This window comes from Triturus cristatus, chromosome 7, assembly GCF_964204655.1.
Source record: "Triturus cristatus chromosome 7, aTriCri1.1, whole genome shotgun sequence".
Lineage (NCBI taxonomy): Eukaryota > Metazoa > Chordata > Amphibia > Caudata > Salamandridae > Triturus > Triturus cristatus.
Genome location: NC_140590.1, coordinates 423,054,873 through 424,208,305, shown reverse-complemented (window position 1 = coordinate 424,208,305; position 1,153,433 = coordinate 423,054,873). Strand labels below are relative to the sequence as shown.

Genomic DNA, 1,153,433 nt, shown 5'->3' with positions numbered 1-1,153,433 from the left:
AGAGTGGCAAGAGTGGCAGATGAGCTGAATAGTGAATAGTGACTGCATTTCGAGAGGAGTTAGTGCAGGGTGAGTGGTGTGTTCTAGGAGTTCCAGCAGACTATTGTGCCAGTGTGCAGACAGGACAGAATGTCTGTATGAGTGCAGGCTGAGAGGAGGGATTGCAGGGTGAGTGGTGTGACTCCATGGTGAGTGATGTGCTTGTTTGCATGGTGTGAGTGCATGGTGTGTGGTGTGCCCATGAGAGTGAAGGGTTAGCTGTGGGAGTTCTTATGTGAGTGCACGGTGGGCAATGTGTCAGTGTGAAGGTAGGGTAAGAGGAGTGACTGCAGGGTGAGTAATGTGACCATATGATCTTGGGTACAGGTAAAAGGGCAAAATGGGAGGAATGAATGCATGGTAACTAATGTGCTTGTTTGAGTAAGATTGCAGGGGGAGCAGTTAGAGTGATGAGTGAGTGAAGTATCACATGAGTGCAGAGCGAGTAGTGTGCTTGTGTGACTTGAGTGAGTGCAAGATGAGTGGTGTGAGTGCAATGTAATCGCTGTGAGTGAAGGGTGAGCGGTGTGCTCATGAGATTACAGAGTAAGGGGAGGGAGAACGGCATGAGTTCATGGCGAGTGGCGTGCATGCAGGGTGGTCGCTGTGAGTGCAGTGTGACCAGTGTACTCATGCGAGTGCAGGGCAGGACAAAGATGCATGGGTAAAATCATGAGTGCATGGTGAGCAATGTGAGTCCAGTTTGATTGCTGAGAGTGCAGGGTGAGCGATGAGAAAGAGTTTTACAGCTATTGTTGGCTTGCTCTTAAGACTAGAGAGAAAGCTCATTGATAACATTAGAGTCGTAAGAGAGTTGGCCTGGGACATCCTAGAGCTCATTGATTTTATGACTTTAGGGAGACTATGAAACGTTTCTCAAGAAAATGTCACCACATATCAGAAACCATGCAGCAGGGGCGCTCCTCATTAATAGCACTAGCAGATGATAAATTAAATGATAATAATACAATGATATTATCATCGGCTTTATGTGAGCCCCGCAATATGTATAGGGCAGGGCGAGTTCGGGCATGTCAGGGAGGAGAAGTAGTGTGCACTTATAAGTGAGCATGTGTGTTTGGCCAGCTGTCCTAGCCGGCCAAACACGCATACACGATTGATGTTTCTCCAACACGGCTGTGTTACATTGAGCTGGAGGAAAGCCACAGGCTCCAATTCACTGTCTGAGCGGCAAACGAGGATGCTCAGACCAATTCTAGCGCTGCTCTCATGCTATTGGCTGTGGAGCCTGTGGTCTGAGGGGCCATCCCCTTCCGGCCCGATGAGGGGAGCAGCAAGGCAGCCATCAGCGAGAGCGGAGTGGCAGGGAAGTCTTTTTTTTTTAATTAAAACATTATTTCTCTCCCCAACAACCAGCCCTCCCCCGCAGCCGACAACCACTTTAGATAGGCTGAAGCAGTGACTGCCATGCAGGTATTGAAAATAGCCAGTATGGAGTGTATGTAACAAGAATTTAATCTGTGTTATTCTGTAATTTAAAATGCCTCTATTCTACTGTGGTACAACCAATACAGCCTAAAAAGACAACAAACCTAATTAGTGATACGACCAATACGGCCTAACAAGACAACAAATGTAAACATTTTTTAGGACCTCTTGCTAAGTACAGCAGTAGCTCAGTGGCAACACTTGAAATTCTCACAGTTAAAATGACATGGTTACCGGTTCAAATCTGCAGCTGAGCTCTTAGAAGGAAAGCGATATAAATTCTCACCGCTTTGAGAGTATGAAGCTTGAGGATGTGCTTTCTATACGGATCTATATTAAGACTTATTTTGAGTTTTGTAGGGCAAGCACTAATGAGTTGAGTAAATATGAGACGCTGGACTATGACTAAAAAGGTCCTAATTTCTATACATGCAAGAGAGAAAGAGACGGGTAGCTGAAAGGCAAAGTCTGAAGTACTTGACAGATAACATGTAAAAGTCACCAGTTCGATACTGCAGTGAGATTTGGGAATATATTTTTCTTTATAGACCTGTTTAAAGCCCAACATAATTATTGATTTTTATTTCCAGTTTATTTTTGATTTTTTTTAGTGCATTCACTTTAATTATCTATGTACAGAGGAGTCACGGTAACATGATAAATTGTGTGTGATATCACCTTAAGTGTTTAGCTAGCATTAACATTTGTAGGCTGAGCCTAGACAGCACTTGCCCTGTCAGGATGATCTGTTGTAAGTACTTTGTGGGCTTTGAATCCTCCCATCACTTGCGATTTGTCTAGTTGATTGTCTTGTAAAAATCCTTGCTTGCTAGTAGCTAATTTGGCGTCCTGGTCCCTCCTTTTTCCAAGTCATTCACTCCTCTGGAGTATTGCCCCAGGACTTGTAGGCTTTCGCTTGTCCCACTGTAACATTTGTTTAGGGACTACTTTTTCCATACTCTAAGAGCATTTGACCAGAGCGCTGGATCTTTTCAGTGCTCCAGGTCCGTTACTGTAAACAGGGCTGCAAATCATGCTCTTATCTCCTTATATTTGCTGTGCATTCAAAGACCAAGCTTAAATGTTAGAGGCTGTTTCTGTAATGTGCACTGCTGTGAGAGTAAACCTTGCAGCAGGCAGGAACACAGCTTCGCGGGTGGGCACTTTCAATTCAGCTGCGCACGCACTGTTAGAGCAGACACAGCCTCACTAAAGTAAAGGCTTGTTTTACTTCAGTGAGGACCCCATACAAAGTAGAGAGTCATTACCTGCATGCACGTGGCAGGCTAGGGCTCTGGGGAGATGCTGTATCTCAATGCTCACGGCTAACAGGTCATTAATTATTAATATCTGGGCTCTGCATTTGTATTCAATAATACATGCATTAATTCTCATTATTGACCTAGCATGGAGAAATAGCCACAATCTGCCCAGAGACACTTAGACACAGCAGAAGCACGGGTTAGGAAGATTCTCCCTCCTCCAGTGCTTAATTGGAGCTGGTGCTTTCCGGTGCTCAGCACCGGCACATAATTGATTTCCGTGCTCGGCACTGGTAATTGTCAACACCATACTTAGAATAGTCCACCACATGGTGGCGCTGCTGTTCTAATTGAAAGACGAGTAGAACAATGGTAGTTTAGGACTACAATGTACATTAAAATTGCTAATAACTGCCTCCCAGCCATACCTTTAGCTTTGGGCTCTGGAATAACCTGACTTTCGCATTTTCATGCAAGATAGATGGTTAGTAGTTGTTTTGGCAGCGATGATAAGGGTGATGGGTGGTGCAAGCTGCAGTGGCCTCCTGGTCAGAGTCCTGGCACTTAATATTTTACAAATTAAGCACTGCCCTCCTCCCATGCAGCTGCGTGCCCTCTAACCAGAACTCTGTTGCATGTGCACTCACATCCCTCCTTTCCCACATACCCACCCCCGGCCCTGCTGATTGAAGAGGCAGGCATCTCTCTCTTTCCTTGCATTTCTCTCCCATAACCAGTCAAACATGCAGTGCCATGGTGCAGCATCCTCATCGTCCAACTGCAGAGCGGTCTGTGCTGCTGGGAGGCCCTCAACCACTTCCTCTGGGTGAGTTTAGGTTGTGGAGGCAGATCTGGGGGTAATGCATGAGATATGCATGTCACCTACTTGTCACAGGCCCAGCCCCTTTGAAAAGAGACCTTTGGGCTAATGCACCTGCTTCAGGCAGCTCCTCTTCTAGAAAGATAGTTTAGTGGTTTCTGCACCTGTTACTGCTGAGAATGTAATCTCTGACTTTTCATCATTCAAAGATACTAGTACAGTTGATTTTCTAACAACAGCTGACCATAAACAATGCTAAAGATAATGTGCTTAGAAGAAAGGCACCTATCACTTACGAATTAAAATGACACATTGTCACAATAGCTTTAAGTGGATTTAAAACCCAACGTTATTTGTTGCTTTTTGCAAACATTCCTAACATGATGAGACAAACAGTAAACAAGAAGTTTTACAATGTGGATTAATTGTGAGGTACAGACATGGGAACTACTGGTTTTAAATAGCACTTCATAACCTAGTTTTTATGAAAGTGCTGACTCAACTCATTGGGTCTTTGATCCCTGCAGAAGGAACGTTAACCTCCTTATCTATTACACTGGGACGGTAAACTTTATACTCAATCTCTGCAGCAGGAACCTTAACCCAATGAGGTTTATTACTAGAATACAAAGCTGCAGTTTATGCATTCACATTCCCATCGTCAGCCTTCTCTATACAACCATATCCCGCCCCTCATCTTCCCTCCCTCCCCTTTCACTCTTCCCCTCAGTTAGGCCATGTCCCCTGCCCTCATCCTGTGAGAAGAAGGAATCGGGCTCAAGGAATGGGATTTATCATGTCCTCACCGGTGCGAGTCCGAACACAGCCTGAGGACCCTCGACATCAAAGACAGAGAAGTGTGTGTGTAGCTCCTGTGCTGCCTCCGTGAGCTATAGTAGAATTTACATGCCCAGAACAAGAGCCTACCGATAGATATGATCTCCGCCGAAACAGGCGCATTCATCTGCTGACTTATCCTTCACTCTCCCCATCTTGAGCCCTAACATCCTTTCAGACGGGTGAATTGTTGGGTCAGCAGCTCCCTTGAAAGGGCGTGAAAGAGCCTAAAGGCACATATGATCTCTGCCATCAGGCCCATTAACCCGCCGAGTTATCCTTAATTCACCCTGTTTCGAGCCCTAGGATTCTTCCAGGGGGGTGGGTTGTAGGGTCCTCAGTTCCTGTGAATGGGCAATCTTCAGAGGCAAGCTGACAATTCAGGCACGTGCCTGTCCAGTCAGCAGTCCCATGGGAAGAGTTCATCAGTGGCAGGTGAATGAAGAATATGATTAGGGCGTGTGAGGAAATCCCAACGCAGAGCTGACAGACAGAGCTCCGCCAATGCTCCTCAGTCCTGCCTGCAGCGGCACTGCAGCGAATGTGGGACTGAACCGCAAGCAGCAGCATCACCCTAATGTAACACTGTTACATTCTGATTTCTGTGCTGCTTTGGTGTTATGCCTAAAAAATCCCTGGTTGACTCTATTAAAATAGCTCTATCATCTGACAATAAAGAAAAACTGTTGTCTTTTGCAGGTCTTTGTGAATACCACAGCAAGAGTATGCCTAATTTTGCTACTAAAATGGAATCCCTCAGGGAATAGATGAGGACAACTTCTGATTGTTGCTGGTCTGAAAGACAAGAGTCTGCTTTCCAACTGATTAAGAGGGAGATTGTGGAGGCTCCTTTTCTTAAACCATTTTGCCTTAACAAATTGTGTGTGATTACAGTTTATGCGAGTTTATATGGCTTGGGTGCTGTCTTGAGTCAAAGGTGTGCTAAAGAGGAGTGGTGTGTAGGGTTTGCTTCCAGAACTCTCTCTGAAACTGAAAGGAGGTATGCCGTTATTGAGAGAGAACTTTTAGCGAGCATTTGGGCTATTGAGCATTTCAGAATTATGTATGGGGCAGCAGGTTCATACTTAAAACTGATCATAAACCTCTTGGGATTTCGTCCCCTGGTGGTGGGTGGAATTCCGCTGCACGTATTGCTCGCCTTACCTCTAAACTTCAGAAATATGATTTAGAGGTTGAGTTTGTTCCTGGTAAGAGAAATGTCACAGCGGATTGCTTGTTGAGGTTGCCTTGCTCTGATGATGCCAGTCTTCATGCTGATCACTATTTGGATATGGTTGCTTCTCTTAAGGATTGTGTTTCTTCAGAATTTTCTGGTGCTTCTGAACTTGAATGGAGAAAGGAAATGGATAATGATCCTGTATGCCTCTCCATTTTGAATTAATAAAGGTCCGGTTGGCCTAAACCTAAAAGTGCGTCACCTGAGTTGAGCCCTTTCTGACAAGTTGCTGAAGAAATTGTGGAAGAGGATGGCTTAGTGTTTAAGAGTGGCAAGATTATTCCCCCGTTGTTTTACAGAATAGAATTTTACAGCTTGCCCATGAGGGACATTTCGGGATGTCTTTCATGAAGCATCTTATTAGAGCCAATTTGCTGTGGCCTGGTCTTGACAAGATGGTGTATAGAACTGTCCGGGACTGTTCTTTCTGTATTAATGGTGACAAGATGCTCAGAGTTTTTTCTGCTCTCTCAAATTTGTGACTTGGCCTGAATCAGTTCGGCAAAAATATTTGCCCTTGGTGGATAACGAAATCCTGTAAGCAGGTGGATGATATTGATTTGGATATCATTGCTGGTAGGGTAAGGAGGAAGCAATATAAAATGAAGGAAGCTTTTGATGAGAAATGGAAGGTTAGAGTTCCTGATTTTGTTGTTGAAATTTTGTCAGGATCAAGAAACCTGTTTTTTTGGCCAAAGGTCGTTCCTGATTTGGTCCTCCTGTTAAAGTTGTGAAGGTGTGTAAAAACAGTGTGGCTACTCAGGATGGAAAGGTCTGGAATATAAGAAGAGTTGTCAAATGCAGGTCTTGTAAAGACTCCAAGTTCACTGTTTTTCAAACTTCTTTGGGAAATCGTCCTGTTCCTGATGAACGGTTGTCTGTTGCTTCAAGGGTTAAAATTAGCAATAGAACCATTTTTGTGCCAAAGAGGTACAGTACCTAATGTTATCATTGTCTTCTGTTATTTTTTTATTTTGGTTTTCCTGTTTTGGTTTATTTTGTTGTTGTTGTGGTTTTCTTTTATGTTATGGGGTAAGATGTGTTACATTCTGATTTCATCAGTGTGCTGCTTTCATATGTTCTACATGGAATGTATAGAGCCTGACTGCTCGCTTTGCTGTTCCATGTTCTATGTTCTGTTTGTGGCAGTTATCTTCTACCAGCTGACCTGTTCAGACATACTGTGCGGCTACTAAATAAATTCCTTAAAACCACTTACCTGCTGGTCCTCCTCATCCTTAGAAACACAGACTCATACACCGCTATAACTGTGCACCTCAGTGCTAACAAGCAGCAGCACCCGCCCTCCCCCAAATGCAACACAGAAATTCACACACAGCTCTACCCACACACCTCAGTCCTGGCAAGCAACATCATCCCCTCCTAATGCATCACTGACATTCACACATCGCTCCACCAGTGCACCTCAATCCAGACTGATAATACAGCAGAGAACCCCCCACACAGATCCACCAGTACACCTCTGTCCGGACAAGCAGCAGCACCCCTCCTCCTCCAAATGCATCACTGAAACTCACACACCGCTCCACCTGTGCAACTCAATCCAGACTGCTAATGCAGCAGAGAACTCCTCACACAGCTCCACCAGTGCACCTCAGTCCAGGCAAGGAGCAGCACCCCCTGCTAAGGTAACGATGAAACTCACTCACCGCTCCACCAGTGCACCAGTCTCGACTGCTAATACAGCAGTGAACCCCCAAACAGCTCCACCAGTACACCTCAGTCCTGACAAGGAGCAGCACCCCTTGCTAAGGCAACACTGCAATTCAAACGATGCTCCACCCACACACCTCAGTCCTGGCAAGCAGCAGCATCCCCCTAAAGCAACACAAACTCCAACACAATTGTACATAATTGCACTACATGATACATAATCCCATTCCACATTATTTCAGTACACTCAATGCCACATGATTACTATCTACATGCTTCCACTGCACACCGTGCAGCATAATTCCACTGCACATAACTCCACTCAGCACCACGCAGTTCCATGCCGCACATGCCCACACATATGCAGACGTCCTGTTGTATTTAGTGCATTCTGGAGCCAGAACTAAAACCTTATCAGGCTTTAACTTCAGCATATTCTTATGTTACTGTATGCTTGAGTTGAGATATCTTAACATCTGCATATTTTCACCTCAGCCTTTTTTCACATCGGCATACCTTAATATTGGTGTATGTTCAAATCACCATATCTTCACATTAGGGCATATTAGTGCCCGCACATCCTAATATATATTCTATACAGCTCTCCCCCCATCTATCCACCATGCCACATAATTCTACCACACAAATCCACTCCACACCACAACACATGCGTAAAAGACATGTAATTGAAAACGGAGACCTATTGGCATTGCCTAAGCTTGGTTTGGAAAACAGCGTCGCAGATGCTATGCATTAGCAATCAGTCCACTATATAAAAACTCAGGAGACTTGTACCACTGTGGAAGCTGACAACGCAGAGTGAAGTCTGAAGAGACCTGGTGAGTTCTAAATGTAGGCTATTTTTAGAAACGAGAATGATGCCTTAGGCGTTTTCATTAAGCTGGGGCGGAGGTCTGCGAGTGGTGGAGTGTGTTACTTCTTACCATTCGCACAGATTTTTAGTGCCAGTTTTTGTCCCATGCTGTAAAATCAGCACAAAAGCCAACACGCACAACGTAGAAGTGTGGCTCAATGGTTAGAGCGGCAGACCCTGATGCAGAGGTCTGGCCCGGACCAGGGTTCAATTCCCGCCTCGGCGGGTCTTGGGCTCAATTTCCCTGGACCCGATAATTCTCGCCTCGGTACCTATTCTAATCATGGGTCTCACTCTGCAACTCTGGGCAATAGCTTGCTTAATCTACAACGGCCCCAAAAGCGCTAGGATGCCTGGCGTTCACCTTGTGGGTGCCCAGGAGTGTGCACTTCACAGGGAAAGGCCAGGAAGGGTTCCACAGCGGTATGTGCACAGCGCCTGAGAGACCCTTTCTTGGGTGTGCGGAGCGCTATATAAATGCACTACATTTACAACGCAAGAGGGTGCTGCTTCTTTCTGCTGCTCGAGTAGAAGTTCTACTCGAGCGGCAGATTCCTCAACGTGAATTTATGGTTTCTCAACGCGAGCCGTAGTGATCATCAGCGACCGCCCGTGTTGAGAAATCTTACTGCGAAGTGGTCTCGCGTTGTTTTTTCCTCACCAACTTACCGTTAGCATGTGAAGAAAAAACTCTGCTCCGCATAGTTTTCGTGAGCTCCATGGAGCGCAGAGTGTAAAAAACTCCACAAACGCCGAGAAAGGAACAAAGTTCACCGCCCAGGCCTAATTCTCATACTGCAGCGCGTAACGGAGGATGCAGCATGTATTAGGAATAATGTAGCTAAAATTCTAGAGGCTGTTGAGTAAATGGGAGTAAAGCCTCTGGCGGTCAATGTTCGCACGTAAAAGCATAGCACAAAGAGACAGAACCTGTAGCAAGCACATGCACTCCAGTGACACTACATATTTGGAAATATAACTTTTAACAATCAATGAATTGAACCCAAACATTTCATGCTGTGAGGCTTAAGAAGGGGGAAATGTAGACAGTGTTGACTGTATCTACACAGTTGTCTACATGCCACTATTGAATAGCCACAGAATTAACATATTTAAGGTTTTAATGTAGATAAACATACTGAAGTGATTAAGAGCTAGGGAAATCACTACCTGGTTATGATATTGCAACTAAGACCAAGTCTAGCAATTATGCAACAAGAGCAAAGTACAAGCCATATCTTACTAGTCTACACTTTAAAATGGAAAACTAAGTTGTATTCTCTTAAATAAAAAGAAGAACAAGCCACTGTCTATGTAGCAAAGTGTGAAAACTACTTAAAAGGCAGAATATATTGTATACATGACTATGTAGATGCAAAATTAGAAAGAAACCTAAATATTTGCAATTAATCTAATTTTTAGATCCCCGTATCATGGGGAATCTTTGACGTGCAAGGAAGCAAACTGACCCTAAAGGACAATATCTCTGATTCATCTGAAAGGGACCTCAGATAAGGAGAGATTGTTAATGCGTAATAGTTGGGAATTAGTTAGGCAGAAGACTTTATCCTTGGCTAGTATTATATGTTGACATTATGGTGGCGATTCCAATCCTGTAAAACCCGGGTACGAATGGTCGTACGGAGCGTATTCTCCGTACGACTCGTACCCAGGAAATCCACCTTACAAACCAGCAAGTACGATTCGTACAGAAATACCATTTCCGTACGAATCGTAAAAAACAACGACCGGCAAAAAAATACCTACTATTCTGATCCTGGACAGTGCGTACGCGACGTCCGCACAGAGTCAGGCAGCGTTTTACGGACCAGCAAGTACGATTCGTCCCTACGTCATTCCGCACAGCAATTTTTTTACGGCAGCTAAAAAAAGCCAGAAACCTGAGTCCGACGCGAAAAAGGAGCCCCGGTACGCGACGGACAGACTTGGACCCCTTCCTACGTGTCATCCTGGCCATCTTAGTCAATGACCTGGTGCACCGAACCCGACACACACGCCGCAGAAGGTGAGAACAACACCCAGGGGTCAAGGGGGGGTGAGGGCCAGGAAACATACCTCCTACCCAAATTATAACCTACAACATTGAGGACATACATTACCTCCAGGGTCTGGTCACTTCGGGGGCGTGCCCACCAATCCCTGCACTTTAACAACGGAAGTGGACGTGTACGCGTACCCCTATGGCAACACTACAATAGTGATACGCACCGTACTCACACATACATAGCACTATGTTAGTGGTGCCGTGGGGGTCGCGTGGTACGGACCGTACCCACGCTCTGAGGGCGTGGGTACGGTCCGTACCACGTGTACTCCTACGTCACCACTACAATGGTGGTATGGACCGTACCCATGCTCTGAGGGCGTGGGTACGCTCCGTACTACGCGTACCCCTATGTCACCACTACAACGGTGGTACGGACCGCACCCACGCTCTGAGGGCGTGGGTACGGTCTGTACCACGCATACCCCTACGTCACCACTAATAAAGTGCTACGGACCGTACCCACGCTCTGAGGTCGTAGGTACGGTCCGTACCACCATTGTAGTGGTGACGTAGGGGTACGTGTGGTACGGACCATACCCACGCATTCAGAGCGTGGGTATGGTCTGTACCACACGTACCCCTACATCACCACTACAATGGTGGTACGGACCGTACCCATGCTCTGAGGGCGTGGGTACGGTCTGTACCACGCGTACCCCTACTTCACCACTACAACGGTGGTACGGACCGTTCCCACGCTCTGAGGGCGTAGGTACGGTCCGTACCACGCGTACCCCTACGTCACCACTAATATAGTGCTACGGACCGTACCCACGCTCTGAGGGCGTGGGTACGGTCCGTACCACGCGTACCCCTACGTCACCACTAATATAGTGCTACGGACCGTACCCACGCTCTGAGGGCGTGGGTACGGTCCGTACCACACGTACCCCTAATTCACCACTAATATAGTGCTACGGACCGTACCCACACTCTGAGTGCGTGGGTACGGTCTGTACCACGCGTACCCCTACGGCACCAGTACAATTTGGATACAAGGCGTAAACACGCCACGAATGTTGGCTTACGCGGCCTGGTGCAGCATATTACCAGTATATTGGGGTGTGTGTATGCCCAGGACAGCAGTGTACTGCACCAAGGGTGTGGGTGGGTGGGTGTTTGGCTGCCTAGGATTACCAGCAGTGGACAGACATGTGAGGGGTGGGTGCCTATCACTCCCAGCAGTGGACAGAGACATGTGAGTGGTGGGTGCCTATCACTCCCAGCAGTGGACAGAGACATGGGGGTGTGTACATCATTATCAGATGACCACAACTCCATGGGTGTATGTACGCATCCCTAAGTTTCGACTATGTTGATAGTGCCATAACAACACATCACTGACAGCAGTGTCCCACTCCCATGAGGATGGATGTCTTTCCCCCACTGCATGACACACCACATGTGGGTGTGAGGACAAATGACACATGCATACCCACCCCTGGCGGATGCAGCACAATACACACACTGAGATCATGCCACAAGACTGTATAGTCATTTCAATGCCTACTAAACTAAGAGAGCCAAAGGGAACACACACTGTCACGCACATCCCAGGACTGATAGGAATGTACAGGTGCTGGGACAGCCACCAAGATGTTGTCTCTCATGGAAGGAATAGGGTGGAGTTCCCAAAGATACAATGCCCACAATTGTGAGTCAGGTGCACAAATACCCTGCCGAACAAGTACCATATGTGTGCTAGGCTGGGATTACACACATGCATAGTGCTGAAAAGGGAGAATTTCGCCATGAAGACATTTCAACATACTCAATACACAAGTACAGTGACTAGCAAGGATGCACAGATGATGCAGCCGGAGACATTGCTGAGCAGGCATGGCCATAGTTGAAGGGATCCGTCACCAACAAAGGAAATGTAGACACAGGTCAGCACAACAATTGTGCAACTATCTGCAGGGAAGATGTCAGGTGCCACAGCGGAAGGAACACTCCTTGGTACAATGTCTCAAAACACAAATAACACACACGACCAAAGATTCTTTGCAGAGACCTTGTGATGGCACGCAGATACCATGGTCCACCTCATGACCATCAGACTAGAACATTTCCCAGAAACATAACACATTACCACAACCCCAACTCCTGGAGCATCAGCACCAACATCAATACCTGAAATGCAATAGTGTTCAAAGTAAAAAGAAAATGCTTTATTCAGCATAACATTTTTTTTTTGAAAGAACACTATATACAAAGGCCAATGGCCAGTCCAGAATAGAAGTTCTTGGGGGGACACATGGGCACGCGTCTCCCCTAGCTTGCCAGCATAGTGGAACTCTCAGGTTTGTCGACCGGGGGGGGGGGGCATCATGTGGGGAAGGACCAGGCACCGCAGGGACAGGAGGTGTAAGGGTAGGTGTGGTGGGTGCAGGGCTGGACGCCTCCACCACAGGGGGTGGGGCAGCACCAAAGGTGGAGGTGAGCTCAGCACTGCACACTTCTGCCAGGTTGTCCAGAGTATCCCCTGCACCGGAAGAAGCCACAGGCACAAAGGAGGGGGGGTCTGAGGGATGGGGTGCAGTACTTCTGGGGGAGGGGGTGGACATGGGGGGACTCAACTCCCCTGCCCGTGGAGTCCCTCGCCTGCTTGCGGGGTGGTGACACAGTGGGGCTGAGGGCCAGCACAGACATGTAGCTTTCCTTGTCTGACTGTGTGGCAGGGGAGCCAAGGGGAGTGCTTTTGGAGGGACTGGGTTGTGAGGCATGCGGACTCAGACTGTGGCTGCGTGTATGTCTGTGTGCCCCAGACCCAGTGGGTGTGCCTTTATCCCCCCGAGTGTGCGTGCCAGGAGGTGTGTGCTGCCTGTGTCTGGTGGGGTGCGTGCTTGGGAATGTCTGGGTGTGCATGGGACAGGTATGGGAGTGGGAAGTGTGGATGGGGCTGGGGTGGGGGGGACGAAGAGCTGCAGGAGACTCACTGCTGCCATTAGTGAAGATTCCATGGACCGCAGCAACATCCGTTGGTCAGACATCATTGCTGAGATGCCCTCCATGAACGACACCATCTGTGTCAACAGTCTGGTGTGGCCATGGAGGACATTCAGCATCGATGTCTGTCCAACCTGCAACTGCCGCTGAATGTCCACAGACTCTGCAGTGAGGGCAGCAGGGGTGACAGGGGCAGGGGGTGCGGTGCCTGTCCCGAAGGAGACATGGTGGTGCCCTGCACGGACAGAAGGGACCGGAGCAACTGGGAGGGCCGTGATGGGAATGGAGGAGGCGGGGACAGATGTTGTGCTGCTGCCAGGTGTTGTAGCAGCCTCCGCCCCCTTGATGAGGTCAGCCTCGGACCCGTCAGTGTCATAGTTGGTCTCGCCACCAGACAGGTCCTCCGACTGACTCCCCTCGCCCTGCGTGCCACTTGCTCCCGCAGACTCGCCAGCACTGGTGGCACCGGTGCTGGATCCCTCCTCCAGGTCCGTGTAGGTGTCTCCCTGGGTTTCCTCCGATGATGCTGTGGGCAAGGTGAAGATACAGAAAATAATCAGTCACCTGTATACATCTGACACATGAGTCAAAACAAAATAGGTCACAGTCCATATCAGGCAATGCATCATGAGTAACATCTAGATTACTCCGCACATATGTAAGCCCTGTACTCCCCAGTTGGTTGACCCACCATGCAACTTGGAAACAAGGAAAAATAGGACACACCAGCCAAAAACTTGAATGAGAAATATACTGAGAAGCTAGTGTCTGGGAACAGTTGAGCACAGCAATACTATGAAGTCATGCCACCTCTTGTTTACTGGGAAAGAAACAGCATTGGTGCACCCAAGGCTAAATAACAGACCTCAATGCTAAAGGTGTCCCCACACTCAGAGACCTGTAAGTACTTTGGAAACCCAAACAAAATAAATTTTGATCCCTTGAGAACCACACCACTTTACACAATCGACAGGTTTAGAATGTGTGAATGTGCCACTTTGTAAACAGAAGAACACACATGTGCCTGTATAAAAGAAGTCTCACAAGGAGGTGCACACAAAACTACATTTACCCAGTCATTGTATAAGCTGCCAGCCTTATTTAAAGAAGCCACTGTTAGAAAGAAATGGTGTTTCAGAAAGTACATATACATGGGACCACGGCGGTCTGGATGACTTGACACTCGTAAGTTGGTATCACCAACAACCAAGGACGTACCCAAATTCCACCACACTGTGGGAACATGGATATGTATAATCTGAAAAACAGTCTTATTCGAACTGTGCCTTTCTTTAAAATGTGCCAGCGTGTTCCCTGAAAGTGTAAAGGTGGTTTCTTGTGCACTTCCTTGGGAGACATCTGTCATGCAGGCACATTTTTGTCCTGCGCAACAAAACATCAAACTCAAGCATTGAAAACATGAAGACATGTTGACAAGTGTAGTGAGTGCCAAGGTACAATACGTTTGGACTAACAACTTGAATTATGCCACTTGTCACATGGCCATCCGTACCATGATGACACAGTTGGCAACACATCTGACCCACTGCCTGTCATGTGGAGTGGCACACATGTCCAAACACAGGCCAATGCATAAGCTAATGGCCCTGGAATTGTGTTGGAAAAAGGCATACCTGCACTGAGTAGACACCCTCATGGCAAGCCAGAATGTCCACACAGATGTCAGCACACAAAGACAAAACTACGTAGCATCTGGACCACACACTGGTGCCAAAAATGTATGAGCAGGAATCGTGCATTTAAACTATTGACACATGATGCAAAGCACAAACATTAAACCCTGCTCAACATGACTGGGTCACTGCATGTTGAGTCTCTGTCCAGCCAATTATCACACACAGGTCAGACCTGGCAAGGATACATAAGGTTTGGCCATGTAGGCCTCGCCCGCACAAACCCCCCATACCTGAGACAATGTGATTGAGACAGATCAAGATGTGACACCTCTTAATCAGGGTTTACCAAAATGTGCAGCAAGAATTCCCAAATGTACTCCACATCACCTCATGAGGCTGCCAACACATATTTGTGACAAACAACCATCAACAGATAGTTGTGAATAGACACACAGGCACTGCCCAGTGTGAGTATGCACAAGCCAAATGGGGTCTCCCTGTCCAGTGGACACATGTAGCACACTTTAGATAAATACAAATGAGGCCATGGAACAATGCCACAGAGGCCAACCTATGATGCACACACAGAGAATGGGCACAGTGTTGGATGACACACATGATTACGAGGCAAGGGCGTCTCAGGGGACTGTAGTGGGCACACTGCTCCATGGTCCTGGAATGATCTGACTGTAACATGAGCAACTGTACTGGCACTATGCATATCTCCCACTCATGCACATCATGTCTGAGGCCACAACATCGGTCATGCATGCTGCAAGTATGTTCATTTGAAACCTCACACTCCTATGTGGAGACTCAGCATTAGTGCCAACAAATATGGACCCCCTAATGACTGAACAGGACAGGGCACAGGCAAGGTACCAACACATGTCACAGACCCCCCCCCCACACATGATGCAGAAAGGGATAAGAGCACCGGTTGACTTTGGGGAACAGGATATGCACTGCACATATAAACCCTGGCAGTGTATCCAGGCGACAGAGCACTTCCAAAAAGCTGGTGACACACAACAAACACACATGTACCTACCCCTTCCTTGCTGCTGTCTCTCCTGGAACTGCCTATCCATGTCAGGGAAGACCACCGCCAGGACACGCCTCATCTGGTGGGTCAGGTGTCGGTGCCCGCCGTGGGGTGGGAGGTGAGAGCCCCAGCTGGACCCGGGCGATCCTCCGGGTCCAGCACCGGATGTCCTGCCACCATTTTCGGACTTGGGCTAGGCGCCGACTGCGACCATCCGCCGATCTCACGGCCCTGACGGCCCACTTCCAGATCTCCCCCTTCACGTAGGCAGTTACCTGTGAGGATGACAAAGTGAGACAACATCACTACACCTGCTCCATGTCACAGAGACACACATTTGAACATCTGTGATTTGTTGAACAGGGCATAGGATGCTGCCAAGGAATAGCATCTTTGTCATATGGACATTGGCCTCTGTGGAAGCCCCAATGCACTACATGGCAGTGAAAGTACTCAGGTGGCATGAGGGGTGCGACACACTCCCTGATCATGGCACACACTGTGCATCACAAGCAACACCAGGCTGATGGACAGCATCTCAAAGCAGTTACATGCCCCAGGCCACTGACGCAACCTCAGCAGAGTACACAGACACACACAGGCACAGATCAATCACTTGCCATTGGCAACAGAGGATACAAACCTCTCTCTGCACATGTGCCACTTGCCTGTGTGGTGTCATAGGTGTGGGGCTAGCTCAGCAAGTCAGACACACAGCACGGCTTACTTCTCACATCAGATGGGTAGAGCTGTTGCCTCTTCCATGCAGCTGTGGTGCAACACTTCACATAGACACTAACCCACATGACAAGGAACATTCACACACATCAATGTCCAGGGGGCGTACACATCACTTGGACACTCTCACCACAGCTCCACTCAACTCACACACATCTGTGGGTACAGTCACCTGTCACACCGGGGGACCACTGAATCACCTCAGGACTATAGACCAAAAATGCCACAAAGGATTAGCCAGGCTGAATGTGTCATGCACTATGCAGTGAATGTCACAGTAAGCACAATGCAAGTGAGGAGTGCACACATGAACTACTATATCATGCTCTGCATGAGAGACATAAGCCATTCCCCCCCCTGGGACCCACTCTAAACAACATTGCATGTCTGTCACACCTGGACACAATGCCAGAAGTGACAGTCTCAAAAAAGGTGCACAGTCAAAGGTAGTGGAGTCAGCACTCACCTGCTCCCCTGGTCTCCCATACAGGCTGGGGTACTGTGGGAGGATGACATCCAGCAATGCCTCATTCTCCTCCTGGGTTGAATGGCTGGGCCCTCTCCACAGACCTTGACATGCTGCCAGAGGAAGCACAGACAGCAGCAGTGTTGTCGACAGGAAGGTTGTGCAGGCAAGTGCCCTCTCATGGGTTCTGGCTGACTTATATCTGCCTTGCTGGGGTCTTTCATTTACATAAGTACAGAGTGATTGGTCAGACTCATTTGCATCCTACGTTTCCTCCAATCCCTTTAAACATACACCAGTGACAGCATTTGCATCGTTCAAATTTTGAGCATCATGTCAAGTCAACAACCACTTTGCAAATTGTATTTTGTGGCCAACTGACTTTTCCAGGACACCTGATTGAAAAATTTGAACTGAAAACTCGGTGTCCATGACAACCAGCATGCATTTAGGGCCTAATACTTGTGCCTTATGTGTCCCCTATGTAATTTTCTAATCCCCACACAGGTGCGGTGCGTTTAACACGTACCCCTACGGCACCAGTTGCACAGTGCGTTTGACACGTATGTGTACGCACTGGTAGTACATGTACGTGTACTAAGGTAGTACACGTACGTGTACAACTAGTGTGTACACGTACGTGTACTACCTTAGTACACGTACTTGTACACGTACGTGTACAAGTACGTGTACGCACTAGTTGTACACGTACGTGTACTACCTTAGTACATGTACTTGTAAACGTACGTGTACAACTAGTGCGTACACGTACTTGTACACGTACGTACGTGTACTACCTTAGTAGACGTACGTGTACTACCAGTGCGTATACGTACTTGCACACATACGTGTACAAGTACGTGTACGCACTAGTTGTACACGTACGTGTACAAGTATGTGTACTAAGGTAGTACACGTACGTGTACAACTAGTGCGTTTGTACACGTACGTGTACTACCTTAGTACACGTACGTGTACTACCAGTACATACACGTACGTGTACTACCAGTACGTAACTAGTGCGTTTGTACACGTACGTGTACTACCTTAGTACACGTACGTGTACTACCAGTACGTACACGTACTTGTACACGTACGTGTACAAGCACGTGTACGCACTAGTTGTACACGTACGTGTACTACCATAGTACACGTACGTGTACAAGTACGTGTACGCACTGGTAGTACACGTACGTGTGTGCGGTCCATACCACGCGTGCTCCTACGGCACCACTACTATAGTGATACAGACCGTACACACGCCCTAAGAGCGTGTGTATGGTCTGTATCACTATAGTAGTGGTGCCGTAGGAGTACGCGTGTGTGTACGGACCATACACACGTGTGTACGGTCCGTACACACACGCGTACTCCTACAGCAACACAACTACAGTGATACGGACCGTACACACGCCCTCAGAGCGTGTGTACGGTGCATTTCACACGCTTACACTGGTGATAGGAGGCGCACACGAAAGGAATGGAGGTCTCAGACTCGCACATGGCTGTACATCAAGTCATTGTAATTGCAGTCCTTCATGTGCAGGGCCTAGGTGTGTCAGGCAGTGATATTGCACATGTCTCCTCATGTTTTAGCACAATAGATGTGTGATGACCTGTGTACACATGTCATGTGTGATGGGGCACTATGTGGCACACTTCCCCTTCACACTTTGCACATGTGTGCATGTAGTACAAACGTGTCAAGCACAGCATCACTGGTATGGCGCAGTCACCAACACCTGCAACTGTCGCCTGATGCCAGGGACAGGGACACTAACAACTGACATTTAACGACCAGTGTGCCCCGATGTGACTATGTCATGTGTGTGTCATGTGTTCCCATGAGCTTGCTGTTGGTGTTCCGTCAACTGCATCTGCTGTTGCTGCATCCAACATGTGTCTGTGTGTATATGGGCATGGCACACATCTACGCACACCATGCCACATGTGGATTCCCACGTAACGTGTGTCTGTTTGCATCGAACATGATATTTTGACTTGCGGACATATCTGCGTCGTCTCAATGTCTGTGTTTTCTGTTTTCACGTGTACCCCTTCATCAAAATGTGTGTGATCTGTACATTTGACATTCCATGTGACATGTGCGTCTAGCTTGCCGTCAGCTGTCTGTATGAGATGACATCCTTCAAATGCAGATATGTGGATGTATGTCACTCCTGTAATGTCTCTGGCTGTTCACTTACACTGGCCCACAGCTCGTTTCAGGGCATGTCATGTAGACTTCACAATCAACGGGTGTAGCTGGGTTTTCGTAAGAGTATCACCTGGCTGGCATACGTGTCCTGGATGTATTGCACAGACCAGACTCTGCATTTAGCAGATGTGTATTAGCAGTTGAGCATGTGCTCAGTTCATTGACATTGATGTTGGTATGTTTTCACTGTTATTCATTCCAATTTTCTGCAGGACACCGCCTGTCCCCCGACCAATGCCAGACTTGGGTGCCATGAGGGAACGTGACTGCATAAGACGTTACAGATTCTCTCAACAGTGGATTGAGGACTTGTCCGCCAAGCTGGCACCACACCTCCAACCGCGACACAGGTATCCTACTGCGCTGACCCCCAAGATGAAGGTGATGGCAGCCCTAAATTTTTTTGCCACAGCCACGTTTCAATTCACCATAGCTGATGTTGGTGGCATGTCACAGACGAAGTTCAGCCGTGTCCTGCATGATGTTTTAGCAGCCATGTTGGAGCACCTGGATGAAGTCATCCATTTTCCGACTCCTGAGCAGTTGACAGGTGTCAAGGGTGATTTCTATGCCCTGGGAGGGATGCCCCATGTAGTTGGGTCCATTGATGGGACACATGTGGCTTTGGTACCACCACAGGCACAGGAGGCAGCCTATCGCAATTGTAAACATTACCACTCTATAAATGCCCTTGTGGTGTGTCTTGCTAACATGCTGATTTCCCATGTCTGTGTACGTTTTCCAGGGTCAGCACACGATGCCTACATCATGAGGCGTAGCAGGGTGTCCCAAATGATGCTGCGGCTGCACAACGAACGAGCATGTCTTGTTGGTGGGTATACTCTGTTTGCCCTGTGTTTAGCGGTATATTTGTATCTTACGGCATCTCCTGACCCACTTCTTTACATGATGTTTCCATGTAGGGGACTCTGGCTATCTCAACATGCCATGGCTGATGACGCCTCTCCGCAACCCAAGATCAGCTGCAGATCACCGTTACAACAATGCACACGGGCAGACCAAGCGAGTGATTGAGAGGACATTTGGCCTCCTGAAGAGCCGATTCCGGTGCCTTCACAAGACAGGCGGGTCCCTCCCATTTGCACCGGCGAAGGTCTGCAAAATCTTCCTCGTGTGCTGCATGCTGCACAACGTGGCAGTGAAGAAGGCAGTGCCACTCATCCTGGATCCGGATGACCAGGAACATCCATCCGTGGAGGATGAAGGGCTTGGTCACGAGGCAAGTGAGGAGGAGGGGGAGGAGGAGGAGGACATCTGGAGTCAGCTCATACGCAACTTCTTCTCATAATGGTGAGTCACTGGGTCTGAGTGTGCACGCTTGGAGCCTTGTGTGGCATGTGTTGCAATGTGTGTGTCCAGCTGACTGTATGCTAAGTGACTTAGAGGTGTGTTCTGATGTGTCACTCGAGTGATGATGTCATTCCACACATTTTAGCTGAGACACTAAATTTTAAATTAGCATGGTGACAACATTATTCCTGTAGAGTAAATGACCATGTATGCGGATAACAATCTTTTCACTGGCTTCTTGTGTGTCTGTCATCCCCAGGTTCTTGTGCATGTTGTCTGCTCGTGTCATCATTGCCCTCCTGCTATTCCTCATGAGTATTGCAACGTGTGCTGAATCAGCGTTCCATGCACAGACATGGTGAAAAGTCATTTTGGTTAAGGATTGCAGCAAGGGGTGGTATGTGTTTGGAATGTGTGGGGACTGCTCCTGTGCATGTTGTGTTACCATGCATACCTGTCGACTCACCATGGGGCACATGACATGTAGCATGACTCCCATGAATTTATAGTCACCCTTCGTGACAGTCATCTGTAATGGTTTGTGGATTCTGATGAAGGCATCAATGTGTGTAAAACTTCCCTCAGAAACATACGGGATGCTACGGGTGGACATAGTGTGGGACATCCCCATAAGAGGCTCAATGGGGAATTGCAGCCTCTCCGTGTGAAGCAGGGGGTGTTTGGCTCACCCCCTTAACTTGTGTGCCAGTTCATTTGGATTAACAACATCTGTGTTGTGAAAGGGGGTGTCTAGTGTAGGTCCCACATGTTCAGCCAAATTACCTGTGAGTCTGTTCATATTGATGCATTTCCCTTAATGTGAGCCTGAGTAATAAAGATGTTCCTCACCCTCCAAGGTGCCTCATCTCTGTCAATGCAGGTCTCTTGCCACTTTGCATGCGGCATCTCTGGCATAGTTATCAAAGATTGTGCATATGAGTCTATGTGTAGTTTAGCAACATGCATGCAGTTCTTGATGGATTAGAATCTCTATTGTGCATGAAGTCCATGGTTAGGTATGTATTTGGGCATGTTGGTCCCCACAACGGGCCGTCAACGCCTGCTGAGGGTGTGTCTCCTGTGCGCAGCTCGGTCTTCAGTTTCCTGATACTGTGTCAGTCATCTTTGGTGATTGTGCATCCATTTTCTCTGGGTGTGCCATGGGTAACCTGACACTCCTTCCTTTACATACGCCTGTTGCAGTTGTCCTTTCTGACATCCTTGTCTTTGTGTGCTACTTTCGGCATACTTCCAGGACATGCCGCCTGCTGCTGCGGCCCCTGCAGCAAGGGCTCACAAAGTTGTCGGATTCAGCAACACACACGCCTCAAAGATGCTGCTCCCTTCCTCCCTCCACCCATTCATTTGGCTGTCATCAGCTTGTCTGTGCCACTGTTGCGGCCACGCGGTGCCAAAGGCAGGACCGTCAGTGCATGCAACGTGCACATTGCACGACCCTCATGTCCTTGCATGACCCACGCGGTACAAAAGGGGGTGGTGATGGACGGAGCATCAGAACCAATCAAACACTCACACCCAGTCAACAGATCTGGGTTTGATCCATCACCATTCTTTAGCCCACTCTGCCACCCCAGTTCAGACATGGCCATATGCAAATCAGTCTGACCCTGTGCCTCATGGGAACAGTCCAGCCCGAACTGCCAAGCCATGCCTTCCCTGGACCGGAAACAAGCTTCCTAGGACCGGTTTCTGGCATTTCAGGCGTCTTCAGCCAGGCTTGCTTGAATCCAGTGGCAAAGTGAGCAAGGGACCATGAGGCACAGGGTCAGACTGATTTGCATATGGCCAGGTCTGAACTGGGGTGGCAGAGTGGGCTAAAGAACGGTGATGGATCAAACCCAGATCTGTTGACTGGGTGTGAGTGTTTGATTGGTTCTGATGCTCCGTCCATCACCACCCCCTTTTGTACCGCCTTGATTGACCCACATCACACTACAGTCTGATGTTGCAGCCACCCTCCAAGCAATGTCCATCCGAAAATCAACTGCCTGCTCTCAGGCATACCCTAAGTGCGCACACGACACCTTTGCATGCTGAGTGTGCAACTCCAACTGTCTACACAGCGCTGCCCTGCCTTCCAGGCCCTTTCACACCAACCAGGTCATGTCCCTCCTACTCCACACCGGCTCCATACATCAGCAAGTCCATGGGAGTGGGACTCAAGCCTTCAGCATGTAGTATAGTGGCGTCATCTGGCACATGGCCCAGGGATCATCTCTCAGCGTGTCAATCTTCAATGTGTCCAGGACCCCCCTCTCCACCATCACATGCACACAGAATCTCATCATCAGCTCGTATGCCATTGACAGCCAGGTGCTCCTCACCCTCACCAAAGACGCAGCCATTGCCAGTTCCAACATTCAAGAAGGCATGAGGTCCATTGATGAATGGTTGAACATCAGCCACCTGAGGCTGGACTTGTACAGGACTGAGCTAATCATCTGAGGATTGTCCCCTTACAGCTGGGTCAACTCCTTGTGTCCCACCCGCCAGGGCCCTGCACAAGCACCCAGTGGCCACGCACACAAGATGGTGTGCATCATGGATTTTTCGCTCACATTTGTCATGCACATCACCAGCATCTGTACCTCATGCTGCAACACCCTCTGATTGATGCATATGATCCACAGATAGATCCACTCCAAGGAAAGACAGACCATCCCCCAGGTCCACGACAACAGCCGTGTCAACTACTGCCCCGCCCTCTACGGAGCAAGTACATCCAAACTCACTGGAAACTTGTCCACATCCAGAGTGCATCTGCACACCTCAGCTTCAACATCCCGCGCCCCAGCTACATCACCGTCCACCAGAGATAGCTGCAATGGATCACTATCTGCTGCAGGATGACCTTCAGACTCCTCACCCACACTCAGGAGGCAGTCCACAACCCCAGACCCCAAACCAACCTTGGACGTCTGTCATCTGAGACCCCGTTGGGCCAACTGCGTGCATCCAACCTTGCCCTGGCCACCATTCTTCCCATCCACCGTACTCCAGCATGCAGGACATAGTTCTCCCACCTGGCGAAACATACCTGGTACTCCCTCCCAGGGAACATCCACATGAGCCATGACCTCTACGCCTTAATGATACTCTTCAAAATTGGTCTGTCCGCACAGTATTATTTGCAAGCCCCCCTCAGCAGCTTGAGGCCAACACGGGTGAGTATTGTGCTCCATGTCTGTATTGGATGATACATTGTGACCCATGTGTGTCCTGTACCAGACTCAGATCCCAGGTCATGGATGGCTGGAGTTAGTTCAACACTCAGGCATAGTTTGACATTTCCCCACACGTAGGTTGTGTACTCATGCAAAATGACTGCAACATCTAATTAAAGAAATTTTGATTTATTCTCGGTGGGGGGCGTGTTTAGTGTGGACAAATAGTTGCTATACAGTGTGCATAGAATCCAAAGTTCACAGGGGGAGATGGGATCCTTGGCATTTGAAGTCATCAGAGTCCAGACCACAGTGTTTGTCATCACTGGTCAGACTGTGGCCAGCAAGTCCATGTGGCAGAGAATGTCATTGGATGAGGTGCTGCTGTTGCGCATGAGGGCCAGGTGCCAGGCCAGGTGACCTGGGAGATGTGGATGGTCTGCTGCCTCTCACGGTCTTTTCCGTGGATGACCCACCTTCCTCGCGGGAACCTCATATGCAGGCCTTGACGAAGCATGGGATGCTCCGTCGGACGAATCCTCCTCCTCCTCCCTCCCTGTGGCTGGTGCTGGTCTTCGCCTGGTGGCACAGGAAGGGTTGCCCATGTTGTCGGTGATCCGACGGAGTGAACGGCTTATGTCCGTTTGCACCTCCAGGAGCTAAGCCAGTCTTGCCTCCATACGTCTTTGGTGTTGTTGTTGATTGGCGTGTTGCTCGGCCTGCTGGTTCTTAATCTCGGTGAGGGTCTCCACTACCTGGCTGATGCCCCTGGTGTCACGCCGGTATGTGTCCAAGATGTGGCGTATGTGTGACATACCGGTTCCTTCAGCTGGCTGGTCAGGTTCGCGCCTCCGCCTGTCTCCACTCCCACCACCCCTGCCCACACGAGCCTGGCCTGCCGTTGTGGGCACATCGGGTCAACGGGACCCCTGAGGGATGTCATTTGCGTGGTTGTCTGCCTCCTCCTGGGTGCCCGGAGAACCTTGTCCCTCCAGGTCAGACTGGCTCAGTTGTTCTGTGCGGGCAGGGCTCCTGGGTGTCTCCTGGGATGTGGCTGTAATGGGGGTGGTGGTTGGCACAGATGTACCTGAAGCAGGTGCTGCAGGGGCTTGGGCACCAGAGGGTCCAGGTGGGTTGGGGTCATCCACGGAGTGTTGAGAGTCGTCGCTGCCAGTGGGATCAGCTTCCCGCCGAGCCTGGGACTGTGATTCTTCCCCCCCATTGTTGGGGGAAGATCCATGACTTTGCCCTGTGTGTGAGAGAGAGACAATGTTAATGCTGTTTCATGCGACATCCATGTTTCATACATATTCAAGTTGGCACAGTTCCTCCAGGTAGATGGATGTGCCTAGCATTTCTCTCAATGTTCACTTGTGGATGGGTATGTTGCGGGGACAGATTGATATGTTCTCCTGAGTGTTTGACATGTAGATTTTTGGTTTGGATGCTTATTTGGCTATGGATTGATCTTGTTGTGTCACATGTCAATTGTGAGAGTGGGTAAATCCATTGGCTGCCCCAGGGGTGTGTGCTTATGTAAGGGGTGTGTGTGACAAGGCCTGCTGTTGGGTGTAGTGTGATTTGGCATTGGGTCTCCCAGGTAATGTGTCTGTCCCCTCATGGAGCATGCTGGCATGACAGTGAGTGTGAGTTCCTGTGCTAGATATCTGAGCTTGTGGTGTTGGTGTTTGAGTGTACAGTGGTCACAGCAGGGCCTTGTGTCAGCTACATTGTCAGTACTTAGCCAGTCCCTGTGCATTGAGCATGGTCCATGGGTATGTACCTGGGCCATATGGGCTGAGGGCAATCGTGTCTGCTTCTGAGTTGAACAATGTGTTTTGTGAGCCCCACCCTCCCAGCATCACGGACATCCAGTCTTGGGTGTGTGGTTCGTGTAGCCTGGGACATGGCATGGCCTTGCTTTGTGAATGGGGCATGGACATGTTAGTGGCATGAGTGTTGTTTTTTAGTGTGGTTGTGTCCGGTGAGGGCTTGGGGGTAGTTGCGTGCATATGGTTTAGTTGGGGTGTGGATGCCATTACCCCCATGTTACGTAAGTTGTTTGTGTACTCACCAGGCTCTGCCACTCCTTAGACTCCGTGTACTCCCACCGGTGGAAGCAGGGCCATCACCTTCTCCTCCCAGGGATGGTAATGTACCGGTCTGCGGGGCAGCCCACCTTCAGTGATGTTGCTCTGGGCGTAGTCCTCGTTCATTTTCCGCTTGACTGCCCTCCGCAGATCGTACCACCTGGCTTGGCATTCATTCCTGGTCCTTATGATGGGCGCAACAGCATTCACCCTATCGACGATCCTCTGCCACATGCGTGATTTTTCTGCTATGCTGGTCTGTCTGACCAATGTTCCAAAGATCTGTGGCTCGACTCTGATGACTTCGTTGACAAGGATGTCCAGCTCCTCCCTTGTGAACTTTGGATTCTTGTCTGTGGGCATGGTGTGGGGTGTGGGTGTGGATGGTTGTGGGTGTGTGGGTCTGAATGTGACGGTGTGGGTCTGAATGTGAAGAGGGGGTCTGTGTGAAGGAGGGTGTGTAAAGGTGTATGGGTGCAGTTGTTTCTGTGTGGTGTCTGTCAGCAGTGGGTCTGTTGCAAAGGCTCATGGTTTCTGTGTGTGGGCCCTTTTTATTGGTCCATTTGTGAGTGTGGCTGGGTTTGAAATTTTGGTGGGTGTGTTATAAGAGGTGGTTGTGAGTTTGGGCCTCTGTTTGCCTGTTTGGATGTGCCAGGTCAGTCATTTAGATGTATTTTCTACTGTAGACGTGTTTTGTGGTGTTGTGCGAGTCGAATTTTTTACAGTGTTCTGGTTCTGTACGAGTCGTTATGTAAGGTGCGTACATGCGATGTTGTTGTACAGTGCTCACATATGCAATGTTGTTGTACGGTTTGTACATACGTGATGCTGGGAGACGGTGGTGGGGTACGGTGCTGGGGTACGGTGCGTACAAGTACGGGGCTGGGGTACGGCGCTGGGGTACTGTGCGTACAAGTACGGGGCTGGGGTACGGTGTTGGGGTACGGTGGTGGTGTACGGTGCGTACATGTACAGGGCTGGGGTACGGTGTTGGGGTACGGTGCGTACAAGTACGGTGTTGGGGTACGGCGCTGGGGTACGGTGCCTACAAGTACGGGGCTGGGGTATGGTGCAGACAAGTACGGGGCTGGGGTATGGTGTTGGGGTACGGTGGTGGTTTACGGTGCGTACATGTACGGGGCTGGGGTACAGCGCTGGGGTACTGTGCATACAAGTACGGGGCTGGGGTACGGTGCTTACATGTACAGGGCTGGGGTACGGTGTTGGGGTACGGTTGCCTCCCCATCATGATCTGGCCCAACAGACGTCTCAGCAGAAACTAACAGCAAGAGGGAGGCCGTAGACAGGCCAAACTGAGGTTCAAAAGACTGCAACCACCCCCATCGACACCACAGACAGCCCACAATTGCATTGGAAGTCATCTCTTGACTGCCCTGACCAAGGCCCCACCCGGCCTCGATGCCTTTTGCCCGCTGCCCCACCGCTCAGTATCACTCTCGCTCCAAAACCGCAGACCCCCGGAGCTACGCCAGGAGGCCATGTCCAAACAGGCCATGAACCCTTGGCCCATGCTGCTCCCACCGCAACACGATGCTCGGCCCGTGTCTGAGCCACCTGCCAGTCACAATGAGGATACAATGTAATGTAATGTAATTTATATTTATAGAGCGCGTTATCACCAACCGGTCTCTAAGTGCTTTCAGAGGGTGTACCTATTAGTGTAGTGGAGGAAAGGCAGAGATTACATGATGCCCCATGCTTCTGAGAAGAGAACCGTTTTCAGCTTTTTCCTAAAAAGGAGGAGGTTTTCTTCCTTCCGTAGGTTTACCGGCAGACTATTCCACACCTGGGGGATGGATGTGGAAAAAGCTCTGCCTCCGATGGTGGACCGATTGAATCGGGGGCAGACTAAAAGATTGGCATCTGCTGAACGGAGCACCCTACTAGGGACATAAATGGGTAAACGGTCTTTAATGTACCTTGGTGCTTGGCCATACATAGATTTATGTACGATGCAGAGACCTTTGAACTTGATTCTCTGTTTAACCGTCAGCCAGTGTAGCTTGTGTAGCAAGGGGGTGGAGTGGGCTTGCCTTGGCAGTCTGTAGATGAGTCTAGCTGCGTCATTCATGACAACCTGCAGTCTGGCCAACAGTTGCTGTGGGAGGCCAGTATAGAGGGCGTTGCCATAGTCTAGACGCTACAGTATCATTGCTGTAACCGCCAGTCTGAGGGTAGGTGAGGTAAGGAAGGGGGCCAGTTTGCACAATTGTCTCAACAGGCCCACGCAGGTACCCACAACTGCCGATACCTGCTGAATCATGGATAGCTTGGCATACATTTTGATGCCCAGGCTTTTCACCGCCCTGGCTGGGTCCGGAAGAGAACCAAGTTCTTGCGGCCAAAAGAGATCATTCTAAGGATTGGACTCTGTGGTGAGGGCCAGAACCTCTGTCTTGTCTGGATTCATTTTAAGAGAGTTGGCCGACATCCAATTGAACTTTTAAATGTTTTGCATCCTTAAGTAGGCCGACGGTGAACTATCAATCTGGATGATGATCTGGGTGTCATCAGCTTAGTTGTAGATCCGGCACTCCATCTGGTTTAAAGCAGATACTAAGGGTTGAAGGTAGGCATTAAGAAGAAGAGGTAATAGGGCTGAGCCCTGGGGTACCCCACACGCGAGAGAGCTTGGCTTGGACACCAGATCCACTAATTGGATTCTTTGTGAGCGGTCTTTAAGGAAGGAAGTAATCGAAGCCAGCGCCGTGCACTGGATTCCTAGATCTGAAATCCGCAACAATAGTCGGTCATGATTGACCGTATCAAATGCCGCGGACAGGTCCAGCAAAACCAGGGCACATGGCATCTTCTTGTCTGCCCTCAATCTCAGTTCATCCAGCACGGATAGCATGACCAGTTGCGTGCTGTGGTTGGCCCTAAACCCTGCCTGATTCGATTCCAAGAGGTTATTGTCTTCAAGGTGGCATGAGAGGGAGAGCAGTACATGCTGTTCCAGTACTTTTGCCAGAAACTGCAGCTGTGAGATTGGCCTAAAGGTTTTTAAATTCTTGAAATCTGCCCCCGGTTTCTTTAGGAGCGGGATGACGTGGGCCTTCTTGAAATTGGCTGGAACACGCCCAGTTTCCAGGGACCGGTTGAGAAGTGAAAGTACCTTGCCATCAATTCCAGGGAAGGCCATCTTAAAGATCTTTGGCGGACAGGGATCAGCTGGTGATCCAGATTTCACCCGGCTGACTAGGAGTGACAGGGACTCCTTTGTGAGTAGTGGCAAAGTGCTAAGAGTGTTGGCGAACGAGGAGGGTGTAAAGGTCGGTCCTGAGAGGTAGGGTAGGGTTGGGGTAGCGTGGATTTCTGTGAGGAGGTCCTCTATTTTCTTAGTAAAAAAGACCTGGAATTTGTGGCAGTCCTCCTGACAGAAGGAGGGCATCTGACCCTTATTGTTTCTCAACTCGTTCAAGATCTGCAAGATCTCCATCTGAGGATTTGTTGCCGCAGCAATTTTACCTTCGTAGAATTCTGCCTTCCTAGACAGAATGGCCTTTTTATAGGAGGCAAACCGAGAGACATACTTTGCCCGGGCACAGGATTCATACTCTTTCCGCCAAGCTCTTTCGCACTGGCAGAGGGTTTGTTTCATTTCCCTAAGTGTGTCATTGAACCAGGGAGCCCCTTTGCTTTTGTCCTTAGTTCTTTTCCTGCGTGCAGGGGCAACCCTGTCCATGGCGTTCCTGAACCTTGTCGATAGGATGGAACTATCGGCATCCAGGTCTCCCATGGGCGTTGTTGATGTGGCAGTGTGTAGAAGGGTTGATACTAGATCGTCAGCGTTGATGAGTTCCAACTCCACAGTACTTTCCTCTTCGGAGGCGGAGTTGCTATTAGGTTGGTAAGGGAGAGGCGCCGTAAATTAAATAGTTGTCTGACCAGGAGCAAGGGGTGATAACTAAGGGGCTGATCAGCGGGTGAGACGTCCAGACCAAATCCAATGTATGGCCCTTTACATGCGTAGGCCCTACCACTAGTTGGCAGAGTTCTAGGGAGGTCAGTGCCTCTTCGAGCTGTTTTGCCTGGCTATCTTTGGGTGAGAGCTCCCAATGAAAATTAAAATCCCCCATCACCACCAGCCCTAGGTATCGTGAGCGGAGGTCATGGACCAGTTCCAGAAACATTTCCATGAACCGGGGCGACGTACGTGGTGGGCGATATACTGTCAAAATAACCAGGCAGTCCATGGGGGAGCTGAACTTAACCCCTAGTACATCAGCGCCATCGATGCTTTCTGTGCAGAGTGTTTCCGTCTTCAGTAGGCTCTTGTAGAGGATTGCAACCCCCCCCCCTCTGGAGCTGCCTGGCCTGTTTTAGTATAGAGCCACGTAATTCGGAGGAAACGCGGCTACCAGATCCGGGGTTGAGGATTCTTCCAGCCAGGTTTCTGTAATACCCAAAATGTCAAGGTCATCCTTTTGGCTCTTGGAGTAGAGAGTAAACCTCGAGGGAGTGTTTCTGCAAAGAGTGGGTGTTGAGGGTGGCAAAACTAAGTCCATGTGGGTTGAGAGGTCGGGGTAGCCTTGGAGGGGGTGTGGTGTGGCTTATCCTCCTCATGGTTACTTGAGGCTTCAGCAGCCCTTCCGACCTGAGGGTATCTGTCACATTGTAAGGCAGTGGCATCTTACCTGTATTTAAGGACTGGAGTTCCCTCATGGAGTACGTGAGGTGGGGGCCAGGGGTCTTGGCCCCTGGTCCCGTTCGGGCATGGACGGCACAGACGGGCTTGCCTTAGGCACTGCGCGCTTGCTCCAGCATTGATTTAAGGCCAGTGAATCCTCCCACCAACCACTTAGCCCTGCTGTGCAGCGGCTGCCTGTTTCCGAACACTAGACCATAGAAATGCCAGCAAGTGTAAACGCGGAAGTAAGGGGGCGCTGGGAGTGAGATTCAGCAAATTACATGTGCAAAGTGCAAAATCCCAAATTACACAGTAAAATGGTTAAAACCTTTTAAATCAGTTAGCAATTCAACTTAGCGATTTTTAGCAGCGATTTTAGCAGCAGTTATCTGGTCAGGCAAATCGGCATTTCTGAGCAACCCACCATGAGTTAAGGCGCTGCCCTCTGATCCCGCGCGCTTGCTCCAGCATTGGTTTTGAGGCCAGTGACTCCTCCCACCCACCACTAAGCCCTGCTGTCCAGCAGCTGCCTGTTTCCGAACACTAGACCGTAGAAATGCTTGCAAGTGTAAACGCGGAAGTAAGGGGGCGCTGTGAGCGAGATTCAGCAAATTACGTGTGCAAAGTACAAAATTACAAATTACACAGTAAAATGTTTACAACTTTTTAAAACTGTTAGCAATTCAACTTAGCAGCGATTTTTAGCAGTGATTTTAGCAGCAGTTATCTGGTCAGGCAAAGCAGCGTTTCTGAGCAGCCCACCACAAGTAAAGGTGCTGCCTTCTGATCCCGCGCGCTTGCTCCAGCATTGGTTTTGAGGCCAGTGACTCCTCCCACTCACCACTCAGCCCTGCTGTGCAGCGGCTGCCTGCTTCTGAACACTAGACCGTAGAAATGCCAGCAAGTGTAAACTCGAAGGAAGGGGGTGCTGGGAGCGAGATTCAGCAAAGTACGTGTGCAAAGTACAAAATCACAAATTACACAATAAAATGGTTTAAACTTTTTAAAACTGTTTGCAATTCAACTTAGCAGCGATTTTTAGCAGCAGTTATCTGGTCAGGCAAAGCGGCGTTTCTGAGCATCCCACCACGAGTTAAGGCTCTGCCCTCTGATCCCGCGCGCTTGCTCCAGCATTGGTTTTGAGGCCAATGACTCCTCCCACCCACCACTCAGCCCTGCTGTCCAGCAGCTGCATGTTTCCGAACACTAGACCGTAGAAATGCTTGCAAGTGTAAACGCGGAAGTAAGGGGGCGCTGTGAGCGAGATTCAGCAAATTACGTGTGCAAAGTACAAAATTACAAATTACACAGTAAAATGTTTAAAACTTTTTAAAACTGTTAGCAATTCAACTTAGCAGCGATTTTTAGCAGTGATTTTAGCAGCAGTTATCTGGTCAGGCAAAGCAGCGTTTCTGAGCAGCCCACCACAAGTAAAGGCACTGCCCTCTGATCCCGCGCGCTTGCTCCAGCATTGGTTATGAGGCCAGTGACTCCTCCCACCCACCACTCAGCCCTGCTGTGCAGTGGCTCCCTGTTTACGAACACAAGACTGTAGAAATGCCAGCAAGTGTAAACGCGGAAGTAAGGGGGCGCTGGGAGCGAGATTCAGCAAATTAAGTGTGCAAAGTACATAATCACAAATTACACAGTAAAATGGTTAAAACTTTTTAAAACTGTTAGCAATTCAACTTAGCAGCAATTTTTAGCAGCGATTTTAGCAGCAGTTATCTGGTCAGGCAAAGCGGCATTTCTGAGCAGCCCACCACGAGTAAAGGTGCTGCCCTCTGATCCCACGCGCATGCTCCAGGATTGGTTTTGAGGCCAGTGACTCCTCCCACCCACCACTCAGCCCTGCTGTGCAGCGGCTGCCTGTTTCCAAACACTAGACCGTAGAAATGCCAGCAAGTGTAAACGCGGAAGTAAGGGGGCGCTGGGAGCGAGATTCAGCAAATTACGTGTGCAAAGTTCAAAATCACAAATTACACAGAAAAATTGTTGAAACTTTTTAAAACTGTTAGCAATTCAACTTAGCAGCGATTTTTAGCAGCAATTTTAGCAGCAGTTATCTGGTCAGGCAAAGCGGCGTTTCTGAGCAGCCCACCACGAGTAAAGGCGCTGCCCTCTGATGTGTATTGCCAAGAAGGTGCGTTGGAAATACTGGCGAGCCCGGACACGCCTTGTTTCCTCATTTGTGACCACCAGTTGCGTGACCCAGGGACATACACCCCTACCTATTACCATGGTTGTCAACTCTTCTTTACTAGTGATAACCACATGAGAATTAATTTATGTGCTGTATGCCCGTACGGTGTGCCACGCACCCTCCTCTAACTCCGCGACCAACACGGTGAATCATCCCCCTTAGAAGGCAGCTCTGCACCCTGTCTCGATGCTCCGTGCCGAGTCTCCCTATCTCTTTACTCCAGACAGTAACGTGCCATGAGGAGCGCACGTGACCCATTGGCGACTTGGTGCAAAATGACCGGTAGTTCTTGTACCCAAACTCAAAGGGACTCTTATTGCCGACCGCAGATGGAAGAAAGGCTGAGTGTATCCACCAGGATTAAAACGTGTGCCCATTGGGTAGAAACTTATCCCTGCATCCCCCTTCCATTAGAGCGAGAATCTAAGAACCAGCCCACTAGGCCAGAAGGGACTCTCACCGGGCCCAAAGGAACACATCCACACCACACGCCGAAACGATAAAAAAGAAAGGCACCTCACCAGCATCCCAGAGGCCTGGCCAGAATCACAAAGTAAAAGCAGGCACTGATAAAAAACACAGCACTGGAGAAGAGCTAGAAAAAAGCATATCCCCTCACATCCATCAGCAACAAACTATAGAGAATACTCAAAAATGAACTGTACAGAATAAAATGTCCCGTTCAACAGCTGTAAAACCAGAGGACATAATCCATCAAGGCGCAAGGAGTTGCAAGTAGGGCATTCCATAAACCAACAAGAGAAACGGTGATAAAGAGCAACAAGTGCAGGACCGCCCTGATCTCCTAAGGTGAAGTGAAGAAGTGAAATACCAAAACAACTCCCAGCTCACATGTCGAACAACCAGTGAGCCAAAACTGAGCCATCCGGGGCCTCAGAGGTACAGTACGCCTAACACAAACACAGAAAACATAGCCTTATCCCTCTGTGCAACACCCGGAAGGCACAAGCAATAGAGAAGCCATTAACAGGGCCAGGGCTAAGCTCCTCCAGTGCTGTGAAGCAGTTGATGTAGCAATAATTATATCCACCAACTGTGTCTTAGAGTTACCCATATATTAAGCCAGAGAAAAACCTAATACCAGGGTCACCTTATGAGCTGGCAGCTGACGGGGCGAAATGAGGTATGTGGTGACCCAGCGCAGCCACTCCCAAAACCCTTGTGGCAACAAGGGAAGGATTGGGAAGGATGGTGCTCAAAATGGCTGCCCTGTTCAGTGCCCGGTACTCTAATCATGCTGCTCTCAGCCACCTGCTACGAGCATCTGTGGCTAGCATTGTCACCCTACGATGGGCCCGCGATGGGGGACAGACAGAACCATCTAATTGCATAAAAGTATCTCCTCCTTGCGGCGCAGCCATACAGCCCGAGCCCCTCCTCCAGGCAGTGCAGACGGAGCGAGCTCCCACTTCCTGACTGGGCAGCAGGGCCGTGCTACAGCCGAACAGGGACACCACGCCCATGTGAGAAAACCCATGCACTCACCCGCTCAAAACTGACGCCCACGTGAGAAAACCCATGCACTCGCCCGCACAAAAACCAATGCATTTCCCAAGCTTCCGGACCCGACCACACGGCGAGGCAGAAAGAGAAATTAAACAGAGAACAGGAGGTTTGCTCTTCAAGCAAACCCTCCGCAATTAACCTCCCTCACACGCACAAATGTAATCGGGCAGGAGAGTCTGCCCCAACTTAGCCACCACTACCTTAATGTTCCCCTCAAGCACTCCCCGCCGGGGAACCAGAAAGCCTGAAATCTGGGTCCGTGCTCTGCTGTGCCCTCGCAGACAAGTAACCCACATGAGCAGACCAAGGAAGCACTCATATAAAAACACCCGACCTCTACTGCACGCGGGGCCTCGGGTCACCCACCACGCCGTGCGGCCGTCCGGTTACTCCAAAATGTAGGGAGTTTGGCATAACCGGACGGCCGCGTGTACACGGAAGATGACCAATAACCTATTGAAAATACTTGAATACACCGCACTACCGGATGACATTGATGTTTGATAAGGATCGCTGAGAACACAGATTTAAAACTGATAATGCAGGGATTTTTACTACTTTTACAATAGGATGCACATGAGAAATTTTGGGACTCCAATTTCTAATATTGGAATTGAAAAGATAAGAGACTCTTCTCTTTGATATAGTGGCCACCTCCAAATTGACTTAACAAGCGTATAGTTTTCGTACACATTGGCGTATAATGACACAATACCGACAACACTAACTTTAAAGATCAATACACAATTTTACCAACGCTCCTGTTAAGGTTGGCTTGAAGTCACATTTAACATCAATAGCAGACACAGACTTTAATAAGCCCTGAAGAAGTCCCAAGAGGGATGAAATGTGTTGGCAAGCAATTGTGTGGTGTTTGTAAAAGAACAAGTGATTCTCAATAAAAATATTTTTTCCCACTACAATCAAGATATATGATTTTGTGATACTTTTCTCGTGGGAAGCTATTCTATTTTATATACTTTGTTATTGTTTAAATGCCATACACTAGGACAATCACACAACACGAACACTTATCCTTCTCAAGTGCAGGGTCAATTCGCAGGTGTTGATAGTGGTGGTTTTTAGCCACCTATTTGGGATGTATGGGGGTCACATTCCAGACCTGCTTCACCGAGGTATAGTGCTGATTCAAGGGGCCTAATAGGTAAAGGTGCTGGACCTTCAAAGCTCTGACCCTCTCTCTTTTTTGTGGTAACAGAAAAAGCATCGTGGCTGATTAACAAAAATACAATCTGGTGAAATGTTCCACTGTAGCTTGTGGGGTCCTAACCTGTTCCAAAATGAGTAAATGGAGCCAGGGGGTTTTCACACAGGATCATCCTCGTATTTGTGCGGCTCCCAGCTCCACGTATACAGGAGTGCATGTGCACACCCCGTATCCTTCCTGCTGGTGCAAGAAATTAAAAGTATATAGAGGCGACCTCAGCTTTGGTGGTTGTGATAAGGCCTTTGGTGAATCCTAAAGTTGTTGCATAAAATGAATGCAGGAGAAACTTTTTTTAACGTATTAAGATGCCATTTCTCTTCCGCCTTTGACCTAAAACCAGCTCATGTGCCTTATTTAACATGTACAGACATCATTCTTCTGTTGATTATAGGCAGTTTTGCTGACGTTGTTTTGAAAACAGACTTTTCCAATGATAAATTCCACTTTTCCGTCAAGCTCTATTAATTTGTTTAAACAGTTATGAGAGCAATAATACTTTAGCTCAGATTAACTGCAATTGAGAAAAAAAGTGAGTGGTCTAAATCAGTGTTGCCAGATTTTTAGACCCATCCCAAGCCCAAAGCCGCTCAAATATAAGCCCAAAATGAGCCCAATCAGACCAGTTTCAGCCCAAAAACCAGCCCAAATTAGCAAGTCTCCAATTATGCACAAATTGTCATCAGAAACAATTTCAACAACAAATATACATTCTATTCAATATACAGATGGTGGGAGGGGTTAACTGGGCACCTGCCTTAATGCTATTCATTATTAAGACCAGTTCTCACTGTGACTTCTAAGAGCCCCTGCAGCTCCACTCTGCCTGTTGCTTAAAGATTCAGCCCCCCCCCCCCCAAAGCTCCAGTTCGAGTGGCAAACAGTGTGCATCAGTGCGCGCCTTGGCGTCAGCAACGTGGTGAAGCATGAACTGCCAGGTCCATGCCAGGACAGTGGTAAACAGACACACGCTGAGCTGCCAGCAGGTGCATGCCAGGTTGGGTGGCCCCTGCACGACTGTTTTCGAAGCTGGGCTGGCCGACGAACAACCAATGTGGTCCGTTTTGGTTTGGGTGTTAAAACACTCTCTTTACCTATTTCTCGTTACATGTAAAGCGGGCGAGCGAAGTTGAGTTCAACACTGACTAAGGAAGCAGGAGACGGGCGCCGTGAATGGGTTTTGGTTCTGAACGGGGGATTGATGAGCATTTTTCGTTGCCTTGCTTGCAAACAAGGCCATTGCTCAGGCCTAGTGCAGCTGTTTCCTGACATTTCTGCAAAATGTTGTGGAAAAATTAATGACGGTTCCGTTCGGTAATTGTTTCAAGCTCGGCTAGTGGAAAATATGACGGTGTTTCAATCTGCAATTAAGAGCGGGCTCTGTTTTTCTTTGTTTTAAGGGGGTAGTGGTATGAGACAGCAGTGGGCCGGAAGGGGGGTTGAGGTAGCAGCTCTGTCACAGGTACAAAGAGGGGGTGCTGTGAGATGCTCGTGCCGGCGCCAGCGTTCACACGTCTCGGTGCGCCGTGACATAGTAAGCTTCCAGGAGCAGAGTTGGTTTTTACGTCGATGTAAAGCAGATCTCTGAACACAAAATATAGACAGTGTGTAGATTACTGGTTTCCCAGTGGTCCCCATTACCGCTTAAAACCCACAAATGGGGCTGTCGTAAAATAGCAGTGAAATAAAGGTGGATTCCTATGGTCTTTCTTTCCCAGGAACGTCAACTTCCTGGCATCTCTCAATATCCATCACTTCCTACAAATGCACGCACCCTTAATTCCCAGCCCGAATCTCCACTCTGTCTATTACTTAAAGATTCAGCCCTCCCCCGAAATTATTTCTTACACCCCCCCCCCCGAAATTTGGCTCTAGTTGCGCCTCTGACTCACTCTCACTCACCTGAGGTTGACCATCGGCGTCAAAGTCCGGACTCAGCAACTGCAGGCGCCGCCGGGCGGCCTGTTGCTGTGCTGCGAGACTCCAGGCTGTGCTGTCGACTGGTGGTGGGCTCACTGTCACTGGGCTGCCTAGCCTGAGCTGCGCAGAGAGCGCTGCCTGCGAGCACCACCAGCCGCCACCTGCTGACTGTGGCCTGGGTGACCAGTGGACCACAGTGGGCGGCAGCAGCAGTGACACCACGTGCATCCGACTCCTCACGACGAAGATGATGATCAGGCATCCACCGTTGAGCCGAGCGCCACGCCGAAAGAAAGAGCTCTCTCACGTCACTCAGACAGTCCCAGCATTATAAGAGAACCACGAGGGCTGGCCAAAAAATGATACCCAGGGCCATCATTGGTAGCGTTTTCGCGCGCTACAGGATTGACGGCCCTGGGAGACCCCCACATTGGCCCGCAGTGCCCGCACACACACAAGTTGACACAACAACAAAGCTAGATGACCCCTTTTGGTGGTGCGTGCAGCAGTGCAGCGTGCATGTGCAAAATAAGAGTGAGTGCACCTACAGTACAAAACGTAACAAGTTAGCGTTCTGCACAACATCACGTGCGCAGTCATGGTCATGATGCATGCCTGCTGGCTGTCTGCTGCTCTAGGGTGGGTGGGGTCATCATGTGCGTACAGGCAGGCCCAGGATCGGACCTCCAATGAGTAGCACTCTCTTAGTGCGTGCAGCGCTCTCAATTGCCACTGACAGTGACTGCCACCATCACGCCACGGACTCCTCGCGGTCGGCGCCTGCCCGCCCAGGCCAGTAAAATTGCGCACACCCTTTTAATTCTAGCCCAAAAAGTAGCCCCCCGCCAGGCATGGGTTTTTCTCGAACAACTGGGAAAAAAGTCGCCCAATTGTGCGGGAAATAGCCCAATCTGGCAACACTGGTCTAAATTCTACCGAAAGGACCGTATTTTGGTGACGTGGACGAGTAGTGCAGCCCCATCCCTCAGGGGACATGGCAGCTCTGTCCTGGTAAAGAGGCCCACCCACCAGGTCACATTCCCCAGATACCAGCTCTTCCTGTTGCCTCTTCCCACTCACCTCGGCATGTGCCTGTTGCTGTGGAGCCATCTTTAGCGTGCTCCGATCCCAACGGTCCAATGAAAAACCACTGCATGCACTCTATGGTTCCCAGCACCTACTCTATGATTTCCAGGCACAAGTGAAGACATATCTATAGATATATAAAGATGACTATGGGGAGATCAGTGTCTGTACTGCATTGAATCTATGGACGGTAGTCCGGCTGCTCCGGTGCCGAGACTGATTTTAAGAGCTGGTACATATTAGGCTGTTGCTTCAATGTTAAGGTTATCTGCAGAAGACACTAAGCAGAGTTGTGGAAGGAGTGAGGGTATGGCTGGGACTGAATGGGGTGAGTAAGTGGATGGCAAAAAGCGATAGTAGGCAAAAGAAAGTCCCCTTCTGAACACATAAACACTGAAAATGAAAGGAGACAGTACTTACTGGTGCTCTCTGGCAAGAAAACAGAAAAACAAAGGGGGGAAAAGAGGAAAGATTAACCAGTCACAAGCAAGTGTTTCTGAAGGACAGTGGCCTAGCCAAGTAAAAAGCAGTGGCAAGAAATAGGTGGAGATTTACTGCACAAACCATCTACAACAGGTCGCTAAGTGACAGCTTGAACAATCTACGCTTGACTTAAAAAGGAAATAACTAATTATCGGTCTGTATCCTTCCATGGCTCTAGGTGTCCAGAGGTGATGTCCCAGCTTTGTAGGCAATCTTAGTCCAAGGTTCCCTGTGTAAAGCGGGAGCCTTGGTCCTTCTGTCTGCCCTCATAATTGGTTTTAGCTGCCAATTTCCTTTCCACCTTACTAAAATATCTTACCTTGCAAAAATGTAGCTGTAAGTACTCTAGGGCAAAGCATGCCATTACTGCCTGTTTACACAATCAAATGTCTCCCTGATTGAAGAGCGGGCGTAGCATCATTCTTCGTTCACCCAGTAGCTCTTTGCAGGTACATAGTAAATGTGCATGTCTAATCTCCCTGTTCCACACAAAGCACAACTGGTCCTAGTTGGATGGCATTTCAAAGGCGATAGATTGAAAAGGGAGGGCAGTGCACTAGAGGCGTTACCATAGGTACTTCTCTTTAGCTGCTTTAGTGGACCCTTTGTGAAGGTAGGGTTGCAATGATGCAGTGACACAGTGATGCAATACGAACCAGCCATGGGCTCTGCCCGCCAGGGTTGCCTTATCATCCAAAAATGGGATCTGTTTAGTGGTTTTGTTTACCAAAGTTTTTAAACTGGCATGGGGGCCCTGTAGACCCAGTTGTTTTATTAATCCATTAAGGTAGGCCCTTACGGGCAGTTATCCCTGGATGTCAGTTATATCTAGATGTGGGCAATCAAGGTGTTCGGTTGTGCACTCCTGATCTTGTGCCTGAAATTGATGTATGTGCCCCTTCTAGTGAGGGTTTGCTTCTGCAGTTCAAACTCAAGCCTTTTCTGTGCTGTTGAACTGTATTTGGAGAGGCTAAAGATCATTCTGCATGCGCCCACCATTATCCCATATAGAGTAAGCACAGCCCGCCCCCCATTGACTTGCTCCTATAGGTTATTGATGGTACAAGCTTTGCCCGGAACACCTGGAGAAGCTGAAGCTAACCGCTGTCTTCAGGTTTTTCAATGCGAGAGCTAAAGTATTGCCTCTCCTCCTCAGAGTTTCTTTCTGAGGGATGAATGATGCCTTGCTGCCTATTATTACTCCTAAGTACTGGTATTTTGCTACAGTATATAGAGAGGTTGATAAGCCAGATACCAGCGTGGAGCCCTTTGTCTTACTTGGTTTAGTGCCAGAATTTTAGTTTTCTCTATCTTGATCTTCAAGCCATTCACAGCCATGTAGGTTTGAGTATCATCAAGCGAGTGCTTGAGCCCAACCAGGGTGTGGCCTATTATAACCAAGTCGTCAGCATAAAGGTTGAAGAGAACTGACCCTCCAGTTTTGGGGCATGGGCCGTACAGCAGTTCAGCCTTGGTGTTAAATCTGTCATAAAAAGATTGAATAGAGTGGGAGTTTGGATGCACCCCTGATTCAAACCTTTGGTGGCTGGTATATGTCTAGAGAGGTGCGTACCTGCCCCAAACTTAGCTTGTACCCAAGTGTCTCTGTGCAGTAGGACTAGCTGATTCAAGAGGGCAGTTGAAATATTCCTGTAGTTCAATTTACACCACAATTTTCCCTGATCTATGTTGTCGAAAGCAGACTAGTAATCAATAACACAGAGGTATAGGGCTATCTTGGCCCTCTTCGTTTCATCTGCCAGTAAGGAGAGAGCCAGAATGTTGGCATTTGTGCTTGTATACTGTCATGTCCTTTAGGCTAATACTGTCATGTGTGCCCCTTTCTGCATAAATTGTCCCATCCACACCACAATAATTGTTCTGAACAGGTGACCTTTTGCCTAGTAGCTTGCTCCTGTCTCTTCGACACCAGGCTCTGAATAATCTATCATAATCCCTGTACCTGACATACCCAAACATGTCCTCAGGCAAGGCATAATTACTCTGTATGAGGGTCACCACTTTTTTTCATCCTTGGCCAACCGCCTGCGGTGCATGATTGCATTTGTTTGGAAAAACACTTATGATTGATTTCAAAACATTCATGATTGTTTTCAAAACATATTGATTCTAGAAGAAACCCTTGAGTGGCCACTCTAGTATATAAGACCCTTATTTTCAAATTAGAGGAGAATTCCTTCCAAGCTGACACAGGGTCCTGAATGCTGAATCTTCGACACGCAGCGGTTTGACGTCCCTTGCGGGGTGTCATCCTCGAAGCAGAGATGGGGTTCTTCATTCTCTACCATCAGGTGAGGGGGATGGTTCTTCCCTAGGGGATTCTTAGCAATTTACACATATACATGCTACACCTACATATCTAGGTTAGGTACACTTAGGCAGGTTACTTAGGGTTTGCATTATAGGAGTATGCAAATGCTAATGTGTTATCTGAACTGCTTATGTTGATCTTATTAGCACCATGGTAGAAATGTATCTACTATTTGCTATATTGGTATTTACGATTTCTTTCATATGGTTCTTTTCCCTGATTGTCGCAGCAAATATGTTTTACACAAGACTGACTCTGGACCAATAAATACTTATTGAAACGTCCCAATCGCCATCCTGTGTATTTTCTGAGAATAAGCAAGCACGAGTGACTGAGCAAAAAGTACTGTCATGTTCAGTGGTTGCTAGAAACTACCTACACCACAGTATGATACAGGGTGGTGGTAGTGGCACTGTAGAGCTACTGGTCTAATGGCTTACATATCCTGTGGCGGTGTACAGAAGCAGTTGGGACACCAAGCCCTCGGGTTAGGTCATCCAAAATGCACAGGTCCTGGGGATTCCTAGTAAATACACACCAGTACTAACAGAATCCAGTTTGATTCAGTGGAATAATTGAGTTACTTGTAGTCCAAGATGTTAACTCCTCTAAGATGACCCCAGCTAAATATCTAGCCTCATTATTGAAGTGAGCTCCCAATTTGCAATTTGTCAGGATGGACTTGTCACTGTGTTTATAAATAGTTGGGATGATGAAACTCCTCCAAGAGGCTGGTATGTCCCCCTCCATTAGAACTTGCTGCAACACCGGCACCAAACTCCCTGCCCAGTGAGATGGTTCCTGTTTAAACAAGGCAGGTGGAATAACTTTTTGGTCTGGGGCACCTTCTCGCCTTCCTTTTTATATTTGCCTCTTAATTTGCTGCGTAGAGAATACAGATGTTATTGTCTGGGAGTCCTGGTATAGCTGCTCATTGGTTTGCTTTCGCTTTCTCATTATATTTAAATCATTTGGTAGTGGCTGGCAGAAGCTCAACTGAGGCTCTTGGTGGAGATCCCGCCTCTGCCAAGTGATTGAAGTGACCAGGTAAAAACTTGGCCCAGACCTCCTCAGTTAGATGAGAGCTGACACTGCAGTGGATGGGACGCTGACACATGTTTATCGTACTCCAGAAGCGTGCATAATCATTGCTTTTTGCATGAAATTGCAGCTTCGCCCAGAGGGCTTCTTCTGTTTGCCTTTTTAAGATTTTCAGACCCGCTTTGAGTTGTCTGAGCTCTTGCTGCAGATTGCTGTCTAAAGGATGCCGCCAGAGTTATCTCTGTGTTCTATTTATAGTTTTCTTAAAAAATCCTCTTTGTTCCTGCTGCGTAGCAGTTTATCGCCGCAGCTGAGACCCTTCATGAGTCATATTTCAACATGTTACCAGCATGGTGTGAGTATCCCCTAATGATTCCGTGAAGGCTTCCCATCCAGCCACAGGAATAATGCTTGCTTTTAGTTGCCATTGCAGTAAAACCTTGGCTGGTTCCAGCAGATTGTTTGAGGCTACGTAGTCTTAATTCTTTTGCTGTTCACTGTGTATATAGAGTTGGCTTTTCCAGTGGCTGACAAAAAGTTGTTGTATTCACTTTGAGTGCAATTTATTTAATTTATTTACTTAATTCTTTGTCTCCTAGGTGGTATGCAGAGATTTTATGGAAAAAAGAGAGGGTGCTGACCGTATAGTCTAGTGTCGAGCTGGCCGTGGTTGTGTGGAATGTTGCTGCTAGCTGGGAATCTTCTGTGTACCGACCATTTAGGGCCCACAAAGCTTAGGTGTTAAATCTCCCTCAGAAGCCTCTTAGCAGTTTTGTTTTGTCTGCCCGGTGTATTATCCTCCTGGAGGGGGGATGTCCCATTGCAACGATTGGGCAGCTGAATGTGTGTCACCCCCTGTTGACCCTAGTAGATGCAGATTAAAGTCTCCAGTATGAAGTTAGATGTCTGCTCCTCTTCTAAATCCCTTGCTATTTCACTCTCCAGCAGATTTTCCCTCTGGATCCCGACACTAGTCTGTAGGTATACATTTATGATCACCACCTCCAGGTCCAGCTTCTCGCATTAACTGTTGCCCTGGTAGCGTTTAATGTTTCACAAACAGCTGTTTAATGGTGCCAATACTTTCTATGGATAAGTAAACAGAAAGGCTGCCTTCGGGATGGCCATGTCTAGCTGCGTTACAGGCCGGGGGTTGGTGATTTGTGAAGCCCTGTAGATGGAATGTCTGTTCAAGCTAAGTTTCCTGTAGGAGAATGATGTTGAAGGTTTGTAGACATAATAAAAGCTGGAATTCCATTGTTTTGCTTCCAAGACCATTGATATTCCAGCAGTACAGGCAGAGGGGTTTCTACTTAGCTTTAGGGCAGCCGGTAGCTTTCGGAGCATGTCAGAGGTTTTTACTGTTCATTGTGCGCACTAGCCAGGTCCATTCTTGGGGTGATGCATCTCCAGTCCAGGTAGGTGGTTGTGTCATGCTGTTTGTTTGATTGTTCGATGTTGCTAGAGAGGTCAAAGTTGCATCCATGGAGGGCGGCCACATACTGTTGGTTGCCGTTGTTGCTAGTGAAGGGGGCCTCTTTGGCATTGGCGTGCATTACTGTGAGCTTAGTGGTCCTTGGCATGGTTGGAGATTCCCTTCTCTTGTGTTTGCTTTCATTCTCAAGTAGCTCGCTCTTTACTAAGAGTTTCTGGCATTTGCTTGCCGCAAGGCTGTTATAAAGAAGCAAGGTTGCCTGGGGCTGATTTGATTGTTACAGCGGAGTCATTGATTACGGGCAAAGGGTCCTCAGTGGTTTGAAACGTTACTGTCCCAGAACCGCCAGTCAGCTCTCCTTACATTGGGCTAATGTCCATCTTCTTTGCTGCCTGCAATGTCAAGGGCATGGACATGGGGATGGGCAGTGGTCGAGGGTACAGTGTGCACCGGCCGCAGTGCCAGAGACTCCCTCCTTAGGGTGTACGACAACCTCAGGTTGTAGCTGTGATGGTAAGTCTCCTATCCCGCAAACCCATCATCCTTCATAAAGGTAGATTTATATAAATTAGGGTGAAAGTTTCTTGGTGTGGCCGTTAGACTTAGACCCCCATCTGGAGTTTGTGTTCCAATTGAAGCCAATGATTCTTCACTGTTCTGAGACCTTTTTTTGGTGGTGGCATTTCTGTCTTGGCAGTTTCTTTTCTTTTTGGTGGCTGTTTTAGGTACCTTAACCCTTAACCTGCCAGATCTCATTATGCCCGGGCTGTATATGTATGTCCTTTGACTCCCTGCATGGGCCTTGATTAGATGTGTGACGAGGGCACCAGAAAACCCCCGTTCCTGATCAGGGGATCGCTGAAACTGGGCTGTGAACTTTGGGACCCCAATTAGTGTATATGAAGTGCTCCTGGAGCTGGCAGTAGGAAGGCCTCTGGGAGTGTGCTTGATTGCGGTTGTGGTTTTCAGTTAGCCATCAAATGCTAAAAGGCCGGATGACTCCCTTGTGCCGGAGGACAGCGGGCACAGATCCTTAGTTGAGGTGCCCTGTTTGTTGTTCTACCAGTACTTACGGTCACAAGGGGGAGAGAGCAAGTTGCACTGCGACCTAGTGCAGCTGCTTCAGCTGCATGGCATGACCCCCAATAGCAACAGAAGCCCTAATGGCTGCTGCTGCGCCGGACTGTCTTTTGCGGCAGTTTGCTTCTGCCAATCAAGAAAAAAGAAGCTGGGGCATGTGAAGAGGGGGATTCTTGATCTGCTTGGCTCACTTAGCCCCCTTGTTCTTCTCATGCCCTTCCAACTTTTTACTGCATGTCCCAAGGCTCCAGTGCGCTGATGCCTCGGCAAGGACCCCGGCTGTCTGGGAGATCTCGTCCTCATCTCCTCTGCTTCCGGCTGCCTCCTTCCAGAACCAAGGCATGGGTGGGCTGGTGCCTGCAAGCATGAGGCTGATGAGATGGGACCGAGGTTGAGGGGCTCAGAGTTTGGAGCTTGGTACCCCGACTCGAACTCAGGAGGGGCTCCTGCAAAACTCCTGTGGCCGGGCAGCAGTGGCTACAGCGTCAATGTCAGCATGTCCATGAGAGTCTACAGAATTTAGGAGGAGGAGCTTTGAAGGTAAACAAACTTTTATTATCCTCACGTTTATAGGCTAATATGGGCGAAACCACTATACTGTAAACATCAAAAGGAGCAGAGAGGAATTCCTTGCCTATAGCTTTGGAACAACTCTCAAATAAGTGGTTTCTGGGACGGATAATGCAATTGACAACAATCTATGGGGCATATTATCTAGTAATGCCGATAATGATCGCCAACACAAGTCAGCGTACTTTTTTTAACGTTTCTTTTCACGGATAGTTATTGCATTCTTATTGATATATTATGAACACGTCGGTAAGATGCAATGGTGTCCGGGAAAGGACGCGAAAACTCCCGCTCACAGCACAGCGATGGCGAAAGGTATTGTGGCGATACCTTGACATCGCCGCGTTATCGGTGATATAATTTCAGCTAGGTTGCTAAGAGTGTCTGCAAATCCCCTTTTAACATGATAACTGATACTCTCCCTTACACACCTCCATGTAACATTGTCAGTCAGGATTTTTTCTGGTGTTAAATTCCGGTGCTAACGTGGTTTAGCGCACCTTTTATTCTCGCTTCGTGGTTCCGGGACTTTTTTAATATTTAGCTACTTTTAACGTGAACCATTGGTAAGGAACGCCTACCTTGCATGTCATTAGCGATAATTATCGCTGGCATGCACGGCGATAGGATAACCGACAGCTAACGCCGGAAAGCTGGTGCTAACACATGTTAGCGCAGCCTTGCTAATAGGGCGATAAAAATATCACCGCTTTTTCGACAAAAAGTGCCGCAAAAGCGGCGATATTGCCCTTGAAAATATGCCCCTATGTTGTTCTCCAGGGTAGAATGAAATGCAATGTTTTTGTTATAGATGTTAAGAGATGAGGGAGTAATTCATGTTTCTTAGTTTGACAATGTCGACAGATAAAAATGTAGACAATATCTGATGTTAGTCTCCTGGGTAAAAATGTAAACCTATGTAATTCTTTTGAGTATATCAATCGATAGGGGAGCAACTGATGTTTTGAGTCTGAACAAATATTTGTATAAAAAAAAATACATGGTAAATTAGTAATTTTTTGTATTCTTATAAAATGTACTCATGTACATATTTTCTATGTTTGAAACAGCACTGACGAAGCACAATGTGCGTGAAACATGTGTTGGCTGTTTTGGAATTTACTATGTGTATGATTAAAGAGTCATCTTAACCCCTTAGCTGCTTGGCCTTTCCCCCCTGTGCTAAGCCTTTTTTGGCTATTTGGGGTACTTTGCATTTAGGACCCTGTAACCTTTTAACCAAATAAGGTATCCACACCAAATTTGCGTCCTATTCTTCCAACATCATGGGGATTTTAAAGGTACCCAGGGTTTGTGGACACCAGAAATTAGCCAAAACACAGCAAAAACATATTTGTGGGGGGGGGGGGGGGAATGGGAAAAAACGGGCTACAGATGAAAGAGTCTGTTTTTTTCCCTGCGAATGGTATCAACAAAGGGTTTGTGGTGCTGAAATCACCATTTTCCCAGCTTTCAGGGACAAGTAGACTTTTGTCAGAAAACCAACATCTTTTACACAGTGTTGGCATTTTAATGGGACATAGCCTATTTTTGCTATTTTTTGTGCTTTCAACCTCCTTCCAGTTAATGGTAAAAATGGGTATGAAAGCAATGATGTATCCTAGAAAGCTATACATTTCTAAAAACGTAGACAAAATTCTGAAATCAACAAGGGGTCATGAAGGGAAGCAAATTGCTTTTCGACAAGGGGAGCTGCATGTTTGCAGCCCCCCTTGTTCAAAAGCAATGCCGGCTTCCGCAGGAGGCGGGGAGCCGGCAAGGACCACCGTGGCATTGGGGCTTCCCCGTGGTCTCCAACATGAGGGATGCCCTGGGGAAAGGGGGTCCCCGGGGTAAAAACAAATGTCTGGGGGGGGAGGGGGAAGCAGATTTAAAAAAAAAAAGTCTGTGCCTCGGGGAATGGAGTCCCCAGGGCAGACTTTGAGTAATAAGACTGGGGGGTATTTTTCTTCTCCTGTTTGGAGTCGCGACCCTATCGCTGCTCTCAGCATGGCCCCCCGTGTAACGTCGCGTTGGATTCGCGGATTGAAGTTGATAATAAGATTACATTTCATAGAGTTTGTAAGGGTATATAAAATTTAAAGTTAAACCTGAAAAGTGTTTTGTGTTGTACTACATTGAATTCGTGCTTTTGAAGATTTGCGACGAGTTTGCGAATCCACAAAAAAGTTTTATGTATGTATTTCTAAAAAAAATCTAAGATTCACTATTGTGTTATAGGGTGGCTCTAAAAAAGCCCTTGTTTTCATTATGAGTTTGTTGTAGCTACATGGAAGTGTGGATGCCCAGCTTAGTGTGGATCCACAGCTTAAGACTGTTGAGAAAGACTCTGTTTCCTTGATCTGTGAAGTGTACTCCATCACTTCTGTAGATGTCATCCATATCAAAACGTAGATTGTTGTTATAGATGGAACCCATCCTAGGGTCTCTAAGGTAAGCAGAAACAGCTTTATTGACATTCTTCTTAGCTTTCTCAAACTATGGACAAAAATGGTTTGACCACTTCCATTTCTGTCTTTGGCGTCAATTGGTGTCACTTTAATCCTCTCTGTGCAATCCATTTAATATCCACATTTTGTAAAACTAGGTCTTTGTCAATACCTCTGTGTTCAGCATACCTTTTGCACCAGAAAACCTAGCTGTGCCCTACAATTCATACCGTAAGCATATTGAAGGGATATCTGGAGTAAACAAAAGATGTCTGTAGCTGAGGTAGTCAGTTGGTAGAATGAGTGGTATCTAAAATAGTGGAGAAGATGATGTTTTAGAAAAAGGAGATAACTAATTGGCTGATCTTGAACAATGTGCACTCAAAAATAGCATGCATGTTACTTTGCTAAAGAAGCATGTTTCTGATTGGTTATCAATTTTTTTTTTAAAGGTACAGTAGATAGGATAAGGTAATATTTTGCAAAAGCCAACCACACCTGCTGTTTGCATTTGTAATCTTGTGTGCTTACATTGAAAATATGGTGACCTTGTGACCTGCCAGTACTGTTGAATGTTGCAGAAAGTGTTACTATGGAAACTGGGATCCAGTAGAACGGGGGAATGGTTTAAACTTTACAGTGGATTTAAAATGTGAATTAGAAACTTTAAATATAAGTGATATGTCACTAAATTTAGGTTTTCTAAGTCATTTTATGTGTAGAACTAGTGTGTTGTTAAAAAAGTATACTAGTATTATTAGGAATAGGTTTTTGAACTCCCAGAAGGGATCACGGCTCCATGGCAAAGCTACACTGAGGCACCGCAGTGGAGTTGCGACTCCAGAAAATGACAGAACTAGTTTGAGCACTATTAAAGATAGTTAAAAAGGGTTAATATGTCTGAGCAATAGAAATGTGTTTCTCGATTTGAAATAATGTAGGAAGCAATGTGATTTCTTACTTACATTTAAGTGTGCAGAAAGAGAGGGAAAGTTTGCCATTACTGGTTTCAAGTTGCTGAGAGTGCTGCATGACATTTATTGTGTGCATAAGAAAATCTTTAATGAGTTTGGGATTCTTGATATTCTGCAAAAATATTTCAAAGGTGAGTAAGACATTTAGAAGGTGTGTTATGTATTATGAGGCAGTGCTTCTCTTTTTGAAGTGTAAAGTTTGAAATGTTATCAAAAGTACAGATGTCTATTGTAGTTTGTTTTATTGTACTGAAATGATTTTTTAAATAGTTTGTGCAAAGTAGCAAGTGTAGATTGGCAGATGGATTAGTGATTATGGTAGTTTGTTTGAGTGTGTGGAAAGGTGCAGATGTAGTACGCCGCATAATTGAAAATGCATTATGGTGTAGTGACTGAGTTATATTTGTACTTGCACTTGTATTTTCAGAAGTGTAGCTCGTATTGGTCTATGGAAATGTACACTTCAAATATGCCGCATAATTTTAGGTGTCTCTTTGAAATGGAAAGTGTAGTCTGTCAAGGTTAAGAGACGTTGTACTCTTAGGACTCAAGAATCAATCAATCAATCAATCAATCAATCAGGGATTTGTAAGCACACTACTCACCCACAAGGGTCTCAAGGTGCTGGGGGCGGGATCAGCAGTTGCGAGGTTTCTTTTGGGTGCATGTAAAGTGACTCTCTCGTTGAGTTATTGGGGTCCAGTGTTGTGGAGGCATTTAAAGGGATGAGTGAGTATCTTGAAAGTGACTCTCTTCTCTACGGAGAGCCAGTGGAGGTTTTGTAGGTGTTTGTACTAATGTGTTCGTGTCAAGGGATGCCAAGGACGAGTCTGGCTGTGGTGTTTTGTATCGTCTGGAGCTTGCCGAGTAGAGATTTGTTGATGCTGGTGTCGAGGGCGTTTACTTAGTCCAGTCTGCTGGTTAATAATGCATATGTGACTGTCTTCCTTGCTTCAGGGGGATCCATTTGAAGGTCTTGCAGAGAATGCGTAGGGAGTTGAAGCAGCTGGAGGCGACGGCGTTGACCTGTCGGTTCATGGAGAGGAAGAGTCAAGTATGATGCCGAGTTTTCTGGCATGGTCCGTGGGTGTTGGAGGGGTGCCAAATGCGCTGGGCCACCAGGTTCCTTGTATGCCGGCATCATGTAGTATGGCGGAGAATGTTTGACGGAGACAGTGTCAAAAGCTGCTGACAGGTCGAGTAGGATCAGGGTTGCGGTGTTGCCTTGGTTGCGGAGGGAGCGGATGTCATCTGTGGCGGCGAGCAGGGCAGTTTTGGTGCTGTGGTTGCCGCAGAAACCTGACTGTGAGGGGTCGAGGATGGAGTTGTCTTTGATGAACCTTGTTAGCTGTGCGTTGAGTTTTCTCTGCGACTTTTGCTGCGAAGGTGAGGAGGGAGTTAGGCCAGTAGTTCTTGAGGTTTGGGGGATCTGCTAAGGGCTTCTTGAGTAGGGGCCTGACTTCTGCTTGTTTCCAGTCGTCGGGGAAGGTGCCAGTCTTGAAGATGGCTTTGATGGTGCACCGTAGTTCTGGTGCAATGGCAGCTCTATGGTAGATATACAGAGGACGGGGGTCTGTGGGGGGCCCCGAGTGGATGCCTTTTATGGTTACTGAAGTCTCTTCGGTCATGACCGGTGTCCAGGAGGAGATGGTGGGCTGGCTGGAATTGGGTGCGGTGGTGGCGGGCTCCGGTGTCTGGTCATTGAAGTCGGTGTAGAGGCTCTTGATTTTCATATGGAAGTACTTTCCGAGCTTGTTGTAGAGGCCCTGGGAGGAGGTGATGTCCATGGTTTCGCTGGGGGGGGCTTGGTGAATTCCTGGATAGCACTGAAGAGTTCCTTGGAGTTGATTAAGTTGGCGAGGATTTTGTTGTGGATGAAGGTTCTTTTGGTGGTTCTGATTCATTGATGGTATTCATTCATGGCGTTCTTGTTGGTGCTGTGGTTTTCAGGAGTCTTGCAGTTTCTCCAGTTCTTTGTGAGGCGTCTGCAGGTGCGTCTGGCCACTTGTAGTTCAGTGGTGAAACAGGTGGCTTTCCTGGGGCCTTGTCTATTGGAGTTGCGTAGAGGGGCGAGCTTGTCTGTGCAGTTGGAGATTCATGTGTGAAGTTCCCTTTCTGCGAGGTTGGTGTTGGTTGTGGCTGTGGGGGCGTCGCAGTGTAGCGTGGCGTTGAGCTGCTCCTCAGTGACTCTGCTCCAGTCCCTTTGCAGATGGAGTGGAGTTGGTTTGGGTGGTTTGGGTTTGTCGACAATGACGTGTACACAGTGGTGGTCAGTCCATAGTGGTTGCGTGGCTGAAGTGGATGATGTTTCCTCCTGTGAATATGGGGTCAAGGGTGTGTCCTGCATTGTGGGTGGGAGTGGTGACAAGTTATTTCAGTCCGATGTTGGCGAGGTTGTCCAGGAGGGTGTTGGAGTTGATGGGGTTGTCGAGGTGGGAGTTCAGGTCTCCGACGAGTATGTAGTCCATGGAGGCAATCTGCTGACAAAGAGTGATTTTGTGTGTGATGGCGAGTCCTCCTCCTGGGTGGTTGGAGCTGTCTTTCCTATGGATCTTGTATCCATCTGGAATGGTGATGGCGATGTCGGATTGGGAGGAGGCGTTGGTCCAGGGTTCAGTGAAGAAGGCGACGTCTGGTCAGAGGTTGTCTCAGAGGTTCCAGATCTCTACGGCGTGTCAGTGTAGGGAGCGTACGTTGAGGAGGATGCGCCACAGGGAATCAGCGGTGTTGGTGGCAGGGGGGTGGTGAAACTCTGACGGCAGTGGCGGCAGGAAAACTGACCGTGGGTTGTGTTTGGTGTTGCCTGCTGGCAGAGGTTGTTCCTGTCTGGGTTGAGTGCGAGGAGTGCGGCTGAGTTGTAGCGGTGGATGGTCAGAGATCCAAGGGTCCTGGGAGGCGGGAATGGGCATCAGCAGTGGGGAGAGGCAGCAGGGGCAGCAGCAGCGGGCATGCGAGGACAGCTGGCACATGGATTACCGACTAGACAATACTGGCACAGAAATTTAAACAACTACACAATGACAGCAGTACAGTTAAGGAAAAAAAGAAGGAACAACGGCACAGGACACAGCCAGGGGCACTGACCGGCAGGAGTGAGCTGGCAGGCTGGGATGGTCACAGCAGGAGCAAAGCGGCCTCGAACACTAGGCAGGTGGAGGCACAGGATCAGCGGCGAGGCAAGGTACAGTGGAGCCGAGCTGCCAGGAAGAGAGCAGATCTCAGACCAGAGGTCAGAGGTCTGCTTGCACATATATTATTTCATGTGTTATAGCTATAAAGATGGTGGAGGTGTAAAACACTGGTATACATGTAGTTGTATGTTTCTTTCACATATGATGCCAGTAGGAAAAGGTACAGACACATACATGCATGGTTTTAGGAGTATAGTGAGACTTTTAACAGACACTTTGAAAAACTTGCTGCTTTGTATTTGGCTAGGCTCAACGCTCTCACTGGTTGCTGAATAGTGAAGCTGCAGCACAAAAGTGAGGTTTAAGACTTGTTGGTAGAAGGATTAGTGCTTAGGTTAACTTGTATTTGTCTATGGAAATGTGCATTCACATATACCGTATAAATTCAGGTACAGACCCAGGCATGCTTGCTTTCAGGAATATAGTGAGAATTACATCTCTATACTCAGGCACTAGGTATACACCCTTCTAATCACTCAAACATTACCCATACATTCATATGATCAACTAGACAATACTGTTACACTCAAATATTCACTCAGGCAGAACCTATGCACTCATGTATTCACTCAGACACTACTGACACACTCATGCAATGGTCTAAGCATTACCCTAATACTCATACTTTCTCTCAGGTGTTTCCATACACTCATACAACCATCCAGTTACTACCTCTGCAGTGATAGAATCACACAGATAGTATGTGTTCACTCATCCATCATCTCAAGCTCTACCCATACACTTATGCAATAAAACATGCTTTAGCCTTGCACTCATAGTTTCACTCATAGTTTCTCTCACTAGCTATGAAGTGATCTAAGGAGACAGATATTACTCTTGCACTCATTAATTCACATATGCACTATCAATTAACCTACCCACTCATCCAGTTAATACACCTGCTTTAATGGAATCACCCATACACTACTCCTGTATTTATGAAAATCACCAACATACTACCTGTAGACTTATACAGTACCTCAAGCACTACTGTTGCACTAAACAATTTTCCTAGGCAGTACCTATGCAGTCATCCAATTACCCAGGCATTATTCTTACAGTGATGGTTTTACTCCCACATTACCTATGGAATGATGTTATCATGTAGACATCATTCTTCAAGGAATAAAGTCAGTCAGACAGTACTTATGTACTCATCTAATCACCTTTACAGTACTTCTCCACTTATACATTCACTCTGGCACTACCCATGTATTCATGTAATCACTGGTCTTTTTCAATGACCCAAGCATGAGCGTTGCAGTCATGCAATCATTAAAAAACAGTCTTGCATCTTTCTGCATTTCTCTTGTGTCTTTCTGCACCCCTGTTACTCCTTTCTGCACTTCTGTTGCCGCTTTCTACATTTCTGTTGCTTCTTTCTGCACTTCTGTTGACTTTTTTGCATTCCTCTTGTCTCCTTCTGCACTTCTCTTTTCTCTTTCAGTAAATATGTTGCTTCTTTCTGCACTTCTCTTCCTTCTTTCTGCACCTCTCTTACTTCTTTTTCAACCCCTCTTGCCTCTTTCTACACCCCGTTTACTCATTTATATACCTTACTTGCATCTTTCTACACCTTTCTTCCTCTTTCTGCACTTCTTTTGCCTCTTTCAGCACCTCTTTTACCTCTTTCTGCACACCTGTTGCTTATTTCTGCATTTCTTACATTTTTCAGTAGCTGTGTTCTTTGAGTATTTCATTTTGCTGTTTCTAAACCTTTCTTTTTTTTCTTGTCTCTTTGCTGCTCTGTGACCATATTTTCTTCAGTTTTTGCAGTTCTTGTGCTTGTTTTTACACTTTTGACTTATTATGTTTTATAGGTGCAGTAGAAAATTGATTGTAATTTTGTGCTTTGTTGTTATTTACAAAATTAAAATGTTATTCATTTTAAAATTGTAATTGATGTGACAAACTAATCAAACTATCATTTGTTTTGAGAAAGCTATTTTGATTGGATTATAAATAAAAGATGGCAAGAAAACATGAAAAGAGAAGAAAATAAAGGAAATTAAGTACTTAATGAAAACTAAAAAAGAGTGGAGTAGAAAAACGGCATAAGGTTGCTGAGGATAAAGGTGCCGATTACGATCCGGTAAAAAATGTCCCCGTGCGACTCGTATCCGGTCTTTTTACCGTACGAATCGTACAAGTGCCGTACGAACTGGCAATCACGATTCGCATGGTAAAAAGTCCATACGAACCGCATTGGGAATCATTCCCCACACGTCCTCGGGTCGGAAAATGTGTCCGACACGTCCTCGTACGATTTACCGTACAAATGTGAAAGGTGAAGTCCGACTGAGGAATCACGATCCATCCTGTGCGTCCGAGGTTACAACCGGATGGAAAAAACACCGTCCGCACCGAACTCCCATAGCAACCATGGAGACGTGCCCGCATACGCGCCGACCCCCCCCCCAGCCCCCGTATGTACGCGCCGACCCCCCCCAGCCCCCGTACGTACGCGATGAACCCCCCCGTGTACGTTCGAGTCGAACCCCCCCGTGTACGTTCGAGTCGAACCCCCCCGTGTACGTTCGAGTCGAACCCCCCGTGTACGTTCGAGTCGTACCCCCACCCGTGCATACACGTACATACACGGGGTGGGGGTACGACTCGAACGTACACGGGGGGTTCGACTCGAACGTACACGGGGGGGTTCGACTCGAACGTACACGGGGGGTACGCACCGTACATACACGGGTGGGGGTACGACTCGAACGTACACGGGGGGGTTCGACACGTAAACGGGTGTACATACAGGGGGGTTTGGCGCGTACGTACGGGGGCTGGGGGGGTCGGCGCGTACGTACGGGGGCTGGGGGGGGTCGGCGCGTACGTACGGGGGCTGGGGGGGTACGGTGCGTACCGGGCCACCTACTCTGGTCGATTTGCGCCGTACTTCGCTTTTCCGGCACTTTTTGGGTGCCGTGAAAATATTGCCGTCCGGACTGCTGTCGGTTCGAATCGTAATTCCTGGGTCGTGAAACGCTGCCTGAAAGCGTACCGACGTCACGTCGCAGCATTCCCGGATCACATTCGTATGTATATTTTCGTCGGTCGGTGTTTTTTACGATTCGTACGGAAATGGTGTTTCCGTGCGAATCGTAATTCCATGTTTGTAAAGTTTTACGACCGGGTACGAGTCGGACGGGGAAAACGCTCCGACCGACGGTTCGTACCCGGTTTTTACCGGATCGTAATCGGCACCAAAGTGTTTTCTGGTAAGAGAACTAAACAATTTATTAAAAAAGTTGTGGAGAGATTAAATAAACACAATACTAATCAAAGGAGAAAATATTTTTTTATATCAAAGCACAAGCAAGTAAAGAGATACAATGGAAAGGAAACACATGTAACAAAAAGCCAGAAACAATTTAAACACATACGTGTGCATATGTTTCGTAATAAAGTAATTCAAAATTTCTTAAAAGATTGTAAAAATTATGAAAAAAAGATCAATAGCATCTACGAAGAAGCAACCGATTGAAAGTGTAGTAGATATTGCTTTTGAATTGAAACAAAAATAATTTATTTTGGTATTGAAGAGAATAAAAACATTGAATAAAACAATGCACTTCTTGAAGGAGAAAAGCAAAAGAAAAAGATGGGTTAATAGAAGTAACTTTTGCAAAACTTTTTCTGGTGAATTGAAGCACTCTTCTCGTACTGAGACTTTCTTTAATGAAGAAACAATTTTCAACAAAATACATTAGTTCATGGAGTTGATACCAGTGGTTGATGTTATAAGATGAAAGATGGTTGTACAGTTGAAAAAGAAAAAATAGTTCCTAGAAGTGTGGAAGAAGTAATAGCTGAAGAAGTTTAAGGGAGACGTACACAAGATCCAGTGTATGAGTGCAATTGTAGTAGTAATTGTAGTATTCAACAGGAATCTATTGATATATTACGAGTTTTCTTATGAGAATATGACAAAAACTGTTAAATAGAAGATTAATATGTTGCAAGGACTAGAGCCATGTGAAGTATGAAAGTATACTAAGTTGCAGGGTCATTCTCTGGCTTGTCTTTCTAGAATAGTGTATAAAAGTACATTTCATCATTTACGAATGTCAGCAGTACACCACTCAGAAATGCGGAAGCTAGTAGGAACATTGTACTACTTAAAAAGTCCTGCATTATCTTTAATTGAAATGAACGCAGCTCTTTTGCATGGTTCAGTATCGGATGTAAAAAAGTTTTGATGATATGCAGTTTCATTTCTTCGGTTCACAGGAGGAGTGTTGAGAAAGTGACACCTTGATAAGTGTAGATGTTGAAGAACAGGTGGAAGATATTAGTACTGACAAGTTTGCAGAAGAAATTTCAAAGTTTAAGATAGTTTCATCTGAAAAACCAAACTATGTTTGTGTTTGTTGTCGACGTACTCACTATAGAACCCAAACTAGGAATGTTGATGTATATTTAAAAAGGGTAAAGGAAAACAATGATAAGTGGCAGCAATTTGGTGCTTATTGGTGGAAGGTCTTTTTGAGTTGGGTACTAATCAAAATATTTGTAAATATTGTCACAGCAAGTTAGAAGAGAACAAAATGCCAGCCAGAGCTGTAAAATGAAAGTTAGAGCAGGTAACTATACCTCCTGAACTGGCAGATTTAAATGCATATGAGTCTATTCTTATTCAATCTGTGCAACCGTTAATGGCCATTGTTCGTATGGAGCCTAAAACAGGTAAGCTTCCCCCAACAGATTTACAAAGAGGTTTGAAAGGAAGAGTTGTGTACTTACATTTAGATTCTAATAAAAATATTGATACTGTTGGTATAGAGAGAAAGGAAAGTGAGCCTGTAGGTATTCTAGTTAATGGTGTACCAACAAAGAGTCGAAAAATATGGCAAGAGTTATTAGATGTTACCAAACTTCAAAAGGCTACATTATGTCTTGTACGGAACAATATTTATTATAAAACTGTAAATGTGGAAGAACAGGAAATATGTTTAGAAGATGAAACAGAAATTTAAAGTGGACAAACAGAAAAAGTGGACAAGTCCAGGAGTGAAGAGATTCATTACAGAATACATCCTCTACATTCAGAAGAAGTGATAGGAAACCGTATTGAATTATTTCAAATGAAGAAAGCAAAGGGAACTCTCATGAGTGTACGGGAAAAAGTTTAGAAGCACGCTGTATTCCACAGCAGGTGCCCACTGGAGAAGGTAGATGATATGATGAACGAGCAGTACAGATTCCAGCTTCAGAATACCGTTCAACAAGATTGCACTCAGAAGAACCTAGATTTCAGAAATGCATTCCATATATATTTCATCTTCTGTTTGAGAGTGACCTGTCTGCACTTTCGTATGCAGTGAACCACATTTTAAAAACAGGATTTCATCTTACACATGTTTCTGCAAAGGAATTCATGGACAAAGTTCAACAAAGAGATGATAATTTAGAAACTCTGTTAATTAACTTGATGGCTTGTCAACGAGGTACCCATTAATATTTGTATCATTGTGAAGGGGGACTTCAATGTATGTTAAGAAACTTAGGTACCCCTACATGGTTTGTAACCCTTAGTTGTGCTGAATATGCATGGGACGATTTACTTGAATTTCTACGAGAAGTTAATTTGAATGTAAAAAATATTGAATTGTAGACAGCTGAAGAATTCTGTTCTGTGGATCCTGTAAATGTGTGCAGATATTTAAATCATAGGTTTCAAGCTATGAAGTCTTATCTGCAATAAAAATAATCTACCTCTTGGAGAAGTTACTGATTTCTTTTGGAGAAAGGAGTACCAAACTAGAGGTGCTCCTCATATACACATGCTATTATGGATCAAGAATGCACCAACATTTGGAACTGATACTGATGAAAGTATTTTGTCGATCATCGAAGAGTATGTTACCTGTGCCATTCCAAAAGAAGGAGGAGAAAACAGCTTGAGACAACAAGTTTTACGGTTTCAAAGTCATCAATGTGAAAAATATTGTCGATGAAAATACAAGTCAAACAGAAAATGTTATGCAAAATGTCGTTTTGGATTCCCAATTCCAATAATTTCAAAAGAAAGAGGAAATGCTTTTATGTCATTGGTAAGGCATACAGTAACGTGGAAATCTCCAAAGAATATATCCAACTTAAAAAGAACTGAAGATTCAGAGTATATTAATGACTACAATCCACTGATTTTGACAATGTGGAATGCAAACATGGATATTCAATATGTTGCAGATAATTCAATTGCTGTTATATTATATATATAAAAATCTGAAATGACAGAGATGAAAGAAATGTGAGAAGAAATTTCACAGGAAAAGAGTCTTAGCAAGAAATTGTACAGCTTTAGCTTGGAAAGGCTTTCCACCCAGAGATTTCATCCTATAAATGTTCAGATCGGTTGAGCTCTGCCAGTGTATGTTCAAAGTCAAGGGGAATCATTTGGGTAAGTTTAGTTCTTGCCTGTACACAAAATAGAGTATTGAAAACATTAGAAGAAATCGAATTTAGCACTAAATGAACCAGAAAGTACAGAGATTGTTAAAACTAATATGTTGGATGCATACTATCCCAAAAGGAGTCTCTATCTGGAAAACGTATGTCTCTATGAAATACTTCAATATTATAGCTTTAAAAGAAACATTACAGAAAATATAAATGAAGAAAATTATGCAGTAATTGGTTGTGATGGATGTTTGGTAAAACATGTCAGAAAATATTTTTAACCACAAAAACTCAGTTGTGAAAGTCCAGATAAGAGGGCATTTTTCTATTTAGCACTTCTGCAACTGTTCAAGCCTTGGCATAGTGAAGCGAAATTACTTGGAGGTTTTGACTGCTATGAAGATTCTTTTAATGCACGTAAAGATACCATTCAATGCACAATCTTCCCAACTTATCTACAAATGTTAAATGATGAGATTGAACACTAAACTACTGTTGCAGCTGAAATAGCTTGAGGCAGTTCTCAAGATAGTCAACGTTCGAGTCCACTAAGTCAAGATCCACTAGGACAACCACTTATTAAAAATGAAGAAGCAATAGCCATGAATGAAGTTAAAACTGCAATGCAACAAGCCCAACAGGATATTATTCAGTTGGAAAAGCAAGAAGAACTACCAAACATTGAACAAAATGAAATATATCTACAAGTGACAGAACAGATACAACATGGTTTGCAACATGAGAAAAATGAATGCCAATGTTCATCGTTTAAACCTAATCTACTATACATCAATGGTCAAGCTGGAACAGGAAAAACTTTCTTAATTAAAGTTTTGACCAGTTATCTATACAAAACTACAGAATCAAATGTATCTTATGTTGTAACAACTCCAACTTGATTAGCAGCACACAACATTAAAGGGATTACTTTACACCGATTACTCATGCTACCAGTTGAACATGAAAATAAATTGGAATATCACAAGCTATCTTGAGAAGTTTGTTATGAAGTCTCAAGAGTACTGAAGAAAATGAAACTTGTAATCATTGATGAGGTGAGCATGGTCTCAAACATAGGGGCTCATTAGGACGTGGGGCGGAGGCCCATAAACCCTATCCATGCACCCATCTATGCACTCAGGCACTACCCATGCACTCCTCCATTCACCTTGGCAATACCCATGCACTCAGACTCTACCCATGCACTCATTTAATCACTCAGACATTACTTTTGCACTCATCTATTCCCTCAAACACTACCCATCCACTTATCCATGCACCCAGGCATTCCCCATGCAGTCCTGTAATCACCCAAGCATTACCCATGCACTCATCCATGTACTCAGTCTCTACCTGTAGATTGCTCCATGTACTCGGGCAGTACCTATGCACTGATGCAATCACATAGACACTACTGTTGCACTCATCCAATCCCTTAAACACTACCCATGCACCAAGGCACTACCCATTCACTGATCTAGGTACACAGGCACTACCCCTGCACTCATGCAATCAGCCAGGTGCTATTCATGCAATCCTCCAATCACTCAGGCTCTTATTTTGCACTCATCCATTCCCTCAAACACTATGTATGCACTCATCCATGTACTCCGACACTACCCCTGCACTTATCCAATCACCCAGACACTACTGATACACTCCTTCAATCACCCAGGCACTAACCGTGCACTCATCAATGCACTCAGGCACTATATTTGGATCCGTCCATTCACTCACGCACTACCCTTGCCCTCCTCCAGTCATCCAAGTAGTACCCCTGTTCTCATGCAATCACCCAGGCACTACCCATACACTCATGCATACACTGTTGCACTACCCATGGAGTCCTTGAATCAAACAGGTACTACCCTTGCACTCATGCAATCAGCTATGCACTACCCATGCACTCATCTTATCACTGATGCACTACTGTTGCATTTATCCATTTACTCAGACACTAGCCATGCACTCATCCATGGACTCAGGCTCTAATCATGAACTCATCCAATCAATCAGGCACTATTATTGCACTCATCCATTCCCTCAAACACTACTCATGCACTCATTCAATCACTCAGGCACTACTCATGCACTCCTCCAATCACCCATGCACTCATCCATATACTCAGGCTCTATCAATGCACTCATCCTATCAGTCAGGCACTACTATTGCACTCATCCATTCACTCAAACACTACCCATGCACTCATGCAATCACTCAGGCTCTAACCCTGCACTCATGCAATCACTTAGGTACTTCTGTTGCACTTATCCATTCTCTGAAACATTAGTCCTGCACTACTCATGCACTCATCTATTCCCTCTAATACTACCCATACACTCACTCATGCACTCTGGCACTACCCACACACTCCTCCAATTACTCAGATACTATGACTGCACTCATGCAATCAGCCAGGCACTACTCATGCACTCCTCTTATCACTCAGGCACGTCTATTGCAATCAATTCCCTCAAACACTACCCGTGCACTCATCCATCCACTCAGGGTCTACACCTGGACTACTCCACACACCTAGGGACTACCCATTCACCTATGCAATCATTCAGGCACTACTGCTGTACTCATGCATTCCCTCAAACACTACCTATGCACTCATCCATACACTCAGGCACTACCCATGCACTGCTCAGTTCAGGTGTCACCTATACTATAAAAACCTAACGCAGATAAATCTGACCTCAATAATTTCTGCCCTCTCTCCAACATCTCTACACTAGCCAAACTACTGGAAAAATGCATACAATCCCAACGTTGTGCTAACATAGACAACTTCCACCTCCTAGACCAGAATCAATCTGGCTTTAGGAGGGGACACAGTACCGAATCGGCTCTCAAGCACGTTATGGATGACATTTTAAAAATGCTTCACTAAAATGATTCCTGAAGAACAGGATGGCTTTCTCGGGTCTGGTGTTACAATGGTTCTCTTCCTTCTTCCACCACAGATCACAAAGAGTCAAGGCAAACCACTCCCTTTCCCAGCCCTCTCTTGTACTCATGGGTGTCCCCCAAGGGTCTGCCCTATCTCCTATCCTCTTCAACCTTTTCTTGGAACCTCTAACGAAATCACTAAATTCCATGAACATTCTCTACCATATGTACACTGACGACACACAACTTTCTTTGAAAATCTCATCCCTGGATAACATTATCTCACTCAACACTACCCTTCAGGCTAAACAAAATTGGTTAACTGTGAACCATCTACAGCTCAACACCTCCAAAACTGAATTCCTTCTCATCTCTCCTCCAAACTACATCCCTAAGCTAGACCTTTGGCTAAATCACCTCACGGCCTTCAACTGCACCCCCCTCATCATAGACTTAGCCAAATCTCTCGGAATCACCCTGGACAAGCACCTAAATATGAAAAATCATATCAGCAATGTGTGTAAGGGAGCTAACCACTTGATGAGGCCCCTAAGAAACATCAAAAGGATTTCAAGCAGGTTTTCCAAGCACTGGTCTTGCCGAGGCTAGACTAGGGCAGCGCTACGCTGTGTGGCCTTCCCAAATACACCCTGATTCCACTAGGGTATCACTGAATGCTGCGGCAAAACTGGTCACAGGTACCAAACGAAATCAGCACATATCCCCAGTCATAAAATCTCTCAAGTGGTTACCCTACAAAGCTCGAATTCAGTTAAAGATTGCCGTTCTGGTGCACAAAACCCTGCATTTCAAAACTCCCAGGTACCTAGCGCAAAAGCTTGAATTATCCTGTGGTGGGAGAGCTTCAAGAAGTGCTAACACTTTCCTCCTGAAACCACTCATCCTTAACAAAAAGAGAACTTGCCATAAAGCCTTCTCCGGTGCTGCATATTCTGCATACATTTTCTGCTTTTATTTTTTTCAAAGAAAAATAAAAGTAAAAGTAAAAAAGCCCGACTCTGCTGTTTCTGTATAACTAGAAACATAAGCAAGAACAATAAAATAAATTAACACTTGTGACTCTTGATCAGTGTCTTTACAGCATCAATGGATATCTCTCCCAGGGACAGTGATGTAAGGCAGTGATGACAGATGATTAAGGAATCCGCCAACTCCGGAACTATTAGGGGTTGTGGAGTGGTCAAAACAACCCCTGCAGATTTTGATGGTTGTTGTCCATCAGTGTTGGCTGCTTTTTCTTGTCTCCTATGCTCTATCTCACGTGCCAGGCGAAATGAATGCATAGCTTCCAAATGCTTTTTCATAGAAGAAGTACCACAATAGTAGTTCTTCACAGAACCTCTTGATAATATTTTGTGACAGATGTTACATGTCACGTTATGGGCATTAACTTTTTTTTCGCCTTCTGGCACAGTGAAGAAGTCCCACGCATTACTTTCTTTCCTCTTCTTTACGGGCTGTTCAATATCCTCCATCTCCTCCTCGTGCTCCTCTGGGAAGGCTGCTTCCATTTTTTGAGATGGAAAATGAAAAACACCACAAAAAAATGGAACATTACAGAGCCTACAAAACAGGTTGTCTTCAATGCAGACACACCCAAAAAGAAAGGTCTGTAACAGGTGTTGGTTCCACCCATGAACAGAATGAAAAGCTGTTTAACCAATGAGAAGCTTTCTTTCTATGTCACATGGGGTCACGTAGGGGGTCGCACACCCTGCGCGTTTACTTCACGCAAATGTACTAAATATAACATATAACAGTAATTTGCCATCAGGACATTATGCTTTAAAGTATTTCAATGAAAACTCTTAATGCAAAACCAATATTTAAATGGAAACAGTCATATTTTAGAGTTTTGAAATTACACCAATGTCGCGACTCCTACTCAGTCCTGGAAATACGTGACGGCAGGGTTCGCGCCCCCACCATGCAGAACTGCTTATCCTACACAATACCAGAGCAACCACAAAAATCTGTCAAAAACATTCAAAAACAAATTTAAAATACCTTTATTACAATTTTTATGTAGTCAGTAATAAACCTCTACATGTAAAACATATATTAATTCGAATCTAAATGTGTTTTTGAGCATGATATTCTTATACCGAATTTGCGCACCCATCTTGTGGGATCGCATAGGGTGCGCTACCCTTTTTTGTAAATAAAAAAAAAACAGTAGGTAAAATAGATAGTTATCATAAAAATGCAACAAAACAACTTTCATAGTATTAAAAGCAATCTTAAAGAATTTAACTTAGCAAAATGTTTTTAAAAACTATATATTTTAAAAAAACTTTTTCAATTGAAAATTCTATTTGATTGGATCTCGATCAAATTAACAAACAATAAAATAGTGTTAATCATACTTAAAAAGACAGACAGAAAACAAAATAGTTACAAACATGTTTTCAAAAATAAAATCAAGTACAAAAACATAGAAATTCACTGAAAAAAACTGACGTTTCAGGGACGTTGTAGTTATGTATTAGCATTTAAAAAAACATAGAAATTCACTGAAAAACCACAGGGTTCAGGGACGTTATAGTTAGGGATTAGCACTTAAAAAACCTTAGAAATTCACTGCAAAAACCACATGTTTCAGGGATATTATAGTTAGGAATTAGCATTTAAAAAACCTTTGAAATTCACTGAAAAAAACACAGGTTTTAGGGACATTATAGTTAGTCAGACAATTCACTCATACAAAATCAAAGAAATTTGTCTGGTATAGTTAGCTAAGCTAACTATAACTCATGCCTCTGCAATTCACTGCTGATGACGTCATATTTTACATCACTCATGACATGGTCAGTGACATCACTGATGACATTTTTCAGTGAATTTCCAAGGTTTTATTAATTCTATTTAATAAGTATAATGACCCTGTATTGTTAGTTTTTTTCAGTGAATGTCTACGGATTTTTTAACGTTAAGTAAGATGCCCATGTTAAACACAGTGAGGTTTAACACAGGGCCTTGCCTGACACTGTGCTGCCCCCACCCAAGCTTGCTGATCCTGCCCCTCCCTGCTCCTTGCCATCCATGACCCTGCTTCTTCATTACAGTTATTTGTAGCTATTGTTCTGCCACTGCCCTTCCTGCCTGCTCTAAACAGTTAGCTTGCTGCCCCATCCACCTCCTCCCTACCCTCTGTTATCTGAGTCCATGCATGAGCCCCTCCCTCCTGCCCTGCATGGTCTGATGTGCTGCCACTGCCCTCCATTAAGCCTAATGTCCCTGCCCAATTCTATGCCACATCATTGCCATTCTTTTTAGCCTCTTTGCTTAGCTTGCTGCCACTACGCTCATTTCACTTGCCCTTCAAAGTCTGTGTGCATGCCCCAGCTCCCCATTTTCCAAGAACCTGCCACACTCCTATCTACTTGGAGTGTTCTGTTGAGCTGCCACTGCCCCTTCCACCTGCATAGCATGGCCAGATGTCGGCCACCTGTCCCTGCCATCTCCACCCTGCCTGTCCAAGTTCTATGCCCAATGCCCTCTTTCCTATTCCCGATGGTCCATTTTGCTACCACTTTCTTTTATTTATTCACTCCCTTCTGTCCTCCGTGCTCTGATTTGCAGCAACTGCTCCTCATGCCTGCCCATCGTGGTATATTATGAAGCCCCTTCCTCTGTTGTCTTTTTGTGTGTCCAGCCCCTACCCCTCTCTTCTGTACTCCATGGTCCTTTGTGCATGCCCCTGTCCCCTCACTCTTGCCACCAAGGCCTTTGTACTGCCACTAAACATCCTACTTGCCATGCATGTTCTTCTGTGCTGCCACATCTCCTCCCACCTGCCCTGTGTAGTCGGTTTTCTGCCCCTGACCCCCTCCAGCCTTTCCTCCAATGTCTGTGTTTATGCTATTATAGCCTCACTGCTGACCTCCATGGTGTGTTATGCATCCATGCCCATCCCTCCTGCCCTCCATTGTCAGGTTTCTGCTCCTGTCCTTCCTCCTTGCCCCTGGCCTCCATTTTCTATGTGCAGACCCCTATCCCCTCCTACCTGCCTTGTCTAGTGCTTTGCTGTGCCCCTGCTCCCTCCCTCCTGCCTTTCATGGTCCGTTATGCTGCAAATGACCCCCCTGTCTGTCCGGTATGGTCAGCTTGCTGCCCTTGCCTCTTTCCCCTCTCCTCTCTGTTGTCAATGTGCAGAGACCTGTCCCCTCCCTACTGCATCCCTGTCCCTTCCCTATTGCTTTCCATGGTGCGTTATGCTGCACTGCTATCCCACTTGCCCTGTGTGGTGCATTGTGCTGCTACCACCCCTGATGCCTGGTCTGTAAGGTCAGTTTGGTGCCAATGCCACCTTCCTCCTGTCCTCTCTTATCTGAGTGCAAGTCCCTACCCCATTCTTCTTGCCCTCCAGGATCCAATGTACTTTTTTGTCAACATTTTGAACTTGGAAAGAGGAAGATTTTGAAAAAGAAAACCTGGAGAATTCATATTCACCATTGACACACATTTAAAAAGAGGAGCTTTTAGGCAGGAGACAGATAAAATAAAGCCCCTTAGGGCTTAAAAACATCGGGTATCTCCTGCCTGAATCAGGTCTGTTGGCATGTATGGTTGTATTGCCACTGCCTCTTCCATCTGTCCCTCAATGTCTTTGATGTTTCCACAGCCTCTTTTGTCTGTACTGCATAGCCCTTGTCCCCCTTTCCTCTTCCCTCCATAGTCTGCAGTGCTGCCACTGCCTCTCCTGCCTGCCCAGAGTGTTCAACTTGTTGCCTCTGCAACCTCCACTGTGAGAGGGTCTTATACCCAGAAAAATTATAGTTACTGCTCTAAACAACTAAAATGAGACATATTTTTTGAAGTATCAAATAGTGGAGGGGCGTGGCTTAGCCGGCTGCAAGATGGCCGCACCTTGAGTGGGCTCTGCCAGCCAAGTCTGTTATCCGCAATAATCCTGCAGACTTCTTGCCTATTGTCATCTGGAGCCCTACCATTGTTGTTCACCTCCATCTGGGGCACAGTTTGAGCCGTCTACGAAGCCCTGCGGCCCCTTGGTGCCAAGATCCGGTGCAGAGTGTGACCCGGGCCCGGGCCCTGTATCCTGATCCTGACCACCCAGTCGGACCCCGCCTGAGCTGCCTGCCTTAGACCACCTGGAGGCTGACAACCCACCTTTCATGCCGCATCTTCACTTCCACCAGTTGTGCAGGTGTGTCCCGCTGCTGTGGGGGTGGTTTGCGGCGGGTTTGGGAGCACGCTCGTCGAACCGCTCGGCCTGGCCTACTCCTGAATGGGCGCCTCGCATAATCCCCAGGCCATCAATCATCAGGCTAGGTGAAGCGGGCGGCTCGCTCCCCGCGCTCCCCTGCTGTGGGCTGCTCCCTCTCCTGCGGTGACCTCCTCGCTCCCAGCTGTGACATTCTGCGGCCGCCATGCTGTCAGCTCCCCTGCCTTCGCCCCACCTGCCTGGGCATCTGCTAGCCACCGACAACGACCTAGGGTGGTGACCCGCGATCGGAGTCCGCACTATCTCGGGCTCACCTGCCTGCCACCTCTCACGGCTACGTATCATTAACTCCAGTGCAGTCTGGGACTGCCTGCCTCTCCAACCAAACCTTCCGACCCCCCTGAAACCGCTGAGGCTACTCGCTATCCACTGCTGCGGGTTGCCACTACTACTGCTGTCTCCTCCTTAACCCTCAGTGCATTTGTCCTGCGGCCGCCGTGTCGGCTAGACGCTCTTCTCCTCCTTGGCTACCAGGGGCCAACACCAGCCGTGGCCTGCTGCAGTCTTGTGGGCCCACACCGCCAGTAGGCCGGAACTGGATCGCTTCTCCTGGCTACCATCTACTGCAGCCAGCGCACCACGCTTGCTCCACCTGTGCCTGTCTGCCTCTTCCACCAGGACCTCACCTGCTCCCTTTGATCCTCTCCTGCCTGCAATCACCTTCTGGGGTGATTGCATAGACTGTGGGGGTCAGTGCAGCACGGTTGTGGGTGTGCGCGCCCACCACGGGGCTTCGCTCCACTATACTCCATAACGCACACACGGTGCAGGCCTTGTGCCAACTGGACTTAAGGCCTCGTGGGGGAGTGTCGTGCGCCCTCCTCGTATCCCCGCTGCTCCTGTCTCCCCCTGTTGCACTCCCCGCCTAGGTTACCCGGGTGGGGTGAAAGTCTCTGCCACAGGTCCACTCTGCTGCCTCCTTCCCCCGAGGTGGTGGTGCGCCTCCTTAGTTCATCTGCCACGTTGGCCCGGGGCCGGGCTGATGACCTCTCTGAGCAGCCGACTTGTGGATGCCTCCTCTGCTCTGTCACCCATCTCCACGGATCCCTCCACCAAGCTGCTGCAGTGCTGGACATTGTTACTTCACCCCTTGCCAAGGACCCTCTTCGCGCTCCTTATATTTGGCCGTTGTCATGGGTAAGGCTCACCCCAAGCAGCCCCGCCTCACATTTGATTAGCACAGACAAATGCGCCAGGAGGGTGCTGCCGTCGACGGGGGCGACCAGCCAGCCCCAGCGGAGTTGGCTGCCTCACTTGAAGATGACCTCAAAACCATCATGCTGGAGGTCAAGTCTGTGGTGTCCGGGATCGCCACCGAGCTAGAACAGCAATCCTCCCGCCTGGATGTGGTCAAGTCCAGGGTGGACTCACACGACAACCGCCTGCTGCATGTTGAGTCAAGAGTCTCTGACACTGAGGATGCTGCCACTCAAGACCGCCAAAAACTCCTCCAAATGGACAAAATCCTCAAATAATACGCTCCAAGAACGAGGATTTGAAGGTTCGCTCTCGTAGGAGTAACCTTTGCATCACTGGGGTGCCAGAGTCCATCAACATTCCGCCGATGGGGGACTATGTGGAATAGTTGTTGCGAGAACTGTTCGGTGACGCACTCTCTCAGGTCTTTATAGTGGATAGAGCGCACCGTTCCCTTGGCCCTCGTCCTGCCCCTGGCTGCCAGCTTGTTCTATCATCTCAAACATTCTAAATTTCCAGGACCGAGACGCAATTCTTCGGGCGGCCAGGGAAAAGGGTGTAATCCAGCACCAAGGTAACTCACTGTCATTCTACCCTGACTACACCCTGGCGGTGCAAGCTGCCCGCCGCAAATTCCTGTCCGCAAAGTGCATTCTACAAAAACATGAGATCTCCTATTCTCTGGGTTATCCGGCCAAGCTGCGGGTCAAGCAAGGTTCCAAACTCTGGTCTTCCCGGACCCCAAGGGTACCCTTGCTTTTGCCAAGAAGCTGGATCGCAGCCATCACTCCACCCTGGCTAACTCTCGGGATTCCGATGCAGCCTACCGTAGTGAAAATTACTGAAAAGTGCTTCCCAATTGTACTTGGCTATTTATCTCTCCTTTTATGACTGTATGAGTGTCTACTTGACATGTTCTCACTGTGGCCCCTTGACTGTCCAACTGTACGCCTCCTGCTATTATGCCGGAAGGCCGGGCTCACATGTTCTCCTGTTCTAGGTTGTGATAATTTCCTTAGTCTGCTGATATGTTTGGCTTGGCCACCCTGCTGCTCTGGCAGGGGTGTACGCTGTGTGCTGCCATGCCTCCATGGGATGATTCCCTTCTTTGCTACTACCTCCCCCTTTCCAAGTTGTGGTTCCCTGGGGTGGCTGTGGGTGGTTGCTCAACCTGTTTGGGGGTTGGTGTGGGTGGGAGGGTAATTGGCTGTTGCGTCCTCCTTCTGAGGCGCTCTTGTGTATGACTGTATGCCTTTCACTTTTATTTTGTAAGACTCATGTTGACACACTCTATTGGGTTTGGTGGGAATGTTTGGGTGGGGTGTTTTTTTTTTGGGTCGTTCAACCTCCTTAGAGGCGACGTTGTTTGCATATTTTGACTTCTTGTACTCTTCCTGCCCGCATCACATCACAGTTATTTGTGCTCGCCCAATCTGCCTTAGTGCATTGCACTGCACCCATTCCCCAGGTCATGTTCCCTGGTCCAGCACCGCCTGCCACCCTTCTCTCGTTTATTAATGCTCCCTCCCTCGTTCAGCTATTCATTCCTGCAGGCACCGGTCAGCCCCATCGCGCACCCTACACTGCTTATCTGCCCCTTCTTACTTCAGCTGAACTGCACCGTCGCACACCCTCGGCCCATGCTCCTGACTGTATTTGCTGCACTGCGCTCCACCTTTCCCCACACCGGCACAACATGACTGACATGTATGTTGGACTTGGAATGTCTGCGGTCTAAATGACCACCGCAAAGCCAGACTTATTCACGCTCACCTACTTTGGCACAAAGTGGACATTTGTCTATTACAAGAAACCCACGTGCTGCCTGCGACCTCCTCTGCATTCCAGATACTGGGGATAATCACACTCCTCTTTTTATTCCAACTATTCTCGGGGTGTGTCCATTCTGATGCGTAGGTGGCTCCCTTGGCACACAACGCAGGTACTCATTGACCCTGAAGGACGCTACGTTATCCTTCACAGCTCCTTGCTTTCCCAACCATTGACAATTGCGCCAGTATACGGCCCTAACATGGACGACCCTGATTTCTTCGCGCATATCTGGCACCTCATATCGTCCCTGGGCCCTGCTGCACTCCTCTGGGGGGGGGGGGACTTTAATGTGATACTTTCTTCAGTCCTTGACTGCTCTTTTTATTCCAACTATTCTCGGGGTGTGTCCATTCTGATGCGTAGGGGTCTCCCTTGGCACACAACGCAGGTACTCACTGACCCTGAAGGACGCTACGTTATCCTTCACAGCTCCTTGCTTTCCCAACCATTGACAATTGCGGCAGTATACGGCCCTATCATGGAGGACCGTGATTTCTTCGCGCATATCTGGCCCCTCATATCATCCCTGGGCCCTGCTGCACTCCTCTGGGGGGGGACTTTAATGTGATACTTTCTTCAGACCTTGACTGCTCCAGCCCCTACACCTCCCACCCACGTTCCATGGCTCTTCGTAAGTCCATACTCACCGACAACTCCCTGTATGATGCCTGGCGCCACATGCGACCTGATGCCCACGAGGGAACTTGCATTACTGGTGCTTGAGGATGCTGGTCTCGTCTTGATCTCTGGATCACTTTTCCGGATGTCCTCTCCTGGCTTGCCTCCACTGACCATATTGCGCGCACTCTCTCTGATCATGTGCCAGTTCAGCTCAATCTTTGTGTTCCTCACTCCCCGCTGTATGCCTTTACCTGGCAGCTTCCCCCGAACGCGCTCCATGACTCCGTCTTCTGTCCCGAAATTCAAATCGCTATCACCAACTACTTTGAACTGAACAAAGGTTCTGTGGACTCGCCCTCCACACTTTGGGAAGGATTTAAGGCTGTGATCCGTGGCGAATGCATTTCCAAACAATCTGGGGTCTTGCGCTCCATTTGCAATACTCTGGATAAACTAGAATTGGAGATCAGGTCCTTGGACTCGGCTCATGCTCTCCACCCCAGTTCTGATACTCTGGCTCGCCTGCGCGAAAAGCATTCGGAATTTGCTGATGAGGCCAATCGAGAGCTCTCTTTCCTCGGCAGAGAGGCCCAGGCTCGCCGTTTTGGAGAGGGTGACTGGCCTGGTAAGACCCTGGCCAACCTCCTATGCCACCCCCGAGCTGCATCCTTTATTAGGCACTTCAGGACGGCAGCCCCACTTGAACCACCTCCCCTGAGGAAATTAAGGTGCGTTTTACTGAGTATTATATGCAGCTCTACTCCGCTAGCTCTACTCCCTTGCGCTAGGTCTTCAACCAATATTTTAACACCCATGAGCTCTTTTGGCTTGAAAACTACCATCGTGAATTTCTTGACAAGCCCTTCTCTAAAGAAGAAATACTTGCTGCCATCAATAACATGCCTATTGATAAAGCCCCTGGTTTAGACGGTCTCCCTGTCTCGTTCTATAAGACCTCGCTTCAATTTTGGTGCCGCATCTAGCCGCTATGTCTAATGACTCATTCGAAAGTGGTCTCTTCCCCCCATCGCTCCATGAGGCTATGTTAATGCTTCTCCTTAAGCCGGACAAACACCCTGAATGCCGTGAATCCTACCGCCCTCTATTCCTATTAATACGGATAACAAGATCTTTGCAAAGCTACTCGCCTCACGACTTCTCCTCCTCATGTTACTCATTGCCCGTCCGGATCAGTCCCGCTTCATTCCTGGACGCGCTACTTCACACAATCTTTGGACCATTTTTTCTGTCTTTCATCAGATCAACCCTGGCCTCCCCGCTGAGTCTGCTCTTTTTGACACCACCAGGGCCTTCGATACCCTGGAGTGGCCCTTCTTATTCTCTCTCCCACCACGTCTCGGCTTCAGCAATATTTTAATTCATAACATTTTACTCCTTTACACACTGCCCGCCTTTGGATCAATGGACAGATTTCGGATCCCATCCCTATTGGGCGTGGCACCCGCCAGGGGTGCCCGCTCTCCCCTATGCTCTTTGCCATCACAAAGGAGCCTCTTGCTGCCAGGCTTCGACAACACCATACTCAGAGGAGCATTGGCTTTTCGGCCCGAGCCCTCTTGGTCTCCATGTATACGGATGATATTACGTTGTATGTCCGCCACCCCCAAGAAAATCTTAGCCCCCTGGTCCGTGAGAAAATATGGTTTGGTGGCTACTCCAGTATCCAGGTGAACTGGAGTAAGTCAGTCCTATTTCCTCTCAATGATGCCACTACACCTTTCACCCCGGACTACCCCTTTGTTTGGGCTTCTGGTCCTACTCACTATCTAGGTATTTGGCTGAGCAGGGACGTGGACGACCTGTGGAAGGCCAACTTCGGACGTGCGGTGGACTGGCTCGAGTCAAAAATACCCCATTGGAACCAGCTTTCTCTGTCGCTGGCTGGTCGTATAGCCAATGCCCAGATGGTGGTCCTCCCGAAATTTCTTTATCTTTTCCTGAACGTACCTGTGCCCCTAACTGACCACTTTTTTCATAGAATCCACTCGCTGATCATCTCTCTTATCTGGGCTGGTAGACAACCTAGGATTGCGTACGACACTCTCACTCTTCCCATGTCATGTGGTGGCAAGGGCACCCCCAATTTCAAGCTTTATGCCCTAAATGCCCAGGCCAATTTCTTGCACTTCTTGATTCACCCCACTCCTTTTCAACCACATGTGGCGGTTAAAGCTGATCTCGCAGCCCCTTGGCCGCTAGCCACTGCCCTGTTTGTTCCAGCCAAACTTCCACGCAGTGAAATAGACACGGTCGAGAACATGTGCTGGGCCTGGGAGGGACTACACCGCATTTTTAATGCTCCGATGCTATTGGCTAATATGATGCCGATCGTTCGACATCCTGCCCTCCCTCCTCACCAGCCCTCTGGCATGGCCAAACACGCCGCCCGTCTGGGACTGGCAACATTGGTGGATATCTACCCTGGGAACACGTTCTATTCTCTCCCTGCCGCCTCTGGTCCCATAGACGCTTTGCTTTTCTATCAGTTGCGGGCCATCTGTAGGGAGCTGCATCCTACGTTCCCCCAGCCCCCTTCTTCGTTGACTACTCTTGACATCCTATATTCGTCCCCCACTCCTCGGAAGTTAGTTACCAAACTCTACGCCCTCACGCTGGCGGCCACTTCTATTTCCACTGATTGTGCTTGTGTGGCCTGGGGCGAAGATCTTGGGATGGATATCTCCCAGGCTGATTGGCTCTACTGCTGCAACCAAACGAAGAGACTATCGCCCATCTATCGCCTGCGCCTTATACATTTTAAATATTTACATAGGCTTTATCCCACCCCGTTCAGCTGCACAAATTCGGACTCATCCCCAGCGATAGGTGCCTGCGCTGCTCTGTCCCTGCTGCGGACTTCTCTAATCTCGGCTGGTTATGCCCAAAGGTCTCCTACTACTGGCAAGAAGTCTGTACTCTGTAGTCTCTACTGCCACTGACCTCTCCAATTCAGCCCGACTCACCGCTTTGCCTCCTAGGCTTTGTTAAGTATTGCTCAGATGCCTCCCGTCGCTTGATTGCTATGCTGCTTGTCCTCGCGCGGCGTAGGGTATCCATGTGTTGGAGGCGCAGACCTGCACCTATGTTCGCCCAAAAGCTCAAAAAATGCTTCGCGATGCCAGACCCCGTTATCTGAATTCTGGGACCTCGCCCACTGGAAATATAGGGCCCCCTGGTGACATATCTTTATACTCGTTCCCCCCTGAGCCAGACTGCCTCTCCCGTGCTCCCCGCCGACATTCTGCCCGTGGGGGTCGCCGGTTTAGGTCAGTAGCCACCTCCTTTCCCTGTCCTCATTTCCCCTCTTGTCGGGCCGGCTCCTTCTTCCGCAGTGATATCATTCCATCCTACAACTGTTTATTGCTCTATGGTGCTTATGCAGTGTTGTACAAGCTGTTGCTCATTGCTGATCAGTTTTAAGGACCCTTGTTGTAAACTGCAATTGTTTCAATGTATGCAGCGCTCTGATTCGATGCAAAAATGTACTTTGTCTATGCAAATTTGTCAATAAAGGTTTTTGAAAATTAAAAAAAAAGTACCAAATTGTGACAAAGCATTTTTAAATAATTTTGCTATCTTTAGGTTTTTTATATAGTGGATCACTTGATTATTTGTTACATTTAAGGGAGAAGATGTGATGTTGCGGCCAAAGCTCAGGTTCGAGTTTTGGCATTAGCTCAACATCCTTTGATTCTGGACAAATCACTCAATCTCCCAATGTCTAAAAACTAAATTAATATGTCCTTGAGTAATGATGCTCATGTAATGCACTCCAATACTTCTGGGTTAAGTCTGCGCTATATAATACTGCGGTGGAAAGTATCTCCTGTATAGAGCACTCTCAACAACAGTGACACTCTAGATCTTCTCACCTCAAATGTCTGCTTTTCTATCAAAGTTTTTAACCATAGGATTAGCACAGTGCCATCCACACCGTGATAGAAAAGGACAAAGTCTTCCACCTAAACTTGAGAACTACCCAGAGTTCTCTGCTTCTTTTTTGCATAATTTATTCATCACTCTATGCCTGAAAGGGTATTTTTTTTACTAATACTGGGTGCTCCCTTGTGTCTGGACAAAGCTATACCTCTCTGAAGAGCTCTAATTAGAGCAAAACACTGTGTCAGGGTTTGCTTTTACTCATTTCAGGTTGGCTTGTTTGGTATTTTACCAATTCAAAGCTGCAATATTGTGCCTGGAGTGGTTAATGGCTTTTGTCATTTTACAGCTAGGCAAGGACAGCACTGTGCTAGTCCTATGCTTAAAGACTTTGCTATAGAAATGGCAAAAGACTTTGTCCTTTTCTATCTCGGCGTGGATGGCACTGTGCTAATCCTATGCTTAAAAACTTTGCCAGATTGGAGGCAATATATATATATATATATATATATATATATTACCTACTGGTAGTCACCAGTAAGTAGTTATAGTTAGGACCAAGTTTCCATGTGAAGAGCATTTTTTGTTTTGATTATAACCTCGGCCTCGTTTGATGAATCTTCATGAAATTTTCTGAACCAATTCTTTGTTCATATCAGCCCCTATGTTGAAAGTTTGGAGGTGATTTGTCAAGAGGAGGCAGAGAAAAAAGGGGGGGTTCCAAAACGTATTTTCTCCATGCAATTTCCATAGGAAACTTTAGACAAGACTACAGGTCGAATGGGTGAACTGAATTACCCCAAATTTGGCAGGGAGAAGGGTCTTGGTCCAGAAAGCATGCTTTTGTTTATTTGGTGTAAATCCGTTTGGTAGTTTTGGAGAAATATCAAAATTTACAGATATCGATATTTGGGAATTCGGCCATCTGATTGCCTGAGGCGTTACGAGCACGAGCTTGCTGGTTATTGGCTGCAAACAGTTGCAACTAGGAAGTGTTGGCAGTCATTTTGTGGTTCCATTGAAGTGAGTAAGGGGAAAAAAGGGCAAAAAAAGTAGGAAAGAGGAGGGTAGGAGCGCTTTGAGATCTGTGGGGTGGTTAGGGTGTGCTATACAGGGAATGTGAAGTGAAGTATTCACCCCTACCGGTGTGAAAGTGCTGTTTTGCCCAGAGTGAGATGGTGCTGAGGTGAGGTGCCAGTACACTCGGGGATGAAAATGTGCGTCTAAACCGTGAGCTGATTGCTGTAAACTGATGTGCTTTGGGTGCTGTAGCATACTGACCGCTGTAGCATAGCTCTGCAAGTGGTGTTGGTATGCGTTTAGACTATAGCGGGAGTGTGAAGCAAACTACTCACTCCTACCGGTGTGAAGACTCGGGGATCAAACCGTGAGCCTAAGCTGTGAGCTGATTGCTGTAAAGTGATTTGCTGTGGGTGCAGTAGGATACTGGCCGCTGTAGCATACCTGTGTAAGTAGTGTTAGTATGCGTTTATACTATACAGGGAGTGGGAAGCGAAGTACTCACCACTACCGATCTGAAGACTCGAATGCAGTGTTTTAGCAAGCAGTAATAAAGAAATATTTGTGAAGAATATAATGCAGAATGTTGCAATGCCACAGAAGACAAATGGTGAAATCAGGTGTGTCTAAGAACGTGGCTGTGTGTAATAAAGCAATGGAGTCTCCAAGTTATATAAAAAAGTGTCTTTATTTATAAATGGACCCACTGCTGCAAGCGCTAAGGCATCCAGCTGAGGCAAACTCCAACCACTTCTACTGTATTCAAACCTAAGCTCCTGCATCAGTGAATTCCACATTATATGTTACAGTTCCATGTGACATAAACAATACCTATTAGACATGAATGACTCTAAATTCTACAATGAAAATAAACGTAGGAGACGATTACCACATGTATCCTTTAAGAAAACAAAAAAATAAACAAATATTGCAAAATTTAATCATCAAACTTCTTAGGTACCCTGGTACTGCTTTTATGTAACACAAAATTATCAACAGCAGAACAGTCAGCAATCTCTTCTACAGTAGATTCAATCTAGTGCATGTCAGATTTGGTAATAGTTCTACCCACATTGGAACTTTGAGGAGGAATACAAACATTGCGCTTCTCAGAAGCACATTCGGTACCCTTCTCGTCAAACCATACATTATTGTCTTCAGCCCTTTCAAAAAAACATTCTTGTGCAAGAGCTAAGGCATCGAGCTGAGGCAAACTCCAACCGCTTCTGCTGTATTCAAACCTAAGCTCCTGCATCAGTGAATTCCACATTACATGTTACAGTTCGATGTGACATAAACAATAGCTATTAGACATGAATGACTAAATTCTATAATGAAAATAAAGGTAGAATACGATTACCACACTGTGCCAACTAGTTCCTAAACAATGTTGTGTTTTTTTATCTTGATCGCCAGCTTATGAGCAGAGGCTGAGGATGAGCTAATGTGTGTGAAAGGGCTTCATGGATAACAGGCAGGCAGAGAGATGTATGCACAAAGAATAGACATGGTTTCAAAATGGATGTTGGGTTTAGGCTAATTTAGCAAGTAAATAGCGTATTTGCATAGGCCATACATCACCCATCCCTGGTTAGGCTGGAGACGTAAGGGGCAATAATGAAAGTAGAGTTCAAATGCCTGAACATACTTAGAAAGTTATTATTAGAAAATAGTTCAAATTAAGTGTATTAAAAAAATGTTGTAAAAAAATCAATCCAAGAATAGCGTGAATTTCTTACAAGTTTTGGAGATTGCAGTAGGAAGTTCTTCAGCGGCTTGAGATGCATAATGTTCCAAGAAGCGATTGTTGCCATCGTGTGAGAAAAGCAAAGCGATCCAATTCATATCCTCGAAGGGACAGTAATATTCCTCGAATGTTGGAGCGGCAATTTGAATTGGCAGGCAATCTGCAATGTTGCCAAAGGTCGCACGTTGCAGGAGATCTTTTGCGGCTGTGCAGAAATGCCATTCCGCCAGGATACCTTTTTGCGTTGCATCCACCATTGCTCCACTGCCCGAACAATCAAGTTCATGGTTTTCAAGATACTCCATTACCTGCTGGATATCGGGAGTGTTTGCTGGGATGTTGGCAAGGCATAGATCCATTCGCCAGTCGAATGGGCAAGTTTTGCAATAAAAAGATGGTTGCATGCAGATTGCATATGTGTAAATAAATGTCATGTTGTAGCTGGCTCCGATAATAGATAGAGGCGAAAAGTTGTTCCATTTTTTCATGGTATTGATGTAGCTTAGCATAGAGGCGTATTCTGTCGGACATGCTTGTTACCACAGGGAGCGCAGCCATTTTTTACAACCAAAATTGTAGTAGGATGGCCGCAAACAGAGCGAGAATTATGGGCACTGTTCCTGTTATTCCAGAGATGATCAAATGAATTAAGTCTGGTATTATTCCAAAAATTGTTTGAAAGCCTGTGACAAGGCCAGAGGAGACAGTGTTAAAAAAGTGTGCCAGAGATTGAGTGTCAGATGTGTTAAAAATTGTGTAACAATTCACAAAGTGTAATGGGAGGTTCGTATTTAAAAGGGTCTATATTTTCCTTGAAGTTCGTGCTATCTGAATTCGATAAATTTCTTTTGCAGAAGTGAGGGACACTTCTGTTTGAAACAAAAGCGCTTTCAGTTTGCTCAGTTTAATGAAATCTGTTTTCAAAGTAGGTATTGAAGGCCAAGTCGAACTTTGGGAGTTACTTTGTGTGGGTGGGAATAGAGATTGCCACAGGAAGTTACTCGGTTTGAAACAGTAAGGACATACGGTATGCCAGCTCACATTCCGTAGCAGTCCATGCTATTAAGAAGCAGATAACTGCCGTTAGAAAGCTGTGTGAATGTTGGTCTGATTGTGGGAGTTGGCGTGCTTTTAAGAAAGCGCACAAGATTGGGAGCTGTAAGCTTAGAAGCATCGTGCAGTTGGACATTCTTGCATAATAATGAATGACTGCCATTGCGGTCCCATTTTTCACCTGTGAAAAAAACTTCTGTATCCTCTTTAAGACAACGATATGTAAATGGGAGAAACCACTGCTCATGAATAAATGCGCTACCTTATATAATCACATACAACATGACAAACAACATGTACACCTAGCAGACACAACGACACTACGTACTTACTGTGGGAACCGTGGCTAGCCATGTGCACAAACCAAACATGGCATGGCACCTCTGCCATACAATGCAGAATGCGGGGAGAGATGGGAGCAAAGTATATGCGAAGGTGGCAAGTGATTCTCGATTATAAAAGTATACAATGCAAAGTGTTGAGGGGCTGTGCCGGACAGACTTGAGTATGCAGAGCACAGACATGTACATATCAACATACACTGATGGTCTATTGAGTGAAGTGGACAGTGGACGCAAACATGATAGTAGAGTCAGTAGGGAAGATTACGAAAACATATCGAGTACGTGCCCCCTTCCCCCCGTATCTTTAGCGTAGTGGGCTGGCTCGGCGTACTCAAGGCTAGCATAGGGGTATGAATAAAAGGCACGTTTCTCTGGGTGTGGTTCTCTTCCGGAATGGTGAACGTGTCTGCCAGGTCTGCGCAGCTTACACAGTCATGAGGCTGATGCCATGAGCGAAGGTGGCGGCGTGAATGATGCTCTCAGCCTGCTGGTACCCAGAAACCGTCATGGCCGCTGCGAAGCACATATGCCCCACAGTTCACCTTTTGACACCGCCGTATGTGAAAGAGGGCCCACCACTTGCCGGCGGAAGCTCCTGGACCGAGGTCTGCGAACTCGGAAGGCTCCTGAGATCAACGCTGGCTACCGCGACAGAGGCACACAGCGCCCAGCCTGAGGCCCAGCACCATGGAGTGCTCTGTATACTACTAACACAGTAGTCCAACAGGTCCCAACAGTGGAATGGTGTCTTGATTCCACAATGGACGATGTTAGAACTGCATCTGAGAGTGGAGATGAAGGTACTCCCTTCAACCAGGTGCAACCAACTCTAGGTCCCAACAGTGGAATGGTGTCTTGATCCCAGAATGGATGAAGTCCGATATTACCTGCTGCTTGGTTTTCACACAACTCCCTCCGTTGAGGTGCATCACACTCTGTGCTTCCGTAGCTAACTGCTGCACATGATTATTGGGCTTGGCTGACTGCAGTCGCTGGAGTACACCGCGGTACACCTGGTCCGAACAGTGAAACGGGGTCTTGATTCTATGATTGAGGATGTCAGAAGTTAAAGTCTGTGATGATTTCTGTGTACCCCCTCCGATCAGGTGCAACCAACTCCGTATTTCCGAATCAAACGGCACGTGGCTGTGAGGCGTTAATGACCACTGCCTCTGGCCTACATTGCGGTCAGCAGGGCTCACAATTCAGATTGAGTGGTGATTGTTTAATTACAGAATCCAGTAGGCAACTAACAACAATGTCTATTGAAATATACACAATATCCTTTTAGTATACTTGCTTGAAGATTTTTTTTTAGATGAGTTATAGGTTCACTACAATGACCAAATTCTTCTTGGTAGTGGAAAAGAACACTGAATAACAGTCTACATTGTGGCCAGCAGAGATCGCAATTCAAATTGTTTTGATTTATTTATTGTAGAGTTTTTTGTAATTTGTGTTGTTGTATTTTGTGAAGAGGAAGTGAGAAAAAGTATTCATGGATGTCTGTGCTGACTACTGCCTTCAATTTACACTGCAGACAGCAGTGTTCACAATTCAGATTGAGTCGCTATTTTAGATGATGTAGTCCTGTAGGCAAAAGACATTGCTCCAGGTCGCTCTGTCCGCACAACTCATACGCATCATCGCAGGCTCCGTACACGCTTTTTGTTGCTTCATGTATTACAAACTGGGCAGCTCAAGTCAACGCCACGTGGCTGTAGGCCCTTGCTAACCGCTCTCTCTGGCCTACACTGCAATTCAGATCGAGTCGCTATTGGAGATGATGCAGTCCTGTAGGCAACAGATATTGCTCCTAGTACGGCCCGCATGCAGCACGCATCATCGCTGGCTGTGCACTTGCTGAATGCTTTTAGTGTGCAGTAGAACTGATGGACCCTTTATGATACAATCTTTTTGTGTATTATTTCAGATCTACTGCCAGTATCTCAGTATACCACAAGTTATGGTTCTTTTACAATAGAATCTTTTGTGTATTATTTCACATCTACTGTCCCTACCTTGCTGCAGCACAAACTATTGACCCTTCTATTATTGAATCCCTGTGTGTGATTCAATGATTACTGTTATAGTTGATGCTAGCAGCAACCATTCCCTGAGGGCTGGTTTACACTCACCCCACACGCATCCAGCACAGACGTCACTGGATATGTGGCCCTGGTCGAGCGCACGTGCCCATACCCACTTCCACTATCCATCTGGGTCCGTGTGTTCATTATCTGGGCCATACGACATTACATTGTGCTGTGGACAGCTTATGCAACCAAGTTTCCTCTGGCAGGTTTTTTGAAGATATAAAACATGATGTAATTTTTAAAATTACAAAAAAAAGGACAATAGAGTTCCAAAATATTACAAATAAAAAGAAAAGATATAGGTTTTATAAATATTAAAATATGAAATTAACATTTAAAAAACCTTCGAAATTCACTGAAAAAAACATAGGTTTTACAGACGTTATAGTTAGGCATTAGCATTTTAAAAACCTTTGAAATTCACTAAAAAAACATAGGTTTCAGGGACGTTATAGTTAGTTGGATATTTGACTCATATAAAATCAGAGAAATTCGCCCGTTATAGTTAGTTGAGCTAACTATAACTCACGCGCCCGCAATGCACTGGTGATGACGTCCCATATTACATCACTCATGACATGGTCAGTGATATCACTGATGGGATCACTGATCGCATCTCAAATGACATCACTGATGACATCATCCATGTGATAATCTGATGCACATACTGGTGCCCTAATATAAACTTTGATACACGCACTCTAAAATACAGATTAGTATTTTTGAACCCATACACACAACAATGCCAGATATTACATACCACCCACTATTTCCTAGGTGTACACACACATCCAGTCACTTATACATGCAGTTATTCATCAATACAGTACTATAATATGCACTCATACACCTATAAATACAGTCACACTCCGCCACTCATCCATAGAGTTACTCACACACCTAGTCAGTCATGCAAAGAATCAATCACATACCCATTTATTCATATATACTGTTATATACACCAACTTTGTTATTTAGACACACACCACATCACTTATTTATGCAGACACTAACACATACCTGGGTGCAGATTACGATCCTGGAGAAACCGGGTACGAACCGTCGGACGGAGGCTTTTCTCCGTCCGACTCGTACCCAGTTGTAAAACTTCACAAACATGCAAGTACGATTCGCACGGAAACACCATTTCCGTACGAGTCGTACAAAACACCGACCAACGAAAATATACATACGAATGTGATCCGGGAATGCTCCGACGTGATGTCGGGACGCATTCAGGCAGCGTTTCATGACCCAGGAAGTACGAATCGAAACGACAGCAGTCCGGACGGCAATATTTTTACGGCACCCAAAAAGTGCCGGAAAAGCGAAGTACGCTGCGAAACGAGCAGATTAGGGGGCCCGGTACGCGCCGTACCCCCCCAGCCCCCGTGAGTACGTGCCGTACCCCCCCCAGACCCCGTGAGTACACGCCGTACCCCCCCCAAGACCCCGAGAGTACGTGCCGTACCCCCACCCGTGTATGTACGAGTTGAACCCCCACCCGTGTATGTACACCCGTGTACGTACGAGTCGTACCCCCACCCGTGTACGTACGAGTCAAACCCCCACCCGTGTATGTACACCCATGTATGTACGAGTCGAACCCCCACCCGTGTATGTACACCCGTGTACGTATGAGTCGAACCCCCACCCGTGTATGTACACCCGTGTACGTACGAGTCGTTCCCCCACCCGTGTACGTATGAGTCGAACCCCCACCCGTGTATGTACACCTGTGTACGTACGAGTCGGGGGGTACGCACCGTACATACACGGGTGGGGGTACGACTCGTACGTACATGGGTGGAGGTTCGACTCGTACGTACACGGGTGGGGGTACGACTCGTACGTACACGGGTGTACATACACGGGTGGGGGTTCGACTCGTACGTACACGGGTGGGGGTACGACTCGTACTTACACGGGTGTACATACACGGGTGGGGGTTCGACTCGTACGTACACGGGTGTACATACACGGGTGGGGGTTGGGCGCGTACTCACGGGGTCTGGGGGGGTACGGCGCGTACTCACGGGGTCTGGGGGGGGTTCGGCGCGTACTCACGGGGTCTGGGGTGGGTACAGCACGTACTCACGGGGTCTGGGGGGTACGGCGCGTACTCACGTGGTCGGGGGGGGTACGGCGCGTACTCACGGGGGCTGGGGGGTACAGCACGTATGTGGGCACATGTCTCCATGGTTGCTATGGGAGTTCGGTGCGGACGGTGTTTTTTCCATACGTTGTAACATCGGACGCACGGGATGGATCGTACTTGCGCGGTCGGACTTCACTTTTCACATTTGTACGGTGAATCGTCCAGGGACGTGTCAGACACATTTTCCGACCCGAGGACGAGTGGGGAATTATTCCCAATGCGATTCGTATGGACTTTTTCCCATGCGAATCGTACTTGGCAGTTTGTACGGCACTTGTACGATTCGTACGGTAAAAAGACCGGATACGAGTCGTACGGGGAAATTTTTTACAGGATCGTAATCGGCACCTTACTGTCTTATACAATCACTGATACAAGCAGACACTCATTTATACACCCACTCTTCAAATAACTTACTCTCACGTATAGTCATTTATATACTCCAAAACTCACATATACTGCCTTAAAACATATTTAGTTACTCACACATATACCACTGAGACATTCATTCACTTACCAACACACCCATACATACACACTAACTCACCCATACAGCCCTTTCCAGATGCACTTTTGAATCCATTCAACCAGTGAATCACTCACTCAGACATCTATGCACAGAGTCACACACCCCCTACCCACCCACAGAGACACTCAGGCATCCATACAGATACTCAGACAACAAATCAATATCCCATATAGACACTCATGTAGCTACTCACCAACCCATGCAGCCGCTTACACACCAACTGAGAGACTAATACAGACTTTCATACAGTTTAGTCACTAACCCATGCTTTCAGTAAGACACGTTCCATCACTCACTTATACAGTCAGTCACACACCTACTAAATAATCCATTCAGGTACTTGTAAATCCACTCATTCTTCAATACACCTTGGCATAGATATATATGAAAAATAGTTAAACTTTACAGAAACACACATTCACTGGATGATGTCATCAGTGATGTCATTTGAGATGTCATCAGTGATGTCATCAGTGATGTCACTGACCATGTCATGAGTGCTGTAATATGTGACGTCATCACCAGTGCATTGCGGGCGCACGAGTTATAGTTAGCTCAACTAACTATAACGGGTGAATTTCTCTTGTTTTATATGAGTCAAATGTCCAACTAACTATAACGTCCCTGAAACCTATGTTTTTTTTAGTGAATTTCAAAGGTTTTTTAAATGCTAATGCCTAACTATAACGTCTGTAAAACCTATGATTTTTTCAGTGAATATATATGTATATATCTCTACACTAAAAAAACAAAGGTGACAGGGACATTATAGTTAGGCTGACATTCGACTCATATGAAACCAGAGCAAGCCAGCAGCTATAGATAGCTGAGCTAACTATAACTCACGTCCTCACAATGCACAGCTTATGACCTCACATATTACATCACTCTTGACATGGGCAGTAACATCACTATCTGATCTGATGCCTGTGGGGATTTTAAAAAGTATATGAGTGTTAAATATATATTCCAAGCTGTATTGGCTGTAGGAGTGCCTGTATGGATGCAGTGGGTGCGTAACTGACAGTACAAGTGAGTGTGTAGGTGTCTCAGTGAATGTATGGTTGAGTGACTGGTTGTATGAATGTCTGTAACAGTCTTTCAGTTGGTGTCTAAGTGGCTGAATGGGCACGTAAGTAGGTATCTGAGTGACTGTATGTGTGAGTGATTGGTTGTCTGAGTACCTGTATGGGTGTCTGAATATCTGTGTGGGAGATTGATGGGGTATGTGACTTGTTGTATGGATGAGTGAGTGGGTGGGTGAGTCAGTGGCTGTATGGGTTAGTGAGTGTGTGTGTGTGTGTGTGAGGGTCTGTATGAGTAAGTGAGCATGTGTATGGTTGTATGGGTGAGTGAGTGGATGTGTCAGTCGTATATGGGTGAGTAACTAGGTATATGAAAGGCAGTATAGGTGAGTGATGGGGTATATGAGTGACTCTATTGGTGAGTGTGTGAATGTGAGAGTGGCTGTATGGGGGAGTGTGTGCTTCTGTCGGTGAGTGAGTACATGCTGGTATCTGTATGAGTACGTATGTGGGTGTGTATGTAGCTGTATGTGTGTGTAAGTGGCAGTGTTGTTGACTGTATGGGTGAGTTAGTAAGTATGTGAGTTGCTCTATGGATGACTGACTCAGTGTGAGTGGCTGCATGGGTGTAAGAGTGGATATGTCAGTGGCTGTATTAGTGAGTGAGTCAGTGTAAGAGTGGCTTTATGGATGAGTGAGTAGATGTGTGCGTTTAGATCTATAAATCAGTGAGTGGGTGTGTAAGTACTGGCATGGGTCTATGGTTGGGTTTATGAATGGTTGTGTGGGACTTGGAGTGTATGAAAGGTTCTAGGGGGTTAAGTGGGTGTGTTAGTGGTTTTGTGGATGATGTCATCAGTGATGTCATCAGTGATGTGACTGACCATATCATGAGTGATGTGAGATGTGAGGTCATAAGCAGTGCATTGTGAGGCTGCGAATAATAGTTAGCTCAGCTATCAATAACATCAGAATTTCTCTGGTTTCATACGAGTGGAATGTCAGCGTAACTATAACTTACCTGTAACCTTTGTTTTTTTGTTTTTTAAAATTCAATTTCTTAACTCGAACGTCTCTGTAACCTTTGATTTTTTTCAGTGAATTTCTAATGCTTTTTAAATGCGAATTCCTAAATGTAACGTCTCTGTAAACTTTGTGTTTTTCAGGGAATCTCTATTGTTTTTTAAATTATATTACATAACTATAACATCTCTGAATATTTTTGCTATAATGAGATATTGAACATTCCATCCGCATGGTGCACCACTTATTGTTGGGATGACTGACAGAATATCGAAAACCAGAATATTGAGTTTCACAAGTATCGGGACATAAAAATCGTTGTCAAAAATATCAACCTCCTATCTTCAGTATGGTAAGTACAAAAATTTCGAAAAAAATATAGTTGTTAAAAATATCGAAGTACAAAATATTGTTTTTTTATGTATAACAAATGTAAAATAAATTAAATAATACATTTAACTTAAAAAAATATATATTTATTTGTAAATTTTTACAATTATAAGTAGTAAGTTTGATTTAAAAATAAATTGAACTTAAATATATAAAATGTGATATATATAAAAATATATATTTACTTAAAAATAATTAATAAATACTAATTGTAATAATTATAAAATGTTAGAAACAAATTAAAAATTATAAATAAATAAATATATACATACATCTGTAACATACAAATTATTTTTCAAAAAATTACATTATAAATTCAAATATTAAAACATTTAATTTTTTTTAACCTACATTTTACACTACGTTGAGTGCAACAGTAGGAAAAATGTTGGATAGCGGAGGGGAAAAATTACTATTCCCACTCCAGCAACTGTAACAGTAGGGAAAGTGTTGGATAGGGAGGGATAAACATTACTATTCCCACTGCAGCGAGTGCAACAGTAGGGAAAGTGTTGGAGCGCGGAGGGATAAAAATGACTATTCCCACTCCAATGAGTGCAACAGTAGGGAAAGTGTTGGATAGCGGAGGGATAAAAATTACTATTCCCACTCCAGTGAGTACAACGATAGGCAATGTGTTGGATAGCAGAAGGGAATAGTTTTCTTTTCCTACTCCACTGAGTGTAATAGTAGGGAAAGTGTTGGATAGTGGAGGGGAATAATTCACCATTCCCACTCCAATGAGTGCAACATTAGGGAAAGTGTTGGATAGCAGAGGGGATGAAATTACTATTCCCACTCCTGTGAGTGCAACAGTAGGGATAGTGTTGGACAGAGGAGGGGAATCATTTACTATTCTAACTCAAGTGAGTGCAACAGTAGGGAAAGTGTTAGACAGCGGAGGGGAATAGTTTACTATTCCCACTCCAGCAAGTGCAACAGTAGGGAAAGTGTTGGATAGCAGAGGGATAAAAATTACTATTCCCACTCCAGCGAGTGCAACAGTAGGGAAAGGGTTGGATAGCATAGGGGCAAAAATTACTATTCCCACTCAAGAAAATTCAAATTTAGAAACAAACAAAATATCAACTACAATACAAAATATAATAAAAAACCCCACAACAAAACATATATACAAATTCACAAAACATAGGGCCCCATTATGATGGCGGGCAGATCCCCACAGCCCGACCGGTGGTGGCGATCCGCCGCCATCACGACCACGTTTACTCCCCCCATATTACCATGGCGGGCGTACCGCGGCGGATGGAAAGTCTGTCCGCCGCCTTTCCGCAGGTCGGCAATCGTCACGATTGCCGGCCGGGCAGTTCTCGGGCACAATCACCACCATCCAAATTATGATGTGGGGCAGTCCCTTCCTTTGCATGGCGGTGATGCCGCCATTAAAATGCAGACCGGAAGTGCTGTGGGGGCCTGTTGCTGGCCCCTGGGGGTGGGGAGCTGCACTTGGGGGGTAAAAATGGTACCCCCCTTCATTGCCATGCACAGGGTGTCAGGCACCGCGCGGTGCCTGTCGCATTGTGCATGGAAATGCACAACATGCATCTGTGACATCCGTCGTAATGATAAGAGATGCGGAATGCGACCACCAGGGTTGCCGTCGCATCCTAATTGGTGGTGCAGGACCAACGCACCGCTAGTGGCCGGTCCCAACCCGGCTAGGGTCTCGGGAGGACCAAAGTCCGCCTGCCATCCTAATGGGGGCCATTGAAACACATTATAATGTAGGAAAAATCTAAAATTTACAGAAAAAGATTAATATTTTTAATTTAACAAACAATTAACAAATAATTATTTTGTAATATAAATTAATTTTACCCTATAACACCACACAATTTATAACGCACATCTAAATAATTTTTTTTTAGCTCCAATATTAACACAATTAATTATCAATTAAACAAATAATTAAAAATCACATTTAAAAAAGTGAAAATGAATGTACTAACCAAATGTTACAGCTATAAAACCGAAATCCCCAAACAAAATAAACATAAACAATTAGCAAAAATATTTATCAATTAATAAATGAATATTAATGATCAAGAAATAATTCATTCATTTAAACCAAATTACTTTTCACCCTCTACCCCAATAAACACCAGAACACAAAATATTTATACAATTTCCATAACTAATTTTACATTAATAAATTAATAACAATTAACAACATATCATTAATTTAAAAAAATGTACTTCCCACCTTTAATACTATAACAACTCACATATCAAAACAATTACACAATTGCCATATGTAAATTTTAAATAATTAATTAGCATTAATTAACAAATGATTAATTAATTATAAATAAATTACCTCCCACCATATTCATCTATAAATGCCACCACCAATTTCTTAAAATTTGACACAATTGACATAATTGATTAATTAATTAATAACAATTAACAAGCAACATATAAATGATTACTAAATTAATTCACACAATTATCACTATAAAATTAAATTTATTATATATTAACAATATTATTACATGTATTAAAATTAAATTAATTCCCACCCTGCTCCCCTATCAACCCACAACCTGCTCCTAAAAACATAACACAATTAACATAATTACCAATTATTAATAATAATTAACAACCAATTAATAAATAATTAATAATGAAGTAGTTCCCACAAATTAACAAGATGAAACATTAATAAATATTATTTAATAAAAAATATTAATAATTTACCCTATTACCCCATAAGCCCAACACCTGCTCCTAAAAAAGATACACAATTAACATATTTACCAATTAATCAATAAAAAGTAACAGTCAATTATTAATTAATAATAACTTAATTCCCACAATTAACTCTATAAAATGAAAATTAAATAAATACTAATAAATAAAAATGTATATTCAATTTACTATCATTAAATTACTTACCCTATTCCCTTATAAACCCAGAACCCGCTACGGAACTAAAACGCAAAAATGTTATTAAAATAAAATTAATAACTTCTAAAAATGTAACACATATATCAAATAACAAATGCAATACTTACACAAAAAAAAATAGAGCATGACATTTGTTTAAATACTTACTAAAGTACATAATACTAACTGAAAAAACGATATTTTTAACAACTTAGGGGTGTATTAGGATGGCGATTGCAGAGGACACTACGAATACCGCGTGTTTTTGACAAAGTGTAGAACATACATATATAGACATACTTTACACAAAGTTTGAGTCAAGCTGTTTTGTAATATAGTGGTTTAACTTTGTTTTCACAAAACCGCTAGTGGTGTGGCGGTCCCGCACCGGCAATTAGGATGCCACTGCCACGGTAGCGGTGGCATACCCCATCCACAACATTGTGGCAGGCGGTGCACACCGCCCGCCACAATGCTGGGGATGCACCTTGTGCATTTGCATGCACAACGTGGCAGACACCGCGCGGTGCCTGCCACGTTGTGCATATAAATGCAGAGGGGTACCATAGGTACCACCCATGTGCACCTCCACCCCCCCAACACCCTGGGGGCCCACAACAGGCCCCCACATTCAGGAACCTCATGCCTTTCCATGGCAGCAAACGCCGCCATGGAAAGACACTACCCCACCTGTATTGTAATATGGATGGTGATGTCTTGCAGACAGCGCCACCATATCCAGCCCCTTTTCTGCCCTGTCGACTAGTCGACAGTCGGAAAACCGGTGGACGGTCTTTCCATCCGCCGGGGTCCCCCCGCCATCATAATATGGCGGGGGGAAATGGCAGTTAATTGCGGACCACTGCCATATGGGCGGTGGCAATCCGCCCGCTAATATAATAGACCCCTATATTATTGCAAACAATATTAATGACTTCGATATTCTTGAAAGCTATATTTCTTAACTTAAACTCGATATTCTTGACCACGATATTTTTGCAGTCGATATTTCTGTATCTCAATATTCTGAACTCTATATTAGTGCAAGTCGACATTTCCAACTCAATATTCTGACTCTTTACCTTATTGTTGTATTTGTCACCGATTTATTTAAAAAGTACATAAATCATCTTATTTCAAGAAGGTTTTGATTTTCATGCTGATGTCACGATGGCAGAGGACACACTACGAATACCGCGTGTTTTTGACAAAGTGTAAAACATACATATATAGATATATTTTACACAAAGTTTGAGTCTAGCTGTTTAGTAATATAGTGGTTTAACTTTGTTTTCACAACACATTTGTCAAAAACAACAGTTTCAAAAAATAACCTTTTGCATTAGCACTCACGCATATAACATGGCTACCAAATAAAGAAATTTCATTGGATTGCACAGTTTCCTTTGGAAATGGAAGTACACATCAATTTCTCCCTTCTTGAACTTTTCAGGTACTGGTTAGTTTGTTATAGGAGCTGTCTCAAACTGATTTTGAAAATTGTGCTGGTTTTTAACTTTTTTTTTCTATATCTACATACATTAAATGGCATCAGAAGAATCAGAGGAAGGCCTACGACTGGTTAAAGCTGTTGAAGACCAGAAGGACTGAGCTGCACATGAACAGTCTTCTGATCAAGAACCACCAATGAAGAAACAAGGCATAGCTTGGGATTTTTTCACTACTCCATCTGGTGAATTGAAGACCACAACTAAGGACCTGATTCCGATCTTGGTCATAGGGGCTCCTGATGGCATCCGTCAGGAGCAACGCCGTCTCGTATGCGTGATTTCTGGACGACTCCTACCGCTGTACGAAGGAGCAAGTACGATGCGAGGACAGCTTTGTGCTCCAACCAACTCGTACCGGTCTTCGACACCGTCCGGACGACTCCAACTTCATCAACACACACTGCGCAATGGGTTCGATTTTTGAGTGACCAAGTACGATGCACATGTTGAGCAGCCGGATCGACAAGGACCCTCCAACTCGAAAAAGCTCCCGGAAGCTGACTTTGGGGGTCCGTAGCAGGCCCCCTTTCACCCAGGGCCCCACGAATCGATCACTGGCGGGGTCCCAAGGGTCCCCCCTACATATGCATGCACGGTGCTGGCGGGACCGATGTGTCTCCGCGACAGGGGGCACCCTTGTCTGAGATGTGCGTTTTCTGTCTATTGGAGTCTATGTACGCAATGTACACCAGGCTCCCATAGACTTCAATGGGGCTCAGAGCAACTCAAGTCTGTCAGCGCTGCAGCGCATCATACTCTGTCGCTCGGAGCCCAGGAACACGAGTCGGTTAGAATGCTCTACGGGCGCAAGTCGCCAGTTGGGTTTTCCCAGCGAGATCAGAATCGGGCCCTTAATTGGTGAGGTGCAGCATATGAGAAGACTATGGTGCCGATTACCGGGTACGAACCGTCGGACGGAGCATATTCTCCTTCCGACGCGTACCCGGTCGTAACAATATACAAACATGGAATTACGATTCGCACGGAAACTCCATTTCCGTACGAATCGTACAAAACCCCGACCGACGAAAATAAACATACAAATGCGATCCGGGAAAGCGCCGACATGACGTCGGGACGCACGCAGCCTGCCATTCACGAACCAGGAATTACGATTTGCACCGACGTCATCCCGCACGGACAATATTTTCTGGCTGCCAAAAACTGCCGGGAAATCAGGACGACGCGAACAAGGAGTACCTGTACGCGATGGACAGACATGGACCCGAACCTACGCGTCATCCCAGCCCTCATAGCAGTCGACCTCCTCTACAGGTGCGGACGCAGACGCCGCAGAAGGTCAGAACAACAAAGGGAGGGGGGAAAGGGGGGTGCAGGACCAGGGGCAGGCCACAAAACCCCCACCAAAGTCACACAGCACACATGCCCTGGACATACCTGACCCCCAGGCCCTGGTCACTACGAGGGGGTGGGGGCGTGTCCAGCAAAGCCAGCGTCCGCCACAACGGAAGTGCCTGACGACGCGAACCGGCAACACAATAATACAGGTACGTCCCGTACCCACGCCTTAAGAGCGTGGGTATGAGTCGTACCACGCCCACACCTACGTCACCCCAACAATGGCGGGACGGCTGTACCCACGTGGCAAAGGCCTGGGTACGGCCCGCACAAGCATTCCACAGCGTGGGTACGGATATGTACGGACCGTACCCCCACCCGCGTATGCATGGAGCGTACCCCCCACCCCAACCGTGTATGTACGACCTGTACCCCCACCCCCGTATGCATGGAGCGTACCCCCACCTGTGTATGTATGTACCGTACCCCCACCCCAACAGTGTAAGTACGACCCGTACCCTCACCAGCGTATGCATGGAGCGTACCCCCACCCCAACCGTGTATGTACGACACGTACCCCCACCCCAACCGTGTATGTACGACCCGTACCCTCACCCGCGTACGTATGGAGCGTACTCCCACCACAACAGTGTAAGTACGACCCGTACCCTCACCCGCGCACGTATGGAGCGTACCCCCACCCCAACAGTGTAAGTACGACCCGTACCCTCACCCGCGGACGTATGAAGCGTACCCCCACCCCAACCGTGTAAGTACGACCCGTACCCTCACCCGCGAACGTATGGAGCGTACCCCCACCCCAACAGTGTAAGTACGACCCGTACCCTCACCCGCGTACGTATGGAGCGTACCCCCATCCCAACAGTGTAAGTACGACCCGTACCCTCACCCGTGGACGTATGGAGCGTACTCCCACCCTAACAGTGTAAGTACGACCCGTACCCTCACCCGCGTACGTATGGAGCGTACCCCCACCCCAACCGTGTATGTACGGACCGTACCCCCACCCCAACCGTGTATGTACGACACGTACCCCCACCCCAACGTGTATGTATGACCCGTACCTTCACCCGCGTACGTATGGAGCGTACTCCCACCACAACAGTGTAAGTACGACCCGTACCCTCACCTGCGGACGTATGGAGCGTACCCCCACCCCAACAGTGTAAGTACGACCCGTACCCCCATGGAGCGAACCCACACACGTGTATGTTCTTAGCGTACATATTGTTAAATAGGAGGGGTGTGTGCAGAGTCCTCCCAGCAGTGCCCAGACACAGGAGGGGTGTGTGCCTAACACTCACAGCAGTGCCCAGACACAAGAGTGGTGTGTGCAGAGTCCTCCCAGCAGTGCCCAGTCACAAGAGGGGTGTGTGCAGAGTCCTCCCACCAGTGCCCAGTCACAAGAGTGGTGTGTGCAGAGTCCTCCCAGCAGTGCCCAGATGCAGGAGGGTGGGTGTAGAGTTCTCCCAGCAGTGCCCAGTCACAAGAGGGGTGTGTGCAGAGTCCTCCCAGCAGTGCCCAGACGCAGGAGGGGTGGGTGTAAAGTCCTCCCAGCAGTGCCCAGACGCAGGAGGGGTGGGTGCCTATCACTCCCAGCAGTGCCCAGAGACAGGAGGGGGTGTGCAGAGTCCTCCCAGCAGTGCCCAGACACAGGAGGGGTGTGTGCCTATCACTCCCAGCAGTGCCCAGAGACAGGAGGGGTGTGTGCAGAGTCCTCCCAGCAGTGCCCAGATGCAGGAGGGGTGGGTGCAGAGTCCTCCCAGCAGTGCCCAGTCACAGGAGGGGTGGGTGCAGAGTCCTCCCAGCAGTGCCCAGTCACAAGAGTGGTGTGTGCAGAGTCCTCCCAGCAGTGCCCAGTCACAGGAGGGGTGTGTGCAGAGTCCACCCAGCAGTGCCCAGTCACAGGAGGGGTGTGTGCAGAGTCCTCCCAGCAGTGCCCAGACGCAGGAGGGGTGTGTGCCTATCACTCCCAGCAGTGCTCAGAGACAGGCGGGGTGGGTGCAGAGTCCTCCCAGCAGTGCCCAGATGCAGGAGGGGTGGGTGCAGAGTCCTCCCAGCAGTGCCCAGTCACAGGACGGGTGCGTGCAGAGTCCTCCCAGCAGTGCCCAGTCACAAGAGTGGTGTGTGCAGAGTCCTCCCAGCAGTGCCCAGTCACAGGAGGGGTGTGTGCAGAGTCCACCCAGCAGTGCCCAGTCACAGGAGGGGTGTGTGCAGAGTCCTCCCAGCAGTGCCCAGACGCAGGAGGGGTGTGTGCAGAGTCCTCCCTGCATTCCCCAGACGCAGGAGGGGTGTGTGCAGAGTCCTCCCAGCAGTGCCCAGTCACAAGAGGGGTGTGTGCCTAACACTCACAGCAGTGCCCATGGAACGCAAAGGGTGGAGTAGCCACAGATACCATGCCCACAACTTTCAGTCAGGTGCACAAAGACCCTGCAGTACATGTACCACATGTGTGCGAGGCTGGGAGTATACGCATGCATAGCGCAGAAAAGAAAACATGTCCACATGAAGTCATGTCAATAGTCCACATACACAAGTACAATGACTACCAAGGATGCCACGAATGATGCAGGTGGAGACATCGCTCAGCATGCATGTGCAAAGTTGAAGGAGTCCGTCACACACCCAGCTAATGTACACACAGCTCAGCGCTAAATATTGGGAACACCCTGCAGGGAAGATGTCAGGGTACACAGAGGAAGGAATACACCTTTGGACAATTTCCCCATGCAGCAAATGCTTACATGAACACAGAATCCTAGCTAACACCGTGTGATGGCACACAGATCCAACCATATGACCAGCACACTACTACATTTCCCACACACCCAACACATGAACACCACCCAAAACCATGTAGCAGCCCCACCAACAGCAATACCAGCAAAGCAGTAGTGTTCCAAGGGGAAAAAAATAAATTGCTTTATTCAGCATGAACCAAAAAATCTTGTTTGTAGGAAGTTCAATATTTACAAAGCCCATAGGGCAGTCCAGAAGTCACAGCTGGATGGGGGACACAGTGGGATGCGTGTCCCCTAGCTTGCCTGCACAGTTACATTCCGTCGTCTTCCACAGGGGTGAGGGCATCATGTGGGGGGAAGAACCAGGCACCGCAGGGACAGGAGGGTGAAGGGTAGGCGTCGTGGGTGCAGAGATGGAGGACTCCACCACAGGGGGTGGGGCAGGGCCAAAGGCGGAGGCCAGGATCTCGCTGCACACCTTAGCAAGGTCCTCCAGGGAATCCCCTGCACCCGAAGGAACCACAGGCCCCAAGGAGGGGGGGGTCAGATGGATGGGTCGCAGCGCCACTGGGGGAGGGTGTAGACAGGGGGGGGAATCAACCACCCTGACCGGGTACTCCCTTGACCGCTTGCGGGGTGGTGTCACTGTGGGGCTCAGGGACAGAGCGACCATGAAGGAGTCTTTGTGTGATATGTGGCCAGGAGAGCTGAGGGGAGGGGATTTGGAGGGAGTGGATTTGGTGGAATGCGGACTCCCACTCTGGCTGCGTGTCTTACGTTTGCCCCCCGACCCAGTGGGTGTGCCTACTTCACCCTGTGTGTGCGTGCCAGGAGGTGTGCGGGTGACCTTCCCTGCTGGTGTGGTGCCTGTGTCTGTCGTGGTGGGTGCATGCTGACGTCTGGGTGTACGTGGGACAGGCATGGGAGTGGAAGGTGTGGATGGGGCAGGGGTAGGGGGTTGGACGTAGCGCTGCAGGAGACCCACTGCTGCAGTCAGTGTCGAGTCTATCGACCTCAGCAAGCTGCGTTGGTCAGCCTGCGATGAGTGAATGCCCTCCAAGTATGCCTCCATGTTGTTGAGGACCCGGCTGTGGCCATGGAGGACATTAAGGATCGCAGCCTGACCAATCTGCAACTGCCGCTGGATGTCCACAGACTCGGCATTGGCGGCAGCAGTGGAGACAGGGGCAGGGGGTGCGGTGCCTGGCAGGAAGGAGACATGTGGTGACCGGGAACGTTGGGAAGGGACACGAGCAAGTGGGAGGCGGCTGATGGCAATGGAGGGGGCGGGGTGCGATGTAGTGCCACTGTCAGCTGGTGGTGCAGCCTCCGCCCACTCGGAGAGATCATCCTCGGACCCGTCGGCTTCATATTCAGTGGTGCCAGTGGACAGGTCCTCGGCCTCACTCTCCTCCACCTCTGTACCACTCAATGTGCCAGGCACGATGTCAACGCTGGCACTGGTGCTCGGTCCCTCCGCTCCGTCTGTGCTCATGTCTCCCTCCGTGTCCCCCGACGATGCTGTGGGCAAGGTGAAGAGACAGCAATTAATCACACACCTGTATACATATGTCACATGAGTCCAATCTACATAGGTTACAGTGCATAGCCTGAAAAGAAAGATCAGTAACATCTACAAAACAATGTACAGATGTAGGGCATGCAACACACAGTTGGTTGACCCACCATGCCAATGAAAATCCATGGAGAGCATGACACAATAGCAAATGACATGAAATGGAGTTTGACATAGGAGCCAGGCCCTGGGGACAATCCAGCACTGCATCTGCACCACACAGCGTTGCCGAAAATAGGGATGAGCAGGGACCATATCCATGAACTTGAGGCACATGCAGCATAGGTAATACTGAAAACATGCCCACCATGACTGGCTCACTGCACCTTGAGTGTATGTCCAGACAAACATCACACACTGGCCAGACCTAGCAAGGAGATTTCAGGTTTTGACATGTAGGCTTTGCTCGCACCAACCCCCCCCTACATGAGACAATTTGTTGAGACACAGGAAGCACTTACATCTCTTAGTCTGGGTGAAATACACAGGGGCTGCTTAAATGCAGGATTGGACGCCAAATACCCAAGGTGCGCCTGTCCAAATAATCATGTACAAATGGGCAGCATCAGATGATTGTAACAAGACACACAGGCACTGGCCCCCGTGAGTATGGACAAGGAAAATCAGGTCAGGCTGTACAGTGGACACTTGTACTACATTTTACGTCAAGATACATGGTGCCAGGGGACAATGGCACAGAGCACAACCTATGCTGTAGACACTGAGAGTGTCCACGTTTTGTGATGACACACATGACACCTAGGAAAATATGCCCCAGGGGACAGTAGTGGCCACACAACTCCATGGTCCTGAATGGGAATGACTGCAACACACGCCACCATCCCTGCACAATGCGTATCGCACACTCATGCACATAATGTCACAGGCCACAACATAGGACATGCGTGCTGTAAGGCATGACACTTGAGAGACTAACTCCCATGTCTGGACTCAGCATCAGTGCCAACTGACAAGGAACCCACATGTACTGAACTGGACAGGGCACAGGCAAGGTCCCAAAACCTGTTACACACCACCCCCACACATGATGCTACAGGCATAGTTCACGTGGAAAAAGCGCCAGCCTACATTACCTTGTGAAGGAGTGACTACACACAGACCAGGGAACACATTCCAAGGAGGGGAAGGGAGGCAGGAGAGCACCGCTATACTGTGGGTAACTGGATCTGCACAGCACCCTTAAACCCTGGCAGTGTATCCATGCAACTGTGCACTTACAAATGCTGGTGACACACAACAAACACACATGTACCTACCCCCTTCCTGCTGCTGCTTCTCCTGTAAGTGCCTGTCCAAGTCTGGAAATACCACCGCCAGCACACGCTTGTGGATGTGGGTCAGACGGCGGCGCCCGCGGTTCTTATGGGTCTCAGGTGAGTCCCCCAACAGGACCCGTGCGATCCTCCGCGTGCAGCACCGGATATCCTGCCAGCATTTCCTCACCTGGGCCAGGCGCCGCTTGCGACCCTCCGTCCTCCTCACGGCACTGACGGCGTTCATCCATATCTGCTCCTTGGCAGAGGCACCTACCTGTGAGGATGAACAAGTGACACTACATCAATACACCAGGCACATGTCACAGAGAGACATATTAGAACAAATTAGCTGTTTACAACAAGGCATAGTATGCATCCAACGCATTGCACCTTTGTCATAGGGACATGATCCTCTGGGGAAGGGCAAACGCAGTACGTGCCATTGAAAGTACACAGGTGGAATGAGGGCAACGACACAATCAATGATCCAGGCTCACACTGTGCATCAGAAGGTACACCAGGATAATGTGCAGCACCTCTAAGCAGTCACATGCCACAGGCCACTGACGCTACCGCAGCAGAGTACACAGACACACACAGGCACAGGACATCCACCTGCCATTGCCAAATGCAGCGACAAACCTCACTCTGCACATGTGCCACTAGACGGGGGGGCTCACAGATGTGGGGCTGGCTCTGCACGTCAGACACACAGCACTGCTCCCTGCTCACATCACATAAGCAGGGTATATCCATCCTTCATGCAGGCCGGGGGCCACACTCCACATATGCACCCACCCACATGACAGGGGACTTACGCACACACCGATTTCCAGGGTACGAACACATCATGTGGACACTCTCAGCACAGGTACACAGAACTAACACACATCTGTGGGTACAGTCACCTGTCACACTGGGCTGACCACATAATTAAATGAGGACTGTATAGGCTACATTCCCAGGAGGACAAGACAGGCAGAATGTGGCATGCACCATGCAGTGATTGTCACAGTAAACACATAGCAAGTCAGGACGGCAGACATGCACCACAGCATGCACTGGCTGGGAGACATCAGGCATTCCCCCCCCGGTACCCCCCCTACAGTACATAGCATGTGTGTCACACCTGGACACAATGCCAGAAGTCACAGTCACAAACAAGGGACACAGTCTGTGCTAGTAGACTCTGCACTCACCTGATACCCTGGTTGCCCATACAGCAGGGGGTACTGTGGGAGGATCACATCCAGCAAAGCCAGGTTCTCCTCCAGGGTGAAAGGCTGTGACCGCTCCACAGACCTTGACATGGTTCCAGGGAATCAGTAGCAGCAGCTGGGTCGTCGAATCCAAAGATGTGCAGGCAAGTGCTCCCTCATGGGACCTGGCTGCCTTATATCTGCCTTGCTGGCCTGTTTCATGCACAGGAGTACAGAGTGATTGGTCACTCACATTTGCATCCTATGTTTCCTCCAATCCCTTCAAACCTAGCACAGTCAGTGGGTTCTTATTGTGTTTTTTTCTTCAGCATGATGTCAACCCCACAAACACATTGCAACAAAGTAGATTCATTCCAACTGACTTCTGCTGTGCACCTTCCAGAACAAATTCAAACTTTAAACTTGGTCTCCATGACAACCTGCATGCATGTAGGCCTTAATACTTGTCCCTCATGTGTCCCCTATGTGTAATTTTGAGCTTCACACACAGGTACGGTGCGTTCCGGGGCCCTAGGGCACCCCAAATGCATAGCAACGGCCCGTACAGGTGTGTGTACGGGCCGTACCACTATGAGTACGCATACGCAAGAACACCCATAGTGGTACGGACCGTACACACGCCTGTACGTTTACTATCACTATGGGTGTCCTCGCGTATGCGTACTCGTAGTGGTACGGCCCGTACACACGCCTGTACGTTCACTATCACTATGGGTGTCTTCGCGTATGCGTACTCGTAGTGGTACGGCCCGTACACACGCCTGTACGTTCACTATCACTACGAGTACGCATACACGAGAACACCCATAGTGATAGTGAACGTACAGGCGTGTGTACGGTCCGTACCACTATGGGTGTTCTTGCGTATGCGTACTCATAGTGGTACGGCCCGTACACACGCCTGTACGTTCACTATCACCATGGGTGTTCTCGCGTATGCGGACTCGTAGTGATAGTGAACGTACAGGCGTGTGTACGGGCCGTACCACTACGAGTACGCATACGCGAGGACACCCATAGTGATAGTGAACGTACGCACGCGTGTACGGGCCATACCACTATGGGTGTTCTCGCGTATGCGTACTCATGGTGGTACGGACCGTACACACGCCTGTATGCTCACTATCACTATGGGTACGCATACGGCAGCACTCCCATAGTGATACGGGAACGTACACAGGCCCTCTTAGCAAAAGTACGGTGGTTTTCACACATCACAGTGGTGACAGGCAGCACACAGGAAGGAATAGGGCTGACATACTTGTCCATGGATGGACATCAAGGCATTGTCTGGCCAGTACTACATGTGTGGGGCACAGGTGTGAAAGGCTGTGATGTGGCACATTACTCCTGAGTCGAGAAGGCACCCGATGTATGATGAGATGTGTACACATGTAATGTGTGACGGTGCAATGTGTGCCAGGCATGCCCTTGACTCCTTTGACATGTGTGCATGTCGTACTGCACACTTGGGATGAGCGTCACTGGCATGGCACGGACACCAACACACGGAAGTGTCCCCTGAGGCCAGGTACAGGGGTTACAACACCTGACATGTCACTACCCACGGTGCACGATGTGACTATGTCATGTATGTGTGGGGGATTCGCATTAGCTTGATGTTGGAGCTCCCTCAAAAGCTGCAGCTGTTGCAGCAACCAACATGTGTCTGTGTGTAGATTGACATTGCACACTGTTCTGCACACCATGCCACATGTGGTATCGGATGTGAGGTGCGTATGTATGTATGGGACATGGAGTAGCGTAACAAGGACATGTATGCATCCTCTCTATGAATGTGTGGTGAGTCATCACATGTACACCTTAATGGCAAGGTGTGTGGGCTGTCCTAGTGTAATTTCATGTGACCAGTGGCTCTAGTGTTCCGCTACCAGTCTCTGAAATCGACATCCTACTTCTGCTGATGTGTGGATGTATGTCACTCCTGTCTTGCGTCTGGCTGTTCACTTACACTGGGACACAGCTAATCCCATGCCATGGCATGTGGAGGTTCACAATCTCCATGTGTAGCTGGGTCTTGGTAGGAGTGTCACCTGGCAGCCATACGTATCCAGGGCATGTGGCACACACCTGACTCCGTATGTAGCATATGTGTATAGACAGATTAACATGTGCTCAGTACAAATCAATTGTTGTTGTGGTGCACTCACACTTCCTTGTCACTTCCAAATTACTGCAGAGCTCCGCCTCTTCCCCGACCAATTCCGGACTTGGCTGCCATGCGGGAGAATGAATGTATCCGGTCCTACCGCTTCCCCCAACGGTTGATTCTGGAGTTGACGGCGAGACTGGCACCACACCTGCAACCGCTGCACAGGTATCCTACGGCACTGACACCCAAGCTGAAGGTAATGGCAGCCCTACATTTTCTAGCCACGGGTACCTTTCAAAATACCATAGCTCATGTTGGTGGCATGTCCCAGAGCATTTTCTGCCGTGTGCTGCATGATTTCTTAGAGGCCATGTTGATTCACCTGGATGACTTCATCCATTTCCCAACCCCTGAAATGTTGACTGGGGTCAAGCGTGGATTCTATGCCCTGGGAGGGATGCCCCATGTCATTGGGTCCATAGATGGGACACATGTGGCTTTGGTACCACCACAGGCACAGGAGGTAGCGTACAGGAATCGCAAACACTACCACTCCATCAATGCCCTTGTGGTGTGTCTGTCCAACATGGTGATTTCACATGTCTGTGCTCGTTTTCCAGGATCAGCACACGATGCCTACATCATGAGGCGTAGCAGGGTGCCTGAATTGATGACGCAGCTGCGCAACGAACGAGCATGTGTTGTTGGTGGGTACACTCTGTCTGTCCTGTATTTTGCGTAGATTTCCAGCACGACCGCTTCTCCTGTCCTACTTATGTCCATGTGCTTTCCATGTAGGGGACGCTGGCTATCCCAACATGTCATGGCTGATCACACCTCTCCGCAACCCCATCACGCCGGCCCAGCTCCGCTACAACACCGCCCATGGCCGGACAAGGCGAGTGATAGAGAGGACGTTTGGCCTCCTGAAGAGCCGATTCCGATGCCTCCACAAGACCGGCGGCGCCCTCCCATATGCCCCGGCGAAGGTCTGCAAAATCTTCATGGTCTGCTGCATGCTGCACAACATGGCAGTTGAGAAAGCTGTGCCACTCATCCTGGATCAAGATGACCAGGACCATCCACCCGTGGAGGACGAAGGGCTTGGCAATGGGGCTAGTGATGTGGAGGATGTGGAGCCGCAAGAGGACATCCGGACTCGGCTCATACGCGACTTCTTTGCTTAGTGGTGAGTACCAGTGTCTGAGTGTGCACGCATTGGTCCCCGTGTGGCATGTGTTGCGATGTGTGTGTCCATCTGCATGTATGCCACGTGAGTCAGAGGTGTGTGTGGATGTGTCACTGGAGTGATGGTGCCAGTGATGAGTGTATTTCCCCAGTCATAATTGTGACCTAGCATGTTGTCATCCATACATGTGTCGAGTACATGCACATGCAAGTGGATGTGCTTTTTGTGGCTGACTTCTTGTGTGTCTCTCTTCCCCAGGTACTTGCGCATGCCGTCTGCTGCTTGCATTGTTGTGGCACTGCTATTCCTCATGGACACGTCATCGTGTGCTGACTCAGCGTTACACGCACGGACAAGTTTGGAAGTCTCCTTAGGGTAAGGGATGCATCAGGGGTGTATTGGGTGTGGCAGTAGTTAACGATGTATGCACACTGCCCCTGTCGATGTTTGGTTCCTCTGCAGACATGTTGCATCACCATGGTACACATGACATGCAGATGGGTACACCTGAATAGATGGTCAAACTTGTTGACAGTCATCAGTGATGGGATTGTGGAATGTGATGATGGCATCAATGTGTGTAACACTGCCCTCGGACACATACGGTTTGCATTGGCTTGACATGGTGTGGGACTTCCACATCAGCAGATCAATGGTGTATGGCAGGCTCTCCGTGAGCAGCAGGGGGTGTTTAGCTGTTAGCCGACACTTGTGTGCCAGTTCCATGGATATCACGCATTTGTGCTGCAGAAGGGGGGGTGCCAGTGTTGGACCCACATGTTAGTCCACATGACCCGTTCATGTTTACTCCGACTTGCCTCTGCAATCCCAATTACATGACTAATAAAGGTGTCCCTATGCCTCCAAGGTGCCTCTTCTCAGTCAATGCCGGTGTGTTGCCACGGTGCATCCGGCATGTGGGGGGGTTTGACATGAGGGGCTTTCTGGGTGTGTGGAATCCAAAGTTCACTAGGGGAGTTGGTGTCCTTGCCATTAGAAATCCTCAGAGTCCATGCCACAGTCTTTGTCAACATTGGTCAGACAGTGACCAGCAAGGCCATGTGGCAGAGAATGTCTTTTGATGCTGTGCTGCTGTTGCTCCAGTGGGCCAGGTGCCAGGCTAGGTGTCCTGGGAGATGGTGCTGTAGCGCCGACCCTCACGGTCTTTTACGTGGACGACCCGCCCTCCTGCGGGGACCCTCAGAAGCAAGCCGTGACGATGTTTGGGATGCTCCATCGGATGTTTCCTCCTCCTCCTCCTGATCCCTCCCTGTGGGTGGTGATGTTCTACGCCTTCTGGCACAGGGAGGGTTGCCCATGTTGTCGGCCATCCGACAGAGTGTACTGTGAATTCCCGTGAACACCGTCACGAGCTCAGCCTGTCTGTCCTCCATCCTCCGTTGGTGTTGCAGTAGACAGGCATGTTGCTCCGCATGTTGCTGGGCCTGCTGGGTCTCGATCCCCTCGAGGATGGACACAACCTGGGCCATGCCCGTGGTGTCCTGCCGGTATGTGTCCAGGATGTTTCGGACATGGGAATATACCGGTTCCCCAGCCAACTGGTCTGGCTCGCGCCTCCGCCGTCCTCCACTCCCACCACCCCTGCCCACTTGCACCTGGCATGCCCTTGTGGGCACATCGGGTCTCCGGGACCCCTGAGAGGTGGCATTGGCGTTGTCGCCTGCCTCCTACTGGGTGCCCGGGACACCGTGTCCCTCCTGGCCAGCCTGGCTGCATTGTGGTGGTGGGGCAGGGATCCTGGGTGTCTCCTGGGATGTGGCAGGAGTGGGGGTGGTGGTTGGCCCAGTTGTACCTGACGCAGGTGCTGCAGGTCGTTGGACACCAGAGGGGCCAGGTTGGTCGGGGTCGGGTTGGTCCACAGAGTGGTGAGAGTCGTCGCTGCCGGTGGGTCCGTCATCCCACCGAGCCGGGTCCTGTGAGTCTTCCCCCCCAGTGTTGGGGGGTGATCCACGACGTTGACCTGTGTGTGAGAGAGAAAATGTTAATTTTGTTCCATGCAACATCCATGTTTCATTCGTTTCAAAGTTGGCACATTTCCTCTGGCAATTTGGATATGTCTTGCATTCCACTCACAGTGCACTTGTGCATGGGTATGTCCCTTGGGCACAGCTTTTGCGACTTTACCTATGTGTGCACAGTCTTACTTGCTGCGTCAAGTGTGACTGCAGTCAGCAGTGGAGTGGGCAGGTGTGGCGAGCCATGCATTGGCGCATTCCGTGTAGCACTGTACGTGGGCACATGGAGTTGTTCCACACACTTATATGATGCAGGTAGCTGTCGTTGTGCTCATGCACAGGTTGTGACATGGCCCTGTGTTTGGCCATGGAGGAGAGGGGGGGTGCTGGCACTGGCCACCCTTGTCTACATGCACGCAGTCCACCTGCTGACAAGCAGACATTCCCACACACCACAAGGCTGATTTGCTCTCCCTGTGTCTCCCTCCCTCTCTGTCCCCCTCTCCCTCCCTCTGTGTGTCAGCCTCCTCCCTCTGTCCGTCTCCCTGTGTCTCCCTCCCTCTCTGTCCCCCTCTCCCTCCCTCTGTGTGTCGGCCTCCTCCCTCTGTCCGTCTCCCTGTGTCTCCCTCCCTCTCTGTCCCCCTCTCCCTCCCTCTGTGTGTCACCCTCTGTCACCTCAGCCCAGCTTCCTGGGCACACACTGTTTGCAGATCTTTGAATGGCCCTTGGATTGTTGATGTGAGTTTGTTTCTGATCTCCAGGCACCCATTGGGTGTAGTGTCTGTGTCTGCACTGCTGCTGTGGTGGTGTGTGCTGCCACTCTTTCACAGTGTTGGCTGTTCATTAGCTGCTGTCATGTGCAAAAACGTGCCGTCACCCCCATGTCTTAATGCAAGGCGTCCGCCATTTGCTGGCAAGTCTTTCCTGTGTGGGGACACACTGTTTGTCTGGCTGTGACCTAGGCCATATGGGCAGAGGGCATTGTTGTCTGCTTCTGAGTTGCACTATGTGATTTTTGGGGCCCACCCTCCCGCCATCCGGGTTACCATGTCATGTGTTGGTGTCTTCTGTGGCCTGTGACTTGACATTGTCCAGCTGGGTGCATGGGGCATGGTGGCGCCAGTGGCATGTGCGTGTTCATGGAGTGTGGTTGAGTCATGCGATAGCTTGGGGTGGTTGCGTGCCTGTTTGTGAGTTTGGTTGTGGATGACGTTCCCCCCATGTGAGGTGCATTGTATGTGTACTCACCCGGGTCTCGGAGTCCTCCTAATCCTTCGACTGCCTCCACCGGCAGTATGGCCATCACCCTCTCCTCCCAGGGATGGTAGTGTACGGGTCTGCGGGACGGCCCTCCTCCAGTGACGTTGGCCTGGTTGTGTTCATCTGTCATCTTGGCTCGGACCCTCCTCCGCAGATCGTACCACCTGGCTTGGCAATCCTGCTTGTTCCTTCTGGTGTCCGCAACAGCATTCACAGCATCGACGATCGTCTGCCACATAGCTGTTTTTGCTGAAATGCTGGTCTGTCTGACCAATGTTCCAAAGAGGTGTGGCTCAACTCTGAGGATTTCATCGACAAGGACCTCCAACTCTCGGCTGGTGAACTTTGGATTCTTGTTAGTGGGCATGGTGAGGGGTGTGGGTGTGGATGGTGGGGGGGGTGTGTGGATGGTTGTGGGTGTGTGGGTGTGGTTGTGCAGGTGTGTGTGTGAATGTGATGAGGGTGTGTTTGTGAAGGTGTGTGTGTGTGAAGGTGTGCAAGTGTAAGGTGTAGTAAAGGTTCAAGTATGGTGCTGTAGGTTGTCTGTGGGGTCTGGCAGCAGTGAGTCTGTTGCAAAGGCTCATGGTTTGTGTTTGTGGGCCCTTTTTATTGGTCCATTGGTGGGTGTGGCTGTGTTTGAACTTTGGGTGGGTGTGTTATAAGGAGTGGTTGTGTTTTGGGCCTCTGTTTGTTTTTGGCAGTTGCAGGTCAGTGAATGTGTTGTTTTAGTGGTTGTTGGACATGTTTTGTGGCTTAGTGCCATTCGAATGGTGTATTCTTGTGTCGTTTTGGTTTGTCCTGGTTGTGTACGTGCGTTTTTTGCGTGTGTACGGTGTGTACATGGGCCATTTTGTTGTACAGTGCTGTCCTTGTGTGTGGCTTGGTACGACTTGTACATGCGGTTGTGATGTTGGGGCCTGGGGTGCGCTCCGTACTTAGAATGTTGTGGTGGGGGTACGCTCCATGCATAGGCGGGTGGGGGTACGACTCTAACGTACACGGGTGTAGATACACGGGGGGGTACGACAGGTACACGGGTGTACATACACGGGGGTACGACACGTACACGGGTGTACATACACGGGGGGTACGACACGTACACGGGTGTACATGCACGGGGGTACGATACGTACACGGGTGTACATGCACGGGGGTACGACACGTACACGGGTGTTCATACACGGGGGTACGACACGTACACGGGTGTACATACAGGGGGGGTACGACACGTACATGGGTGTACATACATGGGGGTACGACACGTACACGGGTGTATATACACGGGGGTACGATACGTACACGGGTGTACATGCATGGGGGTACGACACGTACACGGGTGTACATACACAGGGGGGTACGATACGTACACGGGTGTACATGCACGGGGGGTACGACACGTACACGGGTGTACATACACGGGGGGTACGACACGTACACGGGTGTACATACAGGGGGGGTACGACTCGAACGTGCACGGGTGTAGATACACGGGGGTACGACACGTACACGGGTGTAGATACACGGGGGGTACGACACGTACATGGGTGTACATACACGGGGGTACGACACGTACATGGGTGTACATACACGGGGGTACGACACGTACACGGGTGTACATACATGGGGAGTACGATACGTACACGGGTGTACATGCACGGGGGTATGACACGTACACGGGTGTACATACACAGGGGGTACGACACGTACACGGGTGTACATACGGGGGGGTACGACACGTACACGGGTGTACATACACGGGGAGTACGATACGTACACAGGTGTACATGCACGGGGGGTACGACACGTACACGGGTGTACATACACGGGGGGTACGACACGTACACGGGTGTACATACAGGGGGGTACGACACGTACACGGGTGTACATACAGGGGGGGTACGACACGTACACGGGGGGTACGACACGTACACGGGTGTACATACAGGGGGGGTACGACACGTACACGGGTGTACATACAGGGGGGTACGACACGTACACGGGTGTACATACACGGGGGTACGACTCGAACGTACACGGGTGTACATACACGGGGGGTACGACACGTACACGGGTGTACATACAGGGGGGGTACGACACGTACACGGGTGTACATACATGGGTGGGGGTGTACATACACGGGGGTACGACTCGAACGTACGGGGGCTGGGGGGAGTGTTGGGCGCGTATGCGGCCACATGTCTCCATGGTTGCTATGGGAGTTCGGTGCGGACGGTGTTTTTTCCATACGGGTGTAACATCGGACGCACGGGATGGATCGTGATTCCGCGGTCGGACTTCACTTTTCACATTTGTATGGTAAATCGTCCGAGGACGTGTCGGACACATTTTCCGACCCGAGGACGTGAGGGGAACTATTCCGAATGCGAATCGTATGGTCTTTTTCCCATGCGAATCGTAATTGGTAGTTTGTACGGCACTTGTACGATTCGTACGGTAAAAAGACCGGATACGAGTCGTACGGGGAAAATTTTTACCGGATCGTGATCAGCACCTTTATCTTTTGGCACAGCAAAAATATATTTATGTGGTCCAGCAAGAATGTTGTACTATTTGAAAACATACCACAAGAAGCAACTTAAACTTGCACAGAGTAAAAAAGGAGAGGGCTCATCAGCCTCCAGACATCTAGCCCCTGCTCATGGCGACAAACTTCCAGCTGAAGTGGAGAGAAGATGCAATGAAATGCCACCAGAACTAAAACGTTTTGCTACCTTCTGCATTGACTGTAATACCATCATAACAGTTGGGGAGCAATCTGTAAATGTAATTTTACAGAGTGTGAAAAACCATACTTGTTAATTTTTTTTCCTTTTTTATTGCAGCAGTTCAACCACTGTGAAAATGTTGAACCAAGGTTGAACCACTGCGAAAAATATAAAAAATGAAAAATGTTTTAGGATTTCATTTTTAACATTAGGCAAACAAAAAAAAGGTACAATGGTGAAGTAGTGAAGTGACTTCGTAGATGCAACTTAAGGCTTCTGGTATCATAGTACCTCCTTTTAGTTTTTGTAGTAATGTTGTGTAGTTCCTATAAATCTTTATAGGATCTGTGCGTTTAGACAACATGGACTGTGGGATTGGTGTCCAGACTGATTCCAGTCATCCCCACCAGGTATGTTTTCCTGTATACCAGCTAGCTCACAGTGCCACTAGAAACCCCTCTTATCAAGGAGTGAATAGTTCTTTGCAACTGTTGAACATGACAACTCTGTCCCATCAGGGATTGTGGAAACAGTGCAATACTTTTCGCTCTGTCACTCGTGCTATTTGTCTCAGAGTGAAAACACAGAATAAACGGTGGGGACGTTTTCAATAAGCTATTTTTGAACCAGCCTCATTCGAGTGTAGAATAGGTTTGCTGAAACAACCATTAAACAGAAACAGATATTTTGGTTCTACAAATGGCAGATATGAGTTTGATAAGGTTTTTAGTACTCTTTATTTGAATGTGATTTCTAGGTCATTGCAGTCTGTCCATCCTCTTTGCTTAGATATCTGAAATATGTTTGTAGTGTGTAGAGTTTATATAACTACTTCATAAAATATGATTGCTATAGTTGTGAAAGTTCTTTTTGAAATGGAAATGTGTCCAGCTACAAAGTCTATAATTTCACTTTCTAATTTAGTACCATCCTTTCTGCACCTTTGTAGCATAACTAGGACATATTTTCTATACCATTGTAGTTATCAGGTTAGCAGATGAGGCAAGCCACTAACCTTTCAGGACAATCCAGCAGGGTCGATGACTAGTTTCCCTACTCCCTCCTGCGCAGACCAGCAGAGAGAGAGAGAGTATATACTCCAACTGCTAGGACACACAAAGGGGAAAAGGGAAAATGGGACTAAATAATAGATGAAGGAGGATACCTCTTATCCCAGAGCTCTCGGGTGAACAAGCCTCATCACTGGGTTCTGTGGTGCTGAGAAACAAGAAAGGGCGACTAAGCAGGTAAACATGGGAGCATAGACAATAGCAACATTCACGCCTTCACTCCATTCCGGAATCTACTCCCTTTTGCTCTTTATAGAAACACAGCACAGAGCAATTCCAACAACGTGTCCACAGGAGGAGGACCCCCCAGTATCTGAACAGGTGATAGCAGTTAAAACAGAGAACCACTAATAATGCACCAAGCTATAACAAAAAAGCAAACATTGAATAGTCACGACTTATGTTCTGCGACCAAGTACATATTGCTGTTTATTCACAGCAGCAGATGCCTTGCCCCACATAACTCCAGAAAAGTCTTAATATAGGGTCAAAAATGAATTACCCTTGGTAAACGGGTCATCCTTCTTCTGAATATACTGTGCCCTTCTTTCACACACGAGGAAGAGCAGAAAGAAAAAATAATGTCACTGATTACAGCCGCTGTGGCTGTTTAAACAATTTTCTCTGAAGGTCACAGGAACACAATGCAGGGAAAGAACCATTCCATGGAGGTTCCGCCTGGCCAAATAACTCATGCCAACTGTCACCGTCTCATGGTGACTCACTGCTATCCTTATGATGTTGGCTATGCAAACAATGCGGAGACCCTTTGCATTGATGAATATTACAGCTGAACAGCTGCAAGGCTTTGTGCGCGGCTTGAGCGCACGTTCCAATCGTGGTAAGATGAAGTGCCTGCCTTCCCCTTGAATCCTTCTCCCTCGGAGGGGAACAAACATCCAGAGAGAGGGAAGTGCAAACACGACTGAACGGGAGATTGACAAGCACCGGTTTGAGGAAGGGGAGCGGCTTTAGTAGTTCAAGCCCCTCCCTTCCGCAGCACTGGTGCTCTCCCGGAATGATGGCGTGTGGGATTTGTGGTTCATCGCATTCAACCTATCATTCAGGTATGCAAAAATGAGAGGCGAATCAGGGTTGAGTGCGTTTGCATATGTGTCCCTGCCTCGACAGAACCATGACAATAGTAACACCATAGACCTAAGTTCGAAACTGCAGTTTGGACAGGTAGTATATTGATGGGTGTTTTTGCTTACATTTTCAAAGGCCACAGCTTTACAATATGGTCATTTCAAGTAGAGGAATCGTTCCGTATTGATTTCGGTACTAGAGGTGAATTCACAGTAATGGTTCCATTTATAAATTAAACCAAATATTTACTTCATATTCACAACCTCTTCCTCTAATAGTCATACTATTACTATTAAAAAGCCACTTCTTCACCTAACTTTTCACTTTTTACTTTGGTTCTGAAGAAGCGCTAGGGATCTCCTCCTGATGTCGACCTAGCCTATACACAATTTCATTCACAAACGTATATATTGTAGCTACTTAGGGTCATAATAACCCTTCAGCAGCCACAACCTTTTTGGTTTTTTGTTTATGATAGAGCAATCATTTCATATCTTTTCATTAAATTTGAGTAACGTAAATATACTCTAGCCATTTTTAACTCACTTGCCCTTCATGATCACTACCTCGCACTCATTATACGGCATACAAACAAAAGATTGCAGTGCTGGCCCGACGAGGCGCACCACCCTATGATGAAGCATGACATCCGTTGGGATGTGTGAAGGCACCAAGTAAAAGTCACTTTGACTTTCTTCTAATTTTTCTAAAACACCTATTGTCTTCTCTTAGGAACAATGGCCCATTGTTTTGGTTTATTTATTATATGGGAGCATGGAAACTGGACCTTCGTTTAGCTCCTTGTCCCCCACCTCCTTTATTTAGAGTGCATATATAATTCACCAGATGGTTCTAAAAGACTACATATTCCTTACTAAAACTTGTAAATACGTGTGTTAGTGGTTGAGTACATAAATACTCCCTGGATGACTGAATGAGTGCATGGGAACTTCGTTTGTATTTCCATATCTGCATAGTTACTGCCTGCGTGTTTATATTAGTAGAACACTACTATCTGGGTGTTTAGATGAGTGTGTTTGTAGTGCCTGAATGAAAAGATAAGTGTATGCTAATGCCTCAGTATATCAATACATGCATAGATAGTGATTAGATGATCAAATGAGTGCAACTCTAGTGCCTGAATGATTGCAGGAGTGCATGCATAGTATTTAGGTGATTTATAGAGTCCATGGATAGTGCGTACGTGATTGTTTAAGTGCATGCAGAGCACCTGGCAGATTGGATGAGTGCATGAGTAGTGTTTCTGTGATTGGATGAGCATGTGGCTGCAGCCCATGTTTTGGTTGAGTGAACAGGTAGTGCCTGGGTAATAATAAATAAGTACATGGGTAGTGCATGTATAACTGAATGAGTACATCATTAGTGCCTGGCTGATTAAATGAGTGCATGACTAGTGCCTGAGTGATTGCATGAGTCCATTGTTGAAGCTTGAGCAATTGAATGAAAGCAAGTTTAATACTGGGGTGATTGTATTAGTGCAACCATATTGCATCAGTGATTGAATAAGTGCTTAGGTACTGGACTGTTGATAGGTTCACTGCAATTGTACTGCCTGCATAATTGGATGTGTACAAGGGTTGTGCCACAGTATTTTGATGAGTGCATGGCTCGTAAGTGGGTGTTTGGATATGTGCATGGGTTGTACGTGGGTGTTTGAATGACTGCATTGTTATAGCCTTGCTGACTGTATAAGTGAATGGTTAGTGTCTGGGTGATTGGATGAATGCATGGGAAGTGCCTGCATGGTTCAACAACTACATAATTAGTTCTGTGTGATTGCAAGAGTACATGTGTAGTACCTGGGTCATTAAATAAGTGTGTGAATGACTTGATGACTGCCTGAGAAATGGCTGGGTGGTTGAATGAATGCCTGAGTAGTGTCTGGCTGACTGTGAAAGTATCTCCATTGGTGTGAAATACATAACAGTTGTTAGGACTTGTAAACACTGAGCACAAGAATGATGCATCGCTCTCGTACATAGCAACTAAAAAATGGCAACCTCTTCAACTTTCCACTCTATGATCATGAGAAAGACAGCAAATTAAATCATGTCGTTCATTTTAGACTACTCTACCTCCACCTGTGAATGTTAAGCATCTGCTAACCATTTCCCTCTCTTTCAAAAAGAGATTCCTCTCTATGCTTTTTTGCAATGTTTTTGAGATCATCACGGAGTGATCGCGAAAATAATGGGAGTTCAAACCTATATTCAACTTCAGTTTTTTTATTTAAATACTGCACAACAGTTTATTATGTAGTCCTGAGCTAATAATCAAAGTTTATCAATACTTAAATTGTGTCAGAACTCCTCAACTTTAAAAAAAATGTTCTGTCTCTTTAACACCCTTCACCCAATACACTCTTTTTTCCTTTGTCCTCATTCACCTTCGACCTCACTGAGCAAACGAGCCATCCATACCAAAGCCCGATGATGGAAGAGACATAGGCTGTTGACTTGGGACAAAGGTCAACGCCCTGCCTACAGGTACCGTGACAGGCTCAGATGTCACTAACCTCCAAATAAAGTGGGAGAGGTCACTCTTCCACTCGGCCCGGGTGAGCCTGGCGACTATTATCGTTGGCCTGTCGGGGGAGCTGGAGATGCCCAACATAGTCAGAAGAGTCCCAAGTAGGCATGATCATAGGACCCACAAATTATTTTCAAGATGCTTACAATTTGTTTAACTCCCTAACAATCTCACCCGACTAAGCCCCAGACTATTTTTTAAAAAAATCCCAGAAAGCTGTCTTTTTCCTGCCCAGAGTTCTACACAGATCCATCTTGGATGTCTCAAAGAGCGAAGCCAACCAGTCAGAGTGCAAGGGGTGTGTGGGATCTATCCATCTTTTACATAACTGTCTCCTAGCTAATAGTATAGCATAAAATAGGAAGGATCTATCAGAACCTGTGATTTCCTTAGATAAACCAAAAATTATCAAGGCAAGATTTATTTGGATTGGGAGGCCTAAAATATCCGCCACAGAATTTCCTACTCCTTCCAGAAATCTGCTATTGACGGGCAGTCCTTGAACATATGCACATCTGAAGCTCCTGCCAGACCGCAATTTCTACAGCTGACTGGAGGCCCCCTCGACATTTTAGTCAACCTCAGCGGAGATAGGTAGGCCCTGTGTGCGGTGAACATGTAGTTCCTCTTAAGCAAGGCTGGTTTTATGATGGCGAATATGATCTTAAACGAGGTTTGCCACAAATACTCCCACTTTATTTGTTAAAGGCCCCCCCAAATCCTTCGGGCAGTTTGAATTCTCTGTGTACAGCCTCCTCGGTGATCCAGTACCAGAAAGAAACCTCCTTCCTCCGAACTGGTCTTACCACTAACTGATGTTCCAAGACGTTACCACTACCTACAGGGGTTTTCAGAGTTTGGGCCCAGCTCTGCAGCTGAATGTACTTGAACCTTGAAAGGCCCACTCCAACCCTTTCACTGAGTGATGCCCATGAATTCAGCATACCTTCATGGGCCAAGTCCCCCCATACCTTTAAACCAGCTGCTCTAAATTGTAATACCAACCTATCCTTTAGGCACTCTGGTGTGCCTGGTGAGTCCCAAAGAGGGATGAAGCTAGAAAAGTAGTTAAGACCGGAAAGGAGCCACGATCTGGCCATTGCCTGGAGAACTTTAAGTTTGATCTTTTTGTCAAAATGCAGGGGGATATAATTAAAAAGGAAGGTTATCTTGGGGAGTACCACCATCTTAACCAAATTGACCCTCCCAAGAATGGTTAAAGGGAGATGGCCCAAGATTTCATCAGTTTCTGGCACTCCCTTGAGACAGCCTCAAAATTAACCTCTGTAATCTTGGCAATGTCCTGGAATATTCTGACTCCCAGATACCGCATACGATGCTTGGTCTGATGCTGGGGCCCTCACGATTCCATGTCATGACCTCAGTTTTTCCGGCATTGACCTCGTAACCGGATACCTGCCCGAAGTCCTGTGCCAATCTGATTACAGCAGGGAAGGTCGTAGCAAGGTCCGCAGAGAGGGCCACCTTCCTCTCCCAAGCACCATGCTTAAAAGGCAAAATGCTAGACTCCTCTCTCAGCCGTTGAGCAAAAGGCTCGATATATAGGTCAAAGAGGAGGGGAGAGAGAGGGCAGCCCTGCCTAGTTCCCCAGGTGATATTAAAAGGTCTAGTCAGGTTGCCATTAACCAAAAGTCTGGCTGACGGCTGTTGATAAATCAACTGGATAGCTCAAAATAACTTCCTGCCCAAATTAGATTTCTCCATGACTGCCAACAGGTAAACCCAATTAACCATTTCGAAAGCCTTAGTGGCATTGAGTGTCATAGCTGCGAGAGGAAGTGAGTGAGTAGAGGCAATGTCTATTGCACCCATGAAATCATAGGTGAGGTCTGATAGGTTCCTGCCTTTAACAAACCCCTTCTGATCAGAATGAAGGATGTCACCTGCCACGAGGCCCAGCCTAGCCACCAGTATCCCAGCAAAGATTTTATAGTCTGCTTTCAACAACGAGATGGGCCTATAATACCCACAACTTGCTGGATTCTTACCGGGTTTCAAAATCAGGATGATTGTGGCTTCATCCCAAGAACCAGGAAGGTTAAAGCCATCAGATAAGATCTCATTAAATAGTTGTGTTAATGCCGGAACTACCACGTCACCCAGAGATCTATAGAGCTCTATTGGAAGCCCATCGGGCCCTGCAGCTTTCCCTCTCTTCCAGGCAAAAATAGCCTTTTTCACCTCTTCCTGTGTGATATCCTGCTCTAGATCTTCCTGCTGCATGGAGCCCAGGAGGGTGAGAGTGGTCCTGCCCAACTACTCCCTAGCCTCCATCTTATCTACAACTAGATCTTCTTGATATAAATCCTGGAAAAAATCAAAGAATGCATCACCTATCTCTTCATCCGAGGACCGAGCAGTTACCCCATCATCACCATCAATTTGTTTAATCTGGTTGCGAAGCCTGTTGGACTTGGCCTTCCATGCCAACAGTTTACCTTCCCTTTCCCCATACTCGAAAAGGGCAAGCTTGCTTGCCTCCCATCTACTCATAACCCTAGTTTGGAGAATAGTGTCCAACTGCACCCTTAACTTGCTGAGTTAGGCCATATCCTCTTGCTGTCCCTCCAAACCGACCCCTCTATTCAGATCTAACAATACTGCCTTCATATCCGCCTCATTGAGTGCCACCTCCCCTCTGTATTTTTTATTCCAAATGCTCACCCTACTTGTGATTAGGCCCCTTACAAAAGCCTTTAGGGAGTCCCAAACCACAGCAGTCGTAGCAGAGCCTAGATTCACCTTCATAAAATATTCAGTCTCCTTAAATAGGTAGGACATCTCTTCAGCCTCGAGGAGCAAAGTTCAATCGAAAGTCCAGGCTCTGAGATGCTGGGCCTACACCAAGTCGAGGTCCATCGATATCCCTGAATGATCAGACAAATGCCGAGTCAGGTATCCGATGTCCTTGACCTTGCCCCTCAAACAATGGCTAACCAGAATATGGTTGATTCTCGACTTGTGTCGATATTTACTATTGCAATATGAGACTCCTAACTGATGGCCTGATATTTCTCTCCAAATTTCGCAGTGGCCGGTTTGCGCCATAATAGTCTGCAGGTACATCCGGGACGTAGAAGGAAACATAGATCTGCCACTTGCTGACTTGTTGAGTTTAGGATTGAGGACAATATTAAAGTTCCCGGCCATAATAACTGGGTCTGGGTAGACTAGGAGATGCAAGAAAATGTTTTTAAGAGAAGAAGGGTCGTCTTGGTTTGGGCCATAATAGCCGACCAAGGTGTGGAGAAAGCCTGTGATAGTCACCTTCAGGATTACCCATCTGCCACCCGGGTCAGCCAAAAAGTGTAAGACACAGGCATTAGCTTGTTTTTTAAAAAGTATGACAACGCCCCTGATGTTGGCGGTCTGATTTGAACAAATGAAAGAGTCCACCCCTTTTTAATTTTTGAATATCTCGGTGATCTCTTCCTTGAGGAGATGAGTTTCCTTAAGGATAATGACCTGCGCCGGGGAGTCGTTTAAATATTGCAAAATGTTTGCCCTTCTGGACCTCACGCGCCAGCCATTAACATTCCAGTACAGGAACTGAATTGTTTTCATGGATGTTTAGGCCCAAGATCTCTAACACGGTCAAGACATGGAAGGAACCAGCACCAGACCAATCACACCCTAGCCACGGCCATCTGAATAGACACTAAGGTCTCGGGGATAGATCCACCCATTATGGCTCCCCTGTCCCCATGATTTCGAGTTTTTTAAAGTCATCAGGCTTCCTGCCCAATTTCCATTGTCTATCAAGAGTAATTCTGGCAAGGTCTGAACGGATTTCAAAAGATAAGTCGCTGGCTTTCAACGATTTCACCTTTAAGGCCATGTTAAGAATCTTCTCCTTTAGGGAATAAGTATGAAAGTTGATGAGGATTTTCTTTGGCTTTGTTTGGTTCAGTTTTCTGCAAAAAGGGTCCCTATGGATTCTCTGAATATCGCTACTCCGAACCTCCTCCGATTCTTCAAGCTGCAAGGATTCTTTCAGCAATTAGACCATATATGACTTGAGGTCAGTCCCTTCACTCCCCTCCGGAACATTCAGGATAAGCAGATTGTTCATTCGAGAGTTGTTCCCCAACAACTCCAACCTGTCACGAAGGGCAACTTCCTCCTTCTTGAGGGACTGGATATCCGCTTTAGCGCCCCCAAGATGATCTTTTAGCTCTCCGACAGTGTTCTCTAAAATCTCAGTTCTTGTATTTAAGAGATCCACTTTCCTCTCCCATGACTCACAGAAGTTCCTAAATTTTCCCTGGTTAGCAGCGGAAACCGAGAACCCCTTCTTAATGTCCTCAGAGAGTGTAGAGAAAAGAATCCTCCAAATAAACCACTGAGGGTCCCCTTGCTTCATGGTCCTTGGAGCCTTTATCTACTCGTCCGTCGTGACCAACTACTGGTGCCAAGGCCATTTGCCCAGCGGACTCTTTTGCTTTATCTGGACCCCCCATTATACTGCTCTCGCTAAGAAAAGTTGGGGTTACATCCGGGGACAGGAAGCCATACTATCTGGAGCTGATTTTGAGGCTAGTTGCCCTGCTGACCTCCTTATGAGAGCCTCTCCCTGCTTAACACTGTCCAATACTGCTGGTTATACTTTAAAGTGTGACCTCAAGGAAGGGGTGATCCTAACTTTGGAATCAAGATGATTACTTTTGGCCCTTCCTGCTTTAATACTCCTACCTTTGACCTTGTACGACTGAAAGGCAGAGCTGCTAGTGACCACATCTACGTTGGGGGGACCCCTGGTTCCCTGACTCTTACCACTGCTCCCCCTACCAGCCTCCTCGGGGAGCTGTTTGCTATTTTTGCCACCCGATTTTAGTTTCACTAGCCCCAGGGTCACCCCCCACACTTTTTGCCTTTTTTAGTCCCCTTAACAAAAGGAAAGATAGTAGGTCTCACCTGGGGTAATGGGCTAGCATGCACCTCCTGGACCCCCTGTACCTGCTTCTCCTGTTGTACCTGCAACAATGGCTCCAAGGTAGCATTGCTGGTTAGAGCCAGCTCCTCCTGTGTTTCTTTGTCCAGAGCGTTCCTCTCTGGGACTCCAGGGTGTCGACAGGTGCTGACACTACCACCCCTGACCTGGAGGAGCCCACGAGGCGCTGCTCTGCGGCCCCTCCTGAGCTCCAGGGCAGCCTACAACCACCAAGCCGGGTGGAGGGAACCGAGAGCCACCATCTCCCCCAGGCACATCCCCAGCTAAAGCAGCCAAAGCAGCTGAGCCCCCACGGAAAGAAGCAAGCCGGCAGCCGAAATCCAGCGACGTTCAGACGGTAAGGCGAGTCTCTCTTAGAGACTCAAAATCATCTCAAAACGGGACACGAGTGCTCCGGGTGCAAGCGGCAGCTCAGCAAGCAGCCACCATGTTCTCCTCCCACCCCCAATACACTCTTATCTCAGTGTATCTAGCAACCCAGTGGAACCAGTGGATCACAAGTTCAGAGCACATTCTAGAAGGAGCATGCTACTTCCAAATGAAATACAACAGGTGTGGTTTACTCCACAGATTCAAAGGGCATATTCTAGACTGCATAACATGTCTTTTTTTAACAACAGCCAAAAATAGGACTTCTTGCTAATGCATCCAACACATACAATATATCTTTAAAAAAAAAAACTCCATTTTAACTGCTTTTCATTAGGAAAACTACCTCATTCAAATCCAGCCTTGTCCTGACTGTTATTGACCCTCCACTTCAAAATGCTTATAGTGTGGATTTTTGGACACCGCTATGTTCATTGGAATTAAGAGGCTGGAAAAAAGAGAGCTATTGACAGGGACTTGGCTTTGCCATATGTGGAAATTGCTTGGTTTGGCCAGGGAGGGTAAACGTTTCATCAGTTGCTGGCTTTGGCTCAAACCACTGTGGATTGCCAAGTTCCTCACCTCATGATTGTGCACTGTGATGGAAATGACCTAGGCACACTAACTGGGGTAGGGCTGGGAATTCTAATTAAGGCTATCTTTGCAGAACTGATTTAAATTTCCCCTCACACTGTCTTGGTGTACTCTAATATATGCCAAAGGCAGAAATGGAAGTGGTCAAATCAATTCTGTCTACAGTTTGACAAAGTCAGGAAACATGTTAATTAAACTGTTTTGGCATTCCTCAGAGACCGTTGCATGGAGTGTATCTATAACAACAATCTGCATTTGGCATGCATGACGTTTATAGAAATGATGGCGTGCATTTTACAGAGAAAGGCAACTGTGTTTTACTAAAGTAACCTGAAACTCTGTATTCGGTCTTATGTGTAGCTGTCATATGCACTCAATCAATGCAAAGGCTGTTGTCAGAGCCATGAAATATTGTTAATTTTCTTTATAAAGATCCTTTTTTGTCAAATATTTGGCAATCTTCACAATGATGTTGCGATGGTCACGAATAAGTCACGAAATCGCAAAGCGGAAACAGATATTCAACGCCCACCAGCACATGCAAAAATAATAAGTAAAAAAATTCATTCTAAACATTGTACTACACATATTACTATGTACATTCTTTTTTTAAATAAACCTGTTCAAACTCATGCTTTTGTACTAAGTTTCTTTAAAAACCATCTTTAAAACCTATTTTCTGTTTTCGCTGTTATTCATGGCATAACAACAACATCGTTAACTGTGACAATCCCGCCTTTTTCATAAAGTGTAAAACACATATCTGTACACATTTTACAATATCTTATACACTACAGGTCAATTACTGAATTGTATAAAGTAATATCTGTCTAGTGAGTTTCTATATAAACCATCTCTAACACCTATTTTCCATGTTCGCGATGATGCCGGGAGTCGCAAGGATGTCGGTATCCGCAGCGATTGCACCTTTTTTACAGACGCAAAACACATAAATGCACACAGATTATAGTCGTTTTGGCAGTAGGGGTTTATTACTGTACAGTCCAAACTCATGTTTTTCTAGTGAGTTTCTACAAAAACCTAGTTTTCGCGGTGACGCCGGTACTCGCGATGACATCGGTGCCTATGATTCCCACAGATATGTTGCAATAGCGCAAAGCAAAAGCAGGCATTCAATAGCCCCACCACATTGAAAAATGACAACTATATATTTCATTCTAACCATCACACTAGATAAATCTCTATCTAAATAACTCTATAAAAACTTTTATCAGTCTCTCAACATCTCGATAATAGTGTGTCTTAATCATTCACTGTGATATGTGAGTGGGTCTGTGACTGGCTGCATGAGTCCTTCAGTAGGTCTTTAAGTGGGTGCATACGTCTCCGAGTGGTTATATGAATGGGTGCATGAGTCTTTGAGTGAGCTTGTGAATGGGGTTATTAGGGTCTATCTGGGTATGCGAGTCGGTGTATGAGTTTCTGAGTGGGCATGTGAATGGGTACATGAGTCTGTGACTGGATTTGTGAGTGGGTGCATACGTGGCTGAGCGGGTCTGTGAGTGGAAGCAGAAGTGTCTCAGTGGGTCTGTGAGTTAGTGCATGAGTGTCTGAGTGGGTCTGTGACTAGGTGCCTGACTATCTGAGTGGGTCTGTGAGTGGCTGCATTAGTGTCTGTGTGGGTGTGAGTGGGTGTATGAGTATCTGAGTGAATATTTGAGTACATACATGAGTCTGTGACAGTGACCAGTAAGGGTGTGCATATAGATATACTTTTTGATTTATATTTTGCACCAATATTCACAAAGACGTCATGATAGTCGCAACATCCCCACAATGGTACACGAGGGGCAGCACTTGCGACGGTCACGGCATCATAGCGAATACAGCGCACATTTTAAAAAATACATTTTGGACTCATAACTTGTGCCACTAAAAACCCCATTTCTCGAACATGGGGTTAGAGTACCTCCACCCTGACCCCTTGTGTTAGCTTTCACAGTGATTTTTAGTGGGTACCGTTCCCGATCTATAAAATGGCAGCCGCAGCTTTCTGTTCAGGTTGCCTCCAATGAATCAGAGCATTCCCATTGGCGCGCACATTTGCAGGTAATCGCGAAAACGTCACAAAATATCCTCTGCCATAGATATCACACTTAACAACTTACATTTCTCAAAAACTACTGAAAGGGATTTGCACCAAATAACAAAAATCACAATCTGCGTAACAACATCTACCTTTCTGGCAAATTTGATGTAATTCGGTCCAGTGGTTCGGGCTCTAGGTTTGACAACACGTTCCTATGGGAATTAACATTCCAAATGCACACTTAATTTGTGCCCCTATTTCTCGGTATAAACAGCACAAATCACCCCAAACTTTCCAGGACACACCTAACCTACCTTGACACTTTTTTGAAAATTTCATGAAGATTGGTCAAACGACACCAAAGTCATTGGCAAGTCAAAAAATGCTTGGTCCTAACTATAACTACATACTGGGGGCCAGCAGTAGGTTGTACACCAGAGTTAATCCTTTAAATCAATTTCTTATAGAAGCCCAAATACTTCTCTGCCATGTCTGCTTGATACTAAATGAATCCCCATCAGGACTTACTTGGTTGTTTATATCTGACCTCTGATTTCCATGCCACGGCACTCCATGGAGTAGCCATGCGTGCTATAAATTACTGTCATCATCACCATTTCTATAGAATATCATTGTGAGAATTTCCCTTCCATTAATTTAATGTTTGCAGCGTGTGGGGATGTCCAGACTGACTATATGATTCGAGAAACAATGTACTGTAACAAATCTACACCTCAACTCCAGGATGTTTGAACATCTATCCAAAGGTGAGTGTTAATATGTGGATACCCTCACTGATTATCCAAGAAAACACATTATCCACGTGGAGAAGACAAAGATCGGTTTACTATTTCGCCGTTTTCTTAATTTGACATTTATCCATGTTTTACTTTTTCTTTCTATGTCTATGACTAGAGTTCTCTATTTGTGCTTGATTAATGTTGTTTTATTTTATTTTCCCTTTTTGTAGCTCATGGGTCGGTTTATCTATTGAAGAATACATTAGTGGTGGTAAATGTATTCACGTGTTTCGACTAATTATATAGCATCTGTTTCTTTTATCATAGACATTGTTGTGAAGATTTTTGAACATCCAGTTGAAAATGGGTTGGTTCCACTACTGGATACGCTCCTTCTGCCGAAAGGTATGCTATTTCTATTAATTTCTATTGCAGTTTTGGCCATTGCTCTGTGAAAAGTTAAAGCCAAAGGTCTACACTGAAAGCAGGGCTAAAATGTTGTTAGTCTTGGTAAAAAAACAATGAACTTGAACGTGGCCATTTCTGGAAGGTGAACTGTTGTGATATAATAATTTTCTATGAGGCCTGTCTTGCTGGACTGCTCCCTCCACTATCTTTTGCCATTCATGCCCAATATGGTCCTCACAGCGGACGTTAATACAGCAGAGCCTCTTCATTTCACTAGTGGTAAAAGTGTTGACCTACCGAGGGAAAATGGGCCTGATGAAGTGACAATAGCACGAGTAACTGAAAAGATGACAGCATCCAAGGAGATTGGAGTGACATGCTGAAGAGACAAAGTCTGTGTAACGGGGAATTTCTTAGCTGTGCCCTCCAAATCTCAATCCCACACCTCATCAGATGACCATGGGTTACCAAGGGTGACAGAAGAACTGGGGGTTCACACATTTGGACATTTGCCGGTTGTCAGAGTAGAGGTGCCTATACCCATGAGAAACACCACCAGTTTGGACAAGGGGACCTTTGGAAATGCAAGTTGAGGCTTTTTACAGCCTTGTAGGCAGAATCAGCGATTGCATGAGTTTGGGGAATATGGTCAGGAGCTGCACTTAATCCCTCACCCCATGTTGTCATTAGACCTTCATACTGCTCTGGGCTCCAAAGTGTCTGTGATGTAACCCTAGTGGGTATTAATCCAGTGATCCACCACATTGCATTTCTAGAAAGCCACTGGTTCGTGAGGCTGGGGAATATGATCTAGGCCTGGGCAACGAACTTCACTCCGTTCGCGGAGTTTGCGGAGTTTTTCTGCACTCCGCAAACCGCGGATCTCGCGGAGTTCAGAAAACTCCTCTTTGTGCTGTGCAGCGCAGTTTTTTCCCCACTGGCGATTGCCAACGGTAAGTTTGCGATCACGAATGGTAATTTCGCAAGCGCGAGCTGCCGCTCGGGTAGAATTTCTACCAGAGTGGCAGGAATACCAGCACAAACTGCAGTTTGCACTTCACAGAGTTTTTTTGTCACTTCGCTGAGTTCCTTGTAGCAAAATTCTGCGAACTGTGCCCAGGCCTGATATGATCACACTCTGAAACTTAAACAACTACAGCTAAGGGGGCTAGAGAATCGGGGCCACAGAAGAAATTATTTATCTGTGACAGTTGTAGAAGCAAAAAGTACATAGAGCTGAATGAGTACAAGAGGGACTACTACAAATGGGGTCTCCAGCTGACGGAGATATGCACCCTGTCCAGATAGGAACCAACACTCTAGACAGTGTTAGTCAGGTACCAACTAAAAGACAACCTGTGCTCACTCTCTGGTAGCTTGGTGCGGAGCAGTCTGGCTTATCTAAACAGGCAATGTGTAAAGTATTTCTGCAACACACACAATCACACACAGTAACACAATGAAAATACAACAAAAAGACCACACAGGTTTAGAAAGATAGACAATATTTTTTTTAATAAATTAAGAACACATAAACAAAATATCCAATAAGTAGAAGTCGAGGTATGATTTTTTGAAAGAATAAATAGAGTTATATCGCCTAGACACAATAAGCACCTACGGGGATTATCTGGTCGTGCAGGACCGGGATAAAGTCAACAGTACAAGCCGACCGCAATGGAGTACAGGCCAGGGACAGGAGCCCTACAGGTTCGACCATCAGAGTACCTTGACACAACAGCGAGATGCAGGGTACGATTAGGGGTGGGCAGAATTTGCGTAGCCCCGCTACGCAAAGCTCCGAGAAATGGTAAAAAATCTCCGCAAGCACGCAGAAATTCCGCAAACACGTGGAATTGCTTGTTCCGCCCATTTGCGATGCTTTTTTCCTGCTTGCTAATGATGTTTGCGTGCTCGGAGGGAAATATCTCGCGAACACGCGTTTTGAAAGTGCGAACAAGCAATAAATTCCGTGAAGCTGCGGATCGTGGAATTTTTAGCAATTCCGCTTTCTCTGCGGAATGCGAAATTACCCAAAGTACGCAAATTCCACAAGCGGAATGGAATTGACCACCCAGGCCTAGGTACGATGCCTCTAAGTGGGGCCCGCAGTGGAGGTGATGCATTGATTTTCTTCATGCTGCGCTGGGGATGCGTTGGGTGCTTTGAGCCAGTTCTTAGTGTGGCGGTTCCTAGGACAATGCGCCAGGTTAATCCATGCTGGAGGGATGCGACTATCTTCTCTATGCAGTGGCAGCAAGCGGTGGTTCCGGACGCAATGCAGTGTTTCAGAGTGCAATGCACCGGGTTCTACTCCCACAAAACAGGGTTGATGTGCTTTTTCTCCTACATGCAGAATGGAGATGCATTGATTTCTCTGGTGCAAGTATCTGGTTCCACTTCCAGTGAACTAGGCACAGGAGCAGGAGTTGAGACTTTGATATCCCTGAGTTTCAAGCAACAGGAGGCAAGATAACATGCCCTTGGAGATAACATGAGTTGAAAGGCAGAGTCCAGCTCTCCTTAGCAAGGTCAGAGAGTGGCAGACAGCAGGGGAGCACAGCAGAAAAGTAAGTCTTCCAGGTCAGCAGTCCAGCAGAGTCAGTCCTTGTTACAGCACAGTGGTTCTTCTGACAGAGTCCAGTTGTAGGTCCAGAAGTGTAATCTGGTGGGGTCAGAGACCTAGCACTTATACCCAGTTGTGCCTTTGAAGTGGGGGTGACTTCAAAGAAGAGTCTTTGAAGTGCACTCAGGTCCTTTCTTCACAGCCCTGGCTCTAGGTTATCAGATTTTTGTGGGGACAGGGTACTGCCAATTCAGGTGTAAGTGTCAGCTGCTCCCTCCCTTCCTGCCCTGGAAGAGCCATCAGAAAGCAGATGAGTACTTAGACACACCTATCCTTCCTCTGTGGCTGTCTAGAGGGATTGCACAAAGTGTATTTGTCACCCACCTCAGACTCCTATTGAATACTGTCTGTAAGCATGCAGAGCTGTAACAGCAGATAAATGTCCACTTTCCAAAAGTGGCATTTCTAAAATAGTAATGTTAAATCTAACTTTACCAGTAAAGATGTTTTATCATTACCAATCCAAACATATGAAATGGGACACAGCTACTCCTTCCAAACCAGGAAATACACCTTAAAAGTGTATTAAGGAATTCTCAATCTTAAACTATGGGAGAAGTAGGCCTCACAGTAGTGAAAAATGAATGTAGGGGTCTTCACTACCAGAACATGCAAAACATAAAAATACATGTTCTACCTTTACCTTTATCCATTTGGTGACTGCTACCATGCCTTCTTGAAAGTTGTGTTTGGCTGTGTTTGGGTTTGTTGGATAGGGAGAGGATGAGTTAGGTGTCGTCTGCGTATGAAACAATATTGAGTCCGTGGGTTCTGAAGGCACGCTTCTCTGTTGATGCGGCGGCGACCTCTGCGGCAGCGACACACTTCTCCGGCAATGCGACAGCAACAGCTGCGAGTGCGACACGCTTTTTCTCGATGAGTCGCGCTTCCAGCCTCCAGTGACGCGCAGGCTTCTGCAGACAGAATTTCTTGCAAGGAAATTTAGAAGGGAGCTGGTGGTGAAGTCTTTTGTCCCTGTGACTTCAGCAGGAGGCAAGCACAAGTTCAAGCCCTTGGAGTAATGTTCTGCAAGATGATGAAAGTTCTTTGAAAGTTCCTTCTCCTCTCCTTGGCACTGAAGACACCATAGTAGGCCCACCCAGCAACACAGAACACTGGCAGGGGGGCAGTCCAACTCCTACAGCTTCCTTGGTTCTTCTCCTTGGCAGTGTTTTGTCTTGTTGTTCCAGAAGTGATCTAAATTATTGGGGTCTGGGTCCCAATATTTATACAACTAAATCCTTTGTCCTCTGAAGGCAGAGGGGCCCGTACCTAGTCCAAACCAGTTCTGTGCAGTCCTGGAGCACTTTGTTCACAGGACTACTCCTTTCCTTTTGCAAGGTGGGCCAGGGACATCAGACACACCACAGGGGGTGGATCCAGCATTGTGAAAGGCAGGCACAGCCCTATTCAGACCCAGGTGCTACTCATCCCACCACTCTACATGCAGATAGGTCTATCAGCCCTGTGCGGTCTCACGCTGTCTCCTGGAATCCCCCAGCCCCTGCCACTCACAAAACCAGACACACAATACACAAGCTAGCAGAGGCAGGCTGAATGGTTAGGTAGGACAATACCTACTTTCTAAAAGTGGTATTTTAAAAGATGTATTTTATCATTCTGAGTTGAGGCATACTAAACTTGAATTTCCATCATGTTCCCTGGGGCAGTTAGGATTATAAGATGTTATAATCGAACTGCCCATTCTGGCCTATAGGGACTGGTAGCCTTATGTTGGAGGGAGGACCACCGGGGAGTCAGGGGGCCCACTCCGGGGCACCTCCCTACCGCAAAGTTATAGCCGAGCGCCGCTGAGAAGCCTCCTAGGAGAGGTCCTTCTCCTATGATCGTACTAGGCCCAGTAACACCACCACACAGGACTCCGTATCAGTTCCTTATCTAGGTACTTTATCAATAGTAGCACATTCGAAATATTTACAGGGGGATCGAGAGATCCAGAAAGAGTCTCAATGTCTTTGTAGGGACAGGGTAGCGGGACAGTCTTAGTACCAGCCTGGTACGGGGAAGCTCTGCGCCAGAAATTGCATTAGGCCGAAGGTGGCTCCGGGGATCGGAGCGGCAGGTGCTGGTCTCAAAGCAGCTCGGACGTGGAGAGCCGCGACGGTGTCTGCAGGGCTCGGGTGGTAGTTCCGCTTGGGTCGAGCCGCGACACAGTCAGCAGGGCTCGGGTGGTAGTTCCGCTTGGGTCGAGCAGCGACACAGTCAGCAGGGCTCCGGTGGTAGGTCCGCTTCGGTCGAGCTGCGACGAGGTCAGCAGGGCTCTGATGGCAAGTTCAACAAGGTCGGGCCGCGACAGCGTCAGCAGGGCCCCAAAGGTTCGTGAAGGTCTTTAAGCACGGTGGAGCCGCGACGTAGTCAGCAGGGCTCAGAGCGTGGTTCCAGGATGAGTCTTTCTCCGTAGGGTCAGCCGCGATCCGATCAGCAGGGCTCTTGACTCCGGGATACAACTGCTGTCCTGTTGCAGGGTCGCCCCAGATATAGGTCTGGAGCCCTTTGATGTCCGGACCCTTGCGCCCAGGGGGGTGGAGAGGCCGGGTCGGGAGCGGCCAGATGCAAAGCAGGAGAGGCACCAGGCCCAGGAGAGCTGTGGGGCGATCGCACCTAGGTGTGGGAGGACGGTTGGGGGTCCCATCGATACTGCCCTCCGCCGGGAGTGGGGAAGCGTTCACGTGGTACCCCCTGGCCAGTTGTTGGTGCCTTGATGTCGGGGCTTGCTGGGGCCGAGGCCGGGTTGAGCGGGGTCACGTAGGCTGGTGCTCAGAGTCACGTACAATCCAAAATGGAGGAGCCCCGAGGTGCAGGGGACCTCATGCGGCTTGGCGAGGGGGAACAGGACCACGCCACGAGGCCGGCTCCAACACCTTACAATAGTGAAAAACAAAAATGGCTGTAATTCACTATTATGACATGCCACACACACCAGCGTATATCCTACCTTATACTTACAGTGCCTACCTTAGGGGTGTCTGATATGAAGAAAAGGGAAGGTTTGGGGACTGGCAAGTGGGTGCACTTACCAAGTCGACATGGCAGTACTAGACTGCACACAGGCTCTGCAATGGCAGGCCTGAGACAGACTTTACAAGCTGCTTCTGTGGGTGGCACAACCAGCGCTGCAAGCCCACCAGCAGCATTTGATTTACAAGCCCTGGGCACACTTGGTGCACTGTACTAGGGTCTGACAAGTAAATCAAATAACCCAATCATGGAGTCACTAATCAATACATCAATTTAACATAGGGAGCACTTGCACTGTGGCACTGAATAGCAGGGGCACAGTGCCCAAAGCATCTCAACCAGCAAAACACATCAAAAACAGAGGCTCAATGTCTTTGTAGGGACAGGGTAGCGGGACAGTCTTAGTACCAGCCTGGTACGGGGAAGCTCTGCGCCAGACCTTGCGTTAGGCCGAAGTTGGCTCCGGGGATCGGAGCGGCAGGTGCTGGTCTCAAAGCAGCTCGGACGTGGAGAGCCGCGACGGTGTCTGCAGGGCTCGGGTGGTAGTTCCGCTTGGGTCGAGCCGCGACACAGTCAGCAGGGCTCGGGTGGTAGTTCCGCTTGGGTCGAGCCGTGACACAGTCAGCAGGGCTCCGGTGGTAGGTCCGCTTCGGTCGAGCCGCGACGAGGTCAGCAGGGCTCTGATGGCAAGTTCAACAAGGTCGGGCCGCGACAGCGTCAGCAGGGCCCCAAAGGTTCGTGAAGGTCTTTAAGCACGGTGGAGCCGCGACGTAGTCAGCAGGGCTCAGAGCGTGGTTCCAGGATGAGTCTTTCTCCGTAGGGTCAGCCGCGATCCGATCAGCAGGGCTCTTGACTCCGGGATACAACTGCTGTCCTGTTGCAGGGTCGCCCCAGATATAGGTCTGGAGCCCTTTGATGTCCGGACCCTTGCGCCTAGGGGGGCGGAGAGGCTGGGTCGGGAGCGGACAGATGCCCAGCAGGAGAGGCACCAGGCCCAGGAGAGCTGTGGGGCGATCGCACCTAGGTGTGGGAGGACGGTTGGGGGTCCCATCGATACTGCCCTCCGCCGGGAGTGGGGAAGCGTTCACGTGGTACCCCCTGGCCAGTTGTTGGTGCCTTGATGTCGGGGCTTGCTGGGGCCGAGGCCGGGTTGAGCGGGGTCACGTAGGCTGGTGCTCAGAGTCACGTACAATCCAAAATGGAGGAGCCCCGAGGTGCAGGGGACCTCGTGCAGCTTGGCGAGGGGGAACAGGACCATGCCACGAGGCCGGCTCCAACACCTTACAATAGTGAAAAACGAAAATGGCTGTAATTCACTATTATGACATGCCACACACACCAGCGTATATCCTACCTTATACTTACAGTGCCTACCTTAGGGGTGTCTGATATGAAGAAAAGGGAAGGTTTGGGGACTGGCAAGTGGGTGCACTTACCAAGTCGACATGGCAGTACTAGACTGCACACAGGCTCTGCAATGGCAGGCCTGAGACACACTTTACAAGCTGCTTCTGTGGGTGGCACAACCAGCGCTGCAAGCCCACCAGCAGCATTTGATTTACAAGCCCTGGGCACACTTGGTGCACTGTACTAGGGTCTGACAAGTAAATCAAATAACCCAATCATGGAGTCACTAATCAATACATCAATTTAACATAGGGAGCACTTGCACTGTGGCACTGAATAGCAGGGGCACAGTGCCCAAAGCATCTCAACCAGCAAAACACATCAAAAACAGAGGCAGCAATCAGTAAAAAAATGGAAGGGAGACTCACGTCAATGGTACCAGGTCTAACATGTGTCCCCTCCAGCTGAAATGTGTGGAGAACTACCCTTCCCCTTGGGAGCTCTCTTCACTAAGGCGGAAAAATCTTGACAGACCATCAGCAATGGTGTGTTCTGTACCGGGGTGGTGTTCCACCATAAAGTCCATCCCCTGTGGGGAAATGGACCACCTCAACAACTTTGGGTTCTCACCCCTCATCTCCATCAACCATCTGAGCGGCCTGTGGTCTGTCTGAACCTGGAAGTGAGTCCCAAACAGGTATGGTCTCAACTTCTTCAGTGCCCAGATCACAGCAAATGCCTCACGCTCAATCGCACTCCACCTCTGTTCCCGTGGAAGTAACCTCCTACTGATGAAGGCTACAGGTTGGTCTAGGCCCTCCTCATTATTCTATGAAAGAACAGCCCCCACATCATGCTCTGAAGTGTCTGTTTGGACAATGAATTCCTTTGAGAAGTTGGGCACCAGACGCACGGGTGCTGTGCACATGGCAGTCTTCAGGGCGTCAAAAGCCTTCTGACAGGTGTCAGTCAAGTTCACTTTCTTGGGCTGCTTCCTGGAAGTCAGCTCAGTCAAGGGTGCAACAATTTTGCCATACCTCCTGACAAACCTCCTGTAGTATCCCGTGAGTCCTAAAAAGGCTTTCACCTGTGTCTGAGTCTAAGGGGGTTCCCATGCCAGGATGGTATTAATATTGGGTTGTAGGGGCGCCACCTGGCTGCTCCCTACTAGGTGCCCAAAGTACACCACAGAACACTGCCCGATCTGGCACTTACTCGCCTTGATCGTGAGGCCTGCCTTTCTCAGTGCCATCAACACTTCCCAGAGGTGGCGCAGGTGTTCTTCCCAATTGGTGCTGAACACCGCAATGTCATCCAGGTAGGCGTCACTGAAATCCTCCGGTCCAGCCAACACCTGGTTGACCAACCTCTGAAAGGTGGCAGGGGCATTCTTCATTCCAAAGGGCATAACCAGGAATTGGTAATGCCTATCTGGTGTGGAGAATGCTGACCTGTCTTTGGCCCCATCAGTCAAGGTGATGTGCCAGTACCCTGACGTCAAATCAAACGTGCTGAGGTACCGTGCAGCCCCTAACCGATCAATGAGCTCATCAGCTCTCGGCATGGGTGCGCGTCAGTCCTGGTGACTGAATTGTGTCCTCGGTAGTCCACACAGAACCGGAGTTCGGGTGTGGCATCAGGTGCGGCAGCCTTTTGGACCAAGACCACTGGGCTGGCCCAAGGACTGTTAGAGGACTCAATCACCCCTAAGGCATACATCTTGGAGACTTCCTCCTTGATGTAAGCTCTGACCCTGTCAGTCACACTGTAAGCTTGTGCTTCACAGGAGGATTGTCCCCATTGTCCACATCATGGACACACCACTCAGTAACACCAGGAACCAGGGAAAACAAATCAGAGAATTGTCCCAAGGGAACCAAGAGAACAGTTGGCGACAATCTCGCTGATGATCAGGGGTCAGTGCGGCAGAGAGGCTGACACCATCCACGGACCCATCTTGCTCTGTTGCAGACAGGAGGTAAGGAAGAGGCTCGGTCTCCTCCTCCATTCCATCATCTGTCGCGAGGAGCATGCCCACTTCGGACCCTTCTAAGTGGGGCTTCGGGTGGTTAACATGCAGGACCCGCAAAGGGTTCCTTGGAAACAGCAAGTTCACCAGGTAGGTGACATCACGTTTGTGCTCCACCACCTCAAATGGTCCGGTCCACCTGTCCTGGAGCGCACAAGGCTCTACAGGGGCCATGACCCGAACTTTCTGTCCTGGTTGAAGCTCAATCAGAGTGGTATTCTGATCATACCACCTCTTCATTTCCTCCTGGCTGGCTTCCAGATTCGCCTGAGTGAGCTGTCTGAGTCACCGAGTCTGGTTCCTGAAGGCCAGCATGTGACTGTATGTATTCTGAGGAGGTTTCCTGGGAGATTGCTCCCAGCCTTTCTTTACCAGACTCAAAGGTCCTCTCACCAGGTGTCCATACAGCAGTTCAAAGGGACTCACGATAAGCAAAAAGAAGGCATGGCAAGAGGACGTCCCACTTAAGCCTCATAGGTTCCTCAAGACCCATAATCATGCCTTTAAGGGTCCGGTTGAATCTTTCAACAAGCCTTGGGGGTGGTAGGGAGTGGTAAACTTGTATATAACACCGCACTCCTGCCACAGGTACTTCATATAATTAGATATGAAGTTTGTATCACGGTCTGACACCACCTCTCCGGGGAACCCCACATAGGAGAAAATCCCCATAAGTGCACGTCCCACCACGGGGGCGGTCACTGTCCTGAGCGGGATGGCTTCCGGGTACCGGGTAGCATGGTCCACCAAGACCAGGATAAACCTGTTGCCCATGGCTGTCTTGGGGTCCAGTGGCCCGACAATGTCAATTTTCGCCTGTTCAAAGGGGGTTCTAACTACAGGAAAAGGTTGGAGAGGAGCCTTTTGCTTCTTTCCACTTTTCCCACTTGCCTGGCAAGTTTGACAGGTCCTACAATGAGTGTCTGAGCTTGTCCGCATCTGGGGCCAATAAAAGTGGGTGACAAGCCTTTTAAAGGTCTTGTCCTGCCCCAAATGTCCAGCTAAAGGCACATCATGAGCCAACCCCAGTAGGAAGGATCTGAAGCACTGGGGTACCACCAGTACATGGGATGACCCAGGCTCAGCAACCTTAAGCCCGCTATACAGGAGGTCGTTCTCCCAGTAGATCCAATGTGATCAGACTGATCACCTGCTGCCTGGTTTGTGGCCTGTTGCCGCAAACCCTTAAGAGAAGGGCACTTCCTCTGTTCTGCAAAAAATTCCTCCCTGGAGGGTCCTCCTTCTTGCTGCCAATGGGTCAGCTCAGGTAAGTCCCCAGTTCAGCAACTTGCTCCCCTGTAGGTTCCAGGGAATCCCTCTCAAGGTCTGCCTCCTCCTGGACTGTGGGAACAATGGGGGCTCGTTTCCCGTGCCCCCTACCTCTTCTCTTTATGGCAGGTACCTGGGCCATACTTTCAGGCTCCAGGATCTCTTGAACACCCTTACTGGCTGCCATAGAACAAGTGGTCACACACACCCACTCAGGCAGACCCAACATCTCCAAATGAGACTTTCTCTACTCCTTAGCGCAAGCAGAATTCTCTAAATCATTGCCCAACAGACAGTACACAGGCATGGCTGGCCTCACAGCTACTTGAAGAGTACCAGAGACCCCCCCCCTACTCAAAGGGAACTTGAACCACCTCACACTGGCTCTGCGAGTTGTCTGTGGCAACTACAGGAAAAATGCATGGGGTATAACCTGCTTTTTGGACACCAACCGGCAACTGACAGCTGTCCCACTAGCCCCGGTGTTCCTTAGAGCTTCCACCCTATGGCCACTGATGGTCACCCACTGCCTGTATTTATCAGGCAGCTGGGTGTTAGGGACCATCTCAAAGTCTCCTAAAGAGACAAGGGACATCTCTGTGGAACCCCGCCCACCTTGGGCACCCATCTCCTCCCCCCCAGGGCTACACTCGCCATCTGACGGGGTAGTGCAGATGGTGATGCTTTGGAATCCTTCATGGGACACGGTGCATCATACCAATGGTGGCCCACTTAACCACACGTAAAGCACTCGGAGGGGCCCTTCTGAACAGGTTTACCCATCGGGGCCTCTTGTTTCTTCTCAGGTGGAGGCTGGGAACCATTCCCATGGTTCTCTTGGGAATTACTTTGGGGCCCTTTCTGGAACTCCCTCTGTTTACCCATGTCCCCCCCACTCTTCTGCTGGGGACCCTGTCTACCTTTGGCGGAATCTCCCACATGGCCCTTGTGGACCCTGGTACTGACCCAGTGGTCCGTCTCCTCAGCAAGCTTCCTAGGGTTAGTCAACTTGCTATCAATAAGTGCTGGGCAGCTCTGGAAAACATTTAGCAGACAAGTGCTCCCATGCAAACAAATCATGGAGCACTTCAAAAGTATCCACTTTGCTACCCTTCACCCAACCATCCATAGCTCTGCAAAAGAAAGCTACATATTCTACCCAAGTGGTTGCCTCCAGCTTCTTACAATTCCTGAACCTCTGTCTATAGAGTTCTGGGGTCAAACCATACCTTGCCATTAGGGCTTCCTTCATGTGGGCATAAGACATCCTATTCGCACTGGGTAGGTCTAGCAAGGTATCCCTCCCCTCACTCACAAAGCGGCCCCACAACCCAGCTCCCCAATCCTTCGCAGGGACCCGGTGGGCCAACATTGCTATCTCATAGGCGGCAAACCACTGCCCGATATCTTCATGCTTATGGAAATCTTTGATGACATCTTTGGGGATATATACCCTGCCTTCTAAAGGCACAGATGGTGCACTGCCACCAGAAAGATTGATCTCTAAGCCTTTTGCCTTGATTTCTAACTCCCTTAACATTCTCTCATGCTCCATCCTCACCCTCTCTCGCTTCAGGGAGAACCTGTTATTCTCTAATTCCCTTTGACCCTCCATCTTGAGCTTAGCCATCTCCATTTTGTGCGCCCTAGCTCTCTTTCTGTCTTCCAGCTGTCTGCGGGACAGGTCTTTGGAAGAGACGCTACTGCCAGGTGGGGACGGTACCCCTTCCCTAGCTGGAAACACTGGCTTATCTATCTGCCCATCTGCATCCCCAACTGGCTCCACCACCAGTTCAGGGGCATTTATTGCTTCTACCCAGGCCCTCAGCAGCTTTTGGTAGTCATCCTTTTTGGAAATGTCTTGGGTGGCAACTTCCTCAAAATCTAGATCCATAGATGCAACAGATGCTGGTCTGCCCATGGCAGTAAGAATTGGCAGTTCTCAGGGAAAATAACAGTCCAAGGAAAAAAATTCTACCAAAAAGTATGTGGTGGCGTTTGGTTTACACCCATTAATAGTGTCCACCAATTACTGTATATGAGTCACAAATGCAAGTCCAAATCCTCACCACTGACCACCAATGTTAGAACTGGGGGTCTCTAGTTGGCAGAGGTAGTTTCCTTTGACCAAATAGGGACCCTTACTTCTAAGTCAGGGAAAGAGGATTACACTACTGGATAACCCCTGCTCACCCCCTTGGTAGCTTGGCACGAGCAGACAGGCGTATCTCAGAGGCAGTGTGTTAAGCATTTGTGAACACATACAATAATACAGTGAAAAAACTACAGATGACACCACACAGGTTTTATAAAAATAAGTATTCTTTATACAGACTTAACAAAAGACCACAAATGACAAAAATCCACAATACTGTACTCAAAATAGACTTAAAAATGGTAGAAGTCACTTAGTTCAAGTTGATGATAAATGCAACACAGTTCTCACAAAAGAACCTGGAAGCGTAACGCAAAACAAACAAAAGGTTTGCAGGGATGGAGATGCGTTGGTTCCTTGCTTCGGGGGAGACAATGTGTCACACCTCAATGCTTGCGCAGAGTAGGGGATGTGTCTTGGTCCTTACCGGAGAGGAGGTGATGCGTTGATTCTCGTATCAATCAATCAATCAATCAATCAATCAATCAATCAATCAATCAATCAATCAGAACATTTGTAAAGCGCACTACTTACCCGTGAGGGTATCAAGGCGCTGGGGTGGGGGGATGCTGCTACTGCTTGAATAGCCAGGTCTTGAGGTGGCTTCTGAAGGTAAGCAGGTCCTGAGTCTGCCGTGGGATGATGGGTAGGGTGTTCCAGGTCTTGGCGGCAAGGTGGGAGAACGATCTGCCGCCGGAGGTCGCTCTTCGGATGCGGGGGACTGTGGCTAGGGCTAGGTTGGCGGTGCAGAGCTGGCGGTTGGGGGTGTAGAAGCTGAGTCGTCTGTTGAGGTATGCTGGTCCGGTGTTGTGGAGCGCCTTGTGTGCGTAAATGAGGAGCTTGAAGGTGATCCTCTTGTTGACAGGGAGCCAGTGCAGGTTTTTCAGGTGGGGTGTGATGTGGCTGTGGTGAGGGATGTTGAGGATCAGGCGTGCAGAGGCGTTTTGCATGCGTTCAAGTCATTTCAGGAGTTTAGCCAAGGTTCCTTCATAGAGGTCATTTCCGTAGTCCAACCTGCTGCTAACGAGGGCCTGGTTGACCGTTCTTCTTGTTTCAGTGGGGATCCACCTGTAGATCTTGTGGAGCATGCGGAGGGTGTTGAAGCAGGAGGACGAGACGGCGTTGACCTGCTGTGTCATGGAGAGAGTAGAGTCGAGAATGAACCCTAGGTTGCGTGCGTGGTCAGTGGGTGTTGGAGCTGTTCCCAGTGCGGTTGGCCACCAGGAGTCATCCCAGGCTGAGGGAGTGGAGTCGAGGATGAGGACTTCCATCTCGTCCGAGTTTAGCTTCAGTCGGCTATTCTTCATCCACTCGGCGACAGCTTTCATTCCTTCGTGGAGGTTGGTTTTGGCAGTGAGGGGGCTCTTGGTGAGGGAGAGGATCAGCTGGGTGTTGTTGGCATAGGAGATGATGTTGAGGTCGTGCAGTCGGGCGACGTGGGCGAGCCATGTAGATGTTTAACAATGTCGGGCTGAGGGATGAGCCCTGGGGTACATCGCAGATGATCTCGGTGGCTTCGGAGCGGAAAGGGGAGAGGCGGACACTCTGGGTTCTGCCAGAGAGGAAGTAGGTGGTCCAGTCCAGAGCCTAGTCTTGGATCCCAGCGTCGTGGATGCATATGCGTAGGGTGCGGTGGCAGACAGTGTTGAAGGCGGCTGACAGGTCCAGGAGGATAAGGGCCACTGTTTCCTCATTGTCCAGCAGGGCCCTGATGTCATCGGGGCGGCGATGAGGACAGTTTTGGTGCTGTGGTTGCTGCGAAACCTGGACTGGGATGGGTCCAGGATGCATTTCTCCTCGAGGTAGTGGGTCAGTTGTCGGTTGACGGTCTTCTCTATTACCTTCGCCGGGAACAGGAGCAGGTAGATGGGCCGGAAGTTCTTGAGGTCCTTGGGGTCAGCCTTGGGTTTTTTGAGTAAGGCGTTGATCTCAGCATGCTTCCAGCTCTCCGGGAAGGTTGCTGTCTCGAAGGAGATGTTGATGGCTATCTGGAGATGGGGTGCGATGGTGGTGCTGGCTTTGTTGAGGATATGGTGTGGGCATGTGTCTGACAGAGATCCGGAGTGGATGGTGTTCATGAATCTGATGGTGTCGTTGTCGATTATGTTGGTCCAGGAGCGCAGGGGGTCGGTGTGGATGTTGGCCGTGGGGACGGAGGTCTCCGTGGTTGTCGGGATGGTCATGGCGTTGAAGCTGTCATGGATGTCTGCAATCTCGCAATGAAAGAAGGGAGCAATGGAGTCGCACAGGTCTTGCGAAGGTGGGATGTCGTTGATGTTGGAGCTGGGGTTGGAGAGTTCCTTCACGACGTTGAAGAGCTCTTTGCTGTTGTGTGCGTTGTTGTCTAGGCGATCTTTGAAGGCGGCCCTTTTGGCAGACCTGATGAGGTGATGGTGTCTGCGGGTGGCGTTCTTGTGGGCTGCGTAGCTGTCCGGTGTCTGTTCACAGTGCCATTTCTTCTTTAGCTTTCGGTGTTGAGGAGCTGCTTTCCGGTTACGATGCGAAAAGATGGCGCCTCGATGCGATACGACAATTCAGTGGGATGAGATAAGATGGTGCCCTTGATGCGACAACGTGAAGACGATGCGTGCACGCCCAGCGCCCATGCAGTGAACTCTAACTTTGGAGCCGAGTCAGGCCCTGCATCACGCGTCTCTGGTGATGTCATGGCGACCTCTGCGGGGGTGATAGGCTTCTCCGGTGATGCATCGGGTAACAGCTTTGATGAAAGCACGCTTCTCTGGTGATGCGGTGGCGACCTCTGCGGCGGCGATATGCTTCTTCGGTGATTCGACGGCAACAGCTGCGAGTGCGACATGCTTCTTCTCGTTGAGTCATGCTTCCAGCTCCTAGCGACACGCAGGCTTCTGCAGACAGAATCCCCAGCAAGGAAATTCAGAGGGGAGATGGTGGTGAAGTCTTTTGTCCATGAGACTTCAGCAGGAGGCAAGCACAATATTATTTTCTGATATGAAGAAAAGGGAAGGTTTGTGGGACTGGCAAGTGGGTGCACTTACCAAGTCGACATGGCAGTACTAGACTGCACACAGGCTCTGCAATGGCAGGCCTGAGACACACTTTACAGCCTGCTTCTGTGGGTGGCACAACCAGTTCTGCAAGCCCACAAGTAGCATTTGATTTACAAGCCCTGGGCACACAGGGTGCACTGTACCAGAGTCTGACAAGTAAATCAAATAACCCAATCATGGAGGGCCCGATTCACAGAACTAACTTAAGACAAAATCCTAAACTTACTACTTTTGGTATTCACAGAAGTTAGGATTTTGTCTTAAGTTTGACTTAAGACAAACTTAAGACAGACTTAAGACAGACTTAAGACAGATTTAAGACAAACTTAAGATAAACTTAAGACATTGTTTGAGTTGACCGATGGAGTTTCGTCATCTTCGTTGAGGCCATATTGATGAAAGATGTAAGCAGCTTGTGCTGGACAAAGCGTTGTTCAGTGTCGGTTCCAAAGGAGATGCGTCCATCCCAGATGCAGATGCAGCAGTGATGCACGTCTTTTGCGATGGGGCTAATCCACAGAAAAGTGGCGATGTGTTGGTTCCATTTGGAGATCCACCTTTCCATTAAGAAGATGTTGGTTCTGCTTAGGGATGTGTCACTCAGCAGCGGATGCATTGATTCCACTGGAGAAGCACCTTGGGGGTTCATCCAGGACTTGTTTGGCCCTATTTGGCAGAGTAAACTCACAGATTGCAAAGTTTTAGGTGCAGAGCAGGTTGTTTGAAGTTCTTTCATGTGCCTGAGACTTCAGATCAGGAAAGCAGACAGCTAGCCCTTGGAGTCACTCTAAGTTCAAGTAATGCTGATCCAGTACCCTCACCCAGGTGAGAGGTCATCAGGCAGTAGGTCAGCATAGCAAGGCAGGTGTACAGCAAAACAGCAGTCCAGCAGAGTGGCAGTCCTTTCAGCAGTGCATCAGTCCTTCTTCGTGTCAGAGTCTTTACAAGGACACAAGTGTACTGAAGTGGTGGTGTTAGAAGTCCAATATTTATGCCCATTTGGGCCTTTGAAGTGGGGGAGACTTCAAAGATAGGATTTTGAAGTGCACAGAGGTCCTGCCTTTCATGCCCTTTCTCCAGAAACACTACAGGGGGATATGCCGTTTGTGTGGGGACAGGACACAACTTATTCTGGTGTCAGTGAGGCTGGGTTCAGCTCCTCCCTCTCATCCTGCCAGGATGGCCCATTGGATCACACCTTAGATCCATTGTGTGTGGCTGTCTAGGAGAAATACACAAAGCCCAACTGTTACCCACCCCAGACGTGATCGGACACAGGCTAATGGATAAAGTAAGAAAATGCTAACTTTCTACAAGTAAATAACAAAGACGATAACAGCGAAAACATGCACTCAAAAGTAATCTACCTAAACAAAATAATCTTTTCTTCAAAATAGAGTGTGCACCCTGTGGGAGGCTCTGTCAGCCTCCTAATACACATGTAAACAATCAAAGCCCGGATAAGTATCCAGGAACTCAAAGTGCACTACTAAAATGTCACTTATCCAAAGTGTACATTAAGTGTTGAAAGCTACTTTACTAGGTAGTGATGCCAATCTTAAAACCACTACCTGGTCGGGATTTATCTCGATTGCTTCTACAGCGTGAGACACATTGGATTTGGTTTCTGGAAACCATTCGCCCTAAAGGGTTGAATGATAACTTTGAATTGTCGTGCTTTTTGTGAATTAAACCTCAGCAGTTCTCTTGCTGTGTTGATGTACGGGCTCTGATCCGCCTTCATGTTTATTTTGAGTTTTTTAGTTTTGTATAGGCAGGGTTTTGCACTAGTTTTGTACAGGCAGGTTGAACAGTTGATTGTATTTTCATATTGTTGTCTGGACTTGTTGTTTGCTGCATATTGTTATGTTTCATTTCAATCTTTATATTACATTTTGTTTCATTCTAGAATGTCTTTTTGTGTCATAGCACTTTTTTTCTCATACCGAGTATGGTTTATTCTAGTTTATAGTCCTTTCTTGACAGTGGTGACGGGTTTGCTGGTTTCTTTTACAAGCGCTCACAATGCTCACTTCCTTTGGGATGCTCCTGTTTCTATTGTCACTAGTACGTCTGTCACGCACGCCCACGTTTTTTCTATATCGGGAAGCTCGGACCGAGTTCAGCGTCTTCGTATGTAACTCCGGCTGGGATACACTCGTGAGATTCACTCGTTATATGCACTGCTTTGTGCTTTGGTAAGATTTGCTTTTTGGGCGTTTTGGCACACGTTTACACTTGTAGCGTATTGTATTTACTTAGCTTACTTTCCTTCCGTAGATTATATACCTCATGCGTGTTTATCTGCAGTTGGCACTTGAGGTAATTTTCATGTATTTTACTTCTTCTAGGCACGGTGGGCACTCTTAAGACTATTTTGGGATATTGACTGTGTTCTTTTCCATTTTACAGTTGGCACAGTGCTTGTGCCGATAATTGTTATATCGCGTCGTGATTTTGGCATACACTTGAGGTATTCCCTTTGTTTGTGTATTTGTTTTCTTCCGCACTGCATGCGGGTATTCACCTGAGCTGACTTTAACTTTTAGAGTGCACATTATTTCTCTTTCACGCTATTTTTTCTTTAAGGTCTTTCAGTAGAACATTTAAGCATGGTCTTAACGCTGATTTCGAGCACTACTGCTGGTCTGTATGAGCTCCTTCAAAATGTAATATGTTGTATATATCACTGTGTATGTTCATTGACATTCATTGTATTCATAGTTATTATTGATATTCTAGAAACCCCTGATGAAGGGCAGTGTTTTGCCCGAAATGCATTGGGACAGGGAAATTTATCTGTAACCCGATTGGTGTTGCTGAGTCAAGCTTCACTGCGCTTCTGTTGAAGAGATTCTGCTATGGACTGAATAAAAAGCAGTTTCTGACTTTGGATAGTTTTCTGTGTTGTTATTGAACACATTTCCGAGACCATTTAGAGCAGGCTACATGTTTCATTGATCACATGTTTTAAGATTGGCATCACTACCTAGTAAAGTAGCTTTCAACATTTAATGTACACTTTGGATGAAGTGACGTTTTAGTAGTGCACTTTGAGTTCCTGGATACTTATCCGGGCTTTGATTGTTAACGTTCTACAAGTGGCATTTTCAGAAATACAATTTAAAATTTTCCATAACTTAGGATTTTAAATTAGGATTCCAGGGACACCAGACTTGGGATCTTATCTCTTCCCAATTGGAAATTACTCTTAAAAAATGAAATAAGCTAATCCCAATTTTATCCTGTGGGAGAAATAGGCTTTGCAGTAGTGAAAAACGGCTTTTAGAGTTTTCACTAGCAGGGCATGTACAACTTAAAACTACATGTCCTGCCTTTTAAATACAGTATACCATGCCCTCTGGGCAGTAGCAGCCGGTAAGTTTTGGAGTGAGGGGGCAAACGGGACACTCTCTCATGCACACGCACACGCACACGCACACATACACATAACACTCAAAGCAATGAATTCACACACATGCATGCACGCATACAAACACATCCATTCACAACACTCTTCAACAAACATTCATACATATACGCACACACACAACCACATCCATTCACAACACTCTTCAACAAACATTCATACATATACGCATGCATGCACACAAACACATCCATTCACAGCACTCTTCACCAAACATTCATACATACACACATGCTTGCACACAAACACATCCATTCACAGCACTCTTCACCAAAGATTCATACAAACACGCATGCATGCACCAAAAACTTATAAAAGAAAAACAAATACTTACCTGCAGCCAGCTCTGTCTCGGAGGTTCCAGGAGGCTTGGGACTGCTAAGGTCAGCCAATGAGGGAAGACAGCAGTCCCAACATCATCACAGAGTGAGATGGGTTCAGTGAGACTGCTGACCCCACCTCCTTCTGTGATGAAGTGTCACTGATTGACACTCGACCCTGGGCGTTTCAGGGCTTAAACCTGAAGCACCCAGGTGTGAGGCAATCAGTAACGCTACCCCTCGTCACTGAGGGGAGAGCCTCAGGGACCATTGCTAAGCTGAGGACATCACGCCCACAGGAGCTGTAATTTCCTGAGCCCAGCCAAGTTCAGTTCAGGCAGCAAGGAGCCTGCACTAAATACGCATGTCTGGCTCCTGGCTGCCTGACCTGAACAAGAATATTGTCTGTCTGACTGACCTTTGTGCTGCCTGAGGGACACGTTCATGTGGGTGAAAGGTAGCAGGGCGGTCACCCACAACACCAATGGACCGGCCATTCCTGTCTCTGGGATGTCCGGGGCCTAACTTAGAGGTGACTTATATGTAAAAAATGGGAAGGTTTTGGGCCTGGCAGTGGAGGACCTGAGACATGGTTAAAGAACTTCTTAAATGAGGGGCACAATTTTTGCTTCAGGCCCACTAGTTGCAATTAGTTTACCAGTTCTGGGTACAAGGGTACCACTTTACTAGGGACTTAGAAGTGAATTAAACAGGCAGATTGGGGATTAACCAATGTTACCATGCTTAGGAGAGAGAGCACAATCACCTTAGCACTGGTTAGCTGTGTTATGGTACACAGAGTCCTGATACCAGCAAAAAACAAAAAGTGGAAAAGGTAGGTAAAACGTTAGTGGGAAGACCCCCCTAAGGTTGTCAGATCTAATAGTGCCTAGTTTCCAGCCTACTGTAACTACAGGCGACTATTGGCACTCTGTACTTTTCTAATGCTATTTCCACTTAGATCTTTTAAAAATTCATATCTACATTACCCTATTTATCTTTTGTCATGTTGCAGCCATTCTGCTTATTAAATTTGTCTCTGTATAAGTTGGACAGGGATTTTTATAGTGTTATATTTTTGACGTAAAGCCCCTTTGCTCCTCAGAGCTTGCAGCCCACCAGCTGGAGTTCCATTACAAACATTCAGAGAGGTATCAGGAGGCCAAGCTGGCTTCCCTAGCAGTGGAGAGATGAAGATTGTAAGCAGGGTTGGGGAGTCTTATTGGGGTAGTTGGTAGAAACAATGGGGAGGAGTGCACTCCTGACTCTAGAAGTACGGTTACCTGACTCATGTACACATACACATGAAAGAGGTCCTAGTGTAGATTTTTAGTCTTATACCTGAGAAGTACCGAAAGAAGTTCTGGGAAACCCATAAAGAGTCACAGCAAACTTGGGCAGATTTTGTAGACATCTCATTGAAAGCACTAAAGGGCAGGGTGAAGGACAATACAATGGAAATGTGGACGCTTATGATGGGCAATACAATTTGATTATGTTGTGGCACATATTCAGAAATTGTTCTTTATTGTGACTCTAGGCTGACTGCTCCAAGGAAGCTTAGAATGGTAACTGTGGTCGGTATAAACTAGGGTTCCTAAAATATACCATGGAAAGGAGGAGTGAACAGGTCTCAACCCACTCTTAAAATTCAGGGAAGTCAGATTTCAAGGGGAGAGAAACCATTTGAGGGGGTAGGTGTTTTGACCGCCTGCTGCCAGGACACAAAAAGGGAGATTCCTTGTGCCTAGAGAAGGCCCCAGTAACCCTTAGTTGAGAAGTTGACCTGGACGGTAAGCTAGTGAACCCTCTGGGTGGTAGAAATCACTTAACAGGGTTATAGTGAATGAAGTCCCTGTCACTGCTCTGCAGGATACCTGTGCAAGCCATACCATGGTGTTGTAAAGGCTGGATTCCCTAAAATAGTATCTGCTAGGAAAGGGTTGCAAGATAAGGAAAGTCTATGGACTGGAACCTCTCTGCGCTGTGGCATTAGCATCCTAAGAATGGGAGGGGGTACTTGCCCAGAGATGGGTAATTGTCGGTCTGATATGCCCCTAGACTAGCAGAGAATAGATCTGAGAGGGCCAGACACCCAGGGTGCCCCAAAAAACATATTTCTGGGAATACTGTCCATAAACAGAGAAATAAAGGCCATGAGGAAGAGGGAGGATGCCTCCCATAGAGGAAAGAATAGAGAGCCAGGGGTCCCCTGCTCTGACAGAAGAGTACCCCAGACTGGCACTGTTGAGGCCACCTCTCACATGCAGATGCTGTCTATATAGCTATGGCGATAGGAGACTAAGGGGACCTCAACTTCCACCTTGGCAACCTCAGCTACCCAACTCCGCCACCCTCCTGGACAACCTCGCCAACCACAGACTGAAACAGCTCATCACCACCCCAACCCACAAGGCAGGACACACCCTTATCCCCATCTTCACAGGAGGGAACAACATCCACTTCAGCCACACCACCCAACCCCCTGGACAGACCACTACTGCATACACTTCTCTTTTGCCAAACCCACTGCTCACAAACCTACACCATGCCCAGTGCGAAGGAATTGGAGCAAAGCCACAGAGAAGCACCTCAACTCCACCTTCAACAATGATCCCCCTCCCGCCTTGACTGATGCCAACTCTGCAGCCAAAGAACTACACCGGTGGATTACCAACTGTGCAGACAAGCTCACCTCCTCCGCAACCCTGACAGATAGTGCTCCATGAAGGCCACCTGGTTCACAACTGACCTCCGAGAATCCAGACGCACCTGCAGACGTCTTGAAAAGCAATGGAGGAACAGCAAAACCACCGAAAACCAGACAACCTACTAGAATGCCATGACAGAATGCGACAAACTCATCAGATCCACCAAAAGGACCTTCATCTGGAACAAAATCCTCGCTAACCCTAGCAACTTAAAGGAACTCTTCAGCATCATCCAGGAATTCACCAAACCCACCAGCAAAGCCATGGACATCACACCCTCCTGGGACCTCTGCAACAAGCTCGGCTTCTACTTTGATCTGAAAATCAAGGCCCTCTATGACAACGTCACCGAACAGACTCCAGAAACCACTCACTCCTTCATTATTGACAGCCGGCCTACCATTGCCTCCTGGACCCCGGTCACCACTAAAGATACCACCACAACTATGAAGAGCACTCACTCAGGAGCCCCCAAGTACCCCTGCCCGCTGCATATCTTCCACAGAGCCATCGCTGCCATAGCACCCTAGCTACAATGCACCATCAATGCCACCTTCGAATCTGGCACCTTCACCGACAACTGGGAACCCACAGAAGTCAAGCCCCTCCTCAAGAAACCCTCTGCAGACCTGACAGACCCATCTCTTTCCTTCCCTTTGTGGCCAAAATCACTGAGAAGATTGTCAGTGCCCAGCTGCCCAACTTCATCAAGAAGAACGCCATCCTCAACCCTTCTCAATCTGGATTTCACAGCAACCACATCGCCAAGGCCACTCTCCTCATCGATACAGACTACATCCGCATTCTCCTTGACCAAGGCCACACTATGGCTCTTATCATTCTAGACCTCTCCGAAGCCTTAAACACCGTCTCCCACTGCACCCTTACCGCCAGAATCCACGATGCTGGCATACAGGGAACCGCCCTCAATTGGCTCTGCTCCTTCCTCATCTGCAGAGCCCAAAGAATCAGATTCCTGCCCTTCCTCTCCAAACCCACAGAGGTCAACTGCAGAGCACCCCAAGTATCATCGCTCAGTCCCACGCTCTTCAACATCTACTAAGCCCCCCTTGCCACCATCGTCAGACAGCATGGACTCAGCATAGTATCCTATGCTGATGACACCCAACTCATCCTCTCCCTCAAGAAGGTCCCCGATGCTACCAGACTCAACTTCCTGGAAGTAATGAAAGACATTGCATCCTGGATGAGCAGCATCTGTCTGAAGCTTAACTTGGAGAAGACAGAAGTCCTCGTTTTAAGGGTACATCCCCTCAGCTTGGGACAACACCTGGTGGCCCACTGCCCTCGGCGACCCCCTCTCCTCCATGGACCACACCCGGAACCTGGGCATCATACTCGACTCCTCCCTCACCATGAACCGCCGGGTCCTTCACAAGACCTTCAAATGGATCCCCCCTGAATCCAGAAAGACGGTCACCCACGTACTCATAACTAGCAAACTGGACTACGGAAATGCCCTTTATGCCGCAATCAACAAATCCCTGCTATGCAAACTCCAGACCATCCAGAACATTACGACCAGACTTGTCCTCAGCATTCCATGGCATGAACACATCACCCAACACCTGCAAGACCTCCTCTGGCCCCCTGTCGAGAAGAGAGTATCTTTGAAGCTACTCACCCACGCCTACAAATCCGTCCACAACACCGGACCCAAATACCTCAATGACTATGGGTCTCCTTCCACGAAACCAGGAGAAACCTCCGCTCCACCGACCCCACCCCGCTGAAACCCCGCTCATCCGCAGAACAAGAGCGGGTGGAAGAGCCTTCTCCTACATCGTGGCAAAGACTTCGAATGAGCTCCCGATCAACATCAGACACCCCCTCACTCTGCACAACTTCAGAAATACCTGGCTCTTCGGCTGACTTGGAGCTCCCTCACCCCCACCCCCAACGCCTTGAAACCCTCACAGATCAGTAGCGCACTTCACAATTCCCTGATTGATTGATTGATTGAAGTCTTGGACTGCCAGCCACCTGCCCAGTCTGATTGTCCAGACCTGGAGACCACAGACATGGGGTTATAGCCCCTCACTCTAGGAAACCTAAGAGGAGCAGGTGAAAAACACTGATAGGAGCATCAATGAACCAGATGGGAGCAGCCGTTTGACAGTGAATGGCTAGGTTCCTGATTTCTGAAACTATCATCTGTCAAAGGCCTTTGTTGGTTGCTTGATTTTCGAGCAGAGCTGGACCTCACTTAAAGCAGAAGCCAAACCTAGGAAGAGGGATGAGCTACATCTCTTTATTGGCAATGATGGTCCTATTCACTTGCTGGAAGGTTCACTTGCTTGGAGGTTTCTTTGGGTAGGCCTAGGTTAGCTCTATCTTAGGTGGAATCTGCGGATAGGAAGGTTTACCCATTAGTCAGGTTATTGGCTGGAGCTGAGCTTGACGGAATGGCAGCCCTATCAAAGGAAGAACTTGCGAATAGGCCCAAAACAGTTGAGGTTGTTCAACTCCCCACAGGGAGTGGACATGGTATTAGAAAGTGGGACTAGAACTGCCCCCACCAATGAACCACCCCGCCCCTTGAAACAATGAGAATACACACGGGAATGTCTATTACTCCGTACATTTTTAGCTAGGGATGGCCTCTTCTCACTGCGACACTGTTATCCAGTGTATGGGCGCTAACCTTTAAAACATATACAAATTAGCTAATCCCTTACTGGCTTGTTTACCCTCTGCTTCTGGCCATGCTATGTGTTGTTAAAATACACTCATGGCATTCAAGGAAAATGTTGTGTTTGGACTGCAGCTCTTTTTGTGGCAAGGAAAACATGGCTTTAGGCATATCATTGTAAACTGACTGCTGCAGATTAAAACCTGCAGTGCAACCTATATAACTGTTAAATCATGGAACGACATACCTCTACACATAAGAGCTTTCTCCTCACTTCTGAATTCTCAAAGAAGCTGAGGACATTACTTTTCAAACAATCTCACTGTGCTCTAGGTAAGCCTAGACTCGCACCTGCTTAGTTCCAGGATACCCTTCTGGGTGACAGTGCACTCAACAAAGCTTCACAATACAACCTAATTTGGCTATCTTGTTATAGGTTTAAACCTATTAAACCGATACAACAGTACTAAAAGGTAAACGACCCACATCAGGGTAAACATATAAACACTGACAAATGCATGCACAACAACAAACTAATATGCATTCAAAGAAGGGAATGTGAGAGTGAATGAGTATGTTCATGTACTTTCTGAAGAGACCATCACAATGTGACTTTGTTATGCAATTTAGCAGAAAACAATACCAGTTTATGACTGCTCTTGAGTTTAAAATTGTCCTCCAGTTTTGTGTGCTTGGATCATAGGCGAAAGTTTTAGAAGCATGTGGTAGGTCTGATCTAATTATTCTATTCAATGTAGATACTGTGGGAATGTTAAAATCTTATCTGATCCTCTGGCAGTGTTTAAATATTTGTTTCACTGATTGAGGAAATGGCTGGTTCATAAGAATCTTGGCCAAGATGTGCTATAACATTTACCACAGACACAGAATGGGTAAACCCTTTGATACATTATCCCCCCCCCCCCCCTTTCTAGCAAGTCAGTATTGACACCAGGTCACCTGTTAAATCCTTCAGGCCTTAAACTCCCAATGCAAATTGTAGTAACAAGGACCTATGAAAAGAGCGTTCTCACCAAGCACATGGGATAGTGGTGAAAATATGACACACGACTTTACACATACTAACAAGATTCATAGCTTTAAGGTGTCCCATTTTATGTGTGATACTTTCAGCCAATCCTGGCTTTTTACCCAAGTACACTTTATTAAAAGGGTTTTTGAGCCTTTAGTTACAATGCTAACAGCAACATTTGAATCCAAGTATTTAAAGTCCATTAAAATGTTAGGATCAGTGCTTAATTTAAGAAGGTGGTTTCTGGTGCTCAGCATTGTCAACACCAGAGCTTGTGATAGTCTGCCACAAGTTGGGGGTGTCTCCCTAATTTAGAGATTACCACAGTAACGGTAACTTATTAATTCAGTATTCATTAAAATTACCATTACCTGCTGCCCAATCCATTCTTATAGCTTTGGGGGGCTGACATATTCACACTTTTAGGAGTGTGATGATTAGCAGTTGTGTTGTTACCATCATTGGCAGTGTAGCAGGGGCAATTTGCGATGCAAGCTGCAGTGGCCTCCTGACGAGAGCCCTGGCACCTATTTATTTTACAAATTAAGCACTAGTTAGGACTAACATACAATGAGACATTTGCCTCTGAGATACTTTACAGCTCTGAATGTTTACACAACAGCAGCTCCACCGTAATATACTCAGGCAAAGAGTGCAGAAAATAATACTTAAAGCTTCAAGTTCCAAGTCATAGAATGCTAGACTACATATTAATCAGGTTTATTTCAAAATGATAAAGGTTTTGCAAATGAGACAGTATCCTCAAAGAGTGACATACAAGAGATAGCAAAGAGTTGTGAGTGAGAGTGCAATACACAGACTTTCTATGCTTAGAACAAGCTAACATAAGTCAATTGAATGCACAGCCAAATGGATGACACTATATCCCCTGTATTACTCCTCCTTGAAATTAAACATGTGCTTTAAAATAATCACTGCAAAACACCAACATATTTTGTAAACACTGGAAAAACAAATTATTTGTATCTTTTGGGGTTAGACAGCACTGGTATCTAAAAGTTTGGAAAACACTGCAAAAACACCACTAAACTCCACAAAATATAAACACTGAAAAAAGTACAGCGTACATCTACTCCTAAACCTAACAGAGGACTGTAAAGACATTTACACTGTGGCATGCCTAGCATTTCTATATATAAATTCGGGGCTTGATTCATAAAGGGCCTCCACACTCATGGCAGAGGACCCGTACTCACGGGGGAGTCCCTTCACTCTAGGCAGAATCTCTGTAAAATGCCACCCTCAGTGTGGAGACTCTACCACAATTACAGGGCCTCTGCCACAAGAGTGAAGGCCCTTTGTGAATCAGGCCCCCAGAGTACAGATCAGAATATGCTATCTCTGGAAAGTGCCAAGCTAGAAATGTAATGAAACTCCTATTTTTATAGTTATGAAAAGTCCAAATTAAAGGGTGGTCAGATTTGTAATAAATATTAAGGAAATATAACATTTAGAAAGTTACCCTTCAGCTGTCTTAACTATCTGAAGGCTAATTAGTACCAAACTCTGCCAGCTCTCAACTTGTGCTCAAGTCCGGAAATTGGTGAGAGAGAGCTGCAAAATGTCTCTCAGGAGCAAACAATAGGGCTGGCCTGATTGGACAGAGATGCCTCTACTGTACACCATAGGATAGTCAGAGTCAGGATTGTGGGCACCCTGTAACACCACACTGTCAAATCCTGCTTGACAGGTCTCTTGAGCCACATGTAGTACTTTGGACACACTTAAAAGGAAGATAAAAAGATTCCATGATAATTCTTGCATACCCCATTCCTTGTTGCTGAATGGCGGTTCTTTTGTCCTATCAGTCTTCTGTATCTGGTTTTGTTGAGAGGAGAGTGCCTGCTTCAAATGGATTTTGGTGTTAGTGGTAGGTGGATGTTAGGAATGACCACAGTACACTCTTCTACACACCCCCAGACTTCAGAGCCCAAGTTTAGCATGGCTGAAGACTTTAGCCATTTGGCACAGCCTTGATAGATTGCATTTTGGGCTGGATTGCAGTAAGGCAAATTGGAACTACTTAAGGATTGGTCGAAAATTCCGTTCCTACTATGTAACTCGCGGAATTTTGCCAAATCAGCATTACTCCTGTAACGTGGAGTTGTAGCCAAATTCCACCAATTGCCGGCTGGTGGATTTTTTTATTGTGTTCTGCTCTAAAATGGTTATTGAGCACAAGAAAGATTTTGCGTCCCCTAGTGTGATTTGCGGTCACTAGGAGGACATCTAGTAAGAATTTTCTAATGCTGGCGGTAGCTACTGTTACAAGTCAGATGGCTGCCGCTCAAGTACAAAATCTACTCAAGCAGCAGCAAACTCAGCTCCAGTAGCTTTGCCCTCTGGCACACTGCCTGGTGCTGTTTGCTCTGATTTTTCAGTGAGCAGTGCGACATTCCTATTTCTGACTGGTGGCGGAGCTCCGTGAAATTCCGCAAGTTACACCACCCTTAGAATTACTTCTCCATTGATCAGAGAGGAACTAGGAGTGTCTTAGAGTGTCCTCATCCACAAGCTGGAGAACCCTACAAATCTGGACCCTCACCTAACCTTCCTCAGAATACTGCTGGACTTAAAATAAATAAAATAAATTGTACATCATACAACTGAGAGACGATTAACATTGTATAGTTATATATATTAACCTAAATGATTGAAATATCTAAAGGATAAATATAGTGGCAATAAGTAATGAAAAAGAAGAGTGCAGAGAAAAAACTATTCATGAAGTTTTCTGAGCAATTGCGGAGATCCTGTCACCTTGCAACTTATTCAAATAACAAGTTAACTGTAACTAAGATAAGTCTCTGTTTACCTGCTGCAAAACACACAAGTTGATGGACGGAATGTTGCACATTGGCAAAACATTCCCCCCAGTCACAGATCTGGGTTTAATCCATCGTTATTTTGCTCACCACGCCACCCCAGTTTAGACATGGCCATATGCAAATCAGTCTTGACCCTGTGCCTCATGGGAACAGTCCAGCCCGAACTGCCAAGCCATGTCTTCCCTGGACCGGAATCAAGCATCCTAGGACCGGTTTCGGGGTTTCACCCCTCTTCAGGAAGGATAGCTTGACTCCAGTGGCGTAGTGAGCACGGGACCCACGTCTGGGCATACCCTTCCCACATAGGGCGAACAGCAAAACACACAAGTTGATGGACGGAATGTTGCACATTGGCAAAACATTCCCCCCCGTCACAGATCTGGGTTTAATCCATCGTTATTTTGCTCACCATGCCACCCCAGTTTAGACATGGCCATATGCACATCAGTCTTGACCCTGTGCCTCATGGGAACAGTCCAGCCCGAACTGCCAAGCCATGTCTTCCCTGGACCGGAATCAAGCATCCTAGGACCGGTTTCGGGGTTTCACCCCTCTTCAGCCAGGATAGCTTGACTCCAGTGGCATAGTGAGCACGGGACCCACGTCTGGGCATACCCTTCCCACATAGGGCGAACAGCAAAACACACAAGTTGATGGACGGAATGTTGCACATTGGCAAAACATTCCCCCCCAGTCACAGATCTGGGTTTAATCCATCGTTATTTTGCTCACCACGCCACCCCAGTTTAGACATGGCCATATGCAAATCAGTCTTCACCCTGTGCCTCATGGGAACAGTCCAGCCCAAACTGCCAAGCCATGTCTTCCCTGGACCGGAATCAAGCATCCTAGGACCAGTTTCGGAGTTTCACCCCTCTTCAGCCAGGATAGCTTGACTCCAGTGGCGTAGTGAGCACGGGACCCACGTCTGGGTATACCCTTCCCACATAGGGCGAACATCAAAACACACAAGTTGATGGACGGAATGTTGCACACTGTTTACCTGCTACCATGAAGAAGAAAATGCAACATCAAATCCATGATAATGACTAACATTATTCCACCAAGCTTTAATTTAAAATTTTAGAAGAGCATTTCCAATTTAATATAATTTGTTGAAAAGCTAAAGCTAGCATGAGGTCAAATAAACCCTTTTTGCAGGAAGTTAATTCCAAAGTATCAGACAGGCTACAGAGAACAAGTAATGCATTGGCCATGGGACCGTGTAAATTAAAAATGAGCAAAATATGGGACCAAACTGTTTTACAAAAGGAGGCGATATGGGGGCAAATAAACAGAAGATGCAACAAATCTGCAAAAGGATGACCACAAGACCAACACAATGAGTTATTTGTACATGACAAAATGGCAATGGATACTGTTGTTTAATATAATCTATGATATAACAAAAACAGGGGTTGAGAAGTGGATGCAGTTCTAGAGATCTTTAACCCCTTCGATGCGCATGACAGAGCGGTTCCGTCATGCGCATCGGTTGCGCAGTGCGTATGACGGAACCGTTCCGCCATGGCCCCGCCCACGCAATAGAACCTTCAGCACTGCGCGGTAATCCGCGCCGCGCTAAAGGGGTTAATGATCCAGTCCAAATCTTGTCCCAGAAACCAATGCTTCAAACACATCCCAAAACAGCCTCCAAAGCAAACTCCAATTTAGTTTTAATGCATTTAGGATTTGGAGCTGACAGATAATTATAAATCAAAGCAGCTTTTGGGAAGAGGGTAAGTATCTTAAGAAGGTAATCCTCAAAAGGGGTATCGACAGATGCCAAGAGTAAATAGAACACCTCCAGAATTACCTCCATAAGAATTGAGTATTTATACCAAAAGCAACGAGGAAAACAAAAAGTAGCCTGACATTGAGGGAAAGAAAGAACAATGAGCCATACTGTCAAAAAAGTCCTGAACCCAAATTACACCTCTAAGTCTCCATGCCTTCCAATAAAGAGGTCTGTTATCAAGAGCGATAAGATGATTTTACCATAAGGGAGATTGGAGAAAATCATCTCTATGAAGAACTCTGGGGGCATAATGGAGATGCAACAAAGAGCAGGAATGTTTGAGTGCTCAATAAAACACCATGAAAGGTAAAAAGGGGAAGGAATCATAAAGAAACCATTTCAAAGTCTGCAGAAGACAAAAACGATTTATGGTAAAGTCAAAAGTCAGGATAGCGCACACCTCATATGGATTTGGATTTCCTAAGATGTGCTAAGGAGAGTCTAAGTTTTTTATTGTTCCAAAGAAATTTAGAAAGTAGCAAATCTATGTTTTTAAAATTAATGGCTGGAAAATGAAGTGGAATCATGGACGAAATATATATCAAAATGGAAATAATCATCATTTTAAGTCAAGACGTTCCCACCATGAGAAAATTATGGTTTTCAAGAAGAGAGACGTTTTTCAACTCTATTGAATCCTTCCTTCATATTAATTGTAATTGTATCTGAAATAGAGTTAGTAAACAATATACCAAGATATTTAATTCTAGAATTGTTCCAAAGGAAACCAGTAGAATCAAAAGATTGCTTTTCCACAAAATTTAGTAATAGGGAGAATCTCTGTTGTATCTGAATTGATTTTGTATCCTGAAACTTAAGAAACGTGAGAAATGTCTTGCAGTAACGGGGGATAGAAACATCTGCATTGGAAATAAAGAGCAAAATACAATCAGCATAGGCGGACAACTTTGGATGTTGATCACCATATTGAAAGCCAGAAATAAATGTGTTATCTCGGATATGAGATAGAAAGGTTTCAAGGGCTAGAATAAATAAAAGAGGTGATAAAGGGCAAACCTGACAAACTCCCCTTTGTAATGAAAAATACTGAGAAGTATTCCCATTAACGAAAACTAAAACATAAGTGGCTGTATAAAGTAGAGAAACAAGAGAAATAAAAGAGTCTCCAAAACCATACCAGGTAAGAGCTTTGTGCAAAAAAGACGAGTCAGCCTTGTCAAATGCTTTTCCCGTGTCAATGGAGACCGTAGCCAAAGAATAAGATAAGGAGTCTTATTTAAACATTAAAGAATAACCGAGAATTATCCAAGGTTATTCTACCCTTAACAAATCCACATTGTTCCTTACAAATGAGGTGAGATAAGACCGGATCAAGTCGCAAACCAAGTGCTTTGGCAAAGATTTTATAATCTACATTTACTAAATTGGGCTGATAATTCTTACATTAGACAGGATCTCGACTCTCTTTAGGAATTAGACATAATATGGCTTCTAGAAACGTGCGCCCTGCTCTACCTGACTCATGAAAATAAAGAAAACATTGTAAAAGCTTAAGAAGCAATACATTTAAAAAGTTTTAATAAAATTCTACCGTAAACCCATCTGGTCCTGGAGTTTTGCCTTTTTTTAGAAGCAATAGATCAGATTCAAGATATGTGAAGTTAAGAGTATCCTGAGAAGGAGAAGGAATATCACTATGATAGGAAAAAATAAGAGAAAAGGAAGCAGGAGATGCCGGGGTTTATAACTGTTGATAAAATGTCATGAATTCTTCCAATACATCTCGGTCTTTAAAGAGAAAGGTCCCATCTGGTGACTGAATGGACTTAATCAGAAGACGCTCCCTACGTGATTTAAGATAATTAGTCAAAAGGGTGCCCACTACTATCTAATAATATAAAAGAAGCATTATCAGTAGAGGATTTATTCAAATCAAGCTTAGCATGGATAAGCTCCTGTACCGTAGCGTCAGAAGAAGTAGTATAAAATTGGTGTTCTAATCATTTAATGTTGGTTAAGAGAACTTTGTGCTGGTTAAGGAAATATTTCTTTTTTTTTTTAACATAGTCAATAATAAAGCCACTTGCAGTAGCTTTGAAGGTGTCCCACATTAATTGAGGGGGGATATCCGGTGTTGTATTTAATAGAAATAATTCACTAGTAAAGGAAGTGAATGAAGAAGAAAAAGCATGATCCTGCGAAAGAGAATTATTAAACCACCATCTACTGGATTTGGGAAGTGAAGGGAGCAAATCAAGATCAACAACTGGGGTATGATCAGAAATAACAATAGGTTTAAGTGAAGAAGAAATAAGGTTTGTAGATGGAGACTAGGAAAAAATATATGGTCCAATCCGGTGAGGGGGGCAAAAAAAATGAAAGTTCAGTTGCATCTGGATTACACAGGCACCAAGCTTCCACAAGGTGAGTTTGTGAGATTGCGGTATGGAATTGTTTATGGGACTTATGAGAGACAAAGCGAACATTGGTCTTCTGATCTAGAAATGAATCAATAATCTGGTTGCAATCACCTCCTAAAATAAAAAAAATAATCTTTATATTGAATGTATTTTTGTAACCTTAGGCCAGAATGAGTAGTCAGGTTGAGTCAGGCCATAAACATTAAAGACAATTAGAGAAATATCATCAATAAGTAACTTAGCCAACAACCACCTAAAACAGAACATTTCAACTTTTTATGGCATAGAATAATTACTCAATTTTTCTTGGTGGACGCGGGGGAGACTGAGCCAACCCAATTACGTTTAAGTTTGAACGCTTCCGCTTCCATAAGATGTGTTCCTTGCAAGAGAACCAAATCTAGATTATAGGACGCTAAATGAGACAGGAGTCTCTGCCTCTTCATAGGATTAATAAAACCTTTCACATTCCAAGATATGACTCTAAATGAAAAACGTCAACAAAATGTAGAAAACTACACGACCATCAGTAATGAAAAGGAAGGAAAGGGATGCAGAGAAAAAGAAGGTATAGAAGAGAATATATACTAGAATATACAAAATAAGAAGAAGAATAGGGAGAATATGTTAGGAAAGAAAAGAAGGGACAAAAGACACAGCAAGAAAGGACAGTACATGTAAAACTGATGACTGTAATACTTACCTCTCAAGGGAAAAAGAAGGAGACATAAGGAGTTGCGACAAATAGATGAAGATAGCACACCAACTGTGGAGGAAGTATCACATTGAGACACCATGCATGCTGAATGGGAAAACGGGCAGCAAGGGATCCAAATAATCTGCCAAGGGATTAATGTCAACAACAAATGGTTGTAAAGCATGTATCTCCTCAAGAACGGTAAGATTTATGAGGAGAGGGATGGTTTTGTTTGAGGCATTTATTGGCGGTAGATGTTGCATGTGTCTTGGAAGATGGCAAGGACAGAGCTGCAGACCGAGAGGAGGTGGGCTGAGCTATGACATCAGGAGTGTGCGAACCATCCATTGAGGGCACAGTAGAGGAAGATTCAGGGATAGGTAGATTGTCAGCCCAGTTTACATTTGAGTATTATAAACTCTTACTTCTGCCCATAATTGAGTTGAAATAACAGCCTCAATTAGGTAGCCAGAAGCAAAAGTGCAGAGTCTTCCTTAACTCAGCATTCCTGATGAAGAAAAACAGCCAGCCAACAAAATGACAAAAGCGTAGGATAGTTCTGGAATTCCAAGAAGGCCCAGAGGGGAAGCCAGTGAGAATGTATAATAATGTGGAAAAATTAATACTTCAAACAAAACCAAGTGCGGAAGAGACTTCAGGACATGAGGGAAATCAAAATGGCTGCCAGAGTGCAGGCACGAAACCCAAGCGACGAAAAGCAAGCAGAGGTCCTAAGAACCAGAATCAAAAAGCTGGCATTGTCTGCAGGAGGTGTTCCAATGCAATTACTTGTCCATTTTCACTGTGTCAGGATTGCAGGAACTGCAAAACAACATGCAGGTTTGTAAATCCCCCAAAATGTTTTGTGTAGGGTTTGGGTTAAAAAAGTAACACAAACCAGAGGCAAAACCTTTGTAAAGCTTGGTCCTGGTGTTCTTTGCTGCCATTTGCGTGGTTTTCTGTAAAGCCTAGGTATGTATGTTTATATGTACGTATGCATGTATGCATGTGAGTAGATCCTCTGTCTGACTTTAACTCCCAAAATTGCCTTACACTGTTTCCAACATAAAACATGTTTTCATACATAGAATATCATATTACTTAATATTACAAATCCAACATGATTATGCTGCTGGAATTCAAGGTTGAGTAAGGACGGTGAGCGTTTGAGGTATTGTCAAAAAACACACACCGAACACCACCAGTGAAACATGGAAGAAAATGTGAATGAGAGACTGAGAGAATCATATAGAGTTTGGCAGCATGGGAGTTGGTGGAGTCTCAGCTGTTTTTCTCTTCGAAAATCCTTAACCCAAGGGTCCATTCACCACAGAACCACCATGTTACAGTGGCTGTCACCCTGACCTATATAGTAGGTGGAGTCTTCACTAATATTTCCTGCTCAAGACCACTATGCAAGGCATGATAGCCCCAAGCAGGCAGTAGACAAAAATGGCCTCCAAGCGAAGAAAGAAAATCTTATGCCAGTCAGGACCATTGATTTTTGGTTTTTGAAAACAAACTTCAATTTAGAGTATTTGTGAAGGACCAAAAAGGTTTAGCCGGTAAAAAACAGGATGCCCACTTGGCATTTAGCTGTGCCTTCCAGGCATTTATAGAAAAGACACAGGGGTCCCCGTCAGGCAGCTTGGAATCTCTAGACATGGTGGGTCATCATCTGCCAGTGAAACTGAGGCCAAGATCTACACTGAGCTGACAGACTGCAAGAGTGATGGCTCTTCTGCAAGTGTCTAAAAGTCCTCTTCTTGATGTGTATCTGCTTCTTTGCATTATGGATTGAATTCTTGAAACTGTGTATCATTTATCTGGCGCAGTTTGTGAATTTGGTATTGTTTGAGAATTGTGTTATTGTAGGTAAGGGTGTATAACAGGGTGATAATTGTTTCCATAAAGACGTTGGCGTAGGAGCTAAGGTAAGATATTATCATAACTTATGATATGAACTTCCTATGTTTTAGGTTTTGTGCTCTAGCAATTATTACACCCCATCAACCTTATCTTCCATTTTACTTTTTTTCATGGAATTCTATTTTTACTTTTACCACTCTTGCAAGGTGGAGGTGTAAAGAAAGCTCGGTCAGCAGTCAGCTGTCCAGGGTGTCCTTCAGCCAAATATATTTTGGATTGAAGTAGCCTGTGTACTCACAGCTGTATTGGAATTCTGCATCTGCTATGTACTGCACAGGGCCTAATTATGTGACAAAACAATTATTGGAAAGGAGGATGATATGATCAGATATGTGCCCCAGTGCCTGTTTGCTTTTACAAAGTGTGTGATGAGGCTTTAATTGCAGAGGATGCAATGGGCAGAGATGCTTCTACGTATTAACCACCTAAAGGTTCAACATTGTTTTATACCCTTTCCTTCCCAGAGGTCCATGATGTGCCCTGAAAGCCCCTTTGCCTGAAGCAACAGTACAGGTTTATTTGTTCCCCACTGCCATGCCTAAGAGCAGGGATGGGTCTCTTTATTTGCTCCCCACCGTGACGAATTGCTATTTGTTTTAGCCCCATTCCTCCAACAGAATGTTGTTGTTTTTTCACCTCCAGCTTACCTAATGCTGTGCGGTGTTTCATAACCTTGCCCCCACCATGCCCAAGGTCTGAATGCATTATTCTACCTACTATTTGTAAATAAGAAAACCATAGCACTCAGTAAGTATTTAAGAGAAAATGTAAGGTCCAAACAGTAAGGACTTGTGTTAAACAGAAGAATTTTCTTTATTACAGATATCATTGATTAAATGTTCTTTGATACATTCATGTTTCTGCAGACACGTGTTTTGTCACGCAGTGATGTTTTCAAGGCTGTGAGATATTAATAAAAAGAGTATGAATGAAAACAAGTCTGAGACATGCTAAAAAAATTAAAAAACATTAATAAAGACAAGACAGAGGAAGGTCTCTAAAGTAAGTATCTCACGATATTCTATTCAAAGAATATAGGAATATTTCTCCAAAGGACAGTTTTCCCATGTGTGGGCATATATACTAAAAGGAATAGACTCACACCCATAATGAGATGTAGATCACTAAGAAGGTATATAACATGAGGAATCATAGGGTGAATATTTGTCAAACAGTGATCCAGATTGTGAAGTAATACAACAACGCATAGTGCAAGAATGAGAATAAGAGTCCAAATTAGAAATACAAGTATGCCAAGATAGTAAAGAGATATTCCAACCTGAACGTGCAGAATCAAGTGACTATGTTAACAACGCAAACATGTCAAAAACCAACATTTGATTGGAATGCAGATACAGTCACAGGTAATGCAAGTAGAACCATGTGGACTAAATACACTGTAATATTCTTGGAGGTGACACTTCTGCAGACTGTAATATTGTACTGCAATGGATGCAACTAGTAAAAGAATGAGAAGGGGACTAAGAGATAAAAACAATCTAAATATGAAGATGTGAACATAACTGTCTACCCAATAAAGACCGAGTCTTCCATGTGAGGTTCAGAAATGGGTGAAGTCAAAGCAAAAGGCTGTTTGCTATGATCAGAACTGCAATTCCTCAAGTAGAGGTAGGATTACCAAATCTAAAATATAAATTATGCTATTGGGAGGGGGAGAAAAGGAAAAAGCATTAGTTGTGGATAGAATTTAGAGAAATAATAAGTAAGACAGACGAAGGTTAATGATACCAAAGGAGACATGGCTAAATGTTGTATTAAGAATATGTCTTACCAAAAAGACCATGTAGAAAGTAAGAATCATGTGCACTTCATATGGCAATGGAGACCATAGTAAGCTCCTATCTGGAATGTGAAAAAGATTAACAATTGTAAGAATAACATATAGTATAACAACCCTGAATTAGTGCAGAGATTATTGGAATAAGATTCCCATATCAAATAAATAGGTGAAATAAAAGTTGAAACTCTGTGTGCATTGTGTATGGGACAATGCTACATAAGTAAAACGATACCCAAATAACCACAAAAGTCAGGAACTACACAGCATCTTCAATTAAAAATAAAATTAAGGATTGGCGTAGTTAGCAGAGTAACACTACACGGAATTCTGCAGAATTGAACAAAACTCCATGAACAACGCTCCGCAAATCCATTCCGTCTCATCCCCATTAATAAAACAGAAACTTCACATACCCTTGATAAAACAACAAGTAACTCTATCTTTCATGCAAAAATACCTATAGTCATCTCACAAAAGTGAAAATGAAAATACAGCAAGCAGTGAGAGAGGTGATGATTTTGATGTCTTCCCTAACCCAGGGAGAGAACCAAGCAGATGCCTTGAACACAAAGAGCACATCATGCTGAACAATTTGGAGATGGTCCCATCCTCCTAGGACCACCCCAAGCACAGTTATGGGCAAAAATACAATCCCAAATAAAGGCTCTGCAAAGCATTATGGGACGAGATTCTAGAGTGCAGTGAATATTATTCCGTTTCAGATTCGCTCTCTAAAACTGAGCTGATGTCAGATGCAGAGGTAGAGACTTGGATGCTGGTACTCGTTTGATTTTCCTGATCAGGTGTTTCTTTTCTTCCAGCTTTTAAGGAATCATATTTTTTCGAAAATGTGAAAATGTGTCCATTTTCATAGTCCTGCTTGTTTCGCAGTAATTTAAAACCTTTCCTCTTTTTAATAATGTCTTCCTCTCTCTGTAGCCTTATTAGCATGTCTTCACGATATTTGCTAATGGTACTTGTGACTTCCAATTTATTGATTTCCTCATTCAAGTCAATCTTTTTTTTTATTCCATGCGATCACTTACCAAGATTCGTACAAGTTTCCTGGATGAATCTAAATTGCACTCTGCCCAGTCACTCAACATTCTTGGATCAGGATTTTCATAGCTGGGTGCTATCATAAGCCTTAGGCTACTCGGTATTCTGCCAACTTCCAAATATCTGGAAAGCGATTTGTGTTCCAACCATTTGGATTGTTCGCTCTACATGAGCTTCTCTAACTTCTTAAACATATCCCTTACGTTTGCATTTCATCGCTGTAACACCCTTGTATGTTCACTGGCTTGTATATATGTACTGGGGAAATCAAACATTTGGTTGGCTGCTGCTTCCCTGCTCCGCAGCGCATCGGCTGTCATTGTGTTAATTTCGGGTACTTATATTAGTCTACAAGCTGTGGTTAAATGCCGGTGCTCGTAACATGCACACCTCCTAACCCGCCTTTCAGTAATTCCCTACCTCTTTGTGTAACCGGAGTTTCTCGTGTCCTCCGACACGGGCCCGGTCGCTTTCACTGGTGGTGGCAGTGTTTCACTGTTCAGGGGCTGCCACTGCTGTTCTCTGCTGTGAGGCTTGATGAGTTTCCGACCAATGCCAAAATTAGCTTCCTGCGGCAAAGCCCGAACATGGACGGGGTTCGCAATTACCGAGGAAGCTGTCTCGGTATCAATATCACTTAAACATCCGTTTTGTGACGATTCCGCACTCTGTTGAGACACAAACGAACGCAAACTCCAGATTCCTGGTTCAAATTAAAGATTTATTGTCACCCTTACACCATCGCCTGAGCAGGCCTTGATCACATGACGCTTCTGCAGCGTGCCTTCACATATTTAAAGTGCTAAGTGCATACACATGTGACATGCAATTTTCATAGATAGAGAAGACATATACATTTTACGTGCAATATTTCATTAGCATTGCTCTGATTGCTCTATTTCTAATGAAAAAGAAACTGATTGGTGCTATTTGCATAGATGATAAAAACAGTTAACAGATTATATGTTTTAAATAATTAAATAATTAAAATTATTTTAAAAAGTAACTGTTTAAAACTCAACTGTACATTTTGAAATTTTCGCTTTCCGTGGAGAGCGCGAGAATGTCAAAACTTTCGCAATCTGCTGCAAAACTGAAGTATTTTTCTTGTTTGCGCTTCAAAAATTCATTCTCGCGCACGCGGTCATGACTTACCAGGTCCCTGCGTTCGGCAACGAGTTTTCCTATCCGTTCGCGTGCGCCACGAGATGTTGGATTGTTGGTGCCAATCGCACTATCCCGCGAGAGTTTGCGATCGCGAACACGTCATTCGACCGGGAACAGGAAATAAGCATCGCGAGCAAGATGGCTGAGCCCATTAGCAACAGCATGGGCAAGTTGGAGATATATTTCCACCTATACCTTGCCTTGTACCTTGTATATGTGTATATGTATATGTATATATATATATATATATATATTCAATGAAAAAACCATAGGTTTCACACACGTTATAGTTAGGAATTAGCATTTAAAAAACCTTAGAAATTCAATGAAAAAACCAAAGGTTTCACACACGTTATAGTTAGCTGGACATTTTACTCGTAAAAAACCATTGAAATTCCCCCGTTATAGTTAGTTAAGCTAACTATAACTCGCGCGCCCGCAATGCACTGCTGATGACGTCACATATTACATCACTCATGACATGGTCAGTGACATCACTCATGACATCACTGATGACATCTCAAATGACATCACTGATGACATCACTGATGACATCATCCCGTGAATGTGTGTTTTTCTGAAAATTAAATATGTTTTATATATGTATATCTCAAGGTCGATGGAAGAATAAATGGGTATATAAGTGTCTAAATGGATGATTTGTTTTTGAAAAATTGATTGTGTAACTGACTGATTAAGTGTATCTTAGTGAATACATGGCTTAGTGAGTAATGTTTAAATATGTAAATATCTGTATCAGTCTCTCACTTTGTGTATAAGTGGCTGCATGGGTTGGTGAGTAGCTACTTGAGTGTCTATATAGGTTATTAGTTGGTTTTTTGAGTATCAGTATAAGTGTCTGATGTCTGTATGGTTCGATGGGGGGTATTACGTAGTGCATAGGTGCATGAATGAGTGACTCACTGTTTGTATGTGTTGAAGATAGTATGTGTGCAGGACTGCATGGGTGGATGAGTGTGTGTATGGGTGTGTTAGTGAATGAATGACTGTCTCTACAGTGTCTTTATGAGTAACTACATATGTTTTTAACTAGTATATGTGACTATTGGTGTATATAAGTGAGTATATGTGAGAGTGAGAGATTGAAAGAGTTCCTGTGTGAATAAGAATGTGTTTCTATAAGTGATTGTTTAAAAGACTAAGTATGTGCAAGTTTCTGTAGAAGTAAGTGTGGTGGTGTGTGTATAACTGTATATGCAAGTAAATGGATGTTTGATTCTTTATTAGCATGAGTGACTATGTGTGTGAGTAACTCTACGGATGAGTGGCATTGTGTAACAGGATGTATAGGTGTATGAGTACATATGATGAGTGAGTACATGTATGAGTGACTGTATAGGACTGTTGGTGAATGAGTGGATGTGTATGTGGATCTTAGAATTACTGAAGAGGTTGTTGTAACTGGTATTGGTATGTCCATTGTTTTGAAAAGTTTAGTCTCTATTTATGAATGTGTGTATCAAAGGTTATATTAGGGTGAGAGGAGGTCTGCCACTCTATCACAAGGATGATGTCATCAGTGATGTCATCAGTGATGTCATTTGAGATGTCATCAGTGATGTCATGAGTGATGTCACTGACCATGTCATGAGTGATGTAATATGTGACGTCATCAGCAGTGCATTGCGGGCGCGCGAGTTATAGTTAGCTTAACTAACTATAACGGGGGAATTTCAATGGTTTTTTACGAGTAAAATGTCCAGCTAACTATAACGTGTGTGAAACCTTTGGTTTTTTCATTGAATTTCTAAGGTTTTTTAAATGCTAATTCCTAACTATAACGTGTGTGAAACCTGTGGTTTTTTCATTGAATTAGCAAGGTTTTTTAAATGCTAATTCCTAACTATAACGTGTGTGAAACCCATGGTTTTTTCAGTGAATTTGCAAGGTTTTTTAAATGCTAATTTTTTTTTTTCTTCTATTTTTTTAAACATATTTTTAATTTAATGTTCTAACCTTTTAAAAAGACTATGATTAAATTTTTAAAATTCTTTAATATGTTTTTTTAAATATATTTCATAAAATCAACATGTTATAATTTTTTCCAGTACATTTTTTCCTTTTTTTTTAGTACGCGTACCGTAAGCTTACGGTAAGCGTACGGTTTACGCAACGCCCGCAATTTATGTACGCTGTTTGCGTATAGTTACGCAATTTGCGTAGCCGCGCGTACTCCGCGTGGGACGCGTACGCGTGTACGCTACACGCGCACGTTACGCGGAAGTGTCGGGTAGTGACTGTTATGCGCATGCGCGCAAGCGCGTGTCTTTTTTACGCGCATGCGCACTTTTGCCGTAAGCGTACCGTAAGCGTACCGTAAGCGTACGGTAGGTCATGTGATCATGAAACACAACTTTTGATTGGTTGAAACTACTTTCAGTTCTAGAACTCTCCTACACCACACCCATTCCCCTCATTTCTGCTTGTGATCCCTTAGGAGAAGGAGCTGGGTTGTCTTTGTGATATGATGGCAGAACAGCAGAGCTCTTCTGAGAGTGAGGCTAGCACTAGCAGCACTACCTTGAGGCAGAGAGCGAGGAAACAAAAGACCTCTTATGTATGGGATTATTTTACTTTTCCTGAAGGCCAGCTAAAGGTAAATGCACCCTTAGTGACTTGCAAGCTGTGTCAGCGTGTACTTTCAAGAGGTAATCCTGACAGGAAGTATTCCTTTGGGAATCATACCATGATGAGGCACCTCAAGGATGTACACAAAAGGACACATGCTCGACTTTTTGGAGGTAACCCTTCAGAAAGTCAACCAAGCACATCCACAGCAGCTCAGCCTGGACCATCATCTGCAGGGCTGACTCCTTCTTCTGCAGGTCAGGTGAGCCCTTCATCTGTGGGGGGAGCATCTCCTTTTGCTGGCCCTCTGGAAATTAACCCTCGATTTCTGAGGGTTGATATTCGATGTGCCTCTTGTCATGATCTAATTTGTCATAGGGAGACCAGTGTTTCACTAGTGAACCTCAAAATAGATCAGCACACTTGTCACAGAGACTAATTTTCCCATTCTTTCTTTCCTCTCTCCCTGCATGAACACAACGGCTCTTTTAAGAGCCAACCTTATCTTTCATCTTTTTTTTATATATTTTTTTAAAAACTTTTTTTTTTTTTTTTACCGTACGCGTACGGTGCGCGTAATTGTTTTTTTTTTTTTTTAAAAAAACACTAAAAATCAATAATCACATTACAAGGACTTTGAAACACTACAATTATTATTATTGACTTACCATACCCACTCAAAAAAATATTTATTCATTTGTTTTTTTTAAAAAAAATTGCTTTAAAAATGGTTCTAGTTTTCAAAAATGTTCTATATCAATCTGAAAAAAAAGAAAAAAGTATTAATATTTTTTAAACATTTTAAAATACAGTACACGTATTTACATATTTACCAAAAAATATTTTTGCCTTATTTTTGCTGTTTTCAGAATATATTGCATTTCACTTTAAATTGTGAAAGCAATTGCATTCATCATTTAACAGCGGGCAAAAAAAAAATAACAATCTCAAAGATTGTATTAAAAAAGCCCAGAATCTCTTCTCACTTAAACTTAACATTACAGAAATGCATAATATTCTAAAAAAATATCATCAAAAAACAATACTTATTTCTTTAAAATACCGTCTGATATTTTTGTTTCAGAAGTATAATCACAATATTATATCTCAAATAACTCCACAATACATCTGATTCCATTTCCTTTAGGCCAAATAGTAATTTTAAAAAATTTTTGGGATTAAATTTCCAATGGTAATCCAATAAAATTCTAAAGTTTAATTTGTCCAGATCTCACCGATTCTCTGTAACATTTTGGTTCACGAAATTTTTTTTAATAATTTATTAAGTCCACAATAGAATTTGTTACTTTTCCGCATGGCCAAATAGTAATTTTTAAAATCTTTTTTGAAAAAATTTCCAATGGCACTCCAATAACATTCCAAAATTTAAATTGTGCAGATGTTACCGATTATCTCTAAATTATTGGTTTTTGAAAGTTTCATTAAAAATTTAAAAAGTCCACATTACAATTGGTTATCTTTCCATTAGGCCAAATGATAATTTAAAAAATCTTTTTTTTAGAAAATTCCAATGGTAATCCAGTAAAATGGTAAAATTATTTTGTCCAGATCTTGCCAAGTCTCTCTAAAATTTAGGTTTCAGGAAGATTAGATAGGAATTTGCTAAATCAAAAGGCAAACGTTGTTTGAAAATCAATTGGGAATCATTACACAGTGTCCAGCCTTTTTCACATTTAAGATAAACTGTGTAATGTCCAGAAGTAACAGTAGGTCCATCATGGAAAATGATTGCAACAGTTACAAAAGTTTTTCCTGAAATTGATAATTGCTGTCCTGTAAACTTCTTTATTAAAGTATACAATTTTGAACCATCAGCTCTACATCGTTGCATCATTAAAATTACATACTGTCCGTATTCCTTTAAAATTAATGTTGAAAACATGTCAGATTTACACTCACCGCATTTCATGCTATGATTAGCATCTTTAACTAATTTTGCAAAAGTGACTGTTTTACTCTCTGGCAATGTCAAATAAATAAACCTTTCATTATCAACATTAGAGCCACATATATTATAACAGTTTTCACAACTATGTTCCCATTTATAAGAGAGACCAAATAAAATATCAATTGCAACTTCTTCTACTTCCAGTACTTGAAGAAAATACATCAAAAATTCGTGTGCATCTTGCTGTTCATTTTGAGAAAACTGTGTTCGTCCTGAACATATATCTAAAAGTTTTCTAATTTCAGTAGCACTTTCTATTTGAGTTTTATCTTTACTCAGCTTTTGAAAAAGGAGACTCAGCTCAGAACAGAATCTTTTTCCCTGATTTACTATTATCTGCTCTTGCAAACTTTCCAGATAAAATGCAACATTCAGCACTACATTTGCGTAGCAGTTGACACCAGAGCTATTTTCAAAATGACATCCTACAACCTGTTCTTCATTTTCCTTTTTCTTTTTGCTTGCAATTACATCACTCCTCTTTTTTTTCCTCTTCTCTACATCTTCATTACAGATATTCTCATTTTTTCTTTTACGAGAAACTACACGTTTCTCCAACACAGGATACTGACCTAAATGAGGAGCATAGCTTCTTCTTAATCTATTATACTCCTTTACACAGTTTGTATCAGCACTAACTTTTGAATCATCAAAGTCTATCATGAATAAACCTGATAATGTTTTCACTCGTGACAAAGCAACATATGCCATACCTTCTAGGAACACAGTTGAACCAATGTTCACAAATGCACAATCTACAGTCAATCCTTGAGACTTGTGAATAGTTACAGCATATGCTAGAGAAAACGGAAACTGCTTCCTACGTACATATAAGTCTTTCACAAGCATGAAACGAACTGTACAACGACAAATATCTTTAACTTCTTCTATCTGATCAAATTTTATTTTTAAACATTCAATTCCATCTTTTTTCTGATAATTAATAAAACCCACAACTCTTCCCATAGCTCCATTAACTAAACCTTTTTCAACATCCAAATTTCTTCTTAAAAATACTCTACAGTTCATGCAAACATATAGATTTTTTTCTAATCCAGCTGTTTTGGAGATGTTCTTCTCTAGTGAATCCAATTTATTTTTCAGTTTGCCTGTTACTGTGACAGTAATTCTTCCATCCTCAATTTTGTCCACTGCTTCCAATTTCCTGATCTCTTCCTTTTCCAATTTCAAAAGCTCCTCATTGAATATTGAGCATTCACGTAGAGTTGGCATTAAGCAGATGATACTTTTGTTTTCTGCAATGTTCTTGTATATTTTCTCTGCAACTATTTCTTCCTTTGGAAATAAATTATGTAGCAGCCGACTCTGTAATGCTTTTTTGCCAACTTCTGTGAGTAGTCCAATTCTGATATCTTTCAGAATACTTCCATATTCTTCATCGCTTGCTTGACTCATATTAGTAGTAAGTTCCTTGTACTCAAAGAAGGACCAAATATTTGTATTTCCGATGCTTCCCAATGACTTCTTCGTGTCTTCATGTGTGACAGTATTAAACACTGGTTGTCCTTTAACTGGAGTAAGTTGCAAAAGATCTGCAAAAACTATGACGCGTTTTCCACCAAATAACATGTCATAGTCTGTCTTCAAAATTTGCTGCATTCTTAAATGCACAAAGGCAAGCATTAAGTTTGATACCATGCTCACCTCATCAATAATGAGAACTTGCATCTTCTTCAATACTCTTGAAACTTCCAAGGATGCTTCTCCAGTTAGCTTGTTGTATTGTATTTTGTTCTCATGCTCCACTGGTAACATTAGCAAACGATGTAAAGTGATTCCTTTTATGTTATATGCTGCTAACCCAGTTGGAGCAGTAACCACACAAGACAAAGTAGAATCTGTTTTTTGCTGTAGGTAGCTTCTGATGACTTTTATAAGGAAACTTTTTCCAGTTCCAGCTTGTCCGCTTACATACATCCTGATTGGATGAAATGATGTGCATGAGCACTCTTTTTTTTCATGTAGAAATCCATGATCAATTTTGTTTCTGATCTCTTCATAAATTTGTTGCTGCTCTTGATTCAGTTGTCTTTCCAAATTTTCTAAGTCTATAAATTCTTCTTGAGCTTGATTCATAGCCGTTTCCACTTCATTCATGGCTATTGATGCTTCATTTTCAACGATTGGTTGTCCTAGGGGATCTTGACTGAGTGTTCCTGAACTTTGGCTGTCCTGAGAACTGTCTCTAGCTATTTCTGCTGCAATTGTAGTTTCCTGTTCAATTTCTTCATTTAACATTTGCAGATAACTTGAGAATGTACTGCATTGTATGCTGTCTTTGCAAGCATTAAAAGAATCTTCATAGCTTTGAAATTCTCCCAGTAGTTCATCCTCTGTACGCCATGGTTTAAACAACTGTAAAAGAGCCAAGTAGTAAAATTCCTTCTTGTCAGTAGTGTCGCAACTCAGCTTCCTGTGATTTATCAAACTTCCTTTTGTTTGCTTCACCAAACATCCTTCCTTACCAACGACTTTATATTTTTCATTGTTGATGTCTTCTGCGGCTTTCCGTGAATAAATGTAGTTCTGCAGCACTTCATAGAGACACATGTTCTCCAGATGTTGACTTCTCTTGGGATAATATGTGTCCAACATGTTTGATTTCAAAATATCTGTACTTTCTGGGTCATTCTCGGCCAAATATTCAATTTCTCCAACAGATTTCAGTACCCGATTTCTCATTGCTGCAAGGCCTAAAGTTGCCCAAATTATTCTTCTTGACTTCGAGTAGAGACTTGCAGAAGATAACCTATCTGAACATTCGTAGGATCCAATTTCTCGATGCGATAACATCTTCAAACTGAAACTGTACAGCTTCTTACTGACAGTCTTCTCGTGAGAAATCTCTTCCCACATTTCCTTCAATTCTGTTTTTTCTGATTTCGTAATGTAAGACGTTACATATCGAGCAACAGCAATGGAATTGTCAGCTACATACTGTATATCCATGTTAGCGTTCCACATGGATAAAATGACTGGGTTGTAGTCATTTATATTTTTTGATTCTTCTTTTCTTTTTAGGTTGTAGGTATTCTTAGGTGATTTTCTTGTGATAGTATGTCTCACAGCTGACATAAAACTGTTGACTCTTCCATTTGAAAGAACAGGTCTAGGAAATCCAAATCGACATTTAGTGTAGTATTTATCTTTGCTCTTGTATTTCCGTCGACAGTATTTTCCACACCGATGACTTTGGAAACGTAAAACTTGCTCCTTTAACTTTTTCTCTTCTGTGCTTTTTGGTATAGCACATGTTGCATATTCTTCAATGAAAGATAACACTGCTTCATCAGTATCTGTTCCAAACTTTGGGGCATCCTTGATCCACAACAGCATATGAATATGAGGAGCACCTCTTGCCTGGTACTCTTTTCTCCAAAAGAAATCCACTACTTCTCCTAGAGGTGGATTTTTTTTATTGCAGATGAAGGACATCATAGCCTCAAATCTATGATTGAAATATCTGCAAACATTAACCGGATCCAATGAGCACAGTTCTCCTGCTGTCTTGTATTCGATGTTTTTAATGTTTGAATTTGCCTCTCGTAGAAAATCCAGTAAATCATCCCAAGCGTACTCCGCACAGCTTAGGGTAACGAACCATGTTGGTGTTCCTAAATTCCGTAACATGCATTTTAATTCACCATGGCGTCGGTACCAATATTCATTTGTCCCACGCTGACAAGCCATCAGATTGATCAGTTGTGTTTCCAAATGATCATCTCGGTGCTGCACTTTCTCCATAAAATCCTTAGCAGACACATTTTGTAAATGTACTCCACTTTTTAAAATGTGATTTACTGCATAAGACAGTGCAGACAAGTCGCTTTCAAATAAAAGATGGAACAAATAAGGAATACTTTGTCGAAATCTGGGATCTTCAGCATATAGTCTTGTAGTCCGATACTCAGAAGCTGGAATCTGTTCTGGACGTTCATCGTATCGTCCTCCTTTTCCTTTAGGAAACAGCTGGGGAAAACATCGAGCTTCCAAGCTCTCCTCCCATACACTCACGGGAGTTCCTTTTGCTTTCTTCATCTGAAAGAGATCAATATTATCTCCCATAACTTCTTTTGAAAGAAGAGGATGTATGCTAAAATGTTCATAAATTTCTTCTTCCTTTGACTTGTCCACTTTTTCAATTTGTCCAGTTGGTGTTTCTGTGTCTTCTTGTAAATCTTCTTCTTCTTCTTCTTCTTCTATATAAATTGATTCATACCATTTGTTATTCCTTTTCAAATACAAATTTGCTCTTTGAACTTTCCGCACATCTACCAGCTCCTGCCAAATCTTCTTATTCTTTGTAGGTACACCATTAACCAGAATAACTAATGGTTCAGTTTCCAAAGTATCCGCATCAATAGTTTCCATATTTTTTTTCAAATCCAAGGGCAAATACACCACTCTTCCTTTTAAACCTCTCAGTAAATCAGAAGGAGGTAATTTACCAGTTTTGGGCTCCATACGTACTATGGTCTGGAACGGATGAACACATTGAATGAGTATAGACTCATATGTATTTAATTCAGAAAGTTCAGCAGGAATAGCATCCAATTCTAAATTAATATGTACAGCTCTGGTCGGCATTCTATTTTCCTCTAACTTGTTGTAACAGTATTTACAAATACGCTGATCTTCACCCAAATCAAAACAATTTTCTAGAAATATATATGTGGCAAAATCCTTCCACTTATAATTATCTTCATTTTCACTCTTTCTGTAGAGATCAACATTCCTAGTTTGTTTTCTATAATGAGTTCTGCGGCAACAAATACAAGTACAATTTGGTCTTTCATTAGAGACTATTGCAAATTTTGTTATGTGATCATTAAGGTGCCAATTCCGATCCGGTAAAAAAATTCCCCGTCCGACTCGTATCCGGATTTTTTTCCGTCCGAATCGTCAAAGTAGCGTACAAACTGCCAAGTACGATTCGAACGGAAAAAAGTCCATACGAATCGCATTGGGAAGATTTCCCCACACGTCCTCGGGTCGGGAAAAGTCACCGACACGTCCCCGGGCGAGAAACCCACCGTGCGGAAAAATAAAGTCCGACTGCGCAAGTACGATCCCTCCCGTCCTCCCCATTTCACAACCGTACGCAAAAAACACCGTCCGAACCGAACTCCCATAGCAACCATGGAGACATGTGCCCGCATACGCGCCGAACACCCCACCACCCCCCGCCCGCGTATGTACGCCCCGAACCCCCACCCGTGTATGTACGCACCGAACCACCAGCCGTGTATGTACGCACCAAACCCCCCCCCAGCCCTGTATGTACGCACCGAACCACCAGCCGTGTATGTACGCCCCCGAACCCCCCCCAGCCGTGTATGTACGGACCGAACCACCAGCCGTGTATGTACGCACCAAACACCCACCCGTGTATGTACGCCCCCGAACCCCCCCCAGCCGTGTATGTACGCACCGAACCACCAGCCGTGTATGTACGCACCAAACACCCACCCGTGTATGTACGCCCCCGAACCCCCCCCCAGCCGTGTATGTACGCACCGAACCACCAGCCGTGTATGTACGCCCCCGAACCCCCCCCCAGCCGTGTATGTACGCACCGAACCACCAGCCGTGTATGTACGCACCAAACCCCCACCCCAGCCGTGTATGTACGCACCGAACCACCAGCCGTGTATGTACGCACCAAACACCCACCCATGTATGTACGCCCCCGAACCCCCCCCCCAGCCGTGTATGTACGCACCGAACCACCAGCCGTGTATGTACGCCCCCGAACCCCCCCCCAGCCGTGTATGTACGCACCGAACCACCAGCCGTGTATGTACGCACCAAACACCCACCCGTGTATGTACGCCCCCGAACCCCCCCCCAGCCGTGTATGTACGCACCGAACCACCAGCCGTGTATGTACGCACCGAACCACCAGCCGTGTATGTACGCCCCCGAACCCCCCCCAGCCGTGTATGTACGCACCGAACCACCAGCCGTGTATGTACGCACCAAACCCCCACCCCAGCCGTGTATGTACGCACCGAACCACCAGCCGTGTATGTACGCACCAAACACCCACCCATGTATGTACGCCCCCGAACCCCCCCCCCAGCCGTGTATGTACGCACCGAACCACCAGCCGTGTATGTACGCCCCCGAACCCCCCCCCAGCCGTGTATGTACGCACCGAACCACCAGCCGTGTATGTACGCACCAAACACCCACCCGTGTATGTACGCCCCCGAACCCCCCCCCAGCCGTGTATGTACGCACCGAACCACCAGCCGTGTATGTACGCCCCCGAACCCCCCCCAGCCGTGTATGTACGCACCGAACCACCAGCCGTGTATGTACGCACCAAACCCCCACCCCAGCCGTGTATGTACGCACCGAACCACCAGCCGTGTATGTACGCACCAAACACCCACCCGTGTATGTACGCCCCCGAACCCCCCCCCAGCCGTGTATGTACGCACCGAACCACCAGCCGTGTATGTACGCACCAAACACCCACCCGTGTATGTACGCCCCCGAACCCCCCCCAGCCGTGTATGTACGCACCGAACCACCAGCCGTGTATGTACGCCCCCGAACCCCCCCCCAGCCGTGTATGTACGCACCGAACCACCAGCCGTGTATGTACGCACCAAACACCCACCCGTGTATGTACGCCCCCGAACCCCCCCCCAGCCGTGTATGTACGCACCGAACCACCAGCCGTGTATGTACGCCCCCGAACCCCCCCCAGCCGTGTATGTACGCACCGAACCACCAGCCGTGTATGTACGCACCAAACCCCCACCCCAGCCGTGTATGTACGCACCGAACCACCAGCCGTGTATGTACGCACCAAACACCCACCCGTGTATGTACGCCCCCGAACCCCCCCCCAGCCGTGTATGTACGCACCGAACCACCAGCCGTGTATGTACGCACCAAACACCCACCCGTGTATGTACGCCCCCGAACCCCCCCCCAGCCGTGTATGTACGCACCGAACCACCAGCCGTGTATGTACGCCCCCGAACCCCCCCCAGCCGTGTATGTACGCACCGAACCACCAGCCGTGTATGTACGCACCAAACCCCCACCCCAGCCGTGTATGTACGCACCTAACCACCACCCCACCAGGGAATGTACGGACCGCACCCCCACCAGTGCATGTACGGACCGTACTGACGCCAAAAAAACACGTACTGAACCCGGACAAACCATATTTACACAAGGAGAGTCAAGTAGAGTTTCCCCACACCACCAAACAGGCCCAACAACCCCACAAACATCACATACACTCACCTGCAACTGCCAAACTGCCAAACAGAGGCCCAAAACTCAATCACTCCTCATAACACACCCACACAAATTTCAAACACAGCCACACCCACAAATGGACCAATAAAAATGGACCACACACACAAACCATGAGCCTTTGCAACAGACCCACTGCTGCCAGAGCCCACAGACGACCCACACCACCATACTTGAACCTCACACTTGCATACCTTCACACAACCACCTACACAAACACCCCCTCATCACATTCACACACACACCTCCACTACCACACCCACACACCCACAGCCATCCACACCCACACCCCCACAACCACACCCCACGCCATGTCCACCACCAAGAATCCAAAGTTCACAAAGGAGGAGCTGGAGATCCTTGTCGACGAAATCCTCAGAGTCGAGCCACAGCTCTTTGGGACATTGGTCAGACAGACCAGCATATCCGAAAAAACCGCCATGTGGCAGAGGATCGTCGATTCTGTGAATGCTGTTGGGACAACCAGAAGGACCAGGCACGAGTGCCAATCCAGGTGGTACGATCTGCGGAGGACGGTCAAGAGGAAGATGACTGACAATCACAACCAGGGGAACATCACTGGAGGAGGGCCGCCCCCCAGACCGGTACAATACCATCCCTGGGAGGAGAAGGTGATGTCCACGCTGGCGGTGGAGGGACTACACGGACTGCCAGGACTCCCAGACCCTGGTGAGTACACAAACAACTCACCTCACATGGGGGGGATGCCATACACAATCAATCATGCATGCCACCCCCCCCAAGCCACCACCGGACACAACAACACTCCACAAACACACACATGCCACTGGCACCTCCATGCCCCATGCATCAATCAGGGCCATGCCAAGTCACAGGCCACACAATACACCAACACAACACAGGATGTGGTCGATGCTGGGAGTGGGGGCAGCAAAACTAACATTGAGCAACTCACAAGCACACAACAATGCCCTCAGCCCATATGGCCCAGGGCACAGCCATACAAACTGTGTGTACCCACACAGTACTGTCTTGCCTGCAAATGATGGCTGCCATGCAGGATGCCATGGGTCTGAAGGCACAATTTGCACATAACAGCAGACAATGAAGATGCATCGCTCTGATAGAGTCTCAGCACACACCGCCACAGCAGCAGCCTACACTCAGACACACTGCCCAATGGGTGCCCGGAGAACAGGGACTAACTCACATGAACAAGCCAATGGCCATTCAAAGACCGGCTAACTGTGTGTGCCCAGGAAGCTGGCCTGAGGTGACAGAGAGTGACAAAGAGAGGGAGGGAGAGGGGGAATGAGAGGGAAGGAGACAGAGGGGGGACACAGGGAGACAGACAGAGGGAGGGAGTAGGGTGACAGAGGGAGACCGACAGAGGGAGGGAGGAGGGTGACAGAGGGAGGGAGGAAGGGAGACACAGGGAGACTAAATCACCCTTGGGTGGTGTGGCCATGTCCACTCGTCAGCCGGTGGACTGTGTGCATGCAGACCAGGTCTGGCAGTGCCTCAACCCCCCCTTCCGTAGATGAAGACCGGTCCATGTGTCAATCTGTGCACGAGTCCATCCGTGCTGCAGGCACAGACCTAACCACACACCCAGTATACCCACCCACCGTGTCGGTAAGAACCCTGTCACAAATGCTTCAGTCCCCTACCTGCAACATCAAATTGCCTTGCCAAAACACCATTTGGCCACGTACAGTGCAACACGTAAGGCGCCTCTGCATGGCTCGCTACGCCCGCACACCACACTGCTGACTGTGTACCCAAATAGATGCATCAACTAAGATTGTGTCTCACACATGCGTAAAGCCCTGACAGCTGTGGCCAAGGGACATAGCCATGCACAAGTGCACTGTGAGAGGAATGCAGGACAGATCCAACTACCCAGAGGAAGAGTGCCAAATCAGAAATGCATGCAACATGGATGCCACATGTGACACTGTCAACATTGTCTCTCTCACACACAGGTCAACGTCGACGAACACCCCCCAACACTGGGGGGGAAGTCACACAGGACCAGGCTCCGCGGGATGATGACCCCACCGCCAGCGATGACTCTCACCACTCCGTGGATGACCCAGACCAACCTGGCCCCTCTGGTGTCCAACCACCTGCAGCACCTGCGTCAGGTACAACTGTGCCAACCACCACCCCCATTCCTGCCACATCCCAGGAGACGTCCAGGAGCCCTGCCCGCACACGACCACCCAGCCAGTCTGCCCAGGAGGGACACGGTCCTCCGGGCACCCAGGAGGAGGCAGGCGGCAACGCAGATGCCATCCCTCAGGGGTCCCGGAGACCCGATGCACCCACAACGGCAGGCCAGGTGCACGTGGGCAGGGGTGGCGGGAGTGGAGGACGGCGGAGGCGCGAACCTGACCAGGCAGCTCAGGACCCGGTAGTGTCCCAGGTCAGCAACATCCTGGATACATACCGGCGTGACACCAGGGGCATGGACCAGATTGCGTCCACCCTCAATGACATCAAGGGGACCCTCCAGGAGATGAAGACCCTGCAGTCCCAGCAACATGCCTGTCAACTGCAACACCAAGGAAGGATGGAGGATAGACAGGCTGAGCTCGTGGCGGTGCAAACCCAAATGACCGGTGTACTCCGTCGGATTGCCGACAACATGGGCAACCCTCCCTGTGGCACCAGGCGAAGGCCATTACCAGACACAGGGAGGGATCAGGAGGAGGAGGATTCATCCGACGGAGCGTCACAGACATCGTCACGGACTGCTTCCGAGGGTCCCCGCAGGAAGGTGGGTCGTCCACGAAAAAGACTGTGAGAGTCAGCAGAACATCACCATCTCCCAGGTCACCTGGCCTGGCACCTGGCCCTCTGGCCCAATAGCAGCACATGACATTCTCTGCCACATGGACTTGCTGGTCACTGTCTGACCTATGTTGACGAAGACTGTGGCATGGACTCTGACATTTTGCTACGACAAGGATACCAACTCCCCCAGTGAACTTTGGATTCTACACTCCCGCTGTGCACCTCTTGTCATCCCCACAAACCCGTACCCCACCACAAATAAATTAATCACACTTACAAGATGATGCCGTGATTCTACATTATTACAATACATGTGTGTGTCGTACAGTCAAAGCATGCCTGATCTCAGAATTAACTCCAACCATCCAAACCGTGGGGTCGCAGTCTTGCCCAGGACACACATGGGTCCCAATGTCTCATCTGATACAGACATGGAGTACCAAACTCACCTGTGCTGGGCCCAACCAGCTGAGTGGTTCCCGCACAACTGTGGCTACAGACACATTCAGGGGAGCAACAGTCATGCGCAGAGGTCAGGGATCATGTGGAGTGACCTGGCTTGCCGCTCCCAGGTATGTCTAGACATGTGTCCCTACAATGTGCAGCATGCTTGCGTCAGGCGGATGTTGAGAATGGTGGCTAGGCCAAGGTTGGATGCATGGAGATGCCAGAATGCAGTTTAGGATCACTGTGCCACATGGTTGTGTTGGGGTTGTGGGCTGCATCATGAGTGTGGGCGTGGATCTAGAAGGTCATCCTGCAGCTGGCTGTGAAACATTCCCCCCATCCCGTTAGGACGTTGATGTGGCCTGGTTGCCCGACGCAGTAGCAGAGCTGTGCAGATGCACTCCGGATATGGACAAGTACCATGGGAGTCGTGAGGCACATGTCCGTAGACTGCAGGGTAGGATTCTACACAGATGTTGTAGTTTCCCTGGGGGATGGTCTCTCTTGCCTTGAGGTGGATGGAACTGTGCATCTTGTGCATAATACAGTTCCCACTCCCTGACAAACCCCTAGCATCTTGTCACTCTACACATAGACACATATGCACCACCTATGAAAACTATGCCAGACCTGCGGCACGCACAGTGGCAACAGGGCACCATTGACAGGGAAGAGGCACCTTGGAGACAGAGGGACAAATTTATTAGTCATGTGTGTTGGAATGACAATGATACTCTGTCAACACATACACAGGTCATGTGGATGTACATGTGGGAGCAACACTGGCACCCCCCATTGCAACACAGATGCTGGCATCCCATTGACCTGGCACACAAGTGACGGATAACAGCTAAACACCCCCTGCTGCCACGGAGAGGCCGCTATACACCATTGAGGCCCTGATGGGGCAATCACACACCATGTCAACCCGGTGCAACCTGTATGTTTCCGAGGCCAGTGTTACACACAATGATGGCCTCATCACAATCCCCAATCCCCTGCCACATGACAGTCACCAAGTCTGAGCATGGCTCCAGGTGAAGCCTGCCCCATGTCATGTTCCCCATGTAGGATCACCATGTATGCAAATGGAACACACATGAACCGGAGAAGTGCACACAGACTACAAACAATTCACACACCCAAAACGACGTGAGGCATCCCTTACCCTGAGGAGATTTCAACACTTGCCCGTGCATGTGACGCTGAATCAGCACATGTCGCTGTGTTCATGAGGAGTAGCAGGAGCACAACAATGCCACCAGCAGACAGCATGCACATGGACCTGTGGAAGAGAGACACACAAGGATTCAGCACAAAGGAGCACATCCGCAAGCATGTACTTAACACGTATCATGTTGTTAACATGACAGGTGACAATGATGACCCTCAGACAACATCCTTCCATTGCGCCATCACTTGAGTGACACTTCAATACACACCACTGACTCACTTGGCAGACATGCAGATGGACACACACATTGCAACACATGCCACACACGGCCCAATGCGTGCACACTCAGACACTGGAACTCACCACTAAGCAAAGAAGTTGCGTATGAGCCGACTCCGCATGTCCTCCACAGCCTCCTCCTCCTCCACATCACTTGCCCCGTCACCAAGCCCTTCATCCTCCACGGGTGGATGGTCCTGGTCATCTTGATCCAGTATGAGTGGAACAGCTTCCTCCACTGCCATGTTGTGCAGCATGCAGCAGACGATGATGATCTTGCACACCTTCACCGGGGCATATGGGAGTGCTCCGCCGGTCTTGTGGAGGCACCGGAATCGGCTCTTCAGAAGTCCAAACGTCCTCTCAATGACTCTCCTGGTCCGCCCATGTGCGTTGTTGTAGAGGTGCTCGGCAGCCGTGCTGGGGTTGCGGACAGGCGTCATCAGCCATGGCATGTTGGGATAGCCAGCGTCCCCTACAAGGAAACATCATGGACAGAAGTGTGTCAGCACAGGCAGTGAGATTGGAAGATGACGCCAAACACTGAACTGCCAGAGTCTACCCACCAACAATACATGCTCGCTCGTTCCGCAGCTGCAGCATCATTTCTGGCACCCTGCTACGCCTCATGATGAAGGCATCGTGTGCTGATCCTGGAAAGCGAACACAGACATGTGAAATCACCATGTTGGACAGACACACCACAAGGGCATTAATGGAGTGATAATGTTTGCGATTCCTATACACCACCTCCTGTGCCTGTGGTGGTACCAACGCAACATGTGTCCCATCTATGGACCCAATGACATGGGGCATCCCTCCCAGGGCATAGAACTCACGCTTGACATCTGTCAACTGCTCACGATTTGGGAATTTAATGTACTCATCCAGGTGAACCAACATGGCCTCTAAGAAATCATGCAGAACACGGCTGAACATCGTCTGGGACATGCCCCCGACATCAGCAATGGTATGTTGGAACGTACCCGTGGCAAGGAAATGTAGGGCTGCCATCACCTTCAACTTGGGTGTCAGTGCACTTGGATACCTGTGGCGCGGGAGGAGTTGTGCTTCCAGCCGGCCAGTCAACTCATCAATCAACCGTTGGCTGAATCTGTAGCGGCGTATACAGTCCCGTTCATGCAGGGCAGCAATGTCTGGCATACGTCGAGGGAGAGGCGGAGCCCTGCAGTGAAATGGAAGGAACACCTAAGAGTGAGCACTGTACAACAACATCGTCAATGCACTGAGCACATGTTACACAGCCAATACACATATGCCACGTTGTGAGTCAGGTCTGTGCCACAGTTCCTGGACACGAACGCCAGTCAGGTTACACTCCTACCAAGGGACAGCCACTAACGGAGGGGGGCAAGATCACGATGACATGGCATGAGACTAGCTGTGGGCCAGTGTAAGTGAACATGCACACGCATCACAGGATTCACAGACATCCACACATGTGCAGAGGTAGTATGCGTATGGTACAGACAGGTAGTTGGATGCGATATGCACTGGTCACATGTCATAGGAATAGGACAGGCCACACACATTGCCTTTGAGGAGTACATGTCGAGACAGAACATACATAGGGAGCATGTGGATATGTACTTGTGTTGATACTCCGTGTAGTTGGATACATACACACCTCATGGCAAATCACATATGTGGGCTGGTGTGCGGAACAGTGTGCCATGCCCATCGACACACAGACACATGTTGGCAGCAGCAACTGCTGACACATTGAATCACACACCTACAGCAAAATCATGGAAAGACATGCCACACACATGACATGGTTGCAGCATGCAACGCAGCCATACACGTGTCATATGTAATATTCCGTGTACCTGGCATCAGGGGACAGGTGCGGGTGTCCGTGACTGGGACATGCAAGTGACTCATGGCTCCACTAGTGTGTACGACATGCACACATGTCAAAGGAGTGCAGGGGATGTGTGGTACAATGCGCACCATCACACACGACATGTGTACACAGCTCATCGTACATGTGCTTTGCCCACACCTCAGGGGTAAAGTGCCACATCACATCCTGACACACCTGTGTCACACACAGGTGGTATTGCACAGACAATGCATTGGTGTCCACCCTTGGCAATACCTGTCCGCTCCATTCCTGTCTGTGTGCCGCCTGTCACCACTGACAGTTGTTATACGCACCGTACATACGCTCGGAGCGCGTGTATAGGGTCCCTGGCCCAATATTGCCGCTGGCGTATGCGTACGCCACAGTAGTACGGACTGTACACGCGCTTGTACGGTCCGGATCACAATATGGGCGCTGGCGTATGCGTACGCCACAGTAGTACGGACTGTACACGCGCTTGTACGGTCCGGATCACAATATGGGCGCTGGCGTATGCGTACGCCACAGTAGTACGGACTGTACACGCGCTTGTACGGTCCGGATCACAATATGGGCGCTGGCGTATGCGTACGCCACAGTAGTACGGACTGTACACGCGCTTGTACGGTCCGGATCACAATATGTGCGCTGGCGTATGCGTACGCCACAGTAGTACGGACTGTACACGCGCTTGTACGGTCCGGATCACAATATGGGCGCTGGCGTATGCGTACGCCACAGTAGTACGGACTGTACACGCGCTTGTACGGTCCGGATCACAATATGGGCGCTGGCGTATGCGTACGCCACAGTAGTACGGACTGTACACGCGCTTGTACGGTCCGGATCACAATATGGGCGCTGGCGTATGCGTACGCCACAGTAGTACGGACTGTACACGCGCTTGTACGGTCCGGATCACAATATGGGCGCTGGCGTATGCGTACGCCACAGTAGTACGGACTGTACACGCGCTTGTACGGTCCGGATCACAATATGGGCGCTGGCGTATGCGTACGCCACAGTAGTACGGACTGTACACGCGCTTGTACGGTCCGGATCACAATATGGGCGCTGGCGTATGCGTACGCCACAGTAGTACGGACTGTACACGCGCTTGTACGGTCCGTACTACTGTGGCGTACGCATACGCCAGCGCCCATATTGTGATCCGGACCGTACAAGCGCGTGTACAGTCCGTACTACTGTGGCGTACGCATACGCCAGCGCCCATATTGTGATCCGGACCGTACAAGCGCGTGTACAGTCCGTACTACTGTGGCGTACGCATACGCCAGCGCCCATATTGTGATCCGGACCGTACAAGCGCGTGTACAGTCCGTACTACTGTGGCGTACGCATACGCCAGCGCCCATATTGTGATCCGGACCGTACAAGCGCGTGTACAGTCCGTACTACTGTGGCGTACGCATACGCCAGCGCCCATATTGTGATCCGGACCGTACAAGCGCGTGTACAGTCCGTACTACTGTGGCGTACGCATACGCCAGCGCCCATATTGTGATCCGGACCGTACAAGCGCATGTACGGTCGGTATCACTGCTTGTGGGGTGCCCTAGGGCGTGGAACGCACCGTACCTGTGTGTAAATGTATGAAAACACATAGGGGACACATGAGGGACAAGTATAAGGGCCTAAATGCCTGATGGTTGCCATGGAGACTGAGTTAAATTTTTGAATTTGAGCACCAGGTGCACAGCAGAAGTCAGTTTGAAAGAATCTACATTGTTGCAATGTGGATGTTGACTTGACATCATTATCAAAACTGAAACCATGCAAAGCCACACACTGGGGTAGGTTTGAAGGGATTGGATGAAACGTAGGATGCTAATGTGACTGACCAATCAATCTGTACTCCTATACATGAACAGGCCAGCCAGGCATATATAAGGCAGCCAGGTCCCATGAGAGAGCACTTGCCTGCACATCCATTCATCCATGACCACTGCTGCTGATAGTGATTCCTCTGGCACCATGTCCAGGACTGTGGAGAGGTCACAGCCATTCACCCAGGAGGAGAACCTTGCCCTGATAGATGTGATCCTCCCACAGTTCCAGAGCCTGTATGGTCGACCAGGGGTTCAGGTGAGTGCAGACTCCACTAGCTTAGACTGTGCCCCTTTTGTGTGACAGTGACTTCTGGCATTGTGTCCATGTGTGACAGACATGCACTGTTGTTTGGAGTGGGTCCCAGGGTGTGGAAGGCCTCATGTCACCCATGCAGAGCATGCTGTGTTTCCTGTGTGCACTCCTCACTTGCATAGTGCCTACTGTGACAATGAATGCAAGGTGCATGCCACATTCTGCCTGCATACTCCTCCTGGGGATGTTGTTTCCACAGTCCTGATGTGATCCTGTGTTCCCCCCAGTGTGACAGGTGTCAGTACCCATGGATGTGTGTTTGTTCAGTGTACCTGTGCTGTGAGTGTCCAAAGGCCGTGTTCGTCCCCTGCACATTGGTGTGTGTGTTAGTCCCCTGTCATGTGGGTGAGTGCATATGGGGAGTGTTGCACACAAGCAGCATGAGGGATGGATATGGCCTGGCCATCGGATGTGAGCAGGGAGCAGTGCTGTGTGCATGCCGTGCTGAGCCAGCCCCACACCTGTGACACCCCCGTCTACTGGCACATGGGCAGAGTGAGGTGTGTACCCGCAGTTGGCAATGCCATGTGATTGTCCTGTACCTGTGTGTGTCTGTGTACTCTGCTGAGGTAGCATCAGTGTGCTGGGGCAGGTGACTGCTGTGAGGTGCTGTACATAATCCTGGTGTAGCCTGTGAGGCACAGTGTGATCCCTGGTCAGTGAGTGTGTGGTACCCCTCATGCCACCCGTGTGCTTCCACTGGCACGTAGTGCATTTGGCCTTCCACAGTGGATAATGTCCCTATGACAAAGGTGCAATTAGTTGCATGCATACCATGGCCTGTTCATAATGAGGATTGTTCTATATGTGTGTCTCTGTGTCTTTGCTCATGTGGATTAATGTATTCTCTCTTTTGCATCCTCACAGGTAGGCGCCATTGCCAAGGGGGAGATCTGGAGGGAAGCCGTCAGTGCCGTGAGGGGTACAGAGGGTCGGAGGCGGAGCCTGTCTCAGGTGAGGAAACGCTGGCAGGACATCCGGTGCTGGACGAGGAGGATTGCACGGCTCCTGCTGGGGGACTCACCTGAGAGCCGTAAGAACCGTGGCCGCCGTCGTCTGACCCACATCCAGAAGCGTGTGCTGGCGGTGGTCTTCCCCGATATGGACAGGCGCCTACAGGAGAGGCAGCAGCAGGAAGGGGGTAGGTACATGTGTGTCAGTTGTGTGTCCCCAGCCAATGTAAGTGTGCAGTTGCATGGATACACTGCCAGGGTTTGATTGTGCAGTGCGTCAACTTCTCCACAAAGTAGCACAGTGCTGTTCTCACTCCCTCCCTTCCCCTCCTTGCAATGTGTTCCCTGGTCTGTCGCCACTCTTGCACAAGGTTATTTATGCAGGCAGTTCATGCAGGTGCCCTATGCTATCAGCATCATGTGTGGGGGTGATGTGCCACAGGTATGGGGACCTTGCGTGTGCCATGGCCAATTTCAGTCATTGTGGTGTCCATGTCACTTGGCACTGATTGTGAATCACGACATAGGGGTGTGTCTCCAAAATGTACAGCCTTCCAGCATGCATGTCCAATTGTGTGCCCTCTGACATGATGTGCCTGAGTGGGAGGCCTGCTAAGTGCAGGGACGGTTGCTTAATTTGCAGTCATGTCCATCCTGGACCATGGAGGAGTGTGGGCACTACTGTGCCCTGGGGCACCTCTTCCTAGGTATCATGTGCGTCATCCAACAATATGGCCATTCACTGTGTCTTTGCCATGGGTTGCGTAGGGTGGCATTGTACCCTGGGCTCAACTGTTAGGACCTACAGGTTGCTACATGTGTCCACTGTACAGGGGGACCCATTTTGCTTGTGCATACTCACAGTGGGCATTACCTGTGTGTGTTGTTGAGACAATCTGATGATGTTTGCCTGTCAATGATGTGTGGACATGGCCACCAGGGGCTGTGTGTTTACAGTCATGAATTAGTGGAGGCCATGTGTTTCCATCCCAGAGTAAGAGGTGTACATACTTTCTCCGTCTCAATGAGATTGTCTCAGGTGTGGGTGGTTTGTGCGTACAAGGCCTACATGTCAGAAGCTTCATCCTCCTTGCTGGGTTTAGCCTGTGTGTGATGTTTGACTGGACATACGCTCAAGGTGCAGTGACCCTGTCATGTGTGGCCTGGTTTCATGTATTGCCTTTGCAGCATGCGGCAAGAGTAAATGGATATGATTCATGCTCATCCCTTTTTGACGACGCAGTGTGGTGCAGGTGCTGTGCACATTTGTCCCCAGAGGCTGACTCCTCTCTAAAATTTCAGGTGCAGTGATTTGCTGTTGTGTCATGATCTCCATTGTGTCTCAGTGGCATGGTGGGTAGAAAAACTGTGTGTTCCATGGCCTACATGTGTACATTGTTTTGTAGGTGTTACTCCTGTTGCTTTTCAGGCTATGCAATGTGACCTATGTATATTTGACTCATGTGACATAAGTGTACAGGTGTCTGATTTTCTCCTGTCTCTTCACCTTGCCCACAGCATCGCCGGGGGACACGGAAGGAGACACTAGCACGGACCGGGAGGAGAGATTGAGCACCAGTACCAGCAGTGCTGTCCTGTCTGGCACATGGAGTGGCACGGAGGCCGAAGGGAGTGAGGCGGAGGACCTGTTGACTGCCAACACAGACTATGACGCAGACGGGTCCGAGGCTGAGCTCCCAGAGGTGGCGGAGTCTGCCCCCCCAGCTGATGGCAGCCCTCCACATCCCCCCGCCACCTCAGGTTCCATCACCGGCCTCCCACATGCTCGTGGCCCTTCCCTCCGTGCTCGGTCCCCACATGTCTCCTTCCTGCCAGGCACCGCACCCCCTGCCCCTGTCACCACTGCTGCGGTGAGTGCGGAGTCTGTGGACATCCTGAGGCAGTTGCAGGTTGGTCAGACTGCGATGCTAAATGTCCTCCATGCCCACACCCAGGTGCTGACCCAGATGGAGGCATACATGGAGGGCATGTCGGCTGCGCAGTCTGACCAACGGCAGTTGCTGAGGTCCATAGACTCCACACTGACTGCAGCACTGGATCTCCTGCAGCGCTGCGTAACACCCCCTACCCCTGCCCCATCCACAATTCCCACTCCCGTGCCTGTCCCACGCACATCCAGACGTCAGCGTGCACGCACCCCAACAGACACAGGCACCACACCACCAGGGAAGTCGAAGCGCACACCTCCTGTCACGCACACACAGGGTGAGGAAGGCACACCCACTGGGTCGGGGGGGAAACGTAGAACACGCAGCCACAGTGGGAGTCCGCATTCCACACAACCCACTCCCTCCAAATCCACTCCCCTTAGCTCTCCTGGCCAACAGTCAGTGACAGCATCATCCACTGCGAGTGTGCCCCCCAGCCCCAGGATGACACCACCCCGCAAGCGGTGGAGGCGGGACCCGGCCAGGGGAGTTGAGTCCCCCACCCTGTCCACACCCTCCCCCAGTGGCGCTGCGACCCATCCCTTTGCCCCCCCCCCCTCCTTGGGGCCTGTGGTTGGATTGGGTACGGGGGAGTCGCTGGGGGAACTTGCCGACGTGTGCAGCGCCATTCTGTCCTCCACCTTTGGCGCTGGCACCCCCCCTGTGGCAGATTCATCCCTCCCTGCACCCACAACACCTACCCTTTCCCCTCCTGTCCCTGCGGTGCCTGTTTCCACCCTCCCCCCTGATGCCCCCTCTTCTGTGGATGAAATGGACTTGTGAACTGTGCAGGCAAGCTAGGGGACACACGTCCCGATGTGTACCCCCCCCCCGGACATTGCTGCTGGGCTGGCCCATGGCCCTTGTACATAGTGGACATTTTCTCTGATATATTTTCCTGCTGAATAAAGCCTTTTCTTTTTGTTTTGCACACTGATGCTTTCCTGGACTTGCTGTTGGTGCTGGTGCTCCCTGCGTTGGGGTGGTGATAATGTGTTAGGGGTCTGTGAAATGTTGGAGTGTGCTGCTCATGGGGTGTACCCTGCCATCTGCGTGCCATCACAAAGGTCTCTGCAAATGGTATTTGGTCATGTTTGCTCTCACTGTATGGTGACATTGTCCCAAGGTGTGTTCCGTCCTCTGTGGCCCAGGCCATTTTTCCTGCAGGGTGTCTCCCAAATGCTGTGCTGTGCTGTGTCTACATTTCCTGGATGTGTGAGGGTTGCCTTTCAATATAGCCATGCTGGCTCAGCGATGGCTCCGCCTGCATCTGGGGTATCACCCTTGTAGGTCACTGAACTTGTTGATGGGGTATATTGTCCGATGTCTGGGCACTGCTGGGAGTGATAGGTACACACCCCTCCTGTGTCTGGGCACTGCTGGGAGTGATAGGCACACACCCCTCCTGTGTCTGGGCACTGCTGGGAGGACCCTGCACCCACCCCTCCTGTGTCTGGGCACTGCTGGGAGGACCCTGCACCCACCCCTCCTGTGTCTGGGCACTGCTGGGGGTGTTTTGCACACCCCATTCTTATAGCAGGTTCGGTGCGTACATGCACGGGTGGGGGTTTGGTGCGTACATACACGGGTGGGGGTTCGGTCCGTACATACACGGGTGGGGGTTCGGGGCGTACATACTCTGCTGGGGTGGGGGTTCGGTGCGTACATACACGGGTGGTGGTTCGGTGCGTACATACACGGCTGGGGTGGGGGTTTGGTGCGTACATACACGGCTGGTGTGGTGGTTTGGTGCGTACATACACGGGTGGGGGTTCGGTCCGTACATACACGGGTGGGGGTTCGGGGCGTACATACTCTGCTGGGGTGGGGGTTCGGTGCGTACATACACGGGTGGTGGTTCGGTGCGTACATACACGGCTGGGGTGGGGGTTTGGTGCGTACATACACGGCTGGTGTGGTGGTTTGGTGCGTACATACACGGGTGGGCGTTTGGTGCGTACATACACGGGTGGTGGTTTGGTGCGTACATACACGGCTGGGGTGGTGGTTTGGTGCGTACATACACGGGTGGGGGTTTGGTGCGTACATACACGGCTGGGGTGGGGGTTCGGTCCGTACATACACGGGTGGGGGTTCGGGGCGTACATACTCTGCTGGGGTGGGGGTTCGGTCCGTACATACACGGGTGGTGGTTCGGTGCGTACATACACGGCTGGGGTGGGTGTTAGGTGCGTACATACACGGGTGGGGGTTTGGTGCGTACATACACGGCTGGGGTGGGTGTTAGGTGCGTACATACACGGGTGGGGGTTTGGTGCGTACATACACGGCTGGTGGTTCGGTGCGTACATACACGGCTGGGGGGGGGTTCGGTCCGTACATACACGGGTGGTGGTTCGGTGCGTACATACACGGCTGGGGGGGGGTTCGGTGCGTACATACACGGGTGGTGGTTCGGTGCGTACATACACGGCTGGGGTGGGGGTTTGGTGCGTACATACACGGCTGGTGTGGTGGTTTGGTGCGTACATACACGGGTGGGCGTTTGGTGCGTACATACACGGGTGGTGGTTTGGTGCGTACATACACGGCTGGGGTGGTGGTTTGGTGCGTACATACACGGGTGGTGGTTTGGTGCGTACATACACGGCTGGGGTGGGGGTTCGGTCCGTACATACACGGGTGGGGGTTCGGGGCGTACATACTCTGCTGGGGTGGGGGTTCGGTCCGTACATACACGGGTGGTGGTTCGGTGCGTACATACACGGCTGGGGTGGGTGTTAGGTGCGTACATACACGGGTGGGGGTTTGGTGCGTACATACACGGCTGGGGGGGGTTCGGGGGCGTACATACACGGGTGGTGGTTCGGTGCGTACATACACGGGTGGTGGTTCGGTGCGTACATACACGGCTGGGGTGGGGGTTTGGTGCGTACATACACGGCTGGTGGTTCGGTGCGTACATACACGGCTGGGGTGGGGGTTTGGTGCGTACATACACGGCTGGTGGTTCGGTGCGTACATACACGGCTGGGGGGGGGTTCGGGGGCGTACATACACGGGTGGTGGTTTGGTGCGTACATACACGGCTGGGGTGGGGGTTCGGTCCGTACATACACGGGTGGGGGTTCGGGGCGTACATACTCTGCTGGGGTGGGGGTTCGGTCCGTACATACACGGGTGGGGGTTCGGGGCGTACATACTCTGCTGGGGTGGGTGTTAGGTGCGTACATACACGGGTGGGTGTTTGGTGCGTACATACACGGGTGGTGGTTCGGTGCGTACATACACGGCTGGGGTGGGGGTTTGGTGCGTACATACACGGCTGGTGTGGTGGTTTGGTGCGTACATACACGGGTGGGCGTTTGGTGCGTACATACACGGGTGGTGGTTTGGTGCGTACATACACGGCTGGGGTGGGGGTTCGGTCCGTACATACACGGGTGGGGGTTCGGGGCGTACATACTCTGCTGGGGTGGGGGTTCGGTCCGTACATACACGGGTGGGGGTTCGGGGCGTACATACTCTGCTGGGGTGTGTGTTAGGTGCGTACATACACGGGTGGGGGTTTGGTGCGTACATACACGGCTGGTGGTTCGGTGCGTACATACACGGCTGGGGGGGGTTAGGGGGCGTACATACACGGGTGGTGGTTTGGTGCGTACATACACGGCTGGGGTGGGGGTTCGGTCCGTACATACACGGGTGGGGGTTCGGGGCGTACATACTCTGCTGGGGTGGGGGTTCGGGGGCGTACATACACGGGTGGTGGTTCGGTGCGTACATACACGGGTGGTGGTTCGGTGCGTACATACACGGCTGGGGTGGGGGTTTGGTGCGTACATACACGGCTGGTGTGGTGGTTTGGTGCGTACATACACGGGTGGGGGTTTGGTGCGTACATACACGGCTGGGGGTTCGGGGCGTACATACCAGGGTGGGGTGGGGGTTCGGGGCGTACATGCACGGGTGGCGCTTGGGTGCGTACATACACGGGTGGGGGTTCGGGGCGTACATACCAGGGTGGGGTGGGGGTTCGGGGCGTACATACACGGGTGGCGCTTGGGTTCGGGGCGTACATACACGGGTGGGGGTTCGGGGCGTACATACACGAGTGGGGGTTCGGGGCGTACATGCACGGGTGGGGGTACGGGCCGTACTTCCACGGGTGGGGGTACGGTCCGTACATACCCCTGCCCACGCTCTGCGTGCCTGGGTACGGGCCGTACCCATGCCTTTGGTGTGTGGGTACGGTGCGTCCCACCATTGTTGCGGGCCGTGGGGTCCGCACCGTACACAGGCCTTGGGGGCGTGGCTACGGGTCGTACCACGCGTACCCCTACATGACCCCAGCAATGCTGGTACGAGCTGTACCAAGGCCTTTCTGACGTGGGTACGGGCCGTACCGCTATTGTTGGAGTGACGTAGGGGGACGCGTGGTACGTTCCGTACCCACGCTCTTGCGGCCTGGGTAGGGTACGTACCGGTTCGCGTGACCATCCACTTCCGTTGTGGCGGACGCTTGCGTTGCTGGCCTTGCCCCCACCCCCTGGAAGTGACCAGGCCCTGATGGTCAGGTATGTCCAGGCCATGTGTGATTTGGTACCATGTGTTGGTGTTGTGTGTCCTGCCCCTGCCCCCCCCTTTGCCCCTGGTTGTTGTGCTGACCTTCTGCGGCGTCTGCGTCGGTTCCTGTACGCCAGGTGGACTGCTAGGAGGGCAGGGATGGCACGTAGGTTCGGGTCCATGTCTGTTCGTCGCGTCCAGCTGCTCCTTGCGTGTGTCGTCCTGATTTCCCGGCAGTTTTTGGCAGCCGGTAAATATTTTCCGTGCGGGATGACGTCGGTTCGAATCGTACTTCCTGGTTCGTGAAACGTAGGCTGGATGCGTACCGACGTCACGTCGGCTCCTTTCAGGATCGGAATTGTGTTTAGTTTCTGTTCGGTCGGTGTTTTGTTCGAATCGTACGGAAATGGTGTTTCCGTATGAATCGTACTTGCATTTTCGGATGGATTTCGCACCGGGTACGAGTCGGACGGAGAAAAGGCTCCGTCCGACGGTTCGTACCCGGTTTTTACCGGATCGGAATTGGCACCTAAATGTGTTACTTACAGAGGGTTCTACATTCTCTTCCACTTCTTCCTCATTTACTGTGTCCTTCTCTGCACTGTTTTGTTCAGGACCAAAGTAACAAAACTGAATTTCATCAACAACCTTCTCTACATCTGATACCGTTCCTCGGAACAGAGCCCTATTCAATTCATTTAACTTTATTGCTGGACTTTTGGCAAAATACAACCGTCTCACAAACTTTCTCATTTCAGTATGATGAACAGCCAGCATCCTAAAATGATGGAAAACACTATTGCACACTTTTCTAGATAGACAAGCCAGAGAATGACCCTGCAAACCAGTATTCTCTCTCACTCTGCATGGATCCAGACTTTGAAGCACCTTAATCTTCTGTTTTATACTTTTTTTACTATATTCTCTTAGAAACTCTCGAAATTTGTCAATAGATTCCTGACGCACAGTGCAAATACTACTACAATTCCAAGTGTACACTGGGGCTTTAGGACGTCTCCCCATAGCCTCATCTGCCATCACTTGTACCTCATCTCTTGGAACCATTATCTCCTTCTCCATTATGCAACCATTTTTTACTTCGTAAGAACGACCTCTGGTGTCAACTGCATGCAGCAAACTATTACTTTGAAAATAGCTCTCTTCATTAAAAAAAGGTTCACTACTTGAACTATGCATCCACTTTCCTAAAAACACTTTACAAAAGTTTGTTCTGTTCACTACTCTTTTCCTTTTGCTATGTGATTTCAGTACATTAACCATTTTGTCTAATGTACGCATCCTATTCAAAATTAAAATGAATAGTTTCCTTTTTAATTCTAATGCCTTTGCTGCAATGGCTTCTATTTCTTTTTTTCTTTTATAAAACTTTGTCTTTTTCTTATATTTCTTCACATCCTTCATCAAATTGGACATAACTCTTCTCTGAAACATTTTTCTACGTATCTCTTTAAACGCTGTTTTTCTATTTATATAAATCTTTTCAGTTGCTGAAGGTATATTTGCATTAACTAAATTGTCAATTTTTTCCTCTCCTTTTTTGTTCAAAACATCCTTTAGAGTACAGACATTTTGTACATTTTTCATTCTTTTGAATATATTTTTTAGAAATTGTTTTTTCTGCTTACCAGAAGATTTTTTCTTTTTCCCAACATGAGCATCTTCTACTAACTTTGGTCCTCTAGTTGTCTTCAAATATAGGTTTTTTTTGTGCGTTTTTTGAACTCTGGATTTTGTAGGCATCTTAAATTTTGTCCACTGCTCTTCAGCAATACCTGAAAAAAACTAAAAAAAAATTCCTTTATTTTATTTAAATATATTACTACATTTCTTTTCACAATAGTCACAAAACGTAATTTCTTTGCCAATTTGAATGCACACTTACTGCTCTTTTTTTTTGGCAAGTTAAAATCACTTTTACAGACTGACACATTATGAAACCACTTTTCAGTTTTTTTAAAAAGCCCATGTCCAGACTGCTTTTTCAGACCACCACCATGTGTATCCTCGGTGACTGCCTACACTCCAGCAAGGGCAACCAGCCTTAGTGATGCTGAATGTATTTGCATTACAGACTGAAACCTCAAAACCCCACTCGCTTCTAAATACTGTGCATGATTATACATGGAAAGGAGCTGGGTGTGTGCTAAGAGTCTGCTTCTTCCCCCAAAAAATCGCTCCCCCTTTTTCCTACTAATGCAACTGTGAAATCACCACAGCAAAACGCAATAAATCTCTGCCTGTAAATCCTATTTGCACACAGAGTCATGTTTTCACATTAGTCACAAAACGACATTTCTTTGCCAATTTGAATGCACACTTACTGCTCTTTTTTTTTGGCAAGTGAAAATCACTTTTACAGACTGACACATTATGAAACCACTTTTCAGATTTTTTTTAAAAAGCCCATGTCCAGACTGCTTTTTCAGACCACCACCATGTGTATCCTCGGTGACTGCCTACACTCCAGCAAGGGCAACCAGCCTTAGTGATGCTGAATGTATTTGCATTACAGACTGAAACCTCAAAACCCCACTCGCTTCTAAATACTGTGCATAATTCCACATGGTAAGCAGCTGGGTGTGTGCTAAGAGTCTGCTTCTTCCCCCAAAAAATCGCTCCCCCTTTTTCCTACTAATGCAACTGTGAAATCACCAGAGCAAAACGCAATAAATCTCTGCCTGTAATTCCTATTTGCACACAGAGTCATGTTTTCACATTAGTCCCAAAACGAAATTTCTTTGCCAATTTGAATGCACACTTACTGCTCTTTTTTTTGGCAAGTGAAAATCACTTTTACAGACTGACACATTATGAAACCACTTTTCAGATTTTTTTAAAAAAGCCCATGTCCAGACTGCTTTTTCAGACCACCACCATGTGTATCCTCGGTAACTGCCTACACTCCAGCAAGGGCAACCAGCCTTAGTGATGCTGAATGTATTTGCATTACAGACTGAAACCTGAAAACCCCACTCACTTGTAAATACTGTGCATGATTATACATGGAAAGGAGCTGGGTGTGTGCTAAGAGTCTGCTTCTTCCCCCAAAAAATCGCTCCCCCTTTTTCCTACTAATGCAACTGTGAAATCACCAGAGCAAAACGCAATAAATCTCTGCCTGTAAATCCTATTTGCACACAGAGTCATGTTTTCACATTAGTCACAAAACGAAATTTCTTTGCCAATTTGAATGCACACTTACTGCTCTTTTTTTTTGGCAAGTGAAAATCACTTTTACAGACTGACACATTATGAAACCACTTTTCAGTTTTTTTAAAAAGCCCATGTCCAGACTGCTTTTTCAGACCACCACCATGTGTATCCTCGGTGACTGCCTACACTCCAGCAAGGGCAACCAGCCTTAGTGATGCTGAATGTATTTGCATTACAGACTGAAACCTCAAAACCCCACTCGCTTCTAAATACTGTGCATGATTCCACATGGTAAGCAGCTGGGTGTGTGCTAAGAGTCTGCTTCTTCCCCCAAAAAATCGCTCCCCCTTTTACCTACTAATGCAACTGTGAAATCACCAGAGCAAAACGCAATAAATCTCTGCCTGTAATTCCTATTTGCACACAGAGTCATGTTTTCACATTAGTCCCAAAACGAAATTTCTTTGCCAATTTAAATGCACACTTACTGCTCTTTTTTTTTGGCAAGTGAAAATCACTTTTACAGACTGACACATTATGAAACCACTTTTCAGATTTTTTTTAAAAAGCCCATGTCCAGACTGCTTTTTCAGACCACCACCATGTGTATCCTCGGTGACTGCCTTCACTCCAGCAAGGGCAACCAGCCTTAATGATGCTGAATGTATTTGCATTACAGACTGAAACCTCAAAACCCCACTCGCTTCTAAATACTGTGCATGATTATACATAGAAAGGAGCTGGGTGTGTGCTAAGAGTCTGCTTCTTCCCCCAAAAAATCGCTCCCCCTTTTTCCTACTAATGCAACTGTGAAATCACCAGAGCAAAACGCAATAAATCTCTGCCTGTAATTCCTATTTGCACACAGAGTCATGTTTTCACATTAGTCCCAAAACGAAATTTCTTTGCCAATTTAAATGCACACTTACTGCTCTTTTTTTTTGGCAAGTGAAAATCACTTTTACAGACTGACACATTATGAATCCACTTTTTAGATTTTTTTAATTGCACATGTCCAGACTGCTTTTTCAGACCACCACCATGTGTATCCTCGGTGACTGCCTACACTCCAGCAAGGGCAACCAGACTTAGTGATGCTGAATGTATTTGCATTACAGACTGAAACCTCAAAACCCCACTCGCTTCTAAATACTGTGCATGATTATACATGGAAAGGAGCTGGGTGTGTGCTAAGAGTCTGCTTCTGCACCAAAAAATCGCTCCCCCTTTTTCCTACTAATGCAACTGTGAAATCACCAGAGCAAAACGCAATAAATCTCTGCCTGTAATTCCTATTTGCACACAGAGTCATGTTTTCACATTAGTCACAAAACAAAATTTCTTTGCCAATTTAAATGCACACTTACTGCTCTTTTTTTTTGGCAAGTGAAAATCACTTTTACAGACTGACACATTATGAATCCACTTTTTAGATTTTTTTAAAAAGCCCATGTCCAAACTGCTTTTTCAGACCACCACCATGTGAATCCTCGGTGACTGCCTACACTCCAGCAAGGGCAACCAGCCTTAGTGATGCTGAATGTATTTGCATTACTGACTGCAACCTCAAACCCTTAAAGTATTCCTTATTTTTACCAGTACACCTTAATTTATCATGAAAAAATAGTCCATATTATTTTACATGTTCCTCACATTTAAATTTCTCCCAAAACAGAAAATAATAAACACAACTTCTACAAAAGGAATTCCAATTCTATTATTCATTTCTTAATTTACCATATACATCCCCTCTCAAACTCATAACTCACCTTTAAAATTAGTTAGTTGTGAAAGAAATGTGGCACTCAAACAGCAGATTATCAGAGCCAGGATCTCTGTTCTCTACACCTCTCTCCTCTCAGCAGAACCAGAAAATGGCAAAGTTTCCCTCTATTTTTCCACACATATACATGTAAGTTTCAAATCTCAGTGCTTCCCCCTTTTTTTCAAATGTAATCACACATTTCTATTGGTTGAAAACCAACCCTTTTCTTAAAGTACCCTTCCCCCAACTTGACTTCTGCCTGCTACCATAGCAACACCTCATGGAACACTGCTGTGTGGAGTTAGGTCAGAAGTTCGCCCAACAATGTTTCAATTCCACAGAGCAAGAGTGCTTGACTTTTCAAACCTTACAGCAAATCCATAGTACTGTTCTATGGTAACACATTTTTCTGTACCAATACAAAACATGCTTCTATCAATTTACACATACAGCCTAGTTTTTAGTGTAGAATGGTATGAAACAGCCAATCAGTTCTTTTTTTAAAAAAAAAAATATGTATGCCTCCATTTCCAAACTGTTTTTCATTTCTTTTTCCCATTCTACTGAATTACACCTCCTGAGTGCATCCAGATCTCCTTTGAAGATGTTCACAGTGTGGATTGTAGGGCACAGCTATGTCTTCTGGAGTGAAAAGTTTGCAGAGAAAACAGGTATGGTGAGAGACCTTGCTTTGCCAAATGTAGACATTAAATGGATTGGTCAGAGAGGGTTAAAGTGGCACCAATTGATGCCATTGGTGAAATCCTTCATGCAAATCCAACACCCTGACCTCATAATAGTGCACTGTGGTGGCAATGACCTAGGCACTTTGACTAGGGTAGGTCTGGAAATGCTTATGAAGGACACCTTTGCACAACTGTTTTCTCTTTTCCCTAAAACTGCCTTTGTGTTTTCCAACATATGCCAAAGGCAAAAATGGAACTGGTCCAATCATTTCTGTCCGCAAATTGACAAAGCAAGGAAGCACGTCAACAAATCTGTTTCTGCTTTCCTCCGTGACTATGGTATGGGTGCCATTTACCACAACAACTTGCGTTATGACATGCAAGACATTTATAGAGGAGATGGTGTGCACTTCAATGATGAAGGGAACAGAGTCTTCCTCTTGAACCTTAGACTCTGCATCGGTACTTACTTGTAGGTACCACTTAAAAAATCACTTCATAAACACAACGGCTCTTTTTAGAGCCCCCTAATATCTAAACTCTTAAATCTGCATTTCATTTCTTTTTTGATTTTTTTTTTCTTCCGTACGCTTACCGTAAGCTTACCGTACGCGTACCCCGTGATTTTTTTAAAAATCAATAAATGTTTTCTTTGTACTTTTCTGTCCTTCTTTGACCCCCTCACAAATGTAAGGGGGTCTGTAACTCTCCTCCTTGCCCCCTTTTCTTGTTTTCACTCTTTTTTTTCTGAGTGAAAACACAAAATGGCGGCCGCCGCTTCCTGGTTTCGACCGATTTGAATGTTTACTAAGATCTAACAACCAATCAGAATCGCGCTCGCGCACGCCACCGTACGCGTACGGTAAGCTTACGGTAAGCGTACCGTAAGCTGGCTCAGATATATATATTGATTTAAAGGCTATTTTCTCAGAATCTACTGAACAGATTTACACCAAACCTACAAAAGGCACTTCCTTGACCTAGGGACTACCTCTCTGCCAAATTTCTAGTAATTCTGTTCAGCCGTTCGGGCTGTAGCCCTGTCTAAAGGTCCTATGGAAAAATGCATGGGAAAAACGCGTTTTGGGACCCCCTTTTATCTCAGCCCCCGCTTGACGAATCCCCCCGAGACTTTCAGGGTAGGAGCGGAGCGTAGCGCCGCACCTATTTTGAGAAATTCGCGAGGATTCGTCGACCGGCGCCAAAGTTATTCAAAATAGAATGTTGCGGATTTCCTATGGAAAAGGGGTCCTAACTATAACTACCTACTGGCGACCGCCAGTAGGTAATATATATATATATATATATATATATATATATATATATATATATATATATATATCACAAAATCAATCCAGCACCGCCTGACTGACAGCCAACAGGCGGGAAGAACGCTGGCAGGGACCTCTACAATGTGCTCACGTTGATAAGCATATGCAGGAATCCGGAATCGGTGCAAGATTTCATTTATTTAATCGTCGGACATAGTGTCCACCATGACGCGTTTCGCTCGCATCCACGAGCTTGATCACATATATATATATATATAACCTAATGGCAGTCGTCAGTAGGTAGTTATAGTTAGGACCTTGTTTCTATTCAAAAAGCGTTTTTTCTTTTCCCAATAACTTTGGCACCGGTGGACAAATCTTCGCGAAATTTTCAAAACGTTGTTCCCTCTACGGTCAGCTCCTATCCTGAAAGTTTTTGGGTGATTCGCCAAGCGGGGGCTGAGAAAAAAGGGGGGTCCCAAAACGCGTTTTCTCCATGTTATTTCCCATAGGAAACTTTAGACATGACTACAGTCCGAACTGCTTAACGGAATTACACCAAATTTGGCATAAAGGGAGCCCTTGGTTCAGAAAGAGACCTTTCTTTTAAAAATGCTGTAAGTCCATTCAGTAGTTCCTGAGAAATTAAAAAAATAGAGGTCAAAAAATCAATTTCCCATAGGAAACTTGAGACACAGTTACAGCTGAAACTGCTGACGGAATTACACCACATTTGGCAAAAAGGTATTGCTTGGTTCATAAAGCGACCTTTTTTTTAAATGGTGTAAATCCATTCAGTAGTTGTTGAGATATTAAAGGAAAAAAATCTTTCTATATCTGGGGGGACCTAACTACACAAGCACAAGCTTGGCTCTAATTGGATGCCAACACTTCAATCCAGGAAGTGTTGGCAGCCATCTTGGTGCAATGCTTTTTTGGTCTCGTCTAGCGATGTAGCGCATACGCTGCTCACTACACAAACACAACTGCACTGCCCTAAACCCTAAAACACTACCCCAGCACGAGCCCCTCCACTGCATGAACGCCACTACTCTGCCCAAAACCCTGAAACACCAGCTCCAGCACGACCCCTACACTGCCCGAACACCACTGCAATGACATAAACCCTGAAACACCAGCCAGCAAACCCCCCTTCACTGCCCGTACACCACTGCACTGCCCTAAACCCTGAAACAACAGCCCCAGCATGACCCCCTACACTGCCCGAACACCACTGCAATGCCCTAAACCCTGAAATACCAGCCCCAGCACGACCCCCTACACTGCCCGAACACCACTGCACTGCCCTAAACCCTGAAACACCAGCCCCACCATGACCCCTACACTGCCCGAACACCACTGCCCTAAACCCTGAAACACCTCCCCCAGCAAGACCCCCTACACTGCCCGAACACCACTGCCCTAAACCCTGAAACACCACTCCCAGCAAGACCCCCTACACTGCCCGAACACCACTGCTCTGCCCTAAACCCTGAAACATCACCCCCGCACATACCCCTACACTGCCCGAACACCACTGCTCTGCCCTTAACCCTGAAACACCAGCCCCAGCATGACCCCTTACACTGCCCACCCCGAACACCACTGCACTGCCCTAAACCCTCAAACACCACCCCCAGCATGACCCCCTACACTGCCCGAACACCACTGCTCTGCCCTAAACCCTGAAACATCAGCCCCAGCACGACCCCCTACATTGCCCGAATACCACTGCTCTGCCATAAACCCTGTAACACCAGCCCCGGCATGACCCCCTACACTGCCCGAACACCACTGCACTGCCCTACACCCTGAAACTCCACCCCAGCACGACCCCCTACACTGCCTGAACACCACTGCTCTGCCCTAAATCCTGAAACACCAGCCCCAGCACGACCCCTACACTGCCCGAACACCACTGCTCTACCCTAAACCCTGAAACACCACCCCCAGCAGGACCCCCTACACTGCCCGACCACCACTGCAATGCCCTAAACCCTGAAACACCAGCCCCAGCATGACCCCCTACACTGCCCGAACACCACTGCACTGCCCTAAACCCTGAAACACCACCCCCTGGATGACTCCTACACTGCCCGCACACCACTGCACTGCCCTAAACCTTGAAACACCACCCCCAGCATGACCCTCTACACTGCCCAAACACCACTGCACTGCCCTAAACCCTGAAACACCACCCCCGCACGACCCCCTACATTGCCCTAACACCACTGCACTGCCCTATACCCTGAAGAACCAGCCCCCGCAAGACACCCTATACTGCCTGAACACTACTGCACTGCCCTAAACCCTGAAACACCACCCCCCGCAAGACCCCCTACGCTGCCTGAACACCACTGCACTGCCCTAAACCCTGAAACACCACCCCCGCACTACCCCCTACACTGCACGACCACCACTGCACTGTCCTAAACCCTAAAACACCACCCCCGCACTACCCCCTACACTGCTCGACCACCACTTCACTGACCTAAACCCTAAAACACCACCCCCAGCATGACCCCCCTACACTGCCCAAACACCCCTGCACTGCCCTAAACCCTAAAACACTATGACCAGCATGACCCCCTACACTACACAAACACCACTGCACTACCCTAAACCCTAAAACATTACCCCAGCACGACCCCCTACACTACACAAACACCACTGCACTACCCCAAACCCGACAAACACTACCCCCTACACTACTCAAACACCACTGCACTACCCTAAACCCCAGAAAAGTAACCACCACCCAATGCCCACTCCCCCTTACCTCTCACTCCTCGTGGTTCCTCTCTCCTCATGATTTCTGCTTCATGTCGTCTTTGAGGGGCGGTGCACGTCGTTGTGAGGAAACAGTTCCTTACAACGACGTTGATCTTCTAAATTTTTTTAGATCTCATGGTCATTTACCATACATACCTTTACAACAAAATTCGTTGTAAAGGCATGCGTGGTAAATGACCATGCGTTCTTAAAAAAATGCGTAGTAATGACTTCGCGATGTACAACGCATATGTGGTAATGCATGCATTGTAATGGTAACGCGAAGTAAAAAATTCATTGTAACAGCTGTTTACCGATCGAAGCTGGATCCTGTTCTTCAGTGAGTCGTTCTTTTTTATAAATTAAGAGGAAGGAATGTGTATGGAAGGCAGAAGCGGCATCCATTACAGGTCTTCTTGAAGACCATTGTAGCACTAATTCTACATTTTGGAACTAGGGCATTTGAACCTTGTTGTTCCTGCCAGATACAAAGAGAAGATCCTGTGTTATTCAGTGCCCTTGTTACCTTTTCTGTGGGTAGTGGTGCTTGTTGTCACTTCGCTGCCCCGCCGGTTCACACGACTGGGATCCCCACCGTGTGTGCCATCTGCAGAGCCTCTGCCCTCGGATCACTTGTTTCGGTTTCTGGAGTGGTAACATAAACAGTTGCTCCCAAAGGCCTAGCCAAAACACTTAGGTGAATATCCCCTGCGCCAGCATTCCGCAGAAATTGTTTCCTAGCTCTCCCACATCGACGATGATGTCATAATAGCACGGCTCCACTCGCAACACAGTATGATGTCATAGGAGCCATAAGAGTACCTCGTCGGCGTGCTGACGTCGGTTCCACCCATATATATATATATATATATATATATATATATATATATATATATATATATATATATATATATATATATATATATATATATATATATATATATATATATATATATATACACAAATGCATAACCAATAAAGGCAACAGATCAAGCAATTCTCACTATTAAAACATAAGCATGATTAAGACATATTAAAAAACATTCATGCCAAATAACAAAAGCATCTTTTTGGTAGAAACAGGTGGACAACAGGGAGGCGGGTGGGACAGTGAGGAATCCACAGGCAGATACTGTATCTACCATAAAAAGCATTACTGAAGGTAAGTAACTTGCTCTTCTGATGGATACTTCTGCCTGTTGATTCCTCACCTTTTGAATAGAATCCTCAAGCCGTACCACACCCGGAGGAGGGTGTTCACCTGACTAGACCAAAAAATCTTGCAAAACAGATCAAGCACAATGGCTATCCCTCCTAACCTCCGAATCCAATAATAATCGCATAATTTTTAGTCAAAATTATATTGAAAAAATACTTTTATTAATAAATTTAGACAAACACTTAAAGGAAAACTTTTATTTATAATTAATTTAAAGATATTTCATACTTTACAAATTACGCCGAAGTCGCGACCCCAGCGCGACTTTTCAAAATGGCTACCGGAAAGCACCAAGCCATCGTGTAGGGTGCGCAACTTCTGTATAATATAAAAAAATATATATATTAATAATTATTCATAGTTTTTTAAAATATATATATATATATATATATATATATATAAAATAAAAGATTGAGGTACATTAGACTTGAATATTTTCATTTAAAAAACCTTTGAAATTCACTGGAAAAACCATAGATTTGAGGCACGTTATAGTTAGAAATTAGCATTTAAAAAACCATAGAAATTCACTGAAAAAAACCTAGGTTTCAGGCACGTTATAGTTAGAAATTGGCATTTAAAAAACCATAGAAAATTAACTGAAAAAAACATAGGTTTCAGGAACGTTATAGTTAGTGGGACATTTCACTGGTACAAAACCATAGAAATTCCGGCGTTATAGTTAGTTCAGCTAACTATAACTCGCGCCCCCGCAATGCACTGCTGATGACGTCACATATTACATCATTCATGACATGGTCAGTGACATCACTGATGACATCTCAAATGACATCACTGATGACATCACGTTTCAAACCACTATCTATGTTCAAATGATATGCTATGTTTAAGTTGGACAGCAAGTCCAATATGGCAGGAGGAGAGGCTATACATTCATCCAGAGACAGCAATAAGTGCAAATCTTGTACATCCTTTATAGATTTGTCACATTCTGTGGGGCTGGAATAAAAGGTAAAACATGCATTGATTTTTCATTAAAAATCTTTTTAACTCTATGTTATGCACTGTTATGCACATATTTATACAGATCTATGTGAATCTGTGTAAATCCAGTTCTAGCTTTTGGGCAAAAACTAATCCTCTGCTTAGTACATTGTTTTCAAGGTCAGAGAGATTGTAGTTGGACAGATTACCAATTGCTAAATTTTCAGTAGTTGTTCCAAAGTCATGACTGTGAGTACAGACAACATAGGGCAATGAATTAGGTAAAACACTTAGTTCTTCTAAATGAGGAATGACAACCTGGTGGTTACCGTCCCTCTTGTGTTTGTGTTGGTTGGTGTGTCTGCCCCTTCTCGTTTTCTTAAACTTATAGTTGGTTTGTAGAAGCTTTGTCTTGCCCCTTTTCTGAAGCGTTCTAATTCCACTAAAAAAGAGGAAGATGTCATGTTTTTGAAAGGACCTGCAGTAGCAGGATTTGCATCATGTATGTTACTCAAGTTACTGTTAAAGGTCGAGACATCAGACTCTCTGGCTGATTTGGGCATTGCCAGTGTCTTGGTTTTTTCATTGAGATGATTAAACATGATTTAATAACATCAAATTTATGAGTGAAAGTAAACACTCTAATATTTTTGTAATTGTTTTCCTCTCTCATTAACTTCCTCATTTTATTATCTTTAATGTATAGTTGATGTGCACTCACAATGTCTTTAACAATTTTGAATTTTTTCTCGGTGTCCTCTGGTACTTTGAGGCCCTTAATTAGCTATGTTTTCCAATTTCTTTCAGCAATGTAGCTCTTTTATTTTTGCGTGCCTGATAAGGATGCCAACATCCCAAAGGAGGACAGGATTTTCCCATTTGCCAATTAAGTCTGTGTCTAGGTATTTAAAAGAGGGGAATATAATTACGTTCAAACCTCATGGTACCTGTTTCAGGTCAATGTATCTCTCAAGTATAGTCAGATCTCACCATCTTGATAATTCTTGCCTTCTGAAGCATTCAAGCTTGATAAAGTTTTGTCTGAGACCTTCCACACTTGTATTGGGTGCATTTTCTTTAAAGTTTGTCCTTGGCCTGTGAAATGGTCTTGCAAAATCTAGTCTCTGTCATAGTCGAAAGAAGCCGTTTGGCTATGTAGTTTATCTAAAGAGTAGTTAGGTCTCCCACAATCAGAAGAGCACAAATGCACAGTCAGGTTGGAATATCTCTTTACTATCTGGGCATGTTTGCATTTCAGATTTGGAATCTTATTCTTGCACTTTGAGTTTTTGTATTTCTTCATAATCTGGATCACTGTTTGGACGTATTTTCACCCTATGATTCCTCATATCATATATCTTCTTAGCTATCTACATCTCACTATGAGTGTGAGTCTATTCCTCTTTTTATATATGTCTACACATGGGAGCGATGTCCTTTGGAGACATATTCCTATATTCTTTGAATAGAATATCGTGATATTTCTTTCTTTTCTTAGAATGTCCCAGACTTGTTATAATCTCTGCTATGTTTATAAATATCTCACAGCCTTGAAAAAGTAACTGCGTGATGAAACTGTAATCAAACTTTTTCCCCGCAGGGAATCACAACGCGGTTGTTACAACGACCGCGTTGTGATTCCACATACCATTACTCCGCAAGTCGGAACAACAACTTGCGGAGGGGGGCGGGGGGGAAGGTGTTGGATTTAAAACCTACTGTTCCAACATCCAGCGCCCCCCCTCCGCAAGTCATTGTTCCGACTTTCAGAGTAATGGTATGCGGAATCATAACGCGGTCGTTGTAACAACCGCGTTGTGATTCCCTGCGGGGAAAAAGACTGAGGGATGACAACATAGATTCTGATGAAACACATGAGCTGTTGTTCATTTTTGAAGAAAGAATTTCTGAAAAACGAATTTTCCGAACATTTAATTGTTTATATCTGTAATAAAGACAATTCTTCTGTTTAACGCAAGTCCTTACTGTTTGAACGTTACATTTTCTCTTAAATACTTACTCAGTGCTATGGTTTTTGTATTTTAAAATATATACATATTGGGTTGAAAGGTCCAATGTGAACTCACACCTTTGGTAGCAGGGAGTGGGATAACCCTAAAAGCATTATCTCAAATACAACGTATTTTTTCATTGTATTGTACCCACTTAAATTGAGTGTTAAAACGAGGTATGATTGTCAAACCACTACTACCTTTATTCTTTATAATTCCACCTGCCATAGCCAAGAGCGGTTGCTAGGATCATATTTCAGTCACCATGCCATATAATTGCTCAACTGCAGTGGGGATCTTGGGGTACTTAGTGGTTCTTGCCATCAGCTTGCCAAAGGGTTATAGGGATTTGTGTGATCCCTTCACCTTGCCACTGGGTGGCTGAAAGCTAATTCTTGCCCTTCCCCCCACATGGTGCAAAGTCAGGATATACTTCAGGGTGGGTGAAATCTTTATTTGTCCGCTGCAATGCGCATAGGATAAGGGGTTGAAATCTTTTTTCTCCTCAGAATGGATGGATCTTTTGCCACCGGAATCCCCATCCATGTTTTGCAGGGGTAGGATTATGTGACTGCAGCACTCTTCCTTTGCCAATGGCAGAGAAGGTGTAGTATTTTGTTCTACCCTGCTAGTCAAAAGACCTAATTGATGTGTTCATCTACCCATACATGTGGGTACATAGCAGCTTAGGTCCCACCACCTGACCCCTAGAACAGAAGAGTGTATACTCTGTTCCTTACCCCCATCTTATCTAAGGGCAAATATGTAGGTTCCACTCCTTAGGAAGTGTAATCATCAGCTCTCCCACCCAACTTTACACCACCCCTTCTCTTGCCCAGGAACAGAGGTGGTGTGTTCTCCCCTTTCCTGTGCATGTGTTCCGGGTTTGTTTTAGCTCCACCCAGCATATTGGACAACCTTACTCAAGGTTGATGGGGAGGTACAGTTATTTTTTATATCTAGAAGTTAATAACATCTACCAAAAGTAAAAATTTAGACAAAGTGGCAGTTTTCAAGAAAATTGTAATTTTGTCATTAGAATCAGTGTTTTATAGAAAATGTCAATGTTATTGAAAACCAATATCCTTGGTAATTTTTTGTGGGGGGTGTTACTGATTGCTTCCCTAGTGTTTACCAATGGCTCGGGGAAGGGGGGTTTGTATCACAGATCCAAACTATTGCTGACTGTCTTTCTGCAGTACCTGAGGCTAGGAAAACCAATGGAGGCGTTAAATCCACATGCGTTGCCAAGTGTGAGAGAGGGTGTATTATCACTTCCCATCCTTGCCTTCACCAAGAAGATGCTTCTCCTCAACATTATGATTATATTTTAAAAATGCAAGGAGTTATCTTTATTTTTTAACCCCTGCCTTCCACAATGGTGGGTCACTTGCTTTCTTTAATCATCCACCCCGCCAGTGTCTTGCTAGGACAGGGAATGAATCTTATATCTTCTAACCCTCTTTCGCTTTTCCCCAACTTTTGGCCAAGGTTGAAGGAGATTTGAAAAAAAATATTTGATAAAGAAAGAGCCAGCATCAGCTGTTATCTGTGGAATTGCTAAAAAGGGCATAAAGGAGATGTCACTTGTGAGGCGTCATTTTCAAATGCTGTGGATCATGAAGGAGTGAGCAGCTCTCACCTTGCACAGCACCTGTTGTGGGATAAGCTGTTAGTGACCACACTCCTGCATATTCTGTAGCATTTTGCAGACCAGTCATAGAGAAGCAGGAACAGCTTACACCTGCCCCGGTACCTGGTAACCTGTTCACACTTGCAAAAAATTATATAGGGCAGATTTGAGCCAAGGTCATGCAAAAGACAGAAAGAAGATGGGACGTTTTCAGCCGTCCTCCTATCCCTGATGCAAGCTGATAGGGATAAGGACATTTTTTAACACCACTAACGCATGGCTGGAAATGTAATAAAGCACCCCCACTTGGTCAGTACAGAGACCTCAAGTGTGCAAATTATATCAATTTATGCCTTGCAAAAGCTAGGGTGGGCCCAAATAACCCCCTCTCCTGGGGTTCTCAATCAATAAAGGGGTATTCTAATGGAATAGTAACTTCTTCCCCTACCCCCACTGTGAGCAACATGGGGTATCATTACAAATACTTTACACAACTGAGCAGTGCTGGAGATAAGAAAAGTGATATTCACCTCCCTCACCAGCCCTACAGTGGAGGACAGGTCAACGAGGGTGACATAGAACCTAGACAGCTATTATTTTCCTAATAACTTTTGCCCCTTTGATAAAACCACGGGCATTTTTCCAAACTAGTGGCCCAGGTCTGTTTGATCTTGTAAAGTTTTGCTCAGGATTGTCCTGTGAAAGTAATTTGGATCTTCTGATGTTTTTCAACAAAAACAATACATTTTCTCATTAATTGTTTCTTAAGAAATTTGTTTAAAGTAAGAATACCAAAGCTGATTGATTATCATCAACCTAGGATTTTTTTTTTGATAAACAATTTTATTGATTTTCGATATGGTAACAAAAACGAGCATTAAAGCACATCACAATAGGAGCAACAAGTCAGTTGGATGATTAACCTTGGTTCGCTTGACCCCGTGAAATCTTACATAATACAGACATTTGGCAGGCAATACAAAATGTAGGCCACTGTACCCAGCCATTTGCCCCACACCCTGCGGTATTTCTTCGGACATCCCCGCGCATCATACATAGGTTTTTTCCTGTGTGGCACACTAGTCTACCCCCCTCCCGCCATTTCGTGAGGCTAGACGGAGCTGGACATATTCAGTTGGCAGCTATGTCTCACTTTGCTATAACCATAGCTGTGTTAAAAAATAGCTTCTCATTTCTGGACCCATCCAGTTTGTTTGTGATCCCCAGGAGCGTGGGTTGTGGGGAACATCCCAACACAAGACCTTTGTGAGTTCCTCTTCAATACCCCGCAGGAATCGTGCTAGTTGGGGACATGTCCAAACCATATGGAAGAAGTTGCCTGATCGTGGCCGCAGCGTGTACAGGAGGCAGTTGCATATAGGCCAGCTCTGTGAAGGCATGCAGGGGTTAAGTAGGAGCCATGTAGTACAGTTGGATCAGGCGGAGTCTCGCCGAAGCCGTGGCCATCTTAGGTGCCATTAGTGCATCCCTTCAGTCCTCTGCCTCCAGTGGACCCACCCATTCCTCCCATTGGCTTCTGAGTCGGTCTAGTGTGGGTGGGGTGTTGTTGATTAGTGTACGTACATGCAGGAGATGCCCCCCTTCCCCAAATTTCCCATCATAATCTGTGCCTCGGGTGGCTTGTATTCTGGAACTGCTGTGCTGTCAGATATATGCGAGTGGAGAGCGTGACGCAGCTGCAGGGATTTGTAAAATTGTGACGGGTGTAGGGAATATCTGGATTGTAAGTTCTGGAAGGATGTGGCCACTGGCCCACACATCCCCAAGTTGTGAGATCTCTATAAGGTGCCAAGACCAAAATCCCTTCATCCAACTAACCTCCCCGAGCAAGGTACCGTGCCAGAGAGGTGTATATTGAGTTAATCTATGTGTCCATTGGGTGTGGCGCAGAGATGCCTGCCATGCCAAAAGCACGGTACATGTCACCTCTGGGAAAATGTAAGGTATTGATCCTCCGTACATCACAGATTGAATTTGAGGTATGCCCAACTCACTCAACTCGAGCCTGTAGGCCGGATAGGACCATCTCCCATTGAACCAATCGTGTATGGTGAGGAGGCAGGTCGCCAAGTAATATAAATACAAATTGGTCATCCCCATGCCCCCATCAAAGGACGGGATCCAAAAGCGGGTCAACTCTATGCAGGGCCTCCGCCCCCCCAGAGGAATTCGGTGGCTGTGCTATCTAGCTTCCAAAACCAAGTCCACGGGATACAGAAGGGGGTGTTCTGGAGGACGTAGAGGAATCTGGGAAGAATCATCATTTTAAACAGGGCGACCCTCCCCAGTAGATTTAGGGGGAGCATCTGCCACTTGCAGAGGTCTTTCTTCACCTTTTTCACCAGCGGAGTTATGTTGAGGGACCAGGTGAGGTCCGGGAGCAGGGCGACCCAGATACCTAGGTATTTGAATGATTGTCGTTGGAGAGGTATTGTGGTTTGCCAATCATAGCAGTCCCTTGCTAAATGTAGGGGGAACAGGACCGACTTACTGGGGTGAAGTCATAGGCCAGAGGCCTGCCCGAAGGAGTGTAACACCTGGAGACAGTGAGGGCCAGACCGGGCCAGTTCCGCAAGGAAAAGTAAGACATCTCCTGCATGCAGGGCAATTTTGTTCACCTCCGAGTTGGGCCATTCCCATCCCCGGATGTGGTCCTCCGACTGATTCAAACTTGCCAGGGGCTCCATTGCCAAGGCGAAGAGGAGGGGTGAAAGGGGGCACCCCTGCCTCGTTCCTCTACGAATGGAGAAGGCCTCTGACAATGCCCCATTGACTAGCACCCGTGCCTGGGGTTGAGTGTATAGAATCTTCACTAGGTTGCGAAAGCACGGGCCGAAATCCTTCTCCGCCAGCACGTTGCCCAGGTATTGCCAGTCCACGGATTCAAAGGCTTTCTCAAAATCAACGAGAAGAAGCGCTAAGTAAGGGGTGAGCAGTGGGCCAAGGCCAGGTGGGGACAATGGAGGCAATGTCTAGTCCCTCACATGGGGATGCACCCACACTGTTCAGGGTGAATCAGCTTGGTGAGGTAGGGCCTCATCCGTTGGGCAAGAATTGTAGCGAATATTTTAACCTCTGTATTTATGAGAGAAATTGGACAGTAGTCTGCTCAGCGGGGAGATGGAGGCTGTGTTTTATGGAGAACAACAATAGAGGCTATGTCTGTCTCAGGTGGGAAGGAGTCCTTCTCTAGGGCCTCGTTGAAGAGAGCTGTGAGGTGTGGGATAATAGTTTCCCAGAAAGCAGCGTAGTATTCCTGCGGGAGCCCATCTGGGCCTGGGGTCTTGCCCGACGACGTATGTGTTATCGCTGCATTAATTTCCTCACGGGTGATGGGGAGGTCTAGATCTGCCAACTCAGTAGAGCTTAGGCGGGGGAGACAGATTGAGCCCGCATCAAGCAGATTGGAGAGGGAAGTTTTGGGGCTCTGTGCGGAGTAGAGCTGACCATAGTAGGAGGCAAAGGCTCGAGCCATTGCCAAAGGGGATCGATACGTTAGACCGTCTAGGACTACTATCTCCGGAATAATGCGGTTGGCCCTTGGGTAGGTAGCTAATCTATGGAGAGTCTTCCTGTTCTTGTCCCCCCATCCATACACCCTAGCTATGAATAATCTCAAGGGGAGCTTGGCTGCATCCAGGGAGAGTCGCTTAATTTCTGCCCAGAGGCATACGAGTTGCCTCTCTTGGGTGGCGGCACTGTCGTCATAAGGGGATTGCTCAAGGAGCTGCGCTTGTGCCTCTTGCAGGGTGTTTTGGTGTTCCTAGGTTTGTCACTGAGGCTAAAGTTGGCCCTTGACGAACCCTCGGATGGTGACTTTGCCTGTTTCCGAGAGAGTACCTGGAGAGGGGACTGAGCCGGTGTTGGCGAGGAAGTACTGCTGAAGCTCCACCCCCACCGCTTTTTAAAATTCTTTCTCCTGGAGGAACCAGGCGTTTATCTGCTAGGTTGGGCGCGTCAAGGGGGGAGGGTCCCCGATACTGAGAAGTACTGGTGAGTGGTCGGAGATACCCCTAGGAAGTATACAGATGTCTTATGTGGAATGAATATAGTGTCTATACGCGCTTGAGTGTGGTGTGCTGTTGATGTGTGAGTAAACTGTCTGGTGTGAGGGTGCCAGATTTTCCAAGCATCGATTAAGCCCAGAGAGTCAACCCAGTTTGTTAATTGTTTAGCATGGGTGATTCTGGATGTGGATGGTGAGCCCGTAGTGTCGAGGTGTGGGTTATAGTCCGCATTAAAATCACCCCGACTAGTGTGGATCCCAGGGGCAGGCTGTTGAAGAGGTCAATGGTGCGCTCCAAGGTCGCTGTGAGCATCGAAGAGGGTGCGTAGATGGAAACAAGTTTAAGAGGATTACTACCCAATGTTCCAGACAGAGCCACGTATCCTCCCTGTGGTTCATGAGTGGCCCAAGTGGACACAAAGGGAAGATTACGCCGTACAGGGATGGCCACCCCCCGGAGAGCCGTGGGAAAACCCTGAATGCAATACTCTATCAAACCCGTAGCGCACCAAGAAGGGGCAGTGGCTCCCCGCCAGATGAGTCTCCTTGAGCAGGAGTACGTCAACACACAGGCGCTGGGCGTAGCGCAGGACGGCAGTTCATTTGATTCTGTCCAAGAGCCCATTAACATTCCAGGATAGTGTGCGTAAGGAAGTTACCGTAATGGTTGTGCAAGTCATGGTGGCCATTGGCTGGAGTGAGGGTTTGCCGCACCTTGGCTACTAGTGGGTACATATGGGGTTGAACGCGAGCGTGGGGTAACAAGCATAACTGCGTATTGCTGGTGATACGTGGGAATATGGTAATGTGCATTAAAAAGGCTGGTGAGTTAGTACATCAAAATAACATCAACAACAGGACAACGGTCCCAACCCCCCTCCCTCTCCTCTCCCCCCACCCTATACCCTATACTTTGAGAACAGAAGCATCTGTTGTCCCAACTGCATCAAAAATAAGAACCAAACTAAAATGCTCGGGTTGGGTTGCGTGAAGGACCCCTCTTTGTAGACAGATGTACAGTATCTCAGCAGAGAGACAATCGGAGTGGAACAATAACTCTGCCATGGCGCCTTACTTGTAGATCGGTGAAGATAAGTCACTGGATAGGGCTGTGGAAGCCCAAGTTCGTCAGGGCGCCGCCGGACTGCTCGTTAGGAAAAGCCATGCTATAGTTCCGTGTGGCTTGAAGACACGGATTGTCACGGGGTGCAGGTGGTGTTCTGGAGCATGAGGCTTCACCCTGCAGGCGGAGTCCCTGCCAGCATTGACACGGGAGGCGCCTGTCTGCACCCCGAGTCCAATGTTAATAGTGTACCAACTTTACAGTAAACTGGGAGGCGGCGCCAACCTCCCAGACCACGGTTTCTTCTCCTTGGGTTTCATATTGTCGGGCTACGGGACAAGTTCGAATCCGCGACTGCCAAGCGTTGATTGTTCAGTGGGAGGGGCGCCATGGATGAGCCGCTGGTAGAGTGAGGTCTGTGGCGCGATGCGGATCCGGAGGGCTAGGAGAGCCTCTGAGCCCACGGGCTGCCAGGCTCTCAACCTAAGATTTTACGATCTATGGTGCTCCAACTTGCGCTTTTTTTTAATAAGATGGAAACCTGCCAGTGTTTTTTAAATGAATAAAATAGGGTAAAAAAGTAGTTTTGAAAGTTGGCTCCTTGTACAAGATTTTGCACTCCTATCCCTGTTCAAGCTCAGGATCTGGCACCTGCCTGAAATGGTTCCGTTAAGGTGCATATCTAAATTTATGGTCTACATATTTAGCGTAAGGAAAAATGCCACATCCTACAGATCGAAATTGAGAAAATATATCAGGGTCTGTGCTGCTGGACCCAAGTCCTGACCACATCTCCATACATCCTGTAGCTAGTACCCTTCTTGTTGTTGACTTCATGTCTGCAATAATGTTGTGAAGTGCAACCAATGTTCTCAACTAGTATATCTAGTGTGCTGTGCTTTCCATTGTTCTCACTGAGGACTGTACCTTACATTTTTGATGCAGACCATTTTGTCATGATGAGTCGGTTCCAATGAGGGCGTTCCGATAAGGCCATCATTCAGGGGCTGCAAGGTGCTGCAATGGGAGGCGCTGGGTAAATGCAGGGCAGGTACCTGGAGTTTATTATGTCCATGTAAATCAGAGCAGGAGGCCAGTCAGCTAACCCTTGAAGCCACTCTGGTAGTTTTGGGTTCAAGAAGCAGGTCCGGTTTTCCTTCTTCAAGCAGCAGGGCAGTCCTTTTTCTGAGTGTTCCACAGGGCTAAACATGATCTGAAGAGTTGGTCTGAGGGTCCAATATCTATAGCCGGTATTAGCTTTGAAGAAGGAGAATCTTCCAGACTTCCCCCAAAATCTGGTTCTGGAATTTACTGCCACCTTGCCGGCTCCATTGGGTGTGGGATCACAAATGGCTAGAGTGAAGTTCTTTAATGTGGGATGAGGCAGTGTCTTTAAAGCGCAAATGTGACAGGTGACAGCTCCACCCCTGCCATCAAGTCATGATGGCCCACCCAGACAACACCCAGTCCCTCTTAAGTGTGGCTGTTTGGGAGGAATACATAAAGACCAGCTGTCAACTACACCTAGTCATATAGCAGAAAGAGGCTCAGGCACCAAATGGTTAGACAAGAAAATGCCAACGTTCCTAAAATTGCATTTTTAGAATTGGGACTTAAAATAGGACCTTGCCATCAATTTTGCAATTCCTTAGGAACAAAACATGACATTTCTACCTGCTCTCAAGCAACAGTTTTCACTTAATAAATGGAGTAAGATAACCCAATGTTAACCTATGGGAGAGGTGGGCCTCTCATTAGTGAAAACTCTTTGTGAGCCTTTCAGTAGCAAGACATGCGAATCTCAAAGATACATGCCCAACTTTTTAAATACACTGACCCTGCCCTGTGGGCTGTTTAGGGCCTCCTTAGGGGTGATTAATATGTATTGAAAAGGAAGATTTAGGCATGGCAAAAGGTTTTTGTTTCAAACACAATGAGATGATGGAAGGAGCACTGACATTTTTCAGACACTCACTCCCAGTCACAGAACTGGGTTAAATTCATCATCATTCTTTAGCTCACTTTGCCACCCTAGTTCAGACCCAGGCATATGCTAATCAGTCTTGACCCTGTTCATCAAGGGGACAGTCCAGCCTGAACTGCCAAGCCAGGTCTTCCCTGGACTGAAAACAATCATAATGGAACCGATTTAGGAGTAACACCCTTCATAAGCCAGGCTAGCTCACATCCAGTGGCAAAGTGAGCAAGAGACCCACGTATTGACCCTGTTCCTCATGGGAACAGTCCAGGCCGAACTGCCAACCCAGGTCTTCCCTGGACCGGAAAATAGCATCCTGGGACCAATTGCGGGTTAACGACCCTCGTCAGCCTGGCGAGCTTAAATCCAGTGGCAAAGTGAACAAGGGACCCACGTCTGTGCATTCCCTGCCAAATTAGGGCGAAAAAAGCAAACAAAAGGAGCTGATGGATGGAGCACTGAAACTTTTCAGACACTCACCCGTTACAGATCTGGGTTAAATCCATCAACATTCATTAGCTCAATTCGCCACTCCAGTTCAGACCCAGCTTTATGTAAATCAGGCCTGACCCTGTTCCTCATGGGAACAGCCCAGCCTGAACTGCCAGGCCAAGTTTTCCTTGGACTGGAAACAAGCATTCTGGGACCGGTTTCGGGGTAACACCGCTCATCAGCCTGGCTGGCTTGAATCCAGAGGCAAAGTGAGCAAGGGCCCCATGTCTGGGCATACCTGGCCAACTTAGGTTGAACAAAGCAAACAGAAGGAGATTATAAACGGAACACTGAAACTTTTCAGACACTCATCCCCAGTCACAGATCTGGGTTAAATCCATCATTGTTCTTTAGCTCACTTCACCACCCAGTTCAGATCCAGCCATATGCAAATCACTCTTGACCCTTTTCCTCATGGAAACAGTCCATCCCGAACTGCCAAGCCAGGTCTTCTCTGGACCAGAAACGAGCATCCTGTGATCGGTTTCGGGGAAACACCCCTCATCACCCAGACTAGCTTGAATCCTGTGGCAAAGTAAGCAAGGGACCCAAGTCTGGGCATACCCTGCTTACAGACAGCAAACAAAGCAAACACAAGGAGATGATTGATAGAGCTCTAAAACTTTTCAGACATTCACACCCAGTCACAAATCTGGGTTAAATCAATCATTGTTCTTTAGCTCACTTCACCACCCCAGTTCAGACCCAGCCATACGCACATCAGTCTTTACCCGGTTCCTCATGGTAACAGTCCAGTTCAAACTGCCAAGCCTGTTCTTCCCTGGATTGGAAACAAGCATTCTGGGACTGTTTCAGGCTATTACCCCTCATCAGCCAGGCTAGCCTGAATCCAGTGGCAAAGTGAGCAAATGTTTATGTTGCCAGGTCGAAAGGGTAGTTTTAAACTGCATACAGGCTGCAATGGCAGAATTGAGACATGTTTAAAAAGTCTACTTTAGTGGGTAGCGCAATCTGTGATACAGTGCCACTAGTGGCTTTTAATTTACAGGCTCTGGGTGCACGAGGTTCAACTTCACTAAAGGCTTTTAAATAATTTAGATGTGCTAATTGGGTGCAGCCAGTTTTTCCATGTTTAAAGTCAAGAGCACAAGCACTTTATGGCAAAGTTCACAGAGTACTAAAAACCAGCAAATAGGAGGGGCAGAGGCAAAAGGTTTGAAGCATTGTGGGGGGTGACCAAGCAGAAAGGGCCAGGTCCAATATCTATTTAAAATATTCTTTGCAACTAGGTGTCCTGAAATCACATGTACAATTTTTCATACATACCCAATATTTGTATATGTGCTGATAAAGACTACACTTGAATCTCCAAATGCTGACAGACGCTAACTCTTGGTAAGGCAATGCACTTCTCGACTATCATGACTTCTGTGTTTTTCTTATGATTATTCTATGAAAATATAAGATGCCTTAGGAATTAAAATGTAAACTCTATTCCTGACGCTTGGTGTTGGAGCTTGGATAATCACGAGGGCAGGTTATTCCTTATTCTTATTTCCTAAAGGACTCTGCATGTGAACATTGCACATATTATGCAAAAGCCAGGAGCCAAATGTAGGCAGCCTTTTTGTAGTTGCAAAGTGCCCAATTCACAAAATCGGGCAATTTGCAAATTCAGAAAGACTTTGTCTGATGTATTAAACCAAATGTGCGGTTCAGTAACACATTTCTGAAATTGCAATTTGGATTTGCTACAAAATAATGACTCTGTATTTGGAAGGGGAATGCTTAGGGCCTTCCTTCCAAATACTGATCATAGTAGAATATGCTAATGTTTTGTAATGGAAATACAGTCGCAAAGCACTGATATTTTACCAACACCTCAAAGGAGAAAGTAACCCATTCACAAACGGAAAGTGGCCCCCTGGAGAACCTTTCACATTTGTGAATGTTGAAAAAAATATTTTCATTGCTTACTATTAAAAACTAAAAAATAGACTTCATTTTTCTTGTTTAAATAAATCTCATTTTAAGGAGACTGGGTAAGGAAAAATACATTGCTTTGTTTTAAAATCAACCACAGATATGATGTTATGCTAACACTGCCGGCGCTCATCTCTGTGATGAGTGCAATTCCTAGTGAGTCACAATTTGCTACCCATTTCATTAATATTCATGAGGTGCAGCAAATTACGACCCACTACGAATAAATAATTTGGCAACTGACCTATCAGTACCGAAGTCGCTCCAAAAATGGCCTCAGTGGTCATAAAAATACTAGTAAAAATTTGCTTCCAGTACTTTGCGACTAGCTGTATCTACATCTAGACCCAAATCTAATGCAGTTAGAATCACTAACGCAAACCAACAAAATGATCTTGGCATATCACTAAATATCTTAATAGATGTGCAGTTTTACCTCTCTCCTTCATGTACAGTCTTCTGTTACACATTTATGTGAGTTTCAGACATTACTTTATCCCTTGAAGATGACCTTTTTCCATTGTCCTATAACCATGTGGTTGTTTCTCTGCCGGTAATGTGCACCGTTCAGTGCTTTAAGATTGCTCAGAGATCGCAAATTATTACTTTTGCTTTTAAAGAGCAACTCGATGCTAAACCTATTTATTTTCAGTTCTGCCTCCAGGAACTCAAACGCCTCTTAATTTGGCATATGTTACTAACTTGAATCAGGTACTTACACTCGTGAATGGCAGCATTGGAACAGGCGACTCGAAGCAACATTTACAGGACTTGATCAACCTCATGTCAGGCAAGAGAACTGGATTTATTAACATGACTCATCTTTTTACGTCATTCGAATTAACTGCTGTATTTATTTCAGTGTCACTGATGTCCTTGACTGTCATTGGTTTTTGTGTTGTTTACATGTTTGGCTAATTTTTACAATGCATTGTTTCTCAATTAGAGGCAGATTTAGCAATATTTCGCACAACGCAGCAGTACACCTTGCTGCACTACACTACTCTGCATGAAAGGGAAAGGGTAGGAATGCGCCATAGTTAACATTATATGGTGCACTTCTGACTGCCTAGTGGCAACATAGGCACTTTTTGTGTCATGGTGCAAGGGCGAGTGTGTTGCAGGCACGGTTGTTTTTTTTGCAGGAAGGAATACCTTCCTGCACAAAAACAATCATCTGAGTCTTTTTTCATAAGAGTGTACATAGAAAAAGTAAAAAACGAGAAGAAATATAGATATTTCTCCTTGTTACTCCTCCATGGGGAAGGCATAGCATTTTGATGCATTCCCAGCTCTACAACTCATGGTAATTAATGAAATGCATCAAGGTCAATGGATGGATGCATGGGAACCCCCATGCTCCACCAATAGAATGCCTCCATGGGGCAGAGTAACGCAAGACAGTGTCTTGCGCTGCCTTGCGTTACTTCAGATTTACCAAGCACCACAGGGCCACGCAATATGGCCTTTCGTGAGTTGGTGAATCTGACTTTAGTTCAGCGTTGCCCTTGCATTACGTTGCATGATGCGAGGACAACACAATACGTTTACAAATCTGGCCCTTATTGACTGTTAGACTTACTTAGAACCTGCTTGAAGGACCACCATGCTGTTGAGGCTGCAGAGGATCCCTGTCTGTGCCATTTCAGGCCACCCACTATAATTTGAGGCTCCTTCTGGTAGGGCAGGCCACTTTTGCAGCCCAGGCCCTCAACAACACAGCAGAATCTCTGTAAATGAAAATTAATGCCGTGGTGGCATTATTGATATTTAGTATCATTTTTCCCAAACCAAAAGTGTGCTTCTAAAACACAAAAGCCAAGAGTTTAGTCATTCTTGTTATTTTTTTGCTCGTCTGTTTTGCCTTGCATGACTAACCTAAGCAGGAAATATGAACATTGGAAATCCCATATAGTGTGGGCCTTTCCAACATTCACCCACTAGCAGTCCTGTAACTGATGGGCTACTGGCTATCAATTTTCACAGGCTTAGCTGTTTGTTTTTGATCCACTGTATGACTGGGGACATTCAATTAGAACCCAGTGATTAACAGTATCAATGGCAGCTGAAAGGACAAGCAATACCAGGAGACATGATCAACCAATTACAGTGATTGACATAAAGTCACCTGCTTCCTGTATAGTGACACCCTCTGAATTAAAGTGGGATCAGGAGTTTGCGAAGATCAAGGTGCTTTTGAAGATAGTTAGGTACTGTTTTTTTAGGAATTTGCCCCTGAAATGGAATGTGAGTCAGTGAGGCTGAGTTTTTGAGCCGGGGGATCAGCATTCAGGGATGAGGGAAAGTCATCTATGAGTAGAGAAGTTTTGATGTTGGACAAGGTTGGTGTAAGGTACTGAGAAGGCGGGGACATCATGATAAATGATGTAATCAGGTCATCCTTATCATAGGAGTTTGATTTTAGAAAGGATGTAGGATTGCATTGCAACGTGTAAACATAGGGGGCAGGCTATTTGATGGATGTTAGAAATTAGGTTGTTGGTTGTCTGGGATGTGAACCTTAGTCAAACAGCAACCACAGTCCTAGTCAGGGTAAATCGCTGATAAACCCTAAATTAATCTTTGCTCACTCTCTGGTAACTTGGCATAGACCAGTCAGGCTCAAGTTATAGGTAGTGTGTAAAGTATATGAGCAAATCTTCAAACAGGAAAACAGTGGATACACCACAAAAAAGATACCACACAAGTTTAGAAAAATAATTCTGTCTTTTATAAATAAAACAAGACAAAAACAAAAAAATCCAAAAAGTAGAACTTGAGATATTGATTCTTAATTGTTTTATGTAAAAATACTGTAAAGCGCTAAAATGGGATATTTGATAGCGTTGGACTGGGACAAAGTCAAAAGTTTCAGCCAACCGTGATGAAGCACCAGCCAGCTACAGGGAGCCAGTTAGTCCCGCAGAATAAAAGAAGCCGAATACGAGGTTGCGTAGCATTGCTTGGGTTTAGGATGAGGCTGCATAATGCAGCACAGGCAATGCCCCAGTTCCGAGATGCGGTGAGGCTGCCATACGAGAGATCCTGATGTGTTGACGCTGAGGATCCTGTTGACAGGGCTTGCGATGCGAAGACCGGTGTCAAGTATGCAATGTGCAGTGGAGGCGATGTGTCGACTCGAATGAGTGAGGAAGCTGCGATGCGGAATTTCTACATCATCGTTGAGGCTGCCATCAACAGGAAAGTGAGAACCTTGTGCCATACAGTGGTGGTTCTGAAGGCAATGTGTCTAGTCCAATCAATACATCTGTGCTGATCAATGCAGTACCAGTGATGCACCGGTTCTGATCAGCGCAACAGCAGTGATGCATCTGTTGAACACAGGATGTGTCTGTTCCGCTGGAGCAAACTCTTTAGGCCCATTTCCAGTGGTCTAGCACTGGCATGGCACCGCTTGGCAGGGCAGACTCACATATCGCAGAGTCCTGGTGCAGAAGCAGGGGGTTTGAAGTCTTTTATGTCTCTGAGACTTCAGATCAGGAGGCCAGCCAGCTAGTCCTTGGCATCACTCTTGGTTCAAGTAATGTAGGTCGAGTCCTTTTCACCCAGGCAGGGTAACAGTAGGAAGCAAGTCAGCACAGCAACACAGGAGTCTAGCAAAGCATCAGTTCAGCAGAGTGGCAGTCATTCGGCAACACAGAAGTTATTCTTCCTGCCTCAGTAGTCATAGATCTAGACATGTAATGAAGTGGTGGTGTCAGAGGTCCTCTACCTATAGCCAGTTGGGCCTTTGAAGTGGGAGAGACTTCAAAGACAGGTCTTTGAAGTGCACAGAGGTCCTCCTTTCCTGCCTTGGCTCTAGACTCACTACAGGGAGGTACCCAGTCCTTTGTGTGGGTACGGGACACAGCCTGTTCAGGAGGAAGTGAGGCTGGATCCAGCTCCTCCTTCCTATCTTCCCAGGATGGCCCATCAAGTCACACCCAAGCTCCCATTGTATTTGGCTGGCTAGGGGGAATACACAAAGACCAGCTGTCACCCACCCCAGGCATGTGATCATAGTCAGGCAGTATACACCAAATGGCTAATGACACAAAATGCCAGATTTCTAAAAGTGGTATTTTCAGAAATGCATTTTAAAATCTGGATTCACCATAAGTTGTGATTTTAAATTGTGATTCCAGAGACCCAAACTTGAAGTGTTTTTCTCTTCCAGATTGTGAATTGCACTTATGGGATGTAATACGGTAATCCCAAAGTTATCCTATGGGAGAGCTAGACCTTACAGTAGTGAAAAACAGCTGTAGGAGATTTTTTACAACAAGGACATGCAAAATTTAAAAGTATTTTAAATACACTGCACCCTGCCCTCTGGGTGGCCCAGGACCTACCTTATAGATGAATTATATGTAGAAAAAATGAAAATATGGACCTGGCAAAAAAGGTTTATCTTTCCAGGTCGACATGGCAGTTTAAATCTGCATACACAGGCTCTGCAATGGCAGACAAGGTTAGAGGGCTACTTAAATAGGTGTCACAATCAGGGCTGCAGGCCCAATAGAAGCATTTAATCTACAGCCCCTGTACTCAGAATTTGGGTTCTTAAGGGTCATTATTAAAAAGCAGGTGACTGGGGGGGCGTGACCAAGTAAGATGGCTGAGCGGACGTGAACCGCTTCAGCTCCGGACCCCAACGACCACAGACCATTTCTAATGCATGAAGAGAACAAGGAAGCGAATGCCCGTAACCAGCAACACCCTGTGCTGAACGGGAGCCCTCCCTCGCTCCGTGAAACCATTCACCGGACCTGCTACAGGACCGCGAATCGGGCGCGACAGAGAGGGGAGGCCGCATCTAAGGTGGCATAAGGATGCACGCCGAATAGGCCTACAGGCTGTCGGGCTGGACCGTCGGTCTATGGCAGAACTGGCGCGATTTACAGACGGCGCCTGACACCTCCTGATTCTGCGCCACTGAAGGGGGGCACTGATGACACTTAGCGCAGCCCTCTTCCTCCAAAACTGGCCAGATGAGGCCCCTTGCTCCCGCGGAGCCGGAAATAGCAGCTGCGGTTTAGTTGAGGACCAGGTACAGCGCTAAATGCACCTCGAGCCGGTGGCAGTGGGTGCGGACACTCTGCTTCCACTCCCGTGAGGGACCTCCAGTCGAGTTAATCTCTTCCCCCTCTTACGACCACAGACATAGAAGGCCCGGGAGGAATCTCCATCTGATGGCCCTGCCTGACTTCAAGATGGTGGCCATGTAGATGGAAGCACTGGGGAGGTCTCCTGATTTAAGCTGTGGCGCCAAATGGAGAGCGGTAGGAGGGACATCTTTCCCTTATGTAGCCAGGCCTATGCGGAGATGAGCTGTCTTGGGGATCTTACCTTTTGGCTATAACACGCTACGCGATGCCTGACTCTAAGATGGCTGCCTGATTCGCTCATTCAGCAGAGCCTTGATCCCACCATAGGGTGACCTACGTGAGCAGGACTGGTTTAACTAATCTCCCTTCCTAGAGAGGTGTCTCGGCTCTTGCTGCCACGCCGTGCTGGGTATTGACCTTATACCTCCTAAGAAAGCATCAAATAAGGTCTCCTGCTATTTTGCAGCGCCAGAAAAAGACACCTCACCCTCGAAGACTGATCAAGCGCAGAACATGGAGCTTACGCGGGAGGAGCTGATAGCCACCCTCCGTGACTTCAAAGCTGAACAGTGTCTGGAAATAAAACAAGACCTGCAACCCTCCATGGACCAACTCAAGGTTGACCTCACCGAAAAAATGGCGGCAACAAGATGTGGATGCAGTGGGCACCAGAGTGTTGGAGGTGGAGGAACAGGCACAGGATCTAGAGGCCCGCGCCACCAAAATACAGGATTCCCAGCTAACACTCCAAGCCCAGCTCCAGAAAGCAATATTGAAAGTGGAAGACCTGGTGAACAGAACTCGGCGGGAGAATATACGCATCCGGGACCTAGAGGAAGATGCGGAGGGCCCTGACTTGGAGGCGTTCGTGGTGGGCCTATTTGCGGACCTCTTAGCTCCTCACCAATTGAAGCTCAAACTTGGTTGAATCGACCATGTGGGGAACCTACAGCCGGGGGAATGCAGAAGGCCACTGGACATCTTGTTCAAGATGCACTCTTTTAAAACAAAGAAAGCCATCTTGAGTGCGGCAAGAAAGAAGGCTACAAGTGTGCTCTCTTCTAGGATCTAGCTCCCTCCACTTTGGCCCGTCGACAACTGCTGAGACCTGTTACCACCAAGCTATGAGACAAAAACATCCGTTATCGCTGGACATTTCCTTTTGGGCTCACGTTTTAATACAAGAACAAGGCGCATCAAGTAACCGACCCCACTGACGGTCTTCGTATTTTGGGCCTCCTACATGCAGAAGACAGAAACATTGCAGGCTCCTTGACTGACACTGAACAACCCCGAAGGGGTTCCAAGCCCTGCCACACAGTCACGAGATCTCGATAAACCACGAGAAGATTGCACTCAGAGAGTTGCTTGTTATAGACACCCCGACCTTCAAGATCTCCAGCCTAAATGCACTCCCATGGAACTGTGATGCACCGGAGCTATGAGGCCGATGGATGAACAAGGCATCTTGCCTGATGTACGAAACATTGCAGCCGATCAACAAGGACACAGAGGTTTTTATTTTCCTCTTCTTGAACTGTTCTCTAAATTCCTACCGCACGCCAGTCGGGGGGTGCGGGCCTTGTCCGTATTACCCAGAATTCTTCTATCTTTTTTTGGAGGAATTCCGAGCTGCAGGCCTGTTGGCTTTTAGGATCACATTTTTACAGGGATGTCGGGGGTTTTCTTTTTGGGGGGCAGGGGGTCTGGTGGTGCTGTTCGGGTTCCATTAATTTCTGGTTTCTATCAAGACTCACAGCATGTGAAGTGGGGGCACTGTGAAGCGCATGGTCTGCAGGAGGGGAGACCTTGTATTAACAGGGTCAGTAACCGCCGCATGTGCAGGAGAGTTCTGATCCACACGGGGAGGGAGGGAGGTAAATCCTATCAATGGTTTCTGTAGCATCATGGAATGTCAAGGTACTGAACTCCCCCCAGAAAGGCCAGATAATTTGGAAATATCTCACGCAGCCCTGGTTCGAGGTGGTGGCCCTCCAAGAAACTCATCTCAAAATGTCAGAGGACACTAGGCTCCGTCACAAATCGTACCCCTTAATATATAAGTCATCCGCTGACATCAAGCACAACGGGGTGACTCTGCTTTTCCATGGCTCAACCAAGTTCCAACCTGAAGCCACCAAGACAGACCGGGAAGGGAGAATCATAATGGTGAAGGGGAGGCACTCTATGCACATTTCTCTCTATACACCCAACTCTGGCCAGTCAACGTTCCTATCAAACGCACTGGACTTGATAAGTGGATTTGCGAAGGGCCCCATGGAGACTAGGAGACCTCAACCTGACATGGCACGAGACACTGGACAGCTCACACTCACTCAGAGCAAATACCAATAGCTTCTCCAAAGAAGTCAAACAGAAAATGCTCACACTTGGGCTATGCAATGCCTGGAGGTCGCCACACCCCACCAACAAAGACTACACATATTATTCGCACGTCCACCAGTCATACTCTAGGATCGACTATATTTTCATTAGTCAGGCACTAATGGGGCCCCTGCAGGCAGCGCAAATAATGCCAATTTCCTAGCAGATCACAGCCTGGTAACTACCAGTTTGACCTGGAGTGGACCTAAGTCTGGTACATCGAGGTGGTACTTCCTGCAGGCGATTACAAGTGACAAGACCCTGTGGGAGGAATTGAGGGCCTCCATCGCAGAATACTTTACACTCAATAACCCACAAGCTACTACCCTGCAGAACAATCGGGATGCCTCTAAGGCAATGCTGCGAGGTGAATGCATCCAACTTAACATGGTCCTAAATAAACAGAGGGCAAAGGAACGTGTTGCCCTTGAAGGGGAGTTAGACATAGTTGAAAAGGCACATAAGGCAACACCCACTCGGGCACTACAGCGACAACTTACCACGGTATGAGGCAAACTTCGCTCCATTTACAATAATCTCGAGACTCAAACTTTATAAAGCCCACGGACCTGACGGTTTTACGGTGCAATTTTACAAATGCTATGCTTCCGAACTAATCCCCCATCTCACCGAGCTATTCAAGGCGATAGCTGCAGAAGCTTGTGTCTCTGCATCAATTGCTGAAGCGGTGATATCTGTCATCCCCAAACCAGAGAAAGACCCCCAACACTGTGCTTCGTATAGGCCCATAGCCCTTCTTAACCTCGACGCAAAGCTGTACTAGCCGCTAGGCTGGAGGACTTGATGCTCAAACTAGTCCACCCTGATCAATACGGTTTTATATCCGATAATATCCGACGCACCATACATCTTATTGAGAAAGTGTCCAAATTTAAACTCCCAGCAATCTTGGTGGGTCTTGATGCTGAAAAGGCCTTCAACAGGGTGGACTGGTCGTTCCTCTTACACACCATGTGGAAATTTGGCTTTGGGGATACATTCCTCAACATGGTTAAGGCCAACTACCACCTCCCATGCTCACGAGTCATGGTCAACGGTTGTCCATCACTCCCCTTCATTCTTAGTAGAGGCACTCGGCAGGGATGCCCGCTTTCCCCCCTCTTATTCGCCCTTATCATCGAACCCCTCGCAGTGAGATTCCAAGCTAATGAGATTCGGGGAATACGCTTCAGCGGCATAGAGCATAAAGCGTCCCTCTCACGCTTATGGAGCCGGCCTCTTCACTCCAGGCGCTACAGGAGGAGCTGAAACACTTTGAGCGGGTGGGGGGTTTAAAGTAAATTTATCCAAATCCTCCATACTAAATCTCACGCTTCCCTCAATGGAGGCGACAAGACTGAGAGGCCAGACGTCCTTACAATGGGCTAAACACTCTCTCCTCTATTTGGGGGTCCACCTCACGCCTAAAATTGGGGATCTCTACAGGGCCAACTTGTCTCTCTAATGACTCAGCTGCAACAGGACCTTAAGAGATGGAAGCCCCTGTTCATCTCCTGGCTTGGGCGGCTCAACGCTGTTAAAATGACAGTCCCACCAAAACTATTATATTTATTTCAATTTGGGATCAAGTCACGAGAAGGGAGGGCTGGACCTCATTTCCTTCTCCGTACACCCCAATCCACTTCAACCCAGCATTTCCACCGGCACTACGTGAAGGGCCCTTTGACTGTTGGAGGGAGTGGGGATGCCTAAAGCTTTCTGATTTATTTCATAACTATGATGTCCTGACTTTCGAAACCTGCAAAAGAGAATTTATGATCCCACACAACAAACACTACCTCCAGCTCAAACACTGGGTCTCACTCCCACACATAAGAGAGGCCTCTACTAGAGAGCTAACGGCCATGGAGAGACTGGTGATTCACAAGGCAGGCTCCATGAAGGGTGCCATCTCCTCACATTACGCTATGTCATTGACTACACTACACGCTCCCCAGGCGCGCTACATGTCCTTCTGGGAACGGGTTCTAGGGTGCGATATCACCGAGGAGGAATGGAAACACGTATGGGGCGATATCACTAGACACAACAAATCTGTGGCCTTGAGGGAAGCTCACTATATGACACCTTTACCCTACTAAGCTCCGGCAGATCTTCCCTGACACCTCAGATCTCTGCTGGCGGGGATGTTGTTTACAGGGGATTTCCGACACATCTGGTGGGACTGTCCGGGTATTCAGCCCTTCTGGGAGGAAATCCTCTCACATCTCAAAGATATGTTGGGATACCCGATCCCGACCACCATCAAGGGGGCTTTACTGGGCATCAGGGACCTGGTGTTGGAACATTAAAAGAAAGCCGACAAGGCGATCATGTGGACATGTCTGGGTGCAGCAAAACTCACGATAGTGGCTGCATGAAAAAAGAAGGACACACCAGCAACGTCGATGTGGCATGCCCGCCTGTGGAGAATCTTCTCTATGGAGCGCCTCGCAAACATCTTTAGAAACAACTACAAGGCTTTTGAACACAAATGAGGTCCCCTAGTAACCTATCTATCCCGTGATTTTCCCTCGGCAATCTGTCCGTCTTCTGTACGGGCTATGCACCTCTTCCAGCTCTAACTTGTCCCAAGTTGGAATTAGTCAATGTAACTCCTGCTTTTTGATCAGGATAAGACCCCTCTTCCACTACCCAGCTTTATAGATATACCTATGTTACCCACTACTTCATCATGCGACATCACCACCACCAGGGAAGGGGAGGGGGGTTGAGGGAGGTTGGTGTTTGTGTTCTTGTCTGAGGACTCCTCCTCAAGGCTTGTTGTTTCAAAACAGGCGTCTTCTACATTACCTGTGGGGGGTTGTACGGACCCTGGGACGTATGAAAATGGGCTCTTATAAGGTGAATGTTTTTGACCCCGGGCCCTACATGCCCTTCTGTATTCATGTTGTCATTTTGGCTTATGACGCTCAATAAAATAATTTTGACAAAAAAAAAAAAGCAGGTGACTGGCTTAACCACTTCTTGCAGCGTCCATCTTGATCTACAGGGATTAATGATGTCCCACTCCAGTGCTGGCATTGGAAAAAATGTAATCCCGAACCACATAACATGGGGGTGCAGGTGTGAAAGAGGGGAGAGGTGGCATTCCAAGAGCTCGAAAAGCAGAATCCAACAGTCAACATAAAAATTTATTTTGTTTATAAATCTTCTGCAAGCAAATTGGCAACAAGGACAAATTTCACAGTAAATCCATTCGGCTGATTTTAGACTATCGTACAGGGCTAAGACACCTGCTACAGAAATCTTTGTGTGCCCAGCAATTTTGAGTAGATTATAATAGTTGTAAGGTAACTTTGAGCGTTAATGCAGTTCTGGGAGAGTTCTGTATTTTATCTAGTCAAATGTTTGACTCACAAATTAGCAGAGAGGGTTAACGTGCCGCTGTGCTGCAAACACATCCCGTGACATGTTGATCACAAAGGTGTATTTTATGCAGATAGGTAAGTGGGTTATTGTTTTTGACTTAAAGAGTTCATAGGTTCCAATCCTGCCAGTTTAGAACAGTGAGCTATGAACTAGCATCATGGAGCTGCAGACAGACTGCAAGTTGGAGGTTTACATCCTTATTGTTTTTTTCTCAATCTGTTGTTAGTCTAAGTTTAAAACGAAGGGTTGCTTTAGTTGGTAATAAAATCTTATTTTTACTACCCATTGCTACATTAAGTTTTAAATCCTGACTTTACATTTCTCCCAATCATGCATTCTTAACATAATATCTACAAGTATTGACAATATATTTTATAATCTTCACTGTGTTATGTATGTCAAGTTTTTTATTTGTGTTATTACTCATACACACGGTTAAATCTTGCATTTTTACTGGGCATGCACATATCTTACATAAAAGTGTTGAACAAAGCCACAACCTACCTCTAAATCATAGTTTCTCTAAAGTGCTTGTGAGGTGCATTGACATTCATGTGTCCCTTTATATGGGAAAGATCTCTACAGTTTTATTTTGTTTTCACAGATTTTTGCACCAGTTGCTTTTATCACATTAGTACCTATTCCAATCGCTGTGCCAGTTATGTTGATTATGGCAAGCATTGCATGTGTAGCTCTGCCTTTTCCATCTATTTCTCTTACATCCAAAGAATTTTATGTCATTTTATCTGAAGAAAGATTACTTTCTTGATCACACAGGGAATGAAGATACGTCCAGCAGCCAATTGGCTACGATGATGGCTAAATATTGGGATACAAGTGACAACAAAACAAAAACTGATGCAGTCAAAATTCTTTCAATGATAATGGCACAGGAATTTTATCGTAAGTAAGAAATGCTGTACCTTTTTGTGGACTGTGAAATCGGATTTTCTGCAACAAGTCGTTATCTCTACAGTTCTGCTATTACACTTTAAACAACTGGGAATATGGAACAACTATACCTACCCCAAATTACTATGCGGAGTTCTGCAAAAAATGTTTTTTTATTCCTGGGATTTAACACAGGCATTTACCACGTACTGTAAGCAAGTGCTTAATGTCTGACTCTGCAGGACAGCTGTGAGAGGGTTTGGGACAGTGTTGGAGAGCAAGGAAAAAGGTCTACTGGCAGGGTGGAGCGTTATATTCCCCCCACTACCGAGGCTCGGCGGGGATCGTGTGGGTGGGGTGGGGGGGGGGCGAAAGAAACGGGCCTTGGCGCTGCAGTCCTCTCTCAAAGCAATTTAACTGGCAGGAGTTTCCCAGCTGTGAAAATCGTGGTCAGTGCTCCTACAGCACACGAGAGATGGTCAGTGTGTTGTTCTGCACAACTTTCCAAAAACAATTACTTCCGATTTGGGTTTAGTATAGTAAGTGAGATTCAAAAGAGCACGAGACGGGAGAGCTGGGAAATGTGTGGAACATGTTTTTTATTGAAGCACGTTACTTAGGCATGGTTAAGATTCCTCTGTTGACCGAGAGATCTGGAGTATTGCCCCGAAGCCTAAAATGCCGCCTTTCTTTCTGCAGCCTACCCCGAACTGGCCCCAGTTCAGCCAAAAGAGGTAACTCTGCTTCTCAAAATTGTGAAATGTTTGGTGACCTGGACATGGGGGACGACCAATAACTTTAATTACAACATAAGTAAGTAAGATATTTGCCACTGTGAACTTTTAATCTTCTGTTTTTTTAATTTTACAACATTTCGTCATCAGTGTATCCATCGGCAGGAATGTGTCCCTTCGCTCCTCCAAGACTGAAACAAGAGTGCAAAATGAATTTTTTAATTCAGGTCTGGTCCATTTCAAGTGTTGTGGGTTCAAATGGTTTTGTTAAAAACCCTATGCGTTGACCACTCAGGATTTCGTTTATAATGCGGTAAAACTGCATCTCAGTAATCTTATAATTAATCCAAATTGTTAGAGGCAATAATCCATTTACCGTATAAAGGGTATGATGTATGAACATTTCATTCGCTAAAAGTAGTCGCAAATTGCGCACCAGCTTTTTGGGAGTGGAAGGAATTGTGCAAACCAACCGACGTACTAATAGGTCAATTAAAGTGACGACTCGTACCTCCCAAAATATTCATAGGGTACGTTGTAAATTGCGACTAATAATGCTTGGGTCCCATTACAGGAAATGGTGGCCTGCTGGCGTCTATGATCGTATTTTAAATATAGTCAACGTCTTTTCTAAATGCAGTTAATTTTCCTTTAAAGAAATGGGGGTGTATTTTAGAAGAAAGGTTTTTAGTTTTTTTTAGAGTTGGTAGAGGTCCGTGGATAACGGCTTACTTTTCAGCAAACTTTTTTTCGCACTTACATAGGCCGTCAATACCGTATGCGTTAACACTTCCTTTGAGGTGTTGAGTAAAAATAAAAGCGACTATATTCAGTTGCATAGCATTGATACATACCTTAGTGAACTGCAATTTGGAAGGGACACCCTAATCGCTCCCTTTCTAAACAGAGATTTGTTGTGGTGTCCTGAACCCACTTTGCGATTTGGTATCATGCTACCGGATCTGAAAATAGGTTAAGTACAAAACAAATAGCTATTTTGTGGTCTGAACCCCTGTGAACGAAGAACACACAGGCTTTGCAGCTGCAAAATGGTTTTGTACAACAGTCCCAACGTTCTATAGAACCTTCAATGAGGGCCACTGTGTCAGCTGTGTAGCTAGCCCATGATTGCTTCATCAATCTGTTAATTGGAAAAAAAGTGTCAGGGACTTTAAATTCAGTATAAAATCACATGTGACATTCAGGTACAAAAATGTGGGAGTGGCATATGCCTGCTGAAAATCTGTATGAATGGGGGAGAAAGCGATCACTTTTTAAATTGTGGGATAAAAAATCCCTGTCACCCTCTGCAAGAGATGTGTGAAGATAGCTGTCACCCCAACGAGGATTCCAGTACGTTCTCCCACATGCCAAGGGATCCAAAAATCACATCACATCTAAGTGAATTTATCATGCAAATCTCAAAGGAAATCACCAAAAGTAAGCAGGTCCTAACCATTCAAAGTGATTCCTTGTGGCTTTGCAGTTAAGGAATTCCATAGTTTGGCAACTTGAACAGAGAAGGTGTGCCATCAATAGATTTCTTCCTGTGTGTAGGATCCATTAAATGAAATGTCAGACGAACATCTTAATTTGGGAGCATTTGGTGATTTTTCATTGAAGGAATTTTGGTCCTTTTTACTTTATTGCTCTGAGTGCTGCATATTACTTTGAAAGAGGATCTTTTTGCGATTGGCAGCTAGTACACTCTCCAGAACTGGAGAGATGCTGTTTGTTTAAGTAAGAGGAAATTCAAGAGGTAAGAGTGATGCCTTCTACACTGAATCTTTTGAATACAGTAATTAAAGGTATCATGGTCACAAACTGCTTAATGAAGTAGTATGATGCTGCTCCATTTTGTTTGACTGTAGTTTTTAGGTCAGCGCAAATTGTGATTAGGGCTCTCTCGGTCCGTTTACCTGGCTGTAATCCTGGTTACGCATCTGAGAGTAGTTGGTTTCGTACTATAAATTGTCAGATCAGATGAAATGCTGCTTTCTTCATATGTTTGATGTTAGACCTGGCACCATTGGCGTGAGTCTCCCTTCCATTTTTCGCTGTGTCTCCTCTGTTTTTGCTGGTTATAGATGCTCTGGGCGCTGTGCCACTGCCATTCAGTGCCACAGCGCGAATGCTCCTTTTGTAAAGATGACATGTGAATTGGTACATCCATGATTGGCTTATTTGGTTTACCTGTTAGTCCCTAGTAGCGTGGCCTGTGTGTGCCCAGGGCTGGTAAACCGAATGCTGCTGGTGGGCCTGCAGCACTGGTTTGTGCCACCCACAGAAGTAGCTTGTAAAGTGTGTCTCAGACCTGCCACTGCAGTGTCTGCGTGCAGTCCAGAACTGCCATCTTGGCTGTGAAGTGCACCCACTTCCCAGCCCCTGAACCTTCCCTTGGCATCCTGCAAGCCACCCTTATGATAGGATGCATTGTATGTGTAAGGTAGGACATGCTCTGATGTGTGTAGCATGTCCTAGTAGTGAATTACACCCAATTTCGTTTTTCACTACTGTAAGGCTACCTGTTCTCCATAGGCCAGAATGGGAGGTTTTGGCTATTACATTCTATAGTCCTAACTGAACCCCAGAACATGGTAAAAAAACGAATTTAGTATGCCTGAGCTCAGAATATTAAAATACATCTTTTAGTGAAGGTTATTTTTATATTCTGTGTTTGAAACTACCACTTTTAGAGTATAGGTACTTTCTTGCCTAAGCCTTCAAGTGTGCTCTGCTATTATGTGTATTGGCTGTCTGGTTTTGGAGGGACAGGGCAGGCTGAGTCAGACCTGGGTTGAATAGAGAGATCTGCCTTGGAATGAGGGGAGGGGTAGCTCCTGCACCTGAATAGGGCTGTGTCTGGCAAGGTTAATGCTGGCTCCACCTCCCGCTGTGCATATGAGGGAAGACACCCATCTTTCAGAAAGGAAGGATGCAGGCTGGTAAACAAAGTGCTCGAGGGCTGGGCAGAACAGGTTCTGGCTGGGTTCAGAGACTTGTGACTCCTAAGAACAAAGACTTTGGGGGTATAAATATTTGTGCCCAAACCCCTACAATTTGTATTGCTCCTGGACAACAAGAAGACCCTCTGTCTGTGTAACTACAGGAATCTGCAGGAGAAGGACTGTCCTTGTGCTTGTGTGCTGTTTCTGGGACTGGCCTGCAGTGGTTACTACTGGACTTGGAAGAAGAGGAAAAGGACTTTGAAGGAACTTTTATTTTGTGGCTACAGCAATCACCCAAGGGCTAGAAGAGAGCTAGCCTCCTGCAGGAGTCTCAGGCACACCAGACTCCACCACCAGCCTCCTGTTTCCTCCCAGCGAGGATTTTTATCTGCAGGTGAGGCTCCTGTGAGTTCCAGGGCCTCTAGTTCTACTGCTGAGAAAAGAGTGCTGAAAATCGTCGCTAAGCCCCGTTAGCGAGCCACTGCAGCTGGAAAGCGTGGGAAAAATCATCGCTCTGCTGCCGCCGAGCGCTCGCTACCGGAGATCATCGCATCACCTGTCGGCGGGCCTGAAAACGCTCGCTAACCCCAAGGATTATCGCATCACCTGTCAGCGGGCCCCAAAACGCCCGCTAACCAAAGTACGTCGCATCACCTGTCTGCGGGCCTGAAAACGCCCGCTAGCCCGAAGATCATCGCAGAGCCTGTCAGCGGGTTCCAAAACGCTTGCTAAACCCAAGTTATTGAATCACCTGACGGCGGGCCTGAAAACGCTCGCTAAAGACCCGAAGATTGTCGCATTGCTTGATATCGTGCCCCAAAGCGCTCGCTAACCAAAAATCATCGCACCAAGTTCATCGCAGTGCGGACGCCGAACGTTCGTCATTTTCCCCGCATCGCATCAGGATCGTGGCTCCCTCGCGGAGCGCCATTTTCTTCTATCGCAGTAAGATCGCACATGCACCAGGCTCAGTGCATCATCCTCCCTTAGCGGCAAGGATTTTATCGCATCACCGGCTTAGCGTGAAGAAGTTTGTCGCTTTCTTCTGCCCGCAACCCAGCGCATCATCCTCCCTTGCAGTAAGGTTTCAACGCATCGCTGGTTAGCGTGAGGAAATTTATCGCTACAACTCTTTAGCGACATTTTTGTTGCTTTGCTACAGAATTCAGATACCTTGTGAGTAAAAGGGTCGTAGAGACCCCTGCATTGAACTGAACCTCATTTTGTGCACCTTGAACTATTTTTGCAGCATTTCTAAAGTAACCCTATTTTTCTAGTATGGTGGATTTTTACTGTTATTGGTCTTGTGATTAAGTCTATATAAATATACTTATTTTTTTATAACTACTTGAGTGGTGTCCATTTGTAGTGTTCTTCCCTGTGTTACTATGTATGGTCATAAATGCCTCACACACTGCCTCTGAGATAGGCCTAGCTGCTCGTGCTACGTTACCACAGGGTTGAACAGGGGTTATCAAAGGGTGTAGGCTGCTTACTCTGACTTAGGAAGAAGGGTCCCTACTTGGACAGTGGCCAGCCATTGCCAACTAGAGGCCCCCATTTCTAACATTTGACAAGGAATGATACATTGGAGATCGGTCTATAGTTTTTTGAGTCTTCTGGGTACTAGTTCTTCTTAAGTAATAGGTGTAGGTATGCCTTCCTAATTAGCTCTCGGAAAACCTATTGTCTTTATTGAGTATTGATAATATTTCTGACTTGGATTTGTGGGTGTTGATAGAAGTATCTTTTTGAATATTTGTGATGAGCCAGCTGAGTTGTTGGCTCTTTAAAATCTTCGAAATGGTGATAGGGCTGGAGATTGGTTTCCTGGTTGATACTTATTTTTTATAACTACTTGAGTGGTGTCCATTTGTAGTGTTCTTCACTGTGTTACTGTGTATGGTCATAAATGCTTCACACACTGCCTCTGAGATAGGCCTCGCTGCTCGTGCTACGTTACCACAGGGTTGAACAGGGGTTATCAAAGGGTGTAGGCTGCTTACTCTGACTTAGGAAGAAGGGTCCCTACTTGGACAGTGGCCAGCCATTGCCAACTAGAGACCCCCATTTCTAACATTTGACAAGGAACGATACATTGGAGATCGCTCTATAGTTTTTTGGGTCTTCTGGGTTCTAGTTCTTCTTAAGTAATAGGTGTAGGTATGCCTTCCTAATTAGCTCTCGTAAAACCTATTGTCTTTAAAGAGTATTGATAATATTTCTGACTTGGATTTGTGGGTGTTGATATAAGTATCTTTTTGAATATTTGTGATGAGCCAGCCGAGTTGTTGGCTCTTTAAAATCTTCAAACTGGTGATAGGGCTGGAGATTGGTTTCCTGGTTGATAGTGCTCTGTTGTATTATGGGGAACAGTTGATTCTCTTGATTTTTAGAAAATAATCCAGTTTGCATACTTTAGTGTAGAAATGGGAAGGCAGGTAGGAGCTTTGATTACCTTCTGCATTGTGACATTTTGATGCAATTTAATGGAGTTCCTTAACTGGGCATTTGGCACTGTTGATTCAGTGGATTTATGGTGACATTCTTTATATGTGATTTTCCCCTGAAGCTGAATTAATTGTACTCGTGTCAACTCTAGCGGTACTGTCCTGAAATAGTACATTACCCGGGGGAGTATGCACATTTTTAAAACAATGCATCGCCCTTCCATTGATAAATGGAGACACTCTACCTTTTCCAGTTGACTTTTAACAGAAGCAAGTATGTCTGCCCAGTTCACTTCAACTATCTCTTGGAGTGATATCCTGATCTTTATGCCCAAATATCTTGCTTCAGGTGTGGCAACGACATCACCAGGACAAAGTCCCTCAGTGCAAACAACCTGGGTTTTAGAAACATTTAACTTATATCCGGCAACTTCCCCATACTGTTGAGTCTGGCTCTCAATCTCCCTTAATGCTTGCTCTGGGTCAGATGTTACTACCGCTATATCATCAGAGTAAGCAAGAATGCGCACTTGATATTGCCCCACTACCATCGACTGTATACGGTTGGTGGTCTCCAATATTTGCAACAATGGGTTAATATAAATAGCAAAAGATGACTCTTTCCCCATTGTACAAATTCTTGCCCGCGGACGTTTGTACATAGTCTGTAACGCTAACAAAAATTGGGGACCAAACCCCATCTTTCGCATTGTAGCCCACAAAAATAACCATGATAGACAGTCAAATGCTTTTTCGGCATCTAGAAAAATTATACCTATATGCTGTTGACATGTGGTAGCGTAGTCTATCAGCATGATTACCCTGTGTATATGATTTACCGTACTCCTACCGGGCAAGATGCCATGCTGGTACCTAGATACCAACGGGAATGTAACTTGTCCTACCCGATTTGCAAGGTTTTTTTAATATACCTTGCTATCAGCATTTATTAATGATATCGGTCTATACGACCCCGGGAGCCTAGGAGGCTTATCCTTCTTCTTAAAAATCACTATATTGGCATCATCCCAAGATGGTGGGGATGCCCACACTGAGCTTCTAAAAACGTGGCCAGCAAATCATCCTCGATAATTGAAAAAATCATCCGGTAAACCTCCAAGGGAAGTTTGTCCGGCCCTGCCGCTTTCCCTGATGCTAGTTCATCTAATGCTGTCTGAAGTTCTAGCATGGTAATGCAAGCCTCTAGCTCTTCCCGTTCAACTAACCCTATCTCAGTTAAATCAAAATTGCGAAGATATCTCTCTATAGTGCCCTGCGTCACAGGATCTTAAGTATATAATTCTTTATAATACGAATGAAATACCTCCATTATGCCTTCCATAGTCTCAACTATGCCCCCTTTACCATCTTCCAAAATTTCTATTCGCTGGGAGGTTTGTCTACCAAGCAGTCTTTGGGCTAAACATCTGCCAGTTGTCTCCCCATATTCATATCTTTCTGCCTTATGTATTTTGAGCTGAGCAGCAAGTTCTTGACTCCATATCCCATTGATTCTAGCCTTGCAACAGGCCGTCTTGGCTTGCAATTCTTTACTATCCAGATTCGCTCTAACCGCTTGTATAAGTTCACATTCAGCCTTCTTTAGTTCCTCACATAAACCCAGCATTTGTTCTTTCTGTTTTTTCTGCTTAGCCCAGCCATAACTAAATGTTTCGCCCCTTAGCCCCGCTTTGAGAGAATCCCAAATCATTGGTTGAGTAGCCGATCCTCTATTGCTCTCCAGAAACAATGTAGCCCAGGTTCGGATATGCTGAACATATTCCTCATCACTTAACAGTTTTTTATTAAATGGGAAAGATCGCCGCTCCCTTGAAAGGGTAAATCTAACAAGATCCATAAACACTGGTTCATGTTCTGATGAAATGCGGGACCACACCTGTATCTTTGAGCCCACAGTCAACAAATGAGGTAAAAAAATATAATCCAAACAAACAAACTTGCTGTATGGGGACGAATAAAATGTATTCCCAGGATCACCATCTCCATGATTCGCTGCCGTCCACCCATCAACTAATCCATGGTTCTGTAACAACTGTTGCAAAGACCTAAATACTTTAGGCTTACGCCCTTTATAATTGACAAAATATGGATCCCATGTCTGTGCTTCCCCGTGTATATTAAAATCCCCAACTAATATCAGTGGGGTCCCCCAAAGAGCCAGCTCAACATTTAAGAACTCCAAAGTCTCAACCTCGTCCAAGTTTGAATCATATACTGTGCAGAGCACAGTCTTAATACCCCCTAAAATACACTCAGTGATAGCCCACCTCCCAAGATTATCCACCCTCTCTTTACCCGTACTGATTATACCATGACGCACCATAATCGCCACCCCCTATTCATAGTAGATTGTTTGGAAGTTGATAGCAATGTAAATCCCAGCTCAGATAAGATCCTACGGTTATCCCAGGGGACATGTGTCTCCTGCAGACAGAGAATATCTGGGTTAATTAACCGCAGCTCAGCTGTAACATGCTTCCTCTTGAGGACATTGTTCAGCCCACACACATTAAATGAGCATATGCGCAGCCTCCTATCTGCCATTACTATGTAATACCATATGGCCATTATACCCGAAAAATAAAGACTATAATTTCTACAACACAAGCTATGAACTGAGTTTTTACCCTTTAACACCCTTTAACACCTTCCCACCCAACCCTTTATTCCCCAAGTGACCCTCTACACCCTCCCACCACCATCCCACAGAACCCCCCCACCCACCCTGACCGTGACCCCCTCCCCATCAATAGGGCTTTAGGGCCAATTGCCCTTGTGATGCTTGGTGAATAGCCCACTTGGTACTCGCCCTTCCTGCATCATTATGTATATATATATATATATATATATATATATATATATATATATATATATATATATATATATATATATATATATATATATATATATATATATATATATATCGCCACAACTCGCCCACAATCCGTATGCTGGAAAGACGAGGCGAACCCAGATTCTGTGAATAAAGATTTTATTCCGTGCCCAGCACCGCCGCCATTACGCGTTTCAGCTCCACACGAGCCTTGATCACATGATACACCACATGATTGTCAATACACCTTTTAAGGAGACAGTACACTGAAAGGGACGGCGGATTCTCCCGTGTCATAGTAATAGACATAGAAAACATCTTTTACTAATGTATCGCAATTCCATTAATAGCTGTATAAATACAAGTTTGTTATTGTCGGAAATACAGTTTTTTGTGTAATGTAAACATAGTACTACTTGTGCAAAATACTGCTAAGTGCAAAAACGTGCAAATGTTATGGTCTGAATACCAAAACGAAGTACATGGTCAAATGAGATATGAATAAATAAATAAATATATAAATATATTCATTAAAAATTCACATATGGTTAAAAAACAGGATTTCTTTAAAAAAAAACAGGGTTTAAATAAACGCTCATAGTTTTATATACAAAAATCCTACTGCATAAAATAGTGGTTTTTGAAGGAACCATCTATATATAACCTTATTGACACATGAAGACAAGCTGCATTGTTAAATAATTAGTATCCATAATGGATAATTGCACGTAGCAAAACACAAGTAGCACATTAAAATTGGAATCTACCTGATGTCATCTTTAAAAGGTGTAGGGTAACTTAAAAGTGCAATATTGTGCAATAAATAATATGAATCATAAAATTATATGTGTTAGATAAAGAAAGTCTTAAATTTATCATAGGTTAAAAAAGAACACAGAGAAGGGGGAGCGCTAGTGATTCAGTGGTCAATAGACAGCAGGATTGAATGTCGATAAGAGTTAATATTCACAAGTGAGTATAGAAATCCTCACTGAAGTTCAATCCATTTGGGATCTTACTGTCTAATTGGATTATGTATCGTGTTTCAAGTTTCCTTAATAAAGAATCACGATTACCACCTCTCCTTAAAGGAGGGACTGAGTCAATCAAAAAATATTTAAGTTCACTAGATCTCCTAGAATGCATTTCATCAAAATGACGGGCTACTGGATAACTAGAGTCACCATGGTTGATGGCTCGAATATGCTGCAGAATTCTTTTATGTGCTTGTAGTTTCGTACTGCCCACGTAGCGTAAGCCACATGGGCATTCAAGTACATAGATAACAAATTCTGTTTTGCAGGTGAGTTTTTTATCAATTCTAGTCATCCTCTCACTCCAAGGTGTGGTGTATTCAGATTTGTTAATCCCGTGTTTGCAAGCCTTGCAACTAGCACACTTAATGAAACCTTTGCTAGATGATAACCACGATGTGTTTTCTACCAATTCAGGGCTGCTACTAACCAATTGGTCCCTCATAGAGCGTGCCTTTCTAAAGGTCAAACTAGGTGATCGACACAATGTGTCTCCCAAAATGGGGTCACTTTTGACCAACGCCCAATTTCTGGTTACAATTCTTCTTATAGACTGCTGTTGTTGACTATATGTCAGAATTAGTCTCGGGGATTCTGAGGTATTAGGGTCAATAATCTGATCCCTGGATGGTTTTTTGGTTAGAGCCTTAGACCTGCCCTGATTATTGGCTCTAGATATGGCTGTATCTATTATTTTTGTGGTATATCCGCGATTCAAGAACCGTTCTCGGCATTCTGATTGTGCCTTGAAACAATCCAAATCAGTGGTACATATTCTTCTGATGCGCAGCATCTCCCCAAAGGGGATACTGTGAATCAGGTGTGCAGGGTGATGGCTAGTTGCGTGTAGAAGGGAGTTTCCAGCCGTCATTTTCCTATGGAGTCTAGAATGTAGGTGGTTATCTGAGACAAATAGCTCGACATCAAGGAAACAAATGCTATTGCAACTAATTTGACCTGAGAATTCCAGATTCAAATCATTGCTGTTGATGTCATCAATAAATTGAAGAGCCCCAATCTCCGGGCCCTTCCAAATGATCAAAAGATCGTCAATATACCTGTACCAACGGATTATATGGTTGTGAACGACCTCTTGAAACGATGCCATGAGGACCCGCTCCTCCCAAAGTCCCATATGCAAACAAGCATAGCTCTGGGAGAAACAGGCCCCCATCGCAACGCCTCTGATCTGCTGGTAAACAACTTTTTGAAATAAAAAATAATTGTTTTCTAGGCACATGGAAATAATTGACATCAGCATTTTGTTATGTTCAGCAAAACAAATGGGGCGTTTGTTCAAGTAGAACTCTACTATATATATATATATATATTATCTACTGGCGGTTGCCAGTAGATAGTTATAGTTAGGAAGGACCGTGTTTCCATAGGAATTCCGCAACATTCTATTTGGAATAACTTTGGCGCCGGTTGACGAATCCTTGCGAAATTTTCAAAATAGGTGGGGCGCTCCGCTCCACTCCTACCCTGAAAGTCTCGGGGGGATTCGTCAAGCGGGGGCTGAGAAAAAAGGGGGGTCCCAAAACATGTTTTCCCCATGCAATTTTCCCGAACGGCTGAACAGAATTACTTGAAATTTGCCAGAGAGGTAGTCCTCAGCTCAGGGATGTGCCTTTTGCATATATGGAGTCAATCTGTTCAGTAGTTCCTGAGAAAATCAAAAGTAAAATCATATATATATGTGGGCGGAGCCTAACCACACATCTCATCCTGAGATCTGATTGGCTGTCAGCACTTCATCCAAGAAGTGTTGGCAGCCATCTTGGGACCAATATACATGATAGCACCTTATTAAAAAGCATTGCAGTTAATAGAAGGTTTTAAGACTTTAGTTACATTATAAATCATTTGTTGATGGTACCATACTCATTTTAGGAACTGTGGTATGTTCTAAGGTGATTTCACCATGTGAAAAAGCCTTCTGCTGGGATATCATGATTGAGAGAAAAATATTTTCTCATGCTTTTCCCACAGAGGTTTGGAAGGTGATCTATAAGCTAAACTGAGAGCTTATTTTCTGTAAATTCACATTATCTTTCTCAGTCATGTGAGAATGAAGTCTGACATTCTCAGTAAAACATGTACATCCAACAAGGGCAGAGACTGTCAGTTGATTCCTTTGTGTTCTACTGCAGCTTCCTAGAGTGTTCCAAAGAACAACTAGAGCGCTAACAGTCCTACTTATGATAAACGTATGGCACACCTGAAGCCATCTTGCTTGGATTAAAGTGGTAACTCTTAAAAGATTTAATTTAAAAAGGAACAAAATGAGGGGGTTCATTTTTCCATAAAAAGTATGATTAGTGCTGCAGAAAGAAAAATTAGGGCACATTTTGAGTGACTTCTCAAATCCTCTTTTATTTCATTAAAAAATTCTGACATGCAGACTGAAACATGCACTTTCAATACCAGCAGCAGTTTTCCCTGGTGAGCAGTAGCTTTACTACAGTGATCTAATGAGCAAAAAGAGTGCTAACATTCTGAATTTATGGCAAATGTGTGACACATCTGAATGCCTTCTTGATGGAATCAAAGTAAAAAACTGAAAGTATTTCCTACTGAGGAGACTGCAGTAAATGAGGAAATTAGGAAACTTCATAACAAATAAGTCTCCCAAGATGGCCACCAGAGACAAAAGAGCCCAAATGTAGCCCAAATATCACCCAGATGTAGCCCAAGTATAGCCCAATGACAGAATGTCCCAGAGTGTTCTTAAAAACAACTAGAGCGCTTACTGTCTTCATTATGACAAAAAGTATGGCACACCTGAAGCCATCTTGATTGGAATAAACTGGTAACACTTACAACATTTAATTTAAAAAGGAACACAATGAGGGGGTTCATTTTGCCATAGAAATTATGATTAATGCTGAAGAAAGAAAATGAGGGCACATTTTGAGTGACTTCTCAAATCCTCTTCTATTTCATTAAAAAATTCTGACATGCAGACTGAAACATGCACTTTTAATACCAGGAGCAGACTTCCACGGTGAACAGTAGTTTTACTACAGTGATCTAATGAGCAACTAGAGTGCTAACATTCAGAATTTATGGCAAATGTGTGACATATCTGAATACCTTCATGATGGAATCAAAGTAAAAAACTGAAAGCATTTCCTACTGAGGAGACTGCAGTACATGAGGAAATTAGGAAACTTCATAACAAATAAATCTCCCAAGATGGCCACCGGAGACAAAAGAGCCCAAATGTAGCCCAAAATCACCCAGATGTAGCCCAAATATAGCCCAATGACAGAAGTGTGCAAAACACTTATTATTTTGTGTTTTTGCAGTGTTATATAGTGCAGACTTGTCAGGTATTGGAGTGCTTTACATGAGCATTGGTTACATCACACAAGAACAAATTAATTTTGGTTGTAGACATGGGGAGACTAAGTGATTTGACCAGAATCACAGAATGTCGAGCTGAAGCAGAAACTCCAACCTGGTTCCCCAGTTGCAAAGTCTGCAGTTCTGGAAGTAACACCACATCCTCTCCCCTAAGTGCAGCATTTAATCAAGTGGTCAACTGTATAAAAAAACATAAAGGTAACAAATAATTTAAAAGTGCTTTGTCGCTATTTGAAAACTGAGAAAATATGTCCTTATTTTAGTCTTTTAGAGCACTAATCATAATTTTGATGCCAATAAGACCCTCTCATATATGTAATTTCTAAAGGAAATGCTCTAGGTATTACAGTTTTGATTACATCAAGATGACGTCAGGCGTTCCACACTTTTGTAATAAATATGGAATGTTAGCAATCTAGTTGTTCATTAGAATACTGTTGAGAGGCAGAGGCCAGGGGCATGGACTCTGAAAATTGAAGGCAGGTAGGAGGGTGCAAAGGCAACAATTTAACCACACTGAGCAGGCAGGAAGGGCCGTGGCAGCACAACAGACTATGGAGGGCAGTCGAAAGGGGGGCAGGGGCAACAAACCAACAATACAGGACTTGCAAGAGAGGCTGTGGCAATGTAATAGACCATTGTGGGCAGAAGGAAGAGGCAATGGTAGTACAACCATACATGCCAACAGACCCGATTCAGCCAGGAAACGTCCAATGTTTTTAAGCTCAAATGGGCTTTATTTGATCTGTCTCCTGTCTACAATCTCCTCTTTTTCAATGTAACTCAAAGGGAAAAATCAATACCCCAGTTTTTTTTCAAAATCTCCCTCTTACCAAGTTCAAAATGTTCGCAAGTATGGTACATTGGATCATGGAAGGAAATGGAGTAGGGACATGGACTTGGATAACAGAGGACAGGAGGGACATGGAGAGGTGCACCAAACTGACCCTGCAGGGCAGGCATCAGGGTTTGCAGCAGCACAATACACCACACAGGGCATGCGGGACGGGAGTGCAGCACAACAATCCATAGAAAGCAAGAGGGAGGGGACAGGACCATGCACATGGACAACAGAGAACAGAGGGGCAAGAGGCAATGGTAGCTAGCTGACCATAATGGACAGGCAGGAGAGAAAGCTGCAGCATAACAGACCATAAAGGGCAGGAGGGACGGATCAGGGGCATTACAATGGAACAGACAAGCCAGGAGGGAGGGAGTAGGGGTCTGCACATGTAAACAGAGGGCTGGGGGCAAGGGGGCAGGGCAGGAGCAGCAAGATAGCCATGGGGGTCAGGCAGGATGGGCACTAGAAGCAAGACAGACCATGAAGAGCAACAGTGAGACTGTGATGGCATACACACAGACCATGGAGGGAAGGTGGGAGGGGTTCAGGGGCAGCTAACTGACCACACAGGGAAGGTGGGAGGGGCCTAAGCAGCACAGAAGACCAAGAAGGAGGGTGCAGGGGCATGCACAAAGGACGATGGAGGATGGAAGGGAGGGTCAGGACCTGTGCACAGACAAGAAAGTTCAGGGGAAGGGGCCTCACAACAGACCGCATGGGGCAGGCAGGAGGAGCAGTTGCAGCACAACAGACCAGGGAGGGCAGAAGGGTGTGGCAGTACAATGGACCATGTAGGACAGGAGGAAGAGGATAGGGGCATGGCATGTGGACAGGCAGGGTGGAGGTGGCAGGGACAGGTTACAGTCATCTGACAATGCTAGGCAGGTGGGAGGGGAGTGGCAGCTCAACAGAACACTCAGAGAAGATAGGAGTGGCAGGTCCATGGAACATGGTGGGCAAAAAGGATGGAGCAGGGGCATGCTCAAAGACATAGGAGGGCAGGGGGATGGAGAATAGGGGCAGCAACCTAAGCACAGAGTTTAAGCAGAAGGTCAATGATGGGGCATAGAATTGGGCAATGGAGGGCAGGAGGAGTGGACTGGTACATTATACTAAATTGAGGGCAGTGGCAGCACATCAGACCATGCATGGCAGGAGGGAGGAGGCTAGTCCATGGATTCACACAACAGAGGATAGGGAGAAGGGGGATGGAGCAGCAAGCTAACTGTTCAGAGAAGGCGGGTATTAGGAACTTTATTGTTTTTAAAACGTGTGTCTGTGCGAACTACTTAAAATATGAACAAGTATGCAGCATAATCTCACTTTTATTCAGGAAGAAGAGGACGTTTGTGACTGTGACTCTGGGCTCACTTGGCAGAAACACCCCCTGACCCTCCACCCCCTATCGCAAAATGTAATGCCCGTGAAAAGGGTAGGTGAACACAGTGTTAATTAGAACATAGTCCTGAGAGCACGATTGAAAATGAAAACTAGATATAGTGTATGGTATAAACTATGCACCAAAAAGGGTGATAAAAGATAAACCGGGCGTGAAATATAATATGCAATACATTGTGCACAATGACAGATTCATTGGAGAGCGCGATATAGCACAGGCATTAGCGCGTGCTATGCGATATGCGCCTTGGAGTGTAATATGCACAGGGCAGTGTTGTGTAACCTAACTAGTCTCTAAAGTTGTATTATAAAATATGTGCTGGGGAGTGTAACGTTGCATATGCACTGTGACAAAGATATGGATCCCAGATTGTAATATGTATGGCATAGCACTGTGCGTTATAACATAGGCATCGAGGAAGGCACGTTAGATGGGGCAATATAACACGTGCGAAGACAAGTGTGGCATGACATATTCACGGGGTGGTGTTACAGTGCACATGGGCTAGAGAGTGTCATAGCATATGCACTAGCTAGTGGAATACAACACAGAGGTGTGTGGCACTCAGCAGGCAATGGTGGGTGTAACACAGCATTGGGCTCTGCCAGGAGCGCGCTGTGACTCTCAAGTGATGTTCGTCCCCTTTCCAGAGAGTAAAATAAAAAGTATTACACATCCGGCAGTGGATGTGTGTTTTATTAACCGTGAGGGGGGTTTCTTGCATAGTTTTGGTCGAATTTTTGTCGAATTACCTTTGAATGGCTTGGTGTGCATGTGTATTAAATGTGCCCGTCAATAGCTACCCATGTTTGTATAAATAAACGACAAGGGTGTCTACCGGGATTAGGCACGGTAGGGCATAAGACATGTCAGAGCTTCACTAGTGGTGTAAATACATTCCACGTGGATTCATTGTATGCATAGTCGCCTTTTAATGAATATCACGCAAATTGTCATGGTGATAGGTACGTACGGTTTGTCCAGCATGTCCTAGGTGTGTCTATAAATATATATTTTTTAAAAATAATAAAAAACAGTGGCCAGCCCTGGGGATTGGGGTCAAAAAAATATAATTAGGAGACAGGCCCTGGGGGATGGGGTCATCAGGGCCAATAAATTAGAATAAGAAGGGGAACCACACAGCCCCCCTTCTTAAAAAATTAAAATAAATAAAAGACTGGCATCGTGCCGGAGGCCACGCCCCCTCCTTGCAGCACTCTGCAAACGCGCCCCCTGGCGAGTTGTAAGTTGGGGAATTAATTCCTCTTTAATACTGAGGGTCCCTGAGGGCCAACTAGCCCAACAGGCATCTCCAGTATGCGCCAGGGAGCTGCGCTGCAGACAGGTGTTCTGAGGCCAAGCCCCTTTTTACACCTCTCTGCAACGCAGCTCTGTGGCGCTTACTGGAGGTACCTAGTGGTCTAGTTTGACCCTAGGGACCCTTAGGATTCAAGGGGACTTAATCTCTCAACTTAGAACAGCCACAGGGCGCGTTTACACAGTGGTGAAGGGAGGGGACGGGGCCTGAGGTGACGTGTGCAAACACGCACTATGGCACATTTTAAATTGGGGATATAATTTTCCTTCAATACTGAGGGCCCCTGGGGGCTAACTAGCCCACCAAGTGCTTCCAGTAAGCGCCACTGAGCTGCATTGCAGAGAGGTGGTCCAGGCCGTGCCACTTTTTACACCTCTCTGCAACGCAGCTCTGTGGCACTTACTGGAGGTACCTAGTGGGCTAGTTGGACCCTAGGGACCCTCAGGATTCAAATGAACTTAATCTCCCAACTAAAAAAGGACACAGGGCGTGTTTATACAGTGATGAAGGGAGGGGACAGGGCCTGAGTTAACGTGTGCAAAAACGCCCTGTGGCCTGTTTTAAGAGGTAGTTTTAATCCCCCTGCCCTATTATATACTAGGGGCTTACAGAGGAGGTCATGCTAATCACAGGGGGACCCCAACGCATAATGTTCCCTAGTGTTGTAGGTGTTTTCACTGTATTCTAAGTGTCTTTTAACATAGCACTGGCTCTAGGACTGGTTAGTCAGACTCAGTTACCACCAGTATCCGTCTGAAAAAGTTGAGGGTACAGGATGATTTTGCAACATGGCTTCTTTCTGCTCTTCTGTTTGTTCTTTCTGCACGTTATCCTTCTTCCTGCACTTTTCTTCGTCTTTGAGGACTTCTGTTGCTTCTTTCTGCACTTCTTTTTTTTCTTTCTGTGCATATTTTCTTCTTTCTTCACATGTCCTATCTCTGTAGGCATAGTTAGAAATTAGCATTTAAAAAACCTTTGAAATTCACAGAAAAAACCATAGGTTTCAGGCACGTTATAGTTAGGAATTAGCATTTAAAAAACCTCAGAAATTCACTGAAAAAAACCATAGGTTTCAGGGGTGTTATAGTTAGCTGGACTTTTCACTTGTACAAAACCATTGAAATTCCCCCGTTATAGTTAGTTCAGCTAACTATAACTCGCGCGCCCGCAATGCACTGCTGATGACGTCACATATTACATCACTCATGACATGGTCAGTGACATCACTGATGACATCTCAAATGACATCACTGACATCATCCTTGTGATAGAGTGGCAGACCTCCTCTCACCCTAATATAACCTTTGATACACAAATTCAAAAATAGAGACTAAACTTCTCAAAACAATGGACATACCAATACCAGTTACAACAACCTCTTCAGTAATTCTAAGATCCACATACACATCCACTCATTCACCAACAGTCCTATACAGTCACTCATACATGTACTCACTCATCATATGTACTCATACACCTATACATCCTGTTACACAATGCCACGCATCCATAGAGTTACTCACACACATAGTCACTCATGCTAATAAAGAATCAAACATACATTTACTTGCATATACAGTTATACACACACCACCACACTTACTTCTACGGAAACTTACACATACTTAGTCTTTTAAACAATCACTTATAGAAACACATACTTATTCATACAGGAACTCTTTCAATCTCTCACTCTCACATATACTCACTTATATACACCAATAGTCACATATACTAGTTTAAAACATATGTAGTTACTCATAAAGACACTATTGAGACAGTCATTCACTCACTAACACACCCATACACACACTCATCCACTCATCCACCCATACAGTCCTGCACACATGCTGTCTTCAACACATACAAACAGTGAGTCACTCATTCATGCACCTATGCACTACGTAATACCCCCCACCGAACCATGCAGACACTCAGACTGATACTCAAAAAACCAACTAATAACCTATATAGACACCCATGTAGCTACTCACCAACCCATGCAGCCACTTATACACAAAGTGAGAGACTGATACAGATATTTACATATTTAAACATTACTCACTAAGCCATGTATTCACTATGATACACTTAATAAGTCAGTTACACAATCAATTTTTCAAAAACATATCATCCATTTAGACACTTATATACCCATTTATTCTTCCTTCGACCTTGAGAGATACATATATAAAACATATTTAATTTTCAGAAAAACACCATTCACTGGATGATGTCATCAGTGATGTCATTTGAGATGTCATCAGTGATGTCATGAGTGATGTCACTGACCATGTCATGAGTGATGTAATATGTGACGTCATCAGCAGTGCATTGCGGGCGCGCGAGTTATAGTTAGCTGAACTAACTATAACGGGGGAATTTCAATGGTTTTGTACAAGCGAAAAGTCCAGCTAACTATAACACCCCTGAAACCTATGGTTATTTCAGTGAATATATATATATATATATATATATATATATATATATATCAACGAACTCCTCGTAAGTTTCCTCGATTCTTTGAACACAAAGGAGCGTAGACCACATCAAATTGGCGGTAGAATGCGTTTATTTTCCTCTTTACAGCGATGTAGCAGCCATTACGCGTTTCAGCCCCGGAGGGCCTTGATCACATGACACGCTGGTCATCAGTCACATGATTTTTAAACCATTTTTTTCTCATTGCTTTTTTATAATTTAAAGTGCAAGTGTGCTTAAAAGTGACAGTGCTTTATACCACGTTAATAAAGTATCAACAATGCATTAGCTTACTGACATTTTCCCAAATATCAATATTAAAAACACTCACAAAGTAATATCCATAGTATAAATACCTTTTCAGGGGCAAAAAATGTTAGTTCAGTGCAAAATTCGCAATTCAGTGCAGACAGGATGAAATCCTAGTATAAATTACATAGAGTCAAACTGTGCAAACATTGAAAATTAAAAACAAATTGCCCACAAATAGTTACTTTACTTAAAATCGTAGCTTAAATGCCATGTAAAGTAACTAGTTAAAAACCCAACTTAATGTGGTATTGGGAATCAAAGATGGATAGTAAAAATTGTAAAAAAATGGAGATTATACATACAGATTTTTAAAAGTACTAATTAAAAGAACTGTACTAAAATGCATAAACAATTTTTACTGCGTGAGGTTATTTTATGGGATTTAGTCTAAATTAATCATCCTTCTAGTAGTTGGTCTTAGATGGATGTGGACTTGTCAAAGCATTGCTGATCACCCAAATAGGAGTGTTCAAATAAAATGTGTTAAGTGCAAAGCAGCTATTTATTATAAATAAATAAATAGAGTGCTAAAAGAAAAATTTGTTTAAAAACATGTCATGATAAAATAATAACCTTAATGGTTTTATTGATCTAAGATCAAGGAGAACAGCTGTCAAAAGGGCCTGTTAGTATGCTCAGTTATATATTTGGGTGAGCAATGACTTTGATATTCAGATTAAAAACAGGCCATTGTTGGAACTATAAAAATGTATGGAGGTCTTCAGTCATGTTTAGACCTCCTGGATGTTTACAATCTAGTTCCAAAATATATCTGGTTTCGAGTCTGCGTAGGGATTTTTCCCTGTCGCCACCTCTTTTAGAGATAGGGTTCGCATCAATAATAAAAAAAGTTAAAAACTTTGGATCTGATTGATGCTTCTCCTTAAAATGGCGAGCCACTGGGTAAGATTGATCAGCATGTTTGATTGCCCGAATATGTTGTAAGATTCTCTTGTGTCCCTGAAGTTTTGTGCTGCCCACATATCTTAAACCGCAGGGACACAGAAGAACATATACCACATGATCAGTTTTGCATGTGAGGGCTTTATCAATCTTGATTGCCTGCGTCTTGAAGGGTGTGGTGTAAGATGTAGTGTTGACACTGTTTTGACATGCCTTGCAGGTTTTGCATTTGGTGAAGCCCAGTCTGCTGGAGAGCCAATTGGATGCTGGTTTGTCAACTGGGTTGTTTTGCACCAAGATATCTTTCATTGAGGGTGCTTTGCTGTATGTAATAGAAGGTTTCATGGGCAGCAAATGGCCTATTACTGGGTCATTTAGTAAAATAGGCCAGTTCTTTTTAATAATCTGGTAGATTTATTTTTCCTGATTGCTAAAGCCCAAGATAATTCTGAAATTCCCCCTTGGGGGAATAGTGTTAAGAGATAGGGGGCCTGATTCAGTAAGCTGCGGTTTAGGTTGGAGCAATTGGGCCCTAGTTTGTTTCATGCTTTTCTGAATTGCTATTTTAATACATTTTTGGGAGTACCCCCTCTCTATGAACCTGTCTTTACTTGCTTGTTGTGCTGCTGATAAGTCAGTTGGATTGCTGCAGATTCTACGCAACCTAATCATCTCACCGTAAGGGATACTTTGGATTAGGTGTTGGGGGTGGGCACTAGACGCGTGTAGTATGGAATTTCCCGCTGTCGGTTTCCTGTGTAATTTAGTTACCAGTGACCCATCTTTGATATATACTTCAACATCAAGAAAAATGACTTTGTCAGAGCTTATCTCAGCCGTGAATTCAAGATTAAGATCATTATTATTCAAAGACTTGATGAATTCCCCAGCTTCAGTTTTTGTACCATCCCACACAACAAAGAGATCATCTATATATCTCAGCCAGAGTTTTACATTGTTACGGAGAGTGGACTCGTGTTGGCTCTTGAGGACCAGCTCCTCCCACCAGCCCATGTGTAAACAGGCATAGCTGGGGGAAAAGCTGGCCCCCATAGCCACTCCGCGAATTTGTTGAAACAAAGCACTCTGAAAGAGAAAGATATTGTTGTGCAAGCAATATTCAATCATTTGAACCATATATATATATATACGGCTAAGAAAAAAACAAAAAAAAACAAACAGAAGGTAGCAGAAAAATAATCAAAAAAATATTCATGTCATTGCATATGAAATCCATTACTTATATAATTACAACTACTTTTTATAGTATTTATATCTGGGTTATACAGGCATATCTGCAAGAGAACTCATAAACCGATCTGTAATTAGAGACTCATCTATGGGACACTTTAATCAGTCAGGTTTAAAACACTTCGGATGGGTCAGCAATCCACTTGTCTTGCTCACATTCCACTATATGTCCAGCTTTTTTAAAAAAAGTGACAAGAACAACCCCTGCAGTCAATCAACCAAGTAGTCTTCATTTAGCTATATTATAACCATAAAAGCACATTAAAAACAGTTAAAATACATAATAAAGAATTAATTAATACAACTCACATAAAATGCACTCACTTAAAACAACTTTCGAAACATAGAAGATGGGCCAGCAGCATGATTAGTCAAACATGATTAGTCAAACATGGAATATCTTGCTCTCACTACTGCTCTTAAAAAGCACACTTTAAAAAGAGTATGAGCGTCTGATAATAATTGTAGAAACAGCAGGGCCTTTCTTGCTTGCCTAAAGTTAAGAGACGTCAATAAAGATTTAATGAACATTTTCCTCGGTCCTGCAAAAAACCTACAAAATGACATAAAGTGAAGATTATCCTGAGGAGACTGTTCATCACAGCCACATGGACCCAAAGTGTCCGGGGGGGGGGGGGAGGGTCTCCATCCTCTCGGCGAGGCCAGAAGATGATATATAATACTGAATCTAAATCTGGGCAGTTTAAATATGTCCCTTTCACTCCTCAAGCTAAGCAGGTATGGTTTCCTGCTGTGCACAGTTTTAGTAGCACATGTCCCCTGACCATAGGTTTCAATAGTTCAGTCTGTTCTTGTAACGCCCTGAACGTCTCAGGATCGTTTAACAGACACGACAATGAGGACGCAACCACTTGTGAAGGGTTAGTTCTTTTAATGAAGGCAAATAAAATACAAAGAACAAACAAAAGTTATAGTCACTGGAATCCTCCAGGCTAAGTACGTTACCAGCCCACAGCACGGATGGTCCTAACCGTCCTCTGCATATACGCCGATCCCGGCGTATGCCAACAGAGGGCAGAAATGAAATGGCCGACAATGCCAATCGGTAGGCTGTGAGGGGCACGAAGAGTGTTGGGGAGAATCGAGGAGTCAGGGAAACACCCAGCCGGGGTCTCTACCTGAAGGGAGCAGCCGCTCAACCTCTTCCTCAGACTGCACCGGGACGCGGAGTCACCTCCTGGTGATGTGTCACCGATACCCCAATCACAAGCAAGAAGACTGAACCGAGAGCAGCCGCTCGATCGATCCTGTGGACTTCCGAGTCTGTAACGCGGCAAACACCTCCTGGTGTGCGTTACAGCTGGCAGTCCCTGTGTCTCTGGTCGGGCTGGGAGTTACGACTCCAACCAGCAAAAGCGCCACTGCGCTTGGACTCAGCCGAGTCAAAAAGCGAAGCTCAATGGTTGACCGGTAGAGCTTCCGGGTCCTTCACAGGTGACGATGGGGCAAGACACGGCCCAGGGAGTAACGACTCGACCTACCTCCGTTCTTGCCTTACTGGAGCACCACTCCGGAACACTGCTCTTCACGAAGCAGGTACGTCGGTGTAAACACAATATCCGACAGCCTTGTACCTCCCGGTTCCTCCCTTTATAGGGAGTGTTTTCCTTGAGTTATGTAACAGCTCTCCTGTTTACATAAGGGCGTGTTTTCCTTGAGTTATGTAACAGCTCTCCTGTTTACATAAGGGCGTGTTTCCCTTGAGTTATGTAACAGCTCTCCTGTTTACATAAGGGCGTGTTTCCCTTGAGTTATGTAACAGCTCTCCTGTTTACATAAGGGCGTGTTTCCCTTGAGTTATGTAACAGCTTTCCTGTTTACATAACCTCTCAACCGCTAAGCATCCTGGGAGATGTAGTCCGTTTTCGCTGGTTACCGTTTTCCTCCCCTCGTATGACAGGAATTCTTGACAGTACATCCTCCCTCTCAGCGGCTCCCCACGGGTCCAGCGCTGGCATGAAAACGCCGATGGAACAAGGAGACCAAGCGCGGAGCATGAACCCCTTCAGCCGGTTCCCATGAATGCTCCTCCGGGCCATAGCCTTTCCACGCAACCAGGTACCACAGCTTCCCCCTGCGCCATTTGGACGCCCGTATGCCCGACACTTCATACTCCACCTCCGACTCCACGCATACCGGCCTAGGTGTCCCAGACGGCTTGGAGGGTGCTGGTTTGAGCAATGATACATGAAAGACAGGGTGTATCCGCAATGACTGGGGCAAGCACACCTTCACGTTCACGGGACCCATACACTTGGTAATTCGATAGGGGCCCATGTACTTGGGATGGAACACACTGTTCTTTCGAAACCTCATGTTTCTTGTGGATATCCAGACGTAGTCTCCAGTGCGGTACAGTGGCCCGGGCTTTCTCTTCCTATCTGCCGCAGCCTTGTATCTTCTCTTGGCCCCTATTAGGACAGCCCTTGAGCGCATCAACGTGTCTTTTATGTGTGCCACCCTGTCCGCTGTGGCGGGAATCCTGTCCTCTCTGAACGGATGTAGAAATGGCAAGAACCTGGGATGTTGGCCATAGTTGCTATAGAACGGAGATGACTGTGTGGAGCTGTGAGTGGCGTTGTTATAGGCTATCTCTGCAACCCATAGCAAGTCGACCCATTCTTCCCTGCCCTGGTCCACAAAACATCGCAGATACTGTTTGAGCGTTTGGTTCAGGCGCTCGGTTTGGCCGTCCGTTTGAGGGTGGTAGCTGGTGGACAGGGCGGTCTTAACATGCAGCGCAGTGCACCAAGTCTTCCAGAATTGCGCAGTAAACTGCGACCCCCGGTCCGACACGATCACCCCAGGTAATCCATGCAGTCGTACCACATTCTTTAGGAGTAGTGACGCCAATTCCCCGGCCGTAGGGACTCTCTTGCAGGGGATGAAGTGCCCCATTTTCGTCAAGTAATCCACCACCACCAGTATTGCCGTCATCCCCTGGTCTACCGGTAGGCCCACCACGAAGTCCAGTGATATGCTATCCCATGGTCTATCCGGGGTCGGAAGTGGATGTAAGAGCCCTTGGGTTCGGCCATGGTCGGCCTTCATGGTAGCACACGTAGGACACTCCTGTCCCCACCTCCTGACATCCACTCTCATGGTTGGCCACCAGAAATGCCGTCCCATGCTAGCCACCGTTTTTTCAAAGCCCAAATGACCTGCGCATGGAGAGTCATGGCACCAGATGAATGCTTGTTTCCTTAGCCTAGGCGTGGGTATCAATAGGCACCTGCCCTTCAGGGGTATCCCGTCCTTCAGCTGCCATTCTCTGTGACTGAGGAGCCACCTCCGCCATGCGAATGACCTGATCCCTCTCTTTATTCCCCTCAGGAAAGTATCCGGTTGGATAACCCCCAATACCATCCTCGGGGAAATGATGGAACGCTCGGTTGCAGGCAATGGTTCCTTAACTGCAGATTGACGGGACAGGGCGTCCGCCTTCCGGTTTTCCGTCCCCGGCCGATATGTGATGCGGAAGTTGAACCCCGCAAAGAAGATCATCCACCGCAGCTGCCTGGGAGAAAGGTGTCTAGTGGCCGTCATGAACTGTAGGTTCCGATGGTCCGTGTACACCGATACCACATGTCTTGCCCCCATCAACCAATGCCTCCATTCGGTGAAGGCGTCCTTGATTGCGAGAAGCTCCTTCTCCGCAATATGGTAGTTGCGTTCGGCGTCGTTGAGTTTGCGGGACATGTACGCAACGGGATGAAGCACCCCTGTGTCGTGGTTGCGTTGGGACAAGATAGCCCCCAGCGCCACATCCGACGCGTCCGCTTCCACCACGTAGGGGAGATCCGGATCGGGGTGAGCCAACACCGGCGCCTTACCAAAGGCGCTTTTCAGGGCCTCAAAGGCTTTGTTCGCTTCAGGGGACCAGACAAACTCCTTGGACTTCCTCAGTAGCTGTGTGATTGGGGCCACCACTCCTGAAAATCCATCTATAAACCGCCTGTAAAAGTTGGCGAAGCCAATGAAACTTTGGACGTCCTTCACGCTTTGGGGCACCGGCCATTCTTTCACCGCCTTGATCTTTCGTTCTGCCATCTCCTGTCCCTCTGGACTCAGCATCACTCCGAGGAATTCCACGGATGTGACGTGGAAGTCACACTTGCTGAGTTTACAAAACAGCATGTTTTCCCTCAGCTTTTGGAGCACAGCTTTGACGTGGTGTACGTGCTCCTCCACACTGGACGAATAGATGAGGATGTCGTCGATATATACGACCATGTAGATATCCAACTCCTCTCTGAATCCCTCATTCAAAAAGTACTGAAAGGCTGCCGGGGCGTTGCACAGACCGAACGGCATGACGAGGTACTCAAAAAGGCCGAACCTGGTCTTAAAGGCGGTCTTCCACTCGTCTCCGTCCCTCATGCGCACCAGATGGTATGCCCCTTTCAAATCCAACTTGGTGTAGATACGAGCTTTCTTGACCTGTTCCAGAAGTACACTGATGAGAGGCAAGGGGTACCGATTTTTTATGGTTATCGCATTCAATGCCCTAAAGTCCACACAGGCTCTCAGCTCCCCATTAGCCTTCGGGATGAAGAAGAGTGGCGAGGCGGCCGGAGACTTGGACGGGCGGATGAATCCTAGCTTGAGGAGTTTATCCAGGTACCCCCGGAGATGCACGTTTTCAGGCTCCGTCAGGGCATACAGCCTGCCGCTGGGAACGCTGGCCCCTGGCACCAGGTCGATCTGGCAGTCAAACTGTCTATGTGGTGGTAGCACTTCCGCCTTCACCTCATCAAATACATCCTCAAAACTGTGATAAGCCTGGGGGAGAGCCACATCTTTTTCTGCCGCTGTAGCCACCGTCTGACTCCCGCTCTCATCTGCGTCAAGGGATTCCGTTCTTATTCCACAATGCAGGATGCAATACGGTGACGTCATTTCGATGCGATGTGTTGGCCAATCCACAAAGGGGTTGTGTTTCTGTAGCCACGGCAATCCCAATATGACGCCATATTGGGGCGCTCGGATGATGTTAAAATCGATTTGTTCCAAATGGTTCCTCCCATATCTCATCGGAAGGACCCCCGTGTGCTGTCCGATGGGCCCCGTCACCAATCGCCTTCCGTCTACCGCATAGACGTCTTCGGGTACTGCTTTGGGAAGAAGCACTAGCCCTAGCCTGCATGCCTCGTTGTGGTCCATAAACATGCCAGTGGCCCCTGAATCCACCATGGCCACAACGGGTATCCACTGGTCATGCACTCCCACGTGCACCGTGATAAACAGGTGTCGTTGTCCCTTAGTGACCGAGTTGGAAAGTGAAGGGATGGATGAGTGACTCCGAGATGCCCCTTCTCTGGTCTTGGAGTCCTCTAGTTTTCCGCCGGTATGTCCACCACGGCTGTTACCGACCGGTTGGCCCGATAACGTGACGTCTTCGGTTTGGCAGGGCATTCACGTACGTAGTGGCCTTTTTTGCCACAATATAGGCACAATCCTTGTTTACGGCGTGACTCTTTCTCCGTGGCTGTGAGGCTCGCTCGTATTGCGCTGATGTCCATGGGTTCTCCCTTGGATGCGGTGGAAGTTTCAGGACTTCCCACCGTCACATAGGATGGAAGGGATTTTCCTTTTCTCCCATGATCCCCCTTTCTTTCACTTAGCCTATGTTCCAGCCGTAATACCAGGTTGATAAGGCCCTCACATGTCTTGGGTTGAGGGTCAATATGAGCCACGGCGTCCTTGAGCTCATCGCACAGCCCTTGATGGAAGAGCGCCGTCTGTTTAGCAACAGGCCACTTGGTTTCCGCAACCAGCCTTCGGAACGCGTTGAGATACTGCACCAGGTCGTTGGATCCCTGTCTCAACTCAAGCATTTCACGGTCCGCCGTGTACGAGTCAGCCCTTCTGTCGAATACCTTCAGGAATTCCTCGCGAAAAGCACCCGAATCACATAAGAGGGGGTCGTCCCTGCTCACCAGAGGTACGGCCCATTGTGCCACGTTTCCAGCCAAATAGGATATAAGGAAAGCCACACGAGCCTGACTCGTGGGGAACGCCTTTGGTTTGCACGATAAATGTAGCGCCACTTGTGTGAGGAATACCTGCACTGTGTTAGGATCCCCACTGTACCTCTCTGGTGTTGCCAAGGGGATGGCTACCGGCATTTCCACTACTACCGCAGGGGTCTGGTTCGTGAGGGAGGTGCTGGGCGTGAGCGGGTCCAATTGGATAGCATCCAGTCTGGCTTTTACATCGGCTGTTTCTTGCCTAGAGGCAGCCACTTCAACTTGCATGGCCGCTAAAGCAGCCAGCACATCATCAAGTGTTGCCATGTCTGTTATCGACCGGGAGACAGTTAGTGTTATTAAGGTCGGATATTTTGTAACGCCCTGAACGTCTCAGGATCGTTTAACAGACACGACAATGAGGACGCAACCACTTGTGAAGGGTTAGTTCTTTTAATGAAGGCAAATAAAATACAAAGAACAAACAAAAGTTATAGTCACTGGAATCCTCCAGGCTAAGTACGTTACCAGCCCACAGCACGGATGGTCCTAACCGTCCTCTGCATATACGCCGATCCCGGCGTATGCCAACAGAGGGCAGAAATGAAATGGCCGACAATGCCAATCGGTAGGCTGTGAGGGGCACGAAGAGTGTTGGGGAGAATCGAGGAGTCAGGGAAACACCCAGCCGGGGTCTCTACCTGAAGGGAGCAGCCGCTCAACCTCTTCCTCAGACTGCACCGGGACACGGAGTCACCTCCTGGTGATGTGTCTCCGATACCCCAATCACAAGCAAGAAGACTGAACCGAGAGCAGCCGCTCGATCGATCCTGTGGACTTCCGAGTCTGTAACGCGGCAAACACCTCCTGGTGTGCGTTACAGCTGGCAGTCCCTGTGTCTCTGGTCGGGCTGGGAGTTACGACTCCAACCAGCAAAAGCGCCACTGCGCTTGGACTCAGCCGAGTCAAAAAGCGAAGCTCAATGGTTGACCGGTAGAGCTTCCGGGTCCTTCACAGGTGACGATGGGGCAAGACACGGCCCAGGGAGTAACGACTCGACCTACCTCCGTTCTTGCCTTACTGGAGCACCACTCCGGAACACTGCTCTTCACGAAGCAGGTACGTCGGTGTAAACACAATATCCGACAGCCTTGTACCTCCCGGTTCCTCCCTTTATAGGGAGTGTTTTCCTTGAGTTATGTAACAGCTCTCCTGTTTACATAAGGGCGTGTTTTCCTTGAGTTATGTAACAGCTCTCCTGTTTACATAAGGGCGTGTTTCCCTTGAGTTATGTAACAGCTCTCCTGTTTACATAAGGGCGTGTTTCCCTTGAGTTATGTAACAGCTCTCCTGTTTACATAACCTCTCAACCGCTAAGCATCCTGGGAGATGTAGTCCGTTTTCGCTGGTTACCGTTTTCCTCCCCTCGTATGACAGGAATTCTTGACAGTTCTCTAAAAAATGCCTTATGTTCAAGAAATGTATATTTCATCCATTTTACTTCTGCAGTATACTCTTAGTCTCTGGGCTACAACATGAATCCTCTCTCCCCAGGACACTAAAAGCACCCTTTATATAGCCAATTCATGGGATCTTAGTGGGATGATTCAAAGATAAGCAATCCTTCAGGATCAGCATTATTCTGCTGAGAATCCCTACTCGCCCACACCCTAATCCAGCATATTAATGGCCTGAGAGTGATCATATCAGCTATATGCTAGACTCCTAAATCCTCATGTACAGATAGTGCTGGTGTGATATGGGGAACCTGCAAAACCTGCCTTAAAAGCAGATTTTTCCCAAGCTGAATACTGTCAACTCTTGTGTATCCCGACACCTCACTACTGTATAGTACCTTGTAAGCACTCTTGGCCTGGTACACCTTAATTAAGGCACCTGGTGGATGCAACCCTAATGTCTGTACAAATCTATAGACAGCAGCAGATGCCTTGAAGTGTTCTATTTTCTTGCTTTTAATCAGTAGTTTCCAGTTGCTATGACAATCGGACAGCCCAGGGTACAAAAAACCTGGAACTTTGAGAAGTGTGTGTGAAGCCACCTGAAATGTTATTGAATGTGTACTTATTGGCTCCAGGACCATCACATACGATTTAGAAAAATTGACCGGGAGATCCAAGCTGACCATAAAGTCAACAGACTTGTCCAATAACAACTGTATCTGCATATAGTATAACTGGTAGCTTTCGGCAATCTGCTCCAGACGACATGAGGGATTACTCTAAACCATTGACATGCTGCGTGAGCAGAAAAGGGGCAAGGATACATCCCTGGGGCACCCGCCCTGCTCATGCCAACGGTCTTGTACACGCACTCCTCCTTGGAATAACGAAGAGACGCTGTTCTATGGACATGCAGGTCACTCAACAGGTGGACAATATTAGGATCTACCCTCAGCGCAAGTAAAAAAATGCCAGAGTTTTCCACGATTTATCCTATCAAACACAGACATTAAGTCCATGATGGCAAGGTGGATGAATTCAGACCTAGCCACAGTATACTGATGATAATATATAGATTAAGGCATTACTTCATTGTTAATCTGACCTCCCTAAAACTATATTGGACAATGGAGATGATGTTACACTCCTCTGCCCACCTCATCAGCCTATCAAGCACCACCCTGCCCATGAACTTTAACAGTGCATCAGTTAGGGAGATAAAAATGATAGCATCGAGGATTGTCCTTGTCCCTCTTCTTGAAGATAAGAACAATTATTGCTAAAGCCCATGATGATTGCTGTCCCCAGTGGTGGCTGAGCATCACCCCACTGAACAAAAGGAAAAATAAAATGATAATACATTTTTATTTTTATAATTTTAGTTTTCCTATTGCAGTCAGTGGCTCTCCGGGCAGGCAGAGATGCCCAGAGCAGGGAGAGGAGTGTTTTGCACTCCTTAAGTGCGCATGACTGTTTGGCTGGCCCTCTGAGGCTGCCAAACAGTCCTGGTCACTTTGCATCTTCCCCACCAGGCTTGCTTTACACAGCCTGGTGAGGAACATGCAAAGCCTTCCAGTCGTGTGAGCCCAGGTGCTTCCTGCTGCAGGCCGGGACTGCAGGAAAAAAGAAGATGACGAGGACAGAGGAGAGGCGGAGGCGGGTCGTTAAATGTAAGTGTTTTTTTGTTTTTGTTCCCCACCACCCGGGTCTGTTAGCAGCTGCTACTGGTGATCCGTCTTTCACTGCAGCATTTAAAACTTTTGTCAAAAGGGAGTCCAGAGTTAATTATCATCCAGAAACAAGTCCAGAGGGATCCCATCTGGCCCTGGTGCCTTATTACTATATAGGACCTGAATACCCTTAGCAACCTTCTCAAGTGTAAAAACAAGATCTGGCTGTCCACAAAAAAAAGCAACCCGGGCAACATCCACGCCCATCGGGTCCCCATAATAGATCTTCTCAAAGTGTGCCACCCCCCCATGATCCTCAATTATATGATGGCATAAAACAGGATCATTCCAACTAGCAAGATCAGGATGGTTTATTACCTGCCAAAACAAAGCACTGTCGCCCACTTCACAGGCTTGTACTAGATCATTTCAGGCTTTCTCTCTTAACCTGGCCTTGCAGTTGTCAAGATCCATTTTATAGGGTGTGTGGAAAGCGCTAACAGAGTCCTTTTCTCTAGGGACCATTTTTAGAGCCACCTTCGATTTCGCCAAGTCCTTAGTACAATTACTGTCAAATAATTCGGTCTTACAGGACCTTTCGTGTTTAAAGGGAGCCCTCAGTAATGTGGACACGTTCTGTGAGATGCCCTCAAAGGCATTTAAGATTTACCCACTCGGGTCATCTGAATCCAAATACGTGAAAAAATTACCTCTTCACTCAGAGGAAAGTAAATTATTGAACTGAATAGGCTCTGGGCTTTGTGGGAAATTACGCCCTTTGTCACATGTTGGTTTCAGCGAGAGCGGATTGTGATCACTGAAAGCACTATGCATAAGATTGAAATTATCAACAAGAGGGAACAGGGAGGCTGATCCAAAAAACAAATCAATTATAGAGGCACATTCCCTGCCCCTAAAGCTGGGTAGAACACTGAGATTAACAGCGCTGAAATATTTTCTAGATTAAAAACCAAACTATGATTATTTAAAATGTTGCTTAACTCAGACTCTTCAGTGGTATGTACCATATGTAGGCCCTCCATCACTGTACACTTAGATTTACTGTTAACGGGAGCCAAAGGGTTCATGTATAAGTAGTTAAAGTCCCCCACAAGAATAATTGTTGTGAAGTGGGTTCTGCTGGTGGTAAAAGAAGGAATTCCAAGTTAGGTTCTGGATAATCTTTATTGATCGTCTCCACTGCTTCACATCCATCACGGCCTGCTTGCCTCACAGGAACCTTCTCAAGATTCTATGGCAAGCTTCAGAACCAACAGTAGGGACATTGTAAGTAATACAGAAGAGGAGGGGTGGGGGGAAGGTACCAAAAGAGGAGGATCTAAATTACAACAATAATCCTATCCAGACCCATATTCCTGACTGACAGAGCTCAATGTACTGAAATTAATCGATTCTTCTACCCAGGCTTTAGCACTATATAATTTGATTAACACAAATGACACATAGCCCAGTAAAGTTGCTTTCAGCCCTTGGATCAGCTGTGACCCCATGCAAAGTCCTTGATTCTCCCACACAAGTGCAGGGAGACAAAAATGATCAAACCCCCTCAGTGGCCACAATGGCCACAGAAAAGGTCTTATAACCTTCTTCTTAAAAGCGGTTAGATACATCCCAAATTTCCTCCAGGCAAATCATGTGATATTGTCTTACAAAAGCAACACAATTAGAGACGTTAAACTTTGCTGACAACCCTGCCATTGTCCAGAATACTAAGCGCAGCTGGTTAGATTTAAACATAAAACCATCAGAAGTGGCCACATCAGGAGATATAAATAACTGAGGGGCCACTTCAACTTGAACAGGTGTTAACTGGGCAAGTCAGTCATAGGAGTCCAGATTGCATAGTGAGGGGAATCACACCCCTCAAGATCAAGACGGCTGGAAAGATGGGTGATTGCCTTTCCTGATAAGCTGCCCTTGGACAACTCTTCTTCTGTATGTTTGTGTGAACCATTTCAGGCTTATGAAAAAATCCAATGGGGAGGACAAAGATGTTAGTTGCTTTGGTTGATCTGCAAGAGTCTATAGAAGCCAGGACACAGGCAGCAAAGTTGGGTTTATTAAAGTTGATTATCACACAGTCCCCATCCCTCTTCTTCACATGTTGCCGTATCCAACTCACCTTTCTTATGTTGATAGAGTCAAATATCTGCTTCCCCGGGTGTGAGGGTTTGTTTATCCAGTGCACCACGCTATTTTTAAGCTTGTTAAAGAATTCCAGGGCAGGGTTCAACAAAGGTGGCACATACCTCAGAATCACTACAAATTATGTAGCTTCTGGGAGTAAATTAATTACAGTTCCTGATATACAATGTGAAATGGCCGGTCTGTGAAGAGGAGAATCTGACCGTGGGACTGGAATGTGAGCGGGGTACACAGGAGTCAGAGTTTGTGGTGCTGGGTGCATTGGGAGATGGGTCCAGCCTAACATCACTCACCTTCCCAGAATGAGGAGGAGCCAAAGAACACATTCAGTGTGCCAGAATTCAGCGCATTGGGCACAGCAGGCAAACCCCACCCCTCCCTATTGAGATCCAATATCAGAGCCAACTTCTCTTTAAAAAGTGATAGCCTCACTTGAATTGGGCCCAAACAATCACCGAGGGTCTCACTAAGACCTTTCAGTGAGGCATCAGAAAGAATACACTTAAAATTGTCTGTTTGTGTTCCCACAATTGGGCAACAGATTCCGTCCCTGGGTGCAGGACCTCCTTTCCTCCATTTCCTGTCAGGGCTGAGAACAGTTTGCACAGACTCAGCAGTCAGTTGTAATGAAGAGCTCACCCTTCCAGGGAGGCTGGTATGTGCTGGTGCAGTGAGCAGGGAACCCTCCATTAGGTAATCCACTCTGAATTATGTACAACCTGTGGGGGGAGATCTGCCAACCGATGAGTAGATCGAGTATGGATAGACAACAACCTATCCCCCCACAGGGATAATCATCTTTCTGCAGCTCAATTTCCTTGGACACTACCCACACCTCAGGTGCCAAAAAAACATCAGTAGTGGAAGTGCATGGTACCACCTGCAGGGACATGGGTTTTGAGGCAGGCAACTTTCTTTTCCCCATGCTATTTTAGATCAAGGCACAAGTGGGACCAACAGTACGACCACCAGATACACTTTCCTCCGACATGATTACGAGGAATATCACCCCCTGAGATACTAGTAATGCCTTACGACTATAATGAGTGCTGATAGACCAAGAGTATTCTTTAATGATCAAAGAACAAATTAATACCTCCCTGCATAAGTCCAATGCATACCCATTTGACGATGGCCTCGGAGCAAAGAAATACAGGGCCAGAGCCCTGGGGGTGGCTCAACCCAGCCTGTTCCTGCCAATGATGGGTAAAGATGAGCCCGGTCTTCGTCGTGCTTCGCTTGGGTGCAATTTGAGCACGTTCTGCACCACGGGAAGCTGCAGGCACTTATGAAGTGTGTTGATGGAATCCTGGTCTCTCCTGAGCTTGGATAAGGCTAGGGGATGAAGTCTCAACTCAGCGAGGGCCACCAAGTCAATGCGGGACAAAGCAGGGAGGGAACCCATCTGTACAAACTCCCGCCCTTCGGGAAGCCACTGGCACTTATAAAGTACGTTGATGAAATCTTGACCCCTCCTGAGCCTGGTAAAGGCCGGGGGATGAAGTCCCCCCTCCAGCGAGAGCCACCAAGTAAATGAGGAAAAGTGTGGAGGGAAACCGCCTTTACACACTCCCCTGGAGGTAGGGGCCGATCTTGTTGATAAATTCAACAGTAAACGTTTTAGGGCATATGTTTTTTAACATGACTTACTGACTGGGCAGAGCAAAATCAGATCTGAAATATAGTTTTAGACCAGGCAGGGGTAACATGGATTATTCAATTCCTAAATATATACTTACTCATTTATTAATTCACAGTTGCTAGTAGCGGCAGTATACACATTACATTCATGAACCTATCGTCCACACAGGAACAAGGTGCCCTCAATTAGACACAGCACAGATGGTGCTTGTACTGAGGAGTTCATGCTTAAGGGCAGAGTAAGGCATTCTCATTTATTTTAGAGTAATCATCTGGATGCGGGCTTGCTCAGGTATGATTTACCACGTATGGAAAGTAGGGAAATCCCCATCTTCCTCTACGCAGATAACACAGTCTTGTTTCGGGGACAGCCATCAGCCTAAATCGCTTATTGGACTCTTTTGTGAGCTTCACGTCATCTCTTGATCTTAGCACCAATTTTGGTAAATCACATAGCATGATTATAGGTCCCAGAGATAAAAAGACTAGGCAACAACGGGTCCAAGGGTGTGATATAACAAGAGCAATAAACTTTACCTATATGCAAGTCCAATTCGAACACAGTGACTCTTTGTCCCTCTTACTGTTAGGAACAAGACACTCCTTTATGAAGTCTGTTTCATCAGTTTTTTGATTTTGTCACCAAATTGGGTAATACATTCATTCACCTTTAAAGATATATGATGCTCCAGCCCTCCATTATGGCAGAGACATTTAAGGTGTTTGTGTATACCATGCTGCTACAAACTGTTTTGAACATTTGTTGTAGACATTTACTTTTCCCATTCTGTAGAACCTGATCTTTCAAAACTCATGCAGAATTAGATATGAGCTATGTCATTGATACCCTTGCTCTCTGCCCATTGCTGAAATGGCTTTCGGTATGAATTGAAGCTAAGCAGAAGATCCAATGTTTAAGTTTTGCTTGGGGTGTTGGGCCATCCAGACTTTTTTTTGTTTCGGAAGGTATGGAAAAATCTGCCCAGGATAAAAAACTATTTTTTCAGCATTGAAAAAGTTTTTCAGAAAATGTAATGAACTGCATGAATTCACTTAATGTGACCACGCCTTGATAAAATAAAACTATGGTGATTAAGCCTTACTTGACTGCATTTAAGACTAGTTTAATCAATTCCCTCTTACTAGATTCGGATTCCATTTATTGTACATTTCATTGGCTGTCCGACATCGGTGGTCTCTTGTTAAAGATCCCGAACCGTGTGGGTGTGACACATTTTCTTAACAGGATACAATTTAATAAAGTCTGTGAATTTTATGCTGATTAACAATCAAAATTAATCTTACATTTGTTCAGAAGCATGAAGTTTAGACAAGTCAGGCCGGCCCTGATTTATTTCCTAATGTTACCATATTTGTTTTTTGGCAGCTGTTATTACAGGACATGGGGACACCCGAAAACCTGGCACCTTAGCACTCATGGAGGGAGAGGGATTGACCCCCAAGAAAACATATTTTTAAAAATGTTCCACAGGTACTACAGTACTCTTGTGGGACCCAGCTCAGTAGCCAACCCATAAGGTAGGGATGTTTGCTGCCTGCCATGTGCTGAGTGTTGGCCCAACCTCCACTGCGTATAGCCGAAATCCACGCTCTGCTGAAAATGATCAGAAATACCAGAAATTCACAGAAAAAGAAACAAAGGTTAAAGTGAGGGTATATTTGGGTAATAGGAACTATCATTATGTTACAAAAAACTAAGGTAAAGGAATGCTATTGTCAGGTATTGAAATGAGACTAAAAATAAATAAATCTTTAAACTAAATAAACACTGAAATTCACCAGTTATAGTTTACTGAGCTAAATAAAATTTGCACACTTATCATCTGCTGCTTATGAACTCACATATTGCATTGCTCGTGACATGTTAAATGATATCATTGATGATATCACTGATGATATCTCATATGATGTAATTGATGACATTACTCATAACACTTCTCACAATATCACTGATGATCATCATCCAACTTACTGCTCCTCAAATTAATCTGTCGATGGCTAGATTATTTTAAAGAAAACAGAGAAAGTAATAAAGGATCCACAAAGATATAATGCATAGACTGACTTTATGTATATGTATACATGTACGAATTAGAAACAGTGTGATACTGGAGACAAGTGTTTTTTTAATTACAGTAAAGCTATATACAACACACAATATCCACCAGTAAAGTTTTAAGTGTAAGCAGTACTTCAATTTGGTAAAGACAGAGTAATGCATTACAAATAGTTTGTGACTTAAATTTCAGTGGTTTTAGGTTTTAACCTTTAGGTTTTATCTAATTTCAACACATAACTATGTAGTCACTTGCCCCTTTTTGGTATTTATACCTGTCTATTGTTGGAAACTGAGCTATTCATTGTGTGGCCATCGCAATTAATATATCCACGATTGTCCATACAGGGAAGCAAACATCCCTATTGTAGCACTTGACTCTCACAGGGTAGCCAGGTTGGGATGTCCAGGGCCTACTCAAGGGAGGTGTCGTAGGCTAGTAATCACCAGTCTCTGGCATGCAATAATAACACTCAAAATGATCGTCCAGTCATTACTTTTTCTCTTGAAATGTATTACACATACACACACTACTAAATACTTTCCTGTAATTTACCAAATTATACAATGGCAGATGAAACATCCAATAGATGACGTTGTGTAATCACTGGTAACCCCCTAGAGGGATCACCCAAACATATCAAGTGAGTTACAACAGTCATTTTATAATAACCATATTACTTTTGTATGAGTCATTGTCATTGTTCCAATAATGATGAACCTATAAACATGTATAATAATTCTGATAAGCTATTAAAAATGTATCAAATATAAACATGGTGTGGTGCTGCAGGAGCCGGAAAATGCAGTCTGGCCTCTAGCTTCCCCTCCAGTCACAGGCACTGAGGAGTGAATTGAGCTAGCACCATGGGTGAGTGCGGCAGCAAAAAAGGAAAGTTAGTCAGTGGTTGCCAACTTAGAATCACATAACTCGTGCCCTGTTAGTCTGATTTGGATGACTCAAGGCTCTTTTTCCTCCCGGTGGTGAGCTCTATCCAGCAACCCTCATCACCTCCAAAGCAGTGTAGTCCTGAAAAAGCTGGTCCTTCTGTCTCCCTGTTCCAGTTCTTCTTTGTTGCTTTGCTGCTTTGTTGGTGGGTACAGTAGAGTCCAAGTCTTTCCCCATAATGGTCCTCAGGGGAGGTAAGAGGCCCTGACTTGGGGAGACCCACTGGTCCTGGGGTCAACTGGGCAAAGTGCTGGGTCTGGAGTGGGGGTCAGCAGGTTCCACCTTCCAGTACTCCATGGCAGTCCCTAGATTCAGCAGTGAAGTAGTAGGTAGAAAATCTGGAGGCAAGAGAGAGACTTTGCCTTGGGCAAGAGTTTTTAAAGGGTTACGGAAGGTTCCAGACGACTGGCACCCCTGGCCAATCCTGGTGTGCCACAGCACCTCTCCAACCCAGTCCCAACCATACTGCACAGCATGCTGGGACAGCCCACGATGGCATCATCCAAGAGGCATCATTCACATTTGCTCCTGGGGTCTCAGCTTCACCCCTCAGTGATGTCACTAGATAACTAGAGCAAACTCAGGGATTGCACACTAGAATTTCAAAGATGGCCCCCCTCTTGGTTGGCTCTAGTTATCTGGGCACCCTCCTTTGTTCAGTGGGCTTGGGCAGGTACATCCTTGGTACAGTGTGACAGCTGAGTGATCGATCAAGATCATTCCGCTCCACTCCTTAACTCCTCAGGAGCTGGGAGAAGCACTGCTAATAGGTTCTTTTGTGTGTAGGGGGGCCTTTGTTCCTGCTGCTGTAGAAAATGTAATTAAGTTGGCTCAGCAGGGTGACACAAGGCCTAGGTTCTGATCCTGAGCTGTGCCAAGGAAATATAAAAACAACTGAATGTCCCATCAGATATACAGTTTTAATTTTGGAGGTTAAATATTTGGTTTTCTCGCACAGGTTACCCTCCAACTCAAGACATTATTGGTCTCTGTACACTACACTACTCTGGAGTTCCATCTCTATGTGTATAATGGGATGCCACTATAGTTAAAACACTAAAACAAACTAGAAATTAGTGTCCACTACCCTCATGAGGCCTATCCCAGGTGAATACGTAACCCTGCAGAGTCCCCATTGATGCAGTGAGCGCAACGAAATTTGTATTATTTATTTAAATATGTACTTACCTCCGTTCATCCATATTCCGGTGTTTACATTTCCCCACCCTGCCCCTCCCCCGCCCCGCCTCGCTGCCCCACCGAACTCCCTCAACGGACCGCTACTGTGTGTGAATTTGTAGGTAAGTAGTTGTGCTGGCATGTGAATGAGTGTATGAGTGGCTATATGGGTGACTGAGTAGGTATCTGAGTGGCTGCATGCATGAATAAGTATCTGTGTGAAGAAGGTGACCCGCTTGGTGCCACCCGGGTCAATAATGACCAACTCTCGGCCTTCTGTACCAAACGAAGAGTCAGTCAGACAGTAGAGAATACAAACCAATAACTTTATTTATGTACACTCAGACTGGAACCCCATCTGTACAATCACTAGGAGTGCTACAGAGAGGACTAAAATCAACAAGCATAAAGATACATTATGGTCATTTTTTTAACTCTCGTATCTTACACAAACTAACATAGACCAATGGTTGTTAAATCCTGGGCCCACCACCAGACAAGTGGTAGAAGGCCTCTATCGAGTAAGAAAGGTATGTGCTAATAAGAACAGTTTACTCATTACTGAAACACAACCTAAAGTTCAGAAATGTACTCAGAGCAGAGCATTTTTCTGAATCAAGCAAGATCAGTTTTGAACAGCCTACAATGGCTCCTGAAAGGAAAATGGTGCAGCGAATGCTTACTTACATAGGGCACTCCGTCAGCATGAACGTTTTCCATCCTAACATGTGTAAGTGGCTGGATGGGTGAGTGGGTGGGTGGGTGTGTAACTGATTGTGTGGGTGTGTGAGTGGGTGTGGTAGTTGTACAGGTAAGTGAATGGCTATGTTGAGCAGCTGGGTCAGTGAGTTACTGGCTATGTGAATGACTGCATGGTTGAATTAGTGAGTGTGTGAATAGCTGTAAGGGTGAGTGTGTGGCTGTGTGAGTTGTAATGGTGATTAAGCAGTTGTGTTAGTCAGGGATGTGTGTGTGAGTGGCTGTTTGGGTGAGTGAATGGATATGTGAGTGGTTGCATGGGTGTGTCAGTGGGTATATGAGAGGTTGTACGGGTGTGTGTGTGTGTGTGGTTCTGCAGATGAAATGATCAATGATGTCATTAGTAATGCCACTAGCCATGTCATCAGTGATGTATTAGGTGAGATCATAAGCAGTGCATTTCAGGCTGAACGTTATAGTTAGCTCAGGTAACTATAACTGCTGAGTCTCTGTGGTTTTGTTAGGGTGAAATCTGATCCTAACTATAACGTACCTGTAACCATTGGTCGGTCTATCTATCTATCTATCTATCTATCTATCTATCTATCTATCTATCTATCTATCTATCTATCTATCTATCTATCTATCTATCTATCTATCTATCTATCTATCATCTATCTATCTATCTATCTATCTATCTATCTATCTATCTATCTATCTATCTATCTATCTATCTATCTATCTATCTATCTATCTATCTATCTATCTATCTATCTATCTATCTATCTATCTATCTATCTATCTATCTATCTATCTATCTATCTATCTATCTCTCTATCTATCTATCTATCTATCTATCTATCTATCTATCTATCTATCTATCTATCTATCTATCTATCTATCTATCTTTCTGTCTATCTACTGAAAAAATATATATCTGAGGTTTGTAGAGGTAAAACATTATACATCTTTGTGTTGAAGAGTAACTGTGCAGATGACAGTTGACTAGTTGTATCTAAATTGTTCCACACAAGTTTTTTGCTTGTACAGACAACGTTTCTGTTGTTATTTTAAGCGAATAGTGTCTCTTTGGACAATTGCTGCATAGAGTGTACACTGTTCTTAGTAGATACTTTTCAGCATATTTCTCATTTTACTGTCTGCAGACTGCTTACAGTACCCACTTTTCTACTCACATCAACTTCATTTATCTATGTAGGTTTGGTGACTGAGAGAGGTTTAATACAGATAAAGGCTGTATGTAGTAGGTTATTCATTTTGGAAGAGACATTGAGCATCTTGAGTGACTTGGCTTTCTCTGAAATCTTCAATACAGATTGAACACTGTGTGCAATAAGGGTTTACCACATATCTGTGGTTGAATATTAATATGATTTAGGCTACCCGTGAAGTGTTGCTGCACCCAAGGGAGTTGTATCTGTTATGGCAATTATTGATGCTTCATATAATTTTCAGCTATTTTATACTAACTTTCAGGACTCTAATGCTAGGGTGATCTTATCAGTGAGCCTTGAGAAAGTTTGGCCCCAGGCACGGGCTCTTATTGAAAGTGGTCCCGAGGTGGGCTCCCCAGGGGCCTATAACTGAATAATGTGTCCCTGGCTGCTGTTTTTTCTGATCCTGTGGGAGTCCTGTAGGATTGCAGCAGAAACTGCCATTTTATTTTTATTGTGGCCATGGGGTCCCTCTGAGACCATCCAAAGGAGCCTAAGGGGGTAGGGTATCCCCACCCTTCCCCCCTATATTTTTTTAATCTGTTATTGCAGGACAGGGGACTAACTCCCAGAGTCCTGTAATGGCTGCCAGCAGTATTTTTCTGATGTTGCTGGCAGCCAATCAGAGTGCTTGCACCTGTGGGAGTCTGACTCCCAAGGGAGCGAACTGGCACATGGTTAAGAAGCTTCATTGGCCAATCAGAAGGATCCAGTTTTCAATTGGCAGTTTCTCGAGCCTGTTTTAGACACAACCTTCCAGGTATACAAATATTTTGCCCCTTCATTTCCAGAGTGCATAAGTAGTGCCTAACTAAATTGATGAGTGCATGACTACTGTCTGAGTGACTGCATTATTCCATTGTTAATGCTTGAGAGATTGGATGAAAGTAAGTATTCTGCTTAGGTGATTGTATTAGTCAAGACTATTGGCTCATTCATTAAATGACTGCATAGGTATTGGATGAGTGATAGATTTTCTACAAATGTACTCTCTACATTAATACATGAGTGTATGAGTAGAGCCTGAGTATTTTATCCGTGCACACGAGTGCCTCTGTAGTTCAATGACTGCATGGGTTGTAAGTGGGTGTTTAGATGGCTGCATAGGTTCTGTGTAAATGTTATAATGATTTCATAGTTACTGCCTTGTTAATTGCATAAGGCAATAGTTAGCAACTAGGTGATTAGATGAATGTGTATATAGTGTCTTCATACTTCAATCACTACATAATTTCTGCATGTCTGATTGCAAGTGTACACGTGCAGTGTCTGGATAAATGAATAATTCCATGGACAGTGAATCACTGATTTGATGACTGTCTGAGTAGTGGCTTGGTGATTCCATGAGTGCCTGAATACTGCCTGGCTGACTGAGAAAGTACCTGCCTTGCTGTTAGTTACATAACAGTTGTCACTATATCTCTGACTCATTGGCTATCTCCTTCTGCCAGTATCAAATTACCTGTTTTACTGTATACATGCATTTCTTCCGAGCTATGTGTGAGTGATATCTAGGTATCACACTTACTAGGTTACTAAGCATGCACATGCATCCGTAAGTATCTAAAACGTAAACAAACATTTTTAACTTTTCAAAGCACAAAACCTTTTGCCAGTTGTATACCTACCTAATTTTCTAAAAACTTCTTCTTCTTCTAAAACATATATTAAGCATATCTCAAACAAAATTCACATTCAAAATGAAGCTAACACAAGAATTTTCAAAGCATTCTTCGCTATTAATCCTTCTCAATTTTAAACAAAGCATGTTTAAAGAAAAAAACACTACCTATATACATGAGATTTTCACAAGCCTTACTGAACATAGATCACTATGTAAACATATAAGTGATTTCTTAATAGATGTACACCTTGAAGCCATCTTTCCCAAAATATATGCTTCTCAGCAACTTTAAGCAAACTTAAAAGTCCCACTGTATACATAAATATGTGCAAGCACAAATACCATATCTCACCATTTAAGCAAATGCAAAGTGGTCATACAAGTTAAACCACATTGACAAACAGGTTCCAATACACACCTAACAAGTATTACTTCTTTCTAATTCATATACAGGTGGACAACATATTTTCATCTTATATTTATCAATACACTATTCCTGTTTAATAATGTTAATGAAAGTCTTACAACTCCCAGAATGCAAATGACAGATGTATCTATTCTGCATATGATGTTTAGACATTTAAAACATTCTTTTTTTCTTCAATAAGATACACAATGTAGTAACCAGGCACTCATTTATTTTCCTCTTATTCCCAAAAGATTCACCACTAACCTCTTAAACACATACTATCTAATGCATACAGTTCATCTGATATATGTTTAATCAAACTCCCATATACATCTTCATTTCTAATGCGCATTTTAAAAATAATTACAAAGTTATATACATACCTCTGAATTTAGATTGTAGATTATATTGTTGTTTTAGCTCTTTCTGCATAATTTTGCCACTGCTAAGATTTGTAAAAGCTAAGCACAAGAATGGAACACCACTCTATTAAAAAGCAACTCTAAAACGGCAACCTCTTCAACTTACCACTCAATCATCAAGAGAAAAGCATCAAATGAAATCATGTCAATCCTTTCAGGCTACTGCATCTCCACTTGTGAATGGTTAGCATCTGTTAACCCTTTCCCTCTCTTTCACAACGAGATCCCTGTCGATGCGTTTTTGCGATGTTTTCCCGATCATCACGGAGAAATCATGAAAGCAACGAGAGTTCAAATCTATATCTAGCTTCCTTTTTCTGAAATTTAAACACTACACATCAGTTTATTACATAGTCCTAAATTGGAAATTAAAACCTGCCATTACTTACATTGTGTTATCACTCCTCAACTTTGTATAAAATGGTCTCTTTAACACCCATCTCCCCCAAGACAGTCTTAGCTCAATGTACCTAGCAACCCAGTGGAATCAGTAGGTCAAAAGTTCACAGCACATTCTAGATGAAACATGCGTCTTCCAAATAAGATACAGAAGGTGTGCTTTACTTCAAAGATTCAAAAACATATCCATGTCTGTATTTCATGTATTTTCTTAAAAAACAGCCACTAATGAGACTTCTTGCTAAGGCATCCAACACACTACCTAATTGTATTCACTTTCATGCTGACAGTATCCATAGATATAATATTTTCTTTTTTTTAAACACCTCCATTTTAACTGCTTTTCCTTTGGAAAACTACCTCATTCAGCTCCAGCCTTCTCCTGACGACTATTGCTCCTTCACTTCAAAATACTTACAGGATGGATTGTGAGCCACAATTATATCTGTTGGGCTAATGAGGCTGCAAAAAAGAGAGGTATTGACAGGGACATGGGTTTGCCAAATGTGCAGATTACTTCGTTTGGACAGAGAGGGTTAAAGTTTCATTAGTTGCTGGCTGGGTTTGAATCCATTGTGGATTCCCAAGATCCTCACCTTATGATTGTGCACTGTCGTGGAAACAATCTAGGCACATTGACTAGGGTAGAGCTGGAAATCCTAATGAAAGAAACCTTTGTAGAACTGATGTCACTTTTCCCTCACACTGTCTTGGTGTACTCTAATATAAGCCAAAGACAGAAATGGAAGTGGTCACATCAGTTCTGTCCACTGACTGATAAAGCCAGGAAACAGGTTAATATAACAGTTTCTGCATTCCTCAGACATGATTTCATGGGCTGTATCTATAACAACAATCTGCGTTTTAACATGCTTGGAATTTATAGAAATGATTGAGTGCACTTTACAGATGAAGGCAACAGGGTGTATCTAAGTAACCTGAAACTATGCATTCGGTCCTATGTATAGCAGCTAGGGGTGGGCGGAATTTGCGGAATTAACCTTCGCAAATTATCGCGAAAATGTTTAAAATTATCGCAAACAAGCGGAAATATCGCGAAGATGCGGAAGTTTTTTTCCGGCATGTTCGCGAGATTTTCTGCATGGTTGCAGGTCGCCAACTTACCCATGTGGTTGTTTGCGGGCGCGGCCATCTTGTTTTGAGTTGTTCTCGCGGTGCATGATCGCAAGAAGAAAGACGTGATCGCGCGACGCATGATGTCACTGCGGGCGCGAACTGTCGCGAGACAGCGCAAAAGGCTAAAAACAATACAACATCTCATGGAGAACGCCACCGGATCAAGAAAACTTGTCGGCGAACGCAGGGATTCAGGTAAGGCGATCGCGCGCGCGCGAGAATGTATTATTTTACAGCGCGAGCAAGAAACAAATTATCGCCAAGCTGCGGAAACCGGAATTTTTGACATTTTCGCGCTCTCCGCGGAACGCGAAAATGTCAAATTATCGCAATTTCCGCGAACGGAACGAAATTTTCGCCCAGGCCTAATAGCAGCCATATACACACAAAATTAATGCAACAGCTCTTGTCAGAGCCAACCTATTACCCAAAATATTGAGAAGTTTTTTTCTAAAGATTTTTTTGCATGAGTTTTTGGGGATCTTTCTGACGAGGTCGCAGGCCACGTGGATACGTCGCAAAAGCAGAAAACAAAAGCAGACATTCAATGGTCACCAATACACCCAAACGTAATATGTAAAAAAATCCATTCTGAACATTGCCCTACACACATTACCATATGCATACTTCTTTCAAAGCATGTTTAAACTCATATCTTTGTACTAAGTTTCTTTAAAAACCATTTTTCAGACCTATTTTCCATTTTTGCGGTTATTCGAGATGTTGCGTTGACTTTGTTAACCGTAACATCGCTCTTTTTTCATAAAGTGAAAACACATATACGCACACACATTACAGTATTCTACACACTAGAAGTTTACTACTGCACACTTCAAACTCATGTTTTTCTACTGTATTTCTAGCACAACCGTCTCTAAAACCTATTTTCCATTTTCGTGGGAAGGGCGGATATTGCAATGATGTTGTTTATCGCGATCTCCGCGGGTACGTCACGAAAGCTGAAAGCAAAAGCAGAATTCAATAGTCACCATCACATTAAAAATTTTTAACTACATAATTAATTTTAACCATCAAGGTAGATAACTCACTATATAAATAACTCCATAAAAACATTTATAAATATCTCTTTAACAATGCATACTAATGATTCGTTGATATATTTTTTAAATATTTCCACCAATATTCGTTAAAACATTGATAGTCGCAATGTCCCTGTGATTGTACATGGGGGCCATGATGACGGTCGCGGCGTCATCGCGAATATCGTGTGTGATTAAAAAAAAATGGACATATAACTTTTGTCACTAACACCTCCATTTCTCAACCTTGGGGTCAGAGTATCTCTCCCTGACCCTTTATGTGGTCTTTCACACAGATTTTCAGCCCCGTGAACTGTTCCCACTATATAAAATGGCGGTCGCAACTTTCTATTCAGGTTGTGTCCAGCCATTCAGAGCATTCCCGTTGGGGGGGTGCATTTGTCATTCATCGTAAAACCTTCACAAAATATCCGAGGCCAGAGATCACTATATTTTTAAACTTACATTTCTTAAAAACTACTGAATGGACTTACACCAAATAAGCAAACGGCACTTACTTGAACGGACTTCTACATCCCTGCCATATTTGGTGTAAGTCCATTTAGCAGTTTGGGCTGTAGAGGTGGCTAAAGGATCCAATGGGAATTAACATTACAAACGCAACCTTATTTTGTGCCCAAAATTTTCAGCCCTTACTGCGCGGATCACCCCTAAATCTTCCCGATCAGTAGCACCCACCGTGACTCTTCTTTGGCAAAATTTCATGCCGTTTGGTCAAATGAAGCCAAAGTTATAGCAAAGTCAAAAAAATATTTTCCTATGGAAACTAGATCCTAACTATAGCTACTTTTATTGCAGTGGATAAAAACCCAGATTTCACAGCAAATCATAAAATAAGTCATGTTCAATGTGACACATGTATTTCATCATCATAATGAAAACCCCTAGAACTCTTTGCAGGTCTTAAACATTGTCTAGCTAATAGGAATATTTGGGATGGAGAACTAAAATATGTGTCTTTTTTTCTCAATTACATGGCAAAATGTGAATTATGTGGTGCATTCTGTGGCTATATTAGATTCAACCATTTTAATTACAAACACATTTGTTGGCTATATTTGCAAAGTTTGCAATATATACAGCAACATAAGTGGCAAAAGCAGTAAATCCGTAATTTTATGGTAAACACTGAAGCCATTGAATAACATAATACTCTGACTATCATAATTGCCCAATCATTTATTTACCTAAATGTTCTAATTGCTATCTACGTTCATTTGTAGGAAAATGAGCTATTAATTGTGGTGAAGGTTAGTCGTTTCGTTTCGTTTGTCTTTATTATCGATAAAATTTCATCATAAAAGACACTTACATACAATTAAAATACAGAATACAAATATGAAAAAGAACATAGTCCATAAAATCACGATACAATGATGGCCATTCAAGGACAGAGCATTACACATAAACACTATTGCCTCCTATTCCTAATGATCCATGTCCAACCCAAAAATTTGGCCACTGCAACAACAACACATTCACTGGTATCAAATCTCAAAATAATAAGGGCTACAAACCCCTGTCTGGTACCCAGATTACGGCAGATAGGTTTAAGCCATTTGGCCCTAGGGGCAGAATAAGCCGGGCAAGCAAAAAATATGTGCCCTACTGAATCAACACAGTCTGGGCACCAGCTGCAAAACTCAGAGGACCCTCCCTTCCATTTTTTGGTAAATGATTTTGTTGGTAGAGTACCAACCCTAAATTGATGATAAAGTTTTCGATCACTGGGCCTGGAGATAATGTCCCAGTAGGCTTCAAGAAGAGGAACTGTTTTATAATCAAAAAACCTACCGGACAAGGACTCCGCATGGACCAGGGACAATTGTTTTTGAAAAACCATTGACCAGTAGAGATTTTTAAAATCTTTCTTAGATGGGAAAGGGTTGGCACCTGGGTCAGTCCAGAGTAAACCTAATCCCATAGATTCCAATAGTAATCTAACCTGCCTAAACCATATAATGTTGTCAGAACCCAAAATAGAACGGACATCTAAGAAAGCCCTGGCATAGGGACCTAATTCCGGAGTCGTCCAGAGTCTCCTCCAAAAAGCCTAGGGTTTAAATCTTGCTATATCATCAAAAGAATAACATCCTAGATCCAACAGAAGCGGTTTCAAGGGAGTGGAACAGGGGAGGCCCGTAAGTTTTCTTAAAAATTTATATTGAGCCTTGACCAGGGGAGAAAGATCAGCAAAGCCCCAAAGTTCAGCACCATAAAGGATAGCTGAATTTATCCTAGCATTATAAATTTTATTGGGGGGCCAATCAATTTCGTCTGTGACTGTCTCTGATCTTTGACCAAACAACCGGAAAGTTGAGCAAATTTCAAGGAAAGAACATCTATTTGTGGCCTCCAACTAAGCTTATTTTCGATTACTACCCCCAAATAGGTCATGATGTTAGTTCGTTCCAGAGTGTCGTTGTTCATAGACACATGCCCTTTCACATGCTTCCCCTTGTTGAATACCATATATTTGGTTTTGGAAACATTGACTAGAAGGTCAAAGTCAGAGCAAAAATTGGCAAACACATTCAAAGCCGTCTGTAACCCAGACATTGTCTGGGATAAAAGTAGGGTGTCATCTGCAAACATAAGGAGGGGTATTTTAGAACCACCCACCATGGGGGCGTCCGTAGAGATGGAAGAAAAATATTGCACAACTCTATTAATAAAGAGCAGAAATAGAGTAGGCGCAAGGACACACCCTTGCCTGACACCCCTACTTACTTTGAATCTTTCAGTGACCTGGCCTTGATTACCCCATCTAATTTGGGCGAAGTTGTTTTCGTGCAGTCTAATAATGAGGTTTAAAAGATCAGCAGGTATCCCAAGTACAGCTAGTACTTCCCAAAGTTTGGTCCTGTTCACTAGATCAAATGCAGACCGTAGATCTACAAATGCTGCATATATTGTTCCACCACAAAGATACACCGTCTTCCAGACAATCAATTGGAATTTAAATGCCTGGTCTATGGTACTAATATGGGACCTGAAGCCGGCCTGCAGAGGGGAAATAATATCGTCCTGCTCGATCCAAGACTGGATCCTTGCCAGGATCATTCTTGCAAATGTTTTTTGGATTGAGTCAATAAGACTAATGGGGCGATAATTCCCCGGGCAGGAACGGTCACCTTTTTTAAAAATCGGTAGAATCTCGGCACCCTTCCAAGATTCTGGGATGGGAGCCCCCTTAGCTATAGCATTGGCCATGCGAGCAATGTAGGGCACCCAAGTGTCAAGATCAGATTTAAAAAGGTCCGCAGGGACGGTATCGATTCCTGGAGCCCTGCCACCAGGCACCTTGGAGAGGGCAGACAGGACCTCGACTTCCTCAAATATAAAATTTGGAGAAATCGACAGATCCCTGCTGAGCGAAGAAATGGGGGCTTCAACCTGATTTGTGTCCGTAAACTGGGATTCATAATGTGCCACCCATAAATCCGGGGCTACGTTATTAGAGGGAGTCTGCATACTCGGGTGTTTACCCCACTTCAAAACGTGCCAGAACAATGTTAAGTTCCTATGTTTACTTGCCGCCAAGAGTTCATTCCAGTGGTCGTTGTCCCAGTCTTGCTTTGCTTGTATTTTGGCCTTATTATAATTTTTCCTAGCAGATTTAATAATTGCCTGATTTTTGGTTTTAATGGCAATTTTCAATTGACTGTAGGACATCCGGCAAGCTTTAGTATACCAGGAGCTTGGTTTTGGAGTGTGGTGTACCTTAGCTTTGCAAGATTTTGAGAAATGGGACTTAAGGCCTGAGAATAGAGTTTCATGAATGTTAGTAGAATCACCAACAACATCCTCCAGGTCCCAAAGAGACTGCAGTTCTTCCAACGCACAGGAGACTTTACGACTGATCTCGGAAACTACTGAACTATCAAGGGCGACTTTCTCCCATCGCACTCTCCGCTGGTTGTTGGCAAGGAGAGCGTCGGCTGTCACTAACTCAGTTTGTGGATTTCTATGGTCAGGGCAAAGCAGGAGTGACAAAACTAGGGGGTTGTGGTCACTCTCAGCGCGGTCAGTAACCATCATATCGCTTAGAGTAGGCCAGAACTCCACCTTAATTAAAGCGTAGTCAATTCTGCTACAACGGCCGCGGCTATCAGAGAAAGTCACCTTGCCGTTTTTATCCGAAGACGTACGTCCATTTGCAGCCCGAAAGCCACGTTCCATACATAAACTCATCCACTGAACAACGGACTCAGTCCACCTCTTGATGGGTGGGAGGTCGAGAGTGGGGATGTTCAGGATGGTATCCACCTCCAGAGTAAGGGATTCCCAAGCGGAGTGCATTGGCTCAAAACAACAATTAAAGTCACCCACTATCACCACATTTAAACTTGGGTCGACAGTATCCAAAACCCGTCCAATTGTGAAAAGGTGTTTGAACCACGCCCACCCGGTAAGCCCCTATTGTATATATTAATAAGCAAAATTTTGGGGTCATTATTGTGTTGCAGGGAGACAATCAATATATCGGGGTTGTCAATAGCCAATTCGGATAAGGTAAACCTAAGGGTTTGCCTGACCCATATGCAAAGTCCCCCCGAAGGACGACCCCTAGTACCACTGGAAGCCCCTTTATGAAAATTCACATACCCAGGAAAATAGATGGGATCCACAGCCCACGTTTCCTAAAAAGCAAGGATATCGTGGGAGGATGCCCAAACCAACCAATCTTCCGTAGAGATTTTGCTGCGGAGACCGGCGATGTTCCAAGAGACCAGGGTAAGGAGGGGGGAGCTGGAAGAATCGAGTGGTAACAAAGATGGTGGGGACCGAGGGGCTACTAAGTGGGAAACACTAATATCTGATGTCATACTAACAATCGCTAAATCACAGGAAACAACGGACAAAGTTTGTGGGATGGCAATAGGCGCCACATCCACACAAGGTGTCCGCTCAATTCTTTGAGTGTTACCAGATGTACAACTGGGGGGTGAGAGATTTTCATGACATACCAGAGCAAGAGGGTGAAGAGCCAAGTTACTAGCTGGGGCAGTGACGGGATCGTACACAGAATTCAAAGGCAAAGTACCCGGCCCCAAAGAAACCCTCCTAGGCCCACCCCAACTGGCAAACCCAGGAAGAGCAGAGTCAACAGAGTCCTTAAACACACTGCCCTGGGTGTGCCAGTTTGTGAGTGGTCAATCAACCCCATCCAGGTTGTTCAAGGGGGCGAAAGAGTTGAACAATGGGAGGTGGAAGTCTGGACCTGGGTGGCGAGAAGAACCCCTATTGACCCTATCCCAGCCAGAAGCCAGATCATCAGAGAAATCACACTGACCTAGGGGGAAAAAGTGCGACAAATCCAGAGTGATTATACCAGTGTTGATCGTGGAGTTGGAGTAGGAACATATGTGGGACACTACCTTAGGATCCCGAAAATTAATAATCACACAATCGCCCTACACACCTTTGGCCCTCTTGCCCAACCAACACACCCTACGGACAGTGAGAATTTCGGCACAGAGTCTGGCCGGAAGTGGTCTGTGACGATTTAGCCAATAGATTACTTTGTTCTTCAATTCATTATGGGATTCTGTTTTAACCTGCAAAAGCCTAGGGACACCCGCCATGACGACTGTATATGGTTTCGACTCTGGGGGGAGATTTATACAAGGAAATTTGTGAAAACGACTGCCGTCGTCGGTGTTTGGATGGCCGGTTGCAGAGTTACTTAGATTGGGAGGAACATTACGGGGTGGGTCAACAGACGTGGCTATAGTAGATGGAATATGGGAAGCGTCCGCAACAAGTGCATTAGAAACAGGTAAGATGGAAGATGCACTAACCTGAGGGGTGGCACCCCTAGAAGCGACCCCGACATCGAGAGCGATATCGTGAGTTAATGATGTCGTGGGGACAGATTGAGATACCATGATCTTCTCCATTTGGGACGAATTAGACAACACCAAACTCTCTAACTTCTCAAGTGAGGTAGAAAGATGATTAACTCTTTCATAGAGGGGTAGAAAAAAAGATTTGAGTAGTTGCTCTAAGGGTTCAAGATGTCCGGGGAGCAGAGGGGTGTGAGATGGAGTAAAACACCCATCATTGGACGTCTTGGACACTTTAGCACGTTTACCCCTGGGATGCACTCCACCACATTTCCTTTTCCTATTAGTTAGCAGTGGTTTGCCACCCCGAGATAAAGTCTCAGTACCAGGCTGCTTGTTGATGGGCAGCGGGTGGGTAACACTAGTATTTAAGGACTGGCCACAAGGTTCAGAAGTACCGGCGATGACAGATGAACCATCCAGCGAACTCAGGGTTTGAGGGGCCACTGACCCGAGCTCGTTATTACCTGATTGGTCGATTAGTGTTTGAGGCGGCCTGGAATCAGGGGAAGTAACTTCCATAATATTCCCAAGAGACGACCTCTTGGAAGAAATTTCTAAGGACAGTCGTTTTTCTGTCAAAATAATTTCCTGCTCGAGGACCCTGGTTGCTCTCGTGATAAAATTATCGAGGGTCCCCGTAACACGGCCCATAGAACTATCCTGCGTGAATTTTCTACCAGACCTAAGAGATGACATTTTTTGGGACAAACAGCACACAAATCAAAAAAATGGCCAGAAAAAGAAAACGAAGGAGAGAGCCTAGAGACAATTGGTAGGCAATGAAAAACAAATACCAACAACTGGTGCAATTGTCTAACAATCCACTAATATAAGTGAATCTCACTGGCACAACTGTTCGTATGGAGTATGGAGTAGGCAGTGTCGCCACCAGGGATATAGACCCGTCCCGTCCACGGCCGACCACGAACGGCCACAAACGGCCCGCTCTTTGCCCGGTCTTCGCCCCGGGCTGCGTCCCGCGCGCGTACCGCTAGCGCGCTAGGGCTGGTTCGATTTTAAGGTAGGGGCGGAGTCAAGGGCATGAGCGGGAAGAGGAGTCAGGTGAGCACAATCAAGGAGCGCAGTGCTCCGTGGTCCTCGCAGTCCCGTGGGTGTAGGGTTCTGCAGCCTGCCCCCGATCAGCAGCGTAGCGTCCAGGTAGGAGGGGGAGCACCCAAGAGTCGCACACACGATGAACACCAGCCGAGATTTAAAGGTTCAGGCCGGCGAGCGGCTCCCGCGCAGCGGGGGCCGCGAGGTGCTGCGTGCAAAGATGAATCCAAGGCGGGAAGAGGAGCCAGGTGAGCACAATCAAGGAGCGCAGTGCTCCGTGGTCCTCGCAGTCCCGTGGGTGTAGGGTTCTGCAGCCTGCCCCCGTTCAGCAGCGTAGCGTCCAGGTAGGAGGGGGAGCACCCAAGAGTCGCACACACGATGAACACCAGGTTAGTCCACCACAGGCGTAAGGATAGTAACTTGTCTAATTAAAATACAATTTCAATAATGTAAACTTGGGCTCAACCCCTTTTAGCTATGGTACTGAGAAGACAGGCTCAACTTAAGAAAATATGTAAAGTGTTTAGCAGTAGCCAAACACATGCTTTTATCCAGTCAGAATTCTGCTTTCTAACTTAGGGCCTGATTTTGCCTTTGTAAAAATGCAGAGGACACTACTACTACCATCCCAAAAGTACTACTTCAACCAAATTTAGAGTTGTGGTCCTCTGTGTACATAAAAAGGCACTACTGTCATGGTTCGATGGATGGCTGCCGTGTAGCTTTGATTAGAGGAATCCTAAAATTGTGCAATTTGCATGAGCATTATTATGGAAAGTTTCAGCAAAATTATGTAAAATTATACACCAAATTCTGGTTGCAAAGCAGTAATACTTTACTGCCAGTTTACAACTGGTAGAAACACATTGACAAAAGGGAAAGGGTGGGGTCCTTTGGGAACCCTTTCCCCATTGAGAATAATACAAAAAAATATTTATGAGTGAAGGCAGTGACTCCATGGACCATGGCCTCATCTTACAAAATGAAACAGCAAAGTTTCATTATTTCTTTTTAAACGGATCCCATTTTCCTTTAAGGAAAATGGGCTGCATTAAAAAAAAGGATTGCTTTATTAAAAAGCAATCACAGACATGGTGGTCTGGTGACATCAGCAGGCCACCATCCCTGTGATGGTGCCATTTCTAATGGGTCGTAAATTGCTACCTACCTCATTAATCTGCATGAGGTAAGGGTATTTGGTACCCACTAGGAATTGCTAATGAAACGCAAAAGAGTTTCATGAATACAATTTTTTTCTAATTGTTATTCAGAGAGAATCGCAATTAGGAAATCATAATTCCTAATGTTTGTTCATCTGGCCCTAATTGACATTATGTGAGGAATTTGGCACAACAAGCATAAAGTGAAAATCCCAAGAGAACACAATATTACGCTGGTGTAATTTAAATTTTACCAAAGCCTTTTTTTTACTGTCCCTCACCACTAGGTTTTTCCTGGCAGGGATGAAGAAGGACAAAAGACATTACACCATCTAGCCTGAATAGGGTAGCAGGGTAATGTCCTTTCTCTGACGAAAAAGTATCACATCGACAGAGCCAACAGAGGCTCTATTGATGGAATACTTAAGGTCTGCTCATCTCTAAATTAGGTGGGACAGATTTAGGGTTTGGTGGGCACAGTACTGTGTTGCATTTGTGATGAAGAGCCCTGTCCGCCAAACACTAGATCAGGCATATAGTCATTTTTATGAAACAAAAATCCTCGAGCAAGGCAAGCTTCCTGCTGTATCTGGCAACGTCATCTCAGAATTGGGCAGGTTTTTAAAATTCAAAAATTGCCTAAGTCCCTGCTTTTCAGATTTTGAAGAGAAGTTCTTCTTGGTCTCTTTTAAAGCTCCCATGACCTAAGGGACAGCACTTTTGGTTCCAGGACTCACTCCAGCAGAGGCCACCAGCATGGTCCAGACTGCGTTGACTTACTACTAATCAGTTTGGCACTTTAGGGAAAAGGGCAGTTGAAGATCGATGTGCCCCTGCAGCCAGACAGGAAGTCAGCAGTGGCTTCTCCTACACAGCGGCAGGGGAGTGTCACCCCACTGATTGAGTCAGCAGCTGAAAAATAAGATGATAATTTATTGTTGTTTTATTTTTCAGCTGCTGGATGAGCCAGCATGTGCAGAGAGGAGCGGGCCTGGCTTTGGAATGGGGCAAAAGGAGTGGTAGGTGTACACTTTTGAGTGCGCATATCAGTATTGCCTGCTGACATGCACACAAATGTTTCTCCAAGTCAATTAGGTTTTTCCAACCCAGCTGTATTGCAAAGCCAGGTTGGAGAAACAGCAAAGACTCCATGTGACTGAGAGCTCATTAATCCAGACCGCTCAGGTCAATCTCCACTACTCTCGTGGTTGAGAGCAGCATGAGGATTTGATGGGAAGTCATGATTCTGTCCCAGGGACTGCTAGAACCAGGAACTGGCAGCAGAGGCGCTTGAGGCAGCTGGCAGCACCAGGTAAGTGTTTTATTATTTAATATTTTTATTATTGGCCCCCCCCATTGTGTGCTCACCCCACATGCTTTGTGCTGGCCCTCTCTGCCCCTGTGAGCTCTCTACCTGCCCCTCCAGTATTCATCAGTGTTGGCCACCACTGGAAGTCAGCCAATTAATGCTTGGAGCCCACTTCTTAATCCAGGGTGCAAATGGGATTAGGTGCAGTTCCAGTGGTGGCTCCTTCACTAAAGCGGAGGAGCGTCACCAACTGCTTTTAGCAGTATAAATAAAGGCAAATAAAATGATAATAACTTGTTGTTATTATCATTTTATTTATTCCTACTGCAGCATCTTTGTCGGGCGGGCAGGCTGCTCTGCTCTCAAAGAAGGTGGAAGGAGTGGTGGGCACTCTTTAAGTGCACAATGACTGTTTGGCAGGCCCTCGCTGGCTGGCCAAACAGTCATGCGCACTTTGCATGTTCTCCACCCATTATAGCCTGGGTGGGGAATGTGCCCAGGCTCCCATTCCCTGGCAGGGTGCAGAACCATGGCCATCAGACCATTCACAATGCTGCATCAGTGTTGTAATTGGTCTGGGGAGCCTAGGTGCTTCCTCTTCCGGCCCAGTGGAGGGACAACGCAGAGAGATGGCAGAGGAGAGACAAGGCGTGGCGAAGAGGAAAACCTTTTTTTTACCGGTACCCCCACCCTCCACCCAGCAACCCCCAATCCATGCCAGCCACCACTGTGCATCTCTTCAGTTGTCCATGAAGGTCTCAAATAACAAGTCCAATCTTCTGCTCATCCGAAGGTCCAGGGAGTGTTCTGATGATGCTGTCAGTGAGATGCCACTTTGTATGGTGTATAAGCCCATGGGTAGGGATTCTGGCCTGGGGACTCCAAAACCTTAAGTCACATTTGACAGGTTTTCCTGCAGGTTTAAGTGCAACAGGACTCAGGCTACACAGGTAGGCCGCACCTTTGATGTCTTTGTCAGTATAGTGAATGGCTCATTTCCTGCTGTCTATAGTGCATATATAACCTTTCTATACAATTAGTGTATTTTCTTACACTCCATGCTGTGGCCTTACTAGAAAGTTAAATAGGAGTTAGATGGTTTTACCATGTTTTAGGGTCAGAGCACATACAGTAGGTATAGTATAGCAGTGCCCAGTTTGATGACTTCATAAACAAACAGTGTCAGTCCACAAACAATTGGGGTGATCACGCAAAAAAGTCACTTTCTCATGCTACTTTTAGGACAATTTGAATAAGACAGCATTTTTATAATATTTGTGACAGAGTACCAGTCTTCCACTCTCTAAGTCAGTCTCACATACTTTAAACAAGGGAACAACTGGGACACTTGATTTTTATTTGGAATAGGATTTGTGTATCTTAATGGCCGTACCATTCGGAGCAGAATTTGGAGTGCTTAAGTGACAGTGTAGGCATTCTTGCACTGTGACAGTGCTTGGTATTCCAGACTTCTATTTCATGAATAAACTTATCAAACAAGCACGAGCAATGCAATTGGTCTGCGTTTCCAGTGTTTTTGTTTTTAAAATCTATTGGCATTAGCAAATCCAATTGCAGCACCAGCCAGCTTGAAAGTTTATTTTTTTAAAGATTAAAGACAGACACCACTTGCGTTTCACAACTTAACATGAGTGGTGGCCATCTTGAAAGTCCAGAAAATAATATTTTCATATTTCTAAAATATGAGCTAAATCACTTGAGTCAATGTGATGTGATGCAGCAGTGGCTCCTCCGCTAAGGCGGAGAAGCGTCACCCCACTACTCTGCAAGCAGTTTAACCCCTTCGCTGATAGGCCTTTTCCCCTCCTGTGCTTAGCCTTTTTTGGGCTATTTGGGGTAGTGCGCGCTTAGGCCACTGTAACATTTTGACTAGGCCTGGGCGTAGTTCGCGAAGTAGCACTTCGCGAAGCTACGCAAAGTGAAGTTCGCACTACGCGAGCTACGCGTAGCACTTCGCGAACTGCGTAGTACCTTGTTCGCACTGTGCCAGATGTCGTTTTCAATGATTGCACAGTGCGGACAAGCAACCGGCACTGTGCAATCATTGAAAATGGCATCTTGCACAGTGCGAGCTGTAGTTTTCTGCTGCTCGAGTAGATTTTTACTCGAGCTTCAGCTTTCTCAACGCGAACTGGTAGTTTCTCATCGCGAGCGGTCGCGAGCATACGCGACCACTCGCAATGAGAAACCTGACCTCCTCGCGTTGGGAGGTTTATTTTCCATGCTCGCGATCGCCAACTTGAAGTTGCTGATCGCGAACAAGGAAAAAGTCTCGCCGGGATGTCATTTTGCTTGCTCGCAGTCGCCAACTTGACGTTGAGGACCGCGAGCAAGCAAAAAATGACCGCAGCACTACGCAACACTACGCTACGCGTGTTCGCACTGTGCTACGTGCAGTTCGCGTAGTGCGAAGTAGCGCGAACTTCGCAAACTACGCGAGCGTAGCGTAGTGCTTCGCCCAGGCTTAATTTTGACCACATTAGGTATCCACCCCAAATTAGTGTCCTTTTCTTCCAACATCATGGGGATTCTAAAGGTACCCATGGTTTGTGGATTCTCCTCTCCTAGAGGGTTCCCAGAAATTAGTCAAAATACAGCAAAATTTTGTTTTTTTTGTGAAAAATGGGAAAAACGGGCTGCAAATGAAAGCGTCTGGGTTTTTCTCTGCAAATGATAACAAAAAAAGGTTCGTGGGGCTGAAATCACCATTGCTCCAGCTTTTAGGGAATGACAGAATTTTGTCAGAAAACCAACATTTTTTACACAGTTTTGTCATTTTTCTGGGACATAGCCTATTTTTGCTATTTTTTGTGCTTTCAACCTCCTTCCAGTTAATGGTAGAAATGGGTGTGAAAGCAATAATGGATCCTGGAAAGCTATACATTTTTGGAAAGTAGGCAAAAGTCTGAATTCAGCAAGGGGTCATTTGTGTAGATCCATCAAGGTTTCTTTATAGAAACTAACAGTTAAATATAGGAAAAATTAAAAATTAGTTGAAAAAAGCTGCCTTTTGTTTCAACGTTTCCACCTGTAACTTCTTCTAATTATGACAGCTCTTTGAAAGCAATACACTGTTACATCCGCTGTACCTTCCTGGTTGTGGGGATATATAGGACTTGTAGGTTCACCAAGAGCCCAACGAACCCAAAGTAAAAAACTGAGCAGCATTTTGTAATGGTTTTTTATTATGTTCTGGGTATATAGTAATTATTGTGGGAAAATGTATACATGGAAAAATCGGTATGAAAGACACCTATGTATTTCTGCAATGAGAACAATTTACAGAGTTTAGAAACAGTGCATATTTGCACATTTTCGAAATTGGGAATACTCATACTAGCATGAAAATTATTGGTCATTTTTCAAAATGACTTTTTTTTTTACACAATGTCTTTATTTTGGAAGGGAGAAATGCATCAAAAATCAATAGGTAATAACAGTTTCTTTACAAATCTGAACTACCCTAAGTCTCCTGATAAAAATGGTACCTCACTTGTGTGGGTAGGCATAGTGCCCACGACAGGAAATTGCTCAAAACCTAACGTGAACACACCACATTTTCCCAATGAAAATTTACACATTTTTTGCGAAGTGTCTAGCTGTAGTTTTTAAACACTAGCTCTGCCGGCACCTAGGAAAACCTATAAAACCTATACATTTTTTTAAACTAGACTCCCAGGGGAATCCAGAATGGGGTGACTTGACTACCTCCCACCATGTTCTGTTACCCAGAATCCCTTGCAAACCTAAAAAATTGACAAAAAAAACACATTTTCCCCATATTTCTGTGGTGGAAAGTTCTGGAATCTGCGTGGATCCACAAATTTCCACCCACCTCGCGTTCCCCAAAGTCTTCCGAGAAAAATGGTACCTCACTTGTGTGGGTCGGCCTAGTGCCCGCGACAAGAAACGGGGAAAAATGCAACATGGACACATCTCAATTTCGCAGTGAAAAATGACCCTTTTTTGGCAAAGTGCTTAGCTGTAGTTTTTTAACCCTAGCTCTGCCGGCACCTTGGGAAACCTACCAAACCTATACAATTTTGAAAACTAGACACCCAGGGGAATCCAGGATGTAGTCACTTGACTGCCTCCTACCAGGTTCTGTTACCCAGAATCCCTTGCAAACCTAAAACATTTACAAAAAAAACACATTTTCCCCACATTTCTGTGGTGGAAAGTTCTGGAATCTGCGTGGATCCATAAATTTCCACCCACCCCGTGACCCCGAAGTCTTACAAGAAAAATTGTACCTCACTTGTGCAGGTTGGCCTACTGCCCGCGACAGGAAATGGCACAAAACGCAACGTGCTCACACCTCAATTTCGCAGTGAAAAATGACCCTTTTTTGGCAAAGTGCCTAGCTGTAGTTTTGGAACCCTAGCTCTGCTGGCACCTTGTGAAACCTAGCAAACCTATACATTTTTGAAAACTAGACACCCAGGGGAATCTATAATGGGGTGACTTGAGTGCCTCCCACCAGGGTCTGTTACCCAGAATCCCTTGCAAACCTAAAAAATTGTCAAAAAAAACTAATTTTCCCCACATTTCTGTGGTGGAAAGTTCTGGATTCGGCAAGGATCCATAACTTTCCACCCCCCATGCGTTCCCCAAAGTATTACGAAAAAAATGGTACCTCACTTGTGCGGGTCGGCCTAGTACCCGCGACAGGAAATGGTGCAAAACGCAACGTGGTCACACCTTAATTTCGCAGTGAAAATGACCCTTTTTTGGCAAAGTGCCTAGCAGTAGTTTTTGAACCCTAGCTCTGCTGGCACCTTCGGAAACCTAGCAAATTTATACATTTTTTAAAACTAGACACCCAGGGGAATCCAAGATGGGGTGACTTGAGTGCCTCCCACCAGGGTCTGTTACCCAGAATTCCTTGCAAACCTCAAAAATTGTCAAAAAGCACATTTTCCTTACATTTCTGTGGTGGAAAGTTCTGGAATCTGCGTGGATCCACAAATTTCCATCCACCCCGTGTCCCCCAAAGTCCTACAAGAAAAATGCTACCTCACTTGTGCGGGTCCGCCTAGTGCCCGCATCAGAAAACGGCGCAAAACGCAATGTGGTCACACCTCATTTTCGCAGTGAAAAATGACCCTTTTTTGGCAAGGAGCCTAGCTGTAGTTTGTGACCCCTAGCTCTGCTCGCACCTAGGGAAACCTAGCAAACCTATACATTTTTGAAAACCATTAACCCAGGGGAATCCAGGATGGGGTGACTTGAGTGACTTCCACGAGGGTCTGTTACCCAGAATCCCTTGCAAACCTAAAAAATTCTCAAAAAAACCAACACATTTTCCCCACATTTCTGTGGTGGAAGGTTCTGAAATCTGCGTGGATCCACAAATTTCCACCCACCCCACGTTCCCCAAAGTCCTACGAGAAAAATGGTACCTTACTTGTGCGGGTCGGCATAGTGCCCGCGTCAGAAAACGGTGCAAAACGCAACGTGGTCACACCTCAATTTCATAGTAAAAAATGACCCTTTTTTGGCAAAGAGCCTAGCTGTAGTTTGTCACCCCTGGCTCTGCCGGCACCTAGGGAAACCTAGCAAACCTATACATTTTTTTAAACAAGGCACGCAGGGGAATCCAGGATGGGGTGACTTGAGTGCCTCCCACCAGCATCTGTTACCCAGAATCACTTGCAAACCTAAAAAATTGTCAAAAAAAACACATTTTCCCCATATTTCTGTGATGGAAAGTTCTGGAATCAGCGTGGATCCACAAATTTCCACCCACCCCCTGTTTCCCAAAGTCCTACGAGAAAAATGGTACCTCACTTGTGCGGGTCGGCCTAGTGCCCGCGACAGGAAACGGCGCAAACGCAACGTGGTCACACCTCAATTTCGCAGTGAAAAATGACCCTTTTTTGGCAAAGAGCCTAGCTGTAGTTTGTGAACCCTAGCACTGCCGGCACCTAGGGAAACCTAGCAAACCTATAAACTTTTGAAAACTAGACACCCAAGGGAATCCAGGATGGTGTGACTTGAGTGCCTCCCACCAGGGTCTGTTACCCCGAATCCCTTGGAAACCAAAAAAATTGTCAAAAAAAACAAATTTTCCCCACATTTCTCTGGTGGAAAGGTCTGGAATCTGCGTGGATCCACAAATGTTGACCCACCCCGGGTTCCCCAAGGTCCTACGAGAAAAATGGTACCACACTTGTGCGTGTCGGCTTAGTGCCCGCATCAGGAAACGGTGCAAAACGCAACATGGTCACACCTCAATTTCGCAGTGAAAAATGACCCTTTTTTGGCAAAGAGCCTAGCTGTAGTTTGTGAACCCTAGCTCTGCCGGCACCTAGGGAAACCTAGCAAACCTATACATTTTTGAAAACTAGACACCCAGGGGAATCTAGCATGGGGTGACTTGAGTACCTCCCACCAGGGTATGTTACACAGAATCCCTTGCAAACCTAAAACATTGTCCAAAACAAACCACTTTCCCCACATTTCTGTGGTGGAAAGTTCTTGAATCTGTGTGTATCCACAAATTTCCACCCACCCCATATTCCCCAAAGTCTTACGAGAAAAATGGTACCTCACTTGTGCATGTCAGCCTAGTGCCCGCGTCAGTAAACGGTGCAAAACGCAACATGGTCACACCTAAATTTCACTGTGAAAAATGACCCTTTTTTGGCAAAGAGCCAAGCTGTAGTTTGTGAACCCTAGCTCTGCCGGCACCTAGGGAAACCTAGCAAACCTATATATTTTTGAAAACTAGACACCCAGGGGAATCCAGGATGGGGTGACTTGAGTGCCTCCCACCAGCGTCTGTTACCCAGAATTCCTTGCAAACCTAAAAAATTGTCAAAGAAAACACATTTTCCCCACATTTCTGTGGTGGAAAGTTCTGGAATCTGTGTGGATCTACAAATTTCCACTCACCCCACATTCCCCAAAGTCTTACGAGAAAAATGGTACCTCACTTGTGCAGGTCGGCCTTGTGGCCGTGACAGGAAATGGCGCAAAACGCAACATGGTCACACCTCAATTTTGCAGTGAAAAAGGACCCTTTTTTGGCAAAGTGCCTAGCTGTAGTTTTTGAACACTAGCTCTGCCGGCACCTAGGGAAACCTACCAAACCCACACATTTCTGAAAACTAGACACCTGGCGGCTTCCAGGGAGGTATAGCTTGCATGGATCCCCCAACGTTTCCTTACCCAGAATCCCCTGCAAACCTTAGTTTTAGCAGAAAAAATCACTTTTTTCACACATTTCTGTGTGGGAAAGTTGTGGCCTCACTGGGCTCACACAAATTTCCCACGACCCAGCGTTCCCCCAGGTCTCCCGATAAAAATGGTGCCTCACTTGTGTGGGAGGCCCAAGTACCCATAACAGGCAAGGGCCCAAAACGTAGTGAGGTGACATCAAAATTGCCTATCTCAAAACCACCTGGTTTTGCAAGGGGGGTCACCTGGGTTTGTGGCCCCGTACTCGGTGGCCATCTAGGGAAACCTACTAAACCCACACATTTCTGAAAACTAGACACCCGGCGGCTTCCAGGGAGGTATGGCTTGCGTGGATCCCCTAATGTTTCCTTACCCAGAATCCCATGCAAACCTCAATGTTAGCTGAAAAAAATCACTTTTTTCACACATTTTTGTGTGGGAAAGTTGTGGCAGCACCGGGCTCACACAAATTTTCCACCACCCAGCATTCCCCCAGGTCTCCCGATAAAAATGGTGCATCACTTTTGTGGGAGGCCCAAGTACCCACGACAGGCAAGGGCCCAAAATATTTTTTGATAGGCAATTTTGATGTTGCATCACTACGTTTTGGGCTTTGGGTGGGTTTGGTAGGTTTCCCTAGATGGCCGCCGAGCCCCTGACCAAAACCTCATGGGACCCCCTTGCAAAACCAGGTTGGTTTGTGATAGGTAATTTTGATGTCACATCAATAGGTTTTGGGCCTTTCCCTGCCGCGGGTACTTGCCCCACCCATAAAAGTCAGGTACCATTTCTATTGGGATACTTGGAGAAATGCAGGGGGGTTGGAAATCTGTTGTTACTTTCCGCCGCGTGAAAATTTAGGCAAAATAATGCAAGGAAAATGTCACAGTCACATTTTGAGGTTTGCAGGACATTGTGGGTAAGATAACTTGTTGGGATCCGCAAGAGAGACCTCACCATGCACTCCCATGGGTGTTTAGTTTACGACAAAAGCTACAGTTGTTAGTTTATTGTTAAATGAAATGTACAGCTTGGCAGAGAGACAAACAGACAAAGATTACTGCACAGCCATCTATTCCTCAAGCACACACATATACTGGTTGAATTTGGCACGAGGACGAGTGATGGTTCAGTATATAACATTTTATTAACAAGATATTTCACAAAAATGAAATGCACTGTCAATAATTGAAAGGACAAAAAACGGAACCAATGACTCGCAGCTCGTGAGCTGTAAAGCCACATCAAGGCACCAACCGCTTTACAGGCCATTCACACAACGTTCATACATGAGACACACAAGAACGTTCACACCACCAGGCACAAAACCAACACATTACAACATTCACAAAAAGGGACAAGGTACACCCTGCTTGACGAAAACAGAATAGAAATTTTTATCTACACAACCATCTATTCCTGAAGCACACATACATACTGGTTGGATTTGGCACGAGGGTGAGCGATGGTTCAGTTTATATACTTGTATTAACCATAGATTTCACAAAAAAGAAATGCTCTGTTAATAATTGTAAGTACGAGAAACTGAACCATTGACTCACAGCTCGTGAGCTGTAAAGCCACGACAAGGCACCAACCTCTTTACAGGCCATTCATACACCTTTCATACGTGTGACACATACAAAACCATTCACACTGCCAGCCGCGGGCCCAGCACATTACAACACTCACACCAGCAAACAGCGCCATTCAAGGGCCCATCAGTTTCACACGCTCACATTCCTGACACACCAACCACACCAGCTTACGATAGTTTTGGAACCCTAGCTCTGCCGGCACCTTGTGAAACCTAGCAAACCTATACATTTTTGAAAACTAGACACCCAGGGGAATCTAGAATGGGGTGACTTGAGTGCCTCCCACCAGGGTCTGTTACCCAGAATCCCTTGCAAACCTAAAAAATTGTCAAAAAAAACTAATTTTCCCCACATTTCTGTGGTGGAAAGTTCTGGATTCGGCAAGGATCCATAACTTTCCACCCCCCAATGCGCTCCCCAAAGTATTACAAAAAAAATGGTACCTCACTTGTGCGGGTCGGCCTAGTACCCGTGACAGGAAATGGTGCAAAACGCAACATGGTCACACCTTAATTTCGCAGTCAAAATGACCCTTTTTTGGCAAAGTGCCTAGCAGTAGTTTTTGAACCCTAGCTCTGCTGGCACCTTGGGAAACCTAGCAAATTTATACATTTTTTAAAACTAGACACCCAGGGGAATCCAGGATGGGGTGACTTGAGTGCCTCCCACCAGGGTCTGTTACCCAGAATCACTTGCAAACCTAAAAAATTGTCAAAAAAAACACATTTTCCCCATCTTTCTGTGATGGAAAGTTCTGGAATCAGCGTGGATCCACAAATTTCCACCCACCCCCCGTTTCCCAAAGTTCTACGAGAAAAATGGTACCTCACTTGTGCGGGTCGGCCTAGACTTCCACCAGGGTCTGTTACCCAGAATCCCTTGCAAACCTAAAAAATTCTCAAAAAAACCAACACATTTTCCCCACATTTCTGTGGTGGAAAGTTCTGAAATCTGCGTGGATCCACAAATTTCCACCCACCCCATGTTCCCCAAAGTCCTACGAGAAAAATGGTACCTCACTTGTGCGGGTCGGCATAGTGCCCGCGTCAGAAAACGGTGCAAAACGCAACGTGGTCACACCTCAATTTCGCAGTAAAAAATGACCCTTTTTTGGAAAAGAGCCTAGCTGTAGTTTGTCACCCCTAGCTCTGCCGGCACCTAGGGAAACCTATCAAACCTATACATTTTTTAAAACTAGGCACGCAGGGGAATCCAGGATGGGGTGACTTGAGTGCCTCCCACCAGCGTCTGTTACCCAGAATCACTTGCAAACCTAAAAAATTGTCCAAAAAAACACATTTTCCCCATCTTTCTGTGATGGAAAGTTCTGGAATCAGCGTGGATCCACAAATTTCCACCCACCCCCCGTTTCCCAAAGTTCTACGAGAAAAATGGTACCTCACTTGTGCGGGTCGGCCTAGTGCCCGCGACAGGAAACGGCGCAAACGCAACGTGGTCACACCTCAATTTCGCAGTGAAAAAGGACCCTTTTTTGGCAAAGAGCCTAGCTGTAGTTTGTGAACCCTAGCACTGCCGGCACCTAGGGAAACCTAGCAAACCTATAAACTTTTGAAAACTAGACACCCAAGGGAATCCAGGATGGTGTGACTTGAGTGCCTCCCACCAGGGTCTGTTACCCCGAATCCCTTGGAAACCAAAAAAATTGTCAAAAAAAACAAATTTTCCCCACATTTCTGTGGTGGAAAGTTCTGGAATCTGTGTGGATCCACAAATATTCACCCACCCCGGGTTCCCCAAAGTCCTACGAGAAAAATGGTACCACACTTGTGCGTGTCGGCCTAGTGCCCGCATCAGGAAACGGTGCAAAACGCAACATGGTCACACCTCAATTTCGCAGTGAAAAAGGACCCTTTTTTGGCAAAGAGCCTAGCTGTAGTTTGTGAACCCTAGCTCTGCCGGCACCTAGGGAAACCTAGCAAACCTATACATTTCTGAAAACTAGACACCCAGGGGAATCCAGCATGGGGTGACTTGAGTACCTCCCACCAGGGTATGTTACACAGAATCCCTTGCAAACCTAAAAAATTGTCCAAAAAAACCCACTTTCCCCACATTTCTGTGGTGGAAAGTTCTGGAATCTGTGTGTATCCACAAATATCCACCCACCACATATTCCCCAAAGTCTTACGAGAAAAATGGTACCTCACTTGTGCATGTCAGCCTAGTGCCCGCGTCAGTAAACGGTGCAAAAGGCAACATGGTCACTCCTCAATTTCACTGTGAAAAATGACCCTTTTTTGGCAAAGAGCCAAGCTGTAGTTTGTGAACCCTAGCTCTGCCGGCACCTAGGGAAACCTAGCAAACCTATATATTTTTGAAAACTAGACACCCAGGGGAATCCAGGATGGGGTGACTTGAGTGCCTCCCACCAGCGTCTGTTACCCAGAATTCCTTGCAAACCTAAAAAATTGTCAAAAAAAACACATTTTCCCCACATTTCTGTGGTGGAAAGTTCTGGAATCTGTGTGGATCTACAAATTTCCACTCACCCCACATTCCCCAAAGTCTTACGAGAAAAATGGTACCTCACTTGTGCAGGTCGGCCTTGTGGCCGTGACAGGAAATGGCGCAAAACGCAACATGGTCACACCTCAATTTTGCAGTGAAAAAGGACCCTTTTTTGGCAAAGTGCCTAGCTGTAGTTTTTGAACACTAGCTCTGCCGGAACCTAGGGAAACCTACCAAACCCACACATTTCTGAAAACTAGACACCCGGCGGCTTCCAGGGAGTTATAGCTTGCATGGATCCCCCAACGTTTCCTTACCCAGAATCCCCTGCAAACCTTAGTTTTAGCAGAAAAAAATCACTTTTTTCACACATTTCTGTGTGGGAAAGTTGTGGCCTCACCGGGCTCACACAAATTTCCCACCACCCTGCGTTCCCCCAGGTCTCCCGATAAAAATGGTGCCTCACTTGTGTGGGAGGCCCAAGTACCTACAACAGGCAAGGGCCCAAAACGTACTGAGGTGACATCAAAATTGCCTATCTCAAAACCAACTGGTTTTGCAAGGGGGGTCACCTGGGGTTTTGGCCCCGTACTCGGTGGCCATCTAGGGAAACCTACTAAACCCACACATTTCTGAAAACTAGACACCCGGCGTCTTCCAGGGTGGTATGGCTTGCGTGGATCCCCCAATGTTTCCTTACCCAGAATCCCATGCAAACCTCAATGTTAGCTGAAAAAATCACTTTTTTCACACATTTTTGTGTGGGAAAGTTGTGGCAGCACCGGGCTCACACAAATTTTCCACCACCCAGCATTCCCCCAGGTCTCCCGATAAAAATGGTGCATCACTTGTGTGGGAGGCCCAAGTACCCACGACAGGCAAGGGCCCAAAACATTTTTTGATAGGCAATTTTGATGTTGCCTTACTACGTTTTGGGCTTTGGGTGGGTTTGGTAGGTTTCCCTAGATGGCCGCCGAGCCCCTGACCAAAACCTCATGGGACCCCCTTGCAAAACCAGGTTGGTTTGTGATAGGTAATTTTGATGTCACATCTATAGGTTTTGGGCCTTTCCCTGCCGTGGGTACTTGCCCCACCCATAAAAGTGAGGTACCATTTCTATTGGGATACTTGGAGAAATGCAGGGGGGTTGGAAATCTGTTGTTACTTTCCGCCGCGTGAAAATTTAGGCAAAATAATGCAAGGAAAATGTCACAGTCACATTTTGAGGTTTGCAGGACATTGTGGGTAGGCCTGGGCCGCAAATTACATTCCGTTCGCGGAATTTGCGGAATTTGGGTAATTTCGCGTTCCGCGGAGAACGCGAAATTACCCAAAATTCTGCGTTCCGCAACTTCGCGAAATTTTTTGCTTGTTCGCGTTCTAAAAATGCGTGTTCGCGAGATATTTCTCCCCGAGCACGCAAACAGCAATTGTGAACAGGAGAAAAGCATCGCGAACAAGCAATTCCGCGTGTTCGCGGAATTTCTGCGTGTTCGCGGAGATTTTTTACCGTTTCGCGGAGATTTGCGTAAAGCGATTACGCAAATTCCGCCCACCCCTAATTGTGGGTAAGATAACTTGTTGGGATCCACAATAGAGACCTTACCATGCACTCCCATGGGTGTTTAGTTTACGACAAAAACTACAGTTGTTAGGTTATTGTTAAATGAAATGTACAGCTTGGCAGAGAGACAAACAGACAAAGATTACTGCACAGCCATCTATTCCTCAAGCACACGCATATACTGGTTGGATTTGGTACGAGGACGAGTGATGGTTCAGTATATAACATTTTATTAACAAAATATTTCACAAAAATGAAATGCACTGTCAATAATTGAAAGGACAAAAAACTGAACCAATGACTCGCAGCTCGTGAGCTGTAAAGCCACGTCAAGGCACCAACCGCTTTACAGGCCATTCACACAACTTTCATACATGAGACACACAAGAACGTTCACACCACCAGGCACAAAACCAACACATTACAACATTCACAAAAAGGGACAAGGTACACCCTGCTTGACGAAAACAGAATAGGAATTTTTATCTACACAACCAGCTATTCCTGAATCACACATACATACTGGTTGGATTTGGCACGAGGGTGAGCGATGGTTCAGTTTATATACTTGTATTAACCATAGATTTCACAAAAAACAATTGCTCTGTTAATAATTGAAAGTACGAGAAACTGAACCATTGACTCACAGCTCGTGAGCTGTAAAGCCACGACAAGGCACCAACCTCTTTACAGGCCATTCATACACCTTTCATACGTGTGACACATACAAAACCATTCACACTGCCAGCCGCGGGCCCAGCACATTACAACACTCACACCAGCAAACAGCGCCATTCTAGGGCCCATCACTTTCACACGCTCACATTCCTGACACACCAACCACACCAGCTCACGGATTGCGTGGAGTGGCATTTGGCTAGCAGTGTGTGTAGTGACCAGCAGCTAGTCACTACTTACACACCGCCAGCCAAGCGCCAGCCCACTCACTGCCTGCCAAGCACCAGTCCACGCACACTGACAGCCAAGCGCCAGTCCAAACACACCACCAGCCAAGTGCCAATCCACACACACCGCCAGCCAAGCGTCAGTCCACTTGCCAGCAGCATTGCGCCAGCCCACTCACAGCCAGCCAAGCACCACTCCACGCACACTGCCAGCCAAGCGTCAGTCCATGTACACCACCAGCCAAGCACCCATCCACGCACACTGCAAGCCAAGCGCCAGTCCACTCACTGCAAGCCAAGCGCCAGTCCACTCACTGCAAGCCAAGCGCCAGTCTACTCACTGCAAGTCAAGCGCCAGTCCACTCACCGCAAGTCAAGCACCAGTCCAAACACACCGCAAGCCAAGCGCCAATCCACGCACAGCGCCAGCTAAGCACCAGTCCACGCACACTGCCAGCCAAGCGACAGTCCTCCCACACTGCCAGCCAAGCGCCAGACCATGCACACCGCCAGCCTACGGCCAGTCCACGCACACCGTCATACATTTTTTTTACACAAGAAAGAAAACACAAACTAATTGGAACTAGATACCAAACTATAACTACAAAAACAACAGCAGAAACGAAAGACATCATTCTATTGCCAAACGTGAAACTGAACAACTATATCAAACCATACAGACAAGGCAGTACACTATTAGACTCACGGTTACTCCCAAAAACTCTTTTTAGTGTGATACAATCTGAAACATGAGGGCACACACAGCCCAGGATTATAAGGACAATCGGCACAGTGCATACGACTCTCCTTCCGCACACCTCTTCGCAAGCAGACTCTACATCTCTTACAGGGATTGGTTTTTTTGAGCGTGGGAGGAATTAAATCAGGAAAATGGTGATCTTTCAATCTAGCGACATCCTCAACCACTCCAACTCTAGGAACACTTGCCTGTTTCACAACAGCAATGCTTCCTATCACAGACTGCTGAAACTGAACAAAAGTCAACTTTGACTCAGGTGAACACTCCTTGTACACCACAAAATCATTGAAAGTTGCTAAATTGAAGAGATGGATGGCCAACCTTTTGTACCAAATGTACGCCTTACGAATCACAGTGTAAGGTTCTAATCTCTGATCTATTCTATCAACACCACCCATGTACTTATTGTAGTCTAAAAGGCACACCGGTTTGCGTACTTCAGCAAACTGACCCCAAACAGCCACAGGTGAAGTACTCTCATCATGGATGGTAGTCAGCATGTACACATCCCTCATGTACACAAATTTCACAGCAAGTAGTTAATCGCTACACAAGGAACTGCACTTCCCCCTCTGAAGTTTTTTGGAAACAAGCTCTTTTGGATAACCTTTACGGTTAGAGCGGATTGTGCCACAAGCAAAAGTGTCAACTTTGAACAATTCCTTAAACAATTGCACAGCAGTGTAGAAGTTATCAAGGTACAAATGGTGGCCTCTGTTAAACAGTCCTCTAGCAAGATCCCACACAATTTTCTCTGAAACTCCAAAAGTAGATGGACAACCAGGGGGGTCAATAGTGGAATCCCTCCCAGTATACACACGGAAATTAAAAACATATCCTGTCCTACTCTCAGACAACATATACAGCTTAATTCCATACCATGCCCTCTTGCTAGGGATGTACTGCCTAAAAACCAAACGGCCCTTGAACAGGACCAAAGACTCATGAATAGATATTTCTTTCCCAGGAGTATAGATCTCTGAAAATCAATCTACAAAGTGATCAAGTACAGGCCGAATCTTAAAAAGACGGTCACTGTCAGGGTGATCTCGTGGCAATGCCAAAGTATTATCAACAAAATGCAGCATCCGAAGCAAAAGTAAATACCGATCACGGGTCATAATCACAGGAAATATGGCTGTTGCCATCAAGGGACTGGTAGACCAATATGAAGCCATGGACGGTTTCCTTATCAAGCCCATCAAAAAAATAATACCCAAAAACTTCTTCATCTCATCCAGATTTGTGGGAGTCCACCTGGTAGCTCTAGAGTGGGGCTTAGGTGTGGCACTGCGGTCCCTCAAAAACTGTTCAGCATACAAATTAGTCTGCTCAACATTCTCAGCTAAAAATACATCATCCATAAACAACTGAAAGAACTGTATAGGCAAAAACATTTCACAATTCACTCTACACCCTGCATCCACACTAAAGGCAGGCAACACCGGCTGCACCATGTTTGGATCAACCCAGAGTCCAGCACTTCCAGTAGGAAGCCTTGCAGCCTCAGGGTGCAATACCGATGTCTCTTGCTGCACCATCGGCACATCAGTATCCCACTCTAAAACAGGTACTTCTTCCACACTTGGGGTACCTTTATCTGCACTGAGAGTACCTTCATCATCCGATGATTCCATGTGGAGAGAAAACTCACTGCCTGAATCTTCCCCTCCCTCCTCTCCCTCAGACACACTGTCAGTCTCATTATCCTGCTCAGAGGAAGATTCAAGCAGCATGCCAACAACCTGCTGAGCAGTCATTCTACGGCTAGCCATAATCCTTACTAATAAAGGTAACTTGTCAAACAAGTCAACAACAACCACTTTGAAAAATAAGTTATGAACAAAATGCCTCTTTATCACAAAGACCTATATACTCCAAAACGATACCACTCACTTGCCAGAAGCAGCTAGACTCACCACCACCTACTCTGCACAGACACAGTAAGGATCAACAATATCCCACTAAAAAAGAAAAAGAAAAGAAAATTACACATAAGACATTACAAAACACATCGCAAAGAATTACATGCTCAAAACACTAACAAAATATGCTGCCATTACGAAACCACTTACAAAAAAATTCATTCATGCATGACAATAATACTCATTTGGAGTAAATACAACAAAAAATGTTTTTCTTACCAAAAAAAGTCAACTACGCAAAACTGCAAAACAACCACTGCCGAAACCGCAAACAGGAATCAAAAGCTTTACACTAGAATAAAAAGGAGAAATAAAACATTACAATCAAATATAAAAATAATGCACTAGTCCACAAACTAACCATAAAGGGGAGCGACCCTTGCCCAAGGGGCTGCTCCCAACAACAAAAAAACAATCCCTGGTGGCCTAGTGGGCATACAATAAAATTCATTGTTGAATCTGCCCTTCCAAGGGGTCAGAAACGGCCAAACAAATGCTCCCCAGAAGGGAGCGACCCTTGCCGAAGGGGCCACTCCCCAAAAACATATTGCCTCCCCAACAAGAGCAACCCTTGCCCAAGGGGCCACTCCCTAAAACAGCTAGGGCATTTAAAAAAAAATCATACTGGCCCAGTGGTGCCACACACACCAATTTTTTTTAAAAATAACACGGATCTGCACCCCCCCAAGGGGGGCAGACCCAGCTAGACAATTTTCCCCCCGAGGGGAGCGACCCTTGCCCAAGGGGCCACTCCCCAAAACAGATTGGGCATTTTATTTTATTTTTTAAACAAACAGGCCCAGTGGGGCACACACCTTTTTTTCATAAAAATTACACAGACCCAACTTCTAAATGTTCCCCCCAAGGGGAGTGACCCATGCCCAAGGGCCCACTCCCCAAAACAGATTGGGCAATTTTTTAAATAAAAAAAAAACAAACAGGCCCTGTGGGGCCACACACATCTTTTTGTTTTTTAAATAATTAAACGGATCTGCCCCCCCCCCCCTCCCCAAGGGGGGCAGATTCAACTTTAAATGTTATCCCCAGAGGGGAGCAACCGTTGCCCAAGGGGCCACTCTCCGAGACAAATTGGACCCCAAAAACGTACAAAGAAAAAATTAAATGCATTCCTGCTGCACGATCGCACCCCAGGTGTGATCGTTCAGCAGGAATGCATTTTTCAAAAGTCATCGGAGGAAAGGAAAACCCTTTCCTTTCCTCCGATGCCTTTGAAAATACACCCCCACCCTCCATGAGGCAAAACTCACCTCTTACTTTCCAGACGCGCTGGAAGCAAATGGCTTCCAGCACGTTGGGAAACTAAGGGAAACCTCCAATGACGCGCTGACGTCATTGATGACGTGGAGGGTGGGGTGGGGAGAGGCAGGGGAAGGGCTTCCCCTGCCTTCCCCGGTGCAGGCATCGTAATCGATGTTTCACGGGGGGAGCGCCAGCGCTTCCCCCGTGGGTGGGTGTCACGACGGCTGGGAGCCGTCATGAGAACACACCCACTGTGTGCCATGACGGCTCCCAGCCGTCGTGAGCACCGAAGGGCTTAAAAAGGAAAACTAAAATGATAAAAAGCAATGTTATTATGATTTTAGTTTTTGGTTCCTGCTTAGGTGTGGGCGGGGCTGGAGTGGCCAGAGCATGGGCCAGGGGGAGGAGCGGTGAGCACAAGCTATAGTTCAAACAACGGTTTGGCCGCCTGTCTTGCTCTCTTTACATGTTCTCCACTGGCAGTAATGCACAGCCTGGGTGGAGAATATGCACAGCCTCCCAGTCCCTCTCTGAGTGCTGAACCAAGGCACTCAGACGAATCACAGCGCTGCTGTAAGGCAGCATCGTGATTGCCAAGGGACTTTGAGAGCCTGTGTGCTTCCTGGTTCCTGTTGTGGACTGAGGAGCCGTAGAGGACCGAGAGGTGGTGGCCGGCCGGCCTGAAGGTAATTGCTTTTTATTTTTATTTTACCCCCATCTCAACTTTCCCCCATCTCCGCCTGCCACCCCCATTAAGTAGTGGACACCACTGGAATGATGTGATCACCATGTTATGTCATGTCATGTTTTGTCGTGCTGCACAGCAGCTATCCTGAAAGTATGAAAACCTTATTTTCAATTCTGTCAAGATGACCCTTGAATTGCATTATCTTGCCATGTAGCATCACGCTGAGTGGAGGCCAACTTGTAAGTTTAAAAAATAAACATTCAAGAATGCTTGTTACCAAATTGGCTTTGTGTTGAAAGTGGTCATGATGGGAGCGAGAAACCTACCAAAGGCACTGCATGGGTTGAAGAGAAAGGAGTGTAGCCTATGTTGACAGGTGGGATATTTTGAGATGCTGCGCTCAGCATCATGCTGCTTGGCCACACCACCTGACCCGTCCTAGTTTCAACACACTCATGGCTGCAAATAGAGATATTGCATAAGCTATTATGAACACGGAATGGATGGTCGCAGTAGGACCAAAAACTTGTGTATTTTCTTTGTCTACCTTGTGATCACCAAGATTTCCAGATAAGGACAGAGTCAAGCTATAATTAGCCAGCCTTATCCAAGATTGTGGTTTACCCATAGAATGCTAATAGAAGTTCCCAACTTAAAATAAAACATTTCTCTTTCCTGTGATGTGATTTACTGTTAGAACCATTTTAGTCAGACAATTGCAAGTGCTTGATGTTTTGCTATGCATATGTTTACTTCTGTTTTAGTTGCATTCTCCAACTCTTTTTTTTACTATTTTTGTCCCTGATCTTTGTTCTAGTAGTCTGGCCTTCTTCTGGATTTTCACTCCTCGATGTCATGTTTGACTCTTTTCTTCTTCCTGATGTTAGGAGTATGGTGCCTTTCTGATTTCTCCATAATTAATCTCCATCTTCAAATAAGAACTGGAAGAATGCCAAGCAAGTTTTTTGCTCTTATGGGATTTCCTCTTAAAAGGAACCCTCTTAAGGAAACCCTTGACTCCATTAATTAATTTTATTCTGTGGAATGTGGTGCTGTGGCTACTGGAAGAGTAGACTTTTCCTCAGGCAATCAAAGTGTGACCCATAAAACCTTTTTTTAGCATGGAGTCCTTGACAGATGTTGTTGCAGGGATTCTGCACATACACAGAACTATGCGCAGGAAAACAGGACCTCAATGTATAGGGGTGTACCAACCTATCACATTAGTACCCAAAATCCCCAAACCGACAAGCTATAGTGTCTCATTCGTTCTCCTTCAAATATCACAAAGCTACAAATGATTAGACAACCCAGAACACAACACTCCTGACTCTCACAGGAATCGCGGGAGCAAGACATACTCTTTCGCTCACTCACTCGTACTTGTCCACAATAAGAATATGCAAAGTGTAAGAAATGGGGGCCTCTAGTTGGCAACGGCTTGCACCTTTGTCCAAATAGGGAATCTTGCTTCTAGTCAGGATAAGGGGGATACACTCATAAAATAACCCCTGCTCACCCCCTTGGTAGCTTGGCACGAGCAGACAGGCTTATCTCAGAGGCAGTGTGTATAGCATTTGTGAACACATACAGTAAGACAGTGAAAACACTACAAATGGACACCACACCAGTTTAGAAAAAAAAGTGATCTTTACCTAAACAAAATCAAACAGCAAAAACTCCACAATACAGTATAAAAAATAAGGTTCTTAAATGATGAAAATAATTCAGTTCAATGCAAGTTGTAAATGCGACACTTTTCCAACCAAGTACCTTAGATGCGTCACGCAAAACAAACAAAAGGGTCGCAGGGAAGCCAATGTGTCAGTTCCTTGCTTAGTGGGAGGCGTGGCACCTGTTCCTTACTGCAGCACAGGGGAGGCGATATGTCTGTTCCTTACCGGAGAGGAGAGGATGTGTCAGTTTCTTACTGCATTCCGGTTACGATGGGACAAGATGGCGCCTGGATGCGTGGCGACGATCCTCCGGTGCGATGCGACAAAATGGCTGCTCGATGCAATGCGACGATCTGGACGATGCGTGAACGGTTGCAGCTGCACGACAGGAGCTGCGACAATCCTCTTGGCGATGCGTCGGGACTCGCTGTGGATGCAGCGCGATTCTTCTCCATGGCTTGGTGATGCATCGGGAATCGGTGCGGATGCGTCACGCTTCTTCCTCATTGCGTTGATCTTCTGGCTCCCAACAACAAACAGTCTCTAGAGGTCCTAAACAGCAGCAGGCACCTCTTTGCCGGTTGGAATTCCCAGCAAGGAAATTCAGGGGAGCTGGGGGTGAAGTCTTTGTGTCCCTGAGACCTCAACCAGGAGGCAAGCTCAGTTTCAGGCCCTTGGAGATCTTCCTCAAGATGACAAAGCAAACAGCAAAGTCCTTTTTCTCCTTTCCTTGGCAACAAGTAACCACTGCAGGCCAACCCCAAACAGCAAACAGCAAAGGGGCAGTAATATTCCTTCAGCTTCTCCGGTTCTTCTCCCTGGCAAAGATTCCTCTTGATTTCCTAGAAGTGATCTAAAGTTCTGGGGTCTGGATCCCTCTTTTTATGCACACAAATCCTTTGTTTCTGAAGGCAGAGAGTGTCTGTACCCAACCAAAACCAGTTCTGTCCTTTCGGGTGCAGCTTCCTAACAGGAGGTGGAGACAGCATTGTTGAAAGCAGACCTGGCCCAGGCAGGTGAAAGGAAATCTCCTCCCCCTACTCTAAATTCAACCCAGGTCCCATTCAGCCCAGGCCTGACTCATCAGCCAGCTGGAGCCACTGCCCTCTCCCAGCTTCTGTCACTCACAAGCCAGACATGCAATACACAAACCTAGCAGAGGCATACTGGATGGTTAGGCAAGAACATACCCACTTTCTAAAAGTGGTATTTTCAAACACAGAATGTTAAAATCACCTACACTAAAAGATGCACTTTAACATTCTGAGTTCAGGCATACTGAACTTTATTTTGCTATCTTGTTCCCAGGGTCAGTTATGTTTATAGGATGTTATAATCAACCTGCCCATTCTAGCCTATGGGAACAGATAGCCCTGTAATAGTGAAAAACGAAATTGGCAGTATTTCACCATCAGGACATGCCACACACAACACGGCATGTCTTACATTTTTCATACAATGCACCCTGCCCGCGGGGTACCTTGGGCCTACCGTAGGAGTGACTAACATGCAGAAAAGGGAAGGTTTGGGGACTGGCAAGCACGTGCATTTTAACCCTCGGTGTAGTTTGCGTAGTATCACTACACGAAGTACACTTTGAATTATACTCAGCTACTCCTCAAACTGTATAACTGATAGTACTGTGTGCTTGTCTGCTCTGAGCAATAATTGCAAACAGCATCTTGCACTGTGCAAGTTATGATAAAGTAAGCATCTCTGTCTTTATATGCTAAAATGCGTATAGTCATTTCACAAAAGTGAAAATGATAAATTAGCAAGTAGTGAGAGAGGTGATGATTTTGGGATCCTCCCTAACATAGGGAGAGACCTAAGCAGATGCCTTGAAAACAGAAAGCACATCTTCTTGAATGATTCGGTGATGGTCCCATCCTCTTAGGACCACCCCAAGCACAGTTATTGGCAAAAATACAATCCCAACCAAAGGCCCTGCAAAGCATTATCGGACAAGTTTAGCAGTGGTCAGTGAATATTATAGTGTCCAATATCAAAATAATTCTACAAAGAGCTGCAGTTCAACTAGTCGTTACTAGATGTCCCTCACAAGTCAAATCCAAAAGCATGGAAATTATTATTACATCAAGCTGCAGTTCCACTCGTCGTTACTAGATGTCCCTCACGAGTCAAATGCAAAAGCTTCATGAAAGGGTTTCAATGCTTTTGCATTTGACTCGTGAGGGACATCTAGTAACGACTAGTGGAACTGCAGCTTGATGTAATAATTAATTTCAGTGCTTTTGCATTTGACTCGTGAGGGACATCTAGTAACCACTTGTTGAATTGCAGCTCTTTGTAGAATTATTTTGATATTGGACACTATAGTATTCACTGCCCACTGCTAATCTTGTCCCATAATGCTTTGCAGAGCTTTGGTTGGATTGTAATTTTGCCCATAACTGTGCTTGGGGTGGTGCTAGGAGGAAGGGACCACCGCTGAATCGTTCACCAGCATGATATGCTGTTTGTGTTGAAGGCATCTGCTTGGTCCTCCCCCTAGGTTAGGGGGGACCCCAAAATCATCACCTTTCTCATTGCCTAATATTTTCATTCACAGTTCACTTTTGTGAATTGGTTATATGCTTTTTAGCATGTAAAATTGCTTTATCAAGGCATTTGTGGGTATTGTTGATATCGCTGATACGCTACGTGTTGTAGCTCAGTTTGTGCTGTGTGCAGTTTGCATAGTGCGTAGTAGTGCAAACTATGCATGCTCTGTGAGCGAAGCGTAGTACTATGCTCAGGGTTAGTGCACTTGCCAAGTCAACATGGCAGTCCCAGACTGCACACAGGCTCTGCAATAGGAAGCCTCAGCCACATTTACAAGCTGCTTCTGTTGGTGGAACAATCAGTGCTGCAAGCCCACCAGCAGTATTTGATTTACAGGCACTGGGCACACATGGTGCACTGTAGTCTGGTCTGACAAGTAAATCAAATCAGCCAATCATGGAATCACTAATCCATTACATCAATTTACAAAATGGAGCACTTGCACTTTGGCACTGAACAGCAGTGGCAAAGTGCCCAAATCATCTAGACCAGCAAAACATAGTAAAAACACAGGAGGCAACAGCAAAAATTGGAAGGGAGACTCACGCCAATGGTGCCAAGTCTAACACAGAGCCACTGCAATAGTTCAAAATGTTTATTTTAACTATCGTGCTCTACAATACAGTGTACGAGACACTACCAGCAGCAAAGTGCATAAACTTAGCACAGTTAGCATTGTTACAATTCCATAGAATAAAAAGGGAGAAGTCATTATAAAAAGACTATGGAAAAAAGGGAACTCAGGCCTAACAACCCTCCCCTTGACTAGAAGAAGTTTATTTTATATAAAGGAAGATCTCCAGGCTTTGACAGTAGACCCCATACCTTAAAGTCTGGATGTAAGGTTTACATCATAGGAACAGCGGAGCTCTTCTTCATGGAAAGGCTTACTCCAAGTTTGTTAAAACAACATGCAACCCAGTAATATCAAAGCACGAGTCTACAGTATTGCAGCTGTGTTTAGCATGTTATGTCTAGGTACTAGGGACTGACCAGAACAGAATAACAAGGGGCATTGTTTATCGACCTTGCACATCGTGTTCAGACTAAACTCCAGGAAAGGCAGACAACGTGAAAAGCTGCCCGTTCTCATGTGAAAGGCACAAACAGATTCTTGCAAAAACAAAGTCATGTAGTAACGTGCGCAAAAGCAGCATTATGGCAGCAAATCTCATGCTAACTTAGCAATGTCGACAATGTCCCTATGGGCCATATAGCACCCTCTCCTTGGTAAGGTCATAGGACATAGACAAAGGACCAAAACAGAGTTCAAAAGTCAAGCAGAGATCAAAGCGCTTGAAAAAAACAAATCTGGAAATATCAAAAAACAAAATTAAAAATTCAATATCGTTATTTAGGGCTTACTGAAAGGGCACTGTTTCCATGATAATAGAATTATTATGAAGGAGGTGGTAAGTCCATCAAGGTGTGTGAACCGAGGAATGCAATTGCCTCCAAAAGATCATCCCTATTGTTGGTAGAAAAAAGGGATGCCATCCAATTAAGTAAGTCGAAGGAACAAATGTGCTCCTCGTAATCAGATGCCTCTAAAAGCATGAGTGGGCAACTTGCATGAAATTCGATGAAACTCCGATGCCGAACATTCTGCGCAGCCGCACAGACATCCCATTCAGCCAATACTCCAAGTGATGCTGCACGCACCATACGGCCATCCCCAGAACAAGCCTGGTCATGAGTCTCTAAGGGACCCATCAACTGGTCAACATCAGGGACTGGACAGGACGTATTGGAGAGGCATATATCCAATGCCCAATAGAAGGCACATTGCCGACAGTAAATCACTGGTTGCATGCAAGTAAAGTAGGCAAAACAAAAAGTTGATCCATAACTGACACCAAGCGTTGCTAATGGCAAGCATTTAAAAACTTGTTGAATGTGATCACGGTACAGTTGCAATTCGCCTGGTCTGTGCATTACCACAAGATGAGCAGCCATTGCGCAGCACGAACAACAGAAGCAGGATTCCAAAACCTAACGCCAATACTAAGGGGAACCCTCCGAACACGCCGGAAACATAAGAATGAATAAAAGCCGGTATTACTCCAAATATCGTCTGAAAAGAAGTCGAAAGGCCAGATCCCACACGTTTTTAAAAATGTGCAAGGCCTTTGCTGTCAGACACATTAAATATTTGGTGTAGTGAAGTGGGAGGTTAATGTTCAGAAGGGACTGTATCTCACTAGAAGTCCTAGCCACCTGTAACTCGAAGGTCTCGCGGGCCGAAGTGAGAGCTACCTCTTGTTGGAATAATAGCGGTTTGAGCCTGCTCAACTTGTTGAAATCTGTTTTCAAAGTCAGAATGGAAGGCCAAATTGAACTATCTAAACTCCCATGCGGGGTGAAAAAAGCACATTACTACAACAAGTTTTGCGCTGGGAAACCATTACTAAATACGGCACTCCTGCCGTAAACCACAGCCGTGTTGGTTGTTCAAAATAAGATAACTGCCATTTGTAAGCAATGTAAAAGCAGGAATTATTGACGGTACTGGGGTCCCTTTGAAAAAACAAGCCAGATCGGGCGCCGACTCATTACAAGGGCTGTGCAACTTAACGTGTTTGCATACAAGGAAATGTCCTACTGTGAAATCGCAGTCCTCCCATGTAGGAAAATCTTCCTTACCCTCCATCTGACATCTGTAAGTGAAAGGTAGGAACCACAATTCATGTAGAAATGCACTACCTAGTGGTTCAAAATGGCCAATCGGAAAATGTTGCATACATGATTTAAATTGAAACAGTGAAAAAAGAAGAGAGATAACCCCATGTATTAACCAAACAGCAGAGTCTGTTCCTACTACCGAGAATGGCAGGGCTCCAATTGTTCAATATGCAAAAGTGTATATGCAGCATCTTGCATGGACATAAATCTCCGTTTATCAGTTAGATTAAATGGCAAAAACAAAGCAGTGGCCTTCAAATAATCCCAGGGCACTTTTCCCATTTTAAGAGTTTGAAATGTCCTAGCAAATTGCATAACAGATCTTAACTGATTTTGACCATAATATAACACAGATACATGACTTTGAACAATATCAATAACATGTGAAACAATATTATCCAACATATAAATGCGTGAGGAAAGTGTGTTGATGCTATTGTCTACTGCAGCAAAGACTTTTTCTAAATTGACTTGATCACTTTGGCGCAGACGAAGAGCAGTCTCAATTTGCGAAAGTTTCCAAATTTCATTTTAAGCAGCATAAATAAACCTCTTAGATCTAGGATTACTAGGTCCTAAGATCAAATCAGCCAGATTCATGTCATTTGACAAGAGTGAAAGATGTTGTTTCACTGATGCCAATGTTGAATGTTCCAACCATTGTTGGCATCATTTACCCACCGAGTATGTGGTGACCGAATGTGTACGGGGATAACGAGGATCAGGTCTAGTTGAATGAAACCAGGCGTAACATTATAAATACGCATTTGGCATGCATATGTATTTCTTTACCACAACAACCACCCTGAAGAATCACTTTCAGAGACATTGAAAGTGTCATTTTCGAAGCAAAACTTGCAATGTCTCGATAGTAAAATTTGTTTGAGCGTGCCAATCATCATATTCCGCTAAGGACGGAATGGATGGGGTATTTACATTTTTGACAGTTGCCAGGCCAAAACAAGTGGTCTGGTACACCGTATTATTCAAAAATATAATTTGAGCTGGGATTAGGCAGGCACAATGTTGACCCTGCCAAGGCTTCATGCCCCAGACTGATTTTAAATCAATGGTCTCTTTCCAGTGATCATAACCCTCTGTAGCCAATTTAGTTCTAAACAAGTTGTAGTAAATTGATTTAGTGTGGATCAACATAAATTAAGATGGGAAGATGATTGAAGTTTAAAAAAATAGGATTCCAGATTAGATATTTCATAATCTGTAAAATATGTAAATTAATCTCTAGGAGTTTTAGAACTCCCCTCAAAAGGAGTAGGACCGTGTTACCATTGTGTATAATTAAAAACAGGTCTTACAGTGTTTTTTTTGTGTGAAAAGTTATGCCCATAATGTTGATAGCAAAATAGATCCCCATAATTGGCAGAATTAAGATACAAATCTTCAGCATCAAAAGCAGCATAATATTTCAAATCTGAAAATAATGCATGTACAGCTTGCACATCTCAATCATCAGAACGTATTTCCCATGTAACCACATCTCCTAATGAGACGTGAAACACGTATGGTACCCTAAGTACCTCAGTCGGACCGGAGATTTCGAAGGCTACTTTGCCCCAAATGATGCCAATTGCAACCGAGAATGCTGAAATGTTAACAAGTGTCTGATCATGTTTCATGATATGGGAAGATGTGTGAGGGGCCAGAATTCCATCGACCAAGTTTACAGCAGAGCACTCTGGCAAATAGTGACCATTGATGAGTAAAAAGAACAATTTCACATATCCAATTGACATGTAGAGGAAAATTAGTATAAGCACCAACCAAATGAAGGTCCATGAGGGGACCAGGTAAGTCTTTTTAAATCGAGAGAAGAAAATACTTAATTTAGTCAGTGGGTCTTCCAAACTGGATGTCGAGGAGGACGAGCCAGAAGAGAGGCTGGCATGAGCTCCATAGTAGCCGCTCGTAGGTCAATTAATCAGAGGTGGAAGTGCCGGGTCCGCCTGATGTTCTCGAGGACTGTTCGGACTCATCAGCATGATATGTATGCTCGACATCCATAGTGGAAGATAGAGGTCGGACGGGTGAAAGATCAATTACAGTGTTCAACACTTTCTGAGCCACACGAGGACCAATAGAAGATGATGAAGTCAGTGGATCCAATGACATTGCGTTGCACGAAACTGAAGGCGTGACACTATTCAGAATCGGCCACACAGTGTAACTTGACATTGTCCACTGAGATGTATCTGTTGTCTCTGCGACCAGGTAAAGGTGGTAAAATTACTGTATGAGTGCAGTCCAAGCACTGGAACCGGTAAGAGGGACCAAATTATTTTTTGTCCTCCAGCTTTTCTCGTACCAGATCTCCAAATTTTGGAAGCCAACTGGCAACTGGAATCAGCAGGGCTGCATCAGTGGAAGAGGGTGAATGTTCAGTTGCATAGCTGTCACGTGTCTTTTGTAGATTCTGTTACACAGTAGAATGATTATCTACATCAAAGGTTGTGGCAGCCGCCACAACGTGTAGACCATCAAGGTCTGGCACAAACATTTTTATGCCAAAGAGCATTTCGGATGGGGTCCCACCCACCCAGAGATCTTCTAGGGAGATTATTAAGTGCACGTTGAACCCCATACAAGTGAGCCAGCCAGTTCCTGCCAGTAAATTTGACTCTAGCTGTCAAGGATTGTTTTAAGTCAGGGTTCATTCGCTCCACAATTAACATGCCCTCAGGCCTATATGGAGACGAAAACTGCACCAGCACCTCCATCGACTTCATTGCATCCTTGTGCGCCTTAGAGGTGAACGTTGGACCTTGGTCAGAATGGAAGGTACCACAGGCAAACATCCCGACAGACACGAAAATCCCTGATGAGATTTAGAGCATCAGCACCGCGTTGTGGCCAAACCCAAAGGAATCTAGTGCACCAATCAACTGCAACAAATATATATTTACATGCAGTATCAGGAGAGAGGACTGCAGTGATCAAGATAGATACATCCAAAAGGTTGATTAGAAATACACAGCTATGTTTGCAGTTGGCGTGTGACCGTAGACGGCTTGATCTGCTGACAAATGTAACAAGAAAGTACATAATTACGGGTCTGTTTATATAAACCACGCCACCAGTAACGTTGCTGTAAAATAGAACATGTCACCAACACACCGGCATGTGCTGATGCTATGCCTTTTTAGTACGGCTTTGATCTAAGCAGGTCGGCGGTCCAAGTTGGGAATCATCCAATCCCCAACTGAAGGAATCAAAGCATAAGGAACCTGTTCGGGAATTATATTATAAGCGTATTTTGAAGGGAAACCCTGCGGATAAGCGGTTCCCTCCTACTACTGCCAGAATCTCATTATCTATTTTAGTCATGGACCTTGTAACTGCTGCTACGGAACACGTGGCTACTGCAGACTTGACCGCTTCATCAGCCAAAGAATTACCAAGAGCATGTGCTCCCACACTTTAATGGCCAAGAGTATGTATAAAATGTGTGAGGGGCAGACGTTCTTTCAGATCTGCCACTCAAACCCAAAGCATTTTATACTTAATAACGCTGCCTATAAAACCTCGATTGTCATTCCGAGACCAAAAGAATAAGTTGTCATTAAAAGACTGGACACAGTAATAAGAATCACACACAATAAGAGTATTCACAGTTGGATCTGCAAACTCAAGAGCAAGAACAGGAGCATGCAGCTCCTCCAATTGCGCCGTACAGTCTCCAAGTGCCTGAGTGTGCACAATGGAAGACATAAACTCTCCATTAACAATTGAGCCAGCAACAATTGCGCAAATCAGAGAATAAGCGTGTTTGAAACCTGTGGCCGGTTGAGCCGAGCCATCGGTGTAAATGATGCAGTCTTACTTGTGTAGAGGAAGCAGAGACAAGGGAGGAGGATGAACGTGTTCATACTGTAAAAACTCCTACAGGCGGGACAGTACAAGACCGTGAACAAGGAGTTTGCGGGACTGTGCCGGGAGTAGGGGTCGAATTTTCCTGGCCGATTTTAGGAGGCCGTAACACGTACCAGCCGTTTTCCTTGCCTGGGCTGAGAAGTTGAGGCCTTCGTCTAGCCATATCCCCAGGCTCTTAATTTCTTGTTTAGGAACAGGGGGGGGACCCATGGTTGGGGGCCATAAGGATGTGGGGTGATAAAGAGATTTGTTACGTAGAATCATTATCTCAGTTTTGTCGTTATTTAATTTGAGATGGGAAGTATTCATCCACTTTGTTATTTCAATAAGGCAGGTTTGGAGGTTGGAGAGGGAGTGGTTTTGCTGGCTTAAGGATACCACCAGCTGAGTGTCGTCAGCGTAGGTCAAGAGCTTAATTCCGAAGGGAATGACGACTTTCTCAAGGGGGGACATATAGACACTAAAAAGGGTCGGGCTCAAAGATGAGCCCTGAGGGACCCCGCAGCTGATGGCCGTGGGTCTGGATGTGAAGGTGCCATCGGCCACATGGAAGGATCTGCTCTCAAGGAAGGATTTTAGCCAGGCCAAGGCCATACCTGCGATACCAAGGTTACTGAGCCTTTGGATCAGCGTTGAGTGGTTGACGGTGTCGAAGGCAGCACTGAGGTCCAGAAGGATCACTGCCACTGATCCTCCTGAGTCCATGATTTTCCTTGCCTCTTCGACTACTGCCAAAATTGCAGTTTCTGTGCTCTGGCCTGGCCTGAATCCTGTTTGAGAGGGTTCCAGTAGTCCATTAGTTTCGAGATGGTGGGAGAGGCTGAGGTTAACATGCTTCTCGGCTATTTTACTAATGCCTGGGAGCAGGGAGATCGGTCTGTAGTTACCCAGTTCCAGCGGGTCAAGATGAGGTTTTTTGAGCAGAGCTTTAACCATTGCTCTTTTCCAGCTAGGAGGGACGATGCCGAGGGTGAGTGAGCTGTTAATTAGTTTAGTCAGATGGGGTAGAATGGTAGGTCCGACTAGTTTCAGGGTGTTGAGTGGAGCAGGATCAGTGGGGCTACCACTTTTGATGGAATTGAGTATAAGAAGAGTGGTGTCAGTTGTCAAAGGAGTGATGTCTGACAGCAAAACAGTGGTTGCTATTTGTGGGTGAGGGGGTTGATCAGCGTCAGGGGGGCCTGAGTAGGCGTCCGGGGAGGTAGGGGGAAGGGATTTAATAATGTTGGAGATTTTTGAATTGAAGAATTCTGCGAGTTCATTGCAGCGAGTGGTTGAGGGTTCGACCAAAGGTGGGGGCTCCGGCACTTTGAGGAGTTTCTTGGCTATTTGAAACGTTTCTCGTGATGAGTTGGTAGCTGATCTTATTTTCTCCTCAAAGTAATTGACTTGGGCGGCTTTAAGTGCTTTTTTGTAGATAAGGAGGGTTATTTTATATTCAGTTTTTTTTGTGGGATCAAAGTTTTTTCTCCAGTCTCTTTCTGATCTCTTGCAGGTTTTTTTTAGACGCCGTAATTCACTCGTGAACCAGGGGGAGGTGGCTTTGTTCCGTGGGTTACTAGAGATTTTTTTCGGGAGGGTTTTGTCCAAGGTATCGTTTATCCAAGCTGCGAATTGTGCGTCAGCGCAAATAGGGTTAGCATCAAGTTCCAGGGGGGAGCTCTCTAGAAGATGTTTCCAGGTTTCTACATCTAGTTTGGTCCAGGGACGAGAAGGTTTGCTAGGAGGGGCAGTAGAATGTGAAGTACGGATTAGCTGCCAGTTAATTGGGACTAAAAAATGGTCAGTCCAGGGTACTGGAATGGGATCGAGGACAGTGAGATCGGTGATGTTGGTAAATACCGGATCTAACAAATGTCCCTTTGTGTGAGTGGAAAGATGGCCTAGTAGCTTTAGTTGTAGAGTTTCGAGATCTGCTATCAGGTTGGCAGTTGGTTTCGCTTCCTTGTTATCGAAGTGGATGTTCAGATCACCCAGAATCAGGCATGTAGGGTTGGTCGCTGCCAGTGTGTATGTATGCTCCATAAGGGATTCGCAAAATTGACCTAGTGGTCCTGGAGGGCGGTAGATGAGAAAGCCTGATATAGATTGACACGGGAGACCTGAATAGAGAACTTGACGTTTTCACAGTCTAGGAGTGGGCTGCCTTGAAGACGACAGGAAAAGAGGTCTTTGTGAATTATGGCAATACCCCCACCTTTTCCCTTAGGGCGGTCCATGTGGTGGATAAGGAAGCCAGGAGGTAAGGAGTTTATAATGTCAGGATCAGAGTCCGGTCCTAACCATGTTTCTGTTAGGAAGAGAACTTCAAGGCCATAATTTTCCAGTAGTTGGTAGATTTCTATGGAATGCTTGGGAAGGGATCTGCAGTTGATTAAGGCCATACATATCGGGGTAGGGGAGGGGTTTTTAGGTGAAGTGAGTGTGAATCTGTACGGGCAATGAGAGCATCGATTGAGGGGGTGATCCCCGAGTACGCTATGTTGGCATGAGTCAGGTATCTTTTTATTAAGGTGAAGTAAGGTGTCCCTTGCGTAACTGCGCGTTTTATCGGCGGTTATAGGTGTAGGCTCTGGCTCTGCGCTCTGCCTAGCGCGGACGAGCGCAGACGAGCTTGCCTTAAGCGCTCGTCCGCTGCGCTTCCTGCCCAAACACATGCTTTATAGATGGTGTTGTGTGCGTTGGAGGGTGGGTGTGGCCACCAGGGGTGGGCGTGTCCCGTGGCTCCTCGAGGCAGGTAATGGTGGCGGGAGAGCAATTTCAGCCCCTGACAGCGTTCCGATCGGCTGTTCAAGAATGCAGGGTAAGTGCTGGGGGGTCAGTGAGGGATGTTAAAAAACAAGTAATACACAGTTTTAAAATTAAGTTTCTTTAAGCAGCGTGACTCCCGGCTTTCCGCCTCAGGAGGTTCGTGTTACAGTGAGGCGCTAGAGATCAGTGTGCACTGTTATACCTGGTGAGGGTGGGCGTGGCCACCAGGGGTGGGCGTGTCCCGTGGCTCCTCGAGGCAGGTAATGGTGGCGGGAGAGCAATTTCAGCCCCTGACAGCGTTCCGATCGGCTGTTCAAGAATGCAGGGTAAGTGCTGGGGGGTCAGTGAGGGATGTTAAAAAACAAGTAATACACAGTTTTAAAATTAAGTTTCTTTAAGCAGCGCGACTCCCGGCTTTCCGCCTCAGGAGGTTCGTGTTACAGTGAGGCGCTAGAGATCAGCGTGCACTGTTATACCTGGTGAGGGTGGGCGTGGCCACCAGGGGTGGGCGTGTCCCGTGGCTCCTCGAGGCAGGTAATGGTGGCGGGAGAGCAATTTCAGCCCCTGACAGCATTCCGATCGGCTGTTCAAGAATGCAGGGTAAGTGCTGGGGGGTCAGTGAGGGATGTTAAAAAACAAGTAATACACAGTTTTAAAATTAAGTTTCTTTAAGCAGCGCGACTCCCGGCTTTCCGCCTCAGGAGGTTCGTGTTACAGTGAGGCGCTAGAGATCAGCGTGCACTGTTATACCTGGCGAGGGTGGGCGTGTCCCGTGGCTCCTCGAGGCAGGTAATGGTGGCGGGAGAGCTATTTCAGCCCCTGACAGCGTTCCGATCGGCTGTTCAAGAATGCAGGGTAAGTGCTGGGGGGTCAGTGAGGGATGTTAAAAAACAAGTAATGCACAGTTTTAAAATTAAGTTTCTTTAAGCAGCGCGACTCCCGGCTTTCCACCTCAGGAGGTTCATGTTACAGTGAAGCGCTAGAGATCAGCGTGCACTGTTATACATGGCGAGGGTGGGCGTGGCCACCAGGGGTGGGCGTGTCCCGTGGCTCCTCGAGCCAGGTAATGGTGGCGGGAGAGCAATTTCAGCCCCTGACAGCGTTCCGATCGGCTGTTCAAGAATGCAGGGTAAGTGCTGGGGGGTCAGTGAGGGATGTTAAAAAACAAGTAATACACAGTTTTAAAATTAAGTTTCTTTAAGCAGCGCGACTCCCGGCTTTCCGCCTCAGGAGGTTCGTGTTACAGTGAGGCGCTAGAGATCAGCGTGCACTGTTATACCTGGTGAGGGTGGGCGTGTCCCGTGGCTCCTCGAGGCAGGTAATGGTGGCGGGAGAGCAATTTCAGCCCCTGACAGCGTTCCGATCGGCTGTTCAAGAATGCAGGGTAAGTGCTGGGGGGTCAGTGAGGGATGTTAAAAAACAAGTAATACACAGTTTTAAAATTAAGTTTCTTTAAGCAGCGCGACTCCCGGCTTTCCGCCTCAGGAGGTTCGTGTTACAGTGAGGCGCTAGAGATCAGCGTGCACTGTTATACCTGGCGAGGGTGGGCGTGGCCACCAGGGGTGGGCGTGTCCCGTGGCTCCTCGAGGCAGGTAATGGTGGCGGGAGAGCAATTTCAGCCCCTGACAGCGTTCCGATCGGCTGTTCAAGAATGCAGGGTAAGTGCTGGGGGGTCAGTGAAGGATGTTAAAAAACAAGTAATACACAGTTTTAAAATTAAGTTTCTTTAAGCAGCGCGACTCCCGGCTTTCCGCCTCAGGAGGTTCGTGTTACAGTGAGGCGCTAGAGATCAGCGTGCACTGTTATACCTGGCGAGGGTGGGCGTGGCCACCAGGGGTGGGCGTGTCCCGTGGCTCCTCGAGGCAGGTAATGGTGGCGGGAGAGCAATTTAAGCCCCTGACAGCGTTCCGATCGGCTGTTCAAGAATGCAGGGTAAGTGCTGGGGGGTCAGTGAGGGATGTTAAAAAACAAGTATTACACAGTTTTAAAATTAAGTTTCTTTAAGCAGCGCGACTCCCGGCTTTCCGCCTCAGGAGGTTTGTGTTACAAAGATAAACGTGACGTCAGCCGATGTCAAAGAAGTAGCCCATTTTATCCAACGGGAGCATAGTGCCTTTGAGTTAGGTACACTCGCCTTAGTCACGGCTTCCAAAGCAGGGAGGAGCGTGATCATGAGAATGATTTTGCCTTGCACCAATGAGCGTTCGTTCAGAATCACCATCTGTACTGCCGTCAAGATTTTTTCAACAGTTGAAAAACGCATTTCAGCAGCAGTGTATAAATGTGATTTGTATGCAATAGGAACTGTGTCTCCCTCATTGAACATCAAGTAGGTGAAACCCACTGTCCCTGAAACGATATGTATTACCAGGTTTGTGGTGTTATCACGCGTCAACAAATAGTTAGTTGCAAGCAAGTCAGATTGCAAAGAATTTGGAATAGAGGTATGTTCCGGAAGCCAGCTGGCAGAAGAATATGTAGGTTCTATCAACGCATAAAGCAGTTTGATATGCTGGGCATTATCGGGAATGTATGTCCCCTCGAAATTCAAAAATCCCAGCAAGGGCTAAAGTTTCTTCAGTGTAGAAGGGGGTTGCAGCTGTGCATATTTCTCCAAGAAGTGAGGGGCCCACCCCTTTCCTTCATTATTGAGCTCGTAACCCAAAAAGAGTACCGCCAAATGGTCGATGTGCAATTTTTCAAAATTAAATGTGTATCCATAGTCGGCAAAGGACAAGATAATCCTGTTGACTCGGACAAGATGCGGCATAAGTTTATCGTCCATCAGGTAAATGTCATCCACGTACGAGAACACATATGGGTCTCTGTCATTCAACAAAGACACAATAAGTGCCGCAAATGCGCTGGGGCTATTCTTATACCCCATAGGCAAACGCGTACATTTTTCTGATTCCCAACGGCAGTAAATGCTGTCAAGTCACCTTTTTTTACGAACAAGATTGTTCACCAGCGCACAGTTGTGTGCAGTGTGTTTTGCTCTGCAAAAGTGCGACAATGACTATTTAAATTTCAGTAAACCAATACTATCTGATATGAACCATCAGGATTTGATACCGTAAAGAGAGTATTATTCATCGGTGATGTACATGATTCAATCACTCCTTGATAGTTTAACTGTGTTAGGATATCACAAACGTGAGCCTTTGCTTCACGTCTGATTGGAAACTGCAGTTGTTGCTGTGGCATAGATTGTAATGGTATCTCATGAGCCGGGGAATCACCATCCCAGCTCACCTGATTACGATACACTGCCCGGGCAAGGGCCAAAGCCCACTCAGCCGCGAAAAGCTTTTGCATGTTCCTCAAGTACATCACGCGACAAAACTCCGAAGTATCAATTCTTCCCCTCTAGAACACAAAGGTTGGAGGCCAATCTGCCTCCGCTAGCAATATGTCATACAAGGAGGTTAGATTCTCCCAGAAAACTGCCTTGATTAGGCAAGGTATGTCACCTTCAATTTGGACAATAATCTCATATAGCCTATCCGAGGGGGCAACCCGGGTATCTGCAGTCTCTACTGTAATGAACGTTTCAGTTGCTGTCGCCTCCAGACAGGGACGGAAAGCCTCCCGCACTATGGTAACCTCCGCTGCACTGTCGAGCAGAGTCACTGCCCATGTCCAATCCAGGAGTCATGTTCTCATCATCTGAAGCATATCTCACTGTTAAAGCGGCAACTTTTTTCTTCTGAAACGGGGGTCGAAAACAAAGTAGATCCTCTTGTTGTTCCTTTGACTTCAAACTGTCGAGTCTGAACTCGTCCCTGTGGCACAGGTAGACTCTTGCCACAATCTTGGCATTCACCTTCGCTCACTTGAGAGCCTGATGTGGCATTCACCTTCGCTCACTTGAGAGCCTGATGTGTCCTGTGAAGAACGAGGAGAATGCTGATGAGGGACTTTAAATCTATCAGGAGTCTTAATTTTCGTGAAGTCGTGCAAGTCATAAGTACGCTCAGAAGACTCAGGTGTCGCGGCTTCTGCTGCTTCTGCCCCTCTTTATATTCTTTCAGTTCTTTTTAGGAAAGAACGGACGCCAATCTTTATCAGTCTGGGCTTTTTGTTGAGTTTGAGATTGAGTTTGCGTTTGAGTAAAAGGCTGAACTCCCAGACTATTGCGGCCTATGGTCTTATAAGCTTTTGCAAGAATCTTTGGTAATTCGCGTGGCTTGTCTGCATCTGGGACAGCCTCCAAGCGATTTGCCACCTGAAAGCTTACCCTATCACCCTTGACGTTAGCAAGGATCATATCAGCAAACACGTCGAACACCTCCACCAGTCGCATCCCCAACTCTACAGCCGCTTCGGCCCCGTGTTCATCTTGAACATGCTTTATAACGGAGGGGAGCACGTTGATGGATGAAGTGCCAAAACATTTCAGATATACCGCTGCTAACACCTTGCCCCTTGTGTTACAATCAGCTAACCCGGGAAGCAAGTCTTTAGGCATACTAATAATCAAAATCCAGTGTTTCTCCACAGGAGAGGTATTTGGAAAAAAGCCTCTAATTGTCCAATTTGTTCAGCAAGCCAATAAGGTAACTCATCCTTATTCTGTGGACGCTTGCACATCACTGAATTAGGTGACTTGTAGTTACAACACCAGTTCCAACAGGTTTCTCAACACCGCCATGGGGTCCCACCTGAATGTTGTGCATGATGTACTGTATAACAGCCCTACGTACACATCTCAGAGACGTATGAAATACACAAAGGTCTGCAATTGTAACAGTCAAATAACATGGGTGTGGCGTGTACCTAGCCAAAATGGGCCACGTGGCCCCATCTATCGACAAAGGTCCTAAGCAGACCGGCGATACTGGGTGTTGAAGGACACCATTAAACCAAATTTGGTGTTGCCTATAAGGCTGATAAGCATGAGGAAGGGCCATGGCAGTGTATTCATGAAACAAATCATCTGTTCATCCACTGCTGGAAAGGTGTCCCAAGAATAAAACACCTCGAAGTGATAAGTTGGAGTCACTCCAACTTCAAGCTTGAAAAAAACCTATAAAACATCAATATAATGAAATGAAATGAAATGAATGAAATGAAAGGGGATTTATAAAGCGCGACTGCTGCCCTAAGGCGTCCAAGCGCTGAGTAGAAAAACCGGTTCACTGAGTGACTAGCTAAGGGAGACAAGTGGGGAATTAGTTCCTGAACAAGAAAGTTTTTAATTCCTTGCGGAAGGAAGGGAGGATGGGATTGGATCTAAGAGATAGGGGAAGTGAGTTCCATAGTTTGGCGGCGTTGAGGGTGAAGGCCCTGCCTCCTGCTCTTGACCTCTTAATTCTGGGTACGGTGGCTAGAAATGCGTTAGTTGAGCGCAGTAGTTTCCCGGGGAGGTAGGGAGTGAGAAGAGAATGATTGATCTCCGGGTTTGCTCTGTGAAATGCTTGATGGGATATGCATAGGGTTTTGTATTTTATTCTTTCCCTCACCGGGAGCCAATGGAGTGATCGAATTCCCGTTTTGGCAGATTCTCTTCTCGGTATCTTAAGTAGCGTACGTGCAGCACAGTTCTGGGTTCGCTGTAGTTTTTGCAGCACGTATTCAGGGGCTCCCAGATAGAGAGCATTGTTGAAGTCTATCCGGGACTGGATGAGGCCCTGAATGACCACCTGTTGGGCTTCGAAAGGTAGGAGAGGCAGAATTTTCTTCAGCATCCGGATGATACCGAAACAAGTTGCTGAAGTTTTGGTAGCCTGGGTGTTCAGAGTAAGTGAGTTGTCGAGCCACACTCCCATGCTTTTGATATTCTCCTTCGGGGTAGGTGGTTGGACTAAACTTGGGGGCCATAGCCGGTCGAAGTCAGTGAGGGTGGAGGGGCCGAGGAGCATGACCTCGGTTTTATCCCCATTTAATTTTAATGAGGATGCTGTCATCCATTTCCTCACCTCTTCCATGCAGGCCGCTAGGTTGTCCCGAGGGGGCCCGCTGTTCTTCTGTGCCAGGGAGACCACCAGCTGGGTGTCGTCCGCATATGAAATGATTTTGATACCATATTGGCGGACAACCTCAGCCAGCGGTCTCATGTACACATTGAACAGCGTGGGGCTTAGGGAGGAGCCCTGGGGTACCCCACAATCCAGGGATCTACTGGTGGAGCAGGAGTCGCCGTCGAAGACCTGGAAAGTCCTTCCGCTCAAAAAGGAGCTTAACCAGTCAAGGGCGGCCCCGGCGAGTCCCAGATGGGATAGCCGGCAAAGAAGGGTTTTGTGGCAGACAGGGTCGAACGCGATGCTTAAGTCCAGGAGGACCACTGCCACTGATCCCCCTTGGTCCAGGATCCTCCTGGATTCCTCCGTCATGGCTAAGAGGGCTGTTTCTGTGCCGTGTTTGGGACGGAATCCGGTCTGGGTGGAATCCAGTAGCCGGTTCTCTTCAAGGAATTTAGTGAGGTGAATATTAATATGTTTCTCCAAAATTTTGGCTGTCCAGGGTAGCAGGGAGATGGGACGATAGTTATTTGGGTCATTCGGGTTGAGGGTAGGTTTTTTGAGTAGTGCTCTCACCATCGCCTGTTTCCAGGTTGGGGGCACTACGCCCTTTAGTATGGAGCTGTTGAGGAGTTCCAAGATAGTGGGGAAGATGACTTGGCTAACCATGTTCATCGTTCGGGGGGGTGCAGGGTCGCGGGGGGAGCCAGACTTTATTTGTGAGGCCAGGGATTGGAGTGAGTCTGAGTCCATTAGTGGGAATTTGTTTAGCGTTGCTTGCACGGGGGATTCATTCAGCGTTGGAGAACAAGGTTCAGTGGCTGTGGGTTCAGGTGCAGGGGTTGAGAATGACGAATAGATTTTATTTATTTTTTGGTAAAAGAATTCAGCTAACTTGTTGCATCTATCTATGGGGTTTTCGGCTGGGACGACCGGGGCGGAGATCTTGGAAAGGCTCTTAACTATTTGATAGATTTCTTTTGGTTTAGACTTGGCGGACATAATCTTCTCTCTAAAGTAGGTGGATTGGGCTGTATTGATTTCCAGTTTATAGGTCCTGATGGCTTCTCTATACCTGATTTTTTCGACGGGGTCGTATCCCATGCGCCATTTTCTTTCAAGTTGTCTACACTGCTGTTTTTTCTTCCTAAGCTCATCTGAATACCACGGAGCGGTTGCTCGCGCTCTTTTTAGAATGGTTCTCCTCATGGGCAGAATGGAGTCGATGGAGTCCTCGATCCATTTGTGGACTTTGCTATTGTCAAGTATGGGATCTTGGGATAGAGACGGCTTTGTGGCAGATAGTAGATTTGACCATTGTTCCAGTGGAAGCTTAGACCATTTCCTCATTTTACGTGGTATAGGAATGGGGGGAGTGAATTTGTGGATCTTCCAGTCAAGGGGGATAAGAAAGTGGTCGGTCCAGGGGAGATGTGTGATGGTGCCGACCGAAAGGTTGGGGCAATTAGTGAAGACAGGGTCAAGCAGGTGGCCCTTGTCGTGGGTAGGGGACTGGATTAGTTGCTCCAGTTGAATCGCAGCCAGGCTTCCGACTAGCTCCCTAGTGGTACCGTCATTGATGTTATCAAAGTGCATGTTGAAGTCTCCAAGAATCGTAAAGTTGGAGGATGACATTACGTATTCTGCTGCTAGCGGAGGGAGTAGGGAGTGAAAGTCGTTAAGTGAGCCTGGGGGACGATACACGAGGGCTCCTGTTAGACTGTCATTGGGGGTGAATTTCAGGCAGAAAGCCATGCTTTTGCAGTCCTGAATTGGGTCTGGGGTACAGTGACAATGATACTGGGATTTATGAATGATTGCAATGCCTCCTCCCTTACCTTGCGTGCGATCTCTGCGTGAGATCTTGAAGCCAGGAGGTAGTGCTTGGATCACATCGGGGTCACAATCCGGAGTCAGCCAAGTCTCTGTTAGAAAGATGGCATCAGGTGCCCGGTCTTCTATTAATAGGGAGATATCTGCACTATGTTTTGGCAGAGATCTACAGTTTAAAAGTAGTAAGGAGTAATTTTGCTGGTCCGATGTCTGCTGAGTGCTGTTTAGTCTGTTTAGTCTGGCGTTGCAGGATTGGCAGAAGGATGGGAGGCTTAGGGGGTGGTAGCGGTGGAGGCAGCGAGCTTCCCTGGGGGGATAATGTTTGAGAAGATCAGCTGGGTTATATTGAATCATGGGACGGAGGACAGGGGGGGTGGCCCCTGTCCCCATCAGGCCGCGGACAGGCGCAGACGGGCTTGCCTTTGGCGCGCCCTTGGCGCGCTGGCAGCGCGCCCGCAGTGCGCGTCTGCTGTGCGTCCGGGGGTGGCACATGGTTTTATGGGGAGGGGGGAGGCGTGGCCTCACGGCTGTGGGCGTGGCCAGAGTTGAGTGGCGGAAAAGGCGGCAAGAGATTTCAGACCCGCGTCAGCCCTTAGCTCGGCTAAGGAGGTTACACCGTCACAGTTGTCTTCAGAAACAGAAGTGAGAGTATTGTGGACAAGCACAAGCACTAATCAAGCGTCTCGCAGATAAGAACCAGACCAAAATTTGGCGGCGCCATGTTGCAGGGATTCCACGCATATACAGAACAAATCCCAAAACTGACAAGCTATAGTGTCTCATTCGTTCTCCTCCAAATATCATGAAGCTGCAAATGATTAGACAACCCAAAACACAACACTCCCGACTCTCTCAGAAATCACGGGAGCAAGACATACTCTTTCTCTCATTCACTCTCACTTGTCCACAATAAGAATATGCTGTCACTGAAATAGTTCAAAATGTTTATTTTAACTATCGTGCTCTACAATACAGTATATGAGCCACTACCAGCAGGAAAATGCATAAGCTCAGCACAGTTAGCATTGTTACAATTCCATAGAATACAAAGGGAGAAGTCATTATATAAAGACTGTGGAAAAAAGGGCACTCAATCCTAACTATCCTCCCCTTGACTAGAAGAAGTTTATTGTATAGAAAGGAAGATCCCTAGGCTTTGACAGCAAACTCCATACCTTAAAGCCTGGATGTAAGGTTAACATCATAGGACCACCAGAGCTCTTCTCCACGGAACGGCTTTCTCCAAGTGTGTTAAAACAACATGCAACTAAGTAATATCAAAGCACGAGTCTTCAGTATTGCAGCTGTGTTTAGCATGTTATGTCTAGGTGGTAGGGACTGACCAGAACAGAATAACAGGGGCATTGTTTATCGACTTTGCACATCGTGTTCAGATTAAACTCCAGGAATGGCAGAGAATGCAAAAAGCAGCCCGTTCTCATGAGAAAGACACAAACAGATTCTTGCAAAAACAAAGTCATGTTGTAACATGCGCAAAAGCAGCATTATGGCAGCAAAGCTTGTGCTCACTTAGCAATGTCGACGATGTCCCTACGGGCAATATAACAATGGTGATGTAAATTACGATGGTTGCACCCTGAGAGTTGAGCACACAAGCAGACAGCAGTGTCACATTCTATCATCATTGCATTAGTCCTTTCTAGAGCCTCTGGGTTTTTGGATATCCAGTGAAGTTAAGAGCATTTCTTACTCTCTTAGGGTGCTTTGTACATTTTTAACGCTGCATGGTTTTGTCAAGACCAAGTCAAAGTGGTGGAGTCATGTGTGCCAATAGCATGAATAACTTTAGAGTGTGTGTAAATGAGCATGAGAGTGATGGTTTATGCTGTTAGTGTATTAGTGTGCTGTTTCATGATATGTGGTGATGTTGTTGTTTGCTGTGAAGGAATATTTTTATGGCCTGATTCTGGGCATCATAATATGTTTTTGCTGCAGGGTGAGTCTGTGTGTGTGTGGGCTATGGTGATGGACTACCCAGAAGGCAAGGGTTCTGGCCGTTGCTCTTCCTTGCCCGACCAGTATCCAGTGTCCATCTTTAGCAGTAGATGCTTGGGCAAGTAAACTCCATGGATTATAAAGACAATGTTTTGGGCTATAATTGTCTGTGGCTGCTAGGAGATGGTGAGGAAGGGCCACATTGAAGGTGTGGGGTAGGCTGGGAAGTTCCTTTGTGGCAGTTGAAGGTCCTTCAGAGGTGGAAAACAGTGGGTAAGGCTATAATTTACTTGGTCAGCAGGAAATCGAAGGGATGAAAACACTGAATGCAATGTGGAGACTATGTCACTCTTCTGTGATCGTCCTGCCCAGGGAGAACTGACTGCTATAGTTCAAGGCCCTACTGTGGCAGGAAAGTGTGAAATTACTATGGTTGTCTAGAGAAGGTTGAAAACGGAGAGAAATAAGCACTGAAAGCATGATGCAAACCTGGCTAGTCCTTTATTATGTACCAGGGCATTCATAGTTGCACCTGGTAGATTTTCCTTGCCCACTAGGCAGGCTAGGTATTCCAAGTTACCATTTGGAGTGGCAAAAATTGACAGGTGTCCCATGAACCTCTTAAGAAAGGACCTGGAAGGAATCTACATTAGGAACAAGTATTACCTGCCAGAGATTGCAGGAATTTTTTAGGTTCCTCTAACCCTTCCAAAACGTGAACACACACAAGACAACTGTATTGGTGTTATTAGAAGCTTTTAATAAAGGCCACAGAGGTGCTGAACATATTGTAAATTATGTTAGCAAATATCACAAGAATTTTAGTGACAAGTGATGAGCAGAGAGTAAATAATACGAATCAAGACAACGTGTTATTCTATGATTCCCCTTCATTCTAAATCTTTGTTAATTATTATTAGCATTTAAACATTTGCCATTGAGACAGGGGCAGTACATTAGTTCATACTGTGTGGTACAGGGAGGCTGTTCTTTGGCTGTGAGAATGCTCTGGGCTGTTTCTTCCGAATTAACTCTGGCCAATAGACCTTTGTAAGAGCCTGAGAGGAAGAGGCGTTAAAGCAATTTAAATCTTTAGGTACAGTGTGACCACTAGGACCGTACTAAAAGTCTTAGTCAGTAACTTGAGGTAAAAGGTTTATTACAAACTTAAAGCCAGACTAATATGAATCAATCTCAAAAACATAGAATAAAAGTGTAAAATAACCAAAGTGAGACCATAGCGTCTTACAATATTGCTCCTCAACAGCAAAGAGCATATCAGGATCTCAGTAGCTGCAATATAAAAAATAAGGAAAATGATTTTATGACTTGTTGAATGGTTTCAATCCTACTCCACATGAATGGAAAAGATTTGCAGCATCTACTAAACCCTACACTAAACTAAGGATAGGGGAAGCCCTATTGAATCAAGGTATCAAGAAAGATGTCAGCATTAGAATCTCTGTAGAAGTGCAATAGGTAAAAAGTCATATATAGCATAAAGTCACACAATCAGTGATAACTAGAGGGGTGTGTACCTCTCCAAGTCTTAAGTGAATCTGTCTAAACACAAGGTGCTAATACTAAATACTAATTAAAATGCAAATTCGAGAAAACATGAACTCATACACATCATAATGTTTTCCAATTCCCAGAAAAGAACTTGGCACTTTGAATTCTACTCTCATATTCCAATCTCCGCTTCCAAAGTGTCCATGGTTCCCTCACTCTGGTTACCTTTCCTTTTGTTCTTCATTAAAATCATTTGAAAGATGCAGAAAAATAATTTTAACGTTAGTGTTGACTGTCCTGACTGTAAGCTGAAGGCCCACAATCACTCTAACTTAACCTTTCTCTTTTAAAAACATATTAGTTCTACAACATACATATAATCCAATAAATTAAATCTTTAATAGCTAATCAATCTATATTGTGCTCTACTCCTATTTGTGGCACAATAATTAATACACGTGATTTTAAGGAAAAACAACAACTGGTCAGAATTTGTAATGAAAGCATTAAACACACCTGTGATTCAGTCTCACTAATCCATGGAGAATGCACTGCATGAAATGCATTTTAGCTCACCACTTTATGATCTAAACATACAAAAATGTATATCAGCAATCCAGATGTCTCTGAAAAGGAAACATGTTAATATGCACACACATGTATATCAAAACACACACAGGATGCACTTTCTATGCCTTTGGTGCAACTTATCTCATCATTATTATTGCATCACACAAGTACATACTGCCACGTGTAAACCAAGTAAATACATATATATTAGGCATGGACAGTTAATTCTGTTCCGCTAGCGGAATTTTCTGAATTTGGGTAATTTTGAGTTCCGGGGAAAACGCGGAATTGCCAAAAATTCTGCGATCTGCTGCTTCGTGGAATTTTTTGCTTGTTCCCCCCGAGCACGCAAACAGCGTTGGCGAACGGGCGGAACAAGCAACTCCGCGTGTTCGTGGAATTTCTGCCTGCTCACAGAGATTTTTTACTGTTTCGCGGAGCGTTGCATAGCGCGACTACGCAAATTTCACTCACCCCTAATATATATGGCCTAGCAGATGTAAAAGGATGTAGCAAAATTGAGCTGCTCCACCTGCAAGCCCATTCGCTGTGTGTGAGACCATAGATTGTCATCAACTAGAGTCATTCATGGTGAAGAAACAATCTCCTTGGACTATGAGACGTGGCTCTCCACCTGTACCTCTACTGTTTCACAGACTAATCATGATAAAATGTACCTGTGACAACTGGCAGAGTGTGTGACGTATTCTATGGCAATTCATATAGTTATCCCCATAAATACGCATACCAAAAATACACAAATAAACAGTGATGACTACATGTACTAATGCACCCTCTGAAAATGCATAACACATAAAAAGCACGTTTTTATTTAGTAACCATCATCAAATAGAAATAGCAATAAGCATTAGCAGTAACTCTTTGGGAGCCTTAAGCCACAAATGTTTGGCTGACAGGTGCTCGGTGTACACCAATACATTAATAAACTATTATTAATTTCGGTACCAGATAGATAACCATCAAGGCTTTAAACTTTATGTCAATGCATTGTTAATCTCATAAATTAATTTACAGATTATCTCATTATTTGAGAGCTGAGGTCTGTAACCACTTGTTAGTCTTGGCATCTTTGGCATGCTTTCCCCAGACTTTTTGCCTCTACCTCCTGTATTTTTTATGCTGCACTTGTTTTCATTTTTGCTAGCTTGGAAGCTTTGGTTACTTTGTCACCGCTGATCAGTGTCAAAGTGCAAGTGCTCCGTGTGTAAATTGCTGTTACAATTGGTTTTCCCTGATTGGCATATTTGATTTACTGGTAAGTCACTGGTAAAGTGCATTGAAGAGTGCCATGGCCTGTACATCAAATGCTACTAGTGGGCCTGCAGCACTGATTGAGACACCCCCATGAGTAGCTCTGAAAAGGCGAATCAGACCTGTCACTGCAGTGTATGTGCACAGTTGTTAACTGCCATGTCGACTTGGCAAATGCACCCACTTGCCAGTCCCTAACCTTCCCTTTTCATACATTTAAGGCACCCCTATTGTAGGCCCAAGGTACCCCCCTTGGCAGGATGCAGTGTATGTGAAAGGTAGGACATGTACTGGTGTGTGTGACATGTCCTGCTAGTAAAATTTATTTAATTTTACTTTCTGAATGCATCGACTCATTGGAAGAACAGTACTGCATTGTATCAACACTATGAATATCATATTGTGATTTCTTGTTTATTGTGGATCTTATCCCACAGCAACTGACGAGCCTTACAAAATATATCTTATGGACTCTGGAGTAGGTATGATGACTCCTTTCCCACTGGCATTGCAAAGTCCACGCAATACAACTCTCATGATCAACTTTGATTACTGGCCACTGGATCCATTTAATGTAAGTATGAAGTATTATTTAATAGCAAATCTGACGCATAATCTGTTTCTTATCTTTTATCTTACCTTTCTGCTATGCATCATTCTCTTCCATATTCCACCCCCTATTTCCAAAATCACATTTCCTTTCTTTTATCCCACATGACGAAGCAAAGTCAATTCTTCCATAGAGAGGGTACAGTGAACGCTTAAACTAATAGTTACCTGTATGATTTTGGAAGCAAATATTTACATAGTTTGGAAGGATAAAAGGAAGCACAAAAGCAAGCAATAATAATATAGTACTGATACGATAGAATAAAGTGACATAGTGCATCTTGCCCGAACTCAGTTAGCAGCAATAGGGATAAATATATGACAGACTAATAAAAAAGTACAGTCCCAGTAGTAAAGTTGACCCTAAACACAGCTGATGTTCCGTGCATTTAATGTAGCTAATATCCTATCCATGATCCAAAATTATACAGTACTAATGAGATAGATAATGTGTCATAGTGCGTATTAGAAGAAACAAGTAAACACTTTTAGCAGCGTACCAATAAAAATACACACATCCACAGACAAATTGCCTTAGCCCTTAAGAAAAACAAAGAGATCATATATTTTAAGAGCGCCTCTGAGCTGAGGTACTAGGGTGCTATTGTGCTGTAATTTCTCAAGCATATTGAGATACATAAAATTAACATGTGACATTGTGCAAGTTGAAACAGCTAGAAAACATTCATCCACATAATACAAACTGCAATGGATCAACAAAAAATACATTTTTCTTAACCCCCTCTAACGATAATATTAAAGAACAATCAGGAAATAAGACATAAAACAACAGTAACTCATAAGGTACAAAATAACAGTGTTCACATTAAGACACCTAAGTGAAGGACAGACCCCATAAAAGTTAAAAAAAACATGAATCAATTAAACAAACCCAAGATCACATCTCCCACAAGAGGGGTACAGTAAATATTATCATCACACCAGGATACAACACTTTTAATTTGAGATAATGAGAGCAAGTATCAAGATATCTCAGATTGTATTTGAAGTAGTGTCACGTGGCTCTGTTAGCCTGGGAAGAAACACTTCCATTTTAACATGCACACAACTTTTGAAACACGCTTGCTTCCATGGCAGTGCAGGGTTAGTTTCTCCGAAACCACATTGCTTACAAAACCACTTCGCAAGTACACTATCACAACACCTTGAACATTTCATACAAGGCCTCAACACACATTGTGAAAATGTTGTTATTGCCTTCAAGAGGTGATGTTGGTATCAAAGAAACTATAAACAATGTCAGCTCTGCTGAAGCATCAACACGGAAGCATGGATGCAATTGTAATAAATACACCTGTACTTCTGTGCTCAAATTTGGGGAGCACTCAGCAGTCACTTGTAAAGTCATTGCTGTGTAGGCATTTCCGCTCAGCTGGTTCCTGCTCATCCCTCTGCAAGGAGGGATGTCCAACCTGTAACCAAGATGGGGACCTACATAACTTGCCTCCACTAAAAGGTGAGTTAGATCATTCCAAAGGGGATTCTTGGCAGAGCACACACACCCTAGGAAACAAGGTTAAGGAATGCATAGTAGGAGTACACTATACAAGTACTTATTTGCCAGCATATCTACACTGTTTTAGCACAGTATTTGAATTGTTTATTCTGTTCACAGTCCTTATTCTTCTAATCACTTTTATCTGCAACTGTCAATTTATAATTGCAGCACATAGTTTTTTTTACAAGAATCACAATGGTTCAATAAATATAGAAAACGTCCCTTTGTGTATGTTTTGTATATCTTTCCAAGAGTTCACGAGTGACTGAGTGAAAAGATGCTAGATCTGTTACCACGATTCCTGGGAGGGATCAGGATTGTCATATTCTGATGTTGCCAAAACCATTCGTTAGCCATCCAGGTTAGGGGGACTCATGGTGACACTGTGAGCTAACCGGCCTATGGGACAATATATCCTGAGGGGGTGCATAGAATCAGTCTTCTACCAATCCCAACGTTTATGTTGCCCAGCAAACGTGCAGTTCCTACTGGAAAGTGGAACCCGTATGACATGTTGTCGCCAACCATGGTAGTTTGGGTTCCTATTTAATGGATCACCTTCGTAGTTCTCTTGTGCTTACTCGAAGACCTCTAAATACCTCCTAACTGGAGACGTCCGTGGTGGTAGGGACTATGGCCCTCAGCTGAGTAGGTAACACCTATGAATTGGCTTTATGTTGTTCAAGCATGAACCTTTCTAAGGATTTGTTCACATTGTGTTACCCTTTCTGAAATGTATTCACAGTAATGTCTGGAGACAGAACTGATCCAATACTGAACATTATGGCAACATGGTCTCAAAATACGGATGGAGATGTTACCTTCATGGTTGAGGCTCACAAAGCATATAGGACAGAGGTGTTCTATTCATTGGTTGCATTCCCGGCAGCAAAAAACCCAAGCAGGTTATTTCACACTTACAAACAGGATGAAACACCGGAAAATTATACACCGTGCGCAGGAATAGAAATACCTTTAACATACCAAGAACACAGAAATTGGATTGATGATGCCCTTCCACACACAACAGAAAACGTTAGACTAGGTCCCCTTAGCAATGAGGGAACAACATGGCCAGTCTTAACCAGATACACACCGCATCCTAATGTATACAATTTATCACCAGTACATTTGCAGTTTCTATACAAACACTTAGGGCTTGATTATGACTTTGGTGGTGCAGCGCCAGGTCCGCCTCCCCGCCAAACCACCAAAGTCATGGTCAGGCTGCCTGCCAGATTAGAAGTTTCCTCCTATCTGGTGAGCTTTGTTTTTGACATTCCCATGGCAATGCCCTGAAAAAGGGCACCACAATAGGAACACAGAAAACAGTTCCTGCAAGGCATTCCGTGCAGGAACTGGTGTGCAGGCACACAAGAAGGCACATGTTGTCCTCCCCTGTGGGCATCCACAGGGCACAGAGGCACAAGGTTATCCTCCTGATCGCTGCAACACTGCCAGGGAGCAGTGGTTCCCTGGCAGCTGTGGTGGAGCAATTGCAGTCTGACTGCCCTTCTTGTAAGAGGTCAGTAGAAAGACCGCTGCGCCCCGTGAGTCTGGAGGTCCGTGAACCACCAGACTCATAGACAAGGCCTTAGTGATACTTTACGGATGTTTCACACAGTTCGTTATGCAAACATTACAAATTAACCCTGCATGGACAGCTCAAGCTGCCCAAACACAAATGGCTGCACCGGGCATCAGCCCGCAAACACTGAGTGCAGTCATGGGTAAGGTTCCCATCAAGCAGGAGGAGTTTCTGTTCTGGATTGCGCAAAAACTAGTCAGCTTGAAGCCATGTTTAACCATATGGGACTGAGGGAAAAACACAGTATATTAACAATATGCTTGCCGATGGGTATGGCTCCCCTTTTAGAAAACTGCACCCGACGGGGTAAATTTTTTGGACACACAGTACCCCTACATTGGCTGGTTTGCTGGAAATGCTTCAACTGATCCAGAATAAGTATGGGACACCACCTGCCCTGGACTTGGATATGAAACTGATGTGCACTTTTGCAGTGGTACCCGCCAATATCTTAAGCAACATAAAGGGGGAAGCAGGAGCGTTGGCTATATGCCAGCGTCTAAGGGATTTGTCTCCAGCACGAGTTACCTAAAACTATCAAAGTAACCTGTGCCACTCTCGGTAGAGATAATTAGGGAGCCAGACTTGGTAAACCACAAGTAACCATGATGACATTAGACTGCCTGAAAGGTATCAGGAATCAGATACTATTTGTCTCATTCCTTTCAAGAGTCATCCCCAAGAAATTCGGAGAGAGGTGGATGGTCAGAGTGCAGATCAGAGGTGCATGTGAAACCAAAGAAGGACTTACAATGCTCATCTGACTACATCACTAAACAGGAAGATAAACCTGAAACATCCAAATCTAAATTAAAAAAGAAGAAGGTAGCTGGACTTGATGTCAGGAATGCCACAGATATTGAGGATTTTGCTTCTGAGTGGGGAATGGCCAGTGACCATGCTGGACAGCCCGGCAGAAGTCACAATAGTTCACCATAACCTGATGGCTTGTCTGGTGGGGGTAGCACTGAGTGATTATTGTCATGGTGGAAACACCGGACACTAGGGTAAGTGCTCCACGTCGTTTATACAAAATACAACTCCAATTTGAGGAGAATGTGCCTAGAAACATTAATGTTCTCTTTTGTGAGGACTTAATATAAAGTTACAATATTCTTTGGGCTGAAAAGGATTGACCACCTGATTACGTAATGGATTGCCCAAACAGAGAAACATTAATTTTACCAGCTTTTTATGACCTCACACTAGAATAAGATAAGCATTCATATGTCAAGGAGTGGGCATTAGCGCAAGCTTCTGCATTATACAGCAACCATGTGAGGTGGGATTACGGTTCCCCTTACAATGAAATACCACTGAGGACAACCCCAAAACCTCACATACAATACCCCATTAAAAATGAAGAAAAAAACAAGTTAGGGAGACTCTCCCACAACTTGAATAACAGGGTGTAATAGAAAGTTGCATCTCTTCAATGAATAATCCCTTGTTTACCATGATGAAACCAGATCATTCATATCTTCTATTATTAGACTACAGACACTTAAACACAGGTACTCGCACATTTACAGTATAGAATGCGCACAGCACTCATAAATAACATAGTGCATACAAAATACAAAACAGAACTAGATATCCCGTATGGATTTTTCTGCCAAAATATATCACCTGGAAGCAGATATTTGACCGCATTCAGTGCGCTGGCTTCTCAAAAACAATTCTGTCAAATGCCACAATGGTATTGAACAGTCCTCGGTTGTTTTCAGCTAGAGTATCCAAACTTCTACAAAATGTTAATGATCTGGCTTTGTTCTTTGTTAATTACACCAGCTTGATTCTGTAAGCCCTTTTACCTATGGGCATCGCTGTACCCTGATCCCTTTCCGCAGCGCCTTGACGCCCTTGGGCTAAGTTCACGCTTTATGAAGCTTTTATTCATTCATTCATTCAGTACATATATTTGCTAGATGATGACCTTTCGGAGCACTTGACAAGAGTAGATCGCATCATTCTGGGATTTGCTCACATGTGCTACAAATTTAACTTTAAAAAATATAAAATTGTCTATCTCAATGCTCTGTTTTGGGATACAAGCTGTCAAGTTAAGGCAAAAGCCTGGCAACACATTTCTTTGAGAAATGTGCACTCTTACAACCTCCAACTACTTAAAGAGGTTGCAATCCATGTTGGGATTTCACAGTTTTGTCTGAACCTACATTCCAGATTGCTCAGAATGTGTTAAACCATTCTACGACTTGATTCATCTAGACTTCTCAAGCACACAATGGACCACTGAACACACAGAAATCAGTATAGGTGGTCATGCTAGCTTCTAAACACCTACCCACACATGTAAACACAACAAACCTGCTGATCCGTGTCATCACAGGGCAATCAGGGTACAACCACGTAACATTCAATGGAGGTGACACTGCACCAAGTGCATATAAATTGCATTTATACACCAAAGCTGAAATACGTTTTGCACCTACAGAAAAAATACTGATAGCGGTACAGACTGCTGTGGTAAGAGAGAGAGCACTGGCTCAGGGAAAACACATTATTGTTGTGATCTCAGTACCGACCCTAGATGCTGTCACTAGAGTAATGTTCTGAACGCAAAAGCATTGCATCCACATTGGATACAATGGGCTAACTCTTTCACAGCAACACATGTAGACTACAGATTTGACTCTACTCTGCAAACAAAAGCTTTTCTGCAGTATGAACAAAAATACCTTCTGCCTAATGAAATACTGACTCTAAAACAGTATGATTACATCATATACCCTGATGGTCCTGGCCCTCCTGCCATAGGCACAAAACATCAATTCTAAGCAACGTGTGCAGCAGCAAAAGAGTGCAACCAAAAGGGAGAATTCCATCCTGTGAAAACCGATACGCAGTCACTTGGTGACTGCACCACATAGCTGGCTGAACTCAAGGCTCTAATTTTAGCACTAGAGTATGAATCATGGATTCCCCACACTCATAGTGTGTGATTCATATTACTGTATTCTGTCTTATAGTGAATATATACACTATTGGAGCCAGAAGGAATTTGGAGACACAAGGGGGTGCACAATAAAGTACAAAATGATTTGGGAACAAGTGAAAGATGTGAAACACTGCTCGCCACGGACTCATGTAATACACACATTGTCTCATCAACGTGTTGGCGCACACGTTGCAGGTAATTCCATGACTGATAGCTGATGAAGCCGCTAAAGCAACAGTGTGAACGGCTGCAGTCACTGCAATAAATCTTTTCAGTGCAAGGAGATACACAAATATAATGGCGGCTGTCAGTGCTGCTCGCAATGACACCCACCAGCCAAAAGCCAAGTACTCCTACAAGTTAGATGCACAGAACATACCTTATGCTCACATTCCTGAAGTGGGTAATGCCTAATTCAGACTGCACATTAGGATTAATCCTAGCTGAACGCGAGGGTCTTGCATCAGCAAATGCAGGGGTAGCTGCTACAATTTCATTATTTACAAACAGACTAAGGACTTTGTCCTCAAATGCAACATCTGGCAGCAGGTGGAGGGTTCCCCTGTGACACATCCCCCACAGACAAACCTCTGGCTTGTGTTTACTTGGACCACTGCAGCCCTTTGTCATCAAATGGGGTTGAAAAGTACATCTTAGTGGCAGTGGGCAGTTGATGCCTGCTCTCGATTCCTATGGGTAAGGCCACGCTGGTCAGATGCCGCTTGAACTGTTACAAAGGATCTGTGAGTCTTTATCTTTATCAAGACGAACGACATAGACACCCTATATTCCAAACAGTGTTCAGGGTTTTCTAGGGCTTACAAAGAGGCCATGAAAAGTTGGGGTGTGACCATGTATTATTCCACAACGCGGTTGTGGAGAGGAAACACCAAGACTTAAAGCAGTCTTTAATAGCTAGGATATTAGGCTCAGATCGCAGTTGGGTCCAAATCGCACTAAACAATCTGACTAGAAAATTCCTGGGTGGTCGGACTCTGTATGAAATCCTGTTTGGGATAAAAATATGGGCCCTAGATCTTGACGGTCCCAGCACAGTGGTGACAGAAACACCATTTGATCTAAATTAATATCTGTCTGTTTTACTGGAACTGAAGAGTTTCAGGAATGGACAGAGCAACATCTAAGTAAAACGTACCACCACTAGTGAAGAGAAGGAAGTACCGGCATGGCCTGGCTGGATCCCGAAGATTGGGGATCTGGTCAGGGGGAAAATTGTGGACAAGAAAGTATTTTGCCTATGTTACAAAGCTCATGTACCTGTCCTGGCTGTTGAAGGTACCTGAACTCTACAACTTCCACTTCTTTCCGGTTGCAAGGACAAGACATTTGCCTCTATTGATCTGATCAAACTACATTATGTGGTCAACTCTCAACAGCAAGCCATGTGGGCTCTGGGTAGCTACCTGCCTGCTCTTACTACCAAACAGGAAGTTCGGATGGAAGCTTTAATAACAGATGAAGGGTCCCCTCTCCAGTGTGAGAAAAAAGTAAACAACAACGAAGTATCCCTTCTGCCTAATGCTGCAACAGCAACAACTGTACAATCAATCAGTACAAAAACTCAGATTTCAACTCGGAATCCTGTCAAGAATGTGGTTTACGTTCATGTACTACAGATAGAGTCATCTCCTAGTTTTACAAAACCTGATGGGCTGCAAAAAATAGATCAGGCTGCCTCTGGCTACTTCATCGATTTTGATGATTTCTCATCGGATTCATCTGATAAATCAATCAATAATTTGTAAAGCGCACTGCATACCCGTGAGGGTTTCAAGGCGCTGGGGGGGGGGATGCTGCTGCTATTGGTCGAAGACCAGGTCTTGAGTTGCCTCCTGAAGGTCAGCAAGTCTTCGGTTTGTCGCAGGTAGAGGGGGAGGGTGTTCCAGGCTCTGGCGGCTCGATGGGAGAAGGATCTGCCTCTGGAAGTGGCTCTCCGGATGCGTGGTACCGTGGCCAGGGCGTGGTCAGCGGAGCGGAGTTTCCTGTTGGGTAAGTAGAAGGAGAGCCGACTGTTGAGATAGGCTGGGCCGGTTTTGTGGAGAGCCTTGTTTGCGTGGATCAGGAGCTTGAAGGAGATTCTTTTGTTGACTGGGAGCCAGTGCAGGTTCCTCAGGTGGGGGGTGATGTGGTCGCTGCGTGGGACGTCGAGGATCAGGCGTGCAGAGGCGTTCTGGATTCTCTGTAGTCTGTTGATGAGCTTGGACGAGGCTCTGGCGTAGAGGGAGTTTCTGTAGTCGAGTCTGCTGCTGACTAGGGCCTGGGTGACAGTTGTCCTCGTATTTGTCGGGATCCATCTGTAGATCTTGCGGAGCATGCGGAGGGTGTTGAAGCAGGTGGAGGAGACTGCGTTGACTTGTTTGGTCATGAGAGTTTCGAGCTGAGGATGACTCCCAGGTTGCGTGCGTAGTCGGTGGGTGCCGGCGGAGACCCCAGTGGTGAGGGCCACCAGGAGTCGTCCCAAGCGGAGGGGTTGGACCCGAGGATGAGGATTTCCATCTTGTCTGTGTTCAGTTTGAGGGCCATTACAAAAAATGGGATGACCCAATAATGATCAAAGGACCTGGGTAAAGTATGATACAAAAAACAGTGGTCCTAGACCTTCATTTTAAATCAACCAATGATTTTATGAGCTATCGGATCATAAGACTTAATACATTATTTACAACATAAAAGTGCAAAACAAACCATAATCTGGGTCACCATGCATTTTATTTTCAAGTCAATTGGTGAAAGTCAGATAATTATATCTACATTATCAATTTAATAGAGAAAGTTGCTCCAGAGGAAACGTGCATAGAATTAAGGGTGCTCAAGTGTAAAGTTGTGAAAAAGGAGGATATTCAAAAGATAGCATAGAAGAGTTTAATATATCAAAAAACAAATTGGGACTGGTTGTAAATCACCGTCCTTAGGAGCCTGGCCACAAAACAGTCACAAATATATTGCAATTTCAATTCACATAGACTTCCATTCTAGAGTGGCACGTGGGGAATAAGATTCAAGATCCAGGCTCGGTTAAAGGGGCGTCGACGTTTCGACCCGTCTTATGGCCTTGATATATAATTAGTTAACCCACCGTTAATTGTGGTCTACTGGTCAGTAGTGTGGGGCTAAAGTACGTAAATCAATTGGTTTTAATGCGGCTAAACGTGAAGGCAGTAACTTGAAGACTAAAGAAGGTATAGAACGTAGTAAGAGTCAGTGAAACAACCACCGATGCTAGATATCCGGCTGGTAATGTACATACATTAAACGATCTCTTTACCTTAAGGCATATATGTCCAATAATTCTGGACATCTATGAGTCAGTGTACTCCAAAAATATTAAATTGGGTCCGCATACAGGGAGAATCCACTTACAACTGAAAGGATCAAAAACGATTATGAATAAGGGGATAGAATAAGCAATAGCGTCTAACAATACATGAAGATTCTCGAAAGATTCAAATCACCTGGGAACCGCTCTTTATTCGCGTCCGTCTACTGCCATGTATGACTGCATACTGAGAACAGCGGCCGGCGCGTGGACGTTCTAAACCGGGACCCGCGTCGACGTCAAGCTGACGCGCCCGGTGCACGTCAATTACCAGCGAGAAAAGACTATCCCGGTAACGGTACGTGACAGTATTAGGGAATGAAGAGATATCCAGAGAGGGGTTTTGGATATTCTACGCGTCAGATTGTAAGGGCACAGTGAAGAATAAGGATTATGAGCATACCAATGTTAAAAACGGGGACGAAAAATTATGTGCATAACACTGTTAAAACAGGGGGGCAAACCCTCCCAATAGGTATTCAACACGACAGTATGGCATCCAAACAATGAACAATTAATTCAAATGTCAACGATAAAAGAGTTAATTGCATGTCTAGAAAATGGCAGATAGACAATGAATAATTTATAAATGTCCATTCCGGGTAGGTAAAGAGGGGGAAAAATCACACATTGAATTCGAGAGAACAATACAGTGGTTATATTAAACCATTTACAAAAAGGAGAAAGGTTATTAGTATGTACAATGGTTATGTAAATCACTAAATGCATGCCATGAGTCTAATACATGTAGCAAACCAAACACGAAGTAAAATGTAAAATTACGTTCAAGTCGTGATGGAACAACATATAAATGCTAAAGTGTGTGGTACACTAGCTCCCTAGTGTGCTAAACAGATATGTGTGAGACCACTAACTCACTAAAATTAGCAAACTTCATCCATTACTAAGTACGGCTACTTGCCTCCTAATTTCCTCAAATTCGTTCAGGCCACGTGCTACCGTATCCAAAGAGTGTATTCACTTACATACTCGTTTGTTAAGGATTTTGGTGAAGTCACCCCCTCTTGGGTTAGGTTTGACTTTTTCAATCACCCACCATCTAAGACTTTCAGCTACGTGTTCAAAAGTGGTGAAGTGTTCAACTAAGGGGGCCCCCTGCACTTTGCATCGTATGCGACTGCAATGCTGGAGGATGCGGCATTTCACTCTCTGGATGGTTTGCCGTACATATATGAAACCACAAGGGCAGGAAATTCCGGAAATGACGCCACTAGTATTGCAGTTACTATGCTCATGTAGTGTATATGTCTGTTCATTGTTCGTAAACTCCATAATCTCCTTAGACAAAGGGCAGGCTTTGCATGAACCGCGCTTATGGTGTCCCATAATGGGTGGGATGCCCCATAGGGTAGTTTGGCCAGGGGTCCCTGGTGTATGTAGCAGAGACTTAACCACATGATCCCTAATATTTTTGCCTTTTCTAAATGCATGTAAGGGAGTGGGCATATTTCCCAACTCATCCGACACCAAATGCCAATGTTGGTTGATTGTCTTTTTAATAGCGTTACTCTTGGTGTTGAAAGTGGTCACGCATACTAAACGTTCCTCATTGGTGTTAGTTTTAGGTTTAGGAACTAGTAGGAATTCCCTGTGGTTGTGCCACGCACGTTTACGTGCTTGCTTAAGGAGTCTAATGGGATAACCTCGTTCACTCAATCTAGCTAGGAGGCCTGCTGACTCATCAAAATAGTCTTATTTTTTTGAACAATTCCTCCGTAGCCTAAAGAATTGGCCGAAGGGCAGATTGTCCCTGAGGTTACGGGGATGGTGGCTTGTGTGTTCAGTTTGAGGCAGCTGTCCTCCATCCAGTCGGCGATGGCCTTCATTCCCAGGTGGAGGTTGGATTTGGCAGTGGGGGGGTCCTTGGTGAGGGAGAGGATCAGCTGAGTGTTGTCGGCATAGGAGATTATGTGTTGAGGTCGTGTTGTCGGGCGATGCGTGCCAGTGGAGCCATGTAGATATTGAATAGCGTCGGGCTGAGGGAAGATCCCTGAGGGACGCCGCAGATGATCTTGGAGGCATCGGATCGGTACGGGGGGAGGCAGACTCTCTGAGTACTGCCGGAGAGGAAGGAGGTAGTCCACTCCAGGGCCTTGTCTCGGATCCCTGCGTCGTGGAGGTGTGAGCGTAGTGTGCGGTGGCAGATGGTGTCGAAGGCGGCGGAGAGGTCCAGGAGGATTAGGGCCGCCGTCTCGGCATTGTCTAGCAGGATGCTGATGTCATCTGTGGCGGCAATGAGGGCGGTCTCAGTGCTGTGGTTGCTGCGGAATCCTGATTGGGACGGGTCCAGGATGTTGTTGTCTTCGAGCTGACGGGTGAGCTGGGTGTTTACTATATTCTCGATGACCTTTGCTGGGAACGGAAGCAGGGAGATGGGAGGGAAGTTCTTGAGGTCGCTCGGATCCACCTTGGGTTTCTTCAGTAGGGCGTTGATCTCTGCGTGCTTCCAGTTCTCAGGGAAGGTGGCGGTCTCGAAGGAGAGGTTGATGATTTTGTGCATGTGGGGTGCGATGGAATTGCTGGCTTTGTTGAAGATGTGGTGCGGGAGAGGGTTGGACGGGGATCCGGAGTGGATTGTTCCCATGGTCTTGATTGTGTCCTCGATGCTCACGTTGGCCCAGGTTGTCAGGGTGTCGTGGGCAGTGGGGTGCGGTGGGTTCGGTGCAGTGTGGTCGGCAGGGGCCATCCGGGATCTGAAGCTGTCATGGATGTCAGTGATTTTCCGGTGGAAGAAGGTGGCGAGGGAGTCGCACAGGGCTTGCGAGGGTGGGATGTCGTTGGAGCTGGGGTTGGAGAGTTCCTTCATGATGTTGAAGAGCTCCTTGCTGTTGTGTGTGTTGTTGTCGGCGGTCTGAGTAGGAGGTCCTTTTTGCAGTCCTGATGAGGTGGTGGTAGTTGCGGATGGCGTCTTTGTGGGCAGCGTGGCTGTCTGGCGTCTTGTCGCTGTGCCATATGTTTTCCAGTTTCCGGCAGGTGCGTTTCGAGTTGAGGAGTTCCGGGGTGAACCAGCTGACTCTCCTGCTGGTGTCTCTGCTGGTGGGGTTTTTCAGTGGGGCGACGGTGTTGGCGCAGTCATTCATCCAGCGTTCAGGGGTGAGTGCACCTTCATCGGGGTTGTTGGGGTTCGTCGGAGGGTTGAGTGCGAGGTTTGTCTGTAGTTGTTCTTGGGAGACTTTGCTCCAGCAGCAGCGGGGGGTCTGTAGGGTGCGGTGGTGTGTGAGGGGTTTCCGGAAGGAGAAGTGGATGCAGTGGTGGTCTGTACAGGTGAGTTCGGAGGCGTGGCTGAAGGTGACGTGAGGGCTTGAGGAGAAGATGGATCTGGAAGTGCATGTGTTTGGCGGTGCGGAGGGCGTCGTTGGTGTTAGTTGAGATCCACCAGCCCCTCCACCTCTACTGTTTCGGTTGACACTCTGTGTTTTCTATCTTCGGTTAACAAATACATACTTTGTTGCTCTATGGTTAAACCTTTGGATTACAATTGGGTTCTTTTTTCTGGTCATTTAGATTGGTTTGGTGTCAGTCTTTTTCCTACTTCTAAATTGATGCTATTTTAGGGAGCACTCTGCAGTACAACTGGAAAACTTGGTTCTTAAACCACATTCGTCATCACACAGAGAATCAAAAAACATTTCAGCTGTTCCTGTTCCTGATTGTTGGGACTGTGATATTAATTTTTCTGCTCCTCAGTGGATGTCCCATTTCAAGATCAAATGGAGCATAGTACAATGCTTTGGCACACCTTTTCTTCAGGAACTCAATGAGCATTGGTTCCTATCCTTTCGGCCTGTTTTGCTTCACTACATACAGCCTGTTGTCGGCTGTGCACTATTGCGAGTGCCTTGGACTTGTGCCTAGGAACACAATTGTTGAGCCTTCAGACATAAATGTACTGGTGGACCCATTAAAGGCCCATTTGTATTGCTGTCCTTTGCGTATACCTTTGATTTTGAACACATTTTACAAGCCTTCCTGGGATGCTTCTGTTCCTGGTGTGTTGGATCTTGGCTCTGGTTCTGCAGACCCTTCATTAGCTGTGGGCACTCCTTCAGCAGATGCTGGATGGGAACACATTTGCCCCATAACACTGCTCCTAGGTTTGCATTTGGGATAATCGTCTGGGGTGGCTGGGAACACAAATGTTTCGTCTACCTCTCAGAACACATAAACAATTGGCTATGCCATTTGGTGGGAACTTTTTATTCGGCCTGTTTAACACCCTAAATTGTTTTTAAAAAATGTGTTTATTGAACAGCTTCTATATTTTTACATGGCTTTCTGTATGCTTTGGCATGCAAACTGTATGATTGCCTCCTTTAATATAATTTCATGGGTTTTTCTGTATCTTTTTATATCTATCTGCTGTAGCATTTTTGTGCAGAGCTTTCTTATTAGTAGATAGCCTTTAGTCGACTAATGTTCGAGGAGTGAGTGTCACGTGGCTCCGATAGGCATGGTAAGAAACACTGCCATTTTAACATGCACCCGTTTCTTAAATTGTCTTCTCTTTCACATGATGACTTTTGACACATATTTGCTTGTGTGACAGTGCAGGGTTAGTTGCTCCGAAACTCCATTACTTACAAAACCACTTCACAAGTACAATATCATGACACCTTGAACATTTCGTACAAGGCTTCGACACACATTGTGCAAATGTTATTTGTTGTTTCGTTCATGAGGCGACGTTGCATTTGAAAAGACAATAAACAATGTCAGATCAGCTGAAGCGTTGCAACTGAAGCCTGGATGCCTTTGTTATAAATACACGTGTACTTCTGTGCTCAAATTGGAGGAGTACTCAGCTGTCACTTGCGAGGTCTTCGCTGTGTTGGCGGCTCAGCTGGTTCCTGTTCATCCCTCAGTGAGGAAGTCCTTAAAAGCAAACGCATAGCAGGATGAATATGTTAACTAACTTCCTGACAGTAATTATTTATGAAACATGTAATCTGCTGGAATCTCAAGAAAAAACTATTGCAGTGATCACTACAACGCACGAGAAGTGTTTGCATATATTTGCCCCTCAAAATAAAGTGGCCAAGCTCCTTGAAGCCTCAAGGATTCCAGTACTTGATCATGCATGATATTGTCAATCCAGCATAGTGACACTCCTACAATGCAAGATAGGTATAACCGGCTGTGATATGATTCAATGCATGCACAGCTTTCAGCCCAATTCCCAACTCCTAGAGTAACCTGTATCTAGGGGGCATATTAACAAGCCAGGCGATAAAATTATCGCCGCTTTAGCGGCAGAAAACTGCCGGTAAAACGGCGATAATGGGCTTGATAATATGCTCTATGGAATTCCAATTGAAACCCATGTTAAATGTGAAGGACATCTAACATGGGCTTCAATTGGAATTCCATAGAGCATATTATCAAGCCCATTATCGCCGCTTTAGCGGCAGTTTTCTACCGTTAAAGCGGCGATAATTTGTTAATATGCCTCTAGGTTTCTTATGGAATTGCGCTGTCTTAATAAAAACTGGCAGACTTTCTGCTTCCTGCGCCTTTTTTTCTAGGAAACAAACATCTTCTACCCCCATTTCCTTTCAGCGATCATGTCACAATATATCAAAGCCAGCTCTCCTTGTACAATATCTAATTGCAGAACAGGGTATTTCACCATTAGGGCTTTTTTTTATTCCTAAAAATTTTTCTAAAAAGTATATCTATATCCTTAAAATTGCTATTACTAACCTTCATAGAAACATTAAAAAAAAAAAAGTAAAGGTGTAATAGAATTTTCAATTGAATGCTCAGTCCAGTGTGCAGCATATATTACTCCATAGAGCACCCTCGCTTACACTTGAACAACCCTACCGCTGTCTTTTCCCAAACACCTTACACTTTTTCACCTTCACTTCTCGATATTCCCTTTTGCCGAGCTACAACAATTTCTAAACAGCTATTTTCTGTCTCTGATTTAGACAGTCCTCAGGGCTGCGACTTATTGCTCTGCAAACAACATCTCTTTTCCCCCTGTGGTCATCCCGGAAGGGGATGAATTAAACCCTTCTCAAGCCTGCTATATATTTGAGGGGGTGAATAAGCCGACAGTGATTCACATGCCAATTTTTAATCAGCAGAATAGCGGAGGTAAGTATTTGACAACATTATTGAAATTTTGTACCTGAACTGTGTAACCTTTGTGGTGTCAGCAATTCCTGTTTATTTATTTATGTGTGATTCTTGAAGAAGGGAAGCAGCTTTGTGGCACTGAGTTGAAGTCCCTTTTTATAGAAAATTCTTCAACATGATTTTGGTATGAAACATATTTTCTGAAAATCAAAACAATCTAACTCCTTGAATAAAATGCCCACTATTAGTTTAACAAGCATCTGCATACCCTCCTTGATAGTTCCAGTGCAGGTGTGTATTATACAGTATACATGCTACAGAGAGCTCAAAACGTTGGCCATTAGTCTACGTCTCTGTTCCTCATCCCAGTCATTACAAAGTGAAGAGATGTATCCTCCTGACAGGACAAAGAATAGGAGGATCCTTGAAGGTTAGCCCCACCCACCTAACTAGGTGAGTTAATGTAGACTGGAACTCGTGGCTCGTCCTGTTTTTTGTTTTCTGCATGATGAGATGAGTTTGGGGAGGTCCCTGCTTGGGGGGGGGGGGAGCATGTACTTGGGCCCTGACTCCCCTTTCCTGCTAGGCTCAGAAAGTGGCAGGCCTCCGTCGAGGGTGTGGCAAACGGTAGGAGAGATAAGGCAGAGTTCTCTCCTATGGTCTTTGGCCTGGTAGTCATCTCTCCCAGCAAGACAGGATTTGCAGATGCCACCATCTTTTGCCCATCGCACTGCTTCCTCTGGTAAGTTGGGTGAAGGAAGGGACCGTCTGATGTTAGATCATGCACGATGTGTGTGAAGTTTGCACATGCATTGTAGGGGATTCCCTAGTGTGCGCATGCACATCCTTTCTGTTTGGATGCTCTATTTAAAAGCCCAAGGTAGGAGGCTTTATGTGTTATTCCCGTGTGTTTGCTGCTGGATCTAATGTTTTTCTGGCTGCTATGGGAAAACATTTGTGAAGAGGAGGGATGCTTCCCTCTCTGCTTCTACTGCTCCTTCCTCTCCTGGTCTGTTTCCTGTGCCTAAGTGCAGACAGAGGCATGGAGAAGAAGATGAAGAAGAGATAAGTCATATTTTACTGGAAACCTTGGCTGCCTTTATAGACAAGACTCCTCCTGCTCATAGTAAGAAGCGCACAGATGAGCTGTCTATGGACTCTGATTCTTCAGATGGAACACCTATTCAAACTGATTTCAAGAGAAAGTATCATGGTCATTGATTCACCAAAATGCCTGGGGTAGCGGAAGTGACATCAAACATCCTTTGACTTTAATGACATCACAGGAAGTGACACTATAATCCCTTTGACCCTAAATGTTTCCAGGAAGTGGTGTTATAGAAAATACCTATGTTATGTTGCTGGGATGATCTTTGAAATTGGTGTGAGCCGGTCATCCTCTAGGTTGCCTCAGGAGTGCTGGGGTTTACCACAAGAATACTTTTTAAAAAAATGGTGGCAATAGTGCATTAAAAGCACAATAGTCACTTAAGTTTGCTTAGACATATTCAAGTCCTTTCCAGGTGAGCAAGCCAATGAAACCATGCAACCTGAAGCTCTTGATGAGTTCACTCCATTGTTTTCTCTATGTTCTAGGGATACCCCACTATGTAAAAAATCACCTCCCTTGTGCCAGGCCAGCAGTTTGTCATGGGTGTCCCTCACATGCCATGGGTGTCCCACACATGCCAAGGTTACCCCTTATGCCAAAATGTACTTACAATGTGCAATTTATGCCATCATATTCCTTGGGTTACCCTTATGTCAATTTTCCTCTTGTACATAATCCAGACCAGTCAGCTTCGTTGGAATTGAGCCTAGATCAGCTCAGTTTCAGCCAAGATCTTCCTACAAATCTTTTAAGTAGCCTGTAATTTACGGTTGTCACGATTTGCCTGCCACTCGCCTGCTGCTCCTGACTGGGTAATGCATTCCCCACATTCCAACGCGCCAGTAGGCGCCACTGTCATTTCCCCTGCGCTGGGGGGGTGGGGGGGCATAAAGGCAGCCTTGGGCTCCCGCAGCGCAGGAGCCCGTAATTGCTGTTCTCACCCTTTGCCTGCCACTCGCCTACTGCTCCTGACCGGGGACTGCATTCCCCACATTCCAACGCTGCAGGAGGCACCACTGTAATTTTCCTTGCGCTGTGGGGGGGGGTGCATAAAGGCGGCCTTGGGCTCCCACAGCATGGGCCAAGGGCGGGCCCGTCCACGCCTGTCGGAGCCTGGAAGAGGTTGGGCTGGGCAATCTCTCTAAGCTCTAGCCCCTGAGACTTTCGGAGACTTGTTATGCCTCCACTACTGTATCATTTTTTGTCTTTGGGCTCCCCTGAACGTGTTTTTTACCATCAGCTGGGGGAATAAAATGGCCAAACAGAAGGGTTTTGATGATCAACCTGGTGAGAGGAACAGCAGGGACATTGGATTCTAACCAGTATGGGGTCCGTTCTTAACCATGAGATGCAGCTAGTGGAACGAAGGCTTTCATTAGGATCCCTTATCTCTCAAAAGTGGTCCTCCCTAGGCAGTATTGTAATGATGGGTGAAACTTCAAATGCCTCTCAAACATCGCCCACTGCCTCCTTGCCTTCTGCACCTCCAATCCCACTCTCCTCTTTAGTGTAAGTAAGGATGTTGCGGGGATTCTGCTCATGCACAGAACTATGCGCAGGAAACCAGGACCTCAGTGAATTGTGGTGTACCAAAAAACTCACCTCAGTACCTAGAACCCCTATCCGGTTAGCATCAGTGTCTCATTCATTCTCCCTATCATATCGAAGCTACCAATGATTAGACAACCCAGAACAAGCGACTTAGAGTACTCTCAGGAATGGTGGGAATCAAGAACACCTTTTCGTTATTGTTATCATATCAGTTCACAACGTGGAGTAATCAGAGACACGGAAAAGTTTAAAATGTTTTTTTTTAACTACGTGCTCTAAGGTGCAGTATTTTGGCTAACATAAGCAGACAAATGATTAGAAATAAAACCATCAGCATTGTTAGAATACCATAGAAAACAAAGGGAGAAATCATATTATAATGATAGTGGAAACGGGTCCTATAATACCTTGTGAACCACCCTTCCCTGGCTAGTAAGCCAGTTTTATATAATAATAGAAGGTCTCTAGGCTTGAATGGGGAACCCCAGACCTCCAAGATCAGCTTGGGTGAATCACATCACAGGATCAGCACTGCTCTCTGTGTCTGAAAAGGTTTTCTCCAAGAGTGTCAGAATCATGCATGCAAATGCAATATTAAAGGCACCCAAGTTTCAGATATTTGCAGCTGTGTGCTTGCTGTGTCTAGAGCGTGGGCTGATCAACCTGAATTCAACAGCATACATTATTTGACCATGACGGTTTCTGCACACAGTGTTCAGACTAAGGTCGCGGTGCATGTCTGGGGATGTGAAAAACATGCCGTTCTCATATGAAGAAAAAGCAAGCAAGCAGTTTTACTTGTAATAACAACTACCTGTAGTGTCGTATGCAAAAGCAGCAAAGTGGCAAGATGGCGTTAACATCTAAAATGCTTATGCTAACATAGCAATGTATGCAGACAAACCCCTGTCTCCACTACAAGGACAGGTCCTAATATCATTTCTGGGGGCCAGGCCGCTAAATCACATTCTGTCAATAATAGTGAACAACTGGTCAAAAAAAGGAAAACCGGGGATCTCAAAAAAACAAAATTCTGAAACCTGCCCGGTCAGTTAAAACCGGAGGGACTGGAGCTACTGGGTCTGGCCAAACCCTAGATGGGAACACTATATTAACCCCAACTCATCCACGGGGATCGCTTGATGACACCACTTGGGAAAGACTGGAGATTTTGGTTACCACGCTCCTGGAACCTCATTTCCTCAAAATAAAACATATTGACGAAAGGCTTAAAATTATTGAGGATGCGGGGGTGAGCCGTGGGCTTTCAAAATTACTAGCCCCTGAGTTGCATGTAATAGAGAATAACTTAAGTATTCCTAGAACCAACCTAGGCTTTTCAGGTCCCATGCCTTCACACATCCTCAATACATTCTGTATTGTTTATGCTACTACTTCTGGGTTAGCTAGGTCCCCATAACCACTGCTTAGTAATACCAAAAATACGTCAAGGTTAATTTAAGAGGGGGTAGTGGGGATCAAAATCCAATAGGACAGTATGATCCCAATGCGATGAGCATGGAGGGCCCTTTGGGCACCAGACATCAGATGCTCCACCTCCCTCCTGCATCCTCCCCCCTGGTATTATTTTTGGGGAATGTTCCAACTCTGAGGAAGAGCCAGCACGAGTCTACTGGTCAACTAATGGATAAATCATTACACTGGCTGACTCGACATGGGTGGGTGTGTCTATCTAGGTAGACATTAGAGGGTGACTGTGTGGTGATTCATTTTAATAACCATCAGACATATTCTAGACCAATTACACAGACATCCCCAGAGGGAAACACAGATTAAGGGTCTCTATTTGGCCTATTTTTACAACCCACCCCACCGCGCCTTCAAGATTCCAGAGTGAATTTATTGGGCAGTCCACTCAGGCCCATAACTGAGTGCAATATGGTTGCAGCAGGGTCAGGAGTCGTTACTGCAAATAGGTATGCCCCACTCTCTGATTTAGATCATTGCGATTGACTATCCCCCTCTATATTTAGGGAGCCTATACCTGAGCACTTCTTACCCTTTACCATTCCCGTTCCTCTCAAACAGAACAAGTTTGAGGGGAAGCATAACAGCCTATTTAAAATAAGCTCCTGGAATGTGGCAGGAATTAGGAAGAAGTTGGATAACATTAATTGGCAACATTTTTGGCAGGCAAGTGATATTACCTGCTTTCAGGAAACGTGGGCCATGGAACATGCTTTCATCAATGGCTACCTCTCCTATCAAACTATGGTATTGCCATCAGCTGCCAGGAGCCGAAGGTGAGCCTCCTAACTTTAACACCAAACACATTATTACTAAAAATAAGGAAATTTGATGATAGAATCCTTTTTTTCACATCCTTCTTTTTGAGCTTCCGAAAATGGGTACTTGGATTTTGATACATTTTTATTATAATAACTTTGGCCCCAAAATGCACACGAGGTTAATGCCTCAATTGAGGAGATGTTAAAATGCAATAAGCGAGATGAGATATTTACAATAATCTGGATGGAAGATTTTAATATACACCCATGTAATCATAATCAAGTCAAACCATGCGGTTTGGTTGATTTGATGGGTAACTCTGTCTCCCGTTTCTCCTATAGTATTTATGGTAAATGCCTTCGTGGGTCCTTGTCTACTAGAAACCTGGCCATCGTGAACATTGTGGGTAATTCAGAGGATTCTCTTATGAAAACCTTTTCTCGAGAGGCCCACTAGTCAACAATCGAATTTATATTAGTTTCCTCTATGGTCGAGGGCAGTTTCAGTAACACAGATGCTCATTTTAATAGCTGTAGCGATCATGCTATTTTAACTTGTGTACTCAGTTTAAATTCGCTAGAAGAAAAAGGGAGAGGACACTGAGGGAGGAGATCTGGGAAAGGCTCGCCCAAGCAACTACGTCAGGCAACAGCAGAGAGTTTTGGGGCATAATCAATTCACCTTACTTTAAGACCCAAATGGACCCCTCGCTGGATACCAACGTTGGTGAGGAGGAGTGGGTGGAGCACTTTGTTAATATTTTCTCGCCCGCGGAGTCTTCGCGGTTTCCCCACCCGTTATTCCGAATAGAAGGAGGGTATTTCTGTCATTTTCACTTACTGATGTTAAGAAGGCCCTATTGTCATGTAGCACAGGAAGAGGCCCTGGCCCGGACGGGGTCACAATAGACTTCTTACAGGAAAATTACGACCTTTTGGCTCCTATTTTGACCAATGTTTTTACTAACATAGCAATAGTAGCCCCCCCCCCCCATGGAAAACAAGTAAAATAGTTCCTATCCACAAAAAGGGAGACAAGAGTAGCCCAAAAAACTACAGGCCATTATCCCTTTTAGATACTACTGTGAATATCATGGGTCGTCTGCTGTTAGTCAGACTAGAGGCTTGGGTAGTTGACAAGAATATATTAATGCAGTCCCAGTACGGGTTTCAACAGGGCAAAGGAACTGTAGATCAGTGCCTGAACCTCTCACTGATTATTGATAAATATACAAGGGCTAAGGGCGGGAAAATCTACCTTGCCTTTATGGACCTTTCAGCAGCGTTTGACTGCATTTCCCACCCAAAACTTTAGCATATTATGGAAGCAATGGGGATTGACCTTCCAATAATTGATTTTATCTGGCAACTATATACGGAGGCATCAGCATCAGTCAGATATTGAAAAAATGGGGAATGTACTCGCCCATTTAAGATTCTAAGGGGTGTAGGACAGGGCTGTGTCCTCGCGCCGTTCCTACTCTCCATCTACATGAATGGCGTGGCGAAGGCCCTATTGGGTGTAACTCCTGACATTCCCGTGTCTGACACCACCCAGCTCCCACTTCTGGCATATGCAGATGACGCAGTCCTTATTGCCAGAACAGGTATAGGGCTGCATCGTCTAATTACCACCTGTGCCGCCTTCATGGACTCTCTTGACATGAAAGTTAATCAGTCAAAATAATTTCTAATTATTGCTGGGGGCGGGGTCCGGGGTACAATATCCCACCTCCATACAGAAACAGGGAAAATTGAGGTGGTGGAGTCCTTTCCCTATCTTGGGGTTATTTTTGACATGAATCAAATATGGTCACGATTAATTGACGCAAGTGCAATGGTCATGGAGACGAGCTTGGGAGCACTAAAAGCATTTATATCCAGGATGGGCATGAAACTCCTGGCTGCTGTCAAGCACATCTATCATGCAAAAATGAAATGCGCTACCACTTTTCGGTTAAATTTGATCCCATTAATGTTAGGATTTCCATCGAAAATATTTATCCACGAGCATTAGGCAAGATGGCGGCCGGTGCCTCGGTCGAGTGAGTCGGACCTGTACTCCCCGCGGTGATCCCCCCCATTGACAGGCCCACGAAGATGCCGTCAGCACAGAAGTCTTGATTGCAAGACGTGATACCGCAACCACCAACCTGTAGCCTGTGACAGAAGAGAGAGGAGGTGTCTGTTTGTAGCTGGGTTTCCCTCCGGTGATGAGCATACTTACGGCGGCGTCCGCAGTGAACTGGGCGCGTGGAGGAGGTTGGCGTTTCTGTCCTCTGTACCGGGGAAGCTGGCGCTCGCTCCTTGCTCTGGCCTTGACAGTCGGTGGGCCCCCTCAGGCTACTGCAGGAATGCCGCCGAAGGTAGCTTCCAAGGTTTTAAATAAGAATCCAAAACCCCGAGGCGGAAAGCAAGCAGTGGATTCTTCAGCCGGTGGTCAGATGAAGGTAACGGCGGTGGCGGGCATCGGGTTAAACGATGGCTTGGGCTCAGGTTCTCCGTCCCGCTTTAAGACCCCTTCGGGTAAATCTTCTTCTCCTATTCCGCCTGCCTCCAGACAAACAGCTCCTTTGTTCAATAAACGAGCAACCAAAGATACGATACAGCCTGTGACTAGATCGGTTGACGGTGGGATACAACAGACTTTGGACGCAGCTCTTCGTGTCATTCCGGAGGGAGATAACTTGGCGGACAAGATGGGAGCAACATCGGTGAGCCTTAGTAATCAGTGTAATCACTCAGCGATAGGAAACGCTCCAGTTGTGGATGTTGAGTTTTCAAATGTGTTGGATGGCTCAACAGGATGCATGCTGGGAGTTGAAGTTCTTTCTTCTAAACCCAAGGATTTATTAAAAACAGTGGCAGCTCAAGATGGTCCAGGTATTGAGCAGGTTGGGTCTAACCCCGATAGTGACCTAGTTGATAACTTTTTCTCTTTATCAGATGGGTCTTCCTCATCGGATGATGATGTGACCAGCAAGGATTGGGCGGAGTACGAGCAGGGAGAAATAGATGATTGTATATCAGGCGGATATATGAATTTGGGCCCCGGTGGTACCGTTCGGAAAAATAATAACAAGATTTTTAGTGGAGAGGGGAAGGGTCTAGGGACCACTCTACTGGATAACATTCCTAATGCTGCTTCAGGGGAAAACTTGGCTTGGGATTATTCATTCTCCACCGCAAAGCTACCTACTTTAGACCATGACGGTTCTGGGAATCCTCCTATGCTCAACTCATCCGACTCTCCCGAACCTATCACGCTGGAAATGATTTACGAGACGATGATCTCACATAGAGCAGAGACTAGGCTTGAGAATGCCAGAACACAGAGCGCCTGTCGCAAATTACAAAACGCCATCAGACGTATAAGCAAATCAAGCACTGAGATAGGTATTAGAGTTAACGAAACCGAAAACCGTATCTCAGCCCTGGAGGATGAACTATCAACGCAGAAAGATATGGTGTCTACACTAAAAAAGCAAAAAGATGATGTTACATGGAAACTATCCGATCTTGAAAATCAAATGCGACGGAACAATTTACGCGTTTTGGGTATTCCGGAGGGGACAGAGCGAGATGATCCGAGACAATTTATTATTCAATTATTTACAGAGGCCTTTCCTGAGCTTTCCCAGTGGGACTGGGGGATAGAGATTCAGAGAGCCCACCGATTCCCCATCCACAGAAAACAACAAGCTACACACTCAGGATCGGAATCTGTATATCCTCGTGCTATCTTGATCTCAGTCAATAATTTCTTAGCAAGAGAAGCTGTCTATGATCTGGCGCGCCCTAACCGTAAGAGATTGGCTAAAGGGATTCATTTTTTTGTAAGACCAGACTTTGCGCATGAAACTGTGTCCCGCAGATGGCACCTTCGCCAACTAATACCTATGTTTCAAGCGAAAGGTGCACAGGTGTTCTTAATGAACCCCGCAAAGTTAAAGGTTGTGGTTCAGGGCCGAAACAGTTTCTTTTTCTCAGAAGTATCGGCCAAGGAATATTTGCAACAGCTGGCGCCTGTGAGCGGAGCGGAAGATACTAATGTGGCTTAGAGGTGGCAATTGTGTCTTAGTTATGCTTTTTTTTTTTTTTTGGGTCTGGGATACCGCGGGTGAGTCGTTCCGCTCCCCATCACCAGGACCTTGGTCCTATTGCCTCACTATTGGGAGGGTGGGGTGGGTGGGGGGCGTGCAGAGGGTGGGGTGGTGGGGGTTGGTTGGGTGTGGTGGGGGAGGGGAGGTACAAAAAGAAAAAATATGTTCCACAATTGTTTGATTTTTTTTCTGTGCTATTTTTTTCTGTGTGATGTACTTATGAGTGGGCTCCGAAATTTTGAATTTAATGGCTAATTTGAATTTAAAAATTGTAACTTACAACGTTTGCGGCCTCAATAATTTTGAGAAACGAAGGAAGATGCAAATGGAACTAAACCTAATTAACCCTGATATTGTTTGTATTCAGGAAACACATATTTCGTGGTCGGTACGCCAGAAGTTAGATGATTTGGGATATGTTACTCTGGTAGCCTCTAAACAATTAGATACAAAGCGGGGGGTGGCCATACTGGCCCGCCCCTCGTTAGTTAAAACTGAGAGGTTTTTGGCAGATATACACGGCCGATGGGCTATTCTTGATTGTTTAGTCAAAGATATACGGTTTACTCTTTGTAATATATACGGATCTAACCTTGATGAGGCTAATGTTTTTGATTTTTTAAATGGTGAGCTTGCTTCATGGCCCGCACCTGTTGTGTGTTGTGGAGATCTTAATATCCATTTGGATAGTGATTGTGATTGGACAAGCCCTACTTCCTGGATATATAGGGGTCGTAAACTTAAAGTTTTTCAGGCTTTAAAGAACCTGATGGCTGATCATGGCCTGGTCGATGGGTGGAATTTTTTATACCCACAGACACCTGGCTATACTTTTTTTTCTTCACCACACACCAAATTATTTCGGTTGGATTATTTCATTATTCCTGTTGCCTGGGCTGCCTGTAGCCAAATTCAAATTCATCCTAGGCTTCTATCCGACCATGCTCCTGTTGCTATCTCTTTTTCTAACGTGGCTATTTCAAGACAGAGCAAGACTTTCACCTTTGATAGGAAATTACTACATGATATCTTATTTGTGAAGCATATGAAAAAGTGGATCCCGGACTTTTTCCATCTTAACCGTGGTTCAGCTGAACCCGCGGTAGTCTGGGATTCCTTTAAGGCATGTTTTAGAGGTGAGGTTCTTAGTTATGCCCTACATGCACAAAGACTACGCAAACAAAATTTGATGCAGCTATTTAATCATTTACGGAATGCTGAATTGGATCTTATAGCTCAATTACAGGTAGATGACGATCCTAAGGATAGCCTAGATAGATTAGCTTGCTGTAAAGCTAAGATCAATCTTGTATGGGCCCAGGAGATTTCGCTTAAATATCACCTCTATAGGAAACAGTTATATGAGTTTGGGGAATCTGCAGGGAGATGTTTAGCTCAAAGGATTCGGGCAAAAAAACAAATATCTAAAATAGATTCTATTTACAATGATCAACAGGTATTAGTCTATGAACCCCTGGCCATCATGAAAGTATTTCATCAATTTTACACTGATTTGTATAGCCAATCGGATGATGGTAACCTTCCACCCGATTTGGGACTACCTGTATTAGATTGGGATAGGCTTGATTCTGTGGCGGCAGCAAGACTGGATCTGCCTTTTACCGCTAAAGAAATTGAAGGTGCATTATTTAAACTTTCTTCGGGTAAGGCAGCCGGGCCAGACTCTCTTCCATCAGAGATTTATAAGACCTTTTATCAAGAGCTTCGTGAGGATTTATTGATCACTTTCCAAGCAGCTAGATTGGGATCTCCCCCCCAGTCATGGGATGCTGCCCATGTAGTTATATTTCCAAAGAAGGGGAAACCTCCTGATCAACCAGGGTCATACCGCCCAATATCGCTGGTTAATTGTGACGGTAAATTGTATGCTAAATTATTGGCAAACCGTATGGCTCCGCTAGTTGCGGGCTTGGTATCGCCACAGTAACATGGTTTTGTGCCAGGGCGGGGGACGGTCGATCACTTTAACCGGGTCATAGCACTTCTCGACGCCGCGCAGGTTGACTCCAGATTTCTGGGTCTCGTCCTGCTCGACGCCGAGAAGGCTTTTGACCGCGTGTCATGGAGTTTCTTATGGGAGGTTATGGTACGCTCAGGGTTTAACCCAGGCTTTCTTCGGGCTCTTCAAATTTTTTATCGGTCCCCTACCGCAAGGATATGTGCTATGGGTCTTAAATCGGAAGAGGTTCAGATCCATAGAGGGACCCGGCAAGGCTGCCCCTGTTCCCCTATTCTTTTTGCTTTTTATATTAATCCCTTCATTAGAATGCTCGATCTTAATTCACAAATTCCCCCCTATATTGCTCACGGCACGAAGTATAGTGTTCTCGCTTACGCGGATGATATAGCTGTCATCACGTCTGATTTAAATACTGCTATACCTACTATAGAGCAATTAGCGGACTGTTTTGGCAGATATTCTGGATATAAACTTAACAAAGCTAAGACCCAATGCTTATGTACGGACCAAACGGTAGCTTCTGATAGTAGGATCGTGGAAGAAGTGGTTTACTTGGGCATTAAAATCAGGCCTAAGTTGGAGGATCTTATCAATGTTAATTGGATTGATATACTAGATAAAACCAAACATGCACTGGAGTCATGGCAGAGTCTCCATTTAACTCTGGTTGGTAGAGCTAATTTACTTAAAATGATCATACTTCCCAGAGTACTCTATTTTTTTCGTGCTGTTCCCCTTTTGATACCTGGATGTCAGATTCGCCAATTACAATCGGTCTGTGAAAAATACCTCTGGGCCCCAGGGAAAATTCGTAGAGCTTCTCGCTTTATGACACTGCCACCTGCTCGTGGGGGGTGGGGTGTTCCGGATTTTGCTCTTTATCAGATCTCATGTTTACTTCTAAGGATGCGTATCCTCCTGACCGGAGAGGAATTGTCTAATGTGGCAGAAACACCGTCAATTTATCAAATTACGCTGGGCTCAATTGCAAAAAAATGTTTGATCTCTAATATTGATGGTAGCTATTATAAGCGTACCCGGTTTAAAACTATTATTTCGGCTTACAATGTGTGGAGATCTGTTCGTAAAATGTGTAACATACCCAAATTTCTGATATATACTCCCCTTAGGGCACCTTATCTACTACCGTCTATTTTTGGTGATTCAGTCGCACGAGGCTGGTACTCTAAGGGGAGTACATGTCTAGGTGATTTTGTTTCTGACAAGGGTGCTCTTCTTTCTTTTGATACATTAAGACAGCAATTTGATTTATCCAATACTCAATTCTTTAAATATTTACAGATACGCGATTTTCTTTCTAAACACACCACGTCCCTGTCTTCAATCCGTATCATAGATGTTATTAGATTGCAAGCACCTATCGGAATTATTTATAAGGAGCCTATAGCACATCGTAAAGATGATATCCACACAACTAACGCGAAATGGTCATCTCGGCTTCTATCCACATCTATTAATATACAAGAATCTATAAAAATGGCCCATATGGTGTTGTACTCTGCGTCATTGAAGGCTCAGTTATATAAAACTATTTTTAATTTATACCGCACTCCTGCGGTGATGATGAAATGGGGTAGCTCTTCTCTATACTCTAACTCCGGCGAATGTTTTCGCTGTAAAGCTAGTAAAGCTGACATAGTACATGTGTTTTATACTTGTCCCTCTTTAACACCTTTTTTTAATCAAATTTCCAGATTTTTGGGGTATGTGCTTGGTAAATCGGTATCACTGTCATCGAATTTAATCTTATTGGGTATTGGGGAAGAAGCTACCCAAGGACACCCCCTGTATGAGTTTCGTTTTTTTCTTTTCATTATAGCCGCTATGATACGTTTATCAATAGCAACAGCATGGTTACAACCACAACCCCCGAGCTTTGATAGATGGCGCTCTAAATTACTTAATATGTATAACCTGGAAACTAGTCTGTATATGTTGAAAAAACCACGTAAGAGACGATTTGGTCTTATTATTTGGCGCCCGCTAAAAGATTATTTTGATTTGTAAATAACGGTGTTTGGCTCCGCTATATATCATAACCATGTGTAACTATTTTTTTTCGGTTTTCATGATTGTTTGTTAATTGTTAATGTATGATTTTTGTGGAACAATAAAATAAAAAAAAAATAAAAAAAAAATATTTATCCACTCCGACCTTATTAATTAAATTGTGACAAGTCTTCTGCCCAAACAGATTTTCACATACTGTTCTTCTGTGGTATTATCTTAAGGAAAGGAAAAAGTATATTGTACAAATTTTTAAGAGCCATCACTTTGTTCAATGTAGGGTGGCACTATTGTTCTTAAAATCATCACCCGACCACTAAGTATGTTTCTCGCTAGCATCATTCCTCTGGGCTTGCATAACAAAAAAAATTCCTTGGGATTTATAACTTTTTATGGAATTTATTTCTTAATATATTGTACTATAATACATATTTGATCTGGCAGTTTTTAGAATCCATATACTGAAACTCTGCAGGCATTGTGTACCCTTTTTAATACTATTTTTATAAGAACCAAAATGAAATGAGTATTTTATTCCACCTATGAGAATTACTTTTTTACATTTACTGTTGTTTATGTGCTTTTATGATCTTAACAAATAATGATCGAATGAAGCTGTATTGATTGATTGATTGAAGAAGACCAAACCAGATGCAATCTTTAAAGAGTAGCGCTATTGACTATGCCGTGATGGAGGCTTCTGTATTAAAGGTCGGTGGACAGATTCAAAGGTTCGCTTGTCAGTGGCAACTGTTAACAACGATGAAAGGAAAAGGAAAGGATGAAAGAGGTTGTCTTCCGTTTAGGCCTTCTCCTGAATCTTTCCAAATGTCCACTGCCTCTCTGAAGGAATCTAATTTTTATTGGAACCCACTTGAGGACATATCTAAGGAGAGTTTTTCTCCCAGAGAAGAGGATTCTGAATTTGCAGTTGGCAGCGCGGGCTCTTCTCTCCAGGGATCAGGCTCCAGAAAAGCTTTGATAGGAATTTCAGGGGTACTTGGTGGCTACAGTACATACAGTCTAGTGGGTGAGGCTTCACCTGCGGCCTCTTCTGTGACATTTGAACAGTTATTGGTCATCAACACTTCATTCCTTGAAAAGTTGATTGCGCTATCACAGGAGGTCAGGTTCAAGTCACATTGGTGGTTGGACACAAAGACTCTAAAGAGGGAATACAGATGCACCTGGACCCTCAAGTAGTCCTTGCAAAAGGTGCCAGAAAACTTAGTTGGGGTGCTACACTGATGGACAGGTCTTGCCAATTCATGTTGTCTCTCCTGGAGAACTGCAGATTATGGAACTGGAGGGAGTTGAAGCTTTTCCATCACCAGTTGTTTTAGAAATATGTGCTGAAAGACAAACAACACAGCTCTTATATCACCCATCAGGGTAACACTTGTTCAAAATCCCTTAACGCAATAGCAGTCAATTGGACTCCTGGGCAGAGATCAATCTGTTCCATATGTCAGCAGTTCCCATCAATGGCACCAACAAGCTAAAAGCAGGCAGCCTCAGATGGAGGTTTCCACATTCGCAGGAATAGACATGATCCAGTTCAATGTTTCAGGAGATAAGCAGATGATTGGGGAAACCTTTTTGGATCTCTTTGCCACCAGGGACAATGCTCATTTTCACAGATTCTGCTCCAGGTTTCCGGAACAGGTAGTTTTGGGGGTGGACGCCTTGGAGATGGAGTGGATGAGACGTCTCCTCTATGCCATTAATTCAGAAAGTTCTCTCCAAGTTCCTGCAGGAGGGAGTGGACTTGATTCTTTTTGTCCCTTTTTGGTCGCAGAGGTCATGTAGTGTGGAAATGGGGTTAACAGCAGACATTGCTAAGTTAGCATGAGTAGTATACGCTTGGCTGCCATTCTGCCACCTTTGCACACGACACTATAGGGCTCTGTTCTCGTGAAATACTTTGCTGAAGCTGCTTCACATGAGAACTGTCTACCTTTCACATATCCAGCGGGGCACCGCGATCTCTCTCTGTACAGCCTGTTCAAAGTCGAATAACAATGTATGCTGTTGATTCACTTTGGTCAGTCCCACGCACATAGACATAACATGAAGCACAGCGGCCCAACTCAGGTGCTTTTAATATGGCATTACATGCATGAGAAGGCACTTGGAGGAAACCTTTCCAACAAAGAAGAGCTGTGCTGATCCTGAGATGTAAATCACTGCATCTGATCTCGTAGGTATGGGGTCTCGCTGACAAAGCCCAGAGGTCTTCTATAATTATTCTAAACTAGCTCATGAGCAGGGGGAGGGTAGTTGAAGAAGCTATAGTCCTGTTTCCAGTGTCATTATAATATGATTTCCTCTTTTGTGCTTTATGGAAAGTGTAACAATGCTAATTATATTGTTTTAATGCATTATGCTGCTAGTATTGGCTAGAGTATTGCAACTTAGAGCGTGTTAGTTAAAAATAAACACTTTAAACTATACAGTGTCTCTGTTTACTCAAAGTCAAAGTCAAAATACTTTATTCGGTTAAAAAAGAATAACCATAAAAGCAACAAAAATACAAATACAATTTAAAATAAAACAATATATAGTTATTGTTACAGGGGAGAAGTGCAGATGATTTCCATATGGACAATTCAATCAGTTAACAGTCCATTGATTTACGTAGTTTAAAAACATTTTAAAAAAATTCTGCCAGCGAGGCAACAATAAATACAGTGTCCATTCTTTGCAATTCTAAAAACGCTAGGCGGCATCTATTTAATTGAAACTCTTTAAGAATTGGGACAATAAATTTCTTACGAGGCAAGGTATAAAATCTGCAGAAAAATAACACATGGATATCAGATTGCAGGGATAATTCATCACATGGACATAAACAGAGTTCTTTTGACCAAGAATTCATTTGTGGGAAAGTTAATAATCTAAAAACTATATTAAATCTAAAACGTGTGAGACGAAATCTATCATGGGCTGCCATAGAGAGACATAAATATGGTTGTAAATTTAGACCACTTAATATCAGCTGGTGGGAACACACAGTCTTTTTCTTTCTTTCCTCACACAGTCTTTTTTCCCTGAGATGTTCCATACAGGATTTTTTCAATATTTTTCTAGAGATGTGTATTGACAGTGGATCCTCAAAATATTGTTCACAATCTATCTCTGTCAAAAAAGTCTTCACATAGTTTAACCATTTGAAAACTTTTACATTTTCCAGTTGTAACACATCCTGGATTATGGCTCGATTTACAACACATTCATTAACAGTCCAGACCCTGTGCCATAATAAAATGGGCTGAATTTTTATTATATCTGAAATATATGGCTGCCCTAACTCCTCATGGCAATTTAGGGTTGCAATACTATCAGGCACGGACAACAAGTACCGCATAAACCTATTTTCATTTATTTGGATAGTATCTATGTTAGCATACCCCCAGAGTCCTGCTCCATAGATGGCCACTGATATACACGTTGCATTATAAATAGTTAAAATTTCTCTAAAAGGCTTCTTTCCCATTTTCTGTATAAAACTCTTTAGGGCCATTATAGTCTTTGAGAACAAAAGAGTTCTTGCCCTAATCGCATTTGTCCACGTGCCAGTCTCATGAAATAAAATACCTAGATAAGAAAATGTAGGAGTGTTTTCTAGACTAGCATTATTTATTGAGATGGTTTTCATCCTTTTCTTAGTTCGTATTCCACAGTTCATGGTAAAAGTTTTGCTACAGTTAATTTTTAAATCTAAACTGTTCATGAATTTATTAAAGGATGTTATTAGATTTTGTAGGGCATTTGGTGTTCGTGCCATTAAAACGGCATCATCCGCATACAGTAGTGCGGGAATGCGCCTATTGCCAGCAACTGGCATGTCCCCGCACTCCTGCAATAGGTGATCTTCCAGCCCATTTATATAAATCAAAAACAGGAAGGGGGCCAGGACACATCCTTGGCGTACTCCGCGCCCTATCCCAAAGGATTTACTACATTCGCCTCCTTTTCCATAACGAACAGTTGCTGTAGCCCCAGAATACAGCTCCCTCAAAAAGGAGAGGATTGAGTCATCCACACCCATCCTTTGCATCACTTTCCATAATTTATTGTGGGACACGCAATCAAAAGCCGAAGTAAGATCGACAAAGACAAGATATAATCGCTCCTTCTTTATCGACGTATACTTCTGTTGCAGAAAAAATAAGTTTAAACATTGTTCTATAGTTCCTATGCCTCTTTGGAAACCAAACTGGAGATCGCTTATTATCCCATTTTCCTCCGCCCAGTTTTGTAATTTAGCTAAAATTACTCTGCCCAGGATTTTTATGGACGAATCAAGTAGGGATATTGGCCTATAGCAGGCACAGTTTTGTCTGTCTCCCTTTTTAAAAATGGGGACAATAATTGATGTAAACCATGACCGACTCAGGCCCTTCGCCAGAGCTGCGTTAAAAAGCTGTACCAGGATGGGACCCCAGATCTCACTGTTAGCTTTATACAGATCAGCTGGGATCCCATCTGGGCCCGATGCCTTTCCACCCTTTGTATCTTTTAAACTCAATAGAACCTCGGGCAATGTTACCACTATTTTTTCACATGTCCCCCATTTCTCCCATGGAACCTCCGGCCGTGAGGCTGGTATTTTTTGTGCCTCCAGCTCATTCTCACAAAAAGGGACATAGACCTCTTGCGAAGACGGCTCAAGACACATATAGAGGTTTGAAAAATGTGTGACCCAGTCCTCCTCATTAATTGCAATTTCTATACGTGCCTTAGTATTATCAAAAAGGAGCGGTGCATTTACCACCCCCCAAAATGCTGTTGTATCTTTAGCTTGTGAGGCATCGCATAGTTGTTCCCAGGCCATCCTCTTTATGTTTTTCTTTCTTTCTTTTAATGCATGATTGTAACGATTCCTTAGTTCTCTTATTTGAATGGGGTTTCGAGGTTCCAAATGGATAGCATGTTTGAGCTCAGTCAAGGCTCTGGTACACGCCTTATCAAACCATCTTCTGGCATTTTTTGTCCTATTTTTAAAAACCACCCTCAGACTCTCTTTGATTGTAGCTGCTATGATATTAAAATGTTCCATTATGTTTTCGTTCTTTGAATTTTCATCTAAACAAACTCTAAAGCTTTCTGAACAGCTATTAACTAGTTTAGCTAAGAATTCGTTCGGGACCACCTTACTCCACTTGAGGGAATACCCATTTTGTCTCCCCATCAGCACGTCTGGGGCTGCCTGTATCTGTAAACAATCATGTTGGCATGCTAAAAATGGGCTATCAATTTCGAGTACTTGTGGGTAATGATCACTCAGTGGTAATTGGCGATTCTTATAAGTAGCAGCCCTAAATCCAGAAGTATTTGAGCAGATAATAAAATCAATGATGGTTGATGCGCCCCTTCCAATAAAGGTCGGGGCAAACGATGTTGGGCACTCAGTTAATTCATTAGCATATCCCAAATCACAATTAAATAATATCTCATTTAATAAGTCCCCGGTTAGAGTATGGTCAAAGTGTGTAAGATTAATGTCTTGCTCTAACATTAATCCACAAGTTCCTTTTTGACCCATTTTGCAAAGATGACAATTAAAATCCCCCCCCCCATAAAATCATTACTTCCCTCATCTTGCTAACTATCTCCCCTTGTAGATCCTCATTTAGCCTTTTCATAGTATTCTGAATAGCGGTACACGGGATGTTATTATAAAAATTAACTACCACAAGACTGATCCCAGTTTTGGTATCTATCACCAATTTATGATAGTAACTACTATTATAATCAAAATGTACCCTCTCATATGATAATGAATTTGAGAGATACGTGACTATACCACCTTTGGGTCTCCCATATGTCCCTCCTACTGCAGGAGTACAATAAGTTTTGTAGCCAGTTAAATGTATAGGATCTATTGTCCAGGTTTCTTGCAGGGCCAAAATATCCACACCGTCCGTGGCCGTTTTCCATAAGGGATTAGAGATTTTGTGTTTTAATCCTGCCACGTTCCAAAACATCACCTTACAGTTTCTATTTTCGGTGGATAATATTACCTCGTCTGTAACAACCTGACCTATATCAATCTTATCTATCTCAACTATAGGATCGGTCATGTTTCCTTTTGGCTTTGGGACGAAGTTTAAACTATTGTCAAGTGGTAATTTCTTTTTACCTTTTACACACTCTTGCCCCGACAATCTGGCTTTATTATTAAATTCTTTGATTTCTGACGAAGTCCTATTGCACAAACTTATACTGATCTTATCAAGATTTTCGTTGGAGGGGCCAGGGGCTGGTGGATTTGGGGTAGTAATTGCAGTCGGTAACAGAACAGGAAATTTCTCACACCCTGAAAGTCAGTCGACCATATCTAGTGGACTGAATCTGTTATAGCAGGGGATGGCAAATGGAACAGACTGTGTGCCTGGCCAATTTCCCCAAAGTTGCGGGCCACCCTTTTGATTTCTCCCGAACCTTCGCTGTATTAAAGTCCAGTGGTCATCTTCCCTCCATCCTTGTCTGTACAAGTTTAAATCCCCATACAAATTATTTCTCCGTCCTTCCCTAGCACAATTTTCATTTCTAGTCCAACTCCATCTATCATCTAATTGTTCATTTGGAGTATAGAAATAGAATAGAGGTCTAGCTGTAATTTGTACATCTTGATTTATAGGATTCCCCTGGCAGATATAATCTACCGTTTGCGGGTTTTCAAAAGTTATAACCACGCAGTCACCTTGTAGTTTCTTTCTCTTGCTGCCCACCCATGATGCCCTTCGAACCATCAAGATTCTACTGGCCAAAACTGAGGGTATAGGATAATTAGAGTTTAGCCAGTGAATCACCTTGTTTCTTAATGCTTCAAAGGGCTCCATAGTATCGGGTACCAATTCAGGGACCCCAGTTAATACTACCACATAGGGGCAGGCATCCGGGGGCAAATCTATGCTTCTGCTCTTTTCAATTTTTTCCTGTTGCAGTTTATCTTGATTAGGAATAGGAGCAGCAGACGTAGGTATGGTGGGTACAGTCACTTCGGGTGCCATTAATAGCCCAGGAGTCCTTATACTCACTACTGATTTATTTGCATTTCGGATGGACTCTGGCAAAGGGATTGTGGAAGTTATTTTCTTCCCTTTCGGCAAGTTTTCTTTTAAGACCACCGGTTTGTCCACCGATATAATTTCATTATTTGGCGCTTTTTTCTGGGTGTCCAGCTGTGTTTTTATATCCTTTTGGAGTATTTGGAGTAGGTGCTCTATGCCTTGGAGCCTTTCTTGTATGGGGGCAAATAAAGATTTAATTAGTGTTGACAAGGTATATATCATAGAATTTTCCCTGTCTTCATAACCATCTAGACTACTCACTATATTACTCTCATCAAGGATATCAATTAAAGACTCATCTGGTAAAGTAGCGTCCATCATATGTAAAGACAATTTCCTATAATTGGGAACTTCAAGTTCTGATTCCTGATTTATCCCATCTTTGTTTACCACAGACTCTTTAAAAACACCCTTCTTAACAATTTTAGCCTTAACCTTCTTACAAGTTAACCTTTTATTTTTTGCACACTTTTTTGGAAATGCCCCCTGCCTATTTCCTTTTAATTTTCGAGTTACAGTATCATCCTGAGTATCTAAATGAACCCCAGTCAGAGTTTCTACCACAGGGTTTAATAATTCTAATCCCGTGCTGATTGGGTTTTGTGATACCAGGTCAATTGTGGCACTGTTATGTATCTGTGCGTGTGTTTGTAATAAGGGAGGTTCAGGCACGGTTTTATCAGGACTGCGAGCCGCAGCAATATTGCCTATCGATGATCTCTTGGCAAAGGCTAGATCTTGGGATACCCTTCTCTCCATTAATACTATCCCTTGATCTATTAGACTATTGGTGCGTACAATGAAATCATCTAAAGTACCAGTCAGCTTATTTCCTGCAGTTACGACTTTACTTCTAGTTTCCCGCATATTCATATTTACAACCAACAATATAAACAGTAGGATGATCCTGTCTAATGTTGAATTGACTAAAATAACCTATATTTCCAGTAACGCTAAATCGGGATCACAGTTAGCATGTGTTTAACTTATATATTTTAAGGTGACAAAGAATCAGTAGGGCTATAGAACGATATTTGCGTGAAACCCTAAACATTATATCCTCAGCGATAAATCGGATAATATGTTTCGAATACAGGCCTTACTTATTGGGCCGTCCCGTGCCTCTTTGTGCCTCTGAGGGCCTCAGAGGGCCCGCCCTTTGCCCGGGCTTAGCCCGGCGCTGCCCGCGCGCTTCCCGCGACGCGGGGACTGAGCTGCAATTTGTAGCGCCACCAGGTGCGTTGGGTGTCACGTCGGGTTCCGCCTTTAGCGCTAGGCACCCTGGGAGATAGAGTCTTCCACCACACAGCGGCCGCGAAGCTGGCGAGTGCGGCGGCGGGAGGAAGACAAGGTGCTTCAAACAGGTACAGGCACTGATTGTATGCCCCAAACGAAGTTCTCTCCGGCCACAAGCTAATAAGGGCGCCCGCTCCACCGGGACTGAGCTGCAATTTGTAGCTCCACCAGGTGCGTTGGGTGTCACGTCGGGTTCTGCCTTTAGCGCTAGGCACCCTGGGAGATAGAGTCTTCCACCACACAGCGGCCGCGAAGCTGGCGAGTGCGGCGGCGGGAGGAAGACAAGGTGCTTCAAACAGGTACAGGCACTGATTGTATGCCCCAAACGAAGTTCTCTCCGGCCACAAGCTAATAAGGGCGCCCGCTCCACCGGGACTGAGCTGCAATTTGTAGCGCCACCAGGTGCGTTGGGTGTCACGTCGGGTTCCGCCTTTAGCGCTAGGCACCCTGGGAGATAGAGTCTTCCACCACACAGCGGCCGCGAAGCTGGCGAGTGCGGCGGCGGGAGGAAGACAAGGTGCTTCAAACAGGTACAGGCACTGATTGTATGCCCCAAACGAAGTTCTCTCCGGCCACAAGCTAATAAGGGCGCCCGCTCCACCGGGACTGAGCTGCAATTTGTAGCGCCACCAGGTGCGTTGGGTGTCACGTCGGGTTCCGCCTTTAGCGCTAGGCACCCTGGGAGATAGAGTCTTCCACCACACAGCGGCCGCGAAGCTGGCGAGTGCGGCGGCGGGAGGAAGACAAGGTGCTTCAAACAGGTACAGGCACTGATTGTATGCCCCAAACGAAGTTCTCTCCGGCCACAAGCTAATAAGGGCGCCCGCTCCACCGGGACTGAGCTGCAATTTGTAGCGCCACCAGGTGCGTTGGGTGTCACGTCGGGTTCCGCCTTTAGCGCTAGGCACCCTGGGAGATAGAGTCTTCCACCACACAGCGGCCGCGAAGCTGGCGAGTGCGGCGGCGGGAGGAAGACAAGGTGCTTCAAACAGGTACAGGCACTGATTGTATGCCCCAAACGAAGTTCTCTCCGGCCACAAGCTAATAAGGGCGCCCGCTCCACCGGGACTGAGCTGCAATTTGTAGCGCCACCAGGTGCGTTGGGTGTCACGTCGGGTTCCGCCTTTAGCGCTAGGCACCCTGGGAGATAGAGTCTTCCACCACACAGCGGCCGCGAAGCTGGCGAGTGCGGCGGCGGGAGGAAGACAAGGTGCTTCAAACAGGTACAGGCACTGATTGTATGCCCCAAACGAAGTTCTCTCCGACCACAAGCTAATAAGTGTCTCTGTTTACTCACGTTGTGGACAAGTATGAGTGTGAATGAAAGAGTGTTCTTGTTTCCCACTATTCCTGATAGTTTACTAAGTCACATGTTCTAGGTTGTCTAATCCTTGGTAGCTTCGCAGTAGTACGGAGAACAAATGAGAGACTAAAGCTAGTCGGATTGAGGTTCAGGGTACTGAGGTGGCTTTTTTGGTACACAACAATATACTGAGGTCCTTGTTTCCTGCGCATAGTTCTGTGCATGAGCAGAATCCCTGCAACAGTCATGGCTTCTGCTTCTGAAGTCCCTGACCCTTCTAACTCCTTGGGAACTGCTGAAGTCTCTGTCTCCCCTAAGAACTTCGGCCTGGAACTTCTGTCTCCAACTCACTCCACCTTCTTGGTAAAATCTTTGAAGTCTAGCTGTTCATAAGGATTTTGGTGATAAGAACTGTAAAGAATCCTCTTTCTCCCACTTCGGATCTTCCTACTGTTTTACAGACTTCACAGTTTCAGTCTTTTTAGCCTATAGATAGGGTTTACCTAAAATGTATTTTCTATAAGCTTCTTTTCCTAGTTGCTATCAACTCGGCAAGATGAATTGGAGAGCTGGGATCCTTAAAATGCTTAACTCCTTTTATTAAATTTTTGGAAGAATGGGTCAATTTAAGACCTGACCATACTTTTTTTGCTGAAGGTGAACTCTGTTTTTTATAGGTACCAGGAAAGAATTCTTCCTTCTTCTATCCTTCTTCCTCTTCTCCCAAGGACCATTTGTTAGGTGTAAATGATGTTAAAAGAGCCCTTTCAATTTATGGTACGAGGTATCAGCAGTTCCGGAAGTCTGACTCCTTGTTTGTGACTGTTGGAGAGTCAGGAAAAGTGCCCTATGACTCCAAGGTGATGAACTAAGTCTACCATTGTGCTGGCTTTGCAAGGCATTTCAAGAAATCTTCCAGTCCAGAGCAGATCTGTGAAACGAATGGTCCCCTCCTGGGTGGAGTTCCAGTGAGTATCAATCCAGGAAATTTGCAGGGCAGCTACATGGTCCTCAGAGCATACATTTGTCAAACAGTATTGCCTTATTACTGTTTATAGTTCACAATTGACTTCGGGTACAGGTGTTTGGAACTCTGCTTAATCAATTACCATGTAATCATTCAGTTTTGTTTCAGATATTTTCATGCATTAAACCAGAGGTGTTGCATGAATACTGTGATTAATTCAGTTATTTCCTTAGAGATCATCAGAGCCATTTTTGGCTTTGGTATACTTCATTTTGTGATGACTGGGATGAGGGACCTAGGGGTAATGCCCCGGTTACTTACCAGTAATGTTCAATACTCTTAGTCCATCTTGTCCTCAACACAGACATTACATTCCCGCCCACTCTCCCGCCTGTCATACCTTTGACGAAGACTTGAATTTGTACAGTTGGAGCCAGGAGTGCCAGCCTCCTTTAAGACACCCAGATTGGATGGGTGAGGCTAGCCTTCAAGGATCTTACTGTTCTTTGTTCCTGTCGTGAGTTGAAATCACCTCACTTTGTGATGAATGTGACGAGTACGAGATGGACTAAGGGTAATGAAGTTTACTAGTAAGTAATTGGGGCATTATTAGCATAGAGGAGACTGTTTCTCCATATAATCCCCTCAAGTAGATTTCAAACGAGTAGTAACTCAAATGAGCTCAACTTTTGATGTTGTTAGACTTTAAAGGAGCTAAACTCTTGCTTAAGATTTCATGTAAAACATGTTTTTTCCTGCTTGTGCAGTGTTCTATATGTTGATATGATCCTAGAGTTGGGCAATCTTTATTAATCTTGAATGCCATCATGCATAATGTTGGATGTTATATATTTAAGACATTCTGGATGGTTTGACATCCAAAGGATGCAATTTGTGTCAAACGTCTCATATTGAGAATTTGTGAGTATTCTAAAGTGCAATAATAACTTGAATGCGCACATGCTTTTACATATCTCTAACAATCTGCTTCTGGATACCTACTTAGCCTTGTGCCACTGCCGTTCAGTCCCTCTGCTTCAACTTGTTAGTTATGCAAATTTCATTGGAAGCACTTTCCACAGCATCTGCAATATGAAGCTTTTCTGCTCACCACTCCTGCTGACTAGAATCCGATCATAGAAATCTGATGGAACCTGATTCAGGTGCATCCCTTTACTGCCATCTAAGGCTCAATATTTTTCTTGTGGTATCATAGATTTTTCTCATGGATCCTCTGTCTGTATACTGGAGACCAAAATAGTTTCTCATAAAAATGAGTAGGTTTTGCATTATGTCTGTGTGAATTTGTCAGTACAAATGTATTCAGAAGCAAAGTTGGAAATGATGAACATGAGGCAACCAAAATCCAGTAACTGTTTTTCCCTGTCAGAATATTATAATGAGTGAACTTATGAAAAATCTGGATTCCGTCAATGAATGGCATGTCTCACCATAAACCAACACTAATAATTTCATTTTTCTCTTGTATTAATCCTCTTATAGACAAAGAAAAACTGAGTACTAATGAAATCAATCAATCAATCAATCAGTAGATTTCTAGACCACTTCTTGTCATCTGTGATGGTGTCTAGGTGCTAGCAGGCTCCAGTTGGTTAGCCAAATAGCCATGTCTGAAGGGACCTTTGGAACTCTGGAAGCACTGGGGTCCATAGATGAAAGAGTAGCTCATTTCATGCCTTAGCAGTTAGGTAGGAGAAGGCATGACCTCTGCATCTGCTATGCCAGATGCATGGATGAGGGATAGGGTAAGGGACGGGGAGCAGAGCAGTGGTGTCTTAGGGCTTGTATTCATGGGTCAGGAGCTTGAATTGGCATCTTTTCTGTACAGGAAGCCAGTAGAATTCCCTGAGGTAGGGGGTACAGTGAGTTAGTCTAGGGAGATCCAGGACCAGTCTGGCTTCGGCGTTCTGTATGGTATGTAGTTGTCAGAGGAGGTGAGATGCGATCCCTGCGTAGAGAGGGTTGGTTTAGTCTAGTTGGCTGGAGATGAGGGCCTGGGTGATGGTGCGTCTTGACCTTTGGGGTAACCATTTGAACATCTTAAGTAGCATGCACAGAATGAAGAGGCAGCAGGAGGATACGGAGTTGACCTGAGTTGTCATGGTTAGCTTGTTGTCCAGAATGATTCCTAGGTTCCTAGCATGGTCAGTGGGGGTAGGAGTGGGTAATGAAACAATATCTTCATTCGTTATCAACCAAAGACAATTGCATACACTAAAACTGCAATATCCACACTTTCTCTCCTGTTTCCTAGTTTCTTTTGCTCTTTGTTCATGAGCTAGCTTTGATGAATAAAACCATCACAAATCACTGGAATTTTTCAAGGGGACACATAGACAAATGTTTCCCATTTTGGTAGCTCAAGTTCACCTAGGACATTTTATTGTCAAACTCCTAATTAGATTTAATAATGCCTCACAATCCCGTAGGGTGATTTAGCGTTTGAAAGAGGGGGAGGAATGATGAAATCAGCAGTCCTCTTGTCTCACCAAACTCCTGGCTCCCCTACCTCATTTAGAATCGGTGGTACGCTCTTTTGCTGCTGCTGGAGTAGATGCCCACTCTGCTGACAAACCTTTAACCTGGCAGTAAATCCAACAAAGGACCAGCATTTCACAGTGACTATTGCCCCATTCTGTTTGGAACGTTGCATTTGTCACGGATTTTCCTTGCCTCCATCAACCATGTAAAGCTTGGTCACCTCAAGTAGAGAAAACAAACAAAACCCTATTGTGCAGCAAAGAAACGTTCCTGCAAACCAGGCTATTGAAAAAAATGCCTGACACGGTCAAAAAACAGGGTAACCACTCAGAATTCTCTTCTGGCTTTAGTACATCTGCTACCATGGGCAATGCACTAATGACATTAAGAAGCCTGCCAGGCAGGTAGAGATTTCTAACTACTGTGGACCGTCATCCTCCAGGGGAACAGAGACCAGAGCCGCCACCGACCTGGAGGCTACGATACACCCTCCTTCCAAAAAATGAATCATTAACTATTAGTTAGTTATTAGTATGTCAGAAGCTCCTTCTCCCTTTGTTTCTTTAAATTGGCAATCTCATGAATTGCCTGTAGAAAACACAATGTGGGCCACACATGGTTAAATAGTATCAGCGGCACAAAATTACTATAAATTAAAATGAGGGACGATATAAATGGCCATTAAAGACAGGAAAAGTAATTAGGAGTGTGCTAAATTTGAGTATGTTGCTTTAGTGAAATTATGTGAAATTGTGGCCAAATTACACGTATTTATGTGAAACAGAGTTTTATCATTTTGTGCTATATGTTAATGTAAAATGCATTATTGAGTCAATGTTTGATGTGAGGATGCATTTTACACACAAAAAAGTGAAATAAATTAAATCTAACAAACAACCGTCGCTTTCTGGTGTTCCAGTGCATTCACAATAAATATTTATAGTGAATGGTTTGTTCTTTGTAAACTTTTACATTGATTGACATGTAATTAAGCCCACTGGCATAATGCTGTAATGTCACGAATTAGTCATAGAAGCGTAGTGTCTTATTCTCTAAATTATGCAAATTGCACCGGCATAATTTAAGTGATGCCCAGGACTTAATGGCATGCAATAGATAGAAATTGCTGTTTAACTGCCTGAACATAATTAATTGAAAATATAATAATGCCAAAATTCTTAATGTAACTGTAAATTATTGACTACGCCTTTTATACTATATGCTACATCATCCTCTTACAACGTTTGTATGCCGTTGGGTTAAGATTCAGTGCCATAGACTGGGGGGCTTTCTTCTGATTTGGTCGATCACAGACTATTACTATCCTTACTTTTCAAACTCTTTTTACATTCTTGCTTGCACTGCTTCATGGAGCTTCTCTTTAAGCCTCATTATTTTCAATATCTTTGCCAGTTACATTGTATCACTGATGCAAATTTTTAGGGTTACTTTTTTCTGCTGACGGATTTCCGTGGAGTTGCATATAGCTAAAGCACTGAATGGAGCTCATCCTCCTTGTAGGATATCTAAGAGCTGATTTATAGTTAGGCGGAAAGTGTACTTAATTGCAACAGTGATGGAGAACCCACTCTGCCTGATTTAGGGCTGGTAGGACCAACAGTATGTCCATGACTGAGTCTTCTCAGGCTCAGTTACCAAAATACTCGGATGGCCCAACAGAGACCGTGGTAATCAGTCTGCCCAATTTAGAGTACATGGTCAGATAGCTTTTATTTGCTGCCCATCATCTGCAGGGACAAAATCTTTACATTTCACATTTTTCCAAAGTTTTTGAAAAATGTAAAACTTTTGAAAAGTTTGATGGCCACGAGTCATGTTTGATGGAGCAACCGTCAAACTTTTTCAACATTGACAGGCATGATGGCTGGTACTGACAACGCATCGCGCTGCTGTTGGGGTGTGCCTACTAAAGAACTCTGCGCCCAAGGACCCAGCGCCGACCGGATTGCTTGCCCCTCCCCCAGGTGAACGGGGGCTACAAACACCTCTCGAGCTTCCCGCTTCGCGGGAAACGCATCACGGTAAATGCATTGCGCTGCTGTTGGGGTGTGCCTACTAAAGAACTCTGCACCCAAGGACCCAGCGCCGACCGGATTGCTTGCCCCTCCCCCAGGTGAACGGGGGGTACAAACACCTCTCGCTCTTTCTACTTCACGGGAAACGCATCACGCTGCTGTTGGGGTGTGCCTTCTAAAGAACTCTGCGCCCAAGGACCCAGCGCCGACCGGATTGCTTGACCCTCCCTCAGGTGAACGGGGGCTACGAACACCTCTCGCGCTTCGTGGGAAACGCATCGCGCTGCTGTTGGGGTGTGCCTACTAAAGAACTCTGCGCCCAAGGACCCAGCGCCGACCGGATTGCTTGCCCCTCCCCCAGATGAACGGAAGTACTTAATTGACCGGTTCCTCCCGCCGCGCGGGCGGGCGCCGGGCTAAGCTCGGGCAAAGGGCGGGCAGTCTGTGGCTGTCAGGGGCCAGAAGAGGCCGGGCCGGGCCTACTCCCAAGGCCGGACAACACAGGGATTGAGGTGGTCGAATAGGACATATGAACTCTGGTAACGTTTTAACTAGTCAGACAATAACTACTTCTGTGACAACTCCTAATTGTTGACTCATAGTACGTTTACATGCTTTTCTCATCAGGATTTTAAGTAGTTTTAAATCACATTTTGTGGTACTTTTTCTTTTTCTACATTTGGTGTGAAACTTTTGATCGGAATTATGGGCAAAACCATTCCCCCAACCACACGTCCTATCACACGCCAAACAGCCGTCTCAATAACACCACTCCCAAGCCTAACTGCAATAGACAAAATGCTTCAAAAGACTATAGGGGTGGTAGCTTTGGCGATAGAAAACACTGAAAGGCATCTATCGTTGACACCTACTATACTACCTAATACGCCACCTGGGAATGTTTCTTTAGCCACAGCTTACTCTCCTGATTCGCTGTTAGCAACCTCCTTTGCGGACCTTCCGTGCGCTCAGGTAGAGTCAGAGGTAGGCTCTAGTAGTAATCTTCCTCCCCCTCTGGCTCGTCAGGTAGTTAACAAGCCATCCAAGAACTGCCCTAGAAAAAAGAAGCCTAAACCACAAAAAAAGCCACTAGGCCCACTACACCTGCCTCTGACACTCCACAGTCAGATGCAGGGCCCTCTTTTTCCACTTTAGCTCCTCCTCTGTGAGATACCCACTTAATAATTGATTTGCAAGCTCATATGGAACAACTTATCAAATCTCAGTTTAAAACCCTGATGAGTAGAATTGATAAAGTTGTGTCCATGATCAATACAAAAAGTGGTGTAACCCCCCAGCCAACATCGCCAATAGGGAATATTTCCCCTACTCCGGACGTAGGCAATGCTAAACAGACAATGCAAGACCGAAGTCAAGGTGTAGGACCCCGACCAGATAAACGGGAACCAGGGCCAGGTCCATCGTCTATGACCAATTGTCCTACTGGACCTATCAATTTCTGCCCCGCTATTCTCCCAAGCGGACACTCAAGCATAGCTGGCCTTTGCACCAGCATTCCGACATCAACCTCAACGGGGATGAATAAACAGCTGCCAATTCGAGTAATGGTACCTAATAAGTCTACACCTAAACCGCCAGTCAATACCCCCAAACAATCACTAGCCTCCATCCAGCTACCCCCAGAGGCCTCACCCTATGAGGTGGTACTATCTGGAGTTCCGCCATTGGTAGAAGAGCGAGGCGAAACGTTCACCGAGCTAAAGAATAAAATCATATTCTGGTTGAACAAATGCAGGCCATTAACGAATTCAGGTCAAGGGGAAATACTATTTGCCAGAAGAGTTAGTTGGATAGGGAATAATACTAAAGATATTGGTGGGGATTGTGTGATCATTCATTTTAGAGATCCTGGCGTGGTTAATCATATACTAGAATGAGGCGGACCCTGTCATCAAGGCCCGATTACCCCCTTTCACTTAGGGTATTTTTACCCACAGGAAAGGTTCCCTGGTGGTTTTGGAGCATCCTACTATCATAAGGACGGTGAGAGGTCTAAATATAATATACCTGTGGAAAATAGATTTAGTGCTTTGAATAATGCGGAATGACTAGCCTCCTCCCCTAGGCACAATGATATAGATCGTATTCCAGCTGAGTGCCCGGAGGCGAAGGCGGGTGAGAGGCAAGGGGAGGAGCTCCCTCAGACCGCAGGGGGGGCAGTAATAGTGGATCCACTGCCACCTCTACTAATTGTAAATCTCAAAGCTTGCGGCCAAGGAGATGGAGGCGGGACAACCATTCAAGAAGGAATCCCTTGTATTTGTTTGCCACTGCCCGCCATAGCCAATTCCACAAGGCCCCAGCTACGTAGCTCATTTATAAGGTCTTGGAATGTAGCGGGGTTAGGCTCTAAGTTATCGAACCCAGATTGGGGGGAGTTGGTGGACCAATATGACGTGTGTCTGTTCCAAGAGACCTGGATGACATCCGGTCCCCTCAGGGTGAGCTATGCATGCTATCACATCCCAGCTGCACAGGGATTGAGGGGTAGACCATCGGGGGGTTTGTGCACATGGGTAGCTACTCATCTGGGGTGTTCAGTGACAGTGATCGATACACACTCCCCGGATCTTTTGTGCATTGCCCTTAAATATCTGGAGGGCACATCAGCAGTAATATTCAACATCTACCTGCGCCCCACTCCCCACTCCAGGGGGTCTCCCCTGATTGAGGCTATTGACGAACTCCTCGCACTGTACCACGCTCTTACACATAGAATATAGGGCGGTGACTTTAATTGTCATTTTGAACCATTGGTGGGGATCCCGTCTGTAACTGCAGAGGAGGATTCTATCTAGCATATTCAGGAGTGCTTACAGTATCCAGCTAAGCGCCTGACTCCATTGGCGCTGCAGATAAATACGTTTTTAGTCTCCCATTCCCTTAGAGCTTGCAATGGCAGACTTTCTGCCGACTCCCCAGGGAAGCCCACTTATAATACAGCGGGGAAAACTACGACCATTGACTATATTATGGTCAATGTTGAATTGTGGTCCCAAATTAAGACCTTCACTGTAATTGAGAGAGTGGATAGTGATCACAATCTCCTGTCTCTAGAATTTCATTCAGCATTGGGCAGTAAACTTGGAGTGGGGGAGCACGATCCTTACCCAAACCCCAATTTAATCACTGTGGCAGGAGGCAGACGTATTAAATGGGCTAAGTTTGCACTGGCATCGGATAAAGTATCTAATCTCTACCAACTAGTTGCCTCGTTCTTTGCAGAGGCTTTCCTTTTGCCGGTCACTTATGATTGCTCCTACTTTCAGGCGTTTGAGCTCATCCACTCTAATTTATTATCCTCCCTAGCTGATTATTTCTATACCCCAGCTCACGGGAGGGTCCGGCCAAGAATCCAGGAGCAGTGGTTTAACAAATCCTGTAGGGAGGCAAAACGCGCCCTTGTTAGGGAGGTTAAAACTGGCTCAGTTGAGAGTATAAGAGGGGCCAGACTCGCTTATAAAAGTATTACAGTGGAGTCCAAATGAGAATGGGAGGCCCGTAGATGGGATAACATAAAAGACGCCCTTGATGGACGTGATGTCAGGGCATTTTGGAACCTGGTTAGATCAGGTTCGTCCGAGGGGTCGAGTGCTATAACACCTAATTTGAGTGAAGATGTGTGGATAGCGCACTTTAAACCCCTCTTCGCGCATACTAATACTGTGACCTCAACAGACTGAGTCATACCTGCTCCAGACACAAAGGTCACTACTGACCCGGACTACTATCCAGTAACCCTGCAGGAAACTCAGGGAGCCCTTAAAAGTCTGCCCACAGGGAAAGCCACCGGACTGGACCGCATACCGGGAGGCCCGTTTCTGAGTGAGCAGAAGGTTTGGGTCCCTTACATGTGCCTATATTTTAACGCCATACTCCTGGGTATGGAAATTCCTCTAACTTGGCTGGTCGCGGAGATTATTCCCATCCATAAAAAGGCATCCCCCCTGGACCCGGTCAACTACCGCCCCATTAGTCTTATTGACGTCTTCCAGAAATTAATGGCCCGCATTCTTCTATCAAGGTTGCAGTGTTGGATGGACGACCATCACATCCTGACCTCCCTACAAGCGGGTTTTCGTGCCAAAGTTTCCACCATCGACCAACTGTTTAGATTACAGATGGTATTCTGGAAGACGGTGACTTTGGGGACTGGCAGTTTGTATTTGATCTTTGTAGATCTTCGATCTGCATTTGACCTGGTCCAGAAGGAGAAGCTATGGGCCATTTTGTTGGAGATGGGTGTTCCAGCCTATTTGTGCCAATTATTTAAGCGTCTACATCAGGGCACTTTTACAAGAGTGAGGTACGGGGAGGAATGGGGAGCTATCGGCCGCCTTTCTGGTGGAAAAGGGAGTGAGGCAGGGGTGCGTGTTGTCCCGCACGCTCTTCTCGCTTTTTCTTAATCGGTTGATCAAACATCTTTGGGACGCGCGGGACTTAGACTCTCCCAGCTTGGCAGCCCGAAAGATACCAGTCCTGATGTTTGCTGACAATACCCTTCTGCTATCAAAATCTTCAACGGGTATTCAGCGAACATTGGAGGCTTTCTGCTCCTTTTGCAGACTAAGAAACCTGGAGATCAACCTGTCCAAAACCAAATTTATGGTTTTTAACTCTAAATTGCCCAACTGTCCCCTTCCCCACATGGATGGCACGGTCCTTGAAAGAGTCTCTACTTTTGAATATTTAGGGGTAACACTGAATGACAAGATGGAATGGGGGACCCATATAGCCAAGGCAAATATGAAGCTGGCCCAAGCAGCGGGAGGTATTCTATAGGTACATAATGAGTGCATATCCAAAATTGTGGGACCTCCAGTAGAAATCTATAAAGCACAAGCAAGAGGTGGGGCGCTCTACGGTGTAGAGCTATGGGGCCAAGCCAATGCCTCCTCGCTCTCTATCTCTGAGAATAGTTTCATCAGGCGTCTGCTGAGACTCCCACAGAGCACACCGCTGATCCCGCTACGCCTTGACTTGGGTCTGGTCCCCATACATGAAGTTATCCCTAACTGTCCCCTATTGTACTGGAGGAGACTCTGGTCCACACCTGAGCTCTTAAGTTATCGGGAGGAACTTATTGACGCTAAGAGGTGTGGGAAAAATCCCTTGGTTAAAGCATGTGAAAGACCTATGCCTGGCCTTGGGGAAGGGAGATCTGTCGCTCGCCCCCGCACTCTCCTCTGCTACGACTCCCAAGAGGGCGCTGGTCAAAGCACTCAACTATTTCCGATTGGAACAGATGGCATTAAGACCATTGTTGGGTAGGTTGTCCAGCAGCTTCCTCGAAGTCAAGGACAGGTACCAATTTGAGAAACTCTTGGACGACATTCAGCCCCCACTGGCGAAGAAATTGTATGTCCAATTCAGACATGGATCTCTCCCAGTGAGGGCAGTAACAAACAAGTGGTCAATGGCTCATTATGCATCTTGCCTATGTCCGGGGTGTGAACATGCCGAAGAGGCAGAGCTGCACGTTCTGCTATTCTGCCCCTCATACTCCACAGCTAGAGCCAAATGGATCCTACAGTTATGCAAGTCCAGGGGCTTCAGGGATTACAGGGTTGTGTTTAGATTGCTGAAATATGACTCTACCCCGTTGACTGTGTTTGCGACCTCCAGATACTTGTTTTCTATGTGGTGCTCTAGGGGAGCCAAACTTAAGGAGAAAGCTGCTTTAACTGTTTAACTGTTAGTACCGCTTTGCATTTACTAGGGAATTTTAATACCACTCTGAGTGGCCTGTTTTTATCTGTTTTTATTATTTTAAATATTATTTATTGTTCTAGGTGTATTGTTTAATCATGTACAGTTTGTATTGCTGCTCATTTGGTTGTCTTATGTAATTATGTATCCTTCGCTTTTATGGTTTTTAACCGATAATAAAGCTTTTTTGACTGACTGGTACTGACAATGTATAGAGATGTCTACAGCCGGTTGACATCCCTCAATTTGGTTTTTGGAGTAAAGACAGGGCGGTGGGTGCAAAGTCCTCTTAAGTCAGGCACCTAGTGTCTAAATGGATTCTCCCTCTGCTCCTTCCACTGGCATCAGTAAACTTGCCATCATCTTTAAAGACTATAGTCTGAATCACAAAGGTAAACTTACACTTTTATGTAAGTTTGCCATTCACAAAAATATTTTACTAGTAGTATCCCTACGACTGTGGAATTTCCACACATAAAAAGATATGTCAGCCCTATTTTTTATGTACAAAGACTCAGCAGTCATAAACATGCTATTAGTAAAATACCTTTGCAAATAGCAAACAAAAGTAAACCTACACAAAAGTGTACCTTTAACTTTGTGAATTAGGCCCATGGTCTCTTCCAAGCCTGAAATGACCAACTTTCCTTAAACTTGGATCCATTGCTTGAAGGCTTTGATTATTTTATCTTTTCTCTTCCCCATATGGTTTCCCACTATCTAGACTAGGGATACATTGTCTAACTGAGTGCTCAAATATCTCCATGACCACATGCAAATTATTTCATACCACTGCCAGGCTTATTCTTGGTGTACCCTACAGGCAATCTGGTGGAAATATTCTTTTCTAGCTTTAGTAGTTGCCAATTAGCAAGACAATAATCTCTTAAGAGTCCTGGTAGTGCTGCATACACTAAACTGGCTCTATTACACTCTAATTTGGACTTCAGGTACAGATGTGCTTGTTCTCTTTGCTATTCTGTCAGCTGCCGTCTCAGTATTCCTACCACCTAACCTGTCACATTAGGAGGCCGTTCCTTCTGTTTTCTCACTGTATAAGTATTTCCTTCCTTTATTACTCTACAGACAATCAGCCTACGCCTGTTTTTGTAAACACCCGAACAACCTGCATTTTACTTCCTTTTCCCCCTTCACACTCTATCAGTCAATCAAACAATCAATCAATCAGAGTTTTGTATAGCGTGAGTACTCAGCATTAGGGTCTCAAGGCTCTGTAGGGGGACCTCTGCGGTTCAGTCAAAGAGCCAGGTCTGGAGGTCCTTCCTGCGTTGAGGCAGCAAGGGTGAATGCCTGAGGTGCAGAGACAGGGAGTTCCAGGTCTTTGCAGTGAGGTAGGAGAAGGATCTTTCCTCCAGCTGAGGTCTTGCGGTACCTAGGGACAGTGGCCAGGGCCAGTCGGGCAGAGCGGTGATGTCTTCTAGGCATTCAGAAGGAGAGGCGGTGGCTGAGGTATGCAGGTCTGGTGATATGCAGTGCTCTGTAGGCATGTGGGGGAGCCTCAAGGTGATACTTTTATTGAGCGGCAGCCAGCGAAGGTCTCTCAGGTGCCCAGTAATTTGGCTGTGGTGAGGGATGTTCAGGATGAGTCTCGCGGCGGCATTCAGGATGTCTGCAGCTTTTGGGGGAGTTTTTGGGTGGTGCTGGCATGCAGTGCTTTGCTGTATTCGAATCTGCTGTTGACGAGTGCACGAGTGACAGTTTTTTCTGGAATTGGTGGGGAACCACTTTTAGTTCTTCCAAAGCACGCGGAGTGCGTGGGAGCAGGAGGACATTGCCTCTTACCTGCTTAGAGCTATCTCTTTGCTAGTACTAGGATGTCTTGCAGGGTCATAGGCAGGCTGTACAATATCTATTGTATTTGTTCATACAGGAACCATTTTATATGCATACACAACCTGGGTGCTAATATATTTACCGTTTGTATACAGAAGACCAGAGTTGTTGCCCCTTTGCCGGATGGTGCATACACATTGCATACAGACATCCATAATTTGTTCAGAACTACAGGGATGGCATTAATGTTACAGACCGTCTTTTGATGAAAGACATCCAATTGTTAAAATGCATACCACAAAGTGTTAAAAAGCCATGCATGCATGTGAAGATGCAGTACCTCACTCTGCCTCATTTTTGTTTCACTGCTCTGGAGAATAGACGTTTTGCACTCAATGGTTGTAAATAGCCACTGCAAACTGATCCAAACAGTTACCAGGTGTATTTCCACCAGAATAGCCAAGAAACATGAACTAATCATTCACTGATAGCAGTTTTATGGTCTTTGAATTCCTTGTCTATTTCATATTCAGAGACTGTTTAAGAAGTGTCAGTCCTTGGACAATGTTCTCATCATAATTTCTTTCTCATGAGTAGTGATCTATTGAAAGCAGTTGAGTGTGGAAATGGACCCAGGTATACTTTGACACAATAGACATTTCTTAAACAGGATGAAACACTTCATTTGTTTAGATTCAAAATAAGTCCATGATTTCCAGTAAGCTGATGAACGAGAATATCTGATTAATCTGTTCTTTGTGGGTTCATAGATGACGCCAACACCGATCTTCATCCAATAGACAAATGCTTTACAAAATAATAAAAACAGGAATCAGCCCAGTCAACACCTTTTTTTTCTTACAGGAATGTCTTCCCAGTTTGTAAAAAGCACAGACATATTATGGAACGTACGATTAGATTTTTTTTATTATGGACATATTGAAGAACTACCTTGACATCAAAGTTGCTTATTTCTGTCTGAAGATGTTTTAACCCAATGACGTTCCTGTATTGGCTTAATGTTTTGTATATCCTTAATAAACCACTTATATATCAGAAATTTGGGGTTCCCCATTCTATTTAAAAATGTATATTGTATTCTTTATAGATAAGGGTTTTGGTAGCCGAACCTCAGGTTTATTAAGCACCAATATTAACTGTACATTGAATGTGAAGTGTGAAATACCTTTTTTTCATTTGTACTTTGATACTATTTTCAGGGAGGTCAAGGTAGCTTCCTAAAAGGTAGCTGAAACGCTCATCAAGGCTTGATTCAGAGTATGTCAAAATAGGGAAATAGGGGGTTGTACTTAGTATGACAACAGGTGTAGTAAATACCTTCTAATATGTGTTTTGGAGAAAATGAGGCATAACATGTCGAGTCTTTATTTATAGCATCAAGCATCACAAGATTTGTATTTTTACAGCACATTTCTCCCCTATACATTTCAGCAGGTTTGACCTATCAACATTTGAAAAGGGCTGCACTCAACATAAAAGTATTCCAGCTCAACCTGCATTTTTTCACACCTCAAATTAATCATGCAAGTAATTACTGACCCAATAATATTCTAAGTATATTTATTCAGTTTATGTAATTCTATATCTTTTTTAATCAAATTTCAACATAAAGCGCCATGTGTAAAGTGCCTTATCACATAATACTCTTAAATTCATCATGTAAAGCAGATATTTATATAATAACACTAAGTTCACCATATGTTCCATATAGCATTCAAAAAACATTACGTCATCATGACAAACCCCATTCTCATCATACATTAATTTACATATAATTTACTCAATCTAAAACACCGCAAGCAGACAGTCCCTAAATCGTGTCCTTTGTACCCAACACAGAGACTGTTATTTTTTCTTCTGTATCTGTTGTGTCACGGCTGGGGGACTCAAAGCACGTTCACAAGCAATACTCCTTTCGGTGGCTAAATTTAATTCCAACCACCTTCTTCAGGGCTTCAAATGGGTTATCTTCATTACTAAAAGAGGAAAGGGGTTTCTTCTAAATACAATTTAAAAAAAAGTGTGTATTGGGTTCAGACACATGGGCCCATAATGCTATATACAACATTTCAATTATGAAGTGTTCTAAAATTTCACATCTACAAGAGTTGCCTGATTGAGTTGTAAAAACAGAGAAAAGAGAAAGTGTCAAAGTTTCACCCAATATCAGAGTCTTCCTTATGCCCCTCTCTATTTATCATCACATAACACTACCTTCACTTCAACACCAGTTTTTGTAAATGTTGCATGCAGTGCATTAAATCCATATATCACATGCCATATACACACACATATGACTATTTTATTTATGTATTTATTTATGTATGTACGGTTTTATAGAGCACGAACGTGACCCATTAGGGTATCAGAGCGCTTTACAGGGATAACACGTTGTATACACGTTTGACATAGGCAATAAACATGGAAGGGATAGAAGGAATTGACTACTTTAGGACATAACCAGGGTATATACAATAATCAGAAGAGCAACATGTCAGCAAAATGGGAAGAAAACCTGCAATTACATATGAGGGGGCGACATGTCAGCAATATGCAGAGAAAACCAGCAATTACATTTGAAGGAGTAATAAATCAGTACAAAGGATAGGAGCAACCAAGCAGGCAAGACATTTTACAGAAGAACAAAAACAATGCCGCAGAGCGGTGTGCATAATGGAAGAGAATTATGGGAGGTATTTGCTCATTTGTAAGGTTTTAGCTTCCTTTTTAAAGATTAACAGAGGAGGTATTTCTTCTGATAGAGGACGGCTGCAAGATCCAGATTCTTGGTGCAGCTCCAGACAAGGCACGGTCATAAATTTTTTCCTTCCGGAAGCAAGGTGGCAGCAGAGTTCTGCGCTCATTGTCCTGAATTGTGACGGCTTTAAGGATGGTACAGTACAGAGAGGTATGTTGGAGTGATTGGAAGATTGGCCATCTCGAACATGAATTACATAAACTTGAGTTCTGGTGCCTGAGAAAGGAGTGTATCTATCTCTGACATCATAGGTGAAGGTATGTGATATATGGACTTACAAGACTGCAAAAGTTGCGCAATTGCTGATGGTTGAAGTGAAGGTAGGGTTTTGTGGTGATAGAGAGGGGAACTAATAGCATCAGATATGGGGTAAATTTTTGACAACTTATTTTTTCCCATTTTTTGCAACTCAACCATGCAACTCTAGATTTGAAATATTATATCACTTCTTAACTGGAATGTTGTATATAGAATTATGTTCCCTTGTGTCTGATCTTAATACAAAGAATGTTTATGTTGCATTTAGAACAGACCCCCTGCCTTCTTTTGGAATGAAGATAACCTGTTTTAAGCCGTGAAGAAGATGGTTGGAAACCACCATATCCAAAAAAACATGTGTTGGGTGTGAACATGTTTTGAGTCTCTCAGCCAATACACAACAAAATACACGATTTAGGGGCTGTCTGCTTGAGCTTTTTCGAGTTTGAATGAATGGTATGGGTGTTACTATGTGAGGTGAGCGGGGATTTAGATGAAGTAATGCTTTCAATAGGTTTTTTGGTTGATGTAGGTAGCATCCGATAAAATTAGTGTTATTATATAATCATGCACTCTATATGATGAATTTGACAGTAGTTTGTGATGGGACACTTTCCACTTGGCACTTTATATTGAAATTTGATAACAAGATATAAAGTTACACAAACTGAATGAATATACCTAGAATAATATTGGGTCAGTAATTATGTGTCTGATTAATTCACAGTGTGAAGAAATACACTTCGAGTTAGGATACTTTTATGTTGATTATGTAACTCCACCTATGTTCCATACCTAAAGAATTCATTTTGGGGAGGGGGAGACTCTTTTCTTCAGGTTTGAAAAGAACAGGAGTGCACTACACATATCGGAACTCGAATTTCCAGCACCTGTTTGCTCAGAGATCAGAATTGATATCCAAACTGGTACTCAGGTCCCTAGCGTCCAAATTGACAGATCCTTGTCATCACAAATACAGAGCCTATTCTGATTCAGGCTTTGCATAAGAGTATCTATGCTTGTATGAACTCCCTGGATTTGTGTATGAGGGAATACTTGGTGAAGCACAAATCCAGCTATCAAGCAACACACTGATGGATATCTTAGCAGGGGGTGGTCTTCAAATGATGTTTTGTCTATGAACATTAGAAGGTATTAATTCGTATATTTTTTAACTGAGGAATAATAGATGAAACTCAACATCAAAGCATTAGGCAAATGCTGCTACGTCTCTGCTGCGCACAGCCTTGCACATTCACTTGTACAGTGTAAAAAAAAAATCATACTATGTTCCTTTCTCTGTTTCCATAATGGAACAATACCGCATGCTTTCCCAATGGAGCCACTGAAGGTTTGTTCACATTCATGATACTAAGCTGCACAAAAATGATGTATACTTATTAATTCCACATATTAATATCAATTGCAGGTCTTGCGGAATTTCATGAGTGTAAAAGGAGTTATGATAGTGGAAAATGTATGTGCGTGGTTGGGAGATGAAAGGCAATCCTAGAGAATAAAAAAAGAGACAAAAACTCTTCAGACTGTGATAGTCACATTTTTCACCATGGAACACCATGCAAATATTGTCCTGTGAAATTCAGGAGCAAGCGTCCTTATGGGGTAGAAGAGAGGAGCGAAACACCCATATGTAATGATGTGTAGGTAGACGGACAACTGTGCAAAACATTATTCGGCAAAGGATACTGATGCAGATTGTGAGATATTGGGTTATTGGTTGACTGTGAGTGAGCACCTGTCAGGCAACAGCCACAATCCGTTGCAGGGTGAACCACAAAAATGTAACTAAATTAACCTGTGCTTCACCCTGGGGATCTCTGCACATAAGCAGTCAGGCTTAACTTAGAGGAAATGTTTAAAGCATTATGCAACAGTAATGAAGTGAAAACACAACACAAGAAAAAGTCGAATCCGACTTGGAAAAATAGAGTATATATTTCAATAAATTAATTGACACCAAAAAAACAGAAATGCAATGAATAAAACTGGAGTTGCTATTTTTTCTAGAATTAAATGAAAATAGTGCCATCCTGTAGAAGATGAGGATGAAGAACGCAGATGGGGTGATGTGCCGGTGTCGATCTATGTGTCGTCGCACCGGTCCCAGCCATGCAGTTACGGCAATGTGTCATCTCTGATGAGTGGATTGCTGTGATGTGGAGTTTTAGAGTCGTCGTCAAAGCTGTTGTCGACAGGGATGCGAGGACCTTCTTTGGAGTAGAGCCTTGCGCAGTGGTAGTTCCGTAGGTGGAGTGGTGTCTCTGAGCCAAAAAGCAGCAGCGATGTCCTGGTTCTGGTCAATGAAAGAAAGCAGCAGTGATGTCCTGGTTCTGGTCGATGAAACAGGGGCACTGTGCTGCTTCCGATCCATGCAGTGGTGGCTCTGCATCGTTGTTGACTCACACAGTGACGGCAATGTGTCAGTTCTTTTCTCTGCAGCTGCAGTGATGTATTGGTTCTGCTGAGCAAGCACCTTAGTCACACTTCCAAGGCTCCGGAACTAGGTTGGCACAACTTGGCAGGTTAAACTTACAGATGACAGAGTCCAGGTATAGATGCAGGATATTTGGGAATCTTTTATGTCCCTGAGACTTCAGATCAGGAGGTCAGCCTACTAGCCCTTTTACTGACTCTGGATTCTGGGGGTCATGTGATGCTGGTCTAGTCCTTCTCACCCAGACAAGGAGAGCAGCAGATCAGCACAGCAAGACTACAGTTCTTTCAGAGTAGCAGTCCAGCAGAGTGGCAGCCATTCAGCAGCACAGCATTTCTTCTTCTTGGCAGAGTATCCACATGTCCAAAAGTATACTGTAGTGGTAGAGTCTGAGGCCCAGTTCTTATACCCAGTGATGCCTTTGAAGTTGCGGAGACTTCAAAGAAGGGTCTTTGAATTGCAGAAAGGTCCTCCCTTCCTGCCCTGGCATCCAGGCTCATTACAGGGGGGGTGTAGCTCTTTGTGGGGACAGGAAACAAGCTTTTCAGGTGTAAGTGTGAGGCTGTGAAAAACTTCTCCCTCCCATCCTACCAGTGTGTCCCATCAAGTCACACCTAAGCTCCCATTGTGTGTGGCTGTCTAGGGGAAATTCACAAAGCCCAGTTGTCTCCCTCCCCAGACGTGTATCAGAGAGAGACTGCAGGCACACAGGGTTAAGAGCTGGAAAATGCCAAAACTCTAAAAGTGGCATTTTCAAAATTGTAATAATAAATCTGACTTTGCCATTGAAGAGGATTTATAACAAGTCCATAGGTACGAAACATGACCGATCTACTTTATCTCAATTAGGAATTATAGCCTATTAAATGAAATAAGGATTCTCTATTGTTATCCTATGAGAGGGGTAGGCCTTACAGTAATGAAAAATGAATTTGGGAATATTTCACTACCAGGACATGTAAAACTTAAGAGTATGTGCCCTACCTTTTAGGCCCACAGCATTGGGCCTTTCTTGAGGGGTGTCTAAGATGTAATAAACGGGGAGTTTAAGGCATGGCAGGGGTTTTAAATGCCAAATCAAAATGGCAGGGTGACACTGCCTTCAGGCTGTAATGGCAGGTCTGGGACAAGTTTTAGAGAGCTACTAAGGTGGGTGGCACAACAAGTGCTGCAGGCCCACTAGTAGCATTTAAATTACAGGCCTTGTGTACATAGTATATCTATCTACGAGGGACTTATAAGTAAATTAAATATGCTAATTAGTTATAGGCCAATCAACCCATGTTTAGGGGAGTGAGTACAAGCACTTTAGCACTACTTAGCAGTGGAAAAGTGCACAGAGTTCTAAGGTCAACAAAAACGAATTCAGCAAAATTGGAGGCAAAGAGACAATGTTTGGGGAAGACTATCCTAAGGCTATATCACAGATTTCGCAAATGGCGGAAAAATTTACATTAGCAAATTTTACATACAAAAGCACTCTTGAAATTCTTGCGAATCCCTTGGAAGTAAAATCTAACCTAAGCTTAAGACGAAAACTACAGGAGTAGCTTTCAGATATATGTAACCCTGTCTTTGTGAACTGAGGCCTTACTGCTCCATACGCAACGAATATGACATACAATAAAGAAACAGGACAGATCACGAATCTTATGGACAACTTAGAAACTGGACAAAGAACTGAGAGACATACAGTACCTGAAATTGAGATGATAAGCATCATCTGACAGCAAACTATCCAGACCAGAAAATGCTTGAAAAATTGGGCCTACCTTACATAAAAAGTACAGTCACCACATTTTCCATTAATAAATTGCAAGGTATATAATGGAGAATCATGCAATTGCTTAAGGTAAAGAGGAGACACATGGTTATGAAAACATACAAATATTTTCATTCAGTTGTATGTCAGAATACTGATAACAAAAATATCATCAAACATAAATACTGTTCAGTTACAGAAATATTGCCCCATTAGGTGGTGATTTTCTATAGTTAACTCAAATCGGGTGATAATTTTGTAAATAATATTTAGGACACAATATTTGTGTTAGATTATATTTTGTCACAAAGCGCTGAACCTATACCTTTTAATTTTCTGTTGACTATGACCTTAAATGAATACTAAAGTTCAGTTGTCATACAATGCAGTAAGGATTAAAGCCAGCTTTCAAGAGATTAACTTTTCGGTAGAAGTTTTTTGTACGTCCATCTAGAATCCACTGAGAAGTTATTTAATGTTTGCCTTTTAATCCATAATAAAAACACAAATTGAAGGATTTCTATCATTGCCTTTCTTTTTTAGGTCTGGCCAGATGATGAGTTTAGCTGCCTCCCTCAGCTTTTGTATTTAATACATAGTATACATAGAGAGAGGTTTTAAGTCAACCTTCTTCAGCCACGTTGGTCTGTCAAAGTGTCACTCAAGTATTGATTCAGTCCACAGACAGCAAGCATGCAATGGAGCAATGTGTGACCTCATGTTAGCCCATTCCCTGTTGACTGTGTCAAGCACCTTCCGGATCAGCCCACAGAACAGAGATTCGTTCACTCGTGTCGGGCATCTTGAGCTATGGCATTTTGTCGAATTACATGTCATTCCACAGGAAAGACAAAGTTGGCTCACTCGCACAGCAGGCTTCCCCAGGCGTCCTACATATTCTCTACTACCCCCTCATCTGTCTTGTCACAAATATGACATTGTGAGTCCTACATTGGCCCCGAAAAATGTACAACCATCCCAGTTAAAACTAAAAACCTATACTTGAAAACTACTAATCCCCTGATTCTTTGCAAGAACCGTCATTTCCTTAGGAAGTAAAGGGTATTGGTACAAGCATTCATCTTGATTTTCCTATCTGACGGTAATATTGGTGCACCTGTCTTTAATACGTGTAACCTTTCTACCTTAAATTTCGTTCTGGTGTCGTAATTTGTCTCAGTGATTGATTTCTTTCAGATCTGAGGACTCGGAAAGCTCTTGGTAAGCTGGTGCTCAGTGTCCAAAAATGTAAATCTCTCCCCTTGTCCATCCTGCTTCAGTGGCTTTATGTGGACAGTTTCAGGTTGACCTCATGATTAATGTGTTAAAACTAAAGTTAACTGTCTCCAATAAGGGATGAGACACATTTTTCTCACCCGCATTTTTTTCCAGCACGCGGCAGCCACAGTAGGCATTTTTTTAAATTTAAGGCGATATCACGAGACCAGCACAGAGAGGGGCTTCATTACTATAGAAATGGAATCTATCAGTAATCCTCCTCATTCTGAGCACGGCTGTGTCTAGAGGCAGTGTATGAGTTATGAAGCCTAAAAATTGAACCTCTAAGCACAGATAGTATGTGTCTGCAAAAGCTCTCTCTCTAGTGCTGAGAATGAGAACAGAGCAGCTAGTACTTCTGTAGATCTGTCTGATTTTTCTACACTTCAAGCATGGACGGAATAGGAAGCCAAAGCAGCCCTTGCAATTTTGATGGGACCAGCCCCGGAGGGTTGGGTGGAGTGCAAGTGTGCAGCACTGCTGCTTTCGTTGCAGCACCGCTGCAAAACCGGCCCCCAGGGGAAAAAAACACCCCCCACCTTTCCAGCCTCCAAGGAAAATGCCTGATGACTACTGTGGCCAGTCCGGCCCTGACGGCAATCCGTGATTGATAGAACAGTGGCCTCAGTCCTTCACAACAGAGAAGTTAATTCAGCAAAGTGGGCTAAATGGCAGACAGATATTGATCGTGATGATCAGAAACATGACCAATATGTCAGAGAACATAATGTGTACTAGGGCTGATCTTGAAGAGGTTCTATAGCATATCATAGAGAAGCTTGCAGCTCCTCTCCATAAGAAGATGACTACTTGGAGCAATGACAGAGAAAAGCCCACTTTTCCTTGAATCCATACAAAATGACATAGTCTACAAAGTTTTATGAAGGCATTTTCTCTCACTGCTAAAGCCAACTCTATGATGGTGGGCTTGTCCTCTAATGGCTGTGTCATCTTGGAGGATGCTACCCCAATTGGCACTGTGAGCAAAAAGTGAAGTTGCACCAAAAGGCGCTTATGCCCCCTCTAGTTTTGCTATGCCGTCCAGTACATAGGTGAAGTATGTAGTACAGTCTCTCCTGATGGGTTTCCAAACCCTTGCAGATATAGGTAACTTATGTAGTGCGGTCCCTCTTGATGGGTTTCCAAACCCTTTAAGACATGATGCATCAAGGAGCCGATTGTCCTTTAACTCTTTTATTAAAGTAACAGCAAGTCAGATTTTTCTCTGACGTTACTGTGTACTTCTTGGGCATCGCTGTCAACGCTTCTGGATCTGCAATTGCTGGAAAAAGTCATCTGTGGAGGTGATGCTTGAGAGATTACAAAATCACTCTTAATGCACATCCCTTTTCTAATGTAAAACTCCCAGCTTGAGGAGATGGTTAAAAAGTCTGCTGAAGACAATAAACTCATTGGTTCATCAGGTATTTGTTCGAGTGACAGTCTCCAAAGGGCAAAGTCAAGGCCAGGGGGCCCGTGTCTCCGACAAGTCCCAGTCTTCAAACATCTTTTTGTCAACCTCCTCCTTCCACCTTATAATCTTGACTATCCACTGTTGGGATCTTCTGAAGGTTGGCATGTGTGAGGTCATCTTCAAGGTTTTGTGAAGGTATGAAATGATATGGAGTGATTTTATAATCATTTCAGTATGGATACAAGATTTCCTCCATAGGATTTCCAACAGACAATGTCAAAGTGAGCCCTTGGCCCTCTTTGCCATATAAAGTAAGAAGTCCTTTGACAAAAAGTTCGGGATTTAGCAGCTGTTGTAAAAGTACCTCAGGAAGAACAGAGGAAAGTCTATTATTCCATAATATTTCTGGTACAGAAACAGTTAGGGTAGTACCGGCCAATGACAGTTCTCAGGGAAGTGACTACTTATATCCCACTGATTACAGTCAAAATGATCACTCTTCAGTCTATTATTCTGATCATCCATCTGTGAGATTTGTTTTCATCACTCAGGGTTTGAAAGATGCATATTTACATATCCTTATGTTTCTGGACTCTCTGAAGTTTCTAAGATTCTGCAGATTTGGCCAGCCCTTTCAGTTAAGAGTACTACTGTTCTGCATCCCTTCTGCTCCAAGGATGTTTACAAACATGTTAGCTCCCTTAGTAGGAGTTCTCAATGCTATTGGCCTCAATGTATTCCCCTGCTTGCTGACTGGCACATTTCTGCATCTTGTCATTCCAAAGCCACAGAGAATAGTCAGAAGTTTTGCAAGTTGATCCAAACTTGAGACTCGATAATCAATATCAAAAATTCATACCTGACACCAACACAGAATCTACCATTTCTTAAAGCAGTGCTCCAAAGGGATCTCGGGCAAATCGTCTTAACCTAGTCAAGGAATATGAAACTGATTCAACAACAGATTTTTCTTGTAAAAAACCTTCTTGACTCCTGTGCTCCAGTGATGCGGAACCATGTAGCGCCACTACCAGTAACACCATCCATTCAACAAGCTCTTCATTAGCGGCTCCTCCTGAAAAATAAGGACATCAGGACCTTACTAGACAACGGAGAAACAGCTGCCCTCATCCTTCTGGACCTGTCAGCCGCCTTTGACACGGTCTGCCACCGCACACTACGAAAATGCCTCCACAATGCCGGGATCCAAGAGAAGGCTCTGGACTGGACCACCTCCTTCCTCTCCGGCAGAACACAGAGCGTCCGCCTTCCACTCCAAAGCCACCAAGATCATCTGCGGTGTACCCCAGGGCTCATCCCTCAGCCCAACGCTGTTCAAAATCTACATTGCACCTCTCTCCTACGTCGCCCAACTGCACGACCTCAACATCATCTCCTATGCCGATGACACCCAGCTGATCCTCTCCCTCACCAAAGACCCCCACCAGGCCAAAACCAACCTCCACGAAGGAATGAAGGCAGTCGCCGAAAGGATGAGGAACAGCCGACTGAAGCTGAACTCGGACAAGACGGAGGTCCTCATCCTCGGATCCACCCCTTGTGCCTGGGATGACTCCTGGTGGCCGAATGCACTGGGAACAGCTCCAACACCCACCGACCACGCTCGCAACCTAGGGGTCATCCTCGACTCCACCCTCTCCATGACTAAGCAGGTCAACGCCGTCTCTTCCTCGTGCTTCAATACCCTCCGCATGCTCCGCAGAATTGCAAGTGGATTCCCATCGAAACGAGAAGAAAGGTCACCCAGGCCCTCGTCAGCAGCAGATTGGACTATGGAAACGCCCTCTACGCAGGAGCCTTGGCCAAACTCCTGAGACAGCTGCAGCGCACCCAGAACGCCTCTGCACGCCTGATCCTCGACATCCCTCGCCGCAGCCACATCGCACCCCACCTGAGAGACCTGAACTGGCTCCCCGTCAACAAGAGGATAGCCTTCAAACTCCTCACCCAAGCACACAAGGCACTCCACAACACCCGACCAACGTACCTCAACAGACGACTCAGCTTCTACACCCCCACCTGCTAGCTCTGTTCTGCCAACCTCGCCCTCGCCACAGTTCCCCACATCCGAAGAGCGACCTCCGGTGGCAGACCGTTCTCCCACACCGCCACCAAGACCTGGAACACCCTCCCCCCCAACTACGGCAGACCCAAGATCTACTGACATTCAGAAGACTCCTCAAGACCTGGCTTTTTGAGCAGTAGCAGCACTCCCCACCCCCTAGCAACTTGAGACCCTCACGGGTAAGTAGTGCACTTTACAAATGATATGATTGATTGATTGATTGAAGAATCTGGAGAAGCATCTACCTCTGGGCCTTCCTTCTCCAGCTATAATAACTAGGGATTGGTGTAACTCGTGTAATTTGCTGTTGCACAGCTGCGCAAATTTACAGCACAATTATTTGAGATTACACAGAATTACACAAGGATCATAACCCAGCATTTACCACTATTTTTGTAGTACAACATTCACCCTGACATCAAAAATGGACTCTGGAATGCATTTTGTGCTAAGAAAGTAATGCTAAATTCATCTCAACACGAACAACAGCAGCGAGCAACTCTTTCATCTTGACAAGATTTTGTCTCTTCTTTGTAAGTCTATTTGCATCAGAATCAAATCCCTTCTTTGAAAATGTTGCACCTTGATATCATCTATAACAGCATAGTGTATAGGTGCATTATCTATACCTTGGCCAAGCCCTGCTTAATGGGTTCATTTATTTTTTATCAAAGGGTGCTCAGGAAGAAAAGGCTGATCTTCTGTTAGTAGATCCTTATTGGCCTATGAGACATTGATACTAACCCTGGGCGTAGTTCGCGTAGTCGCGCTTCGCGAAGCTTCGCGAAGATGTCATTGCACTACGCGACCTTCGCGAAGCTTCGCGAGCTTGCGTAGTTGCTTGTGGCAACCTGTTCGCGATGGCTTTTTCTTGTTCGCGAGCGCGGTAAGCATGTTCGGGGAACTGTTTGCATGCTCGGGGGATATATCTCGCGATCTTACCCATGCGGTCGCCAATGGGCGCGGCCATCTTGTTTTTCTATAGTCCCGCCCGCTCGCGATGCCTTATTTCCTGTTCCGGGTCGCGGATAGCGTGTTCGCGATGTGCATTGACGTGTTCGGGAGCGCATTTTACTTGTTCGCGATAAATTGTACATGTTCGCGAGAAATATCGCGCGAACTTACCCACGCGGTCGCGAATGGGCGCGGCCATCTTGTTTTTCACTCTATGCCATGTTTCTGGGCCTACTTTTGTATCCTCCCTTTATCTCAGCAATCCTTTGTCTTTTAAGCCTTTTTCCTGACTTTTTTTAGTTATTATCTATCTCTCTGTTTGCCTCAGTTTATATTTTGCATTTTATTTCTACTTTTACTGTGTTTTTGTTACTTTTATAAAGTTCTTTCTATCTTCTTCCCCCTAACTTTTTTCCCCTTCTGACTTTTCTTTTCCGCCTCCCACCCACCCCAGAACCATGGCCAAGGGCACACCAAGTCCCAAGGGCAAGGGACCTGCAGGCGCAGAGAAGCGCCGCCTGCCTTGCGGCAGAATGCATCCTGCAGGGGTGCAGGCCCGGCAACTGTTTGGGGAGGAGGAGGTGGCGGCTCTTGTTTTTTTCATCCAGCGCCTCCTCCCCTTGACCTTGGCAGCAGGCGGCAGGCCCGGCTCCGGGTACGCTACCCAGGAGCGGCACCGTCGGTGGGCGAAGGTGCGCCGGGCCGTGTTCCGGTGCACTGGGATCCGGCGCACCCACAACCAGCTAGCTCACCGGTGGTCCGACATCCTGGACCGGGAGCAGGACCTGTTGGACCTGCTAGGTGTCGAGGTCATCGGGCTTGGTGAGTAACTGATTGTGTATATTAAATTAGATGAACAACAAGATTACTGCTGCGTGCCAAGCGTTGCTGGTATTACGTTCCAAAAAGCAAAATGTTCTTTGATTTAAGGACCCAGGTTCCCGGTGGTACCCTTACTTGTTTGCAACGTAGTTTGCGCTAGCTTGTGCTGATGCTGATTATGTAAGAGTTTACTTTACAGAACTGAAGTTAGGTAATGCGATTTGCTAGAGAGACTCTAGTCCTTCCATTGTCCTACTGTGAAATAGTGGTGGATGGATATTGGATACTAGGTTTAGTTTGTTAGTAGTAGTTACTAATTGTTTTATGCGGTCTGCGTGACGCATCCTCTGTCACTGAGTGCTGCTTACCCCAGTCCTCCGTCGAACCTTTTGTACTTTGTTTAGTGTGTGGTAGGCTTAGCATGGTCAGTCAGTAGCAGAACTAGATCAGCATTATGCAACCAACCCACAATTTGTTGTATGTATGCACTAATGTATGCAACTATGCATGTGTCCTCCATCTCATCATCTATGCATTTGATGGCTGAAAAAAATTCAAGTGCAGACTTAGTGAACAATTGGCCCGTCTGGAATAGGTGGTGTAGGTCAGGTGGTACTTACTAGGCTTTGTTAGTATTTGGAATCAGAATGATCAAGGAACACTGGATTGTTCATAAATAAGTAGACGATCCGTAAATGCACTAGGAAGCAGCCAGTAGTCGATCCATCTGATTAGATAGGGCAATTTTATTGCACTTGTTGTTTCCTAAAATGTTCTTTGACTTATTGTTTTTCCAAATGATTTATTATTTTTCTCACAGCACTCCTTAATGTTGGTCTCTTTCTGTATTATATTTTACATGATCATCAGCACCACCCAGGGGCAAGAAGACGGGGTCGGAGTCGGCGGGGGAACCCCAGGACCTCTCCTCTACTGAGGCTCCTGCAGCTGGCCCCAGTAAGTCCTCCATTGGTTAGATTGACATTTATATTTCCCTAAATGTTATGTTACTGCATCTTTTTTTTCCCAAACTCTAAATTATGGTTCCACTTTCTGAATCTTTTTTACAAAAGCTTACTTCTTTGACCTTGACTATCTGTTTACTAATTCTGTTTATCCCTGCCTCGAAGTTGCTTCTAACTCCCTCTGCTATGACTCTCTGTGCTACTAATACTACTACTACTACTATTACTATTATTACTCTGTGTGTAGCGAAGCTTGCACAGTTGCCCACTCTTTAATAGACGGTTTTCTTTGCAACAATTAAACTCTGATTGACCAATAGCTCTAGCCACTGGGTCCTGTCCTTTGGTTGTCCTCTTCAAGTCTTCTCAATGTTGAGGCTTTGACAATTACCACAAACAAAATTCCCAACCAGATATTTGACTAGTATTTTTGATCGGATAGTACATGATACTACTATTGTCTATGATTCTGCAGAGCCACATACAGAACTATGCACAACAAAATAGGATGGTGGTGATGGGAGGTTGGATCTTACTGATCACACCTCAGTCAGAAAAACCCAGGATCCCCTAACAGACTAGCTATAGTGTCTCACATTAGGGTCCCACTCCCGACCCCCCCCACGAAGACGATACACAATGTTGATGATGACGGAGACAGAGACAATCCAGAACATAATAACAAACACCATTTTGCTCACACACTTGTGTAAGTCCACTCCACCACACCAAATACCACAGAGTCTATGTGTAAGTTCAAAAGGTTTATTTGAAACAAGTATCAAACTCTGTACATCGTTAATATGAAACTTAATTTACGACAGCCATAGTCAATAAGCCAGCAAAAAGCCTAACATTAAAACAGTAAACATTTACAAGTGCATGATTGACAACAAGAACAAGAGCCAAGATCTTTATAATTGTGGAAGATCCCTCACCGTAGAACGTAGAAATACTGGTTACATCATCTTGCATCCACTATGCTCTGTAAATCTCTGGTTTGTAGAAGGGAATCTTTCGCCTATGATATATGAGAAAAACACTGCGAGTTAGCCGTTAGATAGTATACTGGTGAATGATGCTAGCATTTTGCAGTCATGCCAAAAAGTGTAACATGTATGTGTGATGGCTAAGCAATATAAACTAAACAAAGTCAATATGTTGTTTTTTTTTCGACCTCTTCACTTGTACGCAACAGTCAAGCGGCCTTAAAGGCATCTACTGCACATCAATACGCTGGCAGGTATAATATGCACCAAAAGAGTAGTAGTCGACATGATGAATCTAAAAGGGTTACTCATGGCTCAGGCTAACTTTCAAAAGAGTAGAGTAGGACTAGATGACCCTCGGAAGTGGAACCATATCCTACTAGTGTCTGTCTACTGACGGTACTTACTGTCTAGTGCTGATGTATGTTGCATCGCATTAACTTTTTGTTCAATGTTCCAAGTGAACACTTAAAATAGGGGGAGGTTTACAGGCATCTAAAAAATTTGATGCTTTTTTCTAGGCACACTACCATCCACCAGTGCCGTCGGGGCCAGCGATGCGGCCATTCCGGAGGGGGCAGGCGAACTGGCGGCACCTGCAGGAGACACAGGGCCCAGGGGGGATCCAGCAGCAGTGGCCGGCGGCGGTGAGTTATATTCATTACTTCTTGACATTACAGCTAGATGGAACTGTGTTCACTATTTCACTGTACTGTGCGACATTATACAACGGTTGAAGAAGACACCCTTTACGTAGCATTACCAGCGTGAGTAGAGTAACCAATGGCCTCTTCTATTTGATTCCAAAATCAGCTGTGAATGTTTTATGGAGAAGACAAACTCAGATCAGATGACCTTCATGGATGTGTTGAACATAGAGGGAAAGCACTAAGGGTGGAAGGACGGGCGAGATAAACAATATGACTGACCGGCAGAGAAGGATATGTTGTTGGAAGCATGTATAGGAGTCTGATAGTAATAAGATCAGATGCATGGGTTGTTGAAGGATGGGTGGAAGGTGAAAGAATGCCTGCCTGGGTGGGCGACACAGTATGGGTGGATAGTACTAGATAGCAAGAATCAGCGGTGTTTTTGGTTCAAACTCAAAGCCAAGGCAAGGAAGGAAGGAGCAGAAGCATGGGTGTTTGTTGGTGAAACCAACTAAGGTTTGTTAAGAGATATATACAAAAGGATAGACGTTTACTTTAATGGATGTATGCCTGGATGTACTATCACCAAGAGACAGTATAGGTGGAAAGTGTCACTGGAGATTCTTACCTTGAAGAAAATGTAACAGAAACTGCGGGAAAGTAGCAAAGCCTAGAGGAATCAAGGTAGTATTATGAGCATACAGTACACTTGCAGTAGTTTGCAAGCACGTCATATATTATCAAGCGGAAACCCCTTCCTCCCACTCTGGGGACCACTCCCTACCTATTATTATTAATGTATTTTCGATTGGGGCAGCCAGCCTGCAAAGGGTGGCCTATCTCTTGTTTAATGTTTATGTATATTGGTTACACAAGCAATGAAAGCAATGTACCCTCTGCAGTAGCGGTTGGTGGTGGGATTGTTGGCGGGCGGCGACATGGGGAGGGGACGGGTGGGTGGCACTGGCGAGTAAACTGTGTATTACTGTTACGGCCAAATACAGGTAATCAACATAAAAATAAATTAAACTATTTTCAAGGTGCGCACTGCACCGCCGAATGCGATGCAGTGTGTGCTACTGTGTGCAGCAATGTTTTTTTTTTATGTATTCTTTAATTACCTGTGAATGTCCTTAATCCATCGTTTACTATCCCCACCCTGCACCTTCCCACGTCACCGACCGGCAGCACTCCCACCACCGACCGCTACCGACCTGATGTCGTATATCGTATTAGCACTAGCAGCATCTATAATATGAATATAAGCAATGATCGTTGGATCCGATAAATAAATAATCAGCCTTTTTGTAGTACCCATGGTAGGGTGTAAGTGAAATTGTGCATGCCATTTGCCCTCATGTAACAGAGTATGACCAGTGCCAACGGCCGTAAGGCGTCAGACAAAAAGATGAGCTTCCCCACCTGCAGACAGCAGTAGTAAATAAAAGTAACGTGAGTCTGCATCATCATGTGGCTCATATCTGTTTCTCTTGGGTGCAAGCTTAGCTGATGGACCTGGCATGCCGCCTACAACAAGGTTATGTAATTGGGCTAAACTACAGATAAGAACAGCACGACTGGTGTACCGCAGTACATACATAGTACGATTATATTTATAAATAATGTCTGAAACGGTCACAAATGTTAGAGTCCAAGGAAGTAGGATTAGAGATACTTACCCCAGCACCAAATCCCAAATGTTATGAACTGTGCTTGCTAGTGATACTGTGACACTATGTGTTGAATGATTAGTGTTCCTGTTTTGCTAAGAGTATTGGCTCCAACATGTTCTTTTTCTTTTTTGATATAGATGATACTCCTTCCCAAAAACCATCAAGGAAGGAGTTGGCCGCTAGGGCCCGGCGCCGGAAACTGGAGGCCATCTGCGAGCATTATCGCCGGCTGGTGGCTCAGGAGGAGGAGGAGGAGGAGGCGGCTGAAGCTGCAGCCTCCTCCAATGCCCCGGGCCCCAGTCAGGCCCGGCCTCCACTTTCACGGCGCCGTGGTCCGGCATTTGCCCGCCGCCGCGCCTCGATTTCCAGCACTGCTGCCCCCCACCCTGGAAGCAACTTTAGGGCATTTCGCAGCCAGCTGCTCCGCCGGTTGGGGCGCTGGGAAGAGAACATGGAGGAGCGGGTCAAGATCCTGGTGGATAAACACCTTAAGGCACGCCGACAGTAGAGGACCTCGTCGTTTGCCCCTTTTTTAATTCCTTTTGTTGGTGGGTGGGTTTGTGGGCGTTGGGGATTTCAACGGACATTGGGACTTTGGACTTTCGTTTCGTTGGGGTTAGGGAGGGGGGTGGGTTAGGTCAGAGCGGGATAGTTTATTTTTGTTAGGGGATATTAAAAATATACTTACTATTTATTTATATGATGTTAATGTTTTTTGTGGTGGGTTACAGTTTTCCGAATTCAATGTAAGTTACATGGTTGTTTACTTTGTTTCCGTGCTGCTGCATGCCCACAGCCAGTGTTTGATTTAAAAGATCTGCCGATTTTGTAACACACAAACCGATAGATGCAGTACCCCTCACTGAGTTATTTTTAATTGTCATAGTACTGTCAGTCTCTCCTCCTAGTCCATACCTCCCACCAAACTCTTACCTGTGATTGATGATGAAGTTCGGCACACTGATGGCTGCATGGTTGGTTTCTCAAATTGACGGAGTAGATGCCATTATAGTGGTGGTAGTAGTAGACACTGGCAATAGCGTTTGAAAAAAGAAAGAGAAAGTCACTTGACTGAGACTCAGGGAGGAGGAGTGGAACAGAACACAAAGTAAACTACAGCATGGGTGGTCAAGCAGAAGAAGATCCTTGCCCTGCCTTAGTTGAAATTGAATTACTGTTGCTTTCACCACATCTGCCCCAGCAAGCGTGTGATCAATTGGTGTACATAGTCATCACATCACACCTCAATATAAATCACACAGCCCGGGGGAAGAGGGTTAGGGATTGATGATTGGATGGGAAGTGGGGTTTTGGGAAAGGTTTGAGAAAGAAAAACAGACAATATGCATGGACACAACAAAAGTAAAACACAATCTTGTAAGACGACCATGATCCATTATCAAAGAAATCAAAGTATGAAGTGAGAGAAAGCAAATGCATGCATGCTGAGGAGGATAACTTGATGGTTAATGAGATAATGAGTTGTACTATAACTACTATGACCCAATGAGACAGTACAGTCAGGGACGAAATTGAAATTTGCCTTGCCTGTCTGATGCCCTCAGAGCTCAGACCGAACCCAATTGCCTGCTCTACCGGGCTTACTTTCATTTTTCAAGCTAGCTAAGGAAACTAAAAAAAAGTTGGAACAATTAACAAACAAACCACAACACACAGTCGTAATGATTAAAGAGAAAAAAGCAAGCAAATAAATGTAAAGACGAATGATGATACTAAAGTTACTGTATTATCCTGGTCCAAATGAGGAGTTGCATCATTCTCGTCATTCTTCTTGGTCCTCCCTTCCATGGACACTCCGCACATCAATCTTGGGTATCACTGCCTGCCTGATGCGTATTGGTAAGGTACGTGTGAGTCGTTTCTCCCACTGTAGCACAGGGTAAAGGGCCGGCCAGCCTGTAAGTGTAGATGTAAAAACAAACGGGGTATTGAAAAATTACAGCCTTTACAACAATAAACTCAATTACAGTGGAGTGCAAGACAACACTCTGGAGAGAACACTTTCAGACTGAGGCAGCTTGGATAGGCTACATAGTGTGTCTACTCTACAGCAAGCATTAAGGTACAACAACAACGGGACAGGATTCAGGAGCCAGCACAGCCACAGGACAGGAGAACCGCGGCACAGGCCAGGCACCCTACCCCTTACTTACATTTTGACCGAGCCAGAGAAATGTCAAATGCACTGCAGCAACCTAGAATTTTCCCAATGAAGTGACTAAATCAATGCGCCACTGTCCGTCATACCACTACACTCTACTCCAGTCCACACCACTACAAGGACATCTAGCCTAGGTCTGCTGTGGTTCTTGTTCAAACTTTTTACCTTTTATGTCAGCCCATCAAAAGCCTGATGCGTATTGGTAAGGTACGTGTGAGTCGTTTCTCCCACTGTAGCACAGGGTAAAGGGCCGGCCAGCCTGTAAGTGTAGATGTAAAAACAAACGGGGTATTGAAAAATTACAGCCTTTACAACAATAAACTCAATTACAGTGGAGTGCAAGACAACACTCTGGAGAGAACACTTTCAGACTGAGGCAGCTTGGATAGGCTACATAGTGTGTCTACTCTACAGCAAGCATTAAGGTACAACAACAACGGGACAGGATTCAGGAGCCAGCACAGCCACAGGACAGGAGAACCGCGGCACAGGCCAGGCACCCTACCCCTTACTTACATTTTGACCGAGCCAGAGAAATGTCAAATGCACTGCAGCAACCTAGAATTTTCCCAATGAAGTGACTAAATCAATGCGCCACTGTCCGTCATACCACTACACTCTACTCCAGTCCACACCACTACAAGGACATCTAGCCTAGGTCTGCTGTGGTTCTTGTTCAAACTTTTTACCTTTTATGTCAGCCCATCAAAAGCCTGATGCGTATTGGTAAGGTACGTGTGAGTCGTTTCTCCCACTGTAGCACAGGGTAAAGGCCGGCCTGTAAGTGTAGATGGAAAAACAAACGGGGTATTGAAAAATTACAGCCTTTACAACAATAAACTCAATTACAGTGGAGTGCAAGACAACACTCTGGAGAGAACACTTTCAGACTGAGGCAGCTTGGATAGGCTACATAGTGTGTCTACTCTACAGCAAGCATTAAGGTACAACAACAACGGGACAGGATTCAGGAGCCAGCACAGCCACAGGACAGGAGAACCGCGGCACAGGCCAGGCACCCTACCCCTTACTTACATTTTGACCGAGCCAGAGAAATGTCAAATGCACTGCAGCAACCTAGAATTTTCCCAATGAAGTGACTAAATCAATGCGCCACTGTCCGTCATACCACTACACTCTACTCCAGTCCACACCACTACAAGGACATCTAGCCTAGGTCTGCTGTGGTTCTTGTTCAAACTTTTTACCTTTTATGTCAGCCCATCAAACGCCGTTATTCCATACATTTTCTCCAATCCAACTGACTGTGTGCAAAGATAGTATGCTCAGCATCCTCAATGATGGTGACCGTGTGGTACGTATTCTCCAACACCAACTCAGTCTGTAGTGACTGATTAAGTTTATAATATATTCCATATTACCAAATTGCAACGGATATTGGCCGGCACCTGCAGTGGTAGGAGTACAATGTGGTCATTATTAAACAGCAAGGAAACATTAACTGTCACCACACCTGAGTCACTTGTACTTTGTCGGTAAACTAGTATAGTTCTACTTCATGGCATGCACAATTCTTCGTAGTGAGCCAGCATCCAATGCAATGCATGCCACCATCATTCACAATAATCACTCATTACCTGTCTTTGTGTTCTCTTTGGCTGTCTGATCTGATGCCTGCCTAGCCTTCTGCCAGTCAGTGATGAGTTTCTTTCGGATTGGAAACAAAATGGAATATAGGTGGAGTCACGTTTCACTTCTTATGGAGGGACTGTTAGAGGCAACATGTATTGTACTATTCTCCATCTCCATCCAATGTCTGACTTGCTTGAAATGTACTTAGGGAGAGTACGGAACATGGAGCAGGACCCTGAGGAGTGGAGTGGACAGTTATGCACAGACGTGCAACTCCAATAGGGAAATAAAAAAAGGAGACTGTTGATGGCATTGTTGTGAATGTAGATTTTGAACCAGAAAAACAGATACACACAGTCACACACAAATAAAGGAAGGGAGAACAATTTGAAAGCCTAGTTGTCAGGGAAGAGGAGCTCGTCCTCAAACTCTGGTGGTTCGGACAGCAGTACGTCTAACAATCCACTACTTATGTCATCAAAGTCACTCTCCTCTTCCTCCTGTGATTCACGTATTTTGTACTCTGGTGGTATAAAGTGTTGATTCATTTTGATCATGGTTAACCTCTCAACACTTTTGGGCGAGAGACTGGTCCTTTTGACAGTAACAATGGCACCAGCAGCACTGAAAACACGCTCTGAAGAGACACTTGCAGCAGGGCAAGCCACATACTTTATCGCCAGCCTGCTGAGCACTGGCCATTGGCTTCTTTTCCCATACCAATACACCAATGGGCTTTGCTCCATGTAGACCTCTGTTGTGTCATCTAGATAGGCCTGAACCATCCGCTCAATGTTCAGGGGTGCTCCGATTTCCTGGGCCTCTTTTGCCTTTGCATCAGTCATTGATGTGCAATACCCTTTCCGTAGAAACCAATCCCCTGCCGTTTTTGGAAATGTGCCTGATGATCCTGTTGGTGCTGTTGATGTTATTGCTGCTGGCAGTGTTGACTGCTGGGAGGCAAACGCACTGCTCTTGGCTTCTGAAGTAGAACTTCGTTCTGGGTGCCCTGCAATAGTTTTTCTGACCTGGAGGGGCGGGCCTTTAATGAAGATCCTTTCGTTTTCAAACTCAGTGGCTTCCTTAGCTATCCAAGTTTTGTACTGGGCAACATTCAATTCTGAAAAAGGAATGACTTCATTACTGCGCAGCAATAATTTGTAACGTGGATCCAAAATTGAGGCAGTAATGTAATGTGGATCTGACAGAATGTTATTTTGAAGCCTTGTATTGTGAGATAAGCGAGCGGATAAGAATGTGCTTCTACTTTGTCATCCACATCTGCGTACATTTCTGCCACATCCTTCAGCTGTTGCTCTAGCATGTACAACAATGGGATAGCTTGGCCCATAGTACAGTCCTCCCGGCTCACTTCACGGGTGAAGACCTCAAAAGGAAGTAGCATCTCTGTCAGGCTTTTGACAAGGTCCCATTGGGTCATCTCAACTCTCATGCCTTTCACTGTAGGATCCCCTGACCTTTTCATGACATAAGCATTAAGTGGTATATACTGCTCAAACAGACGCTCAAGCATGTAATACGTTGAGTTCCAACGTGTTGGCACCTCTTGGATGAGTGCTTTGACTGGCATTTTATGCTCACGTTGAATCACCCTCAGCTCCTTCCGGGCTTTAAAAGAATGGTTGAAATGTGTGCATATTCTTCTGCAGGTGGTCAGTAAGCTGCTGACTTTGCTTTCATTCTTCAGAAAGTCTTGCACAACAATGTTAATGCAGTGTGCCAAACATGGCACCCTGAAATACCCACCATCTTTCATGGCCCGAACTACATTACTGCCATTGTCCGTGGCAACAAAACCAATGGTAAGACCTCTTGGTCGCAGCCACTCCGACACCTTGCTGTTAAACTCATCCAAAATGTTAGCAGCAGTATGAGATTTCTCCATTGCAAACATGGCTACAGTTGCATGTTTGCGAGTGTCTTTAAAAATCTCAGCGGTGTCAACAACGCCGTCAGATATCTTATCTTTAACACCCGAAAAAGAGACCCAGTGTGCAGTGATGCACATGTAATCAGTGGCTTGGCAACTGGTCCACATGTCTGTTGTCAGGTGTATACTCTGAACAGCAACTCTTGCAAAATAGTAGCGGCTGGGAACTTTCCATTTTGGGCAGATGGTGGTCACAAACTCAAGAAAACCCACCCCTTCAACAAAAGAAAAAGGGAGAAGGTCCAGTGCTAACATTTTTGCCAGCTTAGCATTGTACAAACGTGCTATTGGGTGATTGCGTTCGTACTGCCCCTCCGGCCTACTAAACATGCTAAGAATGGTAGGCTGCATGGTATTCCTTCCTGTGGTCGACTTCGCACTTTTTGGCCCAGCTGTACTCCTTGGTGTCTCAGGCTGGCTCTTACTCTTGTGCCAATGAGATGTGGCTGAGGATGTGGGCGTTACCACTGCAGTGCTGGGGACAGGGCTACTTTGTCTACCACTAGCACAGAGAATGTCTCCCTCTTCTTCCTGTTCCACCGTGAGCGGACTTTCTACTCGTTTATGCCCAACAGCAATGGTTCCAGTTTTGATGAGCCTAAGGTGCTCCTCCCACTGGATTGCGTGGTGTTTTTTCAGATGGGTCATTTGGCCTCCGGTACCATAGTTTGTACCAAGCTTTCCACGGCTAACAGAGGAATGACAAACGGAGCATACAGCAATGTTCTCCTCCTTTGGGCTCACCGTAAAGTAGTCCCACACTGGGGAGCTTAACTTTTGTCTCCTGCTGGAGGTGCCACTCCCACTTCCAATGCCGGATGAACTGGAGGGTGTGTGTTGAATTTGACTCTGTGCAGGACCACTACCTACTTCTGCTGAGGTGGTGCTTGTTGTGCTGGATGTAGGACGCTGCCGGCCCTTTGCTAATGTAAATATGGAAGCTGGAGGTCGTGTTGGTGTTACCTGTGTTGGAGGTATGCGTGCTACATCCCTCGCATCCATTTTGCATAATGTAAAAATGTTGCTTTCCATCTCCTCAGGCCCGGGAGTGATGTTTGTGATGACTGGCTCATCATCATCATCATCATCAACCTGCTCTTCTACATCAACATCCATAAGTGTAAGGCTTTCTGGAACCTTCCTTTTGCCATGCCTGCTCTTGTGATGTGTTTCCCTCTCAGACTCACTTTGTGGCTTCCAAGTGACATCTAGATCATCAGAAGGGGGGCTTGGTGAAGAACTTGATGTACTAACCCTCCTTTTCCTTGCTGGGGATTTAAAAGCCAATGCAACTTCTAAAGGAGTGGCTTCCTCTTCTTCCTCTGCATGAGGCTCAATTTCCTGAACTGCCCCTACTTCAGGAGGAACAGCTACTATTGCGGGCGGTAGCTGCGGCTGTTGACCACTTATCTGCTGTGTTGATGATGTTCCCTCCTGCGTGGATTGTGTACTACTTTGAGATAGCGATAAGTTTAGTTCAGGCTCAGCATCACTGCTTTCTACCATAAGGCTGGCTACCTCTTCCACACTCATCTGCTTGGGCATGGGTTGGTGGGTTGGGCCCACTGATGTGGAGGTGCTGCCCCCAGCTTGCCCCCCCGACACCGCTGCTGCAGGCCTCATTTTTGGTGAACCAAAAAAGGTTTTGGGAGGCACACCAGACTTAAGTGACACTTCCTTCTTCTTCTGTTCCTTCTTCTCCATGGCAACTTTCTTGGTACCGGAGGACCTGCTACCTGCTTTCTTTGGGGGCATCTTCAACAGATGTCAAAACAGCACTCAGTTGCACAAGTTGCAGAGATGCCTGGTCAGGTCACTGACACGTCACGTTGTGTACACTACAGCAGCAGGACGTCGGTCTGGCACCACAACAGTGGATGATGATGACACACCTCTGTCTTTTGTGCACCTAAAAGCAAAAAGCCAGAAGAACATCAGTCAAAAGATCCATAATATAATATATAATTTATTAGTGTCTCGTGGGTTGTCATCACAATTATTAAATTTCATGCAGTCAGTGAACAACATCAACAGTATAGCCAGCCATTAAGAGACTGACAAGGCCAGGGATCCTTTTGTATTTGTACTGTGTAGTGTACACTTAGGAAGAAGAATAGCAAGGGAAAAAAACCCGCCGTGATGATTGCTGAGTTGTACCCCTGGGCCTACTGTACGACTAGGCCACAAGTTTGGACGCCTATGGCAAAGGCACAATGCATGCCTTCCTAAAATGGCCGCCACACACATGCCCAGCCCCCCCACCACAATAACACACAAAAAGTGATTGGAAAGGACAGGAAGAGGAAGTTGTAGTGTCTGTGGAACTTAATCCCTCTCATAAAAATGTTTTCCAGACAAATAACAGCTTCTCCCTGCTCCAAACCTACAGCTCAATGACAGCCTGAGGAGTTTTTTGTGCAGAAATGCACAAAAAAGCGTTTTCGAGAAGGGTCTATGTTGCTCGCGAGATATTGTTTGCCAGATTGCAAAAGCTGCGTGTTCGGGATCGCGAACTGTACAAAAAGGCTTTCTCGCGTGCGCGAACACGCATATTGCGAGCGCAAAAATGACGAAAACTGTAAGTCCGCGTTGTCGCGCTGTGCAGAGTTACCGAAAGTTCGCGAGCTGAATCCCTTGCCTTACATGCAGGCCAAAATAGCCCAATTTGTTTAGCACACACCCAAAAAATGCTATTGCACCCCAAACACACCTTTTGCAACAAAATCCAAAGCCATCCATGGAGCAAAGGAAAATCACCAGACAACACCAACTGTACATGTAAAATCACGCACCACAGCTTGGAGGCTGACTACCTCTGGGCCTAGTGGAAGACTACTAGGCCACAAGCTTGGAACCGGATGGCAAAAGCAAGCACACTGCTTGGATGGCTTCACAAAATGGCCGCCACACACCCCCAACAACCACAAGAAATGGGAGACAGTCAATGGACGCCTATGGCAAAGGCACAATGCATGCCTTCCTAAAATGGCCGTTCGCGAGCTGAATCCCTTGCCTTACATGCAGGCCAAAATAGCCCAATTTGTTTAGCACACACCCAAAAAATGCTATTGCACCCCAAACACACCATTTGCAACAAAATCCAAAGCCATCCATGGAGTAAAGGAAAATCACCAGACAACACCAACTGTACATGTAAAATCACGCACCACAGCTTGGAGGCTGACTACCTCTGGACCTAGTGGAAGACTACTAGGCCACAAGCTTGGAACCGGATGGCAAAAGCAAGCACACTGTTTTGATGGCTTCACAAAATGGCCGCCACACACCCACAACAACCACAAGAAATGGGAGACAGTCAATGGACGCCTATGGCAAAGGCACAATGCATGCCTTCCTAAAATGGCCGTTCGCGAGCTGAATCCCTTGCCTTACATGCAGGCCAAAATAGCCCAATTTGTTTAGCACACACCCAAAAAATGCTATTGCACCCCAAACACACCTTTGGCAACAAAATCCAAAGCCATCCATGGAGTAAAGGAAAATCACCAGACAACACCAACTGTACATGTAAAATCATGCACCACAGCTTGGAGGCTGACTACCTCTGGGCCTAGTGGAAGACTACTAGGCCACAAGCTTGGAACCGGAGGGCAAAAGCAAGCACACTGCTTGGATGGCTTCACAAAATGGCCGCCACACACCCACATCAACCACAAGAAATGGGAGACAGTCAATGGACGCCTATGGCAAAGGCACAATGCATGCCTTCCTAAAATGGCCGCCACACACATGCTCAGCCCCCCCACCACAATAACACACAAAAAGTGATTGGAAAGGACAGGAAGAGGAAGTTGTAGTGTCTGTGGAACTTAATCCCTCTCATAAAAATGTTTTCCAGACAAATAACAGCTTCTCCCTGCTCCAAACCTACAGCTCAATGACAGCCTGAGGAGTTTTTTGTGCAGAAATGCACAAAAAAGCGTTTTCGAGAAGGGTCTATGTTGCTCGCGAGATATTGTTTGCCAGATTGCAAAAGCTGCGTGTTCGGGATCGCGAACTGTACAAAAAGGCTTTCTCGCGTGCGCGAACACGCATATTGCGAGCGCAAAAATGACGAAAACTGTAAGTCCGCGTTGTCGCGCTGTGCAGAGTTACCGAAAGTTCGCGAGCTGAATCCCTTGCCTTACATGCAGGCCAAAATAGCCCAATTTGTTTAGCACACACCCAAAAAATGCTATTGCACCCCAAACACACCTTTTGCAACAAAATCCAAAGCCATCCATGGAGCAAAGGAAAATCACCAGACAACACCAACTGTACATGTAAAATCACGCACCACAGCTTGGAGGCTGACTACCTCTGGGCCTAGTGGAAGACTACTAGGCCACAAGCTTGGAACCGGATGGCAAAAGCAAGCACACTGCTTGGATGGCTTCACAAAATGGCCGCCACACACCCACAACAACCACAAGAAATGGGAGACAGTCAATGGACGCCTATGGCAAAGGCACAATGCATGCCTTCCTAAAATGGCCGTTCGCGAGCTGAATCCCTTGCCTTACATGCAGGCCAAAATAGCCCAATTTGTTTAGCACACACCCAAAAAATGCTATTGCACCCCAAACACACCTTTGGCAACAAAATCCAAAGCCATCCATGGAGTAAAGGAAAATCACCAGACAACACCAACTGTACATGTAAAATCACGCACCACAGCTTGGAGGCTGACTTCCTCTGGGCCTAGTGGAAGACTACTAGGCCACAAGCTTGGAACCGGATGGCAAAAGCAAGCACACTGCTTGGATGGCTTCACAAAATGGCCGCCACACACCCACAACAACCACAAGAAATGGGAGACAGTCAATGGACGCCTATGGCAAAGGCACAATGCATGCCTTCCTAAAATGGCCGCCACACACATGCTCAGCCCCCCCACCACAATAACACACAAAAAGTGATTGGAAAGGACAGGAAGAGGAAGTTGTAGTGTCTGTGGAACTTAATCCCTCTCATAAAAATGTTTTCCAGACAAATAACAGCTTCTCCCTGCTCCAAACCTACAGCTCAATGACAGCCTGAGGAGTTTTTTGTGCAGAAATGCACAAAAAAGCGTTTTCGAGAAGGGTCTATGTTGCTCGCGAGATATTGTTTGCCAGATTGCAAAAGCTGCGTGTTCGGGATCGCGAACTGTACAAAAAGGCTTTCTCGCGTGCGCGAACACGAATATTGCGAGCGCAAAAATGACGAAAACTGTAAGTCCGCGTTGTCGCGCTGTGCAGAGTTACCGAAAGTTCGCGAGCTGAATCCCTTGCCTTAAATGCAGGCCAAAATAGCCCAATTTGTTTAGCACACACCCAAAAAATGCTATTGCACCCCAAACACACCTTTTGCAACAAAATCCAAAGCCATCCGTGGAGTAAAGGAAAATCACCAGACAACACCAACTGTACATTCAAAATCACGCACCACAGCTTGGAGGCTGACTACCTCTGGGCCTAGTGGAAGACTACTAGGCCACAAGCACACACATCCAACAAAGGTAAATCACACACACACACCAACAGTGAAATACACCACAGCCACGTTTAGCATTTCAATCCTATGCCATCCATGCCCTACATGATGTAGAAATTCTACAGACACCACAAAACATGGACCTATGGGTACCCTACTGGCTGAAATTGCAGAGAAAAACAACTAGGCCCATATTGAAAGTAGTACAGGCCACCCACCACAACAATAATTTTTTAAAACAATAAAAATCCCAGAAAAATGTAGGTACAAACAAGCCCCAATGAAACAATCACACCAATTCTCCAACTTACTTGTCGTCAATTAAATCTCAAATCAAAAATTCCTCAAATAAATCCAAAAAAATGGTGTGATGCAGCAGACAGACACATAAAGTGATCCTTCCAGCTCCAAATCCAAATGAAAGTGAACAACACATGCACAAAGCACGTGGGAGGAGCCTGCTGGACAGGAACAGGAAGTTGCAGTGTCAGGGGCACTTCCTTCCTCTTGAAAAAAAAGTGTTAAAAAAATTAAAGGACTCTTTCTTACACAAAGACTACAGCAAGATCACAATCTGAGGAGTTTTCTGAGCAAAATGAACATTTTAGAGAAGGTTTTATGAAGCTCGCGAGATATTCTTTGCCAGATTGCAGTTTTTCCATGTTCGGGATCGCGATCTTACCAAAACAGCCGCCGGAAGTCAGTTCGCGCGCACCAATGACGTGTTCGGGGGCGCACACTCTCGCGGGCTTGGGCAGCCATAGTACAAATCTCGTGGCGCTCGCAAACAGACAGAAAAGCAAGTTGGCGATCGCAGAATCAAGGTAAGACATTACCGCGCGCGCGAGAATGAATATTGAGCGCGCGAGGAAGCAAATTTACTACGCTACGCGCTAGATTGCGTAGCAATCTGCAACTTCGCGCTCTACGCGAAGCGCGAAGTTACCAAAACTTCGCAAGCTCCGCGAACGGAGCGTAGTTCAACGCCCAGGCTTAATTGATACCTGATCCACCTAGCTGCTCTTCCTTCATGACTTTTTCTGATTTCCCCCTCCCTGTTGAGACCGCCAATTTTCTCACTTTCAACTCTGAGACAACTTTGAGAGGGCAATATTGGAACATAGAGGTTGTTCCTCTGACATTGCCTTCTCCATTCCACAATCTTACAGACCATAAAAGAAAGTTTACTCAAGTCAATCGACAATTTTTGTTTCCTAGTACCAGACGGACAATCTTTAAGCCACTACATATCTGCGGTAAAGATTCTAAATTAACCTTGGGATGGATTTTAGATGGGGTTAGCAATTGCCACATTAAAAACTAAGTGGGCAGCAATTAGAGCCTAAAGGGGAACAAAGGTCATTTCCATCTCTCGCCTGTCCTCTACGTTACTTGAAGGTTGATTTCTTAAGAGGCTAGTTTTTCATTTGCCTGTCCCTTCAGAGAACATAGGGCCAGATGTACAAGGCATTTTAACGGTTGCAAATGCTCCAATTTGTTTTCTGGGGACTTGTGCCAACTGTAAAAAAATAAAAAGTGTTTTATTTTTATACACAGTCTCATTAACCATAAGGGAAATTGGCTGCATTTAAATATTAAGGTTTGCCTTATTAAAAAGCACTCATATTTATGGGAATCTGATGATCCCAGCAGGCCACCATCCATGTCATGACCTCCAACCATACTGAATCACAATTTGTGGCCTAACTCATTAGTATTCATTAGGTAGGTCATAATCCAACCCACTACGATTTGGAATTTTAAGAGCTGGCCTGTTAGTACATAGGTTGGTTCTTAAAATTCTTTAATGACTGTTAAAATACTGGTCTCATACTGCAACTAATAATAGTACATCTGACCCCAAATACTTATTTTACAAACCCTCCTAAGTCACTCTGTTTTGCTGAAACATTTTTCAGCAAAAATTATCTTTTGGGTGAATGTTTGCTCAGGATGGATAGTTGGTTAACTTGGAGCTCTCCTGTGAAGAACCATAATTTAAAAGTTTCCAGGCAAGGTGGCTCTTTGTCTTACCCCTTACTTTCTTCCAAAGATTTCATTAGTCTTTCATGCTTATTTTTTCTGCTTACTTTCATTCCCCTTCCTCAGAAGAGAAGGAAAATATACACAGTTTAGATGTTCAAAGGCCTCCTTCTGTGGCTTTAAAAAGGACTGCGTCCTTTAAATTGAAACATTTTATTAGTAATGTTTGGTCTTTCCAGTCGATACAAACATCTCTTCTTTACAACCCTAAGGAAATGGATTAAGTTTACCATTATTTCAACTAAAAATATCCAGCTGGCTGTTGATAATGATCCTGAGGTTTCTTGCTTGTGTGCTGGGAGTTGGGGTTGGGTATATACATGACACCAGGAGGAACAACATGGCGAGGCATCCTTTCTAAAGGTTACCACTTCGGACTTGTCTGTGTTACCTTTGAGGCAGTTGGACTTCATCCAGGTGGCAACTTCAATCATGCATGAGCTGAAGTTGTTCCAGCGGTTGTGTAGTTTGTCTAAGAGGGACAGTACGAGTTGTGTGTCATCAGCATAGTTGAGAATGTTGATGTTGTGTGCGCAGATGATGTCAGCCAGCAGAATTATGTAGATGTTGAAGATATTTGAGCTGAGTGAGGAAACACAAATTAGTTTTCCACCGGCTTCTGAGGAGTAGGGTCTGTAGATTTAGTAGAATAGTGAACTGCAGACTTCAACAGAACGAAGGTGCACCAATGGGCAGTACTTGAAGAAGGAAACAGATAGAGGATGCTGACACAGGGAGACCTACAAGTTGTGATTATTGGCAGACTCAAACCAGGTGCTATTTCAAAGGGCTGCCATGGGACCCCAGTAAATCAAGGTATGTTTTATAGCAGGACTGTAGCAAGGGGATCACTGGAGGGAGGCTAGGAGTGGGGGAGGCAACTGGTGTGGCTTCAGAGGGTAGCAGCAGACTCTAGTGTAGTGAAGGGGAATCCCCAGACAACAATGGAAGAAGGGGGCCCAGAAGGGATTCTGAGCCCAGTTGGGCACCCATGTACACAGATATGAATATTGTACGTTTTTAATGCCACAAGCATTTAATTTAATACTTTTGTCTAACATTGAAACCATTGATCAGAGTCCAAACCACCCATCAGCCTCGATCAATATTTCACAGTTCATCCGTTCTACAATTTAAATGAATTTCTCCTCATATCAGGAATTGGAATGGGAGAATAACCTGGATGGAAAGTATTTACAGTGTGCATAAGACACATATGTTCAGCAAAGCCTACAAGAATTAACTGTGTGTATGTGGTGTCTCACCTACCCCCACACTCCTGCAGCAGAGTGTTTCACAGCATTCACACAAATGTGTTTCTGTAGGCTGTAGTGAACACGTGCTGGTTGTTAGATGATGTTACTCTTACTCCTGATTGGTCTCTATGTTTCAGCCCTTCTGGTGAACTCAGCCATACACAGGCTTTCATCAGGATCTAATCTACCTGCTAAAACAGTGCAGGAGAATAAATGCTGAAGGTGTAGGCAGGTGCAGTGACAGCGGCATACAGAAATAAGCTTCCTATATATATTGCGTGAGGTATGAGTAAGCTATGTTGTTCCTACAAGTATCTTGAAGACTAATGAGGTTTAGATAAGGGATACAAATGTTTAACCCGATGACAAGATTGTGAGGTGGGATCATTAGGTACTATCACAATAGAGGTAAATTGAGTAGCTATTGTAGGGTCTCCAAGTAAGTCTTAATGAAAACCTATGATGTGAAATGTAATTGTACCACACTAGACAGAGTATAACACTCATCAGAGCCTGAAGGTTCTGTAGCATATAATGTGAGCCAGAAGCAGCCTGCCTGGAGAAAGTCCCACCTTTACCTACAGAGAAGACAGTGATGTACTATGCCCTGTCACCTGCCATTCCCTGCCAACTGTCACTCCCCTGTAAATTAATTTGTTTTATGTAATCTGAAAAATCTACATCAGTTGTAACAACTTACACATTTATAGACGAGACGTCTCCTGAATCTAGTTGTGCTCCTAAATCTAGTTATGTACCAGTATCAGATGCACAAAGGATAGTGGTGACAGCAGAAACACCAGGGGTTGTAATGGTAACTACACTACTAGTGGATCTTAATGATGGATTTGGAAGGCCAAGATTAAACCTCCCTCGGGGGAACCCTGATCAACAGGCGCACCCAGGCTCACATTTGTTCCTCCTCCCACAGATTCTAATCTGGGCTGCAGATTCCGTGCAGGCTGATGTACAGCATTGTCTGGAAGTGGTCCAGAATTTAGCAAATTATCCAAAAATCCATCATCTGTATCACTGTCGCTCTCCTCCTCTTTCTTTTCCTCTCTGCCTTCCTCTCGTGATTTCTTGTGATTTTTTTCCTTCTGTTCATTCCATTGCTATCATAGGATATATCCCTATTCCCTCAATCATATTTTTCTCCACCACTGCTGCTCCACATTCCACTTTCATTCAACCACAGAGCTTATTGTTCGGTTGCTCTTTGTCTTCATCTTTTTATTCACATGCACCGCATGCTCCCATGCATTCAACAGTTCATATTGAGTAGAGCTTAGAGGGCTGCTTCATTTTGTACTACACTCGCCTTATGTTCTTAAAATTTCCCAAATCAAATGTGCCATAGGGGACAATGCAAGCATCCTTCATTCATAGTGATCTTATTCCATTGTGTTTAAACCAAACTTAGCAGTCATATAATATGCAAGTGTGCTCTCTGGAGGAGACTCCTCACCCTCTTGAACAGGTATGGTCACATTGTTTCTCAATATAGCTCTTATTGTCGTAAACAAGCTTATATTTGCAGCTTTATACAAAGTGACACAGAACAACTTGCAAAATTCAAATTGAAATGGCCAGCAGTTCCCAGCAAATCACAATGCAATGCTGAACAAAATAAACATCCAATCCTAGTGCAACATCACTGAACTGGCCACTTGCAATGTGGCACCTAATAACGCAACAACCAATCCTAGTGTGGCACACAAGCCGAAGAACCAATCTCATTGTGACACCTAATGATGCAACTCACAGCACCACAGAATGGCTCTCACTTCACTACTATCAGCTTTGCATAAACTAAAATAGAAAACAACTCTTGTCTGTTTACTTAGAGAAAATATTGATCTCACAATTGCTGAATGAGAATAGGAAATGCCATCCTCCTGGCACTATCAAACACTCAAAGTAAGTCCTCGACCAGCAGGAGCCCCCTGTTACTAGTGCAATCTACACCTGTGTACACAGAATCAGCCAATACCGATCTTAGTTATTACAATCTCACAAAAGAAGTTTAATACATTCCTATCTTGGTGTGGAAGATAGTGCGTCACAGTTCGACACTTCATCCTTAACAGACAAGTCAATACTACTTAATATATCTGTATATCTAATCTAAAATCTTGGATCTCTATGAATCCAATGTCCAAACTTCAACTCTTTGCAGCAAGTACATTAACCTCCATAAGCATAAGCAAAAAGTGACAAAAAAGCACTATAATTCTCAACTTCAAAACAGAGCCCTGTTGGACCCAACTTTGACCCCACAACTTAGAACATGACAAATCATCAAAAACCACAAACACAACAAGCCTTGACAATTCACAATCAAACAGCATAGCCATACTTCTACTCTCACTCCTAGGATAATGTAACCCCTTTTAGGTACGCTGGAATGCCATCAATAATCCAAATGAGACCATAGGACAATCAGTAATGCAGATTGAATCAGGGCAAATTTTAGACGTTGCGGCAACATTTACAACCTTGTAGCCATGAGGGAACCATCTTATGCTACCAATTTTGTTAGCACTTTTCTTCATGCAAATCTGAGGCACATAAAGTGCTTTTCTGATTAATCAAAATCTGCTACTGAGAAATCAAAATATTTTAACTAACAAGAGGCATATTAGGTTTCACGAAGAAGAATAAAGGTTTATTAAAAGATGGATAAGGTTTACAAATTCATAATCATCAAATTGTTATCAATCAGTAATCAAAACATGAATGCACTGCCAAATATCAAGTTCAATATTGATAAATGTCATATGTTATGTTATGGGGGATTTGTAAAGAGCACGGCTGCTCAAAGGCTTCCTAGCGCTAAGCATAAAATGAGGTAGAGGCAGCAGGAGCGAAGATTAGCAGAACTCGTGGAACAACCAAGACTTCAGCTTTTTCCTGAAGGTAGCTTCTGTAGCTATGAATCTAAGTTCCGGAGGTAGTGAATTCTATAGTTTGGGAGCCAGGTGGGAAAAGGATCTTCCACCCCATCTGGCCCTTTTTACTCTGATAGTTTTTAAAAGGCACTCAGTGCCAGATCTCAGGCACCTGTTGGGGAGGTGTAAGCACACCAGATTTCTGATCTTGCAAGGTCCCTTATTATTTATGGTTCCATGTGTTAGACAGAGTGCTTTGACTTTTACTCTTGCCTCAATCGGGAGCCAGTGTAGAGTTCTTCAATGCTTTCTCACTGGTTCCTGAATTGGGATCTTACACAGAAGTTTCACTGCAGCATTCTGCACGACCTGTAATTTCTTGATGACATATTTAGGTGTGCCCAGAAAGAAGGAGTTGCCAAAATCCAAATGTGAAGTAATTAGAGCATGTACAACCGTTTTTCTTAGCTGTAGAGGTATCAGCTCAAGGATCTTGCGGAGTATTCTAAGCAACCCAAAGCAAGTACCTGCCACTTTGTCTGCTTGGTGGGTGGTTTGGACTCTGATCAATGGTTTCAATGTTAGACAAAAGTATTCAATTAAATGCTGTGGCATTAAAAACGTACAATATTCATATCTGTGTACATGGGTGCCCAACTGGGCTGAGAATCCCTTCTGGGCCCCCTTCTTCCATTCTTGTCTGGGGATTCCCCTTCACTACACTAGAGTCTGCTGCTACCCTCTGAAGCCACACCAGTTGCCTCCCCCACTCCTAGCCTCCCTCCAGTGATCCCCTTGCTACAGTCCTGCTATAAAACATACCTTGATTTACTGGGGTCCCATGGCAGCCCTTTGAAATAGCACCTGGTTTGAGTCTGCCAATAATCACAACTTGTAGGTCTCTCCATGGTGAGCTCCTTATCCATCCAGAAGCCGAGATTTTTTATAGCAGTACTCACTACTGGAGCGACCCCTAAGCAGCTTGGCTAACTGGATAGAGTCCTGGGGACTCCTGAATATCCGAGGACCATCAGTTCAGTTTTGTCCCCATTCAGTTTCAGGCAGCTCCCTGTCATCCATTTCACCATGCTTTCTAGCCATGATACCAACTGAACCGATTTACCATTGATCCTAGAGTCAAGTAAAACCACCAACTGGGTATCGTCAGCATATGAAATCATAGAAATGCCATATTCCTGAACTATGTCAGCCAATGGCCGCATATAAATGTTAAACAATGTGGGGCTTAGCGACGAGCCCGGTGGCACACCGCATGTCAGCAGTATTTTGTCTAGGAAGAGACTGGCTTCCATGACTTGGAATTATCTTTCCTCCAAGAAGGACCCTAACCACTCCAGAGCTTTGACCTGAATGCTGATTTACCAGTGTCTGTTAGCTAGAATAGAATTTTCAACCATGTCAAATGCCGTGCTTAAATCAAGAAGTAGTATTGTGGCTGATCCACCTTGAATAAGGGACATTTTAAAATCTTTGGATACTGCCAGCAATGCAGATTCCATGCTGTGCTGGGGGGCGTAGCTGAAGGTGGTCTTCCAGAAATTGTGACAGAATCATGTTTAAAATGTCTCCAATAATTTACCATTAAATGGAAGAATTGATATTGGTCAAAAATTCTCTGGTAGAGCCGCATCTAGATTTTGTTTCTTTAGTAAAGGTTTAATTATTGCATGTTTCCATGCTTTTAGAACTTTGCCTGTCTGTAATGAGATATTCAGTGTATCCACTATTGACAGCAAAAGAGTCTCCATAGCCTTGAAAGAGTTTTGAGGAGCGGCCGGGTCTAAAGGAGAGCCTGATCTGGTCTCCCCCATAAGCGTTTGAACAATATCCTTATTCAAAAAATGGAAAATGGGTTAATGCAGGAGTTGATGAGATCAGCAATTGATCTCTTTCTTGGCTTGGTGTGGTGTCCAGCTTAGCATGAAGGGCACTATAGATGTCTGCTACCATTTTATGAAAGTAGGTGGCTAGAGCATTGCATTTTCCCTTTGAGGCTTGGAGTCGAGAACTGTCCTATGTTTTAGTTGTTAAATATTTCACCACTCTAAAAAGTTAGTTGGAAGAATTCTGAGCCTGGGTGATCTTTTCCTCCAAGAACGCTGCCTGAGTCTCTTTGATTTTGAAATTATAAGTTCTATTCGCCATCTTGTACCTGACTTTGAGTTGGGGGTCATAGTTCTCTCTCCATTCCCTTTCAGACTTTTACAACCTTTCGTTAATGATGCTAACTAAGCATTAAACCAGGGTGTCTTTTTAGTGTTGCTAGTTGGTTTAGGATTCATTATGTGGACCGTTTTCTCCAGTGACTGAAGGATCCGCCTCTCCCAATTTGGATAATCTTCATCAATGCTGCCCTGTGTCTTAAAGCCTAAAGATGTTAGGAATTCTACCCACACTTCTAAAATAAGCTTGGCCTAATTTCTCAAATGGGAGTCTATAGTGGACTTGGTGGGTTGGGGATTATTCTTTGCTACTCCCCTCTTGCCTAATCCAATGGAAATTAGATGGTAGTCAGATCATGGTACAGGGACTTGGAGGTGTATTGAAATGTTTGGGTTGTTGGTGATCACAGGATCAATAATGTGTCCTTTATTATGTGTGGCAGACGTTATTAATTGAGATAGTAATAAACTCTCTAGTTCCTGCTCCAACCTCTTGACATAAGGGATATTTTGATCAAAGTGAAAGTTGAGATGCCCTAAATTGTGATGTGGGCTTTCGTCATCAAAAGAATGGACACTGTCTATAAAGCCATCTAAAAACTCAGCACCGGGGCCTGGGGGTCTATAGATTAGCAACCCAGAGAACGTGTGGGTCGGTGAAAAAGTGATGGTGAATTGACCGCATTAGCATTCCGTAATGGGGAGGGAGTGAAAGATACACTTGTACTCCTCTTTAATCAGAAAAGGAAAATTATGGAATATAAAATCAGATTTCCAATAAAGAAATTACCCTATTCTGCTGATAGCTGCCTGGAAAGCCTTCTGTTGAGTCTGAAAAGATTCTGCTAAGATTTCTGAACAGGTACTGCTACATGGTCTACTCTGCAATAGCTTAATTCACCTAGACATAGTTCCCTAAAGACACTTTAATCAGGTAAAAGCAACATGGCACAATCTATTGTTCATGTGTTTCTCATCATCATTTACAATTGCATCTTCTCTAAGTGATCTTCAAACTTACAGTTATCTGAAACAAATTAGATACATCACACTCACTTGCACCCTGCAGGTTCACTATTATAATTCTACAGTTATCAAGGAAGAAAAACATTTCATATGGGAAAGACAGCAAAGGCATATCGTATGTATTATATTAAACATCAGCTTCTTTAAGCAATAAGAATACACATGTTTATGAAACAAGATGACAACTAGACGTGAGCTATTTTAAAATGCAGGTCTACATATTACAATGATCAATCTAAATATGAATAATACACAATTAATACATTTGTCTGTTTCATTTACATTGTTAATGTTGATATAATGTAAGAACATTTAGTGTGAAAAACATCTTATCAGGACCTTTGCATACAAAGTTAAAAACGTGCTTGGGAATTATGAAAGGGAGGATAGCTTACTATTTCGGAAGCCATGTGCGGAGAGATAGGTCCAGTATGTGAACATGCTTTAGTGTTACTCTAAATGTATAGTACATTTAGTGAACCTGTCAAAAGGAATTTCAGTTGCTACTTTCCATACGTTACACTGGGAGTCATTACATCAAAGAAAATACATGTGGTTGAAGTTTTTGGCCAGCTGGTCATAGATGTTGTTGTTCTCTAGCTTCAGAAACCAGGATCCAGTCTGGTCTTCTGTGGCATCTCTCGTACCCCCACAAGCGCCTTCGGAGGAGCTGCTGGTGTCCTCCTACAACGGTTTTTGCTTCAAAAAACCTCATCTCCAAGCTCCTCTGCCTACCAGTGCAGCAGCCTGTCCTGATCCATTGATAAAGAGCTGCACTGGCAGAGTTTGTGCTGCAAGATCAACTACATTAGAACTAATGCTCCCGAGAAAGGCTTCTCTATTAGCCTGTCCCGAAACTTTCTCTGGCTGCAGAGTCTCATTTGATTGGTCCATAGTATTTGTGGCTACCTCTGCACCTGTATATGAGCTAATGCTCAAGAGAAAGGCATCAGACCTTCCCCAAAATGTCTCTGGCTGCAGAGTCACAACTTTAAAAAGGTACGGCAGCTGAGAATGTTGTTAACCTAAAGAGAAAAAAGACTTTACTGATGGGAACACAAAAGCAAACTATTCAGACGGAAAGGCCTCACCCAATTTCTCGTGACATGCTTCATCATTAGCCAATCAGTCCACCATGTTAAGATGGTACCAACATGGTGGTCTCATCCTCTCAAAGAGGAAGAACAGAATAAATGCTACTGTTCATACAAGGGGTGCAGATATAACTCTAAAACTATCTCTGTGTAAACACAAGGTATGCCCTTTATTCAGTAGGTGCACTGGGTAGGATGGGAAACGGCCATTACATCGCAAGCGTAACAACGCAAGTGATTACAATGCGGTTGTTACAATGACCACGTCGATACATCGCAGTACCATTAGTACGCAAGTCATTACAACGACTTGCTGTAGGGTGCGCTCTAAGATAAGGAATATGTTATGTTTGGTTATTACTTTATGTCACTATGTGTGTGTATGGTACTTTAAATGTGGGGATTCTATTGTATGTTCTAATGTTGCCATAGGAACGTTATAGTGGTGTTCTGTGCTGGGCAGATGTATGCTGGCTCCTGAAGGGATACCAACGCTGTTCCTATGCTCCTAATAAACATCTATAATCTGGAGTAACAATCTCTCCCCTGTTTACTGGATATATTGATCACAACAAATGGCGACGATCTTTGGAGACAGCAAGTAGAAATTGATGGATGTCAGAGCAGAGAGGAAGTAGCGTTTCGGTGAAAAGAACCCACTTTTGGAATTGACCAAAGAAAAAAGAAGGAGAGGGAGAAGAAAAGATAAAGCAGCGAATTCAGGATTGTTTTGGACATTGAACGAAGAAAACGGTGAAACAGCGTGAAATTGACGAAATCGGTGACTGCGTCAAACGGTAAAGTCAACTGCTACCTGTTCGTAGATCAACATCTACACGCGACCACTCCGTGACGTCGGACATTGTTTTGTTTTCTTGGTGCTGTTCTTCTGCCATCCTCGTGGACGAAGTTGATCAACCTTCGAGAATCGAGCGGAGGGGACAGTGTCCATTGCTGAGCTGAGTGATCGACGGCAGTGAGTGACGAGTGATAACAGCGTCTCGACGTTTAGACGACAGTGACGCGTGCGTGATGATGTAGTTGGCGGCCATATTGGTGAAGTATGAAGTAGCCGTTGCTGTGGTAACCAACACAAGTTCAGGAGATCGCGGCTGTTTCGAGTGAAATTGACATTCGTATTCAACGCGCTGAAGTGAAATGGACTACGGTTTTGAGCGATAGTATTTCTACGGTGAAATACATGTTCTGCTTCAGACTTTGGGTTTGATGATTATAGTCTTAACAATTTAACGTATTTATTTAATGAAAAGGTTTAGGTGTTAAGGTAGTGTGCTGTTGTTATTTTTTTTTTCTTCATTGTATTTTAAAAAAAGAAAAGTGGAAAGCAGGGGAATATGGAGAGCATTAATGTTATAGCGCCACCTTTATTTCTTCAACAACCAGGTGATCCACCCGTAGAGTGGGAAGAATGGATCGAGATATTTGAGAATTATATTGAGGCCTTAGATGGCAAAGACTTCAGTGCCTCAAGGAAAAAAGCATTATTACTAAGTACTCTGGGAAAGGAGGGGCAACATGCTTTTAAATTTCTACCACCTGGTGTAGATGTGGAAGGTAGGGCTATAGCGAATGTATATTTGGAGGCAAAAGAGAGGCTAAGGAAACAATATGCCAAAGAAAGAAATATAGTGATGTGTAGGCATAAATTCTATACTCAACCACAGAGACAAGATGAAACCATTGATCAATTTGTAACACGCTTGCGTGAATTGTCCTTGGACTGTCAGTTTGGAAATATGAGGGAAGAGATGATTAGAGACCAGTTTATCGTACAATGCTGTAACAAAAAGATGCAGGAAAGGTTATGGGCTGCAAAGAATCCCACGCTCTCCAATGCTATTGATATTGCTAAGGTAGTGGAGCAATCGGAATCGTGTATGAAAGAATTAGAAAAGAAAAAAGAGGGTACCACAGCTGTAACATGCATAAGTAAAGACGATGTAGCAGCGCTGGGTACTAGCAAAAATAGTGAAAGCAATGAAAAGAAGGGAGCACCTGGGAGGAGGTATAGCAATAATGCCAGTATGAACGTGGATAATAATAAGATGCATGAGAAGATGAGTACTAGGTGTGGTAGTACATACCACACAAGTGACTATAAAAGGTGTTATGCTATTGATAAGGAGTGCAAAAAATGTGGTCGTAAAGGTCATTTTTACAAGATGTGCAAAACGTATAAACCTAAGGTATCGGTAGCACAAGGTGAAGTGGGGAACATAACAGCATTATGTGAGGTGGAGGGTCTCAATAAGATTCTGTGTGTGGAGGATGAAAATTTAACAGATCTGGTTGGAAGGAGGGTAAGACCCAAGGCTATGTTCGTTATACATGGGAAAGATGTGGAACTCATGGTTGATTCAGGTTCGTTTTGGACAATTATTCCTCGTATTTTGTTCGAACAACATTGGCCAAACAAAGAGTTACTTCCTAAAGATATCAACCCAGGAGGGTATCAAGGGGAGAAAATAGATATCATTGGTTATATGCTAGTAGATATCAATTTTCAAGATAGGACCATAAAGGGAAAGGTGTATGTGGCACATAGTGGACCACCGATATTGGGATGGGTACATCAATATGATCTACACATAGTTATCAACCCGAGAGCTGTAAACCAGGTGATGGTGGTTGATGAAATAACGACTGATACAATCATAGAGGGAATGAGTAATGTGTTTGCAGATGGTATAGGTGAACTTAAAGGGTATGTGCATAAGATCATGCTTAAACCTGATGCAATACCAATGCAACATAAGGTCAGGAAAGTTCCTATCATTGCTAGGGAAGAGGTTAAGCGAATGATTTGTGAAATGGTGGAACAAGGTATAATAGAGCAAATTGAGACATCAAGCTGGATTTCACCTGTTGTGATCACGGGCAAACCTGATGGCTCTTATAGATTCTGTGTGGACTTGCGCACACTCAATCAAAATATTGTAGTTGACAACTATCCATTACCAAACATAAATGAACTTATTCTAATGCTAAAAGGGGGAAAATATTTTTCAAAGCTTGATTTACGCAGTGCGTACCATCAGATCAAATTACATGCAGAGTCTAAACCGCTTACAGCATTTATTACTACTGAGGGTATATTTCAGTTTACAAGAATGCCTTTTGGTTTGGCGTCTGCGGCTGGGGTGTTCCAGCGCATGATGGGATCGGTTTTGAAAGATATAAAAAATGTTGTTTTTTTCCAAGATGATGTTTTGGTGTTTGGAGATACGAAGGAACGTCATAATCTGGTTTTAAAAGAGGTGTTATCAAAGATGGATAATGCTGGGTTGACACTCAAAAAGGAGAAATGCAAATTTGCAGTAGAAGAGGTAGAGTATCTGGGGTACACTTTGTCCAGTGAAGGGGTGAAACCAAAACGTGACTTATTGGAGGCGATAAGGAAAGCTCCATCACCCACAGACAAAGATAAACTTAGATCGTTTTTAGGTCTTATAGAGTACTATGCAAAATTTGTGCACAATTTTGCGGAAAAAACGGAAGGAATTAAAATACTTCTTAGGAAAGGTGTGAAATTTGTGTGGGACGTGGAGCAACAAGAAACCTTTGAGAAGATCAAGAGGGAAATTTGCGAGGCAGGAATTTTGACTCCATTCGACACTAGGTATAGGTCAATTCTTACGGTAGATGCTAGTGCAGTAGGTATAGGTGCTGTGTTGGCACAGGTTCATACGTCAGGTCCCAAAACTGTGGCATTTGCTTCAAGAACACTTACTGATTCTGAAAGGAATTATTCAATAATTGAGAGAGAGGCTCTGGCGGCAGCTTGGGGAGCAGAATATTTTCGCACATATTTGTGGGGTTTTCAATTTACTTTACAGACTGACCATAAACCCTTAGTGAAGATTTTGTCCCCTGGTGGAGCAGGGAAAGGGTCAGCAAGGTTGGCAAGATTGGCTGCACGTTTACAAGAGTATGTGTACAAGATTGAATACATTGCGGGTTGGAGGAACAGTCAGGCTGATGGATTGTCGAGACTTCCATTACCGTGGGATGAGATTGACAAGGTAAATGTGGAGGCGTTTCAGTGTGAAGGTGCGGTTGCGGTGGTGGATGAGTTGATGGAAATGTGTGGCAAAGCAATTGACAAGGATTGTTGGGTTGCTGGTATGTTAAAGGACGAAGTACTTCAGGTGGTTAAAGAATTAATTGTTAAAGGGGGCAGAAGGGAGAGTACCCTTCCGGTGGCTGTGAGACCTTTCTTGAAGGTTTTGGAGGATTTGTCTATACTTGATAATGATGGGAATGTGATTATGAAAGATGATAAATTTGTCCCTCCACAAGAGTTGAGGTTTTCTTTGTTCAAGTTGGCTCATGAGGGTCATATGGGCCAGACACTCACGAAGAAAAGATTAAGGGAGCACTTTTGGTGGCCTGCAATGGACCAACAAATTTCTGATTGGGTTGAGAGGTGTGGTGAGTGTATGGAGAGTGAGAAAAGGTTGAGGGTAGGTAGCCAAGCTGATTTTGGCAAAATTGGGGTTCCTGATATACCTTGGCACACTATCTGTCTAGATTTTATTGGTCCATTTTCTGAGTTGGGTCCAGAATTGAAGTTTGGTGTGGTTGTAATTGATGTAATGTCAAAATGGTTGTGTGTGGAATTTGTAAGGGAAATTACCACGGGTAGCACTATCAAGGTGCTGGCTAATATTTTCAGGGAGGAAGGGTTTCCGGTGAAGTTAATCACTGATAATGGCACACAACTAACCTCCATGGAAATGATTTCTTATTTGAAATCATGTGGAATTGTGCATTCAAGGACTTCCTTCTATAATCCACAGGGAAATGGTGTGGTGGAAAGAGCTAACCGCATGGTGAAGGGGATTATCCAAATGGCTATGGTAAATAGGAGGGATGTGAGGACTATGGTTAATGATTTGGTGTGGGCGTATCGTACAACAGCAAACAGTGTGTCTGGAAAGGTTCCGTTTGTTGTTATGAGAGGACGTACTGCTAGTACCAAGCTAATCCCGGCATGGATGAAAGAGTGTATGGGGTTGGCCAGTTTGGATTATGATGAATTAAAGGACAACAAGTCACTTCCACTTGGAACATCTATTAGACCCAATGACTGGGTTAAAGTTAAACCTGGACGCATAGGGACTGGATTTACGAAATTTCGTGGCCCGTTCAAAGTGAAGAATGTGTATAATAGGCATGTCACTTTATACAATGGAGAGAATTGGAACTTGAGAAGGGTTGCTTTGTATAAAAGAAATTCGGGTATGGACAGGGAGTTGGAGTGTAGACAAGATGGTGATCTTAATCCATACCTTCTTATTAGTGATGGTGAGATGTGTAATAGACAACCTTCTGTGGTCACTGGAGACCATGGTGATAGTATCAATAATAGGGCTGCCTTACAGAGATCCAGATGTCCACCAAGGTACTTACAAGATTATGTATGTGGGGATAAATAAGTAGGTGTCCAGGATGGTGCTTTGGGGAATAACTGGGATATGTGTTCACTTTTATTGTTTTCTTTGTTGTTATAAAAATGAATAGATTAAGGGGAAAGGATATGTTATGTTTGGTTATTACTTTATGTCACTATGTGTGTGTATGGTACTTTAAATGTGGGGATTCTATTGTATGTTCTAATGTTGCCATAGGAACGTTATAGTGGTGTTCTGTGCTGGGCAGATGTATGCTGGCTCCTGAAGGGATACCAACGCTGTTCCTATGCTCCTAATAAACATCTATAATCTGGAGTAACAATCTCTCTCCTGTTTACTGGATTTATTGATCACAACAGAATACTATCATTTACTATTCCAACACCTTCCCTACTGTTACACACAAAAAAGTTGGAATAATAAATTATACTATTCCAACATCCAGCGCCCCCTACAGGAAGTCATTTTAACGACTTGCGTAATAATGGTACTGTGATGTAACAACACCGTCGTTGTAACAACCGCATTGTGATCACATGCGTTGCAAATGCATGCGATGTGGAAGTATATATTCGGTAGGATTAACACATAAAAACGGATGTTAATATGAGTTAATGTCTTGAACATCCATCATAAGCATCATCTGCCAACAAGTCTCGGCCACAAAAAAGATCCCTCCGAAGGAGGACTAGGGCCTTCATTAGACCAACACAGGTACCCCTACAGTGCATTCTGCATCCGTGTACATGCATGCAGGTAAGAGTAAGTATTACTTCTACCCGTAAAGTAGTTTATTTCTAACCTTTTATTTTAGGGTTCAAACCAACTAGTCACCCTGCTAGGAACCACTCCTGTGGTCACACATTCATCAAGGCCCAGGTTCCATGATGCCACCTAAGCTTCCGTTGGTGGACTCCTCTTCACCATGCAGACTTTGGCGGTGAGGGACAGTTATAAGCAAATAATTACACCCCCTTGGGAAATGATTCCCATGGCAGAGGGATCATTACTTATTTTATTTTCAACAGAAAATCCTGTTTCGAGAATTTCTTTATGAACAAAAAAAGAATACTGTTTGATGCAGGCTTGGGTCTTGCTGATGCAGCCCTACACCAAACAGTGGACTGCCATGACAGCGAACAGGAACTGCTGTGACAGCGGTTCCTGGCAATGCTTTATAAATGACCACCTACTTGGCGGTCATTTATACATTTATTGAGCGGTCCATCCATCATGGGAATGGAGGTATTTACTCCATCTCAAAGGCAAAACGGAGGGCCACCCGCTAAGATATTAATGATGGCAGATAGGCTTGCCGTGAAGGTCCACTGAACTGAAGTTTTGGGTGGCAAAAAGCTCAGCCTTGGGTTTACCTAACTTTATTGCCCAGCAATGTTGCTCTTGGGCAGATTTACTTGAGTTGCTGGTCCCAGTATTTGTAGAATGTTCCGTTTGAAATCTGAAAATCCAAACTTTTTCCAAGTCCGAATTTTTCAGAGATTTCTCAATAAATCATTCTGGACTAAGGCTCTCAGGATCTCAGAGCGTCAGGTCTCACTCTAGAGAGGCAAAGCTCAGGGTCTAGCTTTTTGATTGAAATTGCTTCATACCTGGAAGATAAATTTAAGCAAAACTTTTGTACTATTTTCTTAATTAAATAAACATTTTTGCTTTTGCCTATAATTTACCATAGGGAGACTCCACAGTAAGTGTGCGGTGCTGGACTTACTATTGTTTCTTTTTGACAATAGTAACTTATACTCCTAAATTTTGCTCGACAGCCTTTTTCAGGGAGTGGAGACATGCACGTCTACACTTTTGAGTAAAATTTAATTTGGATTTTATGAATAACCAAAAGTAATAAAGTTACTCAAAAGTATAAGAGTAAACACATGTAAATTACTCACAACGGAAAGATACCTTTGTGAATAGCCGCGCCTGACTGTCAGCCTCAAACCTGGATTTCTCTAACATTACTTTTCAATAAAGTTTACTCATCACAGTCCTGTATATCTGTATATACATAGAAATGGGAATCGTGTTTCATTGCAAGGATTTGATTTCCACCTAGTCTTTTCACAAAACTGCAGTTATCAATGATTTTTTACACGTGTTGATAAAAATGCGATGTTTCGATAGTGAATTCAAAGTTATGTTAATACTAACAAGTTATATTTTTTTCCCGCTCACAGGCGCTGTTAAGGAGCTCACAGCCCGGTACATAGTTGCACGAAACCAGTATTCGAAGGAGGAAATCGATACCCTCATCGGATATGCACGTGCAAACATTAGGATTTGCGCCGACAAAATAAAAGAAAAGTTTCTGCAATTGGTCAAAAAACCTTAGAGTTATATAGGGGTCGAGAGATCCCAAAACTGGTCGCTAAACTGCATACTCGTTTTCAGCGATCAAAGATGTTCATTGCTGCAGTTGTACTTGCTTTGCTTTGTCCAGATTTCCACTCCCACAATAAACATCCCAGTTAGTCTGTATGAGCCTTACTGTTCCCATGTCGCACCATTCGTTTTATCTGGCTTTGGTCAATTAACTGCAGCATTAGGCTGTGATGTACAATCAATAGTTGTCAAAGATTGGCAATCCTTCATTGACCAGAATTATCAAAGGGGGAAGAAAGAGACAGAGTATAAGGGGCTCCCACTCACCTGCCCAATGGAATAACACCTGACATGAAGAGGAGTGGGAAAATACAGTGTCACAGGAAAGAGTGTCGCTGAAAAAATGCTGGGACCCTCAACAGCTCCTTTCAGGCAGTGGCGTGTCATCCCCACTGGCCTGCTAGCAATGGATAGCATCGTCATCAGGTTTACTCTCCACCAGGAGGGGATGACTCAAAATGTGGGATCTGTGACAAAAAATACTTTGGTGTTACATTTACCTCCTGCCTCTAAGGTGGATGAATTTATTAATATTGGGTGGGGGTAAGGTTAGAAAAGGGGGAGATGTGTGTAGGGTAGAGCCATGTATCACTCTCATCGACATAAACCTGTGGTCAGCATGTTTGAGCCTATGTGCGCCCATGAAGATCGATGGCTTTTTTGAGGACTGTGAAATTGTTTGGATTCCTGCTCTTAGCCAGGTGGGACACTTTACCCTGGCAGGGTACGTCACAAGTATATTCATTCTATGGAGGCTTGGAGAATGCGAAGTCCTCCCTTTTTAAAATCAAAGGCACGGCCGCATAGGCTGTGAGGTGGAGGCAGAGTGGTTGCGCTCTTTCAGCGCTGGTTCTCTGTGCGTATATGGTCCCTCCGAAACCTTTGGTCAGGATGGGAGGGATCAAACTCGCACCAGCGCAGCCTATGGGGCCCTAACTATGATTTAAAAGGGGCGGACATTGCATTCTCGAAATCTCAACAGAGTGAATATACCTGTGATGCATCCTGCCAGGGGAAAGGGGTTATCTTTCGTGCCTGGACATGCTTTCAATTCTGTAGCTGGGGTTTGCAGACACAATTATTGGTTGAGAGTGATGCGACTGTTATTGTAGCTGGGTGGTTTTGCTTGTTTTAATTTGTTTTAATTAACATTCTGCGGCCAGAAGTATGCAATAAAGTATATTTAAAGAAAATATATAATGCCTTCTCTTTCCGTCCATGTAACACATACTTTGGATACTGTAACTCCGTATCTGACATCAGCCAATCACACAGAGCGGACCGCTTCTCCCAGCTGCATCCCCCGGCCTCAGCAGCTGCTGAAGGGTTGCATGGACGTGCTTAGTATTGCCGGCCCCTCATTGCTTAGCTATGCAAGGAGTCTCTGTGCAATGCACCCAGCCCCTGAAGGGCTACCTCTATCCGTCTTTATGGGTGGTCTATGCAAGGTGAGTTCTCCGCCGTCTAAGCAGTCTCTAATACATCGGGACCATTGAGAAACTCATCTTTCACCGCCTGGAGCTGTACACTGACAACTCGTGCAAGGAAGCTTGTTTCCTTTCATTGGCACAACTTCTACAAGTCAGCAATTTTCCCTACTGTGTAAATCGTAAAGAGGCATGATCTCCATTCAACTTGAATGCTGTTTTATTTTAGAGTTTGCTCACAAATAGCTCCAGATCAGTTTAGGTCTGCAGGTATTAGTGAGCAAGTATTTCTAAAAAGTATTGTCTTGAAAGTAGCACCTCCCAGGGACGTAGCTTCAAGGGGGTGTTTGGGGTGGTAATAATTTCTTTGAGTCGTGTAACAGCTTCTTGCAAACACAATGGCTGTGTGGGGTTGGTCATCACCATCAGTTCATCACTGCTGGGACTGGGTGTTGGAGGTTCCCACGTGTATGTGTGACATGGAGGATGTAGGCAGGGACCGGGTGATTCAATGTACTCACCTATGTTGCTTGCCTGGTTGGCAATGCGCAGTATTCCTAGTGGAACTTAGGGCTCTGGGCACACCTCAGCAGCCTCCACCCTGTATGAAAAAACTGATGTGGACGCGGCAAGCTTTTAGCTTCAGTCAGATATTCTAAATGTGATTCTGACTCCCTAGAGCACTGCACAGGTTTCTGACAGGCTCTTTCGCAGCAGGTCGCCCATCTAGCCCTGACAGTGTGCCACAGGCCTGTAGGGTGGTGCCAAGCCAGTGATCATCTCAGCACAGTATACCTGATTGTAATTCCTTTTAGATAAAGGCACCTATTATGCTAGAAATAGTCATATAAATGGTTTCTTTCTACAAAAGTGTTTCATCAAAGCGATGTCACAACTTCTCAGGCTCGTGGGTTACTCATTGCTGCTGTATACGTTTTCATGTGCATTCTGGGACGTGCACCCCTGATTTTATAATGGAATAAACAAAACTGCAAGTCCTAAAGTGCAAAGACCTTTATGCCATAGTGTTTTTGAGGAGCAGTGAACATAACGTGAGTTACTGTTGCTGGATGACTTGGGTGATTAATGGAGGAGGACCAGACTTTAAAAGCCGCTCACCGGAACATTCCATAAATACAGAGGTGGGGTTACACTTTTGAAGTGGGCGACAGACACAAATTGACTTAATTTACATATCTCATCAACATAGAAAATACAGACAAAAAACTATTGATAGGAAATTGAACTTGGTTTCCTCTGCCCTCCGTTGGCCCACTCTGAAAAACACAACGTTATATTTACTGAAATCTGCCGAGTAGATGGCTAATAATCCAGGATGCCAGGTCACCCCAGGTTAATGCACTTGCTGGAGACCCTTTTGTGTTTATTCTAATCAGATATTAGAATCCTCATAACGTAGATTAGGGGGTTAATGTGCCTTCCCCAGAGCACTAACACTAGGCCACAAATGTGTACTCTAAGTAAAATAGCACAGCGTGTTAATGATTTTATTACAGAGGCATTGTTTTGCCAGTGGGTTTCAAAGGACAATCTTTGTAAAATAGCTCAGTGAGTCGTGCACTGACTACAAACTGCAGCATGAACCATGCAAGGCGTATATCATTATGTAGGTAGCTGGTGATGTCTTTTTAGAAGGTTCGTTTGCAGCTGTCTGAAGATAGTAGGATATCTTTAAAAATGTCATTCGTCCAGAAAAGTGTCAGTGTGGTTGCTACATGTATGTGCGCTTGGGAAAAAGTCAGAAGTACAGTCTCTGAATAATCAACGAGAATGAGACTATATAAGCTGTTACACAGACACAAGCTGCTGGATTCCTGCATTCACCATCATTTGATGGCAATTTCTGGGCCGCTTTTCCTTGTGCATTGGGTGTTGAAGATGGTAGACGACGGATTAGCAGTCTCAGTTGGAAAATGGACGTTGAGTCTTCTTTACAATGTCTGAGTTTGAGTGCGCTTTTGTCATGCGAGAGAGTTGTGATACTTTTTGGTGTGACACTTCCTCACAGCTCCTCTCTGGCACGATTAATCCCATATCTCACACAATCCATACATGCACATTGTTTTTAGCGCATAGCCTCCCTAGAGCATTATCCGCATTGCTCTGGACAATCAAAAGTAGGTTACCAGTTTCAGGTCATTTATTTAATCAATGTCTTGATGTAACCTAATGACGGATGAGGGGTCGGTGCATTTGATATCATGGAGACTGCACATTCTCTCCTTGTGCTTCTCTCAAACATGCCAACCATACATTCTGTAGATCTTCATAGGCAGAACAGCTGCACTGCACCACAAGTAAACTTTCAACATAATTCCTGGCACCATCATGCACACAAAACTGCTCCAAGCCATCCAGCAGGCTAAGCGTTTCCCACCTCAGAGACATAACCAGATCAAGCTAAACTTACATATTGCCTACAACAACAGTACACTTTACACTCAAAAGCATATTCAATGATATGTAGGACATGACTTCAATTCAGGTAGTTGTTTTGTTAACTTGCGTCGTGTGTTATGTCTCTAAATATATATTACAGCTGCCTAGAATGTCTTTTACCCAATACCTCAGGACTACCGACTATATCCCAGACAATTACCCCTATGTCTGCTGGCACAAACTGCCTTCTGTTTTTTTTAGATGGGTACACCATGTTGCTTGTTGGGAAATCCCAGACTTCCCCCCTAATATTATTGACTAAGATACACCCCTGACAACGCCCTCAAAGACACTTCTTATGAAGATATCATCTTTCATCTTTCAATAAAGATCTCTCTGGAGATGCTTTCTCACCGCTACCCTCCATTTCCAATACCTCCATCACTCAACAGATAATACCAGAAGCTCTCAAGACAGGGTAGATCATCACACTCCTGAAGAACCTTACCCTAGACCCTGATGACCTCACTAACTACTGTCCCATCAATCAACTATCTATCATCAGCATGATCATTAAAAAGCATTCTAAGTTAAACTCCAAAATGGGGGGCGTGACTTAGGAGCCGAGGATGGCGGATGCGTGAGCCCTGAGCTCCGCTCTAGTCTCGCCTATTCTCGGTATAAAACAGTGATGCCAACCGGGCCCGGGGGCGCACGGGGGGCCCACCCCTGTGAGACTGCGGAGCTCCTGTCTCCCCCCTGGGAAGTCCATGTGGAGTTGCCAATAAGCTGCTACGGTCGAGGAGCAGGCAGGCCGGGGTGGCCCCAAGATGGAGGCTGGTGCTGGAGCATAGCTCCATGAGAGGATCGGGGAGGGAGCCCGGACTCGGAAGACGTTTCCCCGAAAGGAAATGGATAAAGTTTACCATTATTTCAACTAAAAATATCCAGCTGGCTGTTGATAATGATCCTGAGGTTTCTTGCTTGTGTGCTGGGAGTTGGGGTTGGGTATATAAATGCCACCAGGAGGAACAACATGACGAGGCATCCTTTCTAAAGGTTACCACTTCGGTCTTGTCTGTGTTACCTTTGAGGCACTTGGACTTCATCCAGGTGGCAACTTCAATCATGCATGAGCTGAAGTTGTTCCAGCGGTTGTGTAGTTTGTCTAAGAGGGACAGTATGAGTTGTGTGTCATCAACATAGTTGAGAATGTCGATGTTGTGTGCGCAGATGATGTCAGCCAGCAGAATTATGTAGATGTTGAAGGTATTTGAGCTGAGTGAGGAAACACAAATTAGTTTTCCACCGGCTTCTGTGGAGAAGGGTCTGTAGATTTAGGAGAATAGTGAACTGCAGACTTCAACAGAATGAAGGTGCACCAATGGGCAGTACTTGAAGAAGGAAACAGATAGAGGATGCTGATACAGGGAGACCTACAAGTTGTGATTATTGGCAGACTCAAACCAGGTGCTATTTCAAAGGGCTGCCATGGGACCCCAGTAAATCAAGGTATGTTTGATAGCAGGACTGTAGCAAGGGAATCACTAGAGGGAGGCTAGGAGTGGGGGAGGCAACAGGTGTGGCTTCAGAGGGTAGCAGCAGACTCTAGTGTAGTGAAGGGGAATCCCCAGACAAGAATGGAAGAAGGGGGCCCAGAAGGGATTCTGAGCCCAGTTGGGCACCCATGTACACAGATATGAATATTGTACGTTTTTAATGCCACAAGCATTTAATTGAATACTTTTGTCAAACATTGAAACCATTGATCAGAGTCCAAACCACCCATCAGCCTCAATCAATATTTCACAGTTCATCCGTTCTACAATTTAAATGAATTTCTCCTCATATCAGGAATTGGAATGGGAGAATAACCTGGATGGAAAGTATTTACAGTGTGCATAAGACACATATGTTCAGCGAAGCCTACAAGAATTAACTGTGTGTATGTGATGTCTCACCTACCCCCACACTCCTGCAGCAGAGTGTTTCACAGCATTCACACAAATGTGTTTCTGTTCGCTGTAGTGAACACGTGCTGGTCGTTAGATGATGTTACTCTTACTCCTGATTGGTCCCTATGTTTCAGCCCTTCTGGTGAACTCAGCCATACACAGGCTTTCATCAGGATCTAATCTACCTGCTAAAACAGTGCAGGAGAATAAATGCTGAAGGTGTAGGCAGGTGCAGTGACAGCGGCATACAGAAATAAGCTTCCTATATATATTGCGTGAGGTATGAGTAAGCTATGTTGTTCCTGCAAGTATCTTGAAGACTAATGAGGTTTAGATAAGGGATACAAATGTTTAACCCAATGACAAGAATGTGAGGTGGGATCATTAGGTACTATCACAATAGAGGTAAATTGAGTAGCTATTGTAGGGTCTCCAAGTAAGTCTTAATGAAAACCTATGATGTGAAATGTAATTGTGCCACACTAGACAGAGTATAACACTCATCAGAGCCTGAAGGTTCTGTAGCATATAATGTGAGCCAGAAGCAGCCTGCCTGGAGAAAGCCCCACCTTTACCTACAGAGAAGACAGTGATGTACTATGCCCTGTCACCTGCCATTCCCTGCCAACTGTCCCTCTCCTGTAAATTATTTTGTTTTATGTAATCTGAAAAATCTACATCAGTTGTAACAACTTACACATTTATAGACGAGATGTCTCCTGAATCTAGTTGTGTTCCTAAATCTAGTTATGTACCAGTATCAGATGCACAAAGGATAGTGGTGACAGCAGAAACACCAGGGGTTGTAATGGTAACTATACTACTAGTGGATCTTATTGATGGATTTGGAAGGCCAAGATTAAACCTCCCTCGGGGGAACCCTGATCAACAGGTGCACCCAGGCTCACATTTGTTCCTCCTCCCACAGATTCTAATCTGGGCTGCAGATTCCGTGCAGGCTGATGTACAGCATTGTCTGGAAGTGGTCCAGAATTTAGCAAATTATCCAAAAATCCATCATCTGTTTCTTTGTCGCTCTCCTCCTCTTTCTTTTCCTCTCTGCCTTCCTCTCGTGATTTCTTGTGATTTTTTTCCTTCTGTTCATTCCATTGCTATCATAGGATATATCCCTATTCCCTCAATCATATTTTTCTCCACCACTGCTGTTCCACATTCCACTTTCATTCAACCACAGAGCTTATTGTTCGGTTACTCTTTGTCTTCATCTTTTTATTCACATGCACCGCATGCTCCCATGCATTCAACAGTTCATATTGAGTAGAACTTAGAGGGCTGCTTCATTTCGTACTACACTCGCCCTTATGTTCTTAATATTTCTCAAATCAAATGTGCCATGGGGGACAATGCAAGCATCCTTCATTCATTGTGATCTTATTCCATTGTGTTTAAACCAAACTTAGCAGTCATATAATATGCAAGTGTGCTCTCTGGAGGAGACTCCTCACCCTCTTGAACAGGTATGCTCACATTGTTTCTCAACATAGCTCTTATTGTCGTAAACAAGCTTATATTTGCAGATTTAGACAAAGTGACACAGAACAACTTGCGAAATCCAAATTGAAATGGACAGCAGTTCCCAACTGTTAGACCTGACATCCTTGGCGTGGGTTTTTCCCCTATCTTTTGCCTCGGCTACATGGATTTTTGATGCTGTGCTGGATTTCGTTTTGCTGGTTTAGATGCTTTGGACACTCTGCCACTGCTAATCGGTGCCAGAGTGTAAGTGCTCCCTGTGTAAAATATCGTATCGATTGGATATACCTGATTGGCATATCTGTATCACCATGAAGTCCCTCGTAAAGTGCACTGTGTGTGCCAGGGCTGGTGATGACGGATGTTACTAGTGGGTCTGCAGCGCTGATTGCGCCACCCACCTGTGTAGCCCTAAAACAGTGTCTCAGGCCTGCCGCCGCAGGCCTGCCTGCAGTCCCCGGACTGCCATGTCCCCCTGGCCAGTGTCCACACTGGCCGGGCCTAACCCTTCCCTTTTCATACACGTCAGTCATCCCTATGGAAGGCCCAAGGTACCCCCCTGGGCAGGGTGCAGTGTATGTAGAAGGTAGAGCATGTACTAGTGCAGGTAACATGTTCTGGTAGTGAACACCGGCCATTTTGTGTGTTCACTACTGCAAGGCTATCTTGTTCCATAGGCTAACATGAGGGAGGCGGGTGCCAATGGCTATCCGCCTATCTTCTCATACGAACAAGATAAGACATGAGTGTTTGATATCCCTGAGCTCAGCATTTAATAACACATCTTTTAGGAGAGATTGTTTTTAAATCCTGAGTTGGAGAACAGTACTTTTTAGAGAGTAGCTGTTCTCTTGTCTGACCCTTCTGTGTGCCTGGGCGCGCTTGTGGATTGACTATCTGGTTTGAGAGTGACAGGGGCTGGGGATCCCCCGGGAGGTTGGCTGAGTCAGCCCTCTGCTGAATGGCGACAATCGCAAGGAGAGTGGGGGGAGGAGATAGCACCTGGGATTGAATAGGGCTGTGCCTGCCTGCCACTCTGCTGGCTCCACCTCCTGCTGGGCGGCTGACGACCTTGCCCCTCGCTCTGAAAAGAATGTAGGAGCCAGGAAAACAAAGTGCTCCAGCGACACCCAGAACTGGATCAGACCGGGCTCAGGACCCACTTGCACAAAGACTTCAAAGACTTCTAGGGGTATAAGTACAAGACCCCTGACAACAGATTTTTAGATTCGACCATCGAGAGGAACCTCTGCTGAAAGACGGACCGCTGAAGAACTAAAGGAAGATTGCCGTGCTGTGTGCTCTAAAGGCTGACCTGTTCTGGTGTACAACTGAAGCTAAGGAGAAGAAGGGGTCCTGCTGTGTGCTGACCCTATCCACTTGACCAAACAAGACTTTGCTGTGTGCTGTGTCTTCAACTGAATCTCCAAGGGCCTGAGAAGAGCTGGCCTCCTGTTTCGCAACCCAGGGATAGAAAGGTTGCCAAGAACTCAAGACTCTGCTGTGTCCCACCTGCGCTGCTGTGTGCCGCAGGGACCGTGGACTGTTCTACCAAGCTTCTCAACATCTGCCTGTGAGGTGGGCTGGCTGCTCTCTGTCTTGCTAGAGAGTACCACACCGAGCCGGGCCCGACACCGGTTGCCGCATCAAGAAGATCGACGTGCTCATCGGCACGTGCCTTGCCGCGACCCGGAGGCCTGAAGCAGATCGAGAGTCGTATTTCCCTGCTCTACGAAGCCGCGCTGTGAGTGGCTGACTCCGGTGACGTCGACATCGTCACTGGGGGCTCGTCGAGGGAGTTGTGGAATCCTTGCACCGAACAGCCCGAGGAGCGCTTGTATAACAAGCGCAGTGACACCGCCGGAGCAACGTAGCTGCCTAAAACATCGAGAGCCTACAAACTGATTCATTCTCAGTGAGTATCGAATCACTCAAGAGACTAGAGACTATCGTCTGACGGTCCCGACCAACTAAGAAAGCGACTATTGTGTAAACCTGTGATGCTTGATTTCAACTGCGGAAACTAGATAAAGATATATTATTTTTGATATAACTCACCTGTGTGGTCTAAGTTTGTGGTGTGCGGAGGAGGGGTCATTGTGGTGTCTACGTGCAAATACCTTACACATTGCCTTGGGGATAAGCCTGCCTGCTCGAGCCAAGCTACCTAGAGGGTGAACAGGGGTTATCTACCGTGTGTGTCCCTGTACCCTGACTAGAAGCAAGGGTCCCTATTTGGTCTAAGGTGAATACCTCTGCCAACTAGAGACCCCCAGATCTAACATTGGTGGTCAGCGGTGCGGATTAGAACCAGTATTTGCACTTGACCTGCAGTGACTCTTTGTACATCACTAATCTAGTAAGCAGTTGCATCGCACGAAGTTTTTGCGAAGACTATTCTTGGAGGATCGACGAAGCATCATGTCTCTGAATGGAGTAGGTGAGGAGTCGGAATTGCAATTTGAAGTAGAAAAGTTGCTCACGTACAAGAAGGAGCACCTAAAGCAATTCTGCAAGCAGCTTGGATGCCCAGCGAAGGGCAGCGCCAACAGGACGGAGCTACAGAAAGCTCTAAGGGCCTGGTGGGAGGCCAAGAATGGCGCAACCGAGGAAACTACGGAAGGGGATGGCACACCGGAGCACGGATTTGGATCCGATGATCTGCCAGTGAATAGGCCAGCGTCTAGGGCTGGCAGCGCCCATTCCAGTAGGAGCCTCTCTCCAGAGGAGCTGGAGGAAAACCAAAGGGTTAGAGCCCATGAGATTGAACTTTTTAAGCTCAAAGCTCAAGCGGAAGAGAGGAAACTGCGCCTTGACAGAGAGAAAGAGGCGGAGGAGAGGAGGAATGCTCTTGCGTTAGAAGAGAAGAAACTCCAGTTGGCTCATGAGTTGAGCATGAGGGAGCTGGACATTAAAGCCAAACAGGTGGCGTCCAGTCCGAATGGTGGCAGCGCACAACCAGTACAGGCGGGTAAAGTATACATACCGAAAGATTTGGTGCAGAATTATCAGAGGGGTGAGGATATCTATGCATGGTTTAGATCCTATGAGCTTGCCTTGAAGATGAATGAAGTGCCTGAGAAAAGTTGGGGAGCGGGTTTGTGGAAGCATTTTGAGGCCTCTGGGAGGGATGTCTTAGCACCCTTAGAAGCAGCAGGGACCTTAACCTACCCCACGATGAAGGAGGCCTTATGCCTCAGGTATGGGCTTACACCAGAACAGTACCGACAGAAGTTTAGGAACTTCAAGAAACTTGATTCGAGTACGTGGGTGGAGTGTGTGAGTATGTACACGCGTGCACTGGAAGGTTGGATAAAGGGCAGCAAAGTTACTGATTATGTGGGGTTGTGTCACTTGATTAGCTGGGAGCACTTGAGTAGTCTATGTGTTCCAGAGCTGCGCCAGCATCTTTTAGACAGCAAGTTAACTGATCCCAGCGAGCTTGCTAAAGAGGCAGACCGCTGGACTAGCACCAGGGTCAACAAAGGGGTGGTAAGTATGCCAGCCAAGGGTGGACAGGGTCCCCAGCAGAAAGGTGGGGAGGACAAGGGTAACAGTAAGGAGTTCTCTAAAGGGCCCCAAAACAGTTCCCAGGAGAAGGAGTCCCAAGCCCCCAAGCCGAAGAGGTCTTGGCCCCCTAAGGGCAACAGACCACCGCCTACTTGCTATGCTTGTAGGGAAGTGGGGCACATCGCCCCTAAATGTCCCCATAAACCCCCAGCACCAGCTGCTGCTCCAGTCCCAGGGTTAGCTAGTGTAGCTTTGGGAGGGGATTTGATTTCCAGTGGGGAAGCGGGATTAGCTATGATGACCCTTGTCTCTTTAGGAGACCAAGAGATGGTCCAGGATACCTTGATACCCGCTAACACTAAGAAATACGGGCAAAAGGTGACCATCAATGGGAGGGAGATAGAGGCTCTGAGAGACACCGGGGCTAGTGTGACATCTGTCAGGTGTCAGTGGGTGTCTGAAGAGCAAGTAATTCCCAATGTGCTCCGCCCAGTAGTGGCAGCTGACACTTCAGTTCGCCTCTGCAAGATGGCGCGTGTTCCCTTTACATGGGGGGGAGTCTCTGGTAACTTGGAAGTCTGTGTCAGTGATGCCTTGCCGGTAGATTGTCTGTTGGGTAACGACCTGGAGAGTTCTCCATGGAAGGACGTAGAACACAGAACTCACTTGGAGATGTTAGGACTGCCAGCGTGGATCTGTGTATCCACACGTGCCATGACAGCCAGTAAGGGTGGATTGGTAGAACTGGAGCCTGGAACGATGGCCCAGGAACCCGCCAGGAGGGGAAGGGGCAGAGGGCACGGGAAACCGGCCCCCACTGTTCCCACGGTCCAGGAGGAAGCGGAACCTGAGGGGGATGCCCTGGAACCTACAGGGGAGCAGGTGGCCGAACTGGGGGAGTTGCCTGAGCTGACCCATTGGCAGCAAGAGGGTGGCCCCTCCAGGGAGGAATTCTGCCAGGCTCAGAAGGAGTGCCCTTCTCTCATTGGTGTGCGGCAGCAGGCTGCAGACCAGGCAGCAGGCCTAGGGTCCAAGGAACATTTGATTTACTGGGAAGATGACTTACTGTATAGTGAGCCTAAGTTCGCTGAGCCCGGTGCAGCCCGTGTGCTGGTGGTACCCGAGCGCTTCAGGAACTTCTTACTGGGTCTGGCTCACGACGTGCCTCTCGCAGGACATCTGGGGCAAGACAAGACCTATCACAGGCTTGTCACCCACTTCTACTGGCCCCAGATGAAGAAGCACGTCGGTACCTTTTGTAAGTCATGCCAAACCTGTCAAGCCAGTGGCAAGAGCGGAGGGAAGTGCGTGGCGCCCCTCCAGCCGTTTCCTGTAGTGAGCACCCCTTTCGAGCGGGTGGGCATTGATATCGTAGGGCCCCTGGATCCCAAGACCGCCTTAGGCAACAGGTTTATCCTGGTCTTGGTGGATCACGCCACTCGGTACCCAGAAGCAGTCCCTCTCAGGACAATCACAGCACCCGTGGTGGGCCGTGCATTGATGGGGATCTTTTCCCGTGTAGGGTTCCCTCGAGAGGTGGTCTCTGACCGGGGTACCAACTTCATCTCTAGGTATATGAAGTCTCTGTGGGAGGAGTGTGGAGTAACGTATAAGTTCACCACTCCTTACCCATAAATGTGTAGGTAAATTCTGCAGTCGGTGATCCATGTCTCAGGCTGATGTGCTGCATAGCTAAATACATGTAAGGTCCCAAAGACGAGGCCGATTGCATTGGAAATGCTTGTTTAGTTTTCAGTGCCATTCCACGTGTGACAAATCTGCAGACCATTGCAGTGAAGCAGCGACCGTCACAACAGCCGAAAACTTACAAGTACATTTTAAATATAATTTCCCTCGTACAAGCGAGGCAAGTGCAGCGTAAAAAATGTCCTTCAAGTTATTTTTATGTTATTCATCGGGCATATCGAGAGGAGAGTGGCTCGCTTGAGTAATTCAGGTCACGGGGGACGTTCGTAATACATTTCTATTGCCCCATAAGACCTTGCGCTCAGCCTCAAGTGATCTCTATCGGCTGCAAAAAACAACTGGAGCTCGTTGTGCTCCAGTGTGTAAGTGGGGTCCCATGCGAGAAACATTCAGTTATACGAAAAACATTACCATTGATAAAGCCAATCGTTCTCGCATTGCTGAGACCGATTGGAATTGCCAATGCTCCTAAAATAACTTTCTGAATGGCACTTCAGTGGCCTGAAATCAGAAGCCTGAATCATGCCGGCCCCCTTGTCCTCCTTACATCCTTCCAAGTCCACTAAATTAAGAATCATGAAATTGGATAAGGGTGTCATTCTTTATGTACAGCACTCAGAAACACCTGAGGTGAGGCACGAAGCGTTGTAGTGACATGGTGCCTGATAATGCAATCCTGGGCAAATTAGAACTGTTCAGTACACCACATTGAAAACCAACACCTATACACGCTTTACAAAAAACAATAATAAAACCATTAATGCTTTTAGAAATCAATATATTAGGTCAGCGATGAAAGTATGCAGACAAGTGTCAAAGAGCAATTTCACAAACAAGATCATGTGGCACCCGTGCTCCAGCCCCCGTGAGGTCCGTCTCAGCAAGTGCTCAAAGGACTCATCCAACACCATTGTATCAGCTCACTGTCACGTCACCTGATGATCCTGTGGTCGTCATGCGCGTCCGCTTTTGACAACCACCTATTGGTGATGTCATAGACACGCGAGTCGGTTTCAGACCTAAGGACCCTATGGCGGCAGAGCTTGGACAATTTTAACAATGAGGTTTCTATGTCTTGCATACCAGCCAACTATTAGGTATCCGTAGGCGAACACCTCTAGTGGGCCAGACAAAAATCGTACATTAAGCTTTAAGTATGCAAATTGCTTACCATTGGTTGACTATTTTTTTTAATTCTCACTCTCATTTGCATGCTTGATTGCAATGAATTTCCATCTCTTCTTCTTGCGCTCTCCCGTTCACTGCCCTCCCGTCACCACTGCCTCCCCATTTTCAAAGGCAATAGGTCACCCATTGCCGAGACTTATTGGCTTTGCCGATGCTTGTTGATTCATTGCTAGTGATGAACCCATAATAAATGAATGTAGCAGATGGGAACTAACCTCTCACTGTAGAAAGGCAGCTCAATATTTTAAAGGTTCAGAGATTGAAATCTCAGCTTAGTTTTATGAAGTGAAAGTGTTCCTCTGAAGTTTGGGATCCTACTCCCTTAAAATTTGCATGAGGAATATGAGAAGTTTATTCCACACATCACAAATTGTTAGGAATGAGAAGTGTTTAAAAAAATGTTCTTGCCTTGGTTTTAGATGTGAAACTCTATAAATAGAATCGTTTGGAGAATTATGAGACAAGAGTTTAGGATTGAATTCTGAGTCTGCTTTTAGAAAAGGATTTGGGGAGTGCAAACAATTCGTACAAAATAGCTGTTTCTGTGTGCTTTAAGTAAAATGCAATCAGTTCATTTTCGTTAGCAATAGCGCTCACTTTGGTTTTATAAACTATCTAATTATCATGGGGCATATTTCTCATTCAGTCGTGCAACTACTAAGTCAGATTTAGAAAGCAACGCAAGGCCAACTTGCGTGGCCCAGCTTGCCTTGATAAATCTAGTAACACAATGCAACTCTCTGCATTGCATTACTCTGCGTCGGTAAGGTATTCCATGGGCGGAGCTGTTCCCATGCATTCACCCATGGATTTTGGTGCATTCCCAGATTTCCCATTACTGCTAGACCTGTAAATGTGTCAAAATGCTACGCCTCCCCATGTGGAGCGGAATTGGAAATATCTTTATTTTTCTTTGTTTTTTCCTCTTTTTATGTGTGCTGGATTCTGCAGGACACATAGAAAGAGGATTGCTTTTGCACCGTAAGGTGGCCCGTCCTGCACAAAATGCAGGCACCTTGCACCATGAACCATGATGTAAGGGTGCCTGCATTGATGCTAGGCTGCTAATTGTTTGCCAGCGCAGGCAGATGACAGGAATGCACCATATCTTGACAGATATGGCACATTCCTTCCCTACCACCCTCTTTCACGCAGTGCAACACAGCAAGGTGTCATATTGTGTTGCACTGCATAAAATGTATTAAATATGCCCCAATGTCTTTTCTAGTAAGGCTGTACCCTGTGTAAGGGAACACAAGATGACAGCTGTTAAATGGTTTTTGGACGAATTTTAAAACAAAGAGGGTCATTATGAAAGACTGTATACGGATGAAAAACTGATTTGAAAATCCTTTGCAACTGTGTCTTTGTTAAGGGATATTTATAAAGAGTTGACTTTGAATTCTATTCCTCACATAAATATTATAATACTCCTCCCAGACAGAGTAGGAAATGATAAAAAGGTATACGAATCTAACTTTATCCGCAGATATTATTAGGTGACATACTGTGTTTAGCAAGACATTGCAATAACATTCCAAAAAATATTTAAAAACCTATTTATTTTGTCTATGATTCCGCCCACATTAGAAAGACCCCCATAATCATAACTTTATATTGTGCACTTTTGTGTTTGTTTAAATTCTGAAAAGATCATTTGAAACCGTAATGAATTAATTGTATGTTTAAAGGTGTATATGAAATACACAAGAGGCATACACATGAAGTTTTGTAGAAATAATATTCATATATGTGTCATTATATTTTTGTTACAGACCGGAAGAACAGATCCACAAATGTGAAACATGTGTTGGCTGTAGTGCTGTATTGATTCTTTACATGATCACATTTAGATGAGCATTCCTAAAGGATCAGCAGTTACTAATCTCTATGATTTTAGGATTTGGATACATGACAAACTATTTTATGTCTGTTACTGATGTAAATGGTGTTTCAAGTTGGCATAATCCATAATTGAAATGAGGTTTCACTAGAATGATAAGTTCCTGCACACATCTATTAAAGAAATATCTGTTCTCTATACAAATAATCATGTAAAATGTGGTTTACATCCTATGTTTCCCTTGACAAGATTTGCTGTTCTTGAATTTCAGGTTTTTGCTTTTAGTGTTTAGGGTGCGTGACTACATTTGGGTAGTAGCAATGTGCAGGACCGCTATCATTAGATAACTCAATTGTAAGTACATTTCTTTAATTGCTGTATGGTGGATACACAATGAAAAATCATTAAAAACTGCAGCATTGTTGTGGGTTCTGGGTATCGCGTAATTTTGGAGGAACCAAAAAATGCTATCTAGTCCCATGGCTAGAAATCAGTATATTGCTGTTGTAAATCAGAAATTGTGTCAAATAATGCAGATGAATATTTTGACACCAATGGCTATTTTTCCCATTCATTTTAATTCTTCTTTTTATTTTAACAATCAAAACCCTGATCTATACAAAAGACTATTACTGAATTCAGAATTGTGTAGCTTTCTGGAATTTATGTATTTATTTATTTATTTTTGGTTTTTATAGAGCGCATAGTCACCCTTGAGTATCCCAGCGCTAAAACCTCGAACTCCTAAAGGGGGGCACAGGGAGACTTCGAAGAAAAATCAGGGAAAAAGGAGGGTTTTGAGGGATTTCCTAAATTTTAGGAGGTTTGGTTCAGCTCTGAGGTTCGAGGGGAGAGCGTTCCATTTTCTGGCCGTGTTTACCGAAAATCTCCGGCCGCCGATGCGGGTTTTCTTCACCCTAGGGACAATGATAAGGTTTCCCTGTTCAGACCGGAGCGCTCTCGACGGTCTGTATGGAGTGATCCAAGTGCTCAGAATGGGGGGACCCGCGTTGTGCAGGACCTTGTGTGCCAGACAGAGGGCCTTGAAGGCGACTCTTTCCCTCACGGGGAGCCAGTGAAGTTTTCTCAGGGCAGGTTTGGCCGATGTTCTTGCTGGGGTGTTTGTGAGCAGGCGGGCTGCGGCATTTTAGGTTTTTTGTAGTGTTTGCAAGGTGGCTTCCGGTGCCCCGAGGTAAATAGCATTGCTATAATCCAGCCTTGCTAGCACTAAACCTTGAATTAGCAGGAGGCGGGACTGGAATGGTAGTAGGGGGAGCACCTTTCTGCATGATCTCAGGAGCCCATAGCAGATGCCGGCTGTTTTCCTAGCCTGTGTCCGGAAAGTGAGATCTGTCTCTAGCCACACTCCCAGACTCTTAACCTCTGTCTTAGGGGAGGGGGGGTCACCCATACAGGCGGGCCAGATGTTAGGGGGGAGACTCGGAGTTTTGTGACCGAGGAGCAGGATCTCTGTTTTTGACCCGTTAAGTTTTAGGTCAGAGTCGCCCATCCATTGATGGACGGTGGATAGGCAGTCTTGCAGGTTGGAGGGCTTTAGCTTGGGGTGAGAGAGGGTCACTACCAGCTGAGGGTTACCCAAGGGTTTCACACCTGTTTCTACCACATACTGCTACTATATTGAAACTACAAAAAGTAGGAAAAGTAGACTATCTCATAGAAAAACCCAAAACTGTGATAAAGATAGTTTTGTGATCCTTGTTCCTGAAAGCTGGGAAGATGGTGATCTTAGCACAGCAAATGTTTCTTTGAAACCATTTAGGGCAAAATATATGCAATCTTGCAGAGCTCCCTCACCGACCCCCTCAAAAGGGACTATATTTGGTATCTACAAAAACAACTAAAAAATAGAGTTGTCCATGAAGAAAAAGCGGATTTCTAAAACATATGTGGAAATTACACAGGGGTGCTCGCCACTCTGTAGCAACAGTTAGGTCAGAGTTTCCATAGCTTTCTTTATTTCACTAATAACTTTGGCACTCTTTGACAAATTTCAGACTAAATGATGATCTCAGATATAAAAAAATGATTGAACCTAATTACAACAAATTTGGCAAAAAGCTAGAACTGTATTCAGAAATTGTGCTTTCAATGATTTCGTGCACATCTCTTTAGCCATTTTTGAAAAATTAGCAATAAATGCAACACTCGATTGGGCTAGAAGGGGTTAAAAAGTTAGGTATATCTCAGTATCAAGATATCTTTGGACAGCTCAGGTTAAAGGGGACTACTCAGTCCTGATTGGGTAGCCGGACATGGTCCCGGTCTTCTGAAAATACATTTAAAAAAAAACTCAAGTGGGGGCAGAGTGAGCACCCCCCCCTGGGCCCCAGCTGTAGTGTAGTTCCTATAGTACCTTCATGCAGGACCTGCGTTTTTGGATAACATACACTGTGGGTCAGGTGGTAGACTGACTCTGTGCATCCCCAACGCGTATGTTAGCCTAATTTGCATTAGCTAGCTCACAGTGCCACTAGAATCTCCTTTTATCAGAGAGATTAGTTTTTGGCAACCTCTGAACACAACAAACCCTGATTCCTCAGACTTGTGGAAACAATGTACTACTTTTCACCCAGTCACTCGTGCTTGCTCATTTTGTCTCAGAGAGATACACAGAAGAAACAGTCGAGCATGTTTGCAATAAGAATTTATTACACTGTTGTTCTTCCAGTGTAAAATATATGCGCTGCTACAACTGTTACACAGTAGCAGAGATATATGATCAGCAGTACAGTGAATTAAAAAGAATAGTACAGTTCGACCATTTTGTAATAGTCATGAACATATACATGAATATAAAATGCATTTATAAAATAAAGCGCATACTCCTAAGATGCCTGTCTAGATGTACCTAAGTGTACCTAGCATGTGAGTAGGTGCAAAAGAGCCCGCTAGGATTTGTTGGAACCCGATTACCTGAATAGTGAGAGTGTGCGACTTCGTCCTGTACTCAAGTTGGATACCCCGCAAGGGACGTTCAGACCACTGTCAGCTGGAGCGACTGCATGCAGGAGTCTCAGCGTCTCTGGTCAGTTTGTCGGGCTTGAATTCTCGGTTCCCTCCTGACTACTGATAGAAAGAGGTGCTGTATTTATGCAGTCCATGTGCGTGTGTTAGCTATTGTTTAGTATGAGGATGATGTTGGGGATTAAACCTTGTGCATAGATAGGAGAGGTGAACTATACCCCCCGGGTAGTGTTCTCATAAATTATTCATATGTGCTAAGGATGACGTCTTAGCAATATCGATTGGGAAAAACCCTCCTTCTGCATGGAACTAGGTGAAAGGTTTAGTCCATAAAAGGCGTCAGTCCTTATAAAAGGCGTTCTGTCCCTATAAGGCATTCTGTCCTTATTAGGAGTGCTGTCCTTATAAGGCTCATTCATATGAAATGAAGGGGAGATGATGTAGGCAAAGTGTACGATGTTCCCTGGACCTATATTAGGGTACCAATACGAAATATAGCACAGCAGAATATGGGAAGCACCTTACACTTTGATTTGCTTGCCACAACATGGACAGGACGTTGGGGCAGCCATTACAATACTTGGGGACATGGTCCTCATTGAAATGCAATGTAGTGAATGCCAGGATTTCAGGTTCAAACAAAACGCTTGCATAAACGGTAATAACCGAGTTTAGTCACAATGTAAATCATTGGTGTTGGTGTTATACTCAATTTAGGAATATTGGTGAGTTCAAAGGTGATTTTTCCCTTTGAAAATGCTGACCATCCGCTGGGACTGAATGAACCATGTTTTAGAGAAAATTGTTTTCTCTTATAATTTTCTCTTAGAGGATATAGATCATGCACCAGAAACAACATTATCATTAGTACTTGGTTGTAAATGACATAAGTTTACCTTGCACTGTTATAGATTTCCAATGGCATCTGAAATTGAATGTGTGCAGTCATAAGTAGTGAGTCATAGCGGTGCGAGATACACTTTTTTCAGTTATGTATAACTGATAACTTTCAGTTTGTTTTTGTTTTTAAACATTATTTTTTCATTATTAGAAGACATACACTTTAACCTTTTTTAAGTGAATTTCTAAGTTTTTTTAATATTTTCATTTTTCTTTTTAACATAACATAAATTCTTACTATCTTACTTCCCAGAAGAAACAGTTTCACTTTCTTTAAAAGGGAAAGTTGATACCAGGCAGTCTTTGTTTTTTGGTAATGTGTTTCCCGAGTATGAGGCTGGTGTCCAGGGTGACTTTGTGAAAGTTGGTGGTCAAAACCGTTGAGAATCATGTAATTGAGCCAGGTTTGTACTGCTTCTTGTTTGTTGTTCCTGGCGTATGACACGAATTCTGTCTTGGTTGGCTTGCACGGCGGTTATGTGCTAGACGACCAGGTCTGGATGATGTGTTTGAGGTATTGGAAGCCTGAGGCATTTAGGACACTTTCAAGTACAGTTGTGTATCATCTTTTTTGGTTTATTGTAGTATTACCCAAAAGAATACAAAACAGACATCAGTAGAGTAGGCTGCCAGACACAATGCCACAAAGGAAACATTGTATTTGATATTATATTGTCACATTCTCATAGCAACTCGATGTAGCATAAAAGACACGTATGCACTTCAAACAACATTGCATGTATCTGCTATAACTATGAATATGTTGCAATAATATGTTAAACAATTTTTCACTCAGTGTTTGTGGTACACTTTTCTAGTTCCCTTCACAGAGTTGGAATCAGATCTGTCTACTCGTCTCCCTGACTGTTGTCTATTCTAGTTGTCTTTTCCATTGTCAGAGAAAGTGCCGCAGAGGGATCCATATATCCACTGGTAGCATCTGTGCACATGTTTCAAGTTGGTTGTTACACTAGATCAAGTCCAAGAGTCACTTTACTCGGTTGACACCCATTGGCAACCTGCCCCCACCCAAGTGGCAAGCTTCGAGCCTCTTAGCTAGTAATAAAGCTAATGTAGCAAATTTTCAATTTCAGCATGCAACTTGTTAAACGTATCTCTGTATGGCCATCTGCATTGCAAGGGGCCCCGGAATGTCTATAATTTTCAAAACATTTTCAGAGCCTGTTCTTCAGTAACCCCAAAACCCCTGGATATCCTAGACCAACTGCATACATCCAGTCTCCTCTGCATGACAGTGTGCACAGCTGGAGTCCTGCTACTGCTTTATTTCTATAGTATATGTAGTGTTTAGCATATTCTAAGGAGGTATCTGAAACTAATCAGGTGGTGCCTGCTGACTGAACTGAGATTATTTCGTCAGTGATGTCCCCCTGAAAATCTACATTTCATGTGTACCTTGCTTGTGCTGAAAAAGGCTAAACTATATTTTGCACAGTTGGATATAGCATTGTAACAAATCTGCTCAGAATTGTTGCTGTCATAATCAATCAGTAGCGTGCAATATACTATATTTAGCTTTGCTGACCACTTAGGAATTTCTTTGCTCAATACAGTTGATAGTGGTAAACCGCAGTTCTCAATTGTTAAATGTGCCATGTAGTGATGTGGATAAAGTTAATAAAAGGCAAATTGTGCCTGAGTACTGTGGGAAATTAGATAATTAGCTGGGGGTGATGAAAGTCTACCACAAGTAAGAATGCCATTCTTGGTAGATCCAATAAAGGTTTCAGAAATGTTAACCTGAGCGTGGCCCCTAGTAGCTATGGGACAGAGTAGACAGGCTTATCTTAAGAAAATGAGTAAAGCATTTAGAAAGTATCAAACCAGTTAAAATGGAAAAAATGAAACACAATAAAAATTGCACTCCAATTTATAAAAATAAATAACAATTTACTGTACAAAATCAAACCAATGCAAACAAATCCAATAAGGGGATAAGAAGATATGATTTTAAATAGAAATATCTCCTAAAAGCATCAAGCCCCAACTTTGGCAATCTAGTTCTCCTTGACTGGGACCTAGGCATAATTAATACACACCAAATATTCTGACAGTCTCTGAAATGGAAATAAAACATTTTCAACGGGACACACCAGCAGGTTACAAGGCCTTTATGCCATCAAACTTTTCTGTGAAACCATTGATTTTTGGCTGGAAAGCTCTGAGCTGGAAAAATGTAAAATTAGTGCCCAATGAAAATCCCTTGTTGAGCTTTAAATACAAAATGCGAAGTGGGTCGCACACCGCTCATCATACTAGCAAATAGCCCCATAGGATTCTGGAGGATGTAGTGACAGCGGCGGGTACACCTATGCCACGAGTAAAAAGTTTAAAATGCCATCCCTGGACACGTGTTTCGAGGTAATTGCCTCTCGTCAGCAGGGAGCAGGTACGTATGCGGGGTGCTGTAGACTGCCAAAAATTATCAGGTCTAGTACCTCTTACGGCGCGCGGGTGCGGGATCCGGGCTCGTCAACCCATAGCTCAGGGAGCTTTAAATACAAAATGCGAAGTGGGTCGCACACCGCTCGTCATACTAGCAAATAGCCCCATAGGATTCTGGAGGATGTAGTGACAGCGGCGGGTACACCTATGCCACGAGTAAAAAGTTTAAAATGCCATCCCTGGACACGTGTTTCGAGGTAATTGCCTCTCGTCAGCAGGGAGCAGGTACGTATGCGGGGTGCTGTAGACTGCCAAAAATTATCAGGTCTAGTACCTCTTACGGCGTGTGTGTGACCACTTGGTCTATGGCAGCCAGTAAGAGTGTTAAAGAGGTCCTGGAGCCTGAAAGTATGGCCCAGGTACCTGCCTTAAAGAGAAGAGGTAGGGGGCGTGGGAAACCAGCCCCCATTGTTCCCACGGTCCAGGAGGAGGCAGACCTTGAGGGGGATGACCTGGAACCTACAGGGGAGCAAGTTGCTGAACATGGGACCTGTCTGAGCTGATCTATTGGCAGCAAGAAGGAGAACAGAGGAAGTACCCTTCTCGTAAGGGTTTGCGGCAACAGGCCACAAACCAGGTAGCAGGTGATCAGTCTGGATCACATTGGATCTACTGGAAGAACGACCTCCTGTATAGCGAGCCTAAGGTTGCTGAGCCTGGGTCAGCCCGTGTACTGGTGGTACCCCAGTGCTTCAGAGCCTTCCTACTGGGGTTGGCTCATGATGTGCCTTTAGCTGGACATCTGGGGCAGGACTCGACCTTTGAAAGGCTTGTCACCCACTTTTATTGGTCCCAGATGTGGAAGAGCTCAGACACTCATTATAGGACTTGTCAAACTTGCCAGGCAAGTGGAAAAAGTGAAAGGAAGCAAAAGGCTCCTCTCCAACCTTTCCCTGTAGTCAGTACCCCCTTTGAACGGGTAGGCATTGACATTGTGGGGCCACTGGACCCCAAGATAGCCATGGGAAACAGGTTTATCCTGTTCATGGTGGACCATGCTACCCGGTACCCGGAAGCCATCCCGCTCAGGACAGTGACGGCCCCCGTGGTGGGACGCGCACTGATGTTCCAAGTCTTTACAAAAGCGCCCAACTTCTGCGAGGATACCAGTTTGGGGGAGGCCAGGCTAGAGTGGTATCTTAGGGATGTGGTATCACAGTCAAGAAAACCACAATCGTATTTGCAAATAAGCTGGCAGTCCCGCCACGGCTAATTTTTTCCTTCCCCCTGTTGTGTCCAAGAAGCTCAACACCAAGTCCACTTAGAAAGATGTTACCAGGTGGGCCAGAGGGATTTGGCTTCCTGGCGCTTGCGCTGGTGTGGGCGTGAAGTTGGCGGCAAGGAACGGCTGCGTTGCTGATAGGGCTTGGAGTTCTGACCCTGTCCATAAAACACCCCTGGGAGCTGCAACGAGGGCATCCCGCGCTGCGGGAGCCCTGAGGAGATTTAAAACGCTCCCCCTGGCACATGCGCTGGTGCGGGCGTGACGTTGGCTGCAAGCAATGACCACGGTGCTGCTGGGACTTGGAGTCCTGGCCCCCGTCCAGAAAACACCCCTGGAAGCTGCAACAAGGGTGTCCAGTTAGGGCGTTACCAGTTACTTCTACTTCCAGGATGGCCCATGCAGGTAAGAGCAGGGGGGTGTGGGATGGGTTGTGGAGGAAGTAAACAGACAACGACGAGTTAAAATAAAAATAAAAAACTACAGACCTTGACCCTGCTGCATCGCCAATTCAACGATGCGGCGAGCGCAAGGTAAGTGGTTTTCCTTTTCTTTTTAAACTTAATTTTAACTCATCGTCATCTGTCGACTCTCTCCCCATCCTGCCCACCACCTCACCGCTCATACCCGCATGGGCCGCTCCTGCCTACTTCATCCATCCCCACACACCATTAACTACTGTACAATGGTTCATTTTTAATGTTAACCAATGTTGCTTGTGAGTTGAAACTTAGCAACTCTATGGGATTATGGCTTATAAAACAATATAGTGTTTTGAAAGAACTTTGAACCCGCAACCTCAATATGTAATCAAATATTTCCCTTGGCACAGTATTGATATGAGAGCCATGCGTTTTGATGAAGTTACCAAATTGGTTGCTGTTTTACGACAAAAGGAAGTACCTTTGACTTCTTTTGCAGTAGCTTCTAACTTGCAGATAGCCACAACTGCTTTGGAGATTTAAAGGCTGTTACAGATGCAATACCCAACAACCTTTGCTGATATCATACATACGATCTTGCATTCCTTAACAACAACTGGTATTGGGTATCTTTCTAAAGACATTGAATCTGGTCTAATGACTGAATTTAAATCAGCTTTCACACTAATACCCTCATTTTTAACTCTTTATTCTCCAGTCTTTTTGGAGAATTTTCAGACATTATACTGCTCATTGGCTCTGAAATGACACAGAAATTATTGACACGAAGTAGACATAGCTTGCTGAACAGAGATGCAGAGAGACTCTAGCACGTTGTTTGGGACATGCTTGGCTTTCAGAACTTACTGCAAACTGGAGGCTGTTTTTTCCAAAACTAGACACTACGCAAGTGAAACCTGTGTTCTGGTGTATGAAGTGCCCAGCTGAAATAATCTTGGATCTACATCTCGAACAACCCTCCGTGGCTTTTTTAGATGTGGAAATGCTCCTGCAACCATTGCAGTCACATCAGAGACAACGCAGAGCAATGCATCTATCCCTACAGCAAGATGCTAATTATGACTGATCAATTTCACTATCACTCCTTGTTGAGTTGCCCGAGTGTTGGCTTGAGTCGCTGATATTATTTGAGCCTTCAAATGAAGTACTTTCACCATCACTGAGTATTTTGGAAATGCTACTGCTTCATGGTTCATGTAATGTGTGAGCTAATGACAACAAGCATGCATTGTTTAATCCATGACCACTAATAAACTGCATGTGAAATTGATTAGGTCGAGGTGTCCTCAGATGAGGATTGAAAACAACTTGTGAATTGACCAGAAAACATGCACAGGATTCTATAGCTACCATATAGACTATGCCGTGAAGAAGAAAAAAAATTCTACAAACAATTTTTTTTAAAGCTGAATTACTTTTTATTAGCATATTTAGCATTATGTCTAGTTAGTTTAATAACCACACACATTCTTCATAATCACCATATTGTTTTTCATCTTTTATAGAGTATTTCATATACCATAACATTTACTATTTATGTGTTTGAAGTAAACATTCATTCATTGTTTACTGCATGATTCCTTGCTATTTTATGTAACCCTGAATGTTTCCGACAACTGAGCAATACAGATCACTATGAACACCTGAATAAAACCCTGTGCCAGATATTCAGGCCAGGATCCAAATCCTTACTAAAGCAGCAGAAGAAGAAGGGTTTATCATCCATAATGAAAAAGTATTATTGAATAATAAAAAGCCACACACACCTGTCCTGTACACACTATCAACAATTCACTGAAATCTTGAGTCACCTCCAAGCAGGCCCATCCTGTCTGGTGTTATTCCATCTTGGAACCCCTCAGTAGGTACTTTGATTTTTTTTTCAAAGACATAGTCCCCTTAACTACTATATACGTGAAAGACACAACTCATTTAATTAACCTTATTGAATTCGAACATTTCAATCCCACAACAGAAATATGAGTTGCAATGGATATAAAATCACTATATAGTAATATTCCACGGGCAGTCGGTATTCAAGTAATAACTGATCATCTTAAATGCAGACTAGCCCCGGTGCCAGTTCCTGCCAATTTCAGTATCTACATGCTTGAAATAACCCTTGTAAAAAACTTTTTTTTTATTTGACGGCAAGTACTATCGTCAATGCAAGCGGACATCTATGGGAGCAGTTTTTGCCCCAAACTTTGAAATATTGTTGGTTGATTATATGGAGACCAAATACTTCCTTAATGCCACCAATCCACATTTTTCCTCAAAAAACCTAGGAAAAGATACATAGACAACATATTTCTGATCTGGTATAGAAGCGTAAGCAATCTTACTCTTTTCTGCAAATGGCCCGAAAATTGGAAACCTGACCTAAGTTTCACACATCACCAAAACAGCACCCTAATGGACTACTTAGATGTCACAGTAAAAATATCAGAAAATCAGCTATATACCACCCTGTTCCACAAACCTACAGGGAAGAACATAGTGTTCCAATATTCCTGTTACCATCCTCATGCCCTAAAAGATGGCCTTCCTCTCGTCAATACTTGCACTTTTGCCACAATTGCAAACTTAAGGAAGACTTTTTCAGAGAAGCTGAGACACTTGACGACAAACTCAGGGAGAGAAGACACCCCAGAAGACTTGTTAAATGCTCACTCAAATGTGCAGGTTTTCACCAGAAAATTACTTCTGCAACCTAAAGACGAGACACCCCTGAACAAAATCACCTACGTTACCACCTTTTGCCGTACCAGCAACAAACTGCCCAAGAGAATAAAACACTGGAAAGTCTTATTGACGACAAACCTGTCATTAAAGAGACCTGTATTCTCTTTCAAACAAGGATGTAACATCAAGGATCATCTAGGGAGGGCAAACAAACCCAAACCCATTGACAACACCGTCCACCCCCTCTTCTGAACCTGCCACCAGTACACGCCCATTACAAGTGTTGTTACTTCATAGAATGTAATCTGCCTACAAACACGAAAACATTTGACCCTGGAAACATCCGTCAAGATCTCAATTTCTTTTCCAACTGTAACTCAAGTAACATTATTTATTGTATTTGTTGCCCCTGCAATCTGATCTACATTGGAAAACAGCACAAAAGGGGAAAGCCAGAATCTCCCAACACAGAAACAGAAGTCGCTGCAAGTCATAACAGCACCTCTAGTTGAACATTTTCTACTAATAGGACACATGAAAAATGACTTCCCTTGGCAAGTGATTAACATCATTAAACCCCAATCCAGAGGCGAGATCCAATACCTGCTCAACAGATTGGAATGCAAATGGATTTTCAAATGCCAGTCAGTATTTGATGGACTGAATACACAAGACAAATGGACCTCTATTATATAGACCCATTGGTGCCTTTTACCTTCCACTCTGATGGCCGACTTAATTTTAAACTGCAGCTTAATACCTTTTTAATGCAGAATTTTTCCATGTATAATTTTGAAAATGTATACTTTTTCTATGTGTGTACTTCATTTCTTGTCCACTGTCCAAGTTATGTTTTGGCAATTTTTCATTTTGATATAATTCTTTGCATTTGTTTGGCCTTTCAGTTATGTCTCTCATTTATGCGTTAGCTCTTCTTGGCTTTGATACTACTGCTAATGGTAATTATGTGGGTATTTGTTTATTTCTGCATCCAATGCTGTTGGCCCCTCTCTAAATATCTATTCAGGTACCACTATGCACCATTGTTCCATCCCGTAACCCACTGACACGGGTTTCACCTTTATATTAGTTGCCTTGACTACATCTTACCCAGAGACACAGAAATCCATTAATAGTCTTGACTATATTTTACCTTACCCAGATTTAGTGAATTTTCATGCAGACTGTGCAAACATCAATGCATAATAATATCTGCCTAACTGCCTTGAGTATATCTCTCCCTGATATTGGGATTCACCAAGATTGAGGATTGATTTATTTATCCCCGCTTTTTCTTATGGACGCTAACCAAGCATTTAAGCATGGTAACATGTGCCTGACAGCCCATCGTGCCCCGTATTCCTCCTTTTTCACACTACTATTAATTTGAGCACTTTTTACTCCAGTGCCTCTCTAATTTTGTATTCACGCCAAGCCATAGGAGTTAGCATTCTAGTCAACCCAATACTGCACAACTGTGGACCTCTCTGATGCGCACCCTCGTGCACTTGCCAGAACACCGCGTTTCTTTAATAGGACTTGTTCCCAGCATTTCAGATTACTCCAGGACTCACACCTGCAGTATATTGAAAAATGTTATTCCTTCAATTCAGCACCTAATCCCTGCAATTACAACCCTCTGTTTCATGCATCCTAACTCAGCGCCTCTATTAATTAAGCTTCCCTACATGATGTTTAGTCCAATCAAGCTCCTTCCTTGTTTTTTCTCTAATAATCAAGCATCCTTTGTATCTTGCAGTAACTGGCACGTATTTTCATAAGCCCTCATTGACAGCAAGCCCAGTCTGCTATCCAGCTTTTAACCATATTGAGGTGAGCTTCTTCAATTATGGCCTAATACCTCTAGCGTTGTGGAAAATGCCTCTTTTGACATGGTTAACCCCAGTTTTTGATAGATGCCTGATGTGAATTTGAATTGTAAGTGCATTGCACCCCTGCAAACCAAGCTCCCAGTGCTGGATCTCTTTCCCCAAAATTGTACTACAATTGGCATAACTTCTTCCACCCATGTAAGTACCTAGTAAATAGTACCCCTGCAACCAAGGGCATGGGTACTAAAGAGGACCCATTAGGGCTGCAGCATGAATTGTGCCGCCTCAGGTACCCCACACCAAGACCATGCACACTGCCATTGCAGGCTACGTGTCTTGGTGCAGAGCAAACTGAAGAGTTGACATGGCACACAGCATTGTGTGCCATGCCCTCGGACATTGCATGAGGTATAGGTATGTTATCCCTAATGCATGACTTACAGCCCTAAGGCAGGGTACACTGTATCCAATGTGTGGACATATCTGCATGAGCAAATATGACTCTGCAATATCTTACCCATTCCTGGATACTGTAAATGCACAGGGAAGCCACAAAGAGTGCATGGACTGGATACTGGTCACTGCAAGTTTCCTAGCTCCATGATGGCTGCAATGTACCATGAGGTGTTTTGTGTCCAATATCCCATCTTAATAAATCCTCCCTGCAGCCAGGGTTGGATTTATTAATAAATGCACACAGGAGACCCTTCAGAGAGTCCCCTGAAAACCTATCAAGCACTGGTGTGGTCTCTGATTAGTCTCTGATTAGTCATAGCCAGCCTATCACCACCAGACATGTTTCTGACCTCATGGGGAGCGAGCCAGCACTCTCAGAACACCAGGAACAAAGCCTACTCTGGGTGGAGGTGCTTCTCACCTCCTCCAGAGCCAGAATGACCTTCCAGTGCGGTAAGCTTCAAAAGGGGCATTGCCTTTGAAGTAACGCCCAGGCTTCCCCAGATAGTGGAGGATGCCAACCCTCCCTGTCCTGCTCCACTTTTGGTAGGAGGACAGGAGGGGAAATTAGTTAGATAAGGAGGAGTATCCTCATTCAGCTAGCAACACCCCTAAGGTGTGGCATGTAATGTGACACCGTCACTAGAAAAAACCCTCTTGAGATGGTGGGAAAACAACCTATCAGGGCTAGGGTAGTGCGTCTTACCATAGGAAGTGGTCACTTAGAGGGTGTAGACACCCTAATGGCAGGTAGCCAATTGGCTACTACTTGTCACTCCCTTTAACACCCCTAAATTTTGTATTGAGGTGGCACCCCTAGACCTTGAACCCAGATTCGAAAGACAAGAAGAAGAAAAGGACAAAAAGACCCGCTGCCCAAGAACTGAAGCCCGGCTGCAGAAGACATTGGCGCCATACTCTGCCTGTTGCCTCTAGGACTCGACAAAACTGGTGTGCTGTGTCATCCTAAACCTGTGAAGACTCCCAGAGCCCCGAAGCTCCTCCAGCCTTCAAAACATCACCAGGAACCTCCTTTGAATTGAGGGTATCACTCTCCTGCAAACGCAGTCAAAGATACCACTGAGTCTGGTTTGTCAATTTGGTTCTCCCCGATGACTTTGATGCAGCACCCGCACCAAAAGAGGTACATCAGCTCTGGGTACCAGACCCCCTACAGTAAACAACGACACGAAGATTCCATTCTGAACTCCAATGATTCCAGAATCAATCCCATTCAAGGGACGTCAGGACCCCTGAGATTCACATCCTGAGTGACCCAGCTGTCTCGAGTTCGCCTCTCCAAATTGCCTGCTTCTGACCGCAAGGAATTCTCGATGCACAATGCCCAGATGACCCATCTGCTCTGCACCCAACCCTGGTAATGACAAACCAGCTGTGCTCCCATGGTCCTGCGACCCTTGCAATCTCCTCTCTCCAGTGGGACCCACCGGACACACCTCTAAGTCCTCCTGTGCAGTGTTTTCCAGGTGGCCCCCTTTATCGTAGCACCCCAGCTTCCACCAGCTATAGCACCCTGCTCCCTGCCTAATCTGTGACACTCCCAATATTCTGCTACTGGAGCTTTGGACCTGGTCCTGCTGTGACCTAAACCGAGAAAGGTGAACTTTGCGAAAGCATTGCCTGATTTTATATGCATTTTTCTGCTTTTCCCCATTAACTTCAATGGTGCGCAATTGTACACAAAAGTGATATATTTTATGAACTCTTAAAAATCGCTTATGTACTGTAGATCAAAGTTCTTGGTGTTAACAAAATACATAAAAATGGATACTATGTTCATAAACTGGTCTCAGATTTATTCTGAAGTGTGAGTCTCTTTTATTGCCTTTGTAAGTAGAACAAATGCTTAGCACTATCCTCTAAGTCTAACTGAACACCCAAACTACCACAAAAAGAGCACTAGTATCATCTACTTTAACCTCTATGTACCAGTAAGGGATCCACTGGACTCTCTGCACATTGTACTTTATTTTAGTACACTATATAGCGATCCAGCTTCCTACATTGGTGGTTCAGACGTGGGACAGAAGACTTTGCATTTGCTGGAACCACTTTGTCAATAAGTGACCACATGAGTAAATCTAAAATTGTCTTTCGTCTAGTTATATTTTTTTCAATTGGTCTATTTTTCTAAATTTCAAACATTAACTGCTAGGGCCTTGGTTAAGTCCCTGAAACTAAGTTGGTAGCAACTTAAAGGTCCATTACTGCAGTTAGGACAAAGAAAAGTGTTAATTTTAATTTGTTTTTGAATTCAAAGTATTTTATTAAACTTTTATAGGTATAAGCGTACAGTGGCAAACAAAACAAATACACAGTTGGAAAGGATGGGTATATTGTGGGGAGGGGAACAGGTTGTGTATAGGTTGGGGAGTCAAAGGATGTACAGCACGTATGGAGTTACAAATACAGAGGCTGTATGTCCTGGTGGTATCGTCACGCCATATTAAGTTTCATTTTTAAATTTGTAAAAAGGTCCTGACTTTGGTACAAATAACGAGTGATACCACTAACCAGGAGTCAGAAGTTTGACCTGGACCCCTTACATGGACCTGTCCTATGCTCAGTACAGGACCCTCTGTAAAGGTCAAGGTAGTAATACTGTTAAACATTCTAACAAAGAAAATATTGAATGTTGATAGCAATGTTTGAAACAGATAACCCAGAACTAGTAGTTCAATCTGAAGAAGATGAGAATGCTACTAAAGACCCAACTGAGGAGGTGGCTAAGTCCCTCCCCTCAGAAATAGATGAGGTCCCCTTAGAGGAGGCACTCATGCCGGAAAGATTGGCCAGGAGATTGAACTTAGAAGTTCAACTCCAGGACATAGAAAGACAAAGAAAAGAGATGGACCTAGTACCTATCTCTGGTGGCAGCAGTTTCATAAATAGGGAGAAAGAAGATTCTTTTTGCTCAAAACTCCCCTAAGGGCTAGTCTCTAAATACTCAGATGGTGATGACATCACCAAATGGTTCACTTCTTTTGAGAGAGCCTGCCTAGCTAGGAAAGTAGCTATAACAAACTGGGCTTCTCTCTTGTGGGAACTTTTTCCAGGAAAATACAGGGATAGACGTCTGACCGTGAATGAGAAAGATGCTGAGTCATATGATCTCATGACGGGTACCCTGATGGAGGGCTTAGGGAGACTCGAAAAACCTGGAGTCAGTCCTGGGTAGAATTTGTTTGCTTTTCGTTGACAACACTAGGAGGTTGCTTAACTGAAAACAATGTGCATGACTACGAATGGCTATACAATTTAACTGTGAAAGAGCATTTTTTTAAAGTAATTTTTACAATCAGCATCTGGTAGACCTAGGTCCACTTTCTCATCTAGAGTTGGGAAGAAGGCAGACCACTGGTTCAAAACAAAGGTGACCAAGACTGCCACTCATGGGGGTGACCAAAAGAAAGAGGCAGGAAACTCTTCACAGTCCAAGGATGGGTACCAGGGTAAGAACGGGGATCCCAAGAAGGGTTGGTGTTTTGATTGCAAGCCAACTGTATACCGAACTGGAGACCCTAACTGTAAAAAAAGAAACAAAGAATGCCTCTAGCACACTTGCAGTAAATGCAGTAGTAAGTTTCCAGATGGGATCACAGATGAGTCCTGATCATGTCAAGGAACTCCCTGAGGCAACACAAGTCTCAGAGGGAGGGGTGGATGTAGCTACCCTGGCTGTCTAGCCCAGTAACCTGGATAAATACAGACATGCGCCAAATATCAATGGGATTCGGGGGAAAGTCCTGAGAGACACTGTTGCCAGTATCACCATGGTGACTGAGCAACTGGTGTCCTCAGATCAAGATCTGCTTGGAGAGACCTATACAGTCCTCAAAGATGATAATCAGGCTACAGTGCATCCAATGGCCTTGGTGACTTTAGATTTGGGAGGGATTATTGGCCTCAAAAGGGTATTGGTTTCTTCTGCTATCCCTGTACAGTGTCTGCTTGGCAGTGATTTCAAGTACTCAGCATGGGCTGAGGTAGAACATAAATCCCATGCATCAATGCTGGGACTACCTGAATGGGTGTGTGTGAAAACCATAGCACAGCTTGGAACTTAGGGTGAAAATTAAATGTTAGAACCTGAAATTATGGGCCAACTTTCCAAGAGGGGACTGAGCCCTAGGAGCTTGGGCCTTACACAGCAGGGCTTATGGGCCTAGGGGCATTCTCTATGGTAAAGATCCATGCCAGTGAATCAGTCCCACTATTGAAAGTCTTTGGCAGCAAGCTGCTGATCAGGTAAAGGGAAGTGTCAGTGGTTCCCACAGGACCTATTGGGACGAGGGACTCTTATACACTGAGACCAGAGACCTCAAACCTGGTGACACTAAGAGAGTGGTAGTGCCTCAGCAGTCTAGAGAGTTTATCCTAACATTGGCCCATGAAATTCCCCCTAGCTGGGCATCTTGGCCAGACTAAATGTTGGCCAAGAATGTCACAGAAGGTGAAGGAGTTTTGTAACTCCTGTGCCACCTGTCAAGCCAGTGGCAAGACAGGTAGCCATCTAAAGGCTCCCTTAATCCACGTCCAGTGGTTAGGGTACTCTTTGAGAGGGTCGTGAATGTCATTGTTAGTCCCCGTGACCCTCCAATAGCATCACGAAACCAAGATGGCCTCTGAGCTGGTTCTCCAAAAGGAAGCTTCCAGGGTTGGCATCATTAATCTATAAATATCCTACATTATACCCTGCCATGCACCTACTAAAAGATAATCAGCGAAACAAATAATGCATGCTAATAACTACTAGCCCAGCAAAACATTTTGTATTCACCACATCAAGTCTGCAACTGGTATTCCTTTGGCGGACTGATTTATCCCGCCCGTCAGTGTTGACCACTCTGCCCTGGGAGATTCGACCACCGATCCTGGGGTCTGCTTCTGAATCGGGTATCCCTACTTCTCATCAGCCTAAGGAAATCCAGGTATTGGCCTAATTGGGACAGCGCTGTCGTGGTTTCTGTGGGGGACCATCCTTGATGGCTCTGACCAGAGAGATGAGGTGCAATGTTGGTGAGTGGTAGTGAGGGAATTCATGGAGGAGGAGGAAATGGGGGAAGGAGTGCCAAAAAAGATTATTGCACCGTGTGTGACCAGTGCTAGGGTCAGCCTGGCTGGGAGTGTTAGCCCCCCACCCGAAGTGTGCTGGCAGGGTCAAAGAGGTTGCTAAATAAATATATATAAATCCTGTGTTTTGTGACTTCACAGTCATGCATGTGTGTATGAAATAATGCATGCAATAACAGCTTAATTGGATAAAAAAAGCAAGTTAAACTGACTGGGGATAAATGCACTCTTTTAGGTTATTAAACCTTAGTTAGCCACTACCGTCCCTGCAGACCACCACACCCTTCGCTTTCAGGCAGAGGCACAGCAAAGTCAGTATTAACCATTCAGGGGCAGTTTTTTTGTGAAAGCTGAGTCCATGGGGTGGCAGGATTGCATTCAGACGCAGAGCCCTAATCCTCTCAATCCCTGGGGCCTCACAGTGATGGTCTAGGACTGAGGAAGGGAGCCAGATTCATAGATATTGCCAAAGAGAAGGCACAGAATAGGGAGCACGGTATGGGGACTCATTTTTGCCAGATGCAGTTTCTTCAGAGAGATACCCCAAAGAAGTGGAAAATATAAGTGTTTTTCTTTTAAAGGGACATTTATTAGTGAAGCTTGTACTGCTGCCAAGTGTGTAAGTGGCCACTGCTGGTTATCATTAAGGAAGCAGAGGCAGCAACAGGGGCCCAGGGATTTGAGGGGCCCACTACATCACAGTAATAACTGTCTACCTTTAAAAAAGGGGCATCAACGCTTATTTTCCTTTCAAGCATTAGGGCTGAGGTGATGACCTGTTATGGTTGGGAACATGTAAAAGATGCAGAGGAGAAAGCCTGCTTCTCAGGACTGCAGTTATCATTAGTGCTGCAGGTGTAGTTGCATTGGGGTCAAAGAGTGTGAGGGGCTCACAACAGCCCAATTATGGGGAGCAGTTTGTTTGGGACAATATCTGTTGTTGTTTGATGCATTAGCCGTTTTATAAGTCTCATATTTAGAGCAGTTCATAAGCTATAGAAAAAGTTTCCTGAAATCATCTCATAAGCCCTGCTTCCAGCATGCATCCATGTGCCTCCCGCTCCCCCAATCCTTGCCATAAAGTTTGGAGGGGGGCCTGACCTCAAAACATTTTGCTTAGGGTGGGCTCAAAGTCAAAAGGTTTGAAGACCTCTGACATAGACAGTAAAGATATTCTCCTCCTGTCCACCTGGTTAGGGAAAACAACTCTTCAAGCTCAAAACATGAACAAAGGACTCTACCTAGACTGAGGTGAAGAAAGCAAAGTAGGACTTAACCTGTTCAACACTAAAGTCAACACTAAGGGGAGCATTGTGTTGCGTTGCTCTCCCCTTAGTGTTGACACTACAGTCAACACTGAGGGGAATGAAAATTGAGGACTGATTTTCATGACCTCCTCTACCTTTTATCACACGTTCCTATTGTTCCTTTCCTTTTTGGAAAAATTGCATTCTGGTCCCTTGATTACACTTCATCCAGCCTGAGCCGGAGTGTACTGACCGGGTGTGGATGTAGAGATATGACTTGTAAATTACCTCTGTGAATACCAAAAGTATTAAAGTTAGACTTTTGTCTCAGATTGCCTTTGTGAATTGGGATTTTGGGTTGGAAAACATTGAGGGATCCAAGCAAGCCACACCTCCCTGGACTCTCCTGGGTGTCTAGTTTTCAGAAATGTGTAGGTTTGGTAGGATTCCCGAGATGGCCGTCAAGCTCTGGACCAAAAACACTGGCAAAACCAGCTAGTTTTGTGATATATAATATGTTTTGGGCCCTTCCCTTTCGTAGGAACTTGGCCCACTCACACAAATGAGGTACCATTTTTATTGGGAGACCTGGGGGAACCCTGGGTTGTAGGAAATCCATGTCAGACAAGTGATCACCCAACATTACCACACAGAAATGTGAGAAAAATTTGCTTTTTTTCAGCAAAATTGGAGGTTTGCAGGGAACTCTGGGTAAGAAAACGTTGGGGGAGCCATACAAGCCATACCTTCCTGGACTTTCCCGGGTGTCTAGTTTTTAGAAATGTCTGGGATTGGTAGGTTTCCGTGCATTGCCATTGAGCCCAGGATCAAAACATTGCATCGGGTGACTCCGTCGCAAAACAAGGTATTTTTGTCACTGATAAGTTTCAAGTCTCCACAGTACGTTTTGGGTCGTGTCCTGTCGCGGTGATTAGGCATACCCACACAAGTGAGGTTCTATTTTTGGGGGCAGACTTGAGGGAATGCTGGCTGGGTGGAAGTTTGTGGCTCCCCGCAGTTTCCAGAACTTTCCATGGAAGAAATGTGAGGAAAAAGTTTGAGGTTTGCTAGGGATTCTGGGTCACAGAACCTGGTGAGAGCCACAAAAGTCGCCCCATCCTGAATTTCCCTGAGTATCTAGTTTTCAAAAATGTTTAGGGTTGCTAGGTTTCTTTAGATGCCGGCTGAGCTATGGCCTAAAACGCATTGCTAGGCCCATTGTGAAAAAAGGGTCAGTTTTCACTGAAATAATGTGATGTGTCCACGTTGCATTGTGGGCCGTTTCCTGTTGCATGCACTACGCCTACCCACACAAGTGGGGTTTTATCAAGAGACTTAGGAGAACACAGAACAGTAGAACAATTGTTATGATCAATGGACTTTCTTTGCATTTCAGCTTTCCGAATGTAGGACAAAGTGTAAAAAAGAAATCATTTTGAAAAATGTCTCTGATTCACATGCTAGTACGGGTGCCCACAATTTTATAGACGTACAAATAACCACTGCTTCTAAACTCTACATTTTGTTCTCATTTCAGAAATACATAGGTTTTCTCGATACCTATTTTTCACTCTTTAAATGTTACCAAATGAATTGCTATACACCCGTTACACAATGAAAAAGCATTGCAAGGCGCAGCTCAGTTATTGGCTCTGGGTACCGCAGGTTCTTAAGGAATCTACAAGTCCTATATATCCTTGCAACCAGGAGGGTCCATCAGAAGTAACAGTATATTGCTTTTAAAAATCAGCTATACTTAGAAGAAGTTACAGGTGAAAACGTTGGCACAAATGGCAGGTTTTATTCAACTCAATTTCATTTTTTTTTTTTTTTCATTTTTTCATTTTAGTACTTTTATTTCCTTCTAAAGGCAAGTAATGCTAGAAACGTTGCGCCCTCATGCTGCATTGAACATCCAAGAAAGATTCTGCCTGGGTTGCTGCATAGGAGCTACCGTTGGCTGTTGCCTGTAAGAGCTGTACTCCCCACTTGCCTGTTGCTGAACATGGTACACCACATTTGAAGTCCAGTCCACCCTGTGACTGCCTTGAGCCTGTGGAACCCCCTTCTAGTGCTCAGAACCCTGGCAATGCATTATCCACCTCGTTGCACAGATCACTGGAAAGTTGCAGGCTGCTCTGTGCTGCACATTGGTGATGGATTTCTGGACTCAAGAGGAATTGACCAATGAAAGTGTCAGGGAAGGAAGCAAAGGATCTGTAGCACTAGGGGCTGGGACATCAACATGGCCATTAGCAGGACTCTGGCTGGATCAACCAGCAGGTGAAAGAGGTTTTGTTTGGAAGTAAGCAGGGGAGAACAACATGCAGAAATGCCAACTGTCAGCAACAGCAGCACAGCTCAGCTTCAGCTGATCTGCACAAGAATTCTGGGAATTCCAAGAATGAATCAATCTAACCTGCAAGGTGTGACCTTTGGCAGAGCTGCAGATAGGCAATCATTTTACAAGTATTATCTTGGCCCCAGAAAAGCAGAAACCAGATACTACTGCAAGCTCACTGAAATTACAAGGGCCTCCTATTGTCTTGAGGTGCTGGGTAGTGCAAAGCCTGAGTTTCTTTTTTTACTTTTCTTTTTTTTACAGCACATATTAAACCAATACAAAACAAATCATATTTCCCCCCTCCCACTCCGCTCCCTTTATGCTCAGAGATTATATCATAACACCAAAGACAATGCAATTCATGACTCTTGGGTTGAGAATAAATATACCACATATGTAAGAAAATCATTGGTTGGGAGCCAGCCGTTTTTTTAAAGTGCATGTGCTAAGACAAAGAAAGTTTCTAAAACCTTTCCAGACAATACAATCGGTAATAAATATTAGTTTAAGTTCCCAACCTTGCTAAAGGGGCCCCGATTGACAGCCAATTTTTCTTTGCTTTAAGACCTTTTCTAGCATACATCACTTTCTCAAGGTTAGAAACTGCAAGTAGGCGAGCCAGCCACAACTGAAACTGTGGAGGTTGTGGATCGAGCCATGCCCAGGCAATTGCCAGTCTTAAAATCGCCATTGCAACAGCAAGGAACAGTTCTGTATCATGCCCTTGTCCTTCCTCAGATAATCCAAATAGAATCAATTTTTGCGGTTAGTCAAACTTCTATATTTAATTTACTATATAAAAAATCTGGAATTTCATTTTTGAGAAGACTAATAAAGTGCAAGTGGTGAACATATGGACTATATCAGCACAGGTCGATGCACAACTCGGACAGCTTGTCCCATGACCCCTACCCCATTTAGCAATTCTCGTGGGCGTATAATATAACAAAAAATAGGTCTTATAAAACTGCACTTGTTGATTAGCAGATATTAAAACAGTTTGGGGAATACTAAGAGCTTTTGAGAGATCGGCTTCTGATATTACAATATTCTCTTGCCATTTTCAGGAGATATTATCCAGGTCATAATTCATTTAATTATTTAAACTTTGATGTAATGTCCCAATTCATATATGGTTCTGACTAGGGGTGGGCGGAATTTGCGAAATCCACTTTCGCAAACTATCGCGAAAATGTTGAAAATCTCTGCAAACACGCCGGAAATATCGCGAAGAAGCGGAAGTTTTTTTCCCACCAGTTCGCGGTATTTTTTGCGTGATCGTGGCTCGGCAACTTACCCATGCAGTTGCTCACGGGTGCAGCCATCTTGTTTTCATTTGTCCCGCCCTCCCGTGATGCTTACTTCCTGTTCCGGGTTGCGCAATGCAAGCCCGCGCCTGTTCGCGGTAGATATTTCCTGTTCGCGAACGCTTTTACTTATTCGCGTTGCTTTTTGCTTGCTCGGGGAGAAAATATCGTGCGAACTTGTGCACGTGGTCGCAATGGGAGCGGCCATCTTGTTTTTCACTCTATTGCATGGTTCTGGGGCCTGATTTTCAATCCTCCCTGCATCTTTTCAATCCTTTGTTTGAAGCCACTTTTAAAAAATCTTTTTTATTGATTATTTCTCTAACTATTTTCCTGCTTCTATATTTTTGGTTTTTGTCTACTTTTTTTTGTTTTTTAGCTACTTTTTCACTCTTTCTATTGCCTGCTATTTATTTCCTTTACTTACGTTTTTTAATTTTATAACATTTTCTTTCCCGCCCCGTCCCAGAACCATGTCAAAGGGTATGGCTCGTCGCAGCCAGAGCCGTGACCGCCTTCCTTGTGGAAGGCGGCACCCTCAAGGGGTGCAGGCACAGGCCTTATTTGGGGTGGTGGAGTTGGCTGCACTCATTTTCTTTGTGCAGCACCACCTCCCCTCAACGCTGGCAGCAGGTGGCAGGCCTGGGTCCGGGTACGGCCTCCAGGAGCGTCGACAGCGGTGGGGAAAGGTGCACCGGGCAGTGTTGCGCTGCTCTGGGGTCCGGCGCACCCAGGCGCAGTTGACGCACTGGTGGTCCGACATCCTGGACCGTGAGCAGGACCTGCTAGGAGTGGAGGTCCCGGGTCTTGGTGAGTAACTATTTAATTATTACTACTTTGTGTCTGTTCTTCTGCTCTGTGTTATATTGCGAATATCTTTTTTTTCTTCCAACTAGCTAGAATGTTGCTGCTTACATTCCAGGTTAATTACGTTTAAAAGTCTTCTGTGATTGTTATGACACAGGTGCTCCTCTGTGCTACTACTAATCTTACTTGTTTGCAACTTTGCGTTTGCGCTCGCTTAGCGTGATTCTGTAAGAGTTTATTTTAGAGAAATTAAGTCACCAAGAGATAGGGGCAGATTGATACTTAGGTTTAGGTACTTTGTATGAGTTTGTAATTTTTTAGTGGTATGCATGATGCCCCCTCAGTTACGTCACGTGCTGCTAGTACGCCAGTCTTTATTAGAACCTTTCCTAGTTTGTTCAATGAGTGGTGGTTATTGGCTTAGCACTAGCAGAACATCAGCATCAATCAATCAACCCAAAATTTGGTGTATACAAAAAATGTAGTCATGTGTCCTCCATTTGACCATATGCATTGTAGAGGACTAAAAGAAGTGGAAATGCATACTTAATGCGCAATTGGCACGCCTGGAATAGGTGGGCTAGGTCGGGTGGTACGTCGTACTTAGGCTTAGTTGTAACTTAGTATTCTGGAATCAGAATGGAAGACTGGATTACTGTTGATAAATAGTAACTTAAGTAGTCGATCCGCGAATCCCCCGATACTACTTGTTGACCAGATGAGATCGGTCAATTTAGTTATTGCAATTGTTGTTTACTTAAGTGTTTTTTGACCGTTCTTTAAAAATATTGTATTTGTTTGACACATTCCATCAATGTTTGTCTCTTTCCTATATCTTTCCTGTTCATTAGCACCCAGGGGCAAGCAGACAGGGAGTGGGCAGTCGGCGGGAGAACACCACCACCAGGAGGACACCAACGAGGGCTCCTCTGCTGGCCCCAGTAAGTCTTCTTGTTTTGAATAATATTTCTTATTCCATAAATTTTACTGCACCATATTTTTCACGAAATATTGTTTCAGTTTCCCAATGCTATTTTTTACCAACAATTATACTTCGATCTGTACGGTTTCAAAAATCTTGTTATCCCTGCCTCTGCTATGATGACTCTCTGTACTACTACTACTATCAGTCTGTCTGTACTGTAGTAGCAAAGCTTGCCCAGTTGGCCCCCCTTTATTTGAAAGGTTATAAATAAAACTCAGATTCACCAGTAGCTCTAGCCATTGAGTACAGTCCTTTGGGTCGCACTCTTGTACTACTTCTAGTCTTATTGATCTTGAGTCTTTGTTAATCTTGAGGCTTTGACAATTCACACCAACAAATGCCCAACCAGATTTATTACTATTTTGATAGGATAGCCTATAGGACATACTACTACTGTTGTAGGGATCTTACACATACAGACCTTTGCACAAGAAAATAGGATGTTGGTGATGGTAGGTTGGAACTTCCTCACACACCTCAATCAGAAATTCAGAATCCACCACAATCCCCTGCCCGACTATAGTAGTGTCTTGTCATAACTATTAGGTCTCCGAACCCTCCCCCTAAGATACCCAACAAGTAGACAACCCAGAACATAACACACCCAACCTCTCAGTCGTGGAAGCAATGCACATGCACACCCTTCCTTTAATTTGCTCACTCGTGTAAGTCCACACCAAATACCACCAAGTCTATGTAAGTTCAAAATGTTTATTTTGAATTGAGAAGCTCTGTACATTGTTCTGTTGCAGGGATTCTGCTTATGCACAGAACTATGCACAGGAAACCAGGACCTCAGTGAATTGTGGTGTACCAAAAACTCACCTCAGAACCCAGAACCCCTTATCCGACCAGCATCAGTGTCCCATTCGTTATCCGATTTTATCTCGGCGGTCCCAATGTATAGACAACCCAGAACAACCGACTTAGTGTATTCTCAGGAATGGTGGGAATCAGAAATACGTGTTCGTAATTATTCTCATATCAGTCCACAACAAGAGTAAACAGAGACACGGTAAAGTTTAAAGAGTTTATTTTATAAACCTCGTGTCCTAAGATGCAGTACTTTGGCTAACATAAGCAGACAAATGATTAAAATCAAAACCATCAGCATAGTTACAATACCATAGAAAATGAAAGGAGAAATCATAATAAAATGACAGTGGATTACAGCCACCTTCCTTTCGCTAGTAAACTAATATTATTATTATTAGACTAATAGAAGGTCTCTAGGCTCGAATGGGGAACTCCATACCGTAAAGATCAGCTTAGTGGAATCACATCACAGGATCCGGTATACTCTACTCCTGGAATAGCTCTTCTTCCGAATGTGTATAAAGCATGCAACCTGCAATATTAAAAGCACTCAACTTTCAGGTATTTGCAGCTGCGTGTGTGTTATGGCTAAATAGTGGGCCGATCAACCTGAACCCAACAACATGCACCGTCTAGCAACCCAGACTGTTTCTTTACACAATGTTCAGACCAAGGTCGCAGCTCACTGTTAGGGATGTGAACAACAGACAGTTCTCATGTGAAGCAAAGGCGAGCAAGCATTTCTCAAATCATAACATGTAACTGCAGTGTCGTGTGCAAAAGCAGCAAAAGTGGCAAGATGGCTTTCTAACATCTAACGCGGTTGTGCTAACTTAGCAATGTACGTATATAAATAGCAGTCCTCACTACAGTTCTATTATATAATGCAGCACCAACCGGAAAATCAATTACATTAAAACAATAAACATTGTTACACTTACTTACAGTTGGGAATTAAATCATGATAACTGAACAGTGGTTGAAGGCAGCACCACCATCCCCTAGGAATTTAGTTTATATAAATTTATAAATGAAGATCTCTGAGTGAAGGGACCCCTCACCTTAGAAGAACCTAGTACTGGTAGTTGTTGCATCATTCATAAGCTCTGCAAAGCTCTGGTTCGTAGAAGGGATTCTTCCGTCTGTAATGCGAAAAATGAAATGGTGCGCGTTAGTATATTGCAACTTGCAAGCATTTCTCAGCCGTGCCAAAAGGTGTAGCATTTATGGATAAGCAATATGGACTAACAGTACACCAGTACTTCATAAAAAAGTGGCTTGTAAATGTTTTTGTTGACCGCTTGTACGCAGCGCGTAGACTGTAGTAGTGTGAGGCAGGCCATGTGGGCTCAAAGGTGTCTTATACAAAAAGCTGCAAGGTAACGTCACATGTGCAAAAGTAAAAGCCACAAAGGTAAAATGGTTGCATGGCTCGGGCTAACTAAGCAAAGCCTAGAATGACCCTAGGGGGGACCATATATAACTATTAGTGTCTATTCTACTACTACCTGATTTGTACTAGTGATGTATGTTATATACTATTAACTCATTTTTCAATCTTGCTACTGACCAATAGGGGGAGGTGTATATGATGCCTAATAAATGTGTAACGTTTTCTAGGCGCACTACCGACCACCATTGCCGGGGCCAGCGAAGGCGACTCAGAGGGAGAGGATGCAGCAGTTGCTGGAGCGGTAGGGGGAGTGCCAGCACCAGTGGCGGGCAGTGGTAAGTTAGATTCATAATCCTTAACTATTGTTGACAGTACACTCACTGCAAGGGTGTACTGTATGTATACTGTACTGTTGAGACTTAGGGCCCCATTAGGATGGCGGGCGGATTGCCCCCGCCGGGCCGGCGGTAGTCTCCGCAGACCCCGCAGGGGCAAACCTCCCGCCCTCCCTGTAGAAAAGAGTCAGACCCCCCACATGTCGACCAGGCGGAAAAGGGTTCAATATGGTGGTGGTGTCTCTCTGAACACACCGCCAGCCATATAATCTGCATTTTGGAATGCCTTTACTTGGCGGCATTGGCGGCTGCCACGGAAAGGCATGCAGAGTATGCTTGGGGGCCCCCATGGAGGGTACCTATGCTATGGTACCCCCCTACCTTTCAAAGCAAAACGTGACAGGCTTCGCGCGGGGCCTGTCATGTTGTGCTTGGAAAAGCACAACATGTATTTTTAGCATTGCTCTCGGCACCGCCCACCAGAATGTAAAAAAAACAGGATGCGTCCGCCACTGTGTTGGGCGCATCCTCCTGTCATTGTCCCCACAGGACCCCCACCCTTTTTAGCGTGAGGATGGCGCCCGCCCGCCATCCGATGTCCTAAGAAAGTATGAGTTGTTGTGAACGTTTGAAGAGTGAACTAGACTAGATACCCTTTAATTGGCACAGGGGCGGGAGTATTGAGTAACCAATGGCCGCATCTTATCTGATTTCAACTCCGCTTTGAAAGTTTTATGGAGAAGACTAAAAGTCAGATCAGATCACCTGGTGCACTGTTCAACTAAAAAGTGAAAGGCGGGTGGAAGGAAGAAGGAAGGGCGAGATTTAAAATGTTATGTACTGTGCTTTATAGTGTTACTCTACCATGCCACTCTGTGTATAATTAACTTGTCTTACTGTTTTTCTAAGAGTATATTTTACAATTGTCTTGTTTTTTTCATTTTGATACACAGCTACTCCTTCCAAAGTCAATCGGAAGGAGTTGGCCGCCAAGGCACGGCGCCGGAAGCTGGTGGCAATCCAGCAGGAATATCGGCGGCTGGTGGTCTTGGCAGAGGAGGAGACTGCAGCAGCACTTGAAGCCTCCTCCAGTGCCCCAGACCCCAGCCACCACCCAGCCACCACCCTCCAGCGGTACGGCGCCACCGTCTGGCGGCTGCCCGCCGCCACCGCAATACCATCTCTGGTCCCCCCCCACTGTGGCTGCAACTGCCACGCCCTCAGACGCCGCATCACCTGTCTAGAAGAGCAGGTGCATGTCCTCCTGCAATCCCGCCCCACAACTTAGTCCCTGTCTTCTGCCCCTTTTTTCATTCTTGTTTGGGTGGGTGGGAACTGGTTTGGGCGTTGGGTTTTTGCTTTTTGGACTAGTATTTTCTGGACTTTCTCACGGACAGTGGTTGGGGTTAGGGAGGGGGGTGGGTCAGCTTTTGTGGGTTTTTAGTTTATTTTAGTTAGGGTCAATTAAATATATTTTTCTACGTTACATGCAATGTTGCTAATGTTTTGTAGGTGGGGTTACTGTTTTACATCACACTGTTTTCTTGCTGGTGCAGGCCCGCCCATAGCCAGTGTTTGATTTAAATAATTGGCTGACTGTGTAAGACACAAACAGATAGATGCGACACCCCTCACTGATTGACTTGTCCTACTAGTACTTTCAGTCTCTCCTCTAGTCTATGCATTCTTTATCTGGACTCAAAGGGGTGTGTGAAATTGAATTAATTGAAAACATGTCCATTATTAATTCTGCCTCCCCCAAACTTCTCTTACCTTTGCTTGATGTTTAACTTAGGCACAGCAATGGCTGCATGGTGAAGATGGTTTCCTTTTTCGAACATGCCATGATTGGGGTGGTGGTGGTAGTATGAATGAAATGAAATTTATAATGAATGAATGAATGAAATGAAATTTATAAACGCGCAACTAAGCCCGAAGGCATCAAGGCGCCTAACCAAAGAAAATCATAAAAGGCAAATCCAGAACTAAGGGTAGGCTTTAGCAAATAGCCACGTCTTGAGAGCCCTCCTAAAGGCTTGCTTTGAGGGAAGGGATTTGATCTCAGCCGGCAGAATATTCCACAGCTTTGGAGCCAAAGTTGAAAAAGCTCTGCCACCCCACTTGGCTCTACAAACACGGGCGACTGATAACAAGGATTTATTGGCGGAGTGCAGAGTTCTGGAAGGTGTATAAGGGGCCAAAAGGTCCCTTAGGCCTCCAGATCTGTTAGTAGCCAAAGCCCCATAGATCAAACATAGGGACTTAAAAGAAATCCTGGCCTCAATTGGAAGCCAGTGCAGTGTCTTTCTAGCAGCCGAAGCAGAAGCCCGCTTAGGTAGATCCAGTACAAACTTGGCGGCAGCATTCTGCACCATTTGAAGTCGCATTAACAGACCCTTGTTAATGCCTAAATATAAGGCATTACAGTAGTCAAGTCTTGAGCCTATTAATGCAATTACTATTTGCTTTCTGGCTTGAAGGGACAGATAATGTTTGATCTTCCGCAAGATGTTTAGTAAGCCCCAACATGTGGAGATAGTCCTCTTTACTTGCTGACCCATCCCCAGGGTAGGGTCAATCATGACTCCTAAGTTCCTGGCCAAGGTAGTGGGTGTCGGACACACGCCCAACGATGTAGGCCACCATTCCGCCGACCAAATGTCCTCCTTTCCTCCGAACACCAGTAGTAGACACTGGCAGGGCAGCAGCATTTGCAAAAAAAGAGAGTGAGACAGTCAATCGCCTTTGAGAGACTGTTCGAGGAGTAGTAGAATGAAGTACAGTACAGAACTTACCGAGCAACAATAATATGCTAAAATATTTTACAACAAAACATAATGGTGGTTGGGATAGCCTACTAGACAGAGTTACAGATTATAGTTGTGTCGAGTCACTTGACTAGGCCTACAGCCTAACAGTTAGTGTTGTGTATGAGGAATGACAACAAATCCAATCAATGCCGGCAATTAATGCTGAGGTATATGTTCCTTTGTAAAATAAAATCACCTCTAAATTATCCTACTCATGGGTGGGCAAGCAGAAGAAGATCATCGCTCTGCCTTGAAATTGAAGTACTAATGCTTTCGCCACATCCGCCCCAGCAAGCATGTGATTAAGTATTGGTGTACATTTAATTTAGTCACACCTCGACAATAAGTAACACAGCCCGGGGGAAGAGGGTTAGGGCTTGTTGAATGGATGGGAAGGGGGTTTGGGGAAAGGTTTGACAGTGAAAAACAGTATGCATGGACAAACAAACGACAATCTTTGAAGACTACCATATCCATATGTTAAGGGAGAAAAAGGAAATGCATGTATGCTGATGAGAGACCCGGATTACATACAATTCTTGTTCTGTTGTTCCGGCCGTAATACTTTTACAGATGGCAAATAGAAATTTTAAATATTGGTATGGAAGAATCGTAAACAGAGAGCAAACCTAATGATGATAATAACAACAAGAAGAACACACTGTTGTAAAGATTGTAGACAAAAAAATTAATCAAATTATTTAAAAGAAGATGAAAGTTGATACTGTTACTGTGTTATCCTGGTCAAAAATGTGGACTGGATTTGCATCTCGGCATTCCTCTTGGTCCTCTCGTCCATCAATCTTGGGTGCTGCCACTCGCCACTGTCCGGCTGGAATTTTTTTTCCGATTTATTGGTAAGGTAAGTGTGCATTGTAATGTTTTCCCAAGTATAGGGCAAGGCCCGGCCTGTAATTGTAGATGGAAAAACAAAGGGGATATTGAGAAACAAAGTTGAAACAAATGCACAATTTATGGTGTAGGGCAACAAGAAAACTTTCCGAGGCGGCATGTATGCATCATCTCTACTCTTGTCTGTTTCCAGCATTGACCTTCAACAACAACAGGAGAGAGCAGGCCCACAGGGACAGGCCTGACGGCACGTTGCTTAGCAGTAGCACATCCTACGTTTAGAGTACTTTTTTTTTTTTAAAGAGTTGGACAAAGGCAAAGCACATTATCCATTCCAAACATAGCATTTTACAGTTTAAGTTAGTAAATCAATGCACCGCAGTCATCCCACCGCTACACTTGACTCCACTTCTACACAGACATTTGGGTCTGCTGTGGTTGTTGTTGACGTGTTTACCTTTAGGCTTTAAAGCCACTCATGAAACGTCCTCCTGACTTGTTATTATTCCATCAATCATCTCCGATACTTGCACTGACTGACTGTGAAGATCGGCCTGCAGTAGGAGTAAAATGTTGTTATTATACAACAAGAGTAGAAATATTATTGACTTGAGTCACTCTTTAGTGTGTACAGTAAGACTACTAGTACACTTTGACTTCACTTTGTGCACAGCAAACAAACAACGAAAACACAAACACCAATCGCTCAGAGTCAGGTGTCCAATGCATGCCATTAACTGTCATTACCTGTTCCTTCTCATCTTAAGTTAACGGTCCGTCTTTTTCGCCATCATCATCATGGACGGTGCTGTTGTCAATCATACTCAGTGCGCAGATTGAGTCCCCTTCCTGTATTGAATTAAAAGCAATGTATCAAGCTGCAGGAGAAGTACAAATTTCCTATTTGCAAGAAGGGGAAAATTCACCTTGAGTTACGTTTAGTGTGTACTGTAGAAAGATGATTAGTGCGCAATGACATAACTTCATGCACAACAAACACAACAAAATCACTCAGTCTGCGACTCTGCGTCCAATGCATGTCATCAATCATTACCTGTTCCATCTCATTTTCAGTTAATGGGCAGTCTCTCTCGGCTCTGAAAGGAGGATAGCTATAGTAGTAATCTGATTCATGCTCCACTTCTTTTGGCGGGACTAGGAAAGTTTTAATTTTTTCTTCTATTTTCCATCATCCAATCATCATTCATGAGGGCAATGGATTTAGGCGGGAGATTCAGTATGATGGAGTGGGGGAGCTGGATTCGGAGGACTGTACTGTCAAATTGCAGACACCTGAAACTTGTACATTAAATAAGAAGAGTAGAAGACGGTGGTAATAGATTTGTTGTGATTCACAAGTTTGTAACCGGAACGACAGACACACAAATAAAGGGGGAAAAAAGGGAGGAAGTCAGTAAGTGCAAGCCTAATTGTCAGGGAAGTAAATCTCGTCCTCAAACACTGGGGGATCAGCCAGTAGTAGGTAATCATGTGACACACTACTTCCATCACCTGAGCCGCTGTCCTCATCTTCCTCCATTGCTTCATGTATTGTGTAATTCGGTGGTATGAAGTGCTGATTCATTTTGATCATTGTTAACCTCTCCATGTTTTTGGGCGAGAGACTGGTCCTTCTCAATGTTACAATGGAACCAGCAGCACTGAAAACACGTTCGGAAGAGACAATTGCGACAGGGCAAGCCAGATAGCTTATCGCCAGCCTGCTGAGCAGTGGCCATTCAGACCTTTTCCTATACCAATACTGCAATGGGTTTTGATCAATGTACACCTCTGTTGGGTCGTCCAGATAGGCCTGGATCATCCGCTCAATGTTCAGGGGTGCTGCTGGTAAGCTTTCGGGCTCTTTTCTCTGTGCATCAGCACTGTGCTTATTAATGCCTAACTGTACATACCAATCGTCTAACAATTCTACTGGGCCTAATGATCCAGTTATTGTTGCTGTTGTCGATAGTGATGGTGAGTGTTGTTATCCAAACGCACTGCCCTCAGCCGACGAAGTTGCACTTGATCCTGCATGCCCTGCTGCAGTACTTCTTGTGGGTTGATCTTGCGGGCTTTTAATTAGCAGCCGTTCGTTTTCCAACTTACTGGCTGCCTCAGCTATACAAGTTTTGTAGCGGGCAACATCAATCTCTGAAAAAGCAAAGAATGTCTTCAGTCCAAATGTTGCACGTGGATCCAGAATTGTGGCACAAATGTAATGTTCTTGTGACAAAATTTTATTTTATATCCTTGTATTTTCAGCTAAGCGGCGGGCTAAGCTCTCCACCAAGTCATAGGCTTCCCTTTTGTCCTCTACACCTTTGTATGATTCAGACACCATCTTCAGCTGATGCTCTAGTATTTGCAATAATGGGGTAGCTAGGCCCATTGTACAGTCCTCCTTGCTGACTTCACGTGTGAAGACCTCCAAAGGACGAAGCATATCAGTCAGGCATTTAATTAGGCTCCATTGCTCCATCTCAAGGTTCATGACTTTAACAGTAGCATTCCCTCTTGTCCAGACATATTCATGGAGTGGCCTGTACTGCTCAAACAGACGATCAAGCATGTAATACGTTGAGTTCCAACGTGTTGCCACCTCCTGGATGAGTGCTTTGACTGGCATCCTATATTCACGTTGGATGATCCTCAGCTGCTTCCGAGCTTTAAAAGAATGGCTGAAATGAGTGCATATTCTTCGGCAGATTGCCAGTAAGTTGCTGACTATGGGTTCTTTTATCAGAAAGTCTTGAACTATAATGTTTATGCAGTGCGCCAAACACGGAACCCTGAAATAGGAACCAAGATCCATGGCCTTAAGTACATTACTGCCATTGTCTGTGGCAACAAAACCAATACTAAGCCCTCTTGGGCGCAGCCATTCAAAAGCCTTGCTTTGAAACTCTTGCAAAATGTTTACGCCGTATGAGATTTCTCTATAGCGAACATGGCTACAGTTGCATGTTTCCGAGTACCTTTAAAAATAGCAGCTGTGTCAACAGCACCTCGTGCAGATAGCTTATCTCTAACCCCCACAAAAGAGACCCAGTGTGCAGTGATGAATATGTAATCTGTGGCTTGGCAACTGGTCCACATGTCTGTTGTCAGGTGGATATTGTGAACAGCACTCTGCTGCAAAGCTTGTCCACCCAATTCCAGCACATCATGATGTAGTGCCGAAACAGCAATTCTTGCGAAATAGGACTGGCTGGGAACCTTCCATTTAGGGCAGATGGCTGACACAAATTCAAGGAAACCCACCCCTTCCACAAATGAAAAAGGGAGAAGGGCCAGCGCTAACATTTTAGCCAGCTTCGCATTGTACAACCGTGCCGTTGGGTGGTTGCGTTGGAACTGCCCCTCCAACCTAAGCATGCTCTCAATGATAGGCTGGATTACTTTCCTTTGTGGTGCTGTTGTTTTCATTAAACCACTTAGGCTCAACGACGCAGTTTGTCTCATTGCGGTACTCGGTGGCCTTGGTGTCTCAGCCTGGCTCTTCCTGTGGTGCCACTCAGATGTTACTGAGGAGGATGTGGGCGGTACCACTACACTACTGGGACAGGGCTAGAAATGCCTCCCTCTTCTTCACCTTCCACCGCAATAATATCGCTCCCTGATTCTTCCTGACCAACTTCAATGGGTTGAGTTTTTCTACTTTCTTTTAACTGAAGTAGGTGATTCTCCCACACAATAGTGTGGTGTATTCTGAGATGACTTGCTTGGCCTCTGGTACCATAGTTTGTAACAAGCTTACCCCCCCGAACACCTTGTCGACAAATTGAGCATATCGCAACGTTCTCCTCCTTGGTGCTAACAGAAAAGAAGTCCCAAACTGGGGAGGAGAACTTTCTGGCACTGCTGGATGTGCCACTTTCAATACCAGATGAACTGGAGGGTGTGCTTGGAATGTGACCCTGTGCAGCTACACTGTGACTTTTACGACCACTACCTACTGATATGGTTGAGCTGGATGTAGGTCCCTGCCGGGCCTTGGAAAATATGGCAGCTGGAGGTAGTGGTGGTGTAACCTGTGTTGGTGATATCTGTGCTACATCCCGCTCAGTAGCAGCCTTTCTGGATAGGGTGAGAATGTTGGTCTCCAATCCCTTTGGGGCGGGAGTGATGTGCGTGATGACTTGCTCGTCTTCATCAACATCACCCCCCTCTTCTGCATCTACCTCCATAACTCTAAGTTTTTCTGGGACCTTCCTTTTCAGAAGCATTGTCTTGTGGCGTGCATCACTCTCAGACTGAGCTGTTGGATGCCAAGTGGCATCACGATCATCAGAAGTGGGACTTGAAAAAGAAGATGATGGACTAAGCCTCTTTTTCCTTGCATGTGGTCTGGAAGACAATAGATCTTCTGAAACAGTGGTTTGCTCCACTTTGTCTGCAGGAAGCTAGATTTCCTGAAATGCCCCTACGTCAGGAGCAACAACTACTATGGTTGCGGCAGCTGCTGTTCTTGTTGCGGCTGCTGCTGTTCTTGTTGCGGCTGCTGCTGTTCTTTTTGCGGCCGCTGCTGTTCTTGTTGCGGCCACTGCTGTTCTTGTTGCGGCTGCTGCTGTTCTTGTTGCGGCTGCTGCTGTTTTTGTTGCGGCTGCACACTTATCTGCAGAGTTTCCGCCTGCGTTGATTGTGTACTACTTTGCGATAATGACATTTCAACATCGCTGCTCGTTAGTAGACTGGCTACCTTTGCGACACTAAAGCCCTTGGGCCTAGGTTGGTGGGGTTGGACCGCTGGTGCTGAGGTGCTGCTCCCAGCTTGGTTCCCGGACAACGCTGCTGCAGGCGTAACTTTTTTGGTGCCAAAATAAACATTGGCCGTCACACCAGTCGTGGTTAATGGCACTTCCTTTTTCTGTTCCTTCTTCTCACCGGCAACTTTCTTGGTACTGGACCTGCTACCTTTCTTTGGGGCCATCTTCTTCAGATGTCAGGAAGGATGCAGATGCACAACAAGTTCTGGTCACACGTGGACGTGATGCGCAGCAGGACTTCTGTCTGGCTGGCAGTACAACGGGTAGCCGGGTGATGCTGATGACACCTCCTCCTCTGGCTTTTTGTGCACCTAAAAGCAAATAAGCCAGGAGAAGAACATCAGTGAAATGTTGCATGTGTTGTTGTGGTTTAGTTACTTACTACTGTACTAGTGCAAACAAAAGATATAGTCTAGCCATTTATGACTTTTTTTCAACAAGGGCTATGTTATAATACTGTGTACAGTCACACACTACACTCTCAGGAAGGATAGGAAAGTTAATAAGAACCACCAAAATAAAAATGTAATGGAAGTGGGGTGGACCCTATTTGCCATTAAATTATTTGAACATCTCAGCATCCATGGAGCTGCTGCTGACAAAGGGGGTGGATGTATGGAAGCAGTAAGCCAATAGGAAAACCATTACAGGCCTATATGGCAAAAGCAGGACACTAATAACTCCCAACACAAAAAAAGGCCACCAGCCACATGGACACTCACAAATCACAAACAAGCAGGGGGCCTGGAAAACACCAGGAGCTGACAAAAGGCCTATAAAAGCCAGGTAAAGGATGCATGCTAAAGCACACTGCTCTACCTTTTTAATGCAACAAAATGCAAATACGAACATTCACAGGCCCCAAAAAGGTATGCAGGGTGCATGCTTTGCACACCAACACACACCAGACACACACAACAAAAGCATGTCTTTAAGACAACCAACATCAGAAAGCCCACCCCAAAAAAACACACTTGCCAATGCCATCCATGCCCTAAATTATGTCTAAATTCAACAGACCACACAGAAACACTTGATTAATAAAGCTGTGGCTACCTGCTCTGATCCTACTGGATGAAAGCAGGCCTGTTAGCAGACAAGGCCAGGCAAGCTTGCAGGCCTAGGCTTCAAAATGGCCACCAGCCACATGGCCAGGCCCAACAACATCAGAAAGCCCACCCCAAAAAAACACATTTCCCAACTAAATCCAATGCCATCCAGGCCCTAAATGATGCTTGAAAATGAAATACATGGGGAGGAGCCTAGCGCGCATCCATGATGGTCGCGTGAGCACAGGGCTCCCCGGACCCTCGCTGCTCCTCGGAACTTATCCTGACTTTATCCTGACTTGGTTGACGGATTCTGGAAGATGAACGTTGGCTGAACCCTAAACTCTTTTCAGAAACCAAATCGGACCTGGGAGACCTGATCTATGGTGGTTTGAACTTTTGAGGCCCAACTGATGGCTGTGCCCGGTGCGAAGGTGAACTGTGGAGCCGGGGCATAGTTGAACAACAACGGCATCGGGGCTGTGCCAGCGGCCGTCCCATCACTTTCGGTTTCACTTTTGGATCTCTGAGTGGCTGGACCGTGGAGTTGCTTTGTGCGGCTGGGTTTTCACTCGGCCTTCGCTTGGTGCCTTTGCCTCCGTCTGATACCAGTGTGCCCATTGACTTTGATCCTCTCGCACCGCCACATTGCGGTCTCTGGTACGGCTCGTGTCTGCTTCGCCTGTGCCCCTTCGACGCTCGCTCGGTGGTCCCCTTCGGTGAGCGTGGTTCAACATGGGTGGCAAGGGGGATCCCGAGAGGCGTAAGACCAAGACATCCCTACGTGGGGGACCGGTCCAGACTAACAACATGGACCGCTACACTCAGGGTAAAGGGTCCCCTGGGACGGCCAGTGTTCTCACGGATGACGCTGGTGGTGTTCCGTCCGTCCCTCCGGATTTGTCACTGCAGGACATCATGGGCGCCATTAACGGCATCAAGGAGACCATCGCTAAGCAGTACGAGGCCTTGGCCCGTAAAATCGACACGGTGGCCATTGATGTTACGCTAATTCGGGCGGATCTCTCTAAGACCAATGGGAGGGTTCAATCGCTGGATTTGCGGACGTCCACCCTTGGTACGGATGTGTCGGACCTGCAGACTGCTCTTGGCGACCTCAAGTCGGCCAACGACCTGATGGCCCGGCGGCTGGAGGACTTCGAGGGACGGGCTCGACGCAATAACATCCGCGTCATAGGTGTTCCAGAGACCTTCGACAATCGCCCGGTTGATCTTATGGTTGAAGATCTCATCCTCAACCAGCTTGCCCCCGCTGGCCTGAGTAAGTTCTTTGCCGTGGAGCGGGCCCATCGAGTCCCAGGCGGTCGGCCGCGACCGGGAGCTCCCCCGAGGCCTATTGTTGCAAAACTTTTTCACTACAGAGACCGAGATGCGATTCTGCAGGCCTCACGGGTACATGGCCCGGTCCGATATGAGAACTCATCCGTTAACTTTTTCCCGGACTTCACCCAACTTGTCCAGAAACAGCGGATGGGCTTCCAGGGGGTGAAGCGCCGTCTCCGGGACCTGGGTTTTAAGTACTCCATGCTTTTTCCTGCTAGGCTCCGAGTGGAATACGAAGACCGGACTACCTTTTTTGACTGTCCTGCGACTGTGAGTGACTGGTTGGATTCTCTGCCGGACCGGGGTGACCGGCCTGGGCCTTCTGGTGGTACCGAGGGTGGCGGGCCTCCTTTGGAGTGACTTTTGGTCCTTGACTTTGACATTTTGTTTTGTTCGGCGGGGTTCTACTTCTTTTGTACATTTTGTTTAATTATGATCTGTGTTGGGGGCGGGCAGGGATGGGTCCCTCTCCTCCTCCGGGGTCTTTTCGTAGAATGGGGTTTTTAGGGCGACAGGCACACTGCAAGTTGGGGTGGTTTTTTGGACCGCAGGGGTGCAGGGTGGGGGGAGTTGAATTTGGGGGGGTTGGTGGGTGGGAGGGGTTGTTTGGATTTGTGTTTTTTGTTTTCAAGGCGAGGTATTGGCTCTGTTTCAGTTTCAGGTGTCGCGCTATTTGCTGGGGGACCCTTGATCTACTGGGGGGGATGGGGGGGACGGGTTGAGATTGATGTCTTGGAACGTCAACGGATTGGGGGATCGTATCAAACGGGGGGTTGTGCTGCAATATTTGCGTCGTTTGACTCCTGATGTGGTATTCTTACAGGAGACGCATTTGGTTGGTAATGTTTGTCATGCCATGAACAGGGGGGGCTACCGACTTGTGGCCCATTCCGGTTTCACCACCGGCTCTAGAGGGGTGGGCATTCTCCTACGATCTTCACTTCCGCCAGAGATCACCAGGGTTGTCCTAGACGATAGAGGGCGCTATGCGGCCCTGACTGGGAGGTGGGAGGGACAGTCCCTTTCCTTGGTTTCGGTTTATGTTCCCCCGGGCCTCCAGAACTCCACTTTCTCAGACTTGGGTCGTATGCTGCTTGAGCTTCCTGATAGTCTTTTGCTTATGGGTGGGGATTTTAATTCGGTTGTTTCGGGTGATCTGGATCGCCACCCGCCCAGGGCCCTCCCTGCTGCCCAGGCGTGGCTCGGCGGGCTCTTGGATACCTTCGGTCTGGTGGATTGTTGGAGGTTAATGCATCCGACACAGTGTCAGTACACATTTCACTCTGGGGCCCATGGGAGTCTCTCCAGATTGGATTATTTTCTTATGCCTGCGGCCCAGACTGCCCGGATTCGAGAGGTTAAGCACCTGGCCCGGGGTATCTCTGATCATTCCCCACTGTGGTTGCTTTTCGACACCGGGACGCGGTCCGCTGGGCGGATCGCCCCTATTAACTAAGGGTGGGCGTAGTTCGCGAAGTAGCACTTCGCGAAGCTACGCAAAGTGAAGTTTGCACTACGCGAGCTACGCGTAGCACTTCGCGAACTGCGTAGTAACATGTTCGCACTGTGCAAGATGTTGTTTTCAATGATTGCACAGTGCGGACAAGCAACCGGCACTGTGCAATCATTGAAAATGGCATCTTGCACAGTGCGAGCTGTAGTTTTCTGCTGCTCGAGTAGATTTTTACTCGAGCTTCAGTTTTCTCAACGCGAACTGGTAGTTTCTCATCGCGAGCGGTCGCGAGCATACGCGACCACTCGCAATGAGAAACCTGACCTCCTCGCGTTGGGAATCTCGCCGGGAGGTTTATTTTCCATGCTCGCGATCGCCAACTTGCAGTTGCTGATCGCGAACAAGGAAAAAGTCTCGCCGGGATGTCATTTTGCTTGCTCGCTGTTGCCAACTTGACGTTGAGGACCGCGAGCAAGCAAAAAATGACCGCAGCACTACGCAACACTACGCTACGCGTGTTCGCACTGTGCTACGTGCAGTTCGCGTAGTGCGAAGTAGCGCGAACTTCGCAAACTACGCGAGCGTAGCGTAGTGCTTCGCCCAGGCCTACTATTAACCCTTGGTACTTACGAGACCCCAAGATTCGTGATAGCCTGGTTAAGTCGATTGATCAGTATTTTCTCGAGAATGAGGGGTCGGTGTTGTCCTCAGTGTCCCTGTGGGAAGCCTTCAAAGCAGTGCTCCGCGGGCATGCCCTATCCCAGAAAGTGGAGGCTAAGAAGGTCAAGGATGAGGCGGTGGTGAAGCTGGAGATCGAAATATCGGGGCTGGAGGCAGCTTTGGAGGTGGGTGTCACTCAGGATGGGCTTCATGCCCTCAGCTTGAAGCAGTTTGAATATAAGTCTCTTGTTATGGACGCTGCCAAGACCATGTATAGGGAGCAGCAGGGTAGGTTGTATGATGCCGGGGACAAGGCGGGTAAACTGATTGCTTGGTTGGATAAGAAGGAGAGAGTGAATCGTGTGGTCCCGGAGCTTCGGAGTTTGGATGGAGTGTGTGTGACTGACCCTGGTGAGATTGTGGAGTGTTTTGCGGACCACCTCCGGGCGGTGTACTCCCCGGTGTCTGATAGAGATGAGGATGACTCTCGTCTCTTGCTGCGGGATATTGCCTTGCCCGGCTTATCCGTCGAGGACCGTGAGCAGATGGAGGCCTCACTGTCTGTCGACGAGATTGCTACCGCGATTCGTTCCCTTCGCTCGGGCAAGGCTATGGGCCCCAACGGACTGCCGATTGAACTGTATAAACTACGCCCGGATAAAATCGCGCCCTTCCTCCGTCGTATGTTTCTGGAGTCGCTCGAGCGGGGTTCCCTCCCCGACGACCAGCGTCTGGCTACTATAGTTGTGATTCCCAAGGACGGAAAGCCACGAGACCGCTGTGCCTCATATAGGCCTATTTCCCTACTGAATGCCGAACCGAAAATCCTCGCCAAGGTCCTCGCTAATCGCTTGCTGAGAGTTATATGTGATTTGATACATCCGGATCAATGCGGCTTTATCCCTCATCGGAATACCGCTCTCAACTTGCGGCGTCTACACGGCGTCCTCGCTAGGGCGGAGTACCTCTCTGAACCGGCCATATTGGTTTCCTTAGACACCACGATGGCCTTTGATACCATCGAGTGGCCATTCCTTTGGGCCGTCTTGGCGAAGTTTGGCTTTGGGGAGGGATTTATTAGTTGGGTTAAGCTCCTCTATGCTGGACCAATGGCTCAGGTTGTTGTCAATGGGCGGGTTTCTCGGCCCTTCGCTCTCGGGAGGGGTACTAGGCAGGGGTGTCCGTTGTCCCCTCTGCTCTTTGCTCTCGCTTTGGAACCGCTCGCTGCCTGGCTCCGCTGGGAGCCCTCGATCAGAGGGATCCAGTGGGCCCCGGGCTTCGAGGATCGGGTCTCGTTGTACGCGGACGACATTCTTTTGTACCTCACCTCGCCGCGGAAGTCGCTCAATGTGCTTTTTGATGTCCTTACTTTCTTCGGGAGGAATTCGGGGTTGATAATTAACTGGTCCAAATCTTGCGTGTATCCTATCTCCGGTGGCCTTCCTCTCTTACCGCCTCGGCTTCCGATTCAAACATCTCAATCCGGCTTTAAATACTTGGGGGTGTACGTTTCGTTGGATCCGGCGGTCCGCTATGAGCAGAATCTCCTGTCTCCCCTCCGGCGTTTGAGGGTGGATACGGCTCGGTGGTGTAAGTTGCCCTTGTCTCCACTTGGTCGCGCAGCACTGTTTAAAATGATGTCCCTCCCCAGATTTCTTTACGCACTCCAGAACTCCTTCGATATCATTCCGGCGGCCTACTTTAGGGAAGTGGAGAGTTTGCAGAGGAGACTGGTTTGGGACGGTCGGGCGCGTATCGCTTTGGCAAAGCTGACTCTTCCCTGGTATGACGGGGGCATCGCGCTTCCTGACATTAGAAGGTACTATTGGGCCTCCCAGCTGTCTGCCATTAACCATGCTACGTACGCTCCTGGTTCGAACCCGGCATATGAGATGGATAAATTCCTGCTTCCCGGCGGTAACTATAACAGAGCGCTTTACTCTCGATCTGCCGGGAGGACCCTCACGGGCCCTACTAGGATTGCGGTACGTGTGTGGAAGGCGGCGAATGTAGCTGTGGGCTGGAGTGAGCGTTTAACGTGTGCTACTCCTTTGTTCGCCTCAGAGCGCTTGGGAAGCCTCTGGACAACGAAAGGCTTTGAGCACTGGGATACGATCGGCATTAGCAGAGTGGGGGACCTATGGGTTAAAGGCGCGGTTAAATCCTTTGCGGCGCTTCAGAGCGAATACGAGCTTAGTGAAAGGGAGTTCTTCTGCTATGCCCAGGTTCGGCACGCCCTACTCTCTGTCTTTGGGGAGGGGACCACGGTCCCTGTTGCTTCGCCTCTCGAGGACCGTATACTCGACGGACACGTGCCCGACAGTACTATCTCTCTGATTTATAAAAAACTAATAAATAATCGGGCTGATCTCTTGGTGCGTCTTCGGGAGGCGTGGACGGGGGATGGGGTTGAGTTGGATGACGAGGACTGGCAGTCTGCACTGTCATCCCCTAAGGAGGTTGCCATCCCGGCCCGTCTCCGTCTGGTCCAGCTTAAGATTTTCCATCGTGTCTATGTGACGGGTCCCCGTTTGGTCTCGATGGGGTTTTCTGACGACGGGCTCTGTAAGCGTGGCTGCGGGCTCAGTGCCACCTTTCTCCACATCCTCTGGGAGTGCCGCGAGGTGGCGGAATATTGGCGCCAGGTGCATGATGTTATGAAACGAGTCACTGGGGTCGCTCTGCTGCCGGAGGTGCGCCGATGTGTTCTGAATGTGTGGGAGCCCAATGACTATAATGCGGCCCAGGCTCGGTGGGCCGCCCTTGGGAACATGATTGCAAAGAGAGATATTGCGCAGCTTTGGGGTTCCCGACGGCCTCCCACTGTGTCCGTATGGAAGGAGAACATGGACTGGTGCATGTTCAGGGAGAAGACGGTGTATGTGGCTCGTGGTAAACCGGGGGCATGGGGTAGAATCTGGGGTCAGTGGAATGTGTATCGAGGGACTATCTGTTCTCCCCCCCTGGTGGATGCGTCTGAAGTTGCCTTGTCCCCCTGATCCTTGAGGGTTCCTTGCTTAATTTGGTCATCTGTGTATAGGTTTGGTTTTCCCGTGGCCCCCCCCTCCCTCTCAGACCCCCTTTTTATTGACCACCCTATGGTGGTCGGGTGTGGAGTTCCTCTGCTGTGGTTAGACGCCCTTTCAATGTTTCTCGCCTTGCTTTTTGGTTTTTTATTTAATTTTTTTTTTTTTTTTTTTTTTTTAAAAGGGTGTATCCTGACGTCCCTTATGTGCAGTCTGATCTCCTGTAATTTAGCGGAGCCCCTGTGGGCCAGTCATTGTTTTTTGAACTGCTTGAACATCTCTGAATACTAGCGGCCGGCCCAGGAGGTTGTAGGCCCGTGCTTGTACCCTTTTTCTCTGCACAATAAAGCTTTTTTACCGAAAAAAAAAAAAAAGAAAAAAAAAAGAAAATGAAATACATTCAAAAAACACCAAAGGAACAGTTGCTTCATCATGCACACACCCATGAGGCCATGACTAGCTCGGGCCTACTACTGACTACTACTACCCACAACATTTAAAAAAATGGAATGATGATAGTTACCAAAAATAAATTGTAGTTACAACAACTGCAATGCCCACAATCAAACAGACACAACAACCACTTACTTGTAAAGTATCCAATTAAAGAATCCTCAACCCAATTGCAATGATGCAGCAGACAAAAAGAGTGATCTTTCCAGCTCAAAATCCAAGGGCAGAATGAGCAGGAGATGGACAAAGCACTGGGAGGAGCCTACTGGACAGGAACAGGAAGTTGGAGATTCTGTGGCACTTCCTCCCTCTCCCCACCTTTTTAAAAAAGGACTCCTTGCACAAAAAAGGACAGCCAAATGTCAATCTGTGGAGTTGTTTTCATCCAAAATCATCATTTGCAGAAGGTTCCATGCTGCTAGAGCTGATATTCTTCTCCAAATTGAAAAGTTCTCGAGATTCACATTACTTCCGCCGGATTTCGATGGCGTGTCCAAAATGACTTGATTGCGTTCTCTCGCTCCCTGTCGCGTTGGATATGACGTGTTCGGGGTCTCTTTCTCCTTTTCGCGTTCGATATGACGTGCCCGAGTCCTCACGCTCTCGCTCGTGGTGGAGAATGACGCGTTCGAGATCTCAATCTTCTCATACTCTTGTGGTGCATGATCGCGAGAAGAAAGACGTGATCGCGCGACAAATGACATGATCACGCGACAAATGACGTTAATGCGGGCATGAACTGTCGCGAGACAGCGTAAAATGGCTACCAACAATCCAACATCTCGTGGAGAACGCGACCGGGTCGGGAAAACTTGTCGGCGAACGTGGGGATTCAGGTAAGGCGATCGCGCGCTCGCGAGAATGTATTTTTTTACAGCGCGAGCAAGAAAAAAATTACCGGTAAGATCCGGATTGTGGAAATTATTACATTTTCGTGCTTTCCGCGGAACGCGAAAATGCCAAGTTATCGCAATTTCCACGAGCGGAACGATATTTTGGGCCAGGCCTAGTTCTGACCCCATAAAATGTCCACCAACTCTTTCTTGTCAAAACCAATAGGCCCACCTCCATTGCAATCTAAAAAGTCCCTTATTTGTAGGTACTTAAATAATTCCTTGTTGTCAATGGCAAACTCTGCCTTCATCTCATCAAATGTAGCCAAACCATGGGGAGAAAAAAGATGCCCGATTTAGCTATACCGGGCGATATCCAATTTTGTATACAACCATCCCTAAAGATATTGGGAAGAATCGAATTGTTCTGAATCGGGGTATCATAGTTCAATCTCCCTAGGCCCAACAACTTCCACAAAGCTAACCATACCATAAAGGTTCTAAGGAGGCACCATATTTTTTTTGTAGTAACTCGGTTCTAATTGCCTCCAGAGGCATTCCCATGCTTCTTTCCTACTAACAGTTCATAAATAGTAGGAGTGGTTTGTGGGAAATCATTCGATGGAGGTTCCATCAGTAAGATACTGTTATATTGCAATATCGCGGGCAAATAATATAGTTTAAGGTTTGGGAGCGCCCACCCCCCTCTTTTTTTTTGGAAGCGATAAATAACTCAACGCTCTCCTAGGTTTGATGTAGGCCCATAAAAATCTTGAGAAAATCAGACGCTTTGAGCCATTTGTATTATTTGGATAAAAAATCATTTTTAAAAGATTGCATCAGTCAATCATAGTAAGATGTAAATTGTAAACAGCCTTAATAGATCCTTCTTAGTTTTACCCAACAAAGGCTCTAGGTTTTAATTAATGATTTTCTCAACATTAGTGGATAAGCAGACACCTAGTTATATTACTTGGTTGATTATTCGTTTATCTGATTTGGGTTTTCTCTTTATTCAGAACGAAGCCAGAGATGACCCTAAAGAGGGATGCTTCCCTCTCTATTGCTTTAATGGCTGTATCTGGATTGGGGGTTACTTCCTCATAAGTTAGAATTTTACTTCCGAATCCCTGGAGGATTATTGAGGGAATTATGGTATTCTGAGTAATCTTTCTTATAAACGGATCAATATACAAAGCGAACAGGAGTGGAGAGCAGGGACATCCCTGCCGTGTTCTACGGGTAATCGTCACCGGCTCTGTCATATCCCTGGAGATGGAGACATTTGCTGCTGGGTTGAAATATGATGCTTTTAATCCCTGAATAAGTCTCACGCTCAAAGCTCCATGCGCTTCTAGTGTTACCCCCCTGTCCTTGGATTTCTAATAGCAGTGGATTGTGATCCAAGAGGAACCGTGGGTATCGCTTGATTTTACAAGCAGCAAGGAACCGATTTGACACAAGGAAGTAGTCCAGAAGGGCATGTGTAGAATGTGGAGCAGAGAAATACATGTAACCATGCCTTGCTGATTTCATTCTAGCCCAGACATCAAAAAGGCCATGTTCTATAGACAGCCGTTCTAGGACTCTAAATACTCTTGGTTTCCGACCAGTAAATGGAAATCAAGCCACTATATTTCAATCACTCAAGAGGTTGATATTCAGGTCCCCGCACATGACCATGGGTAGGGTCCGAAGTATCAATTCCTGGGATATCTAATCAATAAGAGAGGGATTACCTAGGATACAACCATATACTGTGCAGAGGGTAAATGTATCTCCGCTAGCAGTATGACAGACTACCACCACCCATCGACCCTGAATATCCACAGCCACATCTGTGAATTTCAACCAATTGCCTTTGGCCAGAATTACAACCCCCATACATGCCCCTTGTGAGTCTGCACCAATGAGATTGTATCCCATAATGTTTAAAACATTCCTTTGTGAAGCTTCAATGTGTGTTTCTTGTAAACAAATGATATCTGCCTTCAGTACCTGTATTCCTATTGTAACTCTTGATCTTTTTCTAGGATCGGTCAGGCCACAGACATTGATGGAGGCAATACGTATCCTCCATGTGTCATCCATTTAACCTATTGAAAAAGAAGAAGAGAGCTGGTTCCTTGTTCTTAACATAGCAGTGGCAACACTCCCAAGCTTATTCACTCTCCTAGCTGATTCTGAGCATGTGGGACCCCCTTCCCCAACTTTGACCACCTTCCCACCTTCCTAACCCCAGCCCGGTCACTCCAAAGATACCCCCGAAACCCATACCCATCCAATAGGCAGCCAAGCCTGGCCTGAGTAATGGCATTCAAGACCCAGGAGCCGCATCTCCATCCCCACCGCTTCTCAGCCAGAGTGCACCACCCCCATAGGTTTCTCTTTTTTCCTTTTTCCCCCTTGTTTTTTAACCCTTTACCCCCTTCTTCACCGAAACAATGCTTATTCATCAACGTTCCCTTTCATCTGTTTGACCACTCATATTCTTGATTCTTTGACTGAGACCCCCCTTCAACTCATCCAATATTCCTGTACCTGTACCTCTGAGAAGAAGCTTCTTGTGCGCCTATTGAAGACAACTTTTAAGATAAATCTTTGCCCCTAGCTTCTGAAAACGAGAAAACATATGTCTTACATGTCATAGCGGCTCAACCGTGGCATGGGCAAAGTCTGTTCGAGCGAAAAATCAGACCCCATCAAACTCTTAGTAATTGTTACACAATAAAGGACGAACGATAAACAAACTACAATCAAGTCTCTCATCATCAATAGATATATGTATGTTACATGGGAAGCTGAATGAATGTGATACCATGCTTTGTTCTCATTATAACAAGTAGTATTATGCTAATCACAGAATAGTATTACAGTCTTTCGGGTGCAGGGTTATCTTGTAGTCCCTAGCACCTTTTCCCTACTAGTACAGAGGAATGTCACCCATAACATATGCACACCAAATGACAGAGGGGTCAGTCTGAGCAAATGCTTCTAACCTCCTGGGGCCTTGGCTGGGCTCAAACAGCCAAATGAGCCCTCATCAGAACTTACAATGCAGACCAGCCATGAAGGGGTGCCATACATTCTTATGCAGTACACAAGCAGATGAACAACTTGGAGAGACCAGATGATTGAGCTTGAAGGACAGCCATTTGTTTGCACCTTGTGTTATGAAACACGTTCTGCTCTCCCTTGGAAGGGCCAATCTGGTGGGAAGAAAACCTTGGACCTTAAGCTCAGAGCTTGGGCTGAGCAATAGGCAATGTGCTGTGGTGGGTCTTACAGAGCCCTGACTCGGAGCCCATATGCACATTTTTATGCTAGCAAAGAAGGATAGCCCTGACCATGGAGACCCGGGCCAGACAGAGGTTCCTATGCCATCCAAGCAGAGGAAGCCTCCCTGAGCCTGCAGGACCCAGTCCTGGGCACTTTGTGACACAATGAGCTGAAGAATGAAGTGAAGGGCCAGTGGCTTCAACCCTCAGGCCAACAGGACTTCTAGCCTAGGGTCCAGTCGGACTTTCTAAATCTGACTAAGCAGTTAGGCCTGCTGCATTCCTGGGGCACCCTTCCTCGGCTCTAAGTGACACAGCGAGCTGAAGAATGGAGCCCAGGGCCTAGGACTTCCACCCTCAAGCCTGCTGGGACCAGGACTTCCATCCTCAAGCCAGCCGTACCTCTGAACCAGGGCCTGGTCAGAGCTTCATATCCCGGCCAAGCAGGAGAGCCCTCCCTCTCCTAGGCACCATTGCAATAGAGCAGGCTGGAGAATGGAGCTGAGGTCTTCTTCCCCTGGGGTGTGCTGGAACTCTGACCTGGGGCCTGGCCATGTCTTCTTAATCGGCCAAGCAGTGAGATGTCTTAGGGCCTCTGGGGGCCTCATTCCAAGCACTGTACGATACCTCAAGCTGGATGAAGCCCCAGGCCATCTGGAGCTATTACCCAGAGCCCGACCAGAGCTTCTTAACAAGGCCAAGCAGGGGGGTACTCCGAGGGCCTGCGGCACCCCATCTCTCGCACTTTGTGACACAGAAGCCATGAGAATGTAAGCCCAGGACTGGCGTTTTCCACCTCCAGAGCAGTTAAAGCTCTGACCTAGAGCCCAGTCAGAGCTTCTTAAATGGGCCAAGCAGGGAGTCCTCCTGGTGATTGCAAGACTCTTCTCCTGGCAATTTGTGAAGATGCAGGCTGTTGAGTGGAGCACAAGGCAGAGGACTTCCACCTTTGGGTGAGCTGGCACACAGACCCCAGGTCCTGGGGCCCTCATCTGGGGCATGCTAAGAGCTCTTACCCAGAGACTGGTGAGGTTTGTTCGAACTAGTGAATCAAGGTAGCCCACCCCAAACACACTGTGACGGTGGTTCAGGACATGGACCCCAAGCGGGCCCCACTGGAGCTTTGGCCTGGGGTACTATCAGAGCTTTCCACCTAACTGGGAGCAGAGACTGACCATCTGTTACTTGTAGGAGGGTCCCAGGACTCTTGTATCAACCAGGGAAAGCAAACAGATGGAAAGAAGGTCACCCTCCCCTCCTAATATGGGGGCAGTCAAGTTGTCATTCTTGCAATCTGTGCAATCTGAGTGACAGAACATGACATTCTGATATCCAAGAGGTCTAATTGGGGTTAAAGCTTCAAATGAGCCCTCTTCGGGGCTTCCGGGGTCAGCCCAGCCATCCAGTTGTGCCATGCACTCCTATTAGACAGACCAACAGATGACCCAGGTTCACCTGGTGACCAGAAGGCTCAGCATGAACGATGGCCAGAGTGCCTAGCCCCACAGCAGCCCTGAAACAGCTTGAAGCTTCAAATGATCCATTATTCGGACTTCCAAGGCTACTCGGAATTCCAAACACTGATTTGAGACCGGAAAGTATGTGTTTCACTTATCTATTTTAAGTACAAAATGTCAGCAGTGATGCTGGCATGGCATATTTTTCACCACCCATGTGGTTGTGATACATTTTAAACAAGCCTAATTTCGCCACTACCAATTAACATTTCACATGCAGTTAGTGATATCCTGTGATAGGTAATGGTTTTGAAAGGGGACATTATGGGAAACAATTATAAAGTTGCTAATATTGAGAAAGTCGATGTCAATATGAATAACGATACATTCATGTATAAAAACAAAATTGCATCTCTCTTATGAACTCCACATCAACCCCGATTCAGGATTCCGTAGTGAGGCAGGCATTGAGACCCAGGCCCGAGGTCACTGATTGACAGGGCACAGGTAGGGTGGCACATAGCCGACAGACAAACGAACGAAGAGGAACCTCACCGCAGTGGTTCAAGGAGATTGGCCCTAGTAAAGCAAACATGGTTGGAGGGCTATGTGCATTCCCAAAAACACCATAAAGTCAGATGCCACATCAACTAAGGAACACATAGTCAATCAGGACGCATCACACATAGTACATGCAGTGATCACATGCTCCCCATGTCGAACATCTGGACACGTTACCACACAAGGTCGAGGCCCACCAGGATTCCTCATTGAATGCATTAATTTATGTCTACAAAGACAGCAGTTCACATTCCTTACAATAGAGGATTGCTGGAACTATGTTATGGCTTTGAATGAGCTGTAAAAAAATCCATGTCCATTCAATTGTAAAATGAGACAGTCCTCAGACCCTTTTCCTGTAACTGTTCTGCACTGTTTAATGAAACCAAACGCCTCTTATCTCTTGTTTTTTCAAGGTATTTCGTGCTCAAGTGATAAAGTATAGCATATGTTACCGTCATATGCTCTGTATCTTTCCAGATTTTGCTGGGCAAATTTTAGTGGCCTTTAGCTCCTTAAGTATTTGGAGCTTTCGCTCATGTCCTTGATTGGTGGTGATGTAACTGAGCATTACATTTGTATATGTAAAATAATGCTTTGTTTAATATACTGCTTTACTATTGTGTTTCTGCTTTATTATAGTGTATTTGTTATTGTGGATCTGTAGTTTATTAAACTATGTTTTACATGTCAATACAATTTTAAATTTAGTTTTATAGAACAGTGGTTCTTAACCTGTGGTTCTGGAACTCCTAGGGGTCTGGGAAGGCTACTCAGCAGGTCCCTGACTGCTTAGAAAATGGAAAACTTTTAACAGAATAATAACGTGTAGAAAAAAAAACAAAATGCACAAATGAAAATTTCAAAACGATCTCTAAATGTGAAGGATTTTGAAATTGGAAAGATTAAGTGAGAATTATCAGATTGATTTGAGGGAGCATTGCATCAAACAGAACATAGTATGGACAAAGAGTGGGTTCAATTGAATTTTTTTAATATATATTTGTGAATTAAATAAAAGATTTAATCATTTGTGTATTTGTTTGATGAATGCTGGTTTCTGTATTTTTAACATATTATTTTACTGTTCAGTTCATCGGAAATGGCTAGACTGGGGTCCTCGACTTTCAGTAATGACTCAGTGGGGGTTTCCATATTCCCGTAATGATTCAGTGGGGGTCCACAGATGTCAAAAGATTAAGAACCACTATTCTTTCCTGTTCACTATAACATGGTGAAAATCATCGGGAGTTAAAACTGTCCAGGAGACAGGGGATAAAACATACATTTGAGTTTTTTTCCCAGGAGAGTTTTGCCAACTGTCGGCTTCATACTCTCCCAGGTTGGCCAGATAGCATGCAGCAAGATTCCCTCCCCTCACTGCAAGTTATTTTAGGTCTCGCCTGACCCAGCGCATGCGCTGGTCTGGCGAGACTTATTGAGAGGGCTCCAAAAAGTGCTACCAGGCCAACCTAGAGCTACAGTGCATGTGCGCGGGTGCGCGCGCCGCGCTTTACCGCGATTACTTTCACTTTCGCGGCCGCACGGCCGCTTTGCATAGCCAATAGGTCTCGCTTTTGGGACCTTATAAGTATTTAGTTATGCAACTGTTGCATGGCTAAACACTTATAAGGTCCCAAAGGCGAGACCTATTGGCTATGCCAATGCTTGTTTATCATTCTAGCCTGGTTACCCTGCACAGCAGTCTCAGGGTAAAACCTGGAGGTATTTGAACCGTGCAAAGCCTGTAACAATGCACAACATGCTCAGAACCTGAATTAGGGCCCAGTTACGATTCACATACAGATTTCAAGTTACTCCTCACTCGGAGTGAAGTGATTAGTCTACTATTGTGGTTGAAACGGGGGTGGCAGGGGGTTGGCAGTTAAGCTGCGATCTCACTGTACCCATGTCGACACCAAGAGTGTAATGTCCTCTGTGGTTATATCCTGTGAGGCAATTGCTTTCAAGAAAACATTAAGGGAACAGTGGTAAAGTATTCCATGTTGTTCAGCCCTGCGTTCTCCTTCAGTCCTCACTTGCATGTGCTGCTTTTGGTGGCGTTTAGTTAATTTATTACTTGGAACCAGAGACGTTTTAAGGCATGGACAAAGTGGGCTCTGGCAGGGGCTCCAGCCTTTCAGGAGGCCCCCTGATAGAGCCAGCTCTGTTCTACAGAGGCTTGCCCTGATGACCTTGAATAATTCTTAAACATGTTCTTTTAAATAACGTTTTCCTTTTATTCATTTTCAATGTGGATATGTCAGTCTATTACAGCCATCTGGAAGAGAAATGTTGTGTTTATGTTTCAACAAACAAATGATGGACGGAATGCTGACAATGCAGACATTCTCCCCCAGTCAAGAGATCTGGGTTAAATCCATCGTTCTTTTGCCCACTACGCCACCCCAGTTCAGACATGGCCATATGCAAACCAGTCTTGACCCTGTGCCTCATGGGAACAGTCCAGCCCGAACTGCAAAGCCATGTCTTCCCTGGACCAGAATCAAGCATCCTAGGACCAGTTTCTGGCTATCAGCCGTCATCAGCCAGGATAGCTTGACTCCAGTGGCGTAGTGAGCACGGTACCCACGTCTGGGCATACCCATCCCACTTAGGGCGAAAAGCGTTACAACAAACAAATGATGGATGGAATGCTGACAATGCAGACATTCTCCTCCAGTCAAGATATCTGGGTTAAATCCATCGTTCTTTTGCCCACTACGCCAACCCAGTTCAGACATGGCCATATGCAAATCAGTCTTGACCCTGTGCCTCATGGGAACAGTCCAGCCCGAACTGCCAAGCCATGTCTTCCCTGGACCAGAATCAAGCATCCTAGGACCGGTTTCTGGCTATCAGCCGTCATCAGCCAGGATAGCTTGACTCCAGTGGCGTTGTGAGCACGGGACCCACGTCTGGGCATACCCATCCATGTCAAGCTGATAGCCAGAAACCGGTCCTAGGATGCTTGATTCCAGTCCATGGAAGACATGGCTTGGCAGTTCGGGCTGGACTGTTCCCATGAGGCACAGGGTCAAGACTGATTTGCATATGGCCATGTCTGAATTGGGGTGGCGTAGTGGGCAAAAGAACGATAGATTTAACCCAGATCTCTTGACTGGGGGAGAATGTCTGCATTGTCAGCATTCCGTCCATCATTTGCTTGTTGTAACGCTTTTCGCCCTAAGTGGGATGGGTATTCCCAGACGTGGGACCCGTGCTCACTACGCCACTGGAGTCAAGCTATCCTGGCTGATGACGGTTGATATCCAGAAACCGGTCCTAGGATGCTTGATTCCGGTCCATGGAAGACATGGCTTGGCAGTTCGGGCTGGACTGTTCCCATGAGGCACAGGGTCAAGACTGATTTGCATTTGGCCATGTCTGAACTGGGGTGGCGTAGTGGGCAAAAGAACGATGGATTTAACCCCGATCTCTTGACTGGGGGAGAATGTCTGCATTGTCAGCATTCCGTCCATCATTTGTTTGTTGTAACGCTTTTCGCCCTAAGTGGGATGGGTATTCCCAGACGTGGGACCCGTGCTCACTACGCCACTGGAGTCAAGCTATCCTGGCTGATGACGGCTGATAGCCAGAAACCGGTCCTAGGATGCTTGATTCCGGCCCATGGAAGACATGGTTTGGCAGTTCGGGCTGGACTGTTCCCATGAGGCACAGGGTCAAGACTGATTTGCATATGGCCATGTCTGAACTGGGGTGGCGTAGTGGGCAAAAGAACAATGGATTTAACCCAGATCTCTTGACTGGGGGAGAATGTCTGCATTGTCAGCATTCCGTCCATCATTTGCTTGTTGTAACGCTTTTCGCCCTAAGTGGGATGGGTATTCCCAGACGTGGGACCCGTGCTCACTACGCCACTGGAGTCAAGCTATCCTGGCTGATGACGGCTGATAGCCAGAAACCGGTCCTAGGATGCTTGATTCCGGTCCATGGAAGACATGGCTTGGCAGTTCGGGCTGGACTGTTCCCATGAGGCACAGGGTCAAGACTGATTTGCATATGGCCATGTCTGAACTGGGGTGGCGTAGTGGGCAAAAGAACGATGGATTTAACCCAGATCTCTTGACTGGGGGAGAATGTCTGCATTGGCAGCATTCCGTCCATCATTTGTTTGTTGTAACGTGTTTATGTTTCATGCAGCATCCATAAAAAAGTTTTTTCTAGATCAAAACAAGACCTCACATAGGATAAATGGGAGGAGGGTGTCACAGAGGTTATTAGCAGTAATATTAGTGAGCTGCTGCTGTGTTACAATATTGAAAACACATCATTATTCCTGAATATTAGATGTAAACACATTAAAAAATTTAAAAAATGTTACCCAGGAGGGCATGAAAGAGCTGAAAATGGATCATAAATGTAAAAGTTGGTCCGAACAGTGCCCCCAAAATCCTCAAGCAGTCCCTGCTTGGAATATTCACTGACCCGCTTCATTGTGATCCCACTGTGCACTACTTTTGCATATGTAACATGGCTTGCTGTTTCATATATTGTTTTTCTTTTTTACAGTTGGATTTGTGGCTGTGGGTCTACAGAATATACCTGCTTTACCTAAACCATAGAATTTTAAAATATGTTCTACCACTTTTTTTATTGCACGAGTTGCTTAATGGAGCTCATTCCCACTCCTGTTCTTCAAATGACTCCCAGAAAAGTACCTGGTTCGCTTTTTCTGTTTTTTAGCACTTCCTATTTTAAAATAAAATAGACTGGAGGGCATTCTGTTTGTAGATATTATTAGCATATGCTGCATCCACTAATGTAACACCGTACATACATTTGTTTGTTCTCTTTATTTTGCTTGTCAGTGTGGAATAATTTGTCTACAACACATGGTATCTAAAAGTATTATTGGGGCAGAGAGGGGTTCCCGTCCAGCACTCATCCTCCCTTAATTAACTATTCAAACTAAAAAAGTGTGCTGTTCTGTAGAAGTAGGGGGTTTCAACAACCACACTATCAATCAGGATCCGCCAGGTCATTGGAGAAAACTCCTATTAGGAGCAAAAGCTCCCACCCACCAATCTACATACTGTTTGAACTTCTTTTTGATTCACTTCCTGAAGAAGCTAACGGTCAGTCATACCTGACCAATCGGGGAAGAGGGCTCAAAATGTACAACTGACAACTTCTTAGTGTTGAAAAGGCCGCTTTTTTTGAGGCAGGTGCACATCTCAAAATTTTTACCCAAACCTAGTCCGCTATGCCTTCCAAAACTAAACCTCGCTATGAAGGAAATATCTACTAGTACCCCCACCCCTAAATGTATCCCCAACACTTCCCCTTGAACTTTATCATTTCTTGCACAACACTTCACAACATGAACTTGACAAACCTACTTTGTTTCTTCCATCTCGAAAATCTTCAACTTCTTGCTTGCTCAAGATAAATACCTCTCTTGAATTACTGAAAAGCTTCTCTTCAAATGCCTAACACCACCTGCCCCAAGAGACAACCCATTACATCAACACAATCCAGGTGCACCTGTCCCGACGATATAACCTCCAACTCACAAGGAGTTCCCGCCTAAAGAAACCTCCCCTTCCACTTTCATGCCCCAGTCCGACTACCTTTTTGGAGGGGGAGGGAAAAAGTTCTCCTCAGTGGTGGCTTCTCTGTTATGTTGGAGAGGATCGCCCCCCCACCAGCCTCAAATCTTGAGAATTAAAATGATTATAAAAATAGGTTTTTATTGGGTTTTTTTCAACTTCTAAGGGCTGGACCGAGTTTTGGGGTGGGGCCATCGCGAGGGCAGTCACGAGGCAGAGTGGTGGGCACTGCCATCAGTGTGCATGTCAGTTTGGCCGGCCGTCTAAGGATCGCCAAACCAACATGCGCACTGAGCTGTCTCCAACCCGAGCTGCATTGCCGGGTCGGAGACAGCAAGCACAGGCTCCCGGTCTCTCTGGTATAGTTAATTCAGGGCACCCTGGCCAATCCTTATGCTGTTTTCATGCATGAGAGCAGCATCAGGATTATCCGCAGCAAAGTCTGGGAGCATGTGCTCTAGCGAGGACTCTCAGAAGAAGAGTGGCGGGTCGGAGGTAAGTTCTTTTTTTCCTTTTTTTGTGTTGTCGTCCATTGCCTCGCCAGTTCACGCGTACACCAACCGCTACTGGTTCTTCTCCTTGCCTTCCCACTACCAGCCACCGTGTTCACCTTAAAACGGTGGCCTAAAGAAAGAGTCAGTCAGTCCTTTTGGACCAAACCCCTCACCCAAATTTCCCCCGGGGTCATAACTCAATTTCTGTATGCCCACATAGGCAATGCAAAAAAATCTCCAGCAAAGTTCTGTATGCAGTCAGAAAATCCCTTGGAGACTGAAAATACCCTTCTAAAATATAGCTGGGAGTGCTCTACTCCATCCATATTGATGTATATCATTGATATTACTCTGAAATCTAAATATAAGGTCATCATAAATATATTTAAGAAATACAACTGATAGCTCCACTGTAATTGAACACTTAACAGGGTGAGTTGCTGGAAAATGTGAAATACTTACTACAAACTCAGAGGAGGACTTTAGGGAGGGACACATACCCAACCACGCAAGAGTAAGTCCATTGCTATTCGGAAGAGGCAACTCTAAAGTTACAACAGTTAGCTCAACACTCGGACTGGAGAACCCGGGCAGCCCTCAGTTCTGCCAGTGTGGGCCAGATCCTGCCAGAGTTATTGTTCAGGAGGATGCAACCATGGTGCTGGCGGCTCCTGAAGCACTCCTTGAGGGCTGCATCTGTCATGACGATGGACATCAACCTCACTGACATCACAGTTGAATGTGAAGAGACTTTTGGGAACCGAGCTGGGGATCAGCAAAGGTTGAGAAAAGATGCCACATAACACTATATGCAATTAGGTATGGTGTGCAATCTACAATACATATAGCGGGGCTGGGAAGCTTTCTCCACTTATTATTAGTAGGTTTTGTTGGGGTGGGGGTTTAGGCTGTAGGCCCTGACAACAAGCTCTAGAATGGGCAAACACACAGTTTTGTTATGGTGTGATTTGTCCGGGGTGGGGACCGTTCAACAGTTGTTTTTACTTCATGCCCCTAGTTACTTTGAGGAATTGTTTGTTGGTTACAGTGCATGCACGGGTTTTGATTGGGGTGTATTTTATATGAGTAACAGTTACCCTACTGCCTCCCGGGAGAACCAATGATAAGAAGCAGGAGGGTGTTCACAGGGAAGGCACAGGTGGTACGGAGATAGCGTTTGCCAGCCAAGCTCCTGACGGACCCGGCTAGGTGAGAGACATTGGTATCTTCACTCCGGTAGTACTTGGAGCACAACTGAGGCAATACCACTTTTAGGGCTAAAGAGTGGGGCACTCTCAAGGTCGTGCTCCGGAGAGTCTCTGTTGGGACCCCTTGTGGAGTTCGGAGACAGTTATTAGCAGACATTGGTGTCCAGGAATATGATTAGGCACCCTCCATGGGGGAGAAGCAGGGTCAGTGACTGTGCACTGGGATATTCTGCAACCCCAGTATTCCCTGCAAGAGCTGTGAGAGACCCTGGACCTGCACACTCTTACTGGTTATTGACAGCACCTACACAGCCTATACAGAGAGGGAGACAAGTCGGGTCAGCTGCGAGCTTGGATACTGAAGCAGAAATGTGAGATCCCACCCATTCTACTTTTACGTGCGCTGGATGGATGGTGTGTGACGTCTCATTGGGACATACTGAGGGTCCTCATGAACCATATCTAGGGTGTATCCCGAGCCAATGCTGATGACTGCACAGACTTGTCAGAGGAGTTCCTTGCTGGACTGGACCTGCCCCATCCCACCCAGGACGAGGTGAAGGACACAGAAGAGAGCATCACATTGGAGGAGCTTAAGCTAGCCTTGCACAAACTAAACACAACCAAAGACCCTAGGAGCGATGGCTTCTCTACTGAATTTCTGCAGGCCTAGTGTGCAACAATAGTGGAGAAACTTCTGGAGGTGTTTCAATAGGCACGGAAGATTGGGACCTTGACCTTTACTATGCGCGAGGGTGTCATCTGTCTCATGCAGACACACTTACAGGGTGTGGTGCGTGGACTAGTCCACGAGGACCAATGCAGGTTTCTGCTGGCTGACAGCACGGCTCACAATCTGCGGTGGCTAAAGCATATAGTGCATGACACCACCAATATGTATCAGGGCATGATGCTTGTATTGATTGGCATAAAGAGAGTCTTTCAATTCTGTCAATTGGGGCTATCTCATGGTGGTGTTGTGAGGGATGGGCTTTGACCCAGTGTTTCGGGGTTGGATACAGTTGCTATATATGAACCCAATGGCTGGAATCAGAATAGGGAGGAGGTTTTGGAGGTCTGGGATGTCAGGAGGGGCACTCGACAGGGTTGTCCCTCTCGCCACTTCTCTTTGCTTTGACTGTGGAGCCGATGGTGCTCCTGCTGCACAGAGAGCTGGAAACCTGAGGTATACAAGAGGGTGAGCAGAACCACATTGTCTCCTTATATGCAGATGATGCTCTGATTCACTTCCACTCCCCTGCAGAATCAGTGCCATCCCTGCTACAGCATATGGCGGCTTTCGGCCGAATCTCGGGCCTACGGGTCAAAATTCAAAAGACTTTACTGTTGCTACTCGGGAGGTTGGCCATGGCATCCCCAAAACAACTTCCTGAGCTTGGGTTCCGCTGGGAGTGGGAGACCTTCTGTTACTTAGGACTCATGGTCACACATACGGAGAACACATACGCTTGTAACACATAGGCTTAACCTAAAGTGTTGCAAGGTTTGACCGGGTCGAAAGACTTCTAGAAGACGCTGCCCCTGTCGGTGATTGGACGGGCAGCCACTGCTAAAATGGACTTACTCCCTGGTTGCCTATAGCTTGTCAAGAACTCCCTGTTCCCACTAGGAATGTGTTTTTTTCCATCACCTTGACAGTCTGTTGATCTCCCTGGGGCGGACAGAGAAGCGTAGCCGAGTTGCCCTATCAGTTCTCAAAAGAACACCTACAACATGCGGCTCAATGATTAACAGACACAGACAATTGGGGTTGAGGTTGCTGCAGTGTATGATCGAGGAAGACAACTTACTGTGTCCATTGATGTGGGGTGGTCGCCCTAACAGGCCATCCCCCTACCTGGTACGACATAGAGCCCGGGTGTGGGAGATGACAGTGAAGAAGGGTCTACTTCGGGCCCTCCATGATAGGGAACTTCAGATCAGGGACCTTGAATCCTTTCGGTCTATAGAGCAGGACATTTCCATGAACAGATGGAGGCAGGGGGATGCCTCATAGGGGGAGAACCTCTACTCAGGGGAAGTCTTTTTTACTTTCCAAGATGTGCAGGACACCTTTAACATAGGGTGGAGAAACTTCCTCCACTACGCCATGCTTGAGAATACTGCCAGAGAGGTCTGATGCACCCACCCAGCAGCCTCACTGTCTTAACACATGTTGGATGGCCTGATTAGAATAGGAGAAGGTAGACACCTTATTTCACTTGTCTATAATGCTCTCAGGCATGACTAACCCAAATCTCCCTTTAAGCGGCACATGGCATGGGGAATGGAATTGGTGTCCCCGTTCAAGGATTCAAATTGGGACATTACATATGGTCTGGTGAAAGGGGTCTTCTGCTATTATAGTTTTAAACTGCTTTCTGAATCACATATACATGACTCCCTCTCAGTTTCATAGTGTAGACCCAACGAGGGTAGTTAAATGCACGCATTGCAGGGAGGTGAATGCCACCTTTCTGCACCTGGCATGGCAGTGTGCTGAGATCCTTGGTTTCTGGGGGGAGGTTGTCCCGAGAGTGGGTGGCCCAGTGGGCACAGTTGTCCCTTGCAAACCCAAGCGTGCCTGCTGTGGATGGTGCGGAGGTCCAAGAGAGGCAAAACAACCTACAAATTTCTGCAATTAGCATTGCTCTTTGTGAAGCGTAGGTTATGTGGGGTCCCAGGTGTTGAGTGTAGACCTCTGGGTCCGTGATATGTTGGAATGGGGGACCGCAGAGGAGCATCACATATGTATCTTCTGCACGGATATGAGGGCACCGGAGGCAGAGGCAGCATGGAGGCAGTTGTTGGATGAGTTCAATACATATGTGGCCCCAGGCTCTGACCAGAGTGAACAGGATGCACAAGGGTGTACACAGAAATTAGTTAATGGGGTCCCCTAGTGTGGATTCCACTGATTTATAGGTTGGCTCGGCTTGTGGACTTGGTACGTGTAATACTACTTAATCTGTACAGCAAATCGGTTTCAAGAATGCCAGACATGGGACATACCGATTGCATGTGATGATAATGCACTGACTGTTATGTTCAATGTTTTACAAATATGCAAAAATAAAGGTTAAAAAAACAATGTTAAGTGTACATATAATATAAAAAGTAAAAAAGTACATATGATTAAAAAAATGATTTTTATTTACTAAACTTTTTTTAATTAAAAAATACATTTAAAGTTATATATTTCAAAGCACTTTTTTAATATAAATTCTTATTATAACGTTTAGCATTTTTCAATACATGTCAAATGAAAATAAACAGTTTACTGTAGATGAGATTGTTTTTTACATCTCTATATATATATTTATACATGAATTTAATATATTTATACAAATTAATGTTTAGTACATTTTAGGATAATAATGCTGTAACATTTTTTTATTTGTCCAAGGTTGAAAAAATATTCAAATCATTTGATAACAATATTTAAAAATAACTTCTTTTTACTAAATTTGGTTATGGTATAATGAACTTTTTTTACTTTTCCATATACTTTGCAATAGGGAGCTTTAAGTTCCAATGGTGGAGACCGCTGTTTAGTGATGGAAAGTTACTAGTAGTAAGTTTGGCTTCAGAGGGTTGGGACATGTGGTTCTACACTTAAAAGGAACTTTACACTCAAAAATGTTGAATAGCCAAAATGAGTAAAGTTACTACAAAGTGGAAGAGGAAATTTATACATGAGTATTCCTATGCATCTAAATTTATCTTCGTGAATAGGGTCCTACATTAAAAAATATATTATCAAAGCGATTAGGTGCTTCCAGGCTTTAAAACTTTGTTGGTTTTTAGACAAGTCATATTTAACAATCCTTGCCCTCAAATTCAAGCTCAATATCAGTAAGGCAAGACTCTAATAGTAGAGCTTTGAAATCACCAGCATACTCAGTTATAGCTGAATGACAACAATCAAAATTGCCCTGTAAACTGGCTTGTAGTACATGCAAGTGTATCAGAATCATCAGAGGTATCTCTGGCTGTATGATATACATTTATACTTCATGTTAGCCGGGCATAAAATGTACAGCTAATATACGTACATAATCAATACCTTAATTCATTCAGCAACGTCTTTACGTGGATTCATCTGCCTTGGTCAGACTGAAGCATTGGGCAAATTGTGTACGCTTCCTCAGCATCTCTTATTTATGCTCTCAGAGTCCCTGTAATTTATATTTTGAAGAGGTTCAGCCAGGCAGGCCGGTGAGATTTTTTTTCACAATCCACACCTTCATGCTGGAACACAGTGTCAAGAAGTGCTTAGTTTGTTTCATACATGCTTGTAAGAACTGGGGGTCTCTAGTTGGCAGAGGAAGGTACCTTTGACCAAATAGGGACCCTTGCTTCTAAGTCAGGGAAAAGGGATTACACTACTGGATAGCCCCTGCTCACCCCCTGTGGCAGCTTGGCATGAGCAGACAGGCTTATCTCAGAGGCAGTGTGTTAAGCATTTGTGAACACATACAGTAATACAGTGAAAACACTACAGATGGACACCATACAGGTTTTATAAAAATAAGTATTCTTTATATAGACTTATCATAAGACCATAAACGACAAAAATCCACAATACTGTAATCAATAATAATTCTTCAAGATGGTAGAAATAGTTCACAAGTAGGTTATTCACTTAAAAGCAGTCTTTTAGCAACATATAATCCCAATTGTAGTTATCACGACGTCGAGGTCAAAGAAATCCCAAAGTACTGTGCCGACCGCGAGGTGTGCAGCGTCGGGCCTGGAGTCAAAACAGATTCCCAAAGAACAATACCTTGGAAAAGCGAGAACAAAGACAACTCATGGCATCGGGGAGATGCGGTGTCGTTGGCGCGGTGCGGCGTCGGTTCCTTACTTCGGGACCTGGATACTTGCTCAGGCAGGGGAGGCGTCAGTTCCTGACCGGAGAGGATGTGACGTCACGATGGCGCCGAAACCACGGTTCCGTACAATGTCACGATGTCGATGGATTCTTGACCACCCACGTCGACGATCGGCTCCGCAATGATGTCGGCTTCGGAGTGGATGCGGCACAGCAGCAGGCGTCGGGCCGGCGTTGCAAGTTGGAGAGCGCTCACGGCTATGGCAAGCTTAAGATGTCGTTCGCTGCACGGCGTCGCTCGGCGGCGTCGGTGTTGCAAAATTCCTTCTGTAGCAGCTAGAACAGCAAGTTCCAGATGCAGGCAAACAGAAGGGGTGAAGTCTGGTATCTCTGAGACTTCAGTCAGGAGGCAAGCTCAAATCAAGCCCTTGGAGTGATATTCTGCAAAATGATGAAAGTTCTTCAAAAGTTCCTTCTCCTCTCCTTGGCACTGAAGACCCCACTGTAGGCCAACCCAGCAACACAGCACACTGCCAGGTGGGGAGTCCCAACTCCTACAGCTTCCTTTGGTGCTTCTCCTTTGCAGGAGGTTTGTCTTGTTGTTCAGAAGTGATCCAAAGTCTTGGGGTCTGGGTCCCCATATTTATACTACTAAATGCTTTGTCATCTGAAGGCAGAGGGGCCTGTACCTAGTTCAAACCAGTTCTGTGCAGTCCTGGAGCATTTTGTTTACAGGACTCCTTCTTCCCTTTGACAGTGTGGGCCAGGGACATCAGACACACCACAGGAGGTGGAGCCAGCATTGTGAAAGGCAGGCACAGCCCTATTCAGACCCAGGTGCTATTTCCTCCCACCACTCTACATGCAGATAGTTCTATTCAGCCCTGTACTGACTCATCCTGTCTCCTGGAATCCCTCAGTCCCTGTCACTCACAAAACCAGACACACAATACACAAGCTAGCAGAGGCAGGCTGGAAGGTTAGGTAAGAAAAGACCTACTTTCTAAAAGTGGTATTTTCAAACACAGAATGTTAAAACCAACTTTACTAAAAGATGTATTTTATCATTCTGAGTTCAGGCATACTAAACTCGAATTTCTACCATGTTCCCTGGGTCAGTTAGGATTATAAGGTGTTTTAATCAAACTGCCCATTCTGGCCTATGGGGACTGGTAGCGTTACAATCGTGAAAAACGAAAATGGCTCTAATTCACTATTAGGATATACCACACACATCAGTGCATGTCCTACCTTATACTTACAATGCACCCTGTCCTTGGGCCTACCTTAGGGGTGTCTGATGTGAAGAAAAGGGAAGGTTTGGGGACTGGAAAGTGGATGCACTTTACCCAAGTCAGCCTGGCAGTAGTAGACTGCACACAGGCTCTGCAATGGCAGGCCTTAGACACACTTTACAGGCTGCTTCTAAGAGTGGCACAACCAGTGCTGCATGCCCACCAGCATCATTTGATTTACAAACCCTGGGCACACATGGTGCACTGTACTAGGGTCTGACAAGTAAATCAAATAACCCAATCACGGAGTCACTAATCAATTCATCAATTTAACATAGGGAGCACTTGCACTGTTGCACTGAATAACAGTGGCACAGTGCCCAAAGAATCTAAACCAGCGAAACATATCAATAACAGAGGAGGCATTCAGTAAAAAATGGAAGGGAGACTCATGCCAATGGTACCAGGTCTAACAATGCTGGATCCTAAAAATGAGTAGTCAACATCTTCAGCATTGTTTAGGTTTGCGTTTTAATGAAAAGCATCCTGTTGTAAAGGTCTTGCATCAAACAGTTACAGAAGCATACATTGAAGCACAGAAGAAATGTAGGAGATGAAACAGCCGCAGGATTGGACACCTTTGGGCTTCCCGCTGAAACTTTGATGGGTATGTGGCATGTTCAGCAACATAATATGCTCACCTTTGAACCTTTCACTGTCAGGGATAGGTATGAAAACAGGAAGGCTAGAGATAAACACAGTCTCAAATTAGTGTCGCCTATGAGGGGTCTAAACTGACTGTGCAGAATCATTCATATTTATTTCTAGTGATTACGGATGCTGTCATTTCTGTGTAACAGCTGGTTGGATGTGGAAATACTGAAACAATTGGGCTTCAGAGGATCTATCAAACCCCTGCAACAGGTGACACTGCATTTGCTGCATCACTGATAGATACCACACCCTCCCCCTCCCCCCTCTCCCCCCCCCCCCCCCCCGGTAAGTGTCCAATAAGTCAGATGCCATCCTAGGGCCTCTACAATTTTAGAGCACCTGTATTAAATCAGTCACCTACCAGCAAGAGGCCTCTAGGTAGTTAGATCCAATGTGACACAGTGAGTCAAAGTAACACATGTCACACTTTATACTCGTGTAACAGGATAATGCCAGTCACTAGAGCTTTTCCAAAGGTGGTATAGCTGATGAGGTCAACCACATGCCATGCCAGGAGGGCAGTTAGTCAGCCAGAATGGAAAGATTTGAATCCACAATTTATCCAATAAGCTGATGCAAAGCCTGTTGCGTGACTGTGACGCAAGAGTTTACCCCAGGTACATCGCTGTTCAGCAGTTTATTGCGATGGAGGGGCATTTAATTCAGCACTGAGTAAAGTGTGGTTACATAGCAGGGGTTCCGTTTAGTTTCTAACATTCCACTCCTCATAATCACGTAAAGTACTTTGCATGATGCACAATGAAAATTGTTTTATTGATATAGGAGCATTTCCTCACTCGTGGCAGATTGAAAAGATTTTTTTCTTTGTCCGTAACTCGACGAGGAGCATTCGTACAATCATTCTGGGTTTTATGACAATGAACCACAAGTGTTTGGTGATTGGCTGTTGGTCAGTTTGCGGTAAGAGCTTCAGTACATGGACGGAGATGTCCCCGGATCCACGCATATTTGACATTTAATCACCAGCCTCAAAAGACATAGGAAAGTCTTTGGCAGCAACCACTCTGGCAGTTACAGTATTAGCAAATACAGGGGAAGGAAAGACACCCTCCTTGAGCAATAACTGTTTTTGCGACATCTGCTTGTCATTTCCATAAATAATTCCTCCAAAGCCCCGCTCCAGATCATTTTCGCGTTGACTGTTTACATCAGTGATCGAAGGTAAGGGAGCATTTTGCAAATTAGAAGTTGTCTTGAAGTTAGCCTTTCAGGAAAATAGTAGAGCACGTGAGTCGAAAGTTTGCTTGTCTCACAGCTGCACAACAGCTTTGCTAAGAACATTTGAGGTAGGGCCAGAGCTGCCGACTTTAGAACTGGGGAGACAGGTTTGGGTCTGGCGTCGACTCAACATCCTGTGACTCGGGGCAAAACAGAGTCCCCGTGCGCAAGCATTAGCGTGACCTTGTGTGGAGTAAATGGCGCTCATGTAAACGCTCCAATACCTTCCGATTGAGTTCGCGCTATTTTAAGCTGCAAAAAAATGTTTCCACTGCTTCAAGCAACAGACCGAAGCTGCTGTTTTTAAAGCCCCTGAAGCCGAAGCTGATGTATCTTTAGAAAAAAGTTGCCAATTGTGAGTAAAGGCCGCTCTCGTAGAAAGAATCAACCGGGGTGCATTAGCATATTTATTCAGAATAAACTCATTAAAGAATGGCAGAATGATATTATTGTCACTGCTTTATGTGTAAAAAAATAAGTGCTATGGTCCAAACTTTTTATGGAAAGATAATTTTTGAATGTCATGGGAACCAAATACCGGGGCTGCTCGCCATGATTCCAACTCATGGCTCCTGAATCCCCTACTAGACACCCCACCTCTTCATGTCACTCTTGCAAGTTCGACGTTCTCCATTTGTCACCATGTTTCTTCATCCTTCTTTCCCACCTGTGTGCGTTTTAACTCCCCCTGTGGGTCACAGTCTAATAAGCACAAAAAATGAGCGCAAGAGGGCCCCACCTTCAAAACCTGCTCAAATTAAGCACTGATTATTATACACCTGATATTTACACCTGGCTTCAGGTTGTCTTTGGCTCATATCTTACATACATACTAATGGAGAAAAAGTAGCATTGTATTTAATTGCAGGTTGTGGTTTGAAGTTATTTCAAGGTGGAAATATTGACCTCAAAGACTCTTAATTCAGTCTTTCGTCATAAATAGCAGAGAAGCAAAGCTTCCATTTTTAACTACTCTTCCCTACACATGTGTCTGTGTTTTAAAAACCTGCCTATTTCTTCCCTTTTAATGGACAGGCTCTCTATGTTGTGCTTGCCTGGCAGTGTGGCTAGCTCATATATGAAAAATTATAAACACTGTGCTTGATTTTTATGACATTTTTAATGCCATAATTTTTGGCTGTTGGAGAGGACAGGGGCACATATTTATCATGGGTTTGCAGCGCCCTTGTGCCATGCAAGTGGTCGCAAGAGCGCCAAAAAAACCTTGAATGATATTTACTAAGCCATGCATTCTTCAGCACACACGAAAAGGAAAATGACTGTGAGGATTGGGTTTGTTCAGAAAGGTGTCCCTTTGTACACAAAAACAATCCTGCTTTCAACACAGGCACCCTTGTACCATGGTGTAAGGCTACCAGCGGTGGCGCTAGACAGCAGTTTGTTATCCAGTGCAGGCAGAGAGCAGATATGTATCATATAAAATTAGTGCATTCCTGCCCTCTCCCTTTCATGCAGCGCAGTGAAGCAAGGTGGCTTGCTGCATTGGGTGCATGTAAACTTGATAAATATGAATATTAATATTTGTACTTTGGAGGAAGGCTCCCTCCAAAGTAGAAATCTGGTGGTTTTATTGCCAATTTACTAAAAAAAAGAAATAAGCCACATTAAGGGGCATATTGACAAGCCAGGCGATATAATTGTCGCCGCTTTAGCGGCAGAAAACTACCGCTAAAACGGCGATAATGGTCTTGATAATATGCTCTATGGAATTCCAATTGAAGCTCATGTTAGACTGTGGTATCTTGTATTCGTTGCCATGCATCTTTCCTGCTTCCCTGCCTTGCTGCTCAGCCAGAGTGCATGTGTTCTGTGTGGATGTGTTGTAGAATGCTGGTGCATGTGATGTAATGGAATGTTGGGGATGCCTGGTGGATGAGTGTCAGTTGGAAGGATGGGCTGAGCAGCAAGGGAGCTGCTCCTGGTGGGGTTCATATATGCTGAACTTACCATCTACAATCTTAATCAATAAACCATCTTCATTTGATTTACATCTCGGCATCAATGGACTTATTTATATTATAACATTTGGCGACGATCTGGGATCACCTACATGTACCTGATGGATTACAAAAATTGAATTCTGAAGAAGTTACAAGGCAAATTCAAGAACCTTTTGAAATTTCAAGCCAACTGCAAGTATCCCTTGAAACTACAAAAAACGATTTTCAAGACAAGGTAAAGAACATTTCAAAATTTCCTGAAACATTTATTATAGCATACTGGCACCCCTGAGAGCCCCACCAGTGACCTCTTCACCGGTCGCCCATTTCCTAAGAGTGCCAGTCCCTGCTGTAATTTCATTCTCCTGCTGCCTGCTTTTACGCTGCTGCCAACTACCTGCCTGTAAGCTTGCCTCTCCTGCCGTGATTATCTACTTCTAAGTTCCGTGGCACACCGAGAGCCCACAAGCGCTTCATCATTGCTGCTTTTCCCTTGGTGTTTGTGAGATGTATTTTGAAGGAGTCGGCAGTGTCGGGTGTTGTCGTCTGGCAGAGGGTGGATTTGTTGGGCATTGGATCTGTAGTAATGTTCATGCATGAGGAGCATTTGGAGCACCATAAGCTGATTTGTTTTGTTTTTTCGCGACCCATTTGTGACTTTAATTTTTGCCGCTTTTGACCTCTCCCAGTGACATTTTAAAATTACAGTTAAAAGGTGATCGGCGCATCGGCGAGACTACGCTGTTTGGTAACTTTTCTTCAAGTTTTAACCAACTTTAATTACAGCCATTTCATTGTCATTTCAACCGTCGTTTTGTTTTTAAAATTCCTGTCATGAGTCCCCGTAGAGCGCGCATTCTTACCTCTATCTTGCGCAGCTTCTCGAGACCTTTTGTGACGTAGGTCTGCCTTTTTGCTTTCCCTTGGACGTTTTGGTGCATAAGCGCACCGTGAGCCACCCTGCAACCACGTATAAAACGTGCCGCCATTTTGAGGTTGCTCTGCATTCATATTCAAGCTGAGCCGATGTCACTTATCAAGTTTTCAACTTCGTGGAGCATGCTGATGGTTCCTGTTGTCGTTTGGAACAGTGCCATTGGGCGGACAACCAATTTATAAGGCGGTACTGTGCTCTTCATTTATTTGCTTTAAAGCTAATCGTACTTTTGTTCATCGAGGAGTTTTTCAAAGGCAGCAATGTATTTTGGGACTTTACAATTTTCAGTTCTTCTTGAGACTTTGTTGGCGTCTCACACAAGTTTTTCATTGGAACTTGCTTGTCCCGATTTACAGTACTTTGCGTTTCCTTCACCACTTCTTCCTGCCACTGTCCTGGACTTCGGGTGAGAAGTCGCTCACCGGAGTGAATATTCATTTATTTTAAATGTTTTGCTAATGTTTAATTCCTTTCTCTACTGTACAATGCCTTACTGTGTTTTTCCTTATCATTCTTATTGGTCTTTCTACTTTATTATTTCTATAATGATTAGTCGTTATGTGGCTTTCCATTTTCTGCTTAAATATTTTGTGGATTAGTCACCTACTACATGTTAATTTAGGTTTCACTAGCCTTTTATGGTTCTGTTTGGGAATTCTTCCCTTTAAAGTGTTAATGATAGTCGTTTGACTATGTGACTTCATATGTCACCTACTTTCACATGAATGTTATTTACATTAATGTACTTTGTGTTTATTAACTGATTTCCTTGCTGTTTGAAGTGTGATTTATGATAGTCTATTCGACTATGTGACTCTCAGTGTCACCACGATACGTTATGTTACAGCATGTTTTCACAAGCTTAGTTACATGAATTTTTGCTTTTTGAGGTACGCTTTATATAGCCCTGGCTATGTGACTTTCCACCTGTTGCAATTTATTTTTGCGTGGAATTATTACTTAGGTTACCTACATGATGCTTGTATTCAATTTTAAACTTTGTTTTGCTAGCAAATTTTTCTTTAGGGGTTCCCTTTTCTATGTGTTTTGTTTGTGATTATAGCATTTGCTATGTGACTTTGCTTTCTCTTCAAATGATTTTTGATGCATTAGTCACCTATTTCTAGTTTTCTTTGTTGGGAATTTACCTCTGGCAGAGGTATGTGATGCGATAGCTCTGTAGCTATGTGACTTTTGTCGCATTTTTCCTTGTGCGCATTTTTCCTTGTTTAGTGCATCTTATTCTTCTTTATAGTATTTGATGGATTTGTCTTAGTTTTGGGATTTTTCCAAGGTTTGGTACATTCTCGATTATTTTAGGCACTTTTGAGGTGTGTCTATTTTTTTTCACTATTAATTTTGCTGTGTGCTCAGCAGTGTCCTTTTTGGTTTCTGTTCTTGGAAGTATTTTTTTTTTTTTTGCCTTGTTGGATACTGCACTTTATTTTTCATTTGTTGGCGTTCGTTCATTATTCCCTTACTTACTGGTCTGGCCAACTGGTATGTACTGGTGTATTCTGGACGTTTTGTCCTTTGTTATCTCTTCGTGTGTTTTGTTTACTGTGTTGGTGAGAATTTTGCTGCATTATCGGTCTCTGTTCTTTTAGTGTTCTCCCCAGCTTTCAATTCTATTATTTGTATTCACTCATTGAAACCAGGGTTTGCATCCTGTATTTTCTTATTACCGTTTTTTTTTTTTTCCGTTAAAGGGGAAGAGATGTGTTATGTCGTTATTGATTCATTATTGATTTATTGTTTCATTCTTTTCTCTTTCTTTATTGTGATGTGTTATACAACTTCATTCCATTGTTTAATTGATTCTTCCCTTTACATGCTCTTTGCTATTCTGCTTATGATATTGTTGAGCAGCATGTTTTCCTTGTTGTGATTTGTAAAGAGGGAAGATGTGTGGTATCTTGTATTCGTTGCCATGCATCTTTCCTGCTTCCCTGCCTTGCTGCTCAGCCAGAGTGCATGTGTTCTGTGTGGATGTGTTGTAGAATGCTGGTGCATGTGATGTAATGGAATGTTGGGGATGCCTGGTGGATGAGTGTCAGTTGGAAGGATGGGCTGAGCAGCAAGGGAGCTGCTCCTGGTGGGGTTCATATATGCTGAACTTACCATCTACAATCTTAATCAATAAACCATCTTCATTTGATTTACATCTCGGCATCAATGGACTTATTTATATTATAACATAGACGTCCTTCACATCTAACATGGGTTTCAATTGGAATTCCATAGAGCATATTATCAAGCCCATTATCGCCGTTTTAGCGGCAGTTTTCTGCCGCTAAAGCGGCGATAATTTTATCGCCTGGCTTGTTAATATGCCCCTTAATGATTAAGCAAAAGAAAATAAATAAATATGTTGGACAAGGAAATTAAGAGAAACACGTTTTTAAAGACAATGTAAAAACTGCTCTAAGTACAATGCAACCGTAAAAAAATATGTTAGACTAAGGGCGTTACGAAAAGCGGCCACGGACTACCCCTTTGAACTGTTTCAGTTGTAATTCTTTTTTTTCTTGTCTTGTTTTGTTTTTAACACTAGCGAGTATGCATTGACAGATCTTACTTTTCCTTAAAGCTTGAACCAGGAAAGGGTCCTTCACTCTGCGAACTGCTTTAAATGTGATCGTCTATTTTAAGCTCATTTCAGGATAATTTGAATGTCATTGAAACATATTAAACTACCTTTTATTTTGCCCGTACTTAGCTTCTGTTACCAGGACTTTTGGGAGATTCCTTTTTCCTACTTCAAACACCATTAGCATCCTCTCACTGAGCATGAAACCTGCATGTCCCCATCCCTTAGCCTCTCTAGACCTTTAATGAATCGTACATCATCTCTTTTCTTGGTGAGGCTCATTTTCGTGTGCATAAAACGTCAAAGGAAGAAAGAGTGCCCAATGCATATGCCTGCTTGGTTGGTACTGAAACGTCTCTTCCTTCCTAGAAGCCAAAACAGGGGCAAACATATGTCCAGACATTGTCTTTCCGAACTCTGGGTGTTGAGAACTTCAGGTGTCTGATCACGAGTCACTATACCTTCCTGCTCCGTCTGTCTGCCATCAGCGGGCATTTGGGACCAAGGTGTTTTTGCAAGGGCCTAGCCTAGTCAGTGAGATTTGGGGGTTGTGAATCTCAAAGTCTCCAACTAAAAAAGCAGTGGGCTGCAGGGTGTATTGACGAGATGATCAAGGTTTGGGATGGACAGTTTCCATGAGCAACAGGGTCAGTACAAATTTGCATTATGTGGGCCTCATTCTAGAGTGGCACAGTGGGTGAAAAACGCTGGGTTGGATGCCTCCCTGAGAGATAGTCACTGTTTAGACTATTTGCAAGAACTCATCCCATTACCATTGGGACATTTGATTGGCAGTATTATGAATGGAAATGTGAGACTGGTGCAACTTTCTATGCCTACTACTGCCAATGTATGTGAATTCCAAAAAGTAGTGCCTTTGCACCCATTCAAGAAGTACTTCTATTGGTGCAAATTTACTACTTTTTTGGTGAACCAGTCATTACATATATTAAAGATCTCAATCAAACAAAATGGACACGTTAAAACCTCTTTCTGAAATATAAATGATGAGGAAAAATGACACAGACATAGCAGATCCAGGTCATGGCCCACAGAACCAACTACCAAACCAAAAATGATTTGAGGGGTGTCACATCTCAAACACCCCCTCTGAAACTACGCCCAATCCTGTCCCACCTGGGCCTGGTAGTTCTTCCTAGGAACTCATGATTATGGTCTCGCACAATAAAAGAGCCTGATGTCCCTGCCTTGGATTCACTTATTTAAAATGTGTTTTCACTGCACGCACTCTTCATCGCCTCTGCCACATGAAGCCACGATGGTAGAGTTGTCAAAACGGTGCGCGTGGGCACAGCTCCATTATCTAGTCCTTGCCTTTTACAAATCATTTTATCAAGTGGCTGATGATGACCCTATGTGCTAAATCTGAGTTAGAAATAGAGGAAGGCACAAAGGCGAATTAGTAGGGTGAGCTGAGCAAGGGTCTTACTTAACTCTGAGAGTCTGGGATGGACCGAAGCAATGAAAACGTTTGGCGTGTATATCATGCAAGAAACATAATGTAAAAATCTGATACAATAGCCTTGAAATTCAAAAAAAGTGTACTTCTTAAACATGTAGAAGCATGTTACTGAAGTACATCACATTATATCACTTTATAGACAAAGCATTTATTAAAAGTAAAAGTTTTTTAAAAACGTTAAAGATTTCACCCCCCCACCACCAGTGACAATGCTGCTATTAGTGAACTAAGAAGCAAGTCAGCAGACATGTAAACCATAAACGTGGCCTAGATGGTGCAACATTAAGAGCATCCTGTACTCGATATTTAAAGGTATGTAATATTATGCACATCCTGTACTCAGTATTTAAAAGTGCGGTCATATGTGATAATAAATAGAATAGGCTCTGTGAAATAAAACATTTTGCCACAATTTGGACAAGCAGAGAAGTCGGTATTGATTCCAGGTTAGCTGATTTCACATTTTGAAATTCAGCTGCTAGATGGTATCTTTGACTCTCCTTCTCTAAAATGTACATCCAATCTCACTTTTTTAGCTTTCATTCTTGTCTCAGGTCGAGAAAAACCAACAACATAGACATAGCACACCCGACTCAGATCCCCCTGACCCAACTAGCAGGCAAGGAATGCATTTGTTTGGGGGGGTGTCAAACCCCAAACAACCCCCTCACCCCACAGAAGCCACACCCCTGTGTCTCTTTGCATGTCTCCTCTATTAATATGTGTCTCTGGTGTGCCTTAGGGATGACGTTTGTGTATGTTGTGAAATACCTATTGTTATTGTCATTGGTATTGACCATGGTGTCTTAAATGTAAGGTTTTGAAGAAAGGAGTTTATGTTCTGTCTAGAATTACGCTTCAGATCCTCGTTAACTAAGAGTTGGCTTTGAGGTACTATTGAAATGATCAATTCATGCTTTCCACCTCAGGGCTGCTGTTGCAGGAACCACTAGCGCGCTAAATGGGCTAAGCAGACATGTGATGACAACAGACTCACAAAGACATTACATGGAACATGGGGCATTAAAGGCTGTTGGAATTTAAGCAATAATGGCTTCTCTTCTTTTATGCTTTCCCCAAAACTAACCACTAAACTTGAAAGATAACATCTGTGTAAACACCACCATAGACCACCATGGACTGGTAATGCATTTGCCTTTTAGTTTCACAATATTATCATCACGGAGGGCCAGGAATGCTCCTCAGTTCACGTTTATAAACTGCACTTTTAAGAAAGACTTTTAATTCACAGATATAATCCGATGTACTAGGGTGATACACATCTGCATGTTACAGAAATACGCTGTTTTACATTTTCAAGTCACCTTATCTGGGCTCAATCGCAGCATCGCAATTTGACCAAATTGTATGATCCTAGGCAAATACTGTACATCATCAGGCCTCCTTTTAGTTTCTCATTGCATAGGTGAGGCCAACATGGCTGGTATACAGACAGTGAAGTGCCAGGCACCCTTATGACAGACTCTTGCCCAACATCACCGGCCTGACTACCTGTGGCTGGACCAATGGCTCGAAAGGGCATTATTTGGAGCTGTGGCCAAGGGGCATTAAATGCTGCTGGAACATAAGCAATAACCGTATCTCAGCTTACTCCTTTCCCCCAACACCTCCCCCCACTGTCCGGGCCCTACACTAAGCTTGAAAGTTAACATCTATGTGATCACCACCCCCACAGACCGCTGACGATTTCAGGGGCAGATTCAAACGGTTCCAACAACCTTCTTCCACGTTGTTTTGGGAGGCCCTGGTTTTCTTTTTGCATTTTTATATAGCATAAACTTGCCCCAAAGGCAATGGAGTGCTTTACATTAGCATGAGTTTCATTACATAAGGCCACATTCATTTTATAGGCATGGGGAGATTAAATGATTTGCCCAGAATCACAGGCTGTAGTGTTGAGCTGACCCTCATACTACTTAATTCATAGATATAATCCAATGTACTAAAGTGACACATATGTTCTCAGGTCTCCTCTTTGCTTGTAATCATATGTGATTTAAAAGCTTTATTTAAATTCCATCTTCAATAAGAATATAGGCTACATATATGGTCCATGTCTTTTAGTTTACTTATATTATTTTCCTTGTTTCAGGATAGGAATGTTTCTCAGTTCACGTTAAAAATAGGTGCACTTTTAATAAAGACTAATTCAGATATACAGTCTGATGTACTAAGATGACATACATTTATGTGTTAAAGAAATGCAATGTTTTAGTTTTCAAGTCACCTTACCCGGGATCAATCTCAGCATCCCTGTTTTACCAGATTGTGTGATCTCTGGCCTCCTCTTTGTTTGTTATCGCATTGGTGATGCCAACAGGGTTGATGTACGGACAGTCAAGTACCAGGCACTATTATAACTGACTCTTACCCAAGATCACCAGCCTGACAACCTGCATGGTACGGAAGAACCATTTAATATACACTTTCAGAAACTGGCGGGCGTATTCACAAGGGAATGGTGAAGAGTGGTATTAAGCAAACATTGCTAATGCCACCCTCCGCCATTCTGAAAACACAGGAATGTGCCATATTCACAGGAATACGGCGCACCCCTGCATTTCTCCTAGCACTGGCGCTAAATCTAGCTGCCTAGCGCTAACGCAAGCACCCTTGCCCCACAGTGCAAGGGAGTCTGTGTTGGAGGGAATGATTGTTTACGTGCAGGATGGTGTCCCTTCCAGCACATAAACAATCCAGAATGGCGAATTGTAACTTCTATGTGTGTTGTATTGTGCAGCCCACGTAGAAGTTGCAAATCGTCATTTTTCAAATGATTGATTATTTGCAGGAAGGGACACCTTCCTGCACATGAACAATCATTTATGGCGATCTACTGTTTCTATGTGTGCTGCACAATACAGCTCACATAGAAACAGCAAAGAAATTAAGCATTTCTCTGATTTTCACCATGTTAAGACCAGGTTTTCCTTGGTCCTAATTTTGGCTCTGCCTCCTATTTACACCACCCTTGTAAATAGGGGGCAGCATCAAAATAAATTGGTGCTGCGGTGGAACGCCCACCACAAAGCCCATCGCACACCCCTTTCACACTAAGTGAAGCGAGAATGGGAGCCTTCTTCACAAGGCAGCATTAAGCCACATTAAGTGGCTTAACGTTGTCTTGTAAATAAGGCAAAGGGTTTATCGCCAAAGGAACTTCATAAAAAGTGACGTTCCTGTGGCAATAGGGGCTTGCAAATATGTCCCCCAGTTTCAAGTTGGTAGAGGTATGCACCCTGAGCAGAAACCACAACGAGTCAGTGTAAGTCAGAGACACACCATATATTAACCTGTACTCACCTTCTGGTATCTTGGCACAGAGCAATCAGGCTGAACCTAAGAGGCAATGTGTAAAGTATTTGTTCAACGATTCAAACAGTAACACAGTGAAAACCCCACAAACAAACTGTACACCAATTTAGGAAAATATGTACAATTTAATAATGAGAGAGCCCATGCTCAGTATTTGATTTGTTGCGCCAGCACCTAGTTAACAGTAAGCTGGCTGACCCCAGGAAGCTTGATGAAGAGGCAGATTTTTGGGCCACTTCAAGACTGTCCATAAAAGAGTCTGGGGGGAACCCCCATAAGAGTGTCAGGGCTCCACCCAGCAGAAAGAATGGGCAGAAAAACCTAAATATGAGAAGTTCTCTGAAGGGCCCCAAAATAGTTCTCAAGCGATTAGTGGTAACCAGTCCCAGTCTTATTCTGCAAAGAAGGGGTTCTTTGATCACAAGACAGGTAGGTTTGCACTCCAATGTACTGAGTGCTACAAGTACGGGCACTTCACGGGTGAGTCAAAATATCCCAAGAGGGCATAGCACCCTCACTGGTGGGCAGACACCTGGGATGGTGAGTGTAACACTCAAGGAGGACATAGTCCCACTCAGCTTTGGAAAGCAGACAGAGGTGACTCTAGTTTCCCAGGGAGATAAGGAGTTGGTGCCAAAAGTATGTATCCCTACTAATACTTCAAAGTATAGATAGTGGGTCACTATCAATAGGGAACAGGTAGAGCTTCTGCAAGATATAGAAGCTAGCATTACATTGTAAAGAGTCAGCTGGTGTTTGCATAGCAGGTCCTACTGAGCACATTCCACTAAGTCATAGTAGCCGACAATCATGAGAGCCTTCTACTGGTAGATCTGGTTCCCTTTGAGTAGGGGAGGTCTCAGGTTCTCTGAAAGAAGCTGTGAGCCCTGCCATTCCTGTAGATTGTCTTTTAGGCAATGACCTAGAGCACACTACCCAGAGGGAGGTAGAACTCAGGTCACACTTGGAGATGTTGAGATTACCTGAGTAGGTCTGTATGACTACACGGTCCATGGCTACCCGAGGGCAGAGAGAATCGGAAAGAAGCTCCTGAAGTTCCCATGGTCGAGGTTGACGGGTCCCTGAAGAAGTGGCCCCGAGCAAACCAGGGAGCACATTTCCACCCTGGGTAACTTGCCTGAGCTTGCAGGCTGGCAAATTGAGGGTCATCCCACAAGGGAGTAATTCTGCAGAATGCAGAAAGAGTGCCACATTTTAGAGGGCCTGAGGCGGCAAGCCCAGATAGCAAGTGAAGCCTCTGGGGATCACCTAATCTACTGAGAGAATTGTCTTCTATATTGTGAGCCTAAGGCTCCTGGTTCTGGAGCAGCCCATGTACTGGTGGTCCCCCAGTGTTACATGCCCTTCCTACTGGTTTTGGCACATGATATACTCCTGCCAGGACATTTAGAGCAAGACAAGACCTTTGACAGGCATGTTGCCCACATTTATTAGCCTTGCTTGAAGACATCCTAGGATGCCTTCTGCAGGTCCTCTTCCACCTGCTAGGCCAGTCGAAAATCAGAGAAAAAGTAAAAAGCCTCCCTGATTCCATTACCAGTCATTGGCACCCCCTTTGTAAGGGTGGGCATTGACATTATTGGATCCTTGGCCCCCAAGACAGCCTTGGAGGACCATCCCATCTGCTACCCAGAGGACATCCCTCTAAGAACAGTGAATGTACCTGTTCTGACTAGAGATCTGATGGGGATCTTTACCTGTGTGAAGTTCCTCAATGAGGTAGTGTCTGACAGAGGCGCTAACTTCATGTCAGCATACATGAAGTCCATGTGGGATGAGTGTGGGGAAACCTACTATTTCACCACACCCTATCACCCCTAAACCAATGGTCTTGTGGAGAGATTCAACAAGACGTTAAAGGGCATGATTATGGGCCTGCCTGAGCACATGAGATGTGAGTGGGATGTCTTCCTTCCATGCCTGCCCTTTGCCTAGAGGGAGGTGCCACCCTACTAGGGGACGTCTGAGCCTTGTTGGGAGGGGTGGAAGAAAGCTTCCAGAAACCACCACCCCAGGATGTGGTCAGCTGTATGCTGGCCCTTGGCAACCAGATGCATTGCTTCTGCAAGAAGGCGAAAAGTAATCTTGAGGCCAGTCAAGAAGTCACGAAGCTCTGGTACGACCAGAAAGCCACTCCAGTGGAGTTTCAACCTAGTCAAAAGGTATGGGTCATGGAGTCAGTAGAGTGCAGAGCTCTCCAGGACCGCTCGACTGTCACATACAAAGAGAAGGAGCGGAAGTGGGAGTCCACCTACTTGATAAATCTCCAAACCCCTAGGAACCCATAGAGGGGGCTCCATGTTAACTGACTTAAGCCTCACTTTGAGAGTTCTGAAGCGAGCATGCACCTTGTGACAAATGAGGGAGTAGAAGAGGAGAGTAAACCTCTCCCTGCACTCCTATCTTCCCAGGAACAAGATGGGTGAGTCAAGTAAGTCAACCTCTCTTCTATCCTGACCCCAGAGCAGCAGAGTGCATTCTACTACCTACTGGGACACTCCGGTGAGTCCATGATACCAACACTGGAGACAGCTCACCTGTTAACAACACAATTTACAGGTTGTTTGATATGGTGAGGGCCATTTTGAAGGAGGATGTCATCACAATGCTTGCATTAGGGGTGATTTAAGCCCTACAGGAGTCCCTAACCCAACCTTTTGGTGCTGGTACCATAGGCTGTCCCACATGGCCCCACACAAGAACTTTGTGAACTACCAGAGTCTTAACTCCGCTACCAGGACTGGCGCACAATCCCAACCCCAAGCTGATGATCTCGTTGCCAGTCTGAACACTGCCAAATTTCTCTGTACCTTTGATTTGACATCAGGGTACTGGCAGATCCCTCTGCCTGAGTGGGCCAAAGAGAGGCCAGCACTCTGGACTCCAGAGGGCCGCTTCTGATTTCTGAGGATGCCCTTTGGCTTGAAAAATGCTCCTGCAACCTTCCAGAGGTTGGCTAACAGGGTCCTAGCTGGTAAGAAGATGTTTTGTGCCACCTACAAAGCTACATTGCTATCTATAGTTCCAATCAATATATCTCATTGTTTGGGAAATAAATTCACCATAAAAGAATACAGATCAACAACAATAGTATTAAATTCATGGTTGATAAAATCAAATAGTATGATTACTCATAAAAGCTGTGAACATTAAGACAGTTAATCAGTCTTGTTCTCCTACACACCCAGACAGCTCGTAAAAAGGATAACACGGTAAAAATCACATACTTAGGGGCCGATTCCGATGTGAGACGGACCTGAGTCTGTCCACCATCGGTCAGGAAACGTGACTGACCGACCTACTGTCGTTGGTTACGTCCCTGCAAGTAGGATGTGTCCGAACACTCGAATGTTTCACAATGGCAGCATGTATTCCCTGCGGAATGCATGCCTGTATTGTGAAATGGAGGGTGGCTGCCACCGAGTGCGGGGATCAACAGAGGGCCACCATTCAGTGGCCTCGCACCCATGGGGGCCCTCAAAGACAGTTTCTGACTGCCTTTAGTGCCAGAAAGACAGGCACGAAAAGGCAGTGGAAAACTGTCATCGTACTCCCTCGGTCATAAAGAGGCGGCCGGAGTGGTACTGAGGGATTTCCGGATTCTCGGAGCCCATCGGAATGGCTCGGTCGGAAAGGAATCCGAACGGCACCTTCCGATGCTGTTGGAAGGGCTCCAACCATCGGTCGGAGCCCTTCCGTCCGACATCGGAATCTGCCCCTAAGTGAGAAGCATCTGAAGGTACATCAGGGCAGGCCAAACATGTTTCACATTCAAATATTTAATCAAAGGAATTAAAAAACACTTCCTCGGCCAACTGAAATAAGAGCAAAATAATATAAAATGCAGCATATCCTGGGGAGACACATTGTTGCAGCTGCAGGGCGCCCATGCCTCAGGCCGTACCCACCCGCATTGGGTTGCCAAGAGATGGTACAATTGATTGAACCTAAACCTGTCCAGTAAACACCTGTCATGCTGTGAGCGAACCCAGACCAGGTACAGCTCCATTCCCTGCACAGTTTGTAGGAGCATGTTGCCTCAAACTGATGGCTTCTGAAGGTCTAAGCCTCCTGTCTCCAAACAAGAGTGTTCCAAAATCAGCCTTTTGACACTCACGAGCTCATGAATGGAGAGAGAGGTAGGGATCATAAAAATATCAGACCTGCCTATGGAAGAAAAAGCTGCCTGAACGTAAGCGATCCACTGTATACTATTAACCCAATCCAGGGCCAAACAATCCTCAAGGATCCTCTGTGTGCTTGGAAAATGCTGGGATAGACTGTGGGACCTGAACAAACTTACGTAAGAAATTATTCTCCATCATTTGGATCCGATCCAACTGGACTGTGCCCCCAGCTCTAACTACCATAATGAAGCTGTGCGATACACTTGGCCTGATAGATTTTTAGGAGATCCTTTAAAGCCCTGGAGCCAAGCCTGTGTGCAAAACTAAAAACCAACCCCATTGTTTTTACTGACTCTAATCTTTTTGCCTCAACCAAGGGTTTCCAACAATTATTAACATTAAAAAAATCACCCAAGTATGGGAATGCCTTGACTTTGCTCAGGGTAAAATTGGATACCTTAAAGTCTTTCTTCCTGTCGATTTGTGGCCCACTACCATCATGTATGACTTCAAAAAGTTGACAGACAAGTCAATGTGTCCCAGCAGCAAATCTAACCCAGGTGCGGTCCGAGCCATAAGGACCGCATCATCCGACTGTAATAAAACAGGGATAAATCGTTCACCAACACTGATAAGAGTGCAGACTCTAGGCCTTTCACATACAAGGTGAACAAAAAAGGTGCAAGTATGCACCCCTGATGAACCCCACAGTTCGCCAAGAATGAGCGAGTACATGCTGCACCCTGAGAAAAATGCACTGAGGCTTAGGTCTTTGAGTGGAGATCAGCTAAAAGGGCCACAATAGTAAGATCAACCCCCATCTCACTGACCAAGGACCTGAGTTTCACTCAGTTCACTCTATCAAATGCGGACGTCAAGTCCATGTATGCTAGATGTAGAGATTCAGACTGGACCACTGTATGTATGAATAATAAGATGAAGTCGATCTTCCACCCTAAAGCCATATAGGACATTGCTCAGAATGTTATTTTCTTCTGCCCAGCTGCACAACCTATTTAAAATTGCCCTCCCCAATACCTTGATCATTGCCTCCAATAAAGAGATTAATCAATAACATTGTGGGTTCTCTTTGTCTTCCTACTTGAAAATGGGATCAATCACTGCAGTGGACCATGAGGGTAACGACCCCTCCTGAGCAACCGCATTCCGGACCTGCATTAGAATTGGAGCCTTATCTCTATATTTGCTTTAAACAGATCTGGTGGTATACTGTCAGGGCCAGGGGCCTTGTTGCTAGACAAAGCAAGAGTGCCCTGTGTGACTTCATCTAAATTTAAGACCACTAGGTTACCGGCTAAGAATGTTGCAACAGGGGTTACAACACCACCACAAGCCCCCTGATTGTGATTATCCTCAAAATGATCCACCCACTGTTGTTCTGAGATGTGATGGCATAAGAGCGCACCAGAACTCTCAGCAAAGCAAGGCTTGTTAACTACACTCCAAAAAAGAGAGCTGTCCCCCTTTCACAAGCTTGACTGAGCTCCAGCCAGGCTCATTTCTGTAAGTTATGTTTGCACGACATTTAAGCCTGCTTGTAAGCCCGCCTACAATTTTCTATCAAAATCCCATCCCTCGGTGACTGGATCAAGGCTGCCTTCAGGAGGCGCCGGGTTCTCAAGCAGTCCCTTTTATACCATTCAGGGTTTTGTGTAACAAGGGCACTAGAGGCTGTAACAGTCATTAATTTACGAACCCCCAGAGCTATGTCATTAAAAGCTTCCCATACTTCCCCCACCCCTGCATCACTATCGACATAAATGTTGACTTCACGCAGACAAGTTGCAAAGAGGGAATCTTGTTGGCGCTGAGGGTCCACCTGAGAACATTTCAACCTTCTCCTCTGGTCAACAGCAGATAGCCTCATTAGATCCGCCGTTGACTGTAGTTTTGGGCACATGGCAATATCTAAGGTTAAGGATAAAGAGTTGTGATCACTAAAAGGGCTAATAATTATGTTAAAATGAGAAATAAGTAAGTATAAAGGCACTGAGAGAAATATAAAGTCAATAAACCGTTTACAGCCCCTCCCTTCCTAAGTTGGGCACATCACGGGGTTCAAAGAATTCACCATTTTCTCCATGCTAAGAACCAAATTGTGAGAATCTGAAAGTACATTGAGCTCCAATACCTTCCTGTGAGTGTACAAAGTGTAGACCATCTTTCAATAGACAACTGCAAGTTGGAGCACCGCTGTCTAGGGGAGGATTACATAAATGACAATTAAAATCACCATGGATGGCCACACGCAATGCAAGCTTAGGTCTGACTTGATGAGCCATCCTGGCAGGTTCGGAGGGAGGAGCTGGACCAAGCCTCACTTGCACCTGAATAGGATGTGTCCTGATCACACACAAAGGGCTGCATACCCACCTGTAGTGAGTCTGGAGCCAGGGCAGGAAGGGCAGGACCTCTGTGAAGATCAAAGGCCTGTCTTTGAAGTCTCCCCCACTTGAAAGGCCCAACTGGCTATATGTACTGGACCTCTGACACTACCACTTAAGTACACTTCTTGACATGTGAAGACTCTGCTAAGAAGAAGGACTGTGGTGCTGCTGAAGGACTGCCACTCTGCTGGACTGCTGTTTTGCTGAACTCCTGCTGTGCTATGCAAACCTGATGCCCTCTTTTCTGAATGAGGAGACTAGACCTGAATCACTTGAACTCAGAGAGACTCTAAGTGCTTGCTGGCTGCCCTCCAGATCTGAAGTCTCAGGGACATAAAAACTTCCAACCAACCTGCTTCTGCACCTAGACTCTGCCATCTATAAGACTACCCTGCCAAGTGGTGCCTCCCCAGTCCTGGACTCTTGGAAGTGGGCCTAAGATGTTTCTCCAGCAGAACCAACACATCCTCTGCTGAGCGACACATCCCCGAGCAGAGGCAACGCACCTCCTTGGCTGAATGGTGCATTTTTTAGCAAGAATTACACATCACCGCTATTGCATGGATTGGAGCCATCGCAAAAGGCTCTCATCACTGCTGCATCCCACATCTTGGGACCAACGCATCACCTTTGGAACTGCCACTGTTCAATGCTTTTCCTGGTGCAAGCTCCTCACACTCCCTGTCACCGGCAGCCTCTAGGACGACTCCGAACCTCTGCATCACCACTTCATAACTCATCAGAACCAATGCATCGTCTCTCCTGCACCTCTCATCATCATCACCGGCCTCCTCATCACAAGCCCAGTTGACAGGATCCTCGGTGTTCATGCATCAGGACCTTGCACTGCAGCCTTGTTACATCTCGGAACTGACGCATTACCTCTGCTGCACAATGCATCTTCAATATGGATCCACACAAACGCTCCGCAACCAGGATTTAAGGTACTTTGGTTCAGCGGACCTAACTGGGTCCCTGTAGCTGGCCCAGGCTCCGTCACGGTCAGCCTCACCTGTTGGATTTGTCCTAGTCTGGTGCAACCAGAAATCCCAAATAGCTCTTTTAGCTATTTGGCTCTATTTTACTTAATAACTTTGAAATTCAATATATCAAGTTCTTCTTATTGGATTTGTGTTGTTTTTGGTCTTGTTTTATTTATTAAATTGAGATCTATTGTTGTAACCTGAGGGTGAATCATTTTGTGTGGTTTTCATGGTTTTAATATTACATACAGCCTCTAAGCTTAAGCCTGACTGCCATATAACCTGACTAGGATTGTGGTTGCTGCTTGACCATGGTTCATACCCTAGTCACCCAACAACCCGATTTCTAACACTGGGTAATTCCTGGGAGTCAGATCCTTAGAACGAGGAAGTCCATTATCATTTTTGTGCCTGACACGATTCCCTACGGTGTTACAGCAAGCAAAGAAACTAGACAGCTAAGGACCAATGCACTGCACTAACAGTGAATTCCTTTATATATGTCATATCATTGCCCACCTCCATAGGTTGGCTGCCAACCAACCTAATAGCAGTAATTATATATTGGCTAAGAGCAATAACAATTACATCAGATCCACTTCAGAAGTTGCTTTTAAACATACAGTCCAACAGTCAGAATTCATGAGTCTTTCCAGCTGATGTCATTTAAATAGATTCTTTATTCATGATTTCTTCATATGAAAATAACCAATGCATGTTGCTTATACAAGAGCTTCATCAGGGCTAATAATCTGTGTCAATATAATGGCAAACAGTGCATTCAAAATCTTGGCTAGATTAATGGATGTGTCCTCATGCACCTCAATGTATCACAAATAAAGAATCTATTTAAATTACATCATCTGGAAAGACTGATAAATTCTGACTGTTGGACATTATGTCTAAAAAACCTTTTGAAGTAGATCTGATATAATTGTTGCCTCTCTTATTTGAGTGTGGTGCCATATTTTCAAACGATATAGAGCAGACACATTCAATCATGTGAAAATTGATGCCTGTGTCCATTGATATAAGAGAATGGCGTAATAGCTGGAAGCCACTCTCAGTCTCAAGTAATAAAACATAATCCTTGTCAGGGTAAACCAGAAAAGCCACAAAAAAAACCTGTGCTTACACTTCTGGTAGCTTGGCACAAATGCAGTCAGGCTTAAATGCAGTGTGAAAAGTATTTATACAGCCCTAAAACAGTAAAAAAGTGAAAACACAACAAAAGTAAAATGTTACAAATCAAATGCTACCAAATATGAAAAATTCAGCAAATTATGAGTTTTTTAAGTTTTAGGTGAAAATAGCACTAAGAAGCATAAAGCTCTACTCATGGGTATCTGGTCATGGTGAACCGGGTCAAAGTCACAAGTTCAGGCCAACCGCGATATAGCATAGATCCAAGTCTAAGTCCAAATAAGATGCCTTGACTAGAGCTGGTGGGGGCCAGGAAGAAATCGATGTGGGAGCAAGGAAATGGTTGCCACTGGCAGTTCACATTAGCAGTCGACTCGATGCAGGACATCGCTGTTTGGCATAAAGGCCAAGTCATTGTTGGTGCTTCGCATTGGTGGAACCTTAGGCAGTCATTGTGGATGCCGTTTCTGTTGTGGACGTTCATTGCTGACACAAAGAAGAGGTCGTCGCTGTAGCTTTGCATTGGTTGTCATCGCAGATAATCATTTCTCGGCACAAAGAGTCTGCTTGCAGTTGTGAGGAGCCCAAAGCCTCTAGGTTTTATCTGAAGTTTGGAAGATGTACACTATGATGCAGCCAAGTGTTCAGGACCTGGGGCAAACTTATTGGGGATCAAGACTCAATCCAGCAGAGGCCAGCAGCAGGGCTTCCTCAAGTCCAGGCAGTTCATTTTACTGCCAGTCTGCTGGGCAGTTGTGATGAGTCCTCTGGAAGCTTGTTGTGTCCTTGTAGTTAAAACAGAAGATCAGCCAATAGACCCTTGAAGTTACTTCTGGGGAGCCTGGGTTCAAGACAAACAAGTCTAGTCTTCCTTTTTCAGACAGCAGGGCAGGTCTTTTTCTGAATCTTCCACAGTTCCAGAAATGTTCTGATGAGAGGTTCTGAAGTTGCTGTTCTTATGCCCAGTGTCAGGCTGTGGGTGGGGGGTGCCCACTTGGTCTAACCATCCGCCTTACCTAAATTTGGCTCCAAACTATTTAGACCAACAAAAGGCAAATAGGCCTAGGTGTTAGTTGAATTTGTCATTAGCAGGACAGGCAAACTGAAGATGTCAGGAAGGGGGTGGGTATAGCCCTGAAGCTACTCTTTGAAGCTCCAGAAAAACTGAGTACAACCCCCATTACATCCTGCTCAGGAGAGGCTCCACACCTATGATCCTTTTGTCCCCATGTCTGGAAGAAGTGCACAACACACCACAGGATAACCATTCACAGTCACATGACCCTGAACACTGGCAGAAAGACACATTGGGTTTAGGCAGAAAATAATAACTTTATAAAAGTGGCAGTTTCAGAATAACATGAAGTTAACTGTTTACTTCTTAATACGTGATCCCTTATCAAACACTCAGTGGAGTTCGCAGAGGTATTAGAGCAGAACGATACTGACACATGGGCCGATGAATTATCTGACCCAGATCTCATAACTTGCCTCCTAAGTGGATATAATTTAAGAATGAACAGACCTCTTAGGAGAGGTGGAGGCCTTGCCATCATTCATTGGAATGATATAAAAAGCGACATATAAGCCCCTCATCCATCTGCATTCTGAGGACTTACTTTTCTCACTGAAAATTCAAAATGTGTTTATGTTTAATTTATTACTTATTTATCGACCCCGGAACCAAAAGAGAACTTTCTAAAAGCTTTACTGGGCTTTATGGAAATATGTATGGATTATCCTACTTTTATCATCCTGGGTGATTTTAATTTTCACTTAGAAAGTTTGGAGGATAAAAATTCAGACCTGCTCATTGATAATCTCATAAGTTTTGGCTTTACACAACTAGATCAACAATCCACTCATTCTGCTGGTCATAGATTGGATGGCATTTTTTCCAATCATTTTAACATTTGGGTTGATAAACTACTACCCCTAATCTGGACGGATCATAAAGTTATACTGTTCAAACCTAACATTTCTACTCCCCTAGCTGACCAAAGTAGAACCCAAGTGGTGGGTAGTAAGAGGGCAAGGAAGAAAATTGATACAATAAAATTTGATAATTTATTAAAAAACACATTACCAGTAATTAATGATGATCTGGAGCAAGCCTCAATAATGTGTGATTCATGTATTATTGTTGCAGTGTCTCAACTATCCCCCATAAAAAGCAGTATAACATATCGGAAAATTTCTTCTGCCCCACGGTTCTCACAAGATCCTAGGGACCTTAAGAAAAAGTGTAGGCACCAGGAGGAGATATGGAGAAGGCAGTATAATCAAGAGGGTAAATTAAAGTATCCAAATCTTATAAAGGAGCATAAAAAGCTGATTAAAAATATGAAACAATAATTTCACAGACAAAATAAAAGAAGCTAGCAATTCCTCAAGGGAATAATTTAGAACAGTGAAAATCCTTTTCACCTGCGAAGATAAAACCAAGGTGACACCTAGTCACGAATTTTGTTATCAAGTGGCAAAATTTTTCTTTAACAAAGTTAACATCATCTTTCAAGATTTCCAAGGCCAATTTATTGGTCAAGGTCATTTTCCAGGTACTATCAGTGATACTAAAATGTTAAACCAAAATTGCTCTGCGCCTGTCACTGTTCTGCCCTCATTTACTCATCTTAAAGCAGAACAAATGGTTTCTCTTTTAAAAATGATTAAGTCAGGATCTTCGACTAATCCCTGTCCTCTGGAGGTACTCTATCCTGTCTCTGATACAATCGCTGCTCACCTTACTAGTATCATAAATAATATATTGGATTCGGGCTATTTCCAGACAATATGGAAGAAAGCATCTATCTTACCCTTGATTAAAAAAAGAATCTCTGGACTCCTCCGATGGGAAAAAACATAGGCCTATTTCTTGTTTACCATTACCAGCAAAAATATTGGAGAAAGTGATGAATAAAGAGGTTATCTCTTTTTGAGATTCCAATAAACTTTTTGAATCCACTCAACATGGTTTTAGGCCTCGACACAGCACAGAGTCAGCTCTTCTGGCAGCTACCGACACAGAGGATCACCTTGCATTAACCAATCATCTTAAGAAAATAGGCATAAAAGGAGAGGCTCTGAAATGTATTTAATCCTTTCTTACTAATAGAGAGCAAGTAGTGATGCTCGGAGGATATACTTCTACTCCTTTTAAACTTCCCTGTGGGATTCCGCAAGTGTCATCTTTAAGTCCAACTCTTTTTAATACGTACATCAACCCACTTATTCAGCTGAGTAAAGCAAATGGTTTCCTGGTCTGTTCTGATGCTGACGACACACAGCTAGTGGTAGCAATTTCATCTAATCCAGAAAAAGTAGCCTTGCAGTTCAGCACATGCATGAATAATATTGCACAGTGGATGCAACTTAACTCTCCTAAGCTTAACACCGATAAAACTGAGGTGTTAACATTTGGCAACAACAGTACTTTTGGAAATTCCACCTGGTGGCCATCAAATTTGGGTTAACTGCCAATTCCAGCCCAGAAGGTGAGAAATCTGGGTGAAATTTTTGACAACAGATTAACCTTCATAAAACATTCAAACAAGGTGACCTCCTCCTGCTTTTTCATGTTAAAAATTAAAAAAAATATATCTTACCATTCTCACCATTAGAATAAAGGAAAACAGTAATCATTTCTTTGGTAATATCAAAGATTGATTATTGTAATGCACTATTTTTAGGATGTCAAGACGTCTTCTTAATAAACCTCAGACTCTGCAAAATGTGGCAGTGAGTGTTTTCTTGAATTTACCAAATTCTGCTCAGTTTCCAAATCCATTATGGAACTTCATTAGGGAGTGGATCCAGTTCAAAGCCATTTGCTGGGCGCATAAGGGTCTACATCATGACGGTCCAATCTTTTTGAAGGAAGGTTTTCACTGGTATGTTCCCCCACATACCATAAGATCTAGTACAGCCAACAAAGTACACATACCCAGAAGAAAGAAAGCTCATTTGAGTGCAAGAAGTTTTTACTATATGGGAGTAAAATGGTGGAATCTATTGCCGAAACATCTGTGAGCTTAACCAAACCTTTTCAAATTTAGGAAGGATCTAAAAACTAACCCTGGGCGTAGTTTGCGTAGTGGCGCTACGCGTAGCTAGGCGAAGTGCACTTAGTACTACACACGCTACGCGAACTGCATAGTGCGGTATGGAAATGCTGTTCGCACTGATTTCACAGTGCCGGATGCTTGTCCGCACGGTGTAATCATTGCAAACGGCATCTTGCACAGTGCAAGCGGTCGTTTTCTGCTGCTCGAGTAGATTTGTACTCGAGCGGCAGCTTTCTCAATGTGGACTGGTAGTTCCTCATCATGAGCGGTCGTGAGCATACGCAACCACTCACAATGAGAAACCTGACCTCCTCGCGTTGAGAATCTCGCCGAGAGGTTTATTTTCCACGCTCACGATCGGCAACTTGATGTTGCTGATCGCGAACGATGAAAAAGTCTCACCGGAATGTTGATTTTGCTCGCTCTCGGTCGCCAACTTGACGTTGAGGACTGTGAGCAAGCAAAAATGGCCACTACGCTAAGTGTTTTTTCAATGTGCTATGTGCAATTTGCGTAGTGCGTAGAAGCGCAAACTACGCACGCTCCACGAACGTAGCGTAGTACTATGCCCAGGGTTACTAAAAACCTGTTTTGTCTCCTTGGACCAGCGGGTTGGTACCCCTTAAAAGATGGGTTCGCTTTTGTATTCTGATTATTGACAATGCTGAGAGTTCTTACCACTACTACCAAGATGCCAATTTTTGGGCAAAAGCTCTCTTCATAAACCTTTTAAACATAACATAACATAAAATAGCATAACATAACATAACGTATTCAACTTCTCCATTAAAGAACATTTTAAATGAAAATTCAAATGAGTGTAAAAAGCATTTCTCTATCTGTTATCAAACTGAACTAATCACGTATTAAGTACAATAAGATAACCCAGTGTCAGTCTATGGGAGAGCTAGCCTTAAAATAGTGAAAACAATATTTTAGGAGTTTTTGACTGTCAGGAAATGTAAAACTTAAACTCACGCCCTGCTTTTTAAATATCATGCAACCCGCACTGTCAGTCTTTAGGGCCTAAATTTGGAGTGACTTATAGATATTAACAGTGCTCATGTGCGTTGGACGCCCCCTGGCAGTCTGATCACATGGCACAGGGAATCCCACTGGTGTGGGCACCAGAGGGATTCCCTTTCACCCCTAACAGCCTCGGGAGCTGGGGTAGCGCTCCCCCAGCTCCTGAGGCTTTCTCTCTTGCTTCTGTGCAAGGACGATCAGCACACACATCGCACTGAAGTAATTGCACAGAAACCGAAACTGAAATGGGCCTACAGGCTCATTTCAGTTTCACTTTCTACGTGCTCAGGGGGCTATCTCAGCCCCCCCTGAGCACGTAGAAAGTCAGGAGAAGAATCATTGGAAAGGGGAGAATCTCACCTTTCCAATGGCACTCTTCCCTATGGCGATCCCCAAGCAGGGATCCACCCACTGGACACCAGGGAGGTACAGTGGCCCCTTGGGCAAGGGCCTTTGCTCCCCCATTTGTTTTTGGGAGCAATCCAGTCCCTCAGGGGGGCAAAAGCCCACCAGATCCAGGGATTTTTAAAATTATATTGCTATAGGGGTGGGGGCTTCCCAAGATGGGCATGACAATGCCCCCACCCCCCAGTGAAATTACAGTCTTTCTGACCCCGGTGGGCAGAAAGCCCACTAGAAGCCAGGGATGTTTTAAAATTGATTTAGGGGTAGGGACTGCCCAAGATGGGCATGCCAATGCCCCCTCCACAAAATCCCAGTCTTTATGCCCTCCCTGGGGGGTATGGGGGCATTAGCACCCAATCTACCCCCCCCCCCGGGGGGCAGAAAGCCCACTAGATCTAGGGATTTTTTTGTATAGCAATAGGGGTGGGGCTGCCCAATATGGGCATGTCAATGCCCCCCAGCAAAATTCCAGTCTTTCTGTACCACTGGGGGCAGATGGGGGCAGTATCCCCTAATCTGCCCCCTGTGGGGGGCAGAAAGCCCACTAGAATTTGATTCCGGGGTTGGGGGCTGTCCAAGATGTGCATGCCAATACCCCCAGAGCCCCCCAAAATGCCACAGTCTTTCTGACTCCCCATGGGGCAGAAAGCCCACTAGGCACCAGGGATTATTACTTTATTTTACATAATGGTGGGGGCTGCCCAGAAAGGGCATGCCAATGCCCCACCACAAAAAAATTGCCACAGTCTTTCTGCCCCCAGGAGGCATATGGGGGCAATAGTCCCTTTACCTGACCCCCTCGGTGGGCAGAAAGCCCAGTAGGCCTCAGGGAATATTTGTTTTCAAAATCCAGGGGTGGGGACTGCCCAGAATGGGCATGCCAATGTCCCCACCCCCCCCAAAAAAATGCCACAGCTGTTCTGCCACCCCAGGAGGCAGATGATGGGGGCAGTAGACCCCGACATGCCTCCCCAAGGGCCAGCAGAGAGCCCACTTGGTGCCAGCGATTATGCTGGCTTATTTATACATGGGGGTTGGGGTTGCCCAAAATGGGCATACCAATGCCCACATCCCACAAAAATATAGCCACAGTCTTTCTGCCTCTTTGGGGGTATTTCAGGGCAACTCTCCCTATCCCCCCAGGGCAGCGAAAAGCCCACTAGGCACTGACTTTTTTTCCGCTTTGTGCCTACCAGTGGATTTTGGGCCCTAGCGCAACCGGCACCTAGGGAATCCTAGCAAACAAGTACATTTTTAAAACCTAGACACCAAGGGGAATATAGGATGGGGTGACTTGTGTGCCTGTCACCAGGTTCTGTTACCCAGAATACTTTACAAACCTAAAACTTAGTTAAACAAAATTAAACATTTTCCTCATATTACTATGATGGAAAGTTCTGGCATCTGCGTGGATCTCCAAAATTCCACCCACCCCGCGTTCCTGAAAGTCTTCCGATAAAAATGGTACCTCACTCATGTGGGTGGGCCAAGTACCCCCCACAGGCAAAGATCCAAGATGTAATGTGGAGATATCAAAATTACCTATCACCAAATTACCTAGTTTTGCAAGGAGGGGTCATCTGGGGTTTTTGCCCCGGGATCAGCGGCCATCTAGGGAAACCGACCAAACATACACATTTCTGAAAACTATATACCCGGGGGAGTCGAGGGAGGTATGGCTTGTGTGGAGCCCCCAACATTTTCATACCCAGAATCCCCTGCAAACCTCAAATTTAGCTGAAAGAAATCACATTTTTCTCAAATTTTTGTGTGGGAAAGTTGCGGGATCACAGGCTGTCACAAATTTCCTACCATACAGCATTTCCCCAAGTCTCCCGATTAAAATGGTACCTCAACCGAGTGGGTGGCCCAAGTACCTGCAACAGGCAAGGGCCCAAAACGTATTGAGAATACATCAAAATTACCAATCACAAACAACCTGGTTTTGCAAGGGGGTCACCTGGGTTTTTGGCCCGGTCTCAGCGACCATCTAGGGTAACCTACCAAACCCACACATTTCTGAAAACCATACACCGGGGAAGTCCAACGAGGTGTGACTTGTGTGGATTCCCCAACCTTTTCCTACCCAGAATCACCTGCAAACCTCAAATTGAGCAAGAAAAATGGAAAATGTTCTCAAATTTCAGAGTGGGAAAGTTGGGAGATCACTAGGCTGAAACAAATTTTCTACCACCCAGTGTTCCCCCAGTCCTCCGATAAAAATTGAGGAGACTTCACAATTTCCTATCGCAAAATGATTTGGCTTTGCAAGGGGGGGGTCACCTGGATATTTGGCCCCGGGATTGGCAGCCATCTAGGGTAACCTACCAAACCCACACATTTCTGAAAACTAGTCACCCACGGAGCCCAGGGAGGTATGGCTTGCGTGGATCGGCCAAAGGTTTCCTACCCAGAATCCGCTGCAAACCTCAGATTTAGCAGAAAAAAATCTTTTTTTCTCAAATTTCTTTGTGGGGAAAGTTGTGGGATCACTGGGCTGAAACAAATTTCCTACCACCCAGTGTTCCCCCAAGTCTCCTGATAAAAATGGTACCCCACTCATGTGGGTGGCCCAAGTACCCACGACAGGCAAGGGCCCAAAACGTATTAAGATGACATCACAATTACCTCTCACAAAACTACCAGGATTTACGAGGGGGGATCACTTGGATTTTTGGCCCCGGGCTTCGCGGCCATTTAGGATAACCTACCAAAGCCACTCATTTCTGAAAACTAGACACACGCGGGAGTCCAGGGTGGTATGGCTTGCATGGACCTACGAAAGTTTTCCTACCTAGAATCTCCTGCAAACCTAAAATTTAGCTGAAAAAATCACTTTTATTCTCAGATTTCTGTGTGGGAAAGTTGTGGGATCACTGGGCTGACACATATTTTCCACCTCTCAGCATTCCCCAAGGTCTCTTTATGAAAACGGTACCTCACTCATGTTGGTGGGTCAAGTATCCATGACAGGCAAGGGTCCAAAACATATTGAGTAGACATCAAAATTACCTAGCACAAAACAACCTGGTTTTGAAAGGGGGTCACATGGGTTTTTGGCCCCAGGCTTGGCGGCCATCTACGGAAACCTACCAAGCCCACATATTTCTGAAAACTAGACACCTGTGGGAGACCAGCGAGGTATGTCTTGCATGGATTCCCCAACGTTTTCCTACCCAGAATCCCCGGCAAACCTCAAATTGTGCTGAAAAAACTCATATTTTACTCAAATTTCTTTGTGAGAAAGTTGTCAGGTGACTGGACTGACACAATTGTTCTTCCAGCCAGCATTTCCCCACGTCTCCAGATAAAAATTGTACCTCACTCTCGTGGGTGAGCCAAGTACCCGTGGCAGGCAAGGGCCCAAAATGTATTGTGGAGACATCAAAATAACCTATCATAAAATGACCTGGTTTTGCAAGGAGGGGTCACCTGGGTTTTTGGACCAGGGCTTGGCAGCCATCTAGGGAAATCTACTAAACCTACACATTTCTGAAAACTAGACACCTGGGGGAGTCAAGGGAGGTATGGTTTGCATGGACCTACCAATGTTTTCCTACCCCGAACCTCCTGCATACCTCAAATTCAGTTTTAAAAAAACACTTTTTTCTCAAGTTTTTGTGTGGGAAAGTTGTCAGGTGACTGGGCTGACACAAATGTTCTACCACCCATCATTTCCCCAGGTCTCCTGATAAAAATGGTACCTCGTGGGTGGGCCAAGTACCCGAGGCAGGCAAGGGCCCAAAACGTATTGAGGAGACATCAAAATTACCTATCACAAAACAGCCTGGTTTTGCAAGGTTGGTCACCAGGGTTTTGGGCCCCTGGCTCGGCGGACATCTTAGGAACCCTACCAAATCCACACATTTCTGAAAACTAGAGACCCGGAGGAATTCAGGGAGGCATGGTTGCTTGGATGCCACAACGTTTTCCTACACAGAATCCTTTGCAATCCTCAAATTTAGCTGAAAATTTCACTTTTTTCTCAATTTCTGTGTGGGAGCATTGTGGGATCACTGGGCTGACACAAATTTCCTACCACCCACCATTCTCGCAGGTCTCCCGATAAAAATGGTACCTCAGTCATGTTGGTGGCCCAAGTACCCATGACAGGCAATGGTCCAAATCATATTGAGGAGACATCGAAATTACCTATCACAAAACGACCTGGTTTTCCTTGCAAGGGGGGGGGATCACCTGGATTTTTGGCCCCCATCTAGGGTAACCTACCAAACCCACACATATCTGAAAACTAAGCTGGGCAAAGCACTACGCTACGCTCGCGTAGTTTGCGAAGTTCGCGCTACTTCGCACTACGCGAATTGCACGTAGCACAGTGTGAACACAAGTAGCGTAGTGCTGCGTAGTGCTGCGGTCATTTTTTGCTTGCTCGCGATTCTCAACATCAAGTTGGCGACCGCGAGCAAGCAAAATGACATCCCGGCGAGACTTTTTCCTTGTTCGCGATCAGCAACATCAAGTTGGCGATCGCGAGCATGGAAAATAAACCTCCCGGCGAGATTCCCAACGCGAGGAGGTCAGGTTTCTCATTGCGAGTGGTCGCGTATGCTCGCGACCACTCGCGATGAGAAACTACCAGTTCGCGTTGAGAAAGCTGTCGCTCGAGTAAAAATCTACTCGAGCAGCAGAAAACTACAGCTCGCACTGTGCAAGATGCCATTTTCAATGATTGCACAGTGCCGGTTGCTTGTCCGCACTGTGCAATCATTGAAAACGACATCTGGCACAGTGCGAACAAGGTACTACGCAGTTCGCGAAGTGCTACGCATAGCTCGCGTAGTGCGAAGTGCACTTTGTGTAGCTTCGCGAAGTGCTACTTCGTGGACTACGCCCAGGGTTACTGAAAACTAGACACTCGGGAGAATTAGGCGCGGTATGGCTTGCGTGGATCCCCCAATGTTTTTCTATACAGAATCCCTTGCAAACCTCAAATTTTGCTGAAAAAATCACTTTTTTCTGAAATTTCTATGTGGGAAAGTTGTGAGATTACCGGGCTGACACAAATTTCCTATCACCCAGCGTTGCCCCAGGTCTCCCGATACAATTAGTACCTCACTCGTGTGGGTGGCCCTAGTACCCTAGACAGGCAAGGGCCCAAAACATATTGAGGAGACATCATAATTACTTATCACAAAACAACATGGTTTTGCACAGTGGGGTCACCTGGATTTTTGGCCCCGGGCTCAGCGGCCATCTAGGGTAACCTATCAAACCCACATATTTCTGTAAACCAGACACCCGCGGGAGTCCAGCAAGGTATGGCTTGCATGGATCCCCCAACGTTTTTCTACTCAGAAATCCCTGCAAATCTCAAATTTAGCTGAGAAAATCACTTTTTTTCTCAAATTTCTGTGAGGGAAAGTTGTGGAATCACCGGGCTGACACAAATTTCCTACCACCCAGTGTTTCCCAAGGTCTCCCGATAAAAATGGTACTTCACTTGTGTGGGTGGCCCAAGTACACTCGACAGGCAAGGGCCCAAAACGTATTGAGGAGACTTCACCTTTACCCATCACAAAACAACCTCAGTTTGCAAGGGGGTGTCGCCTGGTTTATTTGGCCCCGGGCTCGGTGGCCATCTAGGGTAACCTACCAAACCCACACATTTCCGAAAAACTAGACACTGGGGGAGTCCAGCGAGGTGTGGCTTGCGTCAATACCCCAACTGTTTCCTAAACAGAATCCCCTGCAAACATATCAAATTTAGATGAAAAAAACCACTTTTTTCTCAACTTTTTGTGTGGGAAAGTTGTGGGATCACTGGGATGACACACATTTCCTACTACCCATGTGAATCGCAATTAAGAAATCTCAGTTTCAAATGTACGAAACTCTATTGAGTTTCATTTGCGATTCCCGCTGGGTCACAAATAGACCTACCTCAATAATATTCATAAGGTAAGTCGCAATTTACGACCCACTGGGAATTGCTAAGAACACAGGGATGGTGGCCTGCTGCGATCTGCCGACCACCATGTCTGTGTTTGCATCTAAATAAAGAAAAATGGGATGCGTTTAAAAAAGAAAAATTATACATTTCATTTTCATTATTCAAGAGTAGGCATTGGTCCCTGCGACTACTGCTTGCTCTTAAAAAACGTTTCACATCCATTCACAAAGGGGGGGCTCACCGTTTGCGAATGAGTTACCACCAAATTTAATTTGGTGGAAAAAAGCAAATGATTTGTGACCGCTTTTCAGTCGCAAAACATTTGTACATGGCACAGCCAGCCGCTATTAGGAAGGGATGCCCTTAACACACCCCTTCCTAATACTGAATTGCAAAATGCAATTTGTGATTCGATAACAAGTTACCTAATTTGCTTTGTATGTGCCAGAAAGCCTTTATGTGTTTGCAAACGGGCCAATTCTGCAAAGAGATCGGGGTTAACTCCATCATTCTTTTGCTCACCATGCCACCCCAATATATATATTATCTACTGGCGGTTGCCAGTATGTAGTTATAGTTAGGGCCATGTTTCCACTTTTCATAGGAAAAGTGTTTTTTGAATTGGCTATAACATATCATACAGGAGTTTGGCCCAAAGAGTTTCTTCGGCTTCCTTTTTGTTTTGCCAGATAATTTTTTTCCGAATAGCTTTTAACTGCCTCAGCTCTTGCAATGCCGAGGGATCTTTCTTCAGTCTCCGCAGTGTGAAGTTTATCCGTGTTTTTAACTTTTTTAATTGGTGTTATTCCGTATATTGAGGCCTGGGCGAGGATTTTGCTGATATTTTTCTCTCCCATTTTGAGGGTTGCCCTTTGTAGCTCCATAGCTGTTACGTAGGGCGTTTGTGAATGCCTCCCAGCCTCCAATTATATCGGGGGTAGCTGCTTTCCCTTCTTCCCAGAGTTGTTTCGCTCGAGAAAGTAGACCTTCAGGGTCTTTAGTACTACATTTCTTTCATTGTTGGTATATTCTGAGCAGAATGTGTTTGCTGGGGGCAGTTTATATAGTGATGGCTCTTCTACCGTGATTTCCTGGGGTAAATGGTCATTAAAATCTTCGCTCCCAATGCGAAAGTTTTTTACTTTTGTGAACATGCAACAAGAGCAGAATGTGTAGTCAATTGTTGTCCTTGTTACAGTGTTATTGAACATTGCTGTTTGCGGGCGATCTCCCGGGAATCTGCCGTTTAATGCACGTACGCCCAGTTGCTCTAAGAACGATAATAGATTTTTCGTGGTGTTAGTGACTCTTCCAACTGTGCTGATGTCTTGGGGCATTTCCTCCCAAGCAAATGGGTCCTCCTCTAGGTTGATGTCGTTAGCTCGTCTCCTCAGCATGTTTAAATTGAAGTCTCCGGTGATTATCCAATTATTTGTCTTCTCTCCTGTTATTATTTTCACCAACTCCTCCTTTAGTTGTTGGCTCGCCTTTGTTTTTATCACGTGGGTGCAGGTAGAGATTTACAAGTATTATATGTTCTTTACTTGTCTTCCCCTGTAGGGTAATTCGGTTTACTTGCATTTCATTTGGTGGCACTAGATTGTATGGTAGGGGTTCTATTGCATAAAAACTGTTTATGGAAGTGTATGTAACAAGACCTCCCTTGTTATGACCGAATTTTGCATTTCTAGTTGCCGGTAAGTGGAGCATGTTATAGCCATGCAGAGCCGTAGGTAGTTCCCTCCACGTTTCCTGAAGCGAAATTATATCAAATTTCTGTAGATAGGCTAGCAGTTCTGGGTCAGAGGTCTTGTCACCCAGCCCATTGATGTTCCAGGAACAGATTTTCAATAAGTTCTTATGTGGGGATACATTATGCTTAGAGTGTCATGGTCTTCCAGTTTTGATGTTTATTGTCCTGGAGACCCTGCTCCATTCCAGTGTGGGTCTGCTTCTGTCCACGGGTGCCCTCAATGCATTATGTTCTCCGTTTGCCCTGTACTCTATGCTGTTGCTGCGTGCCCCTCGCAGAACTGAAAATAATCGTGGGCTCGATTGTTTGTGACCGGGGTCAGGATACCTTGGTTTTGCTAGTGGCTGAAGTTTGATGCCCCATTCATTGAACCTATTTTGTTCCTTTAAGACTCTCTCGGCTAAGTCTGGTGAAGCCCATACTGTTTTTGTTAGCTCTGATCCTGGACAATCAGGTGACTCTATAAACTCAACTGACTCCAGGTCAGTAGTTTTTATATTCTCAAGCGTATTGATGGACCTCAGTAAACGCAAGATGTTGCCCCTATTCAGTATGTCAACCCGACCCCTTGATATGTACTCTGGGTGGAACATGATTGCTGTCATAGCATCTGAGCGCCCTGTTTGTTGAGCCATGATGGACTCTGCCGCTGTTGAGGTCTCTGTTGGCAGTGATAGCCCCCGTGATGTCATAGTCAAGCCTAATGACTGGCTATCGCTTACTAAAGCTTTCTCCATGTTCAATGCTGATGTTTTAATTATCACCCCCTCCATGCCGATGCTGCTTTGTGGGACTGTGTTTTCTCCTGCTGACTCCCTCGAGCCATTAGTTGATGATGAAGCTGAACCTTGTATTGCCTTATTGAGAGAACAGTCCATTATTTTTAGTATCGGAGGTTCCCCTGTAGAACTCCCGCTGTTGTTCCCTGGTTTCTGCTCCAGTCCATCACTAATCAACTCAATGGCAGTTGTTCGTACAATAATTTCTAGTCCTTTTTCCTGACTTGGACTCTTTTTCTCCTCCCGCCCCAGGGCTGTGTCTTCTTCCTCCCTGCACATATGCACTAGTTGGTCATCCCTTAGTTCGTCCCGGGTCCTGTAGATACTGTCCTTGCTGTGAGGCGATGCCTGCATGGGGTTTTGGTTTCGCCCCTTCCTTCTTTGTTTTCTCCGCTGTTTGGTGGATAGTTGTGCCCCTTCAGTCGGTGCCTGTTTTTCCAGAGAGTTGCTGGATTGAGTAGTATTACTCATCAGGGCTGCTGTTGCTCCTTCAAATAATGCACTGGCGTTTGGCCCTGATATGGATGAGTCCCCATCCTCGCAAAGCTGGTTACCATCTGATGTCTGTGCCGCACTTCCGGTTTGCTTAGCCTGTGCCTTGCGTCTTTGGGATTTGCTTAGCTTAGTCATTTCTTGGCCACTGACGCTGGAGGGGATCTCACCTGGCATTGACTGGGCAGGTACTGCTTTCCTTATGTCAGCAAGGAGATTATCCAGTGCCGATGGTAATGTTGCTAGCTTGTCTACAATTGTTATGCAGGTGCAGCTGGCCTGGGCGAATTGTGTCTCTGACTATGCCCTCTTGATCAAATAGTTGAGGTCAGCCAGCTTGTCATCTATGCCAGCGACAAAGATGGAGAGTGAGTTGAGGACTGACAACTGGAGGTCCATCTTGTCTGAGTGGTACTGCAGTGCGTTCACAGACATTTGCATTGTGTGCAGTAGTGTAGGCCAGATGTCGTCATTATCCAATGATGTGTCTTTTCCGATGTTGAATTTTGGAGAGTTGTTATTTCTTCTTTCTGACTCGCCTCCGTTGGTGGCAGAATAGGACGCGACTAATCCCTCCCATTCTTCAGGTGTAAGATATGATGTCTCTAGTTCAATTACCTGAGACATTAGTGGTCGTTTTGTAATGCACTCAAGTAGTGGAGTGACAGAGCTGAGTTGGGTATTAGATTTTGCCCGAAATAGTTGAGCGTGCGCGTCTTGTAAGGTTGGTGATATTTCGGCCTCTGTTTGTTTTGTCGTATTATAAGAGTCTATGCTATCTGCTTTGCTCATATTAGACGTGTTTGTCTTAGCTGTGCACACCTCCGGGTACTTACGTAATCCAAGTCTATCCAGGGAATCTGGTGAATCCTGACCAAAAAAGCCCAGATTGGGACAGTTATCCTTAGGGTTATCCTCTGTTTTAGCCCACGAAGGCGTATCCAGTCGCTGTAACGAACTGTGAGCAGCAGGGCTATGCTTCTGATTCCCAGGAGCCTCCGCCTCTCCTCCCAATTGCTGTGGTAACATTTGAAGCAAGGGTCCATCCTTATCTTGCTTGTAGAGGATGCTGTTGTTAGTGCTTTCCCCCTTTTTTTCCTCCCTACCTTCAATTCCTCCCTCTGCAGTGGTCGCTCTGCGACTCGCCACCTGTTCGAGTATGATATGCCTGCTCCCATTATCTAGTACTTTATTTATAGGCAGGGTTGTCTCCAATTGATTCAGGTCGTCGTATCCCAGGTGATTATCTTCCTTGGATACCTTGGTCCTTGCCTCCTTGGTTATGGCTTGTGCGTCTTTTACCTCTTTGGGGCTTGCATCGCAAATGCCCAAGCCGCAGCTTTTTCCAGCAGCTGATAGGTTTCTCCAGTCTGGCCCCTGCTGCTGCCATTGCTGCCGCTGCTGTACCAACTGGTGTTCCGTTTGGTGTGCATTGAGAGGTTGGAGTGGGTCCGGGAGGTTGGTTACTTTACTACTATTTATGCACAGTACCGGCCCAGCGTCTTTTGTGTAAATTTTCGGTTGGTATGTTAACTTAGGCCATCTGGAGTCACTGCTTAAGCTGCTTGCCATACCACTTGATGAGGGTTCAGGACTGGTAAGTAGCGGGGAGATTAGGTGGTGGGCTTCATCTTTAACCCTCACGAGTGCTTCGGTGCTACCCTTGTTTGTAGACTTCTTGTTTGCTCTCCTGGTTCTTTTGGCAGGGTTTGCAGGTTCCTGTTGCCTTATCTTTCCGGATCGCATATTTACGTGCGGGATACTACGGGCCGGTTTTAGGTTGAAGCTACTGTAAAATTTTCCTAGTGTCGTGTCTTTCGTGAATTGATATCTTATCTTCCACTCTTAGTAGACTGCACTTGGCACACCTCGTAGCAAATGGGAGGGGGGAAGCGTATCCGGAATGTGGTAGAATTTCTAAGCTTGTAAGCTTGTTCGATAAACCAACGGATCAGTAATCACTAGTCAGTAGAGTAAGTAAGGTAGTAAGATAGTAAGTTAAGAGGCCTCACCATACAGCCCGCTGTGTCTTGTGCACTGTTCTCCGTTTTCCTCCTCCACCGACTCCTCCTTTGTTGATCTCTGCGGTCCTCTGTGGTCCTCAGGTCCTCAGGTCTCAAGTATCCAGACCCCCCTGGAGGCCGCCACAGCCTCTCAGCCTCTCAGCCTTTCTCTGCTCCTCTCACAGACACCCTCGCGCCCTTTTCTGCGCTACTCACAAGTTCACAAGTTCCTCAGCGGCGGCGGATATAGTACGCAGGTTGCAGGTTGCGGGCCGTAGCACTCCTGCCCTCCCGAAAACCGCAAACTGCAAACCCCCTCGGCCTCTGCCTCTCCTGCACAGCTCTCTCACATCTGTCACCGTTTTGACTCCTGCTTCGGACTCCTGCTCCCGGTGAGCCCGGTGCCTACTGCTGCCCCCACTGCAGATTAGCGCGTTATAGCTGGCGTGCTCTTGCTCTTCTGAGTTTTTTTTTTTTTCAAGGGGCTGCAAACAGGGCCATTCTCTGCTCAACCTGAGCCCCCAGGACCCCCCACCGCTCACCACCAGTAAGAGTGGTGGTGGAAGTGTCTCGGGAGCCACTTCAGCCCACCGATCCAGACCACCGATCAACACGGCACAGCACGACAGCTCTTACGGCTGGAAAGGGGCTCGAAAGGGGCTAACAGAAAGACGGGAGCGAGCGAGTGAGCGAAAACAATGGCCGCAACAGTCCCGCTCAAGTCCCGCTCAAGCTCGAGCTCAAGCTCCGGTCCGGTCCAGTCAGACCCCCAAGTTCCAAGTTCCAAGCTCCAAGTTTCCGTGCGATGCGCTGCCCTCGGTTCCCGGAGACAGGGGCGCAGCCATCCTTAATGCAGCAGGGTCAGTGGCACCGGGGACCAGCGGCGTGAGGGGGACACTTTACCTCAATAAGTGGCTGTTTTTCTATTATGCAAAACCACTGGATCGTGAGCCCAATTTCCTTCCTTGAACCCTTGTTACGCTACTGGGCAGAGAGTGGGAACTTGATAGATGCAAGGAAGAACTGGAAGAAGCAGGTACCAGCCACAGTAAGTTAGAGAAAGTGAAACACTGATGTTTGGAAAGGAGAGGCCTGCTAAACAATACAGAGCAACACAGTTCACCCTGTTGGCATGTCTACAGATGCAGTGCTGGTGAAACTGGTCTGTACCTTTAAATTCACACGTACACAAGGCATCATTTACATGCAGAGTCAGGGCAGCACACAGTTGATACTCTCAATTATATATTCAAAGTCAGGGCAGTGACAGTATAAGCACCGAGTTTGGCTCACAATCTTTTTCTGGGACTGGTGTTTTCTAGGCTCAGCCTGACTGACTTGTATCTACTGGGCTGAAGTCCGTTCAGGCCCAGGGCACAATCAATAAATGTGTTCTTTATGTTTTGTGTAGAATGTTAATTAAAGAGCATCTGATTCTCAATTGCTTTATTAACCTTCCCGCTATCTCAAATTTGCTTGAAAATGCACCATTTGCCCCCGTAGGTGGTTCGGGCTCGTTCGCAACATTGCAGTACGGCTATTGTTTTACGGCAATTGTTTTACATCACACCACTTTCAAATGTCACCAACCGCCACTGCCTATGGGGAAATATGTCAGTGCACCATGGGCTGGTCTGACAGATCAGTGTATGTGCTACTTTTTTAACAGTTTGTGGGCCTGTTTTATGGTCTAGTGGCCGGATATTACTGTTGATTTACCCTATGTTACCACAAACACTGCCTGCAGCAAATACAAGTACATGCAGGCTGCATACCTTGCAAAATAGTCACGAGTTCTGATTTAAAAATGTGAGTGGGGATGGAAAGTGTTGGCAACATCCACCACGATTCGGTGCTTGCAGCGCGGCTTGCTTGTTTGATGTGCTGCCATGCCGCACTGCCTAGGAAAGGTAGGTCTGAGGCAATCCTTCATTATACGGTCCACAGCTGACCGGCTTCAGCCTGTCAGCAGCCCTCAATCTGACTGCACTCCCTGTGTCTCTGCCTTTCTATGACTTTATGGCCTAGTATCCAGTTTTTTCCCTGCATTGTGACTGCTCTCCTGCATGCTCCCACTGCCCGCACCCTAGCACGTTGGATGGACGGACGTGATGAGGGGAGCAGCAAGAGCAGTAAGGGCATGACATAGCGCCTGATTACGATTTTGGCAGATGGGACACTCCCATCTGCTGTATTACAAGGGACAGATTTCTAAGCCCCCTGCGTCACTTTTGCGTCACTTTTCCCATGTTAAACGTGACGCAAAAGTGGCGCAAGGGGCTTGTAAATCTGCCCCCAAGTTCCAAAGGATATAATGGACTTGTAATACAGTGGATGAGATATTAGTCAGAAACTGAGTTAACCTGTCCACCAACATCATCATAATCCGGCCCTTAGTGCGCCAGCCCTAGTGACCGCACTAGCATAGCACAGCCCCATGCAGAGATGCCAGGATCCATGAAAGTCATCCCCCATTAACCACTGATACTCTCAGAGCCTGTGGAGACCAGCCACGAAGCCCCTGCTCCGCGAGGTGATTAAAGCGAGCAGGTTGCTACTGAGAGGAAAGAGGAATCAAGGCAGGATCAAGGACAGCGGCACTGCTCCCAGCAGTGCTGGAATCCAGAGGAAATCTGTGTTGGGGGAGAGTGGGTGCAGCGGAGGCTTCTAAGGCTGCTGAGCAGGTCTCATGTGGCTTGCTGTCCTGCACCCCACTGAGGTGCCTCTGCCTTTCCCTTCCCTGCTCTCCTCAGCAAGCTCTACCTAGCGCTATCTGGACATCAGAGAAACTACCAGCCATTTCATCAAGATGCCTGTTACACTCCAAAAATTCCCTGAAAATGCTCACTGTTTCACCTTTGACCCCCAAGCTATAAAGGTAGCCAGAAATAACCAATGCCAATGTCAATCCAGTGACAGTACGCTGTTTGGGACTCGTTATAGTCATTCACTGCAAAAAGAGAGCCTGGGTCCCACTGAGGTGACCTAGGCAGGTCTGGGTGCGGCCTGTGGGGCTGCCCAGTGAGCTCCTGCCCCACCCACCTTTCCTGTTGGAGAGGAGAGTTTTATGTTCTTGAGCCTGTTTTGTTTAAAATGACATTAAGGAAGTTAAGCTCTTGTCGTCTGATTCCTGCGAATAATTTGTCAATTTCATCTAATAACCTCTTCAAACTAAAGAAAATTATTTGTCAGAAGTAGCCCCAGTTAACCCATTTGAAGTCCTATCCTCTTATCTGGAAACATTTTCTCTACCATTGATAAAGAATTTAATAAAATGGAGTTGGTCGCTTATGTGGATTTAAGCCTTGATATGCCCACGGACCCATTATTTCTCCATCCTGTATCCGTATTTCAGGGAGTCTAACCCCAGGCTGATCAAATCCTTTTTCTCTCTTTAAATACAAGTACACTAAGTTGTTCTCTCGGCCTGAATGAGGTCGGACACGGTTCCAGGAAGGTTGTCCTCCTGCTGGTCACTTTAACACAGGAAAGTAATGACCTAGAGTTCAAGGAGAAAGATCTTGCATCATTGGGCCTTGCATCACATAGTCATGTTGTATCGAACGCTGCAATTAACAAGCTTGCCTTGTGAGAAAAGGACCTAAGTCCCATTCAGGATAATCTTATGAACCTCTACTGGGAACAAGGGAATGGTGAGGTCTTTTCACTTCCAGATTATACAACTTTTATGGGACATCTTCCTCTTGCGTGCGATGGTGAGGGGCATGGCAAGGGCCATGCTGTGGGGGCTGTGGGAAATGCAAAAAGAACAATTGATAGTGAGATTGCAGAACAATGTCATATATTCACCCCAGTACAGAGATATGGGCCTAAATCCATTGTTTGTTTGCTCACCATGTCAATTCCAGTTTGAACCCAGCCATATGCAAATCAGTCTTGACCCAGCGCCCAATAGGAACAGTCCAGCCCGAACTGTCAGGCCAGGTCCTCCCAAGACTGGAAACAAGCATCCTAGGACCATTTTTGAGGTTTCACCCCTCCTCAGCAAGGATAGCTTGAGTCCAGTGGCATGGAGAGCACAGGACCCACATCTGGACATACCCTTCCCACTCGGGGTGACAAATGCAAAAAGAACAATTGATGAACAGAATGCAAAACAATGTCATAAATTCACCCCAGTACAGAGATCTTGGCCTAAATCCATAGTTTTTTTGCTCAACATGCCATTCCAGTTTGAACCCAGCCATATGCAAATCAGTCTTGACCCTGCACCCAATCGGAACCCTCCAGCCCGAACCGGGCTGTGGGGCCTGCTCTGCCAGTAGACTTCACTCTCCCAGACTTAGAGCTGTTTAATGACAAGAATAGTTTGAGAGTGGCATGTTGTTTGAAATCATCTGCTGCCCTAAGAGAGTTGGGCCGGCCCTCACAATGTTTGCCCAGCTGCCCATCTCTGAATGCTCTGTACTGTAGTACACACTCTTTGAGGGACACTTTAGCCTTGCTGAATTCAATAAATGGTGAATCATTCATCTCCTTAAGGGCACAATGGAATGTGCAGACATTTAATTTGGAAGGGAACTTGGGGGAGGTGCTGGGAGAGGTGTGTCATCTGACATTTAATTGTGTATTGAGAAAATGTTATCTTCTAGTTTATCTTTACTCGAAAGATTGGTTTCTAATTCTGATCATGTGCTAGATGTGGTGTCCCAAATTATTTTGGGGGTCTTACACTACACTACTTCTGGTTTGTGTCAAATGCTGGCCCAAAAGACAAAAAAATTGAAATCTCTGCCACTCAAGTTGAATATGTGGCCAATGGTGGGTCTAAAGATGTTGGTATTCAAGAGGGTAAGCCTCGGTGGTTAGGGGATCTTCCCTCTAAGAAGTGTATTGTAAAATATATTGCAAAATCTAAAGCAAACAGATTGAGGACAATGTGTATTCATTAAAAAGTTCATTTAAAAGGAGTAATCTGGATGTACCAGAGGCCCAGCTGATAGATAAAACTTTACCTGTTTCCAAATTTTTAACAAAGGAGGGCCTCATTCCCTTCATGTTTGGTCCATAATTGATCCCCTTTTAGTGCCTTCTAATGGGGCCAAACAGGAGATGGGGGCCACTTCAGGGAGTTCTAGGAAAAATGAGCCCAAGGGGAAGAGGAAAAAGAAACATTGTATTATGAAATGTAAGTTAAAAAAAATTACGGTGTGCAAGTATTCCTTTGGATTGTTTATATCCCAACCCATCCACAAATATTAAATGTGAGACAATGAGCCTTTGTGCTTGGGATTGGTGCCCGGTAGATCTGACATTTTTATCCCGTCTACATCATCTAATGAAGTTGAAGATCAAGGTTCTACCACTGTATGTTGGAAAAAGTGTCAGTTCCCTATAATGGGAAAATTATCCATGAGTTCTATGATTGTAAAACAGTAATAAAATCAAAACACAACCCTAGAAAATTTCCAAACAAACTTAGAACAATAGAGTATTTTTTAATAACTTAAATGACACCAAAATGGCAAAAATCCAATAAGGGTAACTGGAGCTACTGTTAAATATAAAAATAGTGCCAAAAAGTGTTACCACAGTTGTGGTCAACTGCTCACAGTAGGTCACATCCTATGCATGTTTTGAGATTGACTGGGATGGGACGCAAGTCGGATGCAGCGTCCAGATTTGACCCAGTTAGAGGATTTACCTTGGAACATTCTCTCAAAATGGAAGTCCAAAATCTTCAAAGAGCAAAGTAGCAGGCTGTTGCCAAGGAGGGATCACAAGGTCAAATAGCCAATATAGGAGGTCATAGTAAAGCAGTTGTTTTTGGCAATAATGAACAGAGCGGGAAACATTTGAATTTCACGGCCAAGAAAGTAACTCACCTGATGGATACTTTTGACACATTCACCCAAGTCCAAAATTTCTTAATTTTCACCAAGTAATTTTTTGGGGAGATCTGAATCTTCCAGTAGGGCAAGGCTGCAGGCTGTAGCTGAAGAGGGCTCCACAATACCAGGTTACTTCTCCGTGAGATCCTGCTGAATTGAGTTTTTCTACTGAAAAGGCCGGGCACATAATTTCTAGATATGTTCCAGACTCACAATCCGATGGTTCCTTTTAGCAGCATGAAAGATTGGAGGGGAGACAGTTCATTATTGGTAGCAAATCAATTCAACAGGAGATTCTTTAGTCACGTACTAACCAGAGGCAACTACTTAAGGTTAGTTGTTTTACTACAAAGCCAAAAATAACTGAACATAAAGACACTTCAAATTGAGAGTGTAAAGATACATTGGAATCAGCATAAAGCTAAATCTGCACATCCAGAGTAATCTATGCAGCATAAACAGAACGATTAGTTCAAGAAATAGAATGCAGAGGATCAAAGAACACAGGTCTAAATTTCCCAGTATCAAGTGTTGATGGGTCTAAAGCACTAATTTATCCCTGCTTTAACGCTAACGTATTATCCCTACTTTAGTATTCTCAGAAGAGGAGTGAAGTAAAAAGGTGTCAGCATGTGGAGTCCTTCTAAGAAGTTTCTCCACATCAATGGGTCAGGTAGCATGAAGCTACAGAGCTTGTTCTAAGGTGCTCTCTCTCCAAAGGCAGAGAAGGAAGAAGTAGAGGGGCACTTTCCCTACTTGCACCGTATTAATACAGGTACATTTCCCAAGAGGCCTTGCTACGAGTCACGTCATCCACTCCGCACATGATGTCATACGTAGGTTTCCACTGGACAGTGATGTTCCTGAACTACAACAAGTTGACCTTGATTCCCAGTCCTTCTTAGGTATGAAACACAACAATTTTCCTTATCGGCCTAAGCTCATGATGTATCCCCTTGTCTGCTCACCTGATTTAGAACACAACAACATTATTCTAGCTAACAAGGACACCTCTTCCACCTGCATCACAAACGTGAGAAAGAACAAAATCCACAGCACACATGAAATTCAAACTGTTAATTCAAAAGCGAGAGCTTCCAGTGAGAAATGCATTTCAGGCTAACAAAATTCAGCTAACATAAGAAAATGTCACATGAGCGTTAAGAGTTTGCATAGGAAATAAGGCACTTTCAATTAATTTTACCACCGACATCTAAAGGAATATGTTCCATAAACACATTATATGCATGAATAATTGTCAGCTGCACAACACGAATACTTCATGTTAAAGCTTTCAGCTATTTACATTTACTTACTAAGTTATTGCAAGTTCATTTTCCATAGCCTAAAGCACATCACGTTATTTTATTGCACTTCACATATTGTAACACATCATGGTATTACGACAAAGGATTATAAGTGGATGCGGACTACACGTGTGATTAAAATGCACCTCTACAAATAAAATGCGTTTTTCTCTACATCACTCCTGTTGAAAAGCATCCAGCAGGGGAAACCTGAATCTCTAGACCTGCAGCAAATCACCCCAGTGAGTCCGACTTGGCAGGTTTTCTGCCTTCCAAAAAGTCTCAGGCTTTCAAGGGTGGTAGGAGAAGTCTAGCGAGACACAGTCAACGATTCTAAGACTCACTTCAGCCGAGGCCAGCAGTAGAGGCCAATTTAGTCTCCAGAGCCTTTAGGCAGGGAAAATAAAACTGCCTAGAAGTACCCTTTCCTTAGTATTTATTAAAAATCCAATTTCACTAATGAACTGGGTTTATAAAGAGTACAAGAGATGAAACTTCTAGTGTTTTCTAGCCAAATATAGCATTAATATTTATTAAAAATCTGACTTCAATAATAAACTGGGTTTTTAATAAATATTACAAAGAGTTCAAGAGATGAAACTTCTAGTGTTTTTTAGCCAAATATAGCATTATTAAATTTAATAGAATGTTATTTAATATAACTTCATCAGTACATCTATCTATCTCTCACGGTACTGCAAATCCCAAAATTAAAGCATTCTGAGACCCATCAGATGGCTGTCTGTGACATCAACAGAAATGTTGTGGCCACCTGTTCCCATGTTCTGAATATTAGAAAAACGTGAGGTACTGGGGAAGAGGAGGGGTACCCTGACCCCCTGGTCCTGGTGGAGAGGCCATACAGGCCCCCCAAGGGCCAAAATTAAAAATGTTTTTGTATCCTGGGTCCTGTAGTACCCACCAAGGCCTTCCCAGGAGGGTCAGTAGGACACCTGCCAAAACCAGTGTGGCCACCCTGTTAGGTCCTGTGGGAGTACCTCGGGGTACAGTGGGACTGTACAGGTGTTAAAAAGCTAAGCTTGCATTGCCCTGTTACCTTACCGGTGGGGTTGGTGCAATTGTGGGAGGTTGGCCAGAAACAGGGTTAGACAACCTAACACCACACACAGCTGAAGGCTATGCACAGCGGGACCTGCCATCACCCCCATGGGGAGCTGGACTGCCTGAGGCTCTGGTTAGAAAATGGGTCTGAACGCAGGCCAGGCAGTGCATTCAACCTCCATTGCACAAGGTCAAAATGTATGTGCAGTGAAGAAACTGGGTAAATGTGATCACAAAACATGAGAAATTCACTGTAACAAATATGTTTATAGTGACATTATAGTTAAGTCTTTTATTAATATCTTACTTTACCTTAAATATATCTTATAAAATCATGGAAAAAAAAGGTTGAAGCAAATTATTTTATTATGTTATGTTAAAAAGTAACTAGAAATTCACTGAAAATGAAAAATGTGAAGTGCGTAGCATTGAGGGTTTGTGCAACTGCAGGGGTTTGCCAGTAATAGCGGGTTGGCCAGCCCCACACCACGCACAGCGTAAAGCCATGCACAGCAGGAGCTTAACCGCTCATGTGGGTTTGGCTGTCAACCCTGTTGCCAAGCACAGCAGGGGGCTGGTTGCATGCGTGGGGGTTTTGAGATGTTATTAGTAATGAATTCAATGATGTCATAAAATGTCATGAGTGATGTAGTATGTGAGGTCATGAGCAGTGCATGGCTAGAGCGCAAGTTATAGTTAGCTCAGTAAACTATAATTGGTGATTTTGTTTTGTTTTTTTGTTTTAAAGCAATAGTTTTTAAGATATAACAAGGCCTAATTATAAAGTCACTTTAACGTCTATATTTTTCATAGAATGTCTGGTGTGTATTTAATGTAAGCTGCAATTATAGTACCTTATCTAACTATGACGTCACTTAAACTACTATTTTTTCCGTGGAAAACAATATATATATATATATTTGCATTTATTATTTTGCAATGCTAGCATGACATCTGAAAGCTGGGGTGATTCGCAGCTTCAGTCAGCAGGGTAAAGCAGGAGTTTCATGAAATGCCCTTTTTTTCATTTACAGATCTGTGCAAAGCGAACACCTGGAGAACCCAAAATGACCTCCTTGACATCTCTGGTAGTAGTACTTTCCAGTATTAGTATATCCAAAAGTATATTTATTTGAACATATTATTGTAGAAGCAATGTGTGAATTAGAAATTAACTACATCTCTATATATTAGCATGCTATAGAGAATAATATACTCCTACTGTATCGTTTAAGGACAGTGCAGATCACAAAATAGTTCTCTCACCCTATAGAGAAACAAGGCAAAATGTAAAATGAAAAAGATATTATGATTGGTGATATGACAATAATTATGAAACATGTACTGTGGAAACATAAAAGCAAATATTCTATGTAACCAGCATTTTGGGGCAAACAATAGTTGAATCACAATAGCATTTAAGATGTGCTTTATTATGAAGATCAATTGTTAATCCTGTACTGATCTCGAGCAATCCATTAAAGGACAGTCATCCAAGCCACCTAGATGTCACACCTGTTAGCTAAATAATATACTGAAGGGTTGATGCAGACATTTGCTTTAAGAATGAAACCATGTATGAGGTTTGGGAGATGTAAACAGCTGCAGGCACAGCACACTTCCCACAATATTGGCCCACATTATGTAGCAAAACTTTGTAAACTGGTGACAGGAAGGCTTCTGCACAGAATACAGCACTGAGTCAGTGCCAGTCACCTTCTATTGCAACCTCTGGATCATGAGAGACCAAACTGTCCACAGCTCTCAGTACTGCATACCTTAACTTTTAAAGCTTTTGGATCATCTGGTGAACCTTGGTTGGACTGGCCCGGTCATAAATTGGCTTTGGTCTTTTCTAATGGGCTGATTCCAAGTGGTCAATCTTCCATCCATTCACTTAATAGAAATTATGGTAGGTTGTACTGTTCCTTGTAGTTCTGCCCTTTTCCCCATCTTAACATACGTATTCATCTGTTAGGCTTGCTGGTCTGGATGTTTGGGATCTAGACACTCCTCATATCAAACAATACCCAACTGCTGGAAACCTGTAACCTTACCAGGCATCCTGATCCCTCCACTCGAGGAATGCCTAATTGGTGTTTGTGGATGCCTGCCCACCCAGTGCAGTGTGTAAGGTAATCTAGGAGTGTTATTTGACAAGGAGCTTTCTTTTGACTTTCACATTTACAAGCTTTGTCTTGCAATTTCTAAGACACTCCTACCTGTCACACATTACACTTGTTTTGCTATAGGGACCAAGATGCAAACCTAGCTCCGAGCCGGCCACCACAGTTTTGTGGTTCAGGTTGCTACAGCTTCCCTCAATGTGGACAGCCTTCCTCACACTTCAATTGACAAAGATTCCTGAAAGCAAGACTCTTGTGGAATAAGTATGTTCTCTTCCACCAGTGCTACTACCGCAACTTGTGTCCTCTGACTTTTTTTCTCCTGCATTATGAGATTAGTTGGCACAGCTGTTGCTGTTGTTTCTGGATGCTAATAGGAACAAACCGAATCAACTGATTTTGGATGGGCAACAGGTAGCTAGATTATTAGTTGTGGAATAGATGCCACTGATTCGATAGGTCAAGCCATGGCGTCTTCTGTTGCATTATGCTAGCCAGCATGGCTTCGTACTGCTGGATCTTCAGAGGCAGTCCAGTCAGTATTAATTGGCATGATGTTTGATGGTGTTAAATTGTTCAGTGCAGACGCTGCTGTACGTAGGTTCAGAGACAGCCACGGCAGTAGATACCCTTAGCCCTGTTCCCTTCTCTTTGCTTTAATTATACATTTGGAGGAGATGACCCTGTACATAAGGGTTGTCCTAGTTGTAAGTGGTATCAAAATTGTATTATGATATGCATTTTGCAGTATTACATCATAAAGTGTGGCGTTCTGCCTTAGCAGGTCTTTTTATTTGGATATTTTGTTGTTAATGACAGGGTGTCTGTTTTTTGAGACCCTACAGAGGTTTCCCGTAGGTAGTGTTTTTGGTTATCCCTGCCGAGGGGATCCTCATTCAAGCGGTTTAATTCTATGGTTCTTTCTCATGTAAAATAGATTACTTAGAGTACTTGCTTGTAGAAGGCTTAATACCCTTTTTTCTTTTCTCTAAGTGTGGGTCTCGGTTGGTGTAGGACCAGACGTTATTTCATTGGAAATTCCGTTCTTGAATTATGGTTTTCTTTTGGCAACCTCTTGCCTTATTTTTGTACCCCTTACATATGATGGTACACAGCTTTTAGTTCCTTTCATTTGGAGTGGTTTTTTCCTTCCGATCATATGGAGATTTATAATTCAATCGTTTGTGACATGGTTATTCTTGAGGACTTCCATTGTACGGCATCAAGGTACTCTTATCCCTCTGACTTGCGATGCTTCTCCTGTCGGATAAAGAATGTATCCATCCATGTGGAATTTGATGCCTCTTACACCTATGTTACGTTATATTATTCTGGCTGAAAGTCCTTCTTGTGGTGTCTTGGAGCAGTAACGACAGACACCGGTTATCTGGGTGACACTACTTTATTCACATGCTTCTTTCACCTTCCCTGTCCCTACACTATCTGACCACGTCCTGTCGCCGCTCCTCCTCTTCCTCTGCCCTCCTAGCTCCGCCCACACCAACGACTATACCACTCACCCTCTATATCTTCCCCTTTTTAACAAAATGAAATGAAATGACTGACTTGTTTACAGTTCTTCAATAAGTCGTCTCGGCCTGCGAATGTCCTGTCTCGGTCTCAATGACATGGCTCCTGTCACCACCTCTGACTCTACTTCCGGCCCAGAATGCGGGCTCTCGGACTTCAAGTTCTGGCTGCCCCCGCATTCTTTGAAGCGACTCCTTCATGCCAGGCGTGCACTTCTGAAAATGAGACGCATTTCGGGTAACTCTTCGACTGTCTGATTCAGCCGTCACCATGGTACCCTTCTTCTGAGTGATTGTCAATGGTTCAGCTCTGAACTTGCAGTCTGTTTTCCGGTGCTGCTCCTGCTTGATGAGAACGCAGTCCCCTTCATGGATGGACGGCGAGCGCGCTCTCCTTCTGGTGTCCGCATACGATTTCATCCTCTCTTTCCCACGACGATCTGCGGACACAACCTCTTGATGAATGCGAGCGGGTGAAACTGCTCGCAGAGCGCCTTCCCATGTGGGTATCCTGTTCCTGATCGGTCTTCCCAGCATTAGGGTGGCAGGACATTTGCCCGTGGTGGCATGGGGAGTTGTCCTGTAGGCCCGGAGGGCCTCATTGAGAGCCACCTGGAGGTCCCTTTTCTCACTGGTCGCTTGTTGAAACATTTTCTTCAAAGTGGCCATGAATCGTTCAATGGTACCATTTGCCTGTGGCCATAAGGGCGTGATTTTCCGATGCGTGAAGTTTATGTGCCGGGCAAAGTCACTAAACTCATGGCCGTTGAATGGAGGGCCATTGTCCGTTTTGAGCACCTTTGGAATACCCCACGCCGCAAACACTTCATCAAGCACCGCAATAGTGCTGGCCGCACTAGTGGATGATACAAACTGGGCTATCGGGAACCGCGAATACTCGTCCATAATTGCTAGGACATACTTTCCTGACTGAAGAGGTCCATAAAAGTCCATGGCAAGTTCCTGCCACACACCGCTGGGTAATTCGGTCATTCGCAGAGGAGCCGGGGGACTTCCCTGACTGACAAGTTGACACTGCAGACAGTCTTTGAGAGTACGTTCCACCATCTGGTCTAATAACGGGAACCACACTCGCTCTCTCAGAGCTCGCTTCGTTGCAACTACACCACGATGACCTTCGTGAACTAGATTGACAATCCCTTGTCGTAGTTGCGTCGGGATGACGATCCTGTGATCCCTCAGCAGAAGCCCTTCCGAGGTGGCAGACAACTCCTCACTCACATGTCTGAATGCTTGCAGCTCTTGGTGACTTGCTGAATCTTCCGGTTCCTCATCACCATCAGATCTCCACCGGTTGGTCTGCAGACGTCGAAGTACCATCTGAAGAATGATGTCTTGTGCCGTCGCTTCCAGAATGGCCTCCAGGGGAACCGCAGGCGGTTGAGCTTGGCCCACGACAAAATGGACATATTCTTCTGCTATTGACGCCCCTGGCGCCGACTCAGTTCTAGGGTGACGAGACATGTAGTCGGCCGGGTCGGCTGACTTGCCCGGCTTGTGCAGTATGGTGTAGGTGTACTCTTGCAATCGCAGGCCCCACCGCTCGATCCGAGGTGGCATCTTCGACTGTGGATCTCCAAATATGGTAACGAGCGCCTGGTGATCCGTCACCATCGTAAAGTGCTTGCCATAAATGAACACATAGAAGTGTTCGCAGGCCAAGGCAACCGCCAGACTCTCTTTCTCTGGCTGAGAATATGCCTTTTCAGTGTCAGACAAGCTGCGACTCGCATACGCTACGATGTGGCACTGGTCCTCCTCTCGGTCATACTGAGCCAGGATCGGCCCTAGGCCCACCGGGCTGGCATCCACAGTTATTTCTGTCTTCCGTTTGGGGTCAAACTGCCTCAACTGCCCGTTTGATGTCCTGGAAGGCCTGCTCACATTGACGGGTCCAGTCGAACGATTGTCCCTGCTTTGTGAGAGTGCGAAGTGGATGACTGATGGTGGCATAGTCTTTGATGTACCTGGCACAATAACTGGCCATGCCCAGAAAGGAACGGACATCACTGACGTCTTGAGGGCTCTTGGTGTCATTTAAAGCCATCACTTTCTCAGGGTCAGGCTTCATCCCTGCTCCAGAAAACACATGCCCAAAGAATTTGAGTGTGGATCGATGAAACTCGCACTTCTCTTTGTTCAATGTCAGGTTGGTGTCCAAGAGAGCGTGGCATACTCGATCGAGGGCCTTGTCATGCTCTTGGACGTTGGACCCATACACGAGGATATCGTCGCTGTAGTTTAGCGTATTAGGTATATGGCATATGGTTTGGCGTATTGCTTCCTGAAAGATCTCCACAGCAGAAGAGATGCCAAAGCTTAAACGTTTATAACGAAACAGACCCAGGTGTGTCGCGAACATCGTTATATACCTTGACCGTTCATGTAGTTCCAGCTGATGATAGCCTTTGTTTAAGTCCAATTTCGAGAACACTCTGGCTCCATTCAACGCGGTAATCATATCACTTAAATGAGGCCCAGGATGTCGTTCCCGTTCAATCGCGGTGTTGGGAAGCCGCATGTCTACACACAGTCGCACTTTTCCAGAGGTGCCCTTCTTGGGCACGATGACTGCGGGTGACACCCATGGAGTGGGGCCGTCAGTCCGTTCAATGATATCTGACGCGAGCAGTTCTTGCAGCTCATCCTCCACAGCCTGCTGAAGATGGTACGGTACCCGTCGGGGATGTTGAGCGACAGGTCGGATCTGCTCGTTGATGTGGAGCCGAATTCGACATTTATTCAATCTTCCCAACCCGGTGAATAGCTTGGGGAATTTGTGTAATATGTCCTGATCACCACTGACCCGGTATAAGATCTCAACCAACCGAAGTCTCTCTGCCGTTGGTAGGCTGAGAAGGCAATCAGCTTCCAGGCCATCAATCACATGTATTACAGCTGGCACCGACTTGTTCTGATGTCAAAGAGTCGTTTGAAACTTCCCTAGACAGGGGAGCGGTTTCTTTGACATCCAGGTGAAGACCCGGACGTTCGCCGGGCACAACGGAGGTGGTGACTTCATCTTTTTGTACTCCATTACCGGGATGTAATTCAGTGATGCCCCACTGTCCAGGACAAACTGAGTGTCAGATTGCCCACGCTGATGTTCAGTCTCGGGTAGGTCTTCAATTGATCTGGATCGGCAACCATGCTGGCATATTCGACCGTGTACTCAGATTCACACGACCCTGATCGAGATTACGGGGATGGTGACCTTCTCGCCCAGCGAGATCTCCTCGATTCCCGGCTGGAATGTGATGAGCTGGAAGACGATTTTGGCCGATCTTGCACAGCTTTCACGTGGTGTCACCTGGTGTCCGAGCGAGTTGGCCTCATCGCTTCATTCTTCCTCTCTCTGCGATATTCGCCACAAGTCGCCTCAAAATGGTTAGTTCGTCCACACTTCCGACATTGCTGCCCCATGGCTGGACACGCTTCTCTGTGTGGGAAATCGTACCCACATCTGTAGCATTTCTTTCCCCCATCTTGTCTCTTGTCTTTTCTCCTTGATCCGTGTCTCCTGTGCTCGGTGTACCTCTGGCGAGAGGAAGGCCTAGAGTGGTACCGGCGCTCCTTCGAGTGCCTGCGTCTGTGACTGTCTTGCACCCAGCATGCCTGCTCACGTCTTTCAGGGCGCCCGGCCTCCATGCTTTTGGCTTGCTCCTCCGCTTGGTCGTACACTCGAGTCATCTCCTCTATTTCCTCTAGGTTGTGACTTTTCCTCAACAGCCTCCTCCTCAGTGTCTCAGACTGACACCCATCAATTATCTGCGACCGGATGGCATCATCCATTGAAAACGCATCGAACTCGCAATATCTGGACAATCGACGCAGTCGTGTTATGAACAAACTCATCACCTCTTCTTTCCCTTGACGGGCTTGATGAAAACCATATCTTTCATAATCCAGATTCCTTTTAGGCAGAAACTTCCTGTTTAGTGCCTCGCGCACTTTATCATAAGTTCCGGTGTCCGCGCCAGGTAGTTCTTTGATGATCTTGCTAATTTCTTTACCGACCAGGTTGCGCAGTGCAATCACTTTGTCCTCATCCTCGGTCACCTTCGACCCTTTAATGTAATCCTCAAAGTCTTCAAGCCATTCTTGCCATCTGGGGCCCATGCTCTCCCCAACCGTTAACGGTAGCGGCTCTGGTGGGCGCAAATGTGACACGCTCGTCACGATCGGTGTGGCTTCGGCTCTTTGCGGCGAGGTGTGATTTGACGTCATGGCAGCACGCACCTAACTCGTCCAGTCCTCCCCACGTGCCCGTTTGTTCCTAGCTTGCTTGTGGTCGGTGCCTGGTCACTTTCCTTCCTTCTCATCTGCTTTGGCAGATGCTTGACCATTCTCCCGACGAAATATTCGGTCTCTTGGCTTGTCAAGTGCTTGTTTAAATTTCTGGCCTGACTTAAAGATGGCTGCCGCACAGGGTCTCTTACTCCCACGAGGTCTTGCCTGCTACTCTCAGCCAGCTTGCCACACTATTTGTCAGTGCTCCCACAATCACCACCTCTTCTAGTGCCTCACACGCACTCCAGAAGTCACTACCTGGCACAACGAGCTCGGGGTGGGCACCCGACCTTCTTTTTCGTGCGCGTGCCGTTTCTCACGCATCGGGCGTGAGATTTTCAGTTAGCGCGTAGCAGCGCTCAGTCACCCACATGGTTTACCGCTCCGGTGCAGCCGCCAGTCACCTCAGGAGCTGTCAGCATTCATCGGGGTGGGCTCCTGCTCCTTCTCTCACATTCCTTGGTGACACTGGATACAGCGCGACTTAGCGCTCGACAATGAGCGTGTTTTCTTCACCGGCTGCACCACGGGACAGGGGCACGTCTTCCTCGGCTTCAGGGGACACTGGGCTGCAGCATCCCATCCTCGTCGCCAGCTGTGGTGTCTTGGAGCAGTAACGACAGACACCGGTTATCTGGGTGACACTAGTTTATTCACATGCTTCTTTCACCTTCCCTGTCCCTACACTATCTGACCACGTCCTCTCGCCGCTCCTCCTCTTCCTCTGCCCTCCTAGCTCCGCCCACACCAACGACTATACCGCTCACCCTCTGCACTTCTTTCGGATTTTGTCGGGACAGGGTCCTGTCAAATACTTCTTTCCTGTTGTTGAGCATGCATTTGCCCTTGGCACTTTTGGGCCATGAGTTCACATATCCTTGGGGTTAAATGTCAACTTCTGATTGTTCAAAAATATCAAGGTGGGGGGAGTATGGACCACTTGTCCTGTGCATCAGGGTCTTAGTTAACGGGGTTGGTCATCGTTAAAAAACCCATATATACGTACACAGGTGTTGGGCGGTATATGTTGATTCTCCGCCTTCGTGTATCGTAATAGCATGATCATTGGGCTTTTTTTGTCCATATGCTAACCTCCCCAAGGAGGAAGACCAACTGGTTGTGCAGTAGTGGTCAGAAATATTAAGACGAGGGTGTGCTCGTGCTCAGTGAACTGTGATATTTAAAATTCCTAATGTCAAATCTCGTGTTCTTTATTCTTGAGATGCATGACAGGGGGAAATTAAAAAATGATCGTGCATGTAAAAAACCTGGTTATTGGTTTAATGCACTGGTAAGGGTCTGGTGTGATCTGGTCTACATGTTTCAGCCTCGTGCAGAGTCTAGAGGCTTTCATCAGGACCAAAAGGGTTATAGGGGAGCAATCTTGGGCTCACCACAAGGATTCTGGGGGTGGATATTTGTACTCACCACCTTTGTTGTAAGGAGTCAGACCAGTAGTATCTGTTCCTGCGAAGAGAAATCGTGAATATTATCACATCCTAACAAACTACTTGTATTTCTCCTAGATCTGTGCTAGAACGATTTTCAAGTGTTATCATCCCTGTTTAAACCAATCTTGGTATAGGATTATCGTGCGTATTACTGGCGCCTTTATTATACAGCAAGGAGTGGATATTGTCAAAGGAGCTAAAAACGGAGGTTAAGCAAACGCTATATCGGCTTTCTTTGAAGTCAGATACATATTTACCAATGCGAGCCGCTATAGTTGTATGTCAAGTGTGTCATTATCTCTCGCATGTGTGGCTCGTTGCGTGATGATATAAACATATTTGGTTGATGTTGTGGGCAGTGAGACTTTGATTATATTTAAACTCGTGTGGACTCGCAGTGGCGTGGTTTGTCTACGGTGAGTAATTCGATAAAAAGGGGGGTCAATTACCTTTTTTACAATTGGGACATCTTCCTTCAGGGTGTCCGTCAGTTAAATGAGAACCTTTTGTTGTTGGAGAGGGGGAAACGATTAGATTCTTTTACTCACTGTTTGCCGCAATGTAGGAAGCAGCTTCGGCGTGGCTTACCGGTTACTCTGGCAGACTCGCTTGTTCTGACTCTGACGCTGTTCCCTGGGATAACGTGCGTCCGGTTAGACTCGCGTTACATAGGCCAGCGCATGTGGAATTAAAGTAGGACTTCTCGGTCTTGGTTGGCATTATGGTTGGCACTAATGGTTGGCATGGTTACTCTTAGCAATATATGCGATGGTAATGCGCATAGGCCAGTGTGTGTGGAAAATGAAAGTGGGATTTCTAGGTCCTGGCTAACATCTTAATGACGTTCCAAGGCTAAATTTTACTAATACTAAGTGCAAGATCGTTCTTATGTATATTTCAATGTTCGTGGTAGAAACATATGGGTTTTCAATTACCTATTCGTTGGACCCTCTATGTCCAGTGATTGAAGGTAGCAAGTGTCTATTGTAATCGCGGAGGGTAGTTGTTACTGTCATTTGTTAAAAGCGCACCAGGGTATGGTATCGTTAAGCCCTTCTTTGTCTGTCTTGAGACGATGGACCCAGCGTTGTTCCTTTTCAAAAAGTACGCGCTCCACATTGTGGCCTTTAAACATTAGGGTCTCTAAGATTACCCAGTGTAGGTCTTCTGAGGTGTGATTTGCTTCAATAAAATGTTTGCTCATTTGTGTTGTCGCTCTTTTGCATGCGATATTGCTTCGATGTTCAATGATCCGTTGCTTGATCTTCCGGCACGTCATTCCTATGTATCTCAGATCACATGGGCAGACAATCATATAAACCACATGAGTGGTGTTACAATTCGTGTGGTTACGTAATTCCCATTTTAGGTTAGGGAGTAGTTGTAAGGTCTTAGTCACTTTTGTTAGCTTACATACTGAACATGAGCCACATGGGTAATGTCCCACTATTGGACTCAAGTTCCATGCTGTTGTTATGGTTTCTCTTGTGGTTGTGATCCTAGGTCTTGTGTGGACCAAGATGTCTTTGAGCACGAGCACACCCTCGTCTTAATATTTCTGACCACTACTGCACAACCAGTTGGTCTTCCTCCTTGGGGAGGTTAGCATATGGACAAAAAAAGCCCAATGATCATGCTATTACGATACACGAAGGCGGAGAATCAACATATACCGCCCAACGCCTGTGTACGTATATGAGGGTTTTTTAACGATGACCAACCATGTTAACTAAGACCCTGGTGCACAGGACAAGTGGTCCATTCTCCCCCCACCTTGATATTTTTGTACTAACCATTGGAAGCTGAATGGATCACTGCTTCTCTTTCCCTCCCCCCATTGATTTATTGTAGTTATAAGCAGCGCACAGCTGTGGGAACATAGATCAGACCCAGAACAGGGCTTGACCGCTCAGCCCTCCACAGGGCTTGGTCGCCCCACTCACTGCTGCCGCTCCTGCCTGCCTTTGCCGCCTCCTGCCTGCAGATTCCTTCGCTCGCTGCCCGCTGCTCCTCGGAATTTCCCGCTGCTCCTGGGAATTTCCCGCTGCCCGCTGCTTCTTGTAATTTCCCGCCGCTGCTTCCCTGCGGCCCCGCCCCCCTGTGATTCCATTTGCCGCCCCGCTCCCGCCACCCAGCTGCTCCTCCCTCCCGGCTCCTTACTTATGACGCCCCCAGAGCGACCGCGCAGCGGACGCGCGCAGCAGGAGCGCCGATTGAGCGCCGAAGGTGCGCCAAAGGTAAGCCCATCTGCGCCCGTCCGCGCCTGGACCGCGCCCAGCGCCAGACCCCCTGGTCCTCGCCCTCGCCAGCACACCCTGCACATCTACGACGCCAAAACCCTCCACGCACTCAACGCCGGCCGAAACCCCGCCTGCTACCGAGCCACCCCGACTCGCACCCACGGACCCTTCACCTTCACCTGCCTGACCTGCCGCTTCACCGGCCTCCGACCCAACACCGCACCTGCTAAACCGAGCCCCAGCAACAAACACCTGATGTGCATCCTGGCCAACACCCGCTCCGTTCACAGGCATGCCGTCGAACTCTGGAACCTCCTCGACTCGACAGCACCAGACATCGCCTTCCTGACAGAAACCTGGATGAACGCCTCCTCAGCGCCCGACGTCGCCATCGCCGTCCCGGAAGGCTACAAAATCACCAGGAAGGACCGCGTCAACCAGACAGGAGGAGGCATCGCCATCATCCACAAGAACACCATCCGCATCACGACCAACTCCGATGACACCTTCACCTCCGCCGAACACCTCCACATCCAGATACACACCGACCCCAAGACCACGCTCAGAGGCACCCTCGTCTACAGACCACCGGGACCATGCACACAGTTCAGCGAAGACATCACAGACTTCGTCAGCCCGCACGCCATCAATTCCACCGACTACATCCTCCTGGGGGACCTCAACTTCCACCTGGTGGACAACAAGGACCGCAACACCACTGCTCTGCTGGACAACCTGGCCAACCTCGGACTCAAGCAACTGGTAACCACCCCCACCCACTACGCCGGCCACACGCTTGACCCAGTCTTCTCATCCAGCAAATACGTCACCTTCAGCCACTCCACCAATCTCCAGTGGACTGACCACAGCTGCGTCCACTTCAGCTTCAGTAAAACGACGACCCACCACCACCCTCAACAAGCCCCCCGCAGGAGCTGGAACAAGATCACCGGCGACCAGCTCACCACCTTCCTCAGCCAGAACCCCCCCACCAGCTCAACGGACCCCAACGAAACCGCCAACAACCTCACACAGTGGATCACCAACTGCGCAGACGCCCTCGCACCACTGAAGAAGAACCCCGCCAGCAGACGCGGCAGCAAGAAAGCCTCCTGGTTCACCGACGAGCTCATCACCTCCAAGAAGAACTGCTGCTCCATGGAGAACACCTGGCGCACCAACCAGACCACAGACAACATGACGGCCCTCAAACACGCCACCCGCAAACACCACCAACTGATCCGCGCCACAAAGAAGACAGCCTTCAAGGAACGACTGGACAACAACACCCACAACAGCAAGGAACTCTTCAGCATCGTCAAAGAGCTCTCCAACCCCGACGCCGGAAACAATGACATCACTCCCTCGCAAGACCTCTGCGACTCCCTCGCAGCCTTCTTCCACGACAAGATCGCCAACATTCACAACAGCTTCGGCCCACCAACCACGAACCCCACCACCGAACCGATGCACCCCACTGCCACCCTCCGCACCTGGACCCCAGTCAGCACCGAAGACACAACACGCACAATGAACACCATCCACTCCGGATCCCCCACGGACCCCTGCCCACACCACATCTTCAACACGGCCGACCACATCATCGCACCCCACCTCCGCGACATCATCAACGCCTCCTTCAACACCGCCACCTTCCCGGAGTGCTGGAAACACGCCGAGATCAGTGCCCTGCTGAAGAAACCAACTGCAGACCCCTCCGACCTCAAGAACTACCGCCACATCTCGCTCCTCCCGTTTCCTGCCAAAGTCATCGAGAAGACCGTCAACAAACAGCTAGCCGCCTTCCTCGAGACCAACGGATCCCTCGACCACTCGCAATCCGGCTTCCGAGCCAACCACAGCACGGAGACCGCCCTCATCGCAGCCACAGACGACATCAGATCCCTAATGGACAACGGGGAAACTGCGGCCCTCATCCTCCTGGACCTCTCTGCAGCGTTCAACACTGTCTGCCACCGCACCCTGGTACAGCGCCTGAACAACACCGGCATCCAGGAGAAGGCCCTGGAGTGGATCACCTCATTCCTCGCCGGAAGAACCCAGAGAGTCCGCCTCCCCCGTCAGCGGCCACCGAAGTCATCTGCGGCGTTCCACAAGGGTCATCGCTCAGCCCCACCCTCTTCAACGTCTACATGAGCCCCCTCGCAACCATCGCAGGTCAACACAACCTCAAGATCATCACCTACACCGACGACACCCAGCTGATCCTCTCCCTCACCAGCGACCCGGACGCCGCCAGAGCCAGCCTACACGAAGGGATGAAAGACGTCGCCGAATGGATGAAGAACAGCCGCCTGAAACTGAACTCAGACAAGACGGAGGTCCTCATCCTGGGATCATCACCCTCCGCCTGGGACGACTCCTGGTGGCCCCCCGCCCTGGGAGCCACCCCCAAGCCAACGGACCACGCACGCAACCTAGGCTTCATCCTGGACTCCTCCCTCTCGATGACCAGACAAGTCAACGCCGTCTCGTCTTCATGCTTCAACACCCTGCGCATGCTTCGAAAGATCTTCCGGTGGATCCCCACCGAGACCAGGAAGACGATCACCCAGGCCCTCGTCACCAGTCGGCTGGACTACGGGAACGCCCTCTACGCCGGCACCACCGCCAAACTCCAGAAGAAACTCCAACGGATCCAGAACGCCTCAGCACGACTCATCCTGGACATCCCCCGACACAGCCACATCTCCGGACACCTGAGAGACCTGCACTGGCTCCCCGTCAACAAAAGAATCACGTTCCAACTCCTCACCCACGCACACAAGGCCCTCCACGACCTGGGCCCCAAGTTCCTCAACAGCCACCTGACCTTCCACAAGCCCACCCGCCAGCTCCGCTCCGCCAGCCTCGCTCTCGCCACCGTCCCCCGCATCCACAGAGCCACCGCTGGAGGAAGATCCTTCTCCTACCTGGCAGCCAAGACATGGAACTCCCTCCCCATCCACCTCCGGACAACGCAAGACCATCTCGCCTTCAGGAAGCAACTCAAGACCTGGCTGTTCGAGCAGTAGTTTTCCCCCCCCCCCCACCCCCCCAGTGCCTTGAGACCCTCCGGGTGAGCAGTGCACTATACAAATGCCTATGATTGATTGATTGATTGAACAGGGAGAACGGTCTCCCTAAGCCCTTGCACACCCTACAATTGGGCTAAACGGGCATAAATCAGTACGGACTAGAACACAAAGGTAATCATGGCTGAAATGCAAGGATTGAGCTATAAGGGAGAGGAAGTAAATGCTATCCTATCGGAATCTTCATTATTACAAGACAGAGACTTGGCACAAACGTTAACTCAAACAAATGAGTGGGATGAACTCACAGAGACTAAGAAAGAACTAGTCAGAACAGCCATTCATGGCATCATTATGAAGGAATATTTACGCGCAAACTCAGCACCTAAAGGCCTATGGGTACAAAACGCCCCACGCATCTTTCTAAGAGATGTACTCTTTCGCAAAGACTGGTCATCCATCTCATGGAAGTGTACCAGGGACTATTTAGTCCTAATAATTAAAACAGCAACACAGCTAGTTGAAGCCTTAACAATTAGCATACAAACCAGTGAAGCCAAACTAAAAACAACGGTGCAGATCTCTGTCTTCAAGAAAAAACTTGAGGAAATAAACAAAGAAATGAACGAGACAAAAGAGTATATCACTCGAAACAAAATTCAAAAATTGAACAAAGACCTCAAAAGATTCTCAACGGAGAAGATGCACCCTTACTCAAGAGAAGACTATATCACTCCTGATTACAGGGAAGATGAAGATTCCTCAGCCGAAAGTTCCAACAACAACTCTGACTGGAGTAGTGACGAAGGTACCGCCACAAGGAGAGGGAGAGGCCAAAACAGGAGGAATCGACGCCAAAGAAGAAATACCTGGCAAATGCCGAGGTACTATGACCACCCACCACCTCTTTTCCAACCCTATATGCCTAACTACTCAGGATGGATGAACCCATACTTCCAAGGTCCACCACACATGGGCCCAATGATGAATACGCAACCACAATCCTCTTCTTTTTTAGGGAGAGGTCCTGGACGCCAGAGGGGAAGAAGAAAATGAGTCACCTGGAACGAGCCAGAAAGACAAATGCATACCCGGAGCATGACCAAAGAACAACCAGGAACCAGCTCGAAGAGTCATTGGTAGTTAATCTGACGGAAATCACACTTACAAAAGACCAAGAGAGCATTCTGAACAAAGGCCTGGGCTTCGTTCCAACTCCACCGCTCGACATCTTCAAATTGAAATGGGAACTAGCAGAATTCTGCAGGAAAATCAAACTCAAGGCCTTCTTCAATGAAAAAGAGACACAACCCAAAGAAAGCGACACAAACTTGAGACCCAAATCTACTTTCAATCCACCAACACATCTGATACCTGTTGAGATACAAGCTTTTGAACAAGCAATTATGCAAGAAGTAGACAATCTAGGTTCTACAAACAAGAGACCCAACATAAATCTAACCAAGAAGGAACAAAGAGCGATGGGCGAACTACGCAAAAAAGATAACCTAATAATAAAACCAGCGGACAAAGGAAGAGCCATTGTTCTACTAACCAAACAAAGTTACAAGCTGCAATGCACTGATCTTCTTTCAGATGAAAGATTCTACATCAAACTTACCTCTGACCCTACAAAGAGACTGCAAAGAACCATTGAACTAATGGTAGATGAGGCAGAGATCAACCAATGGATTTCGAAATATGAGGCCGCTTTTCTAAAAACCAAGTCACCTAGAATCCCATATTTCTACTCCCTGCCAAAGATTCACAAGAATAAAATTCCACCACCAGGACGCCCCATAGTGTCAGGAATTGGGTCCGTCTTAGAACCACTCTCTCAATTTGCCAATCAATTCCTGAAACCTTTGGTACAAAAGACGCCTACTTACTTGAAGGATACCCGTGATCTCCTCAACCTACTTGAAGGACAGACCTACAATGAGAACACCATGCTTCTAGTAGGTTTAGATGTTGAGAGTCTCTATACCAGTCTACCCCAACAAAAGACTATGAACACTCTTGAGAACATCCTATTCACATACGACTGGACCTACAAAACACCCAGACATTTTGTATTGGAATGCTGTAGAAGGGACCCTATTTGGACAATGCCATGGTACTTTGATGGGCAGAACATTTGCTCCCAGTGTAGCAGGGTTGTATGTGAGCAATTTCGAACAGGAACACATACAAACCTCCAACAATCCCTTCCATAAGGGTATAAAGTTCTGGCGACGTTACATAGATGACGTGTTCATGATATGGGAAGACAGTCAAGAAGCACTAAACAACTTCCTAACCTGGATAAACACAAGGGACGACTGTCTCAAATTTACATCCACAGCAGACAAACAACAACTGGATTTTCTGGATGTAAATATCTTTACCCAGAATGATACACTGCACACCAAAACCTATTACAAACTGACGGCAAGGAACAGCATCCTCTCCTATAATAGTTTCCATCCCCGACCCCTGAGAGACAATCTTCCCTACAGTCAGTTCCTACGTCTAAAACGTAACTGCAGCAACTTAGAGGATTACAAACAACAAGCCAAAGGTCTAGAGAATCAACTCATGAAGAGAGATTACCCAATCAAGACAATAAAAAAGTGACAGAAAAGAGCTTGCAATCAGCCTAGAGAGAATCTACTGTCAACTGTGCAGCGAGAAGAACCAAAAGATCTACTGACATGTGTCACAACGTACAACACTGAATCAAACGCAGTGAAGAAAATCATTAACAAAAACTGGAGAATTCTAACTTCAAATACATTAAAATGGCCCAAACCGAGATTCGCCAATAGGAGAACCAAAAACATCAAAGACATCTTGGTCCACACAAGACCTAGGATCACAACGACAAGAGAAACCATAACAACAGCATGGAACTTGAGTCCAATAGTGGGACATTACCCATGTGGCTCATGTTCAGTATGTAAGCTAACAAAAGTGGCTAAGACCTTACAACTAGGGGTGGGCGGAATTTGCGGAATTAACCTTCGCAAATTATCGCGAGAATGTTTAAAATTATCGCAAACAAGCAGAAATATCGCGAAGATGCGGAAGTTTTTTTCCGGCATGTTCGCGAGATTTTCTGCATGGTTGTGGGTCGCCAACTTACCCATGTGGTTGCTTGCGGGCGCGGCCATCTTGTTTTGAGTTGTTCTCGCGGTGCATGATCGCGAGAAGAAAGACGTGATCGCGCGACGCATGACGTCACTGCGGGCGCGAACTGTCGCGAGACAGCGCAAATGGCTAAAAACAATACAACATCTCATGGAGAACGCGACCGGATCAAGAAAACTTGTCGGCGAACGCAGGGATTCAGGTAAGGCGATCGCGCGCGCGTGAGAATGTATTATTTTACAGCGCGAGCAAGAAACAAATTATCGCCAAGCTGCGGAAACCGGAATTTTTGACATTTTCGCGCTCTCCGCGGAACGCAAAAATGTCAAATTATCGCAATTTCCGCGAACGGAACGAAATTTTTGCCCAGGCCTACTTACAACTACTCCCTAACCTAAAATGGGAATTACGTAACCACTCGAATTGTAACACCACTCATGTGGTTTATATTATTGTCTGTCCATGTGATCTGAGATACATAGGAATGACGTGCCGGAAGATCAAGCAACGGATCATTGAACATCGAAGCAATATCGCATGCAAAAGAGCGACAACACAAATGAGCAAACATTTTATTGAAGCAAATCACACCTCAGAAGACCTACATCTTAGAGACCCTAATGTTTAAAGGCCACAATGTGGAGCGCGTACTTTTTGAAAAGGAACAACGCTGGGTCCATCGTCTCAAGACAGACAAAGAAGGGCTGAACGATACCATACCCTGGTGCGCTTTTAACAAATGACAGTAACAACTACCCTCCACGATTACAATAGACACTTGCTACCTTCAATCACTGGACATAGAGGGTCCAACGAATAGGTAATTGAAAACCCATATGTTCCTACCACGAACATCGAAATATACATAAGAATGATCTTGCACTTAGTATTAGTAAAAATTAGCCTTGGAACGTCATTAAGATGTTAGCCAGGACCTAGAAGTCCCCCTTTCGTTTTCCACACACACTGGCCTACGCGCATTACCATTGCATATATTGCGAAGAGTAACCATGCCAACCATTAGTGCCAACCATAATGCCAACCAAGACTGAGAAGTCCTACTTTAATTTCACATGCGCTGGCCTATGTAACGCGAGTCTAACCGGACGCACGTTATCCCAGGGAACAGCGTCAGAGTCAGAACAAGCGAGTCTGCCAGAGTAACCGGTAAGCCACGCCGAAGCTGCTTCCTACGTTGCGGCAAACAGTGAGTAAAAGAATCTAATTGTTTCCCCCTCTCCAACAGCAAAAGGTTCTCATTTAACTGACGGACACCCTGAAGGAAGATGTCCCAATTGTAAAAAAGGTAATTGACCCCCCTTTTTTTCGAATTACTCACCGTAGACAAACCACGCCACTGCGAGTCCACACGAGTTTAAATATAATCAAAGTCTCACTCCCCACAACATCAACCAAATATGTTTATATCATCACGCAACGAGCCACACATGCGAGAGATAATGACACACTTGACATACAACTATAGCGGCTCGCCTTAACATACATTGGTAAATATGTATCTGACTTCAAAGAAAGCCGATATAGCGTTTGCTTAACCTCCGTTTTTAGCTCCTTTGACAATATCCACTCCTTGCTGTATAATAAAGGCGCCAGTAATGCGCACGATAATCCTATACCAAGATTGGTTTAAACAGGGATGATAACACTTGAAAATCGTTCTAGCACAGATCTAGGAGAAATACAAGTAGTTTGTTAGGATGTGATAATATTCACGATTTCTCTTCGCAGGAACAGATACTACTGGTCTGACTGCTTACAACAAAGGTGGTGAGTACAAATATTCACCCCCAGAATCCTTGTGGTGAGCCCAAGATTGCTCCCCTATAACCCTTTTGGTCCTGACGAAAGCCTCTAGACTCTGCACGAGGCTGAAACATGTAGACCAGATCACACCAGACCCTTACCAGTGCATTAAACCAATAACCAGGTTTTTTACATGCACGATCATTTTTTAATTTCCCCCTGTCATGCATCTCAAGAATAAAGGACACGAGATTTGACATTAGGAATTTTAAATATCACAGTTCACTGAGCACGAGCACACCCTTGTGTTAATATTTCTGACCACTACTGCACAACCAGTTGGTCTTCCTCCTTGGGGAGGTTAGCATATGGACAAAAAAAGCCCAATGATCATGCTATTACGATACACAAAGGCGGAGAATCAACATATACCGCCCAACGCCTGTGTACGTATATGAGGGTTTTTTAACGATGACCAACCCCGTTAACTAAGACCCTGGTGCACAGGACAAGTGGTACATTCTCCCCCCACCTTGATATTTTTGTACTAACCATTGGAAGCTGAATGGATCACTGCTTCTCTTTCCCTCCCCCCATTGATTTATTGTAACTTCTGATTGTTGTCAGATGTTTTTTAACAGCATATTATTCTATTTCCCTTAGGTTTGGTTTTTTCGTGCCTGCAGGATTATTTCTTATTTACATTGTCTGTGGTCATTGCCACAGGTTTCATAAAAAGCCAGCCCCCTTTTCATCTACTCTATGTATTTCTGGTATTTTTAATTATGACCGGTTAGTACTCTTGAGAACTGTCGTAGGATTAGTTTGCAGACCCTCCTCCGGGTGGGTATAGCTATGACATTTAATTCACAAGTTTAGGAATTTGGGGCTAGATTTCTCTATCAGAAGAACAAGTTACTTACCTTCGGTAATGTATTATGTGGTAGAGACGCAGTCTGGCCACAGATTGCTTAGCACCCTCTCATTCCACTCTGCAAATGACGTATGGAAGGCCTCTAAGGACAGCAGCACATATTGTGCCACCTTTAGAGGCCCTGTACCTCAACACGCTCACACTGCCATTGAAGGTTGCGAGTTTTAGTTCACAGCAAAGTGAAGAGTCGACATGGCACACATCCCTGTGTGCCATGCCCACAATCCACTGCCTATGGCATAGGAAAGCCACCCTCCAGCTGGGTGCACTATACCTGTGTTGAGGGCACAGGTGCACAAGCCCTGTACAACTACAGTGTTTAAGTCCATTCCTAAACTATGTTAGTGCATTAGAGCTATAAAGATTATATTGCCAGGGAGTTTTTCATTATGAACTCCACAGCACCATAAGTGGTTTTACTGAAATGTGGGAAGCTTGGTATCAAACATCTCAACACATTTAACCCACTGATGCCAGGGTTTGATGTAATGCCAAATGCACTCAGAGGGCATCTTAGAGATGCCCCCTGAAAAACTACCTAACTCTAGTGTCCTGGCTGACTGGCTGCTCGTCAGCTGCCATCAACAGACATGATGCTGGACCCATGGGTCTAGAGCCTCCTGCTCCTGAAACAAAACACATCCTGGGCAGCGGTGCCAAGGCTCCTCCCCCAGAATGGGCAGGGTCCATAAAGGGGAAGCTTCAAAGGCTTGCCGCCTTTGTGAGATGGCACAGCCATTTGCTGCTCATAACAACTGGCCCCCACCGGTTCTGACCCCCACTTTGGGTGGGAGAATCTGCAGGAAAACAAAGATAGGAGGAGAGGTGCGCCCACCTTTGTCAACCCCGCCCCTCAGGTGGGGGAGTGAGGTGAAGCACAAATCTCAGTGCCCACCATCTTGAAGATAGGGGGATCCAGCCAACCAAAGTGAGGCTTATGCCCCCTCCCACTGGTGGGTCAATCAATCAATCAATCAATCAATCAATCAATCAATGAGAGAATTGTAAGGGCGCTACTCACCCGTGAGGGTCTAAAGGCCCTGGCGGGGGACCGCAGTTCCGTTCAGTTGAAGAGCAAGGTCTTGAGAGCCTTCCTGAAGGTGTTCAGGGAGGGGGCACATCTGATGTTGATCAGGAGCTAATTCCAGGTGTTGGCTGCGATGTAGGGGAAAGCTCTTTCCCCTGTCCTGGCTCTGCAGATGTGTGGTGTTTTGGCAAGGACCAAGTTGGAGGATTGAAGGTTTCTCTTGGGTACATGGATGGTGATTCTCTCGTTGAGGTATTGAGGTCCGGTGTTGTGGAGGCACTTGTAGGCATGGGTGAGTATCTTGAAAGTGACTCTCTTCTCACTGGGGAGCCACTGGAGATTTTGTAGGTGTTGGCTGATGTGCTCGTGTCGAGGGATTTCAAGGACAAGTCTTTCGGTGGTGTTCTGTATCGTCTGGAGCTTGCGAGGTAGAGACTTGTTGATGCCGGTGTAGAGGGCATTTCCATAGTCACGTCTGCTGGTTATGAGTGTGTGGGTGACTGTCTTCTTTGACTCGGGGGGTATCCATTTGAAAGTCTTGCAGAGGATGCAGAGGGTGTTGAAGCAGCCAGAAGCGACAGTGTTGACCTGTCGAATCATGGAGAGGGAGGAGTCGAGTATGATGCTGAGGTTTCTGGTGTGCTCTGTGGGGGTCGGAGGGCTGCCGAGGGTAGTGGGCCACCAGTGGTGGTTCTGAGGACGAGGACTTCTGTCTTCTCCGAGTCAAGCTTCAATCAGTTGCTGCTCATCCAGGATACGACATCCTGCATTCCTTAGTAGAAGTTGAGGCTGGTGGTGAAGGGGTCCTTGATGAGGGAAAGGGTGTCAGTCTGATCCTTTGGCTACTGCCGGTGAGGAACGAGCGGATCCAGTCGAGGGTGGTTCCTTGTATGCCTGCGTTGTGTACTCTGGCGGCGAGTGTGCAGTGGGAGACGGTGTCAAAAGCTGCTGATAGTTCAAGTAGGATATGGGCTGCAGTGTGGCCTTGGTCAAGGAGGGTGCGGATGTCGTCTGTGGTGGTGAGTAGGGCGGTCTCGGTGCACTGGTTGCTAGGAAACCCGGATTGAGACGGGTCGAGGATGGATTTGTCTTTGATGAGCCCTGTTAGTTCTGCGTTTACGGTCTTCTCAGTGACTTTTGCCGCGAAAGTGAGGGGCAAGATATGCCGGTAGTTTTTGAGATCCCTGGGATCTACTGAGGGCTTCTTGAGCAAGGGTCTGACTTCTGTGTGGAATAATAAGGGGTGTACCCACCCCAAGGAAGGAACCCATTGGTCCCTACCTGAAACAGCCCTAAATTTAGCATTTAGGGGTAACCCCAAACCTTGACTCCTCAGACAAGCTATAGGAAGAATGACCGTAGAGCTGTGCTGAAGGAGGAAGAGAAGGACACCAACTGCCTTAGCCCCAGCCTTACCGGCCTGTCCTGACATCGACCTACTCCAGCAGAATTCTGGCAAGCCCTGCATCCAGCATCTCCCCAGAACCCGGAGGACCTGCCCTTCCTTCTCTAGAAAGACTTTGTCTTCGGTGAGCACCGGACTTGGTCAAAGAACCCGATTCTGACTCCAGACAAATCTGCGAGTCTGAAGCACTCTTCACCCAATGCCCACAGCCCGAGTTTGAGTGGCCCAACATCACAAAGAGGTCTCCTCAGCGATCCTGACCTGTGATCTGGTGATCCCTGACCTACCTCAAGCCTTCCGACGATGCCTGCAGCCTCTGTCTGGAGGGTCCCCCCTACCGCGACTGGAGCTAGTAAGTAAAACCTGGCACGAAAAGACACCCCTGCACCAGACACCTTAAGGCTTTGGGTGGCCCGACCAATGGTGTCCTGGCATTCTTCTACATCCCAACTTACCTCTCCAACCAATAGTTGCTAACAGAAGATCTTGGTGCCCAGGCCTGCACTGTTTGTTCTGACAGGAGCTTCCCCATTGATCCAATAGGGCTCCCGATATCGATCAAGCACCCTGCACTCGGCCACCCCAGTGCCGCTGTGGGTGTACCTTGTATGCTAATTTGGATACCCCTTTGCCCTGAGCTCACCTCTAGAAGCTTTGCTCTCTCTACCTTGTGGCCTGCTCATAAGCAGCCACCAACCGATAGCCCCCAAGCCCAGTAGGCTAACATTGGGTCTCAGCACTCTGCACCCGGCCACCCTAGGGCCATTGAGAGTGCTTTTAAGTGCATACTTGACCCTGGGGGAACCTTTGCACTAACCCCAGAAGGTCAACCCTCAAGACCATTTACTTACCTGCAAAACGATAACCCCATTTTTCTCCTAAGGATTGCATTTACTGTTTTCCTCTGAAAAACGTCTGTGTTGAGGGTGTGTTGTATGCAAACATAAGAAACTGTGTTTTTATAAAAACAGTTTTACTCAACTTTTATCCAGGAAATGTCCCAGTGTGACATCTAGGTATAAAACACTGAGTAGAAAAAGTAATCTGAAAAGTAATCAAAAGTATTTACAACTACTTTTGCACATTTTCACAATCCTGTAAGAAAAGTCATTATTCATCCAGCTTGCTTATAAACAATCTGTCTTGAGAAATACAACCATATTTACCCCCTCAAATTACTTTTGTATTTCACTATTCTAATTCACCTCTAATCCTTTATGGGTTCAGAAGTAGCGTACTACAAGCCGAAAAAGCGCTTCAACACCCCATCAGTGGTAGCAAGCGCTATATAGATGCAAACCTTTAACCTCTTCTATCCCTCCAATATCCTTCTGATTCCAAATAACTGACTAACATATCCACCACTCAAATGACTTTTATATTTCACTATACTAGTTCACCACTAATACTTTATGGGTTCCGGAGTAGTGTGCTACTCGCCAAAAATTGCTTCCACGCCTCGCCATGGGTATTAAGTACTATATAAATGCAAATATATTACAATACAATACAATCTTTTTGCACATTTAGTGAATGACTGACCGAAGATTCACATTTGTTTCCACTAAGGAGCGCCTCCTGTTCCCCTTGTACACATTTGTAATCAAAGGGCAGTGACCATAATTTGTGGATGAAACTGTCCTCTAAAGACTCATATCTGCCTACTGCAAAATGTTCCAAGCAAGATGTAAAATTAAATGTTGAAATTGGTAATGAGATCACATTGTGTTGTAACCATACCGCTGACGGTGTCTCGACTGCTGTGAAAGGCAACTGTTCTAATTTCTCAATGTTTAAAATTGTAGAGGTAGGGGCTTCCTTAGCCATTAATTGTTGCCTACATGTAAAATTAAAAGGCAAGAACAATTCTGGTATGTTAAGGTTTTTCCATGCAACACAGTGAGATTTAAAAATTTGTAGTGTCCAGCTCAACCAGCAAAATCTAGCTAAACTGATTTGGCCCATGGTATAATGAAGATGTAATTTTGTATAATGTTAATTTTAGCGGATACAATGTTATTCAAGCTGTAAAATGAGTTGACAAAGTATACATGATATTAACAACAGCAAATCCATGTCATCAGAAAGGAGAGAAAGATGTTCTTTCACTGCAGACAGAGTGGAATGTTAACCATTGCTGGCATAACTTCTCCAAATTATGATCAGCCCTGTGAGTTGAGACAATGCAATGACGGTCTGTTCTGCTAGCTTTAAAAACCCCGCGTGGAGCTAAGAAAACATGCATGTCAAACATTTGTGTCTAATTGCCACAATAACCACCCATTAGGACCTGAAAGTGTAGCATTGCATATACAGTTTTGCCCCATACTATTGAGCTGTTCCTCAGTGCAATTTACAATTTGTTTGTCAATTATCAAAATGAGAGCTTGAGGGAATGCTGGGTGAATACATTTCTTTAATTTTGGCTAGACCAAAGCAAGTAGTCTGCTGTGCTGTCTTATTCAAGAAAATCATCTGCTTTGGAAACACACATGCCCTAAATTAAATGTTTCGTCCCTTCCAGCGTTTTGTTCCCCAAATTGATTATAAATCAATAGTGTCTATCCAATAGTCAATGCCTTTTAGGGCCAGGTGGGAAATACATGAATCAGAATACATTAATTTTGTTTGGGTCATCATATTTTTCTTTGCTTGTGAGGGGGCAAGTTTAAAATAAAAGGAAACAGGGTCTAAAGAATTATGACCAGAAAAATATGCAAGCATGTCCATATATGATTTGGAGCTGCCCACTGGTGGAGTCAGGCAATGTTCCCATTGTGTATAATTGAAACGTGTACCTGGAATACTAGCTCTGTGTAAATAATTATGTACATAGTGATGATAACATAACATTTCTCCATAATTAGCAGAGTTACGGTATAGATCTTCACTTTCAAATACAGCTCTGAGAGCAATGGGTAAATGTTTTTACATCCCAATGGTCAGAAATAAAGCCTGGGGTAATCAAGTCACCCATCGCACCTTAAAGACGTAAGGAATCTACTGAGTCTTAGGAAGAAAAATATCATATGGGACCTTATCACAGCAATTCTCGAAAAGCAGAAATGTTCACAAGGGGCAGGTCTCTGTGCACTTTGTGTGAAGACGGGTGAGGTTTCAACATCTTGACTAATAGTCCTGTAGTAGAATGCTCTGGGTGATAATGTCCGTTTATTAATAAAAAGTAAACAGTTAGAAATCCAATCCAAAAAAGCAGGAAAAGTAATGAGATGGCAATCCTAATATGAATACCAAAAAACTACCTGAACAGGTCAAGTAGACAGGAACCTAACCAGGAAGAACAAATGGTGTCGGAAACAATTTGATCCTAAAGGACACCGATTAGAAAGAAAGGGAAGGATTATCTCTTTCTATAGTCCCCTCACTCACCAGGGTTTCCCCACGGTGACATGCTTCGTCATAGGGGTCCTCCCAGTCCTCTACGGACTGAGGCGTGCTACGACTTGCGGTGTTACGTAGGAGCACTTAAAAAATGTGGACTATGTGTAGTGTAAGTGAAGAAGTGGTGGAGTGGGATAATTAAAATAATCAGCTAGTGGGCTAAAAATAGACTTTATTAGAGCTCTAAGCTGAAAAAATTAAAACGGGGTAATATGACAAGGAAACCTAACTATAATGGAAAGGTGTGCCTAGCATATGTTCTGGTCAACTAGTTTCGAGCTTCCCCAGCTCTTCGTCAGGACTACACTGGGACCAGCCCAGTGTCGAGAAACTTGCCACTCCTAGTTAACCTGAATTAGGTGCAATAAGTGTGATGCCACAAGTGTAAGGCATGCGTTTTAAAAATACATACGTAATGTACGTCAGCACAATGGTTTAAGAAAAAGCAACACTGTGCTTCATGGTCACCGGAGGGGATGCGGCGATCTCGTACATTTGTACGTTGAACCCCGCATACAATGACACCTATTCGAAGCCAAACCTCGCGGACCGACTCCACCAGTGGGCAGCTCCAAATCATATATGGACATCCTTGTCATATTACCCCGTTTTAATTTTTTCAGCTTAGAGCACTAACAAAGTCTATTTTTAGCCCACTAGCTGATTATTTTAATTATCCCACTCCACCACTTCTTCACTTACACTACACATAGTCCACATTTTTTAAGTGCTCCTACGTAACACCGCAAGTCGTAGCACGCCTCAGTCCATAGAGGACTGGGAGGACACCTATGATGAAGCATGTCACCGTGGGGAAACCCTGGTGAGTGAGGGGACTATAGAAAGAGATAATCCTTCCCTTTCTTTCTAATCGGTGTCCTTTAGGATCAAATTGTTTCCGACACCATTTGTTCTTCCTGGTTAGGTTCCTGTCTACTTGACCTGTTCAGGTAGTTTTTTGGTAATTGTATTAGTGGAGGGTGAACCTAACCGATAACCTCTACTTCCCCCTTATGTTCTGTTAAATCCTAATATGAAACCATGGAGGCATCAGATAGGTGTGTTTCAGCAAATCATGTACACCATGTAGTGAAGAGTGAGAGATTCAGAAGAAAAGTCATCAATAACAACAAAGTAAGCAGAAGCAGTCTCTTGAAAAACAGGGGCCTCACCTGGCAGAAGAAAACTGGCAGACACCTCCAAAGGTGGTTCACAATACACAACTCTGTTGTTAGAAGTAGCAGTACCAAGTTGTATATGCACATCTAATGTATTGCTAATATTTGTTCTGCATTCCGTCCATCAATTTTGTGTCTTTTGCTTTCTCGCCCTATGTGCGCCAGGTGTGCCCAGACGTGGGTCCTGGGCTCACTGTGCCACTGGAATCAAGCTATCCTGGCTGAAGAGGGGTGAAAACCTGAAACCGGTCCTAGGATGCTTGTTTCCAGTCCAGGGAGGACCTGGCTTGGCAGTTCGGGCTGGACTGTTCCCACGAGGCACAGGGTCAAGACTGATTTGCATATGGCCAGGTCTGAACTGGGGTGGCATGGTGAGCAAAAGAATGATGGATTTCACCCAGATCTCTTGACTGGGGGTGAATGTTTTGATTTGTTCTACATTCCGTCCATCAATTGTATGTCTTTTGCTTGCTAATATTTGCAGCGTTAACAGGGATCAACAATAGTTCATTTTCCCCCTTCCCCATATGGGGGAAACAACATTGGTGGTGCTGAAAACTTGCAAATAAATTTCCTGTAGGGTAGTGAGAGGAGTCAGGAAACTATCCAGGAGTGTTTGTGGCCTACTGTGTAGATTTGCCCATATGATCCAATTGGGACAGGTTATTTTTCTTTACAATCAGCAAGTGGTAGCAAAATCATGGTTCTCATACCTTAAACACTGAGGACTGGCACCTCTGCACGGTATGATGAGCCAAAATCTTTCTTTACTACAATATTCTCTCGAACTAGATCTCCAAATTTTGGAATCCAGCCGCAAATGCTGGTTGCTCCTTCACTCCATCTACTTATCTTATTTTTTGAGTTTTATATAGCGTCAACAAGACCCTTTCGGATGACAGAGCGCATTACAGTAAGACAAAACAAAGGAAATTAAAATGCAAACTGTGGTAATGTACAAAGCATAGTATAGGGTGCTGCTCGGATATGAAATTACCTTAAAGAAATAAAAAGACAAGAGGCATTTATAAAAACAGGGACAAGTTGGTTTAATTAAACACCGCGGCTGGGAGAGTTCCGACAGACTGCATCTCAGGAAAGTCTCTCGGTGTACAAAGTTTTTGCTGGTATTATATACATCTCATAAGGAAAAATAAATTGATTTCTGCAATCCTGAAAAGCATCTCAGTCGTAAATTAACAGGCTAGGGCATTATCAGATAAGGACACAGATGGCTCTGGACTTCGGGGAGAGTAAGTGTGGGCCAGTGTGTATGTGTCCAGATTTCCAACATAAAGAGCGCTTGATCTGTCATGTCCTGATTGGCAGAGTGTTTCTATGTACATGTGGTATCTAGCTTTGTGGTATTTTTGGGGAAAGCAACCCTTTGGCCAAACGTGTTTTATTTGGGCCAATTGCCTTGGTCTTGTTTGTGGTGCAACTCTCTATCTACAGGATCGATCAGAGTTTTCCCTGGGTGTGCGTTTGTCTTTGGCTTACGAGAGATCCCACCTGTGATCTGTTATTTGATAGGCATGAGTGTGGTTCAGAAGGCCTGTCTGACCAGGTATCTCTGACTCAGGGTTGATGGGGAGGTTCCCTTAGGTAACTCCAATGTCAATGATGCAAGTTTATTTGAACTATTAAAAATATTATGGCAGTCACTGGCATATTTTTCATCGACATTCTCAACCTTGTGTCATAGCATACATTGATATTGTCTTTACTGAAATTATGCATTCATAAATCATGTTGTACATTGACATTGCTTTTACTGATAGCAACATTGTCATTCATGCATATATTATGGCATACATTGACATTGCAACTGCCGGTATCGTCGCTGTTGTGCAGGCATAGATTATGGCAAACATTGACATTGCTTCTAATGGTATTGCTGTTGTTGGGCCTGCATGTATCATGACATTTGTTGACATCATATTTACACTTATTCTAAAAAGGGCAAGAGGAGCAATAGTTGTAAATGTATATGGGAAGGGAGAGGATGGGAACAAAAGGTCACACATGATACTCGGTTGGGCAAAACATATGAGAAAGATGCTCTTGGGTGACAAAGCGTTGTACAAGAAAGGCCAAAGGAGAATATAATACAAACGGTGGCAATGTGCAAAACATGTTGTAGGGCATGAAGAACAATAATTACAATTACTTACAAACATAAATGGTAAGAGTGGAGCAGAGAACAAAAAGGACCAAACTTAATATTTAGTCGGCCCAAGAACAATAAGTAACAATGCGGTGGGTAATTGTTATTAAGGCGCCAGAGAGTGAGCAATGCTGGAACTCCAGGGGATAGGTAATGATGTCTTTAAGGTTAACATCAAAGGTAGGCAGGAGCTGCTCCTTCGGTGAGGGAGGTAAGACCTTCAGAGTGAGAGGAATGTGCTGGAAAGTTGAGTTTTTACTTCATTCTTGAAGCGGGATGTGGATGGGATTCTTCTGATCTCAGGCAGGAGGGAGCTCCAGATCTTGGGGGCAATTCCAGAGAATGATCTGTTGCAGGTTTTCTTTTTCTTGAATTTTTGCGGCATGAGCAGTATGGAGCTTGTGCTTCTGCAAAGTCTGGTTCCAACTGATAGAGCCAGTTTCGGGGTCAGTTAGGAGGGATTTATGGTGCAGCGCCTTATGGGTCACACATTAAATTTTAAGGTGGATCCTAGCTTCAAAGTTTCAGTGATTGGAATTCCGGGGTGATATGATCATGTTTTTTTTTATCCTGTGATAAGCCTGCCTGCTACATTCAAGGTAGGTTTTAGAGGTGCAACTGAGATTTTTAGGAGTCCCACCAGGGTGGCACTACCATAATCTAATTTTTGTACTACAAGAGCTTGAATCACTATTTTGATGTTTGGCAAGGGGAAGAAGGGTTTTAGTTTCCTTAGAATATATGGTTGATGGGTAGCTCCTCTGGTGGCGGCACTGATGTGTTTTTTCATGAAGAGGGCTTTGTCCAAGGTTATACCTTGAGATTTAGCAGAGTCAATGATTTGTGTGGTACAATTGAAGGAAGTGTGATGTGGGAGCTAGTCTTTGATATTGGGGCGCTAGTAGGTGGGGAGATCAGTAAGAATTCTGTTTTGAGAGTGTTGAGTTTGAGGTGGTTACGAGTCAGCCAAAGTTGCGTTTTTGTCAAGGTGGTGTTGAGAATATTGATGTCCTCAGCAGAAGAGATTTATATATATATAGAGTTACGTGTCGTCTGGGTACACGTGGGAAATGTGGACAAGTTTAAGGATATCCATTAGGGGCTCCATGTATAGATTAAACAGAGTCGGGACAGAGTAGAACCTTGGGGAACACCCAGTGACACTGGTGACAAATCAGAGATCTGTGGTGAAAGAAAGAGGAGAACCATTTCAGCACGGTATCTGGGAGACCTATTCTATGTTCTAGAAGGTTCAAAAGGGTGTCATGGTAAACTGTGTCAAATGCCACTGATAGATCAAGTAGGATAAGTAGGCAAGATTTGTTTTGAGCCAGTGATCGAATGGCATCATTGACAATGTGGACCAGGGCAGTTTTGTGCTATGACCCAGACGGTAACCAGATTGACATTGGTCGAGGAGCTGGAATTGAGCAATATTATTGCGTAGTTGTGAATTAACAGAATTTTCTACGAGTATGGCTAAGGTAGGGATGTTGGACATAGGGCAGTAATTGTTGGGGGTCAGACTGGTCAAAGTTGTTTTTTCTAAGAATAGGAGTAACCTGGACACTTTTGAAGCAATCAGGTAGAGAGCCTTGGGTGGCGAGGCATTGATGATCCTGATTCATAATGGGAGTAGTACGTGAATGGATTTGTTGAGGAATTTGGAGGGAATAGGGTAATTTAAGTGGTTCGAGTATTTCAAAGAGGTCAGCTTTAGCGTTAGGATGTCATTTTCGTTGAAGGTATGAAACTAGACCAGGTGGCATTATTTTAGAGTGAGCATGGAGTGTGACACAAGTGTTCTTCCTGATTGTGGGGATTAGGGTGTTGGGAGGGTTTGGATGGTAGAACCTGCATAGCATTCTGGATATCACTGGTGATACGCCCAGTCTTCTCAGCAAAAAAGGAGGAGAAGGTCCCGCAGTTATGTAGTGTTTTATTGTCAGAGAAAACAGGGTTGCCTTTGCAGTTTGACTGGTGTTTGATCCTTTTGAACAGTTTTTGGGGTCAATTTGTTGCTGTGTCTAGGAGGTTTTGGAAGAAGGATGTTTCGGAGTTCCTGATGTGCCTATTGTAGGCACTCTGTCTTTGACGTGGCAATTTGAGGTTGTAAAAGGAGGAGGTATGTCACCATGCTCTTTCGGTGGGTCTGAGAAGTTGGCATTCCTCGTTAAGGGTACAATTGAACCAGGGTTTTGTTTTTTTGGTCAGGATTTTCTTTAATTTTTTAGGTGCCAGTGTGTCCATGATTTCTGACATAGAATTGATGTAATGCTTGGTGAGGTCATGATATTCTCCATGGAGGGGTGTTGGAGCTGGATGTCTTTAATATAAGTTGACATGGTGAGTGGGTTAATGTTACCAGTATCTCAGACCTAGTGTTTAGGTCTCATACATCAGCTATTAGAGATAGTTGCCCTTTCTGAAATGAGGAAGGAAAGGAAGAGATGGTCCATCCGGTTACAGGATTGGATGGATTTAATTTGTATAGTGTTCTCTTTTGCAGTGAGTAAGTCAAGGGTTCCCCCCTTGCTAAGAGTAGGGCTGTTGCAAGCTTAGATAAGGTCAAGGTCCTGGAGGCAGGATTTAAAATTGTTCACAAGAGGGTCACTGGAGTTTTTGCAATAGATGGTAAAATCACTCAAGAAAGATCTGGGAATTATGGGGCATATCAGCAACAACCGGCGATAATTATCGCTCAGCGCTCTTAGCGTGAGGATAATTATCGCCGGGTAACGTGGATTTTTATAGCTGAGATAGCGTGATATTAGCAACGCTTATCTCCTCAGTGATAAAAATCCTAGCGCTAACTGCCTAACGTGAGATTATAGCTGGAAACCCAGCGATAATCCCACATAGTGTGGCGTTAGCTTGCTGATAGGGACTCATAAACTTAGCCATGATATCCACCTTCCATAGGATATCATGGCTAAGACAGTCCCGAAGCAGGCGTAAGGAAAGTAGCGATAACAGGGATTATCGCTACTTTTCCTGCCGCTATGCTTCATAGCGTGGGGCTTGATGATAGGAGAAATGTCGCTTAGCGACATTTCTCCTGTCACGTTAGGTCAGGAACGCCCACTTTGCATCTCATTAGAGATGCAAAGCTGGGCGTTAGGAATCCCGACGCTAAAGCAAGGTTTCACGCGTTAGCGTGGCCTTGCTAATTAGGCGATAAAATTATCCCCGCTTTTCGTCCGAAAACGGCCGCAAAAGAGGCAATAATTTTTTAACGCCAGCTTGTAAATATGCCCCAATGTTCTTCTCTGTTAGAGGAGATAATATCCATGATCTGTTCAATGAGCGTGTGATTATCTCCAGATGGATGGTAGAACATGTGAAGAGAGCATCTTGAGTTGTCATTGGTAGTGATGTTGATCCAAAGGTATTTGCTGAGGGCAGTGAGGGAGAGACTGATTGTTTCAAAGATAGAGTGGATCTATATGTGTGGCGCCAAGGCCAGGGCGACTGATGATGTTGTCACTGGAAGGGATTAGTAAGTCAAGGATTGGGGTTGAGGATTTGTTCAGCCACGTTTCAGGGAGCATAAGAAAGACCAGGTCTTGGGTAAATGTGGGATTGGCAGTGTCTGTGGCGTGTTTCATGGATGTTGGGAGGAGCCCCGCGGCAAGATGGCCGCACTCTAGTGTAGCTCTGCCGGTTGGGGTCGCCATCCGCCAAATATCCTGGCCAAAATGCGACATCCTTGGTACCAAGCAGAGGGAATTGAACAAGAAACCCAGCCTCTCCCACCTGATGTGATTTTAAGCGGCGAATCACCCCTAAAAGCGACAAGAAAGAGACAGCTGGCCGCTGGCACTGAACCCGGACAAGATGGCGATACTAGAGCAGACCCTGCAGTGAGAGAGGGGCCTAGCGACTGACGCTGCCTGCTGCTGTGCCGAACGCTGAGTAACGAACACAGCGGAGTGCTTGGTGTATGAGGCGGGTTGGCTAGCCTGGAGACATAGCCCGGCTGAAGACATCGTGGCTGAGGCGAGGTGCTGCTGCCCCAGTTGCAGAGCTGTGCCAGATAGCAAACGGTGAGGGTGCTGCTTCGCATCGACGGAGGGCGGGCGACCTAAGAAGCGACATTGGTGCTGGGTTCGGTGTGATCTGGAGAACATCATCACCTGCTTGAGACACCCTGACCGAGGGAACAAAGGGCAGACTGAGATGATGGCCCTCAGGCCGTAGAAGACTCCAGAGACATACATGCGTGAGCATCTAGTATCGGTGAGCCGAGCGTGAGCGGCGGCTGGATTGCACTGAAGAGCCCTGCAGGTGTGGTAGCGATCTGAGTAATTTTTGAGGGACCCGCTGTGTGAGCCTGGGGCACATACACGAGGGAGCGGTGGTCGGGGCCTCCTGCTAGGTGGAATGTGGGATCCCCGTACTGCCGTTCCTGGAAGAGGGAGCGGCTGCGGAGTGTCCGTGAGTCATGGAAGCCCTGACAGGCAGACCGTGACCACTAATTTGAACTGGAACCCCGAGGCTGTGGGTACAATGACATAAGCAGCCTCAAGAACAGATTAGTATGTGCGTGGAGAAGCCCCGGGGGCAGGGAACATAAGCTGAGCATGGATAAAGTGACATAAGTAGCCACAACAACAGAATAGTGTGTGCATGAAGAAGCCCTGACTGCAAATAGCGCCTGTGACTCAAATCTTCTCAGGTTTCAATTAGGGATATGGCCGTCTGTTTTTGCTGTAATGTTGATATCGGGTCATCCTTTATCTTTTAACCCAGGATGGGTAACTTTCCATCAACAATTTTCTTTTTGCATTTGTCACCCCGAGTGGGACGGGTATGCTCAGACGTGGGTCCCGTGCTCTCCATGCCACTGGAGTCAAGCTGTCCTGGCTGATGAGGTCTGAAAGCCCAAAACCGGTCCTAAAATGCTTGTTTGCAGTCCAGGGAGGACCTGGCTTGGCAGTTCGGGCTGGACTGTTCCCATTGGGTGCAGTGTCAAGACTGATTTGCATATGGCTGCGTCCAAACTGGACTGGCATGGTGAACGAAAAATGATGGATTTAGGCCCAGATCTCTGTACTGGGGTGAATGTTTGACATTGTTCTGCATTCTGTCCATCAATTGTTCTTTTTGCATTTGACTTTCCATCAACACTTCCAGTTTCCAATCAGTTCAGTGCAGCCGATGCCTGGTGGTGATGGCTGTGGTACCGGGGAGTACTCTGTTTCAGGTCAGCAGGAGAGATGAATAGCGGTGGGCGACGGCCATGCCGCACTGAGGGTATGAATATGTTAGCACCTTTAGGGGACTTCAACCAGTCCTAACTCATTTCCCCCACCCTCCACCCCCAGCCGACTCACCCATCATGACATTGAACCTGTGAATCTTGCCACCAGCTGTGGAGACTTAGCTTTTTGGCCGATGGCCCGGTAGAGCTACCTTGATAGCTATAGAGGAGATGGGCTGTGAACTTCCCCCTCAGCCGTCACCTACCCAGCCGGACATTGGGCAGACTTTTCCTTCATCTCTCTGACTTTTTTCCCTCCTCGTTACCCTTTTACATTACCCCCTTTACCCTTCCACACTCCCTAACCAATTGATGTAACTTGTAACTGATGTATCTTGTGTAACAATGTGTAACTTGTAACTGATGTAACTGTCCTCATGTAAAGCGCTCTGATACCTCTGGGTCTAGCCAGCACTATATAAAACTCAAATGAATAAATAAAAAAAATTAAAAATTTCACAGCTGATCTGCAATTGAGTAACGTACACTTTAAGGATGTTTGAGTGTAGTGGTTGGTGTGTGTGATATGGGGACTTGTTTGAGGTTCATTTAATTAAAAAACCCAGTGCTGGCGTGGGATGTTCTGAATGGGTGAGTGATAAAATTCTCGCTTCTGTAGACGGTGTAGTGTGGTCAGGCAAAACCTGGTTATATGAGTCTATGAGAGAGAGTGTTTCCTTGTTGGATAGCTGGCGGACTAGTCTATAAGGTTGGGAGGAGTGGTTATGGTTTGGGGTAGATTTCAAGTAAGGATATATGGTCCTTGAGTGAGCAGGGAGAGAGAGAGATTGGTAACTACGAGCTGGAGTGTAACTGTTCAGGAGATGAGACATATGTGGAGACCAATGGTGTCCCAGGCTGGAGGTAATGTGAACTAGTTGGAGGATGTCAGTGGTAGATTGTTTAAAAAGTTCATTTGAGAGCTTGTCCCGGAAGTCTGGAGTTCAGGTAAGACAGTGAAACATTCATTTATGTCCAGAGGTGAAGCTACCACAACTGTGTCAGGACTGTCAAGATCTGGAACGTACGTCTGGAGGCAAACAAGACTTCATAGGGGGTCCGGCAACCCAAAGATCACCTAGGAAGAATATTTAATGCTCTCTGGACTCAACACAAGTGATGGATCCAATTATAACCTGAACCTCTAGCTATTAATGATTTATTTAAGTCCCAGGGCATCCTCTCCAAATCAAATTACCCTCAGGGTGATATGAAGAGGAATAGTGCACAGAGGTGCCCAGGGTTCCCATAGTATCCCGGTAAGCCTAAGAGGCAAAGGCAAGGCCCTGGTCTGAGTGGAATGGAGCTACTGTGTATGTCCTGATGAAGACTTGAAAACCTGTATTACCAGTGTGAGCATCAGCCAATTGTTGTGGTCACACCCATAGGAATATGGACAAGAATCTACAGCAAGTAAAATTAATTTAAATGCACCATCCAAATTTAAAGGACTGCAATGATTGAGGTAAAGGCATTGGAGCATTTTTATTGAAACTAAGAGGGGTGTGTGCGGTGAGTGTGTAATGGTGGAACTTTTAATTTGTTGGCAAATTTTACAACTAAGGACATACTCTTTTGTCTGCTTGTACACAACATGTCACCAACAGCTCTTCTGTAGCAATGAGACTGTGGCCACCACAGCAGCATGGGCAGATGCTACATCTTCATGGGCAGTGTTAGAAATGGGGGTCTCTAGTTGGCAGAGGTAGGTACCTTTGACCGAATAGGGACCCTTGCTTCTAGTCAGATTAAGGGGATACACACTTTATATAACCCCTGCTCACCCCCTTGATAGCTTGGCACGAGCAGACAGGCCTATCCCAAAGGCAATGTGTAAATTTGAACAAACACTCACAGTAACACAGTGAAAACACCACAAATGGACGCCACACCAGTTTAGAAAAATAAAGTATTTTTATCTGAACTAAACAAGACCAAAATGACAAAATTCCAACATACAGAAACTCAGTAGAATGTCTTTGAAAAGGTTGTTGCAAAAATAAACTTGTAGGTGATCAAGAGACACTCAGTCTCAAAGTACCTGGGATGCGGAGCACAAAACAAACAAAAGGGGCCCAGAGAAGGCAATGCGTTGGTTCTTCCTGAGCTCCGGTTCTGATGCGACAAGATGGCGCCTCGATGCGTTGCGACGATCTGGTACGACAAAATGGCATCTTTGTTGCAATTCGACAACGTAGAGGCAATGCGTGCATGCCCGACGGCCGTTCGGCGAACTCTGTGATTTCCTGAGCCATGACAGGCACTGCGACATGCTTCTCCGGTGATGCAACGACACCCTCGGTGACGGCGATACGCTTCTCCGGTGTTGCGGCGGCGATCAGCAGCGGCGCGCTTCCTCAGCGAAGCTACGGCCCTGTGACATGCTTCTCTGGTGATGCGACGGCACCCTCTGTGCGGCGGCACGCTTCTCCGGTGATGCGACAGCAAACAGCGGCGAAACGCTTCCTCGATAATGCAACAACGGCTGCTGCGGCGGCAGCAAGCTTCTCTCTCGTTGCGTGTCGCTTCCAGCTCCCAACAGCAAAATGGCCTCACACACAGTTACAGGCCCACCTGGCAGACTGAAACTCCCAGCAAGGAAGTTCAGGGAGTTAGGGTTGAAGTCCTTTTGTGCCTGGGACTTCAGAAACAGGAGGCCAGCTCTTCTAAGGCCCTTGGAGACTTTCTTTCAGAGTGAAACAGCACACAACAAAGGCCTTCTTTAAGCAGGGGAAACAGCACACAGCAAAGTCTGTTAGATCTCTCCTTAGTAGAAATAGCAAACTGCAGGCCAACCCCAGACACACAGCAAAGGCAGTACTTCTCCTCAGTCTCTTCAGCTGATCTTCTTTGGCAGGGATTCCTCTTGATCAGGAAGTACTCTAACTTCCAGGGGTTTCAACTCTCCTATTTATACCCCAAAAGTCTATGTTCTCTATGTGTGAGGGGTCCTGGACCCAGTCCAAACCAGTTCTGGCTGCACTCGTCTTCTTTTTTTGTCAGTGTAGGCCAGGGTCATCAGATGCAAAACAGGAGGTGGAGCCAGCATTGTGGAAGGCAGGCACAGCCCTATTCACTCCCAGGTGCTACTCCTCCCACCACTCCAAATGCAGATAGGTCTATTCAGCCTAGTGCTATCTCACCCAGACTCCTGGAGCCACCCCAACCCCTGTCACTCTCAAACCAGACAGTCAATCTACAAACAGGCAGAGGCACACAGAAAGGTTGAACAAGAAAATAGCTACTTTCTAAAAGTGCTATTTTCAAACACAGAATTTAAAAGATATATTATTAAATTCTGAGTTCAGGGATACCAGCCTCCAATTTTCAATCTCACTCCTATGGGAAGATATGCAGGTAAAACATGTTACACAGCATTCCCCATTCTGTCCTATGGGCAAGTTGGCTTTCAGTAGTGAAAAACAAAATTGGCAGCAGCTCTCTATCAGGACATGTTACACAGATTAGTACATGTTCTACCTTTCACACACACTGCACCCTGCCCGGGGGGGGGTGCCTTGTGCCTACCATAGGTGTGTCCAATGTGTAAGAAAAGGGAAGGTTCAGGCTTGGTAAGTGTTTACACTGGCCAGGTCAACATGGCAGTTAGCAAACTGTGCACAGGCACTGCGGTGGCAGGCCTGATACATCTCTTTGGGGCTACTCATGTGGGTAGCACAATCAGTGCTGCAGGCCCACTAGTAGCATTTGAATTACCAGCCCTGGCACACTTAGTGCACTTTACTAGTGACCTACTGGTAAAACAAATATACCAATCATGGATAACCAATTACAATAACAATTTACACAGTGAGCATATGCACTTTAGCAAGGGGTGGGCGGAATTTGCGAAATTCACTTTCGCAAATTATCGCGAAAATGTTAAAAATCTCCGCAAACACGTGGAAATATCGCGAAGATGCAGAAGTTTTTTTCCCGCCCGTTTGCGGTATTTTCTGCGTGGTCGCGGCTCGCCAACGGACCCATGCCGTTGCTCACGGGCGCGGCCATCTTCTTTTCACTTGTCTCGCGGTGCATGATCGTGAGAAGAAAGACGTGATCGCGCGACAAATGACGCTACTGAGGGCGCGAACTGTCGCAAGACAGCGCAAACGGCTGCCAACAATCCAACATCTTGTGGAGAACGCAACCGGATCGGGAAAACTTGTCGGCGAACGCGGGGATAAAGGTAAGGCGATCGTGCGCACGCGAGAATGTATTATTTTACAGTGCGAGCAAGCAAACAATTTCCGGTAAAATGCGGATTGTGGAAATTTTGACATTTTCGCGCTCTCCGCGGAATGCGAAAATGTCACATTATCGCAATTTCCGCGAGCGGAACGGAATTTTAGCCCAGGCCTAACTTTAGCACTGATCAGCAGTGGTAAAGTGGCCAGATCCCTATAGCCAACAACCACAGGTCAGGAAAAAATAGGGGGGAGAAGCAAAAAAGGTTTGAGGATAACCCTACAAAAAGGGCCATTTCCAACAGGCATCTAATAATAATTCAGCCTGTGCTCTTAGTTGGGTTTCACACGATCAACCACCCTAGGGATGTTAGTAAAAGGAATATTTTGGGCACTTCACTGGCAAGAATATTTTGCTGGATATTTTTTAAGTAAAGGCGTACCATTGTGTCAGACATTGACCGCAGCCATGATATCTTCATCTACCCTTGTATGATAACAAGTGATGGCAGCTACTGTAGCAGTCTTAACTGCAGAGCTGGCATCTTCACCAGCCAATGAATTACCTACAAAGTATACTGCTGATGACTCAATCCGTGTATGACATGAACCCATGGAAAACTGTCTTTAACTTGTGCCACTTTTCTCCATAGCAACGTAGGCTTTATAGTATTCTCTTTTAAATCCCTGAATCCATTCAGATGTAAATTGTAATTAAAAGATTGAACACAATAATTTGCATGGTACACTATAAGTGTGGGAAATTCTGGATCCGTATTTTCTAGTGCCAGAATCAAGATTTTCAATTCAGCCAGTTTTGCGGTACAATCCCCAATGGACTGAGTAAAGGTTTTTTGAGGATGGAATTTTCAGTCGCTTATTTCACCATCTACTGTAGCTCAAGCCGCAGGGTATTGGTGTTTGGTGCATATAGCAGGCTGGGCCAAACCATCGGTATATATATTATGTTTATACTGTTCAAGAGGCAATGTATTACAGGGCATGGGGTATTATTGTTCATTGTGTAGAAATTCTTGAGTTTGTAATGTGGGGTCAATGACATAGTCTATATCAGTAGTCTATATCAGTATCCATTGTATCCATCTAGAATGTAAGGCTTTACCATTAGGAATGCCAATTATGCATTTTCCTTGAGCCAAAGGTCTTCCCTTTATGACAGCCATCTGAATTTCAGTCAGTTGTTTCTTAGTTGATGCAAAATGCATTTCAGCATTAGAATATAGATTTGATTTATATGCAATCGGCACTGTGTCACCCTCATTGAATGTGAAATTTGTGAAGCCAATGGCAGCCGCAATTACACTCACCTTTTGCACCTTATACCTTAGATTTTTCTTTTATTTTTGATCATGAACCATATATGAATAGGTCCTTCCTATTGGGTTGCTTTGCCGAAATCCATGGGCTCCAAATGATCCAGAGTAATGACCTCGCCCTAGTTCAGGTTAAAAATATAATAATCCTAGGGTAGCAAGAGTAACATTCCCATCTCATGATGTCAAACACTGAGAAATGACGATGCTGTGGTATTGATGATCTTGTACCCGAAGAGGAGCTAGCCTAAAAAAAGCAATCCATATTTAGCAGGTTAATATTTATCCAGAAATCCACATAAGGGGCCTGTGTTAGCGTCGCCTCTGTGGCGCGCGTTCTAGGGCCCGCCCCCACTGCTCATTTGACTTTCCGTGGCCATCGTACTTATGGCACTACCACGATATGATGTGGGAAACTACATTTTCCTGTTGCAAAATGGTGGCTGCGGTGCTCTACAAGTGTACATTGAGCACTGCAATATGATTTCCTTGTATTTTCCTTTCGTTGTCTATTTTCTTTTGTGTGTTTTTCTTTTCTTTTCCGAATGTAGCCATAGGGGACTACATATCCCAGAATCCCCACACAAGCAGTCACTTTGAGAGTGGTCTGCCTATGGGTGTGGTCTGCCTATAAAAAGAGCCACGCCCCATTGGGCATTGCTCACTATTCTGGAATCCTGCTGAGTGGGAACAGCTTTGGGCGCCTTGCAGATTTGTGAGTTCATTCCTTTTATCTTGAGGTTTTCAGGTAAGCCTCTGTCGTTTTGAAGGCAACAGGGTATTTTCATTTCTGCTCCTTATTTGTGATATCCGTTTTGAACTTTGTTGGGATACAATCATGCACTTTGAAGCTCATTTGAATACTATATTTGGCAACATACGATCGTACGCTTTGAAGCCCATTTGTATACTGTATTGGCACACAGACGATCGTGCACTTTGAAGCTCATTTGAACACTGTATTTGGCAAACATAAGATCGTGCACTTTGGAGCTCATTTGCATACTGTATTGGCACACATAAGATCATGCGCTCTAGAGCTCATTTGCATACTGTATTGACACACATGGGATCGTGCGCTCTGGAGCTCATTTACATGTTGTATTGGCACTCATATGATCGTGCGCTTTGTAACTCATTTGAATATTGTGTTGTTGAGCACAAGGACTAGCGATTACTATCTAGAACTCTGGGCTCATTTGCATATTGAGTTGTTGACCATAGGGACAAGTGCTCAGGGCTCATTTTGCATAGTGTATGTGGACCGCTCGAACAAGCCCTTTGGAGGTAATTTGCATGTTGTCTTTTCAAGCTCCCGGGCAAGTGCTCTGAGGCTCATTGGTATGTTATGTAAAAACTATGAACATATGTTACGAACTTTGTTGAACATTGCTAATAAGACAGTGTGTTTTTAACACATTCTTTGGTAGAGTATTTCCTGCATAACTGGTATCACGTGCTCGTGATAAAGTCAAATATAGACTCTTCAGCAGACAAATTCCGTCCAGCATCTGAGAATTATATATGCTCATTGTTATTGTTTGTATGTGTATTTATTTCTTTTACAGGTCTCCTTCCCAGCTGATCCTTTCCCCAAACCCTTCCCCCCACTTGGTCACTCTAAGTTTCAAGGCTGTAATAGCATCCTGAATTGGAGGTACCGAGAGGTGGGCTCATAGAGCAACGTACAGATTCTGAGGAAGTGGCGCCTTGACAGCCTGCCCTTCCTGGAGAGAGAGAGTATATTGCAGGTTTCCCTTGGTAAAGAGGGAAGGAGAAAATGTTGTAAATTTAAGTGGAAAATTGGTCATGAAAAGTTGGAGGTGATAGATCCCTTTCTCTATGTAGGGAAATTAATGGTGGGCAATACGAAGAATAAACTTCTTTTTTTTTTTTTAAACTTTGTTTATTGAATTTTTTTGTAACAAAACATTACAGTCATACAATAACCTTAATCGAGATCCAGTGGCATTGCAGGTCATAAATCGTCAAAGCAGCGCATCCATTGTGTTCCCAGGGGCCATGTGAGCAACAAAACATATAATAACATGAGTCTTAACGCCGGGACACGGGGCAGGAACAACCGGCAGTAGGGCAGTACACAAATTAAGCATTCAATGTAAACGTGGGGACCCGCAGGTAGAGTCCCCCCATGCATTGTACATCACCCAAGGCGTGACCGCTTCCCATGCATCACGTGTAACGGGCACACAAACCAATCCACATGGCGTGGGATATCTTTGAAAAGGGATCAGAGAGGTTGCACAGGGAGAAGGGAAAGCAAGGGGACGAGGAAACACAACATCCACCCCCAGTATTCTGCAACAGTTCATCTGTCACCCTGTGCAGGATATGCGTCAAGAGCACTAGGAGTTGGGTCGTCAGTGGCTAGAGGGGGAACATCCTCCGTCAGGGCCCCCGGGTATTGCAGTAGATAACATTGTAATGGTCCCCAAACATTAGCAGGACGGGATCGGACAGGGAGAAGGTCGGAGTATGTCAGTATCTGCTCTTGGCAATAGACAAGGTCTTTGAGCCACTCTTTAAATTTCGGGGCCCGCCCCCGTCCCCACCGGCACGCTATACGCCGTTTCGCCAACAGCAGCGCCGTCGTGACAAATTTGCGGCTCGCTCGCGGAATATGTTTGGTATATCCCAATAACGCCTGTACCGGCTCAGGCACAAGGGACAGGTCTACCATCCGCGAAACGGCGGAGTACACTTGGGTCCAATAGGTCTGAATAGTGGGGCATTCCCAGGATAAGTGTAGGAAGTCCTACGAAGAATAAACTTCATATCGAACTTCCGTACTTGTAAAGTGGCATCTCACGCAAATCTCTTGCCTATGTTTTATAGTGCAATGTTCGAAGGCATTTTTTACATCTGCTTTATGCTTTTGAATCAATTCCTGTAATGGACTGCAGTTTTTTAGATAGGATTGAAGGCCAGATTTTACATAAATTATGTAATTTTAATGCTTTAGTCCCAATAGCTTCTATCAGATTAGAATTTGGCTTGATAAACTCCTATATCCAAGGTTAATCCAGGATTCAGTGTTGAGGATATCGGTTAAAAAATAGTGAGTCATATACATTAAGAGGTTTCATGTGCCAAGAAATTTTTGTTGGTATATAAGGTAAATATTCCCTCTCTCGTGACTTTTCTCTGGCACTAAAAGTCTGTACACAAGAAGAACCAGTGTTTGTCCTCTCGAGAATGTCATAACTAAGTGTTAAATTGTCCAAGAACATTACCTTAATGGTCCACATTATTTCACACTCAATCTGTATATTTAATTTATAAAGTCTGTCTGAAGGACTGACATGCTGATCTGGGGTTCCGATGTGAATAAAGTTGTCAGTTACTCTAACATCCAGAATCTCTTGAAGATTCTGGTGAACTATCGTGACCTCTGCCGCACTGTCTACTAGAGTCACTTCCCACATCTTGTTTTGAAGGAGAGTTCTCAATATTTGTGCCATAATTAGCTGAAAACCCACAACTTTCTTCTTTTTAAATTGTTTTTTTAGTGAAAGTTTCTCTTCCTTTTTTTATGATAAGCATTGTGAGTCCTTTTTTGGTTTCACGTACTCTTCTTGTCTGCACTCTAAACGTCCAGCTCTCTCAGACTGTTTGTCAGATAAGTCCTGAAAGGAACAAAAGAGACATGCATAGGTGTACTGATACCTATCAGGCTGATTTAATTTAGCACGGTTAATTTATTATAATGTCTATCAGAGGTCTCCTGTTGTAGAGATCCACCCCGTGATTTTACTTTTCTGTATTTTTTTGTTTGTCCTAACATTTTTTAGAAGACTCAGTTTCTAGTTTGGTATTGTCCATTTCAGAACTACCTTTAAACTGTGGCTTATTTGGACTTACCACCACCAAATTATCTTGGCCTAAGATCTATAGGTGTCTGCAATAATGTTTAGTAACTTGCCCTCCTGGTCCACTACTGCAACTTGTGCATGCATTGGTGTATCACGAGTGCAGCTACTTCCCCTTTAATATTGCCTAATATGATTGAGAATAATGTAACATAGTTGTCAATTAATTTCAGCCCCAAATTCAGGGCTGGGCAGCCACACATTTGTTTTGAATCTGTTTTAACACTTCTGGCAAAACAGAAAGGGATGGTGAACAATGAGTTATGGTATACATCGCAGCAAAGACTGTACTCCAAGTAGCACGGTCATCAACTGGGGCAATAATACCCAATGGCAAGAAAATAGTGAGAATTATATGTTTATCCTGGGGTTCAGTATGAAGAAACACAGCTTCAAGCTGATTTGGTTTTTGAGCAATCAGGAACAGAATGTTCTACTCTCTTGTGGGAATCTTGCCCATAATAGCATTAATGGTTACAGGACAGAGTGCAGGTACAGCTAACTGTGGCTGCACAGCTTGATCAGCCCTCGCTGGGGCAGTTGTTATGGTGAGCTTAACAAAGTGTGTTAAACCTCTTTATAGTTGAAGAAAACCATTGTAGAGAGTGTGTAGTTCACCTGCATTTATTGTTCCTAAATTTGGGTATGGTGTGTCCCCGGCTAGGACTGACCATGTAACCCTGTCATTACTGAGGGGACCCAGTCAAATGTCCTGTTATACTAGTGGTAGTGTGCAGTAGAACCAATTTTGATGTTCCTGAAAGGTTAACAGTATTTCATAGTCATTATAAGCTGTGTAATGGCCTCCTAAGGCATCCTCAGTACATGTGTAAAATGTTTGCGCATTAGAATATATTGCTAGAAAAGTTACCCATGAGGAAAATAATTCAGTTGTATAAGCTGTGTGAGCCTCAACTATGAAGGTAACATCTCCACACCCATTTGGTAGCCCCTGCAATGTTAAATGTGCTGTAACAGCAGGTTTACAATTAGCAGGAATAATAATATCATTCACCATTGTAAAGAATGGAATTCAAAGAGGGATTTACTATAGTGGGGTATCCTGTGAAATGTTCAGCTTGAACAACCTTCAGACAAAAATTGGTCCTTCCTAAAATACTGAGGAGGAATTATCCCTAACACTATGGACATCTCCATTTAAAAGGTGAATAGGGTACCTTGGGCACACAACCTAATTACTCAGGAGACCCGTTAAATAATTGTCTGACATAAAGGTTGGTGGGGCCATGTTATACGGTTCCCACTAAAAAGGTAGGACTGTGTATTACAATGACAGAACTGCAGAATGTAGGGACTGAGTCCATCTACACCATTAGAGAATGTCGGCATAATTCCTAGTTAGCTCACAATGTCTCACCCAGACCCTTAACCTTCCTGGGGTGTCAGGTGATTTTACCTCAACCATGACGCTCTGATCCCCTAGGGAACTGTGGAACCGGATCTTACCCCTTTCATTGTTTACTAATGCATACCCGTGGTAAACATGGGAAAAATATAAATAATGTTTTCAATATATTTATTGAAACAATCGTGCTCTTGCACAGAAAGAATGATCTGCGATTATTAAGCAGATAAAGCAAAGCAATGCAGCCAGCATTATAAACATGTTGAAAAGAATAACTAGTCCAACCATGGCAGCCATAGTTCTATATATTCCCACTTATATCTATCTATACTCTTAGGCCAGCCTAAGACTCCATACCTGGATAACTATGCCATTGATCTAATCTGAAGTAGGATTGGCAATCCTTCGCTGATGGATAGAAGATCAGTGTCAGCAGATCTGCATGTCGGACACTGGATTCGTTCCAGGACAATTGTGACCCGAGTCCTCCTCTGACCTGAAAAATGGCAGTGCACTGCTTATACAATAATAACCACACTGTTCCAGAGGTACAGCTCTGATGAAATGATATGTCTAGATGTTAGAAGCTGTCTCCGAGCGAACAACTCAGCCAGTAGGATATCTTGTTCTGTGTTCCTAGCCTTGAATGAAGTATACAGATTACAAAGCGAGAAAGGCTTTCTTCTAAAAACAAGCAGCATGTAAATTTTTGTCAGAATAATATTGTGCAGGCATAAAACTATAAAATAACATTGCTAAAAAAATGTCAGCCTAAACGCAAAATTGAACAATAAAAAAATGGAAAAACAAAATGGGTGCAAAAAGGCTTTGCGATATGTGCTCTATGAGCCAGAGAAGCTTCTATGGATTACCTTGGAAGCTGTGACTGAGATGCAGTCCTTCTGATTCCAATCTCTATCCTGCAAAGGATGACAATCTGGTTTGCACCAGACTGGCTACCTGATACATCATATACAGGTATGGGAAATGTGGTTATCCCAAGAGATCTGGCAGAGGGTACTCTCACTCTGCTCTCAATAGTTTAGGTAGGATTAGATGGGAACATTTATATATGCATTATCAGATAATCACACAATATAGTCATAGTGGTTGGGCTGTTTATCTTTTTCACCATTCCTGTAATGCTGCTAGCAATGTTTTGTTTCCTTCACTAATAATTGCAGCTCCTGTTTTTTTACAAGAATTCAATTGCTTCAATAAATATTTGAAAAGTCAATTCATACATTTTTTGTATCTCACTCTGGGCATGCTTAAGTACAACAAAATGGTAGATCTGTTTCCATAATTTCCTTGGGGAATTAGAGTGGTCATATTCTGTGGTTGCAGATACTGTCTGGTACCCTGTTATGGTTATTGGTTCGGATGCGGCACGGTGAGCTAGCTAGGAATTGGGTCGACATATTCTGACGGTATAGATGGACACTGTCCTCATGTTCTGACGTTTATGTTGTCTGGATAATCATTCCTACTTAATTTATAGGAAGGATATGACATGACATCCCCAACATTTTAGGTCAGGTACTTATTTTTTTTAAATCATTTTTTTTATTGTTTATTTATTCGTAGGAGGCACAGCCATCACTTCTGTGTACATATCAAACAGTATATATATGGTCCATATAGTATACCTTACTTGTCATTCCTATTTACAATACATTATTGTTCATATCCTGCCGCATGCGTGTACATCGTTACATACATTAGCATCAATTACATTACTTTATTCCATTTCTCGGGTCACTATTGGTAATTCACATATACCCCCTCTATAGGTATTCCAGCCTCCCCATATTTGTATCCATTCTTTAGGACAGCCCCTGCACTCATGTACCGTCTTTTCCGCCACCATGGCGGTATCCATATCTTTGCACCTCTCCATAAGTGTGTGGGTGATGGCTACACCCATGTGTTTAGCAATGTTTCATTTGGCCAACATCATACCCAGTGTCGCCCAGGTCTGCAACGTCTGCAGATATTAAGCAGGCAGCATTTGGGCTCTGGAGTGACTGGATTCCCACTCACCCTCATGATGATAACCATGACTGATTTCCAATATGACATTATTATAGGGCACGCCCACAGCATATGAAAGAATGTGCCCACTTTCCCGCATTGCCTCAGGCAGAGCTGAGTGTCAGCTTTTCCTATCTTATAAAGAGTGGTTCTGGTGCAGTAGATTCTATGGAAGATGTTGAGCTGCGAGAGGGGTAATTCGGATGTAATTGCTACTTCTCTGGGTGATGCTAGGGCCTCCTGCCAGTCAGTGTCATCTAACTCCCCCAGGTCCGCCAGCCACTTGTCTCGGAGTTTTTGCATGGGTTCTGGCATGTTAGTAATAATCTTACGATAGGTCATAGAGATTGCTCTTGTTTCCATATGATCTGTAAATAATCTGTCCTCTAACGGGGAGGCCTCGGGTGGAGTAGTGTCAGGGGGAATTGCCGCCTCCAGGGCATGCTTGATCTGGCGGTAGCGTAATTGCTCCATCAGTGCCATCTCATACTGGTCCTGGAGCTGTGTAAATGGGATCACCTTTCCCCGCACCCAAAGATCACCAACCCTGGATATTCTGATATTGTCTCAGTGATTAAAGCCTTTACTCTTACCCAACCTTTCCAGCCTGTCCGTGACGCAGAGGGGTGTGGCTTGTGTGATCTTGTTGTGCCACCCGAGCTTTTTGTGCAAAATGTTCCATATTTGGAGTGTGTGGTTCATGGGGCCCATGAGGGCCCGGGTCTTGTTATAGAGTGCTCGATATAGTTCCTCCTCTCCCAACTCCTATCGATCTAGGTTATAGGCTGGGTCCGTGTGTGGGACATGTATCCAGTGGTTAATCACTATCAATTGGGACGCACAATAGTATGTTTGTATGTTCGGGAGTTCGATGCCCCCATCACACCAGGTTCAATACAGTTTCGTCATAGCTATGCGAGCTGGTTTATTATTCCAAAGGAGTTAAGTAACTTCTGCCTCTATGGCTCGGAAATAGGACTGGGGGATCATGAAGGGCATAGAGGAACCTTGGGAGTGCCATCATTTTGAAAAGTGCCGCTTTCCCCAGGAGCGTCAGTAGCTATGACTGCCAGTGCTTGGTATCTCTTTGCAGCCATTTCAGGGGGGCTTGGAGATTCAGAGTCATGAAGACCTCTGGGTCGTGGGTGATGTGAATTCCTAGATATTTTAAAGTGTCCTCAGCAATTGTTACAACACAGTCAGCTGGGGGTATTGGTGGAGGTCCTTTCAGGACATATAGCACTGATTTTTTCCAATTAATAGTGTACACTGAATATCGTCCATATGAACCACATATGTCTAACATGCAAGACAGGGAACGCCAGGGAGAGGCCATATATAGGAGGACATTGTCTGCATATAAGGATATTCGATCCTCGCATCCCTCAGTCAAGCGAAGCCCGCGGATGACAGGGTCCTGTTGCACCCAGGCCACCAGAGGCTCCAATACAAGGGCGAAGAGAAGCGGTGACAGTGGGCAGCCCTGTCTCATGCCTCGTGCAGTGTGAACTCTCTGGATCTATGCCCATTGGCTACTACATGGACCAGTGGAGTTTTGTACAACAGCCTTACCCAGGAACAGAATTTTGTTCCAAACCCCAATTTCAAGAGAACAGCAAAAAGAAATGGCCACTTGACTGTGTTAAAGGCCATTTGTGTGTCCAAGGACAGCACAATGGCTTCTTTTGTATGGAATACTTTTGGCCCAACACGTGATGGAGGCATCTCAAATTTAAGGCCGTATTCCTCCCAGGCATAAACCCTGATTGATCTGGATGTATTAACGTAGTTAGGTACGTGCGGCATTAGTCTATATCATGGCTTGGCAGTTCGGGCTGGACTGTTCCCATGAGGCACAGGGTCAGACTGATTTGCATATGGCCATGTCTGAACTGGGGTGGCAGAGTGGGCTAAAGAACGGTGATGGATCAAACCCAGATCTGTTGACTGGGTGTGAGTGTTTGATTGGTTCTGATGCTCCGTCCATCACCACCCCCTTTTGTACCGCTTTATATCTTGGCCTCACCATTAAGTATAGATATGGGCCTGTAGGAGGCACACTCCTGAGCGGGCTTGCCGGGTTTGTGGATGGCCACTATTGTCGCCGTTCTTTGGTCTTGGGGAAGATCCCCCCTGTCCAAACTGGCCTCATACATAGCTACGAGATAGGGCTTGAGTTTCGTTGTATTCGGTTTGTACCACTCTATGGGAATACCGTTTGGGCCCAAGGCCTTTCCTTACTGAATTTTCCCTATCGCTGTTGCAATTTCTTCCGTTGAGAGCTCAGCCGCTAAGAGTTGAGAATCCTTCTCCGTGAGCTTTGGAAGTTTAATATCACGGAGGAACTCCTCGGCATCCTCTACTTTTATTTTGAGTGTGGAAGTGTAAACCTGTTCGTAGTGATGTGCTAGTAGGTCTACTATGTCTTGGGTATTCTGTGTAGTTTCTCCCATGGGGAGCTGAAGTTCTGCGATCCACCTATCCGCCTTTTCTCACTTGTCAAGCCAAGCCAGAAGCTAGCCGGCCTTATCACTGACTTCATATATAGTGTGTTAGGTAGCGGAGAGTCGCGTCTTCGCTTCCTCCAATAGATGGTCTTTATACCCCTTCTTTTTAAGGTGTAATAGATGAGTGTTTGCATCGGAGGGATCCTGGCCCTGGGCCCTCTCTAGGTTGCCTACCTCCTGTTCGAGTGTCGGTTAGGTACTTATTTAATGGTCTCCTGAGTAGCTCTTACTTGTGCCCAGAGACCCTAGTCACTTTATATGAAGACGTTCAAGGCTTTAGGGTTTAATCCTCCTCAGCTAAGTAGGACACTGTACTTTTGTCTTTAGGAACAACCCACTACAGTGTTTTCCTTCGTTGAATTCCATTCACTAAATATGGCGCAAGAGCACCGCTGATAATTCCACTTAATTGCAGACATTAATGTTACAATACCAAGGGATCACTCTTACAGAGCATGATGTTAACTTCATGATAGAGACACATGAATCATACAAAACAGAGGTATTCACGGGTCACATTTTCTGCTGCAGATGCCAACACAAAAATAATTCACACCTACACTGCAGCTGTAACGCCAGACCAATAGAGAGCCTATGCAGATTTATAATTACCATTAGCATTCTAGGAAAATTCAAATTTGTTCCAAGGCACCCTACCACATGTACTAATCAATGTTAGACTGGGTCCTATCAGCGATGAGGGAGCCACCTTGCTAGTCCTAGCCTGCAATACACCATATCGAACATTAGGTCCATTAAAAGCAGTAGAGCTCTGTGCTCTATATTCAGGTCTAGTCAGACTAAACAGACGTCTAACACAGTTAATTATTTGAACAATAACAGCAACCACAGAGAGGGCTGTTTGAGCTGTCCAGCCACATATGGCATTGCCTGCAAATAATCCAGTGACTATTATGGAATAGATGGGAGGAAATTCCGTTCTGGATTGCACAAAAAACAAACCAGCTTAAAGCAGTATTTACCTACACAGGACCCCAAGACAAACACAGAATTCTCACAATGTGCCTACCACTGGGAATGGTTCCCCTGGTAGATGAATGTGCCACATGGCGCACAGTTTTTGCTGCAATATATACCATATACCATAACACATGGGACACCATCAATAGCTGTTTTTCATGAACTGATCAAACAGATTCATAAAGAATACAGGGCTGCCCCTGACCTAGACTTGGGTATGAAACTTATTGGAAACAATGCCACAGTTGTCTCAATTATTTTAAGTAACATTAAATGGAAAGTAGCAGCATAACACCTATCACAAGTTCTGTTAGCAGACCAGGTGCGCAAATTACTAATATTATTGCTGGAACCTACACATCTATAGGCTAAGATCATTTGGGAGCCAGACTAAACAAGCCACAAGCTAAGGGTTATTCCCAAAAGGATGACTCAAACAGGCACCTGAGTCTTCTAAAAAATGCTGGGATAAATAAAATATAAAGAAAAAACTAAAACACAGGGTGGATCCCCATAACTGGAGTCCACTGAAAAGCGCTAAAGCCTACATAATCATGAACCACTTAAACAGCCTGATAATTATCACTATACTGGAACACATTCTTTCTCACCCTTTCAGGACTCACCCACCAAATGCCCAGACAGAGGAGCACGATCAGAGTGCAGACCAGAAGAGCACCTAAAACTGAGAAGGGACTCATAACGCTAATCTGAAATCATCATGAAAAAGAAAGAGAAACTTCCATAACAAAACCCTCAAATCAAAAAGAAGAAAGTGGCAGGTATTTTCATTAAATATACCACCCATACAGAGAACACTTCTTCGGAAAAAGAAGTAGGCACTGACACTGGCATACAATGAGACAGAGGTTACAATAGTTTACCAGACTCCTCCAGATTCTCAGGTGACGGGAGCAACTAAACAAGAAACACCAGATCGTCTGGTTAGCTCTCAAGATAGATTATTTGATTTGGACATCCGAATTGAGAGTGATATACCGCGTATCATTAAAGCAATTTTGGGGGATAATGTAACCCTTACCTATGACATTCTCTTGGCTGAAAGGGATATTTTCAAATGGTCCTTTAAGGGGAAGATGTAATATTACTGTATTTTTCCATCCTCGTTTCTGAAGAAGTTAAAAAAAGCATTTACCATGAAGTGGGCTTGTGCACAAGCCCTAGCATTATACAGCAGCCATGTACGCTGGGATAAAGATTCACCCTACCATATAATCCCTATAAGGTCCAGCCTGCACGTGCGTCCTCAATACCCAATTAAACTAAACACCCAGTTAGAGAAATTCAGACACAACTAGAATATCAAGGGAATTCAGACACAACTAGAATATCAAGGGATCATTGAGCCTTGTATAGCACTAATGAACAATCTTTGTTTCCAGGAGCGACACCGGACCATTCATCCAGCTTATTCTTAGACTACAGACATTTAAACAGTTACACACACACATTTGCAGCAGAAAATGCAAACATTTCAAATGGCTTTTTCTACCAAAACATAGCATGTGAAAGCAGAGATTTAACCTCATTCATTGCATTCGGGTCCCCAAAAATATTCTGTAGACTCCCTGGTCTGCTTTCTGCTGGAGAAACATGAATTTTGCATGAAAATGTCTCAGAAGCATTGTCTAATGTCGATGACATATAACACATCTGGTCAGAGTTTGTGGGATTTGCTGACCAAGGCTACAAATTCAACTCCCCAAAAATAAAAATGGCCTATCTTGGTGTCCTATATGAGCTATCAAATAAGGCAAAAGCTTAGCAACACATTTCTTAGAGAATTGTACACTCCTACAGCCACCAAATACACCAAATACAATCAAAAATTCCAATCGCTTTTCGGCTTTCTTAACTTTGGAAGAACATCCATACAAGATTATTTACAATGGGTGTAACCAGTTTATGACATAATACGTTCAGACTTCTCAAGCATACCTTGGACATTGGAACACACACAAGTTCTGAGAACACTGCAAACAGACATGCTTGCATCCATTAATTTACAAACCCGTGTCAACATCACAAAGTTGGTGATCCGCATATTTGTGGGGACTACAGGCTACACATATGTCACTTTCAACAAAGGTGATGCTGTACCAGTTGCATAACAATTACATTTATATTCACATGCTAAAATCCATTTTGCACCAACAGAAAAAATACTTACTACAGTTCAGACAGCTGTTATAAAGAGAAAATCGTTGGCTCAGCGAAAACTCATAATTGTGCTTGCTCCCATTGCAGCCTTAGAGGCTGTCACAAAGGCCAGTGTTCTTAATTTGAAAGACTTACATTCTAGATGGATACAGTGGGACACCTCCTCAACAGCTGTGAATGTTGTCCAGTTTTTGACCCTGCACTTCAAACACAAGAATTCCTCCAATACAAACAAGAATACCCTGTGCCCAGTGATGTTTGCCTCTTGACCAGTATGACTTAATTGTCTATACTGATGGTTCAGCCCAGCCTGCTGCCAAAACAAAACAGCAATGCTCTGCTGCTTGAGCAGCAGTGCGTAGAGTCATGTGGAATGGAGAATTCCACCCTCAAAAACCATTACACTATCTCTAGGGGATTATACTACCCAGCTGGCTAAACACAAAGCTCTAATTCTGCCACTGGGGAATAAAGATCCTAAATTCCCCACACTCAAAGGCCGTCATTATGTTGTTGGGCGGACTGCCACTGACAGGCTGTCAGTAGCGATACGTCCGACATACAGAGTAGAGTCCGAACGCCGCATTATGATGCAGGTGGTCTGATCAATAATGTTGGGGTGAAAGTCAGGATGTAAGATCCCGTCAGGCAGTGGTTGAACTCCTATCCCTATAATGGAGGCGCTTCCTGCGCAGGCACCACCATAGAGATTAGGATATCCTTTTCCAACTGCCTTTTCATGGCGATCCCACTGCTATGAATAGGCAGACAGAAACGGAATTTGGGGCACCAAGCAGGGCCCCGTCTCCCATGGGCTACTTCTAAGTGGCCTGGGGGCACATGTAGGGCCACCCCACACATCCGTGCACCGTGTGCTAGGCACCACATGGTGCCTGTTATACGGTGCATGGATGTGGAAACATCCTTTACCCCCGCATGCGTTACACCGCAATTTTTACACCGCAAAATCTTTTACAAAACCGGGCTTTCCTCCACAAACTATTACAACGCATTCCCCAAAGTAATGCTGCGGTTTAGTTAGAATTGTAAATGTTGTTGTAATGGGGAATGCGTTGTAATAGTTTGTGGTGTGAAACCCTGCGTTGTGAAAGATTTTGCGGAGTAAAAACTGCGGGGTAAAGGCATGCAGAGTAAAAGTGTGTGGGGTAAAGTGTCCTATTTGCATGGATGTGCACAAATTGCCTTGTTCTACTGCAGCTTGTGCTGCTACCCTTTGCCTGGGCACCAGCTCAAGCCGCAGTAGAAAAAAGCATTTAACAACTGTCTGCACAGCAGTTGTATCCTAATCCTAATAGGGCAGGCGGGATTGCTGCCTTATTGTTGGACAGTTCCAGCCTGAAATGATTTTGGTGAGCTATCTGACTGACCTCCATTAAGTAAGGCCAATAGTGTGTGATTTGTATCATTGTGTCAAGTCTTTTAATAAGCATCTACATTATTGGCACTTGAATGTATTCAGAGATTCAAAAGAGGATGCTATCAAGCAGACATTGCTATGGGGAAAGGTGGTGCATCTAAAAGAATGTTTGCCATGGGCACATCTAATTCATACATCGAGTTGCCAATGTATTGTTATACAGGTTGCAGAGAATTCTCTGGCTGATGAACCTGCAGAGACAGCAGTCCAGACTGCTATGTTAGCTGCAATTACTTGTTTTCACACAAGAGTGGATGGAGACATAATAATGCTAATGCACTGGCACACCCTTACATAAAATATTTCCAACATAATACTCCTACCTACTGAGTGCCCAAAGCACACCTTTTGCTTCCATTATCAGAGTGGGGGATCGAGTCATATCATATTCATACCGCAGTCTAGAATTAATCACATCTCCTCATGAAGTGTTAGCATCTGCTTATTCTGGTGTGCCGGCTACAGTCTCATTACTAAAGCAACAATAGTTTCTTAGCTGTGATATTAGTCAGCAAATTGAAAGTTCTACCACAGCTTGTCCACTGTTGACACCTCTCCTGGTATCAAACAGATCATTGGTTTGTGTATATCTTGATCACTTTGGACCTTTAAACTCAGACGGCTCCTTTACATTAATTATTTTGGCAATGAATAAATGTTCTAGATTTCTATGGGCGTGGCCACAGCTATCAGCTGACATTCAATTTGTTATAAAAGATCTGCAAGCCTTTATCAGGACATATGGAGTAGCGGCATTCCACTCATAACGGGGACCAGTATTTGACTCGAGGGCTTACCGGCAGATCATTGGCATCATGGGTCTGACTGTGCATTATACTATCAATATTATCTTGAGGGAAATTTGAAAAGGAAAAATCATGATGTAAAGCAGTCTTTAACAGCTTCAGTATTAGGTTCAAGTCGTAGTTAGATCCATCACTTGTTTGCAGTTCAGAGAGCTTTAAACATTCTGCCTAGAATGTCCTTGGGCGGCCTGACTCCTTATGAAGTCCTGTTCATCATCCAGATGCTCCTTCCAGACTTTGATAATCCTGGCACAGTGACGGCTTATACTCCTTTTGACATCAATGAACACTTCTCTGTCTTGCAGGGATTACAAGAGCGGTCCAAGAAAATACCTAAATATTCTTCCACTAAAGAAGTGAAGGTGCAACCAGAAACTCCTGCCTGGATTCAAAAGATTGGGGATATAGTTCAATAAAAGATTGTCAACAAAAAGGAGTTACCATCATACACCTACAAATCAAGAAAAATCCCAAACAAAAATGAAATGAGTTGTACTAAATAATATAATATAAGAATGACAAAAGTCCAATTAGTAGAACTGGAGATAAACAATTAAAAGCCTTTAGCTAAAAGCACAGAGCATCACTCGAGGTCATCAGGGCATGCCTGATCAGGAGAAAGTCATAAGTTTAGGCCACCTGCGTTCGTGCATGGGCCGGATACAGGGACCAGGTTAGTCACAATGAAAACGTTACCTTCTCAAAGCTTGGCTCAAAGAGTTCTGTTTGCAGGAGAGGAGACCACTAGGAACAGGGAGGATGTCATGGATGTTGTTGTAACGCAAAGAGGAGGCTGGCCAGCTTGACCTCTTGCATTTGCAGTCAGCTTCTGCTGCTCTTGATGTAGCACGAAGTGCACATCTAGTGTTGCCAGTTGTCGCTGGATATCTCTGTAGCGCAGAGTCAGGTTCACTGGAGCTTCGCCTTGGTGATCTTTGTGTGGCATTGAGTCTTGGTGCAAATGGGCCTGCTGGCAGTGGCATAGAGCCCAAAACTTCAGAATTTCACATTTCTTCTCAGTTGGAGCTCAACTGATGCCAGTCAAGGGTTTCAAGACATAGGATGCACCACATGGGGTTAATGAACTCACTACAACAGAGGTCAGCAGGGCTCAGGCAGGTCCAGTTGCACGTCCAGGTAGGTCTAATGAAGTAGGTTCTCTGGGCAGTTGCAGGGAGGCTTGTTGTATCCCTCCAGCTCAGACAGGAAGTCAGCCAAATTATCAATGGAGTCATTCAGGTTAGCTTGGGATCAAGGGAGCAGGTCCAGTCATCCTTCTAAGAGACCAAGAATGTCCTCAAAGCAGCAGGGCAGCCCTCTGGTAGCAGAAGGACTGTCCTCTTTCTTCTGTAATGTCCAAACATCCAGGATGAGAGGCTGATGAAGACCAAAATGTATATGTGGTGCAAGCCTTTGTATGCACATGGAAACACCCTCTTTTACATGCATATATGGTTCTGGAAAGTTATTCCCTTCCCCTGTCAAGGATCCAAGAACTATGTGACGACAAACGTTTGGTGTCAGGGTCCATTGTATAGGCTGGGGGCAGCTCTTTTAAGTGGGGCAAGGCGATCTCCACCATAGCTACCCTCGCAAAATGGCCCATCCTGTCCACACCCAAGTCTCTTTTATGTTACTGTCTGGCAGGAATACACAAACCCCAACAGCAGAGCAATTGGAGAAGTGTAGCTCACTGGTTAGAGGAGGCATACCCTGAAGCAGAGATCAGACCCGGGACCTGGGTTCGATTCCCGACGCGGCAGGGTCCAGAGCCCAATTGTCCACGGGCTCGATAATTCTCGCTTCGGTGCCCACTCTAAGCACGAGTTCACACTATGCAGCTCTGGGCAACAAGCCTGCTTAATCTCCACAACGGCCCCCGCGGCGGGATGCCTGGCTTTCACCTTGGGGATGCCCAGTACGGGTTATCTTACAGGGAAAAACCAGGATGGGTTCCCAATGCAAGCGCCAAGATGCCCGTAGGGTGATAGCTGCGCTCTATAAGTACATCAATCATCAATCAATTCATATTCATGTGACCATGGATACTGGCAGAAGACACAAAAGGGTTAGGGCAAGAAAATAGCTACTTCCTATAAGTGGCTTTTTCAGAATTGTGGCTTAAAATGAGACTTTACAAATAAAAAGTATTTTAAATTACAATTCATTTGAGCGTAAACAGCATATGTCTATCTTCTCCCTATCCAACGTTATCACTTATTACATGTAATAGGGTAAACAAGTGTTAGTAAATGGGAGAGATAGGTCTTGCAGTGTTGCAAAAACTTGACTTTAAGGGCATAATTACAATGGCAACGGCTAAAGGGACCGCCCGCCATAGGTGCGGCGGTCACACCATGCCAATCAGGATGCGACCGCCACCATGGCATCGCATTCCGCATTTTTTACATTGCGGCTGGCAGTTCATGCAAATGTAGGGGGGTACCATGGGTACCCCACAAGTGCACCCCCCATGCCCCCAACACCCCGGGGGCCCGCAATGGGCCCCCAGTACAAAAGACCGCATGCCGGTGCCGTCATGGAAAGGCATATCTCCGCCTGCATCATATTATGGATGCCCTTTTTCCACCCGGTCGACAAGTCGACTGGCGGAAAAGCAGCGGACGGTCTTTCCATCCGCTGCGGCCCCCCTAGCCATACTAATATGGTGGGGGTCAATCAGGTCAATCAGGCTGACTATCACCGGCCCGGCGGGGGCGATCCGCCCGCCATCCAAATAGATCCCTAAGTGTTTTTGACTGCTAGGACATGTAAGAATTTATATGCATATCTACTCCTTTTTAAATAAACTAAACCTGCTCTATGAGCCTTTAGGTCCTACCTTAGGGGTGACTTGTGAGTATTAAAATGTAGGGTTTCGGCAGGTGAAAGGTTTATTTTGCCAGGTTCAAATGACAGTCTAAAACTGCACTCAAGGCTGCAGTGGCAGGCCTGAGACGTGTTTGTATAGTGGATTACAAAAGGAGTGCTTCAGAGCCACTTGTAGCATTTAATTTACAGGACATTGGTACATTTAATGCAATATTCTAGGGACAGGTGCATTAAATGTGCCAATCAGGAGTAGGCCAAATAAACCATGTTTTAGGGGGAGAGCATGATAACGTTTACACTAGTTAGCAATGGTAAATTGCACAGAGCCCTAATGACAACAAAAACAAATTCAGTAAACAGGAGGGGTGAAGACAAAATATTTGAGGGTGACCCTGCTGAGAGGGCCTAGTACAACAGGGGTATAAGACTATTTTGGCAATATGAAACTATACAAAATCCTGACAGAACAGGAAGTGATAAACCAAAGCCTTAAAGGTTTCTATTCTATCCTTTAGAGTGAGCAGGCCACAACTGACTATGAAGGTATTGATCAGATTTTAACAGAAGCACCCCTACATGAACTTTGAGTGGAGACCAGGGAATTATTGAACAATGCCAAAGATAGACGATATCACAAGGGCTATTCAACAGGTAAGACCGGGGAAAACACCAGATATTGACAGTCTCGCTGTTGAGTTTTAAATGGGATACATATAATTTTTGGGACCCCCACTGGATTCTTTAGACATACTAATTAGGAGAAATGTTTCTAAGATGATTAACGTTACTGAACAAAGATGTCACTGATTGGGTTAAGACTGAGCAAAAAAGTGTCAGATAGCTGGCAAATGCACAGCGGTTAAAGAAAGGTACGACCTCCTTCCCCTTTGGTATTCATATAGGTAATTGAACCTCTAGTACTGATTATACATAATAGACACTCACACGATGAAATAATAGTTATGCAGACAAGGCATTTTATATTGTTGAATGCCCCTATAGTTACAACAATGCAGATCAAATACCTTGGTATATTTATGAGTGAGCATTTTGAGACTGTACATAATATCAATGATATAGTACTTTTAAACTCACAAGCAAGCATTATCAGGTGGCTGCGATATCCAATGTCTCTGATGTGATGAATACCCAACAGTAAAATGATAGTTGTCCTGCGATTCAATATGTTGTGCTGCACATGCTAATGTTGTGCTGCACATGCTAATACCAACACAGGAAATGTCTTTCATAAGCTAGATATTTTATTTAGGAAACTACAGTGGTAATAAATGGTGCCAGAAAATCCCTAGAGGCACTTAAACTGCATTGAGAGCAAAGAGATGTGATGGTTTCTAATTGCAGGAGCTACTGCACTATGTGATATCTTAGTTTGAGCATTAATATAAAAAGCAATCAAGTAAGCCGATACAACGTTTAGTACACCCAAAGGCATTAACAGCTTTGCTGTTGTCTAGAAAAGTGTTACATTTTCTAACTACATGTGTACATAGAATAGTCAAGGTATGCAATAAAGTGGTTTACAGTGATCATCATACATATATGTACATAGCAAACTTATCTATATGATACACAGTTCTTTCCCTGCTTTTCTGGGCTTTCTGAAGAGAAGCAACCTGGAGTCTGTACCCCAATCCTCAGAATATATATATAGAGGGAGCTACCCAATGGAATTTACAGCTTTCTGCACTAAAGTGTGGACCGCTAATGCCAGCTTTTGTACATGTGCAAGAATATCTACAGTTAAATGGATAGGGAAGTTATGGCCTAACGTCCCAGAGGAACCGAATTACTCTAGTTAAACCAAGCTAACTATTGTAATTCTGGAGAGGAAGGCTTAGTAAACTAATGTAGGCATGGCCTACAGATATGAGGGAAGAAATAGGAGCACAGATGTTGTGCAAGGTATTGATAAACTTCAGGAGGGTTAATAGGAATGCTAAATTCAAGCTCATCCACTATAAATCTTTACATATATGGCAACGCCATCCTTTTAGCCCGGACCACCTCCATTGTTTGACTGATTCTGGTGGTAACTGACTTTAACTGTGCCCTGGGCTCTGCAAGCCAGGCCCAGGGCCAGTGCTCTGATTGAAAAAGTGTTGTAATCTCTCTCCTTCTCCCCTGTTCCTTCCCTGAGGTGACTTTCCTTCTCTCTTCCTAGTGGTAGCTTCCTGTCCTCCCCCACCTTTCCTCCCTCTTGGAACGATCCTTCAGAGTTCACCTTGGAATGTTCAACAGGCTGTCAGTGGCGGAGAGTGGATGACAGAATAAAGACGCTTGAACTTTACCCGCTTCAGAGTGTCTCATTTCAACACTGGCGACGAATTGGCGAGGGGGGACATTTCTGTCATCTCCCCTTTCAGTGCTCTCTCCTTTCTGCATTTCGGATGTACTATTCCTCGGTTCAGTGCCTGTGAGGACGCAGAGTTGGGGCTTTCCAAAGTTCCTTGACTGCTGGCGAAGGGGGCCATACATGTCAATTCCCCTTTCAGTGCTTCTTTCTTTCTGCATTTCGGATTACTATTCCTCGGTTCAGTGCCTGTGAGGACGCAGAGTTAGGGCTTTCAAAAGTTCCTTGACTGCTGGCGAAGGGGGCCATACATGTCAATTCCCCTTTCAGTGCTTCTTTCTTTCTGCATTTAGGATTTAATATTCTTCGGTTCAGTGCCTGGAGGACGCAGAGTGGGGGCTTGCCGGAGTCTTTGACTATGGCGCAACAGTCTCCTGAGTTATGTCTAGACCACCGTGGATCCTACTCGCTCCGCTGTGAAGTGCAGCCTAGTGCCGCTCTTCTCTATCTTCATCGCCATTATGAACTGTTGCTGAGTGTAGCAGGTCGCGTGTGGTTTTCTCCAAGGGAAACTGCAGTGTGTTACCTGTTTAATCTTCCTAATGTGCTGCTCTTTCTCAGAAGTCGGCGGGAGGAAGTTGTGTTCCTGCGCACATGGGTGGTCCTTCTGTGTGTGGTCATTGGATTGTGTGCATTCCTTGGGCCTGCGAAGGTTTCTTCAGCAGAACATGTCTCTTCCAAGAAACCACCATCTAATGTGAGGAAAAGGAGTCTACACAGGTAGGATGAACAACCACACCTAGGGCCTCACCATCAGCCAGCCCCAGCTCAGGCGTGTGGTGCTCATCTGCTTTATACTATTGGACTATGGTGAAACAACTATACTTTGTGGTTTTCCACTTCCTCTTTAATGGGAATGCAATCACCGCTTTCAGGCTGATGCACTCGATGACACTCTTCACGACCATGATTCTATCTCTACAAGTGGCATGTACTGGAGTCATTTTCCTGCCTGCGCTGGGTTTCCTGGTGCAAAGTTACGCTACCCATTTTGAACTTTGAATCCTGCGATTTACTCCAGTGATTCACCTGTTAACTCTATGTTCTTCGGGTGTCATCTTCGTTGGGAAACATATTCTTCCTGTCAAGTTTCTGCACCATTTGACCTGGCGCTAATATTATCTTTCTACAACAATGGTTGCTGTTTACTTACTGCGTAGCATCTGTGGTTCCCCACAGATGCTGTTTCTTACTAAGATGGGTGTTATCTATAAGGCTGAGGTAACACGAGTTTGGGGGGGGTTTCCACGCGCAACTCCACCTCTGAGTTAATCCAATCTAATTATGGCCAGAAATATACAATCTACAAATGGGGTTGAGCATGCCAGTCTCTCGGGGCAAATATGTGACTGATGTTTAACTTGGCATTGGAAATTTACAGGCACCTTATTCCATGCTTACGTTATGCTGAGGGAGCTGTGTGGGTGAGTTGTGTGTCACGCTTTCATAAAGTGTTCCTGTCACCGGAGGGTTCTGTGACTGACTTTACGCTGATTTGACAGTGATGAAATATCTAATTTTCTACAAGTTCACTCCCCTCAACCACGATGGTGCACCCTCTCACACACCTATACCCCTTTGATTACAACTACAAATGTGGCAAGTAATGGAGTAATGCTGCCGGCTATGCTGTGTGACCTTGTACGCATATACACTATGTTATGGGGAAGTTATGCCTTCTACTAATTATCCTGTCATTACGACCTTCACAAAGTGACTGTTGTCATCGCTTCATATTGTGCTGTGTAATATGTGCCTGCACTGTGTGGAGCGACGGGTCACACCGCTACCGCTCAGCATGGAGATTCTTTACCTTTCCTTCGATCAATATGTTGTGAACTGGTGTTCACTTCACTATGTGTGTGCAATGCTGGCACGGTAGCAGGTAATAACTGTCATTTCGTGTTGAAAATCTTTGCGGGAAAATTTACCTCAGATGGAAGCTCGAGGTCGAACACCACTTCAACCGACTTCCAGCGCGTCACCAGCACCAACGGTGACGTATTTCGTACAGTGAACATTTTGGTGCATTATTGCACCGATAGCCATCCGGCTCGACGTTCCATACGTGACTCCATGTTTTTAGGATTGTAAACATTTATGACAGCAAGCTTCTCCAGGGTAAAGGAAGCAGGTGGTGATCTATCACTGTGGTTTTTAGTAAGGTTAACTACTTGGGGTGTGCTTCCGTAAATGCTCCTCGAAGTGAATTAGAAGCTCTAGGATGATGTCAATACTGTGGAGTCAGTGTGAAACCTTTTTAGACGTCACATTTTCGGTGCCTAATGTATCTGAAGGAACCATTAGACTTTTAGATCCGCAAACGCACACAGAAATTGCAAGATTTCCAACCTACAAGACTTTTCTGTGCTCAAGGGCATGATGGGACACCTGAGAGCGACTGGTTGTTTTTACTGAAAGCCAGTACAATGCTGAACTTTTCAGAATTCATGTCTACTATCAGGACCTATGAGGTGGACAGTGCGTTTGGCTAAGTCTGTCCGATTTTGGTATCCTTTGATTTTGAAGCATTGTGGCATTTCTGTAAATTACACTACTTTCAGCTTCTTGACCACCGCATGTCTTCACAGGAAATGAGAGTTCCGTTGGAACTTCCCAATAGTGGGCGCACGCAGGTTTTCACTGGGTGTTCAACATTGAGACTCATAAGTATCTGGCCTTCTCCTCCTTGTGGGGACATCTCCAGGGTTGGAGGTGCATATGGGTTCGAGCATGCATGCTTTATGGGGCTACATTTCACGTTCTTGGAACAGCACCCAATCATGGGGGCTCATTTTCAGGTTTTGTGGTGTGCTTATTTACACTTTACATTCTTTTCCCTACACAGGGAGGGCATGGGTTGGCCATTTCCCTTGCACTCACTCGGTACATTTTGGGTTCACCTTACGCTTATGGACTGTGGGTACACACCGCTATGGTTTATTGCTTGTTGTACATGTGTACCACTGTACTTTTTTCATAGCCTTGCATAGGTTGGGGATGGGTTCCTGGCCTTTTTTGCCTACATACTTTTGCCGTCTTAGGTAAAGTACGGTTGTTACTCTCATATTAGGGCACCGGTTAGGGGTTATGCTTCCATCCTCTGTTACTTTGTCACCCCTACCTGGGCACATATTTATGAGCTTTAAACCATGTACATTTCTTGGGCTCCCTACTTAGGGCATCTTATGGGTTCAGTCCCATTCAAGTTTTCCTCACCTCGCTCACAGGAGTAGAAGAGGGTTAGGTGTTCTAGTCCACATGACTGATACTGTCCTCTTACAGGTTGCAAGTTGGATTTTGTATAACGCATGTCAAGCTCATGCTTTGGGATTGTTTATTGAATATGGGGGGGAAGTATAGTTTGCTGTTTGTACGTACTTGCCTTTTTCTCCGCTTCCTCCTTGTTCAGTTTTCATCGTGTTGTCATTCTTGGATTCGTCTGTGTGATTGGAGGTCACATTGCTTGATGTCGTCCTGTGTCTCCAGCCTTACCATGTTCGCATTTTCATTCCCTTCTTTCCCTGTCGTGAGGTTATCTGTTATTCCCTCCTCCTTGTGTTCGGTCGTAGGTAGGCTGGTGAATACTTTGCGTTTTGCCTTATTCGTCTTTCTTTCTGGCCTGCCTGGCAGGTGTGTGTGATGGGGGTTGTCCATGGCATGTCTCTCCTGCTTTCTTTCTGGCCTGCCTGGCCGGTGTGTGTGATGGGGTTTGTCCTTGGCATGTCTCTCCTGCTCGTTTCGCAGTTTTCCTTCTGCCTTCCTTCTTTCTATGTTGTGTTTGAGGGAGGGGTTCCCCATCTTCTTAGTTGCCTGCACAGCAATTGCAATCTGCCTGACAATCCCACCATGACCCCTCTAGTATGTCAATGCTTTGGACTAAAATCCCTCTGATATAGCTGGTACTTATGGTATGGATGTAGCTATGATTTGTTCCTTAAGATGAACAGGGCGGTTTTTCCTTCCTTTCCCTGCTGGCGATCCCCGCCGTCCATACCCTGGGGGGTTTCCATGTTACTGATACATTAAGCTTGTTACTCACAGGTTCTTGGTACCCGCTCACCTCGTCCTTTTCCCCTGTTTTCCTTTTCCCTACGAAGGGAGATGTGTTGTAATCTCTCTCCTTCTCCCCTGTTCCTTCCCTGAGGTGACTTTCCTTCTCTCTTCCTAGTGGTAGCTTCCTGTCCTCCCCCGCCTTTCCTCCCTCTTCAGAGTTCACCTTGGAATGTTCAACAGGCTGTCAGTGGCGGAGAGTGGATGACAGAATAAAGACGCTTGAACTTTACCCGCTTCAGAGTGTCTCATTTCAACAAAAAGGTATCTGGTAATTAGGTGTAATTACAATTGGCACTGACAACCTACCTGTTAGTTCCTAGTATATGGTAGGGCATATAGATTTAGAGGCCCAGCAGCTTTGAGGCACTTAAGTGTGAACTGCTGTGTTGCCTGCTTTTACTTTCGAAGTATTAAATTACCTTCTCTTTACGTAAAAGTCACCTCTATGGTCTACCCTAGGTGCCCCCAGGGTAGGGTGCCACATAAACATAAGCAGGGCTATTTTAAAATATGTTTTATGTGCTCTGGTGTGCGAAAAACTACCACTTTCGTTGTCCCTCCATTGTATCACATTAGCTCCATAGCCTAACACAGGGATATGGCAATACAGTGGTAACCATTGATAGGGGTTAACATAAATAATATTTCAAGATCTTAAAAAATTGGTAATTATAAATCCAACAACTTGGCACTGTTGAATTTATCATTACCAAGACAGAAGAGAAGTTATACAACATACGTTTCTGTGAGCCAAAATCCAGCCCACTAGCATCTTCTCTTGATTGACCAGCCTTAACACTCTTAGCCAAACTGCTTTGATGAGGTGATAAGTGACCTACACAGAGACAGAGGTTGTCAGATTGGGGGAGCTCTGCTGCTGAAAAGAAAAGGCCAGGGGGGGGGGGGGCTGGATAAATCAAACTGTGCTTCAAGAGAACCGGACAGTAAGGAATGCCAGCGAGGCCTACCCCCTTTTTATATACCCCACAGCCAGATGGCAGCCCCAAGAGTGGAATTTACCGGGGGTCAGGAATAGAAATGTTAAGGGAAATGAACCACACAGGTAGGTTAGTTTAGTCAGCTCTTACTTTCACAGAGAGGAATTCACCATCTTGAATTTTAAAGTACAGGATTTTGTGGGACAAGAATATGCCAAACTTTGGAGGAAGCGTTCATGCTTTTGGGTGGCACCTTGTACCTCATTGGACAGGGGTACCTCCCTGCTTGTTGCCTCAGATCATTGAATAAATAAGTAAGAGCTGAAAAGCAACTTAGATCAGCTGCATGTAACTACAAGGAGCAGAAGGACTGATCTGTTGGAACCCTGGGCTGCAACCCCAAAGGATTCCACTCTAAAGGACTGCTCCTGCCACACACTTGGAACTGAAACCCAGACAAATTTTCCTTGCTTCAAAAAGGATAAAGCAGTGGACTCCCTGAAAGCAAAAGGTTAACAGAACTTCCCTGCACCATCTTCCTCAAGAAGTCCCCAGCCTGCAGTGCATCCAGGGGAATCTTAAGGTTTTGGCCAGGTGCATTGTGGGAATAGAAGCCCCAGACTTTCAAGGTCGATCACGGAGGTTCTAGAACCTTGCACTTGTGTTTTGGGCACTTTGAACCCTCAAGGGGAACTTCAGGAAAATGTTCCAGAAGCTTGGAGAAGTTTGGAGCAACTTTTGGAAAAAGCTCTGTAAGTGGATCGAACTGACATCGAGAGTCAAGCCGACTTCGTTCAACAGCAATCCAGAGTTCTTCCAGCTGAAAGCTCCATAGCTCAAGACCTCCAGGAGTTGACTGGGTGCTCCCATTGAGCTAAGCCAGTGAACCCGCTGCAAATCCAGCTTGGTGAAGTGCCTTGCTCTCCATCAAGAGAAAATCCTCGAGAAAAGTTTCTAGGTGTTAAGGTAAACTTTTGGCCGGGCCTCCCACTTAGTGTATCTGACCAGGGCTTCATCACAATCCACCACAAACTTTGACTTTGTTCCAGTCAAGCATGACCAGATGTCCCAAGTTGGTGCTATATGTTTTTAACACTCTAAAGTGTTTAATTTTTAAATATTCTTTTATCATGTGACCTATATTGGAATTTTGTCAGTTTGGTTTCATTTTAAAGATAACAATATTTCCTATGATTATAAATTAGTGTGGGATTGTTATTGTGTGTTGTGTCTTACCTATTTAACATATTTGTGACTGAAAATGCTTTACATACCTGTCTCCTGAATTAAGACTGCTCGGAGCTAGCGACTAAGGGTTGAGGCCTGGGCTACTGTATTGAGACCTTGACTTGACCTTATATTGCATTGGTGCCCTTATTGATAGTGGGAGGTGCATATATACCTCTACTAATAATCCACCTTCCAACAACATAAACCTACATGACCTCTCAAATGATTGTAGTATGGGTGTATTGATGCTTATGTCTAATTGAGACGCTTGTGTCTTTAATTAGTATTAAATGTATTGGAATGTATCTACCTCATGATGTTTAGTAATTCTAGAATGTGATGCTTGTGGCTCATTGACTGTCCTGCTGTTCTGGCACCTGTCGTGGGTCTTGTATATGGAATAAACCTACTTTGGAAACCTAGCTACGTTTGGACAGTTTCCTGTATTCATCCATTCTACATTTATTGGCAACAAGGCTGGGATTCTGAAGTTCATGCGTCTACGTAACAATGCGTGTTACTTCGATTGCCTGTGAAAAGCAAGTAGCACACATTTTGGCAGCCATTTTGATTGTTTGGGCAGTTTATGAGGAATTTTATATGAAGTAAGTTGTTCTGGGCATTTCTTATTTGTCTGTTTCCGTGACAGGCACATGATTCTTTGTTGATGGATGCACGTGAATATTAATCGTTTCTGTGACAAGCACACACTAATTAAAGAATAATTTTACGTACCACTATTTATTAATTGTGATGACTATTCTTCGGGAAGATACCATTATTCAACGTCATTTCTGCCTGTTTCCGTGACAGGCACACGTTGAAATTTTACTGCCTTACTAAACTTCAGTTATTATTTGCAGTACATTTGTATTTGGACTCCAAGATTCCTAATTATTATTCACATACTAGGAGTTTTTTTTTTTTGTATTTTCTTATCTAAATATGGCCACTTCCTTTTTTTTTTTTTTTATTGAATACCCATCCAGAAAAAAAAAAGATTACAGCGTTATTAATTTGAGCAAGGAGTGAAATAAGGAAATAAGAACATAGGATAAAAATAAATATAACATAAATATAACATAAATATAATATGGAGGAAGTAGACGGCTGACAGCTATAGTAGGGGAGGAGACAAGCTTAATTTTTTAAACAGTTCGAAAACAACTAAATACCTTATGAAAAGAGTGATTGATCAACAAGAGCCACTGTTTGTGAAGTAAATATTATCTATAAGAGTATCTCTCCTAATGAAGATCTAAAGTTAACCTTTCATTTCCATACCAATCTGAGATGTAAGCCCATATTGCCTGACCTCTCTGCTTGGCTTGCAGGCCTCTACATCTATAAAGTGCGTGTTCTTGTTTGTATAGTCCAAGTAATCTAGCTAGCCACATCGAAAATGTGGGGGTATCGGCGTCCTTCCATCTTTTTGCTAGCATTATCCTGTAGATGGCCGTGCCTATAAATATACAATATTCTTGTTTTGTGCTTAATCCTAACGCACTATCGAAGCCTAGCACGAATAATGAAGGGGTTAGCTCTAATCTTATAGAGAGTATGTTTTGCCAAAAGTTTTGTAGATCCGATTTAAGATATGAAAGTTTTGAACAATCATAAAACATGTATATCAGGTCAGCAGGACCTAGGCCACATCTAGGACAGTTATAGTCCTTACGCTTCCCCCAAGCATAGAGTTTGGAGGGCGTGAAGTACAGATTGAATACTGTTTTATACAATTGGGCTTTAAGGTTTGTACTGAGGAGAACTTGTTGAGACATCATTAAGCTCTTATAGATATCAATATCATTATCAGCTAATTTCCTTGACCAGCCTTGTTCGGTTTTTTCCAGGTCATCTGGGATTTTTCCTAGTAAAAGGCCATAGATATTCTTTGTTCTATTCATGGGAAACTCAAAGTCTTTAGGATAGTGATCATACTCCATTTATTACTTGAGTTGACAGCGGCTAGGGAACTTTAAATTTGAAGATATTTAAAATAATAGCTGTTCGGAAGAGAATGTGTTTGCTGCAAAACCTTAAATGCCAAGAGATTGCTGTCCGGGCCCCCCTCGGGGGTACAAAGATCTCCTATTGTATACAAACCGTATTCCTCCCAACGATTTCCAGAGTTATCCTGTGAGAGAGCTGGCAGCTTTTCTGTATGCCAAAGTGGAGTATACCAATTTACAGTGGGAACATCCATCATTTTTGAGATTTTCTTCCAAGTCTTCCAGGCATCTGTTATTATCTTAAAGCGAATTTTGTTGTAATATTTTTGCTCTGTGTGTCTCAGAAATAAGCCAGATACTGTTGTGCCAACTGCAAGTTCATAGCATGTCGGAAATATATCTATTTCAGAATGTCTATTTACCCTGCTAATAAAAATTAATGATATCATCTGCTGAAGAAATGCAGTGTAATAATATAATCTTATATTAGGGATTTTAAGACCTCCCCTTTCGTAGGGCAGGGATAGGAGTTTTAGGGAGCGCCTTACCTTACCATATTGCCAGATAAAGTTAGACATCATGGATTCAAGACGCCCCAGAAATTTGTTTTCAACAGCAAAAGGGATTGATCTAAATAGATACTAAAGCTTTGGCAAAGTATTCATTTTGAGGTAATGCCTCTTCCTATAACTGTGAGGTGGAGATTGTTAACTCTCTTCGGCTGCTATTTGGCGGGTTAGGGGGTCATAATTTAGTCCAATAAGATCTTTAACATTGGCACTAATATAAACCCCAAGATAAAGCGCAGAGGTAGCCCGCCTAGGATCGTTACAGATTACATTATCTGTACAGACCAAAACGGTTTTAGCCGAATTCAGTGTGTACCCAGAAATTGACCCATACTCTCCTGTTAGATGGTTGATCTCAGCCAGAGATTTGGCTGGGCTAGTTGTTAAAACAGCCACATCGTCTGCATAGGCCAAGACTTTCGTTTCCCACCCTCCTACCACCACTGGTTTAATTTCTCTACTCTGTAGTAGTTTGGTAATAAGGGGGTCAATATACAAAGCAAACAGAATAGGAGAGCATGGGCAGCCTTGTCTAGTTCCTCTTGAAATTGAAATTGTCTCTGATTGTATTCCCATAATTTGTATACGGGATGTTGGGGTCTTATACATCGCTTTGATAGCTTTGATTATACCAGGACCGAACCCCTTATGTTGGAGAATCTCCCACAAAAAAAGCCATAACACCTTGTCAAAAGCTTTCTCTGCGTCGAGTAGGATCATAGCCATCTGCCCCCCTGTAGCCGCCATAATATCAAAAATGGATATTACCCTTCTGATATGGTCAGTTGTATCCTTTCCGGGTATGAAACCGTGCTGCCAGGGGGAGACCAAATGCGCTAAGACCCTACCCAACCGGTTGGCTATGATTTTCGAGTAAATTTTGCTATCAGAGTTAATCAGGGTTATGGGTCTATATGAAGACAAGACATCTTTGGGTTTACCTTTCTTGGGAAAAACGACGATGTCGGTTTCCTTCCAGGACTCTGGAGGGGGTCCCTGATATTGGATTCCCAAAAAGAGATCCAGTAGCAGTGGGTTGATTACCTGACTGAGTAATTTATAAAGCTCTAACGGGAGCCGATCAGGTGCTGTTGCTTTACCGGACGGCAGGTCGAAAAGTGCTTGTTCCACTTCCTCTAGCTTGATCTCTTCTTCAAGTAAGATTCTGCTCTCCGAGTCCAGCTTGCTAGTGGATTTTATGCTTGTCAGATATTCCCTGATTTCCAGAGTTTTCACTTTTTTGCTAAGATCGTTCGGGCCCTGGTCATATATATTTTCATAACATTTCTGAAATTCTCTGACTATACTGGTGGTGTCGGTATGTATATGCCCGCTTGATCTGATCTCCTTAATAGAGCTTAGGGAAACTTTCTGACGAGTTAGCAGGGCCAGTTTCTTGCCCACTCCTTCGCCATTCTCAAATAGATTGTGTCCCTGAGTATGGTACAGTTCGGCGGTATATTGAGTGAACCAGCTATTGATTTCGGTTTTGAGAATAAGGATTTGCTGTTGAATCTCAGCTACCCCAAGTCCAAGCTTTATTAACCGAATAAATTCGCATTCCGCTTCAACAAGTTTACCTAACAGTTCGTCATGCTTAATTTGCTGGATCTTCCTGGCACCGGCTACAAAACTAATTGTTTCGCCCCTCAAGGCAGCCTTGAATGTGTCCCAGACTATGTTTCTGTTGGAACTATACCGATTTATCTTGAAGAAAGCAATTGACCAGCCTATTATATGATCTATATATTTTTGGTTTGCCAAGTGCTTCTTATCGAATTACCATCTACCTTTTTTTTTATAAAAGCCGTCGAGTTCAATTGTTAGTACGAGAGGGTTATGGTCCGACAGTATCTTAGGGAGCTTTATCATATCAGATCTTGAATTTAACTCATTAGAACAAAGAAAATAATCGAGCCGGATGAACTTTTGATGAGGGCATGAGAAATAGGTATAACCAGGATCTAACGGGAACTTAGTTCTCCATAGGTCGGTCAGAGCTTGAGTATTTATCAAAGAGGACAGAGCCCTGTATACTTTGGGTTTCCTACCTGGATAGCTTGTTGATTTATTGGGGTCGACCCTGACATCGAGCGAAATGTTTAGATCCCCGCAGAGGAGTATAGGGGTAGGCCAAGATGAGAGTTCCATCTCCATTTCGTCAAAAATATGGGGGTCGTCCAGATTAGCTCCATAAGTCGAGCAGATAGTTAGCCCTATACTAATCTCCAAAATAACCCATCTACCCTTAGGATCGGATAGTTTCCTTCGAACTTGGTCTATAATATTTTTTTTTATTAATATGGCAACCCCCCTGATGGTTGAGGTCTGTGATGTACATACCACTGTTTGATACCCTATAATATCTAGAAGTGATTTATTAGCCCACGGTATATGAGTTTCTTGCATACAGACCAGATCATATGAATTTAATCTAACAAAATTAGCTACTAGGGCCCTTTTCCCTTTATCATTCAAGCCCGCCACATTCAGTGAACAGATTTTTAACTTCCCCATCTTATGGTAGTTCTATACCATTTTTCCATGTCCTTATTTGATCGTTTAATTTCCATTTTTTTGCGTTTGAAGCTTATTTCCTCCTTGCTTTTAACTCTGGGTATAATTGTTTCCCCTCTTTCCCCCCTTTCCCCCACCTCACCCCCCCAGAACAACGACCCTCCACCCTGGACACAACTACACCCACCCAACCACCACCCAACACCTATACTCACCCCCCACCCTACTCGAGAGGGACTCAGACTGAGTCTGTGTTAAATGGTTGGAGTGCGCAATGGAAGAGCTCCTTGGTTCTCAAAAAAAAAAAAAAAAAGGGAAGGGAAGGGGGGACTTTCAACATATATTATTAACCTTATGTGTAATGCAATGTCTGTAGGGCGTCTCCTAGAGGGTAGTGGTTTTAATTACCTATACATATTTTTCCCCCCTTTTTTTTTATCCCTCACTTAATATATATATATTTTTTTTATTTAAAAACCCCAAAGGACGTCTAATACCATGTTTACTGCGTCCTGTATCCATAAGCCAATTTTCCCCCTTTTCCCTCATTCCCTCATTCCCCCTCCCCCTCTTTATCCTTCTGCCGATTAGCTTGCCACCCATTTTCCCTTCTAAAAAAAAAATATATATATATTTTTTAATATTTTATAATTAATCCAACGAATACTGGAATCAACCCAGACTGTCCAGATATTCCTGAGCCTTAATCTCAGAAGTGAAGATGGGTGTTTGGTCCCCCAGAATCACTTTGAGACGGGCAGGATTATTTAAATATGCCTGAGCATTCTTAGCCTGAAAAGGTGTGATTAATTGGCGTAAACGCCAGTGCCTCTCTCTCCACCGTAGTATGACAGAAATCTGGCCGAACAAAGTATGTAATTCCTGCACATGATGTTTTGGACTCTGGCTGAGCCTTCTCAAAAATAGCCTGGCGGAGCAGAAAGTTGCCAAAAAATACCAAGATAGCTCTTGGGAGGGAGCCTGCCCGGGTAGACTTCTTCGGGTCAAAAGGGAAGCGATGGGCACGCTGAATTTCTGTAGCTCAGTTCCAGTCCTTTAACTCCGGGAGTGAGTCCTTGAACAGGTCTATAATGAATTGGCGCACATTGGCCCCTTCTGAACCTTCCGGTATTCCTAGAAAGCGGAGATTATTCCTCCGCTGGAAATTCTCGTGCTCCTCCAATTTCCATTGAATATCCGTTATTCTTGCTTCGTGGGATTCTGCCAGGGCCTGAGTGGTGATTACGTCGGCCTCAACTGTATTGACTCTTGATTCCAGCTCATTAATTTGTGAGCCAATTCTGCTACATGTTTTATTGAGTTTCCGCACTACACCCTGGACCTTGCGTATTGCATTTTGCATTTTGTGTTCATCTTGACGGGTCTCATCTCGGTGTAGAGTGATGGCCTGGAGTATTGTCTCAAGGGTAGGTGGTGTTTTGGAAATTGAGTCATGGCTGCTACCTTTTTCTGGGTCATTACCGGTGAGCTGGCTGGACAGACTATAGCCCCAGACAAGATGTCTTTCCTGTTTCCTGCTTCTTGTTCTCTTAACTGTGGACTCGGCTCTAGCACGTGATTCGTCATTGAGTTCATCACCATCACCATCACTTGGAGTAGAGGCAGAGGAGAAATCAGATTCATATTCGGTACCGTATTCAGACCCTTCCCGGCCATCTGACAGTGAGAAGAACTCACTGGGGGCTTTCTCTGGCTCTTTTTCGGTATCCGTGCCCTCGATACGATAAGCGACTTAATTGCAGGCAATTGTAGCCAGAGAAAGTATGTCCAACGGTGTACTGCCAATCTCCCTTTGATCGTTGAGGTCATTGAGGTTTCCTAGATTGCCCGACCCAATACCCGAAGTGAGACCCTCTCGACATGCATTAGCACTCTTTTCACCCCGCGGTGTAAATGAAGCTGGAAGCGGAGCCGACTTCGGAAAATCACGGTGGCCCACAGGAGCGGAGTCAGACTCGGGGGGGGGGCGCTAACAGAATGAGCTGCTCGTCCCACCTCTGTGTCGTCAGACTCATCAATTCTGCTGACTTTTGGGGGCTCCCCGAACTTAGTCTGAAAGGCGGCTGAGGGTGCAATTAATTCAGCTGCTCGCTCACCTGCTGAGACTGTAGTTTTGCCCAGGCAGCGCTGCTTACGACCAATCCTATTCATCAAATCGACAACAGAGACGTCCGCTTGCCGGGTCTTGGCGGCTGCCCCGCCTTTCATCTTCTTCTCTGGCGCTATGGGAAAAGAAGGCATCTTGTCTCGGCATACCGGGTCTTTGCCATGACCATCGTCCAGAGCCTTTGTGCCCGTTCGGTTCGTCTTCATCTTTGGGGCAGTCTTGGGAGCCATGGGTGTTTCCGTCCGGACAGGAGCGGTCTCCAGGTGAGTCTGTGTGTGCTGCGAGATCAGCAACGCCTGCTGGGTATGCCCAATTGGAAATGGGCGACGAACTGCAGGACCAATTAGTCGGAAGCAGAGCAGAATAAGTCGCCATGAGTCTTGCCCAAACAGTGGGGATGACAAGATTTGAGGCATGAAATGGGAAGTCATAGCGACTAAACAGCCGGACGATTCACTAGAGGAGGGGGAGGGAGGGTTTCGATCCCGACAGGAGCTCTTCCTCTAGCTGCGGACTCCTACGGTCAGCCGACCGCCATCTTGCCTCTCACCCCCTCAGTATGGCCACTTCCAGCAATGTTATGCAGCTGACACCCTTTCTACAAAATCTAGATAAACCACTAACAGTGGTATTGGGTATTTGAAAATTATCTTGACGCTATAGATGCTAGTAGATATTCAGCTTCAAGCAAGAAAGCATTATTATTTACTCATTTGAGAAGTGCTGGCCAACAAGTTTTTGATGGTTTGCCAGTTGTTGCTGCCCCAGCTGATGATGATAACTGGAATGTGTTTTCTGAAGCATGAGCATGCATGGGTAAACAATATGTAGAAGAACTATCGGTTATGGTTGAGAGGCATGAGTTTTTCATGCGTCAGCAGATGCCTGAAGAATCCACTGAAGACTATTTAGCAGTTCTGAGAGTGTTAGCCTCAAAGTGTGAGTTTGGTGCTAATTAAGGTACATCCTACGAGACCAACTAGTCTTTAATTGGTTTAATACGAAAATTGAAGAACGCATATTAACGTGTAAGAATCCATCCTTAGAGGAAGTTATGGATATCGCAAGAAGTATAGAGCGCTCTTTAGCATCTTCTAAACTTTTTAACTGAAGGATGCACCAACAAATCTTTAGAGGGTGCCAGTGTAATGCATGTTGCAGCTAATGAATGAGTTGTTAATGTTGTCTCACATGTGAAAAAACAAAGAAAACCTTTGGAAAAAAATGACTGGGGCATGCTACAGATGTGGATCAAGATATAAAGTGGGCAATAACACCAATTATCCTGCACAAGGAAAAAGGTGCAACAATTGTAAGAAAATAGGACATTTCTATACTGTATGTAGGTCTACAAAAAACAAATGTAAAGTGAGTCAACTCACTGTAGAAGATGAATTATTATGTGATGCACTGAATAATGTATTGTTGGCTGTTGAGGTTAGTACATTCAGTGATTCTGTGAAAAGGTGCAAAGGACCTATTTGTCAGGTACGAATTGGACCTATTGACATAAGGGTCATGGCTGATTCTGGTTTACCCATTACAATTCTAGCAGAGTATACATTTAAGAAATGTTGGTCCAACATGTTAAAACCTACAGACGTCAACCCCAAGGCATTTGGGGAGTATGATATTATTATGAGAGGTTATTTTTCTGACGCAATTAAATTCAAAGGAAGAGACATTTATACTAAAATACATGTTGCACTCAATGGACATGGCATTTTGGGCTGGCAAGATCAAGCTAGTTTAGGCATAATACTTAGACCAGGAAATTATGAAGCTGTGGTGTTAAGAGGTTTGCCTGTTCTGTCAGTTGAACAAAGAACTGAGCATGATGAAACTTTGTGTGGTATATTTCCTAAGTTTCCTGAGGTCCTCAGCAATAAAGTTGGGGCAGTTAAAGGATTTTGACACATGATCAAATTGAAGAATAATGTTTCACATGTTGCCCAGAAGGTCAGACCAGTTCCCCTTTCTGCCAGAGATGATCTCAAAAAGCTATTAGATTATATGTGTGTGCAATGTATAATAACCCCTGTAGAATCATCCGAGTGGGTTTCTGCTGCTGTTGTTGCACGCAATAATTCAGGGAATATATGTTTGTGTGCAGATTTGAGGGTTCTCTATTGCAGCATTATGGTGGATTGTTTTTCTCTTTTTAGGATTCATGAGATACTAGCTAAGTCAGCTGGGAGTAACAACGCAAGTTGTTACAACGACTTGCGCTGGATGGTGCTATACACTAAGGAATAGTATGATTTACTATTCCAACACCTTCCCTACTGTCACGTAGGCTGGAGATGGAATAGTAAATCATACTATTCCTAAGTCCAGCGCCCTCCAGTGCAAGTCGTTGTAAAGACTTGCGTTGTAATAACTGCAATGTAACGTACCGCGGTCTAACGACCGCGTTGTAACGTCACATACCCATTTTCACAGTTTATGTGTGTTCTGGCAGTTAATCTAATAAAAAGGGTGGTGAGCTATGGAGTTGGCCTGTTGATTGTTCCTGCTTTGTAAAATTGTTCAAAATTGATATAATATCACAATTCATTTTAATAGACTAATCTATATATTTCCTTTACTTTAAATGTCAGAAACAATAAAATACATCATCTCCCAAAAAAGGAAGCTATTATTAAATTATAGAGGAAGGCGAATACATGCCATAAAAGGGCTACCACTAAAAATTAATTAGTTGAATGCATTAGGGAACATAGCCATCAGAAATATCAGAAATGTTATACAGGGCATAAAAAGGACAAGAGAGTACACAAGAGTCATCAGGAATGATTCATCAACATATTATGCCAAATGTTCCGGAACAATCAACAGGCCAACTCCATGGCTCACCACCCTTTTTATTAGATTAACTGCCAGAACACACATAAACTGTGAAAATGGTGATATGCTGAGAGACGGCACTCCCAGCATCCTCAGCTGTCTTAAATTTGCTGCTGCGACTCTGTACAGTGCACACAAATACCAGCCAGGATCGTGATATGCTCCAAAATGGCGACCCCTTGAAAATTTGCCTACTTTTCTGCATGGCTCCTGTATTATATTAGACATGGCTGCATGACTCCTATAGTAGATTAGGCATTTTTTTCATCAGCCAAATGTTATGCTCCAATAGCTTTGAAGTGAAGTATATGGGCAGGACCCTTTCTGACATCTCCCCACAGTGCTGACACTCTAGCAAAGACATAGGAGTACCTCAGTCCCCACTTGATGCCTGAGAACTGAGATGCTCACATACAGGAAGTCTCCAGCTCATCTCCTACTAGTAACAACTATGGGCCTGATTACGAGTTTGGAGGTCCATATTCCTACCAAACTTACAGGGAGGTGGGGTGGCAGTTGGGGACTGGTGCACCAGCAGTCTGACCGCCATATTACAAGTAGGGCAGTTGGACTCCATGGGTCTGCCACAACCACTAGGGATCCATGATCCCTGGCATTGGTGCGGCAGTCTTGAGGCCAGAATACGCTTGGGCATGCTGCTGCAGTGCTGCCAAGCATTTACAAGTTTCCTCACCACCAGCAGTCTTATGGCGGTTCTCAGGCAATGAAAATGCTGGCAGTGAGGAGACGTAGGGGGCCCTATAGGGCCTCCTGTTCACTCAGGGCCGAGGGATGCATGCAGGGGGGCACATGGTGTGCCCCCCTATCTGCCTGCAATCGCAGTTCCTTGGGCGATTGGCTTTGGCGGTTTCAAAAATGAATAAAATATGTTTTCAAATAAACAACATGGAACCAAACTAGCTCCACTAATGTGGTATTTTCAGGATACCTGGGTTGTTACCTTGAACTGATCAGGCCATGATGGAAAGTCTTTGACTGAACAATGTCTCTCGAAGCACAGACAAACAACATAGTAGAAGGGTGGCAACATTTTTTCCAAGGAGCACTTAGAAGAGGCTACCCTACACGCTACTAAATCCTAGAAACGTTTAAACAATAATAAAACTACCATGAAATGGAACAATGGCTAACCCAACTCAAATGAAAAGTTGCCAAACAAACTGAACAAACGCATAAGGTTTTCACATTTAAAGTAAGACTCTTTACTAACAGACCACACGAAGGGGTCTATTAGGATGGCGGGCGGTGGTACCACCGCGGTGCCTGCGGTGGCAGAAAATGCCATTTTCCACACGCCAGCAGCGGGCCTCACGCCCACCATATTAGTATGGCCAAACACAGCCAATTTCCTGTCCGCCACGGTGCAACGGGCACCGCCATCAAAGTGCGCCTCCCACCACGGTGGTGGGAGCCAGTGGAGACTCACTGCCTTGCGGAATGACGTCCCATCCGCTGTACAAATCAGGATGCCTCAAAAAGCCAGTCGCACCGCAGCAGAGAAACCGCCCAACTAGTCTTTCCGGTGCAGCACCTGATACATCACCAGCAACTCATGGACCGTCGTGGACGCCACCGCAGGTACGCAACTACACAATCCCACACACAACCACAACACACAACTCATGGGCTGATACAGGGTCCCTGGCCACACCAGACACCCTGGTGGGGACAGGAACAGATCCAAAAGTGTACCTACACGTGTCCTACCTGCCACCAAGTCAGCCTTCCGCAGCCAAGTCACACATCACCGTGATCTCCAAGTAATGTCCCGTACATGTCACCGCAGCGGTGAAGACAAGGGAAAACATGCACACAATACAGAAGGCAGGGCCAGCGCCAGGCATGGGCAGGGCATTAAGTACACAGGGCCACACCTCCACAAACTACCCCCCGACATGAATGGACATGCCATGTGCACCCCCCTGTGCACCACCATGCCCAACACTAAGCTAGGTGAATCCACACCCTGCACCACACAACCAACAACTAGAGAGACAGCCACAGCAGGAGTGGCTGCAGAGGAACAAACAGCACAGAAGCACAGGCCCAGTGCAACCCACACACCACAACAACACCACATTCATGGCAAGAAAGCTGAGTACAAGCACAAAATGAACACACACACATACAATGAACAAGCACACATACAATGAACAAACATCCTACTGGACACACAGCCTGCCAAGTCACACAGACATACCCCACACTGACACACAGTCACATACACAGACCACATGCCAGCAGCAATGGAGCACAACATATAGGAAAGCCAAAGTGAGGAGCACACAAATGAGAGGCCAAGGAGACAACCAACAAGCATGTGTACATCACATGCAAGACAAGGAACAGAGAACAACACCCTCACCCCATCAAAGCACACATGGCTGGCACAGTGAGTGAACTCAAACCACAGTCACCTCAGTGCAACAACTCAGGGAGACAGCAAGGCAACCCATGTATAGGCACAGGAATGAAAGGAAGGCCCTGACGTCAAACTGTGAACAGCCACACATATGTACACAACAACTACACAAGAGTATGCTAGCAGCACAACACACAGGGCAAATTGACATACTGTCAAACACAAGTAGGATTCTTCACACATACTCCCCTCACACCTGCAGCACACAACCCCAGTGTCAGACACACAGAAGGGTGTCAATGCCATCCAGTCAATACACAGACAAACAATCACACTCCCTGGGGGTATCCACAAACATCACACACACACACAGGGATGCCAGAACCAATGTCTGCACAAAAACAAAAGCCAAACACATAGCTCAACAGAAACACACACAGAACCACAACAAGACCACACATGACCTGGGCAGCCAAACTGCGGGAAGGCAATGAGAGCACAGACACAACAGGAGTGCACAATCTCATCAGTCAAGAGCAATGCACAGACAACATACCACAACACAGATAAGAAGTGCACCATCACAGAACAACACCACCACATCAAACACACAACAGATGCACATCGCAATAAATCACATATCAAACTTAGCAGGACATCAGGGGATGCACACCAGGCCAGAACAAGCCAACATACACCCACAGCACTGCATGCACAACAAGCAGTGTGTGCACACAAACATAACCGTCCCACACAGCCATGAGTGACACACCATGAACACCCACAACAACAATCAAAACAGCACACTGACAACATCACACTCAAGAAGTCAAGCAGTACCCCAGCATACACACATACACCTAACACAACACCCACAGATGCACAAGTCTGGGACACAAAAGTGGAAACAACCTGACCAGAGGACTGGGCAGCACAAACAGATGAACTTCACATCAGCAACCATGACTGCTGAACAGTACAAGAACAACACAGACAACTAATTGGGGAAATGTCATGAGTGGCACAGTGCTCCTGGCCAAAGATCTGCACCACAAAGCACAGTGTCACAAATGAAGTGATGGAGAGGTACACACACAAGCAACACAAGGGGACAGCTGACATCAAAGTGAAGTGGTGTGCACTTCAGTAGGGGACATGGCAGGAATGTACCATACACGAATAGAGGGAGGGCTGACTCACAATGTCAAGCCATCTGAAGCACAGATAGAGGATGGTATGACACCGCACACCACATTCCACACTGGAGGCAATAAAGCACCATGTGACAGCAATGCATGAGAACATCACACCCACAATGTCATTGTTGGCATTGTGTCTGCCAAAACGTGAGATGCTGTGCCCATCTCATGATGTATTGCACTGACATGGGTCCACTTTCATCTCAACTAGGAGGAGACCAAATCTGCATTGTCCCTTCACAGTGCTGGCAGACATGGAGAATGAGGAGATCATCCAGAAATTCCGTCTGGATAGAGCCACCCTACAGACCCTTTGTGCTCAGTTGAAGCCCCACCTGCAGGCTCGCCGAACATATCCAACAGCTTTCACCCCCACGTCTAAGGTGATGGTGGCCCTGCATTTATTTGCCACTGGATCATTCCAGCACATGGTGTCCAGTGCAGGTGGGATGTCGCAACCGATGCTCAGCATGGTGCTACGGGATGTCCTGTCCGCCATGATGATATACAAGGACACATATATCCATTTCCCCAGGGGGCAGGAATTGGCTGCTGTGAAGGGAGATTTTTATCCCCTTGGACACATCCCCCATGTTGTTGGGGCCAATCATTGCACCCATGTTGGGCTTGTACCACCACAGGCACGTGAGCACATCTATAGGAATCGGAAACATTTCCACTCCATAAATGTGCAGGTGGTGTGCCAGGCAGATTTGATCAGCTGGCACATGTGTGTCAAATTTCCAGGCTCGGTCCATGACTCCTACATCCTGCGGAACAGCATTGTACCACATCTGATGGCTCATCTGCTTTCTGAGCGTGCATGGATTGTGGGTGAGTATGCCTAGTCAAATAGCGTGCTGTGTGTGTGACATGCTGTCCTCTGACCCAGCAACATTGCAATGTCTATCTGTGTTTGTTACACCTAGGTGACTCTGCATATCCAACCGTCCTTGGTTGCTGAGTCCACTGTGGAATCCCAGGACACCAGCTGATGTCCGCTACAATGATGCCCATGGGAGGACACATCGTGTGGTGGAGCGTACCTTTGGTCTGCTGAAGTCACGTTTCTGCTGCCTGGACAAGACCGACGGTGCACTGATGTACACTCCAGGGAAGGTGTGTCAGATTTTAGTGGCATGCTGCATGCTCCACAACCTAGCCATTCGCAAGGAGATCCCTCTGATCCAGTATGATGAGCAGCAAAGGCCACCACCTGCAAACCAACCCGTGTCCAGTGATGAGGACAGTGGAGAGGAAGAAGGTGTTGACCTGCGTCAACAGCTCATCACCCGCTACTTCACTTGAAGGTGAGTGACAATGTACAACAGATCCATTGTCTGATGATGTTGCTGTTGTTGTGAAGGTGTATGTGGGCTTTGTGACTGCAGCCAGTTGTTGACTCAGTGGTGGCTGACAATGTTTCTGGAACAGGGCAGTTTTGTACATCGACAGGATGTATATGTTGGCACTTGTTGCACATTGAGATGTGTGTATGTTGGATTATCTTGATGGTAGGTGTTGTGTGATGTCTGTGATGCCACACCCAGACTAGTGAATGTTGTTCTGTTGTGTTTTCCTAGGTGCCTTCAACCTCTCCTTGTCTACATACATTCCATACTCCTGGCACATTGTAACCATGTTGAAGACTGTACATTCTGGAATAAAGACGGAGCAGACACAACAACATGTGTGTAAGGATTTATTATTTACAATGGTGACATGTGAGGGGGTGAACATTTACATTGAGGTGATTAGTGGAGCAGTGAGTTGACAGTTGTGGTAAATGAGATAATCGAGTAGTCACAACATTGATGTGGTGACCCAGTCCAACAGACAGATGGCATTCACAAGGCAGTGTGGGGAAGGTCATTCCAAAAAGTCAAAGCAGTAGTGAAGAGGGTTGCCATCATGGCTGGCTCTATGACTGGCATTTGGCAGGTGCTTTGCCTCCAGTTACTCGCAGGGTTTTCTTCGGACGGCCCCTTCGTCGCTTGGCAGGGGGGCCCTACTGTAGGGCCAGTGGGGTCTGAGGACTCACCCCTCTCTGTGGCCGCAGTGGAAGGATGGTGAACTGTCATTCTGCAGCCCACCAGAGGGAGGTGGAGGTGTTGGTTGTGGTGCAGGCCTGTCCCCAGTGCCGCCACTTGCTGGCCCAAGAGGTCCACAATTTGTCCCATGCCGGTGTCGATGGACCTCATCAGCAGGATGAGCTCGTGGAACACTTCTTCCAACCGGCCCGTTCGTCCCTGGGCATGTTCATATGCCCCAAGGACTCTGTTAATGTGGTCCAGGGATTGAGTCCCAGTCTCTTGGTGTCTGTGAGTAACCCTGTCCCTCCCACGTTCCCTGCTGCCACGGACCTGTTGCCTCATGACTGTAGGCACCCGCATCCTCTCCCTGCCCTCCTCAGTCAGAGGGGTGGCCATCCTCTGGGACAGGGGGAGTGTTACAGGCAGCTCTGGTGGTGGTGATGTTGGTGGTGATGGTGGTGGTGGAGGACGCACAGGCCGTGACAGCAGGGGTCTGAAGAGATGTTGGTATTGCAGCAGATGTGGCGAGGGGGACGATGAGCTCCTGGGACCTGTTGCGCCCTGGCACAACAGATTGGCCGGCTTCTAGCTCATCATCCAGAGAATCCCGGGAGTCAACATCCGAGAGTCCATGTACCCGGGGGGGACTGGCTCTGCAGGTTGCTGGTTTTGTCCTCTGCAGTGAGTTCTTGGTCACCTGTGGGTCATATGGGAGATGGTCATTTTAGTGCACTCCAAAACTTTGTGTTAGCTGTATATCATTCACTGTTTTTACACCACACAGTTGACTTATCATCACATTTTAATGTGCACTACTATGCCTCCTGACATGATGATGTGGTACATGCATTACTTGTCCATGGTGTGAGTTGTCAATACCTAACAAGCGCAACATGCATAATTTGTGAGTACAGGGACATGTTACCATCTAGGGACTAGCGCAACTAAAAATCTCAGTGAGGACTATTTTAAGCTTACTCTGCCCTGTCAGACATTACATCTGGGCATGAACTGGCCATTGTCATCTCCTGCATACCTTGGTCTTGTCATGTGCATATCTGGATTTGTACCACCAACCATGCTTTTTTGTTTCTCATTTGGTCCTTGCTGCTCTGGCCCCATGGCACTTACGCATGGAATTCAGTGCTGTGCATGATTGTGCCCAGACTTTCTTCTACATGTGCATTGGTGTGTCACACTTTGGTTGCTGTGACAGTTTTATTTGCTTAGCTGTGTGCACACTGTTAGTGGCAATAGGATCTGTGTGTATGTGTGTGCAATGGTAGGGCTGGTATTGTCATGTGGCATCATGCTTTTTGAGGAGAATGGCTGTGTGCACATACTGGCTACTTACCTGTTATGTTTTCCCATTTGGCTTTGACTTGACACATCTGTGTGTGTGTGTGGTGGAGGCTTGCATCCTGCTCAGGGGTGTGACAAGCAAGCATGATATGACTACCTACCTGTAGGTTTGTTTGTAGTGATACAATGGCTGACACATGCATCTGGGTGGGAGGGGAGGCTCCATTGTGAGGGTCTGGGTGACGAGTCAGCCTGGGGTGTGTTGATGTTCAGGCATCCTACCCTCAAACAGACCTTTCAGGGAAGATGTCTGCCTACCTGTTCGTTTGTTTGTAGTGAGCCAATGGCTTGGAACTGCTTCTGGGTGTGGAGTTCTCCATCCTGCTTGTGTTGGGACAGGGCTGCCTGGTGGGAGTTGTAGTGCAGGTCCCCCCGACCTCCCTGTGACTGATGGCTACCTACCTGTTAGATGACGCTCAACAGTGCAATGGCTGCAACATGCTTTTGGGTGGGGGTGGTGCTCCATCGTGCTCAGGTGTGGGACAGGGTGCATGGTGGGAGTTGTAGTACAGTCTTCATACCTACAGACACCCCTTACTGTTAAGATGGCTACCTACGTGTTCGTTTGTTTAACGTGGGACAATGGCTTCCTGATGCTTCTGGGTGGGGGTAGTGCTCCATCCTGTTCTGGGGTGGGACAGGGGGTGGGAGTTGTAGTGCAGGCCTCTCACCCCCAAATAGCCCTCCCAGGAAAGATGGCTACCTACCTGTTAGGTGAGTGTGAACCATTCAATGGCTGGCAAATACCTCTTGGTGGGGGGCAGTGCTCCATCCTGCTCAGGTGTGGAGCAGGGGGCATGGTGGGAGTTTTAGTACAGTCTTCACACCCACAAACACCACTCACTGTTAAGATGGCTGTTAGTTTGTTTGTAGTGATAGCATGGCTGCCACATGCATCTGGGTGGGAGGGAGTACTCTATCTTGATGAGCTGGGTGACAAGGGTGCATGGTGGAAGTTGTAGTGCAGGCCTCCCACCCAAACAGCCTCCATGGCAAGATGGCTACCTACCTATTAGTTTGTTTGTAGTGAGGCAATGGCTTCCTGATGCTTCTGGGTGGGGGGATTGCTACATCCTGCTCAGGGGTGGGACAGGGTGCCTGGTGTGAGTTGTTGTGCAGGCCTCCCACCCAGCCTCCATGGCAAGGTGGCTACCCACCTGTTAGTTTGTTTGTGGTGGGAAAATGGCTTCCAAATGCTTCTGGGTGATGTGGAGTGCTACATCCTGCCCAGGGATGGGACAGGGGGCATGGTGGGAGTTGTGGTACAGGCCTCTCACCCCCAAACAGCCTCCATATCAAGATGGCTACCTGCGTGTTAGTTTGTGTGTAGTGGGACAATGGCTTCCAAATGCTTCTGGTTGGTGTGGAGTGCTGCATCCTGCTGAGGGGTGGGACAGGGGACATGGTGGGAGTTGTGGTGCAGGCCTCTCACCCCCAAACAGCCTCCATATCAAGATGGCTACCTACATGTTAGTTTGTTTGTAGTGGGACAATGGCTTCCAAATGCTTCTGGGTGGTGTGGAGTGCTACATCCTGCTCAGGGGTGGGACAGGGGGGATGGTGGGAGTTGTGGTTCAGTCCTCCCACCCCCAAACAGCCCTCCCAGGCAAGATGGCTACCTACCTGTTATGTGAGTGTGAACCATTCAATGGCTGGCAAATGCCTCTGGGTGGGGGGAAGTGCTCCATCCTGATCAGGTGTGGGACAGGGGGCATGGTGGGAGTTGTAGTACAGTCTTCACACCCACAAACACCTCTCACTGTTAAGATGGCTACCTACCTGTTAGTTTGTGTGTAGTGGGACAATGGCTTCCAAATGCTTCTAGGTGGTGTGGAGTGCTCCATCTCGCTGAGCTGTGGGACAAGGGGGCATGGTGGAAGTTGTTGTGCTGGCTGCCTGTGCACGTGACCCCATGGTGATGTTGCTATCTACATTTGGGGTGGATGTGAGTGAGTGATTGTTGGATCTGTGAGACATGTGTTGGGGAGTGTGTGTGGTGCATATGAATGTACTTGGGCCTAGGAGGTGTAGCTTTGTAGTTGTGCAAGACAGTACATAGCAGTGTGGTTGTAGTCATTTGTTTGTACTTACCAGCCTCCACACCCCCGGCTACTCCTGTGAGACTCTCTGGATGCAGTATGGAGAGCATCTTCTCCTCCCATGCAGTGAATGGTTTTGGTGAGATGGGAGGGCCACCGCCAGTCCTCTCAGCCAGCTCACGGTTCTTGCTCCTCTTCTGTTTGACAACCCCCTTCAGGTCATGCCACTGCTTCATGATTTCATTTTTTGATCGCGGGGTGGTCCCTACTGCATTGGCCTTATCGACTATCCTTGCCCACATTTGAGCTCTTGTGGCTAATGGTGTCTGTTGGACCAGGCTACCAAACAGTTGTGGTTCCACTCTGACTATCCCATCTACCATAACCTTCAACTCACTCTCTGTGAATTTTGGCATATTATGTGTTTCCAATGGTGTGTGATGTGCAAATGGGTTATTGGTGCAGGGGTGTGAGTGGTGGGGGTGGGGGTGATATGTATTGTGTGTGATGTACAGGGGTGTCAGAGGTACAGGTATGGAAGTGCTGTGTGTGGTGTGAGTACTGCTGGTGTGTTGCTTTGCCTAAGGTGGTTGGCTAAGGCTTGCGCAAAAGTCAGGCAGGGACATCCACTCAAGTCAGGGCAAGGGAGTTACACGCCAAAGATAACCCCTGCTCACTCCCTTGGTAGCTTGGCACGAGCAGTCAGGCCTATCCCAGAGGCAATGTGTAAAGCGTTTGAGCAACACACACAGCAACAACATACTAGGCAAACCACAAAAGGAACTCCACACAAGGTTATATCAAATATAGCCTTTGTATTATCATAAAACACATTTGAATAGTATTCACACAATATACACTGTGCCAACTGGCACTGGGCAATATTTACAGGGGATTATATACACATGGCAGGGCCACTTGGACCACTGTCAGCACCATCACTTTGTAAAGATAGTAAATGTAGAACATGTAATAAACGTAGAACACAACCAGTAATTACTGGCAAACACTGTACTCAGCATCATCCTGTAACACAAACCATATTATGCACAGTATCACATTAGGCATGAAATATATTCTGCGCCAACCTCATAAGCATAAACACATTATGAAATCTTCTCAGGAGTCTAAACGCATTAGACCATAACCTCCTAATCATAACTCACATTAGGAAATAATCTCACTAGCATAAACCACAGTAGGCACATAACCTAATAACTAAACCATAGTAGAGAATAACTCAACCATAACAAAGTATGCTAAAACCTCATAATCATAAAACCATATTAGAGGCATAAATCAGGTGGCGTAAATCATACTACATAAATCACATTTCCTAGCACCACATAAATCACATTAGTGCCTGGCGCCCTACACACCTAACAGTCCCCTTGGCCAGCTGGCCTTCTCAAAGGGCTCAAAGGCCCTGTGTCCTAAAACGTCAGGGTGCGCTGCCAAAGCAGCAATATCCACACTTGCGCAGTTGCGCTGGGGCAAAGGAGTGTATCTCACTCCTGTCTCCTACAACTGCCCCCCAAGAAATGATGGCCTAAACGTGGCAGCTGCCCACTACTTGCTGTGCAGCTGTAAATATCAAATGAGGCCTGGACACTCACCGTGCCCTTTGGGTGGACAAATATGCAAAGTATTGCAGCTGCCCGCTCTGGTGCAGTGCAGCTGTGAATCAATATTGGGTCCTGGCACAACTGTGCCCCCTGGAGCCTCACTGGGGCTCTGGAAACAAACATGCCCCACGTTGCAGCTGTCCTCTAGCAAGCGGGGCAGCTGGAGATATGGCCAACTGGGGAGATCACGGGCCCCTCTGGGCCCTCTACACCAATGTGCCCCCCTCGTTGGAGCGGCCCGCAATGGCGGGTGTGCTCAGGAAATGATGCGGGCACTTACAGTGGCCTTGGGAGTCCCCTCGGCCATGTACCTCGCCTAGCCCTCACTCACCAGGCTCTGTGGGGGAGGCTCACCTCGGCGCTGGTCCTCCTGGCATTTCTCTCTTGGCTCGGGCAGCATTCTGCGGGCTCTCTCCTCAATCATGGGAGACCAGCGCTGCTATCGGCAGCCTCGGCCGACACTTCTGTGCTTCACCTGGACCCCCTCCTGGGACCCGGGCCTTGGATGTGGAGTCGGCAAGGCTCCCGACTTCCTCTTCAGGTCATGTCTCAGTGCGGTTTGGGCTCCCGCCTGTGCCTTGGAATGCAGCACTTCCTCTACGGCGCAGGAGCTCCCAACAGATCAAGGGAGTCCCGCTCAGATTTACTACTCCCGCCTCGCCTGCAGCATCCAGGCTAGACGTCTCGCGGTCCCACCCTTAACCAAGCCAGGCAGCCTGGCTTCTGGGCCGCTCTGGCAGTGGCCCGGCAACTTCTCTTCGACTTCGGGGCTGCGGCGGTGATACGCAGGGTAGGCCCCCGCTCAATAATTACTCTTAAAGCGGACAAAGAGGGGTAGGCTCCCTCCTAATTTAAAATATAAAGCGGGGTGGGCACCCGCAGTTAAATCGATATATAAAGCGGGGTGGGCACTCGCTATTATGCCGGCATCACGGGGGAAATTCCTACGATGGGGATTCCCTCAGCAGCAACGCGCTGCCCAGTTCTGCAGTGCTCCAGCGCTCCTCTCTTAAGGGGAAATTAAAGCACAGCGCTCCCCTTTCAGAATAATTAAAAATAAAAGCGCTCACAGGGCGCATGATGCAACAAGAAGTCCTGAAGGTCCTGGCATACCAAAAGCAGAGCGCTCACAGGGCGCAAAAGGCCCCAGCAATTCCTTCAGGTCCATGTGGCATAGCTGGGCCCATTGAGGGCAGCACACAGGGCCCTTCAGCAGGGAGGTAAGCCCCCATGGCGGTTCCTCCTGGGCCCCAGCAGCAACCAACCCCCAAGTTAGGAACAGCACAGCATCAGGGAAGAGAATATTTTCATGGGGTCACAGCCCCTATATTTATATCACACATTCCTTTTTCTAAAGTGCAGGGCATGGGGGAACCAGATGCAACTGGTTCAGGGGGGATTTGGAGCACTTTGTTTTGGAAGCTCCTCTTCCCCTTTGTCAAGTGGGGGCTCTACATCAGACACACCACAGGGGGGCAGAGCCAGCATTCACTAGGGAAGCACCATCCTATTCAGAGTCAGGGGATTACCCCTCCCACTACTCTTAGCCCAGGTGTCCCATTCAGCCTAGCGCTGACTCACCCTGCCCCTCCTGGAACCACCCACACCTATCAGCTCCTGTCACTCATAAGCCAGGCATGCAATTCACATCAGGCAGGCAGACACATAGCACACAGAAATGCCAACTTCTAAAAGTGGCATTTCTGAAATAACCACAATAAATCTGCGCACACCATTGGCAGCATTTATTCTCACAATTTCATACATACCAAACTTGACCACACTGCTCCTCTCATACTAGGAATTACCACTGACACACACTGATCAGGGAATCCCCAATGCATTTGTATGGGAGGGCAGGACAACCTTACAATTGTAACACAGAGAGTGCACGCACTTTACACTGGACCACAGTGCTAAAGTGCCCAGAGGCCTAAAACCATCAATACCATGTCAGCGCTAAGGCAAAACGTTTATGGGTGAACCTGCCAAAAAGTGCCAAGTCCAACACTGCCTAAAACACAAACCTGAATACAATATCAATATTTATTTTAATTTAAAATATCAACCTTAATTTAAAAAAACAAAAGAAAAAAATCAGGTTAATAGCAATTGGATTTTCTATTATAAATATTTGAAAATATAGCCAACATTATAATTAAAAACGTTTCTACTACACTCAAAATTGTGCTAACTTCATATAAAATCATATATGTAGAAAATAAATAAAATTAAAATTAAAAAATTAGCAGTGCCCACCGAATAACTTAAATGAAGAAGATACTATAATATTTATGATTCCATGGGTGAATTTCTACTCCATAATATAACGATCCAAACAATACACTGCCAAAAATAATATCTATCAGAGAGAGCCAAAAATGCAAATATAAATCTCAGAAAAATATAACATTCAATAGGATTTGAATTATCCAAAGAAACCATCCAAAACCTGAACAATTACAAAACAACATAATCACCAGGAAATTAGAAAAATTAAGACAAAATAAAAAAAAAAATTTTTGACTGAAAGTAAAGTATGGTCCCTTGAAAAACAATAAAACACATTCATCTTAAAAATAAGCTCCAACATCTGAATTTTTTTTTTAAAGGAAAACCCATATAAACCCTCCCAAGAAACACTTACAACCTTACAAAACATCAAAGCTAACTTTTACAAACTATACTTACTAGAAGTGCACTAAAATAACATCCAATTGCAAAGAGTAGCCTAGTTAAGTCTATAAATACATTACTCCATCACTCTTTATAAAATATGTGTAAGATAGGCCTTGCATGAACCAGTGATGCGCAACAGGAAACCCTGACTGAAACTTCTGGACACAGCTCAAAATGACAACAAAAGACTACAGAAATATATAAACTGGAAAGAGAATATGGGTAAGATGAAAATGAAAAGACTTCCATTCATGGAAATTAATTTAGAAAAAGAAAAATTTATTTTATTCATTAATATTTCTAAAATGATGAAGAACATTTAAACAAATAGTAAATGTTTTTCTTATGCCTAATAAAATGTACACAAGTATTTTGCATATATTCATATATTAAAAAATACAACCATTTTTCAGTACTTTTGTACATTTATTAATGTAAAAAAAATGAATTTATAATCAAAATGGTATGTATGTTACAATAACTGAACATGCTTAAAAATGTTTATAACATGTTTGCACACTACAACATGAATATATTGCAAATATTCAGAAATACATAATGCAGTTTTTAAAGCTTTTAGGATTAATTGAACAAATAAAAAATGTATGCTAAAGGGGCTGTTTACAAAATGTATATAACACTGAAATCTTAATCATATTGGGAAAAGTGTTGGACTTCGAAAAATTCAGATTTACAATCCCAACTCCAAACCTAACTACATTGGGAACAGTGTTGGACTTTGAAGGGTTCAGATTTACTTGTACCACTTCAAACTAAACCTCTGTCTGTTGGAAACTGGGTTGTAGGTTGACTTGGGTATGATCTTTAGTCAAGCAGCAACCACAATCCTAGTAGGGTAAATAGCAGGCAACCCTAAATTAACCTTTGGTCACCCTCTAGTAGTTTGGCATAGAGCAATCAGGCTTATCTTTGAGGAAATGCATACAGTACTTTTGCAACACTTCAAACAGGAACCACACAAAAATATTCCACACCAGTTTAGCAAAATAGAGCCTCATATAATAAACAAAACAAGGCCAAAAGCACAAAACTCCTATAAGTAGAACTTGAGATATACATTTTTATATAAGAAACTGGAAAATAGCACTTATAAGCAATAAGCAGTTTCTTGGGTTATCTGCTCATGTCATACTTGTCCAAAGTCAGAAGGACAGGCTGACCATGATGGAGCATGGACCAGAGACACGCACCCAGAGAGGCCCACTGAGAAGAAGTACCTTGATCCTGGCTTCATCGACGCTGAAGATGCGGGCTGCAGCTGAATTGATGCATCAGTGTCGATCCACTCAGTGAGTGCGATGTGCTGGTCCTGATCCGCACAGCAGCGGTGATGTGTGGGCTCTAATGAGTGAAGACCTCTGATGTGGAGATTCAGTGGTGTTGTCAAGAATGCCGTAGAAAGAGATGGAGTGACCTTGTGCAGTGATGCGTCGGGACCACTTGGCAGGCCAGACTCACAGATAGCAGAATCCAGGTGCAGAAGCAGGGAAGCTGGTAGTATATGTCCCTGAAACCTCAGATGAGGAGGCCAGTCAGCGAGCCCTTGGAGTCACTCTGTGTTCAAGTGATGCAGGTCCAGTCTTTCTCACCCAGGCAGGGGAACATCAGGCAGCAGGGTAGCACAGCAAGGCAGGAGTCCAGCAAAGCAGCATTCCGGCAGAATGGCAGTCCTTTAGTAGCACAGCAATCCTTCTCTCTAGCAGAGTCTTCACAGTTCCAGAAGTGTGCTCACGTCATGGTGTTGAAGGTCCAGTACATACACCCATTTGTGCCTTTGAAGTTGGGGGGACTTTACAGAAAGGTCTTTGAAGTGCACAGATGTTCTCCCTTCCTGCCCTGGCTCCTGACACACTACAGGAGGTTATACAGCCCTCTGTGTGGGGACAGGACACAGCTTATTAAAGTATAAGTGAGAGTGAGTCCAGATCCTTGACTTGGATAGCCCATTCTAGTCATATATAAGCTTGACTAGATTACTGCCATGCCCTTTTCATAAGCTTCCAAAAAAGAGGCTTAAATAAGCTACAGATTCTTCAGAATGCAGAAGCTCATCTTCTCCTAGGTATTCAAAAACATAAATGCATGGCTTAGGCTTTAGTCCAGCCACATTGGCTGCCGGTCGTAAAGCGTATTAAGATTAAGGCCTTGTGTATTGCCTTCAAGTCTATACATAGCCTAGGCCAAGCTCAACTAGCACAGTTATTTCTACCCAATGTTCCGTCCAGATCTCACCGCTCTGCTTTGAGTGGCAATCTTGTCGTCCTTGAATTCAAAACTGTCAGTTGGAGAGAGAGGAGTTTTGGCCCAAACACCACCAGGTTCTGGAACTCTTTACCCATATGATTAAGAGCAAGCAGAATCTGAGGAAATTCAGAAAATAATCTAAAAACCAGGTTGTTTAACCAGTAATTGTTAGGGTTGGTCATTTCTATTGGCACCTCAGTAGTCAGCGCCTAGACACTCCCGGGTAGCAGTCACGCTTTAAAAAAAACATTTTCATTTCATATGATTACATCATCTATACCGACTGTTCTGCACAGCCTACCGTGGTGACAAAGCAGCAATACTCAGCTGCATGCACAGCCATTAAGGGTAAAATGAGGGTAGGTAAATTCCAACCTGAGAAGAACTACACACAGTCTCTAAGTGATTGCACAGCACACCTGGCACAGCAAAAAGCTCCAATTCTGGCACTTGAAAATATGAAGCCCAAATTTCCCACAATTATAGTGTGCACTTTGTATTATTGTGTCCAGTCTTACAATGAGTAACTACATTAGTGGAGCCAGAATAAATTCAAATATTCCAAGGGTTGCACCATAAAGCACAAAACAGTTTGGTAACAGGTGGTTGAGCTGAAAGAATGCTTGCCATGGACTCATGTGTTTCACAACTTAAGTCATCAATGTATGGGAATCAATGAATGTTTGCCTGTTTTACAGGAAATAAACAGTTTCCGGGACAACCAGAGCAATGTTCAAGTAAAACGCACTGCCACTGTAGAGGTGAAGGAAGCACCAGCAACTCCTGGTTGGATTCCAAAAATTGGTGGACTGGTCCGGGAGAAAATAGTGGGCAAGAATTCTGGCAATTTTACAGAGCACCTGCACCTGTCCCAGCTGTTGGAGGTACCAGAACTGTAATTTGACTGCCCCTTGCAGGTTGCAAAAACAAGATATTTATGTCAATCGATCTCATCAAACCACATCATGTGGCCGATTCTACACAGTAGACTATGTGGGATCTTGAGTAGTTACTTGTCTCCTCTCACTACTATACAGGAACACCCAATGGAAGTTTTGATCAGCAATGAAGCTTCTACTTCCTGCCTGGGGATAGCTAATAATGAAGTATATCTTCTACCTGCTACATCGAAAACAACTATCCAAACAATTTGTACAGAAACACAGATTTATATTCGAAAACCCGACATGGATGGTGTTTATGTCAACGTACCACAATTCAAGTCTACTCCATGTTGTACACCATGTACAAAGCTGTAAAAAATAGATCACACAGCCTCCGGCTACTTTATTGATTCATGACTTCTCTTAAGGTTGATCAGAACCAGCACCTCCACCACCACGAGGTAGATTGTAAGTATTTAACCTTTGACTGAAAAAGGCTTCCATGATTCTACCTGTGGGATTACAACTTTGTTACTTTTCCTCTTCCATTGGATCGGTTTTGCGGCAACCTTTTTCTTATTTCTGAATGGAAACTATCTCCTAGGATGCTCTGCTATACAATTGGTGAACTTAGTTTTAGCACCCTATTCTTCATCACACAAAGTGTGAAGAGACCTTTCCCTGGTGAGCATTTCTGCTGTTCCGGTTCCTGATGGAATTGTTTGAGATAGGTTATTGTATGATATATTCAATCCAACTGAACGTTTGCAAATTCCATTTGTGTTTAACGTTTCTTTAAATGATTTTATCACCCCTAGTACTGTCTCTGATGTTTGGGACATTGATACAGTGTATGAAATGCTAGAAGATCTAGAGTATTCCACTGTTTTTGATTCAGAGAAATTGTATGATGGCACATCTAATTATTATGAAATGTTCTGTTTTCAACATTATAATGACCACTTACTACATAACACACGTTTGCAAAGATGTTTGCATATATTTTTGGTTACAGTACAACTGACCAAGCGTCTTATTATTATAGGCTCACACCATCACTAGCAAAGAGAAATAGGCTTAATAATGCAAAACTGATATTCTCTGAATTTTTTCTTTTTCAATTGTCTACACAAGGGTTTAACTTTGGAGGGACACTGTTGATTTAAAATCAATTTGGGGAACTACTAATTGGCAGTTTCAGGGGAATGAGGCATTATTTAGAGCATGCCAGATACCACATCAAATGATTTTTCTGAACAAAACTGTGCAGCAGAAATCATGTCTTGGCTTTGGCTAAGATAAAAGTTTTAAATACACCTAACATTCCTGCATTTGCATGTTTATGCAAACTGTCATTGGTTCACAAACTACTCGGAGGAAACATTAGACACCATGATTTGCAAAGATTCATACAATTCTTCAGTGACCAGTCAGGGGGGATGGTTAGTATGCCTGTTAAATTCTAACAGATGTCATGCACATTTCCTGGGTGACATCAAAGAGTTCAAGATCAGCGGTCCTGACCCATGTTACATTCAGACACAACACTCAGGGGTGGTAACAGCTTACAGTACTGGGAAGTTGTGCCTTGATTGGCTAAAAACCACATCATTGTTCCAGGACTTTCTAGTAGGTCCTTGAAAACCACATCAAAAGTGCTTCATGTGTGCAATATACAATGAGGTATGGAAGGATTCCCAGCAGGAGGGTGCTGAGAGACTATGCAAAATTGACAGGGCAAATTCAGAAAGGGCTCTAGCAGTAGTTGATAATGGTAGGACTACATTGAACATTAGGATATACTCTCTGGGTAACATTGTGTCATCTGAGATAGACAGCATAAAGAATGACATGTACTCATTACAACATGGGCAGTCACAGTTTAGATTGATTATGCTATTAAGCTGAAATCTGCAGACACTTAATTCTGGTCGCGTACCATGGTGACACCTTAATGCCACAGGCTTATTTTTACCTTACAATTTTACAAAACATCAAACTATCATGGCAAGGATGGTACACATAGAGAAGTTAGAGAAATTACCATTCACTGTTGCAGAAATACCTTCCATGGATTGGATTATTTATGGGTTTATTTCTCTGTCAATCTTGAAATACCTTTTAGATATCGCTGTATGAATAATGAGACTGACGTCTTTCTTAGCGGGTCTGACTATGAGAATACTTTAGGGCATTCCTTGGTTTGTATGGAGGTTGAACTTAATGGGGCATGGAATAAGTCCATGGCAAATCTGTCCTGTTATCTGAAGGTTTCCCAGCTGCTATGATACGTCCAGATTTCAGATTGCTCTCCAATGGGAGTCATTTGATTTTGAACGATCAGAGCTGCTCTGGCATGAAAGTCTGCATCGCCTATCTGGTGATGGTTTCTGCAGTCGCAACTTGTTTTACACAAGAACTCTTTCCACCTGCCCGCACAGTTAGAGAGGCAACTCTTTGGCTTTCGATAAAGCTATTGAATGTGTACTCTGATACTTTGATCAGACTGAAAGTCTTATAGTTCCAGAAGGATGTGACCTTAACATCTGCAAAAGGGGCATTTAATTTTCGAGTTTCAAGTTCCTCTTTTGAGATACAGTTACTACTTCCTTCTAATTTCCTATTGAATTTTGGGGAATTTTTGCACCGCATTTTCAACATGTCTGGTACCGTGGGAGTGGTGCACTTTTTTAAGAAAATAGGCTCCGGTTTGCTTGGTACCTTCCAGACAATCTTCGGAGTTATTCCATCATTTATACACTACGTGTTGCGAAGCATTATTAGACGTCTTTCACTGGTCATGTTCCTAATTATCGGGACTTTGCTTTTACTCTTTCTGCTCCACAATGGATGTTCTGTCAAGAGGCCAAATGGAACTAGAACTTCCACATGTGCTCTTGTGTCATGAACACATGATACAGTATTTTTGCGCACCCTTGCTTCAGTAATTAAATGAACACTGGTTCTTGTGCTTTCGGCCGTATTCTGCTGTCTTCTGTGAGCTTTTGAATGTGCCCAGAACAAATGCACAGGAACACAACATTTTCACATTTTAGACACTGACCTACTGGTTGGCCCATTGACGGTACACTTGTACTGTTGTCCTTTGCAATTGCTGTGGCTCCTTAAAGCATTTTAAGAGCCGTCCTGGGATGCTTTTGCTCCTGGTGATTTGGATCTTGACTCGGCTTCTGTTAACCCCGCATTGGCTACTCCTCTTTCAGTGGCTGCTGAAGTGGACGGATCAGAGCATCTTTGCTTGATGTATCTGATCCGATGGGTGCCTCTGGGAACATCGTCTGCAGTGGCTGGGAACAACAATGTTTTGTCTTCCTCTCTGTACACATAAACAATCTGGCAGTTTCTAGTTGTGGGACACCTTTTAATTTGGCTTTATTTGTATGCTAAATTGCTTTTTAAATTAGTTTTAATAGATTTTAATCTTTTTTTAAAGTAAAGGCTTTCTCTATGCTCTTTGCTATTAAAAAAGCATGATGTTTTTTAGATTTTAGTAGGGTTTTATACTTCTTGACCCTTATATTTTAGTATTTGTCTAGAGATAGCTCTCATTGACTTACATTTAACTAGTGGGTGTCAAGTGGTCAGGATAGACCCAATTATAAACTCTGCCATTTCATGCTCATGTTTCTTAAGTTGCCTTCTCTTTCACACCCAGTCACTTTTGATGGACATTTGCGGGTGTGACCATGCAGGATAACATCATCTAAATCTGAATTGCTTACATTTCCACTTCGTAGGCAAACTAAAAGATACCTTTAACATTCAGTACAAGGATTGAAGTTATTTGCACAAATGTTATATATGTTATTATTCGGTATGAGACAACGCTGTCCAATTAGAATATACAATTGAGGCCTGACAGGAGTTGTGACATGGCCACATGGGTTCTATTGGTATATATATAGAACCACTTCCTTGTTTAGGCAAAGGGGCACTGAGCTGACACTTCAAGGTCCCAAATGCTGGAATTACAGCTCAGCTGATTCCTGCGTACCAACACAAGGGTTGTCCAGCTCTCCACCAAGACGGGAAGCCTGACGACACTTACCTATAGGTAATGGGGAGTTAGACCACCCTTTTAGGGATTTGACTGATCATCCCCCCTAGGCAAGACAAGGTTAGAGAGTACTAGGTGGGAGACGCATGAAAATGGCAGAATGGGCATACATATAATCTTGCAGAAATGTAGAATTTGATGTGCATAGTAACCCAAGGCAGTGACTTGTCCGGCCTTGTGTTTCTCCAGCTTTGCCAAGCAACACAGGGCGAAGCATGGTGGCCTTCAGTTGGTGGTAAATCTGATTAAAACATTGCGTTGCCCTTGCCACACCATATATGATGCAAGGTAGCACAACACAATGACAAATCTGTCTCTTTGTGAAATGTTGTGCCACACAGCCGCAGCCCGTGCAGGTAAGAGCGGTGGGGGTGGATTTTGACGGACGATGACGGGGAAAATTAATTATTTATTTAATTTTCCCTTGTCATTGTCATCAAAATCCCTCCTCACCCGGCCCCACTGCTCTTACCTGCAAGGGCCGCGGCTGGTGCCACAGTATACTTCAGCAACTTTTTTGTGGTATACTGCAGTACATGCAGATAACAAGTCAGTATATAATAATGGCTGCTTTTCGAAAATGAAAGTGTGCCCATATTCATTTTACTACACTTTAGCTGTGTTCTGGTTTAGGTCATTAGATATAGGTAAGTAGTAGTTTTTATTGTTATTTTCTACCTATTATCACTTTATTAAAGTGTGAATAGGTAAGAGAAATGTAGGTTTATTTCTCTATATATTTTTTAAGACGTTTATGAAGTAGTACTCTATATTTACATGGTACGCCATACACTATTTTATAAAAAATTAGATCTGTACAACATTGAAAATACATTCTAGTAAACTGAAATATACTGTATAACTGTGTTTAAAACAACGTTTTGCATCTTATTTTTTTTTTTATTTTATTTTAAGTGCCGCTGTACTTCCTAGGTAATATTGTGGTACACCATGTAATTTTTTTCAAATATATAGAAACTTTATTCTCTAAATATACTTTTTCTTTACAGATTACCATTTTAATAAAACCTAATACTTTCCTATCAGTATAATTATACCCTTCTTGCACAAAAACAATCCTGCCTACAATGCCGGCACCCTTGCACGATGTCTCAAGGGGGCCTGCTTTGGTGCTAAGCAGCAGATTGCACACCAGCAAAGGCAATGTGCAGGAATGCTCTAAATATTGGTAAATATGGCACAATCTTGCCCTCTCCCTTTCACACAGCATAGCTCGTGTTGCGTGAAATATTGGTAAATCTGGTTCTGTGATGCTACTCAGAAAAGAACACACAAAGTCCATTATCCAACATTCAGGCACCTTTTACTAGGGGGCTCTTTATACCTGTAGGCCTTGTGGGGAATTTTAGGTATTGCTTGATGAATTGCAGTTATATGTAAATTGTAAAACAACTTTACTAAAAAGTACATATTAAAAAATTACAAACGTCTATCTCTATTTTTATAGGTGTTTGGAGCTTCATCTGAAAATGTACCCACGGAGACGGCTTCTTCCGGAGATATGTAAGAACTGCTTTTTCAATCTGGATCCAACCATTTATAGGCTTTGACTATGATAGAAATGATCCTCTTTGTCATTCTCACTTTAATACCTTGGTCTTTAAATTTCTATTTCCGGTGCAGCCCGTTGGTGCAAATTTCAAAAGATCTCTCAGGGGGAGAAAATAAATCCATTCGAGAGAGGAGAAAGGTGGTATCTGCATGGTACAAACAACATGGGATTATAGTGGCGCCTGTAAGTAAGACATTTGGCATATTCTACCATACTTTTAGAAAATACATCTGGGACATGCTAGGTCTTTGGTCATTAACTAGGATTTCACGATAAAACGGTTATTAATATTTTCAGATTACGTTGTGCTTTTCCATCAGATTTAACATTCTAGTGGAATACCAGTATCGCCATTCATGCATTTGTTATTTCACCCTTTTTGTGTTTTGTTTTACCACCAGCTTATCTTGGTGTAAACTAAAGTGCAAAAACTCAGAGTAATTTTCAAGTGGTTTTTAGAGCGTAAAAACTATCGCAAAAATAGTTTGCACCGGTTTTCTACTGTGCATCAGCCTCTAGGTAAGGCCATGCCATTAAAGGGATGCTTAAAGTTAAAAGACTTATTTATGAGCCCTTTCTTCATATTTACGCCACCCTTGTGTGACTTTTTGTGACGCTGCAGTGGCGTAAATAATGTGCCACGTTGCACCATAGTTACAAAGTGATGCATCTAGGCAGAAGTGTCACTTCGTAAACCCCTGCGCTACATTAAACCTGCGTCAGGTATAATGTATGCAAGGTGGGCATTCCCCCGCATCAAAGCCTCGTAGAAGTGGTGCGCCACTTTGAGAACACCATTGCGTTAAAACCTTACTCCTGGACGTGGCAGGTGTAAGGGTGACACAGACCCTTTCACATAGGGCTTGCCGCATGTGAAAAGACACATTGCTGGAGTTGTGTCTGTTTTCAGACACACCCCAGCAATGCGCCACTATGCACATACACATGATGCGCCGTACTGTAAATAAGGCGTACCAATAGTGTCGCAGGGAGGGCACACTAAGAAGTGTTGCATAGCTGCTTTGTCGCAGCGATGCAACACTTCTCATAAATAAGGCCCAACAATTTAGCATTTGAATTCAGATGTGCTGATTGCTTTGATAAATAAATATATATTTAGTATAGTTGTGAAGGAGAAGGAAAACATGCTTTAAATATCTCAATATTGCAACAGCACCCCAGAATTCTTATTCAGTTAAGCAAAGTAATGTGCGTTCTAAGCAGGGTCATATATGTATAAATCTGACAAAATAATTGTCATGGATGCACAGATAATTTTAAACTCAAACATTGTATTCGGAGAGATATTGCCCCTCAGAACACTTCTCCAGAAGAAAGGTTACAGATCTGGCCAATTCCACTCTACCAAAGTAGTTGACTATTTTAGCAATGTGAGATCTTCATTTCATTTCTGGCTTCTTCACATCAGAGAAATATGTGACCATGAGGAAATTACTTTTTCTTCTACATTGTGAGTGTCCATGTGTAAATAACTTTGTAATGTATGGTAAGTAGGAAAGAGTGAACGACCTCTCTGTAAGCGAATAATTAGAATTTGTTTTGCTGTACTTAAGCTCCTGTTTAGGTAGATCTGATATGTTGGAAATTTTTTGGATTGATGGTAAAATAAATGTGCAGGCATACGTTTCTATAAAGGCAACACAGAATGAGTTGTGCTTTCTTTCGAGCAACAGAGTTTGTCAGAAATATTGTATTTTTATCAAATGGCAATTGTATTTGCTAGAAAATGAAATGATAGATTTAAGATGTGTATCTCATAACAAAATTACAGCCCTAAAAAATGCTAAAAATGTTGAACACCAGTTTGTTAAATGTCACTTTATTCAAGTCTTCCTCCTGGTATTCTCTGAAAAAGGCATATTGCCCTCACATTGCCTTGGTTTCATACTTCATTATCAGGCATCTGCGTGATTAGAATGACAGATCTTTATGGAAGTGCTTTGCTATTTCATGCCACATAGAAAATATCCATGTGGCCATAATGGGGGAAAGAATGGCAATCAATTCGGAAGTAAATCAGGTACATTTCATAATCTCTGCTCCCTATGTGTGCTTATAATCATATTTGCTATCATCTCGGCCCATTGTTGTTTAATATATGTCTGTCATCAGTTAGGTATTTGTAGGTACTGTTCATAAATTTAATGAAGTGTACAGTCACTCCAGCGAACTCGCTTCTCATACAAAAAATGCTGCTTGCAGACATCTTCTAAATTTGAATTGGCTGAAAATGTTATGAAGCCGGTATCGGCATTCCTCTAACAAACAAGCATTTGCAATGCAATAGGTCTCGCATTCTCACCTTCAAGAAAACGACGACCCACCAACACCAGCAACAACCCGCCCGCAGAAGCTGGAACAAGATCACAGCAGACCAGCTCGCCACCTCCCTGAGCCAGCACCCCCCTGCCAGCTCAGCGAACCCCAGCCAGGCCGCCGACAACCTCACGAAGTGGATCAGCAACTGCGCGGACGAACTCGCCCCACTGAGGACCCCGCCCAGCAGACCCAGCAGCAAGAAAGCCCCATGGTTCACCGACGAACTCAAGAGCTCCAAGAAGAACTGCCGAGCCCTCGAGAAAGTCTGGAGAAGGGAACCGACACTGGACAACAGGACCTCCTTCAAACTTGCCACCCGGAAACACCACCAGCTGATCCGCGCCGCCAAGAAAACAGCATTCAAGGACCGGTTGGACAACAACGCACACAACTGCAAGGAACTCTTCAACATCGTGAAAGAGCTCTCCAACCCCAGCGCAGGAAACAACGACATCACCCCATCGCAAGACCTCTGCAACTCCCTCGCTTCATACTTCCACAACAAGATCGCGGACATACACAACAGCTTCAACAACCAACCGACGCACACCATGACCGAGCAACCTCCCCCCACCACCACCCTCCACGCCTGGACCCCGATCAGCACCGAAGACACCATCCGCACGATGAACTCCATCCACTCCGGATCACCGACCGACCCCTGCCCTCACCACGTCTTCAACATGGCCGACGCTGTCATCGCACCCCACCTGCGAGACATCATCAACACATCCTTCGACACCACCATCTTCCCTGAGAGCTGGAAACACGCCGAACTCAGCGCTCTACTCAAGAAACCAACAGCGGACCCCACCGACCTCAAGAATTACCGCCCCATCTCGCTCCTCCCGTTTCCAGCCAAAGTCATCGAGAAGACCGTCAACCAGCAGATGGCCGCTTTCCTCGAGACGAACGGATCCCTCGACCCCTCACAGTCCGGCTTCCGAGCCAACCACAGCACCGAGACCGCCCTCATCGCCGCCACCGATGACATCCGAGCCCTGATGGACAATGGAGAAACAGCGGCCCTCATCCTCCTAGACCTCTCCGCGGCATTCGACACGGTCTGCCACCGAACCCTAGTACGGCGCCTCAGCAACATCGGAATCCAGGACAAAGCGCTGGAATGGATCATCTCCTTCCTCGACGGAAGAACACAGAGGGTCCGCCTACCACCGTACAAGTCAGAGGCCTCCGGAGTCATCTGCGGCGTCCCCCAAGGATCATCTCTGAGCCCCACCCTCTTCAACGTCTACATGAGCCCCCTCGCGGCCATCATACGCAAACACAACCTCAGCATTATCTCCTACGCCGACGACACCCAGCTGATCCTCTCCCTGACCAACGACCCCGCCGCCGCCAGAGCCAACCTGCACGAAGGGATGAAAGAGGTAGCCGAGTGGATGACGACCAGCCGCCTGAAACTGAACTCGGACAAGACGGAGGTCCTCATCCTGGGCTCCTCTCCCTCCGCCTGGGACGACTCCTGGTGGCCCCCCGCCCTGGGCACCGCACCCAAACCGACAGACCATGCACGCAACCTGGGCTTCATCCTGGACTCCTCCCTCTCCATGACCAGGCAAGTCAACAACGTCTCCTCGGCATGCTTCAACATCCCACGCATGCTACGGAAGATCTTCTGGTGGATCCCCACCGAGACCAGGAAGACCGTCACCCAGGCCCTCGTCACCAGCTGACTGGACTACGGCAACACCCTCTATGCCGGTACCACCGCCAAGCTCCAGAAAAGACTCCAGCGGATCCAGAACGCCTCAGCCAGACTCATCCTCGACATCCCACGAACCAGCCACATCTCCGGACATCTGAGAGACCTTCACTGGCTCCCCGTCAACAAAAGAATCACCTTCCGCCTCCTCACCCACGCACACAAAGCCCTTCACGACCAAGGCCCGAGCTACCTCAACAGCCGAGTCAACTTCTACGCTCCCAAACGCCACCTCCGATCAGACAACCACGCCCTCGCCGCCGTCCCCCACATCCGGAAAGCGACTACAGGAGGAAGGTCCTTCTCCTACCTGGCCGCCAAGACCTGGAACTCCCTCCCTCCCGACCTGCGCCTGACCCAAGACCACCTCTCCTTCAGGAAGAAGCTGAAGACCTGGCTGTTCGAGCAGTAGCGGCCCCCCCCCCAGCGCCTTGAGACCCTACGGGTATGTAGCACGCTTTACAAGTGTCACTGATTGATTGATTGATTGATCGCATTACTGATAGTTTGAGGTATTGATGTTGCAAATAATACTGCAACGCCAATAGCTCATACTTTCAGTAATGCGAGACCTCGTGTATTGCAAATGCTTGCATAGTGAGCCAGGAACCAGCATTGTATGTCTCAGTGCTGTACCGCAAGCTGCTCCTAGAGGTCCCTAGTGAATAAGGCACCAGCACTGCATGTCTAGGTGCAGTACCGCAAGGTGCTCCTAGAGGTCCCTATTGAGCAAGCCATCAACACTGCATGTATATGTGCAGTACCGCAAGCTGCTCCTAGAGGTCCCTAGTAAACAAGGCACCAGCACTGCATGTCTAGGTGCAACACCACAAGCTGCTTTTAGAGGTCCCTAGTGAGCACCCAGCAAAAGATATGGCAAATCCACCATGCCCATTATGCATTGCATGCAAGTCAGTACTACGAGTACATTCAAATAGCTATGCCGATATATAAAATTATTAGCTTTGAAATGTGACAAAAGAATTATTACATTAATTTCAGATTAGGTTGTACTCTGTGTGGAGCTGCTGAGGAGAAATTTATAGACGTCTCATATAAATGTGAGATGTTCTAGTGAGTGAAGTAACCACTGCCAGCACAACCTAGGACTAAGTGTGTGTCCTGCCTGAAGCCTTTTAAGAAAATAGTGCCTTGAGGCTGTAATTAAAACCTAGGGAGTAATAACACATGTAACAGGGGTTGTCCTCATGGGAGGTTACAAGAAGAGACCAGGCGGTACTAAGGAGGGACTACTAAGGTGCCGATCACGATCCGGTAAAAAATGTCCCCGTACGACTCGTATCGGGTCTTTTTACCGTACGAATCGTACAAGTGCCGTACGAACTGGCAATCACGATTCGCATGGTAAAAAGTCCATACGAACCGCACTGGGAATATTTCCCCACACGTCCTCGGGTCGGAAAATGTGTCCGACACGTCCTCGTACGATTCACCGTACAAACGTGAAAGGTGAACTCCGACCGGGGAATCACGATCCATCCCGGGCGTCCGAATGTACAACCGTATGGTGAAAAGACCGTCCGCACCGAACTCCCATAACAACCATGGAGACGTCCAAACAGGTGCCCGGTACGTGCCGTACCCCCCCCAGCCCCCGTAGGTACGCGCCGACCCCCCCCCCCCAGCCCCCGTAGGTACGCGCCGACCCCCCCTGTGTGTACACCCGTGTACGGTGCGTACCCCCCGTGTACGCTCGAGTCGGACCCCCCCGTGTACGCTCGAGTCGAACCCCCCCGTGTACGCTCGAGTCGAACCCCCCGTGTACGCTCGAGTCGTACCCCCACCCGTGTATGTACGGTGCGTACCCCCAGCGCGTACATACACGGGTGGGGGTCCGACGCGAGAGTACACGGGGGGGGTTCGACTCGAGCGTACACGGGGGGGTCCGACTCGAGCGTACACGGGGGGGTCCGACTCGAGCGTACACGGGGGGGTTCGACTCGAGCGTACACGGGGGGGTTCGACTCGAGCGTACACGGGGGGGTTCGACTCGAGCGTACACGGGGGGGTCCGACTCAAGCGTACACGGGGGGTCCGACTCGAGCGTACACGGGGGGGTCCGACTCGAGCGTACACGGGGGGTACGCACCGTACATACACGGGTGGGGGTACGACTCGAGCGTACACGGGGGGGTACGCACCGTACACGGGTGTACACACGGGGGGTCGGCGCGTACCTACGGGGGCTGGGGGGGGGTCGGCGCGTACCTACGGGGGCTGGGGGGGGGTCGGCGCGTACCTACGGGGGCTGGGGGGGGTCGGCGCGTACCTACGGGGGCTGGGGGGGGGTCGGCGCGTACCGGGCCACCTACTCTGGTCGATTCGCGCCGTACTTCGCTTTTGCGGCACTTTTTGGGTGCCGTGAAAATATTGCCGTCCGGACTGCTGTCGGTTCGAATCGTAATTCCTGGTTCGTGAAACGCTGCCTGAAAGCGTCCCGACGTCACGTCGCAGCATTCCCGGATCACATTCGTATGTATATTTTCGTCGGTCGGTGTTTTTTACGATTCGTACGGAGATGGTGTTTCCGTGCGAATCGTAATTCCATGTTTGTAAAGTTTTACAACCGGGTACGAGTCGGACGGGGAATTCGCTCCGACCGACGGTTCGTACGCGGTTTTTAACGGATCGTAATCGGCACCTAAGCCTATTGACCAATGAGAAGCCACCATTTACAAAGGATACGGACAGGAGCCAATTAAAAATATGGGTGTAAAGTGGGCAGAGCTTTATGCCCATATCCTGAATACAGCATGCCTTGAAGAGACAGCACAAGTACTGCCTAGGAGAGAGCTAAAAAGGACAAGTGTATGATAAATGGGTTAGCGACTCTATGATATGAGCAATTACTGCTTTCCCCTGAGGTCAGCTTTTTGAGTGAGTGATAAGAAGAGAATTGGGCAACGCATATCTGTAAGTGTCTTATTTTAAAAATACCCTTGAAAGCTTCCCCAAAATAGCTTTGTGGGGAAAGTTATTTGAATGAATTAATTGTGACCCAGGCGTTCCTCCTCATGCTAGGTCTTGGTGTGTCTACTAAAAGATGTGAGAATTACTTGGATAGATAGTGATTTTTTCAAACTGAAGTGTGTTACATTTTGCTCTCATAAAGTTTCAGGCTTTATATCCTGAAGGGACCAGATAAAAGTACGCCCCCCAGCATGCATTTTACCCCCCCAACCATGCCTCCTTCCAGTTGAGAACTATCGGCGCTTGGCCTTCCCCTAGCCTTAATAAGGTAGAGTATTTAAGGAAGGATGCTTTCTGAGCCCATCGTTGGTCCACTAGTCAGAACTCCTGTCCTATCTGCGCCTGTGAGGCTTTCTGATGAGAGAAAATAGGAACCGGTAAGCATTACACTGCAAAATACTAAGGAATTGCATGTGTTTCACTGGTTAGATTTCCAAAAGTGGACTTTCTTTATAAGTTTTCCAAAAAATCACTGTATTTATCTTCCCAAAGATCACTATTGTTGGAAAGTGGATAATTAGTCGTGATAAGTAGTGACGTACCACTAGTAATGAGGCCACAAACACAATAACATTTTCAGTTAGGGTCTCAATAAATGAATTTCTTGCTCGACCCTTAGTAGCTAGCAAAGAGCAGGCAGGCTTAACTTAGGAGACAGGTGTGTAAAGCACCTAACAACACCAATATATTAAATAAGTAAGACACAACACACAATAGAAATCCAACTCCAATTTATAAAAATGGATTATATTTTTATGAACAAGTAGACACCAAAACAACAAACATCCAGAGATATTAATTTTTAAAGAATAAACACTTTCTAGTGCTCAAAAATGTATAGGTCTACTTTGGGACATCTGGTCACACTAGACTGGGACAAAGTCAAAGTTTGAGGCCAACCATGATGGAGCCCTTGTTGGATACACAAACGGGAATTGTACCTTCACGTTTAATTATTTCTCGGGAGGTTGTACTTCAAACGAGGCACTTCCTCAGGCTGGATTTGGTGCAGGTTTGCTGGCTTGAATTTCTGTAACGCCCTGTCAAATCCTGGATGACTGAAGCTCCAGAACTTTCAGCAGAATGAACCTGAAATCCAGGCTGGGTCACGGTTGAAGGTAGCTGGCTTGACTCTCAAATGTTGGCTCGGTCACCTTATGAAGATTTTTTGTTGTTTCTACAGCCTTCTTAATGGACCCATATATTGATAGGCCTCCGTATAGGTGCCCTTCTTTCTATCATTTTCTACAGCATTAAAATTATTTGATGGTTTGTTGGGAGTTCTTCCTCCTTTCATATTTTCTAGATACACAGGAAGTCGTGGAAAACAAAATAATTTACCATGCTAGGTCTGATCTGAGTTTCTTTAACCCCTTAATGACTGAGGCTTTTTTATCCCAGTGCTGAGCCCCTTTTGGTTAATTGGGGTACTTTGTTTTTAAACCTTCCTAACTTTATTAAAAGTGAAGTATCCTCAACAAATGTGCGTTCATTTTTCCAATACCCTGGGGATACTAAAGGTATACAGAGTTTGAAGATTCCCATGGTGGTGGCTGAGAAAATAGGAAAGATAGCTATCTTTTGAGTTGATTGGGAAAAATAGAAAAAAAGTGCTCCAAAAAAAGTGCTTTTTCCCCCCTAAAAATGTCATCAATGAAAGGTTTGCTGTGCTAAAGTCATCATCTTCCCATCTTTTAGGAACATGCAGTCCTGAATCAAAAAAAACATTATTTTTTTATCGCACATTCTGTATTTTTCAAGAATGTAGCTACATTTTTCCTAATGTTTGTGCTTCCAACCTACTTCCATTTGTGGTAGAAACCGATGTGATCCAGGACAGCTATAGATTTCTGAAAAGTAGAAAAAAATCTGAATTCAGCATATTTGTAAATCCCTCAAGGTTTTCCCAATAATAAACAAACTGCTGAAATAACGAAATATTGAAAATTAGCAGGAAAAAACAGCCATTTGTGACTTTTTATCGCAAATTTTTTGCCACATAAGCTGAATCATAAAAACTATATATCATTATATCTGCTTGACCCCTCTGGTTGTAGGGATTTATAGCATTTGCACCTTGCCCATGAACGCAAGGTATTCAGAGCCAACAACTGAGCTGCATCGTAAAATGGTTTTTCATTGTGTATCGAGTATACACCAGTTCATATGGTAAAATACTTAAAATGTAAATGGGTATCAAGGAAACATATATATGTCTGAAATAATCAAGATATGGAGTTAAGTACAAGTGGTTATTTGACTGTACATCTCTGTACTTGTGGGATTCCCATATTAATATGTGATTCAGAGGGCATCTTCAAAATGTCCTCTTTCTTAAAACTGGCTTGCACTTGGAAGGCACAAATGCTGCAAAATCCAATTGATAATAACAAATGTTCTACAATTCTGAGTTCCCACATGTCTTCTTATAACAATGTTACCTCATTTGTGTGGGTAGGTCTAGTGCCCACGGCATGGACACATCACGTTTTTCAACTCAACCTGATCCTTTTTTGCAATGTTCTAAGCTGTGTATTCTGTTCCCTAACTCAGTCAACACCTAGGAAAACCTGTACCTTTTTCAAACCCTACACACCTAGAGAAATCCAGGGTAGGGTTACATGCGGGCTCTCACCAGAAGCCCTTGCGAACCTCCAAGATTTGCTAGAAACACAAATTTCCCCCACATTTCTTTGAGGAATACTTCAGGAATTCATGGGGAGCCACAAATGTCCTACCACCCAGCATTACCACAAGTCTCCCAATAAAAATGGTATCTCATTTGTGTGGGTAGGCCTAGTGGCACTGATAGGAAACAGCCCGTAACACAACATGGACACATCATATTTTTCCATTGCAAACTGACCTTTTTTTGCTGTCAGTAGCTGTAGTTTTTGGTAACTAATTCAGCTAGCACATATGGTAACCTTGAAAACCAATATATTTATGAAAACTAGAAAAAAATGGGAATCCAGGGTAGGTTGACTTGCATACCTCTCACCAGGCTTCCTTACACAGAAGCCCTTGCAAACCTAAAACTTTGACAAAAAATATTTCTGTAAGGAAAATATCATGAGTGTGCAGGGAGCCACACATTTTCTACCGCCCAGCATTTCCCTAAGTCTCCCTATAAAATAGGACCTCATTTGTGTGGGTAGCCATACTGACTATGACAGGAAATGGCCTAAAACGCAACTAGGACTCATCATACTTTTCCACTAAAAATTGAACCTTTTTTTGCAATGTGGGTAGATGTGGATTTTGGGCACCAGCTCAGCAGGCGTCTGGGAAAACCTAGCAAACCTGTGCATTTGTGAAAAACAGATACCGAGGGGAATCTAGGGTGGGGGTGACTTTGACTAAAAACATATTTTCCTCACATTTCTGTGTGGAAATCTTCTGGAATCCATGGGGAGACACACGTTTCCTAGGATCCAGAGTGCCCCGACAAAATCGGTACCTCACTTGTGTGGGTAGGCATAGTGCCAGTGACAGGAAACAGCCCAAAAAGCAACATTAACACATTACATAGTTTCATTGGAAGATGACCCTTCTCTTGCATTGTGGGGTTAGTGTAGATATTGGGCCCTAGCTCAGCGGGCACTATGGGAAACATAGCAAACCTGAATATTTATGAAAAGTAGACACCTAGAGGAATCAAGGGTGGGATGACTTGCGAGGTTCTCACCAGGGTGTCTTACCAGGAAGCCCTTGCAAACTTCAAACTTTGACATTTCTTTGAGCAAAACTTTCCAACCATCCATGAGACTGTTATTTCTTCCATGCATAGGGCTCAGTTATCTCAGTCCGCACCCTGTGTGGACTTAAGCATAGACGATGTGGGTAATGTGTTTGTTGAATGTAGCTCCTTCTTGGTGCTTTTTTGGTCTTCTTATAGTTAGGCAATAGGGTATCTTTCCTCAAATACCTTTGGAAATGATGATCCCCCATTCTCTAAAAGCTTGATACTTTGAAATATTAGGTTCACCATCTCCTCCCCCTGGTGACGATTTAAGCTTTATTCCATTTGGGGGAGTCCTAAATACAATGAATTCTGCAATAGTGGCTTAATTCCTTGTGTGCCACCAGCAGTCTAAGAATGAATTTTCTATGCAGAATATCCTTAGCTCTTGATTTATATTCTGGGTAAAAAAGGCTAATCGTTTTATAGTGTTTATGCAATTCCTTCAAGTAAGTTACAGACAGGAGGTTTTCCTGCTTTATAATTTGCTGTGAGTCACCCTGGGGTTATAATGATTGTGTTAGTCTGACCACCTTTGCACAGTTCTGAACTCTTCCGAGGGTTATGTCTGGCAGTGTTGCTAGACAGACCATACTCGAGGGTACTTTGTTAGGGCTGTGGATTCTGAGCTGGCTGACTTACTTGTATGTAGTCCTCTAGACTTGGGCAAGCCAGAGGACTGTCTTTCGCCAATGCATTTAGGCTGATGAAGTTGTTGTTGTGTCAGCCAGGTCAGTTGGGGTCAGCCAGCTCATGGCTCTTCACGCGATAGTTCTATGCTCATGGGTGAGAGGAAAATTGGTGCCTTGGCCTCAGAGGAGTTGCGGCCGTTCTCCTTAGCAGCTGGCTGTAACATTTCAAGAATAAACTGCATTTACCTCTCTACCTCTACAGACCACCTGCCATAGTATCCTTTTCAACGTTACATTATTGGCGAAGACCGGTGAACCTTTTCTGCTTCATGGTGAACCTCAGCCTGCTGTTATCACCGACGCATGGATGGCAGTGATCCGAGTGGGCCATTTCATATGCACTGACCACTTTGCATTCGTGATTGCTGTGAAGTTCGTGTTACAGGCGGCTGCGGTAACTCTGTGAAATGAAATGAAGCAGTTGCTACACGCATGCCTGCCAGCCATTTTTCCTGCCTAGATTTGAAGGACAAGGTCAGGCATTTGTTGTGAGCTATATTTCCCTTAACAATGAACCGTTTTGCCAATTAGCGGCCATCCTATTGCACATAGGTTATGTTATGTTATGATATGTTAAATTAATTTTATAATGCACACAGCTACCCAACAAGGGTTTCCCAGCGCAAGCCTGAAGGAACAGAAAAGTAAAAAGTAAGAGATTATAGATTAAAAAACCAGGTTTTTAGGAGTTTACAGAATTTCATATGTAGCATTTCTTTGCGAATCGCTGTGGGGAGAGAATTCCACAAGGATGGGCCAAGATAAAAGAAAGAGTGACCACCCATTCTTGTAAGTTTGACCCTAGGAACCACAAATTTTTCCTGAGTCACGGAACGCAACAGGCGAGAGGGCTGGTAAGGATGGACTAAATTTTGCAAATATTGAGGAGCAGTGCCCGCCTTGATCTTGAACATATAGTTCAAGGCTTTGAATTTGGCACGATTTTCAACTCTAAGCCAATGCAGATCTCTCAAGGCATTAGAGATGGAAGACATTCTTGAGGTCTTGCAAAGCAATCTGGCGTCAGAGTTCTGTACCCCCTGAAGCCTCCGTAACACATCCCTATTTGCTCTCAAATAAAGTATGTTCCCATAGTCCAGTCTAGATGTTACAAGTGCCTGGACTATGGTTTTTTGAGTAGCACTAGGGAGCATCCAGATAATTTTCTTCAACCATTTTAAAATGGTGAAGCAGGTGGCTGCAACTTTTACCGCTTGTTGTTTCATTGATAGTTTGTCTTCAATGATGACTCCAAGGTTGCGGACTTGGGAGGTGGGCTGAGGTAAAAGGCCCATTGCGCTGGGCCAGTGTTGGGGGCCCCAAAGATCTTTGTTTTTCTCCAGAATCAGGAACTCGTTTTTTTTGCCAGTGAGTAGATTGGTTTGCATACAAGGTGCAATGTTACTCAAACCCGCTTGAAGAATTGAAGGTCCCTGCAGCTGTTCCGTGGAAAGGGAGAAAATGATTTGGGTGTCATCGGCATAAGAAAAGAGAGACAACCCAGCCTCTTCTGCAATCGCTGCCAAAGGTTGAACATCCACATTAAACAGAAGAGGACTTATAATCGACCCTTGGGGAACCCCATAGGGGTAAGAATGGATTTTCAAAGTAGCCCTAGATGAAAAAACTTTAAAAGTCCGCTTGGATAAAAATGAAGAAAGCCAACCAAGTGCTGAACCGGCAATGCCAAGAGACTGCAAAGATTTATTGAGCACAGTGTGGGACACCGTGTCAAATGCGGCGCTCAAGTCGAGCAATATGAGGGCCACTGTGTCTCCTATATCCAGACGTTGCCATAGCATTTCGGTGACTTCAAGAAGAGTTGTCTCGGTCAAGAAACCCGCTCTGAAGCCTGACTGAGAAAAGTGTGGGAAGGTGGAGGATTCAATAAACTGAGTTAATTGTAGATTTACATGTTTTTCCAAGATTTTAGAGAAAATGGGAGCAGGGAAATTGGCTTAAAATTAGATAACTGGGCAGGATCAGCATTAGCCTTTTTCAGGAGAGGAAGGACCATGGCATGTTTCCAATCGGGCGGGACCATGACCTCTTGCAATGAAGCATTGAGTAACTCCATAACAATCTTCATGGATGGCAAATCAAGCTGCTGTAGTACTGGGGCAGGGAGGAGATCACAAGGAGATCCTGATTTAATGCTACATCAGATTTCTTTAAAAGAATTAATATTAAGAGGTGCCCACGATTCCAATTTAATGGAAGGTTCAGCCATAGAAGTGAACTCAGGGGAGGAAACTAACTGAACAGGGACTGTTTGCCCAGTTTTATCAAGTGTCAGGTATATTTGCTCCACTTTATTTATAAAAAAGTTAGCAAGAGTGTCACATTGTAATTCATCTAAAATAGGGGAAGTAGGCTGTGTATCTGAGCCGGCTAGTTTTTTAACCATTGTAAACAGAGTACGTGAACAGTTCTGTGCATTAGGAATAGTGGAGGAAACATATTCCGCTCAAGCTGATTTACATAGCGCTTGATATTCTTTTAGAGCGTTTTTATATGTCATTTTAGTATCAGATGAATAGTTCTTCCTCCAACGTCTCTCCAACGCTTTGCACTTGCTTTTTAAAATTTTTAGTTGTTCTGTAAACCAAGGAGTGGGGGGACGGTGGTTATACAATTTTTTAATGGAAAGTGGAAGGCAATAATCAATTGCATTTGAAATACAATTATGTATAGTTTCCAAAGAAGTGATCGACATTTGATCAAGAGTAGGGGCACTATTGGACCAGAATTGATTAAAGGCTTCCATATCCAATTTACCCCAGTTTCTGGATTGTGATTGAATTCCAGATGCAGGTGTAAACAAATTCACCAGAACTGTACAGTGGAACTTGACAGCAAAATTGTCTGACCAACATAGGGGAAGATCCGGAGGACATTGAATGTGAGATAATTTGGAAAAAATGGGATCTAGTAGATGGCCTGCTGTATGCGTCGGGCCATTATTACAAAGCAGTAGATTCATTGCAGCCAAATCCTAGATCCATGTGCTGCTGATTGTATACTTAGTATTATCAAGATGAAGATTTAAATCACCTAGAATAGTAACATTAGCCATTTTAAGTAGGTAGGGAGCGATTGAATCTGGCAGTGATGAAGCCCAAGAACCGGACGGTCCTGGGAGCCGATAAGCTAAAATACCAGAAAGAGTGAATTGAGAGGTCAAGATAAGTTTGAATAAAGCTGCTTCACAACCAGCAAGAGGCAGATCTTCAAATTTACATGAATAGGATTTATTAAAAAATTATAGCAATACCTCCTTCTACCCTTAGGTCTCTGTCCTTTCTGACTATTGTTTAATTAGCTTGTAGAGCAGCGACCATATCTGGTCCTGAGCTCGTGTGTAACGATGTTTCAGTTAAAAAAATTGCATCTGGATGTTCACTGCTTAATAAATCAAAAATATCTTCCTTATGTTTAGGAAGGGATCAACAATTAATGTTCCAAAAGTTGAAGACTTTATTAGGAGAATTACAACCTTGGGGAAGACAGTGATCTTGTTGAGAGGGAACGCTATCTATGATTTCACTATTTAATTCACTGGATGGTGAAGTGCAAAAGGTAAAATTGCAACAATAAAAAGTAGTGATCTCATCATAAGGATGAAGTAGGATACAATCAGGGTGGTACTTACAGCGAAATTTCAATAATTGGTCAGACGAATAGTGAATTAAATTTTCAGGGCAAGCTAAAATTCGGCCAGAGTTTGTGGCCCCAGGTCCCATGCGGTCTCGGCCGGGAGTAGACAGCCTTGCCTTTGGCCATCGGTGCGCCCGCTGTATGCGTCCGCTGCGAGTCTGACCTGTGGCCATTAAGTAAAGGTTGTGGCCTGGCGCCGTGCAACGAGTGGAGTGCTGACCGCAAGCAGCTCATGGGGACCCCAAAATGTCCACCTGGGACCAAGCGAGTCTCGATAACAATTAAAAAGGAGTATAGCACACGCTGCGTTCAGTTGAGTTAGGTAAAATACCAGTAGCAGCAAGTAAAGTTAAAAATGTTCCCCCAAGACAGTTTTAGGAATTCAATTCCCATGAAACAAGCAGCACAGAACAATATCACAAAAATGAAACCTCACAGGCGTTGCACGTCCGACCCAAGCCCATTAAGTAAAGGTTGTGGCTGGGTGGCGTGCAACGAGTGGAGCGCTGACCGCAAGCAGCGTGTGGGGAACCCAAAATGGCCACCTGGGACCAAGCGAGTCCCGACAAAAATTAAAAAGGAGTATAACACACTCCGTGCCCGATTCACAGAATTAACTTAAGACAAAATCCTAAACTTACTATTTTTGGTATTCACAGAATGCACTTACTACTTTTGGTATTCACAGAATTCACTTACTACTTTTGGTATTCACAGAATGGATTTACGACTACTAACTTTACGTCCGAACTTGGGCTGGAAATTCCAGCTCAGAGGCGGAGCTTCCGGCCCGGAGGTGGGGCTTACCCGGAGGTGGAGCTTCCGGCCCAGAGGCGGAGCTTCCGGCCCAGAGGTGGAGATTTCGGCCATGACTAAATCTCTGCCACTGGTCGGAATCCCCACCTCCGGGCCAGAAGCTCCGCCTCTGGGCTGGAAGCTCTGCCTCCGGGCCGGAAGCCCCGCCTCCGGGCCGGAAGCTCAGCCTCCGAGCCGGAATTTCCGGTCCGAGTGCGGACGTAAAGTTAGTAGTCGTAAATCCATTCTGTGAATACCAAAAGTAGTAAGTGCATTCTGTGAATACCAAAAGTAGTACGTTTAGGATTTTTTCTTAAGTTAATTCTGTGAATCGGGCCCTCCGTGTTCAGTTGAGTTAGGTAAAAAAACAGTAGCAGCAAGCAGCATATGAGACTACAAGGACAGGCATTTGTTTATATCGTGGGCATTTTTGCTGTTTTTGCTCATTTTCTTTATTCATCTTTGGCAAGTGAATATATCTCACGGTCACAGTAACACCAGACCACATATATTATTCAAACTATATTGACCTGTTTTGTATCATGCATGCCTCAATAGACACAGTTTTACGGTGAAAGGCACACCCTATTGTTCAGCCTGTTATTGTTCTTGAGGATATTTTACAAAAGCAAGCACTTTTACATCAATTTGTGGTCTCCTTTTAATTTTTCGTCCAAAATATTCAAAAAAATTATTTTCGTTCATCATGCAGTCCTGTAACCCTCCTTCACCTTTTCTAGAGTCACCTGGAGAGCCCACTGTACCTTGGAAGCAGGGGTTTTGCGTGTTTAACGCATTTCGGGGACCAATTAATGGGTTCAAGTTTAAACCTGAAAGAAAGAAGTGGATGCTAGAACTTTCACTAGGTATGGAAGGTCAACAAATATTAACACACCTGCCTGTCTACACACCTCTGGACGGTGAAGAATTGGATGAGTATGAGGAAGCAGTCAAAAGGTTGGAGAAGCAGTTTTGTAAACCACTAAACCTACTTGTAAGAAGGCATACATTTTTATCAGAGCAGACGGCCACTGAGTCTGTCGATGCGTATGTTGCCATACATGTAGTAGCAGCCAAATGTGAGTTTGGCAATTTTACGGACCAGTTAATCGAAGACCAACTTGTTACCAGGTGTTTTAATAAAAATATTCAAGAAAGATTTCTTACCTGCAGGAATTCACATTTAGACGAGGCTGTAAAAATTGCAAATGCTATTCAAGACTCAAATTATTCAGTTAAGAAATTAAACAAAACGGATGATACTGTACTGGTGGTAAAGGGCACTAAATCTTCTGTAGGCAAAACTGTTCATAAACCCAAAACGTTGAAATGGTAAAGACCACCTAATAGTGGTAATGTCTGTTATTGCTGTGGTTCACTTAGCTTCCTACAACCAGTGTCCAGCTCTTTCTAGAGAATGAAACAAATGTGGTATTACTGTTAATTTTAGAAAAGTGTGCAGAGCTAAGAGGAGGAGAGTGAATGTAGTTACGTAAGAATGTGATCAAAGCCTAACCAATGATATGAATAATTTATCACAATACTGATCATTGCATGAGCAAGTTGAGAGTGGTGATACCAATATAGTTTCTATTGATGGACGTGAGGGCAGCAGTGATAAGATTCATTATGTTCGGATTCATGAAAACGAGTTACCTTTGTCCAAAGACCCCATTGAAGTATTTAAGGTGGGGAGTTTAATGATACCTTTGCTTACAGATTCAGGTTCTAAAATCGCTATCAGATCCAAATACACTGTTTCTAAGTATAATGTGCAAGAAACATTAATGTCTCCTGATGTGTTTCCTCGACGGTATGATGGCACCAAAATGGACCTTCTGTTTTTTTTTTTAGACAGTAATTGGTTTTAAAGGCTGAGAGGTTCAGAGGAAGGTCTATGTATCATACACTGGACCAGACATTCTTTGATGGCATCACCTAGCCTGCTTGGGTATTGTTCTTAAACCGGGTGGAATGCATCATGTCTTGTCGATCATTGATGATAAATTGAAAGCACTAGGAAACAACATGCATGAACTACTTGAGAATCATAGCAACTTATTAAGTGAACAGTTGGATGTGCTGAAAGGATTTGAGCATATTATCAAGGTAAAGGAGGGGTGTGTTCCTGTGAAACACAAACTGAGAAGGGTGCCTTTGAGTGTAAGGGATAGCTTGAAGAGTGTGCTTGACGATTTACACAAGAATGGCATCATTGAACCAATTAAGTCTTCCTTTCGCCCATTGTGGTGGCAAAATAAAAAAAATTAGAATGTGCATTGATTTGAGGAGTTTAAAACAAGCTATCTGGGTGGATGGGCATGCCCTACTCAAAATAGAAGAAATGTGTACATTGTCTGGAATTAGTGTGTTCTCAAAACGTGATCTTTACTCTGCCTACCACCAAGTTGTTTTGGCTGAGTAGTCAAGACATCTCACTGCGTTTACAACAACCTATGGTATGTATCAGTTCCGCAGGATGCCTTTCAGTCTTGCTTCTGTGGCTGCGGTGTTTCAAAGAGTCATGAGTGAAGTGGTGAAGGAGTTGGATGGTGTGCTTTTTGGAAAGAATGATACAGAACGTCTCATGAGACTGAGTGCAGTATTGGATGCAATGAATGAAAGAGATCTCAAACTTAGAAAGGATAAGTGGTTATTTGGTGTGCATGAAGTAGAGTACTTGGGTCATGTGATTTCAGGCAAAGGCATTGGTCCCAGGCCAGAATTTTTGGTTGCTATTGAGAAAGTACCTGCTCCCGTGGATAAGGAACAGTTGAGAGCATTTTTAGTAATGTGTGAGTACTATTCAAAGCTTGTCGAACATTTTACAACCACTGTTGAACCTCTGTTGGCTATATTGAAGAAAAATGCCAAGTTTGTTGGAGTGATCAACAGATCTTCGCTGTTAACAAGATCAAACAGAGTTTGACCAATGCACCTTTGTTATGCCTATTTTGTCCTGGTGAAACTCTTACTATAACAGTGGATGCGATTTCAGTGGGCCTTGGTGCTGTGCTGTCTCAAGGTATGGGTGACTGTGCCCGCACCGTGACTTTTGTTTCTCGCACGCTCAAACCCACTGAAAGGCAGTACTCACTTATTGAGCGAGGGATGCTTGCATGTGTCTGGGCTGTTGAGCATTTTAAAGCCTATGTTTGGGGCACTAGATTCAAATTAAAATCGGATCATGAACCATTGATTCCCATTTTAAGTGGTACTAATGTTCACTCTTCAAAGGCTACTGCTAGGTTGGTTAGGCTAAGTGTCAAGTTGTTGGAGTACAACTTCTTGGTGGAATACATTCTGGGTGGAATGAATAACAAGGCATACTGTTTATCTAGGCTGCCTATTGCTGGAGAGGAAGAGTGTGTGAGTGAAAAAGATCTGACTTGGATCAAGATTTAGTATTTGGGAAGGTTCTGGAATACAGTAAAAATGGTTGGATGAGAGAAGGTTGCCTGACTGATCTTCAACCTTTTAGTAAGGTTCAATCTGAACTTTCTTTGGAAGATGGGGCTCTCAGGATTTGTCGAGGCCTGCCTGGTTGAACAATTTGGCCATGGTGAAGTCTGCGGAATTTACGGCACATGCCATTGAGTTGGTGAGGAGCAGAATCAGAAATAGTCGGATCAGGAGTAAGCAACACTACAATGAAAAAAAAGGAACAAAGTGTGTGTTTTTGGAAAAGGGCGATTTTGTGCGAGTGCAACTACCGGAGACTAGAAGGATCAAGGGGAAATCGAGATATGGTCCTGCACACCGTGTGGAAGAAGTGAGCAAGGACAGGTGTGCTGTGAAATTACAAAATGGTCAGTGGTGGAATTGTGCCAGAGTGGTCAAAGTGAAGGGGTTTGAGACAGTGAGCGGGGAATCTGTGGATGGTAAAGTGATCAGTTGTCCTTTTTTGTCATCCTCTCTATTGAATATTCCTGAAAGATTTAAGGATTATGTATGTTTTAATGTATTGTTTCTGTTTTATATGCCTTGTTCCTGTTCCATTTGTTTCCTTTTAAAGTGCTATGTTTTAATTGCTTTTCTCCGTTTGTTATTATACATTTTGTTATATTTATTGTTCTTTTGTTTTTCTAGTGCTTAGCATTTTGCCATTTTGTTAGGGGGAGCCATTATGTTTATTCTTTTTTTGTATTGTGAAGGGGGAGGTGTGTTGTGTCATCATCATCAGCCAGGGCCGGGGGGCTCATGGTCAGTCAGCTTGTCGCTCGTCACCAGAGGGTTCTATGCTTGTGGGTGAGAGGAAGGTTGGTACCTTGACCTCAGAGGAGTTGTGGCTGTGCTCCTTAGCGGCTGCCTGTAACATTACAAGAATAAACTGCACTTACCTCTACAGACTGCCTTCTGTAATACCCTTTTGAACGTTACATTATTTATCTCACGGAAAATCTGCGTCAATTTTACTTGACTCGCAAAAAGCCGTGGACCTGTTCGATTAGATTTTTAACTTTTGCAATCCCTGACTTTGAATCAGACATAATTGTTTTACTCAATTTAAATATAACATTTGTTCTATTTTATGAAGCTGAACTATACGAGTCACAATAATCAGCAACATTTGGTACTCAGTCTTGAGTATATATTTAAAAAGACATACTTGTTGGGAAAGAACGTCACATTCATGGGAGTATTTGAGCACCCATAATTTGTAATACAAGGACTTAGATGGTAAGAAATGAATGCACTATTCCCAGGTTCAAACTTCTTTATGAAGGATGGTTTCTTAACTGCATGTTTTCCTCAAAATGCACAAACAAAAAATTTGAACCACTGAACGTCCCCTTAAATTTTGAAAAAATAAATTTTTGGGGATGTTCAGAAAACTGTTTGGAAAGACGTCACACTATATTCAAACACTTATATTAAAACAGTGATTTTTCACCTTACATATTATTGCAATTTTATTTTGAACAACGCTAAAAGAAATCAAATAAATAGCAACGAGCAAGCAAAACACAGAAATGAGAGAATATTAAAACAAATAATCAAAGAAATGTATTATCCTATGGACAACAGTGGAGATGACTTTGATATGTTTTATGAAGTATTCTTCAATCTGAAAAATATCGCCAAATCTCCCTTCACACCAATTTCCTCTTGATTCAAACCCTTTTTTATCCTTCCTATCCTTCCTCCGTGTTTCCATCTCCATTCTTATCCTTCCTATCCTTCCTCCGTGTTTCCATCTCCATTCTCTTTTCTTCCAATTGACCCCTCCTTTGTTCCACATTTCTTTGATTTCCCTTTTCTTCACCCTTTTAGTCTTTGGGCTGGATCTCAAAACATTTTGTCTGGTACTGTAAATTTTCCTTTCAACACCGTATTATTAAAACCGACTTCTGGATGTGCTGATGAGTAACAATAATATTTGTCTATATTTAATCAAACAGACTATATTTGAAGTACATAACAGCAGAATGACACAGCGTCATATCATAATAATGCACCACCAGAACAAGAATACAGCACAAAAGCACAACTTAAAAAAACACAACAATGCACAAGTAACACTGCAGGAAATATACAACAAAACACAATGCAACGTTCCCAATAAAAAACAACAAACACCACAATTACAACGCCAAAACACAACCCAGCACAACAGGTCAATGCAACACACCACCGCAACATAATATTGCACAAGCACAAAACAGTACAGCGGCATGCATTTTCTACTTGGTTGTGTTGCATTTGTCTTTATGGTGTTAAGGTGTAGTGTAAAAGTGTTTTTGTGGCTGTGCTTTTCATCTGTTTTATTGTGTTGTGTTGCTTTGTGTCACAGTGTTGTACTGTTGTAAAACTTTGCTACTGTGGTATTGTGCATTACTGTCTTGGTTTATTTTTTGTGTCCCGGTGCTCTCTTATGTCATTATTCTGATGTTTAATGTCTTATTGTTAATTTTTGTGATGTTATTACATTGTTCTTGTGCTACATTATTCTATTGTGCTACTGGGTTGTATTTCTATATGTTGCTGTGGATGTGTGTTGTCTTTTTTGTTCTCGTGTTGCCTTTTTTTGCAATGGTTATGTGTTGTTTTTGTGCAGTTGTGTGTTTGTGATGCATCTTGTACTTTTTTTATTGTAATTGTCAGTGTTTCTTGTGCTCTGCGTTTCGTTTTGTTGCTCCTTGTTTTTCCTGTGCTGTGCTGTGATTTTCCTTTGCATTAAGTTATTGTCAGGGGCGTACCTTCAGATGGGGTGTAATTGGTATGACACCCTCCTCCCAAAATAATTGTATTATTGGCTTGTTAGTTGGGTCTGGGGTACGAGTCTGTCTGCTATGACAGTGAAAGTCTTTCTCGTAGTGCACGAAAATAAAAAACAAAACAGTGGCCTTTATTGTTAAACAGGAGAGCGAGAGCGAGGCATCCAGAGATATGCATCTGGTGTCTGAATTTCAAAATGTGACACCAGATATCCTGTAATCTATTTAGTCTCCCCTGCTTGTCTAAATTGTATGATCCTAGGCAAACATTTTATTTCACAGTGCCTCATTTATTTCAGAACTCTTCATGAGCATTTTCAAATTCTTGAGTTCTGAATGTGCATTGTACAAGCACACTTTATGTTTGATTTAATATACTATAATTTTGCTCCATCTATGATGAGCATCTAGGCCATTTTTTAAGCTCACCTGACTTCTGACTTGCCTTGCAGTTCACTAAGGGCATTGTAGTTGGAGGGCAAGCTAATACTGTTTCTATGTTTATGTTTGAAAACTATCACTTTTAATGTCTGTTAATCTAGTGATGTTTGAAGAGACTGTATCATATTTTAAAAATATGTTACACAATATAAACTGAAAACGTTTTCTTGACCTGGCTTGTGCATGGACTCCTAGAGCCAAGCTACCAGTTATTCTATTCTTAATTTGAATAAACTGTTCCCAGGGTCCGAGGGGCAAGATGGCGTCCGCACGACTGGTCGTGTAGGCAGGGTGAGCTGGTCTCTGCTGAAAACCACGGCTTAATGGTAGACGGCCTCGTTACCTGTCTGGATACTCGGACAAGGCTGGCCCCGGTCTCACTCACCTTTTGGTGAATGCAGCGAAGGCTACTTTCCCGGAGTTTTTTCTGAGGCATCGGTCTCAGGGGAGAGGATGTCCACGGCCGCGCTGGCAGAGCTGAACGACTGACCGGCTGTTGTTCCTCTTCTGTATCGCGGAGAGCTCCAGAGCTCCAGAACACTGAGCACTGAGCCGAGCGGTTACACCCACACAGGTGCTGCGAATTGACAACCTTGGCGCGCGGCCAGGGAGTACGGAGCAGACAGCCGGTGGAGAGCTGACGGCGTTCACCTCAGCGTTTGGTCGGGGAACAGAGAACAGACGACCAGAGGAGAGTTGTAATGGCCCCGAAACATACTCGGAAAGCCCGTTTGCAAGAACTTAAATCGGGACCCTCTATGGAGTTAGTCTTCTAAGACAGGTGAGAAAGACCCTATAGTAAGCTCAAAATCCGGGGCTGTGGTAAAACCCAAGCAGGCTATAGCTACTTTATTTTTAGCAGCGGAACAAAAAAAACGTAAAGATATGGAATCAAACGAGCTTCAAACAGGACTGACAATGCCTCAGAGTGAAGCTCTGACTGCCGCTAATGAGATAACCGAAGGTCTAATAGAGATTAACAACCCAATAACTCCATCTCGTGCTAGACTATCTTCAGAGGGTGAAAAAATTATTGAAATGATGATCCCAGCTGGATCGTCTGAACTTGAATCCGGGGATTTTTATTCGGTGTCAGAGAATTCGATCTCCTCTTCTGAGGAGCTGGCCATGCAGTGTGCAAAACAAATGACTTTTGAACATGAGTCTGAGTCCGATGCGGACGAAGTGAATGCTAGCGCCGAGTATGAGGAGGAGGATACTCCAGTTACAGTCAGGGATTCCTCTGAGGCATCTATGATGGAGGGTCCTATTGATATTCAAAATGCTCAGGATGTACAAGCCGGGGACATTACACTTGCTACAATTTATCAGACGATTCTGAGCCATATGGACAAAACGGCATTAGAGAGCCAAAAAATTCAAAATTCATGTCGTAAACTACAAGGCTCAATAAGAAGGCTGGTGAAAGTACAGTCAGATTTTGGAGAGCGCTTCACGGAGGCTGAAAACTAGGATCTCTAATATTGAAGATGAACTGATTAAACAAAAATCGGTCACGGAGACTTTGAATAGCAATAAAGAGGATGTATTGTGGAAAATGGCCGAAATGGAAAATCGCTCTCGTCGGAATAATTTGAGATTAATGCAAATTCCGGAGGGTAATGAAGGGCAGGATCCACGGAAATTCGTTATAGATCTTTTTCAGAAGGCGTTTCCAAAACTGAATAAATGGGACTGGGAGCGTGAAATCGAAAGGGCTCATAGATTTCCGTTCAAGATTCAATCACGCCCTGGGCAGAACCCACCCAGACCTAGGCAACTTCTTGTTGCTTTCAACAGCTTTCGAGCTAGAGAAGATATCTTTCAGCAAACTCGGCCTAATATTCAAGCGATGGCTGATGGATTCACTTTTTTCTTTACACCGGACTTTTCAAAATACACAATGGACGTTCGATGGCAGCTGCGACAGTTAGTGGACTTATTTAAAAAAAAGGGCGCCCAGGCGTATGTTATGAACCCTGCCAAACTTAAAGTGATACATAAGGACAAATCAAGATTCTTTACTAATGTAAATTCAGCCAAGGAGTATTTACAAGCATTGAAGGATACTTAATTAATGTATAATCATTGTAAATTTTTGTAACTCTCTGGTAATTCTAGTTGAACTAAAATGCCTAATATTTGGATAAGTGATCAGATAAGAAACCTATAGGGTACAGGGCAGGAAGGCCTTTGTAGCTTTTTCTTTTTCTTTTGGATTGCCGTGGGGTTTAGCAGCGATGGGATCACGCTCACATCCATCCATAGGACTGTGTCCTAAAGCCCGATTTCAGGGAAGGGAGGGTTGGCTCTTGCAGAGGTTGGGGGGTGGTTTGGGGTTTGGGAGGGGCAAGGGTCATTGGGTAAGGTGTAAGGTTTGGGAAGGGTTGGGGAGCAATGGTAAAAAAAAAATTCATGACAGTAACATGGGAGAGTGTTGGCGATGAAAAGGTTATGTTTGTTTCACTTGTTGATAGTCAAGGTGTAAAACTGTTCAATTACTGGCTCAGCAGTGTCAATGACTATCCTCTGATTTTGGGGAAAAATAAAAAAAAAAAGTCTGTATGAAACGTAGTATTAAGATCTGCTCATTTAATGTCTCAGGGCTTAACTGTAGCAATAAAAGACGCAGAATAGCTGCAGAAATACGATATATTCGTCCCGATATTGTATGTCTACAAGAGACACATTTATCTTGGGACAGAAGGACATTGGTAACAGATTTGGGCTATACGCTGATGGTAGCTTCTCAACAAACTAATAATACTAGAGGGGTCATGATTCTTTCTAGAACTGGATATTGCACGGTGAGTCGTAAATTAGCGGATAAATGGGGTAGGTGGGCTTTATCAGAAATTATAGTATCTGGAATGGCTTTTACCATTTGTACAATTTACGGCTCCAATTTAGATGAGGCTGAAGTTTTGCAACAATTAAATATTGAACTTGCCGATTGGAAAACTCCGTTAATTTTATGTGGAGATCTCAATATTAATCTGAACACCTGCGAGCTAATGGCTGGTCTAGAACACTATAATGGACGCAAACCACGAGTATTTAAGGCCCTATATGATTTAGTAATTGATCATGGGTTGATTGATATATGGAGTAAATGGCACTCTACTCTCCCGGGATACACTTTCTACTCTGCACCTCATAAGAAATTTGTTCGGTTAGATTACTTTTTTACGTCCTCAACTATACAACATCAAACTAAGATACAAACCTTCCCCAGAGTCACCTCGGATCGTTCCCCCATATTACTTGAATGCTCTATCTTAGGGGACTATAGAGATATAAGGAGCTTCTCATTTGATAGGAAGCTGTGCTTAGACGAACAATATAGAATTCATATGAGGGGATGGATGACAGAATTTTTTTAAATTAATTTAGGTACCGCCCACATTTCAATACTTTGGGACACTTTCAAGGCTTGTTTTAGAGGAGAAGCTATAAGTTTTGGTTTATATAACCAAAATAAATTACGGTCTCAAATGGGGGAGCTTTATGAATCATTAAAGACTGCAGAAGTAGAGCTTGCTAAAGCAATAAAAAGACCGGACAACGCATCACAGATCACTATAGCCGAAGCAAAAATTGCACAATGTAAGGCGATGATAACTGGGGTTTGGGCGGAAGAGATTGCTCGGAAATACTTAATAAATAAAAGACATATTCATGAATATGGTGAATCTATAGGTCGCTCATTAGCGTTAAGATTAAAAATGAAAACAACTTCTCGACTGATCCCCAAACTACAAGATCAATTCGGGATGGAACAAGAATCACCAACGGCTATATTAGATATCTTTCATCAATTCTACTCTGACCTTTATACTCAGCAATCAAAGTCTAATGTAGTTCAAATTCCGGATGTTTGTATAATAAATCAATTAACCGAAATAGAGGCAGAAGCCCTGGATAGCCCTTTTACTATGGCAGAACTAGAGATTGCAGTTAAGAATATTCCGAATGGCAAAGCTGCCGGTCCAGATTGCATCCCGGGGGAGGTTTATAAATGCTTTTTTGAGTCAATGAAGCCTGTGATGCTAGAAACATTTAGGATGGCACAAAAGGGAACTGCCCCAAACACATGGAATGAAGCATCCATAGTAGTGTTTAGTAAAAAGGGGAAACCACCAGAGCTACCTGGCTCGTATCGACCAATATCCCTACTTAATTGCGACAGTAAGCTGTACTCAAAGATGATTTCGAATCGTTTATCCAAAGTTATCTCGTCATTAGTCACAACTACCCAACACGGTTTTATACCTAAAAGAGGAACGGTTTCTCATATTAATAAGGTTATAACCTTATTTGATATTGCAGAAGCTGAAAAGAGAGACTTGGCATTGATACTGCTCGACGCGGAAAAAGCTTTTGACCGGGTAGAGTGGGATTATTTATGGGAAGTGATGAGAAGAATGGGATTTGGGAAAGCTATTCTAACTGCAATTCAAGTTTTATATAAAACTCCTAATGCGAGAATTGCTGCTATGGGTCTTAAATCCGATAAGATTAATATCACCAGAGGGACACGACAAGGGTGCCCTTGCTCACCTTTACTTTTTGCACTGTATATCCATCCTTTTATTATTAGTTTACAAAATTCGCTCCATATTAAACCGTTTGTAGCTTCAGGTATTCCTCATTCTGTATTTGCATATGCAGACGACATTGCAATAACGACAACTGATCCCAGGGAATCAATAGTGGAGATTGAACTTTTAGCTAGAACTTTTGGAGCTATATCAGGGTATAAACTAAACTCTGCTAAAACCCAAATACTATGTATAAAAAGCATACAGTTTAACGAACCGCGTGTAACAGAAGAGGTTACTTATTTAGGCATTAAGATTAGAACTCAAATGTTAGAGATAACTGACAGTAATTGGAAAGAAATTATACTTCAAATCAAACAATCATTAGATAGATGGAGCCGACTTCAACTATCAATAATTGGTAGAGGAAATATCATTAAGATGAGTGTTCTTGCCAAGATATTATATCTATTTCGTAGTATTCCACTTGAATTTTCTCATAAACAGATACAGCAATTACAAACTATTTGTGCAAAATTCTTCTGGGCTCCTGGTAAGGTTCGAAGAGGTATGAAATGGCTAACACTTCGAGAAGAAAGAGGTGGACGAAACCTGCCTGATTTTTTATATTACTATTATGTCTGCTTTCTGCAGAAAATGAGTTATATTTTGACTGGTGATCCACCGAAAAATGATGCGGAAGCTCCTTCTATTTTTTTTTTAATGTTGGGAGAGCATGCTAAAGGGTGCTTATTAAAGGAACTGGAAGGTCACTACTATAAGCATACTCGCTTTAAGGTATTGGTCTCAGCGTTTAGAGTGTGGAGAAATATTAAGAAATTGATTAATTTTGGTAGAATCTCATATTACACACCTTTCGATGCGGATAAAATACTCCCCTCAGTTTTTTGGGACAATAATGCGAAAATTTGGGTTAAAAAGGGGATCTCCAAAATTGGTGATCTTTATGACAATAAAGCAATATTTTTAACATATGCTAAGCTGATAGAGAAATATCAGCTTTCTCAATCCTCATTTTTTAAATATCTCCAACTTCGAGACTTTTGTTTTAAAAATCAGATAGCGGCATCTTCTAATAATATATTAGAAGGGATTCGCCTTCAAAAAAGGATTGCTTCACTTTATCAGGCTTTGATGGAATACAGACATGATGATTTACATAAATATAATTTGTATTGGATAGAACATTTGGGAGACCCTCTAATTGATCTATCTGAATCTTTAAAATTGTCAAAAGAAATTTGTCTTGCCGCTAATCTAAAAGCTCAAGTCTATAAGACGCTCTTTAGGTTATATTATACTCCTAAACGTATGGCAAGTTGGGGAAACAAATATGATGGAAAATGTTTTCGTTGTGGGGATCCGGACGCTGATATAGCGCATATTTTTTTTTATTGTATAAAACTCTCTGATTTTTTTAAGGGAATTGAATCATTTGTATCGTTGCTACTAGCATGTCCTTTTAAAATCTCGCCTACACTTATGTTACTGGGAATTTGTCATAAAACGGATAGTCACTTACTAGATCATAAGTATTTTCTATTTCTTGCAATGACTGTGGCACGTTTATGTATTGCCTCAGAATGGCTATCACCAGATGCTCCTACTTTTGAAATTTGGAGATCCAAGCTGTATCGTATTTATGAAATTGAGTGGAATTTATATGCATTGAGGGGAGCTAGGAAAAAACGCATCGGTTTATTAATTTGGGGAGCGTTAACAAATTTTTTAGAGAATGGTTGAAGTCGGAGATACGGGATTTATTTAGGTATTAAAAATTTTGTATCCTTTCAATTAATGCTACTTTTCCACTGCCAAAATATGTATGTGATGTATGAATTTAAATGAACTGTCATGAATAATAAAAAATAAAAAAATAAAAAAAAAAAAAAAATGAAAACTATCACTTTTAATGTCTGTTAATCTAGTGATGTTTGAAGAGACTGTATCATATTTTAAAAATATGTTACACAATATAAACTGAAAACGTTTTCTTGACCTGGCTTGTGCATGGACTCCTAGAGCCAAGCTAAACCCGTGTCTCAACTCGCCCTAATAATTTGCTGGCACACAAACCTCTATTACCAACTTGGGCAAGTATATGAGGCCGCCAGTCACTTGCTAAAATGATTTGTAAAAGGTGAGGCACAGAACCATGAAGCCCTGCCTACATGCACCAATTTGACAATTCTCAATCAAAGCTTTTCATAGCAGAGACAAAGATGAGCACAAGAGGTGAAAATACATGTAAAATAAGATATTTCTTAGCATGGAATCTAGGTGGGATGAGCAGGGCTGAAATATCGGGGGTGAAAGAGAGTAGGGGAATGTTGGAGGGGTTATGCCTCCCAAATGCATTTTTGGTTTGGAGGTCCCTGAGTTGAGTTTGCTATCTCTGTGCCTGTTTTTCTCTTCATTTGCATTTCATTAGTAGATTTTAACTTTTCATTTTCATTTTTTGAAGCAGGAACTTCAATGTATATAGTGGCTGGTTTACCAAATAAAATAGTACATCTTCACCCAGAAGTACTACTTTATGGAATTTAGAAACATTGGCAGTAGTAGGCTAGGAAAGCTGCACCAGTCTCAGTTTTTCAGGTTTACTGTTGGAAGGGGGTTTATTAGTAGGTGTAGGTAGGGATCTACCACTAGTAATAAGGTCACATGTTGAGGATTTTGGCTTGTCCCCAGAAGTTCCCTGTTTTTCTCTGGCTCATTGCTAGGTGGGAGTGTGCCTCATGAAGTTGGGGCCCTGAGATGATTGGCGGGCCCTTTCACTCGGTAGAGACGGGATGATTTTAAAGCCTCCAATTTCACTTACAACCAGTCAAGACGGGCCAGCAAGGGGCAATCTCAGCTTCCAAAATAGCCCTAAACTTCTCCAACGAAAGCTCCAGGAAACTGTCCAGGAGTTCTTGGGTGAGTGAACCAGGAGCCTCTCCAGTCGCAGCAGAAGGTCCACGTGATGTGGAGCCACTGTACTGGGATGGTTTGTTTGCAGGATCCTCAGAAGGAGATTGGGTAGTGTTAACAGTGGTTTGTCCATCTGATGGCTCACTCAAAGGGGCAAAACGATTACTACAGGTAGGAATATCATCAAGTGACACTGGATTTGGGGAGACAGGAAGGCATGGTGAAGATAAATCTTCTCGGGGGATACCAATAGATGCCCAGTCTAGTTTGCTCGATCTAGTAAACATTCTGGGGATTCTCCTCTGATTGTGCAGGGGAGTATTGGGATTGTGGCTAGAGTATCCTAGATGAACACCTGGGTGAGGGGCGTCAGGGAGGGAGCTAAAATCTGCTCACAATTTTGTCAGTAGGTCATATATTCTATTTATGACACAATTATACTCTGCAGATTTTCAAGCTTTTCACTTTTGGTGCACTTGGTCCACCCTCCATGGTCTTTCTTTTCCTCATAATCGGCACAGGCAGCTCAAAAACATACGGTGAGGAAACTCCTCATCTTGGCTTTTAATTTTGAGCAGTGTCCGCTTTGTTTTTAATGGGGGAAAGACCTGTGAATTAACAAGGATATTTTATTGTTAGCGATTTTGCACACTCTTGGGAAAGGATTGTTGCCCATTTTTTAGAAAGCATATACTTTTTATGGCAATTTTGCACACCTTGGTCATGAGAATTTGAAACCCTTCTCTGTGTTCTTTTTCGTGTTCTGTCTCCGCTTCCCCAGTCCAACGCCGGCCTTGCTGCCGTTCAATTGGAGGGAAGTGGACACACCCTTCTGATTGCAGCCAATCAGCATCTCTGTTGTTTTGCCCTCCGGGAAAGGGCGGGGAACGGAGCTTCACGCACCGGCCATCTATTTAAACCCATGCTGGGCCGGACGCGCAGCGGGCGCGCCAGCGGCGCGCCAAAGGTGCGCCAAATGTGCGCCAAAACCAAGCCCGTCTGCGCCTCTCCGCGCCAAGGACGGGACAAGGATGGGTTATGCTGCCCAATCCACTCGAAAATCTGTCTTGCTGAGGATCTCAAAAATTTAAACTCAAATACCATCTGTAAACATCCTATTTTTCCGGATATAATCTCTGGGGCCTGTTCCTGCTATAAATGCAGGCTCAATCTTCCCTTTGAGCTATCTACGTGTATAAGCAACCAGAAATTTAATTCTGGGCTCATTAAGGCCAGGGATAAGGGCCAGCTTAAAGGAGGTTTAATTAATGCTCGACCTATGGGTAAACATAGTCAAGATATTAGAGATCTCATTCTGGAACATCAACTGGACCTACTATTTGTTACGGAGACTTGGTTAAATGATTGGAGCAGTCCGGATGTTGCGGACTCTGTTCCACCTGGCTACTTGATATACAGGAAGGATCGATTGGTAGGTAGAGGTGGAGGGTTGGCTATTATTCTACGCGATTCCTTTTCCTGTACTTTTTTTTAGCTTGATACTATTATAGAAGGAGAAAGTCTAGGCTTTTGCCTTTCCCTAAATGCTACTTCATGTTTTTCAGGTGCCCTTATTTATCGGCCTAAGTTTATTGATTCACTTAGTGATTCCTTGAGCTATCTTCTTAAATATGCTATCTTCACACTTCTAGGTGATTTTAATCTTCACCTAAAGGGTAATTCTAAGCCTGGCACAGATAATTTCCTCCAAGTCTTAGATTTATTTTCAACAATTAGTGAAGGGACCTACCCACCTGACGGGATATACTCTTGATGGGCTTTGTTCTAACCTGCCCTGGCTCTCGGCAGATATCCCTTCTCCTCTAATTTGGTCCGACCACTCCTTTATCCCCCTTAGGATCATGATTCCCCTGAAGGGTCATGTGGTGAAGTCTCTTAAAGAACTTCATCAAGGGCCTTCATGGGCACAGATTGCAAAAATCCCAATCTATTGACTTTGGCTAAAGTTCTCACTCCGGCGTTGACAGGCAACAAAGAGACAGATTCACGTTTATTCCAGTCCTGGCTATCCAACGTTTGCAAGACTCTTTCTCCTTTGGAGAAGGGGAACAAGCAAAAAACACTTAAGACCTTAAACACTCCTTGATTTGCGCCCCAACTGGCCCAAGCGCGTTTGCATTGCAAACAACTTGAGCGACAGTGGAGAAAGGTATACAACGAGGAACAAAAAGCAGTGTTTAAAAAGGGTAGGAAAGATTATTTTGTCCAGATTAAATTGGCAAAAAAGAATTTTTTACTAATAAAATAAACACAGCTAAGGATGACCAGAAAACGATTTTTCTGATTGTGAAGTCCTTCACAAAACCTATAGCGGAACAAAGGGAACTCCCGCCTTCACAGACTCTGTGTGATAGCATCTCCCTGTATTTTGAGGAAAATTCAAAGAGATTTTCCAGGGCATGACCTTGACTCTGTTTCCGACTCTCTCTTGGTGGTAAGCACGGTCTCTATTTGCACTTTCGAACCTGTCCTATTAGATAGGACACTTGCGGCTATTGAAAGGTGCAAATCAGGCTCGCCGCTGGATGCCTGCCCTCCGTCGATTCTTCATAAAATGCTTGAGGTAGTGAATCCCATCATTAATGATATAGTCAACTCCTCCCTTAGGACAGGTAATGTCCCAGCTGAGTGGAAGCTTGCATTGGTTAAACCATTGAAAAAGAAAGAAAATATTGACTCAGCCGTTCTTTCAAATCTTCGTCCAATTTCGCTTCTCCCTCTGCTAGGTAAAATAATGGAGACTTTTGTCCATAAAGAACTAGCTAAATTTCTGGAAGATCAACAAATCCTCCACCCGCTTCAATCCGGATTCCGCCCTAAACATTCTACGGAGTCGGCTCTCCTTGAAATTTCTGACTCCCTTAAAATGATTGCCGATAGGGGCAAGAAAGCGGTCTTGATTCTTTTAGATTTGTCGGCTGCATTCGACACAATTTCTCATGAAATTCTTTTGAAACGTCTCAAGTGCAACGGCATTTCTGGTATAGTGCTAAAATGGATCAAGTCTTTCCTTGGTAATCGGAGACAGGCAGGCAACTTAGGTGCGTTTCTGTCCCCGGAACGCTTTATTACGGCAGGAGTCCCACAGGGATCTTCTTTAACCCCGTTGTTGTTTAATGTGTATATGACCCTCTTATCGCTTTGATTAGATCATTCGGGATAGAGGTTATGTCATTTGCAGATGATACTCAAATGATTCTCTCTATAGAGAATGATTCCGTGGAGGCTGAAACAAACTTCAAACATTGTTTGACCGCGGTTCTTCAATGGATGATGAGCAACCAGTTACAATGCAATATGGACAAAACGGAGATTCTCCCGATAGGAACTGACGTCCTTTTCAAGCCATCCATATGGTGGCCTGATGGAGCAATACCACCGCCGGAGGTAGTGAAGGTTGCTAGGAATCTGGGAGTACAATTTGATAATTCCCTCTCTTCCCTACCGCATATGAAAGCAGTGGCGGGTATGTGTTTTAGCTTAATAAAATCTTGTAAAATTTTTTTTAAGTTTCTCCCCTTGCCAGCAAGAAAATCTGTGGCGGTGGCCTTAATACTCTCACGCATTGACTATTGCAATGGCCTCCTGGCTGGAGTTAATAAGGCTATTTTAAAGAAGCTGCAGGTGGTGCAACATGCAGCAGCGCGTTTGGTTCTCAAACTCCCCAGAAGATCCTCAGCCTCTGCGGCATTGTACAGCCTTCATTGGCTCCCGGTACACAAGAGAATTCTTTTTAAGATTCTCTTGATTACCTTTAGAGATAAAATTAATATGGGTCCTAAATTCTTGTCGGCACGTGTTGTCCCATATACAACTACTAGACTGCTTAGGTCCTCTTCAGCGAATCTCCTTAAACTGCCTAATTTCAGACACAAACTAAAAGTTGCTAAAACATTGGCCTTTCTGGGTGCTAGAGCCTGGAACATGCTCCCTGTCCATCTTAGATCAAGTAACACTGAACTTTTATGTAGGAAAGCCATAAAAACATGGATTTATAGCACCACTGATGAATGTTGTTTTGCTCTGATTTAATTCTCTGGTCTGGAATTTCTCTCTCCCCGTGTACGCTAGCGCTAAGATACTCCTCACGGAGTGATAGCTGCGCTTTATAAATAAACTATCAAATTCAAATTCATAATTCAAAAACAACACGGCATGAATCTGCACTAAGGGACAGCCAGATTATTACAAGTAAGCGCAGATGATTATGGTTCACTGAAGAGATAGGGATTTCATGCAAAACCACACAAGCCTCTCGAGGGGAATATATAAAATGACTAGGGAAGGTAGAGGGGCTGGTCAACAATCAAAGAGTAACATTACTTTAGGCTTATAGAAGACATTAGAGAGGTGGCCCAGTCCAGCCTTCTCTGCGCCCCAATGGGCGCGGACGGGCCTCCCCATGGCCTGGGCTTGGCCTGGGGCAGCCTGCACTGTGGGAAAGCCTGCTGCTATTTTTCAGCGCAGTCGTCCTAGCGGCCCATCCTTTTTTGATAACACAGCGCCTCCGGGTGTCAGGATGGGGCTGAATGCTACAATCACGCCGCGCAGTTCGTTAGGACTGCATCGAGTTTGGGTTAAGCCCTCCCTCTGCAATTTATGGACAAGTATTTAGAGCTTTAGACTTCGTTCAAAGATGGCCGCCGAGTTTTCCTGACTAGCCCATTGCGTTTGAAGTCTCGCGGGATCACGAGATTTCGTCTCCTCACGAAGCGCGTCTTGCTGCGCACTTCAATTTAACCATAGTCGTGTGAGGGAGCTTTAGTTCACGCTCCTCACAAAAGAACTCTTGGCACTAGGAAATTAATTTGTCTCCGCAGGACTGTTGTCAGCGGATGGAGACGCATCTCCGAGAGAATTGTAGACTTAAAGTCTGAGAGAGAAATAATCTTAGTCAGTTGGAGGATTGAACCAGAGTAGCGGAAGTAAGGAGAAGTGATATCAGAGTTCCAGAGTAACTTCAGAATATCCAGGGTCTCTCGTCCTCCGGTAGGCTTACCGTTGAATAAGGAGTCCGCCTGGAGACCGGGAGCAGTTACGGTGAGAGTGTTCACTCAGTTATCTCAAGTAGCAGATTCAGAGAGACTGGTGTCCAGTTCATTCTCCATTCAGCAGAACTTTGCTTCGTCTCAAGCTCTGTCTCCCCTTACCGCCCTTGCGCTTTTCCTTGAACTTTCCCTTCCTCCTGTCTATCCTTCCCTGTCCCTTTTTGCGCGTTACCTTGAGAGCAAGGGAGACTTGAGACTTCACTGCAGCCATCCTTCCAAGCAGCAAAGACTTGTAGTAGAAGAAAGAACTACAGGTTCTCAGAACTGCGGTTACGAATTGACATATCTGCTAAGACCATAGACTGGTAAGAAAGAGTAGAAGAGTAATGTTATGGTGGAATCTTGAAGGAAGTAAGTGGAGAGTAACCCAGTGTATTTCTGTGCATATACAGGTTTATAGAAAGCCGTAAACCAGAACAACATCGAACAATATAAAGAGAGGCAATACTCAAGCAAAAGATCTGGTAGGAGAAAAGCTCAGATAGAGAGAGAGAGAGAGCGAATGAACAAGATCTGTTAAGTAGGGTAGAAAAGGTACTGAATGGCATTCTGTCTCCTTCTGTGCATTAGGTCTCCCTGAAATCCCGCTGAAGATTGAGGAGGGAGCCAGGCCAGCTCGAGTGTCTCTTTCTCTGTCCAACTCCCCTTTCCCCCTGCCTGGAGCAGCTGATTTAACGCAGTGAGCTCTGGGAGGAGGGCATTGGGAACTTATCTTCATTCTGCCTCCATGGAGAGTTTCCGTTTGGCCTTCCTGACACCGGGTGCTGTTGCTGCTGGATGACAAAGTCCACAGGCAGGGTGTTTGGCAGTGCTTCTCTCTGGTTTAGGTACCCCGGTTTCTTTGTACGTGTTGTGGCGGGTTGGGAGGTTTTTTGGGGTGCAGGGTGGGAAGTTAATTAATCATAATTAACCCTGGGCGTAGTTCGCGTAGTCGCGCTTCGCGAAGCTTCGCGAAGATGTCATTGCACTACGCGACCTTCGCGAAGCTTCGCGAGCTTGCGTAGTTGCTTGTGGCAACCTGTTCGCGATGGCTTTTTCTTGTTCGCGAGCGCGGTAAGCATGTTCGGGGAACTGTTTGCATGCTCAGGGGATATATCTCGTGATCTTACCCATGCGGTCGCCAATGGGCGCGGCCATCTTGTTTTTCTATAGTCCCGCCCGCTCGCGATGCCTTATTTCCTGTTCCGGGTCGCGGATAGCGTGTTCGCGATGTGCATTGACGTGTTCGGGAGCGCATTGTACTTGTTCGCGATAAATAGTACATGTTCGCGAGAAATATCACGCGAACTTACCCACGCGGTCGCGAATGGGCGCGGCCATCTTGTTTTTCACTCTATGCCATGTTTCTGGGCCTACTTTTGTATCCTCCCTTTATCATAGCAATCCTTTGTCTTTAAAGCCTTTTCTCTGACTTTTTTTAGTTATTATCTATCTCTCTGTTTGCCTCAGTTTATATTTTGCATTTTATTTCTACTTTTACTGTGTTTTTGTTACTTTTATAAAGTTCTTTCTATCTTCTTCCCCCTAACTTTTTTTCCCCTTCGGACTTCTCTTTTCCGCCTCCCACCCACCCCAGAACCATGGCCAAGGGCACACCAAGTCCCAAGGGCAAGGGACCTGCAGGCGCAGAGAAGCGCCGCCTGCCTTGCGGCAGAATGCGTCCTGCAGGGGTGCAGGCCCGGCAACTGTTTGGGGAGGAGGAGGTGGCGGCTCTTGTTTTCTTTATCCAGCGCCTCCTCCCCTTGACCTTGGGAGCAGGCGGCAGGCCCGGCTCCGGGTACGCTACCCAGGAGCGGCACCGTCGGTGGGCGAAGGTGCGCCGGGCCGTGTTCCGGTGCACTGGGATCCGGCGCACCCACAACCAGCTAGCTCACCGGTGGTCCGACATCCTGGACCGGGAGCAGGACCTGTTGGACCTGCTAGGTGTCGAGGTCATCGGGCTTGGTGAGTAACTGATTGTGTATATTAAATTAGATGAACAACAAGATTACTGCTGCGTGCCAAGCGTTGCTGGTAAATTACGTTTCAAAAAGCAAAATGTTCTTTGATTTAAGGACCCAGGTGCACGGTGGTACTCTTACTTGTTTGCAACGTAGTTTGCGCTAGCTTGTGCTGATGCTGATTATGTAAGAGTTTACTTTACAGAACTGAAGTTAGGTAATGCGATTTGCTAGAGAGACTCTAGTTTTTCCATTGTCCTACTGTGAAATAGTGGTGGATGGATATTGGATACTAGGTTTAGTTTGTTAGTAGTAGTTACTAATTGTTTTATGCGGTCTGCGTGACGCATCCTCTGTCACTGAGTGCTGCTTACCCCAGTCCTCCGTCGAACCTTTTGTACTTTGTTTAGTGAGTGGTAGGCTTAGCATGGTCAGTCAGTAGCAGAACTAGATCAGCATTATGCAACCAACCCACAATTTGTTGTATGTATGCACTAATGTATGCAACTATGCATGTGTCCTCCATCTCATCTATGCATTTGATGGCTGAAAAAAATTGAAGTGCAGACTTAGTGAACAATTGGCCCGTCTGGAATAGGTGGTGTAGGTCAGGTGGTACTTACTAGGCTTTGTTAGTATTTGGAATCAGAATGATCAAGGAACACTGGAGTGTTCATAAATAAGTAGACGATCCGTAAATGCACTAGGAAGCAGCCAGTAGTCGATCCATCTGATTAGATAGGTCAATTTTATTGCACTTGTTGTTTCCTAAAATGTTCTTTGACTTATTGTTTTTCCAAATGATTTATTATTTTTCTCACAGCACTCCTTAATGTTGGTCTCTTTCTTTATTATATTTTACATGATCATCAGCACCACCCAGGGGCAAGAAGACGGGGTCGGAGTCGGCGGGGGAACCCCAGGACCTCTCCTCTACTGAGGCTCCTGCAGCTGGCCCCAGTAAGTCCTCCATTGGTTAGATTGACATTTATATTTCCCTAAATGTTATGTTACTGGATCTTTTTTTTCTTAAACTCTAAATTATGGTTCCACTTTCTGAATCTCTTTTTTACAAAAGCTTACTTCTTTGACCTTGACTATCTGTTTACTAATTCTGTTTATCCCTGCCTCGAAGTTGCTTCTAACTCCCTCTGCTATGACTCTCTGTGCTACTAATACTACTACTACTATTACTATTATTACTCTGTGTGTAGCGAAGCTTGCACAGTTGCCCACTCTTTAATAGAAGGTTTTCTTTGCAACAATAAAACTCTGATTGACCAATAGCTCTAGCCACTGGGTCCTGTCCTTTGGGTTGTCCTCTTCAAGTCTTCTCAATGTTGAGGCTTTGACAATTACCACAAACAAAATGCCCAACCAGATATTTGACTAGTATTTTTGATCGGATAGTACATGATACTACTATTGTCTAGGATTCTGCAGAGCCACATACAGAACTATGCACAACAAAATAGGATGGTGCTGATGGGAGGTTGGATCTTACTGATCACACCTCAGTCCGAAGAACCCAGGATCCCCTAACAGACTAGCTATAGTGTCTCACATTAGGGTCCCACTCCCGACCCCCCCACGAAGACGATACACAATGTTGATGATGACTGAGACAGAGACAACCCAGAACATAATAACAAACACCATTTTGCTCACACACTTGTGTAAGTCCACTCCACCACACCAAATACCACAGAGTCTATGTGTAAGTTCAAAAGGTTTATTTGAAACAAGTATCAAACTCTGTACATCGTTAATATGAAATTTAATTTACCACAGCCATAGTCAATAAGCCAGCAAAAAGCCTAACATTAAAACAGTAAACATTTACAAGTGCATGATTGACAACAAGAACAAGAGCCAAGATCTTTTTAATTCTGGAAGATCCCTCACCGTAGAACGTAGAAATACTGGTTACATCATCTTGCATCCAATATGCTCTGTAAATCTCTGGTTTGTAGAAGGGAATGTTCCGCCTATGATATATGAGAAAAACGCTGCGAGTTAGCCGTTAGATAGTATACTGGTGAATGCTAGCATTTTGCAGTCATGCCAAAAAGTGTAACATGTATGTGTGATGGCTAAGCAATATAAACTAAACAAAGTCAATAAGTTGTTTTTTTTTCGACCTCTTCACTTGTACGCAACAGTCAAGCGGTCTTAAAGGCATCTACTGCACATGTCAATAAGCTGGCAGGTATAATATGCACCAAAAGAGTAGTAGTCGACATGATGAATCTAAAAGGGTTACTCATGGCTCAGGCTAACTTTCAAAAGAGTAGAGTAGGACTAGATGACCCTAGGAAGTGGAACCATATCCTACTAGTGTCTGTCTACTGACTGTACTTACTGTCTAGTGCTGATGTATGTTGCATCGCATTAACTTTTTTTTCAATGTTCCAAGTGAACACTTAAAATAGGGGGAGGTTTACAGGCATCTAAAAAATTTGTGATGCTTTTTTCTAGGCACACTACCATCCACCAGTGCCGTCGGGACCAGCGATGCGGCCATTCCGGAGGGGGCAGGCGAACTGGCGGCACCTGCAGGAGACACAGGGCCCAGGGGGGATCCAGCAGCAGTGGCCGGCGGCGGTAAGTTATATTCATTACTTCTTTACATTACAGCTAGATGGAACTGTGTTCACTATTTCACTGTACTGTGCGACTTATTATACAACGGTTGAAGAAGACACCCTTTACGTAGCATTACCAGCGTGAGTAGAGTAACCAATGGGCTCTTCTATTTGACTCCAAAATCAGCTGTGAATGTTTTATGGAGAAGACAAACTCAGATCAGATGACCTTCATGGATGTGTTGAACATAGAGGGAAAGCACTAAGGGTGGAAGGACGGGCGAGATAAACAATATGACTGACCGGCAGAGAAAGATATGTTGTTGGAAGCATGTATAGGAGTCTGATAGTAATAAGATCAGATGCATGGGTTGTTGAAGGATGGGTGGAAGGTGAAAGAATGCCTGCCTGGGCGGGCGACACAGTATGGGTGGATAGTACTAGATAGCAAGAATCAGCGGTGTTTTTGGTTCAAACTCAAAGCCAAGGCAAGGAAGGAAGGAGCAGAAGCATGGGTGTTTGTTGGTGAAACCAACTAAGGTTTGTTAAGAGATATATACAAAAGGATAGACGTTTACTTTAATGGATGTATGCCTGGATGTACTATCACCAAGAGACAGTATAGGTGGAAAGTGTCACTGGCGATTCTTACTTTGAAGAAAATGTAACAGAAACTGCGCGACAGTAGCAAAGCCTAGCGGAATCAAGGTAGTATTATGAGCATACAGTACACTTGCAGTAGTGTGCAAGCACGTCATATTTTCAAGCGGAAACCCCTTCCTCCCACTCTGGGGACCACTCCCTACCTATTATTATTAATGTATTTTCGATTGGGGCAGCCAGCCTGCAAAGGGTGGCCTATCTGTTGTTTAATGTTTATGTATATTGGTTATACAATCAATGAAAGCAAAGTACCCTCTGCAGTAGCGGTTGGTGGTGGGATTGTTGGCGGGCGGTGACATGGGGAGGGGACGGGTGGGTGGCACTGGCGAGTAAACTGTGTATTACTGTTACGGCCAAATACAGGTAATCAACATAAAAATAAATAAAACTATTTTCAAGGTGCGCACTGCACCGCCGAATGCGATGCAGTGTGTGCTACTGTGTGCAGCAATGTTATTTTTTTATGTATTCTTTAATTACCTGTGAATGTCCTTAATCCATCGTTTACTATCCCCACCCTGCACCTTCCCACGTCACCGACCGGCAGCACTCCCACCACCGACCGCTACCGACCTGATGTCGTATATCGTATTAGCACTAGCAGCATCTATAATATGAATATAAGCAATGATCGTTGGATCCGATAAATAAATAATCAGCCTTTTTGTAGTACCCATGGCAGGGTGTAAGTGAAATTGTGCATGCCATTTGCCCTAATGTAACAGAGTATGACCAGTGCCAACGGCCGTAAGGCGTCAGACAAAAAGATGAGCTTCCCCACCTGCAGACAGTAGTAGTAAATAAAACTAACGTGAGTCTGCATCATGTGGCTCATATCTGTTTCTCTTGGGTGCAAGCTTAGCTGATGGACATGGCATGCCGCCTACAACAAGGTTATGTAATTGGGCTAAACTACAGATAAGAACAGCACGACTGGTGTACCGGAGTACATACATAGTACGATTATATTTATAAATAATGTCTGAAACGGTCACAAATGTTAGAGTCCAAGGAAGTAGGATTAGAGATACTTACCCCAGCACCAAATCCCAAATGTTATGAACTGTGCTTGCTAGTGATACTGTGACACTATGTGTTGAATGATTTTAGTGTTCCTGTTTTGCTAAGAGTATTGGCTCCAACATGTTCTTTTTCTTTCTTGATATAGATGATACTCCTTCCACTAAACCATCAAGGAAGGAGTTGGCCGCTAGGGCCCGGCGCCGGAAACTGGAGGCCATCTGCGAGCATTATCGCCGGCTGGTGGCTCAGGAGGAGGAGGAGGAGGAGGCGGCTGCAGCTGCAGCCTCCTCCAATGCCCCGGGCCCCAGTCAGGCCCGGCCTCCACTTTCACGGCGCCATGGTTCGGCATTCGCCCGCCGCCGCGCCTCTATTTCCAGCACTGCTGCCCCCCACCCTGGAAGCAACTTTAGGGCATTTCGCCGCCAGCTGCTCCGCCGGATGGCCCGCTGAGAGGAGAACATGGAGGAGCGGGTAAAGATCCTGGTGGACAAACATCTTAAGGCCCGCCGACAATAGAGGACCTCGTCGTTTGCCCCTTTTTTAATTCCTTTTGTTGGTGGGTGGGTTTGTGGGCGTTGGGGATTTCTACGGACATTGGGACTTTGGACTTTCGTTTCGTTTCGTTGGGGTTAGGGAGGGGGGTGGGTTAGGTCAGAGCGGGATAGTTTATTTTTGTTAGGGGACATTAAAAATATACTTACTATTTATTTATACGATGTTAATGTTTTTTGTGGTGGGTTACAGTTTTCCGAATTCAATGTAAGTTACATGGTTGTTTACTTTGTTTCCGTGCTGCTGCATGCCCACAGCCAGTGTTTGATTTAAAAGATCTGCCGATTTTGTAACACACAAACCGATAGATGCAGTACCCCTCACTGAGTTATTTTTAATTGTCATAGTACTGTCAGTCTCTCCTCCTAGTCCATACCTCCCACCAAACTTATCTTACCTGTGATTGATGATGAAGTTCGGCACACTGATGGCTGCATGGTTGGTTTCCCAAATTGACGGAGTAGATGCCATTATTGTGGTGGTAGTAGTAGACACTGGCAATAGCGTTTGAAAAAAGAAAGAGAAAGTCACTTGACTGAGACTCTGGGAGGAGGAGTGGAACAGAACACAAAGTAAACTACAGCATGGGTGGTCAAGCAGAAGAAGATCCTTGCCCTGCCTTAGTTGAAATTCAATTAGTCTTGCTTTCACCACATCTGCCCCAGCAAGCGTGTGATCAATTGGTGTACATAGTCATCACATCACACCTCAATATAAATCACACAGCCCGGGGGAAGAGGGTTAGGGATTGATGATTGGATGGGAAGTGGGGTTTTGGGAAAGGTTTGAGAAAGAAAAACAGACAATATGCATGGACACAACAAAAGTAAAACACAATCTTGTAAGACGACCATGATCCATTATCAAGGAAATCAAAGTATGAAGTGAGAGAAAGCAAATGCATGCATGCTGAGGAGGATAACTTGATGGTTAATGATAATGAGTTGTACTATAACTACTATGACCCAATGAGACAGTACAGTCAGGGACGAAATTGAAATTTGCCTTGCCTGTCTGACGCCCTCAGAGCTCAGACCGAACCCAATTACATGCTGTACCGGGCTTACTTTTATTTTTCAAGCTAGCTAAGGAAACTAAAAAAAAGTTGGATCAATTAACAAACAAACCACAACACACAGTCGTAATGATTAAAGAGAAAAAAGCAAGCAAATAAATGTAAAGACGAATGATGATACTAAAGTTACTGTATTATCCTGGTCCAAATGTGGAGTTGCATCATTCTCGTCATTCTTCTTGGTCCTCCCTCCCATGGACACTCCGCACATCAATCTTGGGTATCACTGCCTGCCCGATGCGGATTGGTAAGGTACGTGTGAGTCGTTTCTCCCACTGTAGCACAGGGTAAAGGCCGGCCTGTAAGTGTAGATGGAAAAAACAACAGGGTATTGAAAAATTACAGCCTTTACAACAATAAACTCAATTACAGTGGAGTGCAAGACAACACTCTGGAGAGAACACTTTCAGACTGAGGCAGCTTGGATAGGCTACATAGTGTGTCTACTCTACAGCATTAAGGTACAACAACAACGGGACAGGATTCAGGAGCCAGCACAGCCACAGAACAGGAGAACCGCGGCACAGGCCAGGCACCCTACCCCTTACTTCCATTTTGACCGAGGCAGAGAAATGTCATATGCACTTCAGCAACCTAGAATTTTCCCAATGAAGTGACTAAATCAATGCGCCACAGTCCGTCATACCACTACACTCTACTCCAGTCCACACCACTACACGGACATCTAGCCTAGGTCTGCTGTGGTTCTTGTTCAAACTTTTTACCTTTTATGTCAGCCCATGAAACGCAGTTATTCCATCAATTTTCTCCAATCCAACTGACTGTGTGCAAAGATAGTATGCTCAGCATCCTCAATGATGGTGACCGTGTGGTACGTATTCTCCAACACCAACTCAGTCTGTAGTGACTGATTAAGTTTATAATATATTCCATATTACCAAATTGCAACGGATATTGGCCGGCACCTGCAGTGGTAGGAGTACATTGTGGTCATTATTAAACAACAAGGAAACATTAACTGTCACCACACCTGAGTCACTTTTACTTTGTCGATAAACTAGTATAGTTCTACTTCATGGCATGCACAATTCTTCGTAGTCAGCCAGCATCCAACGCAATGCATGCCACCATCATTCACAATAATCACTCATTACCTGTCTTGGTGTTCTCTTTGGCTGTCTGATCTGATGCCTGCCTAGCCTTCTGCCAGTCAGTGATGAGTTTCTTTCGGATTGGAAACAAAATGGAATATAGGTGGAGTCACGTTTCACTTCTTATGGAGGGACTGTTAGAGGCAACCTGTATTGTACTATTCTCCATCTCCATCCAATGTCTGACTTGCTTGAAATGTACTTAGGGAGAGTAAGGAACATGGAGCAGGACCCTGAGGAGTGGAGTGGACAGTTATGCACAGACGTGCAACTCCAATAGGGAAATAAAAAGAGGAGACTGTTGATGGCTTTGTTGTGAATGTAGATTTTGAACCAGAAAAACAGATACACACAGTCACAAATAAAGGAAGGGAGAACAATTTGAAAGCCTAGTTGTCAGGGAAGAGGAGCTCGTCCTCAAACTCTGGTGGTTCGGACAGCAGTACGTCTAACAATCCACTACTTATGTCATCAAAGTCGCTCTCCTCTTCCTCCTGTGATTCACGTATTTTGTACTCTGGTGGTATAAAGTGTTGATTCATTTTGATCATGGTTAACCTCTCAACACTTTTGGGCGAGAGACTGGTCCTTTTGACAGTAACAATGGCACCAGCAGCACTGAAAACACGCTCTGAAGAGACACTTGCAACAAGGCAAGCCACATACTTTATCGCCAGCCTGCTGAGCACTGGCCATTGGCTTCTTTTCCCATACCAATACACCAATGGGCTTTGCTCCATGTAGACCTCTGTTGTGTCATCTAGATAGGCCTGAACCATCCGCTCAATGTTCAGGGGTGCTCCGATTTCCTGGGCCTCTTTTGCCTTTGCATCAGTCATTGATGTGCAATACCCTTTCCGTAGAAACCAATCACCTGCCGTTTTTGTAAATGTGCTTGATGATCCTGTTGGTGCTGTTGATGTTATTGCTGCTGGCAGTGTTGACTGCTGGGAGGCAAACGCACTGCTCTTGGCTTCTGAAGTAGAACTTCGTTCTGGGTGCCCTGCAGTACTTTTTCTGCCCTGGAGGGGCGGGCCTTTAATGAAGATCCTTTCGTTTTCAAACTCAGTGGCTTCCTCAGCTATCAAAGTTTTGTACTGGGCAACATTCACTTCTGAAAAAGGAATGACTTCATTACTGCGCAGCAATAATTTGTAACGTGGATCCAAAATTGAGGCAGTAATGTAATGTGGATCTGACAGAATGTTATTTTGAATCCTTGTATTGTGAGATAAGCGAGCGGATAAGGTGTCTGCCAAAGAATGTGCGTCTACTTTGTCATCCACATCTGCGTACATTTCTGCCACCTCCTTCAGCTGTTGCTCTAGCATGTACAACAATGGGATAGCTTGGCCCATAGTACAGTCCTCCCGGCTCACTTCACGGGTGAAGACCTCAAAAGGAAGTAGCATCTCTGTCAGGCTTTTGACAAGGTCCCATTGGGCCATCTCAACTCTCATGCCTTTCACTGTAGGATCCCCTGACCTTTTCATGACATAAGCATTAAGTGGTATGTACTGCTCAAACAGACGCTCAAGCATGTAATACGTTGAGTTCCAACGTGTTGGCACCTCTTGGATGAGTGCTTTGACTGGCATTTTATGCTCACGTTGAATCACCCTCAGCTCCTTCCGGGCTTTAAAAGAATGGTTGAAATGTGTGCATATTCTTCTGCAGGTGGTCAGTAAGCTGCTGACTTTGCTTTCATTTTTCAGAAAGTCTTGCACAACAATGTTAATGCAGTGTGCCAAACATGGCACCCTGAAATACCCACCATCTTTCATGGCCCGAACTACATTACTGCCATTGTCCGTGGCAACAAAACCAATGGTAAGACCTCTTGGTCGCAGCCACTCAAACACCTTGCTGTTAAACTCATCCAAAATGTTAGCAGCAGTATGAGATTTCTCCATTGCAAACATGGCTACAGTTGCATGTTTGCGAGTGTCTTTAAAAATCTCAGCGGTGTCAACAACGCCGTCAGATATCTTATCTTTAACACCCGAAAAAGAGACCCAGTGTGCAGTGATGCACATGTAATCAGTGGCTTGGCAACTGGTCCACATGTCTGTTGTCAGGTGTATACTCTGAACAGCACTCTTTTTTAAGGCTTTTCCAAGCAATTCCAGCACGTCGTGATGTAGTGCTGGAACAGCAACTCTTGCAAAATAGTAGCGGCTGGGAACTTTCCATTTTGGGCAGATGGTGGTCACAAACTCAAGAAAACCCACCCCTTCAACAAAAGAAAAAGGGAGAAGGTCCAGTGCTAACATTTTTGCCAGCTTAGCATTGTACAAACGTGCTATTGGGTGATTGCGTTCGTACTGCCCCTCCGGCCTACTAAACATGCTAAGAATGGTAGGCTGCATGGTATTCCTTCCTGTGGTCGACGTCGCACTTTTTGGCCCAGCAGTACTCCTTGGTGTCTCAGGCTGGCTCTTACTCTTGTGCCAATGAGATGTGGCTGAGGATGTGGGCGTTACCACTGCAGTGCTGGGGACAGGGCTACTTTGTGTACCACTAGCACAGAGAATGTCTCCCTCTTCTTTCTGTTCCACCGTGAGCGGACTTTCTACTCGTTTATGCCCAACAGCAATGGTTCCAGTTGTGATGAGCCTAAGGTGCTCCTCCCACTGGATTGCGTGGTGTTTTTTCAGATGGGTCATTTGGCCTCCGGTACCATAGTTTGTACCAAGCTTTCCACGGCTAACAGAGGAATGACAAACGGAGCATACAGCAATGTTCTCCTCCTTTGGGCTAACCATAAAGTAGTCCCACACTGGGGAGCTTAACTTTTGTCTCCTGCTGGAGGTGCCACTCCCACTTCCAATGCCGGATGAACTGGAGGGTGTGTGTTGAATTTGACTCTGTGCAGGACCACTACCTACTTCTGCTGAGGTGGTGCTTGTTGTGCTGGATGTAGGACGCTGCCGGCCCTTTGCTAATGTAAATATGGAAGCTGGAGGTCGTGTTGGTGTTACCTGTGTTGGAGGTATGCGTGCTACATCCCTCGCATCCATTTTGGATAATGTAAAAATGTTGCTCTCCATCTCCTCAGGCCCGGGAGTGATGTTTGGGATGACTGGCTCATCATCATCATCATCATCAACCTGCTCTTCTACATCAACATCCATAAGTGTAAGGCTTTCTGGAACCTTCCTTTTGCCATGCCTGCTCTTGTGATGTGTTTCCCCGTCAGACTCAGTTTGTGGCTTCCAAGTGACATCTAGATCATCAGAAGGGGGGCTTGGTGAAGAACTTGATGTACTAACCCTCCTTTTCCTTGCTGGGGATTTAAAAGCCAATGCAACTTCTAAAGGAGTGGCTTCCTCTTCTTCCTCTGCATGAGGCTCAATTTCCTGAACTGCCCCTACTTCGGGAGGAACAGCTACTATTGCTGGCGGTGGCTGCGGCTGTTGACCACTTATCTGCTGTGTTGATGATGTTCCCTCCTGCGTTGATTGTGTACTACTTTGAGATAGCGATAAGTTTAGTTCAGGCTCAGCATCACTGCTTTCTACCATAAGGCTGGCTACCTCTTCCACACTCATCTGCTTGGGCATGGGTTGGTGGGTTGGGCCCACTGATGTGGAGGTGCTGCCCCCAGCTTGCCCCCCCGACACCGCTGCTGCAGGCCTCATTTTTGGTGAACCAAAAAAGGTTTTGGGAGGCACACCAGACTTAAGTGACACTTCCTTCTTCTTCTGTTCCTTCTTCTCCATGGCAACTTTCTTGGTACCGGAGGACCTGCTGCCTGCTTTCTTTGGGGGCATCTTCAACAGATGTCAAAACAGCACTCAGTTGCACAAGTTGCAGAGATGCCTGGTCAGGTCACTGACACGTCACGTTGTGTACACTACAGCAGCAGGACGTCGGTCTGGCACCACAACAGTGGATGATGATGACACACCTCTGTCTTTTGTGCACCTAAAAGCAAAAAAGCCAGAAGAACATCAGTCAAAAGATCCATAATATAATATATAACTTATTAGTGTCTCGTGGGTGGTCATCACAATTATTAAATTTCATGAAGTCAGTGAACAACATCAACAGTATAGCCAGCCATTAAGAGACTGACAAGGCCAGGGATCCTGTTGTATTTGTACTGTGTAGTGTACACTTAGGAAGAAGAATAGCAAGAAACAAAACCCCGCCGTGATGATTGCTGAGTTGTACCCCTGGGCCTACTGTACGACTAGGCCACAAGTTTGGACGCCTATGGCAAAGGCCCAATGCATGCCTTCCTAAAATGGCCGCCACACACATGCCCAGCCCACCCACCACAATAACACAAAAAAAGTGATGGCAAAGGACAGGAAGAGGAAGTTGTAGTGTCTGCGGAACTTAATCCCTCTCATAAAAATGTTTTCCAGACAAATAACAGCTTCTCCCTGCTCCAAACCTACAGCTCAATGACAGCCTGAGGAGTTTTTTGTGCAGAAATGCACAAAAAAGCGTTTTCGAGAAGGGTCTATGTTGCTCGCGAGATATTGTTTGCCAGATTGCAAAAGCTGCGTGTTCGGGATCGCGAACTGTACAAAAAGGCTTTCTCGCGTGCGCGAACACGCATATTGCGAGCGCAAAAATGATGAAAACTGTAAGTCCGCGTTGTCGCGCTGTGCAGAGTTACCGAAAGTTCGCGAGCTGAATCCCTTGCCTTACATGCAGGCCAAAAATAGCCCAATTTGTTTAGCACACACCCAAAAAATGCTATTGCACCCCAAACACACCTTTTGCAATAAAATCCAAAGCCATCCATGGAGTAAAGGAAAATCACCAGACAACACCAACTGTACATTTAAATCACGCACCACAAGTTGGAGGCTGACTACCTCTGGGCCTAGTGGAAGACTACTAGGCCACAAGCTTGGAACCGGATGGCAAAAGCAAGCACACTGCTTGGATGGCTTCACAAAATGGCCGCCACAAACCCACAACAACCACAAGAAATGGGAGACAGTCAAAGGACGCCTATGGCAAAGGCCCAATGCATGCCTTCCTAAAATGGCCGCCACACACATGCCCAGCCCACCCACCACAATAACACAAAAAAAGTGATTGCAAAGGACAGGAAGAGGAAGTTGTAGTGTCTGCGGAACTTAATCCCTCTCATAAAAATGTTTTCCAGACAAATAACAGCTTCTCCCTGCTCCAAACCTACAGCTCAATGACAGCCTGAGGAGTTTTTTGTGCAGAAATGCACAAAAAAGCATTTTCGAGAAGGGTCTATGTTGCTCGCGAGATATTGTTTGCCAGATTGCAAAAGCTGCGTGTTCGGGATCGCGAACTGTACAAAAAGGCTTTCTCGCGTGCGCGAACACGCATATTGCGAGCGCAAAAATGACGAAAACTGTAAGTCCGCGTTGTCGCGCTGTGCAGAGTTACCGAAAGTTCGCGAGCTGAATCCCTTGCCTTACATGCAGGCCAAAAATAGCCCAATTTGTTTAGCACACACCCAAAAAATGCTATTGCACCCCAAACACACCTTTTGCAATAAAATCCAAAGCCATCCATGGAGTAAAGGAAAATCACCAGACAACACCAACTGTACATTTAAATCACGCACCACAGGTTGGAGGCTGACTACCTCTGGGCCTAGTGGAAGACTACTAGGCCACAAGCTTGGAACCGGATGGCAAAAGCAAGCACACTGCTTGGATGGCTTCACAAAATGGCCGCCACAAACCCACCACAACCACAAGAAATGGGAGACAGTCAATGGACGCCTATGGCAAAGGCCCAATGCATGCCTTCCTAAAATGGCCGCCACACACATGCCCAGCCTACCCACCACAATAACACAAAAAAAGTGATTGCAAAGGACAGGAAGAGGAAGTTGTAGTGTCTGCGGAACTTAATCCCTCTCATAAAAATGTTTTCCAGACAAATAACAGCTTCTCCCTGCTCCAAACCTACAGCTCAATGACAGCCTGAGGAGTTTTTTGTGCAGAAATGCACAAAAAAGCGTTTTCGAGAAGGGTCTATGTTGCTCGCGAGATATTGTTTGCCAGATTGCAAAAGCTGTGTGTTCGGGATCGCGAACTGTACAAAAAGGCTTTCTCGCGTGTGCGAACAAGCATATTGCGAGCGCAAAAATGACGAAAACTGTAAGTCCGCGTTGTCGCGCTGTGCAGAGTTACCGAAAGTTCGCGAGCTGAATCCCTTGCCTTACATGCAGGCCAAAAATAGCCCAATTTGTTTAGCACACACCCAAAAAATGCTATTGCACCCCAAACACACCTTTTGCAATAAAATCCAAAGCCATCCATGGAGTAAAGGAAAATCACCAGACAACACCAACTGTACATTTAAATCACGCACCACAGGTTGGAGGCTGACTACCTCTGGGCCTAGTGGAAGACTACTAGGCCACAAGCTTGGAACCGGATGGCAAAAGCAAGCACACTGCTTGGATGGCTTCACAAAATGGCCGCCACAAACCCACAACAACCACAAGAAATGGGAGACAGTCAATGGACGCCTATGGCAAAGGCCCAATGCATGCCTTCCTAAAATGGCCGCCACACACATGCCCAGCCCACCCACCACAATAACACAAAAAAAGTGATTGCAAAGGACAGGAAGAGGAAGTTGTAGTGTCTGCGGAACTTAATCCCTTTCATAAAAATGTTTTCCAGACAAATAACAGCTTCTCCCTGCTCCAAACCTACAGCTCAATGACAGCCTGAGGAGTTTTTTGTGCAGAAATGCACAAAAAAGCGTTTTCGAGAAGGGTCTATGTTGCTCGCGAGATATTGTTTGCCAGATTGCAAAAGCTGCGTGTTCGGGATCGCGAACTGTACAAAAAGGCTTTCTCGCGTGCGCGAACACGCATATTGCGAGCGCAAAAATGACCAAAACTGTAAGTCCGCGTTGTCGCGCTGTGCAGAGTTACCGAAAGTTCGCGAGCTGAATCCCTTGCCTTACATGCAGGCCAAAAATAGCCCAATTTGTTTAGCACACACCCAAAAAATGCTATTGCACCCCAAACACACCTTTTGCAATAAAATCCAAAGCCATCCATGGAGTAAAGGAAAATCACCAGACAACACCAACTGTACATTTAAATCACGCACCACAGGTTGGAGGCTGACTACCTCTGGGCCTAGTGGAAGACTACTAGGCCACAAGCTTGGAACCGGATGGCAAAAGCAAGCACACTGCTTGGATGGCTTCACAAAATGGCCGCCACAAACCCACAACAACCACAAGAAATAGGAGACAGTCAATGGACGCCTATGGCAAAGGCCCAATGCATGCCTTCCTAAAATGGCCGCCACACACATGCCCAGCCCACCCACCACAATAACACAAAAAAAGTGATTGCAAAGGACAGGAAGAGGAAGTTGTAGTGTCTGCGGAACTTAATCCCTCTCATAAAAATGTTTTCCAGACAAATAACAGCTTCTCCCTGCTCCAAACCTACAGCTCAATGACAGCCTGAGGAGTTTTTTGTGCAGAAATGCACAAAAAAGCGTTTTCGAGAAGGGTCTATGTTGCTCGCGAGATATTGTTTGCCAGATTGCAAAAGCTGCGTGTTCGGGATCGCGAACTGTACAAAAAGGCTTTCTCGCATGCGCGAACACGCATATTTCGAGCGCAAAAATGACCAAAACTGTAAGTCCGCGTTGTCGCGCTGTGCAGAGTTACCGAAAGTTCGCGAGCTGAATCCCTTGCCTTACATGCAGGCCAAAAATAGCCCAATTTGTTTAGCACACACCCAAAAAATGCTATTGCACCCCAAACACACCTTTTGCAATAAAATCCAAAGCCATCCATGGAGTAAAGGAAAATCACCAGACAACACCAACTGTACATTTAAATCACGCACCACAGGTTGGAGGCTGACTACCTCTGGGCCTAGTGGAAGACTACTAGGCCACAAGCACACACATCCAACAAAGGTAAATCACACACACACACCAACAGTGAAATACACCACAGCCACATTTAGCATTTCAATCCTATGCCATCCATGCCCTACATGATGTAGAAATTCTACAGACACCACAAAACATGGACCCATGGGTACCCTACTGGCTGAAATTGCAGAGAAAAACAACTAGGCCCCTATTGAAAGTAGTACAGGCCACCCACCACAACAATAATTTTTAAAAACAATAAAAATCCCAGAAAAATGTAGGTACAAACAAGCCCCAATGAAACAAACACACCAATTCTCCAACTTACTTGTAGTAAATTAAATCTCAAATCAAAAATTCCTCAAATAAATCCAAAAAAATGGTATGATGCAGCAGACAGACACAAAAAGTGATCCTTCCAGCTCCAAATCCAAATGAAAGTGAACAACACATGCACAAAGCACCTGGGAGGAGCCTGCTGGACAGGAACAGGAAGTTGTAGACTCAGGGGCACTTCCTTCCTCTTGAAAAAAAAGTGTTAAAAAAATTAAAGGACTCTTTCTTACACAAAAGACTACAGCAAGATCACAATCTGAGGAGTTTTCTGAGCAAAATGATCATTTTAGAGAAGGTTTTATGAAGCTCGCGAGATATTCTTTGCCAGATTGCAGTTTTTCCATGTTCGGGATCGCGATCTTACCAAAACAGCCGCCGGAAGTCAGCTCGCGCGCACCAATGACGTGTTCGGGGTCGCACACTCTCGCGGGCTTGGGCAGCCATAGTACAAATCTCGTGGCGCTCGCAAACAGACAGAAAAGCAAGTTGGCGATCGCAGAATCAAGGTAAGACGTTACCGCGCGCGCGAGAATGGATATTGAGCGCGCGAGGAAGCAAATTTACTACGCTACGCGCTAGATTGCGTAGCAATCTGCAACTTCGCGCTCTACGCGAAGCGCGAAGTTACCTAAACTTCGCAAGCTCCGCGAACGGAGCGTAGTTCAACGCCCAGGCTTAATCATAATTAATTTATAATTTTTGAAAAATAATTTTAATTATTTATTTGATTTCTAAGTATGTAAATTGTGTAAATAATATTATTGTAAGTTATATTTTAGGTACGTGTTGTTGGGTTTGTAGGGTTATTGGGTGGCAAGTGATTTTAATAATAATTGGAAACTCCACACAAGGTATTATATAAAAATAGCCTTTGTATTATACCACAACGCATTAGATAAAAACACACACTTTACAATGTGCCAACAGGCACGGGCAGAGTTTACAAGGGATTATGTGTACAGGGGACAGGGCCACCTGGACCACTGTCAGGAATTAGCACTTTTAGAACTTAGCACAAATCACCAATAGTAAATGTAGAACATAACACAAAGTAACTGTAGAGCACAACCAGTAACTACTGGCGCAATAATGACCTCAGCGTCATCACACTAGCATCAGGTATAAAACCTATCCTGCATCTATCACAGGGGCATAAATCACATTATGCAATTCTCATTAGTCTAACGCATTAGACCTAACCACCTGAGTATAACTATACTAGGGGCGCACATCGCACAGGGAAGTGCATTCTCCCTACCATCAACCTAAGCAGGTAAACAACCTTCTAGGCAGAAATAACCACATTTAGAGGTATAAGACACAGGGTGCGCAAAACATGCTATATACAGTACATTTCCTAGCACCAAAAGCATGAAGACAGGGTGCGCGAAACATACTACACCGTACATTTCCTAGCACCAAAATCACATCAGAGTCCAGGTTGCGCCAGAACCTAAACGTAGCAGCTGCCCACTACTTGCTGGGCAGCTGGTGACAAGCACAGGGCCTAAACGCTGCAGCTGGCACTAAGTGCTGCGCAGCTGGGGAAGGCATCTAGTAGGCAGGGGCTCTCACTAGCCCCTGAAACGATATCCAGAACGTTGGAGCCACCTATGCTCGAAAATGACATGTCCCCATGGAGCGCACGGGCTCCTAAAATAATGGCCAAAATCAGGGGAAAGAACTAGCCACCAAAACGTGGAGGGCACTGGTGCTGTCAACATCTGTATATATGGTGGAGCAAACAAGGGCCCCATGGAGCGCACGGGCGCCTAAAATAATCATACCCCCAACACGTGGCAGCTGCCCTCTAGCCAGCAGGGCAGCTGTACATGGTACCAGGGAACCGGCACACGGGGCCCTCTGGCCTCCCCACAAGGCTTTTTAAATAAACTGGCCCCCAGCGTTGGAGCCACTCGGGGCTCTTAAAAACAATATGCGCCGAAAAGAAATGGCCCCCAAGCGTGGGAGCGCACTGGCCCTCTAAGCAAAATCCTGCCCCATGTTGGAGCGGCCCGCTGCCAGATGGGGCCGCTCTGGCTCTGCCTCTCCCCACCCGGACTCCTTCAGATAACTCACCGGCTGGGGGGGCGTAGGCAGGACTCGTTCTCCGGGGACTCCGGAGCGGCGCCTTCCATGCGGGGCTCTCTCTCTCTCCTGAGAGCCTCGCTTGTGTTGGACCGACTACTCCTTCCCCCGGGCTCCCTCCTGGGACCCGGGACTCCACAGGACTATTCTTCCGGCACCGGGGCTCGTGCTTCCCTCTCGCTCTCCTGCACGGCGGGGACAGCCTCCTCCTAACAATGGCCGTACTTCCGCTTCCGTCCAGCGGCCCCGCCCACAACCAAGCGGGCCGCGGACTCGGCAGTAATTCATGAATGCGGCTCGGGCCGCGGCGGTGTATTTTAGCAACAATATGCGGGGTGGGCACCCGCAAGAGCTCCTATAAGCGGGGTGGGCACCCGTATCAAGCCATCACATGCAAGAAAGACGCAGGGTGGGCACCTGCGCACCCAAAGCCACAAAATAGGTGGGGTGGGCTCCCGCAAGGCCGGCATCACGGGGGAATCCCTACGCTGGGGATTCCCTCTGGGGACAAAGACGGCAGCTGAGTGCTGCAGAGCGTACACGCTCCTTCTAAAGTAAAGGGGCCAAAATCCAAGGCAAAGCGCTCCCAGGTGCTAGAAGAATGCAGCAAAAGGTCCCAGAAGTCTTCTAGGCACCCAGGGGCTGGGCAGGGCCCAGGGAGGCAAGCCTTCCCCTGGGCCCCAGCAGCAGCACGCCCCTGGTAGATTCAAGTCAGGACAAGAACATTTTGTAAGGGGACACAGCCCCTTTTTATACACAGGTTCCTTTGTCTGGGTTCAGGGTGAGGGGGAGAACCAGTCGCAGCTGGTTGGGGAGCACCCTTGATGTGCTCAGTCCCTCACTCTATTCACTGGCAGGTCAGTCGCACCACAGGGGGCGGAGCCAGCATTGTGTGGGGAAAGCCCTGCTCTATTCAGGTCCAAGGTGCACTCCCCCCCAGCCATCAGCCTGCTAATCTCACACTCACCACTGGGGCAGACCCAACCAGACTCCTGGAGCCAGGCTCACCAGCCAGCTCCAGCCAATCACACGCCAGACACACTTTACACTAATATGCCAACTCCTAGAAGTGGCACTTCCACACATGACATAATCACGCATCATACATCATTGCGAAGCATTCGATCACACGAGTCCGCACATACCAAACTCGAGCCTGCACACCCCACGCATCAGGAACTACCAGGGACACATACATTCCCCATGCATTCCTATGGGAGGGCAGGCCTATCTCACCACATGCACTCAGAGTGCGCACGCACTTTACTCTGGGACACAGGGAAAGTGCGCAGAAACCAAAAACCACTACCACCATGTCATCAATAAAAGCAAAAAGTTCAGGGGTGAACCTGCCAGAAGGGCCAAGTCCAACAATTCATAATTATTTATTGATACATTATTAATTAATTGTTATTTAAATTGTGTCATAACTTTCTAATTTATAATTTAAGTGTGGGTTGTTGGGTTTGTAGAGGTTTAGGGTGGGAAGTGAATTGAATAATAATGGATTAATTATAAATTATGTGTTTATTATTAATTCATTAATTGTCGATTAATTATGTAAATTGTGTAATTAATAAACTATTTTAATGTAGATATATGCTAATTGTGTGTTGCTAGGTATGTATGACTACAGTGTGGGAATTTAATTAAATAAGTCTTAAATAACTTTTTTTCTGACAATAATTATTTTAAAATGTATAATTATTTTAACTGTTTAATGGTTTTTTATGTATATATTTAATTTTAAGTTAATAATTTTATGAAATTCATAATAGTACTAAAATAAAGTATGTGTTTGAAGTGTTGAAGTATGTGTTCCCTACTGTTGCACAAACTGGTGTGAAAATAGCAGATTTGAGCCCTTCTGTGTCCAAGGCTTTCCCTACTGTTGCACAGACTGGAGTGGAAATAGTACATATTACCCCTCGTGAGTCGAACGGTTTGCCAACTGTTGCACCAACTGGAGTGGGAATTGTAAATGTTACACCTCCTGAGTCTAATGCTTTCCCTACTGTTGCACAGACTGCATTGGGAATGCTAAATGTTACCCCTCCTGAGTCCAACGCTTTCCCTACTGTTGCAGCAACTGGAGTGGGAATATTAAATAATACATTACAGATCACACACTCACTGTAAGTGTAGATCTCACTTTCACATAGTTTAAGGTCCTGAGGAAAGTCAGTATTAATAAAAGGCCTGGCTGAAACATGTAGACCACCCACTGGATGCAGGAGTTCCTAACTATCACTCCACCTACATCCATTGCCTTGCTTTTATTGCTATCAGAGGCCCAGACATTATAACCCCCTGGGTACTGGGACCACTGAATAGCTTTTAAACCTTCACTTTCACTTCACCATCACTGCACACCCAGTAAAATACCTGCTCTGCTGTAATACAGGCGTTGAAGCACACCCGGGATACATTCGGTGTCACTGGGTGGGCCCGTTGATGAAGCATGCCACCAACTAGATTGGTGGGTGAGGGCTTAATAAGGAAACCAAACAGTTTCTTTTCCTTCCCCATACAGTCCTGAGTCCAGTATCACATATAAATAGGCAGGTCCTCTCTTGATTACTAATAGTAATATTACCCATCCTGAGTCCAATGCTTTACCTACTGTTGCACAGACTGGAGTAGGAATAATCAATTTTACCCCTCCTGAGTCCAACACTTTCCCTATTGTTACACCGACTGGAGTGAGAATAGTAAATGTTACCCCTCCTGTGTCCAATGCTTTACCTACAGTTGCACCAACTGCAGTGGGAATAATACATTTTACCCCTCCTGAGTCTAACGCTTTACCTACGGTTGCACACGTTGGAGTGTGAGCAGAATATGTATTACTCCTAGAGGTTTATAGTTTTCCTTATATTGTTCAAAATTATACTATTATTATGTTTCTGTGTATTTAAAACTAAAAATGTTAATTAGTAATGTTTGTAATATTTAACATACTTTTAGCAAAATGTATTCTTTTATATTGCTTACTTTTTTAAGTGTAATCAAATTGGTATGTTTTTACATTTTTTACAGTTTATTTATTACCATGTTGGACCTGGCCCTCTTTGCAAGTTTACCCCCAAACTTTTGGCCTTTTGCCTAGGCCTAGGCATGAAATTACACTTCTCTCGTGGAGTTTGCAGAGTTTTTCCCACTCCACAATCCATGTAGCACACAGAGTTCTGAAAAACTCCCCTCCATGGAGAGGTGTTTTTTACCTCACTCGCCAACGTGAAGACCAATTCCTGGCAAAATTTCTCACCATGGCAGTCGCGGATGGCCGAAACTGCAGCTTGAGTAGAACATCTATTCGAGTGGCAGAAAGAAGCGGCACACTCTGCCGTTGCACATGGTGCTATTCCTGCTGAGTTTTTCAGCATGATACAAACACCTGGTGCCACAAATCAGCACGATGGTGCGAACTAACGCACTACGCTGCTTGTGGGACTTCGTGTAGTGTGCTGAGGTTTTTGGTCACTTTTCATAGTTCCGCATAGCATGTTTTATATGTCCTGATAGTGAAATGTGGAGAAGTGTGGCTCAATGATTAGAGCGGCAGACCTTGATGCAGAGGTCTAGCCCGGGACCAGGGTTCAATTCCCCGCCTTGGTGGGTCTTGGGCTCAAAAATTCCACGGACCTGCTAATTCTCGCCTCGGTGCCTATTCCAAACATTGAGTCCCACTCTGCAACTCTGGGCAATAGCTTGCTTAATCTCCACAATGTCCCCCACAATGCCAAGGATGCCTGGCCTCCACCTTGGGGGTGCCCAGGAGTGGACACCTCACAGGGAAAGCCAGGATGGGTTCCACAGCGGTATTCGTACAAGCACCTTGAGACCCTTGCGGGTGAGTAGTGCGCTATACAAGTATCAAATTTACATTTTACATTTAAATACTGCCAATTTCGTTGTTCACTATTGCAAGGCCTGTCTCTCCCATAGGTTATCATTGGAGCTGCCTTGTAACATTTTACAAGTGTAACTTTCCATTGGGAAGCGATAGAGATTTTGAGTTTGGGCTGCCTGCCCTCAGAATTCAGAAATACATCTGTTATTGAAGTTAGTTTTTAAATTGTGTGCTGGAAAATACCACTTTTAGAAAGTGGGCATTTTCTTGTTTAACCATCCTGTGCCTCTGCCTGCCTGTGGAATCAACGTCTTCTTTAGACGGACAGGAGCTATTTGTGCATTCACTCTAGATAGTCACACAATTTAAGCTGAAGTGTGCACTGCATATCCTGATGGCTCATCACCAATCTTATGGGTCTTCCGTAGCTAGAGTGGTCGGAGGAGTTGTCTAATACACCTGAATAGGGCTGTGCCTGTTCCTTCACATTACTGTCTCCATCCCTCTGGAGTGTGTCAGGAGCCAAGGCAGGGCAAGGCAGGATCTTGTGAACAACTAAGACTTGCTTTTGAAGTATGCCTTCTTCAAAGGCCAAAAGATGTATAAGCAGCCACGGTCTGTGCAGGTAACAGCGGTGGGGCAGTGGGGCTGCATGGGGTGATTTCGAGGGACGATGCAGAGGGGAAATGAACTAATTAATTCATTTTCCCTCTGCATCGTCCATCAAAACCCCCCCACGGGGCCCCACGGCTGTTACCTGCATGGACCGCGGCTGTAAGGTATGGAAGAGCTGTAAGGTGGAATACTGCCCCTTGGCATGGTCAATTACTCCATGTGATGTGCTCAATGATGGGGCAACAGTGGCACTTCGGTGCTGGGGGTAGACAGCTGGTGCGACTTCGTTCGACCAACATTACTTCTTGTTCTCTGAGGGCTCACGCTGAGATCATCCGTGATTTCGAATTGATAAAGTTAAGCAGAGGAAGGAAGAACTAAGGTCATTAGCCTGGGACGATTTGGAAAGAGTCAGTTCCTTCAAAGACTCCAAAGCTTCTGGGATGTTATAAATGGCCCTTTTTTTTACCAAAGAGGTGAGTAAGATAGATTCCTTGATCCTGGAGAATGTTTGGGAAACTCATTTCTCAGCTATGTTTAATCCTTCTGGCTGTCATCCCGGGGCTCTAAGTGGGGATTTTCCCTTAAATTTAACCTCGACTTCCAAGCTAAGCTCATCAACTTCAGTGGATTAGGTTGAGGAAGCCTTAGCTAAAGGAGTTTGCATGAAAGCGCCAGGCCTTGATGGAGTCCCTTTAGATCTCTTTAAAAGTAATCCCCAGCTATGGGCTCCATTGTTCACCAATGTTTTTAAAGCAGTGGTGACTGGCCCTATCCCAATATCCTGAAGGGAGGCTGTTGTGGTCCCTGTATTCAAGAGAGGTAACCAAAGTGACCCTGCCTGCTACAGGCCAATCACCCTTATTGACGCCACGGCAAAGCTGCTGGGGAAGGTCGTCCGTGCCGGACTTGAAACCTGGGCGACAGACACTGGAGTGATGGCAAAAACGCAGTATGGTTTCAGGAGAGGGATGGGCACCATTGAACAGTGCCTTAACTTGTCACTGATTATGGGCAAGTACATGAAGGTCAGAAAGGGTTCTATCCACCTGGCCTTCATGCACTTGCACAGTGCTTTTGACACTGTAAATTGGGAGAAGTTGTGGGCTCCTTTGGGGAAAATGGGAGTGGAGGAGGCTCTGATTTCTCTTCATCGTGCGCTCAATGCATCGACGTTTGACGTTATAAGATATGGTCCCAAAGGGGAAACAACTAGGCACATAGCCTCCACAGAAGGTGTCCGGCAGGGATCTATCTTAGCCCCCTTTCTCTTTATAATTTACACCAATGAATTAGAGGCCTTTTTAATAGATAAAGAAATTGATTGTCTGCGCATTGGTGGCACACAGGTCCCGCTACTTACCTACGTGGATGACACCGTATTGTTGGCCCAAAAACTGCTTAACGCATTCACAGATTTTATGTTGGCTCTTGATTTAAAAGTGAATTTTATAAAATCGTATATCATAGTGTGTTGCCCTAAAATGACAAAAACAAGGAAATACAGAGTGGGAGGTAAGAGAATTGATAAACTGAACAATTTTCATTATCAAGGGAATATTTTTAATAATAGGTTGAGTTAGGATCCACTCTTTACTGCGAGGGTGCAGATGCGGGCAGGGTAGTTGAGGGGCTTTTCCGCTTTGACTGAGCTGATTACACTTTATAAAACCAAATCTGTGCCAGTTGCAACATACGGAGCAGGAGTGTGGGGGTACCATAACAGCCGTCAGCTACCAGTTATGGAAAACAAATTCATTAAATGACTATAGATGACCCCAAACAGTGCCCCCACAATCATTTGTCATCAAGAGCAGGGGCTTGATTTCGTAAAGGATTGCATAGACATTGCCCCCCTGTTATTATGGGCTGAAATCTGGTTGTCTAAAGAGTTAGTGTTTTCCAGAAAGGTTATTAAAGATTGTATTAATCTTGATGGAGCACTTTCTATCCCTTGGCTCCGATTCGTAAAGGATAGCCTTTATAAGCTAGGTTTGGGACACAATTTTGATTGTCCAGTCAGATTCACTGAAAATGCCAAAAATATCATAAAAGAGGCACATTCTACAGGGGCGAATATATCCCACTCTAACCCGATGTAATAGGCCACCTTTGTCTATCCCCGATCAGCAGTAATTGTATTTAACATTCACTATAAATGTACAGACTCGATTTTATTTAACTAGATTCTGCTTACTTACCTTGCACTTTCTGGTGGCTTTCCCAAAACAATCGAGGTGGGAAGATAAATTGGAGCCTTGCCCTGTGATAATTGGCAGCTCAGTGCACTTTATTCTATTTTGCCCCCTCTATAAAGAAGCAAGAGGAAGATTTGTATTTCTTTGGCTACTTATGATATATTCATTTGGGTCTCTAACTACATTAAAGTTGCAATGGCTATTAGGAAACGGTATTAGTTATTGTTATTGAACCCAAATAGTGTAACTCTCTACCACACAAACCTAAGCACTGATGTATATTTATGGAGGGAGCCGCATGATGATAAGTGCCTTGTAATATAGATTGTATTTTTATTAGAAGATTGTTTTTAAGGTGTATATTTTTCTCTCTTTCTTCCTAATGAATTGAAGTGTATGCATTTTCTTTTATGCTGTTTTCTATATAGATCACAGGAATAATAATTAGTAATGCTGATTTTATGAACTTTTATGGTCTTCTTTTGAAACTGAATAAAGTTACTGTGACTTGACTTGCATTCTTCTCGCTTGCACGGGTGTTGCAGGTGCAAATTGGCAGCCTACGGGCACCTTGAGCCTGTTGCTGGCGGGGACGCTTCACCCACTTACACAGATTCTCTCTCACCTGCTGCACACAATTCTACCCGCAGGCTCACTTCATACCCGGCGGGTAATAGGGCACTGGTCCACGTCTGCCACTACCTTACTGGAGTCATGGAAGTGGGCCATGAGGCCTGCACACCCTTGTTCCTTGCTTTCCTGCTTCTCGGGACAAAGTTGGTCAGTGAGCTGGCTCACGTCTGGTTGGCGAAAACAAGGACACTAAGGGGCAGATTTATGAGGCCCGTTGCGCCATCGGAACGTCACTTTTTGTGACGTTCCGTGGCGCAGAAGCCTGCATGATATTTATCAGGCAGCACTGAGCCACTTTTTTTGGCTTAATGCTGCCTCATAAATATCAGTCCCTTTAATGCAGTGTTCTGCGTTAAAGGGGCGTGCAATGGGTGTTGCTGGGGGAGTTCCCAGCAACACCCATGGCCTTTTGACACTGCCCCACATTTACGAGAAATCGTAAATCTGAGGCAGCGCCAAAAGCTTCCGCCTCCCCAGGGGAGGCGTAAGGGAGGCGCAACGGGGAGAAATATCTTTATTTCCCCTCGTTTTTCCTTTTTCTATGTGTGCTGCATTCTGCAGCACCCATACAAAGAGGAAAAACCTCTTGTGATTATTTTTGTACAGAAAGGTTTCCCTTCCTGTACAAAAATATTCATCTCCGCAACGCAGGCACCCTTGCACCATGGTGCAGAGGTGCCTGCGTTGGCGTAGGCAGCCCATTGTGCGCCGGCGCAGGGGAAACGGAGACAGGAATGCACCGCATTTTATAGATACGGCGCATCACTGCCCTTTTCTTTTGCCGTAGGGAAGCGCAACAGGTAGGCCTGCTGCGCTTCCCTACGGCAAAACCTCATAAATCTGCCCCTTAGACTGGATTCCGGTGTACACACTGGATGGCCATCTTCTCGTACTGTCCTGTCTTAGCTGCTGTCGTGCTGGCAACATGTGTGGGGTGCCTCATGCTCTGGTTCCTCTTCCCCCCACAAGGAACAGCTGAGCAGCAGCAATCACACTTTTCTCTTGATATATTTTGGATGAGAATTGCCAGCAGGGAAATAACTAGAAAAATGGAAGGAGCCCCCTGCGGGACACAGACCACAACAGGATTCAAGTTGTCACCGCCCCAACACGCCCAGATAAAACTACACTTTCAAATACAGGAAGGAGTGGTGGTCCGGTGCATGATATCTATCTGGTCAGCAGATGTCACTCTTTCTGCATTCTATCGAAAAACTGCACTTATTTTCAGAACAAATATACCACTGGATCTACGTTTCTTACTACTTACAGGAGAATATACATTATACAGAAATACATGTTTTCCACTATGATAGATGCATTAAATAGGCACCTAGATACTCTGTATAGTGAAATGTAGGTACTGTTTCATGTTTTGAACAGAAAATATTGAACTGCATTTACATGCATATTTAAACGCTTTGAAAATGCTGATAAATAATTAACTGCATGCTGAAATACAAACACCTTTTAATGAGAAATTGCTCATCCTATATAGGCGAGATGTACATGATATAACAATAATAACACAGCCCACTTTACTAAAATATATGATGTGAATTAAAATTCCTACACACTTTGGGGCCTATTCACATTTAAATTTTGCAGTATGTTGAACAGTACTGATAATGTACTATAAAATGCTATTCATTGACCTATCTACAGATGTCTGTGCCTCAGCTTTTCCTAAATTGTATGTGCATAGATTTCCGCCCTGAATGCAGAGATTTCCACACACGTAGGTATATGTTTTAGTAGTAACTGTAAGAGGGCAAAGGGGTGTGGCAGATAAAAAGGAGGGGTTTAAGAAGGAGTAAGAATGGGTCAAAGGAGGGCTAGGAAGAGATTTAGCGATGCATATGCATTCACCGACAAACGAGCAATTCTACTGCTATTCACAAACTGGACTTCTGTATTTACTACAGTCAAAAAGCACCCTAAACAGTTACAAAGGTATCTAGACATGGACTAAGTCTAACACCACACATGCTCAACCACTGGTACTGCAACACACTATAATAGAAAATAATGGACTCAGGGATTTAAACTAAAACCCTATGGGAAATACTTTAAAATTAAATTAACCTATTTTAATTGATGTAATTTTATGTTAAATTCGTGTATTATAAAGTATGTTAATAACCTTTTATCAATATAAATCTTAATGCCCTTTTTTCCCAAACAATTCAATTAATTTAAATAAATATAAAGTATATAATTTTGTTGGGAACTTTTTAAGCAAATCCTGAGAAAAAGAAATGAAATTTAGTTGAATATATTAACAATAATAAAATATTGAATTAAAATGTTAGTTAACAGTGCAGTAGCATGTTGCACTTCGTTTTGCATTTAAAATAAACATAGGGTGATCTCAAACCAGGTGGTGGAGACCATCGCCTGCATGTTGAAAGTTACATGCAAGAACATTAAGCTTATAAATTAGGCTCCATCCTCTGAATTGAGTGGCTGAGTACATGCACGTCTACACTTTTGAGTAACTTAATGAATAGCCAATAGTCAATATTACAAAGTTACCAAAATGAGTAAGAGTATTCCTACACTTGCAGATTTACTCACATCTTAGTTTACCTTTGTAAATATCACCCACTATAATGAAATGGATATGTTATCTAATAACATGTACATGGTTGAAAGGCATATATTATATATGCACGATCTGTATCCATGTGTATGCACAGATGTGCTCATATTGCTTGATAAGACAGTTATCTTGTGTTCTCAGACTAATATGGAAACCACAAAGGTCATGTGGCTTTCAATCCCACCCACTGAGGCTAGTGCTCTGACATTCTTTCATTGGTTTCAATTTGTTGAAGAATCGCATTAGAGCTGATGCTGACCATCAAATGAATAGAGCAGAGCTACTGGAAAATGTAATCCCTCTGTTTAGTTTGTTATGGTTTTGTGCCATGACATTGAATGCGTATGCAGCCATGGGAAAATATGCATGCTAGTAATCTGCTCCATAATGTTGCAAGATCTAGGACTAGACAACAGTTTTTCCAGGTTCAATTACATGTTTTGCACAAAGTTATGTTGGCTTATTTGTCCCTTAAATGTTTTGGTGTGCATTCCCTAAATATAAATCTTTGTAATCCTTTTATGAAACAAACAGCCACAATATTGAGAAAATGCCATTCCTCTCCACTTCTCATGTAAATGACTGACAGTCCAGATAAATAGCAAGTAAACATACATTTGTCTGGCAGCAAACTCGTCACCCTTTTTTAATCTCAAAAGCAGGACATCAGGTTTAAGGGTCAATCTTCAAATATCATGTAAAGATCTCCACAGCCTCTTCAGTCTAGGGCAGCCGGGTAGTAATGACTGGTCTCATTTCAGCACCTTGTGAGTTCAATATGGTTAGTGTTCACTCCACAGTCTCCCCATTCTCCTGCCCACTCCCCCCACAATAGATAGTCCTGCAGTGGGGTCTTAATATCTCTTGGCCTAGTGATAGCAGGCATTTCATCCATGTGTCCCTCCAGCTGCTTTCGCCAATATGCCAGATCGCATAGCCAGTCTGCAACTTTCTGTGGGATAGCCCATTCCCCAGTGGATTACCACCCTGCTCTTAGCAAGCAGCAAAGCCAGTGCAATCAACTTGCGAGTCATAGCTGAGAAATCAATCATGTAACCTAAGGAAGTTACTTCGATCTGTAATAGGAAGAGGGTAGCGAGTGTAGATGTCCAGCAGATGTACACCAAGAAACAGTAAAAGAGAGAAGGATTGAGTCAGCATCATCAGAACCACATCTGACACAGGGATAATGAGCTGGCAGGCCCACCTGGTGAAGTCCTATGAAGGAAAATGTTCCTTATGTTATCCTTTCTGGTTTTGCTATCATTCACAAGTATCATTCTCATTCATACAGTTAATGCATACAAACTAGGCCTTGTTTTTAGTAAAATATCTCCTCCTTTAGTCACAAAATATTTGTACACGTCTCTTAAAAAACAAAAATTAATTCATAAAAACCATAATAATCTTTGTTTGAGAGTCCACAGTTCTCTTTATATAGCCTCTCATCTGTCTATATCAAAATCCTTTACTTATATCTCAATAGTGAATTGGCGCATCCTTTAGTAGTAGTACAATTCTCATAATTTTGTCACAATACATATACTGCGACAAACAGTCATGTGCAAATAAAGCTTGTATAATTAAATATTTTGTTTAGAGACATACATACAGGATATACACATTTCGTAAGAATATAGTAAAAGCAAAACTATATTTAAAAAAAGTTGTAGACGCAGCGTTTCAGTGTATAGGAATTGGTTGACACCACCTTCTTCAGGACAAATTTATAACTTAAAAACAATGTTGATGATTCTGGAAGTAAAAACAATACATATATAAATGTTGAACAAAGGGAGAATTTACCAAAAACAGGCACTGGGTAAATTTTAAAACTCATTCATTAGCCATACCATTCATACCATGCTGTTTAAAGTATAGAGGAATAGCAGTCATATAAAAAAAACACTTTCCATATTATTATTATGATAGAAAGCCTTCATAGACCTCCATTCCACTTTATTTTTATGAAAACTCATTCATTCCTCATGCCATTCATAACAAGTCATTTTAAATTGTGGAGGAATAAAAGTCATACCATTGGTGTGAAGACCACACTCTCCATACTAGCACTACAGCTACAAGCATTCAGAATCATCCACTCCCCATAGATTCAATAGGTAGTTACTTACTTAAGGAGTTTATTTCAACTTTTATATGTTGATATTCATTTCATATGATTCTTTCTTTCTTTTATATTTGATCCATGATAATAATGCTTCACTTAGGGTGTTGATGATCTACAATGTTATATAATGACTAGTTGGCCTTAATAGTGAGGACAGTTTTGGTTATAATTAATACATTTTCAACTCGGTTTGCTCACCAGTTGGTTCAGGATATTGTCATATAATCCTTGAATCCACACGATTATAGGCAACAGTGACTTTCCTATTTATTTAGAGCATCGGCGTTGGACTCTTTAATTTCTGTGCCCATTAACCTATTTTTTTAAACTATCCTCTGTTTGTATTCAGTTACAGTATCTGTTAAGTGTACAAAATAATTTATATTTAATTGTCTTGATGCCTATTCCTCTATTTTGGTATAGAGGGAAAAAACTAGATTAGACCTATTGCTATAATCTTGCGTCATATCAGTAACATCAGTATCAATAAAACCTAAACGTATAAGGGAGAATAATAAAGAATAATAATGGTAAAGTGCAATAGGTTCTGTAGGAGCCAGAACACATCATGGTATTCAATAGAGGCTACACAGAAGTAGCCTCTGTCTCCAGATGCAGCTGGAGAGGAATGGAATGGTGCCAGAAGCGGCCTTAGTAACCTGGGCGCAGAGATAGTACAGCTCAAAGTCTGGTGCTGCCAGCCTGCCTTGGTCAAATGGCAGCATCAGAATGATCTGTTTTAATCTAGGCTACTTATTCATCCATATTAGGTGTGTCATAAGTGTTTAGAGGTGCTGGAAGAAAACTTTGTTTAAGTGGATTGGGATATTCATGAATGAGATGAGTGGCTTTGCCAGAGACAGCAGAAGTTTGATCCAGTCACACCAGTCACACCATAGTTGTCTTTTAGCATACAATCTAAGACCCCACTAACCTGTATGTCATTGCAGATTCACACCATTGTAGTAGGTACTCAAGCTCACCACGCGTGGTACAGTGGGTTAAAGATAAAATCTCTAATTAGACCCCATTAATAGATGTACCTGACAGCAGGGTGAACCTAAACAATTCACAGCGCAGAGGGGAGATATTGTCTTCTGGGTTTTTCACATATAAGGGGACATCATCTGCGAACAGAGACACCAATATTCATTTCAAGAAGAAGCCAAAGCCTCTAGCTGCGTGGTGCGGGCTTAGCCACACAGCCAGTGGCTCCACTGACATAGCAAGCAGAATGGGTGAGAGGTGGCACCGCTGCTGCGCTCCTCTTGCAATTGGTATAGAGCAAGATAACTGTTCATTCTGCCAGATTCAAGTAGAATGGTGCTGGTATTGAGGTTTATTCCACATGGTGAAGGAGATGCTAAATCCCAGTCTCTCCAATGGGTTAACCAGGACCACACACTCCGAGTATTGAAGGTTATCTTCGCATACAAGAAAACTGCCACAGCTTTAAGCTTATTAATAGGCTGGAGTAGGAGACTGAACAGTATTTGCAGGTTGTGGGACGAGGCCCTCAGGAAAATAAACTGTGACTAGCCTGGGTGCACAATTAGGTGGGAGCAAGTGTAGTATCCGATTAGCCAGGATTTTAGCAAGTATTTTATTGTTTATTGTTAATTAAAGGGAGTGGACAATAGGATTTGCAGTGGTTGGCACTTTCTGATTTTTATATCATTCCATATACATGGCCAGTAGAGCCAATACAGATGTACCAGTATACTCTTTATAGAAGTGAACCATTTGCCCATCGGGCTTCCTACTTGACATTCTCTTTATTACATATTGTACCTACTCCTCCGTAATTGGGTAAGCAACATGCTGCCTATGGTCCTTCTCTAGCCGTACCAAAAAAATACTGCCTAAATATGTCTCATAGTCGTCCATCATGGATGTGGTCTGTGATCTATAGTATCTAGTATAGAATTGGCAAAATTAATCTAGAATCTCTCTGGTGTCAATTAATAAGTTGCCATTGTCAGTACTAAGAGTCAGTGAAGGTGCAATGTTAGTTCTAGTGCCACGAATAGCAACAGGGGTTATCATACAACTGCCAAATATTGGGCAGATTGTGGCCATGTATTACATTGCTCACCATGATTGTAAGAGGACAAGCAAAGAAGTGAGTCTAAAAGTGTAAAGTTCTAGTGGGGATGTCCACCATACACAATACAGTGAAAATCATGAGATTGACTGAAAGAAGTATTCAACCAGGCGTTAACACCAGTGTACTGTGCATACCTGAGATTCTTCAATAAATTAATTCAACATGGCTGAGCATGCTACAGACAAAAATTAACTAATATGAGGGTTCTTGACTGGCTTGAAACCATTGGTTTAGACCTAAATCAAGACACTCATTTGAAGATCAATTTTATTGGTGAGAATGAGCAGATAGGGATTTGGGTGCACCTAGATCTTCATTAATATCTGTATCAGTGTCTTTTGGGTACTCTATCATTGGAACCACAACCTTTCAGCATACTGTTGTTGACCCTAAAAATTATCTTAGGGTACTCATTTTCAGATAAGTCCTATATGCCCATGTGGAACAAATAATTGCCCGCATGAAAAAAGATTAAAAATCACCTGGCAAAGTTCATCAATCAGAATCACCCAGGATTTCTCCAAAGACATGGCAAATCAAACAAAATGGAAAACACCGAGAGACTTATCTAACTAATTTTCCTTCATTGGCCCAACAAAGCTAAAAAAAAAGCTTAATGGCAAACAAGCAATCTTCAATGAACCATCTATGAATCACAGACTCTCAAATGATTACAGAATGCCATTACATAGGAAATGCTATTGGCGCTACGAAGGTACAAACAGCGGAATCCTTATTAATCATACCTATTTTTATCCACTAACCGTAGCTTAATCTAGCACATTGATATAACTTCTCCCATAGTTAAAATAACCTCATTCAGTCACATTAAAAACTCCAATAAATAAATCACACTCCCTCATGGATTTCCATGATGCATGTACTTACCTTCTTTTACACTCATCTAACACCACTAGGCACTGACACTGACACCAATGCACCAGTTAATTGGTGTCTAGCAGCGGGGTTGACTCAGCTATTATATGTACACTATTGCTATAACTTTATTTTAAATATGCCAATCTACATTATCCAGGCCTACGCTTGCTTGCTTTCCCCTAAAAGTTACTCAGTTAATGATTCGGATTCTATGCCTATCATCACTTTTTCTTATTTTGTATAACTGTTAATCCTGTACATGATTTTCTGCATGAAGGTTTAGGTATTAATGTCTATGTATCTAAGAAGTTTGAATTCCCCCTGGATGCCAAGATTCATATGGCACCCTCGAAAAATAGTAACCCGTTCTAAACCTATGCAGTCTAACTATCCCAAAGAGAGATATTAGCGGAAAACATTTGTTACTTCTTTCTTTCGTGATTGATTACATATTATTTCTAAGAGAACCTAGCTGTATTACTTACAGATAGCATTCTTATCTGTGGCGTAGCTCAGCAGTCTTACAAGCAGACTACTTGTGTCTTCACTGTCTATCCATATCTATAGGGATGGGGGAGTAGGCGAGGGTGGGTTAACTCTTATGTGGGTGGGCTTATTTTTATCTTTTTTTCTCTTTCTCCTTTTTCTCTACCTCTTCTCATGATTCTCTTGCTTCATTTGAACCCCTCCCTAATCTCTTTCCTTTTCTCATTTCCCCGTCTTCGGCAGTATCAAAATAGCAAACTTACAGCCAAAATAAACATCTGTGGTCACTTATCTAACAGTTTTAGTCTTCAACAGGGCACACACCAGGGGAGCTCCATATGCTCTTCTTTAACTTTTAACAATGGAACCGCTCCTTCTCATTCTAAAGGAAAATAAACATTTAGCAGGTATCCCCTTCATTGGTGAGACACAAAAATGATCCCTTATGCCGATTATGTTCTGATTTTTATTCAACATACTTAGACTGCCAAACCCGCTATCTTAGAGACAACAAACAAGTAGTCATCTGTGGCAGCTTATATGCTCAGCAAAGAAAAAACAAGATGCGCCTGCTAAATTTCCATTGTAATAGCTCTTTTATTATTAATACCTGTCTCAAGTATAAACAAAATATTGGACTATGGTTAAAATCAATGAGCGAAAAACACTAACAAAAATTAAGAGTAGTCAAATTCATAACATGGTGGGGCTGTAAAGAAGCCATCAAAATGATAATCTCCCCTCCCATCAATTATATGATGAATTCATTAAAAAATTGTCTCTCCTATCAATGAATTTCTGGAAAGAAGTAAGACAATCATCCCTCAACAATTTCACATAAACTGGACCCCTGACCTTGCTGCCATTGTGCTTGATATATATCGATCCCAAATCATACAGTCCCTCCAACAAGAGGAGAATCTCCTTTTTGTCATCCTCATAACAATCGGTGTGAAACTTTACCAATGGAGTGGAAAGTCCTTCAACAACTCTTGATACATTAATGCCGGGCCTGGACACAATTTAATAGAGGAGATGATAACTCCCTTAAATACACACCTTTTGTTAAACAACACAAATAAACAACAATTTGGGAAAAGCTTGACTAGTATCTGTTTCTTTAAAAACCTCCATAGAAAGGTCACTCACTATGAAAGCAATTTTTAAACCACAACTAAGGACTATATCAGACCCATCCCAAAAATTAATAAACAGTAAAACATGCCCACACACTACCAACATCACTAGGATGCGCTCCCACATCCCTCACTCCCGCTTTTCCCCTCATTTTTCCTTCCCCGCTACTTGCTCTTTATTCCCACTCTACCTTTCACGGTCTGCTGTATTTCAATTTTCTTTCTTTTTGCTTCTTTTACATCTATGGACAAAACAATCAACATTGGGTAAGGTGAATCAGATGGCTGCCACAAGGTTCTTTATAAATGTTTCATGCAAAAAAGTAGCACACAATATTTGTGTAACCATGACTTACTTGCAATAAATGTTTACTTACCTGTTACTCAATTTCCATGCTGTTAAACAATATAGTTTTTAAATCCCCCCAAACATATTTGAAATTAAAAAACAGAAAACATTGTTGTTCTGATGTCCCACCTTTTTCTCTATATTCAGGAAGAAGTGCCTGTTATTGCTTTCATGGGGTCTGGTGGAGGCTTGACTGCCACAATTTCTTTAATGTCCATGCTGGAGGAGCTGAAAAAGCAAGATCTCTTAGATGCTGCCATGTACACTTATGGATGTTCTGGATCAACCTGGTAGGTGAATCTGAATATTAAGCTGTGTGAACACCCCTCATACTGTGCTCCATCAACCAGCTAGGAGATTGTTCTCTTTTCTCAAGAATCGTGATAGACTTCAATGTCAAATAAAAGAATAATCACTTATGCATGTGTCTTCCATTACTAGGAACTCCTCTCCTAAGGATTACCCTAACCTCATGAAATCAGTATGATTTGTCATGATCACTTCAAGGGTATCTCCACTAATTCACCTTCTTAACTTGCTTCGAATGTGGCATTTTCTCTGCAGAGATATACTGCCCCAGCATTTTTTGACTTTCTAAGCTCCAAAAAAGGGTATGAAGGATTTTGCCGAAATTTCACATAACCATGCAGAAATTAACTACGCACAATTTCAGGAAAATTACATGAAACTACATAAAAAAAATTTAAATGCAAATATGTCATTTTGCTCTATATTTTAGAATAATATCCAACCTTTCATCAATTTTTGGTGTGAGAACGCATTTAACAAAATCACTGAGAACAGCAGCCACTTACGTAGTGGTTGTTCGTTCCCATAATTTGTTTTACTGCAAATGATGCGCTCACGTTTGATTTGTATTGTGAATAATGCATACCTATGCTAAGCTGTGTAATGGTGTTATTTTGAGAGCTTCAAGTAACTAGCGTAACATGAAATTATGCAAATGATATTTCCATAATAAGGAAAGAACTCCTATCAACTGTATCTCAGAAATTTTGAGTGCGCTGGAACCTGCTCTTTAACATCATAAGGCTGTCAGTGCTCCAATGCCCCAGAGTCCAAGATTGTGCCAAGACTATGCCCAGTAGCATTGTAGAGTACGATGTAGATACATCAGACTATTTATTCTCCAATGCCAAGTACAAAGTAATTATTGATCCTAGTATTGTGCTGAGTACCTAAGTATGCAAATCTGATTACATTTATAATGTTTCCTTTACGGCATTGCTGTTAGATCTGCAACTAAACATGTATGTGCCATCTCTCCTCATGCATCTCCGGTATCATAACACTTTTCTTGAGCTACACAGTGCACCTCTCATTTACTGTCATTCATGTATCTGTGCCTGAACTTTCTACCTTTTTACAGGCTCTAGAACTCTGTGCACTATACCCTTGATAACAAGTAGTAAAGTGCCAGTGTTCCCCTTTTAAGCATGAATACATTGTCATGCTCCTAATTGGTACATTTAATGTGTCTATGTGTAACTAGTATATAGTAAAAAAAATGAATTTGTTACCAAGTGTACCCAGGGCCTGGAACATAAATGCCACTAGTAGATTGCATCACCTATTGTGCCATCTACTACAGTTGCAGTGCAAACCAGGCTTCAGGTGAGGCCTATCATTAGAATTAGAGCCTGTCTGTCGCAGTGTAAAACGATGGCCAGAAAAATGAAAATCTACAATAAAACCAAGTAAAGACAGCATCCAAAACATAAGTAAAAATGAAGAGCTGCAACTTAGAACTGTTAAAATAAATATAACACATACTATATTTTGAAATAATTAATCTTTTTTTGTTACCATAAAATCCACAAATAGAAAGTCAGAAATACCAAAATACATCAAATCCACTAATGGGAAGCTGTAATTAAATTGTAGAGGTTATAACTATACCAAGGAGAGCACACCAAGGAATGGGAAGCTGTAAATAAATTATAGAGGTTATACCTATACCAAGGAGAGCACACCAACGAAGACACACACTGGAAATGCACAAATCTTTATTCTAACACGTGCTATGACAGGACTACCACTAAAAACAAAATGGTAGAAATTGTTAGGAAGTATAACCTCCACCCTAATATTACAACAAAAGAAGTGAGATATATTTGACAAAACCTGAAAGAGGACAGGATGATCACACAAGAGCCAACAGGAATGATACTTAAGAATATCCAAATTTTTCTCAACAGGCAACATGCAAACTAAAACCAAACTCCCAAGTATGCCCAACCCAAAAACCTAAAAAAACATACACACTCTTAAGAAGAATTTTTTTTTACTGTACGATACCCATAATAATAACAATTTACTAACCTTAACAGAAGGATTGCTATTTTAAGTTGTGCTCTTCACTATTCAGTGAAATAAAGGCAATACATGGTCAGCATCACAATCAAACATCCAATCAGCAGAGCTTAATGTGAGCTAATGGTTGCAGGTGAAGCCCACCAGTACTGATTTTTGAGGACCAGCAGTTATGTTTTCTCAGCAGACCTTAATTCAGGACAAGAGAGAAAAAACACTAAGTGAGTAAAGATGGAGGACGAAATAGACAATAAAACAGTTAGAAAGGTCAAGAGGAGGAATAAAAAGAATCAGCAGAAGTGAGATAAAGAAGCAAGGAGTGTCTGGTGATGGATTAAAGAGGCATGATTTAGAATCAAGACTATAGTATCTGGGTGCTTGCTAACCTAACATTTGAGAACACCAGCCACAGGCTTCTGAGCAAATCTTTGGGTTATACCACTTATTCATTTGAAAAGTAAGCACTGCCCATTAGTATGTGCATTGTTATCTAACATGCAAAGTAAAACTTACAATGATTTGCTAATTGAAATGAAGTAACAAACAAAATCAATGATATCGCTCAACAAATCCTCATGGAGTGTCAATAGGCAATGATTTCCTCTATATAAAAAATGCTCACATACAAAAACATCAGTTCAGTTCAGTAGTGTTGCTATCATTTTAACCAGAGCATTTGGAGGCACTTTCAAAAATACACAACCAGAATTATCACAAAAAATTAGCACAATCACGGTAACAAAAATCACTAAACTTCACAAAATAATTATTCAATCCCCATATCACAAAAACATGAAACAAAACTAGTCCCATTCATGGATTAGTCTGAAGATATTTGGGTTGAGTTTCTATATTGATTAGTTAATAGACGGCAAACCAATTATGACATTCCACAGTGCAAATTATTACAGTAGCATCAGATCCCAAGAAGTAATGACAAATAATGCAGTGGAAGTCTGGCACATTTCTGCACAAGGAACACTTGGAAAAAGCAATGCTACACTCTACCAATCCCTAGAAGTACTTAAAAAAAGAACAAAGCCGACAGGAAATTAGAATGAGACTATCTCTAAACCAACTCAAGCCAAATGTATAAAAACAAACTAGCATGCAAAATAACACTATTTGCTAACAACCAAGTCCTACCTTATCTAGATTTAATAGCAAGAACCTTATTTTGAAAACACCACACTAAACAAAAACACCTTAAAACCTCCCTAAAAATAGAATACTTACAATTTATTTATATTTATTACTAAATAATGTAAAAATAAATATAACTTATATTTTGGGTAAATAACCAATTCAATATTCAGATTGAGAATTACAAAATATAAATAAGTAAATAAATAAATTAACAAGACAAAATAACCTACATCAAAGTGTTGCACTTTGGTGAATGGTCCAATGTACTATTCTCCACCCAGGCTGAAACACAACTGAGGAAAGTGTTATACATTGGGAGGAGGAAGGGTCAGATTTACTATTTCCCCTCTAATTGTAATTGCATTGGGGAAAGTGTTGAACTTTCAGGGTTCAGAATTATTATTCCCACTCAAACGTAATCCCATGGGGAAAGTATTGGACTTCGGGGGGGAAGGGGAGTTCAAGTTTACTATCCCCATACCAGACTGAACCACATTGTGAAGAGGATTTGACTTTGAGGGGGGCACCCACATTTACTATTTCAAATCCAAACATAATCACATTGGGAAAACTGTTGCTCTTTGAGCAGGTCATATTCCATTCTCATTCCAAACTGCCTCAGAATTCTAACACAAATTCTACTAAAAAATAATACTTGGGAGGAATACATTTTACATATACAAAAAACATCAGCTAATAAATATACTAAAAATATATTCCTGAAATAATAAAACCCTCAACAAATGACATAAAATGTAAATTTGGAATTATTTAAAAGAAATCATATTACAACAACATTATTTTAAACAAAAGTCGTAAATAATAAGTGCAATAAAAAACAATTAAAAATTAAGCACATGTTTTTAAATGTACGTAATAATGTACATTAATTGTCCAAGCAATTGCAGTCATAAAAACATTCCAATAAAGATATATAATATAGTACTTGTAATGCAAAGAATCCAAAACAAATAAAAAAATGTAATTCAAATATAGATTTTTTATTATTATTTAATAAAAACATATATGGAATACATATTGAATAACTAAATCTAAAATAAAATCAATTTATATATACATTTATTTAAATACATCACACAATGTAAATTTTAAATTTACAAGCTTATAAAACAATTACTTGAATTCACTTCACAAGTTGTTTAAACAAAATACAAAATATCAACACAAAATTAACATACAATAAATCCACTTAACCCCTTCGCCGCGGCGGGAATTCCGCCGCGGCGCTGGGGGGGGCGGGGGGGCAGCGCGGTGGCGCTGTGCTCATGACGGAGCCGCTCCGTCATGAGCCACGGTTGAGCTGTGCTCATGACGGAACGGTTCCGTCATGACTCCGCCCAGTTGCGTTGTCCCCCCGCACAGGCGGGGAAACAGCACCGCGTGGGCGGAGCGGCCGCCAACGGTCGTGGCATGACGGAACCATTCCGTCATGAGCACACGGCAACCGTGGCTCATGACGGAGCGGTTCCGTCATGAGCGGGGAAGGGGTTAAATGATGTATCTTACAATGATATAACATACAATTATATTTCTACAGTGATATTAAAAAATAGCTAAAAATAGTTATTGTTGCCTGCAATAGTCTTTCCCAATATCTTTTTGAAAACACAAAATATTTTTTACACAATATTTGTGTCTCACGATATTCTTTACTCTTTATTATGCATAGGAGGCATAATACCACTATCTCTATCTGTCTATTTCTTTTAAAGCAGTCCATGTTCCTTAAAGGAACTGGTGCTGCTTTAAAAATCATCCAACCTAGCAGACAGTGGTCCCCTGGACCACATTGTAGCATCTGCTGTAATAGCACTATCTTTATTAGAATGCAGTAAATCAATTTCACATGATGTTGCCCTTTCCTTTATCCACCACTTTAGTGGGTGCATTTAATCTCACGCTCATGGTGGAATGTTCACAGGGGTTTTGACAGTTGGGGGAGCGGGAGGGGGAATTCTGTGGAAAGCTATTATGCAAAGAGGAAATAAACCTTTGTCCTCACAACCTGTGTCTTGTTACAACACAACTCTACTGTAACCGTGAGTTTATCGGTTCTTTGCACCTGAGGTTAGGGTAAGCCTTAGCGAGCTTACACCGCCAAGGTGCTTTTCTCTTTTTTGCAACTAGGTCCTGATGAAAGCTTAGTGAATAACATTGACAAGCTGAAACATGTCGACCACTTGACCACTCAAAGGATAAGTCTGACCAAATTAAAGTCAGAATTAACTATCCTTCATAATTTTTTATCTATTCCTGTCTCGGCACTATTAAAATGTTCTGGTGCACGATACATGATTTTTAATTCTTTTTGATTATTTCACTTACATATCACCTCACTTTTTCTAGTTTGAAGTTGCTGCTCCGCTCTAAATTAAGCGTTGAAGCACACCAGAGGTGCACAAGGCACCCCTGGCTAAAACCCCATGATGAAGCATGTCACTAACTATGTTGGTGAGTGAGGGTTTTATTTAATCTTTCATCAGATTTATTCTACTTTGATCAAATTGATTCTGTTTGGCACCACGTTAATCACATAGGGAATCACCGTCTGTGTGAATTTCCCTTTCTTATCACACTCTTTTGTTGTTATTACATTGTTACAACACACACCTACTTCTCTGAGACTACTAACACAATTTACACAGGGCAAGAGATACCACTTTGGGAATCATTTGCCACCATTTGATGTGTTTGTATGTAACTTCAACGGTTAGATATCAGAAATATGGTCTGAAACCATTGATATATTGCTTACTGAAATGTGATTTGTAGGGAACATTCCCTCTATGCCCTTTCCAAATTGACATTTGGCATAGGGCACAACACCTATTCTACAATGTGGGAAAACCTTTCAATATGTAAGATGGATTTTGTACTTTAGGAAAAAGAATTGTGCTGTTGCAACCCCAGTGATTTTGCAAATTGGAGGGTTTGCGATCACAAAATCTATTCCAGCATCTGACTCATAGTTCCTCAAAGTTTTTGTGACATAAAGGCTACATTAATTAAACACTGAGGGCCCCATTTATAAAAAATGTTGCATAGCTGCGTGAAAACAGCAATGCAGCACTTTTCAGTGCACCCTCCTTGAAACACCATGGATGCGCCGTATTTACTGTCTCCATATCGCAGGGAGTTACAGATACGTCAGTATTTTTAATGTATCTGTAGGTGCAGAAGGGGGATGGGAGCACACTGTTTCATCTTTCAGCACAGATCACCCCATAGCATCCTGGTAAATGCAGTTCAGTTTAAATGCTTACTTGACTTTTTGTTGAAGTGTTTCACCAAAGATGGTGCAGGTTAGTGCTGTAAATCTCTAGACACATGTGTTATCCTTCATCAGTAGAGATAAAAAATGAAATTCTGGTGTTGCTGAGAAAGCTGCCACAATCCTCCCAGGTCTCTGTACCTCTCCCTGGCCACAGGTGCATCTCCAAGAGCTCGTCAGCTGAGTGGCTCAAAGGAGCCTTTTTAAACAGAAGAGGGCTAGGAGCACAGTGCTTCACCTCCCAGCACAGTTTGCCCATTAGCACACTGGTAAATGCAGTTCAGTTTAAAAGCTTACTGTTAATCTCTAGGCACATGTGTTTCTGGATATTATCCTCCATCAGTAGAGATAAAAATAAAATTCATCTGGGTTTGCTGAGAAAGCTTCCACAATCCTCTAAGGTGTCTGTACCTCTCCCTGACGCACAGGTGCATCTCCAAGAGCTTGTCAGCTCATTGGCTCAAGGGAACCTTTTCAAACAGAAGGGGGTGGGAGCACACTGCTTCAGCTCCCAGCACAGTTTGCCCCTTAGCATCAATGGTGTCTGCAAGAGGGGTGAGTTTAGTGGTCATTTGGTGATAGTTTCTCCGTTTTTGTTCTAAGTATGGAATTTATAAAAATGTTTGATTTGGCCTGTTGAGGGACAAACTACCAATTGTGTTGTTCTCCTTTGTAGCACCTTGGCTCCACAGGCTAACATGGGAAATCTTTGATAAAGTTTAACTATTGCTAGGAGTGAGCTCACAATATACTTCAAGGCTTAAATGAATAGTTACAATAAATTCAACAACTCACCTGAATTAAATTTATTATACGTATTGCAGGAAAGAAGTCCTAGAACTTGCTTTTCTGATGTGTGACAATCCATCCTTTCAGCAGCCTCTCCGGATTGGCTGACAGGAGGAGCAAAACTGCTCTGATGAGGTGTGAAGTATCCTGCAAAGAGAAGAAGGACATCTGGTGGGAGAAGATCTGCAGCTCTAGAGCAATAGTCAGGATGGGCGTGGAGTAGCAAACAGGTCTTCAAAGAGGGAATGACAGGACAGTACACAGGCTCACCCCCACATCCTGCACCCCCAGCCAGACAGGAGCCCCAGAATTTGAATTAGCAGAGGGACTAGAAGGGAAACTTAGCCACTGTAGCAGGTTGCCTTAGCCTGAAAATAACATCCAGGAAGAGTTTCTCCATTTTGAATTTTAAAGGAAAAGTGCTTTCTGAAACAAGAATATGTCACACTTTTGTCATACCTGAGGGTGGTAACCTGCACCCCATTGGTCAGATGTGCCCCCATTCTTGTCCCAGTAGCACAGATAAATATGGGACACCTGCCCAGCAGCTCATTTCCCTGCCTTAATTTGCAAGAAGAAGAAGGGCTGCCCTTCTGAAAGCCTGGCCTGCACCAAGAAGATTGCACTCTGAATGACGGCACCTGCTGCACACTTTGGGAACTCGAGGCCTAAAGAATTTGCCTTGCTTTGAAAAGTGAAGGAGTGGACTCCCTGAAAGTAACAAGTTAAAAGAAATCCACCTGCATCATCTCAAGCAAGAAGAAATCAGATAACCACCTTGAGCTGAACTTTGAAGGATTTGGCCAGGTGCATCATGGGAGGCGTAGTCTCAACAGCCCATGGATCAACTCAGAGCTTCTGGAACTATGGATCAGTGTTGTGGATAATTTGGAAGAAGATCCAGAAGTCTGGAGAAGATTGGAGAATTTTGGGCAAAAACTCCATCAGGTAACCGACCCGTCAATGAGAGTCAAACCGGCGAAGTCAAGCAATTACTCGGCTTGATATCCAAGTTTTACCCTCATAAGTTCCAGAGCTTTTCATCATCAACAAGACTTCCAGGAGCTGATGAGGCATTATGCTGAGCCAAAGGCAGCCTGACAAGGAGTATTGCTCAACATCGAGATAAAAAGCTCCAAAAAAGTGACTAAGTCAGAAGGTAAAATCTTAACCGGGCCATACCGCTAAGTGCCTCTGACCTATGCTCCATCGCGGTCGGCCTGAAATTTTGAATTTGTCCCAGTCAAGCGTGACCAGATTTCCCAAAGTGGTGCTTTGCGTTTTTAGCAACTAAAAAGTGTATATTCATTAAAAATTCATATCTTCGGTTCCCTATATTAGATGTTTGTCATTTTGGTGTCATTTTGATCATAAAAATATTCCCTATTTTATAGAGTGGGGTTGGATTTTTATTGTGTGTTGTGTTTTGGTTATTTAATGTACAGGTGTTCACAAATGCTTTACACACCTGTCTTCTAATTTAAGCCAGTGTGCATGGGAATAATTTATTGAGACCTTGACTGTACCATGTATTGTGATTGTGACCTTATTACTAGCGGAAGGGATATACTTACCACTACTAATAAACCACATTCCAACAATGTATGTTGATAATTACCAACTTTTGTGTGGTATGCCTCCATATTTTTTCCATCTGTAGCCGAACCCATTATTGTTGGGCATAGGGCTCTGCACACTTTACTCCTATTAAACAGTGGTAAATTACTTTTACTCTCCCTTTTAAACATGATAACATTAGTATATACGTAATTGGCACATTTAATTTCCTTATAAGTCCCTTAGTACTTGGTAAAACATGTATCTAGGGCATGTAAATTAAATGCTACTAGTGGGCTTCAACACTCCTTGTACCAGCCACTTAAGTAGCACTGTAAACACCTCTATAGGCCTGCCATTGCACCTTGGTTAGGCAGTTTTAAACTGCCATTTTGACCTGATAAAATAAACCTATTTCCATGCCCAAATCTTCCTTTTTAATACTTATAATTCACCCCATAAAATAGGCACCACATGCCCATAGGGTAGGGTGCATGGTGTTAGATCTGGCCCTTTCGACAGGTTTTACCCCCAAACTTTTTGCTTTTTGCCTTCTTTTGACCTTATGTTTGTTGGCCAGAGGATTCTGGGCACTTTACCATTGCTGATCAGTGCTAAAGTGCAAATGCTCACTTTATAATTTGTGATATGATTGGTTATCCATGATTGGTATATTTGATTTACTGGTAACCCCCAAGTAAAGTGCATGGTGTGTGCCAGGGCCTGTAAATCAAATGCTCCTAGTGGGCTTGCAGCACTGGTTGTACCACCCACATGAGTAGCCCTGCGAATGTAACTCAGACCTACCACTAGTTGTGAACTTCCATTTTGCTCTGGCAAGAACACCCACTTTCAATACTGCTGAGGATAACACTTCCTTGGACCCTGAGAGCACTGCTAGAAGAATATATCAAATAATACTCAAACTGGTTCATTAATTTTGCTTATATAGCAATTCATATTGTGAAATTAAATTCAATTGCTTGTTGTGTAAAGGTCTCTAATACACAGACCACTCCTATAATCTGTGGACAATCATGTTTTTGCATACACTTGCTTCAAAAATCCATCTTCGTCATGAAAATAAAGCAACAATCTTGTCTCATTAAGATCATCACAGAATGAACTCCCCAATGCATTTTGGGATGCACTCCTATAGACTATTGTCATGAAAAGGATGCATTTTTGAAGCAATTGTATGACAATAACATGATTGTGCATAGATTATAGGAGTGGTATGCATATTAGAGAGGAATACACAACAAGCAATTTAATTTTACAATATCAATTGATATATAGGTAAAATGAATGAACCAGTTTGAGTATAATTGTTATATATTCTTCTGTTCTCGGGGTCCAAGGAAGAGTTATCCTCAGCAGTATTGAAAGATTATTTGGTTAATGCATTTGCTTTAAACATAATCTTCAAAGGGAAACACAGAGTGCACAACAAATTCCAATTGTTGATACAAGTGCACCCAACTGCCAGACCCAAGCCTTCCCTTTCTTTACATGTCAGGCACCCCTATGGTATGGCCAAGGTACCCTCATGGGCAGGGTGCAGTGGATGTGAAAATTTGGACTAGCACTAGTGTGTGTGACATGTTCTGATAGTGAAATACAGTGTATTTCATGTTTCACTGTTAAAAGGCTATCTGTCCCATAGGCTTAGAATGGGGTTGCAGTGTTTCATGTTTACATGTGTAACTTTCTCTAGGGACAAAATAAGACATCATGTTTGGACTCTCAGAACTCAGAATTTATTAACACACCTTTTGGTAAAGGTGGTTTTTAAATCCTGTGTTTCAAAAATGCCACTTTTAGAAAGTGTTGCATGTTATTACTTCACTATTCTGTGTGCCTCTGGCTGCTTGTGTATTCAGCATCTGGTGTGTGGTGAAAGGAGGCGAGATGTGCGTTCAGTCTAGACGGTCCCTGAGGGGAGTTGAGGTGTGCCCTGCCTTGCCTGGGTGACTCAGCGCAGAGCTGAATAGACCTGGTCTGCAATTAAAGTGATGGGAAGAGTGCTACATACACCTGAATAGGCTAGGTCTCCTTTTTCACAATGCTGTGTCTGCCCCTGTGGTCATGCTGTACAAGGGAATGAAGAACTGGTTTGGACTGAGTTCAGAGACCCTTGCTACAAAGACATCAAATACATTTTGGGGTTAGAGTATGTGTCCTAAAACCCAAGTAAATTGGATTGCTTCAAGAAAACAAGAGGACCCTACCAAAAAGAAGAGCAGAAGGACAGTGTGAGGAGCACTACCTTGTATGAGAGAAGGGTGGGTTGGCCTTCAGTTGCTGCTTCTGTGGTGGAGGAAAAGGAGTGACTCTTTTTGCCCTGCTGTGGTATCCTGCTTGTAAATACCAATCTCCAGGGCCTTTGTGTGCTGGCCTCCTATTCTGGGGAACTCAGGGGCATCAAAGTTTCCATGTGCTGCGCTCTGGGTGCTTTACTATTGCCAGTGTGCTGTGTCCTCCCGCATTTCATTACAAAGGAATGCTTGTTGGGAATTACCTCTTCAGAGCACTGGACTTTGTATACCCAACTAGGGAGGTGCTTAGGGGTCGTGAGCAGCATGGAAGGAGCCCAGATAGTGTAGAAATATTTCCCTTTATTGCGGGAAAGGCGTGGGAGGAGCGCTTGCTGTTGGCCCCATGAAGCACAGTGATTTTTCCCCTTCGTTGCAGGGAAAACATGGAAGGAGCCCTTGCTGGTGGCCCCCAGGAAGCAGAGTGATATTTCCTCTTTGTTGCGGGGAAAAGAGTGGAATGAGTGTTTTCAGCGCCCTAGCGGTGAGTGCAGCACTGAACGGAGAAGAAGAGCAAGAGTTCGGCTGCCCCCCAGCTGGGCGAGCGCCGCGTCACCTAGCAACGGATGCAGCAGTGATGCCTTCTGCTGCGCCGGGCCATAGCTCCTGAAGGCGCCCACGAAATCCGTAACGGCCTCCACTGCAGCGTGGCCCAGAGACACGGAGGGAGACAGGAGGGCTCCAGAGGTGAAGCAGGCTACCCCATCTGTCGTCGGCTCATGCCTGTCATCAGGCAAAGTGGGGTCTTGCTGCACAGCCGCACCAAATAGATGCAGATGGCTGCCTTGATCCATTGAATGTGGGAGAAGGACCGGGTGAGGTCTTCCAACATTGGTCCTGCGATTGCTGGTTCCTCCCTCTCCCGTTGGGAAGTGTCGGGGCCATGTGTTTTAGTGGCACATGCTCCTTATGTAGAACCTGCAGGAATGGAAAGACCTCATCTGAGGCCCCGACCTCTGGCCAAAAACTACCGCCTTACCCAGTAAAGGTGCGCAGCTACAGCTGCGGCCTACAGTTTTGGCGTGGCCTATTCCAGGCCAGTTGTATGTTTGGGCATTATATTTGATGTGCCAAAAGCATGATGGAAGTGACCGCAACCGGCCTAATTAGTAGTATTGCGCCCAAGGTAGCGCATGTACAGTGGACTGGGGTTTCTAAGAGGGAGGAGCTTTACAAAATTACTATACAAAAGGCTGTAGGAGGGCAGGGAAGCTGCCCCCTATATAGCCTTGGTGTTGTTTAGTGAGTTACGCTCTGCCTCTAACCACTGTATGTTTCTTTTGTGTCCTGATGCACATATGTTTAGGAGCGACATACTTATACAACGATGGTTCTTCAGGATGTTGGTATAACATGGGCAACAAGTGTTTATTCTTATTCAAAGTGACTTATGCATTTAATGTACATTCTGATGACACGTGCCTAGTGGCACAGGTGATTTGTGTAATGGTGGGCTGATGTGTGCTGACTTTATATGCAACTATATGACAACTGCCTAGTGGCGCAGTGATTTTTGTTATATGGTCGAAATGTACTGTTCATGCTAGAAAATGAGTTATGGTCTAATGTGAGTTATGTGTAAATAATACAAAGGATATTTTTGATATACCCTAATGTGCAGTCTCTTTTTGTAGTGTGCCTTTTGTTACACTAGTGCATGTGTGTGTTTTGCAAATGCTTTACACATTGCCTCTGGGATAAGCCTGACTGCTCTACTAAGCTACCAAGGGGGTGAGCAGGGGTTACCTTGGGTGTGTAACTCCCTTAACCTGACTACAGTGGTGTGTTCTGCCAGTCATAGGTGTATGCCCTAGCCAACCAAAAAACACAATTTCTAACACATTGTATTAAAAAAGTTAGTTCATGTGACATATGCTTTTATGTCCTGGCAGAATAAAATCCCCAACGCCTTTTTCCACTGTGGCAAGACTGGATCCCCAATCGAAAACACTTTGTTACATTATACCACTTTATAATGCCTATCTTCAATTTATGAATAGCTAGAAAAATGATTCCAGGATTATTTAATTAGTAATTTAAAATCTAATTTAAGGGTAAAGTCAAATTGTACACTACAGTTTTTAAAATTACACGTTTCGAAAGTTATCCTTTTCCAGCCTATGCCAAATGTGAACCAACTGGTGAATGGCTTCCTTGTGGTGAGATGCAAATTATTTTCTGACAGTGGCCAAAAAGGCCTGGGTTTTGGAAAATTGTTTTACTTCCCTGAGTAGGAGGGTCTTGCGGTTGTCCCCAGCACCTTCTTAAACTTCATAGTGTTCCTACCCTCTCACTGGCAGAGGTAGCTCACACCTATGCCTTCCTCCCTTTGTCTTCTTAGTTGGCTTGGTTCCAAACCAGTCAGTCAGTCAGTCAGTCAACAATAGCTTTATTCGGTTAAAAGTTAAAACCATCAAAGCATACAGCAAAATTTCATTTGCAAATAGTTACAATCAAAATAAACTACAAAATCTTTTCAGACAAACGTACAATTAACAATATTTCATAAATACGAAATTAAGCAAATAATTGGCGAACAATCACATTAAAAAGTATGTCAGCCCTAATATTTAAAAATTATTACAAACCAAGAAGGAGGGGAGCTGTCCCAGATCTAGTCAGGAGTGATCACAAGGGAGTATTTTCGCATTATCATAGACTGTACCATGTATTGTGATTGTGACCTTATTACTATCGGAAGGGATATACTTACCACTACTAATAAACCACATTCCAACAATGTATGTTGATAATTACCAACTTTTGTGTGGTATGCCTCCATATTTTTTCCATCTGTAGCCGAACCCATTATTGTTGGGCATAGGGCTCTGCACACTTTACTCCTATTAAACAGTGGTAAATTACTTTTACTCTCCCTTTTAAACATGATAACATTAGTATATACGTAATTGGCACATTTAATTTCCTTATAAGTCCCTTAGTACTTGGTAAAACATGTATCTAGGGCATGTAAATTAAATGCTACTAGTGGGCTTCAACACTCCTTGTACCAGCCACTTAAGTAGCACTGTAAACACCTCTATAGGCCTGCCATTGCACCTTGGTTAGGCAGTTTTAAACTGCCATTTTGACCTGATAAAATAAACCTATTTCCATGCCCAAATCTTCCTTTTTAATACTTATAATTCACCCCATAAAATAGGCACCACATGCCCATAGGGTAGGGTGCATGGTGTTAGATCTGGCCCTTTCGACAGGTTTTACCCCCAAACTTTTTGCTTTTTGCCTTCTTTTGACCTTATGTTTGTTGGCCAGAGGATTCTGGGCACTTTACCATTGCTGATCAGTGCTAAAGTGCAAATGCTCACTTTATAATTTGTGATATGATTGGTTATCCATGATTGGTATATTTGATTTACTGGTAACCCCCAAGTAAAGTGCATGGTGTGTGCCAGGGCCTGTAAATCAAATGCTCCTAGTGGGCTTGCAGCACTGGTTGTACCACCCACATGAGTAGCCCTGCGAATGTAACTCAGACCTACCACTAGTTGTGAACTTCCATTTTGCTCTGGCAAGAACACCCACTGTCAATACTGCTGAGGATAACACTTCCTTGGACCCTGAGAGCACTGCTAGAAGAATATATCAAATAATACTCAAACTGGTTCATTAATTTTGCTTATATAGCAATTCATATTGTGAAATTAAATTCAATTGCTTGTTGTGTAAAGGTCTCTAATACACAGACCACTCCTATAATCTGTGGACAATCATGTTTTTGCATACACTTGCTTCAAAAATCCATCTTCGTCATGAAAATAAAGCAACAATCTTGTCTCATTAAGATCATCACAGAATGAACTCCCCAATGCATTTTGGGATGCACTCCTATAGACTATTGTCATGAAAAGGATGCATTTTTGAAGCAATTGTATGACAATAACATGATTGTGCATAGATTATAGGAGTGGTATGCATATTAGAGAGGAATACACAACAAGCAATTTAATTTTACAATATCAATTGATATATAGGTAAAATGAATGAACCAGTTTGAGTATAATTTTTATATATTCTTCTGTTCTCGGGGTCCAAGGAAGAGTTATCCTCAGCAGTATTGAAAGATTATTTGGTTAATGCATTTGCTTTAAACATAATCTTCAAAGGGAAACACAGAGTGCACAACAAATTCCAATTGTTGATACAAGTGCACCCAACTGCCAGACCCAAGCCTTCCCTTTCTTTACATGTCAGGCACCCCTATGGTATGGCCAAGGTACCCTCATGGGCAGGGTGCAGTGGATGTGAAAATTTGGACTAGCACTAGTGTGTGTGACATGTTCTGATAGTGAAATACAGTGTATTTCATGTTTCACTGTTAAAAGGCTATCTGTCCCATAGGCTTAGAATGGGGTTGCAGTGTTTCATGTTTACATGTGTAACTTTCTCTAGGGACAAAATAAGACATCATGTTTGGACTCTCAGAACTCAGAATTTATTAACACACCTTTTGGTAAAGGTGGTTTTTAAATCCTGTGTTTCAAAAATGCCACTTTTAGAAAGTGTTGCATGTTATTACTTCACTATTCTGTGTGCCTCTGGCTGCTTGTGTATTCAGCATCTGGTGTGTGGTGAAAGGAGGCGAGATGTGCGTTCAGTCTAGACGGTCCCTGAGGGGAGTTGAGGTGTGCCCTGCCTTGCCTGGGTGACTCAGCGCAGAGCTGAATAGACCTGGTCTGCAATTAAAGTGATGGGAAGAGTGCTACATACACCTGAATAGGCTAGGTCTCCTTTTTCACAATGCTGTGTCTGCCCCTGTGGTCATGCTGTACAAGGGAATGAAGAACTGGTTTGGACTGAGTTCAGAGACCCTTGCTACAAAGACATCAAATACATTTTGGGGTTAGAGTATGTGTCCTAAAACCCAAGTAAATTGGATTGCTTCAAGAAAACCAGAGGACCCTACCAAAAAGAAGAGCAGAAGGACAGTGTGAGGAGCACTACCTTGTATGAGAGAAGGGTGGGTTGGCCTTCAGTTGCTGCTTCTGTGGTGGAGGAAAAGGAGTGACTCTTTTTGCCCTGCTGTGGTATCCTGCTTGTAAATACCAATCTCCAGGGCCTTTGTGTGCTGGCCTCCTATTCTGGGGAACTCAGGGGCATCAAAGTTTCCATGTGCTGCGCTCTGGGTGCTTTACTATTGCCAGTGTGCTGTGTCCTCCCGCATTTCATTACAAAGGAATGCTTGTTGGGAATTACCTCTTCAGAGCACTGGACTTTGTATACCCAACTAGGGAGGTGCTTAGGGGTCGTGAGCAGCATGGAAGGAGCCCAGATAGTGTAGAAATATTTCCCTTTATTGCGGGAAAGGCGTGGGAGGAGCGCTTGCTGTTGGCCCCATGAAGCACAGTGATTTTTCCCCTTCGTTGCAGGGAAAACATGGAAGGAGCCCTTGCTGGTGGCCCCCAGGAAGCAGAGTGATCTTTCCTCTTTGTTGCGGGGAAAAGAGTGGAATGAGTGTTTTCAGCGCCCTAGCGGTGAGTGCAGCACTGAACGGAGAAGAAGAGCAAGAGTTCGGCTGCCCCCCAGCTGGGCGAGCGCCGCGTCACCTAGCAACGGATGCAGCAGTGATGCCTTCTGCTGCGCCGGGCCATAGCTCCTGAAGGCGCCCACGAAATCCGTAACGGCCTCCACTGCAGCGTGGCCCAGAGACACGGAGGGAGACAGGAGGGCTCCAGAGGTGAAGCAGGCTACCCCATCTGTCGTCGGCTCATGCCTGTCATCAGGCAAAGTGGGGTCTTGCTGCACAGCCGCACCAAATAGATGCAGATGGCTGCCTTGATCCATTGAATGTGGGAGAAGGACCGGGTGAGGTCTTCCAACATTGGTCCTGCGATTGCTGGTTCCTCCCTCTCCCGTTGGGAAGTGTCGGGGCCATGTGTTTTAGTGGCACATGCTCCTTATGTAGAACCTGCAGGAATGGAAAGACCTCATCTGAGGCCCCGACCTCTGGCCAAAAACTACCGCCTTACCCAGTAAAGGTGCGCAGCTACAGCTGCGGCCTACAGTTTTGGCGTGGCCTATTCCAGGCCAGTTGTATGTTTGGGCATTATATTTGATGTGCCAAAAGCATGATGGAAGTGACCGCAACCGGCCTAATTAGTAGTATTGCGCCCAAGGTAGCGCATGTACAGTGGACTGGGGTTTCTAAGAGGGAGGAGCTTTACAAAATTACTATACAAAAGGCTGTAGGAGGGCAGGGAAGCTGCCCCCTATATAGCCTTGGTGTTGTTTAGTGAGTTACGCTCTGCCTCTAACCACTGTATGTTTCTTTTGTGTCCTGATGCACATATGTGTAGGAGCGACATACTTATACAACGATGGTTCTTCAGGATGTTGGTATAACATGGGCAACAAGTGTTTATTCTTATTCAAAGTGACTTATGCATTTAATGTACATTCTGATGACACGTGCCTAGTGGCACAGGTGATTTGTGTAATGGTGGGCTGATGTGTGCTGACTTTATATGCAACTATATGACAAGTGCCTAGTGGCGCAGTGATTTTTGTTATATGGTCGAAATGTACTGTTCATGCTAGAAAATGAGTTATGGTCTAATGTGAGTTATGTGTAAATAATACAAAGGATATTTTTGATATACCCTGATGTGCAGTCTCTTTTTGTAGTGTGCCTTTTGTTACACTAGTGCATGTGTGTGTTTTGCAAATGCTTTACACATTGCCTCTGGGATAAGCCTGACTGCTCTACCAAGCTACCAAGGCGGTGAGCAGGGGTTACCTTGGGTGTGTAACTCCCTTAACCTGACTACAGTGGTGTGTTCTGCCAGTCATAGGTGTATGCCCTAGCCAACCAAAAAACACAATTTCTAACACATTGTATTAAAAAAGTTAGTTCATGTGACATATGCTTTTATGTCCTGGCAGAATAAAATCCCCAACGCCTTTTTCCACTGTGGCAAGACTGGATCCCCAATCGAAAACACTTTGTTACATTATACCACTTTATAATGCCTATCTTCAATTTATGAATAGCTAGAAAAATGATTCAAGGATTATTTAATTAGTAATTTAAAATCTAATTTAAGGGTAAAGTCAAATTGTACACTACAGTTTTTAAAATTACACGTTTCGAAAGTTATCCTTTTCCAGCCTATGCCAAATGTGAACCAACTGGTGAATGGCTTCCTTGTGGTGAGATGCAAATTATTTTCTGACAGTGGCCAAAAAGGCCTGGGTTTTGGAAAATTGTTTTACTTCCCTGAGTAGGAGGGTCTTGCGGTTGTCCCCAGCACCTTCTTAAACTTCCTAGTGTTCCTACCCTCTCACTGGCAGAGGTAGCTCACACCTATGCCTTCCTCCCTTTGTCTTCTTAGTTGGCTTGGTTCCAAACCAGTCAGTCAGTCAGTCAGTCAACAATAGCTTTATTCGGTTAAAAGTTAAAACCATCAAAGCATACAGCAAAATTTCATTTGCAAATAGTTACAATCAAAATAAACTACAAAATCTTTTCAGACAAACGTACAATTAACAATATTTCATAAATACGAAATTAAGCAAATAATTGGCGAACAATCACATTAAAAAGTATGTCAGCCCTAATATTTAAAAATTATTACAAACCAAGAAGGAGGGGAGCTGTCCCAGATCTAGTCAGGAGTGATCACAAGGGAGTATTTTCGCATTATCATAGCCACTCCCCTGGGTGGACAAGGAGATCTCTGACCAATGTCATTTGTATGTTGGTGGAGAAATGCACTGTGGGATAGTTTATAGAAAACACACAGAAAGTGCTGCAAAATTGGGAAGGGACACACCCGGGAGCATTTAGCGCATTGGTTAATGAGCGGCAAGGAGTTTCCCTATCCCACAGTTTGGCACTGAGCATAAATGTGGCATCCCCAGTATCCCTGTTGGAACACTGTTGACCTCTGAAGATCAGAAGAAGGACTGCACTGCTGTCTGAATTCTGAAGGAAGACTGTACCTGCTTGACTTGCATCCGGACACCAAAATGTGATTTTCACGGACCAGATCGCTGCCCTCCTGTTTGAGTTGCAGATACACAACAAGCTTCCAGAGCTCTTTTAATGCAGTGCTCAGTTGACCAGTTCAAGGTGGACATGCTCTGGACCCTGCTGTTGGTCTCTGCTGGAGTGAGTCCTAGCCCATGAGTAGCACCTCCCTGGTCCTGGACCCTTGAACTCCTCCCGCTCAAAATGCAAAAGCTGCAACTTAGAAACAAAAATCGTTTGTAAGATTCGACTTGCGTGTTTGCTCCGCTGAAGGAGATTTGACTATGTCAGAATGTAGAGGGCTTGATTGGAACCGACACCGATGAGCAACACTTTCTGGGCATAGACTCAGAGAATTCCTGCCTGTGTTAATGACTGCACCAGGACCCCGTTCTTCAGGACCCAATGTGCAGTTTGCCCCTCCAGTGACTTGTTGATAACTACTTTTCTTCCAATTAATTTAATAGTCAGAAAGTAAACATTTCACTGGGATGAACCTGGTACCTGTGGCCAACCCATGCTCCATTGAAGTTGACCTTAACTTTTGACTTTAACTCAGTCTAGCACAACCAGAAAGCTGTGGTTGGCACTTTGTGTTTATTGGCCCTCTTTTTGATTCAAATTAAAAAAATTCATACCTCTGATTCAACTTTTCAGATTTTTGTCCTTTTGGTGTCATTTTATTTATTGAAGCTTACTATATGTTTCTAAACTAGTTGGTGATTTTTAGTGTTGTGTTTCCACTTTAATAATGTTTCTATGCTGAATAAATACTTTACACATTTTCTCTAGGATAAACCTGACTGTTCTGTGCTAAGCTACCAGGGGTGAAGTACAGGTTTGTTTATTGCCATTTGCGGTTGATCCTGGCAAAGATTCTGATTATAATTTAAGATGAGTTCTCACCCCCTCAACTAAAACTCCAATTGCTTATACTGTATAAAGTGATATAAAATTAAAATAGATGTACAAGCATGCAGTAGGAATAAATACTCCACAAATTGTACAAAACAGTTCAAATAACAAAAATACCAAATGTATACGCTGCAGACTACAAAAATCCATAAACAAGCAATTATTGATTCGAAAGCAGATCAACTTAAACTTTTTTACATATCACATGAATTTCTATTCCAACACACTTTACTAATAATAATAATAATACTGATATTTGTAAAGCGCGAACAGCTACCTCACGAGGAGGTGTCCCGGCGCTATAGACCGCTGGGGAACCCATCCTGGCTATCCCTGTGAGATGGTCCCTTTCGGGGTATCTCCAAGGTGAAACCAGGCATCCCCAGCATCTGTGGGGGGCCGTTGTAGAGATGAGGCAAGCTTAATGCCCAGAGTTGCCGAGTGTGTTCCTGGTTAGAGTAGGTACCGAGGCGAGAATTATTGAGTCCGTTTTGACCCTGGTCCACGACCCTGCCGCGTCGGGAATTGAACCCTGGTCCCTGGCCAATTCTCTGCTTACGGGTCTGCCACCTCTAACCAGTGAGCCACACCTCTCTACTAAGAAAATAACACATTACAATATTCCGGAGGCTCATACCAATGTGTTCTTAATTGCTTATTTTGAGTGCACCAGAAAGAAGTAGAATTAATAATGTATGCGCAAATACTTTACATCTATAGTGATAACAAATATAGTCCCTAGATTATCCATTCTAAGACAGTTTAAAATGTATACTTTTCTGTGATGAATTGGTATCTAACTACCAGTAACCAGGCGCGTCATTTTATTGCCCAATTAATGAAAAAGGTCTCACCCCCCTAAACAAAAGAGGTAAAGAATGTGCAGTACTTCAACATACTTATTTCTAATACTTGCATTACAATCCTCAATCTGTAATATAATATTTCTCTGGAATAGTTGGTGAAAGGTCAACATGCACCTGATCTTGAAATAAAACAAAGAGCTAAATAATTCCTCTATATATATTTCTGTTTTTTCAAAAGATTTTTTTACATTTCGATTACAAAGCCTATCCATCATACAAGACCAGGTAATACATTTTGCTTGTAACTTGGTGGTATCTCATTTCAAGCCAATCATTTATGTTTTACTGGTAAATTGACACTTAGCCCCTAAGTATGCCCTCAAATTGAAAGAAGATAACAAATAAAAATTCAGAATTGAAATGCATGGTGAAACTTGAAAAGCAGTTCTAGGTCATACGAGAAAGCAAATCATGGGGCAGATTTACAAGCCCCTTGCGTCACTTTTGCACCGTCGTTGCGTCATTTTTATGACGCAGCGGCAGCGTAAAAGTTGCGGCCCATTTACAACGTGACGCATCTAGGGAGATGCGTCACGTTTTGAAGCCCTGCGCCACATTAAACCTGGGTCAGGTTTAATGTATGCAGGGTGGGCGTTCCGTCGCAGGAAGCCCTGTAAAAGTGACTCAGTGAAATCTACAAGATTTCACTGAGTCACTTTTACGTCCATGCTGCGTGAAACCCCTGCGCCTGCTTGAAGCAGGCGTAAGGAGTGACGCAGCATGTTAGGCATAGGGCGCCCCTGACCCTTGCTGGAGTTGCGTCGTGCTTGCGACACGACTCCAGCAATGCGTGACTTTTGCGTCAACAGATGCGTCAGAATTTCTGACGCATCTGTCAATCCTTGCGCAATGGTGCGCCGTATTGTAAATACGGCGCATCCATGGTGACGCAAGGATTTGGAATGTTGGCGCAGGGAAAGTGACGCATCTCTACAGATGCGTCACTGTCTTGTAAATCTGCCCCCATTTATTTAATGGTTTTAAATATTGGGGCAGATTTATGTTGCACTTGCGCCACTTTTGCGCCGCCGTTGCGTCACTTTTGTGATGCAGCAGCGGCGCAAATCCTGCGCCATGGTGCGGGGTATTTACAACGTGACACATCTGGGAGATGCGTCACGTTGTAAAGCCCTGCGCCACATGTAGGCGTTCCAGGGCAGGTGGGGGCGTTCTGGCGCAGGAACGCCTCCTAAAAGTGGCTGAGTGAAATCTACAAGATTTCACTCAGTCACTTTTAGGCCCATGCTGCGTCAAAACCCTGCGCCTGCTTGAAGCAGGCGTAAGGATTGACGCAGCATTGTACAGATAGGGCCCCCCAGAACATTGCTGGAGCTGCGTCGCGCTTGCGACGCAACTCCAGCAATGCGCCACTTTTACGGCACAGATGCGTCACGCATCTGTGCCGTTTTTGCCCCATGGTGCGCCGCATTATAAATGCGGCGCATCCATGGTGGCGCAGCTGTGGCGCATAATAACTGGCGCATCCCTGCTGATATGCAGGGATACGCCAGTTAACATAAATCTGCCCCATTGTGTAGAATCACTTCTGAAGTTACTTATCAGTAAAGAGAAATACAGTGCTCCAGGTTGCCCAATGTTCATCAGATTTACAAGAAAGTGACGCATCTGTGGAGATGCGTCACTTTCCCTGTGCCACCATGCAAAACCCTTGCGTCACCATGGATGCGCCGTATTTGCAATACGGCGCACCATGGCCAAGTATTAACAGATGCGTCAGAAATTCTGACGCATCTGTTGACGGAAAAGTCACGTATTGCTGGAGTCGTGTCGCAAGCACGACGCAACTCCAACAATGCTTGTTGCGGCCTATTCCCAAAACACTGAGTCACTCCTTACTCCTGCTTCTAGCAGGCGTAAGGTTTTGACGCAGTGGCATCCTAAAAGTCACGCAGTGAAATCTTGTAGATTTCACTGCGTCACCTTTACGAGGCTTTCCAGCGTGGGAAAGCCTACCCTGTATACATTATACCTGACGCAGGTATAATGTCTCGCAGGGCTTTACAATGTGATGCATCTCCCAAGATGCGTCACGTTGTAAAGGGGCCGCAATTTTTACACCGCTGCTGCGTCAAAAAAGTGACGCAACGATGGCGCAAAAGTGACGCAAGGGGTTTGTAAATCTGCCCCCATATATTTAATGGTTTTAAATATTATGTAGAGCCACTTCTGAAATTGCTTATCAGTAAAAAGAAAGACGGTGTGCTGGGGTTTGCTGGATTGAGACAGTGTGAAAATTACATAATGTGGTAGTTACATATTGCTTCAATGTGTCACTTTACAGTCCCTAATACAGCTGTATATGTAAATTTGCGAGTTTTAGGGAATACCAAATGAGCATGTTTTGCACCCTATATTGTAAATCATAGGTTGCAGAGTAGCGACGTATGGAATTGTCAATTTGCGTGGTGCCTTTTTAGCATGGAAGAAGCTCCAAGCACTAAAAATCAACACAAGCAGGGCGACGTGCCGAATACTGCTCTCTCACAGAACTCCATGGCATCTGGTTGAGTTTTTAATCAACTCCGCTGAATTCTGTGGAGTGAAACTCCGCAAGGTCCACCCATCCCTTGTCAAAAGCATGTAGAGTGGCTTTGTGGCTTCCAGGGATACTTGGCTTTCACCGCAATGTGTAGTCATAGCTCTCGATGGAGGTGATTGCTCTCTCCCCAAGGCTGGTGCACACCCCTCCTCCTTTTGCAGCTGGGCTTAGGACCGGCCATAATGGAGTTGTTAGGACATTTTACTAACTTTGAATCGGACTGTGAGCACTGCTTGATAAAATAAATATTGATGGACAAACGAGGAAGTATGCTGTGGGTGAGCATCATGGTAGCCGTTTTACATTAATATTAAGTGGTAATTACAGGTTCAAAGCTTCTCAAACGTTTCAGAAGAATCTCTCATGAAACATTTGATCACAGCTAGTAAGGAAGCAATTAAGAAACTGTTGCCCCATTTCAAAGTTGTATCCATGATAGCCATGAACTGCACTGGCAGTGACAAAACTACTATTAATTCAGTATGGAAATAAAGGCATATTTTGCAAGGTTTTTCACAACCTTTGTTGATATAATGTTTTTTTTTTTTTCTAATGGCGTGTTCAATGTCTTCTTTCAGGGGAAACTGCCATTTTCATGAAGGCTAGTAACTAAAATGAAGTGCTGTAATCGACCTCGTTATCAAGCAATTCGTTCTTTTGGTACATTTAAAAGCACTCCATCTGCCAGTGAACTCATGGACTTCATTGTACAAAGTGGCGTGATAATGCCAGCTTCGTACTAACGCTTTCGGTTTAAAAGCCATCGGCATTACCCCTCTCTTAATACTGTCATACATCCCCTGAGATTTTTTGTTTTTGTTTATGAGCATGTACTTAATCGTTCTCATTGTTTGTTTGCGTCTCTGTTGCCCACAATTAAATCACTGGGGCTAGCATGTCAGTTTTCACATTCAGTGTTAGGTAGATTAGTGGTATAAATGGTCAGTGTGCATTCAAAGTTACATGAAGGTTTGGCATTTACATTCAGCGCTGAGGAGGTAGACTCGGGTTCTCTGTGGGTGTAATGTGATGAAGGGCAGGTGAATAGTAGAGCAATATTAAGCTGGTTGCCAACACGGAAGGAAGGGTGGGAAGGAGTAGTCAAGACCAACAAGAGAGCCAGCTTCTCAGTACTTTCCACTGACTACCTAGGAATCGAGAGAGGGGAACTACTGGCTAAGAGATTTAGACATGACACATTATCCTCTGTAACTGATGGTCTCCATCTCTTTTATTTCAGGGCTCTTACAAGCCTCTATGATTCAGGGGACTGGGTCAAGAATCTGGAGGCGGTGAATGCTGAGTTCTTTGCCCGAATAGCTGACCTTACAATCAAGCCACCAATTTCAGAAGCCTTGCAGGACCTCTTGGACGCAGCAGAACGTGAGGATTTCACACTGACAGATGTGTGGGAAATACTCTTTGTTAACCCTGCTAAAAAAGAAGTAAGACTCATCGACTGCAAAGATTCCCATTGGTTGATTACAGTTGGGCATGAGTGTTCTCTCTCATGCTTACCAAGATATGTTTGGTCTAATTTCGAAACTGACTTCTATTGTATTTCAATCGTAATATCATTAATTGGCAATGTTGCAGTACATGTTGATTTTTACACATTTTTGGAAATATAAATTTCAAGCCAGAACATGATTTTTTCAAAAGATTCGAAAACAGCATTTTTTCCCAAAGAAGAGGCGAAGAAATGGTGAAAGATGAATGTCTATTGGGAATGTATTTGGGCAATCCAGAGGAGTATGTATCAAGTGGGGGTCAGTGTACACCTTGACACTGAGGAGACATTTGTTTGTCAGTTCTTTTGACAATGTTTTGGTAATCATTTTAATATCAATATGCACATTATCCTGCCCATTCTATAGAAGAAATTGAGATTTAGATTATATAGTTACCGTAAACTACTGATACACTTGTTAGGGTATGGGCCAGTGCGGAAGGACACGGACACAGTGTTTCAAGGGTTACTTAACTAGGTGAATATCAAGCATTGGCAAAGTAATTGGATCTGGCCTGCCTTAACTGGATGTGTTCTTTGATGTAATGGTTGTTGTAGGAAAGTAGAATCTGCTTCTTCTGGTTACCCCCACTTTTTGCTTGATGTGATAATGTTTTTGACTAGTCTGACTGCGATCCTGCTAATCAGGACCCCAGTCGATCTGCTTACTCCCTAAACAGTTGTGATCAGTACTTAGGTACATCCCCAGATTGGATACTGGGGTACCCTTGTCAGTCCCTAGTATATGGTACCCACGTACCCAGGGCATAGGTACCCAAGAGGTCTTCCATGGGCTGCAGCATGTATTATGCCACACCATTCAAAATGGAACTACAGGCCTGCCATTGCAGCCTGTGTAAGTTGGTGCATGCACCACTTACGAAAGATATAGGTTTACTATATCTAAGGGTTACTACACTTAAAACCTATAAGCCACCCCTCTATCAGCCCTTTACAATCCTAAGGGCAGGGTGCTGGTTCTAAGTGAGAGGGTGCCCCTGCATGAGCAGGACACCCCTGAAGCCTACAGAGTACATTTTACCAGGTTGTCAGTGAAGTAGCCATATAGGGGCATCGCGTGACAGCACGATGACCATCTTAAAAGTGGCTGCAATGAATCCTATCATGGTTGGTATCGAACATGTTGGAATCATACCCCCACACCGTAAATGGTGTGGGATGTATGATTCCAAACACTGGGAGAGCCCTCCTTTAGGCTCTCAGTGTTCCCAGGACCAGCCTTCTAGTCCTGGACAGCATAAAATGGTTGCTGCCGACCAGAGACACATTTCTGCCCTCCTGCTGCTGAGCCAAGCTCAAGTAGGGGAAGGCAGAACAATAGGCATCCTGTCACTGGGAGGTGTGACCACTTCCCAGACAGGATTTAGTGTGTTAGGGCTGGGTGGGTGCACTTGCTAGCGCCTTAAAGTCTGCATGAGGGGAAAATTTGGTGTCCCTGTGCGTAGTCCAGTTCAAACCAGTCCTGGAAGCCATTTGTTCAAGCTCTGGCGCAAAACTGGAAAAAGAACATGGGAGCAACCTCCCATGATCCCGAGCTCCTGCAGACTCTGAAGGGTTCAACAACACAGGGGTTATCTATGTCTCCCGAGGCCCGAGCTGCCCTCTCAGCAAGGCTGAGGTCAGAATCTCACGTGGGGGCTGAATTAATCTAACCCCTGTGCACGGCACACTTTTGCAAGTGCATATGCTTGTTGGCAACTCCGCGACAAGTGCATTAGGCTCCAAGTAGCCCCAACTTCTGGCAACTTCTTGCACCAAGATGTTCAGCCACAGCACCTCGTGGGCACAGTGGCCTGCTCCTTTTGGTGAGCTGCTTGAGGTCCTCTTGTGATCCTTCCGGCCTGTGGTTCCAATTGAGGATCATCCTTGTTTTCCAGGGGGCTCCTCTAACTGCTTGGGGCCTGCCCCAACTCCCCTGCTTGTGTTGAGTTTCCTGGACATTGCTGGTCCCAATCGTGCACCTTCTTGACTTCCTGTGTGGGTTGCCTTTGCCAAGGCATGTTGGTGCTCCTGCTGGACACCGACCCCTCAGCACTCGACATCCTTCATGGGACAGCTCATATCCGGGTCCTGGTCATCCTCAGCATCGCCTGGTCCTCACAGCTGCAGAGTCAAGGTCACGGTCATCTTAGCTGTAGCACCCGACATCGGAGGGCATCCGTCTTCCAAGTCTCCTGGTCACCCCCGAGTGACATAGATACTGTCCCCTCTGCTTTCAAGTACTCCTCTTCCAGAATCCACATTTGGATTCCTCCAGACACTTTCTCCTCTTCCAGCAGTGACACTTTCTTGAAGTCCTCTATCGGGTTTGACAGCCGTTTCCTATGCCACTTTATACCTATGCACCTGCTTCCCTGGGGTAGGTTTCTTGGGTACCACGGTATCCACGGGTGGGGTGGCTCTCCAATCTTCTGTCTTATTCATGGTTTCTTCAGGGTCTTCTGGGAAGGGTCCCTAATCTTTAAAATTCTAACCGTGACTTGCATATAGACTTGTATGGAGCATGCGTTCATGTTCACTCACTGCACACGCTCTCCATGGGGTCCCTATCTACTTACCTTGGGTGGCTACTACAGCAATTCTACGTCTTCTCGACATTGCCCTAACTCGAGTCGTGTTTTTTATACCACTTTCTCAGTATATGGTTTGGTCCCACCTGGGGCCCACTGTGTATTAGTGCTATTTACTGTGATTCCTTTGCTATAGTATTGTGCACTTTGTGTCTACCTCAGTGTAGGAGATACTGTAATGTACTAAAGAGTGTTCTATAATAAGTACATATTTTTATACATACTTTTTGTGGTTCTTTTTCATTTAATCTATACTATAAGATTGCATTCTGGTAAAACAAGCTGCTTTACACTCCTTCAAGACTAAGACTGAAGGCTGCTCTCAACAGCTACCACTTGGATAGCATTCTAATGTTGTCTGAGAGCTCTTAAATCACCATAAGGGTTGTCTGGACTGGTGCAATGTGCCCACTTACATTAGTGGACATCATATACCAGGCCAGCTTCACACACGTGTCCTTTAGAATTAAAAAAAAATGTTGTGTGTTGCACTACAGATTACAGGAGCCCTCTGATGAATGAATGTAATGAGCAGGGGCAATTATAAATGGCATATTTCTCACAAACAAGAGTGGGAGATAGTCAAAGATGTCGTAAGGGTTAATGGGTGCTGCAATATGTAGGAGGGGTAACCGAATACATGGACCTGGTGATATTATTCTGCAACATCAGTCGTTGGGCCTATGGCAAACACAGAAGTGGTTAAGCGTAACAAAGTGGATGTGATCTGTGGCTGAGATATGTGGAAAAGACTTCTTCATGCAGGCAATATAATGGAAGCAGTATCCAGGTACCGATCTCGAATGGGCGGACATTCATTTTCCTACCTGACTTCCATGTTTTGGAGCTCTTTACCCATTGAACCCAAAACCAAGGCTGACACCACCTCATTTAGTGATAATCTCAAAACCTGGTTCTTTCATAAATCCTGACTTAATTTTGCTGTCACCATTTTTGCTTTAATGCCAGAATTCCATTTGCGGTATTTGCTACACTTCACAAACTGTTAACACAACATTGGTAGGACTGTAAAAGAAGCAAGTTGCACGTAAATATTGAGTCAACTTTCGAAACCAAATGAAAACATGGGATGGCATAATCTACAACTGTACTATTTGTGTAGATCCAATTAAAGACAACACTACTTATAACATACACAATTTTTGCCCAAACACTGTAAAGCTGCCACATGGTTCCGCGTCAAGTGCAATAGCTCTAGTACTAGATTTTCATCATCAGTTCCCTTGCATTCGGGGGCTTGTATTTTCATCATTGAACATCACCATAGACACAGTGCATCTGGGTTAACAGCGAAGACAGGCTACCAGTGTCATGCATGATAGGAGGCTAAGAATGAAGTAGGTTTGTCTTCCTTTGAGTTTTTGCCATCACCGCCGTGTCTGGCTGTTTCATAGATGAACCTGCTTCTTCCTTTATTGCTGAGGATTTGTGGTTTTTGTTGTGTAGTTGGGAGACTGGATACATGTGAGAATTAGTCTATGGATGGATGAATGAGTGAGAGTCTGAATGGGTGGATAGATGGATGGGTGGGTGGATGGAAGGAACTTGTTAGAGATGTTTACATAGCATCAGTTCAAATCGTTCCATCAATAGAGTAGGATGCGAGGCTGTTCTGTTGCTCAACCCATCTTACATTGTTAAAACTTTCAATGCTCAGCAATACTTCCATGTAAGTTGTATGTTTTGTGACTGCCCACACTGTGCCAATATTTGCCACTGATGTGCTAGAGCCAGCATTAAGCAAGAAGTGGGTACTCTCACGCCATACATGTTAATAGCAGGTACCTTTATGCTAATGCTATGCTAAGAGTGCCAAAAATAGTGTTATATTTCTGTTACTGAGTACGTTTAGCTTTATGCAAGAACTGTGTGCCATTATGCCAATAATACCAATTGTTATGGGAGCTCCTGCATTATTCTAACAGTGAAGGATACGAGTTCGAGAATGATTAAGGGTAAAAGTCAGTGTGGTTCAGTGATATGCACACTTTGCCCTCCACAGATTTGCACTGGCTTATCAAGTCACCTGCACTCTCTCTCATGCATTGACCTATACCATCGAATAACAGCCATTTGCTGTATTGGAAGCACTGCTGAGATATCTTTTAAGGAGCAAATCTGCACCATCTAATCTATTTCAATAGACAAGGGCAGGCAAGCAAGAATGGCAAAAGATAAATATCTGCTGGCCTGGGACTCTGAGAAATAAGGGCAGGACCAAACCTTCAAGCCTAAGTCAGGAGGACAGAAGTGACGACAATGTATATTTCATTGTGTGAGCAGCAAACTCTTACCATTAACACAGGAGAATGTGCTGCAATGGTATGCAGGGAATATAGCACTAGAAGGTACATAGACAATAGAAGGTACACTGTCATCAGCTGGCTAATGTCTCATACACACACGAACGCACACACACACACACACACACTGGTCCCTAAACCTGCTAGAATATATGTATACCACACTGTAGGTATTAGTTATTAGTACATAATAAGTGTATGTGTGGGGGGGTTACTGTTCGTAGGCAAAAGGACAGTAGGAGCCCTATAGACAAGGAATATGAATACTGTGCAACATTTCATGTAAAAAGGTGTTTTGAAGAAACTGTTCTGCGGCCATCTGATGCAAAGATAGCTGACAATGCCTGCACTGTATAAATGCAACTCTAGCAAGGCCACAGTGGCACTCTATAAGCATACACATAGGGACAGATGTTGTAGCCCTTTATCCTGAAGATATCAGCCACTGGGTCTTACAGTGACATTTTATCCCACATTTAAGTCATATAGGTCAGGTAAGAGTTAATGTCAAAGTCAGGAACACACATTCTGTGTTTTCCATGCACATCGGTATCTCTATCAGGGCTTGCAATCATATGCCACTGCACGCTCACCTGAATTGCCCTTTGCGAGCACTAGAGAAGAAACAAAGCACTGCGACACTGCACTTTCTGCTGCTTACCTTCAGTGCCTCAACCATCCTTTGCACTCTCTGTCCATCACAGCATACGTCTATCACAGCTGACTTCTTGACATGTAAACAGTTGCCCTTTTCATTTCTTCAGTAAAGTTAATATCCGGTCTGAGAAATGGTGACAACCTCCATGACAAAATCCTCCCAACATCTTCCTGCTTCTGCTCAGTCTACCTCTTCAGTGTCCCCTCCACTGCGAAGCTATATGCATGGCCTCTATTTTCAGGTGCTGTGGCGCACTCCCTTGAAGAATCACCAGGACAACTAAGGAGTATTTGTTACTCTTCAAAAGCTAAGCAGAAGGAGAACCATTGCTTTATATCTCCATGCCTCCAGCATAAATAGACCAAAAGACCTTCATAAATAATTGTGAACAAAGAGGTTTAAAAGGGACATATGTGATCATGCTTTATTTATAGGGTTGAGTCTCCGTCTCTCTGAATCCCTCTGGTCTGCCATACAAAAGTGTTCAGACAGAATATGATCAGTCGGCTCCTCCACTTCTAGAGAATAGAAAGTACCAGGCCCTTTCTATAGGGAAAAGCATGGATTTGCTCACACCCCATTGGAGTACATCCTAACTGGCAAATGGGATTGGATCCTTTCCACTTTGACTCTTCTTTATTTCCAAATTGTGCCTTTCGAATGGTCTTAGGACTCAGTTGGTACGTGCTGTCTTCTAGTCCCACATGTTGCAGCTCTGCCTCTAATGGCAGAGGGATAGGACTTGCTTGCCAGCAGTAGTCAGTTTGCCATGATGATGTTAATTTAGGACTTCAACAAATTTCTGTACTCCATTCTCAACAGTATGAGACAAGTACATTTTTGGATGGTGTTTGTGGGCCAGTTCCTTTGCCATTACAAGGATACTGCTGCTTCTATCCCGGGAGCTAACACAAACTTGGTACCAAAGAGCTCAACATGCACTCAAGTGTGTCCTGGGATGCAGTGCAGTGTATGGGTCAGGAGTGTAGCTCCAGCTAGCTGTTTAGGGTGTTATCTATCGCCCTCCTGGACCTTCGAAAACGTTCAGGGAATCGCTCACAATCTAAATTACCATCATGGCAAGTAAATCCGATACTTTTAATATCATGGGGGATCTTAACCTTCACCTAGAGGACCACCAAGATGGTGAGATTACCACTCTTCTGGCGGACTTTGCAGCTTGTCAGCTACTACAATATGTCCCCAGCTCAACACACTTTACTGGACATCTTCTAGATCCAGTGTTCTCGAACATACCTTCCCTAAAATTCCTCTCCCCCTTGCTATGGCCTGGACAGACCAATTTCCTATTTCCATAGCACTCCTCAGTGAAAATCCACCACCACGCACTCACCCTAAGCTCCTCTTAAAATGCCCTTGTCATAAGTTAAATGCCAATCTCCTTGCAGACATTCTATACTCCCAAACGGCCCAACTGTCTGATGATGTTGAGGCAGCTAACAGCCGCTTCCATGAATGGCTCACACAGTCCCTTGTTAACATATCGCTTTCAAACTCACACCTTGCCACAGAACCTATACAGGTCCTTGGTTTAATGAGACCTTAACCCAGATAAGAAAAAACTGCAAAGTTGTCGAACGTGCTTGGAGATGCAAATATGATCCGTCTCTCAAAATACCTGCCATCAAGGCCTACCATAAATATATATGGAAATCACGCGCTGAATATTTTGCACAAAAATATTAATAACCCGGCCAAAAGTATCTTCTCCCTGCTGAACGACATCAGATATCCCCATCAGAAGGGCACCCACCACTCTTTCTAATTCTCAATGCGAGGCCGTAGCCACTTTTTTTGTTAAAAAAGTTGAGGACATTGACAAATCTTTTTCGTCCGCTATTAACGTTGCAGAGCGTATTGATCAAACTAGCTGCCCGGGTACTCTTCTGTCCTCCTTCCTGGCCCTATCCTCTGAAACGCTAAGGACTCTCTGCTATAAAATTAAATAATGATCCCCAGCTGATCCTTTTATACCTTATCAGCTTCTGCAATTCCTACCCCAACTCCTACCCATGCTTCGTGAATTGATAAACGTATCCGTAGCATCTGCAATCGTTCCACCCTCATGGAAGCACACCAAGGTTATTCCTTTGCTAAAAAAGCCTACCTTCGATGCCTCCAAACCAGAAAGCTTCCTACAGATCTCACCTCTTTTTTTTGTGGCTAAAGTCACCGAGTATTACATCAACTCCATCCTGACCAAATTTTTCAAATCCAAAAATATTCTAGACACTACGCAGAATGGTTTCCGATCCAGCCACAGCACTGAATCTGCTTTGCTGTCAGTGACTGAACAACTGTGCAGCTCATTCAATGAAGGCCATATCTCTCCCTTGATTTTCCTTGACCTTAGTGCTGCCTTCGACACTGTCTCTCATAACATCCTGCAACGTTTGCAAGAGATTGGCTTAGCTGATAGCACTCTCAACTGGTTTGTGTCCTTTCTATCAGGCATATCTTTTCAAGTAATCTCACCACCTTATGGCTCCCATCATGGGGTTCCACAGGGCTCAGCTTTGAGCCCAACATCGTTTAATATCTACATTCAACCCCTGGTGGGAGTCTCAAAACGCAGGGGCCTCTCCATGGTCTCACACGCTGATGATACTCAGCTTGTGATCTCTCTATCTAACACCTCTGACCAACACATTAGCAAGTTCTGAAAGTACATGATGGCTATCGCCGAATGGATGACAGCCAACTGTCTTCAATTGAATGCAAGTAAATTTGAGATCCTCTTGTAGGAGAGGATACGCATCTTTGGAGCGATCAATGTTGGCCTGCCATGCTGGGAGCTTCCCCTACCCCCAAAGAAACTATAAAAAATCTGGGCGTTTGATTAGACTGTGCACTTACTTTTCAAGCACAGACAAAATCAGTGGCTGGCAGCTGTTTTGGAGCCTTACGTGGTTCTTTGACACTCAAACACCCCAGACCCTTATCCAGTCTACTATCCTTTCAAGAATGGACTACTGCAATTCTCTGTATCTGGGTGCTAATAAAGCCAGCATCAACCGTCTGCATAGGATGCTAAACGATGCAGCGCATACCCTCTTCGCCCTCTCGAAATCTTGCCCTACTTGCAAATACATATGGATGCTGCACTGGCTTCCAATAGAAAAGAGAATTCAATTAAAGTCCTTGTGTATCTCTCACAGAATTTTCTATGCCCAAGCCCCTCTCATTCTAGCCAATCTTCTCATCCCCTATGTACTAGAATGCACCCTCCACTCCTCGAAACAACATCTGCTATGTATTCACCATGTTAGAACAACCTGCGCGGGAGGCTGGTAGTTCCGGATTTGAGCTTCCTCTCTCTGATATGCTCTCCCAAGCACTATCAGGAACTTACAGGATCATGGGGTTTTCAGGAAGGCAGTTAAGACCTGGCTCTTCCCGGATTAACTCTCTGCCTCGCCCCCGCTCCTCGGTTGGTATCTGCGGATCTAATGCTGGGACACCCCATCACTGAGCTAGCCATGGGCTATAAAAATCTGATAACATAACACATTCCAGGAGCCAACACAAACATGCTACCAAGGAGCCCAACATGCAATTGAGTGTGTTCTGGGATACAGTGCAGTGTATGGGTCAGGGGTGTTGCTTCAGCTAGGTGTTTAGGGTGTTACACCCCCCTAAAAAATGTATGTAATAGTAAATAGGTGTGTATAAGTGCTTTCAGTGGGTAATGTGAAGTATCTGTCGGATTTCACCTGGGATTTTTACATGCGCACTCAGACAAAAACACACATTCTTTTTTGCTGTGAAGGCCTTAAAAATGTTAATTAGTGTTGGAAAGTGGTTTATTAGGAGTGATAACTAGGGACCTACCACTAGTAATAAGACCACAAACACACTAAAAGGTTCAGTCATGGTCTAAATAAACTATTTCCTTTCTCAACCTTTGACAACTGACAGCAAGCAGGTAGGCTTAACTTAGGAGAAAGGTGTATAAATCATGTAAAAACACCAATTTATGAAATAAGAGGCAACACACATTAAATATTAAACATCAATTTATAAAAATAGGTTATATATTTTGCAAACAAATAGGCACAAAAATCCAATGTAGGGAACCAGAAAAATGATTTTTTAAAGTATAAACGTTTTCTAGTGCCTAAAAAACAAAACAGCCAACTGAGGACATCTAGTCGCACTTGACAGGGATAAAGTCAAAGTTTGAGGCCAACCCTGATGGAGCGTGGCTCTGACACACTAAGCGGGAGGCCTCTTTTAAAATGTTACCTTCCCACTTAGAAACATTTTCAGACCTTTTTAGCTTGACGTCGAGTGAGGCTCCTTGTCAGGCCGAATTCATGCAGACATCTTCAGCTTGGTTTAGCGCAAACCCTTGATCAACTCCTGGAGTCTTGAGTACTGGAGCTTTCTGCAAGACTAATTCGAAATTCAAGCCGGGTTGTGGTTCAACGTCGGCGGCTTGACTCTCGATAATGGGTCGGTCCCCTGATGGAGCTTTTTACCAAAGTTGCTCCAAACTTCTCAGAACTTCTGGAACTTCTTCCTAAAGTTCCTCTTGTGGGTTCAAATGGTCCAAAACACCAATCCAATACTCTAAAAGCTCTGAGATGGGCCTCAGGATATGGGACAATGTTTCCCACAATGTACCTGGCCAAATCCTGTAAAGTCCACTGGACGCACTCCTGAGGGATCCTTCTTGGTGGAGATAATGCAGGTGGAGCTCTATTAACCTGTTGCTTTCATGCTTTCAAGGAGTCCACTCCTTAATCCATGTGAAGCCAGGCAAAGTACTTAGAGCAGTAGTTTCAGATTGTGAAGCAGGTAAAGTCTTTCAAAGTGCAATCTGTGGGGTGCAGAACAGGGTTCCAACAGAGCAGTCCTTCTTCTCCTTATTGTTTCAGGCAGGGATCTCAGTTGCTTGGCAGCTCTCCCATATTTATTCAGAGTTCATGGGTGTCAAGCAGGGGGGCAAACCTGACCAATGGGATTCAGGGTGCCACCCAGGTATATAAGCACTTCCTCCAAAGTGTGGCATATTCTTGACTCAGTAAGCACTATTGTTCTAAAATACAAAATGGAAAAACTCACCTAGAAGGTTAGATCTGGCTAAGCCAACCCACTGGTGTGGCTTTGTTTCCCTAACACCTCTCTTCCAGCCCCTTCACTAATCTGATTACTGGGGCTCCTGTCTCTCTGGGGGTGCCGAATGCAGGGTGAACCTGTGCTGCCTTAAACTGTCAGTCTTCCCTTGAAGACTAGTTTGCCTACTCCACCTCCATTCTGACCTGCCCATTCTGACCTGCCCTCTAGCGCGTTTTCTCTACACTTCTGACTTCTGTGCTGCAACAAGGACTGCCACTCTGCTGAACTGCTGCTTTGAATAACTACTTCCCTGCTGTGCTGACCTGCTGTCTGCTGCACCTTGCCTGGGGGAGAAGGACTAGACCTACATCTCTTGGGCCCAGAACCCAGGGTGACTCCAAGGACTAGTTGACTGGCCTCCTGGTCTGAAGCCTCAGGGACATGCTTCCAACAACTTGGCACCTGCACCTGGACTCTGTCATCTGTGAGTCTGCCCTGTCAGCTTGTGCCTCCCAGTCCTGTTCTGCCAGCCTCTGTGGATTCAGCAGAACCAACGCATCTCGTCTGCAGCATAGGGAAAACCCCAGCAGAACTGATGCATATCATCTGCTGTGTGGACTGGACCCATTGCTAAGACTGGCATCCACACCACAGCCATTTGGAACCGCCACTGCATGACCCATCCTTGGTGCAGCCCTCACATCCTCCTTGAAGGTAGCCTTGATGAGGATGATGGACTCTGCATCGCAGTCTTGCAGCTCTTTGGAACCAAATCATCTCTCCGACTGCTCACCGCAACCTCAACGCTGTACTTTGCATTGCAAGCCCAGTCAATGGGGTCCTCGACACGGATGAATGCCCTCTAATTGTAACCCTGTTGCATCTCAGGACTGATGCATTGTTTCAGCTGTATGATACATCTTCGACAATGATATTTGCAACACTCCGCAAACCAGGAATTAAGGTACTCTGTTAAGCAGGCTTAACTGGTTCACTGTAGCCTGCCAGCATTCCACAGTGGTCGGCCTGAACTTGTGACTTTGTCACAGTCCGGTGTGACCAAATATCCACAGTTGGCGCTTTATGCTTTTTGGTGCTATTTTCACTAAAATATTAAAATTGTATAATGCCAGTCCTGCTAATTGGATTTTTTGTCATTTTGCCCTTTTTTTAATAATTAAAGAAAGTTCTATTTTCCTAAATTGATGTGGGACCTTTTTTTATGGTATTTTCACTTTATTACTGTTTGAAGTATTTCACAAATACACATTGCCTCTAAGTTAAACCTGTCTGCTCTGTGCCAAGCTCCCAGAGGGTTGAGCAAAGGTTAATTTAGGGTTGGCTTGTGCCTCACCCTGATAAGGATTGTGGTTGCTGTTGGACCAGGGCTCACACCCCAGTCCGCCAACATCTGAGTTCTCACATTAGGTTTTCCAGGGGGTCCCAGATGTTCCTAGTTAATTTTACAATATTTTTTGGTACAGTTATTTCTCTACATCTGGCTACATGGTCAATATTTTAAAGTCAGTTTAACTTAGCAATGTGGCAATTATATTTACAATCATTTTGGGAGATTTTAATGACAAGATTGGTCCTCTGTTTAGCACAGATTTCCCTTCTTATGACCCCGAATTTCTTCCACTAGAATTTCTTTCACTGGTTGGTGGAATCTATTATGCCATCAGCATAGATTGGACCGTGCATATGCTACCTCCATTCCTATATTAATCAAAAAAGACTTATTATGGTCACCACTTACATATTTTTTATCCAGACAATCTACTCAATACATATCCAGTGCTACTAATTATGAACCACCATAAATGTTGTATAACTTTAGTTCTCCCTCATCTTCCCCTTACTTCTTTCTCCCTCTTATCATTCTTCTTCTTCTTATGAAAAAAAAATGTAAATGCAATTGGTTTGGTAAATTGTTTATATTTTTCAATTCAAGCTCTATGGTATTTTAATACCAGTGTATGCATTGTTAACCTTTGCTAGTTTTTATACTTTGTTATTTGCTCATTTCTGGTTAATATTTCTAATGAGTGTTCCTATTTCACTTTCTCATTCACTCTGCTTGGATTGTAGTGCATGTATATTTTGCTTAATTGCTGTGCTTATAGCTTCTCAATAAAGCGCTCTAAACAGTAGAATGAACTTCCACAATATGGCAGATGTTCTGATGATTATTGACCAACCTTTGTCCCAGTCAGTTGGGCCATTGATCATAGGTTTCCACTGGCAGAGCCAGGAGAGGCATCAGTTATGGAAACATGCCAGTTTCCCCAACTTTAAAGAGAGTGTAGGGAAACAGGTATTTAGTGGTGATAGTACTCCATCCTGTTTGTGGTGCAGTAACCTGCACGCCTAGCACAGAAAAAGACCATTATTGAGAATATAATCCTCAAGGATGATTTGGAGAGTTCAACCCTTTCTCTTTCAGAAGCTACATCAGCCCTCCAACTAGCTTCAATCAGATTGACCTGATTTGCAGTTGTTACGTAAGGTGCATCTAGGAAATTGTCAAATACAGTTGAGAGTCAAGGGGCCAGATGTATGAACTTTTTTGCATCAGGCCCAATATTTCTTATGTGAATTAGCTAGGGGAAAGAATAGGCAATCGGATGCTTGTAATTGTAATTGTCGCATTTCTAGAGTTCATTAAAGCAAAAGGCATCAAAGCGCTAATATGGAGAAAACTGTGTGGGAGGCAATGACTCAAAGCCAAGCAAACCTCAAATATCCAGCAAATTGAGGGAGTACTAGTTCGCAAATAGCCACGTTTTCATTTGCTTACAAAAAAACACTTCACTGTGTTCCTGAGAAAAATTAGAAACAGTTTGCAGTAGGGGACAGTTATTGGTAGTGGCTGATGTTGCTCCCTAAGAATGATCTCAGGTCAAAAGCAACAGAGTGTATTCTATGATCAAGTCTGAATTCAGAATCGTGTTAATAAGTCCACAGATTGGAAGAACCTAAACTTTAGTTAGTAACTAAGGGTCTATCTTTCCTCACATGGGCGGGGCAGGCAGTAATATTAGGAAATCAGTGACCAGATCAGCTAAACAAATAGTGGGCACTAACAAAAGAAAACCTAACCTCCTCTGATAGTCAGTTTGATGATCTACTACCCAGTGGTTGGTGTGATCAGCAAAGATCTCGGGGTAATAAGAAGGGAAATCTGTGCTAAACAGAGGACCAATCTTGCCATTAAAATCCCCCAAGACGATTGTAAATATAATTGCCACATTGCTGAGTTATACTGACTTTAAAATACTGGACAATGTAGCCAGATGTAGAGAAATAACTTTACCAAAAAATATTGTAAAATTAACTAGGAACGTCTAGGACCCCCTGGAAAACCTAATGTGAGAACTTAGATGTTGGCGAACTGGGGTGTGAGCCAATTCATGGCAATGATCTGTAGGGTTATAGATATAGTTAAGTCTATGAACTTTTCTACATAGCCTGGGAATGCGATATGAGGGAGGAGCCTCCTAAGAAAATATGAGAAATCTCAAAAGAGAAGATTGTGGGCAAAATGTCATTCAGCTTCTTCCATATAAGCATCCAAAGCTTCTTAACCAGAGGACAAAGAAAATAAATCACTCTTATCATGCAAACAAGACCAGCATTTTGCATTATTAGTCAATGTAAACCTGTGAAAATCTGTAGGGGTGAGAAATAGCCTATTTTAAAAATAGTATAATATTTGTGTTGTGCTTGCTGAGCATGATGAAGTGTGTATTTTAACCGAGATAGATTCCCATGTCTGAAGAGAGAACTCTTGTGCAATAAATGCTAGTATGTTTTCACCATGGCTGCATTTCATCTTTGCCAGAATCTATTTTGGTGCCTATTTTTAAAAAGGGAGACCGCAATAATCCCACATGTTATCGCCCGATCTCCCTATTAGACTCTTTTCTCAAAGTGGCAGGTCGTATTTTACTCAATAGATTGCAGACATGGACAGAAGATGCAGGTGTAATTACAGAGCTACAGTATGGTTTCCGTCAGGGTTTAGGCACGAAATTACAGGAACTAAACTTAAATCTCCTGCTTGGTAAATTCACAAAGGCCAAGCAGGGAAATCTATTCTTTGCATTTGTAGACCTTAGTTCCGAGTTCGACTGTGTCAGACATGACAAACTCTAAGTATTCTAGAAGAAATGGGTGTGGAAATCCCGCATATACTCTTCATGAGGCAGCTATACCACCACGCCTATGCCAGGGTCCATTATGGAATCACGGGGGAGTGCGCTGCTAAGTTTACGTTGTGCTAGAGGCACTCTAGTGGTCTGACACCCTGTGATGACCTTTGACTACCATTATTTTAACTGACTTTGGTGTGGTATATTTTATCCTAGCCTGACTGTACCATGTCCTCCGTATGCCTTGCTTCTCTAAAAAGTTTTTTTCTTGTAATACTGCAGTCTTTCAGTGGTAGCTGTCACGAAGTAGGATAGCCTTGCCAAAAACAGAACGTGTGGGATCTGCATTTGAAAGCATGAGAGGGAGAGAGAGGTGTGGAGTATACTTTTTGGTCTCGAAGTGCAGTGATGCACAAATGTGCTAGGTGTTGTAAATTGAGAGATGAAGTATGTGATGCTATAGGACATGGAGAGATGAAGTATGTGAATCTATAAGCAGTTGTGCACAAATCTGCATTGTGTTGTACATTGGTAGAATTATGAAGTTCTTACTCTTGGTTTGGACATGACCTCATGTCATCCTGTTTTCTGACTCTGCTTGGCTTCAGCTTTTCTGCGTGCACAGCAACACTTGCAAGTTGTTTGAGTTAATCCTGTTCAAGGATTGTGTTTGTGAGGGATTGTTTAATGTACCCAGAAGGCTTTGTGAGCTTCGTCAAGATAAAGGCTGGAACATGCAAGATTTGAGAAGGGAACGTGGGAACTCCTTCCAGCCAGGGAATGCTTACTTGGAAGCTGGCCAGTTCTGGTAAGATTTCTCTGGAGCGGGGGGAGGTTTCACTCGAACCTTCTAGTGTGTTTAGAGATTATAAAGCTGGGGGTTGTTGACTTAGAAACTGGGAGTTTAGAATCCGAACGGGGACAGACGCGTCCACATCGGCGGACCCTTGTTGCTGAGGCGCTTAATCCCGGCTGTTTAATTCTCCCGGTCAGGAGTGGGCTAAGATGCAGTGATTGCACCAGGTGAAGTATTGAGTTTCGACTATTGCCATTGTGATGTCTGGTTCCAGTGGCTGTGGTCATTTAAGGTGCTTGAGCTTTGATTATTGCCATTGTGATGTTTGGGCAGTGGCTTTTGATCATTTGAGGTGTTTTCTTTGTGATGTGTGAGTGAGTTGAGGTGCACATCCGAAGTAATCATTTGGTGTATTCAGTGTATACATCTTCTGATCTCTTGCAGGAAGTCCCAGTATATTTGCTTAAGTCTTATCTCATAATATTTGCTGCTTGTTTATTGATGGTTTTACTCATGCATTTAACTGTTACATTTACCAAGTGTGTTATTATTGCTTGCATATAAACATATATATCTCTTTGTGTATTTCTAATGGTGTGCATTTGGCATCTGGGAAAGCCTTTCTGTTAGAGAGCATTGTGTAAAATAAAACCCCAAGCCTTATTCAAAGAAAGAGAGTCCTTGCATTTTGTAAAATAAAACACTTTTCTAAAGGTGTTGTGTTATGTCTCCTGCTTCACCCTGTGGGTTTGAGCTACAGTGTGGAAGATTCTGTATTATCTGAGAGGTGAACGCAAGACAGTTTCCTATAAGGAAAGGGGTCAGGCAAGGGTGTGTTCTTGCCCCCATTCTTTTTACCTTATACATCAAAGACAGTTCTGGACAAAGTAGTGTCGAAAACTATTCGAATCCTTTTTAACCTCCCTCAGTATATCTCTTCAGCGCAGCTAAGGCTAGAATTTGGCCTTCAAAAACATCAAGTAGCACGTAAGGGTGCTTACATTTAGTGCTGGTACATAATAAAGTGAGCAGAGAGAGGTTCCATGAACTCATATTTATGGAAAGAGCTGAACAAGAACAAAGACAGTCCTGCTTCGGTCTATCTACAAATGGCAATAAACTCTCTAGCCCTACAAGATCTTTGGGATGTCAATGGGCCACATACCATTTTTAAACAATTAGGGCCCGATTCACAGAACTAACTTAAGACAAAATCCTAAACTTACTACCATTTTGGTATTCACAGAATGCACTTACTGCTTTTGGTATTCACAGAATGCACTTACTACTTTTGGTATTCACAGAATGGATTTACGACTACTAACTTTACGTCCGCACTCGGGCCGGAAATTCCGGCCCGGAGGCGGAACTTCCGGCCCAGAGGCGGGGCTTCCGGGCCAGAGGCGGAGCTTCCGGCCTAGAGGTGGAGATTTTGGCCATGGCTAAATCTCCGCCACTGGCCGGAATCCCCACCTCCGGCCCGGAAGCTCCGCCTCCGGCCTGGAGTGCAGACGTAAAGTTAGTAGTCGTAAATCCATTCTGTGAATACCAAAAGTAGTAAGTTTAGGATTTTGTCTTAAGTTGATTCTGTGAATCGGCCCCATTGTAAATAAAACAGTAAACTCATTATCTCTGGAAGAAGATAAATCTGTCCTGACCAAGAGGGCCCATGGGTGGTTTGTTATTCAGAGTTATACAAGGACCGCGCCACAAGTCTACTTGGGAACAGGATTCTCAAAGATCACGAAGGAATCATATTTGAAATTGAGGATGGGGATTTTACCAGTAAGCCAGCATCTCCCTCCTTGGCAATGGTTAGAAACAACTACGAACTGCAGAATTTGTGGCGATTCCAAAGAGGATATCCTCCACTTGCTGTGTAGCTGCAGGGGCCTAGACAATGAGCGCAAAATATTATTAAAACCATTCTGGAACCAGAGAGGGATCCGAACACACAGGCAAGCATTTAAAGCCTGTTTTGATGGACGAGACATTCAGTTAGCATGCAGACTGGTCAAGTTCATAAACGTGGCAAAAGTTATGTTAAACTCAACTGTTATTTAACAGACTAAATATAGAGGGCCATATTCAAAAGGCAGAAGCTGCATAACCTAAACTGCTACATACTGTTTCTAAATAGATATCATAATCCGATATCCCCCCCCCCCCTACTGTTATACTTGAATAGAACGTAGGGCATTGCACACTGGATATAGACTAAGATTATAAAAGATAAATCAGAAGTTTTTTCGGTCTTTCTGCCACATTCAATTTTATTATAATATAAGAGATTTTATATATTAAACAAATGTTCTTAAAATAACGCTCACTGTAAGGAATGTTGAGGATTCTTTTATTGAATATATTTGTATACGTTGCTTCATTTAAATGTGTTCTTTTGCAAAGATTTTAATTAATCATGCAATAAAGTTTTTACTTACTTACTTACTTATACATCAATGGTCTTGGACAAGTTCTGATTAGTAAATGTCAGGATGTGCCACACATTGACAAGCGCCCAATCCCAGCATTATTGCATGCGTATGACGCTGTTTTAAGGTCTCGCACCCAAATAGGGCTACAAAGTGTAGTGTTCAGTTTCACAAGATTTATGCACAACCTTGGTCTGCATGTGAATATTTCTAAAATGTTTATAATGAAATGCGGATCGTATAATGTAGAGACATTTTTATTAACAATAACAAGGTGGAGTTGACGAACAGATGTTCCTATTTGGGCATTTGTTTTGATCAGAGGGGGACCTGGTCACATGCCGTCATAGCAAGAAAACAGCTTTTCCCTAAAGCTACGGCTGCCCTAATTAATTTTGCCAGAAAACTTGGTAGAAGGCCGGCGGTGTAATTAATTCAGATTTATAAAGCTAAGTGCCTCACTACTGCCATGTATGGTGCCGGCATTTGGGGCTATGTTGATTCCCACCCTCTTCAACTGATTGAGAACACCTTTGTTAGATATCTACTAGTAGTTCCTAGTAGTACCGCCACCTATATCTGTCATGCAGAGTTAGGCATTCCATATATAACGGATCTAATAAAGATACAACCAATTTTATTATGGCACAATATATGGTCATCACCTCATACTTGTCTTAACCAGTATGTTATTATAGATTGTTTAAAGCTTTAAAGTGTCTTTTACATTCCTTGGTTAAACTATATTAAAAACTTCATGTCAGACATTGGGCACCCCGAATACTTTGTTAAGCTGGGAAGTATAACTGCAGTTCCAAAAAAACCCCCTGAAAACTGCGATTTATGAAATAATATTACAACACCATTCTTATTATTAACAGCTGGGGAGCAAAAGAAACTCCTGATTCATTGTTAAGCAAAGAGTTTAAATCTTGTTCTTTAAGATGTGTTTCCTGTAATAACGCTACTTGACATTTCAATCTTAATAAATGACACTCCTTGCTTTTTGACTGGGTTACGAATTCCTTTGACATTCCAGGAAACTATTTGCAAACCACTCATCAGAGAGATAGATAAGGAGCTTTTAAAGAGCAAATAAGAAACCAATACAAACTATAAAACACAACTAACCAAGACAATTTTGAGAAAAAGCAGTGGGGATCCAAATATATAAGATTACCTAAAGACTAAAAGAGTCTTATAGAAAAGACTATAAGAGAAAATTTAAGATAAAACATAGAGGGTAGTTTGAGGGGGTGTGGCCGGGCAAGATAGCAGAACGGACGTAGAACGTTTCGGCTCCCGGTCCGCGCGCTGTTCCTGCATTAATTGCTGAGGCTAATTAACACCCAGCCAGCTGAAAAACACATTGCTGAGGAGCGGAAGATGCGGGGCACCAGCTGAGTGCTTCAAATTGCCTTCCTTGCACTCTTGTGGCCGGCAATGAAACCTCGTGGCAGAGCTCCAGCATCCCTCAAAATGGCACCCGTAACCTCGAATGACTCGGAGCCCGCCTCGGCCCGCGGCAGCTTGCGATAGGCGGTGGGAGTGATGGTCACGCTGCCTGTATGGAGTGGTGAAGGCGTCCAGTGCCGTCGTGAGCTTTGCCTACCCCCGGGTGGGGAGAAACAATGCCAGCCACATCGCTCTAACGGACCCTTTTTGTGGCACTGCACGGATCGCTTCAGGTACGGGAGCACTGGGGGAGAAGCTCACTGGGCGGTTCTCTGTCAGCCCACTGTATTGGAATCCCAGAGGCCTGTCAAATCTGAGGGGGAGCCTTACACTCACTGCATTACCAGTTCCACGCACCCCGCCTGACCTTAAGATGGTGGTCAGGTTCTGACTGCAGACAGCGGTTTGCCTTCGTCCCCCGGCTGGCGGCTCACGGCCCCATCCACAGTGGTGCAGTCCTGGAAGCAGCGCATAAGGGATCCGAGTGGGTCGAAGGTATCGGGGGCGCTGCCCCACAGTCGGGCCCTGAACGCATACACACAGAGGCTTCTCCAGCTGTGCTGTCAGTGCTGCTGAACCTAAGGGAGGAAATTGCAGCCTTCTGGAATCTCAGGGCCCCAGGGGAGGAGACCCCATAAGTCGTGGGTGCATCGCTGCTGTGCAACATGGGCCCACGCTGCTCCCCTGGAATTAACGGCGGAACGGCCACAGGCTGGAGTGCTCCCTCAGTCTTTGGTGTGGGAGGCTGTACCCGACAACTCAAGAAGCATCGCTACTGCTGGCACATGCCCGGTGTGGGGCGATCCATTCACCATGACTGGCTCTGACACACTGGACTGATGCTCCCCCAGGCACTTCGGCACTGATCCCTCCAACTGCGGGTAGACTTAGAACGGTGGCATAAGGATCACCTCATTGGTCCCATCAACGGTTACGCCCGGGGGTCACTGTGCAGGCGCCCCACTGCCCATCAACGAGGGTCTTTTGAGACCCGCCCTCATGCCACCTAAGAAGACGATAACGACTAAGGCATCAAACAGGGTCTCAAACTTTTTGCACCAGCAAAGAAGCGCTCCTCGCCGGGTCCCAGGAAAGAGGCAGAAGACATGGCGCTAAAGAAAGAAGACCTCCTCGGTATGTTCAGAGACTTTAAATTGGATCTTCGGAAAGACCTTAGCCAAGACATTAAAGCCTCCATGGAACAACTAGGGTCCGACCTCACTGAAAGACAGTCCTCCCTGCAGCAAGACGTGGACTCAGTGGGCATAAGAGTGTTGGACCTCGAGGCACGCACTAAAGAACACAACAAACATACCACAGAGTTGACAGACAATGTCCGAAGCCTCCAGGACCAGCTCCACCAGACACATCTCAAAGCGGAAGACCTCAAGAACAGGGCCCGGAGGGAGAACCTACAGATACGGGACCTGGAGGAAGGAGCGCAAGGTCCCGATCGAGAAGCCTTCCTGGATGGGCTCTTTGCGGAGATCCTAAGCCCACAGACTCTCAAGATAAAATTAGATCGTGATCACCGAGTGGGCGGATTGGCGACTAGTGAGAAGAAACGTCCGAGAGACGTGTTGGCCAAGTTCCACTCCTTCAAAAGTCAAAAAGGCGGTGCTCCTTGCAGCTAGAAAGAAAGGGAACATCTACTTCCAGGGTTACTCATGCTCTATTTATCAGGATCTAGCACCGACCACCCCTTGCCAGGAGATAACTGTTCCGACCCACCACCTCGAAACTACGGGATGATAACATACGATATAGATGGACTTACCCATTTGGACTGAGCTTTGAATTCAATAATAAACAGCGCCACAGCTCCGACTTGAAAGAAGGATTGTCCCTCCTGGGCCTCTCCTCGGGCCCTGCATGCACCACACTGCATGGGGCCAAGCAAAGTGGCCCAATGGGGAATCCCTGGTCCAAGGGCTCATGCAGGAACCATAGATGAGTCCCGAGAATGTTCCTTCTCCAACTCACCCAGGAGCGTGCTGCGATGCTGGGTACCCAATCTCTTTCATCTGGAAACACAACAGCAGTTGTTCTACGGAAGAGAGGTAGAGGCAACGTCAAGCGCACTGCTACTGCTCAGTGTGGGGGCATGTTCCAGGCTCCACTGGGCACGTGGCGAGATGCCTTGGGGTCCCCCCTCTGAACTGGCTATTGCGCCGGGTGACCTGCGGCCGATAGGATGGGCTGGTCGCCCCACGATCTTAGGAACTTTACTCTACGGTGAGTCCAATTGCATTACGCCTGCCGATGGCTAGGTGACGGATGAGTTACAGTTCCCTTTTGCTGTGGCCTGGGTCTCTCCTTATAGTCTACTCTAGAGTCCTAGGAATTGTCTGGACGCCGGGACAGTTTGTCCAGCTCAGAACCTCATGGTCCAGCGAATGGCCCAGAGACATGATTCCCCAGGCAGAGATAAAGACGACACGTCTACACAAGTTGACTTATAGTTCCGCAGCTATCAGTATAGCCGCAACTGACTGTAGCATTCAGTTCTGTTCGGAATGGGCGTGGACTGGGACCTCGGTTTGCGGTTCCACGACTGCTCTGTTTTGTAATGTTAGTTTTTGTTTTAGTTGGGGACACGGGGTGGAGGAGGGTGATGGTGGTGTTTTTTTAATGCTGTTATTAGATAGCTTTGTATGTGATCACCTACCTTCAAACAACACTCGCACATGTGGCATGCCCCACTTGAGATGACCCAGACACCAAGACATGACGAGGCAGTTCACTCTAGCTGGGAGGCAGACATTTTTATGCTAAGCAGATGGCTATAACCATTGGATCATGGAATGTAAAGGGGCTTAACTCATCCCAAAAATGCCAAATGGTCTGGATATATCTTACCAATCACCATCTCGACATAGTGGCCTTGCAAGAGACCCACCTTGCAAGAGCGGAGGACACCCTCTTCTGACATAATCAATACCCACTGATATATAGATCCTCTGCACAGATGGAACATAAAGGGGTGGCACTTCTCTTCCATTCCTCTGTGAAATTTCATCCAGTAGACGTCCACACCGACAAAGAAGGCCACCTAGTCATGGTCAAGGGTCTTTTGATGGGTAAACATTGCATATTCATAACAGTGTACACCCCCAATACTGGGCAGTTGACTTTTTTACACTCACTAGTGGGGAAGGTTCAGGACCTGGCAGAAGGACCTAGATAGATCCCACCTGCAACGGTCTGACATGGGATCCTTTTCTACTGATACTAAACAACAAATACATGATCTGGGGCTTTTAGATGCCTGCCGTTCCCTTTACCTCCAATCCTGTGACTATACTTATTATTCCCATGTACATCGCACATTTTCCAGTCTTGACTATATTTTCATTAGCTTAGCCAGAACCTGATGGGAGCGCTTCGGACGCCAAGATATTTCCGCTGTCCGTCTTAATCTGCTTGCCTGAAGAAGTTCTGCACCAGCCACTCCCAGGTGGTATTTCCTGACCTCCCTCACGCGAGATAGGGTGCTTTGCACCGCGCTGAGAGAATATATCGCTGAATTTTGTAATCTCAATAACCCAGAGGACACATCGGTTTATACCAACTGGGACACGTTTAAGGCGGTCTTCATGGGGAAACGCATTGCCCTTAATTCGACTTTGAATAAACAGCGGACCAAGGAGAGGGAAGCCCTTGAAGTATAGCTAGTCGCAGCCGAGAAAGCACATAAAATGAACCCCACTAGGGAAACTTTGCGCCAACTAACCGCCCTCTGGGGCAAACTTAGAGCCATTGATAACAATAGAGCGGAACTTACTCTCCTTCGGCTCCGCCACCTATCCTACTCCAAGGGTAATAAGATTGGCAAACTCCTCGCCAGACAGTTGAAGGCAAAATGGGAATATATAGGAGGTATACGAGGGGAACATGGGGAGCTTACACATCAGGATGTAGAAAAAGCGAATATCTTTCGGTCATTTTATAAGGCTCTTTACATGGCGGATCAGCGAGACCCGAACGCTCAATGTGATTACCTCCACATGCTGCATTTCCCACAGGTCTCTTCGGACTGGAATGACACGCTCACCACACCCATAACTCCTGATGAGATAAGCGCTCCTATAAAAGCTCTCAAACCCCACAAGGCCCCAGGTCCATATGGATACACTGCCCAGTTCTAAAAAATCTTTGCTCCCGACCTTCTCCCACATCTCACGCGGCTGTTTAATAAAATGGCGGAGGAAGGGGAAACCACAAGATCAATGGCCGAAGCCGTGATCTCAGTCATACCTAAGCAGATCCTCAACTGTGCGCGTCGTATCGTCCCATTGCCCTTTTAAACCTGGACGCACAGCTGTACTCCTCCATCTTGCGACACGCCTTAATGATCTCATGCCCGATCTTATCCACCCTGATAAATTGGGGTTTATCAAAGGCCGACAAACTCACGATAACAGCCGTCGCATAGTACACTTGATTGCGAAACCCACCAAACTACGCATTCCTGCTGTATTGGTGGACCTTGACGCCGAGAAGGCCTTTGACAGGGTGGACTGGTCATTCCTGTTCAATACGCTCACAAGTTTCGGGTTTGCAGCCAAATTTATCAATATGATTCGGGCTACGTCCACCCATGTTCCAGAGTGCACGTTAATGGGATGCAATCAGCCCTCTTCCTCCACTCTAGAGGCACTCGTCAGGGGTGCCCGCTCTCACCCCTTCTATTTGCTCTTAGTATTGAGTCCCTGGCAATGGCTATCAGGGCCAATCCAGACATTCAGGGAATCCCCTTTAGTGGAGACTCACACAAAATCACACTTTTTGCGGAGCTGAGGAGATTCGAAGCTGTGGCCGGCTTCAAGAATAACCTCGGTAAATCATACATACTCAATCTCACTCTTCCGAAAGCAGAAATGCGTCAACTGCAGGTATATTCTCCTCTCCAATGGACCGCTTCCTCCATACAATACCTAGGGATTCAGTTAACACCTCGGTCGAAGGGCTCTTTACTGCTAATTTCCCATCCACTCTCACATGCATACAAACGGACCTCGCGCGATGGAAGCCTCTCTTCATATCATGGCTCGGCTGCATTCATGCTGTCAAAATGACACTCCTTCCTAAGCTCCTGTATCTTTTCCAAGCTTTGCCCATAGAGCTAGAGAGAGACTTTCTTCGCAAGGTTAAAACTATGATTCTCCACTACATTTCGCTGGGGGGACGGGTCACCCCCGTGCCGAGAAGACGACCTGATCTTGCATTATATTATAAGGCAGCCCAGCTAAAGGTGCTGACGAAATGGACCAAACCGGAGTTCGACAAACATTGGCTGCATATGGACCGCTCCGTCACAGGGAGAACCATCTGGGACCTAGTGGAGAGACCCAAGAAAGATAGGCCTATGAATGCATACATAAGCACCCCTACACGCAGCACCCTGAAAGTGTGGGACTCGATAGCGAGTAATGCGCAGTGGACCATGTTCCCTTCTCCGTATACGCCTCTTCATTTTATTCCGGCTTTCTCCCCAGCTCTTCATGAGGGACCCTTTGACTCATGGAGGGAGGGAGGTCGCTTAGCTCTGACACACCACTTCCATAACACAGATCCTCTCACCTTTGACAACTGCAGATGAGACTATGGCCTGGAAAACACAGAGCGCTACCACTACACTCAACTGATACACAGGGGCTCTCACTCCACGAGTACGGGAGGCGGCCACCCGCCCTCCCACAAATTTCGAGATTTTCATTTAAAAAGCGACTACCATGAAAGGGGTAATCTCATTCATATATAACTACCTACTCACCATTCCTCTCTCCCCACTGCCACACTACATGCACATGTGGGAGGGATTACTTCAACGAGACATCTCAGACGGGGAATGGTCACTGCTATGGTCTGACATCACAAGACACAATAATTCCATAGAGTTGCGGGAAACCCACCTCAAAACTATGATGGATTGGTACCTTCACCCCTACAGGCTCAAACAGATCTTCCCTTCCACCTCTGATCACTGCTGAAGGGGATGCAGGTTAATAGGCGACTTCAAACATATATGGTGGGACTGCCCTACTATACGCCCCTTCTGGAGACATGCTAGGTTAGCCCATCTTGACTTCCATGGCGGAGACACTTTTAGGGCTCCGTGACCCAGCCCTTGAACATCAGACTTGAGCTGACAAAGCAATCATGTGGTTATGTTTAGGTGCGGCCAAGGTAACCATAGCGGCCGCTTGGAAACGGAAAGAAGCCCCTGCGATTTTCCTTTGGCATTCTTCCCAACGGAAGTTGCTCAGCCTTGAAAGAATACCTGTTATCTTCCGAGACAACTACAAGAACTTTGAATATAAATGGGGTCCACTGGTTACCTACCTCTCGCGGGGTCTGCCCCTGGCCGTCTGACCTCCTTCTGTCAGAGAAATGCATCTCTTTCAATGATTAACCATCTACGATTACTCATCGTCGAGAACACCAGTGCGAGTGAGGCGCCACCATATATTGTGGGGGGGTATGTCACTTAATTTCGTTTTTTTGGGGGGGGACATTCACTTATTTTGCTGTGCTTCTTCCTGTTGCAAAAGCTTGACAGAAGCCCATCATACATGCAGGATGGATTGAACAGTTAACTTTATCTTTAAGGGACGTTTAGAAATAGATCGGGCCTCTATAACGTTAGAAACTGAACCTTCTATGTTGGCACTAACCTATGTGATTGAGGCCGGGACATTAGCTATGTACCATACCTCTGCTCAAACCCGTATTACGCGTCCTCTTTACAAGCTCACTGCGATGAGCGATATGAGCGCAATATTTTGATTGATGTAATGGAAAAAGTTTCAATAAACATAAGTTTGACCAAAAAAAAACCAGGTACTGAGTAATAGAGAACCAGTAAAACAGAAATGCTTTCAGAGAAAGCTGGCTGCATAGCAATGATGAAAGGAAGAGGGATAAAAGAGAAAGGAAAGGAAAGTAAAGTAAAAGATAGGAGAGAGATGAGAAAGGCATGGGGAGAACACAAACTCCCCAGATATACATATAAAAGAGAGATGACAAAGAGCCAAGAAGCTTTAGCCATAAGAGTAAAGAACAAAAAGAGATAATGTCAAAGAGATGGGGGAACGAGAACAACAGATACTGCATGAAATGGAAACATCAAGAATAAAGAAATATGATTACAACAAGTAGTGGAAAAACATTGTAAAAGAAGAGGAGAACTTAACCGACACAGCACTATAAGGACTAAACATACAATAGGGATACAGCACATCTGAACAAACCATGGATATTGAATAGGAGTACAGTAAAGGACAGATGCATATTCACTGATACAAGAGGGATTTGGGGTCCTGCAAAAAAGAAAAGAGATTTTTTTAAAAAAAAACACTTAATAGATAATTAAAAATAAACCATTCAAGATTTACTTAGTTCCATGGCTTCTTCTTTATGCAAATATATAAATCTCTTAAGCTCTGCAGGATCCTCAAATGTATTTGTCCTTTCTTTATGCGTGACTTTAAAAAAAGAAGGGTGGTTAAGGCCATAACAAGCAATCATGGATCGAAGCATTGGTCCGAGATCTAAAAACTCCTTCCTGCCCTTAGCAGTAGTCATTGAAAAATCTTTACTGAAAAAAAATTCTGACTAGACCATAAAATTTGTTTAAGATGCTTGGCCGCATTTAAAATCAACATTAAGTCAGAATACTGAAGAAAGTAAGCAAAAATTTGACAATGCATAGAGAGGACCAATTATGTATGCCCTCTGGATGTTGAGATCAGCAGGTTTTGGTAGGCCAACTATTTTTGGTATGTGAGTCTTCAGAAAGTTGATCATTTTGTGGCACTCAGAACCCTCCGGGGTACCATATATATGTAAATTATTGTGCCTATTGTGATTCTCCAAATCCTTGTTAACTTCTTAAGATGAGTGACTTCTTTGGATAAGGTATCCACCTTAGCGACAAAATCTTGAGCATCACTAATCTTTTGTTCAACCTCTGAGATTCTTGCGTCCAGATGAGACCACTTATCCTCAGTTCTTTGGAGTGTTGCAGTAGTGTCCACCATAAAAGGTTGTATGTTCTTCAGCTCATCCATGATATCCTCTAATTGCAGAGGTAACGGTGATTTGTTCGTGGATGTGGGGTCTTTTTTTACCCTTTTTTTAGCAGAAGCCCCAGAATCCTTGCAACCATTGGTGGTAGAATTGAAAGTGGCCAAGGATTTAATTGAGTGCCCAGACTTCATATTTGTTGAAGCCAAAGAACCAGCAGGATGCCCTATATGTTCCTTCATTACATACCAAGGCAATGGATATATTTGATGCTCAGCACTACGAGGAGAATCTACCAGAAAATACTTCTTCAGTGACTAAGTAATGTCAGGAGTCAAAGAAAGAACAAATCAGCAATTGACAGCCAATACATTCTTCAAAAAGCCCCTTGAAGTAAGTAAGTAAGGAATATTGTAGAACTGTCCAAAAGAGCAGTATTAAACATAAGAATTAGAAAAGCAAAAAAGAGAAAAAATCTCGTCAGCTTATATATTGGACAGATGCGCTAAACCATATGTGCGCCAACTCCTGAGGCAAAACGAGCTTTGAAGCTCTCAAAATGGTGGCCGGAGTACAGAGCACACAGGGATTGGCAAGTAAAAAAGCCACAACTAAGTACTCAGACTCAAAAAAAGTCTGAAAACCTACCTCTCACCTGCCAGGAGCTTCCTAAACATTTCTGCATGACTATGGAGCTGTAGGGTGCCGAATACCCGTGTTTCACCAAATGTTATTTTCCCGATGTGACAGAGGAACACTAGGGGGCGGCCATTTTGTCTTGTTGCTGCCGTGATCTATGAGTGGAAGTTCATTCTGACATGATTTATTTCAGTTTGAGACCACCAAGGCAATTCTGGCTGTTCAAAAAGGAAATAGGTTAAATGACTCCTGTGCACTGGGAAAAAAAACTTCAAGTACATCTGAGCTATTTTTTTTTCTTTTTGAACAACAAACTTGTGCTTTGGGTGTTTGTTTTTGATAAACAAAAAGACTTTACTATGCAGAAACATTAAACTGGGTACATGGATGTCAAAGTTTCAATGCCTTTGCAGGAGGCGCCAAAGCAGAGACTCTTCGGAAGTCACAGAGATCTCTGACTGTCTGGCACAGAACTTAACTATGGAGGGCTGTAGTCCTCCAGAGCAGTGAAGTACGACTTTCTGCTGACTTTGTGATTCACAATCCAGCCTGCCAAACACCTGCATAATTTAAGTGAATGGAGCCATGCTCAGACTTATGATTACACATGCATACGTTTTTTGTCATTCTGTAAATGAGGCAGGTGGCCGAAAGTATAGGCCCAAATTTACTAAGGCTAACTCAGGTGCAAAGAGATGCAAAATGACACAAAACAGCGCATGCTCCCTATTAGCCATCATTTCGAAAGGTATTTTGCACTTGAATTATTGGGGAGTGTCAATGCAAACACCCAAATATTTTAACAAAATATGCTATAATAGCCATACTAGGGTTTGTGCACAACAAAGGAAAATGTTCTCCCAAAATTGTTTTGCTTGTGTGCTGCACTGGACTGCAAACAGCCAGTACATGGAATCCTTCTGAGATCTCTGCACATAGTAATTTGTACTGAAAATGTTTGCTTCCAACAGCAGCATGCAAATCTCTGTAGATGTGGCTCTACTCTGTGTTTTCCCTTTGAACAATGCAGTGAAAAACATTTGGATGCTTTCCTGCTGTGCAAGAGAAATTAGTAAATCTGAGCCTTATTTTCCCAAGGACCAGAGACCTGGTTCTATGGGCTTCAATTATTCTTGTGATTTTAATCACAATCCCTAATGTATTTTATGTTTTTCTCTGGTGTGGTTCCCTTTTCTTCCGGTGTAAGTGAGCGATGGGGGTGTCACATGATGTAGGGTTGCATTTGTCAACTTATTAACTTTATAAAGCCCACTTACCTTCTTTACACTTACAAATTTCTTATGGCTGTGGCAGTGGCAGCTGCCATAAATGACGGGTGGTGGTGGGTGGGGTCATGAGGGTAGGGGGGATTGAATATAAAATAATAAAATGTACCTTTTCTGTCAGCTGCCTCAGCGTCGCATCTCCTTGCGCCACCTCTGCTCTTCCTGTCTGCTGTTCACAGCAGCCACTGGGGCAGATCCGTATCCAATCTGGGGATTGGTCTGAGCACGCAGAAAAGAAGCCTTGCTCAGATCAGGGAGTCTGTGGGGTTTCTCCAGATCAGCTACTCATTGCAGCTGGGCTGGAGAAAACCTAAGTGTGCATGTGTGTTTTAGTTGGCCTGAGATGGTCGGCCAAAACACATATGCACACTTAGGGAGTGCAGTGCACTAGCACTCCTCCCCCTCCCATACCTTGGTCCCGCCCCTCCTAACAGCACTGGCTAAGAGCCGGCAGATTTAAATTAAAACAATGCAGGAATATCATTTTAATCTACATTTCCTGGCCTTGAACCAGGCTGTGGGGTGACACTGCTCCGCCATTGCGAAGGAGCCGCCACTGGGCTGTGGTGCAGCTAAAGAACACTTTGGAACTGCATGGCTGTCTTTGTGGCTAATGTGTCAACAAAGCAGTACAAAAGGGGGTGGTGATGGACGGAGCATCAGAACCAATCAAACACTCACACCCAGTCAACAGATCTGGGTTTGATCCATCACCATTCTTTAGCCCACTCTGCCACCCCAGTTCAGACATGGCCATATGCAAATCAGTCTGACCCTGTGCCTCATGGGAACAGTCCAGCCCGAACTGCCAAGCCATGCCTTCCCTGGACCGGAAACAAGCTTCCTAGGACCGGTTTCTGGCATTTCAGCCGTCTTCAGCCAGGCTTGCTTGAATCTAGTGGCAAAGTGAGCAAGGGACTCACGTCTGAGCATACCCTGCCAACTTATGGCGAACAAAGCAGTACAAAAGGGGGTGGTGATGGACGGAGCATCAGAACCAATCAAACACTCACACCCAGTCAACAGATCTGGGTTTGATCCATCACCATTCTTTAGCCCACTCTAAACATACAATAGGGATACAGCACATCTGAACAAACCATGGATATTGAATAGGAGTACAGTAAAGGACAGATACATATTCACTGATACAAGAGGGATTTGGGGTCCTGCAAAAAAGAAAAGAGATTTAAAAAAAAAAAAACACTTAATAGATAATTAAAAATAAACCATTCAAGATTTACTTAGTTCCATGGCTTCTTCTTTATGCAAATATATAAATCTCTTAAGCTCTGCAGGATCCTCAAATGTATTTGTCCTTTCTTTATGCGTGACTTTAAAAAAAGAAGGGTGGTTAAGGCCATAACAAGCAATCATGGATCGAAGCATTGGTCCGAGATCTAAAAACTCCTTCCTGCCCTTAGCAGTAGTCATTGAAAAATCTTTACTGAAAAAAAATTCTGACTAGACCATAAAATTTGTTTAAGATGCTTGGCCGCATTTAAAATCAACATTAAGTCAGAATACTGAAGAAAGTAAGCAAAAATTTGACAATGCATAGAGAGGACCAATTATGTATGCCCTCTGGATGTTGAGATCAGCAGGTTTTGGTAGGCCAACTATTTTTGGTATGTGAGTCTTCAGAAAGTTGATCATTTTGTGGCACTCAGAACCCTCCGGGGTACCATATATATGTAAATTATTGTGCCTATTGTGATTCTCCAAATCCTTGTTAACTTCTTAAGATGAGTGACTTCTTTGGATAAGGTATCCACCTTAGCGACAAAATCTTGAGCATCACTAATCTTTTGTTCAACCTCTGAGATTCTTGCGTCCAGATGAGACCACTTATCCTCAGTTCTTTGGAGTGTTGCAGTAGTGTCCACCATAAAAGGTTGTATGTTCTTCAGCTCATCCATGATATCCTCTAATTGCAGAGGTAACGGTGATTTGTTCGTGGATGTGGGGTCTTTTTTTACCCTTTTTTTAGCAGAAGCCCCAGAATCCTTGCAACCATTGGTGGTAGAATTGAAAGTGGCCAAGGATTTAATTGAGTGCCCAGACTTCATATTTGTTGAAGCCAAAGAACCAGCAGGATGCCCTATATGTTCCTTCATTACATACCAAGGCAATGGATATATTTGATGCTCAGCACTACGAGGAGAATCTACCAGAAAATACTTCTTCAGTGACTAAGTAATGTCAGGAGTCAAAGAAAGAACAAATCAGCAATTGACAGCCAATACATTCTTCAAAAAGCCCCTTGAAGTAAGTAAGTAAGGAATATTGTAGAACTGTCCAAAAGAGCAGTATTAAACATAAGAATTAGAAAAGCAAAAAAGAGAAAAAATCTCGTCAGCTTATATATTGGACAGATGCGCTAAACCATATGTGCGCCAACTCCTGAGGCAAAACGAGCTTTGAAGCTCTCAAAATGGTGGCCGGAGTACAGAGCACACAGGGATTGGCAAGTAAAAAAGCCACAACTAAGTACTCAGACTCAAAAAAAGTCGGAAAACCTACCTCTCACCTGCCAGGAGCTTACTAAACATTTCTGCATGACTATGGAGCTGTAGGGTGCCGAATACCCGTGTTTCACCAAATGTTATTTTCCTGATGTGACAGAGGAACACTAGGGGGCGGCCATTTTGTCTTGTTGCTGCCGTGATCTATGAGTGGAAGTTCATTCTGACATGATTTATTTCAGTTTGAGACCACCAAGGCAATTCTGGCTGTTCAAAAAGGAAATAGGTTAAATGACTCCTGTGCACTGGGAAAAAAAACTTCAAGTACATCTGAGCTATTTTTTTTTCTTTTTGAACAACAAACTTGTGCTTTGGGTGTTTGTTTTTGATAAACAAAAAGACTTTACTATGCAGAAACATTAAACTGGGTACATGGATGTCAAAGTTTCAATGCCTTTGCAGGAGGCGCCAAAGCAGAGACTCTTCGGAAGTCACAGAGATCTCTGACTGTCTGGCACAGAACTTAACTATGGAGGGCTGTAGTCCTCCAGAGCAGTGAAGTACGACTTTCTGCTGACTTTGTGATTCACAATCCAGCCTGCCAAACACCTGCATAATTTAAGTGAATGGAGCCATGCTCAGACTTATGATTACACATGCATACGTTTTTTGTCATTCTGTAAATGAGGCAGGTGGCCGAAAGTATAGGCCCAAATTTACTAAGGCTAACTCAGGTGCAAAGAGATGCAAAATGACACAAAACAGCGCATGCTCCCTATTAGCCATCATTTCGAAAGGTATTTTGCACTTGAATTATTGGGGAGTGTCAATGCAAACACCCAAATATTTTAACAAAATATGCTATAATAGCCATACTAGGGTTTGTGCACAACAAAGGAAAATGTTCTCCCAAAATTGTTTTGCTTGTGTGCTGCACTGGACTGCAAACAACCAGTACATGGAATCCTTCTGAGATCTCTGCACATAGTAATTCGTACTGAAAATGTTTGCTTCCAACAGCAGCATGCAAATCTCTGTAGATGTGGCTCTACTCTGTGTTTTCCCTTTGAACAATGCAGTGAAAAACATTTGGATGCTTTCCTGCTGTGCAAGAGAAATTAGTAAATCTGAGCCTTATTTTCCCAAGGACCAGAGACCTGGTTCTATGGGCTTCACTTATTCTTGTGATTTTAATCACAATCCCTAATGTATTTTATGTTTTTCTCTGGTGTGGTTCCCTTTTCTTCCGGTGTAAGTGAGCGATGGGGGTGTCACATGATGTAGGGTTGCATTTGTCAACTTATTAACTTTATAAAGCCCACTTACCTTCTTTACACTTACAAATTTCTTATGGCTGTGGCAGTGGCAGCTGCCATAAATGACGGGTGGTGGTGGGTGGGGTCATGAGGGTAGGGGGGATTGAATATAAAATAATAAAATGTACCTTTTCTGTCAGCTGCCTCAGCGTCGCATCTCCTTGCGCCACCTCTGCTCTTCCTGTCTGCTGTTCACAGCAGCCACTGGGGCAGATCCGTATCCAATCTGGGGATTGGTCTGAGCACGCAGAAAAGAAGCCTTGCTCAGACCAGGGAGTCTGTGGGGTTTCTCCAGATCAGCTACTCATTGCAGCTGGGCTGGAGAAAACCTAAGTGTGCATGTGTGTTTTAGTTGGCCTGAGATGGTCGGCCAAAACACATATGCACACTTAGGGAGTGCAGTGCACTAGCACTCCTCCCCCTCCCATACCTTGGTCCCGCCCCTCCTAACAGCACTGGCTAAGAGCCGGCAGATTTAAATTAAAACAATGCAGGAATATCATTTTAATCTACATTTCCTGGCCTTGAACCAGGCTGTGGGGTGACACTGCTCCGCCATTGCGAAGGAGCCGCCACTGGGCTGTGGTGCAGCTAAAGAACACTTTGGAACTGCATGGCTGTCTTTGTGGCTAATGTGTCAACAAAGCAGTACAAAAGGGGGTGGTGATGGACGGAGCATCAGAACCAATCAAACACTCACACCCAGTCAACAGATCTGGGTTTGATCCATCATCATTCTTTAGCCCACTCTGCCACCCCAGTTCAGACATGGCCATATGCAAATCAGTCTGACCCTGTGCCTCATGGGAACAGTCCAGCCCGAACTGCCAAGCCATGCCTTCCCTGGACCGGAAACAAGCTTCCTAAGACCGGTTTCTGGCATTTCAGCCGTCTTCAGCCAGGCTTTCTTGAATCCAGTGGCAAAGTGAGCAAGGGACTCACGTCTGAGCATACCCTGCCAACTTATGGCGAACAAAGCAGTACAAAAGGGGGTGGTGATGGACGGAGCATCAGAACCAATCAAACACTCACACCCAGTCAACAGATCTGGGTTTGATCCATCACCATTCTTTAGCCCACTCTGCCACCCCAGTTCAGACATGGCCATATGCAAATCAGTCTGACACTGTGCCTCATGGGAACAGTCCAGCCCGAACTGCCAAGCCATGCCTTCCCTGGACCGGAAACAAGCTTCCTAGGACCGGTTTCTGGCATTTCAGCCGTCTTCAGCCAGGCTTGCTTGAATCCAGTGGCAAAGTGAGCAAGGGACTCACGTCTGAGCATACCCTGCCAACTTATGGCGAACAAAGCAGTACAAAAGGGGGTGGTGATGGACGGAGCATCAGAACCAATCAAACACTCACACCCAGTCAACAGATCTGGGTTTGATCCATCACCATTCTTTAGCCCACTCTGCCACCCCAGTTAGGGTATGCTCAGACGTGAGTCCCTTGCTCTCCATGCCACTGGAATCAAGCTATCCTGGCTGACGAGGGCTGAAAGCCCGAAACCGGTCCTAGGATGCTTGTTTCCAGTCCAGGGAGGACCTGGCTTGGCAGTTCGGGCTGGACTGTTCCCATGGGGCACAGGGTCAAGACTGATTTGCATATGGCTGGGTTCAAACTGGAATGGCATGGTGAAGAAAAAAACGATGGATTTAGGCCCAGATCTCTGTACTGGGGTGAATGTATGACATTGTTCTGCATTCTGTCCATCAATTGTTGTTTTTGCATTTGTCACCCCGAGTGGGTAGGGTATGCTCAGACGTGAGTCCCTTGCTCTCCATGCCACTGGAATCAAGCTATCCTGGCTGACGAGGGCTGAAAGCCCGAAACCGGTCCTAGGATGCTTGTTTCCAGTCCAGGGAGGACCTGGCTTGGCAGTTCGGGCTGGACTGTTCCCATGGGGCACAGGGTCAAGACTGATTTGCATATGGCTGGGTTCAAACTGGAATGGCATGGTGAGCAAAAAAACGATGGATTTAGGCCCAGATATCTGTACTGGGGTGAATGTATGACATTGTTCTGCATTATGTCCATCAATTGTTGTTTTTGCATAATGTGTCAACAATACAGCTTTCTTTATTCATGGAGTTCCCTGATTTGTGGTCTTCAATTCTGGTCCAGGCATAAGACTTAGTTTCTTATACGTTTATTATAGTTTATGTTACATCATTATTTTATACATGGGAGAGGTGTGGCACAGCTGGCAAAGTGGCTCATGGTCTGATCGCCGGTGGCAGCTCAGCTTAGCATCATGTGACTGGGTAATAGCTCACTTAATCTCCCTAATTGCTCCAAGTGCCTTGAGACCCATATAGGTGATTATTTCATGCTTTACAAATACCAGATGTATTTTATACAGAAACTAATTGGAGTTTATTGTGTTAATAGTCTTTTTTAAAGTCTGCAATATTTATATTTTGTATGAATATGTTTTTATTATATATGACAGAAATAAACTTAAGGCCAATTGATTCATTCAGAGCAAACTAAGTCACTGATACATGGGATCACTGCAGAATCCTTTTTGTCCTTCAAATAGTAGTTAGCTTTGTGTATTAATTTGCTACAGTTTAGCAGTTAACCACCTTCAAAAGCTCAGTTTATGTATAAACTGCAATTTTAACTGTGAATGACATGGTGACGTATATTTTTGCGCTTTAATTGCACATAATAAATAATATTTTTCTGGAAAATGGAGGCTACTTAAACTATGTTCCAGTAATTAAACCCAGATAATAGCAACACATACAAGAATTTTTTTTTTTTACCACTATATCACTAAATGGGTTTCAAAATAAAATGTATTGACTGACTAGGCATAGGTTGAAAACAGACACACAGCTATTCATAACTTATGGAACAGCAACCACACCAAAGCTCTCCCTTTGGTTACTTGAAGATGACAATTAAGATCTTCTGGATCATATGCTGTCGTATGGTTCCTACTTTTTTAGCAAGACTGTGCGTTTTGGCAACATAAGCTTTAAAATTATGTGGGACAGAGTCCACTCATACCATCAGAATATGTTGACTTAATTCCTGGCTAGCTCACCGTGCGACATCTGTGCCACTAAACTGACAGGGCCCTGGATGGTGTCTGCAAACTCAGAACATGAAAACCCTAATTTCCCCAAGGCAATCGTGGAAACAAACCTTGCCCTTTTGTTTGTAACTCCGGCATGCCCAAAGAGTTACACAAGAAATACACGAGTGGCGTTTCAAATATTTATTGAGACAACTGCAATCTTGTGTAAAATATAGTCACTGCAATGATTAATAGTATGAAATGAACCAATGTCACCAGCAGGAAAAGAATGGCAAACAGGATAAATTATTCTAGGTGTGCTAATGTGAGAGCTCCTCTAGAGTAGTCTAACTCCCCATTTACCTGTGTGCGTGTATCATTCGACAACAGGGTCTGGTTTACAGCAGGCCGCCGTCCTTCTCAAGATAGGGATGGGATCCAGCTGGGCCAGAATTTCAGCACAGAGTAATCATGGCAATGCTGTTAATATACTCCTCTGCTAAGCACGGGCTAATGTGGTTTATATGTTATACTAAGCCCATGCATTCAGTGCCTGAGCTCCGGACGGGCTGCATTTTCTATATTCTACTTACCCAGAGCTGTTGTCTAACAAACCATAACATAGTTTGCGCAGACTACTGGGGACCTTGTTCAGTATTCTAAGAGACCATGATATGCCTATGAAGAAATGTACATGTACATGTAAGCAAGCATGTAAGCAAGCATTTTCTGAGTACACTGATGTGCAAGCAAAATGTGTTGAAAAGGTCACTGTTTAAAAGATGTCAACTTTAAAAGTGAATATGTAAAATTGAAGAGTTTGTAAAGAGAGCCGATGCAAATACAAAACACTACAAATTGCACAGGAACAAAGTACTCAGATACCTTCAAAAACTCACACCACACCACACCACACCCATGCTACAAATCTACGATCACCCAACCTGCATAACATCCAGCAATTGTCCTTTAAGTGACAAAAACAATGATGTAAAGCACTAGTGGCCCTGAGACCCAAACTATTCAATTCACTTCATCTTAGCAAGGAAAACAGTGACCTCCATTTTAGAAAACTATGGAAAGCAGAAATGTTCAAGCCGTTGTTCGGCCAGAAACTGGGCATCTCTTTTGGGTTGTGAACAATGTTAGATGAGATGGAAGAGAGTGAGAAATATTTGATTAGATTCTTGGCTTGCTTTTGGGGTAGGATTCTTATGAACCCAATTCCTTGAAATTACATTCCGAATTGTAGACGGCTAGTATGTGATCCTGAGAATCTGGGCCTGATTTACATATGTAACTGACACTTTTGAATATGTTTTCTACTTTTTTCATGCACAAAATCCAAGTGTAAATTTACTCTATAAGTGTAACTTACAGATCTACAAAATTGAAGGGCCTGGGGGCTAATCACAAACTGCAGGGGTACTATAAAGGTAATGTTTGAGTAATGTACACATATGCTTTTACTCTTACAATTGTGAGCAACTTTACACTCAAATTTTAGAAATAAATCATTGTAGTACTCTTACTGAAAAGTATAAGAGTAAACTACATGTGTAAATTACACAAAAGTTTAACGTACCTATGGGAATGAGGCCCTATATGTTGATCTACATAAAACTCCAAAACATTTTTTTATAAAAAAAGACATTGTTTGATGATGTTGTATATATGCTCATTCATTTGAAATAGTAATTAAAATATAAGTATTAATATAGATTTTCAATCTTACTCTTCTACAGTACACTGCCATAATTTCTCTCTATTACTTAAATAACTGGGGACCTGATGTATCAAATAGTTATTCCCATTCTCTGTCTATGCATATGAGCCGAGATTCTAGTAGTATCCCCTAGTCTTCAGAGTAATTTTCAGGATGAACATGTCTAGAGTGAATTCAGCAATCATCAGTGTCCCTGAAGGTGCCTGATGATATTGGCAACTGCAATTAATACCGGGCAGATGTAACAGCATTTATTTGTGAGCCGAATGCAGCTGGTTAGTAAACAAATACATGCTTATGTTTTCCCATGCAGCTGTTATTGTTATTGCTGATTGCAATCGTGTAAATATATTATTTATTGCAGGTGTAAAATACTATTTTTTTCCTCCATTTTTTAGCATAATAGGCACACCTTGTCTAGTTGGAAACCATTACTTGAAAATGGATCTGTACCATACTGTGTCTTTGCTGCAGTGGACAAGAAGGCCATTGAACAAACAAATTTTACAAACCCAGGCAAGAAACAGCAAATGTTTTTTTAATCAATATGGGACAAATGTGTTGACATTGAAGTAGTTTTTATAAAGCAGGGATTCATATATCCCATCCCTCTTCATACTATATTAATTGAAATGTTAGTGGCTATTTATCTGGCTGCTGGGTCAATAGTGACAATTCTCTGTTATTTATTTGGTCTGCGGCCTTACAAATAGCAGAGATACTTCACTATTTACCTGGCTGCTGCTGGCTAAATAGTAGAATTCACTATTTATCCAGCCACTTGCTAAATAACGGATTCTGCACTGTTTGACCATCTGCCATGCAAACTGCAAGGAAATGTAAGCATGTATATAGGCGTTGTCTAAATGGAGAGACTATGAACTGTTTGGCCGGAGGTCAAGCAAATAGCAAAGAAACTTCAATATTTATCTTGCCAATCCCTGCCTAGTGAACATTATGCACTATTTGTACAGCAGCTGTACAAATTACTATGAAACTTCACTCGTTACCTGGTTGCTGACAAAACAACAGGCATCATGTACAGTTTGGCCTACAGCCATGCAAATAACAGAAAACACGTAATTATTTACTTAGCTGCTGGTGAAATAGTAGAAATTAGTTACAGATTAGTCGGTGCCATTGCCAAAAAACAAATGTGCATATTTATATCTGGCTGTCATCTAAGTAACACTCACAATGTATTATTTGAAATAATAAACAGTTCAAATAGGAATACAGTTACTTTTGTTGTGTTCTCATCTAAAAATCTCAATGAAGCAATACACCACATATGGCACTCTCTGCTCTAAGAATCTAATGTCTAAGGTCTCTCATATGAACTTTGAACAAAGTCATTGATTAACTGGCTAATGCATAGACCAGTTCAATAGTTTGCACTGCTGCGAGTTCACACTGGCAAAGTCCACGATTCCTAATGGCAGCTTTTCTTCTTTTTGTTCAGTTTCTCTGTCTTTTTGTTTTACAAGCTCGGGCAAGGTGTGGCTCCTGTGTCATTAGTTAGTGCTTTCTGCCACCCTGCTCCTCCAGCAGCAACTTCGATGATGCTGGACCACGAAGGCAGCTTCACTCAGAACAGGGCTGCTGGGTGGGGATTAGTGCAACAGGCCTCTATGGAGAGTGCTTGCCTTCGGCAGGTGCAGCCTCCCAGATTGGAGGCAGATGGGTGCTAGGTTTCAGCAGTTGCAACTCCTGGGATGGAACTCCTGTGGATGTCCATCTTCAGCAGTTGTAGCCTTCAAGGACAGATCAGAGCAGGCAGTGGCAAACCAGTCAGTGGCAACCAAGCCTCTCAGTGAAAGGCATGGATGCTAGATAACACAATATTGCTTCTTACTTCAATGTCTTGACTCAGTTCAGTGTGAGGACAGTTGAAGGAAACAGGGAGACCATTGATGACATGGATTGACTGCTGACGTTGTTTCATTCTAGGAACATTCTGGTCTTCTCCTCATGGACAGTCTCTCCTGCTTCTCTGAGAACGCAAGAAGACACACTTCTGGGTGCTAGGTAATCCATTAGCTCTTCCAGTGAGTAGTGCAATCTTCAGGTGATGTCTCCTCATCTCTGGGTGACTGGGAGATTATGCAGAATCCAGCCCTGGTCACAAAGCAACTTTTCAGGCACTCTGTGGGGCTCTTTCATCCTTGGTCATGAACTTGGAACTTGAATGAAGTAGGTTGGTTTGGTTTGTGTTGCTAGGGAACCCAAAAGCAGAAACTGTCGATGGTTGTGGTTTAACAACCCAGAACTGGGTTATAATGGTTAACACCTATGATCTGAGCTGCATTGACTGACAATTTGGGAGGAAATCAACCCATATTCCTGTCCAGGCTTCACAAGGGATGACATAGTGGACCACAGTACTTTGCAAGTAAACCACACGTCCTGGAACCTTCAATCAGCATGGCAGGACTGCATGCGGAGAGGAGCCAGACTTTTAAGATGGCAGCTTTAGCAGCAATAGCTCTAACTCTATCAGGAGGGAATCAGAAGTTTGGACCTTCCATGATCCTCTTTGAACTGCACTCTATATAAATGAGAGAAAAATATTGTAGATTGGGACATACTCAGACTACATGTCAAAGATGACTACTGCTTCTTCTTTCTCTCAAGCAGGAATCACTAAAGCAATATGAGGAAGTCATTCTTAAGGAGTATTGGGTGAGCCTTGTAAATAAGTGACGTTCTGTTGGTATTTCCCCTTGTATATATGCCTCAGAGACTTTTTGTTACTTCCATTCTTGTGACAGATCAAACATTTCACAGTTCAACTTTTTATATCATTTTCCAGACACGGGATGTGGATCCACTGTTTACAGTTTCAAAACTGATTAATTTTTGTTCAAATATAATTTTCTAGAAGTAGCTCAGAAATAACCTTTGTTCTAGGTGATAGCTCTCTTAGCAGTTTCAGTGGGGCTGGTTCCATCCAGGAATACATAAAAAAGTAAGCAGAGAAGCTTGAGATCTCAGCACCTGACTGTCATCAGTCCTTCTGAAGCAGTCACCAGGCACAAACAAACATTGTAGTGTTTTACAGAAGAAACCCCTGACCCACCCCTCACTCCTACCACCTACCCTATGTCACCGCTCAGAAAGAACAAGTCATCAGTCCCTTGCTAACAAGGACCCCACAGAATTTCTGTGAGTAGCCTTTCCTCCATCCTCCCTCATATCTGTGTCTGAGTCCCCACACTCCACCCACAGGGATGCAGTCAATACACTTCCACTGACTAGGGGAGCAGTATATACTCTGCATCACATGCCATGCTAAACCAGGGGCCACCTTAATGCCATCTCAATTGCATCCCACAGCTCTTAGTATTCAGATTTTCAACACACATGGAGTCTAAATACTACACACTTGCTACATACACTGCACATAAACGCACAAGAAATGTCAGTGCAATATTCTGGGACTCCTATAGACTACTGGTCTTGACACCCGTGCTTCTTTAATGGACTCCAAACACTTCTGACACATATTTATCCACCACCCTTCATCTAGCCCTCAGGGTTTCACAGACCACACGTCACCTTGGTTCTGTGTACTATCACAGCTGGCAAACAGAGTCATTTGCGACTCAGAATTCCTCTGTAGGTCATCTGAGATGATCTATCGGTAGCCTCCTTCGCCCCTACTTCTGCTCAACAGAGCCATGTGGTGTTCAGATAAAATATAATAAATAAAATATCGTCAGACAGAAATAGTGACAAAAGAAGTAATAGTGGACTAGAAAGACTGCACCTCAATCATATTTTGTATAATATGTGTAATGTCCTGTGCACTACTTATCCAGCACCTGTCACTGTTCGGTGCCACTGTCTAGCAGATCAAAGATTATAGCACATTGAAAGGTGTACCAGCAAAAAGTGGAAATTCAATTTTTAGTAGGTTTGAAATCTAATTTTATATGTTTTGTTATCATTTTTAGTACCTTAGCGGGTTGTGGGGTTTATAGGGGTATAGGGTGTAAAGTAAATTAATTATAATTAATTAATAAATCACTTTTTAATCTATATTGTAGGAAAGTATGCTCTGATTTCATGCTCACCCCAACTTTTTGCTGGTGTAATTATGTTTTCCTGACTAGTCTGACTGGGATCCTGCTAATCAGGACCCCAGTCTCTTTGCTTCTTCCCTTAATTGGACATGGTAAGTACTTAGGTACCCTCCAGATTGGCTACTGGTGTACACAATAAGTCCCTAGTATATAGCACTAAGGTCTCCCATGGACCGAAGCATGTAACATGCCACCCATGAGAGACCACTCCAATTGTGACTTCAGTCCTGCCACTGCAGGTTTCCCTATATCTAAGGTCTCTACACTTAACCCCTTCAGTGCCACGCCCTTTCCCCCTCCTGTGCCGAGCGTTACATTAGCGGGCGGGGTTCATGACGAGATAGTCTCGTCATGGGCACAGCGCAACCGTGCTCCATGACAAGACCATCTCGTCATGGGCACAGAAGCGGTTAAAAACTACAATTCACCCGCAAGGCAGGCTTTTCAAACCTGAAGGCAGGGTGATGGGTCCTAAGTGTGAGGGTGCTCCTGCATGAGCAGGGTACCCCAGCAACCTTCGGAGTCCTTTCTCCTGGTTTGTAAGTACATCAGCCATTTCAAAATATAAATGGACCATGAGTCATTAGACGATGACCATCTCTAAAGTGGCTGTAAAGAACCCTGTCATGTTTGGTATCAAACATGTTGGAATCATACCTCCATACTGTAAATAGTGTGGAGGTATGATTCCATGCGCTTTAATGCTCCTCTGGGAGACCCTCAGTGCTCCTGGTACCAGTCTTCCAGAACCAGGCAGCAAGCTAGGGCTCCTACTAACCAAATACACAATTTTGCCCGCCTACCTCTGAGCCAAGCATGAGCAGGGAAAGGCAGAACAATAAGTATCCTGTCACAGGGAGGTGTGACCACCTCCCAGACATGGTTTAGTGCATCGGGACGGGAGGGGGTGCTTGCCAGCATCACTGAGCCTGCTTGAAGGGCACATTTGGTGCCATCCTTGCATACTCCAGTTCAAACCAGTTCAGGGAGCATTTGGCTCCTGCTCTGGTGTGAAACTGGACAAAGGACATGGGAGTATCCAACTCACTGTCCAGCCCCTCCTTTTGGTGGGACCCCTGAATCGTCCCAACCCTTTCCTAAGGGTAGTAAGTGATCACCCGTGGGTGGGTCCCTAGATTCATAATGGGGCAAGATTCAGATCGCATACCAGTTCAACTTTGACCATCTGGACACTATGGACTTCGCTTTGGGAATCGAGATTGCTACGGGGAAGATTCCTGCTGCTCCTGGTCTCGTTGTCATGCTGGTCTTCTGCAATGCCTGTGCCCGTGCTCCATACAGGTTCTTCACCAGGCCTGTGAACATCCAAGACATCTAAAGGAATCTCTCTTGGAGTGAAGGAGTCACTCCCCTACATCTGCACTCACCACAATGCAGCTGACTGGTTTGCTGATCCTGGGCTTCCACGGACTACGAAAGGCTCAGCAACACAGGTGGTAGTTCTGCAACTCTCTTGAGGCCTGCACTGTCCTCATACCGAGTTTGAGGCCATTATCCCTCATCGGGACTGTTTAGATTTTTAAATCTAAATACCACCGTACTTATTTGTTAATATTATTTTGAGAATATAGTTTTGTATTTTAATTATAGTAATATTTGTAGTAATTTATAATATGTATTAAACACTGAAATACATATTTAATTTATTTAATATATTTAATTTTATTTAACAATAAATTGCTTTTTTTATATTTACATATTTATATGTTTTGTTATTTAGTATGCTTTTTACATTATTTTATTTTGTTCAAGTTATTTAGTCGGTTTCTAATGTTGCACTGACTGGACTGGGACTAGTAAATTTGACCCTTCTGCAATCAACACTTTCCCTACTCTTACACTGACTGTAGTGGGAATAGTACATTTTACCTACGCAATCTAACACTTTCGATACTATTGCATTGACTGGAGTGGGAATAATACATTTGAACCCTCTACAATCCAACGCTTTCCCTACTATTGCTCTGACTGGAGTGAGAATAGTACGTTTTACCCTTCTGAAATCCAACACATTCCCTACTATTGCACTAGCCTGAGTGAGAATAGTACATTTTAACCCCACCACAATCCAAAACTTTACCTAATCTTTCACTTGCTGGAGTGGGAGAAGTACATTGTACCCCTTTATAATGCAACAGTTTCACTAGTGTTATCCCTCCTAAGTCCAACCCTTTGCTTACTCTTGTATTAATATGTAGTGGAAATAGTATATGCATTAATTGTATAATATTTATAATAAATATTTTTTAATATGTAATATATTTTTAGTACATTTTCTGTTTGCCTAATATTTTATTTGTGTTTAAAATGCTTTGTTTCTTTTATTATCTATGTTATTAGATACATATATATATTACATTAAAAAAATATTAAATTATACTATACATTGACATTATTAATTTAATAATATTTTTAAATTAGATATATGCAATACATTTATGTATATATACATTAATATATGTGTGTTTTAGTTTAAAAAAATAATTATAATCATAATTTCTTTTAAAAACATTAAATATATTTTATTTTTGTTATATCGGTGTTATTAAGGACTTACACCTGCCTGACACCAACACGGAAACAGGACCAACCAACCTCATATCGGTTTCATCCTGCTCTCAGTTTTCTCCCTCCTCTTCCTTGTCCTTCCATTGCTCTGGTGTTGTTCTTCTTCCTGTTCCTGTTATAAGTCTTCAATTTTTGGGTTCTTTGGTCCTCCTAGTCCTCATCATGGCTTTGGTCTGACTAGCTTTTGTCACCCTGATCCTGGTTTCCTGAATCTGATGCTCTTGGTTCTAGTCATTACTCAACCTTGACTTACTGGCCCTGCTACTGGCCTTCCCTTCTAGTGGCCCTTCCTGGTCCTCCTGATCCTGGTTTTACTGATTCTCCCCACCCTGATGCTTTTGGTCTTCTTGGTCATGCTCCTCCTGGTCCTGTTGTCCTTTTCATCATCTGTGTGGTATGCCTAGTTATCCTAGTTTACATCATCCTGATTCTCCTTGCCCTGGACTCTTTCTACCTGGTATCGCATTCACTTTTCCTGTTCCTCCTTTTAGGCCCCTTTGGTTTGGACCTGCTCATTTTGGTCCTTATCTGTTCCCATTGGTCTTGTGGCTCTGGTTTTTCTGATCCCCCTGATCGTGGCAATGCCAATCCTGCTGGCCCAGTTCTTGGTCCTCCTGCTCCACTTGGTGCTTCAGGTCCTGGTCCCCTTAGTTCTGACCACCTGGTCATACTACCCCTGTCCCTGCATATCCTGATCCTTCTAGTCACCCAATACTGCTCCATCTAGTTCCTAATTCTGATCTGGCTAGTTCTCCTCTATCTTGTCATGATACTCTTGGCCCATTTGCTGCTTGTCAAGCTGGGTATGCACTAACTCGTCCACTTTGTACTGATCCTAATTGTTAAGGTCATCCTAGTCTTAGCATCTTGGCTTGATCATCCCTGGTCCTTCTTGCTACTGTCATCCTGACCTCCATTTTCATGGTCCTCCTTTTTGTCTTGGCCTTCCTTACTCTGATATGGTAGATCTGTATTATACTGGGCTTTTCTGGTCCCCATGAATGTGGTTCTCCTAGTCTTCCTCACTTTTGGTCTGGTTGGCTCATCACTTATCTTCCTAGTCCTAGTCCTCACAGTCTTTGTTCTCTTCCTGGTTGGTGTTATGCTCACTAGACTTGATCCTCTTGCTTTTGGTGATCTTCGTTTTTGTCTGTGTATTCCTAGACCTCCTTGTCCCGGTACTCCTGGCCATCCTGGTTCTTTGAGGCTCCCTTCTCCTAGCTCATCCTGTTCCTTCTTGGTCCTCTTGACCCTCATTCCATTGACCTAGTCTTTCTGATCCTCTTCACCCTGTTCATCTGATTCCTAGTACACCAGCTGCTAGTCCTGCTTCCCCCTTTAGTCTACCTAGCCTTTTGTGTACCAGTCCTCTTAAGCCTCTGCTTGTTAGCCCTTGTCCTTCTGGCACACAAATCCCTGGTCTGTTCCCTTCTAGAACTGGTCCCAACTCATCCTGGCCATGGTGCTCCTGTTCTTGTTTTTCATAGTCCTTGATTTTCTCATGATTCTGTGCCTATTATTAGCCCTGCACATCTTGGCCAAGGTCCTTATAGTTTGCGTAGGCCTAGTCCTCCTAGACCTGGTCCATGAGTCATGCTAGTCTTGGTTGCCTTGGTCCTAGTCCTCCTGATCCTTCTTGTCCTCTTGTGAAATCCTGTCCCTTCTTGGTTCCCCATTCTTGTTCCATCTTGGATCCGTTCCCTCCTCATCCTCTTGGGCACGGTCACCTTGTCCTGAATCTTCTCACCTAGAACCTCCTAACCCTAGTAGCATAGGCCCTGGTTCTGCTGGCCACTTTGGTCTGTCTGGCCTCCTGTGCCCTGGTCCTTTCAGTCTTAGTCCTTCTGTTTTGGATTTTCCTGGTCCACTTTGTCCTCTTAGTCCTTCTGGTATTGCACCTAATGCTCATGGGCCTCTTAATCCAGGTTCTCCTTGTTGGGTCTTTCTGCACCTGGTCATTTTGGCACTGGTCCTCTAGACCATCATTGTCCCAGTCATCCAGTCCTTCTGACTTTGGTTAGCCTTCTTACATCTGATCCTCCTCACCATGTGTTAAAAATTGGGTTTTTAGTCAGTATGCATGCAATCCAAGCAGGAACCACAGTCCTAGTCAGGGTAAGTCAATCCTAAATTAACCTATGCAGACACTCTGGTATCTTGGCATCAAGCAACAAGTCTTAGCTTAAGAGGTAATTTATAAAGTATTTGTGCAATACTGAAGACACCACAAACAGACTCTGCACCAGTTTAGAAAGAAAGCTATTTTTTGTGATCTAAAAAGACCAAACTTATATAAATTCAAACTGTATAACCAGAGTTATAATTTTTTAAAGAATAAATGTAACTGTAGTGCTTAAAAGCTTAAAGTGCCAACTAGGGATATCTGGTCTTTCTAGAGTGGGGTAAATACAAAAGTTCAGGCTGAACACAATGGAGCGTGTGTTGGATACAGGGACCAGCCTTGGCCTGTTGAAAATCACTTGGGATGCGTCGTCGACAGAGTCACAATGCAAGATACAAAGAGGCGATAAGTCAGCATCGAACCACTGGATCGAAGGCAATGCATCAGTGTTGAACCGCTGAATCGAAGGCGCTGAGCTGCCCAAAGTTGGAGATGCATTGGAAACTGGAGATGATGCTCCACACAGTTGGCAATGCAAGGTCTGCGGTCCATGCAGCAGCATCGATAAGTTAGCATTGAGGGAGATGCACCTGTTTCGATTGGTGCCACGTCGTAGATGCATGAATTTTAGCAGTAGCAGCAGGACTGTATTGTAACCACCTAACAGGGCAAAAATTGCAGCAAGTTAAGTCCAGGTGCTGTGCAACAGGGCGGCACAGTACATCAGAAAAGCAGTTCTTCCAGAGAAGCTGTCCAGTAGAGTAGCATCTCTTGTAGCAGAACAACAGTTCTTCCTCCTGGCAGAGTTCTTCACAGGTCCAGTAGTATAATGAAGGGGTGTGATCAGAGGCCCAGTTCATATACCCAGTGGTGCCTTTGAAGAGAGAGACTCTTCAAAGAGGATGTTTGAAGTGTACTGAGATCCTCTCTTTACCAGCCCTGGCTCCAGAATCACTCCAGGGGGCATTCAGCTTTTTGTGTGGAGACAAGTCACATCCTATTCAGGTGTAGGTTGCGGCTCCTCCCTGCAATCCTGCCCAGGAGGACCCATCAGGAAGTGGATGGTCACTCAGTCACACCTAAGCTCCCTTTGTGTGTGGCTGTCTAGAGAGAGTGCACAAAGTCCAGCTGTCACCCACCTCAGACATGTATTGGAGATAGACTGCAGGCACACAGGCCTAGGATCAGAAAAATACCATCTTTCTTAAGTGACATTTTTGAAATAGTAACAAAAAATTAAACTTTACCAGTAAGGAGAATTTATCATTACCATTCCAGTGATATGAAACCAGGTATTACAGCTTATGAAGTGTAACAATAAAGTCCCATTCTTATCCTGTGAGAGGGGTAGGCCTCACCATCGTGACAAACTAATTTAGATGTTTTTCACTAACTGGACATGTAAAACTTAAAAGTACATGTCCTACCTTGTGATTATTAAGTACGTTTTCCCACGAAGAAAGGTGCACCCTCAAGGCACTCCTTTGATAATGTGCTAGTCCTGGGCCCGATTCACAGAATTAATTTAAGACTAAATCCTAAACTTACTACTTTGTGGTATTCACAGAATGCACTTACTACTTTTGGTATTCACAGACTGCACTTACTACTTTTGGTATTCACAGAATGGATTTACGACTACTAACTTTACGTCCGCACTCGGGCCGGAAATTCTGGCCCGGAGGCGGAGCTTCTGGCCCGGATGCGGGGCTTCCGGGCCGGAGGCGGAGTTTCCGGCCCGGAGGTGGAGATTTCGGCCATGGCTAAATCTCCGCCACTGGCCGGAATCCCCACCTCCGGGCCGGAAGCTCCGCCTCCGGCCCGGAAGCCCCGCCACCGGGCCGGAAGCTCCGCACTCGGGCCGGATTTTCCGGCCCGAGTGCGGAAGTAAAGTTAGTAGTCGTAAATCTCTGTGCAACTTAATGTTAAGTAATCACCAGAATCGGAATTGAACAGGGGTGCCACTATCATTATCCTGCGTACTGGCAGGAGGTGATACCCACTGGCACCCAAATAATAAGGAGTGAGAAAACTAAGTTCACAGATTGTTTATGCTCAGGAGTGCGATTGCTAATTTCATTTTTCTACCTTATGATTATACAGCACCCTGCCCTATGGGGTACCTAGGGCCTATTTTAGGGGTGACATATCTGATAAAAGGGGAAGTTACAAGGGGTTTTAAATGGCAAGTTGACATAACAGTGTAAACTGCACAAACAGGCTCTGAAGTGGCAGGCCTGAGCTATGTTTAAAGTGCTACTTGTGTGGGTGGCACGATCACTTATGCAATCCCACTAGTACCCTTTAATTTATAGGTCCTGGGCACATGTAGTGCACTCTACTAGGGACTTATAGATACAATCAATATGCCAATTGTGGATAAGTCAAACAAGCCATGTTTTAGGGGAGAAACACATGCACTTTAGCACTGGTTGGCAGTGGTAAAGTGCTCTGAATTCTAAAGCCAACAAACATGAGAAAAGAAAAAGAGGAGGAGGAAGGAAAAACGTTTGGGACGACCCTTCAGACAGGGCCATTTTCCAACATGACCCCCCTCCAGTCTAAAGCCAGGGTAGAATAGTCAATACCTTTATGGACTTCCCTACATAGGGCAACAGAACATGGACAATGGCCCATTACTGTGGGGGCCCTTCGTCAGTTCTATGCTTCTCTGAACCCAGTAGGGTCTCTCTGTCTATACTCTCTAGGGCCTTTGAGATGACCCATGGTGAGCCCTTCACCTCACCTGTGGACCCTATCTCTACAGGACCTAACTTTAACTTGTTCACCGATGCATCTCAGTAGGCAGGCAGTACCACCATATCAAACAAAGTAATGTGGCCCACTCTACCCCTAGACCAGACTTCTGTCCCCAACCCAAGGAGAATTTGGTCCATAAGGACAACAACCAACAGAGGCCACTGACAGCTGCAAGTGTCAAGGCCATCCAGGAGTCTCTGACCTCTGTGTTTTTTCAAAGTACAAAGTGGGGGGCACTAGCCTCAGACACCTTGCACCCTTGCACCCTTTTCCACATCACCCTCTGCCAATTTTGACGTGGTATCCTGAAAATGGTCCTTCAACCCAGGGTCTGTGCCTGTATGCTGAACATGTGCTGGGCAAGCCAGGACTTCCAGGGCAGTACCACTACCCCCTTAAGGAAGATACACTGTATGGATCATGCAAGAGTGTTCCTAGGACAGGTTCCCAGTCCCCAGTCCCCTGTCCCTGTGAAAGTGCATGGAGCCCTCCCTGGCCAGTAGTGGCCTCACCAGGGTCAGGCTTGGGGTACTCTGTTCTCAGAGCTGGTAACCCCTCGTGCACTGGTCCTCCCACTGTGGACTGTTTCCAAAGCTAACTGTTTCTTGTCCCTGAAAAGTGGTCACTGATTGTTGAATGTATTACACTAGAAAAACGGTCTAGTTTTTGTTGCTTTCCTAATGAGGTCCTGGAAATGACCATCACGTTGGGTGCACACAGAATTGCTATCCTCTTTAGGTGGAAGAAGAAGAATAGCAGTACTAGTTTTTAAAGCAATCCAAGGCAAATATTTATTTTGAAGCATTCTGCCACCCAGCAGGTATCCTGGTGTTGTATTATGCCTCTACAGGCATGTGGTGCCGTGAAGTGAAACATCTGGACCACAACTGACTAGCTGGTGTAGTGTTATTAACTATGATCGAGATTTTTGGGAAAAGCCGTGTTTTTAGGTCTCTCCTGAAGTGAATTAGCTTGCCTGACTGTCTGAGGGCTGTGGGTAGTCCGTTCCAGAGGCAAACTGCCTCAATCATGAAGATCTTCCTCCAAATCTGTTTTTATTAATCTGGACAAGCTTGCCATGCTGGCTGAGGATGAGGGTATGTTTCTTTTGGGGATATACCATATTATTCTTTACTGTAGGGGAGCTGGTCCAAGATGAGTAAGACCCTTGAAATCAATACAGAGAGATTTAAACCTCTCTGTTCCAGTGGCAGCCTGTGTAGATCCTTGATCTGTTTAGGGCCAGCTTGCTGCCACCGTTTGGACTCTCTGTAGTCTCTTAATCAGATATTTCAGGGATCCTACTAACAGGGCATTACAGGAGTCTAGTCGGCTGAGTATTACACTTCTTACCACTAGTGCCCTAGATTGAGTGGGTAGCAGAGGGTATTTCTTGTGCAGTGCTCTGATTAGAGCAAAGCAAGTTCGAACCGTCCTGTTCACATGGCCTTCAAGGCTCAGCTTTTTGTAGAAAGTTACACCAAGTTTCCAAACCATCTCTGATGGCACCAGGGGCTTGTGTGACGGTATGGTCTAAAAATTTGGAGGAAGAGGGGTGGAAAAGTTAGTCACTGGTTGCATAATGAACTGAAGTGAGTTAATGTGAGCCAGGCCACTGTTCTCTGAATGCATTCATGAGAAGTATCCAGTGGCTGGTCTCCTTCCAATGATAAAATCAGTTGGGTGCCGTCTGCATCGTTGACTAAATATATCTTTAAAAATTTAATAATTGGGATCAGTGGACTCATAAATGTTGAATAATATAATACTTGAAGATCCCTGTGGGACATCCTGTTTATTGGTCCTAAATTTGAAGCAGGAAGGAGGAAGAGCTGCAGCCTGTTGTCTGCTAGACTGATAGGACTGCAGCAATTTAGCCACCGTAACCCAAACCCTAAATGTAATTTAAACATTTAGAGAAGAGAGGTAGAACAGAGCCTTTATTTAAGGTTTTAGAACCTGGTTTCGACCACCTCACTTAACTCTCACCCTTCTGTCAGTGTGTCATTCTATGATTGATTTGAACAGCCAGTGTACAGTTCACATACAGTATCAGCTACGTGTTCCAACATCTTTATTCTGTACGCTAGTCAGGGAGGGGGAATCCAGATTGTGTGATATGCCATACTTGTGGATCTGTTGGACTGAATGTTCTAATGCAATGTCATGGTACCTGGTCAATATGTCCTGATCCTATGGCGTGCACAGATCAAGTCCTTGACAGCTGGCAAACCAATAAAACAACATCTTTTGTAAAAGTATGTCGAGCAATCAAATTAATTGAAAAGGTGTAAGCAATTGAACTAAAAAAGTAACTGGGAATCTTTAGAAAATAGTTATGTGTATATTGTCATTTCAGGTTCCACATTTTTTAAATTCAAAGTAGTATTTTTAGAAGTGTTTCTGTACTACATGGATCCAAAAAAATGACATCTTCAGATAATGGCAGTTTCAGTTTAAGATTAATATGGATAATCCTAATCTCTGTGACTATATGTCCCTGGTATGTCCCTCCAACCCAGCACATTCATTACTGTTACTTTTTTTAAACAGAAATTGATTTTGAGTTCACCCCTCATCGGTGTGGATTTCCTGCCAAAGGAATATACGTGGAAACAACACACTATGAAAGCAAATTTGAAAATAAAAAATTAGTTCAAAGATTGCCTGAGCCAGACCTAAGCTATTTACAAGGTAAGTTTGCTACCAATATTTATATAGGCACGTGTAACTAATATTTATTGAGATCATTTAGACCCTGGTGGAAGATCTTTTTATGCTGTAGCGGAATGGAGAAACTGCCTCCTCTGGATAAGACCGTCAACCCTATTTAAAATAATATGCCACAGTGACTGATCATTCTTGATTAAAGTGATTTGACCGCCACAGATGGTGGCAGCCTATTCTTTGTTTTTGTTTCTACGCAATCAACTCCCCCAGAAAGGAAAAGTCAAGAGCCTGGATACACTAGAAGGTGTCTGGGGTCCCCTTGCCTGTATCTGCCATGTTCTTGCCAGTAGAAAAATGACTAAGATGTCAGACTTTCAAGTGGAAGGTGCATGAGGCATAACACTGACTAATATGTAATTTTCACTTAAAATAATAAGTTGGTGCCCTACTTTTTCGGGATGAAACCAACTAAATGGTGCAGTAACAAACTGGGCGCAGATAGAAGGGCAAATGCAAAGACCTACAGTTGGGGATGCCGAATAAAAGAAAAGTATTAAAATTCCAAAAATAATTGAATCAATGGTAGTAAGTAGTAAAATACTTTATTTCGATTGAATTTACAATCATAAAAAGTTCATTTGAAGCTTTACAACATTATAAAAATAAAAATCAGTTTGCCCACTGACTGCTTAAAAAGGGAGGCAATTTACATAAAAACACTGACACTCTAAGAACAACAATAATAGCGCAAATAATCAGTAAAAATTCAGTTTGGTAATGGCTGTTGAGGGAAGCAGACATTTAGGAGTAAACACTAACACTCTATATACAGGAATAATAACCGAATAAGCGGTAAAATCCTAAGAAACATTTGCCGATAGTTGAAAATGAATTTTCAAGCAGGCTTTAAGAAAGCAGGCTACAGTTTTGGCTACATACGGGGTATCTAGATTTTGAAGTGCCAGAAGAGCCGGTCTGCATCTTCTCAGCCCTATATGTCGAAGCAGAGGAACCAGCCAACGTTTCCGCGGGGACTTATAGAAACCGCAGAAAAAGGTTACATGCAAAGTTGACTGGCGAGTAAGACCGTCACAGGGACAGTTTGGTAGTTCCCGTGACCAGTCTAAGGGCACAGGCAATGAAACAAGATGATAAAATAGATCAAACCGAAATCTGGTTAAAACATATCTCTCATAATTTGACAGAAAAAATGACAGATAAAATTGAATGCCATGAGGAAATTGGACCATCGTTAAATGAACGTTTGATTTTTTCACAAGTTCAGAACACAAACGAAGATCACTCAAGTGGTCAGCACATAGCTTTTTCAAAGATTTTCTAGATATGTCCACTAAGGATTCGGGATCAGTAAAATATGCAGAGTGATTCAAATCTGACAAAAATCTCGATACATATAGCAGCCAGGGAATCTTTTTCCAGTAGGACAAAGTGAGACAGTCAGATATTAGTGACCTAGTTAGATGACATTGCTCCTGGGTCCATATACGGTGCCAAAGTAGAATCGGTTGGTAGCTAATGATATCAGTCAGATACTCCCGACCGAGTTCCACATGGGTGCCGAAGGTAGGAGCACTACGAGGGAGGGCTAGTATATATTTCAGAAAGGAGTTTTCTGTAATTTGTAGGTCGTCAGCAGGCACATAGCCCCAGACTCCTGCACCGTATGTTGCCACACTCATACACTTGGCTTGGTAAATCTGCAAGAGCACAGTAGGAGCGGGCTTACCCAATTTCCTGGAAAACGAGGTCAGTGCAGATGTTGTACGTTGAAACTGCAGTTTTTTACTAGATATAGCAGGTTTCCAGGACAGGTGATTGTCAATAAGGATACCTAGATAAGGATAGGTGGTGGCAGTTTCTAATCTGGTCTTCTCGATAAAGAGAGATTTACATTTTTGGGCTCTTTTCCCGATGTTCATAACAAAAGTCTTAGATTTATTGACTTTAAGACCAAGAGAAGACATAAATTCACAGTATTTATCTAGTTGGATCTGGAGTTGATTAGGTGTCCTAGCTAAGATGACCGAATCATCTGCATACAATAATGCAGGAATAGGGCGGGAGCTTATGCAGGGTAGATCTTTGCTGTCAACCAACATCGCTTGCTCCAGTCCGTTAGTATAGATGTTAAATAGGAATGGAGCAAGGACGCATCCCTGCCTTACACCTTTTTCAATATTGAAGGATTCCGTAAGCTCCCCTTTAATACCATATCTCACGCATGCTTTTGCATCCGAGTATAGCTCTCGGAGAAAATTCAGCAGTGCAGGATCTATGCCCAGATTTTTCAAAATCGCCCAAAGCTTGGAGTGGATTACGCAATCGAATGCGGAACTCAAATCCACGTAGACTAGATGAAGTTTACCACCTTTGGCCCCTACATATTTACCTATAAGCAAGGTCAGATTTAAGGCCTGTTCCACAGTGCCCAGGCCCTCCTGGAACCCAAACTGTAGATCAGTTAAGATCTTATTCTCTGTGGCCCAGTCCCTTAAACGCTCCAGAATTAATCTGCCAGCTACCTTGCCTAGGGAATCCAAAAGGGAGATGGGCCTGTAACAGGCTGGATTGTCCCGATCTCCCTTTTTGAAAATGGGCAGAAGCACAGAGGTGGACCAAGAGTCAAAAAGGCCGATCTGGGTAACTGCAGACATGACCTGTGTGACAATTGGAGACCAAAGATCTATGTTGCTCACAAATATGTCTAAGGGGACCCCGTCTGGACCGGGCGCCTTACCGGTCTTTGAGGCGGTCAGTGCTGTGATTATCTCCTCTAGATCGAAATAGAGATCGATGGGAAAGATGTTATTACTAGTAGGAGCTTCCGCCTCTGGTCTGGGGGCCTCAGTTATCACGGGGTTATCCGCGAAGATCTGCGAGTAGTGAGCTACCCATTTGTCAGCAGGTACTGCCACGTCTAGATGCTCTATCGCAGTTTCATCAACTAGGAAAGGGGCCTTGACTGTTCTCCAAAACATGATAGAGTCCTTGGTTAAAGTACTCTGATGTAATTGGGCCCAGAGGTTATTTTTTATTTCCTGTTTGCGTGATTGCTGTGCCATCTTATAATTTTTCCTCAAAGAGGCAATTTGGGGCTTGACCCTAATCTTTTTTTGTAGAGCGTTTTTCAATGCACGCTGCGCTTTGCGGCAGCGGGAATCAAACCACCCTCTTGAATCCTTATCATTGGCAAGAGTCTTATAGGAACAAGTGAGCTCTTGTCTGATGGCTTCTAATATTTTGGTGAAGCTAGAAAGGATCAGCTTGGGGGAGGAAGACGGCTCCAAACACTGATAGATCAGAGGAAGGGTTTTTTGAATAATCTTGCTAGTGATCTCTGTGGGATTGATCGTCGACCACTTGACAGTATAACCATTGATTTTGTTCATCTCCAGAGAATGCTGCGCTAGGAGACTTGTTTTTGGGCAGGCTGAAGGTGGTATATTTAATGCTAAGGTTATGCTATTTGGATAGTGGTCACTTGAAGGATCAGTGCCAGTTGAAAATTGCTTCAATCGGTTTTTTAAGGATTGAGAGCATAAGATAAAATCAATGGTAGTGGAGGCACCTTTACCATGAAAAGTCGGCTTAAACTCTACAGCGGGACACGCTAGGATGTTGGCGAATTCAAGTTCTAATGCAAAAATACAGGTATTTAGTGCTTGACCCACAGCGTTATGGGTGAAGTGGGCCAAGGGGGCATCGTGCTCGTCTGAAAGCCCACAGATACCTTTGTCATATTTGTTACACAGATACACATTGAAGTCCCCACCCCACACAAGATGACAATTTAACTCTTGACTCATAGCTTTTTGATCTTGTAAATACAAAGCAATTTCCGACAAAGATTTTACACAGTCGCTAGGTGAGGAGTTATTATACATATTGATGAGATAATAACTAGAGTTATTGTCTGGAACTATTTTAAGGATTTGGAAAATTGGCGAGACTAACTGAACTTCCATGATAGTAAAAGGAATTAAATTCGAAACATAGATGGCTAAGCCGCCCTTAGGTCTACCATGAGTGGACGGTAAGGGAGGAAGGTGAAATGTTTTAAAACCCTGTATGTGGATAGGGTCAATTGCCCAAGTTTCTTCGAGGCAGATTAACTTAAATTTATTAGTTACTTCCACCCAAGACTGAAGATGGATTTTCGATCTTAAGCCAGCTACGTTCCAGAATATAATTGGAAGATCCTGGGTTGATGTAAAAGTACAATTTGGAAGCTGAAGTTCAGCGGAGGAATGTGAGAGTTGAGATAGGGACTGGGTGGTTATAACTGAAGGAGGAGGATTGGGTTTAGGCTCCCTGGGTTGGGGAGTAATAAATTGTGAATTTGGGAGCAAGTCTGCAGGGGTAGCTGGCATGGTATAACACGCGTTCTGGTGAGGGGAAGATGACTGCTGTTGGACCAGGGTATACTGGGGAGGGAAAGACTCGGACTGGGGACCATACGAAGATGGCGGGAAGGAGCCGGCCCCCCGAGTGATCTTACAGGGGACTTTGAAGTTAGGAGAGACGCTGATGTAACTGCTGTCTATCATAGGTAGAGATGATAGTCAATCCACCATGTCCAGGCATTCATATCTGTTGGATAGTGGTGGACCTCTCCAATTGCTGAAGTAGCCTGGTGGTGGGTTGCTAAGGCCGTGCCCCGACCACTGATTACGGTCTCTAATTCCGCCCCAGTTCCCTACCCTCGTCCAGGACCATGGAGGACCTGCATTACGCCGTGTATTAGGGGGATAGAAGTACGACAAATTATGGGTTGCAATCCCTTCGGTAGAAGATTGGTCACCCCAAGAGCAAACATACTCGACTGTGTTGGGATTTTCAAAGTTTACTATTATACAGTCGCCCTGTATGTTTTTTGGTTGGTTACCTAGCCAAGGCACTCTACGCACTGTAGTAACTCTGTTGTCCATAAAAGTTGGAAGCGGTCTGTTATTGGACAACCAAAAGATTACTTTATTTTTTAGGGACCAAACCGGTTCATCCTGGTTTGGGGGGAGTTCCGGAACCCCAGTCATTATTACTACATAAGGAGAGGCCTCGAGTGGAAGATGGATAGGGGGAATCTTCTTATTACGGTTGTTAGGAATGGTGTTGAAGCCGGTAGCAATGTTGGATTGAACAAGAGCGGGAATAGGGACTATAGAAGAGGGAAGGGAAGGAGGAAGATTTGGTAGAGGAGGTGCTGTTGGGTTAGAATTGGTTACAGAGCGAGGTAGTAACGGGTTAGAAGATTTAGGAGGTGGTTGTGGCTTGATTACAGGTGCGAGGGAATGATGGTGAATAGGCTTCTCAGGGACTTTTTGTTTATTGGTTTTAGAGTTCTGGACGGAGGTTCCTGTTTTTGACGCTTTGGCGTTTGGAGTGTTTAAGGTGATAGGCCTGCCTTTCGCCAAGTTGGAATCCATCTTGTTACCTGTACTTTGGGATAGTACGAGGGACAGTTGAGTAAGTTGAGACTGAACCATGTGTAGGGCCTTTTCTATGGGTTCCAGGTGAGATTTAAACAGATCACCAATTCTAGTAAGCAATAAGCTGTCGTTGGTGCATGCATTACTTGTAAGATTACTATTCATCGTATCTTCACAGCTGTAGTTGCTGCTTGAGCTGGTGGTATTTGTGTTCAAATTAGCGGGGATGGAATCCACTATTTGAACATTTGTCAGTGAAGGAGAATGATAGGGGGATGGAAGGTTAGGATTTTCCGGGGGAAAATTTAAAACAGAAGAGGTTACAGAGATAGTTGTGGCAGATGGAATGGTAGAATGGGAAGGCTTAACAGTTGACTTCCTTTTTGTTTTCTTAGGGATAGCTCCTTCTCGTGTACCCCTAGCCTTTGGGGAAAAGGAGGTGTTATCTGGTTGAGTAGCAAAAATGACAGGAGATTTTTCCAAGGATAAATGGGAATCAGACAGAACCAGAGATGCAGAGAGGTCCACTGTGCAGGGGACAGTGTGCATTTCTGCGTGCACTATCGATGGAGGAGGTAGATCAACAGGACGTGAGGGGGTTTTTGCAGTGCCCAGCAGGCCCATCGAAGAGCGCCTGGCTATCGTCAAGTCCTGTGAGATCCTTCGATCCAGTAAGATAATGCCCTGCTCAATAGCATCGTTAGCTTTAGTTATGAATTGATCAATTGGGCCAATGATCTCGCCGGCTAATTGAGCCTGCTTTTTAACAGTATTCCTAGTGGTTCTCGGGGACATTATGCCGTGTAAATTATAAAAATATTAGTCAGCAATAAATGTTCACGGGCCAATATGAATGATGTCAATATAAAATGACAGTACCAGAAATTTAAAATACAAACTGTAAATAGGGTGGCCCAGTCCAGTCCTGCCCGGTCTTGAACGGGCTTAAACGGGCCCGCCCTTGGCCCGGGCTTCGCGCGCGTCCCGCGTTACGTTTGGGGCTAGTCAATTTATAATGGGAGGGACAGGGGGCGTGACCTCCGGGGGAAGAGGCACCAGCTGTTAGATGTAGGGGCTGCTGGTCCTCGCAATCCCCCGGTGAAGTCGGCAGGTAGCCCTGGAGTCTAGTGCACGCTGGGAGCGTGCAGACTGTCCGCCGAGTGCGGAATAGCTCCCACCAGCGACACGACCCTTCGTGAGCAGAAGTCCAGCACCAACAAAGTGCCCTCCTTTACAGTGTTCCGTGGACCCTCCAAACAGCAAAACCCAACAGATGAGCTTCAGAAGAACTTCGTATTCCGCAGGGTTGAACAATAAGCGGAGTAGATCAATCCAGAGCTGTTCACTCCCAATAGGAAGCAGTGGCAGGGCAGTGTGTACTGGCAGAGTCAATAAAGTTTTGTTGAGAACACAAAACTTGCAGAGTCAATAGTTTAGTTGCAAAAAATAAATAAACAAAAAAACGTACACTCCACAATGATCTCTGCCGTCTGTGACAGGGTTTTAAGAAATCTCTCTATCCCAATATGTCCACAAATACAGGTCATGAACAGAGTCAGGGCAGCGAGCAACTCCTTACGACTGCACGCGCGCCGCGCGTAAGAATGTCAGAAACGCCAGCTTACTACCAACCGAAGCGACGGCATGCCTTCCTGAGGCTGGAGCTGGCTTCTCAATCAGCTGGAGTTCAGCGACGGATGAGAAATCCTCACAACCCCTAGGTAGAACGGGGAAGAGGAAGGAAACGGGCAATGTTCCCAGCTGGTGTGAAACAGGAAAAATGAAACTGACGATGTCCCAGCAGGCGTCACGGCAGAGTTCCGGAGGAAAAAGTGGATACGAGGAGAGGCTCTTCCGTGCTGATAGCTTCGGAGACTTATCCATAGAGATAGTTTTAAAGAGTTGGATGGATGGACCATAGAAGCATAGGTGTGTCTGAAACAAGAGATTGCCAGAATGACTGTACATGGCTAGATCATTTATAATAGGTGGACGGGCAGCCTGACAAATATACCAGATATAGAGGCAATAAAGATACAATCCGGCTGAATAATTCATTCATAGAAAAAAGACAAAAGGTGTTTTGTGATGTATTATCATATTAAGATATAGATGAAAAAAATGACAAAAGATAAAAGCCAGCACGTGCTAAGACGTCTAGTGGTGGGTTTGTTATGCTGGGTAGCTATTGCTGACTCAGTCACAGTTCACCAGGCCATGACCAGAAGACTTCGGGGATCAGAGCACGGGGTGAAGCACATTTCACCTTGTTGAAATATTTTAACGTATATCATAATCTGTTACCTAAACACAGGAATTAGTATTACTTACTAAACCATGCTTCCTACACATCATTTCATCACAGGTTTTCCATTAGCCTCTTCTGGCATTTTCAGTTTTAAAATGAGTTTATTTGGAACATAATAAGGCATAGAGATAAGGAACACCATTTTACAGTAAATAATGCATACGATATACATAACAAAACAATATAAGTCATCTATAATGAAGAGAAATTAAATGAGATCTAAAGACAAGAAAAGTTATAAAAAACAAATGCAATATATATAATTATCATACAAAACTGAATTATCAAGCAATATATTTAATTATGTTAGATGGAGATAGAAGAAAAGTCAAGGAGGTTGAAGAACTTCCTGTTGGGCAGGTGAGCTTGCAAAGGATTGTTGTGCACTGTCATCTAGGAATTGTGTAACGGGAGATCACAATATCTGGCGTTTCAGAGACAGAGATATGGGGGAGATGTAATGTGTCGAATCTATGATTGTAGCAAACCGCGTACCACCAAGCTTGAATTATAACATAGTAGAGTCCTTCCAATTCTTGGTGACATGCTGGAAAGCCGTTGCCAACAAAAGATCCAGAATACGAGCGTCACATGAGGTTGGGGCCCAAGCTTCAGATATGCTACCTAAAAAGATAGTAGGAATACAAAAAGGGACTGCAGTATGAACAATTGAATTAACCTGAGGCCAGACCTGTGTCCAAAAGCACATCACAGTAGGGTATGTAAAAAGTAAATGTTTTAAATCTGCTTGTGGCACAGTGCATGTCCAACATGTATCCGTTGTAGTTGGGTGGATTGCGTGCAAAAGAGTAGGAGTCAATAAAAGTCTGTTACAAATTAAGAAAAGGGACTGCGTGGTATTTGATGCTCTACATGATTTTCTAATGTTATTTCAAATTTTTGCCCAGAAAGGAATTGACCAGTCGACTGCAAGGTCGGACACCCAGGGCAACTCCACCTTTGTTTTGGCTCTGTTAGATTCGGAGGGAAGGAAATAGGAATAAATAGAAGATGCTCTTGGAGAAGAGTGCAACAGAGTGAGCCATTGGTTATTAGTAGATAATGCTGAAGATAGAGAAAGTCAACTTTGTTCATAAACAGCACAAAGGGCACTTTGCAATATTCTGTATTTCTTCTCAAATGATAAGGGTAAATCAAATTGATGATGGACCTGGAAAAATCATAAGAAAGTATTGTGCTCAAAAAGTTAGTGCTCCCAGATTAAACCTTTGCTTTTCCAGGATTTCCAGTAAATATGTTTATTATTAACTATATATTTGTTGTGCCAAATGGTAGATCTAAGAAAAGTATCAAAATATGGGATTGTTATAACGGGTGGAATCCAATAATTTACATAAGTGCTTAAGCATAGGCGTAGGAAGAGGCTGTGGTTTGCGAGTGAAAGACAAATATTTCTTGAAAGAGAAGGGGAGGAGAAAAGATTTCTCCACATCCATCCATATTGGGCCTGGCGTGTAGAATCAGAAAGCCACTGAGATGATTGACGTAATAGAAAAGCCTTATGATATTTGGGAATGTCCAGGAATTTAACCCGTCCATTCGATTTTGGACGAGTTAATTTGAGTAAGGAGTTGCAAGGTTTTTTATGATTCCAAAGGAACGAGATAAGGAAGAGTTCATCTTTTTAGAGTATTTAAGAGGTGTGGACACCAGGGGGCATATGTATCAAATGATTTTGTATTCGCAAACGCTGCGAATCGCAAAAAAACAGCGTTTGCGAATACAAAATCGCAAAACGCGATGTATGTGACATTTTCGCATCGCATTATTAAGGAATCGCTAATTTTGCGATTCCTTAATTTTGCGTAAGCATTTAAGGAATCGCAAATTGCGATTCCTTAAATGCTATGTAACACGCACCCAAGTTGTGCGAATTCTCCTTAAGAAATCGCAAATTACTACCAACTTCAAGTTGGTGGTAATTTGCGATTTCTTTTAAAAATTAAATTTTTGGCATTTTTCAAAGTGGCATGTCGCGCACATACATGCCCTTAGGGCATGTATGTGCGCCATATGCGCACACATGTTCATTTCAGGGGTGCATCAGGGTGTCATCATGACACCCTTGCACCTTTGAAATTATTCTCAATTTGCGATTAGCAAATTGCAATTCGCAATTTGAGAATGACTTCCCATTCATTCCTATGGGCCTCCTTGCCCATAGGAATGAATGGGAAGGTATTCCTTAATTGCGACTTCGCAATTTGCTAATCGCAATTAAGGAATATTAAGAATTCGCAAAATATGTGCGAATTTTTAAATACATCCCATTTTGCAATTCTCAAATAGCGATTCTCCAAAAATTGCTATTTGAGAATCGCAAATACGGTGTTTGATACATATGCCCTCAGGAGATTAGATATAGCGAACACTACAATGGAGCTCAGCATCATTTTATTGGTTTCCAAGCGACTCCCAAAAGAAAAATGGAGCAGGTGCCATCTAGCGGTTAAAGTGGTTAATTTATGTGAACATTTTCTAGATTTATAGAATATGAAGAAGGGACAGAAGGGGTGACCCACTAGCCAAGATATTTAATGTGCTGAGAATTGCACGAAAAATATGACATGGTGAATTCCTCTCTAAATGTAAATTTAGTCACGGGCAGTATTTCACATTTTTCGTTATTCAACTTATAACCAGAGACATTACTGTATGAGACAACCTCTTGTAAAAAAGCTGGTAGGGGCGAGATATGTTGGGAGAGGAACAAGAGGACATCATCTGCAAATGCTGCAAATGTAATCTGTAAACCATCAAAGGCAAACCATTAATCCTGATTCTGTCACAAGCAAGAAAGAAAAGGTTCAAGTGCCAAATTAAAAAGAAAAGGTGAAAGCAGACAACCTTGGCGTACACCCCTGCCCACAGAAAAATATGAAGAAGTAAGGCCATTAGCACCGATACCCGCTCTTGGGGAAGAATACAAGAGAGAGATGAGGTAAATGCTTTTGGGGCCAAAGCCAAATCAAAAGACACAACCAAACGCATTCTCAGTGCCTAAAGCAATTGCTGCAACCGACTCAGTTTTAGTAGGAGACTTGGAAAGGATATCAAAAAAAGACCAGTGTTGTCCGAGAGATACCTTCCTTTGACGTAATCTGATTTCTCCTTACCAAACAGATAAGGAAGAGAGGAACCAAGGGGGATATTAACAACAAATCGCGTTAAACATTGCAAATCCCGCTTAGCGCGATTTGGAATATCGCTGCCTATCGCTGGTTTACATCGCCATGTTAGCGGCATATTTACAATGCCTTGCTCACAGGCGATGTACAAACCTGCGATAGACGGCGATATTCATCATTAGCGTGTGAAATCAAGCGATGATTTCACAGGCTAATGAAAAGCTTGATAACAGGGGAGTGTGGACGTAACCAAAGAATCCACCTCCCATTCAAAACATGCCTAAGTCAAGTTTTGACCAGGCGTAAGGATCCGGCGTAAACCGCGGTTAGCGCGGCTTCCATCATCGCTTCGTGGTTCCGGCGCCACGTTGTAAATAACGTGATGTCCTGTTTGCCACCTTTTATCATGGTGTTACGGTAAGATACGCCTACTGTGCATCTCATTAGCGATGTATATCTCTAAGATGCTTGGCGTTACTAAAACGGCAGCTAACATGCGCTAATGCATGTTAGCGCCGCCTTGTTAATAGGGCGATGAAATTATCGCCGCTTTAGCGGCAAAACGTGCCACTAAAGCGGCGATAATGCCCTTGTAAATATGCCCCCAAGTCTCAGAGCTAAAGCTTTTGAAAATATTTTATAGTCAACATTAACCAGTGAGATTGGCCTATCATTTTTGCAGAAATGAGGTTCCTTGCTCTCCTTTGAGATAAAACAAATTAAAGCATCCAAAAAAGAACCAGAAGAAGAGCCAGCGGGTGAGAAAAAGGATACGAGATTTTACAATTTGGGGAGGAGTAACTTAGCAAAATGTGAGTAAAATTCATCAGTAAAGCCATCAGGACCGGGCCCTTATCTTTTTTTGGTGTGTTCAGTGCAATATGTAATTCAGATTGTGAGATATCATCTTGCAACAGTGATAGGTCAATACATTTTTCTGCAGGTCTATGAATAGAGGAGAGAAATTGAGAAATGTTGAGGTCAGAAGTCACATTTTCAGGTGTATACAAGGACTTATAATATTGAACAAATTCATCTAAAATCTCCAAATCCCTATATTTTGGCGTTTGAGTTGTGTCAATAATAGAGTCAATATTAATTTTTTTGTTCTTAACCTTAAGGTAATCCTGCAATGATTTGCCTGCCCTATTCTAAAAAGCCACTTTCTGTGGATTCTCTGTTAAACTGGAGTTTAGTGCTAATAAGTTCAGATAAACACTCATTTGGTTTGGAAGTATAAAAGGAATGTTCTAGTCTCTTTATGTGGGCTAAAAGGTCAGTTGTAAGAGTGTGTGATGCTTTTCGCTTCTTAGCAACATATGAGATAATTTGATCATGTGCTGTGGCTTTAAAAGCATCCCAGCTAATATGGAAGGGCAAGTCCTCTGTCTGATCAAAGTGAAAATAATCTTGAAAAAACAACTCAAAAGAGGAGGTTAAATTTGGGTCTAGAAGGAGTGAATAGTTAAAACGCCACCTGCCGGGAGCACGGGAACAGAGAGGGAGGTCCAATTGAAGGGCAACTGGGGCATAATCAGAAATTAAAATTGATCCAACGTCTGCAGAAAGTAGAGACTGTGAGATTTTACGTGATACAAAAAAATAATCAATTCGGAATTGAGTTTGATGGACAGGAGAGAAGTAAGTGTATCCTCCTAGGATAGGGTTACAAAGATGCCAGGCATCCACAAGCTTTCATTGCTTAATAATTTTGACAAAAAGTTTGTGGGTACTGTTTGGTGTAAAAGTAGCCTGAGGGTTAGGATCAATAAAGGGATCAACTATCTGGTTACAATCACCGGCTAGAATAACATTTTCTTCAGGGAATTCAATAGGAATCTGATTCAGGTCAGACCAAAAATGGGAGTCATTGATCGTAGGGGCCTAAATATTTAACAAAGAGACTGGAACATTCCCCATTGAAATTTAGTATCCAACCATCAACCAACATCATCAGATTCTTGGGAAAGCAGCTTAGTACACAATGATTTATGACATAGTGTAATAATTCCATTCCTTTTACCATCGCCTGGGGAAAAGAAAACATCATCTACCCAACCTCTTTTTGGTTTTATAGACTCCTGTTCTGTAAAGTGTGACTCCTGAATCAAAGCTATACTAGCACCCAGATGTGCTAAATGGGATTAAACATGTTGTCTTTTAATGGGAGAGTTTGAACCCCTGACATTCTGAGAAATTATCTTTAAGGAGATAAACAACTGTTGACAAATAAAAAATGCAACCATTCGTACCAAACAGGGAAAAGAAACATTGCAGACCTCATCATGACATATATATACCAAAAAGCAGTGAGGTAAAGATAAAAAGGAACAAGACGTGAGACAGAAAGAGGAAGAAAGACAGGAAAATATAATGCTAAGAGAAAGAGATAGCAAGAAAGAGAGAATAGTCCATAAATTAAGAAGAAATACAATATAACATACCCAAGAAGAGCAGTGTCAAAGGTAAGGTTGGGGGGTGAGGCCACATGGAACAGATGGTATGTCTGGAGTCCATTGGGAGAGTACGAGAAGAGCATAACACATGTTACTTAATACAGGAAAGACCACAAAACACGAATGATATACCTGTAAAAAAGTAAATAAAGATTATTAATTCATCTTAACTATAAGAATTACTGTAGAAAATAAAGGAGAAAGAAGCCCCTGAACATTGTATGAAGGTAACAAAAATGTCAACAAATTATTACCAACAATTATGTAACAATGAAAACAATGAGATAAACTTTTCTGGTATTTTCATAAGGGCTTCCTGTGCCAAGTAAGGGCCTCATTACAATGAAACTCAGAAAGCCTCCGACAACAGGTCGGAGTCTTTCCAAGTCACAGTGTGGGTTTAACTTTCAACTGCCACATTACGATGAAGGTGGTAAAAAGTGAAACCGGCCAGTCATTCCGACAGGATTCTGATGGGCTCCAGGAGCCTGTCAGCCAGTTGTAGGCCTGACCGTAATCACAATTGGCAGGATTTCTGCCTTCGGAATTACAATGTCGGTTTCCGACAGGCTTTCCATGTCGGGCTTTCTGACATCGAACAGCCTGTCAGAAAGCAACTTTGGGGGCCACATTCTCTCTGCGGGCTCCGGTTGGGGGCCTGCCCCTCTGGTGATCCCTACATTGTGTGGCAGGCACCTTGAGGTATCTGCCACACAGTGCAGGAATGAACATATTCTCCCATTTCTCTATGGGACCTTGTGCTAATGCCAGTTTATGGCCGCAACACAAGATCCAATAGAGAAATGGGAGTATGCAACCGCACCATTGTAATGCTGCGGTTGGAGCCGCCAATCATCATAATAAAGCCCTAAGCAACAACTAGACCATGAAAAAACAGAAAACACTGAAATCAGTCGACAAATATCAAGATTTTTGCTTTGTCTGTATTGCTTTGTCTGCTTCTGCTCATCTGGTTATAGTCATACACATGCTTAAACATTGTTCACAAAGGCATTGGCAAAGTCATTCCTGATCTATTTTTTATGTTTCTTTCAGGGCTGTGGGGAAGTGCACTTGGAAGCATTCAGGAATCATTTTGCATAACCATAGGTATTATTTATACTTTTTACATTAAATTGGGAATGTATGACCTCATTTGATCCTATATCAGTGTATAATACTCGCTGATATGTAACACATAACATAGTGCTGGCAGGAAAGCCCTTGATCTGTAGTTAATACAAGCATTCGCAAAACAGGTAGTTCTCGACGTGCGGGACCTATCGACTTTGTTACTGTTTTTCAGCCATGCTACACAGTAGTTCAGCTGCTGTGCAACGTGGCTGAAAGTAAAGAAAATAAAAAAGCGATGATGCGGTCATTGCTGGCCGCATCATAGTTCTTTATTTTTTTACCTTTCGGCCACGCTGTACAGCAGCTGTGCAACTTCTAAAAGACATTTTGAGGAGAGAGTTATGCGGCAGCAGCTCTCTGGATCACCAACCCTTTTAGCTTTGTTAATGCTTCTTCTAAGGGTGCCAGACAGACTCATACAGCAAAGCCAGGGGCGTAGCTTCAGAGATGTGTTTGGGATGTGACCCCTCCTTCCAAATAAATGCATTCTGGGCATGGTAACTGGTCCCGGGAGACCTAAGTCAGGCCTGCTATCTCTCTGTTGTCATTATTGTCGTCCTGAGACAAAACAGAGAGCTTTGATGTAAACGAGAAAGAGAGAGAGAGAGAGAGAGAGAGAGAGAGAGACCATCAAGTGGCTGAATGTTTAATTTTGAAGCCAGCGAACCTGGCCTCAGTACCGGCTTCCCTGCCTGTTCAATTTCTGGCAAATATTTAATTTCACAGAGCCTCTTTTTTTTTCATCACATATGAGTGCACTTTCGCCCCTCCACCCTGCATCCCACTGTTTTTTTAGTTGGGAAGTTTGAGATTCTCACCCCCTGATCCCACTGACTAAGCTATGGTCCTGAGCAAAGCATAAGTATACTAACTATTTGAGTATTTAGTTGCCACCTTCAAATTGAGACTACCACACTGGCAGGGAACCAGCCAACTTCACTATCGCAGCCCCCAAGGTGACTGTTCTTTTTCTGGCATTTCTTTTAATAGTTTGAAAAAGCGCAAACTCAACCCAAAGGTTTTGTATCACTTTATAGGAACACCAGTTATACATCACACAGGGACACAATAATTCTTTTGTAGGCATGGGAGATTAAGTGATTTGCCCAGAATCACAGGATGTTAAGTCAACGCCTTGACTCAAACCTGGTTCCCCAGCTCCATAGTCAGCAGCTCTGGCTGGTGCGCCTCATCCCCTGCCACTTCGGCTTTAAATGTTTCAGCAAGACACTGTGTTGGAACCAGCACTTTCTGGATGGCTTAGGCAATCCTCCAGCCAATCAGAACCTTCCTCTCCCATCAGGCATTGGCAGTGAGGAGTCAGGCTTACTACAGAGGCAATGTGTAAATCATTGGCACAGCACTCAATCATGATAAATACCATGAGTGCCACAAAAGATGTATGCAAAAAAGTTTGTATTCAACACACATCATGTATTTCTGAGCATAAATCATAATTGAAATTATTTCTAGCAGTACTAGGCCTAGCCATTTTCTAATGACATCTGCAATATGCACACTTGGGAAAGATCCTAGTCTACACCCCACTCCCCCAGAACCACTATGCAGTGCAACGCATTGTCCACCCCGGGGCCCACCCTAGTAATTCTTATAAATCAATCCCACACAGTCAGAGGTTGCACCCTGGGTCACAACGATAGGAGAAATGTGTACATACACACAATTAAACCACTTTTAAGTAGCACAGCGGGCCGAGGCCATGCTGGTAAAACCAATGTGAAACGCATTGCTTTTCTAGTGAGAAATTCACATAGACGGCAAACCACCGGCCAGTGACCTGAATCACAGGCATTTTACCTACTGTCACTCCCACACAGACACTTACCCCACACCACTACGTGGTGCAACATATATCAGTCAAGCCTGTACAGAACATGCTCACACACACATGCGCCCAGCACCCTAATGCGGTGCAACTGATACCCAGCAGGTCAATTGGTAACATGCTGCAGAGCCCATGGCCCCAAGCCTCTCTCCATCCTCCAACTCACTCTGACTATCGTACACCCCCTGATTGGAGTCACTCCATCCTCCCTGTTGGCACCTGCGGCACCTGGCTGATGTCACTCTTAGTCAGGGTCCCGGGGAAACAGGGGGAGGTGGGTAGCAAGGACAATTAGGAGGCAGTCAGCAACAGGGGTTTGTTAGGAGGCACCCACAGGATGCAGAACAGGAACAGGCTGAAGGAAATAGCCGGTCACACCAATGGGGTCCACCAATAGGTCTGGGCGAAAATTTTGTTCCGTTCGCGGAAACTGCGATAATTTGACATTTTCGCGTTCCACGGATAGCGCGAAAATGTCAAAATTTCCGCATTCCGCAGCTTAGTGATAATTTGGTTCTTGCTCGCGCTGTAAAATAATACATTCTCGCACGCGCCCGATCGCCTTACCTGAATCCCTGCGTTCGCCGACAAGTTTTCTTGATCCGGTCGCGTTCTCCATGAGATGTTGTATTGTTTTAGCCATTTGCACTGTCTCGCGACAGTTCGCGCCCACAGTGACGTCATGCGTCGCGCGATCACGTCTTTCTTCTCACGATCATGCACCGCGAGACAACTGAAAACAAGATGGCCACGCCCGCGAGCAACCACATGGGTAAGATGGCGAGCCGCAACCATGCAGAAAATCTCGCGAACATGCGGGAAAAAACATCCGCATCTTCGCGATATTTCCGCGTGTTTGCGATAATTTATAACATTTTCGCGATAATTTGCGAAAGTGGATTTCGCAAATTCCGCCCACCCCTAGTCCACAAAGGCCTTCCGGCACCAGCTCAGTTCTGCAAAGCACCGGGGGATTATGCAATCTCTTCACCCACTTCCGATCATATTCTCACCACCCAGGCCCTAGCCGGGTAACACTACCTGGCAAAATAATGTCATTGGGAAAGGCTGGGTAATGAGAGAGCAGTTGGTCTGCCCCACTGAGAGCCAGAAAGGGTCCAATCAGGCAACAAGGAATAAATTAGGGGAGGGGGGCCTCTCAGAAGGAAGAGGCACCAAGTCAGGTACACATCGATCAGAGTCGCTCCCAAGCTATCTAGGCACAACATCTAGTGCACAATTTTGCGGGTCACACCAGACCGTCTCGGTCACACTCAGCAAAAGAGTTGCAAAATCACTACCTCCTTTGAAATGAGGCACAATGCCCAGTGATACTGGTCGGTGATATCACTTGCACCAGAAAATCTGTGCACAGCATCTGGTGCACATTGATACGAGTCGCACCAGACCGTTCCAGTCACACTCAACAAAGAGTTGCAATACTGTTCCTCCCTGGAAATGAAGCACAATGTCCATTGCACATTGATCTTGGTGACGCCAGACAGTTCCTGTCACACACACAGGCACAAGTTCAGCAATGCTTCACGAGGTAGAATGAGGCACTATTATAGTTATGGCCCCACCTCGGAGGGTCACAACCTGTGAATCGGACACCACACGCGATGAGCATGCAGTCGGCATGCCGCACAAGAGAGATGTGGCATGATTGATGAAGCGGGCTACGTTGGATCCCACAATCAGTGAATCTGTTCGTCACCAACAAAAATCTTATGCAGTTGTGTATTTCCCAAAAATATATAGGATCTGCGCATTTGTTGGACAACATAAACTAAGGGCTTGGTGCCAAGACTTGTTCCGGGTACCACCGCAGGATATTTTGGCATATAGGCCTGCTAGCTCACAGTGCCACCATATGCTCCCTAACCTTACCAAGAAGCGAGTAGTTTCTGGCAACAATCAAACATGACGACCCTTGAACCTTCAGCGATCGTGGAAACAGTACAGTACTTTTCGCTCAGTCAATCGTGCTCACTTAGTCTAAGAGAGATAAATAGAATAAATGTGGACGTTTTCAATAAGCATTTATTGAACCAGTGCCATTCTAGTTTAAAACATATTTGCTGCAACAATCAGTAGACAGAAGCAAACGTTAGAGATTACAAACACCAAAAGAGTGAACAGTAGATACATTTCTACCATGGTGCTTAAGCAATGAATTTATGCAGGCATATATAAAAACAGTAATCTTTGCATACTCCTATGATGCCGACCCTTCCTAAGTGTACTTAAGTGTACCTAGCATGTATGTGGGTATGAAGCCAAGAATCCCCCTAGTATAGAGCCAACCCCATTACCTGATGGAGAGAATGAAGGACGCTGTCTTGGTCATGAGTTGGAGACCCTGCAAGAGATGTCAGACTGCTGCATGTTGAAGCTTCAGCGTGCATGGACCTCCATTTCAGTGTCAGCATAGAAGCATCTCCTCTAGCTACCTAGTGAAGGTACAGTGCTTTTATACCAAAAAAGTAGCCTCAGGGTTCTACCACAATCAATATGGTGTGAGTACAATTATACTGATGAGTCTAAATAAATAATTGTAATTATGCAAAGTAGCCCTGTCGCCCAAGGATGAAGATAGTGATGACTTATGTACAGAGTATATTAATCTTGTTACATACTTCATGTGCAGGGGATTTAAGATATGATGCAAGGAATCTTCATCCATAATTCATTGATACTTCTCCTGAGGCTTGAGCCGGGAAATAGGACCACAGATTTTAGAACGGCAGCGAGGGTTTCATGACATTTGGTATTTTAATTACTTACTTTACGCACATCGATTTGCTAATTTGCACTCTGGAGCGAAGAGCGCTTCCCAACATTTTTTAAGATTTTAGTTCATTCTGAAGGGCTTTTTAAATACATTGTGTGATTTTTTAAAAACTTTGTGTGATTCTTGCTTGCACTTTGGCCATTCTGCTCTTACCTTCGCGCTGTCTCCCGAGCTGGCATCCACTGCACTTGCGTGCTTCGGGGGCAGGCGGAGGCAGCCATCTTGGGGGAACAAAGGGTAGCAGGCTAGTTTTTTAGAGGCCTGGCTACTTAGGGAGACGCTGGCGCGAGCGCGCCGCTGGCACGCCTAAGGCAAGCCCATCTGCGCCCGTCCGCGCTCGGGTCGCGCACAGTGCCCAATCCCCTGGTTCTTTGATATCAGGTGAAACTTTAAACTACACCTATACTAGAGAGGCCTTACTGGAATTGAAAGGGTCGTTTAGGAACTCGGACTGCTTATGCCTGGCCATTGACTCTGGGTCGCCTATGTCGTTTGGGTCCTGTTCAAATTGCAATATGGCACTTCCTAACATTCTTTACCAGTAGGTTAAGACTAAAAAGTCCAAAATACATGGGCCGGCCCAATGGATAAAGCTATTAGTTGTATCTTGATTAATGAGAGGTCCTTAGTGAAACATAGCATAGAGTGTGCAAATCTGATGGAGGATAATGACATAAAGCTAGCATTCATCACTGAAACGTGGACGGACGAGGCGTCCGGACCGGACCTAGTGAAAGCCACTCCACCTGGCTTCCAGTGTGAGGTTCTTAACAGGCCAAATAGGAAAGGAGGTGGGCTGGCAATCATTTACCATAATTCTATTCATGGAACTTTTACACCAGTTAACTTGCCTGCCTGCGAAGCCCTTTCTTTTAACCTTAGTTTAACACATTATCATTCCCTCAAGGGCACACTACTATATAGGCCACCAGGAGCCAGACATTCTTTCTTCCCTTCTCTGGGGAATTTACTGGAAGAAGCCCTTCTGTGTGACTCATATACCATCTTGGCAGATTTTAATTTTTATTTAGAACTCCCTAGACAGCTAGGTTATTGGAATTGATGGACGCTGCTGACTTCAAACAATATGTCAAAGGGGCTTCTCACCTAGCTGGTCACATCTTGGATGGTGTTTTTTCTAACCACCCAGGGATGTCTTTTGTGGGTCTATTGCCCTTGGTTTGGTCTGATCATGCTGCCACTCTGTTTGACCTCAATTTGGAGAGCCAACAGATTAAGAGCAGAGACTCTAGAGAACAGATTGAAACCAGAGCTTGGAACAGGGTAGATGCGGGGACGTTGCATGAAGTCCTGTACTCTTCAGCTGGCTAAGTAACGCTGGGAACTGAAGAAGCGGTGGCCTCCTATACTAGATGGCTCCCTCATGCATGCAATGAATTAGCTCCTCGTAAACTTATCATTCCAAAAAGAGCCATGGTACACAGAGGAGATAAAAATGCAAAAGTGTACTTGCAAACGGCTAGAGCATAATTGGAGGAAAGGGTACCTCGACACAGACAAGGCATTATATAAATCGAGCCTGCAAATCTATAAGCAAGCGGTTCGGCTGGCCAAACAGAAATATTACTCATCCCAAATTGAATCAGCCCATAACTCCTCTAGGGAGCTTTTTCAAACGGTCTCCAAGTTGGCCATTTTGAGGCCATCCACTATCCAGTCTAGCCCTGATCTTTGCGAAGAGATTGCCATGTTCTTTCGAACAAAGGTTACTAATATATTTTCAGTCCTCAGTGACCCAAATAAGGATGTCTTTACTGAGGCAACTGAGCTTGAATACTCAGAATTCCCGTCGTGGACTATGAAGGACTTTAACCCACTGACGGTGCAGGACACGCTGGATCTGTTAACAGGAGCTAAATCTAGATCACCTTTGGATCCATGGCCACTTAAAGTTATCAAACTAGCCCCTGTCCCTATTGCACTGTGTCCTACATCAATTTTCAATGTTATGTACAAATGTGGACAGTTTCCTAAACAATGGAAGATGGGTTCCATATTACCCCTTCTAAAAAATCCCAGCCTTGATCCTCATGATCCCAATAATTTTCGGCCGATCTCCCGCCTTCTTCTTCCTGCGAAGATGGTAGAAAAGGCGATGAATAGACAACTCAGTGCCTTCCTGAAGGAAGCCCAGGTGTTGGACTCCTCCCAACATGGTTTCAGAGAAGGACGCAGCACTGAATCCGCCCTGATTAAAGCCACAGAGGTGATTTGATCAGCAGTGTACCAGGGAGGTAGGGCAGCCCTGATCCTACTAGATATTTCAGCCACATTTGACACGGTCCATCATGGGAGGTTGATGCACCATCTCAGAGAATGCTGTATTGAGGGCAAAGCTTGGGAGCTGCTCAACTAATTTCTTTCCGACAGAAGCCAGATAGTAGCCTTGGGGAAGTTTCAATCAAAACCTTTTTCATTACCATGCGGTGTCCCGCAGGGGTCTTCCCTGAGCCCGACTCTCTTTAATGTATATGTTTCAACCTTGGCACCGGTTATTATTGCTTATGGGTTTGGGATCACTTCGTACGCAGACGATACGCAAATTGTGGTATCTCTACTACCTGGCAAAGAAACTGGAATAGACAGGCGATTCCAGTCCTGCATGGAAGAAGTCGGAAGATGGATGGCAGGTAACTGCCTAAGGCTGAACTCGGATAAAACCGAGGTGATGTTGTTTGGGAACAATCCTAATTTTTAGATCCCCCTCATGGTGGCCGGCTTCACTTGGGTCACTCCCCATTCCATCAAATAAGGTTAAAAATTTGGGGATCTTGTTAGATGAGAAACTTTCCATGGGAGCCCAGGTCAATGCGGTAGTTTCCAAAACAGGGTACGTTTTAAGAACAGTGAAGAAGGTCTTGAATCTTCTGCTGCTAGACTGTCGCAAAACAGTTGTTACGGCCCTGGTTTTAGCGAGACTGGACTATTGCAACAGTTTATATTTAAACATACAACAAAAGCTGTTGCACAAGCTTCAGCTGCTCCAAAATGCCGCGGCCAGACTCCTTACGGGTACCCCCAAATTTGCCCCGACCTCCAATGTGATAAAAAAACTGCACTGGCTCCCGGTTAGGAACCGGGTACAGTTTAAATCACTATGCATGGTGTTCAAAGCACTGCAAGGAGAGGGACCTGACCACCTCAAAAGGCAATTTCAATGGTATAAACCAACGCGCACGCTTCGATCATCAGAAGCGAAATTGGCAGCTGTCCCTTCAACAAAAAAAGCCCACTGGGGCAGCCAAAGCTTTACCTTTTGTGCCATAAAGGCCTGGAATGAGCTTCCATTTCATTTGAGAAATGCCAATAATCTTCTAAGTTTTAGAAAGGGTTTAAGGACCTGGCTTTTTGATAAATAGCCTGCCTTGCCCTTGCCTAACCTAAAGAGAAGTAACTTGCGCCAGGACACCTTCGGGTAATCGTGCGCTTTAGAAATCGCCTTAACATAACATAACATCATAAATGAGGCTGGTTTCGATGAAATCAATCGATATTTATTCAGCACATAACGGTGTAAATGGTCATTGCTAGAACCGTTATGCAGAGCAAGGTAGGAAAAATGTAGTTAAAAGGTCGCTTTGTTACTTAGGCCTAGGTTAGGAAACATAACATCCACTCCTCATCTGAAGGTCAACAAGGTTACTAATGCTAAAAAAAAGCTTTCTAAAAAGCATACAAATATTGTCATAAAACCATGCTATATGTAAAAACGATAAAAAGGTACTACTAGTAAAGTAAAATACTGGGCTCTATTAGTCCACTAAAAGTCAATATATGGTCTGAATAACCGAACACATCAAAAGCCATGGTGCACAGTGAGAGCAGAAGAAAAAAAACAAAAACAAAACATTGTTTCTCATTCCAATTTGGTTTATTTAGGAAAAAAAGGCTAAATTGTTCCCATCACATGGAGGGCCAAATCTTCTTAGGCTCGATTCACAGAATTAACTTAAGACAAAATCTTAAACGTACTATTTTTGATATTCACAAAATGCACTTACTACTTTTGGTATTCACAGAATGGATTTACGACTACTACCTTTACGTCTGCACTCGGGCTGGAGATTCTGGCCGGAGTTGGAGATTCCAGCCCAGAGGTGAGACTTCCGGCCCGGAGGTGGGGATTACGGCCAGTGGCGGAGATTTAGCCATGGCCAAAATCTCCACCTACGGGACAGAATCCCCATCTCCGGGCCGGAAGTCCCACCTCCGGGCCGGGAGTCCCATCTCCTGGCTGGAATCTCCGCCTCTGGGCCGGAATCTCCGACTCGAGCACGGACGTAAAGTTAGTAGTCGTAAATCCATTCTATGAATACCAAAAGTAGTACGTGCATTCTGTGAATACCAAAAGTAGTAAGTTTAGGATTTTGTCTTAAGTTAGTTATGTGAATCGGGCCCTAAGTGTCCTGTGTGGGAGACGCAACATCACTGTCGCTCGCATTCCCAGATGACGGTCCCTGTAAAGCCTCTTGTATCAGGTCAATGGAGCAAAGGTGATATTCTCCGGTCCCCACATCAGCTGCTGTGGAAGCACTCAACACCTGTGAGCCTGTTGTAGAGCTGTTGTCCGTTCCGCCAGGAGCTAAAGCATCCCCCTTAAGGCTATAGGAATGCCGTCATCAACATGGGAATACGCTGAGGACACGGATATATGTGGGCCTATAAGCAGTCCAGTAGTACTTCTAAGTCCGACGGCGAAACTGATGGAAGGGTCAGGCACAGGTCAAACAAAACATTCGTAACCGCGGAATTGACAGCGGAACACAGGCAAGATGCAGTCAAACCAGACTAGTCTGAATGATAGGAACCAATGCTCGCTTACCTCCCTAAGCTGAGGTGTGCCCAGATGGAGCACCATGAGTTCACAACAATGTCATACCAGAAGTGCTTTTTCCATCTCTCGATGAAATTTGATGTCCATTGGGAAGCAGGAAAATTAAAACCAGGATGCCCACCACGAGCAGTAGGACCAGTGGAAGTTCTACAAATATGCTTCCCAATACAGAGTGTATGAAGGCAGGAATGACTGTGAATATTGTCTGAAAAGTGCTCCTTATTTCAGTGCCTATACGCTTAAATAGGTGCACAATCCCCCTCATATCAGACATGTTAAAGATACAATGAACAATTTCTCCAAAATGGAATGGGAAGTTCATACAGACTACTGCCAGTATCTCAGATGAGGACTTTGCAACCTTGAGATCAAATGTCTCTTGTACTGAGGTTACGGCCACATATTTCTGAAGAAGCATGGCTTTCAGTCTGCTCATAGAATCAAACCGTATAAAGGAAACATTCAGTGAAGGCCATAGCATTGCCTTTCTAACTATGTGGGCTGATGCAAACAATAATTGCATACAGCAAGTAATCCTTGAACTCACTGTGACCAGATGTGCGATGTCCAGTACAATCCCACAACAGCCTTGATCATTCAGCATTAAATAGCTCCTATTCGGGAATAGCTCAAACACCAGATGTATCACGGCAGCTGGGGAACCCTTTCAAGTGACAAGACAAGTTTGCTACTGAAGCATTACAGGCCCCTTTAAGCAAAATGTCCTTGCAAACTAAGTACCCACTTAAATCATTCTCACAGTGTGAATCACTAAGAAAAAGTTCAGTGTCCCCAATCCTGCATCTAAATTTGTGCGGTAATTCCCAGTACTCATGTATGTACCCTTTTCCTAGCACTTCACATCTTCCTACCTGGTGGTATTGGAGACAGTATTGACATTGGAATGTCGTGACTGGTAGTGTAATATAGCCATGGATTAACAAGTCTGTGGAAGGTGACTCAGCCACAGTGAAAGGTAAATGGTCCAATTTTTCAATGTGGAACATGGTATATTTTGCATCTCTGCATGCCATAATCATCTGCCTTTCCTTAGGATTGTACATGGAAAACAGACTTGTGCTGTTAATGTATCCCCAGGGCACTGGGCCAGAACACAATGATTGTAGCATCCAGCTTATTAATGTAATGGATCGCTGTTGGACTTGGCCCTTTTTGCAGGGTCATCCCTAAACTTTTTGCCTTCCTTCTGCATTTTTTCTGACCTGTTGTTGGCTGTTTTATGACTCTGGGCACTTTACCACTGCTGATCAGTGCTAAAGTGCATATGCTCTCCCTACTGTAAAATGTATATGTTGGTTGGATTCCATGATTGGCTTATTTGGTTTACTGTCAGACCCCAGTAAAGTGCACCAGGAGTGCCCAGGGCTTGTAAATACAAATGCCGCTGGTGGGCTTGCAGCACTGGTTGTGCCAACCACAGAAGCGGGCTAGTAAAATGTGTCTAAGGTCTGCCATTACAGAACCTGCGTGCAGTCTGGTACTGTCATGCTGACTGGGCAAGTGCACCCACTTCCCAGTCCCTAAACCTTCCCTTAACTTCATATTATTCACCCCTATGGTAGGCCCAAGGGCAGGGTGCACTGTAAGCATAAGGTAGGACAAGCCCTGATGTGTGGGGCATGTCCTAATAGTGAATTACAGCCATTTTCATTTTTCACTATTGCAAGGCTACCTGTTCCCATAGGCAAGAATGGGTTGTTACATCCTATGATCCTAACAGATCCAAGGAACATGGTAGAAATTTGAGTTTAGTATGCCTGAACTCAGAATAATAAAATACATCTTTTAGTAAAGTTTATTTTAATATTCTGTGTTTGCAAATGCCACTTTTAGAAAGTTGATATTTGCTTGCCTAACCATTTCAGCCCGCCTCTGCTATGATGTGTATCTGCCTGTCTGGTTTGTGTGAGTGACAGGGCTGGGGAAACCCAGAGGGGCAGGGCTAGGTAGCCTGGTGGTGAATAGAGAGATTGACATCCAGATGGGTGGGAGGAGTGCACCTGGACTCTGAATAGGGCTGTGCTCTGCCACCACAATGCTGGCTCCACCTCCTGTGGAGCGGCTGATGTCTCTGCCCTGCACCCTGAATAGAAAGGCAGAGTCATGTCAACAAAGTGCTCAAGAACTGGTTTGGACTGGGCAAAGGTCCCTCTACCCCAGAGGAACAAAGGAATTAGGGGTATAAGTATTGGGACCCTGCTCCCAAGAAATTAGATCCTGCTTGACAAGAAGAACCTCTGCCTGAGGAGAAGGAACCGGGAAAGCTGTAAGGAGGAGTACTGTCCCTGACCTGGGGGATTGGCCTGCAGTGGTTGCCTTGCTGCTGAAAGGAGAGGAGAAAGACTACAAAGACTTTATTTCAACTTGTGCTTCAAAAGATCTCCAAGGGCTTGGAATAGAGCTTGCCTCCTGCTGGAGTCTCAGGAACAACTGACGTCACCCCCCCAGCTCCCCAAAGTTCTTTGGAAGTGCCTGCTGCTGTTGTTGGGCCTTCTGAGGGACTGCGTGTCGCAAGGAGCTAAAAGCACGTCTCAAGAAGGAGAAGCGTGCCGCCGTCGGAACTGCTGTCGTCGCATCACGTAAAGGGTGTCGCCGCTGCAGCATCGCATCGAGCGGAAGCATCTCGCATCGTCCAGGAAGTGTCTCGCAACGCCGAAGAAGCGTGTTGCCATCTCAGCCATCATAGCTGACGCATCGCACCGCATCAAGAGAAGAGTCTTGCATCGAGGAAGAAGCGTGTCGCCATCGCAACCATAGTAGCTGTCACATTGCACCGCATCAAGAAAAGCGCCTCGCATCCACGGAGAAGCGTGCCGCCGTCGGAGCTGCTGTCGTCGCATCGCATAAAGGGGTGTCGCCGCTGCAACATCGCATCGAGCGGAAGCGTCTCGCAAACGTCGGAGAAGAGTGCCGCTGCCAAGGCCGCTGTCGTCGCATCACGTAAAGGGTGACACCGCTGCAGCTGACGCATCGAGTCGAGTCTTCTCGCAACATCGGAGAAGCGTAACGCATCTGGAAGATCTTCACGTCTTTATTTCTTTGCACCAAAAACTTCATTGCATCAGCATCATTGCAACACTTTCATTGCCCTGCGTGTCGCATCTAAAAGGTACATTGAGTTAAAGTGTCGCATTTAAGAACTTAAGAGAACTAAGCAAAACTTCTACCATCTAAAGTAACAGTATTGTGTATTTTTGTCATTTAATGGTCTTGTGGTAACTCTATATAAATAATCCTTATTTTTAATATAAAAACCTGTGTGGTGTCCATTTGTAGTGTTGTCACTTGGTTACTGTATGTGTTCACAAATGCTTCACCTATAACGCTCTGAGATAAGCCTTGTCTGCTCGCGCCAAGCTACCTAGAGGGTGTGCAGGGGTTATTTTAGGAGTGTAACCCCTTACCCTGACTAGAGGAAAGGTTCCCTGCTTGTCACAAGTACCTACCTGTGCCAACCAGAGAACCCGGATTCTAACAATCGCATTTGTGATTATCCGTGTTGTAGAATAGGCAAATCCTGTTCCATTAAATCTATTGCAGAAGACACAATGGTGCACAGTGAATAGATCCTGGATGATAATGTGGTCATACCATTGTCGACTACAGCTGAAGCCTTTTCAATGTTAACCCTATCTATTTCACGTAGTCTCTCAACAGCATCCTGTTGGGAGATTTTCCATAGTTTGTTGTAAATAGCATACAAGAAGCACTTTTGACGTGGCTTCAGGGGACCCAATAAAAAATTCCTAAGATCCAAGTCACCTGTGAGAAGGGATACGTGTTGTTTCACTTGGGACAGTGGAGAGGTCTTTAGCCACTCTAGGCATAACTTCCCAACACTGTCAGATGTCACCACACCCAAGTGTTCTGATTGTACATAGTGCTGATCAGGCCTATTGATACTAAACCCTTCGGTGGTACCCGGGAATCTTGACTGACCCCTATTTGTGTTGATAGGCCAAACGAACAATCCCTTCCAATTGGGGTCTGATGAATTGTAAGAACCATTGTGTAGCATAGCATCTAATGTATCCTCACTGTGTAGTGTATAATTTTGACAACACTCAAAGTGTGTAAGTGAGGGGATCTGAGGTGTGTTCAAATCCTTGATCCTGGCTTGCCCAAGACAAGAAGCCTTTTGCACAGTCCTGTTCAGAAAAATCATTTGATGTGGTATAAGGCATGCTCTAAATAGGGCTTCAATTCTATGAACCTGCCAATTGTCAGTCCCCCAGACAGATTTTGTGTCTATAGTGTCCCTCTAAAAGTCGAAACCCTGTAAAGACAGTTGAGAATAAAGGAAGCAGAGTATATTAGCTTTGTGTTTGTTAGCATATTTTTCTTTCCAGATGTAGGTGCAACCTTATAGTAATACGAGGTCGGGTCTGAAGTGTTAAACCCAGAAAAGTAAGCAAACCTCTGTGCAAATGTTGTTGAACTACATTTTGGCAGAGTTGGGCAATTTTCCCATTGATGGTAAGTGAAAACATTACGTGTGATACTTGCTTTGTGCACAAAATGAATAATAAATGAGGCTGGTTTCAAGAAAACCAATCATATTTATTCAGCACATAACTGGGTAAAAGGTTATTGCTAGAACCGTTATACATTGCAATGTAGGACAAATGTAGGTCAAAGGTCGCTTTGTTACTTAGGACTTGGTTGCGAGGGACCCACACAGGTAGATGGTGTGGGTCCCTCGCAGGAGATCTTTAATGTCCCTGAGTCCTCCAAAAGAACAGGGAGCATCCTCAACATGCCCTTGGAGATCACACTTTAGGGTGCCACACAGCAGCAGGTGGTTGGCCCGGGCCAGCCACTATTCTGGAAGGGCACATGGTCCCTTTCAATGGCAGTAATCCTTCTTGTGCAAAACAGATTGCTCTGGCAGTGAGCACCACGTAATTCCAGGTTTCTGGTCCCACGTCCCCACAAGCGTATCGCACCCTTTGATGAAGTGTGGCACAATTAATTATAGTACAGTGTGTCTTTGAAGTTGGGGGTGGTTCAAAGGGTCTCCCTTCAAACCACATATTGTCTCCCCTGAATTTCAGTCCTGTTTGCCATGAGGCCATTGAACGCAGATCCCCATCTTTAGTGAGGCCATGATCAGGCCATGAACCTCTCCCTCCAATCTCTCCATCTAGGCAAATTGCAAAGGTCTCTCGCATGCCCATTGTTTATAGCTGTCGCTGGGGAATGCCCAGATGTGCTCCCCCCAACCTCAGCACAAAGGCACACAAAAGAGTTTTAGAGCTGAGAAATGCCCATGTTCTAGTAGTGGCATTTCTACATGAATAAGAACAATGCCAACTTTGCCACTGGAAAGGGGTTGTCACTGTGAATCCAATGATAGGAAAGATGATGAGGCTTCTCCACTGCAATCCACTATGGCGGCCTGCAGTACCAGTCTGCAATGACAGACTGGACACATATTTCGAGACACCATTGCTGCCAATGCGTCCACCAGCCCTCAATTTAAGCTGGATTTCAGTGCTGCATCCCCCCATTAGCAAGTGCAGCACCCACCCTGAGTATGTGGTGTACCTTTTTACTGGGCACTCAAAGGTAAGACACCTCATCCAATCAAGTGAGCACCCTTTTCTGACATGTGTTGGAAGAACACATGCAGTTTCCCACTGCAGTACGGTGGGGAAGTGCCCAAAGTCCTCAGGTCAGGAAAAGAGAGTTGTCAAAAAACCGGGAGGACAAAAAGCAAAAGGTTTAGGGACATCTCCCTAAAAAGGGCCATGTCCAACAGGCTGTCTGAATAGCTGTGAGATGTGTGAGCGTAAAGGAAAGCACCAAAAACATTAACCTCTCTGCCCTTTTGAACCAACTGCCTGGGAAAGCTCACTTTTATAAAGTCAGTGCTTTTTTTACTCTCTCTCGTAAGGATTGTTTTTATGTTCTGGTACAATGATTTCAATACATACATCTGTACGATGAATAATGCCCCCTTTTACTGCTGCTAGTCACATGCAAGTATTGCATTTTTTCTGCGGACTTTCACTCTCTGAAATGTGGGCACAGGGCTCTGGGAGATGATCAGAAAACAGACTATTTTAGACTGTCTCACTGCTCACCAGATTCCTGTATAATTATAAAGCGTGTTTTGTGAAGTTATTAAAATGTATCATTCAAAGTGCACGTTTCATCAATAGCACAAAACTAAGCATACTTGACACTGCGGCCCTTGAAATGAAAAGTACACAGTGCTTTTTCTGTAAATGTAAGACTGTTGGCGTGTACCAACTCAGGGGTCAAGCTGTGACAGTGATAGATCACTCTTAGATGTAAACAGAAACCTGCTTGTGTAAGAAATACTGCACATGAACATAACAAAGAGGCACGCATATACCACCCTCATTTATGCTCTGTTTTTACTCTACAGCTCTGATTCTGGGCAAGTTGCATAATCTCCCCATGCCAAAAAAATGAATATGAACTTGTGTAATATAACTGGTATTCATATAAAGGGCTCAAATACCTTTGGGTTGGGTAAGGTTTGTGCTATGTAAAAATGCACAAAAGAAATAGTACCTCAATCCCAACACCAGCAGTGGACGGACACTATTAGGTGCGAAGGTCCACTGCATGGTAACGGACGTGTAGCTGTGACTTGAGTGCCCAAATGTACTGCTATCTGGATCTCCTTTTCTGATTTTTGTTGTCATAGGCAAACATGGATCATGTGTGTGCGCCATAACATGAGCTTGTCTCATGGATTACATGAGATATGTAGTGTTATGCAGTGCGTGCTTAAGGAATGCATGTACTGAGTGTATGTTTACTTTCAGGTAGTACAATACATGAGGGGTGAAGGGTTGTGCAGCAGATGCATGGCACATGTGTCTGCTAGCGGTGTGTATGCTTGCAAGTAGCACACCATGACAATATAGAAAGGCTACAGTACTGGGCAGTGCGTGGAGAGGAACATGTGTGCTGAATGTATATGTGCCGCAATGTGGCACAATGCATGAAGGTAACAGTACTGAGTAATGTGTGTGCTGTTTGCATATACTGAGTGCAAGTGTGCCTGTAAACATCCATTACATGGAGGACACTGGGTTTCCATTTTGTGAAGCTCATGCCTGTCAGGTTAAAGTATGAGGAGTTGAGGACTCCGCTCACACAAATGTGGGTATTGCTGCATTCCTGTGAGCTGAGTGGGACATACTGGAGAGGGGAGAGATAGAATCCCCCTGTACCCTTCAAAGGGGACAAGTTGATTTGGTTAGAGACCACAAGAAATGGACCTGGGCACAACTCAGGAGGCAGATAGGGCTGATAAGGGAATCATAAAGAGTAGTGTTCGGTGCCCAGGATTAACCTTTTGATGCACATATCACTGTGGCTAACATCCAGGTGTTAACCCTAGTCAGTCCCAATGCCTGTGTTGTGGGAGTATAGGCTTCAGTGTCTCTCCTGCTGTGAAAGACAGACTTTCAAGAGAAAGAGGGGGAAGAGAAATGTGTACTTCAAAAGAAGCAGAACCTCTAAAATAAAACTTCAAAGACCCAAACCCTCAATCAGATTTGATGTCTGGAAATGTACTATAAGGAGAGAGCTTGAGATCCCAAAAATGTGTCTTCAGCCTAGCTGACAGGAGGGGAAGCTCTTAAAGACTTCGGCCTGTGACCGTGCCAATGGTCAAGGCATGCTTGTCTCCCTCCTGGGTGAGGGGACATCACCTAGGTAAACCAAGACCACCTGCTCTGGAGCTGCGTGCTTGCCAAGGCCAGTGCGCCCAGTGAGGAAGAGGAGAGTGTTAGAGAGAACAAGGTCCAGTTGAAAGCCCATCCAAGTAGACTCTCAGTGCAAGGTGTGAGGGGATGGTGGCTGTCAGTGTGCAGATTCAAACCCAGTCCGCCAGAAGAGGGCTGCCATGAAGATAGTTGTGAGCAGAGTGCCATGTGAGGCATGTGAAGCTTGTGCAGTGACAGTTGTGGCAATCCCATATGCCAGGAGGGGGATGCTATGAAAGAGTTTGGATAGATTAAGAGAGCTAAAACTGTGCAGAGCATAGCCCTGACCCGGTACTCCAGGAGGCTCCGCAATGGTATTGACTACATGCCTTTGCTTGTGGTGTTACAGCAACCCCGTATGCCAGGAGAGGCTGCAAATACCAAAGTTGCTGAGGATCAGGCTGTCACCCGAGACCTGTGAACCGCATAACCGGTGGGTCACCACCCAGCATTGAGAATCGCGCCTGAGCTGCTCCCATGAACTCAGGAGGAGGCTGTGAATGCATTGGCATGGGAGCATCGCTATCCAATCCCACTCTCCCATTGGGGAATGGAAGACTTACTGTGTAGGAGAAGCACCACAGATCCTCTGAGCTTAAAAGACTGTTCACGTCAGGGTGTTGCCACACCCCTGCGTCAGACTAGATCGGAGCAGTGTGAGTGCCCGTGGTTGGGGCACCACTGAGACACTGCAAACTCTCCCTCTACTAGAGGAGGTAAGACTAGTTTGGGGTCTATACCTGCAAGTATAAATGCTGCATGAGCTACAAAATCTATTTGCTGGATTCATCCTTAGCTTGAACATATTGGCCACATCATTAGATAAAGTCCATTTAAGCAACACTTCAACATCAATAATGAACACACCTATGGTCATCAGATTTGTAGGAACAGCAGTCATGTTACTGTGATCAAGCTTCTGCCACAGACTGAAACCTGGTATGACGGTAAACCCCACATGGCTTGTTATTAAATCAGCATTTAAACTGGCTGCTTCAGATCCCAGCCTTTTAGCTGTGTCTCTGTCATATGCAATGTGCAGGGGAGGTTACTGGCAGTGGGTGCTGGGCACTGCCCACCCAGTTTTGCAAGTTATGTGGAAGATAATTGCTAGGAGCATCTCTGAAACAGCACCATTGCACCATAGTCTACAATAGTTAATCAAGTAAAGTTGTTTAGTCAAGTCTGGTAACTTAAGGGGGTGCTGCAAAACAATCATGCTGGGGTTCAAAAGATGAATGAGCAATAAAGATGCCTTTATATTCTATGCATATTATTGCTTTTGCTGTTCTTCAAATGCAGAGGTCAAATGGCAGGCTGTGTCTTCTGATAAATTGCTGGTTATTCTTTTAACATGGAAATTGTGGGTTTACTTTTCTATCTCTCACTGCAAAGTGAAAAGATTGTTTAAAGTAAATTGTGTGAAAATCTTGCTTGGTTACAGGGAGTGTGATAGTGTAAGAAAGTGCTTCTTTTGCATGGTGGCCCCCACTTTTTTCCTGATGCTTGATGTGATTTTGAACTGTAAGTGCACTGGGTCCCTGCTAACTAGGTTCCCAGTGCCAGATATTTTCCTAAACACTGTACCATGATTGGCACAAATTCAGCTACCCCTGTAAGTCCCTAGTAAATGGTACACTTGATACCTAAGGCATATGTGCTGAAGAGGGTTCTCTGAAGCTGTAGCAGTGGTTGTGCTACCACAGAGACACATCATCAAGGCTATGCACTCTGCCATTTCAGGCTGTGTGTACTGGTGCAGGGAAATCAGAAGAGTCAAAATGGCACACAGCCCTGACTGCATAACACATAGGTAAGTCACCCCTACAGCAGGCCTTTAGCCCTAAGGCAGGGTGCACTATATCTTATGTGTGGAAATATCATCATGAGCAGATATGTCCCTACATTTTCCAGCCTATTCTGGGATGTTGTAAATGCACAGGAAAGTCATAGGGAGTACATGGGCTGGATACTTGCCAACATGAGTTTCATAGCTCCATGATGGCTTCACTGATTACATAGATGTTTGGTACCAAACAGCTTTCCTTAATAAATCCTCATTGTTAACAATATTGAATTTATTAATACATTTGCACAGGAGACCCTACGAATCCCTGTGTGGTCCAAGACTGATTTTCACTAGTCTGCTATCACCAGACATGTTTTTGAACTCATGTGGTGAGAGACAGCTCTCTCAGGGGACAGAGACAAAGCCTGCTCTGAACATGTCTCTGAAGTCTCTGGGGATGTCTTCTGGCAAGACGACAGGTAAAACCGCATGACAGCTCCTCTTTACTGAAGCCCTCAACCAGAATCGCTCCATGGCCAACCCTCAGGGCACTACCCATCCTGAGCTTGGCCAGACTTAACCTGCCACAGCCAGTACCCCGTGTGCTACCATGGAGCAAATACTGCAGGAGATCTCAGCCGTGAGCCGTCGCCTGGAGGGCATTTAGGCTACTATCTGTGCACTGGCTACTGAGACCAATTCCATCCACAGGGACATAGCTGTTTTCCAGAACCAAGTGGACAGCCGGACCTGTTGTGTCTCTGTGCTTGAAGACCGCCTCAACACCCTGCCGGAACGGATCAAGAACTCTTATTCTTACACGGCAAAATCATAGACATGGAAGATCGCGCCATAGGAACAATGTCTGCTTTTTCGGCTTCCCAGAAAACATGGAGGGTCCTGACATCAAATCCTTTCTTGGGGACACACTCTCAAAGCTCACTGGACTGATCTTTGACCCTCCCTTGGAGATACAGATGCACACCGCAATAGAGCACGCCCACAAACTCTTATTGCCTGCTTCTTATGCCATGAACAGGCCCGACAACTAATATCAGCAGTCTGCACCCACAGCCTGTACACATTTGATTGGCATTAAATATGGCTTTTTTTAACCCACCCACCTCCGGATCACCAAGGATGGCATCTTCAAGGAATTCTTCAACCCAGAAAATCTGCGTCACTTCCTGGCACACCATGCAGGACATGTACACTGTCTCCTCTGCCACCGTGGTCAGCTCCGCCCTACAACAGCTTTCATTCCCTGCCCCCTCTAGTGGTCTCTGGTGGAATTCTGGAGGGTGCTGACATAGAAGCAGGGACCCGGATAGGGCAGCCTGTTCCCTGAGTAACAGGCAGGAGCAGGGCGAGGACAAGTCCTGCTTCCCCCTAAAACCCACCCCTGCCGCGAAGAGTGCGTCTTGAGGACTGTCAAGCTGAACCAACCCCGGCACTGTGGGAGTGCCGCGACGGGGGTGCCGAGACCAGGAGAAGAAGACAGATGGCTGAGTATTAAATTGCCTCTTTTGTAGACTGTTTCTTTGTTCATTCCAATGTTCTAGCTTTTCATTGTTTGCTTGCCATATGGATGGTTATTGTATGCTATGAGTGATGAGGGCTGATCAACCTGGGGTCCTTCCTCCTTGGCTGCCACCTGCCATGCCTGCCAAGCGTGCTGCTGCAATGGCCCTACAGCTAGGGATGGCTTTCCGCCACCCCCGCACCCACCTCTCCACATCATTGTATCCCACACCCGAGCACCTCCTGTGTCTTGACAGTTGTCGAAAACCTGAGCGGTGCTATCGACCCACTCCCCAGGCTATGGGGGATTGAGCTGTGTGTCTCTCCTTTATGTCCTACCTTTCCTGTAACTACCTAAGGGGTGGGTGTCCCCCCCACAATTCCCCCTTCCCCATGACCTGGGCCTGATCCTTGCCCCTGGCATACCTGCTCCCTTGTCTCATTCCACCCTGGTGGCCTTCTCAGCACCCTAGTGGAGGCTGCCTGCTATCACACCTCAGATCAAGTCCTGTTTCCCCCCACACTGACCCTTGCTCGCCATGTCTACTATATTGCTCTGGGTGCCATCCATCCCACTGGTAGAAATGGTGGGTCTCCGTCTCCAGACATGCAAGTGTACACCTAGACTCCCAGTCATCTGTGCACTTGTGCGCCTCCTGGTCTGCCCTGCCCTCTCGGCATGCCAATTCTGCAATCCTAAACCCACAGCACACAGCTCAGTGTCCCTTGTGCTGTGTCGCAGCCGTGCAACCTCCTCACCTGTCTCCCTATTTTTACCTCCCCAGTCCCCCGATATGACTCCTGGTGCTCCCTAATAACCTGTGCTCCTCACCAGTTAGTGCCTACTGGTAGTCACTTCCTCTGAGTGTCATATACCCTGGCCCACTTGTCCCTCCTTTCGCCCCCACTTACCCCTCACACCTTTGCCCTCTCTTCTCCTCCCCTTCTCCCCCTTTCCTCTCCCCGCCTTATCAACTCTCATGTTGTACAACTTTGTCTTGTTAACCAATAAAAAATTATGACACCAAGACGGTGCCGCCTTCGAAATCTAACCCAGGAACCTCCAGATAGTGGGGGAGGCCGAGTCCCCTTTCCTGCTCCACTTTTGGCAGGAGGAAAGGTGGGAAAATTAATTAGACGAGGAGCCTTTGATCATTTCGTGCCATAAAGTCTGCCAATGCCACTGTGGATTGCAACAGCGGATTACCGGTTTCTCTCCAGTACTGGTCTCACGAGGAAGACTACACCCCCAGCTGCCTTTGCGGCACGCATGCAGCCAACACTGTGGAGAGCGCCAGGAGGCGCTTAAAGAGCGGCTGCAGCACAGGACGCGCACAGGCGAGCCCGGGCGCACCCGGAAGAGGCTGGGTTGGGCCCACCCTCTGAGACAGGGCATAGGAGCTGCTCACCCATGGGACAGGGGCTCCCTAAGGTACTGTTCATCAACATATAACGTCATACTCACTAACACTTACAACTTAATGGCTAAATTGATGGGGAAATGCAAGGATGCATATATGACTACAGGGGAGGAATTGTGGGGACCCTCGATGCTTTCCTAACAAGGGCTGAGTCGGTGCTGACTCACAAAATACAGCGCACTGAATAAAGACTCTCCTTGGATACTTTTGCCACCCAAAAAAGATCCTCTTTAGGAGGCATAAGAAGGGCTAAATCCCCCATAGCCACTACAACAACTGTTGTGTACCTGCTTGAGGATCCTGCAAGCGTGGATAATCCCAGGGGGTCAGCCGAATCACTTATCTCAGCAGATTCCATCTGTTTGGTTACAGCACCAACGGGGAGTGATGCACTGCTAGAGCAAGGGGCATCCTCTTCATCAGCAGTTTTGACCACCACGCCCCCCGTATCCGTGGTCCCTACCAGAACATTATCGGCTCCAGATCCCGGGACCAGTGAGGTTACTACCAGATCCAGAAAGCATTTAAGGGCTAGCCCAAGGACCAGCATGGTAGGATCATCACTAACAGCTAACAACGAACCACCGGCAAAACAGAGTAGGCGCGGTGCCTCTCAAAAGCTTAGGCAGAAGCCCAAACCAAAGCAGCAGCCTCCCAAATTACTTAACCAAGAACTTAATGTCCCTGAAAGAACACAAGGGTCAACAAAGATCCCTATACTGCACGGCACACCCTCTAGCCCAATGATTCCTGATTGTAATAATGATCAGTGGAAAAACTCTAGACTTTGGGGACTGCACTTTTGGACTCTATATTATGTAAGCTACGGATAATTGAGGAGAAACTGCTGCTGATTGAATGGTCAAATAATGCCACACTGAACACAGATGTTTGTCATTGCAATATTCCTGAGATACCTGTTCAACAACCACATGCACCAACTGTCACACCGATGCCCAGAAGGCCCCGGAAGCGGGAGGGCCTGTTAGAGGGATACCAATACCATAATTAGCATCCTCAGCGTGCATTGAATCTAGAGCAGAGAGCAGGGCTGATATGGTATCCCACATCCCTTAACTCAACCCTGTAGCAACATGCCCTGAGACACACTCTAGGTACCCTGGGGTCAGGGATGTAAGGACAGCAGAGGCAGGGATCGAGAAGGGGAAACAGGAGAGCTGTCAAAGGACCCCGAGAGAGCGGATAGCACACCAACAACACATGAGAGGGGTAAACACTCTAGCTGCCCCCAATAGTTGTGAGCTTCCAGTAATAGATCTCCCTCTAGCTAGCTGCCCATACACAGTGGTTTTGACAGGAGTGCCAGGACATAACAACACACACAAGGAAACCACTGTACAGCTAATCAATAAAGTGGCACACTGGTAGTACAAATATGCTAGATTTAATATCAAAGAGCACCTGCACATGCTTATGGCCAAGAGGGTTTCATGGGTTGGCAAGTTGCGGAAAGCTTTTCCAGGAGACAGCGTAATTATAATGTTTAGATACCCTGAATTATAGTATAGGATCCTTTCCCAGTCAGCCGGCTTATTTGCTTAAGAGTCCGGCATTAAACCACTGCCTTTGGGTTTTTTCTACAGACTGCCACTCTGTTTTAATTTATCAGAACGTTATGTGGGACAGGATGAGGAAACTGGGGCAGGACGTAGGCCTCTGGCTTTAAGCAACGCATTTGCCCCTTTGAATGATTTGAATGATATTGACTGACTACATCATAGGATGGATGTGGGTAGAGTTAGTGACATTCCTGTGGCTAATATTGGTTTAGTAAAGAGGGGAGAGGAACCCTACCCAGGAACAATATCACAAACCCCAAGGGAGTGTAGGGAGTCTGGTAACCTGGGTACAAACTACATAGGCAGGTTCACCATTCCGCAGTGCAGTACTGGGCCGGTTGACCCTCGCCCAGAGAGTACCGGGGGAGATATAAAACTTATCTCGTGGAATATAGCCGGATTGTCTAGTAAATTCGGGGAGGAGCAATGGCTTACCTATATCAGGAAGTTCCACATAATATGCCTGCAGGAAGCATGGGAGACAAGTAAAAAAAATGTCATCGTAGAATACAAAACCATTTTTTGCCCAGCTGTCAGATCAATCTCCGGCAGAGCTAAGGAGGGCTTAATTATGTTTATAGACTTGAGAATCCAGGTCAGCTGGAAGAATTTGGCCTGGGATTCAAATGTGGCCCAAGGCCTGAAATTTTTTAATAATACCCATAGGGTAGTTTTAATAAATTTCTACAATGCAATGCAAAATGTGCCGGGCAGGGGTGGTTTCCAAGAATAGAATACAAGGCTGGAGCATACACGAGAGAATGGGGTGGCGCAATCACAACTGATCTTAGTTGGTGATTTTAACTGTCATATGTGCCCACTCTTGAGGGCGGCTCAGTGTGATTGGTCATCCTGTCCACTAAGGGAGGGTCTGCATTTGGAGCATACCCACGAGGGGTGGGAATTGACAGGTAACTTATACACCTATGGGCTAACCTATACAATGGACATGATTGATAAGAATAAGGGTATCCTGGCACTTCCTACATTTAAAGGGAGTGGATGCCAGTCGTATATTGATTTTATCTTTGTTTCCCCATACTGAAAAGATGTATATCGAATTTCAATATCCAACATAGTATGTTTAGTGATCATAATTCACTCCTTTTGTCACTTGCTGTCCAGCACCACCCCCAGGTATTAAATAGATGGGCAGGGGGCTCGATGATTGTTGTGACGGACCAAGGGAGAAGGTTGCGTTGGGCCAAGGTTGACACTGTTGCTTTCAATGTTTCCCTGTTTGATAGAGGCAAGCAGGAAATTTTGAAATGTTTAGACCTAGGAGTGCAAGGAGCCAAATTAATAGACGCTTTTAGGAAAATTGCAAACTTGGTGGATAGCTTATTGAGGTCCTCACCACATGTGCACAGTGTGGGTGCACCTAGATGGTTTGATAGCCAATGCTCTCGGGCCCTAAGAGAGCTAAAAGTGGCACTTCAACAGACCCCATGGGACAGGGGCTCCCTGAGACCTGAACATCAGATTTGATGGACAACAGAAGACCAGGACAAAGAAGACCCACTACACGAGAGCTGAAGTCCTGCTGCAGAAGAAAAAAAGGTGATAAACCCTGCCTGTTGAGCCGAGGACTTGAAAATTGATGCATGCTGTGTTGTCCTAAAACTGAAAGGACTCCAAAAACCCGAAAGCTGCCCCAGCCGTCAAAACATTGCCAAGAAGCTCCCATAGAGTGGAGGTATCACTCCCCTGCACTTTGCAGGCCCCAATCCTGTGAAGTCCGGTTGTCATCTTGCTGCTCCCCGATTACCTGGATGGAGCACTGAGGCATGAAAAGGTACAGCAGTTTCTGAGGGTCATATGTGCCTCTCCACCAGGTTTGGAGGCACTAGGACTTACCAGAGCTGCAGTGTACCAATACTGGACCCCCACGGCAAACACTAAGACGAAGAGTCCACACCAGACTCCCAAAGCACCAGAAGCAAGCACCCATTAAGGGAAATCAAGACACAAGATAACCACTTACCGATTGGCTCAGCTGTTCTCATATCACATATCCAAGTTGCCTGCTCCTGACCTCCAAGACCTCAAAGCACCCGGCTGACCTGTTCTTTACGCACCCAACCCACAGGCATCGGTTAACCGGCTGTTCTCCCTTGGTCCCCAGCCAGTGCGAACTCCTCCCTCCAAGGGAGAAGAGTTGGCCTAACAGCTAGGGCAGTCGACCTCGAATCTGGGGAACCGGGTTCGAGTCTCTGCAATGACGCTGAACATCCTGTGATTCTGGGCAAATCACTTAATCTCCCCGTGCCTAACAAAAATGAATGTGTCCTCATGTAACGCAACTGGTGCTATGTAAAGCGCTCTGATACATGAAACCTTCAGGTCATGTTCACGCTATAAAAAATTCAGTAGAAAAAAAAAAGAGACCCACCGGACTTACCTGTAAGTCCTGCTGTGCAGTGTGTTTCTAAGCGACCCCCTTCCAAGACCTCAACACTCTGCTCCCCCCAAGCCCGGGACACCCCCAAGTTTTTACTGATGGAACTTTGGACCTGGTCCCGACATTAACCTAAATCAAAAAGGTAAACTTGGTGAAAGCTTTGCCTGAAATCATAAGCATGTTTCTTCTTTTTCCCAATAACTGCTTGAAATTTCTCCAATGTTCACCTATTTTGTTGCGAGAAGAACCACCCCCCACAAACCCTGCTGAGAAGTACCGAGCTCACCTGCTTCACTTGCACAGCTAACTTCTGTTGTTTGGTCTTACACCCCACCACTTTCAAATTCCACCTGCCCCCACTAGTAGTGTCTGCATGCGGATTAGGATTAGCACATTTACTAGTTTTCAGTTTGTGCATGGATCAAAGACTGAAGAATTACAGGAAAGAGGTATAGATCAATGGACGGGTGTTAGTTGGTTATGATGGGGTAATGGGATTTTAGCCACAAAAAAGCCAGCAGGTGTACCGGAGATCTGGGCGGATGATGCATTAATGAGAACAGTTGTCCGCCATAATACTGATGTTACTCACACAGATTCCTACTGTGAGAAATGGGGTATTTGATTGGCAGGGGTTTGCACCCTTGTCTAAGCAGGGACCACCACTCTATTCAGGGTATGTACCCTATACCCCTTGGAAATCGTGTGCCCTACATCTGTGCTTGGCACAGAGCAGACAGGTTTAACTTCAAGACGCAATTGGTAAAGTATTTGTGTAACACCCAAACAGCAAACCATGGAGGACACTACAACAAAAGACTCAACACAGTGGTAGAAAAATAAACGTCATTTATATGCACAAAAATAAGGCAATACAGTAAAGCTCTTCTCAATTGGAATCAGGAGATGAGTGCTGAATGATTTGGGCTTCCTTTAGGAGCAATATGGTTATTATTGAAAGTTTATGCACTTCTTACGAGTCGACACTGAGTATGCTGGGGCGATATTGTAACTATAAACAAGGGGGTGCCTTCTGATGGTGAGATGCACCACACCACAATGTGGAAGACCCCTCGGGTCCAAGGCGGCAACTGATCACACTGCAGCGGCTGAGGGTCTGTGAAAGTCAGCCCGCTGGTTAGGGTACCTGAAGAGCGTCTGTAGCAGACAGTCATGGGATGGGGGTTACAGCGGCTACCCTCTCAGGCAGTGAGGAAGCAAAGAACTGCCGGCCGCGGAGCAGCTGACTACCTGTTCCTCTGGTTGCGGTTAAAGGTGGGGGTGAAGTTGCGTACTCAGTCCACTGGCTCCAGTGTCACCGGCTGGTACCAGAGCATGGGTCCTCCAGAACTCCCGCTCCTGTCAGGTGTAACTCATAATCTCGTGCTGGCAGGAGCACAAGTCCTCTGGGCTCTGGTCTGCTGGGCCCCATCGGTGTAGGGTGGGATGTACGTGGCCTGAGTATGCCGCTGCGATGCAAGCCAGACGGCCGCACAGAGGGAGGCACTCCATTCCCTGGTGCCAGTCGATGCTGTCATGGGGCAATGGCTCTGTCTTGAGGCACTTCGCAGTGCACTAGGTCCCTGGTGCCTAGACAGCGCTGAAGCTGACGCCACGTGGCAGAACTGGTGAGGCTGATGGGGCTTTGAAGTCCGGGTGGGTGAACAGGGGCAGCTGGCGAGCCCCTAGGAGTCACTCTGGAGGAAGTTCTTGGTCCCTTGTTTGCAGGGCAGAGGTCAGCAGGTGGCACGACAGCTCCACAAAGCAAGACAGCAGTTCCTGGGAACAGTCAGGCACAGCAAATAGGCAATCCTTCCAACGCAGAAGCCTTTACTCCAGCGGAGTTTCGTGCAGGTCCAGTAGTGTCACCCTGATGTGGGGTCGGAGCCCTAATTTTATACCCTGGTGCCCAGGTACTAGACGGGGGCAGAAACTTATAAAAGGGTCTTTAAAGTTCTGGGAGGTTCCCTGCCTTTCCTGACAGGCTCCTGGCTGTCTGTGCTGAGAAAGCAGGGTCGTTAAGCCTATTGGGGAGGCATGGCTCGGCCTATTCAGATGTAAGTGCGAATCACCACTCCCTCTAATCAGACCAGGATGGCAATCATTATGTAGATGTGGGAAGGCCTTCCTGTGTTTGTAGTCAGTCTAGGGATTATGCAAGTGTGAAGCTGATACCCTGGACAGACGTGGTTTGGTGCAGGCTGTAGGTACATAGAGCTGAGTGAAAGACAGAGAAGTGTCCACTTTCTAAAAGTGTGTCAACATAGGGGGGTTGGGCCCTTTAGATCAACCGACTTGGACCTCTAGAAATCTAAACATGTAACAACAATATGCGGGTGTGTGATTTTACATTATTACTTTTTTGTGAAGATCATTTTTACTCAACAAACATGACCTCTGATAAATTTTTTACAAATGCGCATATAATATTTAAACTTCAATATTGTGGCATTTCTGAAACAGCAAGGGTAAAACCCAATACACCATTCAAGAGCATTTCTCACTCCCATTCCAAGCATACTAAAATGACATATCTTTTCCTTCCTACTCAGGAGTTATTACTTAAAGGGATATAAGGGAATTCCTATTGCTGGCATATAGAAGGGGTAGGCCTCACTGCAATGGCTGAGGCCTGAGACAGGTTTGCCAATGTCACCATGTTTCAGGGGAGAACACCCGCACCTTAGCACTGATTAGCAGTGGAAAAGTCCCACGAGTCCTAAGTCCAACAAAAAGATATAGTCTAGAGCGTGAGGCTTAAGGGCAAAAAGGTAGGGGGTGACAACCCTAAGGCTGACACGTCTAACACCCAGGAAGACCAAGCAATAGCAGCAGATGGTCATACTCCAACAACAGATTTCAGAAGCAAACAGGAAAAGCTATGCCCCCTGAATTTCACATCAAAGGTGTGTATGGGAATTACCCTCACACAGTCTAGCAGAAGGTCACAGTTGGTAGTTTTCCTTCCAGGAGGGGAAATTCTTATTTGCACAAATGAGGGGCATCCACTATCCACAGGAAATACCAGTTTCTTGAAGGTTGAAATTGGAAAGCAGAATGCAGTTTGTCAAGTCCACTACAGACTAAAAACAAATAAACATGTAAAGAGACCTGCAGACATTTGCATTCCCGGGGCTGTGAAAAAAATGTGTGGGGGGTTCCAATCCCCACCACGCTGCCACAGGGGCCACCACCTCCCCGGGGCTCTATTTTTTGTTTTTTAACTGTGCAGGTGCATGCAAGCCCCCCCACACGCCCGGGGACCACCACCTTCCTGTGGCAATAAATATAGAAATGTGGGGGTCTGTTACGGACCCCTGAGCCCCTAGGACCACCACCTCCCCAGGGTTTTATACAAGTAGGGAGGGGGGCCATGCAGCCTTGGGGATCACCACTCCCAGGGCCAGCTCCTGCAGTGTCCTGGGGTGCTCAACCCCGGCACACTGCTGTGCCCAATGGTATAGTCTGTATTTTACAATGGGTGTATAAAAGGTTATATTAGAGTGTGAGGAGGTGCACCTGATTTTCACTTGGCTGATGTCATCAGTGATGTCATCAGTGATGTAATTTGAGATGTCATCAGTGATGTCATCAGTGATGTCACTGACCATGACATGAATGATGTAATATGTGACGTCATCAGCAGTGCATTGCGGGCGCACAAGTTATAGTTAGCTGAACTAACTATAACAGCGGAATTTCCCTGGTTTTGTACGAGTGAAATGTCCAACTAACTATAACGCCCCTGAAACCTTTGTTTTTTTCAGTGAATTTCAAAGGTTTTTTAAATGCCAATTCCTAACTATAACGTGCATGAAACCTAGGGTTTTTTCAGTGAATTTCAAAGGTTTTTTAAATGCTAATTCCTATCTATAACTTATCTCTGAAGATATCATGTTTAATGATTTTGATTGGATTTCTATATTTTTCAAATTCAGTGTGTCAATTTCATTATTTATCTTTTTTTTTTAAATACTTTTTATCACCATTTTTTTAACTTATTTTTTCAATTAATTCTTTTAAAAATTAAAAAATATTATTTGAACTTAATAGGTTTTTCAAACATATTTTTTATATTTTTCAAAATATTTTTTTAACTATATGTTCAAAACTGTATTTTATATATTTTTTTCAATGTTTGTGGATCCGCGGATCCTATGCTCACCGTTCTCGATCCCTAGGCGATAGCATCCGTGCATGGTATGCGTCGGGTACGTAGTTAGTGCGCGATTCCAATGCGACCGGTACGCGACTCCCAGCCTATATGGAACACGTTCGATGTACGTAACGCGACGTTTTCGCGCTTCCGCGATACGTCATCTCCGTCTATGACGCGGTGGGTGCGCGGATCCCGCGAAGTATTTAACATTTAAAAAAACATATGTATGTATTTCATGTGAATATTAATTGAAGACATACTCTAAACTAGTCTTAAAACTAATATATTTTTACATCTAATCCTATAATCTTTTTTTATTCAATTTCGCGGATGCGCGCTGGGTGCGTGCTGCGTACGCGCATGGGGGCGTGGATCCCATGTGACCTGCAAAAAAAGAGATTTGATTGGTTCATTACACTTCCTCTTCTAACTATTGAAAGACCCCACCCATTTCAATCATTCTTCTTTGACCTTCTTTGGAGCACCATCTCTTTGGAGAGAAGAAGATTTTTTAGACTAAGTTTACACTTAGCTCTAACTTTTTTCAACCAAAAATGGCTTCAGGGCAGCAGGCATCACCTGCATCACCTCATACTTCTGAGGATGAATTTTTGCCGGAGAACGTTTTTCTTCAGTGGTGTGGATATTTTTTAGTTTTCCCGAGGGGCAGAATAAGACCAATGCCACCTTGGTCACGTGCAAGATTTGCAAAAGAGTCCTGTCGCGAGGGGATCCTAACAAGAAATACTCTTGCGGCACAGCAAGTATGATGAAGCACATGAGGACCCTTCTTCCAAACAATCTTGCACGAGAAGAGTGCCGACGGATGAGAAACACTCCTGCTCCTGCGCCATCCACCTCATCGCAGCCGAGCACATCAAGAGTGCATCCATCAGCCCAAACCTTGGACATCCGTCCTCAATTTCAATTTTTAAAAGTGCTCTGCACTAAGTGCAATGCAACTTTGTGCTATGGTGAGCAGTCGATCGATCTGAACTGCCGCCGCCAAGAAAGTCACATTTGCTAGGTTTTTTTTTTTCTTTTATTGTTCCCTGAAGTTCATTGTTTGGTTTCTCCTGTTTTGTTGTTTTTTGGTTTTTTTTGCAGAAAAACCAAAAAAAATTATAAATTGTTCAGAAAACCCCAAAAATAATTATAAAAGAAGAAAGAAGAAAAAAAAAGTTCTTGTAAGAACTAACTTTCCTGGTTTAAAAAAAGAGCTAAATTTCTTTGTTAGTGTTAGTTTAGATGAATGTATGTGTAGTACGTAATTGACTGAATTAATGCATTAGTAGCGTATGGTGAATGTATAAGTGCAGAAGTATGAGGAAGTGCTGCAGCATCACACCGTAACCTCTTTAACTGCAGTGTGCTGTAGTACTTCCGAAGCACAGGCATGCAACATATGTACATAAATATGTTGCAAACCTATGCTTCTGTCTGCACGCTGCTTAAACTGCAGCCATGTGGTGACACAGGCACCCTTGCACCATAGTGCAAGGATATCTGTGTCATGTGCCGTTTGTTTTTCTGCAGGAAGACACACCTTCCTGCACAAAAACAATGAGAAAATGCATTTTTCTCCTTCAATGTATGCTGAACATTTCAGCATGCATTGAAGATATAAAAATGTGGAGAAATGAAAACAATTCTCCTTGTTGTGCTTTCCTACACCAATTTTAGAATGGTGCACCATTCACACACATATCGAGATTTATGATTTCTGATAAATCTAGACATGTGTCTTGTTCTATGAGTATTAAGTGCAATCATGCACAACAACACTTATAGAACACCCTTTCAACACAAAGTGGTGTGCATGATGAGGTTATATTTACATGGAGTATAAAAAGTGCACAGAGTGCCTTTTCCTCTCTTTGTAAATATAAAAGAGTATCTTGCACAATAACTATGTTACAAAAAGTGACATATTTCCGTTTTTAAATTTCCTTGCGAATGATAGAAGGTAAGCACAGAGTTTTGTCTGCAAAGATGTTCAAAGAAGAATGATTGAAATGATTGCGGTCCTTCAACAGCTAAAAAGGTGAAATATTATGAACCCCTCAAATCTCTTTTTTTGCAGGTCACATGATATCTGATTATGGTCAGATTTCAAAACTACATAAACAGAGTGTTTTTAGAAACGTGTTTCAACTTTGTAGCTTCTTGCAGGCCTCTTCATTCTGCATATTGAGACTTAGTTAAACTTTCATTCACAGTAATAGGAATAAAAAATGGTATGCATTTTTCCTGTTTTTCATTCAAATATAAATTCATATAAATTGCTTATTTTAAAATTTGGATCGGTGAAAGAAAAGGAAAAAGAAATTATAACATGTAATAATAAATTTTTTACAACACAGCATAATTTCCACAAAGTAATTTTTTTGCCTTTTTTGCTGTTCTCAGTATATATTAAATTTCACTAAAAATAGTGATTTCAATGGTACTCATCACTTAACAGCGGGCAAATAAAACACAATATCAAAGATTGTTAAAAAAACAACAACATGCCATTCTCAAAATACAAATCACAGAAATATAAAATGCACACAGCTAACAATTTTTTTTAACTTTAACTTACAAAAACTGTAAATGATGTCGCTATAAAATATTCACCAAATCTAAAGTTGAATTTTTGGAGGATGCACCACGCCCACAACGTTTTCCTTCAGTGATGTGGAAATTTTCTACTTTTCTCGAGGGGCAAACAAAGACCAATACCACCTTTCTCATGCACAAGATTTTCAAAAGAGTTCTGTTATGAGGGGATCCTAACAAAAAATACTCATGCGGCACAGCAAGTATGATGAAACACCTAAGGACCCTTCATCCAAACAATCTTGCATGAGAAGAGTGCAAACAGATGAGAAACACTCCTGTTCTGTATCTGTAAAAAAGAATCACAAATAAATGAATATTAATAACTTTCAAAATTATACTATTCCATTACTATATAAACACATTTTATATAAATACTGACTAAGAAACTATGTCCCTGAACCACAAGTGTGACGATGGGTAAAACACTACATGCATAGTGCATACTACTTTGAAGCAGCTCATGCCCTAAAGCCTACCTCACTAAAACTCTACATGCTAACTGACTAAATGATTACAGTACTATAAGGAGACACACTGGGTGAGTGACAGGGTGTTTGCTAGAAGAGTATGAATACTAACTAGGGAATTGAAGGTGTGAAACACAACTGTGTAGGTGATTAGAGGACTGCATCCATACTGCATAGGCATTTAAAGCAGTCCATGTGCTAAGGCCTGGCTCACTGCATAACTACTTGGGTACTGACTGAATGATTACAGTACAGCAAGGAGAGTGCCTAGGTGAATTTATAAGTGCTAGGCTTTTCGCACAGGGAATGGATTAGTACTTGGTACTGAATGGGTCACTAGAGGAGTGCAAAGGCAGTTACAAGATGTTTGCTGGACTGTATGGATACTGACTAGGAAATTGAAAGTGTGAAAGACAAGTGTCTAGGTGGTTAGAAGACTGCATGCATAGTGGATAGGGTTTTGAAGCAGTCCATGTGCTAAGGCCTGGCTCAGTGCATGAATACTTAGGCACTGACTGAATAATTAGAGTACTGCAAAGATAGTATCTTGGTGAATTTATAAGTGTGTGAGTTTTCGCACAGTGAATGGATTAGTACATGATTCTGAATGGGTCACTAGAAGACTGCAAAGGGAGTGACAGGGTGTTTCCTGGAAGTGTATGGATACTGACTAGGGAATTGAAGGTGTGAAAGACAATTGTGTAGGTGGTTAGAGGACTGCATGCATAGTGGATAGTGGTTTGAAGCAGTCCATATACTAAGGCCTGGGTCACTGGATGAGCACTTGGGTACTGGCTGAATGATTAGAGTACTGCAAGGAGAGTGCCTGGGTGAATTTATTAGGGTTTGGCGCAGTGAATGGATTAGTACATGATGCTTAATAAGGTCACTAGAGGAGTGCAAGGGGAGTGACAGGGTGTTTACTGGAAGTGTATGGATACTGACTGGGGAATTGAAGGTGTGAAAGACAAGTGTGTAGGTGGTTAGAGGACTGCATGCATAGTGGATAGGGGTTTGAAGAAGTCCATGTGCTAAGGCCTGGCTCAGCGCATGAATACTTAGGCAGTGACTGAATCATTAGAGTACTGGAAAGAGAGTGTCTTGGTGAATTTATAAGGTGCCGATTACGATCTGGTAAAAATTTTCCCCGTACGACTTGTATCCGGTCTTTTTACCGTACGAATCGTACAAGTGCCGTACAAACTGCCAATTACGAATCGCATGGGAAAAAGACCATACGAATCGCATTGGGAATTATCCCCCAAACGTCCTCGTGTCGGAAAATGTGTCCGACACGTCCTCGGACGAATCACCGTACAAATGTGAAAAGTGAAGTCCGACTGCGGAATCACGATCCATCCCGTGCGTCCGATGTGCCTTTTCCTCTCTTTGTAAATATAAAAGAGTATCTTGCACAATAACTATGTTACAAAAAGTGACATATTTCCGTTTTTAAATTTCCTTGCGAATGATAGAAGGTAAGCACAGAGTTTTGTCTGCAAAGATGTTCAAAGAAGAATGATTGAAATGATTGCGGTCCTTCAACAGCTAAAAAGGTGAAATATTATGAACCCCTCAAATCTCTTTTTTTGCAGGTCACATGATATCTGATTATGGTCAGATTTCAAAACTACATAAACAGAGTGTTTTTAGAAACGTGTTTCAACTTTGTAGCTTCTTGCAGGCCTCTTTATTCTGCATATTGAGACTTAGTTAAACTTTCATTCACAGTAATAGGAATAAAAAATGGTATGCATTTTTCCTGTTTTTCATTCAAATATAAATTCATATAAATTGCTTATTTTAAAATTTGGATCGGTGAAAGAAAAGGAAAAAGAAATTATAACATGTAATAATACATTTTTTACAACACAGCATAATTTCCACAAAGTAATTTTTTTGCCTTTTTTGCTGTTCTCAGTATATATTAAATTTCACTAAAAATAGTGATTTCAATGGTACTCATCACTTAACAGCGGGCAAATAAAACACAATATCAAAGATTGTTAAAAAAACAACAACATGCCATTCTCAAAATACAAATCACAGAAATATAAAATGCACACAGCTAACAATTTTTTTTAACTTTAACTTACAAAAACTGTAAATGATGTCGCTATAAAATATTCACCAAATCTAAAGTTGAATTTTTGGAGGATGCACCACGCCCACAACGTTTTCCTTCAGTGATGTGGAAATTTTCTACTTTTCTCGAGGGGCAAACAAAGACCAATACCACCTTTCTCATGCACAAGATTTTCAAAAGAGTTCTGTTATGAGGGGATCCTAACAAAAAATACTCATGCGGCACAGCAAGTATGATGAAACACCTAAGGACCCTTCATCCAAACAATCTTGCATGAGAAGAGTGCAAACAGATGAGAAACACTCCTGTTCTGTATCTGTAAAAAAGAATCACAAATAAATGAATATTAATAACTTTCAAAATTATACTATTCCATTACTATATAAACACATTTTATATAAATACTGACTAAGAAACTATGTCCCTGAACCACAAGTGTGACGATGGGTAAAACACTACATGCATAGTGCATACTACTTTGAAGCAGTTCATGCCCTAAAGCCTACCTCACTAAAACTCTACATGCTAACTGACTAAATGATTACAGTACTATAAGGAGACACACTGGGTGAGTGACAGGGTGTTTGCTAGAAGAGTATGAATACTAACTAGGGAATTGAAGGTGTGAAACACAACTGTGTAGGTGATTAGAGGACTGCATCCATACTGCATAGGCATTTAAAGCAGTCCATGTGCTAAGGCCTGGCTCACTGCATAACTACTTGGGTACTGACTGAATGATTACAGTACAGCAAGGAGAGTGCCTAGGTGAATTTATAAGTGCTAGGCTTTTCGCACAGGGAATGGATTAGTACTTGGTACTGAATGGGTCACTAGAGGAGTGCAAAGGCAGTTACAAGATGTTTGCTGGACTGTATGGATACTGACTAGGAAATTGAAAGTGTGAAAGACAAGTGTCTAGGTGGTTAGAAGACTGCATGCATAGTGGATAGGGTTTTGAAGCAGTCCATGTGCTAAGGCCTGGCTCAGTGCATGAATACTTAGGCACTGACTGAATTATTAGAGTACTGCAAAGATAGTATCTTGGTGAATTTATAAGTGTGTGAGTTTTCGCACAGTGAATGGATTAGTACATGATGCTGAATGGGTCACTAGAAGACTGCAAAGGGAGTGACAGGGTGTTTCCTGGAAGTGTATGGATACTGACTAGGGAATTGAAGGTGTGAAAGACAATTGTGTAGGTGGTTAGAGGACTGCATGCATAGTGGATAGTGGTTTGAAGCAGTCCATATACTAAGGCCTGGGTCACTGGATGAGCACTTGGGTACTGGCTGAATGATTAGAGTACTGCAAGGAGAGTGCCTGGGTGAATTTATTAGGGTTTGGCGCAGTGAATGGATTAGTACATGATGCTTAATAAGGTCACTAGAGGAGTGCAAGGGGAGTGACAGGGTGTTTACTGGAAGTGTATGGATACTGACTGGGGAATTGAAGGTGTGAAAGACAAGTGTGTAGGTGGTTAGAGGACTGCATGCATAGTGGATAGGGGTTTGAAGAAGTCCATGTGCTAAGGCCTGGCTCAGCGCATGAATACTTAGGCAGTGACTGAATCATTAGAGTACTGGAAAGAGAGTGTCTTGGTGAATTCATAAGGTGCCGATTACGATCTGGTAAAAATTTTCCCCGTACGACTTGTATCCGGTCTTTTTACCGTACGAATCGTACAAGTGCCGTACAAACTGCCAATTACGAATCGCATGGGAAAAAGACCATACGAATCGCATTGGGAATTATCCCCCAAACGTCCTCGTGTCGGAAAATGTGTCCGACACGTCCTCGGACGAATCACCGTACAAATGTGAAAAGTGAAGTCCGACTGCGGAATCACGATCCATCCCGTGCGTCCGATGTTACAACCGTATGTAAAAAACACCATCCGCACCGAACTCCCATAGCAACCATGGAGACATGTGCCCGCATACGTGCCCAACACTCCCCCCAGCCCCCGTACGTTCGAGTCGTACCCCCCGTGTATGTACACCCCCACCCATGTATGTACACCCGTGTACGTGTCGTACCCCCCGTGTACGTTCGTGTCGTACCCCCCGTATTAACACCCGTGTACGTTTGTGTCGTACCCCCGGGTATGTACAGCCGTGTACGTGTCGTACCCCCATGCATGTACACCCGTGTACGTTAAAGTAGTACCCCCCGGGTATGTACACCCGTGTACCCCACCCGTGTATGTACACCCGTGTACGTGTCGTACCCCCCCCGGTGTATGTACACCCGTGTACGTGTCATACCCCCATGTATGTACACCCGTGTACGTGTCGTACCCCCCCGTATGTACACCCGTGTACGTGTTGTACCCCTCCGTGTATGTTCGTGTCGTACCCCCGGTATTTACACCCGTGTACGTTCATGTCGTACCCCCCGTGTATGTACACCCGTGTACGTGTCGTACACCCCATGTATGTACACCCGTGTACGTCTCGTACCCCCCCTGTACGTTCGTGTCATACCCCCCGTGTATGTACACCCGTGTACGTGTCGTACCCCCGTGTATGTACACCCGTTTACGTTAGAGTCGTACCCCCCCTGTATGTACACCCGTGTACGTGTCGTACCCCCGTGTATGTACACCCGTGTACGTTAGAGTCATACCCCCACCCGCGTATGCATGGAGCGTATCCCCACCCCAACATTCTAAGTACGGAGCGCACCCCAGGCCTCAACATCACCACCTTCACACAACATCGCGCATGTACGAGTCGTACCAAGCCACACACAAGGACAGCACTGTACAACAAAATGGCCCATGTACACACCGTACACACGCAAAAAACGCACGTACACAACCAGGACAAACCAAAACGACACAAGAATACACCATTCGAATGGCACAAAGCCACAAAACATGTCCAACAACCACTAAAACAACACATTCACTGACCTGCAACTGCCAAAAACCAAAACAGAGGCCCAAAACACAACCACTCCTTATAACACACCCACCCAAAGTTCAAACACAGCCACACCCACCAATGGACCAATAAAAAGGGCCCACACACACAAACTATGAGCCTTTGCAACAGACTCACTGCTGCCAGACCCCACAGACAACCTACAGCACCATACTAGAAGCTTTACCACACCTTACACTTGCACACCTTCACACACACACCTTCACAAACACCCCCTCATCACATTCACACACACACCTGCACAACCACACCCACACGCCCACAACCATCCACACCCCCCCCACCATCCACACCCACACCCCTCACCATGCCCACTAACAAGAATCCAAAGTTCACTAGCCGAGAGTTGGAGGTCCTTGTCGATGAAATCCTCAGAGTCGAGCCACACCTCTTTGGAACATTGGTCAGACAGACCAGCACTTCAGCAAAAACAGCCATGTGGCAGACCATCGTCGATGCTGTGAATGCTGTTGCGGACACCAGAAGGAACAAGCAGGAATGCCAAGCCAGGTGGTACGATCTGCGGAGGAGGGTCCGAGCCAAGATGACCGATGAACACAACCAGGCCAACGTCACTGGAGGAGGACCGGCCCGCAGACCCGTACACTACCATCCCAGGGAGGAGAGGGTGATGGCCATACTGCCGGTGGTGGCAGTGGACGGAGTAGATGGACTCCGAGAGCCGGGTGAGTACACAAACAACTCACCTCACATGGGGGGAACGTCATCCACAACCAAACTCACAAACAGGCACGCAACCACCCCAAGCTATCGCATGACTCAACCACACTCCATGAAGACGCACATGCCACTGCCGCCACCATGCCCCATGCACCCAGCTGGACAATGTCAAGTCACAGGCCACAGAAGACACCAACACATGACACGGTAAGCCGGATGGCGGGAGGGTGGGCCCAAAAAATCACATAGTGCAACTCAGAAGCAGACAACAATGCCCCCTGCCCATATGGCCTAGTTCACAGCCAGACAGTGTGTCCCAACACAGGAATAACTTGCCAGCAAATGGCGGACGCCTTGCATCAACACATGGGGGTGACGGCACGTTCTTGCACATGACAGCAGCCAGTGAAAGAGTGGCAGCACACACCATCACAGCAGCAGTGCAGACACACACACTACACCCAATGGGTGCCTGGAGATCAGAAACAAACTCACATCAACAATCCAAGGGCCATTCAAAGATCTGCTAACAGTGTGTGCACAGTAAGCTGGGCTGAGGTGACAGAGGGTGACACACAGAGGGAGGGAGAGGGGGACAGAGAGAGAGGGAGACACAGGGAGACGGACAGAGGGAGGAGGCTGACACACAGAGGGAGGGAGAGGGGGACAGAGAGGGAGGGAGACACAGGGAGACGGACAGAGGGAGGAGGCTGACACACAGAGGGAGGGAGAGGGGGACAGAGAGGGAGGGAGACACAGGGAGACGGACAGAGGAAGGAGGCCGACACACAGAGGGAGGGAGAGGGGGACAGAGAGGGAGGGAGACACAGGGAGATGGACAGAGGGAGGAGGCTGACACACAGAGGGAGGGAGAGGGGGACAGAGAGGGAGGGAGACACAGGGAGAGCAAATCAGCCTTGTGGTGTGTGGGAATGTCTGCTCGTCAGCAGGTGGACTGCGTGCATATAGACAAGGGTGGCCAGTGCCAGCACCCCCCCTCTCCTCCATGGCAAAACACAGGGCCATGTCACAACCTGTGCACGAGCACAACGACAGCTACCTGCATCATATAAGTGTGTGGAACAACTTCATGTGCCCACGTACAGTGCTACACGGAAGGCACCAATGCACGGCTCGCCACACCTGCCCACTCCACTGCTGACTGCAGTCACATGACGCAGCAAGTAAGACTGTGCCACACATAGGTAAAGTCGCCAAAGCTGTGCCCAAGGGACATACCCATGCACAAGTGCACTGTGAGTGGAATGCAAGACATAACCAAATTCCCAGAGGAAATGTTCCAACTTTGAAACGAATGAAACATGGATGTTGCATGGAACAAAATTAACATTGTCTCTCTCACACACAGGTCAACGTCGTGGATCACCCCCCAACACTGGGGGGGAAGACTCACAGGACCCGGCTCGGCGGGATGAAGGAGCCACCGGCAGCGACGACTCTCACCACTCTGTGGACGAACCCGACCCGACCCGACCAACCTGGCCCCTCTGGTGTCCAACGACCTGCAGCACCTGCGTCAGGTACAACCGGGCCAACCACCACCCCCACTCCTGCCACATCCCAGGAGACACCCAGGATCCCTGCCCCACCACCACAAAGCAGCCAGGCTGGCCAGGAGGGACACGGTGTCCCGGGCTATGCCTCATGATGTATGCATCGTGTGCTGATCCTGGAAAACGAGCACAGACATGTGAAATCACCATGTTGGATAGACACACCACAAGGGCATTGATGGAGTGGTAGTGCTTGCGATTCCTCTACGCTACCTCCTGTGCCTGTGGTGGTACCAAAGCCACATGTGTCCCATCTATGGACCCAATGACATGGGGCATCCCTCCCAGGGCATAGAATCCACGCTTGACCCCAGTCAACATTTCAGGGGTTGGGAAATGGATGAAGTCATCCAGGTGAAGCAACATGGCCTCTAAGAAATCATGCAGCACACGGCAGGACATGCTCTGGGACATGCCACCAACATGAGCTATGGTATTTTGAAAGGTACCCGTGGCAAGAAAATGTAGGGCTGCCATTACCTTCAGCTTGGGTGTCAGTGCCGTAGGATACCTGTGCAGCGGTTGCAGGTGTGGTGCCAGTCTCGCCGTCAACTCCAGAATCAACCGTTGGGGGAAGCAGTAGCACCGGATACAGTCATTCTCCCGCATGGCAGCCAAGTCCGGAATTGGTCGGGGAAGAGGCGTCGCTCTGCAGTAATTTGGAAGTGACAAGGAAGAGTGAGTGCACCACAACAACAATTTATTTGTACTGAGCACATGTTAATCTGTCAATACACATATGCTACATACGGAGTCAGGTATGTACCACATGCCCTGGATACGTATGGCTGCCAGGTGACACTCCTACCAAGACCCAGCTACACACGGAGATTGTGAACCTCCACATGCCATGGCATGGGATTAGCTGTGTCCCAGTGTAAGTGAACAGCCAGACGCAAGACAGGAGTGACATACATCAACACATCAGCAGAAGTAGGATGTCGATTGCAGAGACTGGTAGCGGAACACTAGAGCCACAGGTTACATGACATTACACTAGGACAGCCCACACACCTTGCCATGAAGGTGTACATGTGATGACTCACCACACATTCATAGAGAGGATGCAGACATGTCCTTGTTACGCTACTCCGTGTCCCATGCATACATACGCACCTCACATCCGATACCACATGTGGCATGGTGTGCGGAACAGTGTGCCATGTCAATCTACACACAGACACATGTTGGTTGCTGCAACAGCTGCTGCTTTTGAGGGAGCTCCAACATCAAGCTAATGGGAATCCCCCACACATACATGACATAGTCACATCGTGCACCGTGGGTAGTGATATGTCAGGTGTGGTAACCCCTGTACCGGGCCTCAGGGGACACTTCCGTGTGTTGTTGTCCGTGCCATGCCAGTGACGCTCATCCCAAGTGTGCAGTACGACATGCACACATGTCAAAGGAGTCAAGGGCATGCCTGGCACACATTGCACCGTCACACATTACATGTGTACACATCTCATCATACATCTGGTGCCTTCTCGACTCAGGAGTAATGTGCCACATCACAGCCTTTCACACCTGTGCCCCACACATGTAGTACTGCCCAGACAATGCCTTGATGTCCATCCATGGATAAGTATGTCAGCCCTATTCCTTCCTGTGTGCTGCTTGTCACCACTGTGATGTGTGAAAACCACCGTACTTTCGCAAAGAGGGCCTGTGTACGTTCCCGTATCACTATGGGAGTGCTGCCGTATGTGTACCCATAGTGATGGTGAGCGTACAGGCGTGTGTACGGTCCGTACCACCATGAGTACACATACGCAAGAACACCCATAGTGGTACGGACCGTACACGCGTGCGTACGTTCACTATCACTATGGGTGTTCTCGCATATGCGTACTCATGGTGGTACGGACCGTACACACGCCTGTACGCTCACTATCACTATGGGTACGCATACGCGAGCACACCCATAGTGGTACGGACCGTACACGCATGCGTACGTTCACTATCACTATGGGTGTTCTCGCGTATGCGTACTCATGGTGGTACGGACCGTACACACGCCTGTACGTTCACTATCACTATGGGTGTTCTCGCGTACCCCTCCTTGCAATGTGTTCCCTGGTCTGTGTGTAGTCACTCCTTCACAAGGTAATGTAGGCTGGCGCTTTCTCCACGTGAACTATGCCTGTAGCATCATGTGTGGGGGTGGTGTGTAACAGGTTTGGGGACCTTGCATGTGCCCTGTCCAGTTCAGTACATGTGGGTTCCAAGTAAGTTGGCACTGATGCAGAGTCCAGACATGGGAGTTAGTCTCACAAGTGTCATGCCTTACAGCGCGCATGTCCTATGTTGTGGCCTGTGACATGATGTGCATGAGTGTGCGATACACATAGTGCAGGGATGGTGGCGTGTGTTGCAGTCATTCCCATTCAGGACCATGGAGTTGTGTTGCCACTACTGTCCCCTGGGGCATATTTTCATAGGTGTCATGTGTGTCATCACAAAACGTGGACACTCTCAGTGTCTACAGCATAGGTTGTGCTCTGTGCCATTGTCCCCTGGCACCATGTATATTGACGTGAAAAGTAGTACAAGTGTCCACTGTACAGCCTGACCTGATTTTCCTTGTTCATAGTCACAGTGGCCAGCACCTGTGTGTCTTGTTACTATCATCTGCTGATGGCCATTTGTACATGATTATTTGGACAGGCGCACCTCGGGTATTTGGCGTCCAATCTTGCATTTATGCATCCCCTGTGTATTTCACCCAGACTAAGAGATGTAAGTGCCACCTGTGTCTCAACAAATTGTCTCATGTAGGGGGTGGTTGGTGCGGGCCAAGCCTACATGTCAAAACCAGAATTCCCCTTGCTAGGTCTGGCCAGTGTGTGATGTTTGTCTGGACATACACTCAAGGTGCAGTGAGCCAGTCATGTTGGGCATGTTTTCAGTATTACCTATGCAGCATGTGCCTCAAGCTCATGGATTTGGTCCCTCCTCATCCCTATTGTCGGCAACGCTGTGTGGTGCAGATGCAGTGCTGGATTGTCCCCAGGGCCTGGCTCCTATGTCAAACTCCATTTCATGTCATTTGCTATTGTGTCATGCTCTCCATGGATTTTCTGTCGCATGGTGGGTCAACCAACTGTGTGTTGCATGCCCTACATCTGTACCTTGTTTTGTAGATGTTACTTAACTTTTTTTGCAGGCTATGCACTGTAACCTATGTAGATTGGACTCATGTGACATATGTATACAGGTGTGTGATTAATTACTGTCTCTTCACCTTGCCCACAACATCGTCGGGGGACACGGAGGGAAACATGAGCAGAGACGGAGCGGAGGGACCGAGCACCAGTGCCAGCGTTGACATCGTGGCTGGCACATTGAGTGGTACAGAGGCGGAGGAGAGTGAGGTCGAGGACCTGTCCACTGGCACCACCGAATATGAAGCCGACGGGTCCGAGGATGATCTCTCCGAGTGGGTGGAGGCTGCACCAGCAGCTGACAGTGGAACAACATCGCACCCCACCCCCTCCATTGCCATCAGCCGCCTCCCACTTGCTCGTGTCCCTTCCCAACATCCACGGTCACCACATGTCTCCTTCCTGCCAGGCACCGCACCCCCTGCCCCTGTCTCCACTGCTGCCGCCAATGCTGAGTCTGTGGACATCCAGCGGCAGTTGCAGGTTGGTCAGGCTGCGATCCTTAATGTCCTCCATGGCCACAGCCAAGTGCTGCACAACATGGAGGCATACTTGGAGGGCATTTTTTCGTCGCAGGCTGACCAACGCCAGTTGCTGAGGTCCATAGACTCGACACTGACTGCAGCAGTGGGTCTCCTGCAGCGCTACGTCCCACCCCCTACCCCTGCCCCATCCACACTTCCCACTCCCATGCCTGTCTCACGTACACCCAGACGTCAGCATGCACCCACCACAACAGACACAGGCACCACACCAGCAGGGAAGGTCATACGCACACCTCCTGGCACGCACACACAGGGTGAGGTAGGCACACCCACTGGGTCGGGGGGCAAACGTAAGACACGCAGCCAGAGTGGGAGTCCGCATTCCACCCAATCCACTCCCTCCAAATCCCCTCCCCTCAGCTCTCCTGGCCACATATCCGGCAAGGACTCCTTCATGGCCGCTCTGTCCCTGAGCCCCACTGTGACACCACCCCGCAAGCGGTCAAGGGAGTCCCCGGTCAGGGTGGTTGAGTCCCCCCCTGTCCACACCCTCCCCCAGTGGTGCTGTGACCCATCCCTCCGCCCCCCCCTCCTTTGGGCCTGTGGTTCCTTCGGGTGCAGGGGAGACGCTGGAGGACCTTGCTAAGGTGTGCAGCGAGATCCTGGCCTCCGCCTTTGGCCCTGCCCCACCCCCTGTGGTGGAGTCCTCCATCCCTGCACCCACGATGCCTACCCTTCGCCTTCCTGTCCCTGCGGTGCCTGGTCCTTCCCCCCAACATGATGCCCTCCCTGCTGTGGACGACGAAGGAGTCTGACTGTGCAGGCAAGCTAGGGGACACGCGTCCCACTGTGTCCCCCGTCCAGCTTTGACTCATGGACTGCCCTACGGGCTTTGTAAATATTGAACTTTCTACGAACACACTATTTAAGATCATGCTGATTAAAGCCATTTTTGTTTCCTTTGAACACTACTGATTTTCTGATGTTGCTGTTGGTGGGGCTGCTACATGATTTTGGGTGGTAATCATGTGTTGGGTGTGTGGGAAATGTAGTAGTGTGCTGGTCATAGGGGGGACCCTGGTATCTGTGTGCCATCACACGGTGTTAGCTAGGTTTCTCTGTTCATGTAAGCAGTTACTGCATGGTGAAATTGTCCCAAGGTGTATTCCTTCCTCTGTGTACCCTGACATCTTCCCTGCAGGGTGTTCCCAATATTTAGCGCTGAGCTGTGTGTACATTAGCTGGGTGTGTGACGGACTCCTTCAACTTTGCACATGCATGCTGAGCGATGTCTCCACCTGCATCATTCGTGGCATCCTTGGTAGTCATTGTACTTGTGTATGTGGACTATTGACATGACTTCATGTGGACATGTTTTCTTTTCGGCGCTATGCATGCGTATACTCCCAGCCTTGCACACATGTGGTACATGTACTGCAGGGTCTTTGTGCACCTGACTGACATTTGTGGGCATGGTATCTGGCTACTCCACCCTTTGCGTTTCATGGGCACTGCTGGGAGTGTTAGGCACCCACCCCTCCTGTGTCTGGGCACTGCTGGGAGGACTCTGCACACACCCCTCCTGTCTCTGGGCACTGCTGGGAGGACTCTGCACACACCCCTCCTGTCTCTGGGCACTGCTGGGAGGACTCTGCACCCACCCCTCCTGTCTCTGGGCACTGCTGGTAGTGTTAGGCACCCACCCCTCCTGTGTCTGGGCACTGCTGGGAGGACTCTGCACCCACCCCTCCTGTCTCTGGGCACTGCTGGGAGTGATAGGCACACACCCCTCCTGTGTATGGGCATTGCTGGGAGTGTTAGGCACCCACCCCTCCTGTGTCTGGGCACTGCTGGGAGGACTCTGCACCCACCCCTCCTGTGTCTGGGCACTGCTGGGAGGACTCTGCACACACCCCTCCTGTGTCTGGGCACTGCTGGGAGTGTTAGGCACCCACCCCTCCTGTGTCTGGGCACTGCTGGGAGGACTCTGCACCCACCCCTCCTGTGTCTGGGCACTGCTGGGAGTGTTAGGCACCCACCCCTCCTGTGTCTGGGCACTGCTGGGAGGACTCTGCACCCACCCCTCCTGTGTCTGGGCACTGCTGGGAGGACTCTGCACACACCCCTCCTGTCTCTGGGCACTGCTGGGAGGACTCTGCACCCACCCCTCCTGTGTCTGGGCACTGCTGGGAGGACTCTGCACCCACCCCTCCTGTGTCTGGGCACTGCTGGCAGGACTCTGCACACACCCCTCCTGTCTCTGGGCACTGCTGGGAGGACTCTGCACCCACCCCTCCTGTGTCTGGGCACTGCTGGGTGGACTCTGCACCCACCCCTCCTGTCTCTGGGCACTGCTGGGAGTGATAGGCACACACCCCTCCTGTCTCTGGGCACTGCTGGGAGTGATAGGCACACACCCCTCCTGTCTCTGGGCACTGCTGGGAGGACTCTGCACCCACCCCTCCTGCCTCTGGGCACTGCTGGGAGGACTCTGCACACACCCCTCCTATTTAACAATATGTACGCTTAGAACATACACGTGTGTGGGTTCGCTCCATGCATACGAGGTGGGGGTACGTGTCGTACATACACGGTTGGGGTGGGGGTACGCTCCATGCATACGCGGGTGGGGTTACGGGTCGTACTTACACTGTTGGGGTGGGGGGTACGCTCCATGCATACGGGGTGGGGGTACGGTCCGTACGTACACTATTGGCATGGGGGTACGCTCCATACGTACGCGGGTGAGGGTACGGGTCGTACTTACATTGTTGGGGTGGGGGGTACGCTCCATGCATACGGGGTGGGGGTACGGTCCGTACGTACACTATTGGCATGGGGGGTACACTCCATACATACGCGGGTGAGGGTACGGGTCGTACTTACACTGTTGGGGTGGGGGTACGCTCCATACGTCCGCGGATGAGGGTACGGGTCGTACTTACACTGTTGGGGTGGGGGTACGCTCCATACGTCCGCGGGTGAGGGTACGGGTCGTACTTACACTGTTGGGGTGGGGGGTACGCTCCATACGTCCGCGGGTAGGGTTACGGGTCGTACTTACACTGTTGGGGTGGGGGGTACGCTCCATACGTACGCGGGTGGGGTGCGGTTCGTACTTACACTGTTGGGGTGGGGGGTACGCTCCATGCATACGGGGGTGGGGGTACGGTCCGTACGTACACTATTGGCATGGGGGGGTACACTCCATATGTACACGGGTGAGGGTACGGGTCGTACTTACACTGTTGGGGTGGGGGGTACGCTCCATGCATACGGGGTGGGGGTACGGTCTGTACGTACACTATTGGCATGGGGGGTATGCTCCATACGTCCGCGGGTGAGGGTACGGGTCGTACTTACACTGTTGGGGTGGGGGGTATGCTCCATACGTCCGCGGGTGGGGTTACGGGTCATACTTATACTGTTGGGGTGGGGGGTACGCTCCATACGTATGCGGGTGGGGTACGGGTCGTACTTACACTGTTGGGGTGGGGGGTACGCTCCATGCATACGGGGGTGGGGGTACGGTCTGTACTTATCCGTCCCCACGCTATGTGATGCTTGTGTGGGCTGCACCCAGGCCTTTGCCACATGGGTACAGCCTTCCCGCCATTGTTGGGATGACGTAGGTATGGGCGGGGTACGACTCGTACCCACGCTCTTAAGGCGTGGGTACGTGACGTACCTGTATTGTTGTGTTGCCGGTTTGCGTCGTCAAGCACTTCCGTTGTGGCGGACGCTGGCTTTGCTGGACACGCCCCCACCCCCTCGTAGTGACCAGGGCCTGGGGGTCAGGTATGTCCAGGGCATGTGTGCTGTGTGACTTTGGTGGGGGTTTTGTGGCCTGCCCCTGGTCCTGCCCCCCCCTTTGCCTCCTCCCTTTGTTGTTCTGACCTTCTGCGGCGTCTGCGTCCGAACCTGTAGAGGAGGTCGACTGCTATGAGGGCCGGGATGACACGTAGGTTCGGGTCCATGTCTGTCCGTCGCGTGCAGGTACTCCTTGTTCGCGCCGTCCTGATTTCCCGGCAGTTTTTGGCAGCCGGAAAATATTCACCGTGCGGGATGACGTCGGTGCGAATCGTAATTCCTGGTTCGTGAATGGCAGGCTGCGTGCGTCCCGACGTCACGTCGGCACTTTCCCGGATCGCATTTGTAGGTTTATTTTCGTCGGTCGGGGTTTTGTACGAATCGTACGGAAATGGAGTTTCCGTGTGATTCGTAATTCCATGTTTGTAAGTTTTGACGACCGGGTACGCGTCGGACGGAGAATATGCTCCGTCCGACGGTTCGTACCCGGTTTTTACAGGATCGTGATCGGCACCTAAGTGTTTGGGTTTTCGCACAGTGAATGGATTAGTACATGGTGTTAATGGGTCACTAGAGGACTGCAAAGGGAGAGACAGGGTGTTTCCTGGAAGTGTATGGATACTGACTAGGGAATTGAAAGTGTAAAAGACAAGTGTATAGTATGTTAGAACACTACATGCATACTGCATAGACATTTGAAGCAATCTATTTGGTACTTAGAAACTGACTAAATAATCAGACTACTTCTAGGACAGTGCTTAGGTAAAACTTTTACATTTTCAGTTCTGCCACAGTGAAGAGAATAGTACATGGTACTGCACCTTAGTGTCAAACCCTGACTCATTTTATCAATGCATAAGCAAAGACTAGCTTCTAATGCTATTAAAACTTGACAACATGACAGGTTTTAAAAGAGTTATCTGCTAAAAAATACACGATGTTACCAAATGCTTCTCTCACAGTGGTTCCCAAATGCACACAGACTCACAGTGTGATTCTAGACAACAACCACTATACCTAGGAGTTTACCAAAAATCATTCACTACTGTGGAAGTGGTAAGGGAACTGCACACAATCTTCATATTTCAGGATTGCACTTTTGTGTCAAAGCCTGACTCATTTAATCAAAGCATAAGCAAAGACTGGCTTCAAATGCTACTAAAACTTGACAACATGACCGGTTTTAAAACAGTTATCTGTCAGCAAATACACGATGTTACCAAATGCTTCTCTCACAATCCTTACCCAAATGCACACAGACTCACAGTGTGATTTTAGACAATCAACACTATCCTAGGAGTTTACCAAAACTCATTCACTAGTCTAGAAGAGTTAATGGTACTGCATACAATCTACATATTTAAGTACAGCACATCAGTGTCAAAGCATGACTCATTTAATCAATGCATAAGCAAAGACTGGATTCTAATGCTACTAAAACTTCACAACATGACAGGTTTAAAAAAAGTTATCTGTCAGCAAATACATGATGTCACCAAATGCTTCTCTCACAGTAATCCCAAATACACACTAACTCACACTGTGATTCTAGACAAGCACCACTATCCCTAGGAGTTTACCAAAACTCATTCACTACAGTGCAAGTGGTAACGGAACTGCACACAATCTACATTTTTCAAGACTGCACTTTTCTGTCAAAGCCTGACTCGTTTAATCAAATCATAAGCCATAACTGTCTTCTAATGCTACTAAAACTTCACAACATGACAGGTTAAAACAGTTATCTGTCAGCAAATACACCATGTTACCAAATACTTCTCTCACAGTGGTTCCCAAATGCACACAGACTCACTGTGTGATTCTAGACAAACAACACTATCCCTTGCACTATACCAAAACACATTTCTTCATCTAGAAGTAGTACTACATTTTAGTATAGAAACATAACATAACTCATTTCACAAATTCATAAACAATGACTGGTTTCTAATTCTACCAAAATATAAAAACAGCACAGTTATCTGTCTGCAAACACATGAAAAACACAAATGCTTATCACAGAATGGTTTCTACATGCACACACACTGTCAATAAGATTGTAGAGAAAAAAAGTACTCCCTACACTTTAGCAGGAGAAATACATTAGTCTGATTAAAATCAAAATAGCCTACATACATCTCCTCACAATTAAATAACTCTTCTTTCAAGTTATTTTGTAGATTAAGAAGGATATCAGTCACTCACCATATTTTCTTTTACAGAATCTCTGCACTGTGCACCTCTCAACAAAAACAAAGAATGGAAAAGTTTCCCTTTCATTTTCCACACATATACATGTAAACATCAAATCACAATCCTTCACACATAAACTCAAAAGCAAACACACATTTCTATTAGTTAAACATTTCAACCCTTTCCAACTGAAATACATTTCAACCCTTCCCCCAATCTGCCTTCTGCCTGTTACCATAGAAACAGGTCATGGAACACTGCACTAAGCACACAGGTCAGAAGTTCAGCACACAATGTTCCTACACAAGAGAGGAAGTGTGCTTCACTTTTCAACATATCAGCTAATCATATATAATGTGCCTTACAATCTGTTTTTGTTAACCAATAAGAATCATACCTTTAAAAAACAGAAATATACACCCTACCTTTCAGTGTACAAAGTAGTCATACAACCAATGATTTCTTGTCTTTTTATAAAAAATAATTCATGGATCTGCGCACCCAGCGCGATAGGATGTGCGCACCGTGTGCGCATTTCGCCGTTTATTTTTTTAAAAGAGGGCCCCAGGGGGTCATTCTGGGACCCCCTAAGCACCTCTAGAGGGTCAGAGTATGTCCACTCTGCCCCCTCTATATGTTTTACACACTTATTCCCCTTTGCTTCTTCAGCCTCGCTTCTACCGAGGCAGAAAATGGCCGCCAACAGTTCCTGGTTTCGAATGTAGAGAGACACTCAACAGGTTTTCAGGTTTCATACGTCTTTATTTCGATTGTTATATCATAAAAGACAATTGCATAAACAGATATTAAGATCAATCAATCATACATGCAAATTATTTAAAACACCATATTAGTGCATAGCAATGCACGATTTAAGAAAGAATTAAACAGTATTTAAAGACGCAGTATAAAGTGGAGTAAAACCCAATGTTAAAATTGAAAAACCAGGATAATTAAGAGTGTCTGTCTCTAATAACCCAAGCCCACCCTAGGTACTTTGTTACCCCAATTACAACCAATTCTGAGGTGTTAGTTCTTAGGGCCCACAATGCCTCTATGCATCTACTGATGTTCATCCGTTGGAAGATGGGCCTAATCCATTTGTACCTTGGGGCATGATAAGCGGGACAAGCAAAGAAGAAGTGGCCCACATTCTCCTTTTGATCGTTACACCAGGGGCAGTACTCATTCGAACTACCAGCCCATTTCTTTGGAAAAAGACCTTACTGGCAAACAACCTACTCTAAACTGGTGGTATAATTTTTTGTCCAGACTCTTGGTGATAACATCCCAGTAATTCTCCAGAGAGGGATCTAATTTATGCACCAGAAATCTGCCAGAAAGGGAAGCGCCATCGGAACGCACAACGGATCGATGTCTAACTGATGCCCAGTGGAGTGACTTGAAGGCTTGCTTGGTAGGGAAAACAGAACTCCCCGGGGAATCCCATAGTTGGATAAGACCCATTTCATCCAGGATTTTTTTCACTTCACGGAACCAAGGGATGTTGCTAGAACCCAGGATAGATCTTACTTCCGCAAGTTCAGTAGCAAAGAGACTTAGATCCGGCGATATCCAAATCCGTCTCCACAACGCAACCAACCGATATCGTGCCATCTCTTTGATAGACTTACAACCCATGTCCAACAAGAGAGGTTTGATTGGGGTGGATTGGGGTAGTCCTATCAAATAACGCAAAAATTTGTTTTGGACTGTTACCAAAGGGTATAGGTCCAAAAAACCCCACAGGTCAGCCCTATACAGGATAGCTGAACTAATTTTTGCGTCATAGATCTTAAGTGCCGGTATCACCCTTTTGGTAAGAGACATTTTTTGCTCCTGGATCAAACAGCCCGTGAGGCGTGCAAATTTTAAGCGAAGAACATCAACCTGGGGCTTCCAATGTAGCCGAGAGTCTAGAGTTACTCCTAAATAAGTCAAAACCTCCACCTGTTCCAGACCCACACCATTCATGCTTACACAACTCTTTATGGGGCGATTTTTTGTTAGAACCATTAATTTAGTCTTGCTCACATTTATTTGCAGATCGTTTAATTTACAAAAATCCTCAAATCTGTTTAGGGCCGTTTGGAGGCCCTTACGCGTCTTTGATAGGATTAAAGTGTCATCTGCAAAGATGAGCAAGGGTAATTTAGTCCCACCCAGGGTCGGTGCATCAGTAGGAGTGTCTGCAAAGAACTTCACCACCTGGTAAATAAACAGTAAAAAGAGGGTAGGTGCTAAAACACACCCCTGGCGGACACCCCGTGTTACGGGGAAACTATCCGTCACCTGCCCTTGACTTCCCCACCTCACCCTAGCAAAATTGCCCTCGTGTAATCTTACCAGGAGTTCAATGAGTTCTTGTGGCATTCCTAAGGTGCCCAGAACAGCCCACAATTTTGCCTTGGGCACCAGATAGAAGGCGGACTTTAGGTCCACAAAGGCGGCGTAGATAGACCCGCCGCCCAACAGCACCACCTTCCAGTATATCAGAATAAATCTGAAGACCTGGTCAATGGTGCTGGTACCTGATCTAAAGCCAGCCTGCATCGGAGAAAGGATGCTCTCCGACTCCATCCATTCTGAACCCTGGCGAGGACCATCCTGGCAACAATTTTTTGGAGGGAGTCAATGAGACTGATGGGGAGGTAGTTTCCGGGAGCCAAGCGGTCCCCCTTTTTAAATATAGGAAGAATTTCCGCCCCCTTCCAGAACGCAGGGATCCTAGCCCCCTTAGCAATGGCATTTGCAAGCTGAGTAACGTAGGGAACCCAAAGGTGGGAGTCGATTTTAAGTAAGTCTGCCGGGATGCAATCCATCCCAGGGGCTTTTCCCGCTTGAACCGAACAAAGTTCAGTCTTGGAGTCATCATTCGTAAACACCAGGGGATGACAGGGGGGGGGGGGCGGCAAAGGCGCGCAGATCCCTGGGTCAACAAGAGGTTTATAGTCTGGGTCCCTAAACTGGGTTGAATAAAAGTCCACCCATGCTTCTACTGGTACATGATTTGCATGGGTTTGGGAGTCGGAGTTCCTGCCCCATTTCACGACTTCCCAAAACTTAGTCTGGTTAGACGAAAGGCAAGCCTCAAGCAAGTTTGTCCAGTGGGCTTCGTCCCACTCCCTCTTCGCCTCCCACTGGACCTTTTTATACCGTTGGCGAGCCATTTTAATATCGGTGGTCACCCTAGACTTGATGGCTTTTATTAGCCCACAATGAGCTTCCCTGCATTTTTTATTATACCATTTCCTACTAGAACTGGGAGTTTTTAGTTTCCCTAGCTTAGGTGGTAAGGTAAGGAGGGCCTTGAGTTTAATAAAACACTGCTCGTGCAAATCACTAATCTGGTGGATAACACCCTCGTTCGGAGATAGGTTCGCTATGGCATTCAAGGTAGATGATACTTCCAATGATATGCCGTTAAGCAGGGTGGGGTCCTCCACAACCCTGCTCCATTTAACCCTTCTTCTATCATTGGTTAGGATAGCCTCGGCAGTGATGCACGAGGCTACAGGGGATCTAACAAGTCCACCAGGGAGCTTTATACTTAAGGGCAAGGGGTTATGATCACTCTCGGGACGGTCAATGACAGCCATGTCTTCCAAGAGAGACCAGTACTCTATTTTAACCAGAATGTAATCAATTCTACTTTGGCTAACCCCATTGTCAAATGTGGATTTACCAGCCGTGTCAGATATCGTGCGACCATTAGCCGCTCTCAGACCCCACACCAAACACAGCCCTGCCCAATGCAGAGCCGCTTCTGTGGCCTTTTTGATATTATTTAATGACAGGGATGGGATATTCCACACAGCGTCCTCCTCAGACCCCAAATCCTCATCATCGCTTAACAGGGGTTCGAAAGTACAGTTTAGATCCCCCCCAATAAGTATTAATTTATCCCTCCCAATAAGTTGAAGGTAAGAATCGAGCTCCTCTAAGATGACCGGACATCGCCCACCGGGAAGTCCTCGAGCGTATATATTAATAACAATGATTTCCCGATGTTTTTCCTTGATTAACTTAATTCCCAGAAGATCGGGGTTATTAACCAAAATTCCACTGGTCTATAACTAATGGACTGCTTAACCCAGATTACCAGGCCCCCGGAAGCTCTACCCTTAGTACCCTTGATTGCTGGTTTAAAAAAATTAAGAAAGCCTTCCAGAAATATCGGTTCAGGGGCCCAACTCTCTTGAAATAATAAGATATCATAGTTGTCTATGAAATCTGTCCAGTCTTCGGAGCCAATTCGTCCCTTTAGGCCAGCGATATTCCATGAGGCTATTTTAAGTGAAGAGTCCAGCATAGTTGGAGCAGCTCGATTCATGTCCCCATGCTGTGATATTGTCTCCCCACCCTCGGTTGGTGGAAAACCAACCGACGAACTACCCCCTAGCACTCGCTCGGGAACCTTGGCAGGCTCATAAAGCCCTCACCCTCACTGGATAGGCATGCAACTCCAATAGTGGGGATGCTACAATGACTCCCTCTGCCAGGTTCGGGACTAAGTCAATCGATACCCTCCAGGCCAGAGAGTGGTTCGAAACGGTTGTGTAATTGGGGGAGAAAAGGTGAGTATGGAAGCCTAACAACCGGTACACTCCCAACATTTCTTCTGGACATTAGGGGGTTGAAAAAGGGCACTGTGTTTCTTTTGGGATACAAATAACTTAGGCCTAAAGACTGCACATCGCCCATCCTCCCAAATCTAGCATCCCTACGTATATGGTCCACCACCCAGGGGTCCCTGAAATTTATCACAATGCAATCCCCCTCCAGGTCCTTCGGACAGTGCCCCACCCAGCGTACTCTCCTCACACTCAATATTTCTGTGCCAGAGGACGAGGAAGGGGTCTGTTTTTATTTAACCAAAAGACCACCTTGTTTTTAAGATCCCCATAGGATTCAGTTGTATCTTCCCTTAGGGTTGAGACGCCTGTTAAGACAATCGTATAAGGAGTGGCCTCAGGGGGTAAATCAGTGCAGGGGGGACCCTGTTTGTTAAGCTTCTGTGGGGCCACATCGGGATTAGTTTGATTGTTATGATGACTCCCCTGTACTCTATTGCTTGACTTAGTATTTGAGATCGACTTGGGACCACCCCTTGAAGAATTCAAAGCAGGGGCAGCAGCAGTGGATTTGGAGGTGCTTGGTTTGGGCAATGTGGTAGGTTTGGAGCTAACCTTCGTGGGGGGCAAGACTTGTGCAGCAACACCTGCTTTGCTATTATATGTTATATTAGTATTTGAGCTCCCTCCCCTAGGGGCCACGCCTGCAAAGTTGGTTAAAACAGTTCGGGTATTAGATTGTTTAGCAGTAGCTAGAAGGGACTGCTTGATAGTAACTGCGGCTCCTTGGGGGTTTAGAATATCAGATAAAGTGGATGATACCTTTTGTGCATTTATTAGCTTGTTTAACATGCCCATATTACCATTAACCAGGTTCTCAAGAGCGTCCAGTTTCGAGTTCATAAGTCTAGTGCGCTCTAATAGTGGAAGCAAAAGTGTTTTTAATAATATTTCTATTTTGCTTATTAGGCCATCATCTTTACAATTGTTACTGGAACTGGTAGCCAAGTTCCTAGGTGATTCATAGGGGGAAATAGGAGAATTGCTTATGATCATACGGGACTGATGACAGGTAATAGTTTCCGGAGCACTGGTGGGCTGGAGTGTACTATTTGCTTTCGGGATTTTTTTTTTAGTTGCACCTCCCCTCTGGCGGCCCTTCCTTCTCTTTCTCTTTCCAGGTATGTTCATCTGTGAGTCCCCGTTAGTAGAGTCCAGTAAGGCAGGGCTTGCTGATAGCACACTATCCCCTCCCCCACTACCAGGCGAAACACTAGTGTGGGAGTTGCTAACTGATTAATTCAAAAACACCCCCTCCACCACGGGATGAACATCCACCAGAACGGGAACCGATAACTGGGTGGCGCTCATAGTGGGAGCTTGGGGGCTTGGCGCTAAGGCAATGCGACCTAGAGATGAGCGTTTCCCAGTAATAAGATCTAGAGAAAGCCGTTTCTCCGCAAAGGCTATCTCCTTTTCCAAAATGCCCGTTGCTCTAATTAGAAAGGCATCTAGTGGGCCAGATACCACCCCACTAGATGTCTGCAAATTCACAGAACGTTCTTTCCCTGAACGTAAGGGCATGTTTTATAGGGGGGCTAAAACACCCAAGGATGGTAAAATACAAACAAAACCAGCAAAAATCCACAATACCACCCTATAGACAAAATGAGGCTATGGTACAAACACAACAAAACAGATCGAGGGGGGTGGGCCAACCCAACCACAACCGACCACGGACGGCCACAGACGGTCCCGCCCTCGTCCCGGGCTTCTCCCGGGACGCTCCCACGCGCTCCCGCGCAGCGGAAGCAGACGCCACTAATATAGAAAGTATGTGACGCGCAGGGGGCGGGGCTAGCCGGGAGAGCGGGCCAGGTGATGCAGATTGGCCAGGCAGGGACTCCTGGGAGATGGAGTCCCTGCAGAGATGCTTGCAGCCCTGCAGCGATGCCCCAAGACTCCCCAGTCATCACGGCCACTGCACAAGCACAAGTCCCCAGCCGACTTCCTCTGCGATGCGGGACCCGCGAAGCAGCTCCGGCGAGCAGTGGGGCAGCAAACTAAACAACAGCCCAGTACAGGATTCCAAAAGGCAAAGGTCCGTGTAGCAGAAGGTCCAGGCAGCAAGAGGTCCCACAGATGTAGGGGTAGGAAAGCTCTTTAACAACGACCTGTGCGCAGGGGGCGGGGCTAGCCGGGAGAGCGGGCCAGGTGATGCAGATTGGCCAGGCAGGGACTCCTGGGAGATGGAGTCCCTGCAGAGACGCTCGCAGCCCTGCAGCAATGCCCCAAGACTCCCCAGTCGTCACAGCCACTGCACAAGCACAAGTCCCCAGCCGACTTCCTCTGCGATGCGGGACCCGCGAAGCGCGTCCGGCGAGCAGTGGGGCAGCAAACTAAACAACAGCCCAGTACAGGATTCCAAAAGGCAAAGGTCCGTGTAGCAGAAGGTCCAGGCAGCAAGAGGTCCCCGACAGCCAATTAGCATTCAGCGCGCGATCGGGAGGGTGCGTACTCGGTTCGGGGAAGGTGCGCTCACGGTGCGGGTAGGGTCCACGGATCCTCCCCGGCCATAGATATTTATGTACTTTTAACTCTAATTTTCTCAGGAACTACTGAACGGATTCACACCATTTATGCAAAAGGCACGAGTCTGAACTGAGGACTACCTCTTTGCCAAATTTGGTGTCATTCCGTTCAGCGGTTCGGGCTGTAGCTGCGACAACAGATCCTATGGGAAATTGCATGGGGAAAACGCGTTTTGGGACCCCCCTTTTTCTCGGCCCCGGCTTGACAAATCACCACAAAATTTTCAGGGTAGGAGCGGAGCGGAGCTGGCCAAAAGTTTGGAAAATTTCGGGAGGATTCGTCAACCGGCGACAGACTTATTGGGAATAGAATGTTGCGGATATCCTATGGAAAATAGGTCCTAACTATAACTACCTACTGGCGACCGCCAGTAGGTAGTATATATATATATATATATATATATATATATATATATATATATATATATTCACTGAAAAAACCATGGGTTTCACACACGTTATAGTTAGGAATTAGCATTTAAAAAACCTTGCAAATTCAGTGAAAAAACCATAGGTTTCACAGACGTTCTAGTTAGCTGGACATTTCACTCGTAAAAAACCAATGAAATTCCCCCGTTATAGTTAGTTAGGCTAACTATAACTCGCGCACCCGCAATCCACTGCTGATGACGTCACATATAACATCACTCATGACATGGTCACTGACATCACTCATGACATCACTGATGACATCTCAAATGACATCACTGATGACATCACTGATGACATCATCCCGTGAATGTGTGTTTTTCTGAAAATTACATATGTTTTAAATATGTATATCTGAAGGTCGATGGAAGAATAAATGGGTATATAAGTGTCTAAATGGATGATTTTTTTTGAAAAATGTATTTTGTAACTGACTGATAAAGTGTATCAAAGTGAATACATGGCTTAGTGAGTAATGTTTTAATATGTAAATATCTGTATCAGTCTCTCACTTTGTGTATAAGTGGCTGCATGGGTTGGTGAGTAGCTACATGGGTGTCTATATAGGTTATTAGTTGGTTTTTTGAGTATCAGTCTGAGTGTCTGCATGGTTTGGTGGGGGGTATTACGTAGTGCATAGGTGCATGAATGATTGACTCACTGTATGTGTTGAAGACAGCAAGTGTGCAGGACTGTATGGGTGGATGAGTGTGTGTATGGGTGTGTTAGTGAGTGAATGACTGTCTCAATAGTGTCTCCATGAGTAACTACTTATGTTTTAAACTAGTATAAGTGACTATTGTTGTATATAAGTGAGTATATGTGAGAGTGAGAGATTGGAAGAGTTCCTGTATGAATAAGTATGTGTTTCTATAAGTGATTGTTTAAAAGACTAAGTATGTGTAAGTTTCCGTAGAAGTAAGTGTGGTGGTGTGTGTATACCTGTATATGCAGGTAAATGAATGTTTGATTCTTTATTAGCATGAGTGACTATGTGTGTGAGTAACTCTATGGATGAGTGGCGTTGTGTAACAGGATGTACAGGTGTATGAGTACATATGAGTGAGTACATGTATGAGTGACTGTATAGGACTGTTGGTGAATGAGTAGATGTGTATGTGGATCTTAGAATTACAGAAGAGATTGTTGAAACTGGTATTGGAATTTCCAATATTTTTTTATTTTTTAGTCTCTATTTTTTAATGTGTGTATCAAAGGTTATATTAGGGTGAGAGGGGGTCTGCCACTCTATCACAAGGATGATGTCAACAGTGATGTCATCAGTGATGTCATTTGAGATGTCATCAGTGATGTCATGAGTGATGTCAGTGACCATGTCATGAGTGATGTTATATGTGACGTCATCAGCAGTGGATTGCGGTTGCGCGAGTTATAGTTAGCTTAACTAACTATAACGGAGGAATTTCATTGGTTTTTTACGAGTGAAATGTCCAGCTAACTATAACGTCTGTGAAACCTATGGTTTTTTCACTGAATTTGCAAGGTTTTTTAAATGCTAATTCCTAACTATAACGTGCGTGAAACCCATGGTTTTTTCAGTGAATTTGTATGTTTTTTTAAATGCTAATTCTTATATGTAACGTGTGTGAAACATTTTTATTTTTTTATCTTTGCAAGGTTTTTTACATCTTTTTTTTTTACTTTATATTCCCTTTAAACACTATGGTAAAATGTAATAAATTCTGCAATATATAATTTTTCACCTTTTTTTAACCAAACAGGTAAGATATAGTAGTATAACATAGTGAATCTTTTTTACAATTTTTTTTTTTTTTCGTGCGCTTATGGTAAGCTTACCGTAAGCGCACGTTTTGCTTTATGTACGTAATATTTCTACTCTGTTTACGTATGGTTACGCAATTTGCGTAGACGTCCGTACTGCGTACGCGACACGTAAGCGCATACGTTACACGCGTACGCACGCACGCACGCACGTTACGCGGGAGTGTTGGAGCGTGCCTGTTATGCGCATGCGTGTGTGCGCGTGTCTTTTATACGCGCATGCGTACTTTTACCGTAAGCGCTCCGTAAGCGTAACGTACGCGCACGGTTGGTCATGTGATCAAGAAACAACACTTTTGATTGGTTTAAACTACTTTCAGTCCTAGAACCTTCCTACACCACACCCATTCCCCTCATTTCTGCTTGTGATCCCTTAGGAGAAGGAGCTGAGTTGTCTTTGTGATACGATGGCAGAAAAGCAGTCCTCTTCTGAGAGTGAGCCTGGTAGCAGCATCATCAGAGAGAGAAGGAGGAAACAAAAGACTTCTTTTGTATGGGAATATTTCACCTATCCAGAGGGGCAGAAAAAGGTAAATGCTCCTTTAGTCACCTGCTCACTTTGTGAGCGTGTCTTATCTAGAGGGAATCCAAGGAAGAAGTATTCCTTTGGAAATCACTCTATGGTTAGACACATTAAGGATAAACATCCCAGGACTTATGCTAGACATACTGGAGAAACATCTCCAGTAAGTCACCCAAGCACACCTGCAGAAGCTCAGCCGAGTACATCTTCGGCAGCTCAGCTGAGCCCTTCCTCTGCGGTGGGAGCATCACCCTTTTCTGGTCCTCTGGATATAAACCCTCGTTTTGGGAGGGTTACAATGAGGTGCACAAGATGTCATGGCCTTATTGTTCATGCGGAGATCAGTGTTTCCCTCATAAACAATAGGATAGACCAGCACATCTGTGGTCCTTGTTAGTATTCCCATTCTTTCTTTCCTCTTTCCCTTTATGAACACAACGGTTCTTTTAAGAGCCAACCCTACCTCTTAACTTTTTTTTAAATGTTTTAAATGACTTTTTTTTTTTTTTTTTTTTTTTTAAAAGCCCCAAAAAATGTAATCAACCTACAAGGTCCATGAGGGACTGCTACAGAAATGAGAAAAGCATAGAGAAGAGTAGTGAAAAAAGTGAGCATTAAAGTAAATGTGTGATAATTCCAGAAATTTCACACTTACCTGACAATGAAAATAACTGAAAGAAAAATAAGTGATTTATTTAACTTTCTATAAAGAAGTTTATTTTTATATTTTTCCTTTCTCAATCTGTAAAAAAAGAAAAAGGTATTAATATTTAACAATACATTTTAGAATACAGTGCACATATTTTCATATTTCAACAAACATATTTTTGCCCTTTTTTTGCTGTTTTCAGAATATATTGCATTTTACTGTAAATCGTAAAAGCAATTGCATTCATCACTTAACAGCGGGCAAAAAAAAAACAATCAGAAAGATTGTTTAAAAAAAAAACAGAATCTCTTCTCACTAAAACATACCGTAATAGAAATGAAACATTTGCAATATAAATCTCACGTAAGAACAATAACTAATTTCAGTAAATATCGTCTGAAAATTCTGTTGCATAAGCATAATCACCAAAATAATTTGTGTCAAAGTAGTCCACAATGCAAATTATTACCTTTCCGTAAGGCCAAATGGTAATTTTTATAATAATTTTTGATGACATTTCCGATGGTAATCCAATTAAATTGTAATAATGTTTTCCACAGATGTTGCAATTTCTTTCTAAAATTTTGGTTTCAGAAAAATTAAATAGGAATTTGCTAAATCAAAAGTCAAACGTTGCTTGAAAACCAATTCAGAATCATTACACAGTGTCCAGCCTTTTTCACATTTAAGAAAAACTGTGTAATGACCAGAAGTTACAAAAGGCCCATCATGGAAAATTATTGCAACTGTTACAAAAGTTTTGCCAGAAATTGATAATTGCTGTCCTGTAAATTTCTTTATTAAAGTGTCCAATTTTGTTCCATCAGCTCTACAACGTTGCATCATTAAAATTACATACTGTCCATATTTCTTTAAAAATAACGTTGAAAACATGTCTGATTTACATTTAGAACATTCCATGTTGTGATTGGCATCTTTAACTAATTTACTAAAAGTCACTGATTTAGTCTCTGGCAATGTTAAATAGATAAACCTTTCAGAATCAACATTAGAGCTGCATGTGTAGAAACAGTTTTCACAACTATGTTCCCATTTATAAGAGAGCCCAAACATATTTTCTATTTCTACCCCTTCATCTTCAAGTACCGAAAGGATGTACATCAAAAATTCCTGTGCATCTTGCTGGACATTTTGAGAAAACTGTGTTCGTCCTGAACAAACATCTAATAGATTTCTAATTTTATTCGCACTTTCTATTATAGCTTTATCAACACTCAGTTTCTCATAAAGAAGACTTAGCACAGAACAGAATCTTTTTTCATGATTTTCTATTATCTGCTCTTGCAAACTTTCAAGATAAAATACAACATTCAGCATTACATTTGCGTAGCAGTTGACACCAGAGCTATTTTCAAAATGGCAACCAACAACCTGTTCAACATTGTCCTTTTTCTTTTTGCTTGCATTCACATCACTGTCTTTTTGTTTTCTCTTCTCTACATCCTCATTACAGATATTCTCAAATCTCCTTTTCCGACAAACAACACGTTTCTCCAACACAGGATACTGACCTAACTGAGGAGCATAGGTTCTTCTTAATCTATTGTACTCCTTAACACAATTTGCATCAGCACTAACTTTTGAGTCATCAAAGTCTATCGTGAATAAACCAGATAATGTTTTCACTTATGACAAAGCAACATATGCCATACCTTCTTTGAACACAGTAGATCCAATGTTTACAAATGCACTATCAACAGTTAATCTATGACACTTGTGAATAGTTACAGCATATGCTAGAGAAAATGGAAACTGCTTCCTACGTACATATAAGTCTTTCACAAGCAAAAAACGGACTGAACAACGACTAATGTCTTTTACCTCTTCAATCTGATCAAATTTTATTTTTAAAAACTCAATTCCTTCTTTTTTCTGGTAGTTAACAAAACCCACAACTTTACCCATAGCTCCATTCACTAAACCTTTTTCAACATCCAAATTTCTCCTTAGAAATACTCGACAGTTCATGCAAAGATATAGATTTTTTTCTAATCCAGCTGTTTTCGAAATGTTCTTCTCTAGAGAATCCAATTTATTTTTCAGTTCGCCTGTTAATGTAATAGTAATTCTTTCATGTTGGATTTTGTCCACTGCTTCCATTTTCTTAATCTCTTCCTTTTCCAATTTCAAAAGTTCCTCATTGAATATCGAGCATTCACGTAGTGTTGGCATTAAGCAGATTACAGTATTTTTTTCTGCAATGTTCTTGTATATTTTCTCTGCAACTATTTCTTCATTTGGAAATAAATTATGTAGCAACCGACTCTGTATTGCTTTTCTGCCTACTTCTGTGAGTAGTCCAATTCTGATATCTTTCAGAATACTTCCATATTCTTCATCATTTGCTTGCGTCACATTGGTAGTGAGTTCTTTATACTCAAGGAATGACCAAATATTCGCATTACCAATGCTTCCTAATGACTTCTTCGTGTCCTCATGTGTCACAGTATTAAACACTGGTTGTCCTTTAACTGGAGTGAGCTGCAGTAGATCCCCAAAAACTATAACATGTTTTCCACCAAATAGCACGTCATAGTCTCTTTTTAGAATTTGCTGCATTCTTAAATGCACAAAGGCAAGCATTAAGTTTGATACCATGCTTACCTCATCAATAATGAGAACTTGCATCTTCTTCAACACTCTTGAAACTTCGAAACATGCTTCTCCAGTTAGCTTGTGATATTCTATTTTGTTCTCATGCTCCACTTGTAACATTAGCAAGCGATGGAGAGTAATTCCTTTTATAGTATATGCTACTAACCCAGTTGGAGCAGTAACAACACAAGATAAAGTTGAATCAGTTTTTTGCTGTAGGTAGCTTCTGATGACTTTAATTAAGAAACTTTTCCCAGTTCCAGCTTGTCCACTCATATACAACCTAATTGGTTCAAATGTTGTGCATGTGCACTCTTTATTTTCATGTAGTAATCTGTGATCAATTTTTTTTCTGACTTCTTCATAAATTTGTCGTTGTTCTTCATTCAGTTGTTGTTCCAAATCTGGTAATTCTATTAAATCTTCCTTTGCTTGATTCATAGCCGTTTCCACTTCAGTCATGGCTATTGCAGCTTCATTTTCTACGATTGGTTGTCCTAGGGGATCTTGACTGAGCGTTCCAGAACTTTGGCTGTCTTGAGAACTGTCTCTAGCTACTTCAGCTGCAATTGTAGCTTCCTGTTCAATTTCTTCGTTTAACATTTGGACATAATTCCTGAAAATACTGCATTCAATGGTATCTTTACATGCATTAAATGAATCCTCATAGCTTTGAAATTCTCCAAGTAGTTTGTCCTCTGAACGCCATGGTTTAAACAACTGTAAAAGTGCCGAGTAGTAAAATTCCTTTTTGTCAGTAGTGTCACAACTCAGCTTCCTGTGATTAATCAAACTTCCTTTTGTTTGCTTCACTAAACATCCTTCCTCACCAATGACTTTATATTTTCCATTGTTGATGTTTTCTGTGGCTCTCCGTGAAAAAATGTAGTTCTGCAGCACTTCATAGAGACACATGTTCTCAAGATGATGACTTATTTTTGGGTAATATGTGTCCAACATGTTTGTTTTCAAAATATCTGTACTTTCTGGGTCGTTCTCGGCCAAATATTCAATTTCTCCAACAGATTTCAGTACCCGATTTTGCATTCCTGCAAGGCCTAAACTGACCCAAATTATTCTTCTTGATTTCGAGTATAGACTTGCAGATGATAACCTATCTGAACATTCGTAGGATCCAATTTCTCGATGCGATAACATCTTTAAACTGAAACTGTACAGCTTCTTACTGACAGTCTTCTCGTGAGAAATCTCTTCCCACATTTCCTTCAATTCCGTTTTCTCAGATTTAGTGATGTAAGATGTGACATACCGAGCAACAGCAATAGAATTGTCTGCCACATACTGAATATCCATGTTAGCATTCCACATGGATAAAATGACTGGGTTGTAGTCATTTATATATTTTGACTCTTTTTTTCTTCTTAGGTTGTACGTATTTTTGGGAGATTTTCTTGTAATAGTATGTCGCACAGCTGACATAAAACTGTTGACTCTTCCTTTTGAAAGAACAGGTCTAGGAAATCCAAATCGACATTTTGTGTAGAATTTATCTTTGGTCTTGTACTTCCGTCGACAGTATTTTCCACAGCGATGACTTTGGAAACGTAAAACTTGCTCTTTTAACTTTTTCTCTTCTGTGCTTTTAGGTATAGCACATGTTGCATATTCTTCAATGAAAGATAACACTGCTTCATCAGCATCTGTTCCAAATTTTGGAGCATCCTTGATCCACAACAGCATATGAATGTGAGGAGCACCTCTTGCTTGGTACTCTTTTCTTCCAAAGAAATCCACAACTTCTCCAAGTGGTGGATTTTTTATGTTGCAGATAAAGGACATCATAGCCTCAAATCTATGATTGAAATATCTGCAAACATTAACCAGATCCAATGAGCACAATTCTCCTGCTGTCTTGTATTCGATGTTTTTAATGTTTGAATTTGCCTCTCGTAGAAAATCCAGTAAATCATCCCAAGCGTACTCGGCACAGCTTAGGGTTAGGAACCATGTTGGAGTTCCTAAATTCCGTAACATACATTTCAATTCTCCATGGCGTCGGTACCAATATTCTTTCGTCCCACGCTGACAAGCCATCAGATTGATCAATTGTGATTCCAAATGATCATCTCGCTGCTGCACTTTGTTCATAAAATCCTTAGCAGACACATTATGTAGATGTGTTCCACTTTTTAAAATGTGGTTTACTGCATAAGATAGTGCAGACAAGTCACTTTCAAATAACAGATGGAACAAATAAGTAATACTTTGACGAAATCTGGGATCTTCTGCATATAATCTTGTAGTCAGATACTCAGAAGCAGGAATCTGGACTGGACGTTCATCATATCGTCCACCTTCTCCTGTAGGAAACAGCTGGGGAAAACAACGAGCTTCCAAACTCTCCTCCCATACACTCACGGGAGTTCCTTGTGCTTTTTTCATTTGAAACAGATCAATGGTGTTTGCCATTACTTCTTTTGAATGAAGAGGATGTATGCTGAAATGTTCATAAATTTCTTCTTCTTTTGACTTGTCTACTTTTTCAATTTGCCCAGTTGGTGTGTCTGTGTCTCCTACTAAATCTTCTTCATCTTCATCTATATAAATTGATTCATACCATTTATTATTCCTTTTCAAATATAAATTTGCTCTTTGTACTTTCCGTACATCTACCAGCTCCTGCCAAATTTTCTTATTCTTTGTAGGTACACCATTAACCAGAATAACTAATGGTTCAGTTTCCAAAGTATCTGTATCAATAGTTTCCATATTTTTTTTCAAATCCAACGGCAAATAGACAACTCTTCCTTTTAAACCTCTCTGTAAATCTGAAGGAGGTAATTTGCCTGTTTTTGGCTCCATACGTACTATGGTCTGGAACGGATGAACACATTGAATGAGTATAGACCCATACGTATTTAAATCAGAAAGTTCTGCAGGAACTTCAACCAATTCTAAATTATTATGTACAGCTCTAGCTGGCATTTTATTTTCTTCCAACTTGTTGTAACAGTATTTACAAATACGATGATCTTCACCCAAATCAAAACAATTTTCAAGAAATATATATGTTGCAAAATCCTTCCACTTATAATTATCTTCTTCTTCACTTTTTTTGTAGAGATCAACATTCCTTGTTTGGATTTTGTAATGGCTTCTCTGGCAACAAATACAAGTAATATTTGGTCTTTCATTAGAGATGATAGCACATTTTGTAATTTGATCTTCACATTTCTTATTTACGGAGGGTTCTACATTCTCTTCCACATTTTCCTCAATAACTGTGTCATTCCCTGCACTTTCTTGTTCTGGACCAAAGTAAAAAAACTGAATCTCATCAGTAACCTTCTCAAAATCTGATACAGATCCACGAAACAGAGCCTTATTCAACTCATTTAACTTTAGTGCTGGTCTTTTAGCAAAATACAATCTTCTCACAAATTTCCTAATTTCAGTATGATGAAGTGCCAGCATCCTAAAATGGTGAAAAACGCTTTGACAAACTTTCCTAGATAAACAAGCCAGAGAGTGTCCTTGCAAACCAGTATTCTCTCTCACTCTGCATGGATCTAGTCCTTGAAGCACCTTAATTTTCTGTTTAACACTCTTTTTACTATATTCTCTTCACAACTCATGTAATTTATCAATAGATTCCTGTCGCAAAGTACAAATACTACTACAATTCCAAGTATACACTGGGGCTTTAGGACGTCTCCCCATAACCTCATCTGCAATCACTTCTTCCTCATTTCTTGGAACCATTTTCTCCTTTTCCATTACACAACCATCCTTAACTTCATATGCTCGACCACTGGTGTCAACTGCATGCAGCAAACTATTACTTTGAAGATAACTCTCTTCATTAAAAAATAGTTCAGTACTTGAACTATGCATCCATTCTCCTAAAAACACTTTACAAAAGTTATTTCTTTTTACTACTCTTTTCTTTTTGCTTTGTGACTTCATCACATTAACTATTTTTTCTAATGTACGCATCCTGTTCAAAATTAAAATGAATAGTTTTCTTTTTAAATCTAAAGCCTTAGCTACAATGGCTTCAATATCTTTTTTCTCTTTAAAAATTTGCTCTTTTCTTATATTTTTCACATCCTTTAGCAAATTGGACATCACTCTTCTCTGAAACATCTTCCTACGGCTCTCTTTAAATGCTGATTTTCTTTTCAAGTTAATTTTTATAGCTTCTGCTTGTACATTAGCATTTAGTAAATTCTCACTATTCTCCTGTTGTTTTCTACTTGAAACAGTTTTTCCAATGGGGGCATTTTTAAAAATTTTCCTTTTTTTGAATATATTTTTAAAGAATTCCTTTGTCTGCTTACCAGAAGACTTTTTCTTTTTCCCAACATGAGCATCTTCAACTAACTTGGGTCCTCCAGTTGTCTTCAAATAAACATTTTTTTTCTGTTGTTTTCTCTGTCTTGATTTTATAGGCATCTTATATTTCCTTCACTGCTCTGGAGCAATACCTGAAAGAAACTAAAAAAAAATACCTTTTTGTAATTTAAATATATTACTATATTTGTCATGATCTTTTCTTTTCTTATAACACTATCTATCCCTTTCCTACAAGTGAAAAACACAAGAAAACCAACACGAATTTATTCTCTAAGATCAATTCCTGTGTGCACACAGACTCTTGGTGTAATTCTAGGCAGAACACGATATTTCATTTGAAATTCAAAAGCACACTTATTTTTTTTTTTTGCAATTGTTAATTACTCTAACAGTCTGACACATTTTCTTTATAGTTTACAGAGGCAGAAAAGAGCACATGTGCAATCTGCTTTTTTAGAGCATGTACATGTGTAACCTGGCTGACTGACTGCACTCCTGCAAAGATAATGATCCTTGGTGATGTTGAATGCATTAGCGTTTGTCAGGGGGTCCAAGAAGGCCATAAAAGACTCATGCTGTGATTTTACGCAGAAAATGAAATTTGCTTGCCAATTTCAAAGCACACTTACTACTGTCTTCTGTGTTTTTAGGCAGAAAATGAAATGTGCTTGCTAATTTCTAAGCACACTTACTACTGTTTTTTCCTGCAAGTGTTAATTACTCTAACAGTCGCATACATTTTCATGACAGTTTTCAGACAAAGAAAACAGCACATGTGTGAACAGCTTTTTCAGACCATGAACATGTGTGACCTTGGTGACTGACTACACTCCAGCAAAAGAAATCAGCCTTAGTGATGTTGAATGTATTAGCGTTACTCACTGCTACCTGAAACACCAGTCACTTGTGAATACTCAGCATGATTCTACAGGATAAACTGCTGGGTGTGTGCTAACAGTCTGCTTATGCAGACTGTGTATTTTCAGTTGCAAGAGACATATGCATGGTTACTTCCCAAAAGAACCAGTGAGACACGAAATACATCTCTTACAGCAATTCGTCTGTGCTCACAGACTCATGCTGTGATTTTACGCAGAAAATGAAATTTGCTTGCCAATTTCAAAGCACACTTACTACTGTTTTCTGTGTTTTTAGGCAGAAAATGAAATTTGCTTGCCAATTTCTAAGCACACTTACTACTGTTTTTAACTGCAAGCGTTAATTACTCTAACAGTCGCATACATTTTCATTACAGTTTTCAGATACAGAAAACAGCACATGTGCAAACAGCTTTTTCAGACCATGAACATGTGTGACCTTGGTGACTGACTACACTCCAGTAAAAGAAATCAGCCTTAGTGATGTTGAATGTATTAGCATTACTCACTGCTACCTGAAACACCAGTCACTTGTGAATACTAAGCATGATTCTACAGGATAAACTGCCTGGTGTGTGCTAACAGTCTGCTTATGCAGACTGTGTATTTTCAGTTGCAAGAGACATATGCATGGTTACTTCCCAAAAGAACCAGAGAGACACAAAATACATCTCTGACAGCAATTCCTCTGTGCTCACGACTCATGCTGTGATTTTACGCAGAAAATGAAATTTGCTTGCCAATTTCAAAGCACACTTACTTCTTTTTTCTGTGTTTTTATGCAGAAAATGAAATTTGCTTGCCAATTTCTAAGCACACTTACTACTGTTTTTTCCTGCAAGCGTTAATTACTCTAACAGTCGCATACATTTTCATTACAGTTTTCAGACACAGAAAACAGCACATGTGCAAACAGCTTTTTCAGACCATGAACATGTGTGACCTTGGTGACTGACTACACTCCAGCAAAAGAAATCAGCCTTAGTGATGTTGAATGTATTAGCGTTACTCACTGCTTCCATGAAACACCAGTCACTTGTGAATACTCAGCATGATTCTACAGGATAAACTGCTGGGTGTGTGCTAACAGTCTGCTTATGCAGACTGTGTATTTTCAGTTGCAAGAGACATATGCATGGTTACTTCCCAAAAGAACCAGAGAGACACGAAATACATCTCTGACAGCAATTTCTCTGTGCTCACAGACTCATGCTGTGATTTTACGCAGAAAATGAAATTTGCTTGCCAATTTCAAAGCACACTTACTACTGTTTTCTGTGTTTTTACGCAGAAAATGAAATTTGCTTGCCAATTTCTAAGCACACTTACTACTGTTTTTTCCTGCAAGCGTTAATTACTCTAACAGTCGCATACATTTGCATTACAGTTTTCAGACACAGAAAACAGCACATGTGCAAACAGCTTTTTCAGACCATGAACATGTGTGACCTTGGTGACTGACTACACTCCAGCAAAAGAAATCAGCCTTAGTGATGTTGAATGTATTAGCGTTACTCACTGCTACCTGAAACACCAGTCACTTGTGAATACTCAGCATGATTCTACAGGATAAACTGCTAGGTGTGTGCTAACAGTCTGCTTATGCAGACTGTGTATTTTCAGTTGCAAGAGACATATGCATGGTTACTTCCCAAAAGAACCACAGAGACACAAAATACATCTCTCACAGCAATTCCTCTGTGCTCACAGACTCATGCTGTAATTTTACGCAGAAAATGAAATTTGCTTGCCAATTTCAAAGAACACTTACTTCTTTTTTCTGTGTTTTTATGCAGAAAATGAAATTTGCTTGCCAATTTCTAAGCACACTTACTACTGTTTTTTCCTGCAAGCGTTAATTACTCTAACAGTCGCATACATTTTCATTACAGTTTTCAGACACAGAAAACAGCACATGTGCAAACAGCTTTTTCAGACCATGAACATGTGTGACCTTGGTGACTGACTACACTCCAGCAAAAGAAATCAGCCTTAGTGATGTTGAATGTATTCGCGTTTCTCACTGCTTCCATGAAACACCAGTCACTTGTGAATACTCAGCATGATTCTACAGGATAAACTGCTGGGTGTGTGCTAACAGTCTGCTTATGCAGACTGTGTATTTTCAGTTGCAAGAGACATATGCATGGTTACTTCTCAAAAGAACCAGAGAGACACAAAATACATCTCTGACAGCAATTCCTCTGTGCTCACAGACTCATGCAAAAATCACCACATACATCCCCTCTCAAACTCATAACTCACCTTTAAAATTAGTTAGTTGAGAAAGAAATGTGGCACTCAAACAGCAGACTATCAGAGTCAGAATATCAGAGCTGTACACCTCTCTCCTCTGAGCAGAACAAATTAATGGCAATGTTTCCCTCTCTTTTTTCACACATATACATGTTAATTACAAATCTCTGTGCTTCCAACTTTTTTTCAAATGAAATCATACATTTCTATTGGTTGAAAACTTCAACACTTTTCCAAATGTACCCTTCCCCCAACTTGACTTCTGCCTGCTACCATAGCAACAGCTCATGGAACACTGCTGTGAGGAGAGAGGTCAGAAGTTCACCACACAATGTTTCAAATTGAAAGACCAAGAGTGCTTCACCTGTCCAACCTAACAGCAAATCCAAACTATTCTTCTGTGGGAACACAATTTTCTGAACCAATACAAAACATGCTTCTAAAAATGTACACATACAGCCTAGTTTTTAGTGTAGAATGGTGTGAAACAGCCAATGAGTTCTTTTTATTTAAAAAAAATATGTATGCCTCCATTTTCAAACTGTCTTTCATTTCATATTGCCATTCTACTGAAAGACACCTTCAGAGTGCATCCAGATGTCCTTGAAAGATGTTCACAGTGTGGATTGTAGGTCACAGCTATGTCTTCTGGAGTGAAAAATTTGCAGAAAAAAGAGGTATGGTGAGAGACCTTGCTTTGCCAAATGTAGACATTAAATGGATTGGTCAGAGAGGGTTAAAGTGGCACCAATTAATGCCTTTGGTGAAAAACTTTCTACATCTCCCACAGCCTAACCTTATTATTGTGCACTGTGGTGGAAATGACCAAGGCACTTTAACTGGTGGAGGTCTGGAAATGCTTATTAAGGACACCTTTGTGCAATTGATGTCGCTTTTTCCTCATTCTGCCTTTGTATATTCTAACATGTGCCAAAGGCAAAAGTGGAACTGGTCCAACCAATTTTGTCCGCAGATTGACAAAGCAAGAAAGCACGTCAACAAATCTGTTTCTGCTTTCCTCAGAGACTATGGTATGGGTTCTATATACCACAACAACTTGCGTTACAACATGCAAGACATTTATAGAGGAGACTGTGTACATTTCAATGATGAAGGGAACAGAGTCTTCCTCTTGAACTTTAGACTCTGCATCGGTACTTACTTGTAGGTACCAAAAAACACTCAATGAACACAACGGCTCTTTTTAGAGCCCCCTAATATCTAAACACTTAAATTTGTTTTTTTCTTCTTCTTTTTTTTCTACCGTACGCGTACGGTAAGCTTACCGTACGCGCACCCCATGATTTAAAAAAATATACATATATATTTTTCATACTTTTATGGCCTTCTTGGACCCCCTGAAAAACGCTAGGGGGTCTGCAACTCTCTTCGTTTCCCCCTTTCCACGTTCTCCTCCTTTTTTTTATCAGTGTGAGACACACAAAATGGAGGCCGACACTTCCTGATTTTGACCGATTCGAATGTTTACAGTCATGTAACCACCAATCAGAATTGAGCTTGCGCATGGCAGCATGCGCGTACGGTAAGCTTACCGTAAGCGCTCGGAGCGCGCCCATAGATATATATATTGATTTAAATGCTATTTTCTCAGCAAAAACTGAACACATTTACACCAGACCTACAAAAGGCACATCCCTGACCTGAGGACTACCTCTTTGCCAAATTTCAAGTAATTCTGTTCAGCCGTTCGGGCTGCAGCTTGGACTAAAGGTCCTATGGAAAAATGCATGGGGAAAACGCGTTTTGGGACCCCCCCTTTTTCTCAGCCCCCGCTTGACGAACCCCCCCGAGACTTTCAGGGAAGGAGCAGAGCGGAGCGCCCCACCTATTTTGAAAATTTTGCCAGGATTCGTCAATCTGCGCCAAAGTTATTCAAAATAGAATGTTGCGGATTTCCTATGGAAACACGGTCCTAAGTATAACTACCTACTGGCGACCGCCAGTAGGTAATATATATATATATATATATATATATATTGCTGGAACATGTAGGAATTGCCTCTCAATTAAAACCTCCAGTGGTTGTGTGCACTTGAAACCTTTTACTTGGACCGTTCTCAGCCCCCCATTGGGCCCCAGGGCTGCCAACTTGCTCCATGCTTTGTGCCACCAGTTGCGCCGTCATGGAATCCCTGCATAGTTCAGGTCCGACGATCCCACACATCTCGAGGGGCGGTGCGAACTTCCACGGCTGGACCTGCCGTGTAGAAATCTTTAACAAAGGTGCCCTGCATTGAAGACGCACTCCTCCAACCGGTAAGTTAACAAACTCTTTATTGGCAAAGGAGCAGGGTGGCAGCTCCGATTAATTTTGTCCATTTGCCTGACACGTTTCAGAGCTATCGAGCTCTTTCCTCAAAAGCAGTGTTCAATTGCGCATCACAGTAACAGGCTCCCACAATTCCCTGCATGCTAGCTTAATTAATTAACCGGCCTCCGGTGTGCCATTTATTATTAACCTTTTCTGTTGCATGCTGGAACATGTAGGAATTGCCTCTCAATTAAAACCTCCAGTGGTTGTGTGCACTTGAAACCTTTTACTTGGACTGTTCTCAGCCCCCCATTGGGCCCCAGGGCTGCCAACTTGCTCCATGCTTTGTGCCACCAGTTGCGCCGTCATGGAATCCCTGCATAGTTCACAGTGCGCGCGGGGTGCACGCACCGTGCGCGCACGGTGAAAAACCATAAAAAAAAAAGAAATTTAAAAAAAATTAGCATTTAAAAAAACGTACAAATTCACTTAAAAAACCATAGGTTTCAGGCACGTTATAGTTAGGAATTAGCATTTAAAAAACCTTGCAAATTCACTTAAAAAACCATAGGTTTCACACATGTTATAGTTAGGTGGACATTTCACTCGTAAAAAACCAATGAAAATTCCACCGTTATAGTTTGTTCAGACAACTATAACTCGCGCGACCGCCACTCTATCACAAGGATGATGTCATCAGTGATGTCATGAGTGATGCCACTGACCATGTCATGAGTGATGAAATATGTGACGTCATGAGCACTGGATTGCGGGCGCGCAGGTTATAGTTATCTGAACTAACTATAACGGTGGAATTTCATTGGTTTTTTACAAGTGAAATGTCCACCTAACTATAACATGTTAACATGTGTGAAACCTATGGTTTTTTAAGTGAATATATATATATATATATATATATATATATATATATATATATATATATATATATATACACATTTTACATGGTACAGTGGAATTTCTTACCGTGTAAATATAGTTAGGTCACAGTTTTCATAGGTAGAGCAGTTTTTTCTTCAATAACATTAGTGCAGTTTAACAAATCTTCACAAACAATTTTTTTTCTGTTTTTGCTGTAATTTTGAGAAATATTGCAGTGTTTGCTAAACTAGCATGGTACATAGCGATGACAAAGAATTACGTGACTGGATAATACGAAAAAATTGAGTGCATCCACCAGTGAATGCTGACATTGAGGATTAATCCCAGGACTTAACAAGGCATGACAAGCAACATCAATATCACATATTCTCGACCTAAGCACAATACTACATATGTTTCTTGTGGGACATTGATCACAAGGACTATTTCGACCATGAAGTTCATTGAAATATAAATGCCTTTGAGAAAGTCCTGGGCTAATTGACCAATAAGGGGCGAAACACGTGTCAGCTGCTTCTGCATTTGATATTCTGTGAAGCATACCATACATGTCGCAAATGATTAACATTTTCTAATGGAAAGTAAAGCACGTTAATATACACAAAGCATCACTCATATTCTTTATAGCGGAAAAACTTGAAAAAAGGAACAATACAATCTCAAATGTACAGAAGAATGCACTCATTTTTTTCACAATCCCTTAAATATTGAAGCATGGAAGGTCCAAACCTTGAGTAGCATTCCTCCTACAAAAAACAAAAGGGGCATTGGTTACCAGGGGGAGAGACATGGATCTTGCACTTGGAAACTACATGTGACTGGCTAATGACTGCCTTTACAAAATGTAAATGCAGCCACATTGTTCACTTATGCCGTGTTCTGTGGTATGTCCTTCGATATAGGTAAGCATTAAGTTTTATATGTTTTCTCTACCTATTGCCACAATTTTAATTCGGTGATAGGGAATAAAAAATATTTATTATATTTTATATTTTTAAAAAAATGTACAGAGTACTACGGTTCTTCCAAGGAAGTATTACGGTACTTTAAAAAAGTTTAAAAAAATGATTATGTAAAAAATCTTTAAATACAGTGTGCTACACTATATTTTACAAATATATATTCCTACGCAATATTTTTTACAAATAAAGTGTACCACATTGTATTTTAAATTCTTTACAAACGTCTATAGAGTACCGCAATAATACCTAAAAATTGCCACACTGCTTAAAATTTTTTATTTAAAAAACATGGTTCTCTGTAAACTGCTTTAAAAATATATGGAAAAATTTAAATAGATTTCTTTACCCATTACCACTTTAATGAAGTGGTAATAGGTAGGTAACAACAATAAATTGCTGCTTACCTATATTTAACTCTGTAAACCAGAACGCAGCAAAAGTGTGCTAACAACTACATGGTTGCCTTTTTACATTTAGTAAGGAGCCATTAGCCAGTCACATACTACTTTCTTATCAGCGTCAATAGCGGTATACTGAAGTATATCATGGCAGAATATATAACTATTTTAACACATAAAACTTTAACATCACTTACACTATTTACACCTACTACAAAGAATTAACATTAATACTTCATAATCTATATTCCAGCCACATTAAATTTCCATACATTCACCTACTTTCATCCTACATCTGTTTCAAGTACCACACTCCACTCTATGCCACTACACTCTATCCTACTCCACACTAAGCAACTCTAAGGTATGCTATTACACTTGATGCCACTTCACTGCACTATACACCATTCCACTTTATGCTAATCCACTATACACCAATTCACTCCAACCTACTGCACTCTATGGCACTCCACTCTAAACCACTTCATTATATACAACTACACTCTACGCCACTCCAGTCTACAATGCTCCAGTATACACCACCTGACTGAACACAAGTCTACTATACAACACTACACTTTATTCTACTCCACTCTACACCACTCTAGTGTGTGCCACTCTAGTGTACATCACTCTACTAAATGTCACTCCACTGTATGCTATTACATTATACACCTCTCCCTTTTATGCTACTCCACTCTACCCCCCTCCAGTATACACTATTCCACTGTATGCAACTCCACTGTACATCACCCCCATGTGCGCCACTTCTCTGTACCCTATTTCACTGTATGTCATTCTACTCTACGCACTACACTCTATGTCACTCCACTCTACACCACTCCTCTGCATGACATTCCACTGTACACCACTCCAATCTACACCACTCCACTGTACACTATTGCACTGTGCGCCACTTCGCCCTTCTCCACTTCAGTCAATGCCACTCCACTGTACATCACTCCACTTTACACCACTGTATTCTATGCTATACCACTTTACGTAACTATACTCTACCCCACTCCACTGTATGTTATTTCACTGTGTGCCACTACAGACTACTCAACTCCACTGTATGCCACTCCACTCTATGCTGCTCCATTGTATGCCACTCCACTCTACGCCACTCCACTCTGCAGCACTCCACTCTACATCATTCCACTCCATGCTATTCTAGTGACTTTACTCTGAACAACTGCATTCCACACCACTCCACTGTACCTCTCTCAGCAACTTCTCTCTGTACTCCCCTTAACAGTCTACGCTCCTCTACTTTGCCACACTATAGTCCACTACACTGTATAAGAAATGTACCCCTGTCAATGTCAGGGTATTTCGCGTTACGTGGAGAACGCAAAATTGCCCAAAATTCTGCGTTCCGCGGCTTCGCAGAATTTTTTGCTTGTTTGCGTTCTCAAAATGTGTGTTTGCAAGATATTTCCCCCCGAGCACACAAACAGCATTCTGCGAACAGGAAAAAGCATCACGAACAAGCAATTCCACGTGTTCGCAGAATTTCTGCATGCTCCCGAAATATTTTTACCGTTTCGTGGAGCTTTGCGCAGCACGACTATGCAAATTCCGCCCACCCCTACGATAGAGCTGTATGACATTGTAAGCGACTCTACAACAGTCTACTTTTCTCTATAACAATCTATGCCACTCCCCCCTCTACTTCATGAGACACAACTCCTCTCTACTCCACTGCACTCCACTACTGCACTCTACACCACTCCACTGTACACTATTCTATGCCACTGAACTCTACCATACTGATTTACACTCAAACAATCAATCAGGGGTTGCTAAAGCACAACTACTCACCCTTGAGGGTCTCAAGGTGCTGAGGTGGGGACAGCTCCGTAGCCTGCCGAGGTCATCCGAAGAGCGAAAAGAACAATTGATGGACAGAATGCAGGACAATGTCATACATTCACCCCAGTACAGAGATCTGCGTCTAAATTCATTGGTTTTTTTCGCTCATCATGCCATTCCAGTTTGAACCCAGCTATATGCAAATCAGTCTTGACGCTGCGCCCGATGGAAACAGTCCAGCCTGAACTGCCAGGATAGGGCTTCCCTGGACTAGAAACAAGCATCCCAGGACTAGATTTGGGGGTTCACTCCTCATTAGCCAGGATAGCTTGACTCCAGTGGCATGGACAGAATGGGACCCATGTCTGGGCGTACCGGTTCCACTCGGGGTGACAAATGCAAAAAGAACAATTGATGGACAGAATTCAGAACAATGTCATACATTCACTCCCAGTACAGAAATCTGGGCTTAAATCCGTCATTTATTTGCTCCATGCCATTCCAGTTTAAACCCAGCTATATGCAAATAAGTCTTGACCCTGCACCCAATGGGAACAGTCCAGCCTGAACTGCCAGGCCAGGTCCAGGTCCTTCCTGGACTGGAACAAGCATCCTAGGACCGGTTCCTCTCTGGTGAGGAGGACCTGGCATAGCAGTTCGGGCTGGACTGTTTCCATAAAGCACAGAGTCAAGACTGATTTGCATATGGCCAGGTCTAAACTGGGGTGGTATGGTGAGCAAATGAATGATGGATTTAACCCAGATCTCTTGACTGGGAGTGAATGTTTTGATTTGTTCTACATTCCTTCCAGCAATTGTGTGTCTTTTGCTTGGAAGTCATCCGAAGAGCCAGGTCTTGAGGTACTTCTTGAACTGGAGCAATGTGGGAGATTGCCAGAGGAGGATGGGTAAGGTGTTCCAGGCTTTGGCTGCAAGGTAGGTGAAGGACTTTGCTTCTGTTGTAATCTTGTTGATATGAGGGATGGTGGGTAGAGAGTGTTGGGCTGACTGCAGGAGTCTTTTGGGTGCGTGGAAGGAGAAGTGATTGTTCAGGTATGTGGGTCCAGTGCTGTGAAGGGCCTTGTATCCGTGGGTGAGGAGTTTGAAGGTTATTCTTCTTTCAACTGTAAGCCAGTGGAGATCGCTCAGGTTTTGGGTGATGTGACTGCGACGGGAGATGGCTGTGGGGTTCTTTATATTCTGGAGTTTGCAAAGGTGTTTCTCATTGATTCTGGCATTGAGAGCTTTGCCATTGTCCAGTCTGCTGCTGATTAGTGCATGCGTGACTGTTTTTCTGGATTCAGTTAAGATCCATCTGAAAGTCTTTCGGAGCATGTGGAGGGTGCTGAAGCAGGTTGAGGATATGGCATTGATCTGGCGGTTCATTGTGAGTGATGAGTGTAGTAATATGCCGAGGTTTTGAGCGTGGTCCATCGGGGTGGGCGATTTCCGAGGGCAGAGGGTGACAAGGAGTTGTTCCATGTGGAGGGGGTAGAGCCAAGGATGAGTACTGTGTTTTCTGAGTTGAGTTTTAGGAAGCTTATCTGCATCCAGGTGGCAGCGGCTTTCATCCCTTCTTGGAATTTGTATTTGGTGAAGTTAGGTTTGGTGGTGAGGGAGATGATCAGCTGGTTGTCGTCAGTGTAAGAGACGATGTTGAGGCTGAAGGAGGAACCCTGGGGCACTCTGCAGTTGGTCTCTGTTGGTTTGAAAGGTAAGGATGGAAGTCTAATCCGTTGAGTTCTGCCGGTGAGAAAGGAATGTATCCAGTCGACGGCCTTGCCGTTGGGCCAGTATAATGGAGTCTGGTGGCTAGGGTGAGGTGGATGATGGTGTCAAATACTGATGAGAGGTCCAGAGGATGAGGGCTGCCATTTCACCCTGGCCGAACGGATGTTATCGGTGGCTGCAAGTAGGGCAGTCTTGGTGCTGTGGTTGCTTTGGAATCCGGATTGGTAGATGGCTGGGATGTTGGTAAAGTTTGCTAGCTGGGTGTTGACAGCCTTTTCGATGACCTAGGCTGTGAAGGGAAGCAGGAAAATGGGTCTGAAGTTCTTGAGGTCGATCAGGTCCAAAGAGGGTTTCTTCAGGAGGAGGTTGACTTTGGCATGTGGCCAGTCATCGGGGAAGGTGGCGATCTCAAAGGAGCAGTTGATTGTTCGACGTAGTACCTGTGCGATGGCTGTGGTGACAGTCTGATGGGGCTTCGGAGTGGATGCTTTCCATGGTCTTCTAGGTGTCTTCTGTCGTGAGTGTGATCCTTTTGAGCAGGGTCTATTGGGTGATGTCATGTTGGACCGCTGAAGGGGTTTGGTTGTTGAAGTTGTTATAGATCATCTTAATCTTGTGGTGGAAAAATTGCTAAGTCTGTTGCAGAGGTCTTAGGAGGGTGGGATGTCTGTTGCTTCACTGCAAGGTTTGCTGAATTCCTTGATGATGGAAAAGAGTTCTTTGGTGTTGGGCGCGCTGGTGAGGATTCTGTCTTGGAGGTATTTCTTCCTTGTGGATTTGGTGAGTTGATGGTGTCCGTTTGTGGTTGCTTTTTAGGCGGAGTGGGTTTTTGGGGGTTTTGTTGTTCCTCCATGTCTCTTTGAGTCATCTGCTGGAGCGTTAGGATTCTTGGAGTTCAGGGGTGTACCAACTTTCTTTCTTGATGTGTCTTCCATTGGCTTTCTGGAGGGGGGGTGAGTGTGTTGGTGCAGTTCGTGGTCCAGCGGTGGAGGTTCTGTGCTGCAGATTTTGCATCTGACATGGTCGGTGGTTGGGTGCTGATGAGGATGGAGGTGAGCTGGTCTTCGTTGATTTTGTTCCAGCTTCTGCGGGGAAGGCGTACGGCGTGCTTGTGTACGTTGTGTTTTTTTAAGGAGAAGTGGATGCAGTAGTGATCTATCCAGATGAGTCCTTTGGTGTGGCTGTAGGAGACGCTATCTCCTCTGGTGAAGATGGGGTCGAGTGTATGTCCTGCTGTGTGCATGGGAGAAGTGACTAATTGATTTAGTCCTACGTTGGCATGGTTCTCTAGGAGGGAGGTGGTGTTTGAGTCGTTGTGGTTATCCAGGTGAAAGTTTAGGTCTACAAGTAGGATGTAATCAGTGGATGTGAGGGCTTGGGGTGCGATAAAGAGGATGATGGCATCGGTAAACGTAAAGAGTCAGTTTGGGGTTGGTCTGGATCTGGAAGGGGTGTTGCTCCATGAGGTTCGTTGTGTTGTCCGGGAGAGTGGTCGTGCAGAAGTTGCTTTTGTGAACAATGGTAATGCCTCCTCCTAGGTGGATGGGGTGGTCCTTATGTAGGATCTTGTATCTGTCTGGAACTGGCTGTAGCAATGTTGTGTGCGAAGTTGGAGTTGGTTCAGGTTTCCATGCGGCAAGCGATGTTGGGTGAGCAGGTGTTAAAGTGGTTCTAGATTTCTATTACGTGCTTTTGTAGGGAGCATACGTTGAGAGGATGCAGTTGAGTAGTTTGTGAGTGGAGATGTCATTTCGGCTTGAAGATGTTGCTGTGTACGGAGATGGGTGAAGGTGCATCTGCAGTGTAGACAGGAGAAAGGCCTGTGGGTGTTGGTCTGCATCGAGAGCTGGCAGTTGTTGTGTACAGGGTTGAGATAATGGAGGGTGCCGAAGTTGTAGCAGGGGTGGGTCAGGGGACTAGGGTCCCTGGTGCCGGTCGTGGTTGGGTGACGGATAGGCACAGACAGACTGCCTTTGGAGTGCTTTAGGTATGCAAGCGATGCAGCCGCACTGCAGCCACCATTAAATAGGAATTGGGGGAGGGTAGGTCATCCTGGAAGGCAGGAGCGGGAAGGACACACTGGAGTGGGGAGGGGCAGCAGCAGCGGCAGGGGAAAACAAAGAAAAGAGCAAGAAGAGTGAAAGGGTGGAAAACGAAGGAGAGAGCAGAGGGAAAAAGTGAAAAACATAGGAGAAAACAGAGGGAAAGAGTGAAACATTAAAGACAGAACAAAAGAGCATAAAGAAGAGGCAAAGAGGCAGAGCAGCAAAAGAGCTGCTCCTCCACTGGAGCACTGGGGATGAGGCGGGTGGAGGAGCTCCTTGAACATTTTGCAACGGATCTCTGGGGGCTCATGGGACAACATTAATGGTGGAGCAGCATGGGGGGACAGCAGTGGTCTTTCTTTTCTTGCCGCACAGCAGCCGCCATTAAGTAGGGACCGGGGAGGGCAAGTCAGCTAGGAGGCGGGAGTGGAAAGGACACACTGGAGGGGGAAGGGGTGACAGGGCAGCAGTGGCGGGGGAAAATGAAGGTAAGAGCAAGAAGAGGGAAAGGGTAAACAATGAAGGAGAGAGCAGAGAGAAAGTGAAAAACTAAGGAGAAAGCAGAGGGAAAGAGTGAAAAATGAAAAAGAGAGCAAAAGGGCTCAAAGACGAGGCAAGAGAGGCAGAGAAGCAGAAAAGCAGAGTGCCCTCCCACTGGACCACCAGGGATGAGGCCATGGCAGGAACCTGTGGGTGGAGGAGGGTCTTGAACACCCTGCAACAGAGCTCAGGGAGAGGAACGTAGTGGTGGAGCTGCGTGGGGAGAGCAGGCACACTAAGTAGGTCAGTGGTCTTGCTCTTCTTTGCCACATAGCGGCCACCATTAAGTAGGGATCAGGGGGAGGGTGTGTCAGCTGGTAGGTGGGAGCGGGAAGGATATACTGGAAGGGGGAGCTGCGGGGCCAGTAGTGGTAGGGTAAAACAAAAGAAAGAGGGAAAGGGTGAAATACAAAGGAGAGAGCAGGAGAAAAGAGTGAAAAATGAAGAAGAGAGCAGAGGGTAAGTGTAAAAAGACGAAAGAGAGAGCAAAAGGGCACAAAAAAGAGTCAAGAGAGGCAGAAGAACTCTACGGTATACCAGTCCACTTCACTGTACCACACAGCATTCCACTGTAGAGCACTATACTCAATTGTACGCTACGCCAGTCCACCCTACTCCACTCCAGTGACACTCTACTCTACAACATGCTAATCCACAATACGTTACTGCACTGGACTCCACTCTGCATAATGCTTGACCCCACTCTACGACACTGTACAACATGCCACTCTACGCCACTCCACTCACCCATACGATACTCCACTCTATGCAACTCCGCTCTTCAAGACTCCACTACTCTCTGTGCAACTATACAGCACAGTACTGCACTCTATGCCCCTACACTACACTGTACAAAACTCTGCTCCATGCTACAACACTTTCCAACACTCTAAAACACATCACTCCACTGTAATGTACAACACACCACTCCAATTTTTAACACTTTAATCAACTCCATGCTACACATGTCCACTCTAGTTCACTCAACTCCACTGCACTCTATGGCACTTAAGTCAACTATATCCTATGTCAGTCCACTCTATTCTACTCTACAACACTACACTAATGAACACTCCTCCATTCTATTGTTTTACACTCCACTTAATGACACCAGACTCCAAGATTTTAAATAGATTTGAAACACATGTTTATTATTTTTTTTTAATCTAATTCAATGAAAAACCAACAGTTCAACATTTGTAGGAAAACTTCATTTATTCTTTCTATACAAAACTAGGCAAACATAAAAAATGCTAAAGTTATAGTTTTACCTTAAACTTATAATTAACAACACACCACCTTTATATTACTGTAATTTTATTTATTCTTTCTGTACTTAAAAACTTAAACCACACAAATTGTCGAAATTCTAAACTTATACTATATATTTTAATTTACGCAACACCTTCAAATTACTATAAGTCGTGCAGCTCCGAACACTGTGTTTTCACCTCACTCGTCACATCACATTAACTATAACTTGCACCTTCTCCATGCACAGGCTATACCCTTGCATATTACTTACACCATGTGAAATCATAGCATTGATAGCAACACTTATTGCATCACAAATGACATTATCTGTGAGAACAGAGTGCATGATAGAGTTGCTAGTAGAAAGTAGGAGAAAGAAAAAATAAAGTTTTCCTAACTAAAGCAGCGCATGGGGAGGTTTAGGTAGAACAACTTTTCTAGGCAGGGAATATAAATGATTTCTTTAAAGGGATAACAGCTGTTGTTGGTGTAGTGTGTTTGAGTTAGGCAACTTTGCACCTCTGTTTAAGAATTTCCACAAACTGACAGTATTCTTGGCAAGATTGGCATAGACCCTGAAGAAGCAACATGCCAGGAAGCAGTGATGGGAAATGCAGGGCATAATGTGATTAAAGAAACAAAGTACTGTATAACACCTACACCTCAAATTCACAAAGATGTTTGAGCATATATGAAAATGTTAGTGGTGGTGAACGATTATCCTTACTGATTATGCAAAAAAGCAGTTTTAACTCATTCAGATAGCAAACAGTGTTTTTTTATTTTGCTTCATTTTCTGTTCCTTTTCTTGTAGATCAGGGGTAGCGATGGCTATTTAGATTAAATTGGTTGTGATAAATATTCACTGTTTTTGACTGACTTAATAACATCTGTTTCTTTTATCAAAGCCCTTCTTGTGAAAATCCTTAAAGATCCAGCTGGAAATGTGTTAGCTCCATTACTGGAAACTGTCCTCCTTCCTAGAGGTATGTCCCTTCAATTAATATTTATTACAATTTGTACTATTGTTGTTTGAGAGATGAAAGTCAAAGGAATACACTGAAGGCAGGCTAATATGTTTTATAGCCTCCGAAAAGTCCATTACATCAAGGTGCGCTGTTATGGCTTTTTAGAGTTCCCCATAAGTTACAGTCAGAGGAGTTGATACCCATGAGAAGGGATACCAGTTTCGACAAGAGGACCTTAGGCTCTGCAGGCTGCGCTGCGATCCAGGCTTGGCTGCAGACTCAGGGGCTTTATGCGTGTGTGGAACTACGTCTAATCCCTCACCCCAAGCTGTCATTAGACCTGTGGGCGTCTGTGATATTACCCAAGTGTGGAAGATTAGTGGGGTATTCTGCAAGATATATAATGCATTTTAATACAGTGACCCGCCACATTTCATTTCTAGATATCCAGTGAGTTTCTGAGTTGTGAATGTATCATCTTAAAACATAAACAACTACTACTAAGGGAGGTGTACAGAATCAAGTCCACAGAAGAAAATATTTGTCAAAGTCTGTTGTAGAAGCAGAAACAATCAAGAGCGGAATGAGCATAAGAGAGGCTCCATTGATGTCTCTGGCACTAGCTACCCGAGAAGTCCAAGAAAATAGACATTTTGGGATTTGCCCACCACACGTCTGCAATACCAGCAAGGCACACAAAGAGCCAAGAAGGAACAGGAACTGTAACAGATAACGAAGAGCATTGCAAATATGAAGAAAGTGCTGGGGAAATGCTTTAAAGCTTGAAAGATAGAACTAAGAGCTGAATTCAGGGAAAAACTGTCAATAGCCCTTATAGACCTTCACTGGGACTTGATACCATAAATATTTGTCTCAGAAACTACAAGAAAAGTTATTAATATGTGTTTAAAAACAAAATGAACAGTTTTACAATAAAGATGTAGCAAAAGTTAAAATAGGTAAGGGGATATCAGTGAGACATCAGGGCCAAAAGGTTGTACTGCCCTACTGGCTAAGCACTTCTCTTAAATCCATCAGATACTTGTTGGATATGGGGCCTGATTACAAGTTAGGCTGAGCAAAAATGCATGTTTTGATGTGTTAATGTCACTGCACCTAATTATTAGTGGTTAGGTTTTTCTTCCCCTGGTTTTAACAGGATAGCTAGTAATTCTGTCTGGAAAAATAGCACCAGGCTTTGGCTGCAGCAACAGTCAAGCCTCTTTTTGTGATTTTTTTCTTATGGGGAAGCATACAATGCTAGAAGAAAGCCTTGTTTGAAAAAATTCCATCCCTCTCCTACTCTCCCCAATCCTTTCCCACACCCCACACTCCACTCACACGTTTGTGCATACATTTATTACTAGCTCACAGCAAGAGGTAAACAAATCCAGCAAAAAGCCATGCAATGTTGAATCCCATGTGGTTTACTACTGGAATAATCAGACCCACACAGTCATTTCACATTACATGGGGTTCTACTTCGAACTGCATGGTTCTAGGGTCATTTGTACTTGCCTGATTTTACTGTCACCTGGGTACTGTGCCATTTAAAATCAGTGTCAAAGTGTTCAATGATTGCATTTGCAAGTCAAGAATGGTGGAACCTTATTTCAAAGAGAAAGAGTTTCTTCAGTTGTATACTAAGTTGTATCTGCTACTCTGGGGCAGTGGCGACTGGTCATTTTACCAGGAAGGTGAGGTACACAAGCATTCTTACATATCACTCACATCAATGCATTCACACACACACCATTTCACAACACTCGCTAAAAAATACACATACACTCATACATACATGCACGCATACACCAAACATTAAAAATACATAAAACTTCTCTTACTTGGAGATCTCTGAGAGGAAAGCCTCAGAGGTACCAGGAGGAATAGGGCTGCCGGCTTCCCTCATTGACCAACCTTAAGGGGAGCAGAAGTCTCAGATCTCGGAGATCCCAGGAGGGTTGAAATTGCTGCCTCCCTTAGGTCAGCTAATGAGGGAAGGCAGCAGTCCCAACCTTGTCATAGAGTGGGATGGGGTCAGCAAGACTTCTGGCCCCAACCCAATCTGTGACAAGTCTGTGACAGGGCTTAAAACTGAATTGCCCAGGTCTAATGCAATGGGTGATGCTACCCCTCATCATGATAGCTAGAGGCCTCGAGGTACTTTTGTCATGCTGAGGAGGTCACACCCACAGGGCAGCTGAAATCCTCAGCCCACCGACATTCAGCTCAGGCAGCCAGGAGCATGCGCATTTTGCATCTGTCCAGCTGCAGGCTCCCTGACCTGAAAAGAAGATAGATACACAAATGTTTTCCTGGGGAAAAAGTGAGGAATATGGCCGCTAGTCCTTATGGATGAGGCGCTGCTGTTCTGGGGGTTAAACATGGGCACTAGTTATATTTTCCATGATTTCTCTTTATTATACACAAATCTAGATAGAAAGATTTCTGGAAGCAATGATAAATTGCCACAGAAGCAAAATGGACCGAGCTTTTAGAATTCTAATTCTGGAGTTAAATTCAAGAATGCCTAGAACAAGTAGCTATGAATAATTGAAATCTAAATCCAAGGACTGCAAGGATTGAACATTTTGTATTTCTTAGGTCGCTATCTGATCATTGTAGAACTGGCTAAATTGGAAAGAAAATGAGTCTCTTTGAGTTTTTATTTTATTTATGTTGCTATTTTTGTAACTTTGTATAGTACGGACAATAGGGCCAAAAATAAAAATTATCATATTTTGAATACCTATTACAATACGACTGTGAGAATTTGGACTGTTGGTTGATGCAGGGGTGAAATGCTACTCAAGCATCAGTCACAAAGCTTGTCAGGACAAACCACAAAAGTCACAACATTAACCTGTGTTTAACCCTTTGGTAGCCTGGCACAAAATCAGTCAGACTAAACTTAGAGGCAACTTGTAATATAACCAATACAAAAAAATTGAGTAAAATGTCTAAAATTCAATCCGTAGAACAGAGCTACTGAGAACAGATTAATACAATTTTTAAGGTTAAAGGTAGGTATAGCTCCTAAAAGCATTTTCAGTTACCTGTTCGTGTGACACAGGGTGAAAGCTACAAACTCAGACCGAACACGGTGGAAGTTACTTTCTAAAGTCCAGCATAAAGACTTCCCTTTTCAGAGGAGGAGATCGCAAGGAGCAAGAAAAGTGCCATGGGTGGTCATTGTTGTGGCATGAAGAGCAGATTGGGTATCGCAGATTGTCATTGTGTAGTAGTGCTGGAGATGCAAGTTGATGGTCACCGCAGGCTGTCCATGCTGTAGTGAGAACTACAGATCTTGCATTGCCAGTCGTCACTGGCCATTGCTGTAGCACGAAGAGTCTGGTTCACTGGGTTTCATGTTGGTGGTCAGCGCGGTTGTCAAGATCTAGGTGCAAACAGGCCCATTCACGGTTGCGAAGAGCTCAAAACTTCAGGATTTCTCTGGTCTTTTAGGAAGAGTTCAACTGATGACACACCAAGGGTGCAGGACCTTAGAGAAACCTCTTGAGGATGCGGATCTCACTCCATCAAGGCCAGCGGGGCTAAGGAAGGTCCAATTGCAGGTCCAGGATGGTCTAGTCACAGCAGGTCAGCTGGGCAGTTGCAGAGAGGCCTCTGGAGCTTGAACAGAAAGTCAGTCAGCTCATCCTTAGAGTAACTTTAGCCTGGGATGAAGGGTGCAGGTCCAGTCTTCTTTCTTCAGCAGGGCAGGGGCCTCAGGCAGCAGGATTGTCCTCTGGCAGTAGGGCCATCCTTCTATAGAATCCACAGGTCCAGGAGGTTACTAAAGAGTGGGTCTGGGGTCCCCTTTTTATACCTGGTGCCCACTTTGATATGGAAAAAACATCCAGTGTTTCCCCCATACAGAATTGGCTGTAATTTCCTGTCTCCCTGTCGAGTCTCTCTGGGGGCTCATAGGCTAGTGTGAAGTCCTGTGTGTGTGAGCTAGACCAGTGCCTTTGAAGTGCAAGTGTAGTAGGTGACAGCTCCACCCCACATCAAGTCTGAATGGCCCATCATGCCAAAAAACAGACCTTCTATGATGTTACTGTCTGGGAGGGCTAACTGCCAACTACACCTAGTCATGTGACCAAGGACAGGCTGCAGTCACCAAATAGTTAGGACAAGAAAATGCCACTTTTTAAAAGTATACATAAAAGTGATGGATGGAATGCTTGAATTACATCACTGGAAATTACTCAGGGCCACACCCCAGTCCTTCATTATTTTGCACACCATGCCACCTCAGTTTGGACTCACTATATGCAAATCAGCCTTAACCCTGCTCCAATGAGAAGAGTCCATCCCAAACTGCAAAGCTAGGTCTACCCTGAACCAGAACATAAGTGACCCACGACGCAGACCAGGATTGGGAGGAGGACAAAGTGATTGCCATTGGCTGATATTAATTCAAGCATTCTATCCATCCTATTTTCTAAAAGTTGCATCCTCCGAACTGTAATTTAAAGTCTGACTTACCCATTAGAGAGGGTTTTAAATTAAAATTACTCAGACACCAAACATGATATTTCTACCAGTTCCCACACAAAAGTTATCATTTATTAAAGGAAGGTAACACATTGTTAACCCTCGGGAGAGGTAGGCCTTGCAGTAATGAAAATCAAATTTAGGAACGTTTCTCTACCAAGACATGTCAACAAAACAGGATATGTCCAACATTTAAATACAATGCACGTGACCTAAGGGTAGTTTAAGTCCTACTCTGAGGGTGACATATTTGTAATAAAAAGAAAGGTTTAGGCATGGCAAAAGGTTTATTTTTAAGGGTGAGCGACAATTTCCGTTCCGCTCGCGGAAATTGCAAAAATTCGTCATTTTCGCGTTCCGCGTGGAACGTGAAAATTTCGAAACTTCCGCAATCCGCGAGGGAATGGAAATTGTCGCCCACCCTTAATCATTTCATTCTTTAGCTCATACATGTATTCTATACACAAAGCATTTCTTTAGTAAATGTTTTGTTCCACAAGCATTTTTATTACCTTTGTCTGCGAGCCAAACTTATTTCTTTGCTAATTAATGAAGTCTTTCAAGTGAGGAATGAGTTTTCTTGTACAACTAGAGCATTTGGTATGTGTGTCTTGTGTGGGAACCGATGACCCTATTTTCAACAGTAGTGGCCCTGTGTGGGAACCGATCAGCCGATTTTCAACAGTTGTGGCCCTGTGTAGGAACCGATCACCCGATTTTCAACATGTTCTGGATTTCTGGGAGATGTGAGTCATTTGCAATTAGTAATCGATGTGTGTGGACACAAATACGAGTACTTGCAGAAAAGTATGTCTCCCACGGCCAAGCGTTACATTCAGTTACTGTCTATTAAGCATTGAAGCTTGCAAGGACAGGGACGCAAATTAACTCCCCCCTCAGCCAAATTCCTCTTCAAACTTTGCTGGGGGACCTATCATTTCTATTCTTGGGCCAACAGCGACCCTGCCCTCCAAGCGTGAAAGGTAGTTTAGAGTACCCTCTTCACCTTTTTGTAATCCTGCCTTCACCTCTCTTGGCTTCCGCACCCTCCTGCTTCCCGGCTCCTTCCCGGTCTCCTGGAGATGGCTCTAATGGACAGGACCGGCCTCAATCAGCAGAAAACAGATGAGAAGCTTTCTACCCAGAATAATCCTGCGCTTTGGCTTCTCCTGGAAACAGCGCTCAAGCTCTCAGGAGGCAAACAAACAAGTAGAGGTATTGCACAAAATGGTGGCATCTTCTTGAATAAATATGCAGGGCAGGATTCATTCTGGCACGACGATGCTCCTGTCACAAAAATTAAACCTCAACAGGAAGCACTTATACTGAATTTGACCTTCAACTCGGGCACCTGCTTTATTTATATCTGTAAGTCTTACAGATATAAATAAAGCAGGTGCCCGAGTTGAAGGTCAAATTCAGTAAAGCATTAATCAGCACAAAATATTTGCCGTTTCGCGATATTTTGAGAAAGGCACTTTCGCAAATTCCGCCCAACCCTATTTATTTTGCCAGGTTGAAAAGGTAGTTTAGAACTGCACACACAGGCTGCAATGGCAGGTCTGAAAAACGTTATAAAAGGTTACTTAAGTGGGTGACACAATCAGTGCTACGCTGCTACTAGCACCATTTAAATGATAGATCCTGGGTACCTGTAGTACCACTTTACTAAGAACGTATAAGTAAGTTAAATCTGTCATTAGGGTGTAAGCCAATGTCAACATGTTTAAAGAGGCAAGCACAAACATTTTAGCACTGGTTAACAGTGGTAAGGTGTACAGAGTTCTGAGGCCAACAGAAATGAATTTAGCAAAACAGGAGGAGTAAGGGCAAAATATTTGCGAAAAGACCATCCTATGGCTGACAGGTCTGACAGGGACCATAACAAAACAGTCACATTGTGAGTACCATAGACAACCTCAGACACATTACAGCGTAAATTGAGGACCAGGTGTAAACCGGAGGAATTAGCTCAAAATGTTTATCGAGGAGAAGACCTTTCGAGATCTTTTTTGAAGGTGGCATGTTGAGGGGTCATGTGGAGTGAGGGAATTCCAAATTCTTATGGCAATTCTAGAGATTAATTGGCTCTTGTATTGCTCTCTGTTGAAGGTGGGAGGCTTTGGGTTAGGTAGGCATGAGTTGCCTAAGGTTTTTGGGAATGAATTCCGACTGCTTGTGTCCTGAATCAATGGCCTGGGACAAGGTCAAGCTATTCCTGCCCTACAGCTCTCAAGTTATTTCAGGAGGAGGCTCACTAGCATATTTCTGCCACACCCTAAGAACAATTTAAGAGGATGTCTCCTTGACTCTGGTACAAACTGCATTGGGAACCCTGAGGAAGATAAGAATTACTTGAGTCATATAGCACTGAGGTAAACAGACAATGTTACAGCAGATTTGATGTCCAGATTGCCAGTGTGTGATCAAGAAGAAGTAGACCCTGAAGAAACCATACTGTAAAATTGCAGATGCATTGTCCATAGATGTTGTCATTGCGAGAGGTGGCAAGTGTGTTTCCCCTGAAATAATTAGTCAGAAATGGATTAAAATGTCCCATGAGTATCTTTTAGGGTTGACTATGACAAAATGAAGAGCTGGTGCTACTATTGGTGTCCTTCAATAGATAAAAACAGTTAGGCTGTGGAGAAGGAATGTATTGTGTTTAGTAGGGCTGAAAAAGGTTTTAAGGTAGTGACTCCACCTGTACATCCCATTCAATACCTGGACAGACTGTGGGTTAAATTGGGAATTGATATGGTCATCTAATGCAATTTTGTTTTTGAGAGACATATTCTCAGGAGATGGTTTCCCGCAACATCTTATTTTGGACAATGGGGTTCAATTTGTAAATGCTGAAATGGAGATATTCTTAAAATAGTTCTTGTCAATTATCTAAAGAGTTCTGTCTATCATTCCCAAACCAATGGGCTAGTAGAGAGACTGAGCAAGGCGGTGGTAGACTGCATCAAGTTGGCGAAGAACAATAATTACAATGCCATACAGTCCATGCTGTGGTTTTTCAGCAATACCCCACATTCTGTGACTAATTTGACTCTGTTCATGTTATTAAGAGGTTCCCAACCTATCATCGTACTGTATCCAGCAAGACTGGTTAGATCTATTAGGCACAAAGTGCTGAAGACTGGTGATCAGGAAACCATACTCCAAAGAGTAGTTGAGAATCAAAGAAAACGAAAGGTAGGTATAATGTCCGAAAGTCTGCCAAAAATGTGGTTTTCCAAGTGGGCGATCTGGTACGAGTGAAGAAACATGGGGGTATATTCACAAGAATGTGTGCTAAACATTACCAAAAAGTGCTAACGCAACTTTACACATCGCAGCCCATCGCGCGAAAATAACCCCGTGTTAACATGGAATTCACAACACGGCGGTACCATGCGATAGTCCGCCGAAAACGTGGCCAATTTCCACGATACAACCACCCCGACAGAGATAAAAACACAAACCACAACACCAGAAAACTTGCGATGAGCCTATCCGCGATGAGAAAAGCAGGGATAAGCACCGGCAGGACCGCGAAACACACGGCAGGCGGCAATAAGCACAACAAAAGCCTAAAAAAGTAAGTCAAACCAAACAGAAAACAACAGCCAACCACAATGGAGACAACCCAAGCCAGCAGACAACCCCACCAAACCCATTGTCAACAAAACATTGTATATGGCAGGCCAACTTGGACAAGATGAATGCAGCCTGGGAGCGGTGGAGGACAATGGCAGAGAAGCAGAATTCCAGCAATGATGCGAAAGGCACAAACAAGCAGAAACACGCCAACAACATGAAGGCAGCAGTGCACACCGGAGTTTGGAGTCCAGCGCCACACCAGGAGCTGGATGACATGGAGGAAATGGTCTCTACCACATCATTCTGGTGATGGTGGCAGGACTCGGGGACCGGAAACTGCACCAAACAACATACACAACAGCAACAGGGAGAGGAACCAGCAAGGACTGGGGGATGGGGGGAGATGGACACAATGGCACACATGCACAACTAAGCACAGCACAACTGCAGACAAACCATGCCCAAGAGTAACAACACCAACCAGGTGCACAAGTAACACAACCCGGCAATGTCACACCACAGAACAGGCACAGAAGTGAACACAACACCGCCTGAAAGGGAGAAGGGTCAGCCAAATCAGAGCTGAAGGGACATCTCACACACAATGCAGCACACACATATAGGAAGCTGAGCACCCCAACAACCAACACAATGTGGTACAATCACCAACTTGTGCACAACCAAACACAGGACACAAGGGCACCCGATTGTGGCCGGTAAATGGCCATACGCATCTGGCAAAGCACGAAACAGGAACATGATAATGCACAAGTACAAACACACAGTCCTGATGGGGTAGCAATGCACGGATGGCAGGGAGCCAGAGAGTCCGTGACACACATTGGCATACAAATCAAGACACAACACAGTTGGAGACAAGTGAAAGTGCGGAACCTTTATCAACAAGTGCGGGTCAGTACGGCCAAGAGAAGTGCCATGATATGCAGACCAATGCAGCAGCATGTCTGAATGAGGAATGTAGGAAAGCGCCCATGTCCACCTCGGGGGAGTCCCTCACCAACACAAGTCAGTGCCAACCCGCATAGGTTGTCCCAACCTGGAACAAGAGTCCTGGCCAATGCAGCCATGTTCACTGTCGTCTCGGGACTTGTGACCATATCCACAACATGCAACCGTGTGTCGTGACAAGTGCAATGGTTCACATCCAGTTGTGGCTGCAGGTACCTTGTCACTCGTCCATGAGCGATCGTCGTCCACCACATCTGACATGTCATCGACGTAATCCATCAGCTGACCAGGACAGATGTGCTGACTCCAACTAGTGGCTCAATGTGCTCACTGCACATGACGACTCGTGCAGTCCCCCAGGTCCAGTTTCCAGCCTGCATGCCAAACATTCATGCATGCCATAAGTGGTCATCCTGGTGACTCTCCTGGTCATGGACCAACAGGGGGCACACACACACGTCGAAATCCAGGTCAGCTACCGTTACGTTGGAGAGGCAGACATCCATGGACCACTCGAATATGCATGAGCAACAATGCAACACAGGCTGCAAGTCGGTGACGTGCTCAAGGCGGAAGCTCACCCAATAACCGATCTGCAGCACTGCCAATGGCAGTGCCCCCAGTACATGCAGCAGACGTGCACAGTACAGCTCCACGTGACTGGAGTAGACCATGTGTCCGGGATGGTCCACGATTGCATTAGTGGCTCTGCTATAAGCTGCACTGGCATGCCCTGAGACAGTCCTGTGGATGAAATGGCACAGCTCGGTGCAATGAGCAGTGTCTGTATGCAACGGGTGCAGGCCTTGGGTGGGGTGGGAGTACATGTGAAGGCCATATCATGCACTCCAACTACGACCAAGGACTTCTGCGTGTGGAATGTGTGTGACCTACTGGACCGCAGTGTAGGCCTGAGGCAGCGGTCAGCACGGGCCATTCACCGAGTGTCGCCGGCATAGGTTGGATGGCCCCACCGGCGTGCGTAGTTCAGGTTCAGTGGCACCATGGGACGCAGACTTGTGATGAACAGGGTTGATGGCACCAGGTCAGTTGTTGATGGTGTTCGGTCACCTCCGTGACTGTGACCCGTCTTTTGTCTGGACTGATCCGCATCTTCCTCTTACTCCTCCCCGTGCGACCACTAGTGTCTTGATTCGTGACTAGGTGCTGGATGTGGGACCTTCTGGTCCACAGGGTGATCCTGGTCCCTCATCCACCTGTCACCAGCTGGCGTTGAACAGGGTTAGTGGCACCACGTGTCGCCGGCTGGGGTTGAACAGGGTTAGTGGCACCATGTGGAACTATGCCTCACTGATAAGGGGGGGGTCTGTTGCTGTGGCTGCTTCCACAGCTTTGAGGTCACTGCCATTCAGAACTCAGGACACAGTTTCACATATGGGACCTACTGGGCTGAAAAGGACGCCGGTGTAGTATGTGACTCTGGAAGGAGTAAAGTGGGTCAGCGTTGGGGGGCCAGCGATGGTCTGCGGAGGCTGCAGAGGTCATGGAACTGGTGCATGGAGCTTGCACCGGCACGTGGTGTACCCTCCTTGACACACGCTGGTGTTGGCAGGTGATCAGTGTGGCCTGGCTACGCTGGGGCGGGCCTGGCCGGTTTGAGGTCCAGCGGGCTGGGGTAAGGCAACACACAGGATTGCAGGCAACTCTGCTCACAGGATGCGTCAGCTCTCATGGCGTAGTGAGAGACGCCACCCTGGCAGAGACGTTGGGCTTTCCGGAAGTAGACCACACCCAGGGCTACGTGCTTTTTATTCACACCCCTACGCTGGCCTGGCGTACGCCGGACTATCCCATTCTGCTCACGCTTACGGGGGGGGGACATAACAGGCAACATTTGTGCGAACTCCCCCACTGGCCGGGGTGACATGGTTGCATCTACTGTCCACTACACTCCATACCCCAGAGGTGCATGTTGCCATGGATATGGGTGTGTTCTGCATACTGCGGTCTGTCCAGCACATCTCCGATACTCTTTGCATTGTGTGCATTCCCAGTGATGTTTCTCCTGCCTCCTTCACACATGCCTGGTTGCCACTTCTCCCCACATTGGGCTAGTGTGTGGCTGAGGTGCCATGCCGTTGATGGCTCATGTTCACGGCTTGCCCAGGTTACCATTGTGAGTTGTTCTGTCGTGTCTGGTGGGTGGGCATTTTGTTTGGCATGTTGGTTTTGATTTTGTGACGTGTGCATTGCCAGAGTTGTGAGTTGCATGGTTGTGGAGTTGAGGTGAGTGGGGTGTTCATTTGGAACTTGCCAAGGGGCTGTACATTTCACTTGGTGTCATCCTGGGGACGCTGTTTGCTGCTGGACTGTCAGAGGATGGAGGAATTGTGCACCGTGGCTGGGTATTTGGAGGTGAGATTGGTGAATGTTCCACTGTGTTTGGTTGTTGCCTGCACATTGATGTGAGATGTGTGCTTTCTGTTGCGGTGATTGTGTGCTGTGTCAACAGGGGGTACAGGTATGACATGTGTGCTGTGGATTGCCCCTGACACATGTGTACATACAGCTATGGCGAATGGTTCTTGCTTGGTGTCCAGCTGATCCTGCGCATTGTGTTGGACTCATAGTGTTGGACTTGGCCCTTCTGGCGGGTTCACCCCCAAAACCTTTTGCATTAGTCCTAGCCTTTCCCTATGTCGTGTAAGTGGTTTTAGGCCTCTAGGTGCTTTTACACTGTGTCCCAGGGGAAAGTGCATGCGCGCTGTGTATGTCTTTAGTGAGACTGCATAGGAATGCATGGGGAATGCATGTGTCCATGGTAGTTCCTGATGCGTGGGGAGTGCAGGGTCGAGTTTGGTATGTGCGAACTCGTGAGATTGAATGCTGCGCAATGATGTGTGCAGCGTTAGTGTGTCTAGTGTAGAAGTGCCACTTCTAGAAGCTGGCATGTCTGTGTAATAAATGTGAAGTGACTGTCTGGCTTGTGATTGGCTGGTGTGCCTGGCTCCAGGAGTCAAGATGGGTCTGCCCCAGTGGTGAATAGGGAGATTTACATCCAGATGGGTGGAAGGAGTGCACCTGGGACCTGAATAGGGCTGGGCCTTCCCTATACAATGCTGGCTCTGCCCCCTGTGGTCGACTGATGTCCCTAGCCTGTCCAGTGAATGGGGAGAGGGTCTGAGCACAACAGAGTGCTCCAAAACCAGTTGCATCTGGTTTTTCCTTAACCCTGCAGCCTGATACAAAGGAAATGTGTATATAAAAAGGGGCTGTGACCCCATGTAAAGTGTTCTGCTGATCCTAACTGGAGGGGGGCCTGCTGCTGCTGCTGGGCGCCAGGAGGACCGCCACTGGGGACTGCCTCCCTGCCTGGAGGGCCCTGTGAGCTGGCCCCTGGGCCCAGCCCTTGCCCCGCTGCCTTCCTAAGACTTTGTTCCTGGACCTTGCCCTCAAGCACCTGGGAAGCGCTAAATCTGGGTTGCCTGAGAAGCGCTGTATTTTTGTGTCTGAAAAGCGGTTTACTATCCTGAGGAGCAGCGCTACTAATTTCATTGGCAGTGTGGAGCAGCGATCCTTTGCAAAAGGGAATCCTCGGTGCAGAGATTCCCCCCACAGGACCGTGAAACCGCATCTTAGTATCCTCTTTTGCCTTTATTTTAATAGCGGGTGCCCACCCCGCGTTTTTGCCGCTGAACGGCAACCTACCCCGTATTGCCTCCGCGTCTCTGAAATCACTGCCGCAGCCGGGCTTCACCAGGAAGTCAGGCGAACTCCGTGGAGACATGCGCGGGGCGTGAGGAGGAAGCGGACGGGAGCCTACCCCATGCTCCTGTGGAAGGAAGAGAAGAGGAAGCCCGGAGTCCGGACGGAGGGCGGGAGCCTACCCCACCTCCGTCGATGAGGAAGAAGCCGGCGTCTTCCACCGGGGCTCCCGAGAGCGAGGGAGAGCCCCGTGTTACCAGCGGAAGTGAGGCGGAGGTGTTGCGGCCTGAGAGGGGCTCCTGTGGTGTCGAGGGAGCCCTGTGAACCCAGAGCAGCCCAGGACATCCGGATCCTTGCAGGCTCCTTGCAGAAGTCCCGGTCCCAAGTGAGGGACCGGGTGAAGAACCGCCTCCCCGAGGAGCAGACTGGAGTCCCTAGACTGCCGGTGAGTGGGGACGGAGGTGGGAGAGGTTGGCTTGTGCTCCCAAGGCCCCTTTGGGGGGTCAGCTATCCCCTGTGTGAGGCCAAATTCCACAGTGGCGCCGCCGTAGTGGGCCACAGCACCGAGGGGGCACCAGTGTTTTCAGAGTCCCAGAGCGGGACTCCAGCGTGCACCTGGTTGGTGCTGGCATTTCTCCCAGCTGCCCCGTCTGCCAGTGGGCAGCTGCAACGGTTGTGTGCAATTATAGGAACCAAGTAAGTGTTCCCAGGGCACCGTAGGGCTAAGGCATTTCCCCCAGCTGCCCCGTGTGATAGAGGGCAGCTGCAACGTGGCGCAGCTCTGTGACAGAGGGCACAGTGAATGCCCGGGCCCATCTTTTGAGTCTACAGCTTCCCAGCAAGTAGTGGGCAGCTGCCACGTTTAGGCCTGATCTTTTGCCCTGATGTTTCTGCTGCGTGCGCAGCAAGCCCTGACAGTTTGGACAAAGGGCGTTTGAGCCCCTGAGAGGCCAAGTTGTCCTGGGGACAGTTCTTCTGTGTTGTGCCCTCACCTAGGGTACATAGTTATTTCTACATGTGTACTTTTGCGTAATGTGCATTGCCTTTATGCTTATTTCTATTTCTAAATGTGTCTATGCTTAGGAGATTGTTTTCCTAGTATAGTTTATGCTAGTGAGTTCATGGTTCCCTGCGTGATATATGCCTAAGGTGTTTAGGATTGCGTAGGGTACTTACCCTTTACCAGTGGTTACTGGTTGTGTTCTACAATGAATATTTGGTGCTACAATTATTATATTTCTACAAAGTGCTAGATCTACCAAGTGCTTATTTCTGACATTGGTCCAGGTGGCTCTGTCCTGTGTGAATAGTCCCCTGTAAATTCTGCCCAGTGTCAGTTGGCACAGTGTACATTGTGTGAATATTATCTAATGTGTTTTGGTACAATACAAAGGCTATTTTTAAATATAACTTTGTGTGGAGTTTCTTTTGTGGTGGGCCTAGGGTGTTATTGCTGGGTGCGCGTGTAAACGCTTTACACATTGCCTCCGGGATAAGCCTGACTGCTCGTGCCAAGCTACCAAGGGGGTGAGCAGGTGTTATCTTTGGCGTGTAACTCCTCAGCCCTGACTTAGAGTGGTGGTTTCTGCCTGGCTTTGGCGCAAGCCTTAGCCAACCAAAAATCCCATTTCTAACATATAGGGACTGGGGTGACATGTTGATGGTGTTGTCCAGGTCAGGTGTGAGGGACTTGGATCTGGCTGGCTGTGTGACTCCTCCGACAGTGGCGGGTGTTGGTCGTGGGGTACCAGGGGCCAACAGGTGCAGCACAGCCAGCAGCTTTGTGTGGGGTGGGATGTTGGTTGTCCGCTGTGTTAGCGACGTCGGCCTGTTGGGCGTTGTTGGTCAGGATGCGTAGGATGGTTGTCCTTTTTAGCCTGTAGTGGGCAATGACATTTTCTAGTGTTGGGTCTGTGTGGCTGGTGGGTTTCCTGGGGTCCGCTGTCTTTGTCTGCGCTGCCTCTGTTGTGGTCCGGTGGGGTTCAGGGTGGGTGTTGGAGTCCTGGGGTGGTGGCGGTGGGTGTTGTGGCCCTCTTGGGTGTCCGGTCCGCATGACCGGTGGCTCCATGGCATCTGTTGTCCTTCTGATGTGGCTGTGGGCTGGTTTCCCTTTTGTGGTGCAGACTGTGGTGCGACTTTGTACCAGGTCAGAGCAGATGTTATTTTCCTGCTGCTAACACGCCTTATCGCCTGTTTTGTATTTTTATCACAGTTCTGGCTGGTCGTTGTGAGTGTTGTGGAGTGGTGTTCTCGCAGCTTTGGGCACAGGAATGCCTACTCTGCATCTCATTAGTGATAGTTGCGGAGGTCTTCTGTGGCGATGTTTTTTGCGGCTGCTATCACGGGTAAATTTATGCTGTGGGCTGTTAGCACCAGCTTATGAATGGGGCGATCGATTTATGGCAACTTTGGTTTTGTTAAGGAAGGAGATGCCAATGATGGTGATCTGGATAAGATTGTAAAAGTGTGTATATTGTGCAGTATGTGTGGAAAGGGGACATCTGTGGAATGTTGATGACGTTTTTAAAGATTCAGATAAAAATTGTTAATCAGAGACTCTTCATAGATAAAGGGATTCCAAGAATGTTGCTCAGTCCCCTTTGGAAAGGGGACATTTGCGGAATGTTGATAACGTTGTTAAAGATTCAGGTTTAAACTGTTAATTAGAGACTCCTAATAGATAAAGGGATTCCAAGAATGTTGCTCATTCCAAAGGTGGTCTGGCTGATCTTTCTGATATGATTTTAAGAAGATCGTACAGGGAAAGAACTGTGCCTTGGATGTTCAGATGAAAGAATTGTTTTGGATTATATACAGTTCTTGACCTATACATTTTTTTTTTAAACACTGCTATTGTGTTTTTTCTTTCTTTGTTTCTTTTAATTGTATATCTTTTTAAGAGTTTTGGGATTTTTAGTGGATTTATTTATGTGTACATTGTATGTGTCGTATACATTAAAAAAGTGTTCTTAATTATTTTAAAAATAAAAGGAGATACTATGTTGTACCTTCACCATGCATTCTTGTCAAGATGTGTATGGAATGTAATGATGTCACACTCTGCGACTGAGTGTCTCATGCAGGGCATTCTATTTGTTATCAGTTGGAGCATCTCCTATGAGAAGATGACAGTGATGGCTTTATGTGTTACTGCTCTTTGAATAAACACGTTTTTTTCAACATCTACTCATGTGGAGCAGTTTACTACACTCTTAACTTCACCAATGGCTTTATTGAATGTTTTTGCAAAGCTTAATATTCTTATCAATATTGATTGCAAAAATGCCCCATCCTGCACAAACACACATGCAGGTGGGGCCAGTACGGATTGGGATGAAAGCCCATTCAAAGATGGCTGCCAGTGTGTGCACATTCACATGCAATTACAGCCATTCTGAAATTAGATAAATGGTGATTTAAGAAGATGGCAGATGCAAGTGGTGGTGAGGGCCCAGTTAGCAATATCTAGGGAGTTGCTGGGCCCCTGAATATTTCTAAAGAAATATATAACTCCTTCCATTAAGGAATACAGATACCACCATGAGTTGACTCCAACATAAGTTCCACATTATTTAACTGAAGGAAGATTTTTAGAATATTACTAGAGTAGTCCTCCAGACATGAGTGCTCCATAATGACCTGTAAATCTCTGGTACTGAAAATAACTGCTTTCTATGTGGGTGACTATGGTGTGCTTGCGTGGAATGCCTTCACACACAGAGAAAGGAAGCAACTGCATAAGTGAACTGACCCTTTGCCCATGTTGTAGGCTGTGAATGAAAACTGTGAGAACATTGGTTGAACAGCCTGTGTTCGCAAGTATTTTATGTTAATTTCGTATTATTTTTCCAGTCTCAGGGGATTGTTTTTGTGCAGAAAGCTGTCCCTCCCTGCACAAAAATAATTATCCTTACATTCAGGCACTCTTGCACTATGGGTATCCTTTATTTTAATTTCCAATAGGACTTGGCAAGTGAGCGTTGCCAGCATTATTAAAAAAAATGCCATGTCCAATGTAGTGAAAGTCACTAATGCAAACTAACAAAAATGAACTTAGTGTATCATTAAATGGCTAAATAGAAGTGCATTGTTACCTCTCTATTTCATGCACTGTTATGCATTTATGTGGCTTTGATAAATCACGTTCTTCACTGTAGATCACCTTATCAAAATAGTCCTATAAACATGTTGTTTTCTGCATTTGATATGCACCATTACATTTTTGTGAGAATGCTTAAAGATTTCAAATGAATTACTTTTGCTTTTAAAGAGAAAAGTAATGCCAACCCTGTTTCTTTTCAGTTCTGCCTCCAGGTACTTCTACAATTTTTAACTTGGCATATGTTACTGACTTGAATCGGATACTTGCTCTTGTGACAAAGAGCATTGGAGGAGACGACTCAAAGCAATCTTTACTGGCCTTGATCAACAGCATGTCAGGCAAGAGACCTGGATTTTATTGTCTGCTGTATTTGTCTCACTGTAACTAATTTTCTTGACTGTCACTAGTTTTTGTGTTGCTTGGTTTTGTTTGTAATTTTTCCAACACATTTTTACTCCCTTAATGCCTGATTTACAAAGGGCCTGGAATCTCAGCAATGAGAATTCTCATTGGGGAGATGCCCCCCTGAGTGCTGAGACTCCCCCATGACTGCAGTGCCGTAAGTGTGGAGAACATTTGTGAATCATGCACTTATTGACCATGGGGCCTATTTAAAAATTGCTGCGAGGGCAACCATTCTGCTAGGGTGGTAGAGGACTGGGCTCTGTCTGCACTTTGGCAGGCCACTCACCATATTTTGGAGTTACATCTTGTATGGGAGGCTGTTTCCACAGCATGGGATTCCACTAACACGGCAGGGGCTCTTTCAGTGAACATGCATGTCAAGGTAGCTTGCTAGATATTTGTTTTTATATTTCAGAATGCAGAAGTGTGCTTCTTAAATACAAAACCAAATGTTCCTCACGAGCAAAGAGTATTGTATGGCCTTTGGACCTAGTACATGGTTTTTATTTTCCTGCCTAGGTTTTCTTGCCTTCCATGCCTGAGCAGGAATTATGTTTGGCGGAACACCCAAAAAGTGTAGGCTCTCCGACATTCACCCACTAGCAGTCCTGCGGTTGATGGGCAAATGGCTACGAATTTTCACAAGATGGGTTGGTTTGTAGATACTGTTCATGACTTGGAAGTTTCAAGTAGGAGCTGGTTGTTGGCAATATCAATGGCAGCTTAAAGACAAGCAGCACTATCCAGTAAGTAGATACAAATTCATCTACTTACTGGATAGTTTCAATTTTTCTACTACAGTTCGGTCAGGAGATTGTGAAGATCAAGGTACTCTGGAAGATGGTTAGATTCTGTTTCTTTTTAGGAATTTGCCAGAGAAACGGAAAGTGAGTCAAAGAGGTTCGGTTAATGAGTTTTGGGACCGGCTTTCAGGGATGAAGGAAGTCACATTGAGTGGACAAGTATAGATTTTGCAAATATAGGTGCAAGTGCCTCAGGTGGCAGAGATATATAGAATTATAGATGAGTGATAGTGAATTATGGTCATGTTTTTCACCAAGAGTGACATCAAATAACAGCAAGAGTGAAGCTCAAGTTGTCTATAATGTCACTCAGAATTCCCAGGTGAAGAACATCCCAAAAACTCACCTTTTACTTATTTATAATTTTGTTACATATTCCCTCAAAAAATCATCTGCCTCTGCTTTCAACTGCTGCACAAAGGGCAGAGGAGTACTGGGGGAGCCATACATTACATTGCCTCTCCTCCTTGTCTCAATGTGAAATCAAAACACCTTGCCTCCAGTCACCCAACCCTTCCACTCTCTGCCCTCCAGAAGCTCTATAAGCTGCATGTTCCCTGCTCTCCAGTGCTGCTTTGACAGACTCTCAGAGTAACCTGACAGAGGATCCTGGAATTCTTTTATGATGTATCAACAGTAGGTAACAGCTTTTGTTAACAACTGTTGCTTCGTCACAGCAGTGAGCTGCTGGATTTAAGTCCAATTATTCACGCTAGTGGCTCTCGAGTCTCGACCAGAGCCATGCATAACACCATGATAAATGACAGATTAGGACGTCATCATAGGAGGTTGCTTTTAGAAAGTATGTAGGAAAATATTCAAGAATTACATTGTAAAATGTAAATATGGGGACAGGACATGTCGTGGTACTCAGGAATTGCATTCTCGAGGGTCAATAAAGGAAAGCAGGTGGCTTGCCCCCTACTAGCCCATCTTGATCTAAAATGACTAACAATTATTCCACCCCCAAAATACCATCAAGATTGTTACCTTGGGGCTCAATGGAATACCTAAAGTACTCTCACATCTCTGAAGCGATCGACGCATGTGACGTATTAAGTGTATTCATATCGGACGGATACCTACAGCATCACATTGGTATGATGGATTCCAGTCAGTCAGTCAAAGGCTTTATTTCGATAAAAACATATCATAAAAGCATAACAGTTAAAATAGAATAAGTTAATTTCATTTGACTTTAAAAAACCTATTTTTACAATAAAGAGCAAAGCAGGTCATAAATAATGGTTAAGAGTGAATTAAACAATTTCTTTGAGCCTTTTACTTCTAATGCGCCATGCCCAAGATAAGAATTTTGCAAGGGCACAAACGTACAATGGGCGAGCGTCTGACATTAGAATGCGGAGCGCCACAATATGGTGTCTAGTTCCCAAGGAGCGGCACAGTTGCTTGAGCCATCTTCTCCTTGGGTGGGCGTACTCATGGCATTCAAATAAAAAATGAGCCACAGACTCACGTCTGGATGTGCAAAAGGGGCAAAGTTCGGAGGTCTGAGGAAAAGAATTCCATCGTGATGTAAAAGCATAGAGTAGGAGGGTACCGGTCCTAAATTTAAAATACAAGGCTCTGTCAAAAGGGCTCTCAATAATGTCAAGATATAGTTCCCGGATTGGTTGATCCTTAAAGTTCAGAAAGTCCTCTGTAAGTCTCCCCAGTGACGTATTCGTGATCCGTTGGGTCGCAATCCAGTTCCAATATAAGAGCTTAAGCGTGGCTTTCGGAGGGGAAGATCTATTTTCCCATGCTGCTTTAAGCCCCAGATTATACAAGAGGGCTTTCATATCACGCAACCATTTTATCCTGTGCCATCCTGGAAGTGACATGATTTCTGAGAGACCTTTGGCATATTTGGCTAATTCCGGGTCCCCGCCACAAACGAGCCCATAGCAGTAAAGGGCGAAATTTCGCCAAATCACCGATGGGGCGACAGCCAAGATCAAGCATTAATGGAATCGTAGGGGTACCTTGGGGAAGTGACATAATGGCCCTGAAGAACTTCCTCTCTGCTCTTGACAGGTCACCAATATCACAAAAGCCCCAAAGCTCAGCTCCGTAAAGGGCAGAGCTAACTCCTCTTGCTGCATAAATTTCAATGACGGGGGCTATAGGTCTAATAGCACAGGAGCGCTGCTCCTTCACAAGAGCCCCTGTGACCCTTTTGTGGGATAACAGCATCTTGCATAAATGGGGACCCCACTGCATATTATGGGATAGACGAATCCCTAAGTAATCAAACACATCCACCCTCCCCAGAGGTTCGTTATTCAATTTTGGGGGGCGCATAGATTTTTTAGGGGGATTCAACACAAGATACTTTGTTTTGTCTCTGTTGATTACCAGGCCCCGGTCTGTACAGAAGAGCTGGAAATTATTTAAGAGTTTTTGGAGGCCCACTGGGGTTTTGGAAAGTAAGAGTGTGTCATCCGCGAAGAGGAGGGTGGGGATACGTTCCCCCGCCAGGGATGGTTCATCTGAGGGATCTTTCAATAAATGCTCAACTACACCGTTAATGTATAAAGAGAAAAGGGTGGGAGCTAGAACACATCCCTGGCGTACCCCTCTCTCAACCGGAATTCTGTTGGTTTTCTCACCATTTCTCCCCCACCTAACCTGGGCAAAGGTGTTTTCATGCAGCCTTACCATTAGCAGGAGTAAATAGTGGGGCACCCCCATGACAGCAAGGACTTTCCAAAGAGCCTCCCTAGGTACTAGGTCAAAGGCAGTCTTTAAGTCGATAAAGGCGAGATAAAGACTGCCTTTGCCCAGGACCACCACCTTCCAATACACAAGCAACAATCTGAACGCTTGCTCGATTGTTCCGGTGCCTGCTCTGAAGCCTGCCTGGTAGTCGGAAAGGATGCCGTTTTCGTCGATCCATTGTAATAATCTGACCAACAACACCTTCCCGACCACCTTTTGAGTTATATCTAGCAGGCTTATAAGTCTGTAATTTGCTGGGTCGTCCCTAGCCCCCTTTTTGAAAATGGGGACGACCACCGCCCCTTTCCAAGATGCCGGGATAGGCGCTCCCCCACTAATAGCATTAAGCAGACAGTTAATAAATTTACCCCATTTCGGGATGTCTGCTCGTAACAAATCACCGGGTAAGCCGTCTGGGCCAGATGCTTTTTGGGGCCTGATGGTAGTAATTGCATACTCCACTTCTTTATTCGAGAAAATGGGGTCTGCCACCCAGTTGTTTGATGGCAAAGCTATGCATAGCATTCCGGTTACTAGATCATCACTCCTTATTGGCAAATCCGGAGTTGCTATGGCCACCTCCCTTATGTGTTTTTCATTTGAAATGTCCATGGGGAGGGCATTAGAGGTAGCACCTATTTGACTGGCATATAATTTAGAAAAGTGGTTGACCCAAGCTTGGCTGGTGATGTTGCAAGTAATGAAGTCAGTATCAGGTCTATTTCTGGCTCTAATTATATCCCAAAAACGCCTTGAGTCTTTCCCCAAACTTGCCTCTTTTAAAGAGCGCCAATGTTCGATTTCCCACTCCTTTTTAGCACTGGCCAAAGTTTTCTTATAATTTAACCTAGCTCCCTGAATAGCTCCTTGGGTTTTGCTTTTGACGGCCTTAATCAAAAGCGATTTGGCGTGCCTACAAGCAGGTGTATACCAATCGTGCTTTCCCCTAGGAAGCCCAATTGCCGCATTTTTGCCCACTTGATTCATTTTTAGGAATACATTCCCAATGGACCTGATGGTTTCCTCAAAAATAGGGGTAACCCGACCGGGATTTAGCTCACCCTTATCTGAGCTATCCAGTTCCAATTCCAACTGTGCGGCTGTGAGTACTGTATTGATTACATTTAATTTAATTTCGTCCTTCGAAACCATGTTCCATTTTAGGCGTTTCCCACACGAGGATACAGAAATTTTGTGGGCTGGGTTAAGGGATGTTATGGTCTTTTCATGAGGCCATGGATTCCTGAGGGACAATGAAAGCGAGTTATGATCGCTTTCGACTGTGGGCAGGACTACCATGTCCTGAACAAAACTCCAGAGAAAAAAATCTAGCATGATGTAATCGATCCTAGAGGTATGATTGACTCTGTTAAACGTGGCCGCACCCAAAGGATCGGAACGCGTGCGGCCATTAGCTGCTCTTAGCCCGAATTCCAGCGTTAGGGCATTGAGCTGAATAGCAGTTTTGGACCATTTTTTAATCGGAGGGATGGTTAAGATCGGAATACCCCATCTGTCATCATCCTCACTTGGGTCATAGATGTCATCCTGTATAAGGGGCTCATAGGTACAGTTGAAATCACCCGCAACCAAAACATGGGATCCAGCTAAATTTTCGCTCAGTGCCGTTTCAAGGATAGATACTGTCGGGGATGGAGAGCCATATTTAGTACCTCTGGCATATACATTAAATAGGTCGAGGATGAATCCTCTTTGGGAGCCTCTCAAAGAAATTTTTAAGATATCTGGAGAATTAATTTGCTTTGACTCAATCTGAAGATTTAAGACAATGCTTACCCAGATGAGTAGGCCTCCCGAGGGACGACCTGACCCGTTTCTTGGAAGTACTGCAGGAACAAAGTAGGTGGTATAACCTACCCGATACACGGGTTCCAGGCTCCAAGTCTCTTGGAATAGGCAAATCGTATGTGCCTCTACTAGGGTATTCCACTCAGGCAGATGAAGTTTCCTGTGGATGCCAGCTACATTCCAGCTTAGGATCTTTATAGTATCGCCATGTTTAAAGCGAGTGTTTTTTTTTGGATTACTGGGACATACGGTTCGCGGCAGAAAAACATCATGGCTCACAAGCTCATTGCAGGGCACATGAGGTACCTTCCCAGACCCTAATACAAGGGTAGAACGTAGGCGGTGGGAGGGGGTCTGTAGAGCTTTTTGAGGAGTAGGGTTAAGGGTGGTTATAGGCTGGATAGAAGATAAGCCGTTTTTGGGTAGAAAACAGTCTACGAGTTGGAATGGCTTGGGACTAGTACATTCATTGTCCTCAGCGACAGATCCAGAACCCAATAATGGTCAATCTACTTCTTCTAAGCAGCTGAATCTGTTAGCAAGTGGTATGCCACTCCAACCTTCAGAGAGAACTGTATCTCTGCCCTCAAAGCCTGGCCAGACCTCCCTCTCCCTTCTTTTGTTCCAGGGTCTTACTTCAGACGTGCCCCTATCGGGAGTATCGTCACAACAATTTATAGGAGGGTAAAAGGAAGAGAGTCTTCTCACCTTTATACCGTCAATTTTGGGCCATGTATTACGACGGCAGATATAATCAGCCGTTCGAGAATTATCAAAATTGACAATAATACAATCTCCCTGGATCTTTTTCTTCTCACTGCCTATCCAAGAAACCCTACGCACCATAAGGATCCTGCTACTACAAGAGTAAGGGAGCGGTCTATTAACATTGAGCCAATGCTGTACCTTATTTTTTAAGGACCACGTTGGTTCTTCTTTATGTGGCCTTAACTCAGGAACACCAGTCATGATCACAACATAAGGGTCGCTTTCTGGAGGTAAGTGAAAGGATGACCAAACTCACCCCTAAATTTGTCATTTTGATCTACTGTCCCCGTGGGTTTGGGTAATTTATTTTGGTTAATTGGCCCCGGTGTTTTTGCTAGAGTATTTTGGTGTACTAACCCCAGGTATTTAGGTAGTGTGTTTTCCAAAATTTCACCAGAGATAGGGGGTTTGGAAGGTTCACCAGCTTTCCTTAATGCAGCTGGCAAAGATTTTGATGGCGGATTTAAATCAACCGGAGGAGCGCTCGCCACTACCCGCTCCATCCTCAAGGTCGAGGGAGTAGCTTGCAACTCCTGATGGTTGGCCGATCCATCGCTCTTGAGTGCGTTCAAAGATGAATTCATGGAGAGTATGTGCTTTTCGATATTAAAAAGTGAAAGTACAATAGGTTGCACATATTCTCTAAAGAGTTCACCTAGTTTACTTAAAAGTTGGTTATTAGCCTCACAAACTTTGCAACCCATGCCCAAACTGCTTAGATCACTAGGGGCCGATGGATTCGTAAGAGGGACTGCTGTATCTATAGCTGTTTTATGCAGGGCACTCTGGACAGGATTACTTTTATTTTTTCTTGGCGCCTGGGTGATCAGAGTTTTATTCGTGGCTTTGGAGTTACATTTTTTCAATTCCCTAGGCTTCTTCCGTTTGGGGATGGCACCCTCCCTTTCCCCCCTTGGGTGATGTGGACTGGGCCCCTCCTGCCTTAGGCTTGAAAACAGGTCAGGCGTCCTCTCAAGATCTTTGCTTGAGTGCATATCTGAGAGGGCTAAGGAAGCCGACAGGTCAACCGTATTAGGTACACCATGGGTTTCAACCTGGACTTCAATGAGAGGCCTAGTGGTATTTGAGCTTATAGGTGTCTTAGCTAAAGCCATAGGGCCTAATGAGGAGCGTCTTGCTAGGGCTAGATCTTGCGATACTCTACGCTCCAAAAGTGACATGCCTTGATTAATAGCTTCGTTAGCCCTAGTAATGTATTGGTCAATCGGGCCAGAATACCCCCTGAGCGTTTTTACTCCTAGAACCCCTCGTCATCCTGTCAGACATGTACTGGTATGTAGGACCTTCACACAGTTTTACTTGAGCAGTTGGCAATTTGCCAATGGGTTTTTGGGCTGTATATAACTAGGTAAGATAGCTGCAATACCAGATCAAGATGTAAATATCAATGGGGTGGCCCAGTCCAGTCTTACCCGGTCTTTAACGGGCTTGAACGGGCCCGCCCTTGGCCCGGGCTTCGCCCGTGCGCGGCCCGCGCGCGGTTCCCGCGAGGCGGTCGCCCAGCAGATCTTTTAGGCGCCTCCAGGCGCGAGATAGTTAGAGGCGGCTTCCTCTTCCGCCGCACAGGATGCTGGGGGATGAAGTCCCCCTCCTAACGGCGGCCGCTTTGAAGTGGCGGCGGCAGGAGGGAGACGAGCAGCAGACACGGTCCCCAAAAGAAGGCACTACGAGGACATGCAGGTAAGTTTCTGGTACAGGAGTCGCCCACTCGGCCAGTCGCCCAGCAGATCTTTTATGCGCCTCCAGGCGCGAGATAGTTAGAGGCGGCTTCCTCTTCCGCCGCACAGGATGCTGGGGGATGAAGTCCCCCTCCTAACGGCGGCCGCTTTGAAGTGGCGGCGGCAGGAGGGAGACGAGCAGCAGACACGGTCCCCAAAAGAAGGCACTACGAGGACATGCAGGTAAGTTTCTGGTACAGGAGTCGCCCACTCGGCCAGTCGCCCAGCAGATCTTTTATGCGCCTCCAGGCACGAGATAGTTAGAGGCGGCTTCCTCTTCCGCCGCACAGGATGCTGGGGGATGAAGTCCCCCTCCTAACGGCGGCCGCTTTGAAGTGGCGGCGGCAGGAGGGAGACGAGCAGCAGACACGGTCCCCAAAAGAAGGCACTACGAGGACATGCAGGTAAGTTTCTGGTACAGGAGTCGCCCACTCGGCCAGTCGCCCAGCAGATCTTTTATGCGCCTCCAGGCGCGAGATAGTTAGAGGCGGCTTCCTCTTCCGCCACACAGGATGCTGGGGGATGAAGTCCCCCTCCTAACGGCGGCCGCTTTGAAGTGGCGGCGGCAGGAGGGAGACGAGCAGCAGACACGGTCCCCAAAAGAAGGCACTACGAGGACATGCAGGTAAGTGTCTGGTACAGGATTCCTATATCAATTGCTCTTACCACTGTAGTGTTTATTCCGATTGTTGAGTTGGTTTTATTGATTGTTGCATGAATTGCATGCATAGCTCTGCCCTTTCCATTTATTTCTGTTACTTCAAAACAAACCTAAGCAATATTACCTGATGATTAATTACTTTTCTAATCACACAGGAAATGAAGATAAATCCAGCTACAAATTGGCAACGATGATGACAGAATATTGGGATACAATCAATGACAGTGCAAAAATTGATGCAGTCACACTTCTATCAATGACAATGGCACAGGAATTTAATCGTAAGTAGGAAATGTGGTATAATTTAGCCACTATTTAGTGGCATTTATGGGGCTCAGGCTTTTTTAGCAGTTACAATCCCAAGCCATGATTTGCTAGCAACAAGCATCACTGCAAGAACAACAACAACACAGCACTAAAAAGTCACTCAAGTCAAGCATTCTAGCTGTCAGCTATCAGAAAAGTCTAAACTGTTGGGGTGGGCATAGTGCAACTTTGCCATCTTACTAAAACCCCTGGAGGTGACAAAGGACCTCACTTAGATTTTTTCAGAACAGGATCCCTGCCATAAATCAGCAGGGCTCAAGCCCTCCAAGCCTGTGATAAGTACACCTCATCAAAAGGTGAATGAAATGCCAAGTTTCTGGCAGCAGACACTCTCTTAATTCTGCTGACGGAATCCTTTAACTGACAATATGTATGCCACAAGGCCATTGGACAATAGCCATCATTTAGACTGCCCTGGTCAGGCCAATATTTACAACATATATTTTTTCTCCCCTGGGCCGCCAGAAATAGCATAGTCATCTAGAATGGAAAAGTACCATCACATGATGGGAGAAAAACCTCAGTGCATCAAGGCCATTTTTCTTCACTGAAACAAAACCTCGCTTTTGGGGGCTGTTTCTGAAACACAACAAAAGATGACTGCTTTGACTTTTGTGTAATTTGCACAGTAGACATTGAGATGCCCGCTTGTACTTTAATAATGTGGTTAAGCTCTGGAATTACTCTCATTTTAAAGTTTAATGTTGATAAAAAGCCCTTTTTATGATCTTGCAGCACATAGTTACACAAATTCTGTTTGGTGTTGAAGAGGGCTGTGGTAAATAGGGCTTGAAGTTCTCCACCTCTCCTGATTGTAACTGCCCAGGCAGTTGGGCCATGATTGCTAGACAACAGATATCCTGTGGCGAGGTTCTGGCAAACCAGAATGTCTGGTATAATCAAGTATAGCAACACGCAGTCCTACTGTTACAACATAAACTACTCAGATTTTGGATCAACTATGTGCACCTCAAATTACTGTGAAGAATTCTGCACAAAACCCTTCATTTTATGGCTTTAACAAAAAACTCTATCAACTACACCAAGTAGCTAGAAGATGTCGGCAGTACTTCTTTGACGTGGTTTAGGACAGCGGTGGCAAGCAAAGTGAAATTTCTCCTAGGAGGTTGGAACATTACATTCACCCCTTGCCTTGGCTGAGGATTGCGGCGTGGGGCCTGAGCTGCAATGCATGCTTTTCGCAAAGCTGTGTTTTTCTGCTTTATCTATCTATCTATCTATCTATCTATCTATCTATCTATCTATCTATCTATCTATCTATCTATCTATCTATCTATATATATATTCACTGAAAAAACCATAGGTTTCACACATGTTATAGTTAGCGGAAATTTTACTGATAAAAAACCAATGAAATTGCCCCGTTATAGTTAGTGCTGGCAACTATAACTCACGCGACCGCAATCCTCTGCTGATGCTAATACTGTATTTAGACACTTATTTGCCCATGTCTTCTTCCATACATTTTTAGCTATACATATATTACAAATATTTTTTTTTCATAAAGACACATATGTCATCAGCAGAAGATTGCGGTCGCGTGAGTTATAGTTGCCAGCACTAACTATAACGGGGCAATTTCATTGGTTTTTTATCAGTAAAATTTCCGCTAACTATAACATGTGTGAAACCTATGGTTTTTTCAGTGAATTTGCAAGGTTTTTTAAATGCTAATTCCTAACTATAACGTGTGTGAAACCTATGGTTTTTTCAGTGAATTTGTACGGTTTTTTAAATGCTAAGTGACTTTACGCCATTCGTGGCGTGCGCGCCCACTTAACGCAGTTAGTGCCGTGCCCACGTTACGCTAGATGGGCCATGTACGCACGATGCGCTTCGCGCACCGTGCGCACATGGAGGACATATTATGCGCTTCCTTGTGATAGGTAATCTGTTGAAATTTTTTGGGAAATTTCTGTGCTCTGATAAGCCATGCACAAATGGTGGACTTCGGCCACCATTTGCACAAGGGGTGGAGAAAGTGTGGATAGTGTTTTTTTTATTTTTATTTTTTTACCGTACGCTTACGGTAAGCGTACGGTAAGCGTACCCCGCGAAATTGCCGAAAAAAAAATAATGCCGTTTTTGCTCTTGGGGGATGTTTGGGGACTCCCTCAACATGACTATGTGAGAGGGAGTTGTCAAAACATCCCCATAACATGTTTTTGGCCATCATGTTTGATACATAACACTCAGTGCGGTAGACAAAATGGCGGACGCCGCTTCCTGGTTTCTGCCGATTCGAATGTTTACTAAGATCTAAGAGCCAATCAGAATCGCGCTCGCGCACGCCACCGTACGCTTACCGTAAGCGTACGGTAAGCGTACCGTAAGCGGGCTCAGATATATATATTGATTTAAAGGCTATTTTCTCAGAATCTACTGAACAGATTTACACCAAACCTACAAAAGGCACTTCCTTGACCTAGGGACTACCTCTCTGCCAAATTTCTAGTAATTCTGTTCAGCCGTTCGGGCTGTAGCTCGTTCTAAAGGTCCTATGGAAAAATGCATGGGAAAAACGCGTTTTGGGACCCCCCTTTTATCTCAGCCCCCGCTTGACGAATCCCCCCGAGACTTTCAGGGTAGGAGCGGAGCGTAGCGCCCCACCTATTTTGAGAAATTCGCGAGGATTCGTCGACCGGCGCCAAAGTTATTCAAAATAGAATGTTGAGGTTTTCCTATGGAAACGTGGTCCTAACTATAACTACCTACTGGCGACCGCCAGTAGGTAATATACATATATATATATATATCTTCGTTGTGAGGCTCGCTTTTTGCTGCATGTAGCGGCGCGTCTTTAGTGCAGTGCTGAGCTTCTCGGCTGAGCCTAGCACGGAGCACACTCACGGGGAGATTTTTACAGCAAGTTTAATCCTTTACAGTCAATTTTCACGGGCAATCCACAGCAAAAATCCAACGCGTTTCGGTCTCCATGAGACCTTGCTCACGGTTGAGTTCTAGATTTAACCTGACTTCCTGTCACAACAAAACCAGGGACGTTATAGTTAGAAATTAGCATTTAACAAAGCTTCGAAATTCACTAAAAAAACATAGGTTTCAGGGACTTTTTAGTTAGAAATTAGCATTTAAAAACCTTTGAAATTCACTGAAAAAACCATAGGTTCCAGGCACGTTATAATTAGTTGGACATTTCAGTCATACAAAACCAGTGAAATTCGCTCATTATAGTTAGTTCAGCTAACTATAACTTGCGCCCCCGCAATGCACTGCTAATGACATCACATATTACATCACTCATGACATAGTCAGTGACATCGCTGATGACATCTCAAATGACATCACTGATGACATCATCCAGTGACTGTGTGTTTCTGTAAAGTTTAAATACGTTTAATATATATAGACCAAGCTGTGTGGGTGTATGAGTGCCTCAATGGATGATTCAGTAGGTGCGTGACTGACTCTATAAGTGAGAGATTAAACATATCTTACTGAATGCATGGGTTAGTGACTGAACTGTATGAATGTCTGGAATAGCTACATGAGTGTCTATATGGGTTATTGATTGGTTTTCTGAGTATCTGTATGGGTGCTTTAGCGTTTGTGCAGGTGGGAGGCATGTGAGTGGGTGATTCACTAGGTGCATGGATTCAAGAGTGCATCTGTAAAGGGCTGTATGGGTGGGTGAGCGTGTGTATAGGTGTGTTGGTGAGTGAATGGATGTCTCAGTGGTACATGTGTGAGTAACTACATATGTGAAAGGCAGTATATGTGTGTGTTGGAGTATATAAATGACTATATGTGAGAGTGAGTGATTGTGAGAGTGGCTGTGTGGATGAGTGTGTGCTTGTGTCAGTGATTGTATAAGAGAGTAAGTATGGGTTAGTATTTGTGTGAATAAGTGAGGTGGTTTGTTTATAACTGCATAGGTGAGTAAATAGGAGTGTGATTAATACTTTGCATGACTGACGAGGTGTGTGAGTAACTCTATGGATAACTGGCGGTGGGGGGCCTATATAGGTGTATGAGTGCAAATGATAGTCCTGTACTGATGAGTGACCAAAAGTATAGGTGACTGTATGGGTCAGTGAGTGGATGTGTGTGTGTAGACCTAAGAATCAGGGAGTGGGTATGCAATTATTAGTGTTGGAGTAACTATAACGTCCCTGAAACCTATGTTTTTTCCTGTGATTTTAAAGGTTTTTAAATGCTAATCTCTAACTATGCCTACATAGGTAGGACATGTGCAGAAAGAGGAAGAAAGGCACAGAAAGAAGCAAGAGAAATGCAGAAAGAGGCAACAGAAGTCCAGAAAGATGAAGAAAAGTGTAGAAAAAAGTTAGAGCTATGCAGAAAGAATCAACAGAGGTGCAGAAAGAGGGCTTTTTGCAAAGTCATCATGTGCCCCCAACTTTTTGCTGACTGGTGCTGGTGGTAACTGACTCTGACTAACCAGCCCGGAGCCAGTGCTATGCTGAAAGACACTTAGAATACAGAGTAAACACGTATATACACTAGTGTGCACTATGGGTTGTGGTACCCCTTTGATTGGCATTACCTCCCCTGTGAGGCCTTAGTACATAATAGTGCAGGGGGATTAAAACTACCTTTAACTCAGAGGTGCAGATAGAGGCAAGAGAAGTGCAGAAAGAAGCAAGAGAGGTGTAGAAAGAGGCAAGAGAGGTACGGAAAGAGGCAGGAGGGGTGCAGAAAGAAGGAAGAGAAGTGCAGAAAGAGGCAAGAGAATTTTTGAAAGAAGCAACAGATATGTAGAAAGAAGCAAGAGGAGTGCAGAAGGAGGCAAGTTAGGAGCACAAAGAAACTAGAGCTATGCTGAAAGAACCAACAGAGGTGCAAAAAGAGGCAAGAGGGATGCATGAAAAGGTAGGAGAGGTGCACAAAGAGGCAAGAGAGGTACAGAAAGAGGAAAGAGGGATGCAGAAAGAAGGAAAAGAAGTGCAGAAAAAGCAACAGATGTGCTGAAAGAGGCCATAATGGTGCAGAAAGAGAAAGAGAAGTGCATAAAAAGCAACAGAGGTACAGAAAGAGGCAAGAGAGGTGTAGAAACAGGCAGGAAAGGTACAGAAAGAGGAAACAGGTGTGCAGAAAGAGGCAGGAAGGGAGCAGAAAGAGAAAAGAGGGGTGCAGAAAGAGGCAAGAGGTATGCAGAAAGAAGAAAGAGCAGTGCAGAAAGAAGCAACAGAGGTGCAGGGGCAAGAGAATTGCATAATGAACCAACAGAGGTGCAAAAAGAGGCAAGAGGGGTACAGAAAGTGGTAGTAGAGGTGCACAAAGAGGAAAGAGAGGTACGGAAAGAAGCAGGAGGGGTGCAGAAAGAAGCAACAGGGGTATAAAAAGAAGAAAGACTTGTGCAGAAAAAGACAACTGAGGTTAAAAAAAAGCAAGAGCAGTGCGGATAAAAGCAAAAGAGGTGCTGATAGAGGCTCAAAGGGTGCAAAATGAGCAAGAGAAGTGCAGAAAGAGGCAACAGAGGTACAGAAAGAGGCAAGAGAAGTTGCAGCAACAGGCAGGAAAGGTACAGAAACAGGGAACAGAGGTGCAGAAAGAGGTGAGAGAGGTGCTGAAAGACGCAAGAGAGGTGCAGAAACAAGCAAGAAAAGTGCAAAAGAGGCAAGTGGGGTGCAGAAAGAAGCAAGAGCAGTGCAGAAAGAACCAACAGAGGTGCAAAAAGAGGCAAGAGGGGTGCGGAAAGAGGTAGGAGAGGTGAACAAAGAGGCAAGAGAGGTACAGAAAGAGGCAATAGAATTGCTGAAAAAAGCAACAGAGGTTTAAAAAAAGAACGCGAGAGCAGTGCAGAAAGAACCAACAGAGGTGCAAAAAGAGGCAAGAGGGATGCATGAACAGGTAAGAGCGGTGTACAGAAAGAGGAAGAAGGGGTGCAGAAAGAAGGAAGAAAAGTGCAGAAAGAAGCAACAGATGTGCTGAAAGAGGCCATAATGTTGCAGAAAGAGAAAGAGAAGTGCATAAAAAAGCAACAGAGGTACAGAAAGAGGCAAGTGAGTTGCAGAAACAAGCAGGAAAGGTACAGAAAGAGGAAACAGGGGTGCAGAAAGAGGCAGGAGGGGTGGAGAAAGAGTAAAGAGGGGTACAGAAAGAGGCAAGAGGTGTGCAGAAAGAAGCAAGAGCAGTGCAGAAAGGAGCAACAGAGGTGCAAAAAGGGCTAAGAAAATTGCAGAATGAACCAACAGAGGTGCAAAAAGAGGCAAGAGGGGTGCAGAAAGAGGTAGTAGAGGTGCACAAAGAGGAAAGAGAGGTACGGAAAGAGGCAGGAGGGGTGCAGAAAGAAGCAAAAAAGGTATAAAAAAAGCAAGACTAGTGCAGAAAAAGGCAATTGATGTTCAAAAAGAGGCAAGCAACAGGCAGGAAAGGTACAGAAACAGGGAACAGAGGTGCAGAAAGAGGCAAGAGAGGTTCTGAAGACGCACGAGAGGTACAGAAACAAGCAAGAGAAGTGCAGAAAGAGGCATGAGAATTGCTGAAAAAAGCAACCGAGGTTTAAAAAAAGAACCAAGAAAAGTGCAAAGAGAGTCAAGTGGGGTGCAGAAAGAAGCAAGAGCAGTGCAATAAGAACCAACAGAGGTGCAAAAAGAGGCAAGAGGGGTGCAGAAAGAGGTAGGAGAGGTGAACAAAGAGGCAAGAGAGGTACAGAAAGAGGCAATAGAATTGCTGAAAAAAGCAACAGAGGTTTAAAAAAGAAACAGGAGAAGTGCAAAAAGAGGAAAGTGGGGTGCAGAAATACGCAAGAGCAGTGCAGAAAGAACCAACAGAGGTGCAGAAAGTGGTAGGAGAGGTGCACAAAGAGGCAAGAGAGGGACAGAAAGAGGCAGGAGGGGTACAGAAAGAATGAAGAGAAGTGCATAAAGAGGCAAGATAATTGCTGAAAGAAGCAACAGAGGTGTAGAAAGAAGCAAGAGAAGTACAGAAAGAGGCAAGTAAGGTACAGAAACAAGCAAGAGCAGTGCAGAAATAACCGACAGAGGTGCACAAAAAGGCAGGAGAGGTACAGAAAGAGGCACGAAGAGTGCACAAAGAGCAAGATAAGAGCAGAAAGAGGCAAGAGAGGTACAGAAAGAGGCAAGAGAGGTACAGAAACATGCAGTAAAGGTGCAGAAAGAGGGATCAGGGGTACAGATAGAGGCAAGAGAGGTACAGAAATATAAAAGAAGGGTGCAGAAAGAGAAAAGAGATCTGCAGAAAAAAGCAACAGAGTTGCTGAAAGCGGAAAGTGAGGGGCAGAAAGAAGCAAGAGCCGTGCAGAAAGAGGCAATGGAAGTGCAGAAAGAGCCAAAAGTAGTGCAGAAAGAGGTAAGACAAGTGCAGAAGGAGGCAAGAGAGGTACAGAAAGAAGCAAGAGAGGTGCAGGAACAGGCAGGAAAGGTGCATAAAGAGGGAACACGAGTGCAGAAAGAGGCAAGAGAAGTGCAGAAAGAGAAAAGAAGGGTGCAGAAAGAGGTAAGTGATCTGAAGAAAAAAGCAACAGAGGTGCTGAAACAGGCAAGTGAGGTGCAAAAAGAGACAAGAGATGTGCAGAAAGAAGGAACTGGGGTGGAGAAAGAGGCAAGAGAGTTTCACGAAGAGGGAAGACGGGGTACAGAAAGAAGCAAGACAGGTGCAGAAAGAAGGAAGAGAAGTGCAGAAAGAAGTAACAGAGGTGCTGAAAGAGGCAGGAAAGGTGCAGAAAGAGCAAGAGAAGTGCAGAAAGAGACAACATAGGTACAGAAAAAGGCAAGAGAGGTTCAGAAAGAGGGAACAGGGTGCAGAAAGAGGCAAGAGAGTTGCACAAAGAGGGAAGGCGGGTACAGAAAGAAGCAAGAGAGGTGCAGAAAGAAGTAACAGAAGTGCTGAAAGAGGTGGGAAGGGTGCACAAAGAGTAAGAGAAGTACAGAAAGAGGCAACAGAGGTACAGAAAAAGGCAAGAGAGGTTCAGAAAGAAGGCATAGGTGTGCAGAAAGAGGCAAGAGAGGTACAGAAAGAGAAAAGAGGGATGCAGAAAGAGGCAAGTGATCTGCAGAAAAAAGCAACAGAGGTTCTGAAAGAGGCAAGTCAGCTGTAGAAAGAACCAAGAAAAGTGGGTGCAGAAAGAAGCATCAGAGGTGCAGAAAGAGGCAATAGGGGTACAGAAAGAACCAAGAGAAGTGCAGAAAAAAGCAACAGAGGTGCTGAAAGAGGCATGAAGAGTGCAGAAAGAGGCAAGAGAAGTGCAGAAAGACACAACAGAGGTACAAAAAGAGGCAAGAGTGGTGCAGAAAGAGAGAAGAGAGATGTAGAAAGAGGCAAGAAAATTGCACAAAGAGGGAAGACCAGTGCATAAAGAAATGAAATGAAATGAAAGTGGTTTTCATATAGCGCATGGCTACCCAGGAGCATCCCAGCGCTGCGGAGTGTAGCTAGAGGAAGGATGAAGTTACGGGAATAGCCAGGTTTTTAGGTGCTTGCGGAAGGTAAGGAGGTTGGGTTCCATGCGGATAGAGAGAGGGAGGGCGTTCCAGAGCCGAGATGCATTGTATGAGAAGAGGCGTCCGCCTGCGCGCCTTCTTGATTCTGGGGGTATCAGTCAGGTAGAGATCGTCTGAACACAGATTTCTGGTGGCTTTGTATGGTTTGATCAAGTTCTTAATGATTGGGGACCCTTGCCCTGCAGATTTTTGTGTGTGATGCATAGGGCCTTGAATTGTATTCTCTCCTGTATAGGGAGCCAGTGAAGTGTTTTTAGAGCGGGTTTGGCAGAGCAGTGTTTTTTTGTATTAGTGAGGAGTCTTGCTGTCGAGTTCTGGACCATTTAGAGCTTGGCGATAACCGATATGGGGGCGCCTAGATACAGGGCATTGCCGTAGTCCAGCCGGGAAAGGACAAGCAACTGAAACAGGAGCTTTCTTGAGTGGGCAGGTAGTAGGGGCAGTATTTTACGTGTGGTTCGAAGGAGACTGTAGCAGGTAGCAGCGGTTTTTCTGGCTTGGGTTTTAAAGGTGAGCTCATGTTCGAGCCAGATACCAAGGCTTTTTATTTCTTTTTTTGGACGTAGGGGCTGGTCCCATGCAGGAAGGCCACAACGAGTTGGGGTTAAATGATGGTTGGTTCCCCAGCAGCATGAGCTCAGTCTTTTCGCCGTTGAGTTTGAGGTGCGATGCACTCATCCAACTATCTACTTCTTTGAGGCAGGTGCACAGATTCATCGAGGACTGTTCCGACTGATTGAGTGTTACGATTAGTTGGGTGTCATCTGCGTAAGTGACTATTTTGACACCGAAGGGGGTTACTATCTCAGCCAGAGGAGACATGTAAATATTAAAGAGCGTGGGGCTCAGGGACGAACCCTGGGGAATCCCACATTGAAGCGGCACTGGTTGGGATCGAGTGTTGCCTTCAAACACCTGGAAGGTTCTTTCTTCCAGGAATGATTTCAGCCATGCTAGGGCCGTGCCTGTTACTCCTGCCTTTCTGAGACGGTGTACCAGCGTGCAGTGGTTTACCGTGTCGAAGGCTGCACTTAGGTCCAGGAGGATAATGGCTGATGATCCTCCCGAGTCTAAGATCTTTCTGGCCTCCTACACTACCGCTATAAGCGCGGTTTCCGTGCCCTGGCGGGGGCGGAAGCCAGTTTAAGAGGAGTGAAGCCTTCTGGAAGACTCAAGGTATGCGGAGAGCTGTCGATTGACATATTTCTCTGCCATCTTGCTGACTCCTGGGAGAAAGGAGATGGGGCGGTAATTAGCCATCTCTGTGGGATCTAAGTGGTTTTTTTTAGTAATGCTTTTACCATGGCTTTTTTCCATTCTTGTGGGACCAGACCCTGTGATAGAGAGGCAATGATTAGTTTAGTGATGGGAGGGATAATAGTAGGTGTTACTAACTTCAAGATGTTAGGTGGAGCGGCGTCCAGCGGGGATCCGCTCTTGATTGAGTCTAGGATGGGGGAAAGGAGTTCTTCTGTAAGTGGAATGAAAGATTCCAGGCAATGAGGGGCAACCTGAGATATTGAAATGTGAGGTTCACAGTGGGGTCCGTTGTTATTGAGTGGGAGGTGTTTGAGAATTTTTTGCATTTTGGTATAGAGAAAATCTGCTAGTTCTTCGCATCGCTGGCCAGATGGGTCGGGGGGTGGTGGAGGGTCGGGAAATTTCATGAGTTTTTTTACAATTTGGAAAGTTTCTCTGGAGGAGTTGGATGAGGAAAGGATTTTTTCCTCATAGTATGCTGCTTGGGTTGATTTTATTGTCGCTTTATAGGAGGCGATAGAAGACCTGTATGTGGTCTTTGTTTCGCTGGCGAAGTCTTTCCTCCAAGCTCTTTCAAGTTTTTTGCAGTGTTGTTTTAACTTTCGGAGTTCAGGGGTAAACCAGGGGAATTTATTTGGTCTAATTTTCTTTTGTATGTCTTTTTTTGGAAGTACTAGGTCTAGCGTGTTCTCGATCCATGAGGAGAATTTATTGTTTGCAGCTGAGGGGTCGGGGTCGTGGCCGGGTTCAGATGCTTCTAGTGCGCGCGTCCAGTCTTCTATGTTTAGTTTTGGCCAGGGCCGAGCTTGGGTGCGAGGTAGTGGTTGATGGGGACCTGTGGTGGGCGGGTGCCAGAGGAGCGGGACTAGAAAATGGTCTGACCAAGGAAGGGGGGTGGGTTCCCTGCATTCTAACTGAGTTATATTGGAGAAGATCGGGTCGAGGAGGTGACCTTTAATGTGTGTTGCTTGGTGAATCTTTAGATGTAACTGGTAGGCTGCTAGATCTTGTGTGAGGTCGTCAGCTGCAGTGTTTGACGAGTTCCCAAAGTGGAGATTAAATTCTCCGAGAATGTTGAAATTAGATGCGGTACTGGCAAGGGAGAAGACAGATTCTTGTAGAAAGGTGCGGAATCGGCCCTGTGCTCCAGGGGGGCGATAAATGAGGATGCCAGAGAAAGAGAGTGAGGGAGTAAATTTAATAGTGAATTGGGCGTTTTCACAATCTAGGTGGGGGCTGTCCAAGATACGACAGAGTAAGTGATCTTTATAGATGATTGCGATCCCGCCACCTTTGTTGCTAGTTCTGTCTAAGCGCTGAATCAAGTATCCAGGAGGTAGAGCCTGGACAATGTCAGGGTCTGAGCTTGGGGTTAGCCATGTTTCCGTAAGGAACAGGACGTCGAGTTCTGAGTTGTGTATTAGCAAGTTTATTTCTGTACTGTGTTTTGGTAAAGAACGACAGTTTAGAAGTGCGATTTTGAATGGATTCCCTGTTAGGTGGGGAGTTATCCTTTTTGGGAGTTCATAGGGGCAGTGGGCACATTTGTAGTGCAGTTTTTCGACTGTGATGGAGTGGGAGCATGAAGGCTTAAGAGTGTTGGATAAGTGGAGTAGGTGTTCCCTAGAGTATCGGAGGGGGGGAGGGGAAACTGGGGCATTAGGACTTGCCCCTGGGCCCAGTCTGGCGCGGACGAGTGCAGACGGGCTTGCCTTTGGCACGCCTTCGGCACGCCGGCGGCACGCCCGATGCGCGCGTCCGCTGCGCGTCGAGGCAAGAGGGGTGCAGAACAGGAAAGAGAAGTGCAGAAAGAGGCAAGAGAATTGCTGAAAGAAGCAACAGAGGCGTAGAAAGAAGCAAGAAAAGTGCAGAATGAGGCAAGTGAGATACAGAAACAGGCAAAAAAGGTACAGAAAGAGGGAAGACAAGTGCAGAAAGAGACAACAGAGGTGCAGAAAGAAGCAAGACAGATGCGGAAAGAAGCATGGAAAGTGCAGAATGAAGAAACAGGGGTGCACTAAGAGGCAAGAGAAGTGCAGAAAGAAGCAAGAGAGGTGTAAAAGGAAGAAAGAGAACTGCAGAAAGAGGCAAGAGATTTGCAGAAACAGGCAAAGAGGTACATAAAGAGACAACAGGGCTGCAGAAAGAAGCAAGACAGGTTCAGAAAGAAGCAGAGAAAGTGCAGAATGAAGCAACATAGGTACAAAAAGAGGCAAGAGAGGTGCAGAAAGAGGGAAGAGAGCTATAGAAAGAGGCAAGAGAATTGCACAAAGAGGGAAAACGGGTGCAGAAAGAGGCAAGAGGGGTGCAGAAACAGACAAGAGAAGTGCAGAAAGAGGCAGGAGAATTCCTGAAAAAAACAACAGGGGTGTAGAAAGAAGCAAGAAAAGTGCAGAAAGAGGCAAGTGAGATGCAGAAACAGGCAAAGAAGGTATAGAAAGAGGGAAGACAAGTGCAGAAGAGACAACAGGGGTGCAGAAAGAGGCAAGAGAAGTGAAGAAAGAAGCAACAGAGGTGTAGAAGGTGGCAAGAGAACTGCAGAAAGAGGCAAGCGATTTGCAGAAACATTCAAAAGAGGTGCATAAAGAGTCAACAGGGCTGCAGAAAGAGGAAGGAGAAGTGCAGAAAGAAGCAAGTGAGGTGCAGGAAGAGACAAGAGAAGTGCAGAAAGATGCAAGAGAATTGCTGAAAGAAGCAACAGAGGTGTAGGAAAAAGAAAGAAAAGCGCAGAATGAGGCCAGTGAGATTCAGAAGCAGGCAAGAAAGGTACAGAAAGAGGGAAGACGAGTGCAGAAAGATACAACAGGGGTGCAGAAAGAAGCAAGACAGGTGCAGAAAGAAGCTTGGAAAATGCAGAATGAAGCAACAGGGGTGCAGAAAGAGGCAAGAGAAGTGCAGAAATAAGCAACGGAGGGGCAGAAGGAGGCAAGCAAACTGCTGAAAGAGGCAAGAGAGTTGTAGAAACAGGCAAAAGAGGTACAAAAAGAAGGAACAGGGGTGCAGACTGAGGCAAGAGAAGTGCAGAACGAGGGAAGAGGGGTGCAGAAAAATTCCAGACGGATGCAGAAATTTGTAACAGAGGTACAAGAAGAAGCCAGAGTAGTGCAGAAAGAATCAACAGGGGTGCAGAAAGAGGCAAGTGGGGTACAGAAAGAGGTAAGTGAGGTGCAGAACAAAGCATAAGAGGTGCAGAAAGAACCAACAGAGGTGGAACAAGAGGCAAGAGGGGTGCAGAAAGGGGTAGGAGCGGTGCACAAAGAGGTAATAGGGGTACAGAATGAGGAAGGAGGGGTGCAGACAGAGGAAGAGAACTGCAGAAAGAAGCAGCAGAGGTGCAGAAAGAGGCACGAAGGGTGCAGAAAGAGACAAGACAGATGAAAAAAGAAGGAAGAGAGGTATAGAAAGAGGCAAGAGTGGTGCAGAAAAAGGAAAGAGAGGTGTAGATAGAGGCACGAGAGTTGCACAAAGAGAGATGAGGGGTGCAGAAACAGGCAAAAGGAGTGCAGAAAGAAGCAAGTGAGGTGCAGAAAGAGGCAAGAGAGGTGCAGAAAGAAGCAAGAGAGATACAGAAATAAGCAAATGAAGTGCAGAAGGCGGCAAGAGAACTGCAGAAAGAGGCAATAGAGGTGCAGAAAGAGGCAAGTGAGGTGCAGAAATATGCAAGATAAGTGCACAAAGAAGCAACAGAAGTGCAGAAAGAGGGAACAGGGGTGGAGAGAGAGGCACGAGGGGTGCAGAGAGAAGCAAGACAGGTGCAGAAAGAAACAAAAGAAGTGCAGAAACAATGAACAGAGGTGCAGAAAGAAGCAAAAAGGGTACAGAAAGATATAAGAGGTGCAGACAAAGGCAAGAGAGGTGCAGAAAGAGTGAAGAAGGGTGTAGAAAGAAGCAAGAGAAGTACAGAATGAAGCAAACGAGGTGCAGAAAGAGGCAACAGATGTGCAGAAAGAGGAAAGAGAGGTGCAGAAAGTTGATGAGATTTTCACAAAGAGGCAAGAGAAGTGCAGAAAAAGAAAGAAATGTGCAGAAAGAAGCAAAAGAGATGCAGAAAGAGGCAAGAGAGGCGCAGAAGGAAACAAGAGTAGCTTGCATACTACTAGTACCAATTTAACACCACATTTAGCAATAAGTAACAGGTTACCATTCTAGGTGTGCAAAGGGTCTTCCACCACACTGTAGCACTTGTCGGTGCATTTTTGGTAACATTTCAGGCATTTGAGCAACAAACAAGACTTTTTTTGTTAAAATCTGCAAATTAGGGAGCAGATGATGAATTATGTGGCTAATGCAGAAAATGTATAATTCTGTGAAAGTTGGTGCAGCCAAACAGTCGCATAATTCCAGTGGCCCTGCTCATACCTCAAGTGCTCCTCAGTGATTCCTTCTTTTTTGTCTCACTGAGTTCATAGTTGAGCTTCTATGGACATGAGGAAGACTAAACCTGACGTTACCACTCCACAACACAGACTACCATACCACATAATTACTCTCCATAACACATAATCCCACTCTGCATAATTCCTATACACCAAATACCACATACTTTTTATCCACATAATTTCACTGCACAACATACCACATAATTCCACTACACACATTGTACATCCACTCCACTCCCAAAAAATATTTGTAAAAAACTTTTACATTTACAATGCCAATAGCTCTAATCGTCCCAAATGTGAAACCTATCACATTGCAAACACTTCTTTAACTAGTAGTCGCGTTTGCAGAGTGGTGTAGAAAGGGTGCTGGACCTCAAAACAGCGCTCAGGAATTCCACTGCGTACGACTTACAGGACGTACCAGTGGGGCTTCTTGGCACCCAAAGTCCCTCAGGAGTAAATTGGGCATCATCCCACATCTGTAGTCTGCCAGGAGGCACATTTGCAGAGTGGTGGAGAAAGAGGGGCATGGCCTCCGAAGACTTCTTATCAATCCCACTGTGTGGGACTTACTGGAGGTTACAAGAAGGGTAGTTGACTCCAAAGGACATCCTTGGGGGCCAACTACCCCTCCTATTGCCTCCTGTAAGTCCCACACAGCAGGATTGCTAAATTCTCATGGCAGGCCATGCCCTCTTTGCCCACCACTCTGCAAACACGCTCCCTGGCGCGCTCTTGGATGGGGATTCAAGTCCCCTTCGCTGCTGGGGGTCCTTTAGGGGCCAACTAGCCTACCTCTTGCCTCCAGTAAGCCCCACACAGTGGGATTGCTGAGAGGTGGAGAAAGGCCATGCCCCCTTTCCCCAACACTCTGCAAACACACCTCCTGTCGTGTTCTACGCGGGGGTATTAAGTCCCCTTCATTCCTGAGGGTCCCTGGGGGCCAACTAGCCCACCAGTTAACTCCAGTAAGCACCACACAGCTGGATTGCAGACTGAGGCCACACCCCTTTTTCCACCACTCTGCAAACACACCTCTTGGCACACTTCTCGTGGGGCAATGAAGTCCTCTTGTGTCCTGAAACCACGCTTCATTTTTTAAAATAATTTCAGCGGGATTCGTGCACCCAGCACGAATTCAGAGGAAATTATTTAAAAAACAATTTTGGGGGGCCTAGGGGTCCCTGCGGGACCCCCTGAGCAGACCTAGGGGGTCAGGGTGTTTCTGTCCTGCCCCCTTCTTCATTTTTCTCTTTTTTCCCCCCTTTTTCTTGTGACTCGGTTACCGAGTCACAAGATGGCTGCCAACACATTCTGCTTTGAAGTGTTGGCAGCCAATCAGAAGTCAGCTCGTGCTTGGGAGGAGCCGGGACACCTCCTCTGTGCTCAGATATATACATTTTTAGTTTTTAATTTCTCAGCAGCTACTGAATGGATTTACACCATTTAAAAATAATGGTCGCTTATGGACCAAGAGCTACTTTTTTTTCCAAATTTGGTGTAATGCCGTCCAGCAGCTCGTGCTGTAGCCGTGTCTAAAGATCCAATGAAAATTTACATGGGGAAAACACATTTTGGTACCCAACTTTTTATTAGCCGCCGCATGACGAATCACCCTGAAACTTTCAAGACAGGAGCTGACCTGAGTGAACCTTTGTTTTTGTAAAATTTCGTCAAATGGCATCAAAGATATTGGAAAAAGCAAAAACGTTTTTTGAATAGAAACAAGGTCCTAACTATAACTCCCTACTGGCAACCGCCAGTAGGAAATATATATATATATTTTTTTCAATATATAAATGTAGTATATATACATATATATATATCGGCAAAGCACTCTCCTCTCTCGTATCCGACCAGCTGAGCAGAAGGGAGCACGGACCACAAGATTCTTTTCAAATATCTGTTCGTTTATTCAAGACTTAAACAAACAAGGCAGCCATTACGCGTTTCATCCCTCCTGGGGGACTTGATCACATGACATATACACATATATATATATTCTGCCTTCCTCTGCTTGTTTTCAAATCGGCACACCCTGTCATGATTGTTTTTTAAATAGGTAAGTTCATTCTTATTGGATGTGGCAAATAAACAACAAAAGAGGACCTATTCCTTGGAGCAGACACCCTTTCCCCTTTGATGTATTCTGAGATTTGGAGTCAGGTAATGTTCGTGGGGCATATCAAATCGGCACATTCCGCCTCCTTGGCTCAATTCTGTTGTTCCTGCTGTATGAGCCTATCCCCCAAGTCTCACTTATTCCATCACTGGGTCCTCTTACAGCCACACCGCAAGAGCGCCGTATTTCCCATCTCCTCTGGGGGGCCTCTCATCCAATCACAAGACCTCATTGCACTTGGCGCAGGAGTGGGTCAAATGGCCACAACTCCACCAGTATTGATTACTGTCGACATCGGTTGGTGGCGGTGCTCTGCTCCCTTGTTGGTGGTGCAATTGCCTATGAATCACAGCTCCAATGTTCCACCTTAGGGCAATATTCGCACTCTTACAGACGGGTGCAGCTAGTATGGTGGTGGATCCATACACAAAATCAACGCTCCTGTTCCATGAAAGAAACACGCCGCACTCACGGGACCCCTTTTGACTCCACTAGTATTGATTACTGTCGACATGAATACTGTCGACCTGAATTCCCCTTGAATCCTGGGGTCCCTGGGGGCCAGCTAGCCCACCAGGAACCTCCAGTATGCGTCAGGGGGCTGCGTTGCAGAGAGGTGTTCTGAGGCCATGCCCCTTTTTACACCTCTCTGCAACGCAGCTCTGTGGTAATTAATGGAGGAAGCTGATGGGCTAGTTGCACCCCTGGGACCCTCAGGATCCAAGGGGGGCAATCCCCCAACTTAAAACATGCCACGGAGCGCGTTTGCACAGTGGTGAAGGGATGGGGCGTGGCCTGAGATGATATGTGTGCAAGCATGCCCTGTGGCACGTTTTAAGTTCAGGAATTAATTCCTCTTCAATCCTGAGGGTCCCTGGGGGCCAACTAGCCCACCAGGTACCTACAGTAAGCACCACGGAGCTGTGTTGCAGAGTGTTGTAAAAAGGGGCTTGGCCTCTGAACACCTCTCTGCAACGCAGCTCTCTGGCGCATACTGGAGGTACCTGGTGGGCTAGTTGGCCCCTAGGGATCCTTGGATTGAGGAGGAATTAATTTTCCAACTTAAAACATGCCACAGGGCATGTTTGCAGACATGTCACCCAGGCCCCACGCCCTTCCTTCACCATTGTGCAAACGTGCCCTGTGGTGCGTTTTAAGTTGAGGAATTAATTCTTCTTCAATCTTGAGGGTCCCTGGGGGCCAACTAGCCCACCAGGTACCTCCAGTATGCGCCAGGGAGCTGCGTTGCAGAGAGGTGTTCAGAGGCCACGCCCCTTTTTACACCTCTCTGCAATGCAGCTCTGTGGCTCTTACTGGAGATACCTAGTGGGCTAGTTTGACGCTAGGGACCCTCAGGATTCAAGGGGATTAACTATCTAAACTTAAAATGGACACAGGGCGCGTTTACACAGGGGCGAAGGGAGGGGACGGGGCCTGAGGTGACGTGTGCAAACACGCCCTGTGGCGTGTTTTAAGTTGGGGAAATAATTCCCCTTCAATCCTGAGAGCCCCTGGGGGCCAACTAGCCCACCAGGTGCTTACAATAATCGCCATTGTGCTGCATTGCAGAGAGGTGGTCCAGGCAGTACCCCTTTTTACACGTCTCTGCAACGGCGCTTACTGGAGGTACCAAATCGATGGGACTTAATCTCCCAACTTAAAACGGACACAGGGCGTGTTTAGACAGTGGCGCGTTTTAAGTTGGGGAAATAATTCTCCTTCAATCCTGAGAGTCCCAGGGGGCCAACTAGCCCACCAGGTGCTTCCAGTAAGCGCCACTGCACTGTGTTTCTGAGAGGGGGCCCAGGCCGTGCCCCTTTTTACACCTCTCTGCAACTCTGCTCTGTGGTGCTTACTGAAGGTACCTAGTGGGCTACTTGGACCCTAGGGACACTCAGGATTCAAGGGGACTTAATCTCCTAAATTAAAATGGACAAAGGACGCGTTTACACAGTGGTGAAGGGATGAGATGGTGTAGGAAAGTGGCTCCATATATACTGGACCAAAGTAAAATCAGCCGAACTACGAAATCCGATTTACTCACCTGTTATCAGGAGAGACCTCAGTGCTGCATCTTTGAGCCCAGTACTGATCCTGAAAAGTAATTCTTACCATACTTACCAGTAACTTGAATTTCCTTCCGTAGGGTATCATTGCCTGCTTTTTGATGAAAAGATGAAACTTACAAATATTTCTCTAAAATCAGCCGAACTACGAATTCTGATTTACTCACCTGTTATCAGGAGAGACCTCAGTGCTGCATTTTTGAGCCAGCTAGCCAGCTAGCTCACCAGGATACCTCCAGTAAGCGCCACGGAGCTGCGTTGCAGAGTGTTGTAAAAAGGGGCATGGCCTCTTAAAACCTCTCTGCAACGCAGCTCCCTGGCGCATACTGGAGGTACCTGGTGGACTAGTTGGCCCCCAGGGGACATCAGGATTGAAGAGGAATTATTTCCCCAACTTAAAACGTGCCACAGGGCATGTTTGCACACAAGTCACCTTAGGCCCTGCCCCCTTCCTTCACCATTGTGCAAATATTCCTCTAAAATCAGCCGAACTACGAATTCCGATGTACTCACCTGTTATCAGGAGAGAACCCAGTGCTGCATCTTTTAGCCCAGCACTGACCCTGGAAAGTAATTCTAAGCATACTTACCAGTAACTTGTATTTCCTTCCATAGGATTCCATTGTGTGGTTTTCAGCAGAAAAGTTTCTAAGTGTCAATTTTTGAAACTTACAAATATTCCTCTAAAATCAGCCGAACTACGAATTCCGATTTACTCACCTGTTAAGAGGAGAGAACCCAGTGCTGCATCTTTTAGCCCAGCACTGACCCTGAAAAGTAATTCTAAGAGTACTTACCAGTAACTTTTTATTTCCTTACATAGGAATCCATTGTGAGGTTTTCAGCAGAAACGTTTTTAAGTGTCTATTTTCACAAACTAAAAATATTCCTAAAAAATTGTCTGTATGACTTAAACACATTCTTTCAACTGTTTACAGGAGATTCACCAGTGCTGGATCCAGGATCCACTACTGAGTAAGAAAAAGTAATGCTAACACTACTTACCTGCTAAGTGAATTTTCTGCCATAGGATAACATTGGTGATTCTATGTGAAAAAATGTCTAAGTGTCAACTTTTAAAATACAATATTATTCCTTAAAACTCACTACTGTAACCAAAATGCGTTTACTCAACTGTTTACAGGAGATGTCCAAGGACTGAATCTAGGATCCAGTCCTGTGGTTAGAAAAGTAATCCATAAAGTAACTAATTGCACTTGACTAGAAATTCACATTCAGCTCAATGTTGCATTGTGTTTAAAATTGTGTTGCCGATTGCAACAATTGTAACTACTGTACTTAAAAGTCTATTGCCTATTTGCAAAGTATTTAAACTAAAGTAATTCATTCTGAGAAAGTATATTTTGTATTGTAATGTATAATGTAATTATAATGTAATTAAAAAAATAAAATATCTAAAAATAACCATAGGTTTCAGGCCTGATATAGTTAGGAATTAGCATTTAAAAAACCTTTGAAATTCACTGAAAAAACCATAGGTTTCAAGCCTGATATAGTTTGGAATTAGCATTTAAAAAACCTTTGAAATTCACTGAAAAAAAACATAGGTTTCAGGCCTGATATAGTTAGGAATTAGCATTTAAAAAACCTTTGAAATTCACTGAAAAAAACATAGGTTTCAGGGGTGTTATAGTTAGCTGGACATTTCACTCGAACAAAACCATTGATATTTCCCCGATATAGTTAGTTGTACTAACTACATCTCGCGCACCCGCAATCCACTGCTGATGATGTCACATATTACATCATTCATGACATGGTCAGTGACATCACTGATCACATCTCAAATGACATCACTGATGACATCACTGATGACATCATCCACGTGACAATCAGATACACCTCATCATACACTAGTATAACCTTTCATCACTCACTGTAAAATACAGAGTGCCAGATTTAAAACCATTGACACACCAATACAAGTTTCTAAACACCCACTCAGTGATTCCTAGATCTATACACACATCTAATCACTTACCTATAGATTCACTCATACATGCTGTCAATGATCAATAGAACACTATCAAATATACTTATACACCTATATCGACATTACACACCAGCACACATCCTAATCACTTATGAAGTCATCCTACTCACTTATGCAAACAATGGATCATACTTACTTTTACTTAGCTATACACTTATAAAAACACCACTTCATCTATTCATATATAACTCATACTTACTGTGTTATAAAATCAAAATTACAAGTATGCAGTTAACCATACAGTCACTCATACAATCACTGAGTCTTATGTATACTTATTTATATACAACTGACACATACACTGGCTTTTATTTTTCTAGTTTGTTGGATATGTACCATTGAGACATATATTTGCTCATGGCCACACCCATAAAGATATTGACTCACCCAAACAACTGTTAGAACGTAGTTTTAACGTAGTTTTAACTTCAGATACCTACTGAATCAACTATTCACACATCTTTGGGGAGTCACACACCCCCCACCAAACCACACACACGTTCACTCTACCATACAAACACTCAATTAACTAATCAATAACTAATATAGACTTTCACATAGCTAGTAACCAACGGGAGAATCAGTTTACACAACAACTGACAAAGTGATACAGATATTCACACAGTTTAGTCACTATCCAATATATTTAGTGAGACACTATAAATTAGTCAAGTAAACAGTCAATCACACTGCTACTAAATCCACCAACCAGATATTTATATTTATATATCCACTCATTCTTCAATGCAAAATGCTATATATATAATACATATTTAAATAACGAACCAAACCACATTCACTGGATGATGTCATCAGTGATGTCTTTTGAGATGTCATCAGTGATGTCACTGACCATGTCATGAATGATGTAATATGTGACATAATCAGCAGTGGATTGCGTGCGCGCGAGATGTAGTTAGTACAACTAACTATATCAGAGAAATTTCAATGGTTTTGTTCGCGTGAAATGTCCAGCAAACTATAACACCCCTAAAATCTATGGTTTCTTCAGTGAATTTCTACGGTTTTTTAAATGCTAATTCCTAACTATATTAGGCTTGAAACCTATGGTTTTTTCAGTGTGTATATATATATATATATATATATATTCATATATATATATATATATATATATATATATATATATATATATATATATATATATATATCGCCAGTAGATAGTTATAGTTAGGAACGTGTTTCCATAGGAAATCTGAAAATTCTATTTTGAATACCTTTGGCGCCGGTTGATGAATCCTCGCGAAATTTTCAAAACTAATGGGGCGCTCCGCTCAGCTCCTACCCTGAAAGTCTCGGGGTGATTCGTCAAGCGGGGGCCGAGAAAAAAGGGCGGTCCCAAAACGCATTTTCCCCATGTTATTTTCCATAGGACCTTTAGACGAAGGTACAGCCCGAATGGCTGAGCAGAATTACTTGAAATTTGGCAGAGAGGTAGTCCTCAGGTCAGGCATGTACCTTTTGCACATATGGAGTCAATCTGTACAGAAGTTCCTGACAAAATTGCAGTTAAAAGTACATAAATATCTATATGCGCGCACCGTGCGTGCACCGTGCGCGCACGGTGCCGTGCACGAGCGTAATTACGATTGGTGTTTACATGTCAGTCAACGTTCAAATCGGTCGAAATCAGTAAGTGTTGTCCGCCATTTTGTTTGTTTTGGGTGCGACACTGAAAAAGAGAGGTGGCGAACGTGAAAAGGGGGCAGGGTAGAGAGTTCCTGACCCCCTAGCCTTTGTCAGGAGTCCCTAAAGGACCCCGAAGGGTGAAAAAAACATTTTTTTTTTTTTTTTAAATCGCGGGGTGCGCGCCCGGAGCGCGCACGGTGCACGCACGGTGAAAAACCTTAAAAAAAAATATATAATAATACAATCATAACTTACCATTTAAAAAAACGTACAAATTCACTTAAAAAACCATAGGTTTCACACACGTTAAAGTTAGGAATTAGCATTCAAAAAACCTTGCAAATTCACTTAAAAAACCATTGGTTTCACACATGTTATAGTTAGGTGGACATTTCACTCATAAAAAACAAATGAAATTCCCCCGTTATAGTTAGTTCAGATAACTATAACTCGCGCAACCGCCACTCTATCACAAGGATGATGTCATCAGTGATGTCATGAGTGATGCCACTGACCATGTCATGAGTGATGTAATATGTGACGTCAAGAGCAGTGGATTGCGGGCGCGCGAGTTATGGTTATCTGAACTAACTATAACGGGGGAATTTCATTGGTTTTTTACGAGTGAAATGTCCACCTAACTATAACATGTGTGAAACCTATGGTTTTTAAGTGATATATATATATTTATATCACCGCTTTCCACATTGAGCTTTGAGGTTCTTCTCTCCAACAACGGACACGGATAAAATGGTTAGTGCAAATTAATTATTTATTGCTCAATGCCACCATAACGTTTAGGCTCATCCGAGCCTTGTTCATGTTTCAGGCACGTTATAGTTAGGAATTAGCATTTAAAAAACCTTAGAAATTCACTGAAAAAAACATAGGTTTCAGGGGCGTTATAGTTAGCTGGACTTTTCACTCGTACAAAACCATTGAAATTCCCCGGTTATAGTTAGTTCAGCTAACTATAACTCGCGCGCCCGCAATGCACTGCTGATGACGTCACATATTACATCACTCATGACATGGTCAGTGACATTACTCATGACATCACTGATGACATCTCAAATGACATCACTGATGACATCACTGATGTAATCATCCTTGTGATAGAGTAGCAGACCTCCTCTCCCCCTAACATAACCTTTGATACACACATTCAAAAATAGAAACGAACATTTTCAAATCAATGGACATACCAATACCAGTTACAACAACCTATTCAGTAATTCTAAGATCCACATACACATCCACTCATTCACCAATAGTCCTATACAGTCACTCATACATGTACTCACTCATCATATGTACTCATACACCTATGCATCCTGTTACACAATGCCACTCATCCATAGAGTTACTCACACACATCGTCACTCATGCTAATAAAGAATCAAACATCCATTTACTTGCATATACAGTTATACACACACCACCACACTTACTTCTACAGAAACGTACACATACTTAGTCTTTTAAACAATCACTTAGAGAAACACATACACATTCATACAGGAACTCTTTCAATCTCTCACTCTCACATATACTCACTTATATACACCAATAGTCACATATACTAGTTTAAAACATATGTAGTTACTCATAAAGACACTATTGAGACAGTCATTCACTCACTAACACACCCATGCACACACTCTACCACCCATACAGTCCTGCACACATGCTGTCTTCAACACATACAAACAGTGAGTCACTCATTCATGCACCTATGCACTACGTAATACCCCCCACCGAACCATACAGACACTCAGACACTCATACTGATACTCAAAAAACCAACTAATAACCTATATAGACACTCATGTAGCTACTCACCAACCTATGCAGCCACTTATACACAAAGTGAGAGACTGATACAGATATTTACATATTTAAACATTACTCACTAAGCCATGTATTCACTAAGATACACTTAATCAGTCAGTTATATAATACATTTTTCAAAACCAATCATCCATTTAGACACTTATATACCCATTTATTCTTCCATCGACCTTGATATATCAATATATAAAACATATGTAGTTTTCAGAAAAACACACATTCACTGGATGATGTCATCAGTGATGCCATTTGAGATGTCATGAGTGATGTCATGAGTGATGTCACTGACCATGTCATGAGTGATGTAATATGTGACATCATCAGCAGTGCATTGCAGGCGCACGTGTTATAGTTAGCTGAACTAAGTATAACGGGGGAATTTCAATGGTTTTGTATGAGTGAAAAGTCCAGCTAACTATAACATGCCTGAAACCTATGTTTTTTTCAATGAATATATATATATATATATGTTTACGTCAAGGTTACCCAAAGGCTGGCACACCCAGGTAGGTTACGCTTCTGACAATTCAACGGCAATCCACAGACATGATTCCCCACAGTTCATTTGGTCCGACGCGTTTCGAGCATGTCGCCCTTCCTCATGGACCTAGGAAGACATGACAGCAACTGTGTTAGCTACTAATGCGTTCCCTCTTTTATTTCCATTCTTTCGCCAATGCACGTTCCAATGAACAACAATAATGCATGATGGGATTAGTAGTATCAATTATACCCCAATGGGTCACATGCTGCCAAGAATCCTTTCAACAAAGTTCTTACTGGGCGTAGAATCAATCCATTAGTGCCGCTTTTAAACAATCAACAGAGCACCTCCTGTTCGCCCTCGTACCATGGATACGTAGGCGGACCCGCTTCAATCCGCAGTGGTGCCAAGCCGTGGCCGGGTTAGCCACTAATTTGTTTACGTCAAGGTTACCCAAAGGCTGGCACACCCAGGTAGGTTACGCTTCTGACAATTCAACGGCAATCCACAGACATGATTCCCCACAGTTCATTTGGTCCGACGCGTTTCGAGCATGTCGCCCTTCCTCATGGACCTAGGAAGACATGACAGCAACTGTGTTAGCTACTAATGCGTTCCCTCTTTTATTTCCATTCTTTCGCCAATGCACGTTCCAATGAACAACAATAATGCATGATGGGATTAGTAGTATCAATTATACCCCAATGGGTCACATGCTGCCAAGAATCCTTTCAACAAAGTTCTTACTGGGCGTAGAATCAATCCATTAGTGCCGCTTTTAAACAATCAACAGAGCACCTCCTGTTCGCCCTCGTACCATGGATACGTAGGCGGACCCGCTTCAATCCGCAGTGGTGCCAAGCCGTGGCCGGGTTAGCCACTAATTTGTTTACGTCAAGGTTACCCAAAGGCTGGCACACCCAGGTAGGTTACGCTTCTGACAATTCAACGGCAATCCACAGACATGATTCCCCACAGTTCATTTGGTCCGACGCGTTTCGAGCATGTCGCCCTTCCTCATGGACCTAGGAAGACATGACAGCAACTGTGTTAGCTACTAATGCGTTCCCTCTTTTATTTCCATTCTTTCACCAATGCACGTTCCAATGAACAACAATAATGCATGATGGGATTAGTAGTATCAATTATACCCCAATGGGTCACATGCTGCCAAGAATCCTTTCAACAAAGTTCTTACTGGGCGTAGAATCAATCCATTAGTGCCGCTTTTAAACAATCAACAGAGCACCTCCTGTTCGCCCTCGTACCATGGATACGTAGGCGGACCCGCTTCAATCCGCAGTGGTGCCAAGCCGTGGCCGGGTTAGCCACTAATTTGTTTACGTCAAGGTTACCCAAAGGCTGGCACACCCAGGTAGGTTACGCTTCTGACAATTCAACGGCAATCCACAGACATGATTCCCCACAGTTCATTTGGTCCGACGCGTTTCGAGCATGTCGCCCTTCCTCATGGACCTAGGAAGACATGACAGCAACTGTGTTAGCTACTAATGCGTTCCCTCTTTTATTTCCATTCTTTCGCCAATGCACATTCCAATGAACAACAATAATGCATGATGGGATTAGTAGTATCAATTATACCCCAATGGGTCACATGCTGCCAAGAATCCTTTCAACAAAGTTCTTACTGGGCGTAGAATCAATCCGTTAGTGCCGCTTTTAAACAATCAACAGAGCACCTCCTGTTCGCCCTCGTACCATGGATACGTAGGCGGACCCGCTTCAACCCGCAGTGGTGCCAAGCCGTGGCCGGGTTAGCCACTAATTTGTTTACGTCAAGGTTACCCAAAGGCTGGCACACCCAGGTAGGTTACGCTTCTGACAATTCAACGGCAATCCACAGACATGATTCCCCACAGTTCATTTGGTCCGACGCGTTTCGAGCATGTCGCCCTTCCTCATGGACCTAGGAAGACATGACAGCAACTGTGTTAGCTACTAATGCGTTCCCTCTTTTATTTCCATTCTTTCGCCAATGCACGTTCCAATGAACAACAATAATTCATGATGGGATTAGTAGTATCAATTATACCCCAATGGGTCACATGCTGCCAAGAATCCTTTCAACAAAGTTCTTACTGGGCGTAGAATCAATCCGTTAGTGCCGCTTTTATAACAATCAACAGAGCACCTCCTGTTCGCCCTCGTACCATGGATACGTAGGCGGACCCGCTTCAATCCGCAGTGGTGCCAAGCCGTGGCCGGGTTAGCCACTAATTTGTTTACGTCAAGGTTACCCAAAGGCTGGCACACCCAGGTAGGTTACGCTTCTGACAATTCAACGGCAATCCACAGACATGATTCCCCACAGTTCATTTGGTCCGACGCGTTTCGAGCATGTCGCCCTTCCTCATGGACCTAGGAAGACATGACAGCAACTGTGTTAGCTACTAATCCATTCCCTCTTTTATTTCCATTCTTTCGCCAATGCACGTTCCAATGAACAACAATAATGCATGATGGGATTAGTAGTATCAATTATACCCCAATGGATCACATGCTGCCAAGAATCCTTTCAACAAAGTTCTTACTGGGCATAGAATCAATCCGTTAGTGCCGCTTTTAAACAATCCACAGAGCACCTCCTGTTCGCCCTCGTACCATGGATAAGTAGGCGGACCCGCTTCAATCCGCAGTGGTGCCAAGCCGTGGCCGGGTTAGCCACTAATTTGTTTACGTCAAGGTGACCCAAATGCTGGCACACCCAGGTAGGTTACGCTTCTGACAATTCAATGGCAATCCACAGACATGATTCCCCACAGTTCATTTGGTCCGACGCGTTTCGAGCATGTCGCCCTTCCTCATGGACCTAGGAAGACATGACAGCAACTGTGTTAGCTACTAATGCGTTCCCTCTTTTATTTCCATTCTTTCGCCAATGCACGTTCCAATGAACAACAATAATGCATGATGGGATTAGTAGTATCAATTATACCCCAATGGGTCACATGCTGCCAAGAATCCTTTCAACAAAGTTCTTACTGGGCGTAGAATCAATCCGTTAGTGCCGCTTTTAAACAATCAACAGAGCACCTCCTGTTCGCCCTCGTACCATGGATACAAAGGCGGACCCGCTTCAATCCGCAGTGGTGCCAAGCCGTGGCCGGGTTAGCCACTAATTTGTTTACGTCAAGGTTACCCAAAGGCTGGCACACCCAGGTAGGTTACGCTTCTGACAATTCAACGGCAATCCACAGACATGATTCCCCACAGTTCATTTGGTCCGACGCGTTTCGAGCATGTCGCCCTTCCTCATGGACCTAGGAAGACATGACAGCAACTGTGTTAGCTACTAATGCGTTCCCTCTTTTATTTCCATTCTTTCGCCAATGCACGTTCCAATGAACAACAATAATGCATGATGGGATTAGTAGTATCAATTATACCCCAATGGGTCACATGCTGCCAAGAATCCTTTCAACAAAGTTCTTACTGGGCGTAGAATCAATCCGTTAGTGCCGCTTTTAAACAATCAACAGAGCACCTCCTGTTCGCCCTCGTACCATGGATACGTAGGCGGACCCGCTTCAATCCGCAGTGGTGCCAAGCCGTGGCCGGGTTAGCCACTAATTTGTTTACGTCAAGGTTACCCAAAGGCTGGCACACCCAGGTAGGTTACGCTTCTGACAATTCAACGGCAATCCACAGACATGATTCCCCACAGTTTATTTGGTCCGACGCGTTTCGAGCATGTCGCCCTTCCTCATGGACCTAGGAAGACATGACAGCAACTGTGTTAGCTACTAATGCGTTCCCTCTTTTATTTCCATTCTTTCGCCAATGCACGTTCCAATGAACAACAATAATGCATGATGGGATTAGTAGTATCAATTATACCCCAATGGGTCACATGCTGCCAAGAATCCTTTCAACAAAGTTCTTACTGGGCGTAGAATCAATCCGTTAGTGCCGCTTTTAAACAATCAACAGAGCACCTCCTGTTCGCCCTCGTACCATGGATACGTAGGCAGACCCGCTTCAATCCGCAGTGGTGCCAAGCCGTGGCCGGGTTAGCCACTAATTTGTTTACGTCAAGGTTACCCAAAGGCTGGCACACCCAGGTAGGTTACGCTTCTGACAATTCAATGGCAATCCACAGACATGATTCCCCACAGTTCATTTGGTCCGACGCGTTTCGAGCATGTCGCCCTTCCTCATGGACCTAGGAAGACATGACAGCAACTGTGTTAGCTACTAATGCGTTCCCTCTTTTATTTCCACTTTTTCGCCAATGCACGTTCCAATGAACAACAATAATGCATGATGGGATTAGTAGTATCAATTATACCCCAATGGGTCACATGCTGCCAAGAATCCTTTCAACAAAGTTCTTACTGGGCGTAGAATCAATCCGTTAGTGCCGCTTTTAAACAATCAACAGAGCACCTCCTGTTCGCCCTCGTACCATGGATACGTAGGCGGACCCGCTTCAATCCGCAGTGGTGCCAAGCTGTGGCCGGGTTAGCCACTAATTTGTTTACGTCAAGGTTACCCAAAGGCTGGCACACCCAGGTAGGTTACGCTTCTGACAATTCAACGGCAATCCACAGACATGATTCCCCACAGTTCATTTGGTCCGACGCGTTTCGAGTATGTCGCCCTTCCTCATGGACCTAGGAAGACATGACAGCAACTGTGTTAGCTACTAATGCGTTCCCTCTTTTATTTCCATTCTTTCGCCAATGCACGTTCCAATGAACAACAATAATGCATGATGGGATTAGTAGTATCAATTATACCCCAATGGGTCACATGCTGCCAAGAATCCTTTCAACAAAGTTCTTACTGGGCGTAGAATCAATCCGTTAGTGCCGCTTTTAAACAATCAACAGAGCACCTCCTGTTCGCCCTCGTACCATGGATACGTAGGCGGACCCGCTTCAATCCGCAGTGGTGCCAAGCCGTGGCCGGGTTAGCCACTAATTTGTTTACGTCAAGGTTACCCAAAGGCTGGCACACCCAGGTAGGTTACGCTTCTGACAATTCAACGGCAATCCACAGACATGATTCCCCACAGTTTATTTGGTCCGACGCGTTTCGAGCATGTCGCCCTTCCTCATGGACCTAGGAAGACATGACAGCAACTGTGTTAGCTACTAATGCGTTCCCTCTTTTATTTCCATTCTTTCGCCAATGCACGTTCCAATGAACAACAATAATGCATGATGGGATTAGTAGTATCAATTATACCCCAATGGGTCACATGCTGCCAAGAATCCTTTCAACAAAGTTCTTACTGGGCATAGAATCAATCCGTTAGTGCCGCTTTTAAACAATCCACAGAGCACCTCCTGTTCGCCCTCGTACCATGGATACGTAGGCGGACCCGCTTCAATCCGCAGTGGTGCCAAGCCGTGGCCGGGTTAGCCACTAATTTGTTTACGTCAAGGTGACCCAAAGGCTGGCACACCCAGGTAGGTTACGCTTCTGACAATTCAATGGCAATCCACAGACATGATTCCCCACAGTTCATTTGGTCCGACGCGTTTCGAGCATGTCGCCCTTCCTCATGGACCTAGGAAGACATGACAGCAACTGTGTTAGCTACTAATGCGTTCCCTCTTATATTTCCATTCTTTCGCCAATGCACGTTCCAATGAACAACAATAATGCATGATGGGATTAGTAGTATCAATTATACCCCAATGGGTCACATGCTGCCAAGAATCCTTTCAACAAAGTTCTTACTGGGCGTAGAATCAATCCGTTAGTGCCGCTTTTAAACAATCAACAGAGCACCTCCTGTTCGCCCTCGTACCATGGATACGTGGCGAACAGGAGGTGCTCTGTTGATTGTTTAAAAGCGGCACTAACGGATTGACTCTACGCACCGCGCGCCAACTTTACGCAGTTAGTGCCGCAGTTAGTGCCACAGTTAGTGCCGCAGTTAGTGCCGCAGTTAGCACGGTGGGCACGCGGCGCGCTACGCGCACCGCGTGCCCACGTTACGCTAGATGGGCCATGTACGCACGATGCGCTTCGCGCACCGTGCGCACATGGAGGACATATTATGCGCTTCGTTGTGAAAGGTAATCTTTTCATTTTTCAATTTGATTTATATGCCATGCACAAATGGTGCACTTCGGGCACAATTTGCACATGGGGTGGGGAGAATATGGATAATTTTTTTTGAAAACATTTTTTTTACCGTACGCGTACGGTAAGCGTAATCGGCGAAATTTTCAAAAAAAAGAAAATTGCCTTTTTGGCCTTGGGGGATCTTTGGGGACTCCTTCATCATGGCTATGTGCTTAGGAGCTGTCTAAACAGCCCCTTTACATGTTTTTGGCCTTTGTTTTTCAAACCCCCCTCAGAGTGCGAGAGAGAAAATGGCGGCCGCCGCTTCCTGGTTTCGACTGATTCGAATGTTTACTAAGATCTAACAGCCAATCAGATTCGCCCTCGCGCACGGCAAGCTTACCGTAAGCGCACGGTAAGCGCACCGTAAGCTGCCACAGATATATATATTGATTTAAATGCTATTTTCTCAGGAACTACTGAACAGATTTACACCAGACCTACAAAAGGCACTTCCTTGACCTGAGGACTACCTCTCTGCCAAATTTCAAGTAACTCTGTTCAGCCGTTCGGGCTGTAGCTGTGTCTAAAGGTCCTATGGAAAAATGCATGGGAAAAACGCGTTTTGGGACCCCCCTTTTTTCTCAGCCCCCACTTGACGAATCCCCCCCGAGACTTTCAGGGTAGGAGCGGAGCGTAGCGCCCCACCTATTTTGAAAATTTCGCGAGGATTCGTCGACCGGCGCCAAAGTTATTCCAAATAGAATGTTGCGGTTTTCCTATGGAAACAGGGTCCTAACTATAACTACCTACTGGCGACCGCCAGTAGGTAATATATATATATATATATATACATATATATATATATATATATTCACTGAAAAAACCATAGGTTTCACACATGTTATAGTTAGCGGAAATTTTACTGATAAAAAACCAATGAAATTCCCCCGTTATAGTTAGTGCAGGCAACTATAACTCACGCGACCGCAATCCTCTGCTGATGCTAATACTGTATTTAGACACTTATTTGCCCATGTCTTCTTCCATACATTTTTAGCCATACATATATTACAAGTATTTTTTTTTCATAAAGACACATATGTCATCAGCAGAAGATTGCGGTCGCGTGAGTTATAGTTGCCTGCACTAACTATAACGGGGGAATTTCATTGGTTTTTTATCAGTAAAATTTCCGCTAACATGTGTGAAACCTATGGTTTTTTCAGTGAATTTGCAAGGTTTTTTAAATGCTAATTCCTAACTATAACGTGTGTGAAACCTATGGTTTTTTCAGTGAATTTGTACGTTTTTTTAAATGCTAAGTTACTTTACGCCATTCGTGACGTGCGCGCCCACTTAACGCAGTTCGTTCCGTGCGCGCACAGTGCGCTTCGCACACCGTGCGCGCACAGTGAGCACGCGGTGCGCTTCGCGCACCGCGCGCCCACTTTACGCAGTTAGTGCCGTGCACGCACGGTGGGCACGCGGTGCGCTACGCGCACCGCGTGCCCACGTTACGCTAGATGGGCCATGTACGCACGATGCGCTTCGCGCACCGTGCGCACATGGAGGACATATGATGCACTTCGTTTTGAAAGGTAATATTTTAATTTTTGTATATTTTATAAGCCATGCACAAATGGTGCCCTTCGGGCACCATTTGCACACGGGGTGGAGAGAGTGTGGATATTTTTTTTTTTTATTAATATTTTTTTTAATATTTTAGTTTATCTCAGGTGTAATAAGCCATGCACAATTGGTGCCCTTCAGGGCACCAATTGCACACGGGGTGGAGAGAGTGTGGATACATTTTTTATTTTTTTTATTTTTTACCGTACGCGTACGGTAAGCGTAATCGGCGAAATTACCGAAAAAATAAAAATTCAGTTTTTGGCCTTGGGGGATCTTTGGGGACTCCCTCAACATGGCTATGTGTGTGGGAGCTGTCTAAACAGCCCCTTTACATGTTTTTGGGCTTTATATTTTAAAAATCACTCTCAGTGCGAGAGAGAAAATGGCGGCCGCCGCTTCCTGGTTTCGGCCGATTCGAATGTTTACTTAGATCTAAGAGCCAATCAGAATCGCGCTCGCGCACGCCACCGTACGCGTACGGTAAGCGTACCGTAAGCACACCGTAAGCTGGCTCAGATATATATATTGATTTAAAGGCTATTTTCTCAGAATCTACTGAACAGATTTACACCAAACCTACAAAAGGCACTTCCTTGACCTGAGGACTACCTCTCTGCCAAATTTCTAGTAATTCTGTTCAGCCGTTCGGGCTGTAGCCCTGTCTAAAGGTCCTATGGAAAAATGCATGGGAAAAACGCGTTTTGGGACCCCCCTTTTATCTCAGCCCCCGCTTGACGAATCCCCCCGAGACTTTCAGGGTAGGAGCGGAGCGTAGCGCCCCACCTATTTTGAAAAATTCGCGAGGATTCGTCGACCGGCGCCAAAGTTATTCTAAATAGAATGTTGCGGATTTCCTATGGAAACGTGGTCCTAACTATAACTACCTACTGGCGACCGCCAGTAGGTAATATATGTGTATATATATATCACACACTACCGATTGCCAGTGAGTTGTTCCATGAATCTGCCCAACACTTTAAAAAAATTATATATCTGATATGGTTTCAGTACAGAAGTTTCATGATGGCAAAACATGAAAAGATCATGAGTACCAAGAGCAGGAAAAGGACTGCATAAGTGTTTTCAATCAAGCATGTGTGGCAGGGATGGGGTTCCACTGTTGACTGAGATTATTAGCATTGTCAGCATGTCTAAGATGGCTTTCTTTTTACAGCTTTTCCTGTACTCTCCTTAACTCTGCCAAAAGCGGCTACTCTGCTTCTGAAAACTGTGAAATGTTTAGTGACCTGGGAATGGGGGACGACCAATAACTTTGCACATAAAATGAGTAAGTAAGATATGTGTCATTGTGAGTTTTGACTTTTTTGTATTTTGTTTTTGTCTTCAAAATGTTTTCATCAATGTATTCAATGGGAGGAACTCCTCCACATTTTACATAAAAATGTATCTTTCCTAGCCCTCCAAGAATGAAAAAAGAGTTCAACAGCACTCGCATATTCATGTCTTATCCCTTTCAGGTGTTGTGAATTCGCAATGTGTTTGTTAAAAGGAAGTGTCTCTTTACCCAGCCACATGATAAATAGTAAAAAATCTTTGCTATATACCCAGAAGCCAGCAAAATAGTACATAATCTCTGCTGTTTAGCTCGTCAGTAGAGATGATGTAGAATTTTACCTGCAGCCAGATAAATAGTTTGAAGAGAGTCTTTATTTAGCCAGTCATAAAGAAAAAAGGGACTTTAGGTTATGGTAGTGTGGTGGCCATCTTATAATGGGGATGCAACATGTGTGAACTATTTGAAAGTGAGTGCATCTACAAATGTACAATAGTTTGAAAAAAGGAAAGTGTATGAATTAAGCTTAGCCATTTACAGATCCAAACCCATAAATACATTTTTTATAAAAACATTTATGTTATTTTAATATTCAAATAAGACATCTAGAAATCAAACAGAAGCTTCAGAATATGGCACACAGATAGTTTGCACTTCTGTCAGGAAATATGGTTTTAAAGCATGTTATATAAGTGTGTTCTACTCCTATGAATATATTGTGCTTTTAAGGTTCATAATGCTCCTTTTGGTGATTTCTGAAGGCTGGACACTTTTTTGGCTTCTTCTGGGAGGGCTTGTGCTAGGTTTAGACTTCTGTTTAATGGGGATTAAGCTTACTTAGTATTTCGAATCTGGAAACACAGCCGCAGTCAAGAAGCAGCAGCAAACAGGGACGGATAGTTGTTATCTGGGCTCCAGCAGCCCTTCCAAGTACCTCACGTTGAGGGATAGAAGCACACATTTTAGTGCTGGTATCTGATCTGCATCACAGCACTAAAATGTTTTTTCACACATAATTAAGTAGCTCCTTATATGTCAACAACTCTGAGATGTTGCAGTTCTCAGAACACTGCTGGAATAGTTGACTCAGTAGCCAGTCAGTCTTCTTTTTGCTGTGCTGCCTCAGACAGAAGTAAAAATCAGCCTGGCCCAGATTGCATAGAGGTGAATGGTGAGTCATTCTCAATTTCACCCGGCTAAGGTGCTACATTGTAAAAGAGAGCTGTTTTTTGTGACCACCCATCGACTCATCACCTCACGTGACCTGGTATGATTTCCTCATCCTGTTCTGTCCTTGTGTGCTGTGATTGAGCTACACAAAGTGTTGTGGATGTTTGTTTTTACTTGCTGCTTCATTAGATTCTGATCTCGCAAGATGGCAACCGGAAAGGAGCTCGTGAATGGAGCTCCGTAGGCTGGGAATCAAAATGTATACAATATCCCTGTTTATCCCTCACCAGCCCTGCTGCTTCAGGCACCGGGAAATAGGAACTACACTGCTACAGATATGTGGATTCAATCTTTACCTTAGTCCATCAGTGGGAGTCCTCCGCTTCAGGAGCAGGACTTCGCTGGTGGCAACCCTCCATTCGACCAAGCTCGCAGCTGGCTGTGTGGGGCCCCCGGGTTGGCGCCATGACTGGAGGCAGTCCTGCGGGGGAATTGGCAGGACACCGGCACACGGTTTGCATGAGGATGTCCCAGGAGGAGGACGCATTGTTGGAGGCATCACTGGAGGCAGCTGACAACTCTTCCTGCACCCAGCCCGACCAGCCACATGACCCCCCCACTAGTCCTCCACCCACTAGCTCCCATTGTGTTTATACACCTGCCCCCGCCCCAATTGACCCCCACTGTATGATATACATCTCCCCATGGCCTACTCCTCCCACAACTCCACTTCCACTTCTTCTATGCCTATCACTCCGCACACGAGCATCCCCTCTCCTCTAGCTGTCCCATCCCACATCCATTCCCCCTCCCACACATTACACAACTCCACTTCCACTTCCTATATGCCTATCACTCCACACACAAGTGTCCACTCTCCTCTAGATGTCCTATCCCGCATCAATTCCCCCTCCCACCCATTATACAACTCTACCCACCCTACCGCTCTCGCTATGCCCAGCATCCCCACTACAAACTTGGCCACAACCTCCCCCTACACCTGTACATCCAATCAGCCAGCGTTCCAACAGCCCCCCCCCTATGTCGAATGTCACCACCTCTCCCCCTACAGTACACAAAATTACCCCGTTGCACCCCTTCCCTACTTCCCCCCTTACATCGGATCACCACACTAAAAAACAGCCATTCATCGGACCACCTCACTTCTCGCTTCACAAACACAGTCTCATCATAACCTCCCTCACCTACCTACAGACCAGGTGAGGAATAAGTCAACTTCGGCTCCAGACGCTAGACTCGAAGAGATATTACTAGCCCTACATCAAATTAAAGAAGACATCCAAACTCTTCATGACCTTATCCTGACACAACCAAACCCAAACGCGAAATTCCTCCAACAATTACACACTAGCTCCATGTCACAGAAACCCCCTAGATGGAAAACAATACCTGACCCCAATGCCTTAACCAGCCCGTTCAGAATAAAAAACCCACTCTCACTGCAAGATCTTACCTCTCTACTACATTCCAACTCCGCCTTCCCTCTCTGCGCACACAGACAACACACCAATACTGTCCTCTATCCAAGCCATCCCTTCCAACCCCGGTAGAGCCAGTAGACACATTACCAGAGGTATTGTTGAAAAAAACCTCAAGAAAGTTCCCATCTTACAAGACCACAACACTATACCTACCAAGGTCTGGCTAAAATGTATCCTACTAAACTGGAGGTCAGCCGCGCGTCATGCCGCTGATATAGCTGACCTCATACTAAACAACGAACCTGACCTCACAATCTTAATGGAAACATGGCTAAACGATTCATCCTCACCCATCCTAGACATACTAGTCCCACCCAACTATCACATCAAAAGGCTAGATAGAATTGACAGGCTTGGAGGTGGTACTGCCTGCATACACCGGAACTACCTCTCTGTGAAACGTCTCATTTCCCCGTTTTTATCCTCCTGTGAATACTTACATCTTGAAATCTTTAATAATAACACCCCAATATGCTCACTTCACTCACTTTACCATCCACCAGTAACCAACCTTACCTTTATTGAACACATAATGGATATCCTAGCCACAAATGCCGGACTCCAGAACAAGCAGAAATTCCTTGGGGACTTCAACCTCCACTGGAATGACCCGGGCGACCCGGAGGTCAATAGCCTCAAAACTTTCTTGAATGACCTTCACCTCTCCCAAATTTGTGACAGCCCAACACATGAAAAAGAATCAACCCTAGATCTGGTAATCTCCAAAGCGGACTCCACCCAGCTGGAATCTATCCTCCCTTGTGACTGGTCCGACCATCACATCATCACTTTCTATATCAATTAAGTAGTTAAATCAATCTATGTCCAACCCAAAAGAATGAAAAATCTGGAAGATAAACCTAAAAAACGTCAATCCTTCCTCACTTTCAACCGCCTGCCCTATCTTAACGCCCCCATCTGAGAGCTCACACGAAGTACACGATCTAACCAATCACTACTTCCAATCTATGAACATATTATTAGACAATTTAGCCCCATTACAATTGAAAAGTATCTCAAACAGAGTCTCAAACCCATGGTATGATGGTAGGTTAAATGATGACAGAAGAGCACTAAGAACAATTGAACGTCAATGAAGAGCACCACCTTCCTCCCTTCACCTCGAATTACTCAGAAGCACGAGATTCGCCTATTGCAGGAAAATCAGATGATTAAAAATAGACTTCATCAGCAATCAATTGAACCAATCCAAGAATCACCGCAAAAGACTTTTTGAAATAATCAAAGCACAATCTAAGGGTGTCTCCCACTCACCTCAAGTTAATTCAGAAACACTCCCCAACTACGAGGCATTTGTGTCCTATTTCACAACAAAAACGGAAAACATAAAGACAGACCTATTGAAGGACCTATCAGACCTCACCAACCCTCACATGATCGCCCCAGGTACCCCCTGCAGAGCAAAGCTCGACCCCAAAAACATTGCAGATTGGTCCTCATTCAACCTCTACAGCGAAGAAACTATTCTAAACACGCTTATGGCCTTAAATCCCTCCAATCACTTTGCTGACCCACTCCCAGCTTCCCTCCTATAAGACTTCATGCCGATGTTAGTGCCTCTATGGACCAGGATTATAAACACCTCTCTGCTTCAAGGATCCATCCCAGATATCCTCAAAGCTGGTCAGGTCTCCCCCATTTTAAAGAAACCATCAGTGGATCCAGCTGACCTAGATAACTATCGCCCCATATCCAACATCTCTACCCTGGCCAAATTCCTAGAAAAATGTGTTCACACGCAACTTACCCACCACATTGAACACTTCAATCTTCTTGACAAATTCCAATCTGGCTTTCGATCAGGGCACAGTACCGAATCCACCATCACCCACATAATAGATGATGCCTTAAAAAGATTGGACCAAAACAAAGCATGTTTACTAATCCTACTGGACCTATCCTCCGCCTTCGACACCGTCAAACATGACAGTCTATTAGAACACAAGAAACATAGAAGCGGACTAACGGGAACGGTTCACAACTGGTTCACTTCCTTCCTTCAAAACAGAACACAAAGTTTCAAGACCAATCAATCTTTATCCAAACCTACTCCTGTCACTTTAAGAGTACCCCAAGGTTCATTTCTCTCCCCGACACTCTTCAACTTGTTCATGGAACCACTCACAGAGCTTCTCAACTCAACAAAGGTCCAATATTACATGCACACAGATGACACACAACTCTACATTAAGGTACACTCACTTGAAGACATCAAGTCCCTCAACACTACGCTCCAAAAAACGCAGACCTGGCTGGCAAATAACCATTTAAAATTAAACACCCTAAAAACAGAATTCCTCCTAATAACGCACCCCAACCAAACAACCACCATCATGGAACGGATGAAGCACCTAACAGCACTAAACGGCCAACCGCTCCTGATCGATTCTGCCAAATCGCTAGGTATTACTCTGGACAATAAGCTAAATATGCAGAAGCACATTGGTGCAGCAACAAGAGGAGCAACATTTCAAATGAACACCCTAAGAAGACTGAAGCCCTTCATACCCGCAAATGATTTTAAACAGGCAGTCCAAACTCTAGTAATCCCCAGAGTGGAATATGAGAGTGTCGCTCTCTGCGGCCTCCCCAGAACAATGACAGACCCACTAAGAGAATCAATCAACGCAGCCGCCAGACTAATCACTGGTTCCAAAAGAAACTGTCACATCTCCCCGGACTTGCGTGTCCTTAACTGGCTACCCTTTGAGGTCAGAATCCATTTGAAAATCGCCTGTATGACACAAAAGGCATTGCATCACAAAACATGACAATAACTTGCAGAGAAACTACTACCATCAGGCGGCAACAGAACTAACAGGAGTTAATATAACCTTCTTTTGAACCCACAGCATTTAAAAAAATAAGAAAACTTATAACCGCTCCTTCTCAGGAATGGCCCCTAGGATTTGGAATGCCTTACCCCCAAAAACAAGACAGAACCCTCATGTGGCATCCTTTAAAAAACAAGTTAAATCGATTCTCCTGACAAAATTCACTTGATCTATTTGATGCAGATATTGTAGATATGTGGTATGTTGGAACAGTTACCGGTAGTTTGATCTATTATAAGCATTAATATTTTCGGATGTTTATACCTATTTTCCTGTGTCTATTCCCTTTATTTCCTTTATTTGTTGTAAAGAGTTCTGATACCCGTAAGGGTCTTGTCTCCGCTATATAAAACCTTCAAAATAAAATAAAATAAAAAATAAAATTACACCACATGGCACTCTCATAGTGTCTCACTGCAGTGCAGTAGAGTGCAGCAGAATGTTTTCTTCCTTGAGCTGACAGCCAGTCGGGTCAGGGGATATCACCCTCAAGGACACTGGATAGCGCATTGTGGAACTGTACAACAGGGTTCAGTTCGCATGAATGTTCACGGATGGCCCAGTGAGGCCCCAGGTCCATCAGTGAAGTTGAAAGCAACAACCTGAGCTTAGAAAGCACATTCTTTAAATTATCATACAGTGTGGAAATAGTCTGATTGAGGCGAGTCCTGGCTCTGCCAGCTGTCAGAACTGCAGGGCGGCTGCGCACCTCCTGACATTAACTCATCCCTTCTTATAGGAGTCTAATTATTCTTGGCAGTGAGAGTGGGCAATCAGCAGTAGGCCCCACCCGACTCATGAAGTTCCCTGCAGCATTGTGATTGGTAGGCACTCAGGCACCCAGGCTCCCCTGACCAATCACCACACTCCAATGCAGGGTTGTGATTGGTTTTGAGTGTCCTGGTTCGACATCCAACCAGGGAATGGGAGCCTGGGCATGTTATCCCCGCTGGCTGTAATGCATGCAGGCTGCATGGGCAAACCGCTCCTGCCCTGCCCTGCTCTGAGAGCAGAGCAGCCCTGCTCCGAGAGCAGAGCAGTCCCACCCCCCACCCGCCCACAAAGCAGCACAAACATAAAATGATAATAATTGAGAGCTATTGTCATTTTATATTTCTACTTCTTGCACTTCTTGAAAGCAGTGGGGCGACACTCTTCCACCATAGTGGAGGAGCCACCACTTGCTAAAGATGTAATCCACTGAACTGTCTATATAAAATACAAATCTGTCACCTGTATGGTAAATTTTGTGCTTTGCAGCAGCCATATTAACACTCGTTTTTTAAAATAATTGTTATTGTTTTTTGCCTATATCGTGCTCAAAGAGCCTTATTATACATATATATGCTAGGATACAGCATAGGCATACGTGTACTATATAACATTTTCCAACATAACAATAAACATAATGCATTAGATGGAAAAGGAACAAACGCAGTCTTGCTGAGTGTTGACATTGTACTTGACTCATGCTGGTGGCCCAAGGAACCGCGGCAGGCAAGGGCCCAAAACGTATTGAGAAGATGACTTGGTTTTGTAAGGGGGGTCACCTGGGTTTTTGGCCCCAGGCCATCTAGGGAAACTAGACACCCGGGGGAGTCCAGCGCGGTATTGCTTTGTGTGGATCCCCCCAACATTTTCCTACCCAAAATCCCTTGCAAACCTCAAAAAAGCATATTTTCCACATATTTTTGTGTGGGATCACCATGCTGGCACAAATGTCCTACCACACAGCATTCCCCTCAGCCTTCTGAGTAAAATGATACCTCACTATGTGGGCGGGGCAAGGGCCTGTGACTGGGAAGAGCCAAAAACATAGGGATTAGGGTATAGCACTGTGAATTCTAAGTGCTACATTTTTCTAAAAATACGTTTTTAGCCAATTATGCATTGGACACCCACAAAATTCACTATAAAAATGGGGTGTGTCCATGTTGCATTTTGAGCCGTTTTCTGTCATGGGTACTTATGCCTACCCACACAAATAAGGTACCATTTTTATCAGGAGTCTTTGGGGAACACAGAATTGTAGAGCAACTGATATTATCTATTGACTTTCGATGCATTTCTGCCTTCCAAGTGTAAGACAATGTGTAAAAAAGAAGTCACATTGAAAAGGTGAGGTATCATTTTTATCGAAAGACTTTGCGGAATGTGGGGTGGGTGGAATTTTGTGGATCCACACAGATTCCAGAACTTTTCATCACAGAAATGTGGGGAACATTTGTTTTTTTACAAAGTTTGCGGTTTGCATGGGATTCTGGGTAACAGAATCTGGTGTAAACCAGATAAGTTACCCCATCCTAGATCCCCCTGGGTGTCTAGTTTTTAAGAATGTATAGGTTTGCTGGGTTTCCCTAGGTGCCGGCAGAGCAAGGGTTCAAAGTCTACAGCTAGGCAGTTTGCAAAAAAAGTGTCAGTTTTCACTGTAAAAATGTGGTGTGTCAATGTTGCGTTTTGTGTTGTTTTGTGTTGTGGGCACTAGGCCTACCCACACAAGTGAGGTACCATTTTTCTCGGAAGTCTTTGGGAAATGCAGGGTGGGAGGAATTTTGTGAATCTACACAGATTTCAGAACTTTCCATCACAGAAATATGAGGAAAATGTTTTCTGGTTTTTTTTACAAAGTTTTAGATTTGCGAGGGATTCTGGGTAACAGAACCTGGTGAGACCCACTCAATTCACCCCATCCTAGATTCCTCTAGGTGTCTAGGTTTAACAAATGGCAATGGATTGGAGCTTTGAATTAATCGCTTAGCCAAAACAGGAAACCTAAAGTTGATTACGACACAATCCTCTTCTAGGGTTTTGGTCATGGGTCCAATCCACCCGACCCTCCTGACAAATAAAATATCATCATAATCCTTGCAGTTAAAGTGTGCATATTTTGCTAACCAAACAACATACTTTGTTTTTTAGTTGGGCAGTATTTTCTGTAGTATTTGCACTAATACATGGCACCCCTGTCAAAATTGATATGTAGGGACAGCAATCAGGAGATAGATTTAGACAAGGAGACCCTACTTCCCGTTGCATCCCCATTTCCCCCACGGCCCCTGTTTCCATTTGATCTACTTGGATTCCAGTCCCCTTCCAATATGCTCCTTAAAGCATGTAATACTGGAGGTACCAAAGGTTGGGAAAGCAACTCGGGCGGCTTAGAAGCACGAATATCTGGGCCTTCAAGGACCGGACTTTGAGACAAAATGTCTCTCTCAATTGGGGCGTTCATACCTGGAAACGTAGGTCCCACAATTTGAAGGGTGTTAATCAATTCCTTGATAGGTTCATTCCCTTTCCTCAGCTCTGAGACAACAGACTCCAATGCAGACAATCTTTAAATCAGAGGGGCAATACTTTGCTAGATGATGTCTTTTATTTTGCCAAGCATCGTGGTCCAATCCATATTTACAGCACCCCCTGTCTCCGGATTATCAGAGCTATCCTGATTCAATGGGAGGTAAAAGGGACCTTTGAGAACCTTGGGTGTTCGGATGTGTTTTGCTTGTCACTTCCTTTTGGACAAGGATGAGCAAATAATAATGTTTGGAATTTCCAATATGGCTGTGTCCTGGGGCCGTTCCACTAGAGAGATTTTGGAGAGACTTTGATTGTTCTTCACACCTAGGTGGCATTGAGGGGAAGTCTGCAGATCATACGTGCGGGACACCTCTTGGCTATTAACGGTGCTCAGGCACCCACTGATTATGTGTCATGGCCTCTGGCCTCCGGGCAAAGCAGAGGGGGCTGGGAGGTGTGATCTCTCTCCCTACCAGCATGGAAACAAGGACGACAAACAAGGAGTCGGTGAGTCGAGGGTCCCGTCCTATTTGCCTCTATGCAAGGATTGCGTTACTTATTTTTACTCCTGAGAAAGTGTCAATAAAAGTGGCACACATTTACAATAAAGTGACACTCATCAGTTCATTCAAACCATTGCCATGTCATACATAACACAATCTGAAATGTTGGCAGCTATGCTCCAGAGGGGGGACAGATAAAGCAAGTAATTGGTGTTTGGGGACAAAGTGCTTTGCGGGACTTGCAGGACATGAATTGAGAGAGACACTGTAATGGGGCTTTTGTGGAGTAGCGAAGTGAAAGCAGGAGACAGGTAAGTAATGGGCAATTCATAGGAGGAGTTCACTCTGCTGCCTGTGAATATAAACACTTTTTTATGTTATTTAAGCATTGATGCTTATTGGCCCCATGTCATGAGCTGCGACTTCAGCCACACAGACCACTTAGTGACCTGAACAATGCATACTGGGAATGGTAGTTTTGATTTTTAACATGTTAAGCAGTGTTTTAAGTGGGCAAGGTCCTGTCTCTACTGGTCTCTCAAATCTGTACATGATAATGCTGTCTCAGAAAAAGTAATCTGGAAGTCAAAATAAAACATGTGTGACAGGCTGGGAGGCTGTACCTGACTAAAGTAATTGTGGAGGGGTTGATGGGGATGAAAGCAATAGAAGGAGGAGGATGAAAAGTGGGAGAATAAGGGTCAAGAGGTGGACCACTAGGAAGGCTAGGATGACCAGAGCTACGAGGACCAATACAAGAAGAACCAGGCCAGGGTTTCTAATGCCAGAGGGGACGTGGAACAAATAAACGATTAGGAACAGGACAATGAAAAACAGCGCTAGGTGTACCGGGACCAGGGTTAGAAGGAGGACCAGGAGGATGTGGAAGAGGGGAATCTGGACCCAGTGGTCAAGGGCATACGGAAGAGAAGGACCAGAGGTGGAAGGAACAGAAAGCCCTGCCCCAGAACTACAAATAGGACTATGAGGGCTCAGGATGAGAGGGATGAGGACAACCAAAACCAGGAGTAGCAGACCTAAGTAAACATACCAAAGAGGATCGGCACCATGAGACTAATGAATCGCCGGCGTAGCAAATGTGGGTAAGGAGTCGGTCCACCTCAGGTGGCACAAGTGTAAGTGGGCAGCAGCTTCCCCTTGCTCTTACCTGCTGCTGTTGCTGTGTGGCGAATACAGGAATTGCCAGTACCCCTTCCCCTACTCTTACCGGTGGCAAACACTGCCGGGCTGCAAAAGCAGTGACCGCCACAGTCGGCAAAAGGTCTACCTATGCCACTGCAATGAAGAGAGGGACCAGAAACAGGAGTACCAATACCACAGACATCAGATCAAGGTGGACCAAGGGGCCAGAAGCAAAAGGACCAGAAAGACCACAACTAGAAAGGACAATGTCTAGCAGGACCAGGAGAACCTAGATTAGAATGACCAGGGGGTTATAAGGGACAAGAAATTCTAGGTCCAGTGGGACCATGATCGGAAGGATGAGAAGTGTCAGACTCAGGGGGATCCTAAACCAGGGTGATAAGAACTACATGAACTGCGGTGACTCACAACATAGGAACTAGGAGGACTAGTGCCAGCTATGATGTCACACTTTTACAATTATTTCCAGATGTGTTTCTTGATATGGGAAATGGGCCCACAGCACCAGCCAAGGACTCAGATGCTCTGGTTTGCCTCTTGGGGTCTGGAACTACAATTCCCACAAAGCACCTGGTCAACTTATGGAACTTCTTCCTGAAGTTCCTCTTGTGGATTTAAAGTGTCCAAAACATCAGTCCAAGGGTTTAGAAGCTCTGAGGTGGTCCTTGGGATGTTGAGACTTTGTTCCCACAATGTGCTTGTCCAAATCCTTTTCAGTTCACTGTATGCAGGTTATCTCATATCTTCTTGGTGCAGATGATGCAGGTGGAGTTCTTTTAACCTGTTACTTTCAGGAAGTCTACTCCTTCCACTTTCTAAAGCAAGGCAAATCATTAGAGCTGTAGTTCCAAAGTGTGCAGCTGGTGCAGTCCTCTTGTGGTGCAGACCAGGAGTTCCAGCAGGAAAGTCCTTCCTCTTGTGATTATTCCAGACAGGGATTTGTGTTGCTGGGCAACACTCCCATATTTATTCACAGTTCCTGAGAGTCAAGTGGGGGGCACCCCTGACCAATGGGATGCAGTGTGCCACCGAGGTGTATGACCACCTCTTCCAAAGTGGGGCATTTTCTTGACCGAGAAAGCACTATTCTTCCAAAATCCAAAATGGAAAAATGTTCTACTGGAGTCTTAGATTTGGCTAAGCTAAACCACTGGTGTGGCTACGTTTCCCTAACACTCCACTTCCAGCCTCTTCACTAATATAATTATTGGGGTTCCTGTCTGGGTGTGGAGTTGAGATTGTACTGCCCTAAACTGTTAATCCCTCGTTGAAGACCTGTTTGGTTACTCTACCCCATCTTGCCTTTTTCTATGCAGGTTGCAGTTCTCCCCCTTTCACACCTTATTAAGAGTAAGACAGCTTGGCTCCACCTGGTAGAGGATGACCAAGAAGAGCAGGGCTGTTGGAAGGCTGGCTGTTGGCTTACAGAAAAGAAAGCTCTATAGCTTCTTCTCTGTGATTGTTATAATAAATCTAACAGTGGCAAGTTGTTGGATGTATTCTAACTATCATTTTTTTAATACTTTGCGGTATATTTTAGCTCCTTTCTTTCATGAGTAATACTTTAATAAATCATTCCCAGGTTAGGCTATGGAGTCATTGTGCTACAATGGAGAAAACCAAAATTGACAGTTTTTCCCCTCACCACGGCATATAAAATATATGTTATAATGTTCCTACTTATAGTTACAAGGCACCCTTCCCCTAGGGCACATAGTGAAGACCTTAGGGGTGACTTACATGTGAAAATAAGATAGTTTGACGCTTTGGAAGTACCTTTAATTCCAAAGTCGAATTTGCATATCATTTCTTTTTAAAAGCGGCCAACAAAGCAGGGCTGGCTTTTAAAGTGACAACAGGCAACACAGCAGTGCATAGTTAAGTGCATTAAATCTGCTGGACCTCTAAATCTACATGCCCTAACATATACTAGGGACTTACAGGTGGCTTGTCACTACCAATTGTAATTATACTTACTTACCATGTACTTTTGATCAGAGCGCAGGCACTAGGTCTGGTTAGCAGAGCCCAAGGGACAATCAGAGTCAGAAGATCAGCATCTAGTAGTCAATCAATCATTACTCAACTTTAGTAGTAAAAATGGGGGCAAGCAAGTTGTGGTTTCTCACAATTAAAGCGGAACTGTGAAATGATCGATCAGTAGGTCACAAGAATAGAGGTAACAAAATGTCTCTGTTTATGTAGGACCCGATTCACGAAGGGGCTCACGTGTAGTAAAGTTATGAGTGTGGAGTCTCCGCACTCGGGGTGGAATCTCTGCACGGCACACTTCAGATAGTGCGCCATGTGGATATTCCTCCATGAGTGCACAGACTCCATCACGAGTGTGGAGACTCCGCACTCGTAATTTCACTACACGTAAGTACCTTTGTAAATTGGGCTCTCACTATCTTATTTCTTACAATAATTGTAATAAATTGAATGAATAATAATATCTGAGAGTTTGTTTTCTTCTGTGTCTTTGATGCCTATACATATTTATTATATATAATGGAAAAATCCATTTGTATTCCAATGACAATTATTTCAATTAATTATACTCCAATTCCTTCGCTTGTGACTTCTTAACAGAAAACTTCCTATGATGGCACGACAAAACACTGGCCTTTTAAGAAAGGACTTCATACCATCTACCCTATTCAGAGTAAAATATGGCTGTAAGGGACAGGAACAAAAGTAATGACCCCATCACCCTCAGAGAAATCTCACAGCGTTTTGGACCATTCGTTTTTTAGTTTTTCAAAAACAAACTCCCGCTTTGGGGGTTTGCTTTTGAAAACAAACATTATTTTTTTAAAGTTTGCTAGATGACCAGCAGATCTGACTGTACAGTCATTCAAATGTTTTTCATGCATAGACAGGAACCACCATGACAGCAGTTCCTGTCAATGTAGAAAGTTGTCATCAGGGCCAGTAGATGACCTCTAAATTTGGTGGACAGAGGTCCCTCGGATGTCACGATATTGTCCTCCATCATCCTGACAAAGCTAAATTAGGCCCTTAGGGGCAGATTTATGTTTCCTGGCGCATCCCTGCAAATCAGCAGGGATGCGCCAGGAAAGATGCGTCACAAAAGTTTACCCTTGCGCCACAATAGATGCGCCGCATTTACAATGCAGCACATCGTGGCGCAAGGATAAACAGACACATCTGATGGCTTCAAGCAGGTGCATGGTTTTGACGCAGCATTGGCTCAAAAGTGACTGAGTGAAATCTTGTAGATTTCACTCAGCCACTTTTAGGAGGCGTTCCTGCGACAGAACGCCCCCCCCTGCACAGGTACGCCTACTTCAGGCGCAGGGCTTTACAACGTGACGCATCTCCCAGATGCGTCACGTTGTAAATACCCCGCAGCATGGTGCAGGATTTGCGCCGCCGCTGCGTCGCTAAAGTGACGCAATGGCGGCGTAAATGAGGCGCAAGGGGCTCATAAATCTGCCCCTTAGTTTTTCTAATATCTGCCATGAGATTTAAATGAAGCCTCTCAATTATACTGTGTTGGTCACTTCATAAGGGGCCCTATGCAAATGTTTCTGTTTTGATAAAAGCACCCTAAATATTAGATGGCTCTGTGCTACTGAGATACAACATTTCCATTTCTGGTTTTTGCTTTTACAAATCATCATTTTCAGTTGTTTTAGTGTGATTTGTTCATTTGAACGGAACCAGAAATAATAATTACAGAATGCATTATTTACTGCAGAAAAGGAGGTGTTCGCTTAACATGGAGCCTTTTGTTTCTTGTACATTCCCATGACTTTGTATGTAAGAGTGTGTATCATCTGTATTATTAGTCACATCTGCAGGTAAATGGGAAGGAGTAGGAGTAATTGAGGCGCACAAGATAGCTAAATAAAAGGCCTCCCAAGTCGCTGTGTCTTGGCCTAATGTGTAATAGAGTGGCATTCTGTGCCATGTCTGTTAAAAATAACTTGGGAACATTCAAACATTTGGGACTGATTAGACTGATAAGTTAGTGACTGCATCTAAGCCAGCTTTAGCGTCAAGGGCCTCATGTTGCAAAATCACAAGGTTTATGACCACAAAAGTATTTATTATGTACAAAACCCTTTTAATGAATTAGAAATTATTTTGCAATCCTTTCTGAAATGCAAAAAGGAGGGTTCATGAAATGGGCATCCTCACTCCCCTTTCCAATTCAGAAAGGAATTTATTGATGTCTTGCGACTGTAATTGCTGTTGCACACCATTGATAAGATGAGTTATCACGGTGCAGGGATGTTTACGGGGCACCTTAAGTGCCACCCAGGCCCCATAGCGGAGGGCCAGGGTTGGAGGGGGCCCTGCTAGGCGATACGAAAGTCATTTTCTACCTGCCATTTTATTGCGGGTGGACTGCCATCAAAGGGCAGGTGGAAAGCGACATTGCCATCCCAATGGTAGATCCGAGGCTGGCTGCACCGTCATTATGGGATTACCATTCCGCCCACCACCCCAATGGGCTCTGTAGCCCGTCAGACCTTTATGCTGATGATACTCAAATTTACTTGGAAATCTCCTCTGTTAAAGACATTCAAAGACTCAACGACATACTGAGGGAAGTGCAACTTTGGCTGTCAAGTAACCACTTAAAACTGAATCCAGACAAAATCTAACTACTCCTCATATCGAACAAAGAAGAGAATCCACAAATGGTTGATTGGTTAAAAACTATTGATGCGCTCAATGGGAACCTCACCCTGGCTGACTCTGTTAAATCATTAGGCATCACGCTAGACCCAAAACTGGATATGACCAAACACATTAAGAACTCAGCTAAGAGCGCCTTCCTCAACCTGAAGTTACTGAACAAAATAAAGCCTTTCAGTAGTAGTAGTAGAAGGCTTTATTCGAGTTATAAACTCATAAAAGCACAACATGCATATTATAAAAACATCACACTTAATCAGGGCATTTCATTCAATACATTAAAACAGTTGCGCAAGCTTAATCATTGTAAAACAAAACATTATACAAATAAAACATAATCAAGAAACATTAGGAGAAACAGAAAGGGCTCTCCGTCTAATGGACCAAGCCCACCCCAGGTACTTTGCTATTCCCATAACAATAGGCTCCTCAGAAGTAGTGCAAATAATTCTCTGTGCCTCAGCCGCACTGGATGTCCCAAGGTTCTTGCAGATAGGGGTTAACCAGACCCTTCTTGGGGAGGCATAAGCCTTACAAGCAAATAGGAAGTGTCCCACACTTTCCTTAGTTGCGCCGCATGCTGGGCAGCACTGGGTGTTCAAACTCTTCCACCTGCCTGTTAGATCTCTCAACGGGAGGGAACCAGATCTTAATTGGAAAAACAACTTTCTGTCCATAGGAACAGTTATACTGTCCCAGTAATTTTCTAAAGCAGGACACATTTTACTTTCCAAAAAGCGACCTCCCATTGAGTCAGATTTAACCCTTCTCCAAAGCCTCTCATCTATCCATTCCCAATATAGTGCTTTAAGTATATTTTTGCTTGGGAACACTTCCCCCGACGGATTGTCCCAAAGGTTGGAAAGACCTAGTTCGCCTAGCAATACCCTTAGGTTTTTTAGCCATGATATTTTATGGAATGTATCACTCTTGATTATTGCCAGGAAGCCTTCCCCATAATGCCTAATTTCAGGGGTGGACCAAAGTCGCCTCCAGTATAAGATGGGACGCAGTCTGGCTCGGTCGGTTACCGATCTTCTTCCCAGGTCAAGACTAAGGGGGATTAATGGTGTACTCTGGGGCAATCCCGTAATGCCCCTAAGAAACCAGTTCTCAGCTATCTGTAATGAGGTTAAGTTGTCAAAGCCAAACAGCTCCGCCCCATATAAGGCCGATCCTATTGCCTTAGCATCGTATACAGCGAGGACAGGTTTTATGGGTTTTGTTTTGGATCTATTGTGCTCCACCCGTAAGGCCCCCGATATTTGCTGATGTTTCAGGACCGCCTTTTCTATGTGGTGGGACCAACCATAATTACTTGCGATTTGTACCCCTAAGTAGGTGAACTCCCTTACGACCTCAAGCCCGATGTTATTCAAGTGTATCCTAGGGCGAGGCTTCTGTCCTTGGGAGAAAGCCATCAGCTTGGTCTTGCCTATGTTTACTTCCAGGCCATGCTCCTGGCAAAAGTCATCAAAAACATTCAGGGCCCGTTGCAATCCAGCTGGGGTTTTGGATATTATCAAAGTGTCGTCAGCGAACATCAGGATCGGAACCCTGATGCCCGCCAACGAAGGCGCATCCACACTAGCGTCCTGCATCCTGCTGACTATCCCATTGATATATAATGTGAAGAGCAAGGGCGCCATTGCACAACCTTGGCGCACCCCACGCTCCACAGGGAAGTCAGTAGAGGATTGGCCATTTGACCCCCACTGTACTTTGGCACAATTGCATTCGTGCAACCTCATAACCAAAGTAAGCAATTCTGCGGGAATGCCTATCTTACTTAACACTGCCCAGAGCTTACCCCTTGGGACTAGGTCGAAGGCAGCCCGCAGGTCGACAAAAGCGACATACAGGCTGCCCCCACCAAGAAGAACCGTCCCCCACCGTAGCATAGTGAAGCGAAACACCTGGTCGATGGTACTGGTAGCCCTTCGAAAGCCTGCCTGAAAAGGGGAAAGAGAATCATTTTCGTCCACCCAGTCCATAAGTTTGTTTACCACCATCTTCCCAATTACTTTTTGGACGGTGGCAATCAAACTTATGGGCCTGTAGTTAGCTGGAAGGGATCGATCTCCTTTTTTGTGGACGGGTATAATGATGGCTCCCCTCCACTGTTCCGGGACTTGCGCACCCTTTGCAATTGCGTTCCCCAATAGGAGCACATATCTGCCCCACCTATCTTTATCATTTTTAAAAACGTCCGAGGGTATCCCGTCTAATCCCGGGGCCCTACCCCCTTGAACGGAGCTAATTACAAATTCAACTTCCTTGGAGGAAAACAAATCATCCTTAGGAAATACAGCCAAGATTACATCCCCACCACCCCCCTCCTTTGTTTCAGCATATTGGGGCCTAAAGTAATTCACCCAATCGGATTCAGCAACATTATTATCCGGTTTGTTTGGGGTACCGCCTCTGCCCCACTTTACTATCTTCCAGAAAAGCCTGGAATCCTTTGCTCCAGAAGCCTCCTTCAGTTCCTCCCAATGCTTCTCATCCCAGTCTTTTTTGGCCAAGAAAATGCTAGTATTGTATTGCTTCCTGGCAGTTTTGATTGCTACACTGTCCCTGCTTCTAATAGCATTACCCAGTGTTAATCTGGCTGCCCTGCACTGTTTGTTAAACCACCCTGCTGGTTTAGAGGAAGCTGTGCGATTACCCTTACATGTTCTCATAAAATATGGTTTTAGGGTGGCGAAAAGATTGTTATGGATTTCAGTGATCGCCCTAGATCCTGGCAGTGTTGCACTAGCTAATTCCATGGAAACAATTGCTTTGTCCACTTCAGACCCAATAAAATCCATGGAGGCTGCATTCGCCAATACCGAGGGCCATTTCAATCTACGCATATTATTCGCCATGTCTGGGAGCAACCCATTACTAGCATGTAGATAAGGCTGAGTGTGCTTCCACCAAGTGTGGGTCACACAGAGGGGGTTGTGATCACTTTCTATCCTGCCCTTAACTTCCATGTCACAAACCCCCTGCCAAAGATTAAGACTACAAATAACGTAGTCTATCCTGCTTCTATTATGACCATTATCATATGTGCACATACCTTCCTTATCTCCCTTTGTTCTACCATTGAGGGCACGCATCCCATATTCTAAACACATAGCATTTAAGGAAAGAATATCTTTTGACCAACGTTTGACAGGGGCAAGATTCAGGGAGGGAACACCCCATAGTTTGTCCTCTTCCTGTCCTAATGGGTTTTCGGTACTGTCTAGAGGCTCAAAAGTCCTATTTAAATCCCCAGCTATTATATTCTGTTTCCAAGGGACTTTGATTGCAGAAAATTAAATAGAGCCTCTAAAGTGGGGGAACTCCCGTTATTACAACCTCTGGCATAGACATTATATAAATCTATCACACCCCACTCTACTGAGGAAATTCGTAGCATTTGAATATCTCTGCAGCCCAAGTCCCACATTTTCACAGTAAGTCCGAAACTCTGTCTAATCCAAACTGTGAGGCCTCCTTTGGGTCTACCCCTAGGACCTCGACATGCCGGGATTGAAAAATTTAGATAGCCTTGGAGGTAAATAGGATCACAGGCCCAAGTCTCCTGGAAGAAACACAGTTCAAACCCGTTAATAAAGTCGGCCCACGATTGTAACATCAACTTACTCCCCAATCCTGCAACGTTCCAAGATACAAAGCTTTCCATAGCAGGGCTATCACTACCCATTATATCAGAAATGGGCAATCCCATGGGACTCAATTGTCCATCATCCTCATCTCCCAAATTGTGAGCATTGTCCACAGTATTCTGTTCCATTAACACCTCACCACTCATGTTTTGCATTAAATCCCCGGTAATTTCCTCTACAGATGCAACATTTTCATCGCCTTCTATTACCTTCAACACAGCATCAGTAGTCATTTCCGGGGTTTCGGGGACCCAAATTGGCTTCTGGTGTGGAAGGCATCCCCTTATGTTAAACTTTGGTCAATATCCCCAGTTCAAACATTCAGTGCCTTCCAGACTATTATAATTTGAACCAATATTTTGGGGTTGCCATTGCAGTAGGGTAGAGGGTGAGGGTGCAATCATTACCAACGGAGGATTGGTGGAACTATTTAGATTCATGGGCCCACCTTTTAGTAAGCATGTTTGTCTTGGGTAGAAAAAAGAAAGATCCACGATACCAATTCCACCACTACTTATACCCCAGCCCTGCCTTGTAATCCAACCAGCCACCCTGGGGTCTTGAAAATTGATGATAATACAGTCACCCCCCAAGTTTTTACTGGTGTACCCAATCCAGTCGATCCTCCTTACCCCTATTATCAACCCGTCCAGCCCCCCCGGGAGTGGTCTATTTTCCTTCAACCAGTGCATTACTTTATTTTTGAGCATCTGGAAGTTTTCTCCTTGACCGACTAAAAGAGGTGGAACATTAGTGAGAACCGCCACGAAAGGGTGGGAATCCGGGGTAAGATTCACAGGAGGAATCTTTCGGGGTTGTTTCTCCAAATAAGTCGGTGGTGGTCTATTAACCGGGGCACTAGGACAAGGGTTAGGGCTATTTGATTTTTGCTGAGGGTTTGAGGATAAAGCTTTAGTTGTCCTGGGGCCATTAAGGCCCTCTGCTCCAATATTTATGTTTGGATTGGAAATACTTGGCATTGGCCGATGGTTACTTGCAACAATGTTGCTGTTTTGTAGGCCCGTCTTATTCTTGTCCTTTACCATAGGGTGTTGGACCTTAGATGCTTTTTCCCTTGCACTAGTGCTCGGACAGACCTGCTCTGGTGAAATAAGCGGTTGACTTGGTCCCTTTGCCTGGGTCTTACTTATAGTGCAGCCTGCTTGGGGGAGTGTTACAACAACAGGCAGATTTTGTACTTTTTCTGAAATTTCCTCAGCCCTACTAGACTCAGTTATCTTGGGCTGTAATTTAATTAGTGACTTAGTATGGAAAAAATTATCCAAGGTGGCCTGCTCAAAGTGGTCTAATCGATCCATTAGCTTATTTACTTTGGCCTCTATGGGTGTCAGAAGCAACCTTAGTAATTTCTCCAGCTCAGGTATCAATGAGTCTATTGGAGGAATGTTCGCAGCCAACCCGTTCCCCTGGGGATCACTAAATAGTGGATTAGAACTCTCTATAACTACATTGTCCCCCTCATTTAGTAAGTCGCCACTTCCACTTACCCCACTGTGTGCCTTTTGTGTAAATAAAGGGTTTTTTACCACTTTTCTTACCTTGTTAGGGGGTTTGGAAGGATGGAGTTTCCTTGGGGCAGTAATCCTTTTCCTTTTTACACATGGTTTTAGGCCTGACATACTAGTTTTAATTATGGTTTTCACTGTAGATGAATGAACAATGGGGTCTAAAGGTAAAGATGTGGACAGAGTGGCATTGTCCAATCTTTGTAGTGGGCCGTCCTCAATCTCCAAAATAGAGGGAGAAGTGTTTTGTATTTCAATCACCCCAGGCAAAGTTATAGAGGACAGAGGGGTTACCAATGCCGGATAGGCTTGCGGCAACCTTTTTTCCATAGAGCTTTTAAGAAGCTCAATGGACAGCCTACGGTCTGCACGTTTCTCCGCCAGTGAGATCTCTTTGTCTATATCTTGATTGGAACAATTGGAAAAGAATTTGTCCAAGGGGCCTCGAATGGTCGTACCACCCTCAGAATGGGGAGGTGGTAAGCTGGTAGTATTTAACATGTGAGACATTATTGGTAGGTTTTACGAGTACATAAACACAGTGGGGCACACAATATAATGGATCAATGGAGTCCCGAGAACAACGAATTACAAGAAACAGATCTCGAGTCCTACTCGTCAGTGGGGTGGCCCAGCCCGGCCTCCTTTGGCCCCTGACGGCCACAGACGGTCCCGCCCTTGTCCCGGGCTTCTCCCGGCGCCCTTCCGCGCGCTCCCGCGCAGCGGAAGAGCAGAGCCCGTAATATATGCACGAATAGGTGAGAAGGGGGGAGGGGTCGGGGAGAGCGGCCCAGGTGTAGCAAGTCAGGCAGGCAGGCGGGCGCTCCTGGGATATGTAGTCCCAGTGCAGCGCGCGCGCTCGCTCGCAGCCCCTACCAATCTCCTTCCCTCAGCATCCCCCTGTAAACAATGGCAGGCAGCACTCCAAGCGCAGCGGGACCCGCGGAGCGGGTTCCGCAAGAAGTGGGTTGATGGCTGATGGCAAACTCCAAGCTCCCAACTCCAACCAGGTCACAGCAAAAATGCAGAAAGGCGTCCCACTTGCCAGATCCAAAGAACAGCTGATAAATGCTCGGTGAGAGGGGGGAGGGGTCGGGGAGAGCGGCCCAGGTGTAGCAAGTCAGGCAGGCAAGCGGGCGCTCCTGGGATATGTAGTCCCAGTGCAGCGCGCGCGCTCGCTCGCAGCCCCTACCAATCTCCTTCCCTCAGCATCCCCCTGTAAACAATGGCAGGCAGCACTCCAAGCGCAGCGGGACCCGCGGAGCGGGTTCCGCAAGAAGTGGGTTGATGGCTGATGGCAAACTCCAAGCTCCCAACTCCAACCAGGTCACAGCAAAAATGCAGAAAGGCGTCCCACTTGCCAGATCCAAAGAACAGCTGATAAATGCTCGGTGAGAGGGGGGAGGGGTCGGGGAGAGCGGCCCAGGTGTAGCAAGTCAGGCAGGCAGGCGGGCGCTCCTGGGATATGTAGTCCCAGTGCAGCGCGCGCGCTCGCTCGCAGCCCCTACCAATCTCCTTCCCTCAGCATCCCCCTGTAAACAATGGCAGGCAGCACTCCAAGCGCAGCGGGACCCGCGGAGCGGGTTCCGCAAGAAGTGGGTTGATGGCTGATGGCAAACTCCAAGCTCCCAACTCCAACCAGGTCACAGCAAAAATGCAGAAAGCCTTTCATTCTGCCCAAAGATCTCAAACAAGCCACCCAATCATTGGTGCTGTCAAGATTAGACTATGGAAATTCAGTCCTCTCGGTAATAGCTAAAACAAATCTTGCGCCTCTGAAAACAACTCTCAATGCGGCTGCCAGAATGGTCACTGGAATAAAGAAATTTGATCACATCTCACCTGCACTCAAAGAACTCAAGTGGCTACTGGTAGAAATGCGGGCGAACTTCAGAACAGCCTGCCTCACACACAACGCCCTACTCACCGGCAAACCCGAATATCTGGCTGCCAAACTCAAAAAAGCAGGTCAGACCAGGAACCTCAGAAGCTCTAACACCCTACTACTCATCCTGCTGAAATCACAAAAAAACGCAGCCAGGTCCTTCGCCGGAAATGCGCACAAAATCTGGAACTCCATTCCCCCCAACATCAGAACTATTCCCTCCTTCGCTAAATTCAAAAGTCAGCTCAACATCTAATCTCTCGATCAATCCCTAGTGAACCGATAGGAGCAGTCGGAGTGCTGAAGTAGACACCTCACTCCTCCCGAACGCTGTGTCGATAAGACCCCGAAATGGAACTCTTCATCACTGACATTATTAATATTCTTATTCGGAATTGCCTGCTTCATGTGTATTATGTTTTGCTCTGTTTTGTTCTGCTCTGTAACTGATGTAAAGCACTCCGATACCTTCCGGTCAGGTCAGCGCTATATAAAAAAAAAAAGTGGAGCGGAATCCCCCGCCAATTTCCCTCTGACAGCATGTATTGTAATATGGCATTCGGAGGAAAACCATTGATGTCGGGCAGAAAGCCTCTGACTAGCTGTCGGATGGCTTTCCACCCGACATTATAATCGGGCCCTAAGTCTTTGTTAAATAGAATTAGCAACTAAAAGTTTGACATTAAGACAGGTGCAGTTCTCTGTTGCATACCAGTTTAGTACGGGTGAGTACTTCATGAGGGAGACACAATCTCCCTGGACTTCTATACGTCTCTTTCTGCCTGCACTGTTTCACAGGGCTAACATGATAAAAATGTCCCTTTGATAACTGGGGCAGTGTGTGATGAATTGCATGCAAATATAGTTGTACTTATAAGTATCCATACTAAAAATCATAACCCCTAAAATAAGAATTAAACATTGTGTGACTATATGTACTAAACGCACACTATCCACATTCATAAAACATAAGCAACAAATGTTATACAGTGACCATCATCATATACCAAAAGCAGTAAGCTTTAGCAAAAACTGTTTGGGGACCCTAAGCCATGCAGTTATGGTGAACAGTTGTTCCTGTGCACCAATAAAATATTGTTTTAGGTACCAGATAGCTCATCACCAAATATTTTAACTTTGATTTCAGTGCATAGCTAAATGCCTAAATAGATTTACAGATGATCTAATTATGTAACTATCTGACAAAAAAGTACAAGAACTATGTCTCTGAGGTAGAATAATTGTATTTATGACAACTGAATGAAACCAAGTTCCAAGTTGGCTATTGTGCCTTAAACATATACACGATCCCAGTGAATTGTTTTGTGTTTCTTTAATAATGGATATACTTTATTGCACTTTCTGAATCCACAGACTCATTGGGAGATCAATTTTGCATCATACCAACACTATGAAAATCATGTTGTGATTTATTTTTTCATGTGGTTTTTATCCCTAAGCAATTAACGAGCCATCAAAAATCTACCTAATGGATTCTGGAGTAGGCATGATGACTCCTTTCCCACTGGCATTCCAAAGTCCACGTAATACAACATTCATACTGAACTTCGATTACTGGCCACTGGATCCTTTTATGGTAAATATAGAGTATTGTTTGATGGAACGTTTTGCACATAATCTGATTTTATCTTCCTTTTTGCCATGTATCATTCCCTTTCATAGCCCAATCCCCTCATTGCTCTGAAATTTGAATTCCCACATGCCTGTACCTCCAGAAGCAAAGCCAAGAATTCCACTGAAAGGTGCAGTGGGAGCTAAAACAGTCCTCTGTACATTTTACTGAGCCTGTATTTACATAGATTGTGCATGGTAATTAAAGTCAAAGTTGATATGTTTGAATTGCACTTTGTATACACAGTGGGCCAGACTCACAAAAAGCCTCCACATTTAGGTAGGATTTCCACACTCATGGCTGGATCTCCACAATGAAGAACTGCAATGTGGAGATCCCACCACCAGTGCACAGATACCACCATGACTGCGGAGCCTCCATTACGAATGTGAATGCTCTTTATAAATGGGGTACAAGGTGTTTTTTGTTTTACAAAGACAAAAATGTAAGTGAGGCTAAATGAAATGTACTGGCTTCATTAGGAGGTTATTGAGGATTATATCCACAACTAATAATGTTCCACTTCTAAGTGAAGTGAAACTACGATAGTTTTTAGATGCTTAAATACCATTGTAAATTAAATTTGAATCTCAATACTAAAACCTATCAAAGGCCCACTATTACAGAATAAAGCTTTGTGCCCTCTGAAACATTCTGAGATGGCCACGCTGCTATGATGATGGAAAGCCTCCTTTGTGTATGCATCATAGCTTTCTGTTGACGTACCCACACCCCCAGCACTTTGCAATCCCCAATGACTACCTATGTCTGAGGTGGCAAAGACACAAGATGCACTGATGGATCCACTTGGCAAATTCAAAATGATGAATCGTAACTTCAAGATGGAACCCAGAGCCTCTAGCAAGGGGAGTAGGAGGATCCCTATGTGCATCACTCCTGGTGCTGGATACACAGACAGAAACCCTTTGAAGGACAGAGGAGACGGGTCCCTGAAAGGAACAACACAGCAGTTCCAAGATGGTGCTTGGTGCCTTCAGTAATGGAAAACTCCAAGGGTGAAGCACCCACAATATGCTGCCCCAGGCAACAGCTTGCACCGAAAAATAATTGCAGGAGAGAATTGAAGCTGCCCTTCTAACAAAAAGCCAAACAGACAGAATCTCTCTTGCCTCATTCCACCCTGAGAATCATCATTACGAGACTGGCCATTGTAAATTGTAAATATAATGATTATTTACACAATGTAAAAAAGAAATAGCAATTATTTTTCATAATATACAGCCAATATACATTTCAAATCAATAAATATAATCAAGAAAATCGGGACCTGAATTATAATTTTTAATGTGATATATTAAAAAATAATTTTTTTAAGAACAATATTTAATATATAATAATACAATTTCAATAAAATGAAAGTTGTACATGTAATACTGATTAACACAATGTAAAAATGAAATACCAACTGATATTGCTTCTAAACATACTATATAATCATATAATCATGCAATTCTCACCAAAAATAAATAGCACAATTTAAATACTTCTGAAAATTATCAAATTCATAAAGAGCAACATTTAATTAAAATTGGTTAAACTATTTCTCAAAATCAAAACATGAATTAAAGTTAAAAACATATAATCTAATTACGAATAACATTTAATATTAAATAACATACATTTTACATATAACACCTCCCATCTAAAACTCCAAAACCCCAAATATTAGAATAATTGAACAAAATCGTACATTTAACTAATATTAAACAAATTAAAATGGTACATAGATAATTACTAACCAAATATAGTTAGTTAAAATATATTTAATATGCAACAAGAGGCACCAATACCAAATATGCCAGAAAGAAAAATATAAATACTTATTTATCACTTTCAAATGTTAACAATGATTATAAGTAGTTTGGTGGTGAAACAATATCGGTTACTGCATCTTTTAAAAACAACACACCCATATAATTCTCCGATAAAGGCAGCCCCGCAAACAAATAAGAATACATTCATAAGATAGCAAATAATAATGAGCCACGTAAATAATTAGCACAAAAAAATTAACACTAAAAATTGAAATTAAATGGCAAATTTAAACTAAAATCTACTAACCCAATACCACGATAGACCCTACCACATAATAATTCAAATTATATAAAAACTATGATTACATTTATATTCAAAATATAATAACTTAAAGAAAATAAATAATATCTCTAACGTGTAAATTATTGGTAAAAAGAAAAAAACTAAAACTCATATGTGTACCATCGATGTTTGTTTCCTCAATGTTTTTGTAGTCATGATACTTTGGCCAGTACATTATTGTCACATGATATTTCAGAACGGGTATGGATATATAATATGGATTATAATATAATATCCAAACCGTCTCCGAAAGCCTGTTGGTGACAGATATAGATGCAGAACTGGTGAAAGAGATTTATTTATATTTCTCTGCACAGGTTGACCCCTTTAAATCCTTCCCTTTTCTGATGTACAAACATTTGTAACACGATGCTTATTTTCTCTTTGATTTAGACAGTCACCAGGGCTGCAGCGTATTGCTCTGCAAACAACATCTCTTTTCCCCATGTGAACATCCCAGAAGGGGATGAATTAAACCCTTCTCAAGCCTGCTACATATTTGAGGAGGCGAATAAGCCGACAGTGATTCACATTCCACTTTTTAACAAGCAGAATAGCGGAGGTAAGTATTTGACAACAGTAGTTAGATTGTGTATTTGTGCAGTCATGTAACGTTTGAAGTGGCAGCAATTCCGGGTTATTGACTCATGTGTGACTCATGAAGAAGGGAGGCAGTCCTAGTGGCACTGGGCTGCATTCACCTTTCATAGAAAATTCTTCAACATGAGTTTAGTATAAAACGTACTTTGAGAAAATAAACCTGGTTAAACTCTAAAGCCTGCTGTTAATTTGACATTCATCTGTATATCCTTCTTGATAGTTCCTGATTAGGAGTGAATTATACAATATTGCTGCTCGAGAACACATTCAAATGTCACCATTATTAGAATGGAGGAGGTCAGCCAGAGGTTTTCCATTTAATACCCTCAAGTAGACTTTAAATGAAGTTTTGAAAAACTCAAATCACTACACAGTGCGCTATACTGAGTTCATCTAAGAAGTACAACTATCTCGATTCACCTTTCATGCAATGATGAATAATGTTGGATTTCTTACAATGTGAGGCCTCTGTGCCGCATAGACAAACTTTCTCTAGCATAAAAAGCCCCTCCTTACCTGCTGTTTCATCGACAACCCAATATGACACAATTGTCCTGGACACATACGGCGGGTGCGAGTTTGTAAGGAATGCAAGTGAGAGAAGGGTTCAGAGTAATGCAATTACCATAATTAATCAAAGCATTACCCCCTCAAGCTGAATCATTGGATTCCTTACTGAGGGGCATATTATCAAGCAAGGCGATAAAATTATCGCCGCTTTAGCGGCAGAAAACTGCCGCTAAAACGGCGATAATGCGCTTGATAATATGCTCTATGGAATTCCAATTGACGCTCAGGTTAGATGTCCTTCACATTTAACATGGGCTTCAATTGGAATTCCATAGAGCATATTATCAAGCCCATTATCGCCGTTTTAGCGGCAGTTTCCTGCCGCTAAAGCGGCGATAATTTTATCGCCTTGCTTGATAATATGCCCCAATGTGAGATGTATCAACGCTAAAAGAAAGACTGAACAACTGAGAAAATTGCACAAAACACATATTTAGTAACCAAGAATGAAAAAAGATGCTGATGCAGGACCCTGAATGACTCTGTAATGTTTGATAAAGGTAGATGGGATCACCCAAGTGGCCATCCTATACATTTTAGACAAGGAGGTTCCCTGACACTCTGCAAGGGAAGTTGGCAACCCTCATGTTGACCAGCCCTGTACCCCTAAAGGAGAAGCTATGCCAAACTAAGAATAAGCCAAGGAAATCAGAGTACAAATCCACCTGCGCAGGGTTTGTGTGACTGGTTTCCGGACCTTACTGGCAGATCCAAAATTAACAAACAAAGAATCCTGTCTCAATTCTTCCACCATCTTCAGATAAATCAAATCTGTTGTCTGGATGTCCAGAGAATGAACATTAACCTCATTCAGAGGCTGAGGATTTGGAAAGAAAATGGGCAAAATAACCTCCTGTTAAGAATGAAAGAAAGAGTTGACTTCAGGAACAAATCCCTTGAAACTGCCCTATCCGCAAAGATTATCAAGAATGCAGCCCTAGAGGAAAAAGCACCCCAAACTTCTTGTTGAGATGATGACCCAAAGAAAAGAAACACCTTCAATGTAAGGGTCTTTATATTAATGGAATGAAGAGGTTCAAAAGGCAGGCATCGTAAAGCTTGTAGAATGAGTAGCAGATCCCAGGTGGGACAAACAGGGGATACCGTAAGGCAAATATTCAAAAACAGCTTAAACAATTTCTGTACAAGACCCTGTGGATCCTCCAAATTCCTCAAAGGAGTTCAAGATGCCCTAATGCTGCCGATTTCAACTTTAAAGTGAAGAAAAAAGCCCCAAGAAATACAAATGCTAAAGAACTTGAGGCAGAGAGGTAGAAATAGGCAGAAACGTCTGCCTCCTACACCATTTTGCAAAGTATACCTAGTGACAAACATAGGAAACCCTCATGGATGTCTACCTAGTGGCCTGAATGTAGGAGTAAATTGCAGCAAAGCAACTGTGAGACATCAAACCTGTCCGTTCAGTCTTCAAACCGTCACCGCTCAGCCCTCCACAGGGCTTGGTCGTCCCACTCACTGCTGCCGCTCCTGCCTGCCTTTGCCTCCTCCTGCCTGCAGATTCCTTCGCTCGCTGCCCGCTGTTCCTGGGAATTTCCCGCTGCCCGCTGCTTCTTGGAATTTCCCGCCGCTGCCTCCCTGCGCCCCCGCCCCCCTGTGATTCCATTCGCCGCCCCGCTCCCGCCACCCAGCTGCTCCTCCCTCCCGGCTCCTTACTTATGACGCCCCCAGAGAGACCGCGCAGCGGACGCGCGCAGCGGGAGCGCCGATTGAGCGCCGAAGGTGCGCCAAAGGTAAGCCTGTCTGCGCCCGTCCGCGCCTGGACCGCGCCCAGCGCCAGACCCCCTGGTCCTCGCCCTCGTCAGCACACCCTGCACATCTACGATGCCAAAACCCTCCACGCACTCAACGCCGGCCGAAACACCGCCTGCTACCGAGCCACCCCGAGACGCACCCACGGACCCTTCACCTGCCTGACCTGCCGCTTCACCGGCCTCCAACCCAACACCGCGCCTGCTAAACCGAGCCCCAGCAACAAACACCTGATGTGCATCCTGCTCAACACCCGCTCCGTTCACAGGCATGCCGTCGAACTCTGGAACCTCCTCGACTCGACAGCATCAGACATCGCCTTCCTGACGGAAACCTGGATGAACACCTCCTCAGCGCCCGACGTCGCCATCGCCGTCCCGGAAGGCTACAAAATCACCAGGAAGGACCGCATCAACCAGACAGGAGGAGGCATCGCCATCATCCACAAGAACACCATCCGCATCACAACCAACTCCGATGACACCTTCACCTCCGCCGAACACCTCCACTTCCAGATACACACCAACCCCAAGACCACGCTCAGAGGCACCCTCGTCTACAGACCACCGGGACCACGCACACAGTTCAGCGAAGACATCACAGACTTCGTCAGCCAGCACGCCATCCATTCCACCGACTACATCCTCCTGGGGGACCTCAACTTCCACCTGGAGGACAACAAGGACCGCAACACCACTGCTCTGCTGGACAACCTGGCCAACCTCGGACTCAAGCAACTGGTAACCACCCCCACCCACTACGCCGGCCACACGCTTGACCCAGTCTTCTCATCCAGCAAATACGTCACCTTCAGCCACTCCACCAATCTCCAGTGGACTGACCACAGCTGCGTCCACTTCAGCTTCAGTAAAACGACGACCCACCACCACCCTCAACAAGCCCCCCGCAGGAGCTGGAACAAGATCACCGGTGACCAGCTCACCACCTTCCTCAGCCAGAACCCCCCCACCAGCTCAATGGACCCCACCGAAGCCACCAACAACCTCACACAGTGGATCACCAACTGCGCAGACGCCCTCGCACCACTGAAGAAGAACCCCCCCAGCAGACGCGGCAGCATGAAAGCCTCCTGGTTCACCGACGAGCTCATCACCTCCAAGAAGAACTGCCGCTCCCTGGAGAACACCTGGTGCACCAACCAGACCACAGACAACATGACGGCCCTCAAACACGCCACCCGCAAACACCACCAACTGATCCGCGCCACAAAGAAGACAGCCTTCAAGGAACGACTGGACAACAACACCCACAACAGCAAGGAACTCTTCAGCATCGTCAAAGAGCTCTCCAACCCCGACGCCGGAAACAATGACATCACTCCTTCGCAAGACCTCTGCGACTCCCTCGCAGCCTTCTTCCATGACAAGATCGCCAACATTCACAACAGCTTCGGCCCACCAACCACGAACCCCACCACCGAACCGATGCCCCCCACCGCCACCCTTCGCACCTGGACCCCAGTCAGCACCGAAGACACAACACGCACAATGAACACCATCCACTCCGGATCCCCTACGGACCCCTGCCCACACCACATCTTCAACACGGCCGACCACATCATCGCACCCCACCTCCGCGACATCATCAACGCCTCCTTCAACACCGCCACCTTCCCAGAGTGCTGGAAACACGCCGAGATCGGTGCCCTGCTGAAGAAACCAACTCCAGACCCCTCTGACCTCAAGAACTACCGCCCCATCTCGCTCCTCTCGTTTCCTGCTAAAGTCATCGAGAAGACCGTCAACAGACAGCTAGCCGCCTTCCTCGAGACCAACGGATCCCTCGACCACTCGCAATCCGGCTTCCGAGCCAACCACAGCATGGAGACCGCCCTCATCGCAGCCACAGACGACATCAGATCCCTAATGGACAACGGGGAAACTGCGGCCCTCATCCTCCTGGACCTCTCCGCAGCGTTCGACACTGTCTGCCACCGCACCCTGGTACAGCGCCTGAACAACACCGGCATCCAGGAGAAGGCCCTGGAGTGGATCACCTCATTCCTCGCCGGAAGAACCCAGAGAGTCCGCCTAACCCCGTTCCGATCAGCGGCCACCGAAGTCATCTGCGGCGTTCCACAAGGGTCATCGCTCAGCCCCACCCTCTTCAACGTCTACATGAGCCCCCTCGCAACCATCGCACGTCAACACAACCTCAAGATCATCACCTACGCCGACGACACCCAGCTGATCCTCTCCCTCACCAGCGACCCGGACGCCGCCAGAGCCAGCCTACACGAAGGGATGAAAGACGTCGCCGAATGGATGAAGAACAGCCGCCTGAAACTGAACTCAGACAAGACGGAGGTCCTCATCCTGGGATCATCACCCTCCACCTGGGACGACTCCTGGTGGCCCCCCGCCCTGGGAGCCACCCCTAAGCCAACGGACCACGCACGCAACCTAGGCTTCATCCTGGACTCCTCCCTCTCGATGACCAGACAAGTCAACGCCGTCTCGTCTTCATGCTTCAACACCCTGCGCATGCTTCGAAAGATCTTCCGGTGGATTCCCACCGAGACCAGGAAGACGGTCACCCAGGCCCTCGTCACCAGTCGGCTGGACTACGGGAACGCCCTCTACGCCGGCACCACCGCCAAACTCCAGAAGAAACTCCAACGGATCCAGAACGCCTCAGCACGACTCATCCTGGACATCCCCCGACACAGCCACATCTCCGGACACCTGAGAGACCTGCACTGGCTCCCCGTCAACAAAAGAATCACGTTCCGACTCCTCACCCACGCACACAAGGCCCTGCATGACCTGGGCCCCAAGTTCCTCAACAGCCGCCTGACCTTCCACAAGCCCACCCGCCAGCTCCGCTCCGCCAGCCTCGCTCTCGCCACCGTCCCCCGCATCCGCAGAGCCACCGCCGGAGGAAGATCCTTCTCCTACCTGGCAGCCAAGACATGGAACTCCCTCCCCATCCACCTCCGGACAACGCAAGACCATCTCGCCTTCAGGAAGCAACTCAAGACCTGGCTGTTCGAGCAGTAGCGTTCCCCCCCCCCCAGCGCCTTGAGACCCTCCGGGTGAGCAGTGCGCTATACAAATGCCTATGATTGATTGATTGAACCTGAGATGAACCTGAGACTCCTCCTGAAGAAATGGGAAGTTCAGAGGAGACAGAACTGTAAGAAATAACCACCTTTATCCCTCCTCATCTTCACTAGAAGAGCAAACCAAGATGAGCGGGCCCATGCTGGAGCAACTAGCATCACTTGAGTCCCCTCCCTCTTCACAAGGACAAGGACAGGACATAGCATCTATACCACAAGCTGCTGACTTCATCGTGGAGCAAAATCTGGGAAGTACATTGTTGCGGAGAGACACAAACAGACCCATCACCGGACAACCCCACCTCTGACAGACCAGACTGAACGATAGGGGAAGAGACAAAGGTTGTGAGAGGAAGGAATCACCCTGCTCAACAAGTCTGCATTAGTATTTGGAAGACTCAGAAAGAATATGAATTGCATTCAGAGAGATGAGATGAGTCTGGCTCCAAAAGAAGATCTAGGGCCATATGTAGGTAAATTATATTTACCGATTCTTAAATACCGAATTTTACCGATTCGGTATTTATGAATCGGTAAATGTAATGTAGGTAAATTATTACCGATTCGGTAAATATCGGTATTTAAGAATCGGTATTTACCGAATCGGTAATAATGCATCCCTTCCCATTCATTCCTATGGGCCTGGAGGCCCATAGCAATGAATGGGAAGCCAGTTGCCATTACCGATTCGGTAAATACCGAATCGGTAATAGGGGAGGCATTATCATGGGTGGCAGGGTGTCACATTGACACCCTGTTGCAACCCTGATTCTTGCATGTGTGCACATGTGGCGCACATACATGCCCTAAGGGCATGTATGTCTGCCACATTACACTTTTCAAATAGCACAATAATGCTTTTGTAAAGGTATTCGTCATTTACCATCAACTTTTAGTTGGTGGTAAATAACGAATCCACACACCGATGATGCACTCCCTCTACATAGCATTTCTGGATTCGGTATTTACCGAATCGGTATTTTACCGATTTCTTAATTTCCGATTCGGTAAATACCGAATCCAGACATCAGCCCCCTACATCTCAAATAGCTAAATACCGGTCGGTAACGGGATATTTACCGAATTTCGGCCGTTACCGACCGGTATTTAGCTACCTACATATGGCCCCTAATCTGAAATGATGGATAGTGCCAAGCCCTTTGCTTCACACTGTTGGTTGAGTCAGAGCTTTGCTGTTGGATTGTCTGCCCTGATTAAAACTGTCTTGTTTAGAATCAAAGGAGAAAAGACCAGGAGAGCCAAACTATTGGTACGAGCTCCCTCTAGTTGGCTGATCTGACACTCTCAGCACCTGTCCAAAGACCCTGAATTGCAATGACATCCAGGCCGCACCATCCCATTTTGCTTACATCCATAGTGATTACAGATGAAGAGACAGGACACACGGGGCTCTCCTTCAAGGGATGCAATGGGTCCAACCACCAAGACAGTTTCTGCTTTATTTCCTTCGACAATGGAAGATGGAGAAACATATCTTGCTAGTTGGGATCCCAGTACCTTAGCAGTAAGTACATCAACTTGTTCAGATGAAACCGAATCCCAAGGAACCAAAAACACAGTTTCTGCCTAATCCCCTTTAAGTCTCATTCAGTCTGACATCCGGGGAGAGGGAGTCATCATCAGATCCAGAATATAGGACTGGACGTTTTGTACCCTGCTGTACAGCAGAATAACAACCCAGTGATTGGTATAGAACTTGACCCCAATGAAGATAAGATATTGTTGTGGGAGCAACTAACCCTTCTTGGAGTTTAAAAGGAATCTGAGAGATGTTAACACATGTACTACCTGATTCACATGTTCTGTCGCTTGAAGGGCAGATTTGGGTAACACCAGACAATCGCCTAGATTGGGCTAGATGCAAATTCCTTGACAATGAAACAGTGCCATCAAAGGGGCCAATACATTTGTGAAATCTCACAGGACGCATTTCAACCCAAACAGGTGAAATCAGAACTGAAAGTGGGATCCTCCTGCCTCAAAATAAAGAAACCTGTAATGTGATTGATAAATAGGCATGTGCAAATAGGCGTCCTGGAAATCGATTGAGCCAGAAATCCTAGAGCAGAGAGCAGAGAGCAGACGAATGATGAACTGTATGTTTACCATGCAGAAGTGAACAGTCAACATGGCCCCCCTTGCCGCCATCGTCATACAGCACGGGCGTAGCATCATATCCTATGCCGACGACACACAGCTTATCCTCTTACTCACGAAGAATCCCGAAGACGCCAGACTCTGTTTCCAGGAAGGCATGAAGAACGTGGCAGCCTGGATGAAGGACAGCTGCCTGAAGCTAAACTCTGAGAAGACCAAGGTCTTCATCCTCGGTCCCTGCACCTCCGCCTGGGACAACACCTGGTGGCCCTCAGCCCTCGGGAGCCCACCCACCGCTACAGATCACGCTCGGAAACTCAGCATAATCCTCAACTCCTCCCGTTCCATGAACCGCCAGAGCAACGCCGTCACCTCCATTAGTTTCAACTGCCTCCGCATCCTCCGCAAGACCTTCAAGTGGATCCCCTCTGACAGCAGAAAGACCGTCACCCACGCACTCATCACCAGCAGACTATGGCAATGCCCTCTACGCCGGAATCTACAAAACTCTCCTGCACAGACTCCAGACCATCCAGAATGCCACAGCCAGACACGTCCTTGAGACACCGGGCCATAAGCACATGATCCAATGCCTACGAGGCCTCCATCGAGAAGAGGGTCACCTTCAAACTCCTCACCGACACCTACAAATCCCATCACAACATCAGATCCAAATACCTCAACGAGAGAGTATCCTTCCACGTACCCAACAGGAACCTCCACTCTGCCGACCTCGCCTTGGCAGAGGTTCCCTGCATCTGCAGACACAGAACAAGCGGGAGAGCCTTCTCCTACATCGCAGCCAAAACCTGGAACGAGCTACCTGTGAACATCAGATGCTCCCCGACCCTGCACACGTTCAGGAAGGGCCTCAAGGCCTGGCTCTTCAACTGACCCGGAGCTGCCCCCCTCTCCTTCCCCCAGTGCCTTGAGACCCTCACAGATGAGTAGCGTGCTTTACAAACCCCTGATTGATTGATTGATTGATTGAGTCTTGATCCAACGATTGAGCCTTCTTAAATGGAGGACAACTGCTGTCTCGCATTTCCTCATTCCATATATGGAACTTTCACCTGTCTGCGATGCCACTTAACTTCCATCCCAGGACTGACTGCCCTCGCAGGATCCCCTACTATTATGTTCCCACTGGCCAAGACCCCACCAGATCAACTCAGATGCCTCCTGATCAATGCCTGATCACTGTGCAAACGTGCCACTGAAGTCTGGGGCACCATTTACACCCTCACCCCCAACATGACCTTCATCTCAGAGACCTAGCCCACCCCAGCATCTGCCCCGTAGACATTGCGGAATCGCCATCGTACAACCCCGGAAACAATCATCTGTAAGACCACCTAAGACTAAAACACAACATTCATGGAACACTTGAATTTCCAGCTCCATACCGATGACTTAATGACCATCTGAGGCACCATTGCACACAGATCCCCTGGACCATAAACCAGCCTCAGCGACTCCATCACAGAATTAATCACCTAGCTCGCCATCAAATCCAAATTCGATGTCTTTTTGGGAGACTTCAACTTTCACCTGGATGACCCCCACAGACACCAGCTCCACCGACCTCCTGGAATGTATGGACAACATTGGCATAATGCAGATAGTCTCAGACACTAAGCACAAAGCTGGACACATGCTGGTCCCCATTTTCACTTCCAGCAACAGAATCAGATGCAACCACACCGCGGAACTCATTTGGTCCGATCTTTCCATCTTACCTTCACCGGATCACTTCGCACCACCTCCAATCACCTCAGCACCCCGCTCCGACAGCTGGACTAAGGTCATTCAACACCAGTGGACCAATGTCCTTATCCTCTCCCAACCCTTCACCTCCACCAACCTGAACCATGCAATAGAGAACTTCAATGCCTGCCTCACCTGTGCTGCCAACTGAGTCTCCCCACCAAACCAGCAAGAATGAATAGACCCACCAAACGAGCCAGATGGTACACCGCAGAACTCAGCGCAGTGAAACACAAATGCAAACCAGTGGAGAGAGAATGTCGCTCCAGCCAAAACGACAGTGATTGAGCCATCTTCAAGTCTGCCCTAAAGAATTAGCACTACCTTCTCAAAGCCATGAAAAAGAAAGTCCTGACATACTGCATCTAAGCCATCACCAACTAGACCACGACACTCTTCGCCAATGTCAGAGATCACCTGCCCATCAGTCACAGAAAACCCAATCCCTTCCTCACAGGAACTCTGTGACGTTCTTGTTAACCACTTCCACAGCAAGATTGCCACCATAAACAGAAACTTCAATCCCCTAACCTCCGACAACCTCAGCATCTCCACTACTGCAAAAACAGCTGCTGACCACCCACTCACCACATGGGAGCATCTCAGCACAGTGAATACCAAGGCCATAATGAACTCCATTCACTCAGGAGTACCAACACACCCATGCCCTCATCGACTGTTCAACCTTAGTAGGGACGAGATCAACCACCAGCTCACCACCATCCTCAACACATCCATCACCACAGCCACCTTGTCCGATGCCTGGAAACACTCAGAGGTCTGGCCCCTCCTCAAAAAACCCTATGCAGATCCCAAAGGCCTCCAGAACTGTTCCATTTCACTGTCCCCCTTTACTGCCAAAGTCCTGGAGAAGGTCATCAACCTCCAACTCATTGAACACCTGGAGAGAATCAACCTTCTATACCCCTCTCAATCAGGATTCAGCATCAACCACAGCGCCTCAATGACCATGATCACTGTGACAGAAAACACCCTCACCATACTTAACCGTACTTAACAGATGGGAATGAACCATCCTGATCCTTCTCTCCTTTAACACCATCTCTGACCACACACTCAACTACCAACTGCATCACAATCGGAATCAAAGACAACGCTCTTAGATAGATGGCCTCCTTCCTCTTGGGGTGGTCACAGAGGATCCATCTCCCTCCCTTTAACTCACAGCCACAACCCGCCATCTGCAGCGTCCGTCAAGTCTCGTCCATAAGTCCCACCCTCTTCAACATCTACATGTCCCTGCTAGCAGACATCGTCAGAGGCCAGAACTTCAACATCATGTCCTATCCCTACGACACCCAGTTCATCCTCTCACCCTCTGCACACTCCACTATGATGAAAAACAACGTTCACAACTGCATGAAGAACGTCTCAGCCTGGATGAAAGACAACTGCCTAAAAACTCAATATAATCAAAATCAAAGTACTGATTTTTGGAAGCCACACCTCCCTAGGGAACCTTCAGAACTCTGACCCAGCCCGCTCCAAAAGATCACTCTTGAAACCTCAGCATCATCCAAGACAGCAAACTTTATATGAAACGACAGGTCTACACCATCTCCTCAGCCTGCTTCCATAGGCTCCACATGCTCTGCAGAATTTTCAAATGGATACTCACAGGAACCAGGAAAACAGTGACGCAAGCCGGTTCTTACTTCAGAGTACACACATTTTATACTTTGATTAGACTGTTTTCACACTAGTCTTAACAACACAAGACTGTACCATGCATTTTGAACACTAGGTGGCAGTGTTTCTCTATGTAGTGTAATGTAATGTAAATAATTTGAAAAAAAAATAAAATACCAATTTATATGGGTAAGATAAAATAATGTATTATGAAAACAGGGCCGTGGGTAGTTATAATAGTTATGATTGATGCTTTTTTGAAAAAAAAACAGGACGGAATGCATAGGTATGGGGCAGTGGGTGGGTAAGTATGTTAATGTTAGAGTATACTTTAAAAAATACCAGAGTATTAATTTAAAAGCAACTTATCAGTAACAGATTAAACAGTATATATACAAGACGAGATGCAGAAGGTTTAGGAGCTATGTGTGGGTAAGTATGTTAATATTAAGTTATTTATTCTGGGTATTAATTTGATACCAAATTAATAGTTTGGCATGATGCCTGTTAAAGAAATAAATACCTGAATTGGATGCAGAAGGTATAGGGACAGTTGGTGGGAAAGTGGGTATGTTTAAAAAAAATATACACGAGTACTAATTTAATAACAATTTATAATTATCCGATTAAGCATGATACTTTCCGGATGGAGCACAGGAGGCTTGGGGGCTATGGGTGGGTAAGCGTGTTAATATCCAGGTTTAAAATAGAAATCTATGTATATTTTGATACCAAATTAATAGTTCAGCATGTTAAAAAAAAATACCTGGATTGGATGCAGAAGGTAAGGGGCAGTGGGTGGGTAAGTGTGTTCATATTCGAGTATGTTTAAAAGAAAATACCTGAGTATTATTTAATTATAATTTATGATTAACAGATTAAGCAGTATCATTTCAGGACGGGGCACAGGAGTTTTAGGAGTTATGGGTAGGTAAGCATGTTAATATTCAGTTTTTTTAAAACAAGTGGGTATTAATTTGATACCAAATCAATACTTCTACATGATGCCTATAAAAGTAAAATAACACTGCAACGGGATGCAGAATGTATAGTGGCAGTGGGTGGGTAAGTGTGTTAATACTCGGGTATGTTGTAATGAAATAAATACCTGAGTATTAATTTAATGAAAGTTTATAATTAAGAGATTAAATAGTTTACTTTCAGGATGGGTACATGAGGTTTAGGGACTCTGGGTGGGTAACTATGTTAATATCCAGGTATTTTTTAAAAAGAACCTGAGTATTAATTTAATACCAAATTAATAGTTCTGTAGGATGCCTATAAAATTAAAAAAAATACCAGGACAAGATCCAGAAGGTATAGGGGCAATGGATGGGTAAGTGTGTTAATACTCAGGTATGTTTAAAAAAAAATCAAACACAAGGAGATGATGGACGGAGTGCTTCTACTTTTTATGTACTAACCCCAGTCACAGATCTTGATTAAAACTTTTTATGTACTAACCCCAGTCACAGATCTTGATTGAATCTATCATCGTTCTTTAGCTAACTTCGCCACCTCAGTTCAGACCCAGCTAAATGCAAATCAGTCTTGACCATGTGCCTCATGGGAACAGTCCAGCCCAAACTACCAAGCCAGGTCTTCCCGGGACAGGAAACAAGTATCCTAGGACCGGCTTCAGGGTAAAATCCCTCATCAGCCAGGCTAGCTTGAATTCAGTGGCAAAGTGAGCAAGAGACCCATGTTTGGGCATAACCTGCCAACTTAGGGCCAACAAAACAAAAACAAGGAGATGATGGATGTAGTGCTCTTTACCTCACTTCGCCACCCTAGTTCAGACTCAGTAAATCAGTCTTGACTAACCCTGGACGTCGTGCTCCGCTTCGCCCACGGAGTGCACATAGCGCTGCCTGCTTTGCCGTTTACGAAGTAGGTGTAGCAGGCAGCGCTACGCACATGCCGCAACGAAGCAGAGCTGCCCGCCACCTGCCTCCCGCCCGCCCTCATTTGAAAATAATTTAAAGAAGGTTAAAGGTAAATAAACCACCTTACCTTCAGTGCGGCGTCCCGGGGCTCCCTCTTCTTGCTGGATGGTAACTTCTTCACGCAAATGAGCATGCACGGACGCCCGCACATGTGCATTTCTCGTGAGAAATGCGCATGCACGGGCGTCCGCTGATCATACTTAATGTCATTCTAGCAAGAGAGAATTATTGATTCGCTAGACTATTTTGTCCAAGACTAAGACTGGACAATTTTGTTGCTAGTACCTTTCGGCATTTAACTAGATTGTACTTTGATCGGAAGCACCAATCTTGTGGTTTTGTCAAAGGCTGAATACATTCGCGTACAAGTAAGCAAGGTGTGTCAGGTAGGATATTTACAGTAAGTAGACGGAGACCCCATCAAAATATGAGATACTAGACATGTATGTCTCACTTGGAGTTGGAATAAAAATTCTGCACCAGAGACCACTGTCCTGCACCTGTCCAGGGGTTTGCACTAACTTGGATTTGAATTAGTAAATCTGTCCCACAGCCCACTCTCCAGAGCCCACCCAGGGGTATGCAGTGACTTGGCACTGGAATACTAAATCTGCCTCACAGCCCACTCTCCAGTGCCCACCCAGGGGTTTGCACTGACCTGGAGTTAGAAAAGTAAATCTGCCTCACAGCCCAGGCTTCAGCACCCACCCAGGGGTTTGCACTGACTTGGGGTTGGAATACTAAATATGCCTCACAGCCCACTCTCTAGTGCCTGCCCAGGGTTTGCACTGACTTTGAGTTGGAATAGAAAATCTGCCCCAGAGCACACTGTCCTCCACCTGCCGAAGGTTTGTTCTGACTAGTAGTTGGAATAATAAATTTGCCCCACAACCCACTCTCCATTGCTGGTCCAGGGCTTTGAACTGACTTGGAATAGAAAATCTGCCCTAGAACCCAATGTCCTGCACTTGCTCAGGAGTTTGCACTGACTTGGAGTTAGAATACTAAATCTGCCTCACAGCCCACTCTCCAGGGCCAGCAAAGGGATGTGCACTGACTTTGAGTTGGAATAGTAAATCTGTCCCAGAGACCAATGTCCCGCACCTGCCCATGGGTTTGCTTTGACTTGGGGTTGGAATAGTAAATCTGCCCCGCAGCCCACTCCCAAGCACAAGGACTTGCACTGACTTGGAGTTGGAGTAGTAAATCTTCCCCAGAGCTCACTGTCCTGCTCCTGCCAAGGGATTTGCACTGACGTGAGGTTGGAATGCTAAATCTGCCTCAAAGCCCACTCTCCAGTGCCTGTCTCACGGTTTGCACTGACTTGGAGTTGGAATAGAAAATCTGCCCCTCAGCCCACTCTCCAGTGCCTGTCTCAGGGTTTGCACTGACTTGGAGTTGGAATAGAAAATCTGCCCCATAGCCCACTGTCCTGCGCCTGCCCAGGGGTTTGCACTGACTTGGGGTTTGGATAGTTTTTGTGCCCCACAGCCCACTCTCCAATGCCCACACAGCAGTTTGCACTGATTTGAAGTTGGAATAGTAAATCTGCCCCAGACCCCATTGTCCTGCACCTACTCAGGGGTTTGATCTGACTTGGAGTTGAAATAGTAAAATGTCCCACATCCCACTCTCCAGTGCCCATCCAAGGGTTTGCATTTATTTGGAGTTGAAATTGAAAAGCTCTCCCAGACCCCAATGTACTGCGCACACCCTGGGGTTTGCACTGACTTGGAGTTGGAGTATAACATCTGCCCCAGATCCCACTGCCCTGCAGCTGCCCAGGGGTTTGCACTGACCTGGAGTTGGAATAGTAAATCTGAGCCCAGAGACCACTGTCCTGCACCTGTCCACGGGGTTGCACTGGCTTGGAGTTAGAATAGTAAATCTGTCCCACAGACCACTCTCCAGCGCCCACCCAGGGGTTTGTACAGACTTTGAGTTGGAATAGTAAATCTGCCCCACAGCCCACTCTCCAGCTCCTGTCCAGGGGTCTGCACCGACTTGGAGTTAGAATAGAAATTTGTCCCAGAGCCCGTTGTCCTGTGCCTGCCCAGGGGTTTGTACTAAGTTGCACATTGATTCTAACCTAGCTCTCAGTTGTGTTTTTAGTATATGCAGCATCTTACTATTAAAAATAAAAGTTTTAGATAATCATTGTATACAACATTACCTGTTTTTAAAGTACTTGTATGAGAAGGTGCCTTTCTTTCACAATGTCCAGCAAGCAGGCAATATTAGTGAACCTTATATACAAGCCTAAATTGTCTCCAGATCTGAAATAAAAACAAAATGTTCGCGGCTAAAAACTACTTAGTTGGGATGCTTTCCTATTTTTGGAAAATGTTAAATCATCATTAAACTTTGGCTGCATCCCAATATTTTTAAACATAAATGAATTATTACTGAAGCTAATCCAATGTTGCCATGCACATTTATCAGCATCTTACCCTCTATCACTTTATAATTCTGTTTAATTCGATTGCAGGACTATTATTAATTTCCACACGCTTCACTAATCTGAAAAATTACTCTGATTTAGTCCATCTTAAGTAAGATTTATATACGTACCCTATAGATGAATGGGTTTCACTTCCTAACATTTTCATTATTTTTATTGTTGTTGGAAAACATCACACATTTTAATTGATTAAGATTTCAAAAATGTGACCTGTGTTTGAATGACTTGTAGATTCCTTTCACAAAAAAACTCAAATATGACTGATCTCAAATTAAAAGTTTTCATTTACAGAGTCTTTCTTCGTATATACTGCTTTCCCTCATCCAAGTGTAGCACGGTAAAGCTTGGGTTCGTGTGTAGATGCATTGCTGCTTTTCTTTGTTCTCGAAACAAATATATATATTTACTTGCCTTGGTACAGCTACACTTAAGTCTTATGTCTGCTCATTTCCTGTTATCTTTTTAAACCAGATGGTAATCACTTTTTGAACATTATGTTGACATTTCCATACAACTCTCTTTGTAACAGCACACATCTGTTTCTCTAAACAAATTGTTGAACTACCTTTACTTATTATTTCTTTAAAATGCACTCAATTATATCATAACTTAAAAAATGTGGAGTAACATGTAAATATTGAGAAAAGTTCTTCAGTTCTCAGAATGTCTTTACCCCAGTAGAAATATAACCAGAAAATGATAGGTTTCATTTTTATAAAATATTTTTTCACAACAGGGAGCTTTAGAGGGAAAATTATATCCTGATCACCCTCCACCCATCAATCATTTAAACAACAAAAATCTGGTTGTATTGTAACGGGCAATATCGATTTATTTTGAGTAGGACTGGTGTAGGGGGGTATCCACCTCTGCCCAACAACTGTTTTCATCAAATACACAGTCTGATCCAGTTCTCATTGCCCACTATTTTGATTATTTTATAAAAAAAGAAATGCAAGTCAAATCACTCTTCACAAGCATACCCTCAACAAACAGGTGTATGTGTACCAAAGAAAAATGTGGGAGGGGGTAAAGGGGGGGGCAGGACCAGGGCCAGGCCACAAACCCCCCACCAAACTCACACAGCACACATGCCCTGGACATACCTGACCCCCAGGCCCTGGTCACTACGAGGGGGTGGGGGCGTGTCCAGCAAAGCCAGCGTCCGCCACAACGGAAGTGCTTGACGACGCGAACCGGCAACACAACAATACAGGTACGTCCCGTACCCATGCCTTAGGAGCGTGGGTACGAGTCATACCACGCCCACACCTACGTCATCCCAACAATGGCAGGACGGCTGTACCCACGTGGCAAAGGCCTGGGTACGGCCCGCACAAGCATCACATAGTGTGGGGACGGATATGTACGGACTGTACCCCCACCCCCGTATGTATGGAGCGTACCCCCTCCCCAACAGTGCAAGTACGACCTGTACCCTCACCCGCGTACGTATGGAGCGTACCCCCACCCCAACAGTGTAAGTACGACCCGTACCCTCACCCTCGTACGTATGGAGGGTACCCCCTCCCCAACAGTGTAAATACGACCCGTACCCTCACCCGCGTACGTATGGAGCGTACCCCCACCCCAACAGTGTAAGTACGACCCGTACCCTCACCCACGTACGTATGGAGCATACCTCCCACCCCAACAGTGTAAGTACGACCCGTACCCACACCCGCGTACGTATGGAGCGTACCCCCAACCCCAACAGTGTAAGTACGACCCGTACCCTCACGCTCGTACGTATGGAGCGTACCCCCTCCCCAGCAGTGTAAGTACGACCCGTACCCTCACCCGCGTACGTTTGGAGCGTATCCCCACCCCAACAGTGTAAGTACGACCCGTACCCTCACCCGCGCACGTATGGAGCGTACCCCCCACCCTAACAGTGTAAGTATGACCTGTACCCACACCCGCGTACGTATGGAGCGTACCCCCAACCCCAACAGTGTAAGTACGACCCGTACCCACACCCGCCGTACGTATGGAGCGTACCCCCCACCCCAACAGTGTAAGTACGACCCATACCCTCACCCGCGTACGTATGGAGCGTACCCCCACCCCAACCGTGTATGTACAGACCATACCCCCACCTCGTATGCATGTAGCGAACCCACACCCGTGTATGTTCTAAGCGTACATATCCTGAAATAGGAGCGGTGTGTGCAGAGTCCTCCCAGCAGTGCCCAGACGCAGGAGGGGTGGGTGCAGAGTCCTCCCAGCAGTGCCCAGAGACAGGAGGGGTGGGTGTAGAGTCCTCCCAGCAGTGCCCAGAGACAGGAGGGGTGTGTGCAGAGTCCTCCCAGCAGTGCCCAGAGACAGGAGGGGTGGGTGCAGAGTCCTCCCAGCAGTGCCCAGAGACAAGAGGGGTGTGTGCAGAGTCCTCCCAGCAGTGCCCAGAGAAAGGAGGGGTGGGTGCAGAGTCCTCCCAGCAGTGCCCAGAGACAGGAGGGGTGGGTGTAGAGTCCTCCCAGCAGTGCCCAGATGCAGGAGGGGTGGGTGCAGAGCCCTCCCAGCAGTGCCCAGAGACAGGAGGGGTGGGTGTAGAGTCCTCCCAGCAGTGCCCAGAGACAGGAGGGGTGGGTGCGGAGTCCTCCCAGCAGTGCCCAGAGACAGGAGGCGTAGGTGTAGAGTCCTCCCAGCAGTGCCCAGAGACAGGAGGGGTGTGTGCAGAGTCCTCCCAGCAGTGCCCAGAGACAGGAGGGGTGGGTGCAGAGTCCTCCCAGCAGTGCCCAGAGACAGGAGGGGTGGGTGTAGAGTCCTCCCAGCAGTGCCCAGACGCAGGAGGGGTGGGTGCAGAGTCCACCCAGCAGTGCCCAGAGACAGGAGGGGTGGGTGCCTAACACTCACAGCAGTGCACAGACACAGGAGGGGTGTGTGTAGAGTCCTCTCAGCAGTGCCCAGACGCAGGAGGTGTGGAAATATGGATTTTTATGATCAGTTATGTCCCCTATCTTGGACCCCAACGGTTTCATGTATAAATCACAAATACATGTATGTTCCCTCCAGTTCCAGTTATGAAGACGCAAATACATGTGCGTCCACCGTTAACATGTCCTCTTTCAGATCCGCCATGAATGGGCCGGATATTCCATTCCTAAGTACGAAAGGCCACCGGCTTTATATGGTTCACTTATGCCATTTCACATTCCAGGCGAGTAGGCCCTGATTCTGCCATCAAGCTTTTCCTGCCTTCTGCCTCTGAGAGCTCCAGTCTGAGCCTGCATCTGTATCCATGAACTTTGTCCTCATTCCCTGCGCGGCTAACGGTGCCTGACATCAGCTTGTTGCCTGCCAAAAACTGTATTTCACCTTCGAAATTATCTGCTCCGCTCCCTGCCCAATGCATTCCTGTCTAGTAGTTCAAGTAAACATTCTTCCAGCTACCGAGCAAAGGCCCGGCTTCTCTGTCTTTATGCAAGTAATTCATAGCCCTATTATTATGGAAGACTTCTGCCCTCGCATCTAGTGTAGACACTTAGACGCTTGTACACGCACTAACAGTCAGTATAGTCAGTATAGAATAAGATTCTACTCTAAGAGACCTCTCTTTTGGATAACATAGTTCTTTAAACATAGGATGTTAGATATGATTTGGGATAAGGTTGACTTGACCCTCCAGACATCTGTCGCCATATGTAGAGTTAAATGTCAAATCCCCTTCACCCCCTAGTCGCACGTCAATCATACGTCATGCTGCTGCGCGCGCATTTCTGCCAAGTATTTCTGCTGACATTGCGAAATTCTTTCATGGAACCACCCCATTATGACATCATACCTGATGACGTTCTTTAGTTACACCCAGTTACGCCCACTTTTGCTACGCATGTATGTTTTATCTCTATTATCAATTGTTACGCCTCCTGCATTTGCTTCACTGTAATGCCTATTGTATAAAAGTGATTACTTATCAATAAAGTATGTACTTCACTTCCTGAACCTCCGTGGTGATGGAACCTGGAGTCAACGATTCGAATCGTCCATTGGAATAAAGCCCATTCCGAACCTCTAATATCACGGATTTTGCCTCTTATTTTACTGAGCTATCTTTATTATTTTTCTGTATCAAATTAAGTCCCGGTAATTAAATTATTTACCACATGAATGGCGCCCGAACAGGGACACTTTCTCATCTCACGCGCCGGCGGTGCGTTGCAGGCCCGGTCTCCTGCCACAGCTGGACGGACAACAACGCGTACCAGCAGGATTTCCTGTATCTCCCTCCGGTCAAGCGGGGGCGACTGAGGCTGCGATCAACACCCAGACGAGGCGGTGAGAAGTGCGAAGTATCCCGACCAGAGCCTAGCTGAGAGAGCAAGATCCGAGGTATACAGAGGCCCACCAAGTTCCGAAGTTCCGAAGTTCCGAGGTTTCCGATGTTCCGAAGTTTCCGAAGTTTTCGAGTCGAGTCCAGTCCAGTTCAGTTCAGTTCCGTTCCGAGGCCTTCCGTTCCGAGCTACCCGGTGAGTACCATTACTGGGGAGGCGTTCTGGCGTGCACATAAGTTGTGCCGGTCCAGACGGGTTTGGGTACACAAATCCGGTCTGCACTGTTTTAGCAGTGTATCTGTACTGTTTAGCAGTATATCTAGTATATCAAGTATATAAATTCAGAATAATTCAGTTAATGCCGAGGATTATGTTTTGTGATGAAGTTTTCTTAGATCGTCATCATCATTGTTGCTCATTTAAAACGTTAAATGTTAAATGTGTTAATACGTCCTGCATATTGTGGTGTGAATGACTGTTCATTATTGTGTTTATTGTATTAAGTTTGTTCAAGACCAAGTATCAGATCAGTTCTCAATATGCCGCTCTTTTCGAAACTAAGACAGATCACAACTAGAAAAGGGGTACTCGAAGAAGCTGTTCCCATTCCTCCTAGGGACACTCCAGGGTACTTCATGTATCATAAACATGGCCTATACGCCATATTATTTCTTGATCTATGGGTAGACTACACTAAGGAATTACCAGAAAGTCAGAGGTGGCCCGCAGCTGGGACCTGGGATGCAGATTGCATCGTGAAAGTAGAGGAAGAATTATGGAAAAGGAAAGCTAGACAATCACAGAAAGACGCCATTGAATTATGGCGCAAAGAATCGTATAGACGTACAGAAAAAGCACGTAGACAGGAAGAGAAGAGTAAGGAAAATTCAAATAAAGTCCGAGAAAATCTATTAATTGAAGAAGGTACACGAGTGAAATCAGAACAAGTAGACAGACAAAGAAATGCCCTTATGAATGGTATGTATCCCCTTCTGGCCGAGGGATTACCTAAGGCTACTCCGGAGATACCAAAAGACTTGCCACCCCCATTGTTCCCAATAAAAATGCATCCTAAGGGGCATCCTAGAACAGCAGAAGATGTTTTTCTTTCCTCATATTTAGATGAAGCAGCTCCCGAGTATGCTAACCCCGCCCCACATAGACCGTCTGCCGGGGAGGTTCAACGCCAAGATCCTGTATCTGTATCCCTACAGCATCAAATCCTGACACAAGTTCCGGCAAGCACATCTGTTTCCACATCTGTTCCTACAGCTGCTTCTACAGCTGTGTCCACACCTATAGTTGCTGTATCGCGTTCAACGAATCCTTTCACGCCCGATACCCCAGACGGGGCTACCGGAGGTGCTACCAACATTTTTTCTACGCCACCCAGAATAAATAAACGTACTTTTCAAGAATCAGCACATCCACGTACCCCCAAACTCATAAATTCCCGCACGCTTAAGGAACTTCTTGTAGATTGTAGATATGACCCTGTGCCCGGAAAAGAGGACGAAATGATCCTGGCATCATTACGTATCAGACGAGCTGCGGTGTATTTAGGAAAGCTACCAGGAATGACTATGCATCTAGATAATATATATCATTTTGTCCAAACAGGGCGAGATTCTGAATGTATTAACAGAGCTATGGAATACCAGAAAGTGGAGATACAGGGGGAACTGTTACGTTTCCTCATAAATTGTGTAATCAGAAATCAAGACCGACCGGGGGTAGATCCGGAAATAATGCAAACACTTACCAGATGGAGCCAGAATATATCAGAAGGGAGACATGATAGGCAAAAATGTATAATAGCCATGTCCCGAAAGATCCGTAAAGAAATAGAACGCCTACACGAAGAGAGATTAGCGGTAGACCAGTTTGAACAAAATGAGGAGGAGGAAGGATCAGGACTGCCCACAGGACAGTCAGAAACCATAGCCTATGTAGGTAGAGGAAGATCTTGTAATAGTACTAGATGTTTCACTGACCCGATACGTCCGATATGTCCAGATAATAACAGGAATTTCCAAACACCTATAATAAATATAAGGTCCCCCGAGCATTCGTTCCAAGCCGCTGACAAATTACTCCGAGAACGAAGGGGTTATCATTTACTCGATTCTATGGATGAACAAGAATTAGCCAGGTCAGCCGTTCATTGGGTTGACAGTCCCGGAAAATATGGTGATGATACAGTAGCACACACATTTTTGAACCTCACCCCAGATGAACAGCGTTTAGCTGGGATTTATATGATTCAACAACTTCTTATACTTTATCAAAGTCAACATTCCGATCCTGGTCCGTTACCTGATATATTGACTGAATTACTCACGAATAGATGGAGAGGTTCAGGTACTAAGTTAATTAGAGAAATACTAGAATCAAGAAAGCAGTACATTCTTTTCGTATGCCCAGAACATGTCTCACTGCCCATCAAGGAAAGAACGACGTATTACATGGACAGACAGAATCCCTTACGAGAAGTACACCCAATAAAGGGCGAGGACAATCAGTTTAAACGTGTATATGTATATACGCCCATATCGAAAATAGAATTGTTAGAAATGAAGAAAGTGGTACCCAGTCATGACAAAGACCCAGCGGGTTTTCACCGAGAAATTAAAGACATGTTACTCATGGGAGAGTATACCTATCCCGACATTATGACAATATTAAAGGTATTAATGCCTGCTGGCATTTATGAAAAACTCAAGGAAAAAGAGTGGGAGGTGGGAGACCAAAAGATAGACTGGACAGCATTAGAAAATGAAGAAAGGGCCCGAGGTCCAGGTTCGGGGCTTGGGGATAAAACTAAAGCACTACCAGGTTTACTAGTACAGGTACTGCCACGTTTATTAACCACGAAAAAGGAAGACTGGGGTGCAATCTCAGCCTGTAAACAAAAGCAAGATGAAGACACTAGTGATTTCTATGCCCGATTCGAAAAATGTTTTGGTATAAATAGTGGTATAAAAGCAAGTAGCGAGTCATACCCACATCTGTTTGTGACAAAATTAGTTGAAAATTCCTTGCCCCAGGTGAAGAATAGAGTATTAAAATTCGAGAGTACCTGGCAAGGTAATACCCCATCACAAATGTGACAAATGTTACAGTATCATTACAATAGAATTAGAGAGGAACAAGAACATGAACAGAAACGCATGAAAGACACAAAAATGAAAACGCTAGTCTCCCAGACAGTTCCAGCTGAAGGTCATAAAAAGGGTACGACACAGTCTGGTGATTCAGCAGGACCTGTAAAAGGGACATGCAACTATTGTAAACAACCAGGTCATTACATACACGATTGCCCAGTCTTGAAGCGTAATATCGCCACAGGTAAAACACAAGAAAGACCACGGCCACCTAGACAGGATCAGAATGAACAAGGAGCTCCGCAGCATGCACAGTCCATGCCAGCTCCACAACAATCTATACAGTTTGTGCCAGCTGCACCAGCGCTGCCTGTTGCTGCCACACAAACCACGACACGACAGCTGTACCAGACCGCACAGTATGACTATCCTGATTATCAACGATACGCATGAACCAGCCTAGAGAGGGAAGTTGACTTACCCCTTATCGAGGTCCCTGTAGACCAAGAAGGACCTTATGTACATAGTGAACTATTAGGCCAAGATAGAAAATTTTTACTTGATACAGGGGCAAGTCGAACAACTATAAAACGTAGTGAAGTTCCAGGGGCACCCCTCTCAGGCTCACAGAATATTTCCCTTGGTTTTTCAGGAAAACCTATTGTTAATGAAGTATCACAGCCTCTTCCACTTACGATAGGACCCTTAACCCGAACTACAGATTTATTGCTTACTAAATCATGTCCAGAAAACCTGTTAGGTATAAAAACACTGAAAGCTCTAGGAGCTATAATATGTTGTTCTCCGGAAGGAGTAAGATTGTTTTTACGTGATTTCAAAGGTCACTATGTGTCTCGAGACATGGATCCCCGACTGCAGACTTTACCTACACATTTATGGGCACAAGGCCCTACTGATGTGGGTTGCATGAATATTACACCATATCGAGTTACACTAAAGGCAGGAGTGGTACTACCACGAATGCGACAATACAAGTTACCACCAGATGCTGTAGTGGCTTTACTGCAAATTATTGACGAGCTCATTGTCCAAGGAGTGGTTGTGGAAACAGACTCCAATGTATGTAATTCCCCGATAATTCCGATTCTTAAACGAACAGATCCAAAGGCCCCGCCAGTATATCGATTGGTTATTGATCTGCGCGAATTGAACAAATGCATTGTGCCACAATTCCCTGTGGTCCCAGATATCTCGTCATTACTGACAGCTATTGATTCCGAAGCAACATTCTTTACTGTAATTGATCTCAAGAATGCCTTTTTCAGCGTCCCAATAGATCCGGAAAGCCAATACTTGTTCGGATTTAGTTTAAATGGACGTAGCTTTAAATTCACACGCCCACCTCAAGGATTTACAGAAAGCCCCAGCATCTATAGCCAAGCACTGAAACGAGAACTTGACAGTATCCACATGCCAGTCAACACTGCCCTGCTTCAATATGTCGATGATCTGCTGATCACCGCTAGAAACGAACCTGAATGTGAGAAAGCATCACTGACGGTATTACAATTTTTGGCCGAAAAGGGGCACAAGGTGTCCCCTTCTAAGCTGCAATTCTGTGTCCAGCGAGTTGTTTACCTTGGTCACTCGCTGTCCAAGGAGGGAAGGCAGCTTACACCAGATCGCATCCAGCTAATTGCAAATATGCCAATACCCAAGACACAAAAGGAGGTGCGGGCTTTCATAGGCCTCACTTCATATTGTAGGCAGTGGATCCCTCAGTATGCATTTCTAGCAAAACCACTCATTCAATTGACAACACAGGAGGCAGCCACATCGACTGTCCTCCCTTGGACTCAGGAACATACACACGTTTTTGAAAGTTTAAAGAAAGCTTTATGTCAAGCACCTGTCCTAGCAACACCATGTTACAATAAACAGTTTACACTCTTTGTTACAGAACGCGAAGGTACTGCCTTGTCTGTACTCACACAGGAACAAGCAGGATCACACAAACCATGTGCTTATTTTTCTAGTACACTAGATCCCGTAGCTCAGGCTTTGCCTGCATGCCTAAAATCAGTGGCAGCAACAGCTTTAGCAATCAGACAAAGCGATGCCATAGTATTAGGACATCCATTGACAGTACAAGTACCACATGCAGTAGAGGTTCTTTTGAACCGCACACAAACACAACACTTGACTATAGCACGACTCACCGGTTACGAATTAACATTGTTTCAGCCACATATAGAAATCAGACGTTGTAGTACATTGAATCCTGCCACACTGTTACCAGTAAACGGAACAGACCCACTTGCACATGATTGTATTGAAGTTATCACTATCACGACGAAACCCAGACAAGATTTAACAGACGTTCCATTATCAGACCCAGACCTGACGTTGTATGTAGATGGTTCATGTATGAGAACAGGTACAGGAGAGTTAGTGGCCGCTTATGCAGTCACAACAGACGCTGAAATCATTGAAACAAATTGTATAAATACCTTGTCCGCTCAAGCAGCAGAGCTCATCGCTCTGACACAAGCCTGTATTCAAGCCACAAATAAAAAAGTCAACATATACACTGATTCACGTTATGCATTCGGAGTTGTACATGACTTCGGCGTACTGTGGCGAGAGAGAGGTTATTTAACTTCTCACGGTGCCCACATTCAGCACGGACCCCTCATTCATGCCTTATTAGATGCAATACATCTACCCACTGCAATATCAATTATGAAATGTAAAGCTCATACGAAAGTTACTGATATCATTTCTCAAGGCAATGATCTAGCTGACAGAACAGCTAAACAGACTGCTCAAACTCAAACATCCGACATGACAAAGACAATAGTCCCGACACCAACACATTGCATGATGGTTAAGGATCCCGCTCTTGACGTAATTGACATACAGACACATGCTACTCCAGACGAAATAAAGAAATGGACTGAATTAGGAGGGATCCAAACGGATCAAGGATGGATGACAAAGGAAAAATCTGTGTGGTTCCTTCCTGATTCAATGGTCCAAGTCATTATTAACACTGTACATAGTCCAGCACATCTAGGAGAAAAAGCTATGCTAGACAGCATCCAACACATTTGGTTCAACAAACATTTACGAGCAGCAGCTAAACAAAAAGTCCGTACCTGTATGATCTGTTGTCAGTTTAACCCAGGAAAAAGCATTCCCGTAGAACAGGGTGGATTTCAGCCTCCTGATCACCCTTTTGAAATCCTCCAGATGGATTATATCCAGATGGAACGATGTCGAGGATTCAAATATGTTCTCGTAGTTGTCTGTGCTCTTTCCCGTTGGACAGAGGCATACCCGGTTTCAGATTACACTGCCCCGACTACTGCCAAACAGTTAGTTCGAGAATTCTTCCCACGGTACGGTTTACCACGTGTTGTCTACTCAGATAACGGCCAGCCGTTCTCATCCGAACTAATGAAACACGTTTCACTTTTGTTAGGTTATCAGTGGAAGTTTCACTGTGTCCGACACCCCGAGGCAGCAGGCCTCGTGGAAAGACATAATCAGACCCTGAAAATTAGATTGTCCAAAATTTGTAGAGAGAAAGGTGTCGACTGGGTAGTAGCTTTACCCGTTGCACTCTTTTACATGAGAATGGTAGCACACTCTCGAACAGGGCTATCCCCTTATGAGGTGATCTTCGGTAGACCACCAAATATGTGGGGGACGCCTATACCACGCAAAATAACTGATATTGACTGTAATATGCTGACAGATTACTTGGCTTCCTTGATGTCTGCACTACAATCTTGTCGTTCACAGGTAGCTGCAGCTTTTCCCGACAACACTGAGGTGAAACCCCATGACGTAATTCCAGGAGATTTGGTCTTAGTGAGGAACTTTGATCGGAAGTCTCAGCTGGATCCTAGGTGGAGGTCGCCTCAGCTCGTATTACTAACGACGAGGACAGCCGTGAAGATCGAGGGTCGAAAAGGCTGGATACATTCAAGTCATATCAAGAAATTTCATGGACTACCATCAGATGTAAACGACACACCTTGCGTGTCTTCCCCGAGTGACTCTAAACTTCCTTTGGTTGAATTGAATAGTCGTGAACTATATAAACTAAAACTCAGGTCTAACCAGTCAGGCAGTTTGATTGTTTAAGTCCTCTCCAAGGTGAAGCGGTCGAATTTGTCTCTGACATGTATCCCTTAGACCTGTACAGAGAAAGAAACAAAAGGATAAAGCTGAAACGACATGCGTACTGTAAATCACTGCGTAGTCATTGCACAGTGACGTTACTAATTCTGTTTTTCCTAAGTCTTTTAATAATTACTGCAAGTATATTGTTGCACATATATCATCCTATTTCCAGACATGTTTATAATGTTACTGCTGAACATTCTTTTAGTGAATTACCTCCGCATGAATTGTCATATAGATTTGCGCTGCGCAATAACACGTTTATTAGTATGTTACATCATTCCCATCAGGTTAGCAATGCTACAAATTGTTGGATATGTGGCCGACTCCCTCCCTATCAGAATTATAAAGGAATTCTACCTCTCTTTCCATACCCGTTCACACACAACGGCTCCTGTGGAGCATGGTTTAGTTTAACTAATTCCCAAGATTCGAACTCCGCAGTTTATCAAGACAACGGGGTATGGGGAAATCTGAACTTAGTTTTACTTAAAGTCTGCCACCCCAACAAGGAGGGACTTCCCAAAAGAACAGGAACTGATCTAGAAAATGAAGTATATGGATTAGGTAATTTTACGCTTAATCTTATGATCCTAAATGTCGAATCCGAAGCTACTCCAATTTTGCCCGCCATGTCAGTATTTCCAGTAAAAGGTGAATTATGTGTAAGAAAGAATGGTTCCATACATATGGGCCATAGTAGATGCACCACTGTAATAGAATTTAGTGATCAAGGCAAGTCGACATTTAGAGCTTCCCGCCATTCCTATTTTATATGTGGTCAGACGGCATATATACGTCTGCCTCTAGATTGGGATGGTACCTGCTACATCGGATTCCTTTTGCCACCTGTTTTTCTAGCTCCTCCTGATTATCACAGAAATACTCATTTAGTACACAATAGAGAAAGGAGAGATCTCCCAATAGTCGATTACACTGAAACAGCATGGGAAAAATACACAGATTTCAATAAAGGTCTCTTTCCCTATATAGGTACCGTTACTAATAGTAAGCTGATACGTAGATTAACTAGAACCCTTGAAGCAGTAGTGAACGAAACTATTTCCGCCTTAGGCAATTTAACAGAAGAGCAGTCTGCTATGCGGATTGTTGTGCTTCAAAATCGTCTTGTCCTTGACGTCATCCTGGCCGATAGGGGCGGAGCTTGTAGGGTCATCGGATCAAGTTTTTGCATTTTCATACCAGAAAATTCGCCATCTGTATATAAAGCCATAACCCGCCTTCATAAGATTGTAAGCCAGATACACCAGAATCCAGGCACCTGGACTTGGTCCGGTTGGTTTTGGAGTGTATTATCTACCTTTGGATGGAAGGTCCTATCCTTCCTAGGTATTGGCTTTCTCATACTATTCAGTTGCTGCTTATGCCTACAATGTGGACCAGCGATCTGTTGTCTGTGTGCCACATCGTGTATTCCACCACCAAGATTTCGCTCGTCCCAGAAGAAAAAAGAAGAACAAATGATGCTATATGAACAGATCAATGGATTGATGAAGATTGATATCTCTTGACGGGCAAGTAGGGGACAAGGAGGGAATGTGGAAATATGGATTTTTATGATCAGTTATGTCCCCTATCTTGGACCCCAACGGTTTCATGTATAAATCACAAATACATGTATGTTCCCTCCAGTTCCAGTTATGAAGACGCAAATACATGTGCGTCCACCGTTAACATGTCCTCTTTCAGATCCGCCATGAATGGGCCGGATATTCCATTCCTAAGTACGAAAGGCCACCGGCTTTATATGGTTCACTTATGCCATTTCACAGTCCAGGCGAGTAGGCCCTGATTCTGCCATCAAGCTTTTCCTGCCTTCTGCCTCTGAGAGCTCCAGTCTGAGCCTGCATCTGTATCCATGAACTTTGTCCTCATTCCCTGCGCGGCTAACGGTGCCTGACATCAGCTTGTTGCCTGCCAAAAACTGTATTTCACCTTCGAAATTATCTGCTCCGCTCCCTGCCCAATGCATTCCTGTCTAGTAGTTTAAGTAAACATTCTTCCAGCTACCGAGCAAAGGCCCGGCTTCTCTGTCTTTATGCAAGTAATTCATAGCCCTATTATTATGGAAGACTTCTGCCCTCGCATCTAGTGTAGACACTTAGACGCTTGTACACGCACTAACAGTCAGTATAGTCAGTATAGAATAAGATTCTACTCTAAGAGACCTCTCTTTTGGATAACATAGTTCTTTAAACATAGGATGTTAGATATGATTTGGGATAAGGTTGACTTGACCCTCCAGACATCTGTCGCCATATGTAGAGTTAAATGTCAAATCCCCTTCACCCCCTAGTCGCACGTCAATCATACGTCATGCTGCTGCGCGCGCATTTCTGCCAAGTATTTCTGCTGACATTGCGAAATTCTTTCATGGAACCACCCCATTATGACATCATACCTGATGACGTTCTTTAGTTACACCCAGTTACGCCCACTTTTGCTACGCATGTATGTTTTATCTCTATTATCAATTGTTACGCCTCCTGCATTTGCTTCACTGTAATGCCTATTGTATAAAAGTGATTACTTATCAATAAAGTATGTACTTCACTTCCTGAACCTCCGTGGTGATGGAACCTGGAGTCAACGATTCGAATCGTCCATTGGAATAAAGCCCATTCCGAACCTCTAATATCACGGATTTTGCCTCTTATTTTACTGAGCTATCTTTATTATTTCTCTGTATCAAATTAAGTCCCGGTAATCAAATTATTTACCACAGAGGGGTGGGTGTAGAGTCCTCCCAGCAGTGCCCAGATGCAGGAGGGGTGGGTGCAGAGTCCTCCCAGCAGTGCCCAGAGACAGGAGGGGTGTGTGCAGAGTCCTTCCAGCAGTGCCCAGAGACAGGAGGGGTGTGTGCAGAGTCCTCCCAGCAGTGCCCAGAGACAGGAGGGGTGGATGCAGAGTCCTCCCAGCAGAGCCCAGAGACAGGAGGGGTGGGTGTAGAGTCCTCCCAGCAGTGCCCAGACGCAGGAGGGGTGGGTGCAGAGTCCTCCCAGCAGTGCCCAGAGACAGGAGGGGTGGGTGTAGAGTCCTCCCAGCAGTGCCCAGAGACAGGAGGGGTGTGTGCAGAGTCCTCCCAGCAGTGCCCAGAGACAGGAGGGGTGGGTGCAGAGTCCTCCCAGCAATGCCCAGAGACAGGAGGGGTGGGTGCAGAGTCCTCCCAGCAGTGCCCAGAGACAGGAGGGGTGGGTGCAGAGTCCACCCAGCAGTGCCCAGAGACAGGAGGGGTGGGTGCCTAACACTCACAGCAGTGCCCAGACACAGGAGGGGTGGGTGTAGAGTCCTCCCAGCAGTGCCCAGACGTAGGAGGGGTGGGTGTAGAGTCCTCCCAGCAGTGCCCAGACGCAGGAGGGGTGGGTGCAGAGTCCTCCCAGCAGTGCCCAGAGACAGGAGGGGTGTGTGCAGAGTCCTCCCAGCAGTGCCCAGAGACAGGAGGGGTGGGTGCAGAGTCCTCCCAGCAGTGCCCTGAGACAGGAGGGGTGGGTGTAGAGTCCTCCCAGCAGTGCCCAGAGACAGGAGGGGTGTGTGCAGAGTCCTCCCAGCAGTGCCCAGAGACAGGAGGGGTGGGTGCAGATTCCTCCCAGCAGTGCCCAGAGACAGGAGGGGTGTGTGCAGAGTCCTCCCAGTAGTGCCCAGAGACAGGAGGGGTGGATGCAGAGTCCTCCCAGCAGTGCCCAGAGACAGGAGGGGTGGGTGTAGAGTCCTCCCAGCAGTGCCCAGAGACAGGAGGGGTGGGTGCAGAGTCCTCCCAGCAGTGCCCAGGGACAGGAGGGGTGGGTGCAGAGTCCACCCAGCAGTGCCCAGAGACAGGAGGGGTGGGTGCCTAACACTCACAGCAGTGCCCAGACACAGGAGGGGTGGGTGTAGAGTCCTCCCAGCAGTGCCCAGACGCAGGAGGGGTGAGTGTAGAGTCCTCCCAGCAGTGCCCAGACGCAGGAGGGGTGGGTGCAGAGTCCTCCCAGCAGTGCCCAGAGACAGGAGGGGTGTGTGCAGAGTCCTCCCAGCAGTGCCCAGAGACAGGAGGGGTGGGTGCAGAGTCCTCCCAGCAGTGCCCAGAGACAGGAGGGGTGGGTGCAGAGTCCTCCCAGCAGTGCCCAGAGACAGGAGGGGTGGGTGCAGATTCCTCCCAGCAGTGCCCAGAGACAGGAGGGGTGTGTGCAGAGTCCTCCCAGCAGTGCCCAGAGACAGGAGGGGTGGATGCAGAGTCCTCCCAGCAGTGCCCAGAGACAGGAGGGGTGGGTGTAGAGTCCTCCCAGCAGTGCCCAGATGCAGGAGGGGTGGGTGCAGAGTCCTCCCAGCAGTGCCCAGAGACAGGAGGGGTGGGTGTAGAGTCCTCCCAGCAGTGCCCAGAGACAGGAGGGGTGTGTGCAGAGTCCTCCCAGCAGTGCCCAGAGACAGGAGGGGTGGGTGCAGAGTCCTCCCAGCAGTGCCCAGAGACAGGAGGGGTGGGTGTAGAGTCCTCCCAGCAGTGCCCAGAGACAGGAGGGGTGTGTGCAGAGTCCTCCCAGCAGTGCCCAGAGACAGGAGGGGTGGGTGCAGAGTCCTCCCAGCAGTGCCCAGAGACAGGAGGGGTGGGTGCAGAGTCCTCCCAGCAGTGCCCAGAGACAGGAGGGGTGGGTGCAGAGTCCACCCAGCAGTGCCCAGAGATAAGGAGGGGTGGGTGCCTAACACTCACAGGAGTGCCCAGACACAGGAGGGGTGGGTGTAGAGTCCTCCCAGCAGTGCCTAGACGCAGGAGGGGTGGGTGTAGAGTCCTCCCAGCAGTGCCCAGACGCAGGAGGGGTGGGTGCAGAGTCCTACCAGCAGTGCCCAGAGACAGGAGGGGTGTGTGCAGAGTCCTCCCAGCAGTGCCCAGAGACAGGAGGGGTGGGTGCAGAGTCCTCCCAGCAGTGCCCAGAGACAGGAGGGGTGGGTGTAGAGTCCTCTCAGCAGTGCCCAGAGACAGGAGGGGTGTGTGCAGAGTCCTCCCAGCAGTGCCCAGAGACAGGAGGGGTGGGTGCAGATTCCTCCCAGCAGTGCCCAGAGACAGGAGGGGTGGGTGTAGAGTCCTCCCAGCAGTGCCCAGACGCAGGAGGGGTGGGTGCAGAGTCCTCCCAGCAGTGCCCAGAGACAGGAGGGGTGGGTGCCTAACACTCACAGCAGTGCCCAGACACAGGAGGGGTGGGTGCAGAGTCTTCCCAGCAGTGCCCAGACACAGGAGGGTTGGGTGAAGAGTCCTTCCAGAAGTGCCCAGACACAGGAGGGGTGGGTGCCTAACACTCACAGCAGTGCCCCTGCAAAGAAAAGTGTGGAGTACCCACAGATCCAATGCCCACAAATGTCAGTCAGGTGCACAAAGATCCTGCAGTACATGTACCATATGTGTGCGAGCAAGCAAGATTAATTCGGCTACGGACATTGCGTGAAAGAACACGTATCGACCAAGGTGCCACGAATGGGTGAGCGCCGCTTTCTTGAATATACAGCAGAATTGTTACTGATCATAGGAGATTTCATCCTCTCTTCAGATATTGAACATAAGTGTTGAAACAGCAATTTGAATCTCCTTAAATATCCGGTGTAATAATTGACCCCTACCCGTGGAGGATTAAAAAGAACCCAAGTTTGGATGTAATTTTCATCTGCCACATCTCTAAACATACTGGATCCTATACGGACGATTGTATGTGTTATACTGTCCCCAGAATTACAGTCCTGATGAGACCTGGTATTTAAAAGTGGGTCGAAACGCCGTTGACAACAAAATAAGAGACAGCCTTGACTGAATCACTGTACATTGTATATAAACTGTCCTTATAATTTTTCCAATAACCTTCCACAATTTTTTTGTCATGTCACATTGTATAAGGTTATGGTTTGTTTCACTGGGGCTCACCATTCACTGTGAATGTAAGAAAGAGAGGTTTTGTGTATATATAAAATGTGTTTTTATATGTGATATAAAAAAGTGATTATTAAATAAAGACCTCGGCTGAGGCTTGGTAGATTTCAGTAATCCAAAAGGGTCTTGTGCATACTTACTGTGTCTATCATTGATTTGTCTTTGTTTAATTTTTATTCCTTTTTCTTGACTTATTGGTATCAGATTAATTCAAAAGCAATCATTGAGATTGTATGTAATAGATGATTTTTTTCAAATTAGTTCCTTGTAAACGTTGTTTTGCAGTACATTGTAATTACCCGGTTCACAGGGACATAAGGGTCGCTCTTGTAAATTTAGAATATGGAAGTATACATATGCATAGCACCAGGATCCACCCTATGACCAGCACAAGACGACAATTCCCACACACCCAACACATAATCACCACCCAAAATAATGGGGCAGGTCGACCAACAGCAATACCAGACAGACAGTAGTGTACTAAGGAAAAATAAATTGCTTTAATCAGCATCCAAAAATATGTTTGTCCCTTCAAAGTTCAAAAAGTACAATGCCCATAGGGCAAACCAAAGTTCCAATCCAGGTGGGGGACACAGTGGGACGCGTGTCCCCTAGCTTGCCTGCACAGTCAGACTCCTTCGTCTTCCAGAGCGGGGAGGGCATCATGTGGGGGGGGAAGGACCAGGCACCGCAGGGACATGAGGGCGAAGGGTAGGCGTTGTGGGTGCAGGGATGGAGGACTCCACCACAGGGGGTGGGTCAGGGCCAAAGGCGGAGGCCAGGATGGCGCTGCACACCTTTGCAAGGTCCTCCAGCGACTCCCCTGCACCCGAAGGAACCACAGGCCCCAAGGAGGGGGGGGGCGGAGGGATGGGTCCCAGCGCCACAGGGGGAGGGTGTGGACAGGGGGGGGACTCGACCACCCTGACCGGGGACTCCCTTGACCGCTTGCGGGGTGGTGTCACTGTGGGGCTCAGGGACAGAGCGGCCATGAAGGAGTCTTTGCCGGATATGTGGCCAGGAGAGCTGAGGGGAGGGGATTTGGAGGGAGTGGATTTGGTGGAATGCGGACTCCCACTCTGGCTGCGTGACTTACGTTTGCCCCCCGACCCAGTGGGTGTGCCTACTTCACCCTGTGTGTGCGTGCCAGGAGGTGTGCGTATGACCTTCCCTGCTGGTGTGGTGCCTGTGTCTGTTGTGGTGGGTGCATGCTGACGTCTGGGTGTACGTGGGACAGGCATGGGAGTGGGAAGTGTGGATGGGTCAGGGGTAGGGGGTTGGACGTAGCGCTGCAGGAGACCCACTGATGCAGTCAGTGTTGACTCAATGGACCTCAGCAAGTTGCGTTGGTCAGCCTGCGATGAAAAAATGCCCTCCAAGTATGCCTCCATGTTGTTCAGCACTTGGCTGTGGCCATTGAGGACATTAAGCATCGCAGCCTGACCAACCTGCAACTGCCGCTGGATGTCCACAGAATCGGCATTGGCGGCAGCAGTGGAGACAGGGGCAGGGGGTGCGGTGCCTGGCAGGAAGGAGACATGTGGTGACCGGGCACGCTGGGAAGGGACACGAGCAAGTGGGAGGCGGCTGATGGCAATGGAGGGGGCGGGCTGAGATGTTGTGCAGCTGTCAGCTGCTGGTGCAGACTCCGCCCACTCGGAGAGATCATCCTCAGACCCTTCAGCTTCATATTCTGTCGTGCCAGTGGACAGGTCCTCGGCCTCACTCTCCTCCGCCTCAGTTCCACTCAATGTGCCAGCCACGATGTCAACGCTGGCACTGGTGCTCGGTCCCTCCGCTCCGTCTGTGCTCATGTCTCCCTCCGTGTCCCCCGACGATGCTGTGGGCAAGGTGAAGAGACAGCAATTAATCATACACCTGTATACATATGTCACATGAGCCCAATCTACATAGGTTACAGTGCATAGCCTGAAAAGAAAGATCAGTAACATCTACAAAACAAGGTACAGATGTAGGGCATGCAACACACAGTTGGTTGACCCACCATGCCACTGAAAAACCATGGAGAGCATGACACAATATCAAATGACATGAAATGGAGTTTGACAGAGGAGCCAGGCCCTGGGAACAATCCAGCACTGCATTTGCACCACACAGCGTTGCCGAAAATAGGGATGAGCAGGGACCATATCCATGAACTTGAGGCACATGCAGCATAGGTAATACTGAAAACATGCCCACCATGACTGGCTCACTGCACCTTGAGGGTATGTCCAGACAAACATCACACACTGGCCAGACCTAGCAAGGAGATTTCAGGTTTTGACATGTAGGCTTTGCTCGCACCAACCCCCCCCTACATGAGACAATTTGTTGAGACACAGGAAGCACTTACATCTCTTAGTCTGGGTGAAATACACAGGGGCTGCATAAATGCAGGATTGGACGCCAAATACCCAAGGTGCGCCTGTCCAAATAATCATGTACAAATGGGCAGCATCAGATGATTGTAACAAGACACACAGGCACTGGCCCCCGTGAGTATGGACAAGGAAAATCAGGTCAGGCTGTACAGTGGACACTTGTACTACATTTTACGTCAAGATACATGGTGCCAGGGGACAATGGCACAGAGCACAACCTATGCTGTAGACACTGAGAGTGTCCACGTTTTGTGATGACACACATGACACCTAGGAAAATATGCCCCAGGGGACAGTAGTGGCCACACAACTCCATGGTCCTGAATGGGAATGACTGCAACACACGCCACCATCCCTGCACAATGCGTATCGCACACTCATGCACATAATGTCACAGGCCACAACATAGGACATGCGTGCTGTAAGGCATGACACTTGAGAGACTAACTCCCATGTCTGGACTCAGCATCAGTGCCAACTGACAAGGAACCCACATGTACTGAACTGGACAGGGTACAGGCAAGGTCCCAAAACCTGTTACACACCACCCCCACACATGATGCTACAGGCATAGTTCACGTGGAAAAAGCGCCAGCCTACATTACCTTGTGGAGGAGTGACTACACACAGACCAGGGAACACATTGCAAGGAGGGGAAGGGAGGCAGGAGAGAACCGCTATACTGTGGGTAACTGGATCTGCACAGCACCCTTAAACCCTGGCAGTGTATCCATGCAACTGTGCACTCACAAATGCTGGTGACACACAACAAACACACATGTACCTACCCCCTTCCTGCTGCTGCTTCTCCTGTAAGTGCCTGTCCAAGTCTGGAAATACCACCGCCAGCACACGCTTGTGGATGTGGGTCAGACGGCGGCACCCGCGGTTCTTATGGGTCTCAGGTGAGTCCCCCAACAGGACCCGTGCGATCCTCCGCGTGCAGCACCGGATATCCTACCAGCGTTTCCTCACCTGGGCCAGGCGCCGCTTGCGACCCTCCGTCCTCCTCACGGCACTGACGGCGTTCATCCATATCTGCTCCTTGGCAGAGGCGCCTACCTGTGAGGATGAACAAGTGACACTACATCAATACACCAGGCACATGTCACAGAGAGACATATTAGAACAAATTAGCTGTTTACAACAAGTCATAGTATGCATCCAACGCATTGCACCTTTATCATAGGGACATGATCCTCTGGGGAAGGGCAAATGCAGTACGTGCCATTGAAAGTACACAGGTGGAATGAGGGCAACGACACAATCAATGATCCAGGCTCACACTGTGCATCAGAAGGTACACCAGGATAATGTGCAGCACCTCTAAGCAGTCACATGCCACAGGCCACTGACGCTACCGCAGCAGAGTACACAGACACACACAGGCACAGGACATCCACCTGCCATTGCCAAATGCAGCGAAAAACCTCACTCTGCACATGTGCCACTAGACGGGGGGCTCACAGGTGTGGGGCTGGCTCTGCACGTCAGACACACAGCACTGCTCCCTGCTCACATCACATAAGCAGGGTATATCCATCCCTCATGCAGGCCGGGGACAACATTCCACATATGCACCCACCCACATGACAGGGGACTTACGCACACACCGATGTCCAGGGTACGAACACATCATGTGGACACTCTCAGAACAGGTACACAGAACTAACACACATCTGTGGGTACAGTCACCTGTCACACTGGGCTGACCACATAATTAAATGAGGACTGTAGAGGCTACATTCCCAGGAGGACAAGACAGGCAGAATGTGGCATGCACCATGCAGTGATTGTCACAGTAAACACAATGCAAGTGAGGACGGCAGATATGCACCACAGCATGCACTGGCTGGGAGACATCAGGCATTCCCCCCCCGGTATCCCCCCTACAGTACATAGCATGTGTGTCACACCTGGACACAATGCCAGAAGTCACAGTCACAAACAAGGGACACAGTCTGTGCTAGTAGACTCTGCACTCACCTGATACCCTGGTTGCCCATACAGCAGGGGGTACTGTGGGAGGATCACATCCAGCAAAGCCAGGTTCTCCTCCAGGGTGAAAGGCTGTGACCTGTCCACAGACCTTGACATGGTTCCAGGGAATCAGTAGCAGCAGCTGGGTCGTCGAATCCAAAGATGTGCAGGCAAGTGCTCCCTCATGGGACCTGGCTGCCTTATATCTGCCTTGCTGGCCTGTTTCATGCACAGGAGTACAGAGTGATTGGTCACTCACATTTGCATCCTATGTTTCCTCCAATCCCTTCAAACCTAGCACAGTCAGTGGGTTCTTATTGTGTTTTTTTCTTGAGCATGATGTCAACTCCAGAACCACATTGCAACAAAGTAGATTCATTCAAACTGACTACTGCTGTCCACCTGCAGAAAAAATTCAAACTTTAAACTTGGTCTCCATGACAACCAGCAGGCATGTAGGCCTTTCTACTTGTCCCTCATGTGTCCCCTATGTAATTTGGAGTTTCACACACAGGTACGGTGCGTCCCGGGGCCCTATGGCACCACAAATGCATAGCAACGGCCCGTACAGGCGTGTGTACGGTCCATATCACTATGGGTGTGCTTGCGTATGCGTACCCATAGTGAAAGTGAGCGTACGCACGCGTGTACGGTCCGTACCACTATGGGTACACATACGCGAGAACACCCATAGTGATAGTGAGCATACGCACGCGTGTACGGTCCGTACCACTATGAGTACGCATACGCGAGAACACCCATAGTGATAGTGAGCGTATGCACGCGTGTACGGTCCGTATCACTATGGGTGTTCTCGCGTATGCGTACTCATAGTGGTACGGACCGTACACACGCCTGTACGCTCACTATCACTATGGGTACACATACGGCAGCACTCCCATAGTGATAGGGAACGTACACAGGCCCTCTGAGCGAAAGTACGGTGCCTTTCACACATCACAGTGGTGACAGGCAGCACACAGGAAGGAATAGGGCTGACATACTTGTCCATGGATGGACATCAAGGCATTGTCTGGGCAGTACTACATGTGTGGGGCACAGGAGTGAAAGGCTGTGATGTGGCACATTACTCCTGAGTCGAGAAGGCAACAGATGTATGATGAGATGTGTACAGATGTTATGTGTGATGGTGCAATGTGTGCCAGGCATGCCCATCACTCCTTTGACATGTGTGCATGTCATACTGCACACTTGGGATGAGCGTCACTGGCATGGCACAGTCAACAACACACGCAAGTGTCCCCTGATCCCCGCTACAGGGGTTACCACACCAGACATGTGACTACCCACGGTGCACGATGTGACTATGTCATGTATGTGTGGGGTGTTCCCATTAGCTTGATGTTGGTGCTCCCTCAAAAGCATCAGCTGTTGCAGCAACCAACATGTGTCTGTGTGTAGATGGACATGGCACACTGTTATGCACACCAGGCCACATGTGGTATCGGATGTGAGGTGCGTATGTATGCATGGGATACGGAGTAGCGTAACAAGGACATGTCTGCATCCTCTCTATGAATGTGTGGTGAGTCATTACATGTACACCTTATTGGCAAGGTGTGTGGGCTGTCCTAGTGTAATGTCATGTGACCTGTGGCTCTAGTGTTCCGCTACCAGTCTCTGAAATTGACATCCTACTTCTGCTGATGTGTTGATGTATGTCACTCCTGTGTTGCGTCTGGCTGTTCACTTACACTGGGACACAGCTAATACCATGCCATGGCATGTGGAGGTTCACAATCTCCGTGTGTAGCTGGGTCTTGGTAGGAGTGTCACCTGGCAGGCATACGTGTCCAGGGCATGTGGCACATACCTGACTCCGTATGTCGCATATGTGTATTGACAGATTAACATGTGCTCAGCACCACAAAATTGTTGTTGTAGTGCACTCACTCTTCCTTGTCACTTCCAAATTACTGCAGAGCGCCACCTCTTCCCCGAGCAATTCCGGACTTGGCTGACATGCGGGAGAATGACTGTATCCGGTGCTACCGCTTCCCCCAACCGTTGATTGAGGAGTTGACGGCGAGGCTGGCACCACACCTGCAACCGCTGCACAGGTATCCTACGGCACTGACACCCAAGCTGAAGGTAATGGCAGCCCTATATTTTCTTGCCACGGGTACCTTTCAAAATACCATAGCTCATGTTGGTGGCATGTCCCAGAGCATGTTCTGCCGTGTGCTGCATGATTTCTTAGAGGCCATGTTGCTTCACCTGGATGAGTTCATCCATTTCCCAACCCCTGAAATGTTGACTGGGGTCAAGCGTGGATTCTATGCCCTGGGAGGGATGCCCCATGTCATTGGGTCCATAGATGGGACACATGTGGCTTTGGTACCACCACAGGCACAGGAGGTAGCGTACAAAAATCGCAAGCACTACCACTCCATCAATGCCCTTGTGGTGTGTCTGTCCAACATGGTGATTTCACATGTCTGTGCTCGTTTTCCAGGATCAGCACACGATGCCTACATCATGAGGCGTAGCAGGGTGCCTGAAATGATGACGCAGCTGCGCAACGAACGAGCATGTGTTGTTGGTGGGTACACTCTGTCTGTCCTGTATTTTGCGTAGACTCCCTGCACGACCGCTTCTCCTGTCCTACTTATGTCCATGTGCTTTCCATGTAGGGGACGCTGGCTATCCCAACATGCCATGGCTGATCACACCTCTCCGCAACCCCATCACGCCTGCCCAGCTCCGCTACAACACTGCCCATGGCCGGACAAGGCGAGTGATAGAGAGGACATTTGGCCTCCTGAAGAGCCGATTCAGATGCCTCCAGAAGACCGGCGGCGCCCTCCCATATGCCCCGGCGAAGGTCTGCAAAATCTTCATGGTGTGCTGCATGCTGCACAACATGGCAGTTGAGAAAGCTGTGCCACTCATCCTGGATCAAGATGATCAGGACCATCCACCCGTGGAGGACCAAGGTCTTGGCAATGGGGCTAGTGATGTGGAGGATGTGGTTCCGCAAGAGGACATCCGGAGTCGGCTCATACGCGACTTCTTTGCTTAGTGGTGAGTACCAGTGTCTGTGTGTGCACGCATTGGTCCCCGTGTGGCATGTGTTGCCATGTGTGTGTCCATCTGCATGTATGCCACGTGAGTCAGAGGTGTGTGTGGATGTGTCACTGGAGTGATGGTTCCAGTGATGAGTGTATTTCCCCAGTCATAATAGTGACCTAGCATGTTGTCATCCTTACATGTGTCGAGTACATGCACATGCAAGTGGCTGTGCTTTTTGTGGCTGACTTCTTGTGTGTCTCTCATCCTCAGGTACTTGCGCATGCCGTCTGCTGGTTGCATTGTTGTGGCAGTGCTATTCCTCATGGACACGTCATCGTGTGCTGACTCAGCGTTACACGGACGGACAAGTTTGGATGTCTCCTTAGGGTAAGGGATGCATCAGGGGTGTATTGGGTGTGGCAGTTGTTTACGATGTGTGCACACTGCCCCTGTCGATGTTTGGTTCCTCTGCAGACATGTCGCATCACCATGACATGCAGCTGGGTACACCTGAATAGATGGTCAGACTTGTTGACAGTCATCAGTGATGGGATTGTGGATTGTGATGATGGCATCAATGTGTGTTACACTGCCCTCGGACACATACGGTTTGCATTGGGTTGACATGGTGTGGGACTTCCACATCAGAGGATCAATGGTGTATGGCTAGCCTCTCCGTGAGCAGCAGGGGATGTTTAGCTGTTAGCCGACACTTGTGTGCCAGTTCCATGGCTATCACGCATTTGTGCTGCAGAAGGGGGGTTCCAGTGTTGGACCCACATGTTACTCCACATGACCTGTTCATGTGTACTCCGAGTTGCCTCTGCATTCCCAAATACATGAATAATAAAGGTGTCCCTAGGCCTCCAAGGTGCCTATTCTCAGTCAATGCTGGTGTGTTGCCACGGTGCATACGGCATGTCTGGCATGGTTTTCCGTGATAGTGGCTATGTGTCTATGTGTCGAGTAGCAAGATGCATGCTGTTTGTGTGGGATTAGACTGTGTATTGTGCATGATGTCCATGACTGTGTGGGTATTGTGACATGTGCCATCCCCATGCATCCAACGTTGGCCAGGCCACCATTCTCTGCATCCACCTGACTCAAGCTTGCAGGACATGGTTCTGCCACCTGTCCACTTATACCTGGGTGCCCCCCAGGACACTCCACATGATCCCTGACCACTGCGCATGGCTGTCGCTGTACTCAATATGTCTGTCGGCACGGTTGTGCGGCCACCCCCTCAGCTGGTTGGGCCCATCACGGGTGTGTATGGTGCTCCATGTCCGTCTTGCCTAATACATTGTGACCCATGTGTGTCCTGTGCCAGACTCAGGCCCCAGTGTGTGGATGGTTGAAGTCAAATGAGAACTCAGGCATGGTTAGACTTTACAAGACACATGTACGGTAATAATGCAAAATATAGGCATCATCTCTTTATCGTGTAACTTTTTATTTTGTTTGAGGTACGTGGGGGGGGTATGACATGAGGGGCTTTCCGGGTGTGTGGAATCCAAAGTTCACTAGGGGAGTTGGTGTCCTTGCCATTGAAAATCCTCAGAGTCCATGCCACAGTCTTTGTCAACATTGGTCAGACAGTGACCAGCAAGTCCATGTGGCAGAGAATGTCTTTTGCTGCTGTGCTGCTGTTGGTCCAGTGGGCCAGGTGCCAGGCCAGGTGTCCTGAGAGATGGTGCTGTTGCGCCGACCCTCACGGTCTTTTCCGTGGACGACCCGCCCTCCTGCGGGGACCCTCAGAAGCAGGCCGTGACGATGTTTGGGATGCTCCGTTGGATGACTCCTCCTCCTCCTGATCCCTCCCTGTGGGTGGTGATGGTCTACGCCTGGTGGCACAGGGAGGGTTGCCCATGTTGTCGGCTATCCGACGGAGTGTACTGTGAATACCCGTGAACACCGTCACGAGCTCAGCCTGTCTGTCCTCCATCCGCCCTTGGTGTTGCAGTAGACAGGCATGTTGCTCCGCATGTTGCTGGGCCTGCTGGGTCTTGATCTCATCGAGGGCCCCTTCATCTCGTTGAGGGTGGACACAACCTGGGCCATGCCCGTGGTGTCCTGCCGGTATGTGTCCAGGATGTTTCGGACATGCGGATATACCGGTTCCGCAGCGAACTGGTCAGGCTCGCGCCTCCGCCGTCCTCCACTCCCACCACCCCTGCCCACTTGCACCTGGCCTGCCCTTGTGGGCACATCGGGTCTCCGGGACCCCTGAGGGGTGGCATTGGCGTTGTCGCCTGCCTCCTCCTGGGTGCCCAGTACACCGTGTCCCTCCTGGCCAGCCTGGCTGCATTGTGGTGGTGGGGCAGGGATCCTGGGTGTCTCCTGGGATGTGGCAGGAGTGGGGGTGGTGGTTGGCCCAGTTGTACCTGACGCAGGTGCTGCAGGTCGTTGGACACCAGAGGGGCCAGGTTGGTCGGGGTCGGGTTCGTCCACAGAGTGGTGAGAGTCGTCGCTGCTGATGGCTCCGTCATCCCACTGAGCCGGGTCCTGTGAGTCTCCCCCCCCAGTGTTGGGGGGTGATCCACGACGTTGACCTGTGTGTGAGAGAGACAATGTTAATTTTGTTCCATGCAACATCCATGTTTCATTGGTTTCTAAGTTGACACATTTCCTCTGGGAATTTGGATATGTCTTGCATTCCACTCACAGTGCACTTGTGCATGGGTATGTCCCTTGGCCACAGCTTTTGCGGCTTTACGTATGTGTGGCACAGTCTTACTTGCTGCGTCAATTGTGACTGCAGTCAGTAGTGGAGTGGGCAGGTGTGGCGAGCCATGCATTGTCGCCTTCCGTGTTGCACTGTACGTGGGCACATGGAGTGGTTCCACACACTTAGATAATGCAGGTAGCTGTTGTTGTGCTCGTGCACAGGTTGTGACATGGCCCTGTGTTTTGCCATGGAGAAGAGGGGGGGTTCTGGTACTGGCCTCCCTTGTCTACATGCACGCAGTCCACCTGCTGACGAGCAGACATTCCCACACCCCACAAGGCTGAATTGCTCTCCCTGTGTGTCCCTTTCTCGCTCCCTCTCTGTCCCCCTCTCCCTCCCTCTGTGTGTCAGCCTCCTCCCTCTGTCCGTCTCTCTGTGTCTCCCTCCCTCTCTCTCCCCCTCTCCCTCCCTCTGTGTGTCACCCTCTGTCACCTCAGCCCAGCTTCCTGGGCACACACTGTTAGCAGATCTTTGAATGGCCCTTGGATTGTTGATGTGAGTTTGTTTCTGATCTCCAGGCACCCATTGGGTGTAGTGTCTGTATCTGCGCTGCTGCTGTGGTGGTGTGTGCTGCCACTCTTTCACAGTGTTGGCTGTTCATTAGCTGCTGTCATGTGCAAGAACATGCCGTCACCCCCATGTGTTAATGCAAGGCGTCCGCCATTTGCTGGCAAGTCTTTCCTGTGTGGGGACACACTGTTTGTCTGGCTGTGACCTAGGCCATATGGGCAGGGGGCATTGTTGTCTGCTTCTGAGTTACACTATGTGATTTTTGGGGCCCACACTCCCGCCATCCGGCTTACCGTGTCTTGTGTTGGTGTTTTCTGTGGCCTGTGACTTGGCATTGTCCAGCTGGGTGCATGGGGCATGGTGGCGCCAGTGGTATGTGCGTGTTCATGGAGTGTGGTTGAGTCATGCGATAGCTTGGGGTGGTTGCGTGCCTGTTTGTGAGTTTGGTTGTGGATGACATTCCCCCCATGTGAGGTGAGTTGTTTGTGTACTCACCCGGGTCTCGGAGTCCTTCTAATCCGTCCACTGCCACCACCGGCAGTATGGCCATCACCCTCTCCTCCCAGGGATGGTATTCTACGCGTCTGCGGGGCGGCCCTCCTGCAGTGACGTTGGCCTGGTTGTGTTCGTCGGTCATTTTGGCTTCGACCCTCCTCCGCAGTTCGTACCACCTGGATTGGCATTCATGCCTGGTCCTTCTGGTGTCCGCAACAGCATTCACAGCATCGACAATCGTCTGCCACATGGCTGTTTTTTCTGAAATGCTGGTTTGTCTGACCAATGTTCCAAAGAGGTGTGGCTCGACTCTGAGGATTTCATCGACAAGGACCTCCAACTCTCGGCTAGTGAACTTTGGATTCTTGTTAGTGGGCATGGTGAGGGGTGTGGGTGTGGATGGTGGGGGGGGTGTGGATGGTTGTGGGTGTGTGGGTGTGGTTGTGCAGGTGTGTGTGTGAATGTGATGAGGGGGTGTTTGTGAAGGTGGGTGTGTGAAGGTGTGCAAGTGTAAGGTGTAGTAAAGGTTCTAGTATGGTGCTGTAGGTTGTCTGTGGGGTCTGGCAGCAGTGAGTCTGTTGCAAAGGCTCATGGTTTGTGTGTGTGGGCCCTTTTTATTGGTCCATTGGTGGGTGTGGCTGTGTTTGAAGTTTGGGTGGGTGTGTTATAAGGAGTGGTTGTGTTTTGGGCCTCTGTTTGGGATTTTGGCAGTTGCAGGTCAGTGAATGTGTTGTTTTTGTGCTTGTTGGACATGTTTTGTGGCTTTGTGCCATTCGAATGGTGTATTCTTGTGTTGTTTTGCTTGGTCCTGGTTGTGTACGTGCGTTTTTAGCGTGTGTATGGTGTGTACTTGGGGAATTTAGTTGTACAGTGCTGTCCTTGTGTCTGGCTTGGTACGACTCGTACATGCGCGATGTTGTGTGAAGGTGCTGGTGTTGGGGCCTGGGGTGCGCTCCATACTTAGAATGTTGGGGTGGGGGTACGCTCCATGCATATGTGGGTGGGGGTACGCCTCGTACATACACGGTTGGGGTGGGGGTATGCTCCATGCATACGCGGGTGAGGGTACGGGTCGTACATACACGGTTGGGGTGGGGGTACACTCCATACGTACGCGGGTGAGGGTACGGGTCGTACATACACGGTTGGTGTGGGGGTACGCTCCATGCATACGCGGGTGGGGGTACGGTCCGTACATACACGGTTGGGGTGGGGGTACGCTCCATGCATACGCGGGTGAGGGTACGGGTCGTACATACACGGTTGGGGTGGGGGTACGCTCCATACGTACGCGGGTGTGTGTATGGGTCGTACATACACGGTTGGGGTGGGGGTACGCTACATGCATACGCGGGAGAGGGTACGGGTTGTACTTACACTGTTGGGGTGGGGGTACGCTCCATACGTACGCGGGTGAGGGTACGGGTCGTACTTACACTGTTGGGGTGGGGGGTACGCTCCATACGTACGCGGGTGAGGGTACGGGTCGTACTTACACTGTTGGGGTGTGGGGTACGCTCCATACGTACGCGGGTGAGGGTATGGGTCGTACTTACACTGTTGGGCTGGGGGATATGCTCCATACGCACGCGGGTGAGGGTACGGGTCGTACTTACACTGTTGGGGTGGGGGGTACGCTCCATACGTACGCGGGTGAGGGTACGGGTCGTACTTACACTGTTGGGGTGGGGGGTACGCTCCATACGTACGCGGGTGAGGGTACGGGTCGTACTTACACTATTGGGGTGGGGGGTACGCTCCATACGTATGCGGGTGAGGGTACGGGTAATACTTACACTGTTGGGGTGGGGGTACGCTCCATACGTACGCGGGTGAGGGTACGGGTTGTACATACACGTTGGGGTGGGGGTACGCTCCATACATACGTGGGTGAGGGTACGGGTCATACATACAAGGTTGGGGTGGGGGTACGCTCCATGCATACGCGGGTGGGGGTACGGGTCGTACATACAAGGTTCGGGTGGGGGTACGCTCCATGCATACGCGGGTGAGGGTACGGGTCGTACGTACACGGTTGGGGTGGGGGTACGCTCCATACATTCACGGGTGGGGGTACGTCTCGTACATACACGGGTGTACATACACGGGTGGGGATTCGACTCGTACATAGGAGGGCTGGGGGGGTGTTGGGCGCGTATGCGGGAACATGTCTCCATGGTTGCTATGAGAGTTCGGTGCGGACGGTGTTTTTTCCATACGGTTGTAACATCGGACGCACGGGATGGATCGTGATTCCGCGGTCGGGCTTCACTTTTCACATTTGTACGGTAAATTTTCCGACCCGAGGACGTGTGGGGAATAATTCCCAATGCGATTCGTATGGACTTTTTACCATGCGAATCTTGATTGGCAGTTTGTACGGCACTTGTACGATTCGTACGGTAAAAAGACCGGATACGAGTCGTACGGGGAATTTTTTTACAGGATTGTAATCGGCACCTATGTCTCAAAAGACAGTAAAATTTAGCTAAGATTCACATTTATGGTTTGACCCTTTTAAATCCGAATAGTGAGCTTGCTCAGCATTAAAAACACAGCATGTTGTAAACCGATTCAAAGTAGGCCAACATGTTTCATTGCCTGTATTTCTTTGCAGCAAATTTGTCAGGGCTTCGAGGTCAGCAATCACCTCACTGGACATCTGACTTTATATATCGAGTGACTGACAAACAAACAAAGAAACATAAATTGTTATAATTAAAAACACCACCAGTTGCAACTTCCTTCAAAGCAGGTACTGATTTGTCTAATCACAGACTGAGACATAGCCCCAGATAGTGTAATTGTAAAACAGAATATTTACCAGGTGGCAGCCAAGGGCCTACGTACCAGCTCCCACTCTAACGCTTAGTAAACAGCACCTCCGTTGCTTAGAATTTATCTGTGGAAACATACATATCACCTCATTATGTCTGAAAGATATGAGGACGACGCCCATAAATCGATACATCACATTCCCAGTACTCGTGTTAGCAATCATAATCAAGGCCTTTAGTTTCACTACTCAAGATATCCGAACACACACCTTTGTTTGTGTTAATTACATCAATTGTCATGTGCTGACCGGAAGTGTTAAACTCAAACCCGGTCCTTCTATATTCACCAATGCACGGTGTGTAAATGATCACCCCCATCCTTTTGCGCTAAACTGACTGAACATATTTAAAATCAGCCACTTCTACTCAAACCCGAGCCTTCTTCATTCACCATTGCGGGGTGTGTAAATTATCACATGCGTTCCTTCACGCTGCACCCCTCAGCTCACATACTCTTACAGCATCCGTACGTCCATCACACGTTATCTCATCCTGGTGTGTGGATGCGGAAGAGATTTCATTATTTAAAATACCGCTGCCGGAAGAAGGCGTGTCACGTGCCCAACCCCCAGTCCATGCGTATTGTCATTTATCAAGTTGTTAATGTGGGCGCCTTCTTAGAATTGCAAATCTTCTCCCGATCACGGATTCTTCTTAAACATAATGGTACCAATGCGTCTACCAACCTTACTCATATCATCGAGCGACTCATCTTTTTATGAATATTCCACAAGGATTTATTTGTACATGAACTTCTATCAATCTAACCATTTAAGGGAACAAATATGTATCTTAAAAGTGTTCCCAGAGGAGACCAACTGAGGTTAGAGATCAACCATGGGGAATGTGGGAAGGCCTCATCATATTGTAGGGAATACAAGTGAGAGGGAAGAGAGGGTAATGAAGAATAGTCAAATGGTGTATGACAGATTCTATGTCTGTCATTCAACTCTTTTTTAAGTTTAAAGAAAAGATTTTATTCATAAATAGAAAAATACTATAAAAAAAAAAGATGAAATCAATTTATACAACATTGCCAAGTCATTCGGTAGGCAAAATAAAGGAAGAAAGGAAGAGAAAGGGAAAAAAACGACAATCATCAATGTTCAGAATAAATATAACCATTATATAACAATTACTGTAAACGCAGAGAGTGAGAGAAGACGGAATTGGTTAACAACTTCTATAAATACAATATAAAAAGTATTCATGGGGGTTTAGGTACTTCTTCAATTCTGGGCTTATGAAAAAATGTTTAATTTGCAGACTAATCTAAAAAATGCAATATGGGTAACCATAGAAAGCCTCGCTTGATAGCAAGAGAAACTAGATGAACATATGCCCTATGTAATCTACGATTATAACAGACTGCATAAACCGATTGAGATCCAATCTTCAGAAACACTACCTAGAAAAATATTAACAAAATTAAAAGGGATTTGTGTGTGAAAAATGTCATTTATTTGTTGCCGGACTTGGATCCAAAAATGATAAATATTGGGACATTCAAATAACATATTTATTAGATCTACTGGATATACAGTACATGACCAACAAGAAGAAAGATTTGAGTTTATTTTGTGTAGTGAAACACAAGTGAACATAAGCCGATTGTAAATGAGAAACTAATGTTTGAGTAGTATTAGCAGCTCTAGAGAATTTCCTTCTTATAGTCCAAATCCTACTCCAAACGGAAAAGGAAAATGAAACTTGGAGATCAGATTCCCAAAAGAGTTTCACCTCTGTTTTATTTTGAGTATCTGAAAAAGAAGTAAAATGTTTATACAATTGAGATGCAGAGGGAGAATTAGCCAGAACCGAAAGTATACTGGCAGTTGAAGAGATAGAAATAGGAGTATGCACAAAATGATTATAAATTGATTGAATCACTAAAATTAAAGATGTATATTTAGATTCATAAGAATAAGATAGGGACAAACGTGTTTGAGCAATTATAAAAGGTATACCAGTTTCATCATGAAAAAGTTGATAAATCCAACGAAGCCGTGTGGCATGCCATTCCTTCCAAAAAACATTTTATTAATAATTCTATGTTATTTATTGTACCAGATTGAGGACTGCAAAAATTCATCCTTAGCATTTTGATAAAATATGAAAATGGGTTGGAAAATGTTACAGGTATTATTAAAAATAAGATGGGGTAGTGACAAAAGTCTATGTGTGAGGGATAGGAATTCTTAAAAATAAAAAGGCTGAAAAAAGATTTTTTATTAGTAGTCCATAAAGGTAGAATATGATGTATCATCCTCTTGTAATAACATAGAAGACAGTTTGAGGGCAAATGCTGTATGTTAGGAATGAAAATTTGGAAAGTTTACTCCCCCTAAATGTTTAGGTTATCTGAGTTTATGGAGGGACATGCAAGACTTCTTATTATTCCACAAACATTTAGATAGAATAGAATATATTATCTTAAATTGAGAGTAAAGTATATTTCTAGGAATAACAGAAAGATAAAAAAAGTATTTTGGGAACTAGCATCATCCTCATTACATTTTAGCAGCCCCAACAAGATCAAAATAAGGGGTTCCATCTGAAAGAGATTTTAATGTTGTCTGCAATTCTTTTCAAATAAAATGACAGTTACTTTAATATTATATTTAAACAATAAACCAAGATATTTGATTTCATCCAAATTCCAACAAAAATCAGAAGATATATAATCTGCATATAACATACTTTATTTAAGGGAAGAATTTCATGCTTATCAGTATTTAATTAATACCCTGACACAGAGGCAAAAAGATTTATACCTGATTCATTTTCTTGTTGTGAGAGTAAGATATTGTCAGCTTAAACTGAAAGTTGAATTGACTATCACCATATTGAAAGCATTTAATCTGGGGATTCAGACACATTTTTATCAAAAAGGGTTCAGGGTCAAGGAAGAAGAGAAGAGGAGAAAGAGGGCAACCTTGTCAAACCCCTTGATATAGGGAAAACGATGGAGAGAGGAGACCGTTAGCTAAAATAGAGGATGCAGGAGAGGAAAACAACAAAGAGACATAGTTAATAAAAATAGTACCAAAGCCAAACCAAAATAGAATAGAAAAGATAAAAGGCCAGCTTACACAATCAAATACCTTTTCAGACTCTAAAGGGATAGCTGCTAAAGAATATTTATAAGATTTGGATTTTCTAAAGACACTGAATCTAATGTTGTCAGAACTATTTCTGCCATTAATAAAACCACATTGTTCCTGCCCAATTAGCTGAGCCAATAAGGATTCTTAAAGAAGAGCTAATATTTTCATAAATATTTTATAATCTAAACTAATCAAAGAAATGGACCTATACTTTTCACATAGTGTGGGATCCTTATTGTTATCTTTGGGGAGAATACATATTAAAGCATCCTGAAAAGATCCACTGGATATTTGAGAAGATCTAAAAATAGAAATAGTTGATGTAGTTAAGGAATAAGAAATTTAGAAAAATTAGAGTGAAACTCAATAGTAATCTTATCAGGACCTGATGCTTTAATATGCTTAGTAGTATGTGTAGCAGTAAGAAAATCCTGAATTCAAATCTCATCATCTAGCATTGAAAAATCTATTTTCAGATGAGAAGGTGGAGTAAAAGAAGATACATTTTAGACAATATCTTCTTGAAGTGATGAAGATTATTATGGAGCCTATATCTGAGTGAGTAGTAGGTTGTGAAAGTGATTAGGAAAGGAACAAATATTGTAATCAGGAATGGGAAGAATGTACAGGGGGAAAGTATACTCTAAAAGCATAGGATTACATAGTCTCCAGGCATCCACTAATGACTGTTGCTGAATAGTAGATGCAAACTGAGAGTGTATACGAGAAGAAATGAATTTAGATTTAGAGTTACGTCAATAATGGGATCAATAATCATGTTACAATCACCACCTACCAACAAATTATCATCTTTATGAGTCATCAGTTTAAATAGTATTTCAGGCAAAAATTAATTGTCTGGAGAGGTGGGTACAGAGACCTTTTTACCCATTACGTCTGTATCTTTTGTAAGCACCTGTATGTAAAGATGTTTATGACATAAAATGGCTACCTCATTACATTTCCGGTGCCTGAAGAAGCAGAAACATGGCCAACCCATTGTTGTTTAAGTTTAGATATTTCTTTATCCAAAATATGAATTTCTTGCAATAAAGCAAAATCACATTTTGAATTCGAAATGTGTGTTAGTACTCTCTGATGTTTTATAGGAGAGCCTTAACCCTTAACATTCCAAGAAATAATTCTTTAAGCAATAAATATTGTAAGAATTTGAGAAATATAACAGCAGTTAAATACAACAATATCATATAAGTAATTAAAATTATCAAAGAACATGCATAGCTCTACCTGCAAAATTGTAGTCATGAATGAAGAAAGAGTAGAAAGCCTATTTAAAGCTAGATATGAGATAGAAAGAGTATAGAAAGGACAGGATAAGTGAAAGCTATATAATAAATAAAATTGATTGACAGAAAAAAGATAGTAGAGAGGATAAGAAAAAAGAAAAGGGTGTACAAAACAGAAAAGCAAATACCATATATGCAAAAAACAAACTAACATATTAAAAATGACGTAGATACAATGAGGCTGGTGAAGCCACATAAGGAAGACAACACAACTGCCCAGAAAACTCAGGAAGGAAGGACACACCATCCAAAAGGATCAGGAATCACAATAATCAGACACGAAATCACACCTAAAAAAAGAAGAAACAGGAAGGCTAAATGGCATATATTTGTCACAAACCAGAAACTGCAATTATAGTAGCAATCTAGGAGAAAAACACTTAAAACATGTCACAACTCTACAGACATTAGAAAGCCTGGTAACAGTAATATCTTATTCTCTATAATTGTCCAAACAATTGTGTCATAAAGCAGGATCCTCATAGTTCATAATCATATTGTTCTATGTCACTTTAAATAAAGGAAGTGAGTGAGGAGGCATCATGACGGCAGCGTGAGCGGACGCTGACTGAGCGCTCTCCTGCCCTGCAGCCCTGCGTGACACGAGTGAAATATGCTGGACGATTTTAGAGATCTTAGAGTAAATAAATCTCTGGATGTATGAGATTTAAAGCTTTAATTCATTCTAATCTCAGGATCTTCTTTGAGACGGACATTTTTTGGTGCATAACGGACGAGAGCATTCCGTCGGATTAATCACACTCTGTGATTGCCGGTCATCCAAACTGGTACCCACCCACCCACCCACCCGTCCGCCCGCTACGACGTAAAGCCCAGGACTCGGACTCGGACCCGGACCCGGAATTGGACTTGGATTTGGATTAACTGGTGAGGAGTGGGGGGTGCAGCGTTTGTTGGCGTTTGTTGGCGGCGATGCTCGTGCGGATCATGTACACTGCTTCTTGCTCTGTCATTATGCAATTAGGATTAAAAAACAACAAACGACAAACCAGGAGAAAAAGACTGCCTCTGCTCTGTCAGGATGTAATATGCAATATGCAATAAAAGATGATTAAAAAAAACGGTTAAATCTCTAATTCACAGCCTGATACCTAGGGCTTGAACAATACTCGAATGTTTTATAATAACCTGCTACAACTCGCAAACTTGCAATTAAGCACTCAATCACAGATGCTGAAGCTAAAAAGTTAAGCTCTCTGCTCACCCCCGTTCGACCTCGCTGCTTGCTTCAAGTGGATCGGGTTTGCTGGGAAGGGGAGGCTCTGCTCTCAGCCTCGATTTCCAAGGTCAATCACCTGTCTAGAGATTTCCATGGAGGTTTTAAGTGGTGGGATGTTAAAAAAAACGGCCACTATTATTAAAGCGATACAGCCTACAATGCTAGGGGGGCCTCAGTGGAAAATCCAGGAACAGAGCATTAGGTGCCTAAGGGTGTCTGGACAGAAGCAGATGGTGGGGAGAGACATCAAAATTGCCGTGTTATGTGCCACGAGGCCCGCAGTCGGGATTAAGGCAATTATTAAGTGTGTACAAGGCAATAGGTGGCGGGCACAAACAAAACGGTCAAAACAGACAAACCAAAATCTTGAGGGCGCCACAAACGGATTTAAGCCTATGTGTAAGCGTAACGGCAAAATACATGAGCCGCATATTACACTGTGCATCCGGAGTAAGTCAGCCGTATTAGACCTGACATATTCAGAAGAGACAGGGACTGGGGTAGGGAAAATGAATGAGACTACCTCAGAGAAAGTGGAGAATGAACTATGGGAGCTACTGGATCAAAATATAGTTCATGACCTATCTGTGTCGCGATTGAACACCCCGGGGGTCATGAGTGCCCAGGAGGCTGAGGAACTTGAAGTCGAAGCTGGACCTAATGATAAAATGCAAGATGCATTAGAGGCAGATAATGCGGATGATGCTAATATTAATGTTCATATATCAAAGCTAACGCAGCCAAAGCAGCCATTGCAGCCAATGCAGCAACGACGAGAGACTAGAGGAACTAAAGCCAAAGAAGTCAAAAATAAAGACCAAGTACAAGACAGGGATAAAGACAAAGGGAAAGATAGAGAAAAGAACAAGGCAAAGGAGAAGGAGAAGGAGAAGGAGAAAGGTAACAAGAGAGGCCCGAAGAAAGAGAAAAATAAAGAGAAAGAGATAGATAAGGATAAATTTAAAACGACAAGCTGCAGAGAGCAACAGGAGGACTACGAAAAACCTAAAAAAGGCGATACATACGCAGTCATTATTACAGAACTAGAGAAAAAGAAAGAAATAGGCAAGGAGCGATATAATGAAAAAGAGAAGGATATCGAAGATACTGAAGAGATGGAACTATTGATGAAAAAAGCAAAACGGTTACAAGCCATCAAAGATCTGTAAGCAAATGCAAAGCGACCTCGACAGGGCAGCCAATTACTTTGCAGCCAAGCATACTGAATATGTTTAGCCCGCTACAGTCCTCTCAGATGGTAGAGGAAATAGAGGACTACCTCAGGTATATCAAAATGCCCTTCTTGTCCAACTATCAGAGGGAATTTCTGATGCTGCCCATACAACAGGATGAGATTCTGGAGGCGCTGGATGGAATGAGATCAGGTAGTGCCCCTGGAGCTGAAGGGCTGACGGTTGCCTTTTATAAAGCCTTCAAGGATAAGCTCCTCCCGCACCTGATTACGCTATTTGATGACATATGCCATGAAGGTAGCATGCCGGATACCATGAGGGAAGCTCTGCTAGTCACCATCTTGAAACCTGGGAGACCCCCTAACTTGTGCGGATCATACAGACCGCTCTCACTGATCAATGTGTGCGCCAAGTTGTACGCCAAGGTTTTGGCCACGCGCTTGGCGCTGCTGGTGCCGGAACTCGTAGCTCCGGAGCAGGCGGGTTTTATCCCGGCCAGAAATCTTACATATAATATCCGAACAGTATTGGGAACCATGCAACATGTGCGCCCAGAGCGCAAAGCCTTAGCCCTTTTTCTGGACATGGAAAAGGCGTTCGACTCGGTGGAGTGGCCCTTTATGGTGCGGGTATTGCGGAAGTTCGGACTGGGAGAGCCCTTTTTGCAGATGATTGGAGCATTATATTACCGACCCACTGCCAGGCTGAGAATAGGCGATCGGGTTACGGACGCCTTTGACGTAGGCAGGGGAACCAGACAGGGCTGCCCCCTTTCCCCCCTCCTATACGCCCTAGTGGCGGAACCCTTGGCGTGCGCAATCAGGGAATACCATAGATACGAGGGTATTAATTTTCCCACCTATAAGATCGGTATTTCCACATATGCAGACGATACGCTGCTATACGTCCCGGAAACCGGAGGAGAATCTATCTTCTATACTGAGGGAGGTGGTCAGGTTTGGGGCCCTGTCCGGCCTTAAGGTGAACTGGAACAAGTCGTTGGTGTTCCCGCTGACACCGGTCACTTTGCCGTTTCAGATGGAATGCCCACTGCAGTGGACGACAGATTCGGTTCGGTACTTGGGGATTCGGCTCCACAAGGACCCGGAGGTTCTACTCAGGGAAAACTATGGAGTGGCATACACCAACCTAGTCGAGGACGTAGAGACGTGGAATCGGCTTCCCCTGTCTTTGCTGGGCAGAATAGCCATCATGAAAATGGTGGTTTTGCCAAGATTCTTGTTCCTATTCAATAACATCCCTATCGTTCTGTCCAAGGCCTTTTTCAAGCAGTTGACCCAAACCCTAGTTAAGCTGGCCTGGGGTGGTAAACAACCTAGAGTCCGGTGGAAGGTGTTAACGCTACCGTACGAGATGGGAGGGTTGGGGGCCCCGGACATGGAAAGATATTACAGGGTAGCGCAGGCGGCCCACCTGCACACGTGGATACATGCCTGCCCGGATGTCCCACATGTGATCCTAGAGCGACTGTTTGCAGACCCGCTCCCCTTACCGGGGACTGTCTTCCAATCGGTTGATCGCATCGTACGAAGATTAGACTCTGTCAAAGCCACGAATCATGCTTGGCAGGCGTTAACGAGAGCGCAAGACTGTGCACTTCTGTATTCCTCGCTGCTGCCGGTGGGGTGGGCAGTTTGGCTCCCCCCGCTGCGTGAGAAGGGAGTGCTGCAGGCGTTGGGCGCGTTGGGCATTGCAAGGATGGAGGATTTGTTTCTTGATGGGGTAGCCAAGACATGGGAACAGATCGGATTGGCGCAACCTGCTTCCACGCTTCTACAGCGCTTTCAGTTCCATAGGGTCCGTAGTGCTCTCTCAGTCCTGTTGGGGCCGGGCATGACGGAACCCCCGGAAATCCCGGAACTTACTTATGTCATAAAAACAGTGGCGCCGTCCAAACTGGTTACGAACCTTAAAAGAATAGGGGACCAGCACGCGGCGCACCAGTGCACCACAGTGAGGCGAGACTGGCAGACGGACCTTCAAATGGAGATCACCGACGAGATGTGGAAATACTGTTGTATCAGCACCAAGAAGGTATCGCTAAATGGCCGACACAGATTGGTGCTCTTCAATTACTTGCAGCGGGTTTATTATACCTCGGAGAGATTACATAGGTATGGGCTCTGCCAATCTGCGGAGTGTGAGCGTTGTCACTTCCTCGTGGCGGACTTCATGCATATGGCCTGGTACTGCCCGGGAATTGCTAAGTTCTGGGTGGAGGTGTTCCGGGAGCTGAGCCAGGTTCTGGGAACAGAGATACCGCCCAACCCATCCTTGGCGCTGCTGGGGTACTCCCGGCCCCTTCCACTGGCACTGCGACACCTGACAGATATAGCGCTGTTAATAGCTAGAAGAGGCGTGGCGATATGTTAGATGAGAGGGCCACTTCCCACTAAGAAACGGTGGGCCAGAGATATGCTGTACTGCAGCACACAGGTGGAGACGTACAGCGAACTGCTACCACCGAAAAGTCACCCCAGGAACTTCTGAGGGTTGTACAGAACGTTTTTGACTTCCGGGGTCACTGAGACGGCTTGCCAGGGGGAGGCACAGAGTGAGGAGCCCAATGCGCACACTTTAGCCGAGGGGGTCACGAGACATGATCAGGATTCTGGGGGCGCACGATTGTGAGGGACCCTGGAACGTAGGTTGGGACGGATGACTGCGCGCGGAGAGTGTGGACGGGTACATTTCAGGTCTGACTGGGTCACTCGGGTAGGGGGCATTCGGAGAGTGATTGTGTAATGCAGGGTGGTATGCAGACTGAATGAGGGAGGGTGCTACTGCCGGTTACGTCTAGACAGTGGGACTGAGGACACGTACATGTAAGGAAGAGTGACATGAGGAGACAGTAAACGTGCGACAGGGGGGCGGGCGGTGGGGGTTAGCGATAAGACTGGAACCTACAGGGGCTATGCCAGGTTTGCAGGCTCCGGTAGAAAAGTTTATGCTTCTAAATCATAACCGCATGCTGTTACATGGACTGGGGACTAGTGCAATCTCCAATCGCAGTTGCGATCACGATTGGGTTCTTGTATGTAATGGGTTATTGAGACGCCGCCGGTCCTTCGGTATGTCGGCTAAATGGCCGTGTAAGAGATACTGGGACTGCCCAACTGAATGGCTGAGCCCTCTCATTGGCTTGTAGGCGGTTTGTCCTGTACAACTTCTTTAAGTCAATAAAGGTTTTTGAAAAGTAAAAAAAAAAAAAAAGACAATCCTGCAAGATTTACTGGGAAAAAGAAGAAAACCCACAGAGCGCTAACACAGCTCATGCAGGACAATGGGTTGATAGATATTTGGGAACATATAAACGGAGGGGGAGGCTGCACATACTATTCTGCCCCCCATAAAACTCTAGCCCGGCTAAATTATTTTTTAATTTCCCCCTCGATGATACCGATGGTGAAAATTAAAAAAATGCCTAGATTGATGTCAGATCACAACCCGCTCTCCATGGAGACTTCTATACCATATTCACAGAACAGTATAAATAGCTGGACTTTTGAAAGAGCTTTGCTACAGGATGTAAATTATGTTACTCACATGGATATTTGGTTAAAAGAATTTCTGGAAAACATCAGGGGTACAGCGTCACCGCAAATAGTATGGGATGCTATGAAGGCAGGTATTAGGGGGGAAACCTTAAGTTACTCTCTTAGACGGAGTAAGTGGGAAAAAGAAGCCATAGAGGAGAAGATACATCTAGTAGCAAAGCTAGAGGAAGAACTGGTAAGAAGTATAAGAGAGAAAGAGGATGTGACAAAAGTAATGCAAAAACTAGCTTTGGCTAAAGCAGCAGTGGGCGAAGTATATGCTGAAAAGGCAGCCGGTAAATATTTGGCTAGGAGGGAAGAGCAGCATGAATATAGCGAACAGGTAGGACGAATCCTAGCGATTAGAACCCGGCAGGCGGCCACTCAGGGGCAGATAACAGAAATGACTATGGAGGCAGGGACAATAGTAAAAACTTCACAATAGTCTACAAAGGGGTCCTAGGGGAACTAGTTTAAGGACTACAGCACCTTCAATCCCCAGAATACAACGAAATACACTAACGGAAGGTCTTGAGTCCAAAAATGAAGAACAAAATGCCGCATGATGCTGCATATACCGTGCACACCTCTTCAAAGAATTAGTACATCACTAAGTAAGGAGATTAAGAGTCCATCAGCCCACCCTTATTGGCGGAGCTTCGTCATTTGAGACCCTACGGGGTCAAGGTCAGGGCCCACACACTCGAGCCACCCGGCACTATTGGGTACCCGTCCCAATGGTCCCCGAATGAAAAAATCTCCTGCCAAAGTGTGCAATAATATTTAAGAGGATTCAAAAAATTGCAGTGCTATAACGTGAAAGTGCTTTAAAAATGACTACGTGGTCAAAAAATATGTTTATTGTGGATTGACCAGGTGTCATATCTAAAAACCAAATTAGTCTGAAAAAATGTGACTAATTCCTGACTTAGTCTCTTAAGGTCGACATGTTTCAGCCGATATGGTTATCTAACCCGGCTTTCTTCAGGACCTAATAATGATGGTACTCAAGGCTACTGCAGGATCAATTTGGTAAACAGTGTACACAAACATTGAATCTCAAAATTTTGGTGATGATATTATCAATATGAGTATGTGGCCAAAGCCACCCTACCAGACTAGCAATCTTTTTGCTTTAGTACTGACACCTTATCTTCTTTCCTGAAAGGAGAAATCGTGAGAATCAAAACATTTTCATAGGTCTAGCACAGACATCTACAGCATCAGCGACTAATGTTCAATAGTGCCCTTTTCGTGCACTATAAACTTTTGAGATTGCCCAAACAGTGGTCCACAATTCAATAGAATTTTTTGAAAAATGAATTTTAACTCAGATTTTTTTAAATACTTACAGATAAGATCAGTTTTGCAGAGGAAACAGGCGGGTAATTGTAAGTATAATAGGGTAGATCTGATGGAAATTGTTCGAGATGATGAGGGATGTTCAATCTCTCAACTTTATGGTGCATTGTGCGAGTATAATGAGGATGATAGAGGAAAGGTATTTGATAAATGGAGAACTAAACTAGATTTAGTTGGGAATGAGGGCGAAAAATCACTTCGGCTTGGAAATTCTATCCTGAAGGTTGCAAACTTGCAAGTACAATACTATAAGACCTTACATGAATTATATTACACACCACATAGAATAGCTCGTTGGGGTGGTACTATTGGGATCTTTTGCCCAAGATGTCAGAGTTTGGAGGCAGATACTGTTTGCAGCCTGCCCTAATTTAGATCCCTTTAAACTAGCTATGGAAAATTTCTGGAGATTTCGATTAAATTAACTAATGAGATTATGGTTCTTGGGGTGGCAAAGGAGGGACAGGAGGTACCCCATCAAGAATTTTTGTTTATTGCTATGAGGCTGAGCCGGCTTTGTATCGCAACGGTATGGAAAGACTCTAATCCCCCTTCGTTTCAACAATGGCTCTCAAAACTATTAACTATTTACACCTTAGAGAAATCTTTATATGAAAAAAAATGAATGCAAGACAGCTTGGGAAACGGGTATGGGCCCCAGTTGAAAAATGGAAACTTAAACTAGATGGCTAATCTAAAGGGGGATAGGTACATGCTTACTCTGCGAGGACTAAAAGCTGACGGTGTAGAAATTGCTCGACTTTTACTTTCATGTTTATTCACTTTAATTTTTATTTCTTATTTTGTATTTTTTGCATCATGTTGTTTTATTTAGGAGATTAAGCCTTAATTGAAGGATTTCTGTTGTATTAGATATATATGTCAAAGCAATTTATTGTTTATACTTTATCTTTTATTTTTCTGATGATGAACAATAAAAATATTTAAAAAAAACAAAAAAAAAAGAAAGCCTGGTAACAGTAATATCTTATTCTCTATAATTGTCCAAACAATTGTGTAATAAAGCAGGATCCTCATAGTTCATAATCATATTTTTCTATATCACTTTAAATAAACATGAATGGAAGAGGCCACATCTGGTGTTGAGACTTCATGTCCAAAAACTTCTTACTCCTATCTGCTGTTTTCTCTACATGGTCTTGAGAACTAAAAGATTTGTTCCTTGCCAAGTTACTGGTCCCTTAAATTAGCTGCTTCCAGAGCTTTCAATAAGTCAGTATATTCTAAGAAGTAAATTATAAATCTCTTGGTGTAGTAGATGATGATGTAGAATGTGGACCATGACCCATAGTCATCCAAAGCCTCAGGTCCATCTGCCAAACCATATATGCGCAAATTATTGTGCCTGTTGGGATTTTCAACATTATCAATTGGTTTTTAAGATGGGTGATTACAAATTGCGTAGAGGGAACATGGCTCACTACAAATTGAAAAGAGTCTTCACGATGTTCCATTTTTCAACTTTAATCTCCATGCCTGACAACTTATCATCTAGGGTTTGAAGACATGTATTAGTTCCTTCCATGTAAGGTTGAAGAATCCAAATCCCCTCAGGAAGTAATTCCATGGAAGTAGTTGGAGGAAATGTAACAGGCAATGGTGGCACCCTTTTAATACATTTACCAGAGTAGAGAGTGGTGACAGCTAATTTAGAAGCATGCTTGGTAGTAGGGAGAAGAATATTTTAAGATAATGCTTTTGTTCCAACTGGAAGAGGTAACGTATTGCACTTCAAATCCTCCATGTCTTTTTAAAGGATATTGAATGGATCATAATCCTCAAAAGGAGAAGATGAAGGAGAAGTGATGGAAGTGCGGCACACAGACTTCGTTCTCCCCATACACAATCAAGAAGGCCACTTCAACTAGTACTCTTATTTTGATAAAGATATAACTGCAATAAACGTCATGGAGACTTCAAGAATGTGAGGCAAGGAACACCTTTTGAGGGAGAAAGTGAGTGGTTAAAGAAGGTTGAAATAAACCAAGGGCTTAAATATACTGAGCAACTGATCACAAGGGGAGGTCTCATTTGAATAGAACCAGGTGTAAAATCATAGAGAAATTTCAAAGGACTCCATTCTGGAATTGAAGAAGAATAGCGTTGCTCCACGGCTCATGCTTTAGATCTGTGGTCAGGGTGGTGGAGCAGTAGGTTTATACAATCATCCACATTGCCACAAATATTCCTGCCTACAGAAAACACTTCTAATTTGACTTTGTAGTATAGATGCTTGATTGTAAGCAGGTGAGACAGAGCATGTGTGGCTTGTCTTAGTGGTGGAAACAAGGAAGAAGGTCCAATGATTATTTATGGCAAATGATCAGTGTCACGTAGCAACGTAGGAAAGCATTCATGCCAAAACGTCTTCATCTCTTAACTGGGGCTGTTCAAAATTCACTGTGAGTGTACACAGATGCGCTGGGTCTTATGTCTTGCATAACAGTACATTGCCACTCCGTTTGCAAGAAAAACAGAGAGACGGAAAAAACAAAGATGGCGGGCGCGAGTCTTTTGAAGAGAAATGTACCAACTTACTTGAAAAGAAAAAATATAAAAGTCGCTCCCCGGTGAAGCAAAAACCTCATACTGAAAGTCAGATGTCCTTCATACCTTGAAGGACTCCACTATGGAATGAATTTCTGCGAGAAATTTCTAACTAGGCCGACAACCCTCCTGAGCCACTGCAGAGCTATTCTAGAGAACGGCCATCATCTCTGGCATCAAGCCATGCCCCAGCTGTATTCATTTCTGATGAACAAAGCTGTCTGCATGCTCCTACTGTACTCCCAAGATGAACATCTCACTCTGGCTGAAAGGTTACTCCTCATTAGTTTTCAGCTGCTGCCGTTCATGCTACTCAAGTGCATGCTCAAGTCTCTTGCAGCAAATGAATGGACAGAGGGGGTGAGTGGTGTTGTACATGACTATATAGTGCTTGGTGCTGGTGTATAAGAGCGTCTACTGTGCCTGCTTGAGGACACTGCAGTATGGTCACTCTGCGATATGTGGTTGTTCAGTTTTCTTATTTGCTCTCAGAACACAATGTGAAGTGAGTCACTCTGGGTATATGAACACAACTAACCACGAGAGTCAGCTCATGTTTACAATGTTTATTTTTACTGTTAAAACAGAATTGTAGAATGCCTAGTGGGCTTCTGAGTGTGTTAAATGACTGCACTAACTTCACCTTCCACAACGTACAGAGATGTTTGGAGTGTAATTATGGGGTATGCAAATCAAGAGAGGCTGGCTTTTCAGTAGGCCATCTACACAATTTCTTCCTTTTAAACATTCTGTTTTACATTTTATCTAATAGAGATATGCCCTGCCTTTAAAAATAAACATTTCTTATAGGGCTATGCACCTTTTTCTTTGTTCAGCCCTCAAAATAAAATATTGCTGCAGGGTGATTTATATTGCATTAGAGGAATAAAGTGATGCAAATATCCAGTTTCTAGTTGTGTAGTTACTACTAATCCATAGGATCTGCGCATTGTTCGGACAACATAAACTAAGGGCTTGGTGGCAAGACTGATTCTGGGCAACCCCTCTCGATATTTTGGCCTATTGACCAGCTCGCCCACAGCGCTACTGCAAGCTCCCCTAACTTACCAAGGAACAAACAGTTTCTGGAAACCAGTGAACAGGAATCACGGAAACAGTACAGAACCTTTCTCTCAGTCACTTGTGCTCACTTGTTCTCAGAGAAATATACAGAGAATACACAGTGGGACGTTTTTAATTATATTTTTGTAATCAACGCTATTGTTGCATAAAATTTGTGTAATGCAATGATTAGGACACAGAAGTAATTAAAAGAGACTACAAGCACCAAAACAGTAAACAGTACATACATTTCTACCATGGTGCTGAGGCAATGGATACATGAAGGCATATATGCAAAATGGTAATCTAACATACTCCTACAATGCAAACCCTACTTTACGTGTACCTAGAGTGTGTGTAGGTGTAGAGCCAAGATGATCCAACCTTATTACCTGATGGGAGAGAGTGAAGGTCCCCGTCTTGGTCTAAAGTTGGACACCCCTGATGGAATGTCAGACCGGTGCATGGTGATTTCTCAGCAGACAGGGACCTTCGGTGTCAGCAGAAGTGCCTCCTCTACCAATCTATTGGAATGCCTAATATTTATAATAAAAAGCAGCCTTCACGATGAGTGCGCTAGATTAGTGATGTTATGGATATGTAGATAGTGCTGTCGCCCCGTGGAAGCAGATAGGACGACTTTTGTACCTTGTGTGTAGAGAGTCGTAGTACATGATGTTCAGGGCATCGTGAAATGTTGTGCTTAGCTAGATGTATAAACAGAGTAGTTTCAAAGAAACAATTCCACTTATCTTGCAAACAAATTTGTGAAATTCACAGCTGAAATGTTATTTTCTAGGATAATGTAAGTAATAACCTGCCTTGCTACATGGGCTTAACTTGGGACTATTACATTCTGAGAGTATTAAATGACTATACTCTGTACCTTGGCACCAAAAAACACGAATTATTTTCCGGTGATTAGTGGTGTCCTCAGTAGTGTAATTTTCCTGCTGTGATGCCATCTGGCTCACTGTATCACTGCAATCAAGCTAAACCTCTCTGGGGCACCCTTATCAGGGCGAAACTAGTCTTAGGTTGCTTTTATTCTGGTTAAGGGAGGACCCGGCTTAGCAGTTCAAGCTGGACTGTTCCCATTGAAGCAAGATCAGGACTGATTTGCATATGGCTGGGTCCAAACTGAGGTGGGATGGCGAGTGAACACCAATAGTTTGGGATTCTACCTCAAGCGATTGCCTGTGGCTGAGATTAATTCAAGCATTCCATCAATTCCTTTGTTATTGTGATCAATACTTTCAGTTCGAGATACACAGCAAGCAGATGGTGCACATTGTTGCTTACAAGTGAGGAAGTATCTCCTTCGGCTCCTCCACAGGTAAGCACCTGTAATTCCTATGATTGTAAATTGTATCAGTTAAAGGGTGCTACTCAACTCATCTTGGACATGTTAATTCAACTTTCTCTATAGCTTATACTGAAATGGCAAGTGATGGAAAGCAACTGTTGTCATTCCAGAAAAAGTAGAGAATAGCCCCGAAAGGCATCAGGTGGAGAACAAAAAAGGCATTCTTTGTTAGTGTAATAGGGAAACAGCACTAACTTTGCAACACCCTGTAGATTGAAATTACAGCATGTGAACTAATCTCATTTGATGACTCATGATTCTTAAAGTATCTCTTGCAAGTCATTATATTGTAAAAGCTTTCTTTGCATATTTTAAACCCCCAATTTCCCTTTAAAGTGATCCGAAATGGTTTCAGGCAACTACGATTGCTTCTAAAAAGTCTTTCAGAATAAAATACAGGAATATACCATTAGAATAAGGCTGCGACTGTAAATCAATGTTTTTCAAATTAAACACCCTCCCCGTCCTATCTTCTGACATAAATATCATGTCCTAAATGTTGTTTACAAAAACACTGTTACATTCAGTGTTGATTTTCTATCCTTAAGTCAAATTGGATAATATTTTAGCAGTTGATATTTAGGACACAGAAGTTATAGCAGACAATATTTGAATGCTATTCTGGTGCCAAATCCCAAGCACCAGTCTCATAAAACAAGGGTTTCCATCATTGGTCCAGTGATGTCAGATCCATGTCACACTTTTACTAAATGAACATCAGAAAGTACATTAATAGACAAACAGCCACCTCAAGGAATAGTAACACTTCTTGTAAGGGTGAAACCTTGAATTCACTTAATAAACCTGAGCTCAACCTCCTGATATCCAGTGAAAGTCTAACATTTCTTGAAGGTTTCGAAATGAGACTTTATGACTTTTTGAGAACATAAATCATCTGTGGAAAGTCGCTCAAACTCTAGTCACCAACATAAAACCAAAGGCCAGAAAACTGAAGCAGGTTGGCCCTGTTCGTGCTCCAAAGCTTTTAATATTTCTCATTGAAATTTTCTAAAATCTCAATGCACATTGGGAATTTGTGATTTTTCTGAGTTGTGGAAGTCACCACACAAGTCAAAGCTGATATTTAATCTGATACTGTGGACCTCCTGGCCAGATATTTTTCCAAGCAGCTCCCAGTGAAGATTTTGAGCTCTGAATAAAAAGTTTCCCGAGCTTACTTTTGGTGCCTGAACAACCACAAAGTTACCCCTTTACGGCCCCCAGTCGCTTAAGGGAAGACACTGAGAGATACTCAGGGTACTAGGTACAGGCGAACAGCATAGTCCTGTATAGACCCAGTTGTCATTATTCAACTGTGCACACCAGGGAAATGTCCTCATGTAGCGTGCTGTATCCCTGTATAGACACCATCATCCATGCTCATGCAGGTCATACCTGTCAAGGGGGTCTTTTGCATGGGTCCTGGAAAGGATTTTACACCTCATGAGAGGCTAGGTACAGGCTGGAAAGCTGCTAGAGAGATAATGCAAATTTTCCTCTAGGAGCCTCAGATAGGAAAAAAGTAACTTTCTAAAAGTCTCTTTTCCTAAATATGTGTTAAATAATATGACTTCAACATTGAATTGGGCTTTTAATAAATACCAAAAAAGTGTTTGAATTACTTTTGTAGCGTTTTCCTATCTAAAGTAAAGTTCATAAACTGTACTTTGACATTTTGAAAAAATCAGCTACAGTTCTGCCAGTGAAGGAACATGCCAGCTTCATTTCAGCACCTGTTCCAAATTTAAAAATCTGGCATCCTACCTTGTGAGCAAGAAGGTGGAATTAGAGGGGTCTTATTGAAATGTACAAGTGGGGGTTCCTTCTTGTCAATAAAGGGTTATTCTGACAAGTGTAATGGCAGGTTTGTAGACTTCTGCAGTCAAGCTACATATGGTAGGCCTAAAGCCAGGTTTTAGAGCAACACTATGATGATGGCCCAAAAGCTAGTGCAGTCCACAGGTGGCACTTAAAATCCAGGTCCTGGATGCATGTTCTTCATCATGTACTAGGCACTTATAGATAAGTTAAATATGTCCATCGGGGATAAGCCAATGAAACCAGGTTTAAACGAGGAGCACAAGCATTTCACTTCTATTTAGCAAGGGTCACTGTGCCCAGAGTTCTAAAGGCATCAAAAGTACCCAGAAAAAGGTGAATAATCTCGGGTGACCTCACAGGAATAATGAATTTCCTACACAGGCTCTCCCTAGCCAAGAGCTAAGTTAGACTCATAAATCCCTTAATGGCCATCCTTGCTTAGGCAATAGAAAGTGGGCAATTTACCACCTCTGTAGTGGCACCTGTCTGTCTGCCCATCAAAACCTATTAATAACTCTCTTCAAATATCTGCGATAGCCACTAACCCTGTCCATGGGGAAAGCTTCTTCTTACCGGTAGACCCCACCATAAGCTGACTTATTGTAGCCTCCTCATAGGTGCATCCCAGTGTATCAACAGTACCACCACAGCCAACAAGGCTAATCAATTAAGTTACTTATACTGCATGACTACCCACACTTAAGGGTCTCAAGGAACTGGAGGGGCTGCAATTTAGTCAAAGAGCCAGGTCTTGAGGTCCTTCCTGAATTGAGACAGTGATGAAGATTGCCTGAGGTGCAGAGGTAGGGAGTTCTAGGTCTTCGCAGTGAGATAGGAGAAGGATTTTCCTCCAGCCAATGTCTTGCAGATCCGTGGATAGTGTCCAGATGGGTGAAGCGGAGGTGTCTGATTGGTGTATACAAGGCAAGGCGGTGGTTGAGGTATTCAGGTCCGGTGTTGTTCAGGGCTTTGTAGGCGTGCATGATGAGCTTGGAGGCGATTCTTTTGTTGATCGGGAGCCAGTGGGGTGTCTTTCAGATTACTGGAGATGTGGTTTCAGTGGGGAGTGTCCAGGATAAATCTGGTGGAGGCGTTCTGGATGTGCTGCAATTTCTTTTGGAGTTTTTGCATTGTGGTGGCCTAGAGTGCATTTCCAGAGCCAAGCTTGCTGCTGACAAGCACCTGGGTGACGATTCTGGACTCGTGGGGATCCATTTAAAGATTATTTGGAGTAGGTGGAGCATGTGGAAGCAGGAGGATGTTACAGTGTTGATGTTGTGGTTAATAGAGAGTGAGGAGTCGAAAATGATGGCAAGGTTGCATGCATGGTTAGTGGGAGTGGCAGGGCTGGACTGACAATGCAAACCAGCCCTGGCAATTGAGTCGGACTGGCCGAGGAAGGGTGCACATGGAAAACGCTGCACCTGTTTTGTATCGATATTGTAGCTATGCTGGAAAACTGCCTCCGGTAATGAAAACAGCCCCTCAGGGGTCCAAAAGTGGCGCCCACCCTGGCAGCCCACCAGAGAAATGCCAGGTGCCGGCTGCGGCCAGTCCGGCCCTGGATGGGGGGGTTCCGAGTGCCATTGGCAAACAGTAGTCGTACAACGCATAGGGAGTAGAGCCCAGGATGAGGACTTCGGCTTTGTCAGAGTTGAGTTTTAGGCAGCCCTTCTTCGTTTAGACAACAACTGCATTCATCCCATTGTGGAAGTTGCCCTTAGCAGCTGTAGGTTTGTCGATGAGGGAGAGGATCAGCTGTGTGTCATCGGCATATGTTGAGTCCGCGGTTTCTGACGAGGGCTGTAAGCGGATCCACGTAGATGTTAAAGAGTGTGGTACTCAAGGAGGAGCCGTGGGGGCTTCACAGCTGATCACTGTAGGATTTGAGGAGAATGGTGGGAGTCTGTCTCTCTGGGTTTGGCCGGTGAGGAAGTAGTGCCGCCAGCTCTGCCCAAAATGTTGACAAAGACTAATGACAGTGGTAAGTATTAGAATGTAGGCCAATGGCCATCCACTTTCAGAGTTAGGCTTCTGTTCTGTGCCTGTGGTAGGCCTCACTCAATGCCTTTGGGCTGCCAATGATTTGCATGCTTATTGCTGAGGTTCCTCTGGACTCATAGGTTTCTCAGAGAGGCAGCCTATAACCTCAGGTGGCAGACAGCCGCCTTCTACTGTTACTTCTGCCATTTCAATGTCTGTATGCTGAGGCTGAACTTGTGCCTGTCAGTCTAGGGCTTCTGGAGTGGACACACAGTCCAACTCAAGAGTGACACACTCTACGTCTTGTATGTTTGTTGGGCCCAGGCCCTCCCTCTCCTGTCCCTGTTATAGTGGAGACAGCACCTCAAGGCCAGAAGTTGCCTTACTATTGCCAATCGTGGGGTCCTTTCCTGTTGGAGCCGGTAACCCCTGACCTTCTGAGCCTCTCTCTGAGGAGGAGTCACCCATGTGGAGTACCCATTATTGCTAGCCTTCCTCTTGGGTTTGAGGAATCTCCCTATCTGTTCCCTGGCTGCAGACAGTCAAAGCACATATTCATCTCTAAGGGTTCCTCCCCCCCGCCATCCCCAGGTGCACAATTTCTTACTTTCCAGAAGAGGTTTAGGACTCCTTCCCCTTGTCAGACGTTTAGGGCCCTAAGGAGTTTATTTTAGTCTTGTCACGTTCCTCCTTTCTCTGATCTGGGCCTACTTGCTCCTCCTTCTAGGGATCAACCAGGGAATCTGTTGAACACCATATTGCATGCCCACACATCAGCTGCTCTTCCATGCTTTGTTGGGTCAGTCGGCATGGGGTCCACTGTTGTAACTCTGAGGAACAATTAATCACAACATGCTCTTGCATAACCAAATTATATGGCATATTATAGGTGTTCACTCTATTGACCCCACCTTACAGAGTTTTCAATGGAATGTCTACAAAATCAAACCAAGTTTGTTGTACTGAAACCAAACTTATCCACTAGTGCATATTTCATGTGGGTGTAGTAACCAGTTACATCCCATAGAACCAGGAGTGTATCCCCCCAGCATTTATGTTAATGTTAATTATTTTAAAGCACACAAATGCCATGCAGTGTCTTGGCAAAGCAGAGTCATGTTTAACATTGATACAATTTTTCCTGCTTTTTGCGTACAGTAATTAAAAAAATTAAAAAAGTAATTACAACTTTTATAATGTATAATAAAAAATATTATCAATGTTGTTCTATTTTTTATGATGCACTGTCCAATTTTTAACACAATATTTTTTTTTAAATTATTTACAATACGTTTTTTTGAAACATCTTTTTGTTTAGCATTTGTAATTTACATTGACTTTCATGTGCAAAAGTATTTTTTTTACTTCAATTAGGCGGCCATTTTTTTAACTAAGTTCCATTTGAAGTGTTGTTTTTTGCTCGCTTCTGAAGGGAGAAGCTCGCGGCTGGAAGCTGCGTCACATCGCTTAAGGTAAGTTTATTTTAATTACTTTTAGACTTAATTTAGGAGTAGGGGAAGGTAGTTAGGTAGTTTATAGTGTATTTACAGTTTGTATGTGGTGTTTGTTGTGAGGTTTCGTTTGTAGTTTAGCGTATGTGAAATGCAGTTACTGCGTTGCAAGTTTAGTGTTATGATTTGCTATATATGTTTAATTCTATTTAGAGTGCTGTGTTAAGGAATTGGAATTATGTTTATGTGTGTTTTTAATTAATATTACTCTATCTGTGTGTGGGAGGAATTTTTTTTTCCACAATTATTCTATGTTTTCGAATTGGCGTTGGAAGAAGGATGTTGTTTCTTTTTTTTTAAAGGAAATGTGTATTAGTTATAAGTAAACCAATAATTATTGAACATTTCCTTTATTTTTTGGGTTTTCATGGAGCATTTCATTTTTTAAACTTATTTTCCGGGTATTTTAGGGTTCTACACTAAGGATATTTTGTCGGCGGAGTTTGTTTTATACAGTTGTATTTTTCAGCTATTAATCTTTTTAATGTTGGGATGCATGTAATTGGCCAGTTATGTGTTCTGGGACTCAGGGTAGGATGTCTTTTAGTATTTCAGTTGTAGGTTTTTGAGAACTAGTACTAGCCTCCTCCAAAGTATCTAAAGTGTCACTTACTTCTATCTCTGTTATTTTAGGGGGTGGTTATGTTCTTTGACATTTAATACAGTAGTTTCTTTTGTTGTAGCCCTCCCATAACATGCATTTGTATATTATTTGCTGCATTTCCAATTAATTTTGTTGCCTGTTTGTTTTTCTTGGATGTAGACCTATCCCATAAAACATAATAAAAGTTTTCCTTTTAGTGAAGTAATGAATTTTGCACCTTCGGTTATTTTGATTTTTTTTAACTGTTATGAGAAATATATATAGAAAATGTTACATATATTACAAATGTTTTAATTGTATTACAGTATTATGAAAAAATAACTATACTTACATGTTTTATTCTCTACAACTTTTTCGACATTCAGATGTTTTCTGTAGGTGCATGGATTTAGTGTTCATTTTTTTGTAGAAAAAACATACAGTTTTAATAGATTTTTTTAACAACATTTTTATATATTTTGGGGTTTGGGTGGTTAGTGGGGCTATTGGGTTGGGATTTTTAGTTGTTGGATTCGTATTATTTTAATGTATGATTACTTTTTTCCAGTAGCTTTTTTGATGTTGTTTATAGTTAGTTGAGTGTAGTTTGGGTTTTCTGTAGAGGAGAAATAATTTTTAAAAATATTACTATTTCTTGTTTAATATTTTTAAAAGTACTTTACTTATCTCTTGTTAAGTTATAACATAAGCATTATATTTTACTTTCTTTGTGAGTTGAAATCGGATATTTCTATGTGGCAGTGCTATCTTGTAGAAGCAATCCAGCAGAGACTTTCCTTATTCTTGTCTTTGCTGTGGTAATATAAAATAATGTTGATTTTTCTTTAGTTTATATAGTGTTTGTCTAACTGTTCTTTAAATTTTATTGGGTTATTTAAGTTGTAGGTGCTTTTAATTGTATGTTACAAATGTTTTTAAATGACTTTGGCAGTTGTGTCCTAATTTGGGAAACGCTAATTAATGTTCATTTAATTGTTTTTATATTATTCGTTCGTTTAAAAATATGCTAGTATTTATCTTTGTAGTTTATACTGTAGTTAAGGTATGAAATAAATAATTTATTATAAATATTCTGTTTGTAAAGAGTAATTATTTTTGTGGTGTTAGTTATGTTTAAAAAAAAGAAATTATTATATTTTATTTACATTTTTATTTTACATATTTAATACATTGTGTGTGTTTGTGATATTGTTTATATTTTATTTGTAATTTATTTTGTTATTTGGATTATTATTAAGGTGTCAATATTTATGTATTGACGATAAATATGTGATCTTTATTTTTGCTTTCGATATTTGTGTTATTTTGTATGTTTATTTAATGTTATTGATATTAGTTTTAACAATATTTATGATTTAGATGTTAGTTGTATTGATGTTTCTCATAGTATAGCATGTCCATATTCATGTTGTCGATATTTAAATGTTGATAATTTTGTATAGCGATATTACCAGTGTCGATATTTTGTCAGTTATTCCTTTCTTTCATGATGACAGGAGCTGGAGGATTTGGATTCCCAGAAGCCTGGCACATGTTGCGTATCCTCACCCCAGTCTCCACCAGTTTATCAAGTTGAGGAAACCAGACTTTACTCCCGATATGGCTCATTGGGGGCCATTGCAATGGCATCGTCCTGTGGATGGGGACCGCCCGCCTATAAGGCGGCGGTCCAGCAGATGAAATTAGGATGTGACCGCTACCACCATCTCCCGCAAACAGCATGTTTAACATTGTGGCGGGTGCTGCTGGATGCAGCACCTGCTGCACTGTTAAAAAAGCACTGTTTACATTTCCCTGCACTACGTGGGAGGTACCATGCAGTGCCTGCCAAATGGTACAGGGAAGAAGTCCACACACCAAATGCCCCCCCAAAGTACATCCCTACCAGCCTATCCTTGGCGATTGAACCGCCATGGAAAGGCTGACGGGGAACCAGCATCCTGATCTGGAAGACGATGCCTGCTAGGCATGCCACCCTTCTGAGGATGCGGTGCGGTCCGGCAGGCAATTGTAAAGATTGCCTCTGTTGGACCCATGATCGATGGGCTTTCCGCCCAACAGGCACCCCACCCGCCATCCTAATCTGGCAGGCAGTAATTGGCCTTATGATGGCAGTGACCCTGCCACTGGCAGCCTTCTGGTGGCAGGTTTACCGCCCTTGTAATCAGCCCCTTAGTTCTTACCATATCCTTGAGCCCCACATGGGTGATATGAATCACTTGCATGGCTTGGCTTTTCAGTATAGCACTTTAACTTAAAACGGGGGGTAGTCAAGGATGCATATTGGCTCTGTTCATATTTACCTTTTATATCAACATTCTGGATAAAGCACGTATTGAGGGTGGAATGGATATGCCTCAGATTGCACATCATACTGACCCCTGTGCTGTTCTATGCAAATGATGAGTCCTTATTTCCAGAACAGCACAGGGGTTGAACAGTTGCTTATTTCTTTTGTACACTTTATGGATAGCCTAGATTTAAGAACCAATTTTTATATATCACATGTTATAGTGATTAGCCCCTGGTACACAAAGGCTAGAACCAGATTAAAGGCAAAATTGTTAGTCAAGTTACTACTTTTCCCTATCTATGATTTTTATTTGATTCCACCATGACCTGGTCTCCTCTGGTATCTACCAGATGAGATGTGTTCACTAGGAGTATTTCCTCAGTTTTAGTTTTTTATCTAGGTTGAAGCATAAATATATCAAGGTTATGCTCAATATTTATAAACTGTGTTCCTATTGCTGCTTATAGTAGTGGTCTTTGAGGGTTCATTAATTTGTTGTCTTTAAGCCTAATTGAGAACAAGTTTATAAGAAGGCTTTTATGTCTCCCTCAAAGCACTTTCTCATATATAATCCATGAAGAACTTGGGTTAGGGTCTTTAGCTGATCTACAGGTGCGTCCCCTACTCCTTTGGTTATCAGTCTGGCTATGTCCTGTAAAATGTTTTAATCACTTACTTTTAAATGTTGTTTGACCCTTGACCATGTGTCCAATATAGCTTGGTTAAATCATATAAAGAACTGCTGTAGTAAGATGAGGTGACCTGCAATTTTTAATAACCCTAACTCAATAGCCACAAGTTACATTGCGTGGACTAGGACAGCTATTATGGCTTTGGAAGGAGAAGAGAGAGTGTTATCTGTATCGGACAAGTCTTCTGTTAGAGCTTATCTTTCTTTTCAATCCACTTGTTTTATAGAACTGTATTTAACTTTTGATATATCAAACCATTATCACTTTCCCCTAATACTCTTTAGTGTAAATTTAATTCCTCACCTGTTGGCCATCCCCAGTGGCAGCACATTTGAACCTGTCCCTATTCTATGCAGTTTTGATAAAAAAAATTTGCAGGATAAGCTATATTTCACAATGCGTATTTTATAAAATATTTCATGTCTTATTTTGCCCCCTTACTAGTTGGAAAGCACTTTGTTCAAGTCCAACCTGCTTTGTTTTATTTAATGTTGTTACATGATGTACATACATGTTTTCATCTGACTAATTTTTTTATCTGAAGCTGTTCAATTGCAAAAATATTTTAGATTTTCTGTCTTTTCTGTTTTTTTTGTGAAAATCAAATAAAGATGTACTTGACTCGACAGCACTTTGTCACAATAATTAGTTTGTGTTAGACATTGCAAACTGATTCACTTGCTGTACCTCCGGTGTTCTGCACAATATGTGTGAGTTCAGGGCTGCCCAGTTCCCAGTCCTCCCAGCAATTAGTGGGGGAAGCTGCCCCAGAACTGGTTTGGATTGACAAAGGCTCATTACTCTGGCCAAACCCCTGGGTTGGCATACAGGCCTTACACAATTTAATATTTTGAGAGTGGAGGGCACTGTAGTATAGTTTGCAATAGGGCAAAGAGGAAAATTCAGCAAAAGTGGGTAGGGTTGGGAACATTTCCTCCATTGGTTAGGGTGGGGCCAAGAATCACCCCACCCACTAGCTTATCCCAAGCATAAATGTGGCATCCCCAGGCACTGTCTTCAGAACACCCTGGATCTATGGAAGAACTGAAGAAGGACTGCACTTTCTATTTCAGACCTCTGCAGAACCTGTCTGAGCACCCAGACGTGAGGCCAGGGTAATGATCCATCCCATGTATCTTGGTCACTCCAAACAAGATTTGGGGCAGCCCCCCCCCACTGACAGCTGTGAGTATAAATTAAGGGTTGATTCTGCACCTACTTGAACCCAGGACAAAGAAGTGGACTCCAATAGTCAGTTGGCTGACCTCCTGTGTAAGCTATTTGGCCACAACATCTGTAAGAATCTTTTTCAATGAGGTGTCAAGCAGACCTGACCTGAACTCTACTGGCAGTAAAAAAGAAGGAACGGAGAAAATAGATATTGTTATGATCATCCACACGAACGGAGGAACAACGGAGTTCGTTCGAGCAAAAAGCGGAGCTTTTGTGTGCAACAAAGGACTGACAATTGATGTTCATTAGTAAACAAACAGCATGTCACAATGTAACTCAATGCACAACTGAAGGGATAACGATTAATTTAAATAATAATAACCAAGTTTTTGTGTTTTGGGTACATGGTATTATGGGTAATGTAGTCTGATTTAATGTGTAGACAACATTGTTAATGACTTCATGGCAGGAAAAAGGTAATTAACATCTTAAGTAGTAGGCGCGGTCTCGAGAGGCCTGTGTTGAAATAAAGGCAGGGCTAAAGGCTGTGAAAAATATGCATTGAAACCAAGATGGCAGAGGACTAGCGTGAGCGTCTGAAGCAGGTACGCGAATTGATTGGACTGATGCCTGGGTTGATGGTTTGAGATTAGAATATTGCGTGCAGTACAATTGATGATTCAGCGCGTAAAAGATGTTCATTAGTGTGCACGCGTGAGTATAAATGTGGCTAGTCATAGACAAGTTCATTTTTTGAAAGGGAGCACCAGTGAGTAATAACTATGAGAGAATGGAGCAAGACAGCATTAGAATATATTTGGAGATATGAGTGTGAGTAGGCAAGTAAAGGAGTGAGAGGCTGGGTGATTAGTATGAGGACCGTAAGGCTCAGTGAGGTGAGAATAGGGGGCATGAAGGGAATTACGGTTTGAACAACGCACGCGTTGGATAGATTAAAACATTTCCAGTAAGAAACGAGTAAAGTGGATTATTCAATGCAGATAAACATCTAGAAGAAAGATGAATGCCTTTTGCACAGAACTGCAGGGTTTGTTGGTATACACAGTAGGATTGAAGATCAGTTCATCATAAGAACAGGGATAAATATTTAAACCACAGAAATGTGAGTGAGACGTAATAAATGCCAGCTTGTACATTGGTTTATGGTGACAAAGTCAGATGTTAAACATTGCTGTGATGTTAATGATTGTTTGTTTCATTGTTATTTTTAGCGCACCCTGATGAAGGGCACTTGGGGCCCGAAATGCATTGGTCTTTTAAATAAACGCTGCTTCTGATGAATCCTTGCATTTGTCGTGTTTGAGCAAGAGGTCCGGATGGGCACAGCTTTTACATTAGAAATCCTGAAAATAGCATAACATCCCGCGTGTGGATTAAAGAAAATGTGGAATGAAAGTATAAATTCATAGTGAATGGTTTACGTAGCTCAACTGGATTAATAATGGACGAAAAACGTGAACTGTTCGCCAAAGTGGCGCAATTCAGCTGTGCGGTCGGTTTGGGGTAAAATGGTGCCCCTTCCCTTTCTTGAGTGAGGCTAGACACAAAAGTGCTGTTCCTGAGGCCCTAGCACCCTTGTATCTGTCTATCTGGACTTTTCCTATAACCTCAGAAGAGATGGAATTTAAACATGATTCAGCTCCAAGACCTGCAGAGGGCTGGCGCAAACCTCCCTAGCCTATCTTCCCAAGGTGCAACCTTGGTCGGCTAGGAAAACATAATTCTCCCACTTGGAGTTTCTCTGCCACAGAAAATCTGGTTCAGGGGGTCCTGAGCAAGAAGGGATCTAGGCTTATGGAACTGTGGCATGCAAGAGCATTCTGAGATAGAACAAAGAGACTAATTCCTAAGGTAAATATATTAACCGGGTAAAGGTGCCGAAAATATCCAGCTGGCAAAAAGACCTCCCTGAATGCGAAACTGGAATTTTCCCTTTCTGAGCTTTTACCACCAAAACCAGCAGCTTCAGAGTGATTGCATCCAATAACTACTTTGGGAACTGATTATGATGACGGTGAGACCGTCACTGACTGCCCGTCAGTGGCGATTCCACCGCCGTTGTAATACTGATTACAACCCGCCACACTAGGATGGCGGGCGGATGGTTGACTATTGGAGAGACTGACTGCCGCGGATCCGATGAACTAAAGGAGCCCGTTGGTCCGTTGGAAGGACTTTTATTCCAGCAATAGTGGTGGTGCCTGCCTGGCACTGTTGTAGGGATTACAATTTCCCTTTCTGCCAGCTGTTTCATGGTGGTTTACCAGCAATGAAAACACAGGCAGAAAGGGACATTGGGGGCTTGCAGCAAGCCCCTATACCGCCGTGGAACTCCGTCATGGACCCTGGCGGGACACTATGGTGCCCCCCAACATATCCCTGCACTTTGCAGCAGGCACCATATGGTGCCTACCCCACAGTGCTGGGATATGCATGGGGTGCTTATTTTGTACTGCAAAACACACAAGATGATGGACGGAATGTTGCACATTGGCAAAATATTCACCCCCAGTCACAGATCTGGGTTTAATCCATCGTTATTTTGCTCACCACGCCACCCCAGTTTAGACATGGCCATACGCAAATCAGTCTTGACCCTGAGCCTCATGGGAACAGTCCAGCCCAAACTGCCAAGCCATGTCTTCCCTGGACCAGAATCAAGCATCCTAGGACCGGTTTCAGGGTTTCACCCCTCTTCAGCCAGGATAGCTTGACTCCAGTGGCGTTGTGAGCACGGGACCCACATCTGGGCATACACTTCCACCTTAGGGCGAACAGCAGAACACACAAGATGATGGACGGAATGTTGCACATTGGCAAAACATTCACCCCCAGTCACAGACCTGGGATTAATCCATCGTTATTTTGCTCACCACGCCACCCCAGTTCAGACATGGCCATATGCAAATCAAGCTTAACCCTGTGCCTCATGGGAACAGTCCAGCCCAAACTGCCAAGCCATGTCTTCCCTGGACCAGAATCAAGCATCCTAGGACCGGTTTCGGGGTTTCACCCCTCTTCAGCCAGGATAGCTTGACTCCAGTGGCGTAGTGAGCACAGGACCCACGTCTGGGCATACCTTTCCCACATAGGGCAAACAGCAAAACACACAAAATGATGGATGGAATGTTGCACATTGGCAAAACATTCACCCCCAGTCACAGATCTGGGTTTAATCCATCGTTATTTTGCTCACCACGCCACCCCAGTTCAGACAGGGCCATATGCAAATCAGTCTTGACCCTGTGCCTCATGGGAACAGTCCATCCCGAACTGCCAAGCCATGTCTTCCCTGGCCCGAATCAAGCATCCTAGGACCAGTTTCGGGTTTTCACCCCTCTTCAGCCAGGATAGCTTGCCTCCAGTGGCATAGTTAACACGGGACCCACTTCTGGGCATACCCTTCCCACATAGGGCGAACAGCAAAACATACAAGATGAAGGACGGAATGTTGCACATTGCCAAAACATTCACCCCCAGTCACAGATCTGGGTTTAATCCATCGTTATTTTCCTCTACATTCCATCCATTAATTGTGTGTCTTTTGCTTTCTCGCCCTAAGTGTGCCAGGTATGCTCAGACGTGAGTCCTGGGCTCACTGTGGCACTGGAATCAAGCTATCCTGGCTGAAGAGGGGTGTAACCCTGAAACCGGTCCTAGGATGCTTGTTTCCGGTCCAGGGAGGACCTGGCTTGGTAGTTCGGGCTGGACTGTTCCCATGAGGCACAGGGTCAAGACTGATTTGCATATAGCCAGGTTTAAACTGGGGTGGCATAGTGAGCAAAAGAATGATGGATTTAACCCAGATCTCTTGACTGGGGTGAATGTTTTGATTTGTTCTGCATTCCGTCCATCAATTGTGTGTCTTTTGCTTTCTCGCCCTAAATCCGCCAGGTATGCTCAGACGTGAGTCGTGGGCTCACTGTGCCACTGGAATCAAGCTATCCTGGCTGAAGAGGGGTGAAACCCTGAAAACGGTCCTAGGATGCTTGTTTCTGGTCCAGGGAGGACCTCGCTTGATAGTTCGGGCTGAACTGTTCCCATGAGGCACAGGGTCAAGATGATTTGCATATAGCCAGGTCTAATCTGGGGTGGCATAGTGAGAAAAAAAAAGGTTGGATTTAACCCAGATCTCTTGACTGGGGGTGAATGTTTTGATTTGTTCTGCATTCCGTCCATCAATTGTGTGTCTTTTGCTTTCTCGCCCTAAGTGTGCCAGGTATGCTCAGACGTGAGTCCTGGGCTCACTGTGCCACTGGAATCAAGCAAGAGGGTTGAAACCCTGAAACCAGTCCTAGGATGCTTGTTTCCAGTCCAGGGAGGACCTGGCTTGGTAGTTCGGTCTGGACTGTTCCCATGAGGCACAGGGTCAAGACTGATTTGCATATAGCCAGGTCTAAATTGGGGTGGAATAGTGAGCAAAAGAATGATGGATTTAACCCAGATCTCTTGACTGGGGATGAATGCTTTGATTTGTTCTGCATTCCGTCCATCAATTGTGTGTCTTTTGCTTTCTCGCCGTAAGTGCGCCAGGTATGCTCAGACGTGAGTCCTGAGCTCACTGTGCCACTGGAATCAAGCTATCCTGGCTGAAGAGGGGTGAAACCCTGAAACCGGTCCTAGGATGCTTGTTTCCGGTCCAGGGAGGGCCTGGCTTGGTAGTTTGGGCTGGAATGTTCCCATGAGGCACAGGGTCAAGACTGATTTGCACATAGCCAGGTCTAAACAGGGGTGGCATAGTGAGCAAAAGAATGATGGATTTAACCCAGATCTCTTGACTGGGGGTGAATGTTTTGATTTGTTCTGCATTTTGTCCATCAATTGTGTGTCTTTTTTTTTTACTGCGGCATGTGCTGCAGCCTATAGTACTCACCGCAATACAAAATATACAATCTGCGACCACTTTGAAGGCGGTCACATAAGGATTCAGGGTGTGGGACCGTGACGGCTTGTCTGACAGTCCCGATACCCACCAGGATTGCAGTCGGATGTTAATCCGACTGCCATCCTAATCTGGCCCTTTGTGAGAATTTCCTTGGATACAGCCTGCAGCCTTGCCCCCGCTAAGATATTAATATCTTAATGTTCATGTTAAAATCAAATCTACCAGCCCCAGAATGCATCATTCTCAATGGCGGGTGGTGACCCTCCACAGTGGAGGAGTGTTAGACCATGCACATTGGCGTGGGTCTCCCTTCCATTTTTGATGTTGCATTATGTGTTTTTGCTGGTGTTAGTTGCTCAGGGCACTGTTCCACTGCTGTCCAATGCCACAGTGCAAGTGCTCCCTATTGTAAATTAATGTATGAATTTGTGATTCCATGATTGAGTGGTTTGGTTTACCTGTCAGACCCTAGTACAGTGCACCAGGACTGCCCAGGGTTTGTAAATCCATATGCTGCTGGTGGGCTTGCAGCACCGGTTGTGCCACCCACAGAAGCAACCTGTAAAAGCATGTCTAAGGTCTGCCATTGCACAGCCTGCGTGCAGTCTGGTACTGTCATGCTGACTGGGCCAGTGGACCCACTTGCAAAGGCCCCTCTGCCCTCAGAGGACAAAGGATTTGGGAGTATAAGTATTGGGACCCTGATCCCAAGAATTTAGATCACTTTGGGAAAACAAGAAGGAACCTCTGTTGAGGAGAGGAACCAAGAAGAAACTTAGGAGAGACTATCCCTGAAACTGGGGATTGGCCTGCAGGGGTTGCCCACTGCCAAAGAGAGGAGAAATGTACTTTGTGTGTACTTTTGCTCAACTTGTGAAGGATCTCCAAGGGCTTGGAAAAGAGCTTGCCTCCTGCTGAAGTCTCAGGAACAACAGACTTCAACCACCAGCTCCCCAGAGTTCTTTGGAAGTCGCAAGAAGCTGGAAGCGTGACTCAAGAAGGAAAAGTGTGCCGCCGTCGGAGCTGTTGTCGTCGCATTGCGTAAAGGGGTGTCGAGTGGAAGCGTCTTGCATCATTACAAAAGTATCTTGCAACGCTGGAGAAGCGTGTCGCCATCGCAGCCATCGTTGCTGACACATTGCACCGCATCAAGAGAAGAGTCTCGCATCGAGGAAGAAGCGTGTCGCCGTCGCAGCCGCTGCCGTCGCATCTTGGATGACGCCGCTGTAGCTGTCGCATTGCACCGCATCAAGGAAAGCGCCTTGCAACCACAGAGAAGCGTGCCGCCATCGGAGCTGCCGTCACATCGTGTAAAGGGGTGTCGCCACTGTAGTATCGCATCGAGCGGAATCGTCTCACAATGCCGGAGAAGAGTGTCGCCGCCAAGTTCGCTGTTGTTGCATCACGTAAAGGGATGTCGCCGCTGTAGCTGATGCATCGAGTCGAGTCTTCTCGCAACATCAGAGAAGCGTGCCGCATCTGGACTATCTTCAAGTCTTTATTTCTTTGCACCAAAATCTTCAACGCATCAACATCGTTGCAACACTTTCATTGCCCTGCGTGTCGCATCTAAAAGGTATATTGACTTGAAGTGTCGCATTTAAGAACTTAAGAGAACTAAGCTAAATTCTACCATCTAAAGTAACAGTATTGTGGATTTTTGTCATTTAATGATCTTGTGATAAATCTATATAAAGAATAGTTATTTTTGATACAAAACTTGTGTGGTGTCCATCTGTAGTGTTGTCACTTGATTACTGTATGTGTTCACAAATGCTTTACACACTGCCTCTGAGATAAGCCTATCTGCTCTTGCTAAGCTACCAAGGGGGTGGGCAGGGGTTATTTTAGGAGTGTACCCCTTTACCCTGACTAGAGGAGGAGGTCCCTATTTGTCACAAGTGTATACCTGTGCCAACTAGAGACCTCCAAGTCTAACAAAGAGCATTGAGCGGACTGAGGGTCAAGCCCAGTGAAAGTAGGTATTGTAATAAATCGCAATGTCTTTAGCCACAAATGCCAAATCTCTCAATCATAGTTCATTAACAGATTGCTGTTATAACAGCTATGACTGAGAGCTCGGGAGTTGAGGCTCAAGACAATGCGAGTGTTGCATCGGATGATTAGCCATCAGAGACACTCCAAATCTTCCTTTAGTAAAAGATTTATTTTAAGCTCAATACAATAGGGGCCTACAACTAATGCTCCTGTCGCCTTGGCCAGCCACTGGAAACTGACTCAACGATGCTCCAAGAGCACCAGGCTCATGTTTAAGAACTGATGCAAAGGTAAACAATTCTAAAGGCTGCTAGCCACATCACGCTCGAGCGAGATGTGGCTGTCAGCCTTTAGAATTGCTTACCTTTGTATTAGATCTCATATTTGCACCTGCTTTTATTGTGTTATGTTTCAATCTGTAATAAGCAAAGCAACTCCTCACACGAGCGGCAAAGCACAGTCCGTGCAAGCACATATGCTAACTCTGCAACAGTGAGTGGGCCAGAAAGATAATTAAATATGTACTTACTCATTCCTCAGTGTTTTCTCCTTCTTGAATGCCAACAGTGCGATTGCACCTCATGGAGCCTCAGCCAACACTTTCTATATCCAGACTCTGCTCTCATGCTGCAGATGAACAGCATGAGAGCAGTATCGGGATTGGCTAAAGTGGGCTGCCTTGATGCTGCAGCAGGCACTAGGTGCCTGTGACTGCTCTCTACCCAGCTATCTAAGACAGCTAGATGGAGAGGTTTACACTGTGCATGTCAAGCTTGCCATCACAAGACAGCCAGTCAAAGCGACATGTGCAGTGTAAACTGGATGGAGTGAGCACCACTTCCCTGATGCCAGTAGGCGGCAATGGCCCACCTTCAAACTGCTCAGGCTGGGAGCTTTAAAAAATAAGTTGGTAATTCAATTTATTACCATTTTATTTTTCACTTTTGCTGCACTGGCAGCAGGGGCCAATGCTCCTCCAGATCCGCTGATGGCATCATACATTACTTGGAACCACTTGGAAGTGAAATACAAATCAAACACATTTTGTCTGTATTTCTTCTGCACCCTTCACCCTGCTCCCAAATGTAATTTATAGATTCCTTTGTTGTTTTTTTGGTATACTTTTTGGAATAAAAAGTAACAATTGTTCACGATTAAAGCCCTCGCTGATCGTCCCCCATAACTGCTCCCTCCTTATGGCTGCAGTGGTGCACCAAAAATGTGACTCGAAGTAACAGTACTATTTTTCAGTTTGAAAGGAGAGCAATTATACGATTTACCAAACAAGCAGGAGAGGTCATGGAGGAAAATATCCAACAGTATGTTGTATCACAGTTACTGGAGATGCTCCCACGGCTTAAAAGTCAGAGGGATGGTGTCCCTCTCAAAAATTAGTGGTGGGAGTCTATCCACCCTTATTCACCACCAACTAGTACCCTGATGATGACAGGCTGTGTGAAGAGATAGCATGTTATGATATTTGTACACTATTTACTGCACATACTAGTGACAACACAAGTCAAACAATGCGTGCCCATCATTGCCAGTGTAAAGCTGACAAGATGCATTTATTCGGAAAACAGTTACAAACGGGCCCGATTCACGAAGGTAAACTGAGATGAAAGTCTAACTTTATGAATTTAGTATTTGCAAAGGACATTTATGAGTAGCAAAGTTAGATTTGAGTCTCAGTTAAACTTAAGTTTTGGTCTTAAATTAACCTGAGACCAAAAGTCTAGTTTCAGTAAAAATCTGTGCACATGTTGTGGATTAAAAAAATACCAAGGGTTTGTGGATTGCCTTTTGGGAGAATCGAGAAATTGCTAAAATATAGAAACATTTGTTTTTTTATCTATAAAACAATGGGTAAAGGCGCCATGCAGTGTATATACATATATATAAACATGTCCCATATATATATATATATATATTCACTGAAAAAACCACAGGTTTCAGGGGCATTATAGTTAGCTGGACTTTTCACTCGTACAAAACCATTGAAATTCCCCCGTTATAGTTAGTTCAGCTAACTATAACTCGCGCGCCCGCAATGCACTGCTGATGACTTCATATATTACATCACTCATGACATGGTCAGTGACATCACTCATGACATCACTGATGACATCTCAAATGACATCACTGATGACATCATCCAGTGAATATGTGTTTTTCTGAAAATTACATATGTTTTATATATGTATATCTCAAAGTCGATGGAAGAATAAATGGGTATATAAGTGTCTAAATGGATGATTCGTTTTTGTAAAAATTGATTGTATAACTGACTGATTAAGTGTATCTTAGTGAATACATGGTTTAGTGAGTAATGTTTAAATGTGTAAATATCTGTATCAGTCTCTCACTTTGTGTATAATTGGTGAGTAGCTACATGAGTGTCTATATAGGTTATTAGTTGTTTTTTTGAGTATCAGTATGAGTGTCTGAGTGTCTGTATGGTTCGGTGAGGGGTATTGCGTAGTGCATAGGTGCATGAATGAGTGACCCACTGTTTGTATGTGTTGAAGACAGCATGTGTGCAGGACTGTATGGGTGGATGACTGTGTGCATGGGTGTGTTAGTGAGTGACAGACTGTCTCAATAGTGTCTTTATGACTAACTACATATGTTTTAAACTAGTATATGTGACTATTGGTGTATATAAGTGAGTATATGTGAGAGTGAGAGATTGAAAGAGTTCCTGTATGAATAAGTATGTGTTTCTATAAGTGATTGTTTAAAAGACTAAGTATGTGTAAGTTTCTGTAGAAGTAAGTGTGGTGTGTGTGTATAACTGTATATGCAAGTAAATGGATGTTTGATTCTTTATTAGCATGAGTGACTATGTGTGTGAGTAACTCTATGGATGAGTGGCGTTGTGTAACAGGATGTATAGGTGTGTGAGTACATATGATGAGTGAGTACATGTATGAGTGACTGTATAGGTCGGACTGTTGGTGAATGAGTGGATGTGTATGTGGATCTTAGAATTGCTGAATAGGTTGTTGTAACTGGTATTGGTATGTCCATTGTTTTGAACATTGTAGTTTCTATTTTTGAATGTGTGTATCAAAGGTTATATTAGGGGAAGAGGAGGTCTGCCACTCTATCACAAGGATGATGTCATCAGTGATGTCATCAGTGATGTCATTTGAGATGTCATCAGTGATGTCATGAGTGATGTCACTGACCGTGTCATGAGTGATGTAATATGTGATCAGCAGTGCATTGCGGGCGCGCGAGTTATAGTTAGCTGAACTAACTATAACGGGGGAATTTCAATGGTTTTGTACGAGTGAAAAGTCCAGCTAACTATAACGCCCCTGAAACCTATGGTTTTTTCAGTGAATTTCTAAGGTTTTTTAAATGCTAATTCCTAACTATAACGTGGCTGAAACCTATGGTTTTTTCAGTGAATTTCAAAGATTTTTTAACAGCTAATTTCTAACTATGCCTACAGAGATAGGACATGTGAAGAAAGAAGAAAAAACGCACAGAAAGAAAAAAAGAAATGCAGAAAGAAGCAACAGAAGTCCTCAAAGACGAAGAAAAGTGCAGGAAGAAAGGAAGAAGGATAACGTGCAGAAAAAACAAACAGAAGAGCAGAAAGAAGCCTTGTTGCAAAATCATCCTGTACCCTCAACTTTTTCAGACGGATACTGGTGGTAACTGAGTCTGACTAACCAGTCCTAGAGCCAGTGCTATGTTATAAGACACTCAGAATACAGTGAAAACAGCTACATACACTAGGGAACACTATGCGTTGAGGTCTCCTGTGATCAGCATGACCTCCTCTGTAAGCCCCTAGTATATAATAGGGCAGGGGATTAAAACTACCTATTAAAAGGCGCCACAGGGCGTGTTTGCACACGTCACCTCAGGCCCCGTCCCCTTACTTCACCACTGTGTAAACACGCCCTGGGGCCGTTTTTAGTTGGGAGATTAAGTTCATTTGAATCCTGAGGGTCCCTAGGGTCCAACTAGCCCACTAGGTACCTCCAGTATGCGCCACAGAGCTGCGTTGCAGAGAGGTGTGAAAAGTGGCACGGCCTGGACCACTTCTCTGCAACGCAGCTCAGTGGCGCTTACTGGAAGCACCTGGTGGGCTAGTTAGCCCCAAGGGGCCCTCAGGATTGAATGGGAATTATTTCCCCAACTTAAAACTCGCAACAGGGCTTGTTTGCACACGTTAACTCAGGCCCCGTCCCCTCCCTTCACCGCTGTGTAAACACGCCCTGTGGCCGTTGTTAGTTGGCAGATTAAGTTAATTTGAATCCTGAGGGTCGCTAGGGTCCAACTAGCCCACTAGGTACCTCCAGTATGCGCCACAGAGCTGCGTTGCAGAGAGGTGTAAAAAGTGGCACGGCCTGGACCACCTCTCTGCAACGCAGCTCAGTGGCGCTTACTGGAAGCACCTGGTGGGCTAGTTAGCCCCCAGGGGCCCTCAGGATTGAAGGGGAATTATTTCCCCAACTTACAACGCGCCATAGGGCGTGTTTGCATGCGTCACATCACGCCCCGTCCCCTTCCTTCCCCACTGTGTAAACATGCCCTGTGGCTGTTTTTTAAGTTGGGAGTTTATGTCCCCTTGAATCCTGAGGATCCCTAGGGGCAAAATAGCCCACTAGGTACATCCAGTAAGCACCATTGCAGAGAGGTGTAAAAAAGGGCCAGGCCTGCTCCACCTCTCTGCAACGCAGAGCAGTGGCACTTACTGGAAGCACCTGGTGGGCTAGTTGGCCCCCAGGGTCCCTCAGGATTGAAAGGGAATTATTTCCCCAACTTAAAACGCGGCACAGGGCGTGTTTGCACACGTCACCTCAGGTCCCGTCCCCTCCCTTCACCACTGTGTAAACGCGCCCTGTGGCCGTTCTAAGTTGAGAGATTAAGTCCCCTTGAATCCTAAGGGTCCCTAGGGTCAAACTAGCCCACTAGGTACCTCCAGTAAGCACCACAGAGCTGCGTTGCATAGAGGTGTAAAAAGGGGCGTGGCCTCAGAACACCTGTCTCCAACGCAGCTCCCTGGCGCACACTGGAGATACCTGTTGGGCTAGTTGGCCCTCAGGGACCCTCAGTATTGAAGGGGAATTAATTCCCCAACTTACAAGGGGCCAGGGGGCGTGTTTGCAGAGTGCTGCAAGGAGGGGGCGTGGCCTCCAGCGTGATGCCGGTCTTTTATTTATTTTAGTTTTTTTAAGAAGGAGGGCCGTGTGGCCCCCCTTCTTTTTCTAATTTACTGGCCCTGGGGACCCCATCCCCCAGGGCCTGCACCCTAATTTTTTTTGTTGAAAAAAATTAATTTGGCCCTCCCAAGGCATTAATCGGCCCCGGGGACCCCAACCACTGTGTCATGGCCTTTTTTTAATTTAAATTCTTTAGGAGGGGGCTGCGTTGCCCCCCTCCTCAGGCCACTTATGGCTCCAGGGACCCCATCCCCCGGGGCCGGCCTTTGTTTTTTATTATTTTAAAAATATATATATTTATAGAAACACCTAGGACATGCTGGACAAACCGTATGTACCTATCACCATGACGATTTGTGTGATATTCATTAGGCAACTATGCATAGAATGAATCCACATGGAATGTATTTACACCGCTAGTGAAGCTCTGACGTGTCTGACGCCCTACCGTGCCTAATCCCGGCGCCCCCGCCAGTGGGTACTCTCCAAGTAGACACCCTTGTCGTTTATTTATACAAACATGGGTAGCTATTGACGGGCACATTTAATATACACGCACACCAAGCCATTCAAAGGGGATTCGACAAAAATTCGACCAAACTATGCAAGAAACCCCCCTCACGGTTAATAAAATACACATCCATCGCCGGATGTGTAATACTTTTTATTTTACTCTCTGGAAAGGAGACGAACAGCACTTGAGAGTCACAGCACGCTCCTGGCTGAGCCCAATGCTGTGTTACACCCACCAGTGCCCGCCGATTGCCTCACACCTCTGTGTTGTATTCCACCAGCTAGTGCGTATGCTATAACACTCTCTAGCCCATGTGCACTGTAACACCACCCCGTGAATATGTCATGCCACACTTGCCTTCGCACAGGTTATATTGCCCCATCTAACGTGCCTTCCTCAATGTGTATGTTATAACGAACAGCGCTATGCCATGCATATTACAATCTGGGATCCATATGCAACGTTACACTCCCCAGCACATATTTTATATTACAACTTTAGAGACTAGTTATGTTACACAACACTGCCCTGTGCATATTACACTCCAAGGCGCATATCGCATAGCACGCACTAGTGCCTGTGCTATCTCGCGCTCTCCAATGAATCTGTCACTGCGCACAATGTATTGCATATTATATTTCACGCCCCGGTTCATCTTATATCACACTTTTTGGTGCATAGTTTATACCATATACTACATCTAGTTTTCATTTTCAATCGTGCTCTCAGGACTATGCTCTATATAACTCTGCGTCCACCTACCCTTTTTACGGGCATTACATTTTGCGATGGGGGTGGAGGGTCAGGGGGTGTTTCTGCCAAGTGAGCCCGGAGTCACAGTCACAAACGTCCTCTTTTTCCTGAATAAAAGTGAGATTATGCTGCATACTTGTTCATATTTTAAGTAGTTCGCACAGACACACATTTTAAAAACAATAAAGTTCCTAATACCCACCTTCTCTGAACAGTTACCTTGCTGCCCCATCCACCTCCTCCCTATCCTCTGTTGTCTGAATCCATGGAGTAGCCTCCTCCCTCCTGCCATGCATGCTCTGATGTGCTGCCACTGCCCTCCATTTAGCATGATGTACCAGTCCACTCCTCCTGCCCTCCATTGCCCCATTCTATGGCCCATCATTGACCTCCTGCTTAGCCTCTGTGCTTAGCTTGCTGCCCCTATTCTCCTTCCCCCTGCCCTCCGATGTCTTTGTGCATGCCCCTGATCCATCCTTTTTGCCTACTATGTTCCATGGACCTGCCACTCCTATCTACTCTGAGTGTTCTGTTGAGCTGCCACTCCCCTCCCACCTGCCTAGCATTGTCAGATGACTGTAACCTGTCCCTGCCACCTCCACCCTGCCTGTCCACATGCCATGCCCCTATCCCCTTCCTCCTGTCCTCCATGGTCCATTTTACTGCCACACCCTTCTGCCCTCCCTGATCTGTTGTGCTGCAACTGCTCCTCCTGTCTGCCCCGCGCGGTCTGTTGTGAGGCCCCTTCCCCTGAACTCTCTTGTCTGTGCCCAGGTCCTGACCCTCCCTTCTATCCTCCATGGTCCTTTGTGCATGCCCCTGCACCCTCCTTCTTGTCCATCATAGCCATTGTGCTGCCACTAACCCTCCCGCTTGCCATGCATGGTCTTCTGTGCTGCCATGGCCCCTCCCACCTTCCCTATGTGGCCAGCTAGCTGTCCCTGACCCCCTCCCACCTTCCCTCCATGGTCTGTGTGTATGCCACCATAGTCTCATTTTTGCTCTCCATGGTGTGTCTTGTTTCTAGTGCCCATCCTGCCTGACCTCCATGGTCATCTTGCTGCTGCTGCCCTGCCACCTTGCTCCCAGCCCTCTGTTTCCATGTGCAGACCCCCTATTCCCTCCCTCCTGGCTTGCCTGTTCCATTGTAATGCCCCTGATCCGTCCCTCCTGCCCTTTATGGTCTGTTATGCTGCAGCTTTCTCTCCTGTCTGTCCATTATGGTCAGCTAGCTACCATTGCCTCTTTCCCATCTGTTCTCTGTTGTCCATGTGCATGGTCCTGTCCACTCCCTATTGCTTTCTATGGATTGTTGTGCTGCACACCCGTCCCGCATGCGCTGTGTGGTGTATTGTGCTGCTGCAAACCCTGATGCCTGCCCTGTAAGGTCAGTTTGGTGCACCTCTCCATGTCCTCCCTGTCCTCTGTTATCCGAGTCCATGTCCCTACCCCAATTCCTCCTGCCTACCATGATTCAATGTACCATACTTGCGAACATTTTGAACTTGGTAAGAGGGAGATTTTGAAGAAAAAAACTGGGGTATTGATTTTCCCCTTTGAGTTGCATTGAAAAAGAGGAGATTGTAGACAGGAGACAGATCAAATAAAGCCCATTTGAGCTTAAAAACATTGGACGTTTCCTGGCTGTACTACCACTGCCTCTTCCTTCTGCCCACAATGGTCTATTATATTGCCACAGCCTCTCTTGCTAGTCCTGTATTGTTGTTTTGTTGGCCCTGTCCCCCTTTCCACTGTCCTCCATAGTCTGTTGTGCTGCCACTGCCCTTCCTGCCTGCCCAGTGTGGTCAAATGGTTACCTCTGCACCCTCCTACCTGCCTTCAATTTTCAGAGTCCGTGCCCCTGGCCTCTGCCTCTCAACAGTATCCTAATGAACAACTAGATTGCTAAAATTCTATATTTATTACAAAAGTGTGGAACGCCTGACATCATCTTGATGTAATCAAAACTGTAATACATAGATCATTTCCTTTAGAAATTATATATATGAGAGGGTCTTATTTGCATCACAATTATGCAGCCGCGGTCGGTAGTAGGAGTTCCTGCAGGGCGGTGACGTGGGGAGGGGCAGGGTGGGGGGTAGTAAACTATGGATTACGGAGGTTTACAGGTAAGTAAACATATAAATTAATAAAACGAATTTTGTTGCGTGCACTGCATCGCATTTGGCGATGCAGTGCACGCAACGAAATTCGTTTTATTAAATTATATGTTTTACTTACCTGTAAACCTCCGTAATCCATAGTTTACTACCCCCCACCCTGCCCCTCCCCCTCCCCACGTCACCGCCCTGCAGGAACTCCTACTACCGACCGCGGCTGCTATTCTGGTTAGTGCTCTAAAAAACTAAAATAGGGACATATTTTCTGAGTTTTCAAATAGCGACAAAGCACTTTTAAATTATTTGTTATCTTTATGTTTTTTATCCAGTTGACCACTTGATTAAATGTTGCACTTAGGGGAGAGGATGTGGTGTTACTTCCAGAGCTGCAGACTTTGCAACTGGGGAACCAGGTTGGAGTTTCTGCTTCAGCTCAACATTCTGTGATTCTGGTCAAATCACTTTATCTCCCCATGTCTACAACCAAAATGAATTTGATCTTGTGTGATGTAACCAATGCTCACGTAAAGCACTCCAATACCTGACAAGTCTGCACTATAGAAAACTGCAAAAACACAAAACATAAGTGTTTTACACACTTCTGTCATTGGGCTACATGTGGGCTACATCTGGGTGATATTTGTGCTGCATTTGGGCTCTTTTGTCTCTGGTGGCCATCTTGGGAGATTTATTTGTTATGAAGTTTCCTAATTTCCTCATTTACTGCAGTCTCCTCAATAGGAAATGCTTTCAGTTTTTTACTTTGATTCCATCAAGAAGGTATTCAGATATGTCACACATTTGCCATAAATTCTGAATGTTAGCACTCTAGTTTCTCATTAGATCACTGTAGTAAAGCTACTGCTCACCATAGAAGTCTGCTGCTGGTATTAAAAGTGCATGTTTCAGTCTGCATGTCAGAATTTTTTTATGAAATAGAAGAGGAGTTGAGAAGTCACTCAAAATGTGCCCTAATTTTTCTTTCTTCAGCACTAATCATAATTTCTACGGTAAAATGAACCCCCTCATTGTGTTCCTTCTTAAATTAAATGTTTTAAGTGTTACCAGTTTATTCCAATCAAGATGGCTTCAGGTGTGCCATACTTTTGTCATAAGTAAGACAGTAAGTGCTCTAGTTGTTCTTAAGAACACTCTGGGACATTCTGTCATTGGGCTATACTTGGGCTAAATCTGGGGGAAATTTGGCCTACATTTGGGCTCTTTTGTCTCTGGTGGCCATCTTGGGAGACTTATTTGTTATGAAGTTTCCTAATTTCCACATTTACTGCAGTCTCCTCAATAGGAAATACTTTCAGTTTTTTACTTTGGATCGATCAAGAAGGCATTCAGATGTGTCACACATTTCCCATAAATTCTGAATGTTAGCACTCTAGTTGCTCATTAGATCACTGTAGTAAAGCTACTGCTCACCAGGGAAGCCTGCTGCTGGTATTCAAAGTGCATGTTTCAGTCTGCATGTCAGAATTTTTTTTATAAAATACAAGAGAATTTGAGAAGTCAAAATGTGCCCTAATTTTTCTTTCTGCAGCACTAATCATAATTTCTATGGGCAAAATGAACCCCCTCATTTTGTTCCTATGCAAATTAAATGTTTTAAGTAGACCTGGGCGAAAATTCCGTTCCGTTCGCGGAAATTGCGATAATTTGACATTTTCGCATTCCGCGGAGAGCGCGAAAATGTAAAAATTTCCGTAATCTGCATCTTACCGGAATTTTTTTTCTTGCTCGCGCTGTAAAAAAATACATACTCGCGTGCGCGCGATCACCTTACCTGAATCCCCGCGTTTGCCGACAAGTTTTCACGATCCGGTTGCGTTCTCCACGAGATGTTGGATTGTTGGTAGCCATTTGCGCTGTCTCTCAAAACTTCGCGCCTGCATTAACGCCATTCGTCGTGCGATCACGTCATTCATCGCGCGATCACGTCTTTCTTCTCGCGATCATGCACCGCGAGAGTATGAGATGATTGAGATCTCGAACACGTCATTCTCCACCGCGAGCGAGAGCGTGAGGACGCGGGCACGTCATATCGAACGCGAAAAAGAGCAAGAGACACCGAACACATCATATGCAACAAGTAAGTTGGCGAGCCGTGATCACGCAGAAAATACCACGAACGGGCGGGAAAAAAACGTCAGCATCTTCGCGATATTTCCACATGTTTGCGGAGATTTTTAACATTTTCGCGATAGTTTGCGAAAGTGAATTTCGCAAATTCCGCCCACCCCTAGTTTTAAGTGATACCACTTTATGCCAATCAAGATGGCTTCAGGTGTGCCATACTTTTGTCATAAGTAAGTCTGTTAGCACTCTAGTTGTTCGTTAGAACACTCTGGGACATTCTATCATTGGGCTATACTTGGGCTACATCTGGGTGATATTTGTGCTGCATTTGGGCTCTTTTGTCTCTGGTGGCCATCTTGGGAGACTTATTTATTATGAAATTTCCTCATTGACTGCAGTCTCCTCACTAGGAAATACTTTCAGTTTTTTACTTTGGTTCCACCAAGAAGGCATTCAGATGTGTCACACATTTGCCATAAATTCTGAATGTTATCACTCTAGTTGCTCATTAGATCACTGTAGTAAAGCTACTGCTCACCAGGGAAGTCTGCTGCTGGTATTGAAACTGCATGTTTCAGTCTGCATGTCAGAATTTTTTTATGGAATAGAAGAGGATTTGAGAAGTCACTCAAAATGTGCCCTAGTTTTTCTTTCTGCAGCACTAATCAAACTTTCTATGGCAAAATGAACCCCCTCATTTTGTTCCTTTTTAAATTAAATGTTTTAATAGTTACCACTTTATTCCAATCAAGATGTCTTCAGGTGTGCAATACGTTTGTCATAAGTAGGAGTGTTAGCGCTCTAGTTGTTCTTTAGAACACTCTGGGAAGCTGCAGTAGAACACAAAGGAATCAACTGACAGTCTCTGCCCTTGTTGGATGTACATGTTTTACTGAGAATGTCAGACTTCATTCTCACATGACTGAGAAAGATAATGTGAATTTACAGAAAATATGCTCTCAGTTTAGCTTATAGATCACCTTCCAAACCTCTGTGGGAAAAGCATGAGAAAATGATATTCTCTCAAATATGATTCATGATATCCCAGCAGAATGCTTTTCACATGGTAAAATCACCTTAGAACACACCACAATTCCTAAAATGAGTATGGTACCATCAACAAATGATGTATAATGTAACTAAAGTCTTAAAACCTTCTATTAACTGCAATGCTTTTTAATGAGGTGCTATCATGTATATTGGTCCCAAGATGGCTGCCAACACTTCTTGGATGAAGTGCTGACAGCCATTCAGATCTCACGATGAGATGTGTGGTTAGGCTCCGCCCAGATATATATGTGGTTTGATTTTGATTTTCTCAGGAACTACTGAACGGATTTACACCATTTAAGCAAAAGGCATGACTTTGAACCAAGGTCTACCTTTCTGCCAATTTTGGTGTAATTCCGTTCAGCAGTCCGGGCTGTAGCTGCAGCTAAAGGTCCTATGGGAAATTGCATTGGGAAAACACGTTTTGGGACCCCCTTTTTTCTCAGCCCCCGCTACGTGAATCATCCCGAGACTTTTAGAATAGGAGCGGACCGGAGCTGGACAAAAGTTTTGAAAATTTCGCAAAGATTCGTCAACGGGCGCCAAAGTTATTCCAAATAGAATGTTGCGGATTTCCTATGGAAAATAGGTCCTAAGGTAGGTAATATATATATATATATATATGTATATATATATATACCATCTACTGCAGGTGCTGGCGTGGGCCTGATCCGTATGATCCAAAATCAATTTCAAATCAAGAATACGCCACACTTAGTAAATCTTAGGTGATTCTTGTTTATTCAGAAAACCTCTACTCCACTAGCGCGTTTTGATCTCACAGGACCTTTCTCATGGTAGGTGATTCTTTTTGCAAAAATGCTTTCATACCTCTTCCACAGTTGCTGATTATGAAGCATTGTGGGAGTTGCCATTGATTGCATTTTTATTTTTTGTACATATAATATACACTGACAATACTGTTGAGTCATTCATATTCTGTGCAATCATATTTACATTACATACATGTTAATTTCATGTCTACTAATCAGCATACAGAGATAACTAAGACTTTATAGAAAATCTATGCTGAAAATCGCATGGTATAATTATAACACAAGCTACTTTGAGGAAACAGTACAGATCATATTGATAACAATGGCAATCTATTGAAAATGCAAAGTCTTGAAATATGCACTGGACAAAATACTAGACACAAAATGTACTTGTATTGTAATGTAAATATAATTCCACAAAATATGAATGAGATGGAGAACTTACTGGTTACAAAGATAATAATGGATTGATTATAATTTTAGTCATTTCAAGTCTTCCCCACCAGGAGATAAATGTAGGAGACCACTTTTTTGAAAGAGCTTGGGTTTTACTTAAGGTTTTACTTTTGTTAAGGTTAATTGAATATTTCAAGTCCATATTAAAATAGATGCCTAAGTAGTTTATAGAATTCTGGTGCCATTTGAGGATGAGCTAATCAAACAACTTTGAGTTGCATACATTATTCAATGGGAAAACCTCAGTTCTTCACTTTATTTGATAAGTAACCCGATAACTCTGCGTAATTCAAAATAGTTTACAAGATTGCTGGCATAGCAGTTGTGGCATCTTCCATTATTATCAGTATTTTGTTAGCATCTGCTTCTGCTTCCAGAGTCCGAAATTTAAAAGGGATATCACAAATATTGGAATTGCACCCCATGGCTGAAAAATAGGTTCAATAACCAACTAACAAAGAAGGAATGATAATGGACCCATCTTTCTAGTGCTTCATGTAAGCAGGAAAGGTTAAGATAGAGATATATTTATTCTTATGCATGCCACAGAGTTTTCATAGAGTGCAAGGCAAATATGAATGAAATCCTCTTTGAGGGTATACTTAAACAAAACATAGACTTTTTTTTTTAAACATGGCAATAAAGTCTTATGTTATGCTACAAATCTACCATTTATAAATCCCGTTTGTATTGAATCAGTTAAGAAACATCTCCAAACTTGATGCTAGGATTGTAGCCTACATTTTAGAGTTGCTGGTCTATAGTCTCTTGTTTCTACATGGTCTTTCCCTTCTTTATGCATGCCTACTGTTGTAGCTTTCATTCGAATCCCTTCAAATTTTCCAGAGTTTGCAAAATACATGAACATAGGTACACAAGAGATCGACAAGTTGGTGCTTTGCTTAGTTTTCATATATTCATGGTTTAATACATGTCTGTGGTGATGACCTCTTTATTGAGGGTAGATTTATCTTCCTCACTTACTTTTGGCAGCTTATTATTTTCCAGATGTTTATTCCACCCCATAAGTGAGATATCTCCATTTGTTTGATTTACCATTTTGATGAAAGAGTGGAATTCCTTCAGAATATCTTTGGTTTAAGTTTTAGTTGAACCAGCACAATATCTGATGGTTCGAATAATTGTTTTGATCTTGGTGTATTTTAGTACATTAGATTTAGCCTTATCACTCATCAATTGTGTCTGAGGTCTCACCTAAATAAGTATTAACTTTATTATATTCACATTTACATTTTGTAATGTCTGGAATTAATTTACAATTCATGGATTATAAATCTTTATGGTGTAGGGAGTGTATTTTCAATTCTTAATCATTTAATTTTAGTGTTTACCTTTTGTTTTTGCTTACCTTTATAATGAGTATGGTGCCTCCTATTATTGCTTTTAGCACACCCTAGCTACATTCATGTGATATCACCTCATTTGTATTTACCTCGAGACAGTTTAGGATTTATTTTAGACCTACTTATTTCTTCCTCTAATAGGAAACCATTTATTCTCCATTCTTTGAGCTTAGGAGCAGGGCAACCAGGTTTGTAATCACAACAGATGCATACATGTCCAGATGTTACAGTTGATTCTATTTTAGAGATAAAAACATTTAAGACATGTGATTTGTTTGTTAGGTTGTAATCAATTCTGGAGAAAATATTATGAAGGTATTATGACGGTGGGAGAAGAATGTGACATCTGTACCTGTTGCTTTCTGAAGGTGTCATGTGTGAGCGAGTTACAGAAATTAACCATTCATCAGTGTGATGTGTTGTGTTATTTACTGCAATGTACTGTACACATGGATCACAGCTCACCTCCGACGATGACTACAGACCATAAAGAACACCACAGCCAGACTCTTCCTGGATCTCCATAGACAACCCCACATTAACCCCTACCTCAAGGAACTCCTGTGGCTCCTTGTAGAGAAAAGATGCCAGTTGAAGCTCCTGACCTCTTCATAGAAGACCCTACACAACTGCGACCCTGCCTACGTGAGCCACCGCCTGAACTCCCATCAGCCCCCCAGACATCTCCGTTCCACGTCCCTTTCTTTAACCCTCACAACCGCATCTGACACAGCAAATTCAGAGGTCGTTCCTTCTCCTACCTAGCAGTGAAGACATGGAACGAGCTACCCTTTCATCTACGGACCTCCCCGTCTCTTCCAGAGTTCCGAAATTCCATGAAGGCCTGGTTATTAGGCTAATCAACTGGACCCTTCCAGTGTCTGACTACCTTCATGGGTGACAAGTAGCACTCTCCAAATCTACTGCTTAGTTGCGTTTAAATTAATTTGGTATTAAAGATTCTATCTAATATACTGTCCTCTGGGAGGTTGAAGCCACCTCCAATAATCAGGCCAATATCAAATGTTTGTTGAGATTTACCAGAAGTTAGGGGTATCACTGTTGGGTGTGCAAATATTGGGCCCGATTCACAGAACTAACTTAAGACAAAATCCTAAACTTACTACTTTTGGTATTCACAGAAGTTAGGATTTTGTCTTAAGTTTGTCTTAAGACAAACTTAAGACAAACTTAAGACAAACTTAAGACAGACTTAAGACAGACTTAAGACAGACTTAAGACAAACTTAAGACAGACTTAAGACACACTTAACACAGACTTAAGTTAGGATTTTGTCTTAAGTTTGTCTTAAGTCTGTCTTACGTATGTCTTAAGTCTGTCTTAAGTTTGCCTTAAGTTTGTCTTAAGTCTGTCTTAAGTCTGTCTTAAGTCTGTCTTAAGTTTGTCTTAAGTCAAACTTTAGACAAAATCCTAACTTCTGTGAATACCAAAAGTAGTAAGATTAGGATTTTGTCTTATGTTAGTTCTGTGAATCGGCCCCATTGATCATAAAGATCCCTGCATTCTCTTTTTGTAGCTGGGTAATCAGCCATCTGCCCGTTGAGTCTTTTTGATTAGAGACAGTTGCCAAACCCAATTTATTTTTAGATCAGGGTGACAAATCCTTTCCATTTTTATGAGCAGCATGGGAGCACATCAACGCATGCTCCAACTCTGATATTCTAGTCTCTGTAAGAAGGACATCGCCTTTTAGTTTATAAAAGTAATCGATCATTTTCTATATTTTTACAGGGTGATTTAGCCCTTTCGTATTTACAGAGGGTAAATTGAACTTTTTGGTTGATCATCAGATTGTTAACATATTGCGTTTTGGCAGACGTTTTGTTATGATAATAAAAAGACAATTTTAATTATATCCTAGCACAAAGAGAATTGCATGTTAGTGGTTTACTGATTGGAAATCACCTAAATAGGTTGAAAACATAGTACAATATGACACTATGTTGGTACCATGAATTATGAGACAGTCATCAGAACTCATTTCAAATTTGAGCATAGAAGAGTAAGACTAGAAAGGAAAGAGAAGAGCAAAAGAAGAAAGACTTAGAGTTGCCCTATGTTTCTCCCCCTTCCCACTCCTCACATGAAAGTCTATCCTTCCTTTCCTGAGGTTAATTACAGAACTAAGGGCACTATAGGAGGCCACACAACTGTTGAGAGACCGTGTCAATCCATGCTAATTAATTAAGGGTCATAGTAGGAGAACATAATATGTTGTAACTATGAGGTCCATTAGGATGGCGGGCAGAAAAACACCCCGACCGCCATGGAAGCGGAAAACAACCGCCCGCCGACACCGTGGGAAAACCGGCAGACAAATTAGGATTAACCGCCCCAAAAATCCGACTGCGGCGAAACGAGGCCAAGAAAAACCGCCCGTAGCGGGCAGAGATGGCCAAAATCCGTCCGCGGCGGTCGGAATCGCGGCGGAAAAACAACAACCCGCCGAAAGTATAGCGGGGACACCGCACCGGAAATTAGGATATCCCCGACGGTCCTGCCGTACGTACCGCTGTCTCCGACCGCCCAGGTCGCACAATGGGATGAATGGGAGAGCCAGCGGAAGAGCTGAAGCACAGCCACTGAGGCGGACGAACCGTGAAAAATATGGCGGACGAAGCCAAAACCCCACAAGATGCCCAAAAAGTGCACACAGAAAACTAGCAATGTCCCTCAAATAAACAAAACACACCCCAATGACACAACCACATGGCAAAACGAAAATTACAAATCCCAGGACAACACACCTGTCAGCAACACCCCAATTGGACACACCCACATAGCTGAGAATAAAACCAGCCACTTCCCTGACCACAATTCCTTGCAAAACTCCAGGAGAGAAGGGACACATACCACAGCTGAGAGTAGAGGCAAAGGAAACAGCATCACTAGCCACCCCACATACAGCACCACCACCAGCTCCACACCAGCACAACTAACCCCCCTGCACAACACACACCATACACAGCATAACCACCACTCACACTCCTGCACCCACAATCACTTTGCACACCACACACCATGGCCACACAGAAAATGCCCAAATTCACCGACAGTGAGTTGAAGGTCATGGTAGATGAGATAGTCAGAGTGGAACACAGCTTTTTGGTACCCTGGTCCAACAGACACCATTACTCACAAGGACACAAATGTGGGCAAGGATAGTCTAAAGGGTCAGTGCAGTAGGGAACACCCCAAGATCAAAAAAGGAGATCATGAAGCGTTGGCATGATCTGAAGAGGGTGGTCAAGGAGAGGAGGGGCAAGAACCATGAGCTGGCTCAAGGGACTGGCGGTGGCCCTCCCATTCCACAAAAAACATTCACAAAATGGGAGGAGATACTGCATCCAGAGAGTCTCACAGGAGTAGCCGGGGGAGTGGAGGCTGGTGGTACAAATAAATGACTACCTCCACTCTGCTATGTGCTTGCTTGCACAACTACAAAGCTACACCACCTAGGACACATACCATCCATCTGCACCACACACTCACATAAACATGGCTCACAGATCCAACATTCACCCACTCCCATTCACCCCAAACATAGCTACCAACATAACCATGGGGGCATGTGTACAGGCAGACAGCACTACAACTCCCACCAGGCTCCCTGGCCCACAGCATCAGCAAGATGAATTCCTCCCCCAACCCTACCCAGAAGCATGTGGCAACCATTACACAACCCACAACAAACGTACAGATAGGTAGCCCTCTTCACAGTGAGGGTGTTTGTGGGTGGGAGGACTGCACTACTACTCCCAACATTCCCTCTGTCCCACACCTCAGCAGAATGGAGCACTCCCCCACCACACCCAGGAGCAGTTAGAAACCATTGCAGTACACCAAACAAACTTACAGGTCAGTAGCCAGTACATGCACCCGCCCATTTTTCACAAATACATTAAATGGTGCCATATGACAACACCAGTCCTCTCATTGCACAAAGAGGCATACCTACCCATTGCCAAGCACAGTGTGCACACAGGTAAGCTAAGGAAACTGTCACAACCACCAAAGTGTGACACACCAATGCACAAGTAGAAGAAAGTCAGAGCACAATCATGCACAGCAGCTGGTTACATGTGCATCACCATGGGGTAAGTGCAACAAGGACAATTAGAAAAATATGAAAGCATGTGTGGTGGCACAAATCAAGATATGCACATGACAGGACAAAGGTATGCAGGAGATGACAATGGCCAGTCCATGGACAGATGTGACGTTTGCTAGGTCAGACAAATAAACTATGAGTCCTCAATTAAACACATGTTGTGCCAGGCCCTAGATGGCAACAAGTCCCTGTAAACCTCAATTGTGCACAGGTCGCATGGTATGCCTTGACACCTCACAACATGGATAAGTAATGCCTGTACCACTGCATCATGTCAGGAAGCACAGTACTGCACATAGTCAACAATGTGATTATATGTCAATTGTGCAGTGTACAAAAAGTGAATGACACACATCTAAAACAAAGCTTGCCGGGTGCACTACAATGACCATTTCACATCTGACCCACAGGTGACCAAGAACTCACTGCACAGGACAACACCAGCAACCTGCAGAGCCAGTCTCCCCCCCCATACAAGGACTCCCGGATGTTGACTCCCAGGATTCCATTGACGATGACCTTGAGGCCGGCCCATCTGGTGTGCCAGGGAGCAACAGGTCCCAGGACCCCATTGTCCCCCCACCACATATGCATCAACAACTCCACAGCAGATCCCTGCTGTCACGGCCTGTGCGGACACCGCCACCACCACCACCACAACCACCACCACCACCCCCACCACCAGTGCTGCCTGCAACACCCTCCCTGTCTCAGAGGAAGACCAGCACACACCACTGACAGAGGAGGGAAGGGAGAGGATGCGGGTGCCGACAGTGGTGAGGCAACAGGTCTGTGGCAGCAGGGCAGGTGGGAGGGGCATGGTCACCCAGGGACACCAGGAGGCTGGGACCCACTCCCTGGAACACATCACCAGAGTCCTGGGTGCACACGAACATACCCAGGGACGGACGGGCCGGTCAGAAGAACTGTTGCACGAGCTCATCCTGCTGATGAGGTCCATCGACACCCGCATGGGACAAATCATGGACCTCTTGGGCCAGCAAGTGGCGGTACTGAGGGACAGGCATGCGCCACAGGCAACACCTCCACCTCCCTCTGGTGGGCTGCACGATGACAGTTCACCATCCTCCCCTGCGCCCACAGAAAGGGCTGAGTCCTCAGACCCCACTGGCCTTGCAGCAGGGTCCCCCCTGCAAAACGATGAAGGGGCCATCCCAAGAAGACCCTGGGAGTATCTGGAGGCCAAGCACCTGCCAGATGCCAGTCACGGAGCCAGCCATGATGGCAACCCTCTCCACCACTGCATTGACTTTTTGGACTGTCCTTCCCCACACTGCCTTGTGAACGGCATCTGTCTGTTGGACTGGGTCACCACAGCAATGTGGTGACTACTTGACTATCTCATCTACCACGACTGTCAACTCACTGCTCTACCCCACCCCCCAATGGAAATGTACACCCCCTCACATCTCACCATAAAAAATAAAATATCCTCACACACATGTTGTCGTGTCTACTCCATCTTTACTGCAGGGTGTACAGTCTTCAACATGATCACAATGTATCAGGAGCATGGGCTGTATGTAGGCAAGGAGAAGTCAAAGGCACCTAGGGAAACACAACAGAACAACTGTCACTGGTCTGGCATCACAGACATCACACAACCCCTAACATCAGGATAACCGAACATGCACATGTCACAATGGCCACCAAGTGTCAACATACACGTCCTGTTGATGTTCCCAAATGACATGTCCTAGAAACATTTCCAACCACCACTGAGTCTACAACTGGCTGATGCTACAATTCTCACATGCACCTTCACGACAACAGCAAGATCATCAGACAATGGGTATGTTGCACATTGACACCCACTGTCAAGTGAAGTAGCGGGTGATGAGCTGTTCACGTAGGTCAACACCTTCCTCCTCTCCACTGTCCTCATCACTGGACATGACTTGGTTTGCAGGCTGGGGCCTTGGGTCCTCACCATCATCCAGGAGCAGGGGAATCTCCTTGCGAATGGCTAGGTTGTGGAGCATGCAGCATGCCACAACAATCTGACACACCTTGCCGAGCGAGTATGCCAGTGCACCTCTGGTCTTGTCCTGGCAGCGGAAATGTGACTTGAGCAGACCAAAAGTATGCTCAACCACACAATGTGTCCTCCCATGGGCCTCATTGTAGCGGACTTCAGCCGGGGACCTGGGATTCCGCAGTGGGCTCAGCAACCAGGGACGGTTGGGATATGCAGAGTCACCTAGGTATGACAAACACAAATAGACATTGCAATGTTGCAGAGGCTCAGGGCAGCGGGTCACACACACAGCACGCCACACAACTAGGCATACTCACCCACAGTCCATGCACGCTCGGAAAGAAGATTAGCCATCAGCTGGGGCACTATGCTGTTCAGCAGGATGTAGGAGTCATGGGCTGAGCCTAGGAATTTGGCACACACGTGCAAGATGGTCATATCTGCCAGGCACACCACCTGCGCATTGATGGAGTGGTAATGCTTGTGATTGCCGTAAATGTGCTCACTTGCCTGTGGTGGCACAAGACCGACATGGGTGCAATCAATGGCCCCAACAATATTGGGGATGTGTCCAAGGGGATAGAAGTCTCCCTTCACAGCTGGCAATTTAGCACCCCTGGGGAAATGGATGTATCTTTCCTTGTATAGCATCATGGCGGGCAGTTTATCACGCAGCACCATGCTGAACATCGGTTGTGACATCCCACCAGTGCTGGCCACAGTCTCCTGGAACGATCCAGTGGCAAAAAAATGCAGGGCTGCAATCACCTTATAAGTAGGTGTGAAAGCTGTTGGATATGTCCTGTGTGGCTGCAGGTGGGGCTCCAACAGATCACAAAGGGTTTTCAGGGCGGCTCTATCAAGGTGGCACATCTGTATGATCGCAACATCCTCCATGTCCTCCAGCACCGTCAAGTGACGAGTCAAATTTGGCCTCTTCGTATTGGAGATGATAGTGGACAAATGTCAATGCAATACATCATGAGATGTGCACAGCATATCACGTTCTGTATGACACAACGACAACAATGACTGACATTTATAGTGACTAACAGACCAGCTTACATGGAGGGACACCTTCAACTACACAAAGGGCACACGTGTCAACTTACACAAGACAAGTAGCTCAAACACCACCTTGGTCAATGTAAATGCATATAGGGATATGGCCACAGTACACATGAGCACGCCTGGGAGTATAGCATCCAGCATATGTGTAACTAATCAAAACCACTGTCTCATACCTAGCTGCTGTACCTGTCACACCTTAATGCATCATTACAACCTGGCACACATCCACCACACAATGACCAAAGTCGGCGCTGGAATGACGAATGTGTTCATGAGCAGACATGAGAGGCAATGCTAAATAGATCATCATTCATAGAGTCTAGCATCGCTGTGAATGTCACTGGAGCTTAACACATTGACATGTGTACACATTGTACAGTCCAAGACTACACTGTCCTGCCAACACCAACACCAAATCCATAAGTGACATGTGAGTGGGTACAGGCAAATCTACGTTACACACACACAAACATGGCATGTATAGCCATCAGTGGAGTAAATTGAACATTGGCATCGTGTGCACAATGATGTACCACTTAACATGTTTTCACTGTGCACTGTTGATGTTTGACAGATGGTCATTGCCATTGTATGGCACCCATATCGTGGTATCTACCGCCTGGCCCCTGCGGTGTGTCACCAGCACCCCCATTCACACAATTGCGGTAGCCATAGGCATGGAGACATGCCAAAATGGCAGTTGGCATGCTCTGCCGCTAAAATGGCGGTAGCGCACACCGGGCCCCTGCAGTGTGTCACCGCCATGGAGCTCGCCCTGGAGCCAATGCGAAGCTCGATAGCGGTGGCATGATGCAAATTTGAAGATCGCAGTAGGCGTGCTCTGCCACAGCAGAGGTGGACATTGGCTGCATTTGAAAGATGCACCATCGCAGTAGCGCACCCCAGGCCCCAGCGTTGTATCACCGTCATGGAGCATGCCCTTACAGCCAATGGGAGCCATGATTGTGGTGACATGATGCAATTTTGAAGATCACGGTAGGCGTGCTCCGCCACCGCGGAGGCGGTGATTGGATGCATTTGAAAGATGCAGACCTGGACCACCAATTGCTGCAGCTTGGCACCTTTGAAACGACCCCAGGGGGTTATATATGTGGGAGTGAGCCTCACATTGCCACTGCTCCCAGAGCCTGCTGCCTAAGACCCCTCACCTGCTGCTGCCTCCAGGGACTGCTGTCTGAGACCCCTCTCCTGCTGCTGCCTCCAGGGACTGCTGCCTGAGGCCCCTCACCTGCTGCTGACTCCAGGGACTGCTGCCTGAGACCCCTCACCTGCTGCTGCCTCCAGTGACTGCTGCCTGAGACCCCCTCACCTGCTGCTGCCTCCAGGGACTGCTGCCTGGGACCCCTCACCAGCTGCTGCCTCCAGGGACTGCTGCCTGAGACCCCTCACCACCAAACTCCCCTGCTGTTGTCCCACGTCCACAGTGATTGCAAGGACAGAGAAGATCCGTGCCTGTCCCTTCCCGAGCGAGGAGCTGGAGGTCCTGGTGGATGAGGTGCTCACACAGTACCCAAGACTATATGGTGCCCCAAATGTTGTGGTAAGTCTCGAAAAGTGGTGGGGGAGGGCAGGGGGGCCACACATGTAGTTGGACTGATGCAGTATGTGCCTGGGAGTGTGGGGTAGTGGCATGCACTGCCTGACATGCTGTCTCCTGTGGGAGGGTGTGTGTACCCAATGCCACAGATTTCCCTCCCTGCACATGCATGTATGAGTGACCTCTGTTGTTTTGTCAGCCATACAGTGTCACAGAAGGTTGTTCATGCTGTAGTCAGGACAGTGATTGCTTGGCTGGATGGCTGTGTGTGCCCCTGTAGTCCATATCAGTGTGAGCCCAGCTGGCCTGCACAGTCCCCGCCTATAAAGACAAGGACAACTAACTTAACTTACAGAGTATGACATCAGTCTTTTCACATAGCACTCCAGCCATGGTCCATCTCAGCACTGTGGTTTGCACACAACTGCCCTTGTGAATGGCATTTTGTATTTGGGAGATCATGTCCCTCCTTGTGACCACCATGACACATTCAAATATTCACAGGACTGGGACATTGATAGATGCGCAGTCTTGGACACAATGGGTCCACCCCTAAACACAGGTTGACATGTGATGTATGTGTTTCTCAAGCCAACAATGCACTGGAGATGTGGGCAAGCTATATGGGTGTTTCAGTGCTGGCATCCTGCATGTGTGTGAGATATGCAGGGACTGTGTTCCCCCTCACACCTGCATGCGGTAACATCAGCTTTTCCCATGCAGGGGTCCCATGTGGGCTGTACTAAAGTCTCTGATTGACCTATCGTTGGATATGTGATGATTTTGTATCTTGCTGCTATACTGATTGATGTCGGTACATGACACTGTGTCCCTGATCATTTCTCACTCTTGTCTCCCATGCCGGCAGCTCAAGGTATACCAGCGTAAGGCCATGTGGAGGGCCACTGCAGCGAAGGGGCGACCCCTGGGGATCTCAAACTGACGGCGCGCCCACTGCCACAAGAGATGGGATGACATCAGCCGGCTGGCAAAGAATGTGGCGGAGATGACCTTGGCGCTGCTTCCTCACACTGGGCATCTGGCACGATGCAGTATGACACCACAAATGGGGCGCATCTTGGTGGTGACACAGCCTGAGCTGGATGCACGTTTGAAGGAGCATCAGCAGCAAGCCAGGGGTGAGCATTTGGGGAGTCTGACTTTGGCTGGGAGTGGCTGCATGTGTACAGAGCCTGTGCCAGCGCTGGCCTCTGTGATGTTGGTAGTGTGATGCTGTGGCATGTAAGTGGCTGCTGGCCTGGGTGCCTGTGGCATGCATTTGCCCTACCTCTACTTACAAAGGTGATTTGGATGCTGTGCCTTCACATTACATTCTGAGTTGTGCTCTTCAGGTTTCTTCTACATTGGTGTAGTCTTGGGAATCCCATGGGAGGGAACAGCAGTGTACCCAATCTGACTGTGCGTACATCAATGCGTCCATTGCATGCACCCATATTGGGGAGGCCTACCCATCTTACAGCAATGTTCAGCATTATATTGTCCCCAAGGTACAACATGGTGGGTGGCATGGACAAATGTCCATTGTGGATTGTCATGTTGTAGTCTGGGTCTGTGTTGTCCCCTCCTGTTCCATCCAGTTCTGTCATTGGCAACAAGTAGTGTGACACCATCATGTCCCTAAGTGTGCTCCGAAATAGTTGTGTGTCTGTTTGAACTGAGCCATAAGCAGGGTGTTGTGCTGTGTGGTCATCACATGGCTCACTCATGCCCGAGTATCCTGTTTCCACGCACTGCTTGAGTCTATGTAGTGAGTTGGCATGATCTGATTGCACAGGGTGGTGTGCAACATGTAGATTTGGTCAACTTTTGTCATGCATTGCTTGCATATGTTTGTTTTGTTGCTGCCACTGACCTGACCCTACATCTTTCTCTCCTATGCAGCATCACCTGTGGTTACTGAGGGACAGGAGACAGACACCAGTGGGGGTGAAACTAGCACCACAGCTGCCCAGGAGCCCAGTGACACAGATGTCACCAGCGCCTCAGAGGGGGACTGGAGTCTGCTTGAGATGCAAAGCACCACATCATCCACATCATCCTATGCCAGCGGGAATGCATCCATGTTGGAGGGCACAGGGAACAGGGACTCTACATCTACTTCCACCACACAGCGGCCAGTGCCCACCCTCCCAACCACTTCCTCTGGTGCTGCCCGTGTCTGCCTCGGTAAGAGGGTAAGAGTGTCCTTCACCCCTGGCACTGCCCCTGCCCCTGTCCCCCCTGCTGCCATCAGTGCTGAGTCTGTGGAGCTTTTGCGCCAGCTGTGTGTAGGCCAGCCAGTTCTCCTAAATGTATTCATTGACCATGACAAGAAATTGGCCCAGGTGGTTGCTTTCATGGAGGGCATACATTCCGACGTGGGTGGGCTGCACCGGACAGTCCAGGCTTTGTCATCAACAGTGATATCTGCCCTGCATCAGGCACATACTCACAGTCCAGCTCCAGTCCCTTTGTCCACCCCCGGGCAGTGGCCACGTCTGACAATAGTTGCCACGGTCCACATACATCCAAGTCACGATACAGTAAACGGAGTGCACTGCAGCAGCAACCCAAGCGGTCCCGGTCACAGACACCATCCCCACAGAAGAACAAAGGTACCCGAGAGCGCAGGGAGAAAAGCCCGTCAGGTGACACCAGTGGACAGTTAGCAAACCAGCCGACCTCAGGCACACATGCCTCAGTGGCATCCCCATCCAAGGACTCTCCTGCCCCTAAAGCATCGCGCATAGATAAGCGTACAGTGTCTGGGCCCACCAAGGAGGTGATGCATGCCAAGGGTACACCTAGGAAGGGCTCCAGGGCAGTATCACCAACCACCTCGACTCCCATTCCAAGCCCAGTGATGAAGGGGCCGGAGGGCACTGTAAGGCTAACACCTAGTAAACAGGTGAAGGGGTGAAGAGGAGAAGCAAGGCAAAGTGTTCCGCTGGGTCCAGCACATTACCAGAGGGGCTGCCAGTGCCTGCACCTGCTGCAGCAGTGGTGGTGAGTGTGCCTGTTGTGCCCACACCACTTTCCCTTGATCCACAGTCAGTCAAGCTATTTAGGATCCCCAAGAAGTGGAAGGGCACCCCTCCACAATCTCCCAGCCACACCGTGACTCCTGTCTGCATGACTCTACCTCCCGTGCCACTACACCACCTGGTCCAAGTAGCCCTCCAGCTTGCCAAGCCACTGATAGCTCTACCTCAGCTGTACCACTCTCTCCCCCGTCAAGTGTCCCAACAGTCCCCGAGACACAGCCAGCCCCCAGTCTGCCTGACATCCAAGTCTGAGTGTTAGTCACCCTCACACACCTGTGTCTCACACAGGTGGGCCTGTATTGTACATTGTTGCAACCTGACTGTGTTGCTGTCCATGGAAAGGTAGAGTCGCACACATTCCCTGTGCAGCATCTCATGGACTCAGTCTGTACTTTGTCCTGCCCACTGGCCTTGTCGTTCACTGCTGTGTGCCCCCTGCCTATGCAGCCTCTCATGGACTCAGTCTGCACTTTGTCCTGCCCACTGGCCTTGACGTTCACTGCTGGGTGCCCCCTGCCTGTGCAGCTTCTCATGGACTCAGTATGCACTTTGTCCTGCCCACTGGCCTTGTCGTTCACAGCAGTGTGCCCCCTGCCTGTGCAGCTTCTCATGGACTCAGTCTGCACTTTGTCCTGCCCACTGGCCTTGTCGTTCACTACTGTGTGCCCCCTGCCTGTGCAGCTTCTCATGGACTCAGTCTGCACTTTGTCCTGCCCACTGGCCTTGTCGTTCACTGTTGTGTCCCCCATGCCTGTGCAGTTTCTCATGGACTCAGTCTGCACTTTGTCCTGCCCACTGGCCTTGTCGGTCACTGCTGTGTGCCCCCTGCCTATGCAGCTTCTCATTGACTCAGTGTGCACTTTGTCATGCCCACTGGCCTTGTCGTTCACTGCTGTGTGCCCCCTGCCTGTGCAGCTTCTTATGAACATACTCTGCATCTTGTGCCTTGCTCTTCTCTTCTCATGGTGCATATCTGTGCAATATGTGAATAAAGACAGTTGCTCCCGTTGTCTATTTTGTCAGTGTCCATACTGAATAAAGTTATTTTGCTGTGTGTAAATGGTTTACTGTGCCACATGGTCTGTGTGGCACTTCAACATAGGCCATTTTTGGGCTCACTTACTCTCTTTTTTTCAGGGGTGACCGGGTCTTCAGTTCTTCTTGACCCAGATACTTGTGGTGGCAATGGTGGCAATTGCATATGGTTAGCAGTAGTCATTTACTTGCTTAGTTCATGTTGGCTATGTTGTACACATGTCAGGTTGGGGGCACTGCCAGCACAGAGTGGGTTTCTGCACACAATATTGCAGGCAGGCTGTTTAGGGTCATACTGTGTGTGTTCTTCCTATATATGTGCCCAGTGGTGTATGTGTGTGGTCATCTTGCGATGGCCTGTCATTCTAGTCCCATGGCTTACTTTCCATTTGTGCTCTTGGATGGCCAGGTAGTTTGCAGTGTGAAGGGGGTGAGTTTGAGGGGAGTGTTGATGTGTACATGCCTCTGCACTGTCAACTACACACATGTATCACCCAGGAGTTGTATGCCTGTTGTTTTGATTGCTCATCCCCGTGGATGTGGTTGTATGCCCATGTGTAAGTTGTAAGTTGTGCACTGTGCAGTGTGTTGGTGTGTCCTTGCAGTTCTGCCTGACTCCTACTTGTTGTTTTTGTCACTTGTGAGTATGCAGAGAGTGTTACTGGCAAGTCAGTGTTGTGTTTTGTTGCACATCCATGTGTCTGGTGGCTGTTTGTGGGGACTGTGTGGACCTGCTGCTCAACACTGCCATTGTGGTTGTGTTTTCTCATGCCTTGCTGTCACTTGGTGCCTTCTTGCCTCCAGTGTGGCATGTTGTGTGTGTTGTCATGCCATCCCCTATCTGTGCTTCAGCTGCCTACCCATTGTGGGTCTGCACTCCCTCTCTTTGTGTATGGTACACTCCTTCCATGCCCCCTACTGACATGCAGTACACTTCACTTTGGTGTGAGCTGTCCCCTTGGTTTGTATGTGTGTGTGCCTCCCCATGACTTCATTTGCGCCACTGTGCTTTGTGGTGCAGTTCTTTGTCCAGGGTCAATGTGTCACTTAGGGCATTTCCCCAATGGGTCATGTGTGATGTTGTGGTGCTGTTTGTCAGTCATGGTTGCTCCATTGCAGTTCAACTGTGCGTGCTGCCCAGTCCTGTGGTCAAGTTGTTTCCGCCTTTGTGTCCCAGACTTGTGCATCTGTTGTCCTTGTGCTGTGCTGTGTGATGTTGTGTGGGTTTCCCTGGCCCTGTGCTGCTGTGCTGTGTGTTGTGTGCTCTTGTACAGCCACTCCTGCATTGTGTGTCTCCATGATTGTTTGTTGTGTGGTGCAGGGTTTGTATTGCCCTTGCTTGTTGTTGTGCATGGGGTGCACAGGAGGGGTACATGGCATGTGCCTTCATGGGGTGTGCTAGTGTGTGGTGGGAGTGGGTGTGGCCCTGTGGTTTTTGTGCTCTGCCCATGCCTGGCACTGGCCCTGCCTTCTGCATTGTGCACATGTATTTGATTGTGTTCACCGCTGCGGTAACGTGACTGGGACATTGCTGCATGGTGGCGGTAGCTGTGTGCCCAGGATCCAGCTGGGTGACTTTGTGGCAGGTGGGTGATGTGTGGGTGCCCTTGTGGATGTGTCCCTGTCCCCCTAGGGTGTCTGATGTGTATTTGGACCCTGTGTCAGCCCCTGTGTTGTGTGTTGTTTTGTTGTGCACCTGCGGCGGCATCCGCGGCGGTCCATGAGTTCCTGTTGATGTAGCAGGTACAGCACATGGCGGTCGTGACCGGGACTCTGCTTTCGCGCTCCACTGTCGAGTTTCTGCTGTCTCTGGTTGGGTGGTGTCTCCGCTGCGGTTCGTCTCCCTGCTTGAGTCATCCTAATTTGTGGAGCGGGGAGGACGTCATTCCACACGGCGGAGAGTCTCCATTGGCTCCCACCGCCGCAGTGGCGGGTGCACTTTGATGGTTTGACCATACTAAGATGGCAGGCGTGATGTCCGCAGCTTGCGGGGGGAAATAGGCATTTTTCCGCACCGCCTGTTCTGCGGTGGTCCCACCGCCCAACATCCTAATGGACCCCTATGTGTGGGATAACTTGGACATAAATCCATATATAAGTAAATCATTATAGTGAGATAACAGGATCATTCAACTAAGGAACATAATATGCCAATAAGTCACAAGCTCTGAATAGAGTGGGAGGAATGATATCCAATAAATACCTGAGACAAATAAGGATAGTCCAATACATGTGAATTGAATATAAGTCTACTGAAGTACACTATCAAATGATTTTGTTAAATATGAGCTGAAATAGATGCTAAGGTGTATCATTCTGAAGGTGTTTTTGCCAATTAGGAACCACTGAGGGTAAGTAGGATATGAAGAACCCAAAAAAACCATTTGGAGTAACTTCCTAAACAGCTCTACTAGGCAGTAACATTGGATGTAAATGAAGGTCGATGTTATAGAGTAGAGTCATAATGGTGACCTTTTTACTAGCGATAGTATTCTTAGAGAATGATGAACCGAAAAACCTCACCAACTGGTAGACATGAAAGAAGTATGCATTTAAAATATACATATCTGATTGGGAAATGTTGGATATAAACATTTGTAGGTTTGCTGGAAAGCGGAAAAATCTGGGTTTACCATTGCATGTGATCTTGAATTTTGCAGGCCCAATGAAGGAAAAGGGGATGGTCTCTTAGTCTTTTCCTGAAAGCCAGAAAGTCTTCTCTGTAGATTTCGGTTTCCTTAACATATTCTTGCACAATTCCAATCTTAGTTCGGGGAAATGTTTTGGAGATTTATTTTTTGATTGAGGATTTATCATGTGTTTCTAATACAATTTCCTGAAATATAATGCTGAAGAGAATTTTAAGGCTCGTAGGTTATCTTGGGAGAGTTTCTCAGAAACATTTCTATTTGTTCACTTTCCCAGGGATGAGGTAGTCATTCCTCAATGTATTTAAAACATCAATTGGCTTTGTCTTCACAACCTTGATGAAGCACAACACTTTGAAGATTTTTTCTTCTTTTTCTTTATTTTTATTTTCCATTTCCAATTCAATTCATGTCCTTTTCAATTTCATGCCCTTTTGAGATGAAATTTGCATTCTTTTCTTTAATGACATTGATCTTGTCTTGGATGAAGCTCATTCTAGTCTCCGTGTCTGAGACTCTTAAAGTTAGCTCTCTGATGTCTTTAGTTGCATAATGTCAGTGCTAATCTTTGGACTCTGAGCAAGATCATGTAGACCGGTTAGCCTTTGTATGATCAAGTCCATATTTGAGTCGCTGTCACATTTTGGTTTCACGGGGTAGACTGGGAACAGTGGGCTATGCTTATTATGTTTTTGTCCCACCTTCTTATATTTTGTTCTGTGGAGTGCTCGGGCCCGATTCACAGAACTAATTTAAGACAAATTCCTAAACTTACTACCATTTTGGTATTCACAGTAGGGACTTACTCATTTTGGTATTCACAGAAGGCCCTTAGGGCCCGATTCACAGAACTAACTTAAGACAAAATCCTGAACTTACTACCATTTTCGTATTCACAGAAGGCACTTACTCATTTTGGTATTCACAGAACACACTTACTCACTTCGGTATTCACAGAAGTTAGGAGTCCTAACTTTAGGACTCCTAAATGCCTTCTGTGAATACCAAAAGTCTTAAAATTAGGATTTTTCTCAGTTTAGGAGTCCTAAAGTTAGGACTCCTAACTTTACTACTACTAAACTAAGAAAAATCCTAATTTTAAGGCTTTCGGTATTCACAGAAGGCATTTAGGAGTCCTAAAGTTAGGAGTCCTAACTTTACTACTACTAAATTGAGAAAAATCCTACTTTTAAGGCTTTCGGTATTCACAGAAGGCTTTAGGAATCCTAAAGTTAGGAGTCCTAACTATACTACTACTAAACTGAGAAAAACCCTAATTTTAAGACTTTTGGTATTCACAGAAGGCATTTAGGAGTCCTAAAGTTAAGAGTCCTAACTATACTACTACTAAACTAAGAAAAATCCTAATTTTAAGACTTTTGGTATTCACAGAAGGCATTTAGGAGTCCTAAAGTTAGGACCCCTGACTTCTGTGAATACCGAAATGAGTAAGTGCCTTCTGTGAATACCAAAATGAGTAAGTGCCTTCTGTGAATACCAAAATGGTAGTAAGTTTAGGATTTTGTCTTAAGTTAGTTCTGTGAATCGGGCCCTTACTCATTTCGGTATTCACAGAAGTTAGAAGTCCTAACTTTAGGACTCCTAAATGCCTTCTGTGAATATCGAAAGACTTAAAATTAGGATTTTTCTCAGTTTAGTAGTAGTATAGTTAGGACTCCTAACTTTAGGACTCCTGAATGCCTTCTGTGAATACCGAAAGCTTTAAAATTAGGATTTTTCTCAGTTTAGTAGTAGTATAGTTAGGACTCCTAACTTTAGGACTCCTAAATGCCTTCTGTGAATACCGAAAGTCTTAAAATTTGGATTTTTCTCAATTTAGTAGTAGTAAAGTTAGGACTCCTAACTTTAGGACTCCTAAATACCTTCTGTGAATACCTAAAGCCTTAAAATTAGGATTTTTCTCAGTTTAGTAGTAGTAAAGTTAGGAGTCCTAACTTTAGGACTCCTAAAATGAGAAAAATCCTAATTTTAAGGCTTTCGGTATTCACAGAAGGCATTTAGGAGTCCTAAAGTTAGGACTCCTAACTTCTGTGAATACCGAAGTGAGTAAGTGTCTTCTGTGAATATCAAAATGAGTAAGTGCCTTCTGTGAATACGAAAATGGTAGTAAGTTTAGGATTTTGTCTTAAGTTAGTTCTGTGAATCGGGCCCCTCATCTTTTTCATCAGTAATGATCTATACTTAGATATCTTTGAAGATTAGATTGTTTGTCTGCAAGGTTTGCACCTGCCTTTGCTTTTTCCAGTCAATCCACAGTTATGAAATGAGTCAGCTCTGCGTTGCAAGGTAACCAAGTTATTCATCAGCACTATAACTGAGAAAGATCTTATTCTTGTAAGAGACAGCAAACTGGATTGTATACGGTATTGTGACCTTTGGATATCACTGGTACAATTGGGTGGCTCATTTCATATTACACTTCAGAAAAAATTGAGATCACACATCAGATAAAGTTAGGTTTGTACAACCTGATTATGCATGTAGTAGTTTGGCCGCAGAAACAGTAATGAGATTAGAGCACATTCCAATCTAGCTTTAGTTTGAATGAAGAGGAGTACTATTTTGTGTACAAACCCATCAAGTGACCTCGGAAATGGTTATTACTGTCTATATATAAATAGTTTACTATTCTTGAGTTTACCTCATACACTTTACATTTATTATGGATACATTGATGTCCAGAGATTGATAGAGGTATATATGATAGAGGTATATTGACCAGAGATGTATAGAGCAGTATTGAGATGTACCACCTGGTGGGTATTAAGGCACTAACTAGCAAACATTATAAGAACCAATGGAAAAAGGAGGTGTGGGGCCAAGGTTAGATTTGGTTATGTGAGCTGCTGAATAGGTAAAATGCAGTACTCAAGGAAAATCAGATTCGTGGACTGCAAGGCCTCTTTCACTAAATTAACTAAAAGGGTGAGCTGACAAAAAAAGTGTCAGCCGTCTAGAGGAGAGAAGAGCTGATCAGGCATGGTAGGCCAAACAATGACGGTGAAGCAGGTGTTAGAGGTTGGGTGCCAGGACCCAGGTGTTGAGCCGTGTGTAAATCCAGCAACTGGAAGCCAAAATCAGGTGACCCACCAGAGAGACCATGATCTCTTTGGCAGTGAAGAGCACAGGACTGCATTGGGTCCCCAGAAGGCATGTGGTCTTCAAACGTGGTTGCAGTTGCTCCATCCCTGAATGCAACTAATGTAATGCAACACAAAGGGTCTGATTACGATTTCAGTCAGAAACTTAACTGTCCGACTCCTTGTCAGATTTGGTTCCAACCAACTCGCGGACGGCAGTTCCAACCGACCGATTATGATACGTCCGAACACCGTTCGGAAGGACTCCCATTGACTTCAATGGGAGCCTGCGTTCCGACTGACAACATAGGCTCCTTAGGGGAAAATGGGAGTCTGCGGAAAACCTTGCACCCTCTCACAGGCACCCCATGGTGCCTGCCACACTGTGCATGGTTTTACAGGGAGGTTCCTTGGATACCCCTCAACACCAAACCGGAAGACTCAGGAGGGAGGGGGCTGCTAGGGAACCCAAAGAAGTCCGTTTTGGAGGCTGTTGGAGTCTGACATTGTAATCGGTTGGTCCATTGAGCTGTATGAATTGGCTCCGACAGACTCGGACTCTACGAATGCCGGTCGGAACCGATTCGGAATGACTGAATGGTTCCCCTTCCGACCGTGAGCATCATAATCGGTCTGTTGGAAATATTCCCAAACAAGTCAGGAGGATGGGTTGCACCACGGTGTAGGAGAATCCAACTGTTGGTTGGAGGCTTTTTGACCAACATAGTAATCAGGTCAAAAGTTTTTGGGAAGTCACATGTGTCTTTCAGTACAAACTAGCCAGATCGTTAGTTCAGTCTCATATTCTGAAAGAAATTCAAGTATTTAAATAAAACACACTTTGGTGATCTGTGGGCCCTTGTGTGACCTTATGTTTCACTCTTCATGCTTAGTAGCCATCTAGCTGGGCATTAGGCAAGACTCCCACCAAATTTAGGGGCACATTACGATGGCGGTCGGCCGAGCGTCTGACCGCCATCACCATGGGCATGTGATCGGCCAACACTGTATTGGTGGTTTACAAACATCCTTAAACCAGATCGTGCTTGGCACACTGTGAATGGATAATTTGGGGGTACCACATGTGACACTTGGCCTCTTAGCAGTGGCCCACCGGGACCCTGCTTTGGTACCCAAAATTAATTTCTGTGTGCTTTTTCATGGTGGTGGGACAGCCAAGAACACAGGCATATGGAAAGGGATGTCGTTATCCTGACGGTGGTGACTGAGCAGGCACCGCCTCCATTCAGGATCATGATTCCAAAAGCCGACCCCGACAGAATCAGTAGATCCCGGTGAAGGCTGCAGTCTGACCGCATACATCGTAATGCAGTGGCTGGCCCGAAGGACTGTTTGTCGGAGGGATCGCCACTGACAGCCGCATTGCAATGATGCCCTTAGTTCTATATTACAAATGTATATATCCTCTGATAATTGCTTAGCTTCATTTGTGTTGTAGTTTCTTTTCAATTAATTCATGTGCACATTAAAAGCTTGACCTTCATCAGTCAGTTACACTGGCAGAGAGGAACGCTTTTCTCCTTGACAAGATAATTAAGCATAAATATGTCTGGCACAAAAGAGTCCCTGAAAATATTATTGTTCTCCTTGACAAAACAATTAAGCATAAATCTCTCGAACAAAGGATTCAATGTAGGGGTGTAAAATGTGGACAATTTGCTTTATTCCATTATTCCATGAAAATACAGAAAAATTACATGAAATTATGCATAATTATGTGAAATTAAAATCTGGCATTTTGAGTGAAATATGCCCTTGCATCAATTAATGGCGTGAGGTCACATTAAATAAAAGCGCTGTGAACAACAGCTACTCTTGTTCTGCTATTCCTGTGCATTTGCAGCATATTTTTACCATGAAATTTCCCAATTGCTCGAGTGGCATATAACCACGTGAAGTGGTGTAATGGAGTAATTTCGGGAATTTTGCATAGGAAGCGTAACAGGAAGATCCTGAATATTCACAAATGATGCTGGCATTTTTAAACAAACAAGAGACGCATCATAAAGTCTCCTACAAGGTATTTTGTCTTGCTCTCAACTCTGGAAATTTCCACCTGCTCCAAATGGGTCAAACATTGCTCCACAGAGGCTCAACTACTGAAGCTCGTTACCTGGCTGCAGTTAATTCCGTACGTGTTCTTCTCATTGCATAGGTTTTGAATACTGAGCACAAGTGCAATGGGCGTGGCTCTGTTTATTGTGGAAACACCCAAGGTGGCAGAAGCGCTAAGCCTTCTGACATTTGAAATGTCGGTGTCCATATTTGCTCTTTCAGCAATGCCACTAGACTTTTCCCCAGTATAGCCCAGAAGTCTTTCGCATCACAGTTTTTTCCACCAAGACCTCTTTCCTGTGTCATTGCAACCGCCCCATGTAAAAAGTGGGTACATACCATATCTCTGCAAATTGCAAATGTTTGACCCCTGACATATGCAATACTTTAGTCATTTTTCAATGCGTCCTTGATTTAATAGTCTCTGATATCCTAAAACTGAGATACTGACTTCAAGAGAGAATTGAATGCCTCGGATTTAGATTAAGTGCCTCCAACCTCACTATGGACCTAAATAAAGTATCATGTATCTCAGATTGACCATCTTCTACAAGTTTTGAAGGGAACTCAAGCTTTCTTAGATTTACAGATTTTTACTGTCTGTTTAAGTATGATTTTGGAGAGGATTTCATTACTCAGATTTAAAAAAAAGATGAATTTGAAAAACATAATTTGGGGGAGAGTTTCGCTGAAAAAGCTTTCATAAAACCTAAACAGTTCTTTGTTCGGACATACCACTTGAGTCATCTAGTTGCACCCTGTAATGTTGCCCTTAAGACCATGGAATTTCAATGGACTGAATGATCACATTATCCATGGAGCAGTATTGAGGTTTCCAAAGCGTCTTGCGCCAGATATCCTATTATTGCAGGAAGCACACTTACTAGGTACTAGTTGCCCGTGCCTGGCCAGGTACAGTTATGAGGAAGTATTTCATGCAGGATACTCCAGGGGCTCTTGTGGAGTGGCTATTCTACTACACAAATGACTACCTCAGGTGATTCCCTGCAGTGTGCCAGGCACACAGGGTAGATTTGTGACAGTTGAAGGGGTGAACGTAAAGGAAGCGTCTAACCTGATGATTGTATATATTTCCCCCACCCAGTTGTCAGGGCCTACTCTCAACACAGTTGGGTCTTTATTGAGTGGGCTCCCCAGTGACTTGCAGTTGTAGGGAAAGATTTCAACATGGTGATTCCCCCGTGCAGGGACTTCTTAAGAGTGACTGGGATGGGGTAGAAATATACCCACACTTTGGCTGCACATAAAACAAGTTCAGGCAAAGGCCTCTTTGTCATGCCTGCCACTGACCTGCTCCACACGACGGGGGCTCATATCCTGCCTAGGGTGATTTCAGAAAACTCCCCATTTGTGGTCAAGGGTTGGGGAGGCCCAAGCAACGCCAAATCTTGGGGCTTGTGTGGCGCTTGACAAACAGTGAGGCTACAAACGTCCTGTTGCAGGAGTTGAGTGCATTTCTTGACCGTGAGCTACGGATCTGTGAGTTCACCCTGGACCCTATTGGCGGTCGTTAAGGTATACATGCACAGTCCCACTTCAGAGTGAGGGACAAGCAGACTCAACACCAGAGAGCAGAGCTGGAGACCCACATTGCTTGCATAGAGAGAGAAAAAGGGGGATGAAGGAAACAAGACCCACCAAGTGGAGATTGACAGGGCATCGCTGAGGCAGTTGTACCGTAACAAGAAGTGTCAATACTGGATTACATCCTAAAGTCAAGTTTACGGGTGGGGGGTCAAATCCAGCAAACTTATTTACTGATTGGCAGCCTATGGCACAGTAGCGTTCATGATCCCGGGCGCGGTGGACCCGTCCCAGGGCAGAGTCACAGGTAACAGGGAGATTGCATCTGTTTCTATGGGGTATTTGCCCGAAATAGGTGAGAACCACGGGCGAGGTGCCTGTGCCCCGATCATGGATTTACTGTTGCCTACTTTATTGGCATTGGATAGGTCGACACATCATGCTAGAAGAGTTAGAAAAGCCCTCAGAGATATGAGTACTGGAAAGACACCAGCTCCTGATGGGTTCCCAATGGAATATTATCTAAAATTTTGGAAGTCACTCATGCCCCATATGCTGACTATATTCAACGTGGCTATAGCAAAAAGGTGCTACCCAGAGGAGCTGTGGTTGGCAGCAATAGGGGTCCTGCACAAGGCTGGACTTCCCCCTAAAACTATATGCTGTGATTCTGGCTAATAGACTCCTTAAAGTCATATCTACACTGATTTACTTAAGGCAATGTAGCTTTATTTCCTCGGCACAGTACTAGGCCCTTTGCTTGACTGGCGTGTCCCTGTGCTTTACCTTTTAGTGAATTTAAAACGGCTTTTGACTTACTTGACAGGGATTTTCTAAGGGATGTACTGAGGCTCCTGGGCTTTGGTCTATGCTTCATGTCGTCTATATGGGCATTATCCCAAGGCACAGGTGTGTGTCAATGGGGTTTTGTCAAATGCTTTCCTGATACAAAGCGGTAGAACACAAAAAACACTAGAGCATGATTAACTTAGTTTGTAATGCAATCTTTAATTAATTTAAATATATTAAATTAAAATAATTTTTGTGAAGTTTGAATGAAAAATGTGATTCTTACAGGCAAAAAGAAATGCATTGATTAATCATTAAAAGTGATGCATTAAATTAATTAAACATAGTTTATTTGTTTTTGAGTGTTGTTCAACTATTTATTAATTCAATAAAAAATATTCATTATTTTTAGATTTTTTTTAACATTAAATCATATTTATTTACATTGATAACTAATATTTCCTATGGGGTTGTTTTTTAAAAGTACCTCTCTAAACCATTACTTTCTATGGGTGGGTGTTGCAGTATCAGTGGTTGGTCATGAGTGGTGCTGGGCTTATACTGTTTTGTATTTGGCAGTAGTAATTTATACTCCTACATTTGGTTATACTCTCTTTTTCAAGGAGTGTAGTCTACAATTTAGAGCAACTTTTTATTTAGAATTTGTAAATAGCCAAAAGCAGTAAAGTGCCTCAAAAATATAAGAGTGAACATGTGTAAATTTCCCACAGATATATGCTACCTGTGAATAGCCCTGTCTGACTTTCAAGATTTCTGAAACATTATTTTGGAAATGAGGTTAACTCATCACAGTCATGTAATCGTATGAGGGAACATCATTTAATCATGGTAAATTGCCCTGGTTGTACTATCTATATGCTAATGGTGTTACATTGCCAGGTTCAGATTTCCATCTATTTGCATAACTTTAGATATCAATGCAATTTTATTCATGTGTTCATAAAAATTGGCAGGAAAGGACTCAGCTGTTTGAGTGATGAAGTCAATAGTATGTTAATAATAACACGTTTTTATTTCTATCCTGGTTCACAGGTGGTGTGAAAGTGCTCACAGCCCAGTTTATAGTTGCCCGAAACCAGTATTTGAAAGAGGAAATTGATGCCCTCAGGGGATATGCACGTGAGAACATCAGAATCTCAGCCGACAAAATAAGGGAAAAGATTCTGCAATTGGTCAAAAAACAATAGAATAACCCATGGGCTGAGAGACCCCAAACTGTCTGCCAAACTGCATACACATTTTCAGTGATTATAGATGTTTGTCACTGCAGTTGTATTTGCTTTGCTGTACACAGATTTCAAATCCCACAATGAATGTCCCTGTTAGCCTTTAGGTGTTACTATTTACATGTTTCACTATGTGTGTTCTCCTAGCTTTGGCTATTTAATCCAGCATCATATACTGAAGAACTTTATTGCAGTACTTCATGACAATAGGGTAGTTAAAGAAAATGGCCTCCAGATGGCTGGACAAGCCTCATTGAGAGAAATTAAACAAAATAGCAGGGCTAAAGAGGTCATCTTAAAGCATGCTTTTTGAATATATTGCCTACCAAGTGAGAGGTTTCAGAAAAGGCCATGAAAAGGAGATTGCCATCAAATGATAGATTTGTACACACCAATTAAGCAAGGAGATTCTGCCAATCTTGGTTCCTGTAGATGCTGCTTAGCCTATTACTGGTAGTAAGACCATTATTTCTGCAATGAATGCCTAACAATGTTTGCATTATGCTTACTTGAAAGTTTTTAAACTAGAGAATGCTATTCGCTTGCTCTTGAGGAGGATCCCTTGGCAAATGCTAGGTAGCATCAATAATCAGTAGTGCTGTGATGTGCGGATAATGTGTGTCAAAGATTGTCAATTCATCTTTGGGCCCCTGTCTGGCACCTGCTGGTAGTTTTATGACATGCTGTTAAAAGCAGCTGACCAAGCTTCACTGACATCTGTGCCAGAATTTGTCCTAGGGAGTTTATATAAAATTAGTGCTAGGAAGATTAACATAATTAGTACACACAATATTCCCAAAATTCATGCTAAATGTTATGCGTGTTGTTATCAATAGGGCAAAAGAACGCAGCCATCATTAGTGCATTACTGTTGTTTACACTATCTCAGTGTGATTTGATAAGATAGAGATAAATAATCTATGCAGGATCTGGGATGGTGCTGTCCACAAGAATATATTAGGAAACTAGCCCCCTAAAGTAAAGATAAGATTAATAACAGCATTTCAAATAGCAATCAATTAAGAGTTGAACAGTCATAATGGAATTAGCAGCATGACCAAAATCTGGGAAATAGTCAAAGTCCAGAATATGCAGCAAATCAATAAGAATTCAGGCAGCATCTATAGAGGCTCAGAGAAAGGTAAGCACAGAGCCTTAGAAACATAGGCTCATCCACTCTCCACAACTGAAACAATTGACATTTATCTGAACATTCTAAGACAGGCTCCTTTGGATTATTCAATTTATAACCAGGGGAAAGTGGTGGAGAAATATACCAATGCCGTGAGATATATACATATGCTGTCATAATAAATTATACATGTATGACATATAGTTTTATAACTTAATTAATTATGACACATATTCCATCCTTAATAAGTGGAATAATTAAGGAACATACATAACTGAGATATTAATTACCATCACATTTAAAAAGTTTGTCTGAACTCCATATTTGTCTATTCTCTAACTGTACCACATTGTGGTACATCACTATGAGGAGGGTAGCATTTGCTTTGATTCTAGTGTTCTTCTTACCTGTACCCAATCACCTTCTTTCCAATTGTGAATTTGCATCCCATTTTTTTTGTCATACCAGTTTTTCTATTAGGTTTGATGTTGCTCTACTTTCTAATGAGCTTTTGAATTATCTATATTCACTCGGTTTCCTACACCCAACCAAAAGGGGTTAATTTTGATGCCAAGCTCCCTACTGTTAATGGAAGAAAAAGGTGAAACACCTGTGATGAGGTTAGGTGAAGTGTGGTATGACCAAATATAATCACGCAACGATTTTTCAACATCCTGGTCATTGACTATAGCTATTTGAATATGTTCCTTAAAACCATACAATTTGTTCTTTCCATCAAATCATCAGCTAGGTAGTACAAGGCAGTTTTCTCATGTTTTATATTAAGAGTTTTCAGAAACTCTTTCATTTTTTGGGATGTAAACTAGACACCATTGTCTATGGAAGGTATACCTTTCCTGCTGAAAGCATATTTTAGGAATTTAATCAATCTGGTAGTAGTAGTAAAATGAACTAACTTAATTATCCAATGAGAGGTATAATCTATCATTACGAACATGAATCTTTTGTAGGCTTCCAAACCTTCCATGGGCCTTATTATATGCATGGCTAGCTTTTTCCAGGGCTTTAGTGGTACTTTTACAGGGGATACGGGAGCTTTACGTATGATTTTAGTTTTGCCCATCTTAGAAACCAGAACGTATTTCTTTCTTTATTTTTGTAAGGCTCCTGCCTAGGTGTCCTTCATGAGCTAATTCAATAATTTTTTTTTTAATTCTTCTGGTGGTACAATTCTTTAATTACTGCACATTTTCTCATCAATAATGTTAAGTTCATGTCTTATTTCCCAATAAGCCTTCAATTCTTCTTTGATATCACTGCATTTGTTAGGCCAACCTTTTATGACCATGTCTTCAAGTTGGGTTACAATTTCATTTTTCCTCATGCACTCATCCTCAGATAATGCAGCCAAATTTATGGATAAAGTTGGAGTGTCTAATACTCCTTCTTGTACCTCTTGTTCTAAAGCAACTCTTGAAAGATAGTCAGCAATTGTATTTGCAGCTCCAGTTACATTTTCCAATAATAAAACAGACATTTTCCAGGCCAAATAGTTACCCACTCCTCACAACTGAAACAAATGTCATTCATCTGAACATTCTAAAGGTAGGCATCTTTTGATTGCTCAACTTATAACCAGGGGAAAAGGGTGGAGGTACATACCATTGTCACAAGATATATAAATATGCTGTCATAATAAATTCTACACATATGACATACAGTTTTATAACTTAATTAATTACATGTTTATAGACAAATAATTTACAATAGAAGGCAATGGAAATTGCACAGCTAGCATAAGGCGAGCAAATGTATCTCACATTGACGAATCAGTATACAGAATTATTACAACGTTGTATAATTGCACTACCCCATACATCAAAAACAATGAATTCCACTTTGACCTAATGTCATTGTAAACAACAGTACAAATCTGGTTACATAAACTATCGCAGCCTTATGCATGAATAGGTCTACAGCTAATGATTAGGAATTAGCAAAAGGCTTCCTCCAGAGTTCTTCGTGAACAGCATGTCATCACAAAGCATCAGGGCACATGCAGTGTCAATGAGAAATGGAAACATTGGCTATTCCAAAATAAAAGATAGTGTTAAGGCCTAAATGAGGCCTAGTTTTGCCTATATCAAGAAAGCATAGTGCCTGAGTACGAGTCTGGTGGTCCTGCGACCACCAGACTCGTGATGGTGCAGGAGTGGCAGTCCACTGTTTTGCAGATTACAACTTTAAAAATCCTATCGGCGGTGGATCACCGGCTATGACAGGGAACAGTTGTTCCCTGGCGGTTTCGCACAAGCACCACAACGCATTATGCTGAGCAGGGACTGGCACAGTCCCACTCAGCATATTCTGAGGTCCTGGACCACCAGCCTTTTCAAGGCAGAGCTCTGCCTTGAAAAGGGCGGCAGTGCAGGGACTAAGGAGGCCCTACAGGGCTCCCAGAACCCCCCACCATGGGGATACATTCAGGGTGGATACAACATGTACTCCCCTGTCTGCATAACCCTCAGTTCCAGCATGGCATGGACGTCACCATCCATGCCGTGCTGGAACATTTTGGCTGTTTCCATGGCGGGCAGACACCACAATGGGAAAGGCCAAAGGACCACTGACCGTATTATGAGCTGTACTTCTGCAACTTGTAATACGGCTGGTGGTCCAAGGGCAGGTGTGGGGCAGTGGAGTTGGCATTGGTGTTGAGCCGGTGCCAATGTGCCAATCTCGCAATCAGGCCCATAGTTCTGTACATTGTGGCATAGTTGAGTTTGATACATCTGTTTACCTACACCAACAACTTGTCATTCAAGATGTTCAACACAATTTCTAAAGATTTCAACCTCACAAATAAAATAAATCATCAAAATCATGGTAATCAAACCCACTTATGAGCAATAAAAAACAAAAGTGCATAATAAAAAACTTAAACACAGTAAAAATAATGTCAGCACAAAAATTCACACACAAATCCCACAATGCACTAGCAAAGATTCACAATCAGTTATTATGCATTCCGCCCTACTAATACACACACTCCTACATTCAGTAACAGTTCTGGATCATTGGGAACACTACAAATAGTTCAATTTTTCCAGATCATGGAAATCAAAGGTGGGGAAGAGTTTTATCTCTAGATAGTTCTCTTATCAAACATTTAATCCAATCTGCCTGCATTCTCTTCTCCACCAAAACTGTTTATGCGATCTCAGGTGATCAGATAAGAAAGAGACAAAGGACAGGGTACAGTGTTGTCCTCATTAATAAGTGAGGAAATGTGCTCCTACACTAAAGAGAATATTCAAAATAGCATTTCAAATAGCAATCAATTAATAAGGCTTGAGGTTCAGAAAGGATCTTGGGATCAGTAAGTTAGAAACCATGATGATTTATTAATAATGTCACAAAGTGCAATACAGAAGGCAAAAACATAGATAATCTCAAATGCATAATAATCAGTCATAGGGAATTAGCAGCATGAGCACATTAGAAAATCGTCTAATTCTAGAATAAGCAGAGAATCAATAAAAAACCTAGTAGTATTCCTAGAGGCTCCGAGAAAGGGAAGCAAATAGCCATGTAAACATGGGTTTTTACAGACAAATTCTCCGTAGAAAGCAATAGAAGTCTTACAGTCAGCAAAAGGTGAGCAATATGTCACATACTGACAAATCAGAATACAGAATGAATACAGCGTTATATAATGCCACCATCCTCCCACTATCACACTAAATGAATAATAATGAACTCCCTTTGACCTAATGACATCAGAAACTAACGTACAAATCTGTTTACTTAAACAGTAGCAACATAGTTCTGTACATTGCAGCATTGATGTTTGAAATGCAAAATATTATTCTTCCTAAGCAAATATGAATTTAACAGAAACATAGCACTAACATTGTCTAAAATAGCAGACTTGCACAGTTAGTGGCTGAGAGGGCTTTTGCTTCATATCATTATTTTGAATCAACATGCTGTAGCCAGAATTATGCAATAAAGTGTATTCAAATATAACATGTTATAGTTTCTCTTTTCTTTCACACAACAAATCATTTTGATATAGTACATGCACATGCCACATCAGCCATCCACAAATGGAGAATCTCTTCACCAACCTGATTCCTTTCTTGGGCAGATGCATAGAAGGTACATGACGTGAGTAGTAATGCCCATCCCTCATTACTAATGCAAGGTGTCTGTGTTTAACCCACCAAGATCCTTAGGGGTTACCTCTGTTCATCTACCTTGGAGATCCTGTTTAAAGGTGGGTACTTCTCACTTAGAACAGTTGAGAAACTCATCATTCACCAGTTGGAACTCCACATTGAAAACATAGAATTCCTCATATCTTATCCATCCAACATTTGCTGGATTCACAGCACTGAGGCAGTGACTATGCAAGCTATTGACAATTAATTACTTACTGGTAATATTAATTACCTGGATCCATTGTTCTCCCAGGCACAGTCCTGACCAAGTGAGATGCTCCACCACTTGAGACAGCCGTACTAAATTAACTTTTTTTTAAAGTAGAAGTACATCTTTGCATAATACCCCTACACAATTCCTGTTGCAACAAATACTTTTAGTGAAAAATGACATGGGAGGAAGGAATGTAGGACTTTAATGGTGAGGGCTATGGATCATGGTAATGAAGGATATTGGTAAGTAATTAATCATTACTCCTCACCTGTCCTCCCCAGCCCAGTCCTGAAAAAATGAGTATTTACCAATTCACCAAATTTTTTGAAGGTTCAGAGATTTAACAACATCGTGGGTGAGTATGTTGTTTTATTGATACAGTAAAAGAATAGAAGTTATTACTTCATATCAGTTTTATTTCTGAGCCAAAAAGTCTTGAATTGACAACCAAATGTAAGTGGCATTGTTTTAAAAAAGTATCAATGTCTGACCAAGTACTGCTCTATACATTTTGATCAGAGGGACCTTATTTGTCTCAGTGCAGAATGTGTTGACATCATTCTCTTGTGGTTCTTCCCTGAATGGTGCTTTGAATGGAAATTCCCATGGATAAGCAGGCCTGAGATATGGGCTGTCCCATCCACCTAATAAGGGTTGCAGTAGTTGGCTTCTTACTAATATTTCCAGGACAAAAATAATTAAGAGGGTATCTGAGTCACTAAAGGATTTTGAGTAAATATATTTCAAGACCTTTCTTGATGTCCAAAATCAATGGACAGTCAGGTGCAAGGTCTGATTAAAACACAGGAAGAACAAATTCTTCATTGCATGGAATTGCGAATGAACCTTAGGTCTAAAACTTAGATTGAAATTCAAACCAACTCTATCCTCAAATAACCTTAAATCGGAATAGGAAGCATTGGGGCAGCAATCTCAACTGATTTCCTTACTGAGGCGATTTGCATGAAAAATATCACTTTCTTTGTGAGCCACTGTGGGGACGCCTAGTTGAGAGATTCAAACAGTTGCAAAAGCAAACTTTTAGAACTGTGGAAGATATCATGGGGGGAGAACATGGAATGGAATTGGATTTTTTAGTTTACTAGTCTAAATTCCCTCAGCACTCTCTTACAAAGTGGCAGCAAGGTTCTGTAAAACCCTGATAGCAGACCATTGAGTTCACCAGGACACAAGAGACAATGCCTTTTAAAATCCATCCCTCAGAAAATCCAGATCTTTGAACTGATCACGATTTTTCTTTTCTCCAAAAAAATAAATTAATAATAATAAAATTGTTGGAGTGGGTGTTTTACTTAGCAAATTAACAGCTTCACCAGGACAGCCACTATATCTCCCACACTGCACAGAGATCTCTGCCATGCAGAGCGGGATCTCTAAGCAACTCCTACTCTTGCTTTCTATCACTAAGCAGCATCTCTTTTCTTAGGCCTTCACAGGTATGGTCCGTAAAATAACTCAACATTTGTCTGATAATAATTTGCTTACACTATGTATATCTTTGTTAATAAAACACTTCATAATAAAATCATGAAGAAACTGCTCATATGAAGAATTCCAGCCCTAGTCAAAAAAAGTAAATAATAAAAAGTAAAAGCTAGCACAAATGGTTAGATGGAAGCAAGAGTAACAGTGAAAAGTAGCGAATACAAATTGCAATTAGATCATTGTTGAATGTCAAGAGCAGTGAGACTGACAATATGTTTCCCAAGTTTTATGCTACCTTATACAGAACAAAGGTGTCTTGTTTTGGAGAGAGCGTTATTCATTTTTTTCAAGAGTAATGCTATCTCAGTGACTTGTTTGGCTGCTGCCAACCAGTAGAATCCTTCCAACAATGACCTGAGCAGTGTTCCCTGTTCATGATCATAGTACATGATTTGTATTGTATGTCTGGAGTTAAAGTCTGACATAATTGTGTGCCATTATTTGATTATTGAGAAGTGATTAAATACAAAGCACACAAGGATTTCAAGAGAGACTCTTGGCACATTCTACAATGAGAACAAAGATGAAGCCTTAGGTCAATGTTCGAACTTGCGTGCCTCTAAAGAACATTTTAAACAGAAAAAGGCTGATTTTTAGGCAATGAAAGATATTCATGTATGGTCCAGATCTCAAGGGGATACAATTCCACATATGGGCTACTTGCATACAAACTCCCTACCGTTATGTCTAAGCAAGAACTGCTATCAACACATGTATGGTGGATCTCAGCTCACACCTAGGCTTAAAACTGCAGAACGTCTTCCTCAGAAACCTAGGACCTTGACTGTAAAAGAATCCATGCATCAAGCAAACCTATTTATACATAATAATTTGAAAGACCAGTGAAGTTGTAAGCATGTGTCACTGAAATACATTTTTGAAAGAACTAAAACATTGGTAACTGGTGTTCTTAAAGTACAACTTACCAATAGTAAAAAATGACATTGCATTCTCAAATAGAACACCGTCTTTTGTGGGAGCTGCCACTTGAACTCCCAGTCATAGCTCGGAATTTAAAATTATACCCTGGTGTCCCAATAAGTCCAGTAGATCTGGTGAGTGTTCCTAGATAAAGGCCATAGCATTTTATGTCATGCATTAAAGGCAAATCAAGATTTTGTTTCAGGCAGATTCAATTTCCATCCACGAAAGAAAAAATCCCAGGACTTGTAAAATATAACATTTTATGGGGGTGGGGAGGGACTACTATTGTACGAGATGTAAATTGTTGCCATATTCGAACAAATTTTTATACAGTTGCGTTTTGCTTAAGTTCAGATGAGTAATGGCTGCATTCCAAAAACTTTGGTTAAAACTATTTCCTTGAACTATAGCTATCTCATCCAAAGCCAGAAGGAATAAGCACTTATAAGTATTCACATGAATTTCATTTCCTGCCTTAGTTTCCATACTTTTCTCAATATTTAAGGCTTTGAGGGGCATATGTACAAGATTTGGCGATAACTATTGCTAACGCAAGATAGCCCTAGTTTTTTTATCGCCGTGTACCGTGTTAACTATCATCGTGTTAGCGGCGTATTTCCAACACCCGGCTAAATGGCGATAGGTTATATTTCCGTGAGTACTTTCCGGCATTAAGAAAAGCAGCAGAGTGATAAAAATCCGGACGCTAACGTGAAAAAAGTGGCGAAAGGCCAATTAGTGGCCAGAAATTGCACGCTAATCAGCATGACGCCACTTTTGCCACGTGTGCGCCTCAAAACCACTATAAAACGCCCGCTGTGTAGCCCAAACACACAAAAAAAAGATTTGAAGAACAATGGAGGAAGCTGGACACAGTACTGAAGCAAAAACAACCCCCCAAACATCCAGGAGGACCAGGCAGAGACCCAGGGAAAGGGCAAGGATAAGAGGAAGAGGAAGACCCGGTTCAGTCAACAGGAAAACCAGGTCCTGATTGCGGAGGTGACAGAAAAACAACAACACCTTTTTGACAGCTCCATAGTGTCATTGGGAACAAAAAATACATATGGCTATCCATCGCAGCCAAGGTGAATGCTGTAGGAGAGATGAAGAGGACAGTGGATAACTGCAAGAAGCACTGGCATGATGCTAAGCGCAAGACCAAGGCAAAACTTGCAGCCAATTTCAAAGCAGCAATGCAGACTGAAGGTAGGAGTCCAGCGCCACAGGAGGAGCTGGATGCGTTGGAGGAACAAGTGTCTGTTGTCATCACAGATGAGACGGTGGTTGGAGTTCCGGGACAGGATACTGCTGAACAGGACCAGACACATCAGCAACAAGGTGAGTAACAACCAGGGACTGGGGGGATGGGGTGGATGGTCCCAATGGCAGTCATGCCCAATTAAACATCTCTTAGTGCACACCCACAATGTCACCGATACCCTTCTCCCTGGTGGCATAGCACATATCACCCTACTAGACCAATACATTGCAAGACACATATTGGTGGGCTCACAGACCTGGAAATGTGCACAGAAAAGTACCCAAAAAATAGAGTCCAAGATTAACATCAGATCCCAAAATAAGTGCAACATCAAATAGCAAAGGGGCAGATTGACTGGATTTGCGGCAGGGTGTCAAAATGTCCCCCTTGCCTCTACACCATGCATATGCATGTGCCCGTGTGTCTGAGTCGTGAAAAAGAATGTGCATGTGCATCAAGGGGGACCTTACTGCACATACATGCATGGTGTTGAGGCAAGGGGGCCATTTTGACATCCTGCAACATCTCCAGTCAATGTGCATCCTTGCTTGTTCATGAGACGCAGTACTGTGTACACCAAGTGAGAAAGCATCTAGTGAGTCTGCATACCATAAACACATGCATTGTCACAACAAAGTAATCATGTAGCCATCTGTCTGAAAGGTGCATATCCCACAATGCACCCCTTCAGCAGACTAGTGTCCAAATGTGATGTCATACTATGAGCAAGGAGTTATGCCTACAACACTACAGTGCATGGACTATGCATATCAGGAATGTGCCATACTCACAGAACTACAATGTCCCTGTAAAGAAGGATGACATCCTAAGTATGACAACAAGCAAGAATAGCAAAGTAGCGCCAAATAATGACAAGTAGCTAAATGGAGCCATCGCCCCTCAGGTCAAAATCCACTCCAATCAGAAGTGTACACATGTGCCATACAGAAAACAGCATTCCACATCAGTCCTGGTGTGAATTGCCCATTACACCATGATGTGCATGTAAACCTGTCTGTTTGTTAAGTTTACAATTTCAGTGAATAAATATGCAGTCCTGTCTGTCATCATCCACACGAACACCCCGGCATTCAATAATCTGAACTAGGACATCATGTATCAACCATGTGACCATTTGCGTGGGAAATACACAAACACACATCAGCCTGCCATTTGCATCACATGAGAGGGGTGGGTGGTAATAGGGCTTGAGCACCACTAAAACGCCTTTGGAATTCCACATCCATCAAATCTAAGCCCACATACACACACATGTGGGCCCAACATTAAGGGTAATGGCTGTTGTCACTGTCTGTTCAGCCTGCAACAACAATAGAAACTCACGCTGCACCACACTCACAACGGGTAAGCCAACAGGAGGACAGCAAGCAATGCATGCAAGGACTGACAACATGCACGCAAGAGAAATCACAAGAGCCTAAGCTACCTGGATGTACATGTGTATTGCATTGTGCAGCACACATAGAAACAGCAATTATCCCATCCTTGCCAATCTGCCTAAAGGAGTCCCTCCTCACACATAACCATTCTCGCACCAAACCCATGCACATGTGCACTATCCAGCAAAGGCAAGTGACAGTGCATGATGAATTGCATGCCTGCACCCTAAACATCTTAACGTGGTGCATGCCATGGTCACTAAAGTGGCTGAGTGTGGAGTTCATCCTTAAAGGAGCAGGTCACACTCTGACACTTCCTTATGTACATACAACCCCTGATTTAAAGAAGACATCTGCTGCCAAACATTACACAAGTGTCCCAAGGTTGATATTTACTCCAGCTTGCAATATCTCATCATTGCAAATGCACATAAGTGAAAGGCTCACTGGCTGAAAGGGATAATGGGCAGTAAAACCAACGCTGCAGGGGTGACTCTCCCACAATGCAGTGCACAGACACATAAATCGCAGCTAATCAACATTGACAACAATGTGGTACAAATTGCATCACTTTCACTACTGAACAGACGACACAACTGGTGCCGCTTGTGCATAGCATTTGGCCATTCACATTTTTCATAGTTGTAAACTCTGAGATGATAATGTACAACAACAACGTCACATCTGTGATGTTGTACAAATAATCACTATCCGCATCTAATAGGCATCTCCTCCTAAACAGTCAGAATGGACATTGTCATGCAGCCTGCTTGTAAACTCATCCAATGAATGATCATACTTGAAACACACATTTAACTGCATCTCCCCTTTACATTGCAGAGGTAGAAACCCGTGCGGTAGAGGTCCAGCAGGAGTTGGCTGATCAGGTGTGGGTGGGGTTTGACAGCCTGGCGGCCAAACTCTATGCCATATGTGGGTGTCTGAGTGCCATTCGGGACCACCTACAGAACATCACAGACACACCCAGTATGCTCCATGCTCTCCTACATTCAATGGCTAACATTGCTGGAGTCATGACTCAGAGACAAGAACAACTGTCCAGTCAGAGTGGCTTCAGCGATGCAGGCCAGGAGTTGGCCCACATGCAAATGATAATGGAGAACATGGAGCGGATGCAAGCAAAACAAATGGCTGCCACGGCTGCACACCAATGAGACGTAGCTGGAATCTTCCATGACCTGCAGCTGATTATCACTACATTGCTGCATCCAGGTTTGGCACAGATGAATGCTGCTTCTACATCCACATCTCCACCCCCTGATGTGTCAGTGCCTCACAGTGCTGCAGCCAATCTACCACCACGCACATGTGAGGCACATGGCACATCAGAAGACGAAGATGTGGATGATTCTGCATTCTTGCAAAGAAGGAGGCGAAGCATCCATCTGTGCCAAATGGACTGTTTTGCCTTGGATCAGTGCTTAGCACCATGCCCCGGAACATCAGCTTCCACTGTCCCCAGATCCACTCTTCGACACTCACCTTGGACCTCAGTATGGAGTGCCATGATTTGTGTGGTTCCCAATGACACTACACTCAGCCTGCTGACTGAACTCAACCTCTTCCTCTGGACGTGTCACCCCAGAAGTACTCTGTTAGGCCCTCACTGGGCATCTCTGGAATGTGGGGGCTCTTGTTAGAGCCAAGTACTGGGCCATTCTCCAACTGAGGCAATGCACATTAAAAAATATATATATACTTCAGTTACACATGTGTGTGTTGTCTATGACCATTCAAGCATAGAAGTCTGTACAAATGATGGCCCAGTGAATCCTTCAAAATGTACATCAAGGGACATATGAAAAATGTCCATGTTTAACTGTGTCCCAGATAGGCAGTGAGATTACTGGGTATGTGTGAACTAGCCGTACCGTCATTGCTCAAATACAACACTCTAGCAAGATTCCAACTTAGCCTTACTTACATGATGGAAATAGGCATGTGTGCAAATATTTCCAAGTCAGTCGCATGCCACAAGTAGTGTCTCCCTTTACCATTGATACAAAGTCTCACTTTGCAGATTTACTCACACTCTACGGTGTGGACAAAGCTTGCTGTGATGGGGCTCATTGCATGTCACATTCCAAGACGGAACAAACCATATTTTGATTGGGCATTTGGCTACCAGCCGCTATTGGAACCACAATGTCTGCTTCAGTGAAGTGGTGTTGGCAATAGGAACTTATCCCAAAGTGCAAGTCCTCAGGCAGCCCCATCCTGTGGCCTAACAATGCCTTATTGTCAATAAGGAACCCTCTCATGCTGTGAACACTGTGAGCGGATAGGGCGATGGGTCTAGGGATGTGTAGTGCACTGCAATTAGCATATAGTCAGATGCTGTACCACCATTTCAAAGGTGGCAGCACTATGAGTCAATGCCAAAATTAGCAGCTGGGAGAAGTGGCTATGACACTGGCACTACAGGGAGCAATGCAATGTTCCCCCTCCTGTGTGCAGCAAAACTATGGGCCCGATTCACAAAAGTATTCTGAGACAAAATCCTAACTTGACAACTTTCAGTATTCACAAAAGGCATTTAGGAGTAGTAAAGTTAGGATTCCCTCCCACAAACTAACAGGATCCAAGGAACACAGTTCCCCAGCTGTCTTCAATTTAATAGTTTTTACATTTGAATTTGCTTGTCATAGAAATTCAAATAAATCATCCCATGCGTTTTCAGCACAGCTAAGCATAACAAACCACGGAGGGGTTCCTAAGTTTCTTAACATACATTTAAGATCTCCATGACGATGGTACCAATACTCATTAGTACCACGTTGACACACCATCAAAATAATTAACTGTGATTCTAAATGATCGTCTCTTTCTTGAACTTTGTCCAAAAATTCCTTTGCAGAAACATGTGTAAGATGAACTCCTGTTTTTTTAAATGTGGTTCACTGCAGAAGTCCAGACAAGTCACTTTGAAACAGAAGATGAAGTAAATATGGACAAGACTGTCGAAATCTTGGCTCTTCTGAGTATAATCTAGTTGTACGATATTCTCAAGCTGGCATCTGTACTGGCCATTCATAATATCATCCACCTTTTCCTGTGGGGATGAACTGTGGAAAACAACTAGCTTCTAAACTTTTTCCTTTGCTTTCTTCATTTGGAATAAATCAATAGTGTTTCCTATAACTTCTTTTGAATGTAGAGGATGTATACTGTAATGTTCATACATTTCTTCACTCTTGGAGTTGTCCACTTTTTCTATTTGGCCAGTTGAAATTTCTCTATCATCTTCCATTAACCCAAGTTTCTTTTGAAAAAGTTGCTTCTATTGACCAGTGTTTTTCTTTTGCTTTTCTCCTTCATAAAGTGCATTGTTTTATTCAATGTTTTTATTCCCTTGAATACCAACATAAATAGTTTTCTTTTCTTTTCAAAAGCCTTTTCAACTGCCCTTTCAATCTGTTGTTTCTTCTTGTTAAATGCTGATCTTCTTTTATATAGTTTGCAATCTTTCAATAAATGTTGAAGTACTCTACTTTTATACATTCTCTTTCTAATGTCTTCATATTCTTTCATCCTTCTTTCGATATAGATTGTTTTCCCATAACCTGATTTTCCATTAATGTGTCCTTTTTTCATTTCCTTCTAATTGGTTGCACAACTTTTCTTCCTCGTTTCCCCATTTTGAAAATTCATTGCGTTCAGTCGTTTAACAAATTCTTTAGTTTCCTTACCAGAAGTTTTTTTCTTCATTGTCACATTTTGTATTTCATCTCATTTCTGCTTTTCTCTCTCCTTTAAATAGTACTGTTTTGCTGTTGTTTTTCTTTTCAACTTTTCTTGTCGTACTGAATCTTTCTTAATAATAATGGAGAATATATGAAAAAGCAGAAAAGTTTAAAAACATTCTACAAATTATTTAATAAGTTTAAAATATTTATATGCAAATGTTCTCATCTAATACTAAAGAATAACCTTCAATGTAAAAGGTAGAGGCATATGCATATATAGTTTTTGGAAAATGGTGAGACTTATACCTGAGACATGTCATAGGTTTTGTCTTTATATTTGCCTAGGCCCAACACCCCAAGCATTACTAGAATGGTGAAGCAGCAGGACAAAAGTGGCGTTAAAGGCATGTTAGAAGATGGATTAGTTATTACATTACTTTGTATAAGTCTGTGACAAGGAACACTTCAAAAATACCGCATAATTTTCATTATCTGCTTCAAACTGAGAGTCTGTTACCTTTTAAGATCTACATGCTGTTGTGACTAAGGTATGTCTCTACTTCAACATGTATTCTGATACGTATTATGCATCTGAATATGCTACACATATAAAACACAAGTATACATCTAATTGGATGTTTCTTTTGTATATGATGCTCCTAGGAAAAGGTACAGACGTATGCATGCACACTTTCAGGAATATGGCGAGATTTATAGTTGACATATATGATCCATTTCTACTTTATATTTGGCTAGGCCCAACATCATAACGGATCACGAAATGATGAACCTCCAGCACAAAAGTGAGGTTTAACACATCTAAGGACATGGATTAGTGTTTAAGCTAATTTGTGTGAGTGTGTGGAAAGGTACTCTTAAACTACACCGCATAAATGTAGTTGTGTGTTTAAAATGTGATGAGCAGTCTCTCAAGTTCTAAGGTCTCTATGGTATTCTAACTGAAGTTTATGTCCGTTTACACATCTATTCTGATATTTGTTATGCATCTGAAGATGCAATATGTATAAAGCACAGTTATACATCCATTTTTATACTTCTTTTATATATGTAATCACTAAAAAAGGTACAGATACATACAAGCACAGTTTGAGGAAGATGGTAACACTTACAGCAGACACATGTGAAACTTTGCTCCTTTGCCCCTTACAATGCTAAATACTTGAATAGTAGTACAATAGTGAAGCAGCAGCAGTAGAAAAGTGATGTTTAAAATAAGTTTGGTGCAAAATTAGTAATTACGCTACTTTGTAGGAGTCTGTAGAAAAGTTCACTTGAAGTATGCCACATAAATGTATGTGTGTTTGAAATGTAAAGTGTAATCTGTCAATTTTTAAAACCTTTATACTCCTATGACTGAGGTATGGCTCTACTTCCATAGACATTTTGATATATATCATGCATGTGAAGTTGATAGACATATAAAACATAGGTATACTCTATATGTTTATTACTTTTGTATATGAATTTGCTTGAAAAAGGACAAACATATGTATACATTATTTCAGGAATGTGGTGATACCTACAGGTGAGACCTGATAGTGTCTGGGTGATTGGAAGACTTCAACGGTAGTGCCTGGGTTATTGCATGAGTGCATAGGTAATGCCGGTGTGATTAGAGGAGTGCATAGGTATTGTCTGGGTGATTTTATAACTGCATAGGCATGATCTAAATGATTGAAAGAGTGCATGGGTAATGCCTAGGTAATTGCATGAGTGCAGGAGTAATGTGTGGGTGATTGCATGACTGTCGGGGTAATGTCTAGGTGGTTGTGTGAGTGTAGTAGTAGTGCCTGGGATATTGGAGGAGTGCATAGGTAGTGCCTGGGTGATTTTATAATTGCATGGGTACTGGTTGGGTGATTGGTAGAGTACAGGCATAGTGCCTGGGTGATTTGAAGAGTGTAAGGGTAGTGCCTGGGTCATTACATAGGAACATGGGTAGTTGCTGGATAATTGAAGGAGTGCTTTGGTAATGCCTGTCTGACTGCATTGGTGCAGGGATACTGCCTAGGTGATTGCATGAGTGCAGGGATAATACCTGAGTGATTGCATGAGTGCGAGGGTAGTATCTGGGAGAATGCATTAGTACAGGGGTAGTGTCTGTGTGATTCTGTGAGAACAAGATTAGTGCCTGGGTGATAGGAGTAGTACTACGGTAGTTCCTGGGTGATTGCATAGGGATTTTTGAGAATCAAAAGGTAGATCCAGACTTCACAGTAGGCATCATGACTATATGATTGTTTCTCCTTCTGTATATTCCACATGATCCATATTTGGTGAAATAACAACTATGTCTGACCCCTTATAATTAGGTGATAATTTCAAGTTACCAAGCATGATAGTTCTTAAATGTGATATTTTAACAATAATTTAAAGAGATTGATTATTCTTCTAATTATTCAATCTTACTTTAAAACTGAATCAACTTGAAATTTGTTTTCATGGTTTTTAGCTGTGCTACTCAAAACCTACACTGTGTGTTTCTAAATATATATAATTGGTGTTTGCATACTCCCATCTGTTGTTCTTCAGCTTCATCCTTGCTCTAGTTTGGATCATGTAAATACCCGTTATAATGAACGGATTTATAAAAAAACTAGCACAACAACAGAAAGCCCTAGAGAGAGAAAGAGATGTGGTAATGGTGAAAAGGCCCCCTGTGCCGCTTAATTTTCTCTCTGAGGTCCTACCTCCCTAGACAGGCAATGCCTAGTTACATAATTGCCATTATTTCCTAAAGCATTAATAAAGACCCATCCGCTAAGCAGCAGTGTTGTCACCTGAGATGTACACTGAGTATTCGATGTAAGTGTATCAGGTAAGGTTTTGAAGGAAATACTACTACAATTCTTGTCTTTAGCAGCATCGAGGTTCAGCCTTGAATATTAACACTCTAGACCAGTGGTTTTTAACCTGCAGTCCTTGGATCCATGGGGGCCTTAGTGAATTCAGTGGGTCCACGACTGCTTAGAAAATTACTCAAAATTATCAGATTATTAATTTGTAAATAGAGAAAAAAGCAAAATGTACAACTGAAAAATGTAAATCATTCTGTAAATGTGAAGGAAATTGAAATTAGAAGCTAAAAATAAGAAAGTATCCACATAATCATTCATGGGAGCAGTCCAAGTGCCATATAAGTTTAGTTTTTTTATATTTGTTAATGAATTAAATAAAATATTTCATAATTTCATCAATTGTGTAATTGTTTGGTGAATGTTTGATTTTATATCTAGTATCTTTTTTTTTTTGCAGCTCTAATTATCGAAAATGCTTGGGCTTAGGGTCCCCGGCTTCCAGTAATTTTTCAGCGGGTGTCTCCAAATTCTAATAATGATGCCATTAGGATCCCCAGATTCAAGTAGTGGTTAGGTGTGGGTCCACAGAACTGAAGAGGCTAAGAACCATTGCTCTAGAGAGTGAGGAATGCAGGAGCTAACCCATTGCAACCCATTTTCCTCATCCAGGGAAAAATACTTTTTATTACTTACACTAAAAGTAAAAATCTTATTAAGGTTTGCTTTGCACTCTGATTATTGTGTGATTACTGTGTAGTGTACTAACAAACAAAGTACAAAAGTGCTTTCTGTCGATGCAGTTGCACATAATAAATCAATCACATTAAAGCTATACATTTATATTGTGGGCTTGGTTAATGCAAATGAGTAGGGTATTTATGGGTCACCACTTAAACATTCTAAAATATGCTATTATGTTTAAAATGCATGAATTCACTGTAGTGCAAAACATTATATCTCCAGAGTCACCTTTTGAATGAATGACCTCACAACTATCTTGCTAGTGACAATTACAGTAGTTAGTTTGTGACTTTGCACTGAATGAAAAGAACAAAAGCAGAATTACTCACAGTTGATTTTAATTTGTTTTGCACTCAATAAAAATGAAATGCTGTTTTTTTAAATGCTAAAAATAATTGGCACCTGCAGCTTCTATTCTTTTCACTACCCAAGTGTGCTCTAATTTTCAGTCATACAGTGGCAGCTGGTGACATTTGAAAGTGGAGGGACATAAAAGTTGGGTATGACTTTTATGTAGCGAGTTAAGCGAGCAAGCTTAATGGACAAACTTGGGGTCCAGGTGAGCCCTTTTTCTGAGAAAAAAATTGAAAACAAGGTTGCAAATGGTGCATAATGTGCAAGTTGTACTGTGCAATATCTTCAGGCCCCTTAAAATGTGTACTTGTCCAGTGTCTTGCACTGCATGCAACATTGACTTTGGAAGAAAATACACTAACCAGGATTCAGGAAGTACCCACAGCTGCTGGCTACAATCAGTCATATAGAAATAGGTACAGACAGGTCTTTAGGTGGAATGAAAAATGTGGGGGCTCTCTGAAAGGAAACATTGAAAATAAAATTTGGTGATACCCATAGTGTGCCACCCAGTTGTGGCTGGTGGCATTTGAAAGTGGCAGGGAGTAAAAGTTGGGTATGACTTTTATGTATCAAGAGAAGTGAGCAGGCTCAATGGACCAAAGTTAGTCCGGGGAGAGGGGATACTCCTTCCAAAAAAAAAAAAAGAAATATATTGGCAAATGGTGCATTTTAAGGCAAAATAATTTTGTGTGGCAATACAGGTTTATAAAGCAGTGAGAATGTATAGTTTTATGTATGAAATATTAAGCACATTAAAACAGGTCTTTCTTTAAGTGGGATGAAAACAGTGAAGTTCTCTAAAAGGGAACATATGAAATTAAATTTTTGATTCCCATAGTGTGCCACCTAGTTGTGGCTGGTGGCATTTAAAAGTGTTAGGGAGTAAAGGTTGAATTTTATATAGCAAGTGAAGTGAGCAAGGTTAATGGAAAAAGGAGGGGTCCGGGGGAAGGGGATCCTCCTTCCAAGAAATATTTGAAAAATATTGGCACATGGTGCATTTTGAAGCAAATGAATTTCATGAGGGGGAATGTTTAGTCTTGAAATATTAAAACCTTTAAAACAGCTCCATATCTTACTGCATTAGTATCTTCAAAAGTGACTCTAATGTGCAAATTGTACATTGCAGCAACTTCAGTACCTTTAAAGTGTTTGCTTGCCCACTGCCTGTGGCATTGACTTTAGAAGAAAATGCTCTAACCAGGTTGCTGGCTGCAATCAGTGATATAGAAATGTGTGCAGGCAGGTCCTTCAGTGGGATGAAAAAAGCTTGGGCTCTCTAAAGGGGAACATATAAAATATACTTTTGTAATTCCAATAGTGTGCCACCCAATTGGAAGTTTGGTTTCTCTCTTAGATGTTATTGCATCCAGATAGATAACACAAACACTGACAAACACCTAAAACCTGCCAGTACTATTAGCTTTTCTAATAGTTGTTTGCTGTTTAAGATTAATGACTAACAAGAATTATTTGTTATAAACAATTAACATTGGAAATGTTTCAATTCTGATATTGTGAGACTGCATTAAATATTATTGAGGCATGTGGAAGGAGTACTTGCCTTCTCTTATGTGTGCTTTGTGGAATATTTGAATGCCCCTTTTCTCCAATGCCCATCTATGCATCTTCAACCTCATCTCTTTCCTTTCCAGCACCCTCTTTTTACTCTCCCCAAATGCACTTCCTCGCATCTCCTTCACTTCAACACCCCCAGATAAACACTGCACTCGCTTACTCACATGTAAGCACTTTATTTTGTTTTACTTTTGCCTTGTAAATACTGTGGCATCTGAGTAACCCCTTCAAAAACATGTTCACAAACTTTCAATTGGAACTGTAATACATGACTCTGGTTCAGTGTGCGCTGCAGAGAAGCCAAGGCACTTTGCCTTGCCGCCAGCCTCAACACCAGAGCTCTCAATCAAAGTCCCTCATCAACACCTGGCCTGACTCAAAGTATGCACTATACAAGACTAATGAGATGCACACAAAAACATCAGAAACACAACATGGTGAAATAGGTATCACTACTGGGGTGTGGAAATGTGGATTTTCCTGATCAGTTATGTCCCCTATCTTGGACCCCAACGGTTCTATATGCATGTTACAAGTACATGTATGTTCCCTCCAGTTCCAGTTTCTAAGACGCAAACATATGTGTGTCTTCCGTCGACATGTTCTCTGTCAGATCCGCCATCAATGGGCTGGATATTCGATTCCTAAGTATGAAAGGCCACCGACTTTATATGGCTAAGTTACTCCATTTTTACAGTTCAGGCAAGTAGGCCCGATTCTGTCCTCAAAGCCTTTCCCTGCTCTCTGTCTCTGACAGCTTCAGCTTGAGCTCGCATCTGTATCCATGAACTTTGTCCTACTCCCTGTGCAGCTAACAATGTCTGCCTCGGCCAGTTTTCGCCTGCCTGCCAAGAAGTTGTATTTCACCTTCGAATTATCTATTTTGCTCTTCAGCCGATGCATTCCTGCCAAGTGATTTAGGTAAACATTTCCTTTAGCTCACAAGCAAGGACTCAGCCTTTCCGTCCTCCTGCAAGTGATTCATAGCCCTGCTGCCATGGAAAGTTTTCTGCCCCTCGCATCTCATATAGACACTTAGACGCTTGTACACGCACACACAGTTAGTATAGAATAGATTCTGTCCGAGAGTCCTTCCTTGTGGATAACATAGTTCTCCGAACATAGGATGGTAGATATGATTTGGGATTAGGTTGACTTGACCCCCCAGACTTCTCGTCTCCACATGTAGAGCTAAATGTCAAGTCCCCTTCACCCCCTAGTTGCACGTCAATTACACGTCATGCTGCTGCGCGCGCATCTATGCCAAGTATTATCTTATAGATCCACCTATGTCTGATAATGCAAACCAATCATGTTTCTTTTATTCCTTATTACGCCTAGTTTCGATTACGTACCTGTTTTGTCACTCTTCTTATCAAATGTTACGCCTTCTACATTCGTTTCATTGTAATGCACTTATTATAAAAATACATGTCTGTCAATAAATTATTGTACTTCACTTCCTGAACCCTCGTGGTGACGGAACCTGAAGGCCGCGACTCGAGTCGGCCATTTTGAATGGAATAAAGCCCATTTAGAAAACCTCTTATACCACGGATTCTGCCTCTTGTTATTTTGAGCTATTTTCCTTTATTTTAAGATTCCGTATGAAATTCAGTACGGTAAAGAAGATTTTATTTACCACATAATGGCGCCCGAATAGGGACACTTTCTCATCTCACGCGCCGGCGGTGCGTTGCAGGCCCGGTCTCCTGCCACAGCTGGACGGACCATAAACGCGTACCAGCAGGATTTCCTGTAAGCTCCCTCCGGTCAAGCGGGGGCGACTGAGGCTGCGATCAACCCAGACGAGGCGGTGAGAAGTGCGAAGTATCCCGACCAGAGCCTAGCTGAGAGAGCAAGATCCGAGGTATACAGAGGCCCACCAGGTTTTCCGAAATCCCGATGTCCAGAGGGTCCGCTGTCCGCAGTCATCGAGTCCTGTCCATTCTCTGAGGCCTTCCGTTTCAAGGAGCTACTCGGTGAGTACCATCGCCGGGGAGGCGTGTTGACGCGCACATAGGTTGTGCCGGTCAAGACGGATTTGGGTACACAAATCCGGTCTGCACTGTTTAGCAGTGTATATGTACTGTTTAGCAGTATATCAAGTATTCCGAAGAATTCAGTTATTGTCAAGAATTCAGCGTGGTGATTAGTTAGGCAGACTGTCATCATTGTCGATCATTGTTACAATGTTTAATGTTTAATGTTTAAAGTGTTCAAAATATTGTAGTATGAATGACTGTTCATTGTTCACTGTTCATTTATTGTGTTTTTCGTATTAAGAAAATTCAAGAGTAAGTATCAGATCAGTTGTAAATATGCCGCTCTTCTCGAAGTTAAGACAGATTACTACCAGAAAAGGGGTGCTTGAAGAAGCAGTTCCTATTCCTCCTAGGGACACTCCAGGGCATTTTATGTACCATAAACATGGCTTAGATGCCATATTATTTCTTGATCTATGGGTAGATTATACCAAGGGATTACCGGAAAGTCAAAGGTGGCCCATAGCGGGAACCTGGGATGCAGAGTGCATCATGAAAGTGGAGGAAGAGTTATGGAAAAGAAAGGTCAGACAGTCACAGAAAGACGCTGTTGAGTTATGGCGTAAAGAATCTCATAGACGAACAGAAAAAGCACGTAGACAAGAAGAGAGGAGTAAAGAAAGTTCAAATAAAGTTCAAGAAAATCTATTAATTGAGGAAGGTATCCGAGTGAGATCAGAACAAGTAAATAGACAAAGAAATGCTCTTATGAATGGTATGTATCCCCTACTAGCCGAAGGATTACCTAAGGCTGCTCCAGAGATACCAAAAGACTTGCCACCCCCATTATTTCCAATTAAGGTACATCCAAAGGGGCTTCCCAGAACCGCAGAAGATGTTTTTCTTTCCTCATATCTAGATGACGCAGCTCCCGAGTATGCTAACGCCGCACCACATAGACCGTCTGGCGGAGGGGTTCAACGTCAGGATCAGGTATCTGTCCCCGTGCAACAGCAAGTTCCGACACAAGCGTCGGCAAGCACCTCTGTTTCCGCATCTGTCTCCGCAGTCGACTCTACAGAGGTATCGACACCCATAGTTGCTGTGTCACGTTCAACGAACCCATTCACACCCGACGCCCCAAATAGGGCCACGGGAGGTGCTAGCAGTACTTTTACACCACCTAGAATAAATAAACTTGTCTTTCAAGAGTCAGCACATTCACGTACACCTAAATTCGTAAGTGAACGTACGCTTAAGGAACTCCTTGTAAATTGTAGATATGACCCGGTGGTTGGTAAAGAGGACGAAATGGTCCTGGCATCATTACGTATCAGGCAAGCCGCAGAGTATTTAGCGAGGTTACCAGGGATGACTACGCATCTAGACAACATATATCATTTTGTTCAAACAGGACGAGATCCAGGATGTATTAACAGAGCTATGGAATTCCAGAAAGTAGAGATACAGGGGGAACTGTTACGTTTCCTCATAAACTGTATGATCAGAAATCAAGATCGTCCGGGGGTAGACCCGAATGCAATGCTTATTCTTACAAGATGGAGTCAGAATATATCAGAAGGGAGACACGATAAGCAAAATTGTATAATAGCCATGTGCCGAAAAATACGTAAAGAAATAGAGCGTATTCATGAAGAAAGATTGGGAACAGACGAGTTTGAGCAAGATGAAGTGTCCGAATCAGGGAATTCCGCAAGACAGTCAGAGACCATAGCCTATGTAGGCAGAGGAAGATCCTGTGAAAATACTAGATGTTTTCCTGATCCAATACATTCTGTATGCCCAAAAAACAGCAGAACGTATCCGACGCCTGTAATAAATCTGAAGTCTCCTGAACATTCGTTTCAAGCCGCAGATAAGATACTACGAGAACGAAGGGGTTACCACCTCCTCGATTCCATGGATGAGCAAGAATTAGCCAGATCAGCCGTTCACTGGATTGACAGTCCTGAAAAATACGGTGATGAGACCGTAGCACACACGTTTCTCAATCTCAGTACAGATGAACAACGCTTAGCTGGAATCTATATGATTCAGCAACTCCTCATATTATATAAGTGCCAACATGCTGACCCTGGTCCTTTACCTGATATATTAACGGAACTACTCACAAACAGATGGAGAGGTTCTAGTAATAAGCTAATTAAAGAGATATTAGTGTCACGTAAACAGTATGTCCTTTTTGTAAGTCCGGATTCTCTCTCGCTGCCCCACAGAGAAAGAATGCCGTACTATATGGATAGACAAAATCCTTTACGAGAAGTGCACCCAATAAAAGGCGAAGACAATGAGTTTCACCGTGTATTTGTTTACACACCCATATCAAAAATGGAATTATTAGAAATGAAGAAAGTAGTACCTAGTCATGACAAAGACCCAGCGGGTTTCCACCGAGAAATTAAAGACATGTTACTGATGGGAGAGTACACCTTTCCTGATATTATGACGATATTAAAGGTGCTTTTGCCTGCTGGCATTTATGAAAAACTGAAAGAAAAAGAGTGGGAAGTAGGAGACCAAAAGATAGACTGGACAGCATTAGCAGAGGAAGAAAGGAGCCGAACTGCAGGTTCGGGGCTCGGGGATAAAGTTAAACTGTTACCAGGTTTACTAGTACAGGTACTGCCACGTTTATTAACTACAAAAAAGGAAGATTGGGGTGCAATCACAGCCTGCAAACAAAAGCAAGATGAAGACACAAGCGATTATTATGCTCGATTTGAAAAATGTTTTGGTATAAATAGTGGTATAAAAGCAAGTAGTGACTCATATCCACATTTATTTGTGACAAAATTGGTGGAAAATGCATTGCCTCCAGTGAAGAATAGAATATTGAAATTCGAGAGTACCTGGCAAAGTAACACTCCGTCGCAAATGCTACAAATGTTACAGTATCATCACAATAGAATTAGGGATGAACAAGAACACGAGCATAGACGCATGAAGGATACAAAAATGAAAATGCTAGTTTCTCAGACAGTACCAGCAGATGGTCACAAAAAGGGTGTGACACATTCTGGTGATTCTGCAGTTCCTGTAAAAGGAACCTGCAATTACTGTAAACAACTAGGCCATTATGTACATGATTGTCCAGTCCTGAAACGTAATATAGCTACGGGTATTGCAAAAGAGAGACCACGATTAGTTAGACAAGATCAGAATGAACAAGGAGCTATGCAGCATGGACAGTCCATGCCAGTTCAGCAACAGTCCATGCCAGCCTCACAGCAACCCATACAGTTTGTGCCAGCTGCACCACCGTTGCCTGCTCCTGCCACACAAACAACAACACGACAAATGTATCAGACTGCACAGTATGAATACCCTGAATATCAGCATTACGCATGAACCAGCCTAGAGAGGGAAGTTGACTTACCGCTTATCGAGATTCCTGTAGATCAAGAAGGACCTTATGTACATAGTGAATTATTAGGTCAAGATAGAAAATTCTTACTCGATACAGGGGCAAGTCGAACAACTATAAAACGTAGTGAAGTTCCAGGGGCACCCCTCTCAGGCTCTCAAAATGTTTCCCTTGGTTTTTCGGGAAAACCTATTGTTAATGAAGTATCACAGCCTCTACCACTTACGATAGGACCTTTGACACGAACTACAGATTTATTGCTTACTAAATCATGCCCAGAAAATCTGTTAGGAATTAAAACTCTGAAAGCACTAGGAGCCATAATATGTTGTTCTCCGGAAGGAGTAAGGTTGTTTTTGCGGGATTTTAAAGGTCACTATGTGTCTAGAGACATGGATCCCCGACTACAGACTTTACCAGTACATCTATGGGCACAAGGCCCTACGGATGTTGGCTGCATGAACATTACACCCTATCGAGTTACATTGAAAGCAGGAGTGGTACTACCACGAATGCGACAATACAAGTTACCGCATGATGCTGTAGTGGCTTTGCTGAAAATCATTGATGAGCTGATTGCCCAGGGAGTAGTTATAGAAACAGACTCCAATATATGTAATTCACCGATAATTCCGATTCTTAAACGAACTGACCCTACTGCCCCACCAGTATACCGATTGGTTATTGATTTGCGTGAACTAAACAAGTGTATTGTACCACAATTCCCTGTGGTCCCTGATATATCATCATTGTTGACAGCAATTGATTCCGAAGCAACATTTTTTACTGTAATTGATCTCAAGAATGCTTTTTTCAGCGTCCCAATAGATCCGGAAAGCCAATACTTGTTCGGATTCAGTTTAAATGGGCGCAGCTTTAAATTCTCACGCGCTCCCCAAGGATTTACAGAAAGCCCCAGCATCTACAGCCAAGCACTGAAACGAGAACTTGACAGTATCCACATGCCAGTCAATACTGCACTGCTTCAATATGTCGATGATCTGCTGATCACCGCAAGAAGCGAGCCAGAATGTGAAAAGGCTTCTCTGACAGTTTTACATTTCCTAGCCGACAAGGGGCACAAGGTGTCCCCTTCTAAGCTGCAATTCTGTGTTCAGCGAGTTATTTATCTTGGTCACTCGCTGTCCAAGGAGGGAAGGCAGCTTACACCAGATCGCATCCAGTTAATTGCTAACATGTCAATACCCCAGACACAGAAGGAGGTGCGGGCTTTCATAGGCCTCACTTCATATTGTAGGCAGTGGATCCCTCAGTACGCATTTCTAGCAAAACCACTCATTCAGTTAACCACACAGGAGGCAGCCACATCGACTGTTCTCCCTTGGACTCAGGAACATACACAAGCTTTTGAAAGCCTAAAGGAAGCTTTATGTCAAGCACCTGTTTTAGCAACGCCATGTTATAGCAAACATTTTACACTTTTTGTTACAGAACGCGAAGGTACTGCCTTGTCAGTACTCACTCAGGATCAAGCAGGATCACGCAAGCCATGTGCTTATTTTTCCAGTACATTAGATCCCGTAGCTCAGGCTTTGCCTGCATGCCTGAAATCAGTGGCAGCGACAGCTTTAGCAATCAGACAAAGCGATGCCATAGTATTAGGACACCCATTGACAGTACAAGTACCACATGCAGTAGAGGTTCTTGTGAACCGAACACAAACACAACACTTGACCATAGCAAGACTTACCGGTTATGAACTGACATTGTTTCAACCACACATAGAGATCCGACGGTGTAATACATTGAATCCTGCTACACTATTACCTGTAATTGGAACAGACCCACTAGCTCATGATTGTGTTGAAATCATTGAAATAAAGACGAAACCTAGACAAGACTTGACAGACGTTCCATTGTTAGATCCAGACCTGACGTTGTATGTAGACGGATCGTGCATGAGAGCAAGTACAGGAGACTTAGTGGCCGCGTATGCAGTCACAACAGACACTGAAGTTATTGAAACAAATTGTATAGATACTTTGTCAGCCCAAGCAGCAGAACTTATTGCTCTAACACAAGCCTGTATTCAAGCCACAAATAAGAAAGTTAATGTATACACTGACTCACGTTATGCATTCGGAGTTGTACACGACTTCGGCGTGCTGTGGCGAGAGAGAGGTTATTTAACCTCCCATGGTGCCCACATTCAGCACGGACCCCTCATTCATGCTTTGTTAGACGCAATACATCTACCCACTGCTATATCGATTATGAAATGTAAAGCACACACGAAGGTTACTGATACCATTTCTCAAGGCAATGATTTAGCTGACAAAACAGCTAAACAGACTGCTCAGAATCGCACATTAGACATGACAAAGCCAATAGTTCAGACACCAACACAGTGTATGACAATTAAGGACCCCGCACTTGACGTAATTGACATACAGACACATGCCACAGCAGAAGAAATAAAGAAGTGGACTGAACTAGGAGGGATCCAGACAGATCAAGGATGGATGACGAAGGAGAAATCTGTATGGTTTCTCCCTGATTCCATGGTTCAAGCCATTATAGCTACAGTTCACAGTCCAGCACATTTAGGAGAGAAGGCTATGCTAGACAGCATTCAGCACATTTGGTTCAATAAACATTTACGAGCAGCAGCTAAACAAAAAGTTCGTACCTGTATGATATGTTGTCAGTTTAATCCAGGAAAGAGTGTTCCCGTAGAGCAGGGTGGATTTCAGCCTCCTGACCATCCTTTTGAAGTCCTCCAGATGGATTATATTCAGATGGAACGTTGTCGAGGATTCAAATATGTTCTCGTAGTTGTCTGCGCTCTCTCCCGTTGGACAGAGGCGTATCCCGTATCAGATTACACTGCCCCGACTACTGCCAAGCAGCTAATTAGAGAATTCTTCCCACGGTACGGTTTACCACGTGTTGTATATTCAGATAACGGTCAGCCTTTCTCATCCGAATTAATGAAACATGTCTCACTCTTGTTGGGATATCAGTGGAAATTCCACTGTGTCCGACACCCCGAGGCAGCAGGTCTCGTGGAACGACATAATCAACTTTTAAAAATCAGATTGTCTAAAATATGTCAGGAAAAGGGTGTGGACTGGATAGTAGCCTTACCAGTTGCGCTATTTTACATGAGGATGGTAGCACACTCTCGAACAGGGCTATCGCCTTATGAGGTGATCTTTGGTAGGCCACCGAATATGTGGGGGACGCCTATACCCCGTAAAATAACTGATGTTGACTGTAATATGCTGACAGATTACCTGGCTTCCTTGATGTCTGCACTACAATCTTGTCGTTCACAGGTAGTCGCAGCTTTTCCTGACAACACCGAGGTGAAACCTCATGACGTAATTCCCGGCGATTATGTTCTCGTCAGGAATTTTGATCGGAAAACCCAACTGGAGCCAAGGTGGAGGCTTCCTAAGTTGGTCCTGCTGACGACCAGAACAGCTGTGAAGATCGAAGGGAGGAAAGGCTGGGTGCATTCCAGCCATATAAAAAAATTTCATGGACTTCCTCCTGACACAAACAGTACTCCCCGTGTGTCTTCCCCCATTGACTCAAAGCTACCTTTGGCTGAGGCCAGTAGCACCGAACTCTATAAACAGAAACTCAGGTCCAGATCTAAACTGTCGGACGATTTGATTGTTTAAGTCCTCTCCAAGGTGAAGCGGTTGAATCTGTCCCGACATGTATCCCTTAGGTCTGAATCATGTAGAGTCCAGAATCATAATGAAACAACATGCTTATTGTAAATCACTGCGTAGCCACTGTATTGTGACTTTATTAATTTTGTTTTTCTTGAGTTTTTTAATAGTTACTGCAAGTATATTGTTGCATATGTATTATCCTGTTTCTAAACGTGCTTTCAATATAACTGGAGAACATTCTTTTAGAGACCTACCGCCACATGAGTTGTCCTATAGACTTGCGCTGCGCAATAACACATTCATTAGTATGTTACATCATTTCCATCAGACTAGTAATGCCACCAATTGTTGGGTGTGTGGCCGACTTCCTCCCTATCAGAATAACAAAGGAGTTCTGCCTTTCTTTCCACATCCGTTCACACACAATGGCTCCTGTGGAGCATGGTTTAGTTTATTAAATTCCATAGACCCAGACACAGCAGTTTATCAACAACATTGGATATGGGGAAATTTGAATCTAGTTTTATTCAAAGTCTGTCACCCTAATAAGGAGGGTCACCCCAGTAGAACAGGAACTGATTTAGAAAATGAAGTGTATAAATTAGGTAATTTTACGCCTAATCTTATGATTTTGAATGTCAAATCCGAAGTTGAACTAATTCTGCCCACTATGTCAGTATTTCCAGTTAAGGGTGAATTATGTGTGAGAAAAGTTGGTTCCATACATATGGGCCATAGCCAATGCGTTACTATAGTAGAATATAGTGATCAAGGTAAATCTTCATTTAGAGCTTCTCGCCATTCTTACTTCATATGTGGCCAGACGGCATATATGCGTCTGCCTCTAGATTGGGATGGTACCTGTTACATAGCATTCCTTTTGCCACCTGTTTTCCTAGCTCCCCCTGATTATTATCGAAATGTTCATTTAGTACACAATAGAGAGCGAAGAGATCTCCCAGTTGTCGATTATACTGAGACAGCATGGGACAAATATGTAGATTTCAATAAAGGTATCTTTCCCTATATAGGTACTATATCAAATAGTAAGCTGATACGCAGACTCACCAAGACTCTTGAAGCTGTAGTAAACGAGACTATAGCCGCCCTAGGCAATCTGACAGAGGAACAATCAGCGATGAGAATTGTTGTTCTCCAGAATCGTCTTGTCCTTGACGTCATCCTGGTCGATAGGGGCGGAGCTTGCAGGGTCATCGGATCCAGCTGCTGCATATTCATACCAGAAAATTCGCCATCTGTATATAAAGCTATAACACGCCTTCATAAGATTGTAAGCTAGATACACGAGAATCCAGGCACTTGGACGTGGTCCGGGTGGTTTTGGAGTGTGATATCAGCCTGGGGATGGAGAGTTCTATCCTTCCTAGGTATTGGCCTTCTCATACTATTCAGTTGCTGTCTATGTCTACAATGTGGACCAGCGATTTGTGGTCTGTGTGCCACATCGTGTATTCCACCACCAAGGTCTCGTTCAGAATGCCGGAAGAAGAAGGAAGAAGAAATGATGCTCCATGAGCAAATCGATGGAATGATGAAGATTGATGTCTCTTGAAGGGCAAGAAGGGGACAAGGAGGGAATGTGGAAATGTGGATTTTCCTGATCAGTTATGTCCCCTATCTTGGACCCCAACGGTTCTATATGCATGTTACAAGTACATGTATGTTCCCTCCAGTTCCAGTTTCTAAGACGCAAACATATGTGTGTCTTCCGTCGACATGTTCTCTGTCAGATCCGCCATCAATGGGCTGGATATTCGATTCCTAAGTATGAAAGGCCACCGACTTTATATGGCTAAGTTACTCCATTTTTACAGTTCAGGCAAGTAGGCCCGATTCTGTCCTCAAAGCCTTTCCCTGCTCTCTGTCTCTGACAGCTTCAGCTTGAGCTCGCATCTGTATCCATGAACTTTGTCCTACTCCCTGTGCAGCTAACAATGTCTGCCTCGGCCAGTTTTCGCCTGCCTGCCAAGAAGTTGTATTTCACCTTCGAATTATCTATTTTGCTCTTCAGCCGATGCATTCCTGCCAAGTGATTTAGGTAAACATTTCCTTTAGCTCACAAGCAAGGACTCAGCCTTTCCGTCCTCCTGCAAGTGATTCATAGCCCTGCTGCCATGGAAAGTTTTCTGCCCCTCGCATCTCATATAGACACTTAGACGCTTGTACACGCACACACAGTTAGTATAGAATAGATTCTGTCCGAGAGTCCTTCCTTGTGGATAACATAGTTCTCCGAACATAGGATGGTAGATATGATTTGGGATTAGGTTGACTTGACCCCCCAGACTTCTCGTCTCCACATGTAGAGCTAAATGTCAAGTCCCCTTCACCCCCTAGTTGCACGTCAATTACACGTCATGCTGCTGCGCGCGCATCTATGCCAAGTATTATCTTATAGATCCACCTATGTCTGATAATGCAAACCAATCATGTTTCTTTTATTCCTTATTACGCCTAGTTTCGATTACGTACCTGTTTTGTCACTCTTCTTATCAAATGTTACGCCTTCTACATTCGTTTCATTGTAATGCACTTATTATAAAAATACATGTCTGTCAATAAATTATTGTACTTCACTTCCTGAACCCTCGTGGTGACGGAACCTGAAGGCCGCGACTCGAGTCGGCCATTTTGAATGGAATAAAGCCCATTTAGAAAACCTCTTATACCACGGATTCTGCCTCTTGTTATTTTGAGCTATTTTCCTTTATTTTAAGATTCCGTATGAAATTCAGTACGGTAAAGAAGATTTTATTTACCACAGGGGAATGCAAGATTGAGTAAAACATGTGAAATAAAGAGGTCTTAAATTACTGACATGCATTATCTTAATGTTTTCAATATTCATTGTTTGTCAATCAATACATATTTTTGGCATTAGTGTGAAGTGCATGAAGCTAAGGCCAGTTTTAACACCATACAGCATGTAACTGTCTTTACTATAAGTGCAGATTTCTCCCTGTGCACTTGACTCGGATATGTTGATCAACTTTGCAAGGGTACAAAATCCCTGCACACCTTTTGGATCAATTTCATGAGGGAACAAATACAGCAGCTCCCCTTCTAAAGGGGCCAATGACCTGCAGTCCTGGGGTGTCACAGTGATGGAGTTTAGGATTAGCAGGGGTCTCAGCACAATATAGATATACACAAGATAAGCATTTAAAACACATACAAATACAAAGGACAAGGTGCAAAATCACATGTGCTTGCATCTAGTTCTACCGGGTGAAAAATGGGAAGGGGTGGGATCTATGCCAGTGTATGATGGATGTCTGGCCTCAAGCAGGGATGAAAAGTTTGAGGCACAAAAGCGGATACTGACAGCGTCACTGACCTACAGTGGATACCACCATAGACTACAATGGCAATGGAGGGTTTTAGAAAGGTATACTCTATGCTGTGTGGCAGATTGCAGTAAGTTGATTTACTGCCTAGATTCCGCCTCCTTATTCAGAGTGAGGTAGGGCAGGCAGACTTAAATACATCGATGTGTTTAGAGATATAATCCCTAAATAAATAAATCTATTGAATATTTTTTGGGTAAACATGTAGGAATGTCAGAGGGGCACAGTCCCAGGGCCCTAATGGAGAAAATGCCCCATGCCCCCCTGGACTGTAGCCATATATATCAGTCATGAAGGTTGTGCCCTTGAGCACACACTTTGTTGCCTTCTTCCAGTATAATCAGTGTTAATAATACTTGTCTTTCTCCAGTTTGAACAGCCTCATTCCATAAGGATTCTGACTTTTTCAAAAGCATCTGTCTGTGGTGTATCTTTATTCCACAGTGATTTCAACATATATCATGACCTTTATCTTAGGTAAAATTTCACTCAACCATGAATTAAACAGATATTTGATCTTTTCACAATAATGTTGTCTGCTGTATAATCTCAACCAGTCATGATTTCAGTTTCTCCCATGTGCCAAGCTGTGATTAAACCTTCTTCCTTGAGTTCAACTACTTATAATAACTTTATTTTGATTGAATTCTTCTCCCTAATGATTTTAACTTCTCAAAATCCTTATTTTCAGGTATATAACCTCACACTGCCATCTTTTGTCAGTGATAAAACCTCCTTCTACGAGTTGTGCTTCTTTCTAAATATATGTAAAGCAGCCTTACTACACAATGAGGTTATGTTAGGCAGATTTGTAGAACGCACAATCACCCAGGAGGGTATCATGTTGCTGAGCAGGTGTGAGCCTGGCCAGACCTAGGGCTTTCTGCAATGACTCGAAAAGCTAGGTCTTCAGCTTCCTGCAGAATTCAGTAACTGAAGAGGGGACTCACATGTAGCTGCAGGCCGTTCCTTGCTTTAGGTGCAATGTAGGAGACAAGTCGACCACTGGAGCTAGTATTCCCTCTGCTTTGGATGTGCGCAAGTAGAAGTTCAGATGAGCAAAGATGTCTTGAAGTTTGATAAAAGCAGATGTGATTGTTGAGGTATGTTGGGCCACTGTTATGTAGTACCTTGAAAGTGTTCATGAGGAGTTTGAAGCTAGCTTGTTTGTGTATGGGGAGGAATTGGAGCTCCTTAGGTGTGGCGTGATGGGAGTGCACTGTAAGAGGTTCAGAGTGATTCAGGTCACAGAGTTCTGAATGGTCTGCAGCCTTCGGATGGATTTTTTGTTGATCCCAGGACACAGGGTGTTTCTGTTATCCAGCTTGCTTATAAAGAGGGCGTACAGAATGATTTTCAGGCAGTTGATTGGGAGCTATTTGAAAATCCTTCTCAGCATCTTTGGGGAATGGAAGCATAAGGTGGTGATGGCATTAACTTGGATGGTCTTGTTGAGTTTGCTATCGATGATGAACCTCAGTTTCTTGGCCTGGTTGGCGGGGGTGGTTGTCAGTCCTAGCTCTTTTGCCCACCAGGTGGATTCCCACGGAGAAGTGCTGTTCCCGACAATCACAATTTCAGGCAGACAGTTGGTCTTCTTCCAGTGGGTGATTTCAGTCATCGAATTGATCTGGGTTCTAGGTGTCTTGTCTGTGAGGGAGAAAATGAGTTCCCTGTCATCGATGTAGGAGAGGGCATTGATATTGTGAGTGTGAATGTCAAATTCTGCAGAGAGGTCCAGGAGTCATGCCGATGTCATCCATTGTTGGCAATGAGAGCATTTTCCTTGCTGCGTTTGGTTCTGAAACCAGACTGAGTGGTGTTCAGGAGTTGCTGTTTGTTGAGGTATTCAGTGAGGTATATATTGATTATTTTCTTCAAGACGTTGGCTGCTAATGGCATCAGGGAGATCAGTCTTTAGTGGGCAAGCTTGGAAGGATCTGCGGAGGTTTTCTTCTGCAGAGGGAGGACACTTGCTTGTTTACAAGCATCTGGGAAGGTGACAGAGGTGGAGGCATTCAGAATAGGAGTGAGCATGGCCCCTAAGTGGATCAACTTCATGGTAGCAGCAGTTTCTTGGTGTGATGAGGCGCTCCATTGCATCTTTGGAAATGATTGTGAGGTGTTTGCAAGGTCTGTCTGGTTCATTTGTGGTTTGAAGCTGCGGTAAATGGCAGTGATTTTGTTGAAAAAAATGAGAGAGAGTTTTGCAGAGGTCCTGAGCGGGGGTAATCAAGTTGGAAGCAAATGCTGGTGAGGTGAAATCCTTCACAATTGCATCTGTTGAGGCTGGCTTTGATGCCATTTGCCAGGGCTGTGCTTTTGGTGGTCTGGATCATTTGGTTAGAAGTTACTTAGGGTGGATTTGATTGTGTTCCTGTCTGTATTATCCTGGCTCCTTTTTCGTTTACACTCCAGTTGTTTGCAGTGGCATTTCATCATTCTGAGTTCCTCCATGTACTAACTGGCTTGGGGTCTAGATTTTGATGCATTGCTTTTTTTGTGGGGGCCAAGAAGTATGTGTAGCATGTGATAAAGTTGTTGAAATTCCTGATGGCTTTAAGGAGGCTGTTGCTGTGTTGGGGTTGGTGGGTGTTAAGCAGTTTTCCAATCTTTCTCAGTGATGGTGTTCTAGTTTCGTCAGGCTGGTCTGGTGGTGATAAATGTGCACTAGACCGGGATAGGGCTGCTAAACTTAACAACAGTATGATCTGTCCAGAAAACTGGTGTGGGCTCGTAGGTACTGATGTCGAAGGCAGTGAAAATATGGTCCAGGAGCTCTCTGATGACATGGGTAGGTCACCTTACTAATTAGATGATGCCTATGCTTCCAAGGTTTTTGATGAGTGCCTTTGAGTTGGTGTAGGATGTAATTGCTAGAGTCGAGGGTGAGTGGTGGGAAGGAGTTTCATTGTTGAACTTGGTGTGTGGTCCTGGTGTTCTGTAGATGAGAGTGCTGCTTAGGGTGAAGTTGGATGTGATGTGGAGCATGAACAACAAGTTTTCTGTGTTGGAGTATGACCTGTCCTTGGTTGTGGTATAGCTGATGGTGTTTTTGCGTGCTGGCATCATGAAGTCTCTCTTGTCTGGCAATTTTGTAGCCATGTGTGAAGGCTGTGGTAATGCCAGCTGTTATTTCAGGGTTCAGTCAGGTTTCCTTGAGGAATAGTAGGTGTGGGGCATTGTCGTGCAGCAGGTCGCAGATCTCTGTGGTTTGTTTGCTGAGTGAGTGAGTGAGAATTGAAGAGCATGCATGTAAGTGCAGAGTGTTGAGTGGGTGGTTTCAGGACTGTGTGAATAAGAGAAATTGGGGTATTGGGTGCTGTTGGTACCAGTTACGTGAGTGTTTGTGTGGGCAAGTGCATGAATACTTGCAGAAAGGGTAGAAGACTGCTCCCTCGGTGTTGTGTTGTTAATGAGGCAGCAGCGTTTAGAGCAGTGGCTGAGTTTGAAGGCAAAGAGTGTCACAGTGAGTTATCGGTTTGAGGGGAAGAGCAGGGTTGCTGGTGTTGGACACAGTTGAGGCATGGACGGGAATAGAAAGTTTGCCTTTGGCATGCCTTCTGTGCCCCAGCAGCATGCCCACTGCACAGCCGCACAGTGGCTGCCATTAAGTATGTACTGGGAGGGGAAGGGGTGACTTCCTGTGCAGATTATGGGAATTCCAGTGACTTCACTTCCTGTGCAGATGGATGACGGAATGGAGCCCTCTTGCTTTGGTTCTTCATTTAAAGTCAGTTTTGATGGGAAACCAGTGAAATCACGTCCTGTGCAGATAGATGATGGGAAATCCAGTGATGTAATTTCCAGAACAGATTTATGATGCACTCTTGGCAGGCATCAGAGTGTACTCCTCCTGATCTCTTGGTAAAAATGCATACGATTTGGGCTACTAATGTCTGTGCGCAGACTCTTCACACCAAGAAAGGACTGTCTGTGACGCCTACCAACACAAAGCTCCAGGGACGTCCACCATCTCTTTACATCAGCAACTGCTGGATCGTCTCCCCATGCTGAGGACCAGCGACAACCACTGGCGTAGCTAGGGGGGGCGGTGGGGGCGGTCCGCCCCAGGCGGCACTATTTTGGGGGCGGCCGCGGGGCACTGGTGGCCCGTTGCGGCGGCCTTTATAATTTATTTGGGGACACTCACTGTACATTACAGTAGTGTCAGTGTCCCCAAATAAATTATAAAGGCCGCCGCATTGGGCCACTAGTGCCGGCCCCGGACGAGAAAGATGCTTAACTAGAGTCTACTTAATTTGCACTAAATGTGCCCGCAAATGCTCAGACGTTTCTTTACTGCAAAAATGTCGACTTTCCTTTTGCTTGTTCAAGATGTTTAAAATAATTGAGTTTAAATGTTGAAGAACTTGCCTTGATTGGAAAGACTTCCAGCCTTGTAAAAAAACTTTCAAAAGCTGTCAGAGGGGTTCTGAAAACACACTTAGCTTGCCCATCCTGGACACTAACCAAAAACTGTACTGACAGCAACGTTAATATTCAGCTCTGTTTGCTCAAGATATGTAATTGCCTTTTTAAAAACTGTCAAATCATTGAATGTTTACGTAATACATCACATTGAATCCAAAAAAATGAAGCAGGCATTTAAAAAAAAAAATTTAAGTGGCTACGACGTCAGCACCAAAAATGAACACTATTCTCGACTCTGCAGCTTTTACCCATATGCATTTAGTGCCACAGAGAGTGTTATTGATTGCAAAATGTCTCTAATATTGGCGATTCAAATATCACAAGTTTTTTCTTCATGCAGAGTTTATATCGTTATATAAATTCATTGGTTTAATGGCTATAGATAAAAAATAATCGGTTGACTTTATTTCCAAGTATTTTAAAAGGGTCATTCCAAGCGAACTCTGGTCATGATGATCCGTAATGTGCAGTCAAAAAAAACCCGTGTCCATAGTAAAAGAGAGTTCCCCTTTTTGCCAGTTCCATGCATGAGTAGTACACCAAGGATGAAATGTGTCCCTCACTCCTGAGGTCACCGATTGTCCCCTGCAGAACTAAGCTTGACCGAATTTTATTTTGTGTGTTTAATAAAGCACGGGCGTAGAGACACAAAAGAACGCTGTATGGAGACAATAGGGAGGACAGTAGAAACGTGAATTTCCAGGATTAGCATTGTAAATTGGATTTTGCATTGTTAAGAAAGGGAGGTATGAGGTATTTTCCAGCCTTTGGCATGTAAGCATACACTTGTCCGTTTCTTATGCATTTCCTTCCTAACTTTTTTAATAAAAGACTACATGTCACTTTTTGGTCACTTCAGAGCACTACACTGAGACATTATGTTGAGAGACAATAGTGCTCATCTTCTTAGTCTTCTAAAGGTATGGCAGATTCATTCAAGCCACACATCTTTTATATACCTGGCACCAAACTGTGGCATTTCCTGATGTTCAGTTTAAGGCACTCCCTGAACATTTTGAACATTTTGGTTTTCACAAAGCTCACAACGCTGGTTCATTTTTATTTATATTACTTTCAATTAGTAGTTTTGGCATCCATTTTTAGGTTGAGCCTGCAACATGTGCAAGACTACTGTTTAAAATAAAGGTCTTGGAGCCATTGCTAACCATTTGTTGGCTTCAGTTGCACCCTTCTTTTCTGTCTCCTGAATGGACAGCGCAGACCAAGCATCACTTCCATTTCTTTCTGTGGAGCATAGACCAACCACAGATTGATTCAACTTAATTAGTGCCCATCCGCTGGTCGCACTGTGATAATTCACTGGCGTAGCTAGGGGGGGTGGGGGTGGTCCACCCCAGGCGGCACTATTTTGGGGGCGGCCGCGGGGCACTGGTGGCCCGTTGTGGCGGTCTCTATAATTTATTTGGGGACATTACAGTAGTGTCAGTGTCCCCAAATAAATTATAAAGGCCGCCGCAACGGGCCACTAGTGCCGCATGCGCAGCCCTTTTCCTTTTGAAAGTGCAAGTGCACCTGACCTGCTTGTTGTAACTGCTCACTGCTGTCAATTGCCGCCGCGACGTACCGCATTTGTGGTTGCTTGTGGCCCGTCCCAAGGCCGCCAACCATGTAGCGCGCGAGTGCTACCAATGACGGCCCTGGACATCATTTTGGCCAGCCCTCTCGATGAGAACATAGCAGTGACGCGTCACACGCTTCACCACTACGCGCTCTCGTGAGGAGTCGATTCTGTGGCAGTGGCAGTGGCAGTGCTGGGCGATTTGCTGGCTGCTGCAGCAGACATGATCCAACCCTGCCTTAGAGACCCTGGTAGGCTGGCTGCCACCACTGTGGAGTGCTGTACTGCTGGACTCAGGCTGAGTGTGATAAGAGCTTAGAGCTAAACGTTTTCAGAAGGAATATTTAGTGAGTGGCAGCATAGCTGCCAAGGATTCAGATTGCTATGTGTGACATTTTCATAGCTGTGTAATTATGAGTGCCAACGACTATGAGTGATACTTTCTCGCAAGCAAAATCAAACACTGAAGACGAGGGAAACATACAAATGTCAGAAGTAACACCCATTTGAGAAACAAGAAACTCTGAGACGTTCTTAAAACTGCAGAGCATCACAGCGACAGAGTGGACTCCACGGCCTCTCTGTCCCACGTGGGACCCAGCCGAAACAGTATTTGAGGCCCCAACAGCATTCTTTTGTCAGCCTCCTAGTAGTGTTGCAGGGCAGACTGGCAGAAAAACAATAACATTGATTCCTGCCTTTGCCTACTGCCTTTGCCTACTGGGCCCCTGGATCCTCCTAGTGGCAATCAATCATTCAATCAAATCAGATGCTGCAGAGCATCACTCAGTGGACTCCAGGCCACTTTCTGTCTCAAGTGGGACGCAGCACAGGATGTGAGCCCTCAACAGCACGGATCTCTCTGTCTTCACAGCTGCAGTGCCTAATTAAAATTACAAGTTGGTCAATACAGTCAGCTGACCAGTCGGGGACAATGAGCATTGGGCAAGCCTCAGGCTAAGCCATACAGTCGTGTCACATAGCTCACAGCCGGCAGCCAGGGAGATGTAGTGCTCTCAACTAAATTATTAACAGGAAGTGGTTATGGTCGGTGTGCCACCTTCTGGCTCCAGCCCTGCAGTCAGCAGCACAGATGAGCTCTCAGCTCAGCTGCCTAAGTATAGTAAGTTTTAAGAGTTTAGCTGTCAGCACACAGTCAGTACTACCCACTGACTGACTCGACAGCAGCACCACTGGGTTGCTTTGATTGGGCAAGCCTTAGGCTAAGGCACTAAAGCGCAGCAAGTGCTGTAATATTTCAAAAAGTACGTCTTCGCGTGGCTCGTCCCTGAACTCCACAGTGTGTGACCTGAGTCCAGACAGAATGAGACTCTCGCTGTCTCACTGTGTGTGACTGCAGAGACCTTCAGTGTATCACAGAAGAGCAGGTAGCTGATGCAGAGTGCGCGCTAAATTTATAGAGCAGTTTTAATAACAATCAGTGACATGATTAGTGCGCTCTCACACTCAGTCTCACTTACTTAAATTTGCAGCAAGGTGGAGGGTGCGCCAGCCCGGACATTTCGGTTTTTGGGCCACCTACAGCCCTGGCAGTGGAGTGGCCGCAACGAATCATCCTGTGGCAAACACGGTGCTCGGGCTTGATTCTAGAGATTCAGGCTCACCAAACAGCAGCAGCTGCACACAGTCAGTGCTGTGACTGCTGCTCCGGGCTCCAGCAGCTGCCGTGGTCCATGGGTTGGCTCCCATTTGCGCGAGAAAAATCATGTGCATTTAAAAATGAGCACATCACGTTTGTGCAGGTCCCCACTGCTTTAATGGGGGGACCATGATGTATGGTCTTTTAATGTCAGCTGTAGATGATGGATACCTGAACAGTGTTATGTATGTGCATGTTTGCATTGTGCTGAGGAGATTGCCAGTTAATCGTTCACGCAGCTCTCTGATGGATGTCACATGCGTTTTTTTTGCTGAGTCCCCAGATAGATCATGCAGTCGGTGTGTTCTCTTTTGTGCATGTAACTTGCATGATCGAGGTAACTATTAGCGGCGATACTACATGTCTCTCGAACCTCTTTCAAGTGCTCGCCGTCCTTTTTTCCCAGCACCCCTCCCCCCCCCCCTCCCCCAGGGGCAGCAATCTGAGGGATAGCCCCGGGCGCCACAAGCTCTAGCTACGCCTCTGGTGACAACCTGCTCTTCTGTCCAAACAGAGACTGCCTGTGCAAACTCTCTGTTTCAATGCCAATGCAAAGTTCAAGCAGCGACCGGCTCCTCTCACCAACATCGACACTCTTTTGTCCCCCTACCAACCCAAAGATCCAGCTCAGGCTCCTCATGTGGACTTTGACTCTGAGAAGGTAATCTCTTCACTGGGGCAAACCTGGTCCCTGTATCGCTCCATTGCAGTCAGCCTGAACTTGTGCCTGAGCCAGTCCAGCGCAACCAGATATTTGTAAATGGTGCTTTGTGCGTTTTGGTGCTATCTTTGCCTATAACTTATAATACTCATAACTCTACTTATACTTATTGGATTTTTTGCCATTTTGGTGTCATTCTATTTATTAAATCTTACTGGGCATTGACACATAAATCAAATAGGCCAATCATGGAAAGACCAATCCATAACCCATTTTACTACAGGAGCACTTGCACTTTACCACTGATCAGCAGTGAGAAAAGTGCGCAGAATCATTACTCCAGCAAAAACAGAGTCAAAACCGGGAGGTCAGAAAGCAAAAACTCAGGGGAAACATGCCAAAAGATGCCAAGTCTAACAATGCTGATGTATTATACGCATTTGTAAATAATTGTTTATGTGTGTCATTTGCCTATGTAATTCATATGGTGAAAAAACTTTATTACTTTGTGTTGCCTTTAATGTTTGACATGATTTGAATGCTACTGAATCTTATGAAATATTTCAAACAATTGTGAAATAAATCACACAAGCCAATGAATTGAATCCACTGGCAGAGTTTTGAATAAGTACTAATCAAAGCTACTGGATATTCTTGTTTATATAACTTTTGTAAATGGTGTATTTGTTCTACTTTTGTTTTGATATTCTCATCTAATAAAAATATTCCCCAATACTTTGTATCACTTGCCTGATGTTCTTATGAGACAGTTTGAAATCCATGATGAACCTGCAGATGAAATCTCCTGTTGTGATACCTTTCTCCTACTCTTTCCTTTACTAATATAGCATCTCCTCATTTCTAGTGCAATTTATGCAAACTCTTAGTAGTTCATTATAGGTGGTACTCCATTTAAAAACTTTAAGATGTTCACTGTTTGCATGTAAAATTCTATTATTGGTTGATGGATCTTAGTACAGATTTAGAGGCTGATTATGAGATTGGCAGTTTGCAGCGGGCCTCCACGCTAGCGCCCCACTGCAAGGCTGACAAACCCTTAGTCATTATGAGTTAATCCTGTGTGGGAGGTCCTGCTGTCATGGTCAAACAGCAGTGCATTTCTAAGGGTCAAAGGAGAGCCATAACAAGCAGTACCGTGGGAGCGCTGCAGCATGTTTCTTCACAGGGAGAAATTCACCATGTTGTGCATTACCTTCCTGTGCAGGAACTGAGGTTACAAACATGCATGGGGCACAAAATGTGCTTCCTGTACACACCCTTCTACATGCCTCTCCCCCATGGATAGGGTCGCAGTGAGGAAACTTGTCATATACTTGGTGGTGCTGATGCATATTGCAGCCACTGACCATTGCACCACTGCCATGGGATCCATGATCCTCAGCAGTTGCAGAGGTCCTGTGGCGGTATGACCACCAAACTCGAAATACAGAAGTCAGATCACTGGTGCAGTGGTGGCCACACCAACTCCATTGGTTTGGTGGTGCATAATTAGGCCATAGGTGTTTCTTTATAAAGGCCGTTATCGCCAAAGCATGTAAATTCCTATTACTAATGAATTTAAAGATATCGTCATTATCACTGAAATTATTAACATAGATTTCCAAAATATGGGGGGGCGTGGCTAGGCACGCGGCAAGATGGCCGCACTGTAGTGTTGCTCTGCCGGCCGCCTTTATTATCCTTCAATATCCTGCTCCTTGGATGCCCATTGCCGGGCGCTGATGTGCGAGATCGATAGCCCTGGATGTGAGCTACCGGAGGCTGGTCTTGTCGGGCGGACGAAGTGGCCGACAACACGCACGGCGAGCCTTGCTGAGATCGCCCGCCACGTCGGACGCTTGCGGTGAGGGGCAGCGAACTCGACACCGATCCTGGGGGTGGAATTCAACGCCTAGCTCTGCCTGACGCTGAGGCCGGGGACACTGCCGGCGGACGAGAGTGGCAAACAGCAGCGCTGGCACCGGGGATCCCATGACTGTACACGTGCCTGCCGAAATCACCGGAGGCGGTCGACTGCCGCGGGGGACGAGGGACGCGGTGGATGGAGGATACGCGAGCCGCCGGCTACGATCACGTGAGTAGGCCTTGGCGGCCTGCGGCGCGACCCTTCCTACGAGATCGGGCGGATCGCCCGGATGAGGCCTAAGTGATCCCTGGTAAATACCCTCGGCCCAGAACACAGACGCTGCTAAGTGGAGGTGGGGAAGCCCTGCTGACAATACCCATTTAATGTGACTGGCTGATCAATACTCAATGGGTCTCTGCCTCATTTGCTGAGTCCGCCTACACTCTATGTTGGACTCCAAAATGTGAGCACTACTGGGCAGCTAAGTGGTTTCAAGGGGGAAGCTGACGGCTGCTGGGACTGCGACGTGGATGCTGCTGTGTCGCATACGGGGCATTGCATTGGACTTCATTAGCTGCTGCGCCCGAGGGTCTGGTGGTTCCCTTTGAGTCTGCCCACGCACGGCCGCCTTGCTGTCTTTGAAATGGCGAGACGGGTCGGTGCTGGACTTTAGCGAGGGTGCCTCTTAAATCTGCCAGGCCTGCACGCGGCGCTCTGCCTGAGCCTACTCATATTGGGGCCACAATCTGGGGTGGTCTACAACTGCGACACTATGGATCATCCCTTCCTTCTGAGTGCTCTTCTCGCTGGTGCTCATCTCATCACTGGGGGAGATTGCTGGACTTCTTTTATACAGCAATTCGCACATTGCAGACTGGCCGGGGCGCACACCAGAGCTATCAGGAATGAACTTCGTAACTCCTCTAACCCCTGAATATCCTAACGCTACCTCCAGATACAGACCTGCAGAGAGAATGCCGCTGCCATGAGCAAACTGGACAAAAATCAACCGCGTCTAACATTTGATGCACGTAAGGTGGGTAAAACCTCACACACTGTGGCATCGGACTCAGAGCTGGATTCTACTGCGCCGGCCCCTACGGCCTTGGAGTAAACGCTATATGCTATTCAAGCCAGCCTGCAATCTATTGATGGTAAGATTGAGGCCCTTAATGGCCGCATGGACTACATTTCATCAAAGTTAGACAAGCAGGGGGTGCGGACTGGGGAGGCGGAGCAGCGTATATCTGATAATGAAGATGGTCTGCAACAGGTCGCCGCCAAAACCGTAGACATCACGCAGCTGCTGGTGGTGATACAGGCGAAAAATGAGGACATTGAAGCGCGCTCTAGGAGCAACAATGTAAGTATTTTAGGCCTGCCAGAGTCCACAAACGTGGGAAGACTTGAAGATTACGTCGAAGCTATGATAAGGGATATTTGTGAGCCCAAGAATCTATCAGCCATGTTCGCCATTGAGCGCGCCCATAGATCTCTGGTTGCACGTCCTCCGCCGGGTGCCTCCCCCCTGGCCCATTATAGCAAGACTGCTGAACTTTAGAGACCGGGACGCGTTGCTTCGTATCACTCGACAGAAGGGCACTATCAACCACCAGGGCAATGTCCACTCCTTCTTTCCAGACTTTACTGCCACGGTTCAGGCGGCGCACAAGGAATTTCAGGGAGTCAAAAAACTCCTTATGACAGAACGGATCCCATATGCAATGTTATATCCGGCACGTCTCCACATTGGTACTGATGATGACGCCAAGATATTCACTAACTCGAAACTGCCCATGGACCACGCCAAATCACTCGACGGAAACAACGTTCCTTCACTCAAACCTCCGATGTTGATGAATGATTGTGGCTCTTCCTCAATTGTTGGTTATTTTTATGTTTAGGTTGATGACCTCCAGATTGAGATTGCACACAGTTGCTGTTGGTCGTTTCTATGGTGGTTGAATTGTGACCCCCATTGAGTTACTGAAATGCATTCACACTGTTCCCTATATAACACGTTGTAGGCATGTCTGTATACTACATTTGAGACAACTGGGCGACACTATCACCGGGACCTGGTGGCTCATAAGTGAATATTGTCTCTGCCTCCTGACTATTGATGTGCTGGCAAGGTTGATGTGTGACACTATCCGCCTTACGTGTGGCGTCACTTGGATTGTTATGTCAAGATGATCGATCTGCACATTATGTATATACTATGCGTTTATCAAAATGGGCTAACTGTTAGGAGCACACAACACTGAACGACGGCCCCCTCCCCACTCTTTTGGGAGGTGGTCAAGGCCGCTACGTCCCCCACTGGGTGTCCCCCACTACTATTTCTCAATGATTTATTGTGGGTTGGTTTTATGCTTTGTTTCCTTTTTTTAGATATGTTAATGGGATCTGTCTTCGGCAAGATTGGGTTTCTAAAGTGGGTGGGGGGAGGGAGTTCAATGCAGTTCCGGATGCTTATGAGGAATATGGTCAGAGTGTTCACCATGAAAAAGACGCTGGACACACAATACAGTGAGTGTCGGGTGAGGGCGGTCAAGTCTACAGGAGAACCTCTACACACAGAGAATGGGTGACGAGTATAGGTGCCTGACATGGAATGTTCGCGAGCTTAACACCCCAAAAAAGATACGACAAGTACTGCATTATCTGGATAGGCACAATGTATAGATTGCTCTTTTGCAGGAGACGCATCTGACTAAACCCACGGAAACTAAAATGGCTCATAGATGGGCGGGTTTTCGGCTTGCATCTTCCTACTCCGCTTATGCGCGAGGTGTGCTTATACTGATTAAAAGAGGTATTTCATTCCTACCTACACATACTCACACAGATTCAGAAGGTCGGTGGGCTATGGTACAGGGCAAGCTGGGCATGACCTATATCACGATAATTAATATGTATGGTCCTGTAGTGGATGACCCCTCACCTTTTATACAGATGCTTGCTACATTACGATCCTGGACGGACACAGCTGTTCTCTGGGGGGGAGATCTCAACACACATCTCAACCCACAGGTTGACAAATCGAACCCAACAGGCGCCCGTACTCTTAAGGTGGCTCAATGTGTCCGTGAGGCTATGGCAGAACTAGGATTGGTGGATGTTTGGCGGTTGCGGGATGGGCAGGCAAATGTAGGCACACATATCACACCCTCCCACAACAGCTGGTCCCGCCTAGACTATTGGTTATTAAATGAAGACGCGAACAAGTGGGTGACCCAGGTCAGCAATCTGCCCCGTACCCTGTCAGATCATAACCCTGTATACCTACACTTGCGAATCTCTACTAATCCCCATCGCCCCTTCACATGGCGCTTTCGAGCTGAGGCATTACAAGACCATATTTATAAGGACACCATTAGAACTGCCATAACTAATTACTTTGCTGAAAACACGGGCTCAGTGGACAGTCAGGCATCCTTATGGGAGGCGTTCAAAGTGACAATAAGGGGTGTCTGCATTAGTACCACCTCAGGTATTTTGAAAGATATTAGGAGTCAGCTCACTAAAACTGAGACTGCTCTTATCAAGTTGGAAAAGAAATATTGCGCGACACCGTCTAATGCCACGCGCGCACACATACAAGAACTACTAATGGAATATGAAAAGTTAGCGGACACCGAAGCAAAATATAAGGGGAAAAGATATGTGGCTAGAGCATATGGCGAGGGGGGTCGGCCAGGTAGAAATTTAGCTACCAAATTACAATTTCGGGCAAACCATCATCAGATCGGCAAAATCGTCGATGGTGACGGGACAGAACATTTCACTCCACAGGTCATTGTGGACCAATTCAGGGACTGTTATAAGACGCTCTACACCACGCAGGGTGATGTGGATGAAACTGACATGGCGGAATATCTATCAGACACAGCTTGTGCATGGCTCTCAGATGCCCATAGGGAATACTTATCCATGCCCGTAGACGAAATTGATGTCAGAGATGCCATTCTCTCCCTCCCCAACAATAAGGCACTGGGGGCAGATGGCTTAACGGCGGAATTTTATAAGGCATATGCGGACCTTATAGTCCCACACTTACTAGAAATGTACGCTGAGGCGCACGAGGCTGGCACCCTGCCCCCGTCTCTGAGACAAGCCATGATCATAACCCTTCTCAAGAAGGACAAGCCGCCTTCTCTCTGTGAGTCCTACCGCCCCTTGTCACTGATTAATCTAGGCGCAAAAATATTGGCAAAGATACTGGCCACAAAGATTCAACCCTTGATGACCCGACTGGTGCTCCCCGATCAGTCTGGGTTTGTGCCGGAAAGATCCACCTCCCACAACTTGCGCACCATCTTCTCCATGTTCCACATACTTAACCCTGATTTGCCGGCGGCCGCTGTCATGCTCGATGCGGCTAAAGCATTCGATTCTATAGAATGGCACTATATGTTTCACATATTATGTAAAATGGGTTTTCCAGGGGTCATAATACAGTAGATACGGATTTTGTACACTGGCACATCAGCCAGAGTGCGCGTGGGCAGCCATACTTCTGCACCATTCCGGATTGGGCGAGGTACAAGGCAGGGATGTCCGCTATCCCCTCTCCTGTTCGCCCTTGTCCTTGAGCCACTTGCTTGCAAGATTCAACAATGTCATAGAGCATCCGCCCTCAATTTTAACCACGGCCAGTCGGCATATCGATGTATGCCGACGACATGGTCCTGTTTATAAGAGATCCCCAAAAACATCTATCCCCTGTTCTCCGAGAGTATATTAGATTCGGTTTGTTCTCCGGACTCACGATCAATTGGGACAAGTCGGTTGTTATACCGCTGACGATGATTACGTCCCAGCCCCAACTGGAATACGCCTTACTATGGATGACGGACCCTGTTAAATATCTCGGGGTATGGGTACATCGTGATCCTGAGGTTGTGATAAGAGAAAATTATGGTCGAGCCTATGACACACTGGTTCGGCAGGTGGATGGATGGTTGCATCTCCCGTTGTCCTTGGCGGATCGTATTGTTGTGATAAAAATGGTTGTCCTTCCCCACTTTCCATATTTGTATTGCAATATACCGGTCAAACTGACTCAACAATTTTTTAAAACACTACGTACCCAACTGCTGCATTTAATCTGGGGTGCACGACAGCCTAGAATTAGCTGGCAAACACTCACATTATCATATGACAAAGGGGGTTTTGCAGCGCCAGACTTCTACGTATATTATCTCTGCGCTCAAGCCCAGTATGCATACTACTGGTTCAGAACACATGACTTTGTTCCACATGAAGCGATAGAGGATGGGGACGCCCATCCTACTCCGCTCAGAGGAATACTTACACACGTTGCTAGGCACACGCCACAGACGGAAATTAACACACTGGACATGACTATTGCTGCGTGGCAGTCGATTGGACGCAGGGCGCACAAACTCCAACTGTATGTGCCTGCACTGCCTCTGGCGCATCACACTGCATTGTCTGTCACCCAGGAGGCGGGTCCCCTAAAATCACTAAAAGAAGCTGGCATTACCCACATGCAGGATTTATATAATCAAGGACACTATCTCGAAAAGAGCAATTTAGAACACATACAAAACCCCACATCTCTGTTTTTGTACACTTGCCACCATCTAAAATGTGCCATAAGGGATCACTACCCATGTTTTCCTGCTGAACCTCCAACGCTAAAGTCCTTACAGCTATTACTAGTGACTCCAACTAAGAAAAAACGAATTACTAAATTATACAGGGTTGTGCAGGAGAAGACGGTTAATGGCCACGATAAAAGTCTTGCAAAATGGAATGAGGTGTTGGATCCCCAGCTCACGGGGGAGGAGTGGGATCGGATTTGTCAGTTGACGGGCCGCCTTACGCCCAATGGGAATATACGCATTATTAATTTTAAATTCCTGCATCAGGTATATTACACCCCATCCAAGCTACACAGAATGGGTCTGAGAGAGTTGTATCAATGCAAGCGATGTAGACAGTCGGGTGCGGATTTCTTGCACCTCGCCTGGCGTTGTGGACCGGTGTTTAGGTTTTGGAGAGAGGTGTTGGACCACATTCACACAATGACGGGGGCTTTGCTTCCCTGCATGCCCACAGTGTGTCTCCGGAACTATGTCCCTCAATTGAAAGGCATTGCGGGCAGATTTGTAAGGGTTGCTCTTCTATTAGCCAAACGTCGCACCTTGTTTACGTGGTATAGTGCAGCTAGTCCGAAGCTGGATGGGTGGATGAAGGATATGGTATATTGTAGGGAAAATCTGGAACTGTACGCAGAAGAGTTGCCTATTTCTTCCAAGCCGAAGGATATCTGGGGTCCGCTCAAACATTTCCTTGCAGGGTCAACATCTGTGGAGGCTGACATTTTACACCATTCATATTGCTGCTGCTGTTTATATGTGACTGTACTCACTGCGGGGGTACCGCAGGGCCGCCACTGTATCTGTGTTATACACTCTGATCTCTGTGAATTTATCTGGAACTGTAATGTTGTTGTAATGTTAGGTTCATGATGGTTACGCTGCTAAGGATGGCAGCAAGATGTATTGTACCTCAAAATAATAAACAGATTTATAAAAAAAAAAAAAGATTTCCAAAATATTTTTCTCTTCATCCAAGCATAAAAGTAAATCATCAGTAAATGTTCACCCTAACACATAAGCTATTGTTTCCTACACAGAAGGGCAAATAGCATTGGTGCATCTGACTGTCCGTACTTGCGGTCTCAAACAAAAACAAAATAAAAATGACCCCCACACCTTTGGAGAAAATGCCTAGGGTCATGAATTGTTTGTTCTTCAAAAATAAACTCTTGCTTTATGAGTTTGTTTTCGCAAAACATAAGGCTTGCTGAGAGGCCACCTGAATAACGGAAAGTGTTCAGTTACCTTGAATGCATCAAAGGAACTGCCAAAACAGCAGATCCTCTGAGGGTACATAGGTCTCTACAGGGCTGGCAGTGATCTTTAAATATAAACGTAAAGTCCTCCACCAAAACATTCCGCATTACCTCTCAAAGAAACTCCACAATGCGGGCTCCACTCGACCTCTGAGAAGCACCAACACCCTACTCCTAATCCCACCTCTGCATAAAAAGAAAGCTACACAATCTCGCTCCTTCTCTGGCAATGTCCCTATTATCTGGAATGCCCTCCCAAAAAACCTGCGCTGTAATCCCTCCTATTCTAGTTTCAAAAAAGACCTCAAAACCCACCTCCTCAATTATTATTGGGGTTCCTAACCTCTGTCCTACTCCTGATTTCTTATCTATCACACTATATTTGTTCAGTAATTTATATAGCCTGTTCTCCTGTTTCACCATTTACCGAATTACTTAAATGTATAGCTCCTGCCCCTGTTTATTTATCTGGTTTTGTATAGTGCTCATGTTGTCTGTACTTTGTAAATTTTTGTCGCACTACCTTTCATATGCTTTTATACCCTATGTGCCTCATACTATCCTTTTTTGTAAAGCACTCTGATACCTCTGGGTCTAGCCAGCGCTATATAAAACCTTCAAAATAAAAAAATAAAAAAATATTGTGGGCAGTAGTCTAGCATGGTGGTGGGGGGAATTACTTCTGCCATCCTGAGAGACAGCAGACCACCCACCGTAATCTAAATGAGGATCTAAGAGTGGATGATGTAGCTTCATCTAGTAAGGAGCCTAGATGTGAGGATTGTTATTTTTCATGCACCTTGTGTTTTTTAAAGACTTCTAGATACTGGTTTTCAATTCTGCCATTGCACTGAAGCCTGCTACCAGGCCCCAGTGCGACTGCTCTTTCCCTAAAACTGTGATGTGTAAATTGGCAAACACTATTGACAAGGATTTTACCCCCTTTATAGGTACATTGTATATGGTACCAGTGGTACCCAGGGCATGAGTGGTAAAGGAGTCCTGAAGGGGTTGCAGCGATGTTTGTGCCATTGCAGAATGCAGGAAGAGAGAAAACTGCTCCTTTCAAACTTTGCCCTCACCATGTGTGGCAAAGTCAATGCACTGCTCTTAATATGTGTCAGTCACCCCTAAAGAATGCCACCTGAGCCCAGGATGCAGGGGGATTATATTATAGGTGTGAGCATGTAAGTGCAAGCTTATAGGCCCCTATAGTGGCCTTTTCCGTTAATTTACCCCATGAGTGATATGTGGTCCTAGGATAACCAAAATAAATTGAATTTGAGTTTGCGTGGAAAGACCAAGAATACCATACTTTTATACACTTCACCTAAACCATCAAGATCCCTCCTGGATGTCCCATTGTGTTAGGTATTGGTTCAATACTTGAACTATTGTCACAGTTTTGTGTCTTTTTCCTGAAACCGTTAGTCCAGAAGATGACTTCATACTAAAAAGACACTCTGCATGTCCTCAATCTTCTAAGAGACATGGCATTTGATCACACATCTGAGTTTTTCATTGGAAAGGATATTGATTCACTCTACACGAACATGCCCCAGAATGAGACACTGAGGGTTATTGAGGACACTGTATATAAGGAAGAGTGGGATTACCAAGCACAAAGAGAGTTTATACTGGATCTAGCCGGCATAGCATTGTCTAAAAACGTTTTTGAATTTATGGGACTATCTACTTACAAACCTATCATAGTTCCATGCGCAGCACATTTGTGGCCTGCCTTTTTGTTGCAGAGTTTGGAAAAACTGTACATATATGCAGGAGAATCTCCATGGACAAGATACATCAGACTATGGCAATGATTTATTGATGACATCCTGTTGATTGGGAGAGGTGACCAGAGCTCATTGCCAACATTTCTGGAGTGGCTAATTGAGAGGAACTCGATACTACACTTCACCTCCACCATTGCAAACAATTCACTGCCCTTTTTGGATCTGGAGATAAAGGCGAGAGAGAGGAGATTTGTCACACAGGTGTATCCTAAACCCGATCGACAGGAACAACCTACTGTCCTTTATCAGTTTCCACCCAAAATCCCTTTGCTTGAACTTACCCTTTGGACAGTTCCTGCGCTACTGCAGACACTGTTCAAATATAGAGGATTACAAAATGGAATTAGAAAAACTATGTGAGAAAGTAAAAGAGAAGAATTACTCTGAGTTGGTCATACATAAAGCACAGTGCCAAGCAAGGAACTACAACTGAGATGCGCTCCTGGAGCACAAGAAGAAGAGAGGAATAGACGGGACAATCTGTGTGACAACATTCAGCACAGGTTCAAACCAAGTGAAAAAAATATTAACAAAAAATTGGCGTATTCTGAATTCAAACGCCTCCAAAATCACCACATCCATGTTCTCTTTCAAAAAGAGTGCAAGAATTAGGGACATGTTTGTGCACACCAGACCACTACCTATTATCCCTTTCTCAAAAACCCAGACTGTAGGATCTTCTGCCTGTGGTAGGCCATACACTGTGCGGGAACTGTGGAGTTTGCTCCTTAACCAGTAGTTCAAAGTCTGTAGATGTATGACTTAAATACCCCTGGGTCCAGACAAAACACACAAATTGCAACTCTGAAACTGTCATCTACCCTATTTGTCGCCCATGCGGCCATTTATACATAGGGATGAAGACCAGCAAGGTAAAGGTACGAATAACAAAACATAAGAGCAACATAAAATGCAGAAAAACCATGACCAAACTTACGACCCACTTCATAGAGGCAAACCACGGAGAGAGAGACATCTATTGTATTATACTAAACAAACCTTTTATTCCCCAAAATATGAGAGGCATCAAGACTTTTCTCTTTAGAAGGGAACAGAAATGGATCCATAGGATCTGCAGTGATATAAACGGCGTCAACAATGAGATCCCGTGAACCAGCTACGCAACCTCTAACTGAGACAAGACTATCTACAGGCACATGAGGAGTAAAAATAAAAACAAATTGATGAGTTTGTCTCCTGGTTTCATCTCTAGGAGCAAGAGATTTACGTTGAACCTCCACACTTTATTGGTTCCGCCCATGGAAAAGCTACTTATATCTCACTAGGGTATAGACCTACCGAGTGTGGGCACATTCATGAACACACTTTGGCACACGCCCTTTTAACAGTTATTTTTATCCGGCCAATTTTGAGTATATTAATTGGGAATGGCCATTTACTAAGATTTGCTGTTCGTTTCTACTAAAGCACAGATATGTAAATAATATGTATCCTCTTTTGTATACAGAATTACAGAAGATAAATTATAGTTTTTAACTTGGCCAAGCAGCATTCCCCAGAGATCAGTGTATATTTTGCCTAAGTAAATATACATGGCATCTAAAACTCCCATATCAATTAAATGTGAGCCAGCATAGGGGAAATAGAGCCTTACCACCGTCCCCTACCTCCATATAATGTTATTTTAGGCAAT

At 44.9% G+C, this 1,153,433-nt stretch overlaps 2 protein-coding genes across 2 annotated transcripts in view; both read left to right on the top strand.

Moving 5' to 3' along the window:
* LOC146809856 (cytosolic phospholipase A2 gamma-like) overlaps positions 1 to 426,317 on the top strand; it is a 1,073,925-nt gene extending 647,608 nt beyond the window's left edge. The window contains exons 9-15 of the mRNA XM_085616718.1: positions 121,151 to 121,228; positions 214,124 to 214,261; positions 225,135 to 225,260; positions 225,948 to 226,061; positions 326,115 to 326,251; positions 341,641 to 341,809; positions 424,928 to 426,317. Of these exons, the coding sequence (XP_085472844.1) occupies positions 121,151 to 121,228; positions 214,124 to 214,261; positions 225,135 to 225,260; positions 225,948 to 226,061; positions 326,115 to 326,251; positions 341,641 to 341,809; positions 424,928 to 425,082 (917 nt within the window). The 3' untranslated portion in view covers positions 425,083 to 426,317. The remainder of the gene's footprint in view (positions 1 to 121,150; positions 121,229 to 214,123; positions 214,262 to 225,134; positions 225,261 to 225,947; positions 226,062 to 326,114; positions 326,252 to 341,640; positions 341,810 to 424,927) is intronic.
* A 79,358-nt stretch (positions 426,318 to 505,675) lies between these two features.
* LOC146809855 (cytosolic phospholipase A2 gamma-like) lies at positions 505,676 to 1,101,777 on the top strand. The gene is made up of 16 exons (XM_085616717.1): positions 505,676 to 505,758; positions 550,493 to 550,546; positions 648,599 to 648,654; positions 648,775 to 648,886; positions 720,219 to 720,361; positions 745,076 to 745,280; positions 783,726 to 783,843; positions 797,437 to 797,577; positions 811,970 to 812,023; positions 895,659 to 895,736; positions 912,744 to 912,881; positions 921,605 to 921,730; positions 954,913 to 955,026; positions 978,731 to 978,867; positions 981,415 to 981,583; positions 1,100,489 to 1,101,777. The coding sequence occupies exons 2-16, from the start codon at positions 550,526 to 550,528 to the stop codon at positions 1,100,641 to 1,100,643; spliced, it is 1,767 nt and encodes a 588-aa protein (XP_085472843.1). The 5' UTR covers positions 505,676 to 505,758; positions 550,493 to 550,525; the 3' UTR covers positions 1,100,644 to 1,101,777.
* Positions 1,101,778 to 1,153,433: the final 51,656 nt, after the last annotated feature.

What these genes read in the sequence shown, in the direction of transcription:
- LOC146809855 (XM_085616717.1), top strand. Translation starts at nt 550,526, where the DNA reads ATGACCTCCTTGACATCTCTG. An exon ending in GGATGTTCTGGATCAACCTG is followed by an intron (nt 720,362 to 745,075) that starts GTAGGTGAATCT and finishes CTTTTATTTCAG; the next exon opens with GGCTCTTACAAGCCTCTATG. An exon ending in GGCCACTGGATCCTTTTATG is followed by an intron (nt 978,868 to 981,414) that starts GTAAATATAGAG and finishes TCTTTGATTTAG; the next exon opens with ACAGTCACCAGGGCTGCAGC.